Genomic DNA, 1,061,172 nt, shown 5'->3' with positions numbered 1-1,061,172 from the left:
CAGGTTTTCCCAGGATTGTTGTTTTCCAAACAGCACCAACTACTAATGTAGGACTGGAGGGGGCAACAGAGGCCATAAAACATAACAATTTGCTTTCCTTTTGACTGCCTTGCAAAAATAGCTCTTTATCTGGAGTAGAACAATCTTCTGACTGAGGGTTTTTTTTTGGTTTAAGTTTTTTTCCAGAAGGCTTGGGGTTTTTTCTTTCTCATTTTTAATCTTGCAAGCAAATATTATGGGCAACAAACTCCTGGGTGCTGGAATGGGAAGCCTGCAACCTGCGGGGCAGGTCCAATCAATGAAGCATCCAGCAACTGCCTTCACTGACGTAGGACCTGCCCAGTCTCAGGCTAAAATCACTTCTTCCCGCATGTGTGCTTCAGGAGCAAGTCCTCCTTGTGGATCATATTGCCGTGCTTCTGTGGTACTTCCCCACAGTGGTGGCCAGCCTGCAGGAAGCCAGGTTTCTAGGGCAGGTGCTCCTGCCCACCACCCCTGACTCTCCAGAGAGGAGCTGCATGGAGTGGCAGCACCGCATGAAGCAGTAAATCACAACACAGTTGCTTCATGATGGGCACTGAGTCAGCCAGCACCAGCATCTCAGAGATTAAAAATAAAAAAGAGAGTAGGCACAAGCTCCTCTGGCTTATGGAAAGCCCTGGAGAGGCCCACCGGCAGATGCAGACAAACCTTTGTTGTTTCCATCTTCTACTGTCAGAGAGCTCTGGCATGTTCTTCATTGCTCCTTTGCGTTAGAGGCTTCACCTGAAGGATCTGCAAGGCTGAGCTTCAGCAACAGAAAGGCCTATCCAAAACATGTTATGGCGTGTCAGGTTATGGTGCAACTTCAGCTTATGCCTGACCCAAACCAACAGCAGCTGCTATTGAGCAGGAGACCTTGCCCCTACATTTGCTTTGCTCCTGTTATGTCTGGTGATTGTGGGGCTACAGGGCAAGTCAAAGGAACTCAATGTGCTCATACTTTTGGGGTTGTTATTTTACTGCAGAGGAGGCTGTAAAAGTGGGAAGGTGATGTGAGCCCATTTCAGAACTAGCTAGCAATTAGGTAGGTGGGATTATGCCTATTGAGAACCTGCTATATTGTTTCTCCTCTCTGTTTTCATCAAAATAAAGGCTGATACAGGGTGCAGGGGGCAAGTTAGTTGATCTGGCAGCTCCCAGCTAGGTGCCACCCACATGTACTTGCAAGGTAGTTTTCCTGTCTTGGCTGCAGAGGACCACACTTTCCCTAAGAAAAACACTAGGAAAGAGCACGTTTGCTTTCTGTTCCCAGCTGAGATGCCTTTGCTGTGAATAGTAGCCTGAGGTATTATGCTACCAATGTCTCTTGTAGCATTTAGTTTGAAAAATAGGATCTGGGTGGGAATAATGATGGTCAGGAAAGTTAAAATGCAATCATTACAAACGTGATGCTGATAGTCTGTAACATAGATAAAAATATACTACATGCTTATGTGGATGTTCTTGTTCAGAAGTAATGCGGACTTTGCTCACTGTAGCTTAGAAATGCAAATGAGAATTCGTAAGCTGGTGCCTTAACAGTAGCCTAGACACATAGCTCCCAGCCTTGTTAGAATTACAAAGAGAAGGAAGTACGCATTATGTAGGTCACAACTGAGAAGACTCAAAACAACTCTCATGGCCAACATACCTCCATGCGCATCAGCCTCACGCTGTGATTCTTATCTCAGACCTTGATTCCCGTTTTATAGAGAATTTGGATAGGAGGTGATGCTGTTGCACAACTATTTCCTCTCCTGGCCCCAAAATGGACAAAGTTTGTGATTCTTGGCCATTATCACCACCAAACGTTCAGTGCTGCATATCGTGGGTTGTAGTTTTTTAATCATTCTCCCCCCATAGGCCCAAATTAGGCCAATAGTAACTAACATAAGGCTGTGGCACACAATGGACCGACAATCCCAGCAGTCTAGCAATGCCCATGAGATATTTCTGTCAGTATCAGCCTTCACAGATATTTCTAACAGGGTTTTTGCTGGGTGTGGTACACTGTGGTATTTGGGATGCAGTCTTATCTCTGTTTAGAAAGCAAGGCCACTGGTGGATCTTACCCCTGTTTGAAAGAGAGGAGACCTGTGCCAAGCCTTGCCTACACTAGTGGTGCTCTCCAAATGGTAATCCTGGTGCACAACAAGCCCATGTTCTTGTAATGCCCAGAGGTCTAACAGAAAGGACACAGCCTTGTGAATGAACACATGGCAAGCAAGGGCTTTGCCCAGACAGCCTCACTCTATCTGGGAAATGAGGCACCAGATGTACTTAACCCACCCAGTAGCTACATGCTAAAAGGCTCTAATCAAAGGTGAGAAAATAATACATTTTCAGAAGTATTCAGTGTCAGCTCAAGTCCATTCCCACTAATTTAGTGTGGACAGCCATCAGTCAGCTAAAGAGTTCTCCTGAGGTTTGCACATGCTCCAGGAATGCTGGGCTTTCCACCATCTTGCAGGAAGTGTGAGTTAGCTTTTTTGTAAACAGTTCAAAAGCAGATGTAGATTCTGCTTCCTTTATATTCTACTCCCCACTAGGCATATATCAATGCTCTTCTCATGTTCAGATGCTTCAGCCTCCGTCCTGTGCAAAGAGCAACATGGATCAGTGACAACCACTGCCTCCATCCTGCTCTCCATCCTGAATTTCCTGTTTCACTGGGACATGCTGAACAATACACTTCAGCGGCTTTTGTGTCCTGATTCCTAGAAGAAAGCATCCTTCAGAGAGCAGCTCACTCTGCCTGAGATGCTCAGGCACAGCGGCAGCTGCAGCCTACATGGAGAGGGGGTGGTATAAATAGCTTGCAAGAAGAGAGGCAAGAAAAATTACATGGTATGGTGCTATGCCCAGAGCTGCAGCATGCAGGTTCAGCTTGGCTCTTAAGCTTTGCTTTGGCCAGTATCAGAGTTGTATTGGATGGTCCTGAAATTGCCAGTATTCCTCATTTGATAAAATTCAAGTCTTCTGAACCTTTTGCAGCTTTTACTGCCGTATCAATCAGTGACCGTGACTTTTAGAGCTTAATCTTACTCATTGACTTACAAAAAAGGAAAAAAGTGTAGGTATTCTGCAAGTCAGGGACTGTGAACTTGCCAAGCTTCACTTGCTAGGCTGTTGGTGAGGGCCTTACTCTGTATGCTGTGTAGCCTTTGTGAACCCTGCCTTCCTCCTTGCAGGACAGATAGCTTCAAAAGGGGGATGCTTTCTCCTTAATTCTCCTCACCCTGCTGATTGCCTTCCTCTATGATGTGGGAGCCATGAGTCCAAACACTCCCAGCTTAGGTTAGACAAGACAAGACAAGACCTGGACTATCCTATTGACTGGGTGGAAGCTGTAACTTCTGGGCTGTTGTAGCCTGGCTAGAGGCTCCAGTGGGGCTGACAAAGGTCACTGCAGCCATGCCTGTGAGCTGCTATTGCTGTGCTGGTGTCCCATGTTAGTTATGGTCTGAGCACATTTGCACACAAAGCCTGAGGGGATTGCAGCAAAGCAGTGCTGAAGCTTCAGGGGCAGGAATCAGAAATCTAACATGGCCAACCTGAGCACCACTGCCTATATTTGGTGCACAATTTATGTGACACACAAACTTCCGTACTGACCAGGAGATGCACTGGGATTTTTAGTGCTTTAAGCCTGCTGACCCCTGGAAGTGCAGGTTGCTCTGCTGAATGGTCACCTACATTCAATTAGAGTTCATGGTGTGTTCTTCTGGGTGGCTCGCTGGTGCTTGTGTTAACTCCAGCTTACCATCAAGGGAGATGAGGATTTGTTAACTAAACCCTAAATACTGGGTGGGGAGCGGAAATGGCACTGACATTCTCAGTCCTCAAATCCACAAGCTGACCTGCTTGAGAGGTTTCACAAGATAATGCCAGGTATAGCAAAAGGTAGCCCACATCCATCACCCCAGTGTGGAAACGCAGAAAATGCTTGGCTGAGGTCTCACTGATGCCCCCAAAGGGAGGTACCTGCTAAGCTGAGCCACCTTACTCTACTCCAAGCTTCCTGCTCCAGGGCTGGAGGCAGACAGGCTGCTGGAGAGTTGCAATGCACTGGCAGCCACAGCTGGTGACGACTTGTGATTGTCACTGCTCTGTACAGATCACTGTGTCCGATAGATGCACAGTATTCATAATCAAAACTCATGCTGAGGCCATCCCTTAGCAACAAAGCTCTTACAGTCCTTTTACTGGTGCAATGGCTGAAGACTGTACACATCTACCACCAGAGCTGCAAAGTGTTGTGTAGCAGGACTGTCCCACATAGTGAATCTGCAGTGAGACAATGCACCAGGAACACTTATTAATGTGAGCTGACCCTGCTATTGTGAAAGACTTTCTGGGTGTCAGTCCGTACGTACACTTATATGATGTTCTACAAAACACAGCTATGTTCTTCTTGGCTGACATGGCTTGGCTGGCACACTTGGCAGCTGGCTGACCCCTGCCAGGAAAAGCAAGCCTGATAATCTTGAGAAGTGCAGTAACTAGGCAGCACCCTAAAGAAACCACTGTGACACAGTGAAGCCCTTCAGCCTTCTAGATCGGATGAATAAAATACCCACAAATGAACGTAACCTCAGGCGGAAATAAAAAGTTCAGCTTTTGCCCAGGTCTCAGCTAACAGCTCCAGCAACAATTTATGATGCCATATTATGATAGTTCCAGGAACTGTCTTCTGGTAGTTTCTAATGTGCTCAGAAGTCTGGAGCAGCCTGAAAGAGTAACACTGCAGTGATTCCAGTTATCTCTTCCAGCGAGACTGAGAAAGTCTTCACCCATGAGATGCCAACAGCATCTGGATTTATAAATTGACTACATGCTCCAGGCTCCTTACTCCACCACACACCTCCAGCACTTGGTAAAGGTGAAATTACAAGCTGAGAAGCCTGAGTAAATAAAAGCCCAAATCACAAAGATGGTACTTCAACTGTATCAACTATTTCTTGCACATGCACGAACTCCCATTTCACAGCTATTAGCAGAACTCTCAAGCCCTTACCTGCTAAATACTTCCTGTTTCCTCAGCTCAAACTAGAAGCCTGATGAACTGTAAATTCACCATCATTTCACTAGTGAAAAGTCTCCCAGAGCAGGGATCAGAGAAATCAGCCCTTCTAATAAATGGAGTGAGATTCAAGAGGCCAGCAAGGGAGCTCCCACACTTGCAGTGTGCCAAGGTGTCCTACCAGCAGCCGCTCAGAATTTCAAGCAGCAGAGGTTCTCTGCAATGGCTGACATTGAAGGAAGTCCTGAATATGCATGTTGCTGTCTCTGCTAACGGCTGAGTCTCTGAAGTGGTGAAATGCAGAACATCTGCCAAAGGAGCAAGCCCTCCTGAATATATTAGCATCCACCTGGGATACAAGCTTGGACTCCTCTTAGCTGAGACCAGCTAAGAGACTAGCAAGGGGTCATGGGGGCATCGCAACTCACTTCCCAAGTCTACAGAAGGCTGATGAAAGTCAAACCCATATTGCATGCAGGAAGCACATGAGGGAGCCCCATGGGCCTTGCCCATGTTCAAGTCCTTTGTGGCAGCCTGGGAACTTGTTCCTGTCAATTGCCAGTGATCACAGGAAATAAAAGACACCCTCCCCAAGAGGAAAGGAAGTAGGCAGGCAGGAAGGCAGGCAGGCAGGAAGGCAGTCAGGGAAGATGGAATGGTTTCCATCAACCTAGTCTGGAAAATACAATTCCTCCTGCACATCATCAAAACCCCACGGGTATTAACAGGCACACTGCTGGGAGCACAACCCAGCCCCTCTGCATGCTGTCACTTGCTGATGCCACACTCCTCTGCATCACTGAAAGACAGGAATAACAGAACAACAAACTCCCCCATATTCAAGGTCTGCATCAAGGAGCTGAGCAATTCCTGCTTGACCTCACGGACGATCAGCAGAAGCCCTAATGCACTGACTTAAGGCATTTCAAGAGACTGCAGGAAGGATCAGCAGAGACGTATCTGTCTCTTTTTTAGCCCGTCCTCCCTTGAAGCTGGGCATCTGATTCTGAAAGAAAACTCGGGATACAGCCTCCCATTTGTCCATTGTGGGGCAGCACTGCCTTTTCCTTGCTGAAGTGATGCAACAGGCTCCGCAGACCTTCCAAGGAAACAGGCCGTTCCCGGAGGTTTGCATCCTCCTCTGCAGAATTTATTGCCCAGGCTACTGCTCAGGTTGCAGCCCTGGCCGGGCCTGGTCGGAATGCTCAGTACTAAGGAGAAGGGGAAACTCACTGGATTTTAATCACATTTTGGCTGCCAGTGCCAAGGCTAGAAAAATACCTGTTTGAGTGATTAGAAACAAGATGTGTTACATACACATAGTCTTGTCAGTAACTAGTGCCTGAGCATAGCATACAACAACCTCCGGGCTGAATAGAACACAAATTCCTCAGCTATGACCTTCTGGAGTGACTTTACCTTTAGGATCCTGAGCTCACACAAGGGAATGGATTCCTTCTTTGACCAGGAAGAAGAAAATGTACTGGGGAGCTAATGAGCCCTTAGCACTAAATGCAGCTGAAAGAAAGAAGAAGCCTTTGTGTACCAGGCATACCTGTGTTTGGTGAGGTCCAGTGTTAGCTCTCCATCAGGAGTAGCTCAGTGGGAGTCTGAGCAACAGTGGTTCAGAGGAAAACAAAATCGAGTTCCTCCTGTCCATGTAATAAGGCACAGAGGAGAGACTCAGGGCAGCCACAGGTTGGGCTTAGACCATTGTTCCCCTTCCAGGGTGATCTGGACTTCAAATGGAAGTGGGAGTTCAATGAAAGCTTCAGGATTGCTCTTTGAGGAGCTCAGACTGATGGGTCAGGCCAGAGAAAAGAGCAGTGCTTAATGGTGTCAGGATGAGACCGCAGGTCCTGGGCAGTGTTTTGACCTAGCCTGCCTGTAACATAGGTAAACCTCCAGCGACAAGACTCCTGCTGCCAAATCATCTTTGCCAATGAGAGTGCAACCTCCCTTGTATGGGAGGGTTTGGAAATGCAACCAGCCCATACAGTTGCAGCCTAATTCATTACTTTCTGAGCAGTTACACAACCTATGACCCCAGCCACAGAACTATGCATATGTTTAGTCTCAGCCCCTCTCTCTGTGTCTCTTTTTAACATAGAGAAGCACTTGCTTCAGCTTTAATGCAACCATCTCAAACCAGCCTCCCTTAACAACGCTGCCTACTTAGGTATCTTTTGCAGCACATCATCTGTCACGAGAAATGCAGTACATTTGGTTTTTCATGCTGCAAGAACTGGCAACACCCTCTGCTTCTTGGAACTTCCAAAATAAGTTTCATACATCTCCAGATAATTTGCAGACAAGCTAAAAATAGGAAAAGCCAACCTCTGAATTTAAGTTTTTGCTTTTCAATTTTTTCTTGAATGTGCTCCCTGTGTTCAGCTGTTGCACTTCCCGTAAGGTCAGGCACTAGACAATAGTTTTCCAAGAGCCTGGAAATGAGAGAAGCCTATAAAACAATTTCACATCCAGCAGCACAGAGTTGCTGGCCCTCACTGGAAGGTCTGCCCTGGAAGTAGCCTGGGTTCTCTCCTGTCTGCCTTCTTTATGTTGATATTTCTCTTCCAAACATCTTCCCAAGCTGTCAGCTTTTATCTGTTCCCGCTACTTACTAAGCCTGCTCAAGTTTTCTCAGGCTGCACATCCCTCAGTGTTTTGCTCCCACTCACTGGTGAGATTAATGCTGTGTAATATTCTAGAGCTATCGCGGTGGAGCTCATCTTGTTCTTTCTCAAAATCAAGTTTAAATTAAAAAACCCTACATTTGAAAGCCTGTATATCTAAGGGGAGGCCATGTCAGACAAAATGGGTAGCCTTTTTGATGTGAAAAAGGTTCTTCACTTTGTTTTGATGTAGGTATGCAACTTGTATGAGCTAGCACTCCCTATCATGTAGTGAAAAGTGTGACGAATTTGGAGGACCCAGGTACTTTGAATTGCCTTCTGCAGGTTTCCTGACCAGGTCAGCAATAAGGCAGGGACTGCACCAGCCCGGAGTCTGAGGGATGTTAAGAGAGGGAGTGAAGGAGTCAGCCTGCTCCATGGGCATGCTGTTGGTGACGAGTGATCAACTCAGCACCAGTTTGGCTGCAGGACAGTGGTGTTGTGATTCACCCCTTCTGGCTGGGAACTGTTTAGGAAACAGCCAGGAAATCAAATTCTTGTCCTTATCAGGACACAAGCAGGAGGTTAGTGGGAAACTGGGCAAATCATCCTACTGAGTAACCACAGTCAAATGCAGAGTCTCTTGTCTTGTCTGTCTCCAGCACTGGCAAGGCCATGTTGACAGACAGGGAGACAGACACCCTGCTCATGTCTGTTCCCAAAGGGGCTGGATGTGCCCTTCCTGTGCCCTACAAGTGGACTGAAAGATTCCTCCCTCTGCCCAGCCCAACAGCCAGCTCCAGACCACAGCAGCTGCAGCTGCTCCTTTACTGTGCATGGATAGAGGAGGCACTTTTTACCCACACTTGCACTTGCTTTCAAAACAGATGTTGCTCCTTTGCCTTTCAATGGAATAAATACCACGAAGCACTACAATGGTAGTTAAAAATGTACTTGCACACTACGTCATGGAAGAGTGGGCTAATAAGGTAATGATGACTAACCCAAGTGTTTCAACCCAGGGGAGCTGAGTTCTCTGGGAGGGCAAATTAGGTGGCATGTTGTTACTGAAAGCTCCTACAGCAGCCCAGTTGTGTACACAGCAGACAGACCTCCTGACCCCCAGAGCAAAATGCCAATTTACTTGGTACAGAATGATGTTTTCCCTCCTAAGAAGGGCAGTCTGTGTGAGCTGAAGCTGATGAAATCTATTCTTCATACCATTTGTGAGCAATGCCTGGCTGGAAAAAGCCTCTCTTCTTTGCCTTTCTGGAGAAAGAATAAACCACCTTATTCCTGCATGTCCTGAACTCAGCTACCAAACATTTTCAGTTTGTTGCAATAAGTGAGAGCTTCTAAACTCTGGCTGGCATAAGAGTCCAACAGCAATGAGGTCAAAATGGAGAGAAGCAGTCTGTGCTTTGAAGAGACTTGGGATATTTGCCAAGATCAAGCATATTTTCTTCTCTAGCTAGTCAAGGGACACAGAAGCTTTTCCAGATGTTGTCCAATTCAGAGCAGTATGGCTGAAAGCAATATTCTGGAGGAATCCACTCTCGGCTGAATTTGGATTTTATTTTTAGGTCCGTCCTTCATTGCAAGAAGGGAAATGCAGTACCACATATGTCCAGGCATCCACAAAAATACTGCTTTTAGACTTACTGCAGTAAGAGCAACTCCACTATTAATTCTCCTTCATGTTGGAGTACAGCCATGGTGCCTGTCATCAATTTGTATGGTGTCCAAGCCATTACAGGTTCAGGTTATGGAAACACTGATGTGTTGTCAGTGGGGATCATTCACTGGCATCCTTATCCCAAACCTGGCTCCTGCAGGTCACTTTTCTGCCATCAGGTCTTCAGGTCAGGGGGAGGCAGCAGCAAGCCATGAGCCTTGCCCTCTCCTGTCATGGTCTGGGTGCCTAGCCTGACCTTCTCCCTGGCACCTATTACACACTGCAATCATTTCTGCTGCATGCCTGTGATTAACTTCTCCATAGTGGTGAAAATAAAGAATGGGCTCATAGAAACAGGAGGAGGAAACCACAAATACATCTCAGTTTTCTATGTGAAGTCTTCTGGGACATGTCACATCATCTCAATAAAAAGTCTTAGAAACCCAGGGCTCCCTGGTGGCCAGGGATTTGCATCAATGCAACATCGCATCCCGGCACATCCTGTTCCATTTCCACCTGCATCCACAAATACCATCAACCTTCTTCCTCCCCTCTGCCCTTGGTGCCCTGTTAAAGGGTCACTGGACCCTGCACTCATGACACGACCAGGAAAATCATCTAACTGCTGAGAGTGGTGCCTGGCTGCCTAAGGCTGCCCAAGGCTGCCCTGGAAGACCAGCTCACTGTCATTTGGCAACATAATAAGGTCTCATCAGAAATGCAGTTTCAAAATAGATTACCTGGGCTCACAGGCAAGCTACTATCTGGTCACAAACAAATTTTGCTTAGGGGAAATCTCTCCAAAACAGCAGGAATATTTCCACTTACAACTATGGTAACACATGGTCTGAGATTTTGTCTTTTACATCTTTTCTAGCTTGCTCATATCTATCTGTTTCTAGAGTAGACAACATAGGGAATGCAAAGTTTTTGTGACCCCCTTGCAGAGGCATCCAGCTGACATGTGCACAGTAGCCATTGCCTATGCTTGGTGACGCTCAGTGACGGCTCTCTGTGCTCACTGCTCACAGAGATACTGTGTCCTGCTTGGCAGAACAACCACATGGAAATGAATTAAAGACTAGGTTTCAGAAGAAGGACTACAAGCGTCCCCTGTACTTTTTCGCAGTACCTACATTACACCCAATCCTTCAGCATGCTAAAGAGCTTATCATAATATCATTTTTGCTTAAAAATAAGAATTGGGAGCCTCCTCTTTCATTCTCTAATAATACGTTAACTGTAGGTATAGGCGTTTGCAGACAATAGTAGTCCTTCTACTTTTCTATTGCAGTGCAATAGAATAATATAAAGGTTTAGCTAGCAGAAGAGTTTGGCTTCTCCATATAAAAGCTGTCACAGTGAAAATAAAAATGAATCCACCAAACAGTGCAGGTGAACATTGCCTCAGCTGCAGCAGGGTGAATTGCTGCACTGTGTGGGCACTTGGGCAACCTGTCTGGAGCAGCCACGATGAGCCCAGAGGATGCAACATTGCCATGTGTGCAGCAAGGATCTGCCAGCTTTTGCTAGTGCCACCCCATTTTCCAGAGCTGCCTGTTGTCCACTGTGTGGCTGAGAGGCTGGAGCACTAGGGCCATCAGCTGCCCATGTGGGGGGCTTAGGATGGGAGGCACAAGGCCACCCTTAACAAAATAAGAATCAACAACTGCAGCTGGTGTTAGCACAGCTCTCTACTAGCCTTGGATAAACACGTTTTGCAAATGCAGAAAACAAGAATCCAATTTTGTTCCCTCCTCACATCAGGTTAGAGAGCCAGCAGTATTTCAATGGGTATAAAAATTAACATTGTTTTAGATTATTAAAAAATATATACGTAAGGTATATAATCACATGATACTCGTTCTTATTACTGCCTACATACTTCTGGAAGGCACCAGTTTAATCAAGAACTGCAGACAGCTTTGGGAACCCTGAATGAAGGATAACACACAGGGAACTGGGTCTGGCAGCCAGTGTGCAGGTTTCTAAATCAGCTCTCCCTCCTGTTTTTCCACCCTACCTCGACAGGATAGTGCAAGCAGTGTTTTTGTTTCTACCAGGTCAGTCAAGCCCTTTTTCCTTGTTCAGGGTCTCTCCTTAGCCAGACATGGCATCCAAGCTGCAGAGGCCCTCTCTCTGCTAGCACAGTAGCTATCACTGCTGGAAACTTCCCTGGCACAGCTCCTGCCCCAACTCCAGTGACACATGTGGAGTCACATCCTCCCTGTGGCTTGCGAGCCAGCACTACCTTCCACTGTATGTTATCACATTGGAGTTTCCTTCCTCCTTGCGCTGGTGGGAGGAAGCGCTGCCTCAAGCACTGCTTATGAAGCACGCACACACGCAGCTATGCTAAGATGAAAGTATCCTCAGCCATTTCCTCCTTGGTAAGCTGGCCCCAGAACTAGCCCACTTCTTCACACAGCTCTTTGCCACATCCCTCTGTAGCATCACTTACAGGAACAGGATTAAACTTTCCCCATTTGCAATATGGGATTAAATCATAGTTGCCTTGCATTACACATCAATTAACTAAGTAACACTCAACTTGCAGCAAAAACAATAATACTTAAAGCTAACAAAGTGCGCATTTCTCAGGGTGGTGACCCAGTAGGAAGAGGTGCTAATGGCAGGCCACAGCTGTGGAGTATTTTGCACCACCCTTCAAGCCCTCAGCCCAGTGTCCCCCAGCTGGAGGCACTTAATGTTGCATAATTCCAGGAACCACATAGTAAGGGATGGGCATGAAGATGAGAGCAGCCAAGGTTAAAAAAAATCCTCGTGACACCCTGCAGCTGAGGTTTGGGAGAGGCCATTTTTGAGAGTGTTTCAGAGGCTCTTGAGGGAGCCAGGGCAGGTTTCACTTCCCAGGCAGCTCAGTGACAGAAAGGCAGGAGGGGGAGGACTGTCGAGATCTTCCAGAAAGAGTCAAGAAAGTGGGAGTGCAGCTTCCTACTCAGGACAGTGAGAGCTGACCCCTGCTCAATTTCCCTAAGACTCAAATAGTACTTTTTAAAGCAGACCTCCTTCCAATGATAGCAACTGCTGAAGTAAGGGAGACTGCTGACTAAAGCCATATTAGGGGATAAATGTTTCTCTTGAGAATAAGTTGGTACAAGCACCAGTTTTTGGATGAGCTAGACAGGACTGCCAGGGTTACCCTGTGACAGCTGGCCTACAATTCCCATGCAGGCTGTCTTCTAAAATATCAGAAAGTTGACTAAACAGGCCAACTTCAATATACAGCTTCAATAACAAAAGCACTACAATCTAGAAATGACATTCCTAAGGGATCTACATTTTTAGGGGCAAAAAATTTTGGAGTCCTTAAATGAAAAGGGCATGAAAACTACCAGCAGAGACCACAGGCCTTCCCTGAATCAACCCCACTTGAACATGAACCCAGCATTTCAAGAAACATCCTATTCCCAACATTGAGCGTCCAGTGACCACAGCCTCTGGCAAACTGAGGCGAGGAGACGTTCCTCTAACCATAAAAAATCTGGGCTTTTCTTCCAGGCTGAATTTGTTGAGATGGACCATCCTCCCATTAGAGGAGAGGTTGCTCTGCTCTCCCCTGCCAGCCTGAGGAACCCTACCATGGCATATTCCTCATGGAAGTACCTGTAGATAGAAAGCCTGATTTCACCAGAGAGACAAAGATCCCAGCAGCTCCCACAGTGAGGCAGGGCCTTCAGTGCGTTTGCCAAGCAGACATTTCACATTGTGCCCATCCCACTGAGCAGTCTTAGCTGTGCTGTATCAGTAAGCAGACCTCCTTGTTCACCAGGCTCCAACTTTTGTATCACCTGCAAATGCAATCATTGCAGGATTCATGTGTTGTCATTCAGACTATTGATAAGAGCCAAGATTACCATTGCAATTGCATGCAAGACCCCACTGGAAATGTGCCTGCTGAAACAATTCCCCAGTTATGGTTACACGGGAGCTCTGGTAGCGAGTCACTTTCCAGCCACTGAATATGCTCAAACTTTGAATTATGTATCATTTGGGGTTTTTTTAATCAAAACAGTGTGTTTTCACAAAGAAAATGCCTGGCTGAAAACTGAATTTAAACGTGTATGTATTTTTACCTTACTTATTATCTCAACAAAGAAAGGGTCTCCAGTTTGACAATGGGCTTTATTAACCCATTTATTAGCCCTCTCTCCCTTCATTTTTTAATAAAGAATCCCATTCAGCTATTCCATTGTTTGGCCTGGACTCAAGTTCATGAATTGACGTCTCATTTATACTCTTTAATTATCAGTAAAAAAGTCGTCTTTTGTCCACTTTCCTAGCGTTTCCCTAGTGCTCATAGCAACTAAACATCTTCAGTAGGTTGTGCTCAAAAGCTTTTTGAATGACTTTGGGACAAAACCAATTTCCTTGTTGTCATGCAACATTTGCATCTTCATCTAGTTTTCTCTACAGTCCTTGCCCTGACCAGTTTATTAGGTTGGTAGCACTGATACAATAAGTGTTGTCCTGAAATATGTTTTTTTAAAAAAAAAACTTGAAGAAATGACTTATTTTTCTTTACTTGGCTCTTACAGAATCATAGAATTGTTTAGGTAGGAAAAGATGTTTAAGATCATTGAGTTCAACCATTAACCTGACACTGCCAAATCCACTACTAAATCATGTCCCTACGGCCCACATCTAAGTGTCTTTTAAATACATCCAGGGATGGCGACTCAACCACTTCCCTGGGCAGCCTGTTCCCATGAATGACAACCCTTTCAGTGAAGAAAGTTTTCTTAATATCCAATCTAAACCTCCCGTGACACAACTTGAGGCCTTTTGTCCTATTGCTTGTTACCTGGGAGAAGAGACCAACACCCACCTTGCTAAGGTCTCCTTTCAGGTAGAGAGTGGTAAGGTCTCCACTGAGCCACCTTTAGTCCAGACTAATAGAATAACCAAATTATAGTTCAGACTGATTTCTCTCTTTTGAATTTACCTATTTGCCACCATACTGCTGTTACAGGATGCATCTGTAATGCATTCACCATATTCCAGCTGTTGCAGGAGACTGCAGGTGCAATATGCACATTGGTGAGGTGTCTCTTCCCCAAGCAATGTCCATCCATCACTTCAGAGGTCAAAAGGTATGGCAGATGCCTGCCCTGGGTTCATGCCAAGAAAGGGAGAAGCCCAGGGTAAGACAGGGTAGGGCTGACTCAGCATCCCTCCATGGCAAAACACTCTTCAGGTTAAAAAGAAGCAGGTCTGCTGGGGAGAGCAAATTAGCAACCAGTAACTGACACTGTTTGTCTTTCTTTTAATGGATGAGCCATTTTTTCCTCTCTTTCAGAGTAATACTTGGCTGTATTTTCCTTTCAATGAGCTTTTGGCCCAAAGCCCAAAATGGATCAAAGCATTGGAGCGAGGAGCAGGGGGACACATGACGCACACCTTTGACTTTTTTTCTCTTTTTCTTTACAAATAGAAGTTTCACCTTTCATTATTGAGGTTAATGTCAACAAAGGGGCTCAGTGCTTTTTTCTTGGAATGGTGGGTGACCCATCTGTCAGTTTACCAGCAATGGACATCAAGAAGGAGGCTGCTGCCACCTCTCTGCTGGGAAAGCCTTCCAGAAAAGGGGAGAGAAAGGGTGGCTGCTGCTGATGGGTAGCACTCACCTTTCTAAGCAAATGCATTGGTGCCTGAACAAATACAGCAGCTCCTGGGGAAAAAGCATGAAGAGGATTAATGGATGATTTCTTACTTCTTGTGTGACAAAAGGGCCCTAGTCTCAAGGTGGTGAGAAATTGCAGCTGCCAGGTGAGACAGGAGCAAGGCAGGGCAGGTAGGAGATCATGTCATGTCTTCATTCTTCCTTCACTGTGTCCCTGAAGTGTGATTAGTGAAAGTCTACCTCTCTTCAGCAGACAGCTTTGAGATGTCTGGGTGGAAAGCACCCCCATTTCAGGAGCTGTGTCTGCTCTGACTGCCCAGTACAGACTGCAGGCCTAAAAACAGGAGACAAATAGTCCTGCACAGTTATAGCCATCTTGGCTTGGCTGAGCTTTTTGAGCATTTTTTTTTTCTTTTCCAATAAAAAGCTCTGCCAGGAGTCTGGAAACTTGCACTTGCCTACACATGCCTGCCATAAAAGGGAGCTGAGCACAATTAGGATGCTGATGAAGCTGGGAAAGGACAGAAGAGATGAAAAAAACATATCATCCTGCAAAAGTAGAAACAGCAATAGCTGTAAAAACCATACAGAGGCTCCCCATCACCCCATCAAGACACTTGTGGCTGCTGAAGAGTGGGGGACAGTGCAGAGTTCCCCAGGGGAGAGGTGCGGCAAAGATGGGGTTGCCAAGGGGCTCTCCAGCTGAGCTGCTGGGTCTCTGGCAGCTGCCCTGTGCCAGCATATGGGGCAACTGGGGATGCTAAGATGCTGCTGGCTGGGATGAACAGTTAACAGAGGTCGTGTGTGATGAGAAGCAATGAACACTATGGGTGGGTTACAGGGCAGTCAACAGCTCCTGGCTGCCACATGGCCTTTGCCTGGCATTCAGACTAGAGAAAGGCCATTTCCAGCACAGCAGGAGCCAAGCATGCTCTCATTGGGCTTCAGTGGTTTTTGTTTGCTGTCAATTTCTACTCTCAGAAAGTCTCCCTGACACAGGAATGGTGCTCCAAGTGGTATGCTGAGGGACATCCCACTCCCAAATTGTGGAAAGGAAATACTGCTGATGTGTTGCAGGCTTTTGTATCCCGGAGACCTCACAAGAGGCAGTTGCCCTTCAGTGGGTACATTTTGTGTATTAGACTACAAGTGTGACTGAGCAAGAACAGTCCATGGCTGCTGGCAGGCCCTCAGTATGCTGCCCAGTTTGTCGCAGACTTGCAACACCTCTGTTACACAGACCTGCTCATGGCATACTCCAGATGGCAACTCAGGACGAGGGGATTAGCTGTATAGAGCACACTCCTACAGAAAACGAAGATGCTGCCAAGCTTATTTGTTGGTGATGGTGTGCAGAGCTCTGGAACACGTATGCTTTGTTCTCCCTGTCTCCTGCCTTTGAAATGTGTCTTCCCAGCCGCCATGCCTTGTTCATTTCCAGTACTCCTGTTGAAGGGGGCAGACAGCTGCATAGACTTACACATAATTCTCTTCCTCTTCATTTAGTTTTCTTTTTCTTGGAGTATAAAATAAGAGCCATCTGAACTGTAAGTGTAGAGCTGCTTCTTATTTGCAAATCTCCTCCCTCTAACCCAAAATACAATAATTTAAGGGATTTTAAAAATATGTTCAAACTTTATATCTGTCCTCCTCAAATATTAGCTATGCCAAGTGTCTAACTACAGAAAAAACATAATGAGGTTCCGTAAGATTCAGTGTGTGAAACACACTCAAGAGAAACCCAGTGCACACTAATAGGCATTCCCCAGAGTTTCTGACTCATGGATGCATTTGGTACCATTTCTGTAGGGCAAACAGCAAAAGGAGGAAGACAGTCACTAGCAGAGATGTCTGCAAGCTGACTGCAGAAGTCAGTAATGTCAGAAGACTGGAGAGTGGCTAACAAAGCATTGCATTTCAGAAACAACAAGGAGAGACTTCAGGCAAGAGCAGTAGTGACCTACATAGAGCACAAGGATACAACAGAAAGGCCTGGAGAGGTGAGGACTGCCAAGAGGAGGTAGACAAACTGCCAGGGCAACACAAGAAGACTCTGTATAAATAGGGTGTAATGAAGCAAAGGACAGCATCGTTTCTACTGCGGGAGAAACAGGCAAGATGAACTCTAAGGTGTTCATAACATCAGTTATGGCTGACGTTTTTGCTCCTTCATGTTAAAAAATATTAATGAAATCGAATCTATGTTGGTAATTCAGGTCAACCACAATGACAAAACACATTTTGTGCAAATCAGAGTGGGGAATTCTTTTTTATTCAAAGAAACAAGAGCCAGAATATTTTGTTTGAGCCTTCAAAACTGCAAGGAAAATTGGTTCAACTGAAAAGAATATTTGAAAGCATCTCAACAAAATACTTTTCTGTTTTAAAAGGCTTTTTCAGGGTTCCTTCCTACTGAAGAAATGTAGTAAAATTGAGATTAATTTACAAAATGTGCTGCTTTACCTCACTTTACATATTCCAGGGGATAAAAAAAAAAATAATAATTCATCTGCAGCCAGCAGCTAGAGTTGATGTTTCCTATTGTAGCCCCCAAAGCAAACCAAAAGGATCTTGTTTCTGTTAATTACTGTGAAAAACAAACAAGATGGAAGTCACCTATTTCTCAGCAAAGACCACATCTGAATAGGTGATATGATTTTCTGCCCATCATGGAAAACTGGAGGAAATCTTGTGGCAAACTAAGCACTCGCCCTATGGCAGGGACAGCAGAAGTGGCCCTGTGTCAGTATGACCACTGCTCTGGCTTTCAGAGCTGGCTCAAGTTGGTGAGGGGAATGCAGAACAAGCAAGTTAAGGTGGGATCAAGTACTTCTCTTACACTATGAAATAGCAAGTCCTAAAAAAGGGGGAGCTGCAGATGGTAAAGTCTTAAATTACTATGGCAAGCTTTGCTGGAGAGTGTCTCCAGTCACCTTAGATGGAGCCTGTCTGCAGCTGATTCAGAGAAGGTCACGTCTGCTGGTCCTGCCCAACTCCCGAGCCTACTCATCTAGTCAACATGGTTGACAGGGGTGAAAGAGTGGAGCCGCTTGGAAACATTTGATACGGCTCTAGACAGGCAGACTGATTTGCAGACTCAAAGCGCATGAGAGACTGAGAGCTATTGCAATGGATTATAAATTAGCTTGGAACCACAGACGTGAGGTGCAAGGAGGTAATGTGGCTGGAGCTGGGTGGATGAATATCCTGATGAGCTTTCCAAACCTCCCTGCCCCTGCCAGAGCCTGTTCCATTAATAATTTGCTCTGTCAGTTGATATCATTTTGCAAACCCAAGCAACTCTGCACACTCAGCAACAAGGTATTCCTGCAGCTCTCTGGGTGTGTACACACACATAAATGAGACTGTACATCAAGTGTGATTTTGAATGCAAGTGTCATGCCATGCTGCGGCATGACAACTCCATTGAAAATGCCCACAGGAGCCCAGGACCAGCCACTGCAACCCTGTGACTTATCCAGATTCGTTTCTCACTTCAGCAGTGTACTGCCCATGGGCTGACTGCAGGTATCTCACACTGCTGACAGTCGGCATCCCCTGGACTGCAGGTTACCATGCTCAGCAGTGACAACAGAGTGGGGTTACAAGTCCACCTGAACGCTCAGTAGGATCTTCCATGCTTCTAAGCAAACGGACAGCATCCAGCCTTCCTAATCTTCCACACTGCTGGGTCACAGATTGGTCACTATCTCACTGTCACAGTCCAGGGTTTTTAAGAAAACCCGTCATCAGTTTTTTTAAGATGGTTATCACCATCTTGAGACTCAGCTTGGTTTAGGAACAGGCCCTGGAAGTAAGAGAAGCCTCCCTTTCAAGGGTAGGATGGCTCCTGCCAAATCCAGGGTCTGGCCAGCACTGCGAGCCAGGTCTCTTAGAGGCAGCTACTCCCTTCAGACCTCCAGCTCCTGCTGAGCTCAGCTAACACACCCTTCTATAAGCACCAGAGAAAATGCATAGGAATGCATTCATGATGTGGAAGTCTGGGGTACAGCTGCAGCTCCTAAAAAGGACTCTCAGCTGTGATCATGCCAGCCTGGTTCAGCCTTGTTTTAATCACATTTTCATTCTTGATGCTGCAGGCTATGTGGCTTCCTGCTTGCTTCTCTCCCTGCAAAGGAACACAGAATTTATCTTGGGCAAGAGCCCCAGAAAAGCTCTATCTGTCCTTAGCTAAGGGCTTCTCCCCTTTCTTGTCCTTCTCCCCCTTTGTCCCACCTCTTCCTTTGCCAGGCAGGTCTTTCCTTTCTGAAAACCATATTTATTTGACACAAATGGAGCTGAGGAAGCCAGGGATTGGAAGAGGTGCTGAATCAGAGGTCCCAGCTGTTAAAAAAATCAATGAAAGGAAGTGTGTTTTTAGGAACTTGGGAACTGGTAAAACCTCTATTGGTGAGTAGGCCTGCAGCAATAGAGAACACAGGAAAACTATATTTTCACTGGTTAGAAATCCCTGCAGTACAATTACAAAACACATCAGTGTAGAGACAAATCACAGTGAAACATGAACCACAGGGTTCAGCTGTGGCACTGTGCAGAATCACAGCAAGACCTTTGTTACAATAGTAAAGTGCGAATCATGGGCGTGTTTCACTGAAGATTCCATGCTGTTGTTGCTGTGCATTTCTGTCCAGGCTATCAGGACTGTAACACCTATAGACATGCTTAACACCACGGGCAGTAAGCTGCATAGATGATTATAGATAGGGTCTGACTATAGGTCTGCCTACCACCTATTCCTTACAGTCCCCAGCAATTGTCAGAAGAGGATGCTCAGGAAAAAACAAACCAAGGTGTGGACAGAGCAATCCCTTTGCTGCAACAGCCTTTCAGCTTCAGCGGTAAGCAGTTTAGGAACTTTCTAAGCTAGAGGCTGTTGCCAGGCTTTGATACCTGATAGGCTCTGACAGACCTACCCTTCCTGAAGTTGTCTAATTATTTTCTGAACTTTTGCCCTCCACAACAGTTCACAGCAATGAGTCTCGTGGTTTTAATATCGGAACTATTGTGCGGGGAAAACAGACTTCATTTAGCTGTTTTATATCTGCCAATGGATCACATCATTAGATAACTTGTATTGCTAAGGCTAATGAATAATCATTTTCCACTCACTTTCTCCACAACACCTGTGATAACATCAAATCTATCTACTCCACCCAGTCATCTCTTTTACAACAAAAAGAACTGGAGGCTGTTTGATTCTTCATGCAGAGAGCTGTTGCTCATGTATGGTCACCCCAGTTACCCTTGTTAGTGTGCCCGAGTCCCACAGTTCCCCTTGCCAGATTGAATAACTACACCTGCAAGCAGATGCTACTCCAGACATCATCAGCCTATGGCTTTATGCAATGGTGCATTCATGGTTTGCACCTAGGTTCCTCTTTACAAATATCTATGTGTGGTTTCAACAGCTTTTGAGATACAATTTGCAGTGAAATACCCACTGTAAATCAAAGATTTCTTTCCTGAGTTGCGCTCCTTAGTCTAAAGGTCGTCACTGTCCATGTAAGGCTAAGATTATTGTTACAGGATGCAGTCCTCTTTAACTATCTGGTATTAATCTCCTTTACCATGTAAGGTAAATGCTTCTATTGACAAGCTGATGTGAGAATTCATTCTTAAAGGGACAGATCCTGTTCAACATCTTTGTCGGTGACATGGACAGTGGGATTGAGTGTGCCCTCAGCAAGTTTGGCAATGAAACCAAGCTATGTGGTTTGGTTGATACGCTGGAGGGAAGGAATGTCATCCAGAGGTACCTTGACACGCTTGTGAGGTGGGCTGATGCCAACATCATGAAGTTTAACCATGCTAAGTGCAAGGTCCTACACCTGGGTCGGAGCAACCCCAGGCACAGCTACAGGTTGGGCAGAGAAGAGATTCAGAGCAGCCCTGCAGAGAAGGACTTGGGGGTGTTGGTTGATGAGAAACTGAACATGAGCTGGCTTCAGTGTGTGCTTGCAGCCCAGAAAGCCAACCGTATCCTGGGCTGCATCAAAAGGAGCGTGACCAGCAGGTCGAAGGAGGTGATCCTGCCCCTCTACTCTGCTCTTGTGAGACCTCACTTGGGAGTATTGTGTGCAGTTCTGGTGTCCTCAACATAAGTAGGACATGGAACTGTTGGAGTAAGTTCAGAGGAGGGCCACAAGGATGATAAGGAGGCTGGAGTACCTCTTGCATGAAGACAGGCTCAGAAAGTTGGGGCTGCTCAGCCTGGGGGAGAGAAGGCTGCGTGGAGACCTCATAGCAGCCTTCCAGTATCTGAAGGTGGTCTACAAAGATGCCAGGGAGAGACTCTTTGTAAGGAACTTTAGCTACAGGACAAGGGGTAATGAGTTTAAACTTTAGCAGGGGAAGTTCAGGTTAGATATAGGGAAGAAGTTCTTTACTGTGAGGGTGGTGAGGCACAGACGCACCCTTGTTGTGGTGAAAGAGCTTGCGTGCTCCTGTGAGGTTGAGAGCTATGCTGGTGGTGGCATATGCCTCTGGTAGGGTATCCCATGCCAGATAGGTCTCAACTGAAGGGTCACACAAAGTGTGTCCAAGGGCAGGATGGGCTCACTAGCATTCAGGCAACCATCCTAGGAGAAGGACAACTCTAACTGCAAACCTGGGCAGATGGAGCTCATTTAGCCTTGTAAGGCCATCCACCTAAGAGAAGGATACTCTAACCAAATCTACGACCTGAGGACTTTGCTGTCACCGTCCAAGCTCGCTAGGCCCTGGCAGACATCGCTCAGGTGTAAAGGGAGGGCCAGTTCCGCTCACACTGTGCCTCACCTGAAACATCCATTGTCAGGCCCAAAGGGTTTACTCACACTTGCAAAGCCCTGTAGCGACAGGTGAGGGACGAAATGGCAGGTGCTTTTTGCAACCGGATTTGCCTGTCCCACATTGGCCTTTTAAGTCATCAGCGTACTTGTAGTAAGCGTGGGTAAAACCCTTCCCAAATCTTCGTTCACAAAATCAGACCATCAGTCAGTGGTGAGGCACTGGAACAGGTTGCCCAAAGAAGTGGTGAACGTTCCATCCCTGGCAGTGTTCAAGGCCAGGTTGGACAGAAACTTGGGTGACATGGTCTAGAGACAGGCAGAACCCTATATCCCTGTTGATGGCAGGGGGGCTCTTAAGGGAGGGCAGGATCTTAAAGTACTTTCCAACCCTAAACATTCTATGATTCTATGATTTAGTATGAAATCTCTCTCTGGCATGAGAATGGTGTTCTTAAGCAGAACATGGTGAATCTCAGAAGCAAAATCTGTCTTTAACCTCTTTCATGGGAATTTCTAATACATCCAAGTCCTTATTCTTCTATCAGCTCCATATCAAAAGGCAGCTTACGCTGATGGCTGAGAGTCATCACTAGCGGTTGTGAAATGAGCTGCTATTTTTAGTCCATTTCAAAACTCCCATTAGTCCAGCTGAGACACATGCTGAAATCCACAAAAAGACAAGAATTTAACTGGCAGAAAGAAAAAATTGTTCTTGCTAATCTAAGGTTAAATCACTGAATGAAGGAACTTCAAGGTTGGGAGACTATATATATGATACATCTGCTGTCTTTATTTGGGTAAAGGGAGAACACCCTCTAGTTGCTACACCTTTCCATAGACTTATTCACTCAAACCCATGAAGATTAGAGCTGAGGTCCACATGCTCCTAGATTCCAGCAACACATTTTTCGTCAAAACTTTAGGCTGGTTCAGAAATTATGCTTCTCTTTGAAAAATCAAGCCATCATCCTCCCATGTATTAATACTAAGCTCACATTTTCCTCTCAGCTTCAGCCCCAGCAGGAATAACATAATCTTCACTGCTTTGCAAATTACAGACAGCTCCCCTACACCTTCTCTAGCTTCTGAGTTCTGCTTTTCATACTGAAACTCTTCTGGAGAAGAGGAAGGGAGGAGGGAAGGGGGAGGTTTTTCTCCGCAGAAGAAAAATAAGAAAATGTTTGCATTATAAAACCGGTACCTATTGCATGGTAGCTTAAACAAAAGAACCCTGCTGAGGACATTTTCTTCTCTAGTGCAGAACAGTTTGGAAAGCTGTATAATGTAACTTGACAGCAGTACAAATCACTAAAGGTCAAGGGCTTGGGGATTAACCACATCCCCATACAATAGGCTGATATAGAAAGGGCAGGACCATGAGGGTTAAGCTTTAGAATGAAAGATTTTGAATAGAGCTGATGAAAAGAGATTTGTGGAAAAGGGGGACTACCAGCTCACACTCTTCCAGCTCTCAGGCAGGCTAACATTGCAGAGGCAAATATTGTGCTCTCCCATTCTTTTTTAAGGCAATCAACTTCTGGTTAGGGGAACCCTACTGGGATACCTTTCACCTTTCTCCTCATATTTACTTCAGCTGCAGATGCTCCATGCAGCTACAGATTTCCAGAGATCATTGTCATTTCTAGATTATGTTAAGAGACAGGAGGTCCCACACAAAACCAACATTCATCCACAGTGACACGAAAGCTGCTTGATTCAACTCTGTCCCTACGTGAAACAGAAATAAAGAATGATTGCCCTCTCTCAGAAATACTGCTAGGTTTAATTCTTACAGAATTTCTTGCAATTACAGTGTTATAACATACAAAGCACTACAAGCCAAAAATCTAGGGTGACAATTAAGGTCTGTTTCTGGCATGCTATTGAAAATGACTGCTGAAGGGACAGTCTTGCCAGTGAAAATCACTGTGGTGTAGCTGGACTAAGGTAGATGATACAGCATGCAAAATTTTATCATCTTAAATCCTAACCCGACTGAGTTTTCAACTCAATCCCATAAAGTGTGTTCTTTAAGTAAAAAGCTGGGTGACAGCTTGGGAAGCTTTGTTTCAGAAACAAACAAATAAACAAACAAAACCAAAAAACCTTATCAGAGAATTACAGAATGGTTGAGGTTGGAAGGAACCTCTTGAGATCATCAAGACCAACCTGCCTGCTCAAGCTGGGTCAGCTACTGCCAGCTGTTCAGGACTGTGTCCACTTGGGTTTTGAATATCTCTACAGCTGCAGGATTAACAACTTCTCTGAGCAATCTGTCCTGGTGTTTGACCACTCTCACAGTAAAAATTTGTTTTCCTGGGTGAAACCATCTCATGCATTTCTGTTTGTGTCCATTGCCTGTTGTTCTGTCAGTGAGAACTACTCAAGGAGCCTGGTTCCCTTCTCTTCATTCCCTTCCATCAGGTAGCTATACACCCTGATAAGATTCACCCCCAGCCTTCTCCGGGCTAAACATGATTTTAATGAAGTCTTTGTATTATAAAATCTGATTTAAAAGCATTAAGTCACTCTTCTAAGATAAGCTGTGGGACTGGAAAACTAGTAGCTTCAGATACTTGATCCCTTGAGAAGTACACGAAGTATTGCTTATACAGTCAAACTAGCGATTAGGGTTTTGGAAGAGAGGCTTTTTGGTTCTTTTAATTCAGCTTTGTGATTGTAGCATGTCAATTGCATTGTCCAAAATTTCTGTGGCAGGCATGCAGAGTAGTCACAAAACACCTCAGTTCAAGCCTTTCCTCTTCTACACAAAGAGAAAACATCAGAGAGTTTCTTGTGTTAGAGATAAACTGAGAGGAGTCTGCACCAGAAAAGCCTATTAAAATCACTTTTCCCCCTCCCATCGGTAGAAGTATTTTTCCCTGGAATCAGCAATGATGACCTTATTGAGCATCAGTGGAGCGTGGAAAGGACAATAAAGCTTTCATAGGACACTCTTCTTTCAGCTGTACTCACTGGGTAATGAATAAGTTAGCATTCTTTGCTAAAGGGCAGAGTATTTTTTGCAGCTCTCATTTCAGTAATTCTGCTGTGATACTTGTGCTCGTTTTCAAAAAAATGTTGACAAGTAAAAATACTACAGGCTACATAAGCCTGATGAGCACATTGACAGGAAAGATGTCACTGAATGCCACTATTTATTAGTAGCAGCATGGCTCCATGAAAGAATGATTGTGTAGGATTTTTGTTCACTAATTATGTGCTAAATTACATTAAATTATCACAGTAGTGCCTCATAATTACAGTTATTATGACAAACACCAAACAAATGAGTAAAGGAGTGACCTCTTTCATTTGAGAACAGGCAACGTAAGTCTCTCACCAGTGCCAGCTTTCTGAATATGCAGCATTAGTGTCAGTTTTCATTTGTGATTTGCAACTGGAAGGACTTCTTCAATTCACTTTTTTAAAACCCATTGCTCAGTGAAGGTCTCCCCTGTTTAGCTTAGACAGGAATGCATAGAACCATCCCCACTTCTGAAGTCAGTCACTTCTCCCTCTGCCTTCCAGGCGGCCTCCCTTGCCTACACAGTCAATGGTTCAGCACTCTGCAAAACTCCTGGAGACATCTTTCAGAATTTCTATTTTAAAAGCCACATTAATGTTAAATATATTAAATATATTTACACTTGATGTTAAATATAAAACCAGTATCAAATTATGTCTAATATGTAAAGCTAGAGACATTCTGTATTTTTATTAAATTCATGGTTTGCCTTTGATGCCAATAACTAACTACTACAAAACCATATTCAAATTAAACTCCTATCTGCCTACAGTGCACTTCTCACACCTGAACTTTTACCCAAAATAACTGATACATGAGTTTGTCAAAAATAGGATGCTAACTTGGATAGACTGTCATTTTTATGTTTCTCTTCTTTCAAAACCTGTCAACAAGGTTCTCCCATTCCATACCTCATCTACAGAAGAGTTAAGAAGTCACACTTCTTATAGCAAATCAAGAAGGAACTAGTCATCATTTCTAAAGCCTTCTGGCATGGGCTTGCTGGACACACACGAAGCATGTTACATTTCCATTCTATTCAGTGACAGTTAGTAACACAATGCGTAGTTTACTGGCAGGTTTGTTTGAGGGAATTGTGAAATTCCAATGAATGCGCATTGTTCCTACTGCTCAGACAAGGTTAGGTCACATGGTACTTACTAGCACTAAAAGAAGAATGACCGTATATGCTTGAGACACACAGATATTCAAGTACTCCTATTACAAACATCCAAACATATTTAGTGAGGGCCCAGAATTGCAGTTGTATGATTAACCAGTCATCATTAACAATGAACTGCAGCTATTCAGGCAGTGATTACTGGTTGACTAAGAAGCCAACCTGGAGGAAACTGAGTCAGTACAAGGAATAAAAAAATAAATTAAAAAAAAAAATCTAAACTCATCAGATGACATTTCTTGGGAACGATTTTGCAGAAAGAATCAACCAGATAAAATCTGTCCAGATTGGATGATATGATCAGAGATAATATATACCTCACATAGCATGGCTATATTGTATAGTAGCTGGGGTTTTTTTGAATGACGTTGTCCCTTAAAAGCATGTTGAACTGAATCAAAGGAAAGAGGATTCAGTAGTTTCTCTCAGTGGCTGATTTAACCACTCACAACTCATTTATCTATAGATCTGAATAATTTTGCTTAAACCATCAAGATCAGACCCCTAACCCAATAGCACCAATCCATTTTGATCCATTATTTTCAGAAAGGAGAAACTTCCTTCTTCCCTGTCTTATTCCCCTGTGCAGTATTAAAGGTATCTTGTGATATTTTATTTGTTTGCAGAAAGGTCTGTCTGAAGCAGAATGACTGTAAAATGACCTAGAGCTGAGCAAAAGATTATGGATGGGGAATAGCTGGGGTAGGTGGTACAGTTCCTAGGAGAATCCAGCATGGAAGGTTTAGTATCTACTGTTTATCAGTCTGTCTGAACTATTTCTTTTAGCTGTACATTTTATCTTCCTTACACAATTCCAGTTGGTACATGTTAAAAGCATCCCTATAGCATTAAGGTATTTTGTGCTTTTACAGGACTAAAAAGGAATTAGATTTGTAAATAACAGCTAAATCCAACAGCATGCTTCGCTGGTATACTGTAAGGTAGTCTACAGTACTATTATGTACACACACATAGTTTTTCAGCTTGCTTATCTAATGGGTAGTGCCTCACTGCACTGCACTTGGCACACAGAACCATTTCTCCTTCCAGAGCTAGTCACCGCAATTTCCCACTCAGAATAAGGAATACATTTAAAGAGATGTTACTCTTGTAATGAAAGATGCTACTGAAAACACACCTGGTATTTCATTATCATGAGCATGAACAGATGACCCAGTCATAACTCCCTAAACTCTGTCTGACTCATCACTTTCTTAATTGGTTTCATCTAATGCAGTGCTATTATCAACAACTTTTTATGAAGCATGGGTCAGTTACCACGTCACTCAACACTGTCTTGCTACATAATCCTGATCTAAACATGAATGGGTTCATCCTTCATAGCCTCATTGGTCTACCTGCTTATTTTCAGGTCATAATCAGATTACTCCATCATGTTGTATTACTCCATCTTCCAGACTGGAGTCCCAGGTAACTATTCTGCTAACAGTCACCTGGACTAGCTTTATATAAGGCCTGTTCTCAAGATTAAAAATTTGCACTTTGTGGTTAGTAGAATGTTGTAAGTTAGAAAAATCTCCCCAAAACCTATTTTTCCTCAGCTTGCTGCTGTCTACATTGATTTATTTGCTCATTTTTTAGAAGCAAGTTGCTCCAAAAACTTTTAGAGCAGTTCTCTTTCTAGTTCCTTGGGTTTTTTTACCAATAATCAATCTTAGTCCATCCTGCTTACTATCAGATTTTCTCCAAATTCTTCCTTTCAGCACCCAAACTTCAGACACAAGTAATGATAACATGCACTGCATTTGCCCACACATTGTAACTTATTGTCGAATAATTATTTATTAAGAATAGCCCATCACTAATCTCATAAAGAAAGTAGTTTATTGCTTAAAGCGTGGCCAGAAATGCATTTTAGATAATCCATTGTGCAAAGCCCCAAAAGACACTACAGCAGCTGAGAGACAGGTCTGTGAGTACTCAGGTAGCTGCAAAGACTTAACAAAGGGAAACCAGCTCTCTCACACATCAGTAGCAACCCGGGTGACTTAACAGGCTGTGCAACAGCCTCCAGAGAGTAACCTGGAAGTACCGCAAGTCAGGTTTGTTACCAATGTAACAGGTCACAGCCCCTTTATGCCATTTGTTACCTTTCAGAAGAGCAACCTGCTATTAGCTCAGTCAACAGACATTTTAGGATAACAGAATTCATTTCAGCTTGCTGCAGAAAGACTTACTTCTATGCACCAGGAACCTTCAAAGCGATGATGCAGAACAGAGACAATACATTTCCAGTGGTTTTGAGAAACTTGTAACTACCAGGACTGTGCAGTCAAGTCCAACTGAAGTGAGGACATTTTCTGAAGGAGCGCACCGACAACTTGTCAGATGAAACATGCTTGGATGTCTGTGCTTGTGGACTGACCGATGTTTTCACAGCAGAAATGACTGATACAGTTGACATCGTCCACAGGCCTCAGTACTGCAACATCAGTTTCAATAGCTTTAGCTGCTTTTGAAGCTCCTTTCTCTGTTTCATTGTAGAAGACAGTGATCTGCATTTAGCTAGCAGATTTTAGGCTACTATTATACTGTATTCAGACCTTTTTTGGCTTTTCTTCATCAATAGTTCAAAATTTGCTGGCTTGGAAATTTCCTTATTTTCATAAATAATATCAACACATGAACCAAGAATACATCATTAAATAAAAAAAAAACAAATAAACAACAAAATGAAACCAAAATAAAACCTTTGAGACCTAGACTCTTGGATAGATTTTTAATTTCCAGTTCCTTGATAAAGGTCCGAAGCAGGTTGAATTCACCTACCACAGATAAATGGTAGGTGAATTACACAGTAATGGATGTATTTAAGGTTTGAAGACCATTGGTTCTGGAACATCCCTATCTACAGCAAAACACACAGAGACCTACTATCACAGTTTACAGTAGGAAATTAAACAAAACAAAAAAGCTTTCTTCCAATTAAACTGGTAAGAAAGGTAGCCAGGAAAGCAAGATAAAACCACCCTGCAAATCATCTGGGACACCATGCCTATTGATTTTGTAGCTGTGAACGTGAAAAGCCAGAACCTCAGCATGTACAAGCACTCAGCACTCTGTGTGTGTCTTGCATGCCATTTTAAATACAGAATTTAAAATTTTAAATATGCAGGCGAGATCTACATTGCTTCACCGTACAAGTGGCAGCAGCAGTGCTGAGCAAGGGAACTGGCAGCTCAGGCAGCTATGAACAGCTGGTGAATTAGGAGAAAAAAGCTGAGGGCTTAGGGAAGGAGAGGTTTGCTTCAACAGCAGATTTGGACTCATCTTGTGCAGCCCCCCACTTCTTTAACTTCTTCTTACACAGATTCACCTTTGTTCTTGCAGGAAATGCCGGGGCAGCCATAGAGCAGGGTCAGAGCAAATCCTGACTGGCCTGTAGTGGAAACACTGGTTTTGGCACCGGGGAGATAGGACTACTCCACATGTATAAATATTTAGGATTTCTCATTAGTCCTTGCTGCTTCACTCCGCAGGGCTTTTTTCTCCTGTGTTCTCATAGCTCCCACTCTCTGTGTTGGACTGATTCCCAGGGAGTGGCCTTTCTGCAGGTGCAGTGTTGTAACAGCTCTGAAATGTTAGTTGCCATTTTATCAATGTTAAAAAGTTCTCAAGACAATCCTTTAAGGAGAACTGTCACTCAACACTCTCTAGTAATTCTCTCTGTGGCAGCAAGTCAGAAGACTAAATAAAATATTTCATTCATGTTACTTAGCTCACCTTGTTCTGTACCCAGGACTGGAGTGAGTCTGAGGAAATGTATCCCAGTTGTAAGATGTTTGTGTTTCCATTGCAACAGTTCAGTAAATCTGTTCAACTTGCAGCAAGAAGTGCCTTTCTTTGTGTCTCTCTTACAAGACTCTGAATATCACTCAAAGCACTCTGCAGAGGTTTTTTTAAGATTCAGTTCTGATTTAATTGATGCCATTATAAATCAGGAATAGATCCACTAAGTTGATTTATGTAAGGTCTAGTTCACATTTGCATGCAGTAGTGATGGGAGCCTTATGAATGCTTACAGGAGTTGAGACATACAACAAGCCCTATAGAAACACGATCACACTTAATGGAGAAGCTGATGACCATGCCATCTTGACTAAACTGAGAAGTCCAGATTAGATTCTAGCCGCTTTGAAATCTCTACAGATATTACCATCAACACAACCAATTCAGGATTTCACAGAGCACATATTTACTAGGGACTGCTTGCTGAGAGAATTCCCATGTGTTTTAAATCATTCTGCAGTGGTGAATAATTAATACCCAGAAAAAGTTCAGTATTTCTTTCTGTAAGGAGGCCAAGTCAGCAGCCTACTGGATTGGAAGATTCTCAAACATGAATGATCTCCTGTTACAACAGCATGCTGTGCCTGCAGCAGAGGAGGCCATATTCCCTCTCCATCTTGGCCTCTGTGGTTTGTTTACTGTGAAAGAGTTTACGCTTAATAATGCCACTTAAATATGGGAATTGCCCATACCGTATCTGTCTATACCAGAGGCAGCTGCTGTCAGAGGAAGGGGAAGACAGGAAGGAGGTGATGAGATCCCACAGAATTCGGATACCAAGAGGGAATTTTTATCTGGGACAGTTCTTCAAAGAGGCATGGGAAATGAGAAAGGCAACGAATAGGAACTCTTGAGAGACACAAGACAAAGCATCAATGGAAGCCAAATCTCCAGTAAATACTTTGCAATTATAAATGCTGTTTATGCATATCCGCTTGCTCTGCCATAGAGATAATGTGTGAGCAAGAGGAGTGCTAAGCAGCATGACTGTGCACAGAGGTCATGGTAGTGCCAGTTGAGATGAGCTTCTTTTCTGAAACTGAGTAAGGAACCCTTCTTTCAGAAAGGAATCTTTCATAATTAGCCCCTCTCCTTTAGGCCACTGACAGCTAGTTTATATCATTCAGGTTCAGAATTAATGTCTAAAGCTCCATGCTGCTCTGTAAAGTTGGACACACCAGTAAAAGGGTAAAAATTGACTGACATTTTATAGGACTGGAGAGTGCAGTTTTAGAGAATCAGTGTGTGACCCAAGGAGACTGCCACACTGCCTTGTAGCTGAGAAATCCTTCACCAGGATCTTAATCTGAGGCAGCTTTTAACTGGATTTTTTTTCTGTTCAAGGCACTGTCTTTCTGATATGCTATATTATATACAGCAACTTGATGATCTCTTCAGAACGGTTCATTCACTGTTTTGAAATATCTGATTTCAAGATATCCAGTTGTTTTGCTTCCACATGTAGTCCAAATGAAATACCAACTTGAACATTTCTAAAAATCAAACATTATGTTTTTATATGTTGCGTCTAAGGGGATGGAGACTAATTACATTGAGAAAACAGAAATGACAATCTGCCATAGAAATCTCTTTACCATTACTGAAAACAACAGAGCATCACAAAATATTAGTCAACTTTCAGTGCAACAGTTCAATAGTGGATCAGTGGTGATGAATGTGCCAGAGTTGTCTCACCCTGACAAATTAGACTACTCAGGTAGTAAATTAGATAAGTGAATGAGGTGTGCATGTGTTGCAGGGAGGTTTTCCTGTTGCAGCAAGAAAATAAACCAGCTTGAATCGCAACAAGAAAAACATCAAGTGAGGATGCCTTTCAGTTTAACAGGGTATAGTGAATATAAAATTATCAAAATGTTTTGCCTCTCAAACCATAAGATATCAGACTATTGGAATATACATATTTATTCACATATGGTGTCATATAAGTTATTTTCCCTTAAATACTCCAAATCACAATCACTAGATTTAAACATCCAATTTACTTGCAATGTTTTTATATCATAAATTCCACAGGACACAGGTTTGTGTATGTTTTATAGTTACTTTAACAAGCTTAGCTGTATATACTGCTTACTTTGTTTTGTTTTTCTATTATGTCTAGAACACAAAACTAAACTGATCACTTCCACTTCCTTGTTCTTATTTGTTACTGTACTGTCAGCCTTCAAGCTGACAATACTGCAGACATTTAAAAAAACAAAAATAAAATCAGGAAAAAAAGCACTACAACCCCATATTTTGTCATTCTAGAGGGAATCTGGGAAATGTTTGATAACACTCAGGCCCCTCCTGGCTTATACGCAGGACCATGTCCAGGACCAGGGCAGTTTGCTGAGAAAACATAGCTTTGGGACATAAAAAGCTGCCCTCAGAGGGCTACAAGCAGTCTGGGTGGCAACAAACGAGTTTCCAAGCAAGTAAACATGCATTTGGTTTGAAACTTAAAGATTCTTAATGAAAGTCTGAATGATTAAAATGTTTCCACCCTCCCCATGATAAATATTTAACAATGAAAAGACTATGTCAAAGCAAAATTGAAAACCCAGAAGAGAAAGATGCAAAGTGAGTCTATGAAGCAGCTTAGTTTATGTGTGTCACAGCATTAGACTGAAATGAAAATTCTGCAGGGAACAGTAACTGGCATAACTATATCTTTTAATTCTTAGATACACTAGCATACTGACTATGTGAGCCTCCAGTGTATGCAGCTTGCCCTGGCTGCTTGGAGTTCACTGATACTTAACTTGCAGATTCAGTGAGAAAAAGGAGGTGTTTCTTCCTGAAGCAGGTAATAAAGCCCCAGTAAATTTAGATCATTCTGCACATAACATGAAAACAAGCTCCAGAGAGAAAAGGAGAAAAGTATAACACCAAGTTTGGCAAAGTTCTGCAATGGGAGCTCAGCACAGTGACAGAGAATCATGTTTTCCCCTAGGATGCAGTTGATACAAGTCATTATTCAGACTCAAGGAACTATTGCCTCCAAAATCACTGGAGTTATGCTGGGCTTATGTGGCTATGTTTTGGCCAGGATCTGTCTTCTGAATGCTTTGCCCAGACCCCTAATGTCCTTAACTGCCAGTACAGCAGGTATCAACTTCCAGCTCTGCAGATCCCAACTCAGCCTTGCCAAGTCCTCAGCTTTGTTCCCATCTCTGCCTTTCCACCAAGATGACCCAAGAAATTCCTAACTGTGTTACCCAACCAAGTAAGGGCTCACTCTGCTCACACATCCATAGCATCTGTCCCTAGCAGGATGAGTATATGGCACAGTGAACCTGAAATCACAGAGTGCCTGTCAAACAGTTTATGCATTCTGGGTGATACACTGATAAAAAGACAGTGTTAGGTTTCAGGCCTGACGTTTGCTGCTTATCAGATAAACGCCACTTTGGAAACAGCGCTATTCCAAAATGGGAAAATGGGAGGAGAGGAAGAAAAAGGAAACACACTGTCCTATTCTTTGGCAATTCTAATGTAGAAGCCAAAACCTCACCCGACCCTACATAGGAAACAGAGCAGCCAATGAAGTGACAAGTGCTGCTCAGGTAGTTGGGAGAAATAACAAATGTCTCGTGCAAGTGATCACAAGGGCATGCAAAATGAATTATAGTAGTAGTCTAAATATGAACTGACATATTTATATGGTATTTCACACACTCCCACAGAAGTGACTCTGACAGTTACAACACTAAGAAAGCATCCCTGATACAGTGAGACCAAATATAAGGGCAGAACAGTAGGGCCCCAAATTCTCTTTGCTATAAAGGGGATTCCATGAACACATATCTTCTACAGTTCAGAGACATCAGCAATGTCAGAGAAGCATAGTGCACTGAGCAAATCCAAAGTAGCTAAATTTCCCTTAAATTTCCTTTTTGTCTTAATTTGCTGATTTTTAATCTTATTCTACCATCTGACTTCGCTGCAATTCTGGCCAAATTCCAGTAGAGTAATTCCCTTTTGCATTTCTGATTTCTTCATCTAGAAACTGAAACAGCTGCAGAGTTCTACCAGAAAGAAATCCTCTCTTCCCGGAATGTATCTCGGAGGTATGTTGTAAGGAAGAAAAACAACAGGGGGGGAAAAAGAAGATTTTATTCTGCAATTTGTACAGTTTCTTTTGTCCTAATCTTAAATGCATCTCATTTCTGTGGTATTGACTATTGCTATCATAGGACCAATGATGGCACTACTTTATGGTTTTATTTTAGTGGCTTTCAAATCTACAAGTAGTCCATAATCCTATAGTAAGTTACTTGGAACTGGTCTACCGAGCCATATTAAACAACAAAACCACGGTGATGTCTGTCAAAAGCCTTGTCTAAGGCGAATGTTATCCAACAGAAATTGCAAAGGTTGGTACCTATTTGGAGGTCAGAAAGTCTGGAGAGTTTTATATCAGTAAAATTCTGGCAGCTTCAACAGAATGCTCTTGATTTATGCTGGAACAAATGCAAAATTAAACGCATCTACAGTTTATCACCTGATTAAAGAAGAAATAAAAACCAATCTTGGAATACACAATTCACTGTATTCTGAAAAGTCCTTGGAGTATCTCGGTCTAAAGCAACACTGTACCTTAGCACAGCATTACAAAAGAGAAAATATCCCTACATTGCAGAATAGGTATTATTCCCATATCCTTCCTACTGAAGCACAACTCACTTTATTACTGCAGAGTCACTTTCGTATGTGTCTTCTGATATACAAGAAGAGAATTAACTAGAAAACCAGCAAGATCTCACTATATTAATTCTGCAAAAGCAAGTAGAAGGGCCACAATAGGCCACAAACACTAATGGTTCAAATGCAGTTTCCTGTAGCCAATGTGCTAGAGCAGGTCACTCTTAGTGCTTTGTCTTCACTCAGGTGAGATGCATCTCCTGCCAGCTGAAAGGTGGAATGAAAATTGCAAGGCCAACCACAAGGAGTGTAGGATCACTGGCACACTAAGATGTCCTGTGTTTCACCTAACGAGCCCCCGCCTCTTTCCAGAGGCACTTTCCTGCACGTGGCTAAGGAGCTCCTGGGAGCTCCATGGAGACCCCTTCACCTTGGAGCTGCCTCCCCATCCAACACTGCTGCATTGACCATCTGGCTTCTCCCATGCCTGTGGCACATCTTGCAGCAGTGGAAAGAACCAAATGCCACCTCAGACTGAACAGTGAACAATAGACTGGTAGTTTTTTCCAGAATTAGGATTTCCCTTACCTAAGCTGCTCCCTTGATTTTCTGGTTTATGTCTCTAAGTTGCTGCCTCAAACAGATTCTGTGAGGGCTTTCTAGAAAAAAAAAAAAAAAAAAAAGAAGAAAGTGTGTGTATATCTATTTTTATACGCATGTGTATGCATGATTACAGTGACAGCATGTGGAGCAGGGCTGACTTATGAACCACACATTGGCCACTCCCTTCAGACACTGGTGCCAAGAAAAGAGCATGAAACAGGCCTGTTTCCCCATCACTGTGGCAACGCTGGGTGGGGAAGCAGCATTTCCTACAAGGCATCTCACTGAGCCTCTGCGAGGTGCTGCCAGGCCACAGGTGACCCAGGGCCCAGAGCAGTGCCTGACATGTGCTGCTGTCACCCCTCAGCCTCCCATGTGTCCCACCATGATTTCTCCTGGAGGCCCACAGGCACCAGAGCTCTCAGATGCCCCAGGTTCACCCTGGTGTGGGGCTGTAGGGAAAGCATGGCAGCTGCCTGTGAAGGCTGATGGGGATGGAAAGGATGGAGGGAGGCACCACAAGCAGCTGCTCTGCTGCTTCCTACCAGCACTGTCTTCACCCTGACCTATCTCAAGGGGCTTTATGGTATGGGGAATAGTTTACCTGGGACAAGAAGGAAAGCATGAACACCACCACCAAAAAAAAAAAACAAACCCACACAAACAAAAAAACCCAAGCAAACATAAAAAAAACACCACCACCACCAACAACAACAAAAAAAACCCAAACAAAACCAGAAACCTAAGTAAACGTAAAAAAACTAATGTTTTGCCAAGCTTCTGATTCCACACCATGTCTGGAGGCTGAGCAAGACCAGACTTCCTCTGAAATAACTGGTAAATAAAGTTCACTCACTCTTATCAACCCAGTTCGGTGTCCTTGAGAGTTTGATGATTACTGTAGCAGCATAAGACAACCCCAGTGTGATAGGTATAAATATTTTTATTATTATTATTAATTTTTATTTATTCCTTGGATGAACATGTCTGGGTGTGGATGGTCTGGTATTAGTGGGAAAAATGAGTGAAGTACATGTATTCTCACAGCTACTTTAGGCACTACTGCAGAGAAAGACTTCATAAATGTGAGATGAAAAGATGTCCAAGATGAAAGATGAGAGGCAGAAAGATGTCCAAGCCATCCAGTGACTAGATATAAATCACCTGCTCAAAGCAAACCCACACCAATGCACTAACAGTTCCTGTCAATCCCCTCTTAGATTTTGTTAGTTCTCCCACCAAGGAGTGCTTAATTTGAAGCTCAGCCCTTGTTCAGATGCAGGGAATCCACCCAGGAAAGACATACTGTGGATTCCCAGCTGCTGGGTAAAAGGTGTAAGAGGTTGACCTGGAAAATTTTGTGGAGAACACACATCTAAAGGATTTCATAAACTCTGTCTCTTCACAGAAAATTTTGTTTCTTTCCTTGGGCATCTACATTTATTCCTTATGTCATTAAAGTCTTTACTTCATTTTCCTGCCTCTCCTTCTCCATGCTCTCCCAACTTTTTTCAACAAGGTCCTTCAGCATGCTCCCAGCCCCCCTCCAGCCCAGGCTCCTGCCTCTGCTGGCATTCTTGCCCATGTCCTGCTCCATTTACAGTACCAACTACTCTTCAAACACAACTTTGCAAACATTATCTGAGCAACTCCTTTGTTAGAGGAGAACACACAGATGTGAATTTTGCTTTACCACTCAAAACTAAGAGAGTAATTCTATAACACAAGAAATAAGAAAGCACAATTTCATAGGGATTTGTGCCTCGTGGTTGGTATATATTACACCTAAAGGGCACAAACTGAGCAAAGCTGGCATCAATTGCAGGAAGTTCATGGTTGCTTTTTCCTGTGTAACTTCTCTGGTGTATAAAATTGGAGGCTTTACAATGCAATCCTTCTCAGTGGAGATGTTATCAGTGTTTCTCCCCTCCCTATGCATTAAAAATCATGCAGAGATTTTACAGTATTTAAATTTAAAGTCAACTATGTCACACTGGCTACAGTTGGACATGGATTAAAAAGCTAGACAGGGTGAATCAAAAGACAGACACCTGTCTCAACCTTCTTTTACTTAGGAAATCTAGCTAACACCCAAGTTTATTAGCTTGCCAAATGTGTCCTATAACAGCAAAAGCAAAAATTGACAGAGTTTGATGAAGGGGCTTGGGTAAAATGGCACTCTTGTGCTGAGCTTCAGTGATGTAACCCTAACTATTCTATGATTTTATGCCAGTGTTGTTACCATCCCACTAAAACTCAAGCTATATTGTTCTCAACTATTATGAATATTTTTCAGAAAAAGAAACAAAACAGTGGTTTGCACTAGCTCTAAGGGCACCAAAATTACCACAATTTTCTGGTTGAAACAGTCAATTCTCAATTCCCGATATTACATTTGATTCTGAGATAGGCAGGGGGAGAGGAGAATTAATCATGAACTGGGCTGTCTACAAATCACACAGTTTACCTTAAAATCATAAAATCTGACAAATAAAAATAATATTTTTATGTTATTTCCTGGGTTCTGAGCTTTCATCCTTCCTTTCTCCATTTTTTTCCTCCATGATTATGAAAGCTAAATCTTTGTCTTAAAAAAGGCAAAATTCACCAACATTGCATTCTCATTAACTTCATGGATGGCTTTGCTGAGTGCATCTGAAAAAGTCATCCTCTTAGAAATCTATATATAGCAGAAGGCTCAGGAATTAGAAAGTGATTTTCTGATCAAAGATACTATAGCCACTTCTAAAAGCAGACTTCTTGTAAGCTATGCTTTCATATCCAAATTAATTTTCAACTTCTTTCTCAAGCTTGGCAGAGAAACTGATTCTTTAGTAATTTTCAGAAATCTAAGTTTAAAAATTTCATCTTTGGCTTGCTATCAGAGAAGATTTAGTCTCACAAACCAGGACATTCTGGCTTCAGTGAGTCCTAATCATCCCCTGCCCCTGCCACTTTACAGCTCTATTGCTCTGCTTCTGTTTTTCCTCACGTATTTAAATCACATCTTTGCCAAATAGGAAAGTTCAGAATGCGCAGAGTCATTCTTTCATCACAAGAGGTTTTTGTGCCTTCTGTTTTACGTATAAAAGACAAGAAAGTCTAAACAAGGAAAACTGGCAACTGTATTTCACCAAGGTGCTTGTGCTGCAAATGCCAAATATCTGTGTTTTTTTCCTTAATCTAAGAACTGCTTGCATGGGTTTTTGGTTTTTGATTTTATTGTTGTTGTTTTGGTGTATTTTTTTTAATGGTAAAACATTTAAATGTTAGATACCAGCTCTTGGCATTAGACAAAAGTTCAGTTCAGTTAACTGTCCACCACATCTTAATGGCAGCTGAATCACACCTCCTTCAGTGAATAATGCCTATTTGCCAATTTTGACCATAGTCCATAATCTTACAATTATTTTCATGGAAGTACAAAAGAGTCATAATAAAATATTTAAAGTCAGGGTACAATCTGATAACAGTTGCTGGCTGCTCCTGAGGCAGACGAGTTCTGCTGTTCTGGAACTGGGCACTCCTTTGCCTGTCCTATTCATGACAGGAACAACACCAACCAGCTATCACAACATTTGTAAAGGCCAATGAGCTTATTAGAGCTATTTAATCTTGTCTCCCAATTAGCACAGGTGATGCAATTCCATCCAGGTCACATTCAGGTTAGTAGTCCACAGATTCATAATGTTAAGAACACATCCAGTTTATCACTAGGAATCTCTTCATCAAGCATATTTACCATGTTTCTTTTTTTTTTTTTCTTTCCTGATTCTTCACAAAATCACAGATTCCAAACTGCATTCTTTTTTGGTGCCATACTCAGAACAAATTGCCCTGATGTTCAGATCCCTCTCTTTGTATACAGAGGTTAGGCTTTTGCCTCATGCTCTTTGGAGCAAACCACATTTAGTTGGCTATCCGTATTGACTCCCAAGGGCCCTTTAATAATCAAAGCTCAGATTTCAGTCCTCCTTCTAATTATGGGCTTGCATTTAAAACCAAAGACAAAAGATACCAGAGCAGTTGCAGATTAGATCCTGTTTGCTCACACCTTTTTCAGGTATGTAGAATTAAGCTACAAAACTACAAAAATAATCAGTTAAACATCTTTTCTTGTATAAAAAGACTTTCTATCTTGCTCAGTACATTGTTGAGAAGCACTGATAACATACAGTGGTTAGAATAATACAGACTGATTCAATGTGGAAAAGAGTATCAGAAGTCTACTTAATTTTGTTGACGGCAAGAGCACAGAACCTTATACAGGTTTCGCTGCAAGGCATGGAGCTGTCACCCCACTTTCAAGTAACTGTATGTTTTCAGGTACCAGAGTGGAAAGAATCTTTACCATGTTTGAAGGGGGGACTTGTAACAGAGATACGCTGCAAAGTGTATCATGCCAGAAGGTCAGTCTGGCAGGTCTTACAAAGAAAACAACAAACTTGGTTTTGTATAAAATAAGCCCCTGCTTGCAGAATTGACTGAAGATGGCTTAAAGACACCACTGGTTGCAGAAGAGGTGTCACTGTGGCATTACAGTGTTCCAGCATCCATAGCTCATGTAGCAACCGCTGGTGACATAAAGTGGCCTATTGCAGTGGCTCCAGTCTTTCCAGCATACTGGGCATCAGCAAGCAAAGCTGGTAGTACTGAAGGTTTGCTCCCCTTCCCTCCCCCTTTCTCTCTTCTGCTATGGAGGCCCAATAACCAGCACACAGGCCAAAGGAAAGACATCTATATTCAGCAGCAACAAAGACAAACCTTTCTTTTTGTGACAGAGTGTGACCAAAACCAGCAGTCAGCTTAAGAAAAATCCTCATGAAAGTTACATAGATGCAAGCAGAAAAATGAAGGGCTTTTTCCATCTAGGATGCATTCAGCTCCTCAAGGAGCACACCACCACACTGATATGTTGTTAAGGGTGTGGCAACTCCTCTTGGGAGATACTTGGGTGAGCTGAATCAGTAAGTTTTGTTTAACTGTCAGCCCTTCTTATCAAAGTCAAGAAACAAGGCTTCATCCTTATCTGACTCCAGAAAAATACCAGCTCTTGGGGTACTTAAGCAAGGGAGAATTTGAGCAGGGGTTTGCAAGAGCACTAGCAAAATTAGTAGCATTTCAACAATGTTTGATTTCCAGGAAGAGCTGAGCCCATCCTAAGAAAGTGAAGCCCCTCCATGGAGTTCAGGAGGAACAATCAATGGCAGCAACTTTTGGAGTTTATCTGTTTGGAGGTTTGCATACAGGCAACTGAATTCTCAATGACTGAATTTGGTCTCTGAGACCAAAATATGTACTCACTGTATTTTATTCAATCTAAACTTGTTTTCTGAGCAACTGTTGAGACTCTCTGCCTAAAACAAAATACAGGACAGTGGTAGTCCTCCATATAGCCAGGTTATCCTTCTGAGAGGCAGAAAAAGGGACTGCGCTGTACCACCAGCACTTGAATCTATTACTAGTAATTTATTTATAGGTAAAAAGGCAAGAAAATTTTCCTCCTAGCTCCATTCAAAAATACCATTTGGCTATAAATGTTCCCAGCTTTCCATCAAGTGATTTTTTTCCCTCCTTCCAGCTGCTCTGCAGTTAGTGCTATCCTGTACTGTCTCTAGATGTACCCATTGCAAGGGTACGTTGCCAACAACAAAGCAAACAAACACTCTGACAGGCTGTTCTCCACCCCCTTCCTCTATTAGGAGAGAAATACTGGTTATAGATGGGTTAATTATTACATTCAATGTTATCCTTCTGGGAAGCAATGGTATTATTCTTGAGACTGTTACTTCAAATAAACCCTTAGGGCTCTCACACTTAGCCTACAGCCAGAAGTACTTGAGTGGCGCCCTCCTGAGCAGACTTTCTGAAAAATTTCTTAACCATAACTTCCTTCACATTGATGAAGTCCTTCTGTTGCTAGTCAGGAAAGTTTTGAGTTTGGTTTTGTTTGTTTTCTGTATTTAGTTGTTTTATGCCTCTGAACTGATGGCCCGCTGCAGCCAGTGCCATTTTTGAGACTAGATTCACATGATTCTTTGCAAAACACAAACTCTCTCCTGAAAGTTGTTCTTGCTCACATGTTATTTCTCTTCAGGAAAAAAAAAAAGTAATTAATCCTTCAAATCTGCAATATTTGTATACATGAGACACAATGTTAATCTTACCATGTTTCAACATCTAGGTATGAATAACTTGACTCAAAGGATTTTTGAGGCAGAGTATAATAAATCATATGCATTACTAACATTAAAATCCATTTTGTCTTAAAGTGTCTTGAGCATCCCCAGGCAGGCCGTATCATAACTAAACCATCCAGACATGGTCACTTCTTGCCTTCTGCTCCAGATTCCTAAGTGATCTCTGGAAGACAGTTTTGGAAGAGGAAAACTAACAATCTAAACCAATTTTAAGTGACTATCCATTAATCAGGTACAAGTTCAGTAGCATTTTCTATAAGACTGGCCCAGACCTACCTGATCATATATAACAATTTTATATTAATAATCAGATGTTTTCATTACTTTTAATTTAAGCCAGTATTTGGCATAAGTGCCTGCTTCATTTTACCTTACAAGGTGCAGGAAGGAAGAAAAAGGGGCTCTGCACCTTCGATTACTGTATTTACAGTAACACTGAACCCAGAGGGGTTACGAACTGCATACACCCTGCCGATGAGCTGCTGCCTGAGACCTGCAACCCTATGGCTAGACATGTTCCAGCGCTGGTCTCCCAGCAGAGATGGGGAAGCCACCAGCTGTTGTGGCTCCCTGGGCCTTGCACCATGCCAGTGTGCCACACCACCCTGTGAGACCTGGCAGACTGCTGAAACCTGCTGCTGCCTAGCTGCACAAACTGGCAATGGAGTTTCTATTAGTGAAGCACCTTGTGCAACCAGCTGTGCTGAAGAAAAATGCAGCCCCAGCCCTGGCTCTCAGGCTCCATGTGAGCGATCAGCATAGAATCATAGAATCATAGAATAGTTAAGGGATGGAAAGGACCTTAAGATCATCAAGTTCCAACCCCCCTGCCATGGGCAGGGACACCTCACACTAAACCATATCACCCAAGACTCTGTCCAACCTGGTCTTGAGCACTGCCAGGGATGGAGCACGCACAACCTCCCTGGGCAACCCATTCCAGTGCCTCACCACCCTAACAGGAAAGAACTTCTTCCTTATATCCAATCTAAACTTCTCCTGTTTATGTTTTAACCCATTGCCTCTTGTCCTGTCACTAGAGTCCCTAATGAAGAGTCCCTCCCCAGCATCCTTATAGGCCCCCTTCTGATACTGGAAGGCTGCTATGAGGTCTCCACACAGCCTTCTCTTCTCCAGGCTGAACAGCCCCAACTTTCTCAGCCAATCTTCATACAGGAGGTGCTCCAGTCCCCTGATCATCCTCGTGGCCCTTCTCTGGACTTGTTCCAACAGTTCCATGTCCTTTTTATGTTGAGGACACCAGAACTGCACACAATACTCCAAGTGAGGTCTCACGAGAGCAGAGTAGAGGGGCAGGATCACCTCCTTCGACCTGCTGGTCATGCTCCTCTTGATGCAGCCCAGGATACGGTTGGCTTTCTGGGCTGCAAGCGCACACTCCTACCTCATGTTCACTTTCTCATCAACTAACACCCCCAAGTCCTTCTCTGCAGGGCTGCTCTGAATCTCTTCTCTGACCAACCTGTAGCTGTGCCTGGGATTGCTCCGACCCAGGTGTAGGACCTTGCACTTGGCATGGTTAAACTTCATGAGGTTGGCATCAGCCCACCTCACAAGCATGTCAAGGTCCCTCTGGATGGCATTCCTTCCCTCCAGCGTATCAACCGAACCACACAGCTTGGTGTCATTGGCAAACTTGCTGAGGGCGCACTCAATCCCACTGTCCATGTCAGTGACGAAGATGTTAAACAAGACCGGTCCCAACACCTATCCCTGAGGGTCACCACTCGTTACTGGTCTCCAGATGGACATTGAGCCATTGACCACAACTCTTTGCGTGAGGCCATCCAGCCAGTTCTTTATCCACCAAGGGGTCCATCCATCAAATTGATGTCTCTCCAATTTAGAGACAAGGATGTTGTGTGGGACAGTATCGAACGCTTTACACAAGTCCAGGTATATGACATCAACTGCTCTACCCCTGTCCATCAGTTCTGTTGCCCCATCACAGAAGGCCACCAAATTGGTCAGCCTACCTCTTCTGTCTGTTCTACCAATTTGGTGGCTGACTGGGCACCACACAATGCCAAAATGACCCCATTGCAAACCTTGTTCCAGGTCACAACTGTAAATCAACTTTTCTCCCAGGGAAGGAAGCTGTCCCCATGCCCCATATACCCCACATTGTCCCCAGTGTGCTTCAGTGTGCTATGGCAGGCTTCTCCCACAGCCTGGTGGAGAAGAGGGGTGAGTGGGTCCACCCAGCAGTGGCTCTCCAGAGGTGCCTCTTAGCCTCTGATGGCAGAGGGTGGCAGATGGGGGTGGTTTGTGGGGATGGAGGCTGTGGCAGGTAACCTCTTCTTCTGCTGCTGCTGCTGCTGCTGCCTGCGCTGTCACTGCGCTCCCACCCCGGCACTCACTCGTTTCTTAAATAGATGACTGGGAGTATGCGATTTCTATACTGACGAGTCTCCCCAGCACAGCCTGGCCCAGCTCCTCTTTCCTCTCACATTAGCAGGAAATTCATATGAAATGAGTTATTAAAACCTGTGTTAAAAGCACCTCCAGAAGGGCTCCCTCCTCTGTCTTAAGCAAACACAGAGGGCAGTGAGGCAAAGACATGTTTGTCTGCTCTGTGGCACTTACACACTGGTCCCCTGCCTCTGGTATGATGCATGGTCTGAAGAAGCAAAGCACTGCTTCACAGGTTTTTTTGAGGTGGATCAAGAATGCTTTTCCACCTTCCTCCATTTACTTTTTCAGCCCAGCAACTCTGAGAGTACCTAAGTCCACAGGGCAGACAACCACTCCAGAGACACCTACAGGCATTGCCACCAACCTCCCATCCCAGCCCCACTGATTCCTCTGCCTTGGCTTTACCCTTTCCATATTCTCTTCTCTCACTCTCCCCTGTTTTGTTTTTTATTTATTTTGGTGCAGACATATCAGCTAAATACCAGCTTTTTAACACCTACCTGCGTTTTTTGACAAGATAAGAACTATTATGCCTTTTGGTTGCACGTTGTGCATGGCAACTGGGTTTTACAGATCCCTGTTCAGTTACAAAGGACGTCCACAAAATCCACAGCTACAGTAAGATTTAATAAAAAGGCAGTTTTCTTAGTTTTCTTGCACTAAAATGCTTCCGCATGCTCCTGGCTTTCTGCCACAGGTAACCATTAGTTTGAATTTTCCCTCTGCTTACAGTACATATTCTTGCTCACAGAAATCAAGTCCCCAGTCATGTTTTCCCTTCGGCCACTGCTTTGGCCAATTGCTTCAGCTTCTTAAATCATCTTGCTCAACAAAGGGGCATTGATGCCAAATGTCAGACAGATAAGAAGGTAGAGGACAATATTTAAAAATACTCAGATTCTTGTGGATGTGGAGTAGCATCAAGCAGAATTTCAAAGAGAAAATGAGTAGAAAGGCCTATTCCTGCATGTAGAAAGCTCAAGAGCTTTGGTGGCACACAGAGGTCAGGTGGAAGGTCTCCATGTCCTGCCAGAGAGGGCAAAGTTACTAAAGAAAGGTTTCCGGTCTGGTTTTGACAGTTTTGAATAGGAAATGCACTTCTGTGAATATTCTGCATCACTTAATTAAAACGAGCTATTTTTGTGAATGCTTTTGACCATTAACCTTTTTCTTAAATATTCATTGATGATGGGAGGAAAGGCATGCGCATAATTTATGGAAATTCATTTAAAATCTGAATGACTATGCTTGAGAAATTTTTATTAAATTCATTACCTATTTGTTATATAATTTCTGTTTCTAATGTTGGTTTGATGACCTAAAGATAGAAACAGATGCACAGCCACACACTGCGTAACAATTGTTCTGTTATGACTGTAACTAATTATTCATGTTACATTAGATCCCTTTGGCTTTTTTCTTTAGTGAGTTTGCATCAGTCACAATTTGAAAATCATTGGAAATCCAGCCAAACAGTGGCAGATTCTGCCCGAGGTCTGGTCCTAGAATACATTTCTGCAGGCACATGTGAGCCAGAGCTGAGTAACTAAGAAACAAGAACAATCCCTGCTGTGGCTCCAAGGCTGATGTTTTATGAGGCCTAACAAAGACAGTAGGGTTGAAAGGAAAAGCACCAAGAGCAGAAAAGACTCTATAGTGTATACTGCTCTGGAGGCTGTGGGCTGATTTGGGCTGTGGAAACTGCTGTGATGTATGCCAGCGACTCTTCTGGTCCCTGATACAACATGAAATCCTCAGGCATAATGATGCCTTAAACTTCCCCCAAATCGCTAAGCAATGAAATTATTACCCTAAAGCTTCTTTGCCTCTGGAGATGAAGCACGGTCCCAGCTCAAGGGTCTTCTCTTACAGCACTGTAATAACTCTTAAAAGAACTAAGCAGAAATCCCAGGGCATTTGAGCAGATCCTAGAGGACTCAGACATCAAGTCAGGACAAAGACAAAGCTTTCTGATCTTCTCAGTCTATTACATTGCACTCTTTCAGAGCCTGAAATAGCAGAGCAATGCCTGAGGGTACAGTGGTGAGGCCTCTACTGGGATTACAACACATCACATCAGTTACTTCACTATTTCTAAAAATATTTAAAAGAAGACCAATCTCAACAAGGCTTGGTATAAAAGAGGGAAAAAAGAATGAAAAGGGAAAGGTTTATATTTGTGCTTTTATCTTATATTTCTACATTAAATATATCAGTGTACATATTCTCTGTATTTCTCTTCAGTCATTATCCAGGGACTATTAATCTCTTTAGGAGCCAGCAGAGTACATTGGACAGCACAGGACTATGTAGGTCTGGTTACACATACATCAGGCCCGGGTTTATAGGAATCATAGTCCAAGGATACTGCTGTAAGGAGGCATTGCATCAACAATAATAGCTGTAGACAAAGGGAGCCCATTTTGGCTTTGTTTTTTTTACTTCATTTCCAGGAAAGACTTTTCATTCAGAACAAGAATTCAATACAAAACTAATAGACCATAATAAAATACAGCAGAAGAAGGGGGACTTCATTGGAGAATATCTGACTCTTTGGACTTCTGTCTGTTGGTCTCTTTACCTGGTAAAGGGATAGTAATACCTGTTTCTCCCAGTGCCTGGTGAGGTGACTAAAGCCATTTGAGACTGACGTGTTTCCGACAGAGTATGGCAGGGCCAGGTATCCTGCAGACTTCTCCTGCCCTGGTAACTCCATGATAACTGCCTACACATGGGATGGGAGTGGACCAGGACTCTGGGCCCGTGGCAATAGCACTGCTTCAATTCTTTTCTAGACTGGCCACTCATGGTCCCACTCTAATGTCACGACTAGTTGTTGCTCTCTGCAGCAAACAGTTGTGCAGCCAGGCTCTGTGCTTTAGTTTCTTTGCGTGGGAAGAACATGGCATAGCAAGAATGAGCGGTTGAGTTCAGTGCAATGCCCCACATTTTCTGGAGACCAGGTAGTGTCATTACTGTAATGCCAGAGTTACACTTTTCATCCTGAAAGGACAGAGAAGATGACTTACATTCTGATATGAATGAAAAAAAAATGTCCAGAATTGTATTAGACAGGATTAAAACCATTTTAAAGCACAATACAGTCCGATGTTTTTAGTCTAGGCTAAATGCTAAGTAGGAGTATAAGAAACCTCACCTACTGGCAGATTATTCCATAGCCATTTAATGCATTTCCCTATGGCTTCCCCTAAGGGAACTGATCTTTGAATGGGTATAGTCCCAGAAGCAGAGTACTGATTAACACTAACTTTGTTGAAGGGTTAAAATCCTTATTCCTAAAACCAAAAGGTAATTGATCATTTATCTGTTATTCCTTTCTGTATTGTACTCTTCAAAAGTCAAACCATGTTTGTCAAAACAGTTCATCAAGCTGGTGGGCATGTATTTACACGGGCACATTGTTTACTCCTTAAAGTCCTTCAATACGTAGGGATGAAGTGAACACGATTACCAAGGATAAATAGGTCTGTTTGCTATAGACATATCTGTATTTTATATGTTATGGGATTTCAAAAAACGCAGAATGCAGATTTTTATGTATTCTAGCACCCCATATATATATATGTATATATGTGTGTGTATGTATTCCTAGGCTCTGTAGAGCTGGATGCATACGAGGAGAAACATACAGAAATGTGGAGTGGCTTGTACTCATTTCCTGCACTGCACATTTGCAGCTCTAGGAAGAAAAGAGACTGAACTCTGAGACTGTTTCTGGGTCTGTATCTCCTGCTCTTCTGTACCTGCAGCCTGTGACAGGAGTATCTGGGCACCAGCAGGGAACCTCAGAGCTCTCTAGAAATTGAAGGATCCAAGATGCATAGTCACTTCTGAAAATCCTGGCACACAAGGAACCAGACTACAGCAAGACATAAATGTAGCACAGGAATAGAGACTGGGACCTGGCTGCTGTACAGAAAGCTTCTGGTTCTGATCTGGAAGGTCCTTTTCTACCAAGATACTCTCCAAAACAAGCATGGTTAAGACAACTTCCTACATCCTCAATAAGTTTATACAGAACACTTTTAATCAGCTCACTGATTATTTCAGTGTTTGACTAAGCATACCAAATAACATCATCTAAGACCCACGCTTTATCAGCTGAAAAATATCTCTCTTACATGTATATTGTCCACCACATCACATTGAGTAGTTTACAATCTTTTCTATTCTTATTCTAACAAAAACCTTATAAGGAAAAGATGTGTTTTACTAGTGTATCTGTATAGTGGTTAAGTAACATATGCAAGCTCACCCAGAGCATTTTCAGCATCCAAGTTAGCATATAGCCTCCTAAGCTGTGCAAAACCCAGTTTTTCAAAGCATAATCATCTGCAAATGCCTCTAGTCACTGTTTCTGTTACCAGTAGCAGGTAAACCAGATGTACATTCCCTATAGCCAACTTCCCACAAAATCTCTTTTAGGAAAAAGAAGAGCTGTCCAAAGGAAAATGAGACCTATGCAATTTCTAGGAGCTTCTAGAAGCTATGGTTGTATGCTCACATTATGTGTTGCTATAGTAATGCCCCTTTCCCATTCACTCTTTGCTGAGATCCACAGCACAATGATGGGCTTTGTGAATGCAAGCCCTTCCTTTTTCCGTTTTAGAAATGATCAGGTAGCCCAACAGCAGAGGTACTGCAGCTGTCATACTACTAAGAGCATACTGAAAAAAAAGAGAAGTTGTTTCTTCATATAATATATCCCCACCTATGTGAGGACACCACATACATTAGCACTGAGTCCAGCATCACATCTCACTGCACTAGGAAGTACACACCATAAGGGGAAGCAAGCTGTGCTTGCTTTCTCCATACAATATATGGAGAAATAGATTTCAAATACCAAATAATGGTATTGGAAAACCAGGGATTTTTAGGAAGAGGTGGCAATATCCAAAGAGCAGTGTCCATGTACTGGCTCATTATGCAGCCAGTCCTTTGAGACAGTTACAATTTCTGTGTGATGCAACCTGCATCCCATGACAGGGATAAAATGATAGACACTCCAAATCTCTATAGCTGCCTGGCACTTCCAGCATGTTCTTACTCATCTTTGCCTGCATAATGTGTTGCTGCAGTGTTGTCAGTGAGCATTGCAATACATGGCAGAAATACTCTCTACTTTGCTGAGCTGACAGGGAAGAAGATGGCTTTCCAGGCCAGCATGGAGTCATATGTAGCTGGACCCTCTGACTGCAGGATCTCCCCTATGACTTTGGTCCTGTTGCAGGCACTTTTATAACATCTTTTTTTTTTTATTATTATTTAGGCCATGCCTGGGGATAGTAGTTGGCATTAAGGCCTTTTAACTGATGGGGATTCCTGCTGAGTCTCATTGTGCAGGCACAGCTTGTTTCCCCTCATGTTGTGTACTTCCCAATGCAGTGAGATGTGGTGCTGGACTCAGTGCTAATGTGTGTGCTGTTCTCACTTAGCAGAGGTGGGGATATGGCCCAAACATAACCTTTTGGGTTTCTTCTGTCTATGGATAGGTTTAGCCTGAATCTTGTGTGAACAGCTTGTATCGACAGGGAGCCTGGCATGGAGTGCTAAGAGAAGTATTTATACCATCTAGTGGCACTGTGCATATGCTGTCCATGCACTTTCAAGTTGCCATGTCATCTGCTGAAGGTATCATGTCCCTTCTACTGCTTCTGAAAGGCTCTGGATGATGTTTGACTTTATAAGGATAATGTTATTCTTAGATTTTCCCCAGTGGGATACCCAGTGGTCCCACTGATCCCATCACTGGCAAAAAGCTGCAAATATAGGGCTAATTTTCTCATGGGGGTGCCAGGAAGAATTGGCTACTGTTGATAGATGCCATGGACAGACTCATCAGCCCTAGATGCTAGAGGATTTAAGACCCTCCTGTCCATGAGGACTCACAGGTGAGGTCAAGACCCAGAAGACACATTGTCTTCAAAGTTAAACTTGTATGTACATCTTTGTCTTCACCACAAATATTTCCTTGTCATCTTGACTGCAGCACATCAGTGTCACTGTCCAGTGAGAGACTGTCACTGTTCAGCTGAAGATCAGGAGCCTTTTTATCAGTGAAAAGAATGCATGCTGTGGCTTGAGACAGAATATAATACTGGAGGTAGGTGAAACTGCCATAGGCAGATTACTGCTGCTTTGAAATGTGACCTGTACACCAAAACCGACTCCTAGGCTTAGAAAATTGCTTGGATATTTAATATCCTTGGGTAGTCATGACCTCAGTTGTGCATTTCATAGGTTATAAGGCTTTACTGCTGCCCAAATGTTCCATAGAGCTTCAGGTATTTGATGGTAATTATAAGCTCAGATTCTACTAATTACCTACAACTCAGGTTTTCAAAGCACTCTTCACTGTGAATACCATGCAGCAAGCCCCATCTTCAACTTCAAGTAGATAAATAAGAATTAAAGGATCTAGTATTACAATGTTTTACTTAAAGTCAGTGGAATTGCTCATGTATGGAATGCAAGAACCAGCTTCCTGGGTCTCTAGTCCACCATGCATTTCTTACTAGTTTTGTCTTTTTCTTGTAGCTTCTTCCTACAAGCCATTTGCCTAGTAATTCTGCTTCTTTTTGAGAATAAAGCCCAGATAGTAGTCTAATATTTCAGGATCTTTTTGTGTTTGAATATCCTAGTTTATGATAAGGGCATTTCACTAAATTAATAAAATCAAAAAAAATAAAAATAAAAATAAAAAATGCTGTCAAAATCCCTTAAAAATGGGTATATCCCTTTCAACATATTTTTTCCTTTCTACTTATCAGCTGGAAAGGGTAAAATATGGCAGGTTTTTTTATTTGACATACAATAGGCTCTGAGTGACTTGTTATGTAAATTATATCTCATTTAAGTTCAGCTTTAGAGTAAAGAAAGACTAGGTAACTCTAAATGAATGAAGAAATTTACAGGCTTGTCGAAAATACTATCCAATGAATAGAACTAGAAGACAGAGTATAGTATGGTGCAGGGGAGGTATTACAAATATGACCAGAAAGTCAATCTGTGTCATGTATTTCTAATTGGAAAACACTCAATTTTGAGTATAACAGGAAAAAAAAAAGATCTTCTGTCAAAAAATGAACCCTCAGATTAACCAGTAAAAACACAATAAATTAAGCTAACAGCTTTAGAAATACCTCTGAGTCTGTCATAAGGCTACTAGGTTGTTGAGACCAGCTTTTTCTGAAACAACCTTCATGAACCTGCTGCACAAGCCCTTTTTAAAAATAAGAAAGTCTACTTCCCCAAGGACATGGGTATTAGACAGCACTGCAAAACTGCACATTGCACTCTGCATTATCCACAGTCCACTGACACATTCCCCCACTCCATGTCTGCTGCTTTGTGCCTGCTTAACACCCTCCCCAGGATAGCTGTGCTGATGGTGGGGGATGATGGGAGGCAGGAAGGGTGCAACACATGCCCCAGGTTTGCTATTTCCACCTGAGGTTCATCTGATGTTTTCTGCCAAGGCAGCACTGTGTATGTGAGGCTCTACCGTGTAACATAGACAAGGATCCTGCTAAAAGCAACTGGCAGAGATGTAGTTTCATTAATCATAACCCATTGGTGTCAGTGGTAAGACTCTTTCTCAGTTGATCCAAGATTAAATCCAGACATTCTTAAGTCTTATCAAAGCAAGTCTACATGAGACAATGCTTAAATCATCAGCAGGAACCAGATGACTATGAAGCCTTGCTCTTACCAGCATTGACTCAAAAGTTTTCACTATTTCTGTCATCAGTTCAAGAAGGATTCAGTCTTGTACTTTGCAGACTGGGAATTCATGACTTTCTAAGCAGTCCTGCTAAAGGAATTATTGTGTGGCACTAGGTAAATTATCTAACCTCCATTAATACAAGTTTTCAACCCACAAAGTGGGAATCATCAATCCTGAGCACTTAGAATCATAGAAAAGTTAGGGTTGGAAAGGACCTTAAGATCATCTAGTTCCAAACCCCTGTCATGGGTAGGGAAACCTCACACTAAACCGTATCAGCCAAGGCTCTGTCCCAACTGGCCTTGAACACTGCCAGCAATGAAGCATTCACAACCTCCCTGGGCAACCTATTCCAGTGCCTCACCACCCTTACAGTAAAGAATTTCCTCCTTATATCCAATCTAAACTTCCCCTGTTTAAGTTTTAACCCCTTACCCTTCTCCTATCACTACAGTCCCTAATGAAGAGTCCCTCCCCATCATCCCTATAGGCCCCCTTCAGATACTGGAAGGCTGCTGTGAAGTCTCCACGCAGCTTTCTCTTCTCCAGGCTGAACAGCCCCAACTTTCTCAGCCAATCTTCATACAGGAGGTGCTCCAGTCCCCTGATCATCCTCGTGGCCCTCCTCTGGACTTGTTCCAACAGTTCCATGTCCTTTTTATGTTGAGGACACCAGAACTGCACACAATACTCCAGGTGAGGTCTCACGAGAGCAGAGGGGCAGGATCACCTCCTTCAACCTGCTGGTCATGCTCCTCTTGATGCAGCCCAGGATACGGTTGGCTTTCTGGGCTGCAAGCGCACACTCCTACCTCATGTTCATTTTCTCATCAACCAACACCCCCAAGTCCTTCTCTGCAGGGCTGCTCTGAATCTCTTCTCTGACCAACCTGTAGCTGTGCCTGGGATTGCTCCGACCCAGGTGTAGGACCTTGCACTTGGCATGGCTAAACCTCATGAGGTTGGCATCAGCCCACCTCACAAGCGTGTCAAGGTCCCTCTGGATGGCATTCCTTCCCTCCAGCGTATCAACCAAACCACACAGCTTGGTGTCATTGGCAAACTTGCTGAGGGCGCACTCAATCCCACTGTCCATGTCAGCGACAAAGATGTTGAACAAGACCGGTCCCAACACCTATCCCTGAGGGTCACCACTCGTTACTGGTCTCCAGATGGACATTGAGCCATTGACCACAACTCTTTGCGTGAGGCCATCCAGCCAGTTCTTTATCCACCGAGTGGTCCATCCATCAAATTGATGTCTCTCCAACTTAGAGACAAGGATGTCATGTGGGACAGTGTCGAACGCTTTACACAAGCCCAGGTACATGACATCAACTGCTCTACCCCTGTCCATCAGTTCTGTAGCCCCATCATGGAAGGCCACCAAATTGGTCAGGCAGGATTTCCCCTTAGTGAAGCCATGCTGGCTGTCACGAACCACCTTGTTGTTTTTCATGTGCCTTAGCATGCCTTCCAGGAGAACCTGCTCTTAGATTTTGCCAGGCACAGAGGTGAGACTGACTGGTCTGTAATTCCCTGGGTCATCCATTTTCCCCTTCTTGAAAATGGGGGTTACTTTTCCCTTTTTCCAGTCATCAGGACCTTCACCTGACTGCCATGATTTCTCAAATATGATGGACAGTGGCTTAGCAACTTCATTTGCCAGCTCCTTCAGGACCCATGGATGGATTTCATCAGGTGCCATGGACTTGTGCATGTTCAGGTTCTTAAGATGGTCTCGAACCAGATCCTCTCCCACAGTGGGCCCAAGGTCTTCATTCTCACAGTCCCTGCATCTGCCTTCCAAGACTTGGGTGGTGTGGTCAGAGCCTTTGCCAGTGAAGAGTGAGGCAAAAAGAATCAACAACATGTCTTGAGCCATGTCTCATTTGGATGAAGGGCTATACAGAACTTCTTTAAGCCCTGCAGCTAGTCAGTATCCTGCTGTTGAGATTCAAGTTCTGCAGGAGATACAGCTATAAAATACCTGTTGATTTCAATTTGTAGAGAAAGCAGCTGTGCACGTACCCAATATTGGAAAAGAATTCAGGCATCATTATGTTAGCATTGTTAGCTAATCTGGTCTTCACTTAACAGTTAATAAAAAGTCAACCTGGAAAGCTACACTTTCACTACCACTGACTTTCAGATTATTCTCTTTCAGTTTCATTTTGCCAGTGTAGTCTTAATGTCTGAAATTGTGTATACAGGAAGGAACTGCAGCTGAGAGAAAAATATTAAAAACACTTCAACAAGCCTTGATTCATTAACTTGTATGGGGTTTTGGTACAGAATTGTCAAAAGTGAAAAAAGACTAGAAACTAAAATTATAGAGTTAAACCTCAATTTCTGCCTTTATTAACACACCAGGTACAGATTTTTTGCACTACAATGGCTTGTGGCCCACCGAAGTGAAAGTTTTAATGATTGTTCAGTTGAAGCCCTAAATTATGTACTTTCTGCTCTTTAAAATGGACATTTAATGTTCAAAAGCAGGCAACATTCTTGTCTTCCCATCTGGTTTTGTTTATCAATAAAGCCCTCCCCTTTGATAGTTTAGGAATGACTGTGAATTCCACAGTCATTTTCCTTGTCATTTGTTTTTTGGCCCGAAAGAGGTGTTTAATCTGGAATAAAATAGACTCAGTTGAAACCCAGGGCCTGTTTTTTCCTGCATTTAAAACAGTGTGATTTCTCTGATATTAATTGAGATCTCTCCTGTGCTGCAGCAGGGTCCCCAGGAGCCCTGCAGGCTCAGGTACTATGTGTGAAGAAGAGTTTCTCTCTGATCTAAATCAAACACAGACCAAGATTAATACCACTGACAGCAGAAAGATTATACATGCACAATGACACCCCAGTCAGTCAGTCCAATCTACACCTTACACATAACAATACAGCTCTGTCAATCATATTCCAGTAATGTATTATTAAAATACTTTCTATTGTATACAAAGGAATGAAAACAGTATGATGTGCACGGGAATAAAACTGTTAAAGATTTACAGTAGCTGAATATTATAATGGATAATTCCGATCCTAGAAAATGATGGAAAAATCCTTTTTCTCCCTAGAGCTTTAAGCCCTCCATCTTACTCCTCCTTTGTCAACATCTCTAAAAAAGTGAGTGAATACCCAGAAGTAGGTCACGACTGCTAATATCCAAGGATATCCAAGGATACCATGTTTCTGTGGTTACCTTAGTGCTCCCTGCCTTTCTCCCCCTCTCCCCTTCTCTCGAAGTAAAGCAGCCTCTGTACTGCCACGTCACACCAATACTGCATCACCCACTTCAAAACCACTGCTCCTGATTTACACCCATGTTACCACACAGCATCTGCACCATGGCTCCAGGTTCAGATCAGAACCTGTGATGCCTGTGCAAAAAAGAACTGGGAGCTGCAGGGTGCCAGGGCCAGGTGCCACAGTGTGTCTGCCAAGCTGTCTGTCCCCTGCCATGCTGCATCAACACCTTCCCTGGATGATGGACAGGATGCAGTGGCAGCGCTGCCAGAGACCAACACCCTGGGACCCACAGCACAGCCATACCTGATGGGGTGCCAGGCAAGAATAGCTGAGCTGGCAAGTATGAGAGCACCCCCTCAACCCACAACAGTGCCCGGAGTCAATCAGAAAAATCAGGTCCAATTCTATGGTGTTACTGCAGCCCTGATGCCCTCACACGTGGCTGAAGGGGATGTTTCTCTTGTATGCATTCCAGCTAGGATGATATAAACTAGACTGAGGCTGAGGATGAAAAAACAGAGAGGCAAAGCTTGAGGCATAAACACAAAGCAAATCACACCGTGGCAGCTGTGTACAAAACAGGCTGGCTGTGCATTTGAAAGCGTGAGAAAGGAGCAGGCTGTGCACAGAAAGACAGGCTTCTGAGATGTGACAATTTTAGCACTGATTCATCATGGGGTAAATTTGCCACAAGTGGGGCTGGGCCACAGTGTTAAAGGGCTCTGCACTGATTCACCTACCAGGCTTTTGCTCAAATGGGGTGTTCTTTCCCTTTTTTTTCACAGGACCCATGGGGTGGTAGAAGTTGCTGAGAAAAACAGCTTGGCAGCTGCGTTTCATTTTCAGCAGTCCTATAAAGTCCTGTAACTATTAAAATCTCTGGCTCTAAATTTATGACATATTTGCCCTTATTTGTTGTTGACACCAAGGTTCATGCCAACCAGCTCCCTTGTTAGACTACTCAGGGAGTGTCCACAACGAGACTCACACTGGTCCGTACAAATGTGTTTGGAGCGTTTGGATTAGAGCTCCTGCTGGTGCTTACCAGCACAGCCCAGTGGCAGATGTTTTAGGACTGTATGACTTGAAGCGACTAAATTACTGAATCCAGTCATGATTGCAGGCTTCATGTAATACTTGTTTAATCCAGAAGAGTCCAGGTGGCATCTACTTTACACCAAGCAGTTCCCAGCACTGTATCAGCCACCCTCTGACAGTGCTTGAAAAGAACTGTGTCAGTGTTAACCATTTTAGGTACCCACTGAGTGCCAGATTTAAGCAGCTTTCCATTTTGTCAAATCATCACTTCACTTCTGATCAGTTTTCACCCAACCTGTAGAACCTTCGTATATGCCTTCCCATTGCTGTCAGTCCCCAGAAATACCCTTGGAAGTCAGTCTTGATTGAAACTGAGGCTGTGTTTTAAATCTTAATTACAGCTATTTAGCATGTGAATTGGAGGATCTCCAGGATTTGGGCTAACTGCTATGCAAATATCTACAGATCCATCAGCTTTCTACCTAGTAGCTAGTAAAGAAGGAATTGATCAGATAAAGGGGGTAGCATAAAAAGCTTTGAGGTCTTGCAGATAAACAGGCTGTTCATTGAGTTCTAGGGGAAAAAAGTACCACCAGATTATACCACAAACCATCAGCTTCCACCCAATATCATCTGCCGTGAATCACAAAAAATGCGGGTTTAACTGAAACTTTCACAAAGGAGTTAGTCCTCATCTGACACATCCAGAGGTGAAGAATTTGGCACTTAAAATTTGCTCAGTCAGAAATCATTCCTACTGTTAAAAAACAAGTTATCCCTAATGCCTCATTTAAATTTGTCTGGTCAGTTTCAGTTTGCAGCTATTGTTTCTCACTATGCCTTTCTCCACTAAATTAAAGATTTTTTTAATACCTGGTATTTTCCCCACTCTATTACTTGCACTGTAATCGAGCCACTTCTCAATATTCTTTTTGATAAATGTAATAAGCTAAGCACTCTGAGTCTTTTACTAGAAAGTATTATCTCAAATTATAATTCTAATTTTCCCATAGCCTTTTTGGAACTCTTTTCTGCAACTTCATCATTTTTTCAATATTTTGCTGAAAATGTGGACACTCAAACATTATCCAGTAGTCCATGAGAAATGTCGTCAATGCCATTTGCGAAGGAAAAGGTCACATTATTGCAAGTCATTATTCCTCTCTCTAGTCATGCAAGAATCACATTCAGACCTCTTTTCATACTAACATTTGCGAGTTAACGAGTTGCCAAACCAATCTTTTATGAATATTTATCTGTAATTTGTCCAGATACACTAATTTAAATTGTTAGCTATGTCACACACACCGTTTGGTATCTCTGGCTACTGGAACTCAAGTTGTTAGTTAAAGGGCTCATTTTTCCATCTGTATGCCTATATGCTGAATCCAGGACACATACAGGAATGCAAATTCTCTACCCCTTCTCAGGTCAAGCAATTCACTTTCCCCATCATGTCCCAGAGCATCCTAGATCTGTGTTTTCCAAACCTGAACTACAATCTTCAGCGCTAATGCAGCTTTTCAGTTCGCATGGTTCTAGCATTACACTCAATCTCTGAAACTCAACCGAGATTTCCAGAAAGGATGCTACAGGCTGCCCTTTCACAAAGTGTGGGGTAATCCTCTGAGCCCAGGACAAGTAGGCCTCTTTCAGACTCTGAAGCACTGTAAGGGAATTGGACAAAGGGCCAAAATGTGCAGCAGCATTATCAGCAGACAAAATGGGCAGGAGACATGCAGGCATGGAGGATCTGCTGTACTAGCTGCCTTTTTGAGTAACCTTTTTTTCCCACCATCAACCTCTGCTCTTCAGCTTGTCACTTACTGTTTTACCTTTCCTCTACCTTATTTGCCCTGCAATGTTCTTTCTCCTGCTGCTTTTCATTCCTAGTCAGCTTACTCCCACCCACTTCCCCTGCCAAAGCACTTCATGGATACAGCGTTTCTCCTGCTGCTTTCAAACTCCTCTTTTGGCTCCTGTGTGCCACCCCCTTGTCCCTTGTCCTCCTCCAGGAGATCTGAATGTTTCTGGGGCAGCGACCTGTTGGAGCTGTGTTCACCCAGTCCCTTGTGCAACTGGGCCCCTGTACTTGCTAATTTTATTTTAGCCACTATCCTAATAAATGTGACTTATCACAATAACACTGTGATGTCTAGTAGGAGAGACTGATGAAATAATTGTGTAGTGGGGATGAAACAGCCAGGCTGATGGCGAAGCAGAGCAGGCATTAGCTGTGCCAGCCTTACATAACATTGCAGGCTGAGTGAGAAGCACCTAGAAGGAGCTCGCTTCTTATCTCACCCTTTCCTCCTCCTTATTATGGGGGAAAAAAATAGTTAACCAAAAGGGGAAAAAAAGGAGGATAATTTTCCTCCTTCCATCCTGCAGCATGGTGCTGCATGCCTGGCTGCAGGCTCCTGAGCTAGCAGCACAGTGGGAGGGACAGCCGCTCACTCCAGTTCTGGTCCCACACGGTTTGCTGGGCACAGAGTCAGGTGTCACTGTTAAAAAATGGTTCTCTGCCTCCTGGCTCATGATGGCTTTTTTGCCATCTTGCACTGGATGTGAAATACAATTTGAGTTTCAATATGTGGCCGGGGGTGCATTTCTTCTCTCATTAATTAGTTATAACCCTTGCCTGGTACTGATGCTTATGTTGCTTTAGATTGCTGATATCTGCTATCCACCTTTCTGAAAGATTACAAAAGAGCCATGAAAATGAGAACAGGGAGATGGACGGATGGATGGTCGGGTGAGGGATGCCTCTATTACAAGGAGTGAGCACAGAAATCTTGGATTAGGGTGAACAGCTGGTGCGGATTCAATAATCAACTGCTCTGAAAGAAAAGCCTATTTTTTCTCATCCCATGGCATTAGAGAACAGGATACCAGAGCTGCCAACCTTACAATTGAAATCTGCCCACACAGAATAGCAAATTCCCCTTGGCTTGCATTTAAATGCTCCTGGCTCATTATAACTCCATACAGCATTTAATGCATACATGTGGTCTGCATATTATCCTGCAAACAGAGCATTGCACTGCTTCTCTCAGCATGTCTCTGCCTTCTTTCAACACCAAAGGGAGAGATGGGGTGAGTGGAGAGAAAGGAGGACAGGGAGCTTATTGACTTCACAGCTGCTGCTGAGAATATTGGTTTGATTCTCACTGCTGGTCAGGATTCATTTCCACAACATGCAGCAGGTTGGGGCAGCACGTATTGGTTTAACAGGCTTAGGAGGTCATTCTTTGGGACAGCCCCTTGGGAATAACACACCCTACCAAGGAGCTGGCTCACAGATGGGAGCCATCATCGCCAGCAGTGGTTCAAGGAAGACTGCAGAACCACTGGCTGTCAGTATCCATAAGGGAGCAGCAGAGCTAGCTCATAAGTCTCCATATGAAAAACAGGGAGGCTTGTTTGGTGTCGAATTTCCCTGGTATTTTGCTCATTACAGAAGAGTTCCAAGACTTTATCTGACCGTATTGGCAGCAACAGTATCTGTAATTCCCTCTTCTTCCCCTTCCTGACCGCATGGCTTGCAGGACCCAGCCCTGGGAGGCCAAGATAAAACCCCTCTCTTTCTTCATGTAGCACCTCAGCCCACTTTACAGGCTACAGACCTGCCAAGATGCCTGGGGACAAGCTGTGATCTAGGAAGTAGAAGTCCACCTGTATATGATGGTGACAAATGGGACAGCAAACAGCTACCAAGTAGGAACATTTTTCTCTTTGTTCTGCCAGATGTGAGGCAGAAGAGGTTAGAGGCTTGACATATCACACTCGATCCCATCAGCCAGCCAGTATCTCGGATTTTCAGTAAAAGTAGAGGAAATGTTTTGGTTTTAAAATGTTTTGGTTTTAAACTAAAACATTTGTCTCCTTTAGTTTGGAAGATCAGGATAACAACAGTGACCAGAACTCTTGTTACCAAGCAATTTTGATCCATAACAGGGTACTGAATATTCAAAGGGAGAGAGCCCAAAAGCTTGGGCTGCGGGTTTGCAGCCGAACACTCTATTAATAGTCACATCATATTCCTGCTTATTTAGTGTCCTGTGTTTCAAGGGAAAACATGGCTTATACTTACAGCCCCAAATGCAAGGAGAAGAATGGAAGGGGCTTTATGAAAATGTGTCAGCCTGGGCCCGTCCTGTGCTTCTTGCAGAAAAGAAAGGAAGATATTAATGCAGATGATTTTGTTACATAAATACATGTTGTATCAGGGCCATTTTTAGCATTTGTGGGGGTGTGAAGAGCTTCTCCAAGCTGCATATCTATTTCATAGGATTCAGCTGAACCGAGGGAAAGGACAGAGAGTTTTAAGGTAAACTATCAAGATACATTTTTTTTAAGCCCACACAATTCTGTACAGGGCTCTGCATGACAGAAAAAAAAGATTTTACTAGCACCTCTCTGGACTTAGCAGTGCTTTTAATACTTTGTAACTGAAAGACTTCTTAATATAATTGAATAAAATTAAGGACAAATTTGTCATCAAATTTCAAACAATATGTCTGCCGTTTCGCTTTAGAGAATTTCAGTTTCTTTAAATTCCAAAAGGCTGAAACATCCAATTAAAATGGATTTTTTTAAATCCAGAGATCTATTTTTTTGTTTAATCTTAAATCCATTTAGACTTCAAATAGATAATTTCGTAGTCAGGAAGGAGCCCATTTTTGAATATACATAATCTGGAGGTAATTAACAAATCAGGTTCTTAATATACAGAACTTCTCTTGATTTCTGGGCACGTTTCTATCATCCCTTCCATTTCAGCCTCATGCCCAACCATCCCTGCTGGATGTGCATAGATCACTTCACCCTCACTGCAGTGTCTGTCCGTACAGAAGGCAAAGAGTGAACAGTGGCCCTTGGCACAGTCATGCCAGCTGGGGATGTTACACCCACCCTAAAAATGGGCCCAGGTTCTGCTACATAGGCTGAGGGTAGCCAGGACTGCATTTTGCTATCTTTCCACATGGGAAGTGTCCAGCAACCAGAGCAGCAAGGAGATCCTCTGAGGTTTTTTGCCTGCAAATGTTTCAAAAAACATTTTTTCATATTATCTGCATGGACATCTGAGAACATTTTCCTTCTGCAAAAGCAGTTCTGGGGAACTGCATTTTACTTACAGGGAGACATAGCCAAAGGGAAATTTTGGGATTAACTAGCGCTGCTGTTTTTGTTTCTCATGCTCCAAAAAGGACCTGATTGTTTTGAAAGAAAGAAGGACATAAAATTCTAGCTTTCTATAAATCATCTGAGCTTGTCAATTTGGTAAATTTCCAAACAGTGTCTACACTTGGGATTTATCAGAGCATTCACATGGCAGACCCTAGCTGGGTCACTGGTAGCTACAAGGTGCCCAAAACTAGAGGAAGAAGAAGAAAGTTAAGGAGGAGAAGGGTTACCTAAATAAGTCTAATTTAAGACCTGGCACATCCATGGCAGCCTTGATCCAAAGTATTTTGAAAACATGGTAAAGAATGTTAGTCTCATTTTATAAAATCAGACATAGATATGAGTCCAAATTTTAGACACTTCACAGTTTAGGAACTTTTCTGCTGCAGGGGCCAAATTTCTCAAACCAATGTTTTAAATTCACCCTGAATCTGCTGCCACCTGTGAATTACAGCTCATAGAGATTCATTTAAAGCCACTGAACTGGTGGTTTAAGAGGAAAAGAAGTCGAGAATTAATTTCACTGGTTGCAACAGTGTTTTTTTGGTGGTATGACAACAAAGAGGACTGAGAAACCCGCTGTGCCCCTCACATTTCCTCCTTGATACTCCATTCCCTCATTGGGTTGATTACTTTATCTTGGATTTATTTTGGAGTGACTCAACTACAGATGAAAACCAATCCTCCTGTTAAGTTTATAATTATTGCTCGGCATTCATCAAAGAAGAAAAGACGATAAATACATCATACAATGATAAGGATCCCTGGGTGACCCCTTAGACCCCAGAGCCACTCTTTGGTCACAGTGTTAATAGTAGGAGGAGATTCAGGAGTTCAGAGGGACTTCAGAGAGGTCATAATCTGTAAGGAGCAATAAAACTACTAAAACTATGCTTTACACAGGCTGACTGTCCAAAACCATAGCTTCACTTTTTGGAGCATGAAATAAAGATCTTTGGGATATGCATTTTGAGACAAAAGTAAAATTCATTTGCAGTGATAATGTATTCAACCTAAAAGAAAATAAAAATAAAATAAGGGAATTCTCATTGTTACGAACACTTGAACCTGTTTCAAAATACAATATCCACTGGAAAGAGGCATCCAGTCCTAACTATGAAGGGAGGGAATAATAGAGATGGGTCTTTTTTACATTTTGTTTTCATTAGAAACAGAGTTTCTCTGAGACACTTGTTTACTCTAACTGCTTGCCACACAATAACACCACAAAAGCACTTTCCATTGTGTGACTGCTGAGACTTAAGAGAAGTTTGCAAAACCCAGACCTCACCAAACAAGTCACAATGGCAAGCAGGTTAAAAATTAACAAGAACTGTAAACAATGAAAACAATGAAGTCATCCTATTAGACTGCAGCTCTGCATTACAAAAGAGAAAGTAAGGAAAATACAGAAAAAAGGGAAAATGCAGTTCAGTGCTTTCAGCATGTGGCTGGGAAGCAGGAATAGATTACCATGGAATTTTGTGAAGATTTCACTGATTTCAGTACACATAGCAGCAATCCCAGCTCAGAGAAGATGCCCCTGGGCCAGATGGGAACCACCACTGTGGACATAGCAGAACACCCCAGCGCCAGGCACCTCACCAAACTGTCCTGCAACCACAGCAGTAATGGACACATCTCTGAGGTGTTAATCAACAAAACTAAAATTTCTATATAACTGTGAAAATGCCTATTGTCTTTCACCTAAGGTGAAAGTTAGGGCCCTTGAAGTTCTTGTGTCCCTTTCAAGTAAGAAAGAGAAATAGTGTGCTTCAGGAAGTGGTTTTGACTTTGTTCCTATGGCCATTTCTTTCTGGCAACTAAAGCAGTGTAATCAGACGTCTCAACCTCCTCTTCTCTGCACCCACACCATCACAGGTAGGTAGTTGACAGCAGAGCAATGAAGTGATCCTATGTGGGTTAAAAGAAACCCTGCCAAAAGAGAAAAAACCAACCAACCAATCAACCAAATAAAACCTACAGATATTAGATAAATCTAATTGGTTTAGTGGAGGAAATAAGCAGTGCCCTGATAGTGGGTACATTTGTTCTCCAGAGACATAAATCATCCTTGTGGATTTACATTAAGAATACAGAGGTGCACAACAGGTACTAAGCCCATTCTGCACAACCTTTTATCAGCAGCCATGAAAGTTTGAAAGGTTGCATGAACAGACACAAAAGGGAAAAGTAAAAACAGGTAAGTCTCAAATTCATAGTAAATCTATGAAAGTGGAATGACCTTCATATTCTTTCCCTCATCTCTCATTCTTACAAAGAGAAAAAAAAAAGTTTTTACTATGTCATCTTTGCTGTTTTTCAAAAGACACAATAAGCTGTATTTTGTTTCTGTAAACCTACTGCCAACAAAGGACATATTTGTCCTAATGTGTTGCTCTGTTCACAGCACTATACAAAAATTACATTATAAGGACGCAGACACAGTATTTACTTAATCACTATAACACATTACATTCCTACTCAGTGATGTTTCAATATACCCACACAGGAGTTTAGAACTGAAAGTTTCCTTCGACAAATGTCTTCCTCTTTATTCTCATGTATCTAGACTAGATCACTACCCTAGTTGTTAATTTAGATGTATAAACAGATATTGTGTTGTTTTGGTAGTGCTGTACATGGTTATATGCACACATCTCTGCCTGCTCAAACAGAACCAGCAGCCCACCTGTATTTGGTAAATATTTCTTAACTCTATTTGATAAATGCTCCCTTTAAAATCTTTTCTTTATAACACGAAAAGTCAATGCCCTAATTTTAAGTTGCCCTTTGAAAGAGAGCCAGTATTCAGATGCATATCGACTCTAGGCCTGCTGGTTGTTCTACAGCAGTGTTCGGAAGGCTGCTGTTTTAATGAATGTGCTAACATTTCATACACACACTAACAAAATCAATAGCCCTATTTTTAAAAAGCATGTGGCTTTACTAAGTACACTGTCACTACCCCATTATGCAGAATTTTACTGGAAACCTCCCTATATGACTAAATTGATGTATCTGGCTCATTTCTCTACTTGTTTGCCAGAATGCACAATACCAGACCTCAAGGACATTCAAAGTCAGACTCTACAGCAATAAAAAAACTGTGTTTATTTAAGTCCGAAGTGTATGTGGTAGCCAGTACCTGAAGTACTCATGCAAGTATCAATTTTTCCTCATTTCTGCCCTGCTGTTTGCACAGAAGAGACCTAGGGGACCTAACACAGCTTTTACCATTAGAAATTCCTGCTTCTGTGGTTTCTGAATGAATTGGGTAACTATAGGCAAAGAAGAAAATATGTTTACAGTCACCACTGAATAAATTAATCCCTGCTCTTTTGCTCCTTGCTTTCAGTAGGTAAACACACTAGAAAGTTCTTGAATCTAAACCTTAGGTCTGCTGCAGCCCATCTAAGTTACCCTGTTTTCCAAACAGCTACTGAAAATATTCAACCTGCGTGAGTGAACAGGCTAGAAACCTGTAAGGGAAAGGGATGTAAAAAGCAAAAATAGATGAAATCCAAATGCAGCATATATTCAAGCACCTCTAGTCACACTGACTTGATTCCAGCTCCGAAAATGTGTCTTCTCCTTAAGGAACTGATTCAATGTTATAGTGTGTGGGTATATACTTGAACTGGAGACTAAATATAGTAAGAAAGAAGTCAATGGTTAGGGCAAGATAGAAGATCGAACAGGTACTCTAACATTATGCTCAAGTCTGTCTTCAGTCTGTGAAGTTTCATAATCTAGAATTATAGAACTATGCGAATCAATCAAAACTAGTTATTTCAATAGTTTGACTCTTCAGTGCTAGTTAGTTGCCAAAACATGGTACCAACCTCATCAGAAGGAATAGAAAATTTCTTCATATGCGTTTGCATATGCCTGTACCACGTATCAGCTAGCTGAAAAAGAAGCCAAGCAGCTACACCAGAGTAAAAAAGTTAGATTTTCAGGCTGTCCCCATGTGTCAAGAGATGAGCTGGTGGGGAAGAAGACTGGCCTGGCTGAACAGAGAGGTTTGGCTGCAACTCAGAGAAAAAAAGAAAATTTGTCATCTTTGGAAGAAGGGGCAGCAACTGCGGAGGACTCTACAAAGATGTCATGAGGTTATGCAGGGAGAAAATAAGAAGGGCCAAAGCTCCACTAGAACTTTATCTTGCTACTGCTGTAAAAGACAATAAAAAATGTTTCCATAAATACACCAGCAACACCAAAAGGCTAAGGAAAATATCCATCCTTTGTTGGATGCAGGGGGGAACATAGTGACAAAGGATGAGGAAAAGGCTGAGGTACTTTATACCCCTTTGCCTCAGTCTTTAATAGGAAGACCAGTCTTTCTCTGGGTATCCTGTCCCCTGAGCTGGAAGATGGGGAGCAGAATGAAGCCCCCATAATCCAAGGGGAAATAGTTAGTGACGTGCTACACCACTAAGACACACACAGATCTATAGGGCCTGATGGGATCCACCCAAGAAGACTGAGGGAGCTGACAGAAGCCAGCCAAACCACTTTCCATCATTTATATGCAGTCCTGGTTATCTGGGGAGGTCCCAGTTCACTGGAAGTTAGCAAATGTGATGTTCATCTACAAAAAGAGCTGGAAGGAAGATCTGAAAACTATAGGTCTGTCAGCCTGACCTCAGTGCCAGGGAATGTTATGGAGCAGATCATCTTGATCATCACACAGCAAGTACAGGACAAGCAAGTGATCAGGCCCAGTCAGCATGGGTTTATGAAAGGCAGATCCTGTTTGACTAACCTGATCTCCTTCTATGACAAGGTGACCTGTTTAGTCTATGATGGAAAGGCTGTGGATGTTGTCTACCTAGATTTTAGTAAAGCCTTTGACACTGTTTCCCCCAGCATTTTCCTGGAGAAACTGGCTGCTCATGGCTTGGCTTCCAGCTGCGCCACAGGAGGTTTAGATTGGATATTAGGAAAAATTTCACCAAAAGAGCTGCCAAGCAGTGGAACAAGCTGCTCAGAGAAGTGGTGGAGTCACCATCCCTGGAGATACTTAAAAGAGGTGTAGATATGGTGCTTAGGGACATGGTTTAGTGGTGGACTTGGCAGTGTCAGGTTAACAGTTGGACTCCATGATATTAAAGATCTTTTCCAACCTAAGTGATTCACTGATTTTAAGTGAAAAAAAAATTCCTTTCTCTTCTAGTGTGAGTGATTATTGACATGGTAGGAAAAATATTACCTTTTTTTTAAAAACTTTACTGTATTCCATTTTAACACTAAGGCTCCAAAACAAAACATAATACTGTAAAATTTGTACAGCACACATGTGTTCTTCTGAAGTCCTGTAGAACTTGTACAGAAAAGATAGACCAAAGTGGCTTCTATGCATCTATAAGTGTCTGATACTGGGAATGCAGAGAAGAAAAAGATGATTCTGTCCAGCACTCATTAGCAGTATCATGTAAACAGGAAAAATTGAGAAGTCAAATTCCACTGCAGGTCTCTCAAATGAAACTGTACTTGTGAAGCTACAATCCAATAAGGAAATAGTCAGGGGAGCACAGGACACCATCTACAGATCCACAGCTCATTCTGGTCTCACATTAATAAAACTGAAACAGTAACCTCATATAAGAAGCCCAGAAGATGGTTTCTGAAAAGGCACTCCACACTGATGCTTCAAACAACAGTCAACTGAGTGGCTGGGCAGTCAGGTTTTGAGGCAGCACTGGCTATGTCTGGAGAAGACCCCAGAAGGTGAGGGGAAGCCTGCAAAGGCAGAACAGCCATGAACATGATAGCAGGATGGAGCAGAAACAAGGTCTGCAGACAAACATATCAACAGCTTCACTCAGCAAACTGAGCTACCACATTTGCTAAATTCTTCCCCACATTCTTGTGCACCAAGAACATGGGCTCTGATGACTTTTTGAGCTTCTTCCATTCCTCAGGCAGTATGTTCAATCATGATTCATTTTAAGCAGATGATTTCTACCATGCTGGACAATTTCTTCTTTTTTATTACATGATCCCTCCAACTACAGAGATATTTTGGCACCATGCAAAATTTTTTATGTGCATGGATATATCCTGCAGGTTGTACTGATACATCTGGATTATGATAATGGAGGATATTCCAGAAAAGGGAGAACTTCATTACTTGTAGGCTCAGATTTTTATGAGAAGTAACTCATAAGTGTTTCTCTAAGATCTGATGCTTTATCCACTGCTGCAAGAGAACTGATACCAGAAGGCATTAATATGTTTATTCCAAAATCGTAGATCTGATTAAAGCACTAAGAACATTTCCTTCAGGCTCAGTTAAAATCCTTAGTAGAGTGAAACACCTGGTAAAGGCACAGCCACCCAACACACTGGGTCAACCTCTGGGACCAGTGATGAGTTGAGCAGAGAGATTCTCTGGCCAAAACAAACGCAAGTTCCACGTGTGCATGTGTGTGAGGGAAAAAACAACAAAATCCGTCCAAATAGCAATGGGTGATGTTACAAGAATAACCCAGAAAAGCAGTCAGCAGGGAGTTCTGTATGCACAGAATACAGGCATAAAAATGGACTGGATGGCTTTTATTTCTATTTCAATCAGACAAACAAGTTTCTATGTTCATTAGCTGTAAATAAAACGTTTTTAAGACTCATCAGAAACTTTGGGGGGGGGGGGCAGAAAAGGCTTTGAATAACATAACAGTGTGCATCCGGACAAGGGGTAACGGGTTAAAACTTAAACAGGGGAAGTTTAGGTTGGATATAAGAAGGAAATTCTTTCCTGTTAGGGTGGTGAGGCACTGGAATAGGTTGCCCAGGGAGGTTGTGAATGCTCCATCCCTGGCAGTGTTCAAGACCAGGTTGGATGAGGCCTTGGGTGATATGATTTAGCATAGGGTGTCCCTGCCCACGGCAGGGGATTGGAACTAGATGATCTTAAGATCCCTTCCAACCCTAACGATTCTATGATTCTATGATCTTGTGCCACAGTGCCAATTGTGGAATCTAAAATTTACAGGAAAGAAAGAAAGGTCCAGGTTTTCCTGTAGATGAGACATCGTAATTTGCACGAACACAAGTGACAGATGCTTTGGAAACTTCCACTTCTTATTCTGCTTTCATCTTAATGAGTATTAACTTATTTTTCCAGCAAGGGAAACCCACATAACACTGATCAAGAGAAGAAAACTGCAGTAGTTCTAATGTTTCCCTTCACTCAGTTGTTAATATTGCATTTTAATGGGTATATACATAGGTGCAGATCATCTCTAATGGCTGGATTTCACTGAAAGGATTTAAATTCATCACTATGGCAATTAAGGAAAGTTCGAGCAGGATCACACCCCAACTGAATTAAGCCACAGAGCTTCTTAAAAGTGTTCCAAACAAACTGTGAGAAACACACGGATGCTGCTGCTTTTCATCAGCCTGAATCCATCCAACTGCAGGTTTCTCAGGCTTGGATGCTCTTTCAGCAGCTCCCATGACTTTAAACATGCCCCCTTTGGCCTCATAAAAAAAAGGTGAGTACCTTTCTGTCAGCTTAGTATGCTGAAGTAGCTGGGCACCAGAGCTGGTTAGTACTGGAAGTGTTTGAGGGAGGAGGCAGGGTCCCATGGCCAGGGTGAGAGAAAGACCATGGTAACTAGCTGATAATATGGCTGAGGAATTACAGCCTGAACTGTGAAAAGCAGAAATTTTCTTTCAGTGAAATGAAGGCACTAATGCCAACTAATTAATCTGTGGCAACTTTTTAGGTGACTGCCTGTGACCTAAACATCTGCTGCAATAGTGCAACAGAAGAAAAAAATTGACTTGGTCTACTTAGCATCTATATTACTTGGTTTTGTATTAATTGATCAACTTCTTGCAAGACATGCTTACTTTGTATAGTACAGCATATTGTGAAAAGCAAGACATTTGTTTGCAAGCTGCAAAATACAGTGACTGCAAGCGGGAACCAGTGCAATTGAAGCAACCTGTTGCCAGGAAACGTTATACCCTCTGCCAAAGAGCCCATCTTAGTATTTGTTATACGTTAAAGCTCAGCTTTGGAGTCTAGAGGTGCAGGATCAAATTGCACGCTCTGACAGCACCACTGATATGGGAGAGGAAGCCTGACACTGTGCTGCTTCTTCTCAGACCAGCCCTGTAGCATAGAGAAGGACCAGACTCCAGAAATTGTGGGTACTCACAGCTGGTGCCAATGGAAGGGCAAGGCACAGCTGCCCTGCAGGTCCCGGCACCAGGCTCTGAGGGCATCTCCTGTTTTCACTAGCAAGTGCTACCTAGTCAGCCTCTTCATTTGCAATTAAACAGAACATCATGTTTACAGTAATCTTCATTACAGCAATGTTCATTACAGCTGTACATGTGTTATGGACCTTTTGGCTCCACAGAAACAGTAGTTTATGCAGGTGTTTGGACATCTCAGGGCATCTCATCCTCTAAATGAATCTGACCTCTCAACAACCTTCTCAGGTAGATACTGTGTCATCAGCTTCCCCACACAGAAATCAAGTGCTTTGCTGCTGAGCGGCCTGCTAAGGCACAAGAGTGTCTGTGGCACAGCAGCAAGGAGCACTGAGAGGACAAGGACTCTGCTGTGTCATCAGGGAACCATGGTCTCCCACAGCCCCAACTCTTGGGCCCAAAGGGTCAGCACCACACTGGCTCTGTCTGTGGATTTCAATAGGCCCACAGAAATGTACCAGAACGGGATTTGCCTTTGCTTTGTTCTGTCAAATGGATGTAAAAGTAACAGATAAAATGCAGAGAGAGGATTTTCTGGCCTGTCATCCAAGTAGAAAAAAGAACAGGAAAAAAGAGAAGGAGTAAGGAGAGTAACAGAGAAAATCAAAATGAAAACAAGCAGGGGAGACAGGGGGAAATATACTTCCTGGCTCTTCAGCCTTGGTTCTTCACGATCACAGCAACTGTGTGATGAAAATCTCCTTAAGCTTGATATCACACTTGTTTGACTTTTTCTGAACCCCCCTACTCCCATTGGAAGGCTATTTTGAAACCCCATTCCTCCCATGGTAGAAGTCGTTTAATTTCCAGCCTAATTTAATTCATAGCCATATGTCCACCTGTTCTTGTGCCAGCCTTGTACCATAGCTTAAATAGTTCTCCCTGGATGATGTTAACCTCTCCATTCTGGTTTCATGCTTAGCTTAAGCTGATTCTATGTGTGACCTGCTGCCAAACAGGCATTCTCTCACCTCTCTCCAGGCAGGGGCATGGGTACAGCCTGCATCTTGACAAGGTAGTCAGATTTCTTTCTCCATTTTGCCCCAGTGCTCACACTATTGCTGACCTCATGGTCAGCCAGTCTTGGAAAACTCATCTAGCTGAAAATTAACTCAGAAAAGATACCCGAACCATGAGTTGTCTAAGCATAAGCATTGAGACAAGGGAGGTGTCAGGACTATGCAGCACAAGCAGAGAGAGTTCAAAACCCCCTGTGTTAACAGCCTGAACATTGATTGGTTTAAAACAATTGCTATCCACAAGAAAGCAAGACTTTTCTCTTACCTTTTCACATTGCCAAATAATTACTCACACATCTAATTCCTTCTTGTCAGATAGGTTGTCCATATTCCATATATTCTTTGCATTTGTTTCTACTGGAGTTAATTTCTCTGGAGCAGGGGATGGCCAGACCTGGGCATACTATTCTGGAGGAGACCTCACCAATGTCCTCTTTAATGGCGCTCATGACCCTTTGGAATATCAGGTATCTTCCCCTTAAACTACCTTTGTGTCCTGGTTTCAGCTGGGATAGAGTTAATTTTTTAGAGTTCATTTGATGTTAAACCAGGACCCTCTGCTTGGTTACAGGAATAAGTATTTCATGAATAAAACCCAGGAAACAGGTAGGAAATAAATAAGAGTTATATTCAATGTTATTTTAGAAAACCCTACAAATATGAAAATGACCTAATCCTTAGATTAAAGCCATATTAGGGGACCAGAGGAATATATAATTACTCTGCTGTCTGGATTATCTGATGAAGTAACACTCCGAAGTACTGCTTGCCAACTGCACACAAAAACCTGATTTATCACATCCCCATCAAAGTAGATTAAGTTTTTTTGTGATGCCCTTATCCATATGTTCAATCAACAGGACTGTATTACCTTCCTCAGTGACCTTCATATTGCTCTTCCAAATCAAACAGCCAGGCACTAGTCACCAGCACCAGCTAAGAAAAGACTGTGGTGAGAGTGGTACAACCTGGTGCAGAGCTTTGTGGTGGCATTAAGGTCAATTATCTCAGAAGAGAGAAGAAATGCCCCAGCAGAGGAGACTTTCACCTTGAACCTGCTGTGTATCAGAAGGCTCAACCCTCCTGAATGCTTTGTGCTGAACCGTGGCCTGCCACAAATGTCATCAGGCACCAGAGAAAAAGGGAAACCAAACAGCAGAGTTTCCCCAGTGCTGTTCTAATTAAACAGTTAATTAGGTCTGAGCTGAAATGGATGCTTTGCTGCAGACTGTGAGTTTGAGGTCCTGGTCCTAGCCAGAACAAGGGCAAAGGTACAGATTTCAGCTCAGTTGGAATAAAGCTGGAAACATACGATTTGATCTAGCAAGATATTCTCCAATGCTGAAGGACTTTACCAGTTTTAGAGGTCATATGAACCTGTGTGATAGCATACCTGTCTCCTAGATCTCATTTGGCATTTTAAACACTGTCAAATCTGAGGTAATTTTGTTTTCTGTGTTTCAGAGACCCTTGCTGCTTACCTGAGTCCTGAAAAAATGACAAAGGGAAAATGTTCTCTATTTTACATTAATTTGTCATGCATTTAGAAGTATATATTGTAACAGAGCTAAAAATGTTTAATGCTAAACTTTGCTATTATTGTTAAATAAAGACAGAAACCCCTAGATATTTTGAAACTCGAATCGCATTGTCCCAGCTGTGTTATCCATCCAATATGATACAGCTATGTAAAGCTGCTAGGGTTGCTAAGTGTATTCAATTATCTCCGCTACTTTTGTATCCTCCCCCCGCCCTCCACTCTCCAGTCATCTCAATGTACACTAAATATTTTAAGCTTCTTGAGCAAGTTCATGCATGCATTACAAATAAGCACTTTTTGGGAAAATATGGCTGTTTTATCCACCTCAATGTATGGACATGAACATACCACTAATCTGCATAGAGCTGTGAGACCTTGTCCCTCTTCCTCTTACCCTCCGCCTTCAGAAAAAAGAAAAATCAACCACCAAATTTTGGAAACAGATCATGCAAATGCAGGGATTTCTATAGGGAGCCTGTGGAACAATGATGTGTGCATTTGCAGCGTAGTGGGCTGCCATTGTCTTTCCTTCACTCACATAATAGAGTCTTTGCTGGTAGGAAGGCCAAATGCAGAACAAATGGATAGACAGTAAGGGTGATGTTGGCAAAAAGTGCAAGAATCTCGTTCTGCTTCTGTTTCGTTCAAAAGCTTGTGCACAGAAATTCTTCTCCATTGTGGTATACCTACCGTATATATTCATGATAAGCTTGCTAAGGAAATGCTGGCTGTGGTCAGCAGAGAGGTCTATATATGTGCCTTTATTCCATTAGCCCCTTGGAGTTCAAACAGTATGGCATCCATGAGTGGGGAGCAAAACACCAACTCTTATGTAAATGAAGATTACAGTGAAGAATGAAGGGGATGAAAGCCTGGCTGCTCACCCACTGACAGCAATTCAGGGGATTTTCCCTTGCAACACCGGAGTACTCAACTATAGCTAAGTTTCATCAGAACTTTCTTTAAAAACCATTTCAGAGGTTTCACAGCTAGGCTGGAAGAATTTACATGGAGATAAGCCCTTCCTGTCAGACCTCAAACAAATGTAAAAAGGGGCTGTTGTTTTTGTGTGAAAGACTCAGAGATGAAACCACTAAAGCACTGCAAATACACATATGAAAAGATATGTAGGTAGAGACTGAGCTGGTATACATTCAGAGTTGCACAGAAGTCAGATTAAGTTAATTTACCCCAAATGATGTGAAAATAAACACATACATTTTCTAGCACTTTTAAGACACGTTATAGTAATTTGAAGCAAAAGAATTATTTTCTGTTAAATTCTTCAGGATGATTCAAGAAGCCTATAGAGAGGTGATCAGTTCCCATTCACTCCCAGAGGACTTTTCCCCCAAGGATTTGAAGTGGCAATCAGCAGCAATGGTAGTTCTTCCATCCTTTCCTCCATCAGTCTCCTCCACAAAGTGCAAGCTGTAAGATTTTAAACACTTATATTGCTACAAATGGAGAAAGAAAAGACATCGTTGAAGTATCACTTTTAAGACCATTCATAAATCCTCAGTATATTTTTAGTCTGGGAAAAAAAAACCCACCTACATTAATGCTTTTTTCTCCTGACCTATTGTTTTCATAATGCTTGATAACAAGATCCATTCCAAGATCCATACCAAGAATTCCTTGAAAACTATAAAAGGCATCTTTCTATTTATAAAGTTGAGCACTGGTAAAGGATGAAACGTTTTTAACCTGTACGTCCTCTCCATCTCCACCCTGGGCTAATAGTGATGGAGCATCTTTTCTGCCAAAGGATGCAGTGGTGGCCCTGGTAGAACATGCTCACAGCCTTTGCCTTTGAAGGCATGGGTCTGAAAACTGGTTTCACTGTGAAGAAACCAAAGATCACAGAGGGGCTGGGGTATCTCTTTCTTCATGCAAGCCAGCCCCTCCTAAGGAGAAAGTAGGTCGTGGGGAAGCTAAGAGCACTTGCCAACATGCTACCTACAGTAAGAATTAAATCTATCCTAAGCAAAGGAAATTAATATCAACCACCTCATTTAAATGGCATCTCATTTTGGACAAAAGCCAGGAAACATAAATGTTGGTTTGCTCTGTTCATCACCCACATGACTGTGCCTTTTGTTTTTCAGTGTGATGAGCAGCAAGGATAGAAAACCAGCCCCAGCTCTGAATTTCCTGGCTTTTGTCAATTGATGTCACACCCATAACATTATTCGAACGGGAGGCTTTGTGTGTTACAGATAAATGTCGACAAAGCCCTGTCTAATGCCTTTTAGGTTGCTAGGAAACCCAGTTCTGTAGCCACCACAGAGATATCTCTGGCTAGGGGCTTAGATAAGCTCTGACTTGTTTTGATTAGGTGAGCTTTATTGCAGAAAATACAGCAGCATGCTTGACACCACAAAAATATGACCTGCTACAAAAATATTGGCACAAAGATCATTTATTGCTCGCAGTTGCATCCATGGGAGGACACTAAGAATACCTTTCTAGGCCACCAAATCACTTTCCCCAGAAAAATCCACACCTCCTAATTAAGGACTCCCATGGTCCCCTCAGCCTTGGAGTTGCTGCTACCAACACCCCTGTGTTGAACACATGTTGAAAAGTCACTACTAGCCTGGCTTAATATAACGTTTCAGGAGAATGGTGGTATTTGTGGTCCAGTGGGCAGAATAGATAACGAAGAATTAGATTACCTGTGCTCTCTCAGCTCTGCAATTTAATAACTGTACTTAGAAAATTAGTCTGAATGAGTTATACCTGTGGAAGATGTTCACGCAACCCCACTAATGGAGGGGGCAAAGTGATGTGAGCTGCTTCGCTGTTGCTAATGGTGACATGAGGTCTGTTCATGGGTACTGAGGCTCTACTTCTCCCTTCACACCCAGCCTGTCTCTTGTCTGCTATGCCAATGCCCTTGCCCCTGCCTATGACAGGTATTTGGTGAAATGGTAGAAATGCCAAGCCCTCCTGATAACTGATTTCTGACCTTCACCTCCTTACTGAGAGGGAATCTTTCTCTTGATATACCCTACTGCAATCCAAGCACCTTACTTCCTGTCTTGTTCATAGCACATATAATAAACAGGTTATCCCTTCCTCTCTGCAGTGACCTTTTATATAGTTGAAAACAGTTGTCCTTTCTTCTTCAGTTAACATTTCTCTAAACAAAACAACCTCAACTTTCTCAGTCTTTCAGCATAAAGCACATTTTTCTGAACCTCTTTATCTCCATTGTGTATTGCCTGTTGTCATAGTTTAAGCCCAGCTGTAAATCAGAACCATGCAGTCTCTGTCTCACTACCCCCTTCCCCTGCCCCTGCTCCTAGAGGGATGGGGAGGAGAACTGAATGAATGTAACTCCCACGGGTTGAGATAAGAGCAGTCCAGCAACTAAGGTATAACACAAATCACTACTGCTACCACCAATAATAATAATGATAAGGGAAATAACAAGGGAAGAGAGTACAATACAACCTGTCTACTGATACCCAACCTGACCCAAGCAGTGCTCTAGCCCTTCCAGGTAACTGCCCCCAGCTTGCATCCTGGGCCTGACGTGCTGTGGTATGGAATACCTCTTTGGCTAGTTTGGGGCAGGTGTCCTGTCTCTGCTTCCTCCTGGCTTCCCCCCCTTCCTTGCAGAGCATGAGGCTCACAAAGTCCTTGGTCAGAGTAAACATTACTGAGCAACAACTAAAAACATCAGTGTTATCAGCGCTGTTCCCAGGCTGAAAATCAAAACCACAGCACTGCACCAGCTACTAAGAAGGAGAAAAAATGACTGCTACTGCTGAACCCAGGAAACCTGTGAAGGCAGAGCAGATATTCTGCAAGCTCTGCAAGCTATAGACAAAGCCAACAATATCAAGGTGAAAGCACCAGTCTGACCTCAGGCTAAGTCATGCTGTACCTGTGAGCTATGCAGTTTCTGTCCAAGTTGCTGGCAATAACCTGGGATCACATAACCTACTCTTTAATCAGGAAGGGATGAGGCAGACATGTCTAACGATGTATAGGGTTGCCAGGGGTTAGTCATGTCCAGCTGGAGCTGGCAGAACTACATAACAGAAACCCTGAGTTCATGCCGGGGTGTAAGCAGACTCATGACTTATAGTTTGGTCTAAGTTTACATTTACATATTTACATTTAATAAAGTGTATGGCTCAATGAAATACCCTCCTGTGACAGATACAAGCTGTACCAGTCAAAAGAGACAACCCAGCTGAATTGTTAATGAAGTTCTTAAAGGCTCTCCATAAATTCTCCATAAATTTCCCAATTACATCAAAGGTTTCATTCACGCAGAAAGCGTAATCAGACTGTAATCACAGCATTGTTAAAGAAATCTCTGCTCATCAATCTATCACAGGTAAAGCTATTACAGGAGTTAAAATGTGATCCAAAGGATGAAAACAATCAGGCTCTTTCCAGCTAATTGGGAAACCAAGTTTCAGAATAACAAGTTTTGCACAGAGAACTCTGCAGTTGAAGTGTTTCAGCTGGGAGAGCTCAGTACAAATAGGTACTTTCTAAACCATTCAGTATATAGGTTAATATTAACATTAAGCATTGCACATTTAACTCAACAGTCTAGGAAGCAATGATATGGTATGCTTCCCTGCAGCCACGATTAAGCCTTGCGTTTATGTACTGTTTTCAAATGCAGCATTATGCGCTGGCTCCCTGTTAAGAGGAGACAAAAAGCCTGTTTACACTACCTTTCAAGCTCATCCCTGTAGCAAGCCCTGGTCCCCTGGCTGCCCAATATGATTTGGCCTGTGTCCCTCAGGAACATGTAAACCATAACAACATTGTTGTGCTCTGGGAACAAACCTGGCATTTTACCAGTCTCCACTGCTCTTTGCAACTGGGGGTGAGCATACCCACACCACCCCAGCATCAGGGTCAGAATGTACTTGTCTCATGTACAGCAGAAGACCACACCAGCGTCCTCCTCATAAAGTGACTAAGCCCAATAAATGAATGCAGAGGCTGCTGCAGAAACACACTGCCTGCTTCTGCTATGACTGTGTCTACTGCCATTGCTTCCTTAGCTCACGATGTTAGAGTCCCACCACAGAAAACTCACACACTGGGGTGAAGGCAAAGCCAGTTCAAACTAAGGCTATGGAAAGCTACACACAGATGCCTGTTAGAGCTGATTTTGGCCAGATGGTGTTTGTGCACTGCTGTTGCCCTAATTATATGCCTGGCTCTTAGCTGCCAGCCAAGCTGTGACATAAGTTGTTATATGGATGTGTTCTCTGGGCCTGAATGTCATTGTTGGCAAACAAGGATAGGAGGCTGCTGGTGGAAAAGGCTTGTCATGTGTGTGTTTGTATGTGAATGGTACTCAAGGCATGGGTGAGATGAATCTTTTCTCCCAACCCTTGAGCTGCCCATCTTTATCCATTTGGAAGAATGCCCAAATCACACATAGTATCATTTTTAAACATAGTTGTAACTAAACATAACAATTTACTCTTACTCTCCAGTAAACATAACTTAGGCAAGAGAGCTACCAGAATGAGGGGCAATGTGAGAAGCATGTTTGGGGCCCCTCCACTTACCCTGAGCATGCCAATAAAGCCATGAAAGAAGAGAGGAACTAATCAGGCATATGGCAACCAATTTCTTTTATTGACTAATGATATTTTGACTAGCTTTAAACTCCACTGGTTTGCATCTTGTTACTGGAAAACTGCGACTCTCTACTGACTCTAAACAGTGGAAATGAGTTATTGATCCATATACTGATGGAATCTCAACCCAATTCTCATAACTTCTGATTCCATGAGCAGGTGAGATGCCAAGCTTATGCTTGCAACCCAGCCACCTCCTCAGGTTTCTTTCCCTTTTGCGTTCCCATTCCCAACCATTTACTTACCCCTCCACCTCATATAAGCTTCAACATTCATTAAGGAGCTCAAGCATCTCCTCAAGCCAGGAGAAAACTATCCATTTTCATTTTGCTGGGTTAGGTTTGTTCTGGATTAGCAAATGTGGTAAATCACAGGTGGGTCTGACAAGCACCAGTGCTGACATAAGGTGAACAGCAATTGTGCACAGCTGGAAATGTAAGAAAGTAGGGGACAGCAGAACCTTCTCATCCAGTGGCCATTGAATCAGCTCATCCCAACTTGCAGAATAGCATCTTTCTGGTTTGGCCACATGCTGAACAGGTGTACTGATGAGAAATAGTCTAGGGAGTATTAAGCAATTTCCCCTCCAAAAGTCCAGCATCTAACAAAAAGAACCCTTCATCTTTTTCATATGACAGCCAATAGGGAAGACAACAAAACCTTCAACTCAGTGATGCAATAGATTCTGCCTTAGTTAAAAGGACCAACATGAACCACTGACTTCCTTTACTATTTGTCATCATCCTCAAAACAACACAAACTCCTTGGATTCACAGAAAATCAAGGTTGTCTGTGTATTCTCAGATATTGTTTCCCAGACTCTTTACCAATGACCTCATCTAAAGAGCTCAGACAGCAGAGAGATTTGTTGTCAAAAAGATCACAGACTTAAGAGGTGATGTACCATGCCCATTGACTCAGCTCTTCCTTCCCTGAGTTGAGTATTATAAACTTGGCTCAGTAATAGGCCAGATAGATAGCTTCTGGGCAGTTTCCACAGGCCTTAAAGACAATATGTGACACAGAGTAAATGGCTGAAGTTCAACTAGAGTCAGTGAAATTTGCCCAATCTAGAAATGGAGTTCTCCTCAGGGTTGCCATCCAGGGCCATTCAAATTTGTGAAAGTATGTCTAATTTACACACTTTCGGTGTGCCTCCTACTACTTCTGCCATGAGGCTGAACTTTTTAATGAGATTAATGATCCGTGGGTCACTGAAATCAGTGATTGATGAGGTTCTCAGTAAAATCAATATACTGTTTCTCTTTAGCAAGGGCTGCTGCCACTGTGCTGCATCCCAAAGTAGGTCACAATTAAGACAACATAGTTTGATTTGTTTTCCCCTGACCAGACACTTCAATTCAGTGCTCACAGTTTGTTGAAAACAGTCTTCTGGTAACCTCAAGGGAGCCTAATGGTAGCAGTACGTTAACCCACTGATGCTAATTTGCAGCATTGGGCATAAGGATATGCAAATAAGTTAAATTAGATCTTGTTTTCAGAAGGTGTCTGTCCTGGGTTCAGCAGTAGCAGTCATTTTTCTCCTTCTTAGTAGCTGGTACAGTGCTGTGGTTTTGACTTTCAGCCTGGGAACAGCGCTGATAACACCGATGTTTTTAGTTACTGCTCAGTAATATTTACTCTGACCAAGGACTTTGTGAGCCTCATGCTCTGCCAGGGAGGAGGGGAAGCCAGGAGGAAGCAGAGACAGGACACCTGCCCCAAACTAGCCAAAGAGGTATTCCATACCACAGCATGTCATGCCCACTATATAAACTGGGGGCAGTTACCTGGAAGGGCTAGAGCACTGCTTGGGTCAGGCTGGGTACTGATCGGCAGGTGGTGAGCGGTTGTATTCTCTTCCCTTATTTCCCTTATCATTATTATTATTGGTGGTAGCAGTAGTGATTTGTGTTATACCTTAGTTACTGGACTGTTCTTATCTCAACCCGTGGGAGTTACAGTCTTTTGATTCTCCTCCCCATCCCTCTGGGAGTGGGAGGAGGAAGGGGCGGAGTGAGCGAGCAGCTGCGTGGTTCTGATTTACGGCTGGGCTTAAACCATGACAGTATCATAAGCTGTCCCATGAGCTTTGTGTGCTTTTGGACATGATTTGACACATTAACATTTAGTTTCTGCCAGGCATAGTTCACCTTTCTCTAAGGTAAACAGCTTACAGTGTGACACAAATCTTGTGCCTTTCTCCTTCCTCTTATAATAAGGAATACAAGATTCAGTTCTCTCTCCTCTTCCTTCCCCCACTGCTTTCCTCCCACAATGTTTTGAAAATCTGACAGTAATGTGAAACACAATTGTTGTAGGGCTGGCTCTGTTCTTGTTCAGTAACTCCTGGATCATGTTTGCTACCTTGATGTGCCAGTGCTGTTGAGAGCCAAACCGCAAGACTGGTTTTATTGCTCTTCACCCTTGTATTGTCCTGGGACAACTGCATTACTTAAGAACAGCTAACAGGAGATTTTTTCCAGAGTCCTGGACTTGTGCTTGATGGGATTTGGGGATATTAGTAAGCCTACTGTGAATATTTGCCCCATACAGGCCCTCAGGACAGTTCATAGTTTTGCAATTCACTTCACTGTTTGATTTAAAGAGTTCTGAGTGACCGGAGACATAATCACTTCCAGTACTTGAGATCTTAGATTTTAAAGGCCAGTAGGGACCACTAGCCTTCATTATACCAGAAGCCAAATGATTTAATCCAGGAAATCCTGCCTCAAATTCATATCTTGTGGTTGAACTGGAACATATACTTTCAGAAGCTGCTCCAAACTCAATTTAGAGATTTCATTTTAATGAAGTATCCCACTGAGCTCTCTGTGTCCCTGTAACCCTCATATGAAGCACCATGCGTGATGTGCTCACATCTCCCTTCTCGCAGCACAGTTTTGCTTAAAACATAGCTGATTTTGGTTAGAGCAGCATTATTTATTGAGGGCCGCCAATGTGTTCTGATTTGCTTAAGTCACGTTTTTATGAAGTAAATTAGACAGATAATACTGCCAGTAAACCATACTGCATGATCAGATGGCAGACTAGGCTTAGTGAGATAGAGATTTCCTTTTTAATTAAAACTGCAACACTTCTGTGTGGTGGATTAACACTGAAAGTGTCACTGGAGGAAGTGAATTAAAGTAGGACTTGAGAGAAAATGGCCATTTTTGAGCTATTTAACAGCATAACAACTCTGTCACTTCCCAACGTCTTCTTTGCAGGATGCCTAAGATTATTATTTATTAACACTTAAAACTCCTTAAAAGTAGTAAAATTTCATCCTCATTTTATTGGCATAGAAACTGGGATGTTGGAGGTTAAAATAATAATGAAATCATGTTTGGTTTCTCTTTTATGATCTTCATCAGGATTATGAGACTTTGGTTTTGGAGGTACCTGGTACCCAAGGCTCTCACCAATCTCTATGGGAGTCAAGGGATCTTAAACAACTCCAGAAATCAAGCTCCAGTAGCTCTTTTTAGGTAAATTTTGTTTTTCCCTTGGAACATGTACACTTGGCAGTTAAGCTGCCGTATGAACATGGAGCTTTAATTCCCACGATACCCAGTCCTGCTGGCCAGCTTGTCCCAGAAGACTGTCAATAACCAGTGCTGCCACAGATGTCACACTTGCACTGAAACATCCTGGCTTTTTGATGAAAAACAGCTAAAAATATTCTCTTTTCCCTAAACTCTCCCAAGCTACAAATTCTTGATGCAAACCCATCTTCATATAGGCCTCAGAATGAATTTCTCTCTCTTAGATTGATTCTGCTGTTCAGCTGACATCTGTTAACAAAGCCAAGTACAATGGATGGTTAACTTCAAATCTAAAACTCTCACATGAATTCTTTTGCTAAACACTCTGCAATTAGACATAAGCTGAGTAAGGCAGAGACTGCAGTATTGTAGCACTAGGAAACATACAGGGACAAGAAATCTGAGCCATCCTTGTTCCACCAAAAAAAAAAAAGCAAGCAGCTATTTCCCATTGTATTCCTCAGGTATGTAAGAAATCCTGAATCATCTGCTCACAAATGCCAAAATGACCGTCATTAGATTTCCACATGCATATTTACAGCAGTAGATTAGAAACTGTCTAGCAATTCTTAAGCAAATACCAGCTTTCTTCCAGAAAAAAACCCTGTCTGTTGAAAACAACAAATCCAATGTGGTTACAGATATTACAAAACAGACCACCTATCTGGTATCAATCCTCCATAAATAAATTGAATAATCAAATATTTCTGTGCTGGCATAAGAAAAAAATAAAAAAGCATAACCCTGCAGATAGGATTACTGGGGGGGGGGGGGGGGGGGGGACACGGAATTTATCACGTGCAGTTTCCTGCAAAAGTGACTTCACCCTGCTCAAGCTTCTATGTGAGACAACCTATAGGAAAACCAGAAAGCCTCTAATACACAGGCTGCAAGCTCCTTGAAAAGGGAGCTGAATTTACTTTGAATACTTCAGTAGCAAAACAGCATTCTCAGCCTTACAGAGGACTTCTGGACAGAGGCAAGGTTAGTTTATAATAATAATAAATAAAACTATGCTGAGTACCTCAAAGGAAATGAACTTTTAGTTTTATAAAATAACTGTGAATAAAAACCACATTAAACAGCACAGACCACACTTGAGACTAGTATAAGCAATGTCAGCTATCCAGAGATTTAGGAGCTGGAAAGAGAGACCTAAAAAATATTTTGCCCCAACCCTCTACATATCCCCTGTTGGAGAAATCCACAAGATTGTGGATGCCAGCAGGCTGAGGGAGAACCCAAGCTTCCACCTGCAATTACCTACCCCTGTCATTTTATGCCAGTAAACTCTGCAATGCAGCAGTGAGTACTCTGCACTTGGGTAAGTGTTTGCTTGCCTCTCAATGTCTGTGCCAGTGAACGTGTACAGGCAGCAGGGAGCTTTAATAAAGCAAACTGCAGTAGACTGCAGAGCAGGCTGATTAACAGTTTCAGTGTTACTGGAGAGCATGGAGTAGCACTCTGCTTCACCTCTTCCACCCCACCTTAAACCTGATCAAAGCTTTGACCAGCATCAGATGGTTAAAACACAGTTCATTAACTCATAGTGCTTTCTGTCTGCTCATCATAGAAAGGCTGCAGAGTTGCTTATGATGATCACATACTAAATGTGTTTACTGGAGTTCAAAACAGCTTGTGTCACTCATGCCAAGACTGCCCTTTAAAATTATATTAATTAAGTAAGCAGCTTTTATACAACAGGCAAATGGTGTGTAATCAGTGATTATAGCGGCAAGCAAGGACATGGTCTCCCAGAGATTTAGTGAGAAGGGGGCAAAAGTAAGACCTTGTCTTTCCCTTATGGCTTTGCACAGGGTTCTAACCTGCCCTGCTCCCCTTCGCTGTTCTCCCAAGTCTCACAGGTGGCCTCCACTTTGCACTTGAGTCTCCAGAAGGACATCTGAGGCTGAGGAAAAAAAACAGCTCCCCTTTCCCTTGAATAACAAACCAGCTGGGGAAGAAGACATGTTTCCCCAGACCAGTTTTCAGACCAAGGGAAGGCAGGATGATGCAGTGGCAGAAGGATGTGAAGTCATGGTCACCCCAGCTACCCTCATGGAGAAAAATGGGGGACAGCCAAGAAGGCTCAGTTCCTTGAGGTAGGAGCAAGCACCACAAGGGAGGTGGTGGTGGCAGGCAGGGCTGCAAGGGGCAGCCTCCAGCACGTATCAGGGGCTAGGGACACAGTAAGAGGAAATGCTCATCAGGCAGAGAGTGACCAAAAAGAAGATTCACCCAGCTGTAAGTTGTTTACCAGAATGAGATGGAAACCCAGTTATAAGTTGTCCCAACTCCTGTCCCCACACTCCCACTCAGTGTATTTGCTTTTTTTCCCTTCTGTCTTTGCTCTTGCCCTCCCACATGAAAAAAGCAGTTATTTGTTTATATTCTTTGCAGTCCTTTAAAATGGCTTATAAATCTATTACCCAGGCTTCTGGGCCAAAACCCCATTTTACAGCTGTATAAAATGCAGCTTGGAGAGGCAGTGACTCAGTTGGGATTTTATAGCCAGCCCACATCAGAACCAGTTTTCAGTATGTGGTTTCTTTGGCTCCTAAAATGAACCTTCTTCCACCAGCACCACAGCTTTCCCCTGGAGCCAGAGTTACCAATCACACTGAACTTGCTATCTTTAGCCCTTTTGGCTGGGTATTTATTCTTTGTTCTTCAGAGTTCTGGATGTTGCAGGATGTAAAGCCAAGCGTCTACTATTGTTCATTTCAGCTTTGTGCTGGTGAAAGAACACGCAGAAAAGAGAGAGAGGAGAAAAGGGGGCACCTTCTTGTGTAAAAGGCTCTGAAATCCCATATGGAAAAACTCTACAAAAATGAATAAATGTTATTCTAAAACCCTATTGAATTTAAGAGAGAATGATCTCCTTCCCACATGGTTTTCAAACACTATATAGGCTGGTGCAGCATTTGAGCACATAGAGAAAAGAGATCAGTCTCTTTTCAGTGCTATGGATTTATCTATATAAAACTACTGCTTTCATTTCTACTAGGTACCTTATGGAAAAGGCCTAGGGAAAGTAATAAAAGATAACTAGGAAAACAATTTTGGCTGGTTTATTTCTGGATTTTGAAGTGGTTACAGTATAGCAAGCATTACTATTGCTTTCTTCTGATTCTGAATTGAGAGAACATATTTGTTTATTTCCTTTATAGGTTTTTCAGTGGCAATTGCAACTACAGCATTGGGCAAGGAGTTTTTAAAATAGCGTGAATGCTTTCCTAGATATTTTCTGAGCTGATTGTCTTGTCTGAATATTTATTTTCACTATACATGGAGGAGGCTTTGCTCAGAGGAAGGAAAAGTGTTCATGATCATTTTTCTTGCTGGAAGAAAAAGCAGGGGCAAGTGAAACAGAGGTATGTATTATATGATCTAAAGCTTCTTAGGAGAAGGAGAGGGGTGCAGAAGGCAGCATTGCAAACAGAAAGCCTTTTCCACATAGCTACTGAAGGAGGCACAGACTGTCAATCTCCCAGAGAGGGGCACAGCTGTGCCAGATGTGCAGTGATAACGAGTGCAATGAAATTCGACATGGCATTCAGGTAGACTAATTTCTCCGCACAGAATTCAGTGAAACTGCTCCCATACCCTTCTGTATGTATGTACACGTGTGTACGTATGTTACATAAAAGCAGCGTTTACCCTGAAAGCCCCAAGGAAACGTGCAAATGACTGTGTGCACTGCTGACAGTGGACACTAGAGAGCCCAAAGGCAGCTTTTCTGTAATATGTCAGTTTTTATATGCTGCAACATCTGAGCCCAAAATTGGAGCTAGCAATCTAATAAGACAGCTTGATTATGAGTCTCTTGACCCTGATCAAATCCCTTTTTTAGATGCTAAAACGTTTGGTCCACTTACTTACAGACTGTTCATTTCAGCTACCCCCAAGTTGTACCATCTCCCTGGCAGGGAAGAAGTTGACACAGAGAGTCCTGGGTACCAGTCCTCAGCCCCAAAAATTCCCTATTAGTGTAGAGCAAATTGGTTCTCAGTAAGCATGTGCCTTTTTCTCTGTCCCAGTGAGCAGTCCTTTTCCTGCAGGCACTTATGTGATAAGACACACAGTCCGATCTCTCCAGGGAAGCCCTCATGTCACAGGGACAGGCAGATACCCCAGAGCTGCTGGGCTTTTTACTGGAGAGACAGCTGTGCTGGGAAATGCCATGCAAGAGAAAAGGGAAGGTTTCCTGGCCTCTGCCTCTCCCCTGGCCTGCTCAGGCCAGGCTGGGTGCAATCAGTCTTTCATCTCCCCCGGCCTTTGCTTATCCAGCCGTAAAACATGGCTCACAATCACTGTTACCTCCCAGGAGGGCTGGGAAGCTTTGTTTGGTAATGTTTATAAAATGCTATGACTGTAAGGCAGTGTAGAAGGGCAATGTTTTAGTTAATTATTATTGGTCCTCTAAATGTGTGGAGGGAGAGAGTTGTTGAAGGGAGCACAGTGGAACCTTGATAGGTTACAAGACTGTCCTGCACCACTTTGTTCTTGTGTATGTTGGGAAGGCTGCTCCCATACACTCTGTCATTGCACAACAGCATGGACTCACCAGGAAACCACAGAGTAAAATAACACACTGATTTATTTGCAGCTTCTCACTCTTTGGATGGCATTTTTCAGCATGTTTTTCTGTTGTTTCCATCTTATCCTGGGCCTCAGGTCTGACATAGACCTAGGCTGTTGGACAAAACTGCATCTAGCTCCAACCTGTGGGGCCAGCCTCTTACAATGGGTATGTATGGCACCTAGAGCATTGGGCCCTGTCACAGGCTACCTCAACAGACACAGCCATGACGCTGTAACGCATGAGTTAGAACATCTTTTGCTTTATCCATGTGTCCCTTTCCACAGATTTCACTGGTCAGCTGCTGCTTTCAGATTGCCCCAGCTTTGCCAGTGGCTTTCAACTCTCTTACAGGTGATGGTGGCGAGCACACCACCTGGAGCCCTTCCCACTCCCAGACCCATTTCAGTGCTGCTGTGGAGGATGCCCAGTTCAGCAGTGAGTTCAATTAGGTGAGACTAGGTCTCTGTCTCAGGTATCATCATCCACTCTGTGAGTGCCCAATATGCCTTGTCTTCAATGAGTCAGTGCTGGTTTTTAATTAATGGTGGATTTTCAAGGTTATTAATTAACCCCTTTAATTTCGCTGTTCCATTTCTTAAAGAGAAAACCTGAGTGAAAGCTTCTGGACTCTTCCTGCACTGGTTTTCCCATCCACAGCAACAAGCAGCTGCACTGCCCTTGTGGGGTAGATCCCTGGGTTTCTGCTCTGGCTCTGACTAAAACAGGCACACTGGTATCTGTTACTTTGATACTTGTCTCTTTCTTACCTTGACAGGTTTTATGAAAGCCATTGATGGAGTCTTTGCTAGCTTCTTTCATGAGTTCTGACAGAGCCTCTGTGTGTCACAGCGTGAGCTTCTCTTTCCACATCTTTACCATTCTGATATATTCCTATCTGCTTCCAAAGGCAGGGCTTTTATTCTAAGCATACATATTATTGTCTCACTCTTGGCAAACTCCAAAGGATGTCTGTGTATCTCATCATACAACCTGACACAATATCCTTCCCAGATGGCCCAGATACAGTTCTGTTTCATTAACATGTTTCTCATTACTGCCAGAGCCCAACAGAGTTGTAGGAACAGTGGCTAGAGAGTCCAAAAGGCAGTAATGAAATTTTTTTATGTGCACCTTTATGGTGTTGAAGAGCTTTATGTATCATTCCTCCATGCATCATTCCCACTCAGGCTGCTGCTGGTGAACATGTTCTATCTGACTCCTGCATCAGCCACACTGTGTCTTGATTTCCACTTAAATCAGTCTCCTACCATTTTAACCCTGGCAGCCTTTGAAATCCAGAGGCCACTGGAACAATAGGCAGAATTTATACTGCACTTTTCGTCTTCACAGCAATTTTCAAAAAGAATGAATCAATCTTTTGTGCTCCCTTATACGGCACATGACAAAAGACTGTAAGAATGATTTTATGGACTGGGCTTAGAAAAACTGAGGGACTTGCTGAAAGCCACAAGAAAAAATACTGCTTGAACTGCAAAAAGAACAGATGAGTTTGTGGTGCCTTGTATTACTGAATTTTTACATCTACATCATGTTTCCAGGCAATATCTTTAAACTACTAAGCAGTTTATTTTCTGTCTGTCCTGCATTGCATCACTAGCAGCAGAACCAGGACGTTCCCTGACACCTCACTGTGGCAATGATATTCATTGACGTAACATATTATTTCAGTGGAAAGGGAAATTAATTATTGGAAGTTATAGGGCATGTGATAACGCAATGCCTGGCAATGCTGAATGCCTTGGTGGAGTGCAGGATGTACTCAAAGCTGTAGACAGGGAAAGGTCTTTGTGTGTAAAATGATTCTTCAGTCATCGGAAGCACACTCCCTCTCTTCCCCGTCATTACAAAATGCTACCAAGTGGTTTCCCCATGCTGCTGAACCTACGTCTCCTGCTCCCGTTATCTCTCTCCTTCTGTTAATATAGCTGAACAATTTTCAGCTTCATCACTGAACCACAACGTATGCTCATTTCAGTCTATTAATAGGTAGTTTTCTCATTTTGCAGACCAAAGGTGCAGGGTACCTCTGCACTTTGAGATTACTCTAGAGTTTGGATTATCCTTTCCAAACCCTGTCCACAGAATGCTTCTTTGTGGGATAGTTGTCCACTTTGGTTTTTAGGAATAAAGATAGATTGGGAATAAGTGATTTATATTGTATATTAGTGAGCTGAATCTGCTGTGCTGATAGTGGGCCTGAAAGTTTGGTTAAGCTAGTACTGTTGTAATACAAGGAATCAGTCTGATAAAAACAGTTAACAAATGTGAAGGACTTCTGGAAGTTCTGGAAGTTAAATAGGGTTTTAAGTCTAGGAATCTCAGCTCTGACACCAATATGCTCCTTGAGCTTGGATAAAACAGTTGTCATACTTTGCTGTAACAAGCTTCTGAAAAACAAGTTATTTTTTCTATGGCTCAGAGGTGTATTATGAGATGAAATAACTGACCATGTAAAGCATTCTTACCATGAGAAATGAGAAGGAGATGAAAAAATAAAAAAATCTTTCAGGTCATTGAGAACCCCTACAAAACCAAAAACATCCCCACAAAGAAATCAGAGCAGGTTAGTAGCACAGCTTTTGCTCTTAGCTTGCAGTTGGAGGCAAAAAGGACCCATATAGAAGAATGCAACAGACTCTCCCTGACCCCTTAATTATTTCCTGAATATTTGCAGAAGATGAGGGGCTCAGGAAGAACTGAGCATCCAGAAACTGCAGGTGCAGTGTATGTTCCGGCGCAAGTGGAAATAGTCTGCAAAAGGTTCTGTCAACACAGTTTCTCCTCAGCAGATGTGACTCCATATTTTCATTTGTGCAATGGAAATCACTCTTGAAAAAGACAGAGAATTTAACAAATGCTCCAGGACAAAGCCACATAATTTCTAGAAACTAATGAATCACAGAGAGTCATGCTTCCCTTTCATTCTTTTTATTAGTGCCCACATCCATGGTCCACATCACTTTGGTTTGTCAAAGATCAGAGACCCTGTTTTAACTTCAAAGTTGGGGATATTAAAAAGACAGAAAGCTATCAGCAATCTGAAAAGAATGGTACCGCTTTTCTCCATTTAAATTTTCACTTGCTTTTATTATTTTTCCTATTTCCCATCAAAGCTGTGGGAGGCAGTAATGCCTTTGGACTATTGCCCTGTATCTTTTCATTCTGCCTTTTTCTTTCCTTTCTGGCCCATTCTGGAACAGGAAAACAATGTGGGTGGCAGAAGGGCACCTTCCACCACTTCACTAAAATTGCATTTTTTTTTAATTGAAATGTCTTGCAGAAGCTCTCGTTATACCTATTAGTATATGACTCCACACCATTCTTAACAGCATTCAGCTATTATTATTTTAGAATTAATTCCATGTACTTTTGATTTAATACATTGAACCCATCTAAATCCCCATATATATGCTGCTGCTAGCCAGTTGTTAGCTGTATAATATATATCTCCATCAGTGATGTTTCTAATTGTTCTAATATATCACCAAAAAGACAGTGCTTGCATGATAGATTAGTGCCATACATCACTGTAGCGAGGAGTTTTTTATGATGTATTGCCCAAACAATGTCATTGGAAAGGAAGAGACTCACAAGAAATGGTAGGGTTTAATTTACAACATTTTTGAAAACACTTCTAATATTCTTAACACAATAATAGCTGACCTAGTCTGAAGTGGAAGAGACTTCAGGTGATATTAAAAGAGAGGTCTAAAGCAGATATCTGACCCAATCCAGTTGGTCAGAAGGCATCATGCAGACTTTTAAGATATGCTGTATATCTATTTACACCATCAGACAGAAAGTAAGCAGAATGAAGGGGCAACCTAATTTTTTGTTTTCAAAATGGATGCATGTCTGATAAGAGAGGTGGGGTTTCTTTGGCTCCAGGCGACAAGATGCCTTTGTGGTACAAACTCCAGCTGATTCCAGCTGCATTGATCCATGAAATTCCCTTGCTGGAGCTGGGGTACAAGGAGGTATCATTTTTGATGCAGTATCTCTTTGCTTTCTTTTCTTTTTTTCTTTTTTTTATTTTTTTTTTTCTTTTTGCAATCAGGTAGTGCTGGTGCCCCAGAAAAGAAAAAAGTTCAACAGAAATGTGGCTGTGATGACAAGGTTAAATGTTAATGTTAAATGGTTAATTAAGAAAGATTGGTATTTGGGGGTAAGACTGGACAAAATATACCTGCCTTGATCCACCTCTACTGTTGTTTGGCTTGGTATGACCAGACGTGCCCCTGATACACGTGCTTGTTTAGTAGGGAGAAAGAAGTATGGAGCTTCCAGCTATTCACCACCTTTAACTCACAAACAGTTGTGATGGAAGACTCAAACCTACAGTTTTGCAGCCATGGACCATTGGTTTAACCTTTGCTGGGGCAGAGGGACATTTGATTGCAGAATTGCACCCTGTTATTAACCATAATTAACAGGTGTAATGTGTACAGCTCATTGGTTGCGCCAGCACCCTATCACCTGGAAGGAGTGGGATTTCAGTATTTCAAGATGACTGCGGAAGGCTCTGTTAACTAGTCACATGTAGCAATGAGTGCATATTGGGGCAGCAAGAAAATACATCTGAAAAAGAAAGCAAAAGCTAGTTAACTGAGCATTGAGCTGGTGAGGGAAGCAGCAGAATGAGCCATCCTTAATCATATGCAAAGAAAGACCTCTGGAAACTGCCATGACCAAAGCATTTCTTTCGTCCCATGGCTGCATATAGTGCTCCAAAGGAAGATGTTGCAAGACAATAAATCACAAAAAAACAACTGAAAACTAAAGCTGGTGTGCAAAAAGTATGTGTTTCTTCAAGAAAAATATTGCTGCACATGAAATATGAAGCGCATTTAATTGTCTGATCACACTTTTCCTATATGTGTCCTTCCAATGACATTAGCTGGAACAGTGAGTGCATGGTAAGAAAAAAAAATTAGAATTATTGGCATTAAAGTACGAAATCCCTCTCCACTGTTATTATCCACTTGTGTAGTTAACATGTATCTAATGTAGAAAAAAAGCACCAAGTAGATATTGTACTCCAGGAAGAAAATCTCAGACTTCAATTAAACGAAGTAAACACAGAATTATAATCATAGCATCTCTATTTTTACAGATACTAATGAACATAATTGCTGAAGGGGCAAAGGAAATAAGACAATGAATAAGGTAAAATATATTCCTTAACAATTTTGAGTAGTAAATATTTCCTGCAATCTAACAAAGTATAATAAGAAAACCTACTATATTAAAATACTTTTAAAAATGTAAGAAAACTGATCAACTCAGCTAGAAATTAGACTACACATTTCCCCTTGGCTTTTTAAAAACTCCTACTCTGATTATAATGCACCACTGGAGAAGATAGTGTTACTTATTTTAGGATATTTCACACCAGGAGAGCAGAAGCTCTCAACTGCAAGGCAACCTTGAAAAAGGTATAGAGAAATTTGAGCAGTAAAGACCTCAGGTTTAGAAGTTTTCTTTAGCTTCTTACTCTTTTCAGGCAGGGTAGCCTTCCTTTTATCCCACCTCTTCCCACAGATTGCATGGTGAGATTTGTACTCGTTGTGTTCCCCTTTACCTGCAAAATTCAGGGCACACAGCATTTTTTCACAAAGCCTGTGCAAAAGCTCCTTGTACAGTGGGCCTTGCAAGTTGCTGTGTTTTTCATTCATCATGGAATGAGGCTTATTCCTCCTCATTTATGGTGCCTCCAATGCAACTCTGACAAGGGCTGTACCCAGGCTCTTCCCTATCTCTTCCTCCTTTCCTGGTTTTCCTTTCCCAGCTCCTTGCTGTTTTCATGACATGTCACCAAACAAGGAAGCTCCCCAAAGCTGCCAATTGAAAAGAGTAAGTCTGGGCCAGGAGAGGGCTCTTTTCATACCTGCTGAGACCTTCTCTTCTGCCTCGTCATCTTTCACCTTTACTCTGTGTCTCAGTCACAGGGAACATGGCTTTTCCTCTCTGCATAATTTTCCCACATCGTACCCAGCACTGTTCTCTGTCCATGATTTTAGAGTTTCCAAAGCATCAGTGAGTTATGTCCGCAAGCCTGAAGAGCTCCAGGAGGTGTCTTTATCCCAGTGCCCTGCTGCAAGCAGTCAGTTCTTTCCCCAGTGTGCTGCAGTAATACCAGCTTCAGCACTGCATTTTGATCAGCCATAAGGCTGATCATAAGGCTTTGGTAAGCCATTTTAGAAGGACATGTAGTGACAGGACAAGGGGGAATAGCTTTAAGCTGAAAGAGGATAGATTTAGATTAAACATTAGGAAAAAATTCTTCACTATGAGGTCAGTGAGACACTGGAACAAGTTTCCCAGAGAAACTGTGGATGCCCTGAGAGCAGGGGGCAGTGCTCAAGGCCAGGTTGGACAGAGCTTGGAGCAACCTGGTCTAGTGAAAGGTATCATTGTCCATGGCAGGGGGCTTGGAACTAAATGACCTTTAAGGCCCCTTCCAACCCAAACCACTCTATGATTCTATAATTCTATGATTCTATGATAACACTTCTATACAGGAAGAGGCACAGCCTTGTACATACATCTTGCATTATTCATTCATCGGAGCTCACCTGTGTGATTGCTGGTTATTTACAGGAGGCCCTGTCTTTCTGCCATGCTCAATGTTGTTTTTCTCTGAAGCATTGGATATAAGACGTTGCTGGAGGCAAGATGCTCAGTGCAAGACCCACTTCGCTTCTGCCCTGGCAATCAAGATCAGTCACGGCTTATCATCCTGTGAGCCAGATGGTTAGCAGGGCTGTTAAATTCATTTCTTGGTCTTTCTGTGCACAAACCCAGCAAAATGCTTTTACCTTCCTACAGCTGGCAAATGTTCCTAATGATTTGATCTCTTGCATTTTAAATATTTATTCAGTACTTAATTTAAACCCCTGAGACTGATCCTGGTGCTTTAATGTAGCCTTCGACTAGTTTCACTGAATCATCTCTATCACAATTCACTGATCTTCAACAAATAGGCTTCGTATACTAGTAGAGCACAATACTTTTTCTATTTGTATTTTGGGGGCATTTTGGAAAGAGCCACTGGTGATTTTTTAAAGTATTACAAGGCATTAAACTGTTGTTTCTGTCTTTTAAATTATAGATGGTCTCCATAGAGACACTGAAGTTTTACATTGCCCTCTTGAATTGCCTGAAGAAGTGGCACTCAGAATAACATTCAGAACAATGTTAATTAGCAATGCTGAATTTTAAGCAAGCTTCACAGTGAGGTTTTTGTCTGATAGGAGCAGCAACCAGCAATTGACTGACCAAACTGACAAAGCTGAATTACAGACAACACGCTATTTAATTATTCATTAGGCATTTTACAGGGTTAACTACAATAGGCACCATTCCCTTTCTAAGGAACCAGCAAGCCAAGCATAAGTGCCTTAGAAATCCAGCATAATAAACAGTTGGGCAGAATCAGCAAGATGAAAACTGCTTTCCAAACTGCAGATGTATTGAGGAGGGCAGAGGCAGAAACAAACCTTTGCAGCCATTTGATGAGAACACCCCAGGGCATGCGTGAAATAGAAATACCTTGTTAGGAGCCCCATCCTGCAGATAAAGCTACCATAAGAGGGTTTTGGTAAGGCTTTTGATGAACTGGGAGGAGGACAAAATAAACATCCCCAGTTTAGAATTAGGCCTGCACAGCACTAGGCAAAGGAAGATGAAGACACTGAATCTCCTGTTTCTGCCCAGAACCATGGATATCTCTGACTCACTGGTCTCAGATACACAGATCTCCCAGCTCCCCACACAGCCCTGCTGCACTCCACCCTCCTGTGCAGGGTGCTCTTTGAGGGCTGCTGGACATTTTGACTGCAGCAGAGGTCAGAAACTGCTGGTAGCTGAACACAGAAGCCAAAGGTTGGTGCTGGAACTCATTAACCTAGCGGGGTGCATGTAAGGAGAAAAGGAAAGCTTTGGAGAAGGCTTTTTTACTAGCTGAGACCTTGACACTTGCAGAATAAGCCATGGGCAAAGGAAATGATTGCAAGAAGGAGAAAGATTCGTGGATTCATGCAGAAGCTACGATGTGTGGGGAAAGATCTTTAATATACGCTGACCTAAGCTCAGATAAACATAGGAAATGGAGACTGAGAAATACGTATTTATTCATTTGATTTTGACCCATACGTTTGTTGTGCTAGCTGAAGCAAAGACTGAGTCTGCTCCAGCAAAGCCAGTGAATGAGGACAATGCTCTGCATCTCCCAAACCAAAGAAAACTTAAGAGGAAAGCTGCTGGCTTGTGAAGATCCAAGTGCAGAAGCCGCATACAAGTCCCTGTGAGCAGCACTGCCAGGCCTGCTTCAGGTGGTACTCAGGTGATTGTAGTTATCTGTGGCTGAGACCGCAGACCAGGCAAATGACTTTGGGCCACATTTTGTGCCAAGATTTATACTTGGGAGAGGACAAGTGGACTGCTGGCATGCTATGTCCTTCGTCTGGAAGGCAGAGGTAGTAGGGATTGCCAGTATCACAGGCAGGAAGCTCAGTCAGCACGGTTATAAGTGTAAACTTATATTTGCAGACAGCACTGATCCTTAGGGGGAAATGTTTTATTGAAGAGTACCAAAGTTATAGTTCAGTTTCAGTAGTGACGTAGTGCGGTCTCTTACCATCCTGTATTAGTCTTTGCTGTGAATTTGTTACTTTAGTGGAAGACAATGACAGATCTTGGGATTATCTCTGAAAGCCTTGATTTGTGGAGCTAAACCTTCCTCCATGAATGAGTTCAGTGTTCCTGTAACTCTCTCAAACGCTTCCCATTCATTAGACACAGCACTGCTGTAACAATGGGCTCAGAAATGGAGAAATGAGCAAATCAGTAGACCAGACTTCACCTCACATGCACACATCTGTCAGCCCTCCATAATGGATGCAGTACCCACAGATACTATTTGGCACTGCAACAGGCATTCACCCACCACCTGCTCTGTGTGTGGAGAAACACGAGTGCAAAACAGGACAACTTCAAGGGTGCATGCTCCTTTGGCTGGGATGATGCATTAAATAGCAGGTATTTCTGTCAGGGGATTATATTTTCTGAGATGAGACAAATGAGTGAGTAGGATGAAAACTCCTATCTAATCAAATGCAATAAAATGAGACTGAATGCCATTCCCAGCTACGGTTACACTTCACCATCCTTATTATAGTATAGCTACCTACATACAGGCGAAAACTCGGCTTAGTATAATTTATTCTGTCTACAGTGGTTCACAATCTGTACTCAGTTATTTTCCTGCTATCACTTTTTCATATCAGCAGTCACTGTGCTTGCCACAAGCATTTGAATGATCTGTCATAGGAGAGACTTGCCCTGCAGTTTCTCTACAGTGTGGTTCTGGTAAATAATGCTTGTAATGAACCTGACTACAAGAATGAGCTATGACCTCATCCTGTGTATTGTTTTCTATGTAGTATCCACCATTACTATTACTGTATGTCCCAAAACACAGAGAAGGGATACAATTAATTCCCTTTTCTTTTCAGCCTGCACATGTTATTCTTGCTGGTTTTGTTGGCAGCATAAAAAAGCTGGGTGCTGAAGCAGGCAGACTTCTCATTCTCTCCTGGCACTGAATCCCACACACATCTTAGAGAGTAACTGGTCTCCTTTCATGTGCCCACTTAACACAGCACTGTAGGAGTATACATAAGGGAAAGCCTGAAACAGGACCTTTCAATTCGACAAATGGGAATTACAAAGATGCAGGGTTGCCACTGTTGCTGGTTAAGGCAGCCACTGTCAGCAGCATCCAGGCACATCAGCTGAGCTCAGCACAACCACAGAGGTTTGAGTGAATGTGCAGTTTCTCCTAGTTACCAAAGGTTTCATAAATGATCATGCAAAGGGATTAAAAAAGGAACATGGTGTTTACCCATGCCTTTCTCTCTCTAGTTGTATGGTGCCAGCTATATGAATATCCACTTCTCCATTATGTGCTTGCTTTCAAAGCTAGGGTAAGATCCTGCCTTCAGGATGGCATCCACGAATGGACTTGCCCTGCTTGCATGAAAAGATAGACACTTTGTAATCACCCCAAGTCCCCAGCCTCCCAGTGCTATTTCATGGTCTGAGATGTTCATGGAGGAAATTAAAAGTCCATGTGAAAGAAGGCATTGGCATGCTGAGCTGGGATCACTTGCTGAGCCTGAGTGCGCTGTGCTCACTTTAAAGCAACCTTGGCTGGGGCTGTGAAACCTTAGGGCAAATCAGCCCTGGTCCACACGAAGTTGTGGTTGGGCAGGGAGTTTGGAAGAGAGGATCCCAGGAGACAGAGAGAGGAAACACAACTGGGGCATGCCTTGCAAGCTCTGAAGATTTTAAGTGTTTAAGACAGTCTCAGCTCCCTTCTCCAATATTTCCCAGACTAGGAAAGGTTGGGTCTGCGGTTGGACCATTTGGCTGAATGAAATGAGCAGAAGTGAGAATGAAATTATTATTGAATACTTGTATTCATTTCAATGTGTTTTCCTGGAACAAATCAGCCATTACTTCAGATCTGATATCCAAAGAATTCACCTCTGGAACTGACCTGACTACGTGGGTTCTGGCTGCACCTTGGTCTGCATGTGAGTTTGAGCAGTTTGGTCTGTGTCCAAAAGTAATTTGAACCCAAACAGTGCTTGCTGTTTTATAAGAGTGTGTCTAATTGCTGACTTAGACAGAAATAAGAAAAAAAAAAAGAAAAAGAAAAAGGAAGCAAGCAAAGGAATTTTTAACTGCAATATAGCCTGTTTGACATTCCTGTATCTATTGTTGTAGTGACCCATCTCACTTGGACCCATCATTTCAGTCTGCATTGGTCCAAGAACTTTAAAGCAACAGTACTTTCTACCAAAATCTGTATTACAATACATTAGCAAGAGAGCTCACTCTTTTCAGAGCTGAAGCTCTCTCCTTAGACTAATGTTCAGCTTCCGTGTTTTCTGGGTTTTGGTTGATTTATCCATGCAGCCATAATATCATAATGCTGCAGGCTTTTATGTTTCATTTCCTAGCTTTCTAAAGGAAACATGAAAAATAAAAAGCTAATTTCATGCACTCCACAATTACTATTTAAGCATTACATCATCAGAAAAGCTGTCACTAACTCAGAAGTGGTCCCAGTGACAAGACAGCATTACCTAGCAACTGCAGAGAAGTCATTAACCCTTTTGTGAGTACCATATCCACCACTGAAGCTGGAAATATATTGCAGGACAAAAAATGCATGTGCCCAAGTGCCTGAAAAAAACCCAGCTTCTTCCGTCTCCTGGTTATGGTGTGAACATTTTGCTCTGTAATTCTGAAAAGATTCCCAGTTCAGTTTTGTGAGAGAACATATGAGGATCGAATGGCTGTGAAGGCAGCTTCTGAGAAAGAAGGGAAGCATGATGAATCATACTAGTGCTATGTGTGCAGACACAGGGTGAGGCAGTTTTTTTTCTCTAGCCTGAAGAAGGATGACTAGTTAAAATATTGCCAAGAGTCTTAGGAGGTTTATAGCTATTATTTGTACAGCTTATGGGTCTTTGCAGATCATCACCCGATGTTTCAGGGAACATTAATGTTTGTCTCCGCTTCTACATAGGAGAAACAAGTACAGTTAGCAATAAGCTTTAAATTTAAGTATGATGTGTGGGAAAAAATAAAAAAACAGACCAACAACCAACCAACCAAAAAAAACCAACCCAAAATTAAATCTGAACTCTGCCATGATTTACCTTGAAATAATCAGGATGAAGCACCTGTAAGGCACCTCCCAGGCCCATGCCCTCTCCTGACAAATGTTGTCAGCCCTTCAGTTTGTGTACCTCCCAGGAAACTTCTGGGATTGCTCTTTCTGCAGGGCTGTAACCTGCAATCCACACTGACCAACAGAGCAAGGACCTCCACTGCAGCTGCAGCTCAAACAGCTAGACACCAGGGAACTGGCAGCAGAAGCAATTGCTGCAAGCAGGAGGAATTTGAAAGAGGCACCAGGAACCAACTATTCATGCTAAGGATCACACTGGCTGCCAGAAAGGCAACATCTTCATGGGCTGTTATCTTCTTAAAGACCTGTCTTCAGTTTCAAGAGCATGCCATCTTTTCCTGTTGTGGTCTTGCACGTTGTGTTCATGTGCAGGAGGAGATTGATAGACACAGAGCAAAAACCCTGATGCTTGCTATATGAATAAAGAGTGGAGAAAAAAGGTGCGGGTCCTTCTGTTTGCCCCATACACTTGACAGGTTTTCAGGCCCTCAGAAAGACCTCCACTGTAATGTCAGCAGGGTCTATCTTTAAACAGTGCCCTTTATTTTGTTTGAATACATATATATAATAACAAATACAACAATTTGTAGGTATTTTCTTAAACTGCATGGCTTGCAGTACCTGTGAAAGCAAGCAAGCCAGGAGATTAAAGAAGTGTGAGGAAAGAAAGAAATGCCCAGAAAAGAGCAGCAAGAAGAGCACAGTATTTTCTTTTCAAGACCAACAAAGATGGTCTGGACGAACATCATTCTAATTGGAGCAATTGTTTACTATTTTATTCCAAATAAAGAAACTGTCCAAATCTATTATATATATGATGTTGTGTATTTGTTCCAATGATTTGTAACTGGGTACAGGGCCTGCACCACTTTGAGTGTTCCCATTCCAGTTGACTAAAACAAGCTTCGTAAAATCCCCCCAGAAATATATGATGTCCCACTAAATCACTACTCCAATATGATTATAAAAAGACTGACTTTGATTACTGTATTGCTTTGTCATAAACAATAATAAAACAGAGCAATAACTACCCAGCATGAAAGAGCGAGCATTTTCAGCAAAAGTGCAGAGAAGCAGATAGGACCTAATTTGTTTCTGCAAAGCATCAAGCCACCCAGGAGCTGACACTCTGCCTCTTGCTGACTTCATTAGGAATCTCCCAGCATCTTACAGGGTCACTGCACATCTGGTAACATCAACCCCATAAGAGAAACTCCAAGTTCTCAGTGTCCACATCAGCTGTTAACATAAATCAGAGTAAAGGGGATACAGTAAGAGCTGGCCCAAACACTGATGAATGCCTTTACTATTTTACCAGGTTAAAAAGGGTGCACCCACTCAAGCCATCAATTAAAGTATCATCATCAGTGCCATGAGGATCAAACCATGTAAAATGATTTTACAATATTTTCATATCATCAAATATGTACAGATATCAAAGCCACCGATCTTGTTGCCTACAAATACTGCTGATCCCTAGGAATTTTCTAAAGTATCCACAGAGCTTTGTGAACTGTCTTTAAGTCCTGAGCCAAATCCCAGACCCTAATCCTTCTTTCACATTATGACCACTTTTATAGCACCCAATTCCAATTGTTTTTCTTGTTTTAATTAACAGATTTCTTACTAGCAACAAGATGCTGTATGCATTTCACTGTGAGACAAGGGGGAGCAGAAAATCACAAAATGGAATATATAAACCTTTAGAGAATCAGTTTTAAGTAATGTGAAGTTTGATGGCTTTGTAACAGGAGCAGATTATTACACAGAAAGTTTGTTAAATGCATTTGGTCTATGACCTCACATCCTCTAACACCATCTAAGTAAGCACTGGATGTACAGAATCGCACTGTATTGCCTGCAGCATCCAGACACTTAAGCCCTTGCATCTCACACAGAGAAACTCATTAAAAAACAGGCCTGAAGGAGCAGAAATAAAATTGAAACAAAACATGGAAACTCTTGTTGCAAAGTAAAAAGTGGCCCAAAAGAGGGTAATTCCATTAGTACTTTTGATAACATAAGGCAAAATTGCAACTCTAATGGAGACTTTCAGCAGAAATCGTAAATGAGCAATGAAGATACTGGTCAAGTGTCACACGGCTCAGTAGAGAACTCACAACCATTTAATGAACAATTTGTTAAAGAAAAGACAAGTAGCAAACCCTTCCTTCAATTAAAGTCAATGGAATTGCATGTATAAGTAAATTGCAACTCAAAGTGTCATTCTTGTAATATTAAATATTCATTGAAATTCTACATTAATGCATGTATTGTTCTAATGGATCGTTTTATTCCCTGTGAATGCAAAATTCCCCTTTTTTCAGCATGGCACTGTATATTACCTAATCAAGTTGAGAAAACATAAACAATTTCAAACTGTTGCACTGCAGAAAATTTTTACAGCTCAAGACGCACAACCAGTGCCATCTCAGCAACATCACTCAGAGGGGCAAATTGGTGGGAGAGTGACACCTCCTCTATTCATCAGGGGAAGCCTTGACTACTCAAAAAAGAAGACAGTTTTTGTTTCCAAAACTATTCCCCTTTCTGCAGCTCCTGTTCTCTTTTCAACCGAGCCACTGCTGGCTTTGAAAACGTGGCCCCCGTAGATAGTCTGTAAGATAGGAATTGAGCTACAGATATTATTTTATTTAACTTTACATTAAACCCACAAAGAGAAATACAAAATGCAGTGTCAGACAATGAAGCAATTAGGAAGTTCTCTTCTGCATATCCCAGCATTTGACAACTTGAAGATTGTGTTTAACTTCTTTGTTTTCTTTTTAAAGGAAAAAGAAACAAATAAACCCCCAAAACTTTTGGGTGAAGGCAAAAAGGTGATAGTCAGGCTTCCCCTAAATATTAATCTTGAAAAATAGCCAAACCAAATATATTTGCTTCAAAGTTGCTGTTTCTATTTTTGTTTTCTAAGTTAGGAACATGTGAGAAAAAGAGCTTGTAATAGAAGCTGGTTTCATTCTAGACCATACTGGCAAGACCTCACTATGATTTATTTGCATACATCCTGTATTTCATTCCCTTATCTTTTTAAATGAGTTGTGAATAATTCAGAGGATGACTGGAAGGATAACAGAGTTTGTGCACCCATGAAGATCAAAATTTTCTAATTACCCAGTAACAGATAGAGCTTGGATGTGGTAACACCATGTTTATTTACCCTACCTATCCATGGCACAGGGCCCATCCCTATGCATGAGTCTTTTGCTGTCCAGTTCCCAGCTAGTTCTCAGCTTGTCCTTCAAGACATCCACCAAGGCTGACAGTGAAGGTAATAAGAGGCCACTTGCCCTGGGAGAAGTCAACTGTCACTATCAAACTTGTTCCAACAAAAAATGAAATACTTGATAACATACCTGTCACTATTGCCTCAGACCAGGCTTCAACCTCACCAGAAAGAGGCTCATAAATCCTTATTGAGCTTATTTCCCAATATGTCTTCCTCTTTGAGCATTAGCTCTTGAGCTTATTGCCCTGAGTAAACACTGAACAAACTTTGTTAGTTATCTAAAAAATTATAAAATGATGGGCAGAAGCTGAGTTAATAATTTGGACATATGGAAATAATGTGGTAATGTTGTTTATATGCAGGCAGGCAGGCAGTTCACTAAACAGCATTGCTGCAAAACTTTCAGAGGTTTTAAACTGGAAAAAAACACAAGGGAGCTGCACAACATACCCAAAATTCAATGGATTTGATTGAAAGCTCTTCTTTTGCTTAGTTTGCTGTGGGCATAATGAGCAGGATCTGTAATTGCTAAACAATATTTAGAAACTGCAGCAAAATGCAAACCAAAAAATGGGAAAGCTCTTCAGTGAGGAACAGAGAGATTGGATGATGGGGAAAACATCAGTTTTGCCATAAAACTCTTCCTGAAATATACTATAATAAAGAGTCCTGGCTATTTAGCCCCACTGCAAGTGCCATTATGAAGACGGGAGACAGGATTAGGTTTGGCTTTTGGGAGATTCAGGTAATCACGTTGTCTTTTCCCATTGGTAAGGCTTGAGCAAAAGTTAGGCAATTCTTTTTCTCCCATAGAATCATAGAACGGTTTGGATTGGAAGAGACCTTAAAGATCATCTAGTTTCAACCCTCATGCCATGGGCAAAGACACCTTCCACTAGACCAACCTCATCCAGCCTGGCCTTGAACACTTCCAGGAATGGGGCAGCCACACATGGTTAGTTACAGAGTGGGGACTCCACAGCTACACTCTTCTGATGCCAGGAAACCTTCATTTTCCAAGATAGGTTTCCCCTGGCCCCTTCCTACCCATTTGTCCTTCCGGAACTGTCCTTTGACTTAAATGACCCTTCTTTTCTATTTGTTTTTGTCCTGGGTTCAGCAGTAGCAGTCATTTTTTCTCCTTCTTAGTAGCTGGTGCAGTGCTGTGGTTTTGACTTTCAGCCTGGGAACAGCGCTGATAACACTGATGTTTTTAGTTACTGCTCAGTAATGTTTACTCTGACCAAGGACTTCCTGAGCCTCATGCTCTGCCAGGGAGGAGGGGAAGCCGGGAGGAAGCAGAGACAGGACACCTGACCCAAACTAGCCAAAGAGGTATTCCATACCACAGCATGTCATGCCCACTATATAAACTGAGGGTAGTTACCCGGAAGGGGTAGATCACTGCTCGGGTCAGGCTGGGCATCGGTGAGTGGGTGGTGAGTGGTTGGATTCTGTTCCCTTGTTATTTCCCTTATCATCATTATTATTGGTGGTAGCAGTAGTGATTTGTGTTATACCTTAATTACTGAACTGTTCTTATCTCAACCTGTGGGAGTTACATTCTTTTGATTCTCCTCCCCATCTCTCAGGGAGTGTAGGGAGGAAGTGGGGAAGTAAGCGAGCAGCTGTGTGGTTCTGGGTTGCCAGCTGGCCTTAAACCATGACAGTTTTCCTGATAATATTTATAGAGACCAATCATAAAAAGTATTAAAGATGTTCATATTGATCCAGAAAGAGAAAAATAAATGAAAAAGAAATAGTATGCTTGGCATGCTATAAACAACTTGGGGGGTGGAAAGGTTTAAAGGTGTGAAATTTCCCTCTCTGACTCTGAATTTCAAACATTCTACATTTTGGGGTGAGACGGAAATGGGGGTGTTCATTTGATTAACAACATACAGACCACTGACAAAGTTTAAATGAGAGTTTGCTAAAAGTTGTCGGGGTGTTGGCTGCCAGCATTTAACGCAGATCACTATGTACTGCCCTCATCCATTTGTAAGATGTTTCCTTACCTGTATTTACATCCCTGGTGGCAGCAACTGAAGCTGCTGAGCTGAGACCAGTTTCCTCCAGTCCCTGCTGAAATGCAAATGTCCCATCACGTTTATCTGGGCTGGGTGGTCGGGGGCATAATCTGCCAGTGAGCTGCAAGTGCCAGGCTCAGGTTGGCTCCTGGCTGGCAGCACAGAATCTGGCCTGGCAGCTGCTCTGCTCCCATGGGCACAGGGAGGTTTCACCTGGGCGGGAAGGAACCAGCTCTGCAGCTGACTTCCTTGTGAATGGCAATATGAAGTAGAGAGCAGGGATCTCATACCAGCCTGTTGGCTCCAATAATTATGTCAATAATTACAACAAATCGCTTTTTTCAGCCCAGCCCTGTGGAGCACCAGAGTAAACTTTGAGGATGTAATGCGCAGCAGCGAAGCATTGTGTAGGACTCTCCCAGCTGGTTTAAACTGGGTTCATCAATTGCCAGCACCAGCGGAACAGCAGAGCACTCAGCATGGGCTGCAGAACCTGCCTGGGAAGTGGTGGATATCCAGCAGGTACCTGAGCCCAAGTCTCAGCGAGGCCAGCACATGCCCTCCACAGCAATGAGCCCTGGTCCCCTCCAAAGGGTGACAATGAGGACACTTAGCAGCCATCAGCCCCTGCTGGTCTAGCAGCCCGTGGTCACCACTGTGACACTGAGCCTTGGTCTACTTGCAGGGTGGCCTGCACAGGCACCTATTCAAGCTTCAGAACTGTGCCTGCTCAGCCCGCTGAACACAAGGACATCTATTTAGCAGTTGGAGTACCACAAGGCTGGGAGACTGAGTATTTTCCCCCATCATACCAGCACCTGTGAAGGGGAAATCAGCAATCACAAGTACTTACATAGGGTAAAGACACAAGCAACACTCCTCTGCAGACTGCCAGGCAGGCAATTGGCAGCAATAACTTCTGTTGACTTCTTGCAGGTTGCATCTGAACTGATGAACTTGTGCTGGATGGCTCTGCACCATATTCCTTTTTCTAAACCATATGCTAAACTGTTGAAAATGAGGAAAGTGTTTGCATATGATTTTGCCACTCTTAACTTAGGACTTACTATACCTTCTCTGTAGTCTCTATCTCACTAGTTTTAAAACTATGTGATGAAATAAAAAATAAGGGCTAAAGGTTAAAGCAAGGAGCTAGAAAATATTTTAATGTATTTTAAACCATTCACAACTGTTCCAGGTATGCTTAAAAGCTCTCACCTGACAGATGCCAATCAAATAGTCCATATTCAAGCTTAGTCATGTGTAAGGCTTCAGTTTGAAAGTATGTCCTGCTAATATTTTAGAAATTGAGGAGAACTGCATATGGGCAATAATTGGACAGAAAAAAACACCCTAAAAAAACAGTACCCAGCTTGGTAACAGCTGGGTTGCTGCACAGGAACAGTACCCAGCTTGGACTGCAGCATAGGAAACAAGATCAGCTTTAAAGACTCTTACTCAAGCCAAGCCACAGCTAAAGTCACTGCTGGAACTGGAAACACAAAAGGATTGTGTCCCACTTCTCCCAAGTCACAGTCCCCTAAATTGTTGCTCAGCTTCTGCCTAAAGGCAATGGTGCTGAACATTATTTTCAGAGTTCTTGGACATGCCTGTGAGCTCCTTGGCTTCAACGTTTACATCCAGAATAGTCCCTGCCCTCTTGGGACCTGTGTGCAGTAGGGTCCCAAGTCTGTTTGATGATGGGTGTTTTGCACAGTCCTGGGCACCAGCCTTAGGTCCACTGGCAGCTTCACTATCCTGAACACAGCATTGCTGGTGCAAAGATTTGAGATGGAGCTTTCCTGTCTCCAGGGAGGACAAGAAACAAGAGATGTACTTGCTTGTCCATGTTGTTTTCCTTTACACCAAGTGGTGGGCACTCACTCTCTGCAAGGTGGGAAGTTGTGCAGGGATGGAGAGAATCTGTCCCCCATATCACAAACAACCATGTGACCATCATGGGTGGCCCTGCCAGTGCAGCCCTTGCTGCAGGCAGGCTCGGATCACTGATTTCCCTCACAATGGAGGTGCCTTTCAGCATCCCAGAGTGAAGTAGTTAAAGCCTCGAGACTGGCAGAGTATAAGGCACGATCCCAGGGTTGACCACAGTGATGTCTAGCGACAGCAACCATGTGGTCCTCAGCTGCTTGCGTTCCAGACAAGTGGGAAAAGCATGGCATAGAAAAGAGCTTGTACAGGGGAACAGCTTTCCCAGCAGTAATTCTGGTTCTCACCTTTCAGTACTTTTCCTCCAGTGTTCACATTAAAGAGGTCCCTCCTGATTCTTCTCCCGTGCTGGGACTTCCCCCCCCCCCCCCCCCCCCCCCCCAACCCATGCAGAGTGTCTGGGAGCTTAATGCAGGCCTTGGTGGCTTTGCTACTGCAGCAGTGCTGCTATAATTTTAGCAGGCTGGATTCCCAAAGCCATTTGCATGTTTCACCTTTTCTTATCTTAGATCTCCCCTCAAACACTTCTGCCCCCACTCCTCTCCCTGAAGTGATTCTCCCAGAGCTGGCGCTATAGAAATGCCTCATCATCAAACGCACTCATCTTTTATTCTTCCCAAAGTCCATCAGTCCAGCTTTCCTGCCTTTTTCCTTTTAAACGTTTTTGTTTCTTGCAAAGGGTATAATAAAAATTAAATGAATCTACAAAATCTCTGTTTGTAAAAGTTGGTGTGACCTACATCTCCAGAATCAAAGAAATTCTGAGCTAATGATAAATCTGCCTTGTTCAGCTAACCCTGCTTATTGCCAGAGTTCATGGGCACTGAGTTCATAGTGCAGGAATAGAACACAGCGATTGTAAAGTGATGTTTACACTGATTTTCATTGAAAAAGGTGATGGAGATTCTGTATTTGAAAACATAAAGTCAGGATAAAATTTGCTGTAAGGTGATAAATTTGCAATATGGGTCAAATCCCAGGCTGAAACATTTGACAGCAACCTATTCACTCAGAAGGAACTATACTTAACTCATTAGAAAATCTGCATGTAAAAAGACTTTGCCAATCTAATAAAGTAAGACTGAAGAAATAAATTCCAAAACTAGCAGTCAACAGTGTGCAGCCAGCAACAGTCCTAAAAAAACAATGGTTACATTTTCTCACCACTTCAGCCACATGACCTTAATGCCTACTCCAATTGCTTTTGTATTACCTGTTAATATTAATTTAATCTGGAATTTGATCAAGACAATGCCTTACAAGTTGTAAATCACTAAAAATACCCACATTGCCTTACAAGTAGATTCTATAACCTCTGGGTAATAGCTTAGGAATTAAAGCTACATGTGAGATTCAGTATTGCTTCAGTAATTAACAATCCGCTAGCAGATTAGTTTCATACCTCATCCTTGAATTAATATCATCATTTGACTGGCAGTGTGAAGTCACCGGCATGTGAAGATACTTGCATTCATTAATCATGAATAAGAATCTGAATTCTTCCCTAACCTGGTAAAACAAGAAGTGCTAAACTACATTCCATTATTTCATAGTAAGCAATGTACTGCAAAAGCCTAAAAAAAAAAGTACCTTGCTATATATATTTTCTTAGATTTTACCTTTTTCATTTATATATATTCACTAATGGTAATAGCTTTGATACAAAGAAAATTTTTGCCACCTCAGAGAAGGAAGGTTATTTTTCCCCAGATAGTAACTACGTACTGTATGGAAGCAGCTCTGATGTGTCTAAGTACAGAATATTAAAACTACATTATTATAACTACTGCTTCATAAAACTTCAAACTACCATAATAATTTAATATCAGCGCAATCAAACTTTATATGACTTTTTCTGCAGGCATACTTCTGCAATTGAGAGCTTCCTATTTGTGGGGTTTGTGTGTAAGTATTCCTGCAGTAGTTTAGCAAATAGTAACTGATCTCCTAATCTAAAGCTGCCTATTAACAGAATTAGGTTCAGTAAGGTGCTTTTTGTAGAATAAGTAAACTGTGCCTCATGAAGTCTAAGAAGAGATGGAGATTAGGTTAGAAGGGGAGAGCGAGAGGAGAACTGGAGGAAGAAGAGGGCTAGGAGGGACCCCAGTGTCTTGGGAGGGTCTCTCGCTGGTACCAGTTTCCTCACTATCTCAGAACTACATACATCCTGCATCACACTATTGCTGCAGGTTCAAAACATGATGCATCGGTCTCCACTGGAAACAACCCATGTGCAAAAACAATCACTTAAAAATCTACCACATTTTAGGCTCAGGATGGTCGGATGTCAGTGGTGGGTGAAGTGACTGCTTAGGCTTACATCTAACATAATTCTGCTCAGAAAAGGACAGCAAAGCTCTCCTTGGATGTGAGTACACCTGTGTGTATCTGTGTATAGGAGGGAGTGGTGCACTAGATACTTTAAGATATAGTAATTCTTCTGAGATGAAAGTAGCATTTCAGGAAAGCAGTGAGGCAGTGCAGTGCACCCTCACAGCTGCATTCCTAGCCAAGGCAGAAATCCAGCAGCTTACCTTCTCCCATATCAGGTACCTCCAACCCGACACTTGGGGCAACCTGCTTTTTATGGGTTTTTTTGCAATCATATCTCTCTGCTGCTGCAAGCAAGCCAAGGCCCAAATTTGCATTTACAACCTGGGGCCTGAGCAGAGCACAGGAAGGCTTTCTTCTGCACCCTGACTTCAGCGATCAACCTGTCTTAGGCAACACAGAGAAGAAAATTGGTGAGAAATCAGGTGAGAAATCAGCACCAACAAAAAGTTAGTGGGTACTTGTGGGAATAGAGATCTGGAAGAATATGTCATTAGCACCCCTGATCAGAGACAGAAATAGAAGGGCTGATGTACTGGTTTGGACTGGGAAAGAGTTCATTTTCTTCATAGCAGCTTGTATGGTGCTGGGTTTTGGATTTGTGACACAAACAGTGGTGATAACACAGGAATGTTTTAGCTGTATCTGAGAAGTCCTTACAGAGAGTCAAGGCCTTTCCTGCCTCTCTCACCACCCCATCAGTGAGTAGGCTGGGGGTGCAGAAGAAATTTGGAGGTGACACAGCTAGGACAGCTGACCCCAACTCACCCAAGGGATAGTCCATACCATAGGATGTCATGCTCTGTATATAAAGCTGGGGGAAGACAAAGGAAGGGGGAACATTCAGAGTTATGGCATTTGTCTTCCCAAATAACCATTGTGTGTGATGGAGCCCTGCTGTTCTGGAGATGGCTGAACACCTGCCTGCTGATGGAGAGTGATGAATGAAATTCCTTAGTTTGCTTTGCTTGCATGTATGGCTTTTACTTTCCCGATTAAACTGTCTTTATCTCAACCCACAAGTTTTTGTACTTTTGCCCTTCTGATTTTCTCGCTATCCCACCAGGGAGGGGAGTGAGCCAGCAGCTGGTGGGGCTGAGCTGCCCACCAGAGTTACTCCACAACAAGATGAAAAAGGGGTAAGGGCCTTGGGAAAAAGAAACCTAGATAAGTCTGAGCACAACCTTGGCCTGATAAGGGTAGAGAATAAAATAGAAAAGATGAGAGGTATGGGGTCATGGTTACAGTAAATGGATGGCAGAGCCCAGGACCACCAAAGCACAGCCTCCTGCAGAGCCCTGAGCTGCTCCCACAGTCCCCAAAACCACCTTTCCCCTGCAAACCCATGGGCAAAGTATTCCTTTCCCATTTTGGGTTGGCTGAGGAAGTTTTGCTTGCTATCCACCTGTTACCTTGGGAGATCATGGTCTGTGCTGAACCCAAAGGCAGGGGCTCAGATGGTGACAGTGTCACTGTGACACCAGACAATGGAGTTTCCTGTGCTGGGGCCATAGTTCTGCGTTCACTGTCATAGTACTAAAGTATAGAAATGAAACAGCAGCGAAAGCACAGTGATGTCTCAAAGTCAGAAAGTGCCAAATTGAGTTTCTTTGCAACTTTTATTCCTCTACTTCACTTTTACCTCCCTGTTTTGTGGTCCTAGCACAAAATGACTTTTATTTCAGCTCCCTCTCTCCTTCTGCACAAGGGGAGCTGCTCTGGTTGTGAATCAGCATGGTGCAATGAAAAAACACTGCACAGTTCATCTATTCTGTTGCAGAAATTAGGCAAAGTATAATGAGTGATATAGGGGCTGGAAGAAGAGAAGCTTACCTGCTGGACTAGGTATGCTACTGCTGCCCTGGAAAACAAGCACTTGTGGTTTCTGCATGAAATCCTTGCATGGGGTGGGTTGACTGCTTGGGCTCAGCTGTCTATAGGTGGTCACTTCCTCTAAGCACATCAGTCAACAACTGCCTGACCCTCAGACTGATTTCCAGGCACAAAGGATACTGCTACCAATGAGGTGTCTTTATACCACATGTAAAGCATGATTATGATTCTGACAAATAAAAATGTCTAAGATTGAGCTCTTAGAAATACTGCTTTGAACTTTAGTGACTGCACTTCAGCTCCTTCTGTTTGATGAGCATAAAGCATGCCCTCACTTCACTGTGTGTCCTAAAAAGAAAGCAGTATTTGTGAAGTACTCAGATACTTAAGTGCCATTGGAAAATTGAAGAAACTAGTAATTCAGTCTTTGGAACAAGAGCTGGGTAGGGGGTAATGACTAGAGTATGGAATAAAATGCGTTCAAAAAGAAAGCTACAATGAAATATTCAATACACTGATGCAAAAGATGCTGTGGGCAGTGTAGTATGAACAAGACAGTTGCATAATGTTTTGCAATCACATTTGGAATAGGCCGAACTGAAGTTTAATGGACAACCTTAATTGGGTATTTTTGTAAATTTTGAGTGCTTAGCTTTGCAGCCCGAGGACCATTCTTTTGCTATAATATTTTCCGTATCTGCAAGTGTTTAAGATAGAAAAGAATAATAACCGAAGTTAGTGAAGCAATTATCTACCTTCCTCTACAAATTAATATGATGGAAAATAAATCAGCAAGGCAATTTTCACACTTTAGCTATGTTTTCGTAACTGTGGTGTAGAGCAAGTTATCTTCTTCTGTAGTGAAAACATATTGTATATGTTGACTTGATTTACTGATTGAATCTACTTTTATTTCAGCTACGTAGGATGGACAGAATCATGCACACTGATTACCTGCCAGAGCATCTGGTGTATGTGTGTAGGAATTTTTATTTTACTAATATCTAAAGAAACAAACAAGTAATTAGAAAATATCCTTCAAATTTTATGTCAAAGTCCTTCAGAAACTAGTTTTGGTGATGTAGCACGCAGATTCCTAGGGAGCTAAATACTCTGGGCTAAAATAATTAATGAAAGAGACTCGGTAAAAACCTATTTGAAATCATGGTTACATTTTGCCTCCTACCAGCATGTCTGGAGGAAGTTACTCTTTTTAGTGTACTTGTAAAGAACTCTCAGAATAAGCAGGGTATGTTTGGCAAATTCTGAACTGCAGCAGGCTTACAACTAACTTTTCCAGGTTGCATATTGTCAGGTAAACATAGAGTTATCACAGAGCAGGAACAGGTGAGGAAAAGCAGACACACTGAGTGGTAGGACTGCTGCTAGAAAATCTCAATGCCCAGGAAGCTCACAGTCAAATATTTATAGCTTTATGGACAACAAAGACTCCATGAGACAAGACTACAAAGCAGTCCTATCACAGGTATTCTTTTTGCTCTTATCCTATCCCATTTCAGAATACTTACTATGCTGTCAGCATTACTATTGCTGACCCCACTGCAAACTAGTAAAATGGGGAATGCTATTTAATAATTTTTATGGATTTCTCAGTTGCTGTTGGTTTCTGCACAAATACTGTGCTCATTTTATGTGCTGCAACTGGTAGGGCAAGTAGAACTTCTGTTCAAGAATCTATTTCTCAAATACATCATAGAGATCTAGAAATAATTAAAAAAAAATCAGAAAACATTTTGATTACTTTTTAGGTGATTAGCCTAGTTTTCATGTTGTATTTCTACCACTAATTATCTTAGAAGATGTCTTTGCCAGGAAAAGGCTGCACTATGAGTAATTCCTTCAGTATTTCTGCAGATGCTGGCTTATGAGGCAACTGAAAGTGGCTCTTTGGAGGAGATCTGTACAAGATTTCCCAGTCGATGAAGCTTCTATCTTCTCAATGTTTTCCTAGGATACCCACTGATAGGGGTTCTTAGAAAACATGATTTAAGTACTTAAGCCTTCATACAAATTTTCTATAGCAAATAATATGTTGGAATCTTTGGAGCTCCAGATCCATACACAATTCATCATCTGATATATTACTCAAAAAAAAAAGAAAAAATCTTTATTCGGATTAAAAAAAAACAAGCAAAAAAAAGCCAACACACAACCAAAAAAACAACAAAACAACAAACAAAAACCTAAAACAAAAAAAAAAAACACAACAAAACCCAAAACAAAACCCCAAACCACACCTTCAATAGCTTGGAATTGCACTGCTGTTATGTGAACACCCCCCCCCCCCAATTTTACGTGTTTGTCGTACTGATTTTAATGGTCCCTCTGCTCTATATGCAAGTATACAATTTACAATAAATATCAGTCAGTAGAAACATGGCATCAGCCTTCATTGCCCATCTTCACTTGGTGGCTAGACGTCTATGGTCAAAAGTCATGTTGCAGCCCTGCTACAGTCCTTTCTGACAGATTTCACTCAGTAACTAAATTTTGCAAACAAACCAAAAACCCCTACCCCCCCCCCAAAAAAAAAAAAAAAAAAACAAAACCAACACCAAAAAAAAAAACTACTTAGATTGCAGTAAGACAGCGTTCCTCTTAAGTTTCATGGCCGGTAAAAAGCAAGCTGTATTAACTCTGTTGCTTCTAAACCCCAAGACTGCAATTTTAGTTTAGGATGGCATCACACTGGAGCACAGATCTCCATTCACATCACATGTACTCAGTGCAGGGATGAAGGTACAGGCTCATTCCCCCCTCCCCACTCACCTGGGCAGGGTGGGGACCTGGCAGTGCCAGCACTGTACGCTGCCCACACATGCATCTAACACATCAGAAGTGTAGTGTAATTTCTTCATCAGTTTTTGACAGCATCTGTGTTTCTGAAGCTGCACACTTGTGACAAATGGTTGGTGAGTAAGAGTCTTCTACCAGATCAGTAACCTACTCCCTCACACACACCCTCCTCCTCCCCCCACCCCCAGCAAACAAAATAAATGCCCCATACCTGGAGATGTTTCAGAGCCTGAATTATTAATAAAATAAGCATGATAATGAATAATCTATGTTAAGCATTTTCTTACCCTTTATTTTTTCATTATGATCAGAAGAGGAATATGATTAACAGCAGTTTAAATTTTAGCAGTACAATTTCAGTATTAAATATAAAACTACACTGCAAGTTGATGTGTTTTAAAAATGGTTATGTATACTCTAGCCTTAAATTTATGTATCAAATACAAGTAACTCAATTGCTTCTTGCCTTGACAATTAACATATCTAACAAATTTCAACAAGCCAGACATCCATCTTTTCCATTAAAAAAAATAAGCAAGCACACCAACTCTTATTCATAGCAAGGGGGTGTAAAGATTCAACACTTTCCTGAGTGTTGTGCAAAGAATAACAGGTTCAAGTCAGATAAATAAGTGTAATGATAAACCTAAAGCTAAGCCGGAGGACCTTTTGATTAACTTCATATTTCATATATTACTTGCATCAGTTGAAAGCAACATGAGTTACAGAACTTCCATGAAAACAAGCCACTTACAAGCAGGTGGTTAAGCTTGATCAGTTTATTAAAAGGATTATGTGACACGGTTGCCCGCAATAGCAGGGGACTGGATCTGATGACCCAGGAAGTTCTTTCCAGTCCCATGTTTCTAAGCCATGCACCAAGTGTATCCAGCCCACACTTTCACATTTGGAAAAAGCAAAAGCCACACACACACACACACTCACAGGAGGAAAAAAAAACAACACACACACACAACAAACAAACAAACAAACAAAAAAAAGAAGTCCTTGATGACACCATTTCATTTCTCTACATATTCACTATGCAGAAGGGAACAAAGCTAAAGTCCTGTACAGAGGATACATCTACTCGAGGTTGATGTGGTACTGAAGTCAGTTAATAATTAGATACCTCCAGGCAGATTCAGTTACAGGGCATACCAACACTGCACACTGCCAGACAACTTCTAATCAAGCCAAGAACCTCTTGCAGCAATGAGGCCCCTTTGCTAGCAAGCACAGAGCACACTGAATAAGCTAAAAGCAGCTGTTCTTAAATGAACTACCCTACCAACCGTGAGTGAATGACGGATAAGATGGTAAGAAACATTTACCTACTAGACAGATCTCTCTGCACACTCAGGCAGAAGAAGTAATTAGTTCAGAGCAGCAACCATTGCTCCTACCTTGCCTGTCGCTTTAGCACATTCTCTTTAAAAGCTGGTCTACAGAATCAGTGCAGCCATTCTCAAGCACTACCAAAGTAGCGGTTTGCAGCTGCCATGCAAGACTCTACTTTCAAACGGTAGTCAGACATTCCCATCATCCTGGCCAGATTTGCTAGGACAGCATATGCAGCCACAGCAAAAAAGCCTTTGCAACAACTAGAGATCTAAAGAATTGCCTACATTCAGCCCATCTAACTTTTAGGCACTTGGTTAAGGTGTCTGGGTCCCTAGTCACCCAGAACTCCTCCCACCCCTTCCCAGAAAAAATAAATAAATAAAATATATAGTCACTGAAGGCAAATAGTCTCAATTGCCTTCTGGAAGTATCTCTTAACCCCCACTGAGCAAAGCCGTATTTTAAGCAACCAAGTTCTTAACAGGCACCTCAGTTAGACAGGATGAACGGAGACTTGCATCTTTTTCAAGAGATAGCATCAACACTCTCCAAAACCAATGGCAATTAAGCAATTAAGGTTTGCAACTCCAGTTACATTTGGAAACAAACTTACAGTCAAGTAATTAAGCTGTAGTCTGTCCCTCCCTCCCAAGCATAGAAGCCTGCCACATGGAGGCTCTGCTATTTAAAAAAAAAAATAAAATTAAAAAAGGCATTCTTCTTTCAGACAAAGAAGAGTGCACATGGCTGCTTTGCCACTCATTCATGGGGAAGCTGAAGGATCAGAGAACACCTACTCAGAGACCTGGAATGACTAAGCACTGCTAGTGCATGCAAAGCAGAAGTAACAAGATGGTTTTCAAATTAACCCTAGTCCTCTTCTCCACCCCACGAAATTCATGCAAGTGTTTGAGAAGCCAAGACATAAAGCCTTTTTTGGAAATGGGCTTTTTTCTTTTTTCAAAGCATATTGTAAAAGAAATACCCTTTTGTTTTCTTTCTGTGGGTGGGCAGAGAAATGCATTTTCTGCATGTTTGAATCGTATCAATAAAGTCCATGCTGTTTAAGTTCTCCAACTAGTTTCTATAACCTGTTAAAAAAACATAAGCAACCTACACATTTCCCCAGTATTGACATGCATGCTCAGAGCTCTCCAGTTTAGTGAAATGCGGTGTTACTTCTGTGCTGATAGCTGACGAGTCAGCATTACACGACTTTGAGACCAACTAAATTAACATTGTCGTAATATGAAAGGCAAGCACAAGTTCATTTATTTATAGCAAAGGTCTTGGGTTACAGGAGGTCAGTTCTTGCCATCTTGAAAAGATAGGGGATAACTTATTGCATACATGTGCATTATAATTTAGCAGCAAGTCATTCATAGAAACACTTCCCTCCTACCGCTTTTTTGGTTTAGTATCTCAATTATATATATATATTTTAGCTTTACAAAGCATTTAACACCACCTTTAAGTTAATGGTCTTTTATTGGAAAAAAAAGACTAGCATTTACAACTTGGAATGGACATAAATCGTAGTATCTTGAACAGCGATGTTGATAGTTGTGCTGAAGTCCACAGGCTACTCCGCCAGCTCCAAGTCATGGTACAGAAGGTTTTAAAAATATGAGAGTCCAAAGATGCTCCCTTGGTGAAGGTTTCTTTTAAAAATTTTTGTGAACGGTAACAGCCCGACACCCGTTTCACTATAGTGCAATGCAGACAATGTTAAACCGGTATTTTAACACAGACATGCCATCCATAGTTAAGATCATCATATTTTTGGAGCACACTGCTACGTACAGGAGAACCATTCAACCTTTAGGGCATTTTCTCTAAGTTTTGCATCCTTCAACCATTTTGCTGCATACCATCCTGAGGTATAAACCAATTTTAAAGTAAACCAGCTATGACAATTTATACTACAAATTGAACTAGAATCCACCACTGAACAAAAGGATGGATCCTTTAGGTTGGTTTTTTTTTTCCTTTTAATACAAATGTCTGACTGTGCTCAATTGTCAAGCTGCATGCATGAAAAACTGGCCAGCCCAAACAGTGTAATAGTCATTAGCAAATGGAACTTTTGAGTTCACTAAGTGCTTCCTTTTTTTTTTTATTTTCAAGGTAGTACAATTACTTATATTGTAAAACTGATGTTTATCTTTTGGGGACAGGACCACCAACCATTACATGCAGTTTGTGGACAGAAGGTATTTTGACATTCAGTTTTGCTATACAGAAACAGAATGAATAAATGAACATTTTTTTTTTTTGCAAGAGGTAAGTAAAAGATTCAATTTGATTCTTCTAGAGGAAAAAAGGTGTAAAGGAGGTCTCTTCACTTTGCAGTCATCATCTGTACGAATTCTGAAACGATAAAAAGTCACTGTGATTTATTGTTTGAGTATATCAACTGAGAAGCCTCTTAAAAACACTTGACATAAAAAAGCCTTTCACTGAATGTAGGCCTTTGTCCACAGACGTAAACAACCAAACAAACTGGTGCCTCCAGTACTAGAAATGTATGCCCTATGCAAGAGGCTTTCACTCAGAGTAATTGTTTTGAGACAAGACAAGCATCTTTTTACCTTCATAGTTGACCTGCCCATCCCCATCAATGTCTGCTTCTCTGATCATTTCATCTACTTCTTCATCTGTTAGCTTTTCTCCTAAGTTTGTCATAACATGACGTAGCTCTGCTGCACTGATATAGCCATTGCCATCCTGCGAGGAAGAAGTTGGAAAAGACCACGATTAACCTGGCATTGATTAACTCTGAAACTACATCTGGGTTTCCAGTAACTGCTTTCAAACTAGCCTTACAGAACTTGGGATAGATACACAGATCTGGTACACTCTATAGCTCTACAATACATACTAGTCTCATTGCCTTATGAAGCATGCATGCCACCGTGTCTTTGTGCACAATTACTGTACTGCAAGAATAACTGCATGTCTGATTTGTAGCTGCCATAAGGTATTTGCAATGTTTTTAAGAGCTTTCAAAAATAAACCCATAAACAAAATGGGTTTTGTTCAGTCTCCACTGCCTAGGAAAGGGAAAGAAAAAAAACCCCACCAATTTCCCTGCCAGCAAGAATAAAGTCAGCTTTCTCTTTTGTGTAATACTACCTGTAAAATCAGACTGCTTAGGCTTCTTGGATAAGATGTTATATAGAACAAACCTTCAAAGCAAGCCTTTAAACTCTAAGGAGTTGTGAAAAAGCTTTCTGGCAATACAAAACAACAATAAAACAAAAAAAAAAAAAAAAGAGGAAAAAAAAAGAAAAAAGAGAGCTCATCCCTGGCAATTTGAGACAATGTCCTCTTCCATAGACTGGAAAAATATACTAGTTTAGAGCAGGAGTTCATATGACCATCACCAGTAAGCTACCTCAGTGGCTTTGAATACAAATACAGTCTTTAGAAATAAACCCACGGGGCAGGTACTCAACAAATGATTGAACAATTTTCCAGCATGTTTGGCTAAGTACTACAGATAGCCACTTTTATCAATAAAAAGAAATAGTAAGGCCTCCTTCCACACACACGTGTGCAACAGCTTAGCAGTTGCAGCAGCCATTACTTAGCACAATTCTCTTGCAACATCTGTCATATCCAATCAATCAAAAGATGGGAACTCCTGTTCTAGAAATAATAGGCCTTTATCATGTATGCCCAGGTATCTTTAAAGACGACAAAGGGAGTCAAACTCAAGTTCTCCTGAAAGCAATCTCAACATCCACATCTTGAAAACACAACATGCAATGCTTCATATTCTTCTGAATACTAGTGACTTCACCTTAGCTTCAAAAGCTTCCAAAAAGTATAAAACCCTGTGCATGCATACAAACATTTCCTCCTTCTCCCAAAGTCAAGAGGTAGAAAAAAAATCTCACCCACCAAAACAAAAACACCGACCCCACAACCATCAAGTTCTGCTAATCTCTGCTCCTAAGGAAAGGCCAGAAGGTTTTCCTTATGGGTGAGCCTAAAGCTTAAACCTGCTGTGGTAAAGCAGGCAGAACCAGCCTGCAATAGTCCTGGTTCTGTTTCCAGAGCAATCCCAGCTCTTTTGCCAATTCCTCTATTTCTACTAGAGGATTTCTTTTCCTTCAAGACACGATAGAGAAAACACTGAGGAGAAGTTGGATATAATTACAGCTTCTAAAGAATATTTGTACTTTTAATAATACCTTGTCAAAGACCCGGAATGCCTCACGGATTTCTTCCTCACTGTCTGTGTCCTTCATTTTTCTGGCCATCATGGTTAAAAATTCAGGGAAGTCGATAGTGCCATTGCCTTAATAAAAAGAAACTTCAAAACATTAAACTTCCATGCTTTTCTTTATACAGAAAAGAAAAATCAGGCTTTTAACTTAGCCACTGACAAGACAGATGCTCTGTAAACCATTCTTCTAGAAAAACTGGATCTTCTCCCCAGATTGCTGCCACTGCCTTTTTGCTATTACACCGTGCAGCAGCGGCTGTCACAAGTGTTTCAGCACAACAAAAATCAGCTGTTGCCTTCTCTCCAGGTCAAGCCATATCATTTGCCACTCAAGCTGCAAGCAAAGTGTCATTCTGATGCTCCAAGATTGATCAGTACTACAGCATACTCCCCAAAACTAATTGTTTAGTTTCTTTAGAATCTCCCAATTGCTGTGGAAGATTCCAGAAAAGAACACGCTGTAAAGCTGGCACTACAAATCCAGGATATCTGAAATTTGAGAAAATAACACTTCACTAAAGCCACTCAAATTTTTGTTCCTTGCTAAAATCAGCTTCCTTAACAACATTATGTTGCACATCACAGAAGTAATGCACCATTGGTAGTGGTGCACATCCTTTAACAAGGATCTGCAAATTCCAGTGACGAGAGAAGATGCTATTATTTGTTATTTCTGGGAAGTACAGAAGCAGGTGTTCTTACAGGTGTTTCTTCACTGCCAAACTGAAGATCCCTGGTAATATCAAGACCTCATCCCTAAGATTTTTAAGCTTTCCATTCAAACTTCAGGCTGCTCAAAGCTACAAGAAAAGTGGTGCAGTGAAAAAAACGTCTCTAAAACAGCAGAAATTAGATTTGTAAAAGTCAGGATTCAGCCCTATATGCCAAAAGCCCATAATAGCTCACTGTGCTACCAATATGTACCCATTGCTTGAGGGAAGTACACAAACTCACTGGGTAAGTATAGCAGAGAAACTACATAGATGTAGCTTAAGAAAACCTTTGAAGCTTAGGGATTCCAGATGGGGACATACACAACGATTTATTATCACAGCCAGCTTTACCTACCAGCTAAAATCTCAACACAGGTCTCATACTCAACTTTGAAAAATCCTCAGTGAAAGCATTCTGCCATAGAACAAGTTTAAACAGATGAGCAGGCATACTTATCTAAAAGCCTGAGTTTCCTTTCATTTTTAATCTACTTGGTGCAGCAAATAGACTGCAACCTGGAGAAGCCACTGGATACAAACTCTTTGTAGCACTGCAAACAGTGAAGCTTTTTAGTATCTGCATCCAAGAGTTAACAATTAAGGTCAACTTACACTTTTAGGAAAGGAAATGTAGACAGATAATTAGATAATCTATAGTCTTGCCAGCATACTTTCACAGAGGTGTTAAGAGAAATATCACTATCACAAAAACATACAAGATCAAAGCTTTGATATTTCTGTGCAGGGGGAAGCATTTTTACAACTCCCAGCCTACCTCGAGTCTCAGAAACAAGATGTGCGGTTACCCTTTCTGACATTCATTTAAAATAATTGATAAGACTTAATACAGGATGTTTTTTCTGCCTTTGCCTCCAATCACTCCATCCCATCTATTAGGGATCTAATGTACTGCATTAGACTATACAGTCTCTCCCTGCTGCATTTTCAATTCTTGGAAATTAGCACTATATTCCACACCTACCACATTTCTGGCTTGAGAAAAAAAAAAACACAGATATTAGTACAGCTATTAAGACCAACGCAGGCTGAAACACGTATAGAAAAGCTGGGTGGAAACACAGGTTAACAGTAGGTCAGCGCAAATAAGATAGCAATAGGAAGCCTGTGGCCTATAAAATATTAAAGGCTAACAGTGTAATTTTGTCTCTGCCCATCCCCTTAAGATTTTCACTAATATTGCTAGCATCTTTCACTGCTGTGCAGAGCAATCAAGATTTACAGCCCTCTCAGTTTAGATTCTATTGAGTATTTCAAAACTGCTTCAAGAGATCAATGTCACAGAACCTTGCCTACCCAGTCCAAGCCCAGGTATGGAGGTCATGCACTAATAACTACCTTCCAACACTTACCATCAGCATCTACCTCGTTGATCATATCCTGCAATTCTGCTTCTGTTGGATTTTGACCCAGTGACCTCATGACAGTTCCCAGTTCTTTTGTTGTGATAGTACCATCACCATCTTTGTCAAATAGGGAAAAGGCTTCCTTGAACTCTAAAGGCAGAAACAGTCCCAGTGTTTAGCAATATCACCAGCATGAGAAAACTGCTTCGTAAAAATGCACTTAACTGACAATGCCTAGTACAATTTTAAGAAACATTATCTCTAACTTTCCATGTCTGGACAGAATTAACACTTAAATATTAATAAAAAGTATTACTTACAGTCTCAACACATAATTGGCATAGTATACTCAAACTTCTTTCATGTGATTATTATCTGCATTAGAACAGTATAACACATTTCAACATAATGTGTTATATTATGCTGAATATCAGGATTATGATATTCAACAATATCTTGAGGCACAGCTGCACCATAAACAGCAACTACTTGGAATAACTAAAGCGACTCACTGGGTTCCCTTCATCATTCACAGACTTACAGGAGCAGTAAGTGTTGTAATTCACCATTTATTTTTAAGGCAGCAGACAATACGAATGTGCATCAGCCACAAGTGGGTGACTGGTCTCCAGAAGGCCAAATAATGTGACTTCTCCAGTCTGAATTGCAGACAACATTAGAAATTATTTAAAGACACTGGCCTATATTAATCCATTTTAGGTTTATTTGTTGCCATTTTAAGTTTATCTTCATTTTATTAAAAAAGAAAAGAGTACCTAGGCCTGCTTTGACTTCACTTGAATCTAACAATTATTTCTGTTTGGAGGAAATCTAGAAGGACTTGGCTCAAGTCTGAAAGTCTAAAAACTGTTCCTCGGTCTACAGATAATAAGCAATCTAAATTACAAGGCAATGAACCAGTAATTTTCCACAATGCGGGCTTTTTTTTTGTTTTGTTCTTAAAATGAGTCGTTTTGAGTGTTAGTACAGATTTGAAATTGTCAGAAAGGGTTTTTTTTCTATTATGCTTGAGGTAACATATTTTCTTTTAGTCACAGGAGTTAACAAAAAAAAATAAATGCTTCTCATCAACACACTTACCAGCAATCTGTTCTTCAGTCAGCTGATCAGCCTACACGAAGAATAGAACATTTTAGAATATTTTTTACTTCCAGCTGTATCAAGCCTCAATATACTTTCTGGAGATTTCAGTAGCAATTTATCATTACTTTGCAAAGCCACTTTCAACACCACGAACTCTGCCTCTGCAAGGAAATTTCACTCACCTACATCACACAGCCATTTCCAAAAGCAAAGAAGCTAACTTGTTTTGAAACTGCACATGAAGAACCACACATGCCACCCTTCAGCTTGGAGAATCCAATTTGGTCAAGTGAAGGACACAGGGCAGGCTCCTTGCAATTAAGGATTTCATGCCTCTCTTGACTAATGAGATGTATTTGGGGTTTCACATCACATCAGTTGTCATTTCCAGTAGTATAGTGACCCTAATACTGCGTGGGGGGTATTTGCACATTAGTGGACTAATGACAAGTGTGCCACCTAGTGATCTACCATTACTGAAGCCTGCCCTCCCCCACCACATTGCACCAAGCATTAGCCTACTGTAAGCTTAACGGAAAGGACTGTGATGCGATATGAGGAGGAGTTACTGCTCAGTATCAAAGAGATTCTTGCCATCTCTGACCAAGAAAATGCCCGTTTTCAGGCATCACTGTTTTTCCATTCAGCCAAGCAGTTTAAGGTGCCTCACAATCATATATGGGTTGTTTATTACATTATTTTAAATGGCAAAATTTAAAATACCTGTTTATGACCTTCTTTCAAGAGGCCACTGCTGCATCCAACAGTGTACACAGCTCAGTGGGTACTAGAAATGGTTTCTCCCCAAGCCTAACTGTCCTAGCCACATCCTTCCAGAAGCCTCTCCCTTTGGTACAGGTAGCGCATCACAAAAAACTGCTGGCTGGAGCTAACCAGTCCTCTATGGAAAAATATGCACGTAGTAATTAAAAAAATTGGATTTTAAATGTCTACTCACAGATACTGGAGAATACAAGCTATTAACTCCTTTTAAATTCATTTTATTGGACAACTTTTACTAATAGAACAGAAAATTTTGTACATCAACAGCATCTTGTCTTTTGTCTTAAAATACCGTTATTCAAGTATAAAAAACACTTAACTGCAGTAAACAGCAAGAAATACAATGGAGAATTAACAAGCTATATACAATCTGTTAAGCTCTTGCACAGCAAAATAGGATGAGTAGAGTAGGATGGAAAGCCTGCTGTATATGTTAAGTGACATACACAGATTTCACCTGTAAATAGGTGCTGGGACTCGGGTTCAGGGTTTTTTTCTTAAAACATATTTTAACGCCTGTGTGCAATGATTAAACAACTTCCCATACGCACAGTGGGTTGGAGGGAGAAAAAGGTAGAAATGCTAACAGCTAAAGACAAGGTTCAAATTTAATAAGTCTCCTTTAATAACAGCAGAACGCTTGTGTTCAAAAACCAGTTCGACTTTCTGTATGTCTCTTTGTGATTTTCCAGAAAACGGAAGATTTTACTTGAAGATTATCTAAGGAATTTACATAACAGACTCCATGCCCTGCAGAACAGGAAACAGAGCCACACCTCGGCAAAAGCCTCCAACCCACAGTACCGGCTCAGTGTGCCCCATTAGTCGTAGCTAAATGGATGTTTCTTAAAATCGTATTTCGATTAAAAAAAAACAAACAAAACAAAACCACCAGCTCTGCACACACCGTGATGCCAGAAAGACACAAACAGACCCTAAACTGCCATGGGGTTCACTTTCCCAAGCAACAGGCACAACCACTCGCCCCTACTACAGGACAAAGGTACCCAGGGCTGGATCCTTCACCCCACCCAGCCAAGTCATCAAATCCTGTGCCGGTGATGTCAGCCTTCCCCGACGGGAAGGGGACATGGAGAGACAGAGCCGAGGGACACCCAGATGGTCAAAATGTAATTAGATGTCAGCCTACAACCGTTTCGCCTCTCTCGTAGGGAGAGAAAAACCGCCGGGAAAATCCCAGCCCTTCCTCTTGTCCTCGTTTGCGAGGAGTCAGGGCTGGCACCGCAGCGCCCGGAGGACAACGAAAGCGGTCCTCGAGCCCGCCCGCGGCGCGCTGCGGGAGGCTCACTGGGGAGGCTGGCGCCGCCGGGCCGGGGAGCGGGTGGCTCGCAGCCCGCGGACGCAACAGGCGCCATTCCCAGCTAGCGGCCGCAGCCACCCGCTACTGCAGTGCGTCCCCACTTCCCCTCCCTCTCCAGCCGCCCGCCACAATACGTCCTCATCCTTCAGCAGTAAGGGTGCCTGGGCTCCGCAACCAGCCTTCCCCTTCCCCATTCCCTCCCCGCAGCGGCTGAGACAGCAGCTCTTCCTCCGCAGCCCCCCTCCTCCGCCAAGCGAGAAAGGAGGCTGCGCTCCCCAAGCCGAAACCCCCGAGCGGACGCTGGGCCGTTTCCAACCGAGCAAAGTACAGTGCGCCCCGGTCCCCCCAGCCGAGGAATGCGCGGGGACCGGGGAGGAAGAGGAGGAGACATGATGTAATGCAAACACTGCTGCTGCGTTTTTGGGGGGATGGGGGCCGAGGGCGCAGTAGCTGCAGCGCGGTGCCCTCCCCCGGGCCACCCCCCCGCTCCCTCCGCAGTGCAGCTGGTGCCGGAGCCGAGCAGGATCCTTGCCCGCAGCCCCGCCCGGCAGAGCCCCCGCCCCGAAAAGCGCCCTGCACGCCCGAGGGGCCACGGCCCCAGGGGGGAAGAGCCCGGCCCTTTCCGGAGGGGAGCCAGCGCCGCACGCCGGGAAAAGCGAGGCGGGGCCGCGGCGGGAGGGCGCGGGGCCGGGGCGCCCACACGGCCGTAGGCCCCGAGGGAATGAGGCGGCGGAAGAGGAAAGGCCACAGTTCATCGGCGATCCCGCGCAGCACGGCGGGGGGGCCTGCTGCTACCAGCCTGCTCACCCCGCGGGGACCAGGGCGGGAAGGGCTATGGTCTCCCGCTCCCCCCTCCCCGCTGCCTTACGGGAAGAACCCATCTCTAGCGAGCCATCAGCTCCTCAGCGAGCCACCTTCGAGCGAGCCCCTTTAGTGCCAGCCCCCGCAGCAGCCCGAGCGCCTCGCGTCGGAGCCGGTCGGTGGAGGTACCTACCATGGCGAAGCAGCGGCGGGCCCAGCGGCGGCTGCACGAACTGCGCGACCACAAGCGGCAGCGACTCCCTCCTCCTTTGCGCGGCTTGGAGAAGTTCTGGGAGCATTAGCCTGCTCCGCCCCAGTATATATGTAGGGCTGTATCCCTCCGCCGGAGAGGGGCCTTTTTTTTTTTTTTCCTCCTCCCCGGCGTGGTATGTGTGAGGGTGACTGCGGCGAGCAGCCCTGCCCCTTCTGCGGCCCAGCCCCTCCTCCGGCGGGCTCGCTTTCCCCCGCCCGGTTCCCCCGCGGTTCCTCGCCCCCAGAGGGGCGGCCGGCGGCCGTCTACCCGTTGTGGGAGCCGGGGCCGCGGCGGGCTCTAGTTTCGCGGTGCCCCCACTCTTCCTCCGCCGGCTTTCTCTCCCCTTCCCTTGTTTCTTCGCCCCCTGAGGTAAGCCACGTAGGGACAGGCGGGCGAGCAGCTCCCCTCTGCCCGAGGGAGAAGCCCCTGTCCCGCGCCCGGACCGTAGCCCGCCGCCGGCTGCGAGGCCGCCCCTCCCGCCCCCAAGTCAGACGGCGGGGAATGAAGGCGGCCTGGGCCCACAGTGGCCATTTTCCGTCGACCGCAACTCCCAGCAGAGACGGCGGGGGGCGGCCGGACCGGCCGGGAGAGAGCTGCCCGCCGTGGGGACCCCCCGGCCTCTCTCTATCCCCTCGTTTCTCTCTAGGCTGGGACCCCCGGAGGAGAAGGGAATCTCGGCCGAGACGGTGTTTTTCTGGTGCTTTTTTTTTTTCTAGACAGCATTCCCGCCGGCAGTCCGGTGGCCTACGCTCCACCGGAGCCCAGGGCGGCACCTGGGAGAGGGTGATGCCGGGGGTGTTAGTAAAGCACTCTTCGTTCTGAAGACAAGGGGGTACGACAGGGGCTGTAAAGCTGGTATATTGAAGCTAGCACAGCTGCCGGTTTTTTAAATTGTAGGGCTTTTGTCAAGCACCAAAATCTGGATGACGATAAAATTCAGTGTAGAATCATACGCTCTACAATTGACGTATCACTTCAGCCGCTGCTCGGCAGAATAGCAGCCTACAAGTGGGGGGCAACAAAAGCATGTCCTCATGTCAGATGTTTTCTTTCTCCTCTGCCTGCTCTGGGTTTGAGGATTTTGTCCAACTGATGATAACCGAGGTAAATATTGCAGCATTTGCTGTACCTCCTTTAATAGGTATGGAAGCACAACCAACCATCGACACACACACACCCTGGAATCAAGGATCTTGGTTCCATTCATGAGAGGTACTGTTAGACTTTGAATTTATTTGTAATTAAAGATATTTTTAGTTAAGGTTTTAGTTTGGGCCTCTCTCTGGATTGGGAAGCTAGCAGTAATTCCAGCGTGGTCATGATTCTGATGAGCTGCTTGCAGAATATTACTAAATCTTTTAAAATCCATTTTTCTGTTTGAAAAATCATGCATGCTTTCAGTGTTTGAAATAAAGAAAATCCGTAAAGTTCCTGTTTTTTAATAATTTCGATAGCTTTACTACTGAAGTACAATTTATTTGCTTAACTTTCTGGAACACAGTGATAGGTTGGCAAACACAACACCTGTTTACAATCTAGGAGGATTTCCAATAGCAATCTACCCCCCTTCCCCCCATTTAATGTGTCATAGTTTGGTCCCTAAACCATCCTGACATTTGTGTAGGAACTAGTATATGAAATTGTGTCAGAAAACCAGTTTGCAGATGGCTAGTCTGTGAATAAGTTTTATAGACAGCTTACATTTTTTGATGCAGAATGCCCAACCTCCTTTTTTTTAACTCTTTTTTTTTTTTTTTTTTTTTTTTTCCAACTAGTAAGCAGTGACTTTGGATTTGTCGGGTTTGGGGTGGGTTTTGGTTTGTTTGGTTTGGATTTTTTTGCGGGTTGTTTTGTTTCTTTTTTCCTACAGAAGAACACACAAATTAATCTTTTGTTTTCAAACCAGACAACAAATTTAAGCTCTTATTTTCCCAGCTTAATTTCTTTCTGGAAAACATGGCACAGTGACTGCTGTGGACTACAAGAGCTTTTGCTTGGATAAGTGAATCTTGGAACTCCCCGTGTCTCGCAGGGATGTGTGAAGGACAATGTTCATGTACAAATCATTCACCTCATTGTGCTGGTCTTATAAAGGTGAAGATTTCATTACTGAAGCACTGAATTCTTTATAAATACTAGGCTAAGAAATTTGTACAACTACCTCACAAAGATGCATAGCTAATGCAGTCTCATGGTCTTTGGCCAAAATGTTTCTAATGTGGAAGGCTGAAGGTATTATCAGAATGATCTTACCAACATTTATATGTGATGGTTTAGAATGTCCATGCCTTATTTCAGTCCTTAAAGTTAATTGTGCATGTAGGATGTTCTTCCACTGATCCAAACCTTTACTTGTTAAAAAGTGAAGGGATTTAGCTGTTTAAGAGAGCCTATGAGACAAGTACTTAAAATTTATGTAGATTCTCTTCCAAACTATCAGTATGTTTGGATGTACATGAAGAAGCTTGGAAATGTGAAGCAAAAAAGCCTCTCAGTGACAGTGAATGCTGCCAAAGATTAACAGGCCTTTGAGCATAAGGATTACTGTGCATTTATTACTTTTTCTTTTTTAACCATTTTGTCTCTTTTTTCTAACTCTTGATGGTTCATGCTAATAATTCATTTATATTAAAAATGGATTTTCAAAATAAAGTTACTTTTAAAGGAGTTTGGAGTATAGTTATCTTGCTTTAAGATAAATACCAGGGTGATGAATTAAGGTGCCACAGTTAGGTTCTGCAGTAGTTTCTGTTAAATTGCATCATTGTGTATTTGAAAATATTTCATAGCTAATGCTCCAAAATAACATTCTGACTAAGGGGAGGGGTTTCTTCCTAATTTGACAAACGGCAGTGACAAATGTAAACAAACCAGAATACTAATGTTTTGCTGCCTATTTCGTGTAGGAAAAAATCATCTAAACTGACATCTGCCTGCTCCTTGTAAATCTGCTTTCACTCAGTAGTACAGATAGATTTCTCTTAAAATTTACATTCTGCTGTGGGCAGACAAGAAATGCCCCTGTCATTCCAATGACATACAATGTCAAATGATTTGCCAGGATCCTCTACAGTCTCATTCAAAATCCCCTGGATCTCACTGGGAGCTGGACTGGGCCATGAAATTACTCACTATTTGTGCCTAAAACCGTAGACCTTGGCCATCTCATGGCTACTGAGCTTTTTTATGAACAGAGGGCTGTGCGGTAGCTATTAAGATGAATTTCTGACCGGACTGATTTACTGTTCTGAATTATTTTACTGTCTGTCAGTAAGCTTACTTTTGTTGACTTCTGTTTAAGCTGTAACATTAGCAAAAGCTTATTTTATAAATACATAATTGCAGTGATGAAAGATTTGCAGCCGGTCTACCTAGTATTACATTTCTAAATTTTGCCTTAATATGATAGAAGGTTACAGTGTTGGTCTCTCTTTCTGCAGAGACTTAACATGTCCATTCTTTGGGAGCAGCTTACGATGTAAGAGGAATTCTGTTAAGAACTTGGAAAAATAATAAACCTTACTACTTATATGTAAGGTGTGCTTTTCAACCTTGGCTTTATTAAACATAAGGACTGGAGAACAGGGCCTCATATATATCAACTGCTTTCTCGTATTATACATACATAACTTAAAAAAAATCCAAATTAAAACATTTCACAAACATCTGCCCTGGGAGAATGGTGTGAGAACAGATAGACAGAAGTTTGTCATATCATTTAATGCACAGCAGGGGGATTGATATTATGGTGATAAGCATAGATAACCAGTATATGTTAGAAGTATAAGAAGCCAAAATCAAGTATATATGTGCATGCAACATCTGTGCAACTGGAACAAATTCGTAAGTAGTTTTCCTGACTATAATATTGCCAGTTTTATGTGTGAGCTACACAAACTGGGTTTGAATTTGTTTTACTGCTTTTCAAGTCAACTGGAATTCTTTTGGTACATCAGATAATATTTTGTTACCCTCTGTGTAAAATTCTTTTCATATAGGCAATGGTTTCTGGGGGGTCACCATTTTCCACAAAATTAATGTTCCTAAATGCCATTGGCAGCTGTGAAAATGTAAGACAGTATCCTTATAAAAGTATTCTATGAACTTCACTAAGTTTGCAAATAAGTGGGTGGAAGTCCACTGAAATAAAGAGCTAGAACAGAATTTAATTTGACCACATTTATACAAAATGTGAAAATTAAAATTGCTTTAATCTTAACATTTACATTTCCAAACCTACTAGCTCTTTTAAATGGAAAAATACGTTTCTGTAGATTAATGTTTCTTTTTTGGAGAGAGAGAAAACAACTCGAAACACCTTAATATTTCATATGCTTGTGATTTCTTCATATTTGCTTCATTCCCACTGGCATGTATCAGAGTCACATACAATTACAGATTTTCACTGAGCATTAAGTGTTAGAAGGCCATCTATGTAATTGAATAATAGTAGTTGCTACCTATGTTGAGTGTCCGTTGTCTTGTAAAGTTTTAGATGGTGATATAAAACTGATTTAGCTGCTGGTTAGAACTAAATTAGTTATACATTGCAATTAAATTAGTGAATCCTTTCTTACATAGCTATGTAAATTGGCATCCTTGAGGCCCAATAATTTGAAACTTTCATAATTTAAACTTAAGCAGTTTGAGTTGGGAACCTTAAAAGATCCTATCTTAAAAAGACTTGTACAGATGGGAATTACAGCCCTGCTTGCAAACGTAAACTCAGTCACACATCTTGCAGGTTAAACATTATAAAATGATTATTTTAAACCTAAGTGCTTTTCCCTAGATTACAGATGTAAAATAAATGACAAAAAAAAAACCACAAAAAAAAAAAGCTTGTTCCCACAGTCTTAAAAACTACCTTCCTTCACAGTCCTATGAAGAGTTCTCTAGAAACATCTAAGCATATGAAAACAGGATTTTCCTTCTCAGTTTTTGTAATTGCCAGTTTCATATGAAGATAAACATTCATGATACAAACAGAAGTTACTCCTTCCATTTCTGTGTTATGTTTCATTATCAGTGTTTTTATGGAAAAAAGCTGAAGTGTATCCTCTGTTTTTTAAGAATCTAGTGCAGAAGAGGACAGAATATTTATGTATGTGCTTGCTACGTATTTCGTATTTTACATAATATCATGAAGCATACCTATGTCATGCTTCTTCACTGTTGGATGCAGGTGTATGAACTATATTCCAGTTAATACATCTGTCAAAGAGAAGTAACTTATTTTTACCACAAATATTTAAAAATGTTCTGTGTAAAAGATATGTACTGAAACAGTCATCTAATAGTAAGTTCTGGTTCTAATTTCAGAAGAGGGATTCCTCAAAATTTTAAATGCTACAATGTAACAATAAATTCTTAGATTCACCTTATTAGGAATGGCTTGCATCTGCATTTCGTTTCTTAAGAATATGCAGGAAAACGGAGTGGTCAACAAACTGGTTTATAGGTTCAAATTTCTGTCTTATAACTAATAGAAAAAAGTCGAACAGCTGTTGCTGTTAGCTACAGATTTTGAACCACTATATAGCTTATAATTGTATAATAAACATGGGTAAACAAATATGTTTCAGAATTTAAGTCCTGAAGAAAGGCTAGAAATCTGTTCATTCAACTCCAGTACTGTTGTTTCTCATTTCAGTTTCCCCTATTTAACACAGAAAAAATAAATCTTCAAAGATAATCAGGATTTGAGCCTGTTTGCATTCTTTTTACACCTCTCCTTTGTCCATGAGTAATTAATTTTTATCTGAATATTCCTATGGGGCAAACTGGGGCATTAATTTTGCAATAGCAGTCCTAGCTAATTTTAACAAATATGTATATGAGAATATATGTGACATAGGCAAACAGATGTGTAAAATCCACAGATACATCCTCTAACGGCCAAATCTCCCTTACTTAACCCCAAATTGCAATCTTGTAACAGGTCTGTGTTAAAAAACGTTTTCTTTGGCTCAGGTAGGGTTATCATAAGACTTCATGCTACAGCTACACGCAAAAAATGCAACAACTCCATGTATGCAGTTCAAGGATGATCATAATTTTAAATCAGAATTATAGTTTCTGGTACAGATTTTTAACAACTGTAAACATGCCCTGAAGTCAATAAATCCATGTTAATTTGCATCAGTTGGGGATTTATTTATTTCCTTCCTTTCTCTCACACACCCAAATGAGGAGTTGCTATCAGTTTGTCAGATTCCTTGGGATAAAAAGCTAGAAAATCAAAACCACCTGAGTTAACGGATGTCAAATACTACTGTCCAGGACACATCCAGTATTCTAATCCACCATACTATGGCGCTGGCCTGAGTTGAGAAGTGTTATGCATACATCCCAAATTACAGATGCTGGAAGCCAGAATCATCACCAGGTGATACTCCTTTTCAGTTGTTGTAAGCAAATGAAGAAAGCTATGGAATTGTTACACTTCTTTGGACAGCTATTTTGTGTCATTTGTGCCTGCAGCAATAACAAACCCACCTGATAATGAAATAACTTCTCCAACTGCCAGATCACCTTTTTTTTTTTTTTGCGGGGGGGGGGGGGAGGAAGGGTAAGGGGAAGAACCCAACCAAACAAACCCCTAAGTTTTCCAACAACCTTGAAGAGAAGATACATTTCTAGTATCAGTTGCCAAAGAGCCAACAGACTGCATCTCCCCTGGGAACCTGGCATGCAGTACATAAGAAATCCTCTACTGAGGGCTCATCTTTTGTGAAGTTTTTAGTGGAAAGAAATTTTAAAACAAGAATATCTGATGCCTCCAGAATATGGGCTCTGATATCCCCCTTAAGGTTTCTCTTTGATCCAGTTCTTTGTCTAGAACTTTAAGTTTATACCTTTGGGGCATTCGCCTCTTAAAATGTCTGACCCTCTGAGTATACACGTGCCTCCGTCCTCAAGCACCTCACGCCATTGTTGAAATTCTAGAAATGGTACCAAGGAAACCCAATTTTCTTTGTAAACCTGGAAAACAAAGCTGTCTCACAGGGCCTGCTATTCTTCCCAAAGTTTTTGTGAGGGTACGGTTCACATCAGCTACCTAATTAAATCTGTTCTGCCTGCCTTATTCTGGGGCTGTCAGCTTCTGTGAAATAAAATGCCTAAAATCTGGTCTGTCCCAGGCATCTAGCACTTTGTGCACACCTTTCCTGGCAAGCAGCATTGACCTTCCCCACAGTATGTCTATTTGTTGTTATTTTTGTGGTAGCAGAAGTATGCTAGATGCTAATGAAGCACTTATATTTAGTAAGTGCACTGTTACGTGCTGGCTGTGAAGCTGTCAGCAGCACTGTGAAAGAGCACAAGCCTAACACAAAGGTGCACTGCACTGGGTGTGGGATTTTTATGCTATATGGAAGGAAAGTACATTTAATGAGTTTATTTTGGTTAGCCTTCAGTTTAGTTTCAGGCCTGCCAATACTGACATCATTTTTCCAAGCAGGGAGCACCAGCTAAGACTTCTCTGCATCACTATCCTTGGGGTGGGCCTGTGTGTGGGCTGATGCAGTGTTCAGCACTCCAGATCATTTCACTTTGGCATCCATTCTGCTTCTGCTGTCTCTATCTCCATATTCTATTTTAGGTGCTTACAGAGCACCAATCTCCTTAACTAAAATATAACTGAAACAAGATATTCAGCATCAAATAAGCAAAAAGCAAATCACTCAAAATAGACTATGTTATTATTATGGGGTTAAATCACTTAAACATAGATATCTTCCTACTCCTCCTCCCACTTCTTTCTTTAGTTTGTCTCATCTTGTTCTCTCCTCAGGGATGTACTGCTGGCCCACAAGATTCTGGAAAAAAAAAATAAATAAAAAAAATCTGTTCCATGATGGGTTCATGGGTGTCATCTAGCTTGATTCTTGTAAAAAGTATGGTATCATTAGAATCTCAACTGTCCTGAGATCCTCATGTCAGCCCCTCATCCTCCACTAAGGCCAGACAGCATCTTTAAAGAAAGAGTGAACCTCTATAGATACCCTTACCAGACCCTCATTCAGGTTGCTCCAGCTGGGTTTTCGGTAAAGTAAGGGATCTCACACCACTGTCCCAGGCCAGCAACCACAGTATTGCATTGGCATGAAGACTCAGCTACATCTAAACCTGCACTTCAAAGTATAGTGTATTACTAGGCCTGAGGGTATGATGAAAAGGGTGAATTTTTAATTAGGCACCCAAAGGAAGGATGTTGAGGAATTACTGTCAATGTGCTAGAGACTTCAGTTTGCTACAGGACATCTAAGTAATTTGATGAGACCCCAGGCTTCTCTTATCACCTGCTCCTTGCTTGGGGCTTGTGTGGAAGTGTTTGAGGCCAGGTTGGATAGGGCTTTGAGCAACCTGGTCTAGTGGAAGGTGTCCCTGCCCACTGCAGTGGGGTTGGAACTAGGTGATCTTTGAGGTCCCTTCCAACCCTAACCAGTCTGTGATATCTCCCTGGTGTTGTGCCCTCGGCAGTCAGCACTACGGGTTCTGCTCCTGACTCTCAAAGGTGCTACGGCTGGCATTCACTATTAACTGAAAGCCATTGCAGGGCTCTCAGCTGCGTCTCCAGCAAATGCCATTTGCCGGCTTAGCACAGGCGGCTCTGCAGCTCCTCTGGAGTCACTTTAAAATTTGCCTGAATTGAGGGTTTGGCTCGACTCGACTCTGGTGACGCTCCACGGTCTCCACGAAGGGACATTAACGTTGCGATTAACATTGTAACCATCAGCAGGGGCCCGGGCTGTGCAGCCCATAACGTTTTGATCTCGTAGAGCTTCCTGTAGGCTCCTGAGTACAGCTTTATTTCCACCCTCCCTCCCCTTTCCCCAGCCAGCGGGGCCGCAGCGGGCTAGGGCGCCGGCCGTTGGTTGCCCGGGCAAAGGCGCTCTGCGCCCTACCCGCTCCCACAGCGTCAGCGGAGGAGAGACAGCGGATGAGGCGCCGGCAGCAGACAAGCCCGCTTCCCTCGGCGGGCAGCCCGTGACAGCGAGTCACCCGCCTGCGCCTTCGCCGCCGGTAGGGCCTATATTCTCTCGCGGAAGGTTATCGTTCACTAGCACGGCGCCGTCCGACGGCAGCGGTGCTGAGGCTCTGAGGCAGCGCTTTGTCAAGAAGCGCCTGATTGGCTAAACGGACTCTGCAATGGTTAGCTGGTAAGAGTCAAGCCCTGTGATTGGTTGCGTTGTACCTGCAATGCGTCAAGTGAAGGTGCTGGAGTGCGTGTGCTGGAGTGTTGTGCTGCCTGGGGAGGAACCGTGGCCGGCTCCCTGGGTGGCGGCGGTCGCCCGCAGCCTGGCCCCGGGCGCGCCCGCAGAGACCTGCGAGAGCCCTAGGGCTCTCGCCTCTTCCTGGCAGTATCAGCAGCAGTAGGGCTACGTTTCCCGCCTCTTCATGCTGCCGCAGCTTGCAGCAATAGCAATTGCTTGGCTCATGAGCCAGACCTGGCAGGAAGAAGGTTTTCCTCAGTTATCTCTTTGGAGTCAGGATTCTGTACCAAAAAGCAGCAGAAAGTTGTTTGTTTGTTGTTTTTTTCTCACTGCTTTCCCACAGCACAGGGTCACAGAGGCACAAAATGTGGCGGTAGAAATTCGTTTATTCTGCCCTTCCATTATCAGTGTGAGAAGTGTTTCTTGGACTGCTGCTCGAAATGACAGTTTGAGTGACAGTTGGAGGAGGATGCGCACGATAAAGTGATGAGTGATCTCTTAAATATCTTGCTGAAACGCTGCAGAATCTTTCAACACAAAGAGACACTTCTGCAAAATTAGCCTCAAGCTGCAAAGCTGCACAGAGGCACAGGAGGCTGGCCTGCATCCATACGGGATTCGGGAACATGGTTGGGTGTCTGCCCCCTTGGTCCTAGCCAAAGCCCGCTGCAGCCTTCTTGCATAAGGAGCTGCAGGCATGCCGTAACCACTTGTGTGGTGGGTTTTGTGTGTCTCTAATTGAAATAAGCACAGTTAAACCAGAAGCAAACAACAAAGCCGCCTCTGCACCAGTAAGAGGCTTACAGGACCACTTTAAACATGATGGGAGTTTCAAATCAGCAAAATCTTCCCGGCACATCTGCAAAGCTACGTCTAAACGTAGAAGTAGGTTACAGACACTCCTATCTAAATTCTTCAGTATTTCTGTTACTGGAATGTTTTCATTGCTCTTTTTCAAAATCCCATTCTTGATGAGTGAGTCAGCAAGAAGTCTGTGAATGTGTCAGGGAGCAGTATTTTAAACTAGGTTTCACTGCTAAGCAATTATTAAAGAGCATGTTTACATATGAAAATATTGCAATTTTGTAAATGGACATAACGGCCCGATTTCTTGACTCTAGCAAGAGTTCTCTTCCTAATTACAGTTTTTAGGATGACATTCCTGATGTGCTCTTGGGAGGATTTTGAGTTAAATTCCATGGTAATTTGTTTCGTTTATTCTGTTTGCTTGCTAGGACGTAGAACACTTTTTATTTTAAAATTATCATGATTTCCTTTTCACAGCTTTACTGAATACAAGCTGCTTTCCTGCTGGCATGAACACTTCCTACTGTCTTTTATTCCAAGGAATTCTTTCAAAATATTAAAAACAATCTAGCCACTTTTCCTTGTAGTCCTAGCTAAGTGGAACAGGTGCAATGAAACCTTTATGGGAAAATTATATGCCTATGTAATGATAATGTTTATGAGTGAAAGTTTGCTAAAGTGAAACATAAAAGCAAAACTGCAAGCTCATTCAGTTTCTTACTTGGTCATTTAAAGTATGATAGCATTTTTGAAAAAAAGACAGTTTTTAAAATCTTAGCCTGAGGTCTTAACAGATAGAAAGGAAATGGGTTTAACACACTGGTAAAAGCATCACACAGCATTCTGCAGAACAACCTTAAACATTATGTATTATTCATAAAGCCAATTTTTTGTATTAATTCACTATAATGACTGTACAAATAATAGAACTACATTAATGTCAAGAGAACCTGAAGAAAGCTTTTAGAAGTGACATCATCATTCAATGGGAAATAAATATACCAATTTCAAGGTTAACAAGTAAATCATAGTTGCCCCAGATAGTAAAGCAGGCTGTTTAGAAGATGAACTCAAGAGCCTTAGTATATTCAGGACAGCAGTGATAGTCTAAGAATTGGCTTGCTTTGAGCACAAGTTGCTAGAATGGGTCATTGTGAATAAATACCAACTACGTGTTTATTAGAAAGCGTTACATTGATCAAATTTAGGTAATTCCAAATCAATCAACTCTGAATGATAGTGCTACATTTTCTTTTTCTACAGGTGCTCTATGTAGGCCATGTCCAAAGCCATCAGTAAGCACGGAAAAGGTAATATGGAGTAGTAAGCTGAGTTCATTACGGTTCTAAATATATCACATTAAAAACATTCTGATTAAAAACATGCACCATCCATTTAAAGCAACCATTTTAAAAGCAATGTATTTACAGTAATGTCATTACACTAACATCTGTTAAATATATGCAGGTCTGCCATCTTATGGAGCCTGAATGGTACTGCCAAATAACAGAATATGGAACTACATGTTCATATTAGAAGAATAGTTTCAATTTTCCCTTTTCATGTAATCTGTCCTTTCTTCTAAAACTGGCACCATTTGACTCATTGTTTCTATGTGATATGTGTTTCTTTGTAGTATTATTTCTATGTGATACTGCGTTTATGTATGCATGCAAGTGTACACATGTAAACACAGTCAATAAAGGCATTACAATTGCTGCAAAATTATTTTCAGGTGAGAAGGATTCCTCAGGAAGACCTTATTACTTTGCTTTTGAAAAGTTTGAGGTGAGTTAGGAAGATGGTTGATCCAAGTGATTATGTTACTGTCAGATATTGTAGAGGAGCACTTAAGCAAGTTGTCCAGCTTTCAGTAAAGTTTTTCAGAGTCCTACTATTTGCTGGAAAATGTGGTAATGTAAATCTGGAATGTAAACACTTAGGAGGGTGTCTGATTTCAATGAGTTGTACCTGTACTAGGAAATACTCTTCATTATACTTTCTCCATTTAGTGTCATTTGCAAATATACACATCTACCCTGACACTCTTGCTGGGAAAAGGCACTGAGCACAAACTGTCATTTAAATTACTGTTAATTGTATCTGATGATGTGGAATACTACTTACCACCACCAACAGAAGTCTTAGAATAATTGGTTTTATGTGAGAACAAACGGAGTCTTCACCTTTTCAGTTATTTCCCACTTATAAGAAAGGTTTTCTCCCACATTTGATGTTGCCTGACTGTAGTACTGTATTACGTGTCAGAGCCCAATTGCCTCTGACAAAGTTCTTTTAAATACTCCACATAAGGGTTTTACGTTTAATATCAAATTTGCTTATTTGTTTGGGTTGAAGCCAGATCAAACCCATTGCTCTCTCCAAAGCACATGTTGTTGGTTGCTCACTTTCTGTACTCTGTTTTTGGCTGAGCCACATACATACACACTTCTCCCCTGCCATGTTGACCTGGCCAGCTCAGGAAGACATTATTCTCTATTAGTTGTCTCAGGGAGGGCTGCTGTCAGTATAATGACCCACTGATACAGCCATGTATCTAAAACAAAGGTTACCCTCCAGTCCCCATTGTGTTAGGTTCAGCTTTAGGGTAATTGCTGGTCATTCTTTACAGTCTTCCCTGAGATGGTTATTCTTATGCTCATCTCCTCTAAGCCTTGTTCCGTTGTAGGAGGATGTAGGTTGGTCACATTCCACCCCTTGGCTCAGCCCAGCATTCACCAATTATTGGACAGTGAGCTTCATACATATGTCATATGAATTACCAGCCCACTTGCCTCTGCACAGTGAAAGTGGGAGCATATGGGAAACTGGTTATTTACAGTTTCAGAATGTAATTTGAGTTAATATCATGTACTATTTGATTTTTCAGGTAACAGGTCAATACCAAGGTTACAAGAAACAACATGATGATTATTAACAATAGAAGCATGAGATGTAACATTGGTTTCAATACATTGGTAGCTTTTGGTGACAAGTCTTTAAAGATACCATGCCAGTGAAGTTTAGTAAGTCTGGTTTCCACTTTCACTAATTGAAACAGTTAATTCTTATCATATACCGTTTTTAATTGTCTTTCATCTAAACATTTTCAATTTCTAACACATGTTGGGTAACTTTGGCATTTTGTTTGAGAAAGGCATCTTGTGGATCAAAGATAATTCCACATGTTACTGTATCTTAAATGGTGTAAAATAAGACATCTTTTGTTCAATCAACAAGAAATCAATCTGTAAATCTGTTTGTTAGGTACAGAGCCCATCATTGCACATCAGTTTCATGGGCTTCCATTATGGGTAACAGCTTACCAATTAAAATTGGTTTTAAAGTAAGAATGGGTACACATAACTTTATTTCCCTTTCTTGAATTAACGGCTCAGTAGTTAGCAGCCTCTCACGCAGCTAACAGCACTTTCTCAAATGGAGTATAGTTGGGAGCCTTGCCACAATTTGCAACAAAATGTAATAGATAAGCTTTTTTACTTTGCACATCTTGTTGCCATAATGCCTGTTGATATCCCTCATAACCTATGCCTATATATATTCTTTATATATATTCTCACATATATATTCTGTATATATATTCTGTCCTATATTCTCGCAGCCCAGAAAGCCAGCTGTATCCTGGGGGTGATCCTAGAGGTGATCCTGCCCCTCTACCCTGCTCTTGTGAGACCTCACTTGGAGTACTGTGTGCAGTTCTGTTGTCCTCAATATAAAAAGGACATGGAACTGTTGGAACAAGTCCAGAGGAGGGCCACGAGGATGATCAGGGGACTGGAGCACCTCCCATGTGAAAATAGGCTGAGAAAGTTGGGGCTGTTCAGCCTGGAGAAGAGAAGGCTGTGTGGAGACCTCATAGCAGCCTTCCAGTATCTGAAGGGGGGCTATAAGGATGCTGGGGAGGGACTCTTCATTAGGGATTGTAGTGATAGGATGAGGGGTAATGGGTTAAAACTGAAACAGGGGAAGTTTAGATTTGATATAAGGAGGAAATTCTTTACTGTAAGGGTGGTGAGGCACTGGAATGGGTTGCCCAGTGAAGTTGTGAATGCTCCATCCCTGGCAGTGTTCAAGGCCAGGTTGGACAGAGCATTGGGTAGCATGGTTTAGTGTGAGCTGTCCCTGCCCATGGCAGGGGGGTTGGAACTAGATGATCTTAAGTTCCTTTCCAACCCTAACTATTCTATGATTCTGTTATTCTATATGAAGACTCCTTGGGGCCTATATGAAGTCTCCTTGGGTGTGCAGGGATAAAAGGTCTCATAGATTGGTTGGTAAAATGTCATCATTTAAAGCATTTAATATTTCATGATGGTTTTGTTCCCAAGTCCATATAGCATTTTTCTTCACCAAGTTATAGAGATCCCCCTAACATACTGAATCCAGGAATGTGTGACCTCCAAAGCCCAAACCTTCCTAATAAAGCTTATAACTCCTTTTTATCAGAATGTGCTTGAATACTCTGTGTCTCTGATAATACAAATTCTGCAACTGTGTTCTGTTCTCCTATCCATCATGTACCTAAAAATATGACTACTTAACTTGGTCCTTGTTGTTTCAAGTCAGGAACACTAATACTTAATAAGTGCAGGACAGCAGCATTGATACATTTACTCAACATGCCCTCCAGTTACAATATCATCTGTATATTGCAAAATTGTTACTTCAGGTGACAGGATGACTGATTCTAACTGTTTATCTAAGGTGGCATGGGCAAAAATGGGTACATGTTTAAAACCTTGGGGTAGGTGATAAAAGGTATACTGTCTTCCACCCCAAGTACATGCAAACTGTGGTTTGTCTTGCTCACGTATTGGGATCAAAAAGACCATACCTTTTGTAGCTAACACTCCCATCCACAGAAGAGCGTGTTCATATCTACTGTGCTGGAATGTTAAAGTGCAAGTTGCTTTATTGAAAGCCCTGCAGTCAGTAGTCATGTGCTGTATACAATCTCTTTTTTTTTTTTTTTAAAAGGCCATACCGGGCTGTTACATGGTGGGTGAATTCTTTCTATAGTACCCTATTGCTCTAATTGTTTGACTAATTCTGTCACAGGTTTTATGGCAGGAGTTTCTGGCTCTGAGCCTCCTTTCATTGTGGGGGTGTGTTGATCGCTCACAGCATGTGGATAACTTCCTGTGTGTAAACTTGAACTTGTCTGTTATTCATCCTAGCATAGATTTCATGACTACGAAACAGACTGATACAGAGCATGGGCTTGCAGGATTAATCCATTAGATAGGGGTAAGACTTTGGTGCAACTGGTAGTGTCAAACTTATGTTCCCAGACTGGTCTGCATGAAAGTTCAGGAAGATACGTGCTTCCATACCTGCCTTCTTACATCACTTCTGTACCTGTGTCCATGCATCACATACTTAAGCCCCAAGTTTTAACTCACCTTGCTCATCTTTACAAAAAGGAGCCAGCTCCGTTCCCTCATCCACCTCCACACACATCAATGTCACATTTTCTACCTTGTCTTGTTCCCAGAGTCTTGGAAAAGGTGGATCTGGCTAGGCTTCTACAGTGGGGGCAAAGATGGCAGAGAGGCAAATGCTCCTGGTCCGGACAGGAGCAAGTAACTCCCCATCAGCTGACTAGTGTTAGCTGCTGATCATACACAACTCCAGGTTTAAAGGAGCTTACTCATGCATTACACATGCTGTTTCAGAGTAACTGCTCTATGCCACAACATACTACAGACACAGGGAGATTTTGCAGTGTGACTTGGACCTACTTTTGCAGTGGTAATTGCTCCACAGCTCTGATGAATATGCATCTGCCATTTGTGTCTTTACTTGCAATTTAAAGAGTCTTTAAAAAGCAAAAATCATAGAATCATAGAATAGTTTGGGTTGGAAGGAACCTTAAAGATCATCTAGTTCCAACCCCCCTGCCATGGGTAGGGACACTTTTTACTAGACCAGGATGCTCAAGGCCCTGTCCAACCTTGACTTGAACACTGCAGGGATTCATAACTTACTTGGGCAACCTGTGCCAGAGCCTCACCACCCTCACAGTAAAGAACTTCTTCCTTATATTCAAACTAAGTCTGCTCCTGTTTAAGTTTGAACCCATTACCCCTTGTCCTGTTACTACAGTCCTTGATGATTAGTCCCTCTCTGGCACCCTTGTAGGCCCCCTTCAGATACTGGAAGGCTGCTATGGGGTCTCAACACAGCCTTCTTTTCTCCAGGCTGAACAGTCCCAATTTCCTTAGCCTGTCTTCATATGTGAAGTGCTCCAACCTCATTATCATCCTTGTGGCCCTCCTCAGCCTTTTTCCAACAGTTCCATGACCTTCTTATACTGGGGAGCCCCAGAGCTTAACACAGTACTCCAAGTGAGGTCTCACAAGAGCAGAGTAGAAGGGTAGAATGATCTCCCTGGACCTGCTGGTCAAGCTTCTTTTGATGCAGCCCAGCATATGGTTGGCTTTCTGGGCTGCGAGCACCCATTACTTCTCAATATATTCTCATACATTCTCATAAAATATTATTGTTAATCGACAGGATTATTGTTTGAATCTGACAGCACCTCAGTGCTTAAACCCTCGCTATGTTTTTCTGCTTAAATTGATCAGAAGCTGATCCTAAATAGAAGGGAAAACAAAATGTGGATCAAACTTTTATGCAAAGTTGCATTAAAAAAAACAAACTGACTGCACAGATTAAAACATATTTGAGTTAGTATGTTGAGAAACATATACTTTCTTCAGGTCCCAAACAACAGGGATGTCACAGGAAGGTCAGAGGTTGATACATGGAAAATACTATTCTGAATCAGACTTGGGATCAGACTGGGCCACTATCTTTCTACAGCTATGGCAAGATCAGGTCCGTGAATCAAGTACTCACCAATGGGAACAGGATACCATCTATCCCATAAAATACTATATTCTTAACTGTAACAGTGATAGATTTTCGTAAATGTGAAGCGTGACATGTAATAAGGCTTCCAGAATAATTGTCAATCAATTGCAGTTTGGTATTCATGCACATTTTAGAATTTACTCAATTCTCGACCATGTAATTACTCATTGATTTGGCAAACATTAAGTATATTACTTTTCCAAAGATGATACAAGATTCTATGCACCACTACAAAGCAGGCAACGTTCCAGCTCTCATGTTTAGTTTGAGAAATTAACACACAGTAAACTGCTCTAAGCTGACTGTATTTTTTAACTTAAGAAATCATATTTGGATTCTGATGTTAATTTGCAGTATCAACACATCTTAAGCTGGATGCTTAGTGTTTTACTCACACATAATGTTTTGGGGGTTTTCAAATAATTCAGAACAGCTTTTTCTAGTTATTTTCATTTAGCCCAGAATTTGTTTTTTTCCCATTTAACAATAAAAGACTGCACAGATGGCTGCGAAACAGAACCTTCAAACACAGCCGGATTTGTACGTTTGTGCTGATTTCTTGCTTAAGGGAACTCAGTTCAAAATGCTGTACTGCCAAATCCATCCCTGCAGTAATTCTCTTGGCTTCAGTGGATGGCCACATGGGGTTGCCTGTGATATCTGGCTAAGCTATGAGATTCAGTGCAATTCCAAAGGGATTTGTTTGACAATATGAAAAAATGAAGTCTGAAGAGCATGCTGCTGTGTCAGTCATTGAGCAGTAACCCATTTTGTTCAAAGTAGTGGCCATAAGAGCCACTTTCCATTCAGAAACCACATGAAAAAATTAAAATTTACATTGATTTAGATAATGGGCAGTAGAAAATGTTGTATTTGCACTGGGTCACATGCAGGTGCAGACAACAGGAGGGTCAAACAGTCCGGCTGGTTTTCTGAGGATTTAGAGATCATTTCAGACCTGAGGAAGTGGTCTGGAAGCTGCTGTAATTCTATCTGTGCGGCATCAGAATTGCCAGAAGGAGATTTTTAGAATACAGCTGCCTACAGAGAGTCTGGGAACTACAGGTAAATGAATTGCTCCTAGTCATCTGAATTTCTCTGTGCTCCGTAAATCAGAATATTATGCCCATTTTTCCTAAATAAAGGGGGTCATACCACATTTCATCAATTTCTTTTGCTAATGAAAACTATCTTAAAGATGTGGAAAGCTGGCTGACTCTTTGGGCCAAAAAGAATTGGCATTACTAGAGAACATAATATCACACAAGATTGCAACATAGGAACCGGCCAACAGGCTGTTTGGCTTCATTGGTATTGCTCATATGGGGCAGACAAAACACATAAAAATTAAAATCCTGAAGCTAACTGATTTAATGACGTTGTGCACCTTATCTGAATATTTCTAATTTTCTAAGAATTTCTAAGAATGAGTTAATTTCTAAGAATTAATTTTAAATTTTTGATGATCTGTTAAAGCAAAGTGATAGCTATTACATTAGAGTAAAAATACTTGTGTTCACTTGGAAATCGGCTTACTTTTAGGTGGCAAACTGTATTATTTTAAAATAATCCAGAATGGTAAACACATTTATGATGCAATATAAATATCACAGAAAAATCAGCTGCAAAGCTACTAGATAGCACTAAAATATACTTTCACTCTGAGAGGTGATGGTTTTATCATGGTTTGCAGGAAACTACTGTGCTTGCAAGCTTTGCTTTAGCACTGTAACAGACAACCAAGAAAAAGTTGCCTTATAACCAGCAGGATCCTCTGTGTCATCCAGCTCAGTCAGGCTGGAACTGAGCCAAAGAGAGAATGCCTCTCAATATCCTATTCCTAATTGTAATGTTTCCTGTTTTCTTTTGCAAGTAATACTTTATAGTGTAAATGCTTCACTGGTAGTGTCACCTGTGACATTTTGGCCTTTTCATTCTGCTCCCATACTTTCCTCCAGAAACTGGCCAAGCTTCTTGCTGCTGACGTTTCAATGCTATCTCCTTAGTTCCCTGTGGGAGAGCTTGTTGGGTCAGATATCCAAACTGGATCCGTGCATGTGTATCGTATTCACCTGACCTAGAAGGCCTCCCATAATCCTGTGTGCTGGGGATCATTTCAGCTGTCTTCACATGCAGCCGGCTGCAATTGGCCTGCAGCCCAGCTGGGTCTGAGCTGTTCCTGAGGGAAGCAGTGAGGTGTGACTGCAGCACGCTGTCACTCCTGGTTCTGGGAACACGGTGAGGAGAAGGCTCAGCTGTTTCAGAGAGGGAACTTTGGTGTGACAGAATTTATGATCTCAAATCTCTGCATGAAGGTGTGTGTGCTGTTTCCAGGCCAGGCACAGTCTTGCATTGGTACAGTGGCGGACCTCACCTAATATCTCTGCCAGATGCACAGTGGTCAGTTTAACATTTGTGGCACAGATAATCTGCAACATAGGTAATCAAATCATAGCTAATTGAGAATTGGCTCAGCGGGTGTTACAAGCCTGCTCTCACTTTTGACGTTGCACAGGCTGTTATTTTACTGCAGTCCAAGCAGCAGTATCAGCTGGAGGTATTTCTGCTTCCCTTGTTTTGTTCCCTCTTCTGCCCATGTCATGCCATCCATTCAGTTGTATTAACACATCTTTCCAAGATTTTTTTTTTTATTCCATTTAAGGACTATTTAAGAAGTCCTACAAGCAGTTGTGTTGGCACAGCTGAGGGGTAGAGGGGGTATTAAGAAGGCTTCAGACTACTCTTGCCATTTTTTATTGTGAAACAGTAGCTACAGGGCAGCTATACTCCTGTAATTCCACTAATTTTAATAGCTGTAAATTACCATTGTAAATTAGGAATAATCTCAAATAAAACAATGCTTCCAAAATCACTAAACATGTTTGCCCTGAGAAGGTGAAATACTAAAAAATTAAAAATGCTGTTAGGCAGCTGGAGATTTGAGGGAAGGTTCTTTCTTCCCTGCAAATAAAATAATTTAGGAATGGTATTAATAAATAGAACTGTTTCATTTTAGCACATGAAAACGGCATTCTCTTTGTTTCAATACTGAACCACCATTTAGAAAACTGCAGGGTTGCAAAATTACAAACCACACACAGTATTCTATAAAACTAGATGGCTTCACAGAGCTGTGTACCACTGTGCACTTCATGGCTTGCTGGGAATGAAAAACAATAAAGCCTCGGGTTTCCCAGTCAGTTTTGTCAGCAACTTCAATGAAGAAAAGGCTACAAACAAAGTGGCTGCAGGGAGTTCTCTACCCCTCAGGCATGGTGTCAGGGGGCTTGTCATTGCTGCTGCCTCCTCTTGCTCCACTTGTGGGAAAGGAAAATGTATGGGGTGGATAGACACAAACGATCACCAGGCTTCAGGAGTCACTTCTAGGAATGGCATATGATAGGTTTTCCTTGAGAAGGTTGAGAATCCTTGTGTACAGGAAAGATCATGGAAAAGGAAAAAAAAAAATAAACAAAGGGAATAAATATAGAGCAAGCACTTTTCCAAGGAGCAAAAGAAAAAAAAAAAAATTCCCTTGACAAGCAAAGGAAATGATGGCTGTTGAGCTGTTTGCTCAACAGGGAAGAAAACTGTCAAGAGTTGGAGAAATCTCCCACCCAATCTGACTATCAAAACACAGCTGGCAACCCCAGGGAAAGAGATCCCTCAACAACAGAGATCACCTGCAAACACTGTATTTCTTTTGAGTTGAGAAGAACAGATTCTATTACCAGAAAACTCTGTTTGGCTACGCTATTAACTAGCATTTAGCATCTCTTATTTTCTAACTCTAGCCTCTCTTATTGCTTTCCTTCCTTGCTAAACTCTTTAGTCTCTCCTTGTACCCATCCCCAACTTCTCTATGTTCCTGACAACTCACTGAACATATTGTGCTGATTATCTGAATATGCTGATCTCTGGGCTTGTCTGCAACAGGTAGTCCTATTAGTTTACCTTTCTCAAATATTTACTGAATAGCAATAAAGGGTAATTACTTCTATCAGCCAAAGAAAAACCCTGATCTTAGCATTTTAAAAGAGAGTGCTTTCTAGACTAAGTCTTAAAATCTTAAGGCTTCATATTTCAGTAGTGGTACTCTAGTACAGGGCCTCCATTAATGCTTATGGCTCTTCAAGCAGTTCTATAATGTCAACATTTGAGTTCTTTTTCCTTTCCAGTATATTGTTACCCATTTGTTTGCTAACAAATCTGGGACACCAACTCACAAACCCAAGGTATAGTGTTCTATAAATGAGCTTGGACAAACCTAGCAGAGCCTGTTTCATGTAGCTCTTCCTTAATGAAGGTTGCTTTGACAGTGTTTAGAGATTCCACAGTTCATATGAGGCTACTGTGTACTTCTGCCAAAGGCTGTAACATAGTTTGGGGTGGAGTGCGGCTTCCCCTTTCAGTGCGTAGGTGCCAGAAGTTTTTGATTTAAGCATATGGTGTGTTTTCTTCATTTAAATGGCAATATGCTTATCTGACAAGGAGCACTTTATTCTAAAACTTGCTGGCACCCTTTTGGTAACAAAGGTGGTAGAGCACCATTTCACTGTTACTTGGATTTTAGGACCTTGAACAGTCCTAAATATCAGGAATCAGTGGTTACAATTCCTGGGAAATATAGCTGCCATGTTTTATTGCTTTCAGTACAAGATTGTCTACTATGGTTGGCTACACTTTAAAGATTAATTAAGTTGCTCTGGATATACTGATGAACACTAATAGTAACTTCTTAGTCATTAAAAAATTGCAAAATATGTTCAGGAACATATTTCTGCATTTCTATGTACTTCTATATGATTTTTCTCTATTTTATATATATATATATGGTTTCTAGTTTGGCATAACAACCTCATGTAATTGCTAGGCTAAATTATACATCGAACAGTTCATATCTAATATGGAAAATAATGGAAAGAGTACACAGAAATGAATGGAATAAGGCTGTTTATCAAAGTAAAGTGTATGGAATAATAAACTGTCACTGAAGCGTTTTAGAGGTTTTCCATATTTAAATAATACTCTTCCACTTGTAGAAGAAATTCTTGACAAATAACACTAAATTACAGAAATTCAGTAGTTTTACTGATTCTTTTGCCCTTTTTTATGTTGTAATTATTTTCCAAATGATCCCACATTGCTCTAGGGAAAGACTTTATTCCTTTTTCGACATGCTTCTCACAATTCTTTCTCTGGTGGCTGTTGATCAAAATGAATAATACACTTCAGGTACTGAGATTTTATTGGGTAATTTTCCCAATACTTTTCCCTCAATAAAGAAACTTCTCACTTGTTTGAAGAGGAAGGGAGACAATACTAAATAGAACTTTTTGTGTGTTTGATTGGTTTTTTTTTTTCTGTCTAGTATGTTAAATAATGAGTAACCTTGGTCCTATAAAGTTTTGGGATCAAGCCTCGTAGGTTTCATGAGGTGTTTAACCTTTAGCAGGATAAAGGTTAATGTTTCCTTCCTTTTGTATTTTAACTTACACCCACCCGTACCCCCCAGATCTCAAATAAAAGTATGAACTACTTTTCTACAAATCTACAGTTAGAAGCAAGATAACCTACAAAAACAATATCCACCAGGTGATTTCATCATTAGAATGCTTAATTATATTAACTTATGTAGACACATTGACTTAGAAGAATTTGGAGTATTCCAGATGATTTCAATCATAACATAAAACATATTTTAAGAAAACACTGGTTATAGAAATCAATCTTTTGGCTTCTTCATTCATAGAGTCACTCATCACTAGCCTGGAATACCTTTTTTTTTGTTGTTGTTGTTGGCTGTAAGCTTTGGTTTCCAATGCTTGACCTTTCAAGAATGACTAGATAATTAGAGGTATCATATCCACCAAGGCCACTGTGGTTACCTCCTACCTTGCTGTTTTGGAGAGATGTGCACAGTATTTTTGAAGCAGAGTATAATTACAGATAGACTCACAGGTATGAGTGAAAAAGAAGAATGCAATCTTTCTCACTCTGTACATGTATCATGTTCCCTCACACATCTGGACCACCCATAACACTTATTTTGCAAGCTGTTGAAGTCTAGCCTGGACTCATGAGCTGGTTGTTGTTCCTTTGTCCTAGTAATGCCTTGGTTCCATCCCAGTGATATTTCAAAGCTTGTATTTCTGAGGGTGGAAAAATACAAATTAAATGGAAGAATAAACAATGCTGTTTTAACAACGAAAGTTTTGGAGGGCTTTTTTAATACCATAACAACAAATGTTGGTAGATTAGACATAGTAATTGAGGTATACAAATGGACTGAATAAATCAGAAGCTTAAGCATGACAGAGATCTGGAATTTATCTAACTCAGAGATGCAAAAACGGTCTGGAATTTACATTCCAAGTATGGAAGCAGGATGAGTAACCATCTCAACAGAGTAAAAAACAAGGAAAAGGTCTATATGGAATGGAGAACGGAAATTATTGAAGCAAGCTGTTAATTGGAGATTTGGAGGCAAAGGACTCAACGATGATTAGCCAAACCTAGACTTTGCTAGATCTTGCAAAGATTAAACCAAAAAGCAAAAGACTAGTGGTTTAGGTAGCACATTGCAACTAGCACAAAAGGAAGGGGAAGCCCTAAAGCACTGATGTTATGTATAATCTAGCTACACTCCCCAGCCTACTGGGGAGTGTAATTTTTGCAGCTTTCAGAACAAAAATGTAGAAAGGAAAGACAAAGCTAAGTTTGCTGTTAGAAGAGAATATACACAACGTGAACCATGGCAGGGAAGCTAAAATAGGTGAACTCAACTTGCTTAAATGGGGAAGCATTAATGACTAATGTAAGAACTAGGGCATAACATTTTATGGCTTGTGGTACAGATTTTAATCCATCTGTTGTATTGTGGTGCTACATAGCAAGTTTCACTTTTTATAAATGTTCAATATACTTGCAATTATTCTGTTAGTTTACAATAACACTCAAAGCTTTAAAACAAATTTTGAAAATAATGAGCACTATGGATACAAATGGAAGATGGGATAAAATGCAGCCCAAGTTTATTAAAGGTAAACTTTAATGGCAGCAGAAGTTTTATGGCTGGAAATGTGATTGATCCAATTGATTTGGATATAAGGAAGAGGTTCTTTACTGTAGGGGTGGTGAGGCACTGGAATGGGTTGCACAGGGAAGTTGTGAATGCTCCATCCCTGGCAGTGTTCAAGGCCAGGTTGTACAGAGCCTTGGGTGACATGGTTTAGTGTGAGGTGTCCCTGCCCATGGCAGGGGGGTTGGAACTAGATGATCTTGAGGTCCTTTCCAACCCTAACCATTCTATGATTCTATGATTTTTATCTCAGCAAAGCACTTGACAACATAGTACCTGTGAGATTATTAGCTGAAACAGGAAATAACACAACAAAATATAAGTTAGATAAAGAAGTGGCTAAAAGAAGGATGAAAATAGGTCTGTGCTGGAAAGGGCACTATGAGACCAGAGAGGGATTTCAAGTGGGGCTTCTTATACCAGCATTGGGCCCAGTCTTATTTTCTAAAGGCACTGGCATAAAAATAACAGCATGCTAACTAAACTTGCTGATGGAAAAAACTAATACACCTTGCTCACAACAATCCATATCAAGAATTTAATTCCTAGAAAACAGGTGACCTAGCAACCTGTAGTAACAGAAGTAAAGTTAAACTTACTACAAAATACAAGGTCATATCCTTAGGGATTAATAACAAGATGTTCTGATATAATGAGGGATTTATCAGAGGAAGTGATAGACTGGAAATGCTCAAGTGTAATTATTGAACCTTATGAGCCACTAGTATGATTCACCAAACTAAACAATAAATGCAGGGCTGTGGAATATTTTCAGTAGAAAATGAGATGCAGGCCATCCTGCAGACAACCACTTTGTCTGTGTACAATTCTAGTTCAGAATATGATCTGAGAAAAGTGAAAAGAATTCAGGGGACTGAGCAACTGATTTTACAAAATTTTAAAATTGCTTTATGGAAGAAAGGCTGAGTGGCATATGATTACTGTCTGTGCATAGATTACATCCAGGTTAGCACCCTGGTGAAGCGAAGAGCTATTTTAAGCCACAGGAAAATGCTGGCCCTGAAACAGATGGATATAAACAGAGCATGAATTAAATTAAGGAGGAAATCAGGAGGCATCAGAAAATGGAGGTTCTGGACCTGTTTTGCAATGGGGGTTATTTGTAAAAAGCCCAATAAATTTAAAAATTGCGTATATGAACAGACTTATGTGGTAGGTTTTCTGCAGAGAAAGCTGAACTCAGACCATCCCTTCCAGACTTACATTCATAAAAGCTTACAGACTAGGGATAAATGGCTAGAGAAACTTGGGGAAAAGTCTAATGAGAAATTAGCATGGATTTTACGTAAGAAATCATGAAACCCAAGGAAAATGCAGCAGAATTGCTAACTGCAATAGAAAATGGAAAATCTCATCAGCTGGTATATACTATGTTTTAAAATGCTAACTATTTAAGTATGCTAACTGTGTTTCATAGGCTGCATTTTAAGAGTTTCATCAGGAATACTACCTCTCCCCCAAATGAAAATATCTCAACCTATGATCCCAAGACACAAAAAGCCCACCCCATTACAGGAACTGGAAGCTTCACCTGTGGCTGCATGATGAAGTCACAAAGCCACATCAAAATGCTGCAAGAAGTTTAATGTTTTCTGTTGGAATGGTATCTAATGCTTCCTTGTTTTGATTTGAGAATAAAAGAAGTATGTCAAATGCAATTTTCTATTCTTGTATTGTTTTAAAAGGAAGGATGGTGGGTCTCCAGGGTGAAAGATAAAAATAGGCCAAAAATAAGGGTTGAGGTGGGGTAGATTTTTTGGTTGGGTGGGTTGGGTTTTTTTCAGGAGTCAAACTCCTTGCCTTGTTTCTCTACGAAAAGTGTGTAAAATGGCATGGTTTGGGGTATATAGAAAGTTCTGATAATTCAGAATTTCTTATAATTCTCTAGTGTTCATCCTGGGAAAGCTTGTGTAAAATGCTAGGGGGTATTTCTAGCAAACAGAATGCTCTGCTTTTTTCTGTAAAATACCTCCTTCCTCTTCTCTGTGTAGTTTTGTTCACAGCAAAATTCTCAGTAAATACACTGGGAGCAATATCAAGACCTTCAGTTTTTGTAACCTATATAGAAATACAGGTTTATATTCACATATGCGTGCATGCATGTACATCAAAAGTTAAAATACAAGTCACAGGTTTATGTCTAAACTAATAGGCTTATCTACAGTATGGCTTTGAAACAAAGGTTTTTCATATTAATTTGGTTGCTTTTTCTGTTTTGTATTATGGAACAGCATACACGTATTTCATACATGCACACAGGGTCAATCTGACCATGGCTTTAGTTCAAAATTCAAGGAAAGCACTATCATGTGGCTTCAATAATCAAGTGCAAAAATCTGCTTTAGGTTTTTGAAGTGTAGAACCAGAAGGTATATCTGAACTGATCCAGTAATCATTATTACATATCCATCAAACATAGCTGTAATAGCTGGTCTACCCAGCAAGCGTTTGATAACCCACCAAGTTTCTCATAACTGAAGATTTTACAGATAGAACTTGGATCAGTAAATAAATCTTCAGATTTATTAAAACATCAGAAAGATGGCCTGACAGCCTTTGTAAAAGTATTAGCAGTAATGCATCTCTGAATAAGATCAACTTATATATGTTTATTTTCTATTTAATTTTATATGTTGAAAGAAAAATATTTGCACCACTTCCCTGCAATTTTATATTCCTTTTTTATTAATAATTTAAACTGCTAAGATTTTATTCAAGTGTTATTTATTAAATTGTAAGAAGAAGGTGGGAGTAGAATTGCATATTTTCAATGAGCAATAACGTAATTTTCAAAATCTTTGTGTAAGACTCTACAAAGTATATACACAATGACCTGCAAAATAGGTACTTCACAGGTAAAATATAATGCATAAAATTTAATAGCGGTATAATAGCCTCATCTAGCGTATTTACTGTAAGTGTAATATAATATATAATTAAAACCTGAAGAGAAAGTTAGTAATTGGAATTTGTGGCTAAATATGAGTCAGCTCATTTCCCTTTAAAGATACAATTGACATGTTTTTGAAAGACAGATGCAAAATTATTACACCTTTATATCAAACTGTGTTCAGTTTTGATCTGTTAGTTTTGAGGATTGGGAGAATAATATCTAGACATTTAAGAATATTTTCTTAGAAGACGTCGTCTTGAGCTGCTACTCTCAAACAAAGGCAATGCATGAGAAAATTAAGAGCTCTACAGTTCCCTATGCAAAATGATCCAGCGATGCCGCATCTAATGTTTACAGAGTTGAATCTGGTTGCCTGGGAAAGAAAGCAGGCGGGGAGGAGAGCTTGGGAGCATGGCAGTGGTGCTACAAGGCCACATCCAGATTCAGGTGAGGCCAGTCCTCTCCCTCTTCAAGTGAAGGGCAGAGATGGGAAGGGTGAAGGGGTGGGAAGTGCAACAGCACCTTCAAAGGGGAATGGCATCTTTAAAGTCCCAAACACACAATGCTCCTGCAGGATATCATCTCTTCTGTGCTGTTCTTCTGGTGCAGCTGGCCATGGGACAGTGCTGAGGTTAAAGCCCTGTGGCAGTGCGCTGCACGTGGCAGAGCTGAAACTGGAGCTCTCACGTTTCTGTCTGCTGAGTGGGTCTCAGTAAAAAATTAGCCCTTGATAAAATTACTCAGTAGATCTCAATACATCTGAGGAGTGTTGGCATAGACAAAAGGATTTCTTAGTGAGAGAAACCTGAGAAGGGGCTGGGAAAATGCAGAGGAAGGCTGGAAACTTGGCACACCATCAGAACAGGAACATGTGTTATTGGAAACCCTGTTGTGCTCTATAGGTCTCACTGCAGGGAGATACAGCTATAGCACCCCGTTTTACATTTGCCCAGTTCCTCTCACTGTTGGAACATGCCAAACATGTCATATTAAACCCACGTATTTTCTTATTAAGAGTAACCTGCATAAGCGTTATTATCATGAGACAAGTACATTGTCACATGATGCTGGCAACACTCGGTATGTCAACAAGGCTTGAAAAGGCTGGTGGAACACTGAGGTGAAAGCCTGGTAATCCATCCCATGAGGGCTGTTCAGGCAGGCCAAAGGCGGCACACATAAATACATCAAATTGTCCCTCTAGCTCTGTGTGAACACAGAATTCCTTTTTTTGTCCTCCCTAATGTGATCACTGCTCCTACAGTCTTACAAAATTTTATGCTATTTTAGGGATGCTTATTCCTTTAAATGAGTGCAATGTAGCCCTTACTCAGAATAGCTGCCTTTACTTCTGATGCTTTTATTCACGGTACCCACTGTGTATGTTTTAAATTACACCATTTAATAGCTCTATACTATTAACACTTGTTCTGTAATTTTCTGCATACAAGAACAAACCCTTGTTTGTAAAGAGGACAATATTTTGATATCTTATAGAGAGATATCAAAGAGAGATACCAAAGAGAGATGAACCTAGCAGCACCTCCTCCATCATCAGACTGGAAGGAAAAATTAACTACAGGATTTACTACAGAGGAAGTAGAAAGTCTGGAGAAGCAAGAGAAAATATGAAAGATATGAAAGGCATGATATCATAGGCTGTAAAGTTAGGGTGTGGAGAGAATGACAGAGAAAAATGTGAATGTGTGAGGCCAAGAATTAAACCATCCCTTTGTGGCCCTTCAGGCCCTGATGAGGGGCCTGAATTACTGCCTCATATGGCACCCATTCAACAACAGTCAGATTCACAAATGTCTGCTACAGTTTTATTGTAATAAGGAAAATATTATGGACCTGATGAGAGGTTTGTGGTGGTTTTTTTTTTTTTTTGGTCCCTATAAATAGAATGTTATAATTTTCATCAAGATATACAGAAAAATTCAAGTCCCAAATCTACTGAAAACTGTTGCTCTCACATCTGCTTAGGCAGTGCAGTACATGACTCACTGTAAGGCTTGTAAGGCTTTTCAAAGAAGAAAAATTCTTAAAATGGATTACTAATTAAAAAAAAATAATTTTAATATGTTAAATAGGTAGATACAATGTAAAAAAGTGGACCAGAGTGTTTTTAAGTAAGGAACTTATTAGTTCCTCTAGTTAGTTAGTTGTTCCTTCTTATTAGCAAGGAATCCTTGTTGTATACTGCTCCTGTAGTTTTGTCCATCTTGTAAAAGGCTTAATGGTTTGCTGTTATTAGGCTAGAGCTGAAAAAACAATGCTGAGTGCTTCGGGTAACTTAACTGTAGACATAAAGAGATGTTTTGGTCATGTCCTTCATTAAATCCTAAGAAACATCTTGGCTCAACAACTGTTGAGGAAAACAGTTTTTTATAATATTACTTTTTGCCAGTAAAGGCTTATAAAATATCTATATAAAATTATTAAAATGTATTTTGCAGAGTTTTAAGACAACAGGTATGAAATAAAACTTGGTAGACATGAGGCTAAATAGACTACAGAAAACTACATTTCATCAGAATGGGCATTGCTCAGTCAGTAAATCAAGGAAATGTCAATGTAGAAGATTTTATTGCATAGCCAATTTCTACTAATGATAAATAGAAATTACTTGTACAAATAAATGCAATAATCTAAAAGCAACATTCATGCCAGTTTAACTTCCACTTGTGGTAATGGAAAATACTGCCTGCATTTATATGGTAGTGTTAAATATGGTGGTGGTGGGGTGTTGAATTTTTTTTCTTGTTTTTGTTTGTTTGTTTGTTTGCTTTGTGGTTTTTGTTTGTTTTTTTAAATGTCACAGTAATATATGTATGGCAACAATAATAACACCTTTATTAATTTATCCATCTATCCAGATTATGGACTGATTTCTAGGGATGCAGGGCATAAATCTGTAGTTAGGATTCTTATAAACTCTGTCTTTCTTCATTTACTTTACCCTTGAAAAGCACATTTTCTGTATTCTCTTTGTTAAGAAGCTGTTAGCTACCATCACTATGAGCAGCTGAGAGACAATGTAATGATATCCAGTAAATAAAATCAAAGATTTTGTTATGAAATCCATTTTGTTTATCCTGCACCTAGAGCATTTTGAAAGGGCTTTGAGTTTGGTTCATAACAGAATAGGAAAATAATTCATTTTTTATACAGGTGGTAGTTTTCCCAGTACGCAAACATGCAGAATAAATGCAATCACAAACTTCCGTAAGTACCCAAATAAGATTATAACAAGTGTTACCATGAGCAGGAGAGTTCTGACTCAACTCTCCCAGTAGGTTAGACTCCCAACATGAACTACATGCACACTGGAGTTTTCCTCCCACTGAAAATCCTGCTCTGCATTGCCATCTGTTTTCATGTAATTTGAAGTAATGTAATAACCTGTAACCTCCTGTTAAACTTGGTTGAAATTGGTCACAAGTTCTAAAAGTACTTGGAGAAATTATGCCTGGGAGACAGAAAGACACATGTTCAGGTGGCATAGTTACACAGGCTTTCTCTTCTCAGGAAAAAGGCTAAAAAGTACATGTGACGAGACAGGTTTTATTTGGGTTTTTAAATTGACTCTTCAGAATTTGGTCACAAATTGGTAATGTGCTTCTTTTAGATTTTTTCCTTCTGTATCAGTTCTAGGCTGATAAATATTTCTGTGTTTTATGTACTGCATTTTCCACATTCTAATGTTTTACTTACAGACTTGAACAAAAACATTGCTCCACATCAGTATGTAAGCATATCTTTTAAAGCCCGTTCTTTCCAAGCTAGCAATCAAGCCTTATTCATTTGATGACTTCCAGACTATCAGCTCCCAGGACCACCATTTTGTTCTGAATCCTTTTCTCTCTGTACTTAATATTATTCTCTCCTGTTGATAAAAATTAATAGCATTTTATGGATTATTAATAAATTAAAGGTGGGAAACAAGGATTAAGAAACAGTTTTATAGTTTTCTAAAAGAAGAAGCCACCAACGGGATCCTTTGGAATCTGACAGTTCAACATCTACAAAATGGCTGCAAACAGTAGTGAACATAAAGTTGTAAAAGTCTGCAGATGGTGCAAAAGTATTCAGGCTAATCAGCTGGAAAGCTGAGTGAGAAACATTGCTGAAGTATTTCAGAAATAAAGAATGATCAAATAGACCAGTTAGGCAAGTGCGAACTGGTGTGTATAGGGAAGCTAATCCTGACATCTATACACAATAGTTACTTATTATCTTTTGCCACTCAGGAATAGGCTCTTAGGAGACACTGTAGCTCAGGAGAAGCCAAAAGCCAAACAGAATGATCAGAAGGTAGGTATTGGGAAAGGAGCAGAAAGCGAACCAGCCATTGTAATTCCATATAATCCCTAAACCCATGGTACACATATATCTTAATCACTACATGAAATTCTGGTCATGCAGTAGTATTAGTGTAGGAGTTAGAAAAACAAAAGAAATTCAACAAGGAGAACATTATGGATTAGCATTAATACATAAAGAAAAAAGGCAGACTTTCCAGCCCAGACAGGAGAATACTGAAGTGAAATATTTTCACAGTGTATAAAATTTTGCAAAGAAAGTGAGTATGGACGCTTATTTTCCCTCACAATGCAACAATCAGGCACTGGGCTTGAGAGAAAAAGGAAATACTGTTTCAGACAATGCATAATTAATTTTCCTTTCTGCCCAAGAAGGCGGAAAGGTAACAGCATAAAAAATTATTTTTCCAGTTCCTTTATGGAGGGTAGGCTCATGAATACTATTAAACATGATGGGCAACTCCCTGGTCAGGAGCTCACAAAGGACTAAGTGCAGGAAGTTGTTTGTTCCCTAAGCCCTTGCTGCTGGCGTTGAGGCAGGCTGCCTGGCTAGATGAGCCTTCAAACATTCAGTGGATACTAACCGAAAGGATGCATGGCTTCTTACAACATTCTCCTTTATACAACTGAACGTTCCAGTCCCAAGGAGACTTGTTGCTCCTGTGTTCCCGAGAACACAGGGTGGTAAAGGAAAGGCTAGCTCTAGAAACCCCATCCCCTCCTATTCCCCCCGCAGTTCCCTTCTCTAGTCCCCTTAGTGACGGCAGCGGAAGGCGCAGGATACGCAAATTCCATGAAAAAAACAACCCCAACACTAAACCTTATTTCCCTCACCAACCACCGGGAGCCGCAGCCATTTTAAGAGGTCGGTAGGGCGAACTACACCTCCCAGAGTGCCCGGCGCCGCGGCGCCATCTTGCCCCGCCGGCCCGCGGGTCAGTTCGGGCAGACAGTACTGACAGTAAGCTGAGACATGGCATTGTTCCCGGCTTTTGCTTGTGCCGCCGAACCCGGGGAGCCCTCAACCAGCAGCGGCGAGGGCTCCAGGAAAGGTAAAGTCCTAGGAGAATCCTCTTTCCCCCAACAGCCCTTCGCGGCCCGGTCTTCGGGAAGCTCATCCGCTTCCCTTCGCCTTTACACGGAGTAGTATGCACCGTGCCGGCCCTTCTGCATTCCCCGCCGGGCCTGCTCCGGCCGCGGGAACCCGCCTTGCAGGCCGTGCCGCTCCGCCCACCGGCCCGGCTTGTGGCATGGGCGGTGCTACCGCTAGGGCCCGAGCCCCCTATAGGGGTGGGCCGTACCCAGCGCTTCTGGAGGCTCGTGGGCGCGGCGCGGGGTTTGTTTGCCCGGCCGGACCCCGCTTCGCCAGTGCCGTGTGCCCCTCAGCCAAGTTCCGCTCACATGTGCGGTGTGCCCTGCGCAAGGCGTGTCGCTCTCGCGCTGAATAAAGTTACATTCCGTGAGATAACTTTGGGGAGAGCCTGAAATAGGGTATTTTTTTAATGAAAACTGTGTTGTTTGGTCATTGGCGGGTTCTCAAGGGTGTTCAGATTTCCTTCCAGCTGTCGGTTGGTGGGTGTTGGAGGCATGGTTGTTGAGATACCTTTGGAAAAATCAATGTATGTTAACTTCATGTGTGGTGGAGCAGACTTGCTTTATGCAGAAAATTAGGTGATTTTGGTTTTATTTTTAACCACTAGCCTTGGGTAACTTGAAAAGTGTCTTTTCATTTCCGTGTTTATTAAGCCAAATTTTAATGTTTGGTGTTTTTTTTTTTTTTTTTTTTTGTGGAAGGTCATGAGATCATGATTCAGTTTATCACTTTGGCTGGCATGGTTGCTGTCTAGCAAGTTGAGGTTTTATTAAGTGAGTAAAGAACCCTATGTGGTCTATTGACAAACTGCAGTATACACATTCCCTAATTCTACTGGGTGAGGTTTTGAGCTAGGCTTTCTGCTCACCAGCTTCGAGTCTGCCCATCCTCTAGGCACTACAGCAAGGGGAAACACTAAGATAATTGTTTACCTAGGCTGAATTTATTATATATTTGGTTCAGTCAGTATGGTGACTTTTTGAAGCTTTTAGCAGTGCAGATAGGGGTTAGTTCTTGTTCACCTGTTGATGCTTAGTCTGCTAGTACAGAGATAAGGAGCCTTTCTGGTAATAACACTTGGTGCAGGGACTAGTGGACATAAGATCCCAAATTACAGCTTCTAGGAAGGGAGGAGCTGCTCTGCTAGGCAGGAGTACAGTAGCATTCTCTAGAAGTAAGACCTTGTTTATATTGTAAAACTCTGGGAATTTATCCTTTAGGACAGATGTATTAGGTTTAGTCTGTGTCACTGCAGACCACATGTCTGGAAGATGAGATTACACTGAAAAGATGTTAAAACTATTTTTTTGATCTATATTTCAGTTATTAGCACTGTTTGTGAGCTGTATTTTGATCTACTGGAAGTTTTTTGTATAAGAATTACTGAAAAAACTTTAAGGAACATTATTTATGGAGCATTTTTTAGTTAATATTGTACTCTGTTTTTAACAGCTGCCCTTCAGTACAAATTATAAAAATTAAGTATCAACTCAGAACCACATTTATGGTGGCATATATCAAATTTCACACTTTCAGCTTGTGAGAACTTGAGAACTTGATGAACAACTTTGGTATCTCTCTGATAGATGGCTCTCTTTCCTCGGAGCTGATAGGAAGCCAAAGTCTATCGTAATACAACAGTCAGAGTATGTTGTATTTATTCAACACTGAGGTATCTTTTGCAGTCATTTAGGACTGCTTCATAGTTTTATTGTAGAATTTGAGGTAATAGTGTAAATAATGCTGGCCATGTTTCATTCCTCTGTATCATACTCTTACAAACCTTCCTAAACCATTTGTAAGTGCTACCTGGAACAGAAGTGTTGCTGTACACTCTTCCAGCCCTGCTAGGTTGCAGCAGCAACCTCTAGAGCACAAAGTAATTTTGTATATGGTTTCTTACAATTATGTTGTCAAGCTTAATTAGCTTTAGGTAGAAGATAAATTGCAAGTTTATCAGTAGCCATGAACAAAGCGGGGGTAATAATTAACTCTACTGACAGTAGTAAGCATTCTGCACAGCATTATTTAGAATCTGAACTATTCTATGGGTAGGATGATGCAGTGATTTATTTTTTTTTTGCTGAAAACAGATTTTCAGGATTCTGAGAGGCAGCAAAAGGCTTTGCATAACTCTTTACAATTGCCTCTGTAGGCATGCACTGTACGCTTAATTTTCTTGGATTTTTTTTGCTTGGGAAGGTATAAAAAGAATGCGGTTGGATTTCTTCTACTGTTGTGCTCAGAAATGTGGGTGATAGAGTAGAACAATAACGGGTACAGGCATGTTATCACAAAAGAAGTTTATAATCCTTTTTATTCTTTTTGCTCACGTAAGTCTCATCTGTAAAAACGATAAACTTTTTAGACACCTGACAAGAAAAGATAACAGATTGAAAGGTAGACTTTTAAAGTTTGGAATGCATTTTGATTTTTCAAATGCTTGTATCCAGCTAACTGATTCACTGGAGATTATTTACAAGGAGGTCTGGACTTGCATGTTGTGTCATGGAAAAAATGGTTCAGCTCTTTCCAAAGTATTAGGTCAGTTTGATTAAATTGCTCAGAAAATACTGTAATTGGAGAATTCTGAACATTTCCCTGGTGTATCCACAGAGGCATACTGAGTATGCTACAGGGTTGGTTCTTGCAGCGTGATCCTTCAGTGTTTTAAAAATGCATTTTGGTCTCACCTGCTCAGGTAGAACCAAGTTACAGGCACAGTCAGGGGATTAATGTTTATGACTCAATTTCTCAAGGTGAGTTTTCCTTGGAGGCCCTAAAACAGTAATTTAAAATATTAAAAAAATCTTTATTCTCCTTGTGCTCTTTTGATTGTGTTGCACCAACTTAGTGAGTAACTTTAAGTCAAGATGACATCTTGGAAGTTTATTTCTAATAGTTAATGGTGATAATAGACATTATTTTACTATATTTAAGGCAAATATTCTGTAGAAATTGATCTTGTGCATGCTTGGTGTGCATCTGTCTGCTAGCTTACTTCCTCAATATCTCTCTCTTCCTGGTCACGTTTTAACTGTTTCAGTCATGTTTGTTGTAGTGAGAGAGAGACATTGCGAAAACAGAGGAGGTCTGTGAAAATCTACATTTGCTCAGGAAAGATAAGTCTAGATAAAGTGCCACTGCTCCAAGAGAGGCTATAATATGAATTGAACTGTTACCAGGATAGATGGGCTTGGCAATGAGCGTCTGTACATTAACCAACTAGGAAACATTTTTGAGATCACAATCTGACATGGCAGAGGCTCCCTCTTGCCCAGCTGATAATCAAGGGACCTGATAGAAGGGTCTAGAGAACCTAGATAAATTCCTGAAGCTGTGGTAGCAGTGGGGAGTGTAAAGGATGGGAGGGTACAGTTCAGAAAACCAGGCTTCATCCTTCTGTTTGAACACCTTAAAACCCTTAATTCTGAGTTAATTTGCAGAAGGGAAGAGGGGAATTAAAAACATTACCAATGCACTCTTTAAGAATGTGGTTTGGTCTTAGAACAGGCTTTTAAAAAGATAAATATAAGGATAACTGCTTTCCACTGTTCTGCCTGTTCAGGTCTAGCCTCTTTTGTTTAATTTGTGTTTTGTGCCTCAGGGAAATTTATATCATTGGTCAGCCCCATGTCTTACTGTGTCTTCTAAACAGCTGGACCTTTACTGCCTTTTTCTTTTTTTTTCCCTTCTCCATTTTGTCAGTATGACTGGTAATGTCATTTTAAAAATAAATCTGTTGCTTTATAGTTTTCAGTTTTTAAGACTGAAGCTCTTAGTGCTCCTTAGGATCTGAATCTCCATTTGGAGGTTATTTGGCACTGTAGTGCCATAAGGCTGAAGGTTATAACATTCAGCATACTTGATGTTGTTTGCAGACACCTTTTTCCTGGTTCAGGCTGGTCTGTATCTAAATATTATTTGTCACTGATGAATAATATTTAAGAATACATTATTTGCATCAATCTTTGGAGGACCTGACATTATTCTCTTGAAATTAACAAAAAGCCTGTTCTAATGTATACAGTGTTTTAAGAGATTTTGGTCATGATCTTAAATGTCAAACATATTGAGACTTTTTTCTTAGTGGTCTGAATATTGTTAAGTCTTGAATTTGGAACTCTGTATGTCTAAAGGCAAATTATTTAACTTCATTCTGCCTTCGAGCTTACTTTTAAAAAAACACATAACCCAATGTTTTGTTAAGCATCATGGGTGTCAGTATTACTATGTATCAGGTGATTTCTGAATCATAATTCTTCATTCAAATCACTGCAGAACTACTTTACAATAAATTTATTTCTATCAAAAAATAGAAAGCAGGTATAATAAGGAGATCTGTCTGGCTAATAAGTTAGTTTTGTGCTGTTAAGTGATACACATTTAGACCAGAGACTGCCAACCAGTAATGTTTTGCGTTTTGTTAGGTAGATGTGGGTAATACAACACAAAACAAAACAAAGATGGATTTTTGTTTTAAGGAACTGTCTCCTTTATTTCTTAAATAAATAAAAGGCTTTATTCACAGATTAGTTGCATTTACTGAAATCTGGAGTGCTCTGGACCATTGTAGTTTCTCTGAATTTGTCTGTGTTTAATGAAAACCAGTGTGAATAGTGGAAAAACATTGTAGGGTTGCAGTTTGTTCCTGCATTCCTTTACACCTGATCCTCATTACCAAATGAGCAGAAATAATTGAATATAAGGAAGATAATAATTTTTAAAATCAGTATCACATTTAATAAATGTACCTCAAAAAATTCGGGTATAAAATGGCACTTAGTATACTGTGTGACATATATTGAATAATTAAATTTGAGTTAATAATGTAGTTACCAGGTACATGAATTTGACTCCTTGTGTTTTAAATATGTAGTAGGTACAGAATTATCCATGAGAAACATTTTAGTATTTCATGGAGAAAATACTAAATGCAAGTTTTCTAAGAAGTAATTCTGATTTTAGGTTGGTTCTTAATACATCTCTTACAAGATCGAAATAAGAAAGTAACATTGTTGCATAACACTTTATCCCCCAACAGGGGGGAATAATTAGACAGGCTAGTGAAGTGTTGCTTGGATTTTATCCTGCATAAATCTTTCTCCTCTAAGCTCACCAAAGGTTATGGAAGATTGTAAATCTGCTATTTACTGTTGTAAGTGATAGATTTACAGTTTTGAAGTCACAGACATATGCTTAAAAGGGAAGGCATTTGTGCCTGGGTGGGTTAATTTAAATGGTAGATTTTGATGATATTTTGGATAGGCAAGTGAGGATCATGGTTTTAAGGCTTCAAATTTTATTCTAATTTTGCACTGATGTATCTTAACTATTTTCCTGGAAGGGAAAATAAAAAATCTCCTGTTGATTTGCAGGTTTTGAGATTCTGCTTTCCAGGCAGAAGGTTACAATAATATATGTGTATATTACACAGCTGAATTTTTATTTTTCAGTCTTTATGTTGTGTTTTGGTGAACTGGTGCATAGTGTGGGAGTGTTCTGCAGCCTGTTATTGGGGTGCTCGTCGGTTTGTGTTCTGACAGTGCCATGAATGGTGGGTTCTCTTCTGTCCAGAGGTGGAGGTTCAAGATGAACCATGGAAGGTGGCCCTCCCTGCAGGCCTTTGGTAGCAGGGACAGTCTCTTGGGAAATGTGAACTGGAGCTTTGCTTGGTTGTGCATACCACTTGAGTTTAATTTAGGCTAACAGACTGTTCTCTAGCCTGCTTCAGTTTAAATCCTTTTGTGGACAGCAATTCAGGGACTTGAGACAGAAGAAAGAATTTGGTATGAAGAGCTATTTCTGAAAGAAATACTTTAGAAGGAGGAGAGATGTATGGCTTGGCAGACAATGAGTTTGTGCTGTTTAAGGATTACAGGTCAGTGTAGTCAAAAGCACAAAGACAGAAGTGTGACAGGAAGAACACCAAGGCAAAAATGGTTGTAAAGAGTGTGCAGAACAGGCGGAGACCAGATTCTTTTAGTTGTTACCTTCTGTGGTCTGGCGCCAGAGAGGCTGCTGTTAAATTTTGTGCTTGTGAGAAATAATGTTGTTAATATGTTAGAAAATTTCATATACTTAAAAGAATTCTAGAAATGAAATTGCTATGAAATTTGTTATGAAAGTTTCAATATAAGTAAAATTCTAGCAAAAAATTCCCCCTCCACATCCTGCTAGTATCTGATCTGATGACTGAAATGGCTGAGGTCTAGATGCAGAATGCTTAATGCTAATATATCAAAATTAGCATCAAATAACCTTTTCTCACACTATTTAAAAGTCTAATACATTCTGTAGTTAGAGAACTGAGAATCCGGTAACTTACTTTGACCTTGTATAAAACATTTGAGTAGTATTATTAGTACTGGGTGTCCCTATCAATAACATTGTGTCCATGCTGTGAGTGAAGTACATTTTGTAAAAATTAATATTGGACAGGTTGGGTTTTTTTTAAAGTATATAGCAGTGTATGAAACATATTATCTGCTTTTGGTATGAACTTTCAAGTACTCTTGTATAGTGGGTTTTTGAAAGCTTATATTGATGTCAAGGGAAGATTCCAGCTCCTTCAGTATTTTACCTCATTACAACCTCGTGTTCTGCTAAATGGGAATTTCATGGACTGTTTTCCAATATGCTCCATTTTTACGCATGACTCAGTGACATTTGCTGTGAATTTAGCTGTCTGTCAACTAGATTAACCCTGAACTTCAGAAAGCACAGCATGCTAACTTATATAGATCTCACACTTCTCTTTACCTGCAGAATTGGACTGGCTTAGTAACCGAAGCTTTTTCTCAGAAGATGCGCTGTTATTGCATCAGCGTGCTACAGAAGGTGGGAATCTTACCCGTGAAAAATCACCACTACTGACAAGGTAGAATATACTTCTGTATCCTTTAAAACAGGCTCTTTCTTTTGTCCTGCTTATCTTTTGTTATGTGAGACCAAAATCAGGAGATTTTAGGGCTGCTTTTCATTCCACTGTTCTCTATTTTAAAAGTCCTGAACTGAGTCATGTATAAAAGTATGAATAATGTTTCCATGTCCTTCGACTTAAAATAATGAGAAGTTATACTTATGCAATTACATTCCCATGTTCTTTTTCTCACAGCTGCATTTGCATCATTGTTATCTTGGAATGGAAGGGGAACTGAGTGATCATAATTCTTCATTAGCTTTTGAATGTCCTAAGTGACCCTTGAAATAATGTAAAGATTAAGCATGATCTTTGTGATTTCTTTGTGAAAATCAGTTCAGTCAGCCATTTCATAGTAGAGTTTTTTTACTTTTTAAAAATCAGTTGAAGATGTGAATTAATGAAATAGCTCATGTATCAGGTTGTGCTGTTAAAACATGCTGATCACTCAAATGGGTGATTGCATTTTTTTACAAAAATTAGCTTTAAGCAGCCATGTTTGCTGAACAACTGATTTTAATACCTTCACTAGAATAGTTGCTATACTTGACATATCTACACTGTAACTAGTACTTAATAATTAATGGAATCAAGTTGCAGTTGCTGAGTTCAAAATCTGAGTAATTTTTAATTTGATACAAGCTGCTATGTTTACAGTATGTGTTGGTGGTCATGATAGAATTATACCTTTATACTAATAAGCACTGCTGAATGCATTTTTTTTGTATACTTATTCTTACATTTATATGCATTGTGTGATTGAAGTGCAGCATTGCTCTGTTCATCAGTCAATATATTCTGCTTGCATTTCTTCAAACCTTTTCTGGACTTTCATGTCATAAACCTAAGGATTGATAATTTGCAAATTATCATTCAGATAGGATAACATAGTAAACCCACCATATTTAATTAATCTTTGAAAAATAATTTGTCAAAAACTAGTGTGCAGGTAAATGTCTTTTTGCCAATTACTAGGGTGCATTCTTGGTTTAATATAAACCAATTACTCCACATGATTGGTATTTTTGTGGAGAGGTTGTTCTAGTTTTTTGGTTTGGTGGGTGTGTTTATTTTAAAGGTCTGCTAACGGTTCTCTCATGGCTTTTTTTTATCATGGTGCCCTTAGACTGTGTAAGTTGGTTGGTGTTTTTTGAGATGCCTTGCTATTGAAATGCTGAATTTCTTTTATTGACATATTAGGGATATTGAGACTTGTCACTCCTTTATTGAAAGACTCCAGAAAAACTGCTTAAAAAGAGCTTGTGCTTGTAGGGGTTAGAGAAGACCTCCATTATTTCAGTTGATTATTAAATACAGGAGTGTTAATAGTACGAGCAATGCTATACATGTGTTTTGCCAAAACTATCTGTACTTTGAGTGATCTCGTCAGTTGTCTGTTGCATGTAGTGCTTGTTGCTACATTATATTATGTAATAACATTAATTCAGTAGTTATCAAAAATGGCTCCTTAATTGGTGAGATTTGTGTTTGTAATCTGAAAGTGATTTTAAAAGTATGTTTTTGATATGTCTTATGTAAATCATAAAGAAACAAGGAAAAAAAGAAGATTTTTTCACTTTTGCGGATCATCCTGAAAGATTTCTTATCCTTTTTAGCTTGACCTAGGTTGTCCTGGCAAAATCAGGAAATTATATCAGCTCAGTCATATTCTTTAATTTGGCAGTGATAACAGATGGATATTTATACAGATCACACATCAAAATGCTTTTGACAATTAAAACTTAAATTGGTTGTCAGTAATTCCAGCAGCTGAAAAAACAAAGTTGTTATTTAATACAGATTTATATTCTTTGTATTTTATGTGTTGCTGCTAATTCTTTTCTCAAAAAATACAGAGAGAATAAAGGGTAAAATGATTCTGAACTTCCTTATGGTGGTATTTCTTTACAGTTCTACTGTTCAGGTATGTATAGCTATATATGTACTTGTTTCCAAGCAGGAGTACATCAAGATCAGAGTTGTCAGGGGAAAGCGATACAGATGAGAGTCTGAAACAGTCAAGTAAGAAAAGAAAAAAAAAAAAGAAGAAAAAGCATCACCACTATAAGAAGGCAAAAAAGAAAACCAGAGGGGACTCCAGTAACAGTGAATCGGATGTGGACATTAAGGACATCAAGGACAAAGGTGCAGGAGGTGGCAGAAATCAAAAAAAGGGAGCAGCAGCAAAGTATGTATTTATTACTAATATGAAAGATGTAAATTCATTGTATTATTGTACTTTGTACTCATCTCTTCAACTTTATGGATGAAATTCTTACCACTGGGAGGATTTGATTTTTTTTTTTTTTTCTTTGCTAAGCTTTATATGCTTAAACCTGCATTCAGAGCAATGAAAATAGAATTAAAACCACTTGTTTAATATGCCCAGATGAAAGAGTTGAAATTGTTTCAGGGTGCTTATTTTTACTTTTTTCCAAAAATTGTTGTTGCCGAGAGAATACAGAGTTTTCAGGAGACTGTTATTGAAACCTGAACCACAAAATTGCTCTAAATGCAGTAGGTCTATTGAAGTTTTGGAAAGCTTCCCAGGACAGTAAAACTCATTTACTTAGTTACATATTTGTAGCATGAATTCAGATTGGAAGTTCATAGTTGTCTACAGTTTGGAGGCAGGTGGCAATTTCCACTTACATTCTTCTGCATAACTGTAATCCATAAACCACTTTGATGTGCACTGTTTTGTCAAATGCATAGGTATAATTACAGCTAATCAGTAAAGTTTTCATACAGATGATCCTCTTTTTTCTGAATTGTAGCATCTTACTAAGAAAAGTAATATATGGCTTTTAGATGATAGTTTGCCAAGTGATTGATTTAATCTGACTATTGCTTTTCATAATCATAAATCTAATTTTTGGAAGTGCAAGCAGTGTTTGTGTTCTGTTTTGATGGTCCTGTTAATGTATTTCTAGTTGTTGCTTATCCGAGCATGTGACTGATTTTGCAAGAATGGTCATATACCATAACTTTGAGAAAATTAAATAACTGGCAAAATGTAATGTTTCCTGGGTTTGGGGAATGCTCTAGAATATACTTCTCCTTCTCTGCAGTTTAGATAAGAAAACATCAAATCCTACCAGCAGTCGCATTGTTTGGCTTGATGATATCCAGGCTTCTACCACCGAAACCTTCATAATAGACAAGAAGCCAGACCCTTCAAACTGGGCCTACAAATCCCTGCATCAAAGGGACATACCAAGGTACAGTATGTTGGTTTCTATTGGTATTCAAGCTATCATAAAGTCAGTATCTCAAGATTCATTAACTTAAGTCTGGCTGTGACATTTTGGTGTTGGAGACGAGAAGTTAGGATGCCTGAATAGTTTGGTTGGTTTTTGTTTTTTTCAAAATTTTGCTTTACACTGGGCATAGATATTTTCAAAGGGAAAAGATGGCATGAAGTAATGGAATAAAGTGCATGATTTTAATTTTTTTCTAAAAATATTCCCTGTATCCTTGCAGACTACAGGCATGTGACCTTATAGAACTTCCAGCTGGAGGTGCCCGCATGGGGCAGATTGAAAAGCATGATTTTGCTGTCAGAAATCCCCGGTTCTGTTATAAATCAAGTGCCCTATAGGGGCAAGTGCCCCTTTTGATCTCTATTGTTCTGTTTCTGTCAGAAAGAGAAAAGAAGGTACTGATTATTTCATGTTGATTTTTCAGGTTTCTTTAGTAGCTTGATATCCTTGCACAGAGTACAAGTACTTTGTTAGCAAACAGATTCTGTGTTAGATCACCCAGACATTATACCAAAGGGTATCTTATGCATTGCTGCATTTCAAATGAGTGTAGATGAAATTGCATATTCAACATCCTTGGTGGGTTACTGGTACTATGATGACCCTTCAGAACATTTCGCCCCGTTAACAAGCCCATCCAAGGGAACCTATGCTGGGCTCATGCATTATGTATGTGCACCCAGTTCTTGATGTTCTGTAAGAAAATTGTATATATAAAAAGTAATCATCTGTAGAGGAGGGAGGATTTATGGATTTTATTTTTTTAGTGTATATACCTTTGCAGTAAAATTGCCTGGTTACAATCCATTCCAATTTTCTGCTACCTTCAGATTGTCTGCTGTTGTTTGAGATGAAAACTTATTTTAGCATTGCACATCACTATGTCTGACACTTCACTGAAATGGCATTCTTGCTGATGGTTTAAGATGTTGTTTTCCTTTCTTAATCCATAATTATTGCGGCCTTTATGAACCTGGTCTCTCTTTCTTCTCCAGCCCACTGCTTACATGGCATATAATATGGATAGAGGCTTAGGGATACAGAAAGATATTACCAGACTGAACTACTGTTAATTTCTTAATTAATTACTGAATTTCAGTTTAAAATAATCTAATTTAAATAGCCTCAAATAATGTTCTCTGATGTTCTTTGTCCAGGTTTGTCTATATGGCTTAAAATGATAGGAGAAAAAAAATCTGAGTATGGCAGATACTGTTGAATTCTGAGGAAGCTTAGTATGACAAAAATAAAAGTTACGATGGCACTGAAAAAATATGTAATTTGAAATCTTAAATAAAGAGAAAGTTACCGAATTCCTACACTTTTAAAGGTGTATGCATACATTATTTGGGTTAATTTGTATTACTTATTCCATTTTCTCATGTGTATTTTAGAAGATGTTTAATTGTATTTTTGCTTGTAAGATATAAAAGGAAAGGAGAGTCCTGTCGCGGCATAGATGCCAAGAAGCAGTCTGTAACTTTGGACAGTTCTGCATCAAAAAAGAAGCAATCACAGAGGCAACCTGAGCGTTACTTCACAAAGGACAATGTGAAGATGCTGAACACTGATGGTGTGCCTGTTTGCAGCAAAATTTCTCCATCTGGCCCAACTACTTTTATACCAATTTTCCAAGTGGAAACTGATGATCCTTCAGACACAACGGAGTTAAATCCTCTGGGGATTTATGATTCATCAACTTTACAGTGGCTACAAGGAAAAGGGTGCAAGAGTGCAGACTGTGAGCCTGAAACTACACAGCAGACAATTCAAGAGCCTGGGATAAACATTAAGTCTGAACTAATGACAAAAGTGGAAGAACATAACAAGAAAGTCAGAGAAAACCCAGGAGATATTAATGCTTGGATGGAATTTGTTTCTTTTCAGGTATGTGTTCTGACAGACCTGCTTGCTTATTGTAAATAATAAATACATGAACATTTTAATTGTATTTTCATTTGTTAGGACTGTGTATCTTCCATTGGTGAAGTAAGAGCTGTTAATTCATCTTCACAATTGTCAGCATTCTGCTTGTGATTCTAGTGATGATTCTTTCTAATGTAAAAACATTGATTTTCCTTTTTGTTTTAAGGATGAATTGATGGGAGGACCTGGCCCTTATGCCAGTAAGGGAGAGCAGGAAGTAAGACGAAAATCACTGAAGTTTATCTTAGAAAAGAAACTAGCAATTTTGGAGAGGGCAATTGAAAGCAATCCAAGTAATGTTGATCTGAAACTTGCCAGGCTGAAGATTTGTGCAGAATTCTGGGAGCCACCAGCTTTGATCAAGGAATGGCAGAAGCTAATTTTCTTACATCCCAATAGTCCAGAGCTGTGGAAGAAATATCTCCTGTTCTGTCAAAGTCAGTTTACTACCTTTTCCGTTTCAAAAATCAATAGCCTCTACGGAAAATGTTTGACTACATTGGCAGCTGTGCAGGATGGCAGCATGGTATCACATCCTCTTCTGCCTGGTACGGAAGAAGCTATGCTAGGTAAGTCTCCTTCTTTTTCACGTTATGGTCAGAACTTCATAGGAGTTAACTAGATTTTCTAGAAGAATAGACTTTCCTATGTGTTACAGGAAGTGTTTATTCTCTTCAAAATGCCTGTCATCCTGACTCCTTAGCTGAGAATTAAAGCAGATATTCCAGCCAAATATGGATATAACAGATGCTTTTTTTCCCAAAGGGAATTTGCGATATAACATCCAGTGAAGTCTAACGTGCTGAGTGGTTTACAGTACGAATGTCAAGGCTGGAGAATTGCAGCCCACAGCCAAGAGATATGCTTTTATCTTTGAGAAATATTTATTAAGAAAAATAAGAAGTTGGCTTGTGAAAGAGTCAGTTCTCTCTTGTTCAGAGGTTTTATAGGTAATTACTTTAATCCAGAAAAGAGAAGGGACATGAGAAGTCTCTTGTGAAATTTTCTTCAGCATCCCAGTAGATGAAGAATTCTAAACTTTGTGATCATGTCTTTTTATTTACTGTATGCATGTATCTACTACTTATAATTTATGATGTAATTATCCCTGGAAAGAAAATTAGTCGGTTGGGATGCTGGACTGGATTCAGGGAAGAAATGAGTTCATGCTCAGTTCTGGCATGGCCTTTAAATTTATTTGAAGCTAAATGACTTAACCTATCCCTTTTCAATTTTGCTTCTCTGCCTCAGGGGTCATTGTGATTATTAATCTATGAATACACTGCGGGTGGGAAAATATTAGTGTTACTATGAATATGGTAGGTTTCTTTCCTTTTAGAATTTATCTTAAATATAGAGGAGACTATTATGAAGCAGTCCACGTTTCTTCAAGTCCTGTAATTGCTGTTTGAGCAGTGATGCTATGTTATGCAATATCTAGTCTGGACTTACAGATCGAGATGCTGGGTTACAGATTGTTAGATCGAGATGCTGGGTTACAGGTGTTCAGATCTTTTGTGGTCTTTGGCTGATTCCTCTTGGATCAAGCACTGGAAAAACTGCTGGAAAGGAAAAATCCTGTGCTGACAGGTGGATATTATATTGCCTGATAGCTTCTGATTTCCAAAGCTTCAGTCCTTTGGGCATGTGGGTGCAATCACAATGAACGATTCTCAGGACAGATTTTTATTCAGCATTCCCTCCCCCCCTCCCCCGCCAGTCAGGAAGGTTTTCCTTTCATTTGGTTTGCCTGCACAGAACATACTTGACATGTTAAATACTATTTATCCATTGGTATAAGGTTACTGTTTTTTTAAATTGAGTTCCTTCAAACTGATTTACGTTTTTTTAAATACTTGTTTGCTGGCAATGCCTATAGATAGGTTAAAATGAAAATGAGCTGAACTTTGTGTTTCTGTTCCACTCTTAATGTCTTGTTCTGTATTCATACGGTAGCAATTTGTTTCTGAACACTGAGGTTTGTTTTTTTTTTTGTTGTTGTGTTTTTTTTGTTGTTATTTTTTTTTTTTTTGTTCATGGTTTGTTTTGGTTCCCCCCCCCCCCCTCGCTTTTCAAATGATAGGAGTGGAGAAATTTCCAGTGGGGAGACTTACTGATCTGAGATTTTTTTTTTTCTAGTGACTCAGCTATCTAATTCTTGGGCTGAATTTGCATTATCAATGTACTTATTAGGAAGATTACCAAAATTTTCATTAAGATAAACATACAAAGAATTTCACAGGTTAATTAGGATGTAAGTAGCAGTGTGGAAATCTGGTAGGCTTGTCTTCAACCTTTGACCTTTGGGATGACAAAGTGTAAGAGGCAATTTTAAATAGTGGTGGACCCTGCCATCTAGTGTTCAAGTCAGTACGCTGTACTACCTGCTTGAATAGATGTTTTTTTTTTTTTACAACATGAAATTTAAGAAAGCAGGTCAAAATTAAGTTTAGATCAGTTTTACTTAAATTTTGAGATAAGTTGTAATGTTTTACATTTACTAAGACCAGATGAAGGTAAGCATTCTCAAATTTTGCTGTGAGAAAGGAGTCTTGGTTTTCATATTATACCTACTGACTGGGGAGAAACAACCTTGTATTTCAGGTCAGTTCAGCTGCAGAACTGTCATAGCATCATGACCTGAATTAAGTGTGTATTCAGGATTTTTTCAGCTTTCACCACAAAAACAAAAAAAAAAACCCGAAAAAACCCCAACCAGACAAAAAGCTGATCTTTGCATTTCTTCAAATATCTTTCTTTTTATCCTGCAGAAAATCTTATGCTAGAATTTATTTTTGGCTTCAGTTTGGCAGCAAGTCCTGATGAGAGATTCTCTATATTCAGATTATTTTAATCAAAGCTGTTTGAAGCTGAGAGGCGAGGAAAGGACAACTCCGTGTCAGTTGGATACACTGCCTAAATGGGTTAAAATACTTTGGAAGGTTCTGTTATGTACTTAAGCATACTTTCTGTTGCTTAAATACCTTCAGAAGTTGCAGGGTTTTCGTTATCAGAAACAATCACTGACTCTGAGGGAAAGTCAGATGAAATGCCTAGTTTGTGTATTCTGTCTGAATTCAGATTTTTATGTGTACGCATCTGATGCAAATCTGAATAGCGGTAAAAGGAGGAAATTATTTACCACTTTGTATTAAAAAAATAAGATGTTCATTAAGAAGCAATTGATGTGTCTATGTAGCCACTTAAATATTTTGATTGTTTAAAATCCTCCAAAGCAAATGAATTTAATGAAGAAACAGTAGTTTTTGAAGAACTGTTTTCAAAACTATAATTATTTAAGACTTGATTTATGGGGTTTGAGTTATTTTTTTTCTTAAGCCCATTAATATAATAATTTAAAGCAATTTGGTTTTTGAACAGCCACTGTTTTTTAAGACTTGAGTGTAATTTGGAGTGATGGAGTATCTTTGAAATGTCCTTGAACAACATAGAGGTTTTCATAATACTGTTATTTCTCCAGCTCTTTAGTTTAAGACTCTGGTTGCAGATATACGAATAGAGAAGCTGGGGCTTCACTTCCCTTTCTAAGCTGAGAATTGAGACTCACTGTGTGGTAGGGATATGACAGTGATTACAGAATAATTTATTGAAAAGCAAGGGTAGTTTTAAGCAGTTTTAAGCTAGTTTTAAGCAGTAATACTTCGACCAAAAGACCAGACTTCTCTTAACAGAGTTATTATGTAAAGGAATAGAAAACAGGAATGACAGTTGAAATGAAATGGAATGTTACTGACATACTACTGATGTAAATAGCTCATACAGCATAGAGGCACAAAGGGTTTTTGTTCTGATCACTTACTCTGTGAATTATAATAATGCCCAGCATCTTCAGAGGTGGCAGTGACCCGCTCTAACAGATGTTGGATAAACCAAAGTTAGGACCATTGAATATATACTTTTATTCATCAACAAGAACAGTGCTTGTTTGGCATGAATAAAAACTCATCTCTTGGTGCATTTGAAGTGGGAGGTCTTCAAGTTAATTAAACTATAACAGTTTTGACATGAATTTTTGACATGCAATTTCTTCTCCCTGTGTTTTGGATTTTGATACTGTTCAATAACATTTACACTCTACAGCACTTATGTCTTCTTTATTACAGCCCACAAATATACAATACTTGACAACAAGATTTATTTGAAATATTAAAATTTTATCTTTATTTTACAGCTATATTTGTTCAGCAGTGCCACTTTCTGAGACAGGCTGGTCATTCTGAGAAAGCAGTGTCTTTGTTTCAGGCTCTGATTGACTTCACCTTCTTTAAACCTGACAGTGTAAAAGATCTGCCAACAAGGGGACAGGTAACAATTTCTATTTAAATGGATGTTATGTCCTTCTGCATTACAGAGAATGTTGAGACAGATAAATGTTGATTAATTTTAAAGGGCATGGGGAAATATTTTGAATCACAAGTTACTTTGCGGTTCTTCAAGGTGATGCTTGCATTGGAAAAATGCTTCTGAGTCCTCTGGAACTACCTGCCAAATTGCTGCTTCTGCTGTATGTAGTGGAAGTGTGATAACCAGTCATTTCATGTCTTTTTTTTTTTTTTTTTTTATAATTACACATCAAAAAAAATGAGCTGGGTGACCAGTGTCTGTATCTAGTTAGCACTTCCCCTGCTTCTTTTCCCAAAAACTACTGCTGTGTTTTGTTACTGTTGATGGAGAAAGCTAATAGGACCTATAATCTCTGTTCCGCACAGTTCTTGCAAACTTTTCTTAGGTTCTCCATTATTTAATATTTTCAGTAATTCTTTGATGGCTACATTAGGAATACCTTTATTCTTTAAAATATCTTTTATTTGACGCATGAGAGTCTATTCAGTTTATTCTGTTAAAGTATTAAATCACGTTTTCTCTTCATTTGCTCAGGAGGATATTGGGTGTGAACCCCAGTAATAATCAGTAAATGAATATTAGAGGAGGCAGTTGCCAGTGTAGCAGTATCCCACTGAATTGCCAGGAGGTGCTTTCTTTTTAATGAGTGGTAGGGAGGGCCACCAGTTAGGCAGCTGGGCTACCACAGAGGACAGAAATGCAATTTCCTTCTGTTACCTCACTTCTTGCCCAGCAGCTACTAATGAGACTCCATTTTCGCTCTTTAGATTAATGCACCAATGGGCCAGTCTTGTAGTTCAAATAATAGCAGTGTTCTCTTAAAGAGCCAAAACTTTGAACGGAACAAGAAAATTGTAAACAAGAGTCCAATCATAATTGCCATGCAGGATAGGAGATTAGGTGTAGTTAAACAGATAAAGCTATAGTTATACTTCCAATAATTTGAAAAACTTCAGGATTATCTAATGTTTAAAAACTCTTAGGAAAGCAGGATGCAAAGGAATCTCAGTTTAAAAGGACAGTATTTAGGTTGGAAGGTGCAGTTTTTGAAAACGGAAAATGCCAGTTATACAGCTGATTGCACATTCTGCCCTGTTACAGAAGTGTTATGGCTCAGTCTTGAGTTACTTGTTTCTGTAATGTTTTCACATTTCACTTTCTCACTTGGAGCAAAGAATGAATCCATGAGGAACTGCTGTAAGCCCTGCATTTTCTGATATGTTGATAATTTTTCTTGGAGTAAAATCTATTGTTAATATTTGTATTAACAGTGACATATGTATGTCCAAGCCAAGGTTTGGTATACAGCAGAACATACAGTAGGAAGGTGACAATCATTAGAGCCAAGTATACACAAAGCAGGGGCAATTGATGATTGTGAAGGTGACAGATTGCATACTGGCATTGACAAAATCAGGACTAGAACTCTGGACCTCTGATTCACTGGAAAATGCCCTGAAGTTGTTGGCTATCCTGAAACCTGAGAGGTGAATGGCCTTACTGATCTTTTCCTCTTGTCCTCAGTCTGGTCATATTTATGTTCAACTTTAACATTTCAATTTGACCATAGGTGTATGGTTGTCCGAATTATGATTCCATTAGCCATATTCTTCATGGGCCCATGGAACATAGGGAGAAGGAGAGATTTGGTTTCTGAAAGCCACATCTTGGGGACTTTGGCACAGAAGTCTTTTGCTTTCTTTAAAGCCTAATACCTTTAAAAAATAATCTTGTTTCCGTGTTCATGTTTCATGTTCATGAAAAGAGCTGATGACAGTCCTGCTGTACCACAGGCATAATTGAAGTACTCAGTTGTTACTGCTGATTCTTTACCAGCATCTAACAAAGCCTTGAAATACAGAAGTTGCACCCAGATAAATGATTTTAGGGTCTGGAAAACTTAAGTTGACCCAGGTAGTGTCTGTACAACAGCAAAAATAATTTTCCTATGTTTGTTTTGGTTGCCCCTGCCCAAACCAGCAGGTGGAATTCTTTGAACCCTTTTGGGATAGTGGAGAACCACGAATTGGAGAAAAAGGAGCAAGAGGCTGGAAAGCATGGATGCACCAACAAGAAAAGGGTGGCTGGATTGCTCTCAAGGCTGGTATGCCCGTATCAATATGTGTAGTTGCAAATTCATGTGTTCTTCTGAACATTTTGATTAGAATGATACAAGCTGTTTCTTCTCATGCTTTTGCATTGAACTTTTAAAAAATATTTAGCAAGATGAAGACGTAGTATATCGTGCTTCACAGGGAAAAGCATGTAAGTGAAGTCTGGATTTGCATTTGGTGGATTAATTTTCTTCAGTAATTTTGTGTGCTTGTCCTGATTTGGCTTTAGATGATGATGATGATGATGAAGAGATAGATGAGGATCAAGAAATAAAGGATAAAACTCTTCCCAAGTGGCAAATTTGGTTGGATATTGAACATTCTCGTGAAGCCAGGCATTGGTTACCTTGGAGGCCAGACAAAAACAAAACAGAAGCTGAAGAAGATTGTGAAGATCCAGAAAGACAGGTCACTGTGATATAATAAAATAATAAGATACACTATCCTTTCATTTGAATTCACTGCCAGTGGGTATTTTAGTGGAGTAATCCTTCTCTTCATTTGGAAAAAAAATCTTGTCTTTGTTTGGAACTCAAAATATAGCTGAGGATTTGTGCTGAGACTTGTGAAATCCATGTGAAGCTCAGAGTAAATTTTGGAAAGGTTTGTAAGCAAATAGTCTTGTCTTTGCTCTTCTGTGATTTCTCTCATCTGTATGTAGAAATGTCACAGAAGTCTGTCTCTAAGATGCATGTGTTAAATCAGTAAAGATTTTGTTACCTTCAAGTCAGATAGTTGGATTTTTAATTTCTTTTTTTCCGTATTGGGAGAAAGGTCAAGTCAGGCATTGATTTTCAAATAAAAATGTGTTAAATGGCAAAAGCAGTAATATTTTCAGACCTTCATTTTGCAGGTTTTTTTATGGAGGTCTTTTGATACTCAAGGGCAAAGAAGTGTCTTGATAGCAAATTCACAGTCTGACTGGAAGAGCACATTGCTTAAGCTGTCTGTTTTGAATTTGAATGACATGCTGTTACCATTTCATACTAATTCTAAATCTTTATTGACTTGAAATGGTTATTTAATTACATAAATTACAAAATTTCTAACTCTATTTGATTGCATAAATTAATGGTTTGTTTCAATTTGGATTTTTTTAGGTCTTATTTGACGATCTTGGACCATCTTTAATCCAGATTTCTAATCCAGACCTTCAACGTCAAATACTGTACTCATTTTTGCAATTCCTGGGAGTTCCATGTACAAGGAAGCTCTTTCCTTCCAACCTCTATATTGCCATGGATGAAAATAACATCTTTGACAGTGTGCTTTCTGATGAAAAGCCACTCACTTCTGTTGATTTTCCACTTTCTGGATTCAGCAGTATTGGTCATATGAACACAATGCTACGAGGGAGACATCACATAGGCCACTACAAAGAAGGAGAGGAGTTCATACAGAATGTTTTTCATGTTCTGTTTCCGCTGTTTTCAGGAAAGGAAAAATGTGACCTGTCTATTTGTTGGCTTCAGTATGAAATATCTAAGGTAACGAGGAATCTGCATGTAATCACTTATGTGATGTATGGCTTTCTTGTATATTAACGGCTATATTGAATTAGAATAAATATTGCTGAAAATTAAGTCTTGTAGGACTAAGTATTCACATCAGGAAATGACGCTTAAGATTGCGGTGGGTGTAAAGAAAAAAAAAACAACCCAACCCTTCAGTATGTGTTACGCATGGCATAAAATTAACAAAATATTGTTTTGTAATTTTGGATAAAGGTTACTGTATGATGCATCCTATGCTAGCCAGGAATGGATGCAAGTGGTTTTTTTTCCCCACAAAGACAAAGTGAGTCAGCCAAGTACTCTTACCAAACTATACTACTAAGCACATAATCCCCAATACCATGTGAGAGCTTATCAAGTAACTTACTACTTCCTATACAAGTTAAATTTGTAATGTTATTGAAGGAAATAACACCTTATCACTTAAATATGGATTTATTTATGTAAAACTGCTTTAATAGATACCCACAGAAGGATGAGAGACCAGGCTGTCTTCCTAACACTTCAAAAGTCTAGTATTGTGTTTGCTTGTGGAGAAGTTCTCTGCCTCTTACCCAAACATTACCTGACCAGATCTCATGTAATTTTCCCATCCAGTCTCCACATTGGTCTGTTAGCACATTCCCCGGTGGGAAAAGTTACTTAGAGGTTTAATTGTGTTAGTCATAAGCTGCATCTGGCCAGACAGGATCATTTATTTCCCGTTTCTCAACCATTACAGGTTAGCAGCTCTTTATTTGAGCAGTTGGCCTTTTAGAAATGTGAGATTTGATATTACTTAATGGCAGTGGCAGGAGTAAGAATGATAAACCTGTGTAATTTGGCTGTGTTGGAGTGAACTGACAACAGGCAGTTGTGACAACTTGGAATCATAGAATAGTTAGGGTTGGAAAGGACCTTAAGATCATCTAGTTCCAACCCCCTGCTGTGGGCAGGGACACCTTACGCTAAATCATATCACCCAAGGCCTCGTCCAACCTGGCCTTGAACGCTGCCAGGGATGGAGCATTCACAACCTCCTGGGCAGCCTATTCCAGTGCCTCACCACCCTAACAGGAAAGAATTTCCTTCTTATATCCAATCTAAACTTCCTCTCTTTAAGTTTTAACCCATTACTCCTTGTCCTGTTACTACAGAGCCTAATGGAGAGTCCCTCTCCAGCATCCCTATAGGCCCCCTTCAGATACTGGAAGGCTGCTATGAAGTCTCCACACAGCCTTCTCTTCTCCAGGCTGAAACAGCTCCAACTTCCTCAGCCTGTCTTCATACGGGAGGTGCTCCAGTCCCCTGATCATCCTCGTGGCCCTTCTCTGGACTTGTTCCAACAGTTCCATGTCCTTTGTATGTTGAGAACACCAGAACTGCACACAATACTCCAAGTGAGGTCTCACGAGAGCAGAGTAGAGGGGCAGGATCACCTCCTTCGACCTGCTGGTCATGCTCCTTTTAATGCAGCCCAGGATACGGTTGGCTTTCTGGGCTGCAAGGGCACACTGCCGGCTCGTGTTCATTTTCTCATCGAGCAGTACATGCAGGTACTCAGGAGCAGCAGATCTGGCTGGTGGTGAAATATGGAACAATATGAGAACAAACATAGTAATGAAATCTAAAAAATGCTGTGAGGTTGTGTTTTGGGTTGGTTTTTGTTTTTCCTTTGTTCTCCACCCCTCTCAATTTGTTCTGTTTATTCTCGCCTGCAGGTAGTTCAGTGTCTCCAAGGAAAAAACAAAAAGAAGCTGAAAGCGCAAGGGAGAAAGAGTAAAAAGTTGGCCAAGAGTCTCCTTAAAGCACCTGACAACCGAAACCACCTTTCGCTCTGGAAGCTGTATGCCTACCTGGAGTGGCTGCTTGGTAACATTGATGATGCCAGAAAAGTATTTGACACAGCTCTTTGTGCAGCTGGAGCAGAAGGATTGAAGAGTCCCCAGCTCTGCAGCCTCAGTCTGCTTTATGCTCAGCTGGAAGTTGAAATACTAGAAAGTGTAGAAGTAGCTGTTATGTCACGTGCTGCTCATATATTGACCACATTGGCTGAGGGTGGACCATATGTGCCGTATAGTGGACAAGTGTTATCAGTGAATATGTTGAAAGCTCGTAAAACATACGAGAGAGCACTGCAAGATCATTTAAGTAAAACGCCAGTTTCTGATCAGGGTCAGGGAAGTGATGCTGATCAGCTGGTTAACTTGGTTGGTTGTTATGCACTGTTCCAGTATTTGACTGTTGGGATTGATGCTGCAGTATTGATATATGCACAGACTTCAGAAAAACTTGAAGTTTCTGGTCCACAGAAAGGTGAAAATAATGAAGAGAATTCTGGCATTCAGAATCTTCCCACTGCTCTCGAAGGTGTCAAACTGCTGCATACGAATTTACTGAGATTCCACATGAAAATCAGTATTTATCCTTTGAATCCTCTGCGGGAGGCACTAACGGAGGCTCTGAAATGGTATCCTAGCAACCAGTCTCTTTGGAGGTCATATATCCACATTGAAAGGAAGTCTCACAGTGCTAGCAAAGCACGAAGATTTTTTGATGGTGTCACAAGGTCTACTAAGTCTTTAGAGCCATGGCTGTTTGCAATCCAAGCAGAGCAGATGAGAAAAAAACTCACTGACAATGTCCAGAGGTAGTATCTTGCAGCTCTTTATGTTTATGCTTTTTTTTTTTAATCTGTCTAATCATTTAACAGAGGAGAAGGAATGCCATCATAGTTCTCGTTTTGCAGATGAAGCTGTAGGTGGGTAAGGTTATTTGTTTGAGAGTCAAGTGGCAGAATCCTACATAGCATTAAAAGACCTAGGTGATAGTCTCGTGTTCTTTCTGCTGGATCACACTGTGTGTGGCTTTGTGTTTGATTACTTGTGACTGATATCGAGATGGTACACACTTCTTGAAGTATTTTTTAAATAACTAAGAGCCTGCTTAGATGGCCAAGATAGACCCTGTGAGCTTATAAATTGCTGCATTTTAATATTACAGCGACAAGGAGTGTAATACAGGGCTACGCTGCAGTTTCTGACTGAGCTCGCTGCCCTGCTTTACTTCTGGATCACAGGATACAGTTGTGGCAGATCTGTTTCCATAGTGAGTAGTTTTCATATGGGGTTGTTGCTAGGTAAAAGAGGTGAGAAATTTCCTTAATTCACAGTCTGGTCTGGGCCCAGATTTTTTGCTCACAGTGCAGGAGATGTGGGGAACAGAGGTATGCATTCATTCTTAAAGCTCAGTCTGTAACAGTTGTCTAGCCATTGCTTGGAGTTACCTATATGCTGCTACATTTGTATCTCTAATAGCGTTGGCAGTTTGGTTCTTTGTGTCTGCACATAGCAACAGTGATTTCTAGGAAAGTGTTATCTGGAAGCTTTGCATAGCTGTAAGCTTACAATATTCACACTTGATGAAATTACAGAATTATCAGTATACTTTCAAATGACAGTGCGCCCACTGCTTTGATTGCCACAGTCTGGCAAGAGGCATGCATGCATGATAGTGACATTCCTGAGCTGTCAGTGTATGTCATCCTAAATTGTAGTAAGAATTCTACAGACACAAAATGTAAAGAAGAATTGTAATTTAATTTATTGTTAATTACAGACTGACACTGTGATAGCTTTTCATTATTGGTACTGGAAACTGATGTTAAAATTCCAGAACAGTTATTTTCTCTGTGACATTTAGTTTCTTTCCAGATTGTTCTCTGCTAGTGTATCCTTTCCTATAGGTTATATTTTTGTAGGGATAAGTTGGATGTTGCAAGAGGAGAGCTGAACTACTGCAACAGAGAGAGAAATGTCCTGTCAGTCATGCATAAAACTACTGGTTTATAATGTTGTGACAAACCAAGAAAATGTCTGTACTATGTGGGACTTATTTCCTATTCTATTTTGTATTTCTGCTTGTTTAAGTGCTTGGTGTTCATTCAAAGACATGAACACAAAGAGTAAAGCAGTAGTCTGTGTAAGCCAGTGTGAGGTACAGTGCTTTAAATGTCTGACTCCCTGCAGAGTGAATTTCATCGTTTTCCCTCACGGAAAGTTTGAGAAGAAATACAACCTCAGAGTCCCTTGAAAAAAGAGGCAAGTTAGGAGCAAGTGTTAAGGGTGGGTAGAGGAACAAGCTGGCAGGCTGAGAGAGTGCACACAGGCAAAAGTGATGTTGCCATGAGTGCTCCAGGCTGTCTCTTCAAGCTTAAGCATCAAAAATAAGCCTGTCTGTATTGGCTGTAGATAGAAATCAGTGCTTCAATGAAAGATACATGTCTGCTTTTGTATTATACCTGGGACTTCATGGATTTGAAACTCTGGGTGAAAAAGCAAATTGTTATTGTAATCATGGTTAAGATCCAGAGCTGTAATCTAAGCTTTGATCCAAGACCAGTGTATGGTCTTACAAAGGTGACGGGTAAATTTGAACAGGCTTGCCTGGGCACCAGAAGGTGGTGTACTGACATAGACTTGAATTGGGTTTGAGGTGCTATGCCAAGCTTGGAATGATAAAGGATCTTGAGTGAAGACTAAGGTAAGTGTTTTAAGTTCATATGGTAGGGATTATTGTACTCAAAGATAAATTATCTCCTCCAGTTGGGCAGGGTTAATTTTTCAACATGCTAAAAGAATTTTCACAAGAGTGATTTTACTGATTTTCCTATTTAGAGCTGTGTTGACTAGATTAGCAAGTGCTAAAAGTCTGCTTTATGGCATTCACAATTTGTAGCATGAAATGCAAAAAAATGGCAGTACACAGTGCTGTGTGAACAGAGAGTACATTAATCTTTGTGATCTTTTACCTGGGTGTGGTCCTTTAGCTTGGATTTAAGGGATTCTGGTTTCTTTTTTCCTCTGTGTTTCAGGGCAGATGTTGGTGTAGTACATTCTACTATTCCTGAAACTGGACTAACAAATCGGATTGTAGCTCTGTTTGAACACGCGGTGCAGAGTGAAAATGGTACCCATTGTCCACTGCTGTGGAGAATGTATTTGAACTTTCTGGTAAGAAAAGTAGTAGTGGGTTTGGGTTTGGTTTGTTTGGTGTTTTACTGCTTTTGGTTTGTTTTTTTAATCATATTTGAAATTTCTTATGAACACATTTACAGTACTGTAGATTGAAAAGGAATACTAAATGCTGACATACCTCATGATTTGCAAGGTGATAATGTTTGAATTTTCATGCTTTTATTGCTGGGAATATTAATGAAATGTAATGCTATGGATTAAAAAGAATAATAGCTTCTGGCACTGAAGCGTTAACATAGATGCAGGCAAGTTATTGTGTCTGCCATCTTACATAGACAAAAAATACATCATAAGATGTCAATAGATGGATTGCACCCACTCTTAGTAAGAATATAAAAGTAAGTGGGCAGGGAACAGCAGTCAGCACACTGTGAAATATGCAGAAGGTAGGGGAAGGAGAAACTTGGTTCTTCTGCTGTTGGCTTATCCAGGTCCCTTTGAATAGCCAAGAGCCATGAAGATGAGTAAGGGGCTGGAACATGTATTGTACAGAGAGCAGCTGGGAGACTTGTGATCGTTCAGCCTGGGGAAATGAAGGCTCCTGGAAGATGCTGTCCCTGTGTATAAATACCCCATGTGAAGGTGTGAAGACAGAGCCAGACTTCTCAGTGCTGCTGAGTGACAGGACAGGAGGCAATAGCCACTAATTTAAATACAGAAATTTCCATTTAAGCATAAGAAAACGCTTTTTACTGTGTGGGTGATGAAACACTGAAACTGGTTGTGCAAAGGTTATGGAGTCTTCATCATGGAGATACTCAAAACCCAAATAGACATGGTTTTGAGCAGCCTGCTTTTGCTGACCCTGCTTTGAGTGAGCAGAGGGGTTGAAGCAGATGGCCTCCAGAGGTTCCTTCCAAATTCAGTGATTCTGTGAAAATGTAGAGGCAGAATGCTACTGACAGCTCTTTGCAGAGCTGCAAAAGATGTGTGTGCATCTGAGCGCACAGCTCTGGCAGCAGGGTTTGCAGCGAGTAAAGTGCATTGCAGTTCAGTAAAGGAAGATCATGGCACACCAGAACAGCACAAGTGTCTTCTACAGCCAGTGGTTTTTAAAGTAGCCAATTAAAAAGATTTCTTCACAAGAAATCGGAATTATTTCTTCCTGTAACTGGTGTGACTGAAGCTGGGGAGGTTGTTCAGCACTGACCTCTGCTACTCTTCTCTTCATGGTAGCTGTATGCTCTATACTTGTATCACATAGTGGAATGAGTACTTGGAGGAGGAGGTTTTAACTCCTTCCAGATAGATGCTAATTTGACATATCCATATGTAAGGGTCTTAACAAGCTTCTGCTGAGTAAGGGGATGTGTGTGGCATGATCTCTCCAGTGCACAAAAGTAATGTATTATTGCCTTCAGTGTACTAAAGATACTCCTGTGTAGTATAATAGGTGTAAATTTTGCTAAATGATTTGCACTCCTGCAGTATTGTTGTCAAATAATAGGCAAAGGTACTGACTTTAACTGAAATACTTGGCAGAGGCTCTTTCTGCTTATCCTTGTTGTGTTACTTGTCGTACAAGTAAAGCCCTGCAACTCCTTAAAATCATCTCTTCGATGACTTTGGAGAGTGTAAGCAGTATCACGAGTGTAACCTGTCAAGTTGCATAACAACCACAATATATAGTGATAAGGATTCCTCTGCAGAACGCTGAGCTTTCCAGCAGTAGTTTCTTTGTCTCAGAGATAATTGTTTCATTATTCTAGCTATTACTGCATTGAAACATGAACATCTTTTTTTCTTTTCTCACACAGGTTTCAGTAGGAAAAAAAGAAGAGAGTAAAGGATTATTTTATAAAGCCCTTCAAAACTGTCCTTGGGCAAAGGTAAGCACAAAAAATATAAACCTGGCATCATACTTTAATTTTTGAAGTTCTGTATTTGAAAAAAAAAAAAAAAGGAAGAAAAGACACCAGTAGTTGTTGTAATGAGTTACGTTCAAATAAAAGGAGAGGTTTCTGCAGAGGTACTGTAAGATTTTCTGCAAAGAAGAGACGCATCCAAAATGGTAACAGTGGTCAGTGCTGTTTGCATTTCAGAACAGAAGGGTGTTGTATTGCATGAGGCAGGGAGATAATTCCCCTCTGGATGAAGTGATCATGTCTTTCAGACGCTGTTACATTGTGAGCATAGTAGTAACAAATATATAGGCAAATAAACTTGAATCTGGAGGTTAGTATCAGAAACTATTCAGGAGCACATGCAGCTCCTCAGTAATATCTGTGTGTGCTGTAAATGCTCCAGCGCCTCTTGACCTACGTTGTATCTTTTGGAGTGAAATTATTTAGTAAAACTTGGAAAAGACTTGATTAGACATTGGTGTCACTGCAGATGTAGTAATTCTGTTTGTGTTATTTTAAAGTAGCATATGCAGCAGACGGGGTGATGCCAATCTCTCTCTGGTGACCAGTGATAAGACATGAGGAAATGGCATGAAGCTGTGACAGGGGGAAGTTCAGATAGGGAATTAGGGAAAGGTTCTCACTGAGAAGGTAGTCGATCACTGGAACAGCTTCCCAGAGAGATGGTCATGGCACCGAGCCTGTCAGAGTTCAAGGAGCATCTGGATGATGTTCTTAAGTCATATGGCTTCATGTTAGGTAGTCCTGCAAGGAGCGTGGATCCTTATGGCTCCCTTTGAGCTTGAGATATGAGATTTCTGACATTGTTTCTATGGAGTTGTTTGTGTATTGCTATGCTTCTATATACTATGTTTCTTACTGTGATAGAAAGATGGCATAGAAAATGTTCTCATTGTCTTTCTAGGTGCTCTATATGGATGCAGTGGAGTACTTCCCTGATGACCTGCAGGAGACACTTGACCTAATGACTGAAAAAGAACTGAGAGTGCGGCTGCCTATGGAAGAGCTGGATCTGCTATTAGAGGTTTAAAAAAAGGACTGGAGATGAGCAGGGAAAGTACAGAAGATAGTTCCAAAATGAACAGTTGGACCTATCTCTTTCCAAACAGGAACTCTGTTGGGACTGGATTCTATGTTTGTTTTTTTTTGGTTTTTTTTTTGTTTTTTGTTGTTTTTTCTTAAGATTTTTCTGGGGATTTTTTTGGTTGGTTTTCTCTGTATTTTTTTTAAGCTTTGATATACATTGCCAAGCAAATGGAGTTCTGTTAGCTGCAAGTACTCTGGAGTCAAATACTGCATTTTGCCCACAAAAATATATCCATTTCTCTGAAGTATTGCTGGCTCCTACAGAAGGATACCCTCATATAAATAGCCTCCTGCTGAATGTTGCCCACACTTCTTATTCTGTTGTTTGAAATTACATTCCCTAGAGTTCAACAGAGTCAGTACATGCCAACTATGGTTTGGTGAGCAGCGCAGGAAATAAACATCTGCCAAATAGATGCTTCACTGTCCTCCAGTTGGCAGGCTTCAGTAGTTTTGTTCAGCTTGGTATGCGTGTGCGTGTATACATAACTAGAGTCAAACAGCCATTATATCTGTATATAAACTGTTAGTACAGGCTGAATCTCTGCTTGAGCAGGCACCTAGTTTGGGCTCGTATGTTTTGACAGATGACCCTTTTAATATGAATATTTATGAAAAATATACCTATTTGAAAAATCAAAAGGAACTTGAATTATTTTTATTTCTTAATTTAATAAACTGTGATTGTATTAAAACTGAAATTGTATCCATAATGCATCTCTAAGCAGCTCACTTTTAAACAAGTTTTTTAACTAATTACTCGCTTTTGACCTAAATACAGGCAATCATCATAAGGGAAGTAGACGTCTAGTCTGTATTTAATCCTCACCAAAGGTGGCAAAGCAGTCAAAACATGAATATTAAATTAATAGTTTCTATTCCAAGAGTCTTGAGGCAAGCTCCTAGAGAAGTAATATGAAATATAGTAAATTTAAAGATATGGTTAAACTGTGATACTTACAGATTTGTTTTGTAAGACTGACTGTGCTGAAATATGTACCAGGCTGTTTAACATCCATGCTCTTGAGACCCAAATACTCAGAAACTGGATCTCATCTGAAAAGAGGGCACCTGCAGCCACTGAATAGCCAGAAGTGTTTCAGAGGCTTTTCAGGGGAAATCTGTGGCTAACAGCACTAAGGCCATTAGGATCATCCAGCTGGTGAAATTTGACTACATGGAAAACTGTGGCTTGACAAAGCCACACCAACCTGTGGGTCAGGTTTCCCTGTAGCACCACAATATAAGATATAGTACATCTTAGTTGAGGCTGCACTTCATTTATTTAATTTCTAAAATGATTTTAAACATTACAGGCAAGATGTGCAATTCTAAATGGCATTACAGCACTTCCTGAGAGCCATGTAACACTGCTGTGGCTGCAAGTGATGCTGGTTTTGCTACAGAAGTAACTGATTAGGCTGTGTAAAAAAAAAAACTACGTATTTTTAAAATCTGTGCTTCTTTCAGGAATTTGAGAGCCCCTGAACTGGAGGTGGGAGTCACTCTGTGCACTGAACATCACAAATTGTGTGTGGTTTTCTCTCCCATCAAAGTGGAATGCCATTTCCTGTAAAGGGACACAGAGATGGGGGAAGCTCAGTTGTGCTCCTGCTTGTGTTTCTCTTCAAAGGCATGGAATCAGAGCAGCTCAGATTGCAAGAGACCTTGGAAGATCATCTGGTCCAACCTTTAGGGGGACAGGTGAGGTCATCTAGCACTGCACAGCCCAACTGCACTGTGGAAATTGCAGTAACGGAGGCAGGAATGACTCTGGTTTCAGACACTTTTCTGTACATCCCCTCCTCAGCCCTTCTTTTTGCACAGCTTCAGACTGTGCAGCACTGGTGCTGCCCCTTCTCTTGGGGTGCTTGGAGGCTGCTCCCTTCCTGGAGCCAGTCTTGCCTTGTAATTGAAACTCCAGTGGCTTTTTTGTGCCCTTATGGGAATAAGTGAGTTCACTGTTCACTCGCTCCTGATCTTTATTACCTTTGTCTTGATCTTTGTGACTCAAGTTCAAAAATGCTGGAGAAAATGGCAGAAGTTAAATTCTGTTACTGGTGTGGCAGACAGCATACCAGGACCCAGTTCTTGGTTTAGCTTAATACATTGCAGCTCCTTCAGTTGAACCAACTGCTTTGTAGTTGTTGCTTCCAGCCAGCATTACCAGCCATGTCCCAAATAAAAAGCCTTGCTTGCCACACATCTGAGCTCTCCAGCCCCTCCAGCGATGATGAGATCAACAGCCATGATTAGAAAGTGCTAAAACATGGCTGGCTGTGACCTTTCCAAGGAGACAAATCTCCTAAGGTTTGTAAGAATGGGTAATAAAACTCTGCTTGTTGTTTTTCTGTGCATCTCCAGCTGAAAACCAACTCTATTTCAGGGTTCCTGTCATCCGGATTCAAGACTCCATTCATCTGTAGGGTTCGTTTTTAACAACGAACCACATAATTTTTACATGAAACCCAAAATCTCTTGGCCTTGGCGCTGCCATTGTTGCTGTAGCACTGGCAGTTACCAAAAGGATTGATGTGTGTGCAACTCCTGATGTCTTACTGGCCAGCATTTGTTCCACAGAAAGTTTCCAGAACAAAGAGTGCACACTGGTTGGCTGTCTTCTGTGTATGGGACTTTACATAAACCTTAAGAGTCAACAGCTGGAAATTAATTACTTGGAACTTAACAAAAGTGCATTACACGAAGTACTTTATAAGCAGTACGTGCATTGCCACCACCTAGCAAAATAGAAATCCAGCTCCTACGGGGACGGAGCTGCAGCCATGAGTTTGTTCAGAGGGCCAGAATTCATTTTAAGGTTATGCTGCAGAACACCATGTATGTGACTTTTGAACTTCTCCCTGCAGAGCACCTTGGCCTTAGTAGTACCTACATCTTGCTGTGGACAGCACTAGGCTGTAGAACCTCCTACCGTCTTGGTTTCTATTGGAGACATCTAACTCAGTGAAGAAAGCATGCTTGTAACGGTAATCCTGTTGGGAAAAACAAATGTATCAACTCTGTAATACTGCCTTACCCAAAAGTGTTTAGATCTTTAAGAATACAAATAAGTGCCCACTTTACTTTCTTGTAAGCACAAGTGGTAAAAAAAAGCTGGTCTTTTTAAAGCATATTTGAATGTTTTTCATTAATTTATATGTATATGACATAGGACAGAGAAGGGACTGTAGGCCTAGTTCCTTGGCCCCTAAGAAGAGATACAGAATGGTAATTAAAACTTGAACAGCGGCAGCAATTAGCACTTGCAAAAGACTGGTGCCTCACAGTGACTGAGAGGTGGGGCTCCTGCCTGTACCGTGTGGTGTGGAGCACCAAGGCAAGCACTCGTATGACATGAGCACTTCAAGTAAGTCTTACAAAAGCAACAGCCGGTGCCCTGTAAAGAGCAGGCCTTTGTTTCCCAATAAAACATTTATTTGAGTTGGACTGCTCTGGTAGCAAAGTGTTACACTGACTGAAAACCCCCAGGAGCAATTAACCTCTTCAAGAATGACAATCAGCCAGACTGGTTTTACATCATAGATATCAACTGTCATTAACGCAGAAAGAGTTCCTGGGAGGCCCCAAAAAGGCAGGTGACTTAAAGATACAGTCCCTCGGGGGTTCCCTCCTGCTTCTTATAGAGAACATTCTCTTTAGACTTCTTGAAGTCTTCATTTGTTACTTTCATTCGCCGTTCCCTCAGAGCCATCAGTCCAGCTTCTGTACAAATGGCCTGCAACAGAGAGCAAGAGTAAGTCACCTTTCTGCACAGCCCCTTCAAGCCCCACCTGAGGGCAGCAGCACCTCCACGCTGCTCTGAGTGACTCCAGCAGAAGGGAAGAGCATTAACAAAACTTGCATTCTGATGTATGATACTGTTCAGGAGCACTGAAGCACACAGAACACTGGATAAAGCCATCCTCCTGCAGGCAAGAGTAATGCTGCTGTAACAGAAAAGCACTTTCATAACCATTCTACTTTCCTCTTGTGAGGACATGCACCTCCAGCTTGGGTAATGTGGACTGTATTACGCTTCTGCACTGAGCTGAGAGTAATGTCATATGTAGTACCTCTGGTAAGGGCCCCAGCTACTTCAGAAAAGCAGACTGCTTACACATCTGAACCTGCTTAAGCTACAGCTGCATTTTTAGCTGCTTGCAACTGAATCCGTAAGATGCATAGGATAAGAAGCAATTTTAAGTAATAACTAAAAATCTTGCATCTTTGTGCAAGATTCCACATTCCCCTTCTAATTTCCACTTTTAACAGGTAACAGATACGCGCTATTCTCAACAGAAGCTACATCATTACAGGTTTGATAAATTCCCCCTGTGTAAAGCCAAGTGCATGGCACTTATAAAAGGTATTTTAAAGCCAGCCAACTGTCCCCCAGCGATGGAGCCACAGGTCATTAGAGAACAATTTCAACTGTTAGGTTTTGAATGCAGTAAAAATGAGGTCCAATTTTTGTGTTTTGAAGTATAAACAATGGTCATGTATACTGACCTTAATATCTGCGCCACTGAGATCGTCTTTTGCCATTATCAGCTCATCCAGAGTCACATCATCTGCCAATGTCATCCTGCTTGTGTGAATCTGAAAGATTCGTTTCTTGGTCTTCTCATCAGGTAGGGGGAACTCTATTTTCCTGTCGATACGTCCTGTGCAAAAGGAAAGCTCAGGCTTAGGGTTTTTGCACACAGCCACTGGGAAGAGCATAAGAAGAACATCTCAAGGTGAGGCTGACAGCAACTGTTCTTTCCCATCACAATCTATCAATCACATCTTGGTGCAGAAAGCAAGATCAGACCACTGGTCATGAAAGGAAGCCATAGAAGCTGACAGATGCCACACTGCTGGAAAAGCCTGTGTCACTGCAAGTAAGTAACAGACTCCTCACCTGGGAAACATGAGCCTCCCCCCCCCAAAGCACCATAGTATAAGGATTAATCAAATACTTAAAAGAGTTTTGTAATCAATTTCATTCTACTCTGAGATGACACTTAGCTCTCAAATTTGTATTTCTGCCACATTCACATACACAAACCACCATGGCAGCTTCCTCTCCCTGTGTAACCAACATCCTAAAACCAAAAAAAACCCAAAGAAAAAAACCCAAACCCTCAACTGATGGCAGCAGGTTTTGCCTGAAGAGTTGTGCTGTGAGCCCCTGCCAGATGTTTCCTGTGTGTCAGCAGGGGCTTTGGATGTTCTGGTACCCATTGTTCCAGTTTAATGAGCAATCTTTTTAAAGACATTTTCCATCTCTGGGTCATTCCTGCTTTTCTTCAGTTTTACAGCATCTTCTCTAAGGGGTTGATGGCACCACTTACAATACCCCAGAAGATCTTACACAACAGCAGCTCTGTCAGTTGCTAGACATGCCCCGATTGCTCACAGGATGGTTGTAATGTAAATAGCTGACAGGTGTAGGATGCTTCCTTCCAACAAGTTTTAGATCATCTCAGCTTGTCTTTCAATACTGATGTAACAGTATCTCCTCTGGGCTCTCCTGGCTGTGATTTGGAGGAGTGTGGTGACAGAACCAGACTTCTTTTAAAAACCACAAACACACCTCAGCACCTCCACACTGTGGAGGTTTGTATAAACCCTGCAGTCCAGTGAGTGCTCAGAGCAATTTTTGCCAATTTCAGCTTAAATTACCTTTTCTTTCTATCTTACCTCTATTACTTTAGGAGAATCTTCACAATCTCTTCAATACTGTGGATTTTACTTGAGGACCCCAAGGGGAGGCTTAGCTTATTCCTTTTATCTCTTGTGTTGCTTTCTACCATCCAATCGAACAGACCCCAGATGTGTTACATTCCTGTACATTTTTAGTGGCTATTTATAAATACTCCTTGTGCCTCTTCAAGCTCTTGGCTCAACATGTAATACATGTGCCAAAATAAGGCATTACTTGTCCCCTGAATGACAGCAGCAGTCCCAGTCAGTAGAGAAGCAGACTGGCTTCCTGGTGTCAAAATCCTGGACCAAGTTCTGACCTGTGAGGCATGAGTGGTGCTGCCCCACCTCCCCCAGCTGCTGAAGGCAGGGATGAAATGCTGCTGTTGCACCACACCTTGCCCCAACAATGACTTCCCACAGCAGGAAGTCTCTTACCTGGCCTAATTAAAGCTGGGTCCAGTGTTTCTATTCTGTTTGTAGCCATGATAACTTTAACATCCCCCCGAGAGTCAAACCCATCCAGCTGGTTCAGCAGCTCCAGCATTGTACGCTGGATCTCTCTCTCACCACCCGAATTTGAATCATATCTATAAGAGAACAGAGTCAAAAAAAAAAAACACTCGGCAAACTTAAGAACATATTTCACAAAACTGCTACAAGCACACCAGTGTAACAGTGTGTGGTGCTTTGTTGGGGGTTTTTAACACCCATAATAGATTATCATTTAATTTAATGTTAAACCATAGAAATTAAAAAGCATCTTTTCAGAATCATACTGTAACATCAAGGTACAAAGACATACTGAACTATTCTTGTAGCTGGGGAAAGTAATAGCAATCCTGCAAAGGAAATCTTGTAATTTTTCCAAACAAAATTAACATATAAAGGAAAACCCCTCATTATTTAAAGCACATGCATCCACTTCATAGAAAAAACACCTTGTCACACCTTTTTCCATTTCAGAGTTTTTCCTTACATACACAGTTGTGACTGAGCACCCTTCAGCCCTGCTAGTGTGGATCCTGGTTTAACCCCGATCTTCCTGAAGCACAGGTACCAGTGGCCACAGCTCTCCACTTTGTAGCTCAGCTATTTCGTTTTGCTAGTACCAGACTAGACAATCTGCACCCAAACCAGCGCAGCCATATTCAGCAACTGTGCAAAGCAATGTAAAGGTTATGAATAATTGCATGTGTTACGCACTTCACCATCAGTCCAATCCTTTCTACATGCTACATGGAGCAGAAGCTGCCTTAGGCTGGAGCTTCAGGATAGTAGCTGTTTAGCAGTATGTATGAGCACATGTTTACTTATTTAAAAACATCTGACTACTTTAAAGACTACTTGTATTGGACAGTTCCATGCAACCTATGAAATTTTCAAAGTAATACTACTCAGATACAGGCTGAACAATAGTGTGGCACAAGCAATGCTTCTCCATGGTATCACACTCTGTAGCTTAATATGTAATACTTTAAGAATGTAAGTATTTAGCCACCTATCTGCAATGCAAATGAGAAATGGATACACTCTGCATGAAGGATGTTGCTTTACAGTTGAACCAGTGAAGCTGATAACTGGATTTGGATTTGCCCTTAGGGGATGCCCTACGAACTTGTACACAGGGTCTCCTTCTGCCTAAGATACTGTGTCATAGAGATGCTAACAGGTAGCTAGAGAACATGGGCTAAGTTTCTGGTCATACCTATTCAAAATGAAAGGGTTGTGATGTATTTTAGTTTTGGAGAAGTTATTTGAAGTCTCACTTGTTAAAAATGCTTACATCAAAAAGAGTATTATGAGATGGTAGCAGAGTTACCAGTATGGTTGCAAAAGAAATGTTTCTAGTAAACCGTTTACTGTCCCTGGTAACACTTGTGCGTGAAGCCAGAGCTGGAATACTGTACCTCTTTGTGCCAATGGCATCAATTTCATCAATGAAGACAATGGACGGGGCATGTTCTTCAGCCACACGGAACAGCTCGCGCACGAGCTTCGGACCATCACCCAAGTATTTCTGTATAAGTTCTGAACCAACCACTCGCAGGAAGGTTGCTGAAGTCTGGTTGGCCACTGCTTTGGCTAGTAAAGTTTTACCTAGGTTTGGATGGGAAAAAAATACTGCAGTTAGTCTTGGGGGGGGGGGAGGGGCGAAGGGAGGTGCTTTAACAAAACAGTCACACGAAATCTGTGACAGACTTGGCATTGCTTTAGTACTAACCAAGTATATTTATTTCACTTGTGTTAGCACAGCAGAGCTGTTACTATACTGTAAAAAGATACCTGTGCCAGGTGGGCCATACAGAATGACTCCCTTAGGTGGCTTTATACCCATCTCCTCATAGTATTCAGGGTGCGTGAGAGGAAGCTCCACAGACTCCTGCAGCACAAGAAAAACAGTGAGTGAATGCTCTGCACAGTTCCTTGGGGGTCTCAACAGCATTAATAGAAGTAATGAAGGCAAAAAGAACTTAACTGATTTCAAGACAGACCTTGAAAAGCCTGTCTCTCTACTGCCTCAGTTCTAAGGCAGACAACTACTCTATCTGAACAGTCTTCCTATTGTTCCCACCTAACATGGGGAAGAGAAGCAGTGAGTGTTCCCCCTCCTCCAACACTGAATCTAGAGCCCTGGAGTCCTTGACTCCCAAACGCTCATGGAAGGCTCCTTATGAAAAGATGTTTTTCACCATGAGTTATCAGACACTGCAGATCTCATCAGTGATTTTGAAAACATGTAAATCAAAGCAAAAGGGTTGAGTTTTACGAGGGATCAGACAGAGATCTGCTGGTAGGGGAAACACACCCCCCCCCCCAAGAAAAAAAACAAACAACCCCAAAACCCAACTGAACACAACCCCCCCCCCAACAAACAAATGCAAACACAAAACAAGCCCCAAGCCCCTACCCACTAAATCCTCAGACTGCATGGCACCACACACTCAAAACCACCTCTGCACTTCTGAACTGTCAACATGCAACAATCAGTAACTTTGTATGCTGCAAAACAATAGATTTGCAAAAGTTATTGCAGAGATCTTACGAGCTCAGGGCTCTTCAGATTCCCCAATGAAAGGTTTCTGTATGTACTGTTGTGGATGGGTACGCTCCCACCTTAGAGATTTAGGCCTATGAGCCTTCCTAGCAAAACCAAATGAAGAAAAGCTCTAGAGCAAGATTCAGAACGCTGTGTGAGCAGCAGTTGCCTGTGGTGACACTTACAAGCCCCCAGCACAGCAGCTCCATCAGTAGCTTCCTGAATAGTGCAAATCAGTAAAACCAAGTACCTTGATTTCTTGAATCTGGTTGTCAAGGCCACCAATGTCAGCATATGTTTCTTGAGGAGCCTTCTCCACTTTCATCACAGTAACTAAAGGGTCTGTGTCATCCATCAGGACTCCAATCACAGCATGAACCTAATTCAAGCATAAGAGTTGTCAAATCAAGCAAGTGCTGTTAATACAGGCTCAAGCCTAATCCCAATGCCCATCTACTTAGATGCATGAAATAAACAGCATCAGCTCTCCTGTGATTCTCAGAAAAAAGGGCCAGTTAAAAACTGCACAAGAACTTGTGTTTCTTTTTATAAAACCAGCTCACCTTATGGTTTAGCAAGACAGAGCAGCCTGGCTCCAGCAGATCCTTGTCCACAAAAGACAGAATACTGACGTAGTGTTCTGACCCTACTGATGTGGACACGATAGCATGGTTGTCATCAATGATCTCCTCCAAGGTACCCACGGACATCGGTGTTCCTCTCAGATCATCCACTTTTGATCTTTCTTCCTGTTGCCATGAAGAGCCCAAGAAACAACTCAAGAACACAGGCAAAAACATTCTTGTATAACACTGGCTCAACAGTTCACACTGAACAGAACCGTTTTTTCCTGTGGTTGATCGTCTGCACTAGAAGGTGTAATAGCAGAGGCCAGTAATGAAATCCACTACTGTTTTCATCCTATTCTAAAAACACTACTATATGGATGTGCACAGCTAGAATATTCTTTCTGTCTCTGCTGATGGCCACCTGGGAGCTGCAATTGGACAGAACACTAACAAGCTAAAAACCACCATGGCCTCATCTGTAGTAACCAATACTTGGACTAAAGCCATTACACCACTAGAAAAAAAGTCTTCTGGTTTTTGGACAGTAATTGAGATTTAACAAATAACTGTAACAAATACAGTATGTTTGTACTGACTTGCATATTCATGGCACTTTATTCCCACTGCTTGTATTTCACATTGGAGCACTTACTGTAATATTAGACGTAACAGTTAACCCAAGCCTCACCTCTTGTTTTTCTTCCAAAGGTTTCATCTGTTCTTGATTTCTGATAAATTCTTCCTCCATTAAGAGGTAATCTTTAATTCTCTCCAATTTCAACAATTTGAGTCTGCACTGTGTGTGAGGAGTCACTGCAGTTCAAGTGAAATCACAATATTTTAGATGAAGTTTGACATATTACCAATTATTCACTAATTCATTCCCAGAAACTCTGCTTTATTTTTTACCAGTAACTTCTATGTGAGCAGCAGCCACTATTTTACTAGTCTCACTGTAATCCTACATAAAAAAAAAACATCTTTAAAGATAATGTTTCCCCTGCATTTCTCCTCATTTCAATTTCTGTCTCACTCATGAATTCTTGGGCTACATCTTGCATAACAATAATTTACTTCTAACTAATGTAAAAGAACAAAATAAGATTAACATTTGCCCTTCTGTCGCACCATTTGTACACAACACCCAGCCAGCTCAAGGGAAAAGGGCAGCTCTGTACCTCTCAAAGGCCACTGTCCACAGCACTGCTGGGGCTGGCAGGACACTTACCCAGGGGGAGTTTGCTGGCAGCATCTGGTCCCTTTGTTTTCTTCTTCTTTTTCCCCACTCTGGTTGGAACTGGAGGTTCATATTTCTTCTTCTTATCCTTATTCATAAAAATAAAATTCATGAAAAAATAATTTGGGTTATTAACAATCAAAAATACAGACGTTAGGTGCATAGAATGAGAGTGCTCAGCTCAAGTGAATGTATACATAACAAAACTGTCTCCTTTATGATACACAAGAAGCCCAAAAGAAATATTCTTATTCTTTAGCAAAGTTCAAAAACGTCTTCTCCTGCTTATTTGACATTTAGTAAAAAATTTAAATTTCTGCCAATTTTCAGTGAATACAGCACACAGAAGGCGAGGCCTGAAGGAAATCACAACTAAAGCTAAAGGATGAAGCAAATGCTGAATCTGAACATTTGTGCTGCAGTTTAATCCACAGGTAAAGCACATTCAATCGGTCAGCTCAGACATACCTTCTCATGTGCATTGTATTTCCATCTCCAAACAAAACTGGAAAGATCTCTAATGGTCCACAACACCAAGTACAGACCTTATGCAGATGAAGGTATGATGTCATTTTCAAACCAAAACTACTGACTTGACAGCTTGAAGGCAAGTCATCTTTCCTAACCCTCACAGATTTATAGTTTAACAAATATACTACTAGTGTCAAATAACTTCACTTTTCCTTTACAGTTACGCTCTTTTTCTATTTTTTAACAGCAACCTGTTCTCTCCATTGTGCACCCATAAAAGAGAAGGCATTTCATCAAAGCCAGCAAGAGCAGAATTTTGTGCGGTTCTGAGTACAAAACCAAAAAACAGTTGTAGGTTGTAAAATAAAGCCTATTGCAGCCACTCTCCGTAGTAAAGCCATAGTTAGTTCATCCCACAAGTAAAAGCCTTTGTTGTGGTTTTAGTTACCTTGTCATCCTTCTTACCCCCACCAGGACCGTGTCCGCCACTCTGACTTTGACCCTAAGAAAAACCAAAACAACAGACAACATTATCACACTACTGTGAATTGTGAAACCCATGGGCAGGTCCATGTAAAGAAATGACATATTAGATTCCTCTTATTCAGACATATCACCAATATATTTCAATTTATTGCCAAAAATAAATAACGAGAAGTGTGGACTTATGAGACAGGAAGGCCATGTTCAGTGTTGCCTGCACTGTCGTAGTGCATCGTGGGTTTAGCTCATTCCTTGTCAGTGTAAATTCACTAGCAACATGAAGTACCACGTACCACAGAGCTCCCAACATCTCCCACGAGCAGAGCCGGCCAGCCCCGCTGCACCTCTAGCAGAGGGCCGGCCCCGCGGCGTGATCGACGGCCCTGCTGTCGGGACGCTGCAGACCCACCGCTACAAACCCACTTTCCTATCAGAGCAGTGAGGCGAGCCTCCCACAGCACCCGCCCGGCTCACAGCCCTGCTCGACCTCAGGGCAGCCGGTCGCGCTCCCCAGGCCGCTGCCGCCGGAGCGGCCTACGGGCCTGGCGCTGACTCCGCAAAACCCCCGAGCAATGGCGGGGCGATGCCTGAGGAGGCCTGCCCCCCCGCTCAGGCACCGCCAGCCCAACTCCTGCTCCTGCTCCACACGGCCGCGCTCCCGGCCCGCCCCGAGCACCGCACCGCTGCCTCACCATCCTGCCCAGCCGCCGCAAAGGAACTAAAGTACCGCACCGGAAGTGCGGCACCAGCAGCTGCCGGGGAGGGACGCGGTGGTGACGTCACTACGGCGTACGGCCAGAGCCAAAAGCCACACCGCGGAGCGGGTGAGGCGGAGCCCAGGTCACGTGATCCAGCTGTCGCAGAGGTCTTGTCCTCCTCAGCCTGCCCGCCCGCCCGCCATCTGGGCGAGGTCACGTGACCTGGACGGCACGGGGCCCTGAGGCTGCGGTCAGTAGGGGGCGCTCGGTGCCGCGGTTGGTGCGGAGCGGCCGAAGGTCACCGTTCCGCTGCGTACGGGTGCGCGGCTCCTGGGCTGCCGGGGAAGGCCGCCCGCGTTGGGGTGACTGCGGCCTGCGGGCTGGTCACACCGCCTCTGAATCGGTCCTCCTGAGTGCAGCGAGACGTCTGTTGGGGAAGTGGTGGTTTCTGTCCCGTCGGCAGGCACCGCGTGGTCACATTTCAGCTATGAGAAAAGTCGCGGTAGCTTTTGAATACAGCGTCAGGTTACCAGCACTTTTCACCATGGTTAAGTAGGAGATGTTTCAAACAGTCTGATAGACCTACACAAAAGCAGAGTTCCTTCCGTATGAGGTATTTCACAGGTGTTCTTACAGCGCAGTTCATTATGAGCTTCATGATACACACTGAAGCTCATAATAACAAGCTGCGGCAATGTTAACATCTATGAAAATGATGCTTAAAACCTCTCAGTACGCCGGCAAAGTATGCCTTCACCCTGGTAGTTTGGGTTACCTCCCTTAAGCACTACTACTTAACCACCGAGAGATGGCTCTTCCTGGCAAGACCAACGCTCTCTGGCTGTGTTGTGCCACGAGTGAAAACGTTGAGACACTTGAAGCCTTTGCCTGGTTTGTACGGCGGCTTTGGGAGGTCCCTGCTCCTGCCGTGTGTCATGGGAGGCTCTTTACGCAGTCACAGCTTAGCCTTTTACCTGCTGCAAGCTCTGCTTTTAACGTGTGGCCCTGTAGAGGACTGCAGCTTTAGAGCCCAGGTGGGTAGCCTGAAGTACAGAAAAGAGCAAACCCAGAGCCAGTGTTTTACCACAGTGATCTTCTCCAGAGACCGCGTCTGGACTGCTATGCTGAGTTCATTGCAGCAGATGTTTTCAGAGTGCTGCTGGTGCTGGTTGGTCTCCACCTGTAGAACGAGCTGCCATGTGTTTTGGCTGTTCCAGCAATATAAACAGGCATTCATTTGTGTACAAAATGCCAGTAGCTCTTCCAAAAGTTTGTTTTCCTGTAATATTTCCCCATCTGTGTTTCCAAAACAAATGGAAGCATACAACCTTGTTTTTAGGTTATTTGCAGGGGTAGTAACCAGAAAAGCTTCTCAGTAATGAAAGAATGGAAATACAAATCAAAGAGAGCAAGGGAGGTTTGTATGTCCAGGAATTAACATCTACACTTCATGAGTTTTAACTGCCAAGAAAGAAGGGACACTGACCTTTCTGTTAGGATTTATTACTGCTGTGGAGAAGCAGAGGAGGAAGACCTGTATTTAAGGTTACAGGCTTTTTTCCTAGACCTGATGCTTCCTTCTGGCTCTTGCATTGGCCAGTCAATATGAAAACATAATTTTTAGTGTGTGAGAATTGCTTTTTTTATGGCTAGCACTGTAAGAATACTGGTAGTTTTAAGGAAATCCCTCTCTCCAGATAAACATTACACTTGTACCTACATTGAGCTCCACCAATCTGTAATATTCCTGCAGAAACACAGTGCAGACTTTTGGTGTCTGCCTTGGGCACTCCCAAAGGCAGAGCACAGACTAAACACAAGCATGTGCTCAGTCCAGAATCAAACATCTGCTTTGCATCCAGCCTGTTTCACCCCGTGTCCCTGCAGCAGAGGCCCTGTTGTGTGGGACCCACAGCAGTGGCTGTGTTTCTGCCTGCCACAGAACACCAGTGCCTGCCTCCCCTGCAGGAGCACTGGTGGTCAGCTAATGAACTTGGGGGATCTTTGGGTACTTTCTCTTTTTTTGGGCTGAAAACTGCAGCAAGATAGTGTGGGGTTATGTGGGGAGTCAGTGTGGAAAGACAGGGTCTTCTTCTTCTGCATCACTAGCAGCAGAAGACTTATAACAAAGATGAGGGTGTAGTCTAAAAAATACTTCTACTCTGCTTTCAAACTGTGAACCAGGACCACAGATTATATTCACATCTGTCACTGTTTTCAGTGTAATGATCAGGAGCATTCATGAGCCTTCACTTTAGAGCAGTCTGTAGGACGTGGAGGATGTCTTGCTTTTGCTTTTATGTTTTTTCTTTCACACTTTCTCTAGAATTCATGTCCAAGTATTGTCTGGATGATCAGGTAGTGAGGTGGACTGTGAACTGGCTGAAGGAGAGAAGCCAGAGAGTTGTAGTCTATGGGGCGGAGTCTAGTTGGAGGCCTGTAACTAGTGGAGTGCCTTAAGGGTCAGTACTGGGACCAGTATTATTTAATATATTCATCCATGATTTAGATGAGGGAATTGAGTGTACTGTCAGCAAGTTTGCTGATGACACTAAGCTGGGAGGAGTGGCTGACACGCCAGAAGGCTGTGCTGCCATCCAGCCAGACCTGGACAGGCTGGAGAGTTGGGCAGGGAATAACTTGATGAAATATAACAAGGGAAAGTGTAGAGTCCTGCATCTGGGCAGGAACAAGCCCAGGTTCCAGTATAGGTTGGGGAACGACCTGTTAGAGAGCAGTGTAGGGGAGAGGGACCTGGGGGTCCTAGTGGACGACAGGATGACCATGAGCCAACACTGTGCCCTTGTGGCCAAGAAGGCCAATGGCATCCTGGGGTGTATTAGAAGGGGGGTGGTTAGTAGGTCGAGAGAGGTTCTCCTTCCCCTCTACTCTGCCCTGGTGAGACCCCATCTGGAATATTGTGTTCAGTTCTGGGCCCCTCAGTTCAAGAAGGACAGGGACCTGCTGGAGAGAGTCCAGCGCAGGGCAACTAAGATGATTAAGGGAGTGGAGCATCTCCCTTATGAGGAAAGACTGAGGGAGCTGGGTCTCTATAGTTTAGAGAAGAGGAGACTGAGGGGTGACCTTATTAGTGTATATAAATATATAAAGGGGGAGTGTCACGAGGATGGAGCCAGGCTCTACTCAGTGGCAAACAATGATAGGACAAGGGGTAATGGGTACAAACTGGAACACAAGAGGTTCCACTTAAACTTGAGAAGAAACTTCTTCTCAGTGAGGGTGACGGAACACTGGAACAGGCTGCCCAGGGAGGTTGTGGAGTCTCCTTCCCTGGAGGCATTCAAAACCCGCCTGGACACATTCCTGTGTAACATTATCTAGGTGTTCCTGCTCCGGCAGGGGGATTGGACTAGATGATCTTTTGAGGTCCCTTCCAATCTGTAGCATACTGTGATACTGTGAAGTAGGGAACTTGATAAAATGTTAATGTGACTGTCTGGGCTCTCCAGAGAGGTGTGAGGTTTTGAGCATTTACTTTGGTTTGGTTCCATTTGTTCACAAGGGTTACTGGTTTGCACTGTGGATTTAATGTGGTTTATCTATTTTTATTCTTTTAAGAATTAGCTATGGGCTTTTTATGGCATCAGCTGTTCTGCAACTTTTAAGGACACTTGGAATGAAATTTAAATAGATGTTCTTTAATAACATTCATTTCATGGAATTTACTGTCTTGCAGGATTGCATCTATATTTCTTGTACCACTACGATGTACAGTTGCTAGGACATCCTCTCCCTCAAATATATGCAAGTTTTCCTCTCTTCAGCCTCACTTTAGATACAGAAATACCCAAGTTTATTTAGAATTATACTTGTAATAGGTAGTGCTGGTATTGGTTCAGATTTCTTGACACTTGTTTCTTACAAAGTTTAGTGTATTGTAGCTCTGCAGTCATTTGAAGTGGGAGAATTATTTTGTAAGTTGACCAGAATGGTAGGGGTGTAAGGTGAAGCTAAAAGCTCAGCTTTGCATTTGTGAACTCACAAGACACATCTGTGACAGCATATCCGGTTTTGTAGCCTTTACAAATATTTGGAGATTATATGTGGAAGCAACAGTAAAAGGATGTCGTCAAGATTGTCTCCTAGCTCATTTTCTTAAATACATGCCATGAAACAGCTGTGGCAGAAAACACAAATCACAAAAGGGAAATGCTGTGGGTTTTGAACCAGCTTCCCAGCTTGGGGGTATCTAGTTAATGGCTTTCAGTTGTTGGGGTTAGTAATGCTGCCTGTCAGTGCTGTGGAAAGACAGTTCTGTGACCTGGCTGTTTCTCTTTGCTATCCACATCCAGATTTTTGGTTTGTTTGCAGAGTGTGGATAATGTCAAATTAGGAAGCTTAAAAAATAAATGTTTGATGATCCAAGTGTCTCCGATTTTGTGTGTTACCCTCACTTGGGAAAGAAAAAAAAAGAAACCCACAACAAGAGAGCGAGCAATTGGGGTAACAGGAAGGAACACACAGTCCTTGTTTGCTACAGATGAACATAGCCTGGGGGGTGTCAGAAAGCTTCTTTTCATATCAAAAAATGCTAAGAATTGTTCAGGAGGGATGAGGAGGGTTGTGCTTTGTTTTTCTTAGTGTTTCCTACTCGCTCTTCTTTTTTCTGAAGCCAGCTTACTGCTGATCTTTTAGGCATATTGTAAAGCCCCTTTCTCTGTTCCCAAGTTTTTGAGGAGGAAGAAGGCAGCTGAGGGCTGCGGGAATATTTGGACTGGGATTAATACATAGCAGAGAGGTTTATTTTCCCTTTACACATAGAGGAAATTACTAGGATTGCTCATGTTGTTGATGTTAATTTGCCTTTCTTATTATATGTTTAGATGCCTAGAGCTTTTTATGTTTCCATAAATCCAGATAATAAGAAGATTAATCTTGCTATTGTAGCTACATATAGTGGGTTACATACTCAAAAGTTGCAATCTGGACTCTCTAAGTGGGTTATGAGCTTATACCACTTCAATAAATGAGTAAAACTGCAGGTTATTAAGGGCCATTTAGAAAAGATCATTTGTTTTAAGTGTGCATGTGTCCAAGTACCCAATTAGCTGTTAAGTTTCTCTGCTGCTTGCAAGGTGTTCAGACATTTTAGCAGGGGAAGGTACTCCCACCACCTACTAACCAGCATGTAACTATGTGAAGGGTAGTTATTAGCAGGGTATTTACTCCTTGTGTGCTCCCTACAGAATCAACTGAGAGAAGTTTCTTTCCCAATTCAGAACAAGGCGCTTCACCTTCTGGAAGAGTCTTACTTCACATTGGCTATCCAGGGAGCTAAGAACATGGCTTTTTTTAACTAAGCTGCTCAAATAAGCACCTTATGTGAAGCAGCATGGTTACTTCCTCCTTCTCCCATCAGCAAGACTCAGATATGATGATTTTAAACCCAGGAATGTTACCTTCACCTCCATCTTTTTTCCTGAAGTCCATATTGTACATTTGCACCAGTTCAAATGGAAGCCTCTTAGCATCAGCCCAAACTACATCAACAACTCTTAGCTAAAACCCATTTGATTTGAATTACTTTGTATACACAAAGTCACCATTCCCTTAGAAAAGATTCACCTGATGTTTCACTACTTGAATCATCAGTCACAACTTTTGTGACCTTTCTTGACATAGTGTTGTGTTTCTAACCGGTGAAGGGTGGTGTCCTTATGCCTTCCTGATATTCTGTAACCGCCTTGCTCCCAGTGTGGATGAGCCTCCTCTGATCTGCAGTGACTCTGCAGCATCCCCGAGGCACAAATTGCTCTTGACTTGCCTTCCTTTCCCTGACATAACCACTATTAGCTGTACTTGAGCTGTTACTCAAGCGAAAAGAGACATCGGGAACCGAAGGCAACCTGCTGATCCCTCACTTCAGTGGAAAGCCCCAAGATGGGTCCCCAGTCTTTGCACTTATAATTAAAAAAATTCTTTGTGGTACCAAAATTTCCCAATAGGGGCTTTAATCTGTCTCATTCCTTTAGATGATGAGATTACTGGTTAATAAAAAATTCCTCTTCATTAAGAAGATTTAAATCACTTTAAAAGCAAACCCTTTTTTTTTTTTTTTTGTTAGTCAGAGGAATCTATTTGTTGTCATGAAGTCTAAGGACCCAGTTAACAATTTAATCTCCTAAATTACTTATGCTTTGGAAATACAAGAAGTTTCAGATTATTTCTTGCTTCCAGTGAAAGCCACGATAAAGTCATATTTCTAAAGGCAGATATGAAAGCTTTCTTAATATTATTCTGAATGCTACTTAGGCTTTGAAATCCTTAGACAGTAGTAGATGTTTGCCAAGTCTGTGTGTTCCATTGAAATATTATCTGCTAATGATTTGTATGTGTTTCCTCATGAAAGGGCAGAGTTGTTGTAATTACTTATCTAATGCTGCCAGTGCTCATGCTTTGCAAAACCAAGACAGGCTACACCTGCTCCACGGGGCTTCTCCTCTCAGTGCAGTACAGGAAGGAGGCCAGAGGGCAAGGCACATCAGCGGAGATACAGCAGAGAAGGGTTCCTTAAAGACAGTAGTTTCGAGGAGAGACTTGAAGTCGGAAAGCATCTAGGAATCGATCCAAAGCCCACTGAAATGGATGGGAAGAAAGGCTGAATCTAACAACAATAGCATAAGTGGACTGAATGCGCTGGAGTATTAAATAGAAGCAGAATGCAGAGAGAAGGGAGAAAGCTATCATCAGTGTAGGAGAAAGAATGGAAAGTCATTGTCTGAGAATCAGAAAAGCAAGCAGGAAAAACTTAAAGTCCCTAGTAATCCAGGAGTCACCAGGTTCACCACTGAAACTGAGATGTTGGTTTTAATTGCTCCTCACTGAAGTACTGGTTCTGCATTAATCTGTTGGCTATAATGTAATCACTTCTCTCTGTCATTTCCTGCAGCACGGTAATCCAGTCCTGCACAAGTGTCTCGCCATGTTCACATCCTCTATTGAATAATTGTGGCTTCAGTTTCATGAAGCACAGTCTGTTCAATCAGGCTGTGATTGCAGCGCTATCAGGAGGTATGGTTGGTATACCTGTGTAATTATATTTACTGCTAATAATGCAAATTGAATCTGTTGAGTTAGTCAAATCAGTTATCTTCACTTGCAAGCAGCAGTTTCTGCAGACAATTTCTTAAGCTCCCAAGACTATTTTTCTAGTTTTACTTTGCTCATTCACACCAAGATACTCTCATTGAAAAATAAGTTTAAAAATAAGAAACAAAGCCCCATTGAGGAAATGTCAGTTCTTACCATAGAGGCTGTGCAGAAATCTTGTCTGCCCAAAACAGCTGGAGAAGGCCCTGAATTTAGTGGAATGAGGGTGGTACTGGCATGCAGAGTGACAAATGAAAAGTGCATGAATTTCTGTTTGCTTTGGGTATTGTTTCCTATGGGCTTTTCCAATATGGGGTAGGGTGATGAATTCAGAAGTACTGGGAGGTGTCAGTCTCCTCTGGAAAAGCATAGAGTCTGTGCAGGTGCTGTGGCTCTGAAGCTCTATTTCATCTTCTACAAAGATGTCTGTTGGAAAAACTTTGTCCCTCCCTCATACAGCTTTTTTCTCTCCCAATCCCATATAAAGTCAGCCTTGCAAAGGTTTTCAGATATAGGTTTATAGTTAGTGAAATTGTCCACATTTCCTGCTGTAAAAACAGCTCCCTACTTCAGTGTCTTTTTTAATTTGCAGCAGTTTCCTTCATTCTGGAAGCAGGGGGAAAGGAGGGGAGAAGGGGGGAGTGAAAAAGCGGCTACATGGTTCTGAGTTACTGGCTGGGCTTAAACCATGAGAAAACTGTATTACTCAAATATTACAGCTATCAGGTTAATATATTTCATATTCTAGTGGGAAGTGTTTAGAGACCATGAGAGTTTGATTTGTAGGATTATACTGTTTTTCAATAATATTAAATTGCAGTGGGGTCATACTATGACATTTTCAGAGTCACCTCTTCTTTCATAATCTTCTGGTTTAAAAGCTATGCTCTTTACTCCTAACTGCATTTGAAACATGTAAAATCACCTGTTGTATGACTGATTTCTTGAATTGCAACACAAAAAGGTTGTAATGCTTTGGCAACAGGCTAATGTGCACAGTTCTTCATGTCAAAAGTAGTACACTGCATCAGTGTGAGGACTGTAACTGTCTGTGCTGTGATGATTTGGTAGGATTTGTCTCTATCCCCTCTAACACAAGAGAAAGGAGGGATTCAACCAAAGATATATAGAATTCTACAAGCTAGAGGCAGAAGAGACATTACTTTTTGCAGAACATGTTTCTCAATTGGAAAAGAAGTTCATGTAAGCTATGAGAGTACCTCCAAGCTGAGTCTGAAGTGACCTGTCTGGCACAGACTACGTGTGACTCAATGGCAAGTTGCAAAATTCACTAGTCCATCACCCTGCTCTCCTCACTCTTGACACCTAAAGACAACTTTCTGCTGGCAGGTCTCACATCCAAATAGTGATACAGCCCACACATATTCGTACATGAAATGTGATTGCATCATGGCACAATTGTGGCTTCAAGAACCTCATGGAAGTGTTCCAGTTAATTCAGAATGAAACAGGAACAGTAGTTACAACAATGTCAACATATTCTGCTGTCAGCTATTAAAAGGAGAACTCTTTGAGAAACCAAACCCTCTGCAGCCTGAGAATGAAAACGGCAAATGCTCACTCAGAGAAACAGTGGTCCTTTGCAAAACTACAAGAATTCCAGTTATAATGGTATGTTAAACACAGTGCGCCACGGGCAGTAATTTTACAGGGGACTGCATCTATCACTGGATCTAAGAGTATAATTTCATTTAGAGAAATTAATGTCTTCTCATGACTGATTGTACTTTTATTGTCGGTATCTGTCTTTGTATGTGATCCGTTCACTTGTGCTTCCCTGGGACCATCTTCAGTGATAACATGATGTTTACCATATATTGCCAGGATTCAGAGCAATTTCTTAAAAAAGCATTTACAATTTCAAAACCCATCTGGTGTCGAGTGTCAGATTTGTTTCTGATTAATATCCTGGAGGTCTGGCTCCAAACTCGGTTTTGGTCTAAAAGCAAAATAAGTAGCATATTTCTTTCCTTCTCTCCCAAACCCAGACTGTCATACAAGCCTTAGCTGACCCAGCATACATTTTATGTTTATGCTATAGAAAAAAAGCACAAAGTATCAAAGACAGGGTCTGCCTGTAAGATTAGTTTTATACTTTCACCAGATAAAGTAGAAAGACAGCAACATTGTTTAACATTCTTTAGCTTACTAAAACCAGTTTTGTCCAGAGAAACAAAATACTCAATTTTAAGAAAAATTAATAACTCATTTCATCTAGGTGTGCTAGGAGCATGCATGTGCAAAGGATAAGGCAACTGGGCAACTCTGCGTCCGGGGTGGAATTTGACCTTATGTCAGGACAAGCTGGGGAGGAAAGGTAGCAGTGCTCAGGCTATGTATCTTTCAAACTACATCAGTAGTATACTTGGTAGAAAATACACATTAAGAACAAATCATGCGCTGTAACAAACACTGCCATGACAAGATGACAATATTCCTCCACAAATGCACAAGCGATATTTTACTGTTACATCACTTGTGATATAACAGCCTTCCACTAACTAAAGGGGGCTTACAAGAAATCTGGAGAGGTACTTTTCACAAGAGCAAGTAGGACAAGGGGGGATGACTTCAAACTGAAAGAAGGCAGATTTAAATTAGACATCAGGTAGAAATTCTTTACTATGAGAGTGATGAGACACTGGAACAGGTTGCCCAGAGAAGCTGTGGATGCCCCATCCGTGAAAGTATTCAAGGTCAGGTTGGACGAGAGCAACCTGATCTAGTGGAAGATGTCCCTGCCTGTGGCACAGGAGTTGGAAATAGATTGTCTATAAGGTCTCTTCCAATCCAAACCATTCTGTGATTCTGTGATTCTATTTTATGAAGTTAGAAGTAAAATCTATTAAACAGTTTAACATTTTTAGACTCTCATTCTCTTTTCAGTGATTCTTAGATAGAGCTTGCCAGCATACATCTTCCTATGCATGTGTGCTTCTGTCATCATGAAGAGATGCATTTTTTGCTCTAGGTTACCATGTTGTTCCCCATTGTTACTCATTCGTTGTTTGCTGTTGCTCTTATTTACTGTGCACATTTATGCAGTGGTCAAACAATCTAAGTAAACTATCTCCCTACACAGAAAGGTCACCGATGCAGAGGAAAATAAGTGAGATACTTATATGCCATTTTAGGTCAATCCTAGATACATAATAAAGTGAGAGGCTAAACAATGGCAGAATGGGATGTGATAATACAAATGGCCAAGCAGGAAATATTTAACATTGCAAACCCAGTAATAAATAGAAAAGAAAAAAAGATCTAAGGAAGAACAGAGTAATAGAAGAATATAATCACCCAGAAGTGAGAGGTAGTACATGTATAGGAATACTGGGATGACAGAAAGAACATAATGTTACTGCACAGAAAAAGCTACCCAGAGATGAGTCTGTGGAGTATTCTTCTAAACAGAGTATTTGGATACAGACATTTAAACAGACAATGAGCAAAGTGTTTGAGCACACAGTGCTGGCAATGTCCCACTCTGGCCATGAGTGGCTCTGAGTAAGGGGTAGGGATTTCTGCTTCGCAGCAGTATGTGACACATGGTTTCCTTCTGCTAAAGCCTGCTTTTTTTGGGACTTCCATGTCAGCAGGAATTACTCACTTTGTGGTCTTTTTAGCTCAGGATGCTCCTTTTGTAAATGAAGAATTGGTTACACAGTATGAATAACATTTGAAAATGGCTCTCTTGAGCACATTTAATTGAGACTGAATTTAGCACTGTTGCTGTAAAATAATTCAGATCAGCCTCCAACAGATGGGAATGCTGCACATTTTATGTTACACAGTCCCAGAGTTCTCCCCTCTTTTCTGCATTTAAGTGGCTCTTGGAAACCGTTTGTTGGTACTACATTGTTTTCTGGCCAACAGTATTGCCTATGGGTTGCCCAAGGAAGTTGTGAATGCTCCATCCCTGGCGATGTTCAAGGCCAGCCTGTACAGAGCCTTGGGTGAGACGGTTTAGTGTGAGGTGTCCCTGCCTATGGCAGGGGGGTTGGAACTAGATAATCCTAAGGTCCTTTCCAACCCAAACTATTCTATGATTCTATGATTCTATTATATCTTCTTGATAATGAGACTTTATTTGGCTTTTTTGCTTAACATAAGCATCATTTGCAACACTGGAGTCCTTGGAATTGAGCATCCCAACAAATGAAAAATCCCTGTGCAACCATATTATGCAAACCATATTATCTACAAACTAATTTCAAAACAGAGACGTGGGGTACTCCTCTGAAACGTAAACAGCAATGGTATGTTCCCAGAGAGCCAGCAAGTCTCAGGAATCAGCGTGATCAAGGGGAGTGAAAAATTCTCCTTTTTTATCTTGGACTGCTCTTTAAAGTTGCCATATTTCTTCTATAGCAGATAGTGTGCAGCATGTCTTAAACACAGCACACCACCTGTGAATCTTGTTCTGGAGGTCCCAACTTTTGCTATACTTTTCCCAGGAGAACCCACACACCCAAGTCAAGGTCATGATTTCCAATAGGTGATGAGAAAGAATTCACCGTCATGGGATTCTAGAGGATTTTGGTTAGTGTCTGAAGCCCAGCTTGGCATTTACTCATTTGAGGATCTAGATTTATGGCCTTTATAGTAACTACAAACTGCCCTTTACTGGTATGAACCAAGCAGAGGAGAAGCAAGCATGTTACTGTAATTATGATACCTAGGTAAAATTCTTAATATTAAGTGCCTGTTAATCTGTAGCGTTTATAGTCATGGTGTTTTTCACTCATGCTAGATCCCAAACTTAATATGCTATCTTTATAAGAAAATTTTAAAATAATCTGACTTACTGCCTTGCAAGGAGACTCTCTCTCTTTTTATTAACTAACTGCGATCTGTGTCTCTCCAAGGTATTTGAAGCAGCTGATCTGTCTTTCACATGTCTGAGTTATTGGCTATATCACAAACAGGATATATGGTATCAAAATAAACAGTACACAACTGATGCCTTTGTACAGTGAATGGCAGCAGTGCAAACTGCTTGTGTGGACTTCATTGAAAGTCTGAAAATTGTTAGATATCATAAGCAGCATAAAGTAGAAGCAGGAATCTCCAGAGCAAGTGGAGTTACTACCCCAACCAGATGCATTTTTCAGAGATCCTACTGCCAGTTAAGAAGTGATTTGCTATGTAATTACAGATAGGATTACGAATATTACATCAACAGGCTGACAATAATCGTGGTAGCTAGATTTTAGTCTCTGGCAGAAATGAGATTAGCAATTGAGAAGTCGTCTGATGGAGACTAACCAGATTTCCTTGCACGACATAGGCATTCCCTATTAAGCTTGTTGAACGAAAAGGCCACAAGACATCCTAAAATAGCAATTCCAAGAAAACTATCATTTCATCTGTTTTTCTTCCTCTTTTACTGCCTGATGTTCCCATCAGTTTGTTCTATAGACTACTCACACGGTGTGGAATGGGAGCCAGGTTTGATGAGCAATTCAGACATGGCAGAGAAGATAGCAAAACTGGATCACTGCTGGGTGAGGTATCTCATCTGAATCTGGAGCAGGGTAACTCATGTGGGTACTGGACACGCAGAGGGAGGGTGGTGCACTGGCTATTCAGGGCAGCAGCCAGGTTTGAATTGCAGTATCACAAGTCACCAAAGTCCTTGCCACGCAGGCAAAGGTTTTGCCTGAAGGCAGCACAGCCCCTGCAGAGGCAGCCAGCATCATTTACTTCACATCTTCATAGCACTGGGTACCTTCTGCTCCTGCCAGTTTGCGGAGTCCAAACACTCTGCCCCTCAAGGATGCTAAATCCCTAATAAGAGGCTCTTAGAGTTTTCTGCTGTCTCCTCCTGATGATTTTTTTTTTTCTGTGGAGGCTGCTGACAATCAGCCCCATTGTAACAACTGCTGGCTGTGGTGCTTTTGTGTAACATACACAGCACTACCAACCCCAAATCCCAAATCCTCACTGTGAACACCAAAATGAGAATGATTTTCCATGACTTTTAGAAACACGTTTTTATGGTCTCTCTGCCCTCAGCTTTATGACCTTACAGAGGGCACCAGAAACTTGTGTTCAAGCTTTTCTTTGTGACCATGAGGTGTTCCTGGATCACAGTAATGCAGGGGTTGGGAGCTCCAAGGAAAATATTTGGTATCCTCAATACACCAATGAAATCAACAGTGCTGATGAAAACCGTAATTACTGATGATTGCTTCAGGAGTAAAGTGGAGACCTTGCAGGGCAATGATAAAACAGTAAAAACTGGATGGCTAGACAGAACACAACAATAGCTGAAGCAATGAAAGAAGAGACAGGGGAGCAGCACTTTATAAGGGCATGCTGTCTGGCTGCTGGCTGAAGTATGAAGATTTCAGCTGATCCCTGTCATCTATAGCCGGAGGAAGTATTTCCAGAAGAGAAAAGTGAAAGTCTGGAGGAGATGTATAACAGTGAATAATAATAAAAAAAAAAAAAAAAAGGATCATAGTTTCTTTTTCATCATTAAGCTGAGGTAGGAACATTGGAAAGCAACTGTTTACATACAACCCAAATAAAAAGGGAGTGCTGGGGAGGCAGAGGTCTGACATGCCCTCAATTAAAGCAAACCCAGCAGGATATGATGTGTCTGTGCTGTTAGGCTTCTTGGAGGAGGCAAAAATTGTTGGGAGAACCCTTAACCTTTTATTGCATTAGTGTTCTGAGTTTATAAAAAATGCTATTTCTCCCACAGTAAAAGAGATGCAAGGGAGGAAAATAATACCAAGAGCGTGTCAGTTCTGGGGTGAGATATCCTGACAATACTCAGTGTCCTCTGGAGCCAGCCTAGCCCTGCTTCCCAGAGACTCAGGGCTACTGGGGAGCTCTTACACTCACTTCTGGCAGCTGAAAAACAGTTTCATATAGAAACAGAAGTGCTCAAGTGGTCAGACAGACCAGTGGGGCCAACAGAAGGACCAGGGGGGGCTTCTGTTTTCCTTTTCCTTTCCATTCTTCAGGCATCATGGCTAAATATACTGACAACCTGGTGACTGAGCATTTCTATATATGCCAATGACAGCCTAGATTTCATCCCTACTTGTGTGACCTGGGGGGAGATATACTTCTAAACCTGCACAAGTGTTGAGTTTTCATGAACCCATTATCTCTTCATCCTTTCCCCTCAGTTTATGTAGTGGCCAGGCATCCCAGCTGCAAAATACCCTGAGGTAGGAGCCTTAGCCCCAGAGAAACTGGGCATAGATATCTCACTTCTGAGAATGGCTGCTGAGGAACAACCAGCTACTGAAAGCATCCAAACCCAGCAGCTACCTGGAAACTTGTAGTCACCAGCTCAGAGGGAAAATGACCACCACCCTTGTGCTCCCAGTGCTCCAGAACAGACAAGCAATAAGGAAGAATGGAAACGTACACAGTATCACCTGCGGTGCGCCAGGAAACTCCCTGTGCATGCCGTTCAATGATAGACAGTTGGGCCATTTGCCACACCAAGGCACTAGCTCATTGAGCTACTTTTTCACTGTTGACAAAAAGAAGAGTTGGCACTTCCAACCCACGTGTCTTATTGCAATTGATGATTGTAGTAACTCACTGTAGAATCATAGGAAGTGTCAGATTTACATATTTTTTGAATTTAAACGCAATACCCATTTGGAACATGTGAGCTGTTTGTTGCCTTTTTGGCCACCTTTGTGTTATCTCCGGCATTGCAGAGAAGCTCTCAAGTCCTTTCTCTTTACAGCTACAGCTGATTGAAAATAAACCACCACTGTGAGCATGAATGCAACATACAGGATCATAACTGGTTTTGGTCATTAGGCTAATTCAGCTTGCTGAAAGTACGTTTACACCAGGGCTGACTGTAAAAGTCTGACTGCAGTAAGCAGTAGCCAGGGCTAAGAGCTCAGTTGAAAGTCCAGAAGCAGCACTAATACAAATACTGGAAGTTTTATCACTAAAAAGTAGAAGTCTGTTACAGACCTGTAAATGCTTTTAGTTAAACTTAGGTGCATGGGACCAGAAGTATTTCATGCTGCTCGAGGATTATGTTATTGAACAGCTGTTGTTGCAATTAGCCTTAATAGAAAAATCCTCCTGAAAGCATACTTCAGTTCATTGTCTGAACTCTGCCTTTAGCTCAGTTATTCATTTCCTATCTAATTACCAAGTCATATTTCTTCTTTGTTACAAATCCCCTGTTATGTTCTCCCTTTTAAAGAGCTCGTCTGAACTTTTACATCCTTACTGTTGTATACCAAACGTGTAAATTACTTCACGAATTCGCTGGGGGCAGTTTGTGAAGCAAAGCTCATTAATTTACTTGCCTGGATTGCCTACACACTCTTCTGGGGGTACACACTACACACCAGCTGGGAGTACAGGTGCACGCAAACAGTGGTGACCCCATCTTATAAGGTGCTGGATACTCCTTTCTGGCACACAGCCCTGCTTTTACTACAACCGACCTGGTGCCTCCTGGCAAGCAGCAGCACAATAAGTACCTTCATTACCAGCCTCTTCAGAGAAGAAAAATACCAAGTTAGCTTTGAAACTGGATTCATTTATCATCAATACTGATGTTTCACCTGACTGCAGGATGACACAGTGTTTGGGAGCTAAGGGAAGATTTGCAGGACTGATGTCTATCTGCAAGCCAGCCAATAACATTTGATACTCTTCTTACACCACTGGACTCCTTTGTTTTGCTCCTTTTCCAAATTATAGGGACATAGGGTGTCTCTTTGTGGTTACTGTTCCCTCACCATCAAGTAGAAAAATCCCTGGAGGCTAAAAGGCTGTATGGAGATATTGATGCGTGAAGTCCCCTGGACTTCCCTTACTGACTGCTCTTGGAAGCAGGACTATACCTTTGACTTGACCCAGCATAGCTTCAGTAGGGCATCTTCCTTGCAATGGTTTTTCTTAGCTTTTAGTAATATACAATTGTAATACACAGGCTGGTTTGCATTCAGGAAAATGTTGCAATGAGTGTATACGGCTGTCACAAAGACACTCTCATCTATTCTTTTGTGTTTCATGAGAAATAAAAGCTAATTCCTAGCCAGAGGAATCATAGCACTATGAAATAAAGGAGACTTTTTGTTCCATTAACAAGTGTTTTTAGGAAGGCTACGAGGGATCCATGTTTGGGTACCACCTCTTAAGTGAAAGGATGACATCAAGAGGTCTCTGTTTTCCATGCTGTTTCTGAGGTATAGAATGCAACTTGTGGGATAGGAGACAAAGAAGTGCATTCACATAATGTGCTTGATGGCTTGGTTTTCTACAAAAAAAACTTTTACCAACAAAGGAGAATTGAGGGAAAACAACACCTACCCATATCATTCAGGCTTGTGAGGGGGAGGAGAACAGGCTAAAGTAATCTACTCCTTTCCCACACTGGCACTGGCAAAGGAAGCACATGCTCCCTTAACTCGACAGAGCCTGCTCAGACCAGAGCAGCATTCCTGTCTCCTAAGCTGGCAGCCACAGCACCCATCTGACCTGAGTAAGGCACAGCCAGGGCTCAGCTGCCTCTGTCCTTGGGAATTTTAATTCTAGAGTCAAGCAAAACTTCACCTTGTGCATCAGAATCAAAGAGCTACTGAGCATGTAACATACTCCAACAAGTTCAAAAAGCTGGAAGGGGCTGTTTGGGTCATGAAACCTAGTCCCTACGGCTGCAGGCATCCACACAATAGGCGCTGAATCCACTGCGTTCTCCAGAGCTCCTCCGTATGCCGTAACTGTGGCCTGGAAATATTTCCCCATATTCTGTGATAAGTATAACATTTTCTGTACACACTACTAAAAATTCTTTGTCATGGCAAAAAGGCACTGAAGATAAGGAGTCACCACAGCCTGAGGTCCCTGCAACAGTGGGGCTTTATTGGGTGAACATGCCAGTCTGATCTAGAAACCGATGGCAGCTCATCTACCCTTCAGTTTGGCTTTTAATCTATAGCTTCTTCCTTTTGTCACTTGGGGACAAGGAAATTTAGTTTCTGTTTTCTCCCTGTAGATTGCATGGATGGTTTTGTTACTGTGCCTGTTGCCACCTTCATGCCTCTGGTTAGAAGCTGTCAAACAGCTTCTTACCCAAGCATTTCTGGGGATTCCGGACTGCTTACTTGCGCTTGATTTGGTTGCTCACACAAAGCTCCAGCAAGAAATCATGTCCACAAATGTGAGAACAGGGCTGTGTTGCTAATTAGCACCCTGCCAGTTTATCATGTTTTACCAAGCCTAAGCTCCTGGCACAAGTGGTCACATGGTATACACTGCTCTAAATTTGCCCAAAAGACCAAATGAAAGCTATAGTGCTTCTTTTTCAAAAAAAGGAAAATTACAGTGAATGTCAAAGATGCTCAGAGGCCCTTTGTAGCACTTCACATTATTACTATTGATTCATTTAGAGTGCATGAAGCATGTCTAAGCCACAGCACAGACTGAATCTGAAGTATGTCAGGAGGCAGCTCCTCTGTGGAAAGACAAAATGATGGGCAGATGGGCATCAGCTCCTATGTTCCCGAGCACTGCAAGCCAACAGCAGGGATACCCATCACCCAGGCAGCTAACACTGGTGTTTTAACAGAGGCTGTGCTAGGAGGCACATCTGCGGAGGGCAGAGACCCTGCCACAAGCACAAGTGCCCACCCAGAGGAAACTGTATGACAGTGATGAAGTACAAGGGCACTGCCAACACACCCAACCTTTCAGTTGCCTTTCTGCTTTGTATGTTAGCCCTACAGAGACCAACCAGAGCTTCCCAGGGAACACACTTTTCTCCACAGCTGGCATTAGTGCAGCCACCTGAAGCAGCTGATTGTCTTCTCATTAGGATGGAGAGTGCAACTGTAGTAATAAAAGGGCTTTTATATTCTGTTGACCCCTGCCTTTGCAGCAGCTGCTGCTACTCTCCTAGTACCAAGGTACAAACTGAGAGCCAGAGATGAAAGCTGAAAGAATAACTCGTTCCTGTGGCAGCAACCTCCAAGCCTTCAGTGTGGAGTGAGGCACAAAGGAAGGAGCTGACCCAGGGGAGCAGCCCCCAGAATTTTGTGGCACAACATGTTGATGCATCTGCCTGTCTGTGGGAGATGTGAGAGTGCTTTGGGGTTAAGTGCAGTGAACCACCTTATTTCCTTTTCATACCTCCAGAAATCACTCTGAGAAGTTAGCACAAGTACATCCAAGCAGGTTTATGTGCTACTGCTTGTGATGCCAGCTGAAGACAGCATTTGGATTTAAAACATCTAGGAAGGACTGAACTGCCTCACAAAACTGCGGCAGCCATGTTATGAACATCCTGCCCCCTAGGTCTCCAGTTGCTCTGCAACATCTGTTAATTCTTGTAACATGCTATGGTGTTGATTGTTATTGCTTTGTTTTTACAGGTGTATACAGCTTGAAGAATAGGTGACTGATGCTGGAAAGACTGTTTTGTATAATTTTGCATGAGTTTGTAGGTCTCCTTCTTAAACACTGGAGGCAATTTTACATACTGCTGCAGACCTGTGGAGCTGGAGCATGGACAAGAACGCCAAAAAGGCATCAGCAGTGTGCAACCACCCCCCCAAAAGTGTAGGTACATTGCAATTGGTAACTAGCGATGCCATCCATTAGCACAGTGTGGATAACAGAGGCTTTTCGAAAAAGGATTTCCTTGCTCAATGGCAAAAGCACTCACTTTGGTAACTAAAAGAATATTGATGTCAGTCTGATGTCATTATGTTTAACAGAGTTGAATGTGTGACTTCTGCTGAAACTAAATAGTCTTACAGTAGTGCGAAGACAGAGACACACATTTTACATGCCTCATGGGACAGAGAACAAGGCTATAGATGCTGCGAGCCTAATCACACAACTGTGGTTATTTTGTGCATTGCAAAAGAGAACATGGGATCGGTATTTACATAAATCCCCTGGGAGAGATGAGCAAAGGCAGAGTGACTGGCTTCCCTGCTAGCATGGCCCAACAATCACACACACCTCTGGACTCCTATTCTCTTTTTTGTGATTTCTCTTTGCTTCCAATGTCATGTCATTTCAGAACCCTTATTGCCACAATAAGGGCTTGGTAAAATTAACCTTCCCAGCAGAACAGCTTCGCTCCTAAAATTTCAGAATTTTTTAAATGAAGGTTAGTAAATTGTTTGGACTCTCTGGTCAGAGAGACAAGTGTGAATTTTTCTTTTTCATTCCCATACACAGCCTACATTGCACAGTGGAAATGCACAGTGGAAAACTGAAAGCAGACAGAAATGTTTCTCCTCCCCCTTACCACATGGTCAGGGTTTTACTCTCTGGCGCCACACAGGATCTCCCAGTAGAATAAGGTTTGACTCTTACACTTCCCCTCTGAAGGGTGTGTAGCTAAGACTGAACCTCTGGTTCCACATTTTTCTCTCAGCCCTTCTCCATGGTGCAAGACTTGCTACCATGAGTAACAGATCCACAAAGGATTCATGTGCCCAAATTCACACAAATGGCTCTAGCATAACAATACAGTCTGACATGGTAACTCTAAAGACAGTTGCTGCCCAGCCCTGGAGGTACCTGGAGTAATTCCCATCATTATGTACTCAAAGTAGGTCCATAAGCAGCTGTATTTTGGCTGAGCACTTGGCTTACACTTTGGGGCATTCAGACTTAGCTCTAGCTGTTTCATCTGCAGATGTTTTTGGAGCATACCTGATTAGGCTCGGGGCAGAGTAGACCTGGGAGCAACAGGACCTCCCAGCTACCCTTCCTCCAAATGTGGCAGTATGGATATGCTGCTACCATCCTAGATCAGTCCCATTCACAGCCCAATTAACAATTGCGGTCTTGCTTTTAGTGCCACGTACATGGGGAGATCAGTAGTGATGTTGGTATGGAGCAGGAAAAAAAGTGCAAAATAGACACTAGCCTCTGGTCATCTTCCAGAGTTGGGCAGCTGGAAAGAAATCACATGATTCGAACCATTTTCAGAGGAAATAATACAGCTACCATCTGGCTTTGTACCATGGCTCACTGCAATCACTTTTTCCTCTGTGCATTTTTTCATTATATCTCAAGTATATTTTGGAACACTAGATGATAATGTGGCTGCCAGTCAGATTTTTACCCTCCCATCTGCTGTAATTATGGGTTTCTGTTCAGTTCCTTATTACTCAAGGAGTTATTTGGTTTTGCATGACTACTTAACTTATCCCATTATTTTCCAAATTACAAATCACGATTTCAATTTCTCCATTTATCAGGGTGCAAGCCACTCAATTAGTTTTATGGTACAGAATTCCCATAAAGTCTGATTATTACAGATTGACTCTGCATCTGTGTGTTACATCTATTGCTTGAGGCTCAGCCATTTTAATAACGAGCAGGAAAAGAAAGCATTTTGTATTTAAATAACATCATTTTGGTCCCAGGTCAACAGAGCATTTAAGCCCATGCTTATGGGCTAGGAGGTCACCAGGACTCAGCATGTGTTTTAGAAAATGAATGATGCATTCCTGTACCAGGGAAGGACCTGAAAGAGCTCAGCTGTGTGAAAACAGCGTATCTACCCCTTACAGCACACGCCACACAGGAGAGCTGCGATGCACCTCCAGCAAAGCTGCTTATCTTACAAGTAGTGAACAGATGCTCTCTGTGCACTACTTGGAGGTAAAGGATGCTGGTAGTCACGAGCAGCATTTTCATCTGATTCATGTTTCTGAGGGTCTTGGCCCCAGATCAGTATAGTGAGAACACTTGCTTAAATCCCTGGAGATAATCGGACTGGAACCTGTGCTGACCTGAAGGTACATGCTAGCTGGTATAGCTGCCTCCCACTGCAACCCTGCAGGGCTGCATGCTTACTCTCCTTACACTTCAGTGGGAGCTCCTGGAGCCATGTAGAGCTGTAGTGGCTCACTCCTACTCTAGGGCTGACAATCTTAACATGCTTTTTTTAGAAAAATATTTGGGGTTTTTGGTAGCTTCTGTTCAAAGGAAAAAGGGAGAGCCACATACCACAGCAACTGCCAATGCAGACTTCAGGGTGTAGGAGATCTGCTGAGGACTGGCAAAGCCTATGAAAACTTATCTGTGCCAAAAGGTACCAAGTGCCATTCAAAACCTACATCTGCCTATGGCAACATGTGAAAGACTCAAAGGACACCACCAAAATTAACTCACTACTTTATTAACAATCATAATCCTTGCAATTTATTCAGTACCTTGCAGTTAGTAGACTAAAATGCTACAATCAGAATTCCCAAATTCCTTTCCTACAATATAGACAAGTTACTGCACAGCAAAATACTGTGTGAGTTTACAACGTGGAAGTATTGGGGAACTGGTTCCTCAACAGCAGTGATTGACCAACCTTGCAGTCGCTGCAGGCTGGGCAGCTGGGGTGGAAAACATGCAGCAGAATGTTTGTACCCCAGCATTCTCACTGGTAATCTGCCTGCTCTGCACTGGCCAGGCTGTGAAGGAATAACTGTTATGCCCCTATCATGGGAGCAAATCTGGGAACAGACTATCAGCTCTCCCACCCAATCCCACAATTCTCTCCTTTGGATCAAAGAGGACATAAAAAGTTTTCTTCTGAGAGGATGAGAAAAACAGGTTTTGTTTTGTTTGTGAGGTGTTTGTGTTGTTTGGTTGGTTGTTTCATTTTCATAGGTATTAAAAAGTTCTTTTTTTTCCCCAGAGAACTCCTCACTCAACCTTGCCAGGAGGTACTATATCAGTATAGTGTTATGAAATCAGCTTGTGTTTGATATCTCCGTTTTTTCAGACCACACATAAATATTCTAACAAGAAAGAAAACAGTACTTTTCTTCCCTTCACTTATTTACTAGTGGTATCACTTACCATGGCCACAAAAGCAGACCACTCACTGGCATGAAGAGCTACTTAAACATTTAATCTGTATTAAGACGTGGGCCAGTCAGTGATTTCATCCCTATGGACCTCAGCTTGACTATTCTTTTGAAAGCCTGTCAGGTCGAAAGATCACAGTGTGCTTTGTCTGGGAATTTGTTGCTTCCATGTGGTGCACTTGTGCCATGAAGATTACAGTCAGATGCAGAAAATACTCATTTAACGTCATGCATCCTGAGCCAGATCCTGCAAGACACACGTGCTCCCACAGCTTGCTGAGATTCTCATTTTATAAAACTCTCATATGACAGAGGAATATTTATGAAAAAAAAAAAAAGAAAAAAATTTTGTCATTTGGACTCCAGGTCTCCAGGTCTTGGCTTCACGGTCTGACTCTCCCCATCTGATGAATCAGAGCATAAACAGAGGAGCCCTGGCACAGTACTGCCACCAAAGCACAGAAGATGTATTTGGGGATAACTGGGAGCAAAACGTTCTGACTTCCGTTTGGTTACAGTCAACAGGTTAGTGTGCAGCTCCTGCAGTTCAGAACAGCCCCTTCTGGAGGGCTTTTGGTTTTGTCCAGGGTCTTTCAAAACTAACATTAAAGTAACAACTACGAGAAGAGATTGTGCCTCTGATGCTTCAGCAGCCAAGAATATTGATTCCTGAGTGAGATGCACTGCTGTTGAATCCTGGAGTCTGTATTACCAGAGCTTCTCCTGGAACAGACAGCATTTTCTGCTCTCTTCAGCTTTTGTATTTATTAGTCTTAAGAGTCTCAAAGTCTTCAAATTGTCAGGCAGAAGAAGCACAAGAACACACTAGAATGGAGTAGAAATTAATATACTGTCTCAACAATTACAGTCATTTGGGATACAATTTGTAATTACTTTCAGGTCCATAAAGATAAATGAAAAGCACTTGATGCACAACTGCAGTGCATAAAGGCTGTTTATTACCAGTGCTTTTCTTCTCTATGTCTCAATGTGTCTTGCAAAAGTAAACTACTGCAAACCATTCTACAGATGAGGAAACTGAATTACAGAGAGCTTGAGTTACGTTTCCAAACCCCTGCTCTGGACAAACATGACCCAGGCAAAGTCCAGGCTTCATAATTCCATATCTGATGCAGCATAGTGCATGAAATACTAATTGCGTACAGGAAAACAGTGGAATTGTGCTCCAAGCACAGATTTCACATCTCAGTTTGGAGCCCAGTCTACCCATTTCCCAAGCCCGCTGTGCATTGTATGTTTGTATGGGCAGGTGTGCTGGAAGTCCCCAGCCAAAAGCCATTAAATACAAAATGCAGAGCAGCTTAAGTGTGAAGGTCTGATTTTAACAAGGTCCAAGGGAGAATGAGAGTAAAATAGATAGTCTGAGCCCATCTAGAAATTATCATCTGAAGCACCCATATGATTTGAGATTCATCTGGACTGAAATTGAGCTGGGATCCAAATGTATATCTAAGGGTGTGGTTTTTGCACTTTCCCTGCTCCTCCTTCCTTCACCAAGGCTCTGGCTCCCACAGGACCTTCTGATGGGGGCCAGCTGAGATTTCTGCTGCTCTAGTGAACAGACCTTTCTTTTTCCCAATGCTTGGAGCATGGACAAGAGCCTTTCCTTCCTGTAGCAGCAAGCTGTTGTTCCAGTCTGAGTGGTCTATTGGAGCTGTGTCCTTAGACAGCCTGCATGTTGACTGACTAAGGTTTGAAGGTGCCTAGAACTGCACAGGTTGTCTCATAATGCAGAATCAAGCATGATGCAAATTACTGATCTGGTAAGAATACAGTCAAGTACCTGAAGTTCCTTCAAAATATTTGCACTGACAGGTTTGTCAACCTTGTATTGTATCTCCACCAAGTCATGAAGCTGGTGTAAGCTACTTACTGTGTACTCTGGCTAATAAAAACATGGTTGCATGTATATGTCGGTCACTCCAGGGCTGAAGTATTATTGTGTGGTATATGGATCTGCTGTTTCAATTACAGACCATGATGGTGGGTCTGATCACAAGAATGCATCCTTCAGTCTCTTCCAGGTGCTTAGTAAAGATGGATATTCAACATCTAACCTGTTTCTCCCCTGTGGTTATCTGCACTCAGCCATAAAAAATGTAACACACTATTGCACTCTCTCTGAGGATAGAACTCAAACAGAGAACCATGAAAAAGCCATATAGGCAAAACATATACATTGATTTATTCATTGTACAGTGGAAGGAGAAACACTCATCTGCTTTTATACCTCAAGTACAACAAGTCTCATTAGAAGTCTATTCACAGCTCACAGCAAGCTATAGACTCAAAGAGTCATTGTACTTCAAGGGACGTGTAAAGGCCATTGTCAGTCAGCAAAGCTATAATTAATCATGATCATATTCTCTGGTGACTAATTGGGAATTAAACTTTGATATTATTCTTGGTTTTCAATCAAACCATGCCAGCTTTAACTTGCTGAAGGGAAATATTAGCTGTGATCTTAAGGTACTGAAATGCTGTGATATATTTGGGTATTTAGTGTTACCATTTCTGTATTTGTTTGAAGCCATTTATTGCATATGGCTCACTCTTGAACAGATGGCAGGAACTTTTGTTTCTGAATGTTGTGATGGCAGAGGGTCAAGAATCCCTCAGTTACAGCAAACCATTGCAAACAGCAACAGTGACTGGAAAGCAAATATGATTATTTGATTATTTTTCTTTCCTGCATAGGCAACTAACTAACCATTCTCCACACAAGCTGGAGTGTGTTCTTATGGCAGTAGCCACCTATTGCCACTGGCCATGCACCTCTCTGCTTCCCCTTGCGGTACTTGTGGAAGACAGAGGTACAGAGAGAGTTAATGGGATAAATGTCTTGGCTACACAATAAGATGTCAGTTCCAAGGATATTGGCTTGGTTTGAGACATCTAGTTGGACAACTCTTGTTTTTATAATTGAAGATTAACTCTGTCACAATAAAATGTGACTCAGTCACAAATATGCCTAAATATAGACCCTGAGAAGAGGATTCTATGCTTATAAAATGGTACCCAAAAGATAGTTATCTGTGTATTTGTTAGAAAAAAAGCAAGCATTTCTGTTTAAAGAACTTCCAGTATTATTGGCATTGTAGGAAATAATTGCCCAGACAGGCTCAGTGCTTTGGATCAATGCAACAGGCATTATATCACTGGGTACATTCTGTAATTATTCTGTATTTAAACAGTGGCTAGAGTCTCATCCCTCCCCAGCCCACCATCCTGATCAAAGCTACTTGAACGTAATGAGTTCTCTCAAAGTCTCCTTCTCCTCCAAAGCATGCTGCCAGCAAGCTTTGTTGTCCCATTCCTCACAAGCACAAGTACCCTTGCTTTTTGTGTCAAGTAAGTTTTCTGCCCAGACAGAACACAGCTGCTGCACTGTGGCCTGTTGCCTAAACATTCATGAGGAGCTGTTGCTCTCACACTTTTTATCAGTGCTACACCATCTGGCTCATGCAATACAGCCCCTGCCCTTGCTGCCTCCCTCCCTGCACTTCACTGTACAAAATCTGCCCCCACGTCCCAGACTGCCTGTGTTCCTGAACACACACAACACAGCAGTTCCTGTACTTTTTGGACCATCAGTGTTGCTTTGGTTCTTACGGTATGTTTTAGGAGAGGTCTTCCTCTGGCACATGCTCATGACAGCCTGTGGAACACATAAGCTGCTCTGAGGAACCGGCTGCACCAGGAACAACCTGTAAGAGTAATGCATTTTGCCCTCCCTGCACTGCATCTTTCAGTGCAGGCCACCTTGCTCATGTCTTAACACAAAGACCACACCTAAAGAGGCCACCATGCTGCTGCTGCTGCTGTCACTCTCACCTCTCAGGACAGTGAGGAAAGAGTAGGAGGCAAAGAAAACCCATCTCCTGCTGTGTTCCATTAAGGAAGCTCTGCCTTGCAGAGTGCTGCCAGAGCAGCAGATGGGCTGCTGCAAGGCAGGGCCTGAGCGGGCAGGTGGAGGTGCATAGACACCAAACTGGTGACCTGTTAGAGGTACTGTTCAAAGCACCTCACTGAAGGGAATGGCTCATTGCAGTCACCAGTGTAGGGCATTCTGGTGTGTTTGTCTGACGACAAGACTTCCCCTTTTTCAAACTGTCATAGAACAAATTGCCTGTGCAAAACAAGAGAGTTTAGAGGTTTTACTCAGAAAGGTAATACTTGCTTCTCACCAAGCACACAGCTTTCACCTCTATCGTGTAATTTAGCTTCCTACAGTCCAGTCTGTGTTGTTTCAGATACATCCCAAATTCGACAAAGTCATTCCTGTTTCTATGTCATGCTTCAACCGCCCCAGTCTGCAGGAAGTATATGGATGTTAAATTTGATTTAAGCCATTATGTTTCATCTCTATTGAGAATCTTTGACTCACCATTTATTTAGCTGATTCAGTTGCTTGTATGGCAGGTTGCCCATTGCCAAGGCATCCAAGTACCATATCCCCGGTTCAAAAATCAGCAGAGTGACTAGTCCCAGATCCTAAGAGACTGCAACACATTTTACAGGGGGTGATTCATCTTTCAGTTGACAACTTCCAGCTGCTGATATTGGGAGGTTTAGCTGTCTGTATTGACAGCACAAATGTTTCAGTCAGTCTTAGCCATTTTACACAGTATGAAGAAGGGCCTGCCCATGCCTATTGGTAATATGATGAAGGCTATGTACTCTCTAGTGCCACTGATAGCCCTTGACACCAGTGAGAATGGAGCAGAGGCAGAGATGTTTGTGTGTCATTTTCTTCATCATGGTATCAAGGTTATGATGTGTCAGGTATCTTGTAATAAAACAGTATGGCTGGGAGTCGCAAGGAGGAGCATGCATGGTGCGTTCCTTATAGCAACACTAAATCATTGAGCAAGTTGTGGGACATCCTGGGGTTAATTTCTAATTATCCTGATGGCAGTCTACTCTCCAAACACTTGTTGAGAGGCAAAATCATTTCACTAGTCTAAAATGCACAAACAAAACGCAGACACATTAGATTATGACACATTTTTATGACACAAGATTTATGACACATTGTCTGTGAGCAGTGAAGTTGTTTTAGTAGTTACAAACATTGTCAGACACAATGAGTTACTGAGATTTTCCCAAATAAGGGTATTTTTAAAAGTTATCCTTAGAAATCCTCAGGACCATTAAAAAGAACTGCAAAATAAAATCAGGGACTTCAGAGCAGATTCACAAAGCATAGTTAATGCTAGTTTTAGATAGCTATATAAAAAATTTAGATTATCAAAATGAATGTCCTGTTACTACCCAGCTCTTGATGACATATAAAACAGATCTAGTAAATACACAGCCTATGGGCATGTGGACAACAACCGAGATCTGAGTGGCATCCAGCCTCTTCAAGCCTACAAACTGGTGGTACACTTAGCACTCTCTGACCAACACCACTTGCAGAAACTTCATCCAATAAACTAAGAGCATTACAATGTCAAAACAGCACACATTTGGGAAAAGGTGGTGCCATCCTTCTGGGGCAATGTTTAAGGGCAGTCTCTGTGAAGTTCTTCTACATCCTATGAAAGAGTACAGAAGCTATAAGGCATACAGGAACATCAGCATCAATACTGCCAAATACCCCCCAAGGCACTGTCTGGGAATGTTTAGCATTGCCTGGCTTACTGTGCAAGGCCGTGATCCAAACTTGGGGCTGCTTCCTGACTCCACCAAATATAACTTTTAAGACAAGGCTGACAAATATGTTAGAGCTGTGTGTGGCGAGGGGAATTTGCAAGCTGCTATTCACATCTGTGCCTGCCCAAACACATTTGAGAATTCAGGCATGAGGCTGTCTTCTGCTCACAGGGCAACGCACACCATTTCATCCTCAAGAGTCAATGTCACAGAAGACAAAAAAAAAAGTAGGACGACTGAATAGCAGGACGTGGGTCCTATGAGTCCCATGAAGTTTATAGCACAAGTGACCACTGATGTACATAGCTGCTGAGTTGATAAATACCTGCATAAATGTTTTACAGAATTTGGCCCCCAATTGTCTGCCTAGTGCCAGAAGACTTGCTTGTCACTAACTCTGACTTTTGTCCAGCATTTTTTTTTTTTAAATTTCATCGTTTTCAAAGTACATAGGTAGAATATGCCTAAAACCTGTTTGTATTGCTATTTGAAGCATGTTTCATAGAATCATAGAATAGTTAGGGTTGGAAAGGACCTTAAGATCATCTAGTTCCAGCCCCCCTGCCGTGGGCAGGGACACCTCACACTAAACCATGTCACCCAAGGCTCTGTTCAACCTGCCCTTGAACACCGCCAGGGATGAAGCATTCACAACTTCCCTGGGCAACCCATTCCAAATTTAATATTTAATATTAAACTTCTGCAGGCTGATGAAATAGAGTGGAAAGTAACTTTTATTTTGGATAAATTAATTTCTTAACACCTTTAGTTAAGGAAGGAAAAAGCCAATTTTTTCTGTTCTACAACCTTTGATAGTGTTTTATTCAAAATCCAATCAGAGCTACATCCAAGCATGCAGCCACCAGAGAAGCCTGACAATTGCTAGCAAAAAGTGAAAATCCATTTTCTGGCCCTCTCCCTTTTCTACATCCTAGGTCAAGGATATTAAAGTTACCACAGGTAAAAATAATTTTATTGGATAACCATCCACCAAACAACTGAAGTGATTTTCTGCCTCTGGACCTGTTTACTGGTCTTCCTTATATTAACAGCATTTCAACTCAGATAAAAATACTTCCTAGTGTAAAAACCACCTGTCCTGTTTATTCACACCTAGCAGGGTGGATAGTTCGTTTAGTAGGTGCAAAAGGAAATCATCAAAAGTAAGCATCATCTCCAGCTGGACAAAGGTTGCCCCAGGGCTCTCTGAAGTCTTTCCTGTCTTTGTCTTTCTGAGTCACAACCTGCTCAAGGCAGATGGAAGGTGCTGGCAGTGGCAGAGCAGACAGGACAGTGGTCCACAAGCCAGAAGAGCCAAGTGCTGCAATTCACCTGTTGCATGGCCCTTGCCAAGATATTTCTTGCCCTACCTCCTCCATGGGTTGTCTGCTGCTAGGACAACCGCCTCATTTTGGCTGCCAGGGTGCACTGTTTACATATTCTATTTGCCATAAACCCAAACCCCAGATCTCTTTTTGCAGGGCTGCTCTCCAGCCTCTTGACCCCAGTTTCTATGTAAAAGCAGAATTACCCCATCCCAAGTGCAGAATCCGGCTAAATTTCACATGGTTGGTGTTTGCCCAGATCTCTAGTCTATCCAGATCATTCTGTAAGGCTTCTCTACCCTTGAAGGAGTCAACAGCTCCTTCTAGTATGGTATCATCAGCAAACTTACTTACTTACTTACTTAATGTACATTTGAGTCCTGCGTCTACATCAGTTATAAAAACATTAATGAGAACATGACCTAGAACAGAGCCACCAAAAATCCAGAGTTTCTCATAACCACACAGAGCACATAGAATTAATGTAATCTTCACCTCTCTGGACTGTGGTTTACTTGTAAATAGGAAAGTCTGGGCTAATACTGTGTTCAGAGAATGTAATTTGCAATAATTTTTATTAGGCAGCCTGTGAAGAACTTGGAGAAGAGAACATACCTTCTAATTTTCTTCAGACAAATTACAAAAAATCACAGAAGGGGTGTCACACTGAAAATTCTAAGAAAATTTTCCTACTTTTTGTGCCTTGGAGTATCTTTTAAACAAGAATGTCTAATGCAAGTGCCTTTTAAAGATACCTGACTGAACAACTGCTGAAGCTGATAAGCAAAGCACGGAACTGTTAGAAATTCTGTGCTATCTGATTGCAATTTTCTCTGCTTATTCGGGTGCATTAGGGTACAATTTTTTATCTTATATGAGTTTTGGAAGCGTTCAATAGCCCGGTCAGGGTCCCTTCTCTGCAGATAAACATCCAAACTGCCTATAAGTACTGATAAAGCGCAAGCCTGCTCCCCAGTTCAAGCAGATCTGTGTGGGTATGGCAAATCAGTGTAATTCCTTTCTACAAGAGGGGACCTTCTAGCTGAGGTAGAAGAGGTGGAGACCACACATCTCTGAAAAGCTTTGATGCCATCTTTCCGCAATATTTTCAAAAGCAATCCAGAGAAGTGTGGGCCAGATGAGACTGCTTGAAGGTGAAACAGAACTGACTGAAAACTGGGTCGGAGATACGGTTCACTGTCAAAATTCTGGAAAAGGGGCTTGGTGTATTTCCACATTTTCACAGCAAAAAGGTCACAGTTAATACTGCCTTTTCTGGGATGACTGCTGCAGATGCCATGGGGTGTTTCTGAATAGTGCATGGCAGAACCAGCCAGGGGCTGAAGGCAAAGGCATTGAGAGGGGTCAGACTGTGCTTCCCTCACCCCATTCTCTGGAAATGGCACCATGAGGCTTTCTGTCTTGTTGAGAGTAAAAGTAGCTGCTGCTCAAACAGGACAGACCTGCATTGCAGAAATAATTCTAAGACTCTTATCTTATACTTTTCCCTGAATACACTCAAATGTGTGCATCAGATGTCAGGAGTGCTTACGGTAATTAGATGAATGATTAGGTGAGATCAGTGATTGCAAAGCCTCACAGCAGCTTATTGATTAAATGGAACAAATTTGCAACCTGATTTTCCTCCCTCCAGTTTCAAAAACCTAGCTACTATTTTATGTAACTAAATTCCTTAAACTTAGGGATTTGGAATTTAGCCAGATAGCTTTAAATTAGATGAGATTATCTAACAGTATCCTAGTACAGTTTGGAGTGCCAAATTTGTACTGCACAAGGAGCCGTGTATGTAACATTAATAATGTGCAGAACCCTTTACAGTGTTACATAGCTTGCCCTCCACTGCAGAGCTCCCATCTGTGATGGTACATAGCAAAGGCAGTTTGGGAACTCCTGATGCACCATTAGAGTAGCAGTCCAGCGTAACAGCCTGTAACACAAATGATGCTCATTAGCACTTTTCACTCATCATTTTGCTACAGTAAACCTATGACACACAGCAAACATGGGATTAAATTTTAATGAAGAAGTGCCAAAACCTCCTCCTTCCTGCATGGTAGCTGAAGTGGTAAGCAATGACTATTACAGCTGCTGGGGCTCAGGGTAAATATGTAACAGTGATAGTCTTTCCCAGGGACTGTCACACATATTTAAATTCTCCTTGTTTGAGTTAACATTACTCATCTGCCAATTTCATTGCCCATGAGCAAAACCTGGAATTGTGTGTGTAGTTAGAGCAGTAACATGTAACACTATTTATTCTGTGCTACAACTTTATAGCATAGAATGAATAATGCAGTATTGAACTACAAATATTTTCACCAAGAACTTTTTAAGAAAGAGCCAAACTTGCTTGAAACCAAGTCCTGATGGCAGACTGACTGAAGCACACCAACACTGCGAGCGTCTGTGCTAGGCACTATTTCCAAAGTAGTACTGTGCTGCCGTGGAGTGTCGCACGCTGTAGTGCAGCCTTTCAGCCCCAAATCATCTGTACAGTGTGTATGTGTGTACACATTTATGTACTTGACAGTGCTCAGCTTGGTTCTTTAGTACTCCAGCTAACACTGGGGAGGACAAAACGACATCATTGGCTTTTGTTCTGTAGCAGGCTACATATTGCTTCCTCCAGGAAGCAATATCCACACATCCCTTTGAATGGACCACCTGCACACCTTCCCTATGTGTAGGGTAATGTCCTACTGCTACTTGATGTATGGCTTTGCCATACAGCTTTGTAATGTAAAGAGATTTTGAGCTGAACATTTTGCAGGTTCAAGTCCCAGTAGCCTCAGACTGCCTGTGACCCTGGGATCAGTGTGCTGAAGGTCCTGTTCACACACATAAAAGAGGATGCTTATTTCCCTCCTCAAGCACTGTGGTGGAACTGCCACCAAGAAACCAAACCGGGGGAAATGTAAAACCATCAAAATCAATTTTCAGCTTTCCCTAGTCACTTACAAGATTACATACCTCACTATATTGCTGCTTCCCCTCATACCTGAATCTAGTACTTTCATGACAAGCATACTGTCAATTTTAGGGTTGCCTGCTAGCTCTAAGTGACCAGAGCTAGGGCAGAATGGGAACATGCAGAAATGACTCTTTCAAAGCAATAAAACTATCTTTTGGATGAAGAATGTGCATCTATTGTACTACGAGAAATCAGAAAGCAATAACTGAAATCCACAGTACAGTCAGCTTAAAATGAAATTATTAATAATGTAAAGTTCATAAAACATAGGTAGTTTTTCATATGAAGGATGCTTTATCAGAAGACCATAAAACATCTCTAGGTTTTTTACTGCTGCTGCTATCACCTTATTGAAGTTGTATTATGTTATCTTGCCTCATAACAATAATGAGTACTTTGCCACCAACTTTGCAAAGCTATAGCTGAAAGGCATCCAGGTATTTACACAGGTGTAATAGAAAATAATTTATTAGAACTGAAAAATGTGTTTTCCTATGAACTCAAAAAGATAGGGAAATAGGTGTCCTGGGTTCAGCAGTAGCAGTCATGTTTCTCCTTCTTGGTAGCTGGTGCAGTGCAGTGTTTTGACTTTCGGCCTGGGAACAGAACTGATAGCGATGTTTTGGTTTGGCCAAGGACTTTGTGAGCCTCATGCTCTGCCAGGGAGGAGGGGAAGCCGGGAGGAAGCAGAGACAGGACACCTGACCCAAACTGACCAAAGAGCTATTCCATACCACAGCACTTCATGCCCAGGATGTAACTGGGAGTTAGCTGGAAGGGCTGAGGGACGGCAGGGTTGGAGGAGGTATCGGTCGGTGCTTGGTCGGGCTGAGGGGGGCGAGTTATTGGTCGGCTGGTGCTGAGGTGTTGTATTCTCTTCCCTTGTTATTTCCTTTATCATTATTATCATTGGTGGTAGCAGTAGTGATTTGTGTTATACCTTAGTTACTAAACTGTTCTTATCTCAACCCGTGGGAGTTGCATTCTTTTCGATTCTCCTCTCCGTCCCTCCGGGAGCAGGGGGAGGGCACGAAAGGGGGGGAAGTGAGTGAACGAATTACCTGACTGGGTTTAAACGACGACAGTTCTTTTGGCGCCCAACGTGGGGCACGAGGGGTTGAGATAACGACAGATTTGACTGGATTAATAGTCACTCGTCACAATGCTGATTTATTGGCTCTCAGAGTTGTTCTTGTTGATCTCACAGCTTCAGAATGTTGTAACTTACTTAGAGCCGGTATTCGCTGTGTTAGTGTTTATCAAGTGTGGGGCCTGGGCTAAGGTTCTTGTCTCACTGTGCTTTATGGCAATGGCTTGTAATACGGGCGGGCTCCAGCAGCAGGGCGGGACGGACGTGGCCGTGGACTTGTACCTGGCCGTCCGGCTGCTCTTCACCGTCCTGGCCCTCGTCCTCGCCTCCGTCTTCGTGAGGCTGCGGGGAGCCGAGGGGGAGCGGCCCCGGGAGCCGGCGGCAGCCGAACCGGCCCGGGAGAGCGGCCCCAGGGGCCAAGCGGCGGCGGGAGCGGGGCCGGAGGCCGCGAGGGGACGGCTGCCGGTGGAGGAGGTCGGGGCGGTCGAGGAGCAGAAGGAGGCGGCTGCCGAGCAGCGGGAGAAGGCGGCGGAGGAGCCGAGCCCCGCGGCTGAGCCGCCGAGCCCCGCGGCCGAGCCCAGCCCTGCGACGGCCGAGAGCATTCCCCGGAAGCCACCCGCCGAGCCCCAGGAGGATGCAGGAGACCACGCAGCATTTCCCAGCAAGGCAGAGGAGGAAGAGCTGGACTCAGGAAAAGAGAAGCTGGTGGTGGGAGCGCCGGCAAGCACAGCAGCTACACCAGCCCCAGTGACAAGTACAGCAGCATCAACTGAGAGCTCTGAAGGTTTTGAATGGCCTTTGGGTATCCTTGGGACCTGCCTGCTGGTTGTGATGGGGATCAGCATGTTGGCACACACACAGGCTGTGTTTTACCCACCACCATTTTGTCTGATCTCAGAAGTTAAGCAGAGTCAGATTTGGGTCTTGTCTGGGGTTAGACGACGATGCAGGGGGACCAAGAGATTTTCCCCAAGGCTAGACAGTCATGAGTGGCAGGGTGTGTGTGACAGTATGGGCGAGTATCTAGTCCACTGGGCCCCTCCAGTGCTTTGGAAGCATCGGAGATGGAAGGCAGCTGTATGGAGTTCCCAGCAACAAGCTGCAGAAACTGCTGAAGGGGACAGTGAATTATTTTAAGCCTGGTGGGCCCATGGCACTTCAGGCCATCAGAGCAGAGATGCAACATAGAGATGGGCTCATGATCGAGGGGTGGACTTAGCAATGGACACTATTGCCCAGGTTATTCACGAGTGTGAACACTGCACACAGTCTCTCCTGCTCTGGAAGACTGTTACAAGAGATGGAGCCTGGCATCATGGACCAGATGGACACAGCAGCTTTATAGGGACTGGTCCATGCACTTAGATACGAGTGATGGTATATTGAAAATGTGGGATCTGAGCATGACGTGAATGTATGGAATAAGGGGTGGATAATGTCCTGGGTTCAGCAGTAGCAGTCATTTTTCTCCTTCTTGGTAGCTGGTGCAGTGCTGTGTTTTGACTTTCAGCCTGGGAACAGAGCTGATAGCGATGTTTTGGTTTGGCCAAGGACTTTGTGAGCCTCATGCTCTGCCAGGGAGGAGGGGAAGCCAGGAGGAAGCAGAGACAGGACACCTGACCCAAACTGACCAAAGAGCTATTCCATACCACAGCACGTCATGCCCAGGATGTAACTGGGAGTTAGCCGGAAGGGCTGAGAGACTGCAGGGTTGGAGGAGGTATCGGTCGGTGCTTGGTCGGGCTGAGGGGGGCGAGTTATTGGTCAGCTGGTGGTGAGGTGTTGTATTCTCTTCCCTTGTTATTTCCTTTATCATTATTATCATTGGTGGTAGCAGTAGTGATCTGTGTTATACCTTAGTTACTAAACTGTTCTTATCTCAACCCGTGGGAGTTGCATTCTTTTCGATTCTCCTCTCCGTCCCTCCGGGAGCAGGGGGAGGGCACGAAAGGGGGGGAAGTGAGTGAACGAATTACCTGACTGGGTTTAAACCACAACAATAGGCAAATCAGTGAGACTCTTCTGGGACAACTAGAATATTGTATGATGACAGTAAGGTGCTAAAAATGGTGAAGATGGTTCAGTGCTTAAGGTCTTGGAGAGATTTGATCAAGAACCTTTTCCACAGAAACATAGTTTTAGTAGCACTGGCCTTACTCTCCACTGCTTTTCCCTTATGCACTTTGTGTAGATATTTAAAATGTTACACTCAACCCATGAAACTTCAATCCATGACTTCTTTTACACAGAACAAAGTAAGACAGTAACATCCATCTGAACAGGACCATTCAAAATTAGACATGCCGATTTTCTAAGCAAAATAAACTGTACTGTTTCTGAGCATAAACTACATTCTAAGGGAAAGACATTAAGATAAGCATATAATTTCATAGCTATCCATTAACAGAATTCAGTCACTCTTCTTTAAGGCACCTTGCACTGGCTGCTGCCAGACACAGACTTGAATACACCATTAATCTGATCCAGGTTCTTCCCTCCCAGTAAAGATAAATGAAATTCCTAGTTGTTTATTCTGGGAATTATTTTTTTCTTTTAGGGGTGGATGGAGGGGTGGGTGTGTGGAATGGCACAAGGAGTTGGAAGATTTATGGTTTTGAAGTTCTTCCTTCAGGATGCTCCCTACCATCTCTTAACTTTAAATTCATTACCTTTATAATAGAAATTGTTTAACTGAACATCAGGGAAAGACATTGGAATTTAGGTACAGCAAAACAAAATTATTACATTGTGATAACATTTTCCCTAAACAAGTCTTGACATTCTTTAAAGTACTGATTCGGAAAGGTATTACTTTAAATGAGAGACTGGCATGACAACAGATTTTGAAGCCTGACACACATATGTTGGAATTGGATGGCATCATTATGCCCAGGATGCCTTTATACAGCTTAACTGAGTAACAGCAGAAGCAAAGCTATGACAGGCACCAGCACTAACTGTACAAGTCTGCCAGAAAAATTTGATATTACCTCTTGCATTTAGGGCATGCCACAATGTTTATACTGAAATTGTTACTCAAACTCACTGGACTGGCCAGGTTGGATAGCACCTTGGGCAAAATATTCTAGTGTGAGGCATCCCTGCCCATGGCAGTGGGGTTGGAACTATATGATCTTAAGGCCCTTTCCAACCCAAAATATTCTATGACTCTACTGATGGGGAAGGGAGTCACTACAGTGAGTGCAATGGCAGAACTGGTAGCAGACGTTAGAATCGGTGACCTGCAGCCCTTTAAGCATGATCCCATCAGGTGAGCAGGGAATGAAAGAAAATACAAAGCACAGACAAAATGCAGATGAGCTTTTTTTAAACTTTCAATAACTAGCTGAAGAACAATTCAGAAAGAAGTGGTGGTTCTGAAAAATCAGAGGCCTGAAATATCCTGCCTGTTGGAGCACAGTCTACTTACCAGATGACTAGCTGCTCTGGGGTAGGTCTTCTTTTCCTTCTCTTTTATTGCAGCTGTGTTACATATTAATATTTGTATGGAATATTTAAACAGCCACAGTGCAATAAATTGGCCTCTTAGGTAAGCTACCAGGTGAAACATCAGGTTTTCAGACTATTATGTGGAAATAAGTGTCTATGTAAAAGAACTGGACTGTGAGCAGGATGCTCCTTAGGAGAAGGAAGAAACCAGCTTGAACACATAGGTACAGGTACAGTTGAAGCTAGATCTCTTTCAAGCTAAGCATATAGTGCAACCATAGGAACTATAAGATCACTATCAAGGCTAGCCATAAGAGAGGGTTTTTTCATTTCTCAGTTGTGACCTTTTGGCCAACCCTTCAATTTTATGGCTGAAACAATTAAAATGGTTATTTTTTTTTTCTTGTCAGTGTACTGTTCTGTTAAACTCCCATTATCTGCAAAGATAATTAAGGAAAAAAGTGAAGTACCAAGGGGTAGATCACTGTGATACCAGGAGTTGGCTCTGAGCAAAAGGTGATTCAGGAAGAGCATTCCTACCCCAATGGAGAGCACAAACACAGCTGCAGAAATGTCCAAATGGGCAATGAAACTGGTGGGTCTGAAGGCTGCATATGACAAATGAGGGCAGTGCAATACAACTTACTGATGGAAACATGACATTTAAGTCTGGCATAGCAACATCCTAGTTCATACAGGGAGGGACAGAGAAAGGATTGGAAGTTGCATAGTGGTAACAAGAGCTGCACTAAAGGGTTGTTGCAGACTTTGTCTGTAGTTGGCCAGGCTAGGGAAGGCTTGTTTCGTTTTGCATAATCCTCAGATCAGAAATGTCTCACTACGTCTAAGTGTTGCAGAAGTGTTTCCCCATCTATTATGAAATGTTGGCACAAGTGTAGAGCACTTGAAGGAGGGAAGGAGATGGCACATTTATCCATTGAAGCAATATGGGACTGAAGAAGATAACTGCTACTGTTTCACCACAGTTAGTTGGAAAAAAAAGTGTTTCCAAGAGACATCATAGAAGAAATACCATTATTCAGGAAAAGAGATCTTCAAACTTGCAGTTCTGAGTAACCTGTGTTGACCATAGGCAGTGTAGCACTCACCACCATACCTCAGCTCCCTCTGTAAGGATACGTATTTGAAGAATCCAGATAGTTAATGGACATCCATAAGCAAGAGGAAAAGGGAAACAAGCTTCCTTCTGAAGTGTTTATCTGATGAGCAGAAAACACAAATGAGTGATTTAGTAAGAAATGGAATTACCTCCCTCCCCTTATGGGCCCCATTTTGTAATTGTCAAAGCAAAGCTGCTCCCTGAAGGCTGAAAGTACAATTGGGTCTTTTTCTATAGACTCAGTTGAGCCACTTGAGATTGATGAGATTTCTGAGTCTTGTCAGGAAGAGATGTGAGAGATGTTAGCTGCTGTGCTTGGTGAGCAGAAATTGCAGGGTCTTTGATAAGCAAAGACATTCCAGGATGCTGGGGGGAAAAAATAATTTCTATAGCCTAGTGGCTTCAAAATGCTTCATTAATAAACACAGTTTTAAATTTCACTTGTTTCACATTCAGAAGAGATGCATTAGCATAGGCAATAGTGTGCATTAGCAGCACAGAACCATTTGGCTGTTTTGATTTTTGATCCTTGCAGACATAACCTTTGCATTTAATGTCTTAGAAGGATTTTCCTTTTCCCTCTCCACAATCCAACATCCAAACCCTTGTCTAGTGTCCCTACCCGTAGCCCATGTTCAGTATGCCTGCTAGAACAGGATTTGAATTAAATTTCTCTCTCAGTTTCTTGGCTTGAATGATTCCCTATAAAATATGAGCACAGGTCACTCCAGAAAAACACCAATAATTATGATGTAAATGCAAAACGCTTTATCCAAGTACGGATGTTACTCATTACTTCACATGGTTAAATTTAATTCTCCTCCCTGAGAGAAGTGAGGTAAAGTGGTCCAGAAACCAGTGTTCTCTGAAGAGATTCATCAAGATAACCACTAGTGACAGCAAAAGAGAAATGTCTTAAATACGCCAGAGAAGCACCTGCACTGTGGTGCTTTACTGAAGTAAGTGCTAGTAAGGTGTCTAAACCAACCTGACAAGAACCAGAATATGTACAAATTACATTGCAGCTTTGTGACACATTCTCACGATATTAGAGCTATTATAGATCAAAGCTATTTCAAAATATGTCCATAAAGTAGTGCTGCTTTGAGGATTATTGTGCAAATACAGTAGGTGATATTTAATGGACAGACATAGGTATTATTTTAATATTGGAAAGTGTAATTGGCTTGCTATTACATTTTTGCTGCAAGTGGAGTTACTTGACTTAATGCTATATTGCTAAAGCTGGAGCAAAGTTAACTCCTATTGCTTGAACAAAAGGTAAGTGCTTTTGAAGTAGGATGATCAGAGTTTTGTCCACTGTAACTGAGAAATTTCAGATGACCATGACATGCTGTATGTTGATAACCAACAAGTGCTAGGTGGACATGGAGTTGTTAAAAAGCTTACAGTTAAATGAAGTTGTCACCCCTTTTTCTACTACAGATACTTCTGTTACTTTTATCTCCAGGAGGTGGAATGGTAAATCAAGTATTTTTAAGTACTTGTACCCTTAAACTTGTCTGTAACTAAGTCATTAAGGGGCAAACAATTCTGCAAGTTGGGAGGAGAGCTACACAGAAGTAAAAACAGTAAATGTGTGAAAAAGGATTATGCAAGGTGAACATATTAAGACTTGTTCAGAGATAATATGAGGCACACACACACGTGCAAGAGAGAAATCATGCAATTTTCAAAGGCAGTTTAGATGAATATGCTTCTGGGATGTATCATCTCAACTGTTTCTCTTGCAGAGACCGGGCTATCAGCTTAGTTCAGCCTCATTTCCTGGACTGCTACAGATACAATATGAAAAAAAGCACTACCTTATGTAGTGCTGCTGTTTAATCTGTTTGGTACTATCATTCTCTTAACATTTGGCAGCCCTTCTCCAAAAAGCACACAGATAATGGAAACATATGCAAAATAAAGGAGAAACTTTGGAAGAATTAATTCAAGCTAAACTGGATTATTTTCTGTAGGAATCTTAGTTGCATAAATTCAAGCAACTTTAACTTCTAGAAATAAGCTGATGTTTTTATTATAATCAACTGTTATTTTTTAAATTACCTATCTGAACAACAGTGGCAATGAAAACACAACCCTTAAACTTATTAGCAGATTGCCTGTACATACAGCAACTGCATGGGCAGAATCCCTAGGCACTTTGTGCTCTGGTTTTCAGCTCACAGTAAAATCCAGACTGCCTGATCTTTACTCTGCTGTTTTCTCTACTGAAGTCATGCCTGAAACTTATTATCTGAACATACTCCAGATCTCCTCAGTATTGTTGCTTTTACAGTTATTTCCTCTTGGAGGGCAAGAAAAAAAAATCCATACTGGCAACTCCAAAGAAAAATACTAAACTTCTGTCTAAGGCAAAAGACCTGAGATAAAATCACATGACTTAATACAATTTTTTCCTGTATCTGTATGTGGAGAAAACAGATTTAAGTATTCTGTATTTTCTGCAAATAAAGAATGGAGAGACATGATTCTTTCTTCTTTTTGAGGTCATCTGTGCCATTACAAATTCCATTTAATCAGGCTACAAGAACCCTGGTGTAATAATCAGGAAGAAATGGAACCTTCAATCATCTCCTTTTCAATCAAACATTTTAATTTAGAAGCAGAAGACTGCAGTCCAGGAAGACATGGAAACTCATTCTAGTCCTATGTATCAGATAATTAATTCATAAGGGTGTTACATCTGTTACATGCATGGGGAAGAGGGAGTGCCATAAATGCAGAGGAAACTGCCAGCCTACTAAGTAGCAAATTTCCATGAGTGTCCAGGGATTTCTTTCAATCTGCATATGCAGACTTTCTTTGAGCACAGCTTCTGACATTCAGATCAAAATGGTCGAGAGGTAAATGAGGGCACTTACATTTATTTTCATCAGCAACAAGTGGGTTTAAACTATCACAGTGGGAGTGGCATGCTATGAAAACCTGTGAGTTAGTCGGGAAGTAACAAGAAGTAATCAGTAAACTGTGGGAGTCTTAAAAGTGAAAAAGAGGACAAGTGTAGCAGGAAGGTCTGTGAAACTTGGCAGAAAGGACAGGTCTTCCCTCAGCTGTTCTTGGTATTGGTAAACACAACTGCATTCTCAAAAGTTAATCTACTTGTCTACCCCTTAGAGTAAGAATAAGGCTTCCAGACAGGATTAGAGTAACCAGACAAAGCGGAAAACATCCAAATTAAATGAAAAAATAAAATCCAAAAGCTGTCTCACTACTCCATTAGGACTATACTAATAAGCACTAAGAGAAACGAATCACCCAGTAAACATCAAAAGTAAACTTTAATTGGGAAAAAATGGCAGAACTTGTGGTTATTTCATCTGAAAACTGAGCTTCTTACAACTCAAAGCCTGAAAAAGACCCAAGAACAACAAAAAGGGTTACTCACTAAAAGAAGCCAAGTTAGAATGCAAACAAATGAAGAGTACAAACCCCATTGCATATCTTTTTCTATTATCTTCCATTGTCATGCTAGTGCACTGGCCTTGTCTGAAGATCTAATCTTTTGGACAGGCTTTCAATTCCAACTTTAAATTTCAGTGTTATTGATGAAGATCCAGTGTCTGGAAGGCAGGATTCTAGCCTTGGGATTTGAATGTACTCACAAAAGAGTGAAGGAGCAGAGCAGAAATCTTCAATATCTGTAGCTTCACAGAAGCTCCTCTAGTCTCATTGGCCTTGATATGAAGGAAGAGTAATGTCAGCTCATGACAAACTAGTATCATGTACTCAAAGCTAGCAACATCAATAACCAAATAAGCCTATGATAAGCCTCAGGAAAAAAATCTCTTAGTCCAAAAAAACCCCAAAAAGGCAGCATAGCAATGCCTCTGCTGTGACATTAGTTATTGCCTTTCCTCTGTATAACTGTGTTAGGAAGCTAAAAAAAATGAAAGTGTGAAACATGCTGAGCAGAGGCTACAGGACTGAGACCTTCCACAACCTATGGTCTGGTCCCCCAGCTTTCCCTAGCCATGCATCAGTGATACATCCCGAAACTGGGCTTTAGACCTGCACATACCTCCTGGTTTCCTTCAAAAGCAAGTGGTGGCACAAGTGAAGGAGGTGAACTGAGCTGCTCTCCAGCTAACCTCCAGTAAAAGACTGGTTTGGAGGAAAGGGTAATGTGAACTGTGGGACATACTAGGGAGAACTCGTATTCCATCATGTAGACTCAGCTTCAACAGTGATCACAGACGTTAGTTTTCAAATAGGTAAGTACCTGGAAGCATCCTTGCAGACCTTTTCTAGTTTAGTCTAATTCTCCTTTGAAACGATTTGAATTTTCTGTCACTTACAAATTGGAGAACTTCTCAGGCCTGTAGCAATATTTTTCTAAGACAGATACAACTCAAAGAAAGCAGTCCATGACCCTGTGACTGAGACACTAATCTAGGATATAGGAGTCTGCTCTTTAGAAGAACAAAAATCAGGTCTGATAACTTTTTTCCAACAGGGATTTCAGTCTCAGTATTTGTCCTCCACTGACACAAAGCCAGTGCATTTTCCTGCAGCATTTGTAATCTTATACCAAGCAAAGCAGGAGGAGAAGCCTTCAGGAATCTGTAAAACACAAACCCCACATTATGCTCTGAGAACCACCATAATCATTTACTTCCCATGTGGGAACTGAGTTTTCCCCTCACTCACCACTGATACTGTTATTTGTGAGTATCAAAGCACACAGTGAGCACAAACTCAGCCACAAGAATAGCTTCTGAAAAACACAACTGAAGACATAAAAATCATCTTAATTATAGAGATTGAATTTCAGTGGACAGAAACATCTGCCCTTTGGCAAACAGCGTGCATGGGAGCTGTATGCGTGGATTTGATACATCACTTTAGACGGGACAAGTGTATCAGTGACGGGACAAGTTTATCAGTTGTTTGCTGAAACTATGAGAGCGTTTTGACAACCTGTGCAACATGTTCATAGACTGGCTTAGAGACACTTAGAGACCCAAGTCCATGATGGGCAAATTAAATTACAGAGCATTTAATTGGCATGCTCTCATTTGGCAGTGAGCACTAACTGTCCCTGCTGTCATGGGACATGGTGGGGCCTTGCAGCGCTGTGGGGGAGCAGCCTCATTGTGCAGTGCCGTGCCAAGCAAATGGTTGGTGGGGTCTGGAGGGGGATCACTGGTAGGGCTTCTCTGGAGAACTGAAACTGGGATGAAGGAAACCACAAACCTCACCATGCTCTCGCTGCTCCTTGAGAAATACCTGCTTACGGTAACATGTTTTTGGCTCTGCCAGCTGGGAGACCCATGCCTAGGGGCAGCCCTGGCCACTTGTGCTGGGGCTCTCACCATCACCAGGGCAAACCGCATGTGAGGCAGGGCACAGAGGGCCTTACCAGCCCTGACCTGCCTCTCTCATCCTGCACAGCAACCTGCTGCAGCGCCAGCCTCCAGCTCCTCACAGCCCTGCCCTGGCCTGGCCTGGCCTGGCCTCGGTCCGTTCCTATCCCACAGCCCTGCACACCCATCCCGGGGCTGTGTCTGACCCCGGTTCCCCTCAGCAGGGTCTCATCCAGACTCACCTCACCCTTGGCAAGTCCCGGTCAGGGGTCTGTCACGGTGCCTCCAAGCTTGGTTTTCTCCCCAGCCCTCCCTGCTGAGGGCAGCCCTGTGCGGGACAGGCCAAGGCACCCTGCTTCCCTGCGGGACCGGCTTTCGTCCTGAGTGTCAGGGGACTGCCTGGTGCCTTCCTAAAACGCCTGGCGGCTGTGAGGGGAGGTGCAGGGCCTGCGTGTGGGGCTGAGAGCTGCTCCCTGCTTTGCGGGCTGCTATGGAGGCCAGGCTGCGACCCTGACATACCGCAGAAGCAACAAAAACCCTCTCGCTTGAATGGCTTGAAATCTCTGCTCATACAGCAGCCTTTTGACTAGTACAAACACTTCTGTGTTGCGCTGCAAAGCGCTTTCACCCCAGACCACCGGCTGTAAGTTTCTGTGCCTTGCAGCAGTGCCGCTCATCCTGCCCTTACACACTCTGAAATGGTGTTTGGAAAAAAACCCCAAGGTGTTTCCCAGTGCCTGCTGGTTTGTAGTGTTAAGCAAGCAGTCATTTTGGACAGAGCTACCTGAAAAATATTAATCCAAGCACATATGATAACATTGGTATCTTTCATTGAATAGAAAAATATCAGCATCTTGATTTTTAAATAACTTTACACACCATTTTTTGGGCAAGAAAATAAATGGGTTGCATGCTATTAATACCCTCATAGATTCTTGTTTGTTCTTAATGCCAACTGATAAAGAGAAAACATTCACATGTACTTTTATAAAAATTAATGTTTCCCAGGAGAGGGCAATTTTTTCTTAACATTATCTGCCTGGAAGAATCTTTCATTCTGCAAGTGATCATTCTGCTGGGCACGCTGGGACTCGAGTGAGATGTGTGAGCCTTGCTCCTGCTGTACTTGCACATGCGGATGTGTTCATTCAGCTGCCTTTGGAGATACAGGCAGTAGGTTTTTTACTTGCCTCTATAATCAGAACCCATCTTGTACACTTTAATGTTTTCCCTTTAAAACAGAATATACTCAAGTGGTTTGTGGTGTTACATCTGCTAATAACACAGTGCTTCTGGAGTGCTTCGGAGTTACCTCTAGCTCTATGAATGTGAAATATTATTCTTTGTTCAGATTTTCCACTGGCCCTGAAATATTCTGATATTCTTTCCTGGAATACCCTGATTCTAATTAGTTATTAGCATGCTTGTGCTGGCAGCTGGACTGAGGCAGATGCAGATTCTTTTCCCTCATCACAATACCTAGTTAGCATTAGAGGTGTGTCATGGTTACAGTTTCCTGCTTGTGCTTTTTGTTGGTAGTGAGCTGGGAAGAAACTGTTTGGAGTCTTTGAAAGCATTTGAACCTCGTGGCTATTTTCAACCACATTTAAGGCAGGGGTAGAAATATGAAAGATAGATACCAAATTTCTACAAATTTTGTGAAGATAAAGTGCCTAGGTGAGAAGTGTGCTTGAGGGAAGGGCAGGGAAAGCTGTTACCTGGTCTGTTAGCAGCTTGCCCAGCTACTGTCAGCTTAGTATGCACTGGCCAGAGGCAGGGGACAATGCAGGAGACAAGGGTATTAAAAATGTGGAAAATAGGATATCATAATGGGCTTGGTATGGCTAGAGGAAGGATCTGAGACTATCTGAATACTGAATGTGGAATACCTAACACTGGAAATTCATTAAGAGCATGACAAAGTTCTCCATTTTCTTATCATCGTGGACTGTGGATACTAATTCTTGCTATTGCACAGCCCTATTTCTTGGTGTCACACAAGGACCAAATCTTCTGCAAATATGGGAACATGTTTCTGTAGTTTCAGTTGTTTAGGCACAGGGCCTTTAATCCTTGGGCATTTAAAGTAGGTAACAGAGCTCAGGGCAGGAATTGAGCTATAAGTAAAAAACAAAAGCCAAAATCTTTGCAATGCTAAAATATTGCTACACTTGCTGTTTTGCCTTTGGATCTGTGCTGTAGTCTGAGGAGGTGTGAGCTCTGTTTGACACCTTCTCAGCTGACAGGACATTCAGAACATCATACTCTGTATGGGTCTCACTTTCTTTTCCTCCTGCCATGCTTTGTGTGGCTTTTCTTGTACCTAACACGTTGCCAGCCTGCCTCTCAAGAGTTCTTCTCAGGTGAGTGCTAACATTTATCAGGAGGTGTAGGAACTCAATTCTGTGTGAGACCTCTCCCCCTTTGGCAATTTATTTTTCAAACTGACCAGTGTTTAAAACAGAGCAGAGGCACACAGACACCTGTGTACAGCCTCATCCCACACTGTGTTTCCATAAGGCATCAGGAAAAAATGCTTGAAGGACATCTTATTACTGCTTCTGGTACTAGTGCGAGAAATTCCACTCAAATGCCAGTGAAATCCTGGCTGAGAAGCTGATGAGAAAAAAATCTTTAATATCTGTGCCATGGTTGTGTTTTATAGCAGCCAAGATTAGTCCTTATCAGAAAAAGAAAGTTAAAATCAACACTGATTCCCTAATGTGGAGAAGTCTGGAGTGCTACCAACTGTTAATGTGGTCATTGAGCAGCACAGACTTATTTATTAAAAATGTAGTAAGCTAAAAGCAATGAGTATTGACTCTGTGAGGCTGAATCAACTAAACAGTCTCTACTGAAATCATCATTCGATAACATAAAGAGTCCATGCAAATTGCAGGCCAACTGAATGTACAAAAAGGGGCAGAATATCCCTTCCAGTTGCCAAGGTGTCAGTCACTTCAGCTGCTTTCCATCCAAGAACCTGCATGTGATACTTGTAATTCCAGTTTCCTAAAAAATATCTTGCTCCTCTCAGTGGAAGTAGGAACGAAAAAATAATAAAAATACATCTTTATCATTATATTTAGTGGATGAGGTATGGCTCTGAATGTTTACTGAATAAAGAGGTGTTTGTTTTACAAGACTTTTTTTGATGGTGAGTCCATGTTCAGCAGAGGCAAATCCCACAGTATATTTGACTAGGAAAAGATTTGATGAACTGAGAGAAAGATGAATGGAAAGAAAAAAAGGAGGGAAGAAGATCTTGTAGGTGTGGACTGAGGGAAGAAAGTTGAGGGAAAGAACAAGATGACACAGACAGCACAAAGCAAAATCTGCCCTTGAAGAACTGAGGGAAGTTTCAGGGAAAATGTAATACCTGTCAAGAGTTTTCCAGCTGAGAAAAATGTGTGACTACCAAACACTTATTAGAGATAATAATCTGGATACTCTCAATTTCAAGTAAATCTTCCTTACAAGCAAATTATTATTTTTCAGACAAAATAATGGTCCCTGAGTAATAAGCTGGTGCAGGATGCAGTACTGCATGAGTAGAATTAGCATTTGCACAGCTGGAGGTAAAAGCAAAGCAAAAAGCTAGTCAACATTTCTTTGGATTACTTTTTAAAGTGAAATAAATTCTTTTGCAAAATGCCAGATAAAGAGCCCAGTAGTGAAGTCTCCATGGATTTTAGTGGAGCAAAATCAGTTCCAGAGCCCAGCCTTTTGAAGTTTAACCATGCCAAGTGCAAGGTCCTACACCTGGGTTGGAGAAATCCCAGGCACAGCTACAGGTTGGGCAGAGAAGAGATTCAGAGCAGCCCTGCAGAGAAAGACTTGGGGGTGTCGGTTGATGAGAAACTTTAACATGAGCCAGCAGTGTCCACTCGCAGCCCAGAAAGCCAACCGTATCCTGGGCTGCATCAAAAGGAGCATGACCAGCAGGTCGAAGGAGGTGATCCTGCCCCTCTACTCTGCTCTCATGAGACCCTGCCTGGGGTATTGTGTGCAGTTCTGGTGTCCTCATACAAAGGACATGGAACTGTTGGAACAAGTCCAGAGGAGGGCCACGAGGATGATCAGGGGACTGGAGCACCTCCCATATGAAGATAGGCTGAGAAAGTTGGGGTTGTTCAGCCTGGAGAAGAGAAGGCTGTGTGGAGACCTCATAGCAGCCTTCCAGTATCTGAAGGGGGGCTATAAGGATGCTGGGGAGGGACTCTTCATTAGGGATTGTAGTAATAGGACAAGGGTTAATGGGTTAAAACTGAAACAGGGGAAGTTTAGATTTGATATAAGGAGGAAATTCTTTCCTGTAAGGGTGGTGAGGCACTGGAATGGGTTGCCCAGGGAGGTTATGAATGCTCCATCCCTGGTGGTGTTCAAGGTCAGGTTGCAGAGAGCCTTGGGTGACATGGTTTAGTGTGAGGTGTCCCTGCCCATGGCAGGGGGGTTTGAACTAGATGATCTTAAGCTCTTTTCCAACCCTAACTATTCTATGATTCTATGATAATACCCCTGACTAGCAGCTTAGGGCTGACAGCCTTACTGACCTTTTCAGTCCTTGCCATCTCTAATAAGAAAGAGTACCAACAGTAATGATCAAAACACACATCTGCTATGTATGAAGCTGAGAAGAGCATCTGCCTAGATGCCATTTACAAAGACGTGTGTTTAACTTAGAGTGAAATGCTTGGCCATTGCAATAGCTGAAAATGAAGAGCTGTAACTTCCTCTTGGTACAGGGTGGTGGTCAGTATTTAGAAAGAGCATCATCTTCAGCCCACTCTGAGAGTGCAACACACCAAAGAAGCAGCATCCAGCAAATTGCAGATACTTGCACTTTGATGAGATGTGCAGGAGCAACCTGGACCTGCTTTGGAAAAGGGTTTGGAGACTAGATGGCATCGAGAAGCTTCTTCGAGAGTAAATTATTTCAGTTAGTATTATGCTTTCAAAAGTCTGCAGTGACAGGGTTTTTCTCTGGTTTGACATGAAACAGCTCTATAAATATGGGCCATACCAAAAAGCTTCTGACTACTTGCACCTGAAGTGTCTTTCTCTGTGTTCACAGTGTTTCTCTTCAGTCTAATAAAGAATAGGACTGTGTTGGTCCACCTTGATAAGCAATGGCTTTAATTTTCCTGGTGAAATGTTACCTTTTAAGCAGTCAGCACACAGTATTGTATAGGCATTGTTACCAAGAGATGTCTGGAAAATAGAGAAAAGGGAAGGGATTGTATTCTTATTTCCTGAATTAAGCAAAATACTGTGAAAGTTCTCAAATAGACAGATTATACTTGTATATTTGGCAGTATTTTCTGTCTAGGGAAAAACAACACTTGGGCGATTCTCCACAGCTTGTACATGAAGGTGGACAAAATTACTGCTTCCTGAAGAGTCAAAGAAATTATGATATTAGCCACATGTTAGGAAGCTAAATCAAAACAACAAAAGATGCAAACTGTATTGTTTGGAATACTGACCCTTCTCTCAGCTAAGGCTCACTGAGCTGTTCCCAGAGCAGGGACATCGGCGAGTCATAGCAGTGACTTCCACAGCCCTTGGAGAGGAGTCATCCAAACAACTTAATACCCTCCACCTCCAGAAGAACTTTATTCAAATATAATGTTAACTAGAAAGCTCCTTCCCCAACCTGACCTCTTTCACTTGATTAATTCAGTCTGAGAAATGGAGCTGGTTTGCTTTTGATGCCCACCCCAACCTTTGTTACTGAATTTATAAATGTATCAAATATAATTAAAACTGGCAGAGGCCAACATTAAATCAAGCAAACTGTAAACATTGCTTGTGCTATTCATTTGATGCAAAGCTTTCACCATAAAAGGCTTTTAAATAAATTAATTCAGCTCTTACTGTGCTACACGACTGAAACCTTGCTCCAAGAGTTTGAACTTTCCAGGGACACTGTCAGGTCATCTTAGATTCAAAACCTGATGCAGAGCTGTGATTCTGGAATTCCCTAGGGGAATTAGATACCTGACTTTTACTGAAAGTCAGTGTGTAGTGGGAAGTGAATTGACTTTCAGCAGGAATCAGATGCCTTTGAAAAGCCTATTCGTTGTAAACAGAGGACCAGTCCTTCATGGAGAGCAATTAATGTAACTAACTCCTTTGATGCCTACAGACCCAGCAAAACATCTGATATACAAATGTTACAAAACCTAAGACTAGCCAGAGAAACCTAAGAGCTACCTTTACTTATTTGATTGTATTTTGGTTAGCACTAAGTATTTCCTTTCGATGTGCAATAATTATATTGTACAGTAATGATATTATTAAGACATAACTATAAGCCCGACTTCCAGGAGATTATTTCATTAAGGACTTTCAGTTTCAGTCTGCCAGGCTGCAACCTGCATCTAACCTACTGATTTTAGTGGTACTCCTGACCTGTTAAGGGCAGCTTCAGAGCCTCAGTACATTCAAGGTTTCCCCCAAAACATTTCTGTATTAAAGCCCCTACACCCTTGTCTCATTAGCCATCATGCAATTTCATAGCAGGCAACAGGGAAACAGCATTTTCAAAAGCAGGTTTCTGTCTTGTTCATTGATATTTTAGTGCTAAGCAATATGGCATTAAAATTTACACAGCTTTGAAAATAGATCCCTGGCTATTTGACACTATTTCCTTTAGTTCCTCAGCACTGCTTTAAAAAGTAATTCAAGAAATGCCTGTATTTTTGTTTTAACTTATTTTTCACACAGGATGGCCATTTTTCACTCCTATGCTAAATTTCGCTTTTTTTTGGGCACGTCTGTTTATATCTCCACACATTTTACAACTTTAATAACCTGATGCTACATTATGAACTGAACTTTTTGGGATTTCCCTATCCAATGCCTTTACTGAAAACAACTTTAGAAGTACTATTGGACTGCAGTCAGGTATTTCCCTTTCTGATCTTAAAAGTCTTATTTATCTCCAAATATTCCTTAAGAATTCTACTGGTCTCCTAGGTAAAGCTGCCTCATTCAATGTTCAGCGTGGTACTAGAGAGGGAACTCAATGACAAAGTCAGACCTTTGGGGGGCAGGATGACATCATGACACAAGATGACACAGTCACAGAATGTACTGGTCCTTCATCTCTGGAATGGCAATTCTCATCTCAATAGAGATTATTACACAAAATTAGTGCACTTATTCCCTCTTTACCTTCTGTGGACATGAAATCAGACCACAGAATCACTTCAGAGAGCCTTACAGCTGGCAGGGTTGACTCATGAGGAAGCCAGTGTTTGAAAGAGCAGGTCAGGATTGATCAATAAAGCTATCATACATTGATCTAGCTGCACCAAAGAGCTAGCTAGCATTCACCAAAGAACTCATACAGCGTTGCCCAATCTGTTTGATCAGGGTTACGTATTAGTCCCTTGCTCTCATAACTATAGATATTTTCAGATCTATTGAAAATAGCTGATGAAGATTCTTCTGTGATGTTGGGTAACTGAGGCTTGGCATCGCAAAGAACGGAAAGGAGCAACATAACTATTTCATGTTGAAGGAGCAGCTGAAATCATCTGAAGACCATCTTAGCTACCTGCTACTAGGATGTGTCATATTCTAAAAGCTAAATAATCTCTGTTGAATTGCCCACAGATTGTCAGGTTTTATCTATTTCCATCAATTTAATTTGTTTTTATCTTCCTTGATTTGCTTTCCCAACTTTTTGCTATGAATATTCCTCTGTGTTTAGACTTCCAGAATAAGATTTTGAAAGCTAATAAGATATGGAAGGATTTGAGTGAAAACCCTTCATGGAAGCCAGGTCCTTCATTAACAATGACATAGAACTATATAATAAATAAACAAAAGAAGCTTGCATGTTCTGTTTATTTGTCTGAGATGGTAATGAGCATTGCCTCAATCATCGGGAAAACGGAGGAGTCTTGAGTAACATCTGTCTTCAGTTCTGAGCAAACTGATGTTTGCAACTTTAACTGGCATAAATGGAGAAATAAGCTGCACTTTTCAAGACTGTGGCTGTTATGCCCAGAATGAAAGCCCTGATTAAGCAAAGGGTCAAGTCCTAAACTATTTCTGCTAGTTGGCAGCATGAGAAATACTTCTGTAACATGAGATCTTAGGGTTACAGGCAGTGAACATAGACATTGCAATTTGGAAAGAAGGCTTCAGAGCAGTACTTTTCTCTTTTTATATCCAAGAATTTTTATTGAGTGAGGTTGAAACAAAGAAGGTCTTGGGAGAAAAAAAAATTATTGTAACAATGAATAGATCTTGGGTACTGTAATATCACCTAAAATAATTCAGTGGCAATTTTTGCTAATACATAACCCCCCCAAAAGAAACCAACAAAAACCAACAAACAAGTCAGACTGCATTTCTCAGCAAAGTTAGGCTTTGGAAGCCAATTCAGATTTTACATGGATGAAAATGTGAAGGGGTACCATTAGAGGTATTCCATTGCTGCACAGCTGAGTTGATATCAGAATCTGGAGTAATGGCTTCAGCTCGAAGATCTCCTTCTAACTAATGACAGCAGCATTTGGCTTTTAATCAGGACAGTTTAGCTGTAATATGTCAAAACAGCTTGCAATTCTTTTCAATAGTTAAGTACATTTGTTTAATATCTGTTTTTTCTTTACAATATAAAAGGATTCCAAGAGGTTTGGTTTTGTTTTCAAATCCAAATATTGCTTAAAATAAGTATTAAAATGTTTTTCTACAGTATTATGAACCTAAATAAAATAACAATTGGCCAGGATAAAGAAAAAGGATATTATATGAATTCCTAATCAAATTAAACTGAAGAGGCTATCTGCATTGCTCCATATGAGACAAATTAAGAACTGTGCAACCATGTTTTAAATTCCCCAGAACTGTAGTATTCTGCAAGGCTTTATAGCTGTGGGAAAACAGTCCTGATGCATGTACTGTTCTTTTCAGGGGAATTGTATGAGGTCCTTTGTGACCAATTCTCCTTATTTACACTCTCCTACATGGTTTAGCTTTAATGCACTTCATGGTTAAAGGAGAATCAGAAATTCAGCCCAGTCTTCCTTAAATTCTTGCTAGACTTTATGGTAACTTTATACCTTATTTTTTGTTCAGTTACCTAATACGAAGGATGATTTCACTGTCATTAAAGACCACCTCTTTTCTTCCTGTTTTTATATTCTTCTCTCTTTTCTTCTCATTGAAGTCTTCTTTCAAGTCGTAACAGACACTCAGAACACTTCATTGAGAAAAATGAGGAGTTAAACATTTTCTATTTCCCTAGTCAAGACCCTGTCATTATCATCACCAGAAGGCAGAAAAACAGGTGAAGAATGACAGAATTACATGAAAGGTAAAAAGGACACTGATGAATTGATTTTGTGATCACAGTCATTTACAGTAATACATTGGATGTTGGCATGGCAATCTAATTGCACATTACATAATGCTGATGCTCAATTGCTTCAGTCACAATTGAGCAAAATATGAGCAGAAATTTGGAAAAGTCTCTGTTATTGTGGATTAATTGATACAACTCATCAGTATGGCAGTTTTCAATTTAATTTGTTAATTCTGAAATAGAAAACCACAGGGATTCAATTCTAGAAGGAAAAGTATCTTAGAATAAAAATTCAGCCTGCTTTTGTTTTCTCCATTTGCAAAACATGATTTTTTTTTCTATCACTTTTGACAGTATCCTTTTAAAGGGAAGACTAAATTAAATTATAAAGGCCAAATTCTCTTCTCATTCACATCACAATAGATCCACAATAGTCCCAGAAACTTTCGTCTTAATTTCCATTAAATTGGATCTGCAATATCATAGAGAAAGACTGATTCCTCTTTGGGTCTCTGATAAGCTACTTTCAGAAAACAGTTATGACAAGAGGACATACTTATGAGCTCAGAACAGTATTTGAATTAAGAATGTGTTCAGTAGACACACTTGATTTCTTCCCACATCACAGATTTCTTATTCTGAAATCTGTATTTCACATAAATGGAGGAGAACAGGTAGGGAAAATTGATCTGAAGGCTAAATCAAATTTCTTGTGCAGTGACCTGCTTGAGGAACAGAAGGAAGGGGAAGAAGGAAGGCTGAGACTGGTGCAATTCAAAGAGCAAAGACATTAAGTGACAGCCCCAAAAAAGTGTCAAAGGTCTTCCAACAGAAGGTATGCAATTCACATCCATCCCACCCTCTCGTGACACCATCTCCCTAGCTGTTTCTGCGTGGTTCACATTGTTTCTATACTTGCTGAAATGATTCCCACTGTTTCACTGTTACTACTATTATTATTTTACCTATCCACACTTGTCTCTGCCAGTCTGTTATTCATAATTGCTAGGGCTCCAACCCCACCAGAGAATCCATTTTGCTTTGAATTAGAGCTCATTTGCCTCGGATAGCCATTAGCAGTTTCTGACAGCTGTTTCTGCATGATGGCCAGTGAGACTTTATTGGAGGCCAGGAAGTCTTTCATGGAGATCATCTCCCCTGACAGCCGGCGTCCGTCTGTGTCGCTCTCGTTGACAACATCAGTCTCGATGGAGATGTTTCGCCGGCTGCGCACATTTCCTGGCATTACCACATTCCTCCGTGAATGGAATAATTTTCTTTGGCATTTGTGGCAGCACCTGCAGTCCAACTTCTTTAATATCCAGTTTATGGACTGTTTGATAACAATAGAGATCACATTAAATAAGGAATAGATGCAGCACACCCCCATGAGTATGAAGACAAAATTGCCAAAGCGGTAAAGGCCTTGGCTCTCATACTTGATGTTCTGGCTACTGACCAGATCACCGAAACCAATGGTGCTGAAGGCCACGAAGCAGAAGTAAAGTGAGTCAAAGTAACTCCACCCTTCAATCGGTGTGTACATTGCAGAGGCACAGCAGGAAATGATGAGTGATGCTACACATAAAATCAGCATGACATAGTACACAGAGGGCTTCCAGCCTGCCAGGCTGTCTACCTCAGAGGTCCCTGAGCCCCACCGGCTGTTGTGAGGGAGAACCCCTTTCCTCCTCAGCTGTCTTTCATGGCAGGACTTCATGATGTAGGCTATGACAGTGATCAAGCGCTCCAGGAACAGGTTAAAGAACAAAATGGTCCCTGCACATCCTATAAGGCCGTAAAATATCAGAAAAATTTTGCCTCCAACGGTGGCTGGGGTGGTCATGCCAAACCCTGTAAGACAAAACAAACAGTTGAAAAGAACAGACCTGTAGTTATCACGTTGGCAGTTTTGTCACATGCAAGACTGATGAACTGGCAGCTCAGGCGTGGGAAAAAACCGACGCTCTCCCCAGCTGCTGCCCCCTTGTGCTTGGCCATGTCCCAGCAGTAAGGGGAAGGAAACTAATGCCAACATTTCCTCCAGAATCAGAATGAAATAAAAAGCAGAAGAAAACACACTGGAAAGAAGAGTTTAGTGTAGGTCTGAATTTTGGTCTAGTTGCTAGGCTCACTCCATTCCTCTTTGTGCCTTGGATCACTTCCAGGCTTCAGGGTTATTGCACCCACTTCTCTGTGATGCTGCTCTGCACTGTGGGTCTGACCCAAAGGTGGCTCTTGCCTTGTAGGGGTCTGTCCCCACCAAATCTTTGTAACACTAGGTGAAATATTCCTGAGCCTCATTTAGCTCCCTGCTGTAAGCGCAGGTGGCAGAGCACCCAGCACCCAGCATCTGACACTGGTGTCTGTCACCCATTACCAGCCCTTTTTAAAATCAGCAGAACTGAAGCTGTACTATTTCTCTGTGTCCTGTGCTAAGATAAACAGCCTAGGCTAAAGCCTACAACAGTAGTTTTGTTTTGGTTAAAACTTTTGATAAGACAATCTTGCTTTAATAAGATATTGCTAAAGAATAAAAAGCATATCCATAGCATCATTGAGCAATATGGAGCAATACTCATGATAAAAACTTTGCTGCTGTTTTATTAGGATTAATAAGGGATTACATAACTGATCAATTAAGCCAAAACAATACTGCTGGGAGAAAAGAAAAATCATGTTGGACAAGAAACACAGTTATTTATATACGTAGCAAATAAAACTAACACAAGAAGCAGTATAGGCCCACTGCTGAATGAGGTGGGTGCCCTGGAGACAGAGGATATAAAGAAGGCAGAGGTGTTGAACGCCTTCTTTGCCTCTGTCTTTACTCCTGCAGACTCTCCCCGGGGGACCCAGATTCCTATAGCCCCGGAAGGAGTCAGGATAAAGGAGGAGTTTGCTTTGGTAGATGAGGATTGGGTTAGGGATTGGTTAAGTAATCTGGACATCTATAAATCGATGGGTCCAGATGGAATACACCTGCGGGTACTGAGGGAACTGGCGGACATCACTGCTGAGCCACTCTCTATCATCTTTGGTAAGTCGTGGGAAACAGGTGAGGTGCCTGAGGATTGGATGATGGCAAATGTCACAGCAGTCTATAAGAAGTGAACGAATGAGGACCCGGGTAATTATAGAGCGGTCAGCCTTACCTCCATCCCTGGAAAGGTGATGGAACAACTTATTCTTGACACTATCTCTAGACGTATCAAGGATGAGGGGGTCATTAAGAGCAGCCAACATGGCTTTACCAAGGGGAAGTCATGTTTGACCAACCTTATAGCCTTCTATGAGCAAGTAACTAGGTGGATGGATGATGGTAGATGTGGTTTTTCTTGATTTCAGTAAGGCATTTGATACTGTCTCCCACAGCACCCTCATAGATAAGCTAAGGAAGTGTGGGCTTGATGATCAGGTAGTGAGGTGGATCAAGAACTGGTTGGAAGGAAGAAGGCAGAGAGTTGTGGTCAGTGGGGCAGAATCTAGCTGGAGGTCTGTGACTAGTGGAGTCCCTCAGGGGTCAGTGCTGGGACCAGTGCTGTTTAATATTTTCATCAACGACCTGGATGAGGGAACTGAATGTACCCTCAGCAAGTTTGCTGATGATACTAAACTGGGAGGAGTGGCTGACACACCAGAGGGCTGTGTTGCCATTCAGCGAGACCTGGACAGGCTGGAGAGTTGGGCGGAGAGGAACTTGATGAAATTCAACAAGGGCAAGTGTAGAGTCTTGCATCTGGGGAAGAACAACCCCATGTACCAGTACAGGTTGGGGGCTGACCTGCTGGACAGTAGTGAAGGGGAAAGAGACCCGGGGGTCCTGGTGGATAGGAGGGTGACCATGAGCCAGCAATGTGCCCTTGTGGCCAAGAAGGCCAATGGCATCCTAGGGTGTGTTAGAAAGGGTGTGGTTAGTAGGTCAAGAGAGGTTCTCCTCCCCCTCTGTCTTGGTGAGGCCGCATCTGGAATATTGTGTCCAGTTCTGGGCCCCACAGTTCAAGAAGGACAGGGACCTGCTGGAGAGAGTCCAGCGCAGAGCTACAAAGATGATTAAGGGAATGGAACATCTCTCCTATGAGGAGAGGCTGAGGGAGCTGGGACTCCTTAGCTTGGAGAAGAGGAGACTGAGGGGTGACCTCATCAATGTTTACAAATATGTAAAGGGTGAGTGTCAGGATGATGGAGCTAGGTTTTTTTCAGTGATGTCCGGTGATAGGACAAGGGGCAATGGGTGTAAACTGGAGCACAGGAGGTTCCATGTGAACATCAGGAAAAATTTCTTTACTGTGAGAGTGACAGATCACTGGAACAGGCTGCCCAGGGGGGTTGTGGAGTCTCCTACGTTGGAGATATTCAAGGCCTGCCTGGACAAGTTCCTGTGTGATGTACTCTAGGTTACCCTGCTCTTGCAGGAGGGTTGGACTAGATGATCTTTGGAGGTACCTTCCAACCCTTAGGATTCTGTGATTCTGTGATTTGCTTCCTTCTCTTTGAAATTGTGAGATGCAAATTATGAAATAAAGCCATTAAGCTCTGGGAAATAAAGGAAATGTTATTTAGTGTGATAAGCTTGTGCTTGGAAGACAGACAACTCCCGTGCGAAGAGACCATGTTTCCAACAGTGCTGAACTGCACTCATATTCCCTTCACTGGCAACCTGTCAGCACAAATTCCTCCCTAACACTGGTTCTGCCTCACATGGTTAAGTGGCAGCCCTTGCCTTCAGCCCTGGGCACAACCCTCTCTGATCAACAGCCCCAGACAGCCTCAGACACAGGCTCTTGAGAAGTGCTGCATCTCTGCCTGCATCCATGGTTAAACCTCAGTGTTCAGAGGACCTGCATGACGCCAGCCTCCTCATCAAATTTCTGTGCTAGAGAGAGCTGGACTGCAGCTCTGTGCTGTGGGGAACAGCATGGTAAGACACAAACCACATAGACAAAATGTTCTTTGTGCCATCGTTCCCCTTGGCACACAAGTATTTCCGTTCATTTTCTACCTTCCCCTTCTGCTCCATGACCTGATCCCAGTTTTGATGCTTATTTTCTGTGCCGGATGGCTTACATGCAAGCCATGACCTCCACCCTGTGGACAGACACATAAAGACCAATGGACAAGAGGAACCCCTCTGCAGCTGATGGGATCTGCCCAAAGCAGCTGGCATGGAGGAGGTCGGGGCTGCCCCATCCCTGGACCACTTTGTTCATTGAAGAAGTGGATGCTGGGCAGAGATGGACAGTGGGGAGCCTCTGGCATAGGGTGAACAATGCCAGGGACTGGCATGTATCTCTCACAGCACAGGGAAATGCCCTGGCAAGAGAAATGCAGTTAAGGGTCACACCTCCCATATGACATTACACCTTGGAGTTGTTTCTTACAGGCCCCTCTGGGGAACCTGCTGCTGATTTGATGGCCAGAGCCTGAGCTCCTCAGGTTCATTTGTTTAGTCACTTGGATTCTGTCTCTGAGCTCAGTTGTGTGGGTAAAAAAACACTTTACAAAGGCATCCAAATAGGCATGATGGGAAATGCAGGGTGAACTATAAACCCAAAAGGTGCAGAACACTGACCCAGAGAGGCAGCGAGCCTCTAAATGTGACTGTCCCTTGTGAGCTCCTCCTCTTCAGGAGGGGCACTCTTTTTACTTCCTGGAGTAAATGTAATTTTGCATTCATTTTTCTATTTACAAATCTCAGCATGTAGCAATCAATACTAACATTTCCACAGAAGCACTGAAACAGAAAACCTGAAAGAAGATATTAATTCAACAAATATTTTCTTTTAAAGACAATTTGTCAAAATTGAGCTATAAACTTTTAGTCCCAGAAATAATTTCAGTTCTTAAAATGCCTCTTATTTCCATGTACTGGGCCACACTATGCCTGGTTAACTTTAACCATCACTGTGTTACACCTGGGATTATTTTGAGATACTGTATTATAGACTAAGACTTGTTTGACAGTAAGTACATATTTTTCCAGATGGAATCCTGAGGTGTTTGACATATTCATAAATCCAAATAAATTTGGTGAATTGTTTCAGCCAAGAGATGAAGGAGGGCAAAACTGTAAAAGGCTGAAACAACTGAAATGAAATTAAATCTTTTCTTTTGGCATTTTTATGACAAAACTTTTAATTTCAAAATATCGATCACCTTTTGTTAAAAAAAAATCAGTTTGAAATTAAAAGAATGGAAAAAAATAATTGAAAACTCAGATTTTTAAAAGCTTCATTATCTTGAAGTAGAATGCAATATTTCACTAATAGTCAAATTATTTCTTTAGAGGCTTTGATGAATAGGTTTGTGAAGAAGCTTTTTGTATGTCCAGGTACACTGCTGGTTTTGTGAGAGCTGACTTCCCTCTGCAAAGGCTGTACCACATTTTTGATGCTCCTCACTAGTTATATTCTTGTTTACACATCCCTATGTGCCTCTATGGAAGACAGACTTACTGGCCTATGGTTCCCAGGAACATCTTTGCAGCTTTTTCTACAAATTGTTGCTATACTTGCTATCTTTTCTTCTCCCTGCACCAAAACTGACTTAAGGTTATAAGCTACACTTGGTTAAGCAGCAGTTTCATTTTGAGTTCTTTTATAAGTCCTGCGTGCAAAAACTCAGTCCTGACAGTTTGAAAGAGATTACTGAAATATGAGAAATAGAGGTGAAACCAACAGTGAAGTATATAGAAGGCAAATGACTTAGTGCACAATTAGAACATCAGTCTGATCCATACAGCCTAACAGTGCAAGAGCAAGAAGTTAAGCTGCAGACTGGGAAGCAAATATAAAATGAAATTATGAAATCATAGAAAAGAGGAAATAAAAGCAGTGGCTGACAGGTGGAGATTAATATAAAATTGCTTCTTGTGTGAAGAAACAAAACCAGGAAACAACAGCAGGGAAAATGCTACTGAGTTTATTTAGAATATGAGGGAATGCTGGTGAAATGTAGTGAACTTTACAAGTTGGGTGACATTTCTAGAAAGGAGTTATTTCAAGTAGAAACTGAGGTTATAGTTAATCAAGTGGGAACAGATCTTTCTGAGTCAGCAAAATGGAATGTTTTTAAGGTACCGAAAAGTGTTTCAGTTGATTTATTGGGTACGTCTGCAGATATGACACTATATTAGCACCATTGATAGATGTGCACGACAAATCCTAACTTTACCAGGCCAGCAATGAAGAACACCTTCTTCGTAAAAATTTCAGATTTCTACTCCAAAATCAGTAAGATACTGATTTGCCTGTGCCCGATGATCTACTGACTACTATAAACTGGTCCTGTCTTTCCTAATACTCAGCTGAACTGAGCAACCACATTCCTTGAAACTTCAATTCTTCTTCAACTGTCGTGCTCTGATTTTCTTCATATACTGCTTATGCAAGAATTTATATTTGTTTGCTGAGTATTCCTACTAATTCTGAATTTCTCTGTAGCAGAGCTACATTTCCAGAAGTTGGAAGGAATTTAAACTCTGAGTCACTGGAAGTTTTCGATAGCACTGCATACCTCCTACACAAAACAATTTTGTAGATTTTGTCTTGGCAGCAAACCTTACATTGTGAAGGTCGTTACTGAAAAGTGCTCTGAAATCCACCTCTGGATCCACGTTCCAGGAGTTTACAGGTTACTTATACAAAAGAGAAATGAAAAAGTGCAAACACATCAATAGGATAACATAATCATGCTTCATGATTCCCAAAGCAAGTCCTGGGTATAACCAAAGAAAAGCAAGCAGCTGTAATTCTTATCAGTAGTCAGTTTGATAAGAATGACTGAGGTCCAACAGGATGTTCTAAAGCAGAATCCTCTGATAGAAGGTAAATATTAAACAACATTAAGTGAGTAATTTATCTCAATCTAATAGGAACATGGTTATACTGAAATCTAACAAGAGGAAACAGGCATCAATTTTCTATGATTAATCTACTCTACATGAAACCCTAGGTTCTCTATTTTCTCTCCTCAATACTTTTATTAATCAACCTCTGAAAATCTGGAAAAGCTGAATTAAAGCAAGCACCAGGCTCCAAAAGCCGGACCTCCAGGACCACAAGGCTGTACAGCAGTCCCACAGAGACGTTCTTGCTCTGCCTGTGTCCTCTAACCCCATCACATCGCGTTCCCCAGACACAGCCAAGGAGAACAGCCCAGGGGACTGGGGCCACCCACCCCCTGGCATGTCACACATACAACACACACATTCAGGGAATCCAGGTCAATATTAGGTCATTTCATCTTTTCTTTTGTAAAATACTCCAGTGCTCCCAACTGCAATGTTTCAAATAATATAGATCCATGCTGGATCACTACTCTCACTCATCTCCCTCTGCCTGTTGACACATGGTTTGGCATGTTCTTCTGGATTCTGGATGTCCTGACATTCACAGGTTACATTAATTAAACCTTCAGTTTTCATTTCCTGGTATGCTTGACACCATGAAAGAGTATGAGAAACAGTTCATCAATCCTAATTCCTCACGAATGAAGGCTGGAGCACCAAATATAATGTGTGTAGGAAGACTAGGACAGACATACAGATTTTACAGTTAATTTTTGATCATGATACTGGGTCTTTCTATTGTTCTGCAAAATACATCTGTCTTCTGAGAGGTTTCATTTCCTTTTCAATGTGTGCAGCTCACTGCTCCTGCCCTTCCCACAAAGAGGAAGTGGGTAAAATGAGGGGGGAACACTGTAGCAACAATAATGAATCATATGTTAGAAATATAAATGTCATCATGAAAGAGCTCTCCAGTTTAGCCTACGGTCAGAGCTCTTTATCTGTGATGTTGTGTCTGCATTCCTAACGCATTTTCTATTTACTTGATTAACTCTTTTCCTTGTTTTTCTCTATCAATCAGCTCTACTTCGGTTATGACTCACTGGGGAAATGATGAATTTCACTAGTGGAACAGTCACCAGTAAATGATTGAGGATCATGCCAGGTGTGAACCAAGCTAAATAAGACCAAGACTTTGAACTACAGTGAAAGATTATCAAGAAAATGCTCATTAGGAAAAAGGAATATACACAGTTTTAGACACCTGCAAAGATGCTGACCTGCTTTCCCTGAGACACATTCTGCACTGAACTATCAATGTAAGGATATTTTGTGCTTCTAAGGAGAGGCAGAAGAAACATCTCTAAGAGACTTCAAAGAACTGAGTAATTGAAAGACTTTACTGAGAAAATGTCCTGTACTGCACACTGTTCCTACAGTTTGCAGACACTAATAATTTGCTAAAATCCACTTCTGCCATAATTGCCTACTCAGGTGCTGTCTGAGCAGAATAAGTAGTCCTAGCAAAACTCTTAGTTCTGCTGGAGTAATTGTCACCCATAGGAACTCTTCTAGGAGTAGCTAAAGCGCTCTCACATGATTCCACATCACTCCCCTTATGACACTCTTGTGTCAGCAAGCTTGTAATTGAGTTCTGCTCTGGAAAGGAACGAAGACATTAAGTCCTTTGTCCCAGGAAGAGAAGAAAAAGACATATTTCTGTGGAACTCTGTGCGAGAAGACACATCCATGGAAGCAGGCACAGTATTGTCTCAGGTACCTGACAGCAGTAAACTTGGACTTAGGTCTGATTTCTGATATTAAAAATAATGTCTAGTGGGGTTCATTTTGCTAAGTGTATGCAGAAAATCACACACAAACACACATGCATGTACACATCTCTGAGTTCCCACCAGTGGAAACTCAGCATTTGAGTATTTGTGTGGCTGCTGGTGAGACATACCTCCATACGTGCTGTCACAACCATTCAACATCTTGACCTTCTCTCTGAAAAGGAGGGGAGAATGAGCTAGCCATGTACTGAAACTCTCCTTTACTGCAACAATTATTTGACACAATAATATTTTATTTGGGACAGCCTGATGTGTTGTAGCATTCATTTCATTGGTAATGCTATTTTCTTGTGCACATGGCTATGTGGTGGAGAAACTTCCGTGGAGTACACTCAGCCTGCCCAGGAAGGGCGGGATGTATGGCTATTACCATTGCTTGTGCTACATGCTCTTCTGTTCCCAGATGTGCTTGCCTGAACGAGCTCTGTATCTCCTGCCCAGGCATCCCAAGCACTCTGGGAAGAAAAAACAAAGCTGGAAATGCCTCCAGGGCTATTAGAGCAGAGTTGTATCAGCAGATACACAGCTATGCTGAGTGACTGGCTGCTTGGTGATCTGGGACCCTGCCTTGAGTGATGCTGCTGCTTGCTTCCTTCTGTGCACGTCTGCACCTGGAGTGTCATGCTCAGGCTGAGAAAGATGTAACCTCCTGCAGATCTCCTGTCATGGTTAAGTCCATTCCTAAAGGGCAATACTGATGTTGAAACTAATGAACTAATGATATCAGATGTTTTGATGTACCAATATAGTTACCCAGGTACAACTTACACTTTCTCATATATGTTGAGATTTCTTTTCCCTCTCTAATTTGTTTGGGGAGTCATCAAACTGGCAGACAGGACTCTTGCTGCTGTTTCAATAAAGTCAAAGGACAAGAGGGACATACTGCTTCAAGGGCTGCACAAGTCCTGTGCTCATTCTGTGCCATCAGGGAGATGTTATGTCAGGGAGACATAACATTTCTTTGCCTCTGTCAAGAGCCTTCTGTAAATGCAGTCTTGCAACATGGATGTATGCTAGTGTCATGCTCAGCACGTGAATAGGAATTTGAGAGTGGAATAAACAAAATCTTAGGCTGTGGTTTGGAGAGTGTAAGAAAAGCTGGTTTTGTGTTGGTATATGTGAAGCTATGTCTGTATTTAACACAGCGAAGTGCAGCTCTCAGTGAATAACTGTTAAACCTGTCTGGAGAGCTGGGTACCTGTCACTGCCTTTCTCTCATTTCACATATACAAACTGCATCTTCTGCCTTGAACAGAAACCTAACTTAAAAAAAGTTTCCAATGTTAAGAAATCTAAAAGACTTTAAAAACTTTGGATGAAAAATATAACAAAAATTCAATTTTAATAGACATCTTTATAGCTTTGTTGATACCTCTGTTACAATGTCTGTGTAGCCCTTAAATAATACATGACCCTTTGGGGGAGAAAATCTGTAATTTTCATTACTGTAAGTTTTCACATAGTATAATTTATGGAAACCTTGCCATTCTGCTTTATACAGTTAAGGTTATATTTTATTTAAGGTTCATTCCAGGTTTTGTGTAAGAAACTTATGCAGACTTGTTACAGCCCCTGTACGATCATAAATTCCATGTATAAATATTTTACACCTACCTTCTGCTTTCCCTTTATAATTTTTTTGTAGTTTTTGAAGCCTGAGGTGCTATGCTCAGTGTCTTTTCACCACCCCTAGATAAATTTGTAAATTTGTACACCTTTTGTGTTACTATAGGGAAGAACAGGGCTCAAACACTCAGTTTTGAAAAGATATTATTATTTTCAAACCTTTTTGTGGCTTGTTGAACAGTCATTTAAAGGTTTGTGTAGGTTTTATTTAGCCTTAAAAGATAGAAACATTTATCTAATGAAATAATTTGAATGTTATTAAAGCATTTGCATTTAATATTTGATTAAATATCAATTTTAATATGTCATATGAAGAGGTACCTATATATGGGTGCAACACCACATCTAGTCTAGCCGGAACACCCATCAAAGACATCCATCAACAGTTTGGCTGGCTCTAAAAGGCAGACTAACATCAGTAGCTCTGCTGGAGCTGCGGGAGTAGTTGAGTGCTTGATTACATCTATACTAACACTTCCCAGCCCCTGGGAAGTCAGTAAGGTTCAGTCCCTGTGGCCATTTGCAAATGTGCTGCTTTCACCTCTCTCTTCCATAGAAATACTCAGATGGTGACACCAAGCCCAGCTTTGATGGGTGTAAACTTGGCCCAAAGACAATATCTGAAACCCTGTGCCAAAGTGTGCTTAGCAGCTGATAATAACGACAGCTGTTGGTTCTGTGGACAGGTAGCATCAACTACAATTTAACAAGTGAAGATGTTAGTGCTCCTGTTCCCCTGTCTCAGGTCTCTGGCAGAGGCTGCAGCCCTAGAGGCCACTGTCTGAGTCTATTTGGAACCAGCTTTTTGCTATTTCTTTTGGGAGAAATGGAAGCCCTACATTTTACAATTAAAAAAATAAAGGTCTATTTGTTGCCTAAGTAAAAGAAGGATGCTAAAGCAGTAGTATTTTTCTTGTTAAAAATAATAAGATTGCTACGTGCTGGAGGGATGCCCAGCCTGTGTCTTTAGGGGAGTGTGTACCTATCCATCCAGCCGAACCGCAGCAAAACCTGAAGACTCATCTGACCCTGCCACTAACCCAACACATCACCCCTTTCCCCAGGGTGGGCACCACATGCCTCCCAGAGGTTGGCAAAACTGCTATAAATAGGTGTGACACAAGTTCAACCACAGCAAAGTGTCAGGCACCCCCTGTGTGTCAGCAGATTGCTAAACACTAGCTGGTTTTCCCTAAATTATAATCACTGCAATATCATAAACTCCAAGATACAGACAAATTTATCACAGGAACAATGAGGAAATATGGTAGAATGAACTAATCCTTTCCACAGTTAAAAAAATGCCATGGCTGAGGAGGCATTCTATGCAATACAGTAAAATAATGAGTAGCATCACCAGCTCCATTCCTGTTAAAACAACCACCATAAAAATAAATCAAAATTTTAATCACAAGAGAAATATTTTCAGTTTAAAGCCAAAGTCATATACTTTTAAATTTAAGGTGACTGAGAAACACAGTAACAGTCTAAGTTGCGCTCTATGTCTGGTTAATGTTTAGCACCAAAAAAGAGTCTCTGTAAAGACATTTATAGGAAAAAATGCTTTAAAATACTGGCCTTCTTTTACTGATCCCAGAAGAGTATGTTCAGAAGGCAGGTATATTTTGCATATACTCTGTATATGTGAAGTGTTTGTGATGTGTGAAGAATCAAAACCAGACCTAAAGATCTTGAAGTATGACTGAAACAAGGGATTTAAAAATATTTGTCTCAGTTCCTTACAGCAGAAGGCACTTAAGAGCACATACATAAGAGCATGTATTCATATACATGCAAAACTGACAAATGTATCTAATTATATCTGTATCATATAAGCATGTGTGTATATGATGAATACACACACATACATCTAGATAAACCTTTCTTTCTGTTGAATAGTCTACCTTACTAACAATAAGCAGTAACTTCAAGCCATAAATCATCTTGGCAAGATAATACCTGGTCTGAATTGTGAATGTAATTAACACTGTTTAAGGGTTTGCTTTCAGTCAGTCAGTCTGTGTAAACATAATAACTTCAGCCATTAAGGAACAGGAACATAATGTTGTGTACTGATTAAGCTATAGGTTCATCTACACTGAAATTTTCCTTTTAGGCAGTATAAATCTGCCTCTGTTTTAAGAGTTGTCAAAGGTTGATTTAGATTTGCTTATTGTGAATTTAATTCTTGGCATGTACAGCCTCCCTCTGGAGCAAAACTCTAGGGTTTCTTCTCATTAGGGGTAAATCTATGGGAAGCAAGGCACGTTTTTCCATTTCTTCCAGTGGAAAAAGGTAAGTGAGAAAATGTCATGTCTGTCTGAATCCTCTTGGTACCATGATCCTGGGGAAATTCTGTTAGCAGCATTTTAGTGAAGGGGTTTCTTTAGAATGAAAGCTATTCCCTGGCTTTAAATACCAACACAATCAGAGCAATTTTATGCGTCACTTACGGTTCAACTAAAGCAGTAAGATCTCAGCTGTGTTAAGCTCAAGGAAGAGCAGCATTACAGGCTGTAAGGAAGCTAGACACAGATAAGGAAAACTGGGTTTTGGTACCATGACGGAACATATAACGTGTGCATGTGTGTAATGTGTGCATGTGTGTATCATGTGTATGTGTGTAATGTGTGCATGTGTGTTTGTGTGTGATTACCTTTTCCTAACCAATTTCATGCCTTATTTTGGTTGCAGAGAGGAAGGTTGGAAGCCATCACTACCAGAACCACCACATGGCAAGGGCCTCAGCACTGCTATCTCACTACTGTGGGAAACCTCACCAGAAAATTAGGTTAGCCTTTTGCTTGGGTACATCAGACTGAAGGACAGATCAAAGGAGTACAGCATAAAAGGCAGCACAAACACAGTTCCTTGGAGGCTAACAGACAGCCCTAAAATGCTAAGAATAAAGACAAAAATTTCACAGTTCCCAAGCAGGTGCTGCAGGAACTGCAAATGTAAAGCAAGGGCCATGAGCATACATTGCATAGAAAAAGCTGTTGGTATGGTATGTAGCGAGGTTTTTGAAACAGTCTTTATAAAAGCAGAAGCAAATATTAATACTGTGATTAAAATGATAAAAACTGGCAGACAATGCTTACAGCAAACATCAGAGATGTCAGTAAATATCACTGCAGAAGTGGTGATGGAGAACAGACAGTTCTGTGAGTGCTTGCAATAATGAACTTGAACACCTGTTTTATCACCTTCAAATTTCTTATCCATTAATCTGTGTCTCAAAAGCTGGGAGTTATGAAGGGGTTAAAGGAGAGCTCTCACACTTTTTGACAGTTTGAAAGCAAAAGCTTATGCTGGGAGGGCTGACGGATGGACATTTGGAAATAAAACCTGAATTTGTGAAGTAATCATAGAATCACGGAATAGTTTGGGTTGGAAGGGACCTTTAAATATCATCTTGTCCAGTCCCCTTGATATGAGCAGTGTCCTCTTTCACTAGACCGTGTTGCTCATGAGCTACTACAAAGAACACATCACTGACAAAAGTGTTACTGCCATTTGCGTTACAGGTGCAAAAAATGTCAAGACAAACTTAGGACACCATAGAGAAGAAAGAAAAACAACAACAACAACAAAATCAAGTTTGACGGAAACAGAGAGCACAATGAATTTTTGTGTAAAGAGTAAGCCATTGTCAAAACAATGTGCTGGCTTCTATCCACATGATGACAAGGTGTGCTTTGTTTATGAAATGTCTGGCTTTTTCAAAAGGCAAGGACTTGCTAAGTCCCCAGCTCATGGATGTCTTACCTGTAATGCAGATGTCTGTTTTTGTGAAGTCAGAGATGCTCTTTTAATGACAGGTCTAGTGGCATACGTCTAAGACAAGCCCATGTCCAGTGACTAAGCCTGCTCATGCGATTTCACAAATCCAAACAGTTATGTAATAAAGGATCAATATGTAAAATAGGATAGGGAGGTTCACACTCCACTACTCCAAATCTTCAAATCCTCCATAGCAACTTTGGCTTGCTGGCAGAGTATTGTGCCATTACAAATATTAAAAAAATCACAACACAATACTTACTGCAAGGATTGATTCTCTTCTTACCTATCTGGATGATGACCAATCCTGCTCTCTTTTGCATCAAGCATACTCAAAATCTCTGTATCAGCTGCCTTATCCACACAAACAAGAACACCACAAGCATGCAGAGAAGGTTAGAATTGAACGACATGATAACAAATTGTTACAGAGTGGTCAAAAGCTACAATACTGGTCATTTTCTAATACAACTGGACAAGTGATGTACTGAGCACATCCCAAAATCAGAAGATGGCTGAGGTGAGACTGGCCAGTCCATCTGCCCTGCTTGGAGCAGGGCCTGCCATGCAGAGCAGCTGTCCAGTAGGACAGGAAAACATCTAGAGGATAGATGGGATGACAGGTTTTTCAGGCAGATATCTATTATACTTCCATGATGTCTGGAAAGGAAACGTTCATACATGCAAAGATAAAAATGAAGTGAATCCTTTCAGAAGAGGTGAAACTGTTTCTGAAACACTTTTGATTAAAAGTTGAATGCCTAAACACCTTTGAGACCCACAGAAACTCTTTTATTTGCTTTCTCTCTACTTTCTGAGGTTTCTCTCTGCAAGTTCGTTAAATGAATTAAAGGCTTCTGTTTGTGAGCAAGTACTTCACTGCTGTTGGAAAAATAAGCCATTTCAGTGGGGCTCTCCCCTCTGCCCACAGGTATCTGGCCCAGCAAAGGAGATGCCTCCTGGAATTCAGAAATGAGTTCTTCTCCAAGAGATTACTTGAAGAGATGACAATCACTGAGTTGAAATCATATGGCTGAAAAATATAAGAGTAAAAACTTTTGGGAGAAATGCCCGGCTGAACTTTAAAGAGATTGCATGGACTCTGGAGTGCAACATACAGACTCTACTGATGTCTGAAAGATCTAACCTTGGGCTATGTCCTAGCCTTGGTGCCAAGAAACAGTCACTGAACAAAGGCCCATCATTTCAAACATTGGTGTTAAATGAAGGAAAGACATTTTTAAAAGCACAGAGAAATTTATCACAAGAATACTACTAGAGATTTCAGATTATTTTGGAAGACAGCTTTTCCCAGTCTTCTTGAAGCTGTTAAGCCTGGAAGTAGAGAAGTTTGGCTGTTGGCAGCTTGTGTACAACACCCTGCTTTGTAAATACCTTTTTCACAGATGTCTCACTGTTTACTTGATACTGTTATTGCTGATAAGTTAAATAACTACATTTAAGAAAAATTATTTTTCATATTCTGCTCATGAAAATGGTGAAGCTGAGGATGTTTTTACTACATATGTTTACCCCAGGAACTGAAGCATCACCTATTTAAATACATTCATAATGTATTCTGCCAGGGGAAGAAGAAAGCATGGATAACTCCAAAGACAATATGCTTGGTTCATTTTAAAACCCTTGACAAAATGACAAAGTAAAGTCCTGGCTCTTTCTAGAAATACTGAAGATGTCACCTGTACTGACAACAGGTTTAAATGCTTCTAACCCCATCATTTACAAGGCTTACTCCCCACCTGATCAGCACTTTTTAATCTGGAAAAGAAACACATTATTAAATAATAGGATTTCTCAGGACTCTGAGTGACCAGTGCTGTGGCTAACTATGAAAACAAATCTGAAAGTTTTGAGGCCATTTATCAAGACCTTTCTGCACTAAAAGGTCACCAGGCAGTCTTTCTCTATAATGGCTTCCTGAAAGCTATGTCCAAGTCAGGTTGCCATACATGAAAAGAAAATGGTGCTTTGATACTGCATATAATGAACATGCTGAAAAATGGGTCCAAATGCCTGTGTCATAAAGGAATCTCTTTTAAAATAAAAAGCCTGTCAGTGAAGTAGTTATACAGAGAGAATTTACCAGACTTCCATTGGAGGCTCATTTTCTTCTGCAAACAAGACTTGTGAGCTACTTAGAAATTTTTTTTCACCCCGACAGGACCTGAAGAAATGAATGGTTTCGAGGTCACAGCAACTTTCTTAACAGATAGAAAAATACACTACAGTCTCCAAAGTAGCATTTTAAATGAATGGGAAAAGATTAAGCTTTTGTGTTGCTGTGTTTTCAAAAAATTCTCAATATATACATTGCAGAATGATGTCAACAGGGAAAAATTAAACCTGGTCAAGAGAATAGGCAGAATAACTGCCAACCTCCTGCAAGCGCAAAATAGGAGAAAAAGAACCACAAACCAAGACACACCAGGCTGCTTTAGGAGTGTAGCATGATTTGAGTATGGACTTATATTGAAATGATGAATGACCAAATTAGCTGGTTGTCGTGGTTTAAAACCAGGCAGTAACTCGTTCACTCACTCCCCCCCTTCTTTCCCTCCCCCTACTCCTGGAGGGACGGAGAGGAGAATCAAAAAGAATGCAACTCCCATGGGTTGAGATAGAACAGTTTAGTAACTAAGGTATAACACAGATCACTACTGCTACCACCAGTGATAATAATGATAAAGGAAATAACAAGGGAAGAGAATACAACACCTCACCACCAGCCAACTGATAACTCACCCCCCCCAGCCTGACCAAGCACTGACCCACACCTCCTCCAACCCTGCAGTCTCCCAGCCCTTCCGGCTAACTCCCAGTTACATCCTGGGCATGAAGTGCTGTGGTATGGAATACCTCTTTGGTCAGTTTGGGTCAGGTGTCCTGTCTCTGCTTCCTCCTGGCTTCCCCTCCTCCCTGGCAGAGCATGAGGCTCACAAAGTCCTTGGCCAAACCAAAACATCGCTATCAGCTCTGTTCCCAGGCCGAAAGTCAAAACACTGCACTGCACCAGCTACCGAGGAGGAGAAAAATGACTGCTACTGCTGAACCCAGGACACTGGTCCAGTACAAAAATATTTCATGAAATGACAGAAGGGAGCTGTAGACCAAAACCTGGTTAGTAATTATTCAGTGCACTCAGCTTCACTGAGACTATTAGAGCTCCTGGAGGGCTGACACTTTAATGAAAACTATGGTTGAACTACTGTTGCCATATTTTGCTGTGTGCTGAGTGTTGCTGCCTTCCAGAATCTCTAGGATCACCTGAAAATCTGTACCACGCACACTGGATGTGACCAAAAGCACCCACTGCCTCCCTCTCTCTGGCCTCCTAGAAAGCAAAAATTGGCTAAAATACTTTTTGCTCAGTATCTATATATTATTTTATATTGTAAAGATGTGATTTTAAAATTTCACTTTGAATAAAACTTTGCTTTAAGAAATGCTACAATGAGTGTTTCCTTAGAGGTGCTTAAAGCAAAACTGACAAAAACTAAAACCAGCCGCCAGCTGGTTTGCAGTCCCAAGAGCACTGTTTTACTTAGAAACATAACAACTACATTCTTTACTAGATGCATGTCTGGGCTTCTAAAACATGTTTTTAGATAACCTTGACATGTTTATGGCTTTATAATATATATCTTTTTAAAAAACATGGACTCATAGAATCATAAAATGGTTAGAGTTGGAAAGGACCTTAAGATCATTTAGTTTTAACCCCCACGCCATGGGCCGGGACACCTTCCACTAGACTAGGTTGCTCAAAGCCCCATCTAACTTGGCTTTGAACAGTTCCAGGAATTGAGCATTCACGGATGAAGCATTCACAATTTCTTTGGGCAACCTATTCCACAGTATCTCACCAGCCTGTTCCAGTGCCTCATCAACTGGAATAACAAGCTTTAAGTATACTCAAATGATAAATCTTTCTGGTTGAGGCTAGGAAAAAAAGCATCCAATGCTGTCTATAAGGAAAAGGTGGTTTATATTTAATGATTATTCTGGAACAGTATACACATTCTAGAATAGTCATTAACAGACTATATAATAGTTTTTTCAGGGAAAGAGGAATGAAGTTGTCCTGATGAGTGAACAGCAAGCTATATCCTATCCATCTCTGTGAATGTACATTGATGGATGAATCCAATGACATTAAGACACCCTGCCACTCCAAAGAGATTGCCTTTTGCATAAGATCTGTTAATCACCATGCAACAGTGATGTCAAGGTGTCATCAGGTGGAAGATCTGAATACATTCAGATAAGTGTTGGCTAGCAGTGGCAGCTTTTTCATATGCATGTTACAGTTGCTTCGTGCTCTCTTCCTTGCATCTTCTGACCTCATATTGTGGTTTTGAGTGTCAGGATCTTTTCAACATTGACTTGCAAGCTTCACAACTGGCAGCACAATGTTTAAAGCTGAAGGTGTTTTAGCAGAATTTCTACTGAAGACATAAGTGTCAAAAACCCTGACACTTAGCTTAGAGAAATACCTCAAGAACTGTACCACTGGGAACTGGCCCAGCTGCTTGTACATCTGTATGTCATTACCCTATAATGCATGCAGTATTGATCAGTGAGCAAGGCCTAGCAATACCTTCACCTTCTTCCCAAAAGCAGGGTGCAGCCTACTAAACTAATTTAGTTTACCACATTTGGTTAGAGCTTCACTAAACTGAGCAGTTGAGCTGACTGGAAATCACATTATGTTTCACTTCTATGTCATTAGTAAACTTGTCTTGAAAAAGACTTGGTTGTTGCTCATGTATTTCAGAAACTATTTTTTTCACTTTGGCAGTCAGTTTTAATTATTTCTGAAATCCTGTTTGCTATTGCCCACCTCTGCTGGTCTGTGCCACCAGATATATTCATAAAATAAACCGACAGAACACTGTTCGGTGAAGTACTGATGTTGGAGTTAAGCATCAGTTTTTGCATGAGCAGTAGAGGCCACAGATAATTTCAGAAAAGCAATGCCAATGTTCCTTTTAAAACCATGCAATTTGTGCAATTCCCAGGAATAAAAATAACACTAAACAGGATTACTGATCAGCCTCTGTGATATTAGGGAGGAAAATTACCTACTTGCACTTGATGCTAGTCTGACACACAAGAAACTGGCCCACAACCTGTTCGGAATTGGCACACTTCTTAGAGTCACAGCGCAAAACCAAAACCACATGGGTGCTAAAGGGTTTTCTTTTATCCAGGAAGCTCCTTCTTTTGCCCAGGAATCCTCTTAGACTTTCCTTAATGGTAGTTATGACATCTTAAAGATTCAGAAAAAAATGGGGTGTCACCATCCTGTTAGCTCAGATCCTTCATGTTGGTCAAAAAGGATTGGGCAAAGTGACACACTACATCCTTGGCTGTTTTGGAGATGCTGTTTTTTACATGGTTGTCACACTCAAAGAGCTATAACATTGAAAGGAGGCACTGAATACTCCCACAAAACGCACTGGTTCCAGGCAGTGTGGCGAGGATGTGCCCAGCCTTTACTTTGAAATAGGTCTCCATTTTCAGAATGTGGAGTGTTTGGGTTTTAAAATCGTAGTGCACTGCATCAACTTTGCTACAGCAAATGGAGATATTTGTCTGTTCTACTCTTTTCTGAATGATGATCATGTCAGGGCTGTGTTTACTTACAGATGCAAAGGAGTTTGCTGTAAGAGTTTGCATGAAGTCTGGTAATGTATTTATTATTTATTCTTTAGATGGGGAGGCAGTGCAGTAGGATATGAAAAAAAGCCTCTACAAGTGGTTGATACTTGATTATGTATAGAAACAGTTAAAATCTGTATTCATTTTTACTGAAGACATTAGATAATCCCAATGAATAAAATCAACAAATAATAGTAAACTATCAGCTAATAACTGACTATGTAAAAAGCATCAAAGGATTGAAATCTAACCTTATAATCTCTGGGGTTTTCTTTCATATGTATAATAATGCATAATTGAAAGGCTTTCCACAACTGTTGTATCTATGGGATCGCCCAAAGTAACAAAGCAGCACTTTCAAATGGTCTTTTCTTCTCAGCTGGAACATTTTAATCCCTGTCTTTTTTTTTGGCTAATTCTTCAGTCAGAAACAAGAACTGTTTTATAATCTTTAAAGATGTATTCAGGTCTGAATATGTTGCTTAAGATATCACTCATTCAAAGGAAATAAGAGGCTCATAAAAGGTGGAAGCAAGGACAGGGCCTGCGAAGAATACAGGGATGTTGTCTGGGAAGCTAGGGACCAGGTTAGGAAAGATAAGGCCCAGTTAGAATTAAACTGGGCTAGGGATGTTAAGGATAACAGGAAGGGATTCTATAGGTACATAGTGAATAAAAAACAGACTAGGGACAATGTGGGCCCTCTCCGGAAGCTATCAGGAGAACTGGCTACACAGGATTTGGAGAAGGCTGAGGTTCTGAATGACTTCTTTGCCTCAGTCTTCACTGGCAAAGGCTCTGACCAAACCACCCAAGTCTTGGAAGGCAGACACAGGGACTGTGAGAATTAAGACCTTGGGCCCGCTGTAGGAGGGGATCTGGTTCGAGACCATCTTAAGAACCTGAACGTACACAAGTCCATGGGACCTGAAGAAATCCATCCGTGGGTCCTGAAGGAGCTGGTGAAGGGAGTTGCTAAGCCACTGTCCATCATATTTGAAAAATCATGGCAGTCAGGTGAAGTTCCCGATGACTGGAAAAAGGGAAATATAACCCCCATTTTCAAGAAGGGGAAAATGGATGACCTGGGGAATTACAGACCAGTCAGTCTCACCTCTGTGCCTGGCAAAATCTTGGAGCAGATTCTCCTGGAAGGCATGCTAAGGCACATGAAAAACAACAAGGTGCTTGGGGACAGCCAGCATGGCTTCACTAAGGGGAAATCCTGCCTGACCAATTTGGTGGCCTTCTATGATGGGGCTACAGAACTGATGGACAAGGGTAGAGCAGTTGATGTCATCTACCTGGACTTGTGTAAAGCGTTCGACACTGTCCCACACGACATCCTTGTCTCTAAATTGAAGAGACATCAATTTGATGGATGGACCACTCGGTGGATAAAGAACTGGCTGGATGGCTGCATGCAAAGAGTTGTGGTCAATGGCTCAATGTCCAGCTGGAGACCAGTAACGAGTGGTGTCCCTCAGGGACCGGTGTTGGGACCGGTCTTGTTCAACATCTTTGTTGCTGACATGGACAGTGGGATTGAGTGCGCCCTCAGCAAGTTTGCCAATGACGCCAAGCTGTGTGGTTCGGTTGATACGCTGGAGGGAAGGAATGTCATCCAGAGGGACCTTGACACGCTTGTGAGGTGGGCTGATGCCAACCTCATGAAGTTTAACCATGCCAAGTGCAAGGTCCTACACCTGGGTTGGAGCAATCCCAGGCACGGCTACAGGTTGGGCAAAGAGATTCAGAGCAGCCCTGCAGAGAAGGACTTGGGGGTGTTGGTTGATGAGAAAATGAACATCAGCCAACAGTGTGCGCTTGCAGCCCAGAAAGCCAACCGTATCCTGGGCTGCATCAAAAGGAGTGTGACCAGCAGGTCGAAGGAGGTGATCCTGCCCCTCTACTCTGCTCTCGTGAGACCTCACCTGGAGTATTGTGTGCAGTTCTGGTGTCCTCATACAAAGGACATGGAACTGTTGGAACAAGTCCAGAGAAGGGCCACGAGGATGATCAGGGGACTGGAGCATCTCCCATATGAAGACAGGCTGAGAAAGTTGGAGCTGTTCAGCCTGGAGAAGAGAAGGCTGCGTGGAGACCTCATAGCAGCCTTCCAGTATCTGAAGGAGGGCTATAGGGGTGCTGGGGAGGGACTCTTCATTAGGGACTGTAGTGATAGGACAAGGGGTAACAGGTTAAAACTTAAAAAGGGGAAGTTTATATTATATATAAGGAAGAAGTTCTTTCCTGTAAGGGTGGTGAGGCACTGGAATGGGTTGCCCAGGGAGGTTCTGAATGCTCCATCCCTGGCAGTGTTCAAGGTCAGGTTGCAGAGAGCCTTGTGTGGTATGGTTTAGTGTGAGGTGCCCCTGCCTATGGGAGGGGGAGGGTTTGGAACTAGATGATCTTAAGGTCCTTTCCACCCCTAAGTATTCTATGATTCTATGAATAGTTATCAGTAAGCATGCGTTCGCATCCCTTGCAAAGCCGCCTGTGATTATAGGAAAAAGTCTCAAATGATCTGCCTTTGAAAATGGATTACAGACAGGACAAACTGTCCTTACAGACCCCTGCCATGCTCTCAGAAAATATCCACAGAAATGTCAGTACATATGTGACAAGTGTTTGAGAAATTTTATGTTAAAAATCTTCAAACACCAACAAAATGTTTCTTAGCAAATGCTGCTGTGGATCAGAAAATGCTTCTGTATCCTAGATGTTAAGCTTAATTTTGTTTCTATGATTGGTAAGGCAAAAGCTTTGAGCCAATTTCTTCAGAAGTAATTAAAAATGTCCTCTTTCTGTTTAAAATCTACGGTATATGTGTCTTGAAATGTTTTGAAGAACATGGGTTCTTCAGAAAGTCTTCTGTCTTTCAGACCTAAGTACCGAGTAGCTTAGAGAAACATCTAGAATTCCACTCATGGTTTCAAACTGTTTGGTGACCTGCCACCATTGCTGCCTACCACTGGAACTCCTTGTCTGAAACACTTTTCTTTTTAAGTGTGTTTGTGCTGGTGGTTACAGTGGAAACCTCCCAGCCTGGAAACTGGGTTGTTACCTGCCTACTCTTTTAGTAAATACTTTTTGGCTGCTTGTAAAAACCCAACATTCACTACTTCAAAATACCCAATTCCATCTGAGGAATGAAGCATTACCTTTAGAAATGCTTTCTGTATAGATTTATTTGAATCTGAAATGTTGCCAACTAGTGACGACATATTGGTTACGCAGATTATAAAAATATTAAATAATACAAACAAAACTTATTTAATGAGGTGATAACTTACAATGTTTTACAACTTACTGATAAAAGCAACTCCCTTCCAAACTATGGTAATACGGTGTTTGAGATGATTTCTGTATCATTTATTTCATACTCCGAGTGTCCTTGTAATCAACCCTGTCAGGCATGACCAGCAATGGCGAGTGAACTTCTGCAGGACTGCCGGTATGTAGTTTCTGAAAGGTTACTGAGAATGAAGAGAAGAAACAATACTAAATCACAGCTTCTGCTTTTTCATTTAATTGCTCAATCACTCTCCCAGTTGCATGATGACTTTCACTTTTAGCCCCTTTTGCTGTTTGTTATGTATTTGCCAGCAGAAGTTATCAGCTATGCTGACACAAAAAATGTACACTGAAATTTGATAACTAGTGGCAGTGGCAGCAGAAGCGCCTCTTGCCCACTTAACCATGGTGTTGGCTTTCTTGTCATGCCAGTGCAATTGTCTGTACCCGTATAGTGATTCAGAGAAGAGATTAAAAATAACTCTTTTGTCAGAGTATTTTTAACCAGATGAGTTCCTTGATCCAGCTAATTACATACCCCACAAGAAGCAGGTAGGTGGGAAAGCAGAGGTGGTTCTGGGGGCTTGTTGTGGCTCTAGGGTTTAGGGCTACAGGGTGCAGCACTGACTCTGAAGAAAGATATGCAACATTAAGGATGTGGTGTTTCCACCAGACCAGCTCCTAGCAAGTGACTCATCAAATGCTTTTAGTTTTGGATATGCTGTCCTCTTATTCCTGGAAACTTGTTTTCTGAAGGTATGTTTCCTTCTGTCCCTGCTCACCAGGGGAGAGCTGAGCTCTTCCAGTGCTGCTGCTGGGCTGGCAGAGCTCCCCTCCAGAGGACTGGAGAGGGAGCACCAGGGGCCTTCTCAAATGGGTGTTGCTATGAGCAACTGTGTATAGGAGAACGTAGGCAGAGGCAAAGAAAGCCAGGGGGATGCAGTATAAAGAATAGCCCAGCAGGAACAGCTCTCAGAGCGGGTATAAATGCTGATAAAATGGCAACTCAAGCAGACTGCCAACAACTGGAAAAAATCACAGCCAATGCATCAATGGGCTAGAAGTTACCACTCTTGGCAACAGATGTGAGTTCCATGCTTCCTAAAATGAGGGTGCAGAAGTGCCTGCTCCTCTGAGGACGGGAAACAGATGGAGAGCTGCAGAGACTTAGCAAAGCAGTCAGCTCTGCACCTTCCTCTGCTGTCTTCTCTCCTCCCATGCAAGATGAGGAGGAGCTGACATCTGCGGAGGGAGAGCTGTCAGTCATGATCGATTTACTACCTTCCTCACATCTAGGCATATAATTTTTTTATTTTATTTTGGAACCATTAGGGAAATTCATGGTTAGCTTCCCTAAAGGCACTTGCAGTGTGTCTGACTGGCATTTTTACAAGCCAGACTAATCTGAGCAGTTTAGCTGTCCATAAAAGCAGCAGGTAACCTTCTTTGCAACTTTCCATTGAAGAAAGTTTGTTCTTTCTATTAGCACAGAAAGTAGCAGAAACAGCTATTATACACCTCAGCTTGGAAGCTGACTTTCACCTCCAGTTGCTTTGCAGTTGCATTTAGGAGTCCAAAACAGACAACTCCATGCATGCCACAATGCCTCAGCTTTCGTAACTTTCCCATGACTGTTTAGCACTGAGCCAGGTAGCACTGTGAAAGCAAGATACCAGGCATGTCAATGCTACTGCTGGAAATCCAAAACAGAACTGTTTTTCCTCTGGATCCTCCACTTTGCCTTCCCCTGCTACCTGTCTCACCCTTGGATACTGGCAGGGAGCCAGAAGTGCAATACTGCACTGGACAATCAAGTAATTGCTTTTTCTTAATTCAATATTCCAACCTGTTGCTGTTGCCTTTCTCTTCCAAGATCCAAGATAAAGTATTACATTGCTTGCCACTTGTACTTTTCCTTAGGTGCTTTGCTGATGGAGGTCTGGGAAGAGGATGCTGAACCAGGACATTACACAGGTAGGCTCCTTCAAGACACACTTGTCCAGATTGGACTCCATCCATTTTATATGAAGGTAGTTTGTCTAAATCAACTTTTTTTTTTTTTTTGCAAATATGGCAAATTACTCACCTTTAAACACAGACCCTAATGAAACTGAAGTCTGCTGTGATCTCATTCAGCCAAGTATTATTCACACACAGCTTTGAGTTTCACACATTATGGCATTTGTTTCTAAGGCAAGCAATCAATTGCAAAGATATATAAGAACTTTGCCTGAAAGTTGCAAGCAGCTTTTTAATTTTATCTTAGTCTTCTATTTCCCAAAGGACAGAAGAAAGCTCCATGGGGAAGTCACAGTGAAATAGCCATTGCCAGTTTATATTTCATTGCCATTTTTTTTCAATGAACGATGATTTTATCCAAGCCCAACTTTAATAAATTGAACTAAATTGTATCAGGAACTGTCACATCTTCAGATCTCCAATTATTTTATAGCATCATTACACAGGTACAGCAAGAAGTCTGCTAGCACTTCATGGAAAAACCTGAGACATCTTCTAATTAGGTGTGATTCCACCTGAAGACAACCTTCAGCTTTTCTGCTCATTTTTTTGTCTTCTCACATTTGATAGAGGCATAGTCTGCAAGAAATGAACAATCTTGCTTTCTCAGGATACCAGGCTTCTCTTCCCTGCTATTTATGTGCACAGAAACTAACTGTAACATAGCAAGAGATACTTACAGCTTTATACACAAAATGAAGAACAGGGCAACACTTCACTTTAAAGCAGATGCACAGCACATGCACATCCACAGAAGAAGCACTGTGTATTAGCAAACTTGGTATGATGTAACTGTTAACACCAACAATTAAGAAGTAATTTCTAACATTTCCCACTGTAGAGCAAGTGAAGAATTCCATGAATACAACCTGGGTCTTGCCAATTTAAAGTAACAAGATGCAGGAAACTGCCGTATTCACTCTTGATGGAAAGTTGAGTAGATCTCTATGGCTCTATGGGCAATGGACACTTTGGATCTTATTCTCACACCCTAAAACTTCTCTTTTTCTGCCATGATTTTTTCCCTGCCTCCCAGGACAAATACCACTGAATATCAATGAGCAATACTGAACTGCTATGAAAAGATGCTTCCTTTTAGCTTGACACATAGCAATTAGAGCCTTGCAATGAAATGTGCACAGATGGTGTGGGGCTTATGCCTTGAAAAAAGTGAAGTGGTGACAGGAAACAGAAACTTCAACTCTTTTAAAAAGAAAAGCAGTTGTTGATGGCACATGCAGATAAGTGAGCGTGCAATGTATGCAGTGAGGCCAAGTCTCAAGCACACAGACTTCCCCTTGAGTTTCTCACCAAAAGGTGAATGAATGAAAATATTGTCACTGCTTTCAAAACCTTACATGTTTGCTTAGTTTGCTATGGTGGGAAGTTACTGACTCGAAGACATAACAAATTGAAGTGCACGGGTACATCTTTGAAAGACAGATGAATAAACCAGTGGATGGCCATCCAATCCCACTGATGATTTCCTACTGCACTTTAAGTCACGATGGATGGTACAGAAATCTGATGCTCTGTGCTGTTTTAAAATAAAAATGGTTTAAGTTGATCCTCATAAAATCACAATTGGTTCTCCCAGAGATTAATTTTATCTCTACAATTCGAATCAAAACCAACTCAAAAGTCAAGCATTTCTTTGCCTTCTACAGTTTTAACAACATGGTCATAGACTACTGAAAGTGAGAAAACCACCAACAGCAAAGCATTTCAACACTTGTCATCTGTGGTCCTTCTGAGGGGTTTTCAGTTATTTTGCAGTTAGTGAAAACAGTTATGAGTTCTGCTTTTATATCTGGGCAGATTCTCGGGCAGCAATATACAATGCCATAATATTTTGGCTGCAAATGCAACAGAAAGATGATGATATAAAAATATTTCCATTAAATAACCACCATGCTGCCACAATGTGTTCATCAGCATATGGAATGGTAAGTAAAGGCTAGAAGAAAATGCTAAATTAACTTTCTTTCCATAACTTTGACTCTCCTTGGAGACAAACACCTTCCACAGAGCATCTTTTCATCTATTTTGATGCCTAGAATGCTGAGAAATATGGGAGGAGTCACTTTTTTTTCCCATGGATCGCATGAAGTTCAGAAAGCATCGTAAATAAAAAGAGGAAAAACTGTTCATGTCTGAAAGGGAACATATTATGTAAGAAGGAAGATTATGTTTAAAGCAATATTATTATTTAGCTTAAGAAAAATAATGCATAGCTGTTTACTTTCAGTTACATCAATATTCTTGCTGGCAATTATTCTTGACCTGGGAAGGTAATTAAGCCTTCAACAGGCAAAAAAATCCTTCATAAATTCTGAATGAAAGAATCTTTAACTAAATGTTCATAGACAAATTCCGCCTTAACTTCAATAAAGTGAAACATTGAAGCCTGAGCTGGCCAAACCATACAAACTAATCGGTTAGATTGGCTATCTCTAAAGTCAGTTTTCTGTTCCTTATGCAGTCACAAAAGCATCACACCCCCTCCTTTTTCATAAATTAGAATCAAGTCAAGACTTTCCTTAAAAAAACAGGTCTTGTGAAATTCTACTATTCCCATGACTCTTTCCTAAAACTTTACCTTCTCTCCCTATTCTTTGTATGTAGTTTGAAGCAAGAAAGACAAAGCATAGACTTGACCAAGGGACAGAAACTTGGAGAATAGTTTACTGATACACCTCAGTATTGAAAAAATCAAACCCAACAGATAAAGTGAAAAAACCCAAGCAGTGAAGCAGGATATTAAAGAGAGTCTGTCATAACAAATGCCTGTCAGCACTCTGACATTACCTACTCTCAAACCAGGTGAAGCAATAGGCACAGTATTTACAAAATGTTTATTTGTAATTGTAAAACTGTATGGGGTAAGCTAAAGGAACTGTTCCATTGGGTTAAATGTACCAAACCCCCTGCACTTGGAATAAAATCTTTGCTTGGATGAAATCAATGGCAAAGCATTGCCTTGAAAACTGAAGCAGCTAGTGAAAATGGTAATTAGCAAGGCTTTAACACTGCTTTTATTTGTACTTTTCATAAACTCAAATATTACATTCCATTATGTATGTGATTAAACTGAATCCCACTGCAGTTGCCTTAGATAATTAACCATTTTTGCCTAATTCAGCAGATGCCTAAACTGAGACACAGGGGAGGCAAAGTCTGTCTATCAGTTAGTGGCAAAATCTCAAATAGATGCTAAAAGATTTTGACTCCCATTTCTTTAAACAACTTACAGCACTAATTCCTTGACTAAGCAGCTGTCTCACAATTTCAAAATGAATGCTTATTGGGAAAACATTTTCAAGTATTAAATGAAACAAATAATCTAACAGATTAACCACACTGGCATAAGGTATCTCATTGTAGTACACCGCTGACTTCTAACTGACTTCCCATGGATAAGTTATTCTGTATTTGACACCATGTACACTTCCATTGCTAAAGCTTCAGTACACTGTTGCTGTGGCAAAAAGAATGAACTGCAACTACCTCATATCCTTCTGGTCCCTATACTGTGATATTCCCACATTTCCAGCCTCCCTGACAAGGCAGCATGTTAACCCTACAGCACAGTTAAGGTTTCCACCTATCCAGGTTTGGAGGTCAGTTTCAGTGACCTCCCTCACCCTTGTGTGCCTCTCTATGTCAGCATCACTTAATTACATCTGTGGTTTTAATAAACCCAGGCACTGATGTTCAAATATTCTGCCTGTTACACAGTATGAAGCAATATGCTTAGTGTGAGCCCTGACCTGGGTCACAAGCTGGAAAATATTGTAAATGGTATTAAATAAAGGCGAGAGCATGTTTTTAAAGTTGCATTTGCTTCACCACCCTTGTGCTGCTCTTTGGTTTCCTGAGGAATACAGATACAGCATTATGGTGTCTGAGGGTCCAACATAGCATATCCTACCTCTAAAAATAGCCAGATCACTAGTCTTCAGAAAGAGAAGGGCTGCTGCTGATTGACTAAGACAAATTGGTCATGGAAAGTCTCCTCCTGTCTATGTCAGTTAGCAGTTTAGACCCAAAAGCATAACCATGGACACGGCTTGCTAAAAAAATAACAGCTGAAAAATTATCTCTATCTCTGTATATTGTCACTAACCATGCACAGATATTCACAGAGGAAAATGTTACACTAGCCAGTTTGGTCTAGTGCTACATTACTCCTTTCTTATGCTTTTGTAACTCCATTACGAAAGATCTGTTTACACTGGGGAAATACAACGATGAGCCAGACACCAAGATAGCAAATTCAGTGACATATAACTGTGCTGTAAACAACAGATATAAAACTTTGCACAAATGACTCAGTACCTAGCAAAAAAAAAAAAAAAAAAGAAGAAAAAAAGTTATATGATGGGGATGACAAAAATGGGGGGGGGGGGGGGGGGCGGGGCGGGCACAGGCAGACATCAAAAACCCCAAATAATTTTAATAGCCTCACTGAGTAATAAGCTGCATTAGTATTTCAGCTACATTACTTTTATGGTTTGTCTGGGTTTTAAGCACATATCTGAAAAATAGAGTCTTCGGAAAGCTGCTTGTTGGGTGCAGCTTTTCTATTAAAATTATCTATCTGGTATTCCCAATTTTAAAGCAGGATTCTTATTAAATCAGGACTTCTAACCCACCAAAGTTCTTAAATTTGCTAAATATATCATGTAGTAGGAGCTGCATAACTTCTAACAAAATATTCCTCATTGACTCAAAAATGCTTGAAAACCTTTTCCTGCGCAAGAACCACATCTTACAGAAGAGATGTTTATATGTGCCTCTTCTACTTGTGACTGAGCCTATCATTTCCCTCGGCATTTGCAATCATAGTTTATGCCCTTGCTCAGCTTGGCACAGTTGCAAACTTGGAAGGAAATAGTAAGAAAAGATTTACAAGACTTTTATTTGCCTTTAACACAACAGATCGAAGTAGTTAGAACACTTAACAGCAAGCATCTTCTAGACCACTGCTGATTCAAAACCACAATTTGTCAGTTAACAGTTAATAAAATTTCCCCTGATATTAAACGTTTTTCTTAATTTTATCCCATTAGTATTAATCATACTCTTTCTCATGTTAAGTAAAAACACTCCTCCCATATGTTTACATTTTCAAGTATTTAAAGATTGTCACCAGTTTATCCTGTACTATCAAATATTAACAGGCTCTATGTAAGTGTCTCTTACCATGCAACTAATATTTGCCTTTTTTAATCCTCTCACATCAGTCCTCACCTCCTGGAAATTTGTGTGGCTTTCCTTTATACTCCCTAACTTTGCTCAAATTAGAAAAAAAAAAGAATTGAATAAAAAATGTCCAGAAAGCTCTGTGTGTTTACCCAGATGAAGTTGTGGGTAAGTACTGCGGCCCCAAAAGCCTTCTCTGCTTTGGTCATATGTGTTGGGCAACTGGTTCCAGGGAGGAGCTGCCCCAGAGCAGTGCCCACCCTATGGCATTCTTTGCCTCTCCTCTGCCTTGCCATGGACAAGGACAGTGGCAGATGGACCTGTTTGCTCCACTGCCAACCCCTGTGCAGTCCACTGATACCTGCAAGAGTTTCTACAAGGCTTCAAGAGGCACTGACTTGAGGGTTTTCTAGACAGGCTCAGTGCTAGAGGCAGTGAGAGCTGACACTACCCTGCTACCGAAATAATGGAGGGTAAGAGATGCTCTAGGCAGAGGCCCTGACTGCAGACATCTGCAGAGTAAGGAGGATATATTTCACAGAATCATAGAATGGTTTGGGTTGGAAAGGACCTTAAAGATCATCTAGATCCAACCCCCTGCCATGGGCAGGGACACCTTTCACTAGACCATGTTGCTCAAAAGCCCATCCAGCCTGACCTTGAACACTGCCAGGGAAGGAGCATTTACCACTTCTTCGGGCAATCTGTGCCAGAGCTTCACCACCCTCATACTGAAGAATTTCTTCCCAACCTCTAGCTCCTCACCATCTCCACAAAACACAATGAATTGGCTAAGCAATAACTGAGTTTTCTGGTTTCTAGGGGAAAAATAGAAATACATAACCTGACTTGCAACTGTATTTTTCTTGCCACTAAAGCGTTTATCATGAGGACATGCTATTACTGCTTTTAATGTTTGTGACTTCAAAAGGAAACTGTTGGGCTGTTTTTTAAGGAAAATACTTGCTGGAACACTTTCTCAGAAAAGGGAGGGTTTCTTTTTTAAAAGTCCATAAGAGTCACTTAGATTGCTCACAGTTCTGTCAAAATTACTGAAATGTGTGATATATCCATACCTACAACAATCGCATGAATGTATTAGGAAACTCATGCTGTCTGCAGCCTAATATCATCATTCGCTCTACAGCTCAATTTCCACTGAAGTTCCATGCTCTCAACAATGATCTATTAGGAGAATTAAGTCAGGGCTGCTCTAACAAGCACTTAGGAGAGAAGTCTGCATGTAGGTGCATGCTGTTAAAGCTTTTAGTAACTCTCCAAAATCCTCAGTGGTAAAATGTACAGTTAGAAGGAAATTTATCTCTCAAGGTGTCCTGTGTTTCAGATTAAATAGCATTTTTTCAGTTTTCCTCTGATGGAGACAGGCTCTACATTAAAACTTTATTTCCAAGCCTTGATTTTAAACCACCATTCACATGTATGCACTACAACCACTACCGACGGCCACTTTAATAGACTGTAGCCTTTTTGATTTCATTATATACTCTGGTTGTAGGCAGTTAAAAGGCATACCAAGTGCTAAAATGGCCATAATACAAAATATACACAGGCTATGTTAATTTTACCACTAACAATTTTGCTGTTACTATGGCAAGTGTGAAAGCATTCCTGTTACTTAAGGCAGGATTTATGCAGTCCTGTAAGTCCTCATGCAGTTATCCTCTCAGTTCTGTAAGAACAAACCATACCAGAGCTACTTAAACCCTTTTTCATATACAAATAATTTCTACATCCACCTCTGGCTTTTCCCTTGTGGAAGAACACTGCCAGCCCATGTCCTCACACATGGGTCTCAGCTCTGAGGCTTTTGTGACAGCTTCAACACAGCACGTGGATCTGATCCTATCTAAAACTGCATGCATATACTGGGTCTCCTCCTGATTTCATCCTCAGCCAAGGAGACCACAACTGGGCCTTAAATTTTGCCAAGGAAGTAATTCAGCAAAGAATCCCCCTGAAGAAACAGAAAACACCATCAGACTGTGGAAACAAAATAGGAACATATATACGGAAGAAGAGCCATAAACTAAACTAACTAAACAAATAAAATGGTTGATGAACTAAATTAGTCTAATATGAAGCTGTCTAAAACTAGTCAAATACATGTCTCTGGAAGGAATGACAAAGGAGGACACAGCCTTCCACAATAAAAAGAGATGCTGATTTGCCACACTAAATTATTTTATGATTAAAAAGACACACAGTTGAGGAACAATCAAAATAGCTAACAAATGTTAGAACACAGAGAACAGGAGATCAGATTAAGCTAAAATATAGTATAGGCGATGGTACTATATATATAACTAAAGTTAAGCACCTATGTAAATTGCTGGAGTTGGAGGTCAGAGCGTGCAGCACTGCAAAGCTCTGGTCCACATCTCTGGTGTGATCTCATTGTGATTATTAGTTTGTGGGCTGTGCACTTCTCTCAGTGTAGGAGAAAGAGGATTCAGGGCTATAACAATAATGTTGAAAACACAGGAAAACTGCTGAATGAAGAGAGATTGAAAAGGCTCTGGCAGTTAAATATGAAGAGAAGATACACTATGACAAAAATTCAGAAGGACTCTTGATGGTGTACAAAAAGTGAAGCATTCTTGCTTATGTTTTGTAACCCAAGAACAAGAGGATATTTCTTTAAATACAAATCCTGTTGATTTTCACATTATATAAATCACCAGAGACGGGGGTTGCACTGTACCACACACTTGCACAAAGTGGGTATGAGAACTCTATGCACTACTGCAATTTAAATATGAATAAATGCCAGAAGTCACCTCATCTATTACTCCACCCACAGCAAGGCTAAGTAAGGTTGTCTAATTGCTTAGGAAGATCCAAAAGGCACTGAAATACATTTCTGCTAACATCTATCCTGAATCTTAGTCCCCCTAGCATCTTTCCCTGCTCACTGCACAAAGAGCAGAATGCTCCCTCTGTCTTTTCAGGTTCCCTTCATGGAAGATTCTTATCCTTTTTCTTTCCACTTTCTTCAGCACAATTTAAATCTTCAGGTTTTGCTAAAAGACAATATTTTAAGGCTCTGATCATTCTCAACCATCTCCTCTGGACTCCCTCCAACTTGGTTTCAGTTCCTTCTCAGGGTGCAGTGCCCAGAACTGAGGAGTACTCCAGTAATTTCAAACAGGTTCCTAATAGATGGCAGCACTTGCACTGCGCGTATTACAAGCAATACTTGCTGATATGCTACAGAGGGAGACTTTCCTCCTTTTTCCAGCAAGATATCCTCTCATGTTCAGGTTGTGATCCTCTGTAACACCTGGGTGTTGTTCCTAAAGAATTCCTACATGACGTTGTCTGCTTGCATACTCGGCCATTCTCCAGTGCAGGATTTTGTATCCCCATGTATTCGTTTTCACCTCATTCTTTGCAGACCTTTCCTCCAACTGGAGTTTCCACCGTGCCGTTTGAAAGGCTTGCACCCCTCCCACCATTATGACAGCTGAGACAGATAAGTAAATTATCTCCTTTTTCACAGAAATACTCCCAGCAAAAATACTGCATAATTACACTGGGACCAGATTTCCCTGCCACAGGAGCACCCCCTGACTGATATATCTAAACACACGCACAGTGGTGCCTTCTGTCTGAACAGAGCTTTTCAATCAGTTTATACTCACTTTACAGTAATTTGATCTAGACCATGTTTATGCAGGATGTGTGTAACAGCCATGTGAGACAGTATCATAATTTATGCTAAAATGATGATGCCTGTTTTTCCACTGAAGAGTGCCATGGAAAGAAATTAATTCACCCAGGCCATCCCTCATACACTGGCTTTCATGGTTTTGCCCCTCATTTCCTTTCTACTCAAATTTTCTCAGCTTAGAGAAAACACTAATAATTTTCTTTCTTTTCTATCTACTGTCAGTATATCAGCATGTATGTATATATATATAATTAGCCTGAAGTGTATTTCTGCTGTTCTGTATTCCACATTATAAAAAGGAAGGAAGGAAGAAAATGTCCAGCTCATAGAGGAAAGATTCTGGCTGTAAATGTAGTCCCTGTAGATGCAGGGATCCAAACTTCAGCCTGCCTTTTTCACTGATTTTGTAATTACAGTGGACTAGAAACTGGCAACACGCATCAGTAAACCTATTTTTTCTTGAAATGGTAAAAAATTGGAATTGTCTGGCATTAAAAATACTGAAGTGTGACCAGGCACGAATTTCCAGAGGAAAAAAGAAAAAAAGTTCAGAGAAGCAAAAGACAATTATTCACAGAAAGCAAATGGAAAAGAAAAAAAGTTAACTAGAAGAATTGTCACCTAACATGCCCACCTCATCTGTATGAGTCTTGGACCTGTTCTTTCTTCTTCCTACACGAGATTCATTGTTCATGAAAAAAAACACAGCATTTTTTTTCTTAGAAGAAACTTATTTCTATAGAAAAAATACTTTAGATACGAATCTTATATATCTCTTATAATATATATACACATATATCTTAAAAGTTTGTAAGCATTTTTTCTTTGTATTTGCATTATATATATAACAATGTAATATAATATAATATGATATAAGATAATATAATACATATTTGCTGATTCATAAAATACATTCTCTGACAATCTCTGACCACTTGGAGTAACACCTCGGGTATGCTCAGGTCTTGCCCCATTGTGGAGCCCATGAGCAGGAATCACTGCTCTGTGTGCATTTCAGCCACTGCTGTCCTGTTTCCTCCAGGAGACTAACACAACTCCCCCAGTTTAGCCAGCCACTACAGTACTGTGGTGATGGTGGGCCACATCAAGACCATAAAGACAACTACTATCTCCACTTTTAGCAGAGCAGAGATATGGGACACACACACACATACACAAAAAAAAAAACGCCAAATCACTGTGAGAATGGTTCCTGGTTTTCAGTTCTAGCAAAACACCCTGTCATGTCTGCTTAAATTTCTATGGCATCTTCTTTTGCATACTCATCTTTGCCTCCCACTGACAGTGGAATTTTCTTCTCCTCAGTTTAATTAACCCTGTGGGGTCCCATGCTAGCCAAATTCTGCATTGAAAGTTTTGGTGGTATTAACCAAAGGATGGAATTATCGAATATTTTGGCTCTGTCATAATTTATAATTGAATGATTGTTTTAATAATAAACTCAGATTTATTCAGCTGCATGTCAGACCACAAAATATGAGCTAATCTAGCCCTTCCTTTGCAATGATATTACTGCATGGAACAAATTCAATTTCTTTCCTCTTCCTGCTCACATAGGTGGGTACAGATTTTATGGTGCAGCATGCAAGATCTCTATGGTTTGTCCAGCTAACAAAACCAGCAATTTCTGAGCTGGAACCATATGACATGCTCTCCTTTTTATGTCATACAATTGACAAAAACTTCCTATTGAAATAACACCAAATACATATATACTCTTATTAATGAAGGCATAACCTGGTAAGCTTTAAATAAGGTAGCAACGCAAAGTATGGTGTAGCGTGGTATCTGTGACAGCAAGTACAAGTTTTTCTTGCAGAATTTAACTATGCTGTTCAGCTGACATACGGGAAGAGAAAGACATCAGAAAATCTTTATTTTGAGTGGCACCAGCACAACTTCTCTATGTGATGCCAATATATATACATGTGCCTTAGTTCTTTGCAAAGAAATCTATTTTTAGGCAAACAAGATATGTTCTTTCAATGAAGTCAGTCTGCCTCTGTTTTTGCTTCTATTTTGAATTATTCCTGCAAGGAAAGATGAGCAGTGCTTATGTAAGGCCACAAGGCAACAAACACTTCTCCTCATTCTGGGACATTAAACCAGTATTTCTTCTGCTCATGCATGGTTTCTGTGGAGGTGGGGATGTAAAGCTCCCACAGCATCTAAAAAGCTTGGGGAAGTCCTGCACTCCTAACCATACTCCCATCTTCTCATATGCCGAGGCACTGATCACTTCACTCTGAGAAAGGGAAGCCCCAAATATCACCACAGGATGAGATTAAATTTGGAAAGACAGAAAGATCTGCAGGAAAACACCACTTCAGAGTTAACTAATTTCAGTACCTTGCAAACCATCCCTGACTTTATATATATAAATGGGAACTCTGGGTATCTGAAACTCAGATCATGGCATAGTCCACTTCAATTTTAGTGTTCAAAACCATCTGTAACAAACTGACAGCAACATCTTGGCTGCCGCATTTGTTCAACTGTGAAAACTAATTTCAGGGTCTGGTCTCTTAAACTGAGATAACCAAGTCCATGAAGTCCAAAAGGACAATTTTATTCTAATTTTCCACTTAAAATACCTTGTCAAGGGAGGCACCTTTGCAAGATGACACTGTTCGCAGTATCGTAAAGATCTCAGTCAAGTCATGCCTTTGAGCACTACCTGGCAGGTGTAACTTGCTGATTTCTTGGCACATTTCCCATTCCAAAGCACTGAGCCAATCTTATGATATTCCAGGATTAAATACAAATCATTACAACTAAAACAACTGATGCATCACCAAGAAAACCTGAAATTATCCATTCCTTAAAAATATTCGTTCCAGATTACACATTTATTTTGAAGAACAAAGCACCACTTCTCAAGGAATATATCCAGTTTGGAAGATAGTGTTTGGAATAAAGAAAAAATATGTAATCCAAGCTTGTGTAGGTGCAAATCTGTGATACTATTTCCTTTCTTCCTTCCCTATTATGAGCTGACTACCAAGAAGCAGAAGTGTTGCTGAATTTCCAAATTCAGGGCTTCCTGGACTTTAGATAATTACTGTCAGGCTGTAATCTAAGGCAGTAGACTTGTGGCTCAATGTACATTCAGTTCCCAGCAATCAGTGACACTGCCTCTATCAGTGAGGAACTGCAATCACCATTAACAGTGAGTTTCATATCCGAGTGTGCTAAGCAAGAACATTGGCATTGTGAAATACGCAATCACTGTTGTTTTCCTAATGGCAGAGCTACTAATTTCACTGCTATATGGATCCTGAAGTGAGAACAGAAGTCTTAGGATCATTTACATTTCAATATAGAAACCAGAAGAATGTGTGAGCTGCAAACTCAGCTTCATAAACTCTTATTGCCATGGGTACAGGACTGCATTAGCAGTGATACTTTCCTAGCAACTAACAAACATTTTAAGGACAACAGACTTTCTTGCCTATGCCTGCAATACTATTCTCTCTAGCTAGCACTATATGTTGGTCTAAAAGATAGTTCCATAATTTTAAAGTTACAAATACCTGGGTGAATCAGTGAATGGTTTCCCTTCTTTATATTTCAAGACTGATTATTCGTTCAGGACTTTACATACTGGGTATTGAGAGCGCTGATAATTTACAAGCCCCAGGATTATACTGGGGGATGAAAGAGTGAAAATCTCTCCCCCCCCCCCCCCCCCCAAATTTTCCTCAGCTGACGCAAAGGCTGCTTTCTCCACTAACTCTTTTCTTACGGCTGCTGAGGAAGATCCATCGTGCTCTTGATTTTCATTAAATATGATCATGAGCAATGTGTAAGAATCAAAGATGATTCACTGGATTTGATGGGGGAAAAACACATGGCTGTGGCATTTTTACCCAGCAAGGTTTTTCATAGGCCCCTATCACAGTGGAATTTTTCAGCAGAAAAAAAAAGTGGAGGTGACAATAACGATGTCAGATGATAGCGTCTGAAAGATGAAAGTAAAGTTTTGCCTTACTCATTTTTATAAAAGATTTCAGTTTTATCTTAACCATTTTCATTTGCTGCTTGGAAGTTGCTCAAGTTTTAATGCAAGTGTGTGTGAACATCCAGTCTGTATCCTTCCTGCTCATCCTTTACATACTAGTTTATTTAGAGATTCTTTACAAAGCAAAAGATTTTTAGGCAAAGATGATGTTATTTTGTAAAGATCTAGAACTCCTTGTTTCCCTGCCTAATTCTGCTATGAGAAACCCCTTATACATCTGCTGAACCTATGTATGTACACATAAAACATGTAAATGCAAAAACATTCTTACTACGCCTACCCAGGAATTAATGACAAAGCAATTAAACCTACTCATATGTTTTCAAGCAAAAAGCTTTTAGAAATCTAAAGAAAAGCTTGGCATAGAAAAGTCCAGTAGTGATGGCAACTAAAACCAAATAAGCGTATGTACAGTTTTAGTTGGGCTCTACCATAAAATGGAGCTGATGTGCCCGCCTGCCCTTCTCTCTGATTATCTGTCAGTCATACTATGCTTAAGTAATTTTGGAGCTATTGTCAAATCTGAAACAGGGCTAGAAGCCTCCAAGAAAATTGTGATCCTACAGATTTTCTGACAATAAGAGTCTGGGTAAAGGAAGAGATGCTAATTCATGTTGTTCTAAAACAAGAGCAGTCTGAAAAAACTACATTTTTTTTTGAAAGCAGTTGCATATACACATTACTCAGTATTTAGCAATGTAGCTCTTACTAAGAAATAGCACATGCTGACTTCTGTGAAATTAAAAGGATCAGAAGACACTTTGCAGTTACTGTAGAGTGGGTTGGCTGATGGAATAAAAGAAGAAATAAAAGGAAACTAAGATGAAGTAAAATGTTAAACTAAAACCAAAACAGACAGAATTGATGCAATCTTAATTAAGTTTCAATACATCCTCACAAACACCTAGACCAGTTAGGATGTTACATATTCACAGTTCAGGTGAAACCACGCTTCCAGAAACCTCAGCTTTGTTTCCTGAGGTTATTACCAGATGTGTGAGTACACCCGGTACAGCTAGAACAATCTCCAAAATCATGTCTAAACTCAATCCTTCTAGGTGGACTTCATATTCATCACTGGCCTCCTAATGACTTTGACCAGATAAACATGTTTTGGTGTTCAATACAGGAACATTACTCCTGCATTTGAACTGCCTACTAAACACAGAAGTCAGCTACGTGGTATAAACAGTTTCTACATGAAAATATGCTTCCTGAAAACAGCAAAATCCCATATAAAACACTGATAATTTTGAGGAAAACCTTGTGAGTTTAGGTCATTTCTATATTTCTATTATTACTTCACTTGTTTGTGTGCAGGTGTGTAAATGAATGCAGGTTTTCTGTGCCGTGACATGTGCCAAACATAGATTTACACAGAGGTGTCCCAATAGCCTGGGCAGCCTTCTCTGCAACTTCTGCATGGAAACATTCTTAAGATTAGAAATCTTCATTTCTAAAGCTGCTAAACTGGAAAAAGTAGTTTCTACCCAAGCCTAAGCTAATATTACAGCCCTGCACTTGCAGATTAGCACAGCTCATAGGCATGATGGCCCGGGCAGCCAGGCTCCTGGCGGCATGTCAGGGAAGCCCTTGACAGTGCGGCATCTTGTGCAGAGACCTTGTGATTTAAGGGCAGAACACCACACAGTTTAGGCTTAACACTTCCTGCATACAGTTGACTAATAACCGTCAAACTGTTATTGCCATGGTTCATTATGTTATGTCAAAGGGGACAATGACTGTTTTTCCAACAAAGTGCTCTTAATTTAGTTAAACTAAAGTGGTACCAACTACAGTCCAGAAAGTTTCAAAGGAGATAATAATCTCTAGAATGCTGAAGGGTTGTTGTTTTTTATAGCTAATTTGTGCATGTTTTGACAGTAATCACTGAACCTTTTGATGTTTCCAGAGGTTCCCATGGTGCTGCCATGGGAAGTTTTGGCAGATTCTGCAGTCCTCAGATCAACAGCAGGAGCATTATTCAGTAGCAAGTATTTGGTTTATTCTTTTACTTCACACATCAGAGGATCAAGCCTATGTATAGTTGTCATAATAATTTAAAAAAGAATTTTAAAAGTGAATGGATACTAAAACCTTGAAATCAAATCAATCTAAAAAATAGCTGCATTTTTGTCCTTCTGAGATTGTGATTTTACAAGAAGACCACTTGTTCTTCCATTTCACCTTGCTAAAAAATGCCAGTATGAAGAAAATTAGCTACACTTCACTGTCCTGTGAAGAAATAGATGGAGAAAAAGAAGAAAAAAAAAAAAGCAAAAAACCAATTTCTACTACACTAGTTATATGTTTCATGTATAACTGCAGAAGGAACATTTAAAACTCATTTCTGCAGAGACCTGTTTATAGGTACTATTTGCACAGAATAAGAAAGTAGTTTTATTACTTCAGGGTGATTACTGAGGATGTGCAAGATGAAGCATCTGCATAAATCTGTTTTGTATTTCAGACACTGTCTACAGCATCATCTATTTTAGGCACATTTTCAACACAGAAATTCAAACATGCTATTCAGACTTTTCCCTTGCCAGATATCTTACAAAATTCTTCCAGCCTCACTGTTCCTCCACAAAGTATTTGAAGTACCTGTACTCTACAGCAACTCCACCTGACTATCCAAACCTTGCATTCCACGAATCATGAAAAGAGATGTCCAAACTCTTTGTATCTCTTGACTTACATTTGTCACAGGGAGGTTTCAAGCATTGTTCTGATTCCCTGGAGTAGTGTTTAAACCACCAATTTAAACACGAGGCTGGAACGGAATCTTTTCTGTGCCTTCTTAGGGAATCTGGGTCATGGTGCCAGCTGTAACAGCAGAACAAATGGAGCCTGGACATAGATCTGCCAGAGAAGAATGACTGTGTGTCCTGGGTTCAGCAGAAGCAGTCATTTTTCCCCTTCTTGGTAGCTGATGCAGTGCTGTGTTTTGACTTTCAGCCTGGGAACAGAGCTGATAGCGATGTTTTGGTTTGGCCAAGGACTTTGTGAGCCTCATGCTCTGCCAGGGAGGAGGGGAAGCCGGGAGGAAGCAGAGACAGGACACCTGACCCAAACTGACCAAAGAGCTATTCCATACCACAGCACGTCATGCCCAGGATGTAACTGGGAGTTAGCCGGAAGGGCTGGGAGACTGCAGGGTTGGAGGAGGTATCGGTCGGAGCTTGGTCGGGCTTGGGGGGTGAGTTATCGGTTGGCTGGTGGTGAGGTGTTGTATTCTCTTCCCTTGTTATTTCCTTTATCATTATTATCATTGGTGGTAGCAGTAGTGATTTGTGTTATACCTTAGTTACTAAACTGTTCTTATCTCAACCCGTGGGAGTTGCATTCTTTTTGATTCTCCTCTCCGTCCCTCCGGGAGCAGGGGGAGGGCAAGAAAGGGGGGGAAGTGAGTGAACGAGTTGCCTGACTGGGTTTAAACCACGACACTGTGTCACCTCTACTTTTTTAGGTTATCAATACAGCAAAGCCCTGACACTGATTGTCACCACTTATGAATGCTGTTAAGGGGTCTTTCATGTGCGCCCATAGCCCAGAAAGCCAATCGTATCCTGGGCTGCATCAAAAGAAGCGTGACCAGCAGGTCAAAGGAAGTGATCCTGCCCCTCTACTCTGCTCTTGTGAGACCTCACCTGGAGTATTGCGTGCAGTTCTGGTGTCCTCAACATAAAAAGGACACGGAACTGTTGGAACAAGTCCAGAGGAGGGTCATGAGGATGATTAGGGGACTGGAGCACCTCCTATATGAAGATAGGCTGAGAAAGTTGGGGCTGTTCAGCCTGGAGAAGAGAAGGCTGCATGGAGACCTCATAGCAGCCTTCCACTATCTGAAGGGGGCCTATAGGGATGCTGGGGAGGGACTCTTCATTAGGGACTGTAGCAACAGGACAAGGGGTAATGGGGTAAAACTGGGACATGAGAAGTTTAGATTGGATATAAGGAGGAAGTTCTTTACTGTAAGGGTGGTGAGGCACTGGAATGGGTTGCCCAGGGAGGTTGTGAATGCTCCATCCCTGGCAGTGTTCAAGGCCAGGTTGCAGAGAGCCTTTGGTGACACGGTTTAGTGTGAGGTGTCCCTGCCCATGGCAGAGGGGTTGGAACTAGAGGATCTTAAGGTCCTTTCCAACCCTAACTATTCCATGATTCTATGATTCATCCCTGCCCTATAACAAGATTCTTCAGAGGACTTTGCTCCTGTAAAAACTGTCCCTGTCAGCCCCTTAGTTTATCACACCAGACAGCTGGCTCAGGTAAAGGTCCCTATGGGTTTCTCCAGAGCTCTGTCCTGGAACAGCACTCCTCAGAAAACCAAAGATCCAGGCCAACACAGCCTGGAAGCCTCAGTCATGCCTATGTTGTCATCAGGGGCAAGGTAATGGTCAGGAACAAATGAAAAAGCAGACAGGAAAGAAAGTGCAGGTGAGGATCAGGTGCAAAGTCTGTGGTTGACTAAAAAGATTTTATATAAAATGGAAAAAGTGTCCAAATGAAACCATTCATAGCAGTGTCTGTTGGACTTCTGCTGTCATCAGACCCCACAGCTTTACCGAGCCCTGAAACAAAAAACAAGACCCAGAGAGGCTCTGAGACAGACATACTCCTCTGAGTGGACTACTTGTAAACACTGCATTCTCCATTTAAGAAATTAATTTGTGAAATTAAAAACCCCACTTTTACTGCTTCTATTTGACCAAAACTGAATTAATGATTTTAGAAAACAAAACCTAACCAATTCATGGTATTTCAGGGTCTTATCCATCTTACTGTGCAGTGCTGAATTATGCATTTACTCTGCTGAGTATGTTTTTCTTTCACTTTGCTTAGTTTTCTGTGATCTTGCGTAGATTTACTTTCATGGATATCCTCTGAAAGGGCAAGTGCTAAAGACAGCACATTGCTAGAAAATCAGACTTTATGTTACAAAAGTCTTTGCCCATTCTTTTGAAATGGCTGTTATTCTAAGTACTTAAAAATTGTACCTGACGTGGTTAAGGTTTTTGCTTCTATCGGTAGGTCTTTTGATCAGCTCTTAATTAATGAGAAGATGACATCCAATTACATTTACATCTAACACAAAGCATCTTGTTAAAGTTTGCCATACCCATTTAAGTTCCCTTTCTTGCATGTTAATACAACGATGTAACCTTAACGTTTTCTGCCTTACTGCTGCTGGGAGCACTAATCAGTAAAGTTATTCCATTTTAACATTTGAATTAAGTGGCAATTAAGTATGAAGAGCTGAAATGTCTGCATAACTCATGTCTCTCAGGATGCTTGTTCCAAGCAAAGTCTACAAAAGGCTTAAAATACATTAGGATTCTGATGTTTTGCTATGGGCAAAGCCTCATCAAAGCCATGAAACGGAGCTACACACATCTCTGCAGGGCTAAATCTGTTTTACCACTGATCTATCCATTTCTGAGTCAGAGACCTACAAGAGGAAAAGTCTTAGGAAGGATAGGGAAGGCCAACTTCACTTTCTTACGTTCACATCCACCAGCACTGTCAAGGTTTTTTGCCCAAGAGAATTAGAATTTGGCCATGTGGTTAAGGCAGAGGTTTCTGACATCCTCTATGGAACAAAAAAGTTTGTTTTCCCTGGATTCAAGAAAAATTCTGTTGGCCACCAGAGATGAGCTTCCCTGGGCAGAACAAACGGACTTCTTACCAAGTCCCGTAATAGTTACTTGACGGGAAGAAAAGTCCATGTTGCCAGATGCTTGATTCATTTCTCATTTTAAAAATAGAATATCTTTTTAAAAATGAAAAACAATAAGGGAACAAAGAAAGAAAATTACTTACATCCTAATTGTTTCTGCATAGTGGAATTAACCAGGAATTTTCTAACAAAACATTTTTCAGGGGAAGTAACAAAGCATCAAACACAAGTGGTTCACAGAAACATTTTGGTTTTGACTATTTTTCCCAAAACAGAAACAGGATGCTGACAATGAGAAGCTATCTTCCTTAGTGGTCTACTAAAGAGCCCTGGTCTCCTTGCATGTGGCTGAGAGACAGCCCCACTCTGTGGGTTGTCCTGTGACAAGTATCTTGTAACCCCAAATCAACCTGTCGCAGAGCCAGAGGTTTATGACAGCCCAGCTGTAGGCTCCTCAGGCTCCCTTCTGCATGGGGAGAAGCTACCTTTATTCTGGGAAAAGGTCCCCAACTGTCCCAGTACCAGAAATTTTCCAGAAACCACTCTCCTTTTTAGGTTCAGCGAGTGGAGTCCTTGGCAGGGTCCAGAATCCCTGACATTGAGTATCTGGCTTCTCCATGTTGCTTTGAAAAATGGGGGGGAGAAGAGGGGGAAGTGTTCCTGCAGACGGCTTTTTCTGTTTGATCTGTACAAACATTTGGAGTGTCTGTGCAAATGGTATCTTGAACCTGAACTAGCTCTAACAGGTTACTGCTTCCCCTAAATCACCAACACGCTCCTGTTGCAAACTGTCCTCTCACACTCTAATTGAGCACTAAAACTGTGTCCTGGGACAGTTCCACAGTTCGAGGGCTTAGCAGGCAATTACCAGTGACTAGCTAGGTCCTTTCTTAATAAAGCTGAGCATCTGTTTTGTAAATATTTCTGCTAATCACATTTTCATTTTATAACTTGGTCTGTAATTCTGGATTATGCAGCCTAATTTACCGTTAAAGGGTAGATTAAATGATGACCAGATGTTTGTATTTACAAGAGCTCAGATAACGAGGAATACTTATTATTCCAGGTTAGAAGAAATTCAGATGGAGTCAGGAGATTGTCCACTTAACACCTGTCTCTTCATAGCTGGTTGGTTATCTGTACTGCATGATTTTGGCACTGCAGCACAATATAGGGCCAGGGCCCACTTGGCATTACATGGAAAATAAAACCTGCAGAACAGAATGGAAGAATGAAGAAGAAAATAATTTTACTGAAAACAAGTCCTCCCTCAGCTACAAGAGGCATAACCCCCTGGCAGCGGAGGAATAGTGGGCTGGATACTGCGGGCCAGTAAGACAGATCCCACATCCCTACTTTCAGGAGACTCTTACAGCAGTTGGGATTAGATAAACACTTCTACGTAGTGTGCTTTGCTGAGAACATCTTCCTTCTTGCAAATCACAGGCACCAATCAAGGCATGAGAGTTTAGTTTTTCCGGTTATATAATTTGGGCACAGCTCCAGTTAACAGCTAAGATAACAGTTAAAAGCATGGGGAAAGAAAAGGGAACTGCATTTGCAATCAAGATGGTGGTTTAAGATGAAAGGTAAACAAATTATGTGATTTTAGTGTTTCAGATGAGTCTCCCACGACATTGGATACTTATTGTTTTCCTATAAATTCATGTCCCTTTACATTTATTTCTTTCTTCCACAGCTATTTTAACTCAGTTTAGTCACCTACCTTGGACCACTGGCCTGCACCAGGAGCAAGTGCTGGGAAGGGCTTATGGAAGTCAGAGCAGTGCTTCTTCTCACCCATACTTCTTGCTTTGACTTCTCTCCATGCTGATCAGGTGTTGATTCCCTGTTAGCGCTAAGATATCTCAAGCTAATGCTTAAGTGTGTTTCACACATTTTATGTTTTTTTAATTACTCGTCGTGTCAGGAGTTGAGGTGATTTTGTTGGGATTGCAAACATTTGCCAATCTGCTGGGGAGGCAATTCTAGGTATGAGACTGTTGTTATCTCCCAGCTCTAGCAGCAAATAAACACATCAGAAACTGAACTGGTATTTCTGCGTGCTTCTGAGCTGCCCATTTTCCTGCTAGATTTGGGCTACTCGCTATTACTTCCTTCTTGTGCAACATGTTCTATCATGGAAAAATGATCTGTTTGTAATTGAAAGTGCCACTGATATAATGCATTGCTCTAAGGAAAAAAAAAAACACCAAACCCAAACCAACAATAAACAAACCCAAACCAACAATAAAAAAACAAACCAAACCAAATCAACAAACAAAAAAACCCAAAACCAAACAAAAGCCAACAAAAAAAAAATCACCACCCCCCCAAAAAAAAAAGCCAACAAAAAGCATAGCTGAAGAGCACTACTTCAAGAAACGAAATGTTGTAGGAACAAGCACCTCTGTGATACCACAATTATCATGCATAAGGGACAAAATCTATCTTAGGACTCGTTAAAGCAGTCCCAGAACATTCAAGCCAAAAGTTTTGGGAGCATAGCTTCATTGTTGAAAGGCAAGTGCCTATACTCAACACCTTCTTTAGCCAGATCTACATCTTCAAAATGTCTGGAATATCTGTGGCTTTTACCCTGGATAATACTCAGTGGCACTAAAAGACAGCTGGATCACTTCAGTTTGAGTAAAGGGTAATGATTATGGCTGCTGAAGCTCAGCAGGGTCCCTAAGCCTGTGATCCTCAGCCTAAACACCTGACTGCCCACTGGCCCTTTACAGGGAGCTGCTTTTTCTCTGCAGTTGCCTTGATCACTTCTGCTGGCCACCTCCTCCTCATTTCTGCCTGCTTGCTGCCCAGGTGCCTGCCTTAAAAAGAACAGTGATACCCAGCTGATGGTCAGAAGAGTAAAAGTAGGATTTACATCTTCTTTTCCTACAGGGTATTTAGTTTAGTAAGCCTCAGAGGCAATGGGAAAGAACTTTAAGAAAAGCAAATACATAAACTAGCACTAATGGATGATATCCCACAATTATTCAGTGGAAGCAAAATTTGACTTTTAAAGTGCAAGTCTGCTCTGAAACATGACTGTAAATCACCTGGTAAACAGCAGATCTGTTCTGAGTGTATTTTGAGTCATGTCAATGTTTTCTTTAGGGTTAGAAGGCTGTGCAGACAGGTTGTATAAAACATTTGATTTAATCCCTTAGATGATGGTAAAATAAAAGTTTAATCTTAAAATTATATGCCCTTCAGTGCATCAGCCTCTCCAAGATATGACATATAGACCAAATATGTTATTTCAAAAATCAGTATTTTGTCCTTGATTTGAGTGGCAAACCGCTTAGCAATTTCTATCTGTACACTACAAAAAAATGGCTTTTAAACTGATTGCAAACTCCCCCACCTTGTTATTTACATGCTCAACTTTAAACCTATCAGGAAAACAGTTCCAAAGTTTCTACAATAAAACCTCATGCAGTTAATTTCTTTTCCCAATACCCTCCTCAATCAGCTCTTGAAGAAGGAAATAATTTATTCTGGAGGAGCGACAAAGAAAAAACATTGCTAACAAGAGCATTTCTCCTTATAAAAGGATAATTTGCAGAGCAGTAACCCAGTGCTTGCTGCATAAATTACAAAATATTTAGTATCTAGTTCTGACAAGCCTGTTACATGCTAACTCCTATTCCTCTGCTCTTTCAGATTCCAGACAAAGAAATTGGGAGGAATAAATGTGGGAACCTTGAAGTTATCACTAATGGCCCCCAAGAGTAAATGAGAGTGCTCAAAAGCAATGTTTTATTTCTTTGCAACACTTCAACACTAATAACTTCTGGAACACATTTCCTTCCAAAATGATTTCTTTTTTTTAAGATTATATAGGGGTGTCTTGTCACCATCACTGAACTATAGCAGCCCTGCCATGAAACAAGGCTGTAACATAATAGCAAACAAAAGCCCATGAGGTATCAGAGAACAGTCAGAATACAGTGTCCAGCTGAAAATATGGGGAGAATGCCTTTTATCTACCTTTATCAGGCACATCCAAATTAAAACACGGGCAAGGCTAAAGTCTTACAGAGGATGCCAGGACAGTTCTAATGATAAGCTTTGGTTTACGGCTTATCTGTAAGGCAGTGTCTCTTTCAGCACACGGATATTTGAATTTATGGTGAAGTAGCACTTCCGAGGAAGGAATGGCCAGTACTGCTCCCTGGAGCACATAGGACAGACAGTCTTAGAATCATAGAATGGTTTGAGTTGGAAAGGACCTTAAGATCATCTAGTTCCAACCCCCCTGCCATGGGCAGGGACACCTCACACTAAACCATGTCACCCAAGTCTTAAGAACTTTCTCATAAAGCCACAAACCAAGCTTGCACCTGCTTACTTGATGAACTAGGAATACTGCAGCCTGAGATGGCCAATGCAGACTCTAATTCTTTGGGCAGACAAAAGAAATCCTACTTAAAGCATTATATGCAAAAGACCAAAAGAAGAAGGGCAGCCTGTACAACAAAATTAACTCCTTCTTAGAAAAAAGAGAGAAACTGGTCACTACAAAGTATTTTTCTTATAGTAAACAGCACCACAGTGCCAGTGCACAGAGCAAAGGGAACAGAAAAGAGATGTGATGCAGGTAGAATACAAAAGGAAGGAATAAAAAGAAAGAACAAATCTGCAATACGAAAGAAAGGCTGCATTTAAAGAACAGGTTCTACCCTAACAGCACTATCCTATTTATATTTTTATGGAAATAATTTCAGGAGAAAAAAACCCAAACTCCTTCTAACTGGACTGTAACATTTCTTTATTTTCACAGCAATTCGTGGAACATGCTGGTTTTGCTCTAACTAGCTTTAAGATTTTTGAACTTGACTATATAAGTAACTTTAAGTGTGTGCATAGGAACATGGAACTCAGTATCATGCCTTTTTAGTAAGCATTATCCTCTACCAGACAGGATCAGCAAAGCCCAGCTGCCTGTACAGGCTACGCTGCTGTCATGAATACAAGAACCACAAGCACAGATGTACACAAGGAACAGTCTGTTTTCTATTTTAGTGAGAAGGCTGGACAGCTGTTGCTGTGAAGTTATGACTAACTACTACAAAAGTGTTACAGAAAAGTACAAAATGGATACATGCACATGCTTAAAATAGAAAACCTTTTTAGTCTGCATCTTTGGTACATTTAAATTCAATGTTTTGCTACTTGTTTTGCCTTTGTACAATATTAGTTTTACACTGAAGCAATATATACTTTCCACTTTTTTAGCTTTCTAATAACTGAAGACTATCCAATTTTTCAGCAGAACTGCCTTCTATTAAAAAGTGTCACACTTGAAATAGTCATTTCTTCTGTATGAATAGAATAACATTTAGGGTCTTATTAACATTCATACTCTGAGAACAAAACCACCTCAAATTCAAAATTGTTTTGAGGTTTGCAAAAAGTCTAGGCTACATTTGCAATCAACACCACCTTCTGATATATTGAATCTTCTCAAGTCACAAAGGGCGAAACACTTCCACAGGCTGTATTCTTCCCTCAGGAGTGGCAATGTGAGCTCAATGGAAAACTTAAGCCACATGAATGCTACAAAAATCCCAATATTATAATGCTAAACAGTTTTCTTGGCAATATAAATTATAAAATAATATTTCAAATATTATTATTCATGTATAAAAGCATTTTTGGTCATTTTTGATACTGAAACAAGTCTGCTTTGAAGTATTTTTTACTGCACTGAAAGTGCAGAAAAAAATCACTGACATAGTGATTGTTGGTGCATCTATCACCTGAGCAACACTTCACTTTAGCAGCTGAAAAAATTCCACTAAAGAAACACTACTATCCATACCAGTAAATGTAAATAGTAATCACAGCCTTTCTTTTTGGTGTTTTCTATCTTGAATAAACTGTCTAAAACTCAGTTAAGACAGTCAGCTAATACTGAGATTAAGTTTGCAACCCTTCCCCCCCCCCCCCCCCCCCCGCATGTATAATTTATTTACCACAATTTTCCCTTTTTTTTATATGTGGGCTAATTCAAGTCAAACTAATTGTCTTCTATCAACAGCTATAATATAAATGTTTTAACTGACTAATTTTAAATCACGTAAGTCAATATAGTCTCTTCAAACAAACAAAAAACAACGAACAAAATCCCAAACAAAAATCTCACTATTCAGTATACTTAGACCCTCTTTATTCCTAGAATTCACCCACTGGATAAAGTAAGACTGCTCCCATAACCAGCAAGTAATTTGTTTAAATTGGTGGTTTTCTTTCCTCCAGCTTCTCCCACTTTATGGCATACCTGGTGTCCTCAGCCCCGATTAGGCTTTTGCTTTCAATTAAAAACTGTAATTTTCCCTCCAGGAAATAGGAAAACGAAGTACTTTACGTGTCACCATTCCAGTCAAAACACCTGCATTTGCATTATGCTCCAATATACAGAATTAGTCTCCAGCTCAGCCTCAGGAAACTTCCAGCCTGGACAATTATAGATGCCTTAGGAAAATTACAGATGCCTCAGAGGTAAGAAATAGTCAGAAGTAGTAGCATTTTAGCAGGGAGGCCTTTTCACAAGGTGAGCAGGCTGGAGAGTTGCCACTGGGAGAATGGACTCATTCTTCAGTTGACCCACCTGGAGCTTTCCCAGTATCCACGAGAGCTTTCCTTGGCCTGGAATTCACATACTCGGTCTTTGACAGGGAGCATGTTGCATTTGCTGATCTGCTTTCTTATCTGCAGATGGTTGCAGTGTCAAGAGACTGGGACAGAGGCTGGGCAGTCCAGCAATGCTCCTTTCAATGCTCACCCACGGAACTCACAATATTTCATTTGAACACACAGACATCCTGCAAAGGTCCTTGCTGCAGGCCACCTCAAGGACTATGTTCCATTTTTATCAGTATTTTGTGCAAAAAGTGCCTTGGCTTGGGAGTATATGGACTTAGAAAAATTTAGAAAATTTAATTGTGTTAAGCCACTTCTGAATATAGGATTTGTACGTTCAAATCATTTAGGCTTTCCAACAACTTCAGATACTACCATCTGTCTGTGTTCGTGAAGCGGGATCCCACAGCAGTGCCCCCAGCTATGTCCCACCTGCATATGAAGGCAAGGGCTGGGCATGCCTAGCCACCCTTCCTTCACTTCCCAACATCCCTTGGTTCCCTCAGGAAAACAATGCAAGTGTAAAGCCCCGAAGGGAGCAATGGTTTATTTTGCCAGGTCTCCCCCTTCAACACCGAGATGACAAGAGCAGTAGAGAATATCCTCTGCTCAGTTTAATGGAACTAAATTGCCCTAAATCTTAATCTGTTGAATATGGGCAACAGTACTTTTTTCATGCTCTTTGTCTCCAAGTCATACCAGTATATCTAACACTAGCAGGAGACGGTACAATTAATTACAGCTGCCAACACAGAGACGTGTAGCAAAGTACTTAGCTCCTTATAGGACCAAGTTCATCAAAGTAAAGAACCGGATTTTGTCGAATCTTCTCCTATTCAGAATTTTTTTTCATTTCAACTGCAGTAAAGATATCGTTATCTCTGGTTTCACTTTAATTAAGTGCTTCTCAGTCCATGATCAGTTCTATTTTAGGCTGTTTTAAAGTTTATTTAAATTTAGATGTATACTAAGCAGGGTAACATAATAGCACATGTTAAAGCCTGCTTCATCCTAATATCAAAGTGTTCCTTTGATTTCCTGAAGGTTTAAAAAAAATGAACCTAGGAAGTTCCATGTAAATTTTTCACAACACTTTTTTTATCTGCACCCTAAAAATACATGTGAAAAATTGCCAAAGAACAAGATTCTATATGCAGTGTGCTGAACACCATTGGGTTTTTTGGTTTGGGTTTTTTTTCTGGGGGATAACAAGGGATAATCGCCATAGAATCATGAAACAGTTTGTGCTGGAAGGAACTTTAAAGATCACCTAGATCCAAATCCCTGCCACGGGCAGGGACACCTTCCACTGGACCAAGTTGCTCAAAGCCTCGTCCAACCTGGCCTTGAAGCAGCCACAGCTTCTCTGGGAAACCTGTGCTAGGGCCTCAGCACCCTCACACAGTGAAGAATTTTTTTCTTAATCTTTAACCTCAAGCTACCCTCTTTAGGTTTAAAGCCATTAATGGATACCTATTATCATAGAACCTGAGGGGAAAAGCTCTGGTAGAGGCATAAAAAGGTCATCTCATCCATTCACTGCCCATTGATGGAATTACAGCATCATTCATGTGGGGTGTTTGGTTATTCTGGGTGCCAGGGGCTCTGGTGATGAAGTCTCTACAGCATTCCTAAGGAGGCTGTACAACTGATTCACTGTACTTAGTGTTAGGAAACTTTTCCTCATGTATAACCTGAATCTACTTTGTCGCAATTTAAGCCCTTTAACAGATGTCCTAGCTACCATGCACTTAGACAGCAGTGTTCAGTTTTTCCTGATTCAGTGCTCTCCCTCACTAATTCCCTTCTCTCAGCTGTGCAAGTTCCTTGATTTCTTTCAATTTTTATGTAAGTTCTGCTTTCTAGATGTCTGATCATACCAATCATTTCCTTCTAGACCCTATTTCTACAAATGAAGCAGCCTAAATCTGAAAACTGCATTCCAGACAATGCTTCCCAGTACAGTATATAGAAATATTATGCTGAAATCTTCCTCATACATCTCAATGTGATTTAAAAAATAGATCAAGATATCTGATATCAATTGCTTATTTCTTATACACAGGGCTGGTTATCCTGCCATACAAGATAGACTAAATTTGACAAGATCTACTTTCGATAATTTCATGTTATGATTACTCGACTCCTCATTTCCACTTTGATGTTTACAAGTAGTTGATCTGATTACCCACTCTAGTGATTTTCCGTGAATTAAGGCTGTTTGGGCCATAATTTTCTTTTTTAATTCCTTCCTGTAATCATACCTTTTTAAAAGACTTTCAAAATACTTGCCATCATAAATGCTTGAAAGTTCAGCCCCTTCCATGAGTTGCCAAAGGGTTCCTTATTGATACAGTAATTCTTTGAATATTCTAGAATGCAGTTGAGTTGGCTTACATGATTTTAAAAGATCTGACAGACTAGGGATTCCAACCCATTCTTTATCACAGGTGTTAATTGTACCACACATCAGTCCAGCATTGACCTTTTCAGGAGACTGATGCATTAAAACATTTCAGACTTCTTGGAGTCATTTGTTGAGAGTTCTTCCTCTTTTCTATAGAGCAGACTGATATTTTTCTTACATCCTTCTCATCACCATTGATATCCCTTGCTAATAGCACCATGTTTTGAGAGGGTGGGCTCTTTATTCAGTTCTTGTATTTCCATAATACTCCTTTTGTCTTCACTGGTTTCATTTTCTATATGCTCCCTTCTTGTGACTGAAATTAATAGATCTAAAAATGTAGACATGTTCATCTTCCATTACAATTCCTGGCCTCCTTCTACATTTGGATCACTTGAGCCAGCATTATTTGTGTATTTTGTCTGAGAAACTGCTAGCCTGCCATTTTAACTCATTTTTCCTTTGGTTTTGGTTCCTCTGAGATTGCCCACTGCAGATCTCTAAGTTCTGCTCTTGAAATCCCCTGGTTTTCTGTTCTTCCTCCTCCTCTACAGAATTAATTAACTCGACCACTCTGTGGTCATAAAAGTTGCCTTCTACTCTTCCAATGAAACTAGGCTAGAGCCAAATCCAGACAGATTTCCTCTTAAGTGGTTTTTAAGTTTCAAAAACTTGCTAGAGAACTTGTGCTCATCTCTCAGCACACACAACTGTACACAGATAAATCCCCTATTACAATCAGGTCATGCCCTGGAGAATCTTGCTAGCTCCTCACAAAAAAAAAAAACCCTAATCCAAATCTTCCTGAGAGGGTGCATCTGACAAAATTATTTCCTCTACAGACTTTAAAGTGTGTTTAACTACTTACTGATCTCATTTAAGAGGCAGAGAATCCGTGGCAGAGAAGTTATGGTCAGCGCTGCAAACAGTGGTGTGCTGGTTTGGTTGCGCTGCTGTCTGGGTGCTCATCTTTAGATTGCTAGGGTGGGATTTATTTCACTTAAATTTCAAGACCAATAGTATAAATATCTACCTTTGCACTTGGCACCTCAGTGTTTTTTTTCCCATCAGGGAAGAGGGACAGACACACTAGGACATACTAATTCTTCTGACCCATTTTAGATATTTTCTGTAAAATTGGAGGACTTGAAGACCATTTGAAGACTTTGGCACTAATAGATGTAAGAAAATTTACATAGGAGAACTGACCTGGCCTCTCCCCTGACCTGACAGGTTAAAACCATGTGGTTTAACCTTGTGTTTTAACCAGTGTCCAAGAGAGAACATGCTAGACTACCACACCTGTACATTTTTAGATCTTGCTAGTTAAAGGATTTCCAGGTTGTTTTAATTTTATACTTCCTTTCTGTTACATGGTTTGCTTTGTTTGAACATTTCTACTTTGTTGTGTGTATGGCAGAGACTAGTGGCCATCCTGTCATAACCCACCATTCTCCTTCTCACATTTTCCCCTACATTTTTCCTTTATATGGATCTGCCATATATTACAGTAAGCTTTCAGTAAAAATGTAGTGAAACATTCAAGTCTTTCAAAAGGTGGGGAATGTTCTAGTTTATTAACAGCTGCAGTCCTAGGCTGGTAGTGACTACAAGTTAAGTGAGTTGAAAACTACTTGGTAGTCTCTGTAAAGCAAGTAAATTGCCTCAGTTTACCTGTAACTTCCCTAAAACATCAACCTAAGCACCCCTTACTGTCAAACACAGAACAGAGCAGGGGAGCGGGAGAAAGGATGAAAATAAAAAGTGAAGAGCCTTTTGCTCTAGAGATGCCTTTTCTGAAGCACTCTTCCCAGCCCACACACCTTCCAGGATCTCAGGGCTATCAACGCAGGAATATTCCAATGCATTTTTTAAGATAACTGGTAACTAATGAAGGATTCTTTTATATTACATTAGACAAAACTTTCTTCATGAAGTATCAAAACGAGAGAGAAAACATTCTTCCCCCCTTTTTTTTTCCACTGCCAGCTCCCTGCATGTCAGGTAAACCTCCTTGTTCTTCGCTGCCTCCAGTTTCACTGTTTCTGGCTGCTGTTTCCTCTTGTTTTCATGTGACAAGCCTTGTTCTTCCTCTTTCTTTCATGGCTCCACTTTCAAAACATCTATTGAGCAAGATAGTTTTTATTTTTAATTCAAATCCTCTTTTCAGCGCTCCTAATGCAAACTCTACATTATTTGGAAAAATAACAAATCCTGTTTGCTCTGTTCATGCAATGAAGGCCAGCAGGATTGTTTCAATACCTTCCGAAAAAAAAACAACCTCCAAAGCAATCAGTGTAACATTTTTTTTTGTTTCTTGTGTATCTGTGAGATATTTCAAAGCAAAATCTTCCCTTCTAATTTTCATCTCTTTATTCAGTGTAACTCAGCCAGGCACTTTTCTCACTTTTAAATTATCACCATACAGTTGTTGATACATTAACTATTGCAGTGACATTTTTAAAAAGCTGTTTCTTGTATACTATTCCTGCTCATCAGAATCCCTAGTTTTCTGCACTGAAACTATGAGATCCCTGAATATTCTGTCATTGTGGAAACTAATTATAACTTCTAAAGTATGCCAAAAGCAAAGGACAGCAGACATAACATTCAGTAACCTGTATTACACCTTTTCACAGTACAAGAGGAGTATGTTTGCTTGTCAAAGCAGAGACTGCAGGACATGATATATTCAGGGGAAGAGCATGTATGTCACACTAACTCAAGCAGTCATGACCTGCACTGATAGTTGGGATATTCCTATCTTTCTGGCCACTCTACAATAGAAGAGGCAAACCATCAGGAAGTTACTTTCAACAGAGCAGGCTGGAACTAAATGTTTTATTTCTAATCATTTGTCTGAAAGAGAATCCAAACAGTCTGGTGCAACCTTTGTGCTTCTGCTGAGCATGACAAGATGACAAAAAGTACTTTATATCCAGGAAAGGGCTCAAGAGGCTTAGTGGCTTTGGGAACGTAATCTAGTCATTGCGTGGTCTGGTTCTGTACATCATACCAGGAAGAAGGCAGGCACCTCAGAAGGGTGCCCCCAAGCTGAACAAGATGCTCTTCATAGGAATGTGTCCATCACCAAGAGCAGCCTTAGTGAAAAGTATCTTGGAATCAGTAAAGGATCCATAAAACTATAAATTAGATAAACACTGCTCTCCACTAAATGTAGCTTTCATCAAGAACAGCCAAAACGGGACAGCTGTGGTCAAAGCAGGGAACTGAAACTCGAAGTCCCCTTCTTGTGGCAGAATCTTAATCATTGCTTTTATTGCACAGCTGCATGCCACTATTTTCAAGGGAAGAAGGGTTCTCTTTAAAACAAAATGTACAGAGGGTTGCATTTGGGACACAATTCAGGGTCTGATGGTGTCTTCTGAAGTTCACAATGAGGCAACTGACATTCAAGGACAAGAACGACAATACACTTTGTGGGCATAAAAACAAGCTTAGCCTCTCCAGGTCAAAGAATAGTTCTGTTCTCACTGTTGGGCTGGGTAAAGTAAAGCAAAGAGATGAGACACTTCATTAATGAACATGGGATACAACTAGAAACATAACTAAAAGCACTGACTTGTATTGCTTCCTTCTAAATGGTAAGATGCACTTGCCACATACATACAGCTTTCTTGAAGTGTTGGCTCACCAAAACAGAAAAAAGAGAAGAATAAAATCTATGATTAGAAAAACCCAGAAGCTGAATGAATCCATGAAAAAGAAAACGCTAGCTCTGATGATCTTATCTAATTGTCTCACCTGGGACTATGGAGCCCTGGTTATGGCTCAGTGGCTAAAGCAGGTCATTTTGAATCATTAGGGCTGCTTGCAGCATAAACAATATTTGAGGTATAAAAATGTTAGCTGGGAGAGCAACTCACCTTGTGCTGTAAAGGTTTAAATAGCTCAGGCATGGTACAGTTAGGTAATGGTGAATCCTCTGGTCTCGATGACACCAGGAGTAAGCTTGGCTCTTGGCCCTAGGTGGGGCTCTCATTGCAGTTGCCACCCTTTGTTCACTCTGCGTACGGTAGAGACAAGGCTACAAGCAGTAACCCAGCTCTCTGCTTTTAATAATTAGGTGGGTTCCTGGGCATTATCCCACACACATGCCTGGGTTTTCTGCACAGCTATAACTCCACTCAGTAGTAGGTACAGCACTTACACAGGTGAAAATGACAAAGCGGGCACTTTCTCTGACATTGATCAGCAAGCACTCCCTCCTTCAGTCCACAGACTTCTGTACATGGACACTGTGGCTCATGATCTGCACCCCATGCAGATCTCCCCATTAGGAAATGACACTCCCATCAATCAACCCTCTCTAAGCTGCTTAACGAAGATGCTGTGACTCCTTCTACACCTTGTGTACAAGGGATACTATGCTGTGTAGGTGCTCGTCACTCTGCCATAAAGATCTTGCCCTTTGCTCCAGGAAATTTTACTTCTTGGTCCTCAGATAATGCACTGGTGGACAAATCTGTTTTTCCCACCTTGCATCAACACTTTATACCTCCAGCCCAACATGCTGCAGCTTCTTGCAGAAAGGAAGGATGCAAATTTGGACAATTTCTCAAAAAAATGTACCTCTTTTTTTTAGGAGGATGATATTTCCTCCTTCACCTCACTACTTATAAACAGTTCACACAGAAAAGGCAGCAGGCAACAGGCACAAACTGAAATACAGTAAACTCCATTAGAACAGGAGGAAAACATAAATCCTCTTTTACTGTGAAGATGATCAAACACAAGCACAGGGTGCCCTGTGAGTGCTATGGAGTCTCCGTCCATGGAGATATCCAAACCCCGACAGGACGTGGCTTTAGCTGACCCTGCCTGGAGCGTGGGGGTTGGACAAGACAATCTCAAGAGTCCTTGTTCAACTTCCTTCCTCTGAAAAGGGCATCCACATCATACATCAGGTGAGGAGCTGCTTCAGGTTATGCCTATATGATGAGATACATTTTATTCCATTTACAGTTAAAATAAACAGGTTTTAATCAGGAACATAATATGGGCTGGGGTGCGCACAGGTGTTTTTGGTTTGGTTTTTCTTTTGGTGAAGAAAAAGGGAATAGAGTCCTTTCAATTTTCTTAAGTTATTTAAAGTAAAACAACTGTACATGAGATAAGAGTATCTTAATACATTGATAAACTCATTTGGTGCAACTTAAGCCAGTAACAGTTTTTTCCAATGGTTTCAAAGAGCAGAGGAGGATCTAGATGCTGCAAATATCCCAGTATGCAAACCCTCTGTATGGCTCAAGGGTAATAGTGTTCACTTATTTCCAGTGGAACTGAGGGTGCCCAGGTGTCTGTCAGGAAAGATGAGCAGTGATCCAATGTGTAGATTTTCAAACTCCTGGGCAGCAGCTCCCTACCTGTTGGAGGCACTGCTGTCCCAAGGCACCACAGATGTTCTTAGATGTCAGAGCACCTGCTGCTGACTGGGACCTTGCAGCCTAATGCTGAACACCCAGAGCCTACCAAATGCTGTAAACCCCTGGACAGACCACACAAGCATTCACTGAAGCGCAGACTGGGAGCTTGATTTTGGGTTTCTGGTCTGCAGAATATTTTATTAGTTTATGCAAAGTGGGTGAGTTTCAACACAAAACACTGAGTCCCATCTAAAAATTATTCCCCGGACCAGTGGTCAGGGCACTATGCTGAGATATGGGGCTTCAAGTCCTTGCTGAGAAAGAAGTTGCTCTGATCTTCTGCATCCTGAGACAGTACTACATACTACTACACTACACAATTGGACACCTGTCTTCATACGATGGAGGGGCTTCAACCCCATCTTCTTCCTTGGGATCACCTCCTGGCTAGTCTAGACAGTCTCCCAATTGGGCCGGTATCTGCGGTAACCTTCTTACATTTCTAATGCTTTCACTTACTGTATAGGTAACCTTAGTGCTGTATCACACTACATAACTCCTAATTTTCATGTGCCTTCTATAGGCTGAGCACTGACAGGAATAAAGCCTTTATGGAACAAATTCTAAACTGCTGAACTGAGAAAAAAAAAATTAAATTTTATTCCCTCAGCTCTGTTTAGCTTTGTATTTTCTTGACAAATGAAAATAGGCTGGTTACATTTAGTTTTGACCTTCTGACCCAGTGCACTAGTATCATGGTCCCCGTATCTATGTGACAAAACTTTTATGTGAGTCTTTAATTAAAAAGGCAATATTATTCCCTTAGATACTGCAAAACTCCCTTCTTTCCTCTGAAAGTCAAAAATATGACAGTATTTCTTTTACTCTGATGGAGCAGCAAAATTATTTCCACTACACAAAAAAGAAAAAAAAAGTTCACAAATGAAATAAAAGGTGACTGCTTTCACAATTTACCTGCTAAATAACTTTCTATACCAGCACATAGTACTGCATGTAGAAGATTAGCTGATATTAGGAACATGCCATAAAAGCACCTATTCCTGGAAAAGTGCCTTTAACTGAAGGCATCACATTTTATTTAGGTGTAGAAATGTATATAGCCACCTAGGTACATTGGGATATAGGTAGCAGAAGTGCAGAAGAAACAACCCCTTGAGGTCACAACTGGGGTAATACATTAATTTTAGGGCACTGTACAGGGAAACGGGAGATGTGGACCATTTGGAAAGGGCTGAGAGCAGAAATACTGATTTGAGATGCATAAACAAAGCCTATTACTAGGACCCCAATATGGTGTGTGGCTGCAGAGCCTGCAGAAGAATGCTGCTGCGGGGCACAGCTGAGGGCATCTGGCCAGAGAACAGTCTTGTGCACGTCTGGAGAGCCCAGTCCATAGCCCAAGCTAAAATAAAGGGCTGAAATGCACAATTTGCCTCACAAAGCAGCAATGACACCGAAAAGAGTAAGAAAGAGTGATGCTGTTGATAAAACCAAAGAAGTGCAATGCCACTGACAGGAATAAGAAAGAATGATGCAATTGATAAAACACAGAGAAAATGACACTGTTGATAAGGCAGAGAAAACAGGTCAGCACTAGGTCAAAAGAAGGGACTAGATGTAAACCACCAGAGTCTACAGACCATAGACAGCCTGAAGGAAAAAGGCATCTTGAGGACATTTTCAGCACAAACAGCAATGGAGCTCTAAATTGTGGGCAACAGAAATTGGCAAGACAGGAACAGCTGAGTTAGTAAGACCACAGATACCCTTCTCTGCTTAACTATCTCACACAAGATAAACATCAATGATAAGAACTACTGGCACCAGTTAATCATGCAAGAAGTAACTGCATCACAACAAGGCAGGGTACAACAGTTTGGCTTTCTGAATTTAGAATAGACTGAAGGGACACATGACAATGATCTCCGAGTACCTAAGAAACCATTCTCTGGGTATGAAGTATGGTAAAACAAAAATAATGCAAGTTACTGAACTGCAGTAAAGAAGATATCAGGAAAGCCTTTATTTCTGGTGAGGATACTAACACAGAAGGCTGCATTCTTTGTGGAAGTTGTGGAATCTCCAGGAGCGCAGGTTCAAAATACCAGTTTGGACAAACATCTATCAGGGAAAAGAAGAGTCGCATATAAGTGACCTCCCCTAGAAACAGAGGTGGCCAGGTGGACTTCAGAGAAGTCTTTACTATTTCATGGCTGTAGCAATGGTTAGCATCAACACTGTGTTTTGATCATACAAGAAAAGCACACCTTAAGGGAAGTGTTACAATACAAACAAACTACTGCAGTTCACAAAAACGGGCTTAATGATGTTATGTTACTGTAAATTACCAGTTCAGCAGAACATTTAAGCATAGCTCTTGGGTCTTACAGACTTGAGGTCTAAGGACACAAAACACCCAAAGCTTGATGCCCCGAGGAAATACAAAACTAGCCCAGTGACATCTTTCACCACAAAATTAACTCCAGACTTAAGAAACTCAGTAGCAGGAAGAGGTTGACACCTGGGAAGTGTCAGGTACTGTAGAAACTGCAGAACAGCACAAACTTTGACATGTGGCACATTAAGCAAGACATCTCAAAGCTCATCTTCAGGGACAAGGGGTTAACAAGTGTTCATGGAGGTTTCCTGAAGTAATTGATAATTAAACAATCATTCCTCAATGTGCATTTCACATGTGGAGGCAGACTGATGAGAACTGGCAATACCATTACTAAGATTTAGTGACCCCGTTTGTCACACTGGCAAATGCACATAAGGCTGCCTGTCGTTAACTAAAGCAAGCTCCACTTCTCAGGGGTTTTCAGCCATCCACAGCTGCCCAAACCAAGCCCTTCTGTTGACTCCCACGGGCTCCCCGACTTGTGCCACTTCCTGGTGCTCTTTCCATCTTACGGTACTCTCATCATCTCCTTGCAGTTTCTGTTCCTCCAAAGGCTCCTTCAATCTGAATACACACGGGTTTATTCACAAAGTAAGCAGCGCCCACTGACTTGCTGATTCTGCCTCAGAAAGCCAGAAGAGCAGAAAGCCGAGTGGTTTGACATCCAGCCCTTCTAAGTTGCACACTTTGCATCTGGACACAGCAAAACGTATTTTATGGTTCTTGTTAAACCAGATTAGAGCCTTAGAAAGGTCTCTTCTAGGCCTACAGCCTACGAAGCCACCTACCTTGAGATCTAAGATTTGCTATAATAAGACTTTAGATTCCTATTATAAGAATTTAAAGACATACAGTGTTTGTTTAAAGCTTTCGACTTTAGGTGCAACTGTTCGTGTACAAAGTCCGCCACTGCTTGCCCAGGCCAAGTTCCCCGGTGCGGGAGAGCTGAACTCCCGGGGGCAGCCCGTCCGGCGCCCAAAGGCGAGCAGCAAGCCGGGCTCCTGCACGCACCGGGGCATCCCACGGGAGAGCGCTTCCCGCACGCTTGGGGCTTCCCGCCGCCGTGTGTCTTCGACAGGAGCAAAGAAAATACGAGCAGGTACAGGACTGGACGGTGCCCGGCACCGGCGCGAAGCCCGCTGTGCGCCCGGGGAGCTGGGGAGGAGGGGACGGGGATGCGCATCCCTGGCCCTCCCGCGGCCGCCGGCAAGTCCCGCCACTCACCGATAGTGGAGACGACGGTGCCCACGAAGTAGAAGGCTCCGGTGAAATCCCACCGGGGCCGGATGTCATCGACGCGGATGCCGGCCACACTGGCTTCCTCGTACTCCCGAAGGAAGTGCCGGAGCTCGGCGCGGCTCAGGTTGTGGCGCCGGGTGAAGTTCTCCAGCCGCTCCTCCCAGCGCTCCTTGGCCTCCCGCTCCGTGGGCAGCTCGATGGCCGAAAAGACGGCGGCACCGCACAGCATGTACAGCACGATCAGCACCGCCAGCAGGAGGAACCGCGCGTTGTCCGCGTTCAGGCGACCCCCACTGGAGCAGCAGCCGCCGCGACACGCCATCCTCCGCCCGCGGGACCGGGCTGCCGCGCCGACACGCTACGTCGGGGCCCTCCTGCCGCCACCGCCGCCGGGCATCACGGCACCGCCCGCCAGGCGTGCGCGGGGCCGCGGACCTCAGGGTGCTGCGGAGCCCGGCGGCGGCGAGCTGCTCTCCCGCGAACGGGCCGGCACCTCCGCCCCGGGGGCAGAGCGCTGCCCCGCTGCGCCCGGAACGGCCCCGCGGCTTACGGGCTTCGGGCTGCGGCGCATCCTGCGGGCGAGGGAACCTCCCGGCCCGGCGGGTCCCGTCCTGCGGGGCCCCTCAATCCCGCCGCACGCCCCGCCGGGCTCCCGTCTCCGCCAGTTTCATACTCCCTTGTTCCCCCGCCCCGAGCACGTCGGAACGCGGCTCAGGGACAGGCACCGCCAGACGCCTCCTGCCTGACGAGGGGTGGGGGCGAAGGCGGGACCGGCGGCAGCTCGCCCCGCCGCCCTGGAGCACCTCAACCCCCGTCCTGGGCTGCCCGCGCCATGGCACCGAGGACCCACGGGACGCTCACCTCAGCTGAGCGCGGCCACCGCCCCTTAGGGTCTCCCCGGTGCAGCGGGCGGGGCGGCACCTGGCGGGGCGGGCAGAGGGAGCACGGCTGCCCCGCGGCCTCCAGCTCTCAGCGGGGCTCCCACCCTCCCTCAGCGCCTGCGACCTTCCTGCTGGCTGGGGCTGCAGGGGTATCTGATCGCTGTGCGCCCGGGATAACGGAGCGCTCGCAGAGACCGTGAGTGAAACCCCTACAGTTGGTGTGCCCCGGCTATCGGAGTACTACCAAAGCAAGAAAAATTACTCTCTTTTGCCAAAAGAGGGCACCGCTTTCTCTACACGTCTGGTTACTGGCGGCCCTCTCCACAGGTGGTTAGATGTCCATCCAACACCAGGCAGCCTAAGGGAAATTTTGTGTGGAAGAGAAGCAGCTTTAGGACTGCAGTGTGGTTTAAAAATGAGCTATTTTCAGGGTCAAAGAGTTCTCCATCCAAACCTTCTGGAAAAAGCATTGTTGCTATAAAAAGAAAAAGCTGAACTCGGCACTATCTGGTGACTACTACTGTGCTGAATTCTACTTTAAAATAATTGTGGACTAGAACTGACCTCTGTAAAACATACTGGTATATATACACTTTCTTTCCAGGGAAAGGAAATTTTACTTGAGAAAACATGTTAATAAGATATTCTTACAACACCTACTTTTATATATATATATATTTTCTATTAATTATGTTGCAGTTACAATGTAATGGCAATGAACACTGAGGTCTTAGTAATTAGATTTCTCCCTTAACGGCAGATAACAGTGCAAGAGTCACTGATGGTCTCACAGCCTGAGGTACCTCTACTGGCCTAAGCCCTGGGAGGGGACTGTGGACAGGTCTGTGCCCATATTTGAGAGAGGATCACCCACAGTGTGGCAAATATCTACTTGGGCAGCAGGCACAGAGAAAAACCAAGTCCTTTTCTCACATTGCACAGTAAATCTATAGCCAAGGATGAATGGGACTCATGCTTCCTCTCTGCTTTTTCTATTTGTTGTTACTCGTAGGTGATATATAACACATCACGTTGAAGAATTTTATTCTGTCTTCATTAGCCTCCAGCACAGACTGACATATGGCAATTAAAAATAGTAGCAGTGCTGGAAGACACTGAGCAGCCAAAATAAGAGGAAGAGGAGATGCCAGTCAAAGTAACCAGACTCTGTTCCAACTGGTAAAGGTAACCACATGCTTCAACAAAAAAATTCTGGTGTATCTTTAAAATTATTGATAGTTCCTACTAGAGGGGAAAAAAAAAAAAAACAACCTACATTTCCCTGCTTTGCCAGTCAGAAAGATAGATCTAAATTGGTGCTCTCCCAGCCAGCACAGGCAACAGAACTGACTGAACATCCTCAGTCCACACTCAAGTCTCCATCCATCAAAGCTGTTGTTCTTGGCTGGCTTGGATCAGCACAGTGGCATCAGGAGCCTTTTACTTCTTGCAGACATGGCATCAATGCGGTTTCCCAAAGGGACACTAAGAACAATCACATTACCCAGAGAATTATCCATGGAAAAATTATTCTACGATATTGAGTTCCTCCTATTATTTACATATTGTTTTGTTAGGCAGGAATAGTTATGGCAAAACCATATAGGCAAGACCAATATGGTCTTGGGCATAGAGGAAGCATTACTAAGAACATCCAGCATGGTGTTGAAAGACAATGAACTAAACCACTGTCCTTGGGCATTAAAAATTGCAAGTTCCCTTAATTTGTCAAATCTGATCTTCACCAAACTAAAACACTATAAAGGCACTGCAGTGATTTAATCTCTTTAGAAAGCATCATGCTCCCTATTTAGGGGTAGAGCAAATGTAAGTTGATACTAACTGGAATCCTGAAGTAGAAAATGAGAAGATGGATGACAAATATCAGAGGTGTGTCACCTTTTATTGTTTTAAGCTCCTTTTCTTCCTTTACTTCCCCTGTTTTAATTAAAGTACTTATTTGAAAGGATACTGTACTTGTAAAAAAGATCACTATTCCCATTGCTGTTGGGTGGATAGCTCGGAAAACGCAAAAAGTATAATGATACAGTCACCCATCTGGAGCATTTAAGCATGATGGAATAAAGAAATGGGTGTGTTCACTGGCATAGGGAATAAAACCCCAATTTATCTTTTAGTTTTAGTTAAAAAAAAACCAATGGCTAAACATGTTGCTAACATTTAAATTAACCCCAAATAGAAGTTAACATCTAGTAAGCTGAAACACTGAATGCATTGCCTCAGCACATGCACTTGTGGCATCGTCAGGAAACCTGCTATGTTTGCCCTACTCCTTAGCAGCACAAGCACACAGCTCCCTACTGTCTACGTGTGCAGGTATTTAGTGAAAAAAAAATTGGTGGTGGTGAGGCTTAGCACAATTGTAAATAATAGGAAAAAAAAACCAAACCAAAAATCAATGTCTAGTTCTGTTGATAATGTTTGATGATAACCCTGTAATTAAGAAAGCTACAGTCACTGAATACCACAGTAGTGATTACCAACAAGTACCTAGTCAGAACAGGACTATTGTTAATGCATCTGCAAATTACTGTGGAAGACTCACATAGAGATCTAGTTACTCTCATTGACAGGGTCAGTCCTTTTTAATTAAGCATCTCCTTTGGAAGATAACTTAACCGCTTATCTTTAGAGAAGCTGTGGGAGAGCTGCAATTTACTCTTGAGCAAGTTTTATACATAATGAAATATCTTGCTAAAGGAGCAAAGAAACCGGCCTTCTGCTACCTTTGATGCTGAACAAATTCCTTCTGGAACTTAAACTGGATGTTAACAAACGTATATGGAAAAAATAAAAATAAAATATCCTGGAACTTCATGAACAAGTGACACTTGGGACATTGAGAGTAGGCCAACAATGTCCCTGTTGCTTTGCTAAGAGTTTCAAACAGATTGCATCTCTAGCAGAGTCCTACTGAATGTGAAAAAAAAAATAAAAAAAAAAAATCAGAGAATCGTAGAATGGTTTAGGTTGGGAAAGACCTCAAAGATAACTGAGTCCAACCGTTAACCTAGCACTGCCAAGTCCACCACTAAACCATGTCCATAAGCACCACAGCTACATGTCTTTTAAATACCTCCAGGGATGGTGACCCCACCACTTCCTTGGGCAGCCTGTTCCAATGCTTGACAACCATTTCTGTGAAGAAATTTTTCCTCATCTCCAATCTAAAGCTGTGGCACAACTTGAGGCTGTTTCCTCTTGTCCTATCACTTGTTATGTGGGAGGAGAGACCAACAACCCCACCTCACTACAACCTCCTTTCAAGTAGTTGTAGAGAGCAGTAAAGTCCCCCTGAGCCTTCTCTTCTCCAGACCAAACAACCCCAGTTCCCTCAGCAATTCCTCCTAAAACTTTTTCTCCAGATACTTCACCAGCCTCATTGCCCTTCTCTGGACCCACTCCAGCACCTCAATATCTCTCCCAGAACTGAACACAGTATTTGAGGTGCAGCCTCATCACTGCCAAGCAGAGGGGGACAATCATTTCTCTGGCCCTGCTGACCACACTATTACTGATACAGGTCAGGATGCTATTGGCCTTCTTGGCTGCCTGGGCACAAGCTGGATCATGTTCAGCTGTAATGTTGCTTCTTGCCTTTATCTAGTGTACTCATTCTTCACAACACAGAAGACACTTAGCAGTGAAGACAACTGAACCTGCCTTTATAGTAGCGATTTTCAGGGACAAGAAATGTGAAAAGTTTTTCCATCTCTTTCACAGCAGTTACTAAAGTGCAGCTGATAAACACAATTGTATTCCAGTCTTCCTACAGAAGACAATATTTAATTTATACTTAATACCCTATAGGGGTATTTTTATTTGAAGATATTTGCAAATTAAAATTTACAGTTGGGCAAGTGAGGCAGAGATAGATATCTCTTAAAAGTCCCAGAGGAGACTCCTCTAGAACAACTTCCACTTCTAGATGCCTCTTTGCATTTGCATGCCATCTATCTTCCAGCATTTCAACAGGTAAGAAAATCACCACTGGGTTGGTAGCTTAATTTTCCAAACTGCTCAACAACCAGCTACAGTTCAGAGTAAAGTTTTTTGTTTATTCATGCTTATTGGTAATAGACCTGTGTAGTGCAGTGGTCTGCTTGCTAAGGGAGTAAGAGACACATGAATCTGTGTGTAAAGTCAGAATAGAGTCAGAAAAAGAATCCAGGAGCCCCCTCACAGTCTTCCATTCTAAGCATTGGAAAACACTTTCAACTAAACGATTAACTTTTTACTCTAGTTAATACAACAACATCACAGCTTGAAAGCACTCTAGCAACATTTAGAAAGCAGTAACTGGGAATCCATCTGAGTAGAGATAACATTTTGATAAATGGATAAGCAGAAAAGCCAGCATATTACAAAAAGAAAAAAAAGTCGAGCCCATGAAGACTAGATTAGCATATGAACTTACTTCTCTGAACTTAACACAGCTCCTTTCAGCCTCCAGTACTTTTTGCTGTTTCTTTCTCTTGCCCTTCAGAATTCCACAGTTGCTGAGATTAAAAGAAACACAGAGGTAAGAGAGAAGGAGTAGTGTGACTACTGTCAGTGTTCAGCTAAAATTCTCACGTCACAGTGACTAATTCCACAGCTGTAAAATGTCAGCAATTTTATTGATGTTAGTAAAAATATCTGTGGGATTAGGTAGCATCTAGCATTATAATGAACATTACATCTCTATTCTAGCTTTTTTTCAAATACATACACCAAATAGGCAACATATGTCACAGTGCACATCTATGTATTACATTAATTTAGTGATTTCAATATTCAGTTCTTGGTATCCCATCTGTCTTTATTAATTTTAATTTACTTTTTTTTTGTGGTGTTATTTCTGTTACTGTGTTCATATTTGTTTATGGAAGACAGGCTGAAATATCAAAACCACAGAAAGCCTACGCAGAAGAAAGCACAAGGAATTAACATACTGCTAATTGCTGAAAAAAAAGCACATGGACTTGTTTAGGGAAACTGCCAAATGAGAATGATACAGTTGCATGTTTGCACACCCAGCACAGAAAAAAGCACATGCTACTTCTTACGCCTTCTTACCTTCTGTGATGTTGGATTTAATCTCAAGTATGGTGAAAAAACTCCAGATACATCACCATATCACAGTCCTGAACAAGCCAAAATCAGATTGTTGCTTTACTATGTGACTCCAGTAAGAAACTGCACAATGTTATGCTGCCCTGGCAGGAGATTTAACCTTTTCAGAATCACAAGCACTTCCATGCTCAAACCACAGTCCCAGCTGCTGTGGGTCACAGCTCTGCACAGGGTCACAGCTCTGCACTGGAAATGTTTCCTGAACTTTCCTAGCGTAACTGATTACCTGGTTTATCTGTTCCCACCAACAGGCTTTGGAAGGATGTTCTGACACTGCATTAACCTGAGCCCTTGAGAGCTAAAGTTAAATCATGCCAGGTGCCTGGAAACAAAACAAAAAAAAAAATCCATCTGGAATTTAACCAGGAAAGCCTCAGAGCTGGTGAAACCACTCTATGACAAAAATAGGAATACTCATATATGTAACATTAATAAATTAGTCTTCACAAATTAAGGATAAATGTCCATTAATTCTTAGCCCACCTTCTAGAACTCTTAAAGCTTTCCTCATATGAAGACACCTTCCTACTTAGAAGTTCTGTAACTCTCAAAGAAATAATTACATTAACACTCTTTTGCAAAGGAAGTATGACAATGGCTATTAAGTTGTTCTTTCAGTTTTTACAGCATATCGCTCCATTTTCATGTTACCTTCCCTGACCTCTGTTTTCCCAGGCTTACCAGGGACAGGACCAAACAGTTTCTGGATGCAGCATGAACAGTAAAGACTGCATACAGAACTGAGGGTGAAAGAGGAAAGCAATCTTTCTATCTGTTCCATGGACATCCCAGTCACACTCTGACCTGTATTTGGCTCGTATTATTTGCAAAGTTCTCAGAAACAGATAAAGCAATAATGATTACCAGGCCTTGAAATTGCCACGAGCTAAGAAATGAACAACCTAAACACCTAGGTTCCTTTGCTGTGAAGTGAGTAAAATTCCTCTGTTACAGGCAGGTCTATTCCACTACCTAACCCTATTTACTCTTTGAATAAGAGACTGTACAGTGGTTTCCCCCCAAAAATAGGTCAAATCCGTAATCTTTTGGCCTGAAAAATCACCTGATAACTGCACCAGAGAACTTGAATGTAACTAGAGAGGGCAGAACAAAAGGGAAAGGATATGAAAGATGGAAAAGAAGCAGTACTTCATAGCTTCCCTATGGAGTGGCCTGCGACACTGTAGGAAAACAAAAGAAAATTTCTCTTTGCTAAGTAGATGCCAGGACAATTTCCTAAACACACACCTTTTCTACAGTAACATTTGAATGAATCAGGATTAGATATTAATAACTTTTGAATGAATCAGGATTAGATATTAGGAAATAGTGCCCTCTCAGTGTACTCCAAACAAACCATCTTGGGGAATGACACTGCAAAATGAATGAGGTAGCACAGGAACAGCTACCCAGTAACGGTTATCTGGGATGCAGAGGGAATTCTGAATGAAGCACACTACAAGATTTCCAGGCTGCAGGACCAGCTGTTCACACATTCCACAGCACTATTTAAGAGTACTCTTCAGCACCCAAGCCCATCCCACTTCAATTTAGTATTCTGGACAGTACTTATATTCAATGGGGCAAAACCCCCCAAAGGATTAGGAAATAACTGGCAAAAAGCCAAATACTGGAAGAAGCCAAACCACCAAGTATTACAGCTTGCATTAGCAGTTATAATTGCAATGAAAAATCTCAATCCAATTTGTAATGTACACAGAAGAAGATGGAACAAACGATATATAAACAAGACTGACTTTATTTAAACTTCACATACAACAACGTCTATTCCAGCTACTGGGGCCAACAGTCTCAAGAACAGTAAATTTTAAGTTCTGTACAGCTAAAAACGCAGTCTCTGAGAACAGTCTAAACTTGTTTTAATCTTGAAAAGCATATAAGAACCATAGTAAGGAAAAAACATATAAAAAAGTAATAAAAAATGCAAGTTCATTTATAATCATATGTTTATAGATCCTCCACGAATCTCCCATTATCAACATTTTAATATTTCTTTCAACTACAAATTAGCCATTACAACAGACATCATAGCCGAAATCCCAGAAATAAGTAGTCTTGCAAGTAGCATGGCAGGCTCAGGGTCAATAAGTGAAACATCACAGGACACTGGAAACATTCATGACGGAACCCACATATTTCCATGTGTATCCGGGGCATCAGTGTAAGGAATATTCCAAATCCATGGTTGATCTGTAAACCAAAACCAGAAACAGGCTCATGACAAATTCAGTTATTAAATGTAAAATTTTGAACCTCTTCCTCCCCTTTGTTTGGAGAAAGGTGAAAATTCCCACTGATTTTCACATAACCCCATGAGCCATTTAAGTTTACTGGACATTTTGTATCCAGCTACTTTTTTAAATGATAAGATTTAGAGTTTTCAAAAGGCTTTGGTTTCCCCCCAGCTATTATTTTGAATATTATTATTAAAACCCAACATACTTCATACCAGCTGTAAAATAAATTTACATTTAAAAATACAAAAGAAATTGTACTTCAGAGAGCACACAAGAACAGTCATGCAGCCACATTTGCTTTGGGCCATAGGCACATCTTTTAACCCAATGGAATTATCAGCCAGTGCAGTACTGTAGCAGTATTTTTCACAAAGACAGTAAGAATTCAGTATCCAAGACTGACTCTGCCTGACCTCTGAAATGTTCAAGTTCAGACCTCATTTCTTCAAATTGTTTCATCTTTAGATGAGCAACAGGTTTGCAGCAGACAGTTCTTCCCCTCCATGTCTTAGAATACAGAAGCTGTTCCTACTCTTGGGAAGGAGAAAAGACAACACAGCAGGAACCAACTGCTAGCCCCGCAACCTGCTTGAGGCTTTTCCTCCAACCGCAGACACATTGCGGAAGCCCCTGGTGTATGAAGCCTAGCTATTACTCCATTTCTCTCAGGCTACTCTTACTGAAATACAGATTAAAATCCTTCAATCCTTTCAGTGACTTTTCTCAAACAGGAAGTTTATATAAATCCTGACTGCTTCTTTTTTCCACCTACAAAATGAGCCTTGAAGGAAGACAGTGACCTCAATCTGTACAATGCATACAATTAAACTGAAGTGTACTGAGGGTGACGGATGTAGTTTATAAAAACCAAGCTACTCATCTACATTATACACTATGTACACTTGCTAAAGAAGATTTGATATGCTTGTCAGTTCAAATTTTGGATAAGCTATTTATCATGATTACTGTTGTCCAATTTTAAGTTTACAAGATCCAATGCCAGGTCTTACAATATGTGAAGTGAGAATTACTGTAGCAAGAAGAGGAGAATAAGAAAGTGACAGAAGCAGTAATGAAGGCATGTATAAACTGCAGAACTGGCAAGTACCGCATCAATTAAACATGGGGCAGAGAGTGCATTCCCAGCATGTACTTTCTATTTACCTGCTACTAGAGTTCATTTAATACTAGCAATGTAGCTCCATATGCTGCAATCAAACATATCCCAGCTATGCAAATGTTTTACAGAAGTGTCTGTTTACAGTAGTAAGAAAGTAATAGGAAAATGCTTTAAATTATCAGAAAATTGAATGTGTTTGTCTTGAAAAAGGGGAGTTTAATAAGACGAGTGACAGGGAGTTACAAGTCACAGGTATGTGATCACCAGAGAAAGAATAGTCTGTGCAACAAATAGCAATCTTTCATATTATGTTATTATAAGAGCACAATAAAAGCAAACAGCCACATCTTCCCCTAATTTAAAATCATTATATAGCTTCTGAGTGGAAGAAGTAGTTGGCTAGTTTTTAGTTACAGGGGATAGGTGACTTTCAAGCACAAAAAAATAAAAGGTACTGGAAACCAGAAGAAACTACAGCACTTAAATCAGTACACTGCCAGAAAGTGTCTGCAGGTTTCTGAATCAACTGCGGAACATCTAGACTTTGAGTCATACCTTAAAACCAAACCAAAAAGGTAGCATCATTATTTCCCTAAACTGCTTCTATCAGTCTCGTGCTTGAGAGTCACATGTGCCTTTTGCCTTTTCGGTGACTACCTTACCACATAGTAAACATGAATAGTTATAAGAATGGGTACTGCAAAAAGCATTAAGGTTTCCAAGCATACATTCATTTTTTATCATTGACCTCTAAACCACAACATCAGAATAAATCCAGTCCCACTCAAGCATTGGAATCTGTCACTTGGAGCCCACTATGCAGCTTGGACCTATTCATCTTCACTACCATCTGCAGTTACTCTGTTTCATTCAGGAAAACATAAAGGAAGAGAAAGACTCAGATGTACAGAAATTATTTCAGTTACCCCTTAAAGCACTCTGAGAGGCTTCAGTACCTAATTTAGTTCTTTTTTTATTGTGTCTATCTTAATAAAATATTCTTAAGGTAGCTATTAATGTAGTTGGATCTTTGTTTTATTAATGGGATGCTGTTGGATTTATAGAACACCTGATACTATTTTAATAAGCCACATGCAAAACTATTACTGAAACATGTAATTCAGGTATTTTTAAACTGTCAGATCAAATTTAAAATTATCATTTTTAATAGGAGCTATATCAGCAAGAGAAAGACAGTGCCTGTGTACAAATACTGTAAGACCATAGCAACTTACTGCTGCACACTAAAATGATTGCCAGGCTTTTGAAGGTTAAACACTTATCTTCTGGGGGCGAGGGAAGAGGGGGAGTAGAGGTTAACTGTTCCCTATTTACAGCCCCATTACATACATTTTTTAAGTGTGCTCAATGTACCTAACTTCCACACATTTCAAGTTCAGTTCATCATTTCTGATAACACTAATTCCAGTAAGCTGCAGTTGATACAAAATTAGTGACCTAGTACCACTGCTTCCTTCTTGCCTCACTCAGAAGCAGCAGAACTTCAGCACTAGTCAAATGAACGGGGCCATTCCTACCCCACTGACACTTTAAGATTATCTGAAATCTCAAAGTGCTGTTTCAGTCAGGCAGACTTTTGAAGATTCTCTCACAACTGAGCAGACCATCACATTTCATGTAAAGATAGAGGCGCCCTGGAGAACAAGTTATTTCAGGTACACCTGATCAATCACTCAAACAGTCCCCCACATTTTGAGATCAAGTTATGGAATAAGAAATCATGAACTGACAGTGGAACAAGGTTGTTCTGCAAATTTTAACAACAGTACTTTCCAAATGTGTAGGTCAGGAACACATCAGAAAGCCATCTCAAAACTTCATGTTCTCATAAATATGACAGATGGCAGTACAGTGTGTACAGCCAAAACTAGAAAAGTCTGTGAATTACAGGAACATGCAATTGAACAGTGAAGTATAAAATACAATTAAGGATCTTTGCGATTCTCTTCCTACAGTGAAAATACAAGTGTCTTCTGCACCTGAGTGGAGATCTGGATCACAGCTATTCCTGGTTGATTTCTAAACGCAGAAACTGAATTCTTACGTCATCTTTCACAATATTTTAGGAGTCTTCCAATTGAAGAATTTAGCTTTGAAGTAATAAATAACCAGAGTTCTTCAAGTCACTCCACATATACATTCTAACACTTACTCCCTGCTGTGGGAGGCTGGAAAGTTCTCCCTTTCAGCATTTGCTGAAAGTGCACACTATACTCCAGTCTCTTTTCTCCCCTCCCTTTAGATGAGCACAGCATTTACAAAGGAACTCACCTTGTTGAGATGGAACACCTCTCAATGCAAAACTTATACCTGAAAGATTTCAAGAACGGGGAAAGACAGGTGGGGCAGAGGTGTGGGATCCGTAACAATATACACAGACAAGGTAATAATTCCTGAAGGCCAGGACAATGATCACTTGTTAGGAAAAAAAAAAAAAGAAAGAAAACAAAACAAAACCTGTTTAAAAGCAGGACTTGCTTTTTTTCTCAATGAGAAAAAGTCTCTCACCCTTTTCTGAGGCCTTTCCCAAATTGTTCTTAAAAAAGCCCCTGATGTACTTACATACTGAATTTTTAAGTTCCTCCCATACAGCAGATGATTTGCTTAGTCAGTGAACTGTGTAATAGCCAAATCATAAATTAAGTGATATTCCTCAAATACAGCAAGCAACTTGTACTTTTTCCCACACAAAGGTACAAAACCACCCGGGGGTCGTATCTCTTTGTGCAATGTACATCTATTGTAAGAAACTTCTCAATAGGGTTAAACAAAAGTGACAGGGCAATCAGTCCCTAAGCACTACAAATGAGTACTTTCATGAGAAGAGCACGTCAACTTGTATTGGTAAGAGAGATAATTGCAACTGAAATGTGACAATGGAGCTCAACGAGAAGATGATTTCATACAACAAAGTAGTTGTACTCATCTGAAAGATTCTAGCAGGAAATAAAAATCTGAGTATTATCAAAGGCACAAAGAAATGTTTATAGAGATACCTTGCAAAGGAAGGTTGACTGTTGTGTGCATGTTTCCCAAATACCAGACTGGATAATTTTCCAGTTTTCTTCAAAAGAGCTCTGATAATTTTACTGGTCTATAGGGTTCTTTTCTCTTAGTATCATCAATACATTCATCTTTCCTATAGTTGGATTATTTTTTTTGTTTGTTATGATAGCCTGGATCTGTTGGTTAGCAACAGAGGATTCCAGAAGATTGTTGTATCTACATAGTTTATCTGTCAAGATATTAAGTAGTACTATTAGCTACCAGGCAGTTTATTTTTTTTTTTTAATTCTTCAAGTGTTTTGCCCTGAAGATACATCTGTTGCCCACAAATAGGCTTTTGCAATTCAACTGCAATTGCTCAAATTTGCAAAGAGTTAATAACATACATGTTGCACACAACAATTGTTACCTGCTAAAAATTAATGAGGTCCTTTGTCACTTCAGAGTGGGAATGATCTTAATCTTTATTTTAAAACTGCAAGATGTAAAATGTGCATGTTATTCCCTGCAGCAAGAGAAAGGTGCAAGCTCTGCATATCATGAATAAGAAAACTGTTTTGCACTGGTAATTTAAAGCAGGTGGGAAGAAACAGTCTAAAGGAAAACTGACCAGGTAAAATTCTCTGAGCAATTTTAACTCTGATCTGCTAGGATGACATACTGTTGCATTTCCTCAGACTTCAACTGCAAATCTTGCACTCTGCACAAGACAGATCAAATCACATGGAAGTTCAACAACTAGACTAGGTATCATACATCTACCCTGAAAAAAAATAACTGAAATAAAGTGCTTTTTTAAATGCCTGGGTTAACCAACCATTGAAGCAAAATATTGACCCTCCAGCAAATTTGCCATCTCATGATGATGCTCTCAATTAATGATCTGAAGCGTATTTTGCAAGATCCCTCTTAGCCAAAGACAAGATCTGAGCTCAAAGAAATTGGCCAGTAACACCTGGCAAATCAGATCAGACAATCTAGTGTCTCCTTTTGGTCTTCAAGTCTGTAACCCTATCAAAACAATACTTAGAAGCAGTCAAACTAAATAGTGAGACTAACATTTTCTTTTTTTCTTTTCCTCTCATATGTGTTAATTTCTTCATCATCATTATGAAAAGCCTTAAGAAAACCAGGTTTTGCTGAGTACTCAAATGTTACACTTGGACTCTGGAAGGCTACTTGAGGAAGCATGTGATGTCAAGCTGTCTTAAGAGAGCTTCAATGTCAAACTGCAGGTTTACATGGCAGTAATGACGTTTTGGTTCCACCTAAGAAGGAAACATATGCCAACACAGACTGAGATCAGTTCCAGCCCCTGCTCCTGACCTGCCTCAGTATATGAGCTACAATGACAATGTATACTTGCTGCTCAAAACTTCTAAACATACTCAGATTTATATTTACCATTATTTTGAGCGTTAAGTAAATGAAATATTTTCTATTCAATGTATTAGTATCACTTGTGCTAAAAACAGGACGAGCTTGCAGTTGTCATCTCAAAAGAAAGGACATTACCTTACATCTCTACCATATTAAGCATACTGAAAGGACTTGAAGTTCTCTATAAATTCATATAGGATGCTGCCAGTCAAGTTCTTTCAAACTCTAGAGAGTATACAGGTGACATGTAGCTATGCAATACTAATTGGAAAAAAGGAGGCTATTGAAAAATGTATATGATTTCCCCAGAAGTCATCCTTCTTAATTTCTTTTAAAAAATATTTTATTTACTTGGTGAAGTAAATAAATGACAATTTACTTGAAGTAAATAAAAGACAATTCTAGAACTCTGGACAAAAGAAAAAAATAAAGGTAAGAGAAAGATAGAGATCATGTACAGTGACATTTTCCCAGAGCTTATATGACCATCACCAGCTCTTGTGAGGGAGCTCAGAGCAAGAAAGGATTCCTCTAGCTTACTGGACAAAACACTGATCTCTTTCCTTTAGGAAATCTGTCACTAGTACAAGGCAAGATAGATGAAAATTGTCCCCATTGTTTAAATAACAGGATACACACAAATATCTAAACCTACCAGAGCTGGAGGCAAACATGCCATGAAGTATTTCTTGTTTCTGTTCAACACAACAGCAGTTTATGTGTAATAAACTAGATGGAGGGCTACTTATTTCCTGAAATCACTACACATTTGTCACATGAAATTTTGCCACACTCCCAATTCCCACTCATTGAAAACTAGATAAAGTATCAAGCACTGAATATCTCAAGATACAAAGAAAAGGTCAATACACTTTTTCATATAAGTGTGGCAATGGAATATTGAACAATGGGCATGGCCTCTCACAAGGGAGAGCGCTGTTCCTGTGAGACATGTTACAGATCCTTTTGTGCATTCTTAAGAAAAATGAAATCACAGCTGTCAGAGGTTGAAAACTTCAGCCAGAGAACTAATGTATTGCTAAGTGGACAATGCTTCAACATGTATTAGAGTAAATTTCCATCTCATCTGCCCACCACCATTCAACACTCTCATAGCATGAGATTTGACAGCTTTGGTCGCCAGTTATCAAGGGTGAAACTGATTTTCCACTGGAAAATAATGAAATACATTTTTAATACACTCTTACAAATTGTGAGAATGGCTCAGGAAAGAAATCTTTAACAAAGAGCAAAATAACCAAAGACTAATGTAATTTATATAACTGGCATACATAGAGGGTAATATGTAGTTTCATTCTAACTTTAAGCTGAACTGAGCTGGAACCTGTCTTATTTTCTTGTATATACATATTTTCTGTAGAGTATTAGTCAAATGAACACAGCCAGTTTCTTTCCTTGATATAAATATGTACACTGAAGAGGAAACTGAATGAGAAGTAACTTTTTTTAACAGAAATTACTTACCCTCCTACTTTATGGGGTTTTCTTCCAGAGGGTTTAAGCAGTTCCACAGCATTTTGAACTGAGAGCTCAGAAAAAGCTTATATAAATTCCTGTCTTATAACCCAGTCACAACTCAAAGGACTGATGACAAATGTATTTTTAGCTCACTCCTTTTCAGTAGCACTGTAGGAGAGTTCTGCAATAACTGCATGAGATTAAAATATCTGAAAACTCGCAGAATAACAACGCAGACAAAAGTTACAGAAACGTTTCACCTGCTGAGATCTCCCTAAATAAGCACAAAACAGGAGAAGTAGCCCAAAATCCTGGCACTTACTACAATACAACAATAGTATGGTTTACAATACATGTAAAATCATAGATTCACTGATTCATCAAGCTAATTAATCACTATCATTATTTTCTGACAATTTTTAGGTACAAAAGTATTTTTTCAAGCATTATAGTGTGGTTTCTTGGTGGCTTTTTTTATCATCCTTTGTAGTTAAAATTAGCTATTCAATGTGAAAATATTTCTCTTAAAGGAGAAACATTACTGTCCTGGGTTCAGCAGTAGCAGTCATGTTTCTCCTCCTTGGTAGCTGGTGCAGTGCAGTGTTTTGACTTTCAGCTCGGGAACAGAGCTGATAAGAGATGTTTTGGTTTGGCCAAGGACTTTGTGAGCCTCATGCTCTGCCAGGGAGGAGGGGAAGCCAGGAGGAAGCAGAGACAGGACACCTGACCCAAACGGACCAAAGAGATATTCCATACCACAGCACGTCATGCCCAGGATGTAACTGGGAGCTAGCCGGAAGGGCTGGGAGACTGCAGGGTTGGAGGAGGTATCGGTCGGAGCTTGGTCGGGCTTGGGGGGGAGTTATCGGTCAGCTGGTGCTGAGGTGTTGTATTCTCTTCCCTTGTTATTTCCTTTGTCATTATTATTATTGGTGGTAGCAGCAGTGATTTGTGTTATACCTTAGTTACTAAACTGTTCTTATCTCAACCCGTGGGAGTTGCATTCTTTTGATTCTCCTCTCCGTCCCTCCGAGAGCAGGGGGAGGGCAAGAAAGCGGGGGGAAGTGAGTGAACAAGTTACCTGACTGGGTTTAAACCACGACAATTACAAACTCATCTCAACTTTATGTGGCCATGCTGTTACCAGCTATGATTTGAGACCCAGTTAAATTTTATTCTCTGTTCCCTTCAGAAAGCTCAAATAACTCTGGCACAACTAGATGGAATTTACCTGTCCATGTATTGTAAAATGTGGTTTTGTGCAAGTCTGAAACACAGCTGAAAGCTAAATGAAAACAACAGGAAAATTCCAAATACGTATCACAGAGATGATATATCATAATTGCCTATCAGTGACATCTGATAGGGATCAAATTACTTTATTATTATTGAACTTAATGGACTTTAAAAGACTGTGGATCAACCTCGCAAACTATGATGGCTGAAACCAGGGAGATTATTTACATCATTACTGACAAGTTTATCACTATATGTCCTGACATGTATTTTATTGCTTTTCAAGATGTATTTACTTCACTGTAACAGTTTTTACACTGGAAGTCTAGTCCCACCTAATAAAAGCCAATTAATATGACAGAAAGCCATTGTGACAGAATGACAAAGAATTTCTGCAACTAATTTCCACAAACTGAGGAACTGTTTTTCTTTCAGTTTGTTACATTGGATAATAATATAATTCTGTAACATTGAGTATCTCTGATCCAAGATTAGATGTTGCACAAGAAAAAACAATGTATTTCAGTATACCTATACTTAGAACTTTACATGGCAAATGTATGGCCCTGCTCCTGACTATCTGTTCACTATTCCACCCACTTATCCTCCCTCCTGCTCCTAATAGATTTTTTCTGATTAACTGAAAGGGATGTGTACTTTGTTTTCCCAGGGTTAGAGAATCTGAGTTCATGGAAAATCCCCCAGAGCCTTTTCTCCTTCAGTTATAAGGATCAGTCAATATGGTTTCTTTAGGGAAAAAATAATTACTTCCATTTTTGCTTCTATTAAAACAAATCTATTTATACCAGTCTCCAGAGACTTTGAGAATTGATAAGTGTATTGTTAGGGACAGATTATTTTATGAGTCCATCCCATAACACGAAAATTCTTTAAACATCTTTTCCACCAGGATGCTGAGCAACTGAAACAGAATATTCAGGAAAGAGATGTGAAAAGGCACAGATAGTTGATTTTGCTTCCATTGCCAAAGTCTAGACAACTTGAATCCTGTCATCTGTTCATATGATGGGAGAAATATGAGACCCAAAAGCTGAACTGCAGACAAATAAGTTCTCTACAGCAATAAGCTTTCCATGCAAAAAAAAGAGAAAAAAAGGATTTGGAAAAAAAATCTTTACACTTTGTTGAAATATGCATAAAACTCACTGACTCATTAGGGTAAATGCAGGAATTAAAACAACAACGTTAATTATACAACTACATTCTTGCATGGGGATGACATTATATGTAACACATGGATTCTGATTTTGAATCTTTTGTTTCAAAATTTCCAAAAAATTTAAGTATGACCTTTTAGAAAAAAACACTTTCAAAACCCATCAGTTTGAGCATTAGTTAATCATTAGCTAGCATGCCTGTCCCAGAGCACAACAGGCAGCTGTAGCGTATTTTACCCCTTCAGTTAGCTAGTAACCCAGCACAACTGCCACCACTCCCCAAACAACATTCACAGTACTTAAACGGCCAGCATGGTTTACACTAAACCAGTATAATAGACTGCATTAGTAACTTCTACATTAGCCAGTATTTTTTCTTCAGAAAACCAAAATGCAAATTAAGAATTCTTTTAAGTAGTAAGATCTTAAAGCAGAAAAATCATCTTTGGAAGTTACAAAAGTAGCATGCCTTCTACTGAACAGGTGAACACTTGGCTGTGTAGCTGGTGCCATACTCAAGGTTTTGGCTTCTATGATCATGGATCGATCTGTGAGAAACCAGGTTTGCTGGGAGCTGATGGGATTCATCTGATCAAGCGAGGCAAGAGCCTTTTTGCTGATGCATTAGGAACCAACAGGGAAACACTTGTGAAATGCTGCAGAAGAATTAGGGCTTGTACCTCTTAAAAAATGACAGTACAGCTACATGCTTCTACACCGACACACACAGCTTGGGTAACAAACAGGAGCTGGAAGCCACTGTGCAGCTGAAAAGCTGTGATCTAATTGATACCGCAGAATCAGATCACTGGAGAGCTGCAATCACTGGTTATAAACTGTTCAGAAGGGACAGGCAAGGAAGAAAGGGGGGGGTCCCCCCAATGCAAAAAAAGAAAAAAAGTGCATTGGCTGCACAGAGGTGTGTTTGAAAAACAGCAATAAACAGGCTGGGAGATCACTAGTGAAAAAAATAAGAGGTCAAGCCGACAAAGAAAACCTCATGGTTGCTGCTTACTACAGGCCACCCCATCAAGAGGATGCTGCCAAAGCATTCTTACTTCAACTAGAGGAAGCATCATGCTCGCAGGCTCTGATCCTGCTCAGAGACTTCAGTCACTCTGAAATGATGCATTTTTATTTTTATTTACTATATAAAACTCTTAAGTCTATTTACTTCTTAGCTTTTAAATATTTTTTTCACCCTGCATTATGTGTTTGTTCAAAGATCTGAGTTGCTATAAACACTGTCTTTCCTGAGCTCCTTATTACTACCCATTATTTCAGGGTCTACTGTAGATGATACCTTTTTTCAGATCATGGCTTCTCAAAAAAAGTTTGTCACAATCTTTTTGCATTAAAGAACAAAAATATAAAACCCAAAATAATGCAGGTTGTGCATCAATACCGTTATCCTCAATGTATTTTTAGGCTTTGGGGCCATCATCACCCCACAGCAGCACTTACTTAGCCCTTTCCTGATTTGCATGTTCTAGAGAGTCTCGGGAGCTGAGGAGGTTGAGATTGTATAAGTCTTTTCAAGTGTTATGAAACATAACCCTTTTGCCCCTCCAGGAGGATTTCAACGTAAATCTTCAAGCTAATGAAGTCTTAAACTATGAAATACAGAATGGAGCAAAAGCAACTTTTCCATCTTCTAATTTACAGCAATTCTTTCACATTTGCTCTACAGTATTTCTTTTTCACCCCACTTCCAAAGGACTAGCTTTTTTCCTAACACCTGCTCTCTTCCAAACAGGCCTCTTTTAACACTCCTTCTCCCGTGAGTTCTGCAGAAAAACATTACAATTCCATAAAGAATATCTATTTTCCTAATGTATAAAAGAATTTCAGAAAAAGAATGAAAAGGTAGTATTTAGTTTGTTGATCCAAAACTTAAGTGATAATGAAAAAACAGCACAAAAAGACTGCATAGTTCCTTTTTTCGAAATCACAAGCAGAAAGTGGGACTGATATAACCTTAAATGCAGTCATGCCACAAAAATGTTAAAGCTTCAGAACATAGCAGTATTCCAATGACTCAGAGTTACTCAAATTAGTTTGCTTTGTATCTAATACACCAACTTTCCTTCTGAAGTCACACCTTACCTTTGCTTCCATACTGCTCTGGTGGGAGGTCAAAAGGTACAGGAAAGTATGTTGCTGGATTATCACTTTCTGAAAGCATTTTTCCTTTCACATGAAAGCAACCTTTGTCCAATCCCTATGAAGGAAGGGAAGCATACAGAAGAAAGACTTAGTATCTCTGGGGGGAAAAGACAAACCTAATCCACAACAGAGTCTTTCTCAATGAGTTATTTTAATAAACAAAGTATTTTTCCTCCATTATTGAGATTAGATACTTCCTAAACAACTCAGCTTCTCTTATTACTACTATTTCAGGCTCTCCTCTTTAACATTCACTGGCTTGGGTCCACAATGGATATGCTCTACCTTCTCAGTCCATTACATGTATACCAATCTTTTTCCACATTCACTAGGTAAACACGCTTGTGGCCTTGCTTGTGTAAACAATTCTACCTAAATTGAGTAAGGTCTTTGTGACAGGCTGCCATATGGGCAGCGTATGTCAATACAAGATGTTGCTGCTTTTGCATAAATGCTTACAGACATTGGAATAAAATTTTAATTATTAAACAAAACACCTCTGGCATTTAACTAAAGAGAAAAGCTTTTAAAATTTTCTCTTTGCTGTTTAGCTTCAACCAGACCATATTAGAAGTTCAGTGTGCTTCATGAACTGAATTTTTAAAAATCAACTTCTGATACAGAAACAAGTCTTCCAACCTGTGCTTTTCAGATGTCTTTGAAAACACTAGCCATATATGCTAAAAGACTTTAATGAAGATTTGTAACTGCTTGCATAAAAGTTTCAAAGACTATATTCACATTAGAACAACAGTGGATTTCAAACAAGATTAAGGACTACAAAAAAAAAGCTAGAATACAATACAAGAGCAGACAGATTTCAAGCGATTCAAGTAACTTCAGTAGATGATATTGCTTCATCATTTTTCCAAGCTGGATCCCATTCATAAATTATAATGAGTTACACAAAAGCAAATCTCTAATACTGAGATTTCCAATAGCCTATGGTCAATCAAGTATAATTTGATTAGAACAGATTATAAACTTAAAGGCTGTCAATCTTTTATTAATTATTTCTAAGACATTAGAAATAATTAGAAATTATTAGAAATAATTAGAAATTCTAAGAACTGTATTTTTCTTCCTAAGAAAATCCTGGAATAGTTTGGGTGGGAAAAGACCTTTAAGGGTCATCTATAGTCCAACCCTCCACAATGAGCAGGGAAATCTTCAACGAGATCAGGGTGCTCAGAGCCCTCACCAACCTGGCCTTGAATGTTCCAAGTGTACTCAATGGATAACTGTCGTGGTTTAAACATGTTCCAGTATTTCACCACCCTCATAGTAGATAATTTCTTCCTTAATCTGTCTGAATCTATCCTCTTTTAGTTTAAAACAATTCCCCCTTGTCCTCTGACTACATGCCCTTGTAAAGGTCCCTCTCCAGCATTCTTGGAGGCCATCTTCAGGTACTAAAAAGATGTCTACAGGTCTTCTCCAGGCTGAACCAACCCAGCACTTTCAGCCTCTCAAAGGAGAGGTGCTCCAGCCCTCTGATCATCTTCTTATGGCCTTCTGGAGCCACTCCAACATGTCCATGTTGTTCTGACGTTGGGGGCCCAAGAGCTGTATGTAGTACTCCAAGTGGGGTCTCACAAGAGCAGAGTACAGGGGCAGAATCACCTCCCTTGACCTGCTGGTCACACTCCTTTTGAGGCAGCCCAGCATACAGTTGGCATTCTAGGCTGCGAGCTCACGCTGCTGGCTCATGTCCAAACATTAATGTACATATTATCCAAGTTGTAGGAGTCATGAGTCCAAGTTCTACTGGATTACTGTTTTAACTACCACTAAACAGTCCCATATTATTCAAACATACATGCTGGCTGAACTGATAGTCTCATCTATATACAATACTTTTACAATACTACAAGTTCTTTTTGGCTGAAGTTTTACTTCATCAAATGTTAGCATTTTAAATTAGAGGAAGCAGGCATTCATATGACCACACAAACCACTGGATGGAAAGCAGCCTTATGCCTTTTTCTTTGATATTCCAAGAATCATAGTAACAGAGAAAAGGGAGGAAGAAAAAAAACAGAAAGGGAATTTAACAAACTCCTCTAGAATATAGATGCTTTTGTTGTCCCCTAACCCAAGGTAACAGGAAATTGCTAGCTGTGAAGTAAGAAACAACATGTATTATTTCAGGGATTGCATAAGAGCCACTGCCTTTCAAATAAAATAACAGGGAAAACAAGGTCATGCTGAAGGTCTATGTGAATGAAAATGAATTTCTCTTCCTTACATCATTAAGGTCAGTGGAACTTTCATATAACCTCATTAAAACCAGGCTACAGCCTTTTGTAGAGCTTAGCCTTTAAGTAGCAAGCAGTAAGTTCAAAACAAATGCAAACAACTCACAACAGGCAGGTTTTAGTCCAGGTGGCATGCAGCCCTACATTACTCTTAAGTAAGGTGACATTTAAATTGCAAACTAAAATGGCTTGTATGAGGCTTGGTTGCCTCAAGCACCTGTAAGCTTCTCTTGTCTTCTACACACAGCTATGGGAGAAACATGGAATGGCAGAGAAGGCTTCTCTGCTGTACCGAGTTGGTTCCTATTTTACAATGAATTTCATATGCATGCCTGATCAAGAGCAGCCAAGTTACACACCTGTTGCCCAGCATCATCCGAGTTTAAAATCTGTGTAACCATAGCTATCAAATCAGGGCAGAACACCTCCTACATAGGCCTCTATGTACATACATAGAAATCTCAGTTTAAATCCAGTATCAAGAACTATGCCACATGTATTCCATTCCAATTCATAGCAGGGGGTGCTTTTCACACAACATGAAAGAAAACAGCATCACTTATAGGACATTTTTAATCTCATTTTCTTTCCTGTTACCCATCTTATTTTCAACCCAGTAATATTTTTGTTTCTGCTGCATTTCTTCTACCCTCTGTGCCCTGTTATTACTTCAGTGTTTCCTCTCAGGTATTTTGCTTCTTTTTCTTGTTCTACACCTTAGCCTTCCTCTTCCTTGCTCCTCCTCAGTAGTCACCCATTACATTTTCCTCTCTTCTGAGAGTTTTCTTTCTTCTCTGATGCCATCTTTCAATCCCACTAGACTCCAACAATTGATCCTAAAGTTGTTTTATTTGTCTGTCAGACTCTAACCTGTAGAGATCTTCTATTTGGGAAATGTTTTCCTCAAAATGCTGTGGAGTAAGAATCTAGGTTATTGAATACATTTTTTAACAAGGCTCTCTGAGGAGATTCACGTGCTTTTAAAAATAACTCTCACGTGTCTGTCTTCACACAGAAATTGTAATAAGTCACACATTTTGTCTGTTTTAAGCGTTTCCTGGATGCTGGCAACTCTCATTGCTGTTTCCAAAAAAGAAACCAGCAGGATCTTGCCTGAAAAAATTCTGTCTGCCTTGTAAATTTTCCTCAGCCATATTCTATTCTTTTTTCCCCTCTGTAACTGTATTTTGTTCTTTGACTGAAACTTACAGCAAAGCATTTTGAAGGGTTGAAATACATTTCTCAGTTGGAAAAGCATTTTTTCATTTGGACTTATGCAACTTTATAGTACATTAGCACCATGCAGGCATTGGGAGGGTGAACGGAAAAGGAGAACAGCTTTTAAAATCCTACTTCCCAGCTCCCCCCCCCCCCCCCCCCCCCCCAAATCCAAGCCAGACTGCAGATTATTGAAAAAAACAAACAAACAAAAAACAAACAAAAACCCCAAGACATTCTACTCAAGTGGGAAGTCACATTGATATCAGTACAGTATTTTGAAGCAGGACACAGCTATTATTCCAGCAGATGATTATGAGACTATCCTTTCCCATGCCAGTAAACAGAAAAAAAAAAAACAACCCAACAAATTATTTTTAGGTCTATTTTCTAGCCCAAAGCCATTTTTAGCCCAACAAAACTATTTAAAAAAAATCACTAGTTTTGGCAGGAAAGAATTAAGGATGCACACAAACTTTACAGTAACCATGCTCCTCTGGCCAGGAGAATATACAATGAAATCCTCAGTATTGAGGTGCATTTATTCAAAACAAAGCTTTACTCAACTGTATGAGAACATTTCTTTGCAAGTAGCCAAAAGAAGTGAAAAATTGAGGTTCCTAAACTTGTCAACCCACAACCAAATACCACACAACCACTCACTCATTCTTCCCCCTCTCTGCCCACTGGTGTCATGGACAGAATTGCGAAGAGGTAAAACCTGTGGGTTAAGAACAGTTTAATAATTAAAGTAAAATATAGCAATAATAAAAAATAGGAAGAAATCCTAATGACAAAAAAAGGAGCACACAATACACTTGCTCACCACCTACCAATCAATAGTGAGCCCAACCCGTGCAGCGATCTGGGCCTTCAGGGTAACTCCCACCAGGTTTATATATTGGGCATGATGTGCTGTGGTATGGAATACCCCTTTGGTTAATTTGGGTCAGGTTTCCTGTCTCTGCTCCCTCCCAGCTCCCTGTGCACCTCCTCCCTGGCAGAGCATGAGAGACTGAAAAGTCCTTGACCAGGGTAAGCACTTCTGAGCAACAAATAACACATTGGTGTGTTAGCATTGTTCTCAGACTAAAGCCAGAACACAGCACCGCACCAGATACTAGGAAGAAAATTACATCTGTCCCAGCTGAAACCAGGACAAAATCCAAAGTTCCTCGGCTTGGAAAAATGTGCCTCTGGGAGTCTTTACCACTGGACTTTGAAAACTCTGCAGCAGTTCAGTGAACACTAAAAGCAAGGCTTAACATCCTAAAGTCCACATATAAAATCTTGGTTTACCTATATTGTATTTATTTCCCCACACCCACTCCATTTCATACAGAATAGAAAACTTCATCTGAAACTAGATAAACCAAACAAGAAAGTGGTACATTACTCTGGAAGTTAATGTTACAGTCAAACAGCTTAACCTACTTGATTTTGGTTCTGGTCTAAGTTGAGCTATGGCCTAAGGTGCTTGGTTCAGTTGTTTGAACTCAGCAAAAATATAAGCAGTTCAGTTCTGATGACCACACACACACATAATGGCTGGCTGCTCTCTGATGCAGATGCAGCTCACTCATCCCCACAGGCAACTATAAAAGAAAATATTACTCATTACCACCGAATATTCACCATATAGTATTTCAGATTCTGCAACACTGTGTTAATTGTGACCGATTATCTAGATATAATTGTATCATCTGATAGCACTTAGTTGGCAGTCAAGGGTAAGTTCTCAGTTTAAGAGCAACTACTATATTTCTCTTTTTATTTCCAAAAGCTGACTGGCTGGTACCATATTCTTCAACGGACCTTTCAGAAAATTTAACTATTCCACAAATTATCATTTTACAAGCTCAGTTTCTCTTAGAACCTTATCAGACACAGCAGCTGTGAGAAGGAACTATTTTAAAAGGTTTCCATTAGACAGTTCATTAAAAAAAAAAAGTAAAAAAAAAATGCAGCATGCTTCCCAGAACTCCATACTGTTAGATGACAGGGCACTCTCAACATTTTACATCTTAAAGATGTAATTTAGTTCAGCCTCTGGAAAGGAAACCCCAGCAGCTGAAAGAGCAAGCTGAACACAAGTGAGAGTAAAAATGTAGGAGGTGAGAAATAGAAATGGAGATAGAAAGGGAAATGCAGTTCAAACACAGGACACAATCTTCTTTTACAAACACTTTTTAATCAAGAGAAGCATGTGATCTAATGTCAGCATCAGCTGATTTTTCCCTAGACACTAAAACTGTAAGTGATAACAGCTGCTGCTACATTGAGAACAACCATTCAACATATTTCTGAGAGCCTGAGAGGCCTAGACCAAACCTCAAAGAGTAAGTTCTGGAAGCATTTTAAAAACCAGATGAAAATTTGCAGTCAACAGATGGCAAGTGAGGAATGATCCACTTCCAAATTTGTATTCAGCAGAAAATAGAAGGCACAAACCGCAGACTTCGTGGAGTTTTTGACTGGGAATATTAAGTGTGTGCTATCCAAATCCACCAAGGTACTGCGGCCAAGTGGTCTAAGGCACTGGATTAAGGCTTTAGTTTCTTTGTGAGCATGGGTTCAAACTGCACTGCTGCCAGGAATCTTTTTTTGGTTGGACTATGACCTTTAAGGTCTTCTCCAACCTAAACTGTTCTGTGATTCCACAAAGCTAAGTCTTAAAGTCTACCAGAATAAGTGTCATTAGCTTTGAGATCAAGCTGCATGAAACAGTTTGAAGAAACAGAACTATCAGAAATTGGCAGTATTATATTGGCATTCTAATAGCTGGAACATACCGAGTCTCTCGAGGCCGAAGAACACTCAGTCACATCTCAAAGTACTTCATTTACTTTGTATTCTGTATATTTCTAATTGCAAACAAAATCAGCCAAACACAGCATACTTTAGAAAATCTATTTTCTACAACTGTCAGTCTGTTCCTAGTTCATCATTATCTTCACCTAAGATTAATCTGCCGGATAGTATGTTAAAGCTACACTGAACCAACAAAAGTTGTCGAGGTCCCTCTGGATGGCATTCCTTCCCTCCAGCGTATCAACTGAACCACACAGCTTGGTGTCATTGGCAAACTTGCTGAGGGCGCACTCAATCCCACTGTCCATGTCACTGACAAAGATGTTGAACAACACCGGTCCCAACACCTATCCCTGAGGGACACCACTCGTTACTGGTCTCCAGCTGGACATTGAGCCATTGACCACAACTCTTTGTGTGCAGCCATCCAGCCAGTTCTTTATCCACCGAGTGGTTCATCCATCAAATTGATGTCTCTCCAATTTAGACACAAGGATGTTGTGTGGGACAGTCTCTAACGCTTTGCACAAGTCCAGGTAGATGACATCAACTGCTTTGCCCCTGTCCATCAGTTCCGTAGCCCCATCATAGAAGGCCACCAAATTGGTCAGGCAGGATTTCCCCTTAGTGAAGCCATGCTGGCTGTCACCAAGCACCTTGTTGTTTTTCATGTGCCTTAGCATGCCATCCAGGAGAATCTGCTCCAAGATTTTGCCAGGCACAGAGGCGAGACTGACTGGTCTGTAATTCCCGGGTCATCCATTTTCCCCTTCTTGAAAATGGGGGTTATATTTCCCTTTTTCCAGTCATCGGGAACTTCACCTGACTGCCATGATTTCTCAAATATGATGGACAGTGGCTTAGCAACTTCATTTGCCAGCTCCTTCAGGACCCACGGATGGATTTCATTAGGTCCCATGGACTTGTGCATGTTCAGGTTCCTAAGATGGTCTCGAACCAGATCCTCTCCTACAGTGGGCCCAAGGTCTTCATTCTCACAGTCCCTGTGTCTGCCTTCCAAGACTTGGGTGGTGTGGTCAGAGCCTTTGCCAGTGAAGAGTGAGGCAAAAAGAATCAACAACATATCTTGAGCCATGTCTCATTTGGATGAAGGGCTTTACAGAACTTCTTTAAGCCCTGCAGCTAGTCAGTACCCTCCTGTTGAGATTCAAGTTCTGCAGGAGATACAGCTATAAAATACCTGTTGATTTCAATTTGTAGAGAAAGCAGCTGTGCACGTACCCAATATTGGAAAAGAATTCAGGCATCATTATGTTAGCTGGTTTAAAGCACAAGGAATCCTCTGAGTGCCAGTGCCAGTACAAGCAGGGAGTGAGAGCAGCCTTGGACAGGCTGCTGTCATGGTAGGGGGTGGTCGTTTGTGGGTTGTTTCGGGTTTAAGTGAAAATCTTGCATATTGCTCAGATCTGAAACAGGTATGACCACTCTTGGCAAAAAGACTAACTCAGTTATTCTTGATATTCTACCTTTTTGAAGCATATTTTCCAAAACAATGCATGGAAAACCAGAGCCAGAACAGGAATATTCAAATTACGTAAAATGACTATGCAATCTGGTGATCAGTTATGTTCATATGAAGAGCTTCATTCACTACGTGTAATCATATCAGTCCCATATGTAAATTTGTCGCTTGGCAGCATCTGGAAATAACAGCAGCCAACTTCTTAGAACACTGTTTTGTTCCTTGAGGTCAATTGCTGTTAAAAGTTAAATCTGTTTGCACAGTTCTTTTGCCCAACACTTCATTATTCTGGTATTATTAGTTATTTACACAAATAATGTTGGTGGGGTTTTTTTTGTTTAGAGTGCAGTGATACCAAAACCAACACATCCTACCATAGGAAGTCATAGGATGTTTTCTTGTTTCAGTCTGACCAATGTATTTTTGCTAAGTCTTCTTCTACATAAACCATGCTGGAGAACAGTAACTGAGATTGTCTCTAAGGTTCACAGTATTAGAAACCACATTACTACAAGTGAGATAAGGGGGTTCTTTAGTTACAACCAGAAACCAATCTTAATATTGCAATCTTAGGAGACTACAATTATACAGTTATAGTAAACATTTTTACAGTGTTATAATATTAGTAAATATTCATTTGTACATTACCAATCAACAGAAATTACAAGACATTATGTGAACACTTGTAAACATTATCTAGGAAAGGTGTATTCTTCATCAGAAAAATATTTCTATGGACTTTTAGTATATAAATGTTTTTTCAGATAAACTTGCAATTTCTCCTCTTAAAAATAAGAATTTTCACACAGGACAGTTCAAATGGTTTCTGATCACAGATTAACTACTCTTGATAACATTTCTTTACTAGCAGGTTCACCAGAAATCTGATCACAGATTAACTACTCTTGATAACATTTCTTTACTAGCAGGTTCCCAGAAAGAAGGCAGAATCAAAAAAAAGGAACAAGAAGTCTGCATCTCCCCACTATCAGGCAGTAAATCTAAATAAGACAAAATAATCTTAAAGGGAAGCTTTTTTTCTTAAAACACTGCACAATTAAATCATGGGAGTCACTACCACAGGATCTGTAGAGGGCTAAAAACCAGAAGGAGTAGCTCAACAAGGAACTTGATGTGTTAAAGAGAACAATCCAAGTTGTGGCTACTAACCATCATTGTTTGGAAAGCCTTAAAAATCATAGGGAACATACATTAAAGAGATCACATGCACACTGTTTACTGTGCTAATCCCCATGGCATCTGCTACAACTGCACTAAGACTAGACTACAAGGTAGATGGACCTTAGTTATAACAAAAAGGTTTTATGTCTCCTCCACACACTGGAAGTTATTTTGGGTCAAACCTGTCTTCTACAGACTGAGAATGTCATCACATTAGGTTTAGAAGATACAATCCTTCAGCTTTTGAACAACCTGTTATGAAGGTGTTCTTGGATTTGCATCAGAGATTTTACCAGAGGCATTAGAAAGTCGTCCTCAAAGCAGAAAGTTTTGAGACAGACATTGCTTTGCAAATGAATTTTGGGGAAAGAAGAACATCAATCAGTGTACCATTAGGAATTGTTTTTCAAGTTACAACTCGCACACATCACTTCAATGTGAATATGCACTCGCAACTGAGTTTTAAGAAGCACAAAAGAGACTGGATCATCCTTTCCACCAGCTTTTAGTATATATTACAATTTAAATTATTACTGCCTTTCAGGAACATAACAAAAGTCACAGCAACACTAAATCCATTCTTGCTGTGTAGGAAAACAGACTCTTTCTCCTTTACACTGTGCAACTCCACTTGCTATTAGCTTTCTAACATGGAAACACAGAACCTGGTAAGTAGATTTAGTCACATTAGCATGCACCAATATTTGCAGATTCTCAGTATATCCCAGGATTTGTACTTGAACTATGAACTTACAAATGCTGAAGGCAAGAATAGGACTCCGAGTTCGTAAGAACGGATCATCAGTTGGGTGCCATTTTTCTCCAGAGCTCCCCAAGCTGCTTTAGATAGATTGGCACTGCAAAGAGAAAGAAAGCCTTTCAGTAAGGCATAATCTTCACAGCAGAAAATGCTCATGTACCACAGCTGTAGCAATACACTTCTAACAAGAGAACTTCACTTCTACCAGAAGAGTCTCTTCCATAGAAAGTAATTTGGGTGTTATTCCTTATTGCTATTTTTACAGCACAGTGGGAGCAGCAGAAGCATACTTGTACAAAACATGTGGATAATTATACAATCCTACTTGTGTCATACAGATCTACAAAACTAATTCAGCCTCCTGAATGGTCTCGCCATCTTCTTTCTTCAGAAAGGAACTTGGTGAAAGAAACTTGGTATTGGTAAATAGCTACAGTTTGATGACTTAGGAAGATTAAAGGTCAGCTCAATTATGACTAGTTACATTACAATACATTAATATTTTTGCAAGTGTTAAACAGTATCTTTCATTCCTGGCATTTTTTTCTTTGATATATTTATGAAGTATTTATCAGACAGGTATTTTTATTTCAGTGTGCTTTCAGAGCCATGTTGTAGTTAATCCTTCCTCAGTAATCTGCTGTGAAGTAGAACAAGTTGGGAGTCAAACAATAAATGCAATTCTGTTGTCAAAATCTACTTCCACGTCAAAATGCAAAAGCTTAAACATTACATTTTAACTGATATCCTGGATGCTTTTTTTATAGTACCAAATTGTGGAATAAGAAACATGGGGAAAAAAAAACCAACCATGAATTTCTGTATTAGAGGGATTCAGCATCACATTTCAATAACTTAAATCCTTTAAAAAGCACCTTAATCACTATTGCTATGACAGGTAGTAATATCAGTGAGTGATGAAAGTTAGACAGAATATAAAGAGGAAAAAAAGATTAAAATGACCGAGCATATACAAGTAAGGATATAAAGATCAAAATCTGTAATATATAGAGTTGCACAAAAATCAGTTTTGGCAAAACTGAAACATATGTGTATTTTTCATTCACAATAAGACAGTCTCCCCTCATGTCAAGAAATTTCTGCTCTCTCTTTCGGCTTCTTTAAGAACCAAACAATAGAAATACAAAGCTAGACTTCAAGCTAGAACAGCTCAATCTGACAAAAGGGCAGATTCCAAACGCTAGGTATCTACATGCTTTGCAACGATAAGGCAGCATAAGGATAAACTTCAGCTTAATCTGTACCTATTTTTACAAACCTGCACATTCATGTACAGCATGTTAAAAAAAACTTAACTCAAGGTTTAAAAATACTTATCACTTCAGCTCATGCTGAAGCCTGAAATTGGCAGTTAAAGCTCAGGTAAGATTATAGTGTGATTGCAAACAGTTCCATAACACAATCATTGCAACCTGCAGCACCCAAAAGGGCAATGCAATGAAGAAACATTAAATACAGACAAAAATTCCTATCACTACTTACAGTATTGTAAGGATTATGGCAGTAACTCACCCAGGCCTACAATTAACAAGAACCTTATATGTGATTAAGTGAGAGTGTACTGTTAATCATTTACCTTGTAACTAAGAACCATGCAATCTTCTGGAAGTCAGGAGAGGATCTCATGTATGTCTTAATGTGAGGCATAGCATGACTTCGACCTGAGACTTCAGCTGACCATTTGCTAGAAAAGAAAAGGAGTTCTTTTCATATACAGTTTTATTTTGAGGACTAAAAAAATACTTGCCATACTACAGTGCCATATTCTCAGTAATACTACACTATACTTGTCACACTTAATAGTCATTTCCCTTACAGAAAGGCTGAAAACACTAACTGAATTTTTAATCCTGAAATCCAACCTTACTAGTAGTCAGAAGGGCAGGATTTCCTTTCTTTACAAAGAAATCAGACAGATAATTCTCCTCGGTATATTAGGCTCTCCTAACAAGTTTTTCTGTTCCTCCACTCCAGCTAGCACTCAAGGAACCAAGTCCAAACTTCCAGCCAGTATTTCTTTGTTTGAAGACTATCATGCCTTTAAGGCAAAGGAACTTGACACCAAATTAAACCTTACAAAATTCCCCAATCTTATTACAGTTTATTATACATGAATTAGAGGAAGGGAGCAACTGACAGATTCTTGACACTACCCCTCTTCTCTTCCGTTTTCTGTGCCTCTAAGCCACAAAGAGGCTGGAGGGCTTAGTACAGTAGAGGTCATATCCATGTGTATATATAAAAACTAGTTTAAAACAACAAGCCATTTCTGCCGTAATTCAGCATCAGTGTTACAGAACTGTAAACAAGCATCAAATACACGCACATAATTGAATATATATAATCATGGTATTTAGAAGCACTTTCCATTCTCAGCTTAGTCTTCACTCACAATCAGGAAGAAGGCTTCTAAATACACATTTTCATACACTTTTCTTTCCTCAGTATGGAACATAATAGGCTCTGATTTTGGTTGCCACAATCTTACTTCCCTAATTTAGCATTCTCTTATAAAAGGCAAATAAAGAATCAATCAGCTTTGAAAAGCTTCTTAAGTAAACTTCAGTGGGTTCATTTAAAAGCCTGAGAAGACTGAAGTGGAAGGGCTGGAATTATTTACCTCAGCTGACTTTCAGGACTAACTTTCACATGAGTTAAGTCAAGAGGTTTTCCAGTTCAGGCGTCAAGACCTACTTGAACATCCCTATACTGTGATGAAGGAAGGAAAACTGCTTCTGAGAACTGGTCCTGTATTCCTGAAGGGCAAGAGTTGAAACACTGTATGTGCATGTGGAACAAACTAGACATCATTAGATGTTGATGCAAGCCACACTGAAATCTGTTTCTGAAGACTAGACCAAGATATGTATGATATAGAAACAGCTAACCAAACTTGTGTTTCCCTAAAGATCTCTACACTTTCCATACTGAAAGACTGCAAGGCTATACAGAGTCAATGACTCTTGTTAACAGCTTTATCTCACAACTGACAGTTTAGGAAAACATAAATTTAAGGCACAAAAATAATTAGGTAACTCCAGTCACATTACAAGAATGAAAACCAGGAAAACAGTAGAATTGGGAATTGAACACTGATTTTCTTTAGATCTCACTGCCTTACTCAATGACAAACTGTGTTTTAGCAACATTACTACTGTTTTTCTTCCATTTACTAATCACAGTACTCTAATGGCAGTTAGTTTCAATTACAAGTGACTGAAACTGGTATTCCAGAAAGTTAAAATTAGAAAAGGAAACATACATTTTGTCTGTATTTTCTTTAGTAGGACAGCATAAATATGTAAGGACAAAAAGGGAAGAGTGCTTATGTTCTCTGATCAGGATTAGTTTTTTGGATGTGTTCTGGGTTTTTTTGCTTGGTTGATTTTTGTTGCTTTAGGGTTGTCTCTTCTAAAAATTGTAAATATCTTACAGAAAAACTCAGATTATTTTGGTAAAAGCACTATTAGCAAACAAGTGTTCAATAAATGTTTTCTCTTCAACCTAAAAGCGCGCTTACCTCCAAACTGCATAATTGAGTGACAAGCCAAAAGAATTGGAAGTGGTTTCAGATGGGTACAATATCTCATTTAATCTATTCTTAATACAGCTAAATTTCAGCCTCACCATGGAATTTGGTATATTTTAGATAATAAAAAAGCAAAAACAGATCACAAAAAAGCCTCAAGTAAAATACAAGAGCAGTTGCTTTACATAGCAAAGATGAAAGCATATGCCAATAAAGCAATTTCAGGATACTTGTCATCAAATTGGCTTAACACATCTTAAACTGTAAACTTGTCATCAGAACGCAGCCAGCAGAGGATGTAAACAGGACTGATCTCACCTTGCAGTAAACTTCAGGCATATTCAGTCTCAGAGATAAATACGGTAAGTTACATGAAACTAGCTTTGAGAAATTCTACAGAGCAGAATCACATCTTGAAGTAGTTACTTTTTTGCCAGTTAGAGGTCATGGTATCATGTAAACTAAGAGTTCAAGTGTGGGGCGAGGAAAAGGCATATTACCAGAATTTGAACAGTAAACTTGAAAGCCTTTTTGTTGTTTTTCTTTTTATTTATTTTTACACTCCTAGGAATAGAACTCCTTATCACTCACAGAGCTTAGTTTTGACTTTAAATCACTAATTCTGATACTTTAGCAGTAATTTGCTGCTACTCCCAGTCTTCTGTGGCATTCCAATCAGTAGCTTTTATTCTTTTTAATTATGTAGCCTCTAATGCGATGATTAGGTGCAATGAGGTAATCTCCTAACACTTACAATACAACAGCTTTTGCCCCTTCCATCCCTTCATTTTTCCAATTGCATTTTTTGAAGGGTAGAGGAAGTGTTCTCTACCATGAATAAGGTATCTTGTGCAATATAGAAAACATGTTGCACTCACTTGCACGGCACTACAAATGTGAATGCTTACAAATTGTTGCTTTTATGTTATTAACCACTTGCAAAATTCCAAACATATGGTTTTAAGTGTCTGACAAATATTTTACTCTGTGATGAATTTCTGAGTTTGAAAAGGAGAATACACTGCAATCACAGTCCATTTAGCTGAAAGACATACAGCAAGTATGTCTTGCCACCAGTGCCTGATATTCCTTGCACAAATGCAACACCATTACTCTTGACTATAAAAGAACAGCAAGTCATTTATGATGATCTCATTTATGATGTTAGGGGAACACTGTAGTTCTTCTGAGAAGAAAGACATTCTTCAAAACTCTACAGGCCTGAAGAACACAAAGCTCTGACAAAACTATGATTATGGACTTGTCAACAGCAAATCAAAAACTCTTCTCAAACCAACTTCAATTCTTTGAAACTAGAAATATGACAAGGCAACTGCGCAAACATAAGGCATATGGTTTTAAAAGCCAACCAATTAAAATAAATTAAAATACAACGTTTTATGTACTGTTAAAACTGGTCAACTGTTTCAAAAGCAGCAACTAATAGGAATCATTGAGCATTGCAAATCTCTCCTTATCAATCAGTAATACCGAATGCTGAAAAGAAAAACACAGCAACCCTACCAGAGAGAAAACTGAGCAAATTGCACCATTTACACAGCAGCTAATCTGACAAATCAGTCTAGTAATTCTTTGTAAAGATTAGAAAAGTGAAATCAGTATTAAGTTTTAGTTCAGTTGCCTTATTCTTTTGAGAAATTACAATTCAGAGCACCATTTCAGGTTAAATACACTCAACTGGCAGAAAATATAGAAAAGCAGACTACAGACATAAAAATTGTATGCCTAGGGAAGAGGTTCTACTTCTTTAGATGAGACTATAAGACACCATTTACAACCCCATTAAAATCTCTCACTACTTGTAAAACAGAGCTATTCCTTCTCCTTTACTCCAAGTATAGAAGTATTTCTCTCCCTTCAACTCTCGTAGGATCCTTGGTTTCTTGTTGGTTTTGTATTGTTTTCCAGCAAGGTAAAGACAAATTCCTCTAATCCCTCTACTGCCCAAAGCTTTGCATTATGGCAAGTCTTTAGAAGATCTTATCATATATTTAATCTATTGAAACAGGACCAATCATTTCTGTGTCTCTTGGGTTACCACAGATAAGATTGTCTGCTCTACGGTAATAGTTTACATGCAGGCCTCCTCAAGGAAGAGTGTCTTGTATTACCGCAGGGTAAGCATATGCATCTGGGAGGTCACTACAGAGGAATTATGCAGGGGCAATTCTCATTGGCAAGCAAATTGCCAGATGAATTTGAAACAGCCCTTTTGCCACCAGAGCAGGACCACAGTATACCCAATGAGACAGGTATGTGAGCATTTTCTCACTGAAAAGGAATAAATTAATGGCTAAGGTCATTATCAAGTAACATTCTGTGCACTAAAGAAAAAAAGTATTTTTCTTCCAATAATATTCTCACAATATATATGCTTATAGAAACTGAATTAAAACTGCACAAGCACCCCAGTTGTATGATCTCACTTTCTGAATCATGACTGAACAACCTCAAAAGGTGCCTATAGCTTTCTTCCCTTGCTAAATATGCTCAGAGAGCACACTGCAAAGGCAGAAGAAACAAAGCCTCACATGCTTTCTGTTCCAGTTCTATTCCTTGGACATCAACCAGCAAGGCTCATAGCAGTAATCCTGTTCACTCCAGAATGGAGGAAGCTCTTTGCAACTAGCCACTGTATTCTCAGCCCTCTGAATATATATACACACACACGTACAACTTCACACACTTACATATGTAAGGGTTAAAGTATCTTACCAGAACAGCTTCCACCTGGAAGAGTTAAAAAGTTTCTGGTGAAAAGGAGGGGAAGCTGCAGTCTTATAAGATGTTACCAGATTTATTTATTTTTTTAATCTGTGCAAAACAACTTTTCCCATTGTTCTTAAAACACGCCTAAGTTTTTAAAGCTTCAGCCTGAGGGAGAAATCTAACATGGAATTTGGCAAAATTAGCAGCACGGGAAAATAGAAGTTCTTAATATAAAACATCAGGCACCTTTAACAACAGATATTACCACAAGTAACAATTTTTGCAGCAGGACTGCTGCACTCAAAAAAGCCTTCCTAGCCCTATTGTGTCCCAGCTAAAATCCTGTCAATACCACAGCACAAGTGGGAAAGTGAAATAAAACTGTAAATTAAAAATGAGAGAAAGAGGAGAAGAGTAACATTATTCCAGTTCAGAGACAGAAAGCTTAAAAGGAAGTTTACAGAATCCAAAATCTGGTAGTGCCCTCCTCCATTAGCAACAGTATCCCATATCATTTTTAACAGGTAGGTAGCACATTTTGAAGATAAGCCCAGCAGATCAGGAGCAAAGGCTTTTATTTTAACAAGTTTAAGAATACAGTGTTTCTGACAAGTTCCCCTTAATTTGCTTTTAACACCTGAACACTACAGCATCCTAAGTTTAAACATACAGTCTAAGAAGAAAACACAATAAATAAACAAAACAACCAACAAAGAATTGAGTTCTACTTACTGAAAATAGGAATGCAACCACAGCTGTTTCTGTGCTGTCTGTATACTGTATGGAAGTGAGCCACCAGCTTCAGGAAAAAATAGAACACGTACATTTATTTTCTGAAAGACATTCTAAAAGCAGCAAGAATCTTGGGGAGTAAGCTATCTGTACTATCCTCATGACCTACTTTCAGAAAATGGTTCCAATATTCCAGTAGTATAAAATGGTATATAGTTGTTTGGGTTTGGGGTTTTTTCTGTTTGGGTTTTTTCCTCAAGCCCATAATTTACCAAGTTTCTAAACACTTAAGTAGCAGATTTACACTAGGAAGAAAAGAAACTACACACGCTATAGAACTGAGTCCTCTTAGAGGAAGTCCAGAGAAGGGCCATGAGGATGATCAGGGGACTGGAGCACCTCCTGTATGAAGACAGGCTGAGAAAGCTGGGGCTGCTCAGCCTGGAGAAGAGAAGGCTGCGTGGAGACCTCACAGCAGCCTTCCAGTATCTGAGGGGGCCTATAGGGATGCTGGGGAGGGACTCTTCATTACAGACTGTAGTGACAGTTAAAAAGTTAACGGGTTAAAACTTAAACAGGGGAAATTTAGATTGGATATAAGGAGGAAATTCTTTCCTGTTAGGGTGGTGAGGCACTGGAATGGGGTGCCCAGGGAGGTTGTGAATGCTCCATCCCTGGCAGTGTTCAAGACCAGGTTGGACAAAGCCTTGGGTGAGATGGTTTAGTGTGAGGTGTCCCTGCCCATGGCAGGGGGGTTAGAACTAGATGATCTTAAGGTCCTTTCCAACCCTAACTATTCTATGATTCTAAGATAGACATTTATGGGTAATTTTTTATAATACAACTTGATCTAAACAGATTAGAATAATTAACCATACAAGCTGGAGGGAATAAAACAAGCAACTCTCAGAAAAAGACTACCAAACAACATTATTTTAAAAAGCAAGAACTTCTAATGCAATTGTATTTGTATTGATTTGGTCTCTTGCTAATGCAGGTAGTGATTTCTTGAAATGGATTTAACAAAGAAGAATCAGCAATCTTGATTACACTGAATATTAGTGTTCTGTATTAGAAACAAACCAAACGCAAAACCTACTGCATTCAATCTGTCCTAGAAGACACCATAAGGACCTGTTACGAAAGCTTTACTACTCTCAGGAATTCATTACCTGCAGGTGTCTATGAAGCTGTTCATTTGCACTAATACAGAATTAGGTAATTCACCAAGTTATTCCACAATATGAAAGAAACAAAATTAAGGAGCCATTATGCAGATTGCTTCTCTGACTTTCAAGAGTTATCATCTTTGCTAAACAGATAGTATAGACAACCAGTATTTCAAAAGACACTCACTTGTGTGAACCATAGATACCTAAAAACTCACTGACTGCAGTTTCTAGCTATGTCCCAGCACTGCTCAATTCAGAAGAAAGAGAATTTAAAGCATTGCTTTTCAGGGTGTTCAAATTACACCAGCTGTTAGAAGAGTTCAACAGGTACTCCATACTACACAGGAGCATAGGTATCCAACTTGGAACAGCAACACATGTATGGATTCAACAATGCCAAAGAATGACTGAATTGCTGAAGTTGAAAGCAACCAACAGAGATCATACAGAATAACTCCCTGCCCAAAGCAGGGCTGAACTGAGCACATTGCTCAATGTCCTGGCAGGTTTTGAGTATTTCCAAGAAGAGATGTTACAAACTCTGAACAACCTGTTCCATTTAAACATTGGAAAACGTTTCTGTTGTAAAGGTACACTGGAATCTCCTGTATCTCAGTTTGTGTCCGTTACCTCTTGTTCTTTCACTTTGTGCATCCTCCTATCAGGTACTTATACCCATTGATAAGGTCTCTTGATAAGGTAAAGTTCTCTTTGCCAGGCTGAGGAACTATCCAGTGCTCTCAGCCTATTCTTGTGTGACAAATGTTCCAATTCCTTATCTTTGTGGCCTTTTGCTTGACTCAGTATGTTCTAGTCTGTCTTGTACTGGGAAGCCAGCAACTGGACTCCAGATGCAGTCTCACCAGTGCTAAACAGAGGTCCTGCACCTGGGTCAGGGCAATCCCAAGCACAGATACAGGTTGGGTGGCAAATGGATTCAGAGCTGCCCTGAGGAGAGGGACTTACTGACATTGACTGACAAGAAGCTCAATATGAGCCAGCAGTGTGCACTTGCAGCCCAGAAAGCCAACTGTATCCTGGACTGCATCAAAAGGAGTGTGACCAGTAGGTCAAGGGAGGCGATTCTCCCCCTCAACTCTGCTCTGGTGAGACCCCACCTGCAGTACTATGTTCAGCTCTGGGGCCCCCAACATAAGAAGGATGTGGAACTGTTGGAACAAATCCAGAGGAAGACCACAAAGATGATCAGAAGGCTGGAGCACCTCTCCTATGAGGAAAGGCTGAGAGTTGGGCTTGTCTCCCAAACCTTCTCCTCTCCAGGCTGAACCTTAAAGCAGCCTTCCAGCACCTAAAGGGGGTCTCCAAGAAAGCTGAAGAGAGACTTTACCAACAATACGTAGGGACAGGATAAGGGGGAATGTCTGAAAGACGGTAGATTTAGATTAGATATTAGGAAGAAATTCTTTACTGTGAGAATGGTGACACACTGAAACAGATTGCCCAGAGAAGTTGTAGCTGCCATATCCCTGGAATTTTTCAAGGCCAGGTTGGACAGGGCTTTGAGCAACCTGGTCTAGTGGAAGAGGGTTGAAACTTTCTGACCTTTAAGGTCCCTTTCAACCCTAACCATTCTAAGATTCTATGACTGGTATCAGACAGCTCCCTTATTATACATGGGTGTAACCCATGTAAGTGCTTGCTTTTGAGAAATGGCAAGCTTCACTGCACCAGAATACTACAGCTGCTCTCCTCCTTCAGGTTGGCTGGGGCTATGCTTTCTATACAAAATATTGACTTCATGAGCACAAACATGGGAAGACTGAACAGAACAAAGGCATGTTACAATATTAACAAAGTGACTAACACTAGAGAAACATCTTATTTTCCACTGCATCTGATGTGTAGGATGAAACTGCAAAGAAGAGACAAGGAGAATATGGCACACTCAAACCTGAACTTTGTCAAAACAGAAGTATGACTGTAGTTAGAACACTGACAATGAGCTCTTTTTTCTATACAATGACATATGAACATGGCTGTACAGCAAACCTTATGTATCGATGCCCACAAAGCTTTTTCAATTCAATCAAAATAAGAGAGCTGGAGTCAGAGCCCCATTAAGACTAAGAAAAAGATTCTACTGCTATCTATTCCACCAAGCTGTCATTTTGCTGAGAACTTCAGGTTCATTCAACATCAGAGAAATGATTTTGCAGAACGTTATGACCACTTGCTCACCAGGATAGCCTTCCAGACTTTGCCTCACATTGTTCACAGTAGGATAAACCTTCATGGAGGAGAAAGGAAAAAAAGCAGCTTTAATAACACAGCTCTAAATACACAAGCTGCCAGTTTTCAAACAAAAACCACCTTAAAAGAAAACCTGAGACCAAAACCTTATAAGCTTTATTTTCCGGAACGAATAAAATTACATTGCAACTTAAAACTAGTTGTGTACCAATAACAAGAAGTCTTTAATATTTTAACTCTCTTGCAGAGCTTACCAAAATTAGCTAGCAAGACTCAGTCTTGCTTCAACCCCTTCCACAGTGGGCAACGTTATTTTGAGATTTTAGACTCATAGCTCAAATGTTTGACAATATTTTCTCCTTGATTTAACAAGCTCTTGCTCCTCCTCTGAACTGTGTTAATAACCAAATAAACAGGTTAGAAAATAATTTGGATTAGGTATTAATCCCTCAGGGTTCGGTTACGTCTTAGTAGCAGAAACAGCTGCATCTACAAAACTCAGATAATCTATGTAATTAGAGTATAATTTTGATTATATATGCTCTAATGTCACGCAGATGGAAAATACAGTATATTTTATACTACAAGTGGCATCCTTACAATTTCAGGATGAAAACTACATTAATGTCTTCCAAAAGTTAAAAGAAAACCAGTAACTAAGACTTAAACAACAAATGAACAAATGTTAAATAAAGGTCACTAGCATCTAAAAGACATACCAAATGAACTGGAACATCACATTTAAGACTCATCACACTTCTGCCTGCAGCCACCAGACTCTCCTGGAACTCTGAGCATAGCCATTTGGACCCATCAGCTCCCATTGAACCAATGCTTGAGAACTGTCCAACAACAGGCCAGGATTCCTGTGCTGGTATTGACAAAGCATGCTCTTTCAAAAGCTAATGATGGAAATTAAAACATTGTTAAAACTTCAACAGGCAAAGAATACTTTAATTAGTGGTTTAATATCACTTGTTATTTAATCCTCTATTAAATCATCGATAATTCACTCCTGACAGAGATTAACATTCACACTATCATTTTAACTTTGCAATAAAAAGTCAGGCTGTCCAAATAAACCTTCCTTCAAGAAAAGATCAAACATCAGAAGTTTTATCCAAAAGGCACCAAAGCCAGCCATTAAATGATGGCTAAAAAGAATGCTAGCAGCTCTTCCTAAAAACAAACATCAGCTTTAGAAGCCACAATAAATTAAACAACCCTTTTATAATTGGTGGCTGCTGGCCATAAAATTCCTCTCATATCCTAAAGCCCCAGCTACAATAGAAGCCTGCATCAAGAAGGGAAAAAAGAACAATTTAAGAGAAAATTGAAATAATGCTTTTAGAGGAGTTTGTTAGCTGTGAACATAATTTAAAGTCATATTAAAACCAGATGGATATAGACACATATCAGATTTACCTTTCCTGCCCCCCTCTAGAGAGAGCACATAATTAAATGGCTTCAGTCATCAGTGTAGCATTACCAGGTCCATCTGCATTGTCACTCAAATAATCTTTTTATCTCAGAAACATTTGCCTTTACAAGCTTTTTCTGTTTCATTTTGTTTTCAGTCTTACTAGGCAAAAATATGTTGGCATGCTCTCCCCAGGTTTAGCCAGCCTGGTTTTCTCTCTTCCCCATTTCAAATCTAGTTTAAGCTCTTTCAATGAGCCCTGCTCACTCCTGTGCAGAGATCTTTTTTCTCCCATCTGAGACAGGTGTACCCCATCTGTTATCAGCAGGCCTGCTGTCATGATCAAACAAGCCCCAACTTAGAACCATAGAACAAAACTTAAAACCTGACTGAATTGATGACATGTGCAAACTGGCTTTTAATTTGATGGCTTTTTGCCAGGTCATTAGGGAAGAAGGAACTGTAATAGTCCTTAATATTAAAGTAAAGGAAATAAGCCTTTTTCCTATGTGCAGGCAAGTTTATATCAACGTATCTTTCTTCTGCAAGTGCCTTTGAAGGCAGCTATATTTGGTTCCCAGCCACAGAAGACTGGATTTTGATAGTGTCACATTTGTTAGAAACACCAAGAGCAGGTAGGAAGTCATCTGAGTGATGGTGACTCCTAAGATATCTACAAGCACAGGACAATTCAGACCACAAGCTGACCATGGTAATACTGCCCAGGAATATTATGTGGAAAGTCTACACCATCATAAGTTGTAAGCTTATGTTAATGCTCACTTAAACTGTAAATGATCATAGCTGGAAAAATTGGAAGGAACTATAGAATGCTCTCCAAAATTGCATTTACAGTTAAAATATTAGCAAAACAGGTTACAGTTTTGGTACCTTTCTCAGCCTAAGATGACCCCACTTTTCTTTGTCACTACCTTGATATCGTCCAGGGGTAGAACCAAGCAGATATACTCTAGAAACAAAAAGAAAAAAAAACAAACCCAAAACACCACAACACCAGGTTATTTGCAGTTCTGGAGTATTCTGATTTGTAAAGTGCTTAAGGTATTCAAGTGAAACATATCAACAATGCTGAATATACACAGACAACCAGAAATATTTAGTCTTTCACACTTAAGATTTACAGTATAACAAAAAGTGGATTTGTTACAGCCAATCTATTGCTACATCCAAATCGGCATATTTGGGTACAAGTTTTCATTTGGGCACCTAATAGTTCAGATGCAAAGTACAGCTTTTTAAACTGCCTTCCTAATAATGCTTTAGTAACCTGCTTGACTTGGCCCTGAAAACAGAGGATAGACCTGCAGAGTCACAAAAACACAGATGCTTTAAGAAGCTTTCCTTACTGCATCTCATCAGCTCTATCCACAAATTATGTCCCCTGCATATTCTATATGGCAAGGAACTGATCTTTAACCCAGTAAGTGACACTTCCCTACCCATATATAAACTCACATCAGCTAGGGCTCAGTCAGCCTGTGCAAGCTCATGCAGTGACAGCATGAATAAGAACAGCAGCTCAGGCTGTTAGCTCACCCAACTATAGGGTATATGCTTTTTTACCCCCTCCTATCTTGTAAGACTCCATATCAAGAAAAAAAAAGCACTTTTTTACTGTATTAAACTAGATCAGGTGTCAGTCTTTTTCCACCACAGTTTATGAACATTTTTTTTCCAACTAATTTTTGCCAGCTTATAAAACTGCTATTAAACAACCAAGAAGATTTACACTTTCTGAAGTAAATACAACATTTCTGTAGAAATGCAAGATTTATCTATTAGAGAAAATAATTAAGGATGCTTAATTTACAAGTAATACAGGCAATGTGATACTAAGAAGACTGTTTCAGGACAAAGTATATTATTAAACATAACATTGCCTACCAGACAATTCATGCCTGTAACAGCCAAAGTTATATATGTGTTTGTGTGTGTGTGTGTACTTTCAGCTACCTTGCTGAGACACCTCTTTTTATTCCTTCAAAATGTATGCTTAGAAAATGAGTGCAGCAATTCAACATAATCTGCATGACATAGCTACAAAAAGCTTTCAATATTAGATCATGTTTGAACATTTAAGTCTGAAACAGGGTAAGCTGTTAAAAAAAGCATGCAAGTTATTAGAAGCATAAGCTAACATACCTTGTCTCTGATAAATCATGTTCTTGAATCAGATCTATCCATTCCTTGAGCGTAGGAGAATTGTAAGCCATCAAGTAACTTATTAGGTCAGATTTAAAATTAGTTTCAGATTCACCAGCAGAACCACTTGTTCCCTGAGGTAGCCTTGGATATAAAGGGCTTAACCATATTCTAAAAACAAACCCACAAAAACAAAGGATACCACACTAACACACAGTTTTAGTAGGGTCATTAAAGCATATTTGAAGGTCCTAAATGAATACTAGAGAGATCTATTACGATAGTAACTATAAATGAACTTGCCTTTAGAGTCGTCAAGTCCTACACTCAATACCATAAAACTAATACTTTCAAATAAAATCAACAATCTCAACACATTTATCCATGCATAGAATTACAGCTGTCACCACTGATAAAAAGCTCAGGCTTAGATTTACCAACCAGTAGTCCTTTCACCAAGATTTTCTACATGATTAAAACACTGCAAGTTCTGCATAGCTTGAAGAGTAGCCCACAGTGATAACCTGCCTCTCAAAAAGATCCCATCTCAGTAAAATCAGGTGGGATAAATCGGTAAAATACAGAGGGGAAAGCATATAGCAGTCCTTTCCAGTCACACATTATTGAGGCCATGGAAACCAAAGGTTCCACATTGCCAACTTTACAATGTGTTGACACTATCCTTTGTAATTCAGAAGCCTGTAAAACAGAGAAGCCAGTGAGCCATCATATTGGTAATACCGCCTGTGTATTAACAGGCGGTGTGCGAAAGCTAAAAGGAAAAACGTTTTCATGTTTGACAAGTAGGACAACTTGTTAAGCATCCAAATAGATTTTTTCATGCCTGCTTGGCTTTCTGAAAAGCTAACAACTGAAAGACACTAAAGGCATCCCTAAGTAAAAGATTTAAAGACAAAAAAAATCAGTGGTTATAATTTTGCCACTCAAACTCCTATGAGAGCTTGCTGCAGACAAGTAACAAGCCTCAAAACTTTGCTACATTTAATGGCAGTAAAAATGGATGTCAAGGCAACAGTAACTTCTGAAAAGCTATTTTCAGTTAGTTTAATGGAGTAATCTTATACCCCGAGTTACTGCGAAGATTAACAAAAAAATAGTCTCTGTAAAAACAGCCAAGAAAAGAGTTTGATGGGCATTATATCAACATGTCACTTGGTCCTATTTTTGTGGTCTAAGCAAAACTATATCCCAAGCTGGCTGCTAAGTTTAAAAGCTTCTACCAAATAAAAACAGGAAGAAAATTCCTTCCGAAGAAAGTATACTATATGAACAGGAACCAGTGGTGCCCACCATTTAACAGGTTACATTCTGGATACAGTCACAGCAGACATCTGTACACTCACATTATTCTTGCAGTATTAAGGTAATTTTTAAATAGCTGCTTCAGATTTGGATAAATAATAGTTTACAGCTAGGCAGCTGTGTTCATAAAGAGACAGCACTGCATAATAAAAGATCTTAAATCAGGTAGCAGGCTGGTCAGGACAATTTTGTTTACAGTAGAAAGCAAGGAGAGTTCAGGCTCAGAGAACTACCACCATTCTGAGTCTGATTTTATTTTTCTTTTTGGAGGATAGCTCTATTTTAGGAGTATAAAACTTGTAGCACTAGGATCATCTGACCTGGTGTCCCATCTCCAGCAGCAGATACCTACAGAAACTGTTAAAGTAAGCATACACCTGTCAGAAATCGTTGCTTACCCCTGAGTTTTCTGATGCCAGTCGTCAGCAATAAGATTAGATGTATGTATCACAACTCGAAGACCTTCCTCATACAACAACAACATCATTTTCCTTTGAAGAAAAAATACAGGAAACTGTCTATCTTAAGTATACAGAGTCAGAGAAATTAACAATTCATGAAAATGCTCCAAGATAATTATTTTCAAAACACAGTGCAAACACTCAAACTTCAATCCATGTGCATGCCAAGCTCATATGGCAGGCAGACTATCCACAGTACGGCTTAACATCTCATGCAACTGGTTTCCCAAAGCAAAAGATGAACACTTGCAGAACACTTTCTGTATTTGCTGTGTTCTTCAGATAAACTTATTCCTTTGCAGAAAGTTAAAAAAAAATAAAGACTAAAAGGCCCTCGCTTACAGCTGATTTTATTAAAACCTAATTCTTTTCTCAAACTCCCAACTTCTACTTTAAAGTATGTACATAACTAACCACTGGGACGGCAAAAGAAGCTGTTTATCCACCATAAACTCTGAAATTTCTATGAGCCTCAGTTTTATGGCTTGAAAATAAATTGCACATAAACGGAATAGATACACTGAGGACATGAAAGATACTATTTTAAAGTTTCATGAATATGTATTAGGCCTTCAGAATAAGTTTATGTTTATAAACAGTAATAAAGTATTTATAGGATAGGAAGATAGATTAAGACATTAGTTATTAGTCCAGTGACAATAATTGCATGTACCAACTCAGTGGTCATCTTTAGAAGTGGATGATTTCTGCATCTTGTCTGTTACTTACGTGTGGTGAGTTCCAAATGCAATATCCAGTTTGGCCTATAAGAATAAAAAAGCTGATCATTGTAAATTCCTATTGTGCATTCCTATATGCAAGAATGTTAAAGAAGGAGAGGTGCTGCTTCATTTTATTTCATTTCACTGCTCTCTAGTGGACAGATCACAAAATACATTATTGTTCCCCTTAACACCTTTAAATATACTCTGATTTCTAGAGGCTAAGTCTTTAAATGGCAATGCAACTCTATTGGAACTGCTCTAGCAGAATTTCTGGTCTCTTACAAGCAGTATGTTTACAGTCAGCTTTGCTGGTTCCTGTTCAACATAGTGTCCAGCAGGAACTTCAGCAATATGCCCTTGCCTCCAAGATGACTAACAAAGTCCTGGGCTGCATTAGGAGCATTATCAGCAGTTCAAGGAAGGTGATCCTGCTTCTTTCTTCAGCATTGGTGAGGTCACACATGCAGTACTGGGTCCAATCTCTGGACGCTCCACTAAAGAAAAAACATGGCCACACTGCAGAAAGTGTAAGTACCTTAATGGTATAAATACCCAAAGGGAAGGTACAAAGAAGAGGGAGCCAGATTCTTTTCAGTGGTGCCCAGTGACGGGACCACAGACAACAGGCATAAACACAGGAGATCACCTCTAAACATCAAGATACACTTTTACTGTGAGGGTGTGACTGGTCACTCCCATGGGTTGCCCAGAGAGGTTATTGAGTCTCCATCCTTATGGATATTCAAAGCATATCTGGACATTGTCCTGGATAACTGGATCTATGTGACCCTGCTTGAGCAGAAGAGTTGGACTAGTTGACCTCCAACTTCCCTTCCAATCTCAACTATCCTGCAACTCAAAAGCACAGATGACTGTTACAAGCAGCTTAATGGCTAACATTGCAAAAAAACCCCAAACCAGGCTATTTTTTTATTTTTATTTTTTAATCAGCACAATTTCCAGGTAAAGAATGAAACATGAATTACAGGTGTTAAGAAGGTACTTTTAGCCAGTAATGGCTCCACCATTATTCTTAGTGTGAGTGTGGAGGATAAGAGTAAAATACTTACATATTGGGTTACCAACATAACGGAATGCATGTAGACTACCAGAAGAATCTGAAGCAGTATACTCAGATAAGAAAACCATCACAAACACCATTTTTCCCTGCTACTTGCTACTAAATACACTGATAAGCTTATCATATGGGACATACCACATTCAAATTCTTGTTGTGTGAAAAGGAAACGTTATATGCAAAAACATGAATTTATTGTTCACACATTTGAAATCTTAATCCAAAATCATTGCTACTCCACAACTTAGCGCAAACACCTGACTAGTATAGCACACAGCAGCCCAGAAATCCTGGCCTCGAAAACTCACTATGTTCAGCATCAATACAGTGATCATTAGGAAGCTTAGTTACAAGACTGCCTGAGAAGGAAGGAAGAAAATCCCAAGATCATTCTCCTTATGAACAAAGAATAAGACATCCTCATAATCAATAATATACTTCACACAACAAAATCCTGAACTGCTGCCAAGAAGCCATAACCACAACCCTCCTCGAGGCCACAGCTAGTAACTTCATGACTCGGGGACAGCAAAAGTGTAAGCATAATATCAGAGAAAGTGCTACATGCCAGGAAGTGTGCTGATAGCAATTTTAACAGCATTAAAGAAATTACTTGTAATAGCATTTCTTTTGTGAATGACATTTGGACAATAATAGTTCTTTGATGAGATTTAAGATTACAGTAACACTAGGAGTAATTTCCACACTTCATACAAAAAGTGCTTCCTTTTCAGAGATTACAAGAATTTGAGTGTAACATGTTAGTGAAGAATGATTGCAGCTCTTCTGTGAGCTCCATAACATTTCTGTAGGCAGCTGTTCTGTGTAAGCCTTCTGTGGGTGACAGTCTACCATAATCATATAACACCAGAAACATAGCTACCATGCTCCTATGGTCCTAGTAAGTATACTCCTTAAAGCATAACAATAAGTTCTTGATTTCCCATATAAGGTGTGTGCCTCTTCATCCATTACAAGATTTTAAGTGCAATAGAAGGCTTAATTTCAATGAAAGGACAATACTACTGTTAATTACCTGACAAAAGCTGATGTTCTCATAAGGGCGTGCTTGTGCAAGCAATTCAGCTTTAGATTCTCTCTTTTCACCATGAACTATCAATAATGGCTTCTTCCTTAAATAAAAGGAGATTACTGTTAACTTGTCAATTAGTAAGCAGCCTAAACCACTCCATGTAGCTATGACTTCTGGCCTCTAAATCTGATAGCACAGCCGGAAGAAAAAAAAAAACAAAAACAAAAACAAAACAAAACACCCCCCCCAAAAAAAAAAACACAAACACCTATGTGCTTTATTAACTCAAGAAGCAGTAACTACAATAGAACCTCTAAGAGAAAGACACTAGAAAACTTGGTGAGTGGACGGGATGACAAAAAAAACCGTCATGTGTGTAACTGGAAACAGGCAAATAAAACTCTTGGAAATACCAATATACACAATGTGTAACTAGAACAATTTAATCACTGTTACCTTACAGAGAAAATGGGAAGAATGGGAGGGAAAAGAAGGGGGCTAAGTCTCTTCTGCCATGTTCACTTCCTAATAGTCCGGTTCTACCGCATTTCTAGTAAAATGCGAGTAAAAGAGAGAAAACCGTATGTCATACACTCACTTCATCTGCGGCAGGTTCCAAGTGTCAGAAAGCAAACATAATTGCTTTCATGACCAATATCTGGGAACTCCAACCATACCTGCCCATGACATCATCCTGATCACTTCTGCATAGCTTTCTTGTGCTCCTTCTACATTCTCTCCCTTCTCTTGCATTACCTTGCTCTTGGCTCAGTAAAGCGTATAGCAAAAAGCTGCTTGTTCTGTCTTTATAGGTAATCTACAGCACTGACACTGTAGCCCACAATAAGGCCTCCTAAGTGTTAATTAAAAATCAGAAGCCAGCCACAGTGAACTCTGACCATTTAACAGCTTGAAAAAAGGCAAGAAACCTATTAGAGAACTGTGACCATGAAATAAGCACACAAGGAAAACAAAGAGTCTACACATACACAATTTGCAACTGCAAACTAGTATTTATCATTCACTTATGATGAACATACTACATTAACAGAATGTTTTGGAAATTATCATTTCATCTTCATAAAATAAACATACCTGAATTCCTGCGGATACTGTCTCACAAGCCAGGCCACATCTATGCAGTAGTTAAACTTGTTCACAAGGAAAAGAAAACAGATTCATTACAAAGAAAAAGCATAGTTTGTCAGAACAATTAACTATAGCAAAAAACCTCCCTACTTAAAAGTCAGTCAATACCACTTACATCATTCACAGCATGTTCTAAAATCATTTTAATTTCCCATGCTTTCTTCCATATCTCAATTAAAGAATGAATTTAAGTATTAGTGTTCATAAAATTTAGCATGCAGAGAAAAAAAGTCGCACATAATGCAAAAGCTTTGGCTCAAGAACCATCCCTTTGCCATGTGCTTATTCCATGAATGATAGCAAAACCTGCTATAAAATAACAAAAATATTCCTAGATTGCAAGGTTTTAAAAAAAACAAAAAAAAAGCCCAAACAAACAAACAAAAAAAACATTCACCTGCACATAAATACACATTTTCAGTTGCACATTCCCCAAAATCTGGAGAGAAAGCACTCTTACAATTGTCTGAATTCTGTGCAGAGCATGGGATGATTTTTGTATTTCAATAAACTGTTGTACAGTTGAAAACACAGAATTTCCTCTCTATTTTAAATGAGGTTCCTTGCTAATAACTACAAAGCACAAACATGGATTATCAAGCTTATTGTCAAAAAAGTGAAATCAGCTAGTGAAATCAATCTGGCAATCAGTAAACTCACCTGAGCAGAAGAAACCAGAGTCCCAAAAAGAGGAGACAAGATATCTATTAAAAATATCAAAATACAATTCAGTAAATGAAAAGGTTCAAGTAAACATTTTGCATTTTGAACAGTTTTGCAAACTACCACAAGTGCCAGATTGTTGAAAGACTAGGTGAAGTCTTAACAGAGACATTCACAATTAAGTTTATTGCTCGGAATATTCAAGTCACTGATTCTCCTGTGAAAACCTTTATGGTTTTCTGTTTATAAAAAGCATTAACCCTCTCAAAAGTATGAAACAAACTTTAAAAACTCATTAGGAGAAAGACCAAGATCATATGGAGAAAGGAACATCAAACTATTCTCTTCCCTACAGAGATGGCTTGAAGTGCATAAAAGCAGTAACAGCACAGTTAATGCTTAAAGACTTACTTGTTGCAGACTGATTGTAGGACATGTGTACCTTTAGCTCACCCATAGTAACACAAAACTAATCCGACTGAGGATTTATAACCTCAACAACTGAAGCACAGCAGCAACTTGAAAACATCACCTACAAACACCTTATGGGACAAACTACTTCATGCCCTGCATCTACAGAAATCTGGTTTTGCAGGTTAAACAAAGCCACAATATATTCCCAAAGCAGATAGACATACAGCAGCAAAGCAACCGAGATCTCTGACATCAGGATGCAATCAATCAATCTTCATAGGGAGCACATGATCTTGAGGAAAAGCTACAACCTAATTGTACAGGTCTTCATTCAGTCATTGTCCTTCAAAGGCCTAGAAAATTTTTCTGCCTCATTTTACTGTATTTCTGCGCATAAATCTCTTATGAATGCCTGTTTCTGATTCTGTCTTGTGATGTATGGCATTTCATTTCTGAATGAGGGGATGTTTACAGGTGCACAGAGCTGCTGCCCCTTACATCAAGCTACAACTGCACAGCATTCCGGAAACATCAGTATTGTACACCAAAGACTTCACTCCATCATGACTTACACTCCTAATTGAATTGAAATGGTCCCATGTGTCACAAGGGCAGGACTTCTGAAATACTACTTTTTTTGGCATCAAGTAATAGTAAATTACTAAGTCCAAACCCTTAAGCAGCTTGAAGGCAAGTGCAAACAACTCCCCAGGGACAACAGTTAGGCATCGAAGAAAACCACCCCTTTTAGACCCACAAAGGCAAGCAGTTTTTCCCGGAGTAGCTCACAGGGAAAGCAGCAATAAGCAGCACCATATTATTTGCCTTGAGTAAATGCATATTAGATTTGTGCAGTGCAACTCAGAAGTTACAACAAAATCAGCATAAGCAAATTAATGCTTTATACACTACTTCTAAAAGAAAGGCAAAGATAACAACCAATTTCTGTAACTTGGACATTAAGGATACGGAGCCTCAGCCACACCAAGGAATATATGCATTTAAAAATACCCTTAAAGTAAAAAAAACATTTGCTTGCAAACAAGTCTCCCAAAAGCCCACTTCTGTAGAATTCATTTGTTCACCTTTTATATGCAGGGCTCCAGAATTATAACTCTGATGAATTCCTCTGACTTTAGTGAGAAAAAACCTGAAAGGGTTCCCTCCATTCAACAAATCCCAGGTATCTTGGGTTTCACTGGGTGCTTCATAATACTCCTCTGCTTTCTGATTCTCTGAGAGTTCATCATCTTTGCAAAGTTTCAGAGGATGTTTTGGTGCATCAGTTTTTTCTTCTTTCACTGTTTCTTTGTGGGCATGCTTTTCCTGATCTTCAGGCTCTTCATCACTACTAGAAAGACACCAGCCTGAGCCTTCTTGGCTAGTTCTCTGTTTTCCTGCTGGAGGTGCTTCTGCAGAAAACCTTTTATCACTGAACTTCAGGGGAGAAGTTTTTCTCTTTTGAGCAGCTTTTCTTGCTTCAGAGCATGGATACTGTGGCACACTTGTGTCATGTGCAGCATCCAATACTGAAGATGTAGATGGCTTTTCACTGTCAGAATTTTCCTCAGGACTTTCATCACTGCTAGATACTGTCCATTTTCCATGTGCACCTTCCTGAAGCATGTTCCTAGGGATTAAAAAAAAAAAACAACACCACCATCAAACAAAAATTGTGTGGTTTTGCTATGCTCAGGTCTGTTTCACTTATTACTGAGGAACTGTGCTTTTTGTATATGGCAGAATCTCCATGTAACTTCTGACTCGGTAAACTTACAGTGTACAAGGTTTATTTGTTCCTTACTTGCGCACAGGAAACAAAGAAACATGTGCAGTGGAAGCACTCATCAAGTGGGAAGCAGCTAATGCAGAAACCCGCATACGGAAAACGGGCTGGAAAGGGGCACGTACAGGAAAGCATTTCGAAAGTCGAAAGAGCAATTTGCACGATGCAGGTATTTCTCACACCGACCCTAACGCTCGGGACGGGGGGGAGGGGGCGGGCGGTCCAGCGCGCTCTGCTGAAGAGGCACAAGAGCCCGAGTTAGGGTGGCTCTTTCCAGCTACCCCTGCGGGACAGCAGTCTGGGCCCGCAGCCCCCCACAAGGCCCTCCGCCGCGCCTCTCCCTTGCTCCGAAGGCGTAAGCGGCCCGAGCACCGTCTCCCCGAATGCCGAGAGCCGTATGGACGGCACCACTGCTCTCACCGGCCTCAACATCGCCCCACAAAGTCAGAACCTGCAGTCAAGAAGAGCAGCGAGACCAGCAGCTGACACCGCCCTACCCGCCGGCGGCCGCCACTCGCTTGAGGGAAAGCGAGCCAGCGCTCTAGCCACAGCACCAAGGGCCGCTTCCGCCCCGCAGCAGGGACGTGGCGAGCCCCGAGGCTCGGCTGAACCGCCAGTGCTCGGCCCTGCCCACACCACCGGGCGGTCCCCACCTCACCTCCTACCCGAGCCGCCTCAGCCCGCTCCAAACCCGGAAAGGAGATGAAGAGGCCGAGTCCCGCCTTCACCCCGCGGAGCCCCACCCCTCTCCTTCTCCCGAGCCAATGGCGCGCGTTCGATTTTAGCCAATCGCCGCCCGCGCTGAGCGTGGGAGTTAGCGGCGGCGCACGGGTTGCTAGGCAGCGCGGGGTTTGACGCGGCCGCGACTGCGATCAGAGCCGGAGGAGGACTGCGGCGCCCCTCCGCTTACCGTAGCGGAGCCGGTGAGGGGCCTGAGGGGCGGCGGGTCCGCCCCGTGGGGCCTGAAGGGCTCTTCCGGTCGTCCACGGGTCAGCGGGTGTCGGGTGTCGCTCAGACGGTTGTGGTATCTTTCTCAATGCTGCTATGCCGGCAAAACAGTCATCTGTTAGTGACCTGAATTAATCTAATAAATTGATATTTGACCGTAATATTAGTTTAGGGCAGGTGCAGTATCTGCATAATTGGTCATTCAGCTCGGTGTTAATTACTGTGTCTGAAGTGTCCCGCTAATGAGATAACTGTGTGGTGACCTCAAGAAGGAAGTGGGAGGAAAACAGGTGTAAAATTAATCCAAGCAAGAACATGAAGTGCATCAAAGCTTGCTCTACCCACCAAAATTAACTGTTTTAGCATTTGCTTCTCATTACTATAATTTATTACAACCCCGTGACTGCAGTTAACAAATAATGTCTTATATCAGTATGCAATAAAATGGGCAAGCTACGCCAAAGAACACATCCATGAAATTTACGCTTTTTTGTGGAATTGTATTAGTTCCTTTTGCAAAGTTGCTCTTAATGCTTCTTCCTGAAACAATCTGTAGATAAAGTCTTTGGGACTACAAGATTAAATGTTTTATTACAACCGTTGCTGAAGGTTTTCTGTGGGAAAACCTTTTAGGAACGTTTTGTATGCGCATAATCTCTTGTCTAATACAGACTCTAGAAACACTTTGTTTTCTAGTAGTACTTCAGAAAATTTAATGGCTTCTGACTGTGTTTACATTCCAGTCTCACGGGTCCTGTCTATGTAGAGACTTAACTGAGAATTAAACATGCCTTGCAGAAACAAATTTAAAGTAAATTTTGTTTTAGAAATCTGTACCATATATTCTAAGTCTGCAAAAAGCTTTCTCATAATAAGCATAAAATGTAGAAGTAGGAAAATTTTATTTTAACTTAAACATTTAAAAATTAAAATTAAATGGACTCAGACTATATTCAGGTACTACAACAGAGTAGATGTACAGAGTTCTGACAGAGATGCAACTAATCTTCAGTAGGTTTTTTTTTTTAACTAGTATGGTTTATTCAGCAAGTGCCTGTTTTAGTTTTTCAATTATTCAAAGTAAATGTACAGTTATTCAAAGTAAAACAACATTTGGTTGAATTTACTGTTTTTTAATGCAACTCTGTAGGTTTTTCAAGCATGTGACAAAGATAACAAAGGCTGTTTAATCACAGAGTACTTGAAAGGTATTGTAGTAATTTTTGGTTATAAACACTTAAAGGTGTACACATTTTTTCATTTATGTTCTCAAGATCCAGCTTATATAGATGTCTTACTGTCATGGACTCTGTGTACTGACTGATCCACACTAATTGGAGTGGATTACTGTAGGTTTGGCAAACAGAAATAACTGCAGATTCCTGGAGTTATTTATTTCAAAAGAAAGTAATCAAACCCCTACCTTTGCTGTGATGAGCAGAAGGATGCATTGTATTTCATATGTGATGTATTTCATAATGTATTTTATACAAGATAATACGAAATAAGTGACTGAGCTTGTTATTGATCAGTTCTTGGTTTCTGTTAGTGGTACATGCCATTTATTTACTCAGTGGTGTCAGGAGATTTGAAACGACTGCATGTTCTAATATTAAACATTTGTTCTCAAAAATTTAGGCATTTTTGGTTTCAAGTAACAGTTGGGCATTTTTAGTCTTTAATTCTCTAATAAAAATTTATAGCTGTATGAAAAGCTTAACAAAAGAAGGGTTTGTTGAGAGAAATAATATGTTGCATACTCACAAGAATATACAGAATAAATTGTATGGCTTCATGTAATTCTGGAAGTTGCATTTCTACTCTAGTACTCCAAGTGATGGAGTATGAAGAACATGAAAGATTTCAGAGTAAATACAGCTCGATCCGAGTTTGACTTTCTCATGGCATGTCAACACAAGCTTACAAGCTTGACCAACTTACTAAAAAGTATATTTAGCATCAAAATTATTATTCATCTTCTCCAGTTTGAGCAATCTCCTTCCCCAAAGACCACTTATGACTACCTTTTTTATTTCCTTTTTTTTACTTAAATCCTTATTTTAGGAAAATAGTCTTAACAAGGTCATAAACAAAATTTTGTCTATGATCATTTAAAGTAAAAGCCACAGAAATGTTTTATTAAAATGTGAAAGTAGTCATCTCTGATCCACTTCAGCTGTGAGTAAACATTTTCTCAATGAACTGGCACCAGGTCTAAAAATAATTTAGACTTCTGAAATGAGTCTTAACTGCTGAATTATGAATCTGAAAAATGCTCAGCTTCCCCTTATCTATCTTCTCCTATTTTTACCTTCATGAAAAAAAAAAAAAACAGCTGTTCTGTTAAATTCCCTGAATGTTTCTTCCAGTAGGAGTACTCAAGACATGCTTAAGGCATTCAAACAAGAGCAGGTTCTATGCATAAGTCACTGATGGCTCTTTTTGGAAAGAGAATTGAAGTGGAGGACTCCTGGGAAGAAAGGAGGTACAGGTTTAGTTATTTCTTCCTGAAAATGTGCCAAGTCACACCTTCTGTGTCTCTAGGCAGTGCTGTGACCACCTGGCTGTGGACCATCTTTTCTGTGCAGCTGCACAAAATTTAATTAAAAAGGTTTGTTCCAGGACTGATTCTGTGACTAAGTTTTGCTAGCTCCTTAAGTGGACCTAATTCCAGCAGCTGTTGCTCTTTGCCCAATGACTACTCTTTGTGAACATCCCTTCATAGACAGATACTTTTCTTCATACCTTTAACTAATGTAAATTAACTGTGGTTTATGGCACAGCCATGCCTCCTTTTTTTTTTTTTTTTTTCTCTGATGGCTAGGCCTTTTAAGTGTTCCTTTCAATGTCTGGGTAGTTTTTAATCTAGTCCTGAGAAACACAACTTTTTGTGCACCAGGCAGGAACCAGATGCAGAAGTTACACTCTTAAAAGCTGATTGTTAGCATGAGGTTCTTAAGTACGTTATTAGGCATTTTATTTTGCCAAGATTATTAAAATTCGAGACTATAGTAAACGCTCTTGTATTTCTTTGAAGTCACTGGAACAACCATGGCAAGGAGACTATTTTCAAGAGCTTTTCTCAGAAATAGGGAATGGTGTGCACACATTACTTAAGTTTCCTCAACTCCGCTATATAATAACTTTTTTTTCAGTAAAAACAACAATTATTTAGCATCATCAACTGCAATCGAGCATGTGTAGTTAATTGTTGCTGTATCTTTTGGGGGGGGGGGCATGCTTTCATTTATTCTCTCAAGTAAAGGTAATACTAGGTTTACCCACTAGATGTCACTGACGAACTCTTTCCTGGAGAAGGTGGGACCTGAGTATTTGAGCACTTCCCTACTCCACTTGCTTTTTCAAAATAATTTGTTATAACAATTCGATTTTATTTTTTCTAAAATATTACTTTTATGTGGTTATTCATAGAGATTCTGAACTTACTACTGTTTAAAATTAAATCTTCTGAGACAAGTGGCTGGGAAAACATGAAAATAGAGACCAAGCAGATTGTTGAACTGATACTGTATGTATATTTATTTATTAGCATATAAAAATAATAATTTCTTGGAGCTAGCAGCATTTTGGGAATTGTGTCTGTGGGGCTAACATTCTTTTCCTCTGGAAATTTGGTTCAGTGATCCTCTTTTCCCCAAAATTATTTGAACTGATCTAAAATGATCTCATGTTTCAATAGCCGTTCAGCTAGCACATTCAGGTGTTAAATGTTTGTGATGAAAAGGGTACTGTGGGAATAGCAGTCATTAGAATATGTCATTTCCCCAGCTGAAGTTTCATTCCTGGTACCATTGCATTTAGATCTAACTAAAAACGCTCTCTGCACAGTGCCTAGGAGGCCAAGCTCCTCAAAACGTCCAGTGTTTTCCCTGACCCAACTCTGTACCTTCATATCAGGACGCTGGTAGGTTGGCATCTATTGCTGAACAAGATGCCAACAGCATCCAGAGTACAGAAGAGCAGTCTGAGCTCAGGGCTGCTTACAACTTGCTGCTGCTCTTCTGGCTCTTCCTATCAAAGCTTTCTGAAAAGGACTCCCTAGTCTGTTTGTATGTGTGATGCAGTCTATGTGGAAAGTGTTGCAGGCCAAATGGAACATGCAGTCTTCAGTTATCTGGTCATGGCATGTTTGGCTTGTCTGTTCTCCAGAACAGAGTGTCCATAGGTTGTTCTAGAAGCTGCTGATGTGTGGTCTCCTCTCATGCGAGTTGTCCCAGGGCTGCAACTGTGTGCAGTTTTGTATTCTAATAATATAAATGCAAGAGTTTGGACTCATGAGCAGTCCATCATGCTAAAAAGCAGTACAAATGTAACCCAAAGTGGACCTCTCCTTTCTCAGCTATATGCTCCCTTTCTGTTCCTTGCATTGTTCAAATGTTTCCAGTGATCTCTTGGCCACCTCCTAATTCAGTTTCTGTTTTCATCATGTCATTTAGCTTTCTGCTTTTCTACTATTAATGAAACTTACTAACACACTAGTATTAGTGGCTATTAGTGAATCTTGGTAACATGCTAATCAACATGTGTCATTCCTGTGTTCCTATCAGATAAAATTGTGAGGCAAGATCCAATGGAAATACAGTAAAGGAGATACATAGTAGATGAAGTGAGGCAGTAATGGGTTGGTTTCAGGATAGCTGTAGGAGCTGTATGATGCAAATAGATTTTTGCATTTCCTTCTAATTTTTTATTCTCTACTTTTTTATTAAAGTTTTTATTTTAGACAGGTTTACCAAACAAATTTTGATCAAACTAGGCTTTAAGAAGTAGTTGGTCTCCAATACAAATATTGAAAGTTCTTTTGTTGTTTAAAGGAAATAACAAATCTGGGGGCTGGTGCTCCAGAAATTAATTTTGAATATTACTGTTCTTTTGTGTGTAGTTGACCTCCAATCTATATAGAGTTAATCATGTTCGTTTAAGCATGTTTGTTTAGGATTTTGATATTGCTTAGGATTCTATTAGGACTATATATATACTGAGCTTACTGAATGAAAAAGAGTTGGTTTTATTTTAATTAGAATAAAATAGTTCCTTACTTAAATGCTATAGATGATACTGTTGTGTAGTATGTATTATTATGAGAATATCATATTATTATGAGTAGTGAAATCACATACTATTGCTATAAAATGGAAACTGTGCAGGAGCTTAGATTTACCACTTCTGCAGAAAACATCTGTGGTATATCTTCTGTGTTCCAGGTGGAGATGGATTCATAGAATCATAGAATAGGGTTGGAAAGGACCTTAAGATCATCTAGTTCCAACCCCCCCTGCCATGGGCAGGGACACCTCACACTAAACCATATCACCCAAGGCCTCATCCAGCCTGGTCTTGAACACTGCCAGGGATGGAGCATTCACAACCTCCCTGGGCAACCCATTCCAGTGCCTCACCACCCTAACAGGAAAGAATTTCCTCCTTATATCCAATCTAAACTTCCCCTGTTTCCGTTTTAACCCGTTACCCCTTGTCCTATTACTACAGTCCCTAATGAAGAGTCCCTCCTCAGCATCCCTATAGGCCCCCTTCAGATACTGGAAGGCTGCTATGAGGTCTCCATGCAGCCTTCTCTTCTCCAGGCTGAGCAGCCCCAACTTTCTCAGCCTGTCTTCATACAGGAGGTGCTCCAGTCCCCTGATCATCTTCGTGGCCCTCCTCTGGACTTGTTCCAACAGTTCCATTCAGTAATATCTCCTACACCTTTTCATAAAAATTTAAAAAATCTGAAGCCTAGACTCCCAAGAGTTTTGAAGAACTGGATGTACATTAATAATCATCTATGCAGTGATATGAGGTTCAACAAGGCTCAGTGCTGAGTCCTGCACTGGGGTCACAGCAACCCCATGCTATTCTACAGGCAGGGGAAGACTGGCTGGAAAACTGCTCTGTGGAAAAGGACCTGGGGGGGTGTTGGTCAAGAGCTGTCTAAATGTGAGCCAGCTTGTGCCCAGATGGCCAAGAAGGACAGCAGCATCCTGGCCTGTATCAGAAATAGTGTGCCCAGGAGGGCCAGGGAAGTGATCATCGCCCTGTACTTAGCGCTGTTGAGGCTGCACCTCAAATACTGTGTTCAGTTCACTGCAAGAGAGAGATTGAGGTGCTGGAGCGAGTCCAGAGAAGGGCAGCAAAGCTGGTGAAGGGTTTAGAGAACAAGTTTTCTAAGGAGTGGCTGAGGGAACTGGTGTTGTTTAGCCTGGAGAAAAGGAGGCTGGCGGGAAACCTTATTGCTCTCTACAACTTCCTGAAAGGAGGTGGCATCAAGGTGTGTGTCAGTCTTCTCTCCCAGGTAACAAGTGATGGGACAAGAGAAAACAGACTCAAGTAGTACCAGGGAAGGTTTAGACCGGGTAGTAGGAAAAACTTACTCACTGAAGAGTTTGTCTAGCATTGGAGCACACTGTCCAGGGAAGTGGTAGAGTCACTATCCCTGGAGGTTTTTAAAAGTGGTGTAGATGTGGCCCCCGGGCCATGGTTTAGTGGTGGACTTGGCAGTGCTAAGTTTAAAGTTGGACTCCATGATCTTAATGTTCTTTTTCAACCTAAATGATTCTAGGGTTCTATAAATGAGCTGACCATGGATATGAAAAAGGATCATATGATTTCATTTAGTTTTGTAATATTTTTAGTGCTTCTGTGTTACATTTAACCTGAGCTTATTCTTGCTTCTCCAAGTAGCAGTTTTTAATTGCAACATAATATAGATTACTGATAGAGAAAAGTTATGTCATTTTTAGTGTTCAAGTTGGTTAAGTGATGAAAAAGGTTCTAACAGTTTCTTGATACTGTGCCCAGTTTACTTGAGCAAATACTGGAGTCTTACACCACAGTTCAATAAATATCTCATGTAACAACTCTTCCATTTATACAGTTCTGCTTGGTTTTTAATGTTCTTTACCTTATCACTTATGCCCATACATCTGTTTGTGGGGTCATGTGGCAACTCTTATTGGAGAAATGATTCATATAAAAAATGAAGTGGCACAAAAATGTGGTTGCTTTTCTCAATAAGTTCCTTCATCCCTTTTGCCGTATGGCCCCACAAGTATTTGTATCAGTACATTTGAAGGGCCTTGTGGAGGTCAGTTCTCTTTATTCTGGCACTGATGCCAAAACCCATGTTCAGTAAAGCATACCCTTACTTGTAAATCTTTAATTTAGACAACAAATTCAGGATAAAGATTTTACTCAGTTTTTTTTTTTTTCAGAGAGCAACCACATGTGAATGCCTGAACAAAAAAACCCCAGTGACCTAAGATATGAGGATAGATTATGGCTTGAATATTTTTTAGGATGACCTTTTTATGTGTCAAGATAGCTTTACAGCCTGTTCTAGTAGCACATAAATTGCCAACTCTCAAAATCAATGAATAGGCGGCACTCTATTATAGGAGTCATTCTATAAAAGGAAAATTGTGTGCTATAATTTTCTGAGCTCGTATGTTACTCTGAAAGAGAAAAAAAATAAGTGGAAACCTCATACTGGTTTTTATGGTTTCACTTCCATAGTTATCCAATTGAATGGAAAGCTGTTCATGCAGGTAAGTTCAGTATATTTAGGCAACATCTGTTATTAAAGAAATTGTGCACGTAGCAAACCTAGCAGTTGAAAGCAGCAAGACTCCGTAATCCTGGAAACAGAGACTATAACAGATCTTAATACATGATCTTTCAAGAAGAAATAAGGAAGGAAATACCCAAAATCCTTAAGGTTGGAGTTTAAGGTTTGAATTGAGACAGCAGATGGAGCTGAAGGAGCTATGCTTTTGAACCACTGCAGAAAGAATAGGATATAAATGAATGAAAAGAAGTAAGTGCAGAGCTTATGTTATGTTATTTGATAAAGAAAAATTCCTGCAGGATACAGTCATGTTGCTTTCTAAGGAAAACAAAATTGTTTAAAACTAGCATATTGTAGGTTATGAGAAAAGAGCATTTCTTTTTGTTTAAATATTGAGATGAAGTGGGATATATTTTGCCAAAAAATCTGCAAAATTTTTATATCACTATTTTTGCATGTTTCATGGGGAGGCCTGACCTCTTGGGGGGCAGATTTTTATTTCTTAATGGTTAATGTTTCACTTTGATTTTAGAATAAAAGGTCAATTAAGAAATTGCAAACTAGGTTTGTATTTCGGTTTCTTTCATTTTCAGTTCGTTAAAAGGATAAGAGAAATGTACAAGTAAAAACTTTAATACAGTATACAGGAGGAATAACCAATCTAGTTTTACATTAAATTTTATTATCAATTTCATAGGAATGTGTATCTGAAGTTATAGATTATTTCAGAGTTCTCTCACTGCAGGGAGTGATGCCAGATAGATTGTTTATGCAGCCTGGATCTTTATCCATGGCATGCAAATGCTGTTGACTTAGAAAAGTCCATGTTTCTCTCCAGTGCAAAGAAACATGAGATGGCAGGTAACAAGAAGAAAAAAAACGGAAGTAAACAGAAGCATTATACTCAAGTATAGAAAACGTGTGAGAAAACTTAAACTATATTGAAATGCTTGTATGGCCACGATCTAACTTTGAAGACTATCTTTTTAGTATTATTTTTGTGTTTATTTATATAATTAAAAGTATTCATAATTAGTAGATCATAATCATACATATTTTTGAGGTGAAAGAACTGACTTTTTTGCAGAGTTTTCATATTTTACATTTTACTAGGTCTATTATTTGAAAACTTTTTAAATCTCACGAGTGCAAAGAAGACTGCACAGTTGCACAGTAATGAAACAAGGCAAACATTTACAGCTTTTGATGTGCAAGATACATTTCTTTCTCCTAAATAATAGGAATATTAATTTAATTCTAAAACAATTGAGCAAAACAGAACACCTGAAGGAAATAAAAAGAAATTAAGATGAGATGTCCTGGATGCTGCAAAGAGCAACAGTACTGGACTAACAAACATTGTGATGATACTATTACAAATAAAGTCAAGGTCAGTAGGCTGCGGCATTGTAGATGGTACCTCTGGATTGTCTGTTGCACTATGAGCTCCTCCAGCTGTTAAAAGAAATCTCTAGCCATTCACCCTACCTACTTGCTGTTACTGCCTCTCATTATGTCTCTGTTACTCGTACTCCTATATCTCCACTCACATATTTATGCCACATATTTTATGGATTTCTGACCCTGGTGATGACTCTAGATCTTTTTTACTTCTCATAGACCAAAAAAGGGAAACCAAAACAACAAGGATTATTTTCTTGTTCTTGTTGAGAATTAGATGTGGTAATATTCTTTTTCATTCCTGCTGGACAGCAGAGGATCTCCCATCCACAAACTGAAAAAAAAAAGAGAACTTCATCAGGAGCCTCTGAGGTGATGGAGATTCAGATGATCCTTTGCTTTTTTCCTTCCTAACCTGAGATAGGACTAAGGTCCTTGAAAAGAGGGAAAGTGAAACATATGGCAGATCAGATGTTGGGATGATAGGATAAGCATCCACTCAGCTTTCTGCTATGAACTAAAAGTAGCTTTTGAAGTGTTATTTTTAGTGAGTTATTCAAAGGACTGAACTGTTTCAAACACTGTGCTTTTGTTTGTCTTGCTATCATGCTGCACACAATCTGCGATAGTCCTGGTTGAGATATTTTATTTTCCAGTTGGATCTGAAAGTGAATTCATAACTAAAGTGACTGATCAATTGATATTGCTGTAATATAAAGTATTCATGATCTTAAGTCAGCAGCAGGAATAAACTGAAGGAGAAATTTTATGTGAAAGAAAATTTTTAAAACACAATGCTCACAGTAACTAAGATGTCATTGAAAATAATGCTTTAAATGTAATTTTGTGTATTTTTTTATGTTTTAAAAATCTGAAATTTTCAATTCAAAATGTCTAATTTTAAAACTAAAACTTAAACAAGAGGGTTGTAGATGTTGTAGACACAGTACTTTTGACCAGGAATCACAGTGGCAAAAAGGAATTGTCAGTATAAAATCTTTCTTAGATTGTTTGTCCATAATGTAGACATCCTAAAATATTTTTCAAATGCAGTAGCTTAAAGAGTGTATAATAATTTCAGAAATGTAAGTTGATTAGCTCACATACAAACATAATTGTATTGAGTAATTAAAAAAAAACCCTTAATTTACCTTTTTTGTTTTGTCTCTTGCTTGAACTTGATTTTAAAGGGTTTTTTGACTTTTGAAGACTTCAACAGAGCTTTCAATTCTATTTCTCTTAACTTACCTGAAAAAATCATAGTTGAAGCCTTAACAAAGATTAACAAAGAGGTCCTTATTCCTGGATAGCTGATTTTTCTTGTATATATTTCATTTAATTGAAGTATTATTAGATTCTATAATACAACTGAACATAGAAGCTTAAGTATGTTATTGTTTCAGTGCCTTTAATAATAAATAGTATAAATACAAATAATATTTAAAAATAATATAATAAATAGAACTTGTCCAATAAGAAATAATAAAAACAATAGGTATAATTAAAATAATAACTATTACCTGATACAAAAACCAATTTGTTACTTAAGAAGCCTAAAATTACTTACCTTTACATTTTCCTCCTGTATTCAGGAAATCTGCTTTCAAGAACTGTCTCTGGGAAAATTCAGTTAAACTGTAGTGCATATTGCAAGGCAGTTGTGGTGAGATTTCTTGCAAGGTGAGATTGGCTCAGAAGAGAAAGGATAAAGTTTTGAGAGTAATCTGCAGATCATAAAAAATTTATCTTCTGCAATTGTCAGTGAACATTATTTTAAAACTGTTTGTAAAATATTGCATTGCAAAACATGACTCTTTGTAATGTGCATGGTTTGTTTGGAAGTGACTCAGTCATGAAGAGAAATGCTTTACTTTTTAAGACCTGGCATCAAATAGCTTTCTAAGCATCATCTTTAAAAGGTGGGGTAGGACTTAGGGTTGGTTTTTCTTTTTGCAGTTATCTGGAGTCATGGTACAAAGCATAATAACAGAACAGAAACTGGTCTGTACATCATTCAAGCCACTGGCATACAGTAACAAAATTGAAATGCAGAGTGGCAAATGTCTTAGGTGATAAACTTGTGGCTTTGCACTAAAGATGTAATGTATTTTGGGGACAGTAATTATTTTAAGAAGATTTTAAAAGTTACTTGGTATATTTTTCTTGATGTCCTAGGGATTTTACTATCACTTTTTGGTATATTGTCAAGAAATTAATAGAAAAACTGAGGTGTTATCCTTCTGTAAGGGATCTAATCTCCCAGTATTTCTGTCCAGTGATTAAAATATTTTTCTTGAATATGAATGCTTTTTAAGTTAGAAAACGACATGTAGTTACTGTTCATATTGTTTTATTTTTCTTTTTGACATAATTTTTTCATTATCTTTCTCATTTGAAAAATTATAAAATAAATTCAGATTTGGGTTCCTAGTGTAAAACAGTTCTGAAAAGTTTTGGTCCATCTTTCTGTCAATGAAACTCCTCAATTTCCAATTTAAAGTATAATCATGATAAATTTAAGAAATGAAGGGAAGTTAAGCCAAATGTTAGGGTATATGTATCTCATAAGGAAGACGTATCACATTCTGCAGAAACTCTAATGCTAGCATATTAGTATGTAAATATCATGGTCCAGTAAATGAAGCTTAAGACTGCATATGTCTGACCAAGGTAGGGTACCTGAAAAGAAACATAGAAAAATGGCTTTTTCAAGAAGAAGTTTGCATGTTTCTCTGGCTACTCTTGGAAGAAATTGCAAAAAAATATTGTTCAATATGGTTTTCTCTAGGACTGGACAGGCCAAAACTGTGTGGAACTCTTCAGAGCTGTAATTTGGAATCAGAGTCCCAAATCCTCTTTGAGCTACCAATCCTTTTTGGATATTGCTTTTAACTCCTGATGTATATGTTGAACTTTATGTAGGGAAATAGAACTAAGACTTTTGTCCTGAATTGAGCTGTACCATTGGATTAAAACTGTATGAAAAGAAAGACAGAGGAAATATTTTGGATGTAGACATTTGTCAGAAGTTTCAGCGTATTTGTGGCACAAAATCCATATCCCATATCACAATGGATTGCTAAAACAGACTGTACATAATTTCATATTTGTAGATATATTTCTTGTTCTTCCCTCTTTTTAGTACAGAGATAAATATTAAGTTTTGGGAGTGAACATAGTCTTAAGGCATTTCTTTTGTGTTGAGTAAAATAATTGATAATATGTATATATGTAAGATGTTCAGCATCTTTAGGTGTCATGACTGATCAGGTGTGAGTTCTAAAAGGATATGTTTAGCAATTAATACAGCATATAGGGATCAGGTGTGGAGGACAGTAAATTTATGCTGGGGAAATTATGTCATACAGTATGTGTATGCCATTCATTTTGTAATTTATTTGGGCTAATCCTGGTCTGGTCAGCAGCCTGAATGATAACTAGAAATTGGAATAACATGGCTGCATGCTGGGAGCACATCTTTCGGTTTAATTTTATCTGGAAGGATTGCAGTTTGTACACGGTGATCACTGTGATGTTAACCATAGTGCAATTTTTGGGGAAGGCTGGGAGGTTCAACTCAAAAAAGCATTCAAAATTTTAAGTGAAACATAGTGACATAGTTAAAAAAAAAAAAAGAAAAAGCCCCAACCACTCTTAATTGGTGTGGTTCAGAGCTTTGTGACATTTTTATATGAAAAAGAGTTTTAATGTTTATTTATAAAATTTTTGCTTTGGTGGAAATGCTGTCTCCAAACCATGTCAGGAAGTCGTGGGTTCATTTAACTTGAAAGGTTGCATGTATTATTTTCTTATACTTCAAATGAAAGAAATGGTACAGAATAAGTTAATTAGCCTGCAGTTAGTGTCACAAAGGCTAAAAGGAAAAGGAAGCAAAGGGAAGTAGTAAAAAGTTAAAGGTACATACATAATTCTTAGCTTCTCTACTTATTATAGAGAGCAGGGAATCATTTTCTGCTATAGAGTGTAATTCTTAGCATATTATTAAATATAAAATTGAAAACAGGTATATACAAGCTATGGAGAACACAGGGAAATAAGAATATCAGTAATTAATTTACTTTAAGAATGAATAGCCCCACTGCAGTCATTTAGCTTTCAGATCAAGTACACTTGATTTGTAGGTGTGAAAAATGCTCATAATGAGGCATCCATACATGTGGAACTGATTTTAACAAACTTGAGACTTGAAAATGGAATTCCTGAATTTATCATTCATATATTTTATTAATATTGAGGTAGTCCTAGAGTGTTTAATATAATGTAGTAAGAAGCTAAAAAATAAGAGATTATTTTCCTAACCTAGTTGTAAACAACTGTTATGCTCAAAATCTTTTTATGCCTACAAAGGAGAAACCCCTAATACATAAAGCCCATATTTATTTTTACTATATACTGAAATCTTAACAGTCTAGTTATAGATTTATTCATTATTTGTATAGATTGGAGAACAGAAAAAAAAAGGAAAAATAAAGAATACTATGGTACAAAAAGTCTCAGTGCAATTATACACCTAATATCTACTCCTTTTTCTGTTGTTAGTCTTCTATTGTCCCTCTCAGTCCTGAGATTGATAGGTTTAAGGCAGGCATGGTAGGGCGAGTTGCCATTATTCTTGACTCCTTCACCTGAAGGAGTATAGTATTCATGTTTTTTTAACACAGTTTGCACCTTCCTCTTTCTTTGTTGATCTGCAAGCCTATGTTGCATCCAAATTTAGTGTATATGGCACATATGATGTATTTTAGGTACTTTCTCTTTGCTCTCTCCATAAAACCATTTTGTCCATCTCCTGTGTCTGCATTTCTTTGACTGCTGGTGAGTTGTTTATAGTCTTGGTCCTCCAGTGTTAGCCTGTGTCCTGTATCTTAACTTCCAATGCCTGTACTCCTCTACTCTGTATGCTGTGTCTTTACACCAAATGGCCTCTGGTCTTTATTTCTCTACATCAAAATCTTAAATTCATAAATATTTTATTTTACGTGGAAGAAATTCTTGTTTCTATTGTCTCTATAAAGCTATGTTTATACTGTATAAAGGTAAGAAGAACAAATTAGACATAGCCACCGAGTCCTTAAAATAGCTGCTGTAACAGATAAAGCAATTAAAATCTCCAGGCAGGTCAAGCAAGTTCAGACAAAGTCTGACTAGCCTCAGTCCTCAGACCTTACAATCTCAGTACAGAGTCTGTGGCCTGTTATTAGCAATGGCTGTATTGTATTTACTGGAATACAGGGCTATGAAAAATACAGTTAATACCTCTGCTTTATGTTAACATCATATATTCTTTTATAAACATGTAAAGATGTAGTGAATTAATTTGAATTGGTAATAGAACTTCAGGATGGAGTGTTGTTAAATGCTCTATTTTATGAAAGAAAGAATCAGTAGTGTTTTTAAGTATAGTAAATGGTTTGTGGGTTTGGGGTTTTGTTGTTTGGTTTGGTTTTGGTTTTTTTTATGCCGTGGGAATAGGATGGAATATATATATATATATTTCCATCTCAAACTGATAAAATAGTATTTAATGTAGATTTCTGTTCTCTTGGGGGATTGTTTTCCTGTAAATGTCTGTAAAATACCACACACTTAGCTGTTGCTAAACTTTGCAAAATGGAGGTGAGTTTTCAGTTTATATTTGATTGTTTTAACTTACCATAACCTTGCCTGAAGAGTAGCACAACATTTATTGTTTCTGAGATAATATTGCAGTTATACTGAACAAAATGCTCAAGTGCTTTTCATACATCTGGTGTGCACCTGATTAAAATGCCATCACACCATAAAAACTTCAACATTCTTGGCACAGAGTTACAGAGGTACCTGCTAATATAATTATGTGAAGACATGTTCTTACATGGTGGGGCTTTTTGCAATGGGTAGCACACAGAACAATTTCTTTATTATAATGCTGCTGCATGTAGCTACATGGATATGAAATGTGACAAGTTCTTTGCAATAATAATTTGTGATAAATGGCTGCCTGTAAGTGAACATTTTGTCTTTTAAAGTGGGCTTCAAATTCTTAAAAAAATATTTCAAGTACTGTTTTTCTTTCTTGTTGTGAATATGATGTCATGTTTGAATTAAACAGTATTATTAACTACTGCTGCTGGGAATATATTTTTCTTAGCTGTATCATTTGTTTAGAAAAAATAGGCTATTTGTATGCTAAATCCTTAGACCATGATAATGGAAATAGTGACAGAATTAAGCGGAAAACCGATCACGTGTGAATGTGAGTGAACCTATAAATGATGAAAAATGTCTTACAAGCCAAAAGTGGGCAGAAAAGTCTTGTATGGTTTCTAAAGCTACCAAACATAAATCAGATTTTAAGGAAGAAAAGGCAACAGTCATGATCTGCATTTTATGCTGCTGTGCCTTTAGATTGATAGGATCGCATGCTTGAGGTATGCTAGTACTTTTGTATGTATTGGTACTTTCCATACAAAAAAATGACCTAATTGTCTAGTATTTCTTTTCTGTAATTATATAGTAATGAGAAAATAACCTGTTTTTCAGAGCCACCCCGTGGAAGAAATGTTATGCTCTTTTATGCAAGTTTGATTTATAGACATGTACTGCAGAGCACAGCAAATATGAGACATTCATCTTCCAGTGGCTCGTTGCCATGGAAACATAGTACACAGTACAATGTCATTCCAGCTCTGGTGATGCCTGCAGTAGTTTATTCCTTTGTTGTTCTTGTTTCTTAAGCAACTATCTTGCAGCCTTTCATTTTATCACACTTCATCACCTATACAAGTCTTTTCCTTATCTCTTGAGAACCATCTCTAATAGAAAAGATCCATTTTTTGTCTACCCATGCTTATCAGTGTGTGTACTTTTTTTTTTTTTTTTTAAATCATGGGTTAAAAGCATGTGTCCCATGCCCACAAATAATACACCATTGCCCTAAAACTCATAAAAGAAGATGGTAAATTAGACTGAACATCAAACTGTAAAGCACTTGGCTCAGCAATCTCCTATCAGGGACTGGAGTTAAGAATGTTTTTCTGTAACCAGTATCTCACTCCAGGAAGACAGAAAGTAAAAATAATCCAACAGATTCTCCTACCTGTCCTTAGCTGGCATGGTGAGGTGAACAAAAATCCAGCAGCTCTCTTACAATACCCACTGTTTCACCCCTGTGAGATAAGAGAGAGGAACTGGGAGAAAAAGGGAGATCTTCCTAATTAATCTAAAAAGGGTGTTCAGGTGGTTAAGAGTCAAATTGAGTTATTTTTATGTTGAGAAGCTGTACCCTAACACAAGTTCTTTTTCAAGGCAGTACCTATTTCATGATTCATTACACAGGGAACCAATACACAGTTTAGGCTGTATGGGTCCCAGGTTCTGCCTAAGTGGGGTGCTAAAGCAACTGACATAAGCACACACAGGATTTTCTGCAGGTTTGAGAACAAACCTAGCATGTGAGTGTTATACAATATGCTATACATTCACATACTTATTCCTTCTAAATAGCTCAACATACATTTTTCTAAATTGGGAAGAAATACCACATTTAATAAATCTTAAAATATTTTTTTAAGTTAGTAATTTAAATTAAATTCATATTTAAATTAAAAACTTGTGCTTTTCCCATTTTTTAAGAATATGTCCAAACAAGTATTTGCAATTATTTTAGCAAATTTAAGGAAGTCACTGCTTCATGCCTCTTTAGTTGTCACTCCGGCCATTTATACTGGCCTTCTTACAGTGGTCCTTGAAGTGCAGAGTATATTGTTTTAACATGAACCATTCTTAGCTGACATGAATAGATTTTATTTTGCATTGCCAGGGAGTAGAAATATGCACATGGTCAGTTACCATAATACATCCATGGTAATACAACTTATTAAAATGCATTAATGCCACAATAAATGCTTAGCTGGTCATATCCTCAGGGCTCTCTTTTAAAGATGGTTTCTTTCAGATGGGATAAAACTGTGACATATAATTAAAAATACTAGAATATGGCAGCTATAAAATAGACCAAATTCACAACATCAAAGATTTCTTTTTTTATTATGAATAACATCTGGGGTAATAGCAGCACAGATACCTCTTTTCTCATCTGTCAGCATGCCTCAAATGTGAATCAGTTCTTTTAGCAGTAGCTTATATTTATTCCATTTGGTGGTCTCTTTACAGGTGCTACCTACACAGATGCTGATGATTTTTTAATTGCGTTGGATGACAGAAACTGGAAAGAAGATAGACCCCACCAGACTAGTTTCAAATAAACTATTAAACAGCCATTATATGCTGACAACAACTCATGTTCATTTTTATCCAAAATTGAACCTCTACCCCGAAGGGGAAAATGTTCCTTAAACTCTTTCAGAGATACTTTTTATTAAAAATATATTTTTCTCCAGTGTTAAGAAAAAATATTTTTTTGCAAATAAACTGCATCTTCTATTTGAAGTGTTATTTGTCAGGTATGCTGAGGCTGAGAGACTGAAAACCAGATATGTTTGGAAGGGGTTTTTTTATTTCAATTGATAGAATAGAAAAGACTGTTCCTGTTGGAAGGGACCTACAGCTATCATCTAGTCCAACTGCCTGACCAATTTAGAGATGACCAGAAGTTAAAGCATGTTATTAAGGGCATTGTGCAAACACCTTTTAGAAACTACAGGCCTGGGGCATTGACCTCCTCTCTTGGAAGCCTGTTTCAGGGTTTTACCACCCTCTTTGTAAAGAAATGCTTCCTTGACCTGTTAAATTTCATCCTCTTAATCATAGCCCAATGCTTCAATCTATACAGATCCCTCTGCAAGGCCTCCTGTTCTTCAAGAGAGTCAGTAGCACCTTTCAGTTTGGTATCATCAGCAAACTTGCTAATGGTGCATTCAACTCCTGCATCCAGATTGTTGATAAACATATTGAATAGGAGTAGCCCTAGAATGGAATCCTGAGGAATGCTGCTGGTGACCAGCCGGATGTAGCCCCATTCATACTGAGCTCTGCCCTTCATCTGGTTCTTCACCCAGCACACTGTAAACCTGCTTGTCCCACAGCTGGACAACTTGCCAGAAGAAAGCTAAGGGAGATGATATCAAAAGCTTTAGTAAAATCCAGAAAAACTGTAGCTACCCTCTTTTCTCCATCCACTAGGCAGGTGATCTTAGCACAGAAAGATAACAAATCAGTTAAATGGGACTTTCCCTTTGTGAACCTATGTTCACTGTGCCTGATAATTGCATTATTCTTTAAATGTCTTTCACTAGTATCCAGCATGACCTTCTCCATATTTTTTCCAGGATCTGTGATTAGACTAACATGTTGTGGTTCTCTGGGTCTTCCCTCATGCCTTTTTTGTAGACTAGAATAACACTGGCTAGCTTCCATTCAGCAGGGACCTCCCCAGACAACCAAGACCTTTGATAGATGATGAGAAGGGTCCCGCCATACCATCCACTAGCTTCTTTAGTATGCTGGGATGAATTCCATCAGGCCCCATGGACTTGAGTACATACAGCTGGTCCTTTACAATTTCAGCATCCTCAAATACAAAAATCACTGTTCCCACAGTTGTGGCCCTCTGACGCAGGGAACTGGGCAGCCCAATGTCTATCAGTATTATTGAGGACTGAGGCAAAATCAGGAATTAATCTAATAGAATAGTATAGTATGAATAATATGAATAGTAAATAATATGAATAGCAATAACTCTTTGCAAAGAAGTGTTTTCAAAGTCTGGGGGCACTTTGTATTAGAAAAATGTAACAAAAATTAAAATGAGCCAGTCTGCAGCATAATTAAAGAACAGCATTCTGTCAAATTGTTAGCTGCTTTTCTTTAGGTTTAGATTTTGTTCTTTTTTTCTTGCAGTTTCTGCTGCGTTTTGAGGATACTAATCAGCCTCAGAATTGCAGTACAATAGAAAAGAGGATATTGTAATATTACATCTTAACTTAATAGCTAGATTAAAGAAATACCAGATGACAGCACTTGTTTTTAACATGACAGACTAAGTTATTACCTGATTTAATATATGCTCTCACTGGCAGTTATCTCTCTTAACTGGCAGTGTGTTCTGTTTATGATATAGCTGCATACTGTCCCTTTACTTCATCTTTAACATTCTGTTTAAATTAAGGATAACATACTATTAATAGCATTTAATTGATGGATTGTGTTATATTACTGAATTGGACAAAGTTTCAAAAGTTTTCTTGTTTCAGCTTTACAAGAATTCCTGTGAGTTTTTTGACTGGCTTCTTCTAAGGCCTGTAGGTTAATGGGTGTCCTCTCACTGATACCTTTGGAAGTTACAGACTGGATTCAGTGAAATGTCACAAAGAGATGAGATCAAGTCAATAATTGGATTTCTGCAAATTTCATAAAAAAAAGGTGGCCAAAGAAGAAGAGAGATACTGTACGTGCCTCCAGCAGAAGTGGGGGCTGTTATGTGAGTTAATTATTCTTAACAAGCATCATAGACCCTATATAGAAGCAAGACCTTATAAAGGCTCAATTATGGAGAAGCTTCAGACAAAGATTTCATTATAGACTATAAAATCAGTCAATCATAGGATTCAAATCTACTGGAAATCAAGAATCATTAGCTCAGAATTATTTGTTTAATGTGATTTATAGCTATTGTATTCTTTTGTTGCAGTGTTTTCCTCAGAAGTTTGAAAATCATAATGCCATAAATCCCGAAAGATTTAATAGTCTAACATGATTTATGAATTTTTAAAATGTTTCCACTGATTTTTTCCCCCAAGTCTTTTGTATATTTTGCAAATTCTCTTAAAATAAATTTCATGACAAGATAAGATTCCCTTTTAATTGTGGAATTATAGAAAAAAATAAGATTACAGAAACCCTTGAGCATATGCTGCATCTTGTGTTTTGGTGTATCCATGATGCTACAAAAGAGAAGTCTTTGGTACACACATTCATACAGTTATAAAAAAAGGACCTTGCATAGCACAGCAATGTACCATGACAAGAAGCAAAGTGTGCAAGTTGTGTCAGGAGAAATTCTGTCTGAATATGGGAGAAAAAAATCTTCATGTTGAGGAGAATTAACATTGTAGTAACTTACATAGAGAAGTGGTGGAACCTCTCTTCCTGGAGATATTCAAGGCTCAGCTTGACAGAGAGGGCCCTGGATAGCCTCATCTAAGGCCCTGCTTTCAACATGACCGGGTGATATCTGGAGCTCCCTTGCAACCCAGAGCTTTGCATGATTCTGTACTTCTATGATCTCTGTTACAGCACAAGAACCTCAGAAGTCACAGGATATTCAGTAGCACTTAAGCAACTTAACTGATGACTACAGTCTCACACTGCACTAGACGATATACAAATACTTAGCAAAATACCATTTCTATCTCTCCATGGATTTGCAGTCTGTATGCCTTATCTTGTTTTTTCTTTTAGAAATACAGGGCTTCTAAACACAAGAAAGAACATATGTGGCCTTCACACAGAGCTTCAGTGTAATTCCCAGAGAGCTGGTACAGAGAAAGCTTTGTTCACACCATTGATTCAGTAGAGTTAAGAGGATTCCATTTCCTCTCATTGTGAGCAATTTTTAGATATTCCAAAGAAAATGTTGGCCGTTTAGGTTCCTTTGTTAATAACATCCTTGAGTGTTCACAGTACTTACCTGCCATATATTCAGGAGAAACATACCCTCTTGTGTTATTATTTTGCTTGAAAAGAGCTATCTGTGAATAGACCTTAATTACCCCACTCTAGACTTCCTTCTCTCAGACGTGACCAGAAATTGTGGCTTCAGATTTCTTCACTCTGTGTTTGTGTACTGTAGCACTTGCAGGAAAGGTAATTGATTTACACTAAATTCTCTTTTCTTTTGCAAAAAAAAAAGATCTTCTATGGCAATTTCTCACCTCATTGGTCTTTGGTTTCTGGACTCTTATATAATTTGAAGTTATTTCCTCCCATCCCACCCCTTCTCTATGAATTCACAGCTTTTTTAATTTTCCTTTCTTTGTCTGTGTTGATTATTAAGTAGGAATAGGACAAAAAACTTGTTAGTGAGTTAAGTGCTCCAAAATTATTCTTTGGAACATCTGATGACGCTCATGGTGTTAGGCAAGTAATGGGGGAGGAAGCCATTTATTTGCAGATACGTTATTGTTATTTCCATATTTCTGTAGAGCAACATTAATTTTCTTAGGAATCATGTCATACTTTTTAGAAACTTTTCAATAATTCAAATTATTAAGTTTCCCATAAAAACCTCATAGTTCCATTTCAACCCGGAACTCTGCCTGTCCAAGTTCTGTATCCTAGAATTGTACAACAGCTGTAATTTCATTCTCTGCATTAACATATACTGTTCTAAATCAATACTTTTTCTTTATTTTCACAGCCTGGGCAAGGCTGTTGAAGGTGTAAGATTCCAATTCTATCATCATATGGTATCTGAGGAACATGATATGACCTCATTTATTATAATTTTAGTTATAATTATTATAATTCATATTATATAATCCATGACATTGTATCCATAATATTATTTTATTATTATTTTATATTTGGTTTCAGGCAGATATTAACCAGACAAAATGAGCAGAAGAAGCTTTTGTTGGAATCTAATGTACTACCAATGCTCTACGTCCTCTCTTCGCAGTACTTGGCATGACATAATCTTTCCATCTCAACATGGGAAATGCTGTATGAGTATCGCAGATCCATTCAATCTACTCCAAATCCTTACATATATTTAACAAACACTAAATATCTGAGAAATTTGTTCAACAATTTGTATTGTGGTTGTTTCTGTTTCAGGATGTTTTCCTCCGATAATCAGGTACTAATAGGCTTTAGTGCTTTAAAGCATGTTGCTGATATCCAGACTGTTGGTTAGCTCAGAAGAAGAGATTCCCCTCCTCTTTTCCTTCTCCAGTTCCAAATTTATGCTAACAATCTAGAATTCATCAAGGCTTCCTAGCTAGATAGTGTTGTGGTTTTTATCCACTGTGGAGTCTCATATACCAGTTAAAGTGTTTTCTTTACAGAGTTTGGTTAAATGTTTAAATCTTACAGGAATTATGAAAGGTTTGGCTTGGGAATTGCAAACTTATGACGTTTCAATCAATTAACTGATTGACTGCATATTGAAAACCTGTTTTCAGAATTATGTAGATAGAAGGCATCAGAATACATGTTCACTTTGCAAGCAGTGGAGTACATTCCTGGGGTTGCTCAAACACATGCAGAAGTCATATTTCTTGCACTCGAAAAAGCACAGGGGAACAAATTCATCTTCCTATCACAGTAACCCATTGCTCCATATTGCTGAATAGCCTGAAGAAACAGATGAAGAAATTATTTCAAGTCCTTCATGATTTGAAGTCTTATTCTCCACACCAGTTATGAGTCTTTGCTGAAAGTAAGCCAATTCCATGCTTAGAATGCAGTTTTAGTGTTAAGAAATCAATCAATGGTCTCTGTAATTTAGCGGATAAGTACATTAAGCAAAGCAAAAATAATTATCCTTTTATAACTATCTTGTATTAAAGATGTATTTTCTTTTTATATTCCCAGTCAGCCTGTCAACTGTGTTTTCTGTGTGTGTCTTTATCCCTGATTATTAACTTTTAGTACTATTAATCTCTTATATCATAATTTTATTATATATTTTTATATAATCTCATAATTTTGGGAAATGGGTAAATGAACAGCCCTTGTTTTCTTGAAAGATAGTTTTGATTTGTATTCTCTACTGTAACTGACAATGTCTCTTGTTTCATCTATTAAATACTAAGCTGTTTTTCTTACACATCTAAATCACAAACTTGGCAGCATATCTTCTTCCTCCTTTTATTGATCTTTATCAGCTGGATTTTTTTTCCCATGAGTAACATTAGTGTGGTACATGTGCTACAATGCCAAATGCAATGTTAACTCTTCACCTAAGTGAATATAAATACATAGTGGCATTGTTTTCTGCTTATGCATATACATACATAATATGCTGTGACTAGAATTTTTAAGCATGAGTGTTATTCCAATTTAAGGACCTAATAATTTCCTTACATTAATTCTGTAGTGTAAAATAACTTCTTTTTTAATGTAACCATTTTAGTGTAATTTTAAAGGGCATGTTATGTTTCATTTGAAAGAATTAATTCAACTATTTATTCTTTTCCTCCTGGCTTGTTATGTTGGAAGGTTAATAAATTCTTCAGCCTAACTTTTTCATGCTGACAAACTGTGCTACATAAACACTTCAAATGGAGTCTTGTCTGAAGTCATCTAGTAAAAAAGATCAGTGAGGAGTCACTGGTGCATTTAATTAACAAGACTGTTGTTGACTACTTTGTTCTCCAACCCTCACTTTAGTATTGTTCTTTTTTCTAAGGACTGATCTTAGTAAATGTGTGTCATGCTTACTTTCACATATGTATGTAGCACAGCCGTTCTGTTTTATAGACTCATTCCTCTGTTTTTCATACTTTAGAATCCAGACTGTTCAAGATTGGAAACTTTTCAGAGTCTCCCCCTTTCTGGTAGTGAATTTCCTTTTGCATTGGCTGATGTCCTTCATTTAGAAAAAAAGTAAACAATAGTCATACTTCACATATATGCCTAAAGATAGCTGAGGAGGGTATAAATTTTATTGGCTAAAGCTTCTGAAGTCGAGTGGCTAATACTGGTGTTCAGAGAACATTGATTTCCCCCAAGCAGTGTTAGTAGTTAGAATTTAATGGATGTTGAAAATACTGTTCTTACATGTTAACTTTTCTCCATACTAATGGCTTGTAATAGTTTGGAAATTTTTGCCTTTTATATTGTTTTATACTTTCACTTTTAGGAGTGGAAAACATAAGTATCTCCATAGAAGTTGGAAATAAGTTCTTTCTGTACTTCAGTTAATATAGTTTTTGTTAGCAACAAATGCTAATTTAAGTCCAGAACTCAGTTAATAATTGTCAAGAAATCTGGTGGCAATCCCATAAAAATTTATAAAATGTTTTTAATCTATTTATAAAACATGATTATGATTTTCTCAATTTAGGATTGGCATGAATTGAAATAATGTTATCTTGCTGAACTTGAGGTATAAGGGAGCCTACAGAGGGACATATATACCTTTGCTGCTTATTTAGTGCATATAAGGTTATTCCATTTTAAAATTTGCATGACCTTGCGATCTAATAAGATACCATATGCAGACACCTAGTCTGATGTGAACTCTTTCATAGCCTTGTGTCTTGACAGCATAACATACTTCAGATGTTGAAGGAACTGTTATCCATTATTGCAGCTTTAAAGGGGAATCATAAAGCATCTGTGATAGTCTTTAGGTCATTCAGGTTAAATTGGTTTTACCTGAAACTTCAGGAAAGTCCAGCATGGTGGCAGATGTCCAGCCACAGCCAGGAACTGTGGTCTACCTTTGGTGACCAGAGAGATATAGGGTCTCTGATCTGGTTGTCTTGTTTGCTGAGACTGGTGCTGCCAATAGTTTCTGATGGTCTAGGAGAGTTTGTTGGCCAGTATAGGAAGGGCTGGCCTTGCAGGGAATAACAATGAAGAAAAGTACATGTTTATCTTAGTTTGAGATGCCATCCTCATGTACACAGCAAAGACAAATTGGCAAATGCTTAAGTGAAACAATGCAAAATAGTGTGAAAAAAAAGAAATTTCTATTTAAGCAGATTGCAGAGAAATAAGTAATATGTGCTTACATATGTGCTTTTTTATAAAGTGCCAGAGGTCTAACATACAAAATGGGGAAAGTAAGATGCTTTATTTGAAGTTTGTTGACATTATAGATTCATTGATAACTTGGGGAAAGGACAGCATTCAATAGATCATGGACTAAATCATGCTTGCATATGAATGATACCATACATTAAAGAAAATCATAAGAGAAATTGTTATATTGATATTTCTCCTTCCTTCCTCCTCACCCCTTTTAATGTTTCTTAGTCCTATGAAGACATGTATAATATGGGACAAGATTTTGGAGTAAATGGGAAAACTAGATAAAGTTCCATGACAAAGAATAAAGCTTTCTGCTTTGTGTCACAAGAGCAATTCAAAGATAACCCATCATACAACTGTCGTTGTATACACATCTTTGCTTGATGTGTATACATACGCATGTGCATTGCTTGATGATGGTGCCATTTGGCGTGCTTTCACAGAGGGGTACAGAATACTTCTGTTATTGCTGGAATATGGTTTTGATTCAAGAGGTCAGTCTTTATTGTACAGTTCAGTGCAAAGTTAGAGGCCTTTTGAAGGGATTGTGTATGTGCTGACATGTAGAAGAAAGACTAAAAAATGGGTAGCTGAAATGAGCTGCAACACGCTGCCTACTCTGGAGTAGGAAGACATTGAGTTTTTATTCTATATAGCAAATTTGATCAATAATATTTCTGGTTTTTATTTCACCACATGCTGTTCTGGTTTTCTAGGGAAGTAAGTCTTACATATTCACAGTTTCTGTCTATCCTGCCTTAATTATTTTTAATACATTGGCCAATCTCAACCAAACTGTAAACAAATAGAACTCTAAATAATTCCAAGTTTCTAGAACTTAAAATTTTAGCAACATGTGTTGTTTTCCAGCACAGGCAGAAAACATGCTATTTATTCATTCTGAGAAATAGAAGTAGGTTAAATGTTAAACCTGTATTTTCTCATATCCTACATATATGTAGCTTTTAAATACATAAATTTTTCAGTCGTTTGTGGCATATACTGCTTCTTACTGAGCTGAACAACAAGGAAAAAGGTGAGAAGCATGAAGAGAACTGGAAGTATTCTAAAGTGAGAAGTCACTGAATAATCAAGTTATTGTGGTAGATGAGGCAAATCTACAGAAGTCTAGATTCATTATTTCTCTACTCATTAAACATCTTGCTGCTGCTCCTGTAAGTAATTTTTTTTCTGAAAGAGAAAATTGGATTGATGCTAACAGCATCTGTTATTTGGCAAGGCTAATTCCTTAGGACATTGTTAACCCCTTCCTAGTCTGCCATAACCCCGTCTAGCTTTTTGAAGAGAATTTATGAAAATATTACATGACTCTGAAAGAATGTGAGGCAACAAAAATGAACAGAGTTATGGGAGGCTGAAGGATTACAGGTGATTGAATTTTTCATATTCTGTAGTAGTTTATAATGAAGGTTTTTTGATTTTTAATGTTAATATGAACTCTTAAAAGTAGACAGCTGTGATATCTATATAGTAAGTCTTAAAAGTCTTTCAGAGAAAGCTTACTAAAGTGAACCTGTTTCCTGTTCTTCGTAGCTTTCAGGAAACATATAGGACCAAATCCTTCCATTTCCTAAGTGCTGAACTAATTGGTTTATCCAAGGCATTCTGTGTTTTAAGTCCAACATTTGCTCCTTTGTCTTAACTACATGAAATTCACACTCTTTTCTACCTCCAAGACCCCACCATACTTATGAAACAAGGTACATCTTAGATATTAACTCATGTCATCTTTTGCCCTTCCTACAAGTCCATTTTTGGTAGCCTTTCTCTCTCTTCTGTTCTTTACTTCATACCCCTGCCCAAGTTAACAGATACATGTCTTCATACAGAACATTTTCTATTTTGTTGGGTTGGTTTTTTTTTGGTTGTTTTTTCTTTTTTTTTTAGTTGGATAGAGATAAAAATGAAAAAAGAGCAGAAACATTGAGTATTAAAATTATATTGGCTGTTTAGGAATTATTTTTAAAATTGTGTGGATATTCTTAGACAAGTTACTCTGAACAAGGTGGGAAAAAATGTGGAAATCAACAACAACATTGAATGGGATAAAGTATTGGAAAAGAATGATACAAATAGGGAATAGATCGTGTTCAAAGATAAATGAATGTATGTCCTAATGTTATGCACATTGCTTAGCAACAGGCAGTAAAAGTGTGGATGAACAAGTAAGTACAAAAAGTAATTAAAGGAAAAAGGCATGTGCATAGCATAGTATGGTAGTACCCAGGAATACAAAAAAGATGAGACAAGCAAAAATGGAGTAAAACAGATGTAGAGAATGTAAAGAGAAATATTGAAATGTTTTCATTCTTTGTAGACTGATTTTTCCCCCCAGTATTACCTAAAAAAAAATATAGGCAGCAACTTCCTCTGTAGTAATGCCTTAATATAATATAGCTTACCCTTAGGAAAAATAAATATAAAATGTGGGTTAACTCTAAAGAAAAATACAAAAAAACTCCACAAAAGTTTTAAATATAATAAAGGTTTATTTTGTAACATAGAATTAACACAGATTTTTACTTATTTCTGTTACTTAGAAAATGAGCATTAGAAATAACACTGTTCTCTTTTTGCAAGAATCCAGTTTGCCCACAGTTTCTGCCTCTGAATCACTTATCAGAAGCGTGTGTTTTTGTGGTTGCTATTAAATGTTCATTTTATGATGCTTGGACAAAATTCCTTCTAGTACAGTTCTTCACTTAACTGTCTTCAAATAGGTTTTGGAATTTATGATGGAATATTTATATAAATCTATCAAAATAAATATTAAGCGCTTTTTTTTTCTTTTTCTCTGTGCCATTGAATTAGTAAGGTTATGCTAAGGGTGTCAACATACACAGGTCAGTAAATGTGTGTAGAATGTTTGTCTTGTAAGAGGAATGAGAGGATCTGTGGTTTATATACCTGCTAAAAGTTATTGCATATTCTTCTGAAAATTGCTGAACTGTTTGTGCCTTGATTTTCTCATTGCAAAATGGCATTTCTCACCAGTCACAGCAAGCACATTAATATCATAATCGTAAATGCGTTTACAAAGTTCAACTGTTTGTACAGTGATCGTGATCTAATGGAGGACTGCAAAATATTGTTGTAATGTATGCCTGTTATTACATGAAACTTATTCTCATAAGGTACACAGTCAAAATTATTGAAAAACAGGCACATAACAGTGGAGATCAATCTAAATTAAATTCTAGTCTGTTGTTCAAATGTAGGGTTTTGTATTTGTTATGGCCATAAAAATTAGAATGATGACTTGAATAAAGCCATGTTGTAACAAGGGGCCAAAATCTAAAATTAGTAGGAAGGGTTCTTTAGGGGACATTTGAAAATTTGCACAAAAAGTATTAAATATTTCAAATTCCCAAAACTCTTGAGATTCTGTATTCCCCTACTGAGCAGGAATTTGTGACATCATTACAGAGCTCTAGGTCCACATACAAGAATAAAAGTTGTTAGTATATATAAATACATAGATACACACATATGTATATTCTGTTAGCACAATTGATTGTAGGATAGAATCCAACTCTAATCACAAGCTATTTGAATACTTTTATACCCATACTTGTTTTTTTTAAAAAAAAAAAACTGGAAAACTATGTTTACAGTTTATTTTAAAAGAATATTGAAGTTGCAGAGTCAGGCAATCAAGGATGGATTTGCTGTATGATTTTGTTTGAGACTTTTGGAGGTTATGCGTTTTGTAAGGGTCTTCAGTTATGTGACTACATATTGCTTTCTTTTCTTTCTTAAAGAAAGAATTCCTGTTTCATTGTTACATTCAGAGTCATCAAGTGAAATTATTCAGTTAATGAGCATCTGCTCAGTGTTATGGCTGAGTGCATGGCCTTGTGCTTAGTTTAATCCATACTATTCAACCTCTGAAAATTAATTCAGGTGCGATAAATCAAACTGTGAAGTCACTTTCGAATTACTGTATCCTCTGATACTGTACCACCAGTAAGTATTGAGACTTCCAGGGTCACAGACTGTGGTTCTTGAAAGTGTAAGTTTCTTTTGAAAAGCAACAGCTAGGTGATAGAAGCTTCTTTGTGACAGCAGAAGATAGAAGGGTTAATGTTAGTCTTTGAAGGTATGTAATAGAAGCAAAAAAAAAAAAAACCAAAACAAACAAAACCCAGTGTTAGCTAGGCCCTTAAAAAACTTAGTTACAGAATTGAATTCGTTTGCTTGATAGCTTCTGGTGGTTGTTCTAGCAGTTTCTTCACTCCACTGTTTGCTTTTACCTCACTGTCCTTCTTCGCCTTAGCAGGGTCACAGTGAACAGCCATATATACAGTTTTCCAGAGCTACCAAAGAAAATCTCAGGGCTGTTAGGATAGCACAGATTTAAGTGTGAAGATGGCATTTATTTAAGCAGAACTGTTTGACTTTATTGGATATAACAATGTGATGTTACTAACACTGAAAGGAAAATCTGTTTTAGCTAAAATCAGTGCTAAACTGTGTAATGATATGCCAAACTGTGATGACTGGTCTTTAAGCATGCTGTGTAAAAAGGAACACCCCCAAAACATCAATAAAAGAAAAAACACAACAAATTATGCCTGTTACCCAGAATACTGATACTGTTTGCACCACCACTGGTGATTCCAGTTCTGTGATTAAGGGCAGTTCCTGCAATCCTGTTTGTAAATACCTGCAAATATCTCTGCTAACTCTTTACAGATGGAACACCTACCCCTAAGCCTGTCAGGAACAGGAATAGTTCAGCAACAGCAAGGCTATTCTTCCTCTTTTCAGCCATGAAAGCAAAAGAGTAAAGGATGGAAAATAAAGCTGAAGAACATCTAAGACTCTCTGGTCACACTTACTAGCTAGTTTGCTGAGAGAAAAGGAAGGGATTTTAAATGAGTGTTTAAGATTTACTGAAGTTCTCCAATATATATCAGTGTTCTAACAAAAACATTATGAATATGTATATTCTTATCAGCTTTCCTCTGTTACTGTTTCTGCTGCCCTTTTTAAAGGTGCAGTATCAGTGAATAAGTGTCATTTTCCTTCATATTTTATAATTGGTCCCTATGAGGAAAATCAACTACTTTGAGTGGAGTTGATTCTAAAAGTAGAAGTGTAGAGTACTTATATTCTTATCAGATCTATCACAGCAGCAGTGAAATAAACAAAATGAATACTTTAATTAATCTGACTTGCAAAGCACTTGAAACAATGAACACTGTATACAAACACAGCAACAATAAGTCTCCCAGAGGAGACAGCTCATGCTTGTAGAATAACTGCATGAGAATTCTTAAAAAACTGGAAAAAATAGATCCAGTAGTTTCCAAAATACTTTCAATCCAAAAATTGTTGAATTCTATACCAAGATAATGCTGAGATTAATCTTAGCCTATACATCTCCATTTTTGTTTGGTTGGTTGGGTTTTTTATAATTAGAAAATTATTTTCAATATGCAACTTGCCTGTAATGAAGATGATATTTAAATGTTGGTGGAAAGACAAGAAAACACTTTTTTACTGTAAAGGTAGTCCAACACTGGAACAAGTGTCCCAGGGAGTTTGTGGAGTCTCCATCTGTGGAGATATTCAAGAACCAACTGGAGACAATTCTGGACAAACCTAGCTGGCAAGGGAGTTGGACTAGATGATTTCAAGAGGCCCCTTCCAACCTTGATGATACTGTGGTGACAGTGAATTAAAAAATATGTGTGTCTATTCTCAAGAAAGATTATGGGTCCAAAGTGCTCCATAAATATTAAATGAAGTCAGGGTTCCAAGATTTTTGAAGGCTTTTTAGAATAACTTTTGGAGAAACTTCAACAATGTTAGCTATCAGTCAAAATGCATTTCTGTACAATGGTGAATGAGAATAAGAGTAAGACAAAATAGGTCATTTTTAATTTTCAGAAAACTTGAAAGGAAATGCCCAAGGGTTTTAAAATCCAGTATAGGAGATGAAGAATCAAGTAGCAATAGTTACAAATGACATAATGTTATTTATCTGGTTATACATAGAGAAACTTTTGAGGAGTCATAGGCTCCTAGGAAATCTAGGAGGAATAATTGATAATGGCCCAATGACTGATGAAAGATGTGTGCAACAAGAAAGTTAATACAAATTAAAATGAATCATTATTGGGTCTCAGATATATTTTATTGACTTAAGAGCAGTCCTGATGTTGAGTTTCCACTGCAAATGTGAAATTATTTTCAAAGACCACTAAAATATCCAAAAAGACTGGGGTAGGAAAAATACTATGAACAAGGATAGAAATGTGTAAATCACATGTACACTCTGCCTTTGAGCACTCACTTTCTCCAGCTTACAAAGAACTTAAGGAAACTGGAGCAAACCTGGTTAGACTTCTACATGAGAGGAGACCACAAAGTTGGGGACTCTCTAGTTTAGGAAATAGGTAAGTATCAGGATACATAGTACTAGTTCCTATTATGGGTATAAAATGTTATAATTCCATTTTTCACCTTATTAGGGTAGTATTTCAAAGAATGGAAAGAAAGAAAGTAATTTTGCTGAAAGGATATACTTTTTCTTATTTGTTTTGGCCCAGACCAGAGAACAGTTGTTTAAAGAATGCATTCCATGAGATAAACCCAAAGTTTAAAGCTTAGCTGTATTCAAGAAGTTGAGACAGTTTACATGAATAATAAGGATATTTGCAGCTACATTAGATATTTGCAGTTATATTGACAGAAGCAGCTTCACAGCCACCAAGTCAGAAGTGGCAAAAGCAGGCTTGGGGAAGAGTGGCTGGAAAGTTGTCTGGTGGAAAGAATCCTGGGAGTGTTGGTCAAGAGCTGGCTGAATGTGAGCCAGCGTGGGCCCAGGCAGCCAAAAAGTCAAATGGCATCCTGACCTATATCAGAAATACTGTGGCCAGCAGGGCCAGAGAGGTGATTTTTCATCTGTACTTGGTACTGGTGAGGCCACACCTCAAGTACTGTGTTCAGTTCTGGGCCCCCAGCTACAAGAAAAACATTGAGGTGCTGGAGCAGGTCCAGAGAAGGGCAGTGAAGCTGGTGAAGGGTCTGGAGAGTAAGTCTTATGAGGAATGGCTGAGGGAACTGGGGTTGTTTGGTCTGGAGAAAAAGAGGCTGGCGGGAAACCTTATTGCTCTCTACAACTTCCTGAAAGGAGGTGGTATCAAGGTGAGTGTCAGTCTTCTCTCCCAGGTAACAAGTGATAGGACAAGAGGAAATGGCCTCAAGTAGCACCAGGGAAGGTTTAGATTGGAGATTAGGAAAAATTTCTTCACTGCAAGGATTGTCTAGCATTGGAGCAGGCTGCCCAGGGAAGTGGTGGAGTCACTGTCCCTGGAGGTATTTAAAAGAGGTGTAGATGTGGCCTGTGGGGATGTGGTTTAGTGGTAGACTTAGCAGCATCAGGTTAATAGTTGGACTCCATCATCTTAAAGGTCTTTTCCAACCTAAAAAAAAATCTGTGATTTTATGCAAGTAAAAACCCAGACTTTGGGTTTTTCCAAGAAAACCAGCAGCAAAACTGAAGTTAAAGAAAAAGGTTACAGATGTTTATAAAGAAAAATAGCATGGATAAAAAGTTAGATGATATTTGATATAGCTGCACTTGTACTGGCCAGAGGGCCTTTAAACATTGGTTGAAGATAGGGCATCTTTTAATCAAACAAGGTAGAATAAGGTAGAGTTCTTCTGGAAAGCATGAGCAGTGGAAACTAACTAACTAATTAGCATATGGTACTTCTCAGAAGAGATTTCATTCTTAATTTCATGGAAGCAAAATGTCTGTCATTAGAACTGACCAGAAAACTAACACTAGCAGGCATATTCAAGGTATATTAGAAAAATGACAATTTTTTTTGTGTGTGTGTATGTGGTTGGTTTTTTTTTTTGTTGAGTTTCTATTAATGCTATTGTCTCTGAATGAAATGCGGAAAAGTATTTGTGATTTTAAAAGTGTTCTTTAGATTAAATGCATACCTTCTTTTGGTTTGGTTGGTTCGTCTCTTGGTGGCTTAGTTGCAGTTTTTGGAATGTATAGGAGTGTTACACTCCACATGTTAACACAGTTTCTCTTTTAGATTAGTATCTGAAAGAAAGACAAAGTAACTGTCCTGTCAGATAAACAGATTATTTTCTGTTTTATGAATCATTATGCAAGAACATTGTTTAAGGACCATGAAAGGGCCTTGAACTGGCAGCTGGCTTTCAGCTTTCATGGATGTAGTAACAGAATGCACAAATGACAAATAGGAGACAGGGTTGTGAAGCAGTATTTTGTATAGATCAATGGGTGCATTTGCAAAAACTGGAGAAGTTTTAAGACGTACTGGCTTTTACTGAGGTTAGAGAGCCAAGCCTTTCTGTATGAGTCTTGAGTAAAAATTCAAACTTTATCTGGATTTGTACCAGAATTCATCAGTTTTAAATGGATATCTGGTTCCTTATGCCGAGGAATCAAACTTTGTCCATCTCACTCTCATTTGCAGAAAAGAGCAAGCAGAAAACTGTTCTACCGCAGTGAATACCTAGGTTGGATTTGGGCTTTGATCTTGGCTCTTCAATCTTTCTTTAAATCTTCTACAACTATATATTCCAATTATAGGCCTTTTTATACAGATAAATCACTGATGCATTTAGACCTTACTGAGAGCCATTGACTGGTACTTCAGCATGTGCACAAGAGTCAATTGGTTAACAAATATTGCCCCGAACAGGGAGTTAAGAAACATACAAGAGGCTCCATTTTCACACGTACACAATAAAATACTCAGAACTTTGACTTAGATTTAATGGGAAAGTTCTGTAAAATGTTAGTGCTATAGAGTATATAAAAATAATTTTGCCTTAAAGCACTTCCCAAATTCTCACACACTATTTTTACTTCCTTGGTAATTTTTTTCCCCCTAGTAAAAACCTTCCTTACAGTAACAAACTACCTGTTGTGGAAACAGAAAATTTATCCTGAAAAGAAAGAAATTCCTTAAAAATATGTTTGTTAAGGCAGACACCCTAATAAAAGTCCTGAGCAAAGACAGAATTAGTAGAACTGTGACACTTCAGGAGTGTGCATCTGCTGTTGTCATTATTCCTGGACTCATATGGTGACCAATTCCTCTGTTGCTGGGTAGGAAACTAGCCAGTGAAGCATTGGGTTTTGAGTAGGACCCCAAATGGGATCTTTATCTCTGCTAGTAATGCCCTTGTTGATATAACTCAGCATCATGTTGGCTTTCTTTGTTGTAGCAGCTCACTGTTCAATCATATTGAGCTTATTGTCCACCAGGACCCGCAGGTCCCTTTCCACAGAGCTACTCCCCAGCCGGGTAAATCTGAGCCTGTGCTGCACTCCTGGATTATGTTTTCCCAGGTACAAGACCTTACACTTCTCCTCATTGAACTCTGTAAGGTTCTTGTTAGCCCACTCTTCCAGTTTATCCATGTCTTCCTGTAGGTGGCTCTCCCTTCCAAAGTGTCCCCACTCAATTTAGTATCATCAGCAAACTTCCTGATCCCATCATCCAGATAATATATGAAGATATTAGACAGTATTGGGCCCAATATCAGTCCCTGGGGGACCCCACTAGTGACAGGTTGCCAGTTTGAAAAGGAGCTATTCATCATGACTCTCTGGGTGTGTTCAGTCAGCCAGTTCCCACCCACTGCACAGCCACTTGTCTAGACCATAACACATCAGTTTCACTTGGAGGAGATTGTGGGAAACTGCATTGAAAGTCTTGGAGAAATCCAGGTAGACAATGTCTACTCCTTGCCCCACATCAACCAAGCAGGTTACTTTTTCATAGAAGGCATGTGCTATGTTCATGTATAGAGGACATCCACAGCTACAAATTATTTGCAGTTTTGACTGATGTCCTTTGTTACACTCAAATCAATTATATGCTTTATAGTTACAGTGCTGTGGCTTTTTTACTGTTTATATCATTCTCTTGCTTGACATTGTTGCTTTACTCACAACAGCACTTTTCTCATTAGTATTAAGAGGTCTGTATCTATTCTGCCTCCACTAAACATAGAATGGATTCTGGAAAGCAATTACAGACTTTTTTTTTTTTTAAAATACAAATCGTATCAAAGTGGAAGGCTGGCATTTGCAAATGTACAGTAAAAATGCTAAAATGTATTTATAAGCATAGTGTTCAATAATATCCCATAAATATATTAGAAAAATGGCTTGACAGACAGTAGTCATATTGCCTGTTTCAGTAGCAGAAGACAACTAATTCTGTTTGTATTGCTTTTAGGAACAGTTATGATCAGTTGGATTAGCATGTTAATCTCAGTGATAACCCTCAGACAGCCTATATGTGTATGTGTAATAATGAACCCAGATACTAAGCATATCCATATGCATGGTTCACCATTCTCAGAGAATGTCTTCAGGCTACTCCTAAAACCATTGTTGCAGGCTCACAGGATGATGTAGACATATATAGCCAAGACCTGTGCTAGCAGCAGCCCTGTAAATGATGCTAGTGAGTCAGTCCAGTGAGATGCAAAATGTATAATTTCTAGATCTGGGTCAAAACCAACCATCTGCTTTAAACTCAAGGTCCCATAATTGCCACTGAGAGTTCACATCTCATCTAGTTTAGACAAAAGGAATGAAATTCAATTATGGTTTTGTCATGGCTTAAGCCCAGGCCATAAGTCAGCCACGCGCAGCCCTCTAGCTCACTCCTCCCCTTCTCCCCTTTCGCATCCCCCCAGAGGGATGGGGAGGAAAATCAAAAGATGAGATAAGAATAGTCCAGTAACTAAGGTATAACACAAATCACTGCTGCTACCACCAGTAATAATAATGATAAGGGGAATGACAAGGGAACAGAAAACAATGCCACCCGCCGATACACAGCCCAACCGAGCAGTGAACTAGCCCTTCCAGATAACTCCCAGTTTACCTCCTGGGCATGTGGTGCTGTGGTATGGAATACCTCTTTGACTAGTTTGGGCCAGGTGTCCTGTCTCTGCTTCCTTCCGGCTTCCCCTCCTCCCTGGCAGAGCATGAGACTCAGAAAGTCCTTGGTCAGACTAAACATTACTGAGCAGTAACTAAAAACATCAGTGTTATCAGCGCTGTTCCCAGGCCGAAAGTCAAAAACACAGCACTGCACCAACTACTAAGAAGGAGAAAAAATGACTGCTACTGCTGAACCCAGGACAAGTTTTAATAATGCTGTTTGGGTAATAAGTTTCTCAAGAGTCTGGTATTCTTGTTTGACTCAAAACCTGAGCTTTCTAAACCTTTACAAAGTGCTGTTAGGGTTTCTTTGCAAGGTACAGTAAAGTAGGGTTTCTTTGCAATTTACAGTAAAGTAGGGTTTCTTTGCAAGTTACAGTAAGGACTGTACTTTTTACTGCTACCGTTTAGAGGCAATCTGAACTATCAGACAATATATCCAGGCTTTTTACATTGCTATAATCTCAAACAGAATTATGCCAGAGCTGAGGGAAATGGGAAGTGAAATAAATATGGGGTTTAATTCTCACTTGACAGATCAAAAACATGGGACATACAGAAGACAACCCAAAATCTGTAGGTGAAACAGAAACTGAACAGAGTTTATGATTGTTGGCAGGTATAGTGACCCCAAAGTCATCCTTCTTTCCTTGGACAGGTCTTTTTCCCCTCAGTCATTCCTTTTGCAACAGATTTACCAACCATTTCAACTTCCATTTTCTAATGTTGTGAAGAAGACATTCAGCGTCATAGTTTGATCACTGAACGCGCATGGGTCTATGTACTGCAGCAACACATAACAAATTCACAGCTACTGCATGGCTACTGCCATCTTTCTGAAATAATTGCATCTATTTTATATTTTGCCTCAGGTTCTGTGTGTGCCTCACCTTCATTAACTCTGCTCAGAAGGCAAAGTAAAGTGCAAACTAAAATTACTGCACCATAAATGTTAAAATTAGGCAAAGTTTGCGGGTTTGTCGTTGGAGACCTGGTGCTAGCCTGCAGTTAGGCTTGCTACCCAGTTACATAAAGGTGAGCAGTGAACAAATCTAGAAACACTGAAGGCCAGCATAAAAAGAAATAATTACCTGCTTGTTACGCTACATTGAAGAAGAAGTAGAGTTAAAGCTAGCTGCCTCCTCCTTCCATCTTCTCAACACCAATTAGTAATAAAACACGATTTTCTCCAGGGAGTCCTGAGTCTTGAAACACGCTTTGGCAGGGTTATAGGTGATACAGTAATTATTTAAAGATGAATCTATTACGGACACTGGGGCTGTAGGCAACACATCACTTTGACTCATACTTCAGTATTTGCCCAATTTTCATGAAAACAATTGGTCATACAATGCCCATGATATGAATAGATTTGAGTTTTTTAGCAAGAAGTAAAACTGTGATGAGTTGATCTTTGAGCCCCAGAGGTCACAAATGTGACCTTTTTGTAGAGCTCATTAAAATGAACATGTTAGATACGTGCAACTACATAAGAAGTTTGGAAAGTGGGTAAAGAGACTTTCCTTAAACAGAAGCCCCTACCTGCCCTGTAGGAGTATCTTTTCTGATGACCAGCCAATACTAATTATCTTACCTACCTCTTCTCTTTAATGAAGATATATAAGCAGTAGTAGCAGTTCTGCAAGATACCTAAGAAAAATCTGGAGCCTGAAGCAGTTTCTTTTGTGTGTGCTGGATATGACTGAGGATCTTGACTTTATTATGTGAAATTACGTTGGAAATCTTAGGTGGCTAAAAATTGGATTTGTTAGGATCTCTACTCCTGGCTAACCCTAACTAATAGTAATGAGAAATAATAGAAGCTGTTCAGCATTGCTTGTCTTGGTTCACAAAAATGTTAGCTCCAAGCATAAATACAGGAGATTCCTGCCTGTAGCATTTCTGCCGAACAGACTAAATCATCACCATCTACATGCACTCTAAGTTTAATGGTTAATTGAATGACAATTATAAATTCCTATTGGCTTTGTGGGATAGGATTTCATCCAAAGAGATGAAATGGAATTCTAATTTGGTCATTTGTGTTCTCAGTAGCATCTCTTTAGATTCACTTGGAAAGATCTCTCCAATTTAATTTTGTTTTAATTTCTGTGGCAGTTTCTAGTGCTTCAGAGGTCAGCTGACAGGAGGGTCTTTCATGAAGGAAATGCTTTCTCCAGTTGTTAAATAATGATTAGTGGAGGAAAAAAATTAGCATGTTCTCAACAGAATCTCTCAGGTGTTTTTTTGGACTTCCTTGTGTCAAAAATTAAAATGACATTTGTAAGGTACTTCCTTTTGTTGCAACTTCAAGTTAGACATGTAATTATATAAGTCTGGATTAATAAAAGAATCCTACCTATTTCTACTATTCTCCATTTGGTCTAGTATGTATCATCTTTTACTCCCTTCCTGTTCTATTACTTACTTTTATTTAGATACTCCCATGGATTGCTTGAGATTTAACATGTTTCTTCCTCAAAAATTAATCCCGTTATTGTATGTTTTTACCGAGTGCTCTTCTGTCAATGTACCTAGCTCCAAAGAGCTAAGAATATATGCCTGCAAAAACAGATTTGCCTATCCTCCTCTTCAAAGGCAAGAGACTCCTCAGAACACTTACCACATTTAAAAAAGATACCCACAGAACAGGCCCATTCAGCTTTTGCTGAATACTGTTTCTTCCTTGATTTGACATTCCTCTATGCCCCTGAATTTGTAAAACGTGAGCAATGGAGTTATATATCATAATGACAAGGATAGTCTATTTTAAATAAATGCTTTTCGTAAAAAGCTGCCTCATCAGTGCTTAAAAGCAGTAAAGCTCTCAGTGCATAGCATTCCTAAAAATCTTATTGAAAGTATTGCTTTGCTAAAATCGTTGTTTACTATAAAATCAGTGAACTCATGTTTCTGATGAAGCACAGCTATCTAAATATAGATAGACTAGTGTGTGGATTATATACCTATACTACAATTTGATTCTGTTCCTGAAGAAGCTGTCAGAATTAATAACCTCAGAATTTATAGCTACAGATACATTTCTAGGTCTTATCCCTATGTTTGTAATCTTGATTATCTTTTCTGTTATTTCAAATGTGTACAAGTAAGTCATACTGAAGCGTTCACTTTATTTGTACTCTTAAATGCTAAGATGGAATTCTGGTTCTGATGTGTTAGTAACTTTAAATTATTCATGTTAAAAGATCTATGAAGATTTGAACATATAATTCATTGGCAGTAGCCCACTGCTTTTCTTCCCCTTGAAACTGTTTTTCTCCATGTTCTGTTATACACATGAAATGTATTTTTCAGATGTGTGATCACTGCAGCATCCTGCTTTGCATGCCTTCCTCATATTTACATCAAAAGATTCCCCTCACTTGAGTGTATCAGCCGTATATGACTAGGTTTGGGGGATTTTTACTTAGTTGAAAATGCAAGCAACATATTTCTCCTAGAAAACATATTTAGTGAAATTACAGTATTGTTTGCCATATGGTGCTTCATACAGATGGATGATTATTATGCAAATCTTTTGATTAGTGAGTTTCTGCTATTCTAGGAATCATTTGCTTTGTATGTGTTGGCTTTGTACATATTTAGTTCCATTCTTAGGATGATCTGGGACCATGCCATATCTTTGATAATCTTGGTGATAGAGTGTTTTACAACTTTTAAACTTTCTTTTTTTATTTATGGTTTATCCCATTTTCTTTGTTCAGCAGGCAAAAGAATTAACTTTTGCTGCAATTTACCACATGAGAAATATAGTGCAAGACATGAATGCTGAATGAAATCAATAGCAAATTTGCATCTTTCCATCAGAGACTTTGCCCCCATGGTTATAGACATGTAAGATTAGTGAGGGTACCTGTCAGATGAAATATTTAATTTCATGTGCAATGTTTTGTATTCAACCAGAATCTAGTCTGATATTTCCTATTAGCTTTTCTCCAGATACCAAGTTTTGTGGTTGAGCAATGGCCAGATTGATATATAATGCTAGGGTTTTTTTATTTCTACATAGTTCATAAAGATTTTGCACAGGAATTGTATTTTTGTATCTTCATCTATGAACATGAAATATAGCTAGCCCTTCTGCTAACTTTAGATTCCTTAGATACAAGGGGCTAATGTCTGTGGATGATGGAAAGCATTCAGTAATTGTTTAAGTACGTCCCTTGCTGACAATATACTCTGTATTATGATTTGTTCAAATCTATGTAAAAACCAGAGTTTTTACGAATGACTCAAGCAGACTTAATATCCATTAAAATTAAAGCATTCCTAAATGAAATAGTTGAGGTGCATGGACAGGAGTATCAGACTTATTTCTTCAAAGAGATAAGAATTACAGCTCAGTACAGCTGAGGTGCAAGGAAAATGAGAAATGTCACTTAGTCTCCTCCACAGAATGGTAGTGCTGCACATCATGGTAGGTGTTCCAGAAGTGGATTTTTGTAAATTAAGCTAATCTTCTATCTTTGTCACAAAACATTCTAATGAATGAGTCTACCAAACCAAAATTTAGGGTTTTCAATGTTGTATTTCACACACTATTTTGATGTGTGCAAATACTTCAGACATAAACAGTATAAAAAGATACAGTTTAAATTTAATAGGATAAAATGCTATAAAGTGACATTCCTTAACTATATAATTCAAGGTTATAGTGAAGGAGATGGTTTCCAACAGTAAAATAGTATTTTACGATCAAAGCTGTTTGCTTTCATCCATTTATCTAAATCAGCTCATTAAAACATTTAATGAATATATAGATACGTATCCCAGAGAAAGCAGCTCTCATTTCTTCAAAGGTTGCTGAAAATAAAGCTGTTTTATCTATATCTAAGGTAAAACCTAAATTGACTAGCTGTAAAGCTGAACTGAATCGTTTACTACATCAGAGGCACTATTGGTTGGAAATTCTGAGGCCTATTATGCATCAGGAAAGATTAGATGGTTATAGCAAGCCATTTTAGTTTTAACCCCATGAATCTGTTAATCATCTGTAATCTGTTGAATTTTAGTTTTTTTAGGCAACTACAGGATATAAAAGAGCAACTTCACTCTTGTCATATGGAGAATCTTTTGAAATACTCTGTTTCTGTATTTTGAAAAAATACTCATTTCTTTTCACTAGTAAGGACTCTGATATAGTAAGCAATGTTTTTGCTACCTGTAAACCATTATACCTATATGAAATAATGCTATTAATTAGCTTTTGAAAATGTGTTTACATACTTGGTAGTCTAAATATTGAAAATGTTCCAGAAGGTCCTTTCTTGAGAAATGATAGAGCCATTCTGATGCTGTTTGTGAAGAATTTTATTGTTTAATACTAAAATATTTATTACTTTACTCTCTTTCCCTTGAATTTTTCACTGTACCAAAGTGAGATGTTTGTTTTAGTAAGGACCTTTTAAATGGCCTGTCTGCAACAGTAAGCAGATAGGGCAACAGCTGACAAAAAAAAATCAGAATCGCTTGCTAAAAGGTACAATATCAAATCAGTCAGAATTTAGAGAATTTCTTTGGTAGGGAAGTACAGAGGCTGGATGACTTAGTATCTCAATTTCCTACCTGAACGTTTTATGTACATGATTCCTTATCCCTCCTGGTTGCAAGTCTCAGTTCTGCTGTCAGTTTTTCTTTAATCTGCTTGACAGACCTATCTGTGGATGTTATGAGCCTCAGTTCTGGCATAGCCATGTCCTACACTGTAATACTGTAGCATTATTCTTTAGTTCTTGCTTGCCAAGACTTACATATAATACTGTGTAGTAAGTATTCACTTTGTATTAATGATTGCTAAGAACTGGATTCAAACCAGCTAGTTTCCTCAGTATTGAAATCCTTATAAATATATCCTTCATCAGAATCTTCTGATATGGAAATACCCAGTTTGCATTGCTCCTATAGTACTTTACTTGGAGTAGTATTCTTATCAACCCATCTAGACTTTGGCAATTTCTATCCCCCTCCAAAGACAGTGGTAAAGAAACGGTTGCTGTACATCAAAAATGTTTATCATTTGACTTAGACCATTTAGCTATAATTGTCTTCCAACATTACTAACTTAACAACATCATCATTTTCTAATAAGTTTTTCAACTGGAGTAACAAGGAAAATTGCATACAGGTGCTACTGTTCGCAACACAACTCTTAGGTTTTATTAGGAACTTAGGAAGGAGATGGTACGAAAGAAAGAGTAATGAAGTGGAATGTATTTTCTTTAGCAGCGTTAATGATTTAAGCTATAGCAGGAAAGATAGTCTGGAAAGCTGAATATGGATTTAAAAATACGAAATCAGAGAAAGGAAAAAAAAAAGTCAAGAATTATGATGGGGGAATTTGGCTGTAAATGCCACTGTGTTAATAAAGGAGAAGCAGGTAGCATGTAGAGTAAAACTATATTGATATATTAAACGGATTTCTTCTCTTTTATTAGTTTGCATATCTGCTTTCTGACCCATTCACACATGAGAAAGATTGTTTTTCTTTCTCCGAAACAGTTCATACAAAAAATTATTATCAAAACAATGTTATCTGCACAGAAGTATTTAAAAAGTAATCTACTGGAAAATATGGTGAACTTATGACCTGTGAGCAATAAACTGAGCAATAAAGTCATAGTAAAGTATTAATGGTATTTTGTAACTTTCAGAACTGTATTTTCTTTGTATATATGTTGGCATGTATATGAATTTGGTTTTATTGTTCTCTTTCATAGTTACAAAGTTAAACCTGTATTGTGATGCCACTACCATTAAAATTTCAATAGGCAGAAATATTCCTTTATTACAAACAAATTTATTGCTTCATTGGTTTGTATAGTAAAAACGTGAGAAGCTACAAATTAAAAGCAGGCCTCTCCTCTATAACATGTAAATAGTTGGATGGAAAGAAGGTAAATACCATTTACTACGAATATATAATGTTTGTCTTGCATAATTACACACCAGAATTCATAGACTGCTATACACTTCAGCACTTTAGTATTTTGTTCTATTGGACCGATGGTGGTTGAAAGCGTAATTTCTAAAATACTAAATACACTATGTTCTGCACAAATGAATAAGCCTGGTCAGATACAAGGAAGAAAATTACTTTTGGAGAATGATGGTCACCACGTATTTTTCCTTCCAAAGTCCTACCGCTATTGTCATATCTTATAGAATCATAGAATCATAGAATTGTTAGGGTTGGAAAGGACCTTAAGATCATCTAGTTCCAACCCCCTGCCGTGGGCAGGGACACCTTACGCTAAATCACATCACCCAAGGCCTCGTCCAACCTGGCCTTGAACACCGCAAGGGATGGAGCATTCACAACCTCCCTGGGCAACCTATTCCAGTGCCTCACCACCCTAACAGGAAAGAATTTCCATCTTATATCCAGTCTAAACTTCCCCTGTTTAAGTTTTAACCCGTTACCTCTTCTCCTGTTACTACAGTCTCTAATGAAGAGTCCCTCCCCAGCATCCCTATAGGCCCCCTTCAGATAGTGGAAGGCTGCTATGAGGTCTCAATGCAGCCTTCTCTTCTCCAGGCTGAACAGCCCCAACTTTCTCAGCCTGTCTTCATACGGGAGGTGCTCCAGTCCCCTGATCATCCTCGTGGCCCTTCTCTGCACTTGTTCCAACAGTTCCATGTCCTTTTATGTTGAGGACACCAGAACTGCACACAATACTCCAGGTGAGGTCTCATGAGAGCAGAGTAGAGGGGCAGGATCACCTCCTTCGACCTGCTGGTCACGCTCCTTTTGATGCAGCCCAGGATACGGTTGGCTTTCTGGCGTGCGAGTGCACACTGAAGCCGGCTCATGTTCATTTTCTCATCAACCAGCACCCCCAAGTCCTTCTCCGCAGGGCTGCTCTGAATCTCTTTTCTGCTCAACCTGTAGCCGTGCCTGGGATTGCTCCGACCCAGGTGTAGGACCTTGCACTTGGCATGGTTAAACTTCATGAGGTTGGCATCAGCCCACCTCACAAGCGTGTCAAGGTCCCTCTGGATGACATTCCTTCCCTCCAGCGTATCAACTGAACCACACAGCTTGGTGTCATCGACAAACTTGCTGAGGGCGCACTCAATCCCACTGTCCATGTCACTGACAAAGATTTTGAACAAGACCGGTCCCAACACCGATCCCTGAGGGACACCACTCGTTACTGGTCTGCAGCTGGACATTGAGCCATTGACCACAACTCTTTGTGTGCAGCCATCCAGCCAGTTCTTTATCCACCGAGTGGTCCATCCATCAAATTGATGTCTCTCCAGTTTAGAGACAAGGATGTCATGTGGAACAGTGTTGAATGCTTTACAGAAGTCCACATAGACGACATCAACTGCTCTACCCCTGTCCATCAGTTCCGTAGCCCCATCATAGAAGGCCACCAAATTGGTCAGGCAGGATTTCCCCTTAGTGAAGCCATGCTGGCTGTCACCAACCACCTTGTTGTTTTTCATGTGCCTTAGCATGCCTTCCAGGAGAATCTGCTCCAAGATTTTGCCAGGCACAGAGGTGAGACTGACTGGTCTGTAATTCCCCGGGTCATCCATTTTCCCCTCCTTGAAAATGGGGGTTATATTTCCCTTTCTCCAGTCATCAGGACCTTCACCTGACTGCCATGATTTCTCAAATATGATGGCCAGCGGCTTCGCAACTTCATTTGCCAGCTCCTTCAGGACCTGTGGATGGATTTCATCAGGACCCATGGACTTGTGCACGTTCAGATTTTTAAGATGGTCTCAAACCAGATCCTCTCCTACAGTGGGCCCAAGGTCTTCATTCTCACAGTCCCCACATCTGCCTTCCAAGACTTGGGGGGTGCGGTCAGAGCCTTTGGCAGTGAAGACCGAAGCAAAGAAGTCATTCGGAACCCCAGCCTTCTCCAAATCCTGTGTAGCCAGTTCTCCTGAGAGCTTCCTGAGGGGGCCTACATTCTCCCTAGTCTGTTTTTTATTCATTATGTACCTGTAGAATCCCTTCCTGTTATCTTTAATACCTCTAGCTAAGTTTAATTTTAACTGAGCCTTAGCTTTTCTAACCTGGTCCCTACTTCCCGGACAACATCCCTGTACTCTTCCCATGCCACCTGTCCTTGCTTCCACTTATTATAAGCCTCTTTTTCAATTGAATTTTCCTCAGGAGCTCCTTATCCATCCAAAGAGGTCTCCTGGCCCTCCTGCTGCACTTCCTTCTGGTTGGGATGCAACACTCCTGTGCTTGTAGCAGGTGATCCTTGAATATCAACCAACAGTCTTGGGCCCCTCCGCGCTCTAGGGCTGTATCCCATGGAACCTTCCTAAGCAGGTTCCTGAAGAGGCCAAAGTGCTCTTTTGAAGTCCAGGGCAGTGAGCTTGCTGCACGCTCTTCTCACTGTCCTGAGGATCTCAAATTCGAGCATCTCATGATCACTGCATCCAAGGCTGCCCTGGAGAGTCACATTTCCAACGAGCCCTTCCCTGTTGGTGAGCATGAGGTCAAGCACGGCACCTCTCCTGGGCCACTCCTCTATTACTTGCAGAAGGAAGTTGTCTTCCACACAATCGAGGAACCTCCTGGATTGCTTGTGCCGGGCCGTACGTTTGTTCCAACAGATGTCAGGGTGGTTGAAGTCACCCATGAGAACAAGGGCCTGTGAGCGTGAGGCTTTTCCTATCTGTCTATGGAGTGCTTCATCTGCAGGTTCTCCTTGATCAGGCGGTCTGTAACAGATCCCCACAGTAATGTCTCCCATAGCTATATTCCCTTTAACCCTGACCCACAAACTCTCTGTGGACTGATCACCTGTCCCCAGACAGAGTTCCATACTCTCCAGCCTATCCCTAACATAAAGGGCAACTCCCCCTCCCCACCTGCCAGGCCTGTCCTTCCTAAAGAGCCTGTAACCTTCCATTCCAACACTCCAGTCTTAGGAGCCATCCCACCATGTTTCTGTGATACCTATTATATCATACCCCCGTAGACGTGCACACACCTGTAATTCCTCTTGTTTGTTCCCCATGCTATGGGCATTTGTATAGAGGCATCTGAGCCGAGCTCCAACTGAAGCCAGCTCATTGGCTGGATTGGCTGGGATATCTCTACATTGCTCCGAGCATTTATTATAGGTGCTGGCAACTGACTGGGTGTGTTGGAATGGAATGATGCCCCCCTCCCCCAACACATCTAGTTTAAAGCCTCCTTGACCAGTCTGGCAAGCCTCCTACCAAAACTGCTCTTTCCCTTCTTTATCAGACCAGCTCCACCAGCCCCCACTAGACCTGGCCTACAAGCTCAGGTCCCGTGTTCAAGACACCCAAACCCCTGACTATGACACCACCCTTTTGACCATCTATTAACCTGGCCAATCCTCCTAGCTTTCTTTAGGTCCTCCCCTGTACCCTGGAGAATTGATGAAAAGACCACCTGAGCTCCAGAGCCCCTAACCACCTCCCCCAGGGCTCTGTAGTCCTTCTTTATGTTCCCCAGGTTACTACTATCTATATCCCTAGCACCCACATGTATCACCAGGAGTGGGTAATAATCCGTGGGACTTACTAGAGCAGGCAGCCTCTCTGCAACATCCCTGATCCGTGCCCCCGGTAGGCAACACACCTCCCTTGAGACAGGGTCTGGCCAGCAGACAAGTGCTTCTGTCCCTTTCAGTGTAGAGTCCCCTACTACTACAACCCGCTGCTTTTTGCTAGCAGCACCAGTAGAGATCTTCTTTAGCAGTGCATCAGCCGGCTGTTTCTGACTCGAGTGCGCTTCCTCATTAGCCTCCTGCAGGACAGCAAAGCTGTTCTGCGTGGAGACAGGGGATTTAGGGGGAAGCCCCTCGCTTTTGGTTGTCATTTTCCTGGCTTTTTTTTTTTTTTTGTCACTAATTCCCAGCTTCCCAGGTTAACGGCCTGCTTCTTTCCTTCATGAGGCAGAGGTGAAGCTCGAGGCCCCTGCACAGTTTGGGCCGGGAGCAAGCATTCCTGCTTCCTCTCAGCTTCCCTGACATCTTGCACCCTACTAACAGCATCCCGCAGCTCAGCCCCTGCTGCAGGAGGACCTCCACCAGGGAGCACCGAGTGCAGTCCTGCCCGTTGTGCACCCTCCCCTCACCAGACCAGTGCAGGCACTCCCTACACCCCGAGCTCTGCACTGCAGCCTCCTCTCTCATCGGATCTGTCTGGGTGCCTCCGCTGGCCACCGCCGGGGCAGCCAGAGCAGAGCTCCTGGACAGGGCCCTGGTCATACGACGGGTGCTCGCCTGCCCGCGCGAACTGCCTCGACCCGCTCTGCTCGTTACGCTCCTGGTCGCTCGCCCTCCCTGGGTCAGGTTTTCACCCAGCCAGGGCTGGCGCCGCCGTTGCTCCTGGCTCCGCCCCGTGTGAGTCAGCTGCTCGCTCTCGTCAGCTGAGCTGCCGGTTCCCGGGCAGGTCCTGTCGAGGACTTGAGGCTCCCTCGGTGGCTGTCGCCGCTCTGAGTTGAGGCTCCTGGACGCTGATCTCCCCCCCCCGCCCCGGTGTTGAAGGCGTCCTCTCTCGAGATACTCACCTCAGCAATTGATATATCTTGACAAAATAAAAATCCACATGTAATTTCTTCATAGAAATTCTGACTTAATATCTTCACTAGCTCTAGTAAGTGTTGCATAAGTCAGATATAGGCATCATTTCGACCATTATTTCTCATTGTTTTTCACTGCAGGCAAGAGCTTTATGTACCTTATCTGTTTTGATCTTATACATAAAACAACTTTTCAGTGGTGGCCTCCAAATGTGCTAAAATCTAGCATGTACTGTTTTTCCCCTTGGTTTTGTTAAACCTGCCTTTATCTTACTTCTTTTTAAATTATAATATTGCATTTAATGTATTGTTTCTATTAAAAGAAATAATTACTGGGTGAGATAGAAATACGCAAATACAGACATTTTTTTTCCTTGTACGTATACAAATAAACTGCATTCTGTCTTACAACATATGGGCTGTGCTACAGAGGTGCTTGCCTTCATGAAGTAATGAAGATATTTGCTGCAATTCCCATCTGTAGTCTTTACTGTAATAATCCATGTGCTCAGATAAGTTGATTAAGACCATCAGGCTGATGTTTACTGCTAGTAAAAGGTTCTGGAGGCAGTACTTCTCAAATTCCAGTAGTGACTTTTTAACTCTTAAATCCATTGTGAAATACAAAGCTGAGCTTCTTCAACACTAGGGAAGAAGCTTTAAAACTCTTACAAGAAAACAGAAAGTTGACCTGGTCTTGTCTTCAGGAACAAAATACAAATTCCTTACTTCAACATTTTTTCAATAGCTGCAATGAAAAAAAAAACTATAAAAAAGAGTGAAAACAGTGAAAAAGGAGCATAAGTAGAAATGAAAAGAGGAAAACAACCCCCCAAGCAGAGTAGAGGGGCAGGATCACCTCCTTCGACCTGCTGGTCACACTCCTTTTGATGCAGCCCAGGATACGGTTGGCTTTCTGGCGTGCAAGCACACACTGAAGCCGGTTCATGTTCATTTTCTCATCAACCAGCACCCCCAAGTCCTTCTCCGCAGGGCTGCTCTGAATCTCTTCTCTGCCCAACCTGTAGCTGTGCCTGGGATTGCTCTGACCCAGGTGTAGGACCTTGCACTTGGCATGGTTAAACTTCATGAGGTTGGCATCAGCCCACCTCACAAGCGTGTCAGGGTCCCTCTGGATGGCATTCCTTCCCTCCAGCGTATCAACCGAACCACACAGCTTGGTGTCATCGGCAAACTTGCTGAGGGCGCACTCAATCCCACTGTCCATGTCAGTGACGAAGATGTTAAACAAGACCGGTCCCAACGCCGATCCCTGAGGGACACCACTCGTTACTGGTCTCCAGCTGGACATTGAGCCATTGACCACAACTCTTTGTGTGCGGCCATCCAGCCAGTTCTTTATCCACCGAGTGGTCCATCCATCAAATTGACGTCTCTCCAATTTAGAGACAAGGATGTTGTGTGGGACAGTGTCAAACGCTTTGCACAAGTCCAGGTAGATGACATCAACTGCTCTACCCCTGTCCATCAGTTCTGTAGCCCCATCATAGAAGGCCACCAAATTGGTCAGGCAGGATTTCCCCTTAGTGAAGCCATGCTGGCTGTCACCAAGCACCTTGTTGATTTTCATGTGCCTTAGCATGCCTTCCAGGAGAATCTGCTCCAAGATTTTGCCAGGCACATTATTTTCTAAAATACTACTGCAATTTGGCTGTCTCCTTTTCACATGTTCCTCTTACATAATCTACACTGCTAAATAATGGGATCTCATTACTTTCCTCAGGACTTCTGGGTACAGGAGATCCAGTGTACCTAACTGCTTTCATGCATTTAATTTAAATTGTTTTTTAACTAGCCTTAATGGGTCTGGAAGTAGGAGAAAAAGCACACTTACTTTCCGAAAGAGAGTTTAGGGTGGGAAAAAATACACTGTGGTAGTTTTCCACAGAGACACTGTAGATTCTCTATGCACATTTTATTTTTTGTTCCATGCAAGCTTCTATGCTGATCAGAGCTTTGGGCGCTTTCAGGATTAGGGTTGTAGGCATAGGACTATGTCTATGTCTGAAAAACAGAAAAATGCATGCATAAAAAAGAGAATAAACTGCAAACATGAGACTTGAATAGAGGGATTGCATCTGATTAAAGTTTATATTCCTTTTGTATATTTATTAACTAAAAGGGGGGAATATGAAAGTTACTGGTTAATAAAGAATGTCCGATTATTTTTGTGGAGATTGTGAATTTATCAAGATATCTAATGGAACCTTCAGGGCAAATTAAATTAGTAGCCTAGTTGGAAATTAGCACCATTACCTAAACAATTAAGTTTATATACAGCCAAAGGAATGGTTTGCAACAGTCATGCATTCTCAGTTCTAAATAACTCTGCAGCTACTCAAGAAAGTGATCTGCATACTGTCATAGCCATATCTCTGCTTGTACGGAGCATTATGGAAAATACATGAAGATAGTGTTGGGATGAAAAAGAAACAAGGAAAAAAGCAATATTGGAATATTTGTAATATACTGATGTAAACTGCTGTCCTTTCCTTTGGGTGTTTCATGCGATTCAGTGGAAACATCTCTCATCTTCTTTTAAGGATTATTTACCAGGGATGATTCATCCCACCTATCTTAGATGCCTGTGGTAGTATTGGGTGACTTCCTCTCAGGACGTGCCTCTCCCTCTTTCCAGTGGCTAGACAAAAATAAGATAATTAGTTTCAACCAGACAGAACTTTTTGATGATAATTTAAACCACATAAATTCTACCTCCTGACTTGGAAGGGCTTTAGTTTTAATGGAAAAAATCCAGAAATGGGCAACAAGTATTATAGATAAGGGCAAATCTGCATGTGAGAAGAAATTGGAAAGATTAGGATCAGTTAGCTTGAATAAGATAACTGAATAAGAACATGCATGATTGAAAGAAACAAAAAATATGATGTTAAAAAAAGACAAGGAACTCATTCTGAACTAGTATTTATCTTCTGTTGTAATAAAAATATGAACACCATATGAAAAAAATGCAATGAAGCTTGCAGGAGCACAGAACACATATAAATCTTAATATTCAATAGTATTCAGAAAAGGCTTAAGCCTTTGCTTCTATGAAGAGTAAAAATACAGGAAGTTATGTTAAGTAGATTTTTATTTAGGTAACTAAATACAAACACTTAGAGTATAAGGCAGCCACTTCACAGGGAAGAACAGTCCTCTGTGAATACCTGTTTCAATACTTAGCACTACTGGCAAGTACTTCCACTTGCCCATACAGGTAAAAGTACTTGTACTTACAAATACTTTAAAGTATTTATAAGTACTTACAAATACTTTAGTATTTTTTTTCTGAAATATCTCCTGTTAATAATTGTCAAAGGCTGAGTACAAGATAAAACCAATTATTTGATCTAGTGTGGCAATTTTTGTGTTTATATTCTTTATTTCTAATGTGAAAACAAAAGGTTAAAGGGGAAGCTAGTTCATTCTATGCAACTCGATTAGATTTTGCATTAAATCCTCATATTACAGGGTGCAGTTGTACCAGAACATTTATCTATAAAATGTGAAGTAGCTTTCTATAGATTGCTGTAGGAATGGATGCATTTTGAAAAAAATGTGAAGTGCTGTTGGAAAATTATGCTTTCTGAGTCTACTCAGATTCTTGCTTTGCAAAAATCATCTTTCTATTTTTACTCTTTCCCACTACCTTTCTAATCTATTGCAATCATTATTATTAAAAGCTAATATCTATAAATTACAAAATCTCCTATGAATACTAGTTTTAAAAAGAAGTCCTGTTGACATTTTTCCAGAAGTGCATGTAAGAAAATGGTCACATTCTTCCTTTTTCTATAAAATACTATAGGAAAGTTGTGTATCTGAAGTTGTCCTTAAAAACTGCATCTTTAAAATAATATTAAAATTCATACATAGTCTAAGAAAACAGTTATGTAAATCTGAAGACAGAAGATGCAGTGTGATAAGTCTACCAAGTGAAGTATTAATAGAAATCTATTTTAACTCTATCTCTGTGGTTCATTAAGTCAAGGGTTGTGTATTAATACCAACTGTATCCACGTAACAGTATTAAGAACCAAAGCTCTACAATGTATACTGTTGCCTTTATGTAGCACACTAGAATCAGAGAATCATAGAATAGTTAGGGTTGGAAAGGACCTTCAGATCATCAAGTTCCAACCCCCCTGCCATGGGCAGGGACACCTCCCACTAAACCATATCACCCAAGGCTCTGTCAAACCTGCCCTTGAACACCGCAAGGGATGGAGCATTCACAACCTCCCTGGGCAACCCATTCCAGTGCCTCACCACCCTTACAGTAAAGAACTTCCTCCTTATATCCAATCTAAACTTCCCCTGTTTAAGTTTTAACCCATTATCCCTTGTCCTGTCACTACAGTTCCTAATGAAGAGTCCCTCCCCAGCACCCCTATAGCCCTCCTTCAGATAGTGGAAGGCTGCAATGAGGTCTCCACGCAGCCTTCTCTTCTCCAGGCTGAACAGCTCCAACTTTCTCAGCCTATCTTCATACGGGAGGTGCTCCAGTCCCCTGATCATCCTCGTGGCCCTCCTCTGGACTTGTTCCAACAGCTCCATGTCCTTTTTATGTTGAGAACACCAGAACTGCACACAGTACTCCAGCTGAGGTCATATATGATGGGGTACTTCCAACATATCACAAGATGTGAGCAGGCCCAGCATGCAGGGTTGCCAATGATGGAAAGCTTATGCCTCCTATCTCCTTCACGCTAACAGCAACTGATATTAGTTCTGATTTTCTATTGGTTTTGTTTTATTTTGTTCTTTAAGAAAATTGTGTTGTGGTTTGAAAGGGATGAGGTACATTGAATGCTGTCCTCCCTAGACCACATACTATATTATAAAATAAATTAATCATAACTACTTGGTAACCTGTATGTAAAACAGATCACATATTGCTGTCCTAGTTGCTTTAGTGATATTTTCTTCTAGTTTTCTTCTTCAAACTAGTTTTTTAGACTGCATGCAAATTTGATTGACCCTGTGAGGCACTGTTGGTTCTGTGTTTACTCAGCCACTAAGAAGCATCTAGTTAAAACATTTTAAAACATTTCACAGTAATAGACAAGTTTCTCCAAAGTAATTCAAAATTGAAATTGAAAATGTGAAGCCAGTTGCAAAAAAAAAAAAAAAAAAAAGTGATAGGAAGGTTATACAGTCATTTTCATGCTCTTTTAAGTACATTGTAGAAAAGGAGTTATTCTGAAGAGGTGTTCCGCAGCTCATCTTGGAGGAAGGGCCCCATGAGAGTAACAGTAACAGCACCTGCAGACCTTGGGACATCCCAGACATGCCCTTCTCTTGGGCTCCATTGTGGTCTGTTAGCAACAAAGAACTCCAGCAAGCTGATGGATAGGTTGCACTTAGTTGTTCTCAAGGGGTTCATGAAACTCCCTCTTGAGCAAACATACTGCCTTTTCCTACATCAAAGCTGCTTGGGTATTCATGTGTCATCTGTCTGCATCTTCAGTTTGGGAATCAGAGCTAGGATTTCATTTGAATGTATCAGTGAACATACAGTCAAAATCAGTCAAAACCAACAGACCAAAACTGTCTCTCAGTCCCATATACATATATCCTCAGCATTCAGGGTTAACAAGTATGTATTAATCTCTGCTACATTAGTTCTGAAGTTACAACTCACCACATCTGATAACATGAACTTGTCACTGTCAGTGCATCGGTGCACTCATGTATGACACCATCTGTTAAATGGGTTAATTTTCTTATATTGTCTTTTTTTCAGGACTTACTGTGAAAATTCTCTGTTACTTGAAACATAGTTTTCTTCATCATTATAATTCTTTTCTAGCTGGATCATAACATACTAGAATACTGTTGAGCACAAAGTGCACGAAAGCTCTTCAGAATACCTGTTCTTAAGGGATTAAATGATTATCATCTCTGTCCTATTTCTCATCTTATAATCAACTTCAAGATGGTACTATATGGTTCAGTTGATGTAGTTTCATATTAGAAGTAATAGAAATTATTTGATTTCCTTTGTCATATTGCAGTGTTTAAGACAGATGGATTTCTTTCCATTAATGTTGAGATTTATTTATGAGTCCTTGTAACTATCCCCTTACTTGAAGACTTGAGTGATATTTAGAGTATAAGTCTGTCTAACAGGAGCTGATGTGGTAGAGGTAAGATTTCAATTTTCATTTACTGAAACTAAGAAATACAATTAAGAAATTAAGGCATGTTTCTGTAACTGAATCAGGTGTACAGAAGGGGAACTTGATGTCTCAGAGAAGGCTTAATGGGAGGCAGGACCTTTTACTTAAATGATCATCAGTTTTCAGAAGCTTTTATTGCACGATGATTATATCATTGTTTGTATTCCTAAGGCGAATTGATTACAGAACAGGTTTTGTTGATAAAACCAGTATTTTTGTTAATACTGTATGGCATCCATTTTGATAATTTGTACAGAGACACTACAATTAGTATGTCCCTGGAGAAATTTTCATTTATATTTGTCCTTTGCTGAATAGAATGTTTCTGGATTTTCCATGTTTTTTTTTATTTAATCTTTTCACGCAAGATGTGGCATGAGAGATTCAGCTTTTTATATCACCTTAAATATGTTACTGTCTTTAAAAAATCTAAATAGAATTATTAAAAGTGCCTAACATCCACATTACTTTTTAGGTCTGTTAGGCACTTACAACTCTGTATCCCTGAAAATAAATCACACTTTGGTCCTCAAACTTTTTAAGTGTTTTGGACTTTTTTTACGTTGCCTCTTATTATTTTGCTTTTTTGTTAAAGGGCTCAAAACACCTTGTTCTGATGTTTTGGGTTTGGTTTTGTTTGTGGGTTTTTTTTGCAATTAGATTAATTGTCACTGACATGGAATATCCTGGTTCATGTAAGACATGCAGTGCCACTACATTTGGAAGAAACAGAGAATGCTTTTCTACTCAGATATTTAATGTTAGACATTATCGTTGTAGCCAAGTAATTTCCAGATCAAATAGGGGTAACATGTAAGTGTGATTCCATTTTCCTTTATCGTTTCCGATTACAGCAAAGAGAAACTTGTTAGATTTTTGTGAATTTGTTTCAAACTAACTGCTGTGTTAGTATTACAAAAGAACCAGTTATTGACATTAAGATGCAAAAATTACTTCTTGTGCTCAATAGCAAGTCACGATGCTTTAGATGTTATGAGCATTTGTTCCACTGCTTTAGACTATTCTCTGTTAAAGCTCTATCTGCAGCACAAAATAAGCTTTTTTGTTAATGGGACAGAGCTGCAGGTTCTCATTTGATCCTTTAAGTATTCTGTTCCTATACTATTGGGCACCTTTAAGATAATGACAAAGACATAAAACTTGACTCAGTATTTTACGGAGCTAGTGTAGAAGATTAAAGCAGACTTGATGAGCTTATAGTACCCTGGGTTGCAGCGGAAATGTGCTGCTGTGTTCTGTACTATTTTGAGTTTCCTAAGGGCTAATGGCTTCATGCCCAGTATATGGCATTGCCATAGTCCAGCTGAAAGGTGACAAAAACATGTACTACAGAGGCCAAATCATCAACAGCAAAGACAGGATGAATTCTTGTACCTGTTTTAGAGTTACTGTCAGAGAGAGAGGTCTAGGATCAGTTCTAAATTATAGACTGACTTGCCAAAATGGGAGTGTGGAACATCAGCCAGTAGGTACTTCACCATACCACAAGCTCTATTAAGTGTTCCTTCCTGACATCATGCCCAACTTATATTTTTCTCAGTTTCTGTTTCCACCTTTTGGTTTTTATCCATAAGCTCAAGTACTAAGGCAGCTTGGTGACATTGTGTTACTGCAAGTGATGCGATATGGTAAAAGGATGAAGCTTTGTAATGCCTACATTGTGTTTTCACTGGAGGTCATGAAACCTTTCCAGTTCTTTCAGTCTCTATCCCTGTATTTTAAATAAGGTTGAAGAAAAAGGGTACTATGAGGTACATATTGTGGATTGTCTGACAGTAACAGTAATGCTCTTTCTATCCTCTGTCCTGTAATAAATTCAGATCATGACAGGTGATTGGCAGTATTCAGTTTAAAGTGTAGGCAACAAGAATATAATAAGATCTAGCAAGAATATCTTTTGAATGTGCCATTGGATTCAAGTGTGTGCATGTAGTGCTACCACATCAATGTGCTTTCTTAACTTGTGAAGCTTAAACTTTGCTGCAACATGGCAGCCACAGAGAGATGAGCAGATGTGCATTTGAAAGCATGAAGAAAAAAGGCTGTTCATGACAAAGAAACATTTAAGAGTGTGAGAACATTGTGTCATTCATCAAGAAGGACATTTGCCACTTCTGTCAAAGTTTTCATTGTGGGTTTGTAGCTTTGGACAAAAAGGCAAGTTCAACTCAACACCTCTCAGCCTATTTGTGTGCTTGTGACCTTCAATACTCAATTTTAAGTCTTTTTAGAAAGATAGCATCCTATGTCACGGTGTATCTACTTTGTCCATGCTGAACATTGCTGTCAGAATGATTTAGAGGAATGAGTGCTGGAGCACTATCATTACTCTATTCTTTTAAAATGCATGTGTTTTATTTGAAACTGTTGAGATCTGATTCTACCTAGCTTGCACGATCTGAGAGGGCAGCTTTGAAGAGTGAGAAAACCCATTAAATATATGTGTGTGTGTCTTCCTGCAGTCTGCAAGTTAGCTAGCATTTATCCCAAAGAAGAAACAACTGAAGGTAACATATTGTTGGTGCAGTTCTCTCCTCAGCTAATTTGTAAATAATCAGTAAATAATTTTTTCTCTACTTTTAAAAGTAATTTTTAAAACTTGAACAGCCTTGCAGGTAAGGTGAAGGTAAGGTGCATTTCTACCTTGATAGTAATGCCAATCCAAGTGCTTCCTTAAACAGTCCTACCTAACTGAAACTTCTGACTGCTAGTACTCCAACAGCATGTCCCATTTCAGGAAGCAAAACCAGGGTTACCTTCATAATTCTTCCGTGTTTACTAAAGATCAGACTGGCTTTTCTCAACACTTAGGTTTTTAAAGAAGTGAAATTAATATACACATTAGTAACAGAACAGCTGTGGAGCTCTGCAGGAATCCCATCAAAAAGGAAGCAAGCAGGGTGAGTAGAAAGAACCAGCTGGTTAATCAGAACAGAAGGCAGCTTGTTGAAGAAGCTGTCATCCTTGAATCTTCAGTTGGTGGGTCATTTTGTCCTCGGCAGGGACTCCTTCCATGATGTGCAATTTTTACTCTCACGGCTCAATCAGTGTGACAGTGTGCCTCTAGGTTGGTTCTAAATGCAGTGGAAGTCTTGGCTCTCATTTAAATTGTTCTCTGATAGCTTATTTTAAAATATTAAATAAATGTATTGGCAATAAAACTTGGGTGTAAAAGATACAATAAATTTTAAACAACAGATGTGAAAACTTTAAAACTGTTAAGATCAATTTCTGCAGTTTCTAGCAATTGTTTTCAAGTTATTTGCTGCTGGGTGGTGTTATTTTTTTTCTGAATAATTGTCAAGTGTGAGTTTCTTAGAGCAATTCAAACTGTGTAATACAGGATTTCAGCTCTTGCAGACCCACAGGTCTGTATAGTCTTTTATAGTTTAATGTGTATTCAAGTGATATTTCTGCTTACTCTCTGGAATTGTATTCTAATCTTACGGAATATTTTTATGAATCTGTTTGTGGCACAGGATGGTAATTTGGAAAGTCTAAGAAAATGTTCTCGTGGTTTTATTGCTGTTTTCATAAGCAGTTTGCGGAGCAGGAAAGAATAAAAAGAGATTTTCTAGTTAATATGACTTATTTTTCTAGTTTATAATAGTTGCCTATTGGAGCCAATATTAATTTATAAAACTGTGACCATATAGTAGGAAAACATGCTTAACAAATTTGTAAATGGACTTTAAAAAAAAAATTATTGGTGGTGGTGGTGGTATTAGTATTGTAATCTCCAAAGAAAGCAGGATTGAAGTTCTCAGTCAGATAGTGAAGACATGAAATAAAATTCTGAACCCTATGTTCTTAACATTTAATCTGAGGAAAAAGGCAGTAAAGCAGTTGTGTCTGACTCATGGCAGGAATGCAACAGGTTACCCAACAAAGCTTTTGACATTGGTCAAGTCACAACGAGTAAGTTGAGGGCCACCAGGATGAGAGACAAGTTTTGTTTACCCATACTGTTTTGAAGCTCAGTGCATAAAGGAGGTCTGGGAGATCACCCAAGTCTTGGAAGGCAGATACAGGGACTGTGAGAATGAAGACCTTGCGCCCACTGCAGGAGAGGAACTGGTTCGAGACCATCTTAAAAATCTGAACGTGCACAAGTCCATGGGTCCTGATGAAATCCATCCATGGGTCCTGAAGGAGCTGGTGAATGAAGTTGCGAAGCTGCTGGCCATCATATTTGAGAAATCATGGCAGTCAGGTGAAGGTCCCGATGACTGGAAAAAGGGAAATATAACCCCCATTTTCAAGAAGGGGAAAATGGATGACCTGGGGAATTACAGACCAGTCAGTTTCACCTCTGTGCCTTGCAAAATCTTGGAGCAGATTCTCCTGGAAGGCATGCTAAGGCACATGAAAAACAACAAGGTGCTTGGTGACAGCCAGCGTGGCTTCACTGAGGGGAAATCCTGCCTGACCAATTTGGTGGCCTTCTATGATGGGGCTACGGAACTGATGGACAGGGGTAGAGCTGTTGATGCCATCTACCTGGACTTGTACAAAGCGTTTGACACTGTCCCACACAACATCCTTGTCTCTAAATTGGAGAGACATCAATGTGATGGATGGACCACTCGGTGGATAAAGAACTGGCTGGATGGCCACACGCAAAGAGTTGTGGTCAATGGCTCAATGTCCAGCTGGAGACCAGTAACGAGTGGTGTCCCTCAGGGATCGGTGTTGGGACCAGTCTTGTTTAACATCTTCATCGTTGACATGGACAGTGGAATTGAGTGCGCCCTCAGCAAGTTTGCCGATGACACCAAGCTGTGTGGTTCGGTTGATACGCTGGAGGGAAGGAATGCCATCCAGAGGGACCTTGACACGCTTGTGAGGTGGGCTGATGCCAACCTCATGAAGTTTAACCATGCCAAGTGCAAGGTCCTACACCTGGGTTGGAGCAATCCCAGGCATGGCTACAGGTTGAGCAGAGAAGAGATTCAGAGCAGCCCTGCGGAGAAGGACTTGGGGGTGCTGGTTGATGAGAAAATGAACATGAGCCGGCTTCAGTGTGCACTCGCACGCCAGAAAGCCAACCGTATCCTGGGCTGCATCAAAAGGAGTGTGACCAGCAGGTCGAAGGAGGTGATCCTGCCCCTCTACTCTGCTCTCGTGAGACCTCACCTGGAGTATTGTGTGCAGTTCTGGTGTGCTCAACATAAAAAGGACATGGAACTGTTGGAACAAGTCCAGAGAAGGGCCACGAGGATGATCAGGGGACTGGAGCACCTCCCGTATGAAGACAGGCTGAGGAAGTTGGAGCTGTTCAGCCTGGAGAAGAGAAGGCTGAGTGGAGACCTCATAGCAGCCTTCCAGTGTCTGAAGGAGGGCTATAGGGATCCTGGGGAGGGCCTCTTCATTAGAGACTGTAGTGACAGGACAAGGGGTAACGGGTTAAAACTTAAACAGGGGAAGTTTAGATTATATATAAGGAAGGAGTTCGTTACCGTAAGGGTGGTGAGGCACTGGAATGGGTTACCCAGGGAGGTTGTGAATGCTCCATCCCTTGCGGTGTTCAAGGCCAGGTTGGACAGAGCCTTGGGTGATATGGTTCAGTGGGAGGTGTCCCTGCCCGTGGCAGGGGGGTTGGAACTTGATGATCTGAAGGTCCTTTCCAACCCTAACTGTTCTATGATTCTATGATTCTATCACTATAAGAAGTGGCTCTACGGAACAAATCAATGTTGAAAAAAGGGATATCAGTAATAAGGTTAAATAGAATTTGGAAACATAATTTTTCAAACTTTATCACTGAGGTGCATGCAATGGATGATAAAATTTTAACTGATCATACCATTAGAAATTGAATCCCGATTTTCTGATTGAGAGAAAGGAAAGACAGTGTCAGAAAGAGTAGAAGAGCAGTAAAGGAAGATCCCTGGATCACAAGGTAAGTTGCATTTCTTCCATGCTTCTGCTTCCTTGGACTAAAGTCTAACGTAATTTGATCTTAGTGAAAGAAGCAGTGATGTTCTTAGGTGCCTTTACCTTATGAAAACACCATGGGTTTCCTGTGTAGGCTGGTTCCCTGGGACATTCACGTTAGATTTCCATTAATAGTTCAATGACAAATGTTATTTTAATGGAAAATGGGCTTCGGATTGTCACAGCCACATCAGAAGAGTGAAGCTGAGGTAGACATTGCTATACCTGAAAGGCGCCGGGAGCCTAAGCATAAAAGAACTATGCTCAGAAATACTTGCAAAAAAGACTCGAGGCCTAAACCATTCATAGCCAGCAAACCTGCTAGCCTCTGGTATCCTAAGTAAGATGCAGCATGTGAAGTGTAGAAAATATTTAATGAGGCAAGAAATGTGTTGTGAGAGTTGCAAAACAGTATAGCTGAATGGCTCACAGTACTTATAAGCAGTTCAGATATCCACATGGTAATTCAGGAAGCTGCACTCCTTAGCAGTTCTCTGAAACAGAATCGTAGAATGGTTTGGGTTGGAAGGGACCTCAGATATATAGTTCCAATCCCCCTGCCATGGGCAGGATACCTTCCACTAGAGCAGATTGCTCAGAGCCATGTCAAGCCTGGCCACTGCCAGAAATGGGGCATCTACAGCAAATGATTTTTTGCAAATGAAATAACAGGGAACTTGATATGTAGATTTTGGAAACATATGTTAGAAATGTGTACACATTTCATATGTAAGGCTATAATAAATAGGGGAAAATAACCACTGCTATTCTTGGTATGTCCTGAAACCTGGGAAATGTAAATTGCAGAGAAATAGTGATTTGAAGACCCAGCCTTGTGTGCTTGGCATGCTTTTGTCTCTAATTCAGGAGGATTGGTATATAATATTGCTAAGTTTTTGTTGACTAAGTATGCGAGAAAAATTATGTACAATTAAGAAAATCACTCTAGTTCATGGGCTATTACAGAAATAAGTTTTTCATACATGTGGTATATCTCATTTTTATCTGCTGTGAGAAAATGGTTGTTACATAGCAATGCATAAAATGCCATGTATTATGCCTCTATGTGTAAGCATTTAATAAATTGCAACTGTGCATGGAAAGTAGGGGCCTCTGTAACTTGTTTCTCATAAACCTCAGTTAACTGGAAACTAAAGGTGTTTGGAAACAAGTATTTAAAATTCCTCACATTTCTAACTTTATTTGTACACAGAAGTCTTTTCATATTTAGCTACGGTACCTGTTAAGGCTGATTTACGCAAACTTAAATGTATCATTAATGTTTTAAAGTCATGCATTAGAGAATAAATTATTTGGAAAGTCAAATAACCATTTCTGTCACTTCTAAAGAAATATTTTTTTTCTCTATTTGGAGCAGTAACCAAAGGAAACCCCTATACATGTAGAATGCTGTGAGAAGGAGTCTTGAAGTTTTCATTCTCAGTGGTGTATCCCATATGTTATATTTCTCTTCCTGTATTTCATTTATGTGATGAATCTGGTCTCTGATCTCACTGATCTCTATGAGAACTTCTGCCTGCATAAAATAGATTAAATGAAAACTTCCTTCTTGAGGGTTAACTTCAGTTCTTTCAAAGTAAAAGTAAGAACCATCTATATTTAGTAGTATAATTAATGATCTGTAAAAATGTTTACGTAGTGGAGAAATACAAACTAGTTTTAAGAAACCTTTTTCACTTACATATATCAAATGTATGGCCATAGCATCAGAGATCTGAGCAAAGTTTAATTTATCCTGACTCTTATTTGATTTCTGGGGCTAGTCCTACTGCACTAACGAGTTGAAAGCCAACTCAATGGTACGGTCTTCTGGCTCTGCAGTGCATTCACTACTTTTTTTTTTTTCTTTTAGTAATAGAAGTGATTGCTTAATGCTTCGATTTACTGCTTAGGACAGATGCTGAATTATCTAGAGAAATACAGAGTAGAATTAAAATCTTTGATCTGTAGTTTTGCATGTTTTGGAGAGATATGATTGATTAATAATTAAAAAAAAAAGGTGTATAAATCAGATAGATACAGTATATTTGAAATTATGCTCCTATTTTAAGAGGTACTGCTTATGTGAGAGTCTTTCCATGCAACAAAAGGAAATACTATGGCCAAATTCTGTATGAGTGTTTTTACCTCAGTAACTACAAGACCTGACCATATTGTTGTGAGGTTAGTTAGGAAAAAGCTTAAGTGGCTGATTAATATATACAGCTGTTTATAATATAAAAGGATAGGATGTATTTGCATGTGGATACTTTTCTGATAAGTACTCATTTCAGTGAATTAATAAACATGAAACTTCAAGAGGAAACATATTAAACATTAGTCTTTTAGGTTATTCATTTCCTCTACTTGGATTTACAGTTAAAATATTCCTGTCAGAAGGAAAGTACCATTTATCTAATCCAGTTTCCTATGAAAATACACTTAGGTGATTTTGGGAGTCTTCAATTATCTAATTGTATAAGAGAATACTTTATATCTCACTGTCAGTAACTTGTGATGCTGATTATTATTCAATTTTCTGTGAAAGATCAGACAATCTACTGGAGGCACTACATACCTTGAACTATCTATATATATTTTACTAAGAGTGCTAAATGAATAGTGACCTGTGAAATAAAGATCAATATGCTGTGACACAGTATTTTCATAATCACAAGGATGAATATATCATTTGCTTCAGCTAGATGAAAATGAAAATTTAACACTCCAAGGCCATTTTCACGTTCAGATTACATTTGGCAAGATTCCAAAAATCCATAACATTTAAATAAATGTAGTGTTTCTTCAGATTGCAACAGCTAACTTCCCAGTTTATTTGTCATTTATTTATCACCCAACATGTCTTGCTAATCTCTGCTGAAAGGTTATTCAAAAAGTGATTCTTAATTCAAAGAGCCATTAGTGGCTTTCAGGGTGTTGAACAAACACCACGAAAGTTGAGAGCCATTTTTCAAAAGCAGCTTCCTAACAGGCACATGTAGTGAATACAAACATTGAAGATCTGATTTATGCTCATAACTCAGATATTTTGGGTGAAAATTAATGGTAAAACTCCCATTACCTGCAGTTTAGCCAGTGTCAGCACTAACTTCTAAAACACTTGTGATCTTCCAGAATTAAATTCTGAGAATACATCAGCATATTAGGAAAACAGATATTGCTATTTGAGTATTACACATTCTCTCAGGTATTTAAATCTGTACATTTTCTTTGAATGAACTAATTTACTTGCAAATAGCACAGGTTATAATAATAGTTACTGTCATTAAAACAGGCTTTTTGTTAAAAAATGCTTCAATGGGTGATCTTTAAAAACAGATCCCTTTTATGCACCCTTTGATACATAATAGTCACTGAGAAGGGTACATAAATTATAAGGATCAAATGACCTGCAGGTTCAAAACAAGTAAGAGGCGGTACTTAATCTTCGAGCAGGTGTTCAAGCCATGGGCTTCACATTGGTTTAAGAGCTGTTAGGCAGATCCATGCAATAAATATTCATCACGAATAATTACATGCAGACATACATATGTGGTTTAGGAAATGCCTGAATGTACAGTGAATGCCCCAGGGGAGGGTAGACCAATGAAGTATCACTTCCTGTATCCCTGGGCAAGTTACCTCAATAGCTGATCAATCTCTTAAAAAAAAAAAAATTTAGTATATAAACTTTCCTAGCTTTGGCTTCAACATGTGCCTATCATCATGACTTTCCTTGTAAGCTTACAAGGTTATTTACTATCTAAAAGTATTTTCCCTAGAGATACACTTCTGGTCTTGATTTGATTAGATCAGTTCTCCAATCTTCTTTTTCTGACCAGAGTATTTTGATTTCTCTTTACAAGACATGTTTTCCAATACTCATATAAATACACTAGTTATATAAATTCTTTTAAGTTCTTTTCAGTTAAAGTTCCACAGTATCCATCTTGAAGTGCGTGTACCAGAAAGGAGACACAGTGTTTTCTTCATAATTTTCCTAACACTGTATTCTGAAATAAAATCAGTCTTGTATTTGTTTTATATACTATCCTTATACACTGAAGGAGCATATTCACCCTCTTGTGCAAAGCATCACAATAGAAGATAAGACTTCATTTGATAACTTTCTATGACTCAGTCTTTTTCATTCACTGCTTTCCAGGGCAGCATCTCAATTTTGTAATTGTGACCTGCAGTCATCCTTCACTAGTGAATAAGTTTGCATTTCTTTGTCATATGGTGTTTGAAAGGATCCCTTTCAATAAGAAACTGCATGACTGGTCATCTCCAGCTATCATGTTATCCCTAAAGATTTGATTAAGGGTGATCATCATATCAAACTTGTCCTTATCTGAAAAGCAATAGAATATCAGCATGTTTTAGTCTTAATCTACAGCCAACAATGGGCTGAAGGAATTAATTTCATTTAAATATTTCCATAATGACAGGTTGTCATTTTGTCTAGTTTATGGGCATGTAAAGCTTCTCATTTCACCATGAGGTTTGAACTTTGTATGATGTCTGTCCAAGTCTATTTCACAAGAGGTTAATAGATCATTGATAACAAAGTTAAACACTCCTTCAAATTTTTGCCAAGTTTATTGCCAAGAGATGAAAGGAATCTTACCAAATGACATTAAAAGTTCCAAAGAGGTGGGAAGTTGGTAGCCTGAGTGATTCTTGAAAAAGATGTAAGATTAGTAATTTTTACTGAAGGGGAGAATAATATTTTAATCTTCAGGGAAAGGGGCAGCACATATTCCAAACAGAGACCCTCTTCCACAAAGACAAAATTAAAGATGTAGTATATTTTTCAGAAGAAATCTTTCTTTAGTGCTGTCGTGGTTTAAACCCAGTCAGGTAACTCGTTCACTCACTTCCCCCCCTTTCTTGCCTTCCCCCTGCTCCCGGAGGGACAGAGAGGAGAATCGAAAAGAATGCAACTCCCACGGGTTGAGATAAGAACAGTTTAGTAACTAAGGTATAACACAAATCACTACTGCTACCACCAATGATAATAATGATAAAGGAAATAACAAGGGAAGAGAATACAACACCTCAGCACCAGCTGACCGATAACTCGCCCCCCAAGCCCAACCAAGCTCCGACCGATACCTCCTCCAACCCTGCAGTCTCCCAGCCCTTCCGGCTAACTCCCAGTTACATCCTGGGCATGACGTGCTGTGGTATGGAATACCTCTTTGGTCAGTTTGGGTCAGCTGTCCTGTCTCTGCTTCCTCCCGGCTTCCCCTCCTCCCTGGCAGAGCATGAGGCTCACAAAGGCCTTGGCCAAACCAAAACATTCTTGTTATCAGTTCTGTTCCCGAGCTGAAAGTCAAAACACAGCACTGCACCAGCTACCAAGAAGGAGAAAAAATGACTGCTACTGCTGAACCCAGGACAAGTGCCATTATTCAATAGTCATTAATGTCTTGAAAGCTGGATAATCTAGAGAAGCTGCTTGCAACTGAGGTGAGGATGTAAGCAGTGTTCTGTTTTCTCATATAAGTCTTGGTAACCTTTGTAACTGTGTTTCTGCATTTGAAGCTGTTGTAAATAAATTATTTTCTGTTCTACATAGGATTTTCTCGAGGCTGTTTTTAGAATAAGTGTCAAACAGGACATTCTATCCCTTTCTGTAAAGCTTTCTTTAAAACTGAATTACTGTACTACTTCTTTAGGGTAGAGAATCTCTTTGAAACTTCCAGGGCAGTCACAGGATAGTAAAATGTGTCTCTGCTAAACAGCATGGACAATTTTGGAATTTTCAATTTTGTCTATGTAGAAGATGCATCCCATTTTACATGCTCCAAATAGTAGGAATACTATCATTGGACACTAATGGTGATGGCAAAGTTTGCAGCACTATAATTCTAGCAGTCTTTGTGTCACCTGTAAATTTGATCAGTACTAATCATAAATTTTATTCCAGGTTATGGATAAAATTGTGGACTGTACATTGGTATAAACCAAATATTTTACTAGTTGATAAGAGGATGTTGAGATCCAACGATTCATCAATTTTTTAATGGTTTAATTTTTTTGTAACTCTCATATTTCTAGTAAGAAAGCTCGACAGAACTAAGACAAATACTTTACAGAGTACTAGTTTGTCAGCCTCATTTGTAACTGCATCAAATAATTTTGCAAAGTGTGTTTGGTAAAAAATCCTGTGTGTCAATGGCATTTATCAAACTGCCATCTTCCAGCAGCTTATATCATGGAAATAAATATTAACAGCTTTTATGTTTCAAAGATTTTTTTTGACCATTGGAATATTCACTTTAGCATACACAAATATACAAGTTAGCTTCTTTTTCTTACAACCATAGGCCGCAGGTCTTCTATTAACATAATCTTTGTTTCAAAATAAGCTGCTCACAGCATGTGGAAGGTCATGGGGAAATCTGGGAAATTTGCAGTATCTAAAGGCCTAGAGTTCTTGGGTTGCATATTCTGTTATGAAACTTTGTAGATCTTAGCCACAGGTGATTGAAATTGGGGAATTAAGGATGAGGTCTATGAACCAAATTTGTACTGAAAGTGCTAAAATTGCACAAGTCATATTGTAGTTAACTTTTACTTCCTGTTGAATACACATAATGATACTTGTCCTGTTGAGAAATCTTTGAGATCCTTGTATGAGTTGTACTACACAAAAAGCATTTTTCTAGTTCATTAATTCTTTGTATAGAATTCAAGTAGTAGAACTCTTGAGCTCTTCAAAAGCAATACTGGTGTTGGAAATCTTCAACTAAATATAACGTCTGTTTTACATAATGCCTTTTGGGTTTTAAGTACCAAATCTCTTTACTCTTACAGAGAAGTCAGTCAGAATTCTGATGGTTGCATCAGCTTCAAAGAGTTTGAATCTGCAATAAAGTATGGACAAAATGTAGTATCACCAGTGTACTTTGCCTAAGGAATATTCTCTGGTGAAAAGACAAAGTGAAAACTTCAGATCTCAAGATATTTAAAAATCAATGAATCTTCATTTGTTTCAGCCAGCATTTTAAGAACTTTTGCTGTAAATGTAGTTCTGAAGGACAGCCTTTGAAGCTTTACTGTTGACAAGTTGGGTGTATTAATTTACATGTGTATGTGTGTGTAGAATACTTAAAATATTTGAAATCTCAATTGATTCCCAATCACTCTAGTTAGGAACTGAAACTTTGTACTTTTTCTTTTTGACTTAACAGATGAAAAAGGAGCAACTCTGATTTCCAGTTACTTTGAAATTTACTTGTTCACTTCTTCAACAGTGCTTTGTTGGCGGACCAAAATATCTCATGTGTAGAAACGGATTAAATTTATAGCAAATAATGCCTGGGTTTTTTTTAATCAGTAGTATATTTGTCTTTCCTTTATTGTTTCACTCTCATATATTGCTCTTTTTACGTATTACATGTTATTTTTATTTTAATATTTATTGGTTAATTAGCGATATTACTTAATTCTGAATAATTATAAAGAATTGTATATGTAAGAAAGTAAAGCATAAATATTTAGCTTTCATTTTTTTAAACAATTTTTTAAATGGAGTTAAGAAATCTTTAGAGTATAAATCAGGAACCTCAGTTTCACAGGCTGAAAATTCTGTGTATTCAAACTTTCATTTGACTTTCAGGGAAGAGTTTGGATATATCTTCTCTAGCAAGATGATTAGAGAATTTCCAGAAGTTGAGGGTAAGTAAGCATATTGTAGAATCTATCATTACCTACAAAGCTCTCTTCTCTTCTCTTCTCTTCTCTTCTCTTCTCTTCTCTTCTCTTCTCTTCTCTTCTCTTCTCTTCTCTTCTCTTCTCTTCTCTTCTCTTCTTTCTCTTATCCAATAACTGTGAGATGTTCTTGTGTGCTGTAACTTTATGCATACATTCAGCCCTGCTGTGCTGTAGTGAAACAAATCTTTCTTATTCACTTTATCTGTGAACACTTAATTTCTACTGCCTTTGTGTATTCATAGTAACAGATAATAGAGATTTCATTATAGGCATTGTGTCCTATCATCTGGTCTACTAAGTCACATCTGTTTCTGTTTACCTGCCAGTTGTAAAGTTGCTTGGATTAGAGATTTCTTTTGAAGCTATCCAGAAGTAATCCCCTCCTTAATTAAACTTACAGCCTGTATCATATATTTAATACATCTGTAAATAAATAACAAATAATAATTATCAGTAAGAGGAATAGAGCGTCAATTCTAAAGAGGGTCATGAGTTTCTTTCAAATTTTAGTGAAACGTTCAAGAGTACAATTTACAGGTAAAGTAATTGTAAAATGGTATCTGTGTTTTCTGTTCCCATTATAAGTATGTATCTCAGTAGGTACAGGCAAAGTAAAATCTTTATTATTTTTTTTTAATTCCAAGGTAGGTAACACATAAATAAGAAGAGGAAGTTGGAGACACTGAATATATCAGGAGGTATATCTGATACTATATAGAAAAACCCCAGATATCCATTAGACAAAATGAGCTGTAACTCAAATAGCATACTTTATGGGCTAATCAGTGGGAGCAAACTAAATTGGAGGTTTTGCCTTAGAAATGCCATTTCCCAATAGATGAATGTTTTCATAAGGGAATCATCACCATGGATATTAATTAGCAATATCATCCCAGCTTCTTCTGAGATGCAGGTGAATGAATTATCATCCCACAGGGATAGTCACTGAAGGTCTAGACACATTAATGAAAAAATGTATAATGGTTTGCTGTGATATTACATACATTGTATTTTTTTGGTCAGTAGACTTCAGTTTCTGTGGTGTCTAGGCCCTTCCTAGACACTGAATCCATGAAGCATTATTTTATTATGATATATCATTTTGTAATTATTAATTATTTTACATTTCAAAAATAATTACTCAGTTCATAAGAAACCATTAAAAAATCTATGGCCTCTTGCTTATATTATTAGAGCAGCTGTGGTTTGTTGTCTAAATATCTGACAATATATCTGCTATATTGTACAAGTATAGTCTTCTGTTGAATATTATAACTGACAAAGGTCTCTGTATGCTTTTAATGTTAAGAAAAACATATCTTGTATATACGGCAAGGAACTCTAGAGAGGAAAGTGTTCTCCATCTCCTTTATTTCTTCATGCTCTCAAGCATCATTTTCTCAAGGATTTAGAATGTTGCTATGAACCTGAATTACTGAGAACACAAACACCAGGAGAGGCCAATGAAATTATTTTACCATGTTAGAATTTTTATATTTTTTTTTAAGAACAAAACTGCATTAAAGGATCATAAGTGTTCTAGTGTCTTCTCCCATGGATACTGAAGCTACAGATGACCACAGCTGAGTGGAGCTGAGTACGCCCTGGTGTCACTCTTTCTATTTCACAGTTGAATAAAAATTAATTGCTAACTGGTACTTATGTGGGTTTTGGCTAACAAACTGCAGAAACATTTCAGCTATCACTACAAATTGATAAAATTAGGAATGACATTTATTAAGTGGATTAGGTGGTGGCCTGTTCTCAGTAATGATTTGGGAAACAATAAAAGGAATAGCTACCCAGCTATTGGATGAAAGAGGCAACATGCTCTTCATTTTTGTATGTTCTCTATTGCAGGTTAAAATCTTATCGGCGACATTTCCAAGCATGGAAGGAAGGACATCAATGATATGAATGATATAAGCCCAGATTTTTTCTTTGATGGCTGCCATCTTTGGCACAACCCTGGGAACTGAATTGTGTCCCAGCACTGAAAAAGTGAGTTGCAGTAGCTAAAGAGTCATAGCTCTTTGACAAATAATTTTTCATGTACAGAACAGAACAGAGGTGGATTTCAGGATTTACTTACCAGCATGTTATACTGTATTTTTCAAGATTATGAGCATATTTGCTTTATTATTATTAGACTTTTTGTTGTTTTCTGATGCCTCAGTTAGTTAGTTAACAAGCAGGATTTCTTTGTTAAAAATATCCATAAAAAGAATATTAATATTTTTCAAGTTTTCAAGCAAGGAATCATCTGTTTAAACGATTTGTAAATTGATCCTTTATACATATAGCTTATTGCTTCCACTTTATAACAAATAGATTATATAACCATAAATACTATCCAAGTATATTTGTTTTGTTCCCCTGGGGCTTCTGTAATTCACTATAGTTGTTGAAATCTAGTAATCTGTAATATTCTTTTAAAGGGTTTGGATGATTTAGACATTTTGCCGGGATCTGTAGTGACAGGATAAGGGGCAGCTGTTTAAACTGAAATAGGGTAGATTTAAATTGGACAAGCTGTTCAGAGAAGTTCTGGGTGCCACATCATTGGAAGTGTTCAAGGCCAGGTCGGATGGGGCTCTGAGCAACCTGATCTATTGAAAGATGTCCCTGCTCCTGGCAGGGTGGGGTGGATAAGATCACCTGTAAAGATCCTTCCCAACCCAAACCATACAATGGTTCTATTTATTGATTGAATGAGCAGTTGTTAAACTATGGTCTTTGGGCAACATGACATTCCTGGTAGCACACACAGCATAGTATACTGAAATCTAGGAGAGATTAGACTGAAAAAGAATGCAAACAGTTAAGCCTAGTATCATGATTGTCCTCACTGAAATATTTTGTTTACTTTTTTTCTCCTGGTATATCAAATAATGAATATTTCATCCTTCTATTCAGCAATAAGAAGAATAAAAAAATAAAGATGTGCAGTAGAATATGCAATATGTCCCTATGAGGTTCCCAAAATAAAACTTTGTGTAAAGATAGTACATTAGGTTTGCCACAATGTTACTGTGTCTTCTATCTAATCAGCAGAGTGGGTGGTGGCTGACAAGTCAAACCTAGTAACTAGCTGACACACGTCACAGTTCAAAGAAAAGCTTTGGCATGACTCTCATTTACTATAATGTATCAGCTTTACACTTCTTTGGCAGTGAAACACAATCTTAAAATTAGAATGAATTAGAGCTGTATTCCTGCTTTGATTTCTTAACACTGTTCTTTAGGAAGGCTGCCCAGATACAAAGAAGGATCAGACCTGTTTGTATAACTTTTTGCGTAAAGATTGCCAATAGAAATTCAAGAAAATGCATTGCACCATTGTCCATAAGAAGCAAGAATAACAAGTGGGGTTTTTAATCACAGCTGTTGTTGCAGAATGGGTGGTCACCTTAGGCCAGTGTACAAGATGTGTTAGGAAGACCCTCCTGTTGAGTCATGAGGTTCAGAAAGGACCCCTTTGCTTTCCAGCTCATCCTCAGATACTAGAGAGGCTGGATGTGGCTGGATCCAATCCTAGGCTCAGATTTGGCCAACAGTTTATGTTTAAGGGTTGTGTAGTGCTCGAACCTTCTTATCCAAATTTGTCCTGGATGCCAATACTGTCACATTACAAGGGGGGCTTCCTGGAACCCTTTAAGTTTGACCAGCCTGCCAGTTTCATGAGAAAGATGAGACCATTGTCCCCAGCCAGCCCATCTGCATACTGGACAGCCCACCAAATCAGGGGGTGATACGTCTGACCTATTCAGGGATCTGTACTGACAGCATCCCCGAGTCAAATCCTTTATTTCAAATTTTCAAGTATCTAGAGACTTACACAAAACAGACTTCAGCTGAAGTCTTTTATTACATAAAATACAAGTTTGTGACAGGATAAGCTTCAGTGATTTCCAGTGATAAGGTACTGTCTGCAAAAACAAGCTTGAAGTGATACACAGCCAGACTATAATCACTAATAATAAGTATTAGAAGAGGGGTGGTTAGTAGGCCCACTGATGAACGGGATGGGTGCCCTGGTGACAGAAGATACAGAGATGGCAGAGTTACTGAATGCCTTCTTTGTCTCTGTCTACTCTGCTGCAGGCAGTCCTGAAGAGCCCTGTACCCCTGAAACCTTAGATGAAGTCAGGTCAACGGAGCGGTTTGCCTTAGTCGATGAGGAATGGGTTAGAGACCAGTTGAGCAATCTGGACATCCATAAATCCATGGGTCCAGATGGGATGCACCCGCGGGTGCTGAGGGAACTGGCGGAAGTCATTGCTAGACCACTCTCCATCATCTTTACCAAGTCTTGGGAAATGGGAGAGGTGCCTGAGGACTGGAGGAAAGCAAATGTCACTCCAGTCTTCAAAAAGGGCAAGAAGGAGGAGGACCCGGGTAACTATAGACCGGTCAGCCTCACCTCCATCCCTGGGAAAGTGATGGAACACCTTATCCTTGGTGCCATCTTAAGGCATATCAAGGATAAGAGGGTTATGAGGGGCAGTCAACATGGCTTCACTGAGGGGAAATCATGATTGACCAATCTCTTAGCCTTTTATGAAGAAATAACACGGTGGATGGATGATGGCAGAGTGGTGGATGTGGTCTACCTTGACTTCAGCAAAGCATTTGACACAGTCTCCCACAGCATCCTCACAGCTAAATTGAGGAAGTGTGGTCTGGATGATCAGGTAGTGAGGTGGACTGGCTGAAGGAGAGAAGCCAGAGAGTTGTAGTCTATGGGGCTGAGTCTAGTTGGAGGCCTGTAACTAGTGGAGTGCCTCAAGGGTCAGTACTGGGACCAGTATTATTTAATATATTCATCCATGATTTAGATGAGGGAATTGAGTGTACTATCAGCAAGTTTGCTGATGACACTAAGCTGGGAGGAGTGGCTGACACGCCAGAAGGCTGTGCTGCCATCCAGCCAGACCTGGACAGGCTGGAGAGTTGGGCAGGGAATAACTTGATGAAATATAACAAGGGAAAGTGTAGAGTCCTGCATCTGGGCAGGAACAAGCCCAGGTTCCAGTATAGGCTGGGAAAAGACCTGTTAGAGAGCAGTGTAGGGGAGAGGGACCTGGGGGTCCTAGTGGACAACAGGATGACCATGAGCCAACACTGTGCCCTTGTGGCTAAGAAGGCCAATGGCATCCTGGGGTGTATTAGAAGGGGGGTGGTTAGTAGGTCAAGAGAGGTTCTCCTTCCCCTCTACTCTGCCCTGGTGAGACCCCATCTGGAATATTGTGTCCAGTTCTGGGCCCCTCAGTTCAAGAAGGACAGGGAGCTGCTGGAGAGAGTCCAGCGCAGGGCAACGAAGATGATTAAGGGAGTGGAGCATCTCCCTTATGAGGAAAGACTGAGGGAGCTGGGTCTCTATAGTTTGGAGAAGAGGAGACTGAGGGGTGACCTTATTAGTGTATATAAATATATAAAGGGGGAGTGTCACGAGGATGGAGCCAGGCTCTACTCAGTGGCAAACAATGATAGGACAAGGGGTAATGGGTACAAACTGGAACACAAGAGCTTCCACTTAAACTTGAGAAGAAACTTCTTCTCAGTGAGGGTGACGGAACACTGGAACAGGCTGCCCAGGGAGGTTGTGGAGTCTCCTTCCCCGGAGACATTCAAAACCCACCTGGACACATTCCTGTGTAACATTATCTAGGTGTTCCTGCTCCGGCAGGGGGATTGGACTAGATGATCTTTTGAGGTCCCTTCCAATCTCTAGCATACTGTGATACTGTGATACTGTGATTGGACTAGATGATCTTTTGAGGTCCCTTCCAATCTCTAGCATACTGTGTGATAACAACTAGCATGAGCTGGTCATTTAATGCACAAAAGATAAAGTTCTTACCCAATAGAAGTCCCTATGGAGGAGGTGATAAGTTCAGCCCATTGGCTGATCCCAGAAGTTATGACGGAGTCTTCCCTCCATTTCCTTTCCTAATTTCACATATTTATACAATTTGTTTCAGGTTAGTAACTCCCTGTAACCCTCCTACTACATACAGAGTGGTCAGTCAATTTGCATAAGGTCACATCATTGATTTTCTTACTGCATGTGCTCAGGGAAGGGTCTTTCGACCTGGGCAGGGGTCTTTTGACCTGTGGGTGTGATTTTAGTATTATAATGAGGATATAACGAGGATAATTCATTGAAACGACACCCTAATCATGTTGTGCTGACACACAAAGCCATATTTTGGTGTTCGTATGCTTCCAGGATGTGCCAGTCTTCAGGGATAGTCTTTCCTGATTAGAGATTCTTTAGTCCTGTTTCTTAATCTGCCTACACAAGGGCAAAGCCTCGTCTCCCACTATCAGTTTTTAGCTTGTGAGAGGCCCTTGTAGGAGGCCCTTGTCCAGGCATTTCCATTGTAACACAAGTTTCAGTTTTTCAAGCCTGTGCCTATGGAGTTTGAGTGACTCTAGTCATTCATACTTTGTTACTGACAGGTGTAACATTCTCATGCCTTGCTTTTAAAAATACAAATCTAGTTTCCTTGTTTGGCAGCTGCTGCGTGGTTTATCGGGACATGGAGTCTTCAAGTTCCCACTCCTGCATGGAGTATAACAGAGCTTTGTTGTGGTGCCTTCACTCCTTTCCACTCTCTTCAGTTTATCTTCACATATGCCAAGGTCGCAGGGTTGCCTGGGGAGCTATCATAGGGTAGATTCTGCCTATGCCAGCTGCATCCCACCCTGGAAGTAGCAGCTGTCTTTTACCCTAAGGTCTCCTTAGTGTTAGAATGTAACTTTCGGGAACTAGGAGCGAGTGGTCTCTAATTTCCCCCATTTTCCCACAGTTGTTTAAAGATGTATATCTGAGACTCTAATTTGCAAAAAAAAAAAAAAAAATTAGCAATGAATTTTGAAGGATCCCAGAGGTTGCACATGCGTTAATGATCAAAACATAGTGTGGTTCTGAAGTTAATCCCCTCTTCCCCACATTCTGTGTATTGGTTGAATTTGTAAAAGCATTATGGTGTGTGCAAATCAAGATTCATTTTGGAGGAAAGTAAACCAAAAGACCTCTCCAGGCACACATGAAATACTCTTCAGTACCTCACGGAGACATAATTCTGAATGATGACTGGCTTGCAACAACATGAAGTTCTCCAAGTCCTCCAGCATATATCAAGCAGTCCAGCTGACCATCAGCAAAACAGTTACAGCAGCAGGGCAGACCATTCTCAATGTTTAGTTTTTCATTTGAAAGAAATGTCAGTGTCACTGCCTTCAGAGTCTCCTCTTGGATTTGTTTCCATGGCTCCAGACCTTCGTTATTCCATTCAGTGGGACCTTTGGATGTTGATCAAACTTAGATTGTGGGCAGAGCTGGGCAACCAGCATCATGGTGTCAGCAAGAAATGAGCAGGAGCAGGAATAAAGCTGGTTTCCATTTTGAGACCATAACAGGACAGGGCACTGATATGCTACTGTTTTCTGCAAGACAGACAAAAGGATGGCATGGAGATTCCTAGGGTGGAGGATCCTGAGGACAAGAAAGCCACAGTTCTGTGGCATAGCTTTTATTGAAACAACTTTGAACCAAATGTGTGGTGAAAACATTTCAACTAATTACTCAGCATCACTGGCATCGTAACACTAAACTGCTGCTTTTGCACTGAAGTGTTTGCTAATGTAGAGTTAGCCAGGGAGTCTGGGGTTTAAAATTGCTTTGATACCTATGTTATGATGAGAATCTCAGCCTTAGTCAGATTAAATTTCTCACTGACAGCAAGGAAGAGTATTTGTATGTGTACTCCAGTCAAGTTTGCATTTAGATATATAATTCTGTTACAGTTGTTCTAATGGAAATAAATCTAACATGTAAAGTAAAAAATTTGTTTCTTTTACTATTGACTTTACTAAATACAATAAAATGTTGAAGCATGTAGATAAAGATGGCTTACAAACTAGCTATGAAAAAGAAGACACTTACAATTGTTCATTTCAGTGTGAGTTGCTGCATTAAAAAACCTGAGATAGGCCTACTGAGAAAACCCTAGTAGCTGCAGTGTATTTGCACTATAAATAATTTTGAAATACTTATTTTTTCCTGGAAGAGAAAGCTGTGATAGATGTTAAATAATTGTGAAATATTCAGTGACATATTGAGATGTAACAGATGCTATGGAATCATGTCATAGTCAAACGCTGTACTAATTTTGTGAGTGTCATATATTTGTTGGAATTCCTATTCGTGGCTAAGGGCAATTTTGAGAGTTAGTAATATGAAATTCTAGTGATAAAAGAGTAGAAATAACAACTTATTTGATGTTCTACATACCCACTCTGCTGCAGAAGTAGCACACAGACACATTTCACTGTCTCAAAAGGTCTCGGAAGGTGGATGACTTGAAATTCTGACTTTTGACATCATTGTTTTGGAAGAGGGAGGCCCTATTCCGGAACAGATATGCTGTGCCCAAAGCAGCACTGAAGAAGGACCCCAGGTACCCTAGGTTTTCCAAGTCCTCATTTGGAAGATAGGTCACTGCCTGATAAGCCAGCAATAGATTTTAAGCTTTCCTTTTTCTGAGGTGCTTAACTAATTAATTAAACTGAACTAATACATTTATTTAAAGGGGGGGGGGGGGAATGTTTGGCTTTTTCATAGCTAGCTTTGTGAAATGAGCACATTTTACTCTGAATTCAGAGCTACAGGGACAATTGCAGAATAGTGCAGATGATGGAGCCCAAAAGCCCTACCTGGACAGAGACAGAATTTCACTACATAAAACCTGAAAAGCAGAGTCCTGAAACTGAAACTAAATGCCAGAAAATTGTAACTGTTGTACATGACAGACCTAAGATCCACCTCTTTCAAGCTCTTCTCTGGCAGTTGGCAGTAGTAATGATTAACCATATAGCAGTAGGGGTGTTTCCCTAGCACGTTTCTCTGTGTGTCCAGCAGCCAGAGGTTAACAACGCCCTTCTGTTATGTCCTGTATTATAGAAGTGGTGCTGTCTTGAATCACATTTATTCCTTTCTCTGTGTTTTTTGCCAGTCCTACTACAGTCTTTTTGAGATGATCAGAACTGTGCTGACTCCTGAAGTTGTGGGAAAAACTGTGGCTTTATATAGCAACATAACAATGTTTCCCATTTTATGTTCTATAACATTCATAATAATTTTTTGCAGATTCAGTAGTGAAATGGATCTACAGTTAATCATAAATTATATTAGGAAGCACTTCAATTTCTTTATTTTTGCCATGATCTTTATTCATACGTTATATAACTTTACTATCACAAATAAGAAATAAAAATTAAAAGTCAGATTATTTGCAATATTTAGGCACCTAAATAAACGGTTCTTGTAACCTGCAAAACAGTTGAGGAAGCTAGGTTCTAGCTAATAGTTTGTACACATAGAATGTAAGAGTTCATGCACTAACTACGTACATAGCTTTGAAAATCCTCCCTGAATCAGCCTCCATTGTTAGGTTTTAAAAATTAGACACTTCATATGAATAAATAAGGAAAAGAATAATTTTAAACATCAGACACCTATCATAGGCAGCCTCACACCCACAGTTCACTGAGAACATGAGGTAGGGCCTCAGACTGGTACTTGACCACTGGTGTATTCATACACTGCAGGGCAATATCTTGCAAAATGCTGCCTAGAAGCATGGTTTGGGCCCTGGTCTCTGCTGTGCTGAGTCAGCTGTGCTGCTCGAAATGGTAGAGAAGTCCTCGTTGGCGTCTGCTGAGAACCCTCTGCAATGCTCTCCCATGCTTAATCTGCCCTACTAGGCAGTAGCATTCAAAGCTTTATGCAGTACCACAACCTGGGTATATTATGATCAGACAGGGACTACTTCATAGAGAGATTTTCTCTGTTCACAGCGATCCATAAGAACAGCTGTGGATTTCTAAACTTAGCAAATCACATGAATTTTCTGGAACTTAAGAAAAGTGAGTCATCCAGATTTATTAAAAAAAAATCATTCAGTACTGAAACTTATTAGATGCATTTGACAAAGACTGGTAAGAAACTATGTTTATAGTATGGCCGTGATTATAATATTTTTCTCCTAATTGTGAAAACTCTCAGAATCTACAAGTTGCAATGTAATAAAATATAGATTAGGAAAAGACTAGTTCTGAGACATATGGAACTGAGCACTGTAAGTCAAGGGTGAGAAATCATGTTGGTTCTCTAGTTGAGAGCTGGTCATGGCAAAAAGTAGGATCATAAAGAAAATATTTGTAGCTCTCTGATTTGTACCAGTTCTCTATTGCAGTAATTCATCATTGCAGTTCTCTGTTCTCTATGGCAGTCTCTAACTGTAGCATGGAACAAAAAAGTGGAGAAATGGTGTACATAGGGACATAAAGAAGTTCAGGAACCTTTTTCATACTGAAGTCATAAGAACTTCAGAAATGCCGTGTGGGGTCAGGTCCACGCTCCATCCAGTTCAATAGCTTTTCTCCAACTGTGCCCACAGGAAATGCTGCTTAGAAAGAGTACACAAGCCTGGATGCTGCCTGTGGTTCAGCCCCCTCATACTTCCCCAGCATCCATAGTCACTGATTAAGAAAGCTGGAGGACACACTGCTAACGTTAAAGGCTTAAGAGGCAAAAAATCTTTTACATTTACAAGAACTGCTAAACACAGGCTATGTTAAACTTGAAACGGCTCGGGCCCTTCCAGTCATCATTGAAAAAGCAAAACCTAGACTCTTATAAGAAAATGTAAACAGTAGAAGGCTTTCAAAGTGTATTTATGATCTTTTATATAGATATGTCATTTACTGTTCTTTTACAGCATACTCCTTTTTTCTAGAAAGCATACAAATGAGATGAGATTTCAACTACTAATAAATAATGTTCCAAAGCCTCTGACAACAGAGGAAATTCTTCAGTGGCAGCTTTGCTCTCCCTTACACCTACTTTCTTTTAAATGACTTTTATTATATTTTCAGGAAACCTATAGCTTTTAACAGGGACCTTGGTATCAAAGACGGACAGATCCAAGGATGGACTTGCACACAGAAGAAGAGACAGAAAATCCTTCAGCTGTATTTTACTTCAAAATCTCTATCTATTCAGGCTGAAAGAAGAATTCTTTTTGTTTGTTTCCCAATGACATACCCCTGTATTTCACAAAGATGTGCCTGATGTGGTTTGCGTGTTGCATCAAGTGTTTAAATGTGTTAAAAAATGAGGTGTCCACTTCATTATTTGCAAGTCTTCATTGATCTGTGAACTAGCACAATCATTAAAGAATAACATATTAATAAAGAAAGATCACAAAATGAGCCTTCCAGAAAATATTTCGGAAACAATTCCTCATAAACTCCTAAATGAGGGTATTTCCAGACACTTGAATCCCTTTTAGTGTATGCTGTGTTGCTTTTAAACAGTAATTTCAAAATCCAAATGTTGCTTAGGACTGAGTCAAATGCCTCAAAGGGGCTAACATATCAAAAAAACTATAATACACCACACTTGTCATTTCATAGGAAAATCATATCAAGTTTGTTCAACAAGATCTGTTCTTTTAAAATGTGTCCATTGACATAAGTACGGTACTGTGATTTCTTATTGGCAGGGTAATGGATTGTCTCAAGCATTATCTGCAATTCTTATTTATATTTAGCCCTTTTATTTCATTTTCACGCTGCAAAAGGATGTTAGAATGAGTGTGAATGTAGTTTAGACTCATTTTTTATTCCTAAAATGGCATAAAATCAACAAAGGATCATCGTAAGCATAGTTATCTTTGTGTAAATTTGTATGTGTTTAAATTTGAGGGTTTCCCTAAGAACTTCTATGGAGTATCTCAGGTTTCAGGAAATACTACATCTTCCCAAGTGGATGGCAATAATTGAAGTACCTATCTTCCATCTCTTACTTCAGGTTTTCTTCACTCTTTCTGTTACACAGTGGTTATAGATGAGACATCCTGTTATTATAGGAAAAAGTGGAGATTTCCAGGAGATAAAATTCAATTAATGCAAGGACCCTTTGAGCTTATACCCTTGAAGTCTACCTAAAAATTCTTCTGAAGGAGAATCTGAAGCCAAGACAAATGTTAAACAGATTGTATTTCATGTTTTCCAGAGGTAGCCTGAGTCTTCATACTCTAAGTGCTTAAAATTCCGTTCTACTTTCTTTTCTATTTACTTTTCAACAGCAGGAATTTAGGTTACACTATTTTAAACAAAATTTAGACTTCTGTTGATAAGGTTGTTATACACAAAGAGAAGGTTTCAATACATTAATGTGTATAAACAGTCCTGCTGATTGTACAGCAGAAGTGCTGACAGAGACTTACAAAGGACAGTATTTTGAAGAATAAAATTGAAAAGGGTCCAGAAACAAACTAGACCAAACCTGTCAGTGTCATATCAGGCTGACCAGAGCATCTCAGGAGAATTGAGAAAACCTTGGAAAATGACACTAGAAATGCAGCTAAAGTACTGAGGGAAATACACAAACAAATGAAATAGTTGCTTTCATACAAAAGCAGTTATATTAACGTAAAACTTTTTTCTTGATACATTTTTATTCAATGGGCATGATTTTAATAGCAATATTAATAATGTCTGGTGATTTGTAATCAGCACCAGTGAAGGTAGAATACCTTAGGGCTTGACTTAGGACATAAGGACATGCATGTGCTAATTTATGTCAGTGAAAGTTTGTTGAAGCTAAGCTGCTTTCAATACCTCAGCTAGTTCATCTATTGTGAATTGTGGGTGTCTGTATTGTGCTCCACAGCAGAGAAATACCCCTGGACATTTTTCAATATCCCATCTATAGTCAGTGGAATCAGAGTTGTCAATGAAGACTTTGTCAGCAGAATCTTGAATTCTGATGATAGTGCATGAAAACAGTCATCTAGTTGTGTCATCTTCTGCTGGAAATTTTGTTAGAAGATTTGCAACTACGCAAAGCATCTTTTTACTTACAACTTGTATTTGATTCAAAAATCATTGCTGTCCTGTAAACAAGAAACACCATGATTCAATTTTATAGTCACTTTTCAGAGCACAGCAGTTAATCTAACTCTACAGTTACACCGTTACAGTATATTACAATATATATGTGATGTTTGCTTACATGCAATATAGGACTAGGTTATCTTAAACTTAGTATTTTTATGACTTTTAAAGTCTCCATGCTGGAAACTGCATGTAATCCAGTAAAAAATTCTCTTTCCTTTAACGCACTTGATCACTGTTTCAGGAATATTTAGTGCAGCAGTAACTGTTCTTGCACAGCATCCCAGTAGGCAAAGTACTCCACATGCATGTCTAAAAGGGTCTCTGACTCTAAGAAAAAGGTACATAGTTTATCTTTCTTCCTGCTGAGATAACGTCCTTACTCCACTGTTTTCTGACCAATTTTGCTTGTCTCCAGCTATGCAAATGCTGCAAATTTTACAGGTTTTACAAAACCTATAATGCCCCTTACCTAATCAATCAACAGAAAACCTAAATATTTCACCTCTGTGAAACAGTCGCTGGTATTATCACAAAAGTCACATGAGGAACAGTAGGTTAGCAAACTATGTTTGATGTTTCTCCTCCCTGCACCAGATAATGTATGTGCATAATTGCTCAAGTGCCATCTGCTTGCAGCTTAAGATGTGTTGCTCATTGATAATGAAAGTGCTGATATGGTCCTTCACATGAAATAGAAGTGTGTCTAATGTAAGCCTGCCTGATTTGGTAGAACCCTGATATAAAAAAAAAGAGCAATGCCTTGTCAAAACTTCTGAAGAAATGTGCATTGAATAGTAATTGTTACAAAGGGAATGAAAATATGGCTGAAAGTTACCTGATAGTTTGGGGATTGAAAATTTCAATTTTCACTGTGACCGTGGAGTGGCAGTGTGAAACTTTTAGCTCGTTTTATCACACATTGCTAGGACTTTCATGGCACGGAGGAAATGGCAGGGAAGCGCAGAGTTCAAAGGTGGTTGAGGCTCAGGCCAGAGCCCACTGCTGTAAATGGTAAAACTCCCTTTGGCACAAGGGTGTGTGGCATTGCCCTTGTCCCCCCCAAATCAAGGGGTGTTGTCAGACCAATTAGAAAAAATCCCAGGAAGAAATGAAAACTGTGCAAAGACATGGTTACATTATTCAAATGCACAAAAGGCTTGCAGGTATGGAAAAAAGAATAACAATCCTTTTCTTCATGTCCATTGATAGTGCAAAAAGTAACATGATTAAACTAGGGCAAGCGAGATTTACTTTAAAGCAAGAAAAACTCTTTAATGATCAGGGAATGACTGGCAGGTATCTATTGCCTGGAGCAGTTGTCAAATGCCCATTAACAAAGGGGCTCTAAGAGCAGACTGAACATATACCTGCCAAGAAAAGCTTAGTCCATTCTGCCATGGGGCAGGGAGATAAAAGAATGACTTCTGAGATCCTTCCAGCCCCTGCTGGGTCCTCTGTCTTCTGCATGAAGAATTCTCATCTCCCACGCCTTTATACCAACATTTGTGCATAACTTGTCATTCAAAGCAGCAGTGCTCTTAGCTGTCCTTCCGTTTGACCTGTATCCAAGATGGGAAAATGGTGAATCATGATATGTTTGTTTTTTAAAAAACAGTTTTAAAATTTGCCTGCCTACCTGATAACATACATTTTAAACACAGATTCCTGTTGTTTCAAATGTACCCTAAAGTGATAAGGGAGGTGACTAGAAGCTTATTATTAATTTGCTTCTTTTATCTTTGGGAAATTAACATTCTGGCAAAGGATTTAATTGGACTTTTTTGTTAATTCTCACATTGATGCTTCGGTTTTTCCTTTGACTGGAGAGAAAAACCAGCATCTGGTGTTTGAGCATGCTAGGGATTTGCACCATATTATGTGTAATATCTCTACTGTAAATAAACAAAATGAATAATTAAGTGAATAATGAGGTGTCCTTAACGAAGACTTCTCTGACTGTAGCTATGGAGGGCTTGTACTCCTGTTGCTTGTTCTCTGTTGGGCATCTTGGGCATCACATTGCCCATATGGATATTAGCAATGTATTTTTTCAAGCGGAAGCCAGAAATAATAATAGTGAAGGTTGTCAAATACACAGAGGAGCTTTTGCTCTTTAGTACTGTGTCTGCCTGCATGAGAAGGTAAAACATAAGAATAGTAGAACTGGTGTGATGTCCCTGAGGACACCGACTGGCCTGACTACCCCTTCCTGGCTTCCTCCTGGGCTCCCCTTCCTGCCCACAGCAAGGCTGCAGCAGGCCTGGTCTCCAGCTGCCCACAGCCCTGCATGGCCAGGGGCCCTGCCAAGCTGGGCTCACCTGCAGGCCCATATCCCATCCCAGCCTTGGCACGGCCTTGTGCACAGTCTGGGGCTGTCCCTGGTGCCCTGGCCTGCCCTGCCACCATGGGACGGACCCTGGCTGCCAGGCCCTGCCCCGCCGCCCCAGGAAGCTCCTGTGGCCCTCAGGAAGGCACCGGCCCATGCTGCCTCAACACGCCGTGAGGTGGTTTCTTTTAAGCTCAGAAGAAATGTAGAGGAGCTACACTGGAAGTGTTGCACGGTCTGTCCTGATACAAAACTGAGTTCTGTGAATTGCTGGGGTGTTTGTATTTCCTTGCTGTGGGGTTTGTTCTCCTGGATGCGGATGGTCTCCCACACCGGGTCGCCATGTGCAGCGCTGGGCGATCACACAGTCCTGCTGGGCCATCTGGAATGATACCAGGCCTCCTCTGCAGCAGAAAAAATCCAGTCTCCGTTTTCATGTGTTTAGGACTCCTGAGGTAATGTTCCCTCATCAGCTCCTCCCAAACACCATGTCTTGGATGTAGATTCTGTCTTCCATGCGTAATGATTTTGCAATGGATGGTGGCAGCAAAGGTTCAAAATGTCAGTATGATGGTGGCATGAAGGGCAACTCTTCTCACAGTCCATGCAGCAACTAAGGACAGAGCGAGGAGAGGGAGCTGCTAGTTTGAACTCAGTCCTGCCTCTGCCAGTGCTGAACGTTGCCAAACGTTCGGCATTTTTTAACATCCCTGCATGTTTTAAGGAATAAATTGGAGGTAATCTGATTTGTTTTACTGGAAAAAGGTGACAACAAGAGTGACTACTTGGTACCTCTGTAAATGTGTGGCATCAGACTAGCACTGAGCAAAGCAAGACCTGAATTTCTGCTGCTGTGCTGAGGAAGCAGGAGACACCTCCTTCAGCTGGATTTCCAGTGAACTTTCTGAAGATCACAACAGGGCAAGAGCCACAGGAATCCACAGGAGAACATCCCCATCTCCTGACCATCCTTCTCTAAGTAGATTACTGGGGACACCTGGCAGCTGGAAACAGTGGCTGGAATTAATTTTCCCTCAATCTCAGCTTTCCACCTTGAACATAGCTGTGTATAAGTAGAATGCAAAGTGATTTTTGTGTATATGTGATAGGATAATTAAACTTAGCACTTTCTCAGCATTTGCTATTCAGAGCTGTAAGGGAAAGCTAAATGAATTGCCAAGGAGACATAGTGAAAATTAATGATGGGGAAAAGACTCAGAAGGCCTATTCACATCTGGGCTCAGTGCTCTGCTGAACATCCACTCATTGGTTAAAACCTGTTAATATCACCTTAGGTAAACATCCTCAGCTGCCCCTGACAACTCTGCTGGCTGCTATCTATGCTTTTGTGCCTTCATTTCCAGCCCAGTGCCAGATATGCTCTACTCCTCCTGCTTGGGAAGAAGGCTGAGCCGAACTGGAAGATGACTGCTGCATGGTCCCACTTTCTTTCTCTGTCCTCAGGAGCCTGTGCCCGCTGCCAGTGATCAAGGTACCTGGTCACAGGTATGCATTCCCCCGACTTCCTATCAGCTGCTTAGGGAGGATAAGCCCTGGCACACATGTGCCAGAAAACATTCAAATTTGTAACAAATCATGCCAACATCAGTGATGGAAAAACTGCATAAATCTCACTCTGAACCACAACTGCACAAAAACAAGTCCAAAAGCACTGGTGCTCTGCCGTGCATCACTAAGAATTGATGAAATGACAGCTCTTGAAAAAAAAAAAAAGGAGTCTTATGTCTGCCTTAAAAGACAATCTTACATAGCAACTCAACATGGCATGAAACATGTGGCTATCTCAACTACATGAAGTTGTCCGATGTTAAACCACCAGAAAGGACAAACTATTTTTAGAGCTGTCATACATTACTGCACCTGAGCTTTACTTGTCTTCTGATTAAGAGTGGTTTTCCTTCAGAGAAGTTCACTTGAATTTTATACTCATTTACTAAGTCTTATGCTCCTATTCAATTTATTTTAAAGCAGATTCTTTGGGGAAAATTATAAAGCTAATTTGAATTGATTCTTTTGAGATTCAGGCTTAGATGAAGTGCCATAAAATTGGCAAAGTGAAAAAATAGTGTTTTATACTCATACTACTCAATGGACACAAGCACCTTACTGCTTGTTGCTGCTGGGGGTTTTGATGTAGGATGTTTCAGACAACTTAAACACACCCAGGAATTAAACTTCACTGGTTTTCCTTGTCAAGTATATTTAATCAGATTATAAAATTATGGCTGGCAGGTTCACAAAGTTAGTCATTCTCTCCAGTTTTTAAAACCAATTCTATAAAATCGCAGTGGTATTAATCCTAATTCTGGGTAAGTAAAATAGAGCCCTATATCTGCAGGACATCTGAAACGGTGCTTGAGCATCTACTTGTGGACATGTCAGAGTAATGTTCCTCACCAAGAACCACTCATTTTTACATTGCCAAGTCCACCGGCTAAAATTTGAGTGTTTGAGCTGTTTTGAGTGTCCAGCAATTTGGACTCCCAATCTGAAACATTTGGCAAAAAAGCCTGAGGTCTGGGGGGCAAATGTGTGGCTTTTTTTCTGAAACCAACATTTTATTATTATTTTTTTTTTTAGCTTTTTGCAATTCCATAAGATAGGGCATCTAAAATCATTAACATTTTCGGACGATTTAGGCCACCATGGTAATACATCATCAGACGAGTAAACATTTGGTCTTGCGGGTTTCCTGTCAACTGAATAATTCTGAGTGTTTTTTTCTCATAAAGCCTGTAGGCATACCAGAAAAATGAGACCTTTTTCTCAACAGAATTCATGTTTTTCTGTTACCTTTTGATACATTTACAACTTGGGAAATTCACAGAAATAATGGCTGAGGAACTGGTTCTTCAATTTCCTGTCACATAAATTACTGGGTAGATGTTCATTACACCCTTCCAGCCCTGTGCTTCCAACCTAATCAGAAGTGAGGATATGAAAAAGATGTGCTGGAAAAAACTCCAGTCCACTCAGTTATTTATTCTGCATATATTGTCCTATATTAGAAATGACTGTTATTTTGTATGAGTAAATACGTTAAGAAATATTTACATTAAAAAAAATTTTATATTGTTTTGCTTCAGCAACCTTTATGTGAAAACAATTTTACTGAAAGAAATCTTCTTTCCCATGATTACAATCTGATGAGCTCAGCTTTCCAAAAAGTACTAGTCAGGAGCTAGTTTTGATTCTAGTCAGTTTTGACTCCCATTGTAAGGCTTGGGCACCTGAAATTAGACACCAAAGTTAATATTTAAATGTGGAAATTAAAATCCCCCCATTGTTTGCACATCCAAAGTTGCTACAACCCTCAACGATCCCAGTGGGAGCTGTGGCTGCTCCCATTTTGAAAACTTTGCTGTTCAAAGAGAGGTGCTTAGTGAAGGAGATGGAACTCTGACTGCCTTGATAGTGTTCGAATGCTCCCTGGAACCAGATGGAAGTGAGTGGGATGTGATGCTGCTCTCATTTGCTGCGCTGATAAGCTGATGGAAACCCATGGACTGCTCTTCCCTGTACCCCCAGCTTTCTGGAAGCAGAGCTTGACACCTGCTATTCAGAAACTTTCTTCTACCTACCCTCTTTTTGCTTAAGGCATCCAGCAGAATTTGCCAAGATGCTGCCAGTTACAAGCATATGAGGCTGCTGGGTTTTGGGAAGCAGCACGCGGTATGTTAACTCATTCATAGGGCAGAATTTTGATAGATTGTGCTGGTCTTTGTATCCCTGGCAATCCTTTACCATCTGTCATGATTACAAAGAGAATAACGGTTGCTCAAAGACAGAGACCTGTTCTTCGTTTGTATCAATTGCTGAGAATATGAAATTTCCCTCTACTAGCAATGCATGTTGTTTCTGAATGCTGCATGCATTAAGAATGTAATGACATGAGGGATGAATTAAAATACAATAAAAGTATTTTTTATCCATTTATTTCTGCTTAGCATTTCTGTTCTTATTCCACCAGGAGCCTGAGTCTTCCCTATCCAGCAAAGCAGCAATTTGGGAACTAGTGCTTACTGGTGATGCCAGGGACATCCCTCTCTTTCTTCAAAGTGAGCATGTGAAAAGACATCAGCACTGTCCAGGCCTTAAAGCTTTGTCTTTTTCATATGCTTTAATATTAAGCTAAACCAAGATTACCTTTTTCAATAGATAAACTCAGATTTCTGGCCCAAAATGGAGCAAAAGGTTTGCAAACCAGTCTCCCTCCTGCCCCTGTCTTACTTCAGGATACGTTCTTCCTCAAGCCTGGATTTACAATCCCATTTTTTTCAGTGTCTTTTTAAACTGAGAAGCCCATGAAGCCTGTGAAACCTGCTGCTCCCCGAGTCCCCACAGCTCTGGGTGTGCTCCCTGCTGCCAACCCCCAGTGTGGTCCAGGGCCCTGTCTGGTGCCCCCAGGCTGAGGAGGCTTCCCAGCCAACTGTCCTACCAACATATATAAAGATGTGCAATGTTTTTTTAAGAATCCTTTTTTGGTCCTGTTGGATTCAGGTAAATTACAAGTTTCCTCTTGTCCTGGGCTCAGCAGTAGCAGTCATTTTTCTCCCTCTTAGTAGCTGGTGCAGTGCTGTGGTTTTGACTTTCAGCCTTGGAACAGCGCTGATATCACCGATGTTCTTAGTTGTTGCTCAGTAATATTTACTCTGACCAAGGACTTTCTGAGTCTCATGCTCTGCCAGGGAGGAGGGGAAGCCGGGAGGAAGCAGAGACAGGACACTTGACCCAGACTAGCCAAAGAGGTATTCCATACCACAGCACGTCATGCTCAGTGTGTAAAACTGGGGGCAGTTACCTGGAAAGGCTAGATTGCTGCTCTGGTCAGGCTGGGTATCAGTTGGCGGGTGGTGAGCAGTTGTAGTCTCTTCCATTGTTATTTCCCTTATCATTATCATCATTATTGGTGGTAGCAATAGTGGTTTGTGTTATACCTTATACCTTACTGGACTGCTCTTATCTCAACTTGCAGGAGTTACTTACATTATTTCCATTCTCCTCCCCATCCCTCTGGGAGCAGTGGGAGGAAGCAGGGGGGAGTGAGTGAGTGGCTGTGGGGTTCTGGGTTGCTGGCTGCGCAGTTCTGGGTTGCTGGCTGCGCTTAAACTGTGACAGCTCTTTTTACCCATTGATCTCAACAATGAATTCTTTTTTTGTTCTTGGAGAAGAAAGATGGCTGTAAGTTGTGGTTGTTACTCGATTGTAAATAGCAATGTAAACTGTTATTTACATAATACTTATTTATCTGCTGAAGTTTAATAAAGGCCTTTTAAGAATCCCAGCAGGTTTTGGGGAGATTATTAAACCATATGGTAAAAGGATAGATCTACACCTGATTCCAAGGGGCAAACTAATGCCAGCTAAGGTCTACAGGAAGTATACAAATAGAAGGAAAGACACTTCATATTTTTTAAAAGTAAGCTGCATGAGAGCAGGATATCACTGCAAACAATTTAAATAATTTAAGCTTTTTTCTAATTAAAATTTCATAATTTCAATGAATTGTCCCTTTTGCATAACTATGTCTAAGTCTCCTTTCTGATCTGAGTGCTGTCCCTCAAAACAGGGGGTCTTGTGTCTCATTTGTCTCAGGATGAAAACATCATTTTCTCAGGTTTATAGCATGTTAGGTATAACTATGCCTATCTTCTAATCATTGTTTTTAAATAGACCCATTTGTATTTGGGTATTTATTTGATCTTGTCACCAGAAACAGTAACAGTAAAAACAGGTCTGTTTGTTTATTAGTGGATGGAACTAAACCTTAGACAATATAAGCTCAAACAGCAAAAGAGCTCACATACTTATTTAGCCTCATCCAGTCCTATACCTTGCTACAGATTAAAACAGGTAAGTTTCCTCTGTGAGTTAAGAAACAGCAGATGCAATTCACATTCTTTTAGCCAGCACAATGATTTTCTTTAGAAAGCCTTTTGGAATGTTCTTTTAAAAGGTTCTGACTTCTTCTTTGTTCTCATCTCTTTTAGGGGCAATGTGAAAGAAGTAAGGGAGGAAATTCAGGAGGAGAAAAAGGAAGAAATTCAGGAGAAACGGGAAAATGGAAAAGGAAACGATCTAACAAACCTTTTCATAGGAAGCTGAGCAAGTACGCATCATTTATTTCAAAACTACCTATCAAAATAGTAACATAAATGAAAATATTTGCCATCATTACAAGCTGTCCATAGGCAATCTTACTGTAATTATTTTACTCCATGTATAATGTTAAGGTATCACACTATGGAGATAAGTGCTTTAGAGATGCCAATAGATAGATAGGTAGGCTTATGATACTAAATCACACAGTATTCAAGGTGAGAAATAGTACAATTGAGAGGGAATTGCCTTTATTTGAGAACTGCAAGCATATCTCTGTAGCAGAGCCGAGGGCAAAGCAGAGCATGCATAGCAACAGTGCTGCATGTCATTGCTGTCCATGCTGCCTGTGAGCAAAGCACAGAGCCTGGCTGGGGTGCTGCTATCACCGAGTGTGCTACCCAGCAGCTGCAGTGCCCCACACCTTTGGGAGTACATCAACAACTCATATGCTGTGCAGATAGTGCACTTTTGCTTTCTGAGGCTTTCCAGGTATAATTACAATGGGACATCAATATCCAGTTACAGCCTCCATTACCTTCACTCTTTTTTAATTATCTGGTGACCTTCATGACTCCATCTATTTTATTATTTTGTCTAGCTATCTATCAGAAAAATAGAATTAGAAAAATGCATCCGAAGAACCAGGAAATGTAGAAAATGGATACCTACAAAAGCCACATTTGTGATATGACTTCAGATAATTATCTATTACAGCATTTACAAGACAAGAATTAAAAGCAAGGAAATTAATACTGAAAGACTGTGCAAGCCTCACAGTAAAACTTGTAGGCCAATATACACAACAATCATAAAAGCATTGCCATGTCAAGTAACAAATTCCCTTTTTCTCACCACATAGCAAAATCTCTGACTCGAGTTGTCCCCCAAAACAGTCTGACTTGCTCTTTGCTTGTTCTCCACATTAAAACCATGACTTTTGACTTACAGAATTAGTTTGACATTATATTACTAGTGGTAGTAAGCAGAAAACATTATCAATAGACTTGAACTTAACAGCTTACTTACATTGCCCACCTGGCAATGAAGACATACATTTTTAAATGCCTATGTATAGTTGTATTCCAAGATGCAGAACATTTTTAGTTCCAGAAATCTGTTCTCTTTCTTCAGGCTAGTACAAGGAGCTGAACAACTGATCTCCAAAGAAGCCCGAGTCACTTCAGTGGTTTTACAGTAAAGATTAGTTACAGCTTCTTCTAATCTGATACATCCTCTGAAAGGCTGAGGAGATGAAAGACATGATTCACTAGACTAAGGTAAGTACTCTAAGGAATGAGAAGCTCAAAAAATTGTATGTTTCTGTAACAAAATGCTGTGTGCTTTGTATTTGCTTAATTAGTAATAATAGCATAATTATTAGAATTGATTTTCTTAGATATAATTAATATATATAAAACTAGAACAATAAAGAAATATCAGCAGGCTTAATATGCTTTGTGCACAGAACTAAGTGTAAGTCGTGCTTAAGTAAGTTTGAAAACTTGCCCTGCCTCCTGTAATTATATTATAGGGAGGATCCAGCTTGCCATCACTAACACAGGTGCCATCCCCCTTAAATTGCCTGGTCACTGCACCATGTAATCGAGGGCAGAAATGGACCAAGATCTGTCTGCTCATATATGTCAGCAAGGAATTATCTACAGCGTGTTTATAATTTGGTAGAAGATTTTGCATTACTTTCTCCAGCTCTCATGCATGCCTACTCCACAGTCATGTTTGCACTATGTTTCACTGGCATGTGTTGAAAATAGTCATTAGCACACGCTGAGGGCTATCACACGGGATGTTTGCAGCTGTCATTTTGCAGGATTATCTTTTACTGTTCCCTCCCGTTCAAGCTAATTATGTCTGTTGTCACCAGGCAGTCAGAAGATCGTGTAACAGGGGCCAAATGCAAGACTCTCCTCATCAGACAGTACTCAGGGGGACGAAACCCAAGGGAAATTAACGCAGAGGACATGAAAAGAGCAAATAAGCACAGAGAAGGAATCACAGAGTTTTGTTCATAGCTGAGTGATGTTTGCTAACACCAGCATAATTTCGCTTTTTGATGAAGCTGATGCTTCATTCAATACAATTTCATTTTAAAATTATCTACAAATCCAAAATTATCTTTTAACTACATCGTCTGGTCTGATTCAGACATGGCAAATCTGGCTCCAAGCAACTCCATGTGGCTATAGCATTGCAGCCTGCAGCTGGGGAAGCCTGAGGTGTTTCCTCAGATTCCCATTGAAGTGGCCAGGAGGTTTCCCTGAAGGAGGGAAGTGAAGAGCCTGTGATCAGACTGTGCTCCTCACAGTATGGGGATGTGCTGGGAGAATTCCTCTTTATCTGAAGGCGAGGGAAAAATACAACTCACAGCACATGCCATGTTTCACAGCTGGGAGTCAGATGGATGCTGGATACCGTTTACTCAGTTCCCTTTCTCCACTTTTGTTCTGTCTCAGATGTTTAAAGCGGAGAGAAGGGAACAAGTAAATAGCCATACGTAGGCTGGGAGAAGTGTGGAGTATTGCACTCAGGGAGTAAAAATGCTCACAGGCACTTGATGCTCTTGCTGAACTGAGAATTACTCACAAGTTGCTGCTCCTAAAGTCCAGCCACATGTGTTAAGAAAGCTAGTGTGAAGTTTTAATGTGCAAGTAGTTAGTTAGACAGACACATTACTATTTCATGGAGAATTGTTAGTCTCATAAATATGCAAGAGGCTTTTATTCAGATCCAAATTTGCCTTTACTCAGGCTTTGAATTCAGTAGATGAGGGGTTCAATATTTGATGCTTGAATGTTGGTATCCATATGAATTGATGCTTCTCAGTTAGATAGTGGGTCTTCCTTCAAAATAAATCCTCAATCTAAAATAGCTTAAATGAAGCCAGTAGCACACAGGATGTGTCGCAGGTAGGAGAGCGATAAGACAAGTATGGTTCTGCATAACACATGCATTTTTTATGTTGTACCCTTCAGCTTTTCAGATTTTGTCTGCAAGAGGTATTTGGTACAATCAGTCACAGCTCTTACAGGAAAACAGAAATTCATAGACACTAATAATCCTCCTTATGAGAAAGCTTTGTACCACTCCTCCCTCATCTCTACCTCCTTACCTGCCAAAATGAGAGCGAGCACCAACATGAGTTCCTGCGGGGCGCTGTTTTGGCTGGAGTTTGTCAGGCACAGATGGCCAACAAGATGCAGCCTCTGGTCCTCCTTGGCTGAACAACCATGCTGGGTCACCTAATGGATCCTCAGCACCCAGCAAGAGCACCAGTTTGCTCTGAACCACAGCTCCCACAGTTTCCTTGGGCAGTCAGCAACAGACACACTGCTGTCCCACTCAAACAAATTCTCTGCTGTCCATTTCAGGCTTGTGGCAAACCTCATATCCTTTTCCTCTTCTTCATCCTCCCACAAGCAGAGCCGTGAAAAAGCCTCTTCTCCTTGCACTTACCACTCAGCTTCCAGGTGCTGACGCTAACATGGATTGTTCGGCTCATGACCTGGGATTCCAGCTGATGATAGTGAAGCTCTGAAGAAACCTGTGGTCCAGACTGGCAGAGCAGGCCATGCACAGTCAATGCAGGTGCCCCAGGCATTGAAGATCTCACCACACCACCAGCGTCTCCCCTTTAATGCACATGGTTAAGTGAGGGTGGCTGAGAGAAGTGGCAGCAAAAGGAAAGGCAGAATTAGCGGATATGCTGTAGAATTAGGGGGGATGATGGGAATATGAGCACTGTGATGAGGCTTTCAATACAGACAGCTGATGACAGGGAAAGGATGGGTTGGAGAGAAGGGCAGCAAGGACAAGGGGAAGAAAGTCATTTCGCAGCAGGGGACATCTGAACACAGGGAAGGCCTCTGCCACAGTGGCTTCAGCCACTCCTGGTGCCCTCTGCTAGTGTCCCAACTGGCACACAAACTGCTGGGGTCCCAGGGCCCTGCTGGGGTCCCCTAGCCAAGCCCAGTGCCAGGCTCCAGCCAGGCTCCTTTTGTGCCTTTTTTTCTTGTGCTACAACCCTACTTTGGCCTTTCCTGCAGATAGTCATTGAACCCCACTAGGCCAAGCTCTTTTCCTCTAATTCATTCCTGAAATCCTACTTACTGTATGAACTGAGCTTGTTTTCCCTGTTAATCACCATGAAATGAGCAACACTGCATCCATCTCAGTCTTACTTGCAATCTCTGGTACCTTCTAGGCTGAGAATATGTCTTCTGTTTATTTGGCTCCCTTCTGTGTATTCTGACACTGGGGCATTAGGTGAGTTTCTAGGAAGACTGGCTTCCTGCTTCTGATGCCCTGGAGAAAGCTGGTCTGAGGGCAGACCTTTCAGTATGCTGTGTGGCTCTTCTAAAATTCATGACAACTCTGTGTACTCAAAGCAATCCCATCCACACAGTGACTAACATTGCAGTTGCTTGGGCTCTTTCATCGCATTTCTTTATTTCCCTATGGTGTTTTTTTCTCCTCCCTCTCTGTTTTGTACTTCTCTCCCCACCATATCCAGCCCTGCAGTCTCTTCGCCCATGCTGAAAAAGAAGGAATATGTGATAATAGTACAAGAATGTGTTGTGACTATGACACAGTGGTAGATGGCTCTGACAGCACAATTATGTTGAAGACAGTAGAACAGAGCCTTTTTTATCCCACAGCTGAGAATCTGACTCCTATTTTCAAAAGATTAATTCTTTTCAGGTTTACAGAAGTCAGCCAATGTGTACTTCTTGCTGTTGCTTTTTCTTGTCAAAGCACTTTACATTTCTGTGCTTACAGCAATCTTTCTATTGGGAACAGAGGAAGAGTTTTATAAGAATAATGGTCTTGTGTATGATGCTCAATCAATCTAATTTTCAAGCCACTTCAATGTTTGCCAAGCTCTGTGGCTTAAAAATACATTCTTCAGCTTCTCACAGCAAGTGTGAGATGCTGCCTAAATTTCTGGGCAGTTGGAGCATTTGCTGTCCTCAGGCAACATCAATTTGTCCATTACTACAATAAAGCCAAATTGCTCTCCATGGTTTGATTCAGTTCCAGAGGCAAATTATAAGATTTAGGCACAACTGAGAAAATACAAGTGGGAATTTCAAAAGTTCCTCCAGCAAACAAGGTCATCTCTCCTTAAAACTCACTAGCACTTGTGCTCCAGGTCAGTCAGTAACAATGTCTGCTCACATAACACTTTATTAGACCTCTGCTAAGGTGCTTTAGGAGAGCCCAGCAGGCATACTTCTTATTTCTGAATTGACTGCGTGCTAGTGAATAGATATGATTCCCGCTACTGTCTTGAAAACCGTGCGGGTAATTTCACCTTCAAATATGCAGATGAATATTTACACGGTGCAGGCCAGCTACTTACATCTGCTACATTATTTCTCTTGGTTATTTTCTGACATTGTAAGGAAGACCTTCACATTTCTTGGACAAAGCACCTCAAACTATAATTCTGTGGATAAACTGAGTATGGACAACGAACTCATTTGGGTGATTTGTGACCATGCCTCCAGTCAGCCTAATAAGAGTGCACATTCCTGCTATATGGTTGTTGCTCATGAAGGTATATATTCTCCAGAGGTACTACAATGTGGGGTTTGAAAACAAACAAAAAACAAACAAAAAAACAAACCAGAAAAGAAACATTTTAGCATAAAACACATTGAATGAAGCAACTTCTTAAAGTTTATGCAATGTAAATTGAAAAAAACCCCAAAGGTGCTAAAACAAAAAGAAGAGAAAGAAGAGTATTTGTTAAAAAAAGATAAAAAATGGGTTGTCACTGTGGAGATGAGGGTTGGAGCACTGAATTTCAACCTATTGAATTCTAGAACAGAGGCTTCTCTATTTCTGTGCTATGAGAAATAATCATATCAGACAACACATTTTAGTGCTTCTATTCTCATGTTATTGTGGCAATGAAGCTTAGAAAACTGAACTCAGGTCCTTAACTTAGCCAGTTTGTTTACTTTTTACATTTCCGCGTCTAATAGCATTGCACTTTTGTTTATATCTGTTTCCTGTCAATGATATAATAATATTTTCATGTTCAATTAGAAAATACTGTCAGGACATACTTATTTGTGTTTAAACACATTTAAGTGGAAGGAATTAAAAAAGAGAGTCCTAAAAACATGCCTGTTGATCTCTGATTATTTGAAACATTTTCTACATCAATTGCATGCCAGATTTGTGCCTTTAACATTGTTCTTACAAGAACAGAAAATAATGCTATTCAAAATGCATTAGAGAACAGGGAAACAGCTGATATATTCTCTTATTATTCAAATGGCATTTCAAGCATGAAACAAAATGTGAAGAGTGAGAGAGTATCTTGAAAAGCACAGGAACACAGAATCTATCTTCTTATTTAAAATGGTCCCATGTGTTGACATGGAGTTGGAGTCCAAGATACTTTCCACTTGTGAAAATTAGACCAGTTTAACCTAAATGCCCAGAAGTGGATTTGGTACTTACACACATTTGAAAGCTCAGCAGTAAGTTTCAGCCAGTGCCCCACAAGGTGCCGCAGGGGAGCAGCACTAATTAAGGCCTCAGCATCCTTCCTTTCTTTCCCTTGTTCTTCTGCCTGTCTTTGACCTGGGAGCAAGGCTGAGATTTGGTGCAATGAGTGCATTTCACCCCTTAGCCAGCAGCACCATGGGTCACATGCCAGCATCTGATGGTCCCTGCTCTGTGAAGGGATGGAAGTGAAGCTGGAGGTAACCATGAAGGACTGAGCTTCAGGACATGTTGCATAGCCTGGGAGCCCCACAAAAGCTCCTCAACACTCCAGTACCCTGGGAAAGGTCCTTCTTCTTTCCCCCGCAAGTCTTGCCATGAGCTTCTCTTTCTACTCCCACTGGTGTATGTGCACTATAAGGGAAAGGTGCAATGAAGAGATACCACAAGGCACAACCTGACAAGGGATGGCAGTGATGCTGAGCATGTGAATCATTGAATGCCCTGGAGAATCTGTGCCCATGCTTTTAGGACTGAACAGACTGAAACAGCTGTGGAGCCCTGCCTTGTGGCAGCCATGCACTAACCCTTGAAGGGTATGCTAAAGCAAACATACTCCTGTCTTTCCACTAACCACCTCTAAACCCGCTTGCTTGTTTATTTAGTTCCCTGGGCATACTGTGATTTTTTTCTGCTCTGATAATGGTCCAAAATATTAGGTAAACACAAGCCTGGACTTCCTGCTGTGACAGGTTCACTCACCTTTGTGTACCTCTGCCATGCTGTTCTATGAAGTTGGACCAGCAACAGCTCCCCTCCCTGGACACTGTGTTGGTGTTTCTGAAGTGCCTTATGCATGGGTGATTTTGTAAGGCGCAGTTTTAGAGTGACTGTGGAACATGTCTGTTAAAGAGTATAGATCAAGTTTTGCGTATCAAATACCGGTCAGTGTAATCATGCATTTGAACTGTTTCTGTTCAACTCTTTATAGTGTTTCTGTAGCTCTAGAAGTAGCCTTGAGTCAAGACAGCAGAATCTCATCTACCTTGCACTCCCAAGGCTGATCCGCTGAACTATATCTGTGTCTGCTCTGAGGATATATGCGAGCCCCACACACAGGTACAAGTTGAAAATCCAGCACCTCCTCCCCACTCTTATATTTCTTTCCATGCAAAGAAAACTGGGCACAAAGGAGGCCAGGGGGGGGTGCAGAAAACCACTGCAGTAACCCAGGGACCAAATGACAGGGCACATTGCAAAGTACTCATGTCCACAGTATGCCTTGGCAGCAAAGTGTCCTTAGGAGACAATATTTGGAAAGAGTTTTTTGGTTAGTTTCACATAAATAATGAGCTTCACACACCATTACTGGACTTTGTTGCACTAAAGGAACTTGGCAACAACTCCCCATCTCTAGGGGAGGAGCTGTGGTCATTCCCCTCCTTAAACATACTCTAACCCTCTTTTTTCCTTCCTTGAACCCTCATCTGAGTTTAATTTCTTTGTCAAAATTAAAAATGGTTTGTGTGGAAAATTCTCCTATGCTACTTCTTCAAGTAAAGGGCCTAGCCCTGAGTTCATGGGAAGGTTCACATGTGGCAGGCTCGACTGGGCTATGGCCTCAGCATGTGTCCCTAACACCTTGCAAGGGTTGTCATAACTTGATGTTTTCAGGTGACCAAGGTACTCAGGTTTGGAAAATAACCACTAAGCTTGCAAAGTAGGTAATGCCATACACTTTCTGTATGCAGTGATGTGCACATGCTAACTGCAGTGAAAAAGATCTTCATACACTATAACCAAACCCAGTCAGAATTTATGGACCTCATGCTTTGTCTTGAGAAGACTAAGCAGACAAATGGTCTCTCTGGCTACCTTTACACTTTCTTATCAGCTTCAAGTTGAGCCCATCCTTTGCTAACATCATGCTTGCATTTGTCATTTCTGCATGATTGATTGTTCATTGCAGTATGCTTGCAACCAGCTAAACCTGTGCCAGTGGGTTGAAGCTGGCTAGTGCACAAGCCCCACTCCTAATAGTGATACAGGTGCCAGCACCACCCACATGACTTGATCCAGCTCATCAACATATTCTAACTGTGCCATCAGGGACACTAGAAATACCTGCCCTGTTTGTGAGGTGTTGAATGGGTAGGGTTCCTGGTGGTATATTGCCTTTTTAGCAGAGCAATCAGGCTTGAGCCCTGGTTAAGGTGATTGTGACTATCTTTACTGTGAGGAGTTGGGTAGTCTGGTACCCTGATCCTGTTCCTTCTGCTCCTTGCAACACCAATAGGTATGATGATTTGTGGCAAAGAGACCAAAAGGTACAATGTCTTGGTTGTACTAGAGTATGTGATGTGGCTTGGATGTTCCCTGGGCCATTTAAACTGGGGTAAAGTGGTGTGTTTGGGGTTTTTTAGATTATTGTATGCACATAGCACTAGGCTTCTCTGAGCAGATTGTAACACGTCGCTGACATGTATATGCTGCTGCTAATGTAGTTTGCAAAGCTATTTTGAGTGTAAGCATTATGTGTTAAGCAATTGTAAATATTGGGTGGAATGGTGTGTTCCAGACTTTCAGATTGTGGTGGGCTTCTTCCCTCTATGCTGGGCTTAGCTGAGTTGAGGGTAGCCGTGTTGTCTAAGGCAATAAATAGTACAGTCTGGACATACAAGCATGGCTTGTACTTTGAATCTTAATTCAGAAAAACTGTTCTGAGCTGACCTCTCAGTTTTGCACCCCTGTGCAACATGGTACCCGCTTGTATCAAAAGGGCCATCTGTATACATACAGCTGCTAAGTATATGGCTTCTCAGCTGTGTATGTTCTGTTCTAGGCCAAAGTGGACAGGATGTTTATCAAAAGCCATGCTGGAGATTAAGGGTATGACATGTGCTGCCTGTGTGTCCTCAAAAGGTCCCTGCATGCAGAGACAAAAGGTACAGGAGATGGGAGCCAGCCTGCCAAAATATTGCATACACCAATTGCCAGAGTGTGTGGCCATGATGGGTGGTTCATTGAGCCTGAGTCTGGACTTAAATGACGTTTTTGTAGCCAGGAGAGATGTAACCTGCAGTGTTTTAGGGCAGAGCTATTTGCAGATTAACCTTGGTAATCTTGGATTCTAATAATGCATTAACTTTAAGTCTAATGTAGAAAATTTAAGCAGTGTGACACTTTTGGGTGACACTTGCATAATGATTCCACTTTAAAAATAAAGTATGGATTAGAAAGAACATATTAGTGCAAACATTTTGCAGCTATTTGGGACCTGATATCATAATTCTCTTGAACTAATGAGGGTTGTCTGTAATAGTCTGGCAAACCTTTCCTTCCCTGTTCCTTGTTTCTCAGTTCTATTGTACCTTGTAATGTTTTCAGGCTATGCTAAGAAGCTAATCAAAAGCCAGATAAAACAGACTGAAAGACCTCTGCTGATTTCAGAGGTCTTTGGAGCAGACTGTAATGCTATTGACCTTTTGGAATAGGGACCTAACTTTTAAGGCATTTATACTGATGGAATAACTGCTTGCTCCAGGAAGTTACTCAGCATTTCTGTCACTTAAACTCTTCCCCTTTTATTCACCTGTGTATTACCAGGCAACATGACTGTGCTTTATAAATAAGAGTGAGTAATAGATAGTGATTGTATCCTTATGCCTTCTTACAAGTACTTTATTTTCTATTAAGTTCTAAGCAGTTCTGGCTGAGTAAAAGCTTTATGTTTCAGCTTTACTTTCTATTTGTGCCACTTAAATTTTTCATCTGTATAAAGTCATTGTCCCTCTCCAGTCCTTCCCAGTCCCCCCCTGCCCCTAGCTGTTCCTCAGCATATTAGTCAATAGGAGCTTCATCATTTACAAGCACATTAGGAATTAGCCCAAGAGCCAGTGTATTATGAGAAAAGGAAATAATAGGAAACTAAGAGAAGATAAAAGCAAAGGAAGGAACCAAGTATATACTGAGCAAAACAAGGACAAAAGACAAATGCAGAGGTGAGGAGGGAAGATCTGTTAAACTTGCGTTCAACTCGGTGGAAAGAGAATGAGGCCAAGACATGTAGTGTGTCTGCAATTAGCATACAGTGCTTTGGGACAGTGATTTCCAGTCTATTTCCCATTTTGTTTAATTTTTAATTCAAATTATGTACTAAAAATAGGGAGCATTTTGGAGCTGAGAAGATGTGAATGGCATAAGGATAAAAAACAGAAACTGCAAGAAGAATGCGGCTGTAGCTGAAACAGCCCTGCTGGGATTTCTAGCTTTGTGTCTCAGTCAGTTATGGTTACAAAAATGCAGATTTACCTTATCTGGGTCATTTTGGCTGAGAGAGCACATGGTAGTTTCTTTGTGAAATAAACAATAAGTCAGAGTGAGTGGTCATCTGTCTAAGTCTGTTTCTGTATCTACTGCTTTTTTTGCAGATGTTTGCATAGCTGATTCTTAATAGCACAAAGCTTTTATTTTGGGGGAATTTTTATAAAAAATGCTGAAGCCTTTAGTTTTTCAATTGGTATCATTGCAGCATGGCCTGTTCCTCCAAAACTAGAAGGGCAAGAGACTTTTATTTATCCGGATAAAATCATAAAACCTTATGCTTATGTATTAGCCTCTTCTCCAGAGCAGACTAGAGATTGTTTTGCCTGAAGTCCCAATTCAGCAACTGCTCTGAAGAGATCCCTTAAAGCAGAGCTATCTCTTCTCTAGGCTAAGCAAGAAAATCAGCTGAAAAGATCAGAAAGCAACCTCACCTAATTCTTAAACAGTTGAGCTTCACAAGCTTTAGAAGTCCTCCAGCATGAGTAAATGCATGTGGTATAGAAAACACTCCTTGCAGCAGCCATTCGAGATGATGTTGCCACCTCTGGCTTTGGATGTGTAATATGTTGAGACTAGCATCTTTGGCTTTCCATAAAACTGCAGATGTTGGTTGATAAAGACACAAACCAGGAAACTTTCAGAACTTTAGGCTTTGTTCTAGGTCCAAATTACACAATGCTTTGTGAATTATAGTATTTCTAGCAACATCTTACGTTTGCCTACATTTCTGCAGACTTGCATTTGAATCATGAAATGCATTTACCCATGTCACTTATAAAATCTCATACCAGAGGGGTTGAGAAAGAATTAATTATTCTGAATTTTGTAAAGCAAAAACCTTCTTTCCAGAGGAAGAGGACTGTGGAGCTTTTCTAAGGTTCTTCAACCATGTCCAACTAGAAGGATTGTTATACCCTAATAAGCCACCTTCTCCCTTAGAAAATGCTGGCTTCTCCAATTAGAACTTGGGTAACAAGAGATACCACCAAACATAACACTCGATACCTGCTTCCAGGTCCTGCTTTTTAAAATCTGGGCACCTGGATATTAAGACCAAGTGCTTGACAGCCCTCCGTTGCTGTGTCAGCTGGTGAGTTGGCTTTCTTCTCCCAGAAAGCTTAGGAAAGTTTTGTTTTGTTTTCCTTTTGTTTCATCAAATGTTATTTCCAGTTTCTAATGTACTTTGGAGCTGACAGCTCTTTTGGAGTTACAACCAACCATAAGCATCCAGGGTTTAATGAGGATTTCTTTTCCAAGAGAAGGATTTCAACTCAGTGGTGAGCCAGGCCATGTTCCAGAGGCAGTGAACTGTACCCAGTGCAAGTGTGTTGGACCACTGGCATCTGAGCTGCAGCTTATACATTACAAACAGTTCTTGATTATACGTATCTAGGTAGGGGTACTACAGTAGGTACCGTTATCGTTCTCTGAAACTGTGTACATTTCTATTGGTAAATTGGTTTCCAAACCTGACAGTCTCTCTTGTTTCTGTCACTGCTGGAGAAGAGATACTAGGGACAACTGAAAGCAAATTAGTGGTGTGTTGCATAAGACTGGAACTGAGCAGTCAGACACAAACCAGGCTTCAAAGCTGTTCCAATTGCATCCTGATTCCCTAGAAGCTGCTCCACAGAGATGTCTGTTTGGACCAATATAGCATGTTGTTGCTGCAGAAGTGGAAAGCAGAGCTAGGTGTGCTGCATCTGCTCTTCTTGGCATCCTGGCAGTGTCATTTCTCCTGCAGTAAATTGTGTTGGAAAGCTTAAATTTTCCAGGAGCATGGCTCATGACATAATCTTGGGGCAGTGGGGACATGGCCCATGCAAATGTGGGCAGCCTGGGAGGAAAAGAAGACTCCTGCAACTTTCACTGAAATAATTCTCCAATCAAATTCTAAGTTTAGCATGAGTGGGGAAAATACGACTTGCTGTGCAGGATCACCTGAAGTAACTGCACGTTGCAGAGCAAATAGTAACTCCTTGATAGCCTGATGGCACAACAGGACAGCAATCCTTTAACACTTACAAAGTCTTTAATTAGTTCATGAAGCTTTGAAAATAATCTTCACAAAGCCTGAGGGAATTATGTACTTGTTGTTACAAGCCATGGGCCAGCAAAGGACTTCAAAGTTGTTACCATGCCTCATGCTGTGGTTACTGCTGGCATCAACCAGGGCAGAAATAAAGACCTTCCTAAAGCTCACTCTGCTTTCTTCCCCAGCAAGTGACAGCTCAATGAGATTCTTCACAGGGATACAGAAACTGGGATTCAAAAGGAAGTTGGACTACTTCTACCCATCAGAAAGTAATGTAGCTAGTTACAGCTAATGCTTTTTACCAAGTGGGCTGTGAGCTACAGCATGAGCCTCCAGGGGTGTTGGACAGTCAAAACCCCAACAAGCCAATGCCAGATCTTACAGTGCTGGAGCCAGGCTACAGACCTGAAATTTCATCTTCACACCTTGTGGGGAATGCAGAAGAAGATCCATAACAGAAACACACAGAGAAACTGAGCAGTGTTGTGGCAGCTCCACAGAAAATGCAGTTCTGTCCTGCCTCTCTTGTTGCTGCTTCTAGAGCTATGATAAAGGGGGAAGCGGTAGTCTTGGACCATCTTGCTCCTGTGATAGAAAGAAAATGTGATCATTCTTAGCATAGATAAGGGCCATCTGTGCATGGCTTTAGAAAGATAACATTTAGGAGCCTCACAGGATACTAACGACTGCAATTTCTTTGGCATCTTGTGCTATTTAAACTCTTGGCAGTGCTCCCTTTGAACTTGCTGTTTTGCAGTTCTCCCCACTTGCGTAAATTGGAGTAGAATGCAATGGTTCCTGTAAATATGGCTCAGGGAGGGCACATGTAACGGTATACATGCTGATACGAGCCAGTTGATGCTTGGACCTCATGGGTCTCTGCACAGTATACTAAGAGTTTTGACATTTATGTTGCTACATTCATCAGTGCCCATGCTACCCACCTTCAGAAGGTGAGTTACATGTGGAAAATTGTTTTCCCTGTAGTTACCAGGACTGAGATATAGCACTGGAATTTTGGGGTCCTCCATGGAAGCTGCTGTGACACACATGGCTTATGAAACACAGCTAAATGTGGCTGCAAGGCATCAGTCTTCTGCTTGACTGAAAGTCAGGCTACCCCCCCCCCCCCCCCCCCAAGGATGTTTAGTTTAGCCTGTTGTTAAAGACCTCCTTTAATAGTGATTCCATTGACGCCTCAGTGAATCAATTCTAGTGCACTTCTATCCTGTTTATGGTTTTCCTAATATCTACCCTAAATCTCTGAAATTGTCACTGTTGCAATTGCACTCTCATCTGTTACTTCTCCACAATTACTTCCTGTCCAATCCATCATGGGCATGGAAATTGTTTCCTTTCTCTGTGCAACAACTGACTTGTACTTAAAGGATGCTGTTGTGTCCCAGTTCAGACTTCCCTTTAGTTTTTAAAAAAAACAAAACAAAGCCAAACAAAACCACCAATATTAATTCAGCCTGTACTTGCAGATTGTGATTTCTAGACAGCTGATCTCTTAATCCTCCCATCTGGTACGTCCCTGGCTGTTCCTGGTCCTCCTTAGGACATACTGGAGATCTGACCTCACCAGTGCTGAACCAACAAGCAAAGATACCTCATATGTTTTTAGGGCTCCCATGGGAGATCTCTGCCTTTTGGCTGTGTCAGTGTTTACTGGTGGCCTGGTATGGGCATGGACTCATGTGTCAAGGAGGGACAGCATTTCCCAGTAGCCCAGGAAATGTTTCAATGATATATTTACCCTCCTGTTTTCAGTTCTTCCCCTTTTCATTTTATCAAGTGTAGTAGAAAAGGAAACAACCTCTGTTAAGAAATCTCTTCTATCTTCCTGATTTTGGATTGCTAAAATGCAGCAGCATTAGTGATGATATCACAGCTTTACTAAAAAATTCATTCCAAAATTAACATCTCCAAGACTCCACCAAGTGAAGCAAACTTAGTGTAATGTGTTAGTCACGATAAACTGTAGAAAAAAGGGAGTTCAGGATATTTAGTAGAAAGACCAAAAGTCACATGAGAGACACTAAGTTGAGTATGAGAATAATTCTGTTATAACATCTGAACTTTTGCTCCTTCAGAAAGTAAATAATATAATTCTAACTGAAAGTGAACTAGAAGTATCCTTTTGGAGAAAGACAAAACAAACAAATAGCAAGATGTAAGTACACGGAAGTATGTAATTTGTTGCCAATATCCTGAACCTGGCCAAGGGGTGTTATACTGGTGAGTGACTGCAACTTGACTAATACTGATTTCCAAGCGAAATCAAAGGCCTATTTTGACCAGAAAATGTAAAAAAGGGGACATAAACATCGCTAAGACATAGGGGATTGTGATTCATTAAAAGCAAAGTGGTGGTTGACCAGAAAATTTGGCACTTTGGAAAAAGTAAAGTGAACTTTAACAATAGAGGGTGACCTTCAAGTTTCGGGTACTTATTTCACTTCTCCATTGCTTGCCAAAGAGGCTGAGGAACACTCCTCCCTATGTTTGTTACTCTGTTGGGGGAAATTAACGAAACTTAGTGTAAGACCTTATGAAAAAGGAGGGTGATATTATTTTAAACAAGTCTTTTTCCAGTCCCTCTCTCTGATAGCTTGCATACATACACATTTCCCACATACTTCTGCACCCACTCAAGAGCTTGCTTCTGCCTGTGCCTGGGGAGGCAGAGACAAGGGGTGCTTAGCTTTGACCCCCTCACCATGTTGCTTGGCTTTCTCTTTTCTGGAAATGACAAACTCTCTTCTGGATAGTCCTTTTATATTCTCTGGAAGTTGAGAAATTGGTGTGGTGTAATACTTTGGCATCAAATCTTGCTCAGTCGTTGCTCCAAGGATGTAAAGCAATGTTGCTCCCCTTTATTTCCCCATTTTAAGATTATAATCCTCTTCCCTGTTGAGACATAAGGAGGATGATGGCAGGAGTTGTGGTATATGTTTGCTTCCATCCTGCTGTTACCAAAGTACAAGATGACTTCTGGTGAACCATCTCTGATGGGGCCTTATTGCAGAGTAGCCAGTGGGTCTTCATGAGAACACACTCCCCAGCACTTATAGCTCAATTTCTGCCAGTTGCATCTATGGTAATTGACATGGGATACTTTTTTAAACCTTTCCTTGGCATTTCTACTCATACATCAGCTAGATTAACCTTAATATATACAGCATAAATGTCCACTTAGTTGATAGCCTGCAGCCAGGACTTGCAACTTGAGAAATGTTTCTTGAAGCTCCCAGATGGAAAGAGCAGTCTGATATGACCCAAACACACCTCTCATCCCAGTGACAAGGGAGATCATTGCTGCCACAGCTCTTGGTTAAGAAAGGCATATGGTTATTATATTTAGGTAAAGTAAGGGCCAAAGACGTAGGCTGGCAACAGTGAAAGCTGTTAGTAAAGAAAAGAGCTGTAAGAGAAAAATGTAACTGTGTTATCAGTTAAAATCTTTTTAAATTATTTCACTATTTCCTAGCCCAGAAGATTTGTCTCCTGACCATCCTGAGGTTTTCTTAGGGCCATGGCTTTTCTGTCCCTGCTGCTGAGGACACCTCTCCCCAGACAGGCAGGTGAAGAGCCGTCCTTCTCTTCTTCTCCTGCAAGCCAGGTTATGTTGTGTGTTTCCTCTTGACTGCCAGGATTCATGTGTTAAGGATAGAGTGTTAAAACTTCATGAATTGCAGCCCTTGGGAAAAAAAAAGACATTTTTCGATCACTTTATTAACTATCCATCCTACACGGAGCTTTTCTTCATGATTGCAATGATGTGGCTGTTAGTTTAAGCATCCAACTCTGTATACCTATACAATTAGTTTCAGGGTGGGTGAACTCTTAGCCAGGTTCATCAGGAAGAAAAGAATAATACACAATTTAAGTTGTAATTACTGTATCAGGTCCAAAATATAAATCTATATACCAGCTGTTATAACTAAAGAAGGGGTAGAAATCTGGCAAAAAAATTCACTGTTTTGAGTAGCTATATAAGACTCCATGAAAATAAAGTGAATGCGTGTGTATGTGTGTACAGCTAGATTTATAGGCTCCTTAAATGTAAGCATTTCAGGTCCTGATGAAGTAGCACAGGAACAGAAGCCAGGAACCTGAATAGCTGGCTTCAGCTCCCGTGTATTTGGATATGCTTGGCAATACTAGAGGGACTCACCTATGCTTTGTGCAGCCATTTCTTGGGACAGTTGTGAAAATTTGGGGGTTTGAGTGAAGCAGGAAGGAAGCTAACACTGCATAAAAGCATTTCCTTTGGCCAGTGCTACCCCCTTTCCCTGTGCCATGACCCTTCAGTGAACCAGAGCCTTCAGGCACCAGTCCTAGCTATAACACAAAGCCCTGCCTAATATCTGTGGTTTTTTTTCATGTATTTTCTCTCCCCCATTAAATATTTTTGGCTAGATCTCTAGCCACGGCAAGCTAATGTGGCTTTGCTGGTTTGGAGTACCTGGGGATGAAACCCTGAGTCAACAGAAATTAAACTGACAGTATGTTATTCAAGCTGCAGGACAGTGTCTACCTAGAAGTATGCACAATAAGCAAAATAAGCTATAAACACGTCAAACATCATTATCTGGAGTGGTGGAGAGGGGAGGGAGAGATTTCAGCCTGTCTAGTGTCCAGTCTGGCCAGGGTCCACAGCAGGGCAGGAGGTGCAGAGGCATTTCTGTCTCTTTGTGGAAATCCAACATTGGCTCTGCAGGGCTTGCAAGCTGTGACTTGGGCACCACTGCCTCTGTGCCAAATGCCACCTCCCATTGTCACTGAATCTACACTGACACCCTCTTGGAGGGGGCTGCTACCCTGCAGTAGCCCTGCGCACCCACCCTGCAGGACGCGAGGTCTTCTCAGCAAGACTGGTGGCAGTGAGCCCCATTCTGAAGAACTATTCCTTGCTCCTGGTTATGTGACTCTGATGAGTGTGGATAGCTTCACTTCCAGCATTGCCCTGTGCATAACTGGTTTACTATAAGGAGCTAGAACTTGTTTTTATTTCACGTCTTTGTTATGTTCACTCCTCCCAGCCTTGCCTCTCTCTCAACAGAGCAGTCCCTGCTCTTCCTGACCCTGTGCAGGACAGGCAGACCTTCAGACCTGGCAGAAGTGCTTTCCGATCTGTTCAGGTCTGAATTCCATTTTGTGTGTGTCACCCGCTACCTGAACAGTATGGAGATCCACAGGGGACCCTCCTCAGCAGCAGTGGTGGTACGGACACCTCCCAGGGATGAGAAATAACATTTCTGAGTTCATATGCCACAGTCTAGGAGTGCATATGACCATCTTTTAGAAGCACTCACCCTGCAGCTGAGTACCCTGTGATTTTATCTTCTTTAATTAATTTCCAGCTTTCCATCTTACAGCAACAATTTTGTTACCAGCCTGTGCTATTTCAGACAAATTAAGCCCATTTCTGTTTTTCAAAGTCATCTCGGTCTTTCTGCATGATATTCCGACCCGTTGCTGCACTGGCAATAGTTCCTAAATTTGTCACATCAGAACATTTTCTTAATAGAAATATATATTTATTATTATTAATATAACTTTTTTTTGTAAATGCCTCTGAAGTTATTGTACAAGTACAGTCCATGGGCATCACCTTCAGCACTTTCCTGTGCAGAAACCTCTTGAAGATGTCCTTCCTGCTTCAATAAAGCCTTGGTCAGATCAGTGTCTGCTGCATGGTTGCTGTGCTGTGCATTGCATGTGCTGATTTGAATGGTAACTTGAATACTATTGCAAATGCTTTGCTGAACTCTACAGTCACTTTTTTTTTTCCTTTTCTTTCTCCAGAAGAAAGTATTATTCAGTAAACTTGGGTTACATTTCATTCTATTTACTTTCACGTCCTCAACTTCTATTTTATTCAGAAATTGTCCTAACACATTGCACAGAACTGATCCCAAGAAAAAGAACATGTAATTGTCCAGATTATTTTTCATTTTCTTCCTGTAATCCAGGTAGCTACTGCCCCTTGACAGTGTCATCTGGTGCCCTAGTTCCTGTGCTACATTGTTCAGAATCAGGGAGGAATATCACTGCCTCTTGCTCCCTCCTTCCCCGCCTGGAAAAACTACTTCACACTTCCAGGTGAGGATCTTCTTTCCTATTGTCCATCCAGCTTTCTGCCATTAAATTCAGTATTGCTGTCATGGCAGAAAACCAAAGTAAAGTGCTTATTTAGATTTGGAACCATATTTGAATAAATTTTAATCTTCACATCATTCCCATTTAAATGCAGTTCCATTTTTTTCCCTTGTTCTCCTTTTATTTACATAGCTGAAGAGCCATTTGTTATTTTCATTTCCTTTGCGGTGCTTCACTTTGAACTGATCCACTGTATTTCTACACTCTCTGACTTCCAAGTCAGTTTTCATTGCTTATTTGTATCTTCTTTCCATTTTTAGAAAGTGTTTTGATGACTTAAGCTTCTAGTGATTCATTTTGCTTTGTTATAAAAGGGACATGAGGTCTTGCGGCAAGAGGCACGTCCTTCGTGCTGGGTGTATGACCTGGTGAGGGGCTGAAGTTGTCCCCATTCTGCTAGTGTTAGCACTGGGAATGGGGTTGTTTTCACTGCCTGGAGGGGGACAGGAAAACTCCAAAGCTCCATAGTGTCTTGGAGACTTCTTCCAGGATATATAGGACAATCTCTATATTTCAGGATGGCTCTGGCAATCTGGGATGTCTGATCTCCCTATGAGTGGCAGTCATTTTGAAATGATTATTCATCCTGTTATATCTGAAGCATTTCACTAGGAGTTGGGGGTTCTCCCTCCCAATTTACTTGAAGGTTTCTTTGATCTAAATTTCAAACCCTTCCTAATTGAAGTCTTTGAGTTATTTGGTCAACTTATTTTCACTAGCTGTTTCCTGGTAGTCAGTTCAATAAATAGTAACAGGACTATTTTTGTTTATTCTTTGATTTAATTTTAACTGAGTCAGCCCATGCCCACTCACTGCAAAATTCTTGGCTATGATTAGCTCTTGTGTGATAGATTTTCTGCTCACCAAACCCAGGTCTTAACTGCTGCTCTTCATGTTAATTCAGTGGCTCTTAGATGAAGGAATCTAAGTCTCCTGTTCCATGAGTACCTAGGCCATAATATGGCTGGCAGTGTTTGTTCTGCAGTCAGGGCATGGGATATTTCTGTGAGAGCATTATGGAGAACAGTAATCTTTCCTGATGTTGTTCCTGAGGCTGTTACAGATGCAGTAGAACCAACATTTACTACTGTCCTTCTACAGACTTACTTTTGCATGAACAGATTGCCTCCCATCCCTGAGCCTTTTCTCTTTCCTTTATGAACACATCATGGCACTACAGTGTTAATCTGCCATGATAATCTCATTTCCATTTTTTCCTGAACAGCATGTATCTTCCAAGGATTTGTGAAACACTAGCAAATCGCGTAATTTTTATGATAGCATTTTCCTTAAGCCTTTCAAGTCCTCTAATCTACACTAGTAAAGACTAAGTAGCCCTTTCTCTAACTTTTCTTACCCTTACCCTCACCCTCTAACTTTTCTTACCCTTACCTTCTGCCTTAGGCCCACAGGGAATAGAGGCACATACTTTAATCTGTGTGCTAAACCATGCAGAGTTTGTTACACACTTTCTTCTTGCACTGAAGTTTACTGGGAGAGCCCAACAAAAACAGCAATGCTAACCATTTTTTCTGCCTTTCTCATTCTCTGTCTTTTTTTAAAGCTTGGTTTCCAGACTTTTTAAAAGGGGGGGGGAGGGAGGGAATGGCAGTAAAGTCTTCCCTTGGAAACCTGTTTGCCTTGTATGAGGAACAGGTATTTCAGGGTCTTTACTGGGAATATCTGAGCTGTACAAATACTGTTGTAATGCTCACCACTCCTCTGGAGGAATGGAGTGCTCTTAGCCTCTTAGCACGTTTATCACATATCATCCCTGCCCAAGGTATACCAGAGACACCAGCCTTCTTGGTTTCTCCTCAGTCCTGTATTGTGTACTCCATTATCCACCTATTATCAGTTACTGGTAAACCTAACCTAATTATGACAAATAGGTGAAGAACTAATTTGCAGTTCATAAAATGAACTGAAGTGGTTTGAATAATGAAGGCACTGATGCCACTAACTTTTTTTGATTTGTATGTGTTTAGACACATTTTGAAGTCAACAGGGAAGTATATACAACTTGCTGAGCTCAAATATTTCCCAGTTATTATCTTCCCTTTTCTAATAATCAAATTCATTTGCAAGTAACCACAATCAAGCAACCCAATAACAAAAGATTTATACCATGTTGGCAGTTGAAACAGTCATTTGATTTCCAGTGGGTGTCTGTTGCCAGGTAGATCCTCAACAGTGTTTCTCATCTTCAGATCTACCTATTTATGCAATCTTTATGATTTACCATGTCACAGAGAAGAATCCATTACACTTTCTGCAAGTAAGCTAGATGCTACATTAGATAACCAAGTTTCCTAAGCTATTAGCCATATATATTCCAGATAAATTATTTTCCTTGTGTTATGAAGTCAAACTGGTAAAACAATAACACTATATATCAATATCCTAAATTTCCTATTAAGTTCCATTTGCCCGCAGCTTCTCTAGCTGCAGGGGGAGACCAGCTCAAACAGCTCAAGGAAGTAACATTTCTAACATCCTAATGCAAAACAGTGCAGTGCCATATTGTGAAAGCAAAGCTTGTGTGTCATGAAGAAAGTAATATTTTATTGAATCAAGAACTTGATGTCAATCATGCTTTTCAGTTGCGGAAGCCTGCTTATTGCAGCAGCACATTCTGTGTAAGTTCCTTCCTGATTTACGATTATTCACGTTCGTAGACTTCTAGCCTATGACACTGCCATCACAAACAATAATTTATAACATCTTCAGCTCTGCTCTTTCAGTGCTGATTTTCAAGGACCAGAGCCAAGATCTATTCACCAGAAGTAAATCTGGGAGGAGGTTCACTTACTATGAATATTAATGTTTATATACTGTGGGTTATTTTGTTAAGCAGTGATTTAATTCAGAAAATTCAAAATGGTGCTGTATGGGTGCAAAAAAATCAGCATCCATGTGCTCAATTCATTTCAGAGATAAACCTGGTTTCATTCATTTTCTTTTATGGTGAAACCTGAAAACAAGCTTTAGTAAATGTGGCAGAATGGAGAGTGCATAAGCCAGTGATGAGTGGTGTTTCTCTGCTCTCTGTAATTATGTAATAAAGAGATGTTTAGCTTCACCTCAAAGTCCTTCTCCTGCATTGCTCTTCCTATGCAATGGAGTGTACCTCTTCACTTTGCTACTTTCCTTTTATTCAGGCTAATCACCTCCTTGCAGCGATACTTCTGAAGTGATTGAGAGTAAGGGGTATAGCATCATCTTGATGTTCAAGAGCATTCATAGAGGCTGAGTGCATTCTTCTCCAGAAGAATGAATAGAATACACAGTAGAACCATGTTTTTCTTTGTCTGTAAGAAAAACAGGCATGGCCAAGTCACTACAGAGGGCTAGCATGCTTATTTTTTCATGTTATGCCATATAAAAGTACTGTATTATTCTCGTTTTACAGTTTGTTAATACAAAGCCTGCACTCTTGTTTGTGATCCCTGAAAACTTTTGGTTTATGAGGTTATGCTTTCAAAAGCACTCACATCAGCTCATGATACAAGTAACCACCCCATTGGTGGAGTGATAGCGCCAGCAAGTCTCTTTCTGGCACCAGTTCTTCCCTCCCTGAAAGTATAACCCCAAAGGCCAGAACTCCTCACTGAAGTGGGCCAAATGTGAGTGGGTGATGCTGCTATCCCCATGCGCCAGCTGCCTGTGCCACTTTTGTGTCTGGGTTTACAGTGATGCGGCAATGCTGCTGTGTAGCCTACCTCTCTGCTCTTGCTCTCCCATGCACCACTAAGTGTAGCTGGCTCTCCCTCTCCTCAGGCTGTTCCGCAAAGCTGCCTCCTTACCAGATCAGCACAAAAATTCTGTGCTTCCACAACACAAACAGGCTTTCAGTCTGGCCACTGTCCTCCTTCACAAGCCAACCCCAAATACAGCCATCTGCCCAGTGCCATACAGGTGTTCCCAAGGCATGCCAATCAGCAGAGCCTGTTGGGTCCAGGTTTTCTTCTTAAGAGTGGGAAGCAGCTGCAGTCCCTGATAGCTGGTGACTGCTGTGCTGGGATACCTCTTGTCCCTTCAGCCCATATGCAGAGCATGGCCCCTCCTCAGCCACCCTTTTTCAACTGGCTTTTCAAAGGGCCTCTTCCTCACTCCTGCTCTGTGAAGATGGTGTTGCAGGCTGCCCTCACCCAGCAGGCACACCAGCCTAGTGAGACCTTTCCTTGCAGTTTCCATGCATGGTATATGTTAGATAAGCCTTAAATAGGTTGCACCTACTTCAGTAAGTAACTCAAAAGCATGTTTGTTTGGTTTTTTTTAAGAAAACCCCTTATTCCATTAAATTAGATGTCAGGCATAATGTGAGCTGCATTCCTCCTTCATCTACACCCAGATTTCCTCACCGAAGTCAATTGGAACTGCACCTTTAGGATTAAGAAAATAATTTGACCCAGTTAGGTGTCACAGAACAGACTTCAGTGGATTGTACAGACTGAAGAGAGAGCAGAATGTTGCCCATTGTATTTACTACTATGTTTGTTTTGGGAGCTAAATTATTCCTTCTAATTCTGCTAGCAGTGTAATATTCTGTCTCAGTAATGGAAAGCATGTGAAAGCAAGCAGATGGTGAAAGCAGAAAAAAAAACCAGCATGTCCTGATAATGTAGTAAGCAAGTTCATTTTTTTGGCATTAGGCTTTCATAACCAGGGCACGGTGATAACAAGTACAGACACATTTTTAGAGCACAGTTCATCAAAAAATATAGCCAGTTTCATTGCAGGGCAATGGAAAATTACTTTTTGAGACTCCTCTACAGATAAAAGCTAGATGTGAATGTTGTTGAATCAGACCCATCATGTATTATTGCTAGAAGATGAGTGACAGAACAGATACTGGTCACAGTGATTCCATCATGGCTCCTGTGAATTCTCATATCATGTAGAGTCTTTCAACCACTGATTCACAAATACGCAGCTGTCCTGCATTCCAGAAATACCACAGGCACTTCAATACAGGTTGTTATCACAGCGGGCAGTATTGGAAATTCAAAATATTTTATTTTGCTGTATAAGTTTGCAGCCTCCACTTTGAAATTCTAAAGTTTAAGGTTGTTGCTTTTGGGATGTTTGCGTGTGTGAATCTGTAGCACATGAAGCTCCCAGCCTGACTCCAGTGGCTCCTTGTTTCTTCAACTCACATGCCCCATCCTTGCAGAGCAGAAGGCAGAACAGCCTCAGTGGGAAACACTCCCATTTGTTCAGCAAGTCTGGGAAAACTGGGATAACCTTGAATCACTGCCTGAGCAAAAGGCCCTGAAATGTGGTTTCTGGGGAGGAGACTATCCAGGCTGATGACCTCTAACTACATTTTTAAGTCTCTCCGGACAAAACATGGGCAGAAATAAGACCAGATTCACCGCTTATCATTTCAAGATTCTTCAAAGAGGGGATAAATTAATCTGTGTTCTAATTTTAACTTGAAGCAATGGAGCCACATCTTAATCTAGCTGCAACATGGACCTTCCTTCAGTTTCCAGGGGTTTTGCTTTTAGATGAAGCCAGGGAGAACCCATGAAAGGCACTGCTGCAGTTGTGAGAGCAATTGCCAGTGTACAAAGCAGGGAATAAACCCAGACCTGATCACACCAATCTCTTCTGCAGGGAAAAGGGCTGAGGAGAGACAGCCCCATTTCTCATTAAAGCATATAACTGGTCACAGTACTCTTTTTTTTTCACCATGCAGTAACACAGCATACTAAGTAATGCAAGGCTTTGGGCTTTTAAAAATATTTCATATGCATCTGGTTCATTCTTTACTTGAAGAAACAAAGAAAAAAGAGCATTTTTAATTGCTTGATCCCTTTGAGGACCCTGTGCTTGCTGCTTCTGGAGGGAATCTCTGTCCCTTTATCGTTTTGGTAATGGCTTGCTGACTTAACCTCCCAGAAGATAAGGGTCTTTCTTCTGGATTGTTTCTAGTATCTCTGTGAGGTGGTGGGTGGCATCGTTCAGACTTCTTTGATGTCCCTATGTCATCTTCATTTCATTACCTAGGGAGGATGTGGAGCAGGGTGGAAACAGAATCAATGTCACATCCACGGGTCCCAGCTGTTTTCCCACTCCTCTACCTGTGCCACCATCTTCTCCCAGTGTTGCCTTCCCTTTCCAGGTCTTGGGGACATGGTAACAGGTGACTAGGGCCACCTTTGCTGCTAGGGCCACGTGGCTTTGGCAGCCTGAGCCGGGCAAAGCCTGAGCATTTCTCCCAGCAGAGCCAGGGGCAGGGACTGACTTGGGGACAGGCCCCAGAACACCCAGCTCAGACCCACAAGCCAGGCTGGGAGCAGGGTGATGATAGACTAGGCTGGGCTGGCAGCTCACTGGCAGCTAGTCGCGGCAGTTTATCACCTTCCTCTGCTGCGCTGCCTTTCTGTAATGTGTTAGTCTCTTTCAGGGTGAGAGCCTGAGGTCCCTCCTGCAGCGAAATGAGTCCTTGATCCCAAATTGTTTAGACTTAGCTCAGCCAGCCTGTTTCCAAAGCAAAGCCCTGCTCTCCATGAGTAAATCTCCTTAACTTTTGCTTGACAATTCCCCAGCAAATGGCTTTAAATGCAGTGTCTGCATGTAGCTGCTCTTTTTGGTGTGTTTCCCGGTAATGAGACATAACATACGTGTTGTGTCTGTACACACCTCGGAACAATGCAATGCAAACATTAGGAGGTTTTTCTAACAACTAGTGAATGCGCTGCTTTTCACAGCTCATCTAAGCACTCTTGGCTGACAAGCCTGGCCTTGGGGTACCTTATCTGTATTTCTAGGATCAGAGAGGGGGGGAGGGGGGGAAGGTGGGAGGCACATCTGAATATTTTAAGAGGCTAATTCTGATGGAAACAAGTCTCACAGAGGGCGCTTCTCAGACAGAGAGGCCTGAGGAGGTGTGTTTGTGAAGCCATAACCCTGTCCAGAGAAGAAAGTTCAGTGAGAAGTACAGATACCTGAACTCTTTGCTTCTTCCCCTCCCTGTGCATCCTTGAGTGATTTATTCAGTTTCTTCCCCTGGCAAGACCAATGCCAGTGTGTCCACAGAGATGCTTAGATATTTTAACTCACATTAAATGAACTAAATCCACAGCAGCACCATGTCCACCTCGCACGTGCGTGTAACAGTGCAGGAGCAGTATTTGTTCCAGTGATGTGCCATTATTCACTAGGGAGTTAAGCGCACTGCACACATCTTGAAGGGCCGCTACTCACCGCAGCGTGAACAGCACTGCCAGAGCTGGGCAGTGAGGGTGCTCTTCCTGACTGCCTGCATACTCCTGAGCTACCACTGCTAGCAATGGCCTAGCCCTGGCGTTCAGGAAATCTCTTTCTGAAGAACAAGATTTTTGCTGTGTTTCTGAGTTTTACCTGAAGCAGCCCAGCCTGCACTGGCTAACAGTCCTTTTTCAGAAGGATCTTTAGGCCAAGTCCCAGTAACGGGGCTGTGCTGTTACTCAAAGCATTGCATTTTCAGAAATAGGCATTTCAAGGAAAATATAGCTGGATATTTTTTTTTTCCCAGTGGTGCTTTTTCCATCTTTCATTACAGTCACAAGCAAAAGAAGATCTCACTGTAGTCCATTTTCCCCTTGAGAATTTGCTCCTGAGATAGATAGAGTTCCTGCAGGAGCAAGAGGGGAAGCAATGCTCTGCAGTGGAGGACTGCATGGCAGAAAGCATGCTTGCTGGGCAAATAATCATGTTCATCTTTGTTGAAAGATCATTCAAGCCAGTTCCAGCTTCAGCAGGCACACAGCAGTCCCCCCAGTTTACAGCAAACCCCCCACCATGCCCAGTGCTAGCAACAGTTCCACAGCCCTGCCCTGCTCCCAGCTGGACCATGTTTCCCTGTGCAGAGGTTTCTGTCTGCACCAAAGTGAGGAGATTCCCAGATATAGTTCCCACAACAGCCATAAAACCTGAATGAATACTGTAAATTAAACCTCTGAAGTTAGCTCCACAAATGTTCCTCATTGGGCACATGAGGGGCCTCCTGGCGCAGCAGGTTGGGAGTTTCTGCCTGCAATGACCACACTTCCCCCAGCAAAACCCGAGCACAGTTGAAGGAAAGGTCTGGGGGTAAAACCTTTCAGCAGCTGATGCCAGGCATTGGATGTAATGGGGTAGCTGTGGAGTTTCTGGTGACCTGAGGCTGTTATCCTGTTACTGGAGAAGGTGGCAACCCATGTGGTGTGTCAGAGCTGGTGAGCAGTAGGTGTTTGCTGAGCTGTACAGCAGTGCAGGCTAACCAGCGTCCTCGCTCAGCGCTGTACCTTCTGCTCTATTTACTGCACTTAAGTGGCCTTCAACACTTTGGTAGCTGAGGGCTTCATTCTTGTTAACATGTTCATCTGTGCAGTGGCTCTGTGATGTAGGGAAGAATTGTTATCCCCATGTCACAAGGAGGGACTGAACCAGGAAGAGAAAACAAAGCTTCCACATTTTATTGCAATGAATCAAAGACAGTGATCCAAATCAGCCAGACAGCTTCAAAACCGTTATGGGTTCCATGTGTCTGGATATATCCAGAGTGGCTGAAACAGGCCAGTATACACTGCTTTGCTATCTTGGCATATCCTACCCATCCTGCTGCTGGCTGAGCAAGGACACATGGGGATTTCCAGGTTTCCACTGTGATTAGATTTAGCATCCTGCAACAGTTTATGAATAAACAGCAACTGTATTTAATCATGCCTTAAAATCTGGCAAATCTCAAAGCATGTCACAAGCCTGGTTCTCCTCTTCACTCAGGTATTCATTGTGGTGGGTAAGACCCCTTCATATGGATTTGTGTTTTCCATTTTCCACCTGCGAATTGGGAAGAAGTTGTTCAGCCACCTTTGTAAAGGGCTTTGGGAAGTCTGCAAGGAGAGTGCTATTTAGGTATCAGATAGCTGTAGCAGCACATCACATCAAATTCAGGTGGGCAACAGCTGTCTCCATTGTTGCAGCACTCATTGTGGACTCAACACCCGTATCTATTAAGACTCCATGTGTGACGGAGTCTTTTTGTGCCTTCATGCTTACCTGTAAGATGGAGACAATAATGTTTTTCTGATTGCATAAATGTTGAGAGGCAGTGCGTTAATGGCACAGAGACCATTACCACACAAATACCTGCAACACACAATTCTACAGTAGCTGTAGGCACAGCATTCGTTTGCATTTGTATTCAGTGGACTGCTGAAAGAACCAGACTATGAACACCTTGATTCTAGGGCGAAATGCCTGGAGACTGAGACCAGACGCAGACATCCAGGTGTTGCTGAACTTCATGGAGTGCAGTGTCCTAATTTGGTCTATGAGTGCAGATTGCACAGCTAATCCCTTAATTTATAATACTTATAATAGCCCGAACCTCAACATAAACTCCAACCACTAACTTACTAGAAATTTGAATCTGGATTCAGCTGCCCATTTTTGTGCCTTGGGTCTATGCCTTGAAATTACCCCATTGTCTGCTTCGATCTACTCTGAAGCTGGAGATTTATTTCTACAGGAGACAGGGAAACATATTATGTTGCCAAACTACTTCCAGTCTTTTCCAGAATTACAAGTCAGGGGATGGTGGGTAGGTCTTGTGATTTCCATCCTATAATCTAAACCAGATGGGCTACCCTTGCAGCATAAATATTTAAACAAGAAAAGCAAAAAACTGGCAGAAAAAAATAAAATTTGTTTTCTGATTAACTGCATCTTTTAACAAGATGCACATCAAGCTGGTTTACAGGATAACTTGGTCACTGTCTTTGATTCATCCCAATAAAATGTGGAGGTTTTGCTTTCTCAGGGACAAGGAAGTGACCATAGAATAATAGAGTGGTTGTGCTTATTAGGAACAGAAAGCTCTCAGCCTGCAGAAGGAAAGACTCCTTCAGTAAAGCTCATGTTAAATTAATCCAAATATGCAAGCAATTAAATGTGATCCAGCAAAGCCATGTTACTAATATCACCCCAGGTGAGATTAATAGAACAGAGCACAGGCTTTAGCAAGTGAGAAAGAGGGAGATTATAAGGAAATCTGTGGCCAGGTTTCTCTATCCTTGTCAAAACAGAACAGCCAAAATCTCTTATGCTCTCACTGTACAACACTCCAGTTCTATTACTTGTATCAGGTATGGGAGCTAATACCTGTGAGGTTTCCCTCTTGAGAACAAACAGGGTGAAGATACAAAGCCCCAAAGCTGTCTTTATCATAGCAGGGCTGTGGGGGAGCCCACGGAGCCTGTCCCATGGGACATGAGTGGAACAGGTGTTGTTACAGGGAGATAGGATTTAACCTGAATCAAACTAGAAGACAAAAAAGATGAATCCAAAAGCCCTACACTCTATTGTACTGTTTGTTAGCACATTGTTGTTTACTTGCACTTCCTTCATTCTGATACATGTATCAGGAGGTCTTTTTAATGCCTGAAAAGTATCAAACGTTTAGCTGGCATATTGAACTGATAGGATGGTAGTAAAAAATCTCTCTCCTGTTCATTTACTCTTTACTTACATGAAAGAAAAGACGATATCAGAAGCAGAGTTAAAAAAGAGACCCAAAGAATCAGATGCCATTCATCTCTGAACTTGAAAGCCAGTGAAATAACTAAGATGCTGGAAAAAAATACCTGCCATAATTAAAATGGCTGATTGATGAGCACTCCAGCGAAGGCCAGTGTACAATCTGTTGGGAGCCTTGCTGAAAACATTGCTGGAAGGAGCCATATCTACATAACTGGGAAACACAAAGCAAGATGAAGTTACGTGAGAATTTCAAAACACAGGCTTGCAGTGGCACTTAGCTTCAGTGGCACACAGCAGGTTAGCACAACAGACTTGAAGCTGCTCCTCCACAGCCCAGGGCAGAGCCAGAATTGCCATCACCTCGCCAGGCTGAGTCTTGGGATGCTGCCATGTCAAAACACGTTTTGTCAAATCCCAGAGTAACAGAGATTAAGAGATTAATGGTCTGATTTTCACTCCTGACTTCATGCATGTGCTGCTCTACCCAGGTCTGAGGCATTGCAGCAGCCCAAAGCCTCTGCGGCGGATCTGGGGATGGGGAGGCTGGATTCGCTGAGATGGCAGAGAACTCTGTGCGATCTGTCAGAGCAGCTGCAGAGGCACTTGCAGCAGCGTTATAGCATTTTCTGACTGCTCCTCAGCCACAGTGGACTCGGATGCTCTACATCTTTAATGCATTTCTATGCTAAATAAAGTGGATTTGCTTGAACTGCCTGAGAAAGCAGTCTGGGCTGAGCTGCGTTACCTTTCATCGAAGGGAACTGGTGCTGTCCCACAGGGTGTGATGATGGCTCAGCAGTTGTCACTTCAGAGGGAGAGCAGAGCTATACCAGGAAGCAAAATCCTTGACCCCCCCGAAGTAAGATGAAGGAAAGTGCATCTGCCTGTGCTCGGCAGCATGGTGGGAGGGCAGCACGGAGGGTGCCAGACTGAGGACTGGAAGGAGTGGGAGAACAAGGTAGAGGTGACAAAGACCTGGGGAACAGATACTGATGTGCATGAGGAGGCAGGGTGAGCATCCCTTTGCCTCAGGCTAGACCTAGAATAGCCAGAAAGATTGACTGAATCTAAGTGGGTGGGCCCAAAGTAACACCTGTAACTACTGTGTAGATTCCAGGATGATTGATCAAAGAATAGAAAAGGAAAACTAGTTTTACAGAACAGCAGACTACCTTGCTTTCCAGCAATCCCCTTGGACAGACAGGTAAGACCCAGTCTGGCAGTACCATAATAAATGTTTTCCAGTAGTTTTACATTATTCTAAAATCTGCCTCTGAATAGTCATTGGTCTTTTTTCCCCTGGCCATAAGACATATGCAGTCTTGGATCCTAGTTGCATGAGGCTAACAGATACTCTTCTTCTTATTTTTTGCTTTCAATCTTTCAGCATTTCTGCCACTGAAGATCTTCTTCTACAGCTTCAAGTCAAAAAATCTTTGTGGCAGGTTTGGCATTGCCTGTAATAATTTATGAATGTGATGTGTTGACATGTTTACTGTGTGCATACATTGAGCTACTTCAATAGCTGGATTGTCAAGATATGTACCCAGGAGAGAGAAGATTGATCCAGGCATACATTTTTGAGGAAACGCTTGGGAAACAAAGCAAGTGCCCTTCACTGTGATTTTTTGGCTGGGCCCCTGCTTGGCTCGCTGGAGAGATTTCCCTGGGAGGAATGTGGGCGCCTGGAAAGCAAGACATGAAAGACCCCAGAGAATTTACAGAGGACCATTTACACAGAATTTTTTTGAGAGCAAAACTCCAAAAAGGGTCAAAGTGCTCAGATCTGTAGATGTTTAATTTAGTAGACGTCAGCAAGACTACAAGACAAAGTGGATGTGAAATACTTTTTAACCAACAAGCTTTATTTCAGTGGTTAAATGGCTCTTCTGTTTTAAAAATGTTGCTTGAGTCATACAGGAAGGCTGATGGTCTCTGTTCTCCTGTACATCTGTGAGTTTGGAGAATGCATGGGGTACATAGGCTGGAGCTTGCTGTAGGTATGTGGGAATCGGATTATCCCACCCATGGAAAGGTAAAAGCTCAAGGCCTGACATGAGTGGAGGGTAAGTCAGAAAGAGCACTGACAGCCAGAGATACAGCAGTAACCATAACAACACCATCATCTTTCTTAGAAGTCCTCACACGTAATTCTACTAATGACTTTATTAAATATGTAAGCCATAGCATTCAAGTGATTCGTATTTTTTACAAAACCCCCGTCCATTAACACAAAGTACAAGCGGAAACAAAGTTAACGAGCCCAAATACTTGTAGGATAATATGAAGCTTAAGGGTGATATTAACAAAAAATAAAATAAGGGAGAGTGGAAAAAAACCAGTTTTGTTGTCCGCTGGAGAACCTGAGTTTTATCCTTTTAGTTCATAAAATCAAATCTATTGCTCAAGTGACTCTTACGCTGTTATTAAAATAGTACAAGAACACATATATGTGCATAATTAAGTACCCCTCTGTGACCATAACAGGTCTGCCTGGTTGTCCTTGGGGAATGCAACTGGGACTTGATTCATAGGCATGCAAGAGGGAATGTCATTACAGTAATCCCCCTGTATTTCACTACTTTGTCTGGGGCTCATACTTACATGGTTGAGTGGTTGGGTGTACAGCACTGGAAACAGAAGTGTTTCAGTGAAGGGTCTGGGCCATGTGGCCTGTACATCTGAGAGGCAATAGTAATTTCCCCTGGAACTGCGTAGGTGAGTTTTTGTCCTATGAAAAACTCAAGTCAGGCATGCAAAAGACTGAGGCTCTAGGTATATTATGTGTTATCTGAAAAGCTGGAAGAGCGGATTTTTATTTGCCTTATGTTTCTTGCACTGTCAGATACCTATGGGAAATGGCTAAGTGGAAAAAAAGTCACTGATATCTTCCTGCCCTTGAAAACATGTGTTCCGGCTTAAAGCACTGGCATTTTCATCTTTGTGTTCAAATGAAGAGACCAAACATGCTCAAGAAACGAAAAAGGTAAATGACATTCTGGAAGTGATGAGTGACCAGTTTTCTTCCACAGCTATGTTCATTTTCATGTGGTCCACCATTAACCACAATACCTGGCCTGGGAGCTCCCCAGCCATCCCAGCCTAGGTAACCAATTTTGGAAGTGAAACAAGGGAATGGGTGACAACATAACACCAGGAGTTATGGAGTACTGCACACATCTCCTGCAACACCTCCTAACTCTGCTCCTTGGTAAGTAACCACATGGTGCTACAGCAAGTCCTTGAAGAGGGTGGGTTTTATAGCAGGACTTATGGCTGCTTTGTAGGTGCAGACAAGTTCCTTTTGAGCTGCCTCCCCTGCAGGACTGGAGCTGTTCCCAAGAGGGATCCCTGTGGCAAAGGGCTTCTGATCTCTCTCTCCCGGGAGCAAGCTCCATGTTGAGCTAGCAGCAGAGAGGAAGGAGGCAGGGACACTTTTTCTTGAAGTAGGAGAAGGGTCACCTGTACCCTGTGGTTGCTCTGGGGCTGTAAACTCAGGCCACGAGGCCAGAAATAACTCAGGAGCTGCCTGCTGGAGAAGCTCGGATTTACAGACTCTCCAAGGAAACAAGGCTTAGTGAAAAACCTGAGGGAAACTTGGACAAAATGGACTGATGTGGACATGGAAAAACATTCTACTGCATGAATCATAAATTCTCCGTTTGGAGAGAGGTAAGAACTTCATCTACATTAATTTCTTCCAGCAGATACAGATAACAAAGCGGCCCTCTACATGGGAGAGTTTAAGATTGATACAGAGAGACAAGATGCACTTGGAGACATAGGAAGGAAAAATGCACCTCTGAGAAAGTTTCCACTATTAATATTTTTCCCTTGCAAATGTGGGTCTTCTGAAACACTCTTTTCTTTAGGAAGGATCTAAATGAGGAGGAGGTGGCAAGTAGAGCTACAAAGCATATAAGAAAGCCTCAAATACGTGAGTGGGAGGAAGGAGGAAGAAACGAAAGAATAATGAAGCTTGCATCACTGGGAGCAAACAACAGAAGAAGGAAAATGCACATACTTGTGGCTAAATTTTGCAGGAACTTAGGCTGGGGTTTAAAATTGCTGTGGTTAACACAGATACAGGCACTGAGTAATTCAGACATCCTGATCAAAGGACAGAGAAACGTTACGACTGATTTCATTAGGAAAATTACCTGGCTTAGAGTTAATGGATAAGCAAGGGGAAAAATACCTTCCTTACACCATTGATCTGGAGCAGCCCTGCAAAGGGTGATTGGCACCTGTGGTATCTGTGATGGCTATGTGATCTGGGGATTCCTTCAGTGGGGCCAGGATTTTGCCCTTTGTGGAGACTCCTGTTGCCATCTGTGGGATTTCCTCATGTGGTAATATTGCAAACAGTTATACATAAAAGCAATTATTAGGTATCTTGTTACTAACATGGTACCTGGGGTACCCAGCTCTAGCTGCATCCATAGCTGAGTCCAAATGCTCAGCTGCTCTTGGGGTGCTTTCATTAAAACCAAATCAGGTGTTTCTACTTTGAGAGCATCTCCGGTAGCCACCGTGCCAATGGCTACCAATCTGAACCAGGAAACAGGCCTGGAAAACGATCCAGAGGTTGGGTTTATTCCATGCCTTCTGATTTTGTGTCAGCCCTTTGCCATGAAGGCTTTGTTGTAAGGGCTGTTAGGCGCTGAACGAGCAGGGCTGCTCTCTCCTGCTGTGGCCTTAGGCATATTGCAGAGCAGTCAGCAGAAAACTTCCAACCAAACAGAACGAGGGACCTGCGTCTTACAGCAGGAATCCTGTGGGATGGGAACGCCTCTGTCTCTATGTCACCAAAACTACTTCTAAAGTGAAAACTGTAACTTTGCTCAGGAAACCCCAGGGTTTTATGTTTGCTTTGGAATAAACTGAGCCCGTCCATCCATTGAAGATGTCAGCACCAGGGAATCAACAGGAGGGTATGGCCATCTGCACAGACAAGCAGTGCCCAGGGATATAGCTAGGACCACCATGGGAGCAGGGAGCAGCTTCATGCCAGCAATTTTTACGAATGAAAGAACTGTGCTGCTACTTCAACCTCTGCTGGCTTTTTAAAATCTATCCTGCGACAGCAACAAAAAAGGGCAGAAGAACAGCGTTTCCATCCCCTTCTTCCAGTATCATTCCTATTTATTGCTTTGTTTCAAATTTATCAACAAAATACTACTTTTGTATATTGTTGACCTTCGAAGGCTGCAATATGCTGGTGCAGAGTACGGGTTTCTTTGTGTCCCTCCTGTACCAAAGTGTGTTGGGTCTGGGGTTGGGAGCTCTGGTAGGAGTGGTGGAGTTTGGGTAGCCAGGAAGAGGAGGTGGCAGGATGCAGCTGTCGTTCTGCCCTCTGTCCACACTTAGTGTCAGGAAAAGAATGTATCACCCGGTGGAAAAAAAATCCCATCCCATCCCAAACCAGCCATTGCCCCATTATGGCAAAATAAATGGATGAAGCTACGTTTTCCCTATAATCACTACAGCAATCACATGTACCTTGTCACTCTGTGGGGGTGGTTGGAGAAAGTAAGTTTACAATGAATAAGTAAATGCCTTTTACAGATTTGTCAGTTCCCCGTACATGTGGCGGTGCTGATGGTGCCAGGTCCCTCCAAGACCTGCCAGCCTTTGCACACGGGCCCCAGCTCGGCCAAAGCTCCCTCTTGCCTGCTTCCATGGGGGCAAAGGCAGCAAGAGGAGGCTGGCATGAGGGCTGCAAAGGGGCAGTAGAAGTGAGGAGCAGCGTGCACGTTCATACCAAGCTCTCCTGGCACGGGCACGTTTTCTCAGTTTCCATCTGTAAAGAGCAGAGCGTAGGGAGGTGCCAGGCCTGGGCTGGAGCTCCCAGCCGGTAGGACCGTAACAAAAACAAGTTTTAGCGCCGCACGTCTCGGTTTTCAACACGTGAAAGCCCCGCTCCGGCGGCACGGAGGTCGCTCACAGTGACAACGTGGTGGCCAGGCAAGGCTCGTGCCCCCCGGGCTTGGCGGCACGACGGGAGCGAGGCCACGAGCGGGGCTTCCCCTGAGAGGAACAGAGAAGGAGGCGTGGGACCGGCCGCGCGCCGCTGCCCCCAGTCCCGGCGCAGCGGCGTTCCCGCGAACCCGCAGGAGCAGCGCCCCCGAGCCCAGCTCCCCCGGCTTCTCGCTCCCGCGCTGCCCCCACCCCGCTGTGTCCCTCGGGGACGCCCGGCCAGGGAACCCGCCGCCGCTGCCGCCGGCTCCGGGAGGCGGAACGGCAGGGCGGGGCGGGGCGAGGCGGGGCGGGCGGCGCTAGGGCCCGGCGGGGCGCGGCGCCTCCGGCGGGGGTGGGAGGGGGTGCAGGCGGCGCGCGGGCTGCGGCTGCCTCCCGCCGCGGGGCGCGGAGCGGGGCCGGCCGGGGTCAGCGCCCACCCCCGCGGCGGCGGCGGCGGCGGCGGCGGGAACCAGCGCCGCGCCACGAGGTAACGGCCGCCGCGTTTCGCCGTGTCACCGGGAGCGCGTGCGTACGTGTGCGTGTGCGCGGGCGGCCGCCGCGCCCCGGCCCTCCCCCGGGGAGCGGAGCCGCGGGCAAACTTCGGGGGCTACGGGGCGGGCAGCGGCAGGCGGCTGCGGGGGGGCTGCCCCGGCTGCACGGCCACTGCCCGCCGCCGAGCTCCGGCGAGCCGGGGACGCGGAGGGCGGCGCGGAGGCGGCAGCGCGGCGGCGGGCAGTGGACTGTGCCCGGCGGTGCCGGCTCCGCGGGGACGCGCGGCTGTAGCGGGCGGACGGACGGAAGGGAGGAGGCAATCGGCCGGCCGAGTCTGGCCAGGTCCCGGCGGGCGCTGGCGGGGCAGGCGGCGGGCAGCCACCCGCCGTGTCCCTTTTGTTCCTGCGTGCCGCCGGCTGCTGCATCCGTGCCCGGCGAAAAGCCGCTTGGTACTTCACGGGCTCCGGCCGTGTCCGTGCACACACGCCTGAAGGGCATCCTCCGCCGGCGGGGCCGCTCTGTCAGAGCCGGCGGGAGAGGTGTTCGCCTGTTCGCAGATCGGCTTCCCTCTGCCGCTGCTCTTCAGCGCTGACTCTCAACTTACCCGGACTTGCCGTGAATTAATTCCTTGGCCGTACGGGCATGTGTCCCTGCAGCCCGGAGAGGGGGTTGCACGTTACCCTGCTGGCTGCGCTGCGGGCGGTCACTACTGACACCGCAGAGATGTGTCTGTGGGAATCTGCTCGCGCGGGCACGGCACGGCTGCGCTCGCAGCCCAGTTTACCGAAACTTTAACTGCAGCAGGCTATGTGGTACGGCGGAGCCGTTTGCGTCAGGGCAGACCGTTACTCCGGCGGGGTAACGGCGGCTCGAGGGCTTGCGCTGTTTCGGGGGGTGAATCAGAAACAAAACCGAGCCAGCGATGAAAATGAGTTTGTGTGGTTTAAAGGAGCCCAGCGTGGTAACGGCTGCTGGGGCACAGTAGAGCGGGCGGCACCCCCTGCTTTCCCCAGCGTAGCCCCCGTACCAGGCAGCCAGCAGTGTAACGTGCGATCACTTGGTAGCCGAAAACGCAGGGCCTTGCAGCGCTGGCCGCCGAAGCGTTACGTGTCATTAAAGTAGCGCTCGTGGAGGAGAGCGACTGTCCCAGGAGCTGTAAAATCTATAAACACTTTTCTGATTGGTTTAAAAATTTAGACACAGGAAGCGGATGGTGTCTAATAACAGACAAGTGGAGACACTGTTGTCATGGAAACTGGGAAGACTAACCCTCTCCCCCCCCCCCCCCCCCTTAATTTAAAAAAATAAAAAAGGGCAAAAGAAAGAAGTGTGCATCTCATCAGAAATGCCTGCAGAGCGCCTGGCTGCTGCCGCCTTCCCGCAGCATCTGTTGAAACACGAGAACATGCCTGTCAAATCAAGGTCATTTCACAATACACCCCGTGCTGCTGCCTCCCCTCTTTCCTCTCTGGACGATGTCCCCCGCTTTCCACCCCGGGAGGAGGTGGGAGGGTGCAGCCGGCCTGCCCCGTGCCCACTGGCTGCCCTCCTCGATGGTGGGTGTCCTGCCCCAGCCAGGCCTGCAGCGGGAAGAGCTGTGGCTGGGGACCAGCAAAGGCTCAAAGCCCGGGGGCCGTGTGGGTTATAAACCAAAGTAGTGAGGGGTGACTTAGCTTTTGATCAAATAACCGGACACATTTCTTTACATGGACCCGGGAGAGAAAGCCGGGTTTGATTTGATCTCCCTGTGTTGCTTCACATTACAAAGTTATATTAAAATGTAATGATTTGGACTTGGATATTAAGGCTGTTTCTCTGCCTCACCTGCGGAAAAAAACCCTAACCCCTAAAGGGGGCAAATGGCTGTGGGAAACCCTGTGCAATTGTTTTTAATAAAGACATCACTGTTTGGTTATAGCATGCAATTTTAGTACAAAAGTAGAGATGTGAGCATAAAATATACTTCATTACTGATGGATGCAGCATGAGAAAACCAGACCATTACTGTGGTAAATGGAAGTTTTACTTTGCCAGACTATTGAAAGTTTATTGTGTGTGAAAGGAGAGACCTATTTTGATTTTGGAGCAGGAGAGAGGTATTTCACAGCAAACTCACAAGAAAGGTTTTAATCTTTTTGCTTATTTTCTTGAGCAGCAGCCATTGGTTCAGGTGTTTGTGATGGAGAGATGTCTTTGAGCATGTCTCTGAAACATTTCATTTTGTTGCTACCTTTAATCTTCGTTTTGCAGTGACCAAAACAAGAAAAACGCACTTGAGTGCTTCACCCACTATATAAATCATCACTTTGAAACCTGGAATGACCAGTTTGACCTCTGTTGCCTCTTTGTTGGCATATTTCACTCCTTGCATTGTTATTTTTCAGCAAAACCAGCAACTGGTCAGCAGGTCTTGCACATCAGGAGGTAAATCTTGCACGGCACTGAGGTGAACGTGCTCAGCCCCGTCTCTACCCACACCCTTGGGTCTTGCTATCTGACAGACCCAAGGCCTGGCTTTAAAGTCTGGTTGTGGGTAAAACTGGAAGGAGCAGTGCCTGCTTCTGCTCCAGGAGTCCCGGTTGGCTAGGCTGGAATGGCATCAGGGTGCCGGCTCTGGGACCCCCTCCCTGTGTCCAGGAAAGGTTCAGAGAGTTGGGCATTTGCATGTTTAGTCCAGCTCACATCTGATTAACCAGATGCTGCTTGTAATTGCCATGGAGCTCAAATGGAGAAAGTTTGGACTGGTAGCGAAAGTGTGCTTGCTTCTAGAAGCGAATTTCCTGTTGTTGGGAGAACCCTTATCCGCAGGAAGGTTCGCTTGCAGGAAGTGTGTCAGTTACTTGTTTTTACCCGGTGAAGGAAGTGAGCTGGATTAGGTACTTTCTAGATTTACCTTTCATCATCCTCCATGTCTGTGCTACTTTGTTTATGGTTTTAGTTTTGAAAAGTTTGATGGTATCAGCCATTCCAGAGGGACTTACATGAAGTCAAATGCTCCTGTTGCCCTGCCGTTTATTGCTGTTATTAAAAAAACACCCCACCAGCCTCTCGGGGCCACGTTTTCAAAAGTGTCCAATTTACAATTTATACCTTTTGAGCCTCATTAATAGTACTCATAGGCTTTTTTTTTTCCCTTCCCCCTCCTCTTAGAATGAAAGATCAAAAAATGCTCCAGTTAGTTTACTAATAGGGGCAGTCCCTCCACTTCTGAACTGCCTTTCATCATGGATCATAAATCACTTTACAGAAATGAAATTTTTAATATCCACAGAAGTTGTATGTTCACAACATAGCATTTCACATGGACTGCCTGAAGTTGCAAGGCAAATTAGGATCAGAGCTTAGAGTCACATTAATTGCCCCTTAACTAGCAATTGCTAAGGGATTAAAACTTTGGAAATGTGCCTGCATTTCCTGGGTGCACTTGTGCTGATGCGCCAGTGCAGTGTGCATGTATTGATACGGGATGTGGGGCCGGGGGTGAGAATGTAAGCAGTCGTTCCAGAAAACACCAGTCACTTACTGGTCCCTGTCATGCTGGGATGCAAGGTTGGAGGCTTGTAAGATTGGACACGGCTTTGGATGAAGGTTCAGACTAAAGGTGAGGGCTGGGGTTTAGCTCTTTGGGTTCAAGTAAGTAGGGGTGTTCAGGGAAATCAACATGAGTGTCGGCTCACAATGGAGTATTGTGGTTGCATGTGTGTTAAGATGAAGTATGGTTAAGTATGATGTTAAGCTGGACTTTTGCAGGGGGTTCTGAAGGGGAAACGTGGAAAAGTTACATAAACTTGTAAGAAGCTGCCTGGCATGCTGAATGGCTTCCAGCAGTCGTTTTTCGTGTAGGAGATGTCTTGGTGTTAGTAGCTGTTCCTGGCAGAAGAGGCTGCCAGGGCTGTCCAGAAGCCTCAGCTGGGCTGAAACAAGACTGTCCTGGGTGATCCTGGAATTTGCCAGTTCATGACTTCAGAAATAACACAGTGCAGCACGACTTTGGCCTCAGTTTTGACATATTTCTAATGAAACCTCATTTGGCTTGTTACCTGCTCACACGGCCAAGGCAAAGGAAAACTTTAGCAAAATAATGAAAAATAGAAAGGAAAAAAGGGATCTTAGCAAAACAGCATTTCTTTTAAATGTAAAACTTAGAGCCATGTTTTTTTTCGGAAGCCATCAGCCGGTTCTGGGAAGCCAGCCTGAAGCTCTGGAAGGCAAGGCGATTTTTCCTAAGTGAATCCTAGGCTTTGGAAATCCTACTCCATTTAAGGTGCCTGAAGTTGAGCTGCTAAGCATCAGGGTGACTCAGACCCTCCTTAACTGCACTGTAGCACTTCAGGTGCCTTTACCAATCACAGGATATTTAAATGATCTAGTCCAAAGCTGGGTGCCTAGCCTGAAGTTTGCACCTTGGCTGCCTGCATAGCCCATGAGGGAGCAGAGCTCCCTGCACCCAGTTGTCATCCTTAAGGGTAGACACAGAATGGGGATAGCCCCATTCCAGAGGTGGCTGGGGAGAGGGTCTGGTAAATGGCTAAAGCTTGTGAGGTCTGGACACACGACTTCCAGGTGGTTCAGGTGATGTACAACCACCCTGGCCCAGCCCAGGTGCTGGTGCTGCTTGTGTGCGGGGGGTCAGTTTTTGCCCGTCTGTCTTGGGGATGAGCAGAAGCGACATGTTATGCTTTTCCAAAACTCTCCCTAAAGCTCAGCTACTCCGTAATGTCTGCAAAAGTGGGATAGGCTGAGCCTGCTGGAGGTGAAACTAATGACTATGATGCTGGACAGTATTTTGTCACTCTTTCCTTTAATTTCTCTGCCTGTAGTCTAAGAGTCTCTTTTCTGGAGATGGTCTTTCTCTGTGTAGGCACTGACTGCAGGACAGACAAACGGCAAGGCTGTGACCTGTGGTCAGGGTTGGTAGGGGCCATTGAACAGAACAATCTGCCTAGCTGTTCGACGTTGTTTTTCCCAGCATTAGCAGGAATTTACCTCAGTGCTAACTGATACAGTGATGTTGCCAACACTGGGTGTTTTTCTGAAAATAGGTAAAAGCCAAACAAAGATAGGTATTATTTAAGGAGTGGGATGGTTTTGGCACACACTGGCTTCTTCCTTTGCCCACCTCCCATGTGCTGGGGTGTGGTGGGACCCTATATGTGAACTCTGCTCAGGCCAATGTGAAGTTCCCTTATGGGATCCCAATTGCATACCGCTTACCTGCCACCTATTTGCTGATAAAGTCCACTCACAATGTCTGGGCATACTTATTTTTGTTGCAAGGAAAATGCACCAGACTTCCTAACAGACGGGGCTTTATGTACAAGGCAATCCAAGCTAGATTCTGGAAAGCATTTCACAGAATGGCAGCTTTGTTGGAAATTGCTTCTTAATAGTGTATGGCAAAGCTGTTGCTCTTTTTAGTGTAGTTCTATGCAGGACTTGTGCCTGCCCCGTTGAACCGAGCAGCATCTTGCATCTCCTGTGACCCTGCCTCCTGTGTCAGGCTATCTGGGCTCCCTGCTCCAACCCCCGGGCAGCTCTGTGGCTCCCTGCTACAGAGATCCTTTTGTTTTTGCTCGTGGGCTTTATGGAGAGGCCAACCTTTTCCCTGGATAAAGTCGGCTTCTGGCACAGTGAGCAGATGTGAACTCCCAGCCCTACCCATCCTTACATAGCCGTGCTCCGTGTTACTCCTCTCAGTAAGATCTCCTCATTGCCAATTTAATTGCTGGCCTGGCTTGCTTTGGAGGGAAGCAGAGGCATTACAGGGGTTACGAGAGGTTATTGGAAATGAGTGGAAGCTGAAAGTCTGACCCATCAGATTTATCTGGATTAAATCTCATTTTACCCCAACTCCAACTTGTTTTGATCTGGGTTTTACAGCAGATCATTTGCAGAAGCTACCCAATTAATATGTTATTTTAACACTAGATTTTGCAAAGCTTTTTTTTTTGTTGGAGGTGGAGAAAGGATCCAAATGTTTTGATCCTATTTTTATCTCTATCTTCACTGAGTTTTTCTCACTCTGTGCTTTGCAGAGAGGAGCGAAATTTTAATAATTCACTAATATACTTTCACTTCATTAACATTTTATCATTCTGGCATTGTGCATATGGCAAACTCCTCAGTATTCTCATTAAGGGCCTGATCTTGCCCCCATACTCTCAAATCCCTTCAGGTGTGGAAAACCCTAAACTCGGGTGTTATTCTGCTCTTTGGAAAGAGCTTTCCTCTTTTTCCAGCAAATAGTAAACTGAACAAAACATGGAAGGTTTTTTGGGGGTGGTTTTCTTTTTTTGTTTTTTTTTTTTTTTTTGGGTGTTTTTTTTCCCTTTCTTTTTTTCGTTTTGCACAAAACGGAAACATTTACACAAAGATAGGAGTGTTGGTTAGGTTGGAGCCACTAAGCACCAAGCCTTCAGCCATTACAAAACCTAATGATGTCAGTCTAGAGAGCGTGAAGACGCAGGGTGTTCCTCTGGTATTGTTTGCATCATTTTACACCGTGGCATGTTTGATTTAAAGTGGAGATTTGTACTGGCATTAAAATGGTTATGAAACTTACCTGGGATAGCACAGTGCTAGTGTATGTTGTGTTAATGAAGTGCTTTTTAACTGTGTCCTAATGTGACATTGGCGTTGAACCTCTGTGGTGACTCTCCCCCTTTTCTAGCATTAAATAGACCTCTGAATTGGTGCATGGTTTGCTACTGCCAGTTAAATCTGTTAGCATACCAGATTACTGCAGGCGTGTTCAGAAGGGATAACAAGCCAAGCATGGCTGGGGGGCAGACAGTGGGTGGGTGCAGGAGGCTTGAGAGTTGAAGGGAAGCTTGTCAGTTGTGAGCCGTGAGAACTAAGGGCCAGGTCAGGATTTCAGGTGGTGCCGTGTGTTGAAAAGATTGTGGCTGTTGAGAGACCAGAGGACAGGAGATCAGTAATAAATACAGGAGATGTTGAGAGACCTGGCTGAAGGTTTCTACTTGTCAGGCAGAGTATATTCGCTTTTGGAAGCACCAGGACAGAAACTCATCTCTTGCAAATTGGTATAATGCCATTTGAGTTAGTGAAATTACACTGACTTACATCAGCTGATGGTCTGTCTGGTGGTATTACAAGGAGAGTGAAGGTGTGAAGGATGGGTGAGCTGGAAGAGGTTACAGGCCTGAGCAACAGGGAGGATGGAAGTTTGTTCAGGAATAATAGGCTGAGAAGTGAAGAAAGATCAAAAGGTCCATTGCAGCTATATTGGGTTTGATTTGATGACAAGGTGCCCAACCAAGAGATGTCTGCAAGGCAGGCTGAGAGACGGGCTTGGCTGGAGAGGGGAGTCAGTGATGGCAAGTACATTTCTTATCAGCACAGTAGCAATTGGTGTGTGAGCGAGTAAGACCACACACAGGGTGGGGAGGTGGGGTTAAAAAACATGACCTGAGCCAAGGCCGTAGTAGGAGCTGGGGGAGAGGATGTGGAGGTACAGAGCAATCACTGGGTGAGGAGGGCCAGAAAGCGTCTCACAAAGCCGAGGTGGGACAAAAATCCTTCGGTCTGGAAGGAGGAATAGAAAAAACTTCACAAATATTATTTAGGATTGATAAAAGAAAGGGAATGACATTGACTTCTTTAGAGGCATGAGCCATGAATAATGTCTACCGCAATTGGTGTACTTTGACAAGCGGAGCAGAGGCACAGTAGCGGGATGCGAAGCCTTTCACCACAGGTCACTCAGGTGGGTTACCTCTGGAAAAGCAGTGGCTACCCAGTGGCAGTGGCTCAGAGCCAAGGGGCTTGTGCCCACTTCTGGTCCCGCACAGCCGCTGGGACGTTGAGGGTCAGTGGCCTTGCTCTGGTTCCTTGTGAGCTGGCCACAAGGCCGTGCACCCTTGGGAATTACCCATGCTGATGGCAGACTGTGGCTGTAGGACCAGGCTTCCCAGTGGCTTGGCTGCAGAGTTGTGTGGAAGTGTTGAAGAGATGCTTCTTTGTGCAAGGTGCTTTCTGCTCAGACGAGGATGCTGTTCATGGTGCGACATGGTGTGGCAGTGCGGGAATTGCTGTGAAACCTGGAGCAGGAATTTTTTTCTCTAATAGTAATTTTAATTCTGAGTTTGTGTCCAGTCTTGCTTACTCCTGTCAGCTACTGCTAATTGTGTGGGGTAAGAGCTGGTACCACAGCATCCCAAGCGCCCAGCTCTGTCATAGGCATAGTATAGAATAAAGATTTTCTTTCTGGCCTCAAAACCCTATATATTTGGAGTAAAAATTACTCCAGTATAGAAGTCTCTACACCAGTATAATTATTCATCCTGCTTATGTATTTCACGTGCTTTATTTAAGTTCGTGTCACCTGCTAATAGCATATGAGCACTGGGGAAATTTGGAGGGTATGCACAATATTACTGGCATTGCTTGAGCAGCTGCTACTGGCCTGCTCACATTCAGCAGATTTCTTACTGTCAAAACCACTTTTAGCATATGAATGAATGGGCAGGAAACCACCTAAAAATTGATTAATGTAGACAGAAACTGCCTTCTCGTTCATTCAGAGCAACAACAATGAAGTCAGGAGGCAGGGTTCAGCTGATGGGCTCTTGGGAAGAGCTTGTTTTATTTCACAAGCGCAGCTTTGTTTTGGTGGAGATTCTGAGGTACTAGCATTGGGAATTACACTTTTGTTTCCAGATGCAAGGGGCAAGAGGTTTTGCCCAGGAGCAACATCTGTAGGTGACAAAGCACCTTGACTTGTGGAAGCAGCATGGAAGCAGTATTCACTTAGGAAAATCTATCCAGTTGTTCTTTCTGGTGCCAGCGTGGGTATGAATGCTGGCAAAAATTGAAGCATGTCCCTTTTCATGCCAAAATCCGTCGACGCTGATTGCCTTAGCTGATTCCAGTGAAGATTTTGCCTGAGGAAATAGCTCGATATTTGATCCTGCAGATGGCTGATGTTTAAAGTCCACCCTCATGAACTTATGGGGGAGGTCCCTTAGGACACAGTAGTGGTTCCATCTGATTTTGTGGATGCAGAATTTGATGCTGCATTGCCGTCGCTGATGTAGTGGTGGTTATAATGGTTATTATTAATTTGTATTCTAGTGGTAGATAAACAGTGCTAATATTTCTCTCTTCCTCAGGCATCCTGGCTCTCGTAAGTGTGTTCTCCATTGATATGGAGTTGTTTATTCTCACTCTGGCAGTGTGAGTGATGCACATACGGCTCTTTGGAGCCAGCAGCTGAGAAGATGTCTTTATACGTGTATACACTACTACATAGATTTATACTGCTGTAACAGTGAAATCTATATCTTGTTATGAACAACATGCTATCATCTGTTACTTGTTTGCACAAAACTCAACACTTTACCAGCCAATGAGGTGAGGAGCAGAGGGCCAGACTCAGTCGCCTGGACATAGTATACTGGCCTTCACTGACTTGCAGGGCCTTAAACCCACAGATAGATCTCAAAGTCTTGACTATGGGAGCAAGTGGAGATGGGTTGTCGACACATTTGTCTTGTGGTGATGGACTCTGGTGTCTAATGACTGAACCCAGGTAGGAGCCTTTCCCCAACTTAACGTACTCATCAAGTCTCTGCTTTGGCCACTGTGCTTTACAGAACTGCAATAAGCTGGTAGTCTTTAATTGGCTAAATCTGTTAAGGAGGAGACAGACAGACAGATGTGGACAGCAGTATGATTGAAGCCTTTTGTAATAGCCAGTAAAGCTAACTGTCTTCCTCTAAAATGCCCAAGGAGCAGCCTGAACAAGTGCTTTGTCTGTGAGCTTCAGAAGAAGGAACTACAGTTAGATAATTACAGAAATACATGGAGTGAGTTTATTGCAATGCATTAACTACCACTGCCAGTAGTTACCCTTCATTATTAAAGCAACTTCCTTCAGGACAAAATAATGAAATGTACCTTTGTGCCTTTGTCAGTCAGAAGCCCAAGAAGAGATTCCTGTTCCACTTCTATCTTGTGGTATAAAGTAACGCAACTCCACTGAAGTCAGAGGTGGATAGCTGGAGAGAAGGCAGCTTCTTTTTTTTTACTAGAGAGCTTTAATGCAACAATTGTTTTATTTCTGCACATTAAAGTTAATAACACAGCAATGTATTTTGAAGTTAAGTCATTCTAGGATCTCTGTATGTTAAATAACTGTGAACAAACTTTATAGTTACTCTATAGGCCCTCATATCATTTTGAGCTGCTGTCTATCTATTATGTTTTATCTGCCTGCAAAATCCATTTCTAATTCTGGCCATATCTCCTTTGTGATCACTTGCCAGAAATCTATTCCCAGGATTCGCCTTATTTTAGTGAAATATCTCTGCTTCAGCACCTTTCCCAAGGTGGCTGATCTAATCATGGCACTATCAGTTATCACTTCGCATTTCCTTTGCTAGCTCTGTCAAATGCAATGCACAGCCTAACAAAGTGACATTCAAATACTCTGTGACCAAGGCTATTTCCCTGTCTTTACTTTGCAAAGCTGGAATTGTATCTGGCTCCTTAAACATGTGCCCTTCTCTCCAGGAATGTGACTTGTAAAGCACACTGTGGGAAGAGTTAATGTTAAGCAGATGAAATAGCTGCCTCTTTATTTATCACAGGTACGATCCATTTATAGTGACCATCTGGATATTAAACCCCACATCCGTGACCTTTTTTTCCAGGTAGAGAAGAGTGATGCTTCATTCCTGCCAACTGGCAAGAGAGCCTTACTTTGCCGTCAGAGAAAGAAAATTTGTCACCTCCCTGTTCCTAAGCTCCATTCTCTTCTGTTTATATATACACATTTCTCTTTTAAATATGAGTGTGATTGTGTGCAAAGGTCAGCATATACCAAACAGGGTGCTTGCGTTTCTTGAGGAAGGAGTCACCTGCGTAGTGTGATCCTCTGTTAAGGTTAAATGTGGTTTCTATGGACACAGGTCCAGCAATAGCATCTTTTTTTCCTGGCCGCCTTTTTTCTTTTTCCTTGGGTGACAAACCTCTTAGTGTTATCTTAGATTGCTATCACAGACTAATACTTGTCTTAATAAGTGAGTGGCTGACTAGTCCATCCGCTCTGAAAGATAAAGTTATCCACGTGCATCCTCACAGCCCTTCCTGCTTTGTGCCATTTAACACATGCTGCCACGAGCCCTGCTTTACTGCAGTCTCATTTCTCCTTTGGTTTTCACAGGGGCTGAAGCCTAAATCTTGCCTTTTTTGGGAAAGCGGGGAGCAGGCTCTTGCCAGACTGGCTACAGGAGTGGGGAGAGCCCTCTCCATGCACCTGTCCTGGCTCCAGAGCACCACGAAGTTCAACACTTGCATGGTGTTGGGAGTTTCTTTTTTAATCACACAGGCTATTTTTTGGTCGACCCCCCCCCCCCCCCCCAGTGTGTGAATCAAATAAATGTGCCTTGCAGTCTGCACCAGATCAGCACACATATTTTCCCTGTGGCCTGTTACAGGTTGCAGAGTTGAGTTTATTTGTTTCAGACAGCAAGGGGAAAAATTAGGAAAACAGGTTTTAAGCTGAAAAAAAACCCCAGTCTGATTTCTTGTTTATGGCCCAAGGTGCAACACAAAGCAGGTGCTCTGTGTTGCAGTTCTTTGGCATGTATTTCAGTGAGCCGTGTCACAGCCTGGTGAGCTTCCAGGGTAAGGTGTGTGCAGCCCCTCCTGACTGTCCCTCGGATGCTGTCCCCAGGTCGGCTGTGGAGGTGCAAACTGGGGAACATCTGCCCTAATGGGATGGCAGAGCAAGCTGTTGTGTGCCCTAAAAGGTAATTTACAATGTGGCTAAATAACAAGGATGGCGTCTAATGGCTTAAAAAGCTGTTCATTGCTGCAGTTTTTTCTAGCTGTTTCTTCACTGTAGGAAGGTAGAGAAATCTGTGTTAAAATAATAATTAAATGCTGACAGTACTAAATTTCCACCCAGCGTGAATTGGCAGCAGTTGCAAACCAAAACATTAGGTCATTAAAGAAGAAAACCCAACCTGATTAAATATCTCTGTATGTTTTTCTGATTAGCTATTCTTAAAAAGAGCATGTGGCTGTAATAGAAGGGTGTACTTGACAGCAGCAATTGCTTTTCTGGGGAAAGGTAAAATATTCAAGTTTTAATGTGTATATATGTGTGTTTGAAAGGATTTCTTGCTGGTCTTAGCCATGGGGATTTATATCTTAACTAATCATCCATTTTTAAAAGCCACCATGAAATCTCCCTGCCAGGAAATATGTGAAATCCCTTCAATATTATGTTTCTGGAAAGAACAGTTAACACTGACTAATGCACTCGGGCTTTTGTTTTGGTCTGTTTTTCCTCTTCTCTGGCTGGACAGAGCTGACTTTGCTCTTGAGCATCGAACAGCCATGGTGGACCTTGCTGTAGTGTTGGGGGTATTGAAGCACTATGAGGCTCAGGGGCTTGCTGCAGTGTGCATCCCGAAGACACACAGATAGAAAAGTTTCTGCCCCAAAAAGCTTGATGTGATGGGGAGGTACATGAAGCTGGGTGAGGATTGGGAAGGGGTAGAGGTGGAGGTGTTTGTTAGGAATAGAAACCTTGTTTACTCCATGCCCACTTGTGGCCACAGGTCTGCTGCTCTCAGAGGCAGGTTGAAGCTGGCTCTCTTGACTGTATTTCATTAAAGCAGTCTTGGCTGAGGAGACTGCAGAGTAAAAACTGTCAAAAGGTGCATTTATAGTCTGCCACTTTTTACCACCTGATTCTTCCTTTGAGGTGCTCTACGATATATTTACTCCAGTGTGCTCCTTAACAGTGTTTTGAGGGCTGATGCCTGCAGCACACGTATGTCTGGAGCTCCTTCCTGGTCCTCTGTAAGGGGTGTTCCTGAAGGTAGCAAGGAGGGACGGATCCAGTGCTGCTGGGAACTTGTGCCTCTGCAGATGAGTTGTGGCTGTTGCTGGCCCTGTGGGAAGCCCTGGAGCTTGAGAAGGGTGAGTGTGCTGCCGAGCATCCCTCTCCGAGTGCTGGGACCATCTCTGAAAGCTCCATGACCTCTGTAGCCAAGACACGCTTCCCAAGCACATGCTGAGTGTGGTAGGGTGTCCTGGCTGCTGTGGCTCTTGCTTGCATTGTATCAGAGCCGCTCATGGTCTGTGGTATGTGTGTTATGGTGCCAGCCCTGCAAGGCACCATGGGGTCATCCTGCCCTCTCCGATCCTTATGGCCCTTCCTCTCACACTTATATTTGGAAACTGAGAAACAGAGGGGTTAAGAGAGAAGTTTTGGAAATGATTTCAAACTGCTTTGTTGTTTGAAGGATAATACAAGCTTTTGTTGTATGAATATACCCATGTCTGCACCCAGGAGTTGCATATGAGCAACAGTCTCACAAACGTGATTTCTGCTACCTGAAAGACGCAGGGAAAAGGTTTCTCTTAAGGGCTTCAAAGAAGGCTCATGTGCTTACAGATTTACTCAGCACTTTTACTGGACTCCTTTAAGGCCAACTGGGATATTCATTTTTCCCCTGGGAGCTGTAAAAGTCACATACTTTCCTTTTTTCTTCACTGTACATTCCAGAAAGCAATTTCTCAGGAAGAGTGGTTCCAGTTTAATCTCCGAATTATCTGTTGTTTCTTTTTCCCCCAAGATAAAGCAGCTGAATAATCAGCTAACCCTAATTCAGGCAGAGCTGGGGACTGTGTGTGGACATCCAGATTTGAGGAGTACTGCTTTAGGTTGCAGTGTTTCAGCTGTATAGCCTGAGCGCATTGGTTACTTGGAGGTGAGCACACGTGCTCCAGTGAACCTGGCCACTGCTCAGGGATTGGGTCCTGAGACCCCTGGAAGCAGCCAGGGTCTGGAAAGCAGAGCAAAAGGCATGTTTCTGTGAATGTCAGTGGTAATTTTCTTGCAATTAAGTGCAGTGATCAAGAGCAAGAGAAAATGTTTGCCTGCATCTCTCTCCTGAAGATGTGTCCATTAAAGAACAGATGGGGTCAGGGGCTGCCTGTGGTTGTCTGAGTCTCGGGCTGCCTCCATCTATCTGGAGGCAGAGTGACCTGCTCTGACATCTCCTGCTTTTGCGGCGCTGAAGTTCCCGCCTCAGTCACACTCCTGCATGGTGTACATGCAACGTGCCCTAGCCGTGACATCTCTCCACAGTGTGCTGTGGGGCAGCTGAAGTCCTTCTGCCCCAGGACCCTTCTTCATGAGAATTGGATACCGCTAAACCTTAGTGACAGAAAGTGTCTCTGGCACCCTGGATCTCTTATGTCCAAGTTCATTGTGTCCTTGTAGTACTAGCACTGGGTTGAGACAAACTATTTCTCTTCTGACATTAATGTACTTGACCCTATAGAGTGCAAGGTAGCCAAGCAGTTACAGGCCATTAATCTCCAATTGCTCTTGTCAGGTATTTTATTCGTTAATCCAGGGCCAAACAGTGGTTTAGTTGTCAATTTAGACCATGATAAGATTTTTCTTAGCTCCTGGCTAGTGCCAAGTTAGGATCTAGTTAGTAGTGCTTGCAGCCATTTAGGCAGATGCCCTCAAGCTTTACCAGGTGCTGCACTGAAGCTAGGGCTCATCATTGGTTCATCCACTAAATGTGCTGTCAGAACCAGCCCCTTTTCCTGTGCTTGGATGGCTGGTTCAGTGAGAGTTGGCCGCTGCTCAGGTACCTGTAATGGGGCTGCCTGCTGTACCTCTCCTACATAGTGTGCTGCCACATAGCCTCAAGATACCTGAGAGGCAGCTCCCAGAGAGCTCTTGACTAGCCAGGCTGCTTTTCACCCTGTGACCTCTTTCGGCACAGTTGGGATGGAGGCGGGTTGTGTTCTTTCAGTACACACTCATGCTGATTTCATTGCCTCATTTTGCAGAGGGGGAGCGCTCCAGGCATCCCATGGCAGAAATTCTCCCTTTTCTTGGACACTTCCCAAGGGTTACTCATCAGAACAATAATTGCTAAAAAATTACGATGCTGAGCACCAAGACTTATGGAGTGCTTTGATATGCCAGGCTGTGATGATTGTGTATAGAGGGGTATCCTTTTGTAGCTTGAATTGCTATAAAAGCCTTCAGTATCCTTTCCCTGGCAAACTGCTGGTACCCATAGTTGGGAGTTTGAGTGGCAAGCTCTGTGCCACCGAACACGTATTGGCCTGTGGCTGCTCCTGAGGTGAAAACCGTTTATGTTATAATGCATTAAGTTCTGCTTGCACTGTTCTGTATGGAGTTCTTGTTTTGAAAGTATAGGAAAAAGTAGAAGGAAGAATGTTGAGATGTTTTAACACAGCAAGAAGCGTTTTCTTCCTACACAGTGCCATTTCAGAGAGGGAACAGCTTCTCCTCCAGTTCTGTTTTGGTCTAGGTCTCTCTCTTCTGAGATTTAAACATATGCTTGTATCAGTTCCTCAGCTGGTGTGTATCTGTTGACATACTGTATCTACTGACATAATATGTTTTCTGCATTTGCAACTGATGTTTTTGCGGTGCATCTTTAAACTTAGCAGATTCCTCAGATTTTAAACATGGACTTTTAACAAAGCTATAACATGGGGGCTTTGTTTTTTTTTTGTATTCATGAGAAGAATGTTGACATAATTACCAATAGGAAAAGAATAAGATTAGGAAGTTGCTTTTTATCCTGATGTCTATAGGGTCTCATACATCCCACGCAGCAATTGCCCTTATTCAGCAGATAGGAACTGTGATGCTCTGGGTAGCTAGATATCACCTAGCAATCTGTGGCACACCCTGAGCAAAATCCAGATGTGTGTATGTGTGAAGCGTTGTCATGGCGAGGCTTGCCCTTATTCTGGGAAGCTGCCTGCAGCTGGAGGCAGGTCTACATAGCATGCTCAGGCTTTGCAGCTGGTGCTGCTTCAGATCCGGGGCAAAGCAGGGGTTTCCAGAAGCGCACAGGTAAAGCTGGAGCACAAATCCACTGAAAATCCATGTGTGTCCAGGTAAGCAGCTCAGATCACTTGCAACGTGTCACTCTCAGCAGAAACAGAAAGGAGCATATTTGGGAACTGTTGGGGCTTCTGTGCCTGGCTGTAGGGGGTTTTGCTCTCAGATTTTATATATTCATGGGATTTTGTCCTAGGTGAAACAGCATTAGAGGAGATAGAGTAGCAACTTCAACCCCTGGTGTTAATTACCAGAGGCTGGGATAAAATCCTGATCATAATGAAGGATCTCCACGTCTTCTGAGGATCCTGAGATCAGCTGTGGTAGCTTGACCTCATTACCTCCTTTAGATACTGTGAAAGAAACTCTGGCAGGCCACGGGATTGTAGTTCTCTAATTTTTGTGTTCTTGATTGCGCCTGTTGTCCTTGTTTTGTTTGTTGTTTTCCTCCAGATCCAAGCATTATTAAGTTTTCTGCCTGTGTCCCATGCATGCATTCTTCTGCTAATGAAGGAAAGGAAATGGTCACGCTCAGATTTTGGTCTTTAAAAAACAAGAGCATCTTGATTTTGTTATATTTTTGAACAGGCTATGAGGGATAAAGTTGAACTTGTCTGAGAACAAATGGATATTACCATACTGGGAATTTATTAAGTGCAGAGTGATTTGGAAATAAGTTTGGCCTTTTCGCATGAAAATTAAAGGCACCAAGTAAGCTGAAGTTATTTTTGGTGCAGTTCTGTGCTACAGATGAGCCAGTTTTTGAAACTAGGATGAATGGAAATAAGGAGTGGCAAAATTGTGTAGTTTGGGTGTAAGACTTAAAGCTAGTTCAGCTGTTACTAGAACTACTGTTAAATAAGTCCTTCAGGCTGATGTAGGTGACCTCCTGCCATAAATACCACACGGTTTCTGTTTTATGTGTTTTTTATTTCATGATTCTTTTTTCATTTGTTCGTTATGTGTTTTTATTTCATTAGCCATAGCTACAGGTTTCACTTTCTACAGGGATGTTCTTTTTTTTTTTCTGCCTCTCCTGGGCAGGCCAAGCAGAAATTGTTGGAGCCTGCTCCTGTCTGTGGCTCCTATCCCTCATCGTGCTGTAGACAGACATCCTCTCCTCTTCTAAAATATGGCAGATGTCCAGTTAATTGTCTGGAAATTGGGGAAGGTGTGGGATTTTTTCTTAGAGTCTTCTTGTTACGCTCCTGTGTACAGCTGTTCATTGTTTTGTGTTAACTGTTCATACTTGAGGATTTCTGAGAAGAGGACTGAAGCTGTGAACCCTTAAAGAACAAGATTAGATGAGGTGGAACTGTCTTTGATTGTCACCCTGGTCTGTGATGCTGTGTGCTTTTCACTGCAGCACAGTTGAAAGCCTATATTTATTCCTAAAATAAATAATAATCTGATGCTCACCTGAGTTTAGCTACTTACCTGGAGGAAAAAAGTTTCCTTAGAAATAGGAAGGCTATTAAAAAAATCTGTGTTGGGCATTTTAATTGCACCATGCGATGAATCCTTTGAAGTTTTATTGCCTATTATATACTTGATTCAACAGTTGCCTTTTGTAATAGCTTAAGGTTTTTTATTTGCTTGAGAATATTAACATTTCTCTTTCAGGCTTTGAAAGAGCAAACTTTCTAAGCATGATTATGAACATTAGGTTAACGCATAATCCCCACTCAGAGGTTCTCCCAGATTTCCATATGCTTGTTAGAGGCTGTTCAAAGGTGCTTAGCTTTAATTGCCATTATGTGAGCACACAGAAATGTGGACCCCAGAGTCTTATCTTACCTGTTTTGTTCACAAATTCATTTTTTAGAGCATTGCAGAGCCATTCTCAGTTGAATTTACATTGAACTTACTGGGAGGTGTAAATGTTTTCATCTAAATGGGGGGTGGTTCTTTTGTCTCCTTATTTAAATGCTCAGTGTTTATACCTTTTCTGGTCTTAATGTAGTTGCTGAGGATTTGGTCTGTTTTCTGTGACATTGTTTTTTCAGGTATTTTACCTGCCTTGCATGTGCAAACTTTCAGCTGTCCACAAAGAAATAATAATACAGGTATGTTGAGAAATGGCACGAATGGCCAAGTTTCTGTGGCTTTTAATGAGCTATAGGATCTTAAATGGAGAAAGGACCTTGCCTTTAAACAGCCTTTGAAAATGTTACTTGAAGGGCTAGAACTGGGGCGATGTAACTGAAAGGTGGCTGGACGTGCATCTTCCAGTATCGAAGAAAAACATTCTGTAGTCGCAGTTCCTGCTTCGTCATCTTATCTAAAGATCTGTGAAGTCCAGAAGGAAATATAAGTTGAGTAAGAAAACTGGAAATGTGTTTCTTTAATTCAGGAAAGGACTGGTGTGTGGGGAAGAGCTCTCCAGTGCAGCCTGCCCAATACCAGGTCACAGTGAGACTGAGAGAGAAAAAATCAACCATTTTATGCATTACACTACAGAATGGAGTAGAAAATAGTTTTGCATGGCTGTATTGTAGAATGAAGAATGGACTTCTAGAGGTCATACAGAAATACCCTGTGCTTAATCCTATGTGTTACCCAAGTTACGAACAGCTTTCTTGGGATGAAGATACTATCACCAGTATCAATAGCAGTAAAACACAGTGGGCTATATCTGTTGCCTTAGAAGAATTAAACTCATCTCTGACCTTGTCTACTGCCTTAATCTCTGATTCCCCTTCAATTCTTAGGTCATTTTCCATTTTTACCTTCTCATCTTTGTCTTTAAGGAGCTTTGTTAAACTCAGGGGTAACTAAGATATTAAATGGTTTTACTTTTTTTCTACATTAAATATTTTTGGTTTAGTTAAAATTCTCCCTCTGTCTGACAGAACACCCTGTGTGTGTTTGGTGGAAGAAGGGTAGTCAGTAAAAAAAAGGTTTTCAGTAAAAAGCTCCAGTTAGATTAAAGCTTTCTGTTTGCAAAAACCTGACGTTCTGGTTTTTGGGTCACAAGCCTGGTACACATTTCCAGGGTACCACAAAAACCAGTCAGATTTCCCCAGGACAGGCAAATGCAGTTTTTCATGAATCCCAGTTAATTTATTCCCCATTCCATAAACGTTGTCCCCTATCAGTCCAAAGGCTGTCATTACGCTGCTGTCATTAACCATCTGTTTAGCATGTAAAACTCCTCGGGGCAGGGATCGTATCTGTGCTTTGTACTGTGTGAAGCTGAGCCTGTGGCTGACACTTGAGAAACAATTAATGATAATGCAGCTCAGTAGGGTACTCGGATACCAAGCTAATAAGAGCGGTATAAATGCCTGGCTGTATTGGATTAGAGGGAACTCCTGTGTCCCAGTGGTGCATCTCCAGCAGGTGAAGGGAAATAGTCTTAAAACATCATCCGACAAGGAGCAGTGAAAAAATAGATGGCATTTCTGAAGGATGAGAAAGAGTCGAGGATGCAAGAGAATCACAGTCTGGGTGTGTATCTGTATTTTGCTTGATGATGATAATTATTATGAGATTTTACCAACTAAGTATTTTTATCTACCATAGAATAAGGGATCACTTCAGAGCATTAATCTCATCAGTGCTTGCATTTTCCTTCATGCGGTCTTCTGAACGCATTATAAGTCAATGCTTTATCATATTTTTCTTTGTATCTTGATCCCTGTGTGTCGGGGGGGGGGGGGGGGGGAGTAGAGAGAGAGACAGAGAAGTGCAGTAGATTTTCATCTTATGTTAATCCATCAAAATCTAGTTAGTTGCGAGTGATGGAGGAGGCGCGTGTGTGCGCACAGACGTCAGCACCCAGCCGAAAGCTTGCCAGTTGCCCAGCAACCTTCCCGGAGGAAGATGGATGTCCTGCCACCCGTGCCGCTTTTAGCTGAGCCATAATGTATTCCCGGTGCCGCATCCTCTGTGCATGCAGGGGACAGGAACACGGGCTCAGCTGGCGGGGGATGTGGAGTCTCTCAATAGTTGGTCCTTGTGCCAGGGCTGGATAAAATGCATTTCACGCTGTTGTTGTTCAAACTGTTAATTCAGTTGACTACATCACGTTGGGTTGGGAGCAGGTGCTGCGAGTTTGTTCATATTGCTGGCATTGCTCTTCCCCTCTCTCGGGGTCTTAAAGCCACATTGCCAACATCATTTCTCCTTCCTTTTTAGAAAGGCCCTTATCTGTAATAACAAATAAACCTGCAGGCTGTAGGAGCTCAGCGAGTGCCGTATGTGTCACTGACTTCTCGCTCTTTGGTAGTTTCTTTAGTTCCTGAATTGGGCTTAGCTGGGGCGGATCCAGGCCTGACCTCCACTTTGGCTGTGCTTCCTCTCCTGTGGTTGTCCAGCGTTAGGACTCTCAGCCATGCTTGGAGCGACATAGGTACCGTCGGGATGCAGCCTGAGATGCCTCTGGAGAAATCAGAGGGTTTTTTTTGTTGGAGACTATGTGTAGTGCCAATGCTTTGAAGCCAAATAGGACCTGATAGTGTCTCTTTAATTTTATGGAATGTTAATCATGATAGGATGCATTTATTCACTATTTGGATTTCTTTAGAAGAGATGCCAATCTCATGCCCTGGGATGAATTTAGAATTCTTGCACATTTATGGCAATTGGAGCTAAATTGTGCTGAAAAGCTCGCACAAAATCCTACCTGCATAATTGCAGATATCTTTCACTGTCTGGCTCTGGCACCTTTATTTATGTTGACAAGCTCTTTACTTAGGGTTTGATTCAGGAAAGCAGTTACGAATGTACTTGACTTTAAATCTTTTAATAGTCCCATTGAAGCTAATGAACCTCTTGACAGGTTTAAACTTGACCGTGTGCTTTGCTGGGTCTGGACCAAAGTTAATGGTATTGCAGGACATGGGAGCCCAGGGAAGCCAGGAGGGTCTGGGTTGCCTCGGGTGCTGTCAGATCAGGTTCTTTGACCACTGCAAGTTGGGGTACAGAAACATGAAAAGGGTATCAGGGAAAGCACCACCTGTCCTAAGGGAGGCAAAATGTGCAGCCTCTTAAAAAGAGATAAACCTGCCCCAACCCAAGAACCATTACTCTGGCTTCATCGTGTTCCTCTTCCATCATCCCACCAGGAGCAGCTGTTTGTGGGCACGCAGCTGCTTGGAGGTTTTTCCTTGCACCCCTGGGATGGATACAGGAAAGTCATCCCTGTTGTGGGGTGACTCTGTCCGTGTACCCATGACCTTAGGAGAGGAGGGACTGCCTCTGAGGGATGGTATTTGTATTAGTAGGTGGAGAAAACATGCTGCAGCAATGAGCTGCAAATTGAATGGTTCAGCATGGCTTCTGCTTACTCTGTGCTTATATACATGGCAATTACACGCCATTTCAAATGCACTTTGTGGTGGCAAGCTATTTATCAATTGACTATTGAACTTGTTATTTCCTAAAGCATACGGTGCGTTGCTCCTGATTGAAAAGCTGCTGTTCTGTCTCCTTGTTTTTCCACCTTACATGGATTCTTTTCTATTAATTTTGTTAAAGTCCTTCAACTTTAACTGGTAACTTCCATCACCTGGAAAGTGGAACTTTGTTCAATGACAATGCCGCTGGTTTTGCCTGTGCTGTTTCTAAAATGGCTGTACACAGGGTGTCAGAGAGAAGTACCTGGAAGCAGAGCATCAGATGCCTAAAAATCAAAAGGAGGAATGTTTTCAGAATGCCGGTGTGCTTATTTGTTGGCAAACAAGGACTATGAAAAACTAACTTCATGTTTACCAGATGGGAGCCCAGGTAACAGCAAAAGGCTACATACTAAGGTTGTAATTGGCTGAATCATGGATTGTTGGTGAGAAATATTTCTCAGAATAGGAAGTGTGATCAGGGCACAAGTGGTTTTGCTGCTGTCCCTGTCCAGGCACAACTTGCTGAATTCGCTCTTAAGTATGGGAGATTGGTGTCTGGTCCTCTAGCTGACTCTAGCAGGGATGGATCCCCCTCCTTTTGACAGATAGAGAGGTTTGCTGCTCATGAGTTTCCATTTCAGGGAAAGGTCAAAGACCAAAGATCAACTTCCCCACCACCTCACTGAGGAGTCGGGTGGGAACGTGCTGTAAGCCACATACTGAGAAGAGTGTTAATTGAGGGTCTGTGCAGGGGAGCCTGCTCACCCTTACCTGTGCTGGTCCTAATGAGTACATCATTAAGTTGCATTGTGAAGACTCCTGATGAGCCTGGTTCTGAGCCAGGCAGTTTGTCACAAAGAGCTACTAAAGCAGCAACAAGAATATCTCCTCTTATTTGAGACCATTTAATCTTTTTGAATGAGTAATATAATATTTATAATTTTATAGCAGCTGCAATAACTCACTTAAAAATTAAAAAAAAGTTAATGTTTGAAGTGGAATAAGCGTGTTTAATGCTTCGTGCTGAACTGCTGCTGTACCTCCTGCTCCAAGAGTTTTATTTAAATGCATAATTTTCTCCCATTTTAACAAGACTGATTGGAGCAAACACACTGGCTCTGTATGCCCTTCTGGATGAACATCAGGCTGACGGTATTTATAAAGCTCCCTGTCTGCTATACATCCTACCTATCTGAAACACCACCTTCTACAGTCAGACAAATCATCCCTAAGCAGAGAAGGGCATGTTGGCAAAATGCGTTATCTGTTGGGTCCTTTTTTGGGATGCAATCCTAGGTCTTTTGTGGTAGGTGAATTTAGTGTATTATTTTATAAGATTCCCTTAGTTCCTGGGAGGTTAGCCCCAGACACAGCCAAGCTCCCAGGAAAGCGCTGTTTCCCACACTGCTTTCCCAGTGCAGTAAAAAGCAATACTGTGTTTGAAAACCCAAACTGCTGACCACAGCCCTTAGATGGGCACTGCTGGAGATACTGTAGACAGTTTGGACCTGTTCTGTGAGTGGTGAACAGGGGAAGACGCTGGTCTGGATTTGATGTAGTTGGGTGGAAGAGAGCTTATGGAGCAGCCGTGTGTTTTGGTGCTGAAGAGGTGCACTGAGGCATTTTGTACAAGTAGCAGCAGTCTCTGAAGCACTGAAGGCTTCATGCCTGGGTAGATTGTATGGCTATTGCAAATTGACTGGTGCTAAACCACAAGAAGCTGCAGCACAAAGTCATCACCTACTATAACAGGGTGGAAATTCCTGCTCAAGGTTAATAGAAAGTGTTTTGTTGCTCAAAGATTGTTGTGGAATAGTTTAGTCCCAGCGTGAAATGCAAGCCTGTCTTACAGGCCGGATTGACTGATGGGATAGGGATCAAGGCAGGACATTCCTTAAAATGAAGGGACTTGCTCAGGGTGAGCAGGCTCCTCAGAGCCCTGTCCTTTCTCCACCAAAGTAATCTTTGCCTTCTCAGATCTTTGTCTGGTTGGTCTTTGCCAGTGGACTGACCCCATTGTGAATGGTGAAGGTGAGCTAGAGCTGTGTGTCATATTCACAGGGTTGTTAGTTCATTCTGTACAATAAAGTGAAGTGAGGTAGTATTTAAACATTTTCTGATGGCTTGGGCCAGATAACTTGTACTCAAAAATCCTGAAAGAAGTTGATGCAGAAGAGCTTTGGTCTGCTTTTTGCTCTTGGAAATGGACAGCGAGTGAACATGTGCAAGAGGAAGATTGTGGGTAACTGCAGGAAGCTTAGCCTGACATCAATCCTGGGCAAAAGAATAGAAGAACTGGTAGAGGATTTATAGAATTAAAAGTAGGGAATATAATTAATGCCATTCAACATTCTTTTTTGGAGAATGTGTCTTGTCAAACAAACCCGATTTATCTGATAAGATTGCAAGTTTGGGGATAACTGTGTAGATATACTTAAACTCCTGTAAGGCGTTTGATTTTATTCCACATGACATTATGATTAAAATATTAGTACTATATACTTTCACTGAAGTACACGTTAAATGTATTAAGAGCCGGGTAGCTGACAGAGCTCAAAAAGTAGTTGTCAATAGGGAATCTTCACTGAATGGGAGCATTTTTAATGTAACTCTGCAGGGATCAGTCAGAGGCCTCATACAATTCATCATTTTTGGCAGAGATCTGGAAGTAAATAAAAAAATATTTTTGATAAAAGTTGTGGGTGACAGGAAGATTGATGAAGTGAGAACAAGGGCAGTAGGATGCAGTGCTCTTGGTTAATTGTCCCTATTGAAAGAAAATTCCCAAATTCCTTTAATTAAATAAGAGTTTTTGTGCATCCTGCGAGGAGTGCAGCACAGGGCTGTTGCCCAGCCTGGAAAGCAGAAGCTTTATGAGAACCCTTTCAGTCTGTTGGCCTCTCTGAAGAAGTGGGGCTTTCCTAGGGAGGAGGCTGATTGCCTGCAGGGTATCTCAGTCTCTGTGTGACAGCACTGGTTGTCCATGGCTCAGCAATGTTGTTGTTTGAGCAGCCTCGCTGAGGAAGCTGCTGCTAGGAAACAGCTCTTCATCCATAGTGCTGTTGGAAGGCCTAAGAAAAGTGTTGATTTGGAACTGGTTAAATTTCTGTATTCGGTTGTGTATCTCTGAGATCTTGAGTATGTTTTCTCATTCACCTTCATCTGTTGGCGGTGTTCGAAGTTGCGCCTACACACCTGTATCACAGAAACACAGGAACCAGAGTTAGCAGTCCAGTTTCACCTGAATATGGGCAGGGTCCATTCTGGTGTGACTGACTTGTAGTTCTCTTAGCACCTCCAAACTTAAACTAGGTGACAGCAGCAAAGGGCATGCAGCACTGAAATGAAAACACAAAGCTATCATGTACCCGTATCATGGCTATATTACTTTAGTGGCTTAGTATGTAACAGAGGCTCTTAAGTGCAAAAGCTCCTTGCATCCGCAGTTGCTTACATGCCACAGGTTCACATGTGTGGACTCTAAAGCACACCAAGGCTTTTCCTCCTAGAGAGGCCAAGAGAGAAGTTGTGTACCTGGGTGTCATATAGTGCACCCCACTGGTGATAAGGGGGGTAAGGTACCACATTATAAAGAGGGCCATACCAGTACCAAGGGCCTTCAGCAGTTGCCAGGGATAAATGCACAGGAATAAGATTCGGGAAGTGTTTTTAGGTTTGTTACATTAGAGATTCTGAAAAGGCAGAGGAGTTAGCAACTCTTCTGCTGCTGCTTTTTGCTTTGGCTGAGACAGATGTGCTTGTGCCAGGACTTTCCTCATTTTCAAAACCTGAACATAGCATCACAGAATTACAGAGTCATAATGTAGACTGGAAGGGACTTCTGGTGGTCATCTGGTCCAACATCCTGCTCCAGGCCTAGAAAAGCCAGTTGCTCCCAGATGGAGATTTCACAGCCTCTCCGGGTGGTTGGATCAAGCAGTTGACTACTCTCAGTGTGGTTTTTGAATTTTTTGCTCATGATCCAAGTGGACCTTTCAGCGTTCAGTTTGTGTTTGTTGTATCTTGCCTTGTTCCTGTAGACCTCCAAGGGAAATCTGGCTCAGCCTCTCACACACCCCGTCAGGTAGTTGTAGACAGTGATAAGGTCTCCCCAGAGCCTTGTTGGATGTAGGCTGAAGAAGCCCTGCTCCCTCAGCCTTTCCGTGTCTGTCCTGCTCTCCAGCCCCTGACCTTCCCCACAGGACCTGCCTCAGTATGTCAGTGTCTCTGTACCCAGTGCTCTGGTGTTGTCTCCCAGGTGCTGAGCAGAGATGAATGGTCATTTCTGTCGACCTGTTCTTAAGCTTTAAAAGAGAGGAGAAATGAAAGAAAAAATAGGTTGTATTGCTGTAAAGACAGACTTTTCTTGGCAGGATCCTAGCACATGGCTCTTTTAAAACCTATAGAGGAAAAGTGGGGTTTAGTCGAATCAAAACAAGGTGAACCTTGAGGCAAACAAACCGGCAGCAAAGTGCCCCTCGGAGAAGTCCACCTCAGGGTTGGCTACGGCTCAGTCAGGCCTCTGGGACCCTCAGCTGAGTAACTGCCTTGCACCAGAGGCAGTTAGTGTGGAAACTGAAATGCCCATGATGAGACTGAAGGGAACTTAAGGTCCATAACAAAGTGCCATGATCCTTCCTTCCCTCTGCTGCACTACTGCTTAATGTTGGATGCACACAGTTTCTCCCACGGTTTGAAGGACCAGGGGCCATTCATAACCAGACCAACTTTTAGTGTAGCTTTCCAGCCACGAGATTCCCTAAGCTAAAAGAAAAGTGTATGTTACTGAATAAATGATTAGACATCAATGATTTTCTGCCTTCTAGAGCAGAGTTATTTGGAAGCATGAAAAGAAATTGCTGTAGCAGTATAAACCACTGCCCTTTCCACTTGCATCTTTCCCACAGAGTAATCCTTCATTCATTGTTTATTTAATGAGAAAAGAAAGAGGTTAATTTATAAAACCAAATGAAAAACAAACGGAAGACTTTATTTGTGGAACAAAAAACTGAATTAAATGAATAGCCTGTCCATTAATACTGCTAATTGTGCCGTGCTCCACCAAGGGAAGTACACAGGTCTGCTGATGCTTTGCTCTTGCTGGTGGAGTCTGCAGCCTCCCTCCAATGAGGGTCCAAGCCAGCACTCTGTGGCAAGAGTTTCCTAGAAACTTTTCTTGCTTGGTGAATTAATTTGAGCTTCCAGACTGTGACAGGCTCAGCCTTTCAGGGGGTTCTTAACTTTAATAGATAGGTGTAGGAATAATTGGCAGAGCTGATCTTGCTGGTGTCTGAATCATCTGCAGTTCTCATGGACATCCACGGAGAGTTGCTGCAAGGAAGAGGAGAGACTCCTTAATTTATTTTTTCCTGCTCCAGAGAAGTCTGTTTTACCCACGTTATAATTTAGCAGTTTCTAGGCTATTTCCGTTGACTGAAGGATTTTGTTGGGATGAAACCCAGGTGGGGGAAAGCTTTGCATTTCACCTGAGTCTCCAGTGATCTTTTGCAAGTGAAACCTCCACCATCCTGATGGAGTAGAGAAAATTAACAGGCATGGGAGCAGGGCAGCTTGCCAGGAGCTAGATGTGAGAGAGTTTTATTTGCATGGATGGTGGCCACTTGATGCTGAGGCCAGCTGGAGGATAAAGCTGCTGTGTCACCCTCTCTTTCTTCAGTAAGTGTGTGGAGGAGTGAGGGGAGAGCTGGGCAAACATCTATAATGGCTTGGAAAGGGTGATCAGTTCATGACGACATCTGGGATTAGTTCATGAAGACACCTAGGAATAACATCTTATTCTCTTTGGGAAGATGGGGATTACTTTGATATATAGATGAGGAAAAGCATAGCTGAGAGAAAAAGATATAAATTGTTTTGCTGGAATTCCTTATAGTGGTTTAGACGATTCTGTGTTGGAAAAGGCACTTTCCTCTGGATTGTGACTGACTCTAAAGGAAATACATAAAGAAGGTTAATCTGTTCATTGAACTTTACCAGCTACCCAGTAAACGCTGAAGCTTCATGGTCTGTCTTTACCTGATGGGGCATGAGGGCTGAGTAAGTCCCAGCCACTGCCCTGCTGAAAGGAGCTTGAGAGAGTTTGTTCTTTACTAGCTTCTTGTTGCCTTTGCCAGCCAGGCCTCAACCTCGATTTTCAGATAGCAAGAATGAAATGCTAATTGTGAAAAGAACTAGTAAAATCTGAAAGTTTTAAACCAAAATGGTACTACAGAGCATGTGCAGATTTTAATGTGAAAGAAAAACCTGGTGGCACTGAAATGTTTTTTTTCTATCCTTGTGGTGGGCAGATTCATCGCTCTTGAATTTAATCAGAAATTTGTTTTATTTCTGAGATAATAAAATTCTACTTCTTAACTTCAAACAAGACTTGTTTGTATATATATGTATTTTACTTGACCTCATAGCAGCCTTCCAGTATCTGAAGGGGACCTACAAGGATGCTGGGGAGGGTCTCTTCATCAGGGACTCTCTAGTGGTAGGACAAGAAGGGTTGGGTTCAGATTTAGACATGAGAAGTTTAGGGTGGATATAAGGAGGAAGTTCTTTACTGCAAGGGTGGTGGGGCACTGGAATGGGTTGCCCAATGAAGTTATGAATGCTCCACCCCTGCTGGTGTTCAAGGCCAGGTTGGACAGAGCCTTAGGTGGCATGGTTTAGTGTGGGGTGTCCCTACCCATGGCAGGGAGGTTGGAACTAGATGATCTTAAGGTCCTTTCCAACCCTAACTATTCTGTGATTGTATGATTCTGTGCTTCTATAGCACATACCTATAAACTATATATATTTCTGAATATAATTTCTGAATATATCTGTGAATATAAATGAATAGATATGTATTATGAGTATATATATGAAAAAGTATGTAGTTGCTCTGACACAGAATCATAGAATCATTAGGGTTGGAAAGGACCTTAAGATCATCAAGTTCCAACCCCCCTGCCGTGGGCAGGGACACCTCACACTAAACCATATCACCCAAGGCCTTGTCCAACCTGGTCTTGAACACCGCCAGGTTCACAACCTCCCTGGGCAACCCATTCCAGTGCCTCACCACCCTAACAGGAAAGAATTTCCTTATTATATCCAACCTAAACTTCCCCTGCTTAAGTTTTAACCCATTACCCCTTGTCCTGTCACTACAGTCTCTAATGAAGAGTCCCTCTCCAGCATCCCCATAGGCCCCCTTCAAATACTGGAAGGCTGCTATGAGGTCTCCATGCAGCCTTCTCTTCTCCAGGCTGAACAGCCCCAACTTCCTCAGCCTGTCTTCATACGGGAGGTGCTCCAGTCCCCTGATCATCCTCGTGGCCCTTCTCTGGACTTGTTCCAACAGTTCCATGTCCTTTTCATGTTGAGGACACCAGAACTGCACACAATACTCCAGGTGAGGTCTCACGAGAGCAGAGTAGAGGGGCAGGATCACCTCCTTCGACCTGCTGGTCACGCTCCTTTTGATGCGGCCCAGGATACGGTTGGCTTTCTGGGCTGGGAGCGCACACTGAAGCCGGTTCATGTTCATTTTCTCATTGACCAACACCCCCAAGTCCTTCTCCACAGGGCTGCTCTGAGTCTCTTCTCTGCCCAACCTGTAGCTGTGCCTGGGATTGCTCCGACCCAGGTGTAGGACCTTGCACTTGGCATGGTTAAACTTCATAAGGTTGGCATCAGCCCACCTCACAAGCGTGTCAAGGTCCCTCTGGATGGCATTCCTTCCCTCCAGCGTACCAACCGAACCACACAGCTTGGTGTCATTGGCAAACTTGCTGAGGGCACACTCGATCCCACTGTCCATGTCAGCGACAAAGATGTTAAACAAGACCGGTCCCAATACTGATCCCTGAGGGACACCACTCGTTACTGGTCTCCAGCCGGACATTGAGCCATTGACCACAACTCTTTGCATGCGGCCATCCAGCCAGTTCTTTATCCACCGAGTGGTCCATCCATCAAATCGATGTCTCTCCAATTTAGAGACAAGGATGTCGTGTGGGACAGTGTCAAACGCTTTACACAAGTCCAGGTAGATGACATCAACTGCTCTACCCCTGTCCATCAGTTCTGTAGCCCCATCATAGAAGGCCACCAAATTGGTCAGACAGGATTTCCCCTTAGTGAAGCCATGCTGGCTGTCACCAACCACCTTGTTGAGTTTCATGTGCCTTAGCAAAATAGCTTACCGGCGCACAGAATTATATGCAGTCTTTGGAAAGTGGATTTTTTGAAACGCAGCCATCTCTTTGTTAAGTATTCCAAGAACATTGTGCTTATTGCTGTGAATATCTTTTAAATACTCAGTGGAAAAAGTTGCAGACATTTTTGTCTGAACGTGTATTTGTTTGTAACCTGTTCAGTACATCACTTCTTTGTATGCCAGCTGGCTTCCCTTCAGAAATGTATTATTGAGAAAATGTATATATATTAATCATTGTGATATGCTGTTGTCACACTTTATTGGAGAGACAAACCTCCCATAGTATCTCCTGGAAATATTTGGGAAACATGAGACTGTGCTTTTTATGGATATATTGGCAAAACTGCTCTTGGCTTCAGTTTGGGCACACAAGTGAGGTTTTTCCTCCCTGTTCAAAGTAATGTAGTGGTGCTTGCCAGTGGTTGCATCAACACGGCGGTGTTCATTTTGTCTAGGAGGTACGTAAGCTGCAATGTCTTCATGTCTGGAACAGGTTTGGGCTCTGGGGATGCGCTGCTGGGCAGGTGGAGTTGGTGGCTGTTGGCAGCTCGCAGAGCAAGCATCGGGTCAGAGGGGTGCCTCCAAGTGCCGCGTACTTCCTGGCTTCTTTGTCTTCCCACGGAGTGACGAGTGACCTGTGGTTGTGGTTCTTCGTCTGACAAGGCTGCAGGTGCTTGCGTGTTGCTTGGTTATGAACATCTCAGGACACGTGTCATTTTTGATGTTCACGGGTTCAACACAGGGCTGCAAGTCTGGAGGGAAGAGTCGTCTTACTCTGTAAACAACTTCTGTGTGTGAACGTCATTTCAAAGGAAGTCAAGGGTTGTGCTGGTAAAGCTGAACCCCTCTCCTGGTCAGTGGCAGCCTTGGTGCCTGTGGGCTAACCCCTTTCTGCAGGAGCATGGGCCACCACGTGGGGTGGCTAGGTGAGACTTTCTTCTGGTGGAGCCCAAATCAGAGTTAGGATCTGTAAGAAATCTCTGCTGGTTCCTGAGCTTCTGGGCCCGGGCCAGAAGTCACGCTTTGTCCACTCAGTTTTGGTGTTTAGCTTTTCCAGTTCATTTCTGAGGGCAAGGGGATATGGTTTTTAGTGGAAGCTGAGATTCTCATCTGTATTGTCCTTCCTGCAAGAACCCACCTCTGTGCTGGGCTCAGGTGAGTCCCATCCCCTCCTAAGCTCTCCATGGACTCTGTTATGGTCTGGAAGGGGAGGCTGTGGTGGTTTATGGGTGCATTTAAAAGTGGCTATTCCACTTAAATCTGGGAGAAAACCATAGCAGGCTGAGATAGATAAAGTTGCCTGTCTGTAGTTAGCGTGGTGGGGGCTGTGGGCAGGATATCCTCAGCTACCACCAGCCAGGCTGCGTCATCCTGCCACAGCGAGCAGCCGGAGCGAGAAGAGAAACATGAGATGCACAACATGTAAATACTCCATAAATACTAGGAATTTGGCAAGGAGGCAGCAGCGGCTTCCTCCCTCCCTGAAGATACCACCATATGCCCAGAGATGAATCAGGTTATTTCAGCAGTGTTGGCAAAGCCTGATTTCGGCTCCCCGCTGCTCTCAGGCTGGCACTGGCTGAGTCTTCTCAGGGCCAGGGGTCTGCAGGGTAAGGGGGGGATCATGGAGAGCAGGGAAAAGCACTGCTGTGGGAGTACCAGGACCTCTCATGATTGCAGCTGGGGAGTGGGGCAGGCAAGATGGTGCATAAAGCAGCTGGCTCAGATGAAGGGCATCACACAGGCAGTGCATCCTCGTGCATGTTACCCCCTGACCTGGTTTTGGGGTGCAGGATTGGAGCTGATGCAGGGGCGGGCAAGTGTTGGTGGCAGGACACGTGCCAGGGTAAGGGTACCTCATGCTCTTGTCCTGTGTCTCCTCCTTTGGGTTTTGAAGATCTGATAGGATTGTGGCACAAGGTGGAATAGTTGCAGGCAAATCACTGTTATGGCAGATATATTACTGCAATAAAATTATTGATTTATGGCAGTCAGAGATCTAGGCATGGGCCCATAACTTCTTCTCACTTCTGTGTATTGTCCCAGTTAGGTGATATATAAACTGAACTGAGCCATAGAACAAAGAGATGATAGTGGCTTTGCTGTGTCCTCCTGGTTAGCACTGTGGGCCCTGGCACTCTGCCTTGGAGCATGGCACCACGAGGGGCTGCTGGAGCGCTGGAACAATGGGGGCTTTTGTGTGGGCTTGGACAGTAGGAAACAAGCCATCGCTACAGCATCTCCTCTCAAAGACGTTATTTATTGGCACGTGGCAAGCTTTAGGCTTGCCCTCTTCAGTGGCAGCAACTGTTCTAGTCCCACATCACTGCTACGAATGGGAAATACAGTGTGGAGTTTGGGGCTTTTCCGTGGGTTTTAAATTTAATTTCTCTTTTTTTTTAATTTTCTCCTCCATGAGGGGAGGGGATATTTCAGTGGGTGTAAATGTCAGGGGCAAAGATTCACATCCAGCCCTTCTCTCTCCACACCATCTGTCTGTTGAAATTAATACTTTAATAACCTCTGCAGGGTTGCACTGCTGTTTGTTTATCCCAGTGTTTAAGTTCCTTTTTGGGTTTTGGGATTAAGCTGGAGTGCCCAGGCATCCTTGTGGATCATGAAAATCCCCAAGCTGGAGTGTCACAGGCTCTTGAAAAGGAAGAAAATGTGTGAGACACTGCTTTTTGTTGTAACTAGACAATCCTTAAGGTCCCTTCCAACCCAAACCATTCTATGATTCTATGTTTCTTGGCCCTAGTCCTTATGGCGTGACCCAAAACAGAGCACATTTGGTGTGTGATGCCCCAGAGTTCTGATGAATCCTGCCTTGCTGCTTCTCTGCTCCTGGCAGCCCTTCCCTGCCTGCTGTTACCCCAGAGTTCAAGCACAGTCTCCTCAGCGTAGCCCTGGAGCTGTGGGTCTTCTGACTTACAGGTTTGAGCTTTTTCCCTCCAGAGGTAGCCAGAGCCTGAGACCGCCCCCCAGCAGTACTTCTTTAACAGAAGAACAATCAGAAATACCATAACCCAGATAGCAACAGGCCCTGCATTTCTTATCTTGGTCTGCCACCAGGAGCATCTCCTGAGTTGGGCTCAGGATTGTCTGGATCCTGTCTGCACTTGCAGTGTGTCCTGGGAAATCTTTTCCTTTCTACTGCCCACAGTTTCTTTGTTGTATTGTTTTCTGTTTGTCTGGAGCGTGGTGGTGGTCTCCAGTCTAGTGAGCTACACAGCATTGCTGCATGTTTTGTTCCTCAGCTGGTCACTGCATCTTGGAAACCACCACATGCTTCCAACTGGTACTATCAAAGTGTCTCAACCCAAATCCATGGCTACAATCTCCTATGAGTGACTCATCTTCCTATGAGTGGTTCCTTTGCCTGCTGAGGTCTTCCCTTGGCCATGCCAGCCCATGTTTGGTACCACATTTATCTGGAGATGGGCATGCTCATTACCCACTAATTGTCACACTGATTGCTGTGTGATAACTACATGGCATCAAGCAGGGCTCATGAAGACAGATTCCCCTGCGTATCCCACTGGTTTGTCTGCCCTGACACCCAGTGGGTGTCCATTTGGCTGCCAGGAGGTCACCTCCTAATGTCAGTTTACATACCTGGACATGGAGCTTTCTTTCCCGCATGTCCGGGTGGAGTATGTCCTTTTTATTTTGCATCCTGGAGCCTTTAATTACTCTCAACAAGTCCCTTTCACATATAGAAAATCCTGTAGCAATTTCAGTTTGAATTGCTTTCTCTGAGGCTTCTGTTTAGATGAGTGCACCTGCTCTGGGGTTCCAGTGGTAATTGGGCTGTAATAGTTATGATCCTTTAAATGCACTTAAGGTACCATGAGCTTTAAGAACTGATAATGATGCAATCTGGCATCTCAGCACTAGTTTTGTCTTGGGTCTGAGCTGAGCATTTTGGATTTAATTTTATTTTGCTACTCATGAATATTTGTATTTGAATACAAATATTCACAGGGTGTAGAACTTGGACCTACTTAATTAAATGCTGCCCTGCGCTCACGTACCCATCCAGCAGGTCTGGGTCCTCGGCTGCTCCTCAGTTCCCACTTTGCCAAACCCCTGCTGAGTCCAGTGGGAGCTTTGCCAGAACAAGGCCCTGAAAAAGAAAAGAAGTGTGGCTCATTTGAGTGGTTGTGCTCATTTGTGCAGCAGTCCAGGCACACGTTAAAAGGACATTAGACAAAAAAAAAATACTAGAACTTACGTGTTCTGTCCTTGCCCAGGGCACTAACCTTTATTCTGGGATTGGTCCAGCAAGTTAAAGATGGAGTTTCCTCTCTTCATCTGTTGCCTAGGATTTTGTATTGTGGATACCATGAACAGATCTAAGCTTTTAAAGTTCTCTTCTGCCTTAATTCCCCTTTAAGGAATTAAAAGGAAGAAAAAGAGAAGAGATCTCTCTGGGGCATGTCTCACCGCAGCAGTGAGAGGTGTGCAGCCTGTAGCCTGCTGCCGCACACAGAATAAAAGATTTCAGAAATTACAAGTTGCAAGTGTAATAATGAACGGAAAGTAAATATGGTTCAGTTTGCTATGAATCATTCTGTGGGGGTTAATTGGACTCAGATGAGCTGGCATTGTTGCAGTGCAAGAATAGAGTTGTTTCAGAATTAGACAGGCATCACTGCTTGGCAGACCAGAGCGGCAGCATCTTAGTGGCACCAGGGAAACCTTCCCCTCAAAGAGGCTTCCCAGGACAGATTGAGGAAGGTCTCTGGGTGGGGAAGGAGCCAGCAGCAGCTCCTGCAAGCCCTCGAGATGTGGGAATTCACCTGCTGGTGCCAGAGGCTGTTTCCTCTCTTTGAATAGCTCTCAAATGCACACTGTGTGTTACAGTTGTTGCTGTGAGATGGAAGCTTTCCTTCAGTCTAAAAGCCCTCTAAGCTATTCTGGCAGGGAAGAGGGGGCATGAAATGATAGTAATGGGAACTGCTATAATGGGACATTAGAGCAAATGAAAATAAGCATTTTTGTGCTCTTCCCTCCAGTAAGAATCTAAGATCCTGAAGCGGAATCACCAGTGGCTCAGACAATGTGTTGTACACAGGCAAGGACAGTACCTTCCTTAGGAAAGCAAATGCAGTTTGGCTTCATGAGAGACACAGAGTTTGGATGAAACCCTAACTTGTTTTTTGACTAGCATAGCTTGACTGTGTTGGGGAGGTACAGGGAACTTGAACACAGGAACTGTCCTGTAATGGGGAGAGACAGAAACTGCACACTGCCCTCTTTAAAGCCACAATCATGATTAAGGGATGAGGTTCTTAACTTGCTGCAAGGAGATTTATATAAGCGATTCTCAATGCCAGTGGGAATTACTCAGAGCTATACAAGTGCATCAGAGTAAGAAATGTGCCTTGGCAGTTCACTATTAATATTTGACGATAGCTCAAGAAAAGTCTCCTTCTCTGAGTTAAGTGGGCAAAACTAGTGATATTTGAGGGGGAACATGACATATCTATTATTTTAGTCTTCTGAGACTGAAAAGAGGTTATAGGATGGTAAACCATTCATACTTATAGGTCCTCAATAAAAAGAATTTCTTATATATGTAGCATATTAACTATTCTCATGATTATAACTGCAGATGCTTAGCTACTGTCTGCTGCTTACTGATGGGCAGCAGCCCACCTCTGTTTTTAGGTGCTGCTGACCATCTCAGTCCCAAGGCTTCGATGCCATCTGTTGCTCACCATGGAACAGGAAAGGTTGGTCCCATTCTGCTTGCAGTTATATCCTGTAATAGAACAGGACAGGGAGACTGCAGGCAGCAGCATAAGGGCATAAGCAAAATCAGAATTTGTGATTTTAGTCCAGTGAAATATCTCAAAGAGCTTGCTTCTTTTGAAGTGGCCATTGAAGTGGGTAGAAAGGACTGTGTATTTATGTGAGGTACAGAGAGAGGCAGACATTGACCTCTGCTTGATGTTTCTGAGTTAGTCATTATTCCTCTGTTCGGTTTGTGTCAGTAACAAGCTTTCAAGTTGGTTTCTTCAAATTTTGGCTAAAGTTGGCACAAAGTTGGAATCTTAAAACCTGAGTTCCAGCAGCAAGCGTTATTTTAGGTGCAGGTCTGTCCTGCATTGTACCAAGTATGGCCACACAGCTTTCGTCTCTGGTTCACCTTCCTTCTGTGAATTGCAGGGCTCGGGCTGTGTCTATTAGCAGTGTGCTGCTGCAGTGCTTGCTCAGTCCTTGTAAGACCTGTGGCTAACTGCTGCCATGCTGTTTCAACTCGTTTTCTTCCTTATTCTTAGCATTACTTACCTAATTTTTATGGAAGCCCATTTCACTTAAGAGAAAGTGCAATTTACTATTCTTGACAGATGTCAGCAGCTTTGGAACAACACCGGACACACTGAGTGCATCTCAGCAATGCCAGTGGCTCTGAAGAATGTTCACCAAAGTAGATGAGTCTTGCCTCTTGCCCTGCAGATGATAAATGCCAAAGCTAACCTTTATAACGTCACAGTGCAGGTGATGGCCCACCCCAAAGCCTAAGTACCCCCCTGAGAAAATCATTGCTCAGGGCTGTGCAAGTTAATCAGCTTTTGCATTCCCAGCAAATAAACTGGTGAGGTAGAAGCTGGTGCTATGGATGGCTTGTTGCAAACCATCTTTGGGATGTTTTTGAAAGTGTTGGAGCTCATCAGCTGCTAGACCTAGCACTGAGGATGGTGGTGTGTACCCTCAGGGTATACTCCAGGTTGAAAACAGAGTTTGGAATCAGAGGGCAGCCACAGAGAAAGTGCATTTCTGTCTTTCAGCTGAGCAGTGCCCAAATCCTGGCCCAGTGTATATATGTCTTACCACCCCTGTAGCGGCAAGTACTCTGATAGGACGGTTTGGCATTACAATGATACGTGCTGTTTTAATGCCTCAACAGTGATAACAGAATACCTAAACAAGCCCTGTTTGATGCTTAGGTAAAGATCTCAGCCTGCTATATCTGTAGGCAGATTCCAAGCAGAGTTTATAAATCACTGTCCAAGGATTTAATCCTTTCTTTCACTTTTATTTTTGTTTTTGCATCCCAACTTGCAGTACTTTAACTGCATAGAAATTACCATAAAGAAGTAAAGAGCAAAGTCACGTAATAGTTTCATAATAAAGTTTGGCAGATAGTAAAGCATTGGAAACCATGGACCAGGAAGGTATAGTTGTTTGCTTAATATAGATATTTTACTGGATGTGAAAAAGTAGAAATTTGTTAAAATTCACTGCTTTCCTGTTGTTAAAAACTAATCAGACAAGCGTTGAGGACAAGTGAAGGTGCATGTCTTCTCTGCCCTGCTATGCAGCAATGACTATAGGGTATTTGACAAACAATTCCTGAAACACTCTACCACTGTTGCTACCTTAGCTGCTTGACAACTGTTAGCACCAGTCCGGCCTGGCTGTGAGCACCGGGCTGCTAGGGCCAGGTCAGCTTTTAGGCTACTGTGCTAGTTAAACTGACTGAAGCTGCGGGATGGGTGTGACTGCAGGAGCCCTTGGGGTGCTGGTGTGGGTTGGTGATGGCAGCTGAGGATGGCTGTGAGCTCCAGGGAGGGAACCCATGTGAGGGCATTCAGGTTGTTCAAAAGGGAAAAAGATACTCCAGCAGCTAAAACCCTTTTGTATTTTGGTTTTCTTAGCTGCTATTTATCCAACACATTTGGGACAAAAGCTGTCTCTTTATTAAATATTTAACACCCTTGCCTTCAGCTGTGGGCTGAGAAAGCTCCCAATCCACGTGTGAGTCACTGAGAACTCCTCCGACGAAACCAGTGGAAGCCCAGATTGCAGATTGCTGCAGGAAAAAAATACGTTTACTGGTTTGGAAAAAGCCCAGAAAGGTTCACATCTCTCCTATATCATAAAATGAGCACAACAGTCACTGTTGTGTATGTGGACAAGGAGTCACAGGTTTCAAGTGGAGATCTCTATATGCTAGGTAGCATCACACTCTATGTAATGCAGATGAGTAGTGCACCCAATAGCTGGTCTTTTATTAAATGCTATTTGCATTCATATCCTGACATGTTAGTGATGACAAGACATTGATCACTGCTTCCCTTAGTAGTTTGTTGCATTGGTAAATTACTGGCAGTTTTAATCAGGTTAGTTTTCACCTCCAGCGCTCAGTTGACATGCATCTCTGCAAAGCAAGGAGATTCATGTTTTGAAGGTACTTCAGGGTGACAGCCTGGGACTCATCATCAGAGAGCAGGAGTGCAGGCTCCCACAAAAAGAGCATGTGGTAATAAATTGTGTGATAATGAGTTGTGATAACAGAAAGGTTACGGCTAAAGTTTAAGCTATTCTAGCACTTCTGGTGGTGGGTGCTGTTATGCGCTGTGCTTACATGGTGATTGTACCTAAGTCGAAGTGACAGGAACGGAATTGATAAAATTAAGATGAAACTTTTTTGTCATGTTTCTCCCTTTGGCCAAATTATTTTTTCAATAGCCAAATAAATTTGTCAGCTGCAGAGATAGGTGCCAATCTCTGTCCCTTAGCCAGTTATAGAGACAGCTCCAGCAGTGGCTTTGAAACTTTTTTTCACTGTGGACCACATAAAGATTCTTACTGGTGATACAGGTTCCTTGTACAGCAAACTTACTCCTCCCATTACTATTTGTAGATTCCTTAAATGGGATTTATAGTATATAACACTATTTTCACTGGTTGAAAACCGTTAGCCTGTGACACAGGTAGTTTCTGTGCACTCTAAGATCATTGCTACAGGGATGACATAGTCAGAAAGTACTTTTTTAGGCTATTAAGCAACTTCTTGTAGCTTATGAACCTGATTTGGATTTCAAACTAATGTTTGTATATTGGCTTGTGGTAAGGTTATTCATGATTTAAGACTGTGAAAGGAAGATGCTTTTTTTTTCCACAGCTGTTGAGCTTAGAAATACAAACCTTACAGCCTTCCCATCTTGGCAGGGCTGACACCAGTAACATCTGTTAATAACACATCGCCAGTTGAGTGGGACTAACTGGCCAGCATATTCTGGTGCAAGTCACTTGGCTCCTTTGACCTGCTCTGGCTTGTGTAGGAGGGACCTGGACAACTACCCTTTGTATGTGCCTGGCTTTTGGGTAGGCAATGTTACTGGGTATGGCTCTTTCTGTATTGGAACTATGTTATGTCCCCCTTTCTGGGAGGAGTGAGTGAGGTTGCCAGAAGTCAGTTTGAACATTAAAGCAGTCATATACCATGTTGACAGGCGTTCTGCAAACAGCTGGAGACAAGACAGTCAGGACACAGTTTGCACCAGCATTACAGAAAATGTTAAGGCGCTTTTTAACTCCTTGCTCAGATGTGCTGCAGCATGTACCTGGATGAACACATGTAAGGACTCCTCACCAGGAGGAGCTGATGTGGACATCCACCTGTGCTGGCTGATGCAGCTGGCAGCCTCATTCCCTACCGGTTGCTTGAATTGCCAGCCTCTTTAATGAAAGGCAGGTTCATGTATCAGATTGTTGACTGTTAGGGACAGGGGATTAGATTTGCAGTGTAATCTTACAGTAACATTCCTCTTGATCCAGAGACCATGCTTTATAAAAGAGCTGTTTTCTCTCTGACGTTGTGGTGGCCTGCTAAGGGATGACTATCTTCCACCTTCATTTGGAGATAGTAGGGCTGCTGCTGACCTGATGTTCATGAAGGTCACAGCTGCACTGGGGAAAATTAATTCTGTGCAGGACAGTTAAGTAGATTGGATATTCTCAGTTGTAGCTGATTTGCTTTCATCTGGGTTCCTCTTGCAAAGCCATTTAAAGTCCATTCTCCTCTGCCCCCCACTGCCCGTTTATGGGAAAAAACAGAAAGGGGGAGATTTCTGCCTAGGCTCCAATTCTGCTTCAAGCCCTATTTTCATATATTTCCAGAAAAGTGTCTGGACAGAGTCTGGGGCAGGTTTTGTAGTTGCTCTGGAGCCTCAGACTGTGTTTCATCCCATCACAAATGTTGTATGGCCAGTAGAGATGGTCTTTGCCTGTGCCAGTTGACTGTAGCTTTGCACTGTCTGCTTTGGATCCAGAGCCCCATGGGGACCTTTCTGCAGATTTACAGTAACATTGCTGCTAGTGTGTCTCAGCCCATTTACAGTCCAGCTTTTTTCCTCTTGTGGCTGAATGCCCTTGCAGATTTTGGAGCCTGATGGAGCCAGTTAATTTGGGTGAAAAGACATGCAAAGGCCATGACTTATAATGGGGAGAAAAAACTTCTGCTGAAGTCAGTTGAGTACCAGATTTGTCCCGTTAAGTCTGGCCACTAGGAAGTGTGTCAGATACCTGGCTGTACTGGCAAAACACTGGCTGTGCATGAGAAGCCCATTCTATGAGCATGGTGAAACACAAGGGGGAGAGTGATTTCCACCTGGATGCATTTTACTTCAGTGACTTTGCCAGCAGGTTGTAATTATAGTGGAGCTTTGCCTGCTGCCCTGAGTTGCAAAGCAGCCACTGCTGGAAAAAGCTTACTGTTTTCCAGGCATCCTCCTGGTTTTGTTCCCTTTCAGTGTATGTTGTGGTAAAACGTGAAGTCTGCAGCAATTGCTGCCTTGTGAGTTTGGGAAGTGATGCTGGATGTGGCAGACAACTGACAGAGTGAGTACTATGTGATACCGGTGATGGACCGTGTGATTCCAGTTCAGCTACAAAGCACAAATGGGGAAAATTCGTAGGGAAATGTGCTTGAGGGTAGGGGCATGTGGTGTGTGAAGGGATATTTCCTTCTTTGCAAAGTCACCTTCAGCCTGTATCAAAAATCCATGCTGCCTGGGACTGTACAGAAAAAGGGGATATGGCTATAACTGAAGTAAAAAAGAGCGTCTGTGTGATATGTTCCCCCTTCCCCAACACTGTAGCTGATGCAATTAAAAGCAGATGAGTCTTAATTGCTCCCAGAGCTCCGTGTCTCTCCTCCCTGGATAGTAGAGCATCACTGGAGCAGGCAACACTGCTGTGTCCTGTGCAGCAGGGCCTGGCACTACAGAGAGCAGTGTCCCCCCTATCCCCTTGTGTCTTTGTCACACGGGTCAGCTGTGTTAACACAGAGTCTGACTGAGTCTGGGGTCATGGCGTGCTGCAGACCATCCCGTAACTGATGCTGCGATGTCCTAGGCTAGAAACGGGAAGCATCAGGACAGATGATTGTAAATGGAGCCAAATCAAGATTTTCAGGTTCCATTTTCTTTTCTAAAAGCTTCGGTAGCATTTTCCTGTACTGCACTGAGAACATGTAATGGCCCTGGTTTATCTTTGGCATTTTCTCTTGCTTGTTATTGGCATCTCCCTTTATGTTATGACAGTATGTGCTATACTGGATTACAGGTATAAATATTGCTTCGGGGTTTGGGCTTTTTAGTCAGCATGCATTTGGGAAAGGTGTTAGTGACTGTCGGAGGGATCAGCATGCAGCATGTGAACGTGCAGTTGTTGGAAACGCCAGCATCGTTTGTTTTTCAGAACAGGGTTGAGGCAGGAGGATTTTAGGTTTTCCATTCGGACGGTATTATATTAGGGATATGAAGTGTTTGACAGTTCTTTTATATTTACTCTTTTAATGTCAAAATATGTCACATCTGGTATTAATTGGTGGAAAATTATGGCTCTAATTTACCGATTTGATTGTCTGAGAAAACTGAAGAGTGTAACATAATAAATGAATGCCTAATAATCTTCTAAATTTGTCTGTTTACCACCAACTACTATCAGCTAAAATGGCTTGTTATGTGGGGCTGTAAACAGCGTTTTGGAAATACTGGTGTTTGTGGAGAGGAATCAGGAATTACTACCTGGGAGGGCCATGGCCAACGCGTTTTGGACTTGCTAAGAGGAGGATGTGGCCCAGAGAAATCCTCTGGGGCTAGAGATGGCCAAGAACCCACTTGAAGCTGGGTCTTCTCCAGGCTGTTGTCTCATGCAGGGGAGGAAGGAGGCTGCTGTTTGGGAATAACCCTGGGGGGGTGATAGCATAGTGTCCCTATTCTCACGTGCATGCTGGTCCCATGCCCCACTGTCCTGGGGGCAGGGATGGAGGAGCAGCCCACGGGGGACATGGCCTTTGCTCTCCTCCCCTTTACCTGGTGCTGTCTTCTCCTCATGGGTTTCTTAGTCCAGGGCACACACTACCACATCATTGATGCCTAACACAAATAAGCATATTTGTCCACTGTGATTGTTTTAATCATTATTAATGAGCATTAATTATTTCCAACCAGAGCTCTCCAAAAGCCCTGACTTTTTCAGACTTGCCAACAGAGAATAGGCAAAAGAAGTCGAGTTGTTCATTCTCAGGTTGCAAATGAAAGAGTTTGTCTCTCAGGCAACATGTGGATCAAACCCAAATCACAGATGCACTTTGGCAAGGCACTGTCACTCCATCCTGACAGCCCCAGCTCTAACAAGAAGGCTCGCTCCTGCCTTTCCAACCGACGTGCAGGCAAAGCAAAGGAAGCCAGTGGCAGTACACTGTTATTTGGGTAGTGTCTGTGGATGGTGACAAGCCTGGTAGCTTTTCTATCAAAAGACACCCATGTGTTTGTGAAAATGCATTTTTTGGAGGATCAAATACTAGGTGCTTATTTTAGTATCAGAAAGCCCTGAAACATGCCAACTCTGGAATAAGCTGATTCTGAAAACTGACATATTCTGTGTGATTATTCCAGTATATACCATCTGTCAGTAGCATATCCAAATATTTATGTATTTTGATTATTGTAACTGTTACAAGGATACTGAAGCTCATAAATGATTTCATTTTCAGCAATCATTTTATTACTGTTCTGTGGTTTGATAATGAGGTTTTGCATGTGCCTGTTCAGGCTCTGACCCAGGGAACAGAGTCACAGCATGGCTATGCAAGTGACACCCTTCACATAAAAAGCCGGGGGGGGGTGTGGAGATGCCTGAGCCCGTGTCCCCTCTGGTTCTGTGCCAGCTCCTACTCACTTCATCTCCTTGGGCTTCAGACTGTGCTGTGCTTTCATTCAAATCCATCCCTCCTTGTCAAGTGACTATGCTGAGATTGGCAAATGATATAATATGGCTAATTATGTTTAATGCAGATAATGTCTTATAATCAAAATAGAGAGCGAATTGCAAACAGATCCTTAAAGGGCACTAGGCACAGAATTGACACTGTGTTTGTTACCAATAACATCGCTGAAGTCCTAACAGCTGCTTTGCTCCCTCAAGTGCAGCCCCTTTGCAGAGTTTTCCAGAAGAAGGGCTAAGCGCGTCGGAAGCACATTACTGCTGATAATAGTAATTAGTTCAGTAGAGCTCAAAATGTTTTGTAAAATATTATTATCCTGATTTTGCAACTCTGCAAACCCCAGCACAGAGAAACAGCCTCCTCAGCTCCGAGGCATTGCTGCCTGCCACGGCGATGGCCCTGGCCCCGCGCAGGGCTGCTGCCCCTCTCCCTGGAGCACATTGCTCTCTCCAGCTGGCTCCAGAAGTAGAAGGTATGTTTGCTCTGTATCTCTGTCTTCATTTTCACAAGCGTTAGCAAAGAGACTTAAGTAGATGGAGAAATGCACTGATGTGAAAGGAGATTGGGTGTTAGATTTTTGAAAAGCCATTGTTAAGCTAAAAAAGGAAACGGCAAGCTGTAAAGGTTGACAGAGCTGCTCTGTAAGGGACTCTTATTTTGCTGTGTACGTTTGTTTTCTCTTGCTTACTAAAGGGATAAAGTGCAATCTAGGTTTCTGAGAGAGATGGCTGATTAATCTGTCTGCCAGGTACATATGGAAATAAATTAGCAAATGGTGCATCTGGGATTAAACTACTGCAGAGATGATAAATTATTGCCATCTTCCATGGCTGTATTACTGAAGCTTCACTGGGTTCCCAGTACATGGTTACTTGCTATTCACATGGTATCACCGTGGCTGTGGAATGGAAAGCCTCTATATTTGAAGCAATTTTCTATGATATGCTAGTTTGAGAACAGATCTGGCCAACCTTAATAAGGATATGCAGGATACTTAGATTAAGTATAAGCGAAGAGATTTGATTTGGTCCTTCTGCTCTGCTGGAAATTCTGCTGGTTTCTGAGGGCAGGAATGCTCAGGAAGGGAAAGACAAGGACTTGCAAGAGGTTTTTCCCCTATCTGCAGTCACCCCCTACCCTTTACCCCAAATAGGAGAGTTATCTATGCTAGCACGAAATTGTGAGAGCCTGGAAGTGAGCATCCTCTGGCCTGAACCTCTCCCACACCCTCATCTTGACACAGATGTTGCTCCAGATTGCACAACTCCAGTGTATCTCTGAGATCAAGACTGAGATGAAACACCATGTGGGCAGGTGGTATTTGTGTTGAATCCTGATAGAGGCTTCTCAGCTGTGTTTCTGCCTCTGCTGCATTTTTCATGTCCATTTAAACTAATGTATAGCTGCTGGGCTGGCAGCTGAGACATACCAGCAATGCCTACAGCAGGACATGCAAGTGGAGTAAGTGTAACAGCAGACACATGGTGTTCTTCCTGGAGGAGGAAAGGGTCCACATGGACAGCCATGGTACAGGTCCACCGAGTTTTCAGGCTTGGCAGGGTGGAAGAGCCAGGCTTGAGCGACAGTTGCTGTGTGACTGTGCCCTCTGGTTTTCTTCTCCGAGTCACTTGTTGTGGTCTGTGAGTCAAGGACAGTTAGGATGTATGTGTTTGTAATTGATTAATACTGATGAGAACAGCATATTTCATTTTGAGATGCATGGGTGGATGCTGGGCTGTAAATCTGAGCTAGCGAGGACTAGCTCTGTTCAATTAATCCAAACACAGAAATATTTACTAGAAATAGATTTATCTTCCAATGACTTTATTTGCAAATTTTGGTTAACAACAACAGTTTGCTTGTAGTGTAATCATGTTAAGCAGCAAGTGGGACATAGTGCCGTTCTTGGCCTTTCCCATGAAGTGTTTGGAGCAGAATGCAGAGTGAGTCAAAGGAAGCACCGGCTGATGGATGAACAGATTGCGGCACAGTCATCTATTCTACTGCGCACTTTCAGGGAAACCCCTGCAAATTAAATGTGTGGTTTTTAAACGTACAGAGAAAACTAAAGAAATTACATTACAGGTGAAAAATTAGATGGAAATGTCTACTCCTATCTCATGAACAGTTCGGGAATAACTCCATCTATTCCATCTAAAATATTCTGCTTTAAGCATGCATTTAATTTGTGCTCTGGGAGAAAAGTCGAGTTGCTGAGATCAAACATTCTAATAATGATTTATTTAAATTTATTTGAACAAAGCAATGATGTAGTTGCCTATAGCGAATTGTTTGGAATGTGAAATGGTATTTACGAGCTGCTTCTCTCTATGAGTACAACAGATGATAGGGGATGCTACATAAAAAAAACCATAATTGTACATTCAAAATGGACTCTGATGCCATGTTTAGTACACAGGAAAGCCAGTTGAACAGATTGCTGAGTGTCTGATAAAATAATCTCCAGCTTGATTCTTCCTACGCTATTTATAGCTGCGTTTAATTTAAAATCTAGATATGTACCACAGATGACCATAACAAACATACCAGGGCCATGTATGATAATACAAATTGTTTGACTCACATTGCACATGTACAGAAATTTCAGCTTGCCTTGCAAGTGGAAAATCAGTCTCTGTATCTTCAAAATATGGATGAAAGGAGGAAAACAATTGTATTCCCCAGCTGCTGTGGGCATATGGGACCAAATTCATCCCGTCTGTTGAAGGTTATGGAGTTCCGCCAGGGATGACTTTGATCTTGTATGTCTAGCAAAGTGGAACCAATATGTCAGTGTAAGACATCCTGCTACTTCTGATGTTCTCCCAGTAAAGTGGCATCATTCAGAGTGGCTTGAATTTCCCAAGTGCCCGAGTCACAAACGTGACCAAGGTGGATATTTCAAAAGTGTTCTGCTTCTTTCTATGTCAGTGTTAAAGCAGTGAACAACAAATAGGCTTTTTTTGTCAATGAGGGCTTAAGCCTGGGGGCGGCTGGTACAGGTGAGCACCGATCAGCCCTAGGCACAGAAGGCCAAGGGCCATTTGAAGCATTTTAACAAAACACTGCAGGACAGAGAGCTGTTTCTGCATTCAGGTAATTCAAAGCATGTTGCACTTACAAAGCTTTTTTCAAATTGGGAATGGGAATGCCATGTAGGAATAATAGGGTTTTCTACTATACTTGCTTTGGCATACTAAGGCATCTCTAGATACGTGGTGATGAGCTGAGCCACAAAGTTTGCACTTAGCTCCCGTTATTTACAAGTTTAAGAGACATTTGAATCCCTTGCTTTGAACAGGGCTAATTTCCTGGTCCCCAGCAGCTACTCTCCTGGGGACATAAGACACATGAAAAGTAAATTTCCGGTGAGCACCATGTGAAGATGCGCACATCTGGCTATTGTACAAGAGCTGAGAAATTTGTGTGTGCAGAATTGTGCCTGTGGGAATCCTAGAGCGATTTGAGTAAAATAATGCTCTGTCATTTCATTAGGGGTCAGGTCACATTTTTGCAGAATTAAGCTCCTCCTGGTATATTCTGGACTAGTGTTAAGTGTAGGAAAGCTACGGCTGCTGCTCAGGACTTCGCTGGTGATGACAGAATGTCCAGTACCAGCCTGGCATATTAAAGGCAATAATGAACAGAAAGTAACTTTCTTTGGTCTCATATAGGCTGGGTTTTTTTTGGCCCTACTTGCTTATCTGAGTGAGGCTAGGAAAGTAATTTAAATGCTGGTGTGACAGATCTGCAAGTGAGAATTGCTGACCAACCTGGTGTTTATTGGACTGTATGAAAGGCAGATCTTGGTAAACACTGTTCTTCAGCATAGCTGACAAAATTTTACATAAAATTGTTCTGGGAGTTGATTGTGGACTTTAAAATTTAACTGCAGACATTTATAATCAAATTACTTAGCCCTCATTCAGCGTATTTTATTTTGAATTGGCTGTGCACAGAGAGCCACTCCAGTCTCTGTAAAGCTCATAGGCACTGTTACCCCAGAGTGAAGAGGCATACAGATACAGTAGACTTGCCACACAAGCAGCAACTGGAAGATCATCTATTTTGCTCTATTTATTCCTTTGTGACCACTGTCTTCTGCCTCGAGCTTTCTTGTCTGCATACTCTGCATTACTTATGGACTGCCAGGCCAGATCTCCAAAGACATCTGAGAGAGCCTGACAGGTTCACTTTCGAATCTTGACCAATGCTGGTTTGCTCTCCAAATCAGAATTAGCTGCACAGACCATAGCCCCTGGAAATCAGGTGAAGCTGTATGTGCCTTTTGCTTTGCTCTTTGGGAACTCATTCCTTTGCCTCAGCAGATCAAAATCGGGGAGATCACATGCCATTTACTGAATGGCACATGCTTCCTTCAGAAAAGTGCAGGACTTGGTTAGTTGTAATAGCTCACCTATTTAATGCGCTGGGTTATAGCTAACACTGTCATTTTTGTGTAATGAACTAAACTGGGATATCTGTCGCTTGAGGGTACTACAATTGCAATGGAGGTTTCAGAAGCTCTTGATCTGTCAGTGGCAACTGTAGCTCAGAGTCTTCAGCTGAGATAAAAGGTTTGTTTGCTTAACAGGATTGAACTTTCCTCAAAGAAATAATTGAAACAATAGGAGAATCACCCAAACCTGTGCTGAGCATTAGCAGATGAGCTGTTTTGAAATCGATCCATTTGGAAAGGAAATAATGTGCAGACTGGTCAAGGTAATGATGGTATTGGATGATAAAGTAGATGCAGGGGTGAAGAAAGCTTGTGAGGGATATGGTGTCACCTAAAAGCTTTGCAGAAGTGCTTTTATTACCCTGAATCAGCTTGGCTTTGCACTGACACTTAGCTGTTTGCAAAAGAATTATACCTGCTTCTGAGATAAATACATCTGACAGTGAACTCTTAACCCTCTTTCGCAGGCCCCTCATGGGTAGTAGCCATGGAGATCGAGATGCCTTCAATTTTTCTGCATACAGAGTTAGACAAAATGGGGTGCAGAACTGTGGTACATAATTTTTCAGTGCGCAGAACGCTTCAGGAAAATTACAGTCATTATTGAATGTAATGAAACCTGACAAATTAGAGTTTCATAGGCCCTCCTTGAGATTAGTGTGATCCATTAAACATGCTCTCTGACTGCTAAGTGGCATTGTCCCATTTCACCATAAGAACTTGAGAAATCCTGAGGTAACTCTGGCTAACAGCTGATTGAAAGTGCCCAATCAAGAGCTCTTTAAAGTAAGAGGAGAAATTATCCTGATTAACATTATTTCCAAGAAGGTGCTCTCTGAGTAGGCTGTAAATTGTGTTAGAAGCATTTGGGTATTGCAGGGAAGACCAAATTCGACACTGAAGTGGCCACAAAGTAATGTACAAAGTGGAGTGATCAGGGGAAGAACATTTTGTTGATTGTGGTGGGAAAATTGAATTACTCTCTGTTGCATAGCTATTCAGAATACATACGTTAGAGTGAATGGTGCTCAGTTTAAAGGAAGAGCAAGCGAGTATGAAGAGCAGAAAAAGCCCCTTTCCCAAATCCTTTTTGCCTCACGATTTACATCTTAAGAATGATTTCACAGGGAATAGGGTGGCACACTGGTCGTGAATAGCTAAGACATCCCAGTGTTGCAAACTAAATCAATACACTGCTGTTCTATAAAATGATTGCTTTTTCCCTGACTGATTTTGCATTAAAGACAGCCTTTAAATGATAGCCATTAGCATCTGAGACCTGGCCACTGGCGCTGACTGAGCTGATGTGAGAGAAATTGCAAAGGATCTGTGTGATATTTAGAGCTGGTACAATCCTTCTGAATTTCATACAGAGCTTTCAAACTGGGAGTCAGTGAGAGCACATGGAAGTTGCCAGTATGGGATAGAAGTCTTTATCCTGTGGAAGAGGGAGCACATGGAAGTTGCCAGTATGGGATAGAAGTCTTTATCCTGTGGAAGAGGTAGCACATGGATATATTCTACTGCCCAGTCCTCCAGGGCACTAGAACCACCTTAGACGCTTTTTATAGGCACAGGCATAAGCGAAGGAGAGAGTGCTGTGGCCGCAGATGAGCACAGTGGCAGTCCAGCAACAGATGCGCCTCTCCCTCACTCAGTTTAGTCTAAAAATCCAAATTCCACATCTAAGACTGGTATATAGTATATGTGCACTGGAGTCATGCAACTGCAGTTTAGTTTTGCTTATTCCCTCTCTTGGTCTCACCCACTGCCCATCCCATGTCCCAGTTTGGGAGGTGCTGCACACTGCTAGGCACAGTCTGCAGTGTCTTTCTGAAGCTTCCAGTGCAATGATCCATGGCACTGAAATGCAGTGAAAATTAAAATCTGGAATAATGGCAGGCATTAATAGATAATTCTGTAGTTCTGAGGGAAAGATTTAAGTGAAATTATAAATGTCAAATTAAGAGCCACATGACTACAATTTAATGCTAGAAGCTGTCTAGTCTGGTAATGTCATCTCATTTTATGACATCCTCAGTGAATAAAGCTAATCCAAAAGATTGATTTGTGGTATTTTTCCAGGATCACTTATTAAGAATGGCTCAGTTAGTGATACTCTGGGTGGTGCTTCAGCTGAAGCAATGGGCACTGGTATACTGGTAGTGTGCCATCATGACATATAAAGAAGAATTGAACCAAGAAGCACTGAAAGATTGAAAAGGAAAACAAGCATTTGAAATACAAATAAATTCCCATAGTCTTACCTCTGCCTAGAAGGAGTCTGTCAGCATGGCTAACATAGTGCAGAGCAGAACTTGATGGACATGAACACAGTCCCAGGGAAGTTAAGTTTATTTCCCCCCTAATCTAACTGCTTGTAAGCATTTACGGTGCCCACCCCTGTAATATCTGAGCTGTATTTGACATGGCTGTTCAGGGCTGGCAGCTCATGTTTGCTATCGAACAGATCTTTAAGGAAGATCTCTGGTGGCTATGATGTAGCTTATACATAAAAATATTTACGGTAGCTGCTTATATCTCCTCCCAAAAGATAAAGGACTTGAGCACACTCTGAATGCCTGGTACCTTCTCACCTCTCTGACATTCATTATAAACTGAGAAGCCAAGTTTTCTAAAAGCTATTTAGATGTTTTGTGCTGTAACTTTCTCTAATAGATATATTCCTATTGATTGCAATGAAACACACAGTAGAACAGAACAGATCGATTGAAAAGTAAAGTTAAGAGAGCAAGTACACTTCTTTTCCACTTACCGTAATGGAAACAGTTATGGGTGGATCTATCCCAGGCGTAATGCTGTTGAAGTCAATGGAGTTGTACCAGCGATGAATTTGGCTCCTAGTGTTTTGTTTTGACCTTTTCAGAAGGTTGCTCTGTAGGACCGAAACTATTAAACACAGCCAGTGATACCTTAAGTCGAAATACAGAAAAGGTAAAGCTAGAGTGCATAGCACCCTTTTCATTAAGGAAGAGGCCTGACTTTCACAGAGTGAGAAGGAAAGAATTGATTCCAGATAAGTGCTAAACTTAGCTTCAGGTTTCCCTGGTGAATAACAATCCCAAGTTGCCTGAGACTGGGACATCTCTGCATTCACGCATGGTTGTCTGGAAGGAGCTGCATGGTCTTTCTGTATGTCGGTGTGTCAGGACGGGTTTGAGATGCATGTCAGTTCCTGCAGACACGCTATTCAGTCACTCGTCAAAGATCCATGTAAACCAACCAAACATACTAACAATTCAAGTGTCCTGAAGTTGCTTGGCAGTGCTCCATGTGATTATCTTTATTAGCAGGTATTTTTGGATTTCAGCAGACACCACAGATAGTGCATGCACTGCAATTGTCTCCGGAAGGCATGGAGTAGTGCTGTGACTTTGGAGTGTTTTCAGTGTTAAGACATTCTGTTTTACATCTTCGGGTGCACTGATCGTGGCTAAGAGACAGCAGTGTGTCTTATGGCAAAAGACAGGCAGCAGTGCAGCTGAGAGTGAGCCCTCAGTACTGGTACCGTCTCCATCCCACTGCAATGCCCTTTTATTCTCCACTGAAATTTCCAGCAGTTACGGTGAGCCACACACAACAGGGACAGAGGCTTTGCTGTCCTCAGCCCAAAAGTGGGCTGTGGGCTTTTTGGGGGCAGTGCCTGATCCCAATCAAACAGACCAGGGCCTCTCCTTCCTCTTAGCTACTTGTACAGTAAATATGCTGATTTGCAATAACTTCTGATTTTCCCAGTGGGAGAGGGAGGAGTAGGTCTGAAGACTTTGAGTCACTTGCACCTACTTAGCATCCTGCACATGCAGGTGAGGTGAGAAGATTTCAGCGCTGACAACTCAGATTAAGACTGTTCATGTTAATGGAAAGTTTTATTTATAATATTGCTCACTGATTGCTTTTTTCTGTCATGTTTTAAAAGTAAAATACAACCTCAAATTTCTTATCTTCCCTAATCCTTGCACCTCATGATTCCTTTACTAAGTGAGGCTTGAGTGCCTCTCCTAGCAGAGGTTTCAGAGCAGAAGGCCACAGATCAGTCCCTCACAGCTAGGGCTTTCTTACTTTTGTAGAGTCTACTGCACTATGTTTACTAGTTTCTTCTGAAGTGTTATCATAAATAATTAAAGCTAAACTGTGCTTGTTAAATAAATGAGGAATGCATGTGTTCAGATGCATTATCTATGCTTTAATTGCACTCATTTGTTGAGGCCCTCCCCCCATAAGGAGGCAGAAGTCTTCTGCCTGAACGAAGGGCTGAGGGAGCTGAAGTACTGGGCCCTTGCTCATTTGCCCAAGAGTTGTTAAGACACGTTTTCAGAGCAGTGGTGAATGTCCATTGTGGTGAGATGATGTTCCTGGAGGCGGGCTTTAAAAATGTGCAGAAACTGTTTCATGGGGTGGAACCATTACAGAGGGAGTTTCTTACATGCAAGCTTCTGTTCAGCATACACAGGATGACCAGGTGAAGCCCATGAAGTCTCCCATCTCTACAGCCATGGGCTCATGCTGAGTGCTTCGCAGAGCTTGCTGCCTGCGGATGCTGCCGTCAGCATCCCTGCGGCTGGGCTGCAGGGCTCCCCGGGGCATTCCCCATGCTGCTTCCTCCACACAGGCCTCACGGAATCATAGCATGATTTGGGTTGGAAGTGACCTTAAAACTCATCCAGTTCCAACCCCCTACCACAGGCAGGGACACCTTCCACTAGACCAGGTTGCTCCAACCCCTGTCCAACCTGGCCTTGAACACTGCCAGGGATGGGCAGCCTTCTCTGGGCAAATCTGTTCCACTGCATCACTGTCCTCATAGTGAAGAACATCTTCCTAATGTCTAATCTGCATCTCTCCTCTTTCAGCTTAAAGCCGTTCCCCCTTGTCCTGTCACAACACACCATTATAAAAAAAACCCTTTTCAGATTTCCTGTAGGCCCCCTTTAGATACTGGAAGATTGCTGTAAGTTCTCCCCTGAGCCTTCTCTTCTCCTGCAATCTTCTCATGTGCTTTTAGTCTTTCTGTGCTTATGTAACACAAACATGCCAATGCACATGCTGCATATGACCTGAGGGGTGCCAGTAAGTTGTTGCTGCACAGCTGTAGGCACATGATGACTCTCGGGGTTCACTGATCTGTGGGATGTAGCATCCCTTTCAGAAAGCGATCCAACTTCATCTTAAAACTGGTTTTAAAACTAATTACTGCACAGAGTCTTGCAGCCATTCTGAGTAGTGATTTAAAACTCCTGGACTCAGTAACTCTATCTTCATTAGGAAGATCTGTTTTTATAATAATTGTCTCTAAAGAGGACCTGGGGGATTATTAAGAGATGGCATTCATTATCAGTAAAAATACCATGAAGAAATTTCCTAGACAAATGTTGATGTTCTGGACGATGTTAATTTTTTCCCACAAGGAAACAGAATTTTATTTTAAAAGCATAATTATCTTAATAATTATCTTGAAAGCTAAATTGGATTTTAAGGCTTAATCTGTGATTTAAGGCTTGGTTAGTGATTTCTAGGTAGTTGATACCTGCAGAGTAGAGCAGCTGGGAAAGGCTAAGGCTGGTTATCTGGGGGAAAAAAAGACACAAAAACCAACAGAAAAAAGGGTGAGGAGGAAGAGAAGTTATAGTGTCATTAGTAAAGAAAGGCTTTGGTAGGATCTAACATTTAGAAAGTGGGCTAAGTTGGAGAGAAGTGACCTCAGGCAGCAGAAACTGACTTTGGAGCTTGAGGGCTGAATTCTAGGAGAATATGGCAGATTGAGAACTAAGGATTTCTATTTTAGTTTTGGTTTGTTTGGGTTTTTTTGTTTTATATTAGGAGGGTTACAAGAGAGGCTAGGAAGATCTGCTGGAAGACGGTGCGATGGCTCAGTAGCTAGCAAGAGGACTTGTGGTGGCAGGAGTGAGGCTGGTAGATGGAGATATGGTAAGGCCGCTCTGGCTTGGCAAGAGATGGTCAGAGGAAGCTGATGAGCAAAAGGAACTGCAGCTGTGGCATTTCTGGACGTTTTCTAACTCTACAGCAGCAAGATTTGGTTCCGCAGCCAGTTCAAAAGCAAGAACAATACACTTGGTGCAAGGCAGCTGTAAGGTTAGTCAGATAGATGTCCATCTCTACAGTCACTGAAGGAACACGGGTATCCCTGCATACTTCTTGCAGCATCTGAAATGGCTTTTATTGGAAGACTTCTGCCTTTATAGAGGACATAATTATAGAGCAAAAGGGAATTAATAGCTTTTCCTTCTTTTTCCTTTCTTTTTTTTTTTTCTTTTTAACCTGCACCTCAAATTTGCCTTCTTGATGTTTATTTTGGTTACTGCAGCTTCTGAAGCTTTTTTATTCAGTGTTTATTTCTTAAACAGAGTGCCTGTGAATGGTCCAGACTCTCATGTCTGAGGCTGCAGGAAATATTTTAGTGGAAAGGAGTGGGAATGTGAATTTTCTCTGGGAAGACAAGTCTTCAAATGATTGATTGTATCTGGATGGAGGAGAAAGGAAGTGAATATTTCTTACGGCAGCTGAGAGATGGTCATGAGGAAAAGGAAGCCATTATTAATTAATCATCAATTATTATTTTAATATTTATGTAGCACTGTGTGACTGGTGCCCCACAGGGAACGAGGATCATCTCTCTGCTTGAGGAGCCTACATTCTAAATTTAACTGTGGTGAGGGCTGCTCATGGCAGATGATGTTTTTTCATCATTCCCTGCTCTGCATCAGCTTTTCAGTTGAATCCCATTTTAATTCCTCATCCCCAACAGAGGGGAGCCTGCGCTAAGTAGGAATGGTGAGATCAGAGTCTAAAAGAGCACAATCAATGCAGTAAACAGAGAGGCAGGATTAGAGGTCTGATCTCAAGAGTTACATCTTGCAATCCTTACCCATATTGCAATAATGTAAATAAAACCTTTCCAAGAATAAAGAGTGTAGGATTTGGTGCCAGTTTGGGAAGACCTGCCCTTCCTGGGCCCTCGGACTGGCATTCAAGTAGTTGGTTGGCTGGTTGGCTTGGGTTTTTTTGTTTTTTATCTTTCTTTCTTTCTTTTCTGCCCAAATTTTAAATTGACACACTTAACAGTGAGACCTGGTCTCTGTGGAACCAGTGGCAGCAGTACAGGGATGTTTCTCTTAGAGATGTTTGCCCTGACCTCACCTTTTGCTGAAGTCCCATTGCTACTTCTGTGCTCTGAAGCAATTGTTTCTAGGTGCTGTGCCTGTACCTGATACTACCCTCAGCTGGCAGCACTCACCAGGGTAGTGAACTCTAATAGATCTATTCTGATAAAACCCATATATTTAGTTCCTAGTAATTAGCTGGTACATCACAAGGGTTGTACTGTAAGGAGGTGGCAGTGCACTTGGAGTGGAGTGGATTTGAAAAGGCAACTGAAAATATGTAATACAGAGAGAAACCAACATTTATGTAAAGTACCTATCATTGTCAAAGTGTGGTGTAGTGGCTAGAACAGAAAATAGGAGTCAGTCTAGTGTTTATTTTTGGCTCCAGCATATCTGCACTGAAGTCAAATTAATTGGAGCTAAATAAAGAAATCTCTCCTTATATAGGATTTTTGATCCACTTTCAGAACTCTGTGACAGGGTTGTGCTATTTTGCTTTCCTAGAGGATGATCTAAAAGCATGGAAGGAAGTTGCTATCTTTTGTATTAATGCATGTAAGATTTCTCCCTAAGCATCTGAGCTAGCATGAGACGTATGAACTCTGTGCTGGCAGGGATGACTCTGTGGAAATCTATAGCTATTGCCAGATGCCAGTCTTGATCAGAAATCTGTTGGCTCCACAGCAGTTTTACGCAGATATTTTCCCTTGTCAGGTAACCTATTTAAATAGAAGAAATACCATGTTACAGTCTTACAGAAGTTGCTGGGTAGATAATCCTTCTTCTGCAGTGCAGAAACCCAGGGCAAACCCACAAGTTTTCATTTATTAGTACGTTTCTCTTTATTTAAATAAAAGTGAATATTTTGAATATGACTTTTGCTTTAAAAGTCTTTAAAAAAAACAAACCAGAGCAATTTGTTGTCTCCAGGAGCATGCCCGTGTAGTCCTCTGCAGAGGTACTCAACTGCTGTTTGAAGGTATCCCAGTGAACTCCATAGGAGCTCTCTTGGAGTTCAGACACTTGGACCATGAGTTTATCTTTGTGCTGGTGTGGACACATTGCTCACAGGACGTGCTGTAGTTTGGCTGTCCCTACCCTGTATTGTGCTGGGGGTACCACATGAGAAGATGTGATTCCCCTTTGTTTCAATTAGCTGCCAAATCTAAATGATTGCTCATACAGACTCCTCAGAGTGGAAGCTTGCTAATAGTTTTGGTCAAGTGGCAAACTAAACATATGGGAAACGGCTTCTGCAGAGACAAGATTTGGCAGTGGTTTCATCCTCTGGAATGGCTTGAGCCTCCATCATGCTGAGTGTGCTCTCTCAGCCTGCGCAGAGCTTGGCTCTTCCCTTTTGGGAATCAGAACCTCCTGTGAATAGGACCTAAACCAGTACTTGCAGTACAGAGTCCTGCACAGAAGAAAGTGTGTAACAGTCCTGCAGAAGTGTGTAACAGAGTCCTGCACAGAAGAAAGTGTGTAACAGGGTGTGTTACCATCTTGTCCATCTGACCTGGTTTTGGCTGTGATGGAGTTAACTTTCTTCCTAGTAGCTGGTGCAGTGCTGTGTTTTGGCTTTAGTCTGAGAACGATGCTGGTAACACACCGATGTTTCAGCTGTTGCTCAGTAGTGCCTACCTTTTCAGTCTCATGCTCTGCCAGTGAGGAGTGGCACAGGAAGCTGGGAGGAAGCAGAGACAGGACACCTGACCTAAACTAGCCAAAGGGGTATTCCATACCATACAACATAATGCTCAGTATATAAACTGGGGGGAGTTGGCTGGGAGGAGCCGGTTGCTGCTCAGGTCAGGCTGGGTATTGGTCAGTGGGTCATAAGCAATTGTACCATGCATCACTTTTTTTTTTGGGGGGGGGGGGTCCTGGATTTATTCCTTCCTCTCTATTTCCTTACTACTATTAATATTATTATTGTTGTGTTATTATCATATTTTACTTTTATTTCAATTATTAAACTGTTCTTAACCCACAGGGTTTTACCTTTTTTTTCCAGTTCTCTTCCCCATCCCACTGGACAGTGGAGGGGAGTGAGCAAGTGGCTTTGTGGTACTTTTTTTGATGGCTGTGGTTAAACCCCCACACCATCTGAGTTAGGAATGAAAAGCAGAGCTATCAGAGGAGAGGGAGACACCAGTTTGGTTGTGTGCATTGATATGTTCTGCTGGCTGCAGAGCAGGATGAATGCAGGACTAGTGGCAGCCACAGATGGTTTGGCCATAGAATGACTTGGATTGGAAGGAACCTTGAAGATCACCTAGTTCCAACCTCCCTGCCATACTGGTTTGTGTAATGGCTGAGGGTCGCGCTCATTTCTGTGCAGGATGTTACCCCTAGGCAAGACAAGGGTCTTGTAAGATGAATATCCTGCTATAGTTGCTTTCCCCTCTCACAGGCATGCTGTGTTGGCAGGGAGAGACAGATAAACCTTTAGGCAGGGCTTTAAGGTGATGCTTTTGAAAGTACCTGGAGACTGTGGCAGTACTCACCTCACTGAAAGTCAATTAGAAGTCAGTGAGGCTTGGGCTTTTAAACCCTTCCAGGGCTTTTTTTCCAAGTTACCATCAGTACTTGAAAATCTAATCTGTTGACTGTGCCTCCATTGCACCATCCATCTGAGGATCTCTGATCAATGCTGAAAATATCTATAAATCTGTAATACCTTATGAATTCTCTGTATTGACTTGAGTTTTGGGATGTTTTCTGTATAAGTATATTGATTTAGGTTAATGGGAAAAATAACCCAGTCAGTAATAAAAGCTGATGACAAATCAGGTGACAGGCAGTGCAAGGATGGAAAGATCCTGTGGGCAAAGGCCAGCAAGTTGGTGTGAGTGGCTTGTGTGGCCAGTCCTTCCCCCACTGCGGTGAGAGGCAGTGCAAGGAGACTTGCTTAAGGGAGAGCGGGATCTCCTTGGGAGCTGGTGAACAAGTCAGTTTAGCCAGGTTACCGTCAGTGACACCAGGTACACCTGCCTGCTCTTCTTTATCTGACTGTTAAGTAGCAACTTGGGTTTAAAGGGGCTGTTCTTACCACTGCCACAAGCCTCTGCCAGAAGTCCAGCAGAGTCCTTGCAGTTTGTTAGATAAACAGGGGTCATACTGCAGGTGCTGCTCCTCAGGGCTGCCTCTGGCAGTGGGAATAGCTGCAGGATTGCACCTGGGATAGAGTGATGCCTCACACCCGAGCAAGGTGCAGTTGGAACAGCAGAGGTACCACTAACTGCAGTACATTACCTATATCCCATGCTGATGGAGGAAATCCCATCCAGCAGCTGGTATACATCTGTACTGTTTTGCCTGAAGCTATTCTGGCAAATAGACTGCAGGGAAAAATATTAGTGATCTGCAGGAAAAGCCTGGCTGCCTGACATGGATGTAACGTTAGGCTTAGCCGCAAGACCGAGAGCAGCAGAATTTGTAACCTGAGTATGTTTGTTCTGGTCAAGTTCCCTGGGATATTAACTCGCATTGTTCTAACGCAGTCTCTTGTCCTTGTGGTTTATAAAGCACCCGAGCTTTTTTGCCCTGTTAATTTCCTGAAGCAGAGTGTATTGCTTTCTTGTTTTAAATAAAGCTCCTGCTCTATTTTTGAATAACATAATGAGTGAAAAATGACTTTATCCATCCTGGTGGCAGTACAGCAATTTGTTATGCTGCCAGCTGGAGGACCTGGATCAGAAACAGATTTGGGTTCCCAGGCTGCGTGCCAGGGGAGCTGAGACATATTTTAGAGGTGATGTACTTGGACTCTAGGGGGAGATTGTTGACTGAACTGAGCTGCTTTCAAAAACATCCTGCCAGCTGAGCTGCAAAACACTGCTGGGCTTTGCCTCAAAATGGACAGGTCTCTTGCCCATGCTGTGCACGGTGCTTAGGAGCTGCTCCTGGGAGCTGTAAGTGCCGGTGAAGAATTCAGGATACTCTGAGTGGAAATTCAGTTCTTGCATGTATGTTCACCCTTATTTATCAGTTATTATTGCATCAATTCAAGCACAAGGAGGTCATGTATAACAATGTTGTTGCAGGGGGTTTGCCCTTTTCACATGGAGCTGACACTTGAGTAGGAGATGATGCAAGGCCATTGCTTCCCATATCACCACCCTGGACTTGACCTAGCCCTAGCCACTCTTTGAAAGCATCCTCTCTTTGTCCTTTCCACATAGTCCTTCCCACCGCACTCCATGATCCTTCCTCATTCTCCCAGAGCATTTCCACCTTGGCCATGCTCCTGCTGTCCTAAGCAGGTGCCATCTGTGAGCTGGAGGCTGCAGTGTGCACTGGAGCACCTCTGAGAAGTTTGGTGACTCTGATGCTGCTGCTTTTTTAAAGGATTGAACCTACATAGGGCCTGACGTCTTACAGCTTGTGTCTGTGTAAGATGGGATCTTCCAGCTGCTGTTCTCTCCATGGATAAAGATACCATCAGCTGGAATGATCTGCTTCCACATTTTGTAGGGACATATTAAGTGCTTGGAAAAACTCCAGGTACTTGAAGTGAGCCTGTAAAGGGAAAACTACAGAGTGAGACTACAAGGGAAAGTATGTTGTTAGAACACAGTTTTCTCCTGTCTGGGTAGACACAATATTGATAATTTTGAGTGTGCAATTAGATGGTCACTGATACGTATGTTAGTTATGTTTTATTGTTTATGTATGTGTGGAGTTCCTTCGAAGAATAAAATACAGAATATTAGTAGCATTGTCGGAGCAGTAGAAAATCAAGAGGAATCTGTGTAGACATGAGTCATATGTCCTAGATTTACAATAATGATTATAATACAAGAAATAGGGGTTTCAAGTGAAGCTATCAGGTGGCAGTTTTAAAGGAAGGGAAGAACTTTTTTCACAGTCCATAGTTAAAACATGGAACTTCTTACTAGAGGCTGCTGTTGATGCCTAAGCTTACATGAGCCTTGTAAAAGTTGATAGACTAAAAAGTATCTTTGGATTTACAGCATACTACAGCATCTGACTGCATGTTTAGCTGAAGCTGTTAAGTAGCAGGTCTCTGGAATATACAGGAGGAGGATGCAGAGTGTCACTGCATTTGCCCTGCTCTTCCTTAGGATGTGGCTGGAACCAGCATGTGGCTAAGAGGAGCTTTGGTCTGACCGGCTTCTTAACTCCTACAGTAATGGTTCAAGGGACTTACGTGACAGGGGCATAGAGAGTGAAATAAGGTAGAGAATTGGATGCTGATTTATTTAGCACTGGCCAAGTAAATGCAAGCTTGCAGTCAAATAGCGCACAAGAGCCACAGTGCACTGGGGTAGCTGAGAGCAGCTTCAGCCTACTTCCCTAAGGACTCTGCAGGCACCAATATCACACTTCCCACTCATTTGCCTTATTTCATCTGCCTGACCTATGAAAGAAGAAACTCTGCTCAAGTGGAACCCATTAACCTCATTAAGGACCCTTTTTGGCTACCTGACAACTAAAATCCCTATCTTGAAGAGATTTGAGCACATACTTGTCATGGCGTGCATGCCACACACACCTCCCTCCCTGTACACACGTGCTTGCTCACTCAAGGAGATCAGCTGCTTGACAGGGGCTGTTCTGGAAGTCCAGAGGGGTTTGTAGATGCCAAGTCAGCATGTACAGGTGTGTTAGAACATCCGTCAACAAAATCCGGTACAAGTACACCATCCTTCTCCAAATCCAGTGGTGTGCACCTAAGTGGCCAAATTTACCTTACTGTCCTCTTGTTTCCATGTTGTCTTTTGAACTTGTCTGTTAAGCATTTTGAAGCAGACAGTTGCTCTTCATTTGCTTGTTCAGTACCCTGCACCACAAGATCTTGACCCGAAGCTAGGGAGCACGTGCCAGGATTATTTTTACAGAGCAGCTTCTGTGCCAGGGACCACTCCTCACGCTGGATTAGTGGGGAAACTCCAGACAGACAGTGTCTTTAGGTCCAGTTGTAGTACTGTGCTTCATGCATGAGTGCAGCATGTCTCTGGCTTCCTAAATCTGATGGCTGTGTATGAGACTCCAGAGTCAAGCTGTGTATGAGGAGTGTGCAAGACCAGCGCTGCATCAGAAGAGCAAGTAATAAGTTACTGATGGCAGTGCTTGTTCCAGCCCATTGATTTTGCCTTCTCCTCTATTACAAAAGTTGTGACAACAGACAGAAGTAAGTGAAAGTAAGGGTAATACATGTATTCTCTGGCCTCATCTATTCTCTGGCCTCATCTGGCCAGTGTGTATGGTCTTTCTCACTCTGCAAAGCTGCACTCTCCCACTGACTGCCCTGTAATCACTGGAGCATATAGAAGTTAGCTTGCTTTGGATCGGGACCTGCGAATGGTAGTGGATGGGCAGTGAGTCAATTTCATATATATGGAGCTGTGCATTGTGCAATTCAGAGGGGCCACAACTTTCACTTTGAGTTGAATGTGTAAGTTTTTTGCTGTGTGAACATCTGAATTTGCTGATTTCCACTACGAAATATCTACACTTTGTTGTAACAGTATGGTCAAAGCATAGAGGAGCCCAACCTTCCTGACAGATGAGCACATGCTGCATGCACCATGAGAGCCGTGACACTATGTGGTTTGGAGAGCCGAGAGAACAGAGGAGCTGCAGGAGCAGTTTTCCAGTAGAGATAACAGCTGCACATGGCTGAGTTTGCCCTGGTACTCGGGGTGTACCGATCCAGCTGATCCAGCTTCCTTCACCTCAGGGACATCAGTGGCCCTGAAGTATTGGTGGGGAATACCCATTTAGCTGGAGCTGGCTTTGTGCCCTACCTACGGCATGGGACTCCCACATGAATTTGCTGAAACCCGTGTCTCAGGATCCCCCCAGTTGACCTCTTAGGTCTAAGCCATCCAGGGCACCAGTGCAAGAGTCATGGCATTGACCAGTCAGAGGATGCATTGGCAGTTGTAGCCAAGTGCTGGCTTTGTTGCACACAGTTCAGAGCTGTACCGTCAGTTTGTTTGCTCATCCTCCCCCAGATTTGGCATTCCTCTGATTTTGTAGCCAACTGTAGGTTGTTTTTATTTGGATCAAATCATGCCTTGGGGCAAGGCTGACATCACTGCTGGGCCTCATTAGGGAAATGAGGAGCAGGGTGTGGGGAGCCTGCTGCTGGAAGCACCTCTGTTTCCCATCATTGAACTGAGAGGTGAACTCCCCTTGCCAGGCAGGTTAGTGGGGTCCAGCATGTGATAGGGTTTCAAAGCAGCCCTTTGCCAACACCCTTTAGCTATAAGGGGCTCAGGAATCTCATGAGGTGGAGAACTTTTGTCCTGGTTTTGAATGGGATAGAGTTGATTTACTTCCTAGTAGCTGGTGCAGTGCTGTGTTTTGGCTTTGGTCTGAGAATAATGTTGATAACACACCAATGTTTTAGTCGTTGCTAAGTAGTGCTTACCCTAAGTCAAGGACTTTTTAGTTTCCCATGCTTTGCCAGTGAGGTGGTGCAGAAGAATCTGGGAGGGAGCAGAGGCAGGACAGCTGACCTGAACTAGCCAAAGGGGTATTCCATACCACAGCACATCATGATCAGTATAGAAACTGGGGGGAGTTGGCTGGAAGGAGCTGATACTGGTTAGGGATGTACTGGGCATCGGTCAGCAAGTGGTAATTGTACTGTGCATCACTGGGTTATTGCTCTGTCTCTTTTTGTTACCTCCTTTTTCATTACTACTAATATTATTATGTTGTTATTATATTTGACTTTTATTTCAATTATTAAATTGTTGTTATCTCAACCCATGGCTTTTACCTTTATACCAGTTCTCCTCCCCATTCCACCAGGGGAGGGATGGAGGTGCGCAGGTGGCTGCTTGGTGCTGAGTTGCTGGCTGGGGTTAAACCATGAGAGCCTGTGATAAGTTAAGACTTGCCTGCTACGTGGTGTAGGCTGCTCTGTTGCTGTCTTGTGTTGTCAAGGGGGTTGTTTGGGTTTTTTTAATCACCATTTTAAAGAGCAGTACTATCACAGCAGCTGGGTTCCTGTGTATCTCTGGTAAATGCAGAATCTGGATGTGAAAAAATGAAGGGTAATCACATGTTGTAAAGTTCTTCAAGTAGTGCAGAAGTTCTTACTCTCCTTAGTTACAGCATTTCCAGCTTGGAAGAAGGACAGGGTTTAGTGAAAATTATTTCATTTTTAAACTTCCCTTGCTAGCCCTTTGTTTTCCTTGTGTAGATATTGCTGTGCTGTTGCCGTATGTCTCCTACACTTCACCTTGGTTTATACCTTCCACAGGGACTGGACTTCAGCTATGTAATTCCTGGCTTTCCCTTTTATCTAGTTGTTTCTGACCTTTGGAGTTGCGTTGTGTAACCAGAGGTGCAAGTAATAACATTTTTCCACTAGAGATCAGACGCATGTCATATGAGACAGTGTCTTTAGTGCCATTCTGTAGTTGCTAGTTCAACATGCAGCGAGTCACTAAATACTGTGAGCCATTAATCTTCCAAAGAAATGTATTGTTTGAAGAGAGCCAGTGCCTGTTCCAGTCACCCCAGCTGCAACCACCACTGCTTCTGCCGCTAACACTGAAGTACAGCCTGTCTCTTATTTCATGCTAAAGAGGGTAACAAAAGCATTCCTAGAAATAGGCTGTTTCTAAACATATCAGAAGCTTGTTTGGTCCAGCACCTAAAAAAATGGAAGTGTGTTTTCAAAGTCCTCTGGTTTCATTTGGCACAAATCACAGATGTTCACAGAAGTATCAGTAAGCACAGGCTGTGGGTATGGACTGCTTCTCATTAAACATGCACGTGCACTTGTCTTCTTCTTTAGACCTGGCCTTCATTTTGAGGTCAAACTTTAATTTCTGAAGAATGTAATTCAGAGCTATTTATAGCGCTTTGTGATTACCTGCAACTACTAATGAAAAAGACTTGGCAACTGAGAAGTAAATACATAGCAGCTGCAGCTGCTTTAACTCTGCTGGAGGTAGTAAAAAAGAAAGCCTAAACATCCGAGCAAATTTAATAAGGGGGCAGAAGCAAGCGAAGTGTCCGTTTGATTGCAAGATGTTTTACAGGCAGAAGCCAACACAGGAGGCTCCAGATCCCTGTATTTAAAGTTTACTTTGCTGTTTGTCTTGAGTGGGGTCAGTGTTGTAGTGAATAATTTATAGGCAGCATGAATGAGCTCATTAGTCACCTTTTCAGAGCTTAAATGAGTTCTGTGGTTGTCATTACATGGGCCTTGTGCTCAGCGGCTGGTCAGGAGGGTGGCTGTCAGCTGGCTGGGTTGTGGCAAGACAGCCCACCTCCTTCCAGCCTTGACTGACCTTTGTCTTCTACCGAAATCTTGACTCTGCCAGCCGGTGCTGGCCCAGTAACCTGCAGGGGTTTCTCCACTGATAGGTTGGTTTTTTTTTTGTTATATGTGATGTTTGTTTGGTAATGTGTTGTTTTTGTGTTGTACTTCTTTTATCAGTTACGGAAAAAGTACTGAAGATGATGTGACAAGTGATGAGGAATAAGTAAAACCCTCTACTGCGTACAAGCAATAGAAGTGACTTGTCTTTTCAAACGTCCTTCAGAATTTTGTTATAGCCATAGCATCTTTCTGTCCTTGAGATGCCTGTGGAAGTGCTAAGCTGTGCCGGAACTAGCTGAACCTTAGAAGGAGACATAAGTATCAGTGTTTACAGGACTGCAGATTTAAACAAACAAGCAAACACAAAATGCCAAGATTATTTTGTATTGCTTTGGCTGCCGAGGCCCGCTCCGTCCTTGAGGCATCCTTGTGAGAGCCCTACAGAATGAGAAATCTGCTTGTGAAAGACCTGTGAGGTGTTGCCAGCACCGTTCCTCCCAGATGGCTGCAGCAGTTAGCTGAAGTTACCTGTTGCCAAAAAGACTGGAGCAGTGCCAGAAGACCCAGCATAAATCATGCCCCAGTGGAGAAGTCAGCCCATAATTGTAATGAACTTCTGTCACCATAGAGACACCAAAAGCTGTTTGCAGGGAAACCCACCTCACAGTGATTGTGGCATTGGGGGGTGGTTCTCTGGCCATAGCTGGCAAAATAAATTGCTGCTGGGATGTGGGTAATCTAGTTGTGTTTTTTTTCTGTGCCAGCTTTTCTCATTGCTTCCCAGATCTTGCTTACCTGCTCTGCCTGGTGGCTGCTCTCTGGTTCAGCCACAGAGTGCAGTTTGTCTGTGGTTGTGGAGGGGAGCACAGAACAGCCAGCAGCTTTGTGCAGATTCTACTGACTTCTTAGTCCTTCCACTGCAATCTTTCATTGCTTTCCATTCCTTGCTCCTGGATGCGTTTGGTAGCCCAGTATATAGTACTGAAAACATACCAAGGGTAGAAGTCTGCTGAATCATTTTACGACACTTTGCTTGTTTCCCAAAACCTTCATCCTCTCAGCATCCCTTTGCAGACACAACTGTAGGTCAGATGTGCTTGTCCATTATTACATGACCTCATACAACCTCTTGTAGCTGTTCCTGCGTTGCTGCAGTTTGAGAATCTGGACCTGCATCTCACAGGATTTCCTCTGGGAACAGTGTTCAAGAAACTTACAGGAAGAGTAGTGCTGTGTGGTGAATAAAAGAAAGTACCCTGGAATATCCTGTGCTACAAAGAGCTTGAGATCAAGCTGGGACTCCGTACAGCTGTGGCTGGGAAATTCACCTGGTGCAGGCAAGTGGTCAGGCACAAAAACTGCCTACTAGCTTACAGCACCTACTGATAGCAAGCTGTGTTTAGTGTCAGTTTCAAACATCCCCGGCTGCTGAGATGTGAACACAAACTTCACTACTTGTGGGGTCCTGGTGCAACTTAATTTTGCAAGCATAGATACACAAATAGAAGGCAAACTTCTGAAGTCCTTGATGAAATGAACAGCTTGTATGCAGGAAAACTCAGGCAGGAGTCAGGATATATTGTCCAAAAACTTAGTTTTAGAAATTCAGTTTGGCAATACAGTTTGGGAACTTTATCAAAAGAACTTGGTTCTCCATTACAGTTTTCCAAGGAACTTGTGATCTTTACTTCTATGCAGTGTTGGCTGCTGCTTTTCTTCCACTTTGCTTTCAAGAACAAAAATACAGTTGATTTCTGGTTCTGCTGATTACTTGTAAGTTGGACTTCAGCTGCCAAATGGTGAACGCTTACGTTGAGATAACTCCAGGCCACATTTTGCTGCTTTACACCTGTACAACAGATAGCAGAGTCCAGGCACCAAACCCCAAAGAATTTTCTTTTTTCAGCCTCTTCAAACACTGCAGCAGTACCAGAAATACTGGCTCATGTTGCAATTACTGCACCAGCTGTGTTAGGTTAGGTGTGATTTCATCCCAGTATAGCCATTATAGTGGAAGACTCCAATAAAAATATGTTTATGGCAGCAACATTGTGCTTCCCGCTGGCTGGGCTGCTAAAATAAGTGGCACTGGCAGAAGCATCCAGCGTAAGTTAGGTTTGTACTTGTTGTGCTCTTATGTTGTTGTAATTACACTGTGAAGGCATCTCTTACATGGACCCAATTTAACAAACGTATGTAGGACAAACTAGCATGCATGATACACCTCTCCCACTGCACTCATGTACAGAAACACACTTGCTGATTGCTTGTCAACTGTATGTAATTTTAGTGCTAAGTATGGTCATTTATTTAGAAGCTGTGTTACTACAATAACATCGTACATGTGCATACATTATTTTACATAGGAACTATTTCATAAGTCTGGATTCTATTGTAAGAAATTTATTATATTTTAGGCTGTGAAACAGAACTACTATAGAGACACAGCTTCATATAGAAGCTCCTTTTCTCACCAATTCAGTTCTGTTTCTGTTGGGTTTTGCCAGCTGGGGCAAATGAGAACCTGAAGAATAATTAAATGAAAGGTTGGGAAAATGCTCTGTAAATCTGATTCCATGGTCTCAAGTGAATAAGCAGAAGATAGATCTCCTGTCAGTAAGCTGGAGTAAGCTGGGACTTCATTGAGTGTGCAGCTTGTATCTTTAGCTAGTGTTTGGGGTGGGAGAGGAAAGGCTTTGCATGCTTGCAAAAGAGATGGGGCAGAAAGGCAGGGTACAACTGCGGGCCAGGAGCTGCTCTTTTCCCTCGTGTGAGGCACTATCTGTCAGTGGGTTAGGTCTGTTAACTTCTGAATGAGGCACCAACTCTGGCTGTTCGGAGGGAAATTCAGATACAGCTGTTTCTGTGCCCCAAAAGTGGGCATAGTGCAAACAACGAAACCATGCTGGTCTGTCACCATTAAAAATAAAGAAGTGTTGGCACTGCAGGCTCTGTGTGAGGGACTGGAGGAAAACACTGTGAACAGGAGTTGTGAAAGAGGAAACCAGCAAACAGATATTGTATTCATGATGTAGTTTTTAATAGTGCCCAAAGGTATTTGGTGTGCGTCTGCTCTGTACAAGATTAAATCTGCTGCCTCAGAGAAAATAGAAGTTTAGAAATGGCAAGACTGATGGAGGACACCAATCATTCTGCATGGGGGAAGAATGGGAACAAAATGAGATGGCCAGTACGGGGTGTTAAGGGCCTAAGATGTGTCCCACTATGAGGGTCTGATCACTGATTACTGGGGGGCAGCAGTCCTGTCCACTTCAGTCTTAGAAAGGTACCCCACACATCAGGAGCCTTTCAGAACTGGGAGGTTTTTGTGTACAGCTGCATGTCAAATTGTAAATCCTAATGAGCACGCTTAGTTGGCAAACCTGCAGCAGACTTCAGGGAAGAAATCTGACTCTGGTGTAAAGAGAATAAACATTGATGAGGATGATAGTCATGAGGATATTATAATTGGAGATCAGGTTAAGAATGTGGGCTTAAAGGGGAGGATAAGAAGTACAGGTCTGTTGAAAGGTGAGACTGGTGAGGTCAGAGTACAGAAAGTAGAAATACTTAGTGAGATCATGTGGCATGGTCCTAATACTAGCAAAGGAAGATGTTCTCAGCAGAGATGGAGATGGAAGGGGGAAGACGAGCTTTGGAGGGCTGATAAAGAGCCGGTGACCTTTGCTGGCTTGATGGCTTGTGGGATGTTATCAGGGAATCTAATCTAGAGGAGGATAAGAGATAAAGGAGTATAGGGAGATGGCTGGAAATCCTCATTAAATAAGATACTGCAACATCTGCAGTTGGTATTCTGAAATCCGAGTGGAAAGATTAGACTGTTGCATATTAGCCCACAAGGCTAAAGTGCAGCTCTGCACTGTTGGTACTCCTAATCGGCCTTCAGTACAGCAAACACTTTGGTGTTGATGTACAAACAATTTTCATCTGTCAGTGTTGCAAATCTTTTGCTAAATGAGTTATTCCTGTCTTAGAAATGGGAAAATCAACACCTTAAGGAATTTGGTAGCTTGCTGTTGTGGTTTAACCCCAGCCGGCAACTAAGCTACACACAGCCGCTTACTCACTGCCCCTGTGTGCAGACGGAGAAGAGAACTGGAAAAGTAAAAGTGGTAAAACTCGTGGGTTGAGGTAAGAGACAAAACAGTGTAACTCCAAACGCTAACCCCCTCTTTCTTCCTCTTCCTCCAGCTTTATATGCTGAGCATGACATCCTGTGGAGTATCCCTTTGGATAGTTGGGGTCAGCTGTCCCAGCTATTTCCCCTTCAAGTTCTCATACACCCCAGCCTGCTTGCTGGCAGGGTGGTGTGAGAGGCAGAAAAGGCCTTGACTCTGTGTCAGCACTGCTCAGCAGAAACAAAAACATCCCTGTGTTATCATTACTGTTTTGAGCACAAATCCAAAACATAGCCCCATACTAGCTACAGTGAAGAAAATTAACTCTGTCCTGGCCAAAACCAGCCACTTGCCTAAGATTGCAGTGAGTTACTAGATGGCTATACATTGGATGTTCTGGTGCTGCTGTTGTTAATGTAGCCAGTCACCAGTGATCTTTCAGTAGAGCCACATGAGAGTATTTTCCTTTCTCGAATTAGTCGTAGTAAGTATACCAGCAAAGAGTCAGAAGAAGCTGGGGGACAAAGTACCAGCATTTACCTCGCTGCTGGTGTTTTATCTCTCTGGAAGCCAGCAGTTCCAGTTGCTGCTGAGCTCAGGGGTGAGAGGGAGCCAGCAAGAGGCTGCCCCATCACCACTACCTCGCATGGGGCACCACAGTAGGAAGCTCCATGCCAGCCCTCCAACCTGTCATGCAATCTGTCCCCCTGCTCTCCTGGGCTTCTTCATCACCCACTGCTGGCCCCTGCACTTGGTCATGCTGGCTTTGCTCTCTACAAGGCAAATGTCTTGCGGTGGTCCTTCACTGTAATCCTTATGTGCGCTCTGGGGAAATTCCTACCCGCCACGGGAAAGGTATAAAACATGGAACTGATCTCATTTCACCCATGGGGAATTTCGCCACTGATTTCCAACAGAACTGAGCAGTGTACCTGAATAGGATGCATGCAAAATGTATTCAGGGTATAATACTCTTTGCATACTGCCCTGCATCTCACCAGGCTTCCCCTTCTCGCTTCAGAAATACTTCTCATTAGCAGAATTCTTCTTGGTAGTCTGTTCAAGACACTTGACTTTTACAAGTGATGATAAATGCAATAAATCTCCTTGCTTGTTGATCCACTCAGAAAAATGTCTGAGGCATTTGGAGTAAATTCAGGTGGGTGGAGTTAAGACTTGGTAGTTTTGTTTGGGTTTGAAACCAAAGGCCGTGAGATAAGAACTGTGTAAACTAATGGTCTGCTGACTGCTGGAGTGTTAGAGCTGGTGGAGTCCCAGGGCAGGGTTACCAGTGGGTAAGGATGATACTCTGCTTGCCTGATAGGTATTCTTCCCATTCTTCAATCCAGCTGCTGGCATGTCTTCTTGAAAACATGCAAGAATGTGAAATAGCAGTTCATAGGGTAGGGGAGGGAAAGCTATCGGCAAAAGGAGGTCTTGGCGAGTTATGACAGGAATTTCGAGTTTGAGAGAGTCAACAAAATGCTTTTCAGCCATACACTTTGAGAATGAAGTAGTTGCCAGTCTTGGCTGAAAATGTGCATTTTGTGTCAGAGACATAAAAAGGGGTAACCCGTGCTTTGGGAAATGACTAAGCACAGACACAGACGTGCAGGAGGACACAGTGGTGACCCTGCTTGGCGGGACAATATTGACTGTGTAGGCCAGCACAGAATTCCTGCAAGGTCTTGAGACAGCTGTCTTAACTTGTTTAATTAAAATGGCTAAAATGCTTTTCTTCTTGGTTTAGGGATGATTCCTGTGTCCAGGGATGCAGTGGAAAGGATCTACAGCTATACCTGTATTTCTAGTTTGTATTATGTTGTTACACATTCTTGCAGACCTTTTTCTATACTGAGAGGAAAATTATTTTCAAAGTATGTTAAATCTGCAAGCCTTGTTTACCCAGAGCAGAAGATCCTCAGTTTTTGTGGATTAGCTACAAAACCATTTCTTCTACTTGTTTTGGGGGTGGACAGCCATACCTTAATTTTATGGTGTGAATCATTGAAGCTGCTTTGAGATCAAGCATGTTGCATACAGCAGACTGTACATTTAACTAGTGCTGTCTAGACTGGGCAACTTCTGTTTTTATTTCTAAATCAAGTTAGTTCCCTCCAATTAATTTAACTGTTGGTAAGGAAGGTTTTTTTTAACTGAAGTTGATAGTAGTTATGTCAAGGTAAGGCAGTAGAAGAGAAAATGAGCCATTCTTCATTAAATCAGGCCTTATTTTGAAGCAGATTTTCTTAAAGAACAAAACTGTTGGGGTTTCGCCTGGGCAGTTGCTGCAGATTTCTGCAAGCACGGCTCTTTACTGCTCAGCGGAGGCCATAGCTTCGCGACGCACCGAGCCAGCAGCAGAGACCCCAGCATTATTCCCGGCGGCTGCTGCCCGCCGGCGCGCACTGCGCGCCGCTCTGGACACAGGAGCGGGGCAGATGCGTTTGAACCCGGCCGAGGGACTCGTACCGAAGGCTCGGGTCGTGCCTCGCAGGTGCACTCTCAGGTTTTCCCCTCCTCGGCAGGAGTCACTTGCCTGTGGGGAGATGTGCAGGACGCAGCCTGGTGTTGAGAGATGTCGCCCCTGCTCCTCTTGGAGCAGAGAGCAGTGCTCCGGTGTGTTGCTCTGTGGACTCGCGGTGCCTTTAGTGGCGACCGTCTAGTTTTTTTCAGTTTAGCGGGGGTCGGTCTGGCCGTGCCTCCCGCTACGCCACGGGCAGGGGGAGAGACTCGTACAAGTGGGAGCACCGCTGCCGCCCCGCCGATGGGCGCCGGGAGCACTGCCAGTTCTCTCCGCACCGGGGACTTCCCTCCGGGCGCTTCCCGCCCCGCTCCCTGCCTCGAACGCCCGCCCCAGGCAAACGCCGCCGACTCGCGCCCCGCCGTCGGGCGCCCCGCGGGAGGACGGGTCGTGCCCGCGGCGCTGGCGGCGGCGGGTGCACCCCGGGGTGCCGGGCCAGGGTCGCCGCCGCCTCCCCTGAGGAGCGCCGCCCGCGCCGCCGCCCTCCCCCACAGCCGGCGGCCCTCCCTTCCGCGGCTTCTCCCGTCTCGGCTGGCCCAGCCCACGTTTTCCCTCTCTCCCCTCCCTCCCTGGTCATGTGTCGCCTTTTTTGTTTGCAGTGGAAACAATTTCTCGCTCTTCGGCTCGCACCGAGGCTGACCGCTGCCCGGCGGGAGCGCGGGGTGGGCGGGGGGTGGGAGACGGCCGGGCCCCATGCTGGCGGCGGAGCCCACTGCACCGGGACCCCCGCGGAACCCTCGGGGCTCGGGCTGAGCGATGCCCGGCTCCGTCAGATGAAAGTTTGCACCACAGCCATGAAGGGACCGCGGTGAAGCCGCCGCCCCCCGCCAGGTGAGTTAGTGTCGGCGGTGGTGTCGGCGGGGACTGCGCAAGGAGCTGGCGGGCCCGCCTGGGGGGCGGCGCGGTCCCGCCCGGCTCGGCTCTTATCTGTTCGCCCCGGCCCCGCGGCCGCCCCGCGCCACAACTTGGCCAGGAGTTGGTGCGCGGCCGCAGCGTGCGCGCCGCCGCGTCCCCACCGAGCCCGTCCGGCCGCGCCGCGGGGCCGCTCTGGCCCGGAGAGGTCCCGCCGGGGGCTGCGAGCGCCGCTCGGGCAGGACTTTGGGGCACGCAGGCAGGCGGGCGGGCACGCACGCACGCACGCACACACACCATACACACACACACATACATACATACACACACACACATACATACATACATACACACACATACACATACACATACACATACACACACGCGTGTCCGTCAGGAGGGGCCCGGGAGAGGCGCGGCGCGGGAGAAGTTGTGCTCCGTGTGGGCTGGGCGGCGGGCCGGTGACATCTGGCCGGCATTGGAGGTATGCGCGCCGCCGGCCGCCCGCGCCCGCCCCACTGGAGCAGTCCCAGTCTCCTAGCAACGCCATTGATTGGCTGCGGCGGGGGCCAATGGGCGCCCGCTCCCCGCATTTCCCCCCTCCCCCGTGCGAGCAGTACGGTGTGAACATGGAGCGGGGCGGCGGGGGGTGCCGCGGTGAGCCTGCCCCCGGCGCTGCGGGCCCCCGGCGGGCGGCTCCGTGAGCGTGTGTTGGAGGAGCCGCGGCTGGCGGCGGGTTAAAAATGTTGGTCCAACTGCGGGCTCTCATGTGACCGGCGCTCCTTTGTCTGGCGGCGGGGCGCCGCGGCAGCCGCCACGGGCCTCCTTAACAGAGTCGTGTGACCCCCCCCCTCCCCCGCCCCGCTCCGCTCCAGTCCGCGGGTGCAGCCGCGGCCGAGCCCCGCCGCACGGGGGGTGTCAGCTTCTGGCAGTCCTCGCTCCCGCCCCGTCCGCAGGCGCCGGAGGCCGGTACGAGGGGGCTCGGCGGGGCAGCCCCGTCACCCCCGGCGTCCGTGAGGACTGGGGAGGTGAAAAGGGAAAAAAGGGATGGTATGATACGGCCCTCTGGGAGGATACTGGCAAATAAGCAAATTAAACAGAAAGAGAGCAGCATGTTGTCATAGCAACAGTGCAATTAAATTACTTTACTGTCAGCCATCATAATTTTCCTGCTTAGAAGCTCCTGGGACGTAACTTCCATTTGGAGTCAAAGTTGAGTGTGTGGCGTAGGTAGGCAATGCCAGTGCCCCCGGACACCAGCGATCCTGGTGTTTACCTTCTGGCTGTCCTGGATGCTGTTTTGAAAGCTAGGAAGTGGGACCTACGTAAGTTTGGCCTCCCGGTGTTTATATCTGCCTCGGTATTTTTTTCCTCTTCCAGATACTTGTGTAAAACCACACGTTTGCTGAGCTTGTTGGGTGATGGTGTGTGTTAACAAGCTTCTGTGCATGAAAGTTCTGTATGTTTCTTTTTAGTCATGGTTGCTTTGGTGTAAAGTGCTTATAGAAAGACCTGAGGAACTTCTAATTTTCCGTTTTTACCCTTTTGTAACAGCTAAAACTCCATCATTTCTCCTTCTCAGAATGGGTGTCCTTCTCTTTTCTTTCCTGTACATTGAAGTTTGTTCTGTTGTTACCTGTAGGTTTTTTTTTCCCCCTTCGTTTACAGTATTGACTTTCTGACCACATGACTTGATGGAACTGCTGAGGATATGGTTTTGGTACAGGGAATCATTCTGCTCTTGTTCAACATTTGTGCAGGAAGCTTCGTAGTTTTAAAATCCGTTATTAACTCTCCTCAGTTTCATTTCACTGCTGTTCACATTTCCAGACCTAAATCCTGGCAGTTTTACTGTAAGGAGAAGCTAAGAGAGTCTGAGTCTTGCTTCTGAGGTGGATTGTTTGGCTCCTGTCTGCTTCTCTTGAGGTGGGGAGGTGCTCCGTTTCACGCAGCTTCAGAAGGGCTCAAGTACTCCCGAATGTTACTGAGTGCAGGTGTGCCCCCTGGGCCTACTGGTGCAGTACCCTCTGCAGCTCGTCCACCTCTCCCTTGCCGCTGATGGGCATCCCAGCAGTCTTTCTGCCTCTGTTTTCTGCCACGTTTGAAATACAGCTCAGCTTATGTAAAAATCTTCTCTGTTTACGTACATTTTTAAAGTGCTCTATTCCTCTGGCGCTTGTTTCCCCATGTCTTGGCCCTGGTCCCAAAACTTCCATGTGCTGCTTTCCCTCCTCCCTTCTCCTACCCCAGCTGGTTTTGAAGTTCTGCTGTCATTTCTGACTTTTTCTGGAGCTGTAGTCAGATTGGATGCTTGTCTGCTCAGCCTTTAGCCAGAGTGACTTTAAACACGGTGCTGTTGTATTATTGTCCTCAAAAGTGGAACAGCTGAATTTAAAGCAACTGGGCTCAAACCCCTCTATTTTTTATTTAATATTTTTCTTTCTAGTTCACTTGGTTTTTGAAGTGGTACAACAGGAATGTTCAATGATTTCATATACACATTCATCATTAAAGGGATTTGCTGTGTGGAGCTTCATGTACCTGAAGAACTGAGGTGTATTGGGGTTCATTCCATTGATTGAAATTTCTTCCCTTGTCCTGACTTCAGCTTATTTCATTCTACAGTTGTGGATGAGTGTTTAGTGAGTCTGTCATTTTTAACACAGATGGCAAAAGGACAAGTGACCAGTTAGGGAAAAGCTAACAAAATGTTATGCAGTATCTTTTTATGGGCTAACTTTTCTGTCTATTTCTTTCTCCCTTTCCTTTGGATTCACTCTCCCAGGAGTTGCTGTCTAAATGGGTCCAGTCATGCCTCCCAGTAAGAAGCCAGAGGGCTCAGGAATTAGTGTTCCCAGTGGATTGAGCCAACGTTACCAAGATAGTGATTTATCCAAGGCACTTCATGATGACGAAGACCTAGATTTCTCTTTGCCTGCCATCAGATTAGATAAAGGGGCCATGGAAGATGAAGAACTAACTAATTTGAACTGGTTACACGAGAGCAAGAACTTGCTGAAAAGCTTTGGGGACTCGGTGTTAAGGAGCGTTAGCCCCGTTCAGGACATTGGTGATGACACGCCCCCATCTCCTGCCCATTCTGACATGCCCTATGATGCCAAGCAGAACCCCAACTGCAAACCTCCTTACTCCTTTAGCTGCCTCATATTTATGGCCATTGAGGACTCGCCAACCAAAAGACTGCCCGTAAAGGATATATACAACTGGATCTTGGAACACTTTCCATATTTTGCAAATGCACCCACTGGATGGAAAAATTCTGTGAGACATAATCTATCCTTGAATAAGTGTTTTAAGAAAGTGGACAAAGACAGAAGTCAGGTAAGTTTGGAACTATGGAAACTGAACTGGCTCTGAAAATATTGACCTGCTAATCCCAGAACGTGTCTGTAACAGTGAAATGCAGAATATGCAGTGCTGTCCCTGGTAACGTAATTCATGAAATTCAGAGAGCCAACATTTCTTCAGTATGGCTCATTCTGTTTTTATTAAATTCATTGTCTAGACATCTGTAAGAAAGTACTAGGGGTGTGTGTGTGTTTTTTCTTCCCCCCCCAGCTGGTGTCTTCATGCATAGTGGTTAAATATTGGTTTTAGTTATCATGCTGTGGTAATGGTTTCCAGCTATACTAGATGAATGTAATCATGTTATAAATAGGCTGCTTGCTGTTCTTGGCTTATACGAGTGTATAGTGAAAGGGTATGCCTTATGTAAGAGTCCATTGCTTTTTTCCCTGGTCTGTGCTGTAATCTGAAAAAACTTCCCTTTCTCTTAAACAGACAGAAGTAGTTCTGAATTTTGGTTCCATTTCAGACAGGTTTTAGAGAAACTCTTCAGAGAGAGGAGATTGGTCTGGCATCAAAGATGAAACTTACCATTCACAGGAATTTCAGTCATTTTCTTCCTGGGCTCATGTAGCTTCTGTGACTGGTGCAGTGGCAGAAGCCTGTGGTGCACGTTTCTGATTTTGGGTCTCTGTTGTCATTGCCTTGTTTCATTGCTGAATCCTCAGCAGCGTCTGCAGGAAGAGGCTGTGAGGAGGGAACAGGGAAGCGAGCCTGGCAGGGGAGACAGCCCTTTGCAAAGCCTTCTGCTGCGTCAGTCTGCCTGGGAGCAGGTATCAGGTTCTGAAGGGGACCGTCTCAAGAAGTAGTGCTCTGGATGAATCTTTGGCAAAGTATGAGTATACTTATAAAAATATCAGCCTGCAGATTAATTTCACAGGCCTTCTCACAGGTTAGTGAAATAAATAGGTGGTAAAATCACATCACTGACTGTTTGTCTCTGAAATTGGCTGACAGTCAGAAAATGGACACTCTCTTCTGGTAGAAACAATAGATGCACTCAACTTCTGTATTTCAGTGAAGTAAATGCCAGGATTGTCTTGTAAATGGTAACCCTGAAACTAGACTTCTGTTGGTGGTGCTGTTCTCCCTGTTTTGTGTGTAATTTAACTTTAAATGCTGTGGAGTAGGAGCTCAAGTAACTCTAGAGCGAGAGTCATATATTACCCTAAAGTAGCAGCTCTTCATTTTAGAGTTCTCAACTGTCTTTTCTCTGGAGCTTTCCTTTTTTTTTAAATGATCGATATTTTTATTCCCACAGCTCCCCCTTTTTTTGGATATTATTCCGTAGAACCCACGTATTGCTGATCACACTCTGTGTATTGGTATTTTTATCAGTTAGTTGCTGTGGAAGATTGTGTATGGAATTTAAAAAAAAAACAAGTTCCTGAACTGGATCTTGTTTTGTGTAAGCCATAATCTTAATTCTTGTTTGGAAATGAGACTATAATAACAAGTAACATGCCAGACTCCTAGGATCCAGTACCAGACCATAAGAAACCTTCATACAATACATTTAAGAAACCCACAAAACGCTGTAACTGGCAAGGCATGTGTTTAGCATTGCCATTTGTGTTCTGTTCTGTGCCTCTTCCTCTGTTTACAAGTTGACTGTTTAGATTACAGCTTCCTTCCTATGAGGAACTTGTCTTCATGTCTATCTGTCAAATATCCGGCAGTCTGCTGAGCTCGCATGAACAATACCACGACGTGCTGCTTCTCTGCAGGGAAGTGGCAGAGCACAATGCATGACTAGTCACCTGCCTCTCGAATCTGTGATTAGCCGTGGTTACATAGCTAGACAGCAAGGTGTGGTGGGAGGCCTTGCCTGTGTGAATAATGAGGTGGGGTTTTACTCATTCCTTGAAAATCCCAGGTTATGAGGAAGAAATTCTTCCACCTCCTGGATATGCTAATAACTGCAGGTGGCCAGCATTACGGTGAATGAGATGAGAATCTCAGCCATACAACACAGCAAGGCAGGTCATTTAAATCTCCTGCTGGGTTTTTCTCATGTCCTGGCCAGGGGATGTGGCAGACATAGTCCTGAGTGCAGAACTGGCGCTTGGTCAGAGTTGCTGAATCAGGTGCTTGACAGCTAATTGTGGACTTGGAAAGCAGTAAATGTCAACTGCTGGCTTTGAAAATACCTTTGTGTGTGTGCACATGCACACTTGGGGTTGATTCGAGTACCTTGCAGCAAGCATCTCTGCTGTTCAGAAGGGGGGGTGTCCATCTGAAGGGTTCTCTGGTTTTAGGCTGGGGCTTGGGGCAGTGGAGCAGAGAACTCTCCTTTTTGTGGAAACCCTTCTTGCTGCTTCTGCCCCTTTGAAGCCAGATTCCACAAATTGCAGGTTTGGAGTCTGCCTGCCTTACTGTTTTTATGTGGGGGAAAAAAAGCATTTAGCAAATGGCACGTTACAAAATGCTAACAAGACAGGCTCTGAAACATGTACAGTATGGGGGGAAGGAGTTAATCAGTGCTGGGAATTGCAGGCATTTGCTGTTTGATGTTCATTGACACATTGTGAAAAGCTAGAAGCTTTTCCTCCCTAACTTTTGCTTTCCAGTGTTCGTTTGTGTAGCCTTTCAGTAATCGTTTTTCTAAAAAATGTTCTGCTGAACACTTAATTCTTTTTTGAATTACCTCTGCATAGTACTTTTCTCAATCTTGGGTTCCACTAATTTATATTCATGGGGCTAAATACGTGTTCAATAGTGTGCAGCTTTTTCTGCTCGGATATGAATGCTTGCATTTCATGGAGAGAAATCCCTGTAACAAGAGGGGGAAGAAAGAAAAGGAAGACTTACAGGGGCTGCATCACTTCAGTTTTTGACATGCTCCGTGCTGGTGCTTTTAGGTCTGGTGTGGAGCGCTTGGAAAAGACGTTCTCCTTGGGTATGTTCATGCACTGCTGCTGTTCCACTTCAGCTGCAATGCCATCAGGTTTACCTGGCAAGCCGGCATAGTGACTATTCATGTAACTTTGCAATGAGGCAGATCTGGATCGAGACAGAGAGCCGGGCTTAAGAAGGGAAAATGCTGAGCCCTTGATTGTACGAACCTATTTGCATTGAGCTCAGCAGTTTAATAATAGGTGGCTAGAGTATGAAGTATCACATGATGGGGAGTAGATGAGGAGTTCCCTGGCTTTGTTTATACTGCCAGACCTGTGAATTCAGTCATTCACATTAATCCTATTGTGAACATACAGATCTAAATGTCCTCCAGTGTGTGTCCCATTTAGTATGGCCCGTTAGCCCATGACTTCCCTGACTTCCCTACCATCTGGTCCTTGGCTGTAGAGAGGAATTTTTCTTGTATATGTGTCTCCAATAGCAACGAGTTTGCAGTTGATATGGAAAGCAAGCAGTTGCCCTAGCAACGGAGTTACTGATGTGGCAGCTTCTCTGCTTGCAGGGAAAGGGCTAAGCTAGTTCAGACCCATTATGTAGGTTTGCTGTAATTATAGCTGCGCCCACTAGTGCTGCTCTAGCTGAGGGTCTCTTGAAAAATTTTGTTACAAGCCCTATCTTTCCCCCCCCGTTGAAGGTTTGTTTTATTCCTGTAGGGATTCCTGAGTTGAGCAGAGGCTGGTAGGATTGTATTTTCAGGGCATGTGATACATCTCTGCCTTTTATGAATGCAAACTTTCTTGATCGTTATTATCAAACGAGTGGATGAGGGGAAAGGCTGTTTGACCTTGCTGGCTTCTCTAATTTTTTTTGTCTCAATGAATAGCCCACTGTTAGAGGAGCTGGGCTTGGGGTCTTGTCCCATGCTCCTTTCTGCTGTTCTGCCATCTTTCCCCCATCTGTGCTTCTTCAGGCATCCATCCTACCAAGAGGGTTCCTCTTTGTGTCTGCTCTGCGTTGTCTGAGGTAGGCAAACGCACACATGCTCCTGGCTGTGTGCATGCTGAAGAAATTCAAGTCTCTTAAACGTTTGTTTGGCACTCGTACTGAGGGACGTCTTAATAAAAATGTAATGAGGGTAAGGGATATGTTTATGGGGACAGGAGAAGAAGATTCCCCTAGCTTGATGTGGAAGTTATTCTTAGAAGTACATGGTCCATAACTAGGTCATGGGGATCCAGCCAGGCTCCTCCTTCGTCTGGGGCAGGCTATGAGATCTAAGGTCTCCTGAGTGGTCCTTGGGCTCTGCGAGAGTCAATATCTGACTTGTCCTTAGGTGAGACACTGTCTCACCTAAGGGCTCTGCCAGGGCAACAGACGAGAGCTGTGGGGGGACCCTTTGGGTACAGGAGACTTTTCAGAACTCCCTCCTGCAAGATCTTTCCTTTGCTGTGTTAATGTCCAGCCTTCCGACAGGTAAACCCTTCATACCTGCAGAAATACCGTTGGAATGAGAGGAGAAGGAGCCTGCTCTTTTTTCCTTAGAATCTCCTAATTCAATCTGCATATACACAAAGGTGAGGGATCAAGGATCCTGTTCTCCCTCTTTAACATTATTGTTCAAGAAGATCTCCTGTGAAAGCATGGTGGCACTCTGGGGATAGAAATGATCTCCTCCATTTTTAATACTGTTATCACCTAGACTGACCCAGATAACACCAGCACCAAAATTTCACCATGTTCATAACATTTGGTGGAGGTAAAGTGCAGAAAAAAACAGCAGCAAAACAACCTGAGATTCATGTTAAAGACTTCAGATAATGTTGACTCCATTAATAAAATAATGTCCTAAATAAGTGGTCCAGCTGTTAATTTCCCAAATTGTTAATAGGAGATGTTGTCATTTTAGGCTGGAATTCATCTAGTTTAAATCCATTTTTTTAATACTCCAGTCTGTCATACTAAAAAGCTGTCTAGTATCAGAAATGTTCTCCTCAAATTGGTACCTAGAGAAATGAGTGTCGTCTTATTCCAGAGCAATCATAAAAGTTTCTAGAACTGTGCTGTAACATGTAGCTTCCAGATACCAGAAAATTTATGGAGAGCTTCTCTTGAACCCTTTCAGTCTTATTTTTGAAGTGCAAACCCCAGAAATGACACAGAGTATTTAAAGAACAGATTTCCTAAAGCTGTGTGTGGAAATAGCGTGCTTCCGTTTCACTGGCTTTCAGCTGGTTGACTTCACATCAGAGCTTACTCTTTGCCATGGAGTCTGCCTGTATTAACTGGTTTAGAGCTGTGCAAAACATAATCAGTTTTTTTTCAAGTAATGAAGAGCTGGCAATATCCGGGGAGTCCTCTGGACCTTTTATCTAAGGTATTTGCATTATCTTGCTCTGGGTTAAGATAGCCCATGGGCAGGCACCCTGCTGGGTAACTGGCATGTTAGTTGCACATTGACAGGCTATTGACATACCCAAGGGGATTGGCTGCTTAGGTTAAATAAATTGGAGTAACTGGCCATGTCTGTGCTCCTAACCCAGAGCAAGAGCATATGAAGTGTATTTAGCTGCACTGAAGGAGCCCAGACAAGAAAGCAGGAGCGAGCCCTTGGGCTTGGGGAGTGATGGGGTTGATGAGTCCTTTTTTTCAGCCATGGTTGCACCTCCCTTGTTCCTGGCTGTTTGCTTTAACACCTTTAACATGCTTGAACACCATGAACTCCTGCGTTTCTGTGACAAACCATGGATCTGGTCAGGGATCTGATCCAGATGGATTTTTATCTTTCCCTCTTTCTAATTCTTGAGTTGCCTTTCAGGTCAATTCCCTGATCCAGGTCTCAGTGTAGTCCAACAAACAGTTGTGGAAGAAGTAGAGATGATAGGGAAGGTGAGGAATTGCTAAGGAGGCAAGCCATTACTCACAGAAGAAAAGCCTGATAGAGACTGGCAGCTGCAGGGAGAACTGGTGTGTGACTGCTTGATGGGGTAATGGATGTAGGCTTCACTACAAGGCAAAGGCTAGGATGAAATAAGAAAAGAAGTTTAAATACAATGGAAGGCTTTCTTTTGCTGGAGATGTTTCTTGTGGTTTTCTTCTAGGAGCAGGGCTGTGCTATTTGTTGTGCAGGTGGCCTGTGTTGGCTTTTCATAGTGTTTTACGTCTGATTTAAAGTGATTAAAATCTGGGCTGCCACCATCAGGTATGGTCTCTGCCCAGCCTGGCTGCTTGTTCCCGTTGCTGTGGGACTAAACTGATCTGGGGCTGTATTGTGGCCCCTCTTGAGCTCATACTGACACATGTGTCACCGTGCCACAAGCAGACCGAAAACTGTGCTAGTTTTTGTTTGGGTTATTTTTCAGTGGGCTGATTTGATTGGATTCATTTTTAGCTCTCTGCTTAGCTCATGGTCACTGTGGTCAGAGGGTCACCAGTATCAGCACAGGCCGTGGGCTCAGCTCTGTTTAATGTGGCATGAAACCATCCCTGCAGCTGCCAGCTCAGAGCTGACCTGGCAGCTGGGGGAAGTGGTGGGAGATGCTCCTACGTTTGAGAGCACAGGTGTGCTTAAATCACTGGGGGTGCTTGTACATTCAGTCAGATACATGCTTGGTGTGGTACTGGGCCCATACATGGGTGAAATGGTCCTAAGAAAACTGCACAGGGATGTGGTTTTGTTTTTTTTTTTCTCTATCTCAAGGCTGGTTTCTGTTGCTCAGAGGCCTTAATATTGGCAGTAGAGGAGGCTCTGAATGAAGCTGTGCTATGAATCCTCTGAAAAGCTATCATGGAGGAGGGAAGGCTGTCCATAAAATCACTTGTCAGGCTTTTCTGTCCTGCTGTCTTTATGTCCTCATCACCACTCAAGTTTCTTCCTAACTGTCAGAGAGCTAATGAACTGCTGTTGTCAGTGCCAGCAAAGGAAATGCAGATCCTGGGGCTGTGCTCTGCTTTGAGTGGAGGAGGCCTCGATGATGGGGTTGGAGTATACAGGAGTGCTTCATATGTCCATTTGTGAGCACTGGCCTGTGGGGTATCCTGTGGCGGTAGGCAAGACGTACCTCTGAGCACCAGGCGTACAATGGCGACTGTGCCACCTCCACTTGTGGCCGAACATCAGAGATGAACCGGGCTTGCTCATCTGGCCGAGTGTGTGTTCTTCTGTCTCGCACTTCAGTTCTTCGACAAAACATCAAAGCATCCACTTTAATTACAAGATATGTGTCCCGTAGACTTCCTCCTTCCTTTCCTAAAAGGGAAGTGTTTTGCGCTGGCTGAAAGAGCACAGCAAATTGTGCTGCCTGGCTTCTTTTCCTGGGTGAGGACCTCGTGAAAAGGCATTTGAAGGACTTGATCATAATTGAGCAGTCGAAAATAATTGAGGAGTTGAAAATACTCTTCAGGCAGCCTGAAGTAGCCTTGGAGTTGCTGGAGAAGCTGCCTTGCCTTGCTGTGGTTTCAGGCAGTTGCCGCATTCCACTCACTGACCCAGGCAGCTGAAGCCTTGGCTCATTCCTGTGGCAGCTCTGTGTTTCTGGTAGCATCATTCATACTGGCCTGATGGGGTGTGAGGAGCAGTCTCCAGGCTGCTCATACCTGTTCCTTCTGCGTTGTGATTTTCAGCTAATTGCTGTGTCTTTGTCATAAATCCAGTTGAACCACCTGAATGATCCAGGGTAACACAAGCTGGAATCCTTGGGAAAAGGGGACCCAGTGTGACTCTTATTTTTAATTTAGTTGATATCTGTGTGCTGGTCAGTGGTGGCTTAACACATAGAAATGATAAATTATTTTCAAGACTGGGATGACCTAGGTGAGGTTGTTGTATAAGCACTGCATGTAGCTGCAACAAAGCAGTATGTTATGATGCGGTTAGTCTTGTGAACATGTATTTGCTTAAAAAATCCTCACATGGCTGCTTCTGAGTAAGTTTTGCACAGTAAGCATCTAGGGAAAGACTGTGATGTATGCTTTTATGTATTTTTTAAGCTAATAAAGTTTTCTGTCTCTAAGTATTTGCTTTTATCTTTTGATTCATGATCTGGTATTTTGACCCAGTATAAGTTAAGTCTCCTGTCTTCCAGGTACAGGAAGATACTGAAGAAAGTTTGCTTTGATGAGATGTGTATGAGTCTTGCTGGTTTTCTGGTACTTTTGGTTTAAGTCAGTTTAAGAACAGTGAGGTTTTGCTTTTCAGCAGTAGAACTGGCTTGTTACGATTCGGTATTTAAGTTTTGGTCTCAAGGAAAGAAACTGTTTAATTTTGCTTCCTAGCATGTGTCATTTGATCTAAGTCCTGCTTAGTTTCAGTCCCTCTCCCAGCCGTTCCCTACATGCGCCAGTACCTCTGAGCTGGCCAAAAGCAGGGTACCTGCTCAGCTCCAGAGCTGGGAACTATTACATGTGGGCTGGGTGAGAGAGGAGATGCCAGTGCTGATAGCGTCGCAGTGTGTAAGTGGCAAACAGCAGAGAAACAGACAGTTCATTCAGGTGCACTTATGAGTCCTTGACACCTTGTGCTGTTTAAAGGTAAAATGGATCCTGTACATCTGCTTGAATATTTCTATCAATCTTTTATCTTAGTCCTTCTGACTTACTCAGGTGTGTGTTTTCTCTGGTTTGGGAGAATTCAGGCACAGAAGTAGTACCCTATGTTTTCTTTAATTGTGGAAAAAAAAAAAAAACAGCTCTTCTGAAGGAGCACAGGTGTTGTTGCTGTTGATCAGTAGCCCTGTGGATAGCGACTGGGACACTTGCCATTCAGCAGAGTCTGGCTGGCCTGCGACTAACTGGCCTTGTGCATGAGGGCAAGGAGTACCTTCCTCACCTGTGCTGCTTTTAGTGAGAGCTTCCTGAGCTTCCTGAGATGTTTTCCCTTTGAGCATAATCAGTGTCCAGGACTGAAGTTCACAACGATTCTCACCCTTAGCTATCCGAGAGAGTGCAGAATGCCTCAGCTCTGCCATGCCATTGTGTCCGTGATCCCTCTTAGCCTGCCTTAAGATCTTAACTGCTCATGTGGCTGGAGCTGTTGAGAATCCTGGTGAGATACTATACCTATGCCATGCTTATCATTGCTGCTGTGTCTGGTCATTTAGTGCATATTGTTGCAGTGGTAGTAAAACTGTGGTTCTCTTTTCTGGAGAATAAGCACATTTATTGGATGCTGACAGGATTTACCTGCTTGTTGGCAGCTCAGCTGATTTCTAGAAAGTCCTGAATTTCTTGTAGCTGTAACTGGTGTCAGACTCATCAGTGACAGAGGTCATGCAAGATAAGCAGCAGTAGGGAGGAAGAATAGGAGTGACCTTCTGACTTTGACATAGTTTTTCTTGCTTCTTGAATTCTTGGTAGGTCACTATTGGCCCTTCTCAGCCTGGACTATTACTTGTTTTCTTCTGTTACCACCAGTTTGGACTCCTGGCCCTGAGGAGCTGCTTTTGACTTACTGTTGAGTAAACAACAGCAGGATGGAGACTGAGGGCTGTGAAAAGTAGCCGTTGTGGCCATAAATGATGCTTCTGGATCTCACTCAGTTATCCGTAATAGTAATTTTGGAGACAGTACATTTTAATTTGTTAGTTACGTTCTTCAGATTTTCCGTTCTGGGTGTTACGGAAGCTTTGTCCTGTGAACTGAAGTAAGGATTTGTGGTAGGACTCACTCCAGGGATCTTAAATTTGAGTGTTTTTTTCTTTGCTGCAGTAGAAAAGAAACCAAATTGCTGCCCTTAGCCAGTGACTTAAGATACCAAAACACTATCTGCAGCATGCTGAATTGCTATATTTCGTTGCAGCAGTGAATGGTAGCAATTTACCACTAGCTGAGTACTCTCAGGATTTTGAAACGCTGGCGTGACTTGCTAAAAGATGACTGTTGGTAAGCAGAGGAATGAATGGGCTTCTGTAGAGGGAAGTCTCAATGGCACGGAAAAGTGTCTATGGCAGTGCATGGAGCAGAAACTTATTGATGGGATTTTGCATAAGAGAATCTAGTTGAATGCTGAATTCGCACTCATTCAAGCTATGAGCAGAAAATTAGGCTCTGCTCCAGAGCTATATTTATGAGATCCCATGGCTGCCTACTGTGGGAGAGTACTCCCTGAGATGAAGCTACTATTGTAAATGTTTTTCTGAGTTTACAGTTGAAAGCAAAAATGCCTACAGTGCAACTTGTAGGGGCTGTGAGGTTAATGCAAGGCTAGGGTTAGGTATCCTCCAGCTTTCATTTACATGTTTTTCACCTCCTTTCCTCACTCTTCATGGTGGAGAGTGGGAACACACCTCTCCTTGGGTTATGTGTAGAAATAGGGAGATCCTTCATGAAATGCTCTGGTTTTAGCTTAGAGGGAGAGGGGTAAACATCATTAAGTGGTACAGAACATAATAAACTTAGGAGTTTATTATGTTGGGGAGAAATAACTAGTTCTTGTGTGGTTCATCTTTAGGAATAAAGTCCCGTTGCCGTTCAGGAAAAGCTGTATTTTGAAGATTCTCCTCTGTACCACTGCCTTGCTGTCTGTGTGCAGCCTTCTCCAGTCCCAGAATAGCACAGAAGCACTGCATTTCTAGAGCTCCTCACTGCTCTGGGGAGCACTTTGAAGGCTTTTGGAGAGGAGTGTTTGACAGCTTTAAGAACTGCATGCTGCTGGCTCAGACGGAGCTACAATTACACTTAGAGAGAAAATGGTACAGAGCTCCTGGGTCAGAAGGTATTTAGTTCTGCAGGAAGCCCCTTCAGAGATTATATTTATTTATAAATGTAACTTGAAATAATGATATGATTCTTACTTAATTCTACCCTTCCTAAAGTACTTCAGGACTAGAGAGCTGTACACGAATAGTGTGTTTTGTTGGATTGCGTAGCAAAGGTAGGAAGAAACACATAGTGTGTGCAGGAAACGCAGGTTTTCAGTCTAGTTGGGAGAGGTGGATGTTGGAGAGGCAGGATGTGGATGAGATGGCTGGGAATCGGACAACTGCTGGCGCTGTTAGTGTTGCATGGTTTGTTCTGAAGCAGCCAGATGAACTTGTCCAAAATGATGTGTTTTTTTTTCCCCTGTTTTGGCAATTAACATAATGCATTTATTGTTACATAATTACACAGTTGCACTGATTTATTTGGGTTTTCTCTTTCTTACTCTCCTTCTTTAGAGATGAAAGTTTCCTCCCTCAGTGTTGAGGGTTAAATATACAAACCTTGATGTTGCAGAAAAGGGTAGATTTGTGTTTTACAAGTTCTAATAGTTTCGAGACTCTTGGCTGCACGGCAGAGAAAGAGGAAAGAAGCTGTCACAGAGACAAATTGCACAGAAGACTCTCTATGGTGCTAGCTCCCAGCTGTTGAGACAAATGGGATTTTATTGCTCAGGCTGTACCTCCTTTTCTGCTTAAATGAATTTATTTTTGTATCTATCTGTATACGTGTATGTGTGTACACAAATACATTTTATATAAAAAAAATGCTATGTGTGTACACAAATACATCTTATATATAAAAAATGCTACATAGTCATGTAGGCTTTTAGATCATCCAAACGTTTTTAAGGTAAATTGGGAGCAAAAAGTAGTATGGATTTGGGTTGTCACACAGAGGTTTCTATTTACTTGTATTTCTGTATTAGCAAAACGAGATGCTGCCATAGTGATGCATCTCTGCAAAATTTCCTTGGGACAAATGCGTTCTGTTGCCACAACTGCTTACCAGTTTAGCTTCACCAGAACTGTTTAGACTACAGTTCACTCTAAATTGAGAGCTTAACTAACCTGAACCATCTCTCTTGCTTTTTCTGAACCAAACCAGCACTTAAAATTTAGTGAAACACATTCACTTTGACTAGTTTTTTTGTCCTTTCAGGTTTTGCTGTAACACCTGTAAGACTTCACTGCCTTTTGGGCAGTGCTGCTTTTGTTTGGAAGAATGAAGTTCTTTGTTCTTGGCTTAGCAGGTCTGCTTTGATGTGTCATTTGCTGTTGGCTTTTAGATCTGAGGAACTTTGAATTTGGAAAAGCAGAAATGTAATTATGCCCCTTTCCATTAGGAGACAAGCTTTTCTGTTATTGTTTGATTAAAAAATACAGCATTTTCATTTAGAAAGCTTTGATTTCATTTGTAGCATTGAAATGAAAGATCTTGCTTTCTCTTCCTGTTTTTCTGCTGACTAGGAAAAAAATGGGAAAATGCCCTCCCCTCAGCTAAAATGCTTGCGTTATTTTAGTTTCAAAGTAAACATGCTTGTGATCTAACCACTTTTGCTAATTACCATCTGCTTCTTCACCAGTACTCGAGTCCCACTCACCCTCCAGTGTCTAGTATGCCAAAAATGCGTTTGGCTGGGCTTGAGCTGACGGGATGAGAGTCCGTGTCTTAATTATGGTAGAATTATCCACTTGTGTGCCACATCAACTTCAATTTATTTCCCTTGCAATTTATAAAAGAGGGTTCATAAACTTGTTGTGAATTTGCACTCTGAGCCTTTAATTTTTAGACATGCATTAAAAAGGGGGGGAATTTGCTTCATCAGTATTAAACTGTTGTTTTTTTCCTGTTTTGACTATCTGTCCATTCCTGTTGTTTGGCATCAGGTTAAACAATAAAACAGTTTGAGAGCTGGTCTAAATAGCTTTTCAATCCATGCCACATGTAGCCCCCGCCTTCTTGCACTCTGTACAGAGACATGCTTTTGTTTGGAAAGGGAGGCAGTTCTGTAATTGCCCAAATAAATTCTGTGTCGCATGGCTTTTAAGTTAGACCAAGTAATGCTAGCATCTAGGAGTGTGTGTGTGTGTGTGTGTGTGTGTGTGTAGTATTACGAATGGATATGATAAAGGTTAGGGGGTGCCTGTATAGAGATTTGGCCCTTGTAAGTTTTGAAATCAGCTTTAAAAATCATGTCATCTAAAATAATGGGGGAGAGAAGATGCACCTTATTTTAGAGCCTTTAAGATCTTTTTCAGGCTCTTCTACAGAAGTGAAGATGGCTAGAAATACTTTTGTTTGGTCCCCATGTCCTGCCCCTTCCCTGTGATTTTACACCATCTCATGACTTTCTGATGGAGACATCTAGAATCCCAACATGCTGAAAATGCTATGAATTGGCATTATTAAAGCCAGATTCTGGGTGTTGCAGTAAGTTGTAATCTGTCAAGTTCCTTTCAAACTCTCAGTGGTGGTGTGTTTAGTATTGCCTCAGAGTCTTTTGCAAGGAAAACAGCAACAGAGATCATCAGTCAGTTGTAGTGCAGATGTCAGCCTCTGTGGTCACTTAGCACAAGTATGAAGAGAAGAAGGACCCTTTGGAGGGTGCCAGCCAGTGGCTGGTGCTTTTACACTGGTATATCTGGCTGCCTTTTGTGGGGCAAGCGGTAGTGGGTTTTCACACCACCGACGTGCTCAAGGGCTGGTTACTGTTTTACAGCAGGACTTGGTTCATTGTGCAGTTTTGAAAGGTAAGATTCCTGCTGTCAAAGTTTTTCATTATCAGTCGGATCAGTGAAATCAATTATAAGGTGCCCCTTCCTTTTTGCTCAGCCTTCAGATAGGGCCTTCCGCAGTTCGGACATCACTTTCTAGGTATATGTTTTTCATAAAGGAGTTTGTATGTTATTTTTGGTTGCTTTTCACATTCAGGTATTCATTTATGATTGCTATTTTTGTAATTTTCTCCTCGTCTTCGTTCTTTCTTTCTCTACTTCCATCATTTAGAAATGGAACCATTCATAAATGCCTGTCTGAGGAGTGTGTGGCACGGGCATTGCACAGTGCTGAAAGTGCATTTGCATTTCGTAAGAGAAAAAAGTTGCGATCCTTTTTGAAGCAAGGTTTTTATTTGTAAACCATCTCCTATTTTTGGTGTGTCAAACATGAAGGCTTGCTGTGTGAAACTGATAGAGAAAAGATCACAGGAGACCTGGAGCAGTGACTCAGGTCACAGCATGCCTGTTCGCATGACACCTGTGTCATCAAAATAGCCTTGCTTTGGCATCCTTAAATGAGATTTTCTTTTCCTTTAGATGGTAGAGCTGTTCAAAGGCATATTTGATCATGAATAATTTGGAGGAAAACAATTTTGCATCCTTCTGAGAGTATCATACATCATCTCGTCCTTGTTAGTTCTGAACTCTTCACAGCATCAACATCTGATGTTGGGCAAGTTGTCAATTTTCATTACTGGAGTCTGCTCAGAAATTGTTTCTCCCTGTTTCCTTCCACTTCAGGCACGTTAAATTAGATCATACACTGATGTTTAATCACTGAGCACTAATCACCCTCGTGCAATATTGATCAGCAGCCTCTTCATATATGATGATTAGAAAGAGTAATAGCTTGCTAGTGAACACCGAGGACTGGGAGGGTGAGGACTGTGAGTTAGCCCAGTGTAGAAGCTGATACAGCTTTTCGAGTTTCCAGAGGTTTCTAGATGTGTTGTCCTCTGGTTTTCTTTCCTCTCCCCTTGCTCTAAGCTTAGTTTTTCTTTCATTCTCAAGTTCAAGTCAAGCAGTGGACAGTGTGTCTTTTCATAAGTACCCCTGTTCCTCTTTCTCTTTTTCACAAGGAGCCTGTCATTCCTCCTCCTCCTTCTCCCAGCGCGCTCAAAACTCATGCCGGTTTCCCGTGTAGCCCTGTTTCATGGGGGCTGCCTGTGAACACTGCACTTGAGAACGACTGCGTGCGAGGTAATTCAGTTAAAAAGAAGAACCGGGGAAAACCCAAGCAGGCAGGGCTGCAGTGTGTGGGTTGAAAACTTGTTTTTTTCTCCCCTTCCTCCCACTCTTTCCCTGCTGGGTAAAAGACCCGGTCTGTGCCTGAACTTGCTATTTTGAATAACCTCTTCTCTGCACACAGTGCCTTGATGCTCACATCCTGTTTGCTACCAGCTTAGCTGAAAGAGCGCCCTGAGGAGTGATGTTTCTATTTCTGTTGGGTTTGTTTCGGTGGGTTTGCAGGCTGACTCTGCTGCTGCCTCCACCACGTGCCTTTCGAGTCTCTTCTGTGAATCTGAGGAAACCCTTTTTTCCTTTTTTTTTTTTTTTTTTTTTTATATGGAATAGCAAAATCACTGTGGGGTTTGGAATCACATCTGGAAAAATAAGGTAGACTTTAAACGGAGGAAGAATCTGTATTGGGTCAGGATGCTTAAGTATTTAGAATTTGATTAATGCTCTGCTAATGCAGAACTAGTCTGCCCAGGAAATAACATGAATAAACCTGTGAACCCTACTCTTGCCAAGCTGTAGGTTTTGATCAGGAGCTTGCTAGCTTCCTTGGAAAAAACCTAGATTTAAATATTCCTTTTTTTTGTTTTCAATCCATGCACACCAGTGAATCTACATCTTATTTCTCTAATGTAATCACGTTGCCATGTTTAATAAACTGTCTGCACACTTTCAAATCTGTTTTACTGGTGGAGGTGCTCCAGGAGGCTGAAATGCAGTATTAATTATCCACTCTAAAATATGCTTGATTGAGTGGCTTATGCTGCAGAAGTTCCTCATGCCAAGCTTTTTGTTGCATTGGCTGCTTTTAGCATTTTAAGAGCTGTGACCCATGTAGCCCTGCTTGTAAAAATACAGCACCTAAAAAACCCAAGGCAACAAAACCCCTGTAATTGTCAAATCTGTTGTTGAGGTGCTGCATGGAGAAAAATAGTAAAGGGAGTTTTCTTACAGTTTTAATGAATCTTACTGCGAGTAAAACTTTGAAGGCTAAGCAAGTCCATTTTCTTACTGTCTTTACAAGCTGTGCTTCTACAGCAGATTTAAAGTAAAAATGGGAGGAAATGCAAACACATCTGAATCAATTGCTCCCACAATGAGAGGTTCTTGTATTGTTCCTTTTAACTTACTCCACCTTCAGGATGAGGTCCAGTGATTTTGCTTGCTTTTACTCCTTGGCACTGCATCCTTCTGCTGAGAAGGACAATTTCTCACCTGCTTCTCCCTCCCTGACCTTCCTGGTAGGATGCTCATCCCTGGGCTGGGTGCAGGCTCCCCTGCTGTGGCTGATGCCATACACCTGCAGGTGGGGCAAGGGATTGTGCTTGCGTGGCCAAAGTTATAGCTAAGAATAGGACACGGTGCTTTTTAGTGACCTGTGACATGATAGTCAGTGGAGGCAGGCAGGCAGCTTAGCATCCCACTCCCCCTCTCTGCCCACTATATAATTCCCTTGCACTCTTGAGATCAGAGTCTTCCCATGCTGAAAGTCTTCGGTGCAGTTGAGGTGTGTTTCTTCCTCTCCCAGGAAGGCTTTTATGGCTGGCTTCCCAGAAGTGCGGGAAGAGGTTGGTGCTGAAGGTGGTGGTGCTCTTCCTCCACAGCCAGGCTGGCGGGGCCTTGCTGCTCCCTGTCTGGCTGTGCGTAGGTCTCAGTAGTGTGCTCTCGGTTGGGATTTCCTCTTGTTCTGTGTTACAAAAAAAGCAAGACCTCAGATCAAGCCAGGTGAGGAAGGCTGTCTCCTCAGGCACTGCTGTTTCAGTCCCACCAGGGTGCCCTTTGTCTAAGAGCGAGCACGCTTGCTGGAGCAGCTGGGTTCTGACCTCCCCACAGGAGGCTGGTTTGCTCCTGGGGCTAAACTGGTCTTGCCCTGGTTCACCTTCTTTGCAAAGCCATTGATCAGTCTTAGCAATTTAGGAGGCATTTCTGTAGAGCTGTGTTGACACCACCTGGCATCTGGGAGGAAGGAATGTTGGTGTGCTCTTGCTCTGCATGCAAAGGTACCAGGGTTGTAGTCAAGTCCCAGGCTTTTTAGAGTCCATGATGTTTGGGCTTGTGGCATTTTGGCTGTGACTTGCGCTGTGTGAATGAGGTGAAGACTTCAAGTGCAGTCAAGAAGTTGCCTCATTTTGGAGGATGCTTGGAGCAAGGAGGGTGTTTGGTTTTGCTTTTTGGGGTTTCATTCAGCCATGAGAAAAATGAGAGAGAATGAGGAGTGGTAGTAAAAAAAAAAATATCTCTGAACTCAGTGTGGAAATTGGACACAAGCAGAGTAAAGTGTGTGTATGTAAATGCAGAAGTAATTTGTGTGTTGATGTGCAGTAACGCTGAGGTCTCTGTTGCAGGAGAACAGTTTTCCTTCAGCATGTGCCTGCTGCAGGGGACAGGGATCTGTTGAGCTTGCCAAGCGGGGCTCTTTCCCTAAAGAGCCCAGGGACACTTGGAAACCCCACATCCAGGCAGCTTCTCAAACCGTTTACCTAAGTGCCTGGTTTTCCCCCTTAGTTCATCATGTGAACTAATATTAAATACTAAGCAAGGAAAAACCCTACATTAAATAAACAGTTATGGGGGAAATGGTGCAAATCCATTCGTGTTTGTCAGGTTTTCCTTATTTCTATTTTTATTTATTTTTTAATAAATTTAATAATTTATTATTACTGCTAATGGATTTAGTGTGACCTACTCCCTCCCTCCAGTCCTTACTAGCTGTTAGCCCGTTCCCCTGGAAATTCACTCACTGGCTTATTTCATCATTAATACAGTAGTAGGCAAAAAGTGACCTGTGAACCTTTAGTACAGATATAAGTGTTGAACAATTTTTTTTAATATCTGTTGCGTGAAGGGTTGTGTTTTAAAATTGTCACTAGATTTCTGTACACGACATAACCGTGTGTTTGTAAGAAAAGGCAATTTGTGTCTTTTCTAATTGTATAATGTAGATAACATGAAGAGTATCAGATGACCAGTGGGTATTTAAATGAGTGCCCCTCTGACATGAAATTAACATACCCTGCTAAATGGGCTATGGCTTGGAGACTCAGGGATTTTTTTCTTTTGCCTTTGACTTTATAGGTGACCTTGAGCGCTTAACTTCTTTTTTTTATTCTTTTGATTCTGTGTATCCTCAATTTTCTTTTCAATAGAGTAGGGGTAATTACATCTTCCATGTATAGACAGGAATTCTATAGGCTAAAACAGCATTATTAATGCCACTTGCTATCTAGTCTCCCTCAAGTATGCCTTGTGACAGCCCATAAGGCTGACTTGTCTTCTGGGCTCTCCTGCCTTCCCAGCCCAGTCTCCCTGCATCTGTTTGATCTTGCGCTTTGTTCCTCCCTAGCAGTGTCACAGCCTGTGTTCTTCAGTGCCCAGACTTCTCCTAGCCTGAGGAGGCTGTGGGGAACGTCTGGTGTTGCTAGGCACTAGCATGAAACAACATAGTACTACTATATAGAGGAGCCAGGTGTCGTTTAAGGGCAGTTAACGACACTGCTTTCTTCAGTTGCTTGCAGGATTTCCATGTGGCAGTCTGATAGCTTTATAGGGTGGTGTGCATATAAACTCAATGAGGAGATATTTAACAGGCTGAATATGACTCTTGGGTGACATAATGCAACACCTCCTGAACCTGTTGGAGGAATTGTTTAATGATGAGAGCAGTGGGAAGATACTGTGGTGTAGCAGATCCACTGCTGGCTGTAGGCAGTAGTACTGTGAGCTTACCTGTACTAATGGGCATACAGCTGCTGGTGTGCTGGGGAAGCAGTGGAGGAGCTAGAGGAGCAGCAGTGGAGCACCTGTGTCCGTGGTGTTACCTGGCAATGAGTCACTGTGATTGGAGTAACAGTGGAGGATCACTCCTGACCTGGTGCTGAAGTGTCCCTTGTGGGATGACAAGCTTGGACACTGGGGATATACCTTGGATTGCTGGGTGCCCAGGTCAAGCGTTAGAAGACGTTTCTGACTTCTGTATACTCAAGATGGGGAGTGCTGAGGCAAAAATCTGCTGAGAAGCCTGTGAAGGCCTTCATTTGTATGAAACCTGGACACAGTCCCTCAGGTGCTGTCTCACAGCTGTTGCTGTGAGCTGTTGCTTACAGTTCCTTGTCCTGCCTGTGGCAGGTAGGGAGGACCTGTGCCTACCTATGTATGGGTCACTCTTCAGAGGTCTGTGTGGGGGCTATACTCCCAGGCAGTGCTGGAGGGAGCAGGGCCAAAAGTACAAAGGTACAAAGAAAAACTTACAAACCTTTGAAGGAGGTGATCCTGCCCCTCTGCTCTGCTCTTGTGACGTGTCACCTGGAGTATTGTGTGCAGTTCTGATGTCCTCAACATAAAAAGGACATGGAACTGTTGGAACAAGTCCAGAGAAGGGCCACGAGGATGATCAGGGGACTGGAGCACCTCCCGTATGAAGATAGGCTGTGGAAGTTGGGGCTGTTCAGCCTGGAGAAGAGAAGGCTGCCTGGAGACCTCATAGCAGCCTTCCAGTATCTGAAGGGGGCCTATAGGGATACTGGGGAGGGACTCTTCACTAGGGACTGTAGTGATAGGACAAGGGGTAATGGGTTAAAACTTAAACAGGAGAAGTTTAGATTGGATATAAGGAGGAAATTCTTTCCTGTTAGGGTGGTGAGGCACTGGAATAGGTTGCCTAGGGAGGTTGTGAATGCTCCATCCCTGGCAGTGTTCAAGACCAGGTTGGATGAGGCCTTGGGTGATACGGTTTAGTGTGAGGTGCCCCTGCCCATGGCAGGGGGGTTGGAACTAGATGATCTTAAGGTCCTTTCCAACCCTAACTATTCTATGATTCTATGATTCTATGATTCTATGTCTTGTGCTGGTGAGACTTGAGCTTGTTTAACATTGGAAGACCACTGCACAGTGGTAGCACTTTCTTGTGTTGCAGGATCTTGCATTGTATCTTGCCTGTGAAATAGGGTTGGTTTTGTTGTTTTGGATTCTTTTTTTGACTGTGGAATACCACAGCGTTTCCTTTTCTCTAGCTGTAACTTCCCATCTCGAGCCTAGCCTCATTAATGCTGTAGCATTGTTTATTTGCATGCTTGGCTTCCTTTTTGGTTTGGGGTTTTTGTTTTATTTCATTTCAAGGATAAGTAGTCCTTTTCCACTATAACCATACTTCTCAGTGAAGTTACTTACCCTGTTTTGGTTCCAGACCAGGGGCCTGGAAATGCTCAATGCCCCTATGCCATCTGGGGCAGAATCAGGCCGCTTTCCCAAAGGCAAACTAGGGGTTTAAAAGGTTGGTGGCTGTGTTAGTGTCTGGAGTCGCTCATTGAGCAAGTGAGTTAAATTATCAAGAGACGAGCATGAAAGCAGAGACTTGGACCCGTGTGATTTAAACTAATGGATGTTTTTACTTGGAGCAAAATAAGATTTAAAAAGCCCAAACTTTTTGTTTTCTTCAGAAGAGCTGGTGATTTCTTGATGCAGCCAGTTTACTTGGGTTGAACACTATACTCCAACAAGCCTTCCCATCAGACCTTTAATTTCATTCATTAAATGAGCATACATTTGTGGTTATGTAATTATGTTTTAGCTAGTCAGAGCTCTTTTTCAGCTTTGTGCTTGGGCTGTGACTGCTAGTTTACTGAAAAAAGACCTGAAAACATGCAGGAGAGGTGGGTGTGAGGGTTTTGTTACGCTGCATGCAAATGATACTTTAATTTTCTCCTCTTGTCAAGCTGTCACATAACACTACCAACTTTTCTTGGAAGGGCAGGGGAAGTTCCTTACTCTTTTGAGTTCATAGGTAAAAGGGGGATTTTATGTGAGGGTTTCTGAAAATTAAATGCTTGCCATACAGTTGTTACTGTCATTAAAATGGCTGTTAAGGTCGATAGTACAATTCTTTAAAACAGGCTGTATAGAATTTCACTGATCTGTGCTAGAAATGTTGGAAGAGAATGAAGAAAATCTACTCTTAAACTTCATGAATAGTTATTTGTAATTTTTATGTGAGATTACAGTGGATCTAAGGAATGTGTTTTATAATAATAACAATCCTTGGCAGTGGCTTTGTTTTTCTTTCTTTAAGAATTCCTTAGCAGTTGTATTTTCTTTTTTAAACCAGCTGACCTCAAATGATTTAAATGCTCTGTTTGTGTCTTTCTGCAAATTACTTCATTTGTTTAAAAAGGGAGCCTCATCTGCAAGGTACATAGCTGTTAGGGAGGATAAAGGTTTACTATTATCTGTGACCACTCATGAAAACTATTTAAAACTGCAGAAGCAGTGTAGGCTAGCAGAACAAGCAAGATGATGTCTGTCTTGATAACTTGAAATACTGATGGGTAAAGATAACAACAGTGTTTTAAACAGACCAGTGGACCAACTTTGGCATCTTAATCTTGAATACTCCTAAGCATTTGCCAGATAAATAGTTTAAAATTTGTTATATATAGTACCTTTCCCCAGTTTTGATACTAGTATGCTCATTCTGCCTCATGTAAATGAAGTTGAATTCATGCAAATTAAATGAATTCTGAGTTGGTCCTATTTTATCAGTGATGCCCTTCATTTAGAGAGGAGCGTGATTCTAATGTGGGGGGTAGGTAGCTGAACTGAAAAAGTAAGGTGCACCCTTCTCTGCATCACTGTCTGCAAGTGAAGAGCACAAAGCTGACCTTTGAGTAGCACTCCTGGTTGCTCAAGTTCTCTTTTGATACTGAAAAGCCTCTTTGCCCTCCCTGTTGCAGCACGGATTGAGCGTGGCATCAGTGACTGCAGTAGACCTGCATTTTTTAGTCTGGGTGAATTTTGTCATCATAAGCCATTTGTTTCCCACAGTTGCCCGCATGATGTTTGCAAATCTTCAAGAGCAGCAGCATATTTGGAGAAGGATGTGTAATCTGTGTTGTATTGTGGGATGGTTTTGAAGTCACTTGGCTGGTGTCTCTGCACAGTGCAAGGAAGTTGTTTATGCAAGCCATTCTATCCTGAGGGGGATTCTGGAGTGATTATTATGTTCTTCATGGTCATTTTCAGAGCTGAGGGCAGGGTGTCATGAAGCATTTTACTTCCCTTTCTCCTGCCTCTCCATCTCCTCACAAAAATCCCTCAGTTTGCTAATGAAACAGATTTTTTCATAAGATGAGAAGAGCAGAATTTGTCTTCAGGAGTTCTTGCTGTTCACTTGCTGTCCCTGGGAACCAGTCAGAAAACTGCGTTAGTCAGGGTTTCCAGAATTGCTCTGTGTTTTGGGTGACGGCGGTGTTGGGTGGTGTGTGAAGGACCCTGCTCTTTCTGGGGGTAGACGTTTTCATGGTGCCTGTTCTCGTGAAGGTCCTTGCTGCCTGACAGCCCTGGGTGTGCTTTCACCACCCCAGCATCTTCATGCGCAGGTGGGAGCCCTCAGCAGTGGCTCCAGGCATGCGGTGTCGGTGAAGAGGAGGCTGATGAGTTCATGCTGCCACATGAGATATGGTGCAGATATAGAAGTTGGGAAATGTTGTTCTCACTTTTACCTTACACACAGAAATCTATTTCTGGTCTGAAACATTTATTTTTTCAGGTTTTGGTGCTGGCTGTAGTTACTCAAATGGTTGTTTTAAATTGTTGTTACATCATGGATATTTCTATCATCCAGTTATTTTTGATCCTATAGAAACACTTCTGTGCTCTCATGGCATACTTGAACGTATGATGTTCCCATGGATAAACTTGGTGGTGAACCTATGTGAAGGGTTTGCTTGAAACCTGTTCTTGCAGAGTAACTGGGCACAATGAGCTCAGGATAAGTATTTCATTAGAGTAAGAACCTTTGATACCCAGTAATCTCTCCACTGTTACTTGCAAAGAGATAATTTTCTGTAATAGTAGGTTTCATCCATGAGAGCAAACCCTTAGATCAGTAATGGTGAGTACTGACCCCAGAAGGTTCCTCATCACTGCAGAATGTGTCCTTACTGTTACCTGCAGGTCCTGTGTTAACGACTGCAACAACTTGCACTGAGCTAGGCAGGGACTGATAAGTCACAGTGGTGTGATTTCAAGATTTGATAGTTTGGGATTCCAGAGGCTAGTTGAAATTGCCTTTTTTTTTCAAGTAATGAGAAATTTCTGCTTTTTCTGTTTGCTTTTAGTTCCTAAAGAATCCCTGTAACAAGTATGGCGCATTTCTCAGGCAGGGTACTATACTCAGTGGTATGCTACATCACTTCAGCCTGAGTAGCTGCCATATGCCTAATTCATACTGCTGACACTTTTGGTTCAGGAGACCCTAGCCATGGCCACACATCCTGTCCTGGTCTGGCAGTGGAGAAGAAAAAGGATAGATCTGTTGTTTGAAGTACTGTGGTCCTTAACTCAGAGAGCTCAGTGTAATAATTCTTACCTTCTGGTGTAGCTTGCTGGTGATTGCGCAGAGCTGCTGGGTTGCTCACACAGTTGTGAGTCTCCTGTTCTGGTTCATCTCCTCTCAGCCTCCGAGCCTAGTCCTGTGTCAGTGCCCAGCATCTCAGTGTCTGGTAAGAGCCTAGGGCATGGCTCTCCTGGTCTTGCTCTTGGGGACGTGTTTGTCAGCCTTGCTGCCCACCTCACCCTGGCTCTCCAGTGTACCCCTGCTCTATGTAAACTACTGGTTTTCCCATTCCTCTTCCAAACTGCTTTGCGTCCAGAGAGTCCTCTAATTTTCCTTTGTCAATGTGCTGTTCCAGGAGCTACATTGAGGTGTCACCACAGCTCTTGCAACAGAAGGGGAGAGCTCACATTCCCCTCCCTGGATCCCCTCATCTGTCCTCCATTTTCCAGCAGCACTGGGTGCTCATCAGACCCTTCATGTGACCCAGCTTTAATGAGTTTAAATAACAAAATTGTACCAGCAAAATAGTTTTCTTCGTGGAAAATAACTGAAATGGGCTTGTGGAAGAAGGGCCGAGCACATGCAAAGGGGCAGGGAGAACAGTGCAGCAAGGACCGGGGAAGCAGCAGGAGCAGTTCAGACCCCTTCATCCTCTACATCCCTTTTGGGGGATGTTCCCTTAGGGGTCAGTTGCTTTAGAGACCCTCTTAGTGGTGATGCTGCTGCAAGAGATGTGGGTGCCTAGAGCTGCTCCTGACTGGTTTCAGCACAGTCCCATGTGGATTCAAAGCGTATGTGTAAGCATAGCTTCAGAAAGAACAATTAGAAATTGTACTTTCTTCCCTCTGAGCCCTGTTCTGTGGTTCCTGTATCTGCTCTCTTCCCAGAGCTTTATTTTGGACAGACTGTTTGTACAGCAATGAAAAGAACAACCCTGGAAAAAAGTTGCATTCCTAACACATTTCAAGTCTGTTTTGAAATAACCAGGGAACAAAATCCCTCAAATAAACATTTTCTGGAATTTTCTATGCAAACAGGTTATGTGTTTTTTCCCAGCCATTGATCTTGGAAAGAGCTCAACACACAATTTTTTTAATTGATCTTTGGGCTCAATAAAATGATAGGTGATATGTAAGACCAGGCAGTTAGTTGCAAGGTTTATAATGAGGAGTTTTAGTAGAAGATAATGCTGTTATCCCCAGCTGTAACCACTGAAAGAGCTGACAAGCAGCATTTCTATTCTTTTATCTTAAAATTTCTAACTTCTTTTTTCATTTCTACTAAAAGATTACTGAATGTTTTTATTTGGATTCTAACAGGTTGTGTAAACTAGGATTTAAAAACTTTTGCATGCAGCCCATTGGGAGAAAAAACAGTTGGACACGGAGTGTATCATGTACCTTTTCATGGCAATGCACTGGTTTTAATTGTCGGAGGGGGGAATCAGGTTTGTATATTTGAGTTGAGAAAGAACAAACGAATTAGGAAGTTGGGATATAGTACACAATATTCTGATACACTATCTGTGTATATATTAATAAGTGACAGGAAAAGGCATAGTGATTTCTGAATAGAAAACATAATTGTGATTTTTTTTTAAAGAGTATTCAGTCATAAACTTTTATGGGGTAACTTGTACGTGTTGCTTCCTCGCTCCATCAGTACCTCTGAAATAGCTGTGCACTTGTAGTCTGCTCTAGGACAATGTGAAGGGGATTTATAGTAACACTCCCCTTGTTTTTAATAACCTTAAACATGAATGTAGCAGTAGTAACCTGTGATTGGCAGGAGGGAGGAAAGAAAGGAAGGGAGGGAGGTGGCATGTCGGAAAGTCTGAAAGTACTCCAGTGCTGTGATGGTCAGGGGGCTGTTATCCACTCTTCAGTCACTTGTTGCCTGGGAGACAAATGTAATCCAGGGATTTTTTTTTTTCCCCTCCTTCCGTACTGTTTTTTGACTGGAGCCACTATTGACTTTTGGCTTGGAGGAGGTAGTGAAGCAGCATGCCAAATGTCATAAAATGGAAATTAATCACTAACCGATGGGTCTGAGTTCCAATGATTTCCTTTCCTGTGATTGCTCTGTATATGGGAATACTAATGACACATCTAAACAGACAGTTAACGGAGCTCTTCACACCTCTGCCAGTCAAGGATGATTCTTAACTGAATGGCACTTCAGTTTTCTTTTTATTTCTGTTCTAATGTGTGATTGTGGAAAACCTAAAGTAACAATCTGAGAAAGGGAACTTTGCATGGCTGGAGAGCATTATCTTAAACTGCCCTGCTAAATTATAAATCAGCTCAGTTGCAGTGAAAATAGGGCAAATCTGCCTTCCCAGTGTTTCATTTAACAAGGAGTGTAATTATTCTCAATACTTCTTGTGTGAGAGAGTTTCTGGTTTTCAGTGAGATTATTTTTGGCTTTTGCAAGAATATGGGCAAGCCAAACAAATTTAACTTAACAATAATGAAAGGTTTTGAAGTTACTCTTCAGTAGTGACTTCATCTTGCAAGGTCCTCAACTTGAACTAACTCTGATGAGTTTTGGGGAGTAATCTTTTCAAGGCAGATGAAAAGTCTGTCTTGGAAGTAAATGAGAAAAAAAACCCCAAACCTTAGGGAAGTTTGGAAACAATAAGCTGTGTTCCAGTAAGTACAAATAAGGTAGATGGTATTTAAGCATAGCTTTTTTTTAAAGCTTATCCCATGCTGTAAGGAATAAGGAATCCAGCAAAGGTTTTCTCCTGAAAAATGTTCCTAGTTTTGCACATTGCTTGCTTAAAAGGAAATTTTACGTTGTTCTTGCTGTGGCTCTTGGATGGAGCATAGAAGTGGAATTTGAGAGGTTTGGATTCTATTTTTGACTCAGTCCTTTGCCTAAAAAGTCACTTACTAGGCTTATGTCAAGTCTCTGGCTCATTGTCCCATATTTGAAAGGGCTAAACATAACAACCTCCTTTTTGCAAGCTGGTTTGAGATATGTGGCACACAGCTTCTAACACTGACACCAGCAGCAGATCATTCAGTCATCTGCTGTAGTGTTTTACCGAGATAAAAGCCCAAGAGTCTTGCTTGCTCATGCTCTCTAGCCCCTTGAATCTATGCTTTTTTGACCATGCAAGGGCACCACTTCAGGTCAAGAACAGGGAGATGTCTCCCCATAGACTCTTCAGTGGCCTTCTGGTAGGGTACCCTTCAGAGAAAGGGTTGAGATGGGCTTGAGCCTTGCTACCCTGGAGAGGCTTAACCCCATGTTCCTGGTTCCACCAGAACAGTGTGGAGAAGGTGGCTCCCTCTTCATGTCCTCCATCAGATGTGCTTGTGTCTGACAGAAAGTGTTTGCAGCTCCTGTATGTTGTGCCAGCCCCTCACCTTTTCTTTAAATCCAAGTCTGACAGTGCTGTGAACTTGGCCAGATGCTCTCACACAGCCATCCAGTGATGCTGGAGAAGATTTTCATTCTTCCATTTTTTTTTGGGGGGGGGGGGGGGGGCGCGAGAATTTACAGCTGATTTGCTGTCTTTAAGCTTGGAAAGAGATCTGTAAGCACTTTGCACATTGTGCTGTGTATCGCATCCTAAAGCAGTCTGTGCAGTAGAGGAGCACTTACAAGTTGGTACGGCTCCACAAATATGACAAGTTTTTGAAAGGAAACAAGTGTCCAGTTTTGGTCTTCCTTGTGGCTCTAGAAAATAGTATCCCGCTTTTGGTGTGGGTTTGTGTGTGTGCGTGTTTGTTCTTCAACACATGAAACTGAAAGCCTTGCTCCACTTACAGAAGTTGGAGTTGGAGAAGGGGATAGTCCTGGGCTGAAAAGTGGCTAGAGGTGGTAGTGCAGCCTCCCCTGCCTGTTCCAGAAAACATCAACTAAAAACCTTATCCTAATGCCTTGAAAGACTGCCAGTGGAGTTCAGTCAACAGTTAGGATTGGTGTTTATTGTTAAGTGTGCTCAAGCAGACCAAGGCTGCTCCTGAGCTATCATTTTGTATGGTTTCCTAGTGGAATATGAGGGAAAAGTCATTTTTCTGTTTGTTTGAGAACTCAGACAAAACAATTCAAAACATCTGCACCCTGACCTCTGATGGGATTGAGATAAGAACTGAAATTGCACTGCTTGTAACTGCAGAATAAATACTGGATTTTAGTGTAGTCGTCACATTACAGATTGACTGCTTGAGTTGCTCTGTATGTCCAGAAAGGGTAATTACAGTAACTGTTGTTTCAACCGATCACAATTTCACAGCATCCTTAAATGATTTAAAACATGATTATACTGTGGGCTTTTTGACTGCTGTTGTTGTTGTTTTGGGGTATTTTTTTGCCTTTAAGGGAAAAAAGATGATTAATTTCCTCTTGTAGTATAATAGCACTGATGTCATGTGGGTTGAAGGATTAAGTCCTTTTATTTTTAAAACAGTTGCTAGGGTGTTTAAACCCCTCCTTTTTTAGCCCTGTTTTTGTTAGTATCAGCAAAAGGAATAGAAAATCACTTTGAAAAAGAATCTCTTTTTCTTCAGTTTCCATCTAATAGTAACTCAGTGTCTTCAGCTTCTTATTTTTCCAATATGGGGTGATGGGGAAATTGCCAGGTGTTATTAAATCATATTAACTAGTAGCAGTGGGGGGTGGGGGGAGCAACCAGACATTCATTCTTACTTTTCCCCCTCCCTGAAGTGGGATTTAGACCATACAGTCGCAATACGTTATTAATGGAGCAGTAATCTCTGGTAAGCAAACTATGTTCCCTTCTGTCAGACAAAAACCCCAAACCCACTGCTTTTCCTGACAAATACTGCTGAATAAATAAGGCTATGCCAGTAGATCAAATATTTGATTTTTTTTTTTAATTCTTTTTTCTTTGCAGAGTATTGGAAAGGGGTCCTTGTGGTGTATAGACCCAGAATATAGACAAAATCTTATTCAGGCTTTGAAAAAGACACCCTATCACCCATATTCGCATGTGTTCAGTACACCTCCCACATCTCAGGCTTATCAAAGGTAAGAACTAGATGCATTTTACGACTCTAAATGTTTTCATCCAGTGTTGCATATGAATCTTGGGTAAGACATTAAATGTAATTAAGTGATGCGGTTTGGAAATGTGCTGGTGAAGAAATCTGGAGAGCAGTGGCACCAGCCTGGCCTCGCTCAGTGTGTGTGTGGGCACCTTAACTGCCCATTCTGTCCCCCTGCATGGCAGTGAGTCCGGAGCTAAGCTTGCCACTCGTGAGCTATGGAGCCTTTAGCAGGAGAACACCTGTGATTAAAATGCATATAAGCCAGTGGAGAGCTCTGAACTGTCCAGTGATCCCCTTGGCTGTAGGTGAAAGCACAGTACCCTTGGTTGGAGGAGATGGGCTCATTTTCCCCCCCAAGTGCAATACAGGACTGGTTGTGCAACTGCTGGGTTTCCACAAGAGCCTGTGCCTGGATGGCAGACGTTCTCTGTCACAGGTACTGCTCCCGGGGCAGTGCCAGCCATGGGTGATCCTAGAGGACCCTGGGGACAGCAAGAGCTGTTTCTCTGCCTGTCTGCAGTGACAAAGGCATGCAGTGGACTCTTTCCTTTGCTTTGCATTTGTTTTGATCTGGCCGTGGCTAATGTTAGCAAAGGAAGAGAGTTTATCTACAGCTGCTGCCTGCCAAGCCAGGAGCAAACAGTGGGTTTTGACACAACTGCTTCTCTCGCTGTGTGAAGAAATTTTCGTCACTTTTTCCCGATGTTGTTGGCTCGGTCACGACTGGGTCAGACAGGCCTGTGATGGGCTGCGCTGCGTGGCACCCCACACATCCGGAGGGGTCTGACCCGGCCATGGCAGGGATCAGCAGCACCACCTGGACTAAGAAGTGGGGTTCGGGGAGGGAGGAGAATGGGAGTTGACGAGTTTTACCCCGAGCCATGTCATCGCTCGAGTTGAGGCTGGGGAGGGGAGGAGGACGAGGCCGTGGGGCTGGCGCGGGAGAGGCCGCCGGCTCCCGCCCGCCCATCCTGCCCGAAGAGCGTGATGGTAGCCATAGCAACGCGGGCGTCACCCTGGCAACGCGTAGCCCAGACCGGTGCAGTTGCATCACGGGGCCGCGCGGCGCTGCCTGACGAGAGGTCCGGGCGCGCGCCGTTGCCGTGGTGACGGTGACCCCGCGCGGCGGCCGCTGCCGCACGGCCCGTTTTGAACGCGGGGATCCCGCGCCGGGCCTCGCGTTCTGAGGCGAGCGGCAGCTGGGGTGTCCTGAGGCAGCGCAGCCGCAGCGCTGGCTGGCGTATACCTGCGAGAGACAGATTCCCGAAGAGCCACCTCTAGAAGGGTTCTTTTTGCACTGTGCCTTTTTCCTGGCTCCCGTTTCGATCCCAGTGCTGCTGTGCTTTGCAGGACAGATAAATAACTGAACAATGGCGTTAAAATTGTAATTTGTGTGTTTGAACAAAGCTTGTGCCCAGAGCCTCTATCATTTGTTACCTTTTAAAGAGTATTTTAATTATGCCCATCCAGATTTATTCAGAGGTTCTCCTGTCAAGTAAAAGTGTGATGCGAATCTGACATGGAAATAGAGGGATTTTGATCCCTTGTAATCCCCACAAGCAAAAATTTCAGCAGACACACAGCTGAAATCAGGAGGATCTTGAAGTGACCTTTGCTGGGTTTGCCAGAACTGCTATGCAGTTTGCTGGCAGAGGCTGCTTGCAGGAGCTGTCATCCGGCTTTTCTAGGTAGGGTTGTAGGAATCTACTCTCTTCCTTTGCTTTCATTAGCCACAGTTATATCAAAACAAATGCAAAGCAAATGAAAGATCCTGCCACGTCCCTATGTCACTGCAGCCAGGCAGAAAACCAGCTCTTGTTGTCACTCGGCCCCTCCAGGATCACCTGTGGGCCAACACTGCCCAGGGAACACCTCCCATAGGAAGACAGGCTGAGAAAGTTGGGGCTGTTCAGCCTGGAGAAGAGAAGGCTGCGTGGAGACCTCATAGCAGCTTTCCAGTATCTGAAGGGGGCCTATAGGGATGCTGGGGAGGGACTCCTCATTAGGAACTGTAGTGATAGGACAAGGGGTAACTGGTTAAAACTTAAACAGGGGAAGTTTAGATTGGATATAAGGAGGAAATTCTTTCCTGTTAGGGTGGTGAGGCACTGGAATGGGTTGCCCAAGGAAATTGTGAATGCTCCATCCCTGGCTGTGTTCAAGACCAGGTTAGACAGAGTCTTGGGTGACATGGTCTAGAGTGAGGCGTCCCTGCCCATGGCAGGGGGGTTGGAACTAGATGATCTTAAGGACTTTTCCAGCCCAAACCAGTCTGTGATTCTCAGTGATGCAGCAGCAGTGCTGGCACGAGCAGTCCTTGCAGGGACAAGCCCACAGAGATGCCCCATTGGGCACTGGGTGTCAGGGAGCCTGCCCGGGATGGCTGCCCAGCATCCTGCACAGCCATGTGCCCGCCACTCTTCCATCCTCATCCTCACTGCCTGTTGCAAAGGATGCCTGCATAGCCGCAGATCTTGGGCAAAATCCGTGCTGCCCTCTTCTAACGGGGTGGGGTGGCCAGAGCCTTGCAGCATGTTTCCATGTGTGGGGGAGAAGACATGTACTGACACATGCCAAAGAACATGGGATTCGATTCAGGAAAGTGTTTTGAAAGATTGCCTGCTCTCACCAGTGCCCAGTTGTCTCCTGAGCAGGGGAGGGGAAGGGTGCTTCTGAAATGCCTGCAAGTGAGTCCCAAAACCAACTGAGAAACGTCCTCTCTTCGGAAGCTGTAGAATGTCAGGGCTGCTGCTGCACTGTTTGTACTTCCAAGCAGTTTTGAGTCTTCATTGTAATGACTGCATCATAAAACAAAGAGCTTGCGTGTCTGCAGCAGCAAACGCCTTGCAAAGAGAGGCCCAAAGGAGGCCAGGTTTTGTATGAAGAAATTGTTGTCTAGCTATTATTTTTAGCTGGCTATCATTCAGCAGTTCCACTGTTACATAAAACTTAATCTTCCCATGGTCTTCTAAAATATTTATTTATTCATCTACTAATGACTGGTGAAACATCAACATGAGGCTAGTCTAGGCCATCAGTGACTGTCAAATTAATTTAATTATGCATTGGCAGTTACATGGTGAAATATATATGTATTTTTTCTCAAATATATTTCTAATGTATTCACAAGAAGTACATTTGGAAAAAACTGTAATCCCAAATGTTAGTGATTGCTTTCTTATGTGTACAGACTTCAGCAGCGGATAGAAAATGTAAATCTTCTCCTCCATCATCAGATCACCACATTGTCATAGTAACAAATTCCAAGGGGAATTCTTCTGATGGTGGAGATAATATGTCTAGAAATAATCTTTGGGTGACAGAGGTTTTGCTCGCCACCCATCTTACATAACTGAAGTCCACAACTAAGAGAAACTGTGTCAGCTGATACTAATGAAATATGACTGGAACCAGATAATTGGCCAGTATTACTCCTGCCTCTAGGAATGGGATTAATTGAAGGAATTACAGTGTTCATAAGGTGTGATTCTGTAAGGGCAAATTGACCTATTGTTTGTCTTTATGAGATGTTTTAAAAGAATAAGGATACACAAATGAATCACATGTTCTGTTTAGTATCTGCATAAGCAGCTTAGGGGTGAATTGAGCACAGAGTGGAAGAGTGTATTGTAAAAATATCCCAAGGAAGATGATCATTGAACAGACAGATTCTCCTCTGCTGAGCACAGTTAATTACATCAAATAATTTAGCTTTACAACTTCACTAGAGCATCCTGCATAAACATAACAGGGAGGAGTTTTGTGATGTGAACCTATGTGTTTGAATGGCTGAGTCAGTGTTGTATCATTTGAGATTGGGCATTTGACTCAAACCAGGAATTCTGAATTACATTGGCCTCCATGTATAGAAGACCTTTTATTTTATTTTTTTTTTTTTAAAAGCAACCTTGCAGTATTTGTATATAAAAAGGAACTTCTGCTTACAGTTACCTGAATTGCTACTGCAATTCAGGGTGAAGTTAATCTGTAAGGTGTAATAATAATAATAATAATAAAATAATGTGAATTATTTAATTTTAATTGGATTGGATGTGTATTCTTAAAAAACAATAGTCATGCCAAACAAGAAGCAACCCTTGGATTTTTATCTGGTTCTTATAACTGAAGCATATATCATGTCACTTAAAATAAATTTCAGGGGTGAACTAGCACTGATACATAGTGTTATAATGAAAAAACTCCTTGGATTGGAAAAATCTGTACTTTAGTGTAATGTGTTTTTTTTTAAATATTTACAATTCTGTTGGCAATACAGTTTCAAGCAACCTTGAAATATATTTATAGGCACAAACTTGGTTAAGTAACTGTGTAAGTCAGTGCCCTTCCAGTTTTCTGACTCGTGACTGAACTGTGTAGGTTGTCATGGTTTTAAGTCCAGCCGGCAACCCAGAACCACGTAGCTGCTCACCCATTCCCCCTCCTTCCTTCCCACGCTCCTGGAGGGATGGGGAGGAGAATCTAAAGAATGTAACTCCCATGGGTTGAGATAAAAACAGTCCAGTAATTAAGGTATAACACAAATCACTACTGCTGCTACCACCAACAATAATGATAAGGAAATAACAAGGGAAGAGAATACAACCGCTCACCACCCGCTGACCGATACCCAGCCTGACTCGAGCAGTGATCTAACCCTTATGGGTAACTGCCCCCAGTTTATATAGTGGGCATGACATGCTGTGGTATGGAATACCTCTTTGGCTAGTTTGGGTCAGGTGTCCTGTCTCTACTTCCTCCTGGCTTCCTCTCCTCCCTGGCAGAGCATGAGGCTCAGGAAGTCCTTGGTCAGAGTAAACATACTGAGCAACAACTAAAACCATTGGTGTTATCAATGCTGTTCCCAGGCTGAAAGTCAAAACCACAGCACTACACCAGCTACTAAGAAGGAGAAAAATGACTGCTACTGCTTAATGCAGGACAGTAGGTATAGGGATTTTCTCTTCTAGTAGTACTTTGAGGAGATCTTGAAATGGATTTTTCTTTTCTATGTATTACATGGGGCTAGTTCTTAATTGTATTTCTCCTTCTATTGCTGAGAACTGTCTAAAATAACAGAAATTATTAGTTTCCCAGAAGGACAAAAATATTTGAAGATTTGGGTAACCACCTAGGAGTATTGGCTAGATCCCTTTACAGATTTACGGAGCACTATTGCACTGCTTTTCATTTTTCTGGTGTGTTTTGCCGATTGTAGTTTGCTAAACCAGTGGCAGATGTTGATACATCTGTCTTAAGTTGTCATGTGTCTAATGAAGTGGCAAACATGCCTGAGATAGAAACTGAAGGATGGTTTCTTTCTTGCATTGCCCCAGTGTGCCCATTCATAAAGGCTTTGTTGGATTCCTTGTTGGTTTGTTACTTCCCATTGGAACAGCTTCTTGAGTGAGCTTGGTTGATGTATTCTACTTTGGGAAGGATTGAGACCCCAGTTAGTCCTGCATTACATCTGTGTTTGGCTTTGGACATCGAGTCCACCTGTGCATATCCAGGCACTTCTGTGAGAAAAACGCCTCCTGGTGTGCATCACTGCATTTCTGATGGGCCAGGCTGGAGCTGACAGGAAGAGTAGCAGACACTCCACTGCAGCACAGTTTTGGTTGGTGGAGAGCAGTCGATCCACAGTCAGCATACATGGCATCTGGTTTTTGCCAGAGCCAGGCTCCTGGCTGGTGCTGCAGCCCTGGCGGCTGGGAGGGACCAGGCCCCACAAGAAAAAACACCTCTGCTTCCTGTGTAGAGTCACTTCCAGAACTGTGTTTCATTTAAATGTGCATGACTTGTGATACGGTTTTCTTCTCCTTGTCCCTTGTTGAAGTGTATGGCACAGGGGTAGGCCAGTGGATCGCAGAGGGCCTGCAGGTACGTAAGTGACCAAACTTCTCACGGAACTTTACTAGCCTGGGATTTGAAAAGTTTTGAGTGGCTATGTTTTATCAGATTTATTGTCTTTTATCACTGTTTGCTGCTGCTGGCTTCCCTAAAAATGCGTGAGCTCCTTAAATGTTCAGCATTTTTCCAGCATCTTGTCTTTTGATACCTGTTTCTGATAAAAATATTTCTCCTTATTCGTTTCCTTATTTGTATGAGTAAGAGATTAAGAAAAGGGGACTCTGTGATTACGAACCTCTGTCTAACTTTTGAAAGCTATTAATAGAAACAGAATAAAAAGACCTGTGATTGGTGCAAGCCCTGTGGTGAACAGCAGAAGAGGTGGTCTGGACATGCTTACATTTGGATTTGAACTAAGAAAAACTGAATTTACCTATTTTGAGACTGAAAACACAGTCTTGTCACTCTTAGTCCTAGCTTTCTGCTTTCATCTCACTAGTATAAGCCCTCCTGCCATGCAGTGAGGCAGGTAAGGGGGAGCTCTGCAGTGGGAGCTCCCCAGGCAGCAGCTCTGAGGGACCGTTGCTGTGCCCATGCCTCCCGTCCCTCCGTGCCTTCCACACTGCTGCAGCAAAATTTCCTCAAGCAGTCCCTGTTGGTACACAGCCTGCATACAGCCCACTTAGGATGGGGAACTTTGAAGGTGTTAGATGGATATGAAATGGACAAGTTGGCTGTTGTAGCTCTGCTGCTTAGGAAGCTGCTGTTGCTGGAACAACTTCCTCAAATATTTGGAGGTTTTGGCTTTACTGTCACAAGCTTCACCTTTTCAGAATTGCTTATTGAAGCTAAACCTGCATCAGAGTCAGTTTGTTGTAGGTTATCATTTTGGACAATGCATAAGCACTCTTTTTATCCTTACACATTATAACTTGAGATCAGAAATGATCTTCCGTGGCCTCTTGGTGAAGCTGGTGAAACAACCTTTTCTCATTCACTGAAAACTTTGATGCACTAAAAGACATTGCAGGATGTTCCCCTACAAGAAGAGACTTAGGAAAGAAATGAATTGTTTGTCATTTGCAGTCTAGAAACATGGATTTAATTCTGTACTATTGTTTTTGCTTTAAGTAGAAAATTAAGCTGGCCATAGAGCAGTCTAATATTAATTTCTGTGCATGCAATTTGCTGTTTACAACCCCTTTATGAAGATCAGTCTAGATATTTTACTTCCTGGATGGTGTCAGAGTGAATTTTCTTCTCTTGGTGTGGTGTTAAGGTGGGGTCTTTGGGGAATATTGTTTCACTGTTTTTGTAGTTCAGAGGTCATGGAGAACACAAGTTCTTGTAAATTGTGCACTTTGGTACTATAACATGTCTTGATTTGAAGAGCATAGAATCATAGAATAGAATCATAGAATAGAATCATAGAATAGAATCATAGAATAGTTAGGGTTGGAAAGGACCTTAAGATCATTTATACTTTGGGATTTTGTTGGTTTATTTCTGTTTTCTGGCAAGTTAGAGAACATTGGTTCCACTTGATGCCAGGTGTGTGGATGTCTGTAATGCTAGCAATGCATAAATATTTGAGGCTTTGCCAATCCACAACTTGTTTTCTAACATGCTCCTATCAGATAGATAGGAATATTCCTATCTATAGAGCATATTCCTGTCTAGCCAGCAGAGTTCGGTGTTACCACAAGTATCCCACTGTGCATAGTTTCAGAAAACAAAACAGATCAGCTCTTCCCTTTTAAATTGAATTTTCTTGTACATTATAGTGTAAGGGAGGCAGGGGGAGGGACATAAATGGGGAAAGATGGCAGCAGGTCCTGGACAGAAAAGGAAGGGCAGAAAGTGCGAGTGTGTGCTCTTTCACACAATAGATTTCATGTATCCTTTCTGCAGCACCCTTGTGTTCAGCAGGAATGGCTGGTGGAAGTACAAATAACCCTCTAATCACACCTTCATTCCTCTCAAAATTGCATAAATGCTTTGCAGCATTCTCAGCTGAGATGTTTTCTGTTCTTTCTCATGCGTATCTCCAAAATAGTACAGATTCTTGTTTCCCATTTGCCAAATACAGAAAGATTTGGTTGAGTCTTGTTTTGATTGTATGTTTGCAGACTTTTGGGAAAGAACTGTATAGCAGCATCCTTAGTCTGTTGCTTCTCTGGATGCCAGGCAAACACCAGCTCCTTGCTTTATGTTATTGTTATTCAAACTCCCATTTGTTGATCAGACTTTCCGGTTATTTGGCTTTTTAGGCTTCTTCTTCCCCTCGTGTCCTCTGTAGATAAAAATAGCCTTATTCCAGAGATAGCTTGGATGGCTTGGAATGGTACCATAGATGTTTCCACTTCAGTTCATGGGAAAAATGAAAGTCTAGGGATAGGGTTTTATATTGTTAGTTTGTTTGTAAATTCTTCTCTAGCCCTGGGTATTTCCCTATGAAAATAACTAGGATAGCCTGTATGGCAGAGCTGTGAATTGCTGACTGCAGAAACTTGGAAGCATGTGGGTGCTGTGCTTCTGAGATTGTCTTTTGCAACTCCCCATCCCTCTTATTTGCTGTCCCAGGGTCTGTTCTTGTACAATTGGGGTATGTGTCGCGCAGTGCATGAGCTGCATGGTACAGCAAAATGCAGGGAGCAGGGGCACAGCCCTGCTGTGGTTACTTGGCAGTGTTCAGTCCATCTCTCTCCCTTTGTCCCATTAATAGCTATAGCATCGCTAATACAACTGCAGCAGTTGTGTGGATGGGGAAGTCTGTGTAATGCAGTTCAGTAACAGTTCACTGAAGTCTTAGTAGATGAAAGTTTAGGACTTGGAAACAAGTGTTCGTGTGGTGAGCAGTGGCTGACATGAGCATCACGTTTGTTAATCATACCGTATTACACCAGCAGTGATATCTGACTTCTGCATTTGAAAACAGTCTCATGAAGCTTGGGAAGCCACAAATAGTATCACAATGTGTCATACCTTACTGCTGGTGTATTCCGAAAAGGTTTTTTATTTCCAGAACTGAAGTTAAAATTTTAAATTTGTTTTTAATTGTTTTTTTCCTTTTAGATTTTCTTCAGTTATCTATTAGTTTTTGGACTTCTTTCCTTTGGTGCCTGTAGTAAAAACGATTTATAGGGAAAGTTGCCTTATTTGCAGTTCTGTTGTAAGACTGATGTTCTTAGGACAGTTTCTAATGTATATAAGTATTATATATGTATATTAGTATTATATATATTATAGTGTTATAATATGTATAGTATTATAACATATATTGGTATTATAGTAGTAAACTTTCTGTGAGTGAAAAATATTAATAGTAATTTCAGAATAAACAGTAGGTAAGGGGTGGCTTTTTAATACTTACTGTCATGATTTTAAAGTATTTTGCAGTTTAACTCTTCATTATTTATATTATTATTTGTTTAGACTGAAAGTAAGGAGCATTGACTATTTCCAAGAATTGAGCTCTGTCTTGAACAAAAACCTGTGTGTACTTTTCATCCTTTGAACCTGTCGTTCAAATCTATATTGGGCGATGGAGAACGTGTGTAAAGTGTGAAGGAGCTGTTTCACTTCATGTGAAACTCCCAATATTTGTGTAACCAATGTGTTCCATGTGTAATACCCTTCTGAGAATGTCAGTTCTCCACACAGATTCAGTGGCCTTGGCCAAGGAAGGAGGTCAAGCAGACTTACTTGGCAGCCCCTCATCATCTTGGGACTGTTTGCTTGAGTCCAAGAGATTGAGGAACTGGCTTGCAAGTCACCTGGCTTCTCTCGTAACAGAAGGTGACAAAAGTACCATAAAAATGCTGGTTGTCCATAGAGAAACATCCTGAGAGATGAGTATGGCTAGTGAGAATTAATTCCTCTTTTCTCTGCACAACATCAGTGAGAAGCAGAACATAAGAGGGTTCTGTTTCATTGCTGCTGTCACAGTGTGACTGTGGAAAAAGGGCTGTCCAGGTGGTTGGGGTGGTGCATCTGACCCTTGCTTACCCATCAGAGGTGGAAAACTGAGCTAGATGGTAGAGCTCAGCTCAGGGCTGGAGTTGCCACATGCAAGTCAATCACTGGCTTTTATAACTCCATCAGCATGGTACCTGAATTTCTGTTCTATCCCGTTTTTAATGTGTGTGCATCTGTCCTGTAATTATATGATCTTTACTGTGTAAAAATGATATCCCTCCTATTTTCATGGAACTGGGTTTTGTATGAATAAAACTATTTTGCTAGAGTTGTTTCACAGGAATTTAAGTGGCTTAGAGGAATAGAAACTGAAAGGGCTTAAATAGTCTTAAAATGTCTCATTCTGAAGTTTTGGAACAAAAAGTATAGTCTTTTTTCATACTGAAATTTTTTTACACTTGGGTTTTGAATTCTGACTTGGAAAAATCAAGCTGCTTGCTTCATCAGAGTAATTTATACAAAACTTGTTCTTTGGATGACATGGGGGTACTTAGTAGAGACATTTACATCCTCAGCAAAGCCTGTACAGCTGAGGAAACACTCTTCCTCACATGTTCACCTTTTTGTTCCAGACTAAAAAGACAGGAGGTGAGAGCTATGGCTCTTGCCTGTCCAATGTGTTTTATGCTGCAGGAGCCTGATAAAATGTTCCTTCCCCTTTCACTTTGCAAAATAGAAGTGCTGAGCACTTCTTGTTCTTTTTCAGTAAATCCACAATGAAACGCTGAAGGTTGCGTTTGATTGTACTGTATTTTTTCACAAATGTTTTGACTTCATTTTGGGAACCTCACTGTTGTTTAAAGAAAATCTGTCAAGCAGTTTGGGTACATCTAATCATAAATGAGAATTAAGGGGCTGTGTTTTAGATAGATTTCAAGAAACTCTTGTTGGGTTTCTTTCCATTCCAGGCAGCCCTGAAGGCAGTGTGTATGCGTGGGGTGCGCGTTGGTGGCATTTGTTCTGTTTTTAATTATGAAACTTGTGAAATGGAGCATTTGACTTTATTTCTCTACTGGTTAAAAAAAAAGGGGGGGGGGGGGAGGGTCTCACAGTGTGTAAATCAGTCAATGGATCTTGCTACCACAGCAAAATACTGAGGCTAAGGATTATGTAGTAGTTCCTCAAAAGGTGGAGTTTTGTTTAACTGCCATGTCCAGGGCTAATACAGATGGATCTGGAAGAGGGTACTAGACCTCATGGGATTTTTAGGTTTAACTTGTCTCTCTGATATTTCAAGCCTGCATGGGCACAGATTTACGGTGCGATGCCACTCTTCTGATTTCTGTGAAACTTGCATCTGGCATTGGGTTGTGGGCACTCTGGACAAAACAGGTTGTTGGTTTCATCCAGTTTGGTGGTTTTCATGTTACACTTTAAATAAGGTTCCCCATTTTGCATTTGAGGCTTTTTTCCCTATGACTGACTGCATGTGATTTCAGTGATGAATACACAAACCTCTGGGGTTTTCGGTGCACAGGTATATATGTATGTACAGTTTACTTATGTCAAAAGGCAGCCTTGCTGCCAGGTGAGCTGTTCTGTTTTGCACTTAGAAGCAAAATGTACTGTTTCAATGCAAGTGACCTATTTTCATTACAAAAGAGTAAATGCTCACAGCAACAGTGATGGGAGAATAGCTTGAGACAACTAGTCTGAAGTGGGTTTGTGTAAGCAGTTTGGTTAACAAACATTTTAGAAAAGTTTATTTTGTTGATGCATAACTTGCAGATACTAGAAGAGAAGCATTGGTAAGGTGCAGCCTGACTCTGCAGCTTGGAGTGAAATTGGTTTGGTTGTCACATATGTCTTTGTACCAGTTTACAGAGGAGCATGGTTTCCACCTCCATGTTTTTAAGATGGTTTTTTTCCTTTGTGAAAGGGGGATGGCTGGAGGGACTGGCCAGCTCGGATATGAGAGTGGATCAGAATTTGTAAAAGATCTTTGCTTTCTTTTCATCCTGACTCATTTCTGCTTTTGTTGGCAATCTCCTCCTGTTAATTGCCCTAACTTGCTCTGTGGGCTCATGTATATGCTTCAGTTACTTGTGGTAATTTTTCATTGCTCTGCTTTTAAAGCATCAAAGATTGCACAGCCAATGGCTCTTGCTAATACAAATGTAAATGTATTTCTTTCTTGGCTTGCTGCACCATACGTGCACTTGTTAAATTTTCTTTTCATTAGCTTGTATGACATGTTTTTGGTATTAGAATCAGTACTACATGGATTTTATTTGTGAAAATGGAATAACTGTAGTTTATTATTCTGCCCTTTTCAAGGGTAGTAGTCAGTGTCCAGCTTTATAAGCTGATGTTTTTTTTTCCATTTGTTGCTCATGGCCTCTTATACCTGACTGCTGTTGCCAGTTGTTCTCTGTGTTGCATTTTTTTAACCTCATTGGTGCTTCTCTGTGTTGTCTGCATGGATAATATAAATATTGCAGAGCTCTATGCCTCTCACTGCTTTTTTCAGTAGCTATTTTTATAAGGATTCCATTATATATCCTTCCAAAAGAAATTCTGTTCAAATGGTGGTTATAGGCTTGAAGGAAAACTTCCTAAGGTTTGAAAAGACAAGATGTTCAGAACAGACTTTCTTCTTAACACTTTCGCTGCAGTGTTTTGAAGTCTTTATAGTTCTGTGGTTTAGTCTTGGTGAGTGTGATGGTGGTGGTATTTTTAAAGAAAGAATATGTGACATTTGGAAAAATTAATTGCATAGTAATGCAGGTACAAAAGACTGAGTTATGAAAAATGTGATGATGCTTTAATATGTCCATACAGCATTAGGAATTCATACCTGGTGGCAGTACAGTAAAAGTATATGAAAAAGGGATGTAAACTTAGCAAATTCAGCATCATTTGAATTTCATTCATTTTAATGTTTAATCCAGATTAGCAGATGGAGGAACAAACAAACAACAGCAAAAAAGGAATTGGGTTACTTTTAATTATGTAACTTTCCTGAAAAGCTTATTTTTTTTCCCCATGCAGCTGTCTGATCAGTGGCAAAATTCATAACAGCTCCCAAAGTATTTAAGATCTCTGTTAATTGGAGTTCCACCTCTTGATGAAAAATGGTTCTTTTGTTAGCTGTTTTGCATATGAAAGATGAAGACAACCATTTTTCTCATGAGATTAAAAAATAAATTAATTAGAATGAAATAATTTTCTAAACTTAAGGGAATTAATAACAAACAAAGCTTCTGGAGTAGCTAGCATTTATTTTGCAACTCGCAAGTATAACGTAACATAAAAGGAAGACTTTATTCAAGCACATTTATTCCATGATAGTTTAAAAGCCATAATCAGCTATATTGCTAAAGCAGTGTAGATATTTTGGTTATTAAGTATATTTTGCTGCTTCTGATTTCAGATGTAGAAATAGACTTACTGAGATTTGGGGGAAGAAGAGAATGGAAATTTGTGCTGGAAGTGCTAAAGCTGCTTGGGGATATTGCCGTCAAACCCCTGCTTTGAAAACAGAGGGAATGGTGAATTGATGGGCTCTGTATTTTGTAATGATATGGAGCAAGAGCTTGAGGAATTTGGTTTGTGTTGAACGGCATTGCCAAAACAAATAAATTCATTCTTGTCTATTTCTGTGCCATTTGCCATCCTTGCTTTGCTATGGGTGTGTGTGAGATGCCCCCAGTATCAGTGGCTTGCACTCCAAGGGTAGAACTCTCAGGCACTACGGTTAGAAACCCCACTAAGAGTTGCCATCCAATCAGTTAAAACCCCCCAGAGTAACTGAGGAAAATTTTCACAAGCTGTTTGGATTTGCCACTGAGTTTGCCCTTTGGCTAGTATTGAAAAGTGTTGAGCTTTAACCATGCACATGTGACGGTGGTGTGCAGCAGTTCCCAGGCTAGTTCTCAAACAGCTGCCTGAGGACTCTGGGAGCACTATCTTCCGATTGCTCAGCAGAGGGTGGGTTTTGGGGTATGATTTGGTTTTATTTTGGTGGCTTTTTTTTTTTTTTTAATGTTTTCTTTTGTTTTCCTTTGCAAAAGTAGTTTTAAGATGCTCTTGTTGCCCTTGTACCAGTGAACTGTCAGGTAGCTGGTGAAGACACTTGTATGGTTGCATTGTAAATGAGATCCTGGTGATACTTTCTTTTTGAAGGATTGGAGCTTGTCAAGGAGAGATGAGGGCTACCAGAGAAAATGTCATTGAACCATAATCTCACTGAGGCTAGTTAGATGACGCAGTGCTGTGCTAGTAAAGTTATGCTATGTCTGGCTCTAAAAGCAGAGTTTCTGCACAGAAGAGCATGGGAAGCATCATTGTGCCAAGTGTTGACTCAGGTGTATTGTGGCAGGTGAGTGCTACTAATCTGCCTTAAAAGTTTCTTGCTAGCTTTGGCAGCACATATACTAAAATTGGAATGATACAGAGAAGGTTAGTATGGCCTCTGTGAGAGGGTGATATGCAAATTTGTGAAGCCTTCCATCCAGAAAGTACGGTAGTGGCTTAACCCCAGGTGGTAACTAAGTACCATGCAGCTGCTCATGCACTCCCGTGTCCCCCACAGTAGGACAACGAGCAGAATCAGGGGAAAAAAGGTAAAACCCGTGGGCTGAGATAAGAACAGTTTAATAATTGAAGTAAAACTTAGTAGTAGTAATAATAATTATAATGAAAAGGGGAGAGAGAGAGAAGAATAAGCCCCAAGAAGAAAAGCCAAGTGATGTACAGTACAGTTGCTCACCACCCACTGACTAATGCCCAGCCCATCCTGAGGGCAGTGATCTGCCCTTCCAGGTGACTAGCCCCAGTTTATATACTGGGCATGATGTGCTGTGGTATGGAATACCCCTTTGGCTAGTTTAGGTCAGGTGTGCTGTCTCTGCTCCTTCCCAGCTTTCTGTGCCCCACCTCACTGACAGAGCATGAGAGATTGAAAAGTCCTTGATCAGGGTAAGCGCTACTAAGCAACAACTGAAACGTTGGTGTGTTACTAGCATTGTACTCAGACTAAAGCCAAAACAGCACTGCACCAGCTACTAGGAAGAAAAATAGATTATCTCAGCTGAAAGGAGGGCACTTGCAAACTTGTGTTCTGAAGTCACTTACATGCTATAGTAAAGTTTTGCAGTGCTGGGTAAAGCAACAGCTGGGGAAAGAGGTGCTGCACCTCAGCTTTGTGATTCTTTGCACTTCACAAGCTTGGTGAGAGAGGGTGATTCACATGGCACAGTTCAGCCATCTGCTGCTCCTCTCAGCTTGTGCTCTAAAGCAACAGTAGTAGGGCAGCCTGGGCTGGCATAGGAGTTTGGGCTGCACCAAGACAGGCAAAACTCTACACAGGGATTGTGACCTGGGGATAGGGGAGAGGGGATTGGCAACAGGCACATCTTCACTTGCTGTCTTCTGATTTCTAATTTTCAAACTGTTAAGATAGAAAAGGCAGTTGCTTGTATGCTGTAAACAGGTTAACAGTATCCCTCTGTGAATGCAGGTGCTTGATTTTCACAGGGATGTCTCTCTGGTTCTCTTGTATTGCTGTTGTGAACAGACTTTGACACTTGGATGGAAAACTTGTCATTTTAATAGTGTATGAGAAGGAAACAAGTACACAGACTGGCTTATCATTCCTTGGTCACTGACCAGGCGCAAATAATGAACTTATTAGACTGAATTAATCTCTTAAAGGAAATGGTCTGAAATCCATCTGGTAGAGTGCTGAAAAGCAGACTCAATAAAATCCTAGAAAATTGACTGTAGGAAGGAGTTTTCTGTTGGCAGAAAGCTGAATTGGATTACCTGAGGAGAGTCCTCTGTCTGAAATTTCTGACGCAAAACCAAACAGAAATAAGTGATGAATCCTGAGCATAAAGTTTGCAAACAGTGGTTTTGAGAGATGGAGGATTTAAATGCACTTGTACTAGCTGTATCTGCTGTATCTTCTGTAACAGAATTCCCTCAGCAGGGTGTCACATGGGGGATGGCTTTAGTGTGGTGGGGGAGCCTGGCACTCAGAGGACGGTAATATGCACAGAGCTAAGCATTCTTATTACACATCTTAATTCAACAGCCACTGAGAAGCTGCCTGATCTAAAGTGATGGGGCAAACAAAGAAATACCACTGGTAATTTCAGCTCTGTGTTCAAACCTGCCTTTTGGTTTCTGTAACTGGAGATAAACGACGGTTCTTACCGTCTGGCCGTTGTGTACCCATACCGCTTCTAGAGGGTACTTGCAGTAACAGAGCATGCTTTTTTTTCTGCAGTGGTAGATGCTGGCTGAGTGTACCAGAGAGCGTCCCTTTTTAAACAGAAGCCTTTGGTGTTGCCTCTTTGCATTAGCGGTGGATTCCCTAAATCTAGTGAGACCCTGTGTGTGCTGGCTTCTGCAGGAATCTCAGCACCTGACAGCCTGTCTCTTAATGATGCTCCACAAGAAGTTGATCTTTCAAGAGAGTGAGGCTAGTTGTATCTTTTTCCTTTTTTGTAATGCTAATATGTTCTTCATAGCACGCCTGCTTGCAGATGCATAAGGATGTGCAGTAGTGAATGAGGGTGTGGATGTAGTCACAATTGTGTTTAAACTCTAGAGCACTCCTTGGGGATATGATGGAAGCAATACCTATTTCATCAGATGGAGTTTCTTGTGTTGTCCTTTAGTGTCAGGACAGCAGAAGACACTACAATATCTAAGTGTCAGATTTTTATGTAGACTCTTGGTGATGCAGTCCTACCAGTCTGAAAAACTTTTGAAGCTTTTGGTGTATGCTGTGTGACTCAGAACTCAAGGTTAGCATTGAGTTTGCTGGAAAAGAGCATCCTTCGGAAATAAGGTTTTTGTCATTTTGTTTAAATGCACTTGCTAGACTGAAGTTTCCAATTACAGAAAAGCTAATTTTGCTTCCAAGTCTGGCTCCGAAATGGTCAACACTGATAGTCCCTCAGTAAGAGAAGCCATTGTTCCTTTTTGGCACTACCTGCAAATACAGTCATTAACTGTAAAGTAGCATGCTTTCTTAAATCTCCTCTTTGGTCATTATTCTTCAGGGGATTGTATTGTGGAACATTCCTGAAACAGAGGCTGTCATTTCACCACCCTGACTGGGTCCTGTCCCTGGTGGTAGCATTGCTGCAGTGCTGGAGGTGGGGTGTGCAGGGTTATCCTTTGCTTCCCTCCTTCTGCCTGCTGCCATTGAAGCTTGAGACACACTTGGCACTGCTGCTGCTGCCCCATGTGCCCAGCTGGCAGGGTTTGGCTGGGGCACAGTGTGCAGCTTGCACCCCAGCTCTCCAGCCAGCAAACTTGTGGAACTCCTTGAGCAACAGTGAAGCAGATCTTTAGCTCTGCGAAATCCTGCTGCTCATGCTGTGCAATTTAAAGGCAAAATGCTTCCTGCTAATTATTAACAGTTACTCTGTAGGAACAGACTCATTACGGGGCACTGAACCCTGGCCCGCCGTCCCTTTCAGCACCTGAACAATGCAAGAGGGAGGGGGGGGGGGGGGAGGAAGAAAATGGAGTGCTGGCACCAATTAGTCCTGAGATTAGTCCTGAAAGAGGATTGCAAAATCAAGGCCAAAAAGAGTAGGGAGTGGGTAAAAGGATTTGAAATGAGATTATAGGGCCTAAAAGCGCCTTTCTTTTGTTAGGGAAATAATTCAGCAGTTTTACTCAAGCCAGTGAGACAATCTAGTTCAGTGGCTGAAGTAGGAGATGTATGTCCTGTTCTTTTTAAGGTTTTTAACTAAGTTGATCCCTGGTTGCATTTATTAGTTGCTTCCTGCAAAATCAAAGTGTTTTCAACAAACAAACAAAAACAGAGGAAAGCTACTGCCTTATCAAAAGGCCTGTTGTTTTTCAGGAAACTTATTGGTATTCTTTAAAAGGAGAGCCAAGGAAAGGAGGCAGATTGAGCTCTCTTTCTTACTTTGGGGAAACTTTTTTCCTGGTGGTTACTATGACATTGGCACCGGAGTCACCCTTTCACCACCCATCCTACAGATGAGTTTCAGTGCTGGTTTTTGTTTGTTTGTCTGCTCAGAGATGCAAATCAAGCAGTTCCCACTTCAATTAAAAGCACTGTCTCCTGTCAGTGCTATAGTGGTGTATGTTGTTCTCTTCCTCCTTGACGGAAGTGAACACTAAGCCTTGCTGCCCTGCTGAAGAGACTATGATATACACCTATGTAAATAGTATTCGTGTCTGGGGCTGAAGAGTGGAGTTTGCTTGGAGACAGCAGAAAGAGTGGTCTTCCCCCTCCCTCTGCCTCCAGAAGGAGAATTATGAAAGGGAGAATTACTGAAGAGAATTACAAACATTGTGGCTTAAATAGGAAATGTTTCGGTTTAGTATATTCATGCAAGACTGCAGGAAATTATGACTTTCTTTCTGCCCTTCTGAAGATGGAATGGTTTCTCTTGAGGTGACTTAGAAAGTGTGAGGAATCATGAATGTGTCTATTACCAGTTGGTTTTTCAATAGAACTTGTCAGTGTGAAACACCTATGTAGGCATGCTTGAAAGCCTTGCTTTCAGTTCGCTATGCCCACAAGTTTAGGGGAATTACTCAGCATGAAGAAGGGGTGAGTTCTGCCATGCTCTTGGATTTCCCTTACTGCTGCATTTCACATGAGCCCTTGTTAAACCTGCTTTTATAGGCAAATGCTTAAAGCTGTCTTCAAGTGTGGCACTGAGAGGTTAGCAGGCATCATCTTGCCACCCAGACTGGTGTAGCCTAAGTAATGGGCAAGATTGCATTACATGGGAAATATGCTGTTTGAGAAAAGCGTCTTTTGATAGAGGGGCCCATTTTTTCTCTAGACAAAAACATTAAAGTGGGATATTCTGCATACTGTTCTTGGAGTTGCGTTGTTCTCTTTGGACTTGTTTATAAATAAGTGCTTTAATTCCTGTCCAAAGCACCTGTTAAATGCTAAATTTTCCCCTGTTTTGGTTTTTATTCCATTACACTACTCTAATACAATCTAGTGAATCTGACTTGCTGCTTTCTAGCCTTCAAAAATTTGTTCTACAGTTCCTCCAAGAAAACAAGGAGACACCAAGAGACGAGCTGTCAGCAGTTTCCATGCAAATTGGTGAAGAAACACAAGCTCTCATCATGTCTATGGGACTTGTGTAAATGGCTTTACTAAGGCTTTAGTTGTGAAGTTGTCCCATGCTGAGATGGAAAGGCTTCACAAGACGGTCATAAACTTTCTGAAATAGAATAAAAACAATAACAAAACCCAGAAGGGATTCAGCAGAGGAGTTTATGTGGAGGAGGGGTTGGCAATGACAGAGGAATAGCAAGTCCTCTTAAGAGTAGGACAGAAGAACAGTTTGAAAAGGGTGAAGAGTGCAATGAGATGTCCACAGTTTCTGCTTATGGCATCCAAGTCCTGCTTTACTTCAAGTCATGTTTCTCTATGACCTAGAATTCAGGTGCAGGGTCTTCTAAAAAGGAGTTGTTGGTTGAGCATGTTCCAGTTGAACTGAGAACCCCAGGTGGTATTTGCTGCACCTAGCAGAGGCAGCTATCTGGATGGTTCAGAGCTGCAAATAGCTGGACTTGCTGCTTTCCAATTTACACGTTTACTTTAAGTCCTTTGTATGGTGGCTGGAAAATCCATAGATGTGCTGTGTGTGTCATTGAAAAGAGCGACTTGACTATCAATGAAACCACCAACACGAGAATTAACTGGAGTGGTCTGGCAAAGTTGTTTGTTCCATTTCTTCATCCCCCATGATTTGTCAGAAGTTACATTAACATGTAAAGAAAATATTTCTGCTTAACTGTTTGTAGTAAATAGATGCACTATAAATAAATTTCCTCTTTAATGTTTAAAAGGTTATGTCCTGTTTATTTTATGACTGATTAGTGTCATTGCACTAGAATGAGCATATTTTGAGGTCATCTTGTATTTGAAAATACAGTTTGTTACTTTCTGTGATTTGCTACCTTAGAGGGCTCATACGCTATCTGGGATTGTCAGGGTGTTGGTGTCTCTAAACGCCAGCAAACCATAATTAATTGTTTCCTGTAATCTAACTCATTGATTTTCTGTATTTGAGGTGATCCGAGGAACAGCTTTACTCCTGGGATTAATTATAGAGAGAGAGTGAGAGTGTGTATACACTCATGAACATATTTTTTGCTAGTTAAGACTAATGAGGAGTTTTTGCAGCCGCATGGCTGATACTGGTTCAACTGGAAGGTGGATTACACAGATAAACATGCACATCCTAAGCAGCTCCTTTTGGTGCCCACAAAGATTGTGCTCTTAGTGAATAATCTCCATTTTTGGGGTTGCCCACCAGCAGATGGACCTCCCAGAACATCTTAGTTTGTCAAGGAGAGAGCTTACAGTCCCACTGGTTGTTAAACTAGAGTTGCTCAGTGAGGGGCACAGAGGACTGCTGAATTGTCCTATTTGGTTTTATTCTTTAACTTTCTTGAGTTTTACCAAGAGAGAGTGAATGGCCTAGACACTCTCTCTAGGCTTCTGTGTTTTGGCACAAGATTGTTACCAAACTGCTGTTCAAATGTACCATGCGGAAACAGTAAATGTAGATACTTGCAACTTTTTGTGGCTATTCACATCATAACAATTTTTTCCAACCTTCCCCATGCAAAGTTACAGCAGATAAAGCAGAGATACAGAAGCCAGTATCTCACTGCAAAAGCAATTGCCTGCCCACCTTTGCCTTTTTTCATGCAGCCTTTATTTCTACACCTCTGCTTTCTGTTGTGAATCCCAAAGTGAAAAGCAGAGTGTTTAAGCCCTGTCTTACTGAGTTGCATCCAATTTCTGCACAAACAGCTGAGGAGAAGCCCCAAATAGAAGGAAACTTAGACCAGGGAAGCTGATAATCTGATGAAGTAACAGTGCTGTAAGACAGTTTCTGGAAGAGTAGTCTCCTTGGTAGAGATAAAAACTTAAATCAGTCATGTAAGGAATTGCTAGCTTAAAGGTAGAAGGGTGACTTCTCACTATAAATTATGTGAAGGTCAGCTTTTCCTTACTGAGCTCCTTCATTCATGCAGGTATTACTGTAACTTGAGAGAATTATTAGAATATTATTAAGTACAATATTAGTATTCTCAACAGGCTGAACAGCTTTTCAGAGAGGTAAGGATTATGGCTAAAGATGCACACTGGGTTTTATTTCCCATTGCAGGTAGGAGGTTTACTTTTCTGCTAAGATGAAAGTGGCTAAAGATAATTTAAAAATGAGTCACAATGAAGTCCTCCGAGTATTTGTTTACAGTTAGATTTGCAGAGCATGTGAAATTCATTATTTCATAGCTCTGTTTTGAAAACATTAAGTAGAATATACTGGGGGTTGGGTGCTGTAGTTATTGCTACTGTAAAAGTAACTAGGGTACTCTTTTTATGAAGCCCAGACAAGTACAGATCACACAGAGTTCCCAGCTACAGTTCAGTGGGGCATCTTCATTTTGGCTCTAAAGAGGGAAGAGACTCCTGCAGCATAAATGTCTGTGAGGTCTCATTTCATAGAATCATAGAATCAGAATAGTAAGGGTTGGAAAAGAACATTAAGATCATCTAGTTCCAACCCCCCCTGCCATGGGCTGGGACACCTCACACTAAACCATATCACCCAAGGCTTCGTCCAGCCAGGTCTTGAACACTGCCACGGACGGGCATTCACAACCTCCCTGGGCAACCCATTCCAGTGCCTCACCACCCTAACAGGAAAGAATTTCCTTCTTATATCCAACCTAAACTTCCCCTGTTTAAGTTTTAACCCGTTACCCCTTGTCCTGTCACTACACTCTCTAGTGAAGAGTTCCTCTCCAGCATCCCTATAGGCCCCCTTCAGATACTGGAAGGCTGCTATGAAGTCTCCACGCAGCCTTCTCCAGGCTGAACAGCCCCAACTTTCTCAGCCTGTCTTCATACGGGAGGTGCTCCAGTCCCCTGATCATCCTAATGGCCCTTCTCTGCACTTGTTCCAACAGTTCCATGTCCTTTTCATGTTGAGGACACCAGAACTGCACACAATACTCCAGGTGAGGTCTCACAAGAGCAGAGTAGAGGGGCAGGATCACCTCCTTCGACCTGCTGGTCACGCTCCTTTTGATGCAGCCCAGGATACGGTTGCCTTTCTGGGCTGCAAGCACACACTGAAGCCGGTTCATGTTCATTTTCTCATCAACCAGCACCCCCAAGTCCTTCTCCGCAGGGCTGCTCTGAATCTCTTCTCTGTCTAACCTGTAGCTGTGCCTGGGATTGCTCTGACCCAGGTGTAGGACCTTGCACTTGGCATGGTTAAACTTCATGAGGTTGGCATCAGCCCACCTCACAAGCATGTCAGGGTCCCTCTGGATGGCATTCCTTCCCTCCAGCGTATCAACCGAACCACACAGCTTGGTGTCATTGGCAAACTTGCTGAGGGCGCACTCAATCCCACTGTCCATGTCAGCGACGAAGATGTTAAACAAGACCGGTCCCAACGCCGATCCCTGAGGGACACCACTCGTTACTGGTCTCCAGCTGGACATTGAGCCATTGACTACAACTCTTTGTGTGCTGCCATCCAGCCAGCTCTTTATCCAACAAGTGGTTCATCCATCAAATTGATGTCTCTCCAATTTAGAGACAATGATGTTGTGTGGGACAGTGTCACTTTGCACAAGTCCAGGGAGATGACATCAACTGCTTTGCCCTTGTCCATCAGCTCTGTAGCCCCATCATAGAAGGCCACCAAATTGGTCAGGCAGGATTTCCCCTTAGTGAAGCCATGCTGGCTGTCACCAAGCACCTTGTTGTTTTTCATGTGCCTTAGCATGCCATCCAGGAGAATCTGCTCCAAGATTTTGCCAGGCACAGAGGTGAGACTGACTGGTCTGTAATTCCCTGGGTCATCCATTTTCCCCTTCATGAAAATGGGGGTTATATTTCCCTTTTTCCAGTTGTTGGGAACTTCACCTGACTGCCATGATTTCTCAAATATGATGGACAGCGGCTTCGCAACTTCATTTGCCAGCTCCTTCAGGACCCGTGGATGGATCTCATCAGGACCCATGGACTTGTGCACGTTCAGATTTTTTAGATGGTCTTGAACCCGTTCCTCTCCTACAGTGGGCCCAAGGTCTTCATTCTCACAGTCCCTGTGTCTGCCTTCCAGGACTTGGGTGGTTTGGTCAGAGACTTTGGCAGCGAAGACCGAGGCAAAGAAGTCATTCAGAACCTCAGCCTTCTCCAAATCCTGTGTAGCCAGTTCTCCCGAGAGCTTCCTGAAGGGGCCTGTGTTGTCCCTAATCTGTTTTTTATTTGCTACATACCTATAGAATCCCTTCCTGTTATCTTTAACATCCCTAGCCAAGTTTAATTCTAACTGGGCCTTAGCTTTCCTAACCTGGTCCCTAGCTTCCCGGACAACATCCCTGTCTTCTTCCCAGGCCGCCTGTTCTTGCTTCCCCCTTTTATAAGCCTCTTTTTTCATTTGAATTTTCCTCAGCAGTTCCTTATCCATCCAAGGGGGTCTCCTGGCCCTCCTGCTGCACTTCCTTCTGGTTGGGATGCAACACTCCTGAGCTTGCAGCAGGTGATCCTTGAATATCAACCAAGAGTCTTGGCCCCCCCTCCCCTCTAGGGCTGTATCCCATGGAACCTTCCGAAGCAGGTTCCTGAAGAGGTCAAAGTCTGCTCTCTTGAAGTCCAGGGCAGTGAGCTTGCTGCACGCTCTTCTCACTGTCCTGAGGATCTCAAATTCGAGCATCTCATGATCACTGCATCCAAGGCTGCCCTGGAGAGTCACATTTCCCATGAGCCTTTCCCTGTTGGTGAGCATGAGGTCAAGCATGGCACCTCTCCTTGCCAGCTCCTCTATTACTTGCAGAAGGAAGTTGTCTTCCACACAATCGAGGAACCTCCTGGATTGCTTGTGCCGGGCCGTACCTTTGTTCCAACAGATGTCAGGGTGGTTGAAGTCACCCATGAGAACAAGGGCCTGTGAGCGTGAGGCTTTTCCTATCTGTCTATGGAGTGCTTCATCTGCAGGTTCTTCTTGATCAGGTGGTCTGTAACAGATCCCCACAGTAATGTCTCCCGTAGCTGTTTTCTCTTTAACCGTGAACCACCCCTTGAATTTGAGGCTTTGTTGATTCAAAGACTTCTCTGGAATAAATGAAAAATTCCCATCTTCTGCTGACTGGATGAGGCTGATAAGGTAGAATTCAGTCAAACTCGTGCCATTCACTTTGAATTTACTGTACAGTGGGAGCCGTATTCTGTTTTTCATTTTCTCTGCATCCAACCTGAGGCATTTGGCATCTCTTTAGGAGAAACACTCTATGGCTGTTGTAGGTGCAGCTAATGTGAGTCATTGATGAGGTGTGGGCTGTCAGGGGCCTGGAACTGAGAGGTGGGGCATCAAGGGGTTGGTCCTGGTCTGCCACCATTTACTGACTCTTTTGGAGGTAAGTTGTTATCTCTGCATGTATGTTTTCCTTTATGGTAATGGAAATGGTATTTCTATAGCTCTGTGGGTGGGAGGATTGAGCTAGATGGTATCTGCTCTACAGTGCATCTGAATGCAAAAAAATGCTACATTCTCTTACTTCTTCTGTTACATCTTCAGACCCAGACTGTGAAGTGAAACAGACAGGTGTTAGATGCTGTAGTTTCATGTGTGTGTTGGTCTGTACTTCCCCCCATTCCTAAAATACAGCTCTTGAGTGCTTCAAACCGAGTAATCACAAAAATGTGAATGAGTGAAAACTGACAAATTTTTATACTAAATTTTTTATGCATTAGCAGGTTATTTCTAAAATTGTATCTCTGAGGATGACTTGATACTTACGTGTTGAACTTTCATGTTGGTGATAGAACACCCCAAACTGCCTGTCATTCATCTTGTGAGCACCTTGCACGCTGTGCAGTATGATCCTCAGGCACTGGTCGTTTGGGGCACAAGAGCGTCATCACTGAATGCAGGACTTGTAGTAGATACGCATGAAGAGGTAGAATTGAGATTAAAAAAGCGTACTTTGCAAATATGTGAGTATTTTACTTCTGTTTTATTATTATTTATTGTCGTGTTCTGCTTTTATGTAACTCTCTGACATATGCATCAAACGCTTTAGTGTATGTCTGTGACTGGAAATCTCTGCACACTACTCTGCAGCAGTGCTGAAGAGCCTATAAGCATATTAAACTTACCAGGGAAAAGCACCTTCAGCATCTGGGAGAGGTTAAATGTTCCAGGGGAGAGGCTAAGCATTCAATTGTCCTCTGCTGCTGTAATTCCAGAAGCCAGATTAGTTTTGAATTGTCTGAACCGCATTCATTCAAGATTAATGAGAAAGACCAAATCTGGAAAATTTCAGCTGGTAAGCTCCTTGGCTTTGAGTAAGTGGTGGAGAGGAAGTTCATACTGGCAGCAGCCTGCAGGTCATGCTTAGTTTTGAATTTCCTTAGTACTTAAATCAGTGAAATGGGGAATTGCACCATACTGGATAAACAGGAATTTCAGCAGACAGTGTGAAGCATTTGTGGAGTGGGACACACGCTTAAAGGCCTCCTCTTCCTTCTTCCCATCTGTTTCTGTTTCATTGGAGATCAGATTTGCCCTTTTGTGCATGCGCATTTATAACATTGTGAATGTTAGAGGTACAGTGGTGTATTTAAAATTAACAAGTGGCATATTCTCACTAATGGGTGACAAGCCATTCTAGCAGAGATGTGCATATCACTAATCTCAAGTCCAGTTGACTGACAGGCCATGGTTAGAAATCTGAGTGAGAACCTGACGTAGAAAGTATGTATGAAATCCAGCTAGGTCTACCAGGAAATCTGTTTGAAGTTATGCAGAAATAATAAACGGAGAGTTCAGGACTGGAATAACAGAAGTCAGTTGGATGACCTTGGGCTTTTTAAAAATTGAATCAGTTTCAATTTGGGAGAAATGCTTCTTTTAGTAGAGCTTTACATTATTATGCCTGGGTGGCAACACTGCAGCTTCACTGTGGTGGTCGGCATGGAAGTTCTCTAGAGCCTTGTGTGTGCTGTAGCATTAACTGATTTATATCAAGTTGGAAATGAAGGTGAGCCTAGATATAGGCTCATTTATTTTCTGGAATCTGAAATTAAAGACCGTTTTTTCCCTTCCAGTGCAGTTCTAATCAAGTAAAACAAGAATAGGAAGGAACCTCTTCTTCCCCATCTCTTATTTTGGAGCAAAGTGAAGGCTATAATAAAAAAAAAAACTGGAGTGCTCCATTCCTAATTTTGTGGACTACAAGAGAATCAAACTGCTCCCCATTGGCCAGGTCATCATTTGATGCTGCTGTGGCCCAAAAGAGACCACAGTCCTCTGTGGTCTCAGAAGTCAGTGGCTGTCTGTAAATAAGATGTTCTATTCATCTGGGCTTCAGGGAGCTGACCTGCAGTGCCTGCATGGGCTGGCACAGGGACACTCCGTAGCACATGAGCAAGTTTAGGTAACTCTGAAGTTTCCTCAGCCTGATGACTGCCACTTTTTCATCCAGTGATAGACAGTCTAGGAACAATTTAATAGCAGTTGTGAAATAAGGAGAAACACAGGTGCACTACAGCATGTGAAGTAACCTACAGCGGTTTTCCTTACTTCAGGATAAGGAAAGCAGGAACAAGTATAAACCTGTGCTCTAAGAGGGAGCTCTGTTATTCCTTCTTTAACTACATTAACTTCAAAAGACTATTCCCTCACCTGCTGTGTTGTCACTGAACAGTTTTTTATTCCTCCCAGAGATATGTAGACTGTGTCAGTAAGAATTTATTTCTGGTTTTAACACAAAAGCAGAAAAATGAAACTGAGACCAAAAGGATGAAGTGACTTGCCTGGAGCCACTGTGTGATTCAGTGGTAGAGACAGAATGGAAACTGGAGTCTGATAGCAGGCATCTCTCAGTTCCCAATGGAGACAAATCTTTTTTCTTAATTAGAAGTAACACAGGACAGTTGTCTCACCATGCATTTCCAAATATGTCTGGACTTTTTCCTGTTTCAGTATTCAGCCTGGAATTGTAATGTGTTCACAATAATTGTGTGAATAATTATAATATTTAAACACAGATTAGTAAGAAATCTGGTTTTTTTTCACTATGGCTGACCTTCAAATAGCCATCTCTTTTAAAACAACAACTCTCTGGAAATTATGATGTTTTTATTTGTTTAAAGAACAAATCCACCATTATTGTCCATAAATACATATTCAGCTCTTGACAAAGACCAAAAGTCTGGTTGAAGTGTCTCACCAAGGGGACAGGAAGGCTTCATACATCATGTCAGCAGTGAGAGGGGTCTTTCGAGCACCACAGCAGAGTCATTGATGGGCTGCAAGACACATGACAATGTTTTTCCTGGAATTAAGAATTACTCTTTTAATCCCTAATTCTAGAAATTTGAGCAGCTTTTTAATACTTTTTTTGTTTTCCCCTTTCTCTCCCTCTTTCTGTTTTCTTGCTTAATTACTTGTTTTAAGTGGTGACAGTGGCAGGAGAGTAGAGTGGCTTTGGCTAGCTGGAGAACATAAAGATTTGGCCAACTTTCCACTTCATCCTTCAAAAAGTAACGTTAAGTTTTATATTCAGACATTTTGCTCATGAATAGTTTCCCTGAGCAACTTTTCCTTTTGTCTTTAATGAAAATTTAGATGTAATCCCTCTGGCAGCCATGTCATATAGAAAACTCATTTAGAGTGCACAAGAGATCAAAATTTTATTGTTCACTCAAAACTGTGTTAGGCACCCTAGAGAAACCAGGAAAGGCTCCATCTAGGAGCTTAAAGTCTCAATCCCACATGTTGCAGTAAGGGAGAGATACCGAGAGACAATAAAAGGGGGAATTGCCAAGGAAAGAGAAGCATTACCAGAATATTAGATCAGCCTTCATAAATTAAAAATTAGTATTATGAATTCATAAATCTCTTCAAGAATAATGTTTTGTCAGTTATGGAAAATTTGAGAAGATGGGATAATGGGTTTATATATTTAAAATCTCTAAAGTAATCAGTTTTCATTAAAATCAGGGAATACCTTAGCATGCACCTTCCAGATACTTTTTAATGTATTGTCATTAGCCCAGGTTAGAGGAGGCTTTTTGCCTTTGATTGCAGAGGAAGCTTGTTTGCCTGTTGCTAGGTGATTGCTAATTGTGATATTAACTGCCAGCAAGCTGCTGGCAGGGATTATACATTTTCTTTTCCTTGTTAACAGAACACATGTGTTAGAGGTGCGGTGTTACCTGAATGCTTCTGTACTGCTCAAAATTTATAATGGGAGTGATAAATTCTTTAATACAACTATGGTTATGTACCCTGTGTAGAGCATGAGCCCCTCTTTGCAGTGCAGTAGTCTTGTTAGCCCCCATCCAGTAATGGCATTAAAGTTGAATGTAGAAAACAGAACTGATAGGGCAGCAGAAGGATCTGAGCTCTCCGGTGCAAACAGTGGAGAGCTGTCAAGTGTTAGAGGAGCCTTCAACCAGAATGAGATGCTGTCTGTCCCATGTTCACTCTGCAAGCTCGTGGCAGTGTGGTTTGGACTGAGTGATCTCCTCCCATGCCATCCGACAGCTGCTCCACAGACCACATTTGTGCAGTGTGGGGGGCAAGGAGGATACTCATTGCTGCAGTCATGAATATTTCTCATGCCTTACACAAGGTAGCTGCTGTAAGGAAGTCCATCTTCCAGCATCAAGGGATGCTGTATTCCCACACAATTATACTTCAGCTTTTTTTTTTTCTCAGTTACCAACTAATCCTAAAATAACTTCTCAAGGAATGCTAAAAATTATGCTCTTCCAGCTTAGTTGGACATCTGTTTAAATACATTATAGTAGCAATCTGTGTCCACCTTTCTTTGGGAGCTCAAAGTATTTGTCAAGAGTATCATTCTCTGCTGCCACTAGATAGAGGCTTTCATGGGCACAAGCCAGATAAAGGCACCTACAGCTATTGTTATCTCAGCAAGTTGAACATAAGAATAATTGTGATTTATCTGCTTTTCAGAAACTTTTGGAGGTGGGTTTCTATGCCTGCCAAGATGCTCCATTGGCTACCCTTTAACAAAATGGTTTGTTGTTTCTAGGCTTGGTGTCCTTGACATTTCTGTCAGTTCACTATTTGTCAGATGTGGATGGTTGGTAACGGAGTACCTACAGTGTGAGTACATCGATGCCTTCGTTTCTTCACCTGGCAGCTGCAGCTTCTGCTCCCAGGAATTTTCAGCTGTATTGCTGTCCTGGTTACTGCTGCTGATCCCAGGGCAAAAGGTGGTGCTCTCCCATCTACTCATTGTGCATAACTGGAAACTTACTGCACTTTTTGGAAGGGGAAAGTTGTATTTCTTCCTACCACACCTTTTTGCAAAATCATGGATGCTGAGCTGGATGTAGAGGCGCTTCGGTCAACAATCTTTGCTTGTCCTCATCATTTTTGCCAATAGTAAGGTCTGGAGAGGGGATGCTCTGTATCACTGCAACCTGTTTGCTTACTTTGTTGTGTTGTGTATATTGTGTGCATCAGCTTGTTAGCTTACAGCTGGCACCAGTCATCTTTCTACCCCTTACTAAGGTGTCCTGGTCTGTACTGCAAGCTTTTCTGAGAGCAACAGTGTGTCTTGATGCCAGTTATGCCTCAGCAGCTGAGCTCAAGTCACTTGGCCTTGGTGGGCCTAGGTGTATGTAGACCACCTTCCCTGCCTCCCTGCTGAGCTTTCCTTCTTTGGGCTAATAGCTCTCAGCTTCAGAGGAGAACTGGGGGGTAAGAGGGGTTTTTGTTTCCCCACCCTCTGTCTGTGTCTTCCTGCTTTACCATTACCCTCTGGACATACTTGATAAAACCTGTCCTTTGTGTTTTCATTATCCCTTGATTGCGGCATGTAGTCCCACACAACTGAATTTGTTTTGAATTTTTAGTTGTTTTGTTTTTTTAAATCTGTTAATGAGGCCTCTCTGACAGAGAGGCCTATGAGAGTTTTTGGCATAGTTGCGAAATACTGTAACTGTGAGAGAGAATTCCTACCCTGTCTTTATTTTAGTGCTTGGCTTTAAGAACTGCAGTCTCCTTGCTCTGATGTGGATTCCAGAAGACAAAGAATTTTTATTTCCTTTTTTAAGTCTCTTGAAGTCCATGCACTTTTTCAAGATCTGTGTAAATGTGTGACGTACATTTTGATGGAAATGCGTAATTGGGGGAGCTCACACATTACTGGTTCTGTATGCCCTGGGAGCTCCTGGTTGGGCTGGCTGGCTGCCATGAAACCTCACTGGCTGGCCAGCCAACCTTCCCATTGGCTTGTTTTCCAGCACAAATGGTGTCGAAATCAGCACATTCCCATGGAGTATTTTAGATTTCAGCAAAGCAATATTTTCCTGTGGAGAAGCCTTCTCTGAGGAAGATCCCTGCTAGCCCTCAGTCAGGCAGCTTCCCATGCCCAGTGGCACAATGAAGTTTCCTACTGGTTGCATCATCAGAGGACAAACAGTTTGTCACTTGCCTTGAGCAGAAATCGAGTCCCGCTTGTCCTTACAAACTGATAGCTAATCCCCAGGAAAGGTTGGGTTTGATCAGGGGTAGCTCCTAGTTCCAGGTATGTCATTTCACATGAGCAGACGCTCATGGGTTAAAACAGTGTTAGTGGTTTTCAGCAAGCATGTGAATACTTCATTTGCTCCCTGCAGTGATGCACAAGTGCTGCAGTGACAATGACTGTGCTTCAGAAGGAGGTGCATCTTGCACTGGAGGGACTGGACACAAACATGCACCTTCAGATACTGTGTTATGCATTTGCTACTGAATACTTTTGCAGCCTGGATATCCCTTTGGCTGAGGGTATGCTTGAAAAGATAGTATTTTCTGCAAATCGAAGTAATGGTCATTGTCAGGTAGGTGTTGGTGTTTCACATCTCATCGATAAACTATACTGATTCATGTTCTTCCAAGATTATTTGTTTGAAATCTCAGCTCTTTATGATTGATGCAGGTCCACCTCATGCCTGACCCTCACCTAGTGCTCTGTGCTCAACTGCTGCTAGGAGTTAAGTCAGCCCAAACCTGAGTATAACAAAATTGCATTAGGCCACATGTTTCTTCGCACTGATGTAAGAGTTCAAACTAGTTACTGCTTTTCTTCCACTAGGTGTGTGGGGATTTAGTCAAGATTAAATATTACTTTAGTCAGTGTGTTTAGTTGATAGGTTTTGGGGAAAACTCTGCCATCTATAATGCTAATCGTATAAATACTAATCTTATGGCATGTATTGATATTACAAAAGAAAATTCTAAAACCAGATTTGCATTTTTATTTTGCCTAAATATGGAATATGCTCCTACTTCTGTAGGAGAGCCAGTCACTCTTCCGAGTAGCTTACAGACTACACTGAAGAAACAATTTGTTTGGAAAAATGCCTGGGAAGGACCAGAGTTTTTTTGTTGTAGAGGATCTTTAGAAGAATGAACTTCTTCAGATGGTTTCTTAATCTGGAACAGGAAGGAAGCAGCTTTTGAGCACTTTGAGAGGTAGTGAAACTCTATCATTTCTCAACTTGAAACATGTTTTAATAACTAATATGCTCTGAGACTTCTTGTGCAAAAGTTTGTGAGCAGAAAGAGAATTCATCCAACACAGATCAGGCATAGCTAAACTTTATCAAAGCCCTGGAGTTCTGCAAACACAGAAGTTTGTTGTTTGAAGGGCTTGACCAGTCACTGTGGTACACTATTTACATGCTTGAATTCTTCAGCTTCCTTCCTTGGGAAGGCACAGTTGATTTTCTCAGTTCATGTGGGTTTGTGCTGAATCAGATGGAGTTTTTATGAGAGCCTTGGGCCTTTTCTGAAGTTGGAAAATAAGATAAATTACTATGGCTTTGTTTCTCTAGCGGAGACATTTTGTCTATTCAAATATATAGGCTTTTCTCTCCCCTTTCTTTAACCCTCTTTCACCCACAAACAGGCATACAGAAGCCTGGGAGTAGTTTTTTTCTATGTCTGAATTTCAGAATATTACTATTTTTTTTTTCCCTTGGGCTTTTGGAAAGCATATAGTTGCCATACTGTGATTTCTGGGGCATATTTGTACAGCATGAAGATTATTCTATGGCTTTCCACTTGTAGCGTGATGTGTCCTGTCCCAGAGATTATCCTGAGCTCCAGTGCTCTATAAAACCTTGAGCCTGTCCTACAGGAGTGTGAATGCCCTCAACAGCTCTTGACCTTCATGTGAGTTGAGGAGCTACACTTGAAGAGCTGGTGCTTACTATAAGGAATGCAAACAATTGGTTACATTAAGCCCTATGAAGTGAGCGTGCATGTTCAGATGAGTGCCCCAGTGCACTCCAGCACTCCAGAACGCAGACCTACTTAACTACTTCTTGGTCATTTTGCACACTCGCTGTCTCTCAACTCCCCTTTTTGTTCAGGAGTACTGAAGGCTTTTATTACTCACGTAATTGCTTTGTATCCTTTTACAGTCTGTATTTTAACACAGGGAAGTTTTCGTATATTAGCATGACAGTCTGTGCAGAATAATTGTGAAAGCAGTGTGTTTTTTATGTATAGCATTCTATCAGAACTTTGCTAATGCTGTCAATGTATTAGAAAACATCCGTTTTACATTTCATTGCATTTTGTATAGTGGTAGTCAACTCAAGTGGAGACAAAAGTAACTGAACAGAAATGGCGTGTGGGGCTTGCCTCACAGTTTCCATCCAGAGAGGAAGGTGGATTACCTTAAAAAGGCAGGGTGCCTTACAGCAATCTTATCAAAGGATATTTAGTGCTGTCGTGGTTTAAACCCAGTCAGGTAACTCGTTCACTCACTCCCCCCCTTCTTTCCCTCCCCCTACTCCCGGAGGGACGGAGAGGAGAATCGAAAAGAATGCAACTCCCATAGGTTGAGATAAGAACAGTTTAGTAACTAAGGTATAACACAAATCACTGCTGCTACCGCCAATAATAACAATGATAAAGGAAATAACAAGGGAAGAGAATACAACACCTCACCACCAGCCAACCGATACCTCTGCCCCCCAGCCCGACCAAGCTCTGACCGATGCCTCCTCCAACCCTGCAGACTCCCAGCCCTTCTGGCTAACTCCCAGTTACATCCTGGGCATGACGTGCTGTGGTATGGAATACCTCTTTGGTCAGTTTGGGTTAGGTGTCCTGTCTCTGCTTCCTCCTGGCTTCCCCTCCTCCCTGGCAGAGCATGAGGCTCACAAAGTCCTTGGCCAAACCAAAACATCGCTATCAGCGCTGTTCCCAGGCCGAAAGTCAAAACACAGCACTGCACCAGCTACCAAGAAGGAGAAAAATGACTGCTACTGCTGAACCCAGGACAAGTCCCTTGCTTTTAATTTGTGCTTGAATTTGGGCATAAGACAGTTATTTATATACCGATAACATAGTTTCATGATGCAAATGTCAATAAAAGCTCAGTATATTGAAATACCTGTTACTGTCTTCAAGATATAGAGGATTTTAAAACCTGTTTCATAACCACAGGCAGGACCCCCTGGCAGTCTGTCTCTTCCACTTGCCTTGACCAACACTGCAACAGATCTTTCCATGTTTTCAGTTACTTCCTCTAGGTGCTGTGCTCTTTAAAAGACTTGCTGTGCCTGAGTCCTGTGATGTGATCAGTGAACTCCTAGCGGTACTGCCTCTCCCACAGAGGACTCCGCACCCGATAGGAGCAGGGGTGTCCATGCTCTTGCTCTGGGCAGCACTGCCTGTGGAATGCCCTGGGAGGGCGAGCTGTACTGTGGTGGAGAGATGGGCACACCTGGCCAACAGTTGCTGTTAAGAAAAGAGTGAAGTTTCCTTCTGCATGTGGGGAGTTTGGCCCTTCTGCCAACAAGACAGGGCTGTGGCAGAAGAGCTGTTTTGGTGTGGTCGTAAGGGTGCAGCCATGCTCCCATGCCCTTACAGGAGAGGTGGGGTGCGGGCAGCCATGAGGCAGTTCCTTACAGCCTCCTGTCTTCTCTGACTCCCTGACACTGCAGAGGTTATTGCAGTGGAGGATCCACAGTCCTACTGCTCACAGCACCATGGGGCTGCTCTGAGGCAACAAAGGAAACAAGGTTTAGAGGTTCATACCGATGTTCCCTCCTCTTCCCTTTCCCACGTTTAAATCTGTTCTTCACCTTCAGCTGTGCTTGTCACGGAAGAGATCTCTCAGAGGCCTTTGCGTTCGGGCAGCCTCTGTGTGAGCAGGAGGCAAAGCAGAAGAGGGATGTGGTGGTGTCCTGAGTGCAGGGCAGAGTGCTCTTGTGGAAGCATGGAAACCACCTGGTGTCTGGCCAGGGCTTTTCTGGTTTGATGTGTTAGCTGGGGCAGTGTGTTGTTATGGATGAGTAAAAGACCGAGAGATTTGGGTTTTTAGCAGATGGCTTTGGTAAAAGACATCTATTTTGCTGTACTGAGAATTCAGGAAATGTTCTTGACATTGACTTGGTTTTGTGTATTAGGGGTTTTTTATTTATTCCAAAATGCTTTTTTCTCTCTTCCTCTAAGAGAGTGTGGGTGTGTGCTTTGCTAAGGAGGTTCTTCCTTGCACAGAGAATGTAAATCTTGAATTGAATTAACCTATTTTTAACATGAAATTTTAGAATCTTGCTTGAAGGCAAAAATGCCATGATGTTACATTAGCTTTAAAAACAGAACAGAATTGAATCAAACCTGTAATTGTTTAATGTAAATGAGATTTTCTTGACACTTTATTTCTTCTTACTTTCAGCACATCAGGTCCGCCCATTTGGCCAGGAAGCACCTTTTTCAAGAGAAATGGAGCCCTTCTACAAGGTAGGTGATGGATATTACATCCTGAAGTAACCGTTCTACTTAAAAAATGCCTCTTGCAAATTGCACAGCTTTTGTAATATTCACTGGGTAATAAGTAACCAAATGTTTTTTTGTTTCCTTTAACCTGTCTCCTTTATTGCGCATCTGGTGCCTTGAAAATGATGATTTACTACATACAGTGAGTGTAGTCTATGAAAGTTGCTGCTTTTCTGTCTTTCCTCGGATTATTAATTTGCTTGGTGTAAAATATGGCAAAGGGTGGTTTGGGTTTTTTTCTCCTTTGTGTGGATAAAGAGTGTCCAGAAGGAAATGTTCCGGGAACATTTAGCTCTCTGGATGAAGCAAGGTTGATTTTTGAGAGATCCCTTCTTTTACTACTTAACTGGGTTGGTAGCAAAATGTACCCAGAGGTAGGTAGCAGTTCTATATTGGGGAAAACAGTGGCAAAGTATTTGTCTCAAGAAACCTACCATATTTAATAGTGCTTATATTCACGGAGGAATGTTAAATATTTTTTAGTTTCGATAAGTAAAAATTTTCGTTCTATCTTACTAGACTTTTAAAAATCATTATTCACTGCTAAGTGTGTTTATATTTCTGCCATTGATTACACAGAACTACCATTGCTGTTAATGGAAATGTCTTGGGAACACAGAAGGCTTTTTCCCCAGACTGCGTGTGTTTGTGGTGCAAAAGTAACTTACAGTGTTTAGGATGGTTTTATGGTCTTTGCAAGTATTTGTCTGTGAACTGTCTCAGTTTTGTGTTCATTCTTACGGTGCCAAGAGTTTTCTGTGCTGCTTTCTGGCAGAAGATGCTGTACAATGTTCTGCAGAACATTTATCCAAATCACCTTTGGAGCCTTACTGACAACTGGGCTCACAAGCAAATAATTGGCAGGCAGTACTGCTCACCTTCCACACACCAAAGTAATCCAGTATCTGTAGTTTACCTGGGAATATTTTTCAACTGATTCCTTGCATATAAGAGTATGCATTATTATATTATCTAATATCTAAGCTGACATTTGTTCAAACAAATATTTAATATATTAAAGCTTTTGGATTCTTTCTTACCAATAGGAGATGGATAGACTACTGCTATGCAGCTTTTGGATTTAGTCTTGATAGATCTGCTACCTTTGCAGTCCTTCCTAATGGAAAGAACTAGAGGCGGTTTGTTGGGTTTTGTTTGGGTTTTGGGTTTTGTTCGGGTTTCAGGTTTTGGGATGGGTTTTTGTGTTTTTTTGTTTATTTTCAGTTGTTCAATTCTGGTTTTAAATGTATACCTGCACATACACAGTTTTTGTAATTTGAGTTCATAAAATGTAAACTACTCTGTTAAGCCTGTATGGTACAAATGTTCTGCCTCTTACGATTCAAGATATCCAGGAATTAATGGCAACTATTTTGTAGTCCTTCCTATCTCAGTTGTTGCTTACAGCAGTCTACCAGTAAGGAAGAGTTCACTGTTCTCTACACTCTTCTTCTCTGCTCTTCTCACCTTTCAAAGTGGGGAAAAAAACGTGAAAGCCCAAAACATTTCAACGTTGAAAGAAATAGAGAAATTACTGCATTTTCAAGCAACTAACAAAGCCTAACAGAACTTTAACTGAGTTGGCATTCTGCGTTGCCATTTCAAGTGGAAAATGCAGCCAATTTGAACTCCAATATGCATGATACTGCTGAGGTTGGAACGATGAGAAATTTTGAAGAAAAACCTTGTCGACATCTTTTAACACTTCCTGTTTTTAATTTTAAAACAAGAAAATAACTCAGCACGCCTTTATTTCTGTCTTTCTGTCTTTCACTTTTCCCTACAATGAGCTTTCTCACGTACATGATTCAGCAGGTTGCAAGGAAATCATGCATCCACCTCTTTGCTGCTTCTGATTGTCTTTTTCCAGAAGACCTGTGTAGAGGAGTGGTAGCAGGGGCACAGAGGTGTCAGATGAGGGGGTGCAGAGGTTTGCTGAGTCCTATCATACACGACCATCTTGAGTCTCTTTTTCCAGTGCTTATATCCATCTTAATGCAAACAGGAGAATGAAAAATTTATTTAATTATTGGTTTCAAGTTATAGTACTGCATTTTAATAGGCAAAAGTTTGGGATTTTAGGTAATTTTTACTTGATAAATCATATTTTGCTACATTTGTATATTTGAAAAGAATGTCCAGTGCATGTTATGGAAAATAATACAGAATAATTCTGAAATTTTAGTAAATGTGATATTTATGTGCACTTGTCACACCTCATTTCTTCTGAGTTGTTAAGGAAAATGCTCTTTCCTGATCTGGGGAATGAAGAGAAAAAAAAAATTGCAATGTACGTAGTACTTTTTTTAGCCAAGAAAGACTTTTAGTCGCTCCTGGTTTCCATTCATTTTATACCTGAACTATTTGGCAAAGTAATCTTAACCGTTGTAAAGCATTTAACGTATTTCTCCAGAGAAGGTGCCTGAGAAACCAGTTAGCTGTGTACCTCAAAACAGCAAAGGAAGAGAAAGCAGAGCTAAAATTAATTTGAACTATTCTGTGTCCTTAATGTTTTTGACATGAGCAGTATTAATTCTCTATTCCTTTCTGGCTGTCTTTGCTTTATGTGTATATGCTGTTTTCTTTTTGCCTATGGTTTTATTAGATACAAGATGGCTACCTCCATTTGTTTACTGACGATCATAGTACTGTTGGTTTCAGCATTAGCTCTCTAATGAAAACAAGTGAACAGTAAATTTACTTTTGATGTTAAGTCACCTTTTCTGGTGCTTTTTGAAGTGTTGAGCTCCTAGTAAGTGAAGATTGCTCCTTATATCCTTGTGCTCTTTGTCTTCTTACGAAATCCCATGCAGAGCTTAATATAGGTAGGACCTTCAGACCTTATCAGATTCTGGTGCATTCTCTCAGAACTTACTTGTACATCCATGGAGGTTGCTACATTCTAGCCTTCAGGATTCCCAAACGTCATGTTAAGGGAAGGTTCTACCCCAGTAAGAGGGGATTTTACCCTAGTAAGGGGGGAATTTTACCCCCTTACCCATATGTTTGAAGCGTCTATTAATGTTCTGGGAAAGGTGAGACCCTTGAGCCTGATCAGCCTGTCGGAGCCCTGTGCAGGGGCTACATTGGGCAGCATAGTATATCCAAGGGTGATTCAGCTATCCTATTCAGGGATTCACTGTAACAGATTCACTCACCGAGTTAATTTTCTGAGTTTCTGGAAACTCACACAAAATAGATCTTAGCTGAGGTTTTTTTATTACATAAATTCATGACAGCTTAATGTTTGAGCATTTCCATTGACAGGGCATTAAGGTTCAAAGATTGCTGTTGACAGTACATTAACTGTGAGAACAAGCGTGACAATAACATACATATAAAGCCCGCTAAAATTAATCATTAAATGTGCATAGAGTATAGCTCTTATCCAGTAGGCCTCTCTGTGGAGGGCAGAAGACAGGTTCAGCCCGTCAACCAACCCCGCAGTTACAATGCAGTCTTTCTTATGGGATTTAACTCAGGTTAGTAACTCTCTGTTTTACCCGTTACTCCCACCATTTACCCATTGGGCAGTTAATTTGCATAAGGTTACATTGTTGTTTGCCTAATTCCACATGCTCTTCCCACCTGAGCAGGGGTCTCTGGACCTGCAGCTGTGACATTTAGTATTAAAGTGAAATTATAATGGAGATAGTTCATGGAAAGGACAGCCTAATCATCTTTTGCTGATTGTGAAGCTGTGTTTGGGTGAATGTCCAGGTGGTGTTGGGATGTAGCAGACATCAAGGATAGTCTTTCCTGATTAGAAGTTCGTTAGTCTTGTTTTTTTCAGTCCTGTTTTCTTCAGTCCTGTTTTAATTTAGTCTTCCCACACAAGGCCAAAGCCTCTCCGGCTGTCAGTTCTGAGCATAAATCAGTTACGTTTCTCGGGTCTCCTGACCATTTAAGAGGCCTTTGTATCTGTCTATTCATACCCCTTCATAATAACACAAGTTTCAATTTCATTGCTAAATACCTATGGAGTTTGACTGTATGGCTGTGGAGCTTGAGTATGTGCCTATGGAGCTTGAGTAGCTCTAGTTATACATATTTTATTAATGAATGGTGTGAAATTCTCTTGCTTTACAATCCTTGTCTATCAGCTGCTCTGTGGCTTATCAGGACATGGAGTCTTCCTGCTCCCACAGGGAGTATAACAGAGCCTGGCTGTGGTGTGCTTGTTCTGCTCCGCTCTTCATTCAGTTTATCTTCCCATACGCCAAGGTCGCAGGGTTGCCTGGGGAACTATCGTAGGATAGATTCTGTGCATATCAACTGCATTCCGTCGTGGAAGTAACAGCTGCATTCTGCCCTAAAATTTCCTTAATGTTTTAATATTAAACATTAGGGAGAAGAGGGTAGTGGTCTCTAATTTCCCCCATTATTCCACACCAGATAAAACAGGTTTTTACTCTTACTGCTTTTCTTTTTCTGTCAGTTTTTGTTATTGTACATATTGTGGTTTTGTTTCAAATCACAGTTAAGTTTGTTTGTTTAAAGCTGCTGTATGTAGAAACTTTGTCCCACTTTTTTGTGTTATCTCCTGTCATACATCTATTTTTATTTAATAGAATGTATGGCAGGAAAAAGTCTTCATGGTAGAAGAGATTTGACATACTCTTAACTGTTCACAACCTTGGGTGAGATAGGTGGGGACATAATCACATTAACTTGAAACTAATGCATCATGTTCTGATAAGGTCAGTTTCATTGCTTCTCCTCTCGTCTTGGTTATTAAGCTCATATTATAGACTTGAGGATGCAGTTGCTCACAGATCAGTGGTAATAATAAAATTATTTTGCTCTAAATATATCTAACATTCTCCCTGAATAAATGAAAAATACATCTTCAAATTAGCTTAGAAGCAGTCCGGTAAATTCCATCTGCTGAGTGGCACCTATAGGATGTAACTGGACTGTGGATGGGTTTGGTTTTCTTTCTTAAGATTCAAGGTCCATTTTGAGGGGGAAGAAAAGCAAACTTACCACTCTCTTTTTGTCTTATTTGCTCTCGCACTTTAATAAATTAAATGCAACATATTACTGTGTCTTCTTGTATTGAATCTGTTCTGTCCTAAGTTCCAAGGAAACATAGGTAGAAGATGTTTGTGGGTGTAATTACAGCTGTCATGGAAACAGAGCGCTGTGCAGTGAGAACAGTGGTCTTTGTCTGCTGTTGCTGCAGCAGTGGGGATTGAAACAAGAGTGCAAGAGCCACAGGAACTGCTCCAGAAGATGTGAGAGCCTCATGACTGGGCAGTGGCTGACATAAAGCAGTGCCTCTCCTCTGTTTTATGGCAAGTATACATCTGCCTGGTGTAACCCCATTCCTGGGTAAGCTTCCTGAATTTCCAGTAATAGCCTGGCAGAAGCAGGCCTTTGTGGTAGCACGGTTAGCAATTCTTCGTTGTCCAGGCAAGGAAAGTGAACCTGGGTAATCCAGACCCGATCGCTGCTGAAGCTGAAAATGGAGGTAGCCCTCATCAGTGAGACTAGATGGTCCACCTGGGATTACTGCTTTCAGCAGTTCCTGACCAACTGGAGATGCAGCCGTGATCCTTGCCATGCTGTCTGCTCTCTTGTGTGAGTAAGGTCCTCCACTTCCTCTTCTGATGATCAGCACAGTTTAAATCTGCTGCTTGTGGACGTTAAATCAAAGATATGAGCCCTTGCTCCAGAAGAGGGCAAGCAATAGGATGCTTACATGGGGATAACTCAGGCTCTTCTCCTCTGGGAAAGCGGTGTGTGGGACACTCTCATCTCTGACTGATGCTTCCAGCAGTCCATGCATGATCTATGTTGGTCCAGCAGCTGTGGCTGTAGCTGGCACTGCCTGTGAGGAGCTCTGTTGGGAAAGAATTGGAAGATGCTGTCTTCACAGGGCCAGTTATCACCAAAACCAGCATGCGATGGTGACTCTGCAATTTGTTGCAGAGTGGAAATGGAAAATCTGGGCACTGCTGCTGCATTGATCCTTCAGTCTAAGATGGCGGCCCTTGCACTTCACTAAATCCATCTCAGTCTAAGATTGTGACACTCACATTTTGGTGTCCTGACGTTTGATATCTGACCATAATGTGAGACTTCAAGAAAATTTCCAAAGTACGTGGATCACCTTATTCTTGTTTGAGAATGGTGATTTGAGAGAGGACAGAAATTGCATCCCTGAGTCAGAAAGTTTATTTTGAACAACATGTGGACAGACCAGAAGAAGTTGTCTACATAAAAAGAGAAGTCCTGCATAAAAAGGTGGGGAACCAGCTTGTTCATGAACACACACACACACATTTGCACAGACATCTTTTTCTTCTCTAATAAGCTTGAGTATTCCTTGAAATGACCAAATAGGCTGTTTAATCCATTGTCCATTGAGTAGTTTTAAGAAAAAAAGAAGTGGTGAATGCTCCATCCCTGGCAGTGTTTAAGGCCAGGTTGGACAGAGCCTTGGGTGACGTGGTTTAGTGTGAGGTGTCCCTGCCCATGGTGGTTTGTAACTAGATAACCTTAAGGTCCTTTCCAACCCAAACCATTCTAGGAATCTATGATTCTATGAAAGGAGAGAGCAGATTCGGGACTTCGTATTTTCAAGTATTAGCTATTAATAGAAGCACTGGCTGAGGCTGAGGTAAGTCAGCTGGTGGGGGGGTGGGAGGGAGGGGAGAGAAGGGGTAGGCAGAAAGGGGCCAACTGTAGCTGGTTTCCCTTGAGAAGGTTAAATTAGAATAGTTCATTCTTGTAAATTGTGATGTCCTGTCTGCATTTTTATGTTGATAGTGGCAAAGACTACTTTATTTGGACAGCGAGTACTGTACTCAGTCTTCTCTGGAGAGGTTTGGGAAGAGTTACTCTTTTTACCTTCAAGATGGAAGTTGACAATAAATTCACAAGATGAAGACACGTGCATGCATGCAGACACATGGTAATGTGCAAAACTGGGGTGTTTGTCAGCACCTATCAACAGATCCCCAAGGGCCCCTGAAGGCACAGCGGGCTTCTTTCTTCTGGTGGAAATTAAGTTCTGCTTTTTCCACTGCACGAGCAGGATAGATGCAAGTCCTGGGCATGTGGACAAGAGGTGGAGCCCATCCTGGAACACAGGTACCTGTTGGTGCTAGCAGGGGTAAGGAGAAGAGGAGCAGGGGAGTGCTGAAAGATGAGAGGATTCAGTAAGTCTCACTTGCATTTAACTTTCAGAATTTTATGTCTTACACCTCAAAAGAAAATCAGACTTGAAGAGAAATGCTGTGTACTTCTGCTACCTTGAGATGCCAACATGGCAAGGTAAAACATATATTGCAGATAATTTAATAATACATAATATTTAGGTGTAATGGTGACCATAAGAAGAAAGGCCGAAAAGGAATGTAAAACAGTCGAGCCTTAGGATTGGTAGACGTAGGTGCTGTGATCTACAACACAGCCTTGGGGATCTCGCATTCCCCAGGAATCTAAATACTTCTTTGAGGTTATAATTCCTTGTTTTTTTGCTCTATGAAATGAGAATAATCATAGTGATTCTCACTGCACAGAGCTGTCAGTCTACAAAATATTGGCTCTGTATCGTGTTCTGATGCTCCACCAATGGGAGAACCGTAAACAGTGGGAACCTAACTGTAAAAAGCCACAGTGCTGTTAGCTTTTGCAGGGAGGTATAATTTTGGGTTTTGGAGGTTCTTTCCCTGTTGAAGTTTCAGTTATGCTCCTTACTCTGAGAGATACACTTGGAAATTGACTGTTTAACTCCACAAATGACTGTTTTGAGTGGAGATCTGGGTTTTGAGTGTCCAGTTCCAATTTAGTTATTTTCATCAGAGAGACCAAAACATTTTGACCTCAGTATGTTTCTCCTCAGAGTTTGCTGCTTTGAGTCGCTGTCCAGCCCTCTTTGAAACTGTAGTGACAGTCATGCTCTGTTTGCTGTTTTGGTCAAGCTATTAAATTAACAGTAAAGCTACTATCTTTCCATGTCACAATAAATCACTTTTCATTCACAAGGCATTATTAATAAAATCAGCTTTTTTTTTCTTCTTTTTGTGTCTCCCACATGGAAGGTACCTGACAATCTCCTCAGAAGTTTCTTTTCACGAAGACAATTCACGTGGTGCCTCTGTAGAGACCGAATATTTGAATAGTTTATTTAGTATTAGCATTCAGTGTGTTTGCAGTGGTGTTATTGAGAAAGTAAAATTAAGTCAGAGGGGTTGTGCAGCATGTCCCTAAGAGAGTAATTTGAACAGCAGAGCTCTCCTTTGTTTGGGAAAATGGGTAAAAGCATAGTGGGGCTGCTGGGGTCCTGAGAGTGCTGGTAAGGGCTCATGTTTGTGAGCAGATTTTTAAATGGCCTTAACACTGTGCATTCAATAAAAAATCCCACTGAGAGCATTTTGCAGTCATTAATATAGAAATGTTCACTTTGGTGTGACATTTTTAGCTGTGTGTTCTGTGTAGGACATTAGTATGTAGGGTGCTAAGGATGAGCTGTGCAACATGCATGTAGTCTTTTCATTTCTGTTTTTCTAGTTGTGTATGTGAGACAATGACAAAAGCTGTAACTAATGAAGTGCCTGCAGTATGGTCCTGTTAACACTGATATCAGAGCCATTAGTAAGGAAATATGACGGCTGACTGCTTATGTTCTTCACAACCAAGACATCTGAGCTACCTTTGGCCTCTAAAGCTGAGAAGGAATAAAACTGAACTGTAGCAGACAGGTCTTGCTAATGGGGGATCATGTTGCAGAGTACACAAAGATAAGTTAAATTCCTGCCATGTTTAAACTCAGTAACTTACGTTTTAGATCTGTATAGGTGGTTTTGGTATCTTTACAGATAACTTTGCTTGTTTTCTAACAGTCCTGACTTTTGAAATTATTACTTCTGGGTGACTCAAGATGAAGTTTACTGGCTTTGTTTATTTTCCTTGACAACTGGAGAGTGGGGGTGAGTGCTGCAAGGCAGGTTCTACCACAGTGCTAACCTTGGGCAGAGGAGAGTACAGATCTCTGTGTACCCGCCTGTTTTACCTTTGGTGTCAACTACTGTGTGAGTGGTGACAGTGGTGACAGCTTTTCTCTTTCTTTGGTGTGTACTGCGGTAGCTCCACTGCTGCAACTCCCCGCAGTGCTGGCCCAGCTGCCTCTAACTAGGATAGTGTAGGAGAGAAGAGGGAGGATACCAAAATCATGGAGGAGCTGAGGAGTCAGGTGGTCCTCACCCAGAGTTCAGTGCTGAGGTAATCTACAGGTAGTGTTGCTCCAAAGATGATGCTAAATGGCTTCGGGTAATGTTCTTAGCTTCTTTTCAGATTGGTCCTGCAGGTGATGTGGTTGTAGCTTTGTGGTTTGAACACTGGAATCTACTTCCTTTAAATTGCCAGTAGCTGATCTTAGGTTTTTAGGAAAAGTATTTTCTGTGACTGGCCCTTCTGTAGCCATCATCACAAGTGCTTTTGTCTAGAGACATGTCCTGTCCCTCCACAACACACATAGGAGACTTAAAAATGGAAAACTCGCTGTGCCACCCTTGGGTGTCAGTTGAGTGAAGACCAGATGCAGCAGCTTTCTCCTTTTCCAGGACTGCCTTACATTCAGGATTCCTCTAGTGTTTTCCTTTCCTGACCAGGAGTAATAGTCTGCTCAGAGCATGGGGATTGTTTGCCTGTGCCCAGCGTTTCTGCATGCCTGGTGGGGTGGGAGCATCTCCTAATGGGCTGTCATGTAGCTGGGAAGTCCTGGATGTGTTCACAGCAGACACAGAGACAAGCCTGGCAGCAGTCATTGTCAGACCTTTTCTGTAGGTGGAATTTGGGGCCAGGCCGCCTCTGGTTAGGCTGGAGCTTAAAGTAGGAAATTGCCGTGCCCTATGACACAGATGTATCTGTGATGTATGACATCAGTTAGATCCCGTTGTACCACAGCAGTTCTCTGAACAAGTCATAGTTAGAAATTAGCAGTAAAATCTGTATGGTAACTTGAAAAATGGTAGAGTATGTAAAGATTTATTTTCTGTAACTGTGAAATTATTGTGATTATTGCCATCAAAATCCCTGGGCTGATGAGCTGGAGCATATGTTCTGTGCTGTGAGCCTGTGAATGTTTGGCATTCCTAAAATGTGAAGGTGGCTGATATTAGAAGTAATTTTGGCTTTCATAATTCAAGAGTCAATTTGAAGGAACAGCTGTGAGAGAGGCGTAAGCCTGTGCTTTACATGGAGATAACTAAAATAAGAATAGTATTGCAGTGGTGTTGTTATGAGTAGTTCTGGTGATGTGCAGATTGCTATGAGCAAGGGAAGGCTGTTGTCAAGTTGGGTGGTTCCTTGACTACATGTCAGGTTTCTTGAGATTAGACTCATATTGAGAGAATTAAAATAGAAGCTCTGGGAATTTTTAAGATGCTCTCCTGCTATGACCTGCTTGTGTGATGGGCAGTTACATGTTTTTGGATCCCTGGGGAAGACAAGTCTTTAGCAAACAGAGGAAAATTATGGGAAAAATGGTGATCAAGACCAAGTGGTGTCTATGTCTTGTGATTTTTTTGTATGCTCTCTGTGTTGATACCTTTCATGGTTAACATTGGGAATAATTTTTCTTATCTAACATGCTAAGAATTTCTCCCTCCTGCTGGTTAAAGACTGGTAAATTCTTGGTTGTATAAAAGGCATTTCTTAAATATATAGAAGAAATGGCAAATTAATGGAAATAGCATATTACTAAGAGAGCTTAATTTTATTTGAACAGGTGAGAAAAGTAGAGGCTCTCTTATATTAGAAGGGTCATCAGTGGCTTGAACATTTCACTGCTGTGCGTTCTTTAAGCTAAATGTGAAGAAAGTCCATTGGTTTCAGATACTGGAATAAATCTTACCACTAGACATTCTTCAGTTATACACTTGAGAGTATGCAGAGTTCTAGGATGGCCAAGTTCTTCCTTACAGCTGTGAATGCATCACTTGATTTTCCTGCAATTTATAAGAAACTCAAAACTGAATTGGGACTTCAAGAGGAAAGAAGCCAGGATTTTTATTTTCTTTATTAGCAGAAGTACAGTGTGTTCAAAAGTCCCAAAACCAAAGCTAGGGCTCCTTTTGAGTAAGTAGTGTTTTATACTACTGGTTTTGAGCTACTTGAAGTACACCTGCCAAGGCAGTAGACTGTGAACATGAACCTGCTGCATACAGCACTTCTTCCTCACATCCCTCCCCTTTTGCAGAGGAAAGTTAAGTTGCATCCAGATGCTGAATGATGAATTTTTACAAAACAGTCCTCTCTAATCAGCAGAGTGGGATAAAACTCTTTTTCTCACAAAGGTAATCTTTGGGAAGAGTCTGTAAGATTTTTTTTGGCTGGTAAAAGAATTTTTCCTCTCTTTAATGCATTTAATACTGACAACATATCAGTATAAAAGAAGTATATGACTTCTTTCTTAAATTATTTTAGGACAACCTCTGTCAATTTGGAAATACCATTGTAGTATCTATGGCTTCATCTTACATGTTATTTCTCTTAGTTTCCTTTCTCTTTATAGGTCAGAGTCTCACAGTGCTTGCAATTGTGTACAATAAAGGTAATAAACTCTCTTTCTCTCTGACCATTTATATCTATGTCTAGCCTGTCATTACTGCTCTCTAGCGCACGAGGAGGATAAGGTGAAATTAAAATTGTTCATACAGTGGTGGGAAATTGCAGTCCTGATTTTTATATATATGCACAATTTGAATGAAGATGCCAAGAACACTTCCTGCCTTTCATTTTCATATTTCTACACTACCTCCTTACTTTGCAGCTTTTAAACATAATCTGTTTTGTGTGAATACATATGTTGTTTTTCCTTATAATAAAACAGGATATGCTGCTTTGTGAACCACATGTTGAGTTTCAGTACTCTGTTTCTGATACTAATACAGCAAGTAATGTGTTTCTACTGAGAAACAAGAACAGTAAGTTATTTCTCCTGGAGATGAAAAAATAAAATAGCTAAGGCCAGATCACCTAATCAGCTTTGTATACATAAATAAATGTAAATGCATTTAAATATAAATGTGTGGTTGTTTAATACATTGAATATGTACAGAGAAATACACAGGTAGAAAAATACCCCTTTTCAGGCTGGATATTCGGTGCATCTGCCCCATTCTCACGAATGCTGAAACCCATCCATGGCAGAAAAATTACCTGTAAATATGTTCTAATGTTTTTCTGGGAAACTGGATAGTTCATTCTTGTTTGGAAATGTTGTCTGTGTCATCCAAATGCCAGGTTTGAGGTATCAACACAGCAAAATGCTAAGTTTTATTACTTTTCTTTTTGTGACAGATACTGCCCTCCCCACCACCATGTGTTATGTCTCTCCCTTTCCCCCCATTTTTATTCCTCTGTAAACATTTCTTTTCTCTCATGTTTTGAGAGTGAGTCTTCCCTTCCTGTCCTTTGGAGCAGATCTGGAATTGTTCCCTTAATGATTTTCCTGCCCTTTCCCCTTCAAGCAGTTCCAGTTTTCATCACTGCAGTTGACATTGCTAAGGCTTAAGGCATTATGGAGTTAGAAAAAATAGGTGTATTGTAAAGTTGTTGCGGGGTTTTTCTTCTCCATTTTTTTTAAAATCAGTTAGGTTAATCTTACACTACCATGATTTTGTGTGGACTTTTCTCACCTACTTCCCCTAGATGTCATTATGTCAGTACCAGTTTACTCTATTACCAAAGAGAGGTTTCTGTGTGTGTCTTAAGTAGAAGATCCCTTATTTGCTGTATGATGTCTAGAGATCAAGGTGTATTTCTGCATGTGTTGCCTGCAAATTTTGCGGTAGTGGCTGGTGAGAGAGCAGATTGTTTTGTTTTTAACACACAACTTGCCTTGGTCACTTGGCCTTGACTGATAAAGCACAAGAATAACTACTTCTACATTTTCAAACTTGTAGAAATGTGTTGGAGGCGTAAAAGCATAGAATACCAAATGCTGGCCAAGATGCATGAATGATTAAGAAATCAGAAAATTTAACTTATTTATTTGTTGGGATGTAGTCAGTGTCTGAGGTGTTCTGTCTATTTGGTTTTGATTTATGGCTTCTCTAGATAGTTCCTTTTACTGTGCTTGTAACTTAACTGCTTCTTTAAATGGGTTACAGTATCTTGCACAAATAAAGCTGTTTCTACCATTCCTGTGCAAATGAAGCCAGCGTAGTATTTATAAGAAAATGAAGCCTGAAACATGAAAACTGGTGTCTGAGTAAGGGTTTGGCACTGCCAGCATGGAGTATAGCACTGACGCTTGTTCTTAGTGCTTTGGACAGTACTGATCACTGACGAGGCAACCTGTGTATGACATGAGTGCTCGGAGTGCGGTTTCATGCAGAAGGGCAGGAGGAGTGTCTTGATAGTCTGCTCAAATTGATACTCAAAATACCCAGCAAACCCTTAATTTTCCTAATGCCGTCTGTTGAACAGCTTAATGCTCAGAGACAGAAAGGAGACCGGCCAGAACTGGAGGGGGACAGAACCTAGTGAGCACAGGTCACAACTTCCTGGCTTTTCTGCTCAGTCAGGATGGGCCTAGCCAATCTCCGGTTACTTTTGAAGATCAGGATCCAAATTTATTGGAAGATTTCAGAAATGAATCCCCCTGAAATTTTGTTGCCAGGATCAGCAGTTACTTTCCTCTAGACTTGCAGATGCACATAGGTCAGTGGCATCATGATTCATTTCGTAAACATTTCATGATTTGACTGCTATCTTCAGAGATGTTCCCTCTTTCTACATGTAGATGTTTTTCTTGAAGAGTGACCCACATTGAACTCTGCCAGGTAGCCCTTAGTTTCCACTCTTGTGAGGACAAAGGTTATAAAACAAACATTGCTGAGTTTTTCACCAGTGTTTTATTTTCTCTGTGATTAACTGCAAAAAGAAATCTTAAATACTTGTTTTGGAAAGAAAATGAAATTTAAAGGTCCAGAATGAGATTTCCCAACACACAAAACCACTGAACAACTGTTTTGGAATCCACAGATTGAGTAAAATGGCTTAAGATGATGGTAGTGATTTACCAGTCTGACTAAAGGCATCTCTTGGGTGTTTTGATTTTATCTCAACAAATAGAGATGTTGTGGCAGTACTGTGGGTGAAATAATAATCTTTCCTATTGAAGATTAATTTAAAATAATAATAAGGAAAAAATGTACCTTAGAACAAATCTGTTGTGTGAAAACAGATCCTAAAGTATACAGTTCCTCTAGATGTTTTATTCAGCTGGTAAACCTGTTTTATAAGCTGAAATTCTTTTCCAGATAATATCCTAGGGGAGTGTGCTCTGTCAGCCTGATGGGAGGAGGGACAGCTTTATAGGCCTGAGACAATATACGAAGAATCTTAAAACTGCTTCTTGGAACAGCCCATACCCTGCAATTTGGGGCACACCCAAGTGTTTCAGCCGCTGGCCGAGGGTCCTGAGAGAGGAGAGGAGCTGCGAGCTCCATTAGCTCGTGCTGCCTGTCTGCCGCCTCGGAAAACTCTGGTTTGAAACTGACCAGCCATGGTTTCATGTTGAACTCTTAACTCACTTGAGCTACCACGTCTGCAAGCTTGTAACCTCTCCTCCATGCTTCACACACATTTTAGGTCATTTTACATACATTACTTCACGAATAATCAGATGAAAATTGGAATATTCTCATTGAAGGACATGAATTGTGTGAATCACTCTGTGGCAACTGTAATTAGCATTGTGAGCCTCGGCTTGTATGTCTGTGCTAGTTAAAACAGGTTCCTGCACTGCTGTTTGGGACTGCCTGTTGTGTTCACATGCAGCACCCGACACACTTGAGGCATTGTCATATTACAGGTATCTTTTTCAACACCTCAGCTTCCCTGGATTCTTCATTTATTTAGGTTGTTTCTTCAGTATTTATTAACCAAAAATCAGGAAGCAAAAAGCTGTTGAATTTACATAGGAAGCCAAGCTGAAGCCTGCAGAAGTTCTTCCCTGCTGGCACGATGTTTGGTCATTCAGAACCAAAAAGAACCTGTGTGATAACCAGCTCCAGGGATGCAAACTGCATGCAAAATAATATTTGAGGGTTTCCCTGTTGTCATCAATGGTTGAAAAGTGGTGATTGCCTTTAGCCAGGAGACTGGCTGCTTAGGGTTATGCTGTGGGAGCTGCAGTCCATCCTCCTTAGGGAAGGTGGTCGTCTTCAGGAGGCTTCTGCAAAGGGCACAGCGCAGCAAGGTGGACTTTGTAAAAGGAAGCAGTTTTTCAGTTGGATCCCACAGTTTGTGTGAGCAGCTGCTTGCAAAGAGGCAATCTGAAAAGCAATGTTGAGACCCATTAGAGAAGAAAACAGGTAATGAGGACTAATTGGGGTAAATTATGGTTAGTATTAAAGATGTCTTTAGAAATGCCCCACTGCATCTGACTCACCTCTGAGAATAATTTAGGTACATTTTTCTCTGCTCAGATTCCCTGAGCTAGCAAGGAACAGTTTTACATCAAGTACCGAGTTTCCTAATGACTCACGATTTTACTAATGCTCATGAACTTAGGACAAATGCTGAAGTTTGGGAAGATTTTGACATGCTGTTCTTGTTACACCAACACAAAGATTCATCCCAGTTTTCACTGTGCTGCTTTGTGGTGGTGGTTTCACAATTCATATTTCTTCTAGACTTGCTGAACCCTCTCAGGCTGCCGTTCTGCCATAATGTATTCTACTGACAGAGTTGACTGTCGGTTACATTAATTAGCTATTGGTAGTGATTTGTCTGCTACAAGTGGAGTACAGCCTGGGAAAAAAAGTTTGTGTGCAATTTTAATTCAGCTCTCTTGTTATGTGTACTTCAGGATACAGATCCTCTTATGCAATTGCTTAATCTTTTTTTTTTTCCATTAGTTTCCTGCTTTACTCAGTGCATTAACAGTGAAAACTGAGATCGGGGGGACTACTGCAAATCTGAAATGCAGTATTTCCTAGCTTGTAAGTGCTTCACCTTCTGGTGGGTGCAGTTGGGTTTGGGGTTTTTTGGTTCTGCACCTTTGTGGCTTTCATTTAGGTTAGTTATTTGTATATGTAAGAAAATCTGGACTGCCATTTCTGCCATGCATTGGCATGCTGCACGCCAATTCTGTATGAAATGGAATGAGTTTGTTTATTGTGTTACCTGAGCTGCGCAACAAATAATAGAAAAGCAGCCCTTGAGCACCCATTCTGAAAGTTTGAATCTACTCAGGTAGAGACTGAGGCTAATCTTCATTTAACAAAAGAAGATAATTCTGTTACTTAGTTACTTAGTAGGGGGTTTGTTCCTCTTGCCTCTGCCCATTATGTGCTAGTGTCATTATTATTTCCCTCGCTGAAGTTGAAACTCTCGGTCAGTTTCTGTTATCAAGACAAACCATTTGCATTTTTTAGGACTTCATAATCTGGTCACTCTAATACTAGTATACTAGTATACAGTACCTAAGTTTATTCAGGCAGTACTTTTCTATAGGTGGTGTGGCACTCTGCAGAAAAAATCAAAATGACAGTCCTTTGCCCTGCGATATCCAGTATCTAAATGTAACATATCTAAATAGGACATTTCTTTTGTACTCAAAAATTACAAAATAATTTTAGAGATTTACATCTTATTTGGTTGCCACATGCAGCACTTCTCATCTTCAAAATACTTCAAAACATTACCTAATTGAATCACACAACACCCTTTTTAATGTGCTTAGGTGACCACCAGTACCTCAGGCTTAAATGGAGAGTTTGAGCAACTTCTGGGGAAGCCTGAGCCATTCAGGTGTGGCAGGAGGCACAGGATCCCTGATCCCTTCTTGATCTCTGGAGAGGGGAATCGGGGAATAAGAGATTACCTGTGTGAAGTGGTTGTAAATCCCATTAGTACTTCCAGGACCAGAGAGAGTATCTTTTTATCCCCAGTAATCTATACGACTCTCCACTGCACATATGGCTGCTGTGTAAGATCTGGGCCATGATAAGCCCCAGTGACACATTCAGCCATGGGTTCCTGAACTTCTGCATGAGAACCCTCTGAGATTATGGCCAGGAGACGAAGGATTTCTCAGTTATCATTGCTCAGGTGTCTGTGCTGGCAGCTGGGGCTGCACATATGCGTACAGCTCACTCTGCTGTTTACAGCTGTTGGAGCAGTCACATAAGCAAGTATGAGGTCTGCCATTTCCTGCAGTATTTTCTCTATTTAAAGTACTTGAATTGCAGAGCACTCAAATTAAGCAATTCATGCACTTCGGAACTGAAGAGATTTGCCTTGGAGAAACTCTCCAACTGCAGCTGAATTAATGCTATCCAGGGCTTGAGGATTGCTATAAATACTAGTGGAATGAGGGGCTGAGAAACACGGCAGAGTTTCAGAATGCAAGGGTGGGGTGGCTGGGGAGCATTATCTTATCTAAATGGTAATTTCTATTCTGTACATTAATTAAAACACATAGTGTACAAACTAGCATTTAGGAAATCTTTCAGAGGATCTTTTCCTGAGGGGATGTTTCCGAAGTAAATATTGTACGTGCCTGCTCAGTGCAGCCTCTTAAGAACTGTACTGAAGTAAAAAGTCCAAATCACATGCCCTTTTTAAGCAGTGGGGTTCTCTGTGTGCTCATACTTTTGGGGGAACTGTTTTTATTTTGTTCTTAATAATGCCCTTTACAGAATCACAGAATCCTAAGGGTTGGAAGGTACCTCAAAAGATCATCTAGTCCAACCCTCCTGCAAGAGCAGGGTAACCTAGAGTACATCACACAGGAACTTGTCCAGGTGGGCCTTGAATATCTCCAATGTAGGAGACTCCACAACCCCCCTGGGCAGCCTGTTCCAGTGATCTGTCACTCTCACAGTAAAGAAATTTTCCTGATGTTCACATGGAACCTCCTGTGCTCCAGTTTACACCCATTGCCCCTTGTCCTATCACTGGACATCACTGACAAAAACCTAGCTCCATCATCCTGACACTCACCCTTTACATATTGGTAAACATTGATGAGGTCACCCCTCAGTCTCCTCTTCTCCAAGCTAAGGAGTCCCAGCTCCCTCAGCCTCTCCTCATAGGAGAGATGCTCCACTCCCTTAATCATCTTTGTAGCTCTGCGCTGGACTCTCTCCAGCAGGTCCCTGTCCTTCTTGAACTGAGGGGCCCAGAACTGGACACAATATTCCAGATGCGGCCTCACCAAGGCAGAGTAGAAGGGGAGGAGAACCTCTCTTGACCTACTAATCACACCCTTTCTAATGCACCCTAGGATGCCATTGGCCTTCTTGGCCACAAGGGCACATTGCTGGCTCATGGTCACCCTCCTATCCACCAGGACCCCCAGGTCCCTTTCCCCTTCACTACTGTCCAGCAGGTCAGCCCCCAACCTGTACTGGTACATGGGGTTGTTCTTCCCCAGATTCAAGACTCTACACTTGCCCTTGTTGAATTTCATCAAGTTCCTCTCTGCCCAACTCTCCAGCCTGTCCAGGTCTTGCTGAATGGCAACACAGCCCTCTGGTGTGTCAGCCACTCCTCCCAGTTTAGTATCATCAGCAAACTTGCTGAGGGTACATTCAGTTCCCTCATCCAGGTCACTGATGAAAATATTAAACAGCACTGGTCCCAGCACTGACCCCTGAGGGACTCCACTAGTCACTCCTTGTTCTATCAGAGAAGCAACAAAACCATGTTTGTCAAATCAGTACAGATTTTAACAGTGTGAGATAGAGGAATTTGGCTCAAAAATGCGGAAAGGAGTCATGAGTTTTAAAAGAAAATTTTTTGTAGTATTTGAGAAGTTTTACTTACTTAATGATTCTTCTTCTTGAAGACTACTTAAATTTATCCAAGAGCCAGTTTGGATGAGTTAAACCTATTATAGGTGGGTCTGATTGTGTATCTATTACAAGTGTATAAACAGGGTTCCCATCTAGTAATCAGAAAATGTTTACATGAGAGGCATGTTTTCATGATCTAGTCAGTTTTGCTTTCTTTGCTGTCTTATTGTGCATTCATGACTGATGTGTACACATCCTTGCTGCTGCATAACATCCCATATTCTGTGTCTGCACTAGCAGAGGTGGGTACTGCTGCTATTTGCTGCTTTGCCTTTTTATGGAACATAGGCACATACTGTCTCAAAAAAACATCAAACCAATCGCCCAGCAAAATATTTCTCACTTGAAAAGCTAGAATTTCTTGGCTTCTTAGTAATTGCAGTGACATCAGGTCTAGGAAATGAATAGCAATGAAAGCCAAATAATGGTCTTCTGCTGGGTTAAGAGGCAGACATTTTTTAGAGAAAAAAACTTCTGCAGAGGGACAAATACTTCCTGTCATGGGAAAAAAGAAGTTCCAAATGCCTGCGGATTTAGAAATGAAATGCAACACTGTGCCCCAAATATGAAATTGCATGTGGTTTGTCTGGGCATTTCGGGAAAATCCGCTCTCCTAATCTAATCCGATTAATTAGATTTTGGATTAAGGTAGGTTATAGTCATCAAAACCAGAGCAGGTAGAGATAATTTCGGTCCAGTCTGGACCCTGTCTTGTTATGCCTAGGTTATGTTTCTTATTTATAAACCTCTGTATCTTTCCCTTCAATCATCAATCTACAGGCAGAGTGCAAAAGTTATTAAGGCTAGAAATAGACAAAAAGATAAATGCTGACCTTTCAAATTGGCTCTTGAAACCTGCCATATTTACTGCTTGGGGGATTAATAATGGTTGTGGAATGATTTGTCATCCAAACTAAGTATTTCTTGCTTCTTCATGAAGCTATGCTAACCTCATAAAAATAAGTGCTGGTGCCTCCATGTAGTGGATTTTTGGACATCATCATAGAAAGAAGTCTTACTTCCAGGCAAATCACAATAAACTTGAGTAGCCAAGCATACTTCACTGCTGGTTCCTTCACTTGCTGTGCTAAGTGGGATCATAGCTGGAAATGAATTCTTTGCTGCTTTATCTGTAGTCTTTGGCACCAGGAATCAAGACTTAATCATTCTCTGCATTGATGGGTAGCAGAGCATAACACTCTCTCAAACCTGACAGGGTGGTATTTTGTTCTTTAGTGCTGTTCTCCAGAGCTAGTGCAGAAGGCTATAAAACCTGTGATTCTTTGTTCCACTATGGATTAGGGGTTTTCAAGCATAACTCAGAGGTTTTGTTTTTTTCTGGTAGTACTAAGCTGAGATGTCTGGTAGTAGTACCCTAGAAAGCATAACAATGTTGCCACTGAGAACATGCTTGGTTTTATGTGTTCTGCAAACTAGCTAGGATTGACTGTTTGCACTGCACTGTGGTACAGCAAGTTTTACTAGCAGAGAATAGTAACTTCAGCATTTCACTGACAAATCTATAGTGTCTCCTTGCAATAAGGATGTGGGAAATGTGATGAAACAAATTGCCTTTGTTGGAGTATTGGTCTGTTAAGTGACTGTGAAAAGAAATGCCAGAAAGTTCTATACTTTTACAGGGGGGACGGGGGACGGGACATGACGGACGGGGGACAGGACGGGGACATGCAAACATAAAAAAAGGACAAAAAGACCTTTCCTGTGGCTTTGTTGCTGTGATAAATGCAGTGGGTTCCAGTAGGCTTCTAAAAGTGAGTCTTTAAAACTGGCCTGACACACAAAAGTGCAAACACTGAGCTAATCTTGAAGAGCAAGTAAAATCACACTGTATTTGACTTTAAAAGGAATGGTAAACTCTATCCTGCTGGGCCCCTCATGGATAAATGAACACTGATGTTTCAGAATCAAAGTAGCCTGTGTAAATTCAATCTTCTGTGTTATATAAAAGCTGAGGATTTTAGGAGAATTATGACGTAAAGGCCTGATGCTTATTTAATAAACTGATCATTAATTAAACAATTTACTTCTGGAGTGAAATGAAGAGTAGCTTTGCAGCTCTTTTCATTTTAATTGCAGCATCTGTTGCAAGCCTCAGTTTCTCTTCCTTGACAGAGTATTTTGCTGCACTGATGCAGTGTTTTTGGCAGTGTTGGCATTGGCACAGATTGGTTGTTTATTTTGGGGGTGTGTGTGATATGTGCCCACTCCATGAGAAGCTGACCAGTTTGCTCTGGACAAACAGCAGGAGCAAATTGTTGATGCACTCTAGCTGGTTTTTGTCATGGTTTCCTAGCCGTGCTTCTCCTTCCCTTTTCCTCCTGTCCCCCTACTTTTTACCATTTACAACTAAATCTTGTAATTGTAGAGGAAGGCACATGTCTTTGTATCAGCATCATAAAAGAGATGATTTTGTAGGTCATTTATGATTAAATTTGCTCTGCTGTGTCTGGTGGAGGGATCCTTCAGTAGCTAGCAAGATCTCCAACCAAAAGCTTCAGATAAGGTGCCAGCTGCTTAAAGCTTGAGACTACTTATCCGTTGCCCATCTGAATCTGCCATGCACTGTGGCAGCCACTTCAACTCTGAAGTTGTTACTATGCAGCGAGGAGTAGGCTCACTCTCAAAGTGTTTGAACTAAATTGCTGCCATTTCTGCAGCAGCCACTGAATAAATCCGGAAAGAACAATGGCCTTTTTGTATTTAGGCTTTCCAGGGCATTGGTGTCCTGTCCTAGGAGGGAGATTGTGGAAATAAGGTGCAAGTGTTATAGAGAAGGAAGCGTTAGTACCCGAGCTGCTAGAAAAAAATTAAAATAAAATAATTTAGCAATGACCCAACTCCATGGACATGAATTAAAAAGGAAAGAAAGGCAGCATTCTTCTGTTGAACTAAAACCAGAACATTTCAGTTCTTCCTGAAAATCTTTATTTTCCAAGAGTAACCCCAAACTTTGCAGTGAAGAAATGAGCTTCTTGTTGTCCAGAGGTATGAATAAAAATTCACATTTCCTCAGAGGGTTAACGAGTTCAAGATAACTGTGCTCCAGGTTTGGTGATACTTCCTGCAGCCATCTCCTCTTGTGGTCATTAACGGAATAAAAGCAAACAGGTTCCTCTTACTTGAGCCTGTGGTATAAGGCAGTGCTGGTTTGTTTAGGTTTTTGGAAAGTCCGGTTTCACATAGACAGTTTAATAAAGAAAAAAAATTGCACGAGATTCACACTGTGCATATTTACTGGTGTTGATGCACAGTGTTCTAGTATTGCTCTGGCTAAATACAGGTTTTAATTGTTTTTCTTCTTTTACAAGGGAGCTTTAGGGAGCACTGTATCAGGCTGATACAGCGGAATAAAACCCTTCATCTACACAGCTTATGAAAACCAGTATTAAAGCCACTTCTTTGCTGATCATGTGTGGAGTCCTGGTACCAGTCTGCATGTCTGGTACACACAATGCAGCATGGTCACCAGCGGACTAACCTGCAGGTGACTGACGCCAGCAGTGATGTTCAGCTGTGTCACGAGGGACTTAGCTGTGTGGCTGCATGACATTTGTTGAGTACAGGAGCCTTCACCAAAGGCTGTGCATGTTCTCATTGAAGGGCATTTAAGTAAAACTTCCCCATTAAAGGGTAAGAGTTTGTCGTGGAAGTTAGTGCTGACAAGTCCTTTTCGTGTAGTCATAGTTGGAACAGGCTAAAATGAGCTTGTTCCAAAGTATTGGCATATACTGGTGTCTTTAAGCTTAATTATGTCATGTATGTTGTAAAATGAATTACAGGAGGGGAAGTTTCCACCTTATTTTTAATCATATTTGTACAACTTTTTTATACAGTAATGATGTGTTTTACTCTGAACATCAAGTTATATTGGGAAATAAATGGTATAGGCTGAGTGAATTTTAAATATGAGCAGTGTTTAAGAAGCAATTAACACAGAGAGGTGTAGTGAGTGATAAATGGGGGAGGAGGCAAGCAGTCGAAACTGAAATGATCTTCCTGTAACAGTTTAATGTTTGAGAGATGTGGTAGGGAAGCGACTCATGTGTTGCCCAAATTTCTGTGGGACTTCTGCACAAGGCAAATCCTGTGGCAGCCCAACTTCCATATGCAAGGCTTCAGCTGGTAGCTCTGACTTTCCCAGTGGTTTTCCTTTGCCCACAGTATTGACTAATGTTTAATTACATAAACATCATTTACTGAGTAGCTGATTATAAAAAGTTCTGGGTTTATTGTGGTTTTAAAGAAGACATTAAAGAAGTGAGATTTCTATCCATCCAACTTTTCCTCCTAGAGACTCTTGGACCTTTATGCAGCACTCTGACAGCTGTATGCTTTACAGCTGGGGCACGTGTCCGAAAGTAAGCAGACTGAAACTCTGAAGAGGGTGCAGCAGTACTGTCATGTTATCTAAGGGGCCTTTTTGGCTACTAATCAACTTAAAGTATGTTCTTTGTATACAGCTCTCTCATGCAGGTGTGCCTGACTGCCAGTCACATTACTGCAGTCAACACATGTACAGCAGGAGGACAGCTCCTGTGGCTTTTATTTAGCTGGATCTTTCCATCAAGCGTTTCCCTTCCAGAAACAGCAGACAGAACACAAAGTAATAGAATTTGTGAAGTAAATTTAGGGAGATGCAGTGGGTGATGAGTGATTACTTCAGATTCTGTGTTTTAAAATGTTTCTTTTGTATGTAACATAAAACTCTACCCAGATGTTGGTCCAATTTTTAGTCGTTTCTTGTGCTTGAGGAAGAGAGTGATTTACTGAAGTTAGGGAGAGTCAGCTATGGTACTGATTGAATTTGCCAAAAGAAATAAAATTAAGTTTCTCTACTGTTTTGAAAACTAATTTCTTTAAAGACCTTACACATCTTTTCTAACTCTTGCAAGAGCAATAGAAATTATTTAATATGCAAAGTGGCAATATATTTGAAATATGAGTAACTTTTTAAAGCATCGCTGCAGTTACTGTATTTAAAAGTACTTATTTGGAAATAACTGAGAGTACTTTTTCTTACCTGATGGGTTGTGCTGTGTTCTTCTGTTCTACAAGAAATGCTGAACTGTAGCTGTACTTCCCGAGCACTTGGGTATATTTTGTGTTGGTGAAGGTTTGTTAGTATTGGGTTTACAGGTGGATTTCCCTGGCAAGAACACTGTACACCACCATAAAGCATTTTTGCTGGCACAGTTGCATTTATTAACTAGAGTGTATCTGCAGAGGCATCACCAAATACAGATTGGCATGCAGTGACTCTCTCTGTGTTAGGCTGCAGCAGTGCTCACTCACCAAGCCCAGGTACCTGCTGAGAACTGGCTGTGATCGGTTCCTCAGGAGTGTGAGGTGGTGCACACCAGCACTGTTACCTGGCCCTGCTGCACTCTGCTCACCCCTGGTTTCATCCGAAGGTGATGTGGAGGTGTCCCTGACTGGTGGTGGGCAGGATCCTGCTGCAGTGAGGCGTGCAGTGGTAGGCAAGCACCGCACTGGGGGACCCCACCAGCATATGTCAGCTATACCTGGGTGAGAAGTTGGAGTTGGCAAGTGTGATAACGTATTATCTATATTAAAATCGGAAAATTTCTTGGCATTGTTGCTGCTGAACAGCTTCAAGGTTTTGCAGATGAGACTGACTTTTGAGGAAGAATTGCCGCTAGTAAAGTATTTAGAATCATAGAATAGTTAGGGTTGGAAAAGGACCTTAAGATCATCTAGTTCCAACCCCAATGCCATGGGCAGGGACACCTCACACTAAAACATGCCACCCAAGGCTCTGTCCAGCCTGCCCTTGAACACCGCCAGGGATGGAGCATTTACAGCTTCCTTGGGCAACCCATTCCAGAGCCTCACCACCCTAGCAGTAAAGAACTTCTTCCTTATATCCAATCTAAGTAAGCACAGTGATAGTATCAACAGTAAGCGAAACTCCATAGCTATAGATCAGATCACACCTGCAATGGAGATACTGTGCTGGGTAGGACTGGTTCTTCTGGCACAGTGCTGCACACCTCACCTGTGTTATTATGGTTTGTAGGCTTCTTGCTGTGTCACAAAAAAAACTACTCCAAACAGCTGTTGCTATCGCTGAGAATGGAGCACAAGTTTGAAACCAAAAGGCTTCTGGATTTCAAGTTCCAGCTGTCACGGAGGAGAGCAGAAAATCAGTGCTGCCAGTGGCAAAACAGCAGACAAGCAAGGGGAATAAATCTGTCTCTAAGGCTGAGAAAAGGGCCTTACAAGGATTGCCTTTGCCATTAGTTATGGTGGGTTTACAAACAAAGACTCCATACACATTTGTAATCAACTCCTTATACTGTAGGCCACTCCTGTTCTCAGTAATTCTCAGGAATACATTGTAAGTTGGCATTTTTTTGCTATAATTATTTTAAAATACAGGGCATAAAGGAACAGGGTTCAGGTATTGGGTATTTTTTTCCCCAAATCTTTGTTTCTTTAAAAAATTGCTTATATCAGATATGTTTAAAATGTTTTGGCTTATGTTTCCAGTTTGAAGTGGAGATCAAGTCAGCATTGCAGCAGATACCGCATGTAGAAGAACATCTTTTTGTAAATATCAGTCAATACGTCTTTCAGTGTTTTAGGGCACGTAACATAAAAGGCATATTCCTTGCCAAAACTTCCTTTTGTGCTGGGCTTCTCTCTAATGTAATTTCTATCAGTTAAAGAGTAAAGAGAGCATGTTTTTGGGCCCATTTTGCTTGGCAGTGCACAAAGGAAAAGAAGGTTGGGGGGGGTTGAAAGTGTTATTTCTCAGCTACTTCACACAAAGGAATAGTGTACTGCTTTCAGAAATCTCTTGGTACAAATGCCTCTTGTCACAGGCGATCAGTGTTATGCCATTTTGACCCAGCTGTATGTGATACTGCAGTCTGTTACAAAATTGTTGTCCTGGACTTGGTACAGGAGGGCTGGACCTGGGCAAGAGCCATAGGTCTGATTTTCCATACTCCCCTGGGTGCTAATTGTGGAGCAAGAATCATTCCGTGAGTAGCTTTTTGGAAACAGTGCTAACACAGTGCACTTAAAGGCTGAGGTTCACCTACTACAGAGCTGCTTGGAGAGAGGCTGGCTTAGAAAGCCTAAGGATGTCTGTCTTCGGGTCTGTGCAGTCATGCATACTGTCTTACAAAGAGGAGTAAGAGACATCTTCCATTGCTTGCACGGCACTCCTGTTGACTTGGCCTGCTGATTTTGTCAGTGTGTCTCTATCACAGCCATGATGGTTTAAAATCAGGTTGTTCTTTCCCTAGTTTCAACTTAAAGACAACAACTTGTAAATGCTCTATCTTAAAAAGGGTCTAAACAATGTAAGAGCACTGGATGTTTTGGGGGACTTCTTATTTCAAGCTTTTATATCCATAGCAATAGATACTCTACCAGCGCATTATCCCAGCCTGAAAAGTTTGACCATAGAATGCAAAGTGCATATAGCTCTGTCTTCTGCTGTCAGAAGTGTTTTCTGCCAGTCCTCTGTACTGGGACCCGAAGTTTGACTGGGAAGAAGAGCTGAACTCCCTCGCCTCAGAGGGGTAGTAAGGGAAGAAGCCAGGAGCTGTAAACTCCGTGGGCAGTGCTGCTGCCAAAGAGGGAATGGCCCCGGTTGCCAGCAGTTAGCCTGGTTCAGCAGCTGCCTAAAGACATCAGGTGGAGAGACTAAGCTGCGTGCTTGGCATCCACTGAAGTTGTTCTGCTGTCACAGCCCCACACAGGGGAAGGTAGACGGAAAACTGCTGAAGTTTCCTGTGGTTGTTAGCATAAACATATGCATATGGATGAGCTTCATGCTTGTTAAACTTCTGTCCCTGTTGCCCTCTTTCAAATGATCTGTGTAATACTGAAAATGAGATAATGGTAAATAAAATGTTAAGCCTACTTTGCAACTGTCAATAATCAAATGTCTCCATTATCTGCTGTGTGCACACACTTTGTTGTCAGATGTTTCATGCAGTCCTGCTGCTTGATGCTCTTTTTGTATGTCTCTTCCTTTTGGGACTAGCTTATGCATTTTCTCTCCTAATTACAATCTTGCACTGCTTTAACTAGTTTAGTAATGATAAGAGTGGCCATTACTTCATTAACGTGTAAGAAGAAAGTAAATTCAACTCCCTTGACTTCTGCTGGTCAAAAGTACTTTGAATGTAGGTGACTTTATTCCCACAATTAAAATTTGAATATACTATCTTTTTATGCTGGAAATCAAACTTCCTCATCAGTGGACTTACTGTGAGAACATCCTCTAGATCTGGCTCTTTGACTTAAAATAGAAGCTGAAAATTTTATCAGACTTACTTCTGTTATACTAAATTCCATCAGATTTTCTTGGTGTCGTATGTTTTTCAATTTTCATGAAAGTGCTTTGTTTAGAATTTAGTTTTAAGAGGTGGTTTCTTAGTGTTGGTTCAGTATCGCAGTGTGTCTGGTACATGGCCCAGTACAGCATGCTGTCATGCTTGGAGGTGGCAGTAAGAGATTTGAGAATAAAAGTAGAGTAAAGAGTAAAGTAAGAGTCAAGTAAGAGTAAAGAGTAAATTTGGAGATTTGAGAGGAGGCAAAGGCCTGTATGTACTTTGCCCATGTTCATTTGGGCTTTTTTGTTTAGTTCTAATTAGTTGCCTTCTAATAAGTGTGAGCCCTTCAAACTCCATTGCTAGTTTTGTTTTTTCTGTTCTTTTTATTGAGGAAATACATCAATATTTGATTCTGACACATTTTGAAACAGAATTGGCATATTTCTTTGCTAGTGTATTCTAGCAAAATTGCACAGGCATTGCATGATGAAAACAACTAATTTTTGCCTTTGGTATTCATATTCATTTTATTCACAGTGAGAAGGGGAATCCTGATGTGAAATTGAAGGGGACTCTGCATAACTGTTTTCTGTTTTGGTCTTTCAGTCTGGTGTTTCCCTGCTATTTTGTTTGTAGGCATTTATGTGTCAGTTTAACAGTTTCCTTCAGGAGTTTCTGTAGTCTTCCAGGTTCTTTTAGGTGTTTACTCTTGTATTTTCCTTTAAAAGACTTTTCTGTCCTTCTAGATATTCTTACAGCTTTGCTCAAACTGCAGGGTTAGATTCTGTACATTCAAGTGAACTAAACTTTGTGTTCAGCCTGGATCAGGTTTTAACTTCATTTGCCTTAAAACTATGGTTCCATGCTTTACTTTCACAGTAAAGTCACACTGTTTCAGTGCAAGTACATGGTGTTCCTTTGTGTTTGCTGTTGGTGTGGATGTAGGTTACTACTAACACAGTAAGAAGAAAGGTTTGTATCGGTATTTATATAAGGTGTGTGGTTTATTTTTCCCCATTGAATGTGTTGTTAAATAATAACCTCTGTAGTTCAGTGCTGTTTCTAGTTAAGTTTATAAAAGTACACACATCACTTGAAGGACTAAGGTGTTTTTTTTTCTTTAAACTATTGCATGGAAAGTGCTGTCCAGTCTATAATGTGCTAGACTGCAGAAGTGAAAAGTGTGTTCTCTAGGTAAAAAGCAAGATGTATGGCACTTTGGTGACATGTATATAATTAGTTCTGGGGAAGCAAGAGTGAGTTAGTTTGTGATCATCTGTGTATTAAAATAGGTTTTTGTCATTTCCTGAAGCAGATGTAGAAAGTTTTAACCAAGTTGAAGTAGCCCTGGTAGTACATTTTGACTTGGCTTGGGTAGAGCATCCTGTACTCTGCAGGCAGGAGACAGGTGCAGGTTACCTTATTGTGGCACAAGAAACAGTTATTTGCTCCTGCATGTCATCTGGCCTTGGTTTTGATCTGCCCCATATTTGGCTGCGACGTGGAGGGCTTTGGGGACTTTCTGCTTTCTTAGGTGGAGAGCTCCTCCCCACAGGCTGAGCCTGGCCTTGCTGCAGGCTAAAAGCTCTGTGAGGAGGAGAGATGTGTATTTCCAAACTGGTCAGCGACTGCTTAAAAGGAGAGGTAAATGCTGAAAAATCAGGCTGCCTTCTGTCTGGCTGACCAAAATGAGGCCAGCTGGGAATTTCTGTCAAGCAAAACACCTCCCCCTTGGAGTGATTTAAAGCACAGTCTGCAGCCAAACGTGCAGGACAAGGGAGAGGTTTATGGTGAGCAGGTAATTTCATCCAGCATCTGTGAGAATTGTTTCTTCTTCTCTGTGGTTTTATTTTCTCTTTAAGGAAGGTGGCTTTCAGGTATGGCACAACGTTTCCGTCCTGCCAGAGTGATGGATACGGTCCTCGGAGTGAGGGATGCAGTCCTCTGTGGCGTGCGGACTGCTGCCGGTTGCCATGGCAATAGAAATCCTCCCCAGCCAAGGATGAGAATGCTCCATCGCAATGTCTTCGCTGGGAGATTGCTACAGCAGCAGAGACACCTCATCCTGCTGGGGAGCAGAGCTGCCTTAGAGTATCTCAGTCACGACTGAAATGTACTGACCCTACCCAATGTCATTGTGGATGTCAGGATGAGGGTGTTTAATTTCAGACTGAAAGGGTATCATGGCATATTGAAATACATCTCTGCTGTCATGTGAAAAAACAGATGTTTCTGCCATACTGTGTTCCTTCTGCCTAGCAGTGATGCTCTTCTCTCACCTTCTCCTGCACGAGAGCACAAGTACTACAACAGACTGCCTTAGCTAGGTCAGTCAAATCCTGTATTTAGTCATCTTTCTCTTGCTTGGTGAGTTACATTTTAGTATGCCATGGGCAAGTATAAAGACGATTCTTATATAAGCCACTTTAATGGAGTTTGTCAACTTTAATATCCCATTCTGATCTCATTTACTGCTCTTCAACTTCACTGACTTCAGCAGATTAATTTCTGATGCATGGGGTCACAAGAGAGTTTCACATCTGAAACGCCCAAGTGCTGCAGTGAGGAGAGGCAGCCAGCAGCGCTCCCTTGCATGTTGCTGTTTTCACAGTTTAGCCTTTCCATCAAAGAATAATCCTGGTCCTCATGTCATGCAAATACCCATTGGTTAGAAGGGAAACTGATAGCTGTTGCTGTCTACAGACAAAACGAGTCCTGAGTTTCAAAGCTGTTGTATTTCCTCACTCTCTCAGCACACGTAGAAATTCTATAGAATTGTTTGAATTGTTTGTAGGCTATAGCCTGTATTTTCATGACTCTTGTTTTACTTCATCTAGCCTGCTATAGGTGTTGCCAAAATGTAAAAGGCAAGCAATGAAGGGACTCTTCAGTACAGTGTGTTTGAAAAGCTTTTATAATAGTTTAAGTCCTTGCCACTGTGTGGGTAAAATGTAATTAAAGCAAGAGCTGCATTGCAAATGATGCTAATTCTGAAAATACAGTAAGTGTATATCATCAAAGTTTTTCTTTCTGAAAGCTTTAATTTTGTAAAAATACTGGAAAGCAATTGAAATAGAAGCCTGCTAAATAGTGCAAAAGTATTTTAGTAACTGTAGTACTAATGAGCAGAGCATAATTTTTTTTTTTCCTTTATGTTTTTTAAATGGCATTAGTATTCCAAACAGCAAAATCCCTGGCTGGAGAATTGTAGAAATGATGATTGCTCATTAGCAAATAGAATACAGATGTTCTGTTCATTTTGCCTGAGTGCTTCACATAAACACCTTGGGGAGTGACTGGCACAGAGTACAAAACTTGATAGCATAATGCTGTGCTAAACACTTTGGGGCTGGCAACAGAAGCAGAAGCATACCATGTAATTTTGTAGAATTTCATGTAATTTTTAATCATTTGTAGTGTTTGTGTAGTGTGACAACCTTCATGGGAAGTGCTGGGGGGTGTGTATCTCTACAGGGCCGTAATCAACACCAGAAACTAGAGTTGGGTCAACTTCATCTTTTCATGTCTTTTTGGTTGACTTTCTGCCTTCAGCTTAGAAAAGAGCAAACTTTCATCCCCCCTCTATGTCTGTGAGTCTTGTCTCAGTTGTATGGTTTTGTATTTGCCTGACCACTTGCACAGAATTTCTTGGGCCTCTTGAGGTGGCATCTTTTTGGGTGTTTTCTCATGCGACTTCAGGTGGTGTTGCCAGGTAAGAAATTTGTTGTTTCTCCTCTCCCTTCCATTCCTTCATGCTCCCCTCCATCAGTAATCTTAATTGGTTTCTTTTTTCTTTGAATTTTTAATCAAATAGGTGCCATGACTGTTTTCAAGCACATACTAAATAAGGACTGGGGTAGGAAGGCATCTTTGGGGACTTTCTGATAGTTGTGTGTTGGTGGCTGTGGATTTTTACATCCCGATATGATGTTGCTGAATTCTCAGTGGTGCTTATGGAGTAGCTGAAAGGGGGGATGCACCTACTCTGCTGGAGGAGCCAAGTGAGTTAAGCCTCTCTGTGTTCCTTAGTCTTGGACTCTTCTCCTTGCAGAATTTTGTAAGAGAAAGATCTCCCTTCCAGTGAAGATGCAGGAATTGTTTGTTTTTTTAAAACCCATGTAAGAAATGCTGAACCTCATTCTTGTGATTTGGTGGACTTCTAAAGAAAGGGGATTCCTAGCTGTGGTATTAGTCTGGCCTCTTGCCATGATGTGTGTTGTACTTGTTTAGTTGCCAGGGCCAGGCTGGGAAGAAGTAGAATAAACTTCTAATGTTCCAAAATTCATTTATTTTATTAAAAAATGTGTTATTCCAGTGGGTTGTTTTTGTTAATTTGGGTTTGTTCTTTTTTTTCCTTGGGTAAGAAGTCTTCAAATAGCTGCCACAGAGCAGTAAAGTTGTGCTTCAAAGCAGTTTCCCACCTGCAGTTTCAAACTGCAGCTGAACTACCATATGCCAGACCTGATTGCTTGCTGCAGCTACTCTGCAAATTATTATGCAGCAGTACATCCTTGGCAGGCAGTTATTAAAAAATGCTTTTGTGGGGGGTTTTTTAGACCTTTTAAAGTAGCTTTTTCTTTTCCATCTTAGTGAAAAAGTCTTAAAAGTATTAGCAATCTCAGCACAAGATTTGGTCAGATGATGCAAATGAGAAGATGGGGTTGGGCACCCAGGGAGCTGGTTATAGCCTCAGGGTTTGTTGGTTGTGAGCTTCCATCCTCTTCTAAAGCAAATATTCAAAACTAAGTTGAACTTATTAACATCAGTTTATCCTGCTGAGTTAAAAACAATGTGTCTAAATGTAAAAATAAAAATAAAAATAGTAGGTATCAAAGTTAAAGCACTTCTAGAGGCAGAATCAAATTAAAGTGAATTGAAACAAGTTGGATCAGCATGAAGTGACTCTGTTTGTAAAGAGTACTTCACATTTCTATGTCTTTTCACAACCGTAATTGAGAGAATAATATCGTCAACTTCACTTACAAAGCTGCTGTTTGCTTCCTCCTTTTGCCCTAAAGCAAACAAAATAGGAAGGCTCCCAGTTTGGAATCTATTGAATGAACCCAAATCACTTACGTGCTGTTTAGTTGTTGTGGCAGCAAGGCAAATAGATGTGAAAAGATTAGCCAAATAAAAAAAGCAAAAACCTTGGCCCTCTTGTAAGGATTTGGAAACCCAGTTAGTAGTTCACCAGTTGTTGAAGCCACAGGATAAAGGCACATAGGAAAAGCAGGCTGAAAGTAAAATGCCTCATCTGTGAGATGTGTAGGAATGGGGCAATTCTTGGGATAAAGTTTTAAGTTTCACTGTTGTCTCTTCCTTTATCTTCCTGTTTCTGTTTCATTGCAGCTTCAATATGTATTGAAAATCACATTAACAAATAGCAAGGTTGTGAAGGAAAGCATGTTAAAGAAGAAAATTAATGATTATGTTAGTTTAATGTCTGAGACACTGACCTGTTTTGGAAAGAAGATATATCTAGCGGTGTTAGTGAGGACATGAGGTTTCTCATTCAATCACATTAAAAAAAACCTGATGAATTAGAGAGTTCAGGACAGCTACAGCAGTTATTGTCAGCTGAGATGCATGTAGTAGGAGAGAGTCAAGGGCTCAGAAAGCTTGCAGAGTGAGTACAGCAGCCAGGCAGCCCATGCCAAAGAGAAAAATTAAACTCCTCCATTTAGAAGGAAGGATGAAACACATTACCTGAAACCACGATGTCTGCATGGAAATAGGATATGCATTTGAGGTGGTGCTATTCCCAGGGCTTTGCTGACCCAAGTTTGGTGGACATAGGTATAGGTGAAGAATATCCTGTATATTTTACTCTAGAGTCCATCCTGGAATATACAGGCCCAGGGCTCTGTTAGAGGGAGTCCAGATGGTCTGAGCCTTTGGTCTCCTGTCTGTGCTGAAGATCTGACGTACTCTACTTTGAAATTGATAAACAGAATGGTAGAGAATTGTTGGTGTGATATGAATTATTCCCACTGTTATTAAATAATAAACATGACCACAGTGACCTACTCACTTTCTAGACTGGATTCTTCCTGTGGCTTAATCATAGTAATGACTTTGTATTTGAACTACATAATGTCACAGGTGAGATGTGGGCCGTTGAAGACGAGCAGCAGAAGGAAGTTGGTAGATTGATGCCATAACATGTGTATCATAAAATAAGGTAGTAAAAAGCTTCAGGAAATTATATTTCTTAAGTAATGCAGTCAGAACTGCTCTTAGACAAGATTGCTTTGTATTTACTAGCTGTGTTTACTGCTTTTTCTGATGTGCCTAAAATAGGAAAAACAGGTATTTGGAAACTTCAGGGAGTGGAAAATGGAGTTCTAGATCCGAATCTGTACAGTTACTTTTGGGAATAACACAGCAGAACAAGTGAGCTTGATGTGCTGTGCAGCAGATGCCAGGATTATATGATGTGGAAGGAATTTTTTACTTTTAAGCCCTTTCAGTGTGATGAAATGCAGGGGAGAGGAAGGAGGGGCTGACCTAAATGCCCTCATTTTTTTTAACCTCTTCTGTGCTCTGAATCCAGAGGTACCAGTTGGTTCATGCAGGCACAGCCCATCTGCATAGGTGGACTCTACCAAAACAGTAATTAAATATAGTGTATGTTTCTGGACTGGAGCTAAAAGGGAAAAGAAAACAGTACTCTTTATTCTGTGGTTTAAAGCTGTGCTGGTATAAACAGAAAATGCAACAAACGGAGAATTCAGTTTGCATGAAAATTGATGAAGAATACAGTGTGTCTATTTTGGTATTTATGCATTATTTAAAACAGGTTTAGCAGAGTATAAAGCTTTTGATTATAGTCAGCTTGTGTGTTCTGCTACATTGTGCAGCATCTCAAAGTAAATTGGACCAGCAGTTGTTTACAGAAGCTAAAGGCTTTCAAGACCAGCTCATGGGAGGAACAGATGGTATTTGGGCATTGTTTTGTGGTCTTGCAGTCCGCGCAATGCCATGTTGGGCTGATTCATGGAGATCCATTTGCAGAGGCATCATGGTGAGCTGCTTCATTGCGAGGAGAAGAAACGTTTAAATGAATTTTACTGACTTTTGCACTGTATTTAATAAATGCCAATAGCTGCTGATAAAATGACAAGAGGATATCAGAGCCTTTATTAAATAAACCGGTGTCCTTTGCGAGTGATGATCCTTTCATTTGGGAGAGCTGTATGGGCTGTGACAAGATGAAGAAGCCGCACTGGTAGGGTTCAGCCCCCGTGTTGATGGTGGGATCACGCAGGACTGTGCGGGTCACTGCAGTGGGCCTGGTGAGCCAGCAGCACAGAGCTGCTGCTGCTGCTGGGCAAAGGCCCCAGTGCTGCCGCTGCACCAAGTTTCACTCCAGCTTCCACCTCGTTGTGCAACTGAAACCAGTGCAAGGTGAACGGCATTCCCACATGCGTTTACTGGACAGCATGGACATGTTTTTCTTGACTAATTTAACGAGGGTCAAAATGCTTCCTTGCCAGAGGGAGGGAAAGGGTGGGGGGGAGGGAACTACTCTAAAGCAGAACAGCAATGAAAGCCCAGGTGACAAGATCTTTGCAGCGTTTCTCTTTTAGGCACTAATAAAGCTCTGGGTGACTTAGCATTCAAAACCTGTTGAACCTGTTAGCAATCTGGGAGCCCAGTATCCTCCTGCAGACGGTTTGTTTGTTTCTGCTAACTGCATTTCAATTGCCTAGTGATAGTGTTTGTTTTCTTGGAATTTGCTTTCTGGTGCCGGGTTTCAGTGGTGGCTCATGACCAGCCCTGCAGAGGTGGGGTTGCTGCAGGCCAAGGTCCAGTGGGGCTGCAGGCACCTCCAGCCCTGCCCTGAGCACAGAGGAGGAGTGTGGGGCTTCTAAGGGGCTGCATGTGTGGAAACAGGGGAATACTGCAGTCTCTTCCTACTCCCGCTGGCAGGCACGGTCGGCATTAAACCCGTTGCTTTTATAGGAACAGGCTGACCTACTTATTAACGCATTGTATTTCAGTGTTCGGCAGTGGCTGTCTGCCCCAGAGGGGTTGTGTTTCTGGCCCTGCCGAAACTGGGGGCCCCAGCCCTGACCCAGCTTTGCTGAGGGCCTCGGACTCGGTGTGCTGGTGTGTCTGGCCAGTGATGAGGAGCTCTGGTGCCACAGCTATGGGCACCACGTACTTACCCATGTGGAAAATGGGAAAAAGCCTGCTGGAAGGACTGTTACATGCCAAAGAGAAACAGGAAAATAAAAGGGAAAATTGGAGGGGAGTGATGCTTAAGTATCATGAAAGGTTTTGACGAGTAGTGTGGTTTTGATTGCATTCTGTAGGGTAAGGAGGGGCAAGCCACCAACTGGCAATAGCTGTGGGTATGCTTAGGGTACTTGAAAGGAAAACTGTTTTGCTAGCTTGTGAAATTGAGCGATGGTTGTAGTCAGCTGCTCTTCCCTAGCCATAGTTGTAAAGCAGAGTAAGGGACTGTTTGATAAGAACACAAGTAAACAAGCAAGTTTGGAGAAGACTAAACATCTGTGAGGGGTCAGTTCAGTGAGGAGCTTCCTCTAGCTTTGGTCAGCTGGTGGCACTGCGGTAATGTAAGATCTCTGCGTGTGCATCTCATCTCTTGGAGGTGATAGCATCAGCCAACACGGGAGGCAGTCCTGCAGATCTTTTCTGCCAGGGCCTTGGTCTGTTTTTTCAACTTCAGATTTCTGTGAGTAGATGACAAAATTGTGGTGGTGGAAAAGATGGAACAGCACCATGAAATGACCTTCCTGTAGCAGGCTGTTGCTGCTGCTTCTGCTCTGGGGGGCTTTCAGTTTTTCAGGGCTATTGGCTGACCATTTTGCTACGCGTGTGAGGAGTACCTGCTCCATCCATCTTCACAGTGACTTAGACTCTCTCTGTTGGTCTGGATGGAATATACACCCTTACATGACTTGTCAGTAAAAACGGATCTGCTGCTCTGATGGAACTCTTCAGCTGGTTTTAAAAAAAACAAAAAAAAAACCCCAAAAAGTTGGCTGGGTTTTATAGAGGTTTTAAGAAGATGTGTTTAGTTCCCAGTCTGGATAGCCAACGCAGTTGTCCAAAGACTTAAAGCTTTCCAAGAGATTTCTTCCAGTTTTGCCCCATGAAAAGCTCTGACCTCCTTTGTTAATGACACTGCAGCATAGCTTTAGCTTTGGGGACCATGGGAAGTGGAGTTCATGAAGGATACACACTCAGCCAGAGTGTCATCACAGGTTTTGCTGCAAATTTCATTTTTCTGTCTTTTGTGCTTTTTCCCCAGTACCTTGTATGTACACGGGTGTCTCTTTTTCTTTGATGTACACATATACCCTTGTCAAACTACTTAATCTAAAAGTTTTGAAAGAAAAGAGAGAATTTGTATGTTTAAATTCTTGAGAGGCACTCCGTTATCATAATGATAGAGCTGTAGGATTACCCAGAGATACAAAATGACAGACATCATCGTTAATACTCATCAACATCCTTTCTAGCAATCTCAAAGCAGTCCCATCAGTAAAAAGCCTAAGCAAGCTGTGCTGCATTATCATGATCGAGGGCCAGAACAGATTTGATCTTGCTGGCTGACATGAGAGAAGTAGAAAAGGAAGTTTTCCCCCTTCTAAAACTAATTTTATAAATAAGCTGGTTGTAACATTGCAAATACTTGTGTTAAAATACCCAGTAATTACATGAAAACCAACCTCAAACGTGTTTCCAGACACTTTGCCTTGAAACTGAAAGGAAGGGAGCTTCTTACATTCATCCCCGATAAAGGAAGATGTAGCTCAGTGTTTCCCCAGCATTAAGATTATTTGGGGGTTTATGAATTCCAGGCCCTTCCCAGTCAAAATAAAGTCCAACAATATTGATTTTTAATGGGGCATAATTACCGCTATTAGTCTCCTCTGAAACAAGTGAGTGGAATAACTTACCTTTAGCCATTGTAAGGCTTTACACTGTTTTCCATGACTGTTATTGTTGTGCAGTTTGGCACTTGGTTTTTGCACTAAGGTGAGCCCTGGAGCTATCAGGTCTCTAACTTTACTGGGATTTCACTGTTTTGCTTAAAATAGAACATTTTCGTTGGTGTGTTCCCAATGGAATAATCTTTGTGGCTTTTATAACAAAGGCTCTACAAAGACTACAATGCATGCCATTAGCATGGTTTTCATACCAGATGAAATGCCGCATCAGGTTTATGAATGTTTTAAAGTTGGTTCATCAGGTATGTGTTAGGGGAGGGCAAAGGATCCCAATAAATTTTTCAGTTCTGTTCCTGACTGCGTGAAAGACAGCAATTTGCCTGTAAATGATGGCATTAAAATGAAAAATAAATAGGATCTTTTTCTGTCTTGAGTTTGCTCTTCTGGAGGTCCTCCAGCCTTATACTTTGGGATTTTTCTACCCCCTGCTGGAGACAGGAAGAAGGAAAGTGGGGAGGTTCAGCGTGGGGAGGGAAATCTTCAGCAGACGCTGGGCTGTTTAGAAACTCTTCATCTTGTGGCCGTGAGGGGTGGTGAGATGGGTCGGGAGGGCCTCTCTGTGGCTGGGTGGGTAGCTGTCCTGTCTGTCCATTTGACTCTCCCATGAGGGGGCAGGCGATCGTTAAAGATCAGTGTGCAGAGAGGCAGAGATGGGAGAAGGGCAAGATGAATGTGTGCTCTCTGTTTTGTTCTGTTGTAATCGATCTGATTACCAAACGTTATTAAGATTTGTTTCCCCAGACAGCCTGTGCTTTGCTCTCACAGACACACAGATCTGACACACAAATCATGCTAGTAAATTGAATTTGAGCTGGCAGAGTTAATATGAATTGTTTGTGGTACGTACATGAAGCAGAACTCTCTAAAAGGCCAGAGAGATGCCTGTGTAGCTGCACTGGCAAGGATTACAGAAACTCATGCTTAAAATCAGTAAACCAGCTCTCACTAGAATTTGTTGAAATTGTGGAGTACAAAAAGAAATGTGGAGCATTTTTTCTGTTTAGTTGTAAACACAAAATTTAAGACTTCCTACTTGCTAAAAACAAACCCTCTCTTTCTTTGTGGCAGCCTTTACCATGCCCCCATCTTGGCTGGAGTGATGGATGGCCATTCCTCCCCAGCAGGAACATGGCCTCCCCATCCAGCAGGGATGGGGAACTGCGCCAGAGAGCTGCAGTCAAAATGAGGTCTAGCACCATTTAAAAGGTGTTTTCCTCTCCAGCCTTGCTAAATGCCCATAAGAATGGCACAAAACACGCTTGTAATTCTGTTAATGAAAGCACTAATTTTTAACAAAACTGTCCTGAGCTATAGCTAAGCTGCCCAGCTGTTCCAGTCTGGGGCTGAGCCCTGTGGGATGCTTGTACGCTGATCCTCTTCCATGGCCACTACTCATTCTCTGCATTGTATACCCATGTAAGTGCTTTCCTGGCTTACAGCCACAGCTCTCACTGCTATCTGGATAAAGCTTCATTTAATTTTTTTTTTTTTTTAATGTCCAGTAACTTCTGCTAGGCTCAGCCTGTGCACGTAGTCAGTTTGGGTCCCTGTTCACCACAGGAACAGAATGGGATGAGAACCCCTCAGCTTACTAGCTCTGTTTTGTGAAGCAAATACACTTTACACCTTTCAGCTGAGGATCTGAAAGAGTTTGCAAAGGAATTCTGGTGGTATTCTGCCCATTCCTTACTGTTCTGATAGCCTCACCTGTCAGCTAGTGGCAGTTCAGACTCCAAGGAGTTCGAACAGGATCATTCATAGCAAATTAGAGGTTGGCAGAAGTGGTATCCTGTGTCTTGACTTCTTTTTAAATTAAAATATACTAGAAAATAGTAAAAGGTTAAAGGTTGTTTCAACCTTTTTCAGTAGGAAGGAGCCACATGATTGCAGTTTGTCAAGTTAGAAGTGTTCAAGGAGCATGTAAATGCCACTTAGCTGCAAAGTCATGTCTTAGTGCTCGCTCTCCAGAGACTCAGGTGAATTACTCTCTTTCCACATTTCACTTCACAGCATTTCATATTTCCTCTGTTTTTGAAAATGTTTAAGTAAAGAATTCCAGCGAAGCCAATATTTAACTTACAGGTCTGCTGCCATGTAGCGCAGATGGCAGTAAATATTTGCATTAGCAAAGTGTTTACAGGAAGATCTGAGGTGCATATGTAACTGAATTCAAGAAAAATGTAAGCGAAAGCGCATTAGCTAGTTTTTTCCAGGTTTGCAGCATCCCCTCTACAAAATCTCTTCTGTGAAGTATGGAAGTAAGAAAGAAAAACCCCCTAATAACTACGATGTACTGTTTAGTCTAAACAAGCTCTGTCACAGTTGTTTTAAATAAGTCCTATTATTATGTGTGCTATTTAAGCTAATTTCACTCTTAAAGTCTCTTCAGGGTTCAGGCAGCTTATGTTTGCTGTGTTGCTTTCAGCAGGACCGTTTGCAATATTCTCAGAGTATTGATTGTTGTAATTAGAAAGCAATTCTGCTACTCTAGGGGTTAACTCATAGGTGTTTGCTGTGGGAATTCAAAGGCTATCTTTGTTTTCATATTTCATTATAATAGTCCTTCAAAAATGCCATTACTTCCTTCACTGCCTTATCTGTTAGCCTGCATCTCATCCCTCAGCATACCTGGAGGCTCTCCAGCAAAAAAAAAAGTCAGAAGGCCCTAAACACTAGATCCCTACTTTTCTGTCATTTACTTTATTTGAAAATCAAAGTAAGTATTGCAGGAAGAGTGGAATCCGTTTTGTCAGATGATGGCAGTATTGCTGGGGCTGTCTTCCTCCATTGATTTACTTCTGAGAAGCGGAAGAGCAGCTTGTTCCAGCCATGTTGAACCTCACTCCCTGTGGAGTGTGCTCAGCCACCATCCACAGACCTGAGTGAGTCTTCATCTCCGTGCACAGGCTGGGGCTGGCTCACAGCAACGCAAAATAACAATTGTCAAGCGCTGTGATAGAAAATAGGCTTCAGTCTGCTTCCATTTGTTTGGGTAAGTTTATATCTAGCCCTGTTGGTCTTATAATGTGGATTCACTTGCAAAAGATTGGGGGGGGGGGGGGGGAACAGCTCCCCAAACATGGTTTTCAAGTATGTTTAATAATAGATTTTCAAATCTAGTAATTTGATTTATTCGTTTATTGATTGATTCATACAAGTGATTGTTAGTTGGTCTCAATCTTGGGAAAGAGGGAAGTAAATGGTACAGACTTTGATTTTTCTTTATAATTTGCCTGTCTGCCTTGGACATAATTCTAAAAACAAAAAGTGATCTGTTCTCTCAGGTGTGACTTTACTCAAGAATTAGCACTTAATGTATCTCCATTTATCCACTGTCGCTCCTGAGGAAAAAACCACCTAATCTTGAACTTGAGGGCAAGCCTGGGCTGGCTGCCACAGCTGTTATGGTGTGGACTTGAGCCCTGGCAGACTGCATGCCTGCCTGCCTGTGAACCTGCTAGTTGGTTGTGTTTATACTGCTGGTTTGGTAACATACTTCCGGTAGCAATTCTAGCTCTCCTGAATACATCCGCACCTTGGAACCCAGGATTTTACAGTGGGAACTGTTGGGCTTGCAGCGAATTTTCCCAGCCTTTCCTAGGCTCATGAAGAAGCCTGTGTGCACAGACCTCCCTAACTTATGGACCACCATACTCCCCCTCTGGTTCTCCCAGTCCCGCATCTATGAGGCTCTGTCTGCTGGCACCTCTCTGCGCTTTCCTGTCTGGACTGGCTCTGCTGTCCTGCAAAAAAAGCAGAAGAGAGAAGGCAAGAGTCTGAGCAGGGATTTATGTGCAGGCGTGGGAGTGAAATAGGAGAGTTGAGACCACTTGGAAGCCCTGCGGAGAAGGACGTCGAGGTGTTGGTTGATGAGAAAATGAGCATGAACCGGCTTCAGTGTGCGCTTGCAGGCCAGGAAGCCAACCATATCCTGGGCTGCATCAAAAGGAGCGTGACCAGCAGGTCGAAGGAGGTGATCCTGCCCCTCTACTCTGCTCTTGTGAGACCTCACCTGGAGTATTGTGTGCAGTTCTGGTGTCCTCGACATAAAAAGGACATGGAACTGTTGGAACAAGTGCAGAGGAGGGCCACGAGGATGATCAGGGGACTGGAGCACCTCCTGTATGAAGACAGGCTGAGGAAGTTGGGGCTGTTCAGCCTGGAGAAGAGAAGGCTGCATGGAGACTTCATAGCAGCCTTCCAGTATCTCAAGGGGGCCTATAGGGATGCTGGGGAGGGACTCTTCATTAGAGACTGTAGTGACAGGACAAGGGGTAACGGGTTAAAACTTAAACAGGAGACGTTTCGATTCGATATAAGGAGGAAGTTCTTTCCTGTTAGGGTGGTGAGGCACTGGAAGGGGTTGCCCAGGGAGGTTGTGAATGCTCCATCCCTGGCGGTGTTCAAGACCAGGTTGGACGAAGCCTTGGGTGAGATGGTTTAGTGTGAGGTGTCCCTGCCCATGGCAGGGGGGTTGGAACTAGATGATCTTTAGGTCCTTTCCAACCCTAACTATTCTGTGATTCTGTGATTCTAACTAAGCCAGGTCTCTTGTGGCTTGCTCACTGGCTTTCCTTCATAGTGCCATGCATTAAGGGCTACTGGAGTAGCCCCTGGCAAAGTAGTTTTGCTTACATGCTTAAGGTTGCTGCCACAGAGCTCAGGCTGGCTGCATGTGACAACTGAGGACTTGCTTCAGCTCCTCCACTGTGTTGAGTGTCAGAAATGAGGCTCCAGCTCTGTGCTGCTCTCCTCCAAGTGTAGATAGCCACTGAGTTTCAGGCATCCTGCCTGAGTTCAGCAGCTCAGTGTACATTGCACACTGGATGCTGATAGGTATGGGTCCTGTGCATCCATAGCACTGCCCATAAACATTTTGCAGGTCAGCTTTGTCATGAAGTGGTGCAAGATCTGGTCCTGGAGTGTCAGACATGATTCTGGTGCTTCTGCAGGTTTGTGTAGATGGGCCTTTGTGCACATGTCCACTGGCGTAGTTTTTTCATGACTGTGTTCTTGTCCTTTTTCCCTCTCTGAGTTTTGCAGAGTGCTTACTGCCCGAGAGAAGCATAGATTGGAAGGCAGGTTCTGGAGAGTCCCTTTCTGTGGGTCACATTGTGAGCAGCAACACTGATGCTCACATTCTAACTTTTTGCTTTGTTCCAGCTCCTGTTAGAAGAGATTTCCTAAAACAACACTATTGCTCTCTTCTCTAGAAATGTTTTGGTTACCAGTCTGTCTTCAGCAAATGTTAGTTTACTGAAGCTGTTTTTAAACCTAAGAGTTCTTCCTTGATTTTTCCACCTGCGTCCCATGGTCACTTATTGTTCTTTCTTCTTTTCTGCCTTTGTTTTGCTTAACTGAGCAAGCCACGCTCTCTTCTGTCCCAAAGTCAGTTTCTATCAGTTCAGTTGCCCAGCTTTGGGTTTTTTTTTACTTCTTTTTTGTTTGTTTGTTTCAGAGAATGGAGCTATCCTACTTATCTCAGGACACATTTGGAGTGAACTCTTTGTGCAGTGACCTGCAGACATTGCAGCCTCCCTCAGGCTGAGGCCTAGAGCTCCTCAGCCCAGTCTGTTTCCCGGAGGTTCCACGGAAACGATTTAGTTCATCAGAATTTGTTCTTTGGAAATCATAGATCTTAAGCAAAATTAGGTTTGCTGTTATTCTTCCCATTTAATCTAAACTGAATCACTTTGTGGTTCCCTGTTCCAGAGTCATCCTCATTGCTTAAGATAAAGTGTAGGAAATAATATATTATTACTCATTCAGCAGTGTGGATAAAGAAACTTGTCAGCTGACATAGTAACTGGCCTGACCATGGGTAATAGCATTTGTTCTCCAATCTGTACTGTGAAGTGTATGTCTTGTGTTGACGTAATTCCCATTTCTGTAATGACACAGAGCTCTATCCATATCTGTATCTGATGCAAGGAGTCAAGAGCAGACTCAGTGTCTCTCTCTTAGAAGTCTTTGACCATCTTCCCACAGCGTTTCCAAACATTTCCTGTCTTCTCCTGTTTCCAAAGTCTGGTGTTTCATTATTGCATGACAGTATCCTACCATATAAAATCTATATTTCTTTTCCTTGAAAAGCACAGACCTTTTTGACACCCATTTCAATAATAATTGCTGTTTCACCCTGCTTGTGAATTTTCCTGTAATAACACTAGTGCCTTGAGTTCCTCTTTTATTATGTCAGTCTGCCTGCATTATTAGCACACAGCTACTTTAGCTGCTAGGTTTTTGTTCACCTTTTCTGCTCTTGTTTTTTGTTTCAGACTCTGTTTTGGCTCCCTAGTTAGACTATATATGGGCCTTTCACTGGTGATGTCACATGCCTGACCCCTTTTCTCATCATTAGTAGTAGCATTTTTTTTCTTCAAATCCCTGAAATACTTTTGTCATTGTTCTTTTCATGTTTATCTGACATTTCCCCCTTTGCTTTCTGGATCTTGAAAGTGGTGTAGAATTTATGTTTGCCTCCCCAGGCCTTCTTCCCTTGCTGTGTTCATGCAGCAGCTTGTGCCATAGTGGTTCCAGTAGTTGGGATGTTTGGGTGAAGCCCTCCTGAAGACTCACCTTGCAGTAAGAGTACCTAAAAAGCCACCTTTTTCTTCAGAACCAGTGGCCAGTGGCTGAGAGAGTAGGGGATGGCTGTGTACGTTTCCCCTAGGGTCACTCAGATCATGCAAGCTGCATCGGCTCTTTTCCGGTTGGAATGTCTGGCACTTGCAGGACTGAATGACATACTCTGTTCCCAAGGTCTAGTGGGAACAAACGTATTTTGAAATAGCATGAGGAGGAAACAAGCACTTACAACAAATAAGAGTTGTTCTCAACCTTATTTAACAGCAACGAACAGTTGTATGTGACAATAAGGTATAGTTTATTTGGTCTTAACTGGATGGAGTTTTCGTAGAGGTCTTCCTCCTGCCAGCCATCTTCCCACTTTGCTGAAAGAAAAACCTATTGTTAGCAGCAGGGACACTGTGAAAGCTTGAGCAATGATGACCTTGGTGTCCCAGTTAGAGATAACACAGATCTGCATTACTGGACACAAAGAGCATGTGTGTTTGTGTGTATGTGTATCATTTGGTCAAAAACCAAAACTGCGTGCAACCTGTAAAACTGCAAGGAATTTCAGCCCTCATAATCCTGGCTTCCACTGTAGAATCTGAGTTGCAGCAATCAGTTACGAGGACAGTTAAAATTCCTGATGACAAATTAGGTAAGTACATGATGGAACAGAAGATGGTTTCTCTATTCTCCTCTGATAGGCTCACTGACTAGTGCTTTCTCTAGCTGATGTTTTCTGTTCAGTACTACAAGTTGCATAGGCTGGATGGAGTCAAAAAGGACTTTACTGTCGCCTTTGAGATGGGTAAATTTTATTTTCACATCCTTCAGCACTGAAAATTAAGCTCGCCAGATCATGGCTGTCAGGTGAAGTTCCCGATGACTGGAAAAAGGGAAATATAACCCCCATTTTCAAGAAGGGGAAAATGGATGACCTGGGGAATTACAGACCAGTCAGTCTCACCTCTGTGCCTGGCAAAATCTTGGAGCAGATTCTCCTGGAAGGCATGCTAAGACACATGAAAAACAACAGGGTGCTTGGTGACAGCCAGCATGGCTTCACTAAGAGGAAATCCTGCCTGACCAATTTGGTGGCCTTCTATGATGGGGCTACAGAACTGATGGACAGGGGTAGAGCAGTTGATATCATCTACCTGGACTTGTGCAAAGCTTTCGACACTGTCCCACACGACATCCTTGTCTCTAAATTGGAGAGACATCAATTTGATGGATGGACCCCTCGGTGGATAAAGAACTGGCTGGATGGCTGCACACAGAGTTGTGGTCAATGGCTCAATGTCCAGCTGGAGACCAGTAACGTGTGGTGTCCCTCAGGGATCGGCGTTGGGACGGGTCTTGTTTAGCATATTCGTCGCTGACATGGACAGTGGGATTGAGTGCGCCCTCAGCAAGTTTGCCGATGACACCAAGCTGTGTGGTTCAGTTGATACGCTGGAGGGAAGGAATGCCATCCAGAGGGACTTTGACACGCTTGTGAGGTGGGCTGATGCCAACCTCATGAAGTTTAACCATGCCAAGTGCAAGGTCCTACACCTGGGTCGGAGCAATCCCAGGCACAGCTGCAAGTTGGGCAGAGAAGGGATTCAGAGCAGCCCTGCAGAGAAGGACTTGAGGGTGTTGGTTGATGAGAAAATGAACATGAACCGGCTTCAGTGTGCGCTCGCAGGCCAGAAAGTCAACCGTATCCTGGGCTGCATCAAAAGGAGTGTGACCAGCAGGTCGAAGGAGGTGATCCTGCCCCTCTACTCTGCTCTCATGAGACCTCACCTGGAATATTGTGTGCAGTTCTGGTGTCCTCAACATGAAAAGGACATGGAACTGTTGGAACAAGTCCAGAGAAGGGCCATTAGGATGATCAGGGGACTGGAGCACCTCCTGTATGAAGACAGGCTGAGGAAGTTGGGGCTGTTCAGCCTGGAGAAGAGAAGGCTGCATGGAGACTTCATAGCAGCCTTCCAGTATCTGAAGGGGGCCTATAGGGATGCTGGGGAGGGACTCTTTATTAGGGACTGTAGTGATAGGACAAGGGGTAACGGGTTAAAACTTAAGCAGGGGAAGTTTAGATTGGATATGAGGAGGAAATTCTTTCCTGTTAGGGTGGTGAGGCACTGGAATGGGTTGCCCAGGGAGGTTGTGAATGCTCCATCCCTGGCAGTGTTCAAGATCAGGTTGGACGAGGCCTTGGGTGATGTGATTTAGCGTAAGGTGTCCCTGCCCATAGCAGTGGGGTTGGAACTAGATGATCTTAAGGTCCTTTCCAACCCTAATTATTCTATGATTCTGTGATACACCAATTGAAAAAATACTTTAAAAACAGAGGAACAAAACCAAAGCAAACATCTCTGTCCTGTTTTTAAGCAGAGAATGTATTATAATATGCCATTTTTATGTATAAGATGGATATCTCACTTCTTTAGTCAGCTGTCTTTTACAAGATTTTTATCTTGCACTGATAAAATACATATTGATGTTGTAAGTCTTTATTTTATCAGTTAACTTATCTTAATCTTTACTACTGAGATGAAAAGTTAGGATTATGGATTTTGGTTTCATACAACTTTCCAAATGGTAGATGAACCTCTTCAAGTTCGTGCATGACCTTCTGTTAACTCTTTCTCCTACGATTCTTTTTATTAGAGGTAATATTTAAACAAGAATACAAGTTGTAACTGCTTATACAGTTTTTCAGCTGATAAAATGGTATTGTTAGAGAATGGAAATTGTACATCATGACGATTTAAAATAGAGGAGCAGGAAGAAGGCTTCTGTTACAAATGGTCTGTGTTTTTCTAAATAAGACCTCAGAATAATTTGTGCCATGGTTTATTTGGCAGTGCTGGAAATGAACTTCAGAACCAGGAAAACTGACTGGTTTGTTCGGACCTGTACCTTTCTTCTTCTGTATCTCATACTAGATACTTTCAAAGAAGTGGGAGAACCACTGTGACTGCCCGACCAGTTTTGTATTGCTAGTGAAATTGCTTTCTCCTGGCCTCTATTATATAGCTTCCAGAATTCTCACGCTTGGTCTTTCATGCACTGTTGTTGAGGTGTGAATGTAACTTCTCGTTTCTTCCCAAGATCTTGGTTCTGAATCCTACTGATTTACTGTACACTTCCACAAGTATTCTGTTGATTTTAAGAGCTCTTCTCAACCTTATTTAAATACTTCAGAAGTGGACTCAGTGGCATCCTACACCAAGGAGTTTGACAGAGTTACAGTACTTACAGTTCTCTTCAGGTATTTCTTCTGTCTTGCGCATTGCAGTTTTATTTTAACAGCCATGTTCTTATTCTGTCATCAGTCAAAATAAATTAAAAATAGAAAAGAAAAAGAAAAGGGGGGGGGGGGTAGAGGGGAGGGGGAACCTTCTCTATATTAATTATTCTCTGTGTCTTTGACCTAACCTGACTCATACCAAGGTTAACCATAATGATGTGGGAGGTGAAAAGGCACATGTATTAAAAGAAAAGTTAAGAAGTTAAAGCTGCTATTTGCTCTGTTGCAGTTTAGTAAACCCAAAGGTAAAAGGGGGGAGGCATAGTGATGCTTTTGCAATATTATCCTACTGCTGAAAACTGGAAACATCAAAAAAACAGATCACAAAACAGTGAGTAGGAATCAGCTGTGCTAGGAATTGAGGCAGGAATCTTGTAGAAAATGAAAAAATGGACTTCTGAGAACAGTGGAAATAAGTTCTGTGCATTCAAGTTACAGTAGAGCATTAAAGTGGAAAACAAACCAGTGGTGGGTGCTGGTGCGGAAGGAGCCAAAAACTGACATAGTGAATGGTGAAGTGAAATTAAATCCTTTACAAAAATAGTTGTATTTTAGATGTAGTAACTTTAAATTGAAGAAGATCTTATAAATTCCCTCCTGATGAGGTAACATGGCAATGGTTGTAGTGTGCAGATGGTGCAGTTTATTTACTAACTATTTTTTTTGTCAGTTGGCAGTAACATTTTAGTAGTACCTAAATGTGCATCTTAAGTGCCTTTCTCTAGGCATCTGTGCTGGAAAATTCAGGCCATGGTTGCTTTGAACTGCTTCAAAAGCTATTTTCTTTAAAACCTTACAGTATAGCAGTAAAAATAAATACCCTCTAGCAAAATAAAGGGGGACTCTGTTATCCTAATTTTTATTACCATTTAGTTGGATGGGAATGGATTTCAAGCATTCATTGAAATAAGATCAAAGCTTGAAATTAAATATCAAAATAATACCAATGATTTTAAGACACTTCGTCTCTCTCTGAAATATACTCAGATCAGAGATCAGAGTAATACAACTGCTGTCACATCCAGCTTTCTCACGTACCTGTTTAAAGTATTTTTGTCAGCTCTAAACAGTCTGCTACCTGAGGGTTACCTTCTGCATTGCTGAATGTTTGTATGTTATCTCATGCCAAAATATTTCATGCCTACTCTTTTGCCTCTTCATAAGTCTGTGCCAGGCATATTCTGATCTACAGGTAATGTGCTGAGTGAAGTTTGGCTCTATGCATGTCTTGACAATATGCGCTAGATCGTAATTCCGCAGAGCGATAAATTGTAGGTTAGTTCCTCAGTGAAAAAGCTAGATGCTGTTTACCAGTTTGCTGTTCGCTTTTGAACACTGTGCTGAATAGGGGCTTGAATCTAAAATGCAGTGAACAGACGTGCCATGAGGTTTGTGACTTACCCTTTGTTGGTATCATCTTCATCAAAAGAAGTTTTGTCTTTGAAAGCAATGCTGGCAAATATCACAGGCTCACACTGCAAGGGGAGGTGCTGCAGCTGTGGTGAAGTTCTTGCCCCTTGTTGGCTTTGAACTGCATTGGGATGTATGCTTTCATGCCTTAGGAGCTCTTGTAAGTGCTTACGGTTGCTTCCAGGCCTTTTCTGACACCATGTGAAGGATACTTCATGGATGAGGGACCGAGCACTGAAACTTGAGATTGTAGCATAAAGCACCAAGCATCTAGACAGCAGTCATCTGTTAGGGCTGCGCCTGCTGGCAATTTTTGTTGCTGCTTTTTTGTCACTCTCCAATGTTGCCTGTTTGAGGCTTTGACATACTCTTTCTTCTTCATACAACTCTCAAAATCCTTCATTTTCTTTGTTGTTCCTTACTTTTGTCTTTCACTGGCAAAGCTGGGCATCTTATGCTTTCAACTAGCAAAAAAATGACCCTACAGTTTGTGTGTGCAGTCATTTCACCACTTTAATTAGCAAAAAGAAACCAGAATGCCTTCATTTAAAAACTTAATTTTCTAAATTCCGAAACTTTGTGTGTAGGCAAGAAGATTTGTAACCTAGTTTCCTAGGGAAAGGAAATTCCTGCAATCATTTTTCGCTAACCACCCCTGTTAATAACTTCAGGAGCCTCAGTGTTGATCGCAGGCTTCAGGTAGGGCAGAATTCTTAGTTATGAAATTCACTGCTTCATGAGCACAGGGAGGAAGATAGAAGGGAGAGGATTCACTTACCAGTCTGGATCCATGCAAGGTCAGCCCTTTTTGTTAGAAGTGAGAAGATACACATGAAGAGAGTTAACAAAAGCACCAGCTGTGTGGAAAGGGCTGTCAGCACTGGGGCACTGGTGGGTACCAGGACTCTAAGCAGGAAATGCCAGTCCAAGCAAAGGCGCTCTTCAGTGCTGCTCCTCGTGACTACTTCTACTTCTTGACATCCATCTCAGGAGAACACCTCCAAATTGTAAACACTGTGCAATAATGAACTGGCCTTCGTCTTCCCTCAAACATTACATCTCTTCCTGTGGACTCTGGCTGCTGGCCCTCAGCCTTGTCTTTCTTGTGATCCCAGTCCCTCCTTTTACTTTTCTCCCTGTAGAGGGACAACCCAAAGCACATTGTCCTGGATCCTACTGACATGACCCTGAGTGTGTGTCTCCAAGCCCTCTTACCTCTGCCAAGGCATTCTGGAATATCTGTCTGGTTTCTTCAGGAATACCCCAGTAGAAACAGACACCATAGCAGGTGTGGATGGGCTTTGAATCATGGTTGTGCTTTGGAAACTGCTGCTGTGGATACAATCCTGTGTTTAAAGAGCTGGTGTTTGTATTGTGAAGTCATCACAGAAACATGGTAGTACCATTAGTGATCCGAAGACTGAGACTGCACCTTTGGAGATAAACTGGTTGCATTGATTTTATCTCAAAGCACTTGGTTTGTTACACAAACAAAGCCTAGTCAGCAGGAAACATGCTTTTCTGGTTGTGTCCTTTTGTTCTTTAAAGAGCAAAATTAACATGCTACAGTGTTACCCAGTGGTGGGACCATATTTAAAGTAAAACAAGAAAACTAAATCCAGGAACGGCTGATAAACAAATGCTGAAGTTGGCTGCATGAATTATGATACAGTAAATTCATTTGCTAACAATCTTCTGATTTTAGAGTATGAAAGAGATGGAAGAATTCTGGTTTGGTTTGGCTTTATTTCTCAGGCTTCTTTGCTTTTTGTCTTGCTTTTCAGTGTTAGATACAATATCCTTCTTCAGTTGGACTACAGGGAAACTCCTCCTGTGTAGTATGTGCACCCAGTCCTGCAACATGGCATGTGTTCGGCATGTGTTCTGGAGTGAAGCTGTTTGGAAGTGGCACTTTCAGCATAGATGCTTGCAACAGGAATACTGCCTTTGATGTATCTTCAATAATCATGTCATAGAATCATATAATGGTTAGGGTTGGAAGGGACCTCACAAATCACCTAGTTCCAACCCCCCTGCCATAAGCAGGAACACTTTCCACTAGAGCTTGAACATTGCCAGGGGTGGGGCATTCACAACTTCTCTATGCGACCTGTTCCAGTGCCTCACCAATGTTGTGGTGAAAAATTTCTTCCTAATACCTAATTTGAACCTACCTTCTTTCAATTTGAAGCCATTCCCCCCTTGTCCTGTCGCTACATGCCCTTGTAAGAAGTCCCTCTCCAGCTTTCTTGTAGGCCCCCTTTAGGTACTGGAAGACTGCTCTAAGGATTTGAAGATGAGTGTAAGTTGGTAAAGCTGCTTTTTGTAGTAGTCTGCTGGTGACTTTTGAAAGAGGATATACTGGCCTGTCCAGGAAACAGTTAAGCACCTGCCTTCCTGTTTGTGGGTACCTTTTATACTAATTTAGTCTGCTGTTGCTTCAGCTTTTTAGTTTTACACCCTCTGCACTGTTGCTCTATTTACTGTTTTGGCAGTTAAATATGAGTAGCTGTTAGAAGTGTGTTTCCAGCTATTCACAGAAAAGTAGTACATAAATTAACAAAAATCCCTTTCTTTTCTTAATCAGTGGACTAAATTTCTGATTCACTTAAGCAGATACTAAAATCTTCTCTATTGTATTGCTAGTAAATTGATGGGCTCTATACCACATCACATTACTGGAAATAGATTTGAAACATATAAAGGTACAATATACATATATTTTTAACAGTGAAAAGTAATTTTGTGACATAATAGCTAAAACAAAGTGCCATGAAGCTGTTAGTAGTAAATCGAATTTTTTTTGGTATGTAATTTACTATAAATACTGTCAAGCTGAAAAAAGCCACCTCCCAAACAACAAATGCATACTCATTACTCATTCAGTTTAGTGGCACAGAGGCAGCAGTCGGCCAGGGTGTGCGTTTTTATGTCTGCTTCAATTGCACACTTCATTTATTTGTACATGGCATAGGCGGCTTTTTCTGTCACACGGCATCACTGCACGATTAGCAAGTTGTGCCGCAGGGCAGCTGGGACGCTTTGCTGGGGCAGATGTTCTTTTCAGCTTATTCAGTGGCTGTTGTGGGTTGTTTACTGTTGTCATAGCTACCTACATTTCCATAGGAGCCGAGCTGCTGTGTGTGAAGCAAGTGAATATAGTTATAAAAGAATCATATTTTGTTCTGTCTCTGTAACTTACCATCTGTCAACCGACTGTTTGTGACGGATTCGGAAACCCATTTAAGAATAGCAGCAGCCAGCTGATGATTTTTGCTTATATTTAAGTGACAATGGATAAGGATGCAAGTAAGTCAGTGCTTCAGTGGAATCCTAGTTTCTTTTTTTAATTTCCCCTTAACTGTAGCAGTTTGGCTTCCAACACTTTGTCAAACATCGCTGAAGTCCCTGTCGACAAATCAAAATGACTGAGTGCTGTCTTCTGCACCGGCTCAGGTGTAGGTGTTCCGTATGCTTTCCCACTCCCCTGTCAGCTCATCCCTCTGTGTTCCTTCTAAATTGTGATGTTGCACTTATTTTCACAGATCCTTTGTAATGCAATGTAAATACTCTCCACAGAATTAAAGAGTGAATTCATGAGGCTAAGAGTAAAGGTATCATGCACACATGAGTATAATTTGGTGACATTCATCACTACACTCTGCTTGATAGTAGCAATGGGATCGCATGCAAGTTTGGGAGTAAATTCAACATGTGATTAAGGAGCCCTCTGAATAATGAACTCATACCTCTTCACTGCAGAGATTTGGTTGAGCCTGTAGTTTAGCAACGGGGGCAAGAAGACTAGCCCAGTTGTAAATAATGTATTTATTGGTTGATTTTTCCAGATCCTGACATTGATGCTGCCACTGCCATGATGCTTTTGAATACTCCCCCTGAGATACAAGCAGGTTGTGAGTAGATATTTCTATAGCATATAGCAACATAGACATGTAAAGTTAATATTCTCTTTTATAAGTATACAGCATACCAGATCAAAAGAAGGATTTAATGAAGAAGCATAACTTCCCTAGTAGACCCTTACACTTCCTTGACCCTTAACATAATTTTGTGTTACATATTACATTCTTTGTTACATGAATAATAGTAATCCATGATCTCTAATGTAAAAGAGGGGTTATTGTTATTCATGACATACATATAATTGAGTAAACATACTATTATCTGCACTGTTAGAAAGACCTGGGGCAACAGCCAGGAGAAATGCAGGGAGAGAAAGGGTACATGGCATATGGTTTTGTTTTCATTTTGTTTTGATTTGATTCCCATCGTGTGAGTTACCACAGCCATCTGGATACTTTCCATTCACTTGGGCACTGTTTCAACTCCTTCCTTGCACACATCCTGCCCATTTTGCTTTTTTGCTCTGTCTGATGCAAGGCAGTAGGCAGGCTTTGGGCAGCAAGGAAAGGTCTCATTTCCTGCCAATACTGTCACCCTTGTTCTGTGATCAGACCCAAGGTTTTGATGCTGTGTATTAGAGCATTGAAGCGGCCTTGGCCTCCACTGTACTGGGCTGTGCAAATAGTGCAGGAATCATCCCTGCCCCACAGAGCTTGCAGTGAAGGTGTTGAAGGAATCTGTAGAGGAATACAGCTGCAGAAACGCAGGGAGTACAGGAAGACAAATGTGTTGCTGGTCAGCAAGCACGGTAATGCCAAGTGACAGGCAGCTCTAAAAAATAAAGGCAGAAGTTAAAATAGGAGCCATTATCAAACCTGTTTAACATCACCACTATTGTTCTAGCTCGGGCAACCAAGTCCAAATTCCAGGGAAGCCTTGATTAGCTTTGCACTTTGGTACTCTGCCTGGAGAAGAGAGTCAATTACCATCAAAGCAGTTCCTGTGCAGCCAGGGAAAAGCTATTGTGAGCCTTTGTGACCCTGCCAGAGAAATTCCTCTTGAGAAGCTCCTCTTGGGGAAGAACATAATGTACCAAGTAACTGCCTATCCTGGAAAGAGAGAAGAGTGCTCCTTGTCTTCCTTTCCTAAACAGACTTCACGGACACTCTTGTGTGGTAAAAGGGTGAGCAATCCCACAATGTGTAGGTAGAAAAAGGGAAAGATTTTACTGGGGAGAGGAGGTTATTGTAGGGCTTAGTGGGAAGAATAAAGTGAGAGATCTTCAGAGGATCAGAAATAAAAAGAAACCAGGTTTGTGAGGCAGAGAAATGGAGGCAAAGTTGGAGTAGAATGAGAATGCAGGGGTAAAAGGTTTATGAGAGAGGGAAGGAGATGTAAAGCAGTAGGTGCACAGAAAAGCATAGGAAAAACACAAGGATAATCTATACTCCTGGAGGAATCGGAGGGCAGGAGAAGACTGCAGACAAGAAAGAAAGGAGATTCATAGTAATCTGCATGTACTAAATACACTATAGGTTTTTATCACATGCACGTTTGCCAGCATTGCAGGTGCTTACATGGAAGTGATTTGGAGATTTGGGCACTGTTGTTTCATAGAGACCATAGCTTGAAGGTTGGCAGATGTTTTATTGCTATTTTATTTTGTAGAGGTCGCTCTGAGGAACGAAATTCTAGCCGCCTACAAGTTTGGCATATCTCTCTCCCCATGTCACCTTCCCAGTGGGCTGTTGTGTCAGGATGTCAGAAGTGAGAGGGGGGTTAAAGCAGAAAGATGGGTTCTCACTCGCATTGTTCCCTCCTTGACATCCACAAGTAACAAGGCCTTCCTCTGTGCTTTTAAGCTGAAATGCAGGGTCTGTTCAGAAGTTCATGAATCCTTCCAAACTCTGGGTAGAACTGGCTGGTGCAGGAGGAAAGGGCAAAAGTTTTTATCGGAACCTCAGAGGTCCTCTGAATTGTAGAGGAGAAATGTTCTACTGTGTGAGAGAACGGTTACCCAAGGAAGTTAATCAGCCCGTCATGTGCATTGCAGTTGGGTAGCACTTATTATTTACCATGTTGGGAGAATGTTAGGCAACTTAAAGCAAGTTAATTACTACCACACATTAAGAAAAAATGGCATGAAAAATCACATTTTAAATTAGTTTTCAAGTAAAAGGCAGTTGGGCTGTAAAAATTTCATTGCAATGCTGAACATCATCTAGAAGCTCAACATTCATTCTCTGCTCTGTTAGTGACTACAGCGATCTGTAAGTCAAGCTGTGAATGATCAGGGAAGTAAGCATGCTGGTACTGTTTGATCCCTTGAAGACTGAGAGTTCTGGTTTTTGTATCAGACTGTGGTGTTAAGCGTGTGCTCAAGCCATCAGGGCTGCAAAATGCCCCATCTTCTGAAGGCAAGATTTGAAGAGGGAGGGTCACAGTTCAGAATTTGGATGCAGGTGTTAATACCTGACTGAAAACCACTGTTTGGTCTGAGAATCTGACTCAGAATGTGCCAGTTACTTCCATAACAGAGATGCTCACATGGAGGCAGAACCTCAGTTTCATTTCACAGTGTAACAACTTGAGAAGTCAGAAAGTTTAGAACTCCAGTACATTAAGGCCTTTGCCTGTCTTACAGACACTTAGCCATCATTGTGAAATGTGGATACCTCCAAGGTAGATTGTGTCAGCCTGGATTCATGTTTATGTGGACAGTTACATGTGTTAGCTTTTGACTTTGAAGGCATCTTCTTGGATTAAAAGCTACCTTTTGAGCAGGATAAAAATCTGTGCTCATCTAGGCAGTGTGGGTGCTAAAAACATCTTTAGGATGAAGCTAGCTACAGCCATTATTAAAATCTTATTAAAAATTATTCCTTTAATATAGCCTGTCAGAAGGGAATCCCATCTCAGTGGCATTAGAAAATCCACAATAAACTATTCCTGCTTTGTAAGTTTGATTAATTAGCTTTACGTTTTAAATGACCATTTAAAATTCCCTACCTGTATGTGAAACACTGCTAACAACCACACATTACTCCTAAAATCAGCTTTTGCTTTGATATGAAATCTTGAAATGATGTCTGAGCTGTTACAAACATTGCTTACCGTTTCACCCCAGTCACACTGTGCTTTAGTTTTCATGCAGAAATGAAAGAGTGAAACACTGTCACGTGAATTATTTTGTGTTTATAGGGGTTTTAGTTCACAGGCTCATGAATTTGATTGTTAGCATTGTCACTAAAGGTTGGAAATAATGCACTTATAGTTGGGGTGTTGACATCAGAAGTCAGTTCCTAAAGTATTAACACTTTGTAGTATTTTCACAGACCAAGTATTTCTAGATTGTGACTAAAGGCAGAAGTTCAAATTGCCTATTCTGTGCAAGGCTCTACTGAAACACACAGTCCAGCTGGCAATAAGAATAAAGCATGAAAGGTACTGTGATGTGCTCAGAAAGGGCACGTAGGGACATAGTTTTAATCCTTTTATTTGCTTCGGTGCATGGAAGTTGTATTTCATCAAGTTTTGCGTGGTTTGATTATGTTTAAAAAGAAACTGCAACTCAGACACCTGCTTTCTTCAGTAGCAGCCGTCACAAGTTACAAATACTTTAGATTTTATTAGTAGCCAGTACATGAATACTAATTCCGAAATACGTAGCTTGCATTAAAAACTGTATGTTGTCCTGCAGGACACCGGGGCCTGGCTAGGCCCTCTTCAGCAAGCTGCGTCAGATTTCTGGGCCTCTTTTCCCTGCTGAGAATCCAATTCACAAGAGGGGACAGAGGAAAGGAAGGTGGTGAACAAATGGTAAAGCTCAGTTCAGAAGTCATGGCTACTAACTCAGTGAAGCCCGTGGGTTAGTTTTGTACAAGTGTTCAGATTTTCAGTACTTCAGTTCTTACCAGTGTCTTGAAAGTAAATCTTACCAGCTGTTACTCCAGTGTAGCGTTCCTGATTCTCACAGAGTGTCTTGTCATGGGCATGTCGTTTAGTATTGCCAAAACACTGTGTTTTGCCATGAATAAAATGGAGATTGGTCATGGTGGGTTTGCAGTATGTTTGACTTCCTGAGATTCAAGTCACTGTAAGCATATTAAGTAGCAAAACCTTCTTAATTGGTGAGGTCATTCTGAACTTGGAACCACTTCCTCTTCAGGAAGGACCAGTAAGAAGGGAGTGTGTGTAGTGCATTGCTGCTGCTACTGAAACAATGCTGCATCAAAGGGTTTATACTGGAAATCTTGATTTAATAAGCTCGTTTCAGCCTTCTGTTTTCAATACTGCTCACCCAGGTTAGCTGGAAGGTGGTGGACTTAGGGAGAATTTGCGGCACTGGATTTGTGGGTGGCTTCTTACAGCAGACGGTACTGTGGTAAAGACGTTTGGGAAGATATGTGCGTGGAATTCTGCTGAGTGCTTCTTAAAAAACAGGCTTTCCGAGGGTGAGATCAGTGTCTCTCTGGTTTGGAAATCTTTATTAATCTTTGTCTCAAAGCGTATGAAACCTAGAATAGATATATACATTTTAAATCTGGTGGTAGGAGAAGCAATTAGAACTCAAGAGTTCTACTAATATTGTACCTCTAGAGTTCTAAAATAGTACCCTGATGAAATTTGCCTTTTAAGCTCATTCAAGTGGATTGTGTATATGGAAAACATATTTACAGGAATCAAGACAGAAAATTGATACAGAATTGCCGTAATAAAAGACAGAAATCCTTCAAATAGGATCAAATGGAACATGCTGTTTTCTTTGGTTGTTTTTATTGTGTATGAAACTTGGTAACTAATGTTCTGTTTGTACTGCTGTAGACAAGTCAGATTCCAGCCTAACTTTTTACATCAGGAAATGATAAATCATGGACAGTAGAATGTTTCATAAAGCTATTTTTGTTGATGATTCTGTATCAAAGTGGAAATTGGGAAAAGACATTTTCAGTAGGGTTGAAATTTTCCATTCCAGTTGCTGGGATTTTGGGGGGAATGGCATCCTCAACTTCTATTAAAGAGGATTTTTCCCCTCCCACTCCTCCCTCCCCCAGTGTTTCAGTGTTAAATCGTTAAAGTGAGGAAATAGAATTGGAAAGAAAACTTCCTTTTATGAAATACTTTATACTTCTTTCTCCCTAGTTCTCATATTTTGATTTAGCAGCATGGTTTAGTTTGTTGTCGAGCAGTTCCAGCATCACCAAATTGAAGACTCTAGCCATAGTTTTCTACTTACACAAATAATAACTTGGAAGATTGAGGTTTTTTTATTAAATGTCTTTAGACAAGGTATGAGTGTGATAGGATTATCAAGATACACTTCTCTCCCCCCACGTCAAATTCTTGTTTAGAGTAAATGGCTTGGATGCGTCCTTGTTCTGCAGTTTATTAGACTACAGAGTCTGGCATTTCAGAGCTTTAAAATTGTCCTTGAGCAGTAAAACAGAAGATGTTAGGCAGATGGTATCAAACTTATGCCTGGGATAAGAGAGCTGAAGTGAATAAAGTTACACATTTGGCAGATAACATTTGCTTTTGGCAACCTCTGATGTCCCATCAATTACACATCATTAGCAATTTCCTATTTTCAGTTCTTGTAGCCTGAGGTACAGTATTCTGCTAAACGCTCTCCTGGAGGTGAGATTGGCAGAAAAAAAGCTGAAGCTGACAGATATTAGCAGAAACTTGGTACCTCTTGTCTATAATGATTTCTTCTGTACTACAAGAGATGGGTCAGGGAAGAGATCAGTGAGATAAATGCATGTGCCCCATGATGACAGAAGAGGCAGAGAACCAGTCTGTCCCTACAGGATACCTTCATACTCTTAATATTCCAATTTTTAATGTTCATTTTCAATGAAGACTATTCCATCTTCCTCATTATTCTAAATATTGGCTACCTTAACATAGAAAGTTTAATGAAGTGTATGCTTATTTCCCAGATGACATAGAGAATGCATTTGTTACCCCTTTCTTTTTAATTTCCTTGCTCAACAAATCACTCTCAGCACTGATACTTTATTTAACTTCCATGTGCCAACATTTATCCAAGAAGTTGGTTTCCTTATTTAGGGAGCTGTTGGGGTGTCAGTGTGTCTGACTCTGTCCATTGGGTATTTCCATTCTCCACTTCAGTTTTTCCAGATTGCTGTATTGTATGTTAGACAATCAAACCTTCAGGGAAGGACCCAGTCTAACATGGTTTTGATTGTAGTGAAGGTCTTTGATGAGGATGTTATCTTGGCTGCATGGGGGAAGTTTGCTTCACTTGCACACATGCTTGCAAGTAAGAGATTATGAATACAGTCTGCCAAGGGTTGTGATGAAAGAAGTCCATAGTTCAAAATATTTTACTTGGCTAATGTATGCACAATACCATGCTCTGAATTAAAACAGTACTGCACTGGCTGTGGAGTGATCAGGTACCTGAGTACGGGCTACAAAACAACACTGGATTTTTCTGGGCTTCTGTTGGATCTTTTTAACACTACATAAAAGTAGTTAGAGTTTTGATTATGGTATGTTCTTCTACATGGCATTCACTTTATTGTCTGTTAAACTGTAATGTAGAACTTTGCTACAAAAGAGATTATTTTCCATCTTGGAGAATTTCAGAAATGCAGTCTTGATTTTCGACATTGGATGAATTGCTTCTCTCTGCACTTAGCCGGTGGAGACTTGAAATGCCAGCAAATCCTACTCAGGTAGTGGAATTCCATCAGAGCATCATATAGTCCAAACATAATTTCCCTATTCATGAAGCGTATTAGGGGCAGATTCTCTGTACACAGTTTTAAGTCTACTCCAGTGTAAGTATTTCCAGGGTTTAGGCTTCCTGAAAGCAAAATGAGATCCATTGCCTCCTTGAAAAGACTGCAGTGGTGAAAGCCAAAAGGTGGATAATTATTTTGTTGTTTCAGGCTCTTTGTGTTTCACCAAAACATTTTGTAAAACCTTTATCAAAAAAGATGCACGGATCTTTTTGCATTGTTTTCTTGAGCTGAGTTTCTCAGATATAAATGTCTCTTGGCACTTGCACAGAAGAGGTGTAAATTGCATTTCTCACTTCTGCCTAGGAATTGGGAACCATGTAGCCTGCCTGTGCTGTTGGTTAAAGAAGTATTAGAAAAGAGGAGTCTGGACTGCAGAGTGTTAGTCCAGAGTGGTACTGATTGATGATACAGCTTAAAGTAAATTATCTTACCCCACACTATGAATCTTCAGTCTAAAATATAAATACCTCACCTCAAAGTATGGTTTTGAAAGATAATTAAAGCTTGTAAGGCGTAAATGTATCTTTGTAATAAAAGCACCATGTATTTTCCAGTAAATAATCCACAACCCTTCAAAAGTACCAACATGTGGAAATAATTCCTTGGATAATAAGTCACCATCTTCATGCAGCCTGCACAAAGACAGGGATGTGTCTGGGTATCAGGGACAATGTATTAGCAGTTTATATACATAGGGGGTTTGTGTGGTGGGTTTTTTTTTATTGTGGTTTCAGGTGTTTACTGAAAGGATACCCTGAATTGTCCAGTGTCATCCTCCAGTTGGTCCCTTTCTGTTTGTCTGTCTGCATGATTTGCTAGTGAAGTAGTGGTATTGCTGCATGGTAATTCAGAGAGTTTGGAGAAACAAACATAAAATCAGGAGCCATAACACTGCTGTTGCAAGCTGAAATAGTTACTGAATTCTGAGTGGTGATTTCAGTATACAGAGCTATGGTGTATTCAGAGGGAAGCCAAGGCATGAGGACTCTGTGTGTGTGTGTTCCCTGAATAGCACATCATGACTTGCAAGCCTACAAAGGGTCAAGGAAGATGGAGAATGGGTTTGAGTGGGGATGTCAATATATAGAAGGCCTAAGCAATGAGACTTGGCAGTGTATTTTATATATACAGGACAGCAGTAGAAAAGGAAACTTGGAGAATGTAAAGAAGGAAAGACAGGAGGCAGTATTTTTAGAGAAGTGATGAGAAAGTGAAGCGATGGGATTTGTCAATAAGGCAGGGTAGGAGAGAGGAAAGAATAAGATAAGCATCAGTTAACTCTGCCAACAGGCCAGTATAATTAGATAACCATGGAAAGAAGAGTTTGAGAACCAAGGACCCTATTGTTCTCTTTTGCAGTAGAACTTTCAGTGTGTTTGCTTTAAAGTTTTATGTGTCTATATATTTAGGCAACATCCACAACTAACTGACACGTGGCTCTGTGTGTATGCATAAATCTTTCATTTCAGTATAAAAGTCTGTGGTTTGTGTCAGAGTAAAGACAAAATTCCCAGATCTATCCCAGATCAAAACTCCTGGTTCATTTCTTTTAACAGGACTTTGTAAACATAGAGAAACTGTAATGTATAGTGCAGTACAAAATCTGTCCCTCTTGAAAGCCTGTTGGAAAAAACATGCCCATTGAAAATTATGTCTTTTTACTGATCTTTTGATATTAGCAGGTTTATCTGCTGCCTTGAATTTACCTGTTACCTTTGCATTTTAGGTTAGCCATATCCTTGAGAAGTCTTCTTTTCTATCATGTCACTGGTATTTTGGCCATCTTAATGTCATGCTGTGGAAACAAATATAGTAAGAAATGCAGATTTTGAAGCTTTTAGCAAGATAACATTCCTCTACAGTGTCTACAAACTCAAACATGGGAGCATTGACAGTCTGGTAGTGTCCCCTGAGTGAAACAGATTGGATCAATTTCTCATAATCTAGTGCTGGAAGAAAAAGTGCACAAAGTAGTGAAGTATAAATAGAAAACCACAATTTTTGGATTATTTTGGTCATTGAAAGCTGACCCCAGTTGTTATAAAGCAAGTTCTGTAATTTTAGCCATTTGAGGCTGCACTTAAGCACCTAAATATAAATGACCTATTCTTCAGAGGCGCTCAAAAGTAAAGGTGGGTATAACACAGTGACAGGATTTGATTAAGGGGGTCACGCTCTCTCACCAGCAGGATAAAGAAGATTATTTTCCCAGACCTAATCTGTGTGGTCTGGAGTGAAGCAAGGTGAGCATCAGGGTAGCAGGAAAGGAGGTATGGTTCTGGCTTGGTGTTGAAAGGAAGCTGAAGTGTACCTCAGTGGCTTAAAAATTATGTACTTCTGAGCCTGTATTTCTCTGCCTCATAATACGCTAATATTTTGGGGTGCGAGTGTTTGAAGTTGGGCATATAAACTGTGTGTGTTGATTCTTAGGCTGAATGATTTTTCTAGTCTCCCTGTAATTTGTTTAAAAATAAAATACTGTGGGTGTTTATAAGGTGATTACATTTCTTACATGCATTTATATAATATCTGTGTGTTTAAAAATAATACATCCAGAGTAACAATCATTCTCTTTTTGGACAGTCCCCACCAGGGGATGTTGCAGTATGAATGATGACTTATAGTAAAGAAAAAGTAAGCGAACTGGCTAGCCGTGGGTGTTAAATAAGCAAGTTTGAGTTAAGTCTATTAGGGGTTACTGTTCCAACCTATAGGGACATAATAGTTGTAGAGACAGTTGGCATTACATGTGAGTCCGTGGTAAGCACCTAGGATAAGACCTGTCTGGAGAAGTCCTGCCATCCCACAGTGGAGGAGGAAGATGCTGAGGGCCTGCTGAGAGGAGACTCCTCCTTTGGTGGTGCCTTGGTAGTGCTGCCTCTGGGGGCTGGCTGCCCTGGGCTGAGCAGTGCACAGAAACATGGCTGGCTAGAAAAGAAGTACTCAGTTGTAGGTTAAAATCTTGTTGCCGAGAGCTGCAGTCTTTGATACACAGCCAAGTTAAAACACCCCAGTGAAATCTCTGATCTGTAGTGGCCAGTACCTACACAGTTCAATGTCTGTGGCATCAGTCCACTGGATGGGGGAGGCTCAACTGTGACCCAGCCGTGTGCTGGAGGGACGTGACTGACATCAGGGTGGGTGCCAGAGGCCACCGATGGCAAGAGAGGGGCTAATTAGTCATATGGAGATAGTGCCTTTTTAGCCTCTTCTTCACCCTTCCTGGTAAATCCACATTTGCAGTTAACACTTTATTTTGCAGGAGATAGAGGCCAAGAGATTGCTGCTGAGAAAGTAAGCTGGGATGATAAAAACCTATGACCTGTATTATTGCAGTGAGGTGCTTACACTCTGTTTATCTGTAAAGGGTCATTGTTTCTTATTGTAGGCAAAATAGTTTCATCTATGCTCATAGCTGGCTTTGACTCCAAGCACATGAATTCCCAGCAGAATGGCAATTGCAAAACAAAAGTGATTTGGTTGTGCAGGGAATGATCTGCAGCAACTAGGTCAGGCAGTGACTTCCACAAGCCATGTTATCATTGGTTGCTGTTACTTTTTTCCATGAAAATAGCATTGTAGACAGCATGGCATTCACAAGAGTTGAGGCTGAGATGTTCAAGGTAAGCAGTGTACTACACAAGGCTCTCTAATGTTTTCTTTTTTCATGACAAGTTAAGTTCCACATTTTGCTCCTCCATTTTCCTAACTTTTCCTCAAAAAGAAAAATTGTTCTTTTTTTTTTTTTTTTCTTGGTTTTTGTTTTTTTAGTTCCTCCAGGAGTGATACAAAATGGAGCTCGAGTTCTGAGTAGAGGACTATTTCCTGGAGCCAGGCCATTGCAAATCAACCCCATTGGAAGTATGGCTGTTGCAGTAAGGTAAGAGTGGCTCATAGAAGGACCTTTATGAAATAAATCCGTGTTTACAGAGAATGTAAAGGTGTACGTAAGCTCTGGTCATCAGATATTTTGCTGCTTGCTAATACTTCTGAGGTTCTAAATGAAATAAAACTCTGCCACCTAAAATTCTTGGGTTACCATTCTTTGCAAGACAATCATGGCATATCTGCCTCTTGCACACTGATTTGTAAAAAGCAGTTTTATTTTCACTAGGAAATTGTTTATGGTGAGAACCTTCTACAGTGACCTGTTTTTCTAAGTGCAAATGTTTTTCCCTGCTCCTCCCTTCCTTTTCCTAAAGACTTGCTGCATTAAATACCAGTGAGAATAATATCAATAATATTAAAGCAAAGTCTGAAAGATATCTGAACATATAGCTGTCCTTTTGTTGTTAACTTAGGTCTTTGTGAAGCAATTTCTTTCACTACAGTTACTATTTCAAGGTTATACTCAAACATTCAAGGGTAAAATACTGTTTGATGATAACTTTTCCAGAAAGCAGGGCAGTAAGAGACATCTAGTGATGGCAGTAAGAACTGTGGTTTAGTGGCTTCCTTTACTTAAAGCAGAGATGGTTTATTGGTGGCAGAGCAATTCACCTCAGGTGTAGCTCCATTTTCAGTCAGTCACAAGAGATTAATTTGGTCAAGTGTACTGCCAGTGACCTTCTCTTTCAGGACACTCAGTATCTGCAAACCCTATCTCAGCTCAGGCAGTTGGGTAATCTGGGTGGGGTTTCATAATTAGCATGGACCCTGCCTTGCTGAGCTAGCTGCTCCAGTTATACCCTCTGATCTTAGTAAATGGCTACAAGACAGTGAAATAAAGTATCTGGATAGCAACTTACTCCATTATTATTTACTTGGTGCTTTTTTTTTTTTTTTTCCCATTTGCTCTTTATTATTTTTATCCCTTTAGAGAATCAGTGTCTAACCCTTTGGGTGCAGTATTTCCATCCAGTAAATGAAGAGAGAAAGAACCTATGACATTCATATACTCTTAATGGTTAAAATGCATAGGGGGGAAGACACTAACTAGAATAAAATCCATATATTTTGATGGGCAGCTGCTTCAGCTGTTTTTCCCATTTGCTCTGCTGAAGGGATGCATCACTGGGGGTCATCCTCCAGAAGACTGCAGAGTTCCTCTCCATCTTGCTTTTCCACAGTCTGGCGTTGCTAGCAGTGGAGGTCAACCATCTTCAGGAACTTTGCTACTGGCTTTAGCCGGAACTTGCATTCTGCTCCAGTGGGGATTGCAGAGCTGTGGGACTACTGGATCGTTAATTATATGTATCTTTTATGAGGTGTTCAAGCTCAGTGGAGGACACAGTGGTCTGAATATAATCTCTTGAGTTTGTTTGCATTTCTTATTAGATCATGTTTCATAATCAGGGTTGACTCGAGGAGGAGACAGAATTGTTTTTCCTTCCAGGCCACTTGAAAATTTCCTTCTGTGTAGAAATCCTCAAATTGCTCTGCTGTAGGGCCATGTAGTTAAATTATATGTGTTTTCTGAGGACTAGTACTCATGCCTTTTCCCAGCAGGCAGAACTGGATCTTTACCCGATACTTGCTAATGTAGATCTGGGAAATTAGGGATTTTACCCCTCCCTTGCTTATGTTCATTTTGCTGTGTCTCAGAGAAAAGTATTTATGGTTAGTTAATGCAGACATTTCTAATTCTTTTTGTTCTCTTCTCCAGCCTTAGGCAATATTAGAAATAGCATGCTATGAATATATTCCTGGTCTGCATTATGTCTGCTCATATTTAAGAGTTACTTCAATATCCCCTCTTCTAATTCTTGGAAAGGCAGGGCAAGGGGAAATGGCTTTGAAAGCTTTTGAGAAGCTAGGAGACTCTCTGCAGTAGAGCAAGTTCAGCAGATAGTTTTGTTTCCCTTGCAGATATTAAGATTCAGCATTTCTTTAGGAAGAGGGTCAGTCTGGATGCACGGTGCCTCTTAGAACATCATCACATCCTTTCAAAACTGGATATTACAGTTACTGGTTACTTAAAAAATGACAGCCTGAGATACATGGGGCTAAATAGGACCTATGGTGTCGAGCTTTCATAGCAACTCATGAGAATAACTTCTGCTTATCATGTGCAGCGAGGGGTATTTACCACAGCTTCTGTGCAGCCTTCTACTGTTGCAGTTAAGAGTACTGCTCACATGTATATTTTCTTGAGAAGAGTTCTTTTGATACTCTAAACGAAAGGCCTAAAACCACCTAAAAAATGTGGTTTTCATAATTAATGTGGGAGACCTCTAGTACCTTCTTGGTAGTGGATCCTTGCATATTAAATTAAATCTCTTAACTGGTTTTCTTTAGGTACCATATGTAGGAGTTAGGGATTCTTCTGTAAGGTGCTGGTCTTCTGTTGGCATTTCCTTGCTGTCTGAATGGTTTATTTCATTCTGCATTTATTTCCTTAGTATCTTAATGGTCTGTGGTTTTGTTGTCCCCCAGACTCCTTGTGAATAACGTGCAGAATGTTGTCCTGTTGTGCAGACTGCCATTAGTGTCAAAGCAGAGTAACAAAAAGGTTGGTCTCGGGTTAAACTTGCAGTTGTAGTTAGGTGGAGTGTTTTGACTGATCTGTTACTCAGAAAGGAGGTCAAAACCATACCACTGGACTACGTTGCTAAAATCTGTGATTTCTGATGTATTAGTTTCCATCATTTGGAAAGTTTACTGTGCATAGTTCACTGTGTCTTCTTCAGCAGTGTGATTGAATATATTTAGCCTATTTTGTTCCTGCACAAGGTATCGATGTGTTGCTGTTCTTATGTAATTACATGTGATTACTTTATTTGTTATATATATAAAATAAAGTACGATTGAATTAAGTAGTTTGGATTAAAAAAACGCTGCAGAAAAATATTTAACAAACATGACAAATCCACCACTTCCCATGAATAAAGAATAGCAATTGAGGAGAACATCATTATGTTGTAGTGCATTTGGCTTAAATTGCACAAATAGGCCTTTCGTTCCAAACTAATCTACAAATGGAAAAGGCATCCCACACTATTTTTGCTTTGAAAATCATCCTCTGATGTTAAATCTCCACAGCAGAGCATAATTGGATGTGTTTTGACAGTAGCTTTTTATTTACTTTATTCACACCACTTTCAGCTTGTTTACCATCCATATTTTCCGTGTTGTGGCTGACAAGTCTAAGACCCACCCAGAGACAGCAGGGGAAGATAATGCTTCAAAGCTGCACAGTGTGTAGCATGTCTCTAACATGAGATCCATCGTATATATTTTTGGCAGACTGTATCCCCATACACTTCCCTGAGAGAATCTAAAAGCAAATGCAGTGATAATCTGGATATGTAGACAAGAAAATACTTAGAAAGGTATGAATGAAAGCAAGCAAAGCCAGTAGTGCCTTGCAGGCAGCAAGCAGTTGATTGTGCTTTGAAGGTGAGCTCTTGCTCTTCCTATGTACATCCATTGAAAAAAAAACCTTCTAAATGTTTACTTAGGAGGACGTCTGTGTCCACCTCAGTAGGTGTAGTCTCTGTCAAAGTGGCCAGTGCATCCACCAGTTTGCATCTTGGCAAGGTGCAAGAAGTTCTGTATCATATATAATCACCTTCCACATGAGTAAGGTGTTGCCAGTTACACCAGCCCTTTGAAATCAGCTTGGAAGCTGATATAATATTAGGGCTGTTTGAACTACAATTTCTGTACATTCACCAGATGTCCTTCACCATGATGCTTGTTAACATCTTTTGTAATTCTGTATTAGTCCTGTTCTTCTTTTGCTCTGCCCAAATTCTCACTGCTACAGAGGCCGGCTTGGTAGGAAACCTGAAGGAGGAGGGGTAAAACCTTTAGGAAACGCTAAGCAGAGCTGGTCCCAGTAAAGATGCTTTGGCTGGATTTGCCATTCTCTTTGATTTTTGATGTGTCAGAAATGTCAGGATGGAGGATGGTATAGACTTCATTGCTTATCTGCCTTTTTAGCATATGTTTCCCCAGAATGAATCCAAGATATTGTTTCAGGCTGGTTGAAAATTTAGGCAAAACTTTTTTATATGCCATGTATGCCCAGGTAATAGGTTAGATTGCTTTTGGTAGTGTTTGTTCGAAATACATGTTTAATTTTTTTTCTTCTAATTATTGCAGGTTAAAAATAAAACTTAATGGGAAATTACATGGGGTTTTCTCCTTTTTTCAATTCTCCTTTCTAGCTAAACACCTGTAGCTTTTCTGTCTTCATTTCTGGATAGAGTTAATTTTCTTCCTAGTATCTGGTGCTACTTTAGTGTTTAGTGTTTAGTGTTTTGGCTTTAGTCTGAGTTCAACGCTAATAACACACCAGTGTTTCAGTTGTTGCTCAGTAGTGCTTACCCTGATCAAGGACTTTTCAGTCTCTCATGCTCTGCCGGCGAGGAGGGGCACAGGAAGCCAGGAGAGAGCAGAGACAGGACACCTGACGCAAACTAGCCAGAGGGGTATTCCATACTACAGCACGTCATGCCCAGTATATAAACTGGGGGGAGATGACTAGGAACCACCAGATCGCTGCTCAGGTTGGGCTGGGTATCAGTCAGCAAGTGATGAACAGTGGTTCTGTGCAACACTGCCTTTCTGGCTGGGGTTAAACTATGACATTCTCAGGGAATTTCGCAATTACCTGTAAATTGTGAACACAAGCTTCCAAGAGGATTTCCTGAAGTAAAAAAAATTTCCATTCAAGGTTCCAAGACAAAAGGCTCCCTGTTCCTAGGGGGAAAGCAAGTACATCCTCACTGGCTACTGAATAAAGGTACTGCCCTTCCTTTATTTTGGGGGGGGGGAATCCTCTTATAAATTCTTAATTATATATTCTTAACATTATTGCTTATTACTGGCATGATCAGCTTAACAAACCCCAAGTCATCCTTGTTGCATTGCATTCTTCTCACCTGTAACAAGCAAGATGAGTTACCTTTGGGAGCTGAAGGAATCCTTCAGTAACTAAATGACAAAAATGCTAGCTAACTTGGTAATTCTTTCTTGCAAAATGCAGAAGGCTGCATTAGTCTTCAGAACTGCTGTTGACGCTGACAAAGTGCTCTTTCTGCTGGCAGTTCATGACTGGTATTTATTGTGGTCCTTGGCATACAATTATTCAGTGAAGTACCTTTGTAAGAGCTCCTATCAATAGTGTGACCAACTTGTTGACCTTTAACTCAGTAACTGCTGATGGAATCTCATCATACAGCAGCTGAGCACCACTTACGTTTAAAATGCTTGCTCATCCTCTTGTCTGCTGGTACATAGTGATTTTAAGTAACAGTTCAACTACCTGTAGATAAAAGTTCTGACTGTCCTGAATTTCCCTTTGGAATTGTGTTACCTGTACAGTAAAAAAAAAGTTACTCTTTTTTTTTAGCAAACCTGGAACCTGTCAAAATCCACAAACCCAACTTTCCTGTACTGCTTTCTTTGTAACTTTTAACTGGGTGTGTCCAATTCCATACCAAAACCTGTCACCTGTGGGTGTACAATGTCTGATCTGGGAGGATCAAAGGTAGATTAAGGTGATACTTAACCTCCACAGAGGTTTGCTTTGTTTGTCAGTGAATTCACCTGTCTTTGATGTGGCATACCGTAAGTATATTTTAGCAAAACTTTCTGCCACTTAGCAAACAGAATGTGATTACCTATCTTTTTTTAAAGCTAGCAGAGAAATTTAAGGAAGATGTATCTGTCCTTGTTAAAATAACTGAGACATACTTTCATCTCATCCTGAAGAGGACCTCTTTGATAGGCAGAGGTACTAACACTGTGCAAAGGACAGTATTTCCTTACCGAGACTTGAGATCCATCTGTTGTGAGTCCCATCTGGCTGCTGCTAACATTAGTAGGAGAACTCCTATCCATTAACAGTGAGAATGGAGTCTGGCTTTCTAAAGTTCAGACTTACCTCTGCAGTGCTTGAGGGTTGTATCATTCTGCTACAGCCAACTTGAAATATTTTAAGAAGAATCTGTGCATGGTACTTTTATCTCTACAACTATGGTTCAGATCCCTCAAGCAAATAAGACAGTCCACGTCAGTAGGATGAGAAGTTCTAGAGACTGTCCTGTTCTTAAGGGAAGCCACCGCTTTAAAACATGTAGAAATGTCAGTTTCTGGAAATTTTGAAACAAAATTCTGGGAAAAAAAAAGAGTAATGGGAAAAAATAAGGTATTACTTGAAATAAATTTCCCCTCATTGTTATAGTAAGCACAGAATTCTTAAATACCTTGTCTTGACCTGTAATTTCAAAATAGTCTAAACATCAGAGCAAGCACTTGTTTTAAAAATCTGTTATTGTTTCAGTAGCAAAGTTACAGTTACAACCAGAACTGTGAGCAAAAATAGATCCAGCTGGCCAGAGTGTGTCCCCTGAAGCCCAGGGCAATTTAGTGATCATGATCTAGATTGACCACTCATGATCTAGATTGAACTAAGTAGATCGAATTCATTTTTTAGTGAGTATGTAGCGTGGTTTAAAACCAGCCAGGCAGTTTGTTCACTCATTCCCCCCTTCTTTCCGTCCTCCTACTCCCGAAGTGATGGAGAGGAGAACCAAAAAGAATGCAACTCCCCCAGGTTGAGATAAGAACAGTTTAGTAACTTAAGTTATAACACAAATCACTACTGCTACCACCAATAATAACAATGATAAAGGAAGTAACAAGAGAAGACAATACAACACCTCAGCACCTGCCAACTGATAACTCGCCCCACCTCCTCCAACCTCACAGTGCCTTAGCCCTTCTGGGTAACTCTCAGTTACATCCTGGGCATGACGTGCTGTGGTATGGAATACCTCTTTGGTCACTTTGGGTCAGGTGTCCTGTCTCTGCTTCCTCCCGGCTTCCCCTCCTCCCTGGCAGAGCATGAGGCTCACAAAGTCCTTGGTCAGACTAAAACATCATTGTTATCAGCTCTGTTCCCAGGCTGAAAGTCAAAACACAGCACTGCACCAGCTACCAAGAAGGGGAAAAATGACTGCTACTGCTGAACCCAGGACAGTATGTGACTGTAGAAAAGCAATACAAACTTTAGAATGTCTCAGAAGCATATGCAGCATATGAATGGTTTCAGTATTTGTTTATTCAACTCATTAATACCAATTGTACGTAATTTGTCGTATCTTATGTTTGAGCTATTGCCTATCAGGATACAAATCAGATTAATTTCTTTTCAGGGTACATTAGTTTTGATATGGTGTATATCCTAAAACACTCTGCCTGTATAAATTGCTCATTTCTGCAGACATCCTTTGCTAATTCTTTCCTTGACCTGCTTTCTCTTCCTTTTTTTATTTCCCTAAGCAGAACTGGTTGGAAATCTCTCAAAATGTAAGTGAAACACGAGGTTTTTCTGAGATGCAAATGCTTTCCGTTTCCTGACCAGTTCCACCATAGATGCCTTTCTTCTCAAGTGTAGTGGTATTCCCTTTCCTCCCATTTTTTTTTTTATTTCTTTTTTGCACCTTTCTGTGGTCTTCAGTTTTTCTTCATCATCACCTCTCGTTGCAGTCACTCCCTGTGGGATGCTAACCCCATAGTAGTACACCTTCCCCCAGGACATTGCTTCTGTAATCCCTGGGCCTTTCATTCTATTTTTACCCCTTTTTGAAATGATTGGGATTTGGAGTAAGTCCCAGGGGCGCAGAGCTTGTGAATCCAAATTTTAGTCCTTTTAGGTAAAAGCAAAGACTAGAGACTCAAGAGCGGGGCAAATCAGGGATGTCTTTTTGGCACATGGTTGTTTTCCTCCATGGAACTGTAGCTTTCCTTTTACTGATGGTCTCTCAGTACGAACTAACAGGAGTAGATCTAGTAACAGGAAAATGGGCATCTTGATTGAAGTCCCATCTGTCAGAAGCTTTGTTCACTAATAACTTAGTCAGTAGGAATCCCATTTGAGTTTCCTCCTATTCTGTGCTGTGTTTGTTTCCTTGGAGCAAGAATTTATTGCTATTTTTTAATGGAAAATTAGTAGCAAGTAATTTTTATTACGCCACATTGCTCTGACTATTAGCTGCCTAGTAAAATCAAGTAACTAATTTTATGCTAATTTATGATAATGTAAAACATCTTTAAATGTAAATTTACCCTAAAAATGAAGAATCTGTCACTTAAAATGCATCATATGCTTCCTTGTAATGACTGATCTTAAGGACTTGGTTATAAATTCACCTTACAACTAGTTTAGTATGGATGATTTCTTCTTTTAAGCATTTGGCATCCTTTAATGACAACCCCTGCAGTGGCAAACCATCACAGAGTAAATGCAGCTGGCTTGCTGCACAGTCATGAATGACATTGCATTTAGATATTAATAATTGAAGGCTCTTTGTGTATTCCTTCTGGGTTCTGTATATAATTTATGGATCATAATGCTACTCAAAAACGTAGGGGGGGGAATTTGTTGAGCAAAGAGGTTGGCAGGAGGCTTTCTTTGCTAATAACTGGGCCTTCTAGTATATACATTTTTTTAACACACTGTAAATGAGAACATTTGGAATGGCTGATTAATATGCTACCTAGTAGCATTGTCCTGTCACTGGTTCACAAAAGCCTGTTTCTTGTTTTAGCAAGCTCTACAGACAAGAGCATTTAGATTTATAGGAACTGTGGAATTACATACCTCTCTTCATTTTCCACCTTTCAGCCTTACGTTTCAGAAATGGGTAATACTCTGCTGTTCCTTCTAGAAACCAGAAGTGAGGTCCCTTCCCTGAGACCTTTCTCAGCAGGTCTCATTTTCTAAGCAGAGGATCAGTAATACTCTGTACTTGCCACTGTGCCATTCGTCTTAAGAAGTACCTGTGTTAAGTGCATGTGTTTAAGAAAAGGTTCTAATCCAGTACTGCCATGAGTGTGCAAAAGCACTCTAGTGATAGCATGCAGATGGCAAAAGCAGATTTTACAGCAGGTTTTCATGTGATAGTTTAAACAGTGTTGCCAGTTTACTGGGTTTTTTTAACTGATAGAGGGGTCCAAGGCTGGTGGACTAGGGGTGGCAATGATGATGCCTTTATTCAATGATGAGCATCCTCCCCTCCTTTTTTCCTGCAGGAATTAAGTACTGCACAGGGTCAGTCCCTTCTTTAACAGACTTGCAGGCATTGTGTTGTAAATTCAGTGGCTCTAGTACTTTCCAATGCAAAAAGGAACACTGTTGGGTTTTAAATGTCTCATGCTATAGTAGTTCACACAGCACCGAGTGCCATAGAACCAGAGGGGAAAATGACAACTTCTAAAAAACAGATACTTTTTTTTTCCTACTGTTTGTTTATAAACATACTGTAATATTTTGTTGGCAGCTAGGGGCTTAAAATTATATTGCTTTTAAGAATATTTGTAAGATCAGAATCAGAAATGTGACTGGACCTGGGGTTTATGCTTAGTTGCTCCTTCTGTTCGAATGTGTCCTAAATAAATGGTAGCTGTGCTACTTCCATGTGAAGCATCTCCTACCCTTGGAACACTATTGCTGGAAAAGAGTCTTTGAGAGGAGGCAAAGTACTCCAGAAAGCTAGCATCTCTCCCCGACATTTTTGGTAATATCATTTTATATGGAAAAGTGGAGAGGATTTTCTTTAAAATACAGTAAATAAAATAATGTGTTTTTTTCTTTTAAATTTTTTGGAAGTGAAAACTATTAGCTGAAATGTAAATCAGGACTGTTCAGACATCATTTATTTGCAACCATCCCCTCCTTCCTCCTGCCTCTTGTGCCATTACATCTTTTGACTTGTTTCATGTGTGGAGCCAATTCACAAGCAATTTGAGTCAGGCTTTGAAACCATCTTGCATGGACATTACTTTGATGGTCATAATTTCAGGTTGTCAGTCAGTTAGATTTGTCATCTTCTGCACTGAATCAGGATCACATCTCTGTGGCTTCTGAGACTGCTTTGATTTGTTTCTACAGGAATGGAATAACCAACTGCCGGATGCGGACAGAAAGCGAACAGTCCTGTGGCTCTCCAGTTGTTAGCGGTGACCCAAAGGAGGATCACAACTACAGCAGTGCCAAATCTTCCAACCACAGGAGCACATCACCTGCAAGTGACTCCATTTCCTCTTCCTCTGCTGACGACCAGTATGAATTTGCAACTAAAGGTAGCCAGGACAGCAGTGAAAGAAGTGAAGTTAGCTTCCAGAGCCACGAGAGCCATAGTGAAACAGAAGAGGAGGACAAAAAGCAACATCGGAAGGAGACCAAGGATTCTTTAGCTGACAGTGGATATGCTTCCCAGCACAAGAAAAGGCAACATTTAATGAAGGTGAAAAAAGTACCAAGTGACACACTGCCTCTTAAAAAGAGACGTACAGAAAAGCCCCCTGAGAGTGACGATGAGGAGATGAAAGAAGCTGCAGGATCACTCCTGCATTTGGCAGGAATTCGGTCCTGTTTGAACAACATCACCAATCGGACGGCAAAGGGGCAGAAAGAGCAAAAGGAAACCACAAAAAATTAGAACAAATAAATGATTTGTTTGAACTTACAAAGTTTTGTTTCATCACGTCAGGTGAATTCTAATGATTTGTGGCAATATCAGCAATTTTTTCCTTTTTTGTTTTTCTATTTGTTTTTGGTTTGTTTTTTTTTTTTTTCTTTTTGTTTCTTTTTTTTTGACCCTTAAGATTTTTATTTTTAAAGGAGATTGAAGCCATAGAACTCATACTGACACTCAGCTTATTTACAAAAGTTTTTCATTACCTGAAGACAAAAAGTTAACAAATAACAAAAGCCAGAATCACCATTGCTTTCTCCGGCTTGTCAAAAATGCATGGTTGAATACGCAGTGACATCAACAGTAATGCGATGGGAGTAAAACTGGGCACTTGGAAATCCCTCTTACACTAGAAGAGCTGTGCATAATTTAGTAATCTTTCAGGCCTGGCCCTTAAGAATTGTTTTTAATGGCCTTACAATTGGGTTAGAAGTGAATGTGAATAAAGAGATTTGGGGGAAGGAGGAGGCACGTACTTCTCAACACCAAGAACAGCAGCACTTGGATACGTTGTGCCATAGAAGTCTTTGGATGGCCACTGGTGGCAACTACGCAAACCGTAATGCACTTTTAGTGCTTCTCATACTATACGTGGCTCATAATGTAAAGACTGATAACTTCAAGTTTGGGGGAAATTTGAACTATGTATGCAATGGGTTTCAGTGAAATAACAAGAAGAAAGAGGAGGGGAGGTCACTGTTAGTAGCATCGTTAATCATTGAGTTCTGTCTTCTATATTAAATTACAAGAATGTTCAAAAAGCCATAAGCCTGAAGATTGGCACTGTGTGCAAAAAATAATAGTAATAGGGAAAAACAAGCTATGTCTTCTAAACTGCCTGAGTAAAAAGCAATCGACTCTGAGAAATTACAGTAGATATTAAGGGAAAGAAATACATCAGAATCTGTTTCTGTGGATCAAATCCTTGATCTAACTGGGGAAACAAAGCTACAAAACCTGCCATTAGTAGTATTCTGTATGTAAAAATAAGAGGAAGGCATATTGGTGAACAGTAAAACTCAGAAGTTCAACAAAAGATCTCCTACACTGCCCTCTGAAATGAGAGCGCAGTTACCGTCAGTCAGGATTCATCTGTGCAAAAGTGACAGCAAAAGTTTCCAGATCAACCAGCGTAGCCAGCAGAAGAAATTTGATCCACATTGCATGGATTCCTTTTGGGAGGGGGGGAATACAAAAAGCAAACGATTTTTTTAATTCAAAGATGACAAAGTTCTTGTAAGGTAAATAATGTATTTAGCATGAAGCATGAATTATTTTCATATAAATATAGAAATTAGAGAAAAAGGCTATGCCTCTAATTTTTAAGCCCTTAGGCTTAGAGTTGTTTTTTTGGGGTTTTATTTTTGTTTGTTTGTTTGTTTTGTTTTTGTTTTGGTTCCTTCTTTTTTTGTTGTTGTTGGGTTGTTTTGTTGTTTTTTTTTGAAGCAGGTGTTTAAGGTTTAACCTTCTTCAGGGACAAACACTGACTGTTGGGGAACTTACTCTGCAATATTAAAATCTTCATGCTCTGGTAGGGCTTGGATGGTTGAATTAAACTGCCTTGTCTGCACATTCAGCCCTGCCCCCTACTTCTGTTTAACAAAAAAACAAAAACAAAAAAAAAAACAAGTAAACTGTGTCCTTTCTTCGTCTGTACATGTGTAACATGACGCAATAATCTGAGGGCAAATTCAGTAGTGAGTGTGTATGACAGAATCAAGAGAATAATGGAGGTTAATTGAGGAAAACTCTCTGATTTGATTCAGGAATAAATAGACAAGAAAATAGCTTTGCTAATTTGCCATGAGAAAATGAAGTTAGGAAAGAGCCTTACTGAGGTGTCCGGAGAATAACCAGTGTTACAGAGTGTGATTCAGGTATAGTGCTATTCTCCTGGTGATGACAGCTCCTGGAGATCCCTACAGCAGAGGGAAACTGTGAAATAAATAAGATAGTCTCACCCAGATTCATGAATTTGGCATGATAAATTCTACACGTAGAATATACTAGAGGCAAGAAGAAAATCCCAGGAACCAAACACTTGACAGAACAAAATGGTCTGTTTCTTAAAAAGACTGCAGGTTTATATTTATCCTTAACAGCTGTTTTCAGGCAGCAGTTTCACCAGGATGGATCTAGTTTATGGAGAGTGATTTAAAGAAGGGTTTGACTTCCCACTCAGGGGAGTGAGCTAAAAATTGCTTTTGGAGATGCCTGTGGTGTGTGTTCAGTTCGGGGTGGAAGCACTGAAGGGCAGGCTGGCTGGACCTGTTCCAGTGCTCTGGAAGCATTTTGCCATGTAACAAACAGGGCCACACTAAAGGCATCACAGCAAAATGGTGCTTCTCTTCCATTTCACCCAGATCCTGGGATCTTCAGGAGCTGCCTGACAGCTGCTGGAGCCCAGCACAACTGCCAACTATGCAGATAAGGAAGGAGAGAGACAGTGATAGTGCAAGGAACAGCTCTCCGCCTCCCTCAGCTGATTCCCAGTGGGGTTGGTTCCCAGCTTTGGTTAAGTCAGGGGTACATCGATACTAACTTTTGTTGGCTGCCTGCAGCCCTTAGAAGAAAGGGCTTGGAAAATGGGAAGGACCAGTCCCTTGGCCAGCTAGCACAGAGGTGAATGAGCCATAGCTTTCCTCATATGTGATTGGACTGGGGTAATTGGCTTCTGCCCCAGTTCATGCTCCTTACGGCCAGAGTCCGCAGATAGTGAACCACACCGCCACTGCACAAGAAAACTGGTTCCTTCTGCGTTATATGGACTTTGGGGAGAGTAATTTGAAATACACATACTACAGTATCAGTTTGCCACTACCTTTGCTCATTAGTGCACAGTTGTACCAGCTCAGGGGTGGTTTAATACTTACCCAAAAGCAGTGTTGAAAAGCCAGATTTAGTGGCAGAAAATACACTCAAACCATGGCTCAGCCATCTCTGTCCTCCAGAGAAAGCGATGTGGTTGTGTGCTGGTGGCCGGATTCTGTCCACAGTCACGACACTAGTTCCAGAGCAGCTTCACTGATTGCAGTGTGTCAGTGCAAATGAGATCCGTGTCTGCTGATCAAGTACCATTCATTAATGTGGACTCTTGGTGATGAAGTATATAATTACCACTAGTATTACTCACCTTAGAAAGCAGTCATTTTGCATAAATATCTAATTAGGCAGGTTATCTCTATATACATACATATAATCTAAGACTTCAAAAACTCCTTTATATACTTGCTGCTAAACCTAAAATGTTGGCAGGCATCTATTTTCATGTAAAATTTGTGGCTCCTAGTCTGATCTGCTGAAGAGGTGTTACTCAGTAGGAGTTTACAAAGTTACATTCTGAAACCAGCAGTTTGGCTGGGGACTAATGCCATCAGCAGATTATTTCTTGCATTTAAAAACAACTGGCACTTATTGACCCTTACTCTGACTGTTGGTGAGAAGTACCGAATTTGGGTTTGTATAAAATACTTAGGAGTCACCTTTTAACCCGTTATTGTGCCTGGCTGACAATGGCAGCTTTGTCAGACCAGTCAGGCAAGTTCTCTCCTATTATAACAATTGAGACTGATCTGTTTTCCAAAATATACTATGTCAGCTTTTCAATCCAGTTGTCTCTGACTGAATCATGCCAAAAGGGAGTGGTAATTGCACTGTATTACTAACTTGCCAGACATGAGGTGGTTTGGGTTTGCTTGTTTGCTTTCCTTACTAAGCCATTTTAGGGTGAGAAGTTGTCAGATCTAACTTTCCATTTTCCTCACTCTATCAGTATTGCCAAATTAGCATTTCTGCAAGACAGGTGGGGCTTGGGGAATCCCAGTATGTCAGCAAGCATTCAGTGGTGAGTTTCAGGGAGGCGTGAATTGTAGGGGTCGCTGGACTTCATGGTGGGTTCCTTTGGAATATGCCTTTTGCAGCAAGAGGCTCTTGCAGGCCAGAGCTAATATCACAAGCAGATTTCACCAGTGTCTGCAGGGAGGTGAAATCTGCTGGTTGTGCTTAATGTTCTACAAGGAATTGGATGTCCTACTGCATTTTGATGCAGATCCTGCCTGCATTTAAAATTTCAAGCACAGGTGTTGAGCAGCTTTAATGTATCACCCCGTAGCTGTTTCTGAAAGCAGTCTGATCCTGATCTTCTCCTGGCAAAGCCAGCAGTAGTTCTGCCAAGATCACAGGGGTTCACAGCTGAAAAGCCTGATGTGGGAGCGAGGAGGTGTGCCATGTATGACTAGATAACTCTTCCATGACTGTTCTTTCTGGCAGTTCAGTTGAGGTCCATACTCTGGCTCCTCTCTTAAATTAACAGGAGAATGGAATCTCAAAGGAGAGGCATCAGCTCCCAGTGTTCGACTGAATTACTGTCTACCTTTGGAAAAGATACAGAGAAACTCTGGGGGCTGCATTCTTCACTGGAGTGAGGTACAGTTACATCGACATGCTTTAGCATGAGAATGAAATCCTAAATTGTACACCAACTGGCACCAGGATAAAATGACCAAACACACTTTGTCCCAGTTTCTGGGTAGCAGTGATTGATTTTCACTGAGATTGTGGCTTCCAAATTGTCTGAAGATCTAGATAGGTGCAATCTGAGGTTTTCTAGGAGGTGAAGGTGTCTGATCTCACTTGCCATCAGCGGAGCTATAGACACCCAAGTGCTCCTGGGAACCTTCCCTGTTTCACTGTTAACTGTTATTACCAGTTTTTCTTGACTCTGTCCCTCAGCATTCTTTAAAGCTCTCCCATGCTCTGGGATCAGAATAAATTTATTGGGAGAATGCATTTCCACTTTAAGATGCAATGCAACTTACTTCACTCCATGGGGAATGCAAACCCAGCTCCTTCAGGTATGTCACTGCTGCCTGAATAGCTCATTGGCATATTTTACAGGAAATACCTTGAAATGTTTTCTTGACTTTGCCACCAAAAGGGCATTTGAACCATGCATCCTCTTGATTGTAACAGAGTATCAGTGTTGACCGTTCGACCAGTTAAGTTTTAGTAGTGTTCTTCACAGCCCTCCAGTAATATATCAAACACTGTTATGCACATAATGCAGCACTGTGATCTAATTTAAATAATACTTTTTTATTATTTATACTACTATATGTAATATACATCAACACTTTGCTATATAACCTAAGTGATAACCCTCTTCTTAGTTAACTGCCAAACTTCGAATTTCTGTTTGGTTTATATTGCAGTTAGCACAGTTACCAAGTTGTAATGATGTCTCTTTTCCTTTGAAATGGGATGTGTAAGTCGAACTATACATTTTGTGTGTTTCTGTTTTGAGCTGGAGTTTATAAGGATTTACACACAACATTCGGTGTTCTGTATAAATCTGCATACATTTGTGAATTCATCCGTTAATCCCCTTTTATTTAGAAAGTATTAATTGATGGTGGTTTATTAGGGGGTTTGTTCTTGCATTTTTATTTTTAGTACTGGTTATTCTTGAATTAAGCAAAGACTTGTCAGCTGGGTTGCTTTACCTTTGATCGTGTACATGACCTTATAATTCTTCCACAGTTCAGCAAACAAGTACTAGCTTCACTGACCAAAAAAAGTCTCAACCTAATGTGTCTATGGTGCTGTATTTTGCTGGTGTACATTTAAAACCAGAACTGATTTAAAGGTCACTGTTGAGTTGTTCTAATAAGTAGCCTCTCCTGGTTTTGGGAGTTTGGGTTTTGTTTTAGCATTGAAACAAAGTATATTTATCTAAAGCTATATAATGTTTTTTTCTACTGTATCACATTTCCTTTTGCAAAGAGGGGGAAATCAACCTGGTGTAACATCCTTTCCCAGTTGATGGAAGGGAGTTTTGTTTCACTTCTTTATTTTCAGTGGATTTCATTGGGCCTTGGATCTGGCCAGCAGTGATGAGAGCTCATCATCTGAGGGCTTAAGGGATAAGGGACAACTCATGCTGGCCCTCAGTGCTAGAAGAGATTTTACTGGATACTGTAATTCCATGCTGGATTCTAGGATGGCTGATCATCTAGAGATGGGAATCTTTGTCATTTTTTTTTTGTGGCCTGAAATCCCGAGACTTTTCTTTTTTCATTCAGATGACATTGAACTTGAGTACATCTTTCAGTTCCTAGAGCATTCTACATTTCCTGAGTACATGTGTGGGACAGCAATTGAAAGTCATACCTGTATCTGATAACCAGTTCCCGTGCCTGCATCATTCACACTCACTACTTAAAACTGCCATGATGTAAAATGTCGGGGGGAATGATTTGTGTGTGTATGAAAAGCATTATGGACTTGTACATTTTTTTTTTTATACTCTGATCTGTAATTTCTGAAATATTTTGTTTTACAGAAAAAAAAGTGATAAAGCAATCAAAAGACCAAGAGATTTAGTATCAATGCTTGAGGGTCACAGGACCTTAACTGGCCAATAAGTTAATTTAGTACAGAGATAAGCCAATTTTTTTCCTGTATCTGAAACTGCCAACTTCATCAATATTAAAACACAAACTGTGGTGGGGAATGAACAGTGATGTTGAGTTGTATTTGTGTTTACCTAAATGAGCAGTCCGAAGGCAAGTGCAATCAGCTGATCTTTAGGAAATATGAAAATGTTGATTTAGAGGCATACTTGCATTTTACATTTTCTTGATGTGTAATCATATTGCCAAAGACAAACTATTTCATCAATTATTATTGTAAATAACACTTTCCCGAAACCTACCATAAAGTTTCTGTGATGTATTGTCTTCCAGTTGCAATAAAAATTACTGAGTTGCATCAATTGAACAGTTGTAGTTGTGTGAATATTCAGAATATGCCCAGTTATTAAGGAAAGGAGGAACAACAGTGAGGTTCTTTTTAATAAGTGAATTCCTTCACTATTAAATAGTTCTGTGGGATGTTAGGTGCATCTTCACTGCAGTAGGTACCAACTCACGTTAATTTGCTGCCATGCGCAAATGGCTATGTGTACTAAATGGATGTTATGTTAGGGCCTGATCTTCCTTTCTCAGCAGTTCTGCAGCTTGGAAACAAAACTGATTTTGCTGGGAACTGTGTATTTTTAAAAAGTCAGCAACAGTCAGGAGATGCAGTAATAAACATACCAGCAGTGTAGATACACATAAAACATCCTGAAAACACCACCTTCTAACCTCTGAATGAACCCTCACAGGCTTTATTCTGGTTTCTGCAAGACTAGGACCCTTTAATTCTTTTGCCATGTTAGTCCTTTACCTTGTGGCACAAAAGGACTGTTTGCAGTAGGAAATCTGTTGGTCCAAAAGCTTCCAAGCTGGTTGCCTCAATTGCCCAAATCTGTAACCAGCCAGAGGCATCCTGTGCTTCAAATACTTGGAGCCTCCCGTGGTCACCTTGGGCTGTTGCAGGAATCAGTAGTGCTGTTTGCTCACTGGTGCTAAAAACTAGCCTGTCCGGTGCCACTCTGTGTAGATCCAGCAGTCCAACACAAGTCCAGAGCTGAAGAACACAGTGCGAGAGTCTCTCTTCAGAGAGTTAAACTGGGTAGTAAAATCTTATAAATAAAATCATTCCACAAAGGCTGTTGTTGTTCTATGAACAGCCCTGTGTGTTTATAGGTTAAACTTTTAAAAGGATGGAGAAGGAAAAATGCTCTCTCAGTCTTTGATCAAACAAAAATGTTTCTCACGTGGTCTGAGATGCTGCTGAAGCAGGAGGGTGGTTCTCAGCTGCATAATGAGAATGCATGGTTGCTGAAGCTGGAACTCCATCTGCCCCGGAGCTATAGAAGTGTTACCCTCAGGTGTCTCAACACCATCCTGAGCAGTTGGTATGGGAGATGACCAGAGCAGGCATCTGAGGGACAAGATGGATATAAACAGGTCTGGGGGGGAGGGAGTGTGGCAGAAGAAGCAAATGTGCAAGATGTACATAACAGAGCAGAAAGCAGTTCAGCCCCATATCTGACCAGCCAGTTTATACTTCAGTGTATTGCCTGAAAAGGTTTCAGTTTGTAACCTCTCCTCTGTGCCCGCTGCTGCAGCAATGGAACAGAGAGAAAAACCAACCTCAGCCACTGAGATGAGATGAGACTGATGAGAAGGAAAAAAACACTTAACTGTGCTCTGGACTGTCTTCCTCTAATGGATCTCCCCCTCCCATCTGCTGCCAGTTAAGCAAGTATGACGCAGCATGGTCTAGGGATGGATCTGTAGCAACATGTAGTGGAGCAAGGAGACCCACGGCCTCCACAGCTCGCCAAGAGACTGGTCTTGGGCTTGTTTCAGCATAGGGCATTATGTGAGGGCCTCGAACTGTTTAAATCAGGCACACTATTTGAGATGCGGTGAACCCCAATTGTGCTGAGGGCTTTTTGTGCAACCCTGCTGTTTGCGTGCTATGGGCAAAACAGTCTCAAGCTGCAAATTTTACTTCATTGCCAATTAACACAGAAGTCTGATTGCTCATTTGGGTATTTATAAAGGATACAAACAATCGACCACTTACATAAACACCTGTCCTACCTCCAGCTTCAACAGCCTTATTTCCATCATGGGTTATGCTCAGCATGGTGGTAGGGCTCCTGCCCCTCCTCAATGTGTAGAAATGGATGTGGTTGTGTAAGTGTGTGGTTGTATAAGTGTGTAACAGCGCATGGACAGGACTAGGAGCTTTTACACTGTGAATTTTGCCCAAACAGCCCGGGTAGCGCTGACAGGGTGCTGCATACTGAGGTGCAGAGCTACCACACATCCTCATCCAGACACTCCTGCAGTCTCCTGGCTGAAGTTCAGCAGCCACATGGCCAGAGGTGCGAGGCTTCGGGGACCCAAATAAGCAACAGCACAGATCTCACCTGGTCAGGGCACTCCAGGGAAACCTTGGCTTCCCGGGATCACCCGGCTTGCTTGCAGGAGCAGGTACCTGATGGGTGTCTTGCACTACACAAAATAGGCAAGTCTGCATGGCCTCCATGTTAAATTCCTTTCTTTACACAACAACGTATGTTACTACAGACTCCACCGTAAAGGGGCTGCATTTTACCCTTCTGCTTACGTATGCACACAGCCTGGTGAAGTTGGCATGAAAAGAAAGAAGCGCATGTAAGTAATGACAAAAAGCTTTGTTCTATGAACCCCAGATCCTGTATTAAGCCAGGAAATGAAATAACAATGGTTTCTGTGACCGCTGCTTCTCAAGAAATAAAGGCATAAATCTTCAGCTTTAATACAGCATGCTGCTTTGACTGGGCACGTTCAACCAACATAAAATAATTAAAAGAGTTTTTAAACTTCATCATAAAATAGGGATGATTAACAATGGTGAGAAACTCTATGGAAAACGCTGCACAGCAAACATTTGTCAGAATAATAAACACACTCTGCTTTTCATCTTACTCTGTTTGACATAAGTTTGATTGCCTATAAATCTGCAGGTTTTGTTTATATTCCTATTTGTGTTGGAATTGGTGCCGCTCTGTATTTGATCGCAGTGCTGCTATTCACTGTGGTGTAAGAAATCAAATAATGACTGTGTATATACATCAATCTGAGCATTACAGCAGAGCAGGCTGTAAACACATTTTAAAATCTCCACTGATCATCATAAGCAATGTTCTCTCCAGGTCTTTAAGGACAATCAATTTCTGGAGGCTTTTCCCAAATAACTGGCATTGAAAACAACAGCATCTTTTTGGTAGCTTGGTCCTGAAATGCAGCGTTTTCCTGCTGGTGAGACACAACTTCTCCTTACCTGTCTGCTTCCAGACAGTTAGGCAATGCACCACGACAGTGATGACAGTTTTCTCCTCCTGTGTTTTTAAATGAATGTTAGTCCATCCTACAGCAAAGAGGAGGGAAGCGCCTTTGGTAGGTGCACCTTAGGAATCGGAAGCTGTGCGTTAGGGACACCCTGTAACTCAGCTGCGTATTGCGGGATGACGCAGCAGATTCCTCCTGAGCCAACATTTCCATATGTACACACCCAGTCTTAAAAAACAAATGGCTATTGGCAAAATGTAACAGAAGAAGTGGGATGAGTTAAAATGACAGCCGAGAGGTTGGTGACATGGCTGTTCTGCCTTTAATTAGGACAGGCAAACAGCCTGTTAAAATAATACAGTCTCATTCCTTTGCAGCTTTGTTTTCACATCTCTAAAACAGGGATCAGTCTGTGATGCAGCGACCTGATTTTAATCATCATCTTACATAATCTCTGCAATCACAGTAAAGAGCAGTGCTGTTCAGTGATTTTAAAAATAGCTTTATTCTGCCAGCAGCATGCTAATTAATAACTTGCTTATTCCAACCTGGTTCATTCACCATCTCAGTTCCAGAAGCCGCACTACCGGGGGTATAATCAAATACAACTGGCTTTGCCTATTACAGTACTGTAAGAAGCAGATCATCAATCAGGAGAGCAGCTCCTGTTCCTGATGGCCACTGCCTGCTACCTCCTCTTGGCGCAGCAGTGGGAAGGAGACATGCCTGCAGCAAATCTAGCTGGTGATCCACCATGCAAAAAAAGCAATGGATTTGGGGAATATTGTGCAAAAGGCTGCAAACAGCATTCAGTCAGCCATTTTGAACTGCTGAGCTTTGCAACAAGGTAGGGAGGGAGAGAAGGCAAAGGGAAGCTTCTGCCGGCTGCCAAGGAGTAGAAGATGGTAGCACTGCGGTTACTGGTGGTGCCTAAGGCATCAGGAGCCATGGGGAAAGGACTGGGGGAGATGCTCTGCATCTGCTGTAGGAAGCCAACCTGGCTTTATCTCTGCCAGCCTTTCTGCTTCTGAGGGACTTCTCCCTCACCACTTCCTAAAGCATTTTGCTTGCTCTGAAACATCAGGGCTGCCTGTTCTGTGCCACTGCTGCTACCATCCTGGCACTGTGGCTGCTCCTAACCACCTAGGGCCCAGCTGCCTCGTGTGGCTTCCTCACCTGGCTGCCAAAGCTAAACGCTACTAAAACTGCTTGGAGGGCTTTCCTGAACCTCAGTCAGGCTCAAGTCCGTTACCTCCAGTGTGCCGGGTGGAGGCTGATCAGTGCTGATGTGAGTGAGAACAAAATCACAGCTTGAAATTATTCCACCCGTTGAATGACTGGAAGAGACTCATCAACCATGTCCTGGGGACCATGTCAGGATATGTCTCTGCTGCTGAGAAACCACATTTCTATTCTCTTTTCTGTTTTCTCACTATCCTGTTTTGCTTCATCTGGACAACTGAACCGTATCCTAGGTGGTAGCAGGCTGGCTGCCTCCAACAGGAAATCTGGGTGCTAAGAACCCTCTGCCACTTCTTATCTCTGTTTTTACAGCTATTTGCAAACAGAGCCCTCTGACTTAACCCCTCGTCTGACCTCTTAGACAGGGCTCACCTTTCACAAGGGTTGTGTTTGCTTTAGTAAGCTGGAGTGTAAACAAATGTGAAAACAGGGGACTGCTTGTATTTGGTGAGCAAGAAGCCTAATTGCTTCGGCTCTTAGTGCTCCCACACACACAGTAGCTGTTTGCTTGCCCTGCTGCTTTACCACTCCCTTCAAATGAGGCTGCAGTAAAACTAATAGCTTGTGACAACGTATCTAACTGGAAGCAAATCAGTCACCTCCATCACGCTGGTAAGATCATCTCCATCTACAGTGGTGTTTACAGCGACTGGAGGGATCGTGCAGGGGACCCTGGTCTGTAGGACGAGTCACTGCCAGAGAAGGAAGGACCCAGCAAGGCCAGGCAGCCATGAGTAGCTGAGATCTGAAGCCTGCATTGGGTGCCCTGGTTTAGGGTTAAGCAGCAGTGGTAAAAAAAAAAAAAAAAAAGGATTAATTATTTCCAAGAGTTGGGAGTTTTCTTTTCCTGTTTGTTTGTTTTAAGCAATTCATCTTGAAACAGCCAAGTAATAACTTGTGCCTGGCTGTGTTTGCAAGGTGGAATTATAATCATTTCTGGATCAGGGTTGAGGGGCAGAAGAAAAGATTATTTGCTCAAAGGCAGGTAAAATTGTCTCCCTTCAAGTGCCATCCACGCAGACTGTAAACGCTACTAAAATATGTGAGAGCTCACTATGAGGACAACTGTCTGACGCATATAAAAATGAAAAGACAATCATATTTGATTCTAGAAAGAAGACGTGTTACTATAAAATACAGACTTTCAGACAAACAGAGAAGCTTGAAAGTGGCTGCCCAAGGAAGGGATGGGCTGCCAGAAGGATTAGTCCCTTGGAAGTTTTTCACTGGGGCATGGTCACGGTTTGCTGGTTAGGAGAGAGAAAAAGCCCCCGTGTGACTCAGGTTGCAAAGGACTGCCAGAGGGAAGGGATATGTTTGCTAAGGCAGAAATTCTTCCTGGAAGCCCGGGCTGGGATATCTGGGCCGGAGGCTCAGTCCATGCCTAGGTAGGCTGAGGACAGAGCCTGGAACTGTGGTAGGAGTGGGAATGCAAAGGGGCTGCCAAAGGAAGGGGCAATTAGCTGAGAAGTTCCTGCCCTGCCCACTTTTTCATCTGGGCCAGTGTGCTTTGCTTGCATCTCCTCAACAGTGAGACTTCTTAAATTACTGGGTCTCATCTCCTCAGTCTGATGGTGACGTATCAACTCCTGGAAGAGACCCCAGTCTCAATCTCAGCATTATCCAGGATATCTCACTGCCTGTCTGTCTACAGATTTGAACTTTCAAACTGTATATTTTTTGCCTCAGTCTCTGTCTGTCACAGAGGCAAACACTGTGTGGATTTATTGCCTCTAAGTACACAGCACATCCTGGCTGGGCTTGAGTCACCTCTAGCAATAGACTTGCACTCTTCTTGTACTGTGGCTCATGCTTTCCCGAAGTCTGAATGTGGATGTTAGTTACACATCCAGAGAGGCATGTGGGGATATGTTATGACATGCAAACCATTCCATTGCTAACTGGTGAGGAATATCCTCAGTCTGCCGGAGCTAACACCACTCACGCTGTGGGGAGGATAAGAGACTGGTTGGTGGGACCCCTGGGTGCAGGTACACAAGGTGGTTGGTACCGAATGAACTACCCAGGGTACAGGTCAGTGCATCCCAGCCATGCTGTGCTGAGCAGCGGAGCTCAGTTCCCCCTAGATAGTACAGCAGGAAGACACTTTGTGGACCAGCCCTGACACCTCTGTATGGCATTGCTGCATAGACATCAGCAGGACTGTGCACTTGGGTCATTCATTGTCCTACATTGGCAACAGGGATGATCAGTGTCTGTGAGACGCTTGAGATAACACTTTTGCACTTCACTCTCCATGGGCACCTTTTGTGCTGTACCACTGGGTCAGCAGGACAGGCAGCAGCTGTGCTGGTCAGGGGAGTCCTGTGTAAAAGGTCAGAAATGCTTTCTGCATAGATCCTTAACGTGGCAGAGGAAGGTTGCACTGCCTCGCATCATCTTCTAAGCAAACCTACTCTGTTTTCAGTGCAGGGATGGACGCTCCAGAGCAAAATTCTTTTTAGACATAGAAGTATCCTCACATGCTCATCAGATTTAATATCAGGGTAATAACAGACATTAATGGCCCTGACCAGCCTCATCTGGGGTCTCCACCTACACCCCTGATGACAGACCCAGGAGCCCCATTTCAACTCAGCCCCACGCTGTCAGTCTTTGTCTGAGCTGTGCTGCAGAAGTACCAGTCTCCTGCTCAGCCACAGCCATGCCTGTGCCTGGCTATGGACCCTGTTGATCCATATCCTGACCTGCAGACTGACTTCCCAGACATGCTTTGTCACTGTGGACCTGCCCAGCAATTGCTGGACTGTATCCAGCTCTGGTTACCATCACTGAACCTGATTCCAACCATTGTCTTGACCTCCCAGCTTCATTTCAGAGCTGCCTCATAAGCACAAATTTCCCTGATGAGATCTGGATTCTTGGTAGAACCTGGCTACTGTCTCCAGGTCTGCTCTACTCACCTTGTTCAGTATTGTGGGGCTGGTCCATTCTGGAGAGGTCCCTGTCTCTTATGGAGCAGCTTGCCTTCATGGCTGGCTAGCACCAAGGTGGAGTCAGGCCTCATAATGCTCCTTAAAGAGACACAGGACTCAGGCATTACAGATGCGGCATGCTGCGTCATGAAGATAGCACACGATTTGCTCATCTAATCGGTTCAGTAGGCTGGAAAATATAACTAATTCATTTAAATTGATACTGAAAAAAAGTTGTCTAAATGTCTAATCAAGTCCAATTAGAAATGTAAGTGGATTATGTTTTCCACTGGGATACAAACAACAGCCTTTTTTTTAATCACCAGTGCTGGTGTCGAAGCCATGGGTTTGCACTCGCCGCAGCCCTGAAGGCATACCTCTTGCATGCACTGTTTCTTTCATACAATCAACCAGGTTGGAAAAGACCTTTAAGATCATCAAGTCCAACCTCTACTCCAAGACTGCCAAGTCCAACAATAAACTATATCACTGAGGCCTCATCTGCTCGGGTTTTGAACACTTCCAGGGACGGTGACTCCACCACTTCCCTGGGCAGCCTGTTCCAATGCCTGAGCACCCTTTTGGTGAAGATTTTTTTCCTAATATCCAATCTAAACCTCCCTGGGCACAACTCGAGGCCGTCACCTCTTGTCCTATCACTTGTTACCTGGGAGAAGAGACCAACCCCCACCTCACTACAACCTCCTTTCAGGTAGCTGTAGAGATCAATAAGATCCCCCTGAGCCTTCTCTTCTCCAGACCGAACAACCCCAGTTCCCTCAGCCGCTCCTCATCGCACTTTTGTTCCAGGCCCTTCATCAGCTCTGTTGCCCTTCTCAGGACCTGCTGAGGCCTGGGCTGTACCCATCCCCACTGAACCTGATTCCACCTCAATGTCTAATTTCCTACCAGAGCAGCTCACTGCTGGAGGCCACCCCCTGCCCGCATGGTGCAGAGCTGCTGTGCAGCTCAGAGTGGGCAAGCTCCCTTGCCTGCTGAGCCTGGGACACCAGGCACTTCTGGCCAAAGTGTTCCCTGTGTAACCGAGGCTTCAGCAGCCCTTACCCAGAGGCCTGCTCACAGTTCTGCTGGCGACACCATCAACTGTATCTGCACTGTACTAAAATAAAACAGTTCTGTCCTCTGATTTGGCTTGAAACCCCCTCCCCACAGCTACTTTGCCCTGGCCTGAACCTCACTTAGAAGAAATTTTATGACCAATAAATAACCAAACAGGTATAACCAATTGCGGAGGTAAAGGAAGGAAGCAAGAGGAGAAAAACTAAACCTGTGCTCTCCCCCATACCTGTTGCACCTGTTGCACATTCGTATTGTCAAGTGAGAAGGCAAATCATGAAGTGACTGTATTTTTGGCATTTCTCAACTATGATCTAATGGTCAGACTAAAGTTTTCTTGATTTTTAGAGCAAATAATTACCTTTTTGTCAATACTGGCCCACAGGTACGATGCTCGTAATCTTATCAGAGATGCTTCCATCCAGGTAACCAGACCATCAGTCCTGGTTCCACTGAAGCTGGCAGCAAAACTTATATTGGCTGAGGAGCAGGGCTGTCCCTTTAATCATGCACATCTGTAGGTGTGGACATTTGGACATGTTTTACAATTTTAAGCTAATAGAAGGTTCAGTTACTTCTTTCCAAGCCTATAATTCTTGTCTTTTTCCTGCTCCCTGTTTCTCTGCACAGGCTATTCTGTACAACTGCTGCAAGCAATCTCCACAGGCACACATGAAAACGTAGCAGTGATTTTGCCTCTCTCCCCTCCTTCCATGCATGTTATCTCATTTTGCTCTAACGGACCACCTTCTGGGCAGGGTACTGCAGATCAAATTAAATATGCTTCTGTATCAACACTGCTCCTAAGCAAAATATATTGATTGGTGAAGCTTTGGACCTCCTTTAATCAAGTAATCTAAACAGGGCTTAAGCTTCAAAAGCCTGGTTATGCTCCTAGCTTCAAAGCTTTTACTTAGACTGAATTAATTTACCCTGGATGTTCTAATGCTCCCAGCAACCCTATGGATTATAATGTTAGAGGGTGCAATCATGGCTCTGATAATATTCCCGAAGCTTAGACAGTATTGATCATATGGTAAAGGCAGAAAGGGGTGGGGAACACAAGGCAAAAACGAAAAATTTAATATAAAGCAGGAGTGAATCTGTTCATGCAGGCTGCTGGGAAGGAGTATCATAAGGTGTTAACAGTTGTTTTTTCCTTGACTCAAGATCTATTCTGATATGGGCTGAGTGTCAAGTGCTCATTTCCAGACTCCTTCTTGCACAATATTGTATTATGTCATAAATATAATTCTTTGGCAAAAGGGAAGTTGGTTTGGATTTCACATGGAGTAGCTAGCACAACGCCGCTGAACATCAGTACAAGTTACAGTATTAGTCTCGGGTCTACTCCAGGAAATGGGAATGACATTATTTCCCAGTCCAAGTGAGAGCTAGAGCCATCCTGTGTAGCCACCTGATGCTAAATTATGTGCACTAATCACACAACTGCTTAAGAAGCAGACCTGGTAATGTTAAGTTGATAGTTGGACTTGATGATCTTAAGGGTCTTTTCCAACCTAAATGATTTTATGATTCTATGACACAAAGTCTCATCTTTATGAAGCAAGATGTTTATACTTGGAAGAACCAGTCAGGCTCTTCCATAAACCCTAGCTGGGCACCTGTGCAAAGACAGGGGAATCTCTTACCCCATGTGCAATGTAGTCTAAAGGTGCCATTAAATCTGATAAGGTTTGACCTTCATCAGTGAGAAGATAAATGTGACACAAACATAGCTGCACCCACTGCGGTGCTGATGCAGGGTCCCTCAGGGCTGCAGGCACATAAGCCAGTGGCATCTAGCAGTTTTATCATAAGCACCCAGGGCTGGCACCTTTTGTTTCTGTTCCCCTCAGCAAAGCCCTGGGACAGCCTGTGTGGGTAGCTCTACCCTGGCAGAGCACTGCCTGGTGAAGTCTGCAGAGGGGCTGGGGAGTAGGGCAGTTATGGTCCATCAGTGGAGGGTGGCAGAAACCCCTTGCCCTGGGCCCTGTCTGTGTTCCAGAGATTATCACGGAAACAGCATATTGCTGAATGAATTAAAAGATGATTTAAGGCAAATATAACTTTCACATTGTTATTAGGTATCCAGGTAAAGGCTCATACTATTTTCAATACAGACTATCTCCTGCTTTGCAAAATTCAAAGCCTATGAAATGGTTTCACACAGAGAGCTCTGATTACTACAGTAATAATTTCTTCTAACAGCCTTTCAAACACTTAATAGAAAAAATAGTTCAAACTGTCTTCCCATCACACAGAAAATACCAATGTTCACAGTGTGAACTTTAAAATCCCATCTGATTAGTTAATGCCAACAATTATTAGTGTACTGTCAATTTAGATTTCTATTGTCCTCCATTGATCTCACTCTCCATATACTGTGCAGTGCACATCACTCAAAAAGTAACTTTGCTATGCTGACTGGCTAGGGATAATTTTCTGTTGTGCTGTCAACTGGCAGTAAGTAAAATAGGACTTGGGCACATTTTCCTGTGACAGGCTCCCACCTTGCTGCTTACCACCAGTAGGACGGCATCTTTAAGGATACAGAAAGTGGCTTCAAGGAGGGTCCAGGGGAGTAATAGCAAGCAGAGTGCCACTTGTTTTTGTTTCTTATTCTCCTCTCCTATTTTATAAACCTTTGGGCACACACATATGGCAAGTTTTCTGTTTTCAGCATGGCAGAAATGACTGTTACCTCCCATGAGAAAAGACACAAAAAGGAGTTAAAAGGTCAATCACAGTCTATTTAAGATATCAATAGTGCTGCACCTGCTGTTTGGAAGGCACAAGCCTTCTAAACTATATTTTTCTTCTAGTCTGTTAGTGTCAGGAATCATATTCCTCTAAGGGGTAAGGTAAGGCAGCCTCTGGCATTTGGTTTTCCTGCTCCCAGCCCTAATTAAGCTTGAGTACTACTAGCAATACTCTTTATATTCTGATTGACTGTATTGTGGCCAACAGAAGCTTATCCTTTTTTGCACTTAGGTTCCAGAATGGGTTGAATTGCTCCATGGGCACAGATTCCTGAAGCAGGGTTAATATGGACTGCAGCTGCTAAAGCTGTGAATGAGGTGATCCCCCCAGCCCATGCTTCCCTTACAGGTCTCCCACCCTGTACTGCAGGATCCCTTAAAAGAGACAAGACCTTTAGACAGCTGCATCCCAGTGGAAGGGAGGGACTGACTTTTAGCTCTGCAAAATCTGCGCCTCAGGTTCACAGGTGTTGGAGAAGACTGAGGAAACTCAGTCCAGCTGATCAGCTCTGCTTAAGGTCACATAACAAAATCTCAGTCCTGAGTAAGTGTGGACTCCTTGCATACATGTCTGACTTCCTGGCACAAAACAGTAGGGGTTTTTCTATTTTATTTCCAAAGCCCTTGGAAACCGCATATAGAGAGTAGACATCTGGGCTCCTAATTTCTCTCTCCCTGTTCCTGCCTACCCTCCCCCCAGTAGTAATCCCCTTCTGTGCTGCCTGCAGGAGAAAATGAGTCCACTTGTTCCTCCTGGGCACTGCTGCCAGGCCATTTTACATAAGCATCCTTTTCTGTTCTCCATTGCAGGACACCACGTCCTGCTGGAGCCACTTGTTGTCTTTAATCTCTGAATGTAAACACAGAGATTACATTCCATTCTGTCACCAGTGTTCAGTGGATAACAGATGTGCTGTCATATCTGTGCTGCTTACCCTGGGCTGTGCTGATCACTCCCCTACTGGGCATGTGGCACTGGATCACTAGCCATCAGTGATAATACAGGCTAGGATAAGCCTTCCTTGCCCCCCTCTTCCCAAGGCTTTGATACATCAGGCTGCTCCATTCAACCCTCTATGGAAAGCTTTAGCATCATCTTCCTCATTCAGAGGTAGGAGGACATCAAAGTGGGCAGGCTGGGCTGTCTGTGTGGTCACATATGGGACTCTCCCCTCTGTCCTAATTGGTTTACCAGTGTTTAACCTTCCTGGCAGCTCCCACAGATTTGTCAGAGGTTAGAGAAGAAGTTTGTATTGAAATCCAGCTCTCACTACAGTACTGTGTGGCCTGATGGATCCGAACAGCTTTATGACAATGCAATGAAAATGCCAGAAACATTTATCTTGGACAACTCCTGAGCCCCAGCATTCTCTCTTTCCACTGGTGGAGCTGCTTTTAGGACAGGTGATGGAGAGCTTGAGATTAGACAACAGAGGGACTCTAAGTGATGTCTTCATTGCCAGAGGTAGGGGTGGGAGGGGTAGGTGTATATGCTCATGCGTATAGGTGGGGAAATATAAGTCACAACTTGCTATGGTGCTGCAGGCTCCACTTTTGTGTAGATATCGGAGCTCGGCTGCAAATTCAGAAAGATGGGGTTACAGGCAACATCTCAATATAGGATAAGTCAAGGGAGTGTGTTCAGAGCAGAGGGACTGAGCTGTATGTACTCCTCACTGGCAGAGAGCTGAAGGCAACATGATTTTTATAGAGTGCAGGAGACTCCCTTCCATCCAAAGCCTGAGGCTTCCGACCTTCATCATGTTTGGCTACAGCATGGCTGAAAAAGACTTGCACCTTGCATCGTCATTGAAACCCCTGCTGCAGGTTTCTGTACAGGATGATTAGCAGCTGCCTACACATGTCAGAGCACATGTTGTCTGATTTTCATTGTGTTATGCAGCAAGGACTTGAAAGCACTAGCAGGGAAGATCAAGCATCCTTATATTGAGGAGGGAATGGAAGTTTACTGAGAGGCTGCAAAGCTTTCTGAGTTCCTGATCACTTATTTTGTATTCATGCGCCACTTTCAAGAAGAGGGTGGCAAGAGGGGGGAGAAACATTATGGTTCATTCAGTCATTCCATTAATAAACACAGGGAAAGGGTAGACAAAATTGGTTCTTGCTTAATGTTTTATCATTTGAACTTTATCTATGTCAGGAGATGAAGGATGGCAATACTGTACATCAGCTGTGCTGGCTGCTCTGAACAGACTGAACTTAGGAGCTCAAATTTGGGAATTTGAGCCTCTTCTCAAGCTCCAGCTCAGGCATGGGCAACTAAAACACAGCTGAGGAACAAGAACACAGACAGGCTTGGTGCCCAGCTCTCCCCCACATCAGCATTGCACAAGCCTGGAAAATTTATTTGCTTTCTGCACTAATGGGATCCAAGAGACTGCTTTACCTAACACAAACACAAATCTCTAACACAAACGTATTTGCACTGCTTTGAACCAGCTTGCAAAAGTTGAAATAAAGAATGGTTTACACCAGTTAACTGCATTTATTACTCAGGTTTCTACTGGCTCATCAATCTGTGCTGGTCACACCAGAGAAAATTTTCCAATATAACCAAATCCCAAGCAGCAGAGCAGGCTGCATCCCAGGCTGTGTACTAAATTGCTGTTCGCTTTCTTCCCAAGTCTTTGTCTTCCTCTCATTTTCCCTCTCTCTCATCTCTTTTTTCCTTTCTTCGTGCAGAGAAGAGAAATGATTGCTAATGAATTGCAAGCATGGGGTATGAAAAGATCAGTTAATATGGCCCAAGTATTCAGTAATACAAATACATTAAAGTGATCAAGCAATGAATGAAAATAGACCCGAAGAGCAGGTTCCACTGAGAAAACATGTGAGAATGTAAATTAATGTGACTTGATGAAACTTGAAATGTCATAACACAGCAGGGCATACAACACATCAGAGGAAATGTGAAAATTATACTTTTTCCTGAAATCATAGTTTTCAAAAATAAGTGGCTTTTAAATTCTTCTAAAAATATAATAAAGGAATTAGCGTCAAGAAAAAGGTTATTGTTGTTTATCAGACTGCAGGCTCAGTCCATGGTGTCTTTTCACAGATATCTGCTTTTATTCCTCTAACTATGTAGTGGGAAAAGGAAAAGAAAAATCCTGAAGTCTTTCTGCTTGTCTGGTTCCCTCTTCTTAACTTTGCATAAGGGAAATTTTTAGTTGGTTGGAGGGTAAATGGCATGACTAGCCCATCTGTTGGGAAAAAGCTTTCCTTTCTTTCTGCCATGAGGGACGTCAGATTTTTCTGCTGGCCTCCATGCTAGAATATGGTCCTCACAGGGGTCTAAGACATGAATAGGAGGGAAGGATCCCTCCCCTATATATCCTTCCCCTACAGCCAGCAAGTAGTATGAGAATAGTTTTCCTTTCATCTGACACAGTGAATTTCTGTAAGAACAGTGACAGTGTAGCTCTGTAGAGTGAAAGGAGGAATTCCCACACACCACAAAACTGTTAGTTTGCTCCTCTGACTGCAGTGATCATGCATGGAAAATCCTCAGCCTTTTCCTCTAGCACTGAGTGCTCCATAGGAAGGCTGGATTCTGGCTGAAGATGGGTATCCTCTATGGAGTGTGTCCTAACTGTCCTTGTGCCAGCCACCACCTCTCTTCACTGTTCCAGCTGAACTGCTTTCCTTAGACTATTTCTCAAGTCTTTATTTCACCAGCCTCCCTAGCCTTCTTTCTCTCAATTGAGTTAATACACATATAGGAAGAATTAACAAAAGCCTATGTCCAGCTAGGGACATGAAAAGACTTTCCATACAAGAGAGTGTCTAGCAAGCAGGACAGTCTGAATCACTAGGGGATACCTGAGCACAAGGCAGCCTTGATGCAACCCAGTCCCATCTGCAGATGGTGGGATGGTACAGTCCAAAGAGAAAGTTGACAGGTTCTTGTGTAACAAAGCCTGTTCATACACGAAAGAAATAGAAAACTAAATTAGAGAAAAATTCATGCAAGCACAAAACATAAAAAGCAGGCTGGAAAGAAGAAATACAGCAGGTCAGTAGAGCTATTAGATGGCTAATTAAATATCATAGTATGTAATGTCATCTTATCCTTGTATAATAGATAATATTAATTTCATGAAACGTCATGATTACAACCAGGACCATAATTCCTATTTTGTCTCTTTTTAAATGAATGCAGGAAGCTGGCTGCAAAAGAGAAGGATAAAAACAGGTTAAAGGATATTTTACCACTCACAGAGTGCTCAGAAAATTTGTGCAGCTTGTGTATCTCTGCATTGATGCAAATAAGCAGAGTTGGAGGCTGGTTGGTCTGTTTTCATCAGCCAACAGGAGAAATAGAAATAGTGAGAAGGGGCTGCAAACCTCCCATGTCTCATCTCAGGTAACTGTTTTTTTTCAGATTTGAATTTATATGCCGAAACATATGGCCTAACAACGCAATCCTGAACAAAAATGCAGCCTTTCAGAAAAATTCAGCACTTCACCTAAAGGAAAAAAATAATACAAATTTCAAATGTTTTAATGTGACTGAGCAAATGATAAATGGGAAACTACTGAATAGCTGTTTCTTCTGGACATTTTCTTTGCCTGGCTTAGGAATATCTTCTCCAGTTGGGTTAAAGTGTAAATTAAAGTTTTTTTTATTTTTCATATTATTTTATAGTAAGTTTTGTTACATATTTGTAACAACTATGCCCTCTATTAATTGCTGGCTAAAGCATAAAGAAGAGCCTTCTGCTCATATTAGAAACAAACCTTGAGTATCATTGAAGACAGGATTGTTTAGTGTTGGCTGGTTAGGATCCAATTACAGATGGTGTATTTATTTTAAGTATATATAAGATGCACAGTAGAGATCTCCAGGAACAAAAATGAGCCAAAATTGGCTGAGCACTGAATGGAAAAAATAATGATCCGTGTTACATACCTTGTGTACTAGAGAGTGCAGATGAGGGATTAAAAAATTAAGGCCGTGTCTATGTACATTGCACAGCAGAGATTGTTCTGAGTGTTATTTGAATATTGGCACCCAGCAGATACACATCTTGCTTTTTCCATGATTTAAGTACACCTCCTGCAACACAAAGGATGGCATGAAGTACGAGTGTAAGGTAGCAGCTACTTTATCAAAACCAAGCCACAGAAGGGCTATAAAAGCTTTCTTCTGCCAACTCTAGTGACAGACACAGCTTTCCAGGGTTACTGGTGTCATGAAAAGCCTAGTAGTCATTTGTGCTCACACATTCAGGCTCATCTTTTTCCAGCCAGTACTCTGGTTAAAGTGGAGAGATTCCATCCCTGGACATGCAGAAACTAAAGAGGGGAGGAAAGGAAACTTTTCCAAAGGAGATGGCTGTTGAAGAAGAGTGTTTCTAATTCCATGAGAATTGGTAACAGAACACAAAGCAAAACCACAGAAGTAGAACCCCATCCACTTACTTGTAAGTGATAAGCTAAAGAAGCCAATTGGCTTTTGCAGTTCTCAGCATGTGTGATCTCTCCAATATCCCTTCCATTTACTTACGTAATATCATTGCTGAGGAAGATGAGTAAACTTCCCTGTTACAAGCCACCTTTGACTCAATAAATTCTTGTATTATTTTCTACATGCTTCATTACATGTTTTTAGACAGGACTTCTGAAATATCTTGTCCATGTTTCCCAAAGAAGGAGTTGGTGGCCTGTGGAAAACCTCTTCTGTCTTAGAAAGCCACAGAGCTCCACACAGTGTTTAGTCTTTCCTTGTTCTAAACAAACCTTACAAATGACCTTTCCCTGTTGGTAGACTTCTGCTACTAGAAGTTATTTCTAAAGCATCTTTGTGCCTTGCCAGTCTGCCTGTATTTACACTGCAGTTCCATCTGTCTGCTTGCATTTGAGCCCTAAGAGTGCTTTGCTTCCAACTTTAATTTTTTCCAGGTGGAATGAGTTGAGGCTGTGAGTGAAGGAGCTACTGTTATTAGGATACTTCCAGATAGAATTAATTCTGGATAGTTTCTCATAGCTCATACGCTTTCACTTCCCTGTTACTTTTACTCTGGGTTTGGGTTGCAGACTTTGTTTATTGCTTAGAAACAGCAATGCCAGAAGAGACATTAACATCCAGCAGTGCAAGCTGGTTTTTAAGAAATAAACTCAATTCATTAGTAGCAACTGTGAACCACAAGTGGAAACAGAGCATCTGGGTGAGCTACACCTCAAAAGAACTTAAGAGGATGAACCATTGTGGGAAATCTGATCCAGGACTACAAACGCTAGCCTGTATCACCCCAGACTGTAGAGTATCAGCAATAATGTCCATACTACTGGGATCACTGGTAGGGACCAGCTCTTTGAAAGCCTCTCACCAGGTTAAATAAGATCCAGTCATAGCAAGTATCTGTACATTGCTTAAGTCCTGGGTTCAGTTTTAAATGTTTTGGGAACCAAACGAATTGCAAAACAAAAACAAAAACCAGAAAGAGTAAAATATTTTACAGTTACTTAATAGAAAATGAGATATTATGATAGATTTTTTTGTTACAGCATCATGCATGTTCTTTGGAACATTTACTCTTGACACACTTTTATAACAGCTATTCATATAAACAAATACTTTTTGCCAAGAGACCAATACAGTTATATTATTTATGCAATCATATTAAAAAATCTTTATCCAGATGATATAAAACTTGGAGAGTGAAAAGCTGACCCCTTAACTCCCCGAGAATACTGGTTTCACTAGGATCAGGATTTCACTCTCATTTCTTAGTCTCTGACATACTCTGGTAAAATTGTTAATTATTGTACCTGATCACCCTGTGCTAAACTGATTTGCAATTTTCTAGCTCATAGGCAGCTGTCACCACAGTACAAAGGATTCACTAATTTTAAGCAAGACAGAGTCAAAAGATTTTTATGGCATTTTGGATATTGCAGTAGCCTTTAAAGAGCTTAGTGATGATACAGTTGGAATTAAGGTACAAGTCTCAGGTAATATTTTGTGGCTCTTGATGCTTGCTGTTATTAGCATGTTTGGTTGTCTTCCTTCTTAGTGAGTCCAAAAGCTATTTGTATGAATCACTGAGGTCCTCTAGTACGGTATTCGAGCATCTCTGTATAAGTCAATATATAAATACCATTCCTTAAACCCAACAAAATTAAAGGAGGAAATCCAGTTTAAAAACTATTTAAAAGAGCGTCAGCCACCTTCATTTTACTGGCACCTGTCTGGAAAGTAACAGAACAGATACAAGTGACTAGGAATCACAGGAATAAACACAGGGCAAGGTCAGGCTGGTTTCTGCCTCCGGAACATGGGCTGGTGTCCATCAGGCAAGACTTGTGAGCACTGGCTCATATCATCAGGAAACACCATTCTCCCACTGTAATCTGTGTAAAATGGGATGGACTTGAATGTCTTTTTTCTCATTTTACAGCTATATCTCATTCCCTTGACACTGTTTCATTTTCTGTGCTATGCCCTCTTACCACACGTTATTTGCTAGCCACTGCTGTCAGCAGCACCAACAGCAGCAGCTCCCTGTCTGGCCAGGCCATGTCCCTCTCTGAAGCAGATTTTGTAGTGGTAGTATTATATATGCCACAAAAGGAACATCCGCTCCATGCTATTCCTTCCTCCACCAAGCCATCCCTCTTATTTCTTCCTCCTCCCAATCTTTATTCTTTCAACTTAAATATTCCCCCTATATATAACTTCCTCCACTCACACTTGCATGCTTTTGCTGAGCTGCTGTTTAGCACTTAGGAGCATTTTTCTTTCTTCTGCATGGGAGGGCAGCAGTGGGGTTTGGGATCCTACTAGCAGCTATTAAGTACTATTGTAGTCAGATGAGCTGGCAGTTATCACATGTCCTTTTTTTGCATCCTTTCTATGGTCATCTTGAAGAGTCATCTTGGCGACTATCTTGAGAAATCCTAAGGAATTTTAAAGTGGCACTAGACACATGTGTTTAAACACCTAACTGGCTCCCCAGTGGTGATCAACAAGCTTTTTTCCCCAAAATTCCACATTAGTATTAGCTATCTCACAACTTGACTGTAGCTCATACAGTTCAGAAACATGCAATGGATAGTATCTTAGTGGTAGAAATTCTCGTTGCTCACATGAAGTCATGAAAGCTTCATGAAAGCTGCCAAAGCCAAAGAAACTATGCCATTTATTATGGCAGCTTGTGACATGACCTGCTGTTGTAATGTGTGCATCTTCTTATGCCTACAGATTTCTTCTCCGTGTCTTAAGAGCAAAATCTTTGCAATAAGGATGTTTTACTCAGCACAGAGCTCTACTTCAAGGTATCTGAAGTATGTCCCCCAAAGCACTGTCCAATTATACTAGTCAGTTTTCAACTCGCCTTTTTGTCATTTGCTTAACCATTCTGTAATATTCTGTTCGGAGGTCATATTGCCCATTTTGAGCTCAATGGTAGTGTTCACATTGATCTGAATAGAAGGTGGCCTGTATTTCAACTGGATATATAAATCACATGTAACAGGAACCTTTTGACAGTCTTCCCAATTTTTCTACTCTTTCCAGACTAGGTTATGATGCATCTTGCCAAGACGGAAGTACCAAACTGCATCAGATTTGAACACACTTTTAAAATAAAATTTTGAAGTTGAGATCAAGTCTTACACCCTTACATTACCTAGTCAGTGCAGATGTTATATAGATACATATTTTCATAACTCTTACATGAATTATTGTATTTTAGTAACTATGTATATTAAAAGAATGAGTTGTACTCAAACACCTATTGATAGGTTGTGTTTTTGATCCTGAAACTCTCTACATATATCCTGTATTTATCAGCAGGAACTTTGGGACAAAACTATTGAAAAGTGGCAAAGACAGGCAAGAGGCAAATAAGTTATCCTGAATGAGGGGCAGTGAAACCATCCTGCTGTGCCACAGAAGTCTGTACTCCACCCATACCACAGGAAGATAGCTTTCAGCTATTTCCAGATTCTTCTAGTGCTATCCACTTCTGTGTCCTGTAAAGGCAGACTTCTTTCTTCAGCCTCTACCTATAGCATCATAAAAAGTGTCCTCCTCCTGCCTCCCCAGAGTTTCTGTAGCTACACGTGTCACAGAAACAAAATGTGTTGTTCATCCATTTGGAGAAAGGAGACATCTTTGATTAGTAGGAGTCTCTTGAGTCTAGCTCATACAGTCTTTGAGGAATGGCCTGTCACTCATTATATGTGTACAGCATTTAGCATGGGGGGCTGCCTCACTGGAGGCCTGGGGATAGTATTGCAATACAAATGTTATCTGTGGGGGTTTGTGGTAAGTTGATGAACTACACAGTCATGCAGCAGCATTCATCACACAGCCTTCATTTCAACAAATAAAGCACAGAATATAATAATTTATAAAGATTTATATTACTTTTTCTTCCTCCCTTTTTGTCTTCTTCAGGTGGGAAATCTATATAGCACCATGGTAAATTGTAACTAAGAGAATTGGTATCATTAGAAAACAGTGTTGAACTGTTGAACTGCAGAAAAAGTGTTGTTTCAAACTACTAAAATGCTTAAGAAAACTTCAATAGAGGAGGCTGAAAAATTCTTGATGATAATCTGCCCTGAGTCTAGGAAGAGTAAGATGATACTGACAAAGTAACATCCAAAACTTGACCATTTGTCTGCAGTGCCAGGGTTTTTAATTAATCAGCTTTCTAAGTGCACTACAATTTGTATCTGCATTTGGCATTTAGTCATTGCAGATAGTAAACTGTATTTAGTAATCTTGCTTATTCCTCATGCATCTTCTTGACAGACGGACAGGAGCTATACATCTGCCTGAAGCCAAAGAGGTCCTCTCACACATGACAAAACCTATCAGCAAAACCAGACCAACAAAAATGATCCCCAAGGTCAGTAATCCTGAGACAGCAATGCACAGGAGAAAGGGGCAGGAAAGGGGAGGAAAAGGTGGGAAAGAGAGTTTGATGGGGAGAGTCTGCAAGGCAGACCAGGACCCACAAAGGAATAGAAAGGCATGTCTGAGACTGCTGGGAAGGCGCAAGGATAAATGAGACCATTACCCACAGACCTGAATGTGCAAATGGCCTTTGTCTCTCACTACATCTGCCTCCCACAGGCAGAAGTCTGGCATCTTGTCTCCTGGGTCATTGGGAAGGAGGAGGATTGCCAGTGCATGTGTGACTGGGAGCTCCCAGCTCCTCCTCACACCCACCACTTATTCTGCTGCTAAATGCAATATGCTTTGCCGTTATCTAGCTGTAATTTGTTAAATCGTTATAAAGAACTTTATCACTATACAGAGAAGCTTCAGCTGCAGAGTTGAAAAGCTTGTTAAAAATGTGAATATTCCACATGAAAGAATTTGTCTTGTTTCAAACCATTTGCATTTTCCTTACATGTTATTGATCTGATTGAACGGTTCCCAGATCAAAGGCATGCTGGTAAATGAGCAGCCAAGGTGGCAATATGCGAAGTGGACATCTGTTAAGAGAGCAACTTAAATAATCGCTCTAGGATTTATTGGATAACATGATTAATGATTATGGAAATATGATGACATGGAACCAAAGAGTAGTGTGCAGTGATTGATGGGGAAGTTGGATAAGGCCAAGCTTAGACGCCAGAGTATAGGAAACAGTAATATAGCTTGTAATCATGGTATATGCGGTGCTTAGTTGCTGGGGTGGAAATTTTGGTATTCATTTTTGCCTGCTGATAGGAACACAAACTGCAAAGTATGTTGTGTGTAATATTTCTCTTGTAATGAGGTAAGGAAAAAACCTCCTGCTAACAGTGCATTGTAATAGCAGGACTGATTCAAAGAGACATGCTCATTTAAAAAAAAAAAATCATTTAAATCACCACAAAACTTACTGGAAGCTCATGCTGTTGTTTTAATTAACACCTGAGAGAACTATACATAACACATTAAAGGAGGAAAAGATCTGTTGGTGGAATTGACAGTAGTTTGCATACAGCTTTTTTTCTGTTTTGTTTTCTTTTAACCTCAAATTCCAGCAGCCAGCAGTAGCTTAACACAAGAGATGGGAAGCAGAGAACCAAATTGAAGGTGAGGCTACTCCATGGCAAAACTACTGCAAACACCTGGAGTTGATTTTCTGTTAAAAGTTGCTGAGATTCCTGTTCACTGGTGGGTGATGCAAACCCTCCTTCAGAAATTCTTGTGTAAGAGCTCACGAAACATATTACATGAAAACTTAATAAAAAGCTATTATAAATGTGAAACATTAGCAGACAGTTTTAGAGGTGAAAGTAGGCAGCAAAATCCTCACTGTGAAACCCCAGTCCAGGTAAATGGAGTGCAAAATTGTTACTGACTTCAGCGTGGGCAGGATTCCATGCTTGGGTTTTGTTTTGCTTTTCTAAAAAATTCCATTTCCTATATTGAGTATACTTGAATATAAATAGGATCCTACACTGGATTTGAGACACACAATCTTTGCATGCCAGAAACTTGGCTGGTGTAAATGAGGGGACCTCATAAAAATTTTCAGTTGGGTTGCCGTAGATGACAGCTATTAGAGCCAGAACTCTGGATCCTGCCATTAGACAGTTGTGGTATGCAACAATTGTCATAGCTTTAAAAATAGAGTGATGGGGGCAGAGCTAGTTAAATGAAAACAACATTGCTCATGCTAGGCAAAGCAGACAGCTCTGGAAAGAAGTATCTATATTTGAAACCTTGGAAATGTTGTTAATCTCTTCAGGGATGTGAGACAACAACAGAGATGGTGTAGGATTCGAGAGAGATACCAGGAAGCCTTGTATTTTAAAGCCATAATCTAGTCTGCAAGCCTCAAGAGTGAGTATTAGTGAGATTACAAGGTCCGGTGAAGAGTTTTGACAACAGAGGGTAAGAGATGGAGTTGGAACATCTGTTGGCATTTAGGGACAGATTCATTTGTAGCTTTAGATGACTTCCTTGGCATGTAGGGTTATGTGATGGGTCAAAACCCCAATGTTTAGTTATGGTCATGCTCAAACATTCTGAAATATTGTCTATCACCTAATGCACCACAAATACCACCTACCCCATCACTCTTCACAACTGGGAAGCTCACGCCTTTTTTTATAGCACACACAGACATCCCCATGAGAAAAAACTGGGATCTCTCTGTAGCTCTTTCACACCAGCCTGACGTGCCAACTCTGCTTGGCCCTTCTGAGGGCTGTTTTGAGGACACTGCAAATAAGGGTTTACTATAGGGTCCACATCCCATTTCAGTCATTTCGGTGTTTTCGAAGTGTAGCCTGTAAGTACTACATGGCAAGGACTGTGTGTGCCCACGTGTCTCTGCTGCAGTCATGTTACAAGTGAACTATAATTAATAACCTTCTGCACACCTGAAAAGAATATCTGCTGCATGTTTTTATCTTGTTCCAGACATTTGTTCTTATATAGTTTCTTATATTTGTATTATTTGCTCTTACATAGTTTCTCATGGCTGGCACTGGCTTTTTTCTAATTCTGTTTATAACCTGCATCAAATTTGGGCTAGCCCCTCCTGGCTTCTGTACAGATACACTAGAATTTCTGTAGCAACATTCTTTTAAAACAAAACCAAAGAAAACAAAACAAAAACAAACCACAAAGTTTGTTATTGATTTAGATGTGATCAGGACAATCTCATTTATCTACTTCGCTGTATCATTTATTTTGATATACCTTTTTGACTGCTCTCCTGATCACTTCAGTTCTCATCATTTTTCTAACTTCAGGTCGTGCAAACCTGCACTGTAGAAGTCTGGAAATCCTGCTAATATCACTGAAACTGCGTATGGGTCAGCTGAGATTTTGTGCATCCAGCTGGGGAGGAAATGCTTATGATGTTCTTGTTTTAAGAAGGTCTGACTGGCAAGCGCTCTGTCCTTTTATGCACTTATGGTCAGCCCAGTTTTCGCATCCCCTAGGAAGCCCACTGATGTTCCAGGTTCCTGGGACTCCCCAGTGTGCCTCTAACAGGCAGTTCTGATGCCAGGTCCCCCTCAACATCCAGAGGAGTGGGGTGATAGCCCCGCTGTTGCCTGGTCCCTGGACTGCGCCCTCTGTACCTGACCGCTTGGTGACTGGACAGCCAAAGACAGTTTTCATCCTCCCCATCTTCCAGGCTATGGTTCTCCCATGCGAAGTCCTTTACAACTTTAATGGCAAATTTTGTAGTTCCACTCCAATTTATATTTCTACTTGAGAATTTAGTTTTTTCATTTAGTTTTCTGGAAGTAAATATTTAGCTTCAGGACAGGAATTCAGGTAAGAACGTGTGATCAAACCTTTCACCTGTGACTTCAGCTTTAAGCTCAGGTTCAACTGTGCCTGGTTATTGCAATCAAATTATTAGTAAAATATTGACTTGGATAATTTGAATCAGTGTAAATGACTGATTAAAACCGTAGGCATAATAAGAACCCAGTAGCTCAAGCAAAAATTGAATGATTTTTTTTTTTCCATGAAGTACACTGGAAAGTTACATGGATTATTAATGAAGTAGGGAGCATTTGGCACCTTCTGGAAGGCAGTGAGGTTGGTAAAGAAGCTCCTTTATGGAACATGAGAGTGATGTGCATCGCAGGAAACCCTAAATTGTTCTCAGATTGTGGGTGCTTGTTGGCATAATGAATCTGATAGTTTCAAACCTGCTTCTGATGGAAAGATGTGCAAACCATAAACCAATGCTGCTACACTTTGCACACTTATTGGAAGTTATACCAGAGGGCTGAGGACTGAAGAAGTAAATGAGTGTGAAGACAAAGGCTCAGATCCACAGAGGAACTAGAGTTGCCTGCATGATGGGTTCAGTTCTGCATCAGAACTGTGCTCATTTCTGGGCTCCCCTGTACAAGCCAGACGTGGACTTACTGGATTGAGTCCAGCCAAGGGTTGTGAAGGTAACTAAGGGATTGGAGCACCTTTCATATGAGGAAAGGCTGGGACAGCTGAGTATCAAGCCTGAAGAAGAGAAGGCTTGGCGGGGGGGACGACTTACCAATGCTTATAAATACCTGATGGGAAGGAAAGAAGATGAGGCAGCCAGGCTCACCTCAGTAGTGCCCAGTGATAGGACAAGAGATAATGGGCACAAGTTAAATCACATGAAAGTCAAACTGAATACAAGAAGACTTTTTTTACTGTTAGGATGGTCAAACACTGGCACAGGTTGCCCAGAAAGGTTGAGTCTCCATCTATGGAGATATGTGAAGTCCAACTGAACACAGTCTTGGGCAGCTGTCTCCAGGTGACCCTGCTTTAGCAGAGGGGTTGGGCTAGATGATCTCAAGACATCCCTTCAACCATTCTGTGATTCCATGATTCGAAACCCATAGTCAGCTGCTGCTTGAATTTAGCCCTGTTTTCTCATGTACATCTGCATCTGTCAACTTGAGAGTCCCTTTGCTTCCTGGCTTCCTGGCAGTGTTGCCAGTGGAGTGCTAGGGACCCAAAGCACCTGCTCTGCCCTGTGCATGGCATTTCAAAGGTACCTAATTTCCATCTCTGCCTCTGCACAGACATGCTTCTGTACTGAGAAGTTTCAGAAGCCGGGTACGTAAGATCACAAACACAGTGTGCTACACAGGCTTCAGAAACAGGGATTCCTTTGTTAGTCTGTCCCGGTAAGTGACCTGAGAATCAGCTATAAGGTTCAGCTATGTGGGTCCAACAACAGCTATTTTCTATAAAATGTAGCTGGAGGCAGAGTAAGCAGTGACGTTATCTCTTCAGTAGCTTAGTGCTTCTCTCTGTTAGAGAATTCACAAAGATGAAAGTTAAAATATCTTCTCAACCGGAGATATTCAAACCCAACCCTTTCACTGCCCTAAAGTACCAGCTACAAAACTAGTCTATTGAAAAAGTAGAAGCATTCTTCAATTTTTCAGTCGAAATTACTCAACTGTACTTAAACCAATTCATACCTTATTGCACCAGATTTGAAGTCTGACAAATTTTTGCTTGGGTGTACAGGTCTTGTATAAGCTCAGTTTGCCTTGCATCTAAGCTTCTACGTCAAAGTAGCCTGCAGACATGTTATTGGGCTACTCCTGTGGGAGGCAGGAGCTGCAAGTACAAATCCTAACTAGAAAGACATAATTAAGACCTTACAGAGCTAGGAATTACACCACACTGCTAAGCATTGCCTACTGTGGCGACTGCACAACTGCATGCTGGGTGTGAATGCTGCTGCAGATGTTGAGTTCTGCAGCTGTGTGGACTCCATTTTGGAACATGCACACTTAAAAGATAGGAACTGCGACAGTAAATGACAAATGCTTAAGTGTTCTTCTGGATAGTGGCTTTAGTGGCTTAATCTCCAGTATGTTTCCCCAGATCAGAGCTGAGGTATTTCATCAGAGGTGCCTGTGAGGGAAGGAGGGAGGAGGTGCCATTGCAATGCAGTATTGCTGCAGTTGCTTTTTGAATAGGCTGTAGTTGTTAGTGTCTCATCCCTGGAAATTAACTCAAAGAAGACATTTGAAGGAGAACCTCTTTCTTCCTGCACACACAAACACAAGCAAAGTTTTTTTGATGATGTTTTCAGATAAACATCCACAGCAAAGCCTCAGTTTCATTTTATCTCCATAGATAGCTCCAGGAAAAAAAAACAACATGGCTTCTGCTGGCAGCCTAAACAGCTCACTTTGCTGCCAAGTGCCATCTGAAAAAGAGGAACAACATAAACTAATTTCATACCTATTCAGTTCAATAATAGGTATTGTTCTAACTATACCTCTAGTGATAAGAGACAGAACAGCTTATTTGCCATTGCTAAGCAACTGTTATAACAGTGTGCAGAATTCAGCCAGCTCTAATAGGCTGATAGGAATCAGTGTCTGAAGTTCTTGTTTGCATTCTGAAGTCAACTATAATTGTCCTTCTCTATTAACATTCATTTAAGATAGTTTATGCCTGCACCAGATACAATCAGGATTCTGTCTTAATGGTGTACTGAATGGTCTGCTCTCCCTTAGAAAGAACTATTTAACCATAATGCATTAAACTGCTTTAATCCACTTGTTTTGTTTTGATGTAGTGATGAAGTGGCATAAAGGTAATACAGAAAAAAAAAAAGTAATATGAAACACTCTGGAGAAGTAAAAGCTGGTGGTATGAATGGTACCAAGTTGCAGTCAGGCAGTTTGATGTATTTAAGCAGGGTTCCATAAATCACAATGGCATTTGTGTCTGAGATGCAAAGACGTGCAAAATCTCTGTGCATTTGGAGAAATGGAATATAAGAAACACAAATGTAAAAGCCTAAGTGTATTAAACCATGGGATTTTTTTTCCAACCTTAATTTATGAGTTCAGATTTTAGTCAATTGTGTACATGACTTAGGAGAAGGGACTTTCTGGCTCTGATAATGCCTTACTGAGATAAGGAATGAGCGTATGAATAAATGCAAAGGAAGAAATGTTGCACTAGAGGATCCTGCATTCATAAGCATTTCTTTGTAGCTGCAGAATGATTTCTGTGACCTAAAAGGAGAATGCATTATCAGGAGAGGAGGATATCTCTTAAGATGCTCTGCTCCTTATCTGTGAGTCTTTAAGACACATGAGTAAGTAATGAAGCATAAGCAAAGGGACTGAAGGCTTACTGTTGCTGGAGCTGGAATTCTGTGCTTGTACCCAGCACTGCTCCATTGCTTTTTTGGGTGCGTAAACATATGATAAACACTTATGCATGTGAGCAACCCCATCATATTCAGCAGGGCCAGTACCATTCCCTGTCAAGTAAATGCTTAAATGCTCTGTTGGCACAAGCTGAGAAAATCAGCACTTTTGTCAGATGAAGCCCATGCAGGTGAAACAATATTGCCTTGCTTAGCCCATTGTGCCTCACACCATGACTTGCAAGAGCCAGGTCTTAATGTAAGACCAGAAAAATAAGTGCTTTGAAATAAGGACTTCAGCCAGTGCCTGAGTCAGATGACTAACTTGTTACACAATGATATGAAAATGTAGAGGTAAAAAGTTGAGACTGTCCCTCCACGGAGCTTACAGCACTGTCTGAGTCACCACAGGACATGAGAAAGCTGCAGGCAATGGCATGCAAAGCAGGCTTGCTCTGACTTCTCTTATGTAACTCCTACGTTAGCATCTTCTCTGCTCCATATGTAAACCCAGAAAACATCAAAAAGCTGTTACCGAGAGCAGTGCTCTTATTTATTCATTTCTATGAGCCAAACATGACTTAGGAAATGAGATATTTTCCACATAAGCCTTAGTACAGGACCAGACACTTTCCTTGCTGGTACTGGTAAGACCATTTATTTCTAGGCTCATTAAAAGGATGTTTGCACCCCCTAGTGTATAAGAATCTGCAAGAAATCAGGTTCTTATAACAGCCTTGGCTGACTGAGGATATTTATTATTAAACCATAATAAAATCTCCTTGTTACAATCCTAACAACTCCAAGAGGAAGGATTGTAAACTGAAAGATTATCCTAGCCGTAATCCCTCCTGTACTCAGAAATTGCAGGACTTGAAAACAGATCCTACTGAGTTAGACTTTTACCCCACTGGAAGATCTCAGGGATTTAGAATTAAAAATATATATATAAAAAAAAAGAAGTACTGAAACCAGACAATTTGAACCCAGACCCCCTGGAAACTAGAGCATGTCGGATCCAGCTTCACCCCATTACTGAGATAAAGTCTAGCTCTGTTTCACTGAAGGACAGGGACCTTTGAATCTGGACTTTTACTCCAGTTAACAGAAACTGTAAAAATGAGAGGCATGTGCTTAACTGTCTTCCAAGAACTAATGCCCAGATTGTCACAGGTAAGTAGACTTCTAACTTGGACAGTGGCCTGCATCCCACTGGTTGGAGTTAGGTCTTAAAACACCTTTGAAAAACCTCTCCTTACAGCTGTGGATCACCTTCTTGTTCTCCAGAGGCAACTTCACTTACACCAAGCTCTGCTTGCCATGCTAAACAGGGCAGAACCAGACACTGAGATGAACCAATTGAGCTTGCCTTGTTGGGACCCAAACTGGCAGTTCAGCTCCCTGTGTCAGCTCCCTGTGTCCTGGAACCTGAGCAAAACCCAGGTGCTCCTGGAACTAAACCAAACCCAAGTACTGCCTCCTGTCTGTGAGTGTGGGAAGGGAATGGCTTACGGCTGCACTTTCTGGTGGGTCTTGCACTGACTTTTGAAGATTGGAATGTGTGACCCAAAACTTCTCAGTACAGTCTGTATGTGCTGTTTGTCTGTCATCAATGCAGTCACAGGCAGGCTCTGATCTGACTAAATTACCTATATGTGTTTTCAAGAATTCCCCTGCTCACCCCTCCACTGAAAAGAGGATTCGACCTTTTCCCCTGAGGTGTCTGAAACCAAATCACTGCAGCCTTGGCAAGTGAATGACAACCAGAAAACTGACATTGCCAAGGAACAAAAGCGGTCTGCTTTCATTGTCCAAGCAGAATTAAATGAAAAAGCAAACAAACTGCATAAATGATGAAAATTAAATTAGATTTTCTTTACTTTCATTATCTAAATAGTTCATATAATAAATGCTTTCTAAAATATGACTTTCAGCCATATTAGAAACAGACTGATTTTATGTACTGTACAATGCTTAACAGCTCCTCCAAGCCACTTCATTCTGTAATTTTAAATTAATTTTTTGAGATTTTTTCAAAACAAGAAACTTGACATTTTGACAGAATAGTCCTTAATAACACACTGAAGATACTGCCAGGAGGTGTGATGATGATATTTCATCAGACATACTTTTCTTCCACAAGAATTCAAATCATTGTGATATAAATGCATAGATCTTTTTGTCATTTGTGTAAATAAATAATGATAATATAATATGTGAAAAGCACCAGCATATTGAGAGTCCCCAAAGAGCTCCATTTCAAGGCTCAGTACTACCACTGTGATATAAACCAGGCAATTGGTATAATGAGTACACGGTCTTAAAAAGTACATTAAGAAAGTTATAATGATAAAATTGGCATGTCCGGGTGCCAATTTTAAAAGCACTTCCCCACCCATATTTGGAAACATAAATGTATCTACTTTAGAAGCTGGACTTGTTATTTGCAAAGAAGTCTTTTTTTTTTTCTTTTTTTTTTTTTTTAATTAAAAAGCCAGATCTTTCCACATCAAACAATTAATTTCTGGCTTAGAGCCTCTTTTTTTTCACTACCATAACTAGATATTTGAAACTGAGATTTCTGTTAGACAGAATTCCAGCTGGAAGGCTACTGAAGTTCACAAACTCTTCACTGTAATTAAGAAAGTGCTGGGACCATGTGTCTCATTTCTAAGTACAGACAGAAAAATGCTACCTATTTCCATCTGCAAATTTCACATTGGGGTTAACTCTGAGATTAACCACCGAGGTTGGGCTGCCATGGTATTTCTTGGCCCTGACCTCTCCACCTCTCAGTAGCTCATGAAAATAGAACTGGGGTTCCTGACCACAGAGTGCAGAACTATTGACTATCAGATTTGAGGTGCAGCTCAACTTGGTGATCATGAAGTCATCACTCTTGCAGCCTGTTTGAATTGAGTTGGTGGAGTTTTAATTTACAGTAGGTATTGCTACTGACAGTAAGCAAGAAGGAGCAGGAGACTGCTTGAAGTTTCAGTGGATGCCCCACGTGAACACTTGAAGTATTTTTCCCAACCAAAACTGAGATGCAACTGCTGAACCCAGGACAGTGATGTTCTGCTTTCCAGAGGATTCAGCTGAAATCAAAGAAATAGAACACGGGCTAATCTCTACCGCCCCCCCTCCTTCCCCCCCCCCCCCCCCCGCCCCAAATAGTGAAAGTAACTGAGGGATTTGGAGAGATCATATGGCTTGCGATGAAATATACTGGCTACATTGAAACTCCGTATAAACTGAAATGGGCCTTTGAGAGCTCTCAGGGCTCTCAAAGAGATAGTTGTACTTTCTTGGTCTTCTGATAATGCCCAGTGACATTTCCATAGGAATGGCAGAGTGAGTTGCTTCTACTCCTTCACACTGTGCAAAATAAAAATTATGGTAATATGGTATTTTATATGAATATCAGATTGCTTGTTCACAGGGAGATTTTTTTTTCCTGTTTCAAGAAGGCTGAAGGACTCGAGCCTTTGCAAAGATGCTAACACTCAGTCAGACTTCCCAGCAGCCTTATGCAGCTATTATTCCAAACGCATCACCTTACAGTCTTGGAGAGAAACCATTATGGTTAATGCAGTTTGGCAAGTTAGGGTAATACTGACTGCATTGCATTGATGTGGTTTAATGGCATAAGCAGCATGCACTTTGTATCAGAGAAAATTACCTGTTGAACCTTGCTGTAGCTTGATGCCTGTTCTTAGCCTGGATAGCTATGAAATGGTGTGGAAAGTTCACTCTGGCCTCTAGCTCTGTCCCATGGGGAAATCATTTCCTATCGGCCTGCCTGTTAAAAAAACTCCAACAACTCACTTTGATATTTTCATTTGCTACAGTGTTATTTTATATACAAAACAGGGCTGCCCAGTGAGCAGCCCTCCTGCCCTACCCTCCTAACGAAAATATAAACCAGCGATGGAAGTAAATACAGAAGGTATCAAAAAGAGGGAAATGCAAATGGACTTTTTTTATTGTGATGGGAAACAAAGAGACTTTGACAGTCGTTTTGGTGGAAGCAAAGTCCACTTGGTCCATTCTTGGGGAATTCCTTCTTCACTCAGGAAACAGATTGGCACAGTGAAAACACAGGTGGTCTTTATAGCTGTATAATGTGAGAGAATGAAATTTTACCCTGGTACTTGAATAAATAGATTAATTAGATGGCTGGCAAGTAAATTTCATGCTCTCGAAAGACATGAAGGATGTCAAAATCCTCTGTTAGTTCAGAGAGGAGGCCTGTCCTGTTCCAAGGACCTCACCCCAACCCAGAGACCCATTGGCAAGAGCATTGCAAATGTGCAGAACAAATTTATTTATTCCTTGGCTCATTTCCTCAGCAAGATTCTCAGTCACTTCAGGAGTCACTGATGGCTCCTGAAGTACACAAAGTTTCGGAGATGTGACCATGCAACTTACCACTTAAGAGGTGGTTCTTCCCTTAATTTAGTGGGAATTTAGGCAACTGGCCAGGCCAGATCTTTGAAGCTTCACGTGCTGACCCTGCGAACTTCCCCCTTTGGACTTGGTCTCCTCCTCGTTGCCAGGAAGCTTACTGTTCAGACATTTGTATCATGGCTCCAGCAGGAACCTTCTGCTCTGGCACCTCACTTGCCCAGTACTGGAGATTTTGCTTGTTGAGAGATATTATTTAGCTTAAACAAGTAAGTTTTAAATAGTCTGAGTCAGAGTTACAGTATTGTGTGGTCTAGTGTGCTATTTGCTTAGCTTTACTTGCTTAGCATGAGTAGCTAGATTTCTGAAGCTTTGGGCGCTAAGCTGTGGGCTTTCACCTAGATATGCTTTTGGTTGGAATAGAGTTAGATTTTAGTAATTCTCCTAGAAGCTGTTACAGTGCTGTGTTTTGTCTTTAGCATGAGAAGAATGTTGATAACACATTGATGTTTTAGTTGTTGCTACGTAATGTTTATTTTAGGTCTAGGACTTTTTCAGTGTCCCATGCTCTGCTGACAAGCAGGTGCACAAGAGGCACAAACCAGAAGGAGGCTACAACCATCAGCAGAAACTGCAGCTCAACAAGATAAGAACAGTTAACAGCCTGCTGGCAGGAAAACACTGAAAAAATCCAGTAAGGTGTTAGAATACCCTAGACCAAAAAATTCCCTTTGGGCTAAAATGAGGGGCAAGTGCATAAATAAGGGTATTATTGCCCAGGGATTTCTTTGCCAAGGTCCCTCTCCAGCTTGAGCTGTGCCTTTTGCTGTACCACTAAATTATTTAATTATTTTTCCATGGAACTGAATGCCTGAGACCCTGCTGTGGGAAACCAAGGGTCGAGCCTGAGGAAGGAAGGAAGAAGAGTGCCTAAGAGTGTGTGTGTGTGAGCCAGGAGTCAAAAGTGGCATCTGTCAGTTCACTGGAGCCACCTGCTGCAGAGGAACTCCTGTTCCAGCAATTAAAGTCTCAGGTGGTGTGTATGCAACAACTTGAATGGTGTGTGACTGTTTGGGCAGCAGCTTCTCCCCTAACATGCCATGGGAAACAAAGCAGCTGGGTGCAACGTAATGGAGGAATATACTGCCAGGCACTGCTGCCCCCCCCACAGCCTCCTGTTATGGGTCCTAATGGATGCCATCACCTGGTGAGCTCAGGAGCAGGACCAGTTCATGGTCCAAGACATGCGCATGTCACCATGTTGCTAGATGTGAACAGACTTAGGCTCAAAGCTTCTAAGCGCTTGAAAGCTGTAATCTAGAACCTCTGATGCAATAAAGGCTAGAGTGACACTTGTGCACAGGGATGCTGTTTCTGCAGCATGTTGTACTCATTAGGCGTGAGTGTCAGTGGAAAACAGTAAATAGGCAGGTCCTCAGTACTTCCCTTTGATGTCTCAGGTAACATGAAAGGCAGCCTATGCCACTGCTCTGGTATGGTGACATTAAAAAAATGAAAGAGGGAGAAATCATCGACTGTAGGATTGGGAGCTTGGCCCTGCAATTTGGCCAAGCTCCCAATCCACAAAGCTACTTTTCTGATTTCTCTCATTAGCCCAGCTGCAATATGCACAGAACCAGATTACTTATCAGGCCAGAATATTAATGTTCACAGCATTAATGTTTTTGGGCCCTTAAAATGAAGAGCGCTAACAGAAAAATCTTTCCAATCCTTTCATATGAAACCCCAGCCTTCTGAACTGACAAAAATAAATGCAGTGAACTTTCAGTGATATAGCACCATATAAAAAGGTTATTAAAAATGTATTTGAAGGACTAGCTTTGTCAATACCTATGCACTGGAGAAGTGGAGGGTTTCCCAGCTCAGGCAGTGAGGTACACCTAGTGAGGGAGTGATTACTGCAGTAATAGATTCTGGTAGCTTAAGTAAGACAAGCATTTTTAGACTTCACATGCAAAGAATCACCCTCTTATAAAAAGATGAGATACTCCGTAATACTGAGGTGAAATAAGAATATGCATTTAAAGGAATATTTCCAAGTAGATATTAATGTGTTTGGGGTAAGAAGATAAAATAGAGCAGTTTAGAGGGATAGAAGAGTACTGGCAGGAATTGGTTTAGTTGTTGATTCTTTTTTCCATGGTAATCAGAGGGGTTTTCAGAGATAATCTGTACATTCCCTGAAGTGTTGTGAACATAGCAACAAAGTGGCAGCACATAAAAATTTTAAAGCACAATTAACTCCACTTTGAGAACTGTCTTGAATTCAGACATCCCTGACCTTGCCACTCATTTTTGGACTAAATAACTGCTTGATCAAGATTCAGTATTCCTGCTATGGAGTTTTGACAAGTCTTCCAGAACCAAATGAAAACCAGTCAATCCTGTTTTATTGCTGTAAATTATAAGCCTAGAACAAAAAGAGAGCAAGAACAGAAAAAGCCAAGCTTTCAAACCCTTCAGCCATTTAAGACAATGGTAAGAGAGGTAATAATTTATGTCTAATTATTATTGTGGGGCTTGGGTTTTTTTGATAATGCTCCCACTGAAGAATGCATAATATACTTTACTCCTCCCATTTATAGATGCTGCCACTTTCCGTTTTGTTCTCAAGTACCATAGCTGAGGTGTTTCTTTGGCTGTTTGCAGCAACATCTTTCACTCCAGCTGTCAGCCCCCGTTGAAATGAGAAGGTAAGTGCCAGCTGCCTCAGTTAAGCTGCCAGCTCTCACACAGGTTTTGTGCAATCCTGTCCTTGTGAGTCCCAGCTCTGAAACAATCAGCTGCATTCTGTGTTGCTGTTTTCAGTGCACAATTGTCTGCTTTTCCAAGGTTAATTTAATCAGCAGAAGTGCCTATTAGTTTTTGATGACTTTCTTAAGGATGTAAGGGCATTAAGTACTAAACCCAGCACAATTATTCTTGTCCGAAGAGGGTCTCTTTGTCCTATATTGGGAATCTGGGGCAGCTCTTGCCTAGGGGTGATAGGTCCACTCCCATCAGGACTTGCTGAAATCTCTTCTGTTTGTTCTCCCTTAGCAGTGATGTGTAGTAGCAGAACACAACAGAGGTTTAAGAGAGCAATATGGTAACATCTAACAAGTTTTCATAACGTGTTGTTGTGGGCTTTATGGGTGTTTGCGTGTTTGGTTTTTTTTTAATAATGCTTAAATATGTTCTGGACTTCTTGTGCATTGATGCACTTACACGACAGCCTCCAGTTGGGATTCCACTGACTTTCCTGAGTTCACAGATGGGCATGTAGTAACTCCAGACCCCAATCCTGCTGTGGACTTAATTCCATTGTGTAACATTCTTTATAAAACTTCTCCAAGCTGAGTCAGGTTTATGAGCCATCCCATTGCATCCCTTTCCCACCCACTGATCCAACTCTGAATTCTACATAAATATATATTACTATAGAATCAAGACAGGGCCCTGAATATTGCTTTCTGAAAGGCATACAACTGGAATTTAAATAATTTTATCTGCATGCAGCTTACACACACAAAAATCTTCAGTCCAGCCGTAAGCTGTCAAAGCTCTTTGCAAGGCATCTGCTTTAATGTGTGCTGTTAAAAGTGATTGTACCCAGCATCAGCACTGAATGGGCCCTACTCCTGAACAGGCCTTACAGCATTGCTGCCTTCCACCCATTAGCTATTACCTGAAGCTTCCAGCTTCTAGCTCTGACCTCCACAGAGCCTGTGTGAACGTGGCTTGCAGGTACCTGGTGAGAGAACATGCTAGAAACCCTAAGATTAATGCTTAGTGCTGAGAGGTGTCACGAAGGAAGTGATGCTCGAGGACCCCCCGGGGCAATACATCTGTGCTGCAGCAGCGGCTCTCAGACTTCACCAGACTACCCAACCTTTTGCAGAAAGAACACCCTGCACCACCTTACATGGCTTTGTCGTGACAATTTTTACTCCTGATCTGTAAAAATCAGGCCGTATTTCAGATATTCGCCTATTTTTGATTTCTCCTCTTGCGGGTTTTTTGCTTGACTGGATGCGTGGCCTCCCGACCAGTTTCATTTCCTGGTTTTGCGAACGTCCCAGGCACCGTTCTGCGGCCTGGACGCTCCGCACGCAGCCGCAGCGCTGACCAGCTGGCAGCGCGATAAGCGACCAGCCAGCGATGGCAGGAGCGGTAAGGCAGCTGCGGCCTCCCCGCCCGCCCCTCGGCGGGCCCCGGACAGTGCGCGGTGAGTCGCGGGCTCCCCTCGACACCGGCTGCTACACCGGTCTCAGGGCGAGCCCCTTCCGGCGAGGAGCGGGGACACAGCCTCTCTGGGGGTGGCGGGAGGGCTGCGTGACTGCCCCTTAGTGACAGTCGGGAGAACCCGTGAGCGGTGGCTCCATAGCTCAGTGGTTAGAGCACTGGTCTTGTAAACCAGGGGTCGCGAGTTCGATCCTCGCTGGGGCCTCACAGCGCAGTTTTTAGGTAATACTGCATTCCCCAGAAACTGGTTTCATTTTGGGCTATTTTTGATTGTAACGGACTGGAGCGCGCTTGCGAGCTCTTTGGGCTTCTTAGCAAGAGGAACGATCCGGAAGCAAAACCTTTTGGTATAATCTCAGTGTTAACATTGATGCTGGTCACCGAAGTACCACATGGCTGTGCTTTGTGCTGGCAGAGGAGTTGGGGGAACAATAAGCTCTTTGGGAAGCAGGATGGCTGAGTAAGTATTTGTACAGCTCACATCACAATTTCCCTGATGGGAGCTTTGGCAAAATGCTGTTAAGGGGCTTTAAAAGGAACAAATTGCCCCTGAGTGGAGAATAAACTGGACAGGATTATCTGACTCTTGCCTGTGTGTCAGGCAAGCTGAGCTGTTGGTTTTATTTCTGTATTGGAACCTAGACAAGGGAGGTGTCATTTTGTTTATTTTTTTTTTTTTTTTACTTTTGCTTTTACACTATAGGGAAAGAGCTAGAAACGTCCACACAAATCCTCTAGAGCACCACACTTTTAAAATGTGCATTCAGGGTTGTTTTTCAAAACTCTTCTGAGCAAGCCTTTTAGTTTCTAACATTGCAAACACTACAGCAATCGTTACCAATACCAAGAAAGGGAATTAATACACACACTTTGGCAAGTGGACATGCTGCAAGGTGCTCATACAATGGCAAGAGCTGTTGCACAGGCAGGCAGCTGCTGGAGGCTTGATGGGCTAAGAAGCACACGCGGGCTGTGGTGTAGCAGTGCAGCCTGTTACACCCTCCTGCCTCCTGTCACAGCTCCTCCCCAGCCTCCTTTCTCTGATGAGAGTAGAACAAAGTTGTGCTGATGCACAGGGTTATGCCATTGCTGTGGTGAGAGGAAAGGGGTCTGTCAGGCTGTTTCCTCCTTATGGCAGGAGTCATGCTGTGCTGTGAGGCCCCACAAAACATTTGAATTTGCTGTGCTTTGGGGTTCTTGCACGTAGAGTTTGCTTGGAATAATTCCTGTTTGCAGCATTGTCTCCCCATCACCCAGGAAAACAGTGCTTTGTCCTCATCCAGTGTTACCAGCTGACCATCATCCTGGTACAGCAGTCCTCCCAGGGTCCTTGCGGCAGGTTCGTGTCTCATGAGAGGGTCAGTTCTCTCGGGGGCTGGTTGGAGACTGAGTACAGTTTCTCTGTGGACAGGGAGCTGGGTTTCGCCATGACCAACCACAGCATTACCAGAACCCTGGGGTGCCACGGATGGCCTGCAGAAGCAGTTAAGTGTGTGCTCATAAAGGTTTTGTAGTTTGTTTAGTCTCTCCCAGAGTGAACAAGTAGGAACTGCCTCTGCAGCTGGGCCTGGAACAGTCCAGCAGAACCGTTTGCATGTTCAGGGGCTGAGGCTATGGTTTTTTCGCCATGGAAGAGAAGATACTGAAGCAACACTTGGTTGCTGTGTTCCCTACATCCACAAAGTGTCACAGCAACAGGGTTCAGCTATTCCCGTTTGCCGTAGCTGTGTGTATGAGCTGCCACGAAAGGCTTTCTAAAGCGCTGACAGGTTCCAGGTGTGCCGCTACAGCAGTGTGGAAGCGTCAGTGGGGGCTGAGCATCCGAACCGCGCCTCCATTTCAGGGCTCCCCCGACAGCGCCTTCGGCCGCGCGGCTCTCACTCAAGCGGCCGGGAGCGGCCGATGCAGCCGGAGGCCTCCAGAGGGAGAGCCAGCTCCTCGCAGCCGTTGCCGCCGGCACTGCCCCGGGAAACAGAACCCAGCGGGCAGCAAGGAGGGGAAGACCCAGGCCGGTGAGAGCCCTCGGTCTTCCTTCCGCTTCGATCATCTGTTCCCTAATGCTCTCAGCCGCGAGTGCTGCTGTTGTGGGGCCGTGACGGGCCTGGCCATCCACAGCAGGATCTGTTAAGGGGGCACGGCATTTCATTGCATGCTGCCCTAAATACCGAGTTTGCTGCCGGTGTGATTGAATTTTCGTTTTTTTTTTTCTGAGATGCTTCTTTACAATTAAACAGGGCCTGTTTTAAAATAGCGGTCTTAAGGGTAGTTTATAATTGTTCTGCTGTCATATTGTGTATAGCAGACCGGCTGATGTGCTGTTACAGCTGACCGCACAGAGACCTGCAGCCTCCTGGCTCCATAGCTGTCTGTGGGCCCAGTCTGTGGACACTGCCCAGTGGCAGGCACTGTCAGCACCACTCTCTGTCCCCAGCATTCACACACACGCCGGAGTGGAAAGCAGGAGGTGGGGCCAGGTCTCCCCTGAGCTGATTTTCCTCACCATCTCCCATGGGACACCTATGTACCTACCGCCCCCTGATGCCAGCCAGCAAGTGCCCCCACATTTCCTCCATCCTCTACAAGTGGTGTCATTTCTTGCTGTAAGGAAAAAAATCTGCTTTATTAGCAGCTGTTGCTACTGAAGATGAGAAACGTGCTCAAAATACCTAAGGCAACCTTCACTAGGTCCAGTGATACAGTAATTGGTGATACCATGTCGTGGTTTAAACCCAGTCAGGCAACTTGTTCACTCACTCCCAGTGAGTGGTGCCGGGCTGACAATAATTGAGCCCCCCCCCCCCCCCACCGGGGCTCTCCCCTTCCCCGCTCATACCACTAGAAAATGTCTTTATGGTTTGTTCCTCCAAACTATGGTAAGGGGCCTGGACAGTACTAATTGTGTTTTCATTTTGGACCATTAGCAGAGCCCCTGAGAATTGCTGCAGTATCTGGAAAGACAGATACCTTGCCATCACTGAGGGCATTCTGAGCATATCTCAGAGATATTTCTCTTTGTTATGTTGTGGGGTTTTTTTCCCAGGAAATTTATACCATCTTGCTCAGCTCAACATCAGGAGGCCTTACACAAGAAGAGGCTGTTTACTTCACAAGTCTGCTATTTTTCTTCCAGATATGTAACAAAAATTGACATATCTAAGCATAGCTTACTGCAGTGTGATATCATTTTTGACAATGGGAATAGGGAATCAAAGTCAATTACTGTGAAACTGGTTTAGTCAACAGAGGAAAAATGAAATATAAACTCTTCCAGTCTTGCACATGCTTTAATACTGTACAGATGCTGCCAAAACTTCACAAATTTGTAGAAAACACAACCAACCTCTTTTCCACCAAACTCCAAGCACTTTCAAAGTATAAAAATATAAAACAATGTTTTAATTTGTTTAGTTAGAAAGGAGCTAAAAAAATTCTCACTTGTAATTATGGACTTTCTACAAGTACTCTAAGTTTGATGACTGGATTTGTGCCAGTGAGGTAAAGACAAAAAGTGGAAGTTGAGACTTCTTTTTTTCCTCACCTGATACAAATGCAGCTGTCAAAAAAAGCATTCAGTGAACAGTGAAAACATTTACTTGTAATAACATAAGCTGTTAACAGTAACATCAAGAAGAAAAATGTGTTTGTCTTCTAAAGATACTGTTTTTAGTCAGACATTTAATTCTGTTTTTCTGGTTGCTAAAACAACACAAAATTCCTTGTGTCTGACAAGCTATAATGCTTCTAGTCAGGATGTTCCACACTTTGATGCCTGACCACTTATTTTTACAAGTTTAATGTTCCTCTTACTTTGTGTATAGTTCCTTTTGTAGTGTGTCATTAATAAATTTGCAAGTGTTGTTTGAAGGTAGGTAGAAAGAAATCTGAATACCATAATCACCAGCTATGATACTGATCCAGTCTGGTATATCCTGACCTCTAGACTGAGCTATATCCTTTCCCCGTTTCCTCCTCCTCTGTCAAAATATCCTTTTTAAAAGAAAGTAATTAAAATACTGCTTTTCAAGTCCAGATGAAAGTTAAATGTATCCCCAGATGAAATGGGAACTCAATGCATTGGGACTACGAATGATGATGCAAGGCAATCTTCACAGAGGAGTAGCAGTAGATTAATCTGTATTTGCTGGTATTCTTGGAAAAAGACCATATTTCTGAGCCAGTTAGCTATGGATGGAGAGACAACTAATGAACCCATTTGGCTTCTGGTATATGGATATTATTTACTGTGATGTTAACATATGAATAAGGATGCTTAAAAAGAGCAGGGGCCTCTGGTAATGAGAAAGTGCAGATGAATGCAATCCTTCAGTGTTAGCCGGGAGAGTGACTGTGGTGTTTTAAAGAAAAATAATGTTTTCCATATTTTCAGGGAATCTTTTCTAACTCTTGAAGAATAGAAAAAAAAAAAAAAAAAGCAAATACAAATGTCTTATTGAAACTCACGAAGTTCAACAAGGCCAAGTGCAAGGTCCTGCACCTGGGTCAGGGCAATCCCAAGCACAACTACAGGCTGGGTAGAGAATAAATTGAGGGCAACCCTGAGGAAAAGGACTTAGGGGTGTTGGTCAATGAGAAAATGCACATGAGCTGGCTTCAGTGTGTGCTCACAGCCGAGAAAGCCAACCGTATCCTGGGCTGCATCAAAAGGAACATGACCAGCAGGTCGAAGGAGGTGATCCTGCCCCTCTACTCTGCTCTCGTGAGACCTCACCTGCATTACTGTGTTCAACTCTGGGGCCCCCAGTGTATGAAGGATGTGTAACTATTGGAGGGAGTCTGGAAGAGGCCACGAAGATGATCAAAGGGGTGGAGCACCTCTCCTGTGAAGACAGGCTGAGGGAGTTTGGTGTGTTCAGCTTGGAGAAGAGAAGGCTCCGGGGAGACCTTAGAGCAGCCTTCCAGTACCTAAAGGTGGTTTATAAGAAATCTGGAGAGGGACATGTTCCTACAAGGACATGTAGGGACAGGACAAGGGGGAATTGCTGTAAGCTGAAAAAGAGATTTAGATTAGATATTAGGAAGAAATTCTTTACTGTGAGGGTTGTGAGGCACTGGAACAGGTTGCCCAGAGAGGCTGTGGATGCCCCATTCTTGGAAGTGTTCAAGGCCAGGTTGGATGGGGCTTTTGAGCAACCTGGCGTAGTGGAAGGTGTCCTTGCCCATGGCAGGGGTGTTGGAACTAGATGATCTTTAAAGGTCCCTTCCAACACAAGCCATTCTATGATTCTGTGGCTGAAAGAGTAAAACCAGAGGATCTTCAATATGCAAGAACAAACAGTAGTATTTACAGCCAGCTACCATTCTGGGTGCTATTTGTATTATAGATTTTTCACTGCTTTTTGATCCTTAGTCAGTTAAACTGTAAATGTTCTATTGAATCAGAAAGAGTTTTGCTTTCTGGTGCAGAGAGCCCTGCCTTTGATAATACACCCTTCCAGTCAGCAGGCTACTAAGAAGAGGCATGAGAAAGCACTCTATGCCTCTTTTATGTTTTCGACAGAAGGTGCTTTTTCTACAATTTTTGTATTTTCCCTTCTATTTAATGAGCTTCCTGGGCTGTGCAGATCTATTCCCCCATGAGGCTGATGGAAATGTTGATATATTTGGGTCCTCTTTCAGTGAATAATAGCAGCCATTATTCAGGGTAAAACTTTTAAAAATGACAGTCACAGTGCATGTGCAACAGATGTCCAGGGCAATCAGATGTGTATGTGCCAGCAGAGTGTTCACTTCACCTTGCAAAGAAGGGCCATTTGAATATAGTAGATCTTTCAGGCTAGCCAGGCTGGATTTACTGAGTGGAAAAAAACTTGTTCAGATATTATAATTAACTGCTTAATAACTGCAGGCTTCTTATCAGCACAATAGGAGGAACAAAACTGGAAAGCACTCTCATGACTGTTCTAAAATCACCTGGTTGCCCCTTGAAAACATTTCTGCTGAGTGCTGGCCTGAGCAGTGTGTTTCTGCTGCCTTCTCTGTGCACCCAGAGGAGAAACATGTCTGCTTTAAAAAAAAAATAAAAATCAGACCATATTTCAAAGGTTCTGTGGCAACTTTTGTGTTGCCATCAATGCCATTCTCAGAAGTGGCAGAATACCTGAATGAGCTGTAACTAGTCCATGTTAGGTATCAATACCTGGGAAAATGCAGCAATCTGGAGTTCAGGAGCTTGTCATCCAGGTCAATGTTCAGCACCATGGGCTGGCCTTTTCGGCCCAATCTGAGCCTCTGCTTTGCTCCAACTGTACCTTGTGGCTGTTTTTTGTCAGCTTGAAATCACTGTGAGACTGTCAGGCTCACAGTTTGTGAGCCTGAGCCGGTCCTTCTGGGATCACACTTCCTGCTTGGTGAGGCAGTTTGCTTGTTCCAGGTTTGAGCCAGGGTGAAATCCAGAATGCGGGCCTTGTGGATGATAAATGAGTTAGTGTTTGACAGATTGAGTCCTGAGCAAGCACAGCAACAGAGATGTAACTGAAGATGGTGTGCTAGCTGTGGCATGCTGCAACACCACTGCTGCTTATTTAGCTTAAAAATGTCAGTCAACCAATTAGTTCAGTGAAGCTTTTCAAAATACTGCCTGTGAGGTTATTATGATTAAAGTGCTAACACAAATAGCCTGCATTCCAAGTTCTGAGCAGCAGAGAAGACATCTCAGCACAGGCCGAGTCTGGACACGATAGAAACTGTGCAGCTAAGCCTTTGACATTAGAATCAGGGAATTTTAATGCCTAGTTTACACTGCGATTTTAATCTCTGCCCCATTCTGCACAGCTTGCTTAGCACGACAGCATGTCTGCTCAATTCCCCTCCAGCCAGCTAATGAAAGAGCAGACTGCTGAAATATTACACGTGTCCCTCATAAACTGGGTCTGTTACAGTATACAGCCCCATATAGAGCAGGCAGGCTGTGTTCCAGCTGCGCTTCAGGGATGAGGGGGAGCTTGCTGTGCAGCTGTGCAGAGGAATTAGTGACTGCATTCAAGCACAGCAATATCAATCATGAAGAATCAATTCTTGCTCCTCCCCTCAAAAGCAGCAAAATGCCAGGGGCCAGCTGCCCTCAAACAGGGTTGGTAAATACATGACAGGAAATGTCAGACTGGTTCAGGCAAAACTAATACTCCTAAACCACCACTGACAGGAGCCCGTATCTCATCCAGCCTTCAGTGATGCTGCTATAACAGCTCAAGCCTCTGATTCAGCATGTATTTTATCCATTCTTCCATCCTCCCCTGGGCTTTCCACACATTCTTGCTCTGTTGGCTTCATGCTGCTTTGACCCTTCGTTTGCATCTATCTCTTACTAATTCTAATCTGCTTTTTAAAAGGCAGTCTTTATATCTCTTTGTTGCTTTATCCCACCACAAAAGCATTTAGATATGACTTTTCAACACACTCCTGTAGACAAGTTCAATATTTTTTTAAAAAATGCATGCCCCCCCCCCCCCCCAAAAAAAAAGAAGGATCTTCCTGTGATGATTTTTCAGTTTTGTTTTTTTACAAGACATTTATATCCCACTACTCTGGGATTTCCAATGTAATTTAATGTTCAGCTTGGTTTTTCTGCTTCTTTGTGGGTTCAATTTCTGCTGGCTAGGAAAGAGAATCTAGGTGAAGATGTAATGCAGCTGGACAATCAGCCACTAAAAATAGCTTGCTAAAGGTCTAGGCAATACAGAGACCTCTATAAGCGTCAGATTTGTAGATGATGTGGATCCAGGCTGAGTAGTTTGCTGAATCCTCAATGCTCTGCTAAGCAATTTACCAAGACTGCTTTTTAATAAACCTTCCTGAACCAACTATATTCTCCTGCTGTCATCAGAGTTTAACATTAGAAACAAAATCCTAAAATAAGATTATGGTGGCAACTATATTGTCTCATGAAATTTATGCCATATTTGCTTAAGTCAACAGGACATCAGCATCAGTTATTTAATGGCAATTGAATTAAAGACATAGAATCATAGAATGGTTAGTGTTGGAAAAGGCCTTAAGATCATCTAGTTCCAACCCCCATGTAACTCAGTAGGCAAAATTAAAGTCTAGTGGGACTTTGCTTCTAGAATTTGAGATCTGCTTCATTCAGCTGTGCCTCTTGGTTCAGTGTGTTTCATCCAAATGAAAGTAATGTCAATTCACTTAAGCTTTGTGCTCTCAAAGTCAGCATTTTACTGATAAATACCTCAGGACTTCCACTAACTTCCTCCTGAGGAAATGCTGGCTAGATGCTAAGTCAGGACATTTAGCTCTCAGTGATGAAAAGTCTACCAGTCTGTATGTAAAAAGTGTATGGATAGAAGGAACTGTGTTGGCACTGAATGTTGGTGGAGTGCAGGGCTTAGAGCAGGGATTACACCATAAATTCTGCATAAGCTTGATTTTTAAGGGTAAGTTTAAAGTTACTGCTTTTCAGCCTAAAATGTCAGATTGGAAAGTCACTAATGACTGTTCTAGACAGTGCTTATCTTTGGTTATCACATGCCCTGAATTTCTGAGATGTGGTTTTATCACAGCTGCAGACAACTTCTAACATTTTTTTGATTCCTGAAGTTCTCAAAATTATTCCCTACTTCACGTAATATTGCCTCTCAACTTTCTCTCATTTTTGGTGTGTCAAAAAAACCCCAATCAAACCAACCAAATCCCCAAGAACATTTCTTTGTCTCCCTTTTATGATCCTATAATATGAAACTGTGTTTTCTAATGCTAGCCAGGAGGTTTTGTCCTGAAAGAAAGTTTCTGATATGTTGGAGTTAGCACCAGAGAGTATTGTGATACCAGAGAGATGGTGAGAAAACAAGGAAAAGGAAACACTGGCAGATGTTTGCCCAAACCAGGTTTTACTTTTTCCTGAGGTTGCCAAAACACAATAACAATGCAAAATAATGGCTAATGCAAAGGATGATCAGAGCTATTATCTTGATAAAGCATGCATATTGAAAAATTAGTGAAGGATATAATTACACTGATTGTTAGCTGCATTCCAAATTATCTGTGACAAGAAAATTATTAACACTAAAGCTTTAAAATGCCAGTCAACTAATTAGTTCAGGAGAACTATTCAAAACACTCTCCTTGAGGTTATATAATTAAAATCCTAATATATATATAGCCTATAGTTCAATATTAAATTCTACTGTAGCTTGCTCTACTGGCAAATGTCAGGACCTCGCAGTGTTGTAAAGAGTAGACCAGAGGCCCTCTTGTCCTTAAATTGATGAAAGAAGCCATTGACATTTTAGTCAGTCACAAGAGGCAGATGAGGCTGGGTGGGCAAATAGAAATAAGTGCTACTGAGGAACGACCAATGAGTCTGTTGCAGCCAGAGATCTGGCACACATTCACATTAGCACATTTCTGAGCTGCAAGTCATCCCTAGTGAGGTCCCAGCAGTGGTATCAACAATAGTGAAGTCTGTCGTGCCTTAGGGGTTACACTTCTCTATTACCTTGACATTCAGTCAGTACACAGCACATTGGGAAAAAAGCTTTGTTCCCTTTATCAACTTAACCAGTGGTACAAATACTCAAAAACTTTTTTTACGTTAGCATTTCTGTCATTGCTACGAATGAATGAGGGAGGAGACACTGAAGAAGATTTCTTCAGAATGCTGTGAATGGACAAAACTAGTGGCTTTTCTTTTTTTTTTTTTTTCCTTGGCCTCTGCTTTCTAATATCTGCTGAGATACTGACTCTTCTACTGCAGTTCCTTTCTAGCTAAGAATGGCTTTAGCTGGATGATAACTTGTCACAGCAATTTTAGACTCATACTGTGATTCTTCCTCCCCTCCAAGCCCCACAGAACAAATGATGTTTTATGTATAGTTGTTTTGCTAATGTAGGTGGTACTACTTTGATGGGTTGGGTGCAGAAGCAAATTTGGTAAAACATCTCACTGTTGACTCAAAAGCAATGAATGTGCTCTTTAGTTCGGACTTCTGATGAAGAGTCCTTCTTTCCCTGCTCCCCACTCTCATCATGATGATCACAGGAATATAAGAAGCCAAAGATGTCCTAACGCTTGCTGTTTGACATGGGCAGTCATTAATTACAGGCATTCTGCCTTTGTACCATTTGCCTTTGGATGAAATCTTACCCTTGTTTTTGAGTGCCCCTGTAGACAAGCTCTTAGTTGGCTCTTGCTAATAAACTCATTTCTGTGACACTACAAAGCCCACAAGCAGAACCTATAGATCAGTTTCTACTTGAACTTAAATCAGATGAGTTATAATTGAAAACCTTCCTGAGGGAGAGATTAGTCTTGTACAGTCCAGTAGCTGTCCCTGACCTTGCTTACTGAAAGAAAATGACCCATAGGAAAGCTGATAGAAAAAGAAGCATTTTAGTCACAGAATATTTACTATTAAAGATGTATTTTTACTTCATGGTAAGAATCTAAGCTATTACTTGATCTGTTTGTAAAGATAAGAAAAGGAACTGCTTTTATTAGTAAAGGGCTATTATTATATACTAATAAAGAAGCCTAGAAAAGTTTAGGAAAGAAGTATAAAAATGCAGAGGACTACATCCAGATATAATACAGGGTTTAGGCACATGTGATCCAATCCAATGTGATTCAATTAACTATGGCAGCCTGTCAGCTAAAGTTACTATAGGGTACTGCATGTATGCCTCAATTGCTCCATTAATTGCTCATTTTATGCATCTCAGTTATGAAGACCAGTAATTCAGGAATATAATAATGAGTAACTTACTGATACTCCTTTTAAACAAATGTACATCTCATTGTAAATAAATGTGCATCTGCAAAATAATTGCGTGTTGTATATTCAAAAAATCCTTTCATTCTTACCAAATTCTCTATTTTACAGGAATTTCATATATATCAAAATTTAGGACTTGTAGTTAATGACCTCAAAGTGTCAATTCAGTCATTGTGAATTAGTGTAAATATATTATTGTATAATCTGTGAATTGGGGAATATTTTGATAAGGTTGTAGATACTTCAAATTATAAGCAATAAAGACCAGCTCATGACTTTATATGGGCATGTGCTTTTCCCGTCTCGGGCTAAATGTTACCACACATTCATCACAGGGCCGGTACAACCAGATTGAATTTATTTGCTTTACGTCAAGGATATGAGAGAGGCATTTGTCTCCTTCCTTTCTACTGACATGCTGAACAAGGTGCTTTATGAGGTGCACTCTGAGAAGGAAGAGAAACTCAAGCATAGCCAGACGTCACAGTGATGTACTGCAATGCTAACCACTATTTCCTAGGAATACTTTGGTTTATAGATGGAGATTATGATGCTAATTGCATTGGCAGTTGCTGACAACTAGAGACACTGGAACTCAGTCATGGCTGCTTCCCTCTGCCCTGACAGCACCATTCAGCCTGCATAGGAAGAGAACTGGCTTAGCAGCAGCTCTCCTCCAGAGGTGTTTTAGTGTTTCCAGACTAACCATCTGCCTTGAGATCCGTCAGTTTGTCCTGTGATAAGTGCAGGTAGGGTTTGGCATATTTCCTCTTCACAGGGCTGCTCTTGCTGCTGCCTAGAAATCATCCCTTCCTATTACAGGTGTGCTGAAAACAGAAGCTCTGCGCTGTGATTTACTTTTCAAAGCTGGTGCCATTTCAAACTGAAATGAGAATACTGTTGATTATTCTTCGAACAGGCCTTTCCCACAGCTGACAGGCTTGTTTTATGGTGATATAATAGAGGCCACATTTTCTGAGTTTGCTTATGGAGAAGTTTATCTGACACTGCAACAACTTCACTAAACTGAACAAACGTTTCCTCTCCTGTCTTCCTCCACCCAGGAAAGCAAGTTTATTCTGAAAAGCAAAGTTATTCACTTGGAAAGAAGCTAGCTTGGTTTAACACACTTTATTTTGATAAATACAAGCTGTCTCTTATGATGTTTATGTCTTTAGTTGCTTATACACAGACTGTTTCATATTTTGTTGCAATGTCTTTCCAGGTATTAAACTGAAGCTGACTAACCTACAGTTTTCCAGCTTCTCCTTTTCATTTCTTCTTTCTGTTGAAGAGCACCATAGCTGTTCTTGTCAGTCCTCTGTGTGTCCTCAAAGAAGTTCGGATTGTTTCAATTATTTCTTAATCTTCTAAGGTGGATTTCAGGAGGCTCCGTTATCATGCACACGTGTCTCAGCTAAGTATTTGCTGTCTATTCTCTCCTAATTCTAGCGGGTGTTCCAGATGACTGAAATGTGTTAAGAATGTGGTCACAGATATTCTTTTTATTAAAGCTCAGGAACTGAGCACCTTGTCCTTTTACATTTCTTCACACATGTTTTACTATTCCTGCTTAAGACCAGTGCAATGCTCTCCATCTTTTATCCTCAATGTATTTATAAAAGCTTTTCTTCACTGCCTTATATGTCCTTTGCTGGGTGCAGCTCATTTTATGCCCTAGATTTTCTGATGTTTTCTGCAAATCACTTTCTTATGCTCAGTGAGTGTCTGTTTCAATTTTTAAACAATTAGTTTTTTATTTTTAGGTCATTAACAAGGTTTTGATGTTCCTGATATTGAGCATTCATGATACTTCTTATCTCTCCTATGCAGAGGTATAATCTGCTGTCGTTTCAATATAGAACACTGATGTATTCTATTCCAAGAATATGAAAAGTATATTTCAATGCTGTCTGAACTTTTTTTTTCAGTTTTATTCTATAAAAAAGAAGTTGTTGCAAATCAATCCCATTTCAGAAGAAAGTGGCTTTTGACAGTCTGAATATAAGACTAAAATAAGATTTCATCAAACTTTCTGCAGCCAACTGGTATTTCAAAAATAGTATTTCAAGAAATGGGCAACATCTGCAGGAACAAGAGAAAAGAATGAGAAAATAGAAACAGTCTGAATATATCTAATATCGCAAGAATATCAGATAATGCTCCATTACAGCAATACTCCTGAAGACTTTCTGGCAATAGGAATCTGTCAAAGAAAGCCTTTCTTGCCTTCTGCAGGATAAAAGTGCACATGGGAGATCAGTATCAAGGAACAAACATGCTGCCCTAAGGCCATTTCCATGGGGAAGGCAGATCATTAGGACTGTGGTAGCAGATGGCAGAACTGTAAAACCTTTTCTATACACCCTAGTTGTCCCTGATAATCTGTCAGGCCTAGTTTATAGGTGAGCTGTGTACTCTTTCCTGGACAATGCAAGGGTTTTGTTTCTAGCTAAGAGGTGAATTTTCTCATCCACTTCTGTCGTGGTTTAAACCCAGTCAGGTAACTTGTTCACTCACTCCCAGTGAGTGGTGCCGAGCTGACAACAATCAAGGTCCATGTCCGTCTCCCCCCCCGCACCGGGGCTCTCCCCTTCCCCGCTCCCGGAGGAACGGGGAGAAGGATCGAGAGAGTGCAACTCCTACGGATTGAGACAAGAACAGTCCAGCAACAAATCACCACCGCTACTATCAGCTAAAACAATGATAAGGGAAAATAACAAGAGAAGAGAATACGATACCACCGGCCAAGAAAGCGAGTTCCACCCGGAAGCCCCTGTCCTTCCGGGTAACTCCCAGTTACCCCCCACCCCGGGCATGACGTGCTGTGGTATGGAATACCTCCCCGGCTAGCCTGGGTCAGGCGCCCCGTCTCTGCTTCCTCACAGCTTCCCCTCCTCCCTGGCAGAGCATGAGCCTCACAGAGTCCTTGGTCGGGGTAAACATCACCCAGCAACAACCGAAAACATCGGTTTCACCAACACTGTTCTCAAGCTAGAAGTCAAAACACAGCACTGCACCAGTTAACACAAAGGAAAAACATGACTGCTATTGCTGAACCCAGGACATTATCCACCCCTTATTCCATACCATTCACGTCGTGCTCAGATCCCACATTTTCAATACACCATCGCTCTCCCACATATATACATCCATATACATACAGACCAAGAGGAAAAAATCATTTTCTTAGTGCATGGACCAATCCCTATAATGCTGCCGAGTCCATTCGGTCCATGATGTTCAAAGTTCATTCTCTGTTGGGATGATGGCTGGAGGGAAGTCAGGGCCAGTCGCTGGTGACCTGGAGACATCTAGTTGATGGGCTATAAAAGTATTACACAGCAGGCAACAGCATACAATTGAGTTCACTGGCTGTTTTCCCCTAAAATCAAATCCCCTTGAGGTATACATCGGACTTCCCCATCTTCCCGCATTACCCACCAAGTATATCCAGGTCCCTGAGCAAAAGCAATCCCACGAGTGGGTTTGCCTTTACCTGAAGCAGGAATAACCCAGACTGTCTTCCCCAGCAAATTCTTCATATGCACCACGGGAACTTTGTCCCCCTCTACAATATGTAAAAGTTCTGACTGGGCTGGGCCGGCCCTGTTGACAGATCCTCTGGTGTTGACCAACCAGGTGGCCTTTGGTAAGTGTGTATCCCAATGCTTGAAAGTTCCCCCACCCATTGCTCTCAGTGTAGTTTTTAACAGCCCATTGTACCGTTCGATTTTCCCAGAGGCTGGTGCGTGGTATGGGATGTGATATACCCACTCAATGCCATGCTCTTTGGCCCAAATATCTATAAGGTTATTTCGGAAATGAGTCCCATTGTCTGACTCAATTCTCTCTGGGGTGCCGTGTCGCCACAAAATCTGTTTCTCAAGGCCCAGGATGGTGTTCCGGGCAGTGGCATGGGGCACAGCGTATGTTTCCAGCCACCCGGTGGTTGCTTCCACCATGGTAAGCACATGGCGCTTGCCTTGGCGGGTTGGTGGCAGTGTGATATAGTCAATCTGCCAGGCCTCCCCATATTTATACTTCAACCATCGTCCTCCATACCAAAGAGGCTTTAACCGCTTGGCTTGTTTAATTGCAGCACGTTTCACACTCATGAATAACCTGGGCAATAGTGTCCATTGTTAAGTCCACCCCTCGGTCACGGGCCCATCTATATGTTGCATCTCTGCCCTGATGGCCTGAAGTGTCATGGGCCCACCGGGCCAAAAATAATTCACCTTTATGTTGCCAATCTAAGTCCATCTGAGCCACTTCAATCTTAGCCGCTTTATCCACTTGTTGGTTGTTCTGGTGTTCCTCAGTGGCCCGACTCTTGGGTACATGGGCATCTACATGATGTACCTTCACCACCAGGTTCTGCACCCGGGCAGCAATATCTTTCCACGGTGCAGCAGCCCAGATGGGTTTACCTCTGCGTTGCCAATTGCTCTGCTTCCATTGCTTCAACCACCCCCACAGGGCATTTGCCACCATCCATGAGTCAGTATAGAGATAAAGTACTGGCCACTTTTCTCGTTCAGCAATGTCCAGGGCCAGCTGGATGGCTTTCACCTCGTCAAACTGACTCGATTCACCCTCTCCTTCAGCAGTTTCTGCAACTTGTCGTCCAGGACTCCATACAGCTGCCTTCCATCTCCGATGCTTTCCCACAATACGGCAAGAGCCATCAGTAAACAAGGCATACTGCTTTTCACTTTCTGACAGTTTATTATATGGTGGGGCCTCTTCAGCACGCACCACCTCCTCCTCTGGTGACATTCCGAAATCTTTGCCCTCTGGCCAGTCCATGATGACTTCTAGAATGCCTGGACGACTGGGATTTCCTATTCGAGTTCGTTGTGTAATTAGTGCAGCCCATTTACTCCATGTAGCATCAGTTGCATGATGTGTAGAGGAGAGCCTGCCTTTGAACATCCAGCCCAGCACGGGCAACCGGGGTGCCAGGAGGAGCTGTGCTTCAGTGCCAATCACTTCCGAAGCAGCTCGAACCCCTTCATAGGCTGCCAGTATCTCTTTCTCAGTTGGGGTATAGCTGGCCTCAGATCCTTTATATCCCCGACTCCAAAAGCCGAGGGGTCGACCTTGAGTCTCCCCTGGAGCTTTCTGCCAGAGGCTCCAGGTAGGACCGTTCTCCCCAGCTGCAGTGTACAGTACATTTTTTACATCTGGTCCGGTCCAGACTGGTCCAAGGGCTACTGCATGAACTATCTCGCGTTTAATTTGCTCAAAGGCTTGTTGCTGCTCAGGGCCCCATTTAAAATCATTCTTCTTCCGGGTCACATGATAGAGAGGGCTTACAATCGAACTGTAATTCGGGATGTGCATTCTCCAGAACCCCACTGCACCCAAGAAAGCTTGCGTTTCTTTCTTATTAGTTGGTGGAGACATTGCTGTTATCTTGTTGATCACATCTGTGGGGATCTGTCTACGTCCATCTTGCCATTTTATTCCCAAAAATTGAATCTCCTGTGCAGGTCCCTTGACCTTACTCCGTTTTATGGCAAAACCGGCTTTCAGCAGGATTTGGATTATTTTCCTCCCTTTCTCAAAGACTTCTTCCGCTGTATCGCCCCACACAATAATGTCATCAATGTATTGCAGGTGTTCTGGAGCTTGCCCCTGTTCCAGTGCAGTCTGGATCAGTCCATGGCAAATGGTAGGGCTGTGTTTCCACCCCTGGGGCAGTCGGTTCCAAGTGAACTGGACACCCCTCCAAGTAAAAGCAAACTGTGGCCTGCACTCTGCTGCCAAAGGAATGGAGAAAAATGCATTGGCAATATCAATCGTGGCATACCACTTGGCTGCCTTTGACTCTAGTTCATACTGAAGTTCTAGCATGTCCGGTACGGCAGCACTCAATGGTGGTGTGACTTCATTCAGGCCACGATAGTCTACTGTTAGTCTCCATTCTCCATTAGACTTTCGCACTGGCCATATGGGGCTATTGAAGGGTGAGCGGGTCCTGCTGATCACCCCCTGACTCTCCAGTCTACGGATCAACTGATGGATGGGAATCAGGGAGTCTCGGTTGGTGCGCTATTGCCGCCAGTGCACTGTTGTGGTCGCAATTGGCACTTGTTGTTCTTCAACTTTCAGCAACCCCACAGCAGAGGGATCTTCTGAGAGACCAGGCAAGGTGGACAGCTGCTCAATTTCCTCAGTCTCCAAAGCAGCAATACCAAAAGCCCACCGGTACCCTTTTGGGTCTTTGAAGTACCCTCTCTTGAGGTAGTCTATGCCAAGAATGCATGGAGCCTCTGGACCAGTCACAATAGGGTGCTTTTGCCATTCCCTCCCAGTCAGGCTGATTTCAGCCTCCAGCACAGTCAACTCTTGGGATCCTCCTGTTACTCCAGAAATATAGATGGGTTCCACCCCTTGACAGCTTGATGGCATCAGGGTACACTGTGCACCGGTATCTACTAGAGCCTTGTACTTCTGTGGGACTGATGTGCCAGGCCATCTGATCCACACAGTCCAGTAAATCCGATTGTCCCCTACCTCCACCTGGCTGGAGGCAGGGCCCCTCTAATGGTCGTCACAGCATTGGACACTTAAGTCGTGTTGAAAGGGATTATTCTTCATTATCACAGGAGCTGGAGTAAAATCAGCTCTTCCACTCCATCTGGGAAACTGCTCACCAGAGACTGAAGCCGTAGCTCTCATGGGACGATCAGTCTTGGCCCTTGCTCCCCTCTTCAGTTCACTCACCCGTTCCTCCAAAGCTGAAGTAGGTTTTCCATCCCACTTTGTCATGTCTTCTCCGTGATCCAGCAGGTAAAACCATAGGGTACCCCGTGGCGTATACCTTCTGTATCTCCTCTCTTGAACAATAGGACGCCTTTTGTTAATAGCTGAGACGTGTGTTGGTACACGTGAGGAGCTGGATAAATCAGATACATCGTCCCTCAATTTTTCGAGGTCCTGGGACAGTTTTTTCACAGCTGAGATGATGAAAGGGGTGAGATTGTCTTCAAACTCTCGGAGTTTATGAACCATTTCATCCACTGTTAGTGGTACTATGTCATTCCAGGTCACTGTTGCCAATGAATGGGCATATGATGATGGTGCATTCCGTGTAAGTTTTCGCCACATGGGTCGTGTACATTCAACTTCATCTGGATCTATGGGTGTATCCCCGTTATTCAGCTTGATGTGATAGATCATCTCTACGATGGCTGATTCCGTCAGAGACTGGATGCCTTTGTCTATAGTAGTCCACTTGGCCGAACGACTCGTAACATCGTCCTTGTACGGAAACCTTTCTTTCACAGCTGCCAAGAGCCTCCTCCAAAGGCTGAGGGACTTTTTCTCTCTTGCAATTGCTTTGTCAATTCCCCCTTCTCTAGCAAGTGATCCCAGCTGCTTGGCTTCTGTACCTTCTAGTTCGTGACCATCGGCCCCATTGTCCCAGCATCGGAGTAACCAGGTGATGATGTGCTCCCCTGGTTGATGGGTAAAATCTTTTCGCATATTCCGCAGCTCGGTTGAGGTCCAAGGTCGAGAAGTTACCTCTTCTTCTTCGTCATGTGATGATGACTCCTGATCAGATTCTGGGCCGGGTGGTGAATTCATTGGTTCTTCATCTCGCTTCACCCTTTTTGCCTCCTTTTTGCTTGTTCTCTTGCGTACAGGGGCAACTGATATTGGTACGAATTGGTCCTCTGGTTTGGCTGCAGTGATTATCACTGTGGTTTGAGTAGCGACTGTACTTGTTGCTGGGGGTGGTGTAGCTACTGTGCTTGGAGCTGGGGTAACCGCGCTGTCTGTTGCAGCTGAAGTTTGAGCAGCTGCTGTACTTGCCACTGGGGTAGCTGCGCAGTTCATTGCAGCCAAAGTTTGAGTAGCGACTGTTGCTTTGCCCTCAGATCCGCTGACATTCTTTTCCTTTTGAAGGTGCTGGTTAGCGTTGAACAAGGCCCTGTAAGCATAGGCCAAGCCCCAGCACGTTGCCGTGATTTGTCCATCTCTGGTATGGCCAGAATGACCACACACCTCATTTAAGTGTTTTACTAATTCTTCTGGATTTTGCAGTTGTTCGGTAGTGAAATTCCAAAGTACTGGAGGGGCCCACTGACCTAGATACTTGCCCATACGATCCCACACACCCTGCCACTCATGGCTGTCCAGCCTCAGGGAAAATCTCTTGGTCCTCCTACATCGTCGTTTGACCCCAGACAAGACCCAAACCTGAATCTGCTTAACTCTTGAAATCAGTAGTGGGCAAAACACACTCTGTATGCGTGTTAGCATGGTGATTCCCATCATCATCAGCAAACAAGTCTCAACAGCATTAAAAGGCCATTCAAAAAATTCAAAACTCTCAAATGTAAATGGTCTGGGGGGACGACTAGGAGGGTAAAAGGATGTCTCCTTCACAGGTTGAGCACCTGAGGAGGAGAAAAAAGATGTGTAATTGCTAAGCACCTCCATCATATACCTCCCAAAGTATAAAGGTGGTGACCACACTGGGAACATAAGCCAGATCAGTTTCATGATCAATGATTCTATTGTATTACAAGTCATTACCATAAAGTACAATGGGATAAAAACCTTAGCCCAAGCCCCACACTTGAAAAACACTAATACAGCAAATACCGGATGGACGTAAGATATGATATACTGAAACGGTGAGATCAAGAGGAAAAACCTTGAGAGCCAATAAATCAGCATTGTGACGAGTGACTATCAATCCAGTCAGATCTGTTCTTATCTCAACCCCTCGTGCCCCACGTTGGGCGCCAAAAAGAACTGTCGTGGTTTAAACCCAGTCAGGTAACTTGTTCACTCACTCCCAGTGAGTGGTGCCGAGCTGACAACAATCGAGGTCCGTGTCCGTCTCCCCCCCTGCACCGCGGCTCTCCCCTTCCCCGCTCCCGGAGGAACGGGGAGGAGGATCGAGAGAGTGCAACTCCTACAGGTTGAGACAAGAACAGTCCAGCAACAAATCACCACCGCTACTATCAGCTAAAACAATGATAACGGAAAATAACAAGGAAAGAGAATACGATACCACCGGCCAAGAAAGAGAGTTCCACCCGTAAGCCCCTGTCCTTCCGGCTAACTCCCAGTTACCCCCCACCCTGGGCATGACGTGCTGTGGTATGGAATACCTCCCCGGCTAGCCCGAGTCAGGCGCCCCGTCTCTGCTTCCTCACAGCTTCCCCTCCTCCCTGGCAGAGCATGAGCCTCACAGAGTCCTTGGTCGGGGTAAACATCACCCAGCAACAACCGAAAACATCGGCTTCACCAACACTGTTCTCAAGCTAGAAGTCAAAACACAGCACTGCACCAGTTAACACAAAGGAAAAACATGACTGCTACTGCTGAACCCAGGACAACTTCCTTTCTATTTTTGTCCAACTAAGAACAAATCAGTTGGTGAGTACTGTCAAAATAGTGAAAAAAGGCTTTGTTGGAAAGAATAGGGCTTAGGCCCAATAGATGTGTGTCTGATATTTACATATGAATTTTCATTGGAAACCTGCCCTGCTATTCTCTATTTCTTAACTTGAATAGACTGTAACTATAACTTCTTGCAATCTTTGTTAGATCCCTATTTTGGAGGTTCACCCTACTGCTGAACTCAATCACAGTGAAGCAGTCACAGGATCTGACCCTCGATAGACTTTGTGTCTTAATTTGGCACGGCAGAGTGTTCACTCGTTTGCTTTCATCAGATATGTGGAGCCTCACAGTCCAGCTGTCCTCAGGTGCAAAAGCTGTGCTGACTCCCCAGCTAAGTTAAGGACTTCCTCCCATAGACCACCTCCATCCTCACCTTCATAGAATCTCTGATTAATAATCGCATCTTTCAAAGAATATAGAAGTTTCATTAAGTTTTACACATCTTTGCAAAAGCTGTTAAATTCAAACCATTTTGCTAGTTGATATGGTGCATGACACATACAGCTTTAAAGATAGCCCATGGCCAAAACCTGCAAAATCACAATTTTAGTTGTAGTTGTACTAAGAATCTTCCACAAATTAGAGCCTTCCCATTCCTTTGGCCAACTCCAGAAGTTTGTCTCAAACTGATTTCCCTGAGGTTTTTTTTTTCTCTCCACTCTGACACTTCCAGTTCTCCATGATGGTTGCGACAGGTAAGCATCATTAGCAAATCACTAGTGTTTGGCAGACTGTCTTCATTCTCCTGCTAGGGCAGAGTTATGCTGTCATCAATAGTCCATCTGCCTGCCCAGATTTCACAGCAGACATTGAAGCACAGCATTCGTCTCTGGTAAATGAATTATTTAATGATGGAAATCATTTTTACATCATTTTAATGATGTAAATGAATTATTTTGCTAGCCGGCAACCCAGAACCACACAGACTCTCGCTCACTCCCCCACTTCCTTCCCCCACTCCTGGAGGGATGGGGAGGAGAATCAAAAGAATGTAACTCCCATGCGTTGAGATAAGAACAGTCCAGTAACTAAGGTATAACACAAACCACTACTGCTACCACCAATAATAATGATAAGGGAAATAACAGTGAGAGAATACAACTGCTCACCACCCGCCAACAAATAACCAGCCCAACCCAACAGTGATCTAGCCCTTCCGGGTAACTGCCCCCAGTTTATATACTGGGCATGACTTGCTGTGGTATGGAATACCTCTTTGGCTAGTTTGGGGCAGGTGTCCTGTCTCTGCTTCATCCTGGCTTCCCCTCCTCCCTGGCAGATCATGAGGCTCAGAAAGTCCTTGGTCAGAGTAAACATTACTGAGCAGCAACTAAAAACATCGGTGTCATCAGCGCTGTTCCCAGGCTGAAAGTCAAAACCACAGCACTGCACCAGCTACTAAGAAGGAGAAAAATGACTGCTACTGCTGAACCCAGGACAGTATCCACCCCGTATTCCATACTATTCGTGTCATGCTCAGATCCCACATTTTTCAGTATACCATCACGCTTGTCTCATATATATGTATATATATATATATGTACATACACACACACATACACAGATTATTCCTTAGTGCAAGGACCAATCCCTATAAAGCTGCTGAGTTCATCCAGTCCATGATGTTGGGCTGCATCTCTTGTAACAGTCCTTCAGAGCAGGAGAGAGAGTATGATGTAGTCAGTCAGCCAGGCCTCCATGTATTTCTGCTTCAGCCATCGTCCTCCATACCAAAGAGGCTTTAACTGCTTGGCTTGCTTAATTGCAGCACATTTCACACTCGTGAATAACCTGGGCAATAGTGTCCATTGTTAAGCCCACCCCTTGATCATGAGTCCATCTCTATGTTGCATCTCTGCTCTGATGGCCTGAAGTGTCATGAGCCCACCAGGCTCAAAATAATTCACCCTCCCCTTCAGCAGTTTCTGCAACTTGTCGTTAGGGACTCCATACAGCTGCCTTCCATCTCTGACACTTCCAAAGCACTGGAGGGGCCCAGTGGGCTAGATACTTGCCCATACTGTCCCACACACCCTGCCACTCATGACTGTTCAGCCTCAGGGAAAATCTCTTGGTCCTCCTGTATTGTCATCTAACCCTAGACAAGACCCAAACCTGACTCTGCTTAACTTTGGAGATCAGATGAAATGGTCATGGACAAAACACACTCTGTGTGTGTGCCAGCATGGTGATCCCCATCACAATCAGAAGGCAGGTCTCAAGAGTACCCAAAGGCCATTCAAAACCTTCAGAACTCTCAAATGATGCTGCTGTACTTGTCACTGGGGCTGGTGTAGCTGCTGTGCTTGGAGCTGGAGTATCTGCGCTGTTTGCTGTGGTCAGAGTTTGAGTAGCTGCTGTACTTGTCGCTGGGGTTGGTGTAGCTGTTGTGCTTGGAGTTGGAGTAGCTGCATTATCTGTTGTATTCAGAGTTGGACTACTAGTGCTGCTGTACTTGTCACTAAGGTGTGTGGGAATGCCTCCCTCATAGGTTGACGACCCGAGGAGGGGAAAAAAGATGTGTAATTGCTATACACTTCTGTTATATACCTTCCAATACATAGTGGTGGTGACCACACTGGGAACGCAAGGCAAATCAGTTTCATGATCAATGAGTCTATTGTATTACAAGTCATTACCGTAAAGTACAGTGAAACAAGAACCTTAGCCCAAGCCCCCCAGCCGATGAACACTAAAACAGCAAATACCAGCTGTAAGTAAGGTACAACATGCTGAAACTGTGAGATCAAAAGCAACAATTTTGAGAGCCAATAAATTGGCATTGTGACAAGTGACTATTAACCTGAAACAATGAATGCTTATCACAAATACGATTAGACACACTCTGGTCAGATCTGTTGTTATCTCAACCCTTCATGCCCCACATTGGGCGCCAAACTGTCATGGTTTAAGGCCAGCTGACAACCCAGAACCACGCAGCCGCTCGCTCACTTCCCCCCACTTTCTCCCCTGGCTCTTGGAGGGATGGGGAGGAGAATCGAAAGAATGTAACTCCCACGGGCTGAGATAAGAACAGTCCAGTAACTAAGGTATAACACAAATCACTACTGCTGCTACCACCAATAATGATGATAAGGGAAATAACAAGGGAAGAGAATACAACCACTCACTACCTGCCGACCGATACCTAGCCCGACCCAAGCCTTTCTGGGTAACTGCCCCCAGTTTATATAGTGGGCATGACGTGCTGTGGTATGGAATACCTCTTTGGCTAGTTTGGGTCAGGTGTCCTGTCTCTGCTTCCTCCTGGCTTCCTCTCCTCCCTGGAGGAGCACGAGACCTGGTCCTTGGTCAGAGTAAACATTACTGAGCAACAACTGAAAACATCAGTGTTATAAGGGCGGTTCCCAGGCCGAAAATCAGAACCACAGCACTGCAACAGCTACTAAGAAGGAGAATAATGACTGCTACTGCTGAACCCAGGACAGTGATACAGCTGGATCCAGTCTTCTTGGAAGAGCAGACTCTATGGCTCATTCTGGTGGCTGGGGAGAGTGAATGCCACTGACTCTGCTGATGATATCTCAGTCTTGGAGGGGACAGAAGAAAATGGAATTTATGCTTGCACTTGTGCTGTGCAGCTTGGCAGGACAGGATGGCATCAAGGGCCCAAGTCAGGGTGCTCTGGAAGGCTATGGCAAAGGCAAGTAGAGCACCCCGAGCAGGCTCAGTTGGGTCAATTCTCCTTACAGGCTGTACACATTCCATGAGCCAAAGCCCGAGCTCTTCTGAAGCAGTAGAAGTAATAGAGTAATAGAAGTATAGAGTAACAAATAAGAAAGGTTAGAGCCATATGGAGAATTGGGAAAGTCAGACTGAGTATATTGGGTTTTATAGATAGCTCAGACTGTCAGTGGAACACTGTATGATTGACACAAAGCAAAGGATATGTTTTCATGGAGAATCAGTTGTTTGATAAAAAATAAATACTTCCAAACTGAGCAATACACCTCACAAGGAATATACTATGCTGCTAGCATTAGTTAAAGCAACATTTCTTAAATATTGAAAATACTTGTATGACTGAGATGTGAGCAGTAAGTGTTAATGATTTCCAATTCTGCTAATTCTCAGCTAAGTTTATGTGTTGTGGCTTGTACCTCTGAAAATACAGAAGTAGTAGAGAAGAGATGTTTCAGTCCGCCCAATGTGGTGATTGGTATACAGCTTCTTGCAATTATAACAAGGCATTGCAGGACTTTGATAGATATAGTCACTTCTGAGGATATTTGTTTTTTATTCAGACACTCAGCTTTGCCTCGTGCTTTGCAAATGCTCTTGAGGCAGACTGACATTTGACACAGATCATGGTCTTGGCTTTGAATTTCAAACCAGCTGTGTCTTAGCTCACTGCTCAAAGCAGCTGATAATATCAGACTGCCTTATAGTTTAGGCCAGATGGGACTCGGCTGAGTTTCTTGAAACAGCTGGCATCTCAATTGAAATAATTCTTGCAGCTAATCAGAAAAAACTTGAAATATCAAATTAAAAAATAAGTACAGGAAGAAATATGAAGCCTTTTTCATTTCTGACTGAAGTGTATTTGTTTTTCTGATCTACCTCAGATTACTTGGTCTTTTTTTATTATACTGCACCTCGACCCCACTATGTGTTAAAATATTTAGCTAGTGCAGAGGATCTAAGTTGTTACACTAAGGGCTTAAGACAAATACCAATGCTTCATGCTGAAGGATTCTGTTTGATTGCCAGGGTTACCCATTGTGGAAGCAAAGCTAAACTGGAGGTTAACATGAGAGAAGTGTGGACATACAGTGTAAGGTATTAGAGGAAAGGAAAAAGATGTTTACATAAACTCTGAAAACAGTACATTAATGAAAACATTCATTGTGCCTGAGTTTTGTTTCAGCTCAATATGAAGGGCTTATGCTGAAGCTGGTCAGAGGCAACTGGTTCTGTGAGTAATATTCAGTCTTGATTTAAGTAATATAAGATTCTACTGCTCTTGATAAATTTCTACTTTTGTAGACTACTGCTCTTGATAAATTTCTACTTTTGTAGACTGTTGACTTTGCTTCTTGTTATGGTTGCTTATTTTCTAGTAGAGTGCTACTAATATGTTTAGTGAAATGCTGTCAAATGGTTTCTGTGCCTTTGTGCTGACACTGAAATGCTCTTCCCAGGCTCCAAGCAGTCTCCACTTTTCAGTATCTGGGCACTTTGAGCTAATTGTGATGGTACTTTGGTATCCTTGGGCTTACAAAATGTTAGCAAAATGAAGGGAAGGGTTTTATACATGGTTAGATTAAATACAATGAGCAGAATATGATACATAATAATATTTCTTATAAAAAAGTTGGAGTATGGGTCTCCAGTGGCTATTGAAAGTCAGCTGCAGAAAACATGAACAATATGCATTGTGTCTCTTCCTGACTGGAGCCCACCGGTTCTCCATAGATCTATATTGCTCATCATGGATAGAACTCAAAATAAAGTCCTGCAGACTGGGCAAGTGGTATGTAATGAAGCCATAACAGTTCTAGTAAGCATACAGGTATTTAATTTTGTGAGTGAAATGTACTCTTCCTTGCTCAAATTTCAAAGTCTACTTGCACTTTTAAAAGTACATATAATGAGTGTTAAATCTGATGCCATTGCACCCACTGAACTCGGTGCTGGATTCATTGTTGTCACGTGCTAAGAGAAGGGAACAAGAAATAGTAACAGACCTCCAAAATATCCTTCATGATTTGTCTGTCTATCCTGTACCCCTTTAGCATTGCTAAATTTCCCAGGAAAAGAAAAATAAAAGATGGTTTCAAATTACTGTTCCATGCAAAGAACCAAACCTCTTAGGATTATTTGACTTAGTTGTCACTTTAGAACTTGCAGAGCTGACTTTTTATTTTGTAGCTGTTATTAGCTGATTAGCCTTGAACATGTTGGAAAGCAGTGTGAGATCTTTCACCACAGAGCATCTCTTCAAGTTTTGGGCTCTTTTTTGTGTATAACACAAGCTGATAAGAACTTCAGTTTAAAGGAAAGAAAATTATGAGTGCGGAATAAAAATTTCTTCTTTAGATCCTCTTTGCAGTACAAGCTGAAAGAATTTTGACCGAGCATTTAAAGAGACATAAAATAGGAACGTGGAAAATATTTTGTCCTCAAGTTCTTTTTGACACAAATGCAAAACAAGGGGGAAAACTCTTTTGTAAGTTAGAAATTCAGTATTTTTCTACTATGCTTTTGCTGGTTTTTAATCAAAGATATATAAGAAATAGTGGTGAGCAACTGAATGGGGAGGACTTGCTTGTTCTGTTTTAAAACACTTTGGGGTTTTTCGTGTTGCCTGTACTTGCAACGTATCTTCTCAAACACATAAACAGGTAGTTGGGGAAAAACAATCTAATAATTCTTTTCACTGTTAAAGGGCCTACAATAGTCCCCAAGAAGAAAATGCTAAAAAATCTCCCCCACTGGGGACCTAGCATCCTGATATGTTCAAGGTCGTAATAATGTCTAATAGCTTATTTTCATTTGTTGTGGGAAAATGTTACTCCCTGGTATTCTGTCTTCTGTGCTTTACTTACATATTTTAAAAAGGAATCAAATAATTTTTTCCCCTTTGGAAATCAGTATAAAAAGCCTGCACTATTTGTATTGAAATTACAACTGTTTACCTGGCTTTTCCTAACATGTTTTCAACATGCATTAAGTGGTCTGAAATATGCTTGTAGGACATTATTAGATATCTCTAGGTAAACAAGGTCAGGTGTGTCTAGCATTTGATTAAGATGTACTGAAAGAAAATGTAGGATACTGCTAAAACTTTACTGATGTAGGTTTTTTTTCTCTTATCAGTGTAGTACCAATTCTCCAGAATACTGGTAGAAGCTAGGTAAGCTCAGTAATGGCAGGCTCCGGATGAGCACCAAGATGTACTTCTCCTTCCCTAAGAAGAGAGCCATTAGCTTTATGTGTGGGCCCATTTGTAATTAGTATAATTCTGTCTCGATTATCTCCATTTCCTGCTATTTTAATGGATCACAGTGTTGTTTATCCTACAAAGTAACGCCTTTTGGAGTGGCACTGCGTGTGAACTATTAAATGGGATGCTGCCTTCCATCTCTGTGGGAGCAACAGCCAGGTTAGATGAAGTTACTTCTGAATTTACAAAGTGCACTGGCATCATTTGGGAGTGTGAAGCTCTCAAGCATTATCAATATTTTTGCAGCTTATTGGAGTCTGACATCTTTGATGCAATTGTGTTTATTTACAGAAGACATCTACAGTGTTTCTCTGAATTAGTCTTTCTTAGTTCCAAGTTATTCAAATACCACTTTATCCAAAACTTTATTTCTAGACTTTCTAGGCTTTTCGCAGGGTGATATCCCATTAGTTTGTTCCTCTGCTGCATTCTCGAACAGTGTTGTTCTTCCTCTTGAATTCCCCTACGTCTCCAGCCTCTGCTAAAACAGTATGCAGAAGTTATTTTCTTATATAACTCCAATTACTGACCAGATTTGTTTAGGCAATGCTGTGCCTGCGTGTTTTGGTGTTTTGTTTTTTTGATAATATTTTTTTTCCTTAGATTTATCATAAATGATGGATGACTTTCATATTTCTCATTTTTCTTGAGGCTGGTTATAGTCTGTACTGTATCCTGGGGAGCCGGGAGGAAGGAAGGAAGAAATGTAAAAGGCAGAATACCAATTTTTTCTCTTCTAGTTTCTTTGATATAGTTAGACTGATGCAAGCAAGAAATATTCTTCCCTGGTCCTCTGTCCTCTCCCCTGCCTTACTGACAGAAGCCTTCTTCCCGGGCAGCGTGTAAACTGAGTTCACTGTGAGCAGCTTCAGGCACTCAGACAGTAAAAGCACTGCACAGCCTTCCAAATAGCCTGCACATATCCTGGCCAATCAAGCTGGGGTACAGCTGCTATTTTCAAACCTTTGTCAGCAAATGTTGGATAGTGCTTCTTGACTGAGAGTTAAATTGTTCCCCAATTCTAGAAGCTGCTTCGAACCTAACTGCTGACCTGCCATTGCTCTGAATATGGAAGTTTCATGACTGAAGGTTGAAGTATATGAGCCTAAGAAGCAGTACTAAGCCTTGTAAGGGAGCTTGAGTATCACTAAAGTAAATTAGCCTAAAATATTTTCTGAAGACCTATCTGTAATCTAACATCTCATCTGTGTTCATGTTCATCAGGAACTGAAGCCATTTTCCTGTGGACTTCATGCAGTGTGTTAGGGAAGCTTAGCCTGTGCAAGTGGCTAGGCTATGGTGAGCTACTGGCCATCAAAAAGATTTAAGATGCTTTAAATAGACTTGTAGGAATCTGAAATACTTTAATCGCCTAGCTTGCAGCAAAGCATTTGCAGTGTCTGGATTTATTTTTATTCTCACATCCTCTGGAGCAAGAGATAATGGCTGATAACATTTCCTTCTACCCCACTAACTTTCCATAATTATCGTACGAAGCTTTCTGCACATGTCCCCGGACTTAAAGCTTGGTGACAGCACTGCCAGTGCAGAACAGGATCTATTTACTACAGTAAACAGGAAGTGAGGAGTCAGGATTAGATACATACTTCATGAATAAGCAATATGTGGGAAACATTATTTTGAAAGAGTAGGTGGCTCATTAAATTTTAAAGTCAAGGAATTTGAAACAACAGCACAGTAAGCTTGTCCTGGCCTTGGACAGGATAATGGTGAGTTGGAAATCTCCTTGCCATGAGAAAGGATGCAATATATATGATAGACATTACATAATAACTGTATATTTAGTATCCACTCCTTAAATCTTGTTTTGGATATTTCAGTGGCCTACCTGACATCCCAACTCACTTGCTTTCATCATTGCCATGATTGGAACTGGAATCACATGTGTTGGCCTGATGCAGGACTTGGTTGGATGAAGCTCTGAACAACACAGATTCAGGGTCCTGATGATTAAACTCCTCAGTTAAACACACATGGCCCCACATTTCCTGCTCCCCAACACTGACCACTAGATTTAGCAACAGGCAGACATGGATGAGGAGCTCTTTGTCAGGCCAGTAATAGGCTTTACAAGCTGCAATCTGCCTAATTTGGGGTTTCCCCTACCCTACCCATAGTCAATGTCAGCCCATGGCCTGGCCCAGCCCAGCCTTGGACTATCCAGATTCCCAGAGTGGTGCCTGTGTCCAGGGCTGGGACTGGCCCTTGTGGCCCTGTGTCCTGCTCCTGCCTGGGGCAGAGGGACTGGATGCCAGATCCTGCCCTGCTACCCTGGGGCACCCCACGGCATAGGGAGCTGCTGGCTATTGCTGCACGCTGCTCCTTCCTTTCAATCCCAACTCACACCAGATTGGGTTTTCTTCATAAAATGTAAATGTAACCTGGTATTTCTTTGTTCCAAAAAGGTCAAAATAAAGCTCATTTGGGGATGCTCTTGCATGGCGTATATGCAGGGATATTTCCCTGTAGGAAGGAAAAGCAGTTTGTTCTGAAGGTCTGGGCCCAGCCTTAACGTGCATATCAGCATAAAATGTATCAGTGGCTCTTTTCAAAATTCACTCACAGTACATCCACATGTTGACACCCCAGCCCATCTGGTTCCTCCATGTACTTTCCACTTCTGTGCTCTTTGATTTATGCTGAGATTTTCCTTAATTTATGCTGTCCACAAAGTTTGAGCTTTTAATGCCCCAGGGGCATCCTGGAGTGAAACACAATGGGCTGCTGCTGACAGCGAGGAAACAGCTGGAGTTATTGACTGTTTTGATCTTTGGCTGGTCATCTGGGAGGCCACCCATGCCTGCTAGATAGCTGTCAAGTTGACAGAAGAGAGCAGATTTTGTTGCATGGAAAATTTCTAATGAGATGGTTTTGCTTCTCTGAAGTCAGAAGGCTATGACCTGTGAACACATCTCTACTAGGCAGGTTTTAGCCTGTTGCAGAGGTGAATCTGCATCCCCAGTGTCTGAGTCTTGGTCTTGAACACCCCAAGGTCTCGTGGGCTAAAGTACGGCAATGATATTTTGGTTTGGATTCTGTATTTTGATGGTATTCAGCTCTAAGTGTAAAAAAATGCGTAGTTAGAAGACACCTCCTACTCAAATAGTCATATTTCTGTAATGACAAGGACACAGAGCAAAAAACATCACCTAATTTAGCTGAAATTTCTCTACTAATTTTCAGTGATGCTTAGATACAAACAGTGGTGGGCATTTTTATATACATACATAATCTAACATCCTAACACCTCTCTTAAAATACTTAAGGTACTTTTTCATTTGTGTAAATCTAGCACAATTTCATACACAAAGACAGAAAGAAATGACACTAAATTTGAAGTGAGGAACAAACAGATTAAACATGAGATCATATCACTGATGCTGTTTGTGGACTAGCTACAGCTTTTCTTTCTGATTTTCTGCTCAATCAAGAGCTTCGGCAATGCCAAGAATAATTCAAACCTGTCAGGAAAGTAAATTTTCATAAAGGACAGCGAATAAAAGATTGGATTTGACTGATTCACAGTTGTATATCATATTTCTGGTCAATGCAGATGTGGAGATGAAACTACTGTGTGGATTTCCTAAGTCCTTTCACTCTTCCTAAGATGGCCTGGATGGTTCATGCAGCTAAGATGGTTCTCCAGATGACTGCCTTATATTTGCAGTGTGTGTCACTTCCTCCTCTATCCCAAGTCATGCAAAACCTTGTTGATATAAATGCAATGCTCAGGATATAAATATTGTTGATATAAATGTAATGCTCAGGATGCTTAGCTCAGAAAAGCTAAGGTCCAGTTAGAATTAAACTTGGCTAGGGATGTGAAAGATAACAGGAAGGAATACTGTAGGTACATTGCAAATAAAAGACAGACTAGGGACAATGTGGGCCCTCTCCGGAAACTATCAGGAGAACTGGCTACACAGGATTTGGAGAAGGCTGAGGTTCTGAATGACTTCTTTGCCTCGGTCTTCACTGTCAAAGGTTCTGACCGCACCACCCAAATCTTGGAAGGCAGACACAGGGACTGTGAGAATGAAGACCTTAGGCCCACTGTAGGAGAGGAACGGGTTCAAGACCATCTTAAGAACCTGAACGTACACAAGTCCATGGGTCCTGATGAGATCCATCCATGGGTCCTGAAGGAGCTGGCAAATGAAGTTGCTAAGCCACTGTCCATCATATTTGAGAAATCATGGCAGTCAGGTGAAGTTCCCAATGACTGGAAAAAGGGAAATATAACCCCCATTTTCAAGAAGGGGAAAATGGATGACCTGGGGAATTACAGACCAGTCAGTCTCACCTCTGTGCCTGGCAAAGTCTTGGAGCAGATTCTCCTGGAAGGCATGCTAAGGCACATGAAAAACAACAAGGTGGTTGGTGACAGCCAGCATGGCTTCACTAAGGGGAAATCCTGCCTGACCAATTTGGTGGCCTTCTATGATGGGGCTACGGAACTGATGGACAGGGGTAGAGCAGTTGATGTCATCTACCTGGACTTGTGTAAAGCGTTTGACACTGTCCCACACAGTATCCTTGTCTCTAAATTGGAGAGACATCAATTTGATGGATGGACCCCTCGGTGGATAAAGAACTGGCTGGATGGCTGCACACAAAGAGTTGTGGTCAATGGCTCAATGTCCAGCTGGAGACCAGTAACGAGTGGTGACCCTCAGGGATCGGTGTTGGGACCGGTCTTGTTTAACATCTTCATTGCTGACATGGACAGTGGGATTGAGTGCGCCCTCAGCAAGTTTGCCGATGACACCAAGCTGTGTGGTTCGGTTGATACGCTGGAGGGAAGGAATGCCATCCAGAGGGACCTTGACACACTTGTGTGGTGGGCTGATGCCAACCTCATGAGGTTTAACCATGCCAAGTGCAAGGTCCTACACCTGGGTTGGAGCAATCCCAGGCACAGCTACAGGTTGGGCAGAGAAGAGATTCAGAGCAGCCCTGTGGAGAAGGACTTGGGGGTGTTGGTTGATGAGAAAATGAACATGAGCCAGCCTCAATGTGCGCTTGCAGCCCAGAAAGCCAACCGTATCCTGGGCTGCATCAAAAGGAGCGTGACCAGCAGGTTGAAGGAGGTGATCCTGCCCCTCTACTCTGCTCTTGTGAGACCTCACCTGGAGTATTGTGTGCAGTTCTGGTGTCCTCAACATAAAAAGGACATGGAACTGTTGGAACAAGTCCAGAAGAGGGCCACGAGGATGATCAGGGGACTGGAGCACCTCCCATATGAAGACAGGCTGAGGAAGTTGGGGCTGTTCAGCCTGGAGAGGAGAAGCCTGCCTGGAGACCTCATAGCAGCCTTCCAGTATCTGAAGGGAGCCTATAGTGATAGGACAATGGGTAACGGGTTAAAACTTAAGCAGGGGAAGTTTAGATTTGATATAAGGAGGAAGTTCTTTCCTGTAAGGGTGGTGAGGCACTGGAATGGGTTGCCCAGGGAGGTTGTGAATGCTCCATCCCTGGCCGTGTTCAAGGCCAGGCTGGATCGAGCCTTGGGCAACACGTTTTAGTGTGTCCCTGCCCATGGCTGGGGGGTTGGAACTAGATGATCTTAAGGTCCTTTCCAACCCTAAGTATTCCATGATTCTATGATCTCTCCACATGAGCACTTTCTGTCACATCTTGAATGAGGATGGTAACTGGGTATTAAAGAGTATTCCACAATATTCAAGTTAAGGGGGGAAAATCTGCTTTGCTCTTTACACTGAAAATTACGAATTTCCAGATATTTCCGTTATGGCTACAGATTCCATGATTTTGGAAGACCCCTTCTCCCAAAAGTGACTTGTTTTTGGACAAATATTTTGGTGACTTTTTATCCCATCTTGTTATTAGCTGAGATTTGTCTTTTGCCTAGAATTTGTTACAGTGTCCCGGAGTTGTGTTACATTAAGAGAATTGTAAAAACCCAGCAGTTAAGATGCTTTTCATAGAGCAATCCAGTGTTAGAAAGGATGAATTTGGCCTACATTCATCTGATGTTTGCATAGTAAACATTTTGGCCATAAAGAAAAAAACTTCTATACACACTTATAACAACTGACAGGCTTGAAAAAAGGCTTCTTGGATTTCCATTATTTATTACCATTTGGCCAAGAATTTCAGAAAATGCTGTGCCTATGTGCAAGATGCAATAAGGGGTTTTGTGTTTGTCATCAATCCATTTGAAAGGCAGACATTTGTAGTGTCTGTGATTTAAATCTGTCAATATTGTCATCTATATTATGTTCTGTTTCTCAAAATGGCAGGGGTTTGCAGAATAAATAAAAATAAAGCAATTAAACAGCAAACATCCATTGGCCTGATACAAACTGGGACCAGTAAGCCCATCACACAAGGAAGCAGCCATCTACATTTCTCAGAGTCCTTGCATAAAGTTCAGATAGCTGGGACTTTCAATGACAAGTGAAGCTATAATCAGGAGCAGTCACTCTTCTGGACCATCTGTTCTGTTCTCCATTCAGTGGGAAAGGAAGAATAAAATGGAATTGAAAAAGACCTGGTGAAGATATTTATTGAATTGGGGTATCTGGAAACATCAAAGGCATGTGCAGCTTTTGTATCAGTGTGAGTCTTCATTGAATTGATATTTCTTCATCTGGAAACTGGCATGGGTTTCAGTTTTGCATGTGTGTGCATGCATGTGTGTGCATTGAATCTGCAGTATGTTATACATACAGATGATTAAGCATTTGCCAACATTTTTCAATACTGAGGTTATTGATTTGGGACCATGAAGAAGAAAGAGGTAAATCATGGTTTAAAAGCTTCATAGCATGGCTCGCGCTGCTTAAAATGGCCCTCTTACTGTTTCTTCATTTGACGTAATACTGATAGAAATTCTCAGATGTGATCTGTAATAGAGAGTATTAGCCATATCACTATAAGAGGTGGCTTTTTATATGCTACTTGTTTATTCAAATTTATTAAAAAGCCTTGAAAATTTCAAATGCTTCTGCATATGCATAAGCATTTAAGAGCCAGATCAGAGTTCAGTCTGGCTGCTCTGATTTAGTGCATCGAATAACTAACGGGATGAAAATCAAGAAATCTGGGCTTTCTTCCACATTTTCTGCTTGCTTGTCTAATTTTTTTTAATCTGTTTGTGCCTTGGTTTCCCCATCTTTAAAAAGAGGAACATTTCATGTGTCCATATTTGTAAAGTATTTTAAGACATCAACTAAGTTTGGTCCATCAATAGAAAGTTTTATTTATCATCTCTTGCTCAGTGCTTGCTGCTCTGAACATTTTGGAAATGAAATCATCCGGGTGCAGATGCACTGGTGCATTCATGAGATTATTTCAGTTCAAGAACTAATTAGAAAACCTCAAAATATTTCTGAAGATGCTGAAAGAAAACATAATATAAGATTCAACAAAGGACTAAAGTCTCAAGAGGGGCAAGAGTATAATGAATGAATGAATCTGGAGAAATTTAACAAATTACATACACGTGATAAATTTGACCAGTTTCATGCCTCCATTTCTCTGTGTGGAGATTGGGATTAAGGAAATCCCAAGGCTTCCCAACAGATCAGTGAGAACTCAATTCAGTCATAGCAATGCATTGAAGATGTGAATTGCTAGTCACTGCTTTGGGTATTTTGTTTTTTTTTTTAAAGCCACAATAAGGTAGAACTAAAGAACTGGAACTTCCTCAAAAAAAAAAAACCAACAAAACAACAAAAAACAAAACCAAAGTGGATTCAAATGCATGTTTACAGGAAGACTGTTGGCTTCCTCTGGTGGTCTGTTTCCTTTGATACCCACGGCAGAAATTAGGTAGTGTTTTCTGGAAATTGAATCAGATTATTTTTCTGATATATCTAAATCTAATGATGCTGTGTTTTGGGATGCATAGGGGTAACAGTTGGCAGTACTCAGACACATTTATGGACCCTGACAGTACCCAGATGTATACCAGGAGCAAAGACTGCAAGTGAATGTATAATGAAAGTCAGAAGATACAGTCCATGAAAGCACTTGAAGAAATTTGGATGAAAATCCAGTGAGCTTCCTGCTATTGGACCCTATTGACAAGTGGCAGACATCTGTCCTACCTCTCCTGCCATCTTGTTGGGTGTCCCACAATCACACATGTTGAGATGTGGAAATTGAGCCAAATCCATTTAGGAGTGAAATCACAGGCACGTGCTTTATAGTTAGTTTCATGTAGTGCTAATAAGCAGTCATGTGGCATTGCAACCTACTCCTTATCTACAGCATAAAACAGCTTTATTCCTGCAGGGCAGAGTCAAATGTTTTGCCAGCAAGCAGTCTGCACATTTCAAATGAGCTGTTTCTATAATTCTAGCACTCAGTAGTACCAACCAACCAGTCTAATTATAGGTAAGGAAGTGGTGGTGTTGGGGGGGAGATGATGGAAGGGTTTTTCAGCAGACAAGCAGAGCTGGGAGCTTATATCCTGCTGCTGCTGAAGCGCCAGAATGTGCCTAGAAGTCTCTGACGGAAATCTTCAAAACGTAAGAATGTACAATGAGCATATCCTAAACAGAAACATGTAGATAAAATAGAGCTCAAGTGTGCCTGGCCCATAATTATCTCTAGGAAATAAGGACAGGAGTCCTCTGATCTGAGCTCCAGGCTGGCAGATGGCTGCAGCCATGTAAGAACCAATGAACAGATTACTTCTGAAAATGAAATAAAAATCAGTAAGAAGTAGAGAGCAACAGGGTTTTGCTTCTTTTGCTGCAGCGGCTCTGGTTTAAATTAATAAGGTAGCTATACTGGGCTGGTTTTTCTTTTCACACTGCAGGAAATTTGCAGGTCTGTGGGCCTGCCCAGGTGATACGGGGGTCCCATTTTGTATCCAATTAGAAATTTTATCACTGACTCCTGTGATAAAAGGGAATTTTATTTATTTGATAATACATGTTTATATGGAGAACATGAAAATGGAAACCGTTAATATTTGGACATGTCTCAAGATATGCTATGTAAATAGACATTATAATATATTGCATAAAATGTTGTGCGAATTGTACTGCAAGCCACTGTACTCCTCTCTAAAATTATTTTCTCACGTGACTATCTCCTGTCTCATAAGTAAGGAGTCAATATGAATGTGTTTATAACATGCAGAAGGGGTTTTTCACTGGTGTGAAGCAATTATGTACAATCCACATTGCACTAGGCTTTTAGCCAGCCAGGGTTGTAGGCAAGTGCCATATGCCATTTCTCAAAGAGATGATACAGCATTGCTTGGGACCCAAGCATATTTTACCACACATTGCCCATCCAGTTCTTGTTTTTATCTGTGGATTCTGCTTGTTTCTTATTGCAAGCTCTCTGCCTTCTGTTCTCTTTGGAAATCGCTTTGCTGATTATGGATACTATCAGTACAACCAAGACCAGAAATGATGCCATATCCTAATTTCACATAAAATTAAAGGTTATATTTGTGAAATTGATCTGTAACTGCAAAACTGAGGAACAATACAGCTCCTTCATTAGCAGATTAAAAAGAATATCACTTAAAGCAGTTACTGAAACGGGGTAAAATTTTTCCTTGGACTTTGCAGGTATGTTCTATCTTCTGTAAGCTACAAGGAGGTTAACAGTTCTGTTTTATTTGCCTATTTATTCCCCTTCAAAATTCCTCTTTAAGAAACCTTTTTGGTTTATCTGCAGGTTTATTACATTATGAATGACCAAGTGATTATTTACTTCTCAATCATCAAATAAACCCTTGAAGATGGACCACAGAAATAGGACTATCTGAATAGTGATGAGGACAATGACATTTTAAAATGGAACTTCTGGTACCACTGTTTGATTGCAGATTAGTTTGAGATCACTAGTAAAAGTTCCCAAGCCATATAACCCTCACGAAAAATGGCTATCACTGTTACTTTATTATGGTCTTTTTTTTTTTTGAGAAGGACAAAAATGGAATCTCAGGGTCTAATGTTCCTTGGATATATCTGGGTTTTAGCATTTGGGTATCTCAATTCACAATGAACTCTCCTTAACAGGTAATTTGTACAGAGCTGGTGAGTGTGGGGAGGTACCTGAGTTTGAGATTGTTAGTGATGTTGCAGAGGATGCCAGTTTGCATGCTACAAGTTACTGAATGTATGAAATAAATGTTAATGCAGTCTTACTTTGCTATTTTGAATGGAATTTATATTAATTAACATACTGATTGTATAACCCTTGTCTACAAAACTATCCAATATGCTTTTAAAATCAGGTTCAAGGAAAATAGATATACTTGGAGAAAATAGATATACTTGGAGAAAGAATATTATCATTAAAAATACAGTTTCAAAGCAATTTAAAGTGGCTAAATTTCTGGGTAAGTTTTACTTTGATCCTGAAATCCCATATAATCCAAGTACAACTCACTTTTAGTAGGATGATAATTGAATAGAGCTCTGCTTCTCTCTTCTTTTTAAGCCACTGTGCTCTACTTTAGAAAAGGCAAGATATATTTGCTGAAGCTTTAAAAGTGGGAATTCAGACAATTGCCCCCCATTCCTGGTTTTGTCAGAGGCTAAGTATGTGAACTTTAGGACACACTTTAGAACAGCACTTTTCCTTCTCAGGGTGTTATTTGTAGTTCTAGGATGATAACATTCCTTTGCTTCAGTATTACAAAGTTAAATTAATTAGTATTCATTGCATTTGGGCTTAAGGTGCTACAGAAGTGCAACCGTTGCCAGAACCATTCTGGAGGTTAGATGGTACTTAGTCCTGTATGTGATGGGTTTTGTGCAGCCTTAGGCAGGCCTCGGTTCAAGAACTACCCTCTCAGCTGGCTTGGCTGTTCCTCCTCCTTTCCTTTTGACAGTGCTTGGTTGTGAATCCCAGTCTTTGGTCCCAGTCTGTATCCCCATTTGCAGCAGAGGAAATGTAGCATCATGAACTCCATTCCTGCAGTCATGTGTCTAAACTACTTCACTGAGTGTGCCCGTATATTCACTCCTAATACACTGGTTATCATCAGCTCCTCTTTTGGTGTATTGTACCACTGCTGGGGGAGGGAAGTAACAAACGTGTGAGACCATATCAGCCAAAGACTAAAATTCTTTGCTACTTGACTGCACAGGAACAAGGCAGTCTTGTTTCAGTCAGTAACAGTAGCTTTAGTTGCAGATTGAAATTCAGTGCTCCTGATATGTTGGGTTCTTATCCTTAGCTGAATTTTAAACACATAAGCTGACATGTCAAAATGTAAGTATAAGCAAGATCTGAGATATCTATTATTAGGTTTTTAACTCTACCTTCCAAGTTTGTGTCCAGTGCAGGACAAAAGATACCTGAATTTAAATGTATTACTGTTTTACTTGTCATTGATAGAAAAGTCAGATGTTTTCAGAACATGGGACTGTGTATCAGTACAAGTCATTAGCTATAAACCCCTTTATGCAGCATCATTTGCTGCTGGATTTGCGTACATTTTTCTAATGACTCCACCTGTCAGCTGTCATGGTTCCTGCAGTATTTTAGTATTTCACTGTTCTGGGTTAAGAAGGCTTGTGAGATCTTGGATCATTTGTTGGTGTTTAGTGTGGAGTTTCATTATTCCAGGATGGATTACAGAGGCACAAACTGCTATTCCAATGGCATGTTTGCAAGTGACTAATGATGTCTTATCAGTGGCATTTTATGCAGCTGTACAGTATGTTTAAAACAATACGATGTGGGGTGTGCAGCGGACAAGATATCAACATTTGTTTTATTTGTATTCTGGGGCACAAGGGTATTAAGGAGAAATGAAATGGCAGCTGCAGCTGTTGTAGGCATTCCCCAAAGGGATAGCACTAATAGGATATACATCTTCATCCACAGCTGAGTTAGTTTCGAAAGCAGAGGATGAAAAATGAAACTAACCACATACAACAAAATCTTGGATAACGGGGGTGGAAAGGAAGTAGCCACCCTCACTAATCCATGACATCATTGTCATAAAAAAGGAAACCTTTCAACTAGAAATCCTAAAAGAGAAGGTTTTGCAAGGATACCAAAGTATTAGTCTGTCTGGAAAAGAGTACATTCTGGGGAACTGTATGTCTAATGGACTGTGTTTAATATCTGCAAATATTGGATACTTTGAGTCCTGGAAAAGCATTGCTCAAAAAGGGAATAACTTTAAATCACTTTTAGACCTGGCATTAAAGGCTGTGTTTTCTATGTTTATGCTGTAGATGAAATATGGTGATGGAAATACGAAGCCACAAAATTTACAAGAGAAATTTATCTTTTTTTCAGGCCTTATCTTCATTCCAACAAGATTTATATTCTGCATTGCTTCTAAAATGGTATAATTTTTTAGATGGAACTGAATGTAGCTTTTCATTTAGTCTTTGAGAAGCTTTCAGTTTGTCTCTTAGGTCTCGGATGTCATTTCTGTCTGGAAATTCCCCAGGTGCAATACTGTGGAGAAAAATGCCTCAAACCTTTATTTAATCTTCACTCTATTCTCCCACCCAAAGAGCATGATTCACAGCAAAATGCCCTCATGTGCAACAATTTCTCCCCTGTGCACTGATGGACTTGAATGTCTGAAAGCTGTGTCTTTGCTGGTAATTGTGAAAGAAAAATGATCTCCTAGAGGGACAGATTCACGAGCAGTGATGATGCCATGGGTGTTATGTAGGCAAGTACCTAATTTACCACTTGGTAAGCTAATGTTGCACAGGAGAGATCTAGAATAAACACATCTGTCTACAGCCTGGCTCTCTGAGGCATAGTCAACTTAACATACCATTCTGTTGCTAGAGTCTTTCCTTAAACAGACTGATAACATAATGAGCACAGCAACCTTGTTCTCTAAGGTTTCTTGATAAAGGATTTCCTTTTTATCTCCATGGTCTGTCTCTATAAACCTATGTAAGTGTGATGTTCTGCAATACCTGGGCCTTTACATATTGCTGTCAAAGCAGTCTTGGGCAGAGCATAAGCAACAGATATGCTTCCAGAATGAAATGCTATTTGATTTTGTGGAGCTTCATCCTACCACTTGCTTAGTCATTAAAGAGTTATGCAAGTGTCTCCAACCCTGTTTTAGGCTTTTAGAGGAGCTCATGCAGGAGCAACAAATGTGTGTCTAAACTCTGCTCAACCCCAGGTATTTCTGAGCAGAAAACATTCACTGTGGGTATTAGGCGATGGGAAAATATCATGTTACAATATGGATATGCCATGTTAAGTGTGACAAGACGATAGACAAGCACCTTATAGGGATCACCTTCTATAGTTTAAGTGTCCTGTCACTTCTGTGTCACAGCAGCATAAGGTGCTATGGAAAATAGGTTGCCAAGACTTCGTGGCAGGACTCTAAAAATCTGTATGGAAGTGCTCTTTATAAGGTTTAACAGTATTTAAAGCAATTTTCTACATCTTTTATGAGAAGTAGAGCAAAAATACTATAAGCTTTCATTTTTCAAGATAGCAACCATTCCTTTGCTGTAGTGAAGAAAAAATGTCTACTCATGCTCACTTAATCAAACTAGTGGGGGTTTTGAGCTTTAATTTCCTTTTTCTGAAACGTCAGGAATGGGTTGCATTAAGTCAGTTGCTTTTCTTTTTCTGTTTAGTCCCTGTGGAAATAGTGCAGAAGCTGTTGCTAAGAGCTTGTAGAAACAGAGGTCATGATGGATTCTTCCTTGCCATCCAGAAAGCTCATATTTTCCTTTGGTTCCCTTCCAATTTGGGAACCTAACATATTTACTCATAGGAAAGTTTTCCGTGGATGTAAACATTTTCAATCATTTTTTTCTCATACGAAGTTCCTTATTAAACCCAGGTATGTTACCAACTGTTCTGCAGGAAAGAAAAAAAAAAAAAGAGATGCATCTTTAAAGTACTCTCTGAAGATGTGAGGCAATATTCTAATGGATCAGCACCTACAGCTGCAGAGTGGGACTTACCCAGCAGGCAGAAGACGGGGTTGTTTCTGGTTTCACTGAGACATGCGCACTGATGTTCTGCACCATGGAAACGCTTGTCTCAGTCCCTGCAGTGGAAGCAGTGAAGGATGAGGTTGTTTAAGTGACACAAATTATCTCTCCATCAGAGTGTGAGGTTGAGTTTTTCAAGCCCAGCTCTCAGAGGTTGCAGTAGCTCAGCATCAGCACTGGCTCCTGCAGCAGTACTTAACATTGCATGAACAAAGCCTCCCCCATGTACACGCTTCCCAAGGTAACCACTTGTCTTTCTGCAGCTAAATCAAAGCTCTTTGCAGGGCAAGAAGGCAAAATAAGAGAATCAACAAAGTAAAGAGAAAGAAAGCAATCAGCAATCCCATAGTATTTTTCTTGGACTCTGTGGTAAATGGCCTCTTAGGCTTAATGGGGCCAAGTCTGAGTTTTGGGTAGTAAGGGAATTGTGCCCAGATATCTGAATGTAAAACTCATTGTACATGTGATACTAATTTGGGGGCAGCATTTCTTATCATGCTGCAATCCCTTCCCTAAAGCTTGCCTGTAACCTGTGCTGTCACATTTCTGTTTAAAAAGATGAGTGTATCCAGACCAATTACTGCTATAGCACCCTGCTGGGTTCAAGCTATTGTTTTATTAATTCATTGTAATGAGATAATGGGAGATCATATCAAACCTAACCACTTCTAGCACCTTGAGTGCTTTTGCCTGTCCTGGTGGTGCTTCACAAGTAATTGATAGTGACGCAGGGGAAGCTTGAACAGAGAGCTGCTCATTCAGGTTACAAAGCACTGTCCAGAGAAGGAGTACTTTGGTAAAATCTGCTAGAATTAATTTTTCCCCTCTGTGGGAGAATGGAAGAATTCTCTTGCTGTACCCCCCTTGCTTTGCACCCAGTGCTACGCTACCCATGCTGCAGAGGCAGGGAGCTCTGTCAGCAGTATATGCTGCAAGACTGGAGCCAGAGCAACCATCTGGCTAATTGAGGTGTAGCGCTGGCAGAACTGAAGGTGAATCCTACTAACTACTCATATGACTCTGTAGGGTACAGGAAGAGAACTAATGGGGCAGAAAGTGATTTGGGCCTGAATGTGACCAGCCTTTTGCTTTCCCCCACTAATCGCTGAATAATTTGAGTAAAGGTTTTAAAGCGTGAGGGTTTTTTCATCATTAGCCAGTGACTTCATAAAGTAACGTTTATGGTTAAAGCACTCAAAAACTACTGTGGTCAAAATTCATATGTTCTGCTGCTGGCTTAGCCACTTGCTTTATATGTGATGGTGAGCAATACACCCACTGGATACTTCATGTTGTTCATAATAATTACCATCCTGTGAATCAGGGAAGAATATGGCATAGCTTCTTGGAAGTTGTTAAGAATAGGCTTTGCTCAAAACAGGAACTGGTTCTTTACTCAAACAGCATGCCTGTTGAAGTAATCTATATGAACTTTTTGTTTTAAAAGACTCTTCCTGTTATGTTATGTTCTGTTTAACGTTCTAACTGTTCTTTAAGGGAAAACGTAAGGGAAAAATATTTTGAAACTCTGTAACTGAGCAGATCTTCTCCCTCTATTATTTTTGATGATAGCATAATAACTTCTATCTATAACTTCCATAGCTAGAATTCATCTTCGAGCTCATGGCAGGGAGAAACAGGAGTAGGTAAGCACATCAGCTACCAGATATATCTAGTGCTTTTTCTGTGAAAACTTTTTCGAGTGACACTAACCTAGCGTTACCTAGCATTTTAGAATGTGATTGCCTCACTAAATAGTGCAGCATGATGAGAGTGGATGTCTAGAACAAAGCTGCTGATGCTGTGAATCACTTGTCCACACTACACACCTTTCAGGGGGTTTCACTCCAGTCTATTTCTAGATCCCTCTTGAGAACTGGGTTCCCATTAGTGGTTCAACTAATGATCTTGTCTGTGCCAAGACAGCTTTCTGGGGCAACCCAAAGCACAGTAAAGTGAGCATTACTAGGAGTTCAGTTCCAAAGTGCCCTCCTGAACTTAAGCATTAGTGTATACACACCGCTGCATTGGCACTATTTGTGGCATGGATCCATTAGAGGACTGTGCCTTCTGTGCTAAGTTCAGAGGAAGCATCTCCAGAAACAGCCTCTGTATTTTAAACCTCCCCTAAGGCCTATGAAGCAGAGGAAATCTGCATTTATCTGTGATCTCAGTTAATTCAAACAGCAGTTGTTTGGAACAAATCATAATCATTCCTTCCTGTAACGAATGCAAATATTCAGATTGCCAGATGGATTTGAATGAGCAACAGCCTAATTCTGGTTTACAAAAATAATAAGAAACTTAAATTGAAATATTTCTGCCCCTCATCTGCAGTTAGAGTTAAAAAGGAGCAACATATGGAAACGTTTTCAGGAATAAGAGGCCTCAGTCCACTACATAGCATTTGGGCCATGAATTCCACCACATGGAGCTTTAACACAGTGTGGTAAAAAGTATGATATTTGCACAGAAGGTGTATGCTACAGAATTACCAATCATGTCCACGTATGTTCAGCTTCCCCAAAAGACTTCTGACTTTAGTAGTCTTAATCAAAAGTTACCTGCCTGTTGATTAATATCTACTATTTATATTCAAAACTCATAAGTTCTCAGAGTGATGAATAACAAAGAGTATTGATCTTGGAGTGTGAAATGTGAGCATTTCCTAGTAAGTGGAGCTACATTTGCAATAAGCAAAATATGTTGGGATTAGCTAGAAATCTGCAAAAAATCCGACGTTACTACTGGCGTTGCGCTTTCTCCTTTATTTGTTTGATTTGATGGGAGAGGGTGTTAGTGGAAAGGTTCCTTTTCTTACCTGCTTCTATTGTTGTGTCTACTTTAGATGGAAAATACCGGCTTTGCTGGAAAGTCTTCATTTTCTGTGGGAATTATCACACTCTGAGACACACCAAGAACAAAGGAAACATTCGTATTCACTATGAGACTGTGGGAACTTTCTGGTTCTGCTCCCGTATTGACTGTGGGAACTTTCTTGTGTCAGAAGATGAGAGGTGTTTTCTTATCACTACAAACAATAGGTTGCTGAATATCTACTGTATGTTATTGCACTGCACAGGAATCACTGGGGACTTCAGGGAGCCACAGCTTTTTTCACTAGCTTGGGGAAAGTATCTGTCCAAGATTAAACTTCCAGACTGATCTAGCCAAGTAGGACAGGGCAATGCATGGAATCAGTGAGGCAGACTGAATATGCAAAGGATTTTGTTGTTTTTTTTTCTTTTTTTTTGCATCTATATAATGAATCAAAAGTATATCTTCAAGGTGCTATTCCATAAGAATAATGTATCTAAATAATGTATCTAAATGCAATACTGATGTCTATAGGATGTAGCTGTACATAAATAGTAGAATAATCTCTCCAACTTGTCAAGTGCTGTATGTATTGCTCTTGGCCATATTAACAATAGAGAGTGTAGGCTAGAAGAGACTGCTGTTCCCGGATAACCCTAACGTACTTCTGAACAGGGGTAGCCATCTCTGGTGGAGATAATACTATCACACCCTCATCTCAGCAGACTGTCTTTCAAGCCTCAATGTGCCCTAAGACCCATCAACAGAAAGGTTGCTGACAATAAAGCACTTGTTTCTAAGGAGAGCTCTCTTTCTGACTTGCTGTCTTAGCTGCACACACTAATTGTCCTGTCATCACAGGAATAATTCACTTTGTATAATTCAATTTCAGGTACTATCTAAGCATGGAGGGTGGCTGGTGTATATGTAAGGAAATCAAAATGTCCTCTTTCTTCTAATATAGTAGAAAGGAATAATTAGCCATTGTTTGTCTTTTTCTGCTAAACAGAAATTAAGGAACCTCTCTGACCAGTGGACTTCTGACTGCAGGAGGACACAAGAGTCAAAAATCTTGCCTTTTTTTTTCTCTCTCTGTTTTTTGTTCTTTAGATTTCTTTTTTCTTTTTATCTCAGTTGCATGACATCCCGTTTATGCCTTGGGCTCCTTCAAATCTCTGCAAAACAGCTATAAAAAGATTGCAGCGTAACTTTTCTCATCAACAAAATCCTCCTTATCAGATAAGTTGCTACCTGGAACAATCCTCTGAATGACAGCCTTGATCATGGGGAAGGGGGGAGAAAGGTGATATTGCCAGGAAGTTTGCAGAGATAGGGAAGAGTCTTCATATCGTTTACCATCCACCCTGCCTTACTGACATTGCCCTCTCCATACCGCAGTAGCCAGCTATACTATAGTTTACCCAACATGGGATATGCTATCCTGAGAGCCCCATGTCCTGAGGTCACAGTAGTGACAGACATAAACCAAAAGCTTATGTATGCCTCTGCTGTGCTTCTCAGGGATGGAAACTTCCCCTACTAGACCTTTTCTGTGATATACTAATGTTTCAATATCCTCAGGACAGTGCAAGGAAAATTGAAAATGCATTGCCTGTGACCATAACCAAAATGCAAGTCTCAGAGGAATTCCCAAAATGATTTCACAAAAAGATATATACTTCATTCTAAGAATGCCTCAAAGGAAGTAGAAGATTATGTTCCTCACACAGCTCTCCCCAGTTTGCCAGCCCACAGGTACAGCAGCTCAGGCCCACACTTCCTCTTGTCAGCCCTCTTTGCTGCTCTGTGCTGCAAACATAGAGCAAAGAGGGCAAATGGCTTCAGCAGCTCTGCTTGTCAGACCGTTTCTTGGTTTCAGTTTGGGAGTAATAGAAGGACAGAGGAATGGGAGCCCTTATAAATGGATTGTGGTTGGCAATGTTTGTGCTGCTGCACAGGGAAGGTTCTGACAATTCTTCCTGGGCTTTATACCACAGCAGTGAAAAATTGCTGGGGGTTGAAATATGTCATCCCAAAGCTAAGCCTGTGTCCTGGGTTCAGCAGTAGCAGTCATTTTTCTCCTTCCTGGTAGCTGGTGCAGTGCAGTGTTTTGGCTTTCGGTTCGGGAACAGAGCTGATAACAAGGATGTTTTGGTTTGGCCAAGGACTTTGTGAGCCTCATGCTCTGCCAGGGAGGAGGGGAAGCCAGGAGGAAGCAGAGACAGGACACCTGACCCAAACTGACCAAAGAGGTATTCCATACCACAGCACGTCATGCCCAGGATGTAACTGGGAGTGAGCCGGAAGGGCTGGGAGACTGCAGGGTTGGAGGAGGTATCGGTCAGTGCTTGGTCAGGCTGGGGGGGGTGAGTTATCGGTCGGCTGGTGCTGAGGTGTTGTATTCTCTTCCCTTGTTATTTCCTTTATCATTATTATCACTGGTGGTAGCAGTAGTGATTTGTGTTATACCTTAGTTACTAAACTGTTCTTATCTCAACCCGTGGGAGTTGCATTCTTTTCGATTCTCCTCTCTGTCCCTCTGGGAGTAGGGGGAGGGCAAGAAGGGGGGGAGTGAGTGAACGAATTACCTGCCTGGTTTTAAACCACGACAGCCTGCAAGGGCAAAGTTTCAGTTGTGAGATTGCAAAGCAGTATTTGTCTGTCTGTACTTTGAGGACTGTGTTTTTAAAGTCCCTTTAGAAAAACCTATGGGTGTGATTCCTTCTGATGTTGGACACCCCCACCCATATCTAAATAACTTTGGAGGAGAAGTGAAGCAATACCTTATAACTCGCTCTCCAAGTTTAGGGCAATTTGTCCCTGACCAGTCACTTTCATTTTTAGCATCTTTTGCAATGTATAATGGGATGCCAGTTCAGGTTTACCACTTGTTCCCCACCCAATGAACTGTAAGTTTCTTGGTGTGGAAAGATCTGTACTCTGGTCTAATAGGAATCATCTAATAGGCAAGGCACGCTCTCGGGAACTCACTTTAAAAAGCCCCTCCTAGCAGTTGGGGGAATTCTGAGAAAAGTAGTTAAGACTTATTAATCTCAAAGTCTTTAATGATGAGGAATTTCTATTCCCTGCATCCCTCTACAAACCTATCATAAATTGAAAATGCGGATGCAGTTATTGACTATTTCACTGCATAACCTAATATAAGCAAAAAAAAAATGTACTTCAGAAACTTGGAATAATAAAAAATGCATGCCATTTATTAGCTATTCTAATGAATCATGTTGCTATGAGAGTTCTGGAAAGGCATAAATGTCTTCTGATTTAAATTTAAGTATATTATCATATATGAGAGCTTCTTAGTATTTGTCAGCACAGGATCTCAAATTGCTTTATGGAAAAGAAGTGTTGAATCTTCATAAAAGATCTGTAAGGTAGGCTTATGCTGTCAGTTACTCTGACAGGACAGAAACTGAGGAGCAAGGAGGCCATGCCACTTGCTCATTTGCTTAAGTCTGAAGAGAAAGACAGCACTTCGGTTTGCCAGTCTTGTGCTTTGACCCCATGCAATTCCAGCAACTTGAAATAATTACCATTTGTGATATGCATTAAACCCTTGACCTGTCTCACAGGTAGAGGTGTAAGCTAGGACATGGAAATTCACCTCCCAGGTTTATTTGTGGCTGAAAACTTGTGAAGCAGTTGTGGGTCAGCTCCTAGACCACTTGTGATCCTTGCTCTGGCAAAGGTGAAGTCCTCTCTTCTGGTTACCCACAGTCAAAGTCCTCTGAAGTGACCATGCCCTCTGCCCCTTGCTATGTTGATGGGTGAAGAAGTGAAAGAAATGAAGAGACATATATATGGATAGTTCCTTACTATCAAAGGATCGTCTTTATCCTGATCTGATTTCCTAAGGAATAGTTTTCCAGTATGATGGAGCCATGACAGCAACCATACTTGACTGAATACTCCAGACCTGTATGTATGGGAAGAAGGCAGCCTGCTGAACAGGTAAGATCATGGGGTCATATCTTTATCTAATATGTAAATCACTAAATACTCACCGGAAATTTGCTACAGTAAATAACAACTCAAGGTGAGGCTGAAATTCTGCTGCTTTTTCTCAGTTGATGGACTTGTGAGCATTTCCAACCTGCCACATCTGGGTGTGCACCCTAACTGTGTCTTAGCACCATCTTTCCTCGTCATCTGCCAGCAGCATTCCTCAGGATTTCTGGGCAGCACTGGCTGCAATCAAACCTCACCACCCTGGGCTGGAGGCCAAGCACAGATTCCTCTGTTTACACCTACTGCTCTTTATAATGCTTTCCTCTTAATTATCCAGATTTCTTACTAAAGTAAGTGGAAAGTGTGAAGGATCAAGCCATCTGTTCTTCAAGCCCTAGGGCTGCAGCTATGTTAAGAATCATGTGCTTGACATTTGGGTTTCACTCTAAACAAATGAAAACTGCAGCTCAAATGATGCTGATAAGGTCATCAGTGCTCCAGAAGGATTCCTGCAGAGATGGTTCCACTGAGGTGGGTTTCTCACCCATGGAGACTTGGTATGACTATGCCGTAATTAAGAGGACACCTGCCAATCCAATGTGTATGAAATATAGAAACCTTCCATGAAAAAATAATCAACATTCAAGCCGGTGATTTTCCCACTCGCTGTATGACTGGTAACAAATATTGTGTTGCCAAGTGTTGTTGCACTGCAGAGTACGTCTGGCCCAAGATTCCTTTTTCTGCAGATAACTGGGTAATGATGGCAGTTACATTCCTATAATTGACGATAAAATGAGAATATTTCATTTGAACAGATCAAGATCAAGGGCTAAATTCTCAGCTAATTTAGGTAAGGCTAACTTTGAGATTAGTCCTGTCAATGACTGCTTATCTATATTAACACTTAGAGTATATGAAGTTATTTTATTAAAAAAAAATAAGTCACTTCATTGGATCTATGTATCCTTGCTCGTCTTTGAGCAGCATCACACCTAAGACAGGTTTGTCTCACAGACTCATGCCATATCCACTTGATCCCACCTTCAGCTTTCTTCCATCCTCTCTGATGATTCTGCTCTAACAAAATATTTTTTCCATTCAATTTTTTGTTTTTAGAAATGAAAGGCCAACTCCCAGCAGAAAAACAACAACAACCACAATAAAATTATTTGGATTTAAGAAATACCTTGCTTGTTTAAAGACTGGTATAAAGGAAGTCTCAGCATTTTATAATGAAGAGTATTCCTGTAGTGACTTCAGCCTCATTATTCAATTATATGTTCCTATGACTGCCATAAAATAGATGTGACATGCATAAATGGAAATAAATTAAGTAGAACTGTCAGGGCATCCATTTCATCTATAAGTTTCAAATCTATTCAAAGAGTCTTTACCATTGGGTTCTTGTCTTTTCAAGCTTAAAATTCTACCGAAGCGATGGTGCAGCTCAACAGTCACTGATAAATAGAGGAAGTTCTACAGCAAATACCTTGTTGGTATCTACATGTCTGTGCATAAGATTCAACTCTTTGGACTTAGATTCTTAATACCATTTTTTATATTTCCTAAGACGTGCTGCCTGGCCTCTATTTGGCACTACAGACATGGTGTGTGCTTCCCGAGGTCTGTAGATGTTTAGGCAACTGAATACAATGCTTCATATGATACAGTACATGGAGAAGTGCTATTCATGCTAGAGAGCATGAACAATGGGCCCAGAAGGGGATATGGTTAAAAAAAAATAACCTTTGTGGAGGCATTTTATGAAATTATTCTGAAATACCAAGGACAAGGAAAGCATTCCAATTGGAACCACACCTGAAACTGTAGGGGTGAGTCAAAGTAAGAAATTAAGAAGGGTACAGGTCAGGTAACCCTGGATTAAACTGTTCCAGTCAGCAAATCATCCTGTGTTCTGTTCCTGCCCCTCATACTGAAAGACTTACTTTCCTGCCATATGATTGTCAAGTGACAGCAAGGGTGTTGACCTCTCAGTTAAACAGGACTAATAGCTTTTCCATTGTTTCCTACAGGGAACACATTTTTCTAAGATACCAGGGAGGAGAAAGAAAATTTGATATCACCCTGTATAATTCTTATTCTTTGAAATTACAGGCAGTAAAAGAGGTCTGAATTGACTTAATCCCTGCTCTGGATGTAGCTGTCATTTGATTTTGGAAAAATAGAAACTCTGATTATAACAGACTGATTGGGAGCACCAAACTGATCATTTTATGTTTCACGTATAGGTTTGTGCTCTCTGGTGCCTGGACCAAAGCTTTGTCTCTCAGAAGGTGCTTATTTAGTGCTTCCCACCACAACCAGAACTGCATGCCTTGGAAATCAAATTTCCTGGTGCGTTTGTCATGCTGAGGTTTCATGGAAGGGAATTATGGAACCATGAATAGTTACTGAATGACAGGTGAGGAAATTAATAATAGCTGATCATATAAAATATTCTTTTTTTCCTTAAACTCAGGGCATGCTGAGACTGACATTCAGGTCCTTTTAAATGTGGGACAGTCAGACATACTATTTACTGCTTATGTCCTCTCTGGCTCTTCTCCATACCCAAATGACCCTACTTAAGCATTACAGTTCACATGCCAATTAGTTCTTATACTTTACTTACCTGTCTTGAAGCAGTGTCAACTGATGTTATGGATGAATAATGCAACCAAATGTAAACCATGCCCTCCAGAAAAAAAAAAAACAACACTTCACAACTTTCCAAGGCAAGTAGGGTGAATCATAGATAAAAATGTTTAAAATATTTAGAAGTGTGCCTGAAACCACCCCTGCATAAGCTTCCTTTAGCAAATCAGAACCTATGGTAGGATTATGAAAGCTACACCGTGCGTCTAGGCTCTTCAAAGTCAGTTATTACTGCTCTTTCAGTAGATGACATCAAAATGACTTGTCAAAAATGATACAGAAAGAAACTAGGGAAAAACTGGCATTGACTACACTTCTGTTCCATGATAGAGTGCTAAACAGCATGGAAACTTGGTGGCTAGTGCTTTTTGGCAGTGTTTTGATGGTCATGGGCATTGGCTGAGAATCCTAATGCTCCACAAAGCCTCTATTTGTGCACACATTTCTAAATGCGAGTCCTGGTGGCAAGGGATGAATTCTGCCAGGTATGAGACTTCAACCTGATTAAGTGGTGAATTCATTTTTTTGATCTTACCTTGCCTGACATGGTTGCAACACCAGATAATCTGGTATATTGTCATTATCTGTAGGAGGAGAAAAGTGACACTACATGAGCAGACAGGTCTTCTTGAGCACTGCATTTCTGAAGACCAAGAAAAGCAGCAGATATCTTCCTCTGTACTGTGCACAGTCTTGCCTTTGGGGAAAGGAGGAAGGAAGAGTCAACACAGCACCCACTTTAATAGCTAAGTCTAATTCACTGTCAAAAATATTAATGTCATGACAATGTTATACAACCACATTAAGAAAAATATTGTTCCTATTTCAAAGACTGTCTCATGAGGATGATGAAGTGTAGAATCCTACCTGTGCTGTTTTAAGGGAAACTACCCGTGATAGAAGGAAGAAGCAAGGAGTTTCCTGCACCAGTAGCTGGCTGCGTTCATCTTTCAGCCCTGTTGCTCTCTAGGGTGTGGAGCAATTGGCAGTGAGGACTGTGGCTTTGGTTTGTCCTGGAGGGACAGTGAGCATGATGTACCAGCCTGGAGAAGCCATACCAGCTCAACTGTATACTTCAGAGAGGTCTTCTTTTCACCAGCAAATCTTGACCAGGTTGCCTGATGTCCAGAAGTCGTGGAGAAAATGTCTTACTCATCCTGAATATATGAAACATGCACATTGATGTGCATACATTGGGCAGTTCTGTGGGTGCTACAGAAAGCTCCCTCTTTTCTTTGCAACCCAGATGAAGTGTGATGATATTTAGCCTAGGTAAAGGAATCAGAAAAATGGAAAATGTTTGTTTCATCCCTAGAGGTCAATGCTTAACATGGTTGAACCTGCTTCCACCAGCACATAGAACTGTCTACAACTGTCAATACCAAAAATACACTGAGAAAATGCTTTGTCTTTCTGTTGTGTATTACAGACAACTGATGTTGAAGATGTAGTTTGAATGCACTTCTGGTGGTAAACATGGTCTCGGATATATGCCAGGCAGTAGCAGTTGTACTGGAATTGTCTACATGTTACATGATTTTTGAGAGTCTCAATTTTAAGTCAGTGACTAGAGTTGTTTGTTAGGTTCCTCAGTGTGTCTCTAACATAGTGAAAGGAACTAATAGTATTTATTTTTGACTTTGCCACCAGGCTTTCCACATGTTCTGACAACCTCTTTGTATCTCTTTGGTGATGGTGGATAAAAGCACTGATGTAGACGGAAGGTCCAGCAATAAGTATTGAATGTTCTTTATACCTTGCCCAGAAAAGAAGGTGACTTTTAATGTATTTCTTGAAGCATGTGGAAAGCACTTCTGCACATCACCAGTACCCATCATCATAAAGCTGCAGCTTTAGGCAGTACTTCATTCCTGATGATAATAATTCAAAGCTACAGAGAGATTTTTAGACTCTCTGAGAACAGTAGCAAAAGCTCAGCAGGAGCAGAAGCTCTAGATGCCCTAAAGCTTTCTTTTGAGCAGAAAAATCAAGAAAAGTCTCATGTCCTGGGCTCTTTTGCATTTGGTGATTTCCCTGAGCTTGTGACACGGCCCAAGGGAAGGACTCTGATAAGCAGCATCCATCTGCAAGACAGAATTTAAGGAAATACCAGGGGTAATTTTTTTACCAATGACACACCTGGGATACAAATTCTCCTATCAGCAGTAATGCTGTATCCTGGTGATTTCACAATCGTTCTTTTGCCTAAGTGAATAGGCATAATTCCTGGAAGCCATCTGCATCTGGTGACTGATCTTCACAATGTGGGATGGGTCTTGAACCTTCTCTGAAAATACATGCATTTTGCTTGAGTTGATTTGATGTGATTTGCATCAGGGTGAGGCACAGTGCTTCTGCAGTTGGATCAGTACTGAAGCAGCACTGTCCACTTTGATGCCCTCCCACTCTGGCATCTGGGGTTTCAGAACAAATTAATACATCTAGTATGTAGTCAGCTAGGAGAGACACTGGGGCAGAGTCTTCTGGGAGGATTTCCTCCCAGCTGCTCTGGAACTGATTTATTGTGAAATTTGCTGAGTCTCTGAACTGTTTAAAGTGCTAAGGATGTCTTAGCAGTTGAGGGATATGCGCACACACAGACACACCCTGGAGTTACTGTGCTGGAAGCAATGAATTCATCACTTCAATGGGCTTTATCTAAGCAGAAGTTGTTCTTTTTCTTGTGGTTGCTTGGGGATGGGAGCTGATCAGTGGGTTAAAGCCAAAAGAGTGGGACCTGCAGTGCATGTTGAGTATATTGGGTGCATGTGATTGCATTTGGAATGTGACCGCATTGCATTCACACTCTGAGTACTCTCTGGTGTGTTCCTCCTTCTGCCTAGAACCTTGTAGAAGTATTTTTCTCCTTCAGGTATTAGGGTTTTTTTATGATACCAAAATTATGTGGATGGTTACTGAAAATGGTTTATTACACCCCAATGCAGTGAGGCAATTAAGTTATTCTGTGTCAGTGAGATAACATGTATACAGTGCAGCCATGTTTCAGCAGTGGAATATCCTCAAGTGTTGGAAGTCAGGCAGTCCATGCTCTCCAGAATTTAACGGTACTCCAGACTATTATACTGAAGAAAGTGTTAGTATACAAGTAGGATGTAATTCCACATATTCATCATTTCCCTTTTCAAGGGCATTACAGGTGCCTGTTCTCAGTCCTCGTTCGAAAGCAACATATGTGAATGGGACACCCAGTCAGCAAGAGTTTCCATCTCCTGCCTGTGCTGTAGCAGACAGTTCCTTTGGGATTTTCATCCACAAAATGCAATTGAATATGCCAGGATTCCTATCTCATGTCTCCAACAGATCCACTGGCTAGAAATGAGGAAAGAAGAGACTATTATGTGTCTGCTCACTGCAGTTCTGACTGCCTTGTGTTTCCCTGCTAGTGATTCATGGGGTCTCTCCTGGTTGCACAGCTCTAACCTGGGATTCCAGACAAATCTAGAAATACTGGCCTTTGGGCAACTGACTCTTCCGTCATAGAATGCAGGTGATAATCTCCAGTTCAATGGCAGCAATTGCCAACTGCTCCTCCTTTTTTGAAACAAAGCACGCACACAGACAGGGCATAAATGCTTTACTTGGCAACAAAAGCATTCAGAAACATGACAGCAATAGTCAGGGGACAATAGTCTGCATTAAAAAAGAAAATACTTTCTTTCTGTTCAGTAACTTGATACAGAGCCTATTATCTACTGCATTAGGTCACATCAGTGTGTGCTGCATGACAGAATGTGCCATAGCTTGAGAACAACTGACACAGCATTGCTTTTCCCCACCACAGAGAAGTACATTGGATGCTTGGGCAGCAAAGGATGCAGTTCTGAAACCCTATCTGCAGTTAGGCAAGTGACCTGTGCTCTGAAGCATTTGCATTTAATAGTAAATTGTTCTCTTTGTGCCACCTTGGGGACAGCATCTCTTATAGGTCATCCTCACTGCATTGCTTTAGAAACTTTTAGGTTGCATGTCTTTTGTTATGTCTTATTTTTATTTGATGGTGTGTAAGACCTTGCCAGAAATCAAGGGTAAACGTTGTTCAAACAGGTAACAGAGAAGATTGTACCTGCCCTGATCATTATGAAATTATTTCCAGACTTTGCAAAATTTATTATCCTCTAATGATAACATGGGTGTTGAAGTGGAAAAAATATCAGGGCCTGATCCAAATCCTTTTTGACTTCATTTGTGTTAGTGGACTTCAAATGAAGATAGTAGACTGCAAATGTTGCCAATGTAATTTTTTGTTAGAAAAGAACTAAACTGTGCCTCACCACAGGTATTTTATGGATGTCTAGTTTAGGTACAGGGGAAGAAAGTATGTGAGGAGTAACAAATGTAAGGTAACGTTATCAGTCTTATGTGGTCAAGCTAGTGGCCTCCCCAAACACCCAAATACGTCCATTGAATTGAAACTCCTAGTTACTTGGTTCAGACATTTTTATTCCTTTATTTTTTTCAAAAGCCTTGATGTCAGCTTAGAAAGTGTCTGCTCGGAGTAGTTGCCTGACAACTTCAACTGCAAGTCTTGCTTTATGTGCTTTGAGCTGCTTGGAAGTGAAAGGATATTGTATTGCTGCTGCCCACTGGGACCAGCATGATAATAGGACAGATATTTTATGAGGCCACTTTATGAATAACTGTATCAATAATATTCTGCCATAATGAAGGTTCAGGCAATAGAAGAACAAGAGGAAGCACACTGTATGCTTGTGGAAAGCACAAACACATCTTATACTAGGCTATAGGATTGCTGATTTCCTCATTGTATTTGACCCCTTGTTAGAAAAGGTCCATTTCTGTGTCCTAACTCCATCACCTTCCCTGAGAAAGACCAAACCTCATGCTAGGTGAGTGTAGGTTAGGGTATGGAGCTGTGGCTTGGGTAAGAATGGGCTAAATTGGAAAATAAGGGAAAAAGTTGTGCCTGCTCTTCTCAGGCCCCATACGTGTACCTCTCTAGGCAGTGTGCATGACTTCGGGTACAGCTTTCTGCTGCCAGCCTTGGTTTTGTCCTCTGGGGGTCATGAGAGGATGTTGGTGTTTTCCTAATCATGAGTACCAGGTGTGGAGCAGAGTGAGGACCAATCCAGGAAGCCATTAGAGAGCTAGCATTAGGGTACTGTAATGGCTATGATGACTAGTGAACTGGAGCATCATAGTTGGAAGCTGGAAGGCAACTGTAATCACAGTGAGACAGAAATGAACTGAGATACCTGGTCTGGAGGCTATGGGCAGACAGCTGGGTATGCACATCCTTCTGTGGGTCACTGACAGCCAAGTCAGAGGGTTTAACAGGAAGATCAAGATGAAGCCTCAGGTGCAAAATTTCCTCTATTAAATTTATAAACTGGCTTTTCTTATCTGTGTTGCTTCAGTAACTGAGAACCCATGATCTGTACTGGAGTCAGAGGGGATGTGTGAGTAAGGACCCCTTTCTTTCTTGCTATGTTAAGAAGAAGCTACAGTAGGAGCACTCAGGATCAAACTGGTAGCGCTGTGTCTAAGTACCTAGGTCTCTGCTCCCCTAACAGGGACTTGCAAATATTTGAGCCATGAGACAGACAAGTTGCAACAAGAAGGGAAAAATATCCAGGATACTGAATTGCTCTGAAAGCCTGAGGAGACCTGGTGACTGAATGCGCATGTAAAGCAGGGTAATGCTGCAGTCGCCATGGCAGCATCTCAGAATTGTACAGTAATATTTTGAAATGTAATAGAAATTCTAATTTTTCAGCCTTAACCCATCAAATCAGTTTTACTATAAATACCCACATTATCCAGCCTCTAAAGGGCTAAAGCTGACATTTATTTTAAGACTGTCCAACCAAAGACTTAAGAATGCAATTTATATTCTCTGCCAAAATACACTCATTCAATTAAGAAAACAGAAGGATTTTGATTTTCAGCAGGCAAAATCAAGGAAATACAGACGTTATGGGAGGAATGTGATCTGTACTTCCTCATGTGCTTGGATTATGGTAGCCTCCATTTGGCCAGCCTCTGAAAACACTAGGGCACTGTAGGCATGTACACAGGCATGGGTCTTAACATGACTACCTATACTATAGATCGACTACAGCTATGAAGGAAAGGAAAGAATATATACAATAGCCAAGATTGGAGTGAAGCATTAAATTCCTTTAATAAGCTTGAACTCAGAGTCTCTGAGGGCTGCCCTTTGAAACCACTGAGAAATTTAAATTAGCTTATTTGTCAAGACCAAACAAGACGTCATATAAGCATCTTGTAAGATAAGTCACCCATGCATTGTAATGGCCTTGCAGACTCTCCAAGAGTCTCATCCGGTCCTGCTGTCTCCACTTTGCTGACAGATGTGCAGATGGATCCCACCTATCCTCTGAGGTAGCTGACTCCAGCCCCAAAGTTTTGTAACTGCAGTAGCTTGACTTTCTGTTTGAGCTAGGTACTCACCCAGGCTGGATTAACTGTATTTCCTCCTCCAGCTGAGGATGTCTGGCTCTAGACTTCAGTGTATATACAAGAGAGAAGAACTAGCGTTTTCTGGTCCTTGCATGGTCCTTACCATGTTGTAGAAGCCATTTCTGCATGAGTTTGTGGGAATGGTCTCTGTGGATGCCCATGCATATGGATAGCAAAAGAGTTACCAGAAAACAAGAGGCTGAAAAAGGGCAAACTCACAATGAGATGTAAAGCGTAAAAGTTTCCAAAGAGCTGGTAAGTGCCAGAGATTTACGGTGCTATTGAATCCACAAGAACTGATAAACTCAGTGTTCTGGGTTCAGCAGTAGCAGTCATTTCTCTCCTTCTTGGTAGCTGGTGCAGTGCTGTGTTTTGACTTTTGGCTTGGGAACAGAGCTGATAACAAGAATGTTTTGGTTTGGTCAAGGACTTTGTGAGTCTCATGCTCTGCCAGGGAGGAGGGGAAGCCGGGAGGAAGCAGAGACAGGACACCTGACCCAAACTGACCAAAGAGGTATTCCATACCACAGCACGTCATGCCCAGGATGTAACTGGGAGTTAGCTGGAAGGGCTGAGACTGCAGGGTTGGAGGAGGTATCGGTCAGTGCTTGGTCAGGCTGGGGGGGCGAGTTATCAGTTGGCAGGTGCTGAGGTGTTGTATTCTCTTCCCTTGTTATTTCCTTTATCATTATTATCATTGGTGGTAGTAGCAGTGATCTGTGTTATACCTTAGTTACTAAACTGTTCTTATCTCGACCTGTGGGAGTTGCATTCTTTTTGATTCTCCTCTCTGTCCCTCCTGGAGTAGGGGGAGGGCAGGAAGGGGCGGGGGGGGGGGGAGTAAGTGAATGAGCTGTCTGACTGGTTTTAAACCTTGAAATTCAGGACACAAAAAGGTTGCTGAATCTGTCTGAAGCCATGAACATACACTGGAGCATACTCAGACCACATCTAAGAAGGCGGTAGCTGCTCTATGCAGACAAAATCTACAGGCTTGAATGCACACCTGGTGAAACAAGGGAGTCCAAGGGTTTTGCTGAACACACTAGTTGTGTCAATACGAGCCTCCATGCCTGAGGAACCAGCTGGGCTCAGCCCACCAGACAGGTAACAAGGAGCATGTGTGCACACTCAAGAGAGTAATTGAATGGACACTGTGATAGCGTCTGGTCCCCATAATAACAGCTGGATTCCATTCAGAATAACAACTTAATTGGGAAAAGGTGTTCTAATGGACATCAGCTATTATCTGTGTCTCCACCTGACTTTATCCGCTGTTGGGAAAAGTCACAATAATATTGTGGAAGCTGCTGAAAAGATATGCCTGGAAAACACGTCCTTATTCCTCAATGTGCAAACGTAATTATTGTGCTAAGCTGTAACTCATGTTGAAGTTATTTACGTTTGCTATGTAACTCTATGTGCAGATGCTATTAGGTCTGAAATGCTCTATTATCATAGACCAGATTTTCTAACCCCACTCCCATTTTTGCCCCTGCATGCAGGCCACTTGGATATCTGAGCCCCAGGCTACTCTTACAGATTGAGTGCTGTGAAGCCCAGATGAGAAATGGTTTGGACAGACACGAAGTGGTCTCCCCTATAAACACCAGGAGCCCAGTCTTACCCTCTGACTGAAAGCAAGGGGCTACAATCTGTCTGTCAGGTATGACAGCTCTGACCCATGCTAGGACTGCTACTTAAAAATAGCTACTCATGCTCTTGGTACGTTATGTGTTTCCATCTGTAGTAGCAGATACTTCACAGCCAACACTTTAGAAAATAAGAGCATCTCATTCTTTCCAGTATGCGCAGGAACATCCAGGTGTTGCTGGCAGCTTTGCTGCTAATTACAGTTACAACCAAAGTAAAATGAAATAAATAGAGCATGAGATAATTAGAAAGTGCTGAGAATGTCAGATAAACAAGAGGGTAATCAATAAACAAATACTTCTAACAACTGTTTCTGTGGAAATTGGACACTCTAATTATCAAGCAGAGATACCAGCTTGGTGTCTCAGGTGCTGGCCTGAGCTCAAAATCTGTGGGGTACTCGCCACTCTTTCCCAGTGCAGTCAGTGCTTGTAGGATTAGGCACATTTTTGATGCAATTAAATGAGAAAGAAGGGTTTGTCAAATGCTTGTGAAGAAGAGATGTGGGAATTCCGTCCATCCAGTAGGAGGCTGCAGGCATCTTGATAAGACATGGCATCCAAATAAGAAAGAGCAGGAAGACACAATAGTTTGAAGACAGTGTAGACCTGACAGCCATGATAATTGAGGGGATACCCCTTGGTCTTCAAGATGCCCCATGTTATATCTGCTGGCCCTGTGCAGATACTTCAGCTGTCCCGAATGCGTATGCACAGTCAGCATGCACTGAGCGACGGTAAATGCCAGTGGTCAAGTTTTGGTCAAGTATCTTCCTATTGCACCCACAGTCCTGGTTTACATGCAGTAACTTCTTTGGCCTTGTGTGTCAGTCTCCATCAGCTCTCAGGTGCTCACTGCAGGTCTGAACAGTGGTTGACATTGCTCCATCATGAATTACCACTGTGGTAGCTTGGACAGCCCCAGCAGAAACCTGCGTGCTCAAGCTCTGTACAAGAGACTGGTCCACCTTTATCGTCAGCAGTGCATGCACATCTCAGCCCTCATAGCTGCCTTTGCCTGCCTTTCATCTATAGCTGCATCATACCCCCTTTGCAGCTGCCACCATCACCCATGTGTCTGCCGCTGCTTTGTAAACACAAGATCCTTTTCCCTTCAAGACTGGATTTGCCTTGGGAAGGTCTCCCTGAAGCTGGGGTTTTCTTGTGGTTCTGTCCCTCTCCTTCAGCTGCAGTGAGGGGGCTGTAATAGAAGCTGCGCTCCCTCCTTCACCTGGTGTCAGTCCCACTGTGACACACAGCCGTGGGTCTGCCCATCCCCAGCCCACCGGTACCACCTCCCCAGGCCCAGGCAAGGAGGAAGGAGGACTGAAATGCCAGCCCATGGGGAAAAGCAAAGGGCAGCCTGGTAACATGGCGGTCACCGTCTGAAACATGGGCAGCACAAATGATAACAGCAGCACCACCCAATAGCTTCTACCCGAGGAGCAGGAGAGGAGGAAGAAAGCTCCTCTTATTGCATCTAAACACAAGCCAGATGCTCACTGTGGTCATTTTCAAGCAGAAAATTTAAATGTGGTTTTAGTCTTTTCTATTTGTACCACAGATGGTGAATACATTGCCCAGCTTGTCCCATTTCTTTGCTGTGTTTTCTACACGTATTCCCCCCTTCATGGTGCCAGTGTTATTCTCCCCAAAACCTGAGCTGATTCTGAGTTACAACAACACATTCAGGCATGTTAGCAAGTAGGAAGGTCACAGTTTCAAAAGCAAGTCCCTGTCTCTCTGGCTTATCACAAACCCTCTTTTTCAAATCTTCTGTCTCTTTAGGGGCTATTTCTACCTCGTTGTTTGTACACTATCTGGTATCATCAAATACAAGTGTGGAAATTTTGTCATTACCACTGTATAAATGCTTTTAAAAATGTTCTTGATTTAGGATAAATTCTCTCTGTTTATATCCTAAGATCTGACATTTTTGATACTTAAAACATATGTAGCAGAAAAATCTGCATCTGTATGCACTTCTGTATAAGACATGGAAAAATGTGCAAAGAAAGAGCAAAGAAATTTCACAGTTCCAGCAATACTTACAGTTACATATCCTTTCTTAATCCTCAGGTCAATCTGGAGCTCTGATATGCTCAGTCAGAATATTCTGATCAAAGCAAACCTTAGCTCCCAGCTTAACATTAAGACCTAAAAAACTGCATGTTGATTTAAACCAAGCAGGCACACCCTAGAGGTAAATACGAAATGCCACAGCTTCATACAGGGTTGAGTTTAATGATACAAGCGTGAAACACAATGCAGGAAAACATTAATAATAAAAAAAATCAGAATCCTTCTCTAAAAAGTGCTGCTTGTCACATGTTTATACTTATTTTAGAGAGGGATTTGTTATTCACAGAAGAAAAGCTGTGAAAATATATTCATGCTTTTAGCTGTTAAAAGCACCATGGAGGATTCAAGGGAGACAAATAAGTGCTTTTTTTTGTCAGCTGGGTACAGGGTGGGGGAGCTCTGCCTACGTCTGGTTTGGGAACCTCAGAGAGCTGTTCATTTTAGGACAACTCAAGGACTGAATCACAGAGCATCACTCTTTGTCTTATTTTACTTCACTTCTCCCTGGACAGTTGCCAGGACCTGCAGGTTTCCTGTTTTCTACTGGTGCTGCCTGCTGCTTGTTTCCTCTCCTTGCAAAGCCTGGTCCTAGCCCTGCAGTATAAGGTATCACCCACCGCAGTAGTTGGTGGAAAGCAGTCTGTTTCATTGGACTCCTAAGTAATCCCTGGTGCCTAAATGCCACAGAATCCTTGTTCCCAGACACCAGTCATTCCAAGTGGCTCCCCTGGGTGTCTCACAGCAGTGGTGTTGATGCGGGCTGCAGTGTCCCTCTGCCCTTCCTGCAAGGAGCCAACATTCACTGCGACACTCTCCATCTCTCATCCCCTCTACTGCCCTTCACAAAACCTCTGACACCCCACATGTGCCCATCTCTGCTGTCTTGCAGCTACTGCCAAGCACCCGTGCTCACTTCGGGAGGGGTAGCAGCACTGTGGGGCACATAAGAAATTCCTCTTACTTCCAGATCCATAGAAGCTTTCTTGATGAAATCAACCAATGCCCATTGACCTCAAGTTTCCTACAAACCCAGGGCTTCTGACTCAGGTGGGCTTTGCATTTTCGGCAAGCATGGTCCTGGGCTGGGTTTTTGATGCAGGGAACAGCTCAGAGAGAATTGGCCCTATTTGGATTTCCATGTCTCTGGTGGAGATGCAGCATTTAAGCATTAATTTGTTCTGCATGAATTTGCACAGGAGGCAAACACAGAGGTCAGACTCTGCCACATTGAATCATGAGGGCCCCTTAGTTCTGCCTGTCTGCCTACCTGCCAATCAAGGTTAATAGGAGCTGGCAAGCTCCAGAGGTCCAGTTACACTCATTGCTTTAAAATCTTTCAAAGGCCACATTGACTGTGATGAGCAGAATCAACGGTGCTGGTCTCACTGGGGTTACATTTGCTTGCCCCGGTTGTCAGTTTGTCTATTAAATAGATGGACATGCTGCTGAAATAAAACATCTTTCTCAGGTCAATATTGATTTAAGCTGAAATGGCATTGAAACGGGGATTGATAGCACTTGAATAAATGGACCAATAGAACCTCTACTTGTGTTGCAGTTTCTATATTGGCACTTCAACACCTGCAGTGCAAAGAAAGTTTTAGGACTGAATGAAATCTTGTTCTGCTGTGGCTGGCACTAGACAGCCCTGTGACATGAGGACTGGAGGGATCAGCCTTCCTTTCACACTGGAGAGGTTGCAAAAAAAAAATTATCATTAAACAGAATTCCTGCTTCATCAAGTAAATCTATGGAGCACCTTCAGTTTTGCTCAGAGAGGGAGCCCTGTGCTTCACACCCGAGCTGAACTTCTCAAGTCTGCATTGCTGAACTACAGCACAAGGCCCATACTCTCTCCAGAATGAAGGCAGTATTCGAGTTCCAGAGCACAGCTCCACAGCCGTTGCCTGTGCCCTACATGCTCAGAAGTCACAAGCCCCTAAGCTCTTGCTACTAGAGCTCTTGGTGTTCTGCTACTGCCCATAACCAAAATAGCTTCCTTATTGCACGGCTGGATGTCTCTGTTATTATCTTACATCTGCACTTTGATTGGAATCTCTTCAGCTTAATCCTCCACACACCACGCAAGCATAGCCAAGATAGCTAGCACAGGTAACAGCTGTCCTGAGTTCAGGATAAAACTTAAATGTCATTTCATTTCAAACCAGCAACGGTGTTGCTAAGAGAAGAATATGGAGAGATCATGCACTTTTTCTAAAGGCTGAGAGTATGCATGTAGTGTTGTCTGTGTTTTAAAAGAACAAGTCCACTGCTTGTTCTGAAAAAGGTGTCTCAGATGTTTAAGTCCAAAGTGCGTATGGAGCTTTGAATACCCGGCTTTACATTGGCACCAGTCTCAGGTTCTAGAGAAATGCCTGCATTAGGGGATGAAAACAGGATTTCTACTCAACATTTCTGCCATAGAATCTTGTTTGAAGGTGGTTCACTGTCCCAGCTCACCTCAGCAGAGCCCATCTGTGCAAAGCCAGTCAGGTCCTGCACCGAGAGGATGGAGAAGATGGCAGCAAAATACCATGTAGGAGTTCACAACAGAGTGCCTAAGGGCCAGCAACCCTCATCCTGACACCAAGGCGGGCAGGAGAATAATCCTCTGGGCTACATGAGACTCGAGGTGCATTTTCACCTGCTGGGCATAAGGAGCAGCACCAAGTAATTGCAGAGCGGTGATGCTCTGGAGGAGGGTGTTCATGCTGCTGCTCATCATTAACCTCTCCTCTCAGCCTGGACACGGGGCTGCCTTTTGTATACCAAATACTGATCTAAAAGAAGGCATATGTGGTGATGTTACATTAACAAGAGCCTGTGTAGGAGGGAACAGGGAACCACTTTGCACTCAATGCTAATGCTTTTGGCTAAGCATAATCCAGCTGAAGGCTTTTTCAGCACAGCAGAGTTCAGTGGAGGACTAGCTGAGTGTGCTGGTTCAGAGGGCACTAATGCAATTGTGTGATTAATTTACTGTGCTTTTGTTTGCTCTGAAGGCTGCGTTCGGTGGAGACAGGCAGCGTGATGCGGTCAATCACTCCTACAGTGCTCGCTGTCCTCTGACAAAGATGACTCCTGGCCTCTGAGAGCTGTCTCCTTCAAAGCAAGGATGAGTCACTGCCCCCGGGTAAATAGAGAACGTTATGATAATACTTAAGACTGAAAGACAGCGAGGTGGAACAAACAAGGTAATTTCTGGAAACGTATTTATTTCAAGGGAACATATTGGGCTTAATCTTTCTTCCACTGATGTTAACGAAAGTTAGGCATTGACAAAAGGCACCTCAGCGTTTGTAATGTATTTTGACATCTGCGGATGAAAGGTTCTAAATAATAGCTAAGGATTGTGTATTCCTCAGTGAAAACATGAGCTAGCCTGCTGGATAAATTAATAAACACATTGTTATGTAAGTATGGAAAATGTTTCTGAAGCTGAGGATTTGTTTATTTTGTTTCATTATTTTATTTTATTTCAGTTTAGTTTAGTTTGGTTTATCTTAGTTTAGTTTAGTTAAATTTCATACTTGTAAGGCTTGCTTGAAAAATCTCCAAGTGCTTTCAGTTTTAAGACATTCAATTTCCAAACAGAGACAAATATTGTTTCACAGGTAGAGAAACTGAGGTACGCAAAAGATCACTGAGACTTCACTGTCATAGGACCAGTGAACTAAAGGCTGCACCCCTGGTCAATACAAAGATACAGGAAGAGATGTTTAATCAATCTCACCATGTAAAAACCTCAAAATGGTCTCACAGAAACAAAGGCACCTTCCTGGTGTAAAAATGCCAGAAAACAGATTTTTTGGGGGTTTAGATAGTAACGGCCAAGAAAATTTACCATGCACTCATTGTGAAATAGTTTGTACTCTACCCTAAGTCTCACCACGAATGCTACAAGCATGGAAGACCACAGATGGCTTTCTGTGCTATGTGGGATACAGGTTCCTGTCTCTGGGGGTTTCACCATTAATTTCTCAAAGCTTCTTAGAAGGTTTTTCTCACTTCTCCACACAAATCAGTTTACCACTGGAGACACTGTACAGCATTGCCAGTGGATGCTAAAGCCTGTCCTTGCATTCCAGCTCCAACTGCTAAGTGCCACTATGATTAAGCCAAAGACATTTCTTTCTTCTTTTATCTAGATCCCTGAACTTTAAGCACTTTGTAGAGTGGTCCTCGCTGTGGTGCAGGAGCATCACTTAAACACCAAACTTGATCTCAAAGCTGAGATGTCTAGCACCTGAAAGTGATATTTAGTGGTAACACAAACTTGAAATCTGTTTTCAAGCATTAGACTGCTTGGTACATAAATGACTGGTGTTTGCTACTAAATGCTAGACAGCCTAGTATGGAGTATTTATAGCAAATCACAAAATGTATCACAAAGTGGTTCTGTTTTCCAGGTACAGCTTACATCCTTCCTGCAAAGGAAGCCCACAGAAATGACCAATACTGAAACTGGCTATCACAGTTATCACTGGTTATCTCTAGTGCTTCCAGCTTATTCTGGTATTGTATTTTCTGCATCTCCAGCAACTCCACAATCATTCTTCTGGACTTGGAAAAAGTGAAGATTAAAAGATCACTCTCCAGTGGATGACAGTTTCCTTCTAGAGCTGAAGAGGGGTTTGTTTTGGTTTTCTTTTTCATTTTTCCCTCATATTTAGAGATCTGTGCTGAAAGAGTGAAAGAGTTTAGTACCCTGCCTTCTGTTCCTGGACCCTGACCCGCAAAGACTACTTTGAATTCTAAGCAACAATACGTGAGGTTTTTTAAAGGCTTATTTCATAATCACATTACACAGACTGGACATCCTGCCTTTCGGATGTTTGACTGGCAACTAAGGGAAAAACAAGCAATGCAACATCAAGTCACAGTCACAGAACAATACAAAAAAGCAAACAGACAAGAAAAAATAACAACCAAGGAAACCTTGCAATGTTTCCCGCCATCCTGTTTTCTGGCCTACCTGAATTTACTGCTGTTTTCCTGTGGAAATGAGGGTTGGTGTGATAGTGCCATCTCTTCGTTACGTCTCTTGATATACCTTCCAATTTCAATGACGTTTGTCAGGAAGGTAATGGTCTGAAGGAGACAATGTTTCCACAACAACCTCCTAAACACAGGTGGTTCTGTGCAGGAGGCCAGTTCCGAGTCCATTTGATTGGGAAGGAGCCGTACTGGGAATCTCACACACTGTTAGACTGCAGAGCAGTCAAGCGATGAAGTGGTTTTATACATGCCAACATGGATAAAACTCAAGAATTCATAACTTCTTCTGTACAAAACCAGTCACATTGGGAATGTCCTTGGGAATTCAGGTCTGCCTAGTCCTGGTGCTCAGGGATCTGCTTGTTCCCTGCCTTTTTGAAATGCTTTACCCACTTAGATGACTCATGCGGACAAGGACTCTCTCTTAAATAATGTTCATACCTAGCACAGTGAGTACCATTCTCAGATGAGTCAAGGACTCTTTCACAATGAAGGCAATTATGCATTGATGAAACCTGCTTGCTATGAAACCATAATACTCAGATCAATCAGGTCGAACCCTAATCTTCCTTCTCTTTGATACAGTTAATGGAGATGCTGCCTTCAATTATTGCTCTGGAATTATTGAGAAGAATTATTTATTACCACAGGAAATGAAAAAAAGAAACCCAGCAAATGAAGGCGAGACTGCAACTCATTCCATCATAGTGGAGACTTTGATTCTCCTTTAAGTTTTTCGTAACAGACAATGAACAAAGAATGGGTGAAGTTGGTATGATGGGCTGGCAGTTCTAGATTGAACCTCATTTGCTTGGTGGTAAGGGAGTATAAAAACCAAGAGTAAAAGAAAACTGGGTGTTTCTCTGGTTTTTAGAGAAGAGGAACGTTCATTCCCACATGCGTGTTGTCTTCAATGACCATCGTGGTCATTGGTGTCAAATGCTTCTGTTGTCAAGTTTTTCTGTGCAAAGAGAGTGTCTGGCTGCTGGAGCAGCACCAGCAGCAGCTGTTGCAGGCAGCACAACTTGCGATGCCTCCTGTAGGTCACAGCTCATGGGTTGCTGCAGACAGCCTAGGCCCTGCTGCTGGGCTTTTCCTTAGCCTTTAAACAGATACTGTGGTGTGGGGTGATTCTCTCTGGACACAGTTACAGCAGAGAGCAGTGCTTCCCTCCTCATGGCACAGTAACTACCATGTAGCTCACTTCCCTGCATCTCTCCCTCTCAAAAATAACTGCAGACAGAAAGCACTCACTTAAGCAACACTGTTGACACGATGAGCTCTGTGTTGCTGACCTTTTCCCATTCTTGGGAGACCAAACAGGCTTTTTGCCTCCTGCTCTGCCCTGACAAATGCAACATTTGCTTGTGAGAGACCAGCCTCTTGTCACCCCAGCTGTGATGCTGCTCTGCCAGCATCACCTCCCTTTCTCTGCATTTTCCTCCCCTATATCTGCCCCTCTCTTACCAGCTCCTTTGCCCACACAAGCCCTGGCTGGTCTCTCCACATGCCATGTTCCATCTCTCCCCTTCCCAGCGCAGCTCCCACTCAGTCCCTTTCCAAGTGCGCTCAGCCTGCTGGCTGCAGTGACCTTTCAAGCACATGTAGTGCTGTGTGTGCTGCAAAAACATGCTTCCCTCCACGTGCTGGCACAGCCTCTCACAAACTTCTGACCCTTGCTCAGCCCTCTGCCATCCCCTGGCAGAAACAATGGCAGGGCTCTTCACCTGGGTTTAGTTACCAGGGCTGGGGACTGCCAGGGAACAGTGTTGCAGCTCTGATTACACTTACATGGGAGTACTCTTCGGGCAGAAGCTGCCATTTTCTTCCTGTTTGCATTTGTTTTCCAGGCTGGTTTTCCTCTTCTTTCATGCGCGTGTTGGTTCGGTTTTTCCCTATTATTTGTCTTTAGTTTACTGCTTAAGATCTACATGTGAAAACCTACATCCGTTGCACTGATACAGCACAGGGCTCCCTGAGCTGTCTAAGCAGTCTGTGTTACAGATGAAGGCAATGAAGAGCATAGAAACAGAAAAGGGTGACTGCAGTCATTTTGGGAGAGTGGGGAGAAGGCAAAAGCAGCAAGTCCATGTTATTTAAACTGGAAACCTGATGAAAGAAATTATGTCTTCCTTGATTCCTATTTCTCTAGTTGTTTTGTTTTGGGTTTCATCATAAGCGATTCGCTCAAACTCCTGAAGTTTTGCTGTGCCCCTTTATCCTCCTATCCCTGTTCCTTCTCGCTGTTTAACCAGTGCATTTATGGGGAGGCTGAAGCTCAGATAAGGCTCTCTTTGCGTCAAAGTCCTTGACACCTACCAAACTACTAGTGAGAAGGAGCTTGTGAGCTTGTGGCTTCTTCCTTTCCACCATATATCCTCCTTGCAAGCATCAGCTTGAAAATGTGTCTTCCAACAGAAACCCCTTTTAGATGCTTCTTTCTTGGACTCTGGCGCTGCTTCCCTCAAACCCCTTGCTTGTTGGCTGTTGTAGATTCTGCCAGGCAAATGCCAGAGAGAGACAAACAGGTCCCTTGCACATTGCCTCCTTCCCATTACCTTGCAGTCACCTGGCACCCCTGAGGCCGCACCAGGCTGCATTGCCGCAGCAAGTGTGCCACTCCAGAGGTAGAAGAGCTGGCCTCATTGCTCCTTGGAAATAGAAGTGAAGACTCACCTTCCTGAAGCTGTCTCAGTTGCCTCTGAGTGGCCTGGGTGGAGAAGCTGCAGCATTTCTTCCAGGAATGCCCTTAGTGAGTACATCGTCATGGGGAAGGCTAGACCCAAGGAAGGACACACATGCTTCTCCTTACCTGGGCTTAAAGCTGGGGTGGACGTCAGCCTCTCCTATTCTTATGTCAGGCACAGCAAACCATAATGCTCACAAGCCCAGTGCTACCTTGTTTCCCCCTGGAGCTGCCGTTTGCCCTCTATGCGAGAACAAGCTCAGATTTCATTCAAAGCCAAATCCACAGGATATTTCTTGCTGTTACAGAACAGACAGAACACTCTGGATTGTCTAGAATAAGACAGGTACAACCTGGTTTATATTTACAGTTGCTTGTTTTGGAAGTGAGACTGATTCAGGAATTTCTGTCAACTTGGCAAAATCCTTCAGCTTTTACCAGCTGGGCTATGCCTCATGCCTCACTCTCTGAATATTTGCTTTGCTCTGGACCTGTATTCCTTCAATGCAGATTATAGGAAGGACACATAGTTATTTGTTTCTTTTCTACCTGGAAAAGTATTTTCCTTTTGATTGTCCAATGTTATCTAAATAACAGCTACTGTCTCTTGGTGACATTTTGAAACAAAACTTGATTCTGCAGACAGCACCACACCACATTCAGTGTTTAAACTACCTATTTATCGCCATCCAGACACTATGGCCTTGAAGCAAACACGTTACACCACAGCACTGTGGAGCAGTAAGACTAGTTCTAGTTACTGGCTTTAACAGAGTATGTTTACAAAGCAGCTGTTTGATTCTTTTCATTTCTATTTCCATTTAAACTTGATACCCTATTTTTTTCACAGAGCAGGTGCCGCAACTTTAATAACTGAGATGCAGTATCTCATTGCCCAAAGAAAAGAAAAGGACAGAAAAAATTTCCAGCTTATTGTCAACTTTCATGAGAGAGCTTGCAGACAGAGGAGGAAGGTGCAGTCAGCTTCAGGAAACTGATGAGGAATACAGAGAAATGTTAAATAAATTATTACTTATGCATTATTAAAAATAAGTCACACTTCTATAGCTCTTCTCAGGTAATGAACTCGAAGCCATTCATAATTAATTTCACAGCTCCATGTAGGTGAAGGAACTATGCCACTTTGTTTTTATGAGCAAAGATCTGTGACATTGAGAAGTGAAGTGTTTAAAGTCATGTAGACCCCCCTTGAACAGCACTGGGGAGTTTTTCCCAAAGATCACTCCACCAGGTGAGTAAGGGGGTCGAGCAGTCTGGTTGATTTTCCAGGTTTTAAGCTTCTGGAGCTGGCACCATCTCTCTGTCCTGGATTTGGTTGGAGTCTGGCCCAAAGGGGTCGCCGGATGTGCCCACTGAGGCATTGGCCCAGCCTCCCTAACTCTATGGGATACACTCATCATCCCCAAACCTGGATTTGCTGAAAAGGTGTCTCACAGTACAATGCTGCAACAGGGCACTGAGAGCTTCTGTCACTGCTGTTGGAGCCTGAGAAATTGTAATGCTGCACAGAAGAGATTAAAAAAGGACCTGATACACAAATACTGATTTAACTCCTGGGCAGTGGAGCTGCATCTGCCGAGACTGGAAGCTCTTGTGCCACGTGCCAACGGGAGGCAGCAGGGCAGTACTTGTCCCATCTGCTTATACGCAGCAAGGAAAAAGCATTCTTCTGCTGCTGAACCCAATGAGAAAAGTAAAATCCTACCCCAAATTACTTCCAACATGGTATTTTCCAAACCAAAAGCAATGACATTTGCTGGTATAGTGACAACAACATGAACATTACACATAACACAACCCAGTATTTTCTCAGAGCTGAAGTCGACTGTGCAGCCCCTATTACTGTCACTTTTGTAGGCTGCATTGCGGAGCGCTGTGGGAAGCAGCATTTTGGGAAACACCATTGTTAGAGAATCCGAGCCCCAGGAGCCCAGGAGAGCATGGTGTGCCCTTCTTTCCCCGGCGCTGCTTGCATTTCCTAATGGCAGATGCTGCTTTTTCTCGGCTTTCAGCCTCATTTTATTTCTCATTGGCAATTGAGTCAAATTGCACTGTACACGTAGTATCCTGTGACCGTGCTCCTTATCGGGCAACAGCAATCTTTCTGTGAAACATGTCCAAATATTTCCTTACCTTATCATCCTTGCCCAGATGAAGATGTACCTCGTACCTTCTGCACCAGCTCGCTGTGTCGCACAGGGAGCAGCAGTGAGACCCTGGAGGCAGAAAATGCTATTTTTGGTTCTGTACGTTAAATGTGTATCTTCCCCCCCTCCCCCTTAAAGCTGTGTTTATTATCGAGTCATGTTTCAAAGAAGCAATTGATTCCTGCATTTAAAACACTTCCCCTGAAAGTGATGGGCTTTCTTAATAGAGTGACAGGTAAGAAAGATCCTGGAAAATTATTGTTGCTTCCTTCTCATTTTACTTTTAATCAAGCTGTTCCTTGTTGTGCCTGCATTGGCAAGAGATGCACGGATGTTGCCTCCAGCACTGGGTTGTGAAGGGCCCAGGGAGCCTCAGGGAAGAGAATGATCATGATGAATGCACCTTCTCTTGGGGCCAGAGGGGTTCCTGCAGGAGGTGAGACCCAGATGGTGAAAACAGGCGATACGCTATTCAGACAGCAGCAGAAGATCTGTCAGGACTCCAGCTGCTGATGGTGAACTCTGGATCTCACAAGGGTTTATGTATTTTGTGAATGTAAGCTTTAGCTGCACTAAATATGCAGTTCCTTCCTCAAAGCAACATCCTTTTCATATGAATTATTCTGTTAGTTCTTCTCCTGCAGGCTTCTACTGACTTAGGGGTTAAATATGCTACAATAACTGCCCATGAAATGGACTACATGAAGATTTAATGAATATTGTGATATTCTTAATAATCTGGTGGATAGTTCACCCTTATCTTTGTGTGTGTGTGGAAGAGCATGAAAAGAGGAAATCTGTGATGAGTAATAGCCATATGAATAATTTATTTGACAGAAAAGTATTTTGTATCTTGACAAAAATCTTGTATCCCTCTGAAAGCAGAAGTTCCCGAGGCAGCACAGTTTGCCTCTAGGGCAATATGCTTTCTTCTTATCTTTTCTACCAATGACCTTATTTACTCTATCAGAATTCATCGTTACTAATCACTTGTCAGGAGTTTCCTGACTCTACCAACAATTACTTTGCTGTTCTGCATCTCATATTTCCAGGGTGAACAATAGACCATAGATTCCATGTTTGCTAATAAAGCTCTGGAAAAGAAAATAAGCAGAGTGGATGTAAGCTCTGAACAACAGAATGAGGTACAGGTTTGGGATTTGATTGTATTTTTACCAAGTGAAAAATGACATTAGGATTAGACAGAAATTTTTTGCTGAAAATAAGAAAAGGTTACCTCAACTTTTTTGCAGTTACAGGACAGTATTAAAAAGAGGTATTTTTATCCGCATCAGGGAGCCATCCAGGGTTTATGCAGATTTGACATTTCCTTCTTTCCTCTCTATTTGTATCCAGAGCCCTGGGTGAACAGCCTCCCTTTTGCTTGCTCTCTCCAAATATCTTTGTCTGGGCAGCTGTTGATTCAGGGCCTGTGAATAAATAAAATGAAGAGGACTTCCTGCATGATCTAAAAAGAAATGCTATTTTCTGACTCCTGACTTGCCATTTGTGGTGTTAGCATTATCTTACCGAGACAAACAAACCGCCTGCTTCATATTAGCTTTGCACTCAGAAAAGCTGCAGCAAGTGAACTTTCCTGGCATTAATGGCAGGTGATGGCAGGTGAGGGAAGATGCTGCCTTTGTCCGAGAGGAGAAGCACTGCAAACAAGCGTGCCCGCAGTGCTCCAGCTTCCTGCACAGCTTTTATTCTCCCAGTGCTTGTGATTGTTACTAAGGGAAATCAAAGACAAAATCCTTTAAGGAGTTCAGTCCTGTCACCCCCCCTGCACTCTGCCTCTCAGCATCGTTTAAGGAGGACTATTCACCCACATACCCCAGTGATCACTGACTGTAAGCATTGGAAAAGGGGGTCAGCTGACAGAAAATGAATCTATTTATAACAATACTAGCAGCAACAGTCCCGTTAGCCTCATTTTACACATACGGAAAGGGAGGCATGGAAAAGTACAATGTGCTGAAGCTGGGACCATCACCTGGCACGGGGATACAGGTACTTCTTGTTCCAGGTCTCTCTTCTAACGACTAGACCAAATTGCATGATCCCAACATGAAATTGTTATATGATATCCCTTATTAAACATAACTAGAACTCATCAGGAGAGCCTCACACAGTTCTTTGAGGTCCATATATCCTCACTGACCCTCAGTCATATTTGTGCTGCCTCTTTCAGAGCATCAGGCAGTTAGGATGGACGCTCCTCAACTGGCAGCTCAGCATCTGTGTTTGTATGATCTAGCTCACCCGTGCCCTTTTTTACATTCCGTTAACAGGTCTGGAGGCTACTGCACCAACTGCACCCTGTACCTATGTTTTAGCTCCCATTCCTTTCAGACAGTCCAAGCCTAGGAAGGAAGGAGACGAAAAGGACAAAGTCATAGAGGCAATGTGGCATGCCGCTGTGCGACAATAGGAAGTGTTGGATACTGAGAGGTGCTCGTTATTTTAAGGTTGAAAGTGCTAAGAATATCAGAAAAAGTGCTGAGCATCTTCAGCATTTGCTGCCCTCAGCGGGAGCAGACACTCAGCTTCTCTCAGCTGACACTAAGGGCTCACCAGGATCACCCTGATAATGAGCTCAGACAAATCCACACTCCTAGGCTGGCTCAATGTAGGGAGACGTGAGAGCTGTTGAACAGAAAGTGGAATGGACACTGGCTTCAGCAGCCATAGAAAAAGCCTGGGAACCCGTGTGTTTTTGTTTAAATCACACATGCACAAATGCTTTGTGAAGAACAGAGCTTTGACAGCTGAATGACATGTTGAAGCTCCAGTCTCCAGGGCTTGTGTGGGCTGTGAAGGCTCCCCAGCCAGGCAGCCACTCCATCAGTCCTCCCTCTCTGCTCTGTGCTAGGGGACAGCCAGGGCAGGAGATGCTGCTGATGCGGAAAGGTGCAATTGCAAGCGCCATGTGTGGGGCAGGAGAGCATATGGGTGAATAGGAATCTTCACCATGATGATTTGTTTTCAGTAATCTCTTCAAGGTCTCTTTGCTTTTTGTAAGCCAAGAGGGATGTGCAGGTGATGGGGAGGTGAGGATGCTGGGGTTTACGTAGATCTGGAAGGAATCCTGTGTTTACTGTGTCCTCATTAACGCTCTTGAGGGGCACACTTCTGCCAGATCAAAGTACTTGAATAAGCACCACTTCAGTGCTATTTAGCACACAAGCTTCAATATTTGAAATCAGAAAGAAACTTTCAGGCCCTCTCTCTGATCCAGGAAATACTTGGTGAAGTGATGTTGTTAATAGCTGACTTCTGTTCAGATCTGCCTGCTATTTTACCTTCTTCCAACATTATCCAGGAGTCACCACAGTTTCTTCTCACCTGTCCTGTGCTAAGAACATGGCCCATGTGTAACTGCTCAAAGCATGCCCCATCTCTTTCATGCTCCTTCCTGCCAGAGGAAACTTACTGCCACATGGCCTCCAGCAAGTCCCACTGCTCCAGCAAGAGCCCAAAGAACCTGCCTGCGTGTCTGCAACTTCCCTTGGACAAAGGAGTATTTGATAAAATATGGAAATGACTCGTGGGGACACCTAATGGGTACGAAGACACTATCTGTGAGCTTGGCAGCCCCATGTCCTATTCTCAGTACAATCCTTTCCTTCCTTTATTGTCTCAGTCCTTTCTGATACTGCTTATGATTTTGTCCCCTATCTCTGCAGCAAGGTGCCATATTAAGACTCCTCCCAGCATTACTTCCTCCATGGTTGCTGTTTATTGGTGTGACAGATCTCTGGCTGCCAGCTGGCTCGTGTGCATGTTAGAAATTGCAGAGATTTAAAATGATCTGGAATTTCCAGTGTTAGAGCAGGAGGTAGTGGGGGTAGAGAAAAGTAAATACTGTTCATGTCTACTGTTGTGGTCTTCTAAACCTCCAGAACACAGGAAAAGAACACGATTAAATCAGGTTATGAGGCCGGAAAATGATGAAATTCCTGTTAGCCAGCATGATCAATTATATGACATTGAATTTTCTTTCCAAAGGTGTGCACAGGGCAAACCCCAAGCATCCAGCTGACAAGCCCAACCAAAATGGACTATTTGCTTTTCTCTGCAAGCAAATGGCAAATCTGAACCAATTCCAGAGTCACTGGTGTCAAAGCTGGCCTGATATGGTGGCGACTTGAGCAGATGGAGCTGAAGCTTGTCTGAGGAATGCATTTCTTTGGAAAAAGCAAGGCTTACACAGTCAGCAGCTGGAGGAGGAAAGGAATGCTTTCGGCATCATACAGATCAAACTGCCTGGAAACACAACGTGAAGTCATGGAGAGTGCAAATGCAGCATGGCAGGGTGACCACATCCTGAGAGAAAAGATGAAACTAGGTCATAAAAACAGAAAAGAGGAGAAACCACACTTGTCCATCAGTGATTCCTAGGTTGCCTGCTAGTTCAGATCAAGTATCTGATCCAGAGATGCATTTCACAGTGATCTGAATGATCCCTGTTTTCAGCTCACTTTCAAGAAAAAACTACATTTTTCAATTCTTATTCCAGAAACTAAAGGTATTTCTCATGTCAGCTGTTGTGCCAGGCTCCTCCAGCCACAAAGCTGGGCTGTAACTTACAGCTCACTTTCCTTACCTCTCTGGTAGCAGTGTGCCAGCCAAGGGAAGCAGCAAGCAGCCTCCTGAGCTTTTGGGAGCTATGCAATCCCCTGGAGTACCCACATCTTCCCAACAACTTTCTCTTAAAGGTAAGACAAGTCTTAAAGCAATGTCCTGGGCTGCCTGTTGAGGTTTTTTTCATCTTTAACTGATTAAAGCTTAATAAACCCTGACTGGAGATGCTATATTCATATTGAAGTTTATGCTGTAAGAGAGCAGCTCTGACTGTGATTGGGATCACCACATGGTGGGTGGTTTCTTCTTGTCCCATGAGATGTACTTGGCCTGAGAGTGCCTCTCCTTTCTCAGCAGCTATAACGGGCTATCATATTTACCGTTTCTCTGCTGTAAACAGTTTCATCACCTAAGCAGAAATGAAAACATTGGCACAAAACACTGAAATGAGGATTGTTTAAAATGTTCTTCTACGACAGGTATAATACAGAAGCACACCACTGACTACCTGCTGTGGGTATGAGTGGAAAGGACTGCAAAAGCAGCTCTCATCTTTTTCTATCTAGCTCCTTTGCTGCTGTTAAAACAAAATTGTTATACTCAGCATGTCTGGTGATAGGAACTCCTGAAGGGGCAGAAAAATGTAATGACCGTGCCTAGCTGGGGTGATCTACTTGCTGAATCCCAGTTTCCTGGCTGCTAATGAGTTTGCCCTTTCCATAGCGCTGAGCAAGGTTAGCATCCTGCTCTTTCTTCTTGTGTCTTATTTCTAATGGCTACAAGACTTTGAAGCAGCATTACTTGTTTCACGGGCAAAAGCAAAGAGGAGACGGGTAAAACTCCACATATGTATGTGCCTGATATATACACATACACAATGCATTATGTGTCGGAAAAGCTTTTTACAATGAACTCATCAAAGTGTTGGGTTTTTTTCCTGACATGTTCTAGACAGTCCTAGTATCTATCTAGGAAGCCTTTTTCTGCTAAACCTTTGTGAACCGTTTGTAAACTGAACAAGAGAAGGCTGTGCACTAAGCAGCTGCTGTAACTAACCAACAGAACAAGATAAATACAGTACTCTTACATTACAGGTAACTCAGTTAGTCAGTATAATTGCAGGTATGTTTGCTTGATAGTTTTACAATAAAAACTACTTTCTCTGGTGATGTATCTCCCAGATTTAACCCATGTAACAGATGCTTCTGAGCATTTGCTGCTCCTGAGCGCTCCTAAACTCTGAAAACACGAATAAGGAAGCTAGTAACATGACTATCGGAGCATGGGCTATTGTAGAGTGACTTGAGATACAAGTCTGTGTATGACCCTATGACTTGGATACCAGGGTTACTTGGCTTTTGCTTAATTCACTGTCTAGGGCATGAAGAGAAACTTTGTTTTGTTTTCATTCATGGAGAAAGGGCACCTTGCATTCTACATCCGCCATCTGCTCGCTTGTTCCTACTGATGGCTGGGAACAATAAAATACTATTCCATGGCCTGCAGAGCTTGGCAATGCAAAGTCACACTGTGTGTACACACAGGTATCTGCTGGGAACTGGAAGTTTGCAGCAGCCCTAAACCTTATATAAATTCCAACAAGCACAGAAAACTGGGCAGGCTGCCTCTTGTCCTGGACCTCTGATGACAGCTCAACCTTTCTTCAAGTCTGGCTCCACAGTGGCCTCATGCCCCACATTTTATACACAATATAAAGTATTTCTCATCTGGAAACATGCTAAAATGGCAATTCTTACACTTCATCTGGAGTGGGTGAGGAACAGGGTGGGATCTCAGAAAGCCTTTTACTCAGCTTATTTAGTTTCCTGGTAGGCAGCTGCTTTTCCCCTGCACTTACCATGAACTGATTTTTGACCTGCATTTCAGACTGTCTAGTTCTGTCCTTGCTGATGGGGCATAGCTGATACCTGCCAGTAAGTTTGCACAGCAACTGCTTCTTGTTTGGAATAAAATGTTGTGTCCTAGTTTAGACAAGTGGGTTGGTAAAAACAGTTCTTCTAAGCTATTTCATGCTTTCTATGGTATGGAAACATTGTATTTGGCCAAAATTAACCAACCATTTAACTGTATTTTCTACTCCCAGGTGGCTGATGGGACATAGATGGAGCTGTCCTACAGGTTAGAGGAAAAATTATTTCTATGCTACAGAAATGCTGCTTGCAATATTAAGGTCACACCATCCTAACATGATCCTACCACAGAGATGAATACAGATTCTGATGCAGTGTTGTGCTGTGCTGTCCTCAATTAACTGAAGGCAGCTTGCCCCAGGGCCTGACAACTCATCTGTTTGATGGAGCTTGCACCAAATTAACATACCACAGAATTGAAAGATTCTTCTACGACAAACAGCCTGCTCATTCAGCTGTTGTTTCTCTGTGGTGCTTTGATTTGATACTACGTTTGATTTCATTTGTACATGTGCTAGTCATGAAAAAAATGTTGTAGCCTTGCTCTGAGGCACGAAAGGTCGACAAAGCAAATAGCTGCTGTCTTTTGGGGGAATTAAAATACATGAGGTAAGACAGATTTGGAATGGTTTGCAGATGCTGCACATTAGGGAGCTAAAAATGTTTTAATCCTTATTTAGAACTTTGTGTGCTTGTGTGTGGGATGGGCTTTTTATAATTAATTTGCACATGCATCTTGTATAGAGGATTCCTTACCATACATGAGCCTTCTCCCTTTCATCTCCACACATGCCCTAATACCAATAGAATAATCATGTCAGACCTACGTTCTAAAGAGTACTCTCTGCTAAAGGGTTATTCAGATCATTAGCTTGAGCAGTGATCACAGTAAGTGGGATCTTATAAGCACCTGTGAGGAACTACTGAGCTGCCACACTGGATTAAAATCTGAAGTTGCATTACTAGTTTCTGTTCCAGTTCATGTGGAAATAATCTTATCCACTATGCAATTTAAAAATACTTTGTGATAATAATATGACACTCAAAAATCTCTGCTAAGACAAACATTTTCTTTTCTGGTAGCTTCCTAAGTTTAGCACTGTCAACTGGAAAGGCATAAGTACTGTAGATCAAAGGATGGATCTTCCCTATAAATTCTTCCTTTTCAGCAAACAGTAAAATCTTATTCGGGTAAGGAAAATTACTGATAACTAAGGTTCTCTCTTAATATAATTCCCATTAAAGATGTTGCACCTATTCAGCTAATAATGCTTTTGCATTCCACAGCATGATGTGACACCAGTTACTGACAGTGTTTCTAACTGTCACCTACGGCCTGCTCTGTGGGAGAGCCTGAGGGTACATTTGTCTAAGCTCCCGAGCACCTGCCTTCACCAGCTACAACAGTCATGAAAGATGAAAGTGGTGAAGTAATGAGTAGTAAAATGAAGAAATAATATTCATAAGCATGTTTAGGGTTGCTTCCTAAGCCAAGATAAACCCTTAATACATCAGAGAAACAGGAAAAGATTTTCAATTGCCATTTCAGAATGCCTTAACCTCCCACATTTCTTAAAGGTCTTAAAAGGTCACGTTGCAAAATCATGCATATTTATCCCTTTTAGTAAGAACACAAAGGTATTTGACAGAGAGAAAGTCTTTCTTGCTATTCACAGTATTCTTGTAGTTAGGATGGTTCAAATATTTGTTTAGCAACAGTGCTTTTGTGGTAGTGCAGGTAACCACCCAATCAATGCCTTGTTCTCAATTATTAGTACTTAACTCTGCAAGCTTCTAAATATCCTTTTCCATCACAGATTAAGAATAAACTCTCCTGGGCAGAGAGGAACACACATATTTACGCTATTTTGTACCAGTTCTTTCAAAATATGTTAAGACAGCTGACTCTAATTTTCATGGCAGTGCAGATGTAATTTTAACTTTCATAAACAACACAAACCATACAAACTGGAATTTATTTAATTCATACAGTACAAGAAATATAATAACTTCTTCTTTACACATATATTGAATAGGTTTTAGGTATTTTAGTTTTAAAACTTAACATTCAGTAAGAATGTGTATTATCAAAAGCCAAGTTTGAAGACCAGTTAGGAAGTACTTTACGTCACTTAACAGATTGTCACACAGGAGTATTTAAAAAAAAATTTCTACAGAAAAGTCAGAAAAAATCCTTTAAAATGTTCATTAATATTAAATGGAGACTTACTCATATACCAGACAACTATTTCAGACCTGTCATACCAGTAGCATCCTGATAATCCTGTAATCTCTTGCGTATGAGTTGCAACATAACATTCTAGCTGCATTTCAGTAAGCGTTACGTTTTAAGATGACAGAAACTAATTAGGACTCCTAAACCTTTCCTGCTACTCAAACTAACACAGGCTTTGCCACAGGAATGCATTAAGTGTAGCTTATCTATTTGAGCTAGCAATTTCAAAACAATGTATGGGACATTCTCTCTGGCTGTTTTTACATAATGAAAAATATGCTCATCAGAGCATAGCGAAGTGCTGCTTTAACTGTTTGATGAGCTGTTGTGTATCAACATGGCCTGGAAATGCTTCTTCTGACTTCTGAGCAGCTGTGTAACTCCTCTGCAGATCTCCAACCTGGAAGAAACACACAAACTCATTTTGTGAATCCAAGCACTGCAGTGTCTGCATCATGATTCTGTGCAGTACATTTCTGAGGCTCACAAATGTTTAAATACAGCTGGTCCTGAGAATGAATAAATAAAATAGAATCAGCACAGAGGCTTTTGAACTTGGGGTTATATCCCCTTTACATCATGGGATGAGAAGACAGATGTGAGATTTTAATGGGAGGGATGCTTCAAGACAGTAACTTTAATTCCCATTCCACCTGACTTCTTGGAGAATGGAGAAGGTACACCATGCCCAGCGCTTAAAATGAGGAGGAATAAAAAGTAGAAGGTCTGTTTTTAAACTCCACGAAAGTGCTGTTGCATATACAAGCAAAACTCAACCAGTCAGGTCTCTGTAAAAGCTGCAACTCCATGTGATTTTCTGCTTCCTCAAAGAGAGGCACAGCAGCGCTGAAGAGGTGACATTGCTCCTCTGCTACTTCTAGAAGTATGTTTCCACATTGTTCTCTACTTCGGGAACCTAATTAGGCTAAATTCCTACATTATTTTTTGAAAGGAGGAAGTGTATATATGAACAGCATCTCAGAAAGTGCATTCATCAAAAAAGAACCCAAATGTTCAGGAATACGTCTAGTAAACGTCATAGCTCCTGGGTGGAAGGGAAGAAGCTATGGAAAGTGTCAGCAGGAGGCCTGTGCTGCCTGTGCACCAGTCAACACAGAGCTTCAGTACAGTAAGAATTCCGTGAAGGGGAAGAAACCAGAAACTTCCTGCCCAGAGAAGTTATGTTTTGTAAACAATGGCCTTACATTGAGTCTATGGATTGCATTTACCACACTGCATCAACAGCTAGCTGATCTGGCCATCTGCCTTCTCCCACAACCTATGCAGGTTCTTTGTGCAAAAGCTATGCAACAAGACATTTGCAGACTAGGATTCACCCCTTCATTGGCAAGTATAGAATGCAAGTATTAGAAACCATCTTATGTTTCACAATGGTGAGGATACACTTACAAATTAATGGGTTGTTCTCTCCTTGACACATGTACTTTAGTATCTGTAGGAGTTGAGCTGCCCACACAACTCACTCATAACAGAATCTTGAAGGGGTAAGCACAAGCAAAGGAGCAATTTTTTCTTGTGAAAAATGTAAGGACTTGCACAAGCATAGGAGCAATTTTTTCTTGTGAAAAATGTAAGGACTTGCACAAGTTTCTCCTCATTAAGAGGAATGTTAGACACACTGTTAATTCAGTGTCTGAGACACTCTATGACATAAATTATTAACACATGAAATACAAAGTTGGAAAGCAGAAGAACAGACTTTCCTTTTGAGATCAGTAAGATCATGGGATGAATAAATGATATTCTTTCTATAATTACTGATATATCATATAATATTTCACTTGACATTCTGAAAAAGCCAATGACAGTAAAGATGCAGATGGAATTGTCACTGGTTGCTTGTCTTCTGGGCATTTGGAAAATTACAAAGTTACTTTATAGCTAGTTGGCCTCATTTATTCTTTAAAGCAAACATCTGAATGACTGCTTTTACACACAAAGCTTTTGGGTATTAAAATGAAAATGTAACTTAGTTTTCCACGAGTGCATGCACTCTTATCTCACTTATTTGGAATTCTCAGTAATACTAACAATCAAAAACCAACTAATTCACCAAGGCTCCATTTTCAGATTGCAAGAATATGATAGTGCATTACCTTCTCTGAGAGTACTGCAAAATTGAAATGGGGCTCATACATATGAGGTGCTAAAGATGAAGCAGTCTGCAGCAAAGCTCTTGCCTATGGAGGGGAAAAAAAAAACCCCAAACAGTGAAATCTGTGATGCAGGGAGGATAACAAGAATCTAATGCAATTTTTATCACTCTTAAATCATCCTATGTTTTCTTTACTAGGCCTTTCCTAAGAAAGTAATCTTCAACTATGTATCAGTTACCCTAATAGTACATTTAGGCATAATACAGTTTAATAGCACTGAAATTATACGACTCTCGGCTGAGTCAGAAAAAAACATGTTGCAACTTACTCAATTAAGCAATTTAGTTCTAAACACTGAGCAGAATATACAAATTAAAAGGAAAGCATTTAAAGTCCCACACCACTGTATTTATCTTTTGTCTCTCTGACAGTACTGTCTTAAGCATCCACAAAAACCTGAATAAAAAAGCAGTTTTCACACTCAAAAATATTAACAAAACATTCTAACTAGCAAAACAGTAGTGTTAACAATTAATGAAAAATTAATGAAAAATTAAGTATCAGTGTGAGTTTTCAAGCTATAAATTCAATACAAAAGGTGGACTTGTGAATGGTTTTACTAAAAAAAATTACTGAGAACTTCAAGGGAAAAAAAAAAATTGATCTTTGAAAAGCAAAAGTATCTGTAAATTGTTTGGGATGGCAGAGTAAAGAACTTACTAAAACTCCCTAAATCGGACAACTCTGAGTACATGCAACAATACTTACGCAAGAACATTGTAAAAGAAAATAAAGTCCCAGATAAGCTGAATATGTTCATATTTTTTATTCTTCTATGCATAACATCATTGCCATGATAATCCTGATTTTTAATTATACTTGTGATACAGGAAAAAATAGAAAATTTTAAGCTAAAACCTAAAACTGACAGGAAACCATTGATTATAATGGAAAGGCTCTGCAGTGTTAATTATTAACAATCACAAACTCCACAAATGGAGGCAAGTTCACCTGGGAATTAAATGCCTGTAAATTTACTGATTATGAAACTAAACCCAAAGTTTATTTGTCACTGGAAACATCCAGTGCTGGATTCATTTCAGTATTTCCATGGTAATTGCTAGGTTATCTGAGTAAAGTTAACTTTGAGAATTTGCTCATAAAAAGGGTGTTTACAGGTCTCTATAATGTATTATAGCTCTCTGACACATGTATGTATCCATCAAAAGAGACTTGCTCCTACAAGGATTAAAACAAGCCCACAGTAGTTCAAACCATCCCACAAAAGCATATTAATTTTCCCTATATGTGTATAAAAATAAATGCATTAATCCACTTAGATGTCAATTATATATCTAAGTACAATACAACTTAGTATACTCCCATTATGCAAGACAAACCCCCAAGCTCACTGATGCAGAAGTATTCATCAAGAACCATTTATCAAGAACCATTTATCAAGAACCATTTATGAAGTATTTATCGAGAACCATCTGTTCACTGATGCAGAAGTATTTATCAAGAACCTGCTACTCTAAATCTCTAAAGCAATCTCCTTGTTGAAAAAAAATCTTTTAAGAGCTGATTTGATTGCTCTCTTCTGCCACCTAGTAAAAGTGTATTGTCTACATTTATAAAATGAATATATAAAGCTGTAACTTAAGTGATGATTAAAGAGCGATGGGTATTGTTCTGGGTCTCAATGTAGAAAAAAAAAATCTCAACTACAAAACCTTGTTTGTCTTCGATGAACCATTTGGACATGCCCAAGAACGAGCAGTTTAATGGGAGACAGCATAAAAAAGTGGAGGTTACACTGAAACATGCATAAAAATTATCCATGTTCTCCCTGTAGTAGTAATAAGCTAGACATTCATATGGGGCCTCCACCTCAGGGAAATGAGATGTTTCTTAAGTACAAAAGGGCCAAAGGAAACATGCTGCTTAGGCTGAGATTCAACACCAACCTGTTCAATGTGACCTTTTCGCATTTCCAGCACAGCCAAATTGTTGTAAGCTTCTGCGTAGTCATTATTGTTGACTAATGTTAGCTTGAAGCACTGGTAAGCCAGATTCAGGTCTCCTATCCCCTAAAAGTAAGACTATTTTAATTTATGACAAGACTGAAAACAACATGCATCTGTTTTGCTGTCTGGAGTATCTTTTCACCCATATGTACATGCTGATCAGAACCATATGTGCTTTCTTCCCAGACCCTCTCATTTTCTTCTAATTCGTCCTCCAGACAGAATCATTTCTCTCCAGCACAAACTTCCATGCTCCAAGTGATATTCATTTCATCTAATTTAACTTTTAGATGACTAATGTGTCATCTAAAGGTTACGTTATCTGCTACCGTCTACAGTAGGGCAAGAAAAACATATGTCTCCAGAGGGAAAGTCATCTTGACTCTCTGTGTCTACACAGAAAAAAAACAAACCTCACACATAAGCCTAGTTTTTAGACAACAAAAATTAAAGGAGATTAATTTCTTAGTATGGAAGAGCTCACTACTCTTCAATGTTTGAGTGTTATGACCAACACTGACAGAGCCCCAATTTAAAAATTAAAGGTAACAAGTGCTGAAAAATATAGGCACATCAGTTGAGTTTCTCTCTCATCATAATCAGCATTTGACAACAACTTGTATTACAAAGCTGTCAAAAACTTTATCCAGTAACTTTATTCTGGGCACACAGCTAAACAGAAATCTGTTTAGCTCCAGACACAACTTCTGGAAGAACATCTGGAAAAATGTGCAATGAATGCAAATTAGCATAGACATTTAACAAACTTTATCACACAATTACACAATATTTCTGCTGCTGCCTATATGATGGAGGAATGTGCCTTCTCAACTATGGCATTCATAGTGCTTTAGTGTCTGCTACATTCTGCTGAATACATATTTTTATGGCCACAGAATTGGTCTAATGCTCCACGTAACACAAATAACAGCTCAGAGAATTGAAAAATCTTGATTTTTTTTTTTTTTTCCCATCAGATTAGCTTGTGTTGCAGCAAAGACTTTCAAGGGCTGGTACATGATGCAATTTTCTTAGGAAAGGAAGGCTAAAGATAGTGAGGAGGGAGCATCTTTCAGGAGGAGTAAGCCACATTCTGTGAAGATGTACAGAACTTTCTTCTTTTGCCTCTTCCTCTCCAGTGAAGTGCAAATAAACCTTTAATCTGTACTGTACTCTACCCTGTATACTGTCAGGTTTCATATTTCAAAGTAGGGCAGTGACACCTTCCAAGTTATTCTTTTTCCAGTTTTTGTAAAATTGTATTTACTCACAAAGGTTGTTAATATTTTTCATACCACAGCCACATGTCCCAGGTTGTACCACACATCTGCTGTCTCCTCTTCATTTTCAGCCAAAAACAGTGCGCGTTCAAACGAAGATAATGTCATATCATATTGCTGGGCATAGAAACAACAGAGGCCCAGATTGTTAAAAAGTTGGCAGTTATAAACACCCATCTGCAGGAGCCGTCTAGATTGAAAGAAAGTATTTAATTAATTAGAGTAATTTCGAATAAGAATTCTGTTCTAAATGACAAAGTTTCCTCCTCCTTTCTCCCTGTACTCAGAGCGTGTAATAACCAAGTCTTATAGTCTGATACTTGGTAAAGGTTTCATGAAGGGCAGTGTAGGACATTTTTGATTATCAGAATCAAAGCTGTGCAAAGCAGTCTTTGCGTAAATTAGGTAACTTCTGTCTTTTTCATTGTGCCACATGATCTGACTTTACTGTAAGACATAGCTTTATGCAGACTTTCTCCATTTCCTCTTTCCAATCCCTCAATGTCAATCAAGATGTGATTTGCTGCAGTCACTTTCTGTAACTCTCAGACTTCAATTTTTTTGATTGATTCCTGTCCTTCAGCACTGCTCTGATCAGTACTAGTACATCTAGTATATGAATCTACATAAATGTTACATTTGAAACATAATTCAGATTTTGATTCAAATTGATGGGTTTTAATGTGTCTTTTAGAATGGAGATGCTTTATAAAAATTCTGCTTATTAATATTTATAGCAAAACCAGATATGCTAATAGGGTCAGAGGAAAAGAGGGCTGCTGTCTGCAGCATGACTGTAAGTTTCTGAACTTAAATTAGGAAAGAGCTGAGGTCCAACAGAAATGAGATGCTAGTGTTTATATTGACTTAATCTGCTCTTAGGCTTCAGAACACAGGTCAGGCTTCTCTGGACTCTGACTGTACTGAAATTAAAAGCAAGCAGCATCATTCAACACTATCTTTTTATTGCTTTGAGCAAAGCAGGGGGGAACCCCAGCCCACATTCAAGTAAGGGATTTTGTGGTCACAACTTCTCGCAACTTCCTGTGGAACTTTTCAAAGACTACTCTTTTTTCAAAGGGCTAAATAGGAAGCCCTTGAAGCTTCTGAATACAACTGAAGCTGCAAGCAAGGCCAGGGTTCTCAAACTGCCTCATGCTGTGAAAGATCATTTTTCCTTTATTCATCTAATAATCACTGTTTTAATAGTATTTGTTGGTATTTCTACATACTCCACATGTAATGATGACAAATTTTTAAGACAGAGATATAATTATCACTGGCTGAGAAGGTAAGTTGGTATGCTGATTTTATGGTCGTATTTGTATAAATGCTTGATCACCCTCCCATACCAACCTCTTAATATTCTTTTTTTTGCTATCAACATTACAAAAATCAACCCTTTATAATACCCTCCCACATGTTCAGTTCCCCCTGCACTTCCCTACAAGTAGTAGATACCTATAAAACCGCAGAGCTATCTCAGGTTGGTCTGAATAGAAGTGGTTACTGCCAATGCATGCAATGGCTTCCACGTGAGTATTGTCTTGTTTTAAGACATCTTTATAGTATTCTGCAGCTGAGGAGATATTGTTCATTTCCTACACAATTGGAAAAAAATTAGATTAATTCTACTTTTTATTACCAATTTTTATTACAAAACTTATTAAAATGTTACTTTACCAAGTGCTTTACTTATGCTGCATACTGTACTTAACTGAGATTAATTATGTATGCTTTTACGGTTCTCTGATCATACAATGCAACACCGCTGATCAGCATTTTCACGAGCGACACACAGATCCATGAGAAGAATGCATAATAATTTACTGGTGCTAGCTTTACCAGTCATTAACTCTATGCCATAGCTACAAGAGGAGCTTTATTTGGTTTTTATTTTTCAGATTGGTCAGAAGCTTAGCACATGCAATAGGCATTTGCTACTTTTTGCATAATACCTTGTGATACACAGTACTGCGCAGTCACTTTCCCAGTATGGTAACATACAGCAGACTTCTTTCCGCAGTCAAAGTCTCAATTATTTTTAACGCTTTGTAAGTCAACTTATGAATTGATTTGAACACAAATGAGAACTGCATATGAAGAATTATTACCTGCCTTTGAAAACAGGAATCATACCAAATACCACAACTTGTACTAGCTAGGATACCCCAGTTAGAGAACTATATTGTATAAAAATATATGCTTGGATGTATGCTACTTGGAAGATGAATTAGGGTGAACTCATTGCTGTAAACAACATCACACTGTTTCTGAGGAGTGCAAGTCATCAGACGACTCAACCCCCATGTCAGAAAAAAAAGATCAAACCACACTTGTGCATTTAGAGAGGAGTAATTTTTACCTATGTGCTGTAGATACAATGTACTCTCAACACAACTAAAGAATAAGCTTTTTTTTAACCTCAGCAGCATTATTTAGCTATGAAAAAAAAAGTATTTCTTGTGATTAAAGCGAAGAGCAATAAAGCAGCCCCCCCCCCCCTTTTTTTTTTTAACCAATAAGGGTCTACAAATCTTACTGTCAAAAGGTAGAAAAAAGGTAGAAAAAAAAAGATAGAAAAAAGGTAAAAGAAGAAAAGGTAGAAGAGCTTTTTTTCTACAGAGAAGAAAAGCTCTGATTAAGATGCCTAATACATATATTCCACTGTGAGTCTATGTAATGGGAAAAGCTCTGTGCTGCAGTACAAATCTTTGGTAATGAAGCTATAAACCTGCACTCAGGTGTCAGTGCAAAACCAGATCCTGTGAACTATATGCTGCTCTTAAATAAGTCCTTACAGGGTTATGCAATGTTATGTATGGCTCTGTAAAATCATATCCATATTAAAAAACTGTTTAACAATTCAGAAAGAAAAGCCTCAAAAAAAAAATGCAGCTGTTGTCTTCCTTGCTGAAGGACAAAAAGGATTTAATACGAAAATGGATTAATGCTTGGCGGTTAGATGAGAATGATGAGAACAGGAAAGAATGCCAAGTATGAATATAAGCAAACAAAAGAAAATCATGACTTTAAAACACTTGTTCTAGAATAGGATCATTATCAACTTTTAGTTAAAAAACAATGTTAAGTCCACTGTTTGACAAGAATATACGCAGTTTTAAAATACAAAATATATAGTTACCAAGCTAAAATGAAACTACTTTAAATTCATCCTGCTTAAAGTAACATCTACTTCCTAAACTAAGAAACATTCACATTCCAACTGTTCTCACTGGCTTTAGAAACTAACACTGAAACACAGTGCTAATAAAGACAAAACATAGTGCTAATAAAGACAAAACACAGTGCTAATAAAGACAATGCTGGTAAGCAGACTATTTTGCTGTTCAATCCTGCTAGCACTGGCTGTTGATGACTTAAGCAGTTTTAGTACAATGAAACATACAAACTCAACCTAGCTACATGGGCAACATCTGGACCACTTGACTTAACATGGACTTGCTTCCATGTGTGAAGGGTAAATAGGATCTCACTATGTGATTAACCATTTAAACAAATAAGCCTGAAAGGCTCCCCTGATGTTACTTTGGTATCTCTGTGTAATGCCACCTGTTTTGCATCAGTGATGCTGAAAAACAGGATAGTTAATTTTTTATGACCTTACAGTTATATTCAACGATAGGCTCTTTTTTCTTGCTCAGGCAGCTAACCTTGGCCACAATGAGTGCATAGTGGATGCATACCTCATGGATTCTGGCAATTCCACAAATAAGAGTCACTTCTCCAGGAAATCGATCTAACCCTTGCTTGAAAAGGTTCAAAGCTGTTACAGGCTGATCCAAGCGCAAATACACCTAAGCAAATAAGAAGTGCATATAAATGTCAAATGTCTGACTTTTATACTTCCACTGCTGTTTAACTATGGGGACAAATAAAAGGGATGACACCTCCCTTTATGCAGCAAACCATTATCTGAGATGGTGAATCATACTGGGAAAATAATGAATACTGAATATATCTCTGTAATGAAGATAAAACAGGCTAATTAGGATAATTACATTTGCAAGCCTATCACCTATACATTATTAATTCAGATGAACATTACTAATAAACAAAAAAAGTATCTCGATATTTACTATCATACCAAATTAATATACTTCCAAGACTGAGGTGAAGGTACCACCTTGAGTATTTTCCTGTTTAATATATGTTTTATGTTTAGGCTTGTAAGAACTGGAGCTTCAGGTTGATAATGCTGGAATACTGAAATATGTCAAATAAGACTGCACTGCACTGAGGAACGACACTTTCAAATCTCCCAACTGCTCTGTCAACCTCCCCTGTCACAACCAATAAAGTCCTGCAACAGGAAGAGGGCAGTTTTTTGCCCCCGTGATTCTGGCTTCTGTGTTGACTATAACAGCGTGTGATGAGAGTACCATTGTGTGAGAATTGGACAGAGGACATCAACGTATTGATAGAGACCAACTCTGTAGCTGTCTGAGAGTACAACTGTAAAGCCCTCCCATTGTGGGGTATGGTAAATATAGCTACAGCAAAGGAAAAAACCCTGCATGGCTGCTCTGGGACACTAGATGGCTAATGTGATCAATCTGTCTCCCACTGAGTGGAAAAGTGTTTCAAGTGCTCCTGTTGGAGAAGTATTACATTAAACAGTGATAATACTTGATATGATGAAAAAAAGGAAAGAATCTGTGACTGGTATCCTGCCACAAGCACTCTGTGATGCAATGTAAGAAAAAGATCAATGTTAACTGAACACCTGAGAAACCTCCAAACACATTTTCTGCTTCTGGCCTTGAGCTTCATGGACTTCTGAGTGCCAATAAGCAAAATTGTAAGTTCATTTATTTCCATCCTTATAGATACATATTGCTGTCAACATTTGCAAAGAATTCTTTCCTATGACCACTCCAGTGATATTCTGAATTGTCAAAGAGCTGTCGATTGTGAGTGCCTTCCTAGTAAAGGGACTGTCATTTCGAGTTGATCACTGGCAAAAAGGAAAAAAAAACAACCAGGCATTTTTTAGAGTAATTTTGCTGACATCACTTGCATTGCCTGTATTAAACTAAAAAACTAATTCCTTCTTGTGAAAAGCAATAAAAAAGTGAAGGTTTGAGGGTTTTAGGGGCATAGCACTTAGTAGACTAGGACTGCAGAGCTGCTGTCCAGATGAGTGGAAAAAAAATTCAGAGATAGGTGGGACAACTTCCACCTACTCACACAGCTGCTTTGGGGAGACCTGCTTAGTAACAGAGGTCTTTATTAAAGAGCTGTAGTCATTAAGTTTTAAAGGCTAAATGCAGAATGGCTTGATTTTCTTTTTGCTCTCTCTCATTTCTAGTAAAAATACCCTATCTCCAGCTCTTCTGAGTCATGAAATACTTTGTAACTTTCCAGCAGCCCTAATTTCTTTCAAGATCCTTTATTTTTCAGTTGTCTTTTGGTCTTTTATCTTTTCCTAAATTGTATTTCAAGGGAGAGTCAGCTTTCAGGAAAATATTAGAAAAAAACCCAGATTGCTGCTGTAGCAATTAATATAAACTGAAAATTAATCAGTTCTGTAGTACTGAACTGTTTGCACAGAACTTGATGCGATCCCACTGTTTTTTCACTGGCCGCTTAACTCAGGTCTGATATTTTCAGTACTGTCAGATTACCCTACTCTATCACCTGTCCACCTACAGCCACTAAATCATGTTGTGCAATGCCTTATACTTGCATGAGCTGGTCTATGGAGTGGGAGATGGAAGTTCAAATGCAGCTCTTACTTCAGCTAATAATGATGTGGGTGAATGCATGTCTCCCATAACGAATCACTGTTTGTTAATCAAATTACTCTGTTAAATTAATCACTCTGTGTAGCTCATGTTTTGCAGAATGACTCCTGGTAGTGACAGAAATCTAAAATTGCTAAACTCAATCAAGTAAACTAACTCCAACTGCTGTACTGAAGACGTCCAGATAGCAATGGTGATCATTTAAATACAAAATGTAAATTGCTCAAGAGATGTAAAGGTAAGGCAAGTATCATAATATAAGTATCTGAATTATCCACTAGTAGAGATGACATTTGGATAGGCCTATGACAGCTGGCTTAAAGGGAACTGATAAAAAACAACTGATTTAATCTCTTTCTAGGACAAAAGAAAGAAAATGCAGTTTTAGTTTCTCACAGGCCACCTTTTTTTTGAAAAATGTTTAGAATCTTATGTGTACCCTGGTAAGCAAGTAATTCCGAGGCTTAGCTGTGCCACTTGCTCTTCTAAAGCTTTCAATGCCTTTATTTTGGCAACAATTTCTGTTTCAAGGTCTCTGATTGCCTTCTTTAAGTTCACTTTGTTTTGAGTTTGATTGTGAAACTAGGATTTTGAGCTTCACTCTTACTGATTTACTGCACTAGTTTCCCAGGAGACGATATAAAACTACACTGTTCTTCATACTGGAACTCCAATAATTCTTTAACTACATAATCCTCATTGGTGTTCAGAGCAAAGAATACAGTAGCACAGGAGATACTTTTTCTTTTCTTTTAGTGAAATCTGGAAGCTCCAAAATCTTTTTGAAAACTACAGACTTCCATTTCAACTGTTAGCATGTATTGCCTCATATCAATATGGAGATCACACACTATTAAACTTAATGGTGTACCAAGCTCAATACTCACTTATTCTGGTGTATGGTCTTCTCAGGAATAGTCTGGAATTTCACTTCATTTTTAAAATAATCAGATTTATGACTTACTTTTGCTAAATATAAGACTGTATCAACCATGTCCTGTTGCTTGAGAGCTGACTTAAACTGCTTTTCGGCTTCACGATATAATCCTAACCTAAAGAGACAAGAGAGAGATATAGAAGGCATTTGTTTGTTTTTTAAAAAACCTTATTAAATAATGAAGCAGCGCAAACTAAACCAAAGATACACTGCCCAAAAGCATACTCTGAAGTCATGTATTTCCATCTGTGTTAACAAAAACCATGCCGTTAAATATAGTAAGGTTACAAAGACAACAATGCAAAACCATGAAAAAGGCAATTTCATGAAATTTCACCCCCTTCTGTACATGCAGCCTTCTGGTGCTAATTGAATAATTGTGTACTTGTTTTCATAGGACTCCTTCCTGCTCTTTGTATGAAATGAATGGTAGAAAGGAACAATTAGAAAGGTTGAGGACCTCAACCTCTTCCCACATGGTTTTGGAGCAGAATGTCCTCACTCTGTAACTCCATGGGAAGCCTGCGCTGGAGCACATTTGCTTGGAGGACTTGTGACCCCATGAGGGACCCACGCTGGAGCAGTCTGTGCCTGAAAGACTGCACCCCATGGAAGGGACCCACCTCTGAGCAGTTCACTGCAGTCCATGAGAAGGACTCACATTTTCCCCAAGTCAAGTCTGTTTTGCCTGTGATGGTAACTGCTGAGTGATTTCCCTGTCCTTATCTCTGAACCAAAAGCCGCCCATTGTCTTTTCTCTGCCCAGTCCAGATGAGGATGGGAGTGACAGAGTGGCTTCTGGTGGGCATCTGGCATTCAGCCAGGGTCCACACGCCACAGCTCAACAAATAAATAAATCAGTCTAATCTAAAGAATGTCAAATAAAGGTTAGGGATAACAAAGAATTTCATTAGTTTGGGCATCTAAAAAGAAGCACTAGTTTTAAGCCAAGATACAACACGGAATTTTAAAGGGCTAACTGCTCTGTATTATCAGCCTGTTCATACAAGAATTGCTTACAGAGTTGTAAATACTGCAAGATGATGGTTCAGGTTTTTTAACAACCAATACGGAATCCATATGTTTTACATTCATGGGACAAACAAGGAAGAGCTGCCTCAAAACTTGTTTGAATTATAGGAAGCATGGCTGTAGCAGGAGTTTCACCTGATTTGGTAGAACTGGCTGTTACATTCATAGCCACAACCTCAGCAACAAGGCTGAACTGCTTGCAACGATCTCTCTTCCCTGCTGTTGCCACTCTTTCCCCAGAGACTTATCACTGCACAGTATCAGGGTACTCCCAAGTCACTTGTATCAGATGCTCAGGTATGGGGTGCCAGTCCTAAGCCTTTGCTGTCTTTGGAATTGGTACTTCCTGGGTAATGTACCTCTGGCAAAAAGGGTCTAATGTGAGTATATAATTTTTTATTACCTCCTCAATCTGAAGCACTCATTGACAGTTAATTTCTCAAGCTAATATTGTAATACTCATTTTGTATAGTCAGTTTTAACAACAGTTCTTTGCATTTATTTACTGACTTTTCAAACCATGTTTTTGAAACTCATTAACAAAGGTGAAGATACAACGAATTCAGTTACTCAGTGTTGACCCCTTTACTTCAAGCAGCTGAATATAATCTTGTGTGTTATAGAAGATTTATCTTTAAGCACAGCACTCTGCAACTAAGTACATAGTGAACTATTTCCCCCAGTGTTCAGCATTGCGCAATACACCCAGCAGTTCAGGTCCCGTATGGGTATACTCACTGCTCCCAGCAGAAATTAACCATGGCTTACCTATAGTAGCACTTCCCAATTTGGACTTTCCACCACCAGTCCTTGAACTGTGCGTGCTCAGTAGCAAGGGCTGCCAAATGTAGAGCCTTCCAAAACAAATTCATCATCTTAACATTAATACCTTCAATGTTTACACAAAGAAAAGAACACAAAGTGAATAACGTAAAGACCATCAAGAGAAAAATTTGAACAAAAAGTCCTGGTAAACTTGAGGTGAGGGCACTGCTTTATGTTTACTATTTTTATATCTTAGTGTATAAAGTAGCTGAGAGGATAATTTGTCCCTATAAGAACATGTAATCCAAATAGCTTCTGGTAATCCAAAGAGAAAAAAATAAAATCAATTTTTTTGATTTTTTTTGATGAAAAAAGTAAAATCAGACTCCTGAAGTGCCGCTTCAAACTGACCCACTTTTTACAAGCTTCCTATCCTTGTTCACTAGAAGTTACTAAAAGAAGTATAAATATACTAAAATAAAGAAATCAATTCAGCCAGTTGGAAATACTGTAGAAATTGTCATCTTATTACTAGTATCAGGCTGCCTCCACTTCTGGAAATTCTCATATGTTTACAGTAAGAAGTACTTCTTCCTTTTAAAAAGTCCATGATGCAAGAAAACTGATAGGAAAAATGCATAAGAGAAACGGTTAGCTATTGAAAAGGGTGGAGGTCTAAAATCTCTTTATCTGGTATACTGGAAAAATAGGTATGTTAACCAATGCACTACCAACATCCTGTGCAGAGAGTAGCTATGGCTTTTCATGGTTCAGTTTAAACTCAACAATTCTGTTAAAACAAGATGTGTGTTCTGTACCAAAACCTATCATATAAGCGATTGCTGGCATTCCTTTTTTAAAATTCCATTTTGTCCAGAACAAATCAAAGCCATGCTATGTTTTTTACTTACATTTTAGGGACAACAACAGGAATAGTTTAAAAAGCTTTAACACAGTATTTTATAACAAACAATTGACTTTGTTTTCTGTTTTCATAAACACTTTGCAGACCACAGAAATCAGAAGCTAGTCATCTATTAGGAGCAATATGGAAAACTGTGCACTGGCCACTCAGTAGCAGAGGAACCAGTAATTTCCAGGAAAAAAGTAATCTGAATACTTGAAATACTAGAAAAGGCCTAATTTAGTGACATCTACCTTGGGTTTGATTCCTGTTCTTCCTACTAGCAAAATGAGGCTGCAAGTAATCAAAGGGTGTAGATTTGACGTATAACAGTAAAGACATGTCAGTGCAGCTATGACAGCTTAAGACAAGTAGTTGTCTTTTGGCTCTGAGAAGGAATGATTTATTTTCTGCAGCTAAATTCAGGCTAAAGTTTTGCATTGATTCTGTCCTCATAAGAAAAAGACAGCTGTTATTCCCTGCCTCTGTGACAGGAGAGAGAAAACTGAGGAAAGCTTACAACTCTGGTGATGCATGAGGAGGTGGCAGAGAACTCATGGATCAGGATTAAAGGGAGGGTAGGGACTGATCACATTATAGTGAGTGCCTGCAGGTTGCCCAACCAGAGAGACTGAGTGCACAAGGCCCTCTCTAGAGAGGTAGGAACACTCATGTTAACAAGCCTTGGTCCTTATCAGGGACTTCAATCACCCCAATATCTGGAGAGACAGCACAGCAGGTCATAACCAATCCAGGTATGTGCTGATAACTTCCTTTTCCAGGTGGGAGAACAGCCAATGAGGAAACGAGCTATGCTGGACCTTTTTCTCACTAGCAAGGGGGGAAAAGGGTTGGTGGGGAATATGAAGCTCAAAACCAGCCTCGGTCTAGTGGAAGGTGTCCCTGCCTATGGCAGGGGGCTGGATCTGGATGATCTTTAAGGTCCCTTCCAAACCCAGACCACTCTACGATTCTATATTAAAACACTGGCTACTTTAGTTGCATTTACAAATGCGTAAACAATGCATGCATCTGTCAAATACCACACCTGCTTATAATGCAGCATGAGCAGCTACTTAAGGTCAGGATCATATGACAAATAACGTGCTTCAAAGAGCTTTCCTCAGAGTGCTCCGATGACAAGTATTCAAGGAGAAGGACTGAATTTCAGAAACAATCCCTTCTGTAGCTACACATTCAGTTTTCTTTCTGATGCCCTAAGTATTTCTGATAACTATTTTATGCAAGGCTAACAACTCTGGCTGCTACTGGAAAATGGGAACCAAGACTGCTTCAGGCATAGTAGATACTAACATCAGCAGTTTATCTGTCGGTACCAATCCTGAACTCTTACTGGGATCTTATTACTAACATAAGAAACAACATACGACTTCATTTTTAAGTTAGTTTCTGAAATTTAGTCTTGTTCTTATACTTTTCTATGAAGGAAATAGGAAAATCCTTTGTGATATTTTATCAGCAATCACAAAAACTTTAATCCAAAAATATTAGATGTTACCAATATTTCTAAAGTGTTTGCCTGGAAAAGCTTCGTGCATATCAATGCCAGCTTTTTGCATGCTAGTAGTTAGACCTTTTGATGGTATTACAACAAAATCTTTTGACAATGTGGCCTTTGAAATGTCAGTATATTGAAAAGTCAAAGCCTTCACCCTTACCGTGTCAATAACAACTGCTATCATATTTCAATTTCAAGTTTGGGTTTTTTTTTAATTGCACAGTTTAGGTACAACTCAATGTTCAATCTGCACAGCATGTTAATATAAAACCAGTCCATAACAACAGCTGTGTTATACCTGTCCTGCACTCTGTGCATTACTGAATCTTGGTGCAGTCCTATTAATAACTAGAAAAAGAAAACAGCATGGATTGTGGATTGGCAGATACTGGTATGTCCTTCTAAAGATTTTTCCTTCAAAAGAAAAACCCCAAAACTGATTGACTCAAAAGTTTTAATAAATATAACTCATCATTTGGAAATGCTGGTAAATTGAAATTATTACTCTACAGAGCACTTAGCATAGCTACTCAGTTATGCAGGAGTCCATGTCAATAATAGTCTTAGACCTTGGAAGCCTTTCTGAACAAATTTATTTTACTCTCAGTTCTTATATTTATGCAAACAAAAATAACGAAACCCCTGAATACTTGGTGGGTTTTCTTAAGTTTTTTTAAACGAATGAATCAAAGCTATTTTGTAGATTTTTTAAATTGTAACTGTATTTAGCATGATTCCAAGATTAATTTCATTTACCATTACTTTCCTTAGCTCAACTGCATTGTAACTAAGACTTTCCAACTGTCTACCAGCTGTAACTCAGTATAAAACAGCTTGCAGGGCTGTGGTAATTTACTATTGTATTTCAAAATTAAATTGGCACATGTACATTTGTTTGGAACTTAGTAATTTAATACACAGTATTGTAAGCACCAAGAAATTAGATAGATGGAAATCATAGCAAGCATCTGCTGCTTCTTTCCCATGCTGTTGAACAGCAGGAATTCTCCCAGCAACATTTATTGACTCATTTGTAGACAATTCAACACAGGATAGTCTATAAGACTGCTGAGTAAATTACAGTAGCCATAGTTAATTTTATACAATTTCTTTTGATGAGTGTCTCCTGGATTTCTATAGTTTGAAAATCTAATACAATTTCATTATAAATAGATTTCTATCAAAGAGTGTAGACTTCAGATTATTAGGAAGAACTAAGGAACTATCAGAGGTCCCAGGTATATACTGTAGTCGTTGTTCCTCTTGTAATCATTATCCACCAGAGAACAGTGTCAGAGAATGATGTCACAGTCTACTGCTACTGTTTCTGGACAACTCTTTAAAAGTACCCTGCTTTTACAGCATTTAACCCATAAAGTGGCTTTTAGAAATAGCTTAAGGGGTACAAAAGTCAGTTATTAAGTGTATGTGTTCAACAGGAAACAAGTCAAGAACAACAATGGACAGGGCAATAGTAATTTCTTCAGAGAAGTGTTTGACTTTTCATTAAAGACTTTTGACAACATTTTCAAGTGCTGAAAAAGCTCAATGCACTCTTCTTCCACCCCCACCTTTCTGACAGTTGATAGCTTACAGATGTATTTACTTTTAATTTGAAGCAAGTTCCGAGCATTATTTGTCTAGTTGAATAATACACACCGATTGATAATATTTCTCAACTGAAATTGCTGAGGCTTTTTTTTTCTATGAACTAACTGAATACTACACAGAAGATAAATAATAAAACTGCCTTTGCTTCATAAATAATAATGCAGCTGAGAACAGTAGACTGTTCCATATCAGTACAGTGACAAAGGAAGGATATTGTCACTACCACTTTTGTGAGTTTTGTGTTTTACTTGCAAAACAGCAGAAACCAGTCTTCCAATTCTACCCATGCAAAAAGTCCACAATCAGAGGCTTTTTGATCTATACAGTCACAAACTTAAGCCAATTTCCCAGGCTTCCAAGCCTTCCAAGCTCTTTCATCATAGTATTTCAACCTTCACCTAAAAACATTTGTTTTGTTTTGGTTTTTTCCACTCTCCACATAATACTGTTTTCACCAAAGAACTTTTCTCTCAAAAATAACTCACTCTAAGAGCCTGGCATTACTCTGCTCAAATTATTACCTTATTAGTAGCTCAAATAAGCTCACTGAATCACCAAGGACCATCTGGACGATGCTTCTAGTTGTATGCTTTGACTTCAGATAGTTCTGCAAGGAGCAGGGATTTGGACTAAATGATCGTCATGGGTCCCTTCCAACTTGAGATCATTTATGATTTCATGTAGAAAAGTGGATTTTGTGGTGAGGTTTTTGTTTGGTTGGTTTAGGGTGTTTTTAAGAATGTGCCACATCACACATTGGCAAGTAACACAAAGATGACGAGATGTCAGTGAATGTTCTAAAGAGTGATCAAGCAAGATCCTGATCAACTTTTATGCAGGTAACATACGTGCTGTTTCCCTGCTAAATCCTTCTTTTCAGGGAGAAGGAAGAAACTAAATAGGTGAAATGCCATTGGTAGGAGAGGTAAATGAAAGTGATGCAGCTAAATTTAAGCAAAAGTTGTTTTTTTTTCTGTTGTTTAATAAAAATTCATGCAGATGAGGTTCAAAAGGAAGGGAGGACAGTTTGGAGAATTAGAATTATATTGAAAATGATGTATAAATTACAGAAGAACAGAAGAATGAAAGCAAACAAGAGAAAGCAGACTGAACAGTTTAAAAAAAAAAATCACCTCTTCAGAGACACACATTACATTATAAAGGCACCTTGTACTGTGAAGTGTGATGCGTTCTTTTTTCTTCCTAAGAGATGTTATCATTAACCAAACATTTTGATCTCACTCCCATTACACAATAAACAGTGGTGACTAAACTGACACTTCTTTGCTTAGGGATACAGGCAAAACTTTTCCTGCAAAACAGTGATCCGGGATTCTTAGCAAGGATTTCAAAATACATGCAGTACAGTGTAAAAATATCTTACAATTTTCTTCTGGCATACTTGGAAAAACCCTTGAATTATATGAAATTATCTGACTAGCCTAGAGATCCTGCTTGTCCTTAAAGTGCAGGTCACAGGCACATGTGGCTTCTTGTCAAGTAACCCTTTTATTCTTCGTGAACTGAGTTTTCAGTAACAAACAAAATAAATTTTAATTATTGGTGGCATAAAACCCAGGCACTTCCTTTATATTCATTATCAGAACATGTAAATATTAATTGCTATTTCTATTTCTTTCTGACATTTCTGACACTTGCATTTACTATTTCACCCACATTTTGGATTAATAGTGCACTGCAATCCAATCCTCTTAAACAAATGGTATGTGACAAATTGACTGTGCAACTATAATAATTTGATTCTAGATTAAAAAGTTTTACATAGCAGTGCATTTGGAAATGGTTCTGATCTGTGTCAGAAAAATATTTTTGTGTGTGTTACTGATGAACTGGAGACTTTAATTTTGTATCTAATCACACACCAGTTAGTGATCTGGCAGAAAATTTGGTAACTGTTTCATCAGCTGTGCATTACTTACACAAAGAGTTCTTTCAAACTTCAAGGAGAAATTTTTATTCCATTTCAACTGGGTGCATATCTAACATAGTAATTGAATAGTTTTAACACTTTATTCATTAAATTAATTATTTCCCTGGTTGAACTGCCAAAAAAGTTTTGCAACTTTTACCTAGCTCTCAAAGTTTAAACTATAGGTAATCAAACTTGATCAATTCAGTGAAGAAGCAATACTAAGAACCACTGAAGAAAAATTCTGGACAGGGTAAAAGAGAAGCTTAGAAAACTTTTGGAGAATAAATGTTACAATCGTATGGACAATACAGTCTTGAGGCCACAAAACACCAGCACTATGGAATTAAATTGCTAGAGCAAGTGTTAAAAGTCCTACTGATATTTAATTTTCCTGCAGTTTCACCAAATACCTTTCTTTCCTTTCTATTCACCAAAGTGCACAATCACCTCAATAGTTTAAAAAGTCAAATAATTTTCAATTCAAGCACTACTTATTCAGCCAAGTATTTTCACCTTCTTCTGTTAACAGTCAGTTTTCTGTAGCTTACTGCTTACTCTCAAGTCTCAGGAGCACTGAACTTTCTAGGCAGTTCAGCTACCGGACACGTGATGCATTTCAGCTGCTGCTCAGGCTCAAGTAAATTCTGTTAACATGAAGTCATTAGATACGGGGATCTTATCATGTTGATAGATGAGTGACCTAGTTTTAAGCATTAGAATGTTTTTTGCTTCTCAAAACAGACAGCAATCTGTCTCTTGGTATTTGCAAATTATCATTCCCGACTATCACCCATGTAAGAGAGGATTTCTCTCTCCTACACAACTTTTATGTTTCACTTCTGTACTCAGACATGATGTACTACCTGGATCATTAGTTCAACAGAATACTGACTGAAATAATGGAATAATATTTTGTAAAAACAGAAAATGGAACACATGAATTACTTACATTTTTTACATCATTTTCATGATGAAAAACATATTCAAACAACGCCTGTCAGAAGAATATTTAAAACATTGTCATATTTGAAGATAAAAATTAATAACACTCTTTTACAGGCATGCAGAGTCTTGATTATGTTAAACAGAAATTATTTGTGAAAGCAATCACATTCACACACACAATTGCTGACATGTACATTTAATTAATACTTGAATAGACAAGAACTATAGATGCTACACTGTCATTAAAGGAAAGCATTTTCTTAATTTGTGGCAAGAGACCAGTGGAATTGCCTCTTATCTTTGGTCCTCAGAGTCACTTTTAAAAAAAGGCAGCTATCATTTGAAAGTGAATATAGATTTGAAAACCTGGTACCATTTTCAGGGCTTTGTAACTGGAAAATCAACAAGTGATCTAATAAAAGACTTTCTGCAATGTACAGTTAGGTGCTTATGGTTGCTAGTGGTTGAACCTTGATCTTTTTCTGCATCCAAATCCCAGTCTTACTTGCTTCAAAAGAACAGAATGCTTTTCTAAATTCTTACTATTTGTTATTAAAAAAAAAAGAAAGAAAGAGAAAAGAAGAAAATATTGCCCCATGAGGAAAGAAATAAAGAACAAGACAGCAGTCTTTCAAGGGCTTTCATAACTCTCTTGCTAGATTTTCTTAGACAAAATTCTTAAAAGATTAACCTTAAGGAAACTAGAGAATTACTAATGAATTGTCATGTCTGGGGAGGAAAGTAAATCGCAACCTACTTTTTTTTTTTCTACTTTTGGTCAGAAAAGACAGAATAGTTGATTGAAAAAAATTAAAGAACTACAAATAAAACCACATTTATAGGGAAATTGGAATAAGCAGATAACAAAATAGAAAATAAAGAAATATTGGAATATTTCCTCTTATAGTTCAGTAACAGGGAAGTTGCATTCAGTAAAAGCGGGTAAATCTAAAGTGATGAAAGATGCTTTCTTCCATGGCTGGCACAAGAAATTTACCACTATTACCTATCAACCTTCACCTTCAAAAGGATTTAAATGACTGAACATTAACTTGGATTAAAAAAAAATCTAGAGTTATTAAGATAACTATTAAAAATCCATAAACAAAAAAAGATAAAACTTCCTGGTTTATACTACAAACCAGTTGCTAACTGGTATTTACTAGAGGCTCTCTCTGGCAATGTGTTACCTCATACATCTACTCTGGGGTTTCCTGCAATAGTCCTTAACATGGCTGATGCTAGTCAGAAAGTACCTACATTCCTGTATACTTCAAAACTTTGGAAAACCAAGTCATGCAATTAAAAGATAGATAATCTAACTTAAAAAGGAAAAAAAAATATAAAAAGACGTAATGAGTATACTTTGCAAACATTTAAGGAAGAAGCACATGGAAGGATTATATACCACCATGAATATACAGGCTAATTATGTGAATCTGGAAGTTGTAAGATTTAGCATCTTTTTGCACCTGGGAGAGGTGACAGCTCAAAGAGTTTTAAAACTTTAAGCAATGACTCTTAATACAGAGTGTAGTCTGCAGTCTCACCTCCTGCTTTGGCTTTAGCCTTAATGCTGTCATGTTTAAAAAAAAAAAAACCCTCATCTTATAAACCCATGTAGCTCCTAATTAAACTTAGATCTTACATTCTGTGTGAACTATTAATGTCAAAATGTATCAAATTCATAATACTGACAAGTACACTTGCTGCCTATGGATGTTGCTGTGACTGTTGCTTTACATGCTTCGGCTTAACATTCTTTTCACATAAAACTGGAGGAAAATAGAGCTACCCCATTGTCCAGAAAATGCTGGACCCAAAATTGTTAAAAATATATGCTTTTTAGTCCTGAGAGCTGTTGCTGGGAACAAATATTTCCTCTGAAAGCTAACCTACCTACTTAAATAGTATATAGAGTTACCAAACACAATTAAAAGCTATCTGTCTGCAATCAGAACTAAGCCCAGTTTCTTATGGATGTGTCTTCTTTTTCTTAAATCCTTCCCAGGTTTCCCACATTCTCCTACTTTACTGATTGTGACAGATCTAGAATAACGGGTGCTTTGGCAAGGTCGTAATTGAAGAAAAGGCCTGCTGTTTTTTTAGAACTGATAAACTCACTCGTAATTGCCCAAATTTTGCTAAAGTTTGGAAGTCTTTCACTGTCTTGCCAGACTAGAACTTACTATATTTGAGATCTATTCCTCTGCCTAGTTTAAAGAGCACAAGGTACAGATACGTAAGAACACAGTGCAATCACACAAAATTTAGTTCTTTTGAAGACGACACTGAAAAGTGATACCTTTCATCAGTTTAGATCGTGTTTTAAAAAGCAACAGAATTTCCTAATTGCTTATGAAAAATTATTGACTAAATTTTTGAACTGGAGGAGCTAATTTCCACCAGCAGATTATTAGGTAGATAGTCTTCTAACAGTGTTCACCGCTACGTTTCTCAAAACAGACTGAACACATATGGGTTCCTTCAACCCTAGGTTGCTAACCAAACACAGCTCCCGAGAGTGTCCGATAGTAGTTTGATACCTTGTGCAAAATGGGTTGTTGGCCTCAGCCCAAGAGCTGTTTTTTGTGAACAAAATATGCACAGAAATCATCATCATCTATACAACTTAGTGGCTGTGCTGGGGAAAGATACAACTGAAAGGCCAGAGTGACAATTCGTAACGTGACTTTTAGGTCCCTTCCACTCAGAGTTTAAAATAGTAAATTGGGCAGACAACCTGGATAAACCTGTTCCATTGGCAAACAGTATCAGTTTCAATGGCTGTCAATCATAAGATCTTAACTGAAAATTAAGGAGAATTTTGATCAAAAAGATGAAATCTCTTTATGTAAAAAGTATTAACTCATGCCATAAAATGAAACGGAAAAATCCAAACTATTTGAACATTTTTAGGCCAGGATTGCCATTTGTACACAGAACTGCATTTTCAGACACTAAGTAGAGTTCTGATGGATTTTTAATCCTGGAATTTTTTTTAATTGCCTTTCATCACTCATATATGCACAGTTCAAAGTTATTTATGAATGGAATATTTTAATCTATACATGTTCTTCCGATGTTGAAGGATGTGATCCTGCCCCTCTACTCTGCTCTTGTGAGACCTCACCTGGAGTACTGTGTGCAGTTCTGGTGTCCTTCGACATAAAAAGGACATGGAACTGTTGGAACAAGTCCAGAGAAGGGCCACGAGGATGATGAGGGGACTGGAGCACCTCCCGTATGAAGATAGGCTGAGAAAGTTGGGGCTGTTCAGCTTGGAGAAGAGAAGGCTGCATGGAGACCTCATAGCAGCTTTCCAGTATCTGAAGGGGGCCTATAGGGATGCTGGGGAGGGACTCTTCATCAGGGACTGTAGTGGTAGGACAAGGGGTAATGGGTTCAAACTTAAAACAGGGGAAGTTTAGATTGAATAAAAGGAGGAAATTCTTTACTGTTAGGGTAGTGAGGCACTGGAATGAGTTGCTCCATCCCTGGTGGTGTTCCAGGCCAGGTTGGACAAAGCCTTGGTTGAGATTGTTTAGTGTGAGGTGTCCCTGCCCATGGCAGGGGGGTTGGAACTAGATGATCTTAAGGTCCTTTCCAACCCTAACTAGTCTATGATTTTATAATTATATGTTACAGTTTCCACATAGTTTCTTCAGACATATTTTCAATTTCAAGTCTGGTAACCACTGTCTAAAGATGTCAAAGTAAATGCACCCTTTTTCTGAACTTTACATCTACACCGTAGTTCATTGTATCTCTAGGTACAATTACATTAAAATGGTGTCAGAAAATAAGGAAAACATATAACAACATTAACCAACATAGTTACATACCTTTGCCAGTTTGGGTTTTTGAGCATATTTTGCTAAATTCAGTCGAGACAGATTTATGAAAGGGCCATCTGGATTTGTTATCATTGAAGCCTGAAGGGGAGACAGAATTTTTTAAGTAGGAAGATCCCCTACACTCTTCTGGAGAATTTTCAAAATATTTGTAGTATCCAAAAAAAAAAAAATCAGAAACAAACAAAAAGAAAAAAACCACGAAACCGAACAAAGCATTTACATATGCAGTACTCGACTGTGCAATACAGACTCTTCTTACTGAATTTCATCTTTTCTGAAAGCCAGGACTTTGTCCTACTCCCACAGTCCTCGAAAGAGGTTGCACGAACTGCCTTCTAGAGCTACCTTTTTATTCTCTCTCTCTACTATTTCCATAATATGCCCAAACATGTAGCTTAGACTAACTATTGGATGGATAGTTGGGATACATAACAAAAAATATTCAGGAAAGGTTTAGGACTATCAGTTAATACCTGCAATACTGAGAATATAGCATGTTTTGCCATTAATGTAATGTTAATCTATATCGCATATTCGTGGCAATTGCAGATTACTGATTTTACCAATAAACCAGGATAAAACTAGTATAATTTATTTTCCTTATCTTCTGAAGTAACAAGACACTGAGAGATCAGTAATTGTTTTGTAGTAAACTCAAAAACTTGGAGCAGGTTTCAACATACTTACAGGGAAATCATTATCATAGTCTTTTCATGGCCTTCAGTGAATAAAAGTAAGTCTCACAGAACTTGTGAATTTCGAATTTATGTGATGTTTTGGGAATTTATGCACATTTTTAATATAAAAAGACTAGAAAACAAGTAACATTTTCAAACTATACTATGAAAAGTTAGAAAAAAAATTAAAAATGCTCACCTTCTTCAAATTTGAGTTCAGATGCAGCTTTTAAATCAATTACAATGTCACTGTACCAATACTCTCACCAAGAAAGCCATCATTCTGAAAGCAGAATCTACCAACTTACCGTTCCTAGCCTAATATATCTCCCAGAAGCACTAGTAATTGGACGAGCTGTGAGAGGTGTATTTATAGCCTGTTCCATAGTACCTGGCCATCCACTTTGTGTGCTGGGTCTTACAAATCCTGTAATAGGTCTTCCTGATTGAGTTACTGGCCTGAAAATGTTAAGCACATTATCCTTATGTTGTGTGGTTTTTATCAACAGACAATTTAAACACTTATATCTGAAACATTTCATTTCCAGAAGTTAAATTTAGGATTTGCTCAATTCCAATTGGTGACATTTAAAAAAATATAAACAATTACATACCTAACAGCTGGGCTGGGGCCTCCACCCTGGCTAGTTCCAGGGAGTTTCAAAGATGTTCCTGGCCCTATAAAATAGGAGCATTTCTCACTTTACATCGAGACACACCATCTTTGTCTGAGAAGACTTTAAAAAATTTTGTTTTACAAAAAAATGGAAAGCTCTATGGTCAAACGCAGAACAAAGAACATACACAAAGGAGACAAAAACCAAATATATTGCACAGTACTACTGATAAATTATCAGACTACTGTGAGAAAGCTGACACAGTGAACATTACTTTCTTACTTCTACCCTTCCCATTCTCTCCCCCATCCCATGTGGAAGAAGTGAGCTAATGGCTGTGTGGGGCTTAGCTGCATACTGGGGCTAACCCACAACAATTCTCAAGATCATCTTAGGAGCAACAGATAGCACTGAAGTAAGGAAGGTTACTGAAACAATGAGATCATGCTAATTTGAAATGGTATATTTTCTGTGTGGGACTAAAACAGCAGCCAGACTTGAGTAAAGAAACCAAAGCCTTCAGCTACAGGGCAGATGGAGAATGAGCTCTCGTATCATTAAACCTCTATAGGACCGCACCCACAATTTAAGGCCCAGTAAAGTTCAAACGCATCCATATCCAAAGGTCATCAATGAAAATACTGAATTGGCTTGAGCACAGATGAACAGCTGAAGGGTCCCCTTGTCACATATTTATGTTTTGACAGTGGATCATTAAGCATTACTAGTTCCTGCATGTAGATTTTCCATCATCTTCACTGCCATATGATTATAGTCAGTTTTTCTAACCTCCTCAGTGAATGTCTAAGAGATGGTTTCAAAAACTCGGTTAAAAGCAAGATATGACATCTGCACCTTCAGGTTTGTTCACTACTTGTTACCATATACAGAAAGAAATGAGACTTCAGTTGAAACAGACAGTTCTTGACATATCACTGTTACTTATCTACCTGCTTTCTAGATATGTATGAACTGCTTTTATTCCAAATGTTTCAAAGAACTGAAGTTAAACTTATAAGTAGATAGGGTTTTTTTTTTCCTTTAATTCACCAAGATAAAGCCTGAGTTTGCCCTCCTTCAGTTTTTTATCTCTCCTGCCCTCAAGCTCCGATTTCCTCTCAGATACTGCCCGACTGCTGTTTAAACCAGGAGACTTGTCGAAATTTTTAACTTCTAACTTAATCTAAACACCTTTTAGCTTTTTTAATCCATAATGCCAACTAAATATGTAAGTGATGTTAAAAAAAAGGAGCAAAACCCAGGATTCTCTCTCTTCTGGCTGGCTGCACTTAGGATCTCTGTCGCTTCCTTGCTCTTTACAGTCCTGTGAATCTTCAGTTTTTTACTCAACAGAAAGGGTGGCTAGCCCATCCAGCAGAGCTTCTAACATAACGATGGCACTCTTCCAGGAAATGAAGAAAGCGGCTTTCAACTTTTCAGGCTAGCAGACACTGAACTAGTTTTCCACTTTCAGAGCCTATTTTTGTAAACTATCACAATAATCAAAAAAGGGTAGAGCTTTGAAATCCTTTTTCTAGACACAGTTTTTAATAACTATGATTGTTTCATACTTTTGGTGCACTGGGAGAATGCTTACAGGATTTAGTTCCCTCAATCTTACCCCAAACAACTCAATCCTTTAAGAAACCCAACTGAGCTATGAATAGGCATCAAGAGGCCTATGTGCATGTGGCCACTAATGGCACTAGAATTTAAGACTGTAATTTCCACAGTTAGTGATGAGTGCAGATGACTCCTGTAACTTGTCAATGAAATAGCTGTGATTAGTATGAACTGCCGATTAGTATGTGTTCCTGAAAAATATGTTGTCAAGGTAACACTTTTAACAAGATTACAAGATTACAACAGCAGCTGATAAACTGGATTGTGTTAAGAGTCCGAATGTAGTATGCTCAGAATTTTCTGGAAAATGATGCTATAGGACATTTTTATTAATAAACATGACTGATAAAAAAAAATTAAGACAGGAAAATTATAAACATTTAAAAACTAATGGAAATAGATTTTATTATATATATGTATGAAGTGGAACCACAAAAAAGTAGTTGCTTCCACTGGACCCTTTACAATTCAGTAATTATTTCATAATGCAAGACCAAGAGCAAAACCATTATTAAGATAGCTTAATCTGGAAAATAAGATAAGGACAAATGAAAGATTTAAATGGATATTTAACTGATTCAAAAGGATTTGAACTGCTTAGTAAGTGAAGTGTATACAATACCAGTTGTAATATGTGAGGTATGACTACACATTTTTAAGTTTGTAAGCTATAAATATAGTGGTGGAGGATATCCTAGATTTGCCACCATAAAAGACCCTGAGTCCTGCACAACTATGGATAACACACTTTAACAGCAAAACAAAAAACCCACAGTCAGCTACCACTTTTTCTTATTAGATCATGTGTAAAAGTAGATGTGATCACAGAATTACGGAATGGCTGATGTTGGCAGGGACCTCGGGAGGTCATCTGATCCAGCCAGGCTCGAACAGGCCACCTAAAGTTAGCTGCCTTGGACCCTGCCTAGATGGTTTCTGAAAATCTCTAAGGCCAGAGACTCCACAACCTCCTTGGGCAGCCTGTGCCAGTGTCCGGTCACCCTCACAGTAAAAAACAGTGCTTCCTGACTTTCAGCCAGAGCCTCCTGTATTTCAGTTTGTGTCTACTGCCTCTGGTCCTGTCACTGGGCATCACTGCAAAGACCAAATCCATTCTTTTTGCTCCTTCCCAAGTGATATCTGTGCTTATCTTTTATATAAGAATGTTACAGAAGAACACTTCAGGTGTATAAAGAATTCCTTATTTCTCAATAAAATTCATCAAATGACTTTTCTTGGCAGATGGTCTCTACCACAGGGGACATAAAATCAAACAGAAGTCTAAATTTTATTATCATGCTGCTTTAAGACAGACACACGTAATTAGATTATTATAATGTATAAACACAACTTGAATACTGCTTGACTGTATTATGTGACCAAGCATATAATGAACATTTTTTAAAATGTCATCAGATAGATATGCAATTGCCTGCTTCTATCCAGATGAGAAAAGCTTTTAATGCTTCAAGTATTAGTTCTGGACTACATCCAGGTCTTCCCTTGAATTCTCTGACACGGTAGGCAGCTAAGAGTCACATCTAATAAGATGCCTAAAAATTCCCATGTGGACTAGATTGAAGAAACAGAGAAAACCAGAAATAAGGCCAAAAAGTAGTAGAAGACTACTAATTACAGCCCACTTAGAAGGGAACCGATGAAGCTAAAAACAGCTGTGTGCAAGAAGCACTGATAGGGCTGAAGAACTGCTCTGGGAAGGAAGAGATGAAAAAGTAGAGAAAGGCAGGAGAGAGAAAATGAAAATGTTTGTGGGAAATGATACAAAAGGTGATGTCATATTTGCCCAGACTTATGCCTACAGTACAAGCATATGGATGAGATTCACACTACAACAAGAGCATATATTTTTCTCTAGTTTCCCACAGTGCCTAAAGAAGCCAGAAATAAGTAAAAGAAACAATGCACTGACGGAAAACAGCTAGTCAGTACAGACATGTAGAGGAAAAACTGACAAAACACTATTTGTCTGAAGCCCTGTCTGACAACACTAAGCACTACATCAAGATCATGTGGTGTATCTGAACACTGCCATGTAACCATGAAACAATCTAAAGAACAGAAAACTGTTCTTGTAGCAATAGCTAAAAGCAGTATCAAGTCACCTCAATATGTACTATTTTGTGCTAGAATCCAATCCTGAACAAAAGAGATCTTCTCGCTTTAATATGTGTGAAAGTCGTTCTTACGTGCAACTTGAGCAATGGCATTTTCATCTAGCATCATCTCTGCGATTTCTTCTTGATCCATATCAATTTCATCCACGTACACCATTTCTGTCAAAGCTCGTGTTTTCAGGCTCCAGGCAGCCTGAATAAGGATAAAACAAAATGTAAAATATTTTCAGGACACAAATAATCTAATAATTATTATTGCTTCAAAGTTTTAACAGGCTTGAATAAGGTATTGACTTAAATAGTTGTGTGCATCCTGCAGTTCCCTGATGCAGTGAAAAGGGGATCAAGACTTCAGACAACTCTTTTGGAGGGAAAAGCAACAGTCATTGAGTTTAGAGGACAGAATTTCATTCCTCATGAAAAGTTCCGACTAATTTAAGGCAGTGGAACCCTCCAAGAACTTGTGCTTTTGAAGAAATCCCCAGATACCGGTGCCGCTCAAATACCACTGCTGACAGCCACATTATTTAAATTGGGATGGGAGAGGGAGGTACGTAAACAACTGTAATGCAAAATAATGCCCTTTCTAGGCATCCGTAGAAAAAGAAGGGAAATCTTTTAAGCACCAGTTACAGTACATTACTATCCACAGGTGACAGTGTTTAGAAAGATAATCTAGAACACCTTTGTTCAAAGCATCAAGTGTAAAAAATGTGTAAATGTATAAATTAAGCATCTCCAATTGTGAGATCATTGGAGTACTTGTTAGTGAACTGAACTGAAAAATTGCTACATTAAATGTCTTGGGGGATTATACGAGCAGTTTGGAAAGGCAAGCATAATTCTAGCCTATGTGACAAGCTTTGTGTAGACTGTAGAGAAACCAAATCAATGCGGAGAAGAAAAACCAGTGGCAGCCATACCACCAAAATAAGTACAGCTCCAATCACTTTGATAATTTAATATGCCTGTAATGTACTTATGGAGAAGGTATAATAAAAGGAGCTGTAAGATTAATCCCTGATCTTCCTTCTGATTTTGAACAGATCACCATAAATTTTCCAAATTGCCAAAACAATTACATTTGTTTCCTTTCTGACAGGGAGTACAGCAGTCTGGTGAAAAAGAATGGTTAGTATTTTCTAAGTAGGCATTTCAGAAAAGAATCAGACTGATGCTACCTTAATAGAACAAAAGGTCAAAAGCATGCAAACATTTGTTCTTTAAATGAGAGGTAAGAAAAGCTGACTATAGTAACGATCTTTTCCTGGGAATGGAAAGCAATAACTTCTTTACACTAATTGCTAAAACTGGGGCCAGTTCTTAATATAAACATAAGTATGTTACTGTGATTTTTCCAAACACAAACATGAGATAATGTGTTTTGAGAAGCAACATTATTGACATTATTGGATAAGTATCTGTCATAAAAAAATAGATTCCTTAGGCAGCTCTTCTAGTCTTAAGATCCTAGCCTGAGGCTTCACAGCCAACAGAAATTCAAATATTGCATTTTATTCCTTAATTAAATATCAGCCTGTAGATTAGAGTATCGCCTGCAGCAACACTTGTTACAGGACTTCTGATCGAAACAGCAACAGAGAAAAATGGCCAGTTTGCTACTTAAACTACAGAAAGGTGACCTTTACTTTGGGAGACTCAAAGTGTGGACGCAGATTCCATTTATATTATCTGCTCTCTCTTTGCAGGATCAATAATTTTGTTTTGTGACAAGCAACATGTCTGGCATTTATTAAGTTTTATGAAATGGGCACTCAAACAGTAGGAACAAGAAAGGGACAGATCATTTCAGACAACCCACATATACACAGCATAATAATAGATTTACCTTGCTTAACTCAATCAGAACAGAACTTTACAGTAACTGATAGTGATTAAAGAGGGAAAGAGTATCTTAACTACTGTAAGTACAAAAATGTAATACAGTATTTCTTAAGAAGTCTAAACTCCAGAAAGTGACAGTGTTTTTCACTTAGTTCCAGATAACTGGTTTTTAACTGAATCTTGTATCTTCCTCTTGCTCCTCAAACTCCAGAAACCAAATTTAAAAAAATAGATAAAATCTAAAATATTTAAAATGTATTTTCTAAAAATAATAACACACATTTGTAAGAGGTTTCATTCTCCAATAATCCTTTTAATTACCATACATTTTATTATGTACACAGTGAAAACCCCACAACACAACTACCTTGTGAATCGTAATCCTTAAAGTTAAGAAGATATGTCAGTACTTCACTGAAATCATTTTGTATGCAAACAACTTGCATGACTTCATTGGAATTTAATTGGAAACTTATAAAATATGTTACTGAGCTGTATTTAAAGATGCAATTTCATGTTGCATTTAATCTCTTCTGACTGTAGCATGGAGCCAAAAGATGCTACCTGCATACTACTGTTCTTCCCATCTCAGTAACCTGGTGCTAATGTGGACAGAGTGAAAGCTAATCAATTAATTACCCTCAGTCTTCCATCACTTGCACAAAGCATCATCATGCAGCTTCAACACTACCAGATCCTACACAAGGTAGGCAGTGAGAATGAGCTGCAGGCGCAGGTAGATCATGTGTAGCACCCCACCATTACACTGCATTAAATGAAATGTGAAAGTGAGCCCTAACATCTTAAATATTGTTCTGTGTGAACAATGTGAAACACACATTGTCTTTTCCCAAATTTCATCAGCAGATGAAGGTCATTCAGCTCAAACCAGATTCAATTTAGCTTTTAGAAGGCACTAAGCTACTGAACTATTGAATAAATCTATAGAAAATATTTGAGAGAAATAAAATTCTATCAACTATAATAGCTGCCTATTTAAAATACCCTTTTCAAATATACTGCCTTACAAATGATGAAAAACAAATTTATGCCATTAAGGATTTAACAACAAAACCAGTATTATTCACAGTGTATCAGAAATTCTTCCCTGTGATTGTATCTAATAATTGTATTTATGAAAAGAATTTTACCTGAAACACGGAGTATTCAGAATCAGGCTCCTGAAAAGAGATTAAATAGGAACTGAGGAATTGAAATGTAAAACAATAAAAACAATGACAAAAAAAATGGAATTATGCTCTGTGACCACCTCACTTTGAACAAAGATTTTCTCTCTCAACTTACACACATTATTGAGCTAATCAGTGTTTCACACAATAAAAGCAGATTTGCAGTAAGCACATTTTTCAGATCTCTTTTGCTTTTTTGCTTCTGCTGGATCATGTTGGCCAAAACTTGCAGAACATTACAGAATTATTAAACGGAAAAAATGGTACATAAAAAAGAACCAAAACAAAACAAAAAACTTGGAAGATGGAAGCAAATCTCTCAGACATTAACCACACTATTACGCGGCTTTAGAATGCCTACATAATAACATCCATCTTTGTGCATTTTTGTTAACTGCTGATGGCTATCACACTGCTATCACTGAGCTATATATAAATGAATTCCTTCAGAAACTGATTTTTTTTTTTTCTTACTTCTATGATAGAAATGAGGTATTTACTGTATTCTGGACAGTAATACTGTTAAGTGGAATAAATATCAAACTAATAGTTTATTGCACAATCCAATAAACAAGCCAAAAAGCAAGAATTTACATCTGTTCAAAAATTTGAGGTAAAAGTTAGTGAATAATAACAGAAATTGTAGATTTATCATAATTTATTGTCTAATTTTCATGTTTATATAACATTTAAACTATCCTTCACAGCTTCTGCTGCTCAGTTCCAGGCACTAGGGAGGGATTTCTCCTCTCTAACATATTACTTAGCTTGAGGGGAAAGACAAAGAAGGTGGGAGATGGATGCTACTTTCTTTAGATCACTATTAGTCTTTCATAGAGTTAGCTCATTTTTGCTCATACAGACAGTGGAACATTTCCTACACATCTGGCCTTCTGTAAATCTACTACAGTTAAGTCAGCTACACTAGACTGAATATAGAACTTTATTGTAACACAGAGTAGAAAGGGCCTTCAGGAAGTCTCTAGTCCAAAGCCCAGCTCAAAGCAAGGTCAGCTATGAGGTCAGTTGAGGTTGGGTATTGAAAATTTCCAAGGATGGCGACCACACAATGCCCCTGTACAACCTGCTCCACTGCCTTACAGAGAAATGTTTTACCTTGCAACAAGCCAAAGTCTCCTTTATTTCAGTTTATATTTGATGTCTTTCACTCCATGCACCACTGTGAGGGGCTTAGCTCCATCTTCTTGATAATCTCCTCGTATGCATTAGAAGGCTGCTACTAGATCACACCAATGTCTTCTCCAAGCTGAACCACTGCTCAGCTTGCTGTTAGCTTCCTTTGCAGCCAGGGCACACTGCTGGCTCACGTTTCACCAGGAAAACGGTGAGGTCAAGCTTGCCCTTTTCCTTTGTAGTATGAGATACGGTCTACTTCTTTCAATTTGAGCACTTTTACTGAGTAAATTCCACGACTGCAGGGACCTGGAAGACTAGTGATGCCCTTGCAGCTTCCTTCTGTAGTGTACTGGAATTTCGTTGGGCCTTTTAAGGATCCTATTTGGAATCTCAAACTTGTTCACCAGTCTTAGAATGCATTACACAGCTTATAAATTTAGTATTTTAAAGAACTAAACATTAATTGAGGGATTAATCTAAGCTCTCTGTGATGTACCTGGCCTTGATTAAGGCACTGAAACTGCCTTTATATTTTAGATGTATGATTAAATGAACTTCAGGTTCTTGTAACATGATGTTTTATTTATAGTACTGCTCTTTAAAAAATAAACTGCTCTAGCTTTCTAAGTAATAAAGGACATGGAGATATTTCAGCTTGCATTTTATTCACTCTATCATGTCTGAGTGTTACTGCACATACGGTGTACTAGAAAATGTACAGGAAAACAGCAGATGATCTTCCATAATGTGTGTGTAACAGTAACTAATGAGAACAAGGTTAGGAATATTACAATGCCTTGATGTTTCAGATGTGTATTGCACTTACACACTATTCATTAGTACAAAAAATAATTAAAAAGGAAAATAAGTTTAGTTATCTAGCAACATTCATATTGATAAAAAATACAGAAATTACTTCCCTTATCACTTTGGAAAAAAAGTAAGAGTTGACCAGTAATACTTACTAAAAACATTGCTGTCATAATGGTAGGTGATTGTCCATATATCTTAATATACTGTTGCAGTTTTTGACCAGAAATAACATAAACCCTCAAGCAAGTGATAGAACCTCCCCATTAAACATAAGTCTGGAACAACAAACATATTAAAATGTATCTTAACATGGGTGGATCCAGCAGTTTCTATTCATGCAAGTAATCCACTGGAACTAGATTCCAAATAAAGATTTCTTTGAGAGGATTAACAAATAGTGGTGCCCTGTAAGCTTGTGTCTCAAAACAAAAGGTCAAATTTATTCTTCATTTACATATCTAAAGCTCCTTTGAAATTAAGAAGATTGTAAAAGCAATGAAGGATTTAACACATATCTCTAAAGCCACCAAGGGCATTTTAAAATTAATATGTAAAGTCAGTTTATTTGAAGACCAAAAACATTTAGAAAATTAAGTCTTCTGATGCTTATAGCCTAGAAGAGGCAATGAAACAAGATTACACACCTTACATTCAAATAAAGCTTCATTCTACGATTAGTTTCAGGTCAGTATGATTTCATACATGCAGAATATTAAAATCAATATAGTCTAAAAATGCTCTTCAAATAATTAACAGCAGAAACACAGAAAAAAACATTACCCAGGAACAACGACTTCACTATATGTATCACTAACTTTTATGCAAAAACTTAGTAACTACAATCTCTTGAACCAATGACTGATTTCAATTAAAGATTTTTTTTCAAATCACGTTCCATGTACATAAACACATCTGTGGTAACTTTATTATGACCTTAGAAAAACCAGTATGCATGTAATAGGAGCTGAAAGTTCACCATGGGAGAAGAAAGGACCAATGAACAAAAGCAAATCCTCACTGCAGACCATTAATGAAGTTGAAGGCAGGACATCCACTGTACGTCTGTTAATTACATTGGGCATTTTATTTTTTTTTAATTGTTAAACTACAGCAGGCCTCAGACATTGGCGCTGGTTATTGCCTTGAATCTGACATATGGAACACAAAGAAGAGTAATCAGATTAGGTAACTAATCAGGATGATCAACAGCGACAGCCCTGGATTGTGTTTCCTCTAGGTCATGCTATTACTATAAACACAGAAGACAACGCCTGTCTGCTTACAACAGAAAATAATTAAACAGAACACCAGGGCTTTATGTATTTGTATGCCCAAAAGCTAGTCACAGAAAATATAGCTTTTATCCATCCTACGATTGTCAGCATAGAAGTAAATGCCATCAATAAAATCTATATTCCCAATTCTTACACAAAGAAATGCACAGAACATTTTATAGAAAAAAAATACTCAAGTTTTCCATAAAATCTAACTCAGTAGCAGCTACTTATTCTCCTATCAGTGTTCAGCACATTTTACTCATTAAGAACTCTTCAGGAGAACAACTGATTTTAAAATGTTTTGATTCCATTGTTCTGTAAGAATTCAAGTTTATAATGACATAGCATTTGATACTACTACGTGAAAATATTCCCAATTCATGCCCAGTTGAGTAAAAGGTCAACACCATACCTTAAAAACCTCCTAGGGCTTAACCACATCTGGTGACAGAGTTCAAAGAGAGTTCTACACCGATTAAGAAAGCTTCTAAACCATGTAACCAGTGACTGTATCATTATTAAACTTATTTTTGAAACTATCAAATCATCTTTTACGATGTTCTTAAAGGAGAACTTATTTAAAATCATTACATGTGTGATGAAAAATACTCTGAATACTAAGCTATAAGTACATGAGTAGTAAATTAAGAGACATATCAACATGTACAAGTCAAGAAAATTTATTGCATTTATAAGTGTGACTGGCAAAATGCTTATTTCTAAGGGCACTGTAGAAAGCTGATTTCAGCTGCCCATAGTTTTGACATGGCACTGAGGATGCAATGGAACAGGAGCAGTCTTACCATTTAGCAAATCAGCTGACAGCTGGGAAAAATGGACAGGCTTTTAAACAAGCAAGGTCTGATTATGCAGTTACTTTTTTCCTTTACTTATTAATTGTTACATCGCCTGTCATAGAAGGGAGAAGGTTAGTTGCCTGAACATGAAAAACTTCTTATCTTTGTCACAGCTTAACCATTCCTGAGCATCTCTTTGAAGGACACCATCTCCTGTAGCTTGGTTTCTATCATATCCTAATGCATGCTTTTCAAAACTGTGACAATGGCTACTGTTCTTACACTATCCTTTTTTCCGTGGTTGCAGAGGTTGGGAGGCAACGCTTAGCAGAATATAGGACAAGAGGATGGGAACAGATGGCACAGTGATTACAGCAGTTGAGTATTCCCTCGTGATACGCAGCAGCTCACTAAATCCAAACTTGCCATGACTGCTGTATTTGTTTGCTTTCCTGGTGCCTACCATGACATATCTTGGGCCTGATTTGCAGAAGTGCTCCAATAAAGGTCAATGTTTTAGAATTGCTATGTGTTTTTTAAGCATAAAACCCCACATGTATTGGGTTAAACACCAAAAATGATTCATACTTAATTTTAGATACTTCTCCAGTTTATACCAAAATGCAAGTAATGTAATTCACACAGATGGAAGACAGCACTATTTTCTGGCAGGTAGCTAAAGACAGAAATAAAGTTTGATCAAAAATTTAGGAACTACTGATTTCATTAACATGCCACCTTCAGAAGTATCACAGACTTCAGCAATCAACAGTCAATCTGCCTGAGAATGATCTTGGATTCTTAATTAACTTAAAAAAAAGTAATCTTAGCTCACTGTTCTAGAATTTGCAACTACAGCAACTTAATTGATACGCTACCATTAGAATAAATACAGAATAATGTAAAGTAGTATTAGGCTATGCAAGTCTGGAGAACTAAATAATGTCTGTCACTTATTTGAGTTCTAATTACCTTAGCGTTCAGCCTTCCAGTTTTCAAAATGTTTCGTAAGGTTTCAACTACACATGAAACATTCTAGGGGCACATTGCTATTTCCTTTACTCTGTGCCTGAAGCCCACCTGGGCAAATGTGATAGACTGGGACCCAAAAACAGCAAGTGTAGAAAGTAATAAGCTAAGAGCATAACAACATAAGCAGGGAAAAGACTTGCAAGCCTTTACAAATGAGAAATAGAATAATAAAATACAGGCTTCCATGGACTGATAACCAGTAAATATAAAGATTTTGTGTTGATTACAATAAAAAGTGTGAAATACAAAATATCATGAGGACAGTCGGATGAAGAAGAGAAATGCCATTCTGTGCTAAATCTGTCATGAATGTTAAAGCTATGTTTTAAATAGATAATTAGAAAATGTTTTACTTGAAAATATTTCAAAGTGTGAGATTCTGCAGGTTGAGTTGGTTTGAGTTTGGTTCAAGTTGCACTCTTGGAAGTTATTTAACAGATATTCTAGTTTCTCCAACCTGCTGTACCAAAATAAACAGGTGGCATAAAACCCACTACATTTTCTGTTAGAAGCTGTGCTCTTTGAACTAACAGGAATGATGAAAAAAAGCTGTGTAGGCATTACATTGTACAACATGAAGTACAGTATACTTCATAATCCTTCTGAAGAAACATGCTGAATTGCCACTTGATAATCATCTCTCCGTTTATCTTTTAAAAAGCTCTAACCTGTTTCTCTACTTATATGAAATACTTTATATAGGATAAAATCCGCTTGCTGTGCATACAACTTGCAGTTGTGCTTTACTTGGACACTTATCCATGAAATATCCTCTTACAGGAAGACTGAAACATGCACTTTTAAAATGTGAAAGAGGAAAACTGATAATTTCCAAGATAAAGTCAATATATTTTTAAATATCTTGGAAGTCACTAAATTTCTGTGACTAAATTAATTCCTGCTTAAAAAGAGCTCTTAATAAGGATCCCTCAAGAACATTATAAGGTGCAAGAGCAAAACTAACCATATTTCAAGTTTGCCTCTACAGAAAGCAAAGACATTTCTCCTCCATCTACACTTTCAAGTAAGCTTGAAATATGCTGCTGCTGAAGAGTACCTTTTTCACATAAAACCATGAACAAGAACATAGTTCTGAAATGGACACACTGAAGTTATAAAGTCCAGTCCTTTGCAGGCAACCACAACGTGAGAGTCATTCAGAACACTGACGAAGCTTGACCTTAAAATTCAGAAATTTCATATAAGGCCTCTTCTAAGAGCTTGTGATTTGGTGTTGTATAGACATCATTCATATCCCATCCCCCACTGTTTCGCAAAGCATAATTATCTTAAATGTTTTTACTCTTTCATACTTGTAGGAAAAGTTTATAGGCTGGTGTAATCATTTCAAAGACTAAATTAAGTGATGAACTGCTCATCCTAACTTTATACAGTATTTGGAAAAAATCCCATACTGCTGGTATGTAACGTCCTGCTTCTCTAAGGAGAATGCATGGTTTAATCTAAGAAAACAACTAAATTTATATACTTAAATGTTTGCAGCATGTGCGATCAACATTTGGAAGGAAGAAACAAAACCAAATGAGATCTACAGCCTCTTGTTACTGTTTTGTTATTTTCCTCCAAAATATTTTTTCCAGCCTCTTCCTTATCCCACTTCTGCCCATTGCAGGTATCTCCAACAAGTTTCTCTGTGCTACCAGAAACAGCCTATCAAAAGTTTGGAGCTGCCAAGTGTAACAAGACAATTTTATACTTTGGCTTCAGCATACAGGAGAAATGCAGTTGTCTTTATATTTCCATGTTGAGATCTTAAGAGTGGAAAACATCTTACTAACAAAAATTATAAATTAATAGCACCAGAATCATTATTACCTTTATGACTCTTACTGTTATTTTCTGTACTGTCTCAAGAGTTTCTAACATGAATCAAGTGCTGTACTTCTATATGCAAAGATCACACATACCAAGACACAATAATGTTAATATACGTAAATGATACAGGACTTTCACAGAACTAATAATCACATCTAGTGCTCAGGGCCAGTTTTCTTAGAATGTCTTCTCTGCCAACATTTTTTCTGCTCGCTGCTCCTTGTTGGTTCCTTACAGCACATAATATCATGCTTAAAAAAAAAAAAAATAAAATCAAGAAAATCATGTTTTAAATATCTATCCTAAACCAGTTTAAACAATTATTGTGCTTTATATTTAAACAATTGTATGCCTATGCAGCTTAAGAGTTTTCCTTTGTGATGAAAAGGATGCTACACATTACATACATACAAAGATTAATCTCAAACAACATTCTCAAATCCTTCCTTCTTGCAGAAAGGTGAGAAATATGTAGGCATTGAACAACACATGCCCAACATTTTCAGAGACTGCAGCTGTAGAAAGAGCAGAGAGGAATGGAAATGCCTTTCGACCCCTGGTAATGCTCCTACATAAGCTGAGCTAAAATGAGTGTCTCTTAACCTTATGAGGTTTAGTCCGTACAGCAACTCTATCTGAACATCTAGGTAATATCAACAGTAACATCCTCAAGCATGTCTGATTCGTCTTGGCTTTTCTTACTTTAACTCTGCAAAACCTTAAGTGAGTTAAAATTCTTCCTGTGGGGAGTCCTGGGACCTCACTATTGCCACCGCTTCATTCCCAGCAGCACAAGACGCCTACTCTCCTCCTCTTTGTGGCTGGGGCGGGAGGTACTACCAAGGGAGCGTGTAAGGAGGACCCGGCATCCCTGCGCTGGCCGCTGCTGGCTACGAGGCAGCCATAGGGGGCTCGGTCAGAAGGCGCTGCCGGGCCTTTCTCCTCTTCCGCCTCCTCCTCGCCAGGCATGGCCCGGCCCGGCCCGCTAACTGAGGGTCACACCAGGCCTCTCGGCGGCTGCAACAGGTACAAAAGTCGCGCCGGGATGCTCTCCCTGTCGGGGCGCTGAAAAGAGAGGCAGCGGCTCGCTGCTGACCGACACCGCCGCCTCCCTTCCCTACGGCCTCCCAGCCCGGCCCCCTCTACCTGCTCGCCAGGCGGCCCCTCCAGCAGCTGCGAGCAGAGATCCGAGCACTGCCGGAACTTCCTCCGCCTGAAGTAGCTCCAGGCCTGGAACAGCGGCTCCGGCTCCAGCCCCATCCCGCCGGCGAGTTTGCCACAGCGGCTCTGGTGGGCTCCCGGCCGGCTGCCTGCCAAGCGGGCCCAGGGGCGGAGCGCAGCCGGCCGAGCTGCTGCCGCGGAAACGACGAGCCCGGGCAGACCGAGGCGGGGCCTGCCGGCGCGACGCGAGGGCTCGAAGGGCGGGAGGAGGGCTCAGCTCCGGGAGGTCCCAGGCGGCTATGTGCACCTTGGGCAGGGCAGGGCAGGACGAGCCCGACACAGCCCCGCTCTGCGGGAGCCTCTCCGGGATGACCAAAAGCAGAGTGTGCTCTCTAATAATGATGAACGGAAGATGTCAGATAACCCCACTGTTTTTAACAGTGTCTGTTATTTCCTGCCCTATCATCAAGAGCCATTTCGAATTTGAATATATGCCTAAACGAGAAGAATACAGTCCTTTAATTCTTACTTGGGTAAAATGCCCTTTAGAGTACCCGGTGTCCTGGTTGAGAAAAGTACAGGTTTCTGTGAGCAGCACTGTTTTGAGTCTTGCAGACTCCATTAGTTCCTTTAGTTCATTAGTTCTTGCAGAGCAGCAGTAAGACTGAGATACGTGATGAAAAAAGCTGTAATACATCTATTCTTACTTTCTCTGTATTGTAAGATGCTGATTGCACCCATGAGACCAAGTAAAAGTGGGGGAGGAATATCTAGGGATGCTTAGACAAAGTAAGTTTTGTCTAAGTAAAATACAAATTACTTACAAAAAAAGTAAGTTTTTGATGTGAAAATTTCTGATGGATGAACACAAATATGATAGCTAAAATAATGTCATTGGCATTTTAGCAGATCACTCTGGTTATATTGTCTCTGTCTCACCTAAATATTAGCTTTACTCCGAGATCCATGACATGATGTGCAGGTTAGCAAGATCAATGTCAGGTGGAAAGATGGAGAAACAGAAATGCCAATCCCAAGACTACAGTTTATTCTAATATGGGAGTAAGTGCCCTGAACTGAACTAGCAGCTATAGGCAGCTGGGTTTTGCTCTTATGGAGAGTGCACAGGTGTACTGGGTTCGCATGGCAAAGGGAGGAGGGGGCAGGCATAGGAGCAGCTTCTGTGAGAAGCTGCTAGAAGCATTCCTATGCCCAGTACAGCCAATGCCAACTGGCTCCAAGTCAGACTTGCTGCTGCCCAAGGCCAACCCCATCAGTGATGATGGTAGCACCTCTGGGATAACATGTTTAAGAAGGTGGAAAAAAACTGTGCAAGACTAGCAGCAGCCAGAGAGGGGTATGAGAATATCTGACAGAAACAGCTCTGAAGGCACCAAGGTCAGTGTAGAAGGAGGGGCAGGAGGTACTCCAGGCACTGGAGCAGAGATTCCCCTGAAGCCCATGGTGCAGGCCATGGTGAGGCAGGCTGTCCCCTGCAGCCCATGGAGGTCCACGGTGGAGCAGATACCCACCTGCAGCCTGGGGAGGACCCCATGACAGAGCAGGGGAAGGCACCTGAAGGATGCTGTGACAGTGTGGGAAGCCCACGCTGGAGCAGGCTCCTGGCAGGACCTATGGACCCATTCAGAGAGGAGCCCACACTAGAGCTGGTTTGCTAGCAGAAGCCGTGACCCCATGGGAGGACCCACACTGGAGCAGTCTGTGCCTGAAGGACTGCACCCCGTGGAAAGGAGCTCATGCTGGAGGAGCTCACTGCAGCCCATGGGAAAGGACCCATGCTGGAGAAATTTATGGAGAACTGTCTCCTGTGAGAGGGACCCCACACTGGAGCAGGGGAAGAGTGTGTGGGGTCCTCCCCTTAGGAGGAAGAAATGGCATAGACAACGTGATGAACTGATTGCAACTCCCATTCCCCTGTGCTGTTGTGGGGTTGGAGGTAGAGAATTCAGCAGTAAAGTTAAGCCTGGGAAGAAAGGAGAGGTAGGGGGAAGGTGTTTCAAGATTTAGTTTTTATTTCTCATTATCCCTACTCTGATTTGATTGGTAATAAATTAAACTAATTTCCCCAAGCTGAGTCTTTTTTGCCTGTGATAGTAATTGCTGAGTGATCTCCCTGTCCTTATCTCTACCCACAAGCTTTAAATTTTATTTTCTTTGCCATGTCTGATGAGGAGTGATAGAGTGGCTTTGGTGGGCACCTGGCATCCAGTCATAGTCAACTCACTACACAGCAAAACAGTGATCCGAGTGAAGTCTTTTCTGGGACCCATGCCACCCCCAGTTAAGAAGGGTGGAAAGAATGGTACAATAGTTTCTGTCCCTTATCTGCTTTTAAGTCATTGGGGAGTCTGTATGTGCTGTATTCCCACAAAGCACGTAGAAGACTTGCACAAGAGACTCACTGTATGCCTCAGGTTGGTCAGAAGACTGAACAGTATCTCTTGTTCCTCTGTCAGACAATCTGTTGTGATACTGCTATGCAGTTGTACCGCTGTGGCTGAGTAACTTTTGAGCTGTATGGTATTACCCCATTTTGTTTATAAATTCTTTTAAATGGCAAATCCTTCAGCATGTGTTTCATGGTCAGTGTTAGCACAATGAGTGGGATGTGCTATTCAGAGTAATTGTGAACAATGGTCAAAAAACAGAGTTATTAAAAATACTAACTTGAAGCTCCTCCACTTTTGTGTACGTTTGTGAGATGATTTGTTTTTTTAAATGCTGGCTGTTACCATGTTAGGTAATTCAGCACATTTGGGCTCTCTTTGTGCACTATTCAGGGGATGTAGATGTGAGAATATCTATGTTCATTCTCCATAAGTCTTGAGAGAACGTCAGCTCTCTAAACTGTGGCACTGTTTTATTCTTGGGAACAACTGTCGAAAACAGTATGTCCTGATCCTGGAGGAACATTGCACAGAAGATTCAACCCGATATTGACAGATTCCTGTATGAGCAGAGCCTTTAGACATAAAATTACACAATTCTACCTGTCCTACCTTTCAAGTAAAGCCAGTCCCCTGCTGAGACACTATTTGCATCCCTGGAGTCTAGCAGCAGGCATAAAAATGCATTCTCTCTGGCACGGCCTGCTGCTGCTACTAGGAGAGGCCAAATCCCCAAGTGTGCTGCTGGTGTGCTTTCTTGGCATGCTTACCTCCTGGCCTATTTCTGGTATTGGCACAGAGATAATCCTACACATATAATCTTTGAAGCCTTTCCCACTGAAAATGCTAGCTTTCACTTCCTGTGTGTGGAGCATTCTGAGCTTTTTTTAATATGGGAGCTCTCTGTGTCTTGATTATCAAAATCCCCAAATTTGAACCTTTGAAAGACAGTCCCTCTGTCTTTCTTCCTGTGCTTTGTAGAGTTCTGTATGGCAGTACCCCTCCAATGTAACTACATCAAAACTAAAAAGTCAGGAATTAGAGTCATAGCCTATGACCAGATTACCTGCATGGAAATAAAAAGATGTAATCTGATGCAGATGAAGTCAGGTGACATCAAACTGGGAGAACCTGTTCAACTGAGCAACTCAACCTAACCATCTGCCTATATTTATTTCCAGACAAATCTGGATCTGAATACTTATTTCTGGCACATATAGAGGCATTCTTGCACACTCATATACTTCTCAAACACTGCACAGAAGCAAGATTGGTAGTCCAGCAAGTATTTCTAATACTTGCTACCCCAATACTATGCATGTTCATTGTATTAGAAGCAACCTGGCCTTAGCTGGTATGTTTGGAGAGACAATTCTCATCTTCCGTGAAAGGAGAAGAAATTCAGTGGTACTGCTTTATTTACATGTGGAGTATTGTGATGGTATCACTGTTTCATGAGTGATTTGAACCTTGCACTCATTTAATTGAACCAAGAACAGACAATTCAAGAAGCCTCTTCTGCCTGTGGTTTATTGTTCATTTGAAAACTAGATGTCCCTGAGACAGGCTACAATAAATAATTCTTATAATTATTTCTAAATGAAAGTATCAGGGAGCTCTACTGAATATCAGGAATCCCTTATTATTTATCTTTATTAATAAAACATGGATTTGTATAATTGATTTTTATAAAATGTAGGTTTTGTTGACATCTATATCTGTGTACTGGATTTCACTCATGTTTCAATTAATTGTTCAATTACTTGTCAAGAATAAATGTTGCTTAGAGATTTAAATCTGCTTTGCATTTTCACCTTTTATGTTGATAAAGTTTTTTTCTTCCTACTGACAAGGGTACTTTGAACTGATACTGAATATGGGTCTGAAAGGATAGATGCATTTAATGTTTTCCTCCTGTACACACTCCTACAGAATAAACTGTTGGTATGCCTAAAATTATTTGCATTTTTCCAAATATTCTTATGATTCTTCTGCATCAGTCTCTTAATATTTAAATTGTGAGTATGAGATACATGAATTTGTTTCTTACAATGTGCATATGGAAGAGGAGAGTAGGACACGACCCACTGGTATCTAGGACCCCTTTCATTTTAAAAACACATGCTATAGGTTGACTTTGCCTTTCTCTATAAGTCTCCCATGCAGGTCTTCTATGCATAGAGTAATCATACTTATTTCTTGAACTAGGAATGCTGATTCTCAGGCCTTATCTCTCATCATGAACTCACATTCTTATGATAAAAAACAAGAACAGGACCTAAAAATAGTTTCTAAAATTCTTTTGGTATATTAATATTTCTTATGCAAGCCTGTGGAGAAATGTCTTGCGTCCCTCAGTAGCTAAAGCATTCAGATGCAGGCTACTGCTTCTGTCAGTTACTCATCTCTCTCAAGACATAAGAAGACAGAAGAAAGATGTAATTTGCTGGGCAATACAATTAACAAGAGCTTAAAAATTAACATTGATGTTACCACATATTTACCTGAAGATTGCCTCAGCTAGAGACATCTGGCTTGCCTTTGAAAAAGAACTGGCATTGTGAAAGATGACATGCAAAAAGGGTTCATTCTAATGATTCAGATACATTTGGCATTGGGAGAACTGAGAGCAACAGAGCATAGAGTGAGGTTTATTTTGTGTGCTTTGAATGAACCCAGACATGACTACAGATCAGGCCATGCCGACTGCCTGCTTTTTGGGAAGGTGTGCAGCTGTGGCAGAAGAGTACAAAGAGGAACTTCCATCTTTACATGCTATTTTCAGAACCCATTTCTTACTGGCTAGAAAATTAGGAGATCATGCAAATGAAATTGCATTAAGAGCAGAGTTTTGTCTGAGGCTTAGATTCAGCACTGGGGAAAGTAATTTGTAGTAGCAGCTGCAGATTTAGTTCTGTGACCAGCCAAGATAACAATAAACTTCAACAGCAATTATTGCTATCATAAATAAGAATACTGCCTCTTCTTGCTGATCATACATGATAACCTAACCATGATTACCATGGTCTGGCTGAAAAAGGATGACCCAGCAGTTGGTAACAGAACTTAGGTGACAGTACTGTTCGGGTCCCCTGCCATTAAATTTCATTTGACCTTAGATCTTTCCTGTTCTATTCATGCGTGGACCAAATACAACTTTTGTGATTGAATGCACACCTCCTTCAGTGTGCAGGATGAAAAGGATGTCTTTCAAGTGCTACTGTTACCTTCTTTTTTATCTTCGGTGGCTCATATGAGGCACTACTTGTTTGATGCAGATGCTCTGTATGCTGCACTGAATACACATTGGTGTTCATCACATTAACAGGAATCAATGCAGCTATAAAAATAAACAGCTACCTATGAAAAGGCTGTTATGTTATTTCCATTTAGAGATAGGTTGCAAAAAATTGCAAAGGATTCACTGATTACTGGATACTTAGCTTAAAACACCCCTGGGCTTGACTCTGTCTTTTCAAGTTTAGAGCAGCTAGCCTAGCGCACTTATTTGCAGCGGACCCTAAGTATCGAAGTAGGAACTCTGGTAATAATACTAACAGTCATATCTGAAAAGCTTGATATAAATGGGTTTGCTCATATCTATCTCTATAAATATATATATTAAAGCACTTGAGAGAGAATACAGACTTGGTACTTAGTCTACAAAGCCATTCCATCATCAACATTTGTTACATACCTGTTAGCTCCCACCAAAAAGCATTGTAGGTACACCACAAATCTACTTTCATCCTTTTAGGAGTGTTAAACTGTTCTGTTAGTAATTTATCATTTTTAGAGCAAAAATGTGGGAAAAAGATCTATTTTTCCTGCTGTGAGGATTGGCTATTTTATAGAGGATTGTGTACACTAAATTACACTAAAAAGTTATATTGTGTAGCAGTCTTTTGCCCATATTTTCTATTACAATTGGAATCACTTAAAATGAAGTATTTGCTGTCCCTAAAGTAGGCTTACTTTACTTCATTTGGTACACTGAATATATACTGTAGGGAACCAGCCTACACAAATGAGTACCTAAATCAGAAAATGATTTAAGTTGGAAGGGATCTCTGAAGGCTGATTCAACCTCTCACTCAAAACAGGGTAAACTTCAAAGTTGGATGAGGTTGCTCAGGTTGCTCTAATCTCTTGGCCAGCAGAGATTAGAGACTCTCTGAGGATGGAGAATCCACAGCCTCTTTGGGCCATCTATTCTGTCCTTAACCAGTCTGTTCCAGTACTTAGTCAAATCTGATAGTATGGAGTCATACAATGAAATTAATTCAGTGTTTGCATTCCACTGCTGGATTAATAGTGCTATGCTGTTTTTTGGTTTTTTTTTTAGTTTCTCAGCCTTGTGATAGTTAATACTGTTACTTTTGTAAAAGTTTAAATATGTTATTTCCTTCAGTTCTTCTGGATATTATCACTGGCAAATTATGTCATGTTTGATAAACCTGTATTATTGTACGTTGATTCTAAGTAGTGACTTATGGCTAAGCTCTTTTATGATTCCTTTTGACAGCTGAGCTTTTCAAGAGCTTTTGCAAAGTCAGTATTGTGTATTATATTTTGAAACATTGTCAACTTCTGTATAAAAAGATGTCATCTTGACCTGACAATTTTAAATCTAATAATTAACATTAGCCAGCTGAAATTTTAATTTACCTCCAAAACCCAATATTAACAAGCTTTGGGGTTGATCATCATATAATTATGCTATCTGTAAAGAAAAAATTGAGAACAGGTCGAAAAATTATCACTGCATGTAAACAAGGTGTTGCTTCACATTGGTTTTGATCATCAGATAGAACCAGAGACAGCTGTCACGTAACTGCATTCTATATTTAGTTTATTCAACAGTTGAAATCAATTGATTTTGAGAGTTCAGTATCAGATTTTCATCACGTCTATTGATAGAAAATGCATTGGGATTTAATCAGCTTCTCTTTATGTGCTGCATTTAAGTCTATTTAGGTTATCATATCAAGTGCTGGTGCTTGATACAAGTTCTTCAAATCACCTAGATGAATGTCTTCAGTACACATATAATTGTACATGAAATGCAAGTTGAAAAAAGCTATTTAGATACAAGTGTGTGGGGCAACTAGAGCCCTGTTGTGTAAACACAATGTCATTGCTGAAAGAAACTGAATGCTCCACTGAGTGACTTCAAAATGCATTCTGGTGTCAGATTGCTGGCAGTCTGAAACACAGTAGTTTTTTCATTGTTTATAGACTAAGAAGAATTTTTTTTTAGTGAACTATTCCCATGTGCTAACAGAGATTTTAGGACTGGTTTTTAAAGCTTGTGGCAGACATTTTTAGAAAGAACACAAATGTTAGTACCTTACTTTTGGGACTAATACTACAAATAATTTTACTACAGCAACTTCAAATTTAGAACTAAATGTGTAAGGTAATTTTTGCATTTACTTGGAAAAAGATATGTGTTGCGATGGAAATTCTTAGCCTGAATTTTTTTTCCATTGAAAGAATGGTAGAAACCCATTTCTCGGTTTCAAAAGAGAAGATTTGAACTTTGGATTACAGGGGAGACCATAAAACAAGATCTTTTGGCAAAAAATGTCATAGTGAAATAAGCCAGTATACAGTTTATGGTAAGTGTGTGCCTTCTGCAGTTTCAGCTGGTATTGTTTATGGATGTACTTGCATCACTTTCTGTCATAACCAGATTTATTTCTGCTTTAGAACATCCAGAAGTTGTTGCTTTCTATACTAATGATGATGAATTTAATTTCAATAACATCTGTATCTTGTCTATCCTTTATCAGCCCTGTTAGGAAACATTATGTGAGGACATTTCTAAATCAAATTTCCATGAATAAATGTATTGCAGCCTCAGTTGCTGTCTGCATTGTGAAAATTACATTGCATTGTCTTTTCAATAGGGTGCACATTTCTGCCAGTGCCCAGAATGAATGTTTACCGAATGAATACAATTCCTGTGATCATCAAGGTGTAATTTATCTTGCAGAAGGACAAATTAATGTCTGTAATATTTAATTTCATGCATATACAGTTGTTTCATTTTCATTTCAACCACTGTCTGTAGTTTATCAATCAGTACCAAAAGAAAATATATTTGGAGTTACCAAGTTTAGAATAGAACTTGCTTTTAAAATGGTTACATACTGGATGATGTTTTAACACAGGACATGATTTTAAAGAGCAATCGCATTTTTCTCTTCAGAGCATGTCAGCTACATTTTGAAATTATCAGAATTTTTGGAGGTACAGTGTAACAATTTTCCAGCACCCTGTTACAAAGATATATCTTTCTGTGACCATACCCTGTACGTGCTCCCATCTTGCATTTCCCAGATTCTTCTGTGTTGAGCAGTGATGTGAAGAAATCAATAACTATTTTTCTGTGCCATTTTCTTAACCTTCATGTGTTTCTTTGCTTCTTGATGGTGCAGTAGACCTGATTATTTCCAAGGCTTTCTACTTTTAATGTTACTTAAGAAAAAAAAAACCAAACCCAACTCTACTGTTAATTTAATAATGTATCTTAGTCCTTTAAAATTTCTTACTAATTTGCATCTTATGTGTTGTCTGATATGGTAAAAAAAAATCTCACATTAAATTTTCCATTTTCTGAAGTAGAAATAGCGAACTGAATTCAAATAGTGTTTGAGTTTGCAATGCTGTCTTTTTTCCTAGACTTCCTATTTTTATCCAATAGTAAAAGGCCTTTGTGATCCTTAGTGTTTGCCTTGGTGCTATGAAATTGTAGCAGGTAATTCTCATTACTTTCTCTCTTAAATAGGTTTCTTAGTTTTGCAATATATTATATTATTTTCAGACACTGTGTTCCCATAATAAACTGAGACCTTTTTGTCCCCAAGGATGTTGAAACTAATGTTGTCACTGTTGCTCATCTGGTTCATATTATATAATTACTACTTGAACTAGCTACTCTGTGTTACTTAGGATTTAACAGAATAATCCCTCATCTTGTGTTCTCTGGAATTAGCTGTTCCAAGAGTATTTGTTTAAGAAATCACATCTTTAAGCCTTGTTCCATTTTGCAGAACATGAGATACATTGTAAATATATTTACAATACGCTAGCAAGTACATCTTCTTATAAGCACACATTGTGAGACATAAAATAGCCACTTATTTGATTTTATTTAGAGAAGTGATGTACTGGTGTCAGTGCATACTAATTAAATACAATTTGCAGTGCTGTATCTGACATCATAGGGAGCTGAGGCAAAACAACTAAACACCATGTTTCACTTGTAAAATATATTACTGGAAGCACATAAAATTATTATATGGCTAAAAGGTCGTTTACTTCCCGCTGTAACCATCGGTCTAGTAAGTCATACCTTTCCCCTCCTTGTAGGTACCCTCTGCCCTCCCGGATCCCGCCTACCCCGGTCAGCACCAAGGACAGCGCCAGGCTCAGCCCGCGGGGCAGCTGTGTGGGAGTCGTGCGCTTCGGGGAGAGCTTGGAAAGGCCAGGCCACCGCAGTTTGTATGCCTGCCGAGGAAGATAACGGAGCTGGTGTCAGAGTCCTAGCGCACATCTGCAATGCACACAACAGCTGGCGGAGGGATGTCATGGGTCCTAGTGACTACAGATGTGAAGACTGCCCAGCACCAGTCAGTCCTACTGTGTGGAGGTATCCAGGCCAGTAGAAGCTAAAGGAATTATGTGTGTTGAAGCCCAGTGATAAAACCAGGCAGAGTAAAGGTAGAGGATAAGGTGATACCATATGGTTTCCTATTCCTGTCAAAAACAGATGCTGAGTGTGTAAAATTTCACTTGCACCCCTTATGCAGGTTAGTAAAATATGACAATGAACAATTTTCTTCTTGGAACTTTCTCTCAGACATTCCCTCATGGTAGAGATGGTAGTCAGTTCCAGAACAATCAAAAGGAAATACTGGCTGTGTGGGTGTGCCATGCAGCTGTTTCCATCCTCCTTGCATTGCACACATATGACTACGGTTTTGGGTTCTCCCATTCATTACAGGAAACATGATCCGCAACTTCCCGATACAGCCAATGTCATTACACCTTGAAGTTTCTCCCTGATTTCTGTTTTCTCTTTTCCCTTTTACTAGCAGTGGTTTTGGAATATGTGGCTCAAACCAGCCTGTTCATTTTCACTAACCAAATACTCTCTTACTCTAATTTCTGAGTTGTAAATAAGAGCACAAGAGTAAAACTTTAGTTCTGTTGAGGTTAATACCCCATGTAGCATTGATCTCAAGAGGTCCAGAATTTCACCTTAATAACTGAACAAAAGTACATATTTATATAGAGTAGAAGAAAGTAGAGACACCACAATTACGTATTTTTTGTACATTCATGTTTAAACATGCAATAAATGTGCAGTAAAAAGAGAATATATTCTTAATTTGTATCACGAAAATGCTTCTACTTTTAAATGAGCTTTTGCAACAACAGAGACCAAATATGTATCAAATGCCTGTCTGCTGATAATCCAACCAATTAACATTTAAAAGCTAGAAACAAGTTACTTCAGTCATAATGTACATTCAGTATTTTTCAAACTTACCTTCTTATAAGCTTTAGCAAATGCGGGGAGGAGTCTTACAGTTGTAATCTTATTTTTAGCCTCAATATATCTGTAACTTTATGGAACTGCAAAAAATCTTACTAGCAGTTTGATTAAATGTATATCAACATTCAAAACAATCAGTGGAGTTCAAGGGGAAGAAATGCAAATTTGGGGGGTTTTGTTTTTCAAAAGAAAGACTGTTCATTTCTTTTCCATATTATTTCCAGAAGGAGACTAAGCATTGTTATAAACTTTTTCTGTAACCACCTTTCCCATGAAAAGAGCTGGGACAGCAACACAGAACAGCTATGCAGCAGAAAGAAGAGTATGTTTTGTACTTCTTAAGATGATTTGTTGGGAATTTTCCAGTCTCCCATTTTAGGCACTCCTGAGAAACTGTGGCTATTCAAGTTCCAAGGTGCTCTGGCTGTTTAGGAAGCAAATAGAAGGGAAACAGACTGCTTATGATTTTTGTGGAAATAACATTTGGTTTATCTGATGGTAAATAGATATTCACCAACAGCACCAATTAGGGACAGAAGTCTTTTCCTGTTTTCCTTTCTTTTTTGTTTAAAAAAAAAAATATTTATGGAAGGACAGGTTTCATTGGCTGTATATTTGATGCCAGTTTCAGGCTGCATGAATCTCTCTGCAGACTTCTGTTATATGCACTTTGTGTTGTTTTCAATAAACGTATGGAACTGAAAGCTGCATTTGATCCTGGTGTCATGAAAATCTTTGTTGTAAGAGCTTGAGATAAATACAATCTGTTGGTGTTCTATACTGTGAGAAAATGTTAATATAAAGCTAATTGACTGGAATGCTCAAATGCATGTTTTTATGAAAGAATTATTTTTCTAAACAATGAAGGGAACAACATAATCTTAATTTTATTCAAGAAAGATTTAAGAGGAAAAACTCCCATTAATTGAAATGAAAATAGAGTAACACGGAAAAATGCCTCCAACACGAAGTAACTGGCTAGAATTAGATATTTTGTGGATGAAATGTCAATATGACTAAGGAAATAGTAGAAGAGAAACAAAAGTTAAACAAATTGAGATTTACAAATAAATCCTGACAAAATACACGCACTCGGAAAGCCAAATCTGTGTTGAAAGTAACAGGAAAATGGTTGATGTTATTTGCAATTGTCAAACCAGTCTAGTTATCCAGGAGCTTTCAGAGCAAGTATTCAAGTTCATGGCGCAAAGGTGTTTGCACGACCACATAACGTGCATTACTTAGCCGCCTACGGAATCCACCGGGTGACAAATCTAGAAACACGTTCGGGTCGTGACGAGAGGTTCCCGCACGCTGCTGCCTCATGCAACACAGAGAAGTTACTTCCCCACCTGGGACATAGGGAAACGGTGACTTTCCCACGTAAAGCGCTTTGAGATCCACGGGTGAAAAGTTGTGTGATAACGAAGCTAAGGCACGGACGGGGAAGCATGTGGTGTTTGAGCCAGGTGGTGGGCTCGAGGGTTGAATATAAGTCGTTAAAACGACAGCTGAAATTCTCTTCTTGGATGAGACGGAGCCGGCGTGCAGCTGGGCCACGCGGAGAGCGGGCCGGGAGGGGGGCTCCACACACAAGGCGAGGGGCAGACGGAAAGGTGGGGAGCCAAGATATTCCCCAAAGGAGCAGTGAAAATACGAACTCAACTTGGGGGAGAGGGAGAAGGCACAGCCTCGCCTGGAAACAAATAAGCACACGCAAATAACAGTCCCGCAAGCCGCCCGCTACATCCTGCACCTACCAACGACACCGCCCGCACGCCGCCATCTCCTCGCAGCTCCCCAGGCCCTGCCGACCCGTTCCGCCCCGCCGCCTGACGGCGCTGCCTTTGCGCAGGCGCAGGCTCAGGCTCAGGCTCAGTCTCGGGTGCGGGGCTGAGTGGGGGGGGCTGGGGCCCGGAGCGGCGCCGCGCCCTCGCGCCGCGTCCCGGGCGGCGTTTCAGTGCAGCCATGTCTGGCGGCGCGAGGCTGCGAGGCGGGCTCGGTCGGCGGCGCCCTCTGTGAGGCGGCGGCGGACGAGCGGCGGCGGCGGCGGGCGTTCATGTCGGCGGCCAGGGATTAGCGCGGCGGACACCCAGCCGAGCGGAGGGGGCGGCCGACTCGTCGCCCCCTTCCCGCGGGGTCTCCGGCCTGAGAGAGCCGTACCCGCGTGGCGGGGGCGGGGGGACATGGCTGACCGGAGCGCGCCGAGCTGCCACCTGCGGCTGGAGTGGGTCTATGGTTACCGGGGTCACCAGTGCCGCAACAACCTCTACTACACGGCAGCGAAGGAGATCGTCTACTTCGTAGCGGGGGTCGGCGTGGTCTACAGCCCCAGGGAGCACCGGCAGAAATTCTACCTGGGGCACCAGGACGACATCATCAGGTACAGCCTCCAAAGCGGGTCGTCGGGCCGCATCCCGCCTCGGGTCCCAGCACCCTCCGGGCGCCCCTGCCCGACTCGGCCCCCGACCGCACTTCAAGCTCCCTTGGAGCGAGGCGCGAGTGGCCCCCTGGCCGCCGCCACCTGCCCCAGGTGCCGTCCCGGGCTGCTTCGGCAGTCCGCCTCCTGCGTCCGGCCAGCACTGTGTGGATCCGGGGAGCGGATCGAAATATATCAAGGACAGCTTTTCCTCCACATCCCCCCGCCTCCCGCTGGGCTTCGCCGTGGGCAGAAACAGCCTGGAAATGGCTTTTGGCTGTCTGGTTTAACGGCCCATGTCGTGTGTGTCCCCGTCGCCACCCGGTGCGCGGTGCCGAAACTTGTCCAGGCGCTGATGCGCTGGTGTGCCCGGCACAGCACGGCACAGCCTGAGGGCCGAGGCTCGGTTCTCGGCCACCCTTGAATGTCAAAGGGCCAGCGGGAGGAGAAAGAGTAATCTCGTGTGTGCCCTGAAATTCTTGGGCTGCGGAGGAGGTTAATCTGCAGCAGGTAGACCTTTGGCTCTCATTTAAAAGGCGTCTATTACGTGGGGAATTAGTGGCTTGCCTGTAACTCGCACAACTTTTAGGGTGATCTTAAAAGATAAGCCCTTTTTGCAGAATTGAGGTTTCTTCTGTAGCTCAGTAATTCACTTGGCAGTGAATGTTAGCAGGTGCTAACATAAGAAAAATAATTACAGAGTGATGTTGCAGAACAAATGTGCTGGTGACATTTCTTAAATGTATTTTCAGCCTAAGGATGTTTTTATAAGCCTAGTGGTGGTGTGAGATCAGTGAGAGAATTTGAGGAGTATGAAGGGCAGATTTGAGCCTGAGTCATCAATCCTGTCCCTTCCAGTAGGTGTCATTGCGGATGGATTTTAAATTCTGATTCCTTTTGCTCTTCCTTTTGGGGTAAGAGGTAGCAGCAGACAATTTGGTAGTCAATTTTCAGCACAAAATTTGTTTCTATAATGCTTAGTGCTCCAAGACATATCTTAGAAGGTATGTGTTACTCATATGAGTAACAGGTATTACCTGTGGAGAGCAGAACATATGCTATGTCTCTCATTTAAGCTCTTGGACACAATAGAAAACTTAGTGATAATGGCCACATTTTTCTTTATTTAAATCTTCTTCTGCAGTGTGGCTGTGAAAGTCTCTTAGAAGGGTATCATGTCTATGGTGTATTTTGCCTTGGTGCTAAAAATGTGATGAAAAGGTGGGCAGGCAATGTACCATTACAGATTGTTGGACTAGGGCTGTTGAATCAGAAGTTTGAATCACTATTATTTGCATTATTTAATGCTTTAAAATTGTCATGTTAGTCCAGGAAAAGTGTTTCTGAAGAAGTGTTTGCCATGTCTAATGTCAGGTGTTGCAGGAAGTCCAAATCCGCAACTTCCCATTGTGCTAAGGAAGCACAACTAGTTTTAATGTGAAGTCCAAGACTGCCATAACATAATTACACATTTAATGCCATATATTCATGAGTGCTTCTGAGTGACACCCTTCATTTCAGTATGACTCCTTATGGTACAAGAATAATATGTTTTGGGCTGCAAGTGGAGAAGTTGTTTATGTTTTCCTGTGGTAACAGTTTTTTGCTCACTCTGTTCTCAGTTTTGTTACAACGTGCTACATTTGGCCAAAATGTGACAGAACTCATTATTCAGAATAGTACTAAAACAAACAATGTGTCAAAAGTCAGCAAACCGGAGAGAAAGACTATAATGACTTTATCTGATTTGTATGAGTATGTACTTTGATTTGTATGGTACAGTAACCCAGCATACTGGAGTTTCTCCTGCTTTGAATATAGTTCTAAGTATGTTAAAGCATTACAGATTTATTCAATTAGAATTTTGCATGCTGCTTATATGCAAAAGCTATGCAGAAATGTTAGCATGCTTAAAGAAGAGTGCTCGATTTAAAAGCATCATGGCTATTTCTAATAGTAAGATTAGATTTGCAGTGATCAGTGTTTTACTTGCTGCTTTTTCTAAAAGCAGCATGGTGCCATTTAAATGTCATCATCCCATACTTTTCCTGACTAAACTTGGGTACCTAGGCATGTCAGTTCTCAATATTTAAAGCAGTCATAGTAGGAAGGTGAAGTAATAGGAAAATGGGTTTTTAAAATAGAGTGCAGGTGCAAAAGTGGGATTATATAATACAGTAATCGGTGTTACTAAATTTTCTTTCTGAAGATAGCAAATTCAGTTGCTGTACTGCAAAAGAAAAAATAAAAAAAAATATCATGTTTTGTGTTTTAATAGGCTCAGCAAGTACTGTCCGAATGCTGAGGCATTTGTGATGTTTTTGGGAGGATTGAGAGTCTTCTTACAAGTATGGGATGTCATTTGTGAAAGCAGGTCTTGTGTCTGAAAATCTGACATATTTAAAGAATCGTACTTCTGTGAGCCCAGCTCCATAGCTACAAAGACTAAGCAGTATATATTGCATGCTACATGGTGATATTATTAGTACTTTTCATTGTGAGAACTTTTATATCATTAGCATGCTTTGAATGACATTCTAATTTTAAGTATCAGTCAGGAAGAAAGGAATTGCAATTCTTAAGACAGAGACCAGTTCTTTAGCTATAATAATAGACACCAGTATTAGATTAATGGACAGCTGATTTTCATTTAGAAAATTTCTTTCTACAACTAGCAGTTAGTTTGTCTTCTGCTGTGAAGTTTTACCTCCTTTTGCTAAACAAAAATCTACAAACCTTCTGTAAGATTTCTTTATATGATTAGATGTTTAAACATAACTTATTTCCAGTATAAATGTATAATCTTAATTTTAATCACAGTTTCCACACTCCCTCTCTCCCGTCCCCCAGCCTCAGTTAACTCTGTATTGAAGATAATGAGAGCTCTTTTTCAGTGTTCTGTCCCTTGGTTCTATCAAACAGGTTTTTTGAAATAGAAGAGGGTAGTTAGGATCACTTGGGGCCTCTTTTATTAGTCTGTTTTTAGAATTGAACAACCTCAGTCATTCAGTTCCAGTCTGTCTTTAAAAGGACTTCTTCTGCTTTCTCGTAAGCTTTTGATTTTTGTATTTTGTTTTTTTTTTGTTATCTCTCCTGAGAATTGCTTTCCAGAAACCAACCTAGTGTTCTGTAGGGCAGAGAGTGTCATGTTTTCAATCTTATCTCCCATTTCTTGTGTATCCTCACATTTTTATTGTGGATGTCCTTCTGGGTGCGTGCAGGCATTTGTGTAATGTGTCACTCAGATGCAGGAGTGCTTTGGAAATTTGCATCTTTTGGGAGTGCTGATAACTGAGTTTTTTTCTTGTATTTTTTAGGAGTAAATAAGGAGGAAAATCTTGTAGCTGAAATCTTGGGTCACTTGATAGTTCTGTCCATTGCCACCAGCATAACTTGGATGTTGACTGTTTTGGCAGCAGATAGCTGCCCTGTCCAGCCTGGGCTGTGTGTATGTAGGAGACACTAATGTTGAATGAATATGTGAATTATTTCTGCAAAGTTACTGATATTTACTGTGTGTTTGGTAGGATTTAATAAAGCACCAGACTAGCTTGTGAGGTGTACATTGGTTTGCTTTATGGTAGAAGAGGAAGAAACAGTATCTTGGTGTGTTCTGGTTAGATCTTTCCTTTGCTCTCTATCAATAATTTTAGTGTTTTAGAGGAACATGAGTTAATTAATGTAGGCTGTCCTTCCCCTGTCTGAGACACCTTAGGGGGATCATATTTAATCCTGATTATACAAATCAGAGATTATACAAAGATTTCAAAAGATGCTCCCTCAGAGTATTAGCTTATCATCTGGGAAACTGATGCTCATGTTGAGGCTCTTTATTTGTCTGGGCTAGCTAAAATGTGTTTATGTACTTTCTCTGATGGAAGGTAGGAAAATTGGAAACCCTGAACTCATCCACATTAATAAATGACTGGCTGCTGACAGAAGCCTTTGATGTTACTAGGACTATTCTTTATGCCGACCTGCTCCAAGAAGACTTTTAGAATAATTTTTCCTTTTAATGCATTTTTATTTTATTTTTTTTTCTCCTTATTTTTCCTTAATACTAGCCCTATGATTGTCATCTTTTGTGAGCTTTAGAGTATTGGAATTTTCACCTGGCATTGATGATGCCACTGAAGCGCAAAAGCACAACCTAAGATTAAACCAGTGCATCTTTTTGAGTTCTTTAGTAGACTTGGCAAAAATGCATATTTTGTTTTCCATGACATTTCTTCAATGCAAACTTCAGCACTCTTTGTAAGTCAGTCCTTTTGCACCATTATCTCTATGTTTGCACAAAACAGCCACGCAACCAAGCAGGCCAAAGAAAGAAAAGAGGAACTATGTTTTTCTGTCAAGGGGAAAGAAATAAGGAGGAGCTGTTAACCCTCTCCCATTTTTTTTTAATATCCATTGTGTGAGTTGGCTGGCAAGTAATAGTGCTCTTGTGCTCTTGTATATTCTTCCTACAACTTTATCACCAGTAAACAATGACTGTTTGATTAAGATGTTTGTGTTATGTTTAGGTTTTGTTGTTAAAAACAAAACATCTTCTGCTAGAAAAAAAGCTTGAACTTCTGCTAATAATGCTTTCTTTATCTGCTGTAGAGCAACAATAGGCTGTGTCTAATAAGTTCGTTTCCCTACTTGTCTGGAAGTCTGTGTCTTTCCTTGTCTTGGCTAAGTTTACGGAAAGAAATCATGCATTGTCTGCCCTGGGACTCATGCAGAGGTCTGTTTTTAGGATAGATAAAACTTTAAAAATTATTCAGAAAGCATTAAAATTCTTTACTGGTACGAGGTCTAGTACCAGAAACTAACAGATCCCCTGCTACAAAATCAGAGGAGAAAGAATTCTACCTTTAGAGTGGTTAAAAACGTGTGTTTTTTTTTTTTCCTCTTTGTGCCCCTCTGTAGCCAAGACTGTAGAGAGGTAAATTGCATGCTTGGAGAAAGCAAAGGCATATGCAAGACAGGTAGAAAGACTGACAAATCATTTCTCTGTACTTTTTTCAGGAACAGTGTTTAGCTGTTTTCAGGAAAATAGTGTATTTGTCTAAGTCACATCTTTTGTCAAGGCATTTTTTCTTATTTTTCCTGCAAACTCTATAGGAATCATATTAGACTTTTATTTACCAAGGAACAAAAAGCAGCAGGCAGACCTCTGGTCAGTCAGAACTGTGGTCTTTCTGGGCACTTTATTTAAGACTGTCATCATCTTATTTCAGAATTTGGCTCAATCTAGAGGAGATTGTCCTGCCTGACATTCTGTGATTCTTACTTCTGTATTCTGAGGCAAAATGGGCCATTTCTTTTTAATGTCAATATTTCTGAGGTTCTAGTGAAAACCAAAAATTACTAAAATCATGTCTGCTCCCAGATGTTAGTGCTGTACACTATCTCTGCTTGAATGAAATTTTTCTCCCTCAACATTAGTCTGACCATCAGCACCTAAGAATTGCACTCACTCATTCTGTCTGACTGCTGTTAGATAATGTTCTCCAAGAGCAGGTCTGGGGCCAGGCTTCCTGTGTGGCTGTCAGCTGTGGTTTGCAAACAGAAATTCTAGCAGTGCAGTGAATAGTCACATCCTAGTTTTGAATGATGACTGGTCTTTTCCTCCTCCTCTCTGTTTGTTAACCATGCATTGTTATGGCTGTGTGTGACTAACTGTTGGACTTTTTCTGTAAAGGTGCTGTGCATTTCTGCCACTGCACCTTATCATTTTGCCTCACTTTTCAGTAGATCTGTGCCGTGAAAAAATCTTTGCACGAAGTATTTTTTCTCAGAAAAGAACCAAACCCATTCACAAGAATGTAGAGGAGAATTATTTCCATCTCTTCTATTCCTCCAGTTGACTGACACCCTAAGATCCATCCTAGTTCTCAAACCCGTCAACAAATAGTTCAAGTTCCTGAGGAAAGGCTGAGAGAGCTGGGACCATTTAGCCTAGAGAAGAGGAAGCTCAGAGGAGATCTTATAAATGTATATAAATACCTGAAGAGAAATTATAAATGTAATGGAGCCAGGCTCTTTTTCAGTGGTGCTAAGTGACAGATGAGGTGACTTTCCAATCAAAAACCAAATTTGGAGCCCCAGGCTGAAAAGTGGGGACTTCCAGAATTGGAAGTTCAGTTCTAAAGCTTCAGGATCCTGACCTCAAAAATTCAGTTATGATCTTCTTTCCATATGCAAATTCAAATAAAGTAATTTCATGTAAGTCTGTAGTGAAGGAAGATATTTCTGAAATGATTTTTCCTTTAAGAAATAGATTGTGGTTTTTTTTCTGTGCAATGATTAATGTGAAATCTAATAGTGTTAATTGTTTTCTGCAAAGAGGAGCAGGTGTGCCAGTGTGTCCCTGGCCATTGGAGTTCATTCTTCATTCACACTTGATGAGGAAACCTTCAAAGGATGAAAGCAATGTAATGCTGAAAACATATCATGTGCACCATTCTGAGAGGTTTATTACAGCAACCTAAATCGCTTTACAAGATTAAATCACTAAGCTAATGTACTTCTCTGAATAAGGCATTTTCCTTTCCTGAATACAGTATTTTGAGGGACTGATTGTTGTTGTTTTTTTTTGTTGTGTTTTTTTTTTTTTTTTACTCTAGAAAGTTTAGATTTGAAACTTAAAAAATCAAGTCTCCTTAGCTTATACTTAGGCTTACATGGTGCCAAGACTATTTTATTTATACTAAGCGTAAATCCATCTACTATCACTTTGTCATCTCCAGGTGATCTTTAAGGGGATAATCAGTTTATTTCCCTGCATTAAAGAACTCATAACTTAATAGGACCTAAATTATGTCATAATTAATCTGATCAGTCCTCCTAAGAGCCTCCAGCTCAACTATCTTTTTGCTGTCTATGGCATTTTTTACAGCAGAATGGCATGACATTTTATGCCATGGTTCATGAGGACAAAGGTGCAGTTAAGTTCTGTCCAGGTTTTCATGTTAAGTGATCTCAAACTGTCAAATATGTAAAAGTCTGGAGGGAAGATTTGTGTTTATGTCTTGCATAGATCAGAGGGAGAGGGGAAGGAGAATTATCTGCTTTTTCCCTGAGGAAAGCAAGGTTTTCTGGATAGTTCTAAAGCTGTTCTGGAACACATGTTGTACCATGCTGGAAGATGTTCTTTGAGGGATTTATGGATTTATTATCACATCTTCATTACAAGCTCTTTTTTTTTTTTAACTGAGAGCTTTGTGTGTCATCTTTTAAAAATGTCCTTTTCTTGGATTCAGTTAGATAAAATGCAATATTTTAGGATTACAGAATAAAATGTTTCCTAGACTCAGTTTTGAAATGGGATTAGAGCACACCTGTTGTTTAATATGCCTTCATACCATTGAAAACTTTATTTTTCCTAGTTAAAACTACATAAATAGAAATACCAAAAATATCCAACCAGAATGGATTGTCTAAAACACACTAGAAGTTGATTAAAGTAGATCAGCACAGCAAGGAGCTACAGGCTTATGAGCTTGCCTTCATGCATCATGCTTTTCATAGCCAGCAGTCACATCACCTTCTGATCTGATTCTGTCAGCACTTGGAGTTGGGGTCAGATCAGGTCAATACTTAAATGAGAAAACATCTTGGTGCTGTAGGAACACTTCTCATGATTTGGTAGTTGGCACTTTTCCTCAGACCTAATGTGACAACACAAGGCTCTAGGGCAAACAGAGAAGAGCAGGAAATACAACCGAAGGCTTAATAATGTATGATCATCAAAAAACTTACAGGATTTTTTGCAGAGATTTTGAGGTCTGCACTAATTTTTTTCTCTTTTCCAAATTGCAGTCAAATCAATTCTGTTTCTGCTTACCTATGTTTTGCTCTGGTGTTTTAATTTGTTAGTCATCCTCTTGATGAGGTAGGAAAGTAGATTATGTTCCTGGCTGATTTTTTTAACAGCATTATGAAGTTAAAGTATTATTGCATTTACAATGTTACTATGATTATGATAGGGAGGAGCTTAGCGTATTTGAATAAAATAATTCTTTTGAAGGGTTTGTCTGAAGTCAGATGTTTGGGTTTTTATCAATACAAAATAGAAAGTTTCAGTCAAGACATAAAATTAGCTTCTGGTTTAAAAGTTAATTATTTAAGAGTTGAATTATCCCCCTTCTATATTGAAAAACATAGTATACTAGATCTGTCTGATAGATCTAAAAAAGAGTTTGGATTTTACTGTAATTCTTGAGACATGCATGATAGGCTTTTTAAAAAGCATACATTGCTTGAAACAAGACCTGAAATAATTGTAAAACCTCCCCTGAATAACAAAAATTATAAGAAGTTATATCTAGTTTTATGTCATCTACAATTTTTGGGCTTTAAAATTTTAAGCTGATAGTAACATAAAAGTAAAATGCCAGAGAACTCAGTTTTACATTATACAATATCTCAAGGGTTTTTCTTCAAAATGTAGTTTACCTAGTTTTCAAAGTATTATTGTATCACTTACCGAGTTACATTTGTGATTTAGAACAGCACTTTTGGTTCACGTTAAGGATTTTAAAAGAAAAAAAATTTGATTCATAAAACTGTCTAATCTGGACCAATGAGGGTCAGTCATATGCTCAATGTAAAATTTTGATTTCTTACGATACCCTTAGAATTATAATGTTCTTACAGTATTTTCAAGGAAATTGGTTTATTCACTGTATATTTATTTGACATGGAATAACCTGTTGCTTTTAGTACTTTTGTGTGTTAGACCAAGTTACTGAGTATTTGAAATAACTTAAAAAAAAAAAAAGGATAAAATATTCCCTGAACTTATGTGTCCATCTTAATAATTCAATAGAGTGTTCAACGTAGATGCTGTTAACTGTTCTCTCGGAAAATATATGTAGTCAAGATTTTCTACACGGTGTCATTCTGGTGTGGGTGCCATTTGGTGTAGTATGAATTTCCCCACATGCATCAGTTAAGCACCTTACAGAATATTATAGGTACATACAAATTACTTGCATTAGGGTGCAGATTGCTCTGATTACCCCAGTGGCTATAAAAGACTTCAATTTCTTCAGGAGATAACAGATGTCATTATTTGTGTTGCTGTTGTAGCTATTACAATAGTAATAGACTTTGGAAATGCAGGGCTTCATTTGCACAAAAAAGGTCAGAATCAGCGAGATTGCCTTAACTCTTGATGGCAAAAGATATGATTGAATTTTTAAGCCAGGTTTATGATTCCTATCTGTTATGAATTGCAAAAAACAGAAACCATGAAGATTTCTTCTGCATGAACTGTATGATAAGAAATCCCTGGAACATTTTTGGTGTTGACCACCTTTACTTTCCATTCAAGTTTTTGTCTTTCTGCTTCAATTTCGGTGATGAAAATGGCAAAAAATGATGTGCCAAGGAAGAAGACAAACTTTGATAATCAGTAGTAGCTGATAACTGAGTTGAGCAAAATCACTTCTGGAGACATCTTCATTAGCCTGGGAACTTGAAGAAAATCTGTCCTTTGAAGTCTGCAACATGACATACCTGTTGTTTTGGCAATAGGTGAGAAATTCCACTTCTAGACTGCATTTAAAGCTAGATTTTTTTTGTGTGACCATTTCTGTTAGAATAGCAGGTTTACTTTTTGGGGGTCATTTTTGGTTTTTGTTTTGTTTTTTGTTATTTTACCTAGCTGCAAGAGGATACCCATATTATTAAATCTCTAGAGAAATCTTGCATCTCTTCTTCAGAATAATTTTCCTTGGCTCTACTTGAAAAAGACTGTCCCTTAACTAGAAATCCTCGTTATTGTTGAGAGGCTTCCTGTTAGCCTCCTTTTGTTTCAAATAGGATCTGTATGATGGTGCCTGATGCTTATCCTTCTATGAAAACTGGGTATTGAGATATTGCTTCAGAAGATACAGTTGACAACCCTTACAGCCCTTTCTCACATTTTTTTTTAATTTCATGTCACTGCTTGATTTTCCAAACTTTTTGCTTGGAAATTTTCTTTATAAGTGCCTCTTGCTTTGGCTTGCAGACAGGATGGATCAAGACCTGTATCTGCATGCCCAGATCAGTCTGATTCTTCTGCTTTAAAAACACGTTACTTCCTTTCATCTCTCAAAAAAACCACCCCACCAAGTACTCTTATCAACAGTAATGTTCAACTTCTTATTGCTTAAATATTCACAGGGTCATCTTTGAAAAATATTTTTACTGTCTCACTTACTTGGAGGGATCTTGGTATTATTTTCACTGTTTTGCATCAGAATGATGTTCTTACGCTAAAAAGCAGTGTATTCGTACAGTGGGAGTAATATCTTCTCTAGAGCTTTGAATTGAAATGCCTCCTTTTCTGTGCTGAGGTACACCAGTTTGTTCACAGTAATTTTTTTTTGCTTCATACCTTCCAGATATAATCAGAATTACTAGGTTTTAAGATAGATATGTAGAAATAAGAGTCATAAACATATGCTTTAGTCTCAGAACCAGGACCCCGTCTTCAGAAAATCCTCACCTAAGTACATAAAAATAACAGTAACCCTTCAATTTTCTGAATTATAGGGTAATTTATTTTAATAATAAAGCTCCTGAAAATGACAGACTGATATAGGCGCATACAAACATTATACCTGCATACGATGTGGGGAAAAACCCAAAGCGTACTTCAGGGTAGAAGTCACTGAAAAATATTTATGCATTATAGTCATTCTCCATTTTATCAAGACAGCATGCATGTAGAATGTGTGGATTAATTCTATGTTTTGGTTAGCTGACAGCTGTATAAACCTCCTCCTGACTTTCAGAACTGTGTTAATCCTCATTCCCTGCTTATAATCACTCTACAAGAGCAAGCAAGGTGAATGATGCTTTATCTTAGATCAAGCAAAGACATCTGACAGCCTTTGGAAATTGCCTGAAGATTTATTGTGGTGAATGTGACATTTTAAGCTAGATAGTCTTCCAGAGTATTTGGGGAAATAATAGGAAAAATTGAGGAACTGGTGTTTGGTTTTGTGGTTTTGAGATTGAGGTTGCACTTTAGTGGTATTTACATTTTTTAGTTCCATGTTCCACTTTCACTTACTGCTTTATTAATGTTGTTTCTTCTACCATAGAAATGAATACTATAAAAATGAATAGTCTTTGGAACATTATTCAGTAATAAATGAATTTATAAGTAATTGAGATTTTAACTTTTGCAGGCTACAGCATATGCTTATGAGCATACATTACATTAGCTCATAGAGAATAGTAATCTGGATCAGTATTCATGAGATAAAAAAATTTTAGAGAAGTGTTGTATTTTCTTGAAATTGTTGCTCATGAATGTTCATTATCCATCTTCTCCTTTTTAGTGGCTTTTAGTAATTAATTTTGTGAGCCCGTGTATCTGACAGCTTTCACTGCCTACCAAGCGCACATTGATTTGAAGTGCCTTTAGTATTCTTGCATTTTCCCATGTTTGTTTCCTGGTTTTTGTTGGTTTTTTTAATGGTTCTTGTACATGTGGAGTATTTGTTTGTTTTAGCAGACAGGCTTTCACGTGTATATATTTCTATTCTGTGGCCTCAATCACATTTATGTAGTTTTTCTAAATGATGTTTCACATGTTGTTCCAACTTTAAGTGGTATCCTGGCTCATTTTGCCTTTCTGGACATGAAATCAAATGCTGGGATAGTAAGTTTGAGACAAGTTGCTAGTTATTGGCTTTTGTTTTCTGTAGGAAAATACCTTTGACTAACACCTATGGAACGTTTGTAGGCTTGATGTTTTCAAGAGCTCAGGAAGAAATCTAAAGTATCTGCAGTCTCCAGTGCTGGCAACATGAAGGTTGGCTTAGTGCTCTCTTCAGCTCTAAACCTTCTTTGTCCGTAATGAAACTCAGCCTGTTGAATCACAGAATATTGTGTTTATCTCAGCTTATTTCATAGCATCTCTGCCACTGCCTTCTTCCTAACATTCCTTATTTTGAGCCAACTTCTAATTTTGTGAGGGTGACCTTTCTGTATAAAAGAAAAACCTTTCAAAAGTTGTCACTAATTATTCTGTGACTCCACTCTTGAATATTCAGATGAAAAGTTCTCACATATTAGGTAAGTTTTTCCTAATATATCTCATAGAAGACTGAATTGCTGTTTAATATACTTGTTCAGAAATATGAAATAAAATTGCACAATTTGTGGTTATTTTTTTTGTGTGTGTGTGCAATATCAGAAGATCTAGTATAAATTTAAAAAAATAATGGAAGATTAATCTAGTAGTTAAAAACTTCTCATAGAGAAGCAGCAAACAGTAGCGACTGGATGAAAGATTGTTTAAAGGGTTTTACTATAACAGTAAAAGATTAAGAAACTAGAAAATTTTGTACCTCAAGCAAGTTTAGTTAAAACTTGTGAGGTCCAAAGCATCCAAATTAGCCTTTTTTCTGGAAAGAAATTTTCAAAATTTTCCTGGCTAGAAGATTTGGAGTAAATGCTTCTTGGACTTTACGTCATTTATTCTGTATATTTCTAATTCAGCAAACAGTGCAATGAATTTTTGTGCGCAGAAAAATGAGAGTGATTATAACTGTGACAAGAATTTATGTCATTCAGTTTCCCTTTCTAAGCCTGCATTTCATTGCAAACTTTACTTGAAATTAAATCTATGCTAAGTTTATAGCCATCCTTGTCTCAGTGTCCACATAATTAAGTGGCTACAGCATGATAATCTTTACTTAAGCTAATTGGGTAGTTCCTTAGCTTTTAAACTAGTAAGAATGGAAAAATCAGTATTTCTGCTGAATTTTAGGTGGCCTCAGTTTTTTAAGCTGTGATCATTTTGTAGGTTTGTATACTTTTCACCAGCTGTTTTCGGGAGTGAACAATAGTTTACAAATTTGTGACTGACAGATACTAACCAAATCATTTAATAGTGCTTGCTGATTTGTTAAGGGATCTCTTTTGGGTCTGTGATGTCATTACCTGTTTTTCATTACCAATCAAAGAAGATTTAGAGCAGAAGAGACTGCCTGGGCATCATGCTCAAAGTCACCTTCCAGTGTGTACCCTGGTTCTACCAGCACAAGGTGACCTTCCACTCCACCCTCACTGAGGTAGGATGTGGGTGAGGATTTTGAAGCCTCCTTGAGGATAAGCAAAGTTTTTTGGGAAATGACACTATTGGAGATAGACTGGAAAAGGTTTGTACTCTGATAAAAAATCCCATGTATATGTGTAGCTTGCACTCCTTGTGCCTATAGTGATGGGACAAGGGCTTTAAACTGAAAGAGGAGAGATTTAGATTAGATGTTAGGAAGATGTTCTTCACCGTGAAGGTGGTGGGACACTGGAACAGATTGCCCAGAGAACACATCCCTGGAAGTGTTCAAGGCCGGGCTGGATGGGCCTCTGAGGAACCTGGTCTAGTGGAAGGTGTCCCTGCCGATGACAGGGGGATTGAAACTAGGTGATCTTTAAAGTCTTTTCCAACCCAAACCATTCTAGGATTCTATGATCAAATGTAGTGACCCAAAGGAGATGCATTGCTAAAGTTAAGTTATTGACAGCTGATTGCAGTACCTGTGCTCTCTGCAGATCTTCCTCTCCTGCATTTTTTTTCCTTTTTTTTTTTCTTTGCTGGTTTGTGTGTGAATTATATTTGACAGTTTATATGTAATGATTTAAAGAATAAGTCTTAAGTCCTTGTATGATCTCAAGAGGAAAGAAGGAACCTGAATGTTTATTTAGGTGGGATTCCATTCCTTGCTTGCCTTCAGGCTTTAATATGTCACATTATTGTACCACGAATTAATGCAATCAGAATTGCTTCTTTCATGCGAATAGCTAGTAACAGATAATAGGACACTGTCTTAGCAAATTTACCTCCAAATCATTTTGGAATATATGGTATTTCTGACTTTTCAGTGAGAAGAGCATTTTGCTGGGAAAATGCAAGAAATGTTGCTGCTTTCTTTGTCACGGGACACGTTACAAAAGAAGTTTTCCTCAGAAAAAGTGAAATAGTGAAAACTCAGTGATGAAAGTATAAAGATCATTTAGAATTTGGAAAAAATCCCCAGCGCGCATACCTCCCGCCCCTAGTCAAAACACAGGTTCTCCTATTGGCACTGGCAAAAGCACTCATATTTGAAAAGAAGAAGGGTATCTTTATTTTTATTCGCTTTTCTAGAGATGGTAACTCTTTTACTAGAAAGCTTAAGCTAATCCATTCCTCTTCAGTGGAGGATGTGACTATGCAAGGCAAATACAGCATCTGCATAAAGCGGCATATAGTTCCCAAAATATGCTTCCTCAGTTATATTTGATGAGTTGGCAAATCTCTATCAGTATTACTGTACTCATTCTCAAACTCTTTCCTTCTCTTTGGAGTTTTTAAACATTTTTTTGTTAATCTCAAAACGGTCAGATCCGACAGGGGGGAATATGGAATTGTAATGAGTTATACTGCAGCTCAGAATAATCAACTTGGTTTTAATCCACCCTCCCTGTCTCCAATTCAGATGGTCTTTTAAGTTGTATGTTTGTACATACAACTTAATCTTCAGAAAGTTATATTTGACATTATTAGTGATATGACAGTAACTATGTGGAAGACCCAGTAGTGATGCTCCATGATGAGAACTGCTTTGTTTTGCTACAGGAAGGAAGTGTGCTCTGACTTGATCAGTTTGAACTTTGATGAGAGATGTTTGCTGATTACAGCTCTTTCTGTTTTAACAAATAATATGACAAATAATTTAACAAATAATATGACATATTTGTAGTTTCAGGTTTGTAGTTTCTCTTGTCATTCTTTCTGGGGAAATACAGATAAATGGCAGCAAATAGGAAAATACAACTATATAAAAATGTCTGTAAACACGCAATGAAAGTACTTGCTTGAATTTACTCACGGAATTGATTTCACACCTAGAAGTAACAATCAATAGATATCTGAGATGCTGTTATTTTACTGCAGTGTTTTTTTGTGCATTTTTACTGGTGCCCTAGTTTCATGAAGCTCAGGAGAAGTCACATGAATATATTCTTGGATTTTCATCCAATATTGTTGCTAAGGAAACATCATCTTTAATACTGTATCCTTGTCTGCAGCTTGTCTGTATTAATCAGTGCCTGTTAATGCTTAGCACAAACCAAGTAAAGATGAAAAAAAATCTTAATTTCTGTAATGAAGTAGTTTATTATAGACTCATCTCCTTCAGGATCCCCTGCCACTGCAAATTTCACACAAATTGAAGGGTTACATCCGTATCTTTGGTCTCATCCCAAACAGACACAGTATGGACAGCTTTTATACATGTTTCATAGGCTGCTAATAATGATAATTCAGTATCATTAATCTAACATAGGTATTGTACAGTACATGGATTTGGTCAAAATGGTGGGAATGCTTACATGCTGCCTTAAAAAGGAGAAAGAACTTTTTCTATGAAGTAGAAGAGAGGAGCACTAAATTGAGAAACATATCCATTTTCAGTATACTGTTAAAATTGTAATACTGTATTTCAGTTTCCTTTGAACATCTATCTAGGGAAAGGCCTGTCAGTCAGAGATACCAGTGGAAATCTCTGTTCTCTGCAGGTCCAGATACTTCGTTTTGTTGCAGTAGTGACAGGCGGAATTTTTAAATTTTCTATTTCTGACCTCTTCTGAGAAGTACCAAATTTTATAGTCAATTTCAAAATAATTTGATTTAGCAGGTTGTCCTGGGTTCAGCAGTAGCAGTCATTTTTCTCCTTCTTGGTAGCTGGTGCAGTGCAGTGTTTTGACATTCAGCTTTGGAACAGAGCTGATAGCAATGTTTTGGTTTGGCCAAGGACTTTGTGAGCCTCATGCTCTGCCAGGGAGGAGGGGAAGCCAGGAGGAAGCAGAGACAGGACACCTGACCCAAACTGACCAAAGAGGTATTCCATACCACAGCACGTCATGCCCAGGATGTAACTGGGAGTTAGCTGGAAGGGCTGAGAGACTGCAGGGTTGGAGGAGGCAGCGGTGAGAGCTTGGTCGGGCTCTGGGGAGCAAGTTATCAGTCGGCTGGTGGTGAGGTGTTGTATTCTCTTCCCTTGTTATTTCCTTTATCATTGTTATTATTGGTGGTAGCAGTAGTGATTTGTGTTATACCTTAGTTACTAAACTGTTCTTATCTCAACCTGTGGGAGTTGCATTCTTTTCGGTTCTCCTCTCTGTCCCTCCGGGAGTAGGGGCGGGGGGGGGGAGGGAGTGAACGAGTTACCTGACTGGGTTTAAACCACGAAACAGGTTTTTAGCCAAATTCCTGCTTACTTTGTTTCATGGTCACATTTGCCTTTTGGACATCTTCCTTAGTATCTGCCTCTTCAGAGAGACTATTTTAGATGTAACATTTGTTCTTGAAAAGCCGAGGTCAGAAATGCCAGAGACAAGCAAGAAGGCCTGAACATGTCTCATTAGAATATTTGTTTCCTTTTTTGGACAAAAAGTGTTACCTTATTCATCAGCTCAGTCATCCTTCAAGGAAGAGGAAAAAAGTCAAGCACAAGTTTACTGTCTAGCTGTGTTGGCTAGATGCAAGGACGGTTTCAGCAGTCTAATCTGAATAGGTCATCCCAGCTTTCATTAGCAGGGCAGTAAACAGAACTCAAGTTCTCTTGAATGCAGAGTGTCTTGTCCATTAAGCAGTCTCTTTACTCTCCCTGTGAGAAAAAAAATGCAAGAAAATGTGTGTGAGGGTGTCAGTGCACTCAAGTTCACAGAGCCCACATCAACAGATGTGGAAGCCGTCTTAAGAGCTGAGCCACGCTCATGCTTTTCTGCCTGTCCTCAGGGACTGACTGGATGGGTACTAAGCAACTATTTCAAATACCATTTCAATAGTTTTCATACTATTAACACCTGTGTAGAGGTGTCTTGGAGATCTTAGGTGGGGTATCCACTACAGCATAGTCCTTGTATAGTAAACATTTATAGTTATCCATTTCTGGGCATCTATTTTAGTTACTTTTTTTCTTCCTGCACTAAGATGCTATTTACAATGCATTGCTTGGGACTGTTTTAATAATGAAAGTTTCTGAATATGTGAGGTGTTACCAATGTGTTTACTTTAGAGGCTAGACCAAGATACTGTATTTTTGTATTAATTGCTGTGCCTGTAAGGATTGTTCAATCACTCATAGTCCAATTAAAGAACTACAAAGGGTCTCCATATTGCTTAAACTGGAGTCTAATCCTCGAGTTTTGATCAGGATTTAACATTTCAGACCTGGAATTCTGCATAGTACCCCATGGCTTTGACAATGGCCAAGGCTTGAGTATTAAGGAAAGGCATCATCTTATCATTCACAGTTCAGATGAAAGTCATTTGAATGTGTGTGGCATTTCCTTTTTTTTAATGTTGGTACTACAATCAGTAGTCCCTGGCCTCTTTCCAGACTTCCCTTTTCCATCTGGCCTCATAGCCAGTGGGATAAAATACTTGCACTTTGTACTTAAAGTACAGTACTTTAACCTATCCTTCACTCCTTGGTCTGGAAGAAATGGTGAGGGAAGGTGTTCTCGGGTATTTCATCAGCCACTGCCAGTAGTTCTGCTGCTCAGTTTCCCCAAAATCCCTGCATACTGGCTTTTTTAAAAAAGCCTGCTCTTTTAAAATATTTATTGTATATTAATTTTCTTCTACTTTCAATGACTATCTAGAAAGGTTGTTAGCAGTTTACTATAGAGACTGAAGTGGAAGGGGAAGGACATTGGTAGTTCTGCAGTGTTGTCTGTTATGATTTGGATCTTAATTTATGGTGCATTATCCCATCTCAAGGCAGAATTTGAACTCAGTTGTTCAAGCCAGTATTTTCTATAATGATATAGAAAGCATTAATACTATGACATTGCTATTATTTATTATTTTCCATTTATTAATTGGAAAGAGAGGAAATATATATATTCGCCTAATGTGCTTTGGGTGGAATTGGTTGGCACACTTGGGCTAAGGCAATGTTTTCCTGGCCATTGGTAGTGCCTTGCATCTCTGATGCATTGTGTTTATTCTGATTTTTCACCAAAAACATGCTAAGGTAATTTTTAGTTGCTGGAAAGTGTTTTGTAAGGTGTGATGTGGGGGTGCTTTTGCATGTATTTGTGTCCTGTGTGGTGCCTGAGTGTTTTGTCAACGCTGCAGTATGGGGTGGTTTTCACTTGCTTGAAACTGCACAATGCACTAATAGCAGAGCTAAGTACAGGATTGAAGAGGTCATGAATCAGTCATAAGACTGCTCTGTTTCTACTTTTTCTCTCTCTTTTTTTTTTTTTTCCCTTCGTGGAAAGTTTTCACTTCCTTTCTCTACCTGAATTTCTTTATTGTCCACGTGGTCATATCTCTCCCTTTCTGTGGTGTTATTGTGAAAATTAGATAATTTCAAATGCAGGGTTTCCCCCCCTCCAGATGCTTTTCCTTTTTCCCCAGGCGTACACCACCTGCTTGTGTTTGCCCTGGGAGATGTGCAGATAATTGGTCAGGATTAGATGGCAGAACTGCAGTGAAATGTGCTAAATTTTGCTGCCAGCTCATTTCTACTTTTTTTTTTTTTTTTTTAAATTATAAAATTGATCTTTCAAATAAAGAAGGAAGGGAAGAACCAGAGAAATAACTCTGGAGTTGAAGAGAAGCAAAGAGAGTAAATGTTGGTTTCTGAGCAGCAAAGAGGAGGAATTCCCATAAAAAGTTGAAAGGTCCAGAGGCTCTTTACCTTTTGTAGAAACTTTGAAGTTAAAGGTTTCTCTCAAAGCTGTCCATGTGGAATTTGTCAAACAATATCAACCAACTGAAATGCTCCAGTACAATAGAAAAAAATACAAAAGTTTATCATGTAGTGTAGTATGACTTCATGAAATATTAAGTAACTTCTGACAGTTTTCTCTTAGTCTTTTTGTATATAGAAAATGTATAGATCTTTTTACTTAGATTTCTTTTTTTTTTTTTTTTCCTAGTGATTTCCTGGTTAGCTTTCTCCTTGCCGCTTCTGTTTATAGACTCCCCTTGTCTTCACCCTTGGAATTTCATTAACCAAAACCTCTGTTCAGGTGTAAGGTCATTTTACCATTGCAAAGTGCTCAACCTTTCTCCTTTACAAGTAATCTTTGTGTTAGTAGTTCTGTCAACCAGTCTCTCAAGATCGTTACCATATTATGAGTTAGGGGAGGAAATATTTTAGCCACATTAAATAGTAACCTCTGAAATTTTTATCTCCCTGACTTAATGGTGGGACTTCTACATCATTTTGGACTGCTATACCTAGTCTGTGTAGAATGTAATGAAGTAGCTTTTTTGGGTTTCTATTAGAATATATTCTTTCTCACTTTTCTGTGTTATAAAATGTGAATCTTCAGACCTCATGTCTTCCCTTGCTGCTTGCTTGCATAAGGAAAACAAAAAACTGTCTTGCTACTAGCCTGTTTTCTAGCTTGGTTCCAGATTTGATGAAACAGTTGTGATGATCCGCTGTCAACTTTAAAAGATTTGGAAATATCAACTATAAGAAAGTACTCTGCAATATTAGAAATATGGATAGTTAATAATTATTCAAAATCAATTATTCCCAATTGTTTGATATTAAAATTAAGGCACTGAAGGTAATCTCATGTCACTTCAGTTTAGACATCTTAAGTCTAGCAATAGTATCTGTCTAATCTAGTCATGCTTTGGCTTGCTGTAAGATCTCTCATAAAAAGGATGTCAGATAGTATGTAGAATGAGGTAGTTCTGGAGATACATATGTCCCCATTGATGATAGATCTGTAGATAGCTAAATACCGACTATTAGAGCTGTTGTGGAATTTGCGATACAAAAGGACTTGTTAATATCTATTATCAGTGGGAAAATATTATAAAATCATTATTAAGGAGAACTATTAATAAAAAAAATCTAGGCAAATGTAAAAGTTTCATTCAAAAATATTTTATGTATTTTTCTTTGGCAGCCTTGCTTTGCATCCTGAACGCGTGTTGGTGGCCACAGGTCAAGTTGGAAAAGAACCGTATATCTGTGTGTGGGACTCATACACTGTGCAGACTGTATCTGTTCTGAAAGATGTTCACACGCATGGTATAGCTTGCTTGGCTTTTGATTTAGATGGTCAGGTATGTAATTAATTTTTTTTTAAACAAATTGTTTATCTGTCACATCCTGTTAAGTAGCTTTGTGGTGTTGTAAGGATGTGTATTGGCTCAGGTTTTATCTGCTTATTCTCAAGTTGAGGAGAAAAAAGTCGGCATTACTAATTACTGACAAATACTCATATTTGGCAAGTATAACTTCAAAAGAGTGTTTAATGAAGATGAGGTGGTAGGGAGATCCTTGCGGTTTGTGGGCCACAGGGCAAGGTTATACTAAATGGCTGGAGATAGTGGGGCTAGTGGTGCAGGTTGTGTCTTGTGCACAAATTGATGTTACTTATCTTGGACTCCTTAATTCCTTCAGGCAGTATCCCCTTCTCTGTTACACATTTTGTATGTGTTGGTGACTCTCCACATTTTGGTTGTTCGGAGTCATGTATCCTGGATCCTAAGAGTGAAGAAAAATATGCAATATATAGATGAATCACAAGAAAAATGTGGTTCCTATTACTGGTCTCCACATGATCACTATCACAAATGTTGGTCATCTTCAATCACTGGGAAGGAATATGTAGACTGAAGTGAGGTCAAGCCCATTGCACTTTTCAAGTTTTTTCTATTACTTGTTCATTTCTAATGCTTCATGTTGGGCTATGCCACAGACCTGCTCTCCTCCCCACCCCCAACTGGTCTGGCTAGCTGAGGAAGGCATAATTTATTCTGTATTTATTGTCCTTTGTTAATTGTCTTGGGGATTCTCTCCTTTGTGCTGAGAGAAGTTCAGCTAGCTTTGTGATATGTTCTTCCATGAGCATGCTGGGTTATTTTTTGCTTTTTTTCTGAGCTGTACTCCACTGTGGAAGTCTGCTGGTTGGTAACAAGATTTTCTTGTTCTTAGGAGAACTGAGAACATAATTTAATCTCCCTTTGTATTGGGTTATGTCTGGAAAGGCATCACCAAACTTTTTTTGGTGATGGGTATGGAATAAGTGTAAAACTAGTTTGCATTCACTCATCTCATTCTGCAGTAGGACTGGAATTGAACTGCTTGGAAGCATAGCTGACATTGAATCTGATGTTCCTTCTGAGAATATTTTCAAAGATGGAATAGAAAGGTTGGACTTTGCAATATCTGAAAGATTGAAATTGACATTAATAAATAGGGAGTATGAGTAACAATTGTATTTAACTTGCTTCATGTAATTTTGAAGCTTCTCAAACAGTAAAGAAAACATGTTATTGGGAATAGGTTTCTGTCTTCGGGAAAAAATTTGCTTAAGTTTGGGGTTTGCTTTGCTTTTACAAACTCAGTTTTATAACCTATGTAGAAATTGAAATTAAATTTGTCTTTAATGTGTGTAGGTATTAACTGCTGAACAGTGAAAAAACTTTGTCCTTAAAGATGTGCAAAGCTTTCATCTATCAAAATTAAGATGGCACAATTCATGCATAAACTGAACAAAAAGACTTAATTTTCTTTAAAAATAAAACTCAAAGTTGCAGAGGTTTTTTTTTTTATCAGCTCTTTAATACTGTTAGTCTTTCTGTTGAGACTTTCTATAGGAAAGACAACGTTTTTACTAGTTAGCAAATAAAGTCTACTGTTGGCTAGTGTGGTGAATGATTTGTATCAAGAAATCTGGAAAGGAATAGTTACTCGTACACAGAATCAACTAGATTGAAAAGACGTTTAAATCATTAAGTCCAGCCTTTACCCCAGGACTGCCAAGTCCACCACTAAGCTATGCACTAAGGGCATCAACATGGTTTTTGAACACTTTAAGAGATGACGATTCCACCACTTTCCTGTGCAGCCTGTTCCAATACCTGATCACCCTTTTGGTGAAGAATTCTTTTTTCTAATATTCAATCTAAACCTTCCCTGGTGCAGTTGTTTTGAAGAATCAAGCAAAAGACGCTTATAGCTTTTAAATGTTTTGTTTGTTTCAAGAAGATTGAAGAAAATATTTTTCTTTGTATGTCCTGAACTTGTGAAATAAATACTTAAATTCTGCAAGTTAAATGTAATTAAAAGTAAACCCAAGTAGTTTCATTAACTTCAGTGAGAGTCTTCCTTTTTGCAAATGTCTTCTGACTGCTGCTTGCCATGTGTGCTACATATAATTATATATATTAAACATTATAAATCCTAAATATGTTGATATCTGAGAAGATCTTTATGATCATGATACTGTAACTGAAGAATTATGTCTATGGAAGCTTTGGCATAAGATGTTGTATCTTTAGTTTTTTTCTATATCAAAATGTAGCTATTTCTTCTAACTCAAATATGTCATGAATTTGTTACAGTTCAAAATGATTACTCTAGTTTTCATTAATATACTGAATTTTTAAATTTACTTATTTTGGACTTTTTTAGCGCTTGGTCTCAGTTGGTTTGGATTCAAAAAACACAGTTTGTGTATGGGACTGGAGAAAAGGGAAATTACTGTCAATGGCTCCTGGTCATACAGACAGAGTAAGTGTAACTAAAGAATTTGGTGTCAGTGTAATTTTAGTTTGTTAAACCATGTCTGTGTAGACATACTAGAGCTATGCCTGGACAAAAAAAAAAAATTATGTTTTAGAAATTGAATTTGCATAATGTGTGGATATGTATTAAGACATGTGAAGATATTTTAGATATGCACATTTATTTCTAAAATAAAATGCGTAACTTTGTGTGTGGTTTGTTGAGACTTTAAGCATGTAGGGGAAGTGCAAAATTAAGACACTTCCTAGACCCTAATCCCCACATGGGAAATCAAGATACAAGTAATTGCTTAAATTTTTCTGGTCTGTAAATGAACCTTAATGTTGTTTTATCATGTGATGTAATTACTCTAGTGAAAAAAAAACAAAACAAACAGAACTAATGTATGCTGCAGTTTCAGTATTGAATGAGGTGATAAAATAGTTCCATTTAAAGGATTTCAGACTGCGAAAATTGCTGCAAATTTTTACTGTTTAACTGTCCCATGCTAGAAGGACGTCTCTGCTGACATCTTTGTTTTTTTTTCATGCAGATATTTGATATTTCTTGGGATTTGTACCAGCCAAACAAGCTTGTCAGCTGTGGTGTGAAACACATCAAGGTAATGAAATAAATGTTAACTCATAAAGTATTTAAGCTGTAGTAGTTTATACCCTGTAAAATAGAACATAAAATAAATATATAATTATAATATAAAAGATCTTCTGTAAGAGTAATATTACTTCTTAGGAACTGCAATCAAGTATCATACCTGACTACACTAGACAAGATATACATATAGTAGAAAACAGACCAACTCTGCTTGACAGAGTTCATGTCCTGGCAGAAGAAATGTGGAAGGAATGAAACAGTTGTCAGTAGCATTGTATGTCATGATTGTAATAGAATTTAAAATTTAGATTGTCTTAAAACATGCTGTTTGAAACCACAAGTAGCACAAGGCAGGATGCACACGTTTAAGGTGAGTTCAGGTAATCAAGTTTCTGATTCTTGAACAGTTAATGAATTGTTACAATTCAGAGGTAGAATGAATTAAAAAAAAACATTTCTTGCAGTGTGAGAGAGCATGGGAATACAGTGGAAAGAGAAATGGAAATGCTTGTCCTTTCTGTTAATACTTTTCCCTGCTGTTATTCCTACCTTTATCATTTTGAGCATCTACCAGTTACAAGATTCATAATTCAGAGAGTTCATGTCTTTTTCAAGCAGAGTGTGCTATGAAATATTATGAATACTATGAAATGCTATGAAATCCGTGTACCAACTGCTGTGCAAAAACAGCTCAGTTCTGTCAGCAGGATTATCAGTGTTTGATTGCCATCAAATATGTTTCCTAAAGTCATTACCTTCTCCCATGCACTGCCTTCTGTGTTACCACATAACAGCAGTAGATGGCAGCTTGAAAGTTCTGTGCTGCTGTTATGTGTAGGTTCTTGTAGTGGGAAAAATGTTTTGCTTTTCATAAAATGAATTTTTAGATTAATATGTATTTATGGTTTATTGAAGAAAGTGTTCCATGTGTTGGCTAGATTGCACATGCCTTTGATTTAGCATAGCATTTAGCAGATCATTTACAGATTTCCATAGGCTTGATTAATAATGATCTTTTTTTTTCTACTTCAAGATCTTACAGGACCGTTATGCCAATAGTGAGCTAATATGTTATGCCAGCAGCGATTTAATATATTTATGGTGGCTTTATGACTTAAACCATCTTTTTAGATAAGCAAAAGTTTATTTGAGCAACTTTTAAGGCTCTGTGACAACTTAATAAGAATAGCTTTTTAAAAATAATTGGTGTTTCCTCTGAGAAAGCATTAACTGAAAATCTGAATCCAGAGATTTATAGGCATTTAGATCAGGCAAGAGATTTTTGTTGATGTATATTTTTCTTAAACCGTTGCAGTTCTGGAGCTTGTGTGGCAATTCCTTGACACCAAAACGTGGTGTTTTTGGCAAAACTGGTGATCTCCAAACTATATTGTGCCTAGCCTGTGCAAGGGATGAAGTGACATATTCTGGTGCACTGAATGGAGATATATATGTATGGAAAGGAATCAACCTTGTAAGGACAATACAAGGAGCACATGCTGTAAGTATATCTCTTTAATATAAAATGTTAAATAGATTTCTGGAAAGCTGGAAAGGGCATTGCAAGATCACCTAGTCTGTGTTTCTAAACTATTTCAATGATAGAGACTCAGTATGTCTCATCTGAATATATTTCCTTTTCTGTCCTTTCTCTCTGTTGCTTAAGATTGCTGTTGTGTTAGAAAGTGAATGCTAGTTTGAGATATACATTTAGGTGTCTATGTATATTGTATCTTCCTTTATCATTTATGGGGCCTTAGTAATCAATAGAGCCTGGAATGCATTTAAATTTATCCTTCAGTAGACATGTATTACTCTGTTCAATTACCCATGCATAGGTATATGTAGTGATATTTCATATACTGGAGTTGAGTACATAGCTGCCTCCCCCAAAGAATATGGATCTACTTTATCTGACTTTCTTTTATGGAGTTCTCATTAATCCAGAAGCATCTCAGAAGGCCTGGATTGCTCTATTTAGGTAATTGGTGTTGAAACAAACAGGTCCCCAGAGTGGATCTCAAGCTTCCTCTACATCTCTGTCAATTTGGAGGTACAACATAGCTGGACACAACTCTTGAGCAGTGCGCTGTTTTCCAACTCTGCCTTGGGCAGGCATTTGGACTAGAAGCTCTCCAGAGTTTTCCCCAGCATCAGCTATTCTGTCATTCTGTGAATTGAGTCCTACTGGCTGGTTGTCTGATAGCTCTCTGAAGTCTGCTGATTTTGTGAAGTGTAATGTAAGCAGAAACTCCCAGCTTGTTTGTAGACACATTCATTTAGTTGTTTTAGCTGGACTCAATCCCTCTTTCTTGTTCAGTGTTGCTGCCTTTTACTGTATTCATTCAGCTTTTTAGAACATTATACAGCTTTGTAAAGTGATGGCATTAGTGAAAGTTAAATCTTTTCGGAAGGGCTTGGTGAGATTTTCTTTTAATCAAAGTGTTTAGTGTGAGAAAGAAGTGATTATATTTTTAGCATGTAAGTTTATATTTTCCATATTCGTTCAAATCATATGGTTTTGTGATTAAAGTAGGGAACAAAAAAGACTTAGTGGTTTGCAGTCTGATTTGTTTATGCCAATCTGTGAGAGTCCTCATTTCTTCTCATGGTAGTAAGTTATATACAGTAATGTAATGCAAGTTTTAACTTCCCCAAGTATCACTTTAAAACCAAAGCATGTTGTTGGTTTAACCTGTGAGTCATGAAGCTGCTAACATAAATTTATGAAGCTTTATTATGTGCTGGTTGAAGGTTGATCTTATTTTTTTTGTTTTGTTTGGAAAGGCATTGTACTTTCTAGATAATATTTAAAAATCCCTTATTAGCAATTTAAAATAGTGTGAAAATACAAGCACATGAGTTCCTGTATTGCAGCTTTGAAAATCTAGGTAAAAGTAAATTATTCTTTTTTATAAGAATAATTTGCATGACTGGATGTATGTATGTAACTGAAGTATTAAAATTACTCTATGATTTGATCAGGTAGAATGGAGGGAACAAATAGTGTTGAATGATATATATATGTGGGAGAGGTTGCAGTCAGTCAGTACTAAGAAGACTCCTGGTTTATTGATGATTTAGAAATGTGCATTCAGGACAGTGGCAGCTAAACTAATAATTTAAAAGTGACTGGACTGCTTGTTCAGACAGCAGTATAATGACAGTGTATCATATTAGGAGAAAAAGTTATGAAGAACAAGTGTAAGACTATTTTGCATTTGAGCTTTCTTTGTATTCATATGAGTGTATGTATAAAAAAAATATATATACCCACACACATGCATACCCTCCTTTATGCACCTATAGAAATATTAAATGTATTCAAGAAGCCATAAATTCTAAGCCAAGAAGTATAAAGGGATATTTTAATCTTCAAATATTCCCTTATTGTTACTGTCTACCTTCAAATCTGGTTTTAGTGTTCATACTTAGTATTCAATAATGTTCTATTCTGATCTGTATTTTCCTAAGGTGATGTGGACATCTACTCTTTGATGCTGAAGTTAGTTAAATGAAACTTCTAAAATGCTTATATTGCATATACAGAACTGGATTCCCAGAGGAGAGTGTGCACTTTGTCTCATATCCAAAACTGATCAGGAAAAGAGCATCACATCCTATTTGGTGCTGTAGGAGACATCTATCCTGTATATTCATATATCTGTACTTGGATTATTTGGAGTTGCAACAGTTTATTGCAGAAGAATGCTGTGCTTTTCAACCCTTTCAGTGTGAAATGACCTAACTGATAAATGTGGAGAGCACTTGTTACTCCATTACTTATTTGCTGTGTCAGTTTTGTTGACCACAAGATCAAATTTGAAGTGCTGTGGGCCTTATCTTCAGTAGCGTCAGTGGATGGAGCTCAGGTGACCTTGGAGTATGTCTCATCTAGCCTTCTATTTTTGGCTCTGTCCTTTAGGCTCAATGGAATTGTGCTTTGCAATACTGAAAATTAAGTAGAGGCAGTAGTTCATGGCTCTGGAATTCATTTTCATGAGAGATTAGTGTCACTACAAATATCACCAATTTCAGGGGAAAAAAAGACCCAATAAAATCTCTTCTGGAAGCTTACTTCCCAACAAAATGAAACCTGGCTTTTCAGTAAAATATTACCTTAAAGGGTAATATTGTCAGACTATTGTAAGAACAAAATATGGCAGCTTGGAATAAGAATGTCTCTTCAGCCATACTAAACTATTATTATCATACTTAATAGTTATTTTGCACATAATTTTATAAATCATGTTCTTGTTGATTTTTTTAAAAGAAAACACAAGGGTAGGTGATAACATTTTTTTATGTGCATGTTGTTGAAAGCAGTGTGACCATAGTAGGGAATTGATAGAAATTTTTGTTCAATATGCTGGTGTTATCCCTGCTTGCCTGTTTATCATCCTGAGTCATTACTCCTCAATGGACTTGCATTAAACTTATCGTTCATTAAAGGAAAGTGTGTCTGTTGTTTGCATAAAGTACCATGTATTCATTTCTTGCAGCATAAACAGTAGGCATTTGAGATGCAGGAAAACATTTTTAAAAGCATGTTAGTCATGTGGGGATGTGGTCCATCTAGAGGTAATGGTCTGCATTAGTACAGAAAACAGCTTCTTTTCAAAGATTGACTCTTTGTTATAGTTAACCTTGCTGAAGAGACATTTTTTATTTTAAGAGTAATTCAATGTGAAAAATAAACCAAGCTGTTCCAGTGTAAGCAGCTGAGGAAAGAGATAGCAACTTTAACACTAGCAAGCAAAATAAGAATTCACAGCTAAAATACATTATTTGTCTTCTGTCACAGCAATCCTAAGAACTGTAGATGGAGGAAAGAAGAGTTTCTGTCAGATTTCTATCGAAGTTTGTGTAAAAACAAAAAGCTGAAAGCAAGTAGGTTGTAATAACTGGAGAATTAGTTGGAAGAGGAATGGAGACTTCACTTAATGTGGAAGTAGGAATGAAAAGTATGAAAAGATGGAAACGATCAGTTGAAAGAGCTAAGGCACAGAGTTCATGTGCAGGGAACACTGGATAGAAACGGGAAACTCAAATTCTAGTTTTGCTGATCTCTTCTAAATGATAATGCCAAAATGAAAGTTTTAAAAAGAAGAAAGAAAACACCAATATTAAAGCATGTTTAAGTTCACTGACACTGGTAGTACTACTTCAGGAGATTAATTGTAGGCAGTGTATCTGATTCTGAAGAGTTAATATAAACCTTGACTAAATAAAAAAATAAACCTTTTATTAGATGTCTCACTTTTATGCCAGTGCAAATTGGGGAATGTAGAGTCTTCTATTTATTTATCATCTTACATGTTCTAAATTCGAGGTAGTCTGTGACTATTAAGGTGTATGTGCAAGATGTTACTCGGGTATTAATAGTGTTATGCTTATTTTAAAACACTGTACTCTTTAAAGATTCTTGTGTGCCTTTGCCTTGCATAGTGAATATACATAAGATGCCTTGTTAGCAGCTGAATAATTTATTTTGATATAGTCTTTCAGGGGTACACGTTAAAGTTGTGTGGATTGATGTCAGAAACTGAGGTTAAATAACAGGCTCGAGGTTAAATAACAGGCATTCTGTTAAAACTATTGCACGCCTATGTCACTTGGCTGAATAGTAATTAAATATAGATGGAAACAATATAATGAACTTAAATGAATGGTTTTAAGCTGGTGTCATGTACCAAGGCATTAAGTTATGTGGTATTTTTCTCCTGCTTAGACTAGTCATAGATTTGAAAGGAAACTGTCCCCTTACTTCAGCCAGTGAGAGGCACATAGGCAACTGTTTTCAATTTTTAAATAATAAGATCATTTTAAATAATATACCAATTTTTTAACTGTTTTATTGGCTATTTGTTAGACAGGAAGATTAAATTTCACAGTAGTGGCTCTCCACTGTAAGCTTTCTGATTCCATCCTTAAATGTTTGCAATCCATTTCCTTGCTATGCAAATATATATTGGGAGACACGATATCTTTGAGTAAGTGCTCAACGTATGTTGCTTTACATGTTAGCATCTATGTCCTGATTGAATCTAGGAGTGAGAAGGAGGCATGGACTTCTTACTGAACTGATATGTTTCCATTCTTCATACTGCTCAGTAGTAGTCAGTTGCTGCTGAAGTTTCCATATGATCTTTCAAGCTTTGTCCTAATTAGAGCTAACTGTAGTCATGTGTTTTAGGAATCACATAGAGTGTGGTGGATTTTATAGAAATTACTACATTTAGGTAAGTTAACACTTGATTTTTGTCCATCAAGTTTCTGAGGCAAGATAGGTCCAGCAGCAATAGAAAACCTGAGATGACTTCACTATTACAAGCTTCTTGGATACAAGCAGTGGCAGTATATTCATGGAGTAGAGACCATCTATGTCATGTTGTTTTTGTACTTGTCCAGCTTTCAACTGTCATCTCTGGTAGACCTTGGAATTTTTTTATTTATTTGCTCTTGTTCAGATATTTTTTTGTTTTTGTTTTCGGTTATTTTTTTTTTTTCCAAATTTGTGGGAGCACTGGTGTGATACCATCTAGTCTTACTGGAAAATAGGAAATACTCTACATTCTGAGAAAACTGCTCATCAATTTGAGATGTTACTTCCAGAATTTTCCTGTTCATGAGGAAATGTAATGAAAACTTTCTAACAGAAGAATGCAGTTCATGTCAAACTTTGTAAATTTTAGGATTGAAGATTTTGATCTATACTTTTAATTTCGAACACAGTCAATCTTTGTTGCTCATGTTATTCAATTGGATCAAAGTCAGTGTAATTGTTTGCCTCTCATTACTGCTAGGAGGCTATTGACCATCAAAAATCGAATTATCTTTATGACAGTTTCAGACTGAAGGATTAAGAGAAGCATGAAGACTCCAAAATTGATTTGCATTAACAATCTTTGCAGTTTCCAAAAGGATACATTTACTGGAAGAATTATGGCTGGCTAAACTACGAGAGCAAAGAATCTGTCATTTCCCCATTAAGTGTCAGCCTGTCAATTACATGAAGAGTAGCTAAGCTCAGCTTCTTCCATTACGTACTTACGGTCTCCATTAATAAGGGACCTTTTTTCTAGTTTTCATCTAATTCTCTGTTCCAGTGGCACATAGTCTGAGATGAGAATGTCCTGTTGCATTTCAAGAGATTGAGCAAGCACAACATCTGCCAAATCTCCTTGACAACCAGCATGTCCTTTTCAAGACTGGGATATTCTGTGAAATAGAAAACAGATTAATCCTGGATCCACTTGATCTTATCTTCAGAACATTCAGCCAGCTTCCCACATTGCCAAATGTCTGATTCTTTTTTTAATACTGACTAATTAAATCATGGATTTCGGAAGGAGTTAATTAGAGGAAACAGAATAATTCTGTTATCAAGGTTGAATTCCAAAAAGAGCTGTAGATTTAAATATGCCAGAACTTGGGCAGAATTCAGCATGTGGTACAAAATGTGCCAAAATTCCTCTAGACTTTTATTTGCTCAGTGGCACTAAAAGGTTAATGCAGTAAAACACAAGCACGCACACAGACACAGAAACAAATACAGTTTGGGTTGTATTTTCAAAAGATCTCCAGGCTCCTGAAGAAACAGAAAGAGGATTTTCAGGATGTTGGAGATAATGGAAGTTAGCCTTCTAATCTGCTTATGACTTAAAAATTCCACTACATTTCTGTTTAGGCACATGTTATTCCTCAAAATATGGCTTGCCTTAAAAGTCCGTATCCTAAGGATGGACATGACACATCAAAAAAATCTGAGTTGTCACCCTAGTCTTTCAGTATTGATTGTCATTTGACATTCTAGTAATAATACGGGATTTTTTTTTGTGAAAAGTGAGATTTTTTTTTTTATTTTTTTTTTTTTTTTCTCAACTTGAAAAATGATGTACTTGTTACCAGATGCTAGAGAAGCAAACACAGTCCATACTTCATTATGATCAGTCCATGATGATATTTTCCTGAGTTATAATCCCAGTAGAAAAAACAGGTTGGTAGGAGAGAAAAGTCATGAGTTCCTGGGAATTCTGACAACCCAAAACACTGGGTGCTAGTTTGTTCTGTGAGCGTACAGCTTTATTTGCCCCCAAAAGCTAATCTTTCATTTGCTAATTGCATTCACTTTGAGGGTTAATGTACTTCATTACCCCAACCAGACTACTGGAACTTTACATTTACTTCTTTACAAAACAGAAATTATGGAAGATATACGCATGTTATTGGCTGTTCTACCTTCTTTTAGACAGGAGTACGGAGACAAGTTTTTCCTTCCATGGTTTTTAATGCTCTCCTGTTTTATTTTGTCATAGCTGAATATTAAATATTTTGAACAAATACAGAACTTTTTTTTTCTTTTTTACTTCTAATGGGCTTATTACCCAAAGTTACCTTTTCAGCATCTTTGCTCACTGAAATGTGTGAGCTACTTCTGGAAATAAGACTAGTGAGTCCAAACAAAGGGGGTGTGCTCTTTAGATGAGGTATCATGTATGCATCAAATCTAGTGGTTATGTAGATACAATATCTTTGTTTTAATAATAGATACATCATCCTTGCCTTGTCTTTATCCTGAAAAAGCATATATCAAGTGAGTTAAAGAAAATGTGTTAGGTTTGATTTCCTGAAGTCTACCTTTAAAATAAGAGCTTTATATTATGTAGCTTTAAATGGCATAAAGTGATCACTGTGTTCCTCTGTATTTTGCTTCTAAACTTAAATATTAAATCCGTCTTCCTTAGCTTAAAATATAAAACATGCCTAATATTTTCTGCCTGGTTCCATAGAAGCTGAGTAATAGCAACAAAGGCCCTGAAACAAGCCTAATGGAGATCAGTGGAGATCATCCTTCTGACATTTGTGGGAGGTGGACCAGGCCCCAAGGCAAGAGGATGTGAAAGTAAACTCTAGGGATAAGAAGCAACATCACTACAATCAACCTCATGATAAAAGCAGTATTGCAAAAATTCTCATATCTTATTGTTTATCGTTGAGTGTGAATTCTGCTCATATTTGAGTTTGTTTCTATATTTATTTGACTCACATTTAAAGCTTGTATTAGTTGAATATGTTTATGCTATTGTCAGCATCATAACAGGCAGGAAGGAGGGAAGACAATCAATACCACCATGAGCAAGAATTCCATTTTCTGTATCGAGGTATCTAATCTGTGTATACTGTTAAAAATAACTTTCTTCTCTCTTTAGGCAGGAATCTTCAGCATGAATGCATGTGAAGAGGGGTTTGCCACTGGTGGCAGGGATGGCTGTGTTCGCTTGTGGGACTTAAATTTTAAACCAATTACTGTGATTGATCTCAGGGAAACAGACCAAGGATATAAAGGTAAAAATAAGTCTGTGATTTTTGGTATACCAATAAGGTAGGAAGTTTACCAGTGTTTTGAACAAAAAAAGACTTCTTCAAAAAAAAACAAAAACAAAAACAAAAAGGTTGTTTCATGTACGTTACTGTGAACTATTTGCTAGAAAAGACATTTGATCATGCCACTAGTGTGAAAGTCATGTAGTCCTTCAGAGTTACTGCAAAACATACTGTGAAGTTGTAGACACAGATTTTTTTTTTCTTTGAATCAATAAAATGCACATCTTTTCTGTAGTACAGGAGTTTCTAACAAGGAGCAGTAAAACCTTAAGAGAACTTAAAAGAGACAGTGAGATCTACAGTGTAAAACAGTGGAGTACAAAAATTGCACTTGTTAGTTATCTAAATTTTCGCAAAAACTATTTAGAAGTTATCTAGTTTCATAGAACTTAGAATGCTGCTTGCATATACCTATATCTTCAATTACAGTTTGTCATGCTAAAATTTTAAATGCGGCAGTCTATAGCATGTTTTGTTACTGTTCTAGATATTGTTCGTGTAGTGATTCAGGAACAGAACACAAAAGTATACTAAAGCACTAATGTCACTTACAGCATTGCTTTTGTTGCTATTTGGTTTTCTTTGCCCACAGTCACTTCATTATTTTCTAATATCTTGCAAAGAGCTTGACAGTGTGGTCCAGTGTCTGATGGCAATCAGATATTCAGGGTCAATAAATAATTGACTGCAAGTTGAATCTTACTATTCTGTAATTGAATTGGCATTCCAACCAAGATAGTAAAGTATTGCAACAAGATGGAATACATTTCATTTTAAATGCCCTTTGGTACAGTGGCTTTGTTTTGACTTTAAATTTACTCAGCTGCTTTTTTTGAGCTCTGTTGGAATGTGTGTTTTATTCCCCATTTTATTCTTTCAATCTTGTTCTTCACTCCAGATTGTCTCCTTTACTTTTGGTGGAAAAGACTCTTACCATGAGCTCTTGGTTCTTGATCACTTATGTGAACTCTGTCCTCATCTTTTAACTTCTCAAGTGGCTTTGGCAGAGCTAATAGCTTTTAAGAAATGCTATCTTTAATAAATTCAGTTTCCTGAATCTTTTCACTTCAGCTTTTTTTCTTAGATTGCCTTTATGACCTGTCCTACTTTTTTTCTTAATTGCATCTTCTGCTGCTGCTATACCTCACCTCTTGGCACTTTTATCTGTGAATATAAACTCAAGTTCTGTATCCCTGTGAATGTCTTGCAGAGCAATTAGTTGATTCTTGATATGTCTCCGAGTAGTCAAATTGTTTCTCAAAAAATCTCTCTCCACAATAAGTTCCAAATTACTAAGACAGATGTCTTAATCATCGTTCATCGAAGATTCTGTTTGTTGTTTTTTTTTAAATCACTGTAGACAATATAGCCATATAATGTCTAGATCATAGGGCTAAATGGTGAGGTGGCTATATTCACCAGTGCAGCACAATAGGAACAAATCTGTAAGAACAATCAGTGTGGAGGATTAAAGTAGCACAATATATATGCATTTTGAGGAGTGTTTAAGGGATGTTAGCTCTAGTTGGATTCAGTGGTCTGAACACTTTATTGCACTTGGAGCATACTAAGTGCGTTCTTGGAGCACGTCTTTCAGTTTAGTTTTGTATGGAGGGAGTCTTATTTGTTCATTTGAATGCTATCTTGTAATATAAAGCATGCTGAGTAGGCATGATCAGGAGCTTTGCTTTGAACGCATGCTTTGTCAGAATTAAAACATCGGTGCAGATCCAGCAGACTGGCCTGCTAACCCACCTATTCACTGTTCTGAGTTGCAACTTTTTCTTCAATGTAAATTTAATAACATAAGGCGGCTCTTTTCTCTATGTAGTTAAAAGTATTTTTCAGAAGCATGTCAACTCATATCGGTACAATATTCTTTTCAACTGATAGGTAAAAGTGTCTCGTATTAATGCAGAGTAGTTTTTCAAATGTCATTCTTGAGCTGTTCTCCACAAAAAGTAAGGCAAAGTGAATCAAGTTAGGCATTGCTACCATCTGGTTACCTGCACCTGAAACTGGGAAAATTAAGTTGCACTATCAAAGTGTAACAAACACAGCCTGTTTTAAAAGGTGCATATTCCTAAAATTGGGCACCCAAGTCTGGATTCCCAGTTACAGCAGTCCTAACTTCCATTTTGTTGTTCTCAACCTTATCTATAAACAAGTACATCCTCTGAGTGCTCACTTTCACTGTAAGCCTGTAAACTGAATTAGTTACTAGAAATGCACATTGGAATTCCATCATAAACCCTTTTCATCTCTTTATATGTTGTTTTGTTTTGATTTAGTTTTGTTTTCTATTTAGTGAGAAAAATAATTCTGGATAGTATGAAGATGTTACAAAGATTTGCTTTAGGGGGAGCATCTCAGGCACAGCCTAGGGAGAACTGGGCTTTTTGATTGTCTTACATACAATACATGTTCCACTGATGCTTTTGTCATTTATAAAACACAGGTTCATCTAGCTAGTACTAAGGTCTGTGGTTTTTTCAGAAGTTGTTATTTATATTGTCTGCTACCTTTGTTGAAATTTAAAGACATGTAATGTGTAATTCCAGGTACAAATGTCAGTATTACCTTTCTCTGTCAGAGATCTTGTCATACATGAATTGGTTACATGTCCTTTATTAAAATAAGAGTCACATTTTATTTTAGATTTTTTTTGTAATACTAAGCTTAAAAAGTTAATGTTACAAGGGCAGTATGTGCTATGTGGAATCCATAAAAGGAGTAAATAGAGGAATAAGAGAAGGTATATGGATACTTCTTGACATTTACTTTCTTTTATGCTTTGTCATGTGCTACATTACCTTTGTTTCACAAATTCTCAGGATGTATCTTTTAGTAACAATCTCTTCTACAGGTCTGTCTGTAAGAAGTGTTTGCTGGAGAGGAGACCATATACTTGTTGGGACACAAGACAGTGAAATTTTTGAAATTGTGGTGCATGAGCGTAATAAGCCTTTCCTGATAATGCAGGGGCACTGTGAAGGAGAGCTCTGGGCTTTGGCTGTCCATCCTACAAAACCTCTAGCAATGACTGGAAGTGATGATCGATCAGTCAGGTTAAATATTGTTTGTTTGTTTAACTGTACAGTTTTATACAAACAGCTCATTTTGTAGATAACCTGATAAAAACGTAGATATTTAAAAAATGTGGCATTGATCCAGTAAAGTTACACATGAAATTAGTGTAACTTAATCTCCAGTAATAAAATATAGTTGAAATGTATATCTCACAAAAAATGAAGTGTACAAAACCTGAACAAATTTAATTTAGGCTAACATTAAGTTCTCATACGCAAGTATTCTATGTTTCCTTTTAAGGAGTTACAGGTTACAATGAAAAATTGGCATTTTTGTTAAGTATCTTTAGTATAACGTGATTAAGCAAAAAAGCAGTTAAATTATGACTATTGAAGTAATGCTCTAGAACTCTAGATATGGCTCGTAAGTGATAGCTGTTCTAATGTATCTTGTAGTAAAAACTTACATGTTATCTAGTTATAACTAGCTTATTGATAATGACTTGTTAATAGGAAAGAATGTCTTTTAGCCAAGAATTTTTCTTGGCTAAAATAATGAGCAAAATATTGGAATTTTCAGAGTGGCTGTTCCTGGTATGTATTATCAGATGTTGTTATTTTTATATTCAGAAAGCTAAACAAAATTAATCTGCGCCTGCATTTTCTTGTTGATATTTTCTCTATATTTTAAATATAGAAAGTTCTTTGCTGTATGCAAAATTCATGCTTTTGTCTAGTATTTTCCTTATGGAAATATTAAAAATATAAAAATATTTCCTTATGGAAAATATTAAAAATGCTTCTAAAATAGGACACTGTCATATTCAGTGTTCTGCAGAAATTACAGGCTTCATGCTATCTGTAGCACAGCTACAAACCACTCATTATGTTTGTATTTATTACTTTATTTTAGAATTTGGAGTTTAATAGACCATGCTCTGATTGCCCGGTGCAATATGGAGGAGCCCATTCGTTGTGCTGCGGTTAGCACTGATGGAATCCATCTGGCGCTTGGAATGAAGGATGGCTCTTTCACTGTGCTTCGAGTCAGGTACGTCACAAAAATTAGATACACCATTAACTCTTTCAAGCATAGTGTCTAGTTGCTTTTATAAACTGTTTGTACATTGGCACTGTATTGACCATACATGAGATGGCTTAGATTGCTGTTTTAAATTACTGATCTTGGGGTGCTCAGATTTTTTAAATGTGTGTGCTACATGTGTTCATGTTGTCCATAACACATTTGAAAAAGTGTACAGGTATATTTGTAAAGAATGGCAGTGTTCTAGGAAGTGCTTTATTTTAGGTTTTAGCTTTACTAATTATTCTTGAATTACTAAAACATAAATTTTCATTAATCCCTAAATTGTTTCCATGTGTTGTGATGCTGCTGTCAGCACATCATGCATGCAAAATCATTGTGCCTTGTTCCTACAATCCCAGAGTTTTAAAGGGAAAATGAGATTCGTGTCTCATGTCAGTGAAGTTTTCTTCCGCAAATGAATAAAGATCTAGTAATCTACTTGATTAATTTTTTTGTGGACCCAATTTGAAGAGTTCCTTTTGTTCACTCTTCCTCAGCCCAGTGCAGCATCTTTTTGTGTCACTGTTCCCTTCTCTTGTTTGGCCACGAAGCCCTACTGAACTCTAAAACCAGCAATTTTGTGTTTGCATATATGATAGTAAAGTTCACTTCATGATTTTATCTGTTTTTTAAAACTGGGAACATTACAGATTGATAAGGCTCTTCTATACTTATGACATGCTTTCTTTTATACTACAGAGATATGACTGAGGTTGTTCATATCAAAGACAGGAAAGAAGCTATTCATGAACTGAAATATTCACCAGATGGGAATTTTCTAGCTGTTGGCTCCAATGACAGCTCTGTGGATATATATGGTGTTGTTCAGCGATACAAGAAAGTTGGGGAATGTATTGGATCTTTAAGTTTCATCACCCATATGGATTGGTCTTCAGACAGTAAATACTTGCAGACTAATGATGGCAATGGAAAGAGACTTTTTTACAGAATGCCAAGTAAGATTCTGAGTTGCCTTTATGATATCTGTTACTTGTTACAGAAAGAACATGTAGTAGTTTGGTAAGAACAGCCATGTATACATTCTGGTTCAAAGCATTGGGTTACAGAATTTTTTTTCATAAGTTCTTACGAATATCTGCTATATTTGAATAAGTACGGTATTTTCTGACAAAGCTATTTAAATATTTTTATGTGTTTACTCTTTTTAATGTATGTTTTCAAGGTAGAGATGCTGGCTTATGATTTATTTCTGAAAACTAGATCTTTTTTCCCACCTTTTTAGAAAAACAAACAACAACAACAAAAGAAAAACAACACAAACAAAACCCCCGTAAAAACCCCCAAAACCAAAAAAAACCCCACAAAACCAAACAACCCACTGCATTCAAATTAAGTTTTGTATTAGCTTAATAGCTTTGTTCTTACTGAGCTTGCATATTAAATGGATTTCAATCTGTACTGTGTGTTTTTAAAATGTTTGGAAAAGTCAGTATGTTGTGTCTTGGAAGAGTCATCTGATATTCTAGAACTATTCTTGCGGTAGAACTGAGGAATTTAACTTTAAAAGAGCTTTTACAGTGAGAAATTTGTAGCAGAATCAGAATGCATATTAATTTGGAAGTATAATGGGTTAAGGTAACTAGAGAAAATAAGAGTACCTGATGTAAGGATGCCAGAATGCAGGAATAACTCACTGGAAACAAAAGAAATATTGAAGTGGAATATATATATGATTCAATCATGCAACCTTCAAAATGAATAAAAATATCAAAATTAATTTTACTGATAATGCAAATTCAAATGTGTCTTTTTTTATGGCAGGTGACTATTAGAGAAAATTAGTATATTACATAATACTGAAATATAATTTTCAGCCTCTGTTTGTGGCAACCCCATTATTGTAAGTATTTTCAAGAGAACACTGTTTGAAAACTTGACTGAACTGTCCCATACTCTTGAAACAGTTTTCATCAAGACAAGTTCCCTCTGAAGTCCTGATTACAGTATGTCAAAAGTCCTGATTACAGTATGTCAAAGGCAGTGTTTGTCACAAGTTTTGACTTGTTTTTTCTGTGTATATACTTTTTACATAATATCATTCTATATTTTTCCTACTCACTGTGTTTGTAGAATTTATCTATTACCATCGTCATTTACTATAGACTCCTTTCATTTGCTATACAATACTTACAGTTTGCGCTGTGCATTATTTATAGTTCTATGGACACAGTATTTACTTATCCTAAATGAGCTTTTAGTTTGACACAGTTCTTAAAGTCTTACATGAAACTTTGTGGGACTGGAACAATCTTATTACAGGTAGATCTGGTGTTAAAGAATGTTAAGGATCTAAGTATAAAGTTGGTGTTTTCAGTAATTCACAGTGGAGTTCTTTTTGCTCTAAGTAATCCAGGTTTCTAAAGCAGTTCAGCAACACGATTTTCCCAAGCTTTGTTAGACTGGCTACGTGCATTTTTTTATAAACATTTAAAAATAACACAGCCTTAAGCAGATTACCAAGAAAAAATAGAAGCTGTAAATTACCGAACTCATGATCTTCTGTTGTCTTGAGAAGCCTTACTGCTGATGCTGTCCTAGAAAATATCAGGACAGTTTTAGAAGTCAGTTTTGAATTCGGTCTCACTTGGATTTGTTTTCCGAAGAATGATAAATCTTACACTCTTTAAAATTACATAAGTGGATATTAAAAAAATTGCTCTTTTTTGTTCTTAGGTGGAAAAGAAGTAACAAGCAAGGAGGAATTAAAAGGTGTTCAGTGGGCATCATGGACCTGTGTTTCTGGCCTTGAAGTTAATGGAATCTGGCCCAAATATTCAGATATAAATGATATTAATTCTGTGGATGCAAATTTTATTGGGCAAGTTATGGTCACAGCTGATGATTACGGAATAGTAAAGCTCTTTCGATACCCATGTCTAAGAAAAGGTAGTACTTTTAAGTTCAATTACAAATATATATTTTAGAATTTTGGTTATTCAAGAAAAAGGTTTTAGAAAACTGTATTTAAAAAGTATATAAATGACCAATATTTATTCTTAGAGGTTTAGTTTGAGTTCAGAGGTGGAAAAAAATAATAGGCTTGTGTATTGACAACTATAATACTAGCACTACTTGTGTTTTGAACCAAATACCTAAAAATTTGCTGAAAAAATAGCTTTTTTAGCTTTTTTTTTTTTTTTTTTTTTCCCTAATAACCGAATATCATGAGGTGATGCAGTATATACCCTTCTATGGTATACATACCTAAGTATTTCACCTTGGACTTCAAGTATTTTTCTTCCTTTCTCTGGATCAGTGATGGAGATTTAGGCTAGGAACTAGAAAAAATAACTTTACTAAATGATTAGAGGCAATACATATGTGAACAGCAAATTGATCCTGTAATCAGAATATGCCACTGAATATCATTTGAAGTTTAAGAACTTTTCTGAGACATTTTCCTCAAATTTTTGCTAGTAATAAGGACAAATCACATGTGAAATTTTTAAAACTGAAGCTTAAATCAAGCAATATAACTTTCAAGTTCAGTGTTGAGGACTGAGAGAACAGAGGAGGAATGTATGTTGTTTTAGACAGGAAAGGCTAAAGACACCATTCAAGTTGAACTGTAAAGAATTATCAGTAGCAGAGATCTCTGTCTTAAGCTGGTAATGTGGTGATGATCAGAGAAAGCCTGTGAAATGTTCTCTAGATTGTAAGAAGAGTCCCCTTAACCTAAAAAGTTTGCCTGGGGACTAGATCTAATGTCTAAGTTCTGAAAGGGGAAACAAAAAGTTGCCCCGGTGTATCACTGCAGTTTGCAGCATTGCATGTTTAATGCTGGCTACAGCCACATGATCTTTGTGATGGCTCTTACGATATGTCTTCAAGCAGTGTGTGCTTGAAGAAATTACTTTTATTTTTTTCTTTTTTTTAATGAATGGTATGAAGAGTTTTTTCAACTCTTTTTGTGAAAAGTAATAGTAAAAAACATTTCATTTTAATCTTTCCAGTTTTAAAGTGATAAGGCTTTTACTGATACCTAAGGTAATTGAAAAATACGTTTTTGCAAGCAGTCTTCTCTCATTTTGAAGAAGTTGGAATTTGATCCCTTTTTATCCCGTTTTTTCACTAAAAATATAAAAACAAAGAAAAGGCACAAGGATCTGAATAATGGAGTACTGTTAGGAACTTCTTTTTAGTAACTGATCCAGTGATTGTAATGTAATTATGTAGTAGTCAATGAAAACATTAACTTGATGTAGTTCTGTTACTACTCCTGTTATTAATGGTGTGAGGATATGAATTACTAGAAGTGCATAGTGCTCAAATTGTACAAAAAATGGGAACCAGTGCTGCAAGCACACATACTGGGGACGCTTTCACAGAGCCAAATAGACATAATTTAACATTTAAATAACTGCATGTTTTCACTATAGAAACAGTAATTGACAAAATCCTGGTTTGTAAAAAAATATAAGATTAATATAACAAAGTTTTAAGAAAAATCTTCCTTTAGTATACCTCATACAGCACTAGCTCATGATTTCTGTCTTTCTGTTTGACTTGTTGAAGATATTATGTCCTGGAATCCAAATTTAAAAATTTTTCTTAAAGACATTAGATTTGGAAATATTGCAAAAAGTTGCTGCTATTTTTAATTAAAATATCACTTGGAATATTTTAATTAAACTGTTACTTTTTGTAAGGGTTTCTTGATGTGTTTTCTTAAGGGGCTTCTGAAATATTTATTCCATGTGCTTTGACAGATATTTTCATTCTTCTTCTAGGAGCAAAGTTTAAAAAATATCTTGGTCATTCTGCTCATGTGACAAATGTCAGATGGTCACACGATCACCAGTGGGTTGTCTCCATTGGGGGGGCTGATCATTCTGTTTTTCAGTGGAAGTTTGTCCCTGACCGGAAGTTGAAGGATTCTCTTCATATAGCTCCCCAGGGTAAGTCATTTATTTAAAAAAAAAAAACAAACAAACAAAAAGACCCCCAAAACACCAAAGGTAGGAGGAGGGGAGACTAAAATGGAAGTAAAATTCTTTGGTGGAAGTACAGAAAGAGATATTCAGAATTGCCACCTGAGAACATTGACTAATGCTTGCCTGTACCCTGTATGTGCAGTTTATCAAGATTCTGGGGGAAAAATAAAAATAACCCCCGTGTTACCTGTGCATGGGGAAAATGCAAAAGGTTGGATCATAGGTACAACTTCATGAATTCTGTATGTATTATCCTTTACTAAGTTGACAACAACTGGATGCTAAGATGTTACTGGAAAAAAAAAGTTGATTAAAATTTTGAACTATTTAGATGATAATTTAAGCATTGTAGTTGATTTGTTTAATATGAAGATGTATCAGTGCAGACCCAGCTACTGGGTAAATGAATGCTGTTTCAGTGCTGGCCTTGTCAGTACCAAATGCAGAAAGAAGCTGTAGTTTTCTTCATCTCTTTAATGTAGCCTCTGAAAAGCCTGCTTGATTTTTTTTTTTTATGGTATGAATCGGTTTTCAGTTAACTTTTCTAATTAGCTAATGCATCCTAAGATAAAATATCTATATAGAAAGTGTTTAGATTTCTTGTCTATAGATGTATAACCTTACTTCTGGCTATCTGACGCCAAGTGCAGCATACATCTGTTTTGTCACACTATTGATAATTGCCCTGATAATGGCCTTTCTAACGGTGCTCTGCTACTTTTATCAGTAGCTATATTGGGTTTCTCTGGATCACTGATGAAAAAATTACTTTTTATTGCATATTTCTAGAAACATTTCTTACTGAGTGGTGATTCTGTCTTTGCAATTACATTTTGAGATCTTTTAAAATAATTTGTGTTCTAGACTAACTTTATATCTGGTTGCTTAATCAATAAATGTGCAACATTCACTCAAAGGTTGAAGAAAGATCCAAATATATTACAATTTATCAGCCAGGACATTCTTTTCAGTTTCTGTTGGAATGAAATTCTGTGCTATAACATTATCTGGCTTTCCCCAGGTGTAAAGCAGAAACGTTAAATGACTACTCTTTCTCCATAGTCATGGAAAATTTTACCACTTCCTTTCCACATACGATTTTTTCTTTTTTCCCTGTAATGTACCTGGAGAATTGCTACTTAGATGAATGGCTCACTTAACCATAAGTTTCTCTTTGGAGTCCTTTACTTCTCTTCTTACCTTTCTGCAAGTCTTATTTTCTGCTTTATACTCATTAGTTCATTCTCTTATTTCTTCCTTTCCTCCTCACATTAATGTCAATGAAATAATTTTAATGAATAAAACTAAGTCACTCCCAAACCCTCCCAAAATTACCATACTTACAAATTGTCTTATTTCTACTAAACTTCTCTAATTTCAGAGGAACTGATTCTTTCAGCCTGTTAATTATTAGCAATTTATGTGTAGTTAATGTAGGCATTGAATATCAAATCAGAAACATTAAGCAGTTACTTTAAACACTTTCTTGTTTGTAATTTAGGTTGTTTCATTTTCTGTTTTTTTTTTTTTGGTGGCAGAGAGTTTGGTTGATTCTAATAGTGATGACTCAGATTCAGATCAGTCTGATGTTCCAGAGCTGGACTCTGAAATTGAACAAGAGACACAGATCACCTATCGTCGACAGGTAAACATTCTGGTTTTGATGGTAGTTGGAATGCTTCCCAGGGCTCAAGTTGGTCTTTTATGAATACCTATTGAAGTCTGAAAACTGGAGAGACTAAAGTCTGAGCAGGAACTGACCAAAACTGTTAGAATTGTTATTATCTGATGTATTCAAAATCTGAAGACACAATAGATGAAATATAAAAAAGTACATGTATTCTTAACATGTTCTGATAGAGTTTTGGTTGTAATTTTAAAACAAGTTACACTGTGCAATAACCAGCTACAGTTCTTGGGAGATTTTTTACAATTATGTCAATATTTCATTTATATGGATGATTACCGTGGCTGAATTCTCAGAAATATATGTTTCTCATGAATCTTTTAATTTATTGTGTGCCCTTTCTTAAAGGTTTACAAAGAAGATCTACCTCAACTTAAAGAGCAATGCAAAGAAAAAAGAAAAAGTGCAGCTTCTAAGAGACGAGAGCGAGCTCCGGGGAACAGTATAAGATTGCATTTTGTTCATGGGTATGAAAACTAGGATTCTTTAAAATACGCAAGCAGACTGTGTTTTGTAGGTTGGTGATCATTTAAGAATCTGATGAAAGACTTTTAAGTCAGTTGCATTGTGATTTATGTAAAAATAAATTTTCACTAATTTAATAGAAACCTTTGATGCCAAAGTAGACTAATTTTAAGTGTGAATTCTGAATTGAATTTGCACTGAAACTTTAGCTGATACTTATTATTTAAATAGAGGTGACTATAGTATTTGGCTATTACATAATTTTCAGCATTTGGAAAGTAATAGTTCTCTTTGGTGTATTATTTTGGAAGCCTGGTGTAGTTGAAGATGGCTGGGTTCTGTACTAAATGTTGTTTCTATTGCTATTTTATTAAAAAAAAAAACCAAAAAACAAAACCAAACCAAAATCTGTTTGTACCTAATCTGAAACAATTCACACATTTCTGTGGTAGTTTAGTAATTAAGTTTAATTCTTACCAGGTCCTACAAGTGTGTTAAAATTCAGTTTCATTCTCTTTTTAGGGCTGATTTAAGTACCAAAATGACTTGCAGATGCGTCCTTTAAGTTCTATGATTTCATCTTTAGGGTTGGTAGTCTCCCATAACTCTTTGTAAGTGAAGACTTTCTCATCAGAACAAAGATATGGTGTCTTAAAGCAAAATGGCAGTAGATGTTACTAAATTAGAATAATGAAATAATGGAATATAAATTCCCTTGATACAAAACATACTCAAAGCCTTGATTAAATTAAGGCACTGGAAATCGGGTAATACTGTTTTCCTCTCAAGAAGGTGCCTCTTTGCAGGAATACAACTTCTTGTTAGGGATAAGTAAATGCACAGATAAGTTACTGGTACTGTCTTTCTTTATGATGATACTTAATTTTAGAAGGGCTCCATATGGAATGCTTAATAAATTAATTGGCTAAGGATAGTCAATTTTTCATCTCGGCAGTTTTGTCTGTAAAGGACATGGAGTCTGAGGAATAGCTTTGGAAATAATGACAACTCGGAAGCTTGTTACAGAGTTGGGGTCTATTTCTATTTTGATGCTCCAGAATTCTCAGTTGAAGATTTTTATATTGGTGTAGAAAATGCATTAAGGTGGGTAGCTCTATATAGTCTTTAAAATTTGGTCTAGGAATCGAACCAAATGATCCTGAAGAGGATGTAGCAGAAGCAAGGGCCCTGGATCTTTGGGATTATTGTTATTTCCTTCACAACAGAAGTGAAGCTTGACCAGAATATCCAGGAATGACCAGAAGTAGAATGTCCAGTTGAGTTCTGTCTGGTTACCCAATGGGCATCAAGGAAACTAATGAAGAATCCATGCTGAACAACAGATTTTTCTCAATGTCCAGGCTGTTAACTTTAAAGTGACCCACATCCAAGTGAGTAATAGGCATATTCTCTAATTCAGGAAGTCTGCTTTGCTTCATCTTTCTTTAGCTGCAATGGAAATGTCTTGGATGTTCCTTGAAAGTGTGCAAAGTGGTGCTTTTTTGAACTAGGGGTATAGGAAGCTCTTTTTCCTTTGTTTTTGGGCATGTTGGTTATGTTTTGATTTTATCGACTGCCTTGAAATATGAACTTTTAAAAATCTCTTCATATCCTGTAAGAAATCATTTAAACCTCTGCTTACTTCCCATTCTGGGAAGGGATAGAAATAATAATTCTGAGTATGTGAGCCAGCCACTGACTAATACAGATGAGACAGCAACTTCTATTAACAGTTTAATCTCTAAGTGCATCTTTCTCTAAGAGGTCTGATGCAGTCATCATCAGAAGGGTTATTAAAGTGGTGTACTAGTTTGGCCTCTTTTTGACTATGCCTATATTTTCTTTCTGCCATGTCTTTGACAGTGCTGGTGGTTCAGAAACATAAAAAGGATACTACTTTTGAGAGATATTCAGAGGAACCCCTTTCTCAGACTCAATGCTTACGAAAGTTTCTGCTGGCAGGGAATAAGGATGCAAATATACTATTATATTCATAGAAGTATATAATAAGAATAGTAGTCCTGTATTCTTTCAAAGCTATGAAGCTATTCTGCTGATCTCACAAGAATGATTTTTAATTATTCGCAGGTTTTAAACAAAATTTAGTTTGAATTTCAGGATATTCATTGAACTGACCTTACCAAATAAGATGAAATTTGGTTATTTTTTCAAGGTGACATGGGATTTCTCATGCCCTTAAATGAGAGTCTTTACAACATCTTGCATGGATTCCTACCCAAGGGTTAAAATATATACAAACAGCATCTGAGGGGAGTAAGCTATGAGTGGGGCCTGTTGAGAAAAAACACAATTGTCATGCAAAAATATTTTAAAAGAAAATAATCTCTGCCTTTGTGCTAAAGACTGTGACCTCAACTATGTTTATTTGACATTTGGTTCTTCTGGAGATTTTTGGGGCGAGATTGCACTCCATTTATAAGTTTTCTACATATGCTTTGAAGAGTAACATGCAAATTTTGAAGCCCTTACAGAATCAAACTATAGACATTGAGGCTTTACCCAGAGTGGACTGTACTTGTGAAGTTGCCCCTTAGATGGCTTTAGATGCATAATTTGCAACTGTGAGTAGGATCCAGCTTCAAGTTGAAGAACCTACACTTCTGTGCCTGAAAGCAGGTGGTTTTATGTGTCTGTCTAAACTTATGTTGCAGTCTATGGAGATCCAGTCAGTGGTCAGCAAAGCATGAGGAGTGATTTGGCTCAACTAAAGTAGAATGCTGACTCTTTCATCAGCTGAGTAGCCCTGCAGGTTCCATGGACTGTATTGTAACTATATGTAATACTGTTGATTAAAATATAGGTGTTAATATATCTAATGCACATGCGAACACCTGCATTTACATGTCTTAATCTCAAACTGAATCCAGTCCCTCCTTTTCTTGCCATTACCTAGGTCATGTATTTTTTCCTACTAGCATTAGGAGGCTTTTTGTCTGAAAGTTACTGTCCTATTTACTTGAACTGGAGCAGGACTGATGGTTTCATTACCTGTTGCTGAAGACCACTTCACAATGTCTTATTATAATTGTAAATAGCTGATTGTACACCTTTCTTAATAATGGAAGAAATGAACTAAAATCTCTACTTCTTATCATAAAAAGTATAGTCATGAGTAGTAATGAGTATTTTCCTGCTTCCTTGATAGATTTTGGAGGTTTTGAGTAGCACAGTGATATATGGCATTAACATACTCAGTTCCACTATGCGTAGCTTAGGGTATATAGGCAACTGTTAGAACAAGAACTGGGAAAAGTCTGAATTTTTGGGTTACAGGTAGAAAGATCTGAGACCCTTTTTCTGTCCTAATGCTTTTTACTTTTATAGGCGACTTCTAAGCTTGTATGAAATTGCTCAATGTCCAGTATTTTTAAAGTATTATTTCTTTCACCATACATTTTTGGTGGCTGTTTTTCAAGATATTCTCATTCAGGGTGTATATTCAGCTGCTTTAAAAAAAAAAATAAAAATTATTACTCTGCATTTGCAAAGGGAATCCAGTGTTTTTAACAGAGCACAGTCCAGAGTGAAGTACAGGAAAATGATGCCTAAGCAGCAACAGGTCCAAATATCTTCTTTGGCACTGTGCCCTCCCCCTCACTGAATGTTGTCATGTCCTTTAACTGCTGATGTTGCATACTGTGATAGGTTATTTTGGTTTTCTTTCTTCACAGCTACTGTAGGTCATTCTGTATTATGTCTCTTCAGAAACTAGTGGCTGGACATCAAAGAAGGTTGAGCCAGGCAGGGCAAGCAGGCAGCACTTTTGGTCAGGCAGAAATCAGCTTCAAAACACCCAGACATGCTGCTGCTAGAGAAAGTTGTTAGGGAAGGATATGGGTGGAGGGAGAGCGAAGTATGATTGAAGAGTCTGCACTTGTATTGTGACTCTAAATTGTTAGTCACTTTTAAGAAGAGCAGGAAGCAAACATATAGCTGAGTATCAGACCTAACGGAGAGAGAAATTTTTTTAGAGACCTTGAAGGGACGGTAACTCAGGAAACACTTGAAAAGTTGCTGGACTGGTGCCAAACCTGATGTTAAGAGCCCGAGGGTGAGTACCAATGTAAACAGTGGGCTGGAGTGAGGTGTATTTAAAAGCTGTTATTTCTGTGCTATCACACTTTTTGCTGGTTTAAAAAGTTCATTAAACCATTTCAACTTGCTTGTTTATGATCTAATGAGATCCGGCTTTCGACTTTATAGTATTGGAGGCAATATGAAGCTGGGAGTGCTTGGTACACCACATGGCTGTGCTGCATTGAGAGGGACCTGAACAGGCTAGAGAACTATGCAGGGAGAAATCTTATGAACTTCAAAAAGGGGAAATGCAACATTCTGAATTTGGGAAGGAATGGACCTGGACTATCTGCTTTGTGAGGCGATTTTAGCAGTTTTTCTCTAATAACATATGAGCTAAGTACCATTGAGAGTAGTGTAGGTGAGCAGACAGAAGGACAGGCTGTTCAAACCTGCTCTAGGTTTTCCAGTAATCACCTGCTGTGATATTTAGCAGTAATGCAAAGATCTTGTGTTTGTATTGGTCTAGTATTGGTGCACTGTTTACACAAAGAAAGCTGTATATAATTTTATGAAAAATTTTCTACCTGGTCTACATAATTTCTGTGTCATTTAAACCTTTTACATGTCTCATGCAGTAATTGTCTTAATGCTATCCCATTAATTTTGTGTATGATTACTTACTGGTATGTGTGCAAATGCATCTTCGTCTTGTGTGATAAAGACCTGCAGTGTTGCAAAAAGATCTGACATTCGTTTTCTTCTTTGAAATGATGCAATTTGTTCTGGTGAAACATGCTTTCAATTAAGCAAACCAATTCATATCATGAAAAGTATAGCAGACGTTTGGGGTTTCTGTCAGTTTGCAGTTGCCAGTACTGAAAGTTCAGTTATTTTGTTTGCCAAGAATGACTGACTTATGACTGACTTACTGTGGTCAGGGATTTTTTTCAGGTAGTTCAGTTAGAAGCTGGGTTCAGAAATACTTGGGTAAAGCCTTATGATTCCTAAATAAAGATAACTTATGGCCATTTCAAACACATTCATTTGTCATTCCCATCTTGTAAATGTAACTGTATATTTAGAAATGGAACCAGATTTTGCCTGCATCTTTGTAAAATAATTCAGAAATTTTAGTGAAGATCTGTAAGAACAGAAGAAGAAACAGAAAGAGGTTAGCTGGGGAATTAATAGCATAGGAACAGGATGTGTCAGGAGTATACGGAATACTGTTCATATCAGAGGAAAGGAAGGAATGGATTTAAGTTACACATTTTTAAATGTTATCTACATTGACTGCCAAGGATCACATTGTTAAAAACACGAGTTTACAACTTGGTTGTTTAATGATTTTAGGTTTCTGACCCTCTGAAATTAATTCTGAAAGTAGGACCCTAGCCTTTTTGAAAATGCTACTACCATTGTTTCTTATGGGTTACTGAATTGTAATCATGCCTAAGAAGAAATGTATATATTGTGATAGTGCATGCAGACCTCAGTAGGGAATTGTCCTACTCATGCACTTGCTGTGTCAGTACAGAAAGGATACAGGATTTTCCTTCAAAACAAACTGATCTGGTAGAAAATTTATGTATTTATTTTGTATTAGTAAGTTTCCAGAAACTTTCAGTTTTATGAAATTTGGGTTGTCCACATTCTTACGGAAACTTTTTGCTGCCTGTTGTTCAAACAGTAAGAGATAGAAAATGTCCAAAGTACTAGTTTGGCTGTTTTGTTTGATTACATATTGCATTCCCAAATTCTCCGTGATGTCTGAAAAAGTGACTCGCTATTACTTTCTCTTCTAAAGCAGTTGTGGAGAGTTACTATTAAATAGCAGACACTTTCAAACTAATGCTAGTAGTACTGATGTCTGAATAGTAAGTGAAATTGATAAATTGGTGCTCCTTTAGGAAAATATGTTAATAATGTTGAAACACCAAAACAGCAATTGTTAAGTGATTGCATTTTCACATGCAAAATGCATTTTGCATTATTTTATCTCAAAGTTTCAGTGTGTATCGTTATGTCCTTGAAAAACAAACTTTTTTTCTTTAGTTACAGAGGTTACGACTGCCGAAGCAATTTATTTTACACTCAGACGGGCGAAATTGTATACCATGTTGCAGCAGTGGGAGTGGTGTACAATCGACAGCAGAACACACAGCGCTTTTATCTAGGTCATGATGATGACATTCTTTGCCTTGCTATTCATCCCTTAAAGGACTATGTGGCAACAGGCCAGGTAGGATGCAAGTTTATCTACAGTAAGAATCTGAAGTTGTTATTATTGAATTTAGAAAAGCCTATTTTGAAGGAAGAAAGTCAAGTGTACATTTATTAAGGTGAAGGACTGCATTTAAGTTGCAGATCTCTAACATGATTCCATCTGCTACATAAGGTGTTTTTTTCCCAGTTCTTCATATTAATTCTGATAAGAGCCTTTACTGGATAGGTTTTTGTGAATATCTGGGTTTTTTTTAACATCTTTTTTATTTAAGAATGGATTCATTTTTTATTTTTTTTCATTACATTGCTGCTTCATGATAACAGTGGAGGAAATGTGCAATAAAAATATAATTTTTTTAGTATCTTAGTTATGAAGTTAGTTATATATGCATTTGTATACTATTACATAACATGAAGTTAGCTGTTGTTACTACATTCTGGCATTTCAGTTTCATGTGTTCTGGTTTCAGTTATCACTTATAGCCAAACCATTTACTGTTTGTACATGCAAATCAGGTGTGTATGTTGCTGAAATATTTATAAGAAGTTCATTTTATCTTTCACAAGACAGTAATTTTAGGTATATGCTTTTCATTCATGTGTTCAGGCAAATACCTCTTCCCCTAAAAGCTTATACACCAGGATGTGAAGGCTTGATTTGATGTTTCAGGGTTTTTAAGTTATTATTGCTGCTGTTGTTATATAAATTGGATAATATGTGAATTGAAGTCTTTAATAGGATTAAACTTTTGCTTATAATGCCCTTAATTTGTGTAAAAATATTTATGATTAACATAAATTTGCAGGTCAGTCTAGAGATTAAAGACCTAAATGTGAGAATTTATTCTGTTTAATTTTGGAGTGGTAAAAACTAAAACTAGACATATGCCTGAATTTGCTGTGTTTCAGAACACCTTATGCAATCAACAGGAAGATATACTCTGTTACATACTGGCTTATATAGGCACATTATATACTGTTGTTTACTACATTACCTGCAGAAATTAGTTGATGCAATAATCAAATTTCCCATGGAACACTGGTTCAGATTTTCCTGCTGGTGGATATTACAAAGAGCTTTGCAAACATCGCATGTTATGTTTGTGGCAAAACCAGAAACAGATCCTTTTTTCTTGAGTCCTGCCTCTGGTCTTAAACACAGGAAAGTGTTCTGGTTTTGCAGTCCTTTTTGTGTACTGAGGTGCAAAATCTTTGGAATAGCAAATAATCTTGTAAATATTGACTAATAATGCTTGTATATAGTTGAAAAGAATAAGCTATGTTGCTTTTCTTACCATGTTCTAGTCACCTGCATTGGTGCCATTTTTGTGGATATTACTCCATAGGTATTGATGCTTTAAAAGTTGGCTTGTAGGCACTTGTAATGACAACAGAAAGCAGCAGGAGGTCACCTTGATTTCTCAGAGTAGCTTCCATACTAGCGATAAAAATAGCCTTTTATTTTTAGACAGGGAATGATTGATAGAGAATTGATGGAATAAGTATGCCACAGTGCAATCAATGAAGGGCTGCTTCCCCTTCTCTTCCCCCAAGCGGAGAATGATTTAGTTGTGATTAATGTGTCTGAGTTATTTGGAGGAAAGAAAGAGCCAGCTGGGGAGTGGTATTTGTAAAGCAGGAGAAGGAATAACATACTGCTAGCCAGACAAAAGTAATATAGCAAAATTTTTATCTCTGTAAATTTTTTCAAATACTTTTAAAAGAATTATGCTTTTAAACAACTATGTGAAGTAACAGAGACATGAAAAAAAATTTCTTATAAATGTTTACTTTCAGGTTGGTCGAGATTCCTCAATACACATTTGGGATACAGAAACGATAAAACCACTCTCAGTATTAAAGGGCTATCACCAGTATGGTGTTTGTGCCGTTGATTTTTCAGGTAATAAGTATTTATTTATTTATTTATTTACAATTTTCTTTTTCTATATGAAAGCTAATCAGTTGCAATGAGCAATTGGGAATTCCTTTACATTGAAGATTTTGCATTAAAAGTTTTCTCCAATGATCAATGTCAAATGAGAAAGGCTGTGTTCATTGGTTACAAAAAGCTCCTGTGGAGTCTTGCACATCAGGAAATGCAAGAACAGGTTCTGTGTTATTTAATAGCTGAGTTGATCACTTTGGAATCTCTTTTGGTTGTATGAGGCAGGCGCACAGATCTTGAGTGTTATGTCTGCATTAAAGCTGTGTAAGAAAATTTATCACGTGTCCAGTTTTGAAGAATTTAAATCCTGCAAGCCAATTGGGTAGCACACTGGTAAATTCATAAAGTCCAGTTATGTAAGAGTTCTGAGCAGAAACCCAGCCTTTCTCTCCATCTTATACTAACAAGAGACTGTCAGTTACATCTTTTGAGATTTTTACACCCCATACACTGAATTCCTGTACCAGTGTTAAATTTCCTCTTTTCCACTGATTTCTGTTCACTCTTTAATGGCTTGGACTTACTAGATAGGATCTCTAACCTCACACTGAAAACATGTGATCCCAAAGATGAGTAGTTCAGGGTCTTTGATGCTTCTTACCTTTGGTTCTTTTCAAGATGTGAATCTGATTTCCCAAATTTTGTCATGGATGTATAGCAATTTCAAAGATTGATACATGTCAGAAGTTGTTTATCATGAGAGAGCACAAATAACTTCTTTCTTGGATGTTAATGTGGGGTACATGTCAGAGCTTCTCAAAGACTTCACACTGTTACTAAGTTCAAGGATGTTTCATAAACTTCGTGGCGCTGCTTTAATGCTTTCTTGTTTAAAAATGAACACGGATTTTCAGACTGAGCAGAAAATTCTCATAGTACAACCTTTGATTAAAGTTTTTGTGCAGCTATGTCAGCAACCACCTGAACAAAAGATTTGATAAAAACACAGAGGATCTAAGCACAATTTTTAGACAGGGTGACTTAAAGTCCTAAGCTCCATCCAACTGACCACTCAAGTTTAAAAGCAGACAGAAGTTCCTTTAAGCACATGTCCCATGGTTATTTACCTGTTCATACATTCTTCTTATAATACTTATGAAGTTATAATATTCTTTATTATGGTTCCTTATTATTACAGCATAGTTATGTATCTACTCTCTTAATCATAAATTTATCTTTCTAGCGGATGGGAAACGATTGGCTTCTGTTGGAATAGATGACAATCACACTATTGTACTCTGGGATTGGAAGAAAGGAGAAAAGCTTTCAGCAGTAAGGTAGGAATGTAACTCCATTTTAAAATTTGTACCTAGATTTACCCTCAAATGACAGTAAGGAAAATATATTAATGGAAGAATAATAGTTCTCTAATAAATTAGCAGTTTCTGTCACTTCAGTGACAGAGCACAGCTTTAAGCATATTCAGCACAGATTTAAAACTGTCTTTGGAAGAAGAAACTTGACTCCCAGAGAGTCAACAAAAAATATTTCAGTGACAGCTCAACTGGTGAAGAAAGCAGGCATTGAAGGCAAAGTTTTGTTTACTTTTGTTTGAGTTCTGAAATAATTTCATTAAAACTCACTCCATACACTTTTGTTGGCCTCTCAGAGATAGTAATGTTTGCTCTGCTTTTCAGACTCTTTTTCATCAGAGGTCCTGTCTGTCTTGAGATAGTAGTCTGTGGTGTTTTTTTCTCAGGTGTCTTTTCTTCAGTATTCTTTCATTTTCTTTTCTGAGTCCTGAGCAGCCTGATCTGACTTTGAAGTTAGCTTTGCTTTGAATGGGAAGTTGGATTAAATAACCTCCAAAGGTTAAATAATTTGGAAGGGTTTTTTTGCCTCTGCACAGACTATTTAATGTAATTTTAAGAAATGTAGTTGTAATGTACAAGATAAAAATCTTATTTCTGATGTTAACTAAGGTTTTTGAAACCTTTGTCTTTGCTGTTTCTAAGGATCTGTTGCTTTAAATACAGCAGTAATGTGTGCGGGTATTTCCCCACTCTGTCTGGATTCAGTATGTATACGCTAAATATAGTTCTAGGCAGATTTGAAAAGGATTTATTTTTTGTTAGAAGCCCAGGTAGCTTGGGTTCTCTGAAGATGCTGATTTGGGCCTTTCAGTTGCCTCCTTTCCTAGTGATTTTTTACTTTATTTTTTTTCTTGAATCCCCCTACTCTCTGAACACATCTATCTCACTTAATTCCTTTTTTTTAATCAAAATTTAACCAGTTTATACTGGATTTAGTTTTTTGAGTGTTTTTCTTCCTACCTGCTCAGAAGAATTGAATAGAATTTTTGAGAGCAGCATATACACATTGAAGATTAAACTGTGAGTTTGGTAAGAAACTGTTTCATTCTTCTTATTACTAGTTCATTTAGAGGTCTGGAAATGACAGAGGTAAAAGATTATTGCTACTCTTGAACAGGGAGCAAAAATTAGGGATTAGAGGCTCTTCTGCATTTTATAGACAAAAAATCCCGACTAGTAAGCATTTCTTACTTTGCACAGATAACAAACACATTTGAAAGCTGAGGATGTGTTTTTTTGGTGGCTTTTGTTTGTTTGTTTTAGGGTTTGTTTTCTTTTTGGGGGGGGGTGGTGTCCACACTATAGGACTGAACAAGGAGTTGATTTTACAGAAACATAGTAAGAAATCTAAAACACACAACAGGTTTTAGTGTTTCTAGAAACAACTGAAATTTCCATTTAAAATTGATACAGCAGCGTACGTTTTATACTAACAAGAAAAATGGAAAAAAAAAGGTGAATGAGAATGGCAGTTTGTTTTCACTATGAAAGGCTTTTAAATAAGATTTGCAACTTTATATCTTTAAGCTTCATTATGAGCTGTCAGAGGTTGAAATGCTATATACCTAAACTTAGTGCAAATGTGTATTCTTTTGTGAAGAAAATGCCACCTGGTGGATTTCTGAAGTGACATAGTTAGTATCTTCGAAAAGTCAAGGGTAATGAAGATAGAGCAGGACTCAGTATGTGAATTCTCTGGCTTTCTTCTCATAATAAATTATTGTTAATGATTTGGAAGTAAATGTTAGCAAGATAGAGAAGGTATACATTATGGGACAAGAAAACCCAAATTACACCCCAAACCAAAACCTATTTAAGAATATTTTGCTTTGCATTTCAGGGGAAGTAAAGATAAAATTTTTGTTGTTAAGATTAACCCATATATGCCTGATAAATTGACTACTGTTGGAATTAAACACATGAAATTCTGGCGTAGAGCAGGTAAGGAAAACTTTCAGAATTAAGCATTTTCTATTACTTCAAGTATGAACATTGAATCTCTTATAGTATGTTTTGTGTATTAAAGGCAAATGTTTTCTCCTTGTATTTCTCTGTTAGCTTTGGCCTAGTAGAAATTCATATTAATTGGCATTATGGCAGTAATGGGAATTCTTTTTAAGGTCAATTTGCCATGGATCTAGAACTATGCAAGTAGAGAGGACCCTGAATTTACTACTTTGTTTCTTTTTATCTAATAATAATGTAGCATATCTGATACTGTTACATAGCTGCTCTAAAGTCGTAGAATAATTTGGAAGAAGGACCTTTAAAAGAGGTATATTGTAGAGAGGCACAAATATAAGTTAAATTTAAAGTTATAAAAATCCACATACAAGAATTCAGACAAAGTACTTGAAGAGGATACATGTGGCAATTGAGGCCTGTTTGTTTAGAATCCTTTGTTGAAGTCAAAAATTAAAAGCCAAAGAAAAGCAGCTTGCTTTATCTGCTCAAAAATTTTTGAAGAGTGAAAAATACATTCCCTGATATTACTGTGAACTTCATTGTTTCAAACCTCAAAAAGTATATGAAGACATACGTGCTATGGAAGACTAGCTTATCTGCTCAGAATGTTACAATTATTTATGCACATAATTCACATGAGCCTGTGATAAAGATTAATTGTGGTAAGAAAACTCTGACTGGAAAAAAAGACCCTAGTTTTCTCAGTTCTGGTTCCGACAGAAATTAATCAAGATTGCCTGAGATCAAGCTGTTGAAGTCTATATAAATAATTAATTGTAACTATTGTTCTTGCTATCTATAGAAAGAACAAAGTGTGTCAGAATATTTAATGAATAAATTACTATAACTTCTGTAGAAAGAAATCTTAACTACGGTAAAAGCCTAGAGATGGTGATTTTAAATCAAATGAATTTTTTTAAAATGCCTCTTTCCTCTTTGGCATTGCTCAATCAGCAGGAATCAAATTTATCTAATGCTACAGCTTGTCTGTAATTGCAATGGCACACTGGCAAGGCAGTTGCCTTGAAGCACACTTAGCAGTGTTTATGTGAGGAATAGAGTATCAGTGCACCTTAATAAATGCCAAGTCTCTGAAGTCTGCACTAGAGCAGGTGCATTTGATGTGAAAAGTGACACCAAAGTATATGGTTTAGACTAAATTTTCATCAGAGCCAAGTGGTGGCAGAGGGGTTCGAAGACATTGCCTCTGTAATTATGAGAACAGTACGAAGTGTCATTTCCTGAGGGGCTTCTGTGTTACAACAGATGAAGTTTCTCTGATGTCTGTGAAAATAAAAATCTGATGTTCTAGCCAGAAGTTACTATGTTTTGTACTTATCAAATGATTTTCAGTACTGTTTTTTAAAATTTGTAAAGCTGTATCATTTCTACTATCCAGAGGTCAGTACAGCAAACCTCTAAAATAAAATTTCTCACTGAAAAGTTATCGTGAAAAGGGTGGGATATCAAGATTTAAACTTTTTTTTCCCCAAGTTAATTTCATTAGGAATTTCTGTGAACTGTGTGGGTGATATTAATGTTTTTGTTTAGATGAGAGTTTATAAATGAGCTTTCTCTTTGTATGTCTATATGTAGGTATATGCACATGTTCAGATCCAGGTTCAAGTAGTAAGTTAAAAATAATGCTCTTTTTTCTTGAAAGATGACAGTGCAAAAACTTTATTTTCTGAGAACTTGGGCTTAATTTTTTGGGGAGCAGGGGTGACCCAGGGGAAGAGGACTTGTTGCTTTGGGCAAGGTTGGAAAAGCCTTTGGAAAATAGTTCCAAGCAGACATCTGATATCTTGTTTTTGGTTTGAACCAGGTGGAGGACTAATTGGGAGAAAGGGCTGCATAGGTACATTGGGAAGAACTGATACAATGATGTGCGCAGTGTATGGCTGGACTGAAGAGATGGCATTCTCTGGAACTTCCACGGGGGATGTGTGTATTTGGAGAGATGTGTTTCTCATAAAAACTGTCAAAGCACATGATGGTCCTGTGTTCAGCATGCACGCATTAGAAAAAGTAAATAAACTGCTCGTTGTTTTTTGATGTCTGGACCAAAAAAAAGTCTATGATGTTACACCTTTCCCAGACTCAGGAATCCGTGGCTGTATTTCCATTACAGAAAAGTCTTGTGAGGCCCACATTCAAAACAGTATTTGGCATGTCTCAAACCCTTGTGATTAAGTGACATTTTATTCGGTAATTTTCGTGACCTCTTGCTAAAGAAAAAATATTGACTTATGAAAAGTAAAAGTACTTTTTGATTTAAGCATCTGTAAGTTTAATGGAATATGTGAGCTTACAAGAGACAGGGAAGATCATATTCTTACTATTTTAATGGTGTAATTCTGTTCTACTAGTAGCAGCATTCAATCTGCAAATCACTCTCTCCTGATCCTCAACATCTTTTGACTCAGGAAAGCCTTTAAGCATGTGCCCAAATGTGAATGGGTGTTCCAGTTAGATTACTTGTATGTTTGAAGTTATGTATATGTTTGTATCTTCCTAGGTTAGACTAAGTTACTTTACCTTCTAATATTTGAGTTTCAGTATAGCAGCTTTGTCTAAAGCGTATGTTATTCATTGCCAGAACTATGTGCTCCAAAGGAAAATACTAATGATTTCAGTATGAGGTATACATGTTGCTTCATTAAATAGCTGTAAATAAATTTCAAGACAAACTGGCACAAATATGCATATATTTGAACAATTCAAGCACTAATCAAATTTTTGTGAGTGGCACTAAGTTTGGCTTGGAGCAATGAGGTGAAATGGCAAAGGGATTTTGAAGCTTTTTGGTTAGAAGCTTATTAGTTAGACCTTCCAAAGCCAGCCTATGTACCTGGACTGTACAGAGCTGTGCTGCTTTTGTCAGAAGAATTGAATCGTTTTGTTGCCCCAATCGTTTCTAACATCTGTAGTTCTGTGCATTTCAGTGTTGTATATAATTCATTTTCAGTATTGCAGAAATCATTGAAAAACTAAGGAAAGATAATGATTGATTGTATCTTGTGAGGTTTATTTATTTTTAATGATTATTATTTTATTTCCCCTAACCTCAGGGATTTGTTACTGGAGGAAAGGATGGGGTAGTAGCTCTCTGGGATGATACCTTTGAACGTTGTCTCAAAACCTATGCCATCAAAAGGGCTGCTTTGGCCCCTGGGTCTAAAGGTAACAGAGACTTTATTCTATTTAAAATACTTTTTTAGAAAACTTTGTGGAATTGAAACTGTGGAGTTGCTTTCACCAGTAGGAAGAAATCTACATTTGACATAATGAATACTAAAAATTATTTTTTTAAAAGCTTGATTGATTCTAAATAAGTCAGTTTTCTGTTGGGAGGGAAATGGTATGTTACCGTGTCTTTGCGTGGGTGCAGATCATAATATTTACCTTATTATTTGATTAGTTGATCTTACCCCACCCAGGTGGTTCATTTTTAAGTAGCAACCAGAGCGCCTATTATTTTTCTAATTGTGAATCATCTTGTCTGATCTTTCTTGTTTTGGAGGAGGAATGGAAAGGAGAATTGTGGTCAGTTTTGTAAGGTCTTAGTACATCTCTGTCTTAGTTTTCTGTAAATGCATATTTCTTTTGAAATTATTTAATAATTTAATATTTATTAAATTAAATATTTAATATTTAATAATGATTTCTGTTTCTACCATTTATTCTTGATCTTGGTGCTAGCTTACAGTTTTCCCTATGTAACATTCAGGATAGCCTTCTCCCCCCCCCCTCCCCAGTTTATGTTTTACGTTGGCTATTTTCCAATATGTGTGGTTTGATTTTTCAAAAATCATCAATGGAAACACCCATTAACTAAAACATTCTACTACAGAGTATCTCATTCTCATATCTGTAAAATAAAAATCTAGATCAGAAGGTACCATAAACGCCAGCGGTATAGTAGTACAGTTGATAAGTTCACATACACAATTTTTCACAAAGGCTGCCAGTGAGTGAGGCTGAATAAACGTTGGAGATACTCAGTTGAGAAGAAAAATTAGTGTCAGTTGGGTAACTGCTAAATACTCCCAAATGAATCCAACATTTAAGTTCTTCCATGCAGGAATGATTTTACTTATTTAATACTGAGTATCTTCTTCTACAATGAGAATGTAATGTGTGAAAAATCCACTTTAAGGGATGCTTGAAAGTCTTCTGTCTTCTAACATTCTAATGTTCTAGGTCTTCTCTTAGAAGATAATCCTTCTATACGTGCCATATCTTTAGGACATGGTCATATTTTAGTGGGCACAAAGAATGGTGAAATATTAGAGGTGGATAAAAGTGGACCAATAACTCTGCTGGTTCAGGTACGTGTTGAATTTCAGTCAATACTCCATACCACAAACACCGTTTTCTTTTTCAAGCAAAGACTGTTGTGAAATAGTAAGCATTTAAATTACTAGTGAAGTTAGCAAGTTACTATCACTTTATAGATTTTTTTTTTTTTTTTTTTTTAATGCTAGGCTAAAACATTATGACTCTTTAATGAGCAAAATACATCACAGAATTTCATGTACTGATTTGTTCAACAAGTTCATCCTTCCAAACAGACAGAGATCATATTTCTGTTAAAACAAGTTGTATGAAACAGTGGATCCTTCACCAAAATCCTTGCTAGATTTTTTTCTTAGTACTTATTACTCTTTTTATTTTAAAAAGCTGTCTCTTTGAGGCCGATTTTTAGATTTTCTCTGTAATTATGTAAAAAACATTTTCATTTTCTTTGCCATACCAAACAGACCGTGTTTCTTAAGCCTGACTACAAAACAGATTTTTTTACATCGTATTGTGTGATTTTCTTGCACACTTAGATAAAAATCTGTGGATCTTTAATTCACACTTCTGAGCGTCCAATACACTATATAAAGAACTAGATTTTTTTTTTTTTTTAAAGAAAAGATTAGAACAAAGGTAAAGAAAACACTGGATTATAGAATTATAGAATAGTTCGGGTGGGAAGTGACCTTTAAAGGTCATCTTGTCCAATCTCCCCTGCACTTAGCAGTGGACATCTTCAACTAGATCAGGTTGCTCAGAGCCCCGTCCAACCTGACCATGAATGTTCCAGGGATGGGGCATCCACCACCTCTCTGGGCAAACTGTGTCAGTGTTTCACTGCCCTCATAGTATAAAATTTCTGCCTTATATCTAGTCTGAATCTATTCTTTTCTAATTTAAACCCATCACCCCTTGTCCTGTTGCAACAGAGCCTCTTAGAATTCAGTCCCCATCTTATTTATAGGCTCGTTTATATACTGAAAGGCTGTAATAAAGTCTCCCCAGAGCCTTCTTCTCTCCAGGCTGAACAACTTTAACTCTTTCAGCCTTTATTCATGGGGGAGGTACTCCAGCCCTCTGATCATTTTTGTGGCCCTCCTCTGGACCTTCTCCAACAGGTCCATATCTTTCCTGTACTGAGGACTCCAGAACTAAACAGTACCCCATGTTGGGTCTCATGAAAGCAGAGTAGAGGGGCAGAATCACATCCCATTACCTGTTGGCCATGCTCCTTTTAATGCAGCCCAGGATACAGTTGACTTTTTGGGCTGCAAATGCACACTGCTGGCTCATGTCCAGCTTTTCATCCACCAATACCCCCAAGTCCCCCTCCGCAGGGTGCTCTCGCTCCCTTCATCCCCCAGCTCTACTGATGCTGGGGGTTGCCCTGACCCAGGTGCAGGACCCTGCACTTGGCCTTGTAGAACCTCATGCAGTTTGTGTGGGCCCACTTCTGAGCTTGTCTTGGTCCCTGTGAATGGCATCCCATCCCTCAGGCATGTCAGCCTTGCTGCAGAGCTTGGTGTCGTCAGCAAACTTGCTAAGAGTGCACTTGATCCCGTTATGTCACTGGCAGAGATGTGGGTGAGAATTATTTCTCAGTAAAAGTTTTCTCTAGTACTAGTTACTGTAATTTGCACTTTAAGTAGCAGGATAATGTTTTTTTTCAGGTGTTCTATGTTTCTATTCAGATACTTCTTTATAATCCTCTAACGATATGCATATTCTTCATGTTCTCTCTTTGTTGGTGCTGGTGGGTTTTTAACTTCCTTAAATTTATTATTTCATATTTCAGTTAAAAATACAAAATCATCTTATTCATTGTATTTTTCAGGGTCACATGGAGGGGGAAGTTTGGGGTCTAGCTACTCATCCTCATTTACCTATTTGTGCCACTGTAAGTGATGACAAAACTTTAAGAATATGGGATTTATCTCCTAGCCATTGTATGTTAGCTGTTCGCAAATTGAAGAAGGGTAAGATACTTAGTATGAAAAATTTAACTGAATTCAGTTGATGTTCACTAGTGTTTATGAATCTATGAAAAGCAAGATTGAATAAATTCCTTTCTCTGCTCAAATTATTTTACTGATGCTATGTTCAAATGTTTTGTAGCCCTTAAGCTAATTAATCTTTAAGAATGATTTCTAATACTGTTAGGATTATTTGCAATTCTGCTCTTTTAAGTGAGAGAATTTACAATGAAAGTTGGGTCAGTTACATAAATCTGTCACAGTTTGTAGTAATGCAACCTTATTTTTTGAACAGTGGAGGACTTCGAATCTAGAAAGTTTTGGAAGAAACCTTTAAAGTAACATTGAATTTCTCTTTGTAAATGTTAGTAAAATCTGGAATGTCAAGGAAAAAGAAAAGTCATAAAATTCTTACTTGTATACTACATCACTAGATTTTATTTTAACAGGTGGGAAACCTGGCCTTAACAAGCTTTTAATGATAACTGCTGTGTTAGACTAAGTTATACAATAGGCATTATCTTTTTGGTGTTCAGGAAAGCATTATGGGAAGCTTAGTTGAAGATGATTTGGGTTGATTAAGGTAAATGTAAGAAGAGCTGTGAGCTGGTACAAGCAGGGATTAAACAAAGTTTCAAATTGGTGAAGTCTGCTCAAGTCTTAAAACTGATATTTCTTAATATTTTTAAAAGTAGTTTTGGCAGAAAAATAAGGACTGCAATGACTTAATTCGCTGATGAGACATTCTGAGATGCTTTGACAATCTTAGAAAGCAGCTGCCTACTGTACAGAAAGAGCTGGATACTTCTGCAGATTGCAGTGATGGAAATACAATATTTGGTAATGAAAAAAGGCAGGACTTGCCAATTGTAAGAAAAATGTCTGTGTAGCTGAGGAGTAACTGAGGAGCAGAAAGCTCAGGATGATCCAGCTGATTGCAGGATGACGATTATATGTGAGTGAGGTATTTTTCCAGCTCATAATGAAGTATTCAGGTTATTTACAAGAGACTAATCAGAATCTTTTTTGGTGTACAGTTCTCATCTGTGTTCAACTGAATGAAATTAAACTGAAAGTCAAGTATAGAGAAAGAGGAGAGAAATAAGGAGAGAAAATTTAAAATACATAGACAGTAGTGATTAATCTGTATTACTAAAGTAGAATATATGTCAATTAGTATGCTAATAAAATGTAATCTAAGAATCTGGGGTTGTTTGTGTATTGAGTTGATAGTAGCTTCTGTGTGCTATCACAGATTTAGAACTTGGAAATTATCTTGACAGCTTCTAAAAAGTTTTATATACTGTAAAAATAGCTTTCCTTTGCTATTGGAAAAATAATTCTAAAAGAGAAATCATGCACTGTAAATGTACCTGAATGCCATTTCTGTATTTCTCATAGGAGGCAGATGTTGCTGCTTTTCTCCTGATGGAAAAGCATTAGCTGTTGGTCTCAATGATGGAAGTTTTTTGATAGTTAATGCAGATACCCTGGAGGATCTAGTCTCTTTCCAGCACAGGAAAGATGTTATTTCAGAGATCCGTTTTTCTCCTGGTAAGTGATTTAAAAGAAGATTTTTATATCAAGGTAGCTTAAGCATGCTTTGTAACTTTAAAAAAAAAAAAAGTAGAGATTTGTATTACTTTTTTACATGTAACAAACAAGCCAACAAGGTTAATAGTAACATTTTGAAAAATACTGGGTTTCAAGGACTGTGTCCCTCATTTAAGGATGAGATTATTGGAATAAGCTTGTTCATAGTAACCTCCTGAATACAACACTCAATTTTAAAACATGAATATCCAGCAGCTTCCTTAGGTAACTAGGGTTCCACTTTGAGCTGCATAAATTTGGCTCTTCACTGCGGTTACTCTTAGCTAATTAGAATGCTTGAAACTGTTGTGTCAGAAAGTTCTGGTGGCATCTTTTTTCTTCTTTCTCGTCCTGCAGTGCTTAGCAGTCTCACTGAGGTTAGGTAAACACTACAGCTCTTATTTAGGAACTTGGATATATGGCCTAAACAAACTAATAATACTGCTTTAGTGAAAGTAGTTTTCTGTAGAAGAAATGTGATGCAAATTACCGATACTGTTTCTCATGCAACATTACTTTCTGGTACCTAAGCTTTACTACTTTCTGAGTGTGATAAATGTTTAAAATTTCATCAAAGATTGTTACTGTTTGAAGATGTAATTATGTAATGGTTGTATATTTCATACTGATTTTGATTATGTGATAATCTGTCTGTCTGTCAAGGACTATGTATAAATGAGCAAGCTCATTTCAAAGAAATCTGAGTTGTATATAGCTCAATTCCAGAATGTACTTGTGTTTAATATACAGAGCACTGCAGTTTTTGAAAATGTCTTGTGTTTGTACTGATGTGTTCTAGGGGCTGGAAAGTACTTGGCTGTGGCATCCTGTGATAACTTTGTAGATATTTACAATGTAATGAGCAGTAAACGAGTAGGAATATGCAAGGGAGCCTCCAGCTATATCACACATATGGACTGGGACATAAGAGGTGAGTAACATTCATTCTGAAAATCTGCTGGGAGATTCATTACATTACAGATTAAATACGGTACATCTGCAGTATGAATTTATGCTATCACTGACAGATTTGTTTATGAACATGCTTACAGCATCTGAATAAACATTAAAAATACGAATCTTACTACTATTTATATAATTAAAAGATGTATTTCAAGGAAAAACTGCCTCTGCAGATTGGTTTGTTTGAGGGTTTGTTTTTTTTTTTCACATCTTCTGTGTTTATTGTCTGACTTCTAGAATAATGCGCTGCGTAATGCAGTTGCATCTGTAGCTCAGGAATGTGCATCCTTGTCAAAAACAGCAGAAAGACTGGGTCTTAATACATGATTAATTTAAACACTAACTTTAGTTCTGTTTCCATACAAAACCAAGGCAGTGCAATTGTGCAATCCGTTAGTTCTGCTGTTATTCCTCTACATAATCACTTTTGAAACAGTCCAATTGAATTTGAAAGAGTGTTAGAAGTTAGCTGCCTCTGAGAATTTTGAAAACAGGAAGAGGACAGAAACATTAATGAGAATTTCCCTCAGAAAAGTATTACTATAAAAGCAAGCAGAAGTCAGCTTCAGCCATTGGCCAGGCAGCTTGCATGCAACCCCAAAAGCTCATGCATACTGGCCAGCCAGTTGACACAAACAAGCTCTGAATTAGACCCAGTACATTTTACATACCATCTGATAGGACAACCATGAACAGGAGAGAAAAGTGATGCATTATGAGAGTTTTCAAGGAGAGGAGGAAGGACGGTGAATTTAAAGGGTCAAAGGATGCAGATCTTCAGAAGCGCATACTTCCAGGTCCTCTGTTTACATATGCAACTTTTTCCAATGGAAACAAATAATTTGTTTAATGTTATTAGCAACAATTTCAAAATAATGTTTTTGTTTGTTTTAATGGAATTTTCTATTTAATGTTAATATACAATACATAATATGTTTTATAGGGAAGCTCTTGCAAGTCAACACTGGTGCTAAAGAGCAGTTGTTTTTTGAAGCTCCTCGTGGGAAAAAACAGACAATTCCGAGTTTGGAGGTGAGGAAATAGACCGCCACCTTAACTTGCTTGCAAATTAGAGTTATGGTACAACTGTCTTGCCACGTAAGAGGGAAGGATGTGTAACAAATGTAACTGGTCTGTTGAAAAAAGCTTCTGGTTTGGCATTTGCTGTCCTTTTTTTTTTTTTTTTTTTAATTTTATATTTTTGGACATTTGGTTGACTTAAACTCTCATAAAAATCTCATTGGACTTCTGTATGCCTCTTTTGGTACCTAAACACCTTTAAAAATCTATTGCAGATGAGTTAGCCCAAACATTGCCCCAGAAGACCTCATGTCTATCTTTACATACAATGCAATACAGTCATATTTATTACAGCCTGATATACATAGGCAAGGGTAGTATATTCTGGCAATAATATTAATTTGCTTTTTCACACATAGAGGATTGTTGTAGGGCAGACAGTGAAAATGGGTAACTTTCCAGTAATTTTTTCTGTGAGATTGAAAGGCAGGGTTGAAAAAGGTAAATTTTTTTATTTTTTTTTTTCTTCATGTAGCTGAAGGGCAGGTAAGAGCAACATTTTTTAAATACTTTTAGGAGGTTTGGAAGTTAAAAGAGGTGAAATTAAGTATTTCAAATGAAATCCCGAATAGACAGGAAATAAATGGTTGCTATGTTTAAATATTATCTTTTAGATGTGATGTATCTTTCAGTGCAAGAAATCCATTTTTCTTGAAAATGGATATGAAAGAAAACTGCTTGGGTAAAAGCATGCTCTGTCTTAAATGGGTTGTTTTTGTAGGTAGAAAAGATTGGCTGGGCGTCATGGACAAGTGTTTTGGGCTCTTGCTGTGAAGGAATCTGGCCCATAATAGGTGAAGTCACAGACGTAACTGCTTCATGCCTCACTAGTGACAGTAAAGTGTTAGCCACAGGAGATGATTTTGGATTTGTGAAACTTTTTCGATACCCTGCTAAAGTAAGTAATTTTCAGCTGTTCATGCAGAAGTTTGGTTAATAAAAATGTCTTTTCAAAACTATAAAAACTCCTCACTCAGAACAAAATAATGCTTTTATAATTTTGTCCTTATGATCAAAGGTGGTATTCAATGTTACTCTGCAATTTGCAATGCATTAACCTTTGAGTTAATAATAACCATTCCAAATCAGACTAAAGAGCCATTTCATGTAGTGTGCTATCACTGACAGTGATAAATGCATAGGAAAACCTGTAAGAATGAGAATAGGACAGGCAGTATTTAATAATATCTTAGGCATTAGTATTCTCGGTGTGGTTTTATCAGCATCTTTTTTAGCCCCTTAGACCCTTGTTTTGAACACAACACTTTTTTCCTCACCTTCGTTTCACTCATAATTTTATAGGCTTTCATTCTGTCCAAACTCAGCCAACTTTCTCTAAGATGAAGAGCTTTAATGTTATTTAATCATGTATCGTAGAAAATCAATTCCAGAAGCACATTATATTTTTATTGCTCTTTTTGGACCTTTCTAGTTTTCCTGTATATTTATCAGCAAATGTTTTCAATTTTTAATATTTTGCCATGCTAGGGATGGTAACAATGCACATGTGTTGACTCAAAATATTCTATGTACATTTTATTCTTAATCTGTTAGACTCTTTTCTCTCTTAGGAAAAATTATGCAGTGTTTATTGCTGGAATTTGTTTACAAACATTCTTGCATGCTTGGTATGGAAATATGGTTATTGTTTCATGAGATTGCTATAGGAGATGAACTTGGCAAGTCATCTAATACATACAAATGCAAAGCAGCTGATGCATTAACTGTAAAGAGATTAAGAACATGCTGCTTGTGCACTGGCAATTCATTTCCATTTTATCTAGTAGACTGGTTAAATTTGATCTGTGCCTTTTCTTCTCCCTTCTTAGGGAAAGTTTGGAAAATTTAAGAGATATGTTGCTCACAGTACCCATGTAACGAATGTCCGCTGGACCTATGATGACAGTTTGTTGGTCACTGTTGGAGGAGCAGACACCTCTTTAATGCTGTGGACTTATGAGATAGAAGGACATCGGGATAGCAGGCAGTGTGACAGTGAAGAATCTGATCTAGATTCTGAAGAAGATGGAGGTCAGTAATAATTTATAAAGGTAGCTGGATCATGCTGTCTCAGGAAGACTTGAGATTGTTTCGATCTTAAGTAGAGAAGATGCTTCAAAGGTTAAGTAAAATTTCCTTTTGAGCAAAGGACTGATAAACTGTTGTGAAGAAAATGATAATAAAGTGACTTACTGCTTTGATTCATAGTGTATAAAAAGACTTTTGACATCTTTTAAAAGGAAAAACATTAAGTGCCGATTACAGGTCACTTAAAAAAAAAATCTTTATAGAATTACAGTTTAGATTTGGGCACTAGTTCTAATGGAATTATGTTGAAATCTGTATAATGCAAGATTGTAGTTATCTTGATGTTGTAGCATCTGTTTCCGTAACATGGAAAAATTTATTCCAAGATCATATCAGTAGTTATAAAGTGGTAATTACATTTTGTAGAATTAACTTTTATTGGTTTTGCCGTACTTAATGTTTGTGGGTTTTTTTTCATGTTATAATTCCAAGGGTTCATGAACCTCCAAATTTGTTCTCTTGGCTCCCAAGTGCTGTTTTTCCTCCTTGTCAATTCCTCAGTCTTCAAGCATTATTCAGCTGTCACTGCTACTCTTTATATAATTCTGCATAATAAATTAACTTCAGTTTTCACTAAAACCTGTTAGATGACTTAAGAGACACTTTGAATATTAGAGGCATATTAAACTTTCATTGGAGAAAAATTTATGCACTTCCTGCTTAAAAATCCTGAAGAGTACATCTGCAAGGTAATTTAATTTCCCACAGGGGGGACTTGGTCAGCTTTAGCTTTCTGAATCAAAAATTGCAATCTTCAGAGTTTTTGTCCAGCTTCTGCCTGTGACCTGTTAGCGCATCTTTGCCCAATAACCTCTCCTAGGCTCTAGTGCCTTACACAGAGCCCTCTTAGGCTGTGTATTCAAAAATACTATAAAAGAAAGAGAAGTGAATCTTTACAAGAAGAGACATCATTGACATATTTTTCACAAAAAATTCTCTTCATCAGGTCCTAGTAATTGCAGTTAGAGTTGAGAGCTATTCTTAAATTGGTATTAGTAATCTCAGAGTTTGTGGGGGGGAAACATGCCAAAAGGATGATCACAATCCTGTTACTATTTTACCTGTTAGCTTTTTTGCCATATTTAGTAAACATCATCTGGATGTGCCTGACTGTCCCTCCTTAAGCATTGTGTAGGAAACCTGTGCAGACCTATAGATTCTATCCTAATGATGAATCCTGAAATTGAGAACAATGTGGTGCTGAGTCCTCCAGAACTTAACAGCAGGTGTCATGTAGTGAGGTCCTTTGTTAGTCACCCTGAGTTAAGGGCAACCAAGCAGAAACTGGGTATCTTTGAGTATCCCTTTAATCTTTGTTAATAATTTTTTCCACAAAAATATTGTAGAGAATTTTTTTCTTACAATGTCTCATTAACAATGTTCATTATTCCCAGCTACTTTCTTTCTGTTGTGTATTTACTAATAATACAGGGTATAATTGTTCCTGTATTACAGTACATTGTTGAAACCTGCACAAATTAACAAATTATGATTATTTTTTTTCTTGGTGTCTTGTTTTGGTACTTTTAACTCTGATTTTGTTAGGTTATGACAGTGATGTGACAAGGGAAAATGAAATTAATTACACCATCAAAGCCTTATCAACAAACATTAGACCAATGTTTGGAATTAAGCCTCACCTGCAACAAAAGGAGCCAACCTTAGATGAAAGGTAATTGCTAAATTACAATTGTAGCCAAGAAAGCAATCTGAAAAGATGATTAACAGTAAAATATAATTATATTGGAATATATATACAACTTAAAAGGTTGTGTATAAAAAGAATTGAAATGCTTCTTTGGTGGAAAATAACTCCACCAAACTTAGGAAGAGCCTTGCCAAAGGACTAGGCTGTATCTTTTTCAGAGAGCACCAAAGACTACAAATGATGTATAGACATTATTATGGTTGGGGAGTTTCTTGAGATAATTGAGTTATTTGCTGATATTTGACAATACTTTTTTTTTGACACTTAATACAAGTGATATCTAGGGAATGGCATTATAGGCATGAATGTGTACAACTTTTATTGAAAAACAGCTCTCAGTTTTCTTATTTTGGCAACAAACTGATTTGACTAATTTAGCTTCAACTGCTCCTTGCATTGTTTCTGTCTCTAGGTAACTTCTACCTTTCTTTGAAAAATTCTTTCCATGGTGGTTCTGCCTTTACTATTAATGAGTCTTGGAAAATGAAGTTGACTGCTTTGCAGTGTTAGTTGCATTGCTTGGTTTGCTATTGTATGCTTTAGAAGAGAAGGGGGTGGGGAGCAGAGTAGAATAAAATCAACGAGTAGAGAAAGGGAAATTATTTATAACCACTAGAATATAACCAGTTGTAGAATGTGCAGCTGAGAACAGGACCTTGAAAGATGTCAGCAAAATAAATGTAGGTAGTGTATGTGAAGGAAAAGGAAAGGGATTCCTAACATGATACTGTGGCAATTGAGGAAGATTAGTATTAAAAAGAGGGTAGTGTGGAAAACTGCACAGTATAGTTAGGTGTAACAGTGTAGAGAAATAGTGGGTTGGAAACTTCCTGCAAGAATGGGAGGGGTTCTGTTACAATGTACATGCCTCTTTCCACAGTGAAGTTAACAGTCCGTGATGCCTTTGAGAAATGCAACATGACTTACGTAGGTGTTTTGAGCTCATCTTTTTTTTTTAGTTTTGATGCTGAAGGAGATAATGGATGCCTGTGTATGAAGCTGTAGCTCCCTGTTTTGCATTTAAAATTAGAAACTGTCTTTCTGTTTATTAAATAATTTATTTGATGTGGAAATCAAAAATAAATACTGCACATGCCCTCAATATTTTGAGTTTATATTTGCTGTTGTTAATGAAAGGTATGATTTGTGATTTTTAAGTGAAATTATAAGCCTCTGGTATTTCTTTCAGTAGCTGTTTCTGGAAGATGAGTTGTGTTTTTAAGTTTCACATAAAAATATTAAGGAAAGTTCTGTTGTAAGGTAACTAGGTTCTGATTCAGAACACATAAAAGTTCATGAAAGGATTTCATTGCCTGCGTTGTTTAAAAGTTTGGGCCCTAAAATTTGAAATAAAAGTTTTTTGTGAAAGTTGGAACCAGAATATGGTTGCTGCGTGCATTTTAACTTCTGTTCTGCTGATGTTAATACTGTGTAAGCTTAGGAAAGGTTTTAATAAGTCTGCTTTCATAGATACTAATTTTATTTTATTTTTATTTCCCTTTTGCTTCATATGAAGGCAGGGGGTAGTCAGGTAAGTTCATTTACACAAAGTCCAGGATCAAACACACTTTAATAACTTAAGCTGCTTGGAAAAGTAGTGATACTTTGAAATAGAAATGAAGGTTTTAACTCTTTGTAAGTAAATAGTAACTTGTTAATGGGTGGAAAAGGGATAAGGGACAATGAATAAGCCCAGTTCTTGGTCTGAGTGGCTGTGAGAAGGGTGCTAAATAGAGTATTTTGGGGGAAGTTAATCAAGTCTCCTCCTCTTTTCCTCATGACTTTGGAGTGGCTAAGGAACAGCTTCACTTAAGTAGCTTATAAAGTCTAACTAGAAGCCTAATTCTTGTGGACTTCCATAAGACTGTATCACAGTGTTGGTCTAGAGGTCCAGCATGGAATAAGATGTGCAGGGAGCACATTGTGGAGATGCCTGAAGTGGCTGTATAAGCAGTATCACCATGTCTGCACCGCTGTGTTGGAGCTAATAAAGCTTCAGGGACAAGAGGAGTGTTATTTTCTTGGCTGCGGCATTTGACGTACCATTGCATGTGTACTAAAGCATCTGATCTGCTGGGTCCAAGTATCATCCAAACGATATGCAGAGTAACTAGCTTGGGTGCCAGCAGTAGGTAATAAGTTTCATAAGTAATACTCCTATGTTTGTAGTAGAACAAATCCATAGGCTGTAGGGCACCCTTCAGACTTGTAGACTAAGCTGCCAGTACACTTGGACCTACACAGACTAAGAAAGGAGAACTCCCTATACCTACCTGGACCCTGTTTCCACAATGAAATCACATCCTTATGGTGATAGATGATAGAATTGTGTTATTCTCTGTGTATCCTTCTGCAGACAACTTGACATAATGAAGAAAGCCACAGTCTTGATCTAAATTTTAAGTCATAGAATCATAGAATAGTTAGGGTTGGAAAGGACCTTAAGATCATCCAGTTCCAACCCCCCTGCCATGGGCAGGGACACCTTGTGCTAAACCATGCCACCCAAGGCTCTGTCCAGCATGGCCTTAAACACCGCCAGGGATGGAGCATTCACACCACCATCTCAAATTAATTCTGGTTTTGGGCTTTTTAAAAAATGTGTATCTGTAAAGTCAGTTTCTTTGCAAGTTATACAGAACGTGTATAACACAGACTTTCCTTCTGCATTGGTTCATTCACAGGGTTTTTTGGGTATACTGCTGTGATGAGTTGACCCTGGCTGGACACCAACTGCCCACTAAAGCCAATCTGTCACTCTCCTCGTCAGCCCAACATGGGAAAGAAAATGTTAACAAACGGCTTGTAGGTCAAGATTAGGACAGGGAGATCACTCAGTCACAGGCAAAAGAGGCTTAACTTGGGAAAAAAATTATTTAATTGCCAATAAAATCCATGTAGGATAATAAGAAATAAAAACTAAATTTTCAAACACCTTCCCCACAGCCCTCCCTTCTTCCTGGGCTTATCTTTACTCCCAATTTCTCAGCCTGCTCCCCACCCAGTGGCACAGGAAGATGGGGAGTGAGGCTTCTTTGCTTCTCTCACTCCTTCCTACTAAAGGGGAAGACTCCTCACACTCTTCCCCTGCTCCAGCTTAGGAGCCCTCCCATGAGAGACAGTTCTTCACAAATTTTTACTTGGGTCCTTTCCATGGGCTGCAGTTCTTCATGTACTGCTCCAGCATGGATCCCTTCCATGGGACCACACATCCTGCCAGAAGCCTGCTCCAGCGTGGACTTCCCATAGGGTCACACAACCTCCTTTGGGTGCATCCAGCTGCTCCCATGTGAGGTCCTCCCCAGGCTGCAGGTGGATATCTGCTCCTTCATGGGCCTCCATGGGCTGCAAGGGCACAGCCTGCCTCACCATGGTCTGCACCACAGGCTGCCCGGGAATCACTGCTCCAGTGCCTGGAGCACCTCCTCCCTTCCTTCTTCACTGACCTTGGTGTCTGCAAAGCTGTTTCTTTCACATATTCTCAATTTTCTCTCTGGCCACCACTGCCAGACATTAGAAGAGATATGTTTCATGTAGTAACACTTCATTAAAATCCTTGTATTCTCAGGATCACATGCTAGTGTAGAAGTACATGCTAGTGTAGAATGTGCTTCTGAGAATGTTTTTTAAGTAATTTTGAGTTTGGGTATAAAGAAGATTCCTTATCAGAAAGTTACCTGAATCTCTTTTCTTACTGAGTGCATTCTCTATGGGAGAAGATGGAAATAAAGACAATACCAAAAATGTAGTTACTACTTAAGACTGATTAGTGATGTGCCCTCTGTATAGAGGGAATATGATTTTTAGTATCCAGATTATTAGATGAGAGCATACCTGAAATCTTGTCTCTTTCTTAGTTCTGTCTCATAAAAGCACATCTGTGAGGCCAGGAGTAGTCCAACACTATGGCCTGGATTGAGAGTCAGAAATTACTGAACTGGGTATCAAAAATTGATGCTCTAAGATTATTTTGATTCTAATGTTATTAGCTTAAGTTGATCTCGCCTTTTACCTTGTAAGTGGTAGGGTGACATAGGAAATCAGAGGCTTAGGTTGTTTGTCCATCAAAACTTCACATCACCAGTTGGGTCAAAACAGTGTCACTCCTTTTTGCTAAAGCTCTACAGAAAGGAATGGAAGAATCCCTAGGGTCAGAAAGAGAAAATAAGCAAAAAAGGCTGCAAAACACTGTAGTCTGGTGAGCAAGTAGTTTCTCAGTGAGGTATGGAACATGGGATTCTACATTCAGTGTAGCATAATAATTTTCTGCCAGTGTTTCTTTAATTCAAAATGTAAGCGCAGTTTCTAGAATGTGCATACTACCTCTCCAGTATGGTCCTGTTCTTGGTTTCCTGGTTTGGCTCATAAAATTACTTTCTTTTTCCTTGCAATAACAGAAGTTAAAAAAAAAACAAAAACAAAACAACTGTTTTCCCCTTCACAACAGCAGTTTCCCTAGGAGCAGTGGACATTTGTGTATCAGTCATTTTTGTGGCTAGCACTCAAGTTAACCTATTCCAGTTTCTCACCATCTTAACAGTAAAGAGTTTCTTCCTTATATCTAACCTAAATCTCCCCCCTGTTTAAGTGTAAACCCATTACCCCTTGTCCTATCTCTGTAGTTCCTGATGGAGAGTCCTTCTCCAACATCCTTGTTAGGTCCCCTTCAGATATTGGAAGACTGCTATGAGGACCCAACCTGTAGCTAGCAGTGCCTGGGGTTGCCCCAAACCAGGTGTACGACCGTGCACTTCACATTGTTGAACTTCATGAGGTTGGCATTGGCCTACCTCACAGGTGTGTCAAGGTCCATCTGGATGGCATCCCTTCCCTCCAGTGTATCAGCTGAACCACGTAACTTGGTGTCATCAGCAGACATGCTTATTCCATGAAGTTAAACATGCACAACCTTTCTTTGAGTAATTCAGGTGTTGTGTTTGCCAACTCTTGAAAAACTTGATATACTTCACAGCTTTTTGGGTCTGCTTCTGCTTGCTTTCTCTGTTTTTGCGGTAGGAATAATTACTAAGAATTATATTCTAATGCCAACACTTGTTTATAATTCCCATTGAAGTGAATGGGAGTTTTCTGTAGGAATACTAGATTTATATAACCTCTGAAGTTGTGAATAATCCCCTTGTAAAAAGAAGTAAAAAAACTAGAAAGCAAATATAATTATTTCTATTAATAATTCACAGACACCTAGCTTTCAGCCAAACTTGTATAAATAATCCTTTTCTCTTTCCCACCTGCTGCTGAAAAGAGGTTCCAGGTAATGCTTTTATTTTGCTATCTAGTCTGTATTTTACTCTCATCTCTCATTTTCCTTGAAAAGCCATCTGTCATGTTGGGTGCTATACTGTGCACCTTTCACTCTATTCATAGGATATATGAAAATAATTATGAATAGTCACTGTCAAGAAGCAGTGTTTAAGAAGTAGCAGGTTTCATTATCTTCTAATGGAAATCAGACATAAGAAGTTAAACAAGTAACTCTGAAAATCTTGCCAAGAGTAAATGGAAAGACCTTTTCCTTTTAAAATCGGTTCATGCTTGCCCACACTTGACTTGAAAGTCACTTTATGCTGAAGGCTAGTGCAAAATCAATTCCCACTGCCCCAAAGTATGAGGTGTAGTTATAGTGACTCTCACAGGAAGGGACTTTTTTTTGTACTAAAGAGCTGCAAAATCATATCCAAAAGAACACTTGGATTATTAAAAGAGAATTAAATGTTGATTGACACTGTCATAAGTTACCATGGAACTTGAAGAATTGATGTCAGTTTATCTTAACCACAAAAGACCATCCCTTTTTCTGTTAATAACTGTAGAAACTCAGTATCAATACTAAAAATAGGGAGTGAAGTACAACAGCATGTAAGACAATATGGGTAGCAGTGTCAAAAATACTGAAATAATGCCTCAAACCATGAAATGAGGCTTTCTTTGTTTCGCAAACTACTTCAAAGTGCTTGTATTCCTTTTTTTACAGTCTTATAACAAGAAAATATATATACACACTAAGTCTATTAATATATATATTAATATATATACACACTAAGTCTATTTTCATGTTGAAAGTAAAATGCTGATATTGAGGTATTTCTTTTCTGTATGATAGATGGCTGGAACTCTCCTTCTGCCTGTGCAAACTGACCCCATCCATATGTGCATTCATCCCAAAATGTTATTCATGCTCTCCTTCCCATCTTTTTGCATGCAGTTTTTGAGCATGCAACCAGTTATACATGCAGGCACATGACCATGTTGTATTTGCCATTATTCACTTGCCTAAACATTAAATAGTAAATGAAAAATACCCTTAGCTTTCACACCTTTAAAAAAAAACCTTGTAATTTGCATTCTAGTTCCACTGCTCTGAATTAGTATAGACTTAGCCTTTCTTAGGTGAGTACTTGCATAAATTGTATAGGTGACCTGTGAGATAATATGGCTGAGTGTGAATTGTCAAGTCAGGTTTTACTGACAATTGTACATTCACTTGATTCTTTTGTATGGTAACGTACAGATATAAATATACTCTAATGATTGGCTAAGGATGAATATCAACCTAGATTTGTATCTGTTTATCTGTATAGTCTTTTTAAGTATAGGTGGTCTATTCAGGTGGTGGGATAATGTGGGATAGTTTTACCTCTTCTCCCATTCGATCACAAGGGATTAGCAGACATATTATAAAAACGCCGCATTCTACATCCAAGCAGCAGAGGAATCTTCACTTTCAGTCAGCTCAGTTCCCATAATATAAACCTGTACCGGAAGCATGTCCTTTCAGTTTTTGCTGCTTTCATGAAACCTCAGATATGCGCTCCTGGTCTATTTGTTTCTTCTGCCTTCTTTTCCGTAAATGAAATGGGGGGGAGAAAGGGAGGAAGAAATGAGGCTTGTGTAGTCTGTGTCAAATGCAAGGGTGACAAGTGGAAGAGGGGCTCTTTATGCTGTGTTTTAACAATTTCTAGAACAACAGTAATAAGACTTCCAGGATTGACTGTGACAAATTAGAAATTAAAAATATAAAGTATTTGGAGCATTCTGGAGTGATCAGAAGGTGGATTGTGCAGTTTTGCTCAATCTTCCCCCTGTGCCTATCCATGAAGCAGGACTGATCTCCAGTGATAGAGCCTACAGCCCTTTTACACCACTGGAATTGTCTCTCAATTCTATGCCAGTAGATCTGTTTAAGTAACTATAGTCATCGAACTTCCTACTTCTGTTAAGCTTGGCTTTAGTGGTATGGATTTGTATGGTTGGTTGCTTTTCTTTCCCCAGGGAAATGGTTGTTGAATCTACTTTTCATTTTCTTTGCCTCAAATGTGTAATTATTCGGGGTACTTATTTCCTCTGCTGGTTTAGATTTATCCTTTTTATTTCCTTAAATCTCCCCTGACCAATGCAGTCTCTGATTTTTATGTATCTTTGCAACAGTAGTCAAACAGTAGTAGCCTCTGACAACCAATTAAACACACATTGTTCCTCTTAAACAGTAATGTTTTTGGGAATGCCTGTTTTTTTCTTGGAATCTCTAAATTGAGATAGGCATAAAATATTTTTATGGATAGATTGTTAGGAGTTGTCCCAAGAGAACTGGACTCAGTTCCCTACAGTTTCTACTGCTTGTTTCAAATCAGGTGGATTTTCTTGATGGAAATGTAGTAGTCTCCTCTCTTTGATCTGAAATCTTCATTTGCTCTTGAGCTACTTTTTGCAGTGTTTTTTGGTTCTAGTTGTTTGGGTTTTTTTGAGTAGCATTAGTTACTGATACACTTCTTAGTCTGCTGTTCAAAATGATAGAGAAATTTATGCAAGAATACTGAATCTAGAAATTGACATTCTTGTTCCATGTGCTGACTGCAGTTTAGAGTAAGCTACATTGAAAGATTTCCTTGCTGTCTGAAAAGCATTAGAAATTATGCTACTCTCTTATCTAGGAAGGCTCTCTGGAACTGTAAGAGTGTGTCTTTTTCTACTTTCCTTAAGAAGATTTGGATATTTTTATGCTGTTTTTTGTGTAGGCTGGCAATCACATCTTGGCTGTTGAGGCTTCACAGCTGAGTAGTCACATTTTGATTTTCTTTTTAGTCCTTAGCATGTCTTTGACAGCTGGATTTCTTTTAGAGTTGTACAACATGCCAGTAGAAGCAGCATGCACAATAACCAGCATGCCAGTCCCACATTTCTGCAATATAGCTGCTGCATGGGATGAGGGAAGAAGTAATATGACAGTGGAAAACTAGTTATAGATTTCTCTTCCCTCCTCTCTTCCCTCCCTCCCCCCCCCCCCCCCCCATTATTAGGAAAGCTAACAGAATCACTGATACACAGTCTTCCAATTTTCAGTACATCAGCGTTGTTTCTGATTTCCATTTTTAAAAAGAGAAAGGTGCGCGTTGTGTTTCCTTAGTTTAAGAAAGGATTTAAAATCAGTGTTATGTAAGGGTTTTTTAAGGAACCACTTTAGAATAAGTGTTTTTTAAGGAACTTCTTTTGTTTGTAAATGTGCTCCTAGTTATTTAATAAATGAGTAGCAATTGTTTATGGAGGTATCAAAGGAATTAAAGAATTTTAATTACAATTCAAAGCAATAAACTGTCAATAGGAAAAATATTCATTAGTAACTCTTAATATCATTAATCTATTACACAAACCAGCTATTATATGTATTTCAATAACTATAATTCTTATCCATAAAATAATGGGGTATGTATGTGCATATTCAATTCACTTGTTAGCCCTATTTATTCTTCAAAGACTTTTGATTGCGCAGGGAGGGAACTGGTTATTATTTTGCCATTTAACTTCAGACACTATAAGCACTAGAATTTGTTCAGTTTTAAGCAGTACTTACATTCATATGCAAAAAACCCCAACAACCAAACAAACCACTCCAAACCTCAAACAAAGCTTTATTTCTTAAAATAGCCCATTCCCCATACAGAATCTGTACCTTTCAGTTTTTTTCATGAATTTCAGTAGTTTTACTTGATTGGAGTTGATTCAGTTTGAGTAGCACACAGTGTTAAGAAGGCTTCTATAGCACTGGGAGATACCTGTTAACCTCTTGATCAGCGTATTTGTAACTGAAATTGCTCATCTACTGTGAAGGCGGGGAACAAATATGGTAATTTTCCTCTGCAAAACTTTAGATACCCTCTCTCCATATGTATTTAATATGATAAACATTGTGACCTGTTAGGAGTGTTTTCTGTTGATGATTTAGAAATTTCTGAGTAAAACTGTGATTTCTTTATTTTTAAAAATGAAAAAGTGAGATCTTTAATTATACTTAGAGATACTATTTTAGTTAATGTGACAGGCTAGATGAGAGGGTGCTAGGAGTTGATAAGACTGAAGAGAAGAAAGGACCTCAAAAATAGCTGGGGAGGTGAGGACTTTTCCATCAGCTATAAAAACTGGAAAGAGCTGGTTGAAAGAGTGGTCATAAAATCAGATGTTAGGTTTGCTGGCAGAAATCAGATGTGTTCCTTGATTCCTGTACTGGCCAAGATGCTTGTATGGGTAATGAGGAGGGCAGCCCAGACCGTGCTTGGTGTGCTTTTCCACCTTTTTTTGCAAAATTTAGGAGAATACTTTTTTATCTCCACAAACTAAGGGGCAGGATGCTATGGCTGTGATCTTGGTCCATGTTATAACCGAGAAACAAATTCAAATGCCTTGTTTTTCTGTCTTGAGATGTGTGGATTCCTTGTAACTGGAGACCTCATAGAGGAAAAAAAGATCTGTAACTTGAGGACCTTTGAGAATGAAGTCTGGGGTTGCATTCCCACCAGACGTATTTCAAGCAGGACTGACAGTGTATTTAAGAGTTGCTATCTTTTAATATTTGTTTCTGAGCAAGGATACCTTCAGTGCACATCCCCACCTGCATTGCTCTATATGGTTGGTGTCCCCAGATTTTTGCCTTTACTGCCAGTTTGTTAGAAGTCTTATTTCCAAGAGTAAGAATTTTGGAGTAGCAAAAACCAAGTGTTAGACTACCATTCTTTGTGAAGTTATAAAAGTCATTCTCCATACTTCAATTAGTGTCCGCTGTTTTAATTTGCACTTATTTATGAATGAATATGAAATATGACCCTTAATTATTGTCCTTCATGCCTGTAGTTTTCTTTTTAACTTTACATTATTATTTTATACTTTGCTTTGATAAGAATTTGCTTAATGCCCATATTAAGTTTTAATAAACTTGATCATGTTTGCATGATCCAGGCATCTGCCAGGCTGCTTTACCAGACAGAAATTTTTCATCCGTGTGGATTTTTTTGTCTTTTTTTTTTCCATAGGTACCTGACAGGCATCTAAGCATAGAGGAAGTACTGAAGTATCTCAGAACACAGTCTATAGTTCCTTGCTGAAAAAATTGTGTTATAATATGTACAAATCTTTTAATTGGGGATATGACATAAATCTATAAATAGTACTAAAATTAGTCAGGGAGAATGGATTAATAAAGCTCAGAAAATGGTATTTTATTTGAATAATTTAATATTATTCAAATATATGTATGTATTTGAGCTACATACTTTTCAGATGTAATTCAAAATATACAATGTACAAACAAATCACAGTATATTCTTAGAATCATAGAATGATTCTTATTTCTTCTTAGAAAGGACGTGGTGATTATTTTGTGTCAAAGCCATCGTTCAAGAGCAGAGGTAGAATTAAAAGTACTTCATACTAAAAAGGGAATATGAAAGAGAGCTGACCTGTATCACTAGTGTGATACTAGTTTCTCATGCTGCCTATTGGATTAAATCATCTGTATTTCATTAAGTATATACATAGAGTTTATTTTTAAATTTATTTTCTCTTATGGCTCAAACTTAGAGTTTTCTTTTCATAGCCACATACACTGTATTTATAGAATCAATAACCGATGCTTCTGCAAATCACTTGAAATAATTGCCCAGCTTAGATAAAGAAAACTTATTTGTGTGTTTCTCTGTATATGACCCATTGAACATAATCTGAAAGATATGTTACAGATCTTTATCAAACATCTATTTGATATTTCTTCAGTCTGGGCTATTCAGAACAGTGGAACAGAAGTTATGGCTGATATTCATGCATTTGCATGGTAATAATTTACTTCTAAGCGTTGATCAATAACTTGTTTCTATTGATGTAAAAGTGAATGGGCAGGTGTCCCTTGAGTTCTTTACAAACTATTACAAAAATAGGAAAGTTAGGGCCTTCTGAGGGCACATGGCAACAGGAATGATTATCTCAAGTATGTAGATTAATCAGATAAGCCTTTAAAATTTATCCAATAAGAATTGCTACAAAGATGGAAATACCTGAAGAACATAGCATGAATAAGTGAAGAATATTTTATCGGTGGTCATTCATTGTAAAACAAGCTATTGTATTAACCTCATGGGTTGTTGAAGAATTGACAAAAAAAAAAACAACCTAGCATGTTAAACAAAGATTTTTTTTCTTTGATTTTTATTTTTTGCTTTGACAGAGGTGTTTCTTTTAAAAATAAATGAAAATATCAGTTAAGCAGGATAGGGCTAGAAGTTTTCCATATGCATTAGCATGTTGGAAGGTACTGTGTTAGTATGGAATGGGTGACGGACAGCGTTCTCTTATTCGCAGTTCTTTATTTCAGACCACCAGTTAGTAGGGCATTGCCACAGCCGGAGAAACTTCAGACAAATAATGTTGGGAAAAAAAAGAGACCTATAGAGGTAAGAAAAACATTGATCTCCTCTTCCTTTCCTTCTATGATTATTAATTCCCTTCCCCTTATCCCCCCAGAAATTGACACACTTGTGGGCACACTAAATGATTGATCCATTTTACACGTAATCAATGATGGAAACACTGAATAGTGAGAAAATAGCCCAAAAAGTGGCAGAGGGTTTTGGGTTTTTTTTTCAACTCAAAAGCCTGATACTACTTTTTCTTGCAAATGAAATGGAGCACAACTCAATTTTTAGTAACAATAAAACCTTTTAAATACAGTGTGTAGAAAGCAATTATGTGCTGGTTAGATAACTGAATTGTTAATGGGTGTATTATTGCTAATAAACTAAGCAGTTTTTAAAAAATTGACTTTAAAACTTAATCTGAAGTTTATCATTTTACTAGCTTTAAAAATAAAATATTTTTTAAAAGTCTATTAATGATGTCCTTAGCTCGGGCATTTGGTGTTTTTTCATTATGTGGCTTATGCAAATAAATATACTTTGTTTTGATTAATCTGAAGTGAAAATTTCATCTAACTTTGAAAAATGCTGTTTATTATGTTTATTCTCTATGGTTATTATGTTTATTTTCTATGATAGTTCTATGGTAGCTGTTTGTTAATAAACAGCCTTTTATCATCAATGTTCTAGAAGTTTTAGGCTGCAATTGAGCTTTTTTAATGGCCAGCTGGAATTAAATTGTGGACCACTGTTTATCATTCTTTGTTTCTTGGTACCTTTTGCATCAAAAAAACTGTGTTCTTTGCTCACTGTAATTTATTTACATGCATGTCTATGAATATCTGTCTGTATGTATATTATGTTTGTATACAAGTATTCTACAGCATCCACTAAACAGAGATGACAGGATGACATGACTGGGTCTGATAAGAATAAGCAGCAATGTAAGCTGATAGGGAAGGCACAGTCTCAGTTTCTGTTGGTTTGAGACATTATTAAACATATTTTCTTTTACTGCATAAAGATGTATTTGGAAAATAAAACTCTGGAAAAGACATTAAAGTTAATAAATGCTTTCAGGTTTTGACTGTCTAATGGATGTAAATATATTTTTTTAGGACCTAATTTTGGAGCTGGTATTTGGGTACCGAGGCAAGGACTGCAGAAACAATGTGCACTACTTGAATGATGGTGCTGATGTAATATACCATACTGCGTCCATTGGGATCTTGTATAATGTGGCAACAGGTAGGAGAAAACGCACTTGAGGAAAAGTATTTCCTCACACACTTTGAATTACAGAACTGGTATGCCTTAGGTCTCATGAAAGTATGTGGGAAAACTAGTATTTGTTGCTGAAAATTTATCCTGTGGGGATGATTCATAATAGCTGCATAAACAAACTAAATATATTGAAATGTTTCCAGTGACTGAATTTTGAGGGAAGTAAAGATTTGATTATTTTGTTACTAGCTTTCCAAAATTCCTCTTGGATAACTTTTTCAAACATTAACCGTGTCTATGTGTATGTAAGTGTTATAACTAAAGGTTGGACTTTTTTTTTTATTTTTAGGCTCTCAGTCTTTTTACCAGGAACACAACGATGATATTTTGTGCCTCACTGTAAATCAGCACCCCAAGTTTACCAACATAGTGGCAACTGGCCAAGTAGGTATGTTTGAATATTTGTAAAAAAAAATTAACATAAGAGCATGCAATTAGGGCCATGTGAGTTCATGATAAATCACAAAAATATTTGATTATGCTATCTCGTTTGTATGAGTGTTACTCAGTTACCTGTCCTCTTTATATATTTGAATGTAATTTAATAAAGCTGAACAAAAAACATTAAGGCATGAAAGAAGATTAAGCTTATCTTTTCTTTGGAGTGTTATCAAAAATATTTTTATACAAGTCTTAAGCCCCATGAAATTAGTTTGGTTTTATTTAACCATCAGCTTGAGTAGGCTGAAGCTTAATTGAGCTATCCTTCATTTTTATATGGACCAAAATAAATGCCACTTTATGTAGGTTCTGTCTCATCAGGCAGATTTATAATACCCACTTGGTGTTTTGATAATACATAGTTGTAATATTCTAACCTGAATTAAATCCCTAATGCTGTTTCCCTACAGAAAATTTAGTTTTAGGGGCAAAAAAAATGTATGTTTCATAATAATATTAAAATTGATCTACAGACTAACCAGGAAAAAAAGATAAAAAGATCCCCACTGTGCATCTCCACAGCTGAACTAATACTGCTGATTCTAAATTTTGCAGAACACTGTGTTTTTATAGTCCTACAACTCAACTGCAGTTTTCTTATCTTCATTTGATTCTCAGCAGATTCAAAACCACATGGTTTTCCTTAGTGCATAGAATACAAAACCCCTTGGTTCATTTTAGCCAGAATATGTTTTTTTCCCTGTAGGTTTGTTTTAGATGTTTCATCTAAATATGGTCAGTTTGTTTATTACCTGCTTCCCTCTGTGTTTTGGATTTTTAGGTGCATGTCTCATTAAAATTGACTCATTGATAGTGGTAACTGCTTAGCTAAAATAGCTTCATTTCTTGGTGAGTTTCTTACCTCACATCAATTTAAATAAATCATTAATGGAAATTATTTAAATGGAAAAAAACTATCAGCAGATTTTGCCTATGCTTTAGTTGAAAAGAACATTTGCAGGAATTACAGACCTTTTATTGTCTTCAGGAATTTGCTTTTTCAGCCTATTTCTTAATCTGGCCCTGTTTGCCTTTTCCTATGACAGAATATATGGGAAGAATGTAGGCATAATGTGAAAATGTGGGGTTTTTGTGAATTTTCTTCTGTGTTCATCTTACTCAAGAAGAAACACATGACCCTTAATGCTTTTTTATTTCATAATAATTTCTACATCTATAGCACTAGAACAATTTTAACTGCTTTGTGATGTGGATTAAGGCATACAAATCAGGAGCAGATGAAACGTAAAAAGTAGACTGCAGAACATTTTTAAAGAGAGAATTAAATCTGAAAAATGAGCTGGAAGCAAAATATCTTCAAACAACACTTATTTTTAGAATCTGAACAGATGTTAAGGAGTAAATATGTCATAAAGAACATACTTAACTGCTGTTACTTTTCCTACTCATGTGACTGGCACAAACATAGCTTCACCATCATGATTTGACTCTTCAAAATACTTACAGAAACATTACTTCAAGCATTTTTAAACTGTAATGCTGCTATGCAGAGTCTTGATAATACTTCCCAGTACCTGAACCTTTATATTCCTTCTTTCTTAATGCTCCTACAGAAGAACATTGGGTGTATTTGCCACTTGACAAGATTAGACATTACTACTTTGAGGAAGTATTGAGGAGGTGTGGTCTGGATGATCAGGTAGTGAGGTGGACTGGCTGAAGGAGAGAAGCCAGAGAGTTGTAGTCTATGGGGCTGAGTCTAGTTGGAGGCCTGTAACTAGTGGAGTGCCTCAAGGGTCAGTACTGGGACCAGTATTATTTAATATATTCATCAATGATTTAGATGAGGGGATTGAGTGTACTGTCAGCAAGTTTGCTGATGACACTAAGCTGGGAGGAGTGGCTGACACGCCAGAAGGCTGTGCTGCCATCCAGCGAGACCTGGACAGGCTGGAGAGTTGGGCAGGGAATAACTTGATGAAATATAACAAGGGAAAGTGTAGAGTCCTGCATCTGGGCAGGAACAAGCCCAGGTTCCAGTATAGGTTGGGGAACGACCTGTTAGAGAGCAGTGTAGGGGAGAGGGACCTGGGGGTCCTAGTGGACGACAGGATGACCATGAGCCAACACTGTGCCCTTGTGGCTAAGAAGGCCAATGGCATCCTGGGGTGTATTAGAAGGGGGGTGGTTAGTAGGTCAAGAGAGGTTCTCCTTCCCCTCTACTCTGCCCTGGTGAGACTGCATCTGGAATATTGTGTTCAGTTCTGGGCCCCTCAGTTCAAGAAGGACAGGGACCTGCTGGAGAGAGTCCAGCGCAGGGCAACTAAGATGATTAAGGGAGTGGAGCATCTCCCTTATGAGGAAAGACTGAGGGAGCTGGGTCTCTATAGTTTAGAGGAGACTGAGGGGTGACCTTATTAGTGTATATAAATATATAAAGGGGGAGTGTCACGAGGATGGAGGCAGGCTCTACTCAGTGGCAAACAATGATAGGACAAGGGGTAATGGGTACAAACTGGAACACAAGAGGTTCCACTTAAACTTGAGAAGAAACTTCTTCTCAGTGAGGGTGACGGAACACTGGAACAGGCTGCCCAGGGAGGTTGTGGAGTCTCCTTCCCTGGAGACATTCAAAACCTGCCTGGACACATTCCTGTGTAACATTATCTAGGTTTTCCTGCTCCGGCAGGGGGATTGGACTAGATGATCTTTTGAGGTCCCTTCCAATCTCTAGCATACTGTGATACTGTGATACTTAGCAGAAGTAGCTGTCAGCGTTTTCTGGGGGGGTGTTCCACCTAATTTATTAAAATATCAGTAACATGTTAAATATGTTTTTATTTAGCTTGGCAGAAAGACACCTAACATACATCAAAGCTAGATTTTTATGTTGTAAGTCAAAATGGAAATAAAAATATATTTTATGGATTTTTATTTCTGATGTGACCTCCTTTTATCAGTAGTTGTTCATCTTCAACACTAAAAGCAGTACTGGTGCTGCTGTGATGCAAAGAGATGACATCAAGGTGTGTGTTAAGAAATTACACTAAATGTGGCATATATTTTCTTTAGAACTAATCTTATTTCTGGTCTAATTATTTTTCTGCTGCTTTTCCATTACAGGAGACTCAGCAGATATGTCAGGTAAGGGCAATAAAATTTTAACATCTTCAGGTGTAGTTAGCCTATCTAGTAGCTGTCAACAGCTTTGTAGAGCAATAAGTGACATGAGTTCATTTTTGGTTTATTAAAACCTATATCAGTCATATTACTGTCAGCACTGAATATAAACCACAACAGCTCAGCAGATTGTAAGTATAGAACCAATTAAAATGTTAGAACACACTCAAAAACTACTTTTGTTGTAACGTATTCCCTTCTCGCTGCCCAGTGATCAGTGAGTTCTAATATATACTCCTGCTGTAGCATTCCTACATACACCTGCAGATTTTATAGACATGTTGGGGCTGACAACTAATATTCTTTTAAGACACTCAATTGAGTATAATTTTAAATATGCATTTCTACAGTAAATTCCATTGAGGAGGCCGAGGTGACTGAGTGAAAAAAAAACAATCACCTTTCACATTTATGTATGATTGTCATGCAGTTATTACCACTGATCCCAAATGCTGGTTATGATGTCAGTTTAATTTTTTCTTTATCATTTTGGGTCTTTGACAGCTTGACAGTCTTGACTGAGCCGTTTTTTATTACTATGCTGTTTTCTGAACTGCAATCTTAAAAAATTCATCACCATCATGTGTGAGTGAGTTCATTGTTAAACAGCCATAATTGTTTTGTGACACATCTTCCAGAGATGCATAAATGTGTGTTCATGTATACCTAGAAAGTATAATAATCTTCATGTGGATCTAAAGCTTTTTCTGTGAAGAACAAATGTACAATGGCATTTTTAATGTGTGTTGACTTCTTTTAAATATGTCATATTGTGCCTGCTTTAAGGATGGTAGGAAGTATATAGGTACCTTTTCCCACACTTTTAAACTGTATAAAAGAAGAAGCGGTGATATGGTTGTTTATGTGAAAGAAAATCTCTAGTCCTGCATATAATGCCTAGAGACTTTCCCTCTCTCGCCTGCCCTCTTCCTACTGAAGGTTTAGTTTGACCTTGTATGTGTTACTAAATTCTTTTGTCACTGCCTGAAAACCGGCGCTCTTGCTTTATTCTTTACGGAACCACTAGTCTGGAATCCAAGCTGCTGCCTGCCTTCATTAGAAAGTTGCATAGTTTCACTTAAAATTTATCGATAGCTATTTGGCACCTTGGTCACCAGCAGCTTTTACTTTCCCTGTTCCAATTTTATGTTGCCTACGGTGATGCAGGGGTTCTTGAAGCAGTAATGCTTGCAGTAGGCTGGAATGGCAAATTAAATTTCATAATGACTTGGTATAGATTTCCTTCATCTTAGTGGAGGTATTTTTTTGTCCTGCCAGCCCGTGGTAGCTGACTTATCCCAGAAGGAGATGAAAATCTCTCTTGTGAGAGCAGATGTTGAGCAGCTGGAGTACTCCATAAGCAGGACACAGTGTCAGGACAGAGTCCATGTTTGCTGTCCTGCAAATCTTGTTCTGAAAGATTTTGTTGGTTCTTATTCATAAAACCTATGTGAAAATTTCTGTTTGCCACCCAAAAGATAAATTTTCACCAAGGTTATGTGGGAGGTGCACAGGTAAAGGGCAATGCAGAGTTTTACCCAGGGGAGTGCTGAAGATGAAAAAACAGTTCAAAGCTGTAAGAAAGCTCGTTCTTGCCTCAGCTTTCCATAAGGACAGCAAGGAGTTTGGAGACAACAATTTTGACATAGGCCAGTTGTCCCCAACCCCTGCCCTTTCTGTTTTAATGGCATGTCTGTACAGTGCTGTGGTGCCTCTTGAAAGGTGATAATAACAGTATGTTGGTATCGTGAGAAGAAATTCCAATAGGGACGAGAAGATTTATCTAGAGACTGTTTTGGAACAGCTGTGGAACTGTGCTTAGCTTCATGTTGATAAAATTCACGTAGGCCCCAGCGCCTACTGTTTTCCATTACATGTCTGCCTTTGAGGGACTAGGTTTAGCTGATCAGAAACACAAAATATGGAGCTGAAATAGAATTTAGTTTAAATGAATCTGGGTCTACAACAATAATCAGTGATGTCCAGACTCTGCAGTCACATTTATTAGAGATCAGAAGTAAAGAAGTTTGAGAGAGAATCGTACTGTCCTGGAAATGCCCCAAATGCTATTTAGGGTTTGCAAACTATACATGGATTGCAAGGCTGTTGGAGAGGGAATTGCATTTGGAAAAAAACCCTAACTGTCATCATAATAGATATAATCACATATATTAATAGCATGGAAAAATGGTTCTTACTGCAAAGAGCTTGCAGTCTAAACAGTGCAAGCTAAAATAAATACTCTAGTTCTGCATCAGTAAGCAAGCTGATTATTCAGCTGACGCTCTCCTAAGAGCATGCAGTTCAGACAGATGGCCATTTTGTAGAAAAGGAGATTCTGGCCTTGCAGTGTAAACTAATTTCTCTGTTGCTACCAGTTGTCAAAAGCCTGATGTAGAAACTACATTCTTGATAACCTGTTCAATAGTTATGAAGGTTTTTGAGTTATCATGTGGAACTAAGTTTTACTTAGGAGAAAACAAGAAGACAGCTTGCTTTCAGAGCCTCTATGTGTGCTGTGCCTCAGAAGTCGAGTAACAGGGTAAGCAAAGTTTTCATCTCCAGTAGTGTAAGGAGGCCACAGGCCAACTTCTTAGTCCTATTTAATGATCCTGTTTGCCTTAAATTGATTGCCAAAGGAAGGCCAAAATCTCCTTTTTTTGTTTCCTTTTTTTTTTTTCTCTGCCCAGAACAGTTCTGTTTGTCTGATTAAAAAATATTACCTGCTTCAATAAGAATTCTTCAGTAAGACTTTATTAGACATTTTCAAAACATATGCCACTTACATGTTTTTATATCTGTGTAGCTACAGCTCCTTCTATTCATGTGTGGGATGCAATGAACAAACAGACTCTGTCCGTGCTGCGGTGCTACCATTCAAAGGGCGTGTGCTCAGTCAGTTTCAGTGCCACTGGCAAACTGCTGCTCTCCGTAGGGCTGGATCCCGAACACACTATTACCATTTGGAAGTGGCAGGAAGGTAAGAAAGCAATTGTTTCTGTAGAATATGTTTGTACTGTTAGAGGAATGTTGGCTTGAGACGAGAGCAGTTGCAACATAAATATAGGAGAGGTAATATAAATGCAGTTGCCCATTCTACTAACTGCTAAGTAAATATCCTTTGGAACTGTTGTGTAAAGACCAAGGTTTCCAGTTAGAATAATTAAAGAAAATTGTACTCTTCTTTTTTTTTTTTTAAATTTCAGGCATTTCTTTGCTGCTTGGTAAAAACTCTTTATAAAATCTGTTTTGCTTATGAAATTCTTCTCCATTCTTTTTCTTCTTTAAAGTCTGGTTGCTGACTAGTTTGTTATGCTCCTAAAATTATCCCTGCAAAATTGCAAGTTGCAGAAATGTGATGCTCGTATAGCTCCTTTATGCAGCTATATAGTTGGTGTCTTAAGTTAACACTGCATGTTTTCAGATGTGCTTTGATTGGAGTTCAGGATTTAGGCTAAAGCAATTTGGTCAGCTCCTTTCCTCATCTCCTTTCTGTCTGGCAAAACCGTGCCCAGACCATGAAACTGATTTTCTAATCTTAGGGGTTTATTTCCTCTCCCTTTGGCTATATCCACTGATCAGCTAGTATCTCTCAGAAGTTTAAAGATCACCTCCCAAGTTAAGAAAAAGTGATCCTTTACAGCTTGTCTGCTAGATCCTGTTGAGCTGGATGCAATGTCAAATGTGTATTATACAATCTTACGTAGCATGGAGGATGTGTGGTAAAAGGTCATGCAGCAATTCACTGCTGTCAGTCAGAAGTCTCCTTCTTAAGAGTTTATACAGATTCAATGCGGCAGCTAAGGAACTAGACTGAGGAATCTTCGTATGGGTCAAAAGGCCTGATTTTAACGTGTTTGGAGAGACTGGAAAAGCATTAGCTTTGAATCTAAGACCATATGTAACCAAGTAATTTCCTGCAGAAAGTGGGAAGTTTTCTAACCTTGGTGAAATTTAAAGAGAAGTAATTCATTAGTCTCTATAATTTGTCCAGAGTTTGGAGTTTTCAGAGGAGTCATAGGAGTGTAAGAGGAGATGGGAACTTGGATCTGAGATCTTAACTCATTAGGTGCTATGCTTGCTAGAGGGACTGATTTAATATGGTGGTTGTTGGTTTGGTTTTTTATCTGCATCTTGATTTAGTTTTCATTTAGGAGCAGTTTGTGCTTTTCTTCCTGACCTGTATGGTCTTGGGTGACTCTTCCCCATAACTAGGGATTTTTTAACTATAAATGTGTATTTTTCATCAGTGAATTCGGAATGTCCATTTTCTTTCTGCCAGGTGCCAAAATTGCCAGCCGAGCTGGTCACAACCAGCGTATATTTGTAGCAGAATTCAGACCAGATTCAGATACCCAGTTTGTTTCTGTGGGAGTAAAACACGTGAGGTTCTGGACACTGGCTGGACGAGCTCTTCTCAGTAAAAAAGGGCTGTTGAGCTCCATAGAAGATGCCCGAATGCAAACGATGCTCTCTGTGGCCTTTGGAGCGGTATGTATGTTAAGAACTGATTTTTGAATGCATGCAAATAATATTTTATTCTTTTTTTTTTTTTTTGCATTTCTGCCTTTATTCAATGAGTTTAATGAGGTTTTTCAACGAATATGTCGCTTGTTTTATTAAACTCAGTTTAGAGTTTCTAATACTTGCCTGCTAGTTAGAATGAATACCAGCTTTCTTTAGAGCAGAAAAGAAAAAGACTGTGGATTTGTGTTTTTTTCAAGAGAAACAAAAGTGCATGCTTTGTACAGATAATATACTGCTTGGTATTTAATCCAGGTAAAACAAGGCCAACGCTGTACTGCAGGAATCAAAGAGTAGAAATGAGGCTAATTTTATGCCCGCCTGGGTGTGATTGTATTATAATCTGTATGCATTTACTACTCATGGGTGACCTAAGAACAGCATTGTCCTGGGGCATTCGTTAACATCTGTGACTGTTAGATGACCGCGGTGGGATTTTGTTTTGTTTTGTTTTGCTTTGGGTTTTTTTTGACAGATGCAGGCCTCTTTGCTAAATTCCGTGTCTTTGCCATTTCAGGAAGTGCTCTGTATGAGCAGCACTCATTCTGTTCACCTGGGCCGTTAATTTCTTAGCTCTTGCTTTTGTACTTTTTCACAAGAGTTTGTGCACTTTGTAGGCTGAAAACACAGATAGCCCTGTGGCTGCCTTTCTTCCTGTATTGCAGAGCCTATTAGCTACAAGAAAGCATGTTTCGGACTTCAAGAAAGAATATAGTAGCTCGTTGTTTTTTCCCTACAGGTTGTTATTACCCCTTCTACAATTTGCTCCTCTACAGCAGCAAATAAAAGTAATCTAACCTAAATGCAAATGGTGATGATCTTTATATCTGAATGGTTTTCTTCCTGTCTTACTCAGAATCAGATGATGAATATGTTTTTCCCCTTTTCAGAATAACTTGACATTTACAGGTACTATCAGTGGAGATGTTTGTGTTTGGAAAGATCATGTATTGATACGAATTGTGGCCAAAGCTCACAATGGACCAGTTTTCACAATGTATACTACATTAAGAGATGGTTTGATCGTTACAGGAGGCAAAGAAAGGCCGTGAGTCATCTTTTGTTCCGTTTTTTTTCTGCATGAACCTGTATTCTTTAAAAATTGTTTGAACTCATCCCATCTAACACTAGGCAGTTGAGATATCAAAGTTAGAAGAGTAGTAATTTTGTGATTCCTGATTAGGTAGGAAAAAAAGTAGCCACCACCTCCAAAGAGAAGGTAAGTCCATATGAACTTTGGTTACTTATTTTTTTCCATTGATTAGGAGAGCCTAAAGTCACTACAATCGTGACGTGGGTACCTTAAGTACCTAAAGTCAAGGGGGATGAATCAGAATCTAAGTGCTGTACAAGTACTTCTTCAGAATTTTAAATTCTAGGTAACAGTCATGTTTCTAAAGCACATGTACAAGCTTCTTCAGTCACAGTTATCAATGAGCTGAAAATGGCTGAACTATCATAATAAAAAATAGCCTTGAGATCATGTTATTATGCTACTAAATGATTCAGTGGTATTTATCACAACAGTATTACTTTTGAAAGAGAAGGCAAAAACATTTAGTTTAAAATACAGTTCTAAGCATTAAAAAGTTACCTAGTCCTTGGTGGTTACTTCTTTTTCTGAAGTTGAGCTGGGGTTGTTAAGTAATTTGCACAATTGTGATTAAATAAATGAATGATAAATATTATAACATCGTAATGCACAACTTCTTTTAAAGGAAAAATCTGTTTAGTTATGATGGCAGAGGCAAACTCTCTTCTCTCAAATCTAAGGTACAGCAACATCCTTTGTTTCTGGGGTTGTAAGCAAAATACCTCTTCAAGCATTTTAATTTTTTCTTAGTGCCTTGCTAATGATAAAAGGGGAAAAAAAAACTATTTTTTCTTTCAGGTGGACTGTATTACAGTTCTTCCTCCTTAAGCTGCAATACAGTCCACCTGATGGCATGATAATGCCACATTTTGCAGGAGTCTGGCCACTTATTACCTTTTCCTTAAACAGTCCTTAAAGATCCTCAACCCCAGCTGAAAATTTATTTCTCGCTTGAAATATTTTCTTCTAGTATTTAGGAAATGCCACCATGATTTTACTGTCAGAGCCTTTAAATTGTTAGTGTTTGACCTGAAAGAAAGGGTAATGAATAACAGTAAGAAACAATAATCCATCCCCTGTGAGAAAATGGAGTATTGAAAATATACAAAACAAAAGCTACAATTAGGAAAATTGTATGTTTGCTTCTGCCTTGGCATTCTTGACTGCAGTTCTCCAGCCTCTTTTGATAAAATCTTTTTTTGCTGAGTATGTGAAAGCCCTGCTGTTGGGAAGCAAAGAATATTGCACTGCAAGAACTAACAATTTATAATACATTACAGTTCTTTTAGTAATAACAGTACAAAAGCAATAATTTGATTAAACTTTCTGGAGTTCTTTGTCAGGGTTCAATCAGTAATCAAAGTTGTAACAATGGCAGCTCAATGTCATGGAACATTGTATTTCCTGTTGGGGGAGATTATTTTTGAAGACAGATAAAACATGTCCCTGCTCAACTGGAAATGCCATATTTATAACAGTTTCATTAAACATTATCTCCTTTTTAGAAACTTCTTTTAATGTGTTCTTTACCAAAATATGAGTTCTCTTGAAAGTGGGTGGGAAATACTGAGAGCTTTCATGATTAGTACTGATTAGTTGGGTATCTTGTGCAATTAATATTAAGTGTTTTTTCTACAATATCTTTGTCATTTATTTCACATCAATGAAACCAGTGAAATTTTCACAAAAGTGATTTTTTTTGTTGTTGTTTATTTCACAGTAGTACAATATGGATCTTGTATCTTTCCTGTTTCACCAACTATATTTTTGATAATTTCTGCCTGTCTTAATAATATGGCAGTTTGTTCACACACCTTACTGTTCCTTTGACTAGGCAAATTTCCTAAGAGATACTAATTCAGACCAAGCTTGGCAGCAACCGTCTTTCAAATTGCTCTGTAAAGAAGTACAATGGGGACTTTGTATCAGAATTTCTTTGGCTAGGAGGCTCAGCATATTAAAATCACATGTTCAGTAAAAACAAATGGAGCATTTAATGATTTAAAACATACTGAAATGCCTCATTTATAATACTTTATGTTAAGTAATACAGTTCTTTCATACGTTAATCATCTTTTTTTTTTTTGTACCAGCCATTACACTCATGGTTGTTCCTGATTTCTTCATAGTTCAAAGGAAGGAGGAGCAGTTAAGCTATGGGATCAAGAGCTGAAACGATGCCGTGCCTTCAGACTAGAGACAGGACAAATGACGGACTGTGTTCGCTCTGTTTGCAGAGGCAAGGTAAAAAAAGCCTCATGACTTTAAAAGGACGCTTAGAATTTGTGGATTGATCTATAGCATTGAATATATGGTAATTTGCTTCCTCTTTTTCCTATAATTAGTATTTGAAATTAAAGTTTGAGATAGAAGGTTTCTGCAACTGATTTTACAGCAGAAAAAAAGAAGTATTTCAGGAGGTCCTAGTCTTACTTAGGATAATATTCTCTATATGTTTTTATTAAAGACTAAGTATTTCTTTTCTGTTTTCACACTTCAAATATCTGATGTACAAGCAGTAACTCAACTGGCATTATGATTGTGTACAGCTTTGTACTTGAATAAGTCATAGATGAGTTTAAGAAATAAATTATCTTCGATTAAATAATCATTGGATCTCAGCAAGCCTTCTTGTCAGAACTATAGCTTTGGATTATATCTTTATTACTGTTTATCAGGAGTAGTTAATGTGTTACATCAGAGATAATTCTTTCACTGTTGTTGAAGGGGAAAATTCTTGTTGGGACAAGAAATGCTGAAATAATCGAAGTTGGAGAGAAAAATGCTGCATGTAACATTCTAATTAATGGTCATATGGATGGACCGATCTGGGGCCTAGCAACACATCCTTCCAGAGATTTTTTCCTTTCTGCTGCAGAAGATGGCACAGTAAGACTCTGGGATATTGGAGAAAAGGTAGGTGTTGGAGGACAGTTGTTTTTAGGAAAAAAATTATAAGAAAAAAAGTCCTAGACTTTTGGTGGTGTTAATGTGTTTTGAGAATAATCCATCTGATAATGCCAATCTGTTAGCATAAGGTTCTTTTGAAGTATGAACAAATAAAAATATTTACTCTTCTGTTTTTTTATTTCTTCACAGAAGATGCTGAACAAAGTCAGCTTAGGACATGCAGCTCGTACTGTTTGTTACAGCCCAGAAGGTGATATGGTAGCTATTGGCATGAAAAATGGAGAATTTATTATCTTGCTTGTAACCTCTCTAAAAATCTGGGGGAAGAAAAGGGACAGAAGATCAGCGATTCAAGATATAAGGTCAGAAAATATAATGCTTTTTTTTTTTTTTCTATTGTAGTATTCTAGAAATCTGTAATGTTTTGATTTTTTAAAATACAAGTTTGTGTTCTGGGAAGCATTGCAATGATATTTCAGAGTCATGGAATCAATAAGTGAATTGTGGAGTTTGTGTGATTGCTCTGATAGCAAGAATAAAAAGGTAGAAGGAGGTACATGAAGACATGAGAATACAATCACTCAAAACCTGGGCCATACCATAGGGGGTTCAGGTGATATTGTCAAGAATTAGTTAAAATGAAGAGTGAATGAGAAAGTAAATGGACAATAGGAAGAGACTGTCCTAATCAAGGGGCATATGAGAAGGTGTGAAAAGGAGCAGGTTGAGATGATGTGTAAAATGAGATCAGAAGTTTACAGATTCAGACTGGATTGTGAGAGACACTGGAAATGCCTGTATGTCAGTTTGCTCTTTGTTGTGTTTTGTTAGAAAGGAGTTAGAAGTAAAATTTTGCTTCCATTTCCTGAGAGGAGAACAAGACGATTCCTTCTGTGAGATAAATTGGTTGTGATCAGCTGAGAGATTCTGGAGGGTAAAGAAGGATTTGTGGGAGAAATATAAGCAAACAAGGACCTTGCTGCAAGGAGGCAGGAGAGCCCTGTTAGCAGTTAGGGGGTTGCTGGAATCAGAAACCTGTCCCAGTGTATATCTCAGAGATAATGATAATAAAGATATTTCCTTAGTAACACAAAAGGGGCTGTGAGGAATTTTTTCAGTTCAGGAAGCTGCTGAGTTTCAAGACTAGAAAGAAAAACTGGAAGGAGGAAACCACTGTGCAGAAATACATTGGGCAGATGAAAGGTTTGATTTCATACATTTTTGTTCAGTATGTTTCATCTAGAAGGTCTGGCTTTTCTTCATTTACAGCAATTAATTTTCCTGGTTTTTAGCCTTATAAGTATGGCATTAAAGAATCAGGTGTCAAGGCATGTCACTAAGTTAGACCATGGAAATGGTAATGAGATCAGATAATGAACACAGTTACTCAGAAGTGTTCCCATTTCCCTTATATGTGACAACTGTACCAAAGTTATTGCCACATTCTGTTGCATGTATGTTCACTGAAAAAAAATTATTTCAGAAACTGTTTTGCTTAGCAGACTCTTTTGTGTCTTCAGGTTTAGCCCAGATTCTCGTTACTTGGCAGTTGGTTCCAGTGAGAACGCAGTGGATTTTTATGATCTGACTTTGGGTCCCACACTGAATCGAGTCAGCTATTGCAAAGATATCCCAAGTTTTGTGATCCAGATGGATTTCTCTGCAGATAGCTCCTATCTCCAGGTATCAGTCATTAATTTTTCAAATTACTGAATGTAAAGCATACTCATGAGGGAGATTCTTCAAGTATTCTCCTTTGACAACTGCTAGATTTTGTAATAAAATGTTCAGTAGGTTACTGTCCCTGGGCTGTTTGTGATAAATGAGTGATAAAAGTAGTTATCCTAGATATAAAATACAAAGAATAAGCACAGAAATGAGAAACGGATTTCAAAATCCGTGTCTCCCAGCCCTTTTACCTCTGTGATGCTGATGGGCTGTCTTAAACAAATTAGTAGTCTGTTATTCTGTAAGCCCCAGGGACATGGGAATTTTTTATATTCCTGACCAAAATGCTAGCATTACACACTGTTTTGGTGCTAGCCTTGGCAGAGCAGCACCAGAATCATGGTGTTACAATTCCCAGCCACAGGGCTTAAGACATTTCTTAAAAACAAAATAAAATAGACATGTATTTTGTTCATATCTGGGAGGAGGAATAAGCTTCTTTTACAATAAAATCAACAAAGAAATATCTTTCTGTCAGTTTTAAAGATAGGAGTTTATTTTGCCTTTCTTATTTACATACACACATACTAGTGCACACAGTATCTGTATATATAGAATTCATGTGCAGACTGTGAGATGTTTCAATTATTTTTTATCAATTGATTATTTTAAAATTCAAGATTTCGTACACTTTCTCACTGTTGCTTTAGGCTTGTACAGAGTTATGAGCATTTTCAGTTCATTAAGGAAGCTTATTAATAGCTAAGTTACAGAGTAAAAGATAACGATCAAGAAAATGCTTTTTAAAGCTCTTTAGATTTATATTTTCACCTTCTAAAAAAAGTTTGTGTATTCTAAATTGTCTGTCATCAACTCAAAGGTCTCTACTGGGTCTTACAAAAGGCAAGTCTATGAAGTGCCTTCAGGAAAACAGCTTGTGGACCAGGCTGTGATTGACAGAATAACATGGGCGACTTGGACAAGGTAAATGATTCACACATTTGTACCTGTTAAAACACTTGTAACTTCCAGGAGAAGCACCTACTGTTTAAAAGCATATTTCATTCCTTCATTGTGCCAGATAATTTCTTTTAATGCACCCATCTGCTCTGGCATCAGATCAGTTAAGTACAGTACAGCAAAAGATAGTACAGAACATGAATTTGACTGGTGAGCACATCCGGTAACAACTGATCTCTTCAACATATGCCTTTCTGTTTGCTGTTTATCTCTGGCTTGCTTTGCTATATCTCTAGCAGCCTCAGTAGTTTTTCATGGCACTGCACAAATACTTGGAATTTTTGCTTCAAAATGGCAACATAGGGATAAGAGTACAAGTAATATTAAATATATCAAAACATGAAAAGAAAATGGAAGACTGTGATGATTCGGGTTATATTTACAGTATTACACTAATAGTATCTGTGTATTAAAGTTGTTATTAACATTTGCATATCAAAAGATATACAAAAGTACTTTTAAATACCTTAAAGTTGTTATAGTTCCTTAAACAGACTTAGAAATCGCCGTATCTTACTTTTATTTCAGTCTGAAGTAAATCATTCCTTATCAATGTGGTGTACTGTGCTCTGATTCAGGAGGAAAGAGTTGCAGAAGAATTCCCAAATCATTCACCTTCTAACCAATGATAAAGTGCTTCTTTTCTGTGCATTCCTGGAAGTATTCACATACGTTGTAAGCAGAGCTGAATGAGAAAGCAACTTTTCACAACAGTTGGTGAAAGAAACTTTCTATAAATGTCTGTTTTGGAATCTTAAGATAATTATGTTTTCTGGTTTGAACAGTTCTCTCTGCCTCTGATTATAACGAAGAAGGATGATTTTTAATTTTCCTTCATTCAATTTTTTGGCAAATACCTCACTGGATAATACAAGTACCATTGATTTCACCTCTGCTTCTTAGTGTCGTTATGGGCCACTTTATTTTGGGAAGTATATTACTGAATCGTTTTCAGAAGTAATTATGGAGTGATACAAAAATTAATTACAGAGTGAAGCCTGTCTGAGATGTGAATGTGTAAGAATAAAATGTAAAAAGTACAATTCTATAGAATCAGTTACAACATGAGAGCTGCTCACTGTTTCCTTACTCTATTCTTTTTGCTGTAGTTTTCAGAAGAAGAATCTGTTATTCTTCTGTTGCAGTGTTCTAGGGGATGAAGTAATCGGAATCTGGTCAAGGCATGCTGAAAAAGCTGATGTGAACTGTGCCTGTGTCTCTCACTCGGGAATCAATCTTGTAACAGGCGACGATTTTGGCATGGTCAAACTCTTTGACTTCCCATGTCCTGAGAAATTTGTAAGAACTTGTTTTTCAGTTATTACAAATACTGTTGATATTATGGTCTTGTGCTGTTTTTCTAGAAGACCTGTGATGGAAATACTTCCTTCTCTAAATTTGTAGCTTTTTAATGCACCTGTGTAACTTCATCTCTGTAGTCTCACAAGTATGCTTCGTCTCTTAAGTTTTTGCTATTTTGTGCAGTAGCTCTTGCTATAAGCTATAAGCTCTTGTAGGTGTTAATCATAGAATAGTTAGGGTTGGAAAGGACCATTCAGTTCCAACCTCCCTGCCCTGGGCAGGGACACCTCTCACTAGACTATGTCACCCAAGGGTCTGTCCAGCGTGGCCTTAAACACCGCCAGGAATGGAGCATTCGCAACTTCCCTGGGCAACCCATTCCAGTGCCTCACCACCCTCACAGTAAAGAACTTCCTTATATCTAGCCTAAACTTCCCGTTTATGTTTTAACCTGTTACCCGTTGTCCTACCACTACAGTCCCTAATGAAGAGTCCCTCCCCAGCATTCCTATAAGCTCCCTTTGTATGGGAAGTGCTCCAGTCCCCTGATCATCCTCGTGGCCCTCCTCTGGACTTGTTCCAACGGTTCCATGTCCTTTTTATTGAGGACACCAGAACTGCACACAATACTCCAGGTGAGGTCTCACAAGAGCAGAGTAGAGGGGCAGGATCACCTCCTTCGACCTGCTGGTCACACTCCTTTTGATGCAGCCCAGGATACGGTTGGCTTTCTGGGCTGCGAGCGCACACTGAAGCCGGTTCATGTTCATTCTCTCATCAACCAACACCCCCAAGTCCTTCTCTGCAGGGCTGCTCTGAATCTCTTCTCTGCCCAACCTGTAGCTGTGCCTGGGATTGCTCCGACCCAGGTGTAGGACCTTGCACTTGCCATGGTTAAACTTCATAAGGTTGTCATCAGCCCACCTCACAAGGCAGCCTGCATTAGCATAGTGCCTTCACAATAAAAATCTCAGAGCCCTTAGCTTTATTTATCCACAGTCTCCATTTGACAGAAGGAAGGAAGACAGCTGGTAATTTTAGTCCCATCTGTGTATTTCCGTGGATGAAGAGTTTACAGATTTTTCACTAACGCTAGCACTGATCAGTTTTAGGATTTGAGACTGCACAGTGTAAAGTCCTTACACACTTAGGATCAAAATAATTTTTTCAGTGTTAAGAATTTGTGCACAGTATTTAGAGTTTGTACAAGATACATTTCTTGTGACAAGCTATATTTCATTTTGCTGTGTTAGCTTGAGCATTGTTCCCAATTTGCAGGTGCTGTCTCACTTAGTGACATTTCAACTGTGCTGCAGCACAGTAATGGTTCTCCTTCAGGAGATCTTTCATGTTTGAAAACCTATATAACATTCTGAATGATGTGCAATAAAAAGGTAGATAAAAACATGCATGCCTTGTTTGGCTGAGAAGGACATGAAGTATTTAGGCCCTCATTTTGTTGTTGTGTTGTGTCTTTTTTCCAGGCAAAACACAAACGATTTTTAGGTCACTCTGCCCACTTAACCAATATTCGATTCACAAGTGGAGATAGATACGTGGTCAGTGCTGGAGGGGATGACTGCAGGTATGTATCCTTCCTGTTAGTACACAGCAGTGGACATGGACAGTCCAGAACAGTATAAAGTTCAAGTTCAGGGCATTCATCTTTTTGTCTGTGTGCTTGCTTTTCTGTTTGCATATGAAGAAATGGGTATTTGAAGCACAATAAATAGCCCAGATGTTAATATGAACAAGTTAAGATTTAACAAAAGAAAATATGCTTAAATATGTACTCAGAACATTATAGAGGTTAATTTTTTCTTTTGACTCTTAGCCATTTCTTTTGCCAATATTGTGGTATTTTATATCTCATATTTAATATCTCTTTGGGAACACAGCTTGTTTGTTTGGAAATGTGTGCATATGCCTCATTGAGAGAGACATGGAGACTTGCAAAGAGGACACTGAATGAAGTACCAGGCATGAAAAACCCAGGATTGTGATGTGACATTCTGCTGTGCCCTGCATGAGTAAGAAATGGTGCTGATCCAAGACAGAGAGCTATCTATCTCTGAAAGACAAGTGTCTAGAGTTTGTCAAAAGGATGGACCGTAACAAATATGCTGAGGCTGTTAGATTTGCTTCAGTGTTGGATAATCTGGGTTTGTATTTCACTCACTGCCAGATGCTGAAAATGAAATACGTGGATAAAAGGAAACAGTGAATTGTTAATCAATGTACAGTTTCACAGTGAGATCCTGGGGTTTTAATCAAGAGATGTGATTCCTGACCTAGTGCTGTACATTGATCCATTTTCAGCATGAATGTTTCTCCTTTAAGTCTTGGGGTCTGAATATCATTGAAAAAAGAGTATTCCATATTTTATTACAGAAAGAAACCATTTATTAACTCTTAAATATATAGTATTTTATTAAATGTTTAATTATTATAATAGAAATTATATTTCTAGACTGGTCAAAAGGAAACATCATCTGGTGAAGCAGAAAATAATAGAGCTGATTCCTTAGGACTTTAATGTTTCTGTATTTAGAGGCCTGGGTCACAGTCATGTCTGGTGAAAACTGTTGGATATGCATGATCTTCATGGCTAATTTAGTGTTTTTGTTGCACTTAAACATTAAATTAGTTCTGTGAGCAAAAATAGATTTGCTCACTTTGCGAGTGCCTTGCCCACAACCTAAAAGTCTAACTCCAGTTTTTGCCTTGTGAATAAAAGTATTCTCAGTGGAAGAGAGATTATTGCTGTGTTACTTGGCTGTTAGCCACTGTGCTGGAAATGTGGATGAGGCTGAGGATTTTATAGCTCATAGATAAAGCTTGGGATGCCACCAGTTGCAAAAATAGAATTTCATAGCAATATGAATTGATTTTATTTTCTCAGCATCATGGGGGGGGGGGGGGAATTCAGAGAAAATATAAACTTTCCAAACATTGTATTTTGTACATTTGAACTTTTTAACGAAGTTAGGACTAGCTGGGAGATGTCTCAGATGTCTCTCCTGATGTAAAAAGTGTCGGTCATATGCTTCTTTAAATGGACCTGCTGTCACCTCTAGTGTAAGTGCATTTATGCTATCCTGCAACATAACTGAGCCTCTTAGTTGAGAAAAAGATTTCAGTGATAATGAAAACCTGAACAAAGCTTTGTTTTGGGTACAGGTCAGGAAGATCTCAGCTGTCTGTCTAAATCATGTCATAGAGATGTACTACAGGCTGAACCTTTTTTTTCAATCAGTGCAGTTCATGTTCATGCAGTGTGGAAGGGAACAGAAGTCACTAATTCTCAGCACTACTCTCATCATGATTTTCTGCTGTGAACATAAAGCTTTTTCTCTGTGTAAGCCAGCAGTGCTTTAACAATGGCATTTATGTAGGTCAGTCAGTAGGCTTTGATGTTACCGACCCCTTGCATTCTCCAATGCCAGATAAAAGTAAAAAAGAAATAAACTTCATCTCTTCTTGTAAGCATCTTGTGTGCATGGTGGTTATACAGGGAATGGGAGCGCTTGCGTGTGGAAGGAAGGGGGAGAAAAGTTAATGAGCCAGCCTTCTGGGCTCTCCTAGGTCTAAAAATAATTTTTGTGTTCTATTTGAAGCTAGTTACCCAATGGTCTTCAATAGTATATTCTATATATCAAGCTATAACAAATACTTACTTTAAAGAAGTGAAGAGCTAATCAATTATCAGGTTTCTTTGCATGATGGTTCTTAGCACATTCTTTCCAGTCGTGCAGCTGCATGAGCTACAGGAGCAAAACCTGTGGATTTGGTCAGGAGTGTACAGGGAGATCTTGCTGGTTATGTTTTTGACTTTAGCAGAATTGCATTTGGGAATTGAGATTAGACCTGATATATCTTGTAACCTTGCTGCCTGCCCAGCTGTTTCATGTGGAAAGTACTATCTAGCACTTAAATCTTACCTGTGACAGAGAAATCAGTTGCAGTAGGCTATTTGGTAGCTGTGATTCTATCCCTTATTACACACATCTCTGCAGGACTTCTTATCTCGCAGTAAGATTTGTCCTGCCTCTTTTAAGGTTGCCTTTCATTGGTTCAAGTTGGATGGCTATTGAGAGCTCCCTCCCTCATGGTCTTACTTACTCAGACTGCAAGATCAAAGGCCAAATTTTTCTGCCTCTTTTTGATTTTTTTTTTATTTTTTTTTTTTTTCCCTCAAAATCCTAAACTCAGTGTCTCCCAGCCTCATGATCTTCCATAGGCCTTTACCCCACGAAAGACATATGTGGACTGTCAAGGGGTTTGTTCCTCTGTGCCTGTCACTGGTAATGTCCTCTTCTCCCTCCCTCTACACCTTTCACTAATGCTGTGCCCCTGCACCTATAATGTGTCCATTGGTTCTTGTGCCCTGAGGAATCTCAAATGCCACTGCCCCAGCGGTGAAATACCTGTGGACAGCTGATGGGTGACTTGTCTCAGTGCAAGGCTGATAGCTGCAGTGCTGGAGTCTGAGCCTGCAGATCTGCTTGCTTCTCCACTCCCTTCCAGACCTCACCGCTGTGGTGAAGGGGTGGGGATGGGGACTGGAATGGCTGGAAGCTGAGGAGCTATTTAACAGCAAAACTACCAGCCTTGTTCCTCCTGTTGTAGCTGATATGGGTACCTGGTGTTTTTTCCCTGGCAAACTGCTGGTGGTTTGCCAAGTAAAATGGGGTCAGCAGCTGGGAATGGTCATGTACTTTGAGAGGAGGGAGTACAGCCTCAGTTGCAGCCTTCTTTCTGGGGACAATTTGGAGCATATTCTGAAGGACAAGTGGCATTCCCTGCTGAACAGCTGGCTGTGCACGTGGTTAAAGGTGGCAGCTTTGTGGGCTTTTTGGTCTTCGTCTGTGATGATGCTTGTTACTGTGCCTCCTTTGCTGTTTACATTAAATGCTACTGTAGTAACCTGCTAATTGTTGCCATCCCTGCATGAAGTGCACGTATTCAGGAACAGACTGTCTGCTGTGGTGGGCCATAGGAGCTCCTGTCAGAGGATGACATAACCTGGTAGGCTAAGTCAGGGGAGAAGCTGACTAGTGACAGCCTTTCCTTCAGAGCATCAGAGAGAAGAACTGCGGGCAGGAGGGCTTGCTCTGAAGCTGGAGAAAGCCTTTTCTGTGATAATACAGCACAAAGGAAGGGGAGGCAAAAGCTCTTTGTGTGATTTAACCACTTATGGATGACTTTGTTCTCTAGCTTAATTGTCTTCCTGACATCTGTGGGATCTTTAGTCAGCAGTCTTTTTTGTGTAAAAGAAATAAACTAGAGAACCGATACAATAAAAGCAAAATGACATCTCACTTACAGAAATAAATTTCCCTTGAAAGCTACTGAAGTATGCTTAGGAAAAAGAGAATGAGAGACAGAAAATCCAGTTCCTAGGAGCAAACAAAAGTTACAAATAAGCACACTGAGAACTGAAAGTTGTTCTAAGTGCAGGAACTGAGGAGCACCATTGAGATTAGGTCAGGGAGAACAAATTGGCCAAATATATTCAATCATTTAGACTTGAAATCTTAGGGGGTTTTTTATCATTAAGGAGGCAGCCATTGCATATTCTGACTTTCTGATTATGACAGGGAGGCAAGAGATGATGTGAAACTAAGGATAAAGAAAGCATTTCAGAAAGTTTTAAGGTTACTTTATCACAGTTTGACAGCTGAAGGCAGGCATGCATTCAGAGTAACTTCTGACTTTGCTCAGTATCAGGGTTTCAATATTAGCAAGATTCATTTCAGCATAACTCTGAACTTCGGACAAGTCCAGTTGATGCTGACCTGGACTCTTAGTATCAGAAAGCAGACACATTGCAGTTATCTCCTGAATCTGGAAATTAGATCAAAAAAAAGGACTTCAGTACCAAGAGCAGGGCTTGGGTAGCATTCAGGAATGACTTAGTTTAAAACCATGATCCACTCCTCATGGCTGCTGCCTACACTCCGCTGTTGGTCTTGCAGGCTTGCCAAGGCAAATGGTGCCCTTTTTCAGCCACCCCTGTGTTCATCTGTGCAGCACCTACCCTGCTCCCTCTGGGTTGCACCCTGCAGTGCTCAGATCTCCCCTTGCACATGGATTTCACTCCAGACCTGTGCATCGGAGTCCCTTACTGAACTTGCGGTGCGAGGTGCAGCAGCGTCCCAAGCTAAGGGTTTTGGTTTCAAATGCTATGCTTGCATGGGCAAGGTGATGGTTCCCTATTTCAATATTAGCGTCACATATGTGACAGGCCTTAATCTGCAAAGATTCTTCTTTTTTTTGTTCTTAAATTCTATTAGCATAAGCTATAGACAGATGTTTACTTGTCAGTGTTTTGGACAAAACCAGCCTGTAGACTCTACAGAAAGGAAAGATTGCAAGTCATAGATCAGTTGCCACATCAGTGATTTTATCATCATTGGCTGTATTGCACTTGCGTACTCTTTTGTTCTCGTGGTTTTCTTATGCTTCCTTGCAACCTGCTGTGTTTTCCTAAAGTTCATAGCACTGTTTGATTTTTTGGATCATGTGAGCAAGCTGTGAGCTTGCCAAAGCCTGCTGGGCACTCTTCATACCAGTCAATGCAGTGTGTTTTCTTTGGTTGTCTCCAGCTTCTGCTCTTCAATTAACGTTGACTTCAGACTTAAACTGCATTATTTAATTTGAGAACAGAAAGAATAGTTTTAGGTGTATAATAAAAGCCACAATAGGTTTCCTTGCCAAAATCATTCATAAGTAACTAAGAAGTAGTAGGTGGCTTGCTGGGGGGTTTTCTTCCATCTGCTTGGTGCTAGAACAGGTAACAACTCACCATCCCCTTCTCAGATTATCAACAGCCACCAGTCATCACCTTGATATGTTTTTTTTTGTTAACTGTTAAACGAGAGATCCAACCAGTTCACTTGTTCTTTGGGAAAAGAGAGAAAAAAAAAAAAGGAAAAGAAAGAAGGCATGGGATGTGTGCTTTTCCCTCCTCATGTAAAACCAAACAACAGTGTAAGGTCTGAGCACAGTGACAAGAGGCAATTTCCATAATTTCTACTCATTTTTGAAATTGTGGAACATAGGATGAAGCAAATGGTAACAGGAAACCAGTGACTATAAACCTGGAAGAAAGGAGAAAGAAATGAAAACAGAGGAAATCAGATGAAGGCAGGCTCACAAACAAGAAAAGGCAGTACCAAAGAGCTGCCCCAGTGGAACTGGGCATGGAGTCCCACGGCTGGAGAGTGGTGCTGTGCTCATGGAGAGGCTGGTTTTGGGAAGGTGCATCTGCTCCTTTTCATTGCTGTTTCCACTCCCATTCCTGTGGGACAGCTATTTAGTGCTCAAGTGCAGCAGTTAACATGGGTTAACTTCTGCTGCAGCATGTGCTTGTTGGTAGCAAAGAAAATACTGTAAAGGCAGAAATGCCATGTAGTGCTGAGAGCTCTGGCAAGAGTTTAATCTCATCTTTTCCACATAAACCAAACACGGGTGGTGTTACGTGGCTTTTTCTGATTTATCCTTATTTTAGCTTCCTGGGCTTGAATGTCTTCTTTAAACAAAAAAGCATTAAACCAAACAAATACTATACTTTGGAAACCTCCTCATGAACAAGTGGTATCGGTTCCTGCCTCTTTCATTCCTTTGCTGTCTAAACATTGTTCACCCATTCTGGACTGCTGTTCACAGCATTCAAGATGGGAGGCACCAAAGCCACGGCCTGAGCTCATGATGTGCTGGAGACAGGTGCCTGAAAGGGCAGTTTGAATCTCACAGGAGATGAACTTTCCTTCGGTGGTTCCTATACCTTAGGTATAGTAGATCAGGGAGGGTGTACGTGATGTGGGCCTAAAAATACATGTGAGTAAAAATGAATTCGTAAAGTTCTTAATTTGATGCTGTAATAAACCATTACAAAATAAGGATGTAATTGGCTTAATGTGAACTTTATGTAAAAAAAAAATCCAAATTCATTGCAGGTGCTGCTCAGCTGCTTACAGCTGAGCTGGTCTTTCACCTCTAGCAACTCGTAAGCAACACCAAATCTGTGCACAGAGTGAGACTGCTGGTTCCCTGCCTGCTGAGGACAGCTCAGCCTGGGCTGTGAGAGGCACAGTGTTCCATCACTCCATGTGTTTGGATTTCTCTTCCAAAAGCCAAATTATAAGTAAGCTTCCAGAGTTTCTGTTGCTTTGTGTGGGAAAACTTCAAGACCCTACAAAGTGATTTTGCCCTTAGTAGTAGTACGCATCTTGCTCAGTTTGGGCACAGATGTCATGTGAGAGCTTATTTAAAAACAAAACTGACAACCTCAAACTTGTTTTGGTTTATAAAACTATCCCCAGAATTAGTCATGAACAGTGTGTCTGATTCACACCTTTCTGTATTCTTAAAAGCGAGCTCGTTGTACCCACTTAACTATTCAGTAGGCCCACCAAAGCAGGTGTTCTAAACTGGAGCACTGAGGTCAGTTGTGCTATACCAGCTCTTAGTGAGAGGAATTCTCTGTGGGGCCGAGGCAGGAGGTGAGTGCTTAAGGAAGTAACCACAGGTGATTGAAGTGAGTATCCTGGTGGTGGGTGCTGCAGGCGGGAGGTAGTAGAGGTGGGTGCTCAGTGTCAGTCCTGCAGGGTGACAACCATTTGAGGACAACAAAACCATAAAGGTTTTCATATAACATCCTCCCATTCCTCATCCAGTTACTCACTCAGTAGCTTTCCCATTGCTCTCCTTTATCTTTTTTCTCCCCTTTCCATAGCAGCCCTTAACCCAACCCCCCCCAGCCCCCAAATAAATAACGGGGTGGCTGTGAGAGCTCAGCCAGGTCGACCATAGCACAGCTCTTACCACAGTGGAGCTAGTACAAAGTGTTTTGTTGCTGTTAACTGAGTCACAAATTCCAACACCAGTCCCACCTGGGCTGTGCTCTGTGGGAATTTAGTAACCAGACTTGATAAAGAAACTCCAAGCATGGAAACAGGCACAGATTGCATGGGAAAAAAAGAAGGGTGTTCTGCTGTTGTGAAAGGTTGGTGCTGGTAGGTAGGCCTTCCACATTTCTGGTCTGGTTTTCCTTTCCATGATGCTATTCATCGTTGCATTGTGGTTTTAGGTGCAAAATAGCTTTATTTCTTTTTAAAGCCTATCTGGTAATTCTAAGCTCTGTTTATGCTTTTTAGTTCATTTACAGGTATACAGCACATTATAGTAAGTAATAGGAAAGCTGTATTACTAATTTTATAAGTTAATGCAATTTTAATGTAAAATTTCACTTAAGCATACATTCGGGACCACAGCGATCACTTCAAGTAACAAAACAATTGAAGTAAATGCATTAGACCCATTCTCTTTGAAAGCACGTGCACTTTAGCTTTGTGGCTTGGCTTATTCACTTTTGGGTTTAGCACAGCAACAGCAGCAGCCTGCCTGATGCTGGATGTGGTACACGAGGTTGTAAAGCATCTAAGCTGTTGAAATCCAGTAGTGGAGATGGCATTAGTGCTCTGTTGCCCTTACGCGTTACTGTCTCCCCATCTCGTACTGAAAACAGTGTCATGGTGACAGCTTGTTCTGAGGGATGGCTCAGGAGGCCTTTGGAAATTCTCTAGCAACCACCTGGTTGGTCTTTCACCTGGAGATCCTGTGTGGCGATGCTCCACACAGGACAAGAACGCACCCATTTCTCCTCTACTCCCCTGGCAGGTCACCTTAGGAACATACTGTACTGTAGTTCTTTAAGCTTAAACTCCAGTCGTCTGTTCAGCTTTGTTGTGTTGCGTTATGGAGTGTGTCACATCATAATCCCTCCTGCTTTAACACAAAAAAAGAATTAAAAAAAAGGTATTTTAAACTAGTCCAAAGGTACGGTTCTGTGTTACTGTAATAAGGACCATGGGTTTACGTGTACTCCATTTTGGTTTCCACCGTGAACATCTAATCCCTGTAACAATGTTGTATGTTTATTTAAAGTATATATATAAATATATAAATATATATATAAAAAATGGTAAATGTCAGATTTTTGCATAAAGATTTTTTTTTAAATTTGAATATGAACTTTGAGTACTTTATTTCACACACACAGAAAACTAAAAATACTTTCCTGGAGTGTTGAGTTTCAGAATTCCAGACTGTATTTGTCAAATTTAAGTTTAAGATATGTAGCTACCATTGTTTTCTCAGATCAAATGTAAATATTTGTAAAAAGAAATTCTTTGTATATTTTTGTGAAAATGTAGTTCCCCAAGAGATACAGGAAATTTAATAAAAAAGTGCATTTCTGTTACTGCTCAACACTTTCTGTCATTGGAATGTCACCAAAACATCTTCATGGTCACCTCCTGGGCTTGAGAGTTGCAGTGCTCAGTCACAGGAACTTTCTCAAACGAGGCAGTGACACAGGGTGGTCAGGGATGCTGGAAGACAAATGATTCTCCAAAAAACACTTGGAAGAGGGAGGGCATTTCTGTCTTCCTCCTCTCCACGGATGCAGCTGAAACAACACTTATTTTCAAGTGAAATGGTATTTAATTTCATAGCCTTTTTATTAAATGGAGCATGATGTCATTCATGGTTTAATTCTTGCTCATGAAGCAGTTTTGTTCCATTGTGTCTTTGTTCTTTCCCTGTTTGAGAAAGTATCGGTGACAACCACATGGAAAAACCACATGGAAGACAACACAACCCCTTCGCTCTCTCTGTGAGCAGATGAAGAGTTCAGGCACTGCACTAGGACACCAGGCCGGTTACATGCCTTGTACCAAGCATTTTCTGAACAAAAAGTGCTTCTGCTATGATCTGAATACAGGAATAAGCTTTCTAAGTCCTTCTAACAGTACACTTTACTTCAACACACCTAATCTTAAGCAAGACACATTACCCAAAGAGAACACAAAACGTCCTTTGAAAGTTTTTAATGGACTTTAAAGTAAAACTTTTCTTACACATTTTCTTCTTACAGTGTAAAAAAAATGTAAAATTGCTCAAACTTACAAACTTGGAAAATTAGAGACATTTCAAGTATGCAATCATCAACCTCATTTTATGAAAACAATATATATTAAAAGTTTAAAATGCATGGATTTTGTTTTTAGCATCCTGTGTCCCTGGTGGTTACAGTGTCCCTATATCCCCTTCCTCTCTGCTGCTGCCCCGAGGAGGCCAAGTCCAGTCCCAAGTTCATCAGAATCATTCACTGGGGGAAAGAGAAAAACACACATCGTAAGTGACAATGGTACCAGCCTGTAAAGAGGGGCTGAGCATGGATTTTCACCATGCCCCTGTAACAATTCAGACCTTTGCAGAGCAAAGGATGCAGAGCTTTGCAGAGCAATGTCTGCAGGTATGACTGTGGCTTTGGGAAGTTTGCTACTAGTTCATGAAATCACAGACAGGTGACAGGAAGGAGCTGTTCTGCCAGAAACCGTCCAAGAAACACCAACGTTTTGTGGAAAAGACAACTTGGACACACGATAAAACAACAGCAAAGAAGAGCTGATGGCAGATTTTCAGCTTTACTCAAATAAAACTCAGTAAACACAACGTGTCCACGTCAGGACTCCAGTGCCCCTGCCACATCCTAGCTGCAGGGCACCTGTTTTTCAGGGTCACGTCACATTAGTCACTGTTTATACCACTAAAACCAAAGTTCTCTGTAAAAGAAAGATGCCTGTAACAGGTATCTCTCTTCATACAACATCCATTATTCATCACACACATCAGTCCTGTGAGTAGACTACACTGGTGATGCCAGTCACAACAAACACCCCAAGCCTAACCAAGAAAAAACTAACCCCCCACGTATCTCACCTGGTTTGAGCTCGAGTCCATTTCAAGGCGTGGCGAGGAGGAACGGCAACGGTTGGATGGTAAAAGGTGCAATCTGGTCTCGTACACTGGGTATTAAATCTGCAATGCTAGAAATGAAAGTGTTTCAGCAGAGGCTACTCAAAGATGCTGTCTGAACTCACGAACAAGCTAACCTGGCATGTGTTACACTCACATTGGTATTACTGTATGACATGTCTGATAGGAAGCCAAATCAACAGCTACACAGCCTCATGCCATCAGGTCAACCCCATGACAGAGAGAAATCCTTTTTCAGCAGTATTACTTATGAATTAGGTGCTTCAAAACTGCCGCTGCACTGAGGGGTAGAGAAGTTCCTTTGCTTTCAAGGGTTTACACAGTTCAGTTTCAGTAGATCTGCGTGTGTAAGTCAGGAGTGTGACACAGCAGCATCTGACACACATAGGGAAAACCGCTGTGTATCTGCTGGTAACACTGGGCACCCAGCACACTCCAGGATTCAGTGCTTGAAAAAGCACTAAACTTACTTAAAGGCACATGAATATGCAGGGACATACTCCCGTGGAACAGAAGTACCCGAGTTATAAACTCTTGTACAATATAAATTACATTGATATACTTCGTGGTAACTGGGCAATCTTCAAAGGTCTTGTACACTGCAGCACATCTGAAGGAAGAATCAGGAGTCTGAAACATACTCCTCCAATGCAGGCTACAAGATACTCTCCCCCTCTGCCCTAGCACCCTTGCTAGGCAGGGTTCTGACAAGTGCTAGGGCTGTCTGCCTGTCTGAAACTCCCAGAAGCAGCCGGTAGAAAGATTATGTTTTAAAATTTTCCAAATTCCTTCAGTCACTGCTTTTGCATACTCTGCTTCTGAGCTGAAGTTAAAATGTGAGAAGTAAAAGGACAAAGTGTGAAACACTAGTGACACTTCCTGACCCAAAGTAACATACTGCAAGTAACTCTCTAGGAAGGAAAGGAAGAGACAGGAGATAATTCTTACTTTTGGGTGGTAAAATGGACATTCCATTTTCTTACAAGCAGGAAAAAACTTGCACAGGGGGCTACTGGAGGATACAGACGGTGTGGGTAGTGGTGCTATAGTAGAAAAGGACAGGAAGTGAGCCTGGACCGCTTTTTTAACAGTTTAACACAAATGTAAATACATCAATTCTTCTGCAAGGAATTACATTTTATAGGACACCAAAGTTCTGCCAGAAATACGGGAAGCATATGGCAACGGATCAGTGGATCTCATCCTGGGGCAGAACAAGACTATCACGTAATCCTGGTCTGGGCTTGGCACCATTCTGGGACAGAAGATTCCATAGCCATGGCAATGCTCCCAACAAATTAAGCAGAGATCTGGTGAGCAGAGAAATTCCAACGTTAAATTTAGCCAGCAGCAGGCCTGGAAGAGTTCAGGCTATAACTGCACTGCAAAGCACAGGCAGTGAACTTTCCAGGAACAGAGGACCTGCTGGAAATGCCACAAGAGATAAGCACATTTTACTCTGCCTTCTGGCAAAGTAACAAAAGTGCATCCTGCTGTGACTGAGCGCTAAACCGCTTCCAAAAGATCGCAACTCCAGTGGAGTGAAGGTGCCCCACCGTGGCACTGCTCAAAGGCCCAGGCACACCAACCCATAATCCAAACACAGCTACTGCCTTCATTGGGTAAACCTGTCCCCACAAGTCACCTCTTCATTACAGAAGTTAACTCCTACAGTGTCATTAAAGAAAAACATGTTCATACCAACACAGCAAACTGTTTTCAACTTGCGTAACAAGCTCTTGCTACGTGTGTCCAATTTAAGAAGCAAATCTGAGTAAAACTGCAGTGCTGAGGAGTCCCTTCAGAAGGAACAAAACATCATTTTCTCACCACAGTTTCTGCTTCCAAAAGTACTGTTTTCCCTTCAGTGCTCTCATTTAAAGCTCAGAAAAACAAGACATGCTCACCTGGCTTAGGAGGTGTATGGGGGAGCCGCCGACTAGCATGAGTGTAAGGACAGTCTGGCTTAGTGCACTTTGCATCGTATTTACAGTTTGGATGGATGAACAAGCATTTATCAGCAAATTTGCAGTTAGGAAAAACTCTGCAGGAAAAGAATTGAGTCATAAGCCCACATTCAGAGCAAAATCCCCAGGCAGCTGTTGCACATGAAAGCCAAAATACCACAGAAAGCCAGAGCTACAAAAGGGCTTGCACACGTGTGTTAGCTCCTCTCACAGCAGGGCACGGGGGTGCACAAACAGATATGTATTCATTGCCCCTGTTTACATGCAGTACATAACTAACTACCTCACACTGGTGGGGTTTGGTAGCAGGCTACTTGTTCAAAGCTAAGACACATTACTCTTAGTGTGCAGTGCAAAGCAGCAAAGGCATTGTGAATTCAGACCTCCACACAGAGCAGCACAGAGATCCCTAAGTAACATGGTTCACTAACTGAAGAGAAAGTTTACTTTGAATTTAGTTACGTTGGATTTTGAAAGAAGATTCAAATGTCTAAGTAAACTAAGCTACTCAGTCTGGTAATATTTATCCCAAAACACAAGCTGTTTTTCTAGACCGTTGCTGCTTGTGGAAGAGAAGTCAAAGCCACAGTGCACACTCAAGAGTCAGCCTTTGCTTTTGAATAAAAAAATCAGTGCATTACTATGTAATGGTACCCTAACATAGAATCATGGAAGAGTTTGGGTTGGAAGGGACCTTCAAAGATTATCTAGTCCAACCCTCTTGCAATGACCAGGGACATCTTCAACTGGACCAGACTGTCCAGAACCACATCCAGCCTGGCCTTCGATGTCCCCAGGGACGGTGCATCCACCACCGCTCTGGGCAACCTGCGCCAGTATTTTACCACGCTCAAACATCTCTTCCTTGCCTAACAACATGTTCACAAGCATTCTGACAGCTAGCGGAAGAGTGCCTATTGTTTTAGAAAGACACCAATTCCCACACCTCTAAGCCACACAAACCCCCAGCCTGTATGCTAAACTAAGCTTCCTTCTGTGTGAGCACAGCTGGGACTCTGCTTATGAAAAACACCACTGTACTCAGACATGTGGTAGATGGGAGGAAAACAGAAGAAATTACAGTGTGATAATCTAGCTCCAGTCCTACCCTAACAGCCCTACACTGCCTTAGCATATTTACTAACACAGAAGGTAAATATGGTAGCACCAAAAGAAAAATAAAAGTAATGTGTCAAGTGGATGAGCTTTGCTCTACTACCTGCAAGGCAGTGTGGGGTGATGGAACACACATTCATCTCCATTTTTGCAAGCAGGCCAGTACTTGCAGCGCTCAAGCACCTTCTCCTGTTTTTGCAGCATGTTTAACTCTTCAATATCTACTTGAAAGAAGAAGAAGAATAAAAAAGCAAGCTGGGACCTTTATGCCTATATGCAGTTTGGTTTACACAATACAGCATCATTGAAATTCTCTCTCCTTTTAACCCAATTCTTGATAAGCCTCCACTAATCAAAGAGTCACAACAGTAAAAATTTATGTACAACCAAATAACCCAAAGAAAATCTCCAACAGTGTAAAGTAAAGAAGCTGTAACACTGGGCTGATGGCTGTGTTCTGGTGGCAGAAGATCAAACTTGCACTGGTTACAAGCCAAATAAAATCATGTTCTTCAAAAATCCAAACTGAGGTGTGAAAGTCAAAAGATCAGATCTTGACCAGACAAGACAAAGATTCTTCAACTGAACCTTAGTTACGACTTAGTTCTGCTGAGGCATGTGTTAATAACAGCTGTGCTTCCTCTCTCCAAGGTATTTTTTGGATCTAGAAAATTATTTCAAGACAGAAGGTGAAAAGTCATTTTCTGCATTAATCAGATGTGATTTATTAGTTTAGGGGCACATACTGAAATACTTTCATGTAACTGGCTTCAATATCACATTTACTTCAGTTGCCTGAACTCAGACTCTAATCCAAGAACTGGTTTAAGAATTCCCAAGCTGAAACATTCAATACCTTCACTACACTTAAGGGAACCTGGGACTTCAGTTTTCTCCTATTTAACATTATCTGTAAACCTTCATTCTGCAAATTCAGGCCATTAAGCATGTACCTGCACTGTTGTCTTATTTTTCCAAATCTGACTAAGCCTTTCGCTTTTCAAAGCTTCCCAGGACTGCTAGACTTATTCCTCTGATGTGACACATTTGCTCCAGCTTCATTCCATCCTAAGGTTCATTTATGCCTTCTCCTTGCAACCCACTGAAGCCAAACGCTGCTGTCCTATTGGAAAACCATGCTGCTTGTACAAACTGCTTCCACTCCCATCTGATTCTGCGAGACTTCAGCCATAGCCGTGCTACTTCTGGCTGACACAGCTAATCAACTAAGAATCCCTAACAGAGACATAAATGTATTAGCAACGTCTTTCTGTAGCTAATAGCTTTAGTCAGGACTATCAAAAGAGTCTATACTAGTAAAAACACAGATTCGCAAGGGTAGTACTCTAATATATATTTCACTGTACTACTAAAAATGTGCCAATGGATATATAACATTCCTTTCTTCAAGACTGCCTGATATGTGTTGCACTTCTGCAGCCAGCAGGACTGAAAGGATGTAGACTTAAAAGATCTTTTGCCTTTCCCCCATGGTTCCCTCGTAACTGCAATAGACATTTACAGCTGGAGCCATGGAATTTAAGAGTTTCCTGGATAGCATCAGGTACTACTCTTTATTTAAGGTCAGAAAATGTGGATACGCTGCTACGACGGAAAATAAAGGTTTTTATTTTCATAAGAAAACTAAAAAATTTTAAAAAGATCCAAGCATGACCTGAAGGCAAGTATTTAACCCGTTGTCTATGACAAAGCAGAACCTTCTGTATTTTTCACTGCTGTGTCAGGATTCTAAACAATTCATATGCTTCAGCAATTTCCCACATTATTCAAAAGATACCCTGAATATAAAAACCTTCAAGTACAACCACATAGTGTTCAAGGTCTATTTTCAGAGCTTCTAGCAACCTGCCTCTGTCCAAGCTCCCTTTGATATCATGAATCGACAGAAACATTAGTAACACCTGATGTATTTTTTAAAGTTCACAGAACAGCAAAACTTTCATTGTAAAATCTCCTGTCTGCCAGCATGGGAACAAATGCTAATGGGTCAGCCAGAAGAGCAGGTTTCTGGCAATGAAGACAACCTACATTTTCAAAAGAAACAAACCAGAACAAATGTTACCAATACTGCAATGTGTGGCATGTTACTTACGTGCTGTATTGCTCTTAGTTTACCAAGATAAAGGCTTATGAAGATGAGGCTCCACTGAACCACCACATTTCATTTGCCTAACCAGTGCTCTAATTTGAAGAATAAACACCATTACTTTGATTTCTGCAGAATGATATATCCAAGAGTTCTATCCACAATCACACCACCATACTGATGTTAGATCCTGCTGGTAAGCGTAATTACCATCACAGCTCTTCAGCTGCCTGGTTACAATTTGAATCTGCTGTGCTCGAAGGCCTTTGCCGGCACACATACTTTTGTTAACTGGCTTTAATCCTTCAGTTATACACATATCTTCCTCCTCCTGATCAGAAAGGTATCCTGGTGGACTTGGCACGCCATCCAGTGTCACGATGAACTTTGGACTAGCAGGTTTCTCTGGCTGTGCAAGCTGGTCTCTGTTAAACAAAGGAATGTAGTAAAAAGAAGATTTTCTTACTCAAGAGATCTGAGTAAAAGGGAACTGCACTAGTAACTATAAGTAGTACAAGCTAATCTATCGAGGGTGACACAGTAACAAACCTTCTTCCAATACTACCAATAATGTACTCCAACTAATAGTTTGCTTTCCATTCTCCCTGATGCACTAATAAGAAATACAGCTTTTAATGGTATTCGGCAGAGAATTCAACAGGTACATTTCTGTTTCTGACATTCTTCTAAGCAGATAGATCCAAAAGCTCAGTTACAGACATGGTTAAATTAAGAAAAGATTAATCTTTTCAGGAATTTAGAGGTTTGAGACAAAAAAAGTGAGGGTAAATACCATTCTTGGAATCATGAACCTTTAACACACAAGGAGGTGTCTCCTCAAAAGTACTCAACAGTGCATTATGAAACAGTGGATGTAAAAGTTCTCAGGAGTAGAAAGAGAGAATTGAAACACTGACACTATGAACTTGGATGCTGAGGCTGACTGAAAGATTAGTCTAGCCTAGTATCTTGTGTCTGACAGCACATGTGGATAAGAGAGCATAAAACCACAATGAAATGGTTTCTACAATATTCCACTGATGCACCCATTTGACCTGAAGGATTTCGTGAATGAAATGTGATTCTGAGTATTTGGAAACGCACTATGAAGTTCTCATCTTTGACAAACAGTGATAGTATAAAATTTGCTTTCCTATGAAATTAGTCTAAAAGCAACTACAGCATAAAATGCCTTCAGGATAGAAAAAAAGCAACACATTAAAAACATCACTAGCCAGACCTTTCCAGTTCAAGCAGTCAGAAACTGACCTATGCATATGCAAAAATTTACTACTCTCCTGTAGCACAGTCAGTTTTCAACTGTAACACTGTGAGATTATCCTTGGGTTTGTTTGGTGTTTGTTGAGATTATGTTGGGTTTGTTTGTTGTTTTTTAACTACCACAGGCTTTTTAAAGCCACTCATGGAAAGCAAGCATTAACAGTTTCTCAAACACAGCGATGAAGTCCACCACATTGTTCTGAGTAGTTTTTAACTCTTAACAGGGAAAATATGTAGGACCAGTTGGTCGCAGGAGCTATCAAGGCCTCTAAGAAGTTAGGAAAATGGCAGTGCATTGGCCACTGTTCCTCTGGAGAAATGAGAAAACATCCACAGCACATCATTTGAAACTGACATGAACTTTAAACTTCTGGCAGAACTCACCAGTAAGGAGCCTTAAATCACTTTGTCCCACATGCCACTGAACTGTTTGCTGGTACTGAGCTATCTGCACATAGAATGTGCTGGTTTCCATCCAGCACTGAGAGCACAGGCTTCACCATACTCAATACTGCATTAAAAAGCATTTCTTAAGAAACGCAGTCTCAGAGTGAAACAGGTATAAAACTAAAGCAAATTTATTTAAGCAAAAGTCTTACTTCACGAAGATCTAAGATTTCAGAAATCAGAACAGCTGTGACAATAAAGAGCAGTACTCTGCAGCTCCTTCTTCTTTCTTGCAAATCTTAAGACATGCTCAAGGTACAGCTGACCCTTGGAATTATTTTCCATTTAGGATTTCTGGGAGGTTTTTTGCCCCTGCTTTTTTTCCTCTGCTATTCAATATCAGACCCTTTTTCACAGATCCTGACTGGACTGACAAAACACATGTATGGCTGAATGATTCCATCTAAACCACAAAGAAGCATTCTGACTGATAACAGTCTTAAAAGAAACAACTTTTTACCTTGTCTGTATTAGACGTCCCGAGAGTACTCGCATAGCCTCTGTGGCCTTCCTTCCCAACTGCTGATTCTGTGCAAATATTTCCTCAGATAACTTGGGCTTTTTCAGGATAAATGACCGAGTATCTGCATGAACCATAGATTCTATATCGTAGTAATCTGAATTGGAAGAAAAAATACATAGAAAAATAAGGTTGCAGTTGTACTCTTAACTTATGGCATATTTTTAATATCAATTTAGATGGCCAATAAGCTAATTTTATTTTAATTTCTTACTAGTAGCTTCCAGAAAACGTTCTTTACTTCCTTGCTAATTATACAGGCCAATTAGCTCAATAGGAGCCATAACCCATACTAGACCAGACCAGGAAACTTTCTTACAGGAATGGCTGTGCTGAAAGAGTATTGAAGCTTCTCTCTCAGGCTTTGAACATCTGCTACTTTTATTCCTTCAAGATGTGGAAACTAGAAGATACTAAACCCAGTATAATTAATTAAAAAGGAAGTTATATTTTAGCATTCACTGATCACAAGTGTTCAGTTTGCAAATAAACTATCACAAGACTTAACCTTGAGCCACTTGCAAACTATCTTCAATCGCTGGATCAATCTGGAGCCGAGACGAGAACTCCTTTTGTTCAGCTCCTAAAAACATACCAACCCAGTAATCAGAAACATATTTACTGCACGTCAAACTGCAACAACAAATTAAATAACCAAAGCATGCTCTTCTCATTCCTTTTATATTTAAAAAAAAAAAACACACAAAAAAAAACACAAACAAAAAAATCATGAAAACAAACCCCATGAAAACCTCCACATTTCTATCATTGTCACAAACCCCTTTCTCATTGTTTCAGAAACAGAACAGTAATACATCTGCTCCAGCTAGCATGGAAAAATCTGAATACTGAAAGAGTCCAGGCATTTCCACAATGATTGCTTGGTACAAACTAGGTCTGTGGGTATGACAACTTACAAAGGCCAAGTTCTTTCTTCCCTTTTGTAAAAGGTGCTGACTATTCAGAGAACACATATGCGGAAAAGCAGCTAATTCCAAAGGACTACTTTATGGTCACCTTAAAAGAGGTGAAACAAACCAGAGTAGCTGTCCTGGGTTCAGCAGTAGCAGTCATTTTTCTCCTTCTTAGTAGCTGGTGCAGTGCTGTGGTTTTGGCTTTCAGTCTGGGAACAGCGCTGATAACGCCGATAATTTTAGTTGTTGCTCAGTAATGTTTAGTCTGACCAATGACTTTCTGAGTCTCATGCTCTGCCAGGGAGGAGGGAAAGCCAGGAGGAAGCAGAGACAGGACACCTGACCCAAACTGACCAAAGAGGTATTCCATACCACAGCACATCATGCCCACTATATAAACTGGGGGCAGTTATCCGGAAGGGGTAGATCACTGCTCAGGTCAGGCTGGGTATCGGTTGGTAGGCAGCGAGCAGGTGTATTCTCTTCCTTTGTTATTTCCCTTATCATTATTATTCTTGGTGGTAACAGCAGTGATTTGTGTTATACCTTAGTTACTAAGCTGTTCTTATCTCAACCCATGGGAGTTACATTCTTTTGATTCCCCTCCCCATCCCTCCAGGAGCAGGGAGAGGAAGAAGGGAGGTGGAGGAGTGAGCGAGTGGCTGCATCGTTCTGAGTTAACCAGCTGGGCTTAAACCATGACAGTAGCACTGTTCTACATTTGACTTATGATTTGAAAAAAATTACTTTGCTTTCCATAGGTTTCCTAAACAAGCTCTCATTTCCACTTCAATGGCAAAAAAAGAAAAAATGTTTAGCATAAATATTTTCCGTACATTAATTCAAAGACTGATAAAGCTTCTTACACTTTACAGATACAATTTAAACTATTTTATGTTGGCAGAAAGATTCCAAATACATCTATATGAGAAACAGGAAAACAGAGATTTTTTTTTAATAACAAATGTTTCCCATTCCTTAACAATGACCACGAGCTGATGTAACAAAGATCTTACTCAACGGAATTTTTTTTGTGACAAAATTGCTCCTAAAAGATATTGAGGGAAAAAATGAAAAGGATGTGGAAAAGCTATCATACTGTAAATGGATACATTTGCTTATACAAAATTATCTTTCAGTGATATTCCAGAATGCTATATCACTCTTTGCTTATATATAACTTCAGAGTGTTTTCAGGGCATTTCCACATGCAACTTTTGATGCTGCCTTAAAAATGACAACCATTTCTGTTCTTGGCTCAGCCTGTTGCAAAATGACATTCCCTGGTATAAATGCTTAAAGAATATTATCAGATGACCTTGAATTCCTTCAGCTATCCGCTCCTTTGGCTCTTCTGCTTGAAGCTGGGAACTCAGAGCAGGCAGTCTGCTTTGCACATGGATTAATTCTAACTGAGATTCTTCTGGGCTAATTCGAGTTCTTGGTGCAACTGGAACAGTCTGTTTCTGTGGGACTTTATTTAAAGAAACAATGGTAAAACATTTACACACAACCCAATCACACAACAGTACTATTTTTATATATTGTGGTAAAATAATAAATTCCTACACACTCAAAATCCCAAGCATACGTCCCCACAAGAAGCATTTTTAGCTATCTGTAAAACTCTTAAAGTGAAAGCATGTGCATGTGCATACAGCACTCTATGAGTGGCACCAGAGAACATGTACTTTTAAGATGAAGAAGAGAGGTAGGAGCACTGATACTCTTAAGTTCTGATGCCAGTTTTCCAGCAAGTATTTATAGTGGAAAAAGCAGCAACACAGGGAATAGCACTTTGAGGTGATGCAGGAAACTCTTCCCTGTGTACATAACAATATGGTAGAAAAAAGAACATAGCCAAAAAATTTTAAAATTAATTAAAACTACTGATTTTTAATAGCGGTGATCTTGTAGTTTGACTTATCAACATGAGAATATTTCAGTAGAGAGACCAAAAATCACCACTTTGTGTTTTAATACAGAGGTGATTTGTGGACTTTATCTGAAATATGAAGGCTCTTCTACTTCAAAGGTGATTTTTCATCTATTTTTTTAAGTATTTTGAATAAAATATGGAAATAAGCTAATTTGAAATCCATGGGTAAAATAAAAGATATTTTTCTCTTCTCAGAAGGAAGGAAGACAATGCAGAAAAGGAAGAAAAATCATCCACATAGCTCAAACAAGCCGCTTAATTCTGAACACTGTCCCCTTGGCAACTATAAACTTCAGAATATCTCTGGCACTTCCATTTTGTATCTGTACACTTTACAGACTTACTATTTCAATTAACATATTTTAAGTAACTCCTCCCTTGTTTATGCTTTCAAAATTCATCACTGAAAATAAGTATAATATGCATAGGACACAGAAAATCCCTTCTGTGTATCACTGACATGTGCTATTTAACATTCTGCTTTATCTCCAAGTGCTATCTTCAGGTTGGATTTATAAACCAGGATTTGGAAATACTATATTTTAGCACTACAAAAAATAATGCTAATTACCAGTGGAATAATTAGTTGTTTTTGTAACCGATTCCTGTGCTTCAGAGATTGCTTTCAGTATTAAATTCTTATTGGCCTGTTTTGAAGGTGGCAATGAAGGTCTAAAGGAGATAAAAAAACTAATTAATTGCACAGGAATTGCAACAGCAACTGTAACCATGTTAAACAGATATTGCAACAAGTTAACACAGTCATGCATAATTACACTGATAGAAATCATCATCTAAAATCACTTAATCTGTATTCGTGTTCACCTTGTTAATCTATTCTCTGAGCGAATGAGGATCCACAAAACACTCAGAAACGGAAGTCCAGAGGCATGATTTCATGTCTAGCTTAAGCTGCTGTGAAACCATGCTGCATCTGAAAGGCACAAACTCTGCCATCTATTTTCTCCAACCCATGCCACTCACATCCCTGTTGCTACGTTAGTGTTAGCAGACGTAATTATGCAGCTGCCCTGGAGGGTAAGATCCAGCTGAAAACTGACTCTGTCAAAAACATGACTTGTAGAAAAAGCTTTCCCTTTGTCTTTGAACATCAACAGTAAGAAATTTTAAATCAGATAATTGTGCTGTGGTACTGCAGGTAAATTTGATGAAGTGTATTAGTTCAAATCTTGTACAAGCACTGTAGATCAGCAGAATCATCTCTTCTCTAGTTTGAATGTTCATCTTATCGTTGAAAATCAGATACAAACGACTGATGTACTCTGACTGACATCTGACATTCAGACAGAATTAGGGAGCAGAAAAATAGGAACTATCTCTCAAGCCTTTTGAAAAGTGAAGAACACCTTAAAGAACAAGTGGTAACTGGTTTGAAAACTATTCCTAAAATAAAAAAAAAAGCAATTAAAACTCCTGCAAAATTATTTTTCCACATTAAGTACCTGGTTTGAAACACGCCAACATTAATGTTCTTTTGCCAGTAAATCTTACCCAAACAGTGTAAAATTTCACATTCCATTGCAGCTTATGCACAATAATAAAAACAGGTTAAAAAAAAATCAGAGGAAAAAGTGTGGTATAAACAGACATCTCACCCATGGAGTTGTGAGATAGTACAAAAAATATAAAAACGGCTTATTGAATTCTGTCAATCTTCAAAACTGCAAACGGTTTTCCACTTTTGATGTTTTTGTTCATTAAATTCACTCTTGAAACACACAGAATCACAGAGATATTACGTACTTTCTTTCTGGCTTTGCAGGTACAGACACGCTGCTGGAGATGCTTCCTGTTCGTAATCCATAGTCTTCCTCTTCCTCCTCATCTTCCCCGTCATTACAGAACTTTTTCACTTTGACTACTGAGCTCACAACAGGCAACCGTCTCTTCCTGGAGCTTTCTTCCTACAACAGAGCAACCAAAACAACTGACTTAGCTTAAAACATGCATTAATAAGCCAGCAAAGAAAGCATTGCAATTCTACCTATGGCCAGAAGATGGAGAATTTTCATACAAATTGCATGGGTCCAGGACTACCATGCTGTCCGCAGAAACAAGTGATAGCACTAGAGAATATGAAAATCATATTTTCACTGAAACACCTCACTAAAAATGTAAATAACACTTAGAAAAAGAGAAGAAAAAAAGACTAAAGTAGAACTTATCCAGGCAGAATACAGCAAAGGCACACAGTTCTAAGAAACACTCCTGAAACAGCCCTCTTCTGGACATTATTCATGAAATAGGAACACAAGAAAATTATCCCAAGACCTTTTCCTAACAAAGATGTAACTATCATTCATCAGTGACTTATGTACAGCCTTAAATACATTACTGTATTGTCACTATATCCTCATTCTCACTTCCCCATCTTAAAAAACCAGACATCAGCACGTATCTTTGTGAAGCAATCTAAGTTTCCAAATATCCATTGTCCTTTATACAGAATTAATTAAGTAGTAGCAAAGACAGAACTACACAGGCAGTGACAAACACAGATGCACTTGGAATACAAGGTATGCAAAATTCCTGCTTTGTTACATTAGCAGCCATAACAACATTAATTCCTCTCACAAAGGGCTCTTAACTGACTCATACAGATAGCCTAATATCAGTTAGACCTATCACTCTGACTACCTTAGTCAGGCCTGCAAAGACTGTACGGCAGCAATAACCTTTTAGTTTGTCCTTATACAAGACTCATTCCAAAGATTTCTTAAATACCATTGTTCTAAATAGTGTAATAATAACCTTAGTAAGCAAAATATCTGGGCTTTAGAGACTAAAGTATACCTAGCATAGGTATGAATAAACTGCATCCCAAAAATACTGATTTACAGAACTATGTAAAGCCAGATATTTTACTAGTACTTATGGAAGATCATGTTCCAACGATCTAGAGATCAAAATTATTATTTCTGATTCATCGTGTGTACCATAGCAATGTGCTAATCCATTAAGTCAACGCACGATGGCATGAAGATCTACAAGCTAATTAACTCTGAGATGCAGCAACTTGTCTGGTGATGCTGCTACACTATGCAGTATTTTTTTACCAGTGGAGCCAAAGAATGAAATCCCAAACCTCCTGGTATCAGTGACAGAATTCCTTCAGTTTCCCTGAGGTCAGGATTTTACTGGAAGTGTACATAGTAATTTAGGTTCCTAGCAAATGTAAAATACTCCAATAGTTTAGATTGTATTAACCTCACTGCCTACTTTATCAGCACTAAGTTTGGAGGTGGGTTTGTAACTTTCTGCTAAGTTGCCAAATGTTTCTGGATTGCACAGCTGGCCTGTTTCCAAAGACCTGCAGCTTTGCATGTCTAACTGCTGGCTCCCCTGTAAATTGCCCTGTTGTGACAATCTGTGCACATGTGTACTGCCATCTGCACTCCTACCAGCTGGTGGTCAGTACATTTCAGTGGAAGGATGAGAAGAACTATAAATTACAGTTACAATGGGTTTCTTCCGTGACAAAGGATTCTCCTGCATGAAGTTTAGGTCTTCATCAATTAGATCATCTGGTTCAGGTTTAATGTCAATCACAGCTTCAGAAGGTGATAATTCCCTCAAAGGCTTGACTGTAGACGTTAAGCGTGATGCTGAACCATCTTCACAAGACTGCCTGATAAAATAAGAATTGCCAACTGTTAACCCATCTGGAAATACGGTTCTGGAAAATTAGAACTGTCTTTTAAACAAAGCCAGGAGGGAAGAATTATTAAGGTATTATTGTTTCTACAAATTCAACATACTGATCACTATTTTTAGCTTGGTTAATTAATCGAAGCCCATCTGTTGCTAAAGAAATGGAACTGAATTCCCGATTAAATGTTTTTCATGCTACAAACCATAAACTGCTTTCCTCTTCAAAACTACTTTGAATTTCCTAAGTAGATGCGCTCTTCAGAATGGCTACAACAGTCTCACAACTACTAATGTCTCAATGTGTGTTAGTAAGTAACCAGAAGTTTTACCGTGAAGCAGTGTTCCTTTGCTCCTGCGAGCTAGTGGAAACTCTTGAATCATTTCTTTCAGTCCGAGTGCTGGAAACCGCAAGTGGTGGCAAGGTATCCTCACGCCTTCTCTCATCACTCACACATGAACTGCTTTTGCTGGAAGGAAGGTTGCTCTCAAAGATATTAGATTCTGAGGACTTCACACTAGCTGGTTCTGTGGAGACAGGTACCTTACGTTTTAACACCAAAGCACAGCAATACAAGTTTTGCAGTAAAAGTAGCTAAGAAACTGCAAACAAGACATTGCACAGAAGCTGAAAACATCAGCAAGAAACATCCAGAAATAGATTCTGGACTCAGAAATAAATTCTTTATCTCAAAATATAAAGCAATTTTCTGATGAGTCAGGACACAAGACCATATAAACTGAAAATTAACAAAACAGTCAGCTAAGATCTTTTTGGAAACTCATTAGACAAGCAACACTGCACAGAAAAGATAAACCTACTTTCCCCCAAAATTAATTTTCTTACTTACCAGTAGTAACTGATCGCAGCTTATCCAAAACACCATGGAGCCTGAAACAGAAGAGGGACAGGAAAGGAAGCAAAAGAGAAAGATGAGAAATAAAAGAACTTTCATTTACATTCAGAATAGCTGTCTTTCAGAAACCAACTGTCCTTCTCCCCCTACAACAAGCATCTCATTTACCTAAGCCTTCGCTTTCCATCAACTGACAATATGTTTAACCTCAAAACTGAGGTTGTAAGTATCTTGTCTTCAGCGAGTCTTCATAAATGCAGGTACGGTATTCATCACTGTACTTTCCACTTTCACTACACTGATGCCAAGTGTTCTCAAAAGGAGCGATTCAAAAAACCTACAGTAGAAACCTAAAGTACAGCTGAAAATTTTACTTTGTATATGAAACTCTAATTACACACCAGACATTTTAAACACAAACCTTAACAATATATAATTCACAGCTCTGAACATACTCAGGACTCTCCAGGTATGCTTTGTATACACCAACAACATTCTTTGAGACAAGTTTGTGAGCAAAAACATTTCAGTAAGGTTACAAATTTACCATTTGCCTGTGAAACAGGCAACAACCTGAAGCAATACTTAAAATCTATGGCTATGAAATAATAAGGCTGTTTAAAAATAAGGTCACATTACAGGCAGAAGAAAGAGGGGGGGGAGAAAGGAAAAAAAAAAATCCCAACACTTCAGTGCATATGCTACCTGGAATTCAAATCTTTGTTTGGGCACATATCTGTAATTTAGAATGAGTATTAGAAAGCAGTTAAGGAACAAAAGCATACTGACAACTGGAAAAATAAGACTGCACATGAGCGTAAGGAAGGCTTATACTAACCTCCTTGTGAGTTTTTACTAGGACACTCTTAAAGGTTTCATCAACTGAGCTCTGCTGATGTGTACCAGTTTTCACACTGACCTCTGGATAACTGTGACCTGACACTTGGTTCAGACTAAGAAGGGCTGGCCAACCAGCAGGATTGCAAGGCCTGCCACAGAATTGCTGTGGAACTTTTGCCAGATGACCCACAAATAAATTAGCAGCTATAGAGACAAACCAAGTACCATGTTGTGTATTGTATTTAGCCAGAAATCCAATGTTGAAAACTGTACAAATTCTGGGTTGCCTTTAGAAGAAAGAAAAGCATATAAAGCTCCCAACTACAATGCTACATAACTTTTTTCCACCAGTCCTCTTACTGATTATTGCATAAGTTTCATCTTGTCTTCTTTTCCAGAATTCTTTTAACCAATACCTACCTCATCGCTTGATAAAGCACCATCACTGAATTTGTGGTTAGAAGCAAATGTGGATACTGAATTAAAAGATTCATTATATTTGGAATTTAAGCAGGTGTCAAAACCAGCAGGAGGTATAATATCTACATATACTTGATATCAACATATTAATATGTTAAAACATTAATCTTGACTTCTCTTCCCTGCTGGAATTTGCCTTCTCTACATCTTTATTATTTTTTCAATGGAGTTTTAGTTTCATTTATAAAGCCATAAAAGTGTTTTCTGCTACATATTATTATATGCATATTAACATACATATAATTACGTTATTTCTTACTGTATATAGAATAGAATCACAGAATCACAGAATAGTTAGGGTTGGAAAGGACCTTAAGATCATCAAGTTCCAACCCCACTGCTATGTGCAGGGACACCCCACTAAACCATATCAGCCAAGGCTCTGTCCCACCAGGCCTTGAACACCACCAGGGATGGAGAATTCACAACTTCCTTTGGCAACCCATTCCAGTGCCTCACCACCCTCACAGTGAATTTCTTCCTTATATCCAATCTAAACTTCCCCTGTTTAGGTTTTAACCCACATTACCCCTTGTCCTATCACTACAGTCCCTAATGAAGAGCTCCTCCCCAGCACCCTTACAGGCCCCTTTCAGATACTGGAAGGCTGCTAGGAGGTCTCCATGCAGCCTTCTCTTCTCCAGGCTGAACAGCCCCAACTTTCTCAGCCTATCTTCATACAGGAGGTGCTCCAGTCCCCTGATCATCCTCGTGGCCCTTCTCGGGACTTGTTCTAACAGTTCCATGTCCTTTTGATGTTGAGGACACCAGAACTGCACACAATACTCCAGGTGAGGTCTCACAAGAGCAGAGTAGAGGGGCAGGATCACCTCCTTCAACCTGCTGGTCACGCTCCTTTTGATGCGGCCCAGGATACGGCTGACTTTCTGGCCTGCGAGTGCACACTGAAGCCGGTTCATGTTCATTTTCTCATCAAGCAACACCCCCAAGTCCTTCTCTGCAGGGCTGCTCTGAATCTCTTCTCTGCCCAACCTGTAGCTGTGCCTGGGATTGCTGTGACCCAGGTGTAGGACCTTGCACTTGGCATGGTTAAACTTCATGATGTTGGCATCAGCCCACCTCACAAGCATGTCAAGGTCCCTCTGGATGGCATTCCTTCCCTCCAGCGTATCAACTGAACCACACAGCTTGGTGTCATCGGCAAACTTGCTGAGGGCGCACTCAATCCCACTGTCCATGTCAGCAATGAAGATGTTAAACAAGACCGGTCCCAACGCCGATCCCTGAGGGACACCACTCGTTACTGGTCTCCAGCCGGACATTGAGCCATTGACCACAACTCTTTGTGTGTGGCCATCCAGCCAGTTCTTTATCCAACAAGTGGTCCATCCATCAAATTGATGTCTCTCCAGTTTAGAGACAAGGATGTCATGTGGGACAGTGTGGAACGCTTTGCACAAGTCCAGGTATATGACATCAACTGCTCTACCCCTGTCCATCAGTTCTGTAGCCCCATCATAGAAGGCCACCAAATTGGTCAGGCAGGATTTCCCCTTAGTGAAGCCATGCTGGCTGTCACCAAGCACCTTATTGCTTTTCAGGTGCCTTAGCACGCCTTCCAGGAGAATCTGCTCCAAGATTTTGCTAGTCACAGAGGTGAGACTGACTGGTGTGTAATTCCCCAGGTCATCCATTTTCCCCTTCTTGAAAATGAGGGTTATATTTCCCTTTTTCCAGTCATCGGGAACTTCACCTGACTGCCATATTTCTCAAATATGATGGCCAGCGGCTTAGCAACTTCATTCACCAGCTCCTTCAGGACCTGCGGATGGATTTCACCAGGTCCCATGGACTTGTGCACATTCAGGTTCCTAAGATGGCCTCGAACTAGATTCTCTCCTACAGTGGGCCCAAGGTCTTCATTCTCACAGTCCCTGCGTCTGCCTTCCAAGACTTTGGGTAATGTGGTCAGAGCAGTTTAATTCTAACTGGGCCTTAGCTTTCCTCAGCTGGTCCCTAATTTCTCGGACAACATCCCTGTACTCTTCCCAGGCCATCTGTCCTTGCTTCCACTTATTATAAGCCTCTTTTTTAATTTGAATTTTCCTCACCAGCTCCTTATCCATCCATGGAGCTCTCCTGGCCCTCCTGCTGCACTTCCTTCTAGTTGGGATGCAACGCTCCGGAGCTTGCAGTAGGTGATCTCTGAATATCATCCAACAGTCTTGGGCCCCCATGCCCTCTAGGGCTGTATCCCGTGGAACCTTACTAAGCAGGTTCCTGAAGAGGCCAAAGTCTGCTCTCTTGAAGTCCAGGGCAGTGAGCTTGCTGCACGCTCTTCTCACTGTCCTGAGGATCTCAAATTTGAGCATCTCATGATCGCTGCATCCAAGGCTGCCCTGGAGAGTCACATTTCCAACGAGCCCTTCCCTGTTGGTGAGCACAAGGTCAAGCATGGCACCTCTCCTTGTCGGCTCCTCTATTACTTGCAGGAGGATGCTGTCTTCCACACAATCGAGGAACCTCCTGGATTGCTTGTGCTGGGCCGTACCGTCCCTCCAGCAGATACCAGGGTGGTTGAAGTCCCCCATGAGGACAAGGGCCTGTGGCAAGCGTGAGGCTGTTCCTATCTGTCTGAAGAGCACTTCATCCGCAGCGTCCTCTTGATCAGGCGGTCTGTAGCAGATCCCCACAATAATGTCCCCCATAGCTGTTCTCCCTTTAACCCTGACCCTCTGTTAACTGATCACCTGTCCCCAGACAGAGTTCCATACTCTCCAACCTATCATTAACATAAATAGCAACTCCAATATAAATATCATGATTTAGTCAAAACCCTAGTACCGGAGTTACCCTCATCAACTTGTAAACCTTGCTAATTTGTCTGGTTCCCACAACTATTATGAAAAAATACTACTGTGTGACTAATACAGTGAAATCCAAAGGTTTTGCCTAGGCAGGCCAAAAGAGGGAACAAAGAATATAAATGCCTGTGTACTTGCATGCATGCAGGTGCATGCATAATTGGGCTCCTTTCTTATATTTTTGCCAAACACCAGGAAAAAAACTGAAAACTATGGAAGCAAACTGAAATTTTATTCACACAAGTAACACTGTCCCATGGAAATCCATCAGTTTTAACAGTTAATTCAGTGAACTGAGGAGCTGGAACTAATTTTCATTTTTTACCTGTGTTTACAGTTTAACGTACCCAACTTACAAAAAGTTTTGCTCTGCTATTTAATAGCATAAAAACTCCTAACCTTCTATTGACTAATCAACAGAAGAAATATTGGAAGTGAATGTAACCAGTCAGTATGAAATCTTCAAAGGAAGCAAACTGAAAAAGCAGGAAAAAATGTAGTACTTCTCTCATCTATTCAAACCAAAGTAACATTCCCTAAAACTGTATCAGGTTATCGACTAAGAAGTAAGATTAACTTGAATTAATACACAAATCTGAAAGCAAGAAAATATCTGGAGGGAAATATCTGTTTTAATACCCTGAAACATGAAAAGTTTATACTGAAGCCAAATTCAGCATTAGAAAATGCATGAGAAATATAATGGCTGAGGCTATAATGCAGCATAGCATAAATTAATCCACGCTGTCAGGAGTTTGGAAAAGAGTTCATCTATTGCCAATTTGTCCTGCTCACAAAAATTCTGCTTTTGTTTTGTAGAGCTGAGTGGCAGCAATAAATAAACAGCCTGAGAGGTGGGAATACCTAAGCATTTGGTGTTAAGCCTTGTCAAAGACAGTATACAGAATTAGATCCACTGCTCATCTGTCTTGATATAGTAATTCCCATGCACAACAGCAATCTGAAGTACTATTAGCATAAAAGCAAAGAAGCTTGTCTTCAAAGAAGTATTTTGCATGTAACAAAAGTGAGTAACAGTCTCATGCTCACAGTGGACTTTGTAGGAATAATTTTTTTTAAGCCAACATGTGGCCCTCCCTTACCTGAGCATTTCACACTTCATTAAAAAATTCCACTGGACTTCAGAGCAAACAAAGAATATAAGACCTGCAGTCTTTTGCCACTTCATGATCACTGCAATAGCCTAACTGCTGCCAGACTAAAATAATTTACTTATTAGACCTGTAAAAAGTTTTGATTAATGTAAATTACACGAGGACAAGATATGTAACTTGTTAAATTCTCAGGTTTCACTTATAGAAAGCAGTCCTGATTATTGGTAAGAAGTGTGACAAATAGTTTACAAACATACCAAACAGTAAACCTGACAGTATTGTTTCCAAGGAAAAGGGAAAGGTCTTCCGTCATCTGCTCCTGACTCTTCTTATTGGCCACCATAACCATAATATAATCAGGGAGCTCTTCATCTAGTAGAAAGAGAAATATGTTGATCTAAAGTATAATAAATCATAAAAGAAAGACACAGCAAACATCATTACACATGTAACCAGGATTTTTTTTTTTTCCAGTTTTACTATAAAGACCCTGCAGGCAGAGGATTAGGTAAGCAAATTAACAAGACTTCCATCTCTTCTGAGGTTCAATGCAAGTTTCAGCTATGAGCGAGGAATAAAAGATCAACTAAACATGAACATAAGCTGAACATAAGATCAAGGTATTTAAAAGGACAAGATAAAAGAAGGCCACTTTGCTTCCTGTATCGTTTTACATCCATCCTTAACAACCATCTACAACTTCCATTACTTCAATATTGCCATATATAGGGCCTTACCCTTGTCAAATTTCCTTCAGCTACAAAGACCAAACAGATAAATATTCCTTTCCGATTTGTGCATTAAACAAAACTGTAATTTCATACGCAGTAAGAAATCATAGAATCACAGAATCATAGCATAGTTAGGGTTGGAAAGGACCTCAAGATCATCAAGTTCCAACCCCCCTGCCATGGGCAGGGACACCTCACACTAAACCGTATCACCCAAGGCCTAGTCCAACCTGGTCTTGAACACTGCCAGGGATGGAGCATTCACAACCTCCCTGGTCAACCTATTCCAGTGCCTCACCACCCTAACAGGAAAGAATTTCCTCCTTATATCCAATCTAAAATTCCCCTGTTTAAGTTTGAACACATTTCCCCTTCTCCTATCACTACAGTCCCTAATGAAGAGTCCCTCCCCAGCATCCCCATAGGCGCCCTTCAGACACTGGAAGGCTACTATGAGATCCACTCCCTTGCTGGACTGCTCACACAGAGTATATATACATACTTACTCATCAGAATGGATACAAAGGTGCTCAGAATCTGACATCAAACAGTACATTTAGGGTTTGGGGAGTTTGGTGTTCAGCTTTTTACTTTGGCCTAGCTCTGGTGTACTCTGAAGGTCTGAATGGCTCATTTGCTGCTTGAGGACACTAGGCATGCTTCTTGAGCACATATTTCAATTTAGTTTGATAAAACACAGAATCATAGAATGGTTTAGGTTGGAAAAGACCTTAAGATCATCTAGTTCCAACCCCTTGCCATGGGCTGGGATGCCTCTCCCTAGACCATGTCACTCAACGCTCTGTCCAGCCTGGCCTTGAACACTGCCAGGGATGGAACATTTACCAGCTCTCTGGGCAACATGTGCCAGGGCCTCACCACCCTCACAGTGAAGAACTTATTCCTTATATCCAACCTCAACTGCTCCTGTTTTAGTGTTAACAGTGGTAAGTGGAGATAGTTAGGAAATTCACTTCAAACTGTGAATTTGAACCAAGGCACTAATACAGCTGTACTCATTTTGTCAAGTGAGGTCTGTACACAATATTAAAAAGACTTAAAGAATGAAAAATCTTAAACAGAAACCAAAATACACATTTGCGTATCTTCTCTTTACCATGTAAATAATTCATCTATACCCTAGATTATAGAAATAACATTCATACGCTGCACCTGCAAGCCACTCTCACTATTCAGGTATTCCAACATAAGAGTGTTATTTTTTTTTTTTTTCAGAAATCCAGGAAAAAGCAGACAAAGAATCAAGAACTGGGGAATTGAAACCTGGAATCATAATAAAAAAAAACAAAACAAAACAAAAAAATCCACAAAACAAAAAATGAGTCACTGCAAAAGACAACTTCTGAGGTGGTGAAAAAAGACAACCTTACAATGAAAAGATTCTAAGCATGGCTCCTTGGCACCTGGTGAGTTCAGAACATCAGCTCATAGGTAATTCCTTTCTATGAGTCAATGCATTTTGATTCCTTAAATACAATGCCCCCTTTAAACAGGAAGCAAGATGAATTCAAGATCAAACTACTACAAACTTTGAACTTTGTCCTGCAGCTCACAGGATCTGTGAACTATGTTCTCAATTCCTGTCCTTCACCTGAAACCAAAGAAGTATCACAGACAACAAGGCAGTTGCAGGACTGAGGCGTTCTACTTCCAACAGAACACTGTAAAGTTACCAACTTTACTGCTGTAAAAAAAATATCAGCTGCTCTTAAGTACAATATCCATTTAATCCTGGATTTAGGAAAAAAAAAACAACAAAACAAAACAGGTTTTTGGGGTTGGGGAGTTTGGTGTTCAGCTTCTTACTTTGGCGTAGCTCTGGCCTACTCTGAAGGTCTGAATGGCTCATTTGCTGCTTGAGGGCACTAGGCATGCTTCTTGAGCACATATTTCAATTTAGTTTGATCAAACATAGAATCATAGAATGGTCTGGGCTGGAAAGGACCTTAAGATCATCTAGCTCCGACCCCCCCTGCCATGGGCAGTGATGCCTCACACTAGACCATGCCACCCAAAGCTCTGTCCAACCTGGACTTGAACACTTCCAGGGACAGAGCATTTACCACTTCCTTGGGCAACCTGTTTCAGTCTTCATATCTCTTTTCTCACAACCCAAAAGAAAATCTCACCCTGCCTCTAAGATTCAGCTACATATGTTACATCAACATTAGCTTAACGTATGTCTTGGTCTTCCCCTTAACAGTCAAGCTCTTGCATTTTGCAGATTTGTCCTACATAACATTTCTGACATGGCCTTTTCATCTCTCAAAACACTTAGCCTATCTCTGTCTTACAGTAATATTGTTTCTCCTAATATTGACAAATGTCTCACCCTGAATTCGAAAGACAGTTGAAAAGATGCCTAAGGAGGACTGACTCCATCTCAGAGTAGTCACAAGTAACTGCTGCTGTATCTGCAAGGATCTTGCTTTATATTATGTTTCTACTTGCGTTTCAAAGAAATTTCCTTAAATACTCAGACACAGCACTTCAGATAATTCATCTGATGTGTAAGGCTTCTGTATGCAGTAACACAAGTAATAACAAGTATATAAGCTGTTGCATTAACTAGCTGGTACTTTCCTATATAACAACAATGAACCTAAAGAAGACTGTTAAACATGTGATAAAACTTACCCACATAAGCCCCCAGCTCCTGCAACTTTCCTTTTATAGCACCCTAAAAAATAATAAAATAGCATTTAAGAGATGGAGAAAAAAAATATTGCTAACTTCAAAACTTAGCAGTTTTTCTTATTAACTGTTTGAACACGCTGGCTTCACATGTTACTTTTCCTGTTCTCCACTGCTTGTGATTATAGATGTTTTAACAGTGAGTGACTGACAGCAGAGTAGTGAGAACTGCCAGGAATCTCACACTCCCTACAATATTTCCTATATACCAGTTCCTGGTGCTACCAGAGAACCTCCAAGTCCCAGCTGTCCTTTTTTAAGCACAGACCAGACGGGCTCCTAAGGTGCAAAGAAAACGAATCCCGTATGGTTCGATAAAATGTCATTCTCGGCTCAGCAAGAGAAAAACACCCGCCAGGATGTTCAAACTGCAATTGCTGAGGAGGAGCAGCTGACAAGACCTGTGCTAACAGGGGCTTATATACCAGAGTGGAGGGCTACGGCTGGTCCTTTTCCCGGTAAGCCGCCGCTTCCGGGCCGCTGCAGACCGAGAACGACAGCTCCGGGGAAGAGACGGCAGCTGCCCTTCGGGCTACGAGTCCGGCTCCGCCTCCCAAAACAATTCTCCTGGACGTGCCGAAGGCCGCCCTTCGCCGGGAGCTGGCGGTAACCGCGGCCCAGCTGGGGATTCACCCCGCCGTTTCCTCCCGCCGGGGGACGGGGGCCCGGTGCTGCACACACGGCACCGCGCTCGCCGCCTCCGCGGCTCAGCCACCGGCCTGGCCTGCCGCACGCAAGCGGGGTCAGGCTCTTGCCGCGAGTGGAAAGTGCACGGCTTGGCTGCTTCTTTCTCACCCGGATCTTGCGGCTGATCTCTGTGCCGATCTCCATGGTCGCGCCGATCCGATCCTTCCCGTCGTGCCGTACCCCCTCCTAGCGCGGCCTCCAGGCTCCGCTCCCGCCGCAGGCCGCGACAGCTCCGGAGCGCCACGCCAGAGAGTACACGGCCTCCACCTGCGGCGCCCCCTTTCGGGCCGCGCCGGTGCCTCCCCGCCGCCGCCGCCGCCCCTTCGGGAGGGCGAGTGGCGGCCCAGAGGCCAGCAGGGACCAAGGTGGAGGCGGAAGGTCCCCGAGGTCCCTCAGAACGTCTCTCAGCAACTCCTGCCGGCTCTCCTCGTCCCTCCTTGCCCGTTTCCCAGCTGCCGCCCTAGCCAGCTGCCTGGTGCTCGAGGCCAGCACCGACCTCTGCCCCTCTAACCTAATGCCGCCTATGCCCGGCTCGCATGGGCGTCCGGCGTACCGGTGTACCCCTGCAGCCACGGCCGCGGGGATTAGGAGGACGCGCAGCCCCAACTGGGAGGCCGCCCTGGGCCGTCTATCACTGCGCTTACCGCTTGTCAAGCAGTGGGCAGTCAGGAATCGCTGTGCAGTCTGGCCCGAGGGTAAAGAAAATACTTGTATCTTCTAGCGTATTTAGAAGTAGTTGGGTATCAGAGGGTCTGCTCTTAATCATTCGAGTGTAACATTAAGCTTTTTTAAAGTTGCCTCTTTCTTCATTCCTGGTTTTTATAAAACTGATTTATAGAGTTCTGCCACATGGCTCACCCTAACTATGAATACTACAAGATTAACTATAAAGTTACTTTTAATAGTAATGCTTTTTCTGAAAAAGTACAAAAATTAAAGATTTAAATTTCTATTTAAATTTCTATTAAAAAAAAATTTACAGTGACTTACAAGTAAAAATTAATCTTGGAGATATGAAATTTCAGGCTTCAAAGACATATTGTATGCTTATTTTTCTAGCAGCACGCATTCTCCCCATTAATACATAAGGATGCATAAAGACCCAGTTATCTTTTTTTTTCTTTTCACAAATAAATGGAATGATGAAAAACAGAGGTAGTCTGACTTTTCAGTTCATTATGTCAATTTTGCATGGCTAGTGAGTAAATGGAGGTATTTTTCCATGACTTCTTCATTGTTTCAGCACCCTGGGAATACCCCTTTAACTCATAGTTTCTGGATTATCCTGCCTGTGTGTTTAACACAAATGGATAACTCCATGCTAGGCTGAAGAGTATATACATGCAGACCGCTTTTCTGCCTGGAGGGTGGCTGATTCTGCTTCCAGTTTGGCTCACTGCCAGCCTTCCATCTAACTGTTGGTCAGTGCAAAGATCTGATCCTGGAGAGAGTTCCCAGAATCGGAACAAGATGGAAACTTGTGTCAGCCTTCACCCTGTTGGCTGATAACACTCAACTGCCATCACCTACTTGGATCAGGATGCAGAAAAAAGAAAACTGGCCCAGAAGGGAAGACGTCAGTAAGAATCAAAATTGGTTTATCCCTGTTCTGCTGTGGGCAGGCAGTATTCAACCCAACAGGCAGAAACTTTTCTTTGTACTTCCAGAGCAAGGGCTGCAACATTCAGCTGTAGGATGTTAATTTTTCCTCCTGTAATCTTCAACAAGACAATAAAAAGTACTGCAAAACACACAGGTTTTTCTACCCATGCATGTCATGAGTGTTGATCAGGGGCTAAAGGGGAGAAGCAGAAGCACAGAAGAGTGCCCTGAGGCTGTCACTGTCTGTCTTTTTGATTATGTCTTTATCAGCGTTCACCACATGTTAATGGACACCTTAATTTCTTTGTCCTTTTTATTACAGTTGATAGTTGGAGGTAGTAGAGAGATGATGGGGTAAAAAGTTAGGTGGGCAAAATGGAAAAAGTGCAGAAACCTACAAATTCAGGATACAAACTGGGGTAATAGGAAGCAGAAGAGAAAAAAATTATTCGGGGATAGAGGTTTGGTGAGCTTCAAAAGGAGAAAATGTAGGCAGTGGAGGAGCACATTGACAATGTCAAGATGAGGTGTTGTTTTCAATGTAAATGCAAGGAAAGAAAATGCAGCAAGGACTAACTATGGAAAGTAAGAAAACTCCAAGAAATGCAACTTCTAGGCAGGGAGTCAGGCAGGAAATGGTTGTGATCTTGGTTTAGAGTAGGAATGTGACAGATAAGAGAATTGAGACCTTGTTTCCAGTATGACTTGTTTAGAAATCGGAGGGGCTGCCTCTTTTACTCTGAATTTTCATGGCTTGAATTTGTCATTTATGGCACTGGAGTTTTCTCTGGCAAGTAACTGTAGTTCTGGCCTGTAGTAGATGCCATGAGAGAAGGGTTTTAGGTAGTAGATGCCATAAGAGAAGGGTTTTAGGTTAGTTCATAGTTTATTTTATTCAATATAAAATTCCCCTTAATTAGTTATTATTTTGACTTATGGACTGCTTCATCATAACTACGGCTGATGCATAGATGGGGGGGGGGGGGGGGAAGGGGGGAAGAGAGATTCCCCTGATCTGAGGAAAGACCACTTTTGTCTAAAAGAATTCACTGTAGTACAAAATTACCTACACATTTCAGCTGAGATCAGTGTCCTCCCGAGTAACATGCCATTTGCATAGTAGGTCTGCAGGTTAGACCTGCTCAGACAGTAGCATGTTTGTGTTCTTTACATTGCCAAAACACTTTCTATGTTTTACAATTATGAGTCAGCATTCACATACTCGCTTTACCTTCTTACTCATCCCTGACCCGTTTCAAGTTTGTATATACTGTTGCCTGGCTCACAAAATGTGGTGAACTGTAAAATTCTAAACTGCATACAACCGCTGATTACACACTTGTGCAAACACAAGTCTCCATATGTTTGTGGTCTCCATGTGTTTGTGGCACTGGACTGCAGCCCTTACATGATTGTTAAACATTATAAATATTACTTAATTGATATGCATATAAGCCTTGCAAAGACAGTTGTTATTAAGGGTATAATTTCTACTGACACCTCTGGGAGTTTTAAGTCCAGACAAGGGCTGAAAGATCAGTCTTTAGTCTGCATTTTCTTCCTGTATATATTACCAACAGCTTAAACTTTGCAACGACTTACTTACTTTTTTTCAGCTGCAGACATAAATGTATGTGCATAGGTCATTTGCTATGGCACATACAGATTAAACCTTGAAAACATTTCCAAGCGGTGTGAAAATAAAACCAACAGAATTTTGGTAAGAGATTTGCCTTAATTTGAAAGGCTTAAAATAAACGATCATATGATTTTAAAAAGCAAGGATTGCCTGCTATTTGTTGTAACCCCTATTTCTGTAATGCTCCTGTAGCCAGAGAAGCAGCTGTTCATTGCTGACATTCTCCCTGCCAGGCATTCCAATTCTCTGAGGTAATGGGCTACAAGCATACGGGCCTTCGCTTTAATTCTTTCAGCGTATCCTTCCGCATGGATAGAGCGAGGGGAACGCCTCCAGGAAAAGAAATTAAATGCACACACACAGAGGCACACAGGGACTGGCGATTTGAAAATACCCCAAGAACGCAGTTTGCGGTCATGCTGCACAGCGTCACATGAAGGAGGCTGCCCGAAGAGCTGTCTGGCACAGGTTTATTTTGTTGTAGTATTTTCTTCCACCCCCAGCTCCTTACCCAGTGGAATGATACTCAGAGCAAGTTTTTTGAGACAGGAAGTGAGGAATGTTTTGACTATGAGTTATCTGAGAAGAAGGTGGGTTAGCCGAGATAGCAGCTGTTTTGGCCAAGAGGAGCACAGTAAGTCAGTTCCTGAGGAATACAGATGAGATGGTTCCGGGAGAAAAAGTCTTGGAGTGCTGTGTGCTTTTTACGGCTATACATATGTGAAAGGAGACTTGGTGTCTTTGGATCACTGCACAAGGTAAGGGGAAAACAGCAGGCATAGTAAAAAAAAAATAGAATGTGATCTTCCCTGCTCTGTACCCTAGGACTGAAGAGTTTCAAACATTAACTTTTAAAAAGGCTGTAGAATTGTGCTTCTGGAGGTAGGGAAGGTTTGAGATAAGTGCTTAATTTCTGCTCTTTCAGCCCAAGAGTCATGTCAAAGATTAACTAGTAAAACAAGTGGAGAGTGGAGTATTCTGATTATTTTTGGCTCCCCAAATATTTCTGAAATAAATATATGTACTTTAAGCATTTGAAATAATAGGAACCCTTTTTCATTATTACACATTGCAGTTTTATTTTGCATGCTGCCATTCATGCAGGATGTTTAAAAAACCTTTGTAAAGTAAAATGCTAATTGCTGAGGAGGGAGTGGGAGGTGTAGGTAAAGGGGAGAGATAACCACAGCGCTCAGTAACCATGCGTCAGTCACAGCCATGTTGCTGAAATTCTGATGTAACTTTTTTGAAACTACATGTTTGTGTTGTATGTACGAAGTTTGGCCACTAAAGACATTTTAAGGTGTTGCATGAAAATTCCAGGCTTGCTAAATAAACGCTTGCTAAAAAAATGTATTGTAGAGGTCATCAATTGGCTTTGTAACTCCTGGCAGTATGTAATTTGTTTTTCTGCAGTAGCTTTATAACAATGCAGGTGTGTCTGAATTTACAGTAATGCAGAAGGCAGTTAGCACTGCAGAATGCACAGCTGCTGAATAAAACCAGCACAGCTGTGTTTGCAAGAAGTACACATGGTTCACAGTAGAAGTTGCTGAATGATTCCTCAGTGTTACTCATCAAACTTGCCCTTGTCCTACAATATTTATTATGAGTCAGGAATTTCTGTATTTAAGTTGGTCTTTTGTGACATGAAGTGGAAGCTAGGTTAAGTTTTTTGTGTTATGAACATGTTTCAGAAGTAATGAAGATTGTCAGGCATGTACTAAGCTAAAATGAAATAATTTAGGATAAATGCTCAGTAGAGCAATAAATGCAAACAACAGATCATAACCTGAAGAGAGCTTCTGGCACATTCTGAAAATTCTGCTCTAACTTACTTTTATGCTTCCATTGCAACCTGTCCACATAGCCAAATAACTGAAAGTCTGAGATTCCCTCATGTCAGCATTAGAGGGTTTGGAAACTTCACTGTCAGGTCAGCATCTGGTTAGCAATGTTTTAACTTTTTCCATGCCCTAAGAATACACTGCTAAGGCCCTGATGGGGGCACAAAAGTTTGAAAGTCTTTCATATTCAGTGGTACTACATAAAAACTGAGATTAAAATAGACTGCACTTCTGACTGCAGCTTTCAAAAAGACAAGTGAGCTGTTTCTTTTCATTGCTGTAGCATTGAAGAAAGTATGTAACTGTGCAAAGAATATATTGAAAAACAGGTCTTGTGGATGGGAGCTGAGGTCAGTCAGCCAAAAGTTATGCTGTCAGGAATTAACCCAGTGTGAGTTTCTGCTGGCAGTGGGCAGGAAGCAAAAACCTTCTGTCTGTTAGAGCATTCCCTGCAATGCTGCTCTAGGGGAGCAGGATTTGGAGGATCAAAGTGCAGAGCGAGTAATAAAATGAGGGTTCCCTTTGTATCCCTAAATTTTTCAGGGAAACCTGTTGCTATCAGTTGTTATTTATGCTGCAGCTGCACCCAAAAATAAAATAGTTGGTATTTGGGTCAGTTTTTTTTTAAATTCAATTGAGATTTTAGTTGGTATCTGTTGAGAATGGGGATTCTGAAGGACTCGAATAATCTGCTTCCAGATTATTGTAAACGTCTTCAAGAAATATGCTACGGTCATTCTCTGGAGTAGGGTAATAAAGATGCCATTGAGGAAAACCATTCTGCCCCTTCTTTCTCCCTATTTTAGGCCTTGTGTCTTTCTGCCTCATTTTGTCTTTGCTGTGCTGCTTATGAGGGATTAGGGAGTCTGATGAGGGTTTTCAACCTAAAGAGTCTGCAGTTATGTTGAGTAACATTAAATTTCTGTGTATATAAATGTACAAGTAGCACGAGGCTCTCAATCTGTTTATAGGTGTACCTTTGAGTTTTTAAAAACAGGTATGCTATGAAGGCTACTTCTTCTGATTCCCCCACTCATTTTGGTTTTGTCTGATAGTTCTAAGAGCCTTCAGAAATCAAATTACGCCTTTTAAAACGTGGTACTAGTGCACACCAGCCTTGAAAACACACAAAACCAAACCACAACAAACCGGGGGTGCTTCCTTGCTGTCTTTTACCATAGCGGCGCTGCCGCTAGAGGTCCCGGTGCGGAGCTCCCCGAGACCGCAGCAGCCAAGTGACGGGAAGAAGGGCAGCTTTCCTCGGGCGCGGGGCGCGGCCTGCGGTGTTCGGTCAGCGAAGGCCGGGGAGTGCTTGCAAGGGCGTCCGGGGCCTGCTGCCCGGCCCGACCTGGAGCTGGTGGCGCAGCGGGGAGGCTCGCCACGATTGCTTCCCCTCACCTCAGGCGATGGCGGCTTTACCTTAAGTGTGTGAAGCGCTTTCACATCAGTGCCCAGCCTCGCTGTAGAGACCGCTCTCGCCACACTTCTCGTCTACTTCCGCAGGCCCTCCCTGTATTTAGTTAATGCTTTTATTTCGCGTTCGCTGCTGAAAACCACCGCTAGTACGAGTGACAGATTTCCTAAGCTGGGGCGCACGCCGTAAGAAAGCACCTGAAACAGCAGGGGGAAGCTTGTCTGTTGAGGAGTTGGCGGGAGAGGAGGCGTGGAGTGTTTGCCAAAGGTGGAGAAATGGGTGGCTGCTTTTTGACTGGGAATAAGCATGTTTTTCAAGGAAAAATTAGGAAATAAATAGTTCTCAGAATTTACATACTCTCTTTGCAAGGCAAAGCAAAGCCTGAAGCATCATACAGCAGTTTAACATGAAAAATAATAGTGCAGCTAGCTGTAATGCAGGGAAAATGAGAGGAATTGGGTTTTAATTGTCTGGTAGGAAACAGCTGAGGTGTAAGCTTTAGTGCCTCTCTTCCTGCCTTTCTGTTTTCTTCCTTAATCACTTATGGGGCTTGGGTTGGTGTTTAATCCAAGGGGTAGCGGCTGAGGCTGCATGCCGCTCCGCTCTGGAAAACAACCCAGATTTCCAGTTCTGCAGTTACAGAAAGTGGCTTTGTTCAGTATTAGAAATACCTTAGGTAACACGGACTTCATAGATGTATTTCATTTAAATACTGAATCAGTTTAGAAATACATATTTTAAGGCATTGAAGCCACATTTGATTAAGGCTCATTATTCATCTGTGAGTTTAAAAAGAAGAATCAACTTGCCAAAGACCAGTGTCGTTTGTGGAAAAACCAGAAACTCTGGTGCTTATTTCATTATTTGAATGCAAACAGCTCTGCATTTTGGAGAAGTAGACTGATTATTTAGATTTAAAAAAAAATACATGTTAATTTTCCCATGTTACCATACGCCTTTCAGTCAAACTGTTGTTTCTGATTCTTGTATTTACTCTCTTTCTCTTTTGCCCCTTACTAGGATTTTAGTGGATGCCCCTTCTACTTGTCTCTTGGTGGAAAACTTGCTTGTCTTTAATGGATGCGCTGCTGCTGGTTGATCTCTGGAGACTTTACAGCTCCTTGCCTTCTGAGAGGAGATAGCTACTTGTCCCTCTCAAGGTCCTGGTGGAAGTAGCTTTTTATCAGAAACCATCCCTGGGGGAGAAAGAAGATGCCTCTACCTTTTGGGTTAAAATTGAAACGAACTCGACGTTACACAGTATCCAGCAAAAGTTGCTTGGTGGCTCGCATCCAGCTGCTCAACAGCGAATTTGTGGAGTTCACGCTATCGGTGGAAAGCACAGGCCAGGAAAGTCTGGAAGCAGTGGCTCAGAGACTGGAATTGCGGGAGGTAAGCAAACTGTTGAGCAAAGGTGAAGGTGTGATTTTTGTCTCTGGTGCTAGATGACCTATGTGGTGAATCCTTACCCTTTGGGGCAATGGATATAGCATCAGTTACCCTGTGTTCCCCTTGTTTCTTCAGCTTCTGGTCTTGATGGGGACTTGGATTGCTCCAAAACACTTGTAAAACTTACATTACAGAGCTAGGGAATTGCCAAGGGGAGGACATATGAGAAATGGCAGTGAATTGAAGCTTAGAGTGATAAACAAAGTGACTGGTTTTTAAATCTGACAATGCTGAAATGCTGTAAAAAAAAAACCACAAAGCAACGAACAGGAATATTCTGCCTAAGCAACACGGTTAAGAATTACTGCAAGACTTGAGACAGCTTTTAGCTAAGGATATGAAAGAGTGATGTGTGCATGTTTTGTTTTTTTTTTTTTCTTTCTTGATGGATTGGAGCTGTGAAAAGAACCTAAAGCACAAAATGTGATAAGCGTACCAGTGATCAACTGTTTGTATTACTTGTTCAAATACCACAAACATGTTTGCAGAAACTGCCTTAGAGCAAGCATATGATCATTTAGATTGAATGGTGGCCTCATGAGGAAATATGGTTTCCACCAATTCAATCTATATGAATCTGTGTAACATCCCCCATCCCCCCCCCCCCCCCCCCCCCCCAAATTCCTTGCTTGGTATTTTGAAGGATCCTTTTGCAAGTGAAATTTACTCTTCTCCCACACATTTAGTGATTCTTTATACATCTGTATTGAGTGAATTACTTCTAAAATGTTCTGTTGCAAAATGTTGCTTATAGGAATCTACACAGATTACCAACCAATGTCATTGTTTTATAGTTTTGTTAAGCACAGGTGGATTTGATTGCAGTAGTTCAATGCTCTTGATCCTTTGTAAACTGACATTTCCCACTAGAGTCTCAAAAGATTTAGTTCATTTTGTAGTCATTAAACTGTGACAGCATGTGCACTTTTGGTGGTCTGGAGGAAGAAAACTTGTAATAAAAGCTTAGTGTTGCTGAAAAAGATGCTTTTGTTGTGTTATGTGGTCTGTTACATAGTAGTGTTTTGAATATGGGATTCAAATACAGGATGGAAACCCTAGACTTAGGTAACCAAAAGAAGAGTCGTCATGAGAATACTTACTGTCTAATAACTATGTTTTTTTGAAATGTTATTTTTTCATTGTCAAGCAACTGCTTGACATTGACATTTCTTGACACTGGCATTGACATTTCTTGACATTGTCAAGAAACTGCAAGTTTCAACTTTGAAACTTTGCTCAGATATTGTACAAGTAAATTTAGGACTCACTCCTGCAAGTATTTATTACTGCAAACAGCATGGTTACTGTAGGATTTCTTAGTAGAAAGTATTATATGTAGTCAGTTTTCAGATTTTTTTTTTCCTGTTTGAATCTATTAATCTATAAGTGTTTGTTTTTCAGTCCCAATATGCATTCCTGTGGATTCTCCAAGTATTTTCTTTTAGTGTATATTTATTTTGGAAAAAATGCAATGTTGGACAATGGTATGACTTCTTTATTTCATCTTGCTCCTTCTAGCAAAGGGAGGATCTAACTACTGTCATAGCCTTAGTGCTTGTTTAGAACACATCAGATATCATAGATTTAGCATTCAGTTACTGTTGTGTGAATGGTGTTTGTCAATATTACCTATCCAGTTTCAGGTGTCCCTGCAAAGTCAACAGAAGGTAAAGAATTGTAGCTATATTTGGTTTGTAGAACGCAAAGGCTTTGTCTTCCTCAATGATGACTGCTAGCTTTCATTGAACTAGTCACAGAGCATTAGAGATGCAAGCATTTTCAGCTATTCTTCATTATCTTTTTCCTTTGGAGCTACTTCTAAAAATCTGTTAAAAAAAAAAGAAATAAAGATGGCAGTTCTCTCAATTAAGAGTCATACATCAGACTGAGGGAGTTGACAGTACACTATTGAACTCTGAGCAGATACCTTCAGTCATGCATTCTTGCATGGATTATTTTGGCAGGAAAATGTGTTGCAATAAAAGGGAATGGAAAATAGGAATATAAATTACTTTCCAGAGCTTGCATTCAAAAAATGTTGTTCTGCCTTTAAATAGCCAGATTTACCAGGCAGATAATGGATCATTCCAGACTGCTTGCTTAGTAGAAAGATTTTGGAAAGAAAAATCTACTCATCACTGTGCTTCAATCTGTGGAAACATCATTAGACCTTGACACTGTAAAATACTAAGTACTTTCTTTAAGATGTTGCATACTGTTAATGCACTAAGCATCCTTATAAGTGTGAATTCAAAGTGTTAGACATGAAAGTGTGACTGCTTATTTGAATACCGAGACTTAACGCAGTTAGGAACGCCAAGGCACCAGTTTCAGATTACTGTATATGGGATACACAGTTATGACATGCAGTTCTCGTGCACCTCCAGAGCAGTTTACTGCATGAGGTTTGAGTGGAATCTCTACCTTTTTACACATTGAATGCTAAAAAAGAGTGAATATCACATTCTGTCTGATGTAGTCTGCAATTACTGAATTTGGACAGTGAATTGAATGGCTTGTTTTTAATGCTGTGATATCTTTAATGTAATTGCTTTAACAGATCACTGTGTAAATGAGTAGTCTTATATTAGAGTTGTGTGTCCAAGCACTAGTTTTTGTTTGATTTTTCTCAATTTAAAAGACCTGTGCTGTTACGGACACATTGTTAGGGTTTAGGAAGTCCTAAGTATGTTGCCAATTTTAGTTTTTTACTGAATGGTAAACTTTACAGAAAAGTGAAATGAATGCATTAAACTAAGAACAACATCTGGTATTCCCAGAATGTGACTCATCAGCAGCGGGTATGCAATCCAGCTCTCTTAAACTGAAGAACTGGGGAAAGAAGCCAAAGGGAAGAGGGAACATAAGTTACTTACCCTGTGTTCGCACAGCCTGTCTTTTATCCTGTGAGAGAACTATAACCAAACTTGATTTATGCAGAAATCTGTATTTGTTGCAGAAAACCATTCTGGAATTACAAGTTCTGAAAAACTGCTGAGAGCCCTGGTTGTTAACTACCTTAAAAAGTATGTGCAACACTGCTCATCTTGCATCTAGGGCATAAGTATACAAATGAAATACTTGAACATACAGATTTTTTTCTTCAATGTTAATACAGCTATAGGATGTTTGGCAGGAGATGTTACAAAGGATCTGCTTCTCTTGCTGGATCTTCTTTTATTTGTTCTCTGATAACACTTCTAAACCAGAAAGAAGGGGCAAATACTACAGATGTGTACAAGCAGTCTCTAACTTAACTGCCTTTACCGTGTAGAGATTTGGGCTTGAGTACAAGAACTACTGGTAGGGAACTTCTGTGAAGAGTATGTATTGTGCATATGCAAGTTCCTGTGTTTGTTTTGGACATGAATAGGGAAGAAGGAATCAAGGTTATCCGGAGCCTGAATAACTTTGAAGTTCTGAAACAGTGCTTCAGCAATGCTTGAACTATGCTGTAAAACTTCTAAAATACCAGCTGCTGTTTGGAGAAAACACAAAAAAATGCCTTTAATTCAGTGTCGTGGTTTCTTAAATGTGTGTTTTGCATATGTAAAGAGTTTTTAAAATAAGATCAAGTGCAACCATAAATATTCTTACGTGTATATGTATCAGTAAACATATTGACTGGCAGATAAATGTTGGGCCAAGTCATGACAGAAGGATCACTAACATAATTATGTTTATGCCCTTTGTTAAAGTCTGACGCAATTTTAGCTAATCTTCAGAGAAAGAAAAGGAGAAGCAGTGCCCATACTTGAGCTGCTATGCTTGCCTCTCTGAACTAAATTTTCCTTCAAGTTAGAAAAGGAGAAATTGTCATGGATATATATAGTATATATGTATAGTATATAAACATATATAGTGTATATATATAGTATATAAAAATACTAGACCTTCAGTGTGCAATCTAATTAATTTAAAAGATAAAAATACCTTATTAAAAAGCAAACTTGACTCCATATAAAACATGCATTATAATTATAAGTGTGCTGTAATTGTTATTTATGAACCAAGATATATTGAAAGACAAAGCAGTCAGCCAAAAATCAGTAATCACCTCAGTGCAATTATTGTAGTTCTTCCTTTTTCTGAAGGAAAAATGCTATTCCAGTAGGTGTAGGATTTGCGTGAGGTTGTATTGCACCAAGAAGCACAAAATTAAGGTTTTTTTCATGAAGGCACTACTGGCAACTAGGACGCCTTGACCCTCATTTCTTTGGCTTTTTTTTTTTTTTTTTTTTTTTTTTTTAGGTCAAAATTTGAATGTACCACATAATTCTGTTTTTTCATTTTCACAATGTCTGTATATCGCTGTGCAGTTCTGTACTAACTTTGACAGAAGAGGTTTTCTTCTGAAGCAAAGATATCAGTTTATTGTTCAGTATTTTTTGACCATTTTGAAATTTTGCTTTTTCCTGTTGTAAAGCAATGAGAATTTAAGCTTCTGATGAATGGGAACATGGTACTCCTTTCAGTGTCAGTGCTGTGTAAGGCATGAGTCAAAAGCAGATATTCGAGTCCATCCTTCTTGGAGTCTTGGGCAGTGGTGAGGAAAAAGTAACATGTTTTTTAGAAAAAGTATGTTTCTACATGTCTTGGTCATGCTGATAACTGAGTTGTTTCTGCAAGAGGTTAAAATGTGTATTAGATACAATGTTTTCTGTGCACTGTGAAGGTATTGCTCTTCAGCTTGTAAATTAGATACTTTACCTTTGTCAATGTACTGATGAATAGAATCTGCCTTGCCTGTCCAAAGACCATTTATTCAAGACATTTGCAGGGTGTAAAACAGTGTATTGTGATTTGTGCAATGTTTTGATTTGAATACATTAGAATGTGTCAGATTATCTGGCAAAGTATTCATTTGGTTTATTTCATATCCATGCTGTTTTGCTATAAGCTATAGTTGGCAACTGTTTCATTTAAATAGCATTTAGGAAACCTATATTGAAGTAGTTAGGACAAAATAATTGTGCATGTGTGTTGGGAAAAAGTTTCCATTATGAAAGAACAAAGACTTAAGACAGACTTCTTTCTGTATTCATATAACTACCCTGCTGAATACTCCCTGTAGCAGCTACAGTTGAAGATCTTGTCAGTACTCAAACAATAAAAACAGTGTAAGCAAAAGTACCCTAAAGTGAGTAGCTTCAAGATGGGGAAAAGGGAGAGGGTTTTTTGGGGCTAGCCAGCAGTCCTCCTTTTTCTGGAAGAAGAATTGTTTTTTTGTAGTATGTAGAGGAGCGTAACTTTCCACTCAGTGACTGGTACCTGGCAAGGCTCATGTTTTTTTTTTTTTTCACCACTTTCAGGAAGTCTTGGATCTTGTACACTGGCCAGTCCAGGATTCTCCAAATCCTTTCTCCCCTAGAGATTGGGAAGATTTGTGGAGGAGGTTGTCTGCTGTGATAAGAGTGGAGTTTCTGGAGAATTTTCAAGGCTTCTTGTCTCCTGTAGTTCTTAACATTGGGTTTAGGATAAAGCTTTCACTTGGTATCTGGCAGTTGTGCACATTATGGAATTACTGACCCAGTTCTTCTGCATGCAGTTTATTTAAACTGTGATATCCTGATGGCAGGAGCTGTTTTGTATCTAAGCATATAATAAGGCTAAACACAGTGGAGCCCTTGGGCTAACTGGGATTTTGTAAGTCCAGCTGTGGTGCTTATCCTTTGGTAATGAGGTGTTTCTAGCACTTCTGTATAGCAGAGCCTTGTGGCTTGTTTTATTTGCATGTATCAGTGTGAAAGAGGAAAAGCCTGAAAATGTATTTTAATTGTATTATTCTGTAAACCCTGTTATTGTTTAATTTTTTTTTTATTTCTTGCCTCACGTTTTAGGATGGTGATTCCTCAGGTCACTGCACCCTTGAGGCAGGTGGCAGATTGCATTAATTAAAAAGCACTTTATTAACAATTTGAAAACAATTCTATTAACTATTCTATTTGTAACCTGAGAGATGCTCTGTAAGATTAATAATATAGGATATGGAAATTAGCTGGGAAATACACAAGTTTGAAGTAAACTTTAAACATTGCTATGCCTTGGGGAATGTGTAGTAAAGTCTGTGTGTACTCCCTGCTTCCATACGCAAAAAGCAGTCACGGTTTTCTTTACCTTTAGTTTGAAGTTTTATAGAGAACGATCTTTTTTTTCTTTTTCTTTTTCTTTTTCTTTTTCTTTTTCTTTTTCTTTTTCTTTTTCTTTTTCTTTTTCTTTTTCTTTTTCTTTTTCTTTTTCTTTTTCTTTTTCTTTTTCTTTTTCTTTTTCTTTTTCTTTTTCTCTTCTTCTCTTTTTCCTTTTCCTTTTTCTTTTTCTTTTTCTCTTCTTCTCTTTTTCCTTTTCCTTTTTCCTTTTTTTTTTTTTAAGATCCACAACACAGTAGGGTTTTCTCATAATCCTATAGAACATAACTTTTTCTTTATATAATACTTTCAAAAAAAAAAAGAGGCACAGTCGAGTTTGAGGATCATAATAGGTGCTGTTAAGTTCAAGTGAGAAGGTTACATATATTTTATATCTCGTGTATACGTTTGTCATTTTTATTTCATTTCTGGATAGTGTAAACTGTGACCAAAATAGACCCTGAGATCCTATATTAAAACATTTTATTTTATACCGCTAATCAGAATAACTGATACATACAAATTATATTTAGATTAGAGTTAAAATGGAATTATATTAGGGATGATGCTAATCCACATTGAGGAAAACAAACCAAAATGCAGCACTTAGTTGTAGCTAACTAATATGAGGCAGTTGGTATAGGAAAGAAGGACTATCTCAGTGGTTCAATTTTAAATTTCAGAGCAGATGAGGAACAGTAAACTATGCTCAATGAATGTGAAAATTGATGAAAATTCAAAGATTTAAAGTTCAGTTTTTAATGGGTTTGTAAAAGATAACACTGTTTTTAAAAAAGGTGTTATTTAATTCACATCCAAGAATTTCTGAGCCAGTTGTTTATCAGCACTGATTCTATAATGACATAGAATCACATAATATTTTGAGTTGTAAGGGACCTCTGAGGGTTGTATGATCCCACCTTCTGCTCAGAGAGGCCACCTTGGATCAGTTGGCTCAGGGATTGCCTGGGTGAGTTTGAGTGCCTCCTAAAACAGAGATTTGGCACCTTCTTGGACTACCTATTCCACTGTTTGTCTAGTCTTGTGAATTTCTTCCTGGTCTAATTGGAATTTCCCATGTTGCAGCTTGTGCCCAGTGCTTCTCATACTTGCAGTAAGCACTTCCAAGAAGAGTCTGTCTCTGTCTTCTCTATACCTTGCTTTTAGGCAGTTGAAGTCCACAGTAAGATTTTACTTTAGCCTCTTAGGACTGATCAGTCCTGTTTCTCTGACTCTCACATCATGCTGAAAGATGTGATATAGCTGCCTACAGTAACATAGTTTTGTGGTGTTCATACCTAATGAAGCTCCTGTGCTTAGCTTAGGAAGTCTGGTTTATTTCATAGATGAAATCACGCCATGCCCACCAAACTTGTGTTGGCCTTTTGGTACTTTTATGTTCTTGATGACTCTTAAACTTTCATGCAAAAAATACTTACTATTCCTGTCTATAGTGACAGAAAGCAGCTAGATAGAAAGTAACTGTGCAGAAATTATATGCTCTTTTTATTTCTATTTGATTTTCTTTGGAGGGGTTGGGTCATGAATAAGTCACTAAAATAAATGAACCTCAAAGCAGTGTTAACAGCTTAACATATTTTAAGAATTATGTCATGACATTCTTTTTAGCATTGGGTGTTGTCCTGAGCTGCTAATAATAAAATGTTTTAGCAATGAATAAAAATGGATTCTATTTTAATCAGTGCGAATATTCCAGGGTGCATAAGCTCCTCTGAAAACTCACAGGATCAAATTCTGCCCTTGAAGTCAAGTAAAAGGTTTGCATAGAAGTCAGAAGACAGGCTTTGGTCCACAGTGTTTTGCTTGCCTTTCATTTTATTTTTGATGGTCCAGACTGGGGGAGTTCGTAAGGGAAAATACTGTGGCAGAAAAATCTTATTTAAAGATGTGTTGGATTCCAGAGAATATTTTAATATGCAGAAACATTTTTCTTAGTCTGTTGTGCCAGTAATTACTGTGCTGTGTGTAGGCAAGAAAAAGCCTTTTAAAGAAACAGGCCAGTGCAGATGATCATCATGCCTTAACAATAGGCTCTACATCAGTTTAGACTTCAGGGTATAGAACCAGGAGGGTTCAGAGGGTCTTTCAGCTTTGTTGATGTGCTTCTGTGGTTCTGTAGCTGTTTCTCTGAAGTTTCAGTCTCTGCCATGGCCTCTGCACTCACCCAGAAAGTTGTGGTTCAGCATTTTGGGTCGCGCTCAGCCCAGGGCTGATGCAGTTAACCTGTTGGGCAGGTGGGCTGGGACAGCACAATAGGCTTTCATTTTTGAGCTCTTCCTAGCAAGTGAGATCAAATAGCTCATGGCATATAGATCAACTGTTTTTTTTTTTTTAATTTTTTTTGTCCTGTAATTTATTTTACCATCTTGCCTTATATATACATTACATTTGTAACACTTGGAAGTTACAGAATGTCGGCATCACAGTCTGACTTTGGCTGCTGTGATTGTGCACATGATGGTAACAGTCTTGTAATGAAAAAGAAATATAACTTTTTGCATGCATTCCTTTCCTCATTCAGTCTGAGGAAAGATTGAGGACTAGTCATTTGGTACATTTTATCCTTTTTAGTGTGTGATGTTACAGTTAACATAGTATTTCTTTAGCAATGGAGCCTATTTGGTGCTCCTGTTACAGTTCCTAACATTTTGTGGAATCTTAAGATACTATCTTCTCAATATCTTTGTTAGGTGCTGGGGATTAACGCACACTACATCTTATGGTTGGCAGATTGAAGCACAGAAATAAAAGCAAATGTTGTCCAAGGTATCAGCAAACTTAATGCACTTAAACTGAGAAATTTAGAAAACAGTGTTGTTTCTAGTATTTGTATACAAAGCCATATTCCTTATCCTCTTGAAACTGGAAGTATTTATGACTTCTTAAATTTGACCCTTGGTTTCAGAAGTCAGAAGTGAAGACCACAAAGTGTCCATCTGTGAAAAATTTGGTTTGTAGGATTTGATTTACAAGAGAACTCCGCAATGTGGGGATACAGTCTGTTTCTATATGGTGATTTTTAAGCTTTCTCAAGCATGAAACTATTTTGTATATATCAGCATTCTGCCTTTTCTCCAGATATCAGTCTACCCTCTTCTAGTTTAAAGCCAGTAGCCCTTGTCCTATCTCCCACTATACCAAAAAACTGTATTTTTTTTTTCTTCTGTGAGTGGTTCTATTTCAATTCAATTTTTGTATTACAGCCTGCCTTTTTATCTGTTTTAGAGTTTGCAGAAGGGAGTCTATATTAAGGGTAAATGGGCAGATTTCATCCTAAGATTTTTTTTTTATATCTTCTGAGTACTTTTTTTGTGATTACATGGGAACAGTAATTTTAATTTAGAGGATTTTTATTTTTTTTTAATATTGGATGAAAAAAACACCAAAACCTGCCAACAATCACTTAAAACTCTGTTGATACTGAATTAGAGAGTGGCAAAGTAGTACATTTTGCCAGTATGCAACATCAAAAGAACATGGTGCATTACAGTTGGCTCCAATTTCTCAGTTTTGATAATTTAGCAGAGAAAATGTTTTTATGGAATAAAAGCCTTTATTTATTTTATGCTAAACCTTGATTTATTTGTGCCCACAATTATTTTATGATCTGTGCTGATACAGAGCACTGACTTCACTGCTGTCCCTGAAGCTTGGGATGTGGCATATCTGCCTATGCCGTGGTTACACGCCTAGTCAGCCTGTTGGAGCTGTAAGGAATAGCAAGAAGGACATAAGGGTTGACTCTTCATCCTGTTCAGACTATAAAGTAAGAGGATGTATATACATGATTTTTACAGATGTGTGTATATAGGCAAGTTTTCACAAGAAAGTACTAAAGTGGCCTTTACTACCAGCTGTTGCTCCCAAGTGAATTTCAGATCTGTGCTCCATGAAGCATTAAAATGCTAGAGCTTTTTGAAAAACAACAGTAAATACTTTGTTTGCTAGGTAGACAGTTTTCCCAAGTCTAACTAATAGAAATTATTGATATAAAAAAATCACTATGATGAACAGTCATTTGTTTTATAAAACTTTATCCTTGATAGCTTTATTTTGTATAAGTTAAAAACATCTGATAATATATGAAGTGTTGGGTTAAAGGTGTTCATCTTTCTACCATTTCTGTGTATGATGATTTAGGAAGGACTTGGAGAATTCTCATGTAAATGCCTACAGATGCAATTGGTAATTCATAGCATTCCCTTATCTCCCTCCCTCAATTAATAACCTTGTAATTACAATTTCTAGTTTTGCTATGATAATGACAGGAGTATTTTCCAGTCCATATCTGTTTGCTGGTCCAGAACTGAGTGAAATGAATATTTCAGGAGCAGATTTTAATCAGTTTAAACACAGCAGAGAAATTTAAATTTGAGTGGCTCTGTAGTGTTAGGAAAATCTAGGTTATGAGTGATAAAAATGAAAAATGTTAGGTTAGAAGTGATAGAAAAATATTCTGGTCCAAACTTCTTCTCAGAAATCTAATCAAAGTTAGGTTGTGTAGCTCAAGATGTTGTCCAGTGGGAGTTTGACATTCCAGGGATGGACATTCCTTAGCCTCTTTGGGCAGTCTGTTCCAGTACATACTGTATTCTGGTTTTGGCTTGGTGAAGAGTTGCTTGCTCAGGCAAGGAAGCTTGCTGCTGCGTCTGGACATCATCTTGCTCATGGGATGAGCCATACATGTACTTTAATGAGCTTGTCTTTGACTGACCGGCTGTCACGTGCTCTTTTGTCCTTCGGCATCCCATGTGAGCCTACTTGCCAGTGCCCCAGCGAAGCCATTCTTTGCTCTCACACTGTTCAATGTCATTTTTTATTTGCCTTCCTCACTTCCTTTAGTTTTTCTGTCACACATAAATGCTTATTACTAATACCTGTGAGTTGCCACAACAGGGTCAGGGACTGTTTGCAAATAAATAATAAGTTTGGTAATCTTTTAGGTGGGGGACCTTGTGTACATGGATTGCTTATCTGAAAGTAGTCTGCTTGTGATATTAAATGTCTCTCCAGTTCTCTGAGTTTTCAAACCCCCATAGAATTTGTGTTTTAAAACCTATATTTCTAAGTAGCAAGACTTTCATGCAATATATTTTATCTACTATGTTAATATTAACTGTTTTTCATCATTGAAATGCCTCTTTTTCAGATTACGTATTTCAGTCTGTGGTATTATAATAAGCAGAATCAGCGCAGATGGGTAGATTTGGACAAGCCTCTGAAAAAGCAGCTGGACAAATATGCCTTAGAGCCGACTGTGTATTTCGGAGTAGTGTTCTATGTGCCTACTGTTTCTCAGCTTCAGCAGGAGATTACCAGGTAAACTTCATACATGTGTCTGTAGTTTTGCTTTCAACATTTTGAAATATTTGGCAAATTTAAAAATTGCCTGCTTCCCCCACACACCTCTCTACAGAAGTGAAAATTATTACTTTAGGCAGAATTTATGTTCAAACTGTGTATTTAATTCCCCTTTGAATATTTAAAATATGTGATCTTAGAAAGGTATTGGAAACTGTTTCAGTAATAGGCTTTTTTCAGCAATACTTGTATGATTAGACTTTTAATTGTTTTCCTCCCTGTATGTTTGTCTTTGGAGTTGGTTTTTTTTTGTTTTTTTTTTGGTGGTGGTGTTTTGAAGAGCCATCTGTTGCTTTTGGGGAAATCCATGCTGCACAAAGCAGCATTTAATTTAGCTGTTCTTGCCTCTATTTTGCTTTCAGTACTTTATGTACTTTCAGTACATTGGCAGACTACAGCCTAAGTTTCAGTTTGTGATATATTTTTTTTTCTTTGTTTATCACTGGGCAATAAGGATGGATGTTAGCTTTGATATCATATGTCCATTTCTACGGTGAATTCGGGGAACATCACAGAAGTGGTGCTGACTGCAGGGGGGAAGTGAAATTGAGCATATAGTAGCCTGTTATTCCTATGGGCCTATACATTGGCTTGTAGTGACCTTAATGTGTATAGTTTTTCTGATTTAGTTATTTTTTTTTAACAGGCAAATGAGTACAAACTGGATTACAATCATATATTTGTTATTTCAGAAATCTCTGTTTGTGTTAATTAACCCATTCAAGCTGGTAACTTCAAGCTGGTCCTACTCTGAGTGAGGAGTTGAACCAGGTGATCACTGAGGTCCTTTCCAGCGTAATTTATTCTGTGGTTACATGAAACTGTCTTTATATACTCTGGTGCTAGAATACCTTTCCAGAGACCTTTCCCAGTAATTGTGGTATGAAAGTTTTTCAGGGAGGTAAGCCTTTTCATGCAGACGATGGTGCTTTAATGTGTTGCTCAGTGCCTCACAGCTTTAGGGTTCTTTCTTATGTGTAATTCCTGTGTTAATATTTTCTTTCTAGAAAAGTGCTAAGTGTGGGAGCTTTCTCTCAGCAATTTTACTGGCTTAAAAAATAATTCTTTTGTCTTCTTTTTTTTAGTCTTTGGTTCAGATTCTCTGCTTGTTGGTATGCTAGAATGCATTGCAGTAAGATACATGTTGTGTTGCATTGAATACTACATTGCTGGAAAGACCTTGCATATTCTTCTCTGGCATTAAAGAATTTAATGTTTATGCTGGAGCTTTAATAGCAGTTTTGCAGTGTGTTGCCATGTAGAAGGGAAGAATTCATTTGCCAGCCTTATATTGAAGTCCTAGAGAATGGCACTTGCTTTGATTTCCCATAGTGAGAGTCTGGATTAGTTTCAGAAGTCAGTGGGGTTTTTTCATGCCTTTTCAATATAAAGGAGATTGAGCATGTTGAAGCAAATTTTGTTTAATGTATACCAGGAAATGGAAATGAACAAAAGGGATGGTATTTGTACTATCACAAGGTAGTGTCAAGATTATTCATCTGCATATTAACTTTTAATAACAGTTCTATGGATGGAGCTTATGTTCTACTGCTGGACCGGGAAGATTTATTTCACCAAATGCCTCGATATGTGGTGGCTTTTTCCTTCCCTTTTTTCTAAGGCCTGGGTTTAGGCCCAGCTGTTCTTGTGTGCGTTGTATAAGGATGTTAACTACTGTCATACAGCATACTGCTCTTTTGTAGCAGGATCCAGAAGACTCTAGCTAATATTTATAAATTGTCACCTTATTTAAAAGGCTGGTTAGATAGTGAGGGAAGAAAGTTGCGTTTTAGCCTGATGCAAATCTGTGTGTAGTTCACCTGACTATTCTAATCCCTGAATGCTTCCATGTTCTTGGTATTAAAGCCTTACTTCACAAGAGTTAATGTACAATATGAGGAAGTTAAGCAGCTTTTAAAACTAGACTTATTGAAGACAAATGTCCTTCTTGGCAAAGTGTGTGTTATAATGGCATTTTGAGGTGTTTTAGGCTCAAAATAGGGTGTTTTGCGGGTGGCTGAGAGAGGCAGAAGAATTCAAGAAACTAGTGGTTCAGTGTGTGGACAAATGGTACACCTAGTAGTGGTTGCACATACAAGAGATGACCCAGGAAAAGGTCAGATTAAAGGAAAAAAAAAAGGCGTCTTGAAAGTAAGAACAAAATGTACTTGGAAGTTGTAATGCAGAAATGAAAGCTGCTATTGTGATTGAAGGGATGTGCAATGTCGGATCTGTTAAAAGGGAATGCAGCAGTACAGCAGCAGTGCATTGAACAACACCAGTGTGATGAACATTGTAAAGAGGAGATAATAAAAATGCTAAAGAAGAGGTAAAAATAATAAAACAATATTAGGGTATGGTAGTAGGTAGAAATTGTGGAGATTCTTTGTTTCAAGAGGTAGCAGTATTTGATTCTGCAATGATGTATGAAAGCTAAGGGAGTAGCTAACAAAGACTGTGAAGGGTCCAAATGGTGAGGAAGATTGCCCTCCACAGAAACTGGGAAATGCAGAGAGGAATAGGAAATGCAGGCATGTTTATCTGCATTCTCTTTAAATTAAGCAGACTGTATTAGCTTTTTCTTTTTTTCTTGTGTAGGTATCAGTATTATTTGCAATTAAAGAAAGATATCTTGGAGGGCAACATTCCTTGCACGCTGGAACAAGCAATACATCTGGCTGGTTTAGCTGTTCAGGGTAAGTTGTGCTAACTAGCTAACGCTGCATTAGAAGCTTTGCAGATGTATTTTCTATTGCAGTTTTTCTGTTTATCACTTAAAGACTGAATTCCATAAGTTACAAAATACTTACTCCTTAGAACTTCCTTGCATATGCTGAAGAGGGGGAACAGTGGGATCAGTGGGCCTGAACTTGTGGCATTTCTGTGCAGCCCTCAGAGGTGTGCCTGGGTGTCTAACATGGAGTTGGGTTTGAATTAGACATTAGAGTTCCTTTGGGGGCAAAGACTTCAGTTGTCTGCTTACAGACCTTTCATCTGATTCTGTTAATAAAGATGCTTTATTCTGACATGGTAACAAAAGAAACAAACATGCTTTGCTAAATCAAACTTGAATGTACTTGTATCTCCACATTTTCTCCCAAGTATCCTAGCGTGTAAGATTATTTCAAGTTAGTATGCAAGACTGTTAACAATTTCTGTGTTCAAATAGCTCCTGAAGACCCATTTCTGTGATAGCTACATGAAAATAGCCGCTTTATTTTTCCTGACTGGAGTCAGATGGGATACAATAGACACCAGAGAGCCACCAGTTCTAAGTCTATCTGCATTGGTCATGTCTCGTATTCCCTGCTGACATGCTTGTTAGATCTTAAATCTCTCAAAATAAAAGTTTTTTTAATGGCAGCAGCTTTGCATAGTGTTTGTATATTGCTACACAGCAATTGCCATTGCCGTACATCTAACAGCAGATGTAAATCTGCCAAAAATTGAAGGGGACTTAAAATCATTGGCAGTATGTGTGACTTGGGTTTTTTTTTTTTTATTACATTTGTTGGTAGTATCACATTAAATATGATGTCTATGCTTTTTGAAAATGTGGTTACCAGTAGAGTATGGTGAACTGTGTTAGTACCTTGTTTGTATAATGCATCTGTTTAATGAATTTGTGAATCTTTTTAATCTAAGACAGGATATAATGGTTTTCAACTGACAAAATCTTGCTTTGTTATTTCCATATCTTTGGACAGTGTAAATGTCTCTCTGCTCAGTGAGTTGTTTATAAAAATGTTCCAATATAATCCTGTTTCCAGATGGAAAATATTTATCCCTTTAGCTTTCATATTCCTTTTCAGTCTCGTGTAAGGGAGAAAGTGTGTGTGATTATAAAGCAGTGAAAAAACAAGTCAGAAAAAGCACAGGTAAATTAGTGTGCTCCAATGACAGCAGTCACTTATACGAGGTAGGTGGGTTAATTTGAGCTGGTGAACAAACAAAAGCAGTTGTTTGCTGTTTCAGGTGAACTCACTTCAAGAATAATCCATATTTTAAATAATTATCATAGGCTAATTCTAAACACTGCTATATCTCAAGTGCTGTGTTGGTGTAGCATGTCACAAGTCCTCCCCTTTCATCGCAAATAACTTGCATATTAATTGTTAATCCTGAATACAAATTTGGTTCCTAATGTCTCTAAAATTATACTGTTATGGATGGATCTGTACTCTTGGGGTTTGTGTTTATATTTCTGGAAGCAGCTGTTCCATACTGACTGCTGTTTCACAGTTTCTCCTGTGAGACTGGTACATAGCTTTTACAATTTAGACTGCTTTATTTCTCTTCTTTGAAGCACTGGTTAGCTTTTTCCTGGAAATAGAAAAAGAGGCAAATTCTTTGGGATGCCATTTGGCATGACACAAATTCAAAAATGTTATTAAAATCAAACCTGTTATTAAGCCCCAGAGTCTGGGAAGGCTTCTAGGTCCCACTTTCTGTGCCTCTGTGCAGTGCTTTGAGTGCAGCAGTGTATTGGCACTATTCTGCAAGTAATTTAAGTATCTGACAGGAGGGAGTAAAGAAGGTGGAGCCAGACTTTTCTCAGGCAGTGGGTGCAAGATGAAATATATTAAATTCTGTCTAAATGTGAGAAAAGTTTTCTGTTGTGAGAGTGGTGAGACACTGGAAACAGGTTGCTCAGAGAAGCTGTGAAATTTCCATCTGATGTATTCAAAACTTGACCAGAGAAAGCTTTGAGGCAGTGTGCTGTAGCTGACCTTGCTTAGGGCTAGACCTCCAAAGGCCCCTTCCATCCTCAACCACTCTGGGATTAAACAATTAAACAATTAAAACCCCAAGGAACTAAGAAACTTGGAGCAACACTCTGATTTTTTTATCATTTCTCCTTTCCTGTCCACAAGAAACCTTATCAGTTTTTCAGAACAAGGGTAAAAGATGGGATGTGTTTTTAGATTTCCTCATCATAAACATTACTGGTTAGTTTGTTGCATTGTTTTGATTTCAAATCATAGTTCAGTAGGATGGAGATTTGCTACTTGGAGATCCTGCTGCAATTAATTGGGTATTCAATCATTTTATTACAAATGTTTGAATCCAAGAATTTTTTTATTTTTTAGCTGATTTTGGAGACTATGATCAGTATGAATCTCAGGAGTTCCTACAAAGATACGCTTTGTTTCCAGTGGTAAGTACTTACTTTAAATTGATAAATATAAATTCTTAAATTGATAAATTTAAATCTTTCTTTAGATTGGTAAATGCAAGTTATTATTAAAGACTCCATAATCCATCCACCTTACTGCTCCCTAGATTGTCCAACTCAGGAAAGCTTTTGTTTGAGACTGGAGTGAGTCATATTACACAGAAGCAAAGATGCTACAAGTTCTTTTTAGTTTCATTGTTACACTGAAAAAAAGGTTGGGGTGGAGATGGGAAAGTGAGTAAAACTTCAAAACAGTACTTGCACATTTTGGTTTTGTTTGTGTGCATATTACAGCATTTAAGCTACAGGATTAAAGTGGAGGGATGTCTTGCCAGTGTCAAGAAACTATAACTAAACTTAATTTTGTAGAACTTTTGTATTTCACTCTGTAAATACTATCTTACCTTAAGGGTTGGCTACAAGAAGAAAAAATACTGGAAGAAGCAACACAGAAAGTTGCCTTGCTACATCAGAAGTACAGGTAACATTTCTAACACTCTTCATTACTTAATTTTGATGTGATTACTTCAGTAGCTCAGGACATTGGGAATTAGTTGGAGTAATTTCACGTCCCATTTAAATGAGTTTTTCACTGATACGCCTCTATTAAAATTACAGTTTGTTTTTTTTCTTGCTGAATGAAAGTGAAAGGAGAACAGAATGACCGGTAAAATAAACGAGAGGATTCTGCTTGAAAATTAAGAATACAGACACAGTTGAATAGTATGGCTTCATCTGCATGTTTCTGAAACTTGTTACAGGAAGTTGTGACCCCAGTAAGCATGTTCCTTGATAAACAACATTGGCAGATACTGATGGCAGTAGAAATATGGAGACAGTTATTGTTCCAGAATGCTTATGATCTAAAATAAAAAGTAGCTAAGATGCAGTAGTTCAAGACAAAGGAAAGTAAATTCTCTGTTGTCAACTCATCAGTGAAAAAAATGTTTGTGATTATGTGAGTAATACTGATTATTTCTTCCTGTGTTGTTTTAAAAGAGTAGTTTGAAAATTTCGGATCTGTTTATCCTTGAAATACTTTCGTAAGAAGATTGTATGGTTAAGGTTCAGCAAAGAAAACTTAATCTGCATAACATTAGGAAAAAGTGAAGAAACAGAGGTTGATGATTGAAAAAGTATTGAGAGACGTAAGAATCAGCATGACGACATTTTGCAGACAGACCTAATGTCTTTTGTGAGATCAGCTGAGGTAGGCAGGGAAACAAGTTTTTAATCCCTGTGACACTACTGTAAGTCTGTGAGAAAACTATCTTTGCCAAGTGGTCTAATTGAAAAAAAAATTACCAAATTACCTTTACCTACAGATCTTCTCATGTTTTCAAACCATTATAGCTAAAACTCAGCATTTAAAAAATGAGATTCTCCTTCCTGAGATGTGAAGCATCAAACTTTGTCTTGGTACTTAACATGTATACTGCAATAGGAGAAATTCAGGTCCTGAACACATGCCCCAGAAAAATCAGTCTGATACAGTGATAAAATCTGGTGACAATGATGGATGTCAAGAAGAATGTGATACTTGTCTGCCATAAGCAGAGATTATAATTTTAACTGATCTTTGTTGCCATTTACCCCTAGAAATGCCTGAGATAAAGAGGTTGCTAGAATCAAAGTGTAACAGCTGAGACAAATATATCAGCCTTTGGGATAGATAAAAATAGCATGATAGAGGGTTGCCTGAATGTCTTGTGGATGCTTTTCTAGCTTTTGACAGTGTCAGTCAGAGTAGAACAAAGGTGATTTTTTCTTACTGACAGTACTAGCTGATTGTTATTTCCATTTGTAGAGGCCTTACTCCTCCTGATGCAGAAATGCTATACATGCAAGAAGTAGAGAGAATGGAAGGCTACGGTGAAGAGACCTATCCTGCAAAGGTAAACAGGGCTTTAATCGTTGTCTCAGTTCCTTTTTCCCCTATGTAAAAGGGGTTACTTCCTGCCAAAAAGAAATAAAACCCTAAACCACACCTCCCTTTTTCTCCCCCAGAATTGTTAAAGCAGTTTCTTCTCATGTAACTTTTCTTTCAAAGACTTTTTTCTGTATTTGCATAATATTTTGCAACTTCATACAGGACAGCCAAGGAAGTGACATATTCATTGGAGCGTGTCTTGATGGTATCTTTGTGAAACACAAAAATGGTCGTCCTCCTGTTGTGTTTAGGTTAGTATTGTTCTTTCTTAAAATAACTTTGTGCACTTCACATTTTAGGTGTGTTCCTCGCTAGCATGAATGTGAGGAGTGTGATAGATGTGATGTGTTTTATTAATTTGATAAAACCTGAACCTTGTCGTCCTCGTGCTACAGTGAATACTTAGATCCATTGGAATTTTTCAAAGTATTGACTGCAGGATGAATCTCTTTAAGCCAGATTAATTCAAAGAGATGAACATTTAATGTAAATTCCATTGCAAAACATTTGTGGAGTCAAAAAGGAACAATTCTGTATGCATAAAGTATCTTAAGTCCTGAGGTGGGCACATCATGTTACTTAGAAATATTCAATTGCAAATTATCCAGGAGTTCCTTTCATATATTACATATAAAAGAAATAGAGGAGAGTCACTTGGTAACATTTATTTCATTATTTTGAATTAATACATTGTTTTAGTTTATTATTTAATATTCTGAAGTTAAATTGTAGATATAGACTTGTATGCAGCTCACCTACCAGTTAAAATTCAGTCTTCATGTGAAACAGCCTGGTTCCCACTGACTTGAAGCATCTTGCTTGGGCATCTTTGGATAGAATTTGGAATAAATTTTTAAAAATACATATTGATAGTTTGGGGTTTGGTGTTTTTTTTTTTTTTAAATCTTAGTAAGTTGTAGTTATTGCTAGAGCAAGGAAGGCTTTATACTTAGTGAACTTTAATCCTCTAGAATAGAATTATTTGGATGATTATGAACTGAAACTTGAAATCCTGTGATCCAACAGTTACTGGAAATCATGGTGAATTCCAGGGGTTAGAGAAGGTAGCAACTGTGTTTCCTGCTCTTAGGGGCTTTGTTTAATATAATTATTAAATACAGTACTGTTAACAGTTGTTCACAAAATTCTGTCTCTGCTCCTGAGAGGAGAGCCGAAGCCAAGCTCTTTTTAGTTGCGTAGAGTGGTAGAAGTACCCTACTCTGCTTTTTTGCAGAATGAAGCAACAAAATCTCTGCTGACGGGTTTTCCAAGCACACAAGGGGAGAGAAATAAAGCTCTGTCCATTCATTTAAGATAATTTCCAAAGAATTGTGTATTCAGGGTCTGTGTAAACATAAGACAATACTTGCACATTGGAAAGCATCAGAGAGTATTCACATTCTAATTTCAGGATCTAGTTTTCTGCTCTTTGCTTATTTGTTGTGTGACTGTGGGCAGTTCTGCTGGGGACAGATATACCATGGTTATTTGGGTGGCAAAAAAGCATAGACAAGCACAGTTTACAAAGGCTGGTTTATACTCCAGATTAATTCAAGTAATTTCATAATTATGTCCATAAATGCCTATGAACCGAAGCCTTAAAATTGCCTTTGTTATAAATCAGAATGGGGACACTACTGTTTCTCGACCTCACAAATCTGATTTTCAGTAACTATAGAAAATCCTATCAGCCCCATCTATGTGATGAAAAGGGAAGTCATATAAACACCTTTAGGGAGACTTGTGTGTAGATGGTGCTTTTTTCCTGTGTTTGTGTACTGCAGAATATTCTTTTAATAATCAATGATATAGGCTTTATTTAAACTAACACAATACTAATGATCTAACCACATCTGTATTTGACAAGAACTTGAAGAAATAAATGGTATTATATTTCTTGCAATTGAAGTTTTTCTCATATGTCAATATGCAAGAGAGTTCTTGAAAATATGTATAATCATGCCTTAATGGCTTTGTTGAGTGTAGATTTCCCCCCCTCCCATCCCCATCTCCTAGAGTGTATGGTTTGCTTTCAAGCACTTGGGACATTATAATTTACTGATAACTAAATTTGTCTAAATTTGATTAAAAAAAAACCCAAACCTAACAACAAAACCACTTGAAAGAATTTCAAGTGGAAGACAAGTAATAAACTTGTTAGTGTACATGTTGCACGTCTTCAAAAGTGTCATATACATATTTTAATTCAGCAGTCATTGAATGGATATGGAAGTGATGGTCTGCAACTTGTTCAGATAGATTGATGAACTTTTTATTTGTCCTCAGTTCTTTATCTATATTCTTGGTGGGTATTCTGTTCTTCAGTTGCGTTTTCTGTGGTTTGAAAATCAGAGCTTGAGAGTCATGTTCTTCTATCATCTCCTTTGTTTGCAGGTGGCATGATATTGCCAACATGTCCCACAACAAATCCTTTTTCGCATTAGAGCTGGCAAACAAAGAAGAGACAATCCAGTTCCAAACTGTGAGTAGATTTTTACTTCTGTTTTTTGCACTAAGGCATCAGTAAATAAAAACAAATTAAGACTGCTAATTTAACTCAAAGGACAAAACCTTCTTTTTCTATATTTAGCAACTTTGAACTGTATGAGTAAGTCCAAAGTAATAATTCTTTCTCTGGCTAGCTTTCTGCAGGAAGGCATTAAAAATCTGTCCTTTGATATTTAGTACATTGGCAAGTTTGGTTCAGATGGTCATAAACATTTTCATCCATTCTAGAAAAATTCCTAGCATGTTTTTCTGACTTTTAAACTAGTGGCATTGAAGGATAAACATCTTAGAACTTTGCTGGAATGGGCCACATCGTTCCTTGCAGAAGTAATTCTGTGTAGCATCTGCAAGTTGCCTTTGTCAGAAAGACAGCTGTTGACAATCTTATGGCATGATAGACATATACTGTAAACATACAATGTTAGTTTTATAGCTGATGAGTGTCTTCAACAAAAGGCTTCTACATTCAACTTTCATAAATCTAATAATACAGGCTAGAATGAGTGTTCATATACACAAAGAACAGCTTAGGGAGAACCTGGTGACAGTAATGAAATTATATTAAAATTAAATTAGTCAATGATAATTTAATTTGAAAAATTTCAGTGGCTTTTCTGAAAGCAGGTAAAGGGTATGCATATTTGGCTTAATATGCAAATTTTGGTTTTGTTTTTTTGGCAGGAAGATATGGAAACAGCAAAATATGTGTGGAGGATGTGTGTGGCTAGACACAAATTTTACAGACTAAATAAATGCAGCCTGTAAGTAGAATACATTACCAGAACTCTCGGTGCCCTTGAAGCTTCCATAAGGAAGTGAAATCTTCTATAACCTCTGTGATGTCTTTACTGTCCTTTTCAGATGGTAGAAATTAACAAGTTGGGGTTTTTTTTCTTTAATCTTTTTTGACAAAATACTTCCTACCAGTTTCTCAAATGTGTTCTGCTTTATACAGAGGACGTTATTAAACACTGAAATCTTGACAAAAGTAACAGTGTTTGGCCCGTGCTGCTGGACAGGTTTTAGTTGCTTCAGGGGCTACTCTTACTAGAATGTTTGTGGGATTTTGGCCTGGGTTTGGGTGAACTGCTCTGAAAGGGCACTCTAGAGGCCTTTAGAAGGGCGGGAAGTGTATGTGAAGCACTCCTGAAATGTGCTGGATTGACAGCTGAGAGGTATGGTGTCCTTTGGATATCCATGGAATCCGTATAGCTCAAGTAGCACCAGTGCAAAGTAAATTTAATACAATTCATCAAATTAAATTTAAATGGGCTGATCTCCAGCTTGTAAATCAAGGACTGGAATTTTAGGTACTCCACTGGTACAGCTTTCCTTCAGTTCAGTTATTTCAGTCAAAGACCAGAGAATTAGACCCAGTGAATAGTCTGTCATTAAAAAAGCATGATTCACAAATGTTCATGGGGTTCAGGATTGTATGGGAGGAGATACCTATGAGGGGTTGGTCCAAATTTTCCTCAGGCCAGTGGAAAGATGATGGAATATTTTGTACTACAGTAACTCTTTAGTGCATTCAATGCTGATTTACATTAGAAGAGCAAACGAATTTGGAACAGTGTGGACCTCATACCTCTAAGCTTGTAAACCTGCCTGCCTTTTGAGAGGGATAAGAAATCTTAGTAGAAGTAGTGCATTTGTGGGACTTCTGCATTGCTATCCAAATAATGTTAGTTATGTGATTCTGTATTGAATGTCAGTTTCTAGGATTACTTGTTTTAACCCTTTCATCACAACATGGTTTTACTATGTCAAGTCCTCAAAAAATCTTTTCTGATTATCTTCAGTCTAAAATTCCCTGTCATCTGGTCCTGTTGCTAAAAACTGTCTTATGCATGCCTGTATTAAGTTCAGGTTTTGTTGTTTGGTTTGTTTTGTTTTCTCTTTATGTGTACATACCTTGTCTTTAGAGACTCCCTGGACTCTCCATCTGAGGAGGGCTCTCAGAAATCTTCCCTCATTCTTTCCTTTCCACGCTTTCCAATCCTTTCTCGTCCTTCACTTCCCAAAGGGTGAGCTGAAAAATCATCTTTCTTTCTGAAATCTGGCTGTTCCTGCATTTGTATTATTGTGCCATCTCCATCTCTTGACCTATGTCTTGCTACAAGAGGCGGAATAGAAGTGCAGCATAAAATGGGAAAAAAGAAGCTTAAGGTTTCTAGACCTTATATCCTGGAGGCAATCCAACAATTTATGAAAATTTATTGCTGTTAGCTTGAATGTTAGAACATGCAAATGCTTGTGCAGTATAGTCACATTTTCCAGTTCTTGTAACATCTAAAATGTTACATTCTGTAAACAATTCCATGTCTAGTTGTGTAGAACAGGTAACGGTGTAAGATTATACATGGGGTTCAAATTTGGAAGTAGTCCCTAGTTACTCTGCTCTTTTTCTGCCCTCCTGCAGTGCTTCAGGAACATCTCCTTTTTATGCTTCATAGAAAATAGGCAAAGAAATAACTTACGTATTTTTCATCCTGGCTTTGTGATTCTGCCCATACTGTTTGTGATGGTGGTTTATCCACAGAGCTCTTTCCATTTGAGACAGCTGGGGAGAGCTATTTAACTCGCGGCCTGACTCCAAGAAATGTAGAGTGATTTTAAACTGAACTTGAGATCACTTTTCAAGGGTTGAAATAGGTCTTGTTGTTGTTAAGAAAAAATTCTCACCATAAAACTCCTTCTGTAGACAAACCCAGGCTGTTACAGTGAATCCTGTTAGAAGGCGGTCTTCATCCAGGATGTCTATGGTAAGGACAGCAAATAGTTTTATTTTTGCATTTTCATGAATTTCATTTGACTCTGAATCAGGCAATACTTTCCTTCAGTGGAACAAAATGAACAGTGAAAAAGATGAGTATAGTATGTGAGGAACTGTTTATGACTTGTAGAAAAAGCTGCTATGTAATATCCAAATTATGGAATTACAGTAATTGCTGTGAAAAAAATTTTAAACACTTCTGGTTTTATTTTGATTGCTCTGTATCTGGTAGACTCTCCTAGATGTCAGATGGCAAGATAAAGTCTTGGGTTGGTGGTGTGTCGTTTTGGTTTTGATTCCTTTTTTTTATTGTTTCTTGTATGACCTCACAGGAAAATCACCTCTGCAGATTTAGAGAAATGGTTTAAGATGAAGGTTTTGTGTGTTTGTGTGTGTATTATACATTACATATTATATATGTATATATAATATTATGCATTACATATAAAAAAATCTTCAAGACATTTTTAAAATAAATCATGAGGTTTTAACTAACAATAAGATGCTTGCTTTCTTAGCCCAAGCCTCAGCCTTATATGATGCCTCCACCAACTCAGCTTCATTACAATGGTCATTATACTGAACCATATGCATCATCCCAAGGTAAGTTCATTAAATCCAAGGCTACAGTACATAAGTTGACAAAGGCTGTAATTTGCACTTACAGCTACTTTAGCTAGAGCTGAATAAAGTCATAGGGTGAACATGGGACATGCTTATACTACAGCACTCACTGAAGTGCATAGAGGCATTTAGGCTAATGTGAAATACAGTCATAGAATCATAGAAGCATTTAGGTTGGAAAAGATCCTTAAATCACTGAGTCCAGCCATTAACCTGAGACTGCCAAATCTTAAGCATGTCCCTAAGCACCATGTCTACATATCTTTTAAACACCTCCAGGGATTGTGACTCCACCACTTCCCTGGGCAGCCTGTTCAAATGCTTGACAGCCCTTTCAATTAAGAAATTTTTCCTGATGTCCAGTCTAAACCTCCCCTGATGCAACTTGAGACCATTTCCTCTTGTCCTATTGCTTGTTACTTGGGAGAAGAGACAAACACCCATCTCACTACAACCTCCATTCAGGTAGTTTTAGAGAGCAATAAGGTCTCTCAGCCTCCTTTTCTCCAGATTAAACACCACAGTTCCCTCAGCTGCTGCTCCTCTATATCCTCTCCTATGGGATGTGAGCAAAGTTAGCTATGAAGCATATACAGCAACTACATATAGACTGTGGTTTCCTGCTGTTTAACTGATCTCATGAGACAAGTACACACCCTGCTGTAGATGTTCTTTCTTTCAGGTAAAGTGGTTTAAGATTGATACGGATTTTGTTTAGCTTGGTCTGAAACTCAGCAAACCTATCATAAGCAGAAGAAAGCCATTCTTACACTGAGATGGTGTTTTCCAGTAGGAATTTGCATCATCTAAATGAACATAATAGGTTATTGTGGTATAACCTTCATTATCCACAGCGAAAAGCTGGGATTGTTTTGGTTTGGGGTTGGGTTTTTTTTTCCTTTCCATTTCAATACATAGCTAAGAATAACTGAAATTTTGAAAATTGAAACATTAGTTAGCTATATCTTAATTGAAAGATATCTTTGTTTGATGTCTTGGACATATTGTTCTTAAACTTTACTTTCAGATAACCTCTTTGTGAGCAATCAGAATGGATACTACTGTCACTCTCAGACTAGCTTGGATAGAGCCCCTCATGACTACACTGGTCGGATCCGCAATGGTAGTGTCTATAGTGCACACAGCACGAACTCCTTGAACAATCCACAACATTACTTGCAGCCATCCCCCATGTCCTCTAACCCAAGCATTACTGGAAGCGATGTCCTCAGAACCGATTATGTACCATCTCATAGACATAGCGCACTAATACCACCCTCTTATCGTCCCACACCAGACTATGAAACTGTGATGAGACAGCTCAACAGGGGAATGGTGCACACAGATAGGCAGAGTCATTCAATGAGAAATCTTAACATCAGCAATTCATATGCTTACAGCAGGCCTGATGCCTTAGTTTACAGTCAACCTGAAATACGAGAACATGCTCACTTTGCTTCACCACAGTCTAACCATTATCCATTTAACCTGAACTACAGTTTTCACAGTCAATCGCCCTATCCCTATCCTGCTGAGAAGCGCCCAGTTGTTGGGGCAGTCAGTGTGCCTGAGTTGACAAATGTGCAGCTCCACGCTCAGGACTATCCAGCACCAAATATAATGAAGACCCAAGTCTATCGACCACCTCCCCCATACCCGTACCCAAGACCTGCAAATAGTACTCCAGACCTTTCACGACATATCTACATTAGCAGCAGTAATCCAGATCTTATCACAAGGCGAGTGCACCATTCTGTCCAGACGTTTCAGGAAGACAGCCTGCCTGTGGCACATTCTCTTCAGGAAGTCAGTGAACCTCTAACATTGGCACGCCATACTCAGCTGCAGAAAAGGAACAGTATTGAAATAGCAGGCTTGACTCCCAGCTTTGAAGGAATAAGAATTAAAGAGAGGACCATGTCAGCTTCTGCAGCAGATGTGGCTCCTCCAAGAATTATTTCAGAAGGGTCACAGCCCAACATTCTGATGGAGAGAACAAAGCCAAAAGAAAGTAAGCAAGAAGAGGGTGTAAACTGTGATCATAAGAAAACCCTTTCAGATGCCACTATGCTGATTCACAGTAGTGAGGAAGAAGAAGAATTTGAAGAAGAAAACAAGGCTAGTACAAGCCTTTCTCCCCTCCCTGAAGATGAAACTCAGCTTTCATCTGTTATGCGTGGTTATTCTCGTGATTCAGTACTCAGCTACCCTTATAGCTCTGTTGCTTCGTCTGCTGGCCCTTTGCATATTCTTGAGCCTAAATTACATGTTACAGAGACAGAAAAGAGAGTGAAAGATATAAGCCCCTTTCATTTACTAGTAGAAAATCAGGTACAGAGAAGAGGGGAAGGACTGCTTACTCCGTCTATGTCAGAATCTGATCTTACAACATCAGGGAGATACAGAGTAAGGAAAGATTCATTAAAGAAGAGACCTGTGTCTGATCTTTTGTCTGGGAAGAAGAATATTGTGGAAGGCCTTCCTCCACTAGGTGTAAGTGGATACAATTCCTCTTGTTTCATGTTGTTCTGTAGCAGGAGTTTGTCCAGGTTTGTTTAAGGATTGGCATTTTTTTAATCAACCTGAGATGCTTTTAAAATGTGGATTAAAAGCTAACTTAACCTTTATGTTCCTGCTTTTCCATGATTAACTTTGCCTAGCCATGTATGAGTTGTTTTATATTTCCCCTGCCCCCAAATCCAGCTGTGCAGCTTCTGTCCATCTGATACACCTAACCTGGCTAGTTTAAAATCAGTTCATAGATCGCAAATTCTGCCATACCATTCCTTATCTGGAACAAAAGTAATTCTTTTCATTCCACTACCAGCTTTCTAATCTTCCTCTCACTGAAAAATTGGATGTAACTGAATGTTTACATTTTTTAATTTGTTTGCTTTCTTCTTCTGACCTAAAAGAGGGACCTGACACATTAGGCAGTAAATTCTTTCCTTGCATTCTCTTCTTTCCTCCATTGCTTCCTTTTTCACATCTTTTCCCATTTGCTTCTCTTCAAGCTGTTTTTTATCCCACTAAAGGTAGGATCTTGCTTACTATGTCTCTTTCCAACTCCTGTCTTTTGAAGCCATAATAGTAAACAACTGCAAGTTTCACCTTCCCTGTAATTCTCACCTCATAGAAACATCAAAATCTGTGTGGGACTGTACAACTTCACTGGCACTCCTTACCACTCGTTTTGTTTTCAACTTCTGTTCAGTTTTATGTAGTCTGTGACACATACCAGGTGCTAACGGAGGAAGACCACTGTTGTTATTATTTCACTTTTTAGAACTGATTGCTAACTTTGCCTGCCTGAGTTAGTGTCAAGTAGTTTTCTGCACAAATTGGACTGCAGTGGACCTATCATATAACTTCTACTGCTGTAGTAACTGCTACAGCTGATGCTGCAAAACTAATTATTCAAAAGCTATGTATTTAGATAGTTCCTGCTGTCACTATATTCTGTCTGTCAGACTTCCTGTACATGGAGCTGCATACTTTGAAATGTACCCCTATCAGATTCAATTAATTTTATAATTGTGTGTATTTATCTAAATCTCCTTCCTACTCTTTGGTACATAGATACAGGTGGAAAAGGTGATATCTTTCTCCTTGTGTTCCCATTTAGATAGTCACTTAGTATTTTATTCTTCAAAAGACACATTTTCAGACACGAGTGTGTTTATATAAATCATACCCTGCCTTTTCCTTCTAATACCTATGTAAATGTTCAGGTCAACCTTTGAAATTACGTTAAAACTTTTTAGCTGGAAATGTTCAATAAAATGTTCAATAACATTTAAGAGTTTCATTGCATAACACAGAATATTACCTTTCTGTATTCAATATTAAGATGAATATCCTGGTAACAAAGTTGCCCCCTACCAATGTTTATACATTTTGCTTGTCAATGAACTCTGTCATGTTTTTTTTTCACTTTTAAATGTGGTCTCATGCTCTTAGCTTTGTCTTCCTATTCCTCACTACCATTTAGGTTTTGAACTCATTGATTCTCATTCAAGCAGCACATTCACTCACATTTTCAGTGTATTTTTAATAACCAAACTTATCAACTGCTAAGTTCTCTTACACTTTTTAAGAATAATTTTTTTCTTTCATAAAAATCCCCCTTTGGTATTTTTCTCAAAAAATGAATGTTAACTTCAATAATTTAGATTCATGGCCTGATTCAGGGCTCAGATCTGTCTGCAGTTCTGTGTTCATGTTCTGTATGTGCAGTTTGCTGCAAGCTTAGTCAACCATTTAACTATATCCAAATATCTTAAAGCTATATGTTCATTGTTATGCCTGCTTGTAGAGAAGAAAAGTGCCTGCAAACTGAATAGTAAGGAATAGTAAAAAATATTTTTTATGCATTTTTTGGGGTTGGAAAGCGATTTCAGTTCTGTCCAAGAATGTTAATTACACAGGGTTGTCACCTCACACCCTTGGTTGTGAGCTTTGTGGGCATTAATATTTGTCATTCTCATGGAGGTCAATTAACCTGTGTGGAATGAAACCAGACTTGTGCTGTGTCCCTGGAGGAATGTAGTCCCACCACCCTAATCTCTTACTGCAATGCTTAGAGAAAAAAAAAAAAAGTGAGAGCTGTTTGCAGAAGGGGTCAAAGAAGTATCCTTTGCTTACTTGAACTAATTTGGTTTCTGCTTTATGACTTCATCAGATATTTAAGAATATTTACAAGTTTTAGCTTTTATTTTACAGGGTATGAAAAAGAACAAAAATGATGCAAAAAAAATAGGGCCTCTAAAGCTAGCTGCCCTAAATGGACTAGCTTTGACTAGAATGCCTCTGCCAGATGAGGGGAAGGAAGAATCAACAAGAGCAACAAATGATGAACGGGTATGTTGAAGTTCTTTAATGCTTGATTTCTCTTTTATACTAATGATTTTAAAAAGTGAAATGCATGTGAGTGGTACTTTGTGTTGACTTTAAAATGCTTCAAACTCAAAGCAACTCAAATACTGAGACAAACAAAAGAATGAGACTACTGATTGGTAAGTGAATGCTGGACATATTGCGTGTAACTCTTGATTTTTCTTTAAGATGACAGTGACTGAGATTATAATTCACTGTTCGAACATATGGGAAGTAAATTATATCTACTGATACATTTTGGTGCCAAGTCTTTCTGTTTTCTCCCTTAATTTTGAGGTTTTTCCAGACTGAAAATTAAAATTTGGAGTGTGAGATTGGATTTAGCTGAAATTATTATTATTCATAACATTTTTACAATAAATTTTATAGTTAAATTGCACCCACAGGGTACTGCTTGTGTGGATTGTATTTATCTGTTTTCCTTGGGTGGATCCCTGAAGATACAGATGGAACTTGTGTAGTGTGCAGAAATTTTACATTCAGTAAAAGATCTCACACCACTGAGAGGACATTAGGTTCTGATTAATTTGAGGATCATTCTTTGAGAAATACTTCATCTGCTTGCGCCAGGGTAAAAAAAAGGTCACTAAATATACTTCATCCTGCCTCATATACCATTAAATAGGTGCAGGAAAGTGAAATTGAGTCAATATCCAGCCTGTGGAGGGCTATGTAGAACAGTGCTTTCATCACATATCTGACCAGGGTGCAATTAGATGCATCAAGTTCTGCAGTGATTATTGTATGTTCTGCGACCAGTGGTCTCTTTAGAATGTGGTTCTGAGCATAGGTCGGCACCCTCAGCTGCAGACCCCCTCTTGCTCAGTTTGTTATCAGTCACTGGACAGAGGTTAGAACCTGAATCATAGAATCATAAAATCAACTAGGTTGGAAGAGACCTTTAAGATCATCAAGTCCAACTAAAAGAACAGGCCAAGTCTTGCCAGCTGCAGTTTTAAGGAACAGGCCAAGAAAATTATTTGCAAGTCACACAGTGGAAATTCAGTCTTGGAGTTTGAAGTCTTGGAGTGAGATCCATGGGAGGAAGATTCAACTGTTCCATTTCAACATAGTTGAAATTTTTTTTGAACTATATATATACTTCTTAAAATATGCTAAAGGGCAAAAATTAACGTTATGTTATTGAGATACAGTTCTACATTTAGTACCTGAGTTGGTTACTTCTTACTTACAGCCATCATCTCTTCCTGGATTGACTTTTATTGAATTCAGCCATGTTATCATTCAGCTAGCTCTGCCCAAAGTGTTGAGGTAAAAGAATAATCCATAAAGTCAGGTTATGAAGAAGACATGACACTACAGTCTCATCAGGCAGTAAAGTGGAGTAACTACCATGAAATGGGAGTAGTTCCTAAAACAGTTGAGAAGAGGCAATGCAAAGTAGGCATATGACACAAAGTCCAAACTGCAGATATTTTAGAAGATGACTTTAAATTTGATTCACTGCCTGTTTCATTGCTCAGCTTCATACTGTTATCAGTTTAAGTGAGGGAATTTCACTTAAAGATCATAAAGGAGTTTGTATAATTGATGTATTGATGTGCAAATTGTGTATGATTGAGGTTTTACACCTTCCTCTGCAACATTTGGCTTTACAGTTACTTGATACAACTTTTCTGACCTGATACCACAGAGCAGTTGCTGTGAGAGGCTGGAGATATGTGACATAGATGAAATTTTCTGGCTGTAATCTTACATATTATTCCTCTAATTACTGTTGGCAAAGAGATGCTGAAATTCCAGATGTGTCTTATGATTCAGAAAGAACTTGGTTTCAAAAGAATAAATTGGGTGAGTGGGGGAAAGGGAGGGAGCAGCTTATTAAATGAAATGGAGTCATACTAGTAAAAAATTCTGGGGTTTATATCTCAGCCACAGCAAGAGGTTCTAAGAAGGCTTTGCGACTATATGCAGAGTTTATTATCTTCAGCTTAAGAAAATGTGGAATATTGGTAGTGAATTACCAGCTCATTGACAAGTGTTTTTAGAGTAATATTTGTAGAGTTTTTCTCCATCCAAATGACAAAGCTGACAATATTTTTTTTGATTACAAATTTAAAGGAGACCTTTTCAAATCATGTAATCTAACACGCTATCTTGAGCCAGAGGATTAACGAGTATTTCTTGTTCAAAGGTATTTGAGGTGGTCTGTAGTATAGCATAGCTATCTGGTTTGGCCAAATACTTTTTGCCCAGCTGGGTTGTCTTTATAGAAACTGTGAAGTAATCTTTCTTTCACCAGTGGTATCCACAGTGTTTGTGACCTAACGAAATATAACAGGATAACAGGCTTCTTGGTTTGCACTTGAACAAAATTCCTGCTGGTTAGGTTTGCTTCTAATTTATTCTGGTATGTTTGTGAAAACATTAATAGCTGGAAAAGCACTGAAAATATGTGTAAGAGAGGAAAACACATATGTTTTATACTTCATGAATTCTCTGTTAAAATAGACTTGCCTTGGGATGTGACTTTATATGGTTATTTGTGTCTGTCTTTCAGTGTAAAGTTCTGGAACAACGGTTAGAGCAGGGGATGGTGTTTACGGAGTATGAGCGCATTCAGAAAAAAAGACTTACAGATGGTGAGTGCTCGATAGCTCGGCTCCCTGAAAATGCTGAAAGAAATCGGTTCCACGACGTGCTTCCTTATGATGATACCAGAGTAGAGCTAGTCCCAACCAAAGAAAATAACACGGGTTACATCAATGCATCTCATATCAAGGTGAGAGAAATACTGTTGAAGAAACATTTTCCGGTTCATGTGGTAACTAAAAATGGATTTGGCTATCAATTTTGGTTCGGTCAGATGAATGAAAATCCCTCCATCTCTCTCTTTCCCTTCTTCTGCAGAGGTTTCTTTGGGGAAAGGCGCAACCTATTTTTCCTCATTACCTAGAATAACAGAGGGCTAATTATTGGAGAGGTCTTGTGCATTTCACTTCTGTATTGATCTGCTGTCTCTTTTCTCTCTGGGTTGCTGCTAACAGAAGGCATATCCATTCTTTGCAGAGTTAAGAAGGCAGATAGCTTTATAACAAGCTGGGGTCCTTTACAATGATTGTTATATTTTTGAACTGCAGTACCAATAATTATTTCTTCTTTTTCTGTACTCTTTGACTTGATCCACAACAGGCAGTATGCCAGCTCCCAGCTTAAGCCTTTTTGAATGGTTAGAGGAACAGATGGAGCCAAGGGGAAATCTGCTTTTTCATTATCTTCAGTTGCCTCCTTTCCCCAGCTTTAGCTATTTAAAAGTGAAGTTGCAGGGTGACCTCAAGAATGATCAAAGCATTTTGTTCATTTTTCAATGCATTTACCTACTTGAAGCACAACTACAAATACAGTTGGCTTCATGTTTTATCTGAAAAGAGATTATCAAAGCAGCAGTTGCAGTTGTGTTGCTGTCTTTTTTTAATCCAACTGACATGATACCATAGTTTCTATACTTCAACTAATTCACAAATGTTGAGTAACTCTTCTGATCCTTCTCAAACAAGATAATGTTTTTTGAGGAGTAAGCTAATTCTGACTCTTTAGTGCATGAAATGGCATTTACAGCACCAGTGTATGAAAGCTTCTCAAAATCCCACTTCACTAGAATACCTTAAGGTTGCAAAAAAGAAATACAATTTTATTAACTCACTTAACAGTATGCTTGTGATGTAAAATGCATTTATTTAGCTATGTGCCTATACAATTTTAAACATTGTGTCTCTTCTGCATCTAATGTGACAAGATGCAGCTAAAGAATGGGAGGTAGATATAACAATGGGCTCCTACTGCTGCAGTGTTGCTGTCGTTTTTCAGTTTGTGCATCTTGATATGGCTGACTTAAGAATCAGAGAAAGGGATTTTTGGTAATTACTAAGCTAATGTCTTTCTTTTACAGGTCTCTGTTGGAGGCACAGAGTGGGATTACATTGCTACACAAGGTCCTTTGCAGAATACATGTCAGGATTTCTGGCAGATGATCTGGGAACAAGGGATTGCCATCATAGCTATGGTGACAGCAGAGGAAGTGAGTACAAACTGAGTCAGGTTTCTCCCAGAAAGTCTGCAGTGTTTTTGTTACGATCTGTTAGTGGAAGGGGATCTTTGCTCCAACAGGAAGACCAATCAAAGACGAATTTCTAGTGACCCATTTGCCATGTCCTTGGCAGAAAGATGTAAATTTGCAAACTCTTTCTGCAGGAAAGTTGGTTTACTCATTGAGAAACCATAACGCTGTAGTAGTACATAATAGAGGAGAGAAACAGTTCTTATAGGAGTATTAGCTGTACGAGTGTTCTTACGTTTCTTATTAAGCAACTATTTTACTTTTAAGGAAAGTGGGCGAGAAAAAAGCTTCAGATACTGGCCACGTCTTGGTTCAAGACACAACACTGTAACCTATGGAAGATTTAAGATTACCACACGATTCCGTACTGACTCAGGCTGCTATGCAACTACGGGTTTGAAGATTAAACATCTTCTCACAGGACAGGAAAGAACAGTTTGGCATCTGCAGTATACTGACTGGCCAGAGCATGGCTGTCCAGAGGATTTAAAGGGATTTCTCTGTAAGTTGTATTTAATAGCTTTGGTTTGGGGTTGTTGGGGTGTTTGAGCTTTTTTTTTGGTTTTATTTTTGTAACTATTTTGCTATATGTGAATTAGCTTTGATCAGTGATGCCAAGCATTCTTCTGAAAAAGGTTTCTTCTCACCAGCAAGAGATACTGAATTATATTTTTAGTAGGAATATACCTGGCAGTTTGTTAAAGTGACTGTTTATGTCTAAAGCCATATATATAATTTACTAAAGGTTCAGATACATTAAAACATAATTGCATCACATACTACACATTTGAGTATGTTCCAGCAGTAGCAAGATGGCTATGAGCCAGCTTTGGTGGGGAATAGGGGAAAAAGGCAAAGAAAGCCTTATGAATGTTAGATGGTCTTTAGAGATCTGTATTGCTTTGCTTGGGATATAACTTGTGATTTATACAGGGTGTTATTTTTCTGTGGGATGTCATTTATTAAATTACTACTTTTCTGATGGTCATACAGTTTAATAGCATGGCTCATGGGGCTTCATCTCCTAATTATTTTATTCTCATCTTGTTGAATTTAATAGCATACTTGGAAGAGATACAGTCAGTGCGGCGCCATACAAACAGCACTGCGGATCCTAAAAATGCCAGTCCTCCTGTATTGGTACATTGCAGTGCAGGTGTAGGACGAACAGGAGTGGTCATACTGTCAGAGATCATGATTGCTTGCCTGGAACACAATGAGGTGATCTCTTTTTCTTTCTCATGCTTCAAGTAATGTTAGGTAATGGATGAATAAATAACCCACCTAATAAATGTTTAATGGCTGTTCATCTGAACTTTCCCAAGATGTGGCCTTCAGAAAAGCCCTTACAACTGTGGTTGAAAGAGCTCTTAGCAATTCAGCAGAAGCTAATAATATTCTAGAGTTGCCCACTTATACACTGGATACTGAATGCTCATTTGGATTATTGACTTGATAAGATATTGAGTCACTGAATAGAACAAGGTATGCCCTAGGCTACTAAGCATATTTCAGGATTTCACCCTGACTTTACCACTTTTACTTCATGCCTTAGTTTTAATGGATAATATTCAAAATATGCTTTGTAGCCAGTCTCTCTGCTTGTTATTAAATATTTTGATCCTAAGTGTAGTGTATTTGCAGTATCAATCTCAGCAGAGGACAAAGCAGTAGATTAACAGAATAAAACCTGGTCCTGTCAGCTTTTAGTGGAAGTGAATAGCTGTAAAGTGTTTATTAATAATGTAATATGCTAGCTGAGACTCAACAAACTGTTTTGTTATGCATCCCTGCCCTAACACTGTGACAGACTTTTGCAACCATTAGATTTGTGAAGAGTCCTACCCCATGACATGGGCAAGTTTAACATTATGCATATTTCATAGATGAGGAAGTAGGCATGGTGTAATGCATGCACAGGCAATGAATTGTTGGAGTTGACATTAGACAAACTGATTCTGCCCTTAGATCACTGGTACTTCTCTGAACCTCCTGCTGACAAAGTGCAAGACAGTCTCCTTACTCACCAGTCACTTTTTAACGGTTTGTTCTCTTCCTCCAGATGCTGGACATCCCACGAGTGCTGGACATGTTGAGGCAGCAGAGAATGATGATGGTGCAGACTCTTTCACAGTACACTTTTGTCTATGGAGTTCTCATTCAGTTTCTCAAAAGTTCTAGACTTATATAGTCCCTGCCACTTCCTAAGGAACACTGCAAGAGTTTACAGAAAGACCACTACAGTTGTCCAGGCAGACCTGCTCTCACTGGTGTTTTCTTCCTATGAGGAATCACACAGTTACCTTTTAGGGTTGGTATGTGACTGTTTAATGCAAGTCAGAGTAACAGTCCCTGCAAAGTAGGATCTTCACTGGACTAAATTCCCATGTTCAGCTGCAGTTATATTAGGGAATGATTTTACTTGTACTGCTCTGTAGTACTTGCATATATTCTTTAGAGTGGTGTTACTCTGGTCAAAATAAGTATATTAGGGAATGGAAGTACATGGCACAATTTTACTAATGTTATTTTTTAAAATATAATTGTTAACTGTTTGAAAGCTAAACTCTGAAAGTGCACATGGGGTGAGAAGCCTGCTCCTTGGGAATGTCAAGGTCTTACGTAGTTTCATTCTGCTTTCAATTTTATATTTAGAACAATACAACTATATTTTTTCAAATGAACTTTTGGTTGCCTCTGGCTTACTCAGAAAAATTAGAAGCTCTTGGATATTTCAAGCTGTTGCTTTAAGGGCAGTTATTTTTATGTTCAGCCTTTTTTAATTAAAAAAACCCAAAACACCACAACCCAAAACTTTTTAAGCAGAATAATATTTTCAGTGAAGACTGACAATCTTTGAACTAACTTTTAAAAAACCAGAAAGAAAGTATTAGGGAGGGCTATTGGTAGTTACTTGTAGCTCCGTGTAATAGAACTGACAAATGAAAGATGATGATAACTGTTAATAACTTTCATTTGAGCGGAGGCATGTTTACCTGCAACAAATGGGGAAAATACTGTAATTATCTACAAGGTTGTTGGAAACAAGTGGATGAGATAAAGTACATATTCAGTATTATTCATATATTTAGAGGACAGTTTGATTTTACTGGCTGAAATCAAAGTGGATGCAAATGTTTTAAGCACTTTTTTTCTCTTGTTATTTATGTAGTTAAACATAGAAATTATAATAACGCATTATTGTTTCTTGCGGTAATATGCCATTACTAACCTGTAATTTTAGGAAGAGCCTTTTAAGTTGATGAAGTGAGAGGATCAAAACTGGAGTAAGAAGGTGCACAGTGGTGAAGTGGAAATGATCATATGAAACATAATGGAGGAGGTGTGGCAGCAATGATTGCTGGTTTACACAGTGCAAAGGTGACCAGTAAAAATGTTTATGTTCTCAGACAAGAAAGCCTTTAAAGCACTGGAAGTTTCTGCAGAATCCTCCACGTTATTTTGTCAGTACTAGAACAGATTTTGCTAGTGCTGTGCAGTGTTGCAATGAAAAATATCCATAGAAGCCGTTTGAGAACACTTGCAGAATGTAAGAGCTCTTAGAGGCGAGACTGGAGATGTGGGTATTTTAGTAGCTGTGTAGGTGGCTGAGTCAATGGCTGTGGCATGGACCTAAAGAGAATTGTACCTCTGGTGGTTTCCGTTTTGTTGTGTGGTCTGGTTCAATGATGGTATCCCTAAATAGTCCTCTGTCTGTGGTTTTCAGATGGGGTCAGTGTGGTTTTTACCTGCCTTCTCAAGTGTTTTGAGATGCTGAGTTGAAAATTCCCGTTCAAAAATTAAATATTGGTTTGTAGATACCTGGTTTATTTTTAAAACAACCCTATGGTAGACCAGTCTGCACACATGTTTAAAAGTGTCCATTTCCCTTGATACCTCCTTAGCAAAATAAAATGAGACTGAAAGTCATTTTTATTATAGGTGAAATTACTTTTTTTTTTGAGCTATAGCGAGGGCTTGGAAACTATTAGGAATAATTAAACCCCCTTCAAGATAATAATTGTCTCACAAAACATTAATTAAGAATTGTAAATAAGTTGCCTCAGTTTCCTCTGTAATAAGCTACTTCCACAAAGGAAAACACATGGTCCAAATGACATTGTGCTAATAGGTCATTCTATATAGGACATATTAGTTTAAAGTACACTGTTATTCTGGTTAATCTAGTGCATTTGGTCTGCTTTCAGGCAGTCCGAATTGTTCTATTCTTACTAAAAGTAATATAGAATATTTCAGATGGGGAAAAAAAAACGTTCTTTTTATAACTATAAAATGCCTATAAAGTGCCAAATGTAAAACTGGAAGTTCAGAGGAAAGCAGTTACTGAAGACATTCTTTTCTATAGAAAGCTTGAAAACAAACCAATCTAATATCTCTGTGTTATCAAAGTATTGAAAGAAACAAACATTCTTAGCTATTTGCATCATGCTGTGTTTTAAAAACCTTGCTAGTTTTTGCCACAGTTCACTTATATCTTCAGAAATATTTTTGAATAGGAAGGTATGCTCTAAAAAGTAGCTCATACCATTTCCACTACTAAACTTTGGACTGATCTTCATAGCCTGCTACGTGCAGCTTTTAATGAAATTATACACAACCACAACTTCAAGCAATAATTTTTAGCAGTTCAGCAGTTACTGGGACAGAACATAAGCTGTGAGACATTAAAAGGAGCAGTTAAAACAAGGGATTTAATCCTAAATTTACGGGATTATCTGAGGTGGGTGAGGAAACGTGTGTCTTCTGGCTTTCTTTTCTGTTCTGATGAAAGAAGTTGTGTTCACATTTAGAGGCAGTTGCTCTTTAATCTGGTAGTCACGGTCTTGATTTGTATTTTTTAAGCATAGCACTGCTACCTCCTCCACTTCAGCCTTCAGTTCTGTCCGTCAGTAGCCCGTGTTTGCATTAACAGACTTGATCTTAACAGACTTGACTTTATGTAAGTTTTCCTACTGAAAGAGGAGGATTGCTTTTGTATGTAAACATATGGCTCCAAGTGAGTAGTGAAAATGAGCAGTTTCTCTTACAAAGATACCAAATGAATATAAACGTTCAAACATCCTGTAACAAAATCAATTTTAAACCCATTGTTTAGATTTTCAGTTAACTTTTAAAAGAAAATCCAGCTTTTAGCACTTTGTTCTGAGCCTTGTAAAGGGATGCTTTTTTACGTGTGGTTTTGCTGAATGCTCCATGAAGTGTTGGACATTTTAAGAACATCCACTGTCCAAATCCAGTCAGAGTGTGAGTCAGTCAGGTGTGGATTTATTTGTCAAAAGAGTAAAATTCCACTATAAGCATGTCCTTTTTTCCAGATGTGCTTCTGTTCCTGTGGGGATGAAGATAGATTGTTATGCAAGATTTGAGCTCTTTTTTTAGTAAGAAAAGTTGTGTGAAGACATTCTTGCAAAGATGATGCTGATCTCTAGGGATGTCAGAGCTCTCAGGGATAAATAAAGGTGCTATATACTGTGAAGAGACAGGATTTGACTGATTTTTTTTTTTTTTTTTTGTGGGCTACGTGGAAAATTACTTCTTAGCCTATGAAGAGTCAGGAGAAGAAGCCACAAGCTGTAGTAAAGGCTTCTGCACATTTGATTCTTTTCTTGGTTGCTCTGATGAGAGATTTTCTGGCTACTGAATCTTTGTGATCTTGGCCTAGCAGCTCTTGTCTGAGCACATGAATCAGAGCCCTGTTCATTGCAAAGATGTTGCTAACTTAACAGGCTTAACTGTAGACTGCAAATCACTCCTCACCCCACTGTGGGAGGGAGAAGCTCTGTGGTACACAGGGGAGTTTTGCAAAGCTTTTCTGCCTCCTGCACAGTAGTTCTCTCCTTTTTCTGCTGTGCCCCACGAAGAGCAGAAAAAGTTTTATGCCTTAGTATTGCTGTCCTGGTGATACCTTTTAAACAAGCAAACAGTAAAGACTGCAAGTGCAGGTTTATGGTTTATATCTAGAAATCTAATTCAAAGCAGGTGAGCAAGGCAGAGTTCTGTGGATGAGAAGCTGCTCTAAGTTATGAACATTTAGAAAAAAGTAAAATGAAGTAATAAGAAGAAAATAAATGTGTACTAAAATGGAAAAAATTCTTGGCATTTTGAGCAATGTATTTTTCGCTCCCCTTGTGATCCCGTGTATCTTTTGTTGAAGTGGATGACATTAGGAGCAATTTTCTCCAAAAATGCTTCTTAATTTTCATAATTAAGACTACCTGAGGCTGCTGCTACATTTTTCTTGTTGGAGCAGCTGAAGTTGAGTGACTCATAGATTTCAGTGGGCTCTGGACCAAACTTGGGAACTGCAGGGTGGTTTATCATACCACCCTGTGGTATGTGGAGTGAGACCTGTTAGCTGTGGAGTGAGACCTCAGTTTTAATATCAGTAGTGTTCCTAAAACCCTGGACTTAAAATTAGTGAACTCATTACTATATTTCAGTAGTTAGTTCAAATTGTTAACTTGAAAAACCCAATGCTTCAATTGCTAAGAACACTGTGCTTTAGGGTCTGGTTGTTTTTCAATACTGCAAAGTCATGCAGTCCAGAGTCCAGTCCTGCAAGATGCAAAATTCTTGCTTCTTCGTACTGTAGGCTTATTGCCAAGGAAAGCTTGAACCCTTAAAGCATGAATACTCACATGTCTGCTTTAAATTTAAATACAGATTACAAGAACTAACCAAAAGAATGCAGCAGGAATGTGCATACATGAAGCTACAGTATTCAAAGTAAAAGCGGCTGAGAGAGTTCGATACACTTTCTCTTGTGAAAGTACAAAATGTTGGAAGCAGAGAGTGAGGATTTGAAGAATGGCTGAAGGCATTTGGAGGAGGATTTGGAATGTTTTGTATCTGCAGTAGAGCTGCTAGGAGCGTTTGATTCATATGGTATGTTTGTCTTGGCATGGTAGGGTAAATTAATATGTAGTCATAGGTGTTATTTTTACTGGCTTTTTAAAACGTGATTTTTATTTTTTTTTTTAAATTACAGATATTTTTTGCAGAGGTTCCGTTATTTTTACACATCTTCCTTTCCAAATGTATTTAATTCAATCTGTCAGCTCAGTTTCTGTTTACTTATTAAAGGTCAGATTTTCAAACCACGGTCTTTGGTTTTACACATGCAAAATGCCAGGGGAATAGGCATATATGCAACTTTGAAGTGGTAATTTCTAAATGGATGCAGGTTAGATGATTTCAAAGTCTAAATACCATATGAATGCAGCCAGGTGTTTACAGTAGGCGTGAACTGAACCAAGTTAAGGCTGGGCTGAAAATCAAGCCCTTGAAATGTGGAATTTAACATGTGCTTAGAAGGTGTGTTGTAGTACAGCATTTGCAATACAGTGATATTAAAATGATATAATACTGTGTTAAGGGAAAAAATGTTAAAACTTCTGACACTTGTTGTAAACATATTTGTAAAAATATTTAAAATAAATAAAAAATTCATAGTGAGATCCTGTTGGGGACCAGCTAACTTGGTGCATTCTGTTGGCACATGTTATTTTAAGGTCTACAGGGGCTGAAAAAAAAAAAGGTTTTGTTAACTTCAATGAGCATTTCAAAAGACAGTTGCTAAATGGCCTTTGGTTCTATTCTTTGCTATTTTCCACATGATGCTGTGTTCAGTGGTGAAGAATAACCTCCAGTGTATTTGTTCTTTAGAAGACTATTCTTCGTCTCTAATTAGGGAATGAAGCTAGAAATCAAATGCAAAGAATCTAATGAATAGAGTTTACAACAGGTCCAGCCTGTGGCAAGTTAGAGAGCAAGTCTGTAGATACTATAACGTTAGTTTGGTTCAGAAATGTGGCAATCAAAACTACCAAATCATTAATTTTATGAGCACAGTTTCAGAAGGTGCCTAACTTTTATAAAGGGAATTTAAATGCTGTTTTTTTCCAGTTGGGAATATTTAGGTAGAATTAGGAGACTTTAAAAATACTTCAAAGACTGCAAGAAAACCTGATGGGAGAAAACTCTGTAAAAGCCCTCCAGACTTTCACCTTGGTAATCCTGGATAATTCTGACAGACAGGGTTTATATGCTCTTTACAAAGATATTTTGCTTTGAAATACCCAACATATCTGTCCTCTTTATGGCTGATCTGGGGGGACTTGGATGGAAATTGCAGAGGCTTGACCTGGCAGAGCAGTAAGTATGTGCACTCCTGCACACTGCTGAAATCTCTTCATCCAGTCAAAGCAAATGGGTGTTTGAAGTCCTTTCAGCAGTTCTGCAGAATTGAGTCCTTAATGTCAGAGGAATTCAGGATCTGGCTCCATTTTCTTCCATTTTCACTTAAGCCAGTATGCAAGGATTTAAATGGGACTTTGTTTAAAGAGTAGCAAACATGAAGTATTATTATCTAGTACTAAGCTAGCAGTTAACATGTCTGTTTTTGCTGTCTCGCCACCAATACTGTAAAAATGTATAATCAAAACAGCTTTAATTCTTGTAAAACTGAAATTGGTTTGTAAAACTATGTACAAATTGTGTTTCATAGACAGAAAAGCTTGTATTACTGAATGTAATATATGTGAAATGAATATATTATAGTCTATTTTTGCCATGGAAATAAATATTTGAAGCAAGTATGAGGTTTTCTTGTTCCATTATTAAAAGAAAAAAATCGGATAACTTAGTTTTCATGTGTAGTCCTAGGTTGGGACTTTACCTTCCATACACAAAGGTGTTTTATCCCTCTGGTAAAGCACTGCAAGTACTGTCCTGTATCTCAGTACGAATATAAAACTTGTACTTTCAAATGCTAATAGCTGACATCTTTGTGGCAGGAAGGTTTTGTGCCTGCTACCATAGCATTATTGTTTATAGTGATCTGCATTTTCTAAAGCTATTTTTAGTATTGAACAATTTCCCTGTAGCCTTTAAGTGAAGGGGGGGATAAAAAGGTTTTGAGAGTTGAAAAACCCTTTCCAAAAACATGTGAGAGGAAAAAGTTCATGGTATACTTACATACTATCACTGGAGCTGCTACGAATAACTAACACTGAAGTTTTTCTTCATTTTATAATTGATATTTAGTCAAAAAGTGACGTGGTGCCAGAGGTTTGCTGTGTAACACCTGGTGTAGCACAAGACCTCATCACGTCATGATAAATGAATTGCATGTTGGACATTGCAATTTCAGAGCGGACATTTGCATTTCCCTTGGTTTTGCTAAATGCCTAATGCACTGACCACTGAACTACATCTGAAATGACTGCACTTTTGACTAAAATCTGTCTTCTAGGTATGCTCAATTTGGTGGCTTTAATGAACCTCAGGTAAGACAGTAACATACCATCTACTTATGTACTTGTCTGATCAATTCCCAAACGCTGGGTACTGAACCCTATGCAGTGTTCAAGTGTGAGCAAAACTCTTACTACTTGATATGGATTCAAAATCAGAAGAGGGAAATGTACCTTCTTGGGGTTCTAAGGACGTGGTAAAACCACTCAGGTATTCTGATCAGTCTTACTATTTATAAGGGGTTTAGACCTGAGGCAAAGGTCTCTTAGAAACCTGAATTTTTCCTAAATCTGAATTGCTTTAAACTGTAGCTGTCCTTTTCCAGCTACTGTAGAATCCACAATACAGCCTTCTGGTGGCCAGAGCTGGCTGGCAGGGAAGTGGCTTGACTCTTGGATTTGGCACATCTGACCAGCAGCTTTCTTGGGCAAGAGCTCTAGGACTTGGTACAAGAGAAACTTAGGGGAGCTGATGAGAGAGGTTCCTAGACTAGGGTCTTGACCAGGGGAACTTGATTAGTTCTCATTCCAGATTTAAGCAACCCTGACAGCTGAATGGCTGTGGATAGATGGAGGTTACATGAAACTCAACAATGCTAGGTACCTAGCTGGAAGTTTTACCTCTGACAGTTTCTCTGTTTAGGATCTGATGGGGGATTTCTTATACCCACTCCTTTTCCCTGGGGGGTCAATGACAGCATATAAATGTGTGTTCTCTCTCTCCACTATTTTTATGAGCATCCCCTGGAAGGCTGGACATGAAATGAAGACTGCATGAAAGCAGAAGCTGCCCAGTGCCACAG

At 40.7% G+C, this 1,061,172-nt stretch overlaps 10 protein-coding genes, 2 long non-coding RNA genes and 2 other non-coding genes across 41 annotated transcripts; 7 read left to right on the top strand and 7 right to left on the bottom strand.

Moving 5' to 3' along the window:
* Positions 1-114,034: 114,034 nt before the first annotated feature.
* Positions 114,035-504,419, bottom strand: CALM1 (calmodulin 1). Of its 3 annotated transcripts, XM_061463842.1 has the most exons (7): positions 411,257-411,261; positions 123,299-123,357; positions 120,198-120,228; positions 119,103-119,246; positions 116,985-117,091; positions 115,377-115,512; positions 114,035-115,155 (listed from the first exon to the last, which is right to left on the bottom strand). In XM_061463842.1, exons 2-7 carry the CDS (start codon positions 123,299-123,301, stop codon positions 115,127-115,129), a joined length of 450 nt encoding a protein of 149 aa, XP_061319826.1. In that variant the 5' UTR covers positions 123,302-123,357; positions 411,257-411,261; the 3' UTR covers positions 114,035-115,126. The 3 variants fall into 3 exon arrangements, with proteins under 3 accessions (XP_061319826.1, XP_061319827.1, XP_061319825.1); XM_061463843.1 differs by lacking the exons at positions 123,299-123,357; positions 411,257-411,261 and adding an exon at positions 504,416-504,419 and having other exon boundaries at positions 120,198-120,229; XM_061463841.1 differs by lacking the exon at positions 411,257-411,261 and having other exon boundaries at positions 123,299-123,361.
* On the top strand, positions 124,547-184,464 carry NRDE2 (NRDE-2, necessary for RNA interference, domain containing). Of its 4 annotated transcripts, none has more exons than XM_061463789.1 (14): positions 124,547-124,570; positions 162,462-162,573; positions 164,576-164,803; positions 165,687-165,836; positions 167,303-167,765; positions 167,971-168,373; positions 171,997-172,130; positions 174,153-174,273; positions 174,513-174,691; positions 175,384-175,770; positions 177,498-178,426; positions 180,650-180,788; positions 182,570-182,641; positions 183,582-184,464. In XM_061463789.1, the coding sequence occupies exons 1-14, from the start codon at positions 124,564-124,566 to the stop codon at positions 183,705-183,707; spliced, it is 3,450 nt and encodes a 1,149-aa protein (XP_061319773.1). In that variant the 5' UTR covers positions 124,547-124,563; the 3' UTR covers positions 183,708-184,464. The 4 variants fall into 4 exon arrangements, 3 of the variants coding, with proteins under 3 accessions (XP_061319773.1, XP_061319772.1, XP_061319771.1); XM_061463788.1 differs by lacking the exon at positions 124,547-124,570 and adding an exon at positions 155,518-155,652; XM_061463787.1 differs by lacking the exon at positions 124,547-124,570 and adding an exon at positions 155,518-155,652 and having other exon boundaries at positions 162,456-162,573.
* Positions 135,118-146,882, top strand: LOC133274500 (uncharacterized). The gene is made up of 3 exons (XR_009745167.1): positions 135,118-135,171; positions 141,174-141,345; positions 145,796-146,882. It is a non-coding gene; the product is annotated as an uncharacterized LOC133274500 (long non-coding RNA).
* PSMC1 (proteasome 26S subunit, ATPase 1) lies at positions 187,177-195,968 on the bottom strand. The gene is made up of 11 exons (XM_061463837.1): positions 195,944-195,968; positions 195,217-195,270; positions 194,289-194,385; positions 193,749-193,873; positions 193,055-193,240; positions 192,742-192,870; positions 191,738-191,834; positions 191,362-191,551; positions 189,890-190,041; positions 188,273-188,427; positions 187,177-187,499 (listed from the first exon to the last, which is right to left on the bottom strand). Exons 1-11 carry the CDS (start codon positions 195,944-195,946, stop codon positions 187,365-187,367), a joined length of 1,323 nt encoding a protein of 440 aa, XP_061319821.1. The 5' UTR covers positions 195,947-195,968; the 3' UTR covers positions 187,177-187,364.
* KCNK13 (potassium two pore domain channel subfamily K member 13) lies at positions 248,552-311,907 on the bottom strand. The gene is made up of 2 exons (XM_061463838.1): positions 310,981-311,907; positions 248,552-250,073 (listed from the first exon to the last, which is right to left on the bottom strand). The coding sequence occupies exons 1-2, from the start codon at positions 311,315-311,317 to the stop codon at positions 249,181-249,183; spliced, it is 1,230 nt and encodes a 409-aa protein (XP_061319822.1). The 5' UTR covers positions 311,318-311,907; the 3' UTR covers positions 248,552-249,180.
* Positions 318,754-363,047, bottom strand: TDP1 (tyrosyl-DNA phosphodiesterase 1). Its single transcript, XM_061463817.1, has 15 exons — positions 362,478-363,047; positions 360,976-361,019; positions 360,262-360,317; positions 359,170-359,266; positions 357,060-357,094; positions 356,268-356,360; positions 354,547-354,717; positions 353,275-353,353; positions 351,683-351,865; positions 350,952-351,000; positions 347,581-347,647; positions 342,166-342,273; positions 340,563-340,665; positions 330,797-330,911; positions 318,754-319,223 (listed from the first exon to the last, which is right to left on the bottom strand). The coding sequence occupies exons 1-15, from the start codon at positions 363,016-363,018 to the stop codon at positions 319,150-319,152; spliced, it is 1,815 nt and encodes a 604-aa protein (XP_061319801.1). The 5' UTR covers positions 363,019-363,047; the 3' UTR covers positions 318,754-319,149.
* On the top strand, positions 488,564-705,740 carry FOXN3 (forkhead box N3). Of its 9 annotated transcripts, none has more exons than XM_061463819.1 (8): positions 488,564-488,646; positions 562,327-562,883; positions 590,674-590,807; positions 625,370-625,434; positions 677,746-677,811; positions 688,306-688,414; positions 695,770-695,793; positions 698,378-705,740. In XM_061463819.1, the coding sequence occupies exons 2-8, from the start codon at positions 562,341-562,343 to the stop codon at positions 698,925-698,927; spliced, it is 1,491 nt and encodes a 496-aa protein (XP_061319803.1). In that variant the 5' UTR covers positions 488,564-488,646; positions 562,327-562,340; the 3' UTR covers positions 698,928-705,740. The 9 variants fall into 9 exon arrangements, with proteins under 9 accessions (XP_061319803.1, XP_061319804.1, XP_061319806.1 ...); XM_061463820.1 differs by lacking the exon at positions 488,564-488,646 and adding an exon at positions 531,549-532,748; XM_061463822.1 differs by lacking the exon at positions 488,564-488,646 and adding an exon at positions 559,281-559,520 and having other exon boundaries at positions 677,746-677,808.
* On the top strand, positions 605,008-605,114 carry LOC133274835 (U6 spliceosomal RNA). The gene has a single exon (XR_009745301.1). It is a non-coding gene; the product is annotated as a U6 spliceosomal RNA (small nuclear RNA).
* A 14,807-nt stretch (positions 705,741-720,547) lies between the features above and the next one.
* On the bottom strand, positions 720,548-738,839 carry LOC133274499 (uncharacterized). Of its 2 annotated transcripts, none has more exons than XR_009745166.1 (4): positions 738,724-738,839; positions 737,016-737,147; positions 721,645-721,791; positions 720,548-720,652 (listed from the first exon to the last, which is right to left on the bottom strand). It is a non-coding gene; the product is annotated as an uncharacterized LOC133274499 (long non-coding RNA). The 2 variants fall into 2 exon arrangements; XR_009745165.1 differs by lacking the exon at positions 738,724-738,839 and adding an exon at positions 737,765-738,078 and having other exon boundaries at positions 737,016-737,135.
* A 3,278-nt stretch (positions 738,840-742,117) lies between these two features.
* On the top strand, positions 742,118-742,190 carry TRNAT-UGU (transfer RNA threonine (anticodon UGU)). The gene has a single exon. It is a non-coding gene; the product is annotated as a tRNA-Thr (tRNA).
* A 78,864-nt stretch (positions 742,191-821,054) lies between these two features.
* TTC8 (tetratricopeptide repeat domain 8) lies at positions 821,055-862,413 on the bottom strand. Of its 7 annotated transcripts, none has more exons than XM_061463773.1 (15): positions 862,154-862,412; positions 854,077-854,106; positions 851,153-851,273; positions 847,320-847,383; positions 847,014-847,164; positions 846,017-846,106; positions 842,176-842,220; positions 835,263-835,348; positions 833,490-833,577; positions 830,465-830,575; positions 828,219-828,358; positions 826,773-826,947; positions 825,418-825,540; positions 823,451-823,534; positions 821,055-821,733 (listed from the first exon to the last, which is right to left on the bottom strand). In XM_061463773.1, the coding sequence occupies exons 1-15, from the start codon at positions 862,265-862,267 to the stop codon at positions 821,617-821,619; spliced, it is 1,539 nt and encodes a 512-aa protein (XP_061319757.1). In that variant the 5' UTR covers positions 862,268-862,412; the 3' UTR covers positions 821,055-821,616. The 7 variants fall into 7 exon arrangements, 6 of the variants coding, with proteins under 6 accessions (XP_061319757.1, XP_061319758.1, XP_061319760.1 ...); XR_009745164.1 differs by having other exon boundaries at positions 821,599-821,733; positions 823,359-823,534; positions 862,154-862,413; XM_061463774.1 differs by lacking the exon at positions 854,077-854,106.
* Positions 862,414-875,049: 12,636 nt separating this feature from the next.
* EML5 (EMAP like 5) lies at positions 875,050-976,594 on the top strand. 5 transcript variants are annotated; one of them, XM_061463784.1, is made up of 42 exons: positions 875,050-875,525; positions 895,485-895,644; positions 898,001-898,099; positions 898,647-898,715; positions 900,021-900,206; positions 907,918-908,053; positions 910,959-911,160; positions 912,035-912,172; positions 912,908-913,164; positions 914,903-915,115; positions 916,960-917,127; positions 918,702-918,808; positions 919,199-919,317; positions 925,412-925,598; positions 927,380-927,485; positions 928,714-928,807; positions 930,684-930,784; positions 932,634-932,836; positions 933,880-933,991; positions 935,012-935,139; positions 936,945-937,086; positions 938,485-938,637; positions 939,476-939,607; positions 940,583-940,671; positions 941,441-941,617; positions 942,549-942,750; positions 944,353-944,479; positions 956,169-956,247; positions 957,327-957,456; positions 957,782-957,880; positions 961,018-961,038; positions 963,881-964,054; positions 965,357-965,565; positions 966,489-966,646; positions 968,821-968,935; positions 969,419-969,607; positions 969,794-969,963; positions 971,122-971,284; positions 972,150-972,253; positions 973,435-973,588; positions 975,076-975,176; positions 975,490-976,594. In XM_061463784.1, the coding sequence occupies exons 1-42, from the start codon at positions 875,329-875,331 to the stop codon at positions 975,524-975,526; spliced, it is 5,907 nt and encodes a 1,968-aa protein (XP_061319768.1). In that variant the 5' UTR covers positions 875,050-875,328; the 3' UTR covers positions 975,527-976,594. The 5 variants fall into 5 exon arrangements, 4 of the variants coding, with proteins under 4 accessions (XP_061319768.1, XP_061319767.1, XP_061319769.1 ...); XM_061463783.1 differs by having other exon boundaries at positions 969,791-969,963; XM_061463785.1 differs by lacking the exon at positions 961,018-961,038 and having other exon boundaries at positions 969,791-969,963.
* A 7,876-nt stretch (positions 976,595-984,470) lies between these two features.
* ZC3H14 (zinc finger CCCH-type containing 14) lies at positions 984,471-1,009,974 on the bottom strand. Of its 2 annotated transcripts, none has more exons than XM_061463808.1 (17): positions 1,009,757-1,009,974; positions 1,008,905-1,008,947; positions 1,005,773-1,005,887; positions 1,000,250-1,000,290; positions 999,731-999,926; positions 999,204-999,378; positions 997,494-997,654; positions 996,301-996,401; positions 995,109-995,264; positions 993,385-993,459; positions 992,817-992,973; positions 990,839-991,053; positions 988,625-988,745; positions 987,346-987,482; positions 986,387-986,481; positions 985,382-985,488; positions 984,471-984,767 (listed from the first exon to the last, which is right to left on the bottom strand). In XM_061463808.1, the coding sequence occupies exons 1-17, from the start codon at positions 1,009,790-1,009,792 to the stop codon at positions 984,761-984,763; spliced, it is 1,938 nt and encodes a 645-aa protein (XP_061319792.1). In that variant the 5' UTR covers positions 1,009,793-1,009,974; the 3' UTR covers positions 984,471-984,760. The 2 variants fall into 2 exon arrangements, with proteins under 2 accessions (XP_061319792.1, XP_061319793.1); XM_061463809.1 differs by having other exon boundaries at positions 999,210-999,378; positions 1,009,757-1,009,972.
* A 2,282-nt stretch (positions 1,009,975-1,012,256) lies between these two features.
* Positions 1,012,257-1,056,591, top strand: PTPN21 (protein tyrosine phosphatase non-receptor type 21). Of its 3 annotated transcripts, none has more exons than XM_061463770.1 (20): positions 1,012,257-1,013,647; positions 1,017,171-1,017,542; positions 1,028,895-1,029,064; positions 1,031,705-1,031,802; positions 1,034,197-1,034,264; positions 1,034,693-1,034,763; positions 1,036,090-1,036,177; positions 1,036,375-1,036,463; positions 1,038,607-1,038,694; positions 1,039,402-1,039,481; positions 1,040,646-1,040,747; positions 1,041,425-1,041,485; positions 1,042,015-1,042,099; positions 1,043,148-1,044,613; positions 1,046,843-1,046,980; positions 1,049,538-1,049,759; positions 1,050,927-1,051,055; positions 1,051,362-1,051,596; positions 1,052,155-1,052,315; positions 1,053,157-1,056,591. In XM_061463770.1, exons 2-20 carry the CDS (start codon positions 1,017,363-1,017,365, stop codon positions 1,053,283-1,053,285), a joined length of 3,660 nt encoding a protein of 1,219 aa, XP_061319754.1. In that variant the 5' UTR covers positions 1,012,257-1,013,647; positions 1,017,171-1,017,362; the 3' UTR covers positions 1,053,286-1,056,591. The 3 variants fall into 3 exon arrangements, with proteins under 3 accessions (XP_061319754.1, XP_061319756.1, XP_061319755.1); XM_061463771.1 differs by lacking the exon at positions 1,012,257-1,013,647 and adding an exon at positions 1,016,023-1,016,335; XM_061463772.1 differs by lacking the exon at positions 1,040,646-1,040,747 and having other exon boundaries at positions 1,012,259-1,013,647.
* The last annotated feature ends 4,581 nt before the right edge of the window (positions 1,056,592-1,061,172 follow it).

This window comes from Pezoporus flaviventris, unplaced genomic scaffold (assembly GCF_033815535.1).
Source record: "Pezoporus flaviventris isolate CSIRO_AGI_PZ_B2104156 unplaced genomic scaffold, CSIRO_AGI_Pfla_v1 ptg000036l, whole genome shotgun sequence".
NCBI classification, from domain to species: domain Eukaryota; kingdom Metazoa; phylum Chordata; class Aves; order Psittaciformes; family Psittacidae; genus Pezoporus; species Pezoporus flaviventris.
The sequence above is the reverse complement of the archived record's forward strand: the minus strand, read 5'-3'. Positions and strand labels throughout refer to the sequence as shown.

What these genes read in the sequence shown, in the direction of transcription:
- TDP1 (XM_061463817.1), bottom strand. Translation starts at nt 363,018, where the DNA reads ATGCTTCAGGAAGGTGCACATGGAAAATGGACAGTATCTAGCAGTGAT. An exon ending in CATGATTTATCAGAGACAAG is followed by an intron (nt 353,354 to 354,546) that starts GTATGTTAGCTT and finishes TTTTGTTTCTAG; the next exon opens with AGTATATCTGCTTGGTTCTA. An exon ending in GCATGGTTCTTAGTTACAAG is followed by an intron (nt 340,666 to 342,165) that starts GTAAATGATTAA and finishes TTCTCTTTGCAG; the next exon opens with TGCCAATCTATCTAAAGCAG.
- KCNK13 (XM_061463838.1), bottom strand. Translation starts at nt 311,317, where the DNA reads ATGGCGTGTCGCGGCGGCTGCTGCTCCAGTGGGGGTCGCCTGAACGCG. An exon ending in CACCGTCGTCTCCACTATCG is followed by an intron (nt 250,074 to 310,980) that starts GTGAGTGGCGGG and finishes TTTGTCTTACAG; the next exon opens with GGTTTGGCATGACCACCCCA.
- EML5 (XM_061463783.1), top strand. Translation starts at nt 875,329, where the DNA reads ATGGCTGACCGGAGCGCGCCGAGCTGCCACCTGCGGCTGGAGTGGGTC. An exon ending in ACTATGTGGCAACAGGCCAG is followed by an intron (nt 925,599 to 927,379) that starts GTAGGATGCAAG and finishes GTTTACTTTCAG; the next exon opens with GTTGGTCGAGATTCCTCAAT. An exon ending in TCCCATGTCCTGAGAAATTT is followed by an intron (nt 973,589 to 975,075) that starts GTAAGAACTTGT and finishes TCTTTTTTCCAG; the next exon opens with GCAAAACACAAACGATTTTT.
- PSMC1 (XM_061463837.1), bottom strand. An exon ending in CTTTGGAAGAAAAACAAGAG is followed by an intron (nt 193,241 to 193,748) that starts GTGAGGCTTGGG and finishes TCATGGCAACAG; the next exon opens with GAAGAAAGATCAAAAGTGGA. An exon ending in TCAGTGGCGCAGATATTAAG is followed by an intron (nt 187,500 to 188,272) that starts GTCAGTATACAT and finishes TCTCTGTTGCAG; the next exon opens with GCCATTTGTACAGAAGCTGG.
- NRDE2 (XM_061463787.1), top strand. Translation starts at nt 155,574, where the DNA reads ATGGCATTGTTCCCGGCTTTTGCTTGTGCCGCCGAACCCGGGGAGCCC. An exon ending in AAATCACCACTACTGACAAG is followed by an intron (nt 162,574 to 164,575) that starts GTAGAATATACT and finishes GTTTCCAAGCAG; the next exon opens with GAGTACATCAAGATCAGAGT. An exon ending in CTCACTGACAATGTCCAGAG is followed by an intron (nt 178,427 to 180,649) that starts GTAGTATCTTGC and finishes TCTGTGTTTCAG; the next exon opens with GGCAGATGTTGGTGTAGTAC.
- TTC8 (XM_061463773.1), bottom strand. Translation starts at nt 862,267, where the DNA reads ATGGGGCTGGAGCCGGAGCCGCTGTTCCAGGCCTGGAGCTACTTCAGG. An exon ending in GAATTGCCAGAATCCATGAG is followed by an intron (nt 828,359 to 830,464) that starts GTATGCATCCAC and finishes CCAATTGTGTAG; the next exon opens with GAAATGAACAATATCTCCTC. An exon ending in ATAGCTCTGCGGTTTTATAG is followed by an intron (nt 826,948 to 828,218) that starts GTATCTACTACT and finishes CTTTCAATCTAG; the next exon opens with ACGGCTCCTGCAGATGGGTG.
- ZC3H14 (XM_061463808.1), bottom strand. Translation starts at nt 1,009,792, where the DNA reads ATGGAGATCGGCACAGAGATCAGCCGCAAGATCCGG. An exon ending in ACTGTCAGGTTTACTGTTTG is followed by an intron (nt 1,000,291 to 1,005,772) that starts GTATGTTTGTAA and finishes CTTCTGTTTCAG; the next exon opens with GCTCCATGGTGTTTTGGATA. An exon ending in GCTGCGATCAGTTACTACTG is followed by an intron (nt 999,927 to 1,000,249) that starts GTAAGTAAGAAA and finishes CTGTCTCCACAG; the next exon opens with AACCAGCTAGTGTGAAGTCC.
- FOXN3 (XM_061463819.1), top strand. Translation starts at nt 562,341, where the DNA reads ATGGGTCCAGTCATGCCTCCCAGTAAGAAGCCAGAGGGCTCAGGAATT. An exon ending in TGGACAAAGACAGAAGTCAG is followed by an intron (nt 562,884 to 590,673) that starts GTAAGTTTGGAA and finishes TTTTCTTTGCAG; the next exon opens with AGTATTGGAAAGGGGTCCTT. An exon ending in CCCTGAGATACAAGCAGGTT is followed by an intron (nt 677,812 to 688,305) that starts GTGAGTAGATAT and finishes TTGTTTTTTTAG; the next exon opens with TTCCTCCAGGAGTGATACAA.
- CALM1 (XM_061463843.1), bottom strand. An exon ending in CAACGAGGTAGATGCTGATG is followed by an intron (nt 117,092 to 119,102) that starts GTAAGTGTTGGA and finishes CTTTTTATTAAG; the next exon opens with GCAATGGCACTATCGACTTC. An exon ending in TGGGCAGGTCAACTATGAAG is followed by an intron (nt 115,156 to 115,376) that starts GTAAAAAGATGC and finishes TTATCGTTTCAG; the next exon opens with AATTCGTACAGATGATGACT.
- PTPN21 (XM_061463770.1), top strand. Translation starts at nt 1,017,363, where the DNA reads ATGCCTCTACCTTTTGGGTTAAAATTGAAACGAACTCGACGTTACACA. An exon ending in GATACGCTTTGTTTCCAGTG is followed by an intron (nt 1,034,265 to 1,034,692) that starts GTAAGTACTTAC and finishes TCTTACCTTAAG; the next exon opens with GGTTGGCTACAAGAAGAAAA. An exon ending in ACCATATGCATCATCCCAAG is followed by an intron (nt 1,042,100 to 1,043,147) that starts GTAAGTTCATTA and finishes CTTTACTTTCAG; the next exon opens with ATAACCTCTTTGTGAGCAAT.